This window comes from Schistocerca serialis, chromosome 1 (assembly GCF_023864345.2).
Source record: "Schistocerca serialis cubense isolate TAMUIC-IGC-003099 chromosome 1, iqSchSeri2.2, whole genome shotgun sequence".
Taxonomy (NCBI): domain Eukaryota; kingdom Metazoa; phylum Arthropoda; class Insecta; order Orthoptera; family Acrididae; genus Schistocerca; species Schistocerca serialis.
In genome coordinates, this window is record NC_064638.1 from 1000896768 (window position 1) to 1002050200 (window position 1153433).

General features: G+C 43.6%; 1 protein-coding gene across 1 annotated transcript; it reads right to left on the reverse strand.

Moving 5' to 3' along the window:
- Nucleotides 1-198418: 198418 nt before the first annotated feature.
- LOC126454888 (transcription factor collier) lies at nt 198419-827319 on the reverse strand. Its single transcript, XM_050091135.1, has 15 exons — nt 826760-827319; nt 710751-710904; nt 697859-697922; nt 671999-672054; nt 592463-592536; nt 589505-589573; nt 326345-326426; nt 292084-292201; nt 246924-247078; nt 240120-240246; nt 232752-232840; nt 228422-228614; nt 214736-215038; nt 206899-207044; nt 198419-200343 (listed from the first exon to the last, which is right to left on the reverse strand). Exons 1-14 carry the CDS (start codon nt 827317-827319, stop codon nt 206920-206922), a joined length of 2169 nt encoding a protein of 722 aa, XP_049947092.1. The 3' UTR covers nt 198419-200343; nt 206899-206919.
- Nucleotides 827320-1153433: the final 326114 nt, after the last annotated feature.

The following is a 1153433-nucleotide window of genomic DNA, read 5'->3' on the forward strand; positions in this document are numbered from 1 at the left end:
GGATGATTGACTGATCTGGCCTTGTAACACTAACCAAAACAGCCTTGCTGTGCTGGACTGATCTGGCCTTGTAACACTAACCAAAACAGCCTTGCTGTGCTGGTACTGCGAACAGTTGAAAGCAAGGGGAAAGTACAGCCGTAATTTTTCCCGAGGGCATGCAGCTTTACTGTATGGTTAATGATGGTGGTGGAGGTAAAATAGTCCCCCATTCGGATCTCCGGGCGGGGACTACTCAGGAGGACGTCGTTATCAGGAGAAAGAAAACTGGCGTTCTAGGGATCGGAGCGTGGAATGTCAGATCCCTTAATCGGGCAGACAGGTTAGAAAATTTAAAAAGGGAAATGGATAGGTTAAAGTTAAATACAGGGTGTTACAAAAAGGTGCGGCCAAACTTTCAGGAAACATTCCTCACACACAAAGAAAGAAAATATGTTATGTGGACATGTGTCCGGAAACGCTTACTTTCCATGATAGAGCTCATTTTATTACTGCTCTTCAGATCACATTAATCATGGAATGGAAACACACAGCAACAAAATACAGGGTGTTACAAAAAGGTGCGGCCAAACTTTCAGGAAACATTCCTCACACACAAAGAAAGAAAATATGTTATGTGGACATGTGTCCGGAAACGCTTACTTTCCATGATAGAGCTCATTTTATTACTGCTCTTCAGATCACATTAATCATGGAATGGAAACACACAGCAACAGAACGTACCAGCGTGACGTCAAACACTTTGTTACAGGAAATGTTCAAAATGTCCTCCGTTAGCGAGGATACATGCATCCACCCTCCATCGCATGGAATCCCTGATGCGCTGATGCTGCCCTGGAGAATGGCGTATTGTATCGCAGCCGTCTACAATACGAGCACGAAGAGTCTCTACATTTGGTGCGGGGGTTGCGTAGACAAGAGCTTTCAAATGCCCCCATAGATGAAAGTCAAGAGGGTTGATGTCAGGAGAGCGTGGAGACCATGGAATTGGTCCGCCTCTACCAATCCATCGGTCACCGAATCTGTTGTTGAGAAGCGTACGAGCACTTCGACTGAAATGTGCAGGAGCTCCATCGTGCATGAACCACATGTTGTATCGTACTTGTAAAGGCACATGTTCTAGCAGCACAGGTAGAGTATCCCGTATGAAATCATGACAACGTGCTCCATTGAGCGTAGGTGGAAGAAACTAAAATGAGCTCTAACATGGAAATTAAGCGTTTCCGGACACATGTCCACATAACATCTTTTCTTTATTTGTGTGTGAAGAATGTTTCCTGAAAGTTTGGCGGTACCTTTTTGTAACACCCTGTATAGTGGGAATTAGTGAAGTTCGGTGGCAGGAGGAGCAAGACTTTTGGTCAGGCGAATACAGGTTTATAAATACAAAGTCAAGTAGGGGTAATGCAGGAGTAGGTTTAATAATGAATAAAAAAATAGGAATGCGGGTAAGCTACTACAAACAGCATAGTGAACGCATTATTGTGGCCAAGATAGACACGGAGCCCACACCTACTACAGTAGTACAAGTTTATATGCCGACTAGCTCTGCAGATGACGAAGAAATTGAAGAAATGTATGATGAAATAAAAGAAATAATTCAGATAGTGAAGGGAGACGAAAATTTAATAGTCATGGGTGACTTGAATTCGGTAGTAGGAAAAGGGAGAGAAGGAAACATAGTAGGTGAATATGGATTGGGGGTAAGAAATGAAAGAGGAAGTCGCCTGGTAGAATTTGCACAGAGCACAACTTAATCATAGCTAACACTTGGTCCAAGAATCATAAAAGAAGGTTGTATACATGGAAGAAGCCTGGAGATACTGACAGGTTTCAGATAGATTATATAATGGTAAGACAGAGATTTAGGAACCAGGTTTTAAATCGTAAGGCATTTCCAGGGGCAGATGTGGACTCTGACCACAATCTATTGGTTATGAACTGTAGATTAAAACTGAAGAAACTGCAAAAAGATGGGAATTTGAGGAGATGGGACCTGGATAAACTGACTAAACCAGAGGTTGTACAGAGTTTCAGGGAGAGCATAAAGGAACAATTGACAATGGACAGGAATACAGTAGAAGACGAATGGGTAGCTTTGAGGGATGAAGTAGTGAAGGCAGCAGAGGATCAAGTAGGTAAAAAGACGAGGGCTAGTAGAAATCTTTGGGTAACAGAAGAAATATAGAGTTTAATTGATGAAAGGAGAAAATATAAAAATGCAGTAAATGAAGCAGGCAAAAAGGAATACAATCTTCTCAAAAATGAGATCGACAGGAACTGCAAAATGGCTAAGCAGGGACAAATGTAAGGATGTAGAGGCTTATCTCACTAGGGGTAAGATAGATACTGCCTACAGGAAAATTAAAGAGACCTTTGGAGAAAAGAGAACCAATTTTGTGAATATCAAGAACTCAGGTGGAAACCCAATTCTAAGCACATAAGGGAAAGCAGAAAGGTGGAAGGAGTATATAGAGGGTCTATACAAGGGCGATGTACTTGAGGACAATATTATGGAAATGGAAGAGGATGTAGATGAAGATGAAATGGGAGATATCATACTGCGTGAAGAGTCTGACACAGCACTGAAAGACCTGAGTCGAAAGAAGGCCCAGGGGAGTAGATGACATTCCATTAGAACTACTGACAGCCTTGGGAAAGCCAGTCCTGACAAAACTCTTCCATCTGGTGAGCAAGATGTATGAGACAGCGAAATACCCACAGACTTCAAGAAGAAAGCATGTGTTGACAGATGTGAAAATTATCGAACTATCAGTTTAATATCTCACGGCTGCAAAATACTAACACGAATTCTTTACAGACGAATGGAAAAACTAGTAGAAGCCGACATCGGGGAAGATCAGTTTGGATTCCGTAGAAATGTTGGAACACGTGAGGCAATATGACCCTACGACTTATCTTAGAAGCTAGATTAAGGAAAGGCAAACCTACGTTTCTAGCATTTGTAGACTTAGAGAAAGCTTTTGACAATGTTGACTGGAACACTCTCTTTCAAATTCTGAAGGTGGCAGGGGTAAAATACAGGGAGAGAAAGGCTATTTACAATTTGTATAGAAACCAAATGGCAGTTATAAGAGTTGAGGGGCATGAAAGGGAAGCAGTGGTTGGGAAGGGAGTGAGACAGGGTTGTAGCCTCTCCCCGATGTTATTCAATCTGTATATTGAGTAAGCAATGAAAGAAACAAAAGAAAAATTCGGAGTAGGTATTAAAATCCACGGAGAAGAAATAAAAACTTTGAGGTTCGCCGATGACATTGTAATTCTGTCAGAGACAGCAAAGGACTTGGAAGAGCAGATGAACGGAATGGACAGTGTCTTGAAAGGAGGATATAAGATGAACATCAACAAAAGCAAAACGAGGATAATAGAATGTAGTCGAATTAAGTCGGGTGATGCTGAGGGTATTAGTTTAGGAAATGAGACACTTAAAGTAGTAAAGGAGTTTTGCTATTTGGGGAGCAAAATAACTGATGATGGTCGAAGTTGAGAGGATATAAAATGTAGACTGGCAATGGCAAAGAAAGCGTTTCTGAAGAAGAGAAATTTGTTAACATCGAGTATAGATTTAAGTGTCAGGAAGTCGTTTCTGCAAGTATTTGTATGGAGTGTAGCCATGTATGGAAGTGAAACATGGACGATAAATAGTTTAGACAAGAAGAGAATAGAAGCTTTCGAAATGTGGTGCTACAGAAGAATGCTGAAGATTAGATGGGTAGATCACATAATTAATGGGGAGGTATTGAGTAGGATTGGGAAGAAGGCGAGTTTGTGGCACAACTTGACTAGAAGAAGGGATCGATTGGTAGGACATGTTCTGAGGCATCAAGGGATCACCAATTTAGTATTGGAGGGCAGCGTGGAGGGGAATACACTAAGCAGATTCAGAAGGATGTAGGTTGCAGTAGGTACTGGGAGATGAAGAAGCTTGCACAGGATAGAGTACCACAACAACAACAATGAGGAGGAGGCCACTGTGTGTCAATCAGCCATATATAGGGTGGTCCATTGATCGTGACCGGGCCAAATGTCTCACGAAATAAGCGTCAAACGCAAAAAACTACAAACAATGAAACTTGTCTAGCTTGAAGGGGGAAACCAGATGCCGCTATGGTTGGCCGCTAAATGGCGCTGCCATAAGTCAAACCGATATCAACTGCGTTTTTTAAAAATAGGAACCCCCGTTTTTTATTACATATTCGTGTAGTAGGTAAAGAAATATGAATGTTTTAGTTGGACCACTTTTTTCGCTTAGTGATAGATGGCGCTGTAATAGTCACAAACATATGGCTCACAATTTTAGACGAACAGTTGATAACAGGTAGGTTTTTTAAATTAAAATACGGAACGTAGGTACGTTTGAACATTTTATTTCGGTTGTTCCAATGCGATACATGTACCTTTGTGAGCTTATCGTTTCTGAGAACGCATGCTGTTACAGCGTGATTACCTGTAAATACCACATTAATGCAATAAATGCTCAAAATGATGTCCGTCAACCTCAATGCATTTGGCAATACGTGTAACGACATTCCTCTCAACAGCGAGTAGTTCGCCTTCCGTAATGTTCGCACATGCATTGACAATGCGCTGACGCTTGTTGTCAGGCGTTGTCGGTGGATCACGATAGCAAATATCCTTCAACTTTCCACACAAAAAGAAATCCGGGGACGTCAGGTCCGGTGAACGTGAGGTCCATGGTATGGTGCTTCGACGAGCAATCCACCTGTCATGAAATATGCTATTCAATACCGCTTCAACCGTACGCGAGCTATGTGCCAGACATCCATCATGTTGGAAGTACATCGCCATTCTGTCATACAGTGAAACATCTTGTAGTAACATCGGTAGAACATTACCTAGGAAATCAGCACACATAGCACCATTTAGATTGCCATCGATAAAATGGGGGCCAATTATCCTTCCTTCCATAATGCCGCATCATACATTAACCCGCCAAGGTCGCTGGTGTTCCACTTGTCGCAACCGTCGTGGATTTTCCGTTGTCCAATAGTGCATATTATGCCGGTTTACGTTACCACTGCTGGTGAATGACGCTTCGTCGCTAAATATAACGCGTGCAAAAAATCTGTCATCGTCCCGTAATTTCTCTTGTACCTAGTGGCAGAACTGTACACGACGTTCAAAGTCGTCGCCATGCAATGCCTGGTGCATAGAAATATGGTATGGGTGCAATCGATGTTGATGTAGCATTCCCAACACCGACGTTTTTGAGATTCCTGATTCTCGCGCGATTTGTCTGCTACCGATGTGCGGATTAGCCGCGACAGCAGCTAAAACACCTATTTGGGCATCATCATTTGTTGCAGGTCATGGTTGGCGTTGCATATGTGGCTGAACATTTCCTGTTTCCTTAAATAACGTAACTATCCGGCGAACGGTCCGGACATTTGGATGATGTCGTCCAGGATACCGAGTAGCATACGTATCACACGCCCGTTGGGCATTTTGATCACAATAGCCATACGGCAACACGATGTCGACCTTTTCCGCAATTGGTAAACGGTCCATTTTAACACGGGTAATGTATCACAAAGCAAATACCGTCCGCACTGGCGGAATGTTACGTGATACCATGTACTTACACGTTTGTGACTATTACAGCGCCATCTATCAGAAAGCGAAAAAAGTGGTCCAACTAAAACATTCGTATTTCTTTACGTACTACACGAATATGTAACAAAAAATGGGGGTTCCTATTTTAAAAAAACGCAGTTGATATCCGTTTGAACTATGGCAGCGCCATCTAGCGGGCCAACCATAGCGCCATCTGGTTTCCCCCTTCAAGCTAGACGAGTTTCGTTCTTTGTAGTTTTTTCGTTTGATGCTTATTTCGTGAGATATTTGGCCCGGTCACTATCAGTGGACCGCTCTGTGTATATATAAATTTCTTTGTGCTGTGGCAGCACAGAATTCTGAAAGAAAGGTGCCGTCTGTAAGCCTTAAATTTGGCTCGTATTGATTTCAGTCCCACAGACAGCACTACATGCGTAAGATTTCCTTCAGTGAACTCAGCCTCTACAGATATTTGGTATGCACTTATGCACAGTGGTACAGTGTGAGTGCAGGTGTGGATACACTGTTCTAATTTGTACATGCTGAAACATTCAACAAACTCATAGTACGCCCTTTTATATTCGGATGGCAGTGGCGTTTGATAATGCGTACTAGAAATCGTTCAGTTTTAGTATAGTGGAATGTTTTAAGTATATGCTCACTTCCCATGAATATAATTGTAACAATTCCTCACCATAAATATCAATTATAGAGGCTCTACAACCATACATATTAATGTATGTAAGAATATGGGGTGGATCACATTTACCCATAATCCTTCTCTCTTTATACTTCATCACATTGCACATGTATTTTCACTTGTAGTATAAATACTGAACTTTGGCACCGACCCATTTCACGTTTTCAATTTGAGTCACCATGTCAAAGTCACTATCAGGTGCCAGGTCTACATTAATCCGTTTATGTCCACACAAAGTCACATTGTAGGTGCTGGCGAACAGTAGCTCCCTTATTGGTGTTGCCTCCAGCCCTGTGAGATGACGTAGTTCCAAGAACGGCAGCAGCTGCTGTGGCAGTACAGAATAGTCGAATGACACTAGGTCTGATAAATCAGGAAGACTGCATATAGACTGCTGCGGCAACGTGGCCAATAGTATGTAAGCGTTCTCGTCCTGCAGTTCTGCTACTATGGGATCAGGGGCAGGCTGCTGGGAAAAAAATATCACACACACACACACACACACACACACACACACACACACACACACACACACACACACACACACACACACACACTGAAGGGCCAAAGAAACTAGTACACGTGCCTAACATCGTGTACGGCCCCCGTGAGCTCGCGCAAGTACCGCAACACGACGTGGCATGGACTCGACTAATGTCTGAAGTAGTGCTGGAGGGAATTAACACCATGAATCCTTCAGAGCTGCCCATAAATCCGTAAGAGTATGGGGGGGGGGGGTGGAGATATATTCTGAACAGCAAGTTGCAAGGCATCCCACATATGCTCAATAATGTTCATGTCTAGGGAGTTTGGTGGCCAGCGGAAGTTTTTAAACTCAGAAAACTACGTCCGAATGCCCAATGGACATGAATGGATGCAGGTGATCAGACAGGATGCTTACGTACGTGTCACCCGGCAGAGTGGTACCTAGACGTATTAGGGGCCCCATATCACTCCAACTGCACATGCCCCACACCATTACAGAGCCTCCGCCAGCTTGGACAGTCCCCTACTGACATGAAGGGTCCATGGACTCACGAGGTTGTCTTCATACCCGTACACGTCCATCTGCTCGATACAATTTAAAACGCTACATATTTCCAGTCATCAAAAGTCTAGTGTCGGTGTTGATGGCCCAGGCGAGGCGTGAAGCTTTGTGTCGTGCAGTCATCAAGGGTACACGAGTTTGCTTTCGGCTCCGAAAGCCATATCGATGATGTTTCATTGAATCTAAAGCAATTTCCGGAAGGGTGGCACTTCTGTCACGTTGAACGATTCTCTTCTCGCCGTTGGTCCCGTACTTGCAGGATCTTTTCGCAGCCGCAGCGATGTCGGACATTTGATCTTTTACCGGATTCCTGATATTCGCGGCACACTCGTGAAGTGGTCGGACTGGAAAAGCCCGAATCCATCGCTACCTCGGAGATGCTGTGCCCTATCGCTCGTGCGCCGAATATAACACCACTCACTTAAATCTTGATAACCTGTCATTGTAGCAGCAGTAACCGATCTAACAACTGCGTCAGACACTTGATGTCTTTTATAGGTTTTGCCGATCACAGAGCCGTATACTGCCTGTTTCCATGTCTCTGTATTTGAATACGCATGCCTACTAGTTTATCTGGCGTTTCAGTGTATAATCTGAGGTCACTTGCTCGCATCCGTCTGCATAGGCAGGCAAATCTGAAGAGGTGCTGTAGGGATTTTGATCCGGTTTTGATTAATAGGTAACAGTGATTCACAAGATAGTTTTTTGTATATAATTTATAAATATTTCTCACAACTTATCTCAATTATGATGATTTAAAGTTAAGTTGTGGAAACGATACCATTGTCGCAGTTTTAAATAATCAAATATTTTTAACCAATGGTTTCCTGCAATCGTTTGGGAACAACTGTATTACAAAAAGACATGCAAATCCAAAATATGTGGTGTTTTATTTTTTTAAGCTGCAAGAAAACGTTTTCAAAAAAATTACTTCAGCAACATTGCTTCGTTTATAAACAGAAACTTCTTTCAGCAGCGCTGCAGATGACTCAGCTTTCAGCTTTCTACCTTCTTTGAATGAAACCTACATTTGGACACTATTCCTGATGTGGCACTGCGAAGTAGTCGACGACAAATAACTGCGACAGTGAGTTTCAACAATGCGTTACGGAGCATACTAAGCATCACAAGAGGAATGCTTTAACATGAGCTGTGCAGTACATCATACAAGTTTTTGTCTTTTGTTTGTGGCACCTCGGCCAGTCTCCAATATGTACTGGATCACTCACACACACACACACACACACACATACACCCATGGTTGGTGTACAATTTTACATGGGTTATAAGCATATTACGTACATCACGATGTTCTCCAATCATTGTCATGAGATGTCACTCCAAATGTCTATTCAATATGGAACACAAAACATTCATGCCTCCGGACTACTATCCTACTATGTACTGCTTACATCAAGTAAGTTACATGATGGTGATGGTATTTATTTACTTAATGCTGTTCTATGAAATTTAATCATAATTCTATGGAGAGGACCGCAAACAAAATACACTACGCACCACATATCGTCTGGCCATATATAGTTAATGTAAACCGTGGGAAGCTGGGTCGTGTCGCTTGTACATTAATAAAATAACAATATTAATACCTATAATATTATTCTATATGTATTTTCAAGTCTAATAGTCTTATTCTTCTTATGTCTGGGAGCACTGGCTGGTCCCTGCTGGTTATTCATCCTTCCACTACGAAGCTCAGACCTCGTGTGAGGGTGTTTGGGCAGCTAGAACCATAATATAAGAAAGGAGAGGAGGGGATAACTCGATTCCTATTGGGCCAGCCTTCGTCATGTTCCTGGAGATAGGGGGAAAGGCATAAGTGTATAGCCTGATACCGGCAATCCTTATCAGTGCCCTCGAGATAAGATCGTTATGTTGTCTCATACCTGCACTAATAACCATCCAACAGTAACTGGCAGAAGGTGAAAGACTTGGAATAACCACTTAGTCGCGAGAGATCCAGAAACTACAATCCTCATAGCTGCGTAATGACAAGATTTCGTTAATAGCAACTACTGAATGAGTGTTAATCGGTGCCGTACCACTTTGTGTGGAAATAGTGTTGCATGAAAGTGACAGAGAAGCTGCTGTAGTAGCAATGTGTCTTAATGTCACCTACTTCATATATATACAGTATTTGTTTAAGATATTGTTAAATGAAATGCACTGGGGTGGTACCTTAAAAAGACCATATATTTTCCCTTGCCCGCATCTCGTGGTCGTGCGGTAGCGTTCTCGCTTCCCACGCCCGGGTTCCCGGGTTCGATTCCCGGCGGGGTCAGAGATTTTCTCTGCCTCGTGACGGCTGGGTGTTGTGTGCCGTCCTTAGGTTAGTTAGGTTTAAGTAGTTCTAAGTTCTAGGGGACTGATGACCATAGCTGTTGGGTCCCATAGTGCTCAGAGCCATTTTTTTTTTATTTTCCCTTCTCATTCTTCCACATGAGCTAATGTTTCATCTCTAATGATCTCAGTGTCGACGAGATGTTATGATAGAACCAAATTTCACAACATTTAGAATGGTGTGGTTACAAAACATTTTAATAGCTGGATGTTAATTTTAATTTTTATCTGAATCGAAAACGTGAAAGAACAGCGGAGCTTGCCGGATGCATATCCCAGCCATAGGGAAATCGGTGAAATGGTGGATAGAATGATTTGTGTGCAGGAAGCATTCTCGAATCCAAAAACTTCGTACCGTTGTAGTTCGCCGTTAGTCAGCACAAAGGGGACAAGTTAGGGGGCTTCCAGATCGCACACAAGGGTGCTGGACGAATAAAAAGTAAGAATTTTTCATGCCGAGAGATTCATCATGAATCATGCAGATGTAGGAAGAATTAACTCTAAACATATGTAAATAATACAGACTGAACAACGGCTGATAGAAGTATATTTTCGACTGGTTCATTCAATTTATTGTTGCTCACGTAAGCGCTGACACTGATACATTTGGTTTAGGAACTTCGAATGACTCTAGTACAAGATGTCAGGTTGTGCTGCTATCGTATCCTTTTGCCGTCAGTCTTCTGACTGCTTTCATGCGGCTCGCCACGAATTTATTTCCGGTGCCAACCCTTTGATCTAAGTGTAGTATTTGCAATCAACGCCCTATTATCTGCTGGATGTACTGCGATCTCTATCTGTACCCTCTACAGCTTTTTCTAGGACCGTGGAGGTTATTCCCTGATGCCTTAACAGAAGACATCTCATCCTGTCTCTTCGTTTTGGCTCTGTTTTCTACATATTCCTTGCCTCGAATATTCTGCGGAGAACCTCCTCATTCCTTACCTTATCAGTTGTGATGCCATGACTAATAAAGAGATATAATGTTTTTCCTTTCTCCTATTACCTTGTACTTCATAGACATATTTCTGATGACGTAGAATAGTTTTCATTTGGTTGTATAGTGTAGAACGTGAAGTGTGTATGACTGTGTTTACTGTGCTGTTTTCTATACAAATTCCTTATGTAAAGATTTGGATCTTTTCCTTATGACCTTTCAGATAGTTCTATTAAATTTATTGTGTGAAACAGAATGCAGTAGGCAAAAGTGTTGTACTAACTGCCAATGTGGAAACTGTGAACTGTGTTGTTAGGTAAGTGACTGTTTTTGCGGGAATAGTGTTATTATGAACCATGAATATTAACAGTGGATGGACTGTCTAGCTTCGCAATTGGCAAAGTATAGGAAGAGGAATGTTAATTTAAACACGATGTGGACTTTGCCAAACTATCGTGTGTGACAGTGCAGTTGAACTAATACGACCTTCAGGTGCTGCATAAGCCGTTACTTTGTTCCGGCCTACGACAAGTGGATGCTACGCAACTTATTACCACCGCCAGCCGAAACAGGATGTAAGAAAAGAGCATATTTTAATGCCGAGGATATGACTGGATAAACTTATAGGATTCATATCAGCAACTTCAAACTGCTTCTACCGTCGTCGCCACATCGCGCCGACTCAGAATAGATAAGACTCAAAACCATTCCTCTCTTCGAGAAACACAATTGTAACCAATTCAATTTCTTTCTGCTTTGTAATAGACTATCTCTTAATGTTTCTCTCTGTAAATAAAATAAATGTATTGTAAAGACTGTTCACCTTCAGTGATTGTTGACCCCACCACTAACAGTAGTTACTACCATCATTTATTTGGTTTTGCTTTTCAGTGTATTTTTACCAGTCGTTGCACGCGTTGTATGTGTCTTTTCGGAAGGGTGTGCTTAGATGTGTATGTCCAGCAATTTAGACAGAAGAATTTATGTGTTGCACTTCGAAAGGTGGCCAAACGTGTAAGTTTGAGGCTTCTGCCATTGAAGTTATTTATTTAATCGTGTCCAAGCCATAGACAACCCACATATTACATATACACACAAATACAAATACAATACACATATGTATAAATAAAACAAACCCAAAATTGGGAGTCCCATTACAATATAAAGACAAACATAGTATATATATCATATAACGTCCCCCAAAATTCAGCGCATTCTTCTTTCCTGCACACTTCCCCCATGTTGCTGCATTCCAGGAGGTGGTCCATTGTTTGGGTCTGTCCGCACTGGCACGTGTCCGTCCCGTCTCGGTGTCCCCATTTACACATGTTTACGTTGCATCTGCCCACCCCAGTTCGTAAGCGGTTGAGGGTTCTCCATAATGGCCATTTTAGTTCATTTCCAGAGGTCAATTGTTCGTTGGGTGAGATTAGAGGTGCCTGGTCTCCCGTAGGTAGTGTTGCTTGCCATTTTGACAATCTGGCATTTTGTTTTGAGGTTTCGAGCGGTTGAACTGAAGTGAGGAAACTCCGTCTTGATTTTAGACGTGTGTGTGGAGGGTTTTGTCCGAAGAGAGGATGGCGCTGGTCGCGCAGCTGTTTGAGGCTCTCTGCTTCGCTTGCTATATCTCGTCTGATGTTGGGTGGAGCTATGCCACTAAGCAAATAAAGTTGGCTAACCGGGGTGGGTCTTAGGCATCCCGTGATTACACGACAGGCATCTTTCAGCAGAGGATCCACTCGTTTCGCATGCGCTGATCTTTCCCAAACTGGGGCAGCGTATTCAGCAACCGAGTAGCGGAGTGCAAGTGCCGACGTACGTAAAGTATGTGGGTCGGCACCCCATTTTGTGGAGGTGAGCTTACTCAGGAGGTTGTTTCTTGTTGATAGTTTGCCCCTGACCTTGTCTACATGATGTCTGTAAGTAAGTGAGCGATCAAGGGTGACGCCTAAATAACAAGGAGTGCTGCTGAACGCGATCCGTTTGTTGTTCCACGTGATGTTTAGGGTATGTTTGGCGTCTCGGTTTCGAAGATGGAATAGGCAGGATAATGTTTTTGCTGCGTTCGGGCGTAGGCAGTTGGCTTCGTAGTATGGCGTTAGACCGTTGAGGGCATTCGTAAGGCTAATTTCTATGTCGTTAAAGTTCCGACCCTGCACGGCTATTGCAAGATCGTCCGCGTAAGCAAAGCTCCTAGTCCCTGGTGCAACTGGTTGATCATTCATATATATGTTGAAAAGAGTGGGTGCGAGGACACTGCCTTGGGGTAGTCCTTTTTTCTGGATACGCCATCGGCTTCGCTTCCCTCCTAGGTTTACGATGAACCGTCTGTTGCTGAGAAGAGTTGATATAATTTGTATCAGCCCGAAATCATTAGTCATAGCGTATATTTTAGTGAGCAGCAGTTTGTGATTTACAGTGTCGAATGCGGATGAGAGGTCGACAAGTACGGCTCCAGTAATCAGACGGTTCTCGTACCCATGCCCTATGAACTGGGTAAGATTCAAGACCTGTCCAGTGCAAGTTTTCCCAGGGCGAAACCCCGCCTGTTCCGGAATTATCTGATGATCAATATTAGGCACAAGTCGATTCAGCAGCATGCGCTCGAACACCTTGCACAAGCAGCAAAGTAATGTTACCGGTCTGAAATTTTTTCGGCTCGTCCAATGGTTTGACGGGCTTTAGAATGGCTATGACCTTGCCCTTTCTCCAGATTTTCGGGATGTTGTTTAGCCGGATACAGGTATTGAAAAGTAGGAGCAGCCAGTTTTTCGTGTACTCGCCAAATTTAAGTATCTGTTCATTCCTAAGGTCGTCTAGCCCTGCTGTTTTGCGAGGTTTCAGAGATTTAAGTGCGGACTCTAGCCCTTCGATGGTAAATGGACAGCTGTAGTAGTTCGTGTCACTTTCGCCATTTCTTATTGTGATGGTTTTTGCTGGAGTCTTCGTTTTCCCATTAAGAACGAGTTGGTACGCTATTTGGTTGGCTGTTACTCTTGGTGCTTCCGTTTGCTGCTTAGGGTCATTATTTAGCTTCTTAATTGTCTTCCAGGCAATCCGGCTAGAGTGTTTCATGTCTACACTTTCAATTAGATGTTGCCATTCTTCTCGGCGCTTCTCGATTAGCTGGTCGGTAAGTGCATTTGCAAGTTCAAGAGTTTCTTCAGAGAGTGGGTTCTCCTCATACCTTTCCTTATATGCACCGTAGAGTTGCCGGCTGTCTTTCGTTAGGCCCGGTACAAACTCCGTTCTGCAGCCCCTAGGGATAGACATTCTTGATACATTCTGGACGATTTCTATGAACTTATCGTAGTTGCTGGGTGTTGGTTCTAGAGTTTGCAGCTTTTCGTCGATTCCAATTGTGAAACCTTCCCAGTTTGCCCTCTTGAAATTAAATCTTCGTCGAAATGGAATCCGCACTGGCACCACTGCTGAAGTAACTGTGAGTCTGATAGGTCTATGTTGGGAGTGTGGAATAGGACCCAGGACATCTTTCACGCACTCAGTTACCAAGTTCTGGCTGACGAAGACGAGGCCAGGGTTGTATCCCCTTTGCCACTTGCCGCTGTTAAAAGAGGGGGGGGGGGGGGGGGGGAGTTTGGTGTCGTGTATGAGACAGAGTGATTCAGCATCTGCCCATGTCTCCATCTTGAGTCTGTCTTCATTAGATTCATTGTATCCCCAGCGTGTATGGTGACTGTTGAAGTCACCCATTACAATACTGCCCGTGGGAAGGGGATTATTGCGCGGCAAGTCATATTCGAATGGCGTATTTGGAGGCTTGTATATTGATGTTATTGTCATATGATTAGTCTCAACTGTGAGAAGTCCAATGTTGTTTTTGTCTGAAAGTTAAAACCCGTCGAAGGCTACTCCCTCTCGTATGAAAATTGCACTTCCGTACTGATCGTCAGGCCGTTCGATTGCCAGTTTCATGCTCGCAATTTTAGGTCTATTGCTGTTTGGGCCTCGGTGCGTTTCCTGTAGGCATAGGACGTGACATTCGTTCGATCTGCACAAATCGGCCAGTATATCCTGTTTGGCAGGTGATAATTCCTCCACATTTATGGAGATGATAATCAAACGTGGTCTTAAGAAAGACCGATTATGAGAGTCATCATGCATTTTGTTCTTTCTTGTAATGGCTTTGTGGTAGCAGAATCAGCAGAACTACAAGTAGTCCTCCCAGGGCCGCGACGTGGACGCTTCTGCTGTGGCCATTGAAGTTATTTACACCGACAAATTACAAAGAAGTAGCTTATTCGCTATTGGTTCAAGTTAGCGTATTAGAGGGATCTTCGAATATGACAACTGTCAAAGTACACGATCATTGTTTACGTGCCACTTAATGTCATATTCGCCGGCCGCGGTGGTCTAGCGGTTCTAGGCGCTCAGTCCGGAGCCGCGCGACTGCTACGGTCGCAGGTTCGAATCCTGCCTCGGGCATGGATGTGTGTGCTGTCCTTAGGTTAGTTAGGTTTAAGTAGTTCTAAGTTCTAGGGGACTGATGACCACAGATGTTAAGTCCCATAGTGCTCAGAGCCATTTGAACCATTTTTTAATGTCATATTCCCATTCATTTGTGTTTAGATGCAAATTTATCTGGGTTTAACTGTTACTGGTAAGCAAAATTACAGTACACTGTGTCATTATTTATCAAATTAGCTCCAGATTGTTTTACTGTTTTCCAGTATCAAAGGATTTTATTATCAGGATTTTAACATGACTGGGAAACTTCTCATATAGAGGTGTGCTTTTGAAGCTTCAGGAAGTAAAACGGGTCGTGGGGTTTACACAACATTAATTTACTTCGCGCAGTTCTTCTTTAAACATTTTCTGATTACAAATTCAAGGTCATAGTAAATCTCCGGGTACCGTTTTCTTCACATAATCCACCTAATTTTTAACATTCGTTTGTAGCACAACAACACAAATGCTTCGATTCTCTTCTGTCCTCATTCACCCACAGTCCATGTTTCACTGCTATACAATGTTGCGTTCCACATTCTCAGAAATGTCTTCCACGCATTAAGGCCTATATTTGAGACCGGTAGACTTCTCAGGGTCTGAAATGCCCCTTTTCCAGCGCTAGTCTGCTTTTTATGCCCTCCCTGCTCCGTCCATCATGGGTTGTTTTGCTGCCTAGGTAGCAGAATTCCTTAACTTCGCCTACATCGTGATTCTCAACTCTGATGTTAAATTTCTTGCTGCTCTCTTTTCTGCTACTTCTCATCATTATCGTCTTTCTTAGATTTACTCTTAATCCATGTTTTTTATTCATTAGAATGTTCATTCCATTCAGCAGATCCTATAATTTTCGTTACATTCAGCGAGGATATCAGTGCCATCAGCGAATCTTGCCATTGTTATCCTTTCACCCTGAATTTTAATCCTAGTCTGGAAACTGTCTTTAATACCCGTCATTGCTCCTTCTATGTACAGATTGAACATTAGGGACGAAAGAATACAGTACCCTGTCTTACACTCTTTTTAATCCTAGCACTTCATTCTATGTCTTCGAGTCTTATCATTCTCCCTTGGTCCTTGTACGTATTAAATATCGGCCGTCATTTTCCGTAGCTTAGTCCTATTTTTCTCAGCATTTCGAACATCCTGCATGGTTTTGTTCTGTCGAAAGCTTTTTGCAAGTGGTAGATACTATGAACATGTCTTGATTTTTCTTCGGTCTTGCGTCCTTTATAAAGCGGAAAGTGAGAACTGCCTCTCTGCTACCTTTATCTTTCCTAAAGCCAAACTGACCATCATCTAAAAGATCGTCAGTTTTCTTTTCTACTCTTCCACGTATTATTATTGTCAACATCTTGGATGCATGAGCTGTTAAGTTGATTGTGCAATAATTCTCGCACTTGTCGGCTATTGGTATCATCGGAATTGTATGGATCATGTTTTCCTGAAAGTCTGATGCTATTTCTTCATACATTTTACACACCAGCGTGAATAGTCGTTTTGTTGCCACTTCACCCGGTGATTTTAAAAATTCCTGTGGAATATTACCTATCCCTTACGCTTGCTTGATCTTACGTCGTCCAAAGCTCTTTTGAATTCTGATTCTAATACTGGATCATCTATCTCTTCCCTGTAGACTCCTGTTTCTTCTTCCACAAAGTCATCAGGAAAGTCCTCTCTGTCAGAGAGGCTGTCAATGTACTATTTGCACATGTCCACTCTCTCCTCAGCATTTAACGATGGAATTCCCATTGCCGTCTTAATGTTACAGCTCTTGCTTTTAATTTCACCAAACCTTGTTTTGACTTTTTTGCACGCTGAGTCAGTCTTACCGACAATAACTTATTTTTCAGTTTCTTCACATTCCTCATAGCTTCCATGCAATTCGTGTATATTTCATTCCTAAGTGACCTGTATATATGTAGTTTGCCTTACAGTCCAATATCTGATTTAGGAATCTGTCTGACCATAGTATAATCTAACTGGTATCTTCTCGTATCTCCCAGGTTTTCCAAGTATACCTCCTCCGCTTGTGATTCTTGAACAGAATATTCGCTGTTATTAGCTGAAATTTATTGCAGAGCTCAGTTAATCTTTCTCCTCTCTCATTCCTACCCCCAAGCCCACACCCTGTCGTAAAGTTTTCTTCTACTCCTTACCTTACAATCGCATTAAACTCCCCCATGCCGGCCGGGATGGCCGAGCGGTTCTAGGTGCTACAGTCTGGAACCGCGCTACCGTTTCGAATCCTGCCTCGGGCATGGATGTGTGTGATGTCCTTAGGTTAGTTAGGTTTAAGTAGTTCTAAGTTCTAGGGGACTGATGACCTCAGAAGTTAAGTCCCATAGTACTTAGAGCCATTTGAACCAGCTTTGAAACTCCCCCATGACTATTACATGTCCATCTTCCTTTATATACTGAATTACCCGTTCATTATCCTCATATAATCTCTCTGTTGATCTGCTGTCGATTCTGATGAGAAGGACTATCACTGAACTGTTCACAGTAGCTCAGTCTCTGCCCTACTTTCTTATTCATGATGAATCCTACTCCTGCTACACCATTTTATGTTGCTGATAGGCCTATTACCTTACACTCGTCTGACTAGGTATCGATTCCCTCTTTTCATTTCACTCACTGACCCGTACAATATCTATGTTAAGCCTTAGTATTTCCTTTTTCAGATTTTCTAGCTTCCCTACCGCGCTCAATCTTCTGACATTCCAAGCCGCGCCTCGTAGGTTATTCAATCTTTTTTCTCATGGTCACCTCGCTTGCAGTCCTCTTCAGGAGATGCGAAAGGGGGACTAGTCCGGATTCCTTTGCGAATGAAGAGATCATCATGACACTTTTACGATTACAAGGAATGTGGATACACATTATGTGTTTTTAATGCTGTGATTTCCATTGCCTTCTGCATTTCAAGCCGTTGATCACTGCTGATTCTTCCGCCTTTTGGAGGCAGTTTCCCACCCTAGGGGTAAGAGAGTGCCCTGAATCTCTGCCCTCTCCTCTGGCCATTCAACAAGGCCGTTGGCAGAACGTGAGTGACTTCTCAGGCTGGAAGCCTTCGGCCGCCATTGCTTATGACATTTATTCAGAATTTAAGCAGTGCCGAGGTTTGAGCTCTGTAGGTTTGGGTTACTAGTCAAGGAATATACCTTTCTTTTACAATTTTGTGGGTCATTATTCTCGACGTTTAATCTGGGTGGACGTCGCATGACTGCCCTTGGAATTCATCGATGAATACTTCCAGTTTTTTTTTTTTTTTTATTTGCAGAGGACAGTTAGCCCTCTGACTGAAGTGCCTGAATTACCCTGTTGACTGACCTAGACCACGCTAACAAGCCTGTTTTACGTGGCCAAACTGCTGGGTCATTAAGAACCTTCGACTGTGCTCAACGGTTGGCAATGATGCCAAGTGTGATGACAAATTACTGAAGCGTGAGCTACATCTTGTTAGTATAACGATTCGTGTTCGATGCCACATGCCTATCTCTTTCAAGTTCCATTACAGCTGGTGGCCGGAGTTTGTTTTCATTGGAGAATTCATGCTTTCCCTTGGGATTAGTCATTTGCACGATACTACAAGTAAATGCTATAGAGTTTTACTGAATCTGCAACAAATATGTTTCATCCTTTGCAGTTCGGACTCATTGACGCATTCACACTCTTGTCACAGGAGGAAAACAGACGTGATAGACAGTTAGTGTATAATTACATTGTCCGCAGCTCGTGGTCGTGCGGTAGCGTTCTCGCTTCCCAAGCCCGGGTTCCCGGGTTCGATTCCCGGCGGGGTCAGGGATTTTCTCTGCCTCGTGATGACTGGGTGTTGTGTGCTGTCCTTAGGTTAGTTAGGTTTAAGTAGTTCTAAGTTCTAGGGGACTGATGACCATAGATGTTAAGTCCCATAGTGCTCAGAGCCATTTGAGCCGTTTTTTATAATTACATTCTTTTCAAATAGTGGGTTTAGTGTTTCATTTAGTGTTTGATTAATGCACTGACTTCACCATTGCACCTGGAGACAGTAGGGTACAAATCTAGGTAGCCTGCAGGTCATCTTGCACTAGAACTGTTTATGTCTGCTGATCGGAGACAGAGACAACATCGATCCAACCTAAGTAGTTAACAACTAGATTCAGTAACGAAATGAGAACACCGTGTGTATCTCAAAGTAAAGCTCTAACGTTCATCTTTCCTTCGTTGATGAATGAGCAACCTAACTGGTGTTCCAGCCACCGCTACAATGAGAGCTTACATGAACTTGTGTCGTTCCTCCAACCACCTTTTAGCTCCTTCAATTTAGCTTTCTAACTAATGGTGCTTAATATTTCTCGATAACAGCGAAAGTTCCACGCCTTTGTCGAACAGCATATTAGATTTACAGTGACCAGCCAAAGAAAATGGTACACCTGCCTATTATGGTGTAAGGCCCCTTGAGCACGCAGAAGTGTCACAATGCGAGGTTGCATGGACTCGACTAATGTCTGAAGTAGTGCTGGAGGGAACTGACACTATGAATTCTGCAGGGCTGTCCATAAATCCGTAAGCATATGAGGGGGTGGCGATCTCTTCCGAACAGAACGTTGCAAGGCATCCCATATGTGCCCCAAAATGTTCACGTCTAGGGAGTTTGGTGGCCAGCGGAAGTGTTTAAACTCAGGAGAGTGTTTCAGGAGTCACTCTGTAGCAATTCTGGACGTTTGGGGTGTCGCATTATCCTGCTGGAATTGCCCAAGTCGGAATGAACAATGGACATGAATGGATGCAGGTGATCAGACAGGATACTTACGCACGTGTTACCTGGCAGAGTCGTATCTAGATGTATCAGGGTATCAGGTGCCTCATATCACTCCAACTGCACACACCCCACACCATTCCAGAGCCTCCACCAGCTTGAACAGTCCCCTGCTGACATGCAGGGTCCATGGATTCATGATGTTGCCTCTATACCCGTATACGTCCATCCGCTCGATACAATTTGAAGCGAGACTCAACCGACCAGGCAATATGATTCCAGTCATCAACAGTCCAATGTCGATGTTAACGGGCCCAGTCGAGGCGTAAAGCTTTGTGTCCTGCAGTCATCAAGGGTACACAAGTGGACCTTCGGCTCCGAAAGCCTATATCAATGACATTTCGCTGAAAGGCTCGCACGCTGACACTTGTCAATGGCCTATCATTGAAATCTGCAGCAATTTGCAGAAGGATTGCACTTCTGTCACAATCAACTATTCTCTTCAGTCGTCATTGGTCCCGTTCTTGGAGGATCTTTTTCTGGCCGCAGTGACGTCGGAGAGTTGATGTTTTACCGGATTCCTGATGTTCACGGTACACGCGTGAAATTGTCGTATGGGAAAATCCCCACTTCATCGTTGCCTCGGAGATGCTGTGCCTCATCACTCGTGCACCGACTGTAACACCACGTTCAATATACTTAAATCTTGATAACCCGCCATTGTAGTAGCAGTAACAGATCCAACAACTGCGCCAGATGCTTGTGGTCTTATATAGGCGTTGCCGACTGCAGTGCCGTATTCTGCCCGTTTGCATATCGCTGTATTTGCATACCCATGCCTATACCAGTTTCTTTGACACTTTAGTGTAGATGGTGGACAAAAGATGTCTCACACGTAATACCACATTAAAGCAGCATTACCTCGGGATGGCAGCGAGTGTTGTTTGAGCTTGGCTGGTGGCTGCAGTCGTCGCTGGGGTCCTAGTGCAGACGGTGCTGGCGGCCGTCCGCATGGCGGAGGTCATCTGGAAGCCCGGGCCCGCATCTCTCTGAGGGCTCCCCTGGTAATGTTGTCTTTTAAGGCAAGTTTGCGGTGTTGCCGAGATTAGGGAAGTGTTGCGGGTCTCATTGCGCATGCAGGCGCCGGGCAGCGGCGGTACGGCCCTCCGGAGAGCCCTAGCCGAGCACAGGCCTCCAGAGGCAGGCTCCGCCACCTCTGCCTCTGTGGGCGTCCCAGCGCCAACACGGAGGAGCGCTGTAGCCACCAAAGCCCGAAACAGCCATCTCCAACTCCTCTTCATCACGTGCCTTATGGAGCCGTTATTGCCGTGCACAGGGCCGAAGAACAAGCGAGCGGACAACTTCATTTTTAGCTCTGTGGCTGGTCTTCAGGCTGTCTGCCATAAGCCGATGAGCATCCGGGTGAATGAAGGATGCTCTTCACTCTTACAAATAAACCTGTTAAAGCAACTGACTCATGTCCGTAGGGGATCGGGCCCCAATGTAATGATGCAAATGCTCTCTTCACAAGGATGGTCAAGATTGGAGCGAAAATGTATTTTTTCGTTTTAACAACTTAAACTGTACGTTTCACTCTTACAGCGATCCTGTTTACAATAAGTAATATTATTTACTTATTTAACGTCTTGCACCTAACAAGGCATTGTGCATATTTCACATTACGTTCGTTACGATTAGCGCGTTATAAGTGTGGTGTCAGCGCCAGACACCACACTTGCTAGGTGGTAGCTTTTAAATCGGCCGCGGTCCGGTAGTATACGTCGGACCCGCGTGTCGCCACTGTCGATGATCGCAGACCGTGCGCCACCACACGGCAGGTCTAGAGAGACGTACTAGCACTCGCCCCAGTTGTACAGCCTACTTTGCTAGCGACGCCACATTGACAATTACGCTCTCATTTGCCGAGACGATAGTTAGCATAGCCTTCAGCTAAGTCAATTGATACGACCTAGCAAGGCGCCATCACCAAGTTATATTGAGATGATAATACTGTATCAACAAGACCAATGTTCACCAATTGTGGATTAAAGTTAAGTATTCCAGAAGCTACGTACTTTTCTTTATAGCATTCATTACGTATCCTGTTTCAGACCTCACGCCAGCCTGCGTGAGTTTAAGCGCGTTCCTTTCGGCTTCCTCTCATTGTGTCTAGGCTGTCTTGCCTAGACACAACATTTTTGGCGACGAGGATAACAACGGTCGTATTGCTCTAATTTACTTGTGTCATGGCTTCGCCACAATCTCCAGATGTACTGTCTGAATTTTATCGCTTGCAGAATCAGCAGACGCAGGCGTTATTGGATGCCCTTGGACAGCTCGTCCAGGGTCAACGTGCAATGCAAAATGATGCGGCAGCCGCCGCTCCACCGCTACCGCAGCCACAACACGCAGTTGCACCACCTTTTCGTCAATTTAATGCGGCCATGGAAAGCTGGACGGAGTGGTCACGCCAATTTGGATTCCATATCGCCGCCTACAGAATTCAAGGTAACGAGCGGCAGCCTCACTTATTGGCGTGTGTAGGGGTGAAGACGTACCGTGTGATAGTAAAATTGTTTCCCCGCCGCGACGTAGCAACTCTGTCCTACGAAGAAACTTTGTCTGCATTGGAGGCATATTTCAAGGAATCAGTCAATGTAGTTGCAAAACGGTATACGTTCTTTTGTACAAAACGTACGGCCGGTCAAACTAATTGGGAGTGGGTTGCAACTTTGCAAGGCCTTACACGGGATTGTGCTTTTGAGTGTGAATGTGGACTCCCTTATTCAGATACTATGGTGCGTGATGCAATTGCACAGAACGTTTCTGATGTTCGTATACGGGAGCAAATTTTGAAACTAGTCAATCCCTCCCTTCAACAAGTGATAGACATATTGGATAGGCAAGACACGCTTGACTTTGCTCAGGAATCATTTGAAACTTCGCCAGCCATGTGTCACATTAACCGGCCCGCCGGGCGAGCTGCACGGAACAGTCAACAGCCCTCGAGCTCGTCCACGCAGCTGCCGCCAAGCTCTCAACCACGTGTCCCGCGGCAGCAGGCAAATGCAGTGCTAAAATCATGCCCGCGGTGCGCTACTAGACATTCGCGCGAGAATTGCCCGTCACGCCAAGCTATTTGCTTTTTCTGTAAGAAAAAAGGACATGTTCAGAGTGTTTGCCAAAAAAAGCTCAGATCGGACACTAACAACCATTCCAGGCCCTATGCTTCGCGCCGTAATCGGAATCGAACCAAGAATACTCTGGCTCGTGAACCTTCGCCCATGGACATTCATGTAGTTAATTCCACTCCGCCCAGTGCCAATCTCTCTAACAGTGACTGTGTTCGTCCCACAAAAAGTGTGCGTCGACGTCGCCGGAAATCACGTCAATTAGCAAGTGATTCTGTACCAGTGTCGGTTCACGTTGCACGAGACAGTCGCTCTTGTCGTTAGCAGGACAGTAAACTTTTTGTAGATTTGGACATTAATGGCATTCCAGCTCGATACCGGAGCTGCAGTTTCATTGATCAATAAAGGCACGTACAAACAACTGGGCACACCTCCGTTGTGTGCCGCACATGTTCAGTTAACAACATATTCAGGTCAGCCTATTCCAGTGTTAGGACAGTGCAGCCTTCTTGCAACATACAAGGGACAAACAAAACTTGTGTCTTTTTACGTCCTTCGTTCTTCTTCTGCTGTGAACTTGTTTGGTTTGGATTTATTTCAGTTGTTTAACTTGTCTATCGTAAATCAGGTCCTATCAGTGAACCAGCCTGTGCCTTCAGCCAGTGTTTCTCGTCTATATGAAGAATTTGGAGACATTTTTGCACCGGGCCTTGGTTGCGCTCAGAACTATGAAGCGCATTTGGAACTGAAAGTAAACGCGCAACCAACATTTTTCAGAGCGCGCAATGTTCCCCACGCATTGCATGATGAGGTAGCAAGAACATTACACGATTTGGAATCACAAGGTGTGATAGAACGTGTGCAGGCTTCTCTCTGGGCATCACTCTTAGTAATTTTGCCAAAACCTTCCGGTGAATCCACAACTAGTGATTGCAACTTATCCTTTACCCCACCCGGAAGATCTTTTTGACAAACTGTGCCCGGGTAAATATTTTTCGAAGTTGGACCTGGCAGATGCGTACTTGCAAATACCTGTGGACGACGAATCTCAGCGCGTCTTGGTGGTTCACACGCATCTTGGTTTGTATCGGTTCAAAAGATTGCCATTCGGGTGTGCATCCGCCCCTGTATTGTTTCAGCAATATCTACAAACTGTTTGTGCCTCGGTCCCTACTGCAGCAAACTATCTGGACGATATTGTGATCTCCGGAAGGACAGAAGAAGAACATTTAGCCGAACATTATTTCAGGTCTTGCGCCAAAATGATCTTCGCTTGCGGAAGGACAAATGTGTGTTTTTTGCTCGTGACTTACCATATTTGGGACATGTAATCAATGCGCAAGGCATACATCCGAGTCCAGAGCACCTCCGTGCCATACAGGACTTGCCTTCGCCGCAGAATTTGAAGCAGCTGCAGAGTGTGCTGGGTAAAATAAATTACTACCATCGCTATATCCCACATGCCTCTTCCATTTCAGCTCCGCTTCATCGCTTACGCCGTAAAGGTGTTCCGTTCGTCTGGACGACGGAATGCGAACGCGCCTTTCGTCAGTTGAAATCGGCGTTTCTTTCAAATACTTGCCTTACGCCATTCGATCCCCAGAAACCCCTTTTGTTGATGGTAGATGCATCGGATTTCGGGATCGGTGCTGTCCTTGCGCACAAAGATGGATCGCATGATCGCCCTATTGCCTTTGCGTCCAAATTGCTCTCGTCTGCGCAAAGAAATTATTCACAGATAGAGAAAGAAGCTATGGCTCTCGTATTTGGTGTTACAAAGTTTCATGACTTCTTGTATGGTCGTCACTTTACCATCATCACAGACCACAAACCTTTGACTTCGCTTTTTCATCCGAACAAGCCTGTTCCTCCACGTACAGCGCAGAAATTCATTCGCTGGTCAATTTTCCTCTTGCAGTACCGCTACGGTATCTTGTATTGGTCCACTGCTAAGCACGGAAACGCCGATGTGTTGTCCCGTTTGCCTGTTGCTGAGGATAGAGCATTCGATTCTTCCGAACTTGCTTGCATGTTCATTGATTCGGAAACCGATGAAGTGGTCGAATCGTTTCCGATTGATTTTCGTCTTGTAGCTACAGCCACAGCTGCTGACCCTGTCCTTGCTACCGTTTTGCGTTTTGTTGATACGCAATGGCCCTTGTCGAAATCACGGATCGAGGATCCGTTGGTTCACCGATTTTTTGCTCACAAGGAGAGACTTTTTGTTCGACGTGGTGTTTTGCTATTGCGTTCTGATAATGATCAGTCTCGGGTCGTGGTCCCACGTTCGTTACAGTCCTCTGTCTTACGGCTTCTCCACCAAGGACATTGGGGTATAGTGCGAACGAAACAACTTGCTCGTCAGCACTGTACTTGGTTCGGAATCGATGCTGCGATTAAGAATATGTGCTCTTCTTGCATGGCGTGTGCCGAACAACAATCCGCACCACCGCGGAAATTCTTTGCATGGCCGAAAGCCACTTCCCCTTGGCAACGCTTACACATCGATTTTGCTGGTCCATTCTGGAAGGCTCGATGGTTGGTTGTTGTCGATTCCTTCAGTAATTTTCCTTTTGTTGTCCGGATGTCTTCAACGACGTCATCTGCCACCATCCAAGCGTTATCCGCTATCTTTTGTATTGAAGGTCTTCCACAGACTATTGTTTCCGACAATGGTCCACAATTCATGTCCGCAGAATTTCAGTCCTTCTGCAAGGCCAATGGTATTCAACATCTGACATCCGCGCCGTTTTCGCCTCAGTCCAACGGTGCCGCTGAACGATTGGTCCGGACTTTCAAGTCACAAATGTTGAAGTTGAAAGAGTCGCATTCTCGGGAGGACGCGTTGTTGCTCTTCTTGTCTTTGTATCGCTCTCAGCCCCGAGATGGTCGCTCACCGGCTGAGTTGCTCCACGGTCGTCCTCATCGAACCTTGATGTCTTTGCTGCATCCGCTGCATCAGGTTCCTGTGCAGCGGCAGCCACCTGCTTTTGCTCCAGGCGACGTTGTATACTATCGCAACTATCGAGGTTCACGGGGTTGGCTTGCAGGGCGCATTCTTCGCTGCCTCGGCCGCGCTATGTATCTGGTTTTGGGGGCCTCTGGTGAGGTGCGTCGGCATCTCAATCAGCTGCGCCTCTGTCGTCGCACGGGTTCTGCCGCTCCCCGTCTGCTTTCAGCGACGGTGCCGTCCGGTCAGCGCCCTGGGGACCCATCTACTGGCTCGCCTCATCCCCAGGTGTTACCGACGCTGCCTTCCATTTTGCCCCATGGCGACGCGCCGCCACCTCCGCCGCCGCCGCCGCCGCCTGTTCTCCCGCCGGCGCCGCCCGCAGTGGACGCTTCGCTGCAGCCGCCAGGCGCCTCCCTGGGTCACGCGCCGCCGATCGCTTCCCGTGACCAGCTGTCCTCCGACGTGGAACTCTTGCCCGCTCCGGACCAAATGTCGTCTTCGCCCGTCGGGTACCCCGACGCGATGGAGGTCGAATCTTCGGCCCCTCCTGTCTCTTTACTGGCGCATACACCGCATGTTGGCGTGCATCCTGGACTAGGTTTTCAGGCGTTTCCTAGCTCCCCTCGAACCGAATGGCCGGGTGCGGGTGGCACAGCCTCGCCTGTTGTTAGGCTCCCCACCTCGTCGCATACGTCAACATGGGGTCCTCCCCACGGCGGGCGGAAGCCTTATAACACAACCGTACGCCGATTTGCGGGGGAGGAATGTGGTGTCATCGCCAGACACCACACTTGCTAGGTGGTAGCTTTTACATCGGCGGCGGTCCGGTAGTACACGTCAGACCCGCGTGTCGCCACTGTCAGTGATCGCAGACCGAGCGCCACCACACGGCAGGTCTAGAGAGACGTACTAGCACTCGCCCCAGTTGTACAGCCTACTTTGCTAGCGACGCCACATTGACAATTACGCTCTCATTTGCCGAGACGATAGTTAGCATAGCCTTCAGCTAAGTCAATTGATACGACCTAGCAAGGCGCCATCACCAAGTTATATTGAGATGATAATACTGTATCAACAAGACCAATGTTCACCAATTGTGGATTAAAGTTAAGTATTCCAGAAGCTACGTACTTTTCTTTATAGCATTCATTACGTATCCTGATTCAGACCTCACGCCAGCCTGCGTGAGTTTAAGCGCATGCCTTTCGGCTTCCTCTCATTGTGTCTAGGCTGTCTTGCCTAGACACAACAATATGTACATCTGATATAGAGCACAATATTTATAAATTACTATCGTGCAAAAAAAGCCCATTTTACATTCGTTCATGAGAAGTACTACAATAAAGACATATCACGGGCAACTATATTTAAAGAATTAGCGATGGCGGTAACAGACGCGGGAGAAGTGGCGGAAGAGGGAGGCAAAGTGGAGTCTGATAAAAGGTAATTAACAAAGACAGGGTCTGGATCCGTGACCCAGGTTGCTGTTACGGTAGCTTATCGTGTTGGGTGGGAGAGCTGGCTGTCCTGAGAGAAGTATTCAACAACGAACTTGAAGGGGTGTCATGTGACGTCCACCCATCCCAAATGCCGAGAGCAATGCCGAGCAAATTGAAAAAAAGAAGAAACAAAATGGTAGAATCTTTCACTAACAATTGAAACGTCCTGGGTCCCGGATTCAAATCTAGCCACAATTTTGAATAAATATTATAAGCAATGGAGTCCTAAGATTTCTGACGTAAGAAGCCACCCTGTTCTGCTAAAGGCCTTGTCAACGTGTGCGGAAGAGCGGAGACAGGTTCAAGATACTCTTTTACTCTTGAGGCGGAAAACTAGGTGGATGACTCAGCACGATCGACGTCATGGAGGTGTAGAAGGAAATGGAAACAACTGCATTAAAGATACGTAAAAGGTGTATCCACGGGACATGTGCCCTGTAAATGAAAAAGTATCATGATGGTCTCTCCATTGGCAAAAGATTCCGGATTAGTCGCTCATTCAGTTCTACAGGAGGGAACTGTCAAGGGGAAGGTGACCATGAGGAAAACATGGACTAACCAATGAAGAGATAACTTTCTACCAATCGGAGCATGGACTGGTAGAAATTTGAACGTAGTAGAAAAGCTAGGGCAATGACAGAAGTTGGACAGACAAACATAGGTTGCAGAAAGATAATTACCAAAAACCTTCGGAAACAGAAGAAATATGTTAGTTAATAGACGAAAGAAGGAAATACAGAAATGTGCCGGAAAATACTGGAATACAGCAACATACACTGAAGCGCCAAAGAAACTGGTATAGGCATGCATATTCAAATACAGAGATATGGAAACAGGCAGAATACGGCGCTGCGGTCGGCAACGCCTATATAAGATGTCTCTGGCGCAGTTATTAGATCGGTTACCATTGCTACAATGGCAAGTTATTAAGATTTAAGTGAGTTTAACGTCGAGTTATAGTCGGCGCACAAGTGATGGGACAGAGCATCACCGAGGTACCGATGAAGTGGAGATTTTCCCGTACGACCATTTCACGAGTGTACCGTGAACATCAGGTATCCGTAAAACATCAAATCTTCGACTTCTCTGCGGCCGGAAAAAGATCCTGCAAGATCGGGACCAATGACGACTGGAGAGAATCTTTCAGCGTGACAAAGTGCAACCCTTCCGCAAATTGCTGCAGATTTCAACGCTGTGCCATCAACAAGTGTCAGCATGCGAACCATTCAACGAAACATCATCGATATGGGCTTTCGGAGCCCAAGGCCTGCTCGTGTACCCTTGATGACTGTATGACACGAAGTCTTAGGCCTCACTTGGGCCCGCCACCATCGACATTGGACTGTTGATAACTGGAAACATGTTGCCCGGTCGGACGACTCTCGTTTCAAATTGTATCGAGAGGGTGGACGTGTACGGGTATGGAGACAACCTCATGAATCCATGGACCCTGCATGTCAGCAGGGGACTGTTCAAGGTGGTGGAGGCTCTGGAATGGTGTGGGGCGTGTGAAGTTGGAGTGATATGGGGCGCCTGATACGTCTAGATACGACCCTGCCAGGTGACACGTACGTAAGCGTCCTGTCTGATTACCTGCATCCATTCATGTCCTTTGTTCATTCCCACGGACTTGGGCAATTACAGCAGGATAATGCGACACTCCAAACGTCCAGAATTGCAATAGAGTGCCTCCAGGAACACTCTCCTGAGTTTAAACACTTCCGCTGGCCACCAGACTCCCCAGACATGAACGTCATTGAGCGTATATGGAATGCCTTGCAACGTGCTCTTCAGAAGAGATCTCCATCCTCTCGTATTGTTACGGGTTTATGGGCAGCCCTGCAGGATTCATGGTGTCAGATCCCTCCAGCACTACTTCAGACATTAGTCGAGTCCATGCCACGTCGTGCGATACTTCTGCGTCTCGGGGGGGCCCTACACTGTATTAGGCAAGTGTACCAGTTTCTTCTGCTCTTCAGTGTAAATCCATTAGGACTGCAATAAATGAGAAGTGCAGGGACGCCGAGGGGAAACGTCTGCAGGAAAAATGTGAAGAGCCAGAAAAAGAAATTACCATCGGTAGGATTTACAAAGCATATGTAAAATCGTACAGAAAGGTCAAAATGACATTCGGTGAAATTAAAAGGCAGAGCGGCAACATTAAGAATGTAATGGGAATTCCACTATTAAACGCAGAGGAGGGAGCGGATAGGCGGACAGAATTCACTTGAAAGCCCATACAGAGGGAGAAATTGTGTGATGACGTGTTAGAAGAAATTGGAATCGAGATGGAAGCGACAGGATATTCAGTATTAGAGTCAGAACTTAAAAGAGCTTTGGATTACTTCAATTCAGATGAGACAGAAGGGATAGATAACATTCCACTGGAATTTCTAGAACTATTGAGGGAAGTGGAACCAAGCGACTATTCAAACTGGTGCGTAAAATCTGGGATTGGCCACATAATATCAGACTTTCGGAAAAAAACATGATCCAGACAATTTCGAGGACTGCAAGAATTGACAATTGTGAGAATCGTCGCACAATGAGCTTCACAGCTCACGCATCTTCGTTCCTGACAAGAGCAATACACAGAAGAATGGAAAAGAGAACTGAGGATCTGATTTGGTTTGAGGAAAGGTAAAGGCATCAGAGGAGCAATGCTGGCGTTGCGCTTGATAATGGAAAAGAGGCTGAAGACAAATCAAGATACGTCCATAAGATTTGTAGACCTGGAAATACCGTTCGAAAATGAAAAATGATGCAAGATGTTCGAAATTCTGAGGAAAACAGGGATGAGCTTAAGGGATAACGGGTATTATACAGTATGTACAAGAACCAAGAGCTACCAATAAGACTGTAAGACCAAGAATGAAATCCTCGGATTAAAAATGTCGCAATGCGACGCAGTCTTTCGCCTCTACTGCTCAATCTACATGTTGTGTGTAAGTTCCCGATACAAGACTCTAAGGCTTGTACAGGGGACTGAGTACATAATACTGTGAATGGGAACTCTCGTCCGGAAACGTATCATTTCGGTGTTACAACCATTTGAAAACATATTTGACAGGTAGGTGCGCAACAGGGTAGTCATGGTGGCTGTTGTTTACGTCGAATAGGCTGATGTCATTTGACGTCTCTCCTACCTCTCTGATCTGGTTCAAGGCCCAGTCAAGCGTCTGTGAGTGTCAGAGCAACAAGGTTTAGTATACATCTGGAGAATACACCGACATGATCCTTCTGAATGGCGAAGATCACGGTAATGGAAGAGCTGCTCGTCGCCATTGTGAAGATCGTTCTCCACAATGTCCGACTCCGTCGCATACCCTTTTCGCCACAATTACGCAACAGCTTCGAGAAAGGGTGTCTTCATGGTCAGCAAGCGGGACTGTGGTGCTCCAAGAATTCGCCACACACCCTAATTGCAAGAGGCCGTAAGGCACCACGCTGAAGAGAACTCTTGAGCGACTACACGAACAATTTCTTTGGCTATTATGAGAAGAACTGTAAAGCAAGATATGTACTGGGTCGCGACTAATTTGGAAAATATTTCGAGTAGATTTCCCCATCATGTTATAGTTCTGGGGGAGATTTTAATTTGCCGGATATAGACTGGGAGACTCAAACGTTCATAACGGATGTCAGGGACAAAGAATCCAGTGAAATTTTTTTAAGTGCTTTATCTGAAAACTACCTTGAGCAGTTAAACAGAGAACCGATTCGTGGCGATAACATATTAGACCTTCTGGTGACAAACAGACCCGAACTATTTGAAACAGTTAACGCAGAACAGGGAATCAGCGATCATAAAGCGGTTACGGCATCGATGATTTCAGCCGTAAATAGAAATACACTCCTGGAAATTGAAATAAGAACACCGTGAATTCATTGTCCCAGGAAGGGGAAACTTTATTGACACATTCCTGGGGTCAGATACATCACATGATCACACTGACAGAACCACAGGCACATAGACACAGGCAACAGAGCATGCACAATGTCGGCACTAGTACAGTGTATATCCACCTTTCGCAGCAATGCAGGCTGCTATTCTCCCATGGAGACGATCGTAGAGATGCTGGATGTAGTCCTGTGGAACGGCTTGCCATGCCATTTCCACCTGGCGCCTCAGTTGGACCAGCGTTCGTGCTGGACGTGCAGACCGCGTGAGACGACGCTTCATCCAGTCCCAAACATGCTCAATGGGGGACAGATCCGGAGATCTTGCTGGCCAGGGTAGTTCACTTACACCTTCTAGAGCACGTTGGGTGGCACGGGATACATGCGGACGTGCATTGTCCTGTTGGAACAGCAAGTTCCCTTGCCGGTCTAGGAATAGTAGAACGATGGGTTCGATGACGGTTTGGATGTACCGTGCACTATTCAGTGTCCCCTCGATGATCACCAGTGGTGTACGGCCAGTGTAGGAGATCGCTCCCCACACCATGATGCCGGGTGTTGGCCCTGTGTGCCTCGGCCTTATGCAGTCCTAATTGTGGCGCTCACCTGCACGGCGCCAAACACACATACGACCATCATTGGCACCAAGGCAGAAGCGACTCTCATCGCTGAAGACGACACGTCTCCATTCGTCCCTCCATTCACGCCTGTCGCGACACCACTGGAGGCGGGCTGCACGATGTTGGGGCGTGAGCGGAAGACGGCCTAACGGTGTGCGGGACCGTAGCCCAGCTTCATGGAGACGGTTGGGAATGGTCCTCGCCGATACCCCAGGAGCAACAGTGTCCCTAATTTGCTGGGAAGTGGCGGTGCGGTGCCCTACGGCACTGCGTAGGATCCTACGGTCTTGGCGTGCATCCGTGCGTCGCTGCGGTCCGGTCCCAGGTCGACGGGCACGTGCACCTTCCGCCGACCACTGGCGACAACATCGATGTACTGTGGAGACCTCACGCCCCACGTGTTGAGCAATTCGGCGGTACGTCCACCCGGCCTCCCGCATGCCCACTATACGCCCTCGCTCAAAGTCCGTCAACTGCACATACGGTTCACGTCCACGCTGTCGCGGCATGCTACCAGTGTTAAAGACTGCGATGGAGCTCCGTATGCCACGGCAAACTGGCTGACACTGACGGCGGCGGTGCACAAATGCTGCGCAGCTAGCGCCATTCGACGGCCAACACCGTGGTTCCTGGTGCGTCTGCTGTGCCGTGCGTGTGATCATTGCTTGTACAGCCCTCTCGCAGTGTCCAGAGCAAGTATGGTGGGTCTGACACACCGGTGTCAATGTGTTCTTTTTTCCATTTCCAGGAGTGTATTAAAAAGGGTAGGAAGATTTTTCTGTTTAGCAAAAGTGACAAAAAGCAGATTTCAGAGTACTTGATGGCTCAACACAAAAGTTTTGTCTCAAGTACAGATAGTGTTGAGGATCAGTGGACAAAGTTCAAAACCATCGTACATTATGCGTTAGATGAGTATGTGCCAAGCAAGATCCTAAGAGATGGAAAAGAGCCACCGTGGTACAACAACCGAGTTAGAAAACTGCTGCGGAAGCAAAGGGAACTTCACAGCAAACATAAACATAGCCAAAGCCTTGCAGACAAACAAAAATTACGCGAAGCGAAATGTAGTGTGAGGAGGGCTATGCGAGAGGCGTTCAATGAATTCGAAAGTAAAGTTCTATGTACTGAATTGGCAGAAAATCCTAAGAAATTTTGGTCTTATGTCAAAGCGGTAGGTGGATCAAAACAAAATGTCCAGACACTCTGTGACCAAAATGGTACTGAAACAGAGGATGACAGACTAAAGGCCGAAATACTAAATGTCTTTTTCCAAAGTTGTTTCACAGGCGAAGACCGCACTGTAGTTCCTTCTCTAGATTGTCGCACAGATGACAAAATGGTAGATATTGAAATAGACGACAGAGGGATAGAGAAACATTTAAAATCGCTCAAAAGAGGAAAGGCCTCTGGACCCGATGGGATACCAGTTCGATTTTACACAGAGTACGCGAAGGAACTTGCCCCCCTCTTGCAGCGGTGTACCGTAGGTCTCTAGAAGAGCTTAGCGTTCCAAAGGATTGGAAAAGGGCACAGGTCATCCCCGTTTTCAAGAAGGGACGTCGAACAGATGTGCAGAACTATAGACCTATATCTCTAACGTCGATCAGTTGTAGAATTTTGGAACACGTATTGTGTTCGAGTATAATGACTTTTCTGGAGACTAAAAATCTACTCTGTAGGAATCAGCATGGGTTTCGAAAAAGACGGTCATGTGAAACCCAGCTCGCGCTATTCGTCCACGAGACTCAGAGGGCCATAGACACGGGTTCCCAGGTAGATGCCGTGTTTCTTGACTTCCGCAAGGCGTTCGATACAGTTCCCCACAGTCGTTTAATGAGCAAAGTAGGAGCATATGGACTACCAGACCAATTGTGTGATTGGATTGAGGATTTCCTAGATAACAGAACGCAGCATGTCATTCTCAATGGAGAGAAGTCTTCCGAAGTAAGAGTGATTTCAGGTGTGCCGCAGGGGAGTGTCGTAGGACCGTTGCTATTCACAATATACATAAATGACCTGGTGGATGACATCGGAAGTTCACTGAGGCTTTTTGCAGATGATGATGTGGTGTATCGAGAGGTTGTAACAATGGAAAATTGTACTGAAATGCAGGAGGATCTGCAGCGAATCGAGGCATGGTGCATGGAATGGCAATTGAATCTCAATGTAGACAAGTGTAATGTGCTGCGAATACATAGAAAGATAGATCCTTTATCATTTAGCTACAAAATAGCAGGTCAGCAACTGGAAGCAGTTAATTCCATAAATTATCTGGGAGTACGCATTAGGAGTGATTTAAAATGGAATGATCATATAAAGTTGATCGTCGGTAAAGCAGATGCCAGACTGAGATTCATTGGAAGAACCCTAAGGAAATGCAATCCGAAAACAAAGGAAGTAGGTTACAGTACGCTTGTTCGCCCACTGCTTGAATACTGCTCAGCAGTGTGGGATCCGTACCAGATAGGGTTGATAGAAGAGATAGAGACGATCCAACGGAGAGCAGCGCGCTTCGTTACAGGATCATTTAGTAATCGCGAAAGCGTTACGGAGATGATAGATAAACTCCAGTGGAAGACTGTGTAGGAGAGACGCTCAGTAGCTCGGTACGGGCTTTTGTTGAAGTTTCGAGAACATACCTTCACCGAAGAGTCAAGCAGTATATTGCTCCCTCCTACGTATATCTCGCGAAGAGACCATGAGGATAAAATCAGAGAGATTAGAGCCCACACAGAGGCATACCGACAATCCTTCTTTCCACGAACAATACGAGACTGGAATAGAAGGGAGAACCGATAGAGGTACTCAAGGTACCCTCCGCCACACACCGTCAGGTGGCTTGCGGAGTATGTGTGTAGATGTAGATGTAATATATTACTTGTAAAAGTGGTCGCATTACTTGCATGTTTGCTAAGGGTTGTAGCACGGAAATGGTATGTTCCCGGACATGGATTCCGATTCTAAAAATTCTGGAAGTTTGTAATGGGAATTTCCGAACACCTTGTATACATGGAAGAAATAAAAGAAAGAGTGAAGAGTTGGATTAAATTTCGGGGTGAGAGAATATCAATGATAGTATTCGCTGATGAAGTTGGTTTTCCAATGGAAAGTGGAGAAGAATTACAAGATCTGTTGAATGGAATGACCAGGCTAATGAGTACATAATATGGACTGAGAGTAAACCGAAGAAAGACGGCAGTATTGAGAGGTAGCAGAATCGGGATAGTGAGAAAATTAACACAAAAATTGGCGATAACCAAGTAGATTAAATTAAGGAACTCTGCTACTTTGTAAACAAGCACAGGCAAAAAGGGCATTCCTTAGACAAGTGTACTAGTGTCAAACGTAGACCATAATTTGATGAAGAAATTTCTGAAAATGCACTTTTGGAGCATAACATTCTATGGTAGCGAATCATGGACAGTGCGGAAATCAGAACAGAAGGGAATTGAAGCTTTTTAGAAGTGGTGCTACAGAAGAATGTTGAACATTATGTAGACTGATAAGGTAAGGAATGAGGAGGCTTCCCGCAGAATTGGTGAAGAAAGAAACGTGTGGAAAACACTGAGAAGAAGAAGGGGCAAGATGATAGGACATGTGTTCAGACGTCAGGGAACAATTTGCATGGTACTAGAGGAAGCTGTAGAGGAAGACAGAGATTGTAATACATGCAACAATTAATTGAGGACGTAGGTTCCTACTGCTACTGTGTATATATCAAGAGCTTAGATGGCAAGCCAGTAATAATTAAAGAAGGAAAGCTGGTAGGAATATATAGAAGGTCAATTAAAGAGAAATGAATTTGAAGAGAATGCTGTACGAAGACAAGACGAAGTAGATGAAGATGCGATGGGAAACACGATGCGCGAGAGTAATTTGACTGAACAATGAAAGACCTAATTCACAAAAAGCTCTTTGGCGTAGACGACATTCCCTCAGAAGTACTGAGATCGTTGGGAGGACATATCTGGACTAAAATGTTCCAACTAATAAGCAAGATATGTGAGATAGGGGAAATACAGCCAAAGGTAACAATTTCTATCACAAGGAAATCAGATTCTGACAGTCAATTTAATTTTTACAGAATAATGGTAAACTGATAGAAATTACTTTTGGCAAGATCAGTTTGGGGTCAAAGACACTTAGGAACAGATTTGGTAAACTGACCGTACGACTTATCTCAGCCTGAAGAAAGGCAAATTTACGTTTATGGAATTTATAGTTTTAGAGAAAGATTTTCACAATGTAGACTGGAATTCTTTTAAATACTGAAGGTAGCAAGTATAAAATACAGGGAACGAAAGGATTTACAACTTGTATAGAAACCAGACTTCTGTTCCGAGAGTCAGATGGTTTCAAAGGGAAGCAGTAATTGAGAGGGGAGTGAGATAGGATTGTAGTCTGTCCCCGTTGTTACACAATGTGTACAATGAACAAACATTTAAGTAAACCCAGGGGAGATTTGGGAAGAGGATTCAGTTAAAGGATAAGAAATAAAAACTTTAATGGTTGACGATGACATTATAATTCTGTCAGAAACGGCAAAGAACTCGAAAAAGCAATTGAACAGAATGGATAGTGTCTTAAAAAGAAGTTAAGAGATAAATATAAATGAATGTAAAACAGGGGATATGGTGTGTAGTCGAATTGAATCATGAGATGCTAAGGGAAGTAGGTTACTAAACGAGAACCTAAAAGTACGAGATGAGTTCTGCTTTTTTAAGCAGCAAAATAACTGACGATGGACGAAGTTATGACGGTACGAAATGCAGACTGGCTATAGCAAAGAAATTCATTTATGAAAAAGAGGATTTTGTTAACATCAGACATAACTTTTGGTGTTAGGAAGTCTTTTCTGAAGACGTAACTAATGCGGTGGTATTGAACAGTATTGAGGGAAAAAGTAATTCATAGCAGAAATTGACGTGACAGAACACATCGTAAATATCAAGGAATTATTAATTAGGAAATGGAGTGAAGTGTCTGGAGTAAGAGCCGTAGGCTGGAAAGTAGTAAGCAGGTTGAGATGGAAATAGGTTTCAGCAGTTATGTAGAAATCAAAATGAATGCACAGGATAGACTAGCGCACAGAGCTGCAACAAACCAGACTTCGGACTGAAGACCACAGCAGCAACGAATATGGAACATCAGATCATTCCCCGAAGAATTCCCTCTGCTACTTAGAGTATTACCCAACACAGATTTCCTTATGGTGTACCTGAGAACATCATAGTTCTACAGTGTAGCCTCTCCAATTCTTCTGGGTAGACAGAGCATCAGGACGGAAAAAGCCCCAAGCATAAGCACTGATGAGTAAATATCCAGGCTGTGGAAAAAAAATAATTTGAGAAAGCATGCATTGCTAACAAGATTCCACTACTATACAGGGTTATGGAACAGCGAGACGAGCATGCAGCCAGGAGTTAGTTTCTGCTGTCCCTAGAGTGACTTGACGAGGACTGCTGGAGCGCTAGGCATGTGGTCGCCGTAAGGAGGGATCATACTGCGAGGCGGGAAATGAACCGGCCTGAGCGAGGAGAGCGGAACCGTGCTGAAAGCTATCGTAATGATTCAGAAGCAATTGTGGCAATAAAATGTAATTTTCGCAGCGAGCCCGTGGGTCTCTGGTGTGCCGTGCGGTCGCTGCCGTTAGCGCGCAGATAGCCGCTATCGCGGGATCTGCATTCTGCACCGCCTCGGGGAAGGAGGAACCGCCGCCTCGGGATCTGAGCGCTGCCTCCACATCATCTCTGCGTAGATTTGGCTCAGGGAAACAGGATTCCTGCACCGGAAAGACAGGAAAGGCCAAAACATCATTTTGTACTTAGGTAATATGCACAGCAAGACATTTACAAAAGGCTAATTTGTATGGCAGCACTTCTCAAGTGTGTTTCGACTAAAATCTCGATTTAAATACCACAAACCACAAGCAGCCACCAGTGACATAGAAATATAAAAGCAAGTCAAGAACTTCATTATTTTACACAAAGTGAGGCATTAAAATGGAAAGATTTGAGGATTGGCTGGATGGCGCGGTGGAGGAAAATGGGATTGGTGGCTTTGACCTTGGGCGTGTGGACAGGTGGAATTTATAGCAGACATGGAGTGTCGGTGACCCGTTTGCTGAAAAGGCGCGTTACAAAAACTCTGATAGTCTTGTTGGAGCTCAATACACTTTCTGTCGAAAGTTCAGTTAATCCCAAGTGCTTCTGTCTTCCCTGCAATCTTCTAGCGCTATAAACCATTGGACGGGAACCTTTGAAGCCGTTGGTAACACTACAAAAGAAAAGAGGCGGTAGTGTAGAAATAAGCGAGATCCAAGAAAATATCGATCGTGAACGTTAAACTTTATGATGGAGGTACGCGAAAACCAGCTAGACGGCACAACACGGGACTTTGTCTCTTCCAGCAAGATGGTGCAAAAAGCCATACTGCTACAGTGTTAATAGATTTGGTTCAGCTCACATTTCCTGATCGTCTCATCAGCAGAAATAGCGATATTTCATGGTCTCCCAGTTCAACAGATTTATCGGCTACAGTTTGGAGTCTAATTTTTTCCGTGATTACTATCCAAGAACCAGAGAGGATTTGTAAGGGAGAATTGGTCAAGAAATGAACAACGTTCAGTTAGAAATGCTACACAACATTATGAGCAGATTTGTCCACAGACCTGACAATGTGTGCGAAGCTAAGGATGCCAACTTAGCGATTTTTTTAATCTTCTCGTTTGACTGCGTTCAACTCTTGAGTTTCACCTTCTTCACATTTCGAGGGCAGAAAAAAAGGAGTGAACCGTGACCATCCGCAGCTTTCGTAGATTACATACATTTCATCACTAATATATTTCCTGTGATTCTTCAAAGAAACGAGATAGTTCACAGGCGAACGGCCAGATGGCATGTCCAATGGGCAAAATATTTCTGTAAACGACTGCTCTGCCAGCGTCAAGTGCGCAGACGAACTGATTGTTTAGGAGGTGGTGCATGGGGGGCAGGTTGAGTGAATGAAGGGATAAAAGTCATGCACCGGCTCCTAGGCTATTGGCAATTATTTCATCAGCGCACCTGATGACAGCAGTCCTAGTTTGTCTACATATCAAGTAATAGCGGCAGGACTGATTTGAAGATAATTCCTTACAATTTGCAATGAACGATTTGGTACACTAATTGAAGAACTTTTCGTAAGTTTGAGCAATCCATTCGAAGTAACCTTCATCACACACGCTGCTTTGGGTATCTACCTATACTGTACAACTAAACACAGTTACTAGTATTTGTCCCGTTTCCTGGAGTCCAGAGCATGTAGGCATGAACCTTGGAAAGCTACTACGGGATATTACACGGTTAACTTTTCATTTGGATCTCTGTTACAAGCTCATCAGACAAAAGACAAGTTATCACTTTGAAAGAGCACACTGCTCGCCTTGGAGCACTGAAGATGTTGTCGAACAGATACCAAGTGGAGATGTCATCCTCCACTACTGATCTAAGTCTTGGCCCTGAAGTGGTGTGGAAGTGCCACTCGGTTATATGGAGTCAGTACAGTAAAATGGGTTGACGTGTACGCATGACAGAATTGCAGAAAGAAGCTATCGTGATACGACATGTCCAGATCACACGATGAATACTGGTCTATCAACGTCCTTTCCTGCAGCGATTGCAAGTAGGAACTCCACGCGTGACTAAAATCAGCGAATACCGCGGCATGCGGCTAGCGTTCGGTTAAAATAGGAAATCTTTCTCTTGATATCCAAATTTACGAAAGCGTTGCTAAAGATTTGATCGCAACTAAATATTTGTTGCAAGCAAGGCTATAAGTATGACTGATGCTCGTTCCATTCGTAGCAGTTTTAGGCTCTTAGGTTCCTGCCTATCAACACTCTCGAAAACCGCGATTTGTTCCGAATACACAGCAAGGACTATAAATACCATTGTGGGAGTGGGAGTTTCGTGACTCATTGTCTTGGAATCTGATAACATCCAATGGTTACTTATTACACATTACTTCGTCATCACCACAGCAGTCTCATACAGTTTTAACATTTTAATGTTCGGATAATAAGTTGCCGTCTCTTTATCTAAGAATAGATTATGAATGCAGCTAGCCGCTATCTCTGTGTAATGTCTTGTCTGTATAGACGTGTATCTGTTGCCTTTAAGATCCCTTCACCTTCACACATAAATCTATACAGTAAAGTAAGGCCCTCCCAGTTCTTGGCTGATCCGTGATAAGACAGGCGAGAAATTAGACTAATGGAAGATTATTAATATTATCTCTATTTTCATTCGCTCTCTCTCTTTCTCTCCTTTATCTATGTACAGTTTTTAATACAATATTTCATTACGTGAAATCAGCCAAATAGGATCTTTGGTGGAGTCCTTCGTCTTGGTAATCAGCGGCTGGCTTGCTGTAAGAGATCTTTACATTTATTATTACTGTTAAACACTGCTGTCAGTCGGGAGAATCTATCGTTTGGACAATTTGTTCCTTTTACGAAAGATTGCGAATTCCAGATGTGTACGAAGCCTTTTTGGACGATTTAACACAGGTGCAGTGATTGCAGGCTCTCTTCGACACAGCTGAAACTTCCCCACTAATACAGGGCCAACTTGATCATCAAATGATTCAGAAAAAACTCATTCGTTCATTCACTCCAGAACAAAAAAGTCACAAACCTTATTTATGAAGGAAATTGTGTATTAAATCCATCTCCATTACATGTCCATATCTCCGGTGATTCCACGCCTTAATTATTTTCCTTCTACAGTCTCTTTCTCTTCAAATAAACCGCTAGCGGCACAAATGTTAATTGGCTCGCTTTAGCGAGAAGAAAAGCAGAATATGTATCTCTCAGAAACACGTCAATCTCTCAACAGATACTCCAGAAGCTGTCCTAGTTACCACTCTAACAACCATGGAGAATGCATATATGCATCTCTGTTATTTCAAAGAATAAACGCACTAGAAATACTTTGGCGTCGTCGTGCTGTCGCCGCATATATTACGAGAAAATCAGATCAGATAACTTTTCCAAAGTGAATGAATGTGGATGGTTTGATTGAAAATGATTAATTGGTGCGTGGTAGAGAGTATTTTCTGTGGGGACGTTACACAGTTTCGAGCATTGACACTGTTCATCTTAAAATCTTCTAAGGGCTTTTACAGCTGATATGTCATTTAATTATAACAAAATGCACCTACAGCGACGTGTTTGTGATAAATCTACAATGCGCCGTTGCCTTGAAGTAGAATACTGTCACAACACACGCATTATAACAAGGAAACAACCCAAAAACACGATGAACTCCGTATGAAATCTGAAAAGTAGCGAGCGAGAGAAGTCACGTGACAGATTTCCGATTTCAGCGGAAAATCAACCAACGATTTCCGATTTCAGCCTCTAACGGCCCTAACTCTATACACTGAAAACCCTGCGATCCATATTTTATAGTCGATGGATTTTATATAAATTAAAACAACTCTTGTCACTCAGAAAACGAGTTGAGCAGTCTTCGCTTGATACTTTATAGACCTTTTGAACTGACTCTGAAGTTCTCTTGCTTGCAATTAACTAATCAGTGTAGTGTGTTTAGATTAATTAAGTAATAACTCTTGTTTTTTTTAAAAAAAATTCGGTCGCCTTTACAAAGTACTTTTGTAGAAACACTCTCTTTAAAATGGAAAAATAATGCCATTACACAATAGCTAACCAGTTGATTACTGAAAGTACAGTGTGCATGGACCGTGACGTAGCTAATAAAGATGCAATCAAACCCGTTAATCAATAAAGTCAGCTTCTACCTGCTTTTCCTTTTGGTATAAGAACGATGAATAGTAACATGAAAGACTAATAACCTGTTAACATGGAGGCTATTATCCAGTACGGTGAAGCAGTACTGAAACTTTACCCCACAGTTTGTGTAAATAAGGTTCACTATATTCAAATACAGGATAGATGGCTTGGAGGACTGACAGGATGATGTCCATTAAATGACAAACACCAGCGATCGTTTGGTTTTTATTTCGCTCCAAACAAAACAAGAAGTTCGAAAATTTCACACTATATTTTACGTATAGTAAATACGATATTATAAACATTGCCTGGCGGTGGCGGTTGCTGACGAATTGTCGGTGCAGATGGTAGCTGTCCTCTTAAGCGGATCCGCTTAATACAACTCATTATACTCCTGGAATATTAATATGAGCCATCACACTCCTATTGTTGTACGTAAAACAAACCATTTACTGCAGGCTGGTAATAAGTATTTAGAGCAGAAAAAATTCTACAAAACCTTTGCTCTAATATTCTTCTGACGTTGTATTGCAGATAGGCCGCTTCCATACGACAGCACACATTCCGTAATTATCATTCGTAAAATAAACTTCATGCACAAAATAAATTCCCAGAGCACTGCTCAGTCTTTTGCTGATACCATACAGATCGCATTTACTGCGTTAAGACTGCTAATTACCCTCAGTTCTGAATTTGCAACTCGACCATTCATACGAAATGTTACTTAAATGAAGCCATTCTACAGACTGTGTCTCTGTGTCTATATGCTCTGTGGCACGCACGCTACGTTTCCGCCCCTTACACGTCACCAACACTTTCTCCTCACAGATATAAGAGTATTATAATAGATACCGCTCAGGATTAAATTATACATCAATCTTTACAATATTATGCGCTTTGACAATTTCTGCTAACACTGAAAAAGCATAAAGCAGTTGCAAATAAGTTGAAAATTTACGTTAAATAATTTATGTAAAAATAAGTTCATAAAAATAGGCAAGAAAAGTTTTAAAGATATCTTGTAATATTTATGGGGAATTTGTACATATCTGTTATCATCAGATCATCAGCCGAACGCTGTGGCACTTCCTAATTTTAGACAATCGTAGAATCCATAAGCTAAGTCGCCTCCCAGGAATATGGGTCGTCATCCTTCACTGCAAGTAGGGGCAAACTTGTTAATCAGCCTCTTAAGGCCTCCGTACACAGGTATCCGGACACTTCCTAATGCGGGCATTTGCGATCCTGGACATTTACGGTTTTACTTGCTTCGAAGGGTTGGGTACCCTTGTCTCCTCCTCCTTCCCCAGCACCCGGCCCCCGGAATTCCCTTGGACGGTATCCAGACACTTGTGGTTTTACCTGCTCCGAAGGGACAACGCCACTCAAGTCGAAATACAAGTTCTTATGCTCACTTTGCTTCCAAAGTTCCTAGCGTGATGATCAGTATGGAAGCATTACTACAATCAAGTGCGAGCCTTCTACTCATTATAGAGGTTGCGGATATCTTAAATTGTAGGAATCTAAAGAAGATGTTGTTTCGTGGGTGTGCTTCCACCAAAAACCAGATCATTGCAAGGACAGGATAGAGTAGAAGAACGGAGAAGTATTTAACGTATCAGAACATCTCTGTGGACCACTTGATGATGCAGCTCTGGAAGTGGAGAAGTAAGAGGAATGGGCGAAGAGGAGGGCTTGAGAAGAAACTACACAGCTAGTCGAGATATATGTGCGTGAAATGGGAAACCTTCATAATAAATGTTATGACTTTGTTACAATGGTGCCTAACTCAGAATCTGTGAAGAGGACTTTGAGTCGTCAGCAGACTCAAATTTGGGGGAACCAACTAGAAACCAGGAACTCTTATGAAACTGATCTTCATGAAAATTTCTTAAAAATGAGATAAGTCGGTAGTTTTCTTATAGTATATAATAGATTAGAGGAGAGGATACTCATTTTTAGTGGAAACAAAGGAAAACATTTAAGAGCTGCAGCAAACAGTTTCCAGAAGTCTATACCATACAAATAAACATAAGAGGCCCAAGTGACGAAACAGACGCTCTCCCTGCCGTGTTTGCACTGCTCCCTTACAAGAAGAAAGACACTTACGTTCGCCTGTTTCTCGAAATCGGCTCTTCAAGTTTTCCCTTCAAGTGAAATAAGTATTCATATTTCCATACGAAGAAGAGTCTCGGTCTAAATGAGGATTACCGCCAGAATGAAGATTTAAGACTTCACGTCAGCATACGTGCAGCTCTGGCACTTGTAAAACCGGAGGACATACGTAACAGATGAGTTGAGATTCATTCACCAGTTCCTGATAACAAAGGTTTTCTCAGTTTTTTTTCTATTTTTGGACAGGTGTCTACAGAATGGGAATATCCACTTAGCAATGTAGAACTGCTACGGAAAAAGGTGCCGAATGACGAAAGTTGTTGAAGGGTGGCACAACAAAATAATTAATATTTTTGGATGCCCTCATCCTAGACTCACCCATTTGATGGAGTGACTGAAGAAGGAAGCGGAGCTCACAAACTGCATGCACATGAAGTTGATGTTGAATCTTGATGGGAAGAAGAGGAAGAAGGACTGCTTGAAATTGGACGACATGGTAGAGAGAACTGTAAAAAATTACGGAGAGACTGGCAACATTAGATCCTGCTTGAAAGCCGTCAAGCATATTCAGAAACTGGAGGGTAATAATGCTACACCATAAAATGAGTAAGAAAACGCAAGAGTAAATTTTTTTCTAAGTTCGAACAGCCGGCGTTAATTCAGTCACGTGGAAGTGCCGCCAACCGCCAGCTGGGAAGCGTAAACATTCCGACATTGTTACTGGGTCAGGTAGGCAGCCACCTCGACACTCCTCAGAAAGACTGCGAGCACCTCAGCAGAAAATGGTAAGAACTTCATTACTCCTGCAACTCCAGAGGATGGCCCCAACAGTATGTTAAAAACAAATGTACTAAAAATCTATGGAGACCACTAAGATCTCGCATATTATGTAGTTAAAATTATTAAGCGTAACGAAGCAGCATTATCGGCACTAATATTAAGTTATAGTTATAAATAAAGTGTACCGTACTTCTTGCATAAAAATGATGAAGTCTATTTAGGCTGTTTTTAAACAAACCAAAATGGTAAATCATCATTTATCATTTTGACAGTCCAAACCCTGTGCAAAATGTGATGGGAATCAGCCTTTATTAGCTGCAAAAATTAAGAGTGTTTCAGGTCTCTCAACAGCATCCCTAAATAGGCATTTTGCTTAACGAAGCCAACACTAAACATCATTCAAATGATCTCAATTGCCCGCATCTCGTGGTCGTGCGGTAGCGTTCTCGCTTCCCACGCCCGCGTTCCCGGGTTCGATTCCCGGCGGGGTCAGGGATTTTCTCTGCCTCGTGATGGCTGGGTGTTGTGTGCTGTCCTTAGGTTAGTTAGGTTTAAGTAGTTTTAAGTTCTAGGGGACTGATGACCATATATGTTAAGTCCCATAGTGCTCAGAGCCATTTGAACCATATTTGATCTCAATTAGAGTTATATTTAATTTATTTCTACCGTGATTTCCTATTTAGTCACCATATTTTCTTTCTCTGTTTTGTTCGTTGTCCCTTGACACACTATTAATGAATTTTTGACCGCAAGGTATATCGGATTTTAGTGGGTACATTGACATGGGTCGGGGCACACATTTTAAACTATCCCCGTTGACTTACACTCCTGGAAATTGAAATAAGAACACCGTGAATTCATTGTCCCAGGAAGGGGAAACTTTATTGACACATTCCTGGGGTCAGATACATCACATGATCACACTGACAGAACCACAGGCACATAGACACAGGCAACAGAGCATGCACAATGTCGGCACTAGTACAGTGTATATCCACCTTTCGCAGCAATGCAGGCTGCTATTCTCCCATGGAGACGATCGTAGAGATGCTGGATGTAGTCCTGTGGAACGGCTTGCCATGCCATTTCCACCTGGCGCCTCAGTTGGACCAGCGTTCGTGCTGGACGTGCAGACCGCGTGAGACGACGCTTCATCCAGTCCCAAACATGCTCAATGGGGGACAGATCCGGAGATCTTGCTGGCCAGGGTAGTTCACTTACACCTTCTAGAGCACGTTGGGTGGCACGGGATACATGCGGACGTGCATTGTCCTGTTGGAACAGCAAGTTCCCTTGCCGGTCTAGGAATGGTAGAACGATGGGTTCGATGACGGTTTGGATGTACCGTGCACTATTCAGTGTCCCCTCGACGATCACCAGTGGTGTACGGCCAGTGTAGGAGATCGCTCCCCACACCATGATGCCGGGTGTTGGCCCTGTGTGCCTCGGTCGTATGCAGTCCTGATTGTGGCGCTCACCTGCACGGCGCCAAACACGCATACGACCATCATTGGCACCAAGGCCGAAGCGACTATCATCGCTGAAGACGACACGTCTCCATTCGTCCCTCCATTCACGCCTGTCGCGACACCACTGGAGGCGGGCTGCACGATGTTGGGGCGTGAGCGGAAGACGGCCTAACGGTGTGCGGGACCGTAGCCCAGCTTCATGGAGACGGTTGCGAATGGTCCTCGCCGATACCCCAGAAGCAACAGTGTCCCTAATTTGCTGGGAAGTGGCGGTGCGGTCCCCTACGGCACTGCGTAGGATCCCACGGTCTTGGCGTGCATCCGTGCGTCGCTGCGGTCCGGTCCCAGGTCGACGGGCACGTGCACCTTCCGCCGACCACTGGCGACAACATCGATGTACTGTGGAGACCTCACGCCCCACGTGTTGAGCAATTCGGCGGTACGTCCACCCGGCCTCCCGCATGCCCACTATACGCCCTCGCTCAAAGTCCGTCAACTGCACATACGGTTCACGTCCACGCTGTCGCGGCATGCTACCAGTGTTAAAGACTGCGATGGAGCTCCGTATGCCACGGCAAACTGGCTGACACTGACGGCGGCGGTGCACAAATGCTGCGCAGCTAGTGCCATTCGACGGCCAACACCGCGGTTCCTGGTGTGTCCGCTGTGCCGTGCGTGTGATCATTGCTTGTGCAGCCCTCTCGCAGTGTCCGGAGCAAGTATGGTGGGTCTGACACACCGGTGTCGATGTGTTCTTTTTTCCATTTCCAGGAGTGTATATCAACGCCTGTATTCGTTATAATGACATGGAGTGGGTCGTTCTTCTTTTCAACCATTCACATACTCATTTCTTCTTCCCTTATTGTTTTTGGACTGTGAGCAATAGTAATTAAAATAGCCACAAACACGGCGCTCAAAATGATTATCGAACATTCACATTCTTTTTACGTAGTTCCTTTCCTGTTCCTCCCATGGCGATGGGCTATTTCTGTTGCAATGATAAAATATGGAAAGAAGCTATCGTAAGATGGAGGGAGGATGCGCCAATATTTATGCTTGGAAGAACAATTTATCTATTGAAATAATTGATGGTATTGTTTTCATTTTATAAAAGTTTTAAGTACTTTGATTCCGAATGTTGAAAAGAAGCTCTGTATTTCGGTACAGTGGAAATATAGATGGAAATATGTCGGTATTAGACGCAACTCCTGTATCTAAAATGCATCTATGTTGGTTGGTTGATTTGGGGAAGGTCATTGGTCCCATCCATCTATGTAATGGGACACCATCAGTAATTGCATCAATATTTACAATTGGCAAAGTGATTTCAAGAAGCCAAGATGTTGAACAAGGAGGCCCCATCTGTACTGGCTATGTTGAGTAAGATATGGAGGTGGCAGCTTCAAAACAGACACAACGAGTACGAGGAGCGATCTCCCTTGCCTGAGGGATTGCTGTTCAAACTACCTTAGAAGGATATGATCGCCAGTGTCTGGCAAACACTGACGACCGCAAATGTCCGAAATCGCATTTGCCGGGTTTCCCACACTCAGACAGATTGGTCTGCTAACCCACTCATTGCGTGGGTTTGCACCAACCCACTCGCCTGTGTCTGGGCGGTGTGCGGACATTTGCCACGCTGGACATTTGCCACGGTTTTACCTGCTCCGAAGTGTTGGGTCCCTTGTCTCCCCTCCTCCTCCCCATCGCTTGCTGAGTCTTTCCGCTGGTTTACTTAATATAGAACCAGAATCTCTTCGGATTTTCCACCACATTTCTAGAGAGAGTTTCGTTGTGGAAACTATTAAATGCATCTCGCATTGAAATCCGCACCAAATTTCGAGCCTCAGTAAAACTTCACCAATCTTGGAGATTTTGTGTTCGTCTAAATTATACTTGCCTTTTTCGGTGCTCCTGCAGCAGCTTTCTGTCGTGTTTTGTGTACCACGGGGGATCAGTTCCGTCACTTATTAATTTATTTGGTATGAATCTCTCAACTGCTGTTGATACTATTTCTTTGAACTTAAGCCACACATGGTTTTCACTTACGTAGTTAGGAAGGATTGGAGACTGTCTTTTAGAAAAACGACACCCGAATTTTTAGTTGCTTTTATAAAAAATATATTTCGCGTTTAGTTTTGGTGAATTTCTTTGTTATGGAATTGAGCCTCGCCATGACTGTGTGTTCACTAATCCCTGTATCTGTCGTGATGCTCAGGATTATTTGTGGCTAAGAGGTCAAGTGTGTTTTCGTAACCATTTGCAATTTGAATGTCCTCGTGAACTAATTATTCAAAATAATTTTAAAAAAGCATTTAGAACAATTACGGAAGTTGTTTTCTATCTACAATTGTGTCTGAAAATGTATTTTTGTCAACGTACAGAAGGTAGACCGAAGTCACTGCCAACTATAATTGTATTAGTGGGGTACCTATTCATGATGAGACTCAAGTTTTCTTTGAACTGTTCAGCATCTATTTCATCTGAGACCGGGGTCAGTAAAAGGAGCCAGTTATTATTTTATTCCTGTTGTCGAATATAACCTCTGCCCATACTAAGTCACAGGAACTATCCGCTTCAATGTCGCTTGTGAGTTGGAACACATATTACATTACTCTTCCGTAAGTTGTGCTTCTTGTTTCTGCTGTAGTGCAGATCATTACAATTACGGCTTTTCCCTCCAAAACCTGGGATTCTCTCTCTGTGACCCTGTAAATACCAGAGCTAAACAGTGTAGAACAACAACGTCCATTACAAGCATAGCATTCTGTATTACTTCATTTCCTTATTTCTAACATTTTAAAATTGTACGTCGACTTTAGATGACATGTCAATCATAGATGTTCTTATCTGTATTTAGTAAACGTATTTTCAGTCATGTTTTGAACAATGTCCCGCTACAATTTATTAACTAATGTTTCGCCGCAAGGGATATCGCATTTTAGAGAGTAAATTAATATGGATTATGTCCTTCTTCTTTTCGAACAGTCACATACCGATTTCTTCTTTCCTTATTATCTCTTCGGCATGCAGTTGTAGCAATTAAAGTAGGCACAAATGCAGTGATTAAAAAGAAATGATTAGCGTACATTCGTATTCTCTTTACATCGTTCCTTTCTTGTTGCTCTCATAGCAATGCACTGTTTCTACTGCATTCAGTAAGCGTGAAAGGAAGTTACCGTACAGACAAAGGGATCTATATTTATACTTGGCAGAACTAATTACATACTGACATAATCGTCGGTATTGCTTTCGTTTCCCAAAAGTTTTAAATATTTAGATTTCGGAAAAGAAGCTCTGTAATTGGTCAAGATGACGAAGAAGAAGGTACCTTACATACTGGTTGTATCGAGTAAGATGTAGAGACGGCGGTTTGAAAGAGGACAGAAGTACGAGGAAGGGCGTCCCTTACCTGAGGGATCGCTACCTGGCGAAGGGGCAAGTGTGGCAAATGTCCGGCGTGGCTAATGTCTGGTGTGGCAAATGTCCGGCATTCGTCTGGGCGATGGGTTTGCGGTCGGGTCGGTGGTCTGGGTCCTTCGGTTCTACCAGTTGACCTCTACCTGCTTGCCCCGACCGCTACCTGCCAACCCACACTCAGCCAGTGTAGGAAGGTAGGGTCTGCCAAGCAATGGCCTGTGTCCACTCACAGTCGGCTGGGTCGGCGAGCGGCTCGGCGGACCAGTCGGACTGTAAATAGACGTTTTTATGGGTCGTCTGCAAGTACGTATCGTAGCTGCAGCGAATCATAGTGTCCAGTTCTTGGCTGCACATTTTGGAGAACGACGTTTTCTATTCCATTAACTAAACTTCCACGCAATTCTTCTGCCTAAAATGTGGCTAAAACCACACATATGTTCTGAAAATGTTCACCTTCCAGGATTCAGACATCCTGGGGCTGACACCCAAAACAAGCATGATGGGGGTGTCGGCACATACATACAGTCTTATCTAAAGCTCAGTCTTAAAAATGTTGAAATCTAATGATTAAAGACAGGCGTAATTCATGTTCTTTGAAATACGTCGACAGAACCAGAAGTGCTTAATGGTGTCATGTAAACTGACCGTTCCAATTTTTGGAGTGTTGGAGTGTACATAAAGATTGCAATATGTAAAAAAGTACAAAAAGGTTTCAGTTGGACTGTAAATTGCTACAAACAGCAAACTGAGTTAAGAACAAGTTTTACATCTTACTACTACTTTTCCACATCAGAACAAAGCCGTCTTTAATAAACAAAAATTCATTATGAAGTTTTTTAGTTAAAGTTTTGAACTGGAATGGTCTAAATCAAACTATTAGTTCAATCTTTCGAAAGACATTTACCACACTTGTGGTGAAAACTGTTCAGCTCGATAGAGAGCCAATCCTCACAAATGTGTTAGTGAATCCAGTCTTCCTAGAAGGTTTTATTGGCATACAATATTGTTTCCTGCTCATCACAGAATGTTTTCGAAAAAAAATTTTATTTTATAAAACAAGTTGCATGATCTCATCTGCACCTTATGTACTTACTGGAATGGAATATATCGCACACGCTTCCCTGACCATCATTTGAAGAAGTCTGGCTTCATTTTATTTTCATGTCACTATGTCTTGACTTTTCCATTTCTGTCTTTTAATGTAACAATATCGGGAAGTTTTTATGGTATTGGTATATCTTATACAACCAGAAACTGCCTTGCTGAACACAACCTGAACATATTGCTAACATCGATATTATCTGGGCTATTGTATAGACTAGTAGACACTATCACAGGCTCCAGTATGGAATGTTACGGTCGCAGGTTCGAATCCTGCCTCGGGCATGGACGTGTGTGATGTCCTTAGCTTAGTTAGGTTTAAGTAGTTCTAAGTTATAGGGGACTGATGACCTAAGATGTTAAGTCCCATAGTGCTCGGAGCCATTTGAACCATTTTCCAGTATAGAATAATGTCAGCTGTATGTAAAAGAAAATAAGAATGTAATATTTCTTATTTACAAACAGAACACGACTCTCCTAAACTAAGTTCGTGCACTGAACAACTCATTACAAACAGACAACTTGTTGCCACTCTGAAACCCTCTTGTGATTTCACTGAAAATCCTGTGAGCGCTCTTCTTTTACCATAGTTTACTCAGCAGTGGCGTTTTAGGTGCTGCCACTAACAGCAGAGTTTCGAAACTGCTCTCCTCACAACCTGCTGTCCGATACTATTCGACCTTCTCCCAGAGATCGTGAAGCTCGAACAGCTGAGTACCTCAAGTAATCAGAGAACCGACAATTGATGATAAAACTCGTGAACTTACCGATAAGCTCACTGTTTTCTACGGCAAGCATGCTTCTATACGTACAATCTGTGTAAGAAAAACTTCTGCACTTTGGTTGACAACTTCATATCAAATAACTAACAACACGCTTTCAAGGTTAATCAGAAACGGCAACTAAATAATAAAGCAATACGTTCGCAACATCAAAGTTAGGCACTCTTCTGTCTTTGTGCAGCGATAGGACATCCGTAATCATTTGAACGTATCTCTGTAGATTAGGCACAGGAAATGCAGACTCAGAAACTGTTTTTCAGATCTCAGCTGACAAACTGGATGAATTTTTGTCAGCACCGGACAACTTCCAGGATGCAAAGAACTATTGTCGACGAGTATCCGCAAACCACACACGAGTGACAAACTCAAACCCTTTCCACTCAAAACATGTTAACAATAAACAAAGAAAGAAAAGCAATAATGAGAATCTATTCTGAGGGGAAAGACAAAGACGTAACAGTTTAACAATGATCATTAGCACGAAGACTACATTAATTAAGGTAACAGTTAACATGAAATGTGTCACGGACAAGCGTGAGGCCATACTACTGACGCCACAAGACTTTGGCAACGCATCAACGTCGACATACTGTTCAGGAAAATACGACAGCTACAATATCACACAGTGCGCTGAAGTGGTTTGAAGGCTACGTGAAAAAGTGCCGGCAACGTGTTGTCTGTGGCAGTAAAAAGTTTTCCTGGAAGCATATACTCTTAGGAGTGTCACAGGGATACGTTTTGGACCTGCTAATTGTTCTCTCTGTATGTAAATATCTCTACGATCCTATCCTTCTGTAAATGTAGTTTGCATGACGACATACTCTAGTTTTATCCAAGTGCAAGACCTGGAGATATCAGCACTGCGATCATCCAGATGAATGATAATCAGTCTTCAGTCTTCAGTGATAAGGCGAGAGTAAAATCTGGGACTTAAATTAAATGTACAGAAGTTCAAAGTATTTTAGTGTCAATCATAAATGAATAAGCTCTGAATTCTGCGGACAGCTGCCTCCTGCTCTTCTGGACAGCTTCCTATACTACATCAGAAAGCAGGGAAGAACTTGCGTGTAACTTTGGAAGAGCATCTCCACTGGGTAGATACACTATCTGATCAAAATTATCCGGACACCTGGCCGAAAATGACTTACACGTTTGTGGCACCCCCTATCGGTAATTCTGGAATTCAGTATGGTGTTTGCCCACCCTTAGCTTTGATGACAGCTTCCACTCTTTCAGGCATACGTTCAATCAGGTGCTGGAAGTTCCAGGAGTGCTAGTTCTGCAAGGTTTGCAGGAGAGCTTCTGTGAAGCTTGGAAGGTAGGAGACGGGATATTGGCTTTCCAAAACATCCTCACGACTCTGTGCGGGATAGTCCACTGCAGGGATGTTATTATTGTGTAACCACTCAGCCACAGGCCGTGCATTATGAACAGGTGTTCGATCGTATTGAAAGATGCAATCGCCATCCCCGAATTGATCTTCAATAGTGGGAAGCAAGAAGGTGATAAATCAAATTACTATCAAATCCACCTTCATCAACAGTATTTCACCATCGAATCCGTTATAAACAAAAATCTATTGAAACGTCAATGTAAGCCTGTGCTGTGATTGTGCAGGCAAAACAACAAGGTTTGCAAGCCCCCTCCATGAAAATCACGACCACGCAATAACACCATCGCCTCCGAATTTTACTGTGGGCACAACACACGCTGGCAGATGATGTTCACCGGGCATTCGCCATAACCACGCCCTGCCATCGGATCCCCACATTGTGTACCGTGATACGTCACCCCTCACCAAGATTTTCCCACTGTTCAATCATCCAACGTTTACGCTCCTTACACCAAGCGAGGGGTCGTTTGGCATTTACCGGTGTGATGAGTGGCTTATGAACAGCCGCTCGACCATGAAATCCAAGTTTTCTCACCTCCCGCCTAACTGTAATAGTACTTGGAGTGAATCCTGATGCAATTTGGAATTCCTGTGTGATGGTCTGGATAGATGTCTGCCTATTACAAATTACGACCCTCTTCAACTGTCGGCGGTCTCTGTCAGTCAACAAACGAGGTCGGCCTGTATGCTTTTGTGCTGTACGTGTCCCTTCACGTTTCCACTTCACTATCACATCGTAAACAGTGAACCTAAGGATGTTTAGGAGCGTGGAAATCTCGCGTACAGACGTATGACACATGTGACACCCAATCACCTGATCACGTTCGAAGTGCATGAGTTCCGCGGAGCGCCCCATCCTACTCTCTCACGATGTCTAATGACTACTGAGGTCGCTGATATGGAGTACCTGGCAATAGGGTGCAGCACAATGCACCTAATATGAAAAATGTATGTTTTTTGGGGTGTCCGGATACTTTTGATCACATAGTGTAATACTGTCGCCATATGCAGGAAGGCTTCAACTTCCTCCATCCCCTCAGCAAGTTTCGGAATGTATTTTCACAGTATGATAAAATTTCGTAACAATGATAACGATCGAAGCAAAATCGATTGCTACACCTAGCAGCAAACTTTTTGCACTAACCTAAACTTATATCAAATGGTTCAAATGGCTCTGAGCACTATGCGACTTAACTTCTGAGGTCATCAGTCGCCTAGAACTTAGAACTAATTAAACCTTAGAACTAACTAACCTAAGGACATCACACACATCCATGCCCGAGGCAGGATTCGAACCTGCGACCGTGGCGGTTGCTCGGCTCCAGACTGTAGCGCCCAGAACCGCACGGCCACTCCGGCCGGAAATTTATGTCAAGTGAATTCAAATGCTTCTAATACATAAGACATACTTATAACAACAGAACATTTCTGATTATTTGTTGATTTCATTGATTCCATAAAATACTTCTGAACCTGTATTTCAAGATTCCTGTATGGAGCTCATATTTCCAACCTTGAAACCAATTTAATTCATCGCCCCCTATTTTTCTGCCATAAACGGAGTTAGTGCTGACGACTAAAGTATTCATTATCAGCTGTCGTAAAGCCAACTTGTGCGTGTTCGTCTGCAACTGGTCAGCCAACAAGTGAATTGGACCCATACCTGCAAGTATTTTACTTATCTTGGTATATGATTTCCATTATTCTCTACATACTAGTCCTCAACGTGAAGTATCTGGAGAGGGTAAGGTAATGTTATTTTGTATGTAGTATTGTTGTAAGAGACGAAGATAGAGGCGCACGTGTTTGCCGTAAAAGGGTACCGTGTGACCTGGTTAATGATGATGTACTCTGGCACAACAAGTCGATGTATCTTAATTCTTGATCAAAGCTGCTAGATTAGGTATCAAAGGCCAATTTCTTTTAATGTTTAATTTGGTTAGTGAATTTATGTTTCGTTTGTTTTTATTAAGTTCAGTATCGCAGCGAAGATGCTGAAAGGTCTCTGTTGGGTTCCTTTGATGTTAATTTCTGAAATCTGTTGTCATTTACGGCATAAATTCCTCTTCTAAATTTACTGTGGTGTTTCTGACTATCTGGGAGGAGACTGAGCAGTGAAACGTGTTACTTTTACACATAAACAAGAACGATCTGTCACACTACTACACTTTAAAACACAGTTTATATATAATTCATGTCACACAGTCTCATACGGAACCTACATCCGCTTTCTTTTATATACTGTATATGATAAGATACTGTCATCCCCCTTCCCTTCTGTGTGAGAGTATGAATGAGCAAATGTATTTCTAGTTGCATTCTGGATGGTAGCAGACAAGCCTGTCTGCTAGAGAATAGTAAGACCAACGTCGGAACAGGTAGCTATGCTTTCTAAAAGCAAAGAGGTTTCTATCCTTAGTATGGTCCTGTCCGTCCCTTGTCATGTTTGTATAGGTAGCTGCCTCTCTGGTCACTTCCGTTTGTATTTGTGAGCCACCCTCAATAAGGGACCAGGGCAGTCGGTCCGCGGCGAGCGTCTGAAGTGGTAAGATCTCCGGCAGAGTGCGTGTCTGCTAAGTCCGCAGGACAATGGATTTCTTAAGTTCAGCCTAACTGAAAATTTAATCGCCTTTATTTCAGGTTTAGCTCTAAAATATCTAATGTTATCTTAAATTGCAACGCAGTGTATTTCGAGTGTGAACTTCAGAATATCTTCCAGTAGTTGCTTTGTCACTACTTTGTGAGTAAAGTGGAACCACATGTTGATCAGTAACTCTAACTAAGATCACCAATCTTAAATGCGAATGTGCGTGAGATTATAACGTCTCGTCTTAACAATATTTTTCAATATAGCAACTTTTCTTTATGTTCAACCCACGTGGGGTGTACTTTGTGAGACCAGTACCACGTGCTTATACAATTGTTTGACCCATCAGGTTAATGGTAAGACGATAGTAACCAGTGCGAGGTTTTTCTTTTGTAAATTGCTTTTCGATCTAATTTATTTTAATTATCAAAATTATTGTGGAGTTACACTCTTTGTGTAAACCAAGTTGACCACGTGAACCATGCGGTGCAATCATCAAAGTACCCCTCAGCTATTCTTTTTGGGAAGATTTCACAGAGAGTTAGTATGAATTTAGTATACCAATGTGTGGTAATTACATGACGGACAGGATTGCGCTACGAACGTAACTTCTTTGGGTGAAAATTGAATCGGTTGGTAGTGGTTAATTTCCTCTTGCATATCTTTCAACGTTCTTCGTGTGTTACTTTATGAATGCAGTGTTGTATGCAGTCTCCCAATCTTGGCTCCATATTTGATGTGTTCCGTAAGATTACAATCTCACATTTTCACAATCCTAAATAAGGCACCAGCTTAGTTATGAATCGAGTTTAATATGCTGAAATTTCAATGATCAATGTTAAAATATATTTCCAAATGTAAACTGATTTATTTCTTTTTATTTAAATTCTCTTTTTTATATACATATCACCGGTTGTCGTATGACTATTAAAAGATTATAATTAATGTTAGTCTGGTTGGGAATTTGGTAAGCTAGACTGGATACCTGGTGAAACAGTTGCTGAGTAATGCAAGGTTAACTTCCCCATTCAGCTCACAGCTTTTAACCCGCTTTTATTGTCTATCAGCACCGCTTTCATACCAAATTAAAGGAACAACGTTACAATGCCAATTTGCATAAATTATGAAAATTATGCCAATAAATCAACTGAATCTTCCTCAAGATTTTCCACCTATCTGCCACACTACTATGTTTTCTTAAGTGGTTTTTGGAAATTAAATATCAAAAGAAAAATTTTTGTTAACTAACGAGAGAACGCAAGTTTTATGTCACTATTTGAAAGTGTAAAATCTCAATAAGATTCGAATACTTATGAAAATTGGAATTTACTTTATCGAGTGAGCCTTGTCCTCGTCAGGGGATTGTTATGTTGTTCTTTAAGATCACCGGACACAGTGCGCACACACACATAAATCGTTCAGACTTTATAGCTGGCGTAGCGATCGAGTCACATGCTCAACCGATAGCGTACTGCACGTATGCATAAGACAGCTGCGATCATTGAGACATTTATATTTCAAGCGGACATTGTACGTCAACATTGGCAAATATATGATTGTCGCAAAGCGGCAAGAAGGGCATCGTGTTTGGTCATACGGTCCATGGCCATACGGTTGTAAAGTTGCTGGATTTGTTGGTGTTTCGTGGCGGACCGTTCAACGTGTCTAGAAGCAGTAGTGTAATACTCATGGTTACGAAACACTACGTCAAAATTGGGAGCAAAAATATTGTGGATGAGAGAGACCAGAGACGCGTTTCACTGCTTGTGAGTCAAAAACCAACAGACACTGAATGAAGGTCCATTTCCACCTGACAGCGGGAGAACACTGCAACGGGAACTGCATGCAGTGAACATTTGACGTCTGTTACCTCACATGAGGCCATCGTTCACGAGGCACATAAAGACGACAACAGTAAAGTTCATCGTGCTGGAAGTATATGTGACTGGTTTTCCGAACACTCCAACACCCTACAAAATCACGTGACTTGAACCAAATAGAAAATATGTGGGAAACATTGGAACATCAGGTAAAAGGCCTACAACAGCATTCCCGCAATTTGGTGGAACAGCGCCCTCAAATCCTAAGCGAGGCTTGACTTGGGTGTACCGTACCTCCACAATCTTGTAGACTCACATCCTAAACGAATCCAGGCGGTTATCAAGTCCATGGGCAAAATTACACGGTATTAAACGATGTTTGTAATGATTTCTCCAGTGGTGACTAATTATTTGTGAGGTGAGCTTCCTATGCAGTGTTACTGCAAATGATTTAAGCAATTTCATTAATATACCGTAACTGGGAATTAGATATAATTTTGTGGAACTTTGCGTTCATACGGAGAGACTCACGAAGATTTTTTTATAAATGGTGACCATGATCTTCCTCGCTGAACTGAGATACCGGTTCTATAATCAAGTTCATTTCACTCTGGACGTAGCGTGTTCACAGCAGTTGGTTCGTAGATATTATTGACGCATGCACCTAGTCTTGCAGATCTGCTGGTAAAGGCAACACACACACACACACACACACACACACTTTCATGAATAAAGACACCGGGACAGGAATTTTTGATTGTGGTTCACATCATGAGCGATCAATCGGTTTCCCAATTTCGTGTTTCTAAAGTCACGAATATCTAGACGGAAATGGTGTTGAGCGCCATCCTATTGACAGATGAAGTCCACCCTGTCAATAACTAGCAGCATGTGAGACAGCCGTGTCCTGTAATGGTCTGTTCCACGAATAAAAATGGGCAGTAAATAGAAAACTATGAAATTGCACACAATACAGCGTTCGAAAAATCATGAAATTTCTGTAGGACGTGCAGAGCTTTTCTGTGTTTCACATCAATAAATTGTGCCTTTCACAGTACGATTTACAAAAACGAAATATTACTTCATCAATTAAGATTAGCTTCTCACGAAAATGATCCTCTTCCATACGCTGTTTCATTTCTTAAGGAAACTCGGGCCGATTACAGTTTCTTCGAACGTCAGAGCTTTCAGCAACTGCATGCGGTACGATTTTCCTTTCTGTTCTTCATACAAGATCTTCCATCGCTTATGGAATGTTCAGCTCTCTGCTGGCTCTGACCTTCGACATCCGTGTTCTACATAGGAAACTCTACCGCACACGCCCAACCGTTTCTTCCATCACTGTTGGTCGTTCGTTGGTATTACCTTAGGGAGGTATAACATGTTTGTAAGTTACGCAGACCGTCGACGATTGGCATCTACACTATGTACATCTTTGGGAAACCTCTTTATTAAGTATCGTTGCCCTAGTGTAACAGTGTGATGAGAATGAAATTCTAGCAAATCACGAACTTGCATTGAGCCCTCTTATAACAGCTGTCAGTAAAGACTAATTGTCTTGGTGCTCTAGCCTAACGCATGTACGGCATCGACCATGGGGAGAAAGGACCCATAAATTAAAAAAAAAAAAGAGAAAGAAAAACAGGTGAGCGTGTGTTCTCAAATCAAATGGTTGATCAATAATACCTTAACAATGCCTTAACAACATAGGATCGATAAACAGTTGCCTAGGAATGCACGACCAAATCGCGAGAGTAGTTTGAGGTTTGGAAGCTTTTTACCTACGTGAAAATTTGCCATGCAAGCTCACAGAGTTTTGCAGCAGTCATGTGGTGAAAGTGGTCTTCCGCTGTCGATCCCTTCTTGGTACGAACGATCTCAAAAAGAGCCATTTAGTTATTCCAGTTATCCATTTCTACATATGAGGACACACTGAAAGTGCGGCATTATCTGTGCCCTCACTAATTAAAAATTTATCGGTCTTTCATGGTGTAAAATGCGTCTCAAGTCTTATCTCATGTAAGCCTCAATTGATTGTCGGCTGTTGGTTAGCAGGTTTTAAACTGACTCCACTTTTAATTTATCCTTTTGGTGCTATTGCTGCTAGCTATTAATTGGCATATTACTTTCTGATAAGTATAGACTGTAAGATTTCGCTACTTTCGCTGTAGCTCAGTAACTAGAGCTTGTAAATAGGAGTGGCACCTGAGTATGTTCTTTTAACTGACGACTGTGGCGCGCTGTTCCACGTTTCCACTTATATATCCCCACTAAATTAAAGACTTGTTTGCCACTCATGTAAAAGGAAAGTATCATTGCGCTTTACGGTTTATATAATAATTTTATACCGCAGCTTCCACTCAGTTTTGCCACAGCTCTGTACTGGCCTGTTCAATAGGCTCCTTTACCCCGAATAATGTACTTTTACCTTATTTCATGTATTTTTTATGTAATGTTTTTTTCTTCATTTTAAATGTAAACAACTAATTCAAATTGTGAACGGCCGGGCTAGTGGCCCTGCACTCTTCTTTCCGTCAACAGATTGCACCACTTTTGCCACTCTGGTTTACCAGTTTTCTTTTTCGTTCGCATCCGCTACTCCCTGTTCTGCACTCATAGGTTGCACACCGCACCTCGTACACGTCCACCGCGGCGCTCGGAGGCTACAGCACCAAGTTCAAGTGTCCTGGTATTGTATGTTAATTCCCCTACCCAGGAAGTCGTCCGTAGTACTGTCTGGTGTCATTTTCGCATTGACATAGGTTTCACAACACCCAGCCCGACCGGCGATTTTGAAACGTTTTTTAAAACTTTTTGTTTTTTGTGTGTGTCGCTGCGTGTGAAAATTATCTCCCGTCTCTTGTTATTTCCAGTACAACACCTGAAGATGGGCTTATAAGAGCCCGAAACCGGTCGTGTGAAAATAAAAGAACTTTACAACTGAAGCGGTATTTTCAATCTTTGGTACTTCAGTTACACTTTCGTATGGACTATAACAAGATGATACGATCCTTGCAACGCGGCTCTCACCTGGTTCGATGTTGCTGTCATGCCGGCTTTGTAAGAATTTACGCTGGAACAGTATCCTAGAACTGGTCCTTCACAGATGCACTGAATTTTTTCAGGAGCTTTCTAATAAGTCAAAGTCTTGCAATCGTTTCCCTACCATCGACGTTCAGTGTTCATTCAGTTTCATATCGCTTCTTATTATTACCCACAAATATTTTAACTGTGCTCCAAACAGTCACTACAAATCTTAATATTTGATACTATCAGTCCACACTGTCAATAATTAGCAGCGTGTGAGACACCCGCGTCCGGTAGTTGTCTCCCTATTTGTTATGGACCTTACCTTTCAATTATCCACAATTATAGACAGCTGCTGTCCATTATACCAAGTGGAAATACAGCCCCAGTTGTTCAGACTTTCTAGGGATCATCTAGCGATGACTGCAAACAAGTAGGCATCATACTGAATGGCAGGTTTGCTTAAAGATATATTCTAGACGTCTATACTATCAGCACATTGTCCGCCTTTGTAAATATTTTAATGGCAACTGCTTCTTCTTTTATGGACTCAAACTTGCAATGCACACATATTCTTCACGACTTTTTGTGCCCAGTTTTTTTGGGATAGGATAGTGTAGGATGTGATAATCAAATGGAACTGAAGAAAACAGCCAATGACAAAAGAAAATGGGTGCATGGACGAGAAATTAACCTTTAGAATATTTATTTATGTTTTCTAGTCACTGAGAATATTTTCCTTGCGCGGCTGACTTCCTTGATTTGAAAGTTTATTGTTAGTAGCTTATGAAATTTCTCTATGGATATTTGTATTTTCCAGTCAGTGCTGTGGTGATGTCTTTTTAGTTTTGTTCCACTGTTTTGCCAATGAAAGAATTCTTCAGAAAAAGTGTTTTACTCTATAAAAATTGAAATGATATAAAGAGTTGTCTACTCATAATGTTTACTGTACAAGCACTGGTGATTCTGCGAAGAAAAGCAAATCGCCATTGGTGAATAAGCTTTCCAGTTTTGCAGTATGCTCAAGACAAGGGAACCAAAATAATTATGACAACTATTGAACAGGTAAACCTTCCAAATAGTTCTCTTTGCTCTTGACTTGTGGTTTTCAGGTTGCATTAGTAACTGCGTTTTAGCTCCTAAGCCTTTTACCAAAACTAGGCATAGTACTCATTGGCATATTGTTTTGGTAAATAAACGGTCAGTCAATTCAGTGGCTGTCCGTCTCATATCTCTGAAGCGCAAGCTGTGATCCTCAAATGCTCAAGAAACGGATCGAATGTGGAACTGTATTCTTTCTGCCGCTCGTGTAATTGAGTCGTTTCATCACAGAATATGTTTAGCAACTCTGTGATCGACAGCTCTCTTCCTGGAGCGGCGCAGAATTTTCCTCCTAAACTCACTTGAATTTTTTTGGTAACTCGATTGAACCTTCTGAACGAGTCTATCTTAAGACGTGACTTCAGACTAGGAAATTTATGTTTTTGAGTTTAGAAACATTGTTCCATGATGAAGCTGCATCTAATATTATCTTTTACATTAAATGTTATGGCCATCACTACGGCAATGAGAGATCAATGACTGTAGTAGTGGCATGCTATCTCAGTGGTTGCTTGAGTGCATTGAGAAACAAAGGCTGTGTTAGCTGTTGGTTCCAATCTCACTGGAGGAATAGTGGGCCTACATTTCACCAGCTTTCTATCTGTTCACATACAGAGCTACAAACAACCAGGTCGAAAATTGATAAGGAAATCTCAAGAACACTTCATCGTAAGACTTCTCCAAACCTTGATTCAGCACCCCCTAGATCTGAAGGTGAAAAACTTACAAAATTGTAACACAGCATAGTGGTTAATTCTACTATTTTTATGCTTCTGCAAACATAATTTTTTAGTATTATATTAGTTCCCGATTTGACTGATTAATTTGTGGTATTGAGTAATTTGCTAAAGTGGTTTCTTTACGCATCTACTGTTAGTGTCAGATTTCCATACTTTCGTGGCAGTCCTGACATGCATAAGAGAGAAACAGATAACCAACGGTTCTATTGAAATTAAGCAATGAACAGGTAAAGAGCTTCAATTCCATGTGGCCAGAGCATAAAAGTGTCGTCGACATAACGAAAAAAGCAAGATGATGAAGAAAAGCTGAAGTAGTGTTACCCGAAATGCTCCATAAAGAAATTAGTCACTGCTGGAGAAATTGCAGAAGCCATGACTGTTCCGTCAGTTCTTTAATAAAGTTTACGACTATACGAAAAGTATGTAATCGAAACAGTCTTATAGTCCCCGGAGGGAAGTGGTTTGCTAAAAACTTGAATGTACGTACCAAGTGAATATTGTGAACAAAGAAACCATATCCAAACTGACCATAATTTCTTCGGGACCCATTTTGACCTGTTTACTATTAAATCCATGAACACTGGAGAGTTTTGATACGATGTTCACTGCGCCCAACATTTGGACGGATAGCTTGGTTATATATTTCGATAGCCTGTAGATTTGAGAATCTATGGCGCTAACGATAGGTCAGAACGGAAGACCTTCTTTCTGGATTTTAGGCAAACCATAAAGCCTTGATGGCCTAGGTCCCTAGGAGACCGCGTTCACAGATTCTTTATTACATTTTCTGTAGGCCAACATTCTTCAGTGGGTTCTCTGTTTTTCTGTGAAGTAATAAAGTAGGATCGTGTTTAATAGCTTTGTATGTTCTGTCTTCCAAAAATACATTTTATCATGAAACGCTGGGCCATTAAGGACGACTATGGCATTTCCATTACCAGCAGGAAGCACAGTTAGATCGTCTCTCTGTGAAAAGTGGGGAATCGTTCCCTTTCTGCTTTCATAATATTTGACTAAGCAAGGTCGGCTGTTACTAAGATGTGACTTGCAGCGAACCTTACCTCATCGGTGATAGATTGATGAACTCCACTGACAGTGTCCACAGTAGGTATGTGCGTAGTGCAGGAACGAAGCTAAAACATCTGTTCAGTGCAGAGGTGGTTCTTTCGTCAAGATTCTTGTTTGACAAGTTGATGTGCGTGTGCGTTATATCGCAAGCTGACATTCGTACTTATCCTTCAAAACGCTCAAATTTAGTTGTTTGTTTCGCCGTATTTTTGCCGAAATGAGCTCTTTGATGGGCTTCAGTGGTCACATCAATCCATTCCAAGTCGAAGAGTGCTGTAAAAAGAAAGAGACAGCAGTTTTGTAAGCTGCGGGCATTGACAACTAATTTGTATGCAATATTTTTTCTGTAATAATTGCTAGGCTATTCTTCCATAAAATCATATTAATTCCAGCAAATTGTAGTTAACATTTGACCACAGAAGTGCTATGCCCAGTAAGAGTCACCCTTGGTACCTCTGTTCCCGATATTTAAGAAATGCGAAAGATTTCAAGGCACCGCTCAGAGCACTGACGTCACATTAAATATCACGATTTCCACAATTCTGCCTCATGAAGAAACATACGATTACGTTTGACGGAACGGAAATATTGTTCCATGCATCTGGCTACTGGGATTCTGTCATCAAAGAATATGCAACAATAACGTTAACCGGGACAGTGGCCACACCCTTAGTGGTGGACGGAAACGGGCGCCTGATCCTTGCTCTAAGGCAACAGAAAAAACAACTGACTCAACCACCATCTAACGAAATTAACATCGCTACCGATGTTCATCAGTTTAGACCTTGACATAATGTCCCGGGGCATATGAAAGATTCGTAACTTGGTGATAGCTCTATGATACAGTTCGGTCAACTAAGGAAATAATCTAAGGCTTACTGAAATCTCCTGACGATCGAAGAAGTGATCTAAACCTTAACACGACTAGATTTCTGTCTCGACAAGAACTTCGCGAGCCATTTATTCAGGAATATCGACGCGAAGAACTATGTTGTCATATTATTTTCCTCTACGGAGAGGACACAGCACGCAGAGTACGTCATTTAGAGGAGCAATGCATGAAACAGTCACAATACGGAGCAAATTGGCAATTTTGCAGAGTTGTGGAGATACTAGAGTGATTCCCTTTTGCTGTGGTCAAACATAATTTACGATCCGCTGGAGTAAACATATTATTGCGGGAGGCTTGCATTGCAACTGTTAAAGAAAGGACTCGGCAAACATAATGCGAATTGCTTATAATTTCCACTTTTCTATGTACAGTACACTCTCATCTTTCGACTGAGGATGGATTTATGTCAAGCGGTTCTAGGCGCTACAGTCTGGAACCGCGCGACCGCTACGGTTTGCAGATTCGAATCCTGCCTCGGGCATGGATGTGTGTGATGTCCTTAGGTTAGTCAGGTTTAAGTAGTTCTAAGTTCTAGGGGACTGATGACCTCAGAAGTAAACTCCCATAGTGCTCAGAGCCATTTTTTTTTATTTATGTGACAACAGCAGTCTGTCAAAGAGTTTACCTCAGCAAAATTACGGCGAACATACAATTAAATTTGCGCACCTTGCTCAGGAACAAGTTATATAGCGAGATGGCATATACGCTCATCAATTTATCAGTCAATAAACTTGATGAAGGAACTATCTCTGCGCTGAACAGAGGTCTTAACTTTGTTCCCATGCTCCACGCACTGTAACCTCCCTCTTACTAATCGGCCTATCCTGCTGGCGATATAAAATATGACCGTGGATCGCGTGTATGCCTAATGGGTTCTTTCTAATTATATAAGGCTATCTTTCCCGAAGAAGTGATACCGATAAGTAGGAGGAAAGTGTACAACCGATCCTTCTGATGGAAAGTTTACTAAAAATTAAAGTAATTTAAATCGAATAGGTCTACAATTTGGAAAATGAAAGTTATTTTGTGCATTCGCTCACGAACAACACTGGACAGAAAGGCGTACCACTGATCAAGAATCCAAAAGTTACACTAATGAACGAAAAGGAAATAACTAACGGTCGCCAGCCCACTAGGCAATTTACATCCAAAATCCTGTACAAGATGATAGGAAAGAAAAACATGAATTATTAAAAACTGACGTGGCATCTAAGGGTTGCCACTTTTTTTACACTAATTTTAAGTGAGTATGTAATGATAAAGAAAAGTGAGCAGTCACTCTTACGTTATGTTTGGCATTAAATTTTGAAAAAGGTTATCGAGTAATGATTTGAAAATATGCAGTTAAACTGTATGTTAGTGCTGAACTTCGTTACGTGAACAATGACTTTCAGTGACCTCAGCATAACGTCATCAAAGAAATTTAGAAAAAAGCAAGCACTTTTTACTTTGCCGTTACTTATTTTGCAAATCGGATTTCATATTATTGTCTGAACAACTGAGCCTTTTTTACTGACTTGAACAGAATTAAACACTAGAATACGTATCAAACCAAATAGCCATGTGCTCCAAACTATATGTAAAATAAATAAAACTTCCACACTCTTAATTTGCGCATTTCTTTAGATTTGTATTTTTTTTCCAGTGATTGATTCTCAAACTTTAAAAATGAAATTGCTTTACTTTAGTCATATCCTGAAGCCTCTGTTGTACAACAGTTAATTGAAAGTAGACTGAGGCTAAAATTCTTAAAAGAGAAATTATTCATTAATAAACTGGCTGTAACTATTCAATTTGTTTCTTATGACACTCAGTTAGCATATTAGGAAAAAAAGGAACAAGGATCCTTCTTGGTAACAATGTCTGGGGGCAATGAGGACACAATCACCCTGAGTTTAACTGATTATTATTTAAATAAATCTTATCAATCAAATCACAATCAGTTGTGCTGCTGGGTTAGCCGTTAATACTTTTTACCAATGAACAATCTTACTTTAGTGCTGCGCAGACGACGAAACTCGGAGCCGACGACGAAACTGTGTTGCTGGAACTGCTGCTTTTGTTGAAGACGGTAGCATATTGTGGAGCCACGGCTAATTATAGGAACAGGCAATCGTAATTAATACACCCTCTTCCGCCCGTCCACTGTCCTTACTCCTGCCCAAGGCATCTGGCCGGCTCGCGTACATGATGCCGCCGAAAATGGTACACTCTACTGCGAGAGCGTTAACACCACACTTAACGCACACTACAAGTGCTGGAACCCGTCTCCCCTCTCTCCGCACGCTCTGCGCAACAACTTCCTACCCAAAGATTTTACAACGCACAAGCACTGCTATTATCGTTGCTAGTCGATTTGGCTTTTTCCCAGAGCTTATATAGTAAAACACAGATAAATACAATGAAACGTCAACAGACTTCTACCTAAATGTACACATACAGTGAAGCAATGTCCTTACTTATTAATAGAAAGCATTCGGATTACAAATATTTACATACAATTCAGAAAAAAGTTATATATAGGTAGCAGGTGCCATGCATCCTGCAGTTTCGGCGTTACAGCACTGCCTATTGTGGATATCGTCAATGGATTTAAACAGGCGGTATGGCATGTCTCATGGTAAATCTCCGATGACGTACGGTTCGCTACAAGATACGTGTTAGTAACAGCCATTCCTCTTATGTCAAGCATTAGTAGAGCAGAAAGAGAAGGATCCACGCTTTCCAGAGAGATGATGATATAATTCGGGTTACCGCAGAGTGGGCTTAAGCCAGTCTCACTTATACCCATAACGTGCTGGGATAAAGTGTTGTTATTTTTGGAAAAAAGTACGTTCAAAACTATGAACAGACACTCTACTTCATCATTTCACAGAAAAATAGCGAAACTACTAAAGAATTCTACCCTACTAGCCAATGTGATAAAGAATGTGCGGAAGCAATTTCCCAAGGCCGCTAAGGCTTTATGGTTTGCCTAAAATCCACAAAGAGGATCATTAATGCGCTAGATTCTCCAACCCAGAGGCTATCGAAATACGTAACCAAGTTACGTAAGCTAATTTTGGTAGTGGTGAATATCACATTAAAACCTCTTGAATGTTTGTGGACATAATTAAACAAATCAGAATCAGTTTTTATGAAACTGGTCAGTTTGGTTGTGATCTGTCAGTTTACAAAATCGCCTGTGGAGGACACATAAAAGTTGTTAGCAGACCTCTTCCCTCACGAGACTATCAATTTATTTTCATCCGGCAAGGAAATTATTTTCACACAACAATCGTAACTTCCAAATACGCAAAATTCTGTACGTAATCACAAGAATAATAATGAAATGTCAGATAAATTTAAATATCGTGTGACTCAATGGCCGGGTGGAAGTCTCTCAAATGAATGCCATGTCTGCGTGTTGCACGTCGCTAACCCACCCGAGTTATCCAGCCAGGGAAAAGAGTCTTACAGGTCAACATGGATTTCGAACCACGTGCTCTTCTTGCCGACTCTTCACATCGCTGAGAGGTGAAGGGTAGATTAAAGGTAGACTGGTCCGACCGGTTTCCAGCAGACGGCCTCTCGGTTTCCAGGTATGCACTTTAATATTGCACCACGAGGTACAGCAGAACTTCAATGAAGAAATGATAGTTGCTAAATGTACTCAGAGTAACCCGTACTTCATCACGTCAAAGAAAAACGTCCTCAGAATGCGAAAATATTTTATTGTCACCAGCCTCCATAGGGAGAAATTATCATCGTAATAAATAAGAGAAATCAGAATTAGTACAGAAACATTTAAGTAATGTTCTGCAAAATTATGTATATTTGGTCACGAATCGGCTTTCGGCTTCTCAGTCCTGGTTTGTAACGAAATAAACATAATTTTGCAGAACATTAGGAAGTGTTTTTCTTTTTAATATTATCATGTTCTGCTAAGCACTGATGGAAAATATGGTCAATTTTTAAAAGATTTAAGTGTTCATTTTGCCCACGTGCTGTTAAAGAGTGGATGGGTTGGGAAACAGTTTGAAGGTGGTTCAAAGAGCCTTCTGTCAGGCAGTTAAATGTAAACTGTATGGTAGTTATGTAGATTAGTTTTAGATGTAGGTGTGCGAACTTATCGATCAACTTATTTTTATTTCAGATACATTTCAACCGTGATATTAGGTTACATACTTCAATATTCCTTGGGTCGTATTCTGCATTAGCAATGGTCGCACCAATGTTGTTACTGCACAGTGTTCACTCGTTGTATCGAAGATATTTTGCGAGCAAGCTCACGCAACAGAAATTAATAATTTTATGGTTGTCAAAGCGAGTAGAACAGAGGCCACTGTGTATAGTCTCTGTGGTGGCCATGTTTTATGTCATACAGTTCATTTTATGTTACGTTTTGTTGAAAATAGTCAAATATTCAGTATGTATCCTCACACGACGATGTATTTTTTGACTGATTTACGATTAGCGTATTCACTTACATATCATACTCACGACCTCTGCAACTTTCGGCAAAAGACTTGTTTGCGTTGCGTGGTAGCCATAACTCTTGCCTTGCATATCCCAAGGTGGCATATTCTCATTCAAAAGCATCCACAGTAGGTTGTGGATATGAAACACACCGTAGCCTAGCAGCAACAGTCCCCTCTCTTGGACCGACAACGTCCGATCAGTCACATTTAGGTGGGGTCCATTCGTCTTCGGCTGTGTTCGGTAGACACTTTAAAGGCACATTTGGAGGATGGGCGTGGATGTATTGCATTGTGGCGTGCAACCACTGAAACATTAGGATAATTACGCAATTCAGTTGTCTTGAAGCTGTCCACATCGGAAGCATATCTGCCATTGCTGCAGGTAAGTATTTGGCACACGGCCATTATTCTATTTTATTGAGACGCAATCTCACTAGGCGTACTCACAGTTGCACACAGCAACAGAATTAATGGAAGTGTCCGTGGAATTTAATTTAGTATAATGTTTTGTGAGTACAGTGACATTATTGAATCTTGTTGCAAGCTATTGTTCCAATTAAACGGCGTCTTGGCAAGGCTAAAGATTCCGTGTTACAAATGGTTCAGCACGAACCAAAACATTGTAATTATTCAATTTACGAAGACCGAAAAAGAAATATTTCAGAAAAATCACTCACGGTCAAACTTACAATGAACGGACCTTACCCAAAAAGCCATTGTCAAACGCTCTAAGTTTGTATTAACATACTCTGATCACATATGATTTGTCCGTTCTCTGGTATTCTCACACCAGACAGGAAAAGCCACGATAAATCAAAACACCTTTCTCTATCTTGGGATTGGTCAGCCATGCTCTGTCGTTTACAGCTGTCTGGTTAGTCGGGTGAATATTTTTTGAAACTAACATTCTATGATTTTTTTGTAGTAATGGAACTTTTTAGCATATTCTTGTGAAAATTCCCTGGGGAGTAGGTGGTTGATTTACACGGCTCCTAAATTTTCTTTGGATCCGAAAAAGACGCCCTTAGATCTGTTCAATGCCTGCTGTTGGGTGTACCTTCTTCGTTGGGAAGTATTACCGTAGAAAATACTGTCAATAGATGGGAAGTCCAGGCACAGAAAAAAATGCCATGTTGTACAGTACATGACGTAAGGAGCAAAACTGACTCAAGCTTTCCCAGCGGATGTGTTTGGTATATTACTCTTGGGTCTGTCGTTGGATGACGTGTAAATTCCACGATGTTTTTTCGAGGCAACTGATCGACATCAGGTAGTGTCTGCTGGTTACTTCTAGCAAGTAGCAGCTTGGCAACGGTGAGCAACAACCACCAAGTGCTGATACGTCTGTTCAAAAAATTACAGAACATTGGTATATTCGCGCCAATGGTCTATTGGAGCGAAATGCGGTTGGCATTCCTGCACACGCCTGTGTTTAAAGTGTAGCTGCCAGAAGTTCTCTTATTGTATGTCTGTTAGTTATTGTTCAGTGTTGTATCGAGTAGAACGATGTGCCATAGATACTGCGAATTTCGAGATGGCAGAATTAGAGCAGCAACGCATCTGCATTAAATTTTTTGTGAAATCCAAGAAATTCTTCACAGAGACACTTAAAATGATACAGGAAGCCTACAGTGATGAGTGCTGAACTTGTACTCGATGTTACGAATGGTTCACACGGTTTAGAAATGGCTGGCAGGAAGTTAAAGATGACGTCCTTCGACGTCTACCGACGACGCTCATCTCAGGAATGTCAACGAAATTGTGCTTGTTAATCGAAGACTGACTATGCGATAAATTGCAGAAGAAGTAACATTTCAGTTGGGTCATTTCATGATATCCTGACACAGCATCTTGGAATGCATCGTGTTGCCGCCAAGTTCGTCCCACGGCTCATGCGTCAAGACCAGAAAGACCTTCGTCTCGCAATGTGTGAAGAGCTTTTTGATTGCGCAAATGAGAACGAGATGTTCCTTAAGATAATCATAGCCGGTGATGAGACGTGGGTCTAGTGTTATGATGCTGAGAACAAGGTTCAGTCTTCACAACGGTGCGGGAAAGGTTATCCAAGACCAAAAAATGCTCGTCAGGTCAGGTCAAATAACAAAGCCATGCTGATAGTTTTCTTTGACTCTGAGGATCAGTTCATCATGAATTCGTGCCACTGGGACAAACTGTTAATCGATGGTACTATCGGGACGTGTTGCGATGCCTGCGAGAATATGTGAGAAGGAAACGGCCTGAAATGTGGCGAGACAATTCGTGGCTCTTGCATCACAATAACGCACCCGCACATTCATCCCTGATGGTGCGTGACTGTAGGAAAAAAAAAAAAAAAATGCTGTCTCATCCTTCGTACTCTCCAGACCTGACCCCTGTGGACTATATTTATTTCCAGAGTTGAAAACCCCGTTGAAAGGACGAACATTTGCAACGATTAACGAGATAAAAGAAAATTTGCAGACGCCGCTTCGCTCGATCCAGCAAAAAGCGTACCAAGACTGTTTCCGGAAATGGAAATGGCGTTGGGAGCGGTGTATCAATTGTGTATGAGAGTATTTTGGAGGAGACCAAGCACAATAAGCGTAGAGCGTAGAAAAATTTTTTGGACAAAATTCTCGAATTCTTTGAACAGACCTCGTATATAGCAGTCGCCATGAAGAAATATTGTGCGATTTACACAATGTGATCCGGCGGCAGACTCGAGTAGCATATACTGAAATATAAGAAGATTTGGAAAGAGAAATTTGTTCTTTCGTGGAAGACCTGCCTTGATGACTTCAGCACTCTGCCTTGGCCGTGACGTACTGACATTTCTCATAACGAGATGCGGCCCAGTGGCAGCGAGTGACGGTAGCGTAGCGTTCCTTACCACAGCGGCAGCGCCGCCGGCCGTCAGCCACGTTATCGCAGCGCCACAGCTCGGCCCCTGCAGCCAAACTTATTACGCGCCCCGCGGCCCGTTTTGTTATTCTTTCTAATTCTACGCAGCGACGAGCAGCCCGAGGATGACTTGATGCGCTTTAGGCGCCGCCCGATAATAACATAAGCCGGGTTTGTGCGCGAGCCGGAAGCCACAGCTTTGTCTCCTGCGCTTGCGCACGCGCCCCCACCTTCCAGCCCAGTCTCTCCTTGCGCGGCGCTGGCCACGTGCAGCCGACAGCCCCGCTCGCTATCTGCACGTGCTCACTACCAGCACTCCCCTTGTTCTTTTCATAATACGAGGGTTGTCCAGAAAGTAAGTTCCAGTCGATCACTAAATGGAAATTACAGTGAAAATCAGAAACATTTTATTTGCAAGAGTTAACTACACTTTCCAGATACTTCTCTACATAGTCGCCGCTCCTACTTAGACATTTGTCGGAGCGTTATACTAAATTTCCAGCACCATCGTCATAGAAGACAGTCGCCTGTGCTTTCTGAGAGTTATATACGCTGGTCGATAGCGCGTAGCCTGCGTCCAAGTGTTGTCTTTGTATCCAGCGTTTCATGTGGACAGAGATGATACTCAGGAAGAGCCAATTAGTGCTGTGTTGTGGGTGATCGAACACATCCCATCGAAAAAGCTGCAGGAGCCCTTGCAGAGTGCGGCTGAGAATTTCCATGAAGAAGGAAGTGCGTGGCAGTTGTGTTAGGTGGGCTGCATTCATTAAGGCGAAGCCTCTCAGTGGGCCCTCATACTTGGCGGGAGACATCGTTGTTCTAGGCACCTTTACTCGCTCACAGTGCGCTCACAGCTGAAAAGAGGGTCTTGGCGCGATCGACTGTCATACTAGAGACACTACCCAACACATCTGTGCAAAGCTTCATCGAGTTTTCAAGGTGGTGTCCGTTTTGCGACAGATCGGAACTTACTTTCCGGACAACCCTCGTACGTATAGCAAGGCTACGGAACGCCTCTCTCTCTCTCTCTCTCTCTCTCTCTATGATTGTCTTACAAATATTACACCCTTAATCTTCTTCTAGCAAGATGTTATCAATGTTCAGCTGTGATATCGGTGTAACTTAGGCACCTTTAGCTAAAGCCCATCACAATAGTATTAAAACATATTTGTGTTCATCGCTGGGTTCCATAGGAAACCATTACAGTAAACTGATTAGTATTATCAACAAGAATGACAAATCGAACTATAACGTGAATCAAAGTTATGTTCCACTTCTCGGAAATTTAATTATTCGTGTGCTTGTAGGACAAAATATTACAAATAGACTGGTGATGGTAGAAGAGGATTAAAGAAGTTTGCACAGAACGGATCAGGAAGCACACTTGATCGCATAATAATAAAGCAGTTCACGATAATCGAATTTGCTTGTCACGCTTTCCCACAAAATGTTTTATGAGCCCTTTCTCTTCAGTGAAAATATTTTGAAAAGGGCAAACTACCTTGACAATCTGCAAAAATAATGGGCAGAAAAAGTGAGTGTCGACTTTGTGTTTCAACACAACAACGACTCTCCACATTGCCACCACAGTTTTGAGGACCATCAAATTGGCTCTGAGCACTATGGGACTTAACAGCGGAGGTTATCAGTCCCCTAGAACTTAGAACTACTTAAACATAACTAACCTAAGGACATCACACACATCCATGCCCGAGGCAGGATTCGAACCTGCGACCGTAGCGGTCGCGCGGTTGCAGACTGAAGCGCCTAGAACCGTTTGGCCACTCTGGTCGGCCTTTGAGGACCATCTCATTGATCAGTTATCACGAGGTACCAAATGCACCTAAGGAAATGTTACGTTGATCACACCACATTCGCGAGAGAATTGTCAACCCTTGTGGCTTTTTGTTATGTAGTTTCATAAAGGACAACGTGTTTCACCACAGTTTGTGGCCGAGCGGTTCTAGCCGCTTCAGTCCGGATCCGCGCGACTGCTATGGTCGCAGGTTCGAATCCTGCCTCGGGCATGGATGTGTGTGATGTCCTTAGGTTTAAGTAATTCTAAGTTCTAGGGACGCTAAGTCCCATAGTGCTCAGAGCCATTTGAACCATTTCACCACAGTTGGCAACAACATTAGTTCATAGCTGTTCTTCAAACACTGTTTGAACGAGGCATACCGTGAAGGGTTTGATATGTTTCACTATGGGCGTAGTGTGGGCAGTGTGAGACGTGGTGTACGAATTACACATTTGTAACGAGCTCACAAGACCCTTTTGAATGTTTCTGTCTGCTAATACCAATTTCATCGTAATGTGTAATCTTGTACAGTAATAGCGTTGGTTTACAATTGATTATATCATTTCCACTCATTCTCTGCGTTGATTCTTTTGCCGAGACGTGGTCCAGTGTTCAAGGCACTGAACTCACGTTTAAGAGGAGTAGTAGTGTTCAAAGCACATTCTGATTATCCAGTCTAAGGTATTCCGCTGGTTGTCTAAGTCGATTAAGTCGAATCGAGGGATGGTTGTGTAAAACGGCTCCTCTGTGAACGTGAATTTTTGGTGTGACTGAGAGTGGTGGTGGTCAATGGCCGCCAGGATTGGGCAGTGTTGAATACAAGCGGGGAGTCGCTTCCCTGCTACAGCTTCATTTCTACTCGTCAATTTCAATATGGAAACATAAAACAAACTGCTACTGACAGTCGAATCTTCACGTACTAGCAGGCATAGGGCTTCATTCTAAAAGACAAGGGGAAAAATGCTCAGCAGAAGGAAAAAGAGCATTTGAGTAGGACATTTTGCAAACTGGTGAAGTGATAAGCCAGACATATAAAAATACTGATCCATTCTTCAGTCACAAGGACTTGAAAATATAGCGCTCGCGGCGTGAGACGCTATGTTGGGTGGTGACGCGAGGTCGTCGAAGTCAACATCTACCTGGTTCATCAGCCCAGGGCGAGGGTGAGCAATGACTCAGTGTAAGATGGCCTGACAGATACCCGAAGGAGTCAATGAGACATCATTAAGAAGGTCAACATTTGTTACTCACTGTCAGAGATACGCAGCTGTCTCGATCCTCAGGCCGCCTGTGGCGTGCACTACGCCAGGAAAGCGCCGATACGAGCTCTCGGCATGCAGTCTCGTTTCGTTACAGCTGTAGAGTCAGCGCCGAGCGACGCAACTCGTTCTGGCCACGGCTGCTAGCAGCTCCGGAACCGGGTTACCAGGCCATGGTTGATTGTACCGTCTACTACGTGCAGGATAGGCACCACCAGTTTTGCACGACGTGCGCCAAGTCGTGCAAAGTCACGATGTGGCCAGCTGACAAGAGAACAGCCGGCCGCATTAAGTCTGCACTCAGGAACAGAAGACCGTCAGCAGTAGCTGCGCGCCCTGATGAAGACGGATAATAGTCTGCTGCCTGGACCCACTGGTTAGTCCACAAAGAAGCCTGCTGGATGATGGTACCCACAGTTTCCCATCAGTCTTGTGCCATGACTGACACGCTAGTTGAGGTTGGCACTACTTCCTTCTGCGAGGCGTGGTACATCGCTGGTGAGCGAGGTGGTTATCTAGCGAGCGCGAAGCAGGAAGTGGAGTGACAGTTACCGACCGTAGTCGGCGGACATGTGGCTATGACGTCAGCGTGTGATTCGCGCTCGATGCTTTGGAACCCTGGCTCGCTTGTTGTATGCTAAGGGGCCACGATATCAGCAGTTTCCTGGAGGAAGATTATCTTGTTGATATACTGTGGAAGTGGCTGTACTCCGGTGGTGCTCTGTAGTAATACTATATTACAGATTGTAGAATAAGCGTGAAGCAGAAACTTTTGTGAAGACTGTGCTTTAACGTGTTGCAAGTGTCGAGCTCCAGTAAAGCCAATGCACTAGGCTCTACATAATGTGCTGAAGTTTAATCTGTTTCTGCTCACGAATTTTACTGTGGTTTGGGAATGTATCAAAGGGTCAATCCATGTTGCAAGCTATGTATGGTGATGTGGTAACATTTAGTTAAACAGACCAGTATATCAGCGACGAAATTCGAGAAGACAATTATTGAAGGTACTGTCTTCATAAACTTCATCTAGTCCTTCTCGAATTTCTGCCCTGCTAAAGTTGTTTTCCATTCTAATGGTGTTGTAAATACGGACGTCGACCACCTTTAAGAGTTAAAAATAATGAGTTCTTACAAACTTGACTCTTAGGTAAGATCTAGTTGCATTAATTGATTGCTGAGTTGTCCATTGTTTTCTGAATTCTATGTCTGAAAGTAAATTTATGGGATTGTGCTAAAGTAAACCTCAACTGTGGATTATAAAAATATTTTGCTTCATTTGTGGGATTATTTGCATTTGAAATGTATGTGTTCATGTGGAGAAACGAGTAGAGTGTGATTGTGAGTTGTGTCTCTGAATATATAGAGTTTTAATGAATGTGACTTGTAATTATCCAGGACACTGCGTGCTCATGTAAATCTATCTGTTGTAGAAATTTGCTTAGAAGATGTGACGCCATAACACATATGTGATCATAGAGGATTGTAACGGTCATCTCTTACGGCTTTCAAACTAGGAACGTTGGCTATAAATTCAGAGTTCACATCCAGTTATGATTCTGGAATAGGTATATCAGTATTTCTTTTATTGGTTTTACATTTATCTGTTTACAATAAATATGTTATGCTTAAACTGGCACCCAAGTTCAACCAATCGCTCGATTCTTTCCAAAGTTCCAGCATTGGTAGCAGAGCAGGCTCGACTTATTGTGCTTGGATGGTGGTGTTAATATGTTTTACTGGCATTTCTAACTCGATTTGCGTTTTTAAAATTGTCTAGCGTTGTAAAGGATGCGGCTTGCCTGACGCGTCTCGAGGTTGTGTGACTTACTACGTGGATTAGCAACCACGGATACGGTACAAGAATTGACGGACCGAGTGCGTCAGCACAGTCACATGCCAGTAACACATAAACTTACTGATCCTAATGAGGCAAGCTTGGCGGCAGCTGCTGTTTGTGATGCATTGGTAGATTTGATTGATATTACTCAGGACACGAGTGGTTACCGCCTAGTCAGACGTGGATCAAGTTACTGAATTTTTGTATATTATGTTGGAACATAAACACAGAGCGCGTACTATGAACTTGACTACTTGGATGCATTGAAGCTGATGAGGTGATGGTAAAGAATAAGTTCCGCTAGGAAATGTGGCAGGCCATTAAACTGCAGGACACTTGGGAATTATTTAGAAGTCGAATACTTAGGCTCATTTCAGCTCGAGCGTTATGTGAAGAAATTCATGGTCATTATGAGAGGGAGAAGGTCTCAGGGAAACTTTGATGATTATGTAGTCAAGAGTCAAAACGAGTGTATTAGTGCTAGGTTTTGATTATACTTAAGAGCACGTAGTGAACTTTCTGTTGGATAGTTTGAATCAAGAGAGCAGGCAAAGAGCTGTACTGTACCAGGCACCTAAAAGATTCACACATTTGGAGGAATTAATAAGACACAGTTCCAATAAAAGGAGGGTCTTGCTTACCGTAGGGGGAACTGAGTTATGAGACATGAAATCGGCAAAGGTAAGCACAAGGAAGTGAGGTGATTTTTGGGAAAGTCACGGTCGGGAAGGACTGGGAAATGTGACCGGACAGATAAGGGACGGGTAAATGTGAGATGTTGGAATTGTAACAAGGTGGGTCACCTTAAGAGGGAATGTTCTGAAGTAAAATAGAAATCCGGGTTATGACAATTACTGCACCAGGGACAGGACAAACTAATCGGCGCCATTGAACATGGTTCCACTAGGAATTTTCCTTTTGTTTGGGTGGCACTGAATGGTGCCGGCCGCTGTGGCCGAGCGGTTCCAGGCGCTTCAGTCAGGAACCGCACTGCTGGTACGGTCGCAGGTTCGAATCCTGCCTCGGTCATGGATGTGTGTGCTATCCTTACGTTAGTTAGGTTTAAGTAGTTCTAAGTCTAGGGGACTGATGACCTTAGATGTTAAGTCCCATACTGATTAGAGCCATCTGAACCATTTTTGAATGGCAAACCGATGAGTGCGTTGCTAGATTTAGGTAGCACTACTTCTGCTGATAATTATGATTGATTTGTGAAGAACCAGGCATTCTGTAATTGGGGTAGGCTGGTGGAGGAAAAGGGACAGTATACGACGGCAGATACATCTACTCTAATGGTAAAGGGAAGTTTGTTAGTTAAGGTAACGGTGAAGAATTTTGTATGGAAGATTAGGATGGTGGTGCTAAAGAATTTAGTTGCGTCATGTATTCTGGGTGGGGATTTTATTCCCAAGGTTGTCTGATTCTCGATTGTTTCGGGCAGATCTTTTACTTTAAGTTTAAGCCTCAGGCTGTGACTAAATTTTGTAAACGTGGGCAAGGTAGTTTGATGGTGGTGGATAGGCGGGACCCCATGGGAAAGTAGATAGTGAAGAAGCATTAGGTAGAGAAGGTGGACAGTTGGCCCACTAGGACAGTTTTGTCAGAAGTAAGGTGGCAGATCTTTGTCCTGAATTTCCGGGTGTTCTGACCAAAAAATTTAGGAGTTACCCAATTGGTGGCGTATGGAACTGAGTTAGTGGATGGTGTGGCAATTAAGAAGCCTCTGTACAGGCCCTCCCCACCTACGGCGAAAATATTGAGAAGTGAAATGAGGAAATGCTTCAACAAGGGGTTATCCGTCCATCTAAATCTTCCCATGCGGCGCCCATATTCTTGGTGCCAAAGGGTAATGGTGATTATGGTCCGGTAGTTGACGTCGGTGAGTTAAAGAAAAGGTTAAGATCAGTGCCACTGCCAGTGTTTTGGGTCATTCTATGAGGCACTGTATTTACTACCCTAGATATTAATCAGGTGTATAACCAGATACCTCTGGAGGAGGTCTCGAAACCATTCGCAATTTTTATCACTGACTGGAATTTATTTGAGTTTAATCGGGCTCCCTTTGGATAGTAACATGTGTGCGGCGGTGTTATCACAATTATTGGAGGGTGTATTTTCAGATGTTAAATTTAAATTAATCATTATTTGGCTGATTTGTGAATGAGAGAAGAGATGGATGAGAATTCTCAATACATATTATGCAGCGACGTAAGCGGCTGGTATGCAAATGACAGAAGAGACGGATGAGAATTCTCAATGCATATTATGCAGCTGCATAAGCGGCTGGTACAGCAAATTTGCTATGAAACGACATTAAGCACCCTGTAGAAAGGATTTAAAGATTTAATTGACAATGAAAGAATAAAAAGTTGCAATGATCGACATGTGGAATTCATTGTTTTGTACACCAAGAAGCACTTCATGCTAAGTTTGCAGGCATGGAGCACGTGGAGAAATTGGTGATACGAATAGCAAAATTTCTTAAGCTCCACACATTATTCCACTGTCGGTTGCAACAGATTTCGATGCAACTGAACAAAGAGTATGTATACTTCATGTATTGTATGTTTTATGTTAACCGAGGGTCTAGAAATGACGGAGAGGCTCCGTCCCCGCCGCAGTCGCAGTGGTCCACAACCCCACGACGACTACCGCAGTCCACTTCACCCCTCCGCCGTTCCATACCGAACCACTCATTCAGGGTTATTGTGCGGTTCCTCGTGATGACTGGGTGTTGTGTGCTGTCCTTAGGTTAGTTAGGTTTAAGTAGTCCTAAGTTCTAGGGGACTGATGACCATAGATGTTAAGTCCCATAGTGCTCAGAGCCATTTTTTTATTGTGCGGTTCGGCCCCCGGTGGAGGCCCCCCCCCCCACCCCCCTCACCCAGGGAACATCTCACACCAGACGAGTGTAACCCCTATGTTTGCGTAGTAGAGTAATGGCGGTATACGCGTACGTGGAGAACTTGTTTGCGCAGCAATCGGCGACATAGTGGAAAACCGCCTGCAAACCATCCACAGACTGGCCGGCTCACCGGACTTCGACACAAGGCCGCCGGGAGGATTCGTGCCGGGGACCAGGCGCTCCTTTCCGTTCCGGAAAGACGTGCGTTATATCGCTAGGCTAACCGGGCGGGTTACTTCAAATATTACTTAAAAGTACGTTGGATAAGTCAAGGGGCACACCTGGAACGAATTTTCGAATTAAAACTCGCTATTTTTGAATTTATGAAGGAAAAAAGGAGTGCAAGAACGAAAATCCTAACGTCCAAAATGGATTACACATCTCGCATTTTATATAGACTTGGCAGTACATTTTGCAGGTTGAGAAAAAATGTCTTTCTGATTTTATGAATATGCATTTAAAAAGAAAATAGCTTTGCAGAACGGACGCCTTCTGACAAACACAGTCCAGCTCCCTAAGCTCACTGGTGTTAAGGAAAACGTGACCTATGAAGAATTCATTGTGGCCATTAAAGGAGGATAGTTTTCTAAACGTTTTGAAGACACTGCCAATCTTACATCTGTTTTCGAGAGCATTTACGTATTCAGTTGAAAGCTCTCCTATGCAACTGATTGATCTCCAATGCGATCGCCGGTTCAATCCCGCGTCCGGCCATCCTGATTTAGGTTTTCTGTGATTTCCCTAAGTCGCTCCAGGCAAATGCCGGGATGGTTCCTTTGAAAGGGGACGGCCGACTTCCTTTCCCGTCCTTCCCTAATCCGATGAGACCGATAACCTCACTGTTTGGTCTCTTCCCCCAAACAATCCAATCCAATCCAATGCGATCCCCATTTTAAACACAAATCTCTTTAATGTTAAAACTGTCCAGGACGTTTACATTTCTTTCCTCGGGTAGAGTTTACACATCTCCATAATGAAGTTGCAAAAGTGCTACAATATTTCGATCAGCATTGTGAAAGAGCTTTTTTCGATTATGAAGTAAATAAGTTATGATTATGTGGTAATGTGAGTTAAATCTGTGAAACTGCCTGCATCTGTCTGTATACGGAAAGTTTGTACCCGATAAAAACTACATTATGTCTTCAGCGGACCGAAAAATAATTAAATAATAATGAAAATTTGTTTTGTTGTGTACCTATGTTTTTGAGCAATGTAAAATATAAAACCAGGTTATATGCAGTGCTACTGCGTTGCTACGGCGCGTGTGCAATTTCCACCTCTTGCTCCTCCTCAAACTCAGACAGCGTGGCAGTGTGGAAAATGTGCCAGCCAGGCTTAGCACAATGGCACTCGTGCCAGGGCACAGCTCGTGAGCCACATTCTTGGCCACCCTTGGTTTAATATCTAAGTATTTTCTCACGTCGGAGCTATAGCTACAGTTTTTGGTATTTCGCCGTAGCCGTTTATAGCAGCCTTGACCGCTCTGCCTTTAACCCTGCTGACCACACCACCAGGTTCCTACTTCTGGACCACACCATAGGCCCAGAACCCTCACGATTTATAATAATGAAAAACACTAATAATTTCAATTTCATGATAGGGGTTAGGGTGTTGTTGTTGTTGTTGTTGTGGTCTTCAGTCCTGAGACTGGTTTGATGCAGCTCTCCATGCTACTCTATACTGTGCAAGCTTTTTCATCTCCCAGTACCTACTGCAACCTATATCCTTCTGAATTTGCTTAGTGTATTCATCTCTTGGTCTCCCTCTACGATTTTTACCCTCCACGCTGCCCTCCAATACTAAATTGGTGATCCCTTGATGCCTCAGAACATGTCCTACCAACCGATCCCTTCTTCTGGTCAAGTTGTGCCACAAACTTCTCTTCTCCCCAATCCTATTCAATACTTCCTCATTAGTTATGTGATCTACCCATCTAATCTTTAGCATTCTTCTGTAGCACCACACTTCGAAAGCTTCTATTCTCTTCTTGTCCAAACTATTTATCGTCCATGTTTCACTTCCATACATGGCTACACTCCATACGAATACTTTCAGAAATGACTTCCTGACACTTAAATCAATACTGGATGTTAACAAATTTTTCTTCTTCAGAAACGCTTTCCTTGCCATTGCCAGCCTACATTTTATATCCTCTCTACTTCGACCATCATCAGTTATTTTGCTCCCCAAATAGCAAAACTCCTTTACTACTTTAAGTGCCTCATTTCCTAATCTAATTCCCTCAGCATCACCCGACTTAATTAGACTACATTCCATTAGCCTTGTTTTGCTTTTGTTGATGTTCATCTTATATCCTCCTTTCGGACACTGTCCATTCCATTCAACTGCTCTTCCAAGTCCTTTGCTGTCTCTGACAGAATTACAATGTCATCAGCGAACCTCAAAGTTTTTATTTCTTCTCCATGAATTTTAATACCTACTCCGAATTTTTCTTTTGTTTCCTTTACTGCTTGCTCAATATACAGATTGAACAACATCGGGGAGAGGCTACAACCCTGTCTTACTCCCTTCCCAACCACTGCTTCCCTTTCATGCCCCTCGACTCTTATAACTGCCATCTGGTTTCTGTACAAATTGTAAATAGCCTTTCGCTCCCTGTATTTTACCCCTGCCACCTTTAGAATTTGAAAGAGAGTATTCCAGTCAACATTGTCAAAAGCTTTCTCTAAGTCTACAAATGCTAGAAACGTAGGTTTGCCTTTCCTTGATCTTTCTTCTAAGATAAGTCGTAAGGTCAGTATTGCCTCACGTGTTCCAGTGTTTCTACGGAATCCAAACTGATCTTCCCCGAGGTTGGCTTCTACTAGTTTTTCCATTCGTCTGTAAAGAATTCGTGTTAGTATTTTGCAGCTGTGACTTATTAAGCTGATAGTTCGGTAATTTTCACATCTGTCAACACCTGCTTTCTTTGGGATTGGAATTATTATATTCTTCCTGAAGTCTGAGGGTATTTCGCCTGTTTCATACATCTTGCTCACCAGATGGTAGAGTTTTGTCTGGACTGGCTCTCCCACGGTCGTCAGTAGTTCCAATGGAATATTGTCTACTCCGGGGGCCTTGTTTCGACTCAGGTCTTTCAGTGCTCTGTCAAACTCTTCACGCAGTATCATATCTCCCATTTCATCTTCATCTACATCCTCTTCCATTTCCATAATATTGTCCTCAAGTACATCGCCCTTGTATAGACCCTCTATATACTCCTTCCACCTTTCTGCTTTCCCTTCTTTGCTTAGAACTGGGTTTCCATCTGAGCTCTTGATATTCATACAAGTCGTTCTCTTATCTCCAAAGGTCTCTTTAATTTTCCTGTAGGCGGTATCTATCTTACCCCTAGTGAGATAGGCCTCTACATCCTTACATTTGTCCTCTAGCCATCCCTGCTTAGCCATTTTGCACTTCCTGTCGATCTCATTTTTGAGACGTTTGTATTCCTTTTTGCCTGTTTCACTTACTGCATTTTTATATTTTCTCCTTTCATCAATTAAATTCAATATTTCTTCTGTTACCCAAGGATTTCTACTAGCCCTCGTCTTTTTACCTACTTGATCCTCTGCTGCTGTCACTACTTCATCCCTCAAAGCTACCCATTCTTCTTCTACTGTATTTAATTCCCCCATTCCTGTCAATTGCTCCCTTATGCTCTCCCTGAATCTCTGTACAACCTCTGGTTCTTTTAGTTTATCCAGGTCCCATCTCCTTAAATTTCCACCTTTTTGCAGTTTCTTCAGTTTTAATCTACAGGTCATAACCAATAGATTGTGGTCAGAGTCCACATTTGCCCCTGGAAATGTCTTACAATTTAAAACCTGGTTCCTAAATCTCTGTCTTACCATTATATAATCTATCTGATACCTTTTAGTATCTCCAGGGTTCTTCCACGTATACAACCTTCTTTCATGATTCTTAAACCAAGTGTTAGCTATGATTATGTTGTGCTCTGTGCAAAATTCTACCAGGCGGCTTCCTCTTTCATTTCTGTCCCCCAATCCATATTCACCTACTATGTTTCCTTCTCTCCCTTTTCCTACACTCGAATTCCAGTCACCCATGACTATTAAATTTTCGTCTCCCTTCACAATCTGAATAATTTCTTTTATTTCATCATACATTTCTTCAATTTCTTCGTCATCTGCAGAGCTAGTTGGCATATAAACTTGTACTACTGTAGTAGGTGTGGGCTTCGTATCTATCTTGGCCACAATAATGCGTTCACTATGCTGTTTGTAGTAGCTTACCCGCATTCCTATTTTCCTATTCATTATTAAACCTACTCCTGCATTACCCCTATTTGATTTTGTGTTTATAACCCTGTAGTCACCTGACCAGAAGTCTTGTTCCTCCTGCCACCGAACTTCACTAATTCCCACTATATCTAACTTCAACCTATCCATTTCCCTTTTTAAATTTTCTAACCTACCTGCCCGATTAAGGGATCTGACATTCCACGCTCCGATCCGTAGAACGCCAGTTTTCTTTCTCCTGATAACGACATCCTCTTGAGTAGTCCCCGCCCGGAGATCCGAATGGGGGACTATTTTACCTCCGGAATATTTTACCCAAGAGGACGCCATCATCATTTAATCATACAGTAAAGCTGCATGCCCTCGGGAAAAATTACGGCTGTAGTTTCCCCTTGGTTTCAGCCGTTCGCAGTACCAGCACAGCAAGGCCGTTTTGGTTATTGTTACAAGGCCAGATCAGTCAATCATCCAGACTGTTGCCCTTGCAACTACTGAAAAGGCTGCTGCCCCTCTTCAGGAACCACACGTTTGTCTGGCCTCTCAACAGATACAATACAGATACATACAATACATTAAATAACCTTGAATAACATAAAAAATGTATATTTCCTCAAAAAACAACAAAACAAAAAACAACGAAACTCCCAAAAACTAAACAATAGTAGTCTAAACTTGATACAACTAAAAAAATCAATCATATTAAAAAATCACGTAAAATTAATAATGTTTTTTAGAACTAAAACCCGTATCACAACATTCTTCGGAGGTTTCCCATTTTTTATGTTTCCTCACCACACACTGGCAACTTACATAAATCACACTGCATTTATGCTTTCCTTTGTTTTTTGTAGTCACAAAATTTACAGTAAGTTCTTTTGGGAATAGCTGGTAGCTCAATTTCTTCACGAGCTGCCTTTGCAAGTGGAGTCATGTTCAGGCATCTATAAATACTGTCCGATAGGTCGTGGGGAATTGGTGCGTCAAGCCCAGCCTTCATCCAAGGTGCTGTAAGCTGTTCAGAAAGCGTCAACATAAAATCAAATCGCGACAATTGTTTTGTTTGATCGTAGTTTATCCCTTTCCCTTGGTTTCTGTAAAAATTATGGAGGTACACAGTATAGACACTTATGCAAGCAATGTTTATCATGTTGTAAAAAACGCATAAATTCCATCGACGTGTTTTTGGCTAATGGTATAGTACTGACACACTTGATCAAACGCGTCGACTCCCGCTTTGGTTTCGTTGTAGTTGAGAATCATATAGAGTTATTTTGAGTCGGGATGTACAGCATCTCCATGCATGCTTGAGATGACAGTTACCATTTTTTTCTTGGTTTTACAGGAAACAGCTGTCACGTGTTCTCGGAATATAAAAAGCGACGTTCCAACTTTGCTTGTCTTGTACTTCATACCGATGAATTCAGGGGGCGTTGTCGTTTATTTTTCTTTTTAGTCCCGATATATGTCAGTCGGTGGGTTTTCTGCAAATCAATGGCAAGAGGAATACCAGTATACGAGTTATCCCCGGTGAAATTACGACTAGTACCGTAAACTGGTTTGGTAAAAAATGGTTCAAATGGTTCTGAGCACTATGGGACTTAACTTCTGAGGTCATCAGTCCCCTAGAACTTAGAACTGCTTAAACCTAAGAACATCTCTCTCATCCATGCCCGAGGCAGGATTCGAACCTGCCACCGTAGCAGTCGCGCGGTTCCTGACTGTAGCACCTTGAACCGCTCGGCCACTCCGGCCGGCTAGTTTGGTAAGTAGTTTGGTAAAATAAACAGCAGCAGGAACACCGGGTGGTGTTGAGCCCTTACCCAAGTATGCAATAGCATTTATTAGATATCGAGTTGCTTGATCGCAAAGCATTATGGTCTTAATCCCGTATTTATTGGGCTTCCTATGTATGTACATTTGTGGGCGCTTACCCCTAAAATCCAGTAACTGTTCATCTATAGTAAGGTACGAACTTGGTTGGCAATTGGTCTTGCATTTTTCAACTAGAGTATTCTAAATTTCAGATACTAACGTGAATTTGTATATCTTTCGTCTTTCTTCTCGCGTCTGGGAATCGTCCAATTGTAAGTTGCTAAGCGGTTGCGAGACATTGTAGCTTGGAATCTATCTCCAATTACTGTGCGGTCATACAGTCGTTTGGTGGGGGCATGATTGTTTTTCGTGGCTCCAGACAAAACAATAAGACCAATAAAAGCTTCCAGCGCTTCTACAGCAACTGGTTTGAAGGGAGGCTTGCATATATTCTTTGCTGAAAAATGCTTTTCATCTTGTACATCTTTTCATTAGTGTATTTCACTACAAGATGCATTAGGGACTGTGTGAGAAATGCTCTAAAGCATTCAACAGGCGTCTTAGCATCAGCAGCGGGGCCAGGGGTCTTAACTCTGAAATGTACTGTATTTTTTTAGTGTCTTCGTCGCGTTCGTCTGGTTTTCCACACCATGAGGCCATTCTTCCCTTTAACCTTTGATCCACCAATGTAAATTTCCAAGCTCTCAGCGGCCTCTTCCACTACAATCCTCTCAACTTCATCTGCTACACGTTGTTTACCCTTTACCTGAAGGTTACATTTTGTCTTCCTTTTTCTACGTGGTTGTAAAGGCTCCGAAGACGATGAAGTGTCCTTTTTGGAAGTTTCGGGTACGACATGTCGTCGCATAGTCTCTCTAACTGTTTCTTCATCATCTGAAGAGATGAATTCAGAACCGTAATCTGAAGAGTGTTCTGATTCCGAATTGGAACGTTCTTCTACTCCAGTATCTCAATCCCCGTCCCCTAGTAGTGATTCAGCTTCAGAGGCACAGTCATCCTCTGACAAAGGTTTTGTCAATTCTGCTAACATTTCATCATCAGTGTAGAATCGCTTTTCCCCCTTAGAATCCATTTTGGCAATAGTAGGAACACTTGCATTAGAAGGCAGTATACTTAATCAATCAAAAGAATGGAAAAACTAAAGATTCTATATATTGAAAGAATAGGAGTATTATTACAGACGACGGGCAAAAAAACAAGTCAAAAGAGGGATACTGTAAGATAAAATACGGACTACTGACAACCACACCAAGGCCTCTGAGACCTAGATGCTAACATACGTTCAACCACACCATAGGCCTCCCAGACCTGGCGACAATTTACATGTAAGCCACACCAGAGGTCTCGGAGGTCTAGTTGTTTACCTGAACGGGCCGACAGGGACGGAGGTGTGCACTGTACACTAGCTCAGAGACAACTAACTAGAGAAGGCTTACATGAGAGTCACACCCCCTCCAGCTGTGTTGGAGCAGGATTAGACAGGTCTGAGTGAGCATCTGGGCCTCAGAGGCTCATGCTGTGGCCGGTGTGGTTAATATACTCATGTTACAAAAAAAGGAACAAAACGGAACACCTTGAATATCTAGAGATAAGACGTTCATATTCACAGGGCATGTACATTAGTATGTTCTGCAGTAATGATTAGAATTTACGTCACGTCGGTTCAGCATGCGCCCTGTTGCCTAGTAGGCACAGCGTCTGCCGCGGGCCCTGATAACTTGGTCCATGCATGATGGCATCGACACGTTTAAGGCGCGAATGTAGTCTTGTGGTATAGCTATCTGAAACATGGGACGTAGTACTTAGGGAAAGGCAGATTTCGGTGTGGATAGGACCTTACTCAGTTACCGTTGGTTCCTTAGTTTTTTTAAAAATAACTTACACTTTATTTGGAACCAATTGCATATAAGGTTGACAATAAGGAACAATTATCAAATTTGATTGTTAAGACAATATCTAATTAAAAATTCTTAAGACAAATTGAATTCACGGCTGATGGCCTTATTGACAAGAAATTCAAATTATTTGTCGTCTGAAGGCCCCACCGGTGACAGTTTAAACGCTGGCCAACACTCCTGCAACATCTACCTAACGGCTGATAACCAACACAACGTTGGAATAACCTAGGCAAGGCGGAACCGGCGGACAGCACTGCGTTTTGTGAATCCGGTGTTTAAAACATCCAGAAGCAGAAGGACCCACTACGAACAAAGTAGTCCAAAAGAAACAAATATCCGAACCACAATCAAGGAGGCTGTCGAAGTACGCGCCCTACCGGACAGCAGCGGTAAGGCGAGGAAAGGTACACTGCCGCGAAAATACGCTAACCTCCAGGGCAGGTAACGGGGGCGTTAGCGGCCACTAGGCAGAAAAATACCGCTGGTTGGAATTCATCAATAATCACAAGGAATTCAATGATTAATAACAAAAGGTGGAGGACGGTTAATTAATTTCGCCAACTCCAAACACTCCACTCATTGGTCTTCGTGTCAGCGACCCTACGAACAGCAACGGGCGAAGAAACAGCGTGACCTCAAAATCGGTTAATGTTCACTCAACCTGGTCCGGTGGACAACGAGGTTGTGACCCTCGCAACTACGGCCCCTCGATCCGGCAGTGCCTGCGTGCCACCAGCGGTCCTGGCTTGTGCGCGCACTGCTGGACCTCTCATGCAGCTCCGTCCCAACCGAACACCCCGACACACTTTTACCCGGAAAACACTTGATGTCCCTCCAAAGATAGTACCACGGTACTAGATATCGATAACCGCTGCTGCTGCCACTCGCGGACAAACAACGCTAGCAAACGTAGTGGCGCCAGTAGACATATGAAGAAAACGAGACGCCGCTATCTCTATAACACGATGCCACCCTACCAACGACACCAACGCGAGCTGCAACACGGCTCACTATCCATGCTGCATATACTGAATTTCACACCCAGTTTACCACAAATCACATAGCTATAAATTTACCCAAATATAATCTGATTATCTGCTATCTTCCCTGGCGATAGAGTTTTAACGGCTAGCGTTGTAACTTAAAACAACATTCAGAGCGTCGAGCTGTGATTGTGCTAGAGGTTATCATCAGGACAATGCTAAATAAGTAAATCGAGTTCAAAACTCAATATGGAATGATGAAAGTTTGAACGTGGTCTAAAACGAGAAATTCTGAGGAGTTGGTCAAACGGAATGAAGTTTGGTTCATTGTTAATATCAGTTAGTGAAGTGAAATGTGAAGAGATGAAAAGGCTTTTAGTCAGGCAAGTACTGGGCACTAATAGCAACATCATCGAATGATGTCACATGTCCTGGCATTGTTATTTGCAACGAGAGAGGTAATGGAGCGGGCTAATGCCCGAAACACGAATGAAACGAATCTGACGTCGACTGCCATTGTGACACCTCATGAAATGAGGAACTGACGAAATTTCCTGAATGAAATAAAACTCGGTTGGTCGTAGACGAGTTTGACACTATAGTACAGGCGAGAATACAAAAGAGAATTATTGGAGAGTGTGAACTCGAGGAAAAATAAAAGAGAGAGTTCTATAGCGTTGCTACAGGTTTCAACTACTGTAGCGAGCTGCGCTTCGATATGTCCAGAGAAGTAAGTGTGCAAAACGATTGTGGCGTGGGAGTGTATCGAATGAAATAGATCATTGTTAGACATAGTCTGAGAAAGCAACAACAGGACTGCAGAACGTTATCATGTGCTAACCTGACTATCGATCACCGCCTAGAAAAATAGTTGCTACATGTCGGCGGATACTGAAACGTTTTCAACTATTGCAGCAATGCTCGTATGACGCTTGGTCTATAATACTACGTGATTCAGTTGAAGCATACGTTTGTTTACAAAGACGCATGTATTGGTTTCCGGTAATTTCGTGATTTGTCGCAATGTTTTAAAGTCATTAATGAGTCACTGTCTACAGATGTTACTGATGAAACGATGTAACGAAACCATGCTAAAACCCCTACTATTAACGGGGTAAAACTGGTCGTATTGCCTAGATCAGACACATACTGAGAGAACACAAAGACGGGAGACTTATACAATAAAAAATACGTGTTGAACTTACACTCTGTGAGTTTCGCTAAACGAACAATTGTAGTACACACTAATTTCGTAATCAAAATTCAGGTTCAGACATTATCCGTACGAGTATTATCAACGGAAATATGTTGCTGCTGTGTTTCTGAAAACATAATGACACGTACACAATCTGAGGATGTCCTGTTCTTCTTTTACAGCCTTTTTTATACAGGTGTGACTGTAGGGTGACGAAACGTCCCGTATTTTACGGGTCGTCCCTTATTTAGCTTAAGTGTCCTGTTGCCCCTACAAAATACACACTGGACATTTATAGTCCTGCTTTTCATCAACCATCCCGTATATTTTGAAATAGCATATTTTTGAGTAAAACGTAGCTTAACCAAGTGGAGAGTAAATGTGGTCAACCTAAGAAAATTAAAAAACTAAAGAGAACGAGGTCTATCACGTTCAGGTTCCTTAAATCTCAAGACACTTAATGCAAGAAAATGCAGCTCATTATTGCGTTTGTGCTAACTCTACCTTGCACTAATGCTTCTGCAGAAAGAGTGCTCTCGATCACAAATGATATGCGATCTGATGAAAAGAAGGGGTTCAGTGTAGCAGCTGTTAAGGAAATTGTTATAACTAAGATTAGTTTTCAGGATACTTCGTGTGCTGATTTTTATAAAATTCCTTTTGGAAATCTGAAACTCCTGAATGAGATACACTCTTCTGCAAAATATAATAAAAAAGATTTTTGAGAAGACTAAACTTCCAGGACAATTGAGATTAAAAGATAAGTAGCCTACGTTAATAATAATAATTTTCTACCCTAGTTATATACATCATTGTATTAAAGTGGGGTACTGTGTTTGCATATCATAACAATAAAACAAAATGTTTACTCGGTTAGTAATGCAAGATATTGTGATAGTTCCTTTAGCGCAAATTTTATGAAAATGGTACGATGATGTATACAGCTGTAGCATAAACCAAGTACTTTAACACCAGTCTGTTACGCAGTCTGTTGCTACACCACGAAGATGACGTGCTACAGAAGCGAAATTTAACTGACTGGAAGAAGATGCTGTGATATGCAAATGATTAGCTTTTCACAGCATTCTCACTAGGATGGCGCCGGTGGTAACACCTAGAACGTGCTGACATGAGGAAAGTTTCCAACCGATTTTTCATACACAAACAGCAGTTGACCGGCGTTGCCTGGTGAAACGTTGTTGTGATGCCTCGTGTAACGAGGATAAATGCGTACCATCACGTTTCCGTCTTTGATAAAGGTCGGATTGTAGCCTATCGCGATTGCGGTTTATCGTATCGCGACATTGCCGCTCGCGTTGGTCGAGATCCAATGACTGTTAGCAGAAGAATATGGAATCGGTGGGTTCAGGAGAGCAATACGGAACGCCGTGCTGGATCCCAACGGCCTCGTATCATTAGCGGTCGAGATGACAGGCATCTTGTCCGCATGGCTCTAACGGATCGTGCAGCCACGTCTCGATCCCTGAGCCAACAGATGGGGACGTTTGCAAGACAACAACCATCTGCAGGAACAGTTCGACGACGTTTGCAGCAGCATGGACTATCAGCTCGGAGACCATGGCTGCGGTTACCCTTGACGCTGCATCACAGACAGGAGCGCCTGCGATGGTGTACTCAACGACGAACCTGGGTGCACGAATGGCAAAACGTCATTTTTTCGGATGAATCCAGATTCTGTTTACAGCATCATAATGGTCGCATCCGTGTTTGGCGACATCGCGGTGAACGCACATTGACAGCGTGTATTCGTCATCGCCATACTGGCGTATCACCCGGCGTGATGTTGTGGGGTGCCATTGGTTACACGTCTCGGTCACCTCTTGTTCGCATTGACGGCACTTTGAACAGTGGACGTTACATTTCAGATTTGTTACGAACCGTGGTTCTGTCCTTCACTCGATCCCTGCGAAACCCTACATTTCAGCAAAATAATGCACGACCGCATGTTGCAGGTCCTGTACGGACCTTTCTGGATACAGAAAATGTTCTACTGCTGCCCTGGCCAGCACATTCTCCAGATGTCTCACCAACTGAAAACATCTGTTCAATGGTAGCCGAGCAACTGGTTCGTCACAATACGCCAGTCACTGCTCTTGATGAACTGTGATATCGTGTTGAAGCTGCATGGGAAGCTGTACCTGTACAAGCCATCCAAGCTCTGTTTGACTCAATGCCCAGGCGTATCAAGGCCGTTATTACGGCTAGTGGTGATTGTCCTGGGTACTGATTTCTCAGGATCTATGCACTCAAATTGCGAGAAAATGTAATCACATGTCAGTTCTAGTATAATATATTTGTCCAATGAATGCCCGTTTATCATCTGCATCTCTTCTTGGTGTAGCAATTTTAGTGGACAGTAGTGTATGTTGCTGCTGTGTTTCTGAAAACATAATGACTTGTACACGATCTGAGGATGTTCTGTTCTTCTTTTACAGCCTCTTTTTTATACAGGTGTGACAGTAGGGTGACGAAACGCCCCATATTTTACGGGTCGTCTCTTATTTAGCTTAAGTGTCACGTTGCCCCTACAAAATACGCACTGACATTTATAGCACTGCTTTTCATTAACCATCCCGTATATTTTGAAGTAGCGTATTTTTGAGTAAAATGTAGCATAACCAAATGAAGAGTAAATGTGTTCATACCCAGAAAATAAAAAAAATTCACTCTTTGTTTGAACCAAAGAGGACGAGGTTTATCACGTTCAGCTTCCTTAAGTCTCAAGACACTTAATGCAATAAAATGCAGCTCATTATTGCGTTTGTGCTAACTCTACCTTGCACTAATGCTAATGCAGAAAAAGTGCTCTGGATCACAAATGATTTGCGATCTGATGAAAAGGAGTTCATTGTAGCAGCTGTTAAAAAATAGTTGTAACTAAGATTCGTTTTCAGCATACTTCGCGTGTTGATTTTTATAAAATTCCATTTGGAAATATAAGACTCCTGAATGAGATATATTCTTCTGCATAATGTAATAAAAAGGATTTCTTAGAAGCTACGCAAGACTAAACTTCCAGGCCAATTGAGATTGACAGATAAGTGACCTCTGTAAATAATAATAATAATTTTTACCCCAGTTATATGCATCGTATTAAAGTGGGGTACTGTGTTTGCGTATGATAACAATAAAATGTTTACTCGATTAATAATGCAAGGTATTTTGATAGTTTCTTTAGCGCAAATTTTATGAAAATGGTACGATGATGTATACAGTTGTGGCATAAACCAAGTAGTTTAACACCAATCTGTTACACAGATATAGTATTAACAAAAGTGTCCATAAAACGTTCATTCATTTCAACTTCTACTTTGGGTCCCATATTTTGATTTTGGAAATCTGGCCATACTGCGTGATTGACATGCGAGACTATGTCTAATCGGTGCAAAAGACAAAGCGTTCCAAGTATTAGTGAAGGGCCGTGTCGGTGTCGGTCTAGAAGGTGACAATACATTTATTGAACCGATTGAAATCGATATACTCAAGTTTGTTCGAAATATTGATTAGCTCTCTTGAAAACATGGTTTGAACTAACTCTTCGTTTCTTCCCGCCAAAAATATTTCCTCAGTTTTATGTGAAATACAAGTATATTACCTGAAACGAACGACACAATGCGTTTAATGTGAGGGAAAGGAAATACAGTTCGAAAAATACACGTGTGGAACGCTATTTCCGGTTTCATTCGTGCTACATTATGTTATACTTTCCATAAAATTCAGCAACATACCGTAGCATTCCGCTCGTGAAAGCTCAATCTTGTACTGAATCGAAACCAGGGCCGAGCAGCAGTGTGTTTCCCACGAGAGAGCCACGGCCGACTCTTTAGACGTGGGCCGTTGTCAGCCGGTCGGTCCCCTGGCCGCAGAGCACGGAGCAGCTTCTTTACGAGGGCGCGCGCGTGGCCTTCTTGTCGCGTCGCATCAGCCATCTACTGGCAGTTAAGTTTCCGCCGTATTGGAGATAATCCGGCTAATCCGGCGGTAACAGGGGGTGCGCTCCATTAAGACCTGCACTTCCCCCGGCTGCAGAGAGGGGTCCGCATGAATGAGAAGACAGCGGGGGTGGGGGGGACAGCAACAGAGCAACAGGACGTGGGCGTGGCGCGGCCGCGTGGCCGCCGCAGATAGCGGGCGGGCGCGCTGGCTGGCTGGCTGGTACGCACTTACCCACACTCTGCAGCAGCAGCTCGTGCCCTGCCGCCAGTGGCAGCACTGGCGCACTCCTGTCTCGCCATAAGAAAATAAACAAAACTGAACACCGAGCGCACCGCAAAATTACCGACAAAGAAAACTCCCAACCGATAAGACATTCGCACGCTGTCTACTATTATTTCCTGTTAGATGCTCAAACCGTCACTTAGTATGCTTTAAACTCTACGAATTGCTAAAACTGGTTGGCTAAACTGGGCGAAACGTTGGAAGAAAGTAACAACGTAAATCCCCCAATAGGGGCCACGCTTAGTAGACACTGAACTATGCTTTGGATTCATTGCAATTTTACCTTGTCCTTATACCTAAATGGTGAAGAAAAAATGCCGCACTTGAAGGTCGGCATGCGATTCTTCAGCCAAATTAAAGAGAAAAATGTATCGAGCAAAATCAGATGGGGTGCATTTTGAAAACACTTGTATGGAAATGAGGATCTGGCAACGCTGTCACATCATGCAGCGCATCGGAACGTACAGAGAGGAATGTGTGTCATCCCACACTACCGCACCGCCCATCGTACCTCACTGAGTAGACAGTTGGGACATCAGACTCCCGTGCACGACGGTGCTACAGTTCTCATCCTCGTCATTTACCTTTCTTTTTCAGAAGTCCGTTTCCTAGTCCTCGTCGTTCGAGCATGATCTCATTTCCTTGCATGACAATAGCCTGTGATATGACAGTGGGATCAATTAAACTACATGTATATGTCTGTTTTGAAATGAGATAAGGAATCGATGGCCAACCGCCAAGTGTAGCATTTTCTCTTCACTCTGTACACCCTTTGCAAACCTCTGAGACGTGCATGGCTGTAGTAACTTATCATGACATCCCACGTTAGCGTTTCTTCTCATTCCAGTCTTTGGAATAAGGAAAGAGTCGCTACTTAAATAACTCTGTACACATAGTTACTAGTCTAATCTTGTTTTCTGGGTTCCTGTGGGAGCGGTACCTGTGAACATGAAAATATTCCTAGAGCAGTGTTTCCCAACCATTCTGAGAGCAATACCCTAAGTGTAATTAGATATTGGATGGTACCAACCAATCTCCCGTATCTCTCATCAATAGTAGCGCCTTATTAAACGTTAGAGTGAAAAAGAAATTTCTTCGAATACTTTTATTTTTGGAGGGAAGAGAACCACTTGTATGAATATCAAGAGCTCAGATGGCAACCCAGTTCTAAGCAAAGAAAGGAAGGCACAAAAGGTGGAAGGAGTATATAGAGGGTTTATACAAGGGCGATGTACTTGAGGACAATATTATGGAAATGGAAGAGGATGTAGATGAAGATGAAATGGGAGATAAGATACTGCGTGTAGAGTTTGACAGAGCACTGAAAGACCTGAGTCGAAACAAGGCCCCGGGAGTAGACAACATTCCATTAGAACTACTGATGGCCTTGGGAGAGCCAGTCATGACAAAACTCTACCATCTGGTGAGCAAGATGTATGACACAGGCGAAATACCCACAGACTTCAAGAAGAATATAATAATTCCAATCCCAAAGAAAGCAGGTGTTGACAGATGTGAAAATTACAGAACTATCAGTTTAATAAGTCACAGCTGCAAAATACTAACGCGAATTCTTTACAGACGAATGGAAAAACTGGTAGAAGCCGACCTCGGGGAAGATCAGTTTGGATTCCGTAGAAATACTGGAACACGTGAGGCAATACTAACCTTACGACTTATCTTAGAAGAAAGATTAAGAAAAGGCAAACCTACGTTTCTAGCATTTGTAGACTTAGAGAAAGCTTTTGACAACGTTAACTGGAATACTCTCTTTCAAATTCTGAAGGTGGGAGGGGTAAAATACAGGGAGCGAAAGGCTATTTACAATTTGTTCAGAAACCAGATGGCAGTTATAAGAGTCGAGGGGCATGAAAGGGAAGCAGTGGTTGGGAAAGGAGTGAGACAGGGTTGTAGCCTCTCCCCGATGTTATTCAATCTGTATATTGAGCAAGCAGTAAAGGAAACAAAAGAAAAATTCGGAGTAGGTATTAAAATTCATGGAGAAGAAGTAAAAACTTTGAGGTTCGCCGATGACATTGTAATTCTGTCAGAGACAGCAAAGGACTTGGAAGAGCAGTTGAACGGAATGGACAATGTCTTGAAAGGAGGATATAAGATGAGCATCAACAAAAGCAAAACGAGGATAATGGAATGTAGTCAAATTAAATCGGGTGATGCTGAGGGGATTAGATTAGGAAATGAGACACTTAAAGTAGTAAAGGAGTTTTGATATTTAGGGAGTAAAATAACTGATGATGGTCGAAGTAGAGAGGATATAAAAAGTAGACTGGCAATGGCAAGGAAATCGTTTCTGAAGAAGAAAAATTTGTTAACATCGAGTATAGATTTAAGTGTCAGGAAGTCGTTTCTGAAAGTATTTGTATGGAGTGTAGCCATGTATGGAAGTGAAACATGGACGATAACCAGTTTGGACAAGAAGAGAATAGAAGCTTTCGAAATGTGGTGCTACAGAAGAATGCTGAAGATAAGGTGGGTAGATCACGTAACTAATGAGGAGGTATTGAATAGGATTGGGGAGAAGAGAAGTTTGTGGCACAACTTGACTAGAAGAAGGGATCGGTTGGTAGGACATGTTTTGAGGCATCAAGGGATCACAAATTTAGCATTGGAGGGCAGCGTGGAGGGTAAAAATCGTAGAGGGAGACCAAGAGATGAATACACTAAGCAGATTCAGATGGATGTAGGTTGCAGTAAGTACTGGGAGATGAAGAAGCTTGCACAGGATAGAGTAGCATGGAGAGCTGCATCAAACCAGTCTCAGGACTGAAGACCACAACAACAACAACAACTTTTATTTTTAAAATGACCGTAGATGACTGATTATTTAGCTTTTGTAGGGGTAATGGGTCAATGAGGCAGTCAGTACTGCTTATCCGAGCTATTTAGCACTAAACGTAGCCAGTCAGGTAGTAGACACGTTTGCAAATTCAAGCAGCCTTCCAGAGGCCGTGTCGCCAAACGACCGCTTCATAGTTTTTTCTCACATACCTTAATGTTATCACTTCCGAAAAAGGCGCATTTTAACTTGTAAATAGAATTTCAACAAGTGGTAACCCACGGACCCACAGATGTCTGTGCGTTACCATATTTTAGAGCATGCAAGTGCTTGAGTTTTCGCATGACTACCTGATCGACTAACGAACGTTAAATAACTCGGAAATGGTGCATCACATAGATTTTTTTTCTTAACTATTATTTCTCAGCGCAACGTCCCCTGCAACACCCTCACAGGCTTTTCAGACTGTTCCTGCTCACCCTGTAGAATGATGAGGCATTTCCCAGCGCATCTCGAGTGCTACCAAGAACTCTTTCTCAGAAAAGAAATCTAACTATTTACATTGAGGGCAGACACTTGTTACAATATGTTCTTCCCCTGAACCTCTCCTCTCCATAGAGACATTTGCTTCACCCATATCCCGCACTTTCATTTAAAAGCAACCGTGTTAAAATGTGTGCATTACACTTATTGTTTGTTGATCACTTGATTACATGGACGTCTACATCTAAGTCTACATCAATACTCCGCAAGTCACCTAACGATGCGTCCGCCCCTGGTAGCTGAGTGGTCAGCGTGACAGAATGTCAATTGTAAGGCCCGGGTTCGATTACCGGCTGGGTCGGAGATTTTCTCCGCTCAGGGACCGGGTTTTGTGTAATCCTAATCGTTATTATTTCATCCCCATCGACGCGCAAGTCTCCGAAGTGGCGTCAAATCGAAAGACTTGCACCCTGCAAACGGTCTACCTGACGGGAGGCACTGGTCACACGACATTTACAATTACCTAATGATGTGTAACTGAGGGTACTTCTGGAACCACTATCTGATCCTCCCTTCCCTCTTCTATTCGCCAGTAGCGAGTGGGAACAATGCTGGTCGGTAAACCTGTGTATCGGATCTAACTTATCGAATTTTCTCGTTGTGGTTATTTCGCGACACTCAGGTGAGAGGAAATGCGTTGTCCGACTCTTCCCGGAACGTATTCTCTCGAAATTTCAACAGTAAACCACGCCTCCCTTGAACCATCTACCAATGGAATTTATTGAGCATCTCTGTAATGCTCTTGCGCCGACTAAGCGGCCCTGTGACGAAACGCAGCGCTCTCGCTTGGAGCATCTCTATCTCTTCTATTAGTCCTAACCTGTAAGGACACAGAGTGATGAGCAGTACTCAGGAATTGGCCGTACAAGTCTTTGGGAAGCCACTTATCGCGTGGATGAGTTACATCTCCTTAAGATATTTTCTATGGCTCTCAGTCTAGCATCTGCTCTTCCTAATATTTGTTTTCTGTGGTCATTCCATTTAAGGTCGCTCTGGTTGGTACTCTTACATATTTTACCGTAGATGCTGTTTCCGGAAATTTATCAGCAGTGGTGTGGTTGTGCAGTAGTGGATCTCTTCTCTTATGCATGCGTAGGTAGTATGATACTCCTTATTTATGAACTGACTGACAGAGATTGGAAGACATCAGACTGCCAGTGCTTTGTGTCTGATCATTGCCACTAATAATAATAATAATAATAATAATAATAATACAGTGTAGACCTTACAGTAGTTTGGTATCCATTGTATAGTTAACTGCGTAGTTTATCTGTTACGACGTGAACAATGAAGTTAATTTCTGTACATTGTGGGAACTATCTACATGAGCGGTTTCATGAGATGTTTAAATGCAAGTAACGTACATGCTCAGTTTTATTGGCGTAGCTGCATCGTATAAAGTAGCAAGTAAGTTTCTGTTGTGTGGAATACGTGAGAAGGATATGGTTCATATATTCCTTATAAGTTGTAACCCCACCACATTGAGTCACCCATTACAGCTAGTACAAGAAAAAATATAATTATTAGTAACTTATGTAATCAGTGTTACAGTCTTACGAATAGTGAGAGATAATAGCAATAATCCTTTAAAATAATTTAGATTCGTGACTGAAAGATAATCGAACTATTTGGTTTTTACCCCTCATAAAATTTCATTTTACGCCCCAGGAAGTAATTCCCCCATTGTTAGGAACAATTGCGCTATATTCTTCCCTCAATACTGATTCCTGAATGTTTGTAAGGTGGCTTTCACTGTATAGTACGTATCTATCTTGAAGCGTGTGCTATTCCACGTTTTACTGTATTTTTGTTACACTCTCCAGTGATTCAGACAAATCAGTGACCATTCGTATACCTTCTTTTTGTACGTTCAGTATCGCTCTTAGTCCAATTTCGTTTAACCCCACCCCCAACCCCGCCCTCCCTTGATTAAAATTCTAAGATGGAATTTGGAAGAGATTTTTAAGCAGTTTCCTTCCTAGATTGACTGCATTTTCCTGTATTCTGACAATGAACGGCAGTCCAGCACCTACCTTACCTGTTACTGAGCGTGAAAGATGGCCAAGCGGCATGATGCAACTTGTCCTGTGATTTAATAAAACGTGTATCTCAGCGTTGTGACGATACACATCACCCCCAGGAACTGTTACCCTCCCTATCACCCGCAAGGATTGCGGAATGCGTAAGAATCTATTTAGCCCTGTCTTTAGCGACAGTTCATGAGTTGACCCCCTTTAAAGAATTAACAGTATATTGTATAATCTCTCCCAAAAATGTAGTTAAGTACAGAACATCCTAATGTGGTTCTATAAATTACTGAAATGATAGTGATATTTAGTATCACAATAAGATTTATTGATTTAAGGCGCAAATGAATCCACATTTTAGTATTATGATAATGCATAACTATTCCAGTAATAGCAAGTACAATAAGTTTCGATGAGTAATTAGTTGGGAAAGTTGAAGCGGGCGCCTATCAAATGTTCGTAGCTCCCTTTCCTCAACTCTGAGTGGACTAATTATCGTAACAGTTTGCTAGTACACTAACCTGTGGCACAGTGAGAGAGTAACAGGATTGAACTATAAAATTCCACATTACATCTGGTGTGGGCGCTGTGAGGGTATGATTGGTACTCGGGGTGTCAAATTAACTGAGTCCCTACTTCGCACGGCTGCCAAATACTTTAACAAACGTGGGCTCGATTCGTGTGGAATGAGCTATCAGCGATGGGCTGCATTGCAGGCCGCAGTCAGAACTGCTTCAGTGAACAGTGTTTACATCAAAATGTTTGAGAACCGTTATTGAAAAGGTTAATTACAACTGATATAATTTGGTTTTCGTCATTGATATGATACATAAGGTACACAAGTCATGTTCAGTACATCAGATAACTGATAAATGTTCTTTAAGTTTATTTTTATGTAAGTTGAAATTCACAAATCTATAGGAATGTAATAATGCAAACACAAGACTGAAATTATAAATTTTGCTGAAATTTACTACAGTTTGTTAATTCTCATTAGGTTTTCTGACTAATTATAACTTTCTGTAAATTACAGTCAAATGATCTTAAATAATGTTAATTATGCTGATTCGGTATTTAAGTGAACCATATAGTTTAATTTGCTTGTAGAAACTGAGAAAAATCATACTTTCTAACTTTTGTCCATTACCTGTTGTGGATTGGGTACCAATCTGCTAAACTCTTGCCGGCCAGGGTGACCGAGCCGTTCTGGGCGCTACAGTCTGGAACCGCGCGACCGCTACGGTCGCAGGTTCGAGTCCTGCCTCGGGCGTGGATGTGTGTGATGTCCTTAGGTTAGTTGGGTTTAAGTAGTTCTAAGTTCTAGGTGACTGATGACCTTAGAAGTTAAGTCCCGTAGTGCTCAGAGCCATTTGAACAATTTTTTACTAAACTCTTAGTGGTATCTATGCATTAATTAACTATCATATAACTAGTCCTCTTATAGGTTTCACTTTTCTTCCACTCACTAGACCATAGTGTTCATGATTATCATATTTCAAAAAAATGGTTCAAATGGCTCTGAGCACTATGGGACTCAACTGCTGTGGTTATCAGTCCCCTAGAACTTAGAACTACTTAAACCTAACTAACCGAAGGACATCACACACATCCATGCCCGAGGCAGGATTCGACCCTGCGACCGTATCATATTTCACAGTTGATGTTTGCTGAGTTACCACTTACCCTTGACAGCCTCTAGTTCTCAGTTGTTCGTTACATAACGGTATGAGAAACACTCTTTTGGTCCTGTTAGAGGTTCCTACCTCTGTAACTGATGTGCAGCAAACAGTTAGTGTACTTGAGGATACTCATTAAGGATCACATCATAAAATGCATGCAGATGCATACCACATAAAGTCAAAGTATGTCTGTTTATTTAGCGTGGACTTCGCTCAGAATCTACAAATGGACCTTTTGGATAGTACCCCATCACAACAGGCTTTAGTCAAGCAACTCTTCCGATGCTGTTTCCATTGAAAGCTTGACAGTGAGTGCAGGTAATAATGGTGGCCAGCAGCGACCATACAAGGCATGGAGTCATGAGTAGGTTTGTGTGGTAGTGCACTCATTGTGAAGTGTGCTTCAGTGATGGGCGACACAGGGCTAGCGGTCTCTCCTGGGACATCACCTGCAATGGTTGCAGGGTGCAGCTGACAACAGGTAGTGCCATACCCCACCCCTTCCTCCTGGTTGGAGCAAAGAAAGAGTGACTGTCTAGTGGAGGAATGCACTACGCCTCCCTGGTATGATCATGGTCTGTATGTCCAGCTCTGTCTCAGTTGCAGACACTAAAAGACCCTGACGGAAGTCTCACTCACTGTCCACGAAGGGACTGGTGCTGTCTATCGTCTATGGTGCTGTATCCCCAATACGTCACGAAAGCCTCTTAACACAAAACAGATGCCTTAGTCTATATACAAATCGAATAATTAATAACAAATCGCCCAGGTGACACTCAGTTACATCAACTTACATTAATTGTAAGTAGCCTCATTCTTTTCTGATGATATTACATATACCATAGGCACACCCAAATTTTGCTATTACAATTATTACTTTGACAAATGTTTCAGTAACATTAGCCATCAGTGAAAGTAAGTAAAAAATAAATAAAACATTTCGATTTTCGTGTTGGTGAGACATCATTTAGCATGGGGAAAGGTCATCTGTATTCACAGGGCCATCACCACAACACTATTCACATGAAACATTCTACTAAATACAACAAAAAAGAAACAGCTACAGAAGCAATCTACCATTTCGTTAGATACTACCTTCGCCAATACAGTAACAGATAGTCTTCGTAATTCAGAAAAAAAAGCCACGGGAATAGACTTTACTACCAGATGTATAAAACACTCCTTGATTGTGGCCAGTTGTTATATCTCTTTTTTTAACTGGGTATACAATTAACAAGTAATTGATCTAACCAAGGAGATAAATGACTCATAATCAACCATACAATAGGTAAATACAGTAACCTAGGCAATTGAATTTAACAGAAACGAAGGAAACTACAATTTACGTTCTTTTCTTCCAGACATACATACCCTATTTTATTCTTGTTAACCTTTATCTGTTTTCTGTATACGTAATCTGAACAGGTTCATGTCCACTAATCTTCATCATTTCACTGCATATATCCACTTCCTTGATTATTACGAATCAATCATCGCCATATGCCACAGTGGGGGAATATTTGTATGATATCCTTCACCCATGATCACTTTATTTGTCCCTGAAACAATCATGATTGTTGATCCTACAATTTATGACTACTCTGACAGGCATTTACCTCCGCTTCTCCACTCTAGCAGGCACTCACCTCTGAATCTATTGATAGGCAGTTACCTCTGCTCCTCAAAAATAGCATATTGCTTCCTTTGCAACTGACACAAAAATATTTCTTCGCACTCATAATCCATATTCTCGTGATTTCTTCAGAACTGCCTCTTCACATCTCAATTAATCTGTTTTAGAAGAATGAAAACAACACAGAGAAACATCCTCCAATCCACAATGCATTTTAGATGTAAAGACAATAAAATATTCAATTATTTTCAGGGACAAAAACAAAATTACCAACTACTCAATATGTGAACGATGGACAGCTCAACTAATGGCTTTAGGTGCTGTAGCTACCTCATAAATTTATCTTCCAGATTTTTGCACATCTGTCTTACAGTCAACATTTCTTAATATCAGACACATGATGTACACCGTGAGATCTTTTCGTGTGAAGTGTCTCTACTTCAGCCACATTGGTTTAAGGATCCTATGGATCTGAAATAGTCTTCTATATATATTAAAAAATTGTTACCTCATCGAAAACTGACTTGATTACCCTACCATCAGTATTTGTTATGACATACTTTTCATCAGAATTTATGACCATCCTGTACCGGTCTGTGTGTTTATCTCTAGTATTGTGTGAATGGTAAGAATCAGAAAGATTATGAAATTTGCTCACATTGGGTTTCACTGGCAAATAAAATCAATAATCAATGCTAGCCTGATTTTTTATTTCTGCTGCATTCCCCATAACTGCACCTCTGACTTAAGTTTTGTGCATTAGCAACTCAGGCTTCCTTTCTCCTGTAGACAAATGCTACTTTTCATTACCAATACCTGGCTTTTGGCGCTGAGGATACAACAAACCTCCTGATGATTAACCATTGTCTTAAATATTGGATAACCCAAAAGCTCTCTTTCCTATTCACCTAAAAGCATTTCTTTTGTCTCTTCAAAGATTGTGTGTAACAACATGGACACCTTTTTACTATATATTTCATTACAAGGTACACATGTCTAGTCAATTCCTATAGTTACCTGTTTCATCTGCACTTTGGCCATTATTCTGCAGATCAGCTGTCCACATCTCTATTATTTCTAATGGCACCGCACAGATCTGAACTCTATCATCTCGATGAAAGTCATGTCAACCACTGTAACATTTTCTTTGCGACGAGGATATGCTCCTGTGACTGCGGATCCACTTATAATTCTTTTGATGCACTTGATAAAGAGACTGGCGCCCTCTCCATTTCCCTGATTGGTGGCATAAATGGGGATTGTTTCTTGTTCACTGCATCATTGCACGTACCTTGCAATTTCGATCATAGCCTAACCATTGCAAGAGACAGTGAACGGCTCTTATGTCATTCATGTTCCTCCCGGCTGTGACTCCCTTTTGCTGTAATCGGTGTGGCAGCTTGATCAGGCATATGCTTACCAACTCTGCCGTAACATACAGCGCATGAAGGTATTGCTGTCGTTTAAAATTTTCTTTGAAGAATCAATTGGAATGCTCTAATGCAAATCACTATAAGTTTCCATCATCAAAGTATGCAGTTTTGTCTTATGACTGGGTTCCCCTCGACCAGAACTCACTTAGAATCACGTGTGTGGAACCATGATACATCTTACAGTCATACATTAACTATCACGCCCTTAATTTTGCTTCTCCCCTCAAATGTCTGCAGACAAAACACGTCCTTAATATTGGGGTCCATGGCATGGGCACTGCTCCATCAAATTGATCAATCCACATACATGGATGTTCATCACTCATTAGTACAAGGAAAAGCATGTACTTGTCATGTGAGACAAAGTGTCGTCTTGTCTCCTTCTCATCAAAATCAGTCAACATTTCTATTTCATTCAGTTTAGTATGCAGAGGTGTTTCATGGGTTCGTGGATTCGACACTATCTTTCCTCCAATTTCTACAGTTCCTCTGATTCAGTGTGCATATGGCTGTTTCCAGTGCCAGTCGCATCATTCATGCCAGTGCTGGACAAAATTTTGTCATGGTTCATGAGTTACTGAAGCTCAGACAACTATTCCGTGTTCCATTTATTTATTTTGACATAATACAGTTTGAACTGTAACAAAGACTGAACTTCCGCACTGTTGCCTACTGCAACAGGTTATGTATGATCAGAGCCCTCTTCGCTGTGGAGCGAAAACTACTCAACCATGGTAGTAAGTTTGTCTAATCTGACAAAATTTTCCTGTTTCCCGCATCGAAATTTTAATGCCGCATCATGCTGCAAGCAGCATTTCCACCTGTTCCTTGTTAACCTCACAGTTGGTTCTCACACCTGTGTATGATCAACGGGTACAGCATTGCTTTGCAATGTGAGTTTGACCCCCCCCCCCCCCCCCCCCGCAACTACTATCATCCAGTTTTCACTGTTCTCTGCCCTGCCACTTTGGACTAAAGCTCTGTCACCTCTGAAATCGTTTTATTAGTGCCTATATGGCATGATTCACCATTTCTAAGTCAGACCGGAAATCAGCTCTCTTCGAATTCCTTCACAGCGCTTTAGCTGTCCGTAATATATCCTTCTTGTTTACGTTTTGTATTTCTATAATGACTCTCTATGCACCTATTCTTTTCCCTCTTTTGATAGTCCGGCTTTTGTCTTCTTCCTTACATTATTCATGCCCGCGTTTTGCTGGATAAATTTCGCATTCTGAATCTAAAAATGTTGTAGAGTTATGGTCCGAAAAGTGATGAGACCATATGCAGGGGTGGCAGGTGTGACTTCAATCTGCATAATCGCTGAGGGCGCAGGATAACTTTCATCGCCTCGTACCTGCTCTGTCTCAGCTACAGGTGCCTCTGTTGTCTGCTGATTTACTGAGTCGTGAAGGGATGCGTGTCCATGGGCTAAAAGGAAGGTTGATGTCTAAAACATGAGTCATAGGGCCTCTGACCAACATTGCACCGTTAGACAAATCTGTTTGGTTCAGAGAAAATCCCTCTTTCTCATCCTCACTGGTGTTTCGTTTCTAACATGTATGAGACTGGTTCTCATCTATCTTCCTATCATCGTTGTGCAAGGGCACTCTGTGAGTGTTTTAGGAATTTGTGTTGAACCTATTGCCTGCAAGGTAGGAAGACACCAGCTCACCATGCAGAGTTCAGAAGAGTGCAGTAGTACCGACAGTGAAGTAATCAGACAATGATCTCAATGTCGGTTCCACTATATTCCCTGTAAAGGAAATACATCACTAACGGAAATTAGTGTACGTGTTCATGCGTAACTATATGTTAGCAAAAATGAAAATCTTAGCTTTTCGTTATTAAGGTTTATTTTTACTCTAAGTATGACTTCAAGACATAGCAATCACAATTATACTATATACAGAATGGTAATATTGATATAGGGTGTTCACAACTGTGTAGCGAAATTCTTAACTATTCTAAGCTTCTTAAATAGTGCGATGGTTGATGATCACGTCTGGGGTTTGATAAAATACAAACTAATTAAATACAATTGTGACCAGAGATATCAATTAAGCTAAAATGCACAATGAAAATACCCAAAAATGAATGGGGCCTGTATAGGATACGTAAATATCACTGCAAATATAATTGCACAATTAAAACAGTGGCTGATCAGTTCTTTTCGTTAAATTGGATATCTCGCGTTTCTGCTTAAATTAAGCTCGACAGTCGTGAATGTGTTTAACTACAGGACATGGTTGAATGTACGAAAAACAGGAGAGACGGAGACGACCGCAGTTCTGAGTGTCAATTGAATATCATTTGCTGGCGTAGTAAGAGTACGAGTGTTCACCTTTTGTCGGCGGCAGCAGTGGCTGCTGTCGGCGTGAGCTGTGTGCCTGAGAATCTATTCTAAATCTCTCTCACCTGTTAAACAAAAGTCTGATACTTTTCCTACACCTTCAGTGAAGCTGAGACTCCTAGTTGTTCCCTAGCTAAGCTAAAGGCATGGTACACCCTATTTGGCTGGGATAGCACATATGCCGTTGCTCTCAAATCGTCACAAGCGGCAACTGTCAGTGCTCGTCGCTCTAGGATACTTTGCAGTTTAACTCCTTAAGAGTTAAGACGAGCCTGTGAACAGGTGTTCACATAATTACTCTTGCAATCGTCTCAGCGTGGCGCGAACCGCCTTGCTCAGACACTTGACGATTTTCTGCAAGAGAAGAGGGAATTTTTCTGTATGCATTTTGCCTGCATCAAAGCTGGTGCCCACACTTTTGCTTTATGGTCAAATAGACCCTTCCTACTTGTTATAACTCCACCCACTAGTGCTTCTGGAGCCTATCAAAGTCGTTGTTTCTTTCGTAGGGCAGAGTTTAACTTCTGCTACGTAATGCTGAGACAAATAGCTTTTTTTTTCACGTGGGTTTTAACACTAAGTGGCTACAGTGAGTCACCAATGTCTTGAGTGTTTTTTTTCCAGACCCCTATCTGCCATCTCCAGTTATGTTCCTGCAGAAAGGCTTTCCGAAGGGTCGTAATTAAAAGCAGGAACAAGGGTGGCTCTTGCTGGCGGCCTGCGCAGTGGCTGCGGCGTTGCATTGTGTCCTCTAGACGTCCCATTGTGAAGGTTTCGGCCGAACATGGAGCGGGAGTTGCCGTCGTAAAATTCTTCTTTCCTCAGGCGTGTGTCTCACAGCTCGGGTCTGGAAAATTGCTTGTGTAAATTACTAGTGTGATTATTTGTGGTTTATATTCTCAAAACGTCGGCTTGTTTAGTCGATTTGCCTATCAATAAAATTCGTACATTTTCACGTAACTATATCGCGTGACATATCAATTTAACAGGAATTGTTTCAGGAATCCAATACAAGGTGTGTTATTTGTCTGACACCTTATACGTTCCATGCTTTCCCCTCATACATGGATAGCGATGCCTAAACTTTTAGTTTGCAAATATGTGCACTTACACAAATCAGAATAAAAAAATCAAAGAAGGCAACTCGGTTAAGATTTCTAAATAATTGACTAACCAGGAATAAACAGTTATAGCTATATAGTCAACAGGTGATATCCCCACGTTACACAAAATGTTATCCTCTGAAATTCGTACCGAAATAAATCTGTTGTCGTTCACCAGACAATGCAGCAATGCAATGCATGGTCCACTGCTGCTGATCACTACACGTCAGAATAGCATTACATCTGTAAGGTAACTTTTTTTTCTTTTTCGAGCTGTTAGAGCAAAAGAAACCTCATTATATCCTGATTCCACTGAGTGAAATGTCATGTGAAATTGACAACAGAATATTCCCGCTTAAAATCTAGAAATGTACAGAGAAAATTTATATCACGATATCAACATAACGATCTAGGAAATGGATTATATCAAACTGCCATAATATTTCTCAAGGAGAGAGTGCTGTTGCAAGTGATATCACAGGGGATGTAGGAAGATGGCGCACTGTGCATGGTGGGAGAGGAAAATCGAATTATGTTCCATGAAATAAACATTTATTATCTCATAATCTCTCCTTTGTTGATTTATTCATCGTGTACCAAAAACAGAACAAATTTTTTAGTACGATTCCTGAGACTGGGCGGTTTTTACAACAAATATCATCGTCAGCAAGGAGTCTTTAAATAGAGGAGACAATTCGTGGATGTACTTTGGAATGTAATAAGCTCTAACACTCATAACATCCAAGCATTTACACTAACTACTTAGAAGCTACAGGAGGAAGGTACACAGGATTTGTGCAACAAGAAGAAGCATCAGTACAGGGGGATCAAAGGAGTCAGAAGCTAAGTTCACCACGTTGGATAAAATTCCGATAATTCTGACAGGTTCCAAACACCAACGTTTCTATCAGCTTGAAAATGTTGATAGTGATCAAGAAATTACTTAGAAACCAATGGAATGGTACAATCATGGGTGTTCCGTCCGACAAAAACCTAAAAATTGGTGAAAATAGGGAGACGCAAATTTGAATATCGGTCGAGATAATTCATTGTACTCAGCTACTAACGCCCTGGTTAATCGCTAGGTTCAGGATCTGATCGACGGGATCACTTTCAAATTTCTTGTTCCCTTCCATCCTTTTAGAAAAAATTGTTAGCCATCGTGTGACCAGCACATCTTGGTTAGTGTGCGAGCTATCCGACCTATGCGCAAAACGCTCAGGGGACGCCAGCCTCTTACTCAATCGTGTGGGAAACAGCAAATCGCCATAAATATCGTTGGCTTGTTACCACTAAATTTTACCAGAAGTAGTTTGAACTGAGAAAGCACTCAAAATTTCTGCAGCTTCCCACATTGGTTTTTACTTGGGCAATCGCATGCAGCCGGCCGAAGTGGCCGTGCGGTTAAAGGCGCTGCAGTCTGGAACCGCAAGACCGCTACGGTCGCAGGTTCGAATCCTGCCTCTGGCATGGATGTTTGTGATGTCCTTAGGTTAATTAGGTTTAACTAGTTCTAAGTTCTAGGGGACTAATGACCTCAGCAGTTGAGTCCCATAGTGCTCAGAGCCATTTGAACCAATCGCATGCCATACGTCTGAAAAGAGTGGGAGGCACAGTGTTCCTGCCAACTCAGGCTACATTTCATGTTTGAAAACAAGATTCAGAGGAAAGTCATCCAGCATCTACAAGAACGAATGAGACAAGACTACCTTGTTTTTCCAGTTACACGTGCACATCCAATTACTCGTTCATCGATAGATTATGAGCTTATCTATTGGGGGGGGGGGGGGGGGAGATTATGGGGATAGGATAACACAAATTGCTGATGTGCAGCACAGAAAAATAAAATCAATAAATGTTTCTCTACACAGCCCTCCTGCTAGCTATGATTTACATAAAGAGCAGGTGAGTAATCCCCTTGACTAACTGAATGTGAATCCTATTCCAGATAACAATTACATGAAAGGCACTGAGACTAGATCGCTTCAATTTTATGATTAATTAATATTAAGATATTTACTTTAATAAGGAAATTTTTAGTTCCACACCTCAAAACGAATTCTAGTAATGATAAATTAAAAACGTAATTGAGAGTAAGAAGGCAGAATCTTCGAAAATGTCAGGATGGTGGTTCTTATTGAAAATTTAAATTTGAAGCTATACTTCAGAGTTTATTAAATATTGCAGTTCAACCATTTTTGAATTACTTGTCGTTGTAAATCTAGGTGTGAAAAAAATCTATAAGACACTATTGTTTATTTCTATTTTTCATTTAATATGCCATTTTGAATTGTATTCTTAAGAAATTAAGCTTAAGAAGAAAGTTTTCATTGTAAAAAAAAAAAAAAAGGCCATAAGAATTATATGTGGTCTTCAATCACTATTTTGCTACATACGAGTATTTTATCTCAGGAATTGTGTTGCAAATAATCCATTACAGATGCGAAGAAATGATATTGTGAGGCGACTATGTCTTCAGAAACCTTAGATGCTACCTCACATTTTATTTGACAAATCATTAAAGCTTTAGTAGACTATAAGTAAATGAATATTTATATTCACAATGAACTTGACCCAGCTGTATAGAACTGCTTGATAATAAATAGCAATCGTCGGCAAATTACGTGAAACAATGTGGTGCAATGCATAACGCGCGTTGCAGGGAATCTGAACTGCTAGAGGAAATTCCAAGGTATCGCCACAACAGAACAGATCAGCCTCGCACATAGAAAGCGATGAACGTAAGAGAGACGAATGCTACGGGAGTGCTTTAGAAATATTGAGATAATAAACAATCTTTGATAGGATACCGAAGGTACAAGATAGTTGCGACTACGGAATAAAAAATTGTCAAAAAAGTTTTATTTCCAACAAAGTGTTGAACACTGTGAAAATGTGGTGCAGTCAATGGTAATATTGTATGGTAACAATTAGAGTATTATTCAAAGTGGAAATACTAAGTTTTAATTCAAAGAGAGAATTGGAGGTCCCTTACTTCATTTAATCGTTTTCCTACGTACCGAGATCAAGAAAGCATCGACGCGCTCAGTCGGATCTCACATCATCAAATATCCCGAATATCACATGGATCATATTTGTCATTGTCGGTTGTCGCAAGCATGTTACTAATTCTGAACGAATGGAGTCTATTGTGGGTGCCTTGTTTCGACTTACGTTTTCGCTGCTCTTTCACATTCTTATCGCATTTTCGCATCTCGCAGTTCACCTTCATCTATTTGCGACATGACGTCAATGCCTTATAACAAAATGGAACTGTGATTTCTAAAGTAGAACAAAGTTTCTGACTCGGAAGTCTAGCTAGAAAAGAGGCTTTCCTTATGAACAATTACGTGTAAAAAAAAAAAAGTCGGCACGTCGTCGTTCATGATTCTGAGAGCCTGACTCAGTATTGCTTAACACAGACATTTCACTCTACGTATGATTACGATCGTATTGAATACATCATATCGTGTGACGAGGAGCGAATTTTTTCATACAGCATTGACGGTGAATTAAATTAGGACGAGCGAGGACAATCGCTTACTGGGAAAAAGAAGTACGATGATACCCTAAAAGTGGAGCGCGTGTCAAACGTTTTCTGTAAAACGAAGAGACAACTAAAGCTGAGGACGAGAAAGAAAGAAAATATGTGCCAGCGACTCACATTATTTACGTAAAAATACTTGGTATTGCGATAGCCATTGATACAGGAAATAGCTGGGCCGGCCAGGGTGGCCGAGCGGTTCTAGGCGCTACAGTCCGGAACCGCGTGACCGTTACGGTCGCAGGTTCGAATCCTGCCTCGGGCATGGATATGTGTGATGTCCTTAGGTTAGTTAGGTTTAAGTAGTTCTAAGTTCTAGGGGACTGATGACCTCAGATGTTAAGTCCCATACTGCTCAGAGCCATTTGAACCAAATTCTTCGCTACAGTTTAAGGTATGGCTTCGATTCACACGCCAGGCGACCATTTTCAACAGATATAAAAAGACCCTCTTCAACTCTGGGAACACCAACTGCACAATTTAGGGTCGCACTGTAGTTCCAAATCCACGTTAAAGATTATGTTCTTTCGCGACCGACTAGAGGAAGATATGCGTAACTTGAGCAATGGCAGAGGCATAAATTGCGGCAAGTAGAAACTCTGTCACCAGCAAGCTTTTTTGCACCAGAAATTTTATTTTATTAACAAACAAGCTGTCATGTAAGGACACAGGAAAACTATTTCTTGTGGTGTTTTAACTCTGATCTCCCCTCTCGCCGGTTTTAACCCCTTCGGTACTGTAAAGACGTCGTTTCATTGTTTCCCCAGGATACCAAGACGAATACGAATCTCTGGCCGCGCGGGGTAGCCGTTCGGTTTAAGGCGCCTTGTCACGGTTTGCGCAGCTCCCCCCCTCCCCCCCCCCCCCCCCCCCTCGTCGGTTCGAGTCGAGTCCTTCCTCTCGGGCATGGGCGTGCGTCTTGTCCTTAGCGTATGTTAGTTTACGTTAGATTACGTAGTGTGTAAGCCTAGGGACCGATGACCTGAGCAGTTTGGTCCCGTAGGAACTTACAACAAATTGCCAAATTTACGAATATCTGTGTAAGGATCCTGATACGGCATAGAAATTTTCATCATGTCATTTCAAGCTGCAACAGGTGTACAGGTGAAAAAAATTAGGATTTTAGTGTCTCTCCATGTGTAGTCAATAATTGAGATTAGTACGGATTTCGCCTCCAGTAAGAAAGAACTTTCCAACGATGATATTTGGGGTTCGACAACCAGTTAGCACAGAACATACCATCTTATTTCCAGTACGGATATACTGACACCTCACTACTGGTGAAATAAACTTATGTTAAACGTCTATTCACGGCTAGGAATCAACGGCGATAGATGCCTGGTTCGAATTCCAGTAATGCAAAACTTTTTCATCTCGTCTTTTCAGTTTGTCATCTCTTTACTGTAGAAGAATTTCGATATATAAGATTTACCTGTGCTTAATTTGCAATCGATTTGATGCTGGGTCGAATCCTCACCCAACACTCAGCTTTATGCCCCGTCCTGTCAAGTTTAAACGTGTGCACACTTTATTTGTAAATGAAACCATATTTAAGTTTTTTCGTAGTCAGCTAATAGAATAATGAGTTCTGGATAGAAGTTCTAGGTCCTTGTTCAGGACAAAAATTTTCTTCATGTACTTTGAAGTTAAAACTTGCTTATTTGAAATGTCATTTATTGTAATACACACATCAAAAAAATTTTTGCATCACTCCGGTTCCCAGAACTCCTGAAGGTAGACATTGACTGTGGATATTGTATCACAGACAGTCCCTTTGACTGTTCATAGATGTCACTAAACCCTCACAAAGATGTAAACAACCATGCATGAGAAGCGCCTATTAGACGGAGGGGGTCCGACAGCCGACCAGTTCCAGTCATTCCACCAGGAAGGAGGTACACGGCTCGTGTTGTCTATAGTTCAACCATGCCGAGACGATCAATACTGCGGTTCGATCGCGTCCGCATTGATACTTTGTGCCAGGAAGGGCTCTCAACAAGGGATGTGTCCAGGCGTCTCGGAGTGAACCAAAGCGATGTTGTTCGGACATGTGTTCAAAAATGTTCAAATGTGTATGAAATGCTATGGGACTTAACTGCTAAGGTCATCAGTCCATAAGCTTACACACTACTTAACCTAAATTATCCTAAGTACAAACACACACACCCATGCCCGAGGGAGGACTCAAACCTTCGCCGGGACCAGCCGCACAGTCCACGACTGCAGCGCCTTAGACCGCTCAGCTAATTCCGCGCGGCTGGTCGGACATGGAGGAGATGCAGAGAGACAGGAACTGTCATGACATGCCTCGCTGAGGCCGCCCAAGGGCTACTACTGCAGTGGATGACCGCTACCTACGGATTATGGCTCGGAGGAACCCTGACAACAACGCCACCACGGCGGATAATGCTTTTCGCGCAGCCACAGGACGTCGTGTTATGACTCAAACGGCGCGCAATAGGCTGCATGATGCTCAACTTCACTCCAGACATCTATGGCGAGGTCCATCTTTGAAATCACGAGCCGCGCGGAATTAGCCGAGCGGTCTTAGACGCTGCAGTCATGGACTGTTGCGGGTGGTCCCGGCGGAGGTTCGAGTCCTCCCTTGGGCATGGGTGTGTGTGTTTGTCCTTGGATGATTTAGGTTAAGAAGTGTGTAAGATTAAGGACTGGTGACCTTAGCAGTTAAGTCCCATAAGATTTCACACACATTTGAACACATTTTGCAATCACGATAGCATGCAGCGCGGTACAGATGGACCCAACAACATGACGAATGAACCGTTCAGGATTGGTATCACGTTCTCTTCACCGATGAGTGTCGCATATGCCTTCAACCAGACAATCGTTGGAAACGCGTCTGCAGCTCGTGGTCTAGTAGCTAGGTTTGCTACCTCTGGATCACGGGGTCCCAGGTTCGATTACCTGCCGGGTTGGGGATTTTTTCTGCCTGGGGACTGTGTGTTTGTGTTTTCCTCGTCATTTCATCATCATCCTCATCATTCGTGACGGTAGTTAGATTGGACTATGAAGAAAATTGGACTGTGAAAAAATTGGGATTTCGTAGGGTGCTGATGACCTCGCAGTTGAGCGTCCCACAAACCAAAAAACACCATCGTCGGAGACGTGTTTGGAGGCAACCCAGTCAGGCTGAACGCCTTAGACACACTGTCCAGCGAGTGCAGCGAGTTGGAGGTTTCCTTCTGTTTTGGGGTGGCATTATGTGGGGCCGACGTACGCTGCTGGCGGTCATGGAAGGCACCGTAACGGCTGTACGATACGTGAATGCCATCCTCCTACCGATAGCGCAACCATGTCTGAAGCATATTGGTGAGGCATTCCTCTTCATGGACGACAATTCACGCCTACATCGTGCACATCTTGTGGATGACTTCCTCCAGGATAACGGTATCTCTCGATTAGAGTGGCCAGCATATTCTCCAGACATGAACCCTATCGAAGATGCCTGGGATAGATTGAAAAGGGCTGTTTATGGACGACCTGACTCACCAACCATTCTGAGGGACCTATGCTGAATCGCCGTTGAGGAGTGGGACAATCTGGACCAAAATTGCATTGATGAAGTTGTGGATAGTATGCCACGACGAGTACAGGCATGCATCAACGCAATAGGACGTGCTACTGGGTTTCATAGGTACCGGTGTGTACGTCAATCTGGGCCACCACCTCTGAAGGTCTCGCTACACGGTAGTACAACATGGAATGTGTGGTTTTGATGAGCAATAATAAGAGCGGAAATAATGTTTATGTTGATCTTTATTTCAATTTTCTGTACAGGTTCCGGAACTCTCGGAACGGAGGTGATGCAAAACGTTTTATGAAGTGTGTAAATTAAATTGTATAGGCATCCAACACTGCGTGTGCGTCTGCATCGATATGACTACCCTGCAATGCACACTTAAGTGCGTGGTGGAGGGTTCTTCGAGCCACCTTCGGACTATTTCTCTAACGTTCCATCCTCTGACGCCGCATGGGAAAAATGAACTCTTAAATATTTATGAGCTGATTTCTCTTATTTTATTTTGACGTTCCTATGTACATTAGTGACAATCAAATACTTTCACGTACAGAGGAGAAAGTTGGTGATTACAATTTCGTGAAAAGATCTCGCCGCAATAGAAAACGCCTTTGTTTTAATAATTGCCATCCCAAGACGGTTATTATATTCGTAAAACCGTGTTCCCTATTTCGCCATAACGAATGGGCTGTTGCTCTTTGAACAGTTTCGATGTTCTCTGTCGACGCTGCCTGTTAAGGAACCTATGCAGCAAAGCAGCACTCTCAGCAAAGGACGAACAAGGGTGCTGTAGGCAGTCTCTTTAGTAGAAGTGTTGCATCTTCTAAGTGTTCTGCTTATAAAATAAAATCTTTGGTTTATCTTTCCCACAACTTTAACTATGTGATCTTCTAACTTACGTTGCCCGTAACTGTAATTCTCTGATACTTAGTCGAATTGACAGCGGTTAAATTTGTGTGATTTATCGTGTAATCCAAATTTAACGGATTCCTTTTTGTACTCAAGTGGATGATCTCACACTTTTCCTTATAAAGAGACAATTGCCACTTCTCGCAAAATTCAGTTATCGTCTCAAAGTTATCTTGCAATTGGTTTTGATTTTCTGATGACTTTACCAGACGGTAAATGACAGCATCATCTGCAAACAATATAAGATGGCTTTTAACGTCTCCACCGACCACCTTAAAATCGATGCTAACATTATACCTCCGCGAGGAATTTTTGAAATGTGACCGTGACATAATCTAATGGAAACAGAACAATGAAACTGGGATTCGCTTCCGAAACACTCCAGCAAAGTATAACCAACAGTAAACAGTGGGTCAGGAATAGACGTTCTCCCAGCACAAAAACAAGTTGCAGCATTACATATTAAAACCGGTCACCAGTCTAATTAGGCATTCTTGTGTCAAGCAAAATGACAAAGCATAAGGCAGTGCTAAGGCTAACCTAACCTTCCTTGACACACACGCACACACACTAAACCCTTCCATTACATCTGTTCCTACTAAAACAGACTAACCTAACCTTGCAGATAAATGTGTTACCAAAAAAAAAGTGGCCAATGGGATAGTAAACAGTACCATATGCCTCTCAACAACACGTACCTTAAATGAACTAGGTGTAACAGTTTATAAAACCAATTACCGGTACACTTGAAACTAGTAGCAATACTAAACAGGGAAAAGCTGGATTTAAATCAGGTCTGCTAATGATCACCAATCTAAAACTTCATTGCTTAGTGTAGGGTATCTATGCCTGTGCATTAACCAACTTGCATTAGAATAGATAACACAGTAAATAGTTCTTTCTTAAACTCGGTTTGAAGCAACTAAACAGAATGCAAATCTAACTACACAGGCTCTGAAGGAACCTTTGCATTGCTTCATTAACTAGCTAGCCTAGTACCTGAAGACCCTTAAACTTTCATGGTCTGAAGAACCATGCTCAATAACAAAACTACACCAGTATGTATGAGAAATGGTAAATATTCTTATCATTAATTATTAAGTACAACAAACTATAATTCTTTAAGTAGCAAATGTGTATTGATAAGCTATCTTTTGACCTACTCAAAAATATAATTGGCTGTCCAAATGACAACACAATATTAAATTAAAGCCCGACCACTTTCTAATAATAAATTAGGACACTGGGAATTAAATTCACTAGAATAAGATCCCTGTCCACGTTTGTGATTTGGGATAAGAGTTTTCAGCAACGCCACTATTATTATTATAAAATTAACCAAATTTCACAAATACCTGGTCCATTTACAGAGTGCCAAATGTAAACAATTTATTGGAAGGCTGGTGGTACTGGTGAGTGATTTGCAGTGGCTATTAACCTGGCGGCGATGCAGTCATAGCAGTAGTGTTGGCCTCACCCTGTTACATACCTTCTTGGCGTCGGAGTTATATTTATACCGCCAGAAACCATGCCATGATAATGTTATCACCAAATGCGGCATCCGAGGCCCTTAAGCACTTCTGGCCTCAAAACTCCAGGAATATGAGCCACAATGATCGGTTACTGCTAGCGAGGAGTTAACCACAGTTCCGCCCAGCCCAGACTCACCCGTCACAAAGGACGAGTTACCACTTGCGCACCAACCACACCTTTTCCACTCCGCCAGGCTACTTCCGTAGCTGCAGGGCTTCCCCACATCTTTTACATTCAACATTACGTTCCTTAACGATGGACCAAGTCATTTACAGTACATTATATAACAATGACTTCAGTACTTATTTAAACTCATAAGTTAAACAACATCGTTCAAAAATTTCCCATAGCTGAAACATGTATACAAAGTCAAAGAATATCCGTGACAGATACAACATTCTACATAAGCAGTACTACAAATTGACACAGAAATATCGATTCAGACACAAAAAGGTCGAAAATAGGTGTTCCAGGCTTTTCAGATGTAGATGGCCAGTAACACTCCCTTGGGGAACGCTGGATATCACTTCCGTCGATTACTACTTACTATGAACTTTTTGAAAGGAAATATCGGACCCAGTAGCACAACTGAAGCGATACCCTTTAGGTACGGAATTTGATTAGAAACTGCGTCAAAGACCTTCTGGAAACCTAGAAATATGGTATCAGTTCGATATCATCTTGCGATGGCACTTCTAAATTTTCTTTTATTATTCTGATGTGATCCTGCATGCATAAATGATAGGGAGTGAGCCATCTTATTAAAATGCTTCAGTAATTTATTAAATAATGCCGTGCGAGGTAGCTGTGCGGTCTAGGCGTCTTGTCACGGTTCACGCGGCTTCCCCCGTCGGAGGTTCGAGTCCTCCCTCGGGCATAGGTGTGTGTGCTGTCCTTAGCGTAAGTTAGTGTAAATTAGGTTAAGTAGTGCATAAGCGTAGGGACCGACGACCTCAGCTGTTTGGCCCCATAATCCTTACCACAAATTTCAAATTTTCCTTAAATAATGTTTGTAAATAGATAACTTCTGTTAGGCGTGCTTGACAATAGCTTTCTGTGTAAGGTCCCATTCTGATTCTTTTACTCGACTGTGGATATGACTTTATATGAAAATTTCTTTTACCGGACTTGGAAAATATTTACTCATCGAAGAAATGGTTCGGACTGGACTATTTATGTGCATTTAATAAACACGGAACCTTTCGCCTTGTCAAGACGCAGTGTAGCTAAGGATGACTTGTAATATGAAAAAAATATTAAGTAATATCACTAAATTATCACACAAAAGCAATAAATTTTCAATGAGACTTACACTGAATCAGTTGCTGCATGCAACAATATGCGAGTGCGCCTAGTATAAATTGCACCTCTACAGAATATAAATTATAATGGCGGTGTGCCCTATAAATCTGCCGTAATAGCAGAACAGTGTCCGTCTTGGCTCGCTTCTAAAACAAAAATGTGCCGCCGTCTCCTTCACAAAAATAATTGAGGGACGTAATTCTACCTTTGTTTCTGCGGTTGTACCCTACAGTCGATACAACCCTCCATAGTACTTAATTTTTAATTATACATTATTTATTACACACCAAATATTTCGCATGTAAATTACGCTCGTCCCGCAGATGTGCGAATAAAGAGTTACTTGTGTTTCACAAGAACGATACTTTCAGAATCCGTTCTCTGTTTCAATAAACTTTTACCTTCCAGGTAATTTTTAATTTTCGAACACAGTATATATCCTACTGTAAATCGACGTTAGTGATTATGTGTCCTGTGCAACTTTCCATTATTTTGGTAAGAATCTTTCGTCAAGCGAGCGATGTATATGCTTGCTAAGTATGAGGCTATTGTATCAGCATACTCTGAAAGGAATCTTACTGGTATGCTCTCCAGACTTGAATACATACCCTTGTTAACTGCTTTAAGCTGCTTCGCTACATCGAGCATATGTGCTTTTACGTTCTTTATGTTGGCACTTGTCCTCGATTCGAATTCTGGAATATTTACTTTGCCTTCTTTGGAGAAGGAATTTCGAAAAACTGTGTTTAATAATTTCGCTCTAGTGTAACTGTCATCGGTTATTTGACCATTGGTATCACGCAGTGAAGGTATTTATTGTATCGTCTCTAATGAAGTGTTCCCTCGCATTTGCATTATCGATGTATTAATTTTCGTCTGGGCAGATTGCCATATAAAGCAGCGCTCACTAGTGGTCTCTTGTCACCATTTTGTCTAGTCAAACGACTGTACCGCAAAGCGATTAGAGGACCGGCAAGAATGTTACGATGTGTGGGTTGCATAAAAATCAGGTGGAGAGCAACTTAATTCTTTCGGATACTTCATGATTGTCCACTGGTGTGCAAAACTTAAGGACGAAAGTAATTTTTTCATGATGTGACACTGGCGAGTAACTTAGCTCGATTTAACTTGGGCCATACATAGAAATAACTGCTACTTATAGTACAGAAGGTAAAGAAGTAAATACACAGTGAGAGGAACAGAAATGACACTTTTGTTGAAACGCAATAATTACACTAAACACATGATGGTCGCTAGACATTACAGAAAGCGGAACATGGTTCTTACTAGGGCGTGTGATCGCCACGGGCGGCAGTGGCTACTTTGCGACGTGCTGCAATGCTGGCCGCAAAACTGCTCGGGAGTTCTTGTGGTGGGGCGTTCCATTCCTTCGGCAGCGCGCTTCACAACTGGTAGGTGGTCGTTGTTTATGTGGACGTGCTGCAGCACGTCTTTCCAACGCATCTCACACGCTCTCCTTGTGACGGAAGTCAGGGGACGGGGCAGACCGGACCATTTCGTCGCTTGTCGTCTCGTTCAAGGAGCTCCTGCTGCTGCTCTGTTTGATGCGGTCGCGCTTTGTCATCCATAAAAATCAAGCCAGGGTCGAATGCGCTTCTGAAAAAACGCGTCAGGCGAAAGAGTAAAGCGTCATAATAACGTTGACCGGTAAATATGCCAGGTTCAAAGTTTGAGGTCAGTAAGCCCACGCAACATTATGCCCCTCTACACCGTGACACCTGGATCACCAAAACTATCGTGTCGACAGTGTTGCTGGAAGCATTACGTGTTCCCACCTCCTGCGTTATGGGGAAGTCCGGAATCACTGCAAAGACTGAATCTGCTCTCATCCGAGAAAAAACATCGGAGCCTACTCGTCGTCATTCCGGTCCCTATGCTCCTGGCACCATCGCAAATCATGAAGTCCTCTTAAATGTGGTTTGTAACTGCACCAGTGTTTGATCGTGGGTCCCCTCTTGCCTGATACACAAAGTAGCGGTCATCTGTTCCTGGAGGCGTTTGCATGGTAGCTGTCTCTTTGCCCGACGGGCAGTGCGTTGTTTCGTGGCGTCGAGCTCTCGGCGCACGATAGGGAGAACTTTGACAACAACCTCCCGCATTTTCATTCATTACTACCGAGTTGCGGTTATAGTGAAGTACTTCATCTACTTTCCCCTTAATTTTTGCAGTGCAGTGTACATATGGTAACAGAAACTGATAAATCATACAAGAACAATTGTTACTGCTGTGGTTTTCATTCAGAAGACTGGTTTGATGCAGCTCTTCATGCTATTCTGTCCCGTACAAGCCTCATTATTTCCGAATAACTGCTGCAACCTACATACTTCTGAATCTGTTTACTGTATTCATCTCTTGCTGTTCCTCTACAATTTTCGCCCACCACGCTTCCCTCCAATTTTAAATTCATGATCCCTTGATTTCTCGGAAGGTGTCTTATAAAGTGATCCCTTCCTCTAGTCAGGTTGTGCCGCAAATTTCTTTTCTCAACAGCTCTATTCAGTACCTTCTCATTAGTTACGTGATCTACTCATCTAACGTCACATTTCAAAACCTTCTATTCTCCTCTTGTCTAAACGGTTTGTCGTCCACGTTTCACTTTCGTACGTAGCTACATTCCAGACATATACCCCAGAAAAATCTTCCTGACACTTAAATATTTCTCGTGGGCCCCTACCATCACGGCACAGCGTGTCCCCAGGTTGCTGATAGGGCATACGGCCTTCAGATATGAAGGGTAGCTGCGAATACAAAAAATAAGCAGTCGCGGACAGCCGGTGGGGAGCAGGCGATGGCGTGATGAACCATCCCTGTTTCTTCTTCTCTTACTATCAAATATACTCATCAAGAATCAGCAACATTAATGGTCATGGGTCCCTTTGAAGTAAAATATTCCGGAGGTAAGCTAGGTTCCCATTCGGATCTCCGGGCGGAACCTACTTCGAAGAGATTGTGGCGTTCGCTGTGTTATTCAGTGGTTTGGTATTTAACTAATTTGTAAATGGAAATGATAATCTTATTTTATTACATTGAGTAATTACTAAATAATTTTTCTCCCGGCTAAAGATTTGATCAAGTTGCTAAAGAACTCCAAGTTAACGTCGTGTTAAAGTGTTGTCTGTAAGTTGTGTAAGTGTCACTAAATCACAGTTCATACAACAGATTCTATACAACTATTGATTAAGAATGAAGCAGTTATCTTCAGCATAATGATCATTAAAACCACCGAATATCAGCCGCGCACAACACTGACGTATGTTACCTGAAACAATATTCTTCGCAACTCGTGCGCAATTAATTTCGGCTCCATACATCAGCTAGAAAAGTTTGTTATAACGATCGTGCTATGAGCACTGTTTTTAAAGAACCAATCTGATTCGAACCATTTTCATTCAAATGAGTTCGGGACCACCGGTGCACATTTATTTTTACACATTTGTATTACGTTCAGCATTTATGTCTGCAGAGTTGCGTAATTTGAATTTGCCGCTGAGACAATTGTTAAGATGGCGGCAGACAATTGATAGAGACTTTCTATTGTTTGACCAAATAAGTAAGTATTTGAAATGATTATTAAATTCTATAAACTATACTTTCATATTGTGCACTATTTAGACCTCATCAAGCAAACATTTGATTTATTTCTAAGGAAAACACAGACAAACACGCGATACAAATCGCTATCATCAATGGCTGCGCTCGTTGCAGCGGAAAGAAATAATTAACAAAATGGTTCAAATGGCTCTGAGCACTATGGGACTCAACTGCTGAGGTCATTAGTCCCCTAGAACTTAGAACTAGTTAAGCCTAACTAACCTAAGGACATCACAAACAGCCATGCCCGAGGCAGGATTCGAACCTGCGACCGTAACGGTCTTGCGGTTCCAGACTGCAGCGCCTTTAACCGCACGGCCACTTCGGCCGGCAATAATTAACACAGATAATGCTTACTGAGTGAGGAATTAAAATTACAAATAATTATTCACTCATATTTATAATAATAATGAACTCTATTTTCAAGTAATAATTAACAAATAATTACAATTTCTTAACAGACCTCAGTTTGATATGCGTCTTGCGTGCTGAACCTACAAAATCCATCCAACACAAGGTAAAAACAAAGGAAGACAAACGCAGATCATAAAAGGAATTTACAATTATCATTGTCTTTGTATGATACACATCGATATGTCTAATTACATCATAGAATATTATATAAATAATTAATTTTTATAAGTTTTCACTGGTTTTTTTTACGTCGAATACATAATGTTTGTAACTGTTAGAGGCATAATTTCCTCTCGTCGCACTGTAGCCAAAAATTTATCTCGTGGATGTTACAAAATTCAGGCCGAAATGAACTTTCAGGTTGGGAACATGGAACGTTAAAAGTTTGAACAGGCCAGGAACGTTCCAGACATTATTAGACGAATTAAATATGATGTAGACAGTACAGCTATTCAAGAAACTCGTTGGCAGGTGGAGGGTAGCATAAAGAGGGGTAGCTACACATTTTTCTATGGAGGTGCGGAAGCCCACAGTTTCGGAACAGGTTTCGCAGTACAGAGAAAAGTGCTTCACGCAATCAGAGATATGAGGTTCATCAGTGACCGATCATCAGTTATAGTGTTGTCCGGCAAGTGGAACAGACTAGTAGTATTTAATGTACACGCACCAACTGAGGACACAGAAGAGGTTGTTAAAGACGGCTTTTATGAAGAACTAGATCAATTGTGGGATGAGTTCCTCACGTACGATACAAAATTAATAATAGGTGATTTTAATGCGAAGATAGGGAAGGAGGAAGCATTCTGGCCTACAATTGGGAAAGAAAGTTTGCATAACATTTCGAATGATAATGGCACAAAGTTGGTTAATTTTGCTGTTTCAAAAGACATGATTGTTGAGAGCACATATTTCAAAAGGAAGGACATTCATAAAGCAACTTGGGTCTCTCCGGATGGACACACCCGAAACCAGATTCATCATGTTCTTGCAGATCGGAGATAGCACGCTAGTATAGAAAATGTTAGGACTTTCAGGGGAGCAGACTGCGATTCTGATCATTTTCTTGTAGTTGCCAAAGTTCACCAACGGCTATCTACAGCAACATCAAGGTGTCACAATGCAGAACTTGTTAGGTTGGACACTGACAAGTTAAATGACGAAAACTTTAGAAAAAGGTACATAATAGAAATTTCAGATAGGTTTGGTGCTCTCAGGACACACGAAGGTCAAGACGAGGATATAAATAAACAGTGGATCATTGTGAGGAATACTATCAAAGAGGCAGTGAAGGTCACAATAGGTACAATTAAGAAGAACAGGAGGAAACCGTGGTTTAATGAGGAATGCAAGAAATTGGTAGAGGAAAGGAGAAAAGCGCTATTAGATTGGGACAGAATGGGAGGCGGAAAACGAGAGTTCTTGAACATGAGAATGGAAGTTGGTCGTAGGCTACCGGCAAAAAAGATGGATTATTTGAACAATCAAATTAAAAAAGTGGAAACAAATAGTAAAACAGAAAACAGTAGGCAACTTAACCTAGACATAAATGGGTATAGGAAAGGGTTCAAGGCTAGGACAAATGCACTTCGAGAGGATGCCGGGGGAATACTGACAGACCCCAGTGCTATATTAGGTAAATGGAGGGCGTATTTTGAGCATCTATTAAATGTACACCAGCAAGCAGGAAATGAGTAGGTGTACGAAATACATACAGCAGAACCCCAGATACCTGAGCCAACGTTAAAGGAAGTAAGAGATGCAATCAACAAATTGTAAAACCATAAAACACCAGGATCAGCTTTCATAACTGCAGAATTAGTTAAAAATGGGGGACAGAAATTGGTGGAAGTAGTTCACAAAGTAATAACTAAAGTATGGAACTCAGAGATGATACCTGAAGAGTGGCAAGAGTCGATTCTGATCCCAATTTTTAAGAAGGGCGACAAAATGGATTGTAGTATTTATATAGGGATATCGCTATTACCAGTATGTTCCAAAATTTTCTCGAATATTCTACTAAGCAGACTTACACCATATGCAGATGAAATTGTGGGGGATTACCAAGCTGGCTTTCGGAGGAACAGATCAACTGTAGACCAAATATTCACCCTGCGTCAAATTTTGGAAAAGAAATGTGAATACAATAAACCAGTTCATAATCTTTTCATAGATTTTACAAAAGCATATGATTCAGTATTGCAATCAAAATTGTACAGAATTCTTTTGGAACTTGGAATACCAAAGAAGTATGTTAGACTTACAGAAGCGAGTTTGAAAAACACGAAAGGTAGAGTACGCGTGGGGAGATTGCAGTCAGAAGAATTTTTAATAAAGAATGGGCTTAAGCAGGGAGATGCCCTGTCTCCGCTACTTTTTAATTTAGTCCTAGAATATATTGTACGAATGGCAGCAGATAATTCAGATGGTGTGGAGTTAAATGAAAATATTAAGATATTATGCAGATGATCCAAACATCATTAGCGATAGGAAAGAATCTGTAACAGCAAATGCGTTAATCAAGGTTAGTGCAGATGTAGGTCTAAGGATAAGTGAAGACAAAACTAAATTCCTGGTTACTACTAGAATGCCAACAGCAGTAGATCAGGAAATGTTAAGAGTTGGAGACATGCTGTTTGAAAAAGTGAACACATTTAAGTATCTAGGCGTGGACATCACTTCGAGAATTGAGATTGAATCCGAACTGAAGAAGAGATTACGGCGAGAAATGCGTGCTACTTCTCACTGAATAGATTACTTTCATCACGGATATTCTCTAGGAATTTAAAGATTAGAATATACAACACTATTATTCTACCAGTTACGCTGTATGGGCGTGAGACTTGGTCTGTCACTGGGCAAAATGAAAAGCCGTTTCGGGTATTTGAAAACAAAATTTTGAGGAAAATATTTGGAGCAAAAAGGGATGACATTAGCGGAGAGTGGCGAAAACTGCATAACGAAGAGGTTCACGAACTCTATTCAAGCCCTGACATAATCAGTGTTATTAAATCACGTACGCTGCGATGGGCTGGTCACATAGCTCGAATGGATGAGGGCAGGGCAGCGCGTAGAGTACTGGTAGGGCACTTAGAGGGAAAACGTCCTGTGGGGAGACCGAGGCGTAGATGGGAGGACAATGTGAAGGCTGATTTGAGGAGCCTAGGTATTGAAGGTGAATGGAAGGAAATAGCCCAAGACAGGGTCGGATGGCGAAAATAGGTTGCTGCGGTAATGGACTCTCGAGCCCGGTATGACCAGTGAGTGTGAGTGAACACTTAAATCTATATTCGATGTTAACAGATTTCTCTTCTTCAGAAACGTTTTTCTTGCCATTGCCAGTCTACATCCCCTCTACTTCGGCCATCACAAGTTACTTTGCTGCCCAGTAGCAAAATTTATCTGCTAATTTGTCTCATTTCCTAATCTAATTCCCTCAGTATCATTTAATTTTATTAGACTACATTCCATTACCCTTGATTTGCTTTTGTTAATGTTCATTTTATATCCTCCTTTGAAGACACTGTCCAATCCGTTTAACTGCTCTTCCAAGTCCTTTATTGTCTCTGACAGAATTACAATGTCATCGGCAAACATTGAACTTTTTATTTCTTCTCCGTGAACTTTAATTCCTACTCCAAATTTTCTCTGGTTTCCTTCACTGCTTGCTCAATGGGACACTTCGCAATATTTTAAAAATTGAGGATTATTTTTTCCCTTAGAGCAGTTCCTATTTCGACGAATAGGTCCGTTGCGAAATGTAATTGCTATTTTATCCGTGTTTGTAAAAGGGAACTTTAAAATTTCAAGAGCTTTTCTTATGTTTCATTATATGAACTAGAGTACAGCAGCGGTAGACGAGAATTCGTACCTGTTTAATGGAATGGTATCGTGAAACCTTCGCCGCGTGCAACTAATATAAATTTTATATTGTTCAATTTTAACTCATTACGGATAATTACGCCATTACTTGAATCATTGCGATTGCGGCAGCGTTCGGAATAGCACAAATAAGACTGCATCCAAATGGCGGTGAACCCTGTAGTCCCAATAAAATGGAGATGCTCTCTCCCTCTTAGTCCTAACGTGGGAAGAACCGAGCCGAGAGTGTGTTCGTTTTTCGCGGCTGATGAACGCTGCCAAAAGCGCATAGCGCGAAATGACGCGAGGCGCGTGCGCGCACGTCACAGATTGCGATCTGTCGGCGCGGCGCGGCCATATGCCGCCGGTGACGTCACGCGGCCGCAGAGCATCTGGTGGCCGGCGCGAGGGGCAGCGCTACAATACAAACTTATCGCGCCCATTACGCGGTTCAATTGACTGAACCCTCTCGGCTCGTCGCCCCTGTCCAGCTGACAGTTAGGTAGCGCGCGCCACAAAAGGCGCCGTCCACGCCCCGCTACCGCTTCATACCGGACAGCCGCCGGTCGCTGTTTTGTCGCGCGCTTTCAGTGACGTCTCACAGGATACTCATCGGTCCTGTCATTCAGCGATAGAGCGGGCTGCTGTCACCTCCATTTCTCTAACTCTGCTAAATGCTGTACAGGAAAGGAACTCGGCTTAATGATGCGAAGAAAAAAAAAAGTCACACTCTCGAAACTTAAGTTGGTAATGTGATATCTGTGACAAAATTAACAGATTGTGGTGAGATCCCCTTGCATTCCTAATAGTAATACAGGAATCGTGACTTCATCCACATATTTGCCGTATAAAAGAATGAAATATATACCTTATTCGGGACCTTTCTAGTCCTCTGTCTGCCTGCCTGCCTGCCTATCCGACTGCTAAAAACTCTTTCTCTCAGAAACGGGTAGTGGTATTAAGTTGAAATTTGTCACTTAGTAAGTCTATGGTCGTTTGGCGGTATAAAAAAATGTTAACCTTCTAAGTGAACGCAACCAAAGGCACGTTCCTTTACGTCACGTATTTTTGACACACGCGAACTCACTCATGAAAATCTGTAGGACATTTCCCGTTGGCGTAGAATCACGAAATTTGGCAAGAAGATAGGTTTAACAATAAGAGAAAAGGATCTGAAATTATTATTTTGTAATTACATCACAAGAAAAAAATTTTTTTTGTCATTTGTTGTCTGACTTCAGACTTAAAATATTCTCGATAATCGTGTGATTCCCAGAACCGAAGTCCTGCCAGTATCAGTGGCGATACACGGGTTGGATGAACTGTGTATATACATTACTAAGCTCGTACGGAACCTTCAGAGCGCGGATGCTATAGGCAATGACCAATTTTTTAGAATGTATGCGTTTCAGTACTAAAGAGGCAGTGTCTGTCACTGAAACATTTGGGTTGTGTGTAAATGCTTCCTGCTTATTATCGTCAGGAAAAAAATTTTCATGACCAGTTAAGTAGTTCTTCATACAGACGAGTGTATAGGGAACAATATAGACGCTTGTCTAACGAAATGAAATAATCGTCTCTACAGATGCTAATCCTGCCATTTACATGTTACTGTATTACCTTAACAAGTGGCGCAGTGGCTTAAAAACGAGGAGCATTGGTCCTCAAACTGCAGCCCGTGGCCCACACGCGGCCCTAACCAAGCAGTCGTGTAGCCCGCGGTTCTCAGCCGTATTTTATAATAATATGCAATTGAATCCAAAAACGTCAAGATTTGCTTAAGGGTGTAGTCTTCATGCACAGTAACAAACAAAAATATGTACAGAGACGGTAATATTTCAAGGTGTGCTTAGCTGGCTGCTCATCTCGCGCTAAGGCCGTAAGTAGCGCAGCTCCTGAGTGGTCAGAGGGTGTCAGAGAGGGAATGTTTTGTTGTTTCTCTTCCCGTTTTGACAACTCTTGGACGTGCGCGAATTTAGCTATCAGGTGCTATGATGTAAATTTTGACATGGAAGCAATATAGATTCGTGAATACGCATTATACAGACGATCATCTTAGAATGCGACTCATATTTGTAGCAAGCATTATGAAATTAGTTAAGGTTTCTATAATAAAAAGCAATACGTAGAAGAAAAATGACATTCAAAACATTTAGTAAACATCTGCGATCGTTTCTCATATTCCATAAGGCACTGAAAAATATTAGATACTGTTATCCGTCTACTATCTGATAAACCCAGGTGTTGCACGGGTATTCATTTATCCAGTTTTCTAATAGAAACAGAAATCTAAAAACAACTGTGTTTATTGTGTAATATGGAAAAAATTTGATTTCTATATACTCGTGAAATCACCTTTTAAATTATGAAGCAGTCGCGCGAAGAAATTTTCATTATGTACAAATGTAGAACTACAGCTGCTTCGTGTGTCTACAACGTGATTTTTTAAACATCTCTCTGGCATCATCTCTTCGTAGCTCTACGCACAGCTATTACAATCATTTGACTTTCAGAGTTGAACGTTGTCAAAAGTGCTGCCAGCTGTCAGGGGTTTCCTTAACTTTACTCGACTATAGGAGTGTCTTAGTAGTAAAGAATAAATGTATTAAAACTTCAAGCATGATGTGACATTTTCTTCACATATATATTAGTGTTTATCACGTCATGTCTCTTGAACTGTGTGTTGCAAAATGATGTATTTGTGTTGACACATATAGCGGCATGTGTGGATACTATCTGAAAGATGTGTTCCGAATAGAGTTAATAGCAAAGAAGCAATAAATTTAAACGGCATGCACAATGTGGCAGTCTATGACGCATTTCATTATCTATGGCGTCATATCTTCTGAAATATGTGTGGTTCCACGATACAATTTTTTAGGTGCATTTAGCGGCAAGTGTGGGTACTGTGTGCAAAATACTTTGCGAATAGAATCAGTAGGATAGGAGCAATAAATTTAGACGTCATACGTAATGCAGCAGTTCTTCACGCATATCATTGTCACGTTGTGTATGTTTGGCGTCATCTCTCATGAACTGTAGTTGTTACTTACCGCCGAAAAGGATTGTTAGCTGACGGAAAGGGATATGTGTACCAAGTACATTATATATATATATATATATATATATATATATATATATATATATATATATATATATTCCACTTTCGTATGGATGAATTAATTGTGCTCCATAAATCAAGATAACGAAGGTGTTAAACAATTTGACCAGCCAGTCAAATGGAGATCCACAATGCGGCCCCTTTCAAACTCTTGCTGATAAGACTGTTTCACACGAGTACACTGCATCTCCGCGTCTTTCATAGTAATCCCACAACAAATGACGCTGTTTACATCACTTGTATACCAAATTCAAATGGCTCTGAGCACTATGAGACTTAACATCTGAGGTCATCAGTCCCCTAGAACTTAGAACTACTTAAACCTAACTGACCTAAGAAATCACACACATCCATACCCAAGGCAGGATTCGAACCTGAGACCGTGGCGGTCGCGCGGTTCCAGACTGAAGCGCCTAGAACCGCTCGGCCACTCCGGGCGACACTTGTTTACCCTACCAGGAACAAGAACACTGTTATTGGTCTCTGGTGCCTGTTCTAGCTGTCGCAGAGAATACCCACAGAAGGTATGCACGCATACGAATTTACATCGATATCCGGTAATCTCTTCCAGGTGTTTCAATTTTTTTTGGCATGCAGTGTAATTCGTATAGCTTCTTATTAAAAGTATCATGGAAACAATACATCAATTCCTTCTTCCTTCATATTTATCCCTCAAAGTGACAGACGCAGGAACTGACATCGTCATAAAGCGAAGTCTGTAGCTGCATCGTCCGATAGGACATTGGTATGGCGACAGGCTGCAGCGTCAATCTCTGTTTAAGTAATCTGTAGATATGAGTACCGCAGAGACGCCACGTAACACCGCAGTTGTCTTGCAACCTGCGTTAATTATTTTGTAACAATTGAGATCGAGCCAGAGATCTTCTTTAAGCAACCTCGTACGTTGCTTGCTACTTACATGACGCAAATTACCATGTTTAGCGAAGGGGTTATCAGTTTTCTGGCTGGTTTTATGTGCCCCGCCATCTATAATAGGGCACTTCTTGTAGAAGCAAATTTTGCTTTTGTAATGCCATGGTCCGCATTGCCTTCTCCGTTTTCGTATCGTTGATTATTGCTAATTATTCTTCCTTGTAGAGCTAGTTTCCTACCCGAAGAGCAAGAGGGTTCTCTGAAATTATTTCACCTCCTCAGCCCTGTTTGACAAGGCTGTTGGCAGAGTGACGACTACATTATCTGAAGTCTAGCTTCTTAAATATGATCAAAATTGAGATCCCAAGTTTTGAATTTAATGTATCTTTGCCAACAAAGTCGCAAGAGGCGAAAGCTAAGCCAGAAAAGGGTTGAGGTTCTTCTATTGTGTTAAACTATGAACGGAAACCACGAAACAAGAACATACAGACGGCTATCCGGAGAGCTGAACCTAGTATCATCTGAATACCACTACGTTGGCGTAAGAGCTGTTCCACCCCTCTCAATAGTACGGGTAAGAAATGACTTGAGAGCACATTTCCACGTAAACCACGTTAAACACTGTTACGCTTCTATATAAAGAAAGACGCTGCGAAGTTTAGGCACAGTTTCAGAGACAGGTTGCTGCGAGTAGGTAGCATACTGCAAAAGCGAACGTATTTGATGACGCGGACGCCTTGTACAAGTCGCTGGAAGCGCAACAGCTCAGGCGATGGCGGCATCGGTGCTGTTCGCGAATTATGCAAAGGTATGCTGTGGTGTCTGATCACGTACGAGCTCCCAGGACTCGCAGTAAACTTTTGCTAATATTCTTTTCTTCTTTCAGAGCCGTGGATTTACTTGACTGCGACGCCGACAACGAAACCCCCTTGAAAAAGTCACTGGAAACCCAAAATCTGAGGAGGTGGCACGGTCGATGCTCTCTGCGAACTATAATAACGTATGCCATTTTGTATGAACACATACTGGTAGTAAACTCTTGCTCATGCACGTTCGTTTTGTTTCAGAGCTTTACTTTTATTTGTGTACGACGACCGACGACGACCGACGACGCCGGTAAGAAAGAGTCGCTGGAAGCACAAAAGCTGTGGAGGTGGTGACGAAAATTTTTACAAACACCAAGGTGTCTTACGTCTTACATTATAAGACTGAAAGACACTTGGGGACAGCGGAGAAGCACTCTAAACTATCAATATCTGAAGAACGTAGATGACGCCACGTGTCAATAATTAACGTCCTGCCCTGAATGTTCCCCTTAAGAGTATACAAAGCTTCATGTTGCTCAAAAGTGTGCATTGCCTACAAAGAAGCGTCAGTGATTGAACTGCTGAACCTTTTTTGAGGATGGGAACAGGTGTGCAGCGTCTATACTTGCGGGTCACTTAACTGAGATGGCGTTGACAGCACATGAGAAGACGAAACGACACACCGTAGTGGGAAATTAAGGAAGGTTTTTTTTCTGAATAAAGTGGAACTCACTGAAACTTTCTGGCACATTAAAACTGTTTGCCGGACCGAGACTCGAACTCGAGACCTTTGCCTTTCGCGGTCAAGTGCTCTACCATCTGAGCTACCCAAGCACGACTCACGAGCCGTTGTCACAGCTTCAGTTCTGCCAGTACCTCGTCTGTGAGCACGGGTCATGAGTCGTACTTTGGTAGCCCAGATGGTAGAGCACTTGCCCGCGAAAGGCAAAGGTCTTGAGTTCGAGACTTGGTCCGGCACACAGTTTTCATCTGCCAGGAAGTTTCATACCAGCGCACACTCCGCTGCAGAGTGAAAATCTCGTTCTACTGGAACTCACTGTTTCACTTACGGCCAGCATTGCTACTCACACAGAAACGTGCAGTCAGTGACACTAGCTGTAGAACGGACTGCAGAATTACACTGCCACAATAAGTTATATCGCAGGAAATGAAAAGGTTTACGTTCTCGCTAAAAGGACGATTCACCATGGGACAAAAACACATGACGATGTTCCGTAAATACACCTTCTTAAAGAAGTATGACGGTAAATCAGACTCATGGAATAACGAGTCACAACTTTTGTACCAACTTAGCAGAAGAGATTATGCGGTTATGGTGCAGAACATCCCTGCACAGCAATGGGACACGCTTGGGGTGCGTCACAGAAAATTCCTCGTTAGTTTTATTGTTCCCGCTTTAATCACTGAAGATTCATGCACCACCATTATCGTCTAAAATGACTGGTGCGGAGGAGAACACCGAACACATCATTTTCAGTTCACCATCTACCACCATTTAAATCAGATAGTTACTGTAAACTCTCCCCTTGGCATCACGCAAACCTGTTGACAACACAGGTGGGTGAGCTGCCTAAGAAACAGGGGCTTATGTCCTTTCCTTTCAGATCGGTTGAGCGACGAATATCGGAGAGAGGCCCATACTTTCTGCCACCCTCCATCCAACCTCCCGGACCCCCTCCTCTCCCTTCCTCACTCTTTTTCCCCTTTGTATATTGATTGTTCCTTAGTCGCTTAGCAGGTTGCAGCATTATGATACGAAGTGAAGAACGATGAAAACTTCTGTTCGGAATCCCAATTTGAAATAGCGATTTCTAGAAGAAACTTTAAAAGCACTAGTAGCATTATTAATTTCTGTATCACAGAAGCATTACAATGAACCACGAAGGGCAGTAGTTTTATATCACGTAGACTGAAATTTTATTTCTGTATTTGTGTTTCGACTAATTAAATCTCGTAAGAGGCTTATTTCGAGGAAAAAAATCCTAACATGGTAGAACAAAATGAAAGTAATTTTCAGAATCTGTATAATTGTAGAACAATCGTTCGTAAAAAAATTTCAAAATGCAGTCTGGTGTAATCTACACGGCACAACCATTTTTACGAAACATCGTGGCTCAGTTCCATTGTGACGTATAAGTTCAAAATATGCCTCAAATGTCTGCAACCTCCCTCTGTAGTGGTGCAAAAGCGTGGCGCCCTGCAACGCCACTCTAGGGCTTGACGACGCTACAAACAGCAAGATGTCGAGGCCAGAGCTCAGAAGTTAGCGTGGCTCTTAAAGTTGGTTAATACGTCACATTGGCACCAAACTTCAACACAACTCTGCCCAAGGACACCGTGGACGTGTTTCACGATGGAAAGGTCGTCACACCCCCTCTTACCAACATTTCACCCCCTTAATTAGACGCCTCTGCGATGGAGGCCAGAACAGAGACACCCAGCGTTTAAATCACATGGCTTTCTTATGGGTGGCCGAAGATAAGGCTTACGACATCCAGCCGCTCAGAAGCAACATGAAAGGGCGTCAGGAGGTGGCAGAAAGGACATCGATGAATCCATCCTGAGTTGCCCGCTAAACCCGCTGGGCAGAACAGGTGATAAGATTCTGGAAAAGGGGCCAAAGGTTGATGTCAGTTTCTGTTTCTAATTGTCATTTATTGTAATTTAGCAACTCTTTCACGGTTGAAGGCCTTCAAATGGCTCTGAGCACTATGGGACTTAACTTCTAAGGTCATCTGTCCCCTAGAACTTAGAACTACTTAAACGTAACTAACCTAAGGACATCAGCCGGCCGGAGTGGCCGTGCGGTTCTAGGCGCTCCAGTCTGGAACCGCGTGACCGCTACGGTCGCAGGTTCGAATCCTGCCTCGGGCATGGATGTGTGTGATGTCCTTAGGTTAATTAGGTTTAAGTAGTTCTACGTTCTAGGGGACTGATGACCACAGCAGTTAAGTCCTATAGTGCTCAGAGCCATTTGAACCATTTTGTACCTAAGGACATCACACACAGCCATGCCTGAGGCACGATTCGAACCTGCGACCGTAGCGTTCGCGCGGTTCCAGACTGTAGCGCCTAGAACCGCTCGGCCACCCCAACCGGCTGAAGGCCTCCAACAAGAAATCTTAACAAGATAAAACTCCAATTAAGATAGCAATAAAATAATTAAAAAAACACATACGCAAAGTGCAATACAAATGGCTGAGGGCCACAATTAATTTCCAAAATTTTAGAATATATTACCAAAGACCTTTAAAGGCAGAAGGCCGACAAGAAATCTTTAAAAAATAAAAAATTCAATTAAGATAGCAATAAAATAATTAAAAACCCAAAAGGCAACATACACTCCTGGAAATTGAAATAAGAACACCGTGAATTCATTGTCCCAGGAAGGGGAAACTTTATTGACACATTCCTGGGGTCAGATACATCACATGATCACACTGACAGAACCACAGGCACATAGACACAGGCAACAGAGCATGCACAATGTCGGCACTAGTACAGTGTATATCCACCTTTCGCAGCAATGTAGGCTGCTATTCTCCCATGGAGACGATCGTAGAGATGCTGGATGTAGTCCTGTGGAACGGCTTGCCATGCCATTTCCACCTGGCGCCTCAGTTGGACCAGCGTTCGTGCTGGACGTGCAGACCGCGTGAGACGACGCTTCATCCAGTCCCAAACATGCTCAATGGGGGACAGATCCGGAGATCTTGCTGGCCAGGGTAGTTGACTTACACCTTCTAGAGCACGTTGGGTGGCACGGGATACATGCGGACGTGCATTGTCCTGTTGGAACAGCAAGTTCCCTTGCCGGTCTAGGAATGGTAGAACGATGGGTTCGATGACGGTTTGGATGTACCGTGCACTATTCAGTGTCCCCTCGACGATCACCAGTGGTGTACGGCCAATGTAGGAGATCGCTCCCCACACCATGATGCCGGGTGTTGGCCCTGTGTGCCTCGGTCGTATGCAGTCCAGATTGTGGCGCTCACCTGCACGGCGCCAAACACGCATACGACCATCATTGGCACCAAGGCAGAAGCGACTCTCATCGCTGAAGACGACACGTCTCCATTCGTCCCTCCATTCACGCCTGTCGCGACACCACTGGAGGCGGGCTGCACGATGTTGGGGCGTGAGCGGAAGACGGCCTAACGGTGTGCGGGACCGTAGCCCAGCTTCATGGAGACGGTTGCGAATGGTCCTCGCCGATACCCCAGGAGCAACAGTGTCCCTAATTTGCTGGGAAGTGGCGGTGCGGTCCCCTACGGCACTGCGTAGGATCCTACGGTCTTGGCGTGCATCCGTGCGTCGCTGCGGTGCGGTCCCAGGTCGACGGGCACGTGCACCTTCCACCGACCACTGGCGACAACATCGATGTACTGTGGAGACCTCACGCCCTACGTGTTGAGCAATTCGGCGGTACGTCCACCCGGCCTCCCGCATGCCCACTATACGCCCTCGCTCAAAGTCCGTCAACTGCACATACGGTTCACGTCCACGCTGTCGCGGCATGCTACCAGTATGCTCCGTATGCCACGGCAAACTGGCTGACACTGACGGCAGCGGTGCACAAATGCTGCGCAGCTAGCGCCATTCGACGGCCAACACCGCGGTTCCTGGTGTGTCCGCTGTGCCGTGCGTGTGATCATTGTTTGTACAGCCCTCTCGCAGTGTCCGGAGCAAGTATGGTAGGTCTGACACACCGGTGTCAATGTGTTCTTTTTTCCATTTCCAGGAGTGTATATAAGGTGCAACACAAATAACTGAAAGCCACAATTAAATTGGGAAACTTCAGAATATATTACAATAGACCTTTAAAGGCAGAAGGCCACAGTGTTCCAGCTTGAAAGATAAATTTAAAAAATAATTTTTCAAAATTTTAAGAAACAACAATAATCATATGCCTCAAATTAAAAATAGCTGACAACAGATAATTGAACACAAGTGGCACTCAGAAGGCCTCCAGGGAGGTCGGTGTGCCCTCGTTCACTTAGGTGAGACAGGCGGTGAGCCCAACTATACTTCATCCGTCAGAACCCAACCGCGGAACAGCCACGGACCGACCGACACAGCGACTTGCTGCCACCACCCGGTACATGAGAACTCAAACACGAATGGACGTGGCTTGGATATTTGAAACCACTACTCAACTCTGACGTCGGTGAACCTCGAACCTCGTAGCGATCAGACAGCTCCACACAAGCTCCGACACTGCGCAGGGACCGACAGCGGCCCCAGCGACTGCACCGCGCGGAGATATATTCCCTGGTCCGCAGCAACCGACCGACTACCTGCTGGTCCGTCGCGACTGCTGCTCCGACGCGACCGCGCTGCTGATGCGTCTCCCACTCATTTCCAAACACACGGCGGCGGAAATACTGGCTCGGACCCAACCATGCAGAGGGAACACGCCCAATGGCTAAACGGCATCCTTGCACCAGGAAAAGACCGATCCAAGTTCCACAAGATGGTAACTGAAGGGGGCCAGAAGCGCTGAGAGAACCAGTTACACGTCGCGCGATGAGACGGAGCACTGTCCTCAAAACGCCGACAACGTCTAAAATAGTTGTCAGTGGAACTAACACCAACTACACACACAAGCTGGGAAACACTTGCACGAAGACCTAAGCGATACCAAACATTAACTAAGCACACAAGAAGACAAAACGGGAGTCGACACACACACACACACACACACACACACACACACACACACACACATACACACACACAACCAACTAATGAACGATCGGCGAGCCAAAACGCGGCGCCCGGTAGGACGACCGACCGACGATCCACCAAGGCCGTGGACCGGCTCAAGTGATGCGTGGCAGCAATGGTCCTGCGAGCATGTCGACGCAGGCGTCAATGCTGCTCCAACCCAACTGCACCAGTGCCGCATTGCAACTCCCCGACTGGCAGGTCCGGACTGCGCTTCAGACGCGTTCCAACTGACTGACAGACCCGAAGTCGCAACCCGAACTCCCGACGCGAACTAGCGATCCGAACTCCTGACGAACGGCCAGTCCGAACTGCGACCAACTCTCATACAACAGACCACGAGCGGGAAGTAATAGCAGTCGAGCAAAGATACCACGAGAGGCGATATATCGATACTCGCAGCTAACGCCGCTCACGGTCAGGCAAAGCAGCAACTCAGTGACAGCAGTAATTTAAATTAACGTAGTGAGATGGAAGTGCGTTAAAAACATGTTGTACAATACATGATGGCGGGAACACGAGCCACGCACGGCTCACACCCGTTTCCTTGGGCCGTTGATAAAAGCACATTTGATGGGCGGAAACGACCATTCTAGGTGGGATGCTCCAACAGGACAACATTCTTGACAACTTTGACGCTGCTGACACCACAGGATGTTTCAATCCCCCTCTAATGAAATTTTGGGGCTCATCCCCACTGAACGTGATCGTACTCCTTTGGAGCGCAGCGCTACCGCAATGTTTGCTCTTGTGTACATGTTGGAGCTACTGGGGTCCTTTCAGAATTATTCGACGAAATTTGAACGTGACCCGAAGCTGCAAGCGGTGATTATGCTTTTTCATCCTTCTTTTTCAAGCTGTGCTATTGCGTGAGCACGAAGTGGTGTGACATTAATAAAAGCGTGAAAACAATGGCAAAGCATCACCAAGATAACCCAGGTTGGTAATTCTTTGCACCCACCCATATTTCTTGAAAATGCACATTTACGGAAAAAAGCCTCCCTAGGAAACTGCAGGCTGTATAGATATATTTTGAAAATTGTCAATGAACTGTTACCAAACTCTGGCTTCCATCGCCGATGCGTCAAAAGAAAGGCGTAAGAGGTGTAAGAGGGGCTGTGGCGACTTCCTCATCGTGTGATGGGTCTACGGAAACACTGCGAAGAACTTTAGTGAAATCTGGGGGCAATGTCACATGATTAACCCACCTTACACGATACATGATCATCTAAGCTCTGACCTGTCTTTCCCATGTGTCGACACCTTGTTGTCTGAAGATTGCAGTGTCCGTGGGTGACCTCGCATGGCGGCAAGCTTTGACGCCATCACAGAGGAAGGCTGTGAGCACCATTGAGCCAAATTTCAAAAATTATGTCATAATGCGAGACTACTAAGGGGTTTACCAAAAGCGGTTCTTTCAGTTGCACAGTGTATTTAGCAGCTTAGATGACTGTTTGCTGTATACGTGACTGCACCGAAACAATGAAAACACAGAAGCGGTTGAAATATTCTTTATATAAACGGCTTTGTTCAAGAATAAGTGTTTCTTATGCTTTTCACATAATGAATTTTGTCAGTGTGAATTATTTTATATGCTCCTTGACGCTATGGAAACAACTGGTAGATGTTATGATCAATTTGAACTCTTTCTTAGAAGGCCCTAACGTTTTTTTCTTCATTTCAGCAGGGAATGGACAGAATGTTACTTTATGGCATAATTCTCTGATATGACTTTGGTATGTACATTATCTGATTAGAAGTATCCGGACACGTATTAGTGGACTTCAGTACGGGATGTGTTCACCCTTCGTCATTATGATGGCTTGAATTCTACTGGGAACACTTTCAGTTAGGTGTCTTAATGTTAGTGGAGGAATGGAAGCCCATGATTACTAAAAGTTCGAAACCAGAGAATGTATGATGTTCGACATTGGGGTCTGGAGCGAAGTCATGCCGAATCTATCGCCTCCGAACAGTTCCTGTATTGTACACAGTACTCAGGTCTGTGAAATGTGTTCACAATCTTCAGCGTTTAGCCTTTTCTGAAGCCGAATAAAGGGTCACATCCTCACCGAGAACACCGACATTCCGTAACAGCCCCTCTTCTGCACTTCACTGTTGGCACTTGAAACACCCCCGTTATGGTCCTGCATTGGCTTTTGCGTGATTTACCGAAGCCGCAAACAGTTAATTCTTATGATTATATATGACCGTGTGCTTAATGGATGAAAGGCTATCGGTTTTTCTGCTGTGGTTTCGGGGGTATTTCAACCGAGTGCGGCTGTTCTGAGATGGAACAGTTAAAGATTGAAAGTTTGTCTATTATTAAAGACCATAAAGGTTGCGATGTACAAACTGATACGTATTTCCACTAACACACGAATTCTGAGGTAGTTGCTACCTTCGCTTACACGTTTAATTACGGTTATATCTTTTATTGGTTGCTGATTTTAAATACTTCCTCACACGCAATGACGATGGTTAACATTCACAACAATCCTCACTGCAATCCATGGTTGTTGCTGGTCGACGCGGTTGACGCGAAACACGTAATTCGGCACTTGTCGCTTTCTGTTTCATATCACTCGCGAATCGGTTTTGGTGAGGGTCAACCCCACAGACGATCAGGGGGACGCGCTCATTTGTCATACTCCGGTGAATTTGCCGTTTACTACTCACTCGACCACCATTCTTGCCCGTCTCTCCAGTACTACTGCTCACTCGGCACTAGTCACACTGCCTGTTGCAGCGCTCGACAGTTGACTCCTGTGTGCTATCGACCTGGGTGTCGGATACTAATATCTATGTTCGTGGGATCACGGATCCCTTACACACTCACATGATGGCAGGTAACGTTCTCCTGGCATCCTACAAACCCAAAACTTACCATCGGCTTGCCATAGCGTGTAGCGTGTTCTCACTCCACAACACTCGTTTCCAGTCATCTACTGTCCAGCGACGTCGGTCTTTACACAACCTCAAGCACCACTTGGCACCGACTAGAGACATGTGGCTTATGGGAAGTTGCTCGATCACTGTACCCCACTCTTTTTCACTCCCTACGCACAGTAATCGTGCTAAGTGAGCTGCTGGTGGCACTTTGGGACTCACGAGTGATTCTTGCCACTGATTTTCATGTGATTTTGTTTCAATCTCCCTCCCCAGAGGTCGACGGTACCTGCCTGTCAGTATATGAGGTCTGTCTGGCCTCGGTTTAGCTGTGGTTGCTTCTTCGCGCTTCCACTTCAGTCACAACACCAAAAATCGAACTGGTCGGATTTGGAAGGGCAGAAATATCCATGATGGACACTTTACACGGGTGACGTCCAATGATTAGCCCACGTTCGAATGAACCGAGCTCTCCTGACCGACCCATTCTGCTGTTTCTGCTTCCCTGCTGACAACATAATACTCCTCACCTCATTTTATACTAGCGAGTCTGCCCCTCGTGAGATATGGTGGACTATTCCTCATTACACTGGGGGCATCCAACACTTTTAGTGAGATGGTATACAACAGTACGAAACGCATTCCTGCTTTTCGTCTCATGATTGCAACTTCGCTTTTTAATCTTGGAAGAGTCAATTTTGTGTTCTTTAAAAATCTACCCATGTGGTTCGCTATTGATTCATACTTTTCAGTACCCTTATTACTCGTTTCCGAGTTCTACTAAGCTTGTATTTTTCCAGAACAACATGCCATTTCGTAAGAGACTAGGCACATTTGCGTAATGAGCATGTAGTACCGCTTCAGTAGTATAGTAATCCATTACCATTCTTAAGACATAAAAGTATTTATCACGTGTTAAATGATGGCCTAGCCATGTTCTTAATTAATCTGTGTCAGATGTTTGTTCAGTGCTGCAGCCACGTAATTCTAGTCTTAAGTTCAATTTTATATGTGTTCTTGTACCTCTGTAGTTTATCCATACAGTATTTCTGTCTTATTTATCATCATGAAATTTTCTTTAAATATTTCTGCTTCTTCTGTTGTGAAAAGGCACATCTGTAATAAGTCACTTTCGTTATGTCCTTTGATGACATGACTATTGTTTCTATACCTATCTGTAGATGTACAGGGTGTTATAAAAAGGTACGGTCCAACTTTCAGGAAACTTTCCTCACACACAAATAAAGAAAAGATGTTATGTGGACATGTGGCCGGAAACGCTTAATTTCCATGTTAGAGCTCATTTTAGTTTCGTCCACCTACGCTCAATGGAGCACGTTATCATGATTCATACGGGATACTCAACCTGTGCTGCTAGAACATGTGCCTTTATAAGTACAACACAACATGTGGTTCGTGCACGATGCAGCTCCTGCACATTTCAGTCGAAGTGTTCGTACGCTTCTCAACAACAGATTCGGTGACCGATGGATTGGTAGAGGCGGACCAATTCCATGGCCTCCACCCTCTCCTGACCTCAACCCTCTTGACTTTCATTTATGGGGGCATTTGAAAGCTCTTGCCTACGCAACCCCGGTACCAAATGTAGAGACTCTTCGTGCTCGTATTGTGGACGGCTGTGATACAATACGTCATTCTCCATGGCTGCATCAGCGCATCAGGGATTCCATGCGACGAAGGGTGGATGCATGTATCCTCGCTAACGGAGGTCATTTTGAACATTTCCCGTAACAAAGTGTTTGAAGTCACGCCGGTACGTTCTGTTGCTGTGTGTTTCCATTCTATGATTAATGTGATTTGAAGAGAAGTATAAAATGAGCTCTAACATGGGAAGTAAGCGTTTCCGGACACATGTCCACATAACATATTTCCTTTCTTTGTGTGTGAGGAATGTTTTCTCAAATTTTGGCCGTACCTTTTTGTAACACCCTGTATATCTACACTCTACCGCCCACAGTGAAATATATGGCATAGGGACACTTATCAAGGCTGCTTCTCGTTCCGTTCGTGTTTGGGACGGCGGAAATATAACTGAACTGTTTAAAAGTCTCTGTGGGCGCTGCAATTAGTCCAGTCTTGTCTTTGCGAACCTGCGAGAGTGACGCGTCGCGGTTAGCAGCCGGGGCCGGTTTAAGGTCCAAGCGAACAAAGCCGCCGCTTGTAGTGCCATGTTGAGAGCGGTGCTAGAGGCGAAACACTTTCTTCTTAAAACTTTATAAGTACATTTTCCTGGAATAGTTTACATCTAACTGCGAGCGTCTGCCAACTGTAGTTCTTCAGCACCTCCGTGACATTCTCTTACGGATCAAACAAAGCTGTGACCATTTGTGCTAGTCGTCTTTCTATATGTTCAGTATCTCCTATTGGTCCTATATGGTACGGATTCCACACACTAAAGCAATTCTCTAGGATGGGTTCAAAATGGTTCTGAGCACTATGGGACTTAACTGCTGAGGTCATCAGTCCCCTAGAACTTAGAACTACTTAAACCTAACTAACCTAAGGACATCACACACATCCATGCCCGAGGCATGATTGAAACTTGCGACCGTAGCGGTCGCGCGGTTCCAGACTGTAGCGCCTAGAACCGCTCGGTCACCACGGCCGGCTAGGATGGGTTCCACGAGTGTTTTCTCAGAAATCTGCTTTGTAGGGTTACTGCGTTTACCTAGTATTCTACGAATGAACTTAAGTCTGCCACCTGCTTTACCTACAGATGACCGTAAGTGATTATTCTATTTCATATCCTTACAAATCGTCACGTCCAGGTATGTGCAAGAGGTGACTGATCCTTGTTGGCAATCTTTGATGCTGGCATCGAAGGAGACTACATATTTTCGATTTGCTATGCACATAATTTTACATTTCTGAACATAAAGAGCAAGTCGTCACTCTTTGCATCATTTTGAAATGTTACCAAGATCTGACTGAATATCTGAGAAACTTTTTTCAACAAATACTTCATTATAGATAACTACATTATCTGTGAAAGATCTAAGGACTCTAAATGTTGCCTGCAAAGTGAATCCACGATTACAACATGAACAATAAGTTCCGACACACTTCCATGTTTGTAGTAATGTACATACGGTGGACAAAAATCTGGAAAATAAACCCAACACCTTACTTCGCCTAATACGACGCAAGAAAACAGTTAGCATTGAAAATAGCTTCTCATGTCAAAATGGATTAATACAGGTTTTCCAAAGGAATCTGGTACTATTCTTCCTGCAAAATATGGGAAGTTCAGTTAACGATGGTGGAGAGGTGGATAGGTGTCATGCACTATTCTCTTCAAAGCAGACTACAGAGCTGAATAGTATTGAGATTTTGTGAGTGTAGTGGCCAGGGGACATCGACAATTTATCCTCGTTTTCATGAAACCAGTCTTGGACGATGCGTCCTGCGTGAACAAGGACCTTTTCGTCTCGGAACACATCACCATTAGGGAACAAAAACTGCATCATGGAATGGATCTAACTAGCCGAAAAGGTCACATAATACCTGGTAGTAGTCGGACCTCTCATAGTAACAATGGGGCCCATTGAATACCGCGATATATCTGCCTAAGTCCTTGCCAAAACCCCCGCCATGTTTCACTGTTGGCACGTAGAGACTTCCAGAACTTGTAAATAGTGTGAAACAAGACTCTTCCGACCAAATGGCTTCCTTCCAATGCGCAGATTTTATTGCTTCAGCACCACGTTTTTCTGTTACGGGCATGTTTTCCCGTTACGTGAATTTGCATCACTGATGTGTTGTTTTGGAATTCCAGCTCACTTTGCGATTCCCTGCTTCTGGATCGCCCTTCGCATTGTTTTGGTGCAGACAGGGTTCGAATGTGCGACTTTCAGTTCTGCAGTACTTTTTGCGGCTATCGGCCTCTTAGTTTTCTTCAGTCCTTTTCAATGACCTCCTGTCACGATCACTCAGCACACACTTTCGTTCACGTTGTGCTTAGGGGATGATGATTTTTGCGTTTTCCATGTATGCAGTATAAATATTCGATACCGTGCCTCTTGAAACGCCAAAGATTTCGACAATTTTGGTTACAGAAGCACCCACAACGCGAGTGCCAGGAATTTGTCCACTGAAGAATTCACTTAGCTCCCACCTAAAGCACTCACAAATACACTGAGTCCTGTTCTGGCCACGACCGACGCTTGCGAAGTGTTGAGGTCACTGCACAGATGCCGTTCGTGCAGGGCAAGCTGCAGACTTCCCAAGCATCTGCATTTACGTTCAAGCATGCATTTCTCGCAGTGTTTCCATATTTTTGTCCAACCATTGTATCTGACCAAGATCTGAGGATTGCTACTATTGCCTGCCAGGTCAGTAACACACAACATGAATAGCAAGGGTTCCAACTCACTCCCCTGTTTTTGGTGATGTACCACACACACCGAGGTAGACATCCGCTATTTGCTTTTTGCAGCCGGCCTGCTCCGCACGTGTTTCCTCGCAATGAGATGGACAGGCAGCACAGCGCAGCGCATATCACACGTGTCGTGTGACACATGCGCAGCATCTGCTTCTGCTTCTTCCGGCAGGTCGCACTGTAGTATTACTTGAAACATGTCATCTCTTTTTTTGTATCGATTATTTCCAAGTGGCCTGAGGTGAAACTAATCGGACCAATTGTATTTTCATATGTTAAAAAAAAAAAAAGGAGGGACGAGGCTCCTCTCAGCAAACTGAATTTCTCCCACTTCTCTTGTCTCCATCGAAGTGAGAACACGTATTTTGTGTAAATGTCTCTGTAGTAGATATAGATTTGATTTATAATTGAATTTCTTAAAAACGTGTTATATTCTTGTTATCATTAAAAACTAACAGCTTTCATCGTAGTTATTAAGACGTACATGAATTATGATTTCTGAACTATTTTTTGAAAAAAAAAAAAAATAGCAGAAACCACGAGCTCTGCAGATGATGGCAAGGAGACGCAATGTGCCGAATGCAGTTTGCACTCACCACTGATTTCATTCTGCTATAAACAAAGAGCGTCCCTAAGATTATTTGCACATCATTTAACAGTGCAAGTTACATTTGATCTGGCTACTGTCTCCGAACTGTGAATCTACTACTCTCGCTTCTGTCAGAGACTGGCTCCACAGAAGTGATGGTGGTGCTATAATTACTACGACTGGTAAATGGCAAAAACCTTAGGCGCCAATTTTGTTGCGAAAGCACTGCGTTCTTTTAAGATGCGTATGAGATGCAGTAGGAAGAATGCGTGCCACCATCAACAATGACCGTTGCTCCGTTGCTATATAAGGAAAAACTTAAACTGACAAGTTGACTTTTTACAAATTTTACTACTTTATTCAAATACAGGAGCAAAACGCGTCAGCAGTCTGAAGAACACCTCCGCTGTCACGGTCACATGGTAGCGGAGCTCACCAGCCACGTCCGCGCCATAATGGACGGCACTAAGAAGGGCATCTTCGATCTCACCGTCGCACCTAAACGTCAGCACAAGGCAATAAGTTTTGTTTTATTTATTTTTTATTTCCCTTTAGTTTGCCATCTAGATACAGGAACAGGCCAAATGTCTCACATCAGTTGTTTCATATGAATGTAACACTAGTATTTTAACATAATTTCAAATGTACAGTACAGCCAATCATTATAGTGTTTAAGGGGAAACGTCTGACAAAACATCTACTTTAAAAATAATACAAATAATTTTAAAAATACAAGAAGTAGGGCAAGCTGCATACCTCCCCACTCTCCATTGTTGTCAAATTTATTCAATATGGTGGCGATGACGTCATCCAAGTTGACAGCATGTAGACTTGGCAACAACACATGACATCATCCAAGATGGCAGCTTTCGGTGGGAAAATAGGCCAACTGGGCTATGTCCACTAACCTAACCCCCAGAAAAAATGGCGGGAATTTTGAATTTTGGCGGTAAAATAGACCAATTGGGCTACGTCCCCTAACCTAACCCTCCAGAAGAAATTGGCGCCAAATTCAAATTCCAACAGGATAATGCATGCAAAACTGTACTTGTCTTTATTATTAGTCATTATTATTGATTGTCATTTATTAACATTCATTATTATTTATTATTATTTATTGTCATTTATTATTATTTATTATCATTTATTATTTTATTATTATTGGCCTACCTCCACTAGAAAATTCGCGCCAAATTCAAATTCCAGCACGATAATGGATGCAAAACCATACTTCTCTTTATTATTATTATTAATTGTCATTCATCATTTATTATTATTTATTATTATTATAGGCCTACCTCCACTAGAAAATTGCGCCAAATTCAAATTCAAACACAATAATGTCCTGAAAACTGTACTGCTATTTTTTATTATTTATTATCATTTATTATTATTATTTATTCAAGATGTCCTATTTTCTCGGCCACAAAGCCATTTGCGTTACATCCATAACAAAAATCTATCACAAGTTCAAATCGCAACACCATAATCGATCACACATACGAACTTTCGCTGTCACTTATCTTTTTTCACTGGTAACCTACCAAAATCACGTCAAATAATAAAGTGCACTTATATTAACCTAAGTCACGTTCTTTGATTTTGCAGGGGGAAAGGGACTGAAGTCTTTATTTCAAGCAGTACGGTATTCACTTGCTCTCCGGCACAATCAGTACACATCTTCGAGATCGCCGTAATGCCCAATGCAGTCGCCACGACGTCACACTCCAACTGAATTAGTTCAAATCGTCGACACCCCATGGCCCCGCCGGCCAGCGCGCGGGCTGTTGACTACGGCGGTGACTTGAGGTGGCCCGCGCAAGCCCCCGGCTATCGGCGTCGCAAACACGCCCCACGGACATCCGACCGCTTAAGGCACACACCCTCAATCGCCCCCTCCATACACACGACGGACATAGTCTTCTGTAAATATGCTGAAACCCACATCGACCATCTAACCTATCAATTACCTAAGTACTTAATTCTACTTTAATTTTAATCTTATTAAATAATTCAATTTACAATTTCATATACATATGCAAAGGTGTTCCACTACCTACTTTCAAATACTTTTAGAGGACCAACCGCAACCTCTTCCAAGGAACCCTCACCAAGTTTGAATTCTGTCAGTAAAGAAACGTTACTTGCGCTTTCGCTTCCAACCTAAGAAAATTGCGCATAAAGAAAGGGCACTTGTACTAACCTCATCCAACCGACCACCACTTCCTCCTAGGATCAGGCGCCAAGTGTGAAATCTGCCAGTAAACAAAGCTCACTTGCGTCTTTGCTACCAACGTAAGAAAATTGCTTAAAACGAGTGATACCATCCCCAACACTTCCCAGGGGGCAGCTGGTAAAAGGACTCAGCCTGCACTAGGCCAATGGAAGGAGGAAGGAGTGTATTTTATTTATTTAGGGGCACTTTATTTAGGAATGGAGTATATGTATCACAGAACACACGCTCTGACATGCCCCACACCACACAGACCTGCAAACCACTCCCACATAACTCATTTATAAGGCTCTAGACATACGATTGCTAATTGTAAACAGTTAAAAATAACGCATAGCACAGCCTACAGACATGCGAACCGCTCGCAAATAATGCAAAACATTTACGTCCAAATACCCAAACAACTCCTAATTTTCGCAAATAATTTAAGTGCAGACATGCAAAGTGCTCTTAAATAATACAGCACAATGATGTGTAGACACGCTAAGTACTCGTAAACTATTCAAATAGCGCATATGAAGGCCTAGTGACCCGATCCCGAAATAATGCAATCAACGCACGCAAGCACATTGAGTACACAGGAGGCAGTGATAAGTAATGTATACCTGCTCGGCTTCAGCAGACATGAAGTGGTGGCACCTCCCACATACGTAACACCTGTGAAATTCATATCCAAATATGTGCTTACCTACACACACGTGTTGATGTGATAGGGCGGGAGTACAACCCCGAGCTTCAGCCGAACACAGGCCAAGGCCTTCCTCACTCTAACTGCGGTCCGGCGAAGATGCTTCAGAATTCCATTCCACAATAGCAGATACTGCTTTGCACCCTTAGCGATTCTAACGGACCATAAGTGATGATTGACTGACGCTTCACCGCATGCGCCACAACCCCCGCGAAGCAAGGCAGCCGTAGCTCGCACCTGCCAGCCGCCGCCACCACACACCGCTGGAAGCTGCATTCCAAGCAGCGCTCACACCAGTCTCACATTTGAGGCATCTCCAGGTGCTGCTCGTCTCTGCTGTTGAAAGCATGGCATGTTGACACACAAACACACACACACACACACACACACACACACACACACACACACACACACACAGTCATCCTCTCTACTCATCCCATAACATAAGCAATAGTAACTTTACAATCCAATATATACAGAGCCTACACAGTGTAAGCCACAGTAACTTTGACAAAACCGACTACATGCCCCAATTCTCTCCCTCCCTAAGGAAGCGCTGTGAACCTGCTCTTTCTTTCTATACACGCGACACTCAGCGGTAATCAGCCCTTATACATCAATGGACGGAAGTCCCTCTCAGAACTGTTCCACAAATTCGGAGATCGCTTCCCCTCAACACAAATGTGTTACTGTCTCTTCTTCCTTGCCTGCTCTCTTTTTTTCTACAAACATCTCCAGACTCATATACTACAAGAACACACCAAAATTTTTCGAAGTACGGCATCCTGTGAACCACTGACTAACTAGAAACAAACAGATCAAAAAAATGATATTCGCACTCTCGAATACCGAAGTCATTGATGTCATTATACTTACAGTTAAATGTTACGATCACAGTCTCAATTGATTGGCATTTGACAATGACCTAAGCATCGGAAATACACCCTCTTGACACCTGTTACTCTGGAAATATCTCTACCATCCTTACGTCTTCCTCTCTACTCATCACATAACATAAACAATATTAACTTTACAACGCAATATATACAAACACTACACAACGTAAACCACATTAACTTTACAACACAGTATATACACATTTGACACAAAACACTGCACTTATCCAGTATATTTCTACAGCATGCTAAAAAAAATATCGTATTCCTACACCGTCTATATACCGCAATGCTCTCCAATCCTAGGAAAGCACCGTCAACCTCTCTTTCTCTCGACAGACCCGACACTCAGAGCTAATCTTCCCTATTACATCAGCAGACCTAAGTCACCCTCAGAACTCTTTTTTGCAAATTCGGTATCGTTCCCCCTCAGCACAAACGCCTTACTGTCTCTCTTTCCTTGTCTGTTTGCTTTTCTACAAACATCCTCAGACTTATAGACTGCAAGAACACATGTACTTTCTCGATAATATTACACCATTTTAGCTGTACTTCTCAAAATCATGCACTAGGCTACACCCTACCGATCACTAATTCATCATAATTCCCAAGATATAGACTTCCAATTAATTGTCTACAAAAGCCAAACTTTATCTATGTGCAGCATGCTGTAAACCACTAAAAACAAACATACCCAAAATGACATTTCCACTCTTACCGGTCTCAGTCATTTAACTTATTCGAGATCTCGGCTATAATTTACATGTCAATTAACGTCTCTCCCAGGTCTAGAGAACAGACAAGCGTGTATCCGACACAGCACAATCGATCTTCACTCAACTAAATAAAGGAAGCAAATGTGCAGAAGTAGTCAACCGAACACTCTACATCCCATTGAATAACACTCCAACTCATATCAATCATCATCTCAAATTCTCACTTGATCACCAAAGCCACCCAACACATACTATTACTTCGCTATTCGGTCGTCTAGAGGATATAAGTTAATTCTTACAGATCGATACACTCCTACAGGTCTCTGCATTCGGACAGTTGCTCCAGTTATTTACTATTATTTATTATCATTTATGATCATTTATTATTATTTATTATAATTTATTGTTTATTATTATTTATATCATGTGTGTGTGTTCGCCACGAGGTCCGGAGTCCAACTGGGTTAGTACACATCGCCACCAGCAGAGGGCCTCATCCAAGGTGTCCGATTTTGGTAGGGAGTTTGAATTTTGGTGGAATATCATACAATTCGTCTACCTAACAAAAATGGCTCCAAGTTCAACTGTGTTTAGCTCCTATCACAACCATCAGAGCGATCTGTCATCACATAAGTTGATTACGCAATTACCATTATTCAAGATGGCTGCAACCAGTGCGAAACGTGTCACCTTTCCCGAACCTGCATGCTACAGTAAAATTCCAACTTGGCTTTAGTCACACCCCACACATCGTTCAGCTGATCCCATTTCCAGATCTATGCGCATCTGATATCTGCAATTTAAGTCAGAGAAAGACATACCCATTACCTACTGCAGCCTGTCTAGAAACAGAACGACCTCTAGTTACTGCAACAGGACCTTGTCTTGACCATTCGCCGGAAATGCGAGCGCCGACGGCGGCATGTCAAAGCCACATATCTGTCCATCTAAACAGCCTTCCACTCAGCCCCAGGACCAGCATGCCGAAGTGGGCTCTCTCTATACCTGGTCTCCAGCTATTGTCTAACGATATACACTGCACAAATGGATTCCTGAATATCGCAGATCTCTATCCCCCCTGCATCTCCAACTCGACATGTAAACAGTGTCTCTCCTCCAGCCAGAAAACCTGACGTCATACACGCTGCGTTGACAATTTCCACTCACAAATCTTAAACACTCGCACATATATAAGCGCCTATTCACTCCTGCCAAAACTCACTTAATAATAAAAAAGCATTCTCCATTTCTAAGCATAGATCAGTAAGCATTTAGAGCAAATAGACAAACATAATTCCAAGCAGAAGTCATACGTATGATTAAAAAGAAAAAAAGACCTCAATTTTGGTTATCCGACATTTATTTACAAGTCCTAATGATACAGTCGTAGATGAGTCGTGTCATCCACTTGCTCATTCCTTCAACACACACTTTCACAGAACTTGTTCTACTTATATGCCACCCACCCCCTTATAATAATTTTGTACAAGAATTTACGCCCCCACATACAACCCAGCTCAATAGAACATTATAATTCCTTTTTCCACAGATAGTCATATTTGGTGAACAATTAAATGTACTAAATTACGCATGCATGTAGTCATATAAGCAAATACTTTTACCGACATACACACCCCTCTCACTGAGGATAGGGCATTTAATACCACAGGGTGTTACAAAAAGGTACGGCCAAACTTTCAGAAAACATTCCTCACACACAATGAAAGAAAATATGTTATGTGGACATGTGTCCGGAAACGCTTATTTTCCATGTTAGAGCTCATTTTATTACGTCTCTTCAAATCACATTAATCATGGAATGGAAACACACAGCAACAGAACGTATCAGCGTGACTTCAAACACTTTGTTACAGGAAATGTTCAAAATGTCCTCCGTTAGCGAGGATACATGCATCCACCCTCCGTCGCATGGATTCCCTGATGTGATGATGCAGCCCTGGAGAATGACGTATTGTATCACAGCCATCCACAACACGAGCACGAAGAGTCTCTACATTTGGTACCAGGGTTGCGTAGACAAGAGCTTTCAAATGCCCCCATAAAAGAAAGTCAAGAGGGTTGAGGTCAGGAGAGCGTGGAGGCCATGGAATTGGCCCGCCTCTACCTATCCATTGGTCACCGAATCTGTTGTTGAGAAGTGTGCGAACACTTCCACTGAAATGAGCACGAGCTCCATCGTGCATGAACCACACGTTGTGTCGTACTTGTAAAGGCACATGTTCTAGCAGCACAGGTAGAGTATCCCGTATGAAATTATGATAACATGCTCCATTGAGCGTAGGTGGAAGAACATGGGGTCCAATCAAGACATCACCAACAATGCCTACCCAAAAATTCGCAGAAAATCTGTGTTGATGACGTAATTGCACAATTGCGTGCGGATTCTCGTCAGCCCACACATGTTGTTGCGAAAATTTACAATTTGATCACGTTGGAATGAAGCCTCATCCGTAAAGAGAACATTTGCACTGAAATGAGGATTGACACATTGTTGGATGAACCATTCGCAGAAGTGTACCCGTGGAGGCCAATCAGCTGCTGATAGTGCCTGCACACGCTGTACACGGTACGGAAACAACTGGTTCTCCCATAGCACTCTCCATACAGTGACGTGGTCAACGTTACCTTGTACAGCAGCAACTTGTCTGACGCTGACATTAGGGTTATCGTCAACTTGCACGAATAATTGCCTCGTCCATTGCAGGTGTCCTCGCGTTCTAGGTCTTCCCCAGTCGCGAGTCATAGGCTGGAATGTTCCGTGCTCCCTAAGACGCCGATCAATTGCGTCGAACGTCTTCCTGTCGGGTCACCTTCGTTCTGGAAATTTGTCTCGATACAAACGTACCGCGCCACGGCTGTTGCCCCGTGCTAATCCATACATCAAATGGGTATCTGCCAACTCCGCGTTTGTAAAAATTGCACTGAGTGCAAAACCATGTTCGTGATGAACACTAACCTGTTGACGCTACGTACTGATGTGCTTGATGCTACTAGTACTGTAGAGCAATGAGTCGCATGTCAACACAGGCACCAAAGTCAACATTACCTTCCTTCAACTGGGCCAACTGGCGGTGAATCGAGGAAGTACAGTACATACTGACGAAACTAAAATGAGCTCTAACATGGATATTAAGCGTTTCCGGACACATGCCCACATAACATCTTTTCTTTATTTGTGTGTGAGGAATGTTTCCTGAAAGTTTGGCCGCACGTTTTTGTAACACCCTGTATATACTTAAACACAATGATAACAATATTCCGACGCGCACCTTGTCCTTGTAATAAAGATACAATTCATTTTCCTATACGGTACAGAATCTCCATTTCACATCAGAGCACCCTCAGTCGACCCAAGTCGGTCTCAGAACAGTTCAGCTAATTCGAGAGCCTTTTCCCATTGGCAGAAACGCGTCAGTCTGTTTGATCAGAGCGTGCTCCCTTTTCTACAGACATCTCCAGACTCGCGTATTAGAAGACCAAAAAATATTTTTAATATAATATTATAAAATTCACCTGGTACTCATCGATATTAAGCACAGTCCTAGTACTTTAGCGTGCCGTAGTCCGCAGCTCGTGGTCTTGCGGTAGCGTTCTCGCTTGCCGCGCAGGGGGTCCCGGGTTCGATTCCCGGCGGTCAGGGATTTTCTGTGTCTCGTGATGACTGGGTGTTGTGTGTTCTTCATCATCATTTCATCCCCATCGACGCGCAAGTCGCCCAAGTGGCGTCAAATCGAAAGACTTGCACCAGGCTAACGGACTACCCGACGGGAGGCCCTAGTCACACGGCATTTACATTTTTTTAGCGTGCCATAGAGCTGTGACACTGTGCGGCTGGTCCCGGTGGAGGTTCGAGTCCTCCCTCGGGCATGGGTGTGTGTGTGTTTGTCCTTAGGATAATTTAGGTTACATAGTGTGTAAGCTTAGGGACTGATGACATTGGCAGTTAAGTCCCATAATATTTCACACACACAGACCTCTGACTAACTGCCCTGCACAGACATTAACATGGACTGATGCATGGTCTCTCACAGGAAACTATACCTTGAATCTTGTAAATCATATTCTTACAGTCGATACGATAACATTGAATGATTTTAAATAAAGGACAGCCACAACACAAAAAAACTAGAAGAGTCTGGTGGCGCTGTGGCAACTTTCCAAACTATCCCCCAAAAGTGATTGACGGCCTCTACATTTAAACTCATATGTGGCAATGACCCAATAGTTGATAACTCGTGAGTTCCATTTCTAGTGATTGTTCATTTTGCACACAAGTACGGGATCACCGTTTTCGGTGCTAGCAACCCCAGAAGTTGCAGTGCATCAACCAAAATTTCTTCCCCAACTGAAACAAGCATTGTCTCTCAATCATTATGTGGTACCCAATGCATGGATGGGCTGGATAAGACACCACCGATCTACTGTAATATTATCCATCACAGCTGATATCGAGAAAAATTTTACAGTAAGTCTAACACTGGCCAATTATGTGACAGCATGTTTTCCTAATTTCAGTATCATAGCTAAACCATACCTCCTCTACTTTGCAAGTATCATTAGGAGCATTGATAGATGACTGCTCAGTATGTCCATTCACACTTAATTCTTGAACACATAAAAACGATCAAAGTATACCAGACAATGATATACATATTTCTAAGACATCGCATAGTACTCGATCAATCTCTCTGTGTATGGCGGTCACAGAGCAATCCCGCCCTCTTACGTTAAAAGACCATCCTCACCTCGGCATTGATCAGCCTACCCCGCAACATCGCTACCCAATTAATCCTCAACCGAGCAGATGAATATAGCTACACTTCACCTCTCTTGACTGAACAGAGCTTTCCTAGTCCTAACCCCTCCAAGTGCACCACATTTCTCGAGATGTAACCAAGTCTTGGAGCTTAGATACCATATCGATCTATAGTAACAGATCTCAAAGGGCCTTAATTTAATAGCATACAGTTAAGAAGAACAAGAACGGAGTGATATTTATGCGCAACGTAGTTCGACACATTTTTACGTAAATCATCCAATCTATCATGTGTAAAGTATTGTAGCTGCGTATGACTAGAACGCAGGCTATATGACGTGACTAAAGCATCAAGATAGAACACTGGAAAAAAATTTGACCTCCTCTAGAATAAATGAGTCAATGTTTAAATCGTACCTGGTTACAGCTCTATCTCAATCGATCATTCTGTACACTCTCTGTTATCCTTTAACACAGATGTGAGTAAGTTTAGATGTGAATGATTCTCTCTCCTCCTGAAAAGCATCAAATACAATATTCAACTCGCATGTATCACTGCTACCTCAGTAGACATACACTATAATATGAACTCAACGAGAAAAAATTGACTACCTTCCTGATTCTGCTCGCTTTGATGTCATCGTTTTCCTTCATTCCTCTCGTTGCCGTATACTTGACTACATGTACAAATTGCTCCCTGTGAACCAGAAGATAAGCAAGTATGTCCTCATTTTCCCCGCATTTCGATGTATATTAGGTTAGTTTATACGTATGCGCTACTCGGTTTTCGCATTTATTTCGATTTTATGTCAGATCCATCCATCTGACAGCGACATAACCTATCGTTCTGTATGATATTCCACCAAAATTCAAACTCCCTACCAAAATCGGACATCTTGGTTGAGGCCCTCTGCTGGTGCCGATGTGTACTAACCCAGTTGGACCCCGGACCTCGTAGCGAACACACACATGATATAAATAATAATAAACAATAAATTACAATAAATAATAATAAATAGATATATTGGATTGTAAAGTTACTTTTGCTTATGTTATGGGATGAGTAGAGAGGATGACCGTGTGTGTGTGTGTGTGTGTGTGTGTGTGTGTGTGTGTGTGTCGGTGTGTGGGTGTGCGTCAACACGCCTTGCGTTCAACAGCAGAGACGAGCAGCACCTGGAGATGCCTCGAATATGAGACTGGTGTGAGCACTGCTTGGAATGCAACTTCCAGCGGTGTTAAGTGGCGACGGCTGGTGGGTGCGAGCTGTGGCTGCCTCACTTCGCGGGGGTTGCGGCGCATGCAGTGAAGCATCAGTGAATCGTCACTTATGGTCCTTTAGAATCGCTAAGGCGGGAAAGAAGGTTCTGCTATTGTGGAAAGGAATTCTGAAGCGTCTTCGCCGGACCGCAGTTAGAGGAAGGCCTTGGCCTGAGTTCGGCTGAAGCTCAGGGTTGCACTTTCGCCCTATTATATCAGCATGTGTGTGTAGGTAAGCACATATCTGGAAAGGAATTTCACAGGTGTTACATATGAGGGAGGTGCCACCACTTCATGTTTGCGGAAGCCGAGCAGGGGGTGCGCGCGTTTCGACATCTGAGGTATACGCCACTTATTGCTGCCTCATGTGTACTCATTGGACTGTGCTTGCGTGCATTTATTGCATTATTTCGGGATCGGGTCTGTAGACCTTCATATGCGCTATTTCAATAGTGTACGAGTACTTAGTATGTCTACACATCATTGGTCTGTATTTTTTAGGAGCAGTTTGCATGTCTACACTTAAATTATTTGCGAAAATTAGGAGTTGTTTGGGTATTTGGACGTAAATGTTTTGCATTATTTACGAGCGGTTCGCATGTCTGTAGGCTGTGCTATGCATTATGTGTAACTGTTTACAATTAGCAAGCGTGTGTCTAGAGCCACATAAATGAGTTATGTGGGAGTGGTTAGCAGGTCTGTATGGTGTGGGGCATGTCAGAGAGTGTATTCTGTTGTACATATACTCCATTCCTAAATAAATTGCCCCTAAATAAATAAGGTTCACTCCTTCCTCCTTCCATGAGCCTAGTGCGGGCTGAGTCCTTTTACCAGCTGCCCCCTAGGAATTGTTGGGGGTGGTATGCTTCGTTTTAAGCAATTTTCTTACGTTGATAGCGAGGACGTAAGTGAGCTTTGCTTACTGACAGATTTCACACTTGGCGCCTGATCCTAGGAGAAAGTGGTGGTCGGTTGGATGAGGCTAGTACAAGTGCCCTTTCTTTATGCGCAATTTTCTTAGGTTGGAAGCGAAAGCGCAAGTAACGTTTCTTTACTGACAGAATTCAAACTCGGTGAGGGTTCCTTGGAAGAGGTTGCGGTTGGTCCTCTAGAAGTATTTGAAAGTAGGTAGTTGAACACCTTTGCATATGTATATGAAATTGACTTGAAATTTGAATTTGGCGCAATTTTCTAGTGGAAGTAGGCCAATAATAAATAATAATAAATGATGAATGATAATGAATAATAATAATAAAGAGAAGTATGGTTTTGTATCCATTATCGTGCTGGAATTTGAATTTGGCGCGAATTTTCTACTGGAGGTAGGCCAATAATAATAAAATAATAATAATAATAATAATAATAAGTAATAATGAATGATAATAAATAATAATAAATGATAATGAATGTTAATGAATAATAATCAATAATAATGAATATTAATAAAGACAAGTACAGTTTTGCATGCATTATCTTATTGGAATTTGAATTTGGCGCCAATTTCTTCTGTGAGTTAGGTTAGTGGATGTAGCCCAACTGGTCTATTTTCCTGCCAAAATTCAGAATACCCGCAATTTTTTCTGGGGGTTAGGTTAGTGGACGTAGTCCCATTGGCCTATTTCCTGCCAAAAGCCGCCATCTTGGATGACGTCATGCACTGTTGCCAAGTCTACATGCCGCCATCTTGGGTGACGTCGTCGCCGCCATCTTGAATAAATTTGTCAACAATGGAGAGTGGGGTGGTAAGCAGGTTGCCTACTACTAATACATTTTACCGCTTGACAATCTGGTGCGCAGATATTCATTTGGAGGCCAGAAGAAATTTTGTACTGGTATGTTGTACTATGCCATATTGTTGCACCACAAATTTGTAATTTGTATATCTAGACTAAACTGTGGTATACAACACTTCCCTCGCTAGCCTACCTATCACTACACTTCTGTACTTGTTATCAAAACGAAACTAGACGTCCTCACTTGTCTGGACAGACAGCTCCTGCTGCACTGAGCCTAAACTCAGAATTCACAGGGGCTGTGCTTCTGTGCCACCCAAGGTGCTGAGTTTGGGAAATGACTGTCAGGGTCTCAGGACATCCTTATCTCTCTAATGCTTCCGGAAGGTGGTTGTAAATGGATGTCTTGCCGTGGGGGATTTCTTTATCATGTTGTATGGCCTTTGCTTGGTTGTCTCTAGGCCATCTAGGCTTGTAGTTCTCAAGCAGATATTTTGGCTTTCAGCATTTTCGGCTTCTCCCACAACTCCTCACTCCTTTACAGACTAGTGAATTACCAAAGATCTTTCTGTGCTGGTCTGAAACATGTTTTCTTATGGCATACTCACAGACGATGTGATTCGGCGTGCCGTTTGCTCCACATCCACAAGTGTCTGCGGCGCGTTAACGCATTTGCAGTAAGTATCTGTGAATGAATCAAGTCGCGATAGCTCGAAACTTCCTGGCTAATTAAAACTGTTGTCGGATCGTAATTCGAACCCTGTAGTTTTCCCTTTCGCTGGCAGCTACTCTGCCGATTGTTTTCCAAGCACGACTCACGACCTGTCATCATAGCTTTACTTCCGCTAATGCCTCATCTCCTGCCTAACAGACTGCACAGAAACTCTCGTGCATACCTTGCGGTACTAGCTCTCCAGGAAGGGAGAATATTTTGGAGATAGGGTTAAGTCAGTCTTGGGTGTTGTTTCCAGGGCACTTAGTCTACCAGCAAGTTTACAATCGGGAAACACACCACTCCAGAGGGAAAATTTATCCAGAAAACAATCCCCCGAGCTGTGACTAAGCCACATGTCCGCAATATGCGGGAAGTTAGTTCATCAATGTATTCAGAAGGACTGTGAAGTTTGGAAGGTAGGAGCTGGCGTACTGGCGGAAATGCAGCCATGAGCACGAGTCGCGAGTCGTGCTTGGACGAATCACTGGGTACAACAATTGCCCACGAAAGTCAAAGATCCTGGTTTTGAGTCCCAAGTTTGAAATCATCGCTCACTTTGCTGCTGACTGAAAATTCATCCTGGAGTTCGTAAGTTTCCGGTCGTAAGGAAGTATGATATTCTTGATCTTTCTTTTATGTTAAGAAAGAACGGTCTAGTTCTTCTTCCCTTTCTGACCTGTATCAGATTTCCTGCCATTATCTATCAATACATACCTTTATTTCCTTCCTCGATGTGGCTCTTGTGCCTTTACCTTGCTACATTAATGCTTCTTGACCCACTTTTTATTACAGCTATGTCCAGCAGTAGTAGCCCTACTGTCACCAGGGGCCCCTTCATCGGCGCTATTCTACAGCAATGGTCGTCAAACTATGGCCCGTGGGTGTATGCGTCTGAATCAAGTATTCGTGCGGTTCGCTATTCTTGGCTGTATTTTTTAATAATATGCAAATAGCAACTAACAGCCGAATCCAATAACGAGGCCTTAGGAGGTTCAAGTCCTCCCTCGGGCATATGTGTGTGTGTGTGTGTGTGTCGTCCTTATCGTAAGTCAGTTTAAGTTAGAGTAAGTAGTGTGTAAGCTTAGAGACAGATTACCTCAACAGTTTGGTCCCATAAGACCTTACCACAGATTTCCAATGGCGTTAACAACTTTGCAAGAGTGCAGCTTTCCTGTTCAGTAACAAACAAAAATGCTTACAAACACAGTGATATTTCAAGGAGTTACGTTATGTTATGTTATGTTAACCAGGGATCTAGAAACGACGGAGAGGCTCCGTCCCCGCCGCAGCCGCAGTGGACCACAACACCACGACGACTACCGCAGTCCACCCCTCCGCTGTCCCGCACCGAACCCAGGGTTATTGTGCGGTTCGGCCCCCCGTTGACCCCTCAGTGAACGTCTCACACCAGACAAGTGTAACCCCTATGTTTGAGTGGTGGAGTAATGGTGGTGTACGCGTACGTGGAGAACTTGTTTGCGCAGCAATCGCCGACACAGTGCAGCTGAAGCGGAATAAGGGGAACCAGCCAGCATTTGCTGAGGCAGATGGAAAACCGCCTAAAAACCATCCACAGACTGGCCAGCACATCGGACCTCGACACAAAGCCGCCAGGCCGATTCGTGCCGGGGACCGGCGCTCCTTCCCGCCCGGATAGCCGTGCGTTAGACTGCACGGCCAACCGGGCGGGCATTTCATTTAGTGCTTAATTTTAACTGTCGTCGGGTTATTCGGCATTCAACTGAGCAAAACTGCCGGGCTACTTCAGGTCAGAGGGGTAAGTAGCACAACTCCTGCTGGGTTAGAGGGTGTGAGAGAGGAAGTGTTTTCTTGTTTCTCTTCCAGTACTGACAACTCATGTTTGTGCGCGATTGTACCAAGCAACTGTTATGATATAAATTTTGACATGGAATTAACACTGATTTGTGAATGCGCCTTATAGATACGATCATCAAGTACTGTTCATGTTTGTGGCAAGGAATATGAAATTAAATGAAGGCTGTTGTAATATAATGTAAAGAGTAGAAGAAAAGACACTCAAAACATTAAGTAAAACTTTGCCATTGTGTCTAATATCGCGTAAGGCTTTTACATGTTGTACAGTTACTGTTATTAATCAATTAATTGTCCGCTCACACAGACAGCGCAACAACACTTCGTCAGTGTCACAAAGCTGCGATCGCTGAGGATGGCAGCAATATTAAACAGAGAACAGTCCACGCAAAGCATTCCAACTTTTAACGTCCAGTACTAATGTTCTGGCGACCAATTTTATCGTGCCGTTCCAGTAGCTAGTCTGTCGTGGACTCATAAGATACTAATTTATGTAGGTTACCAATTAATAACGAGATTGGCATATATGCGACCCAAGGTGCCGGCCTAGAATGTCGGTATTGACTCTTGAGCAGAAAAATTTGACGACCACTGCACTAGTCTCATTCGAGAGCAGCCGGTTTAAAGTATTCGCCGGGCCATCCAGGTAAAGAATCTGATCAAAAGTATTCGGACACACCTATGCAACGCGGAATTTACCACCACATGTCTCGAGAGGCAGAGAAGATTGCGTAGTCTGTATAGAAACTACAACGGCAGACGGCGTTATTCAGGAGAACTCAGTGATTTAGAATGTGGGCTAGTTGTTGGGGAAAGGAAGGAGATGGGGGATGTTACTCAAGTAACATCAGGGACCTTTCAACTCTACTAAATCTGCCCAAGTTGACTGTGATTCTGAAGTCGGAACGCGAAGGAGCAACCAAGGTTAATCCTAACCCATGCAGATTTCATGTCCGTGAGGACCATCGAGCGTTGTGGACGTCGGTTGTGAAAAATTAATGAAAACTGCGGGAGGAATGACTCGAGAGTTCCGAAATGCTACCGGCACAATGTCTGTGCGTAGGGAATCAACAAGAATGAGGTGATGTGCGATGGTCGAGCAGCATCTCAAAAGCGACACACTTGTGTAATCAGTGCCAAGCGATGCTTAAGCTGGTGTAGAGAGAGGAACCACTGGACAGTGGATTACTGGAAATCAGTGATTTGATGTGAAGAATCACGATATCTCCTGTTGGTTTGGCGAATGTCTGGAGAACGTTACCAATCATCGTGACCTGTGCTAACAGTGAAGTACAGAGGGGTGGTGTTACAGTGGTGGGTGTTTTCCGTGGTTAGGGTATCGACCCCTCACTGCCGTTAAGAAAACGCTCAATGCTGGAGGATATGAACACATTTTATTACGTTGTGTACTGCGTACAGAAGACAACCTGCTCGGAGACGATGATTTCTTGTTTGAGCATGACGATGCACCCTATTGTACCACCGATACAATAAGCACAGAGTGATAGTTTGAACAGCATATTGTTCAAACAAATCTATCAGAAAAAATTTTACAAATGCAACTTAATTTAACATTCCTGGACGATAAGCCATACATTGTAAAACCAAATTTAATCGTATGTGTAAACTAAAAGCAGGTAGGACAAACAAAATGTTGCATATTCTCTCCAGCAGGCAACGGCTCACTCAGATGAAGGTTTTTCGGGTCTCCAGCAAGGTGGTAGCGTTGATATATCGCTACGTTTCGGGAAGTGTCATACTACCCATCTTCTGGCGAAGTGTCGAGATTCGCGGAGAGCGGGTATTTATACATGCGGTCTCCCCTCTCCACTAGTCCTCGGGAGGTTGCGATGGTCCCACGTACTGAAAATTCGGAAAAGTCATCTGGCCGTCCATATCAGGGAAAAGCTGATCACTACACCTGGAAATGATATAGAGCGCTTCTCATTCGTACTCGACTCGACGGACTTAATATATGAAGAGGGGCAGTCGCAACAACAGAACATTAATACTCAATTGCGCCTCCGCCAAATAGTCAACAGTGGAGTGGCAACAGTGGCAATAACCAACACTGTTGGCACCCGTATGCCCCAAGCAACAACTATAATACAAGAAAGAATTATGGTAACGGCGGGAACCAAAAGTACAAACGAGGTTTCAAAGGAAGGCACAAACAGAATTATAATAGACTGGCATATACTGAACAGACGAGCTGTGGCCAACAAGTGCACAATGCACCCCTTCCCTTAAAATAAACAATACAGTAATTGGTAGGAACCGATCACAAATAGACCATTTGGCAGTCCCCCACCCGGCTGTTACAATCAACGAACAGCTACTATATATCCAGTGGGGGCCAAGGTCAAGGAAGATTTAATTCCAGAGCAATACAGGACACGAACTGGCGAGGTCAAACCCCTAACGTGCAGGTAACTGAAATCACAAATCACTCACAATGAAGAGGCTAACCTCCCCCCCCCCCCCCCCCCCCGACCAACCAATCAGGAAAACTCGAAAAGTAGATGTGAAAGAACTGTGTCGGGAAGATGCAAACAACTTTTTTTTTTTGTCATCAGTCTACTGACTGGTTTGATGCGGCCCGCCACGAATTCCATTCATGTTCTAACCTCTTCATCTCAGAGTACCACTTGCAACCTACGTCCTCAATTATTTGCTTGACGTATTCCAATCTCTGTCTTCCTCTACAGTTTTTGCCCTCTACAGCTCCCTCTAGTACCATGTAAGTCATTCCCTCATGTCTTAGCAGATGTCCTATCATCCTGTCCCTTCTCCTTATCAGTGTTTTCCACATATTCCTTTCCTCTCCGATTCTGCGTAGAACCTCCTCATTTCTTACCTTATCAGTCCACCTAATTTTCAACATTCGTCTATAGCACCACATCTCAAATGCTTCGATTCTCTTCTGTTCTGGTTTTCCCACAGTCCATGTTTCACTACCACACAATGCTGTACTCCAGACGTACATCCTCAGAAATTTCTTCCTCAAATTAAGGCCGGTATTTGATATTAGTAGACTTCTCTTGGCCAGAAATGCCTTTTTTGCCATAGCGAGTCTGCTTTTGATGTCCTCCTTGCTCCGTCCGTCATTGGTTATTTTACTGCCTAGGTAGCAGAATTCCTTAACTTCATTGACTTCGTGACCATCAATCCTGATGTTAAGTTTCTCGCTGTTCTCAGTTCTACTACTTCTCATTATCTTCGTCTTTCTCCGATTTACTCTCAAACCATACTGTGTACTCATTAGACTGTTCATTCCGTTCAGCAGATCATTTAATTCTTCTTCACTTTCACTCAGGATAGCAATGTCATCAGCGAATAGTATCATTGATATCCTTTCACCTTGTATTTTAATTCCACTCCTGAACCTTTCTTTTATTTCCATCATTGCTTCCTCGATGTACAGATTGAAGAGTAGGGGCGAAAGGCTACAGCCTTGTCTTACACCCTTCTTAATACGAGCACTTCGTTCTTGATCGTCCACTCTTATTATTCCCTCATCGTAGTTGTACATATTGTATATGACCCGTCTCTCCCTATAGCTTACCCCTAATTTTTTCAGAATCTCGAATAGCTTGCACCATTTTATATTGTCGAACGCTTTTTGCAGGTCGACAAATCCTATGAAAGTGTCTTGATTTTTCTTTAGCCTTGCTTCCATTATTAGCCGTAACGTCAGAATTGCCTCTCTCGTCCCTTTACTTTTCCTAAAGCCAAACTGATCGTCACCTAGCGCATTCTCAATTTTCTTTTCCATTCTTCTGTATATTATTCTTGTAAGCAGCTTCGATGCATGAGCTGTTAAGCTGATTGTGCGATAATTCTCGCACTTGTCAGCTCTTGCCGTCTTCGGAATTGTGTGGATGATGCTTTTCCGAAAGTAGATGGTATATCGCCAGACTCATATATTCTACACACCAACGTGAATAGTCGTTTTGTTGCCACTTCCCCCAATGATTTTGGAAATTCTGATGGAATGTTATCTATCCCTTCTGCCTTATTTGACCGCAAGTCCTCCAAACCTCTTTTAAATTCCGATTCTAATACTGGATCCCCTATCTCTTCTAAATCGACTCCTGTTTCTTCTTCTACCACATCAGACAAATCTTCACCCTCATAGAGGCTTTCAATGTATTCTTTCCACCTATCTGCTGTCTTCTCTGCATTTAACAATTGAATTTCCGTTGCACTCTTAATGTTACCACCGTTGCTTTTAATGTCACCAAAGATTGTTTTGACTTTCCTGTATGCTGAGTCTGTCCTTCCGACAATCATATCTTTTTCGATGTCTTCACATTTTTCCTGCAGCCATTTCTTCTTAGCTTCCCTGCAATTCCTATTTATTTCATTCCTCAGCGACTTGTATTTCTGTATTCCTGATTTTCCCGGAACATGTTTGTACTTCCTCCTTTCATCAATCAACTGAAGTATTTCTTCTGTTACCCATGGTTTCTTCGCAGCTACCTTCTTTGTACCTATGTTTTCCTTCCCAACTTCTGTGATGGCCCTTTTTAGAGATGTCCATTCCTCTTCAACTGTACTGCCTACTGCGCTATTCCTTATTGCTGTATCTATAGCGTTAGAGAACTTCAAACGTATCTCGTCATTCCTTAGTACTTCCGTATCCAACTTCTTTGCGTATTGATTCTTCCTGACTAATGTCTTGAACTTCAGCCTACTCTTCATCACTACTATATTGTGATCTGAGTCTATATCTGCTCCTGAGTACGCCTTACAATCCAGTATCTGATTTCGGAATCTCTGTCTGACCATGATGTAATCTAATTGAAATCTTCCCGTATCTCCCGGCCTTTTCCAAGTAAACCTCCTCCTCTTGTGATTCTTGAACAGGGTATTTGCTATTACTAGCTGAAACTTGTTACAGAACTTAATTAGTCTTTCCCCTCTTTCATTCCTTGTCCCAAGCCCATATTCTCCTGTAACCTTTTCTTCTACTTCTTCCCCTACAACTGCATTCCAGTCGCCCATGACTATTAGATTTTCGTCCCCCTTTACATACTGCATTACCCTTCCAATATTCTCATACACTTTCTCTATCTGTTCATCTTCAGCTTGCGACGTCGGCATGTAAACCTGAACTATCGTTGTCGGTGTTGGTCTGCTGTCGATTCTGATTAGAACAACCCGGTCACTGAACTGTTCACAGTAACACACCCCCTGCCCTACCTTCCTATTCATAACGAATCCTACACCTGTTATACCATTTTCTGCTGCTGTTGATATTACCCGATACTCATCTGACCAGAAATCCTTGTCTTCCTTCCACTTCACTTCACTGACCCCTACTATATCTAGATTGAGCCTTTGCATTTCCCTTTTCAGATTTTCTAGTTTCCCTACCACGTTCAAGCTTCTGACATTCCACGCCCCGACTCGTGGAACGTTCTCCTTTCGTTGATTATTCAATCTTTTTCTCATGGTAACCTCCTCCTTGGCAGTCCCCTCTCGAAGATCCGAATGGGGGACTATTCTGGAATCTTTTGCCAATGGAGAGATCATCATGACACTCCTTCAATTACAGGCCACATGTCCTGTGGATACACGTTACGTGTCTTTAATGCAGTGGTTTTCATTGTCTTCTGCATCCTCATGTCGTTGATCATTGCTGATTCTTCCGCCTTTAGGGGCAATTTCCCACCCCTAGGACAAGAGAGTGCCCTGAACCTCTGTCCGCTCCTCCGCCCTCTTTGACAAGGCCGTTGGCAGAATGAGGCTGACTTCTTATGCCGGAAGTCTTCGGCCGCCAATGCTGATTATTTATCAAAAATTAGGCAGTGGCGGGGATCGAACCCATGACTGAAAACGTTTTGATTATGAATCAAAGACGATACCCCTAGACCACGAGTCTAGACGAGGATAACGAGGGGTCGGTTCAAGCTCCAATTAATGCCCGGATATGTGATCCAGATGTACCTGTGGTACTTGAGACGGTGCATGGACAAATATCACAAGGTCTGTTTAACGAGCTGCAAAGATAACGTTATATACCAACTTTTCCGGTGCAGAATTGTCGTATTCCGACCCCTGCGAGAGCAAGGAATTAAACTTCAGGCATTAGTACCCATTACCATCAGCAATTTTTCTCTGGTAGTGGAAAGACTTACAGTAAACTGTTTTATTGGAACGGATACCTTTAGACAATACAAATTACGGACTGACGTAGGGAACGGAAAATGTTTCTTACGATCAACGAACAGCGGTTATCAGTAAATTTAATTAAAATGAACACAACTGAAAATATACTCAAAGCGAGTACTGATATCAGGGTACAATTGAGGAGCGCCGGAAAAAAACCCCGATATATCCACTTTTGCTCTATTCTCGTGTTTGAGCTGAAGAGGGGAGATACGGGAGTAATATATGCTGCCACAAAATAATTTTCACCACAACGCAAGTGTTTTTATGGCGTGTTTCTTCTTGTTACAGCTTGTGGAGCCATTTAGAGATCACTATTGGTTACTTTCTGTATTAACAGAAAATGCGGATTTATCGGTTTTTGTTCCGGCGCTCCTCAATTGTCATATCCAAACGTACTGTTTCTTGATACACAAAGTGTTAAGTAGCTGTTTGAAGAAGACATGAACCTGGAGACTGTCTGAACCAACGTAAGTGAGTCTGCTTGTTCGTCAGATGATCGGAAGTAGGAGTTACAAGAAGTAATACTTCGGTATACGCAAGTATTTAGAAGGTGTCCCGGTGTAATAAAGGGTTACGAGTATAAAATGAACGTTTACCCCACGAGACATTCTGCTTTCTTCATATCCAGTTCCTTTGGTAAAAAGAGAAGCTGTGAGGAAGGAAAATGAAAGGATGATAAATTGCAAGATCATACATTCCTCCTATTCCCCATACTGTAGCCCTATTTTAGCTATCATTAAGCCCGACGGTAGCATGAGCCTTGTACTGGAAGCCCGAAGTATAAACAAAAATGTTGTTGCTGTCAGGACATGCCCTGACAACAGTTACTGAGATTTCACGATGTTAAAAGCCTCACTATAATTGATTTAAAAAAAATCGTGTTGGCAAATTGCATTACATGAAGGTAGTAGGAAGTACAGCCTTTGTGTGTGGGGGCAGGAGCTCTAAATTTTGTTTTCTGCCGCTCGGCTTGAACGTGAGCGCGGGTGTTTGCATTTATTTCCATGGTGGTGCTATATATTTTTCATACTACTAACCAATATTTGCAGTAAGTCCCCGGCAATATTCGTATATTGCCATGTAAACTGGCAAACAGTCTGCTGTTTGCTTAAGTGGTGGGAACCCTGGTTCTATACGCAAGTACATAGCAAAAAGAGTTGCCGACATGCACCCAAAAATATGTGTGTTCTCTCTGCTGTAGTTTTAATTATTTAAGATAGAAATAGATAACACAAATTCAAAAACTATTAGCGACCCAGGAACCGGCTTATCAGTGTTATGAAGTGCCGTGGGTAAAGAAAATTGTATTACCACAGTCAATCACGAGTGTGAATGAAAGAATTGCAAGTTGTTTGAAACACCGTATACAGAAATACGATTGGGGATTGCAGGATACAAGCATTTAGTGTAAAAAGCAATTGAAATTTTCCACACATTGGTGTATTTGCAGAAAATAATGGTTTCTAGTACTTTTTTTAAATTAAAGGGTGCAAGAAAAAACTCTTGATAAACCACTCATATTTGGATATACATAGAGAGGATAGATACATTGTATATAAATGTGGAGGACTGGATATTGCGCACAAATTGCAAAACATTATTTTCGATTAGGTAGCCAAGCTATCGATGTTATTAAGATCTCTGATAAATGTCTTTCTGAATAAAGAACATGGTATTAAGATATTATTTGTAAATCTATACATTGCTAAGCTACAGAAAAAACGGTTGAGCCGCGCGGTGCTCGCGGTCATACCGTCTATTGATCATCTTGTTTTTATTGTTCTGTCGCCTCTTTCTTATTCAATTTTTTTGGCGTCACTAAGTTGCTGATTTGCTTGCCCGTGAGTGGCAGCAGCAGCGCTTATCGATAAGTGCACTGTCGTGCCATCTCTGGAGCAACCGCTAGTATTTCCGGGTCGTCGTGTGTCTGGAGTTCGCTCGGGGACGGAACGCCAGAGAGGCACGGACAACCAGTACTTGCCGACCGCTGGCCTTACACATGAACTGTCCGATGGAAAGAGATTGGAGCGGGAACTACCGCTGGTTAGTCGTTTGATTGGTCGTCTCATCGGGCGATGTGTATTTGGTCTTTTGGCCGTTTCTGGGCTTGGTCGGTTGGTCATCTTGCCGGACGTGGGTCGGTTCCTTCCTTGTGCAGAGATGTCAGGTGGCCAATGGACAAGTGTTCCCTCTGCATGGTGGGGTCCGACCCAGTGTCTGCGGGTTGTCGTGTCTCTGAGTTCCGAAAGGACATCAAGGGAGTCGGGATGGAGTTGCAGTGAGATCCGGACAGTCATGACTCGCCTGACCGTTGCCGACACACATAACCTGAGTGAGGACGACCTCGGTTGGTCGTTCGGACGGTTGTCTCATCGGACGACGTGTATTTGGTCGACAACCGCTTGTGGAAGCTCTGTGTGTGTCGACTTGTGATTTCTCCTTGTTGTTCCATGGTGATTGGTTTTAGGATTGTCGGAGTTCTTAGTGCAAGTGTTTACGTGAAACTGTGTGTAGCTTCTGTGATTTTCATTGAGCAGATGAATGCTGTCTGCGTACTGGAGAAGGACGTCGGTCGGTTACGACAGAGGGGAATTGATTAGGTTGTTGGTTGGTTCTTCAGCCGCCCATACGTCGTGCTGCCCCCGATTATTTAGTGTTACGTTTGGCTGCCTGTCTCACCTAATCTGTTGTTAGAGTTTCCTCCCCAGGCCGACCCTTGGAACACGTCTGAGCATCGCTGTTCTGCTGTTGTGTGTTTCTTTTGTCGCAAGTACTCAAAATGGTTCAAATGGCTCTGAGCACTATGGGACTTAACATCTGTGGTCATCAGTCCCCTAGAACTTAGAACTACTTATCCTAACTAATCTAAGGACATCACACACAACCATGCCCGAGGCAGGATTCGAACCTGCGACCGTAGCAGTCGCGCGGTTCCTGACTGAGCGCCTAGAACCACCGCGGCCGGCCGCAAGTACTGTGCCAGGCCTTCAGCCGTGTATTAATTTTGTCTGTTCTGTGTTCGGTGTATAGCCTTCAGCCGTGTTTTATTCAAAATTCATGTTTTCTCTGTTTTTATGCCTTCAGTTGCATTTGTTTTAAAATCTGTGCCTTTCAGCCCGTAATGTGTAAATTTGTGCCTGTAAGGTTTTCCTTTAATTATCTTGAAATCTTAAAATGGTCTTCAGCCGGATTGTGTAATGTTTATCTTAAGGTTTGTCTTTTATTACTTTAAATAATTGTTTGGCCCTTCAGCCGTCAAGATATTTCAGGTTTTCTTAAAATGGTTTTCTGTTGTATTGAGTAAATGCTTGTCTTTAAAGGTTCCCTTTTATTATATTGAAATATTATTGGGCTTTCAACCGAGGAATTAATTTAAATTTTCCTTAATATGGCTTTTAGCCGAAATTTGTAAATTATTGCCGTTTAAGAATTTCCTTTGCTGGTCTGAAATATTATTTGGGCCTTTTGCCGAAAAGATATTTTTATTATACTTAAAGTAAGGGCTTCAGCCGTTTGTCTAAATCCTTGTGTTTTAAAAGGAATTATTTAAACCTTATTATTGAGAAGTTACTTGGGCCCTCAGCCGTGAATTGATCCTTGTTGTTTTAAAGAGAAAACTGTGCATTGTGCTTTCGAGGATAAAGTTCTGTGTTCTAGTGTAACTAACAGTAACTGTTTTTGGCCCGTTTCCACAACCTGATCCGCTCTGTCCTGCAAAACCAGGTTTCAACTGTAATGAGCTACTGTGGTGGTAATAAAATATTGGTACGAACACCTTGGGGCTGTTTAGCAGAATATTGCACCTGCTATGAATTGCAAATGAATCGCTGTATGTTGTATGGAAACTACATACAAAGATCTTTTTGTTTAAATTAAGTCGTTATCAATCTCTTTCTCTACAGAGGAACCGGTGGCAATGTCCTTTAAACAAGAATGTAGGAATGCTTTACTTCTGTTCTTGTAACTTACGTTTTAAACGTGACATAGTGTACTATATAGAATTGCGACTCAGAACCTCACACAGCACGCACTTTGTAGCAAAGGCACTGGCCACATATACTATGCAGTCAATTAATTGTTCCTGTATGGAATTACGAATGTCAAAAACGTTGCAAATCTATCTGGGGCTGTGCTGTATGTATCGCAAGAATGCAATATACCTGTCAAGCTACTAGACTGAAGTGCTAAAGACTCTGGTATAGACATGCATATTCAAATACAGAGATATGTAAACAGGCAGAATACGGCACTGCGGTCGGTAACGCCTACATAAGACAGAAACTGTCTGGTGCAGTTGTTGGCTCAGTTACTGCTGACACAATGACAGGTTATCAAGATTTAAGTGAATATGAACGTAGGGCTATAGTCGGCGCACGAGCGATGGGACACAGCATCTCCGAGGTAGCGATGAAGTGGGGATTTCCCGTACGACCTTTTCAGGAGTGTACCGTGAATATCAGGAATCCGGTAAAACATCAAATCTTCGACATCACTGCGGCCAGAGAAAGATCCTACAAGAACGGGACCAACGACGACTGAAGAGAATTGTTCAACGTAACAGAAGTGCGACCCTCCCGCCAATTTAAATGCTGGGCCATCAACAAGTGTCAGCGTGCGAACCATTCAACGAAATATCATCGATATGGACTTTTGGAACCGAAGGCCCCCTCGTGTACCCTTGATGACTTCACGCCTTCGCCTGGACCCGTCAGCACCGACATTGGACTCAAAAAATGGCTCTGAGCACTATGGGACTTAACATCTGTGGTCATCAGTCCCCTAGAACTTAGAACTACTTAAACCTAACTAACCTAAGGACATCACACACATCCATGCCCGAGGCAGCATTCGAACCTGCGACCGTAGCAGTCGCGCGGTTCCGGACTGAGCGCCTAGAACCGCTAGACCACCGCGGCCGGCCGACATTGGACTGTTGATGACTGGAAACATGTTGCCTTGCCGGACGAGTTTCGTTTCAAATTGTTTCGTGCGGCTGGACATGTACGGGTATGGAGACAACCTCATGAATCCATTGACCCTGTACGTCATCAGGGGACCATTCAAGCTGGTGCAGGCTCTGTAATGGCATATGGCGTGTGCAGTTGGAGTGATATGGGGCTCTGATACATCTAGATGTGACTCTGACAGGTGACACGTACGTAGGCGTCCTGTGTGATCACTTGCATCCATTTATGTTCTTTGTGCATTCCGACGTACTAGGGCAATTCCAGCAGCACAATGCGACACCCCACACGTCCACAATTGCTACAGAGTGGCTCCAGGAACACTTTTCTGAGTTTAAACACTTCCGTTGGCCGCCAAACTCACCAGACATGAACATTATTGAGGGTACCCGGGTTGCCTTGAAACGTGCTGTTCAGTAGAGATGTCCACCCCCTCGTACTCGTACGGATTTATGTACAGCCCTGCAGGATTCATGCTGCCAGTTCCCTCCAGCACAACTGCAGACGTTAGTCGAGTCCATGACACGTAGTTTTGTGGCACTTCTGCGTGCTCGTATGGGTCTTACACGGCATTGGGCAGGTGTACCAGTTTCTTTGGCTCTTCAGTATATAATTGTAGCTTTACATATGGATCACTAAATTTCATGTGTACAACCACATCTAGGTTCAAATGGCTCTGAACACTATGGGACTTAACTGCTGAGGTCATCAGTCCCGTAGAGCTTAGAACTACTTAAACCTAACTAACCTAAGAACATCACACACATCCATGCCCGAGGCAGGATTCGTACCTGCGACCGTAGCGCCACATCTAGGTTCCTTACAGTAATACTCAAGGGTGATTACAGATCTCTGATCATGGCACTTGAGCGATTTGATTGTGGCTGACCTGCAAAGCAGGTGCGACAATATCAGTGATCCAATGGACAATGCTGGAAATGATCATAGATAATGTGGTTGTTTGTAAACACACGCACACAGCGCATGCGACACAACACTGCCTGACAGGAGACAGTTACCACACATACTCGTATATGCAAGAGAGACTGTGGTGTAATATGCGGTGTACCATGCAGCCATACATCATGCCCTCTCCTCCCATAATACTTGGTTATGTGTCCGATTCACTTCTTTTGCAGAAACCTTGTAGTGGATGTGATACATCGTTATACTCAATGGTTCCGTATTCGAATCGAGAGTTTACCGACATGATATTTACAGACGGCGGGCAGCAAGGTTGTATCAGGAGACCTAACCTCGCCGATAACAACAACAGAATTCAGTGTTTACAACATTGTTTCGTCGTTTGTCTGAGACAGGGTCGTTTCAGAAAGCAGGAAATGATGAAGGACGTACCTGAAATGTTCGGACACCAGACTTGGAGGAAAATGTGGAAGGCGACCGCCGTGTCAGTACCAAACAACTGGCCTGCGAGTACGGGGTAAAGCAGATGACCGTGTGGAACATTCTCCATGACAATTGTTATTACCCTTATCACTTACAGCGTGTGCAGGGCTTATCAGCGACAGAGTTTCCACATCGCGAGCAGTTTTTTCACTGCTTTCTTCACCAGGAAACCACGATTCCGGAATTGTGTCATCCATCCTATTCACATATGAGCCCACCTTTAAGCGGAGTGGTATTTTGGGATAGTATGCAGAACCCCCATGGTATGGTGACAGCGAATCATCAGCATCGGTGCAGTCGGAATGCGTGGGCCGGGATAATTGGCGACCGTATTTTGGGACCAGTCTTCCTTCCACGTCGCCTAACAGGCCGGAACTATCGGCGTTTCTTGCGGTTTACTTTGCCTCCTCTGCTTGTAGAAGTGCCATTGATGATTCGAAGCGTTAAGTGGTTGCTAAATGATGGTGCTCCAGCCCACTTTGCCTTTAGCGTCCGGACGCATCTCAGTCGTGTCTACCCTGGACGATGGATCGGATGAGGTGGTCCCGTTACATGGCCCGATCGTTTACTGGGTCTCAACTGGTTATGGGGCCATCTTAGAAATATCGTCTATGCAGAGCCCATTCCAGATCTGGAGACACTCGAACGGCGTATTCATGCTGCCTTTGACACTCTTCGGGTGCAGCCTGGTCGATGTGTACGTGGGAGACAGAACATGCGACGACGCGTAGACGCATGCGTTGAGGCACATGGAAACCGTTTTCAACACATTCTGCAACTGTCACTGCAAGGTACGGCGCATATTAGAGTGCAGTCTCTGTAACAATGTATGACTGAATAAATGGTCTCCAGCATGGAAACCATGCGTTTCTGGACATAAGTTCATTAAGCCTTTTCTGTTCCCTACCCACTCATCAATCAACTCCTAGAGTTTTTACACGGCCGAAAAAATCGTGCGGCTGGTCCCGGCGGAGGTTAGATTCCTCGGGCATGGGTGTGTGTTTGTCCTTAGGGTAATTTAGGTTAAGTAATGTGTAAGCTTAGGGACTGATGACCTTAGCAGTTAAGTCCCGGAAGATTTCACACACATTTGAACATTTATTGGAAAAAATCACCCTTTATAATAAATGTAAATAAACTTATTGTGAAATCCAGCTGTAATTTCGCAATTAATATAACGCTCTTGTATGTCATAACTTGTTAAGATACATTCGCGTTGTAACCTTCTACGGACATCGTTAGATAACTGAATAAAATAAAATAAGTGAAAACAAGGATCAGGTTTCGTAGGCACTGCGAAGTCAGCCACTATGCGGCCAATTGCTATGCGCTAAAAGACGTCTACATTACACCGAAAACTTTGACAGTCGTTTTCTCAGAAACGGTCGAGGATCTACTGATGAGCCAAGACACGTGTTCTCTTACTTTGACTCCTCTTTCACTGAAGTGCCATGGTCCCCTCCTGAGGGTAACTGTCACCGTGTAGCGGCAGGGTGACATCCTCCGCGTACGCTCGGACCGTTTTGACCCCATATATAAGGGCGATCAGAAAGTTTCCGTTTCAGGGCATAGCTGCAGCATATATGCAACTCAGATGCTGATATATAAGCGCCGAGAAGTACCCAAGGGTTAGTGTGTCCTTCGAACGGGAAGTTTTTGATAGTTCCTTATAGATTCGCTACCGGTAGTGTATGGTGGAGATGTATAGCAGGGGTTGCATAGCGAGCGTGAACAACGTACGGATAAAGGGCACCTCTCGAAGTCCTCTTTGAAAAGCTACTGGGTTCGCGAGCTTTTAATTTATTTTTAATCTCGAAGATTTGATGAGGCGATGATGAGGTCAGTAAACGTTGAGTGAAAACCGAGAGCAGACATTGTGTGCAATAGTAACCATAAGTTACTCGGCAATGCGCTCTTTCTAAGTAAAAATGCGATGGCGGTTGATATGTTCGCATGTCAGGTCATATATATGATGGCTCTATAGTTGCCTGGAATGTTCATCATTGATCTGCCGTCAATGGTGCTGTATTGGTACAGTCCCAGGGCACGCGATAAAAGAAGTTTCGATTATTGAAAAAAGCGTAAGCGATTTGAAGTCAGAGTTTAAAGTAATCAGCCACACCGCTTTTACGGTCGCGTCTTTCGTCGTTTTGGGAATGACTGCTGTGATCGCCTGAGCAAAATCCTTTAGTATGGGCTTACCTAGTAGCATTTTTTTATTCATCTCTCTAAATACGTCATGAAGAGATGTCAGTAACACCCATAAAACTCTACTGGTAGGCAGTCCGCGCCCACAGAATTAGGGCTTGGTGCCGGATTTAAAGTTGAGTGCAGTTTCTCTGTTATGAACTTTGGCGGTTAGAGTTCTAGTTTGTTCGTAGGTGCTCTTTGAGACTGATGAGATGCTCATAGCCATGGCTCGATGTGTGTGACGTCTGTTGATATGTTTGGAATAGAAAATGATGTAGTGCTTAGCAATACAAATTTATATGCCAGCTACCTCCGCAGATGGTGAAGGGATTCATAGATTGTATGATGACATAAAAGAAAATATTAGTTAAGGGTGAGATAAATTTAATTGTGATGGGGGACTGCAGTTCGATGGTAGGAAAAGAAAGAGGACAAATAGTAAGAGAATATGGACTGCGGGAAAGGAATGAAAGAGGAAGGCAATTGGTAGAATCTTGTACAGAACATAACTTCCTCACCATTAACACTTGATTTAAGAATCACGAAAGAAGGTTAGATATGTGGAAGGTATATGAATGTACTGGTTGTTTAGTGCTGACACAAATACATAGGAAGCAAATTTTAAACTGTAAGACATTTTCCTGGGACAGATGTGGACTCTGACCATAATTTGTTGGTTATTAACTGCAGATTAAAACGAAGGAACTGCAAAATGATAGAAAATTAAGGAGATGGGGCCTGGAAGCTGAAAGAACCAGGCCTTGGTGAGAGTTTCAATGCTAGCATTAAGCTACGATTAACTGAGATATGAGAAAGGAATACAACAACAGGCGAATGCGTAACAATGAGAGACGAAATAGTAAAGGCAACAGGGTGTCAAATAGGTTAAACGACAAAGCCTAATATAAATCCTTTGATATCACAAGAGATACTGAATTTAATAGATGAAACGGGAAAATATAAAAATGCAGAACATAAGCAGTTGAAAGCGAATGCAGACGCCTAAAAATTGAGACTGACGGAGAGAGCATAACGTCTAAGCAGGAATGGCTAGAGGATAAAAGCAAGTCTTTAGATGTATGTACAAATAGATTAAAATAGATACCTCCTATAGATAATTATAGAAGCATCTGAAGAAAGGAGAAGCAGCTGTGTGAATATCAAGAGCTCAGATGAAAAACCAGTAGTAAGCAAAGAAGGAAAATCTGGAAGGACGAAGGTGTATGTAGAGGGACTATAGAAAGGAAATCAACTTTAGGCAAGATTATTGAAAGGGAAATATGAGAAAGAGAAAATATTCTCAGACTCCAAGAAGAATATAATATTGATTGGCGACTCCATGGAGTGTCCTGTGCACCACGACCAGATAATGGGTATACTTGGAAGGAGAGACAGCATTGGTCGTATTTTTTTGTTTTATTAACCGCAAAATCGATTTTCGGTCACTTAGTGACCATCTTCAGTGCTGTAATATACAATTTAAATTGGTAGGCAATGGCGTCAACAAACTTAGAGCGATCACATAAACTGTGACACTTGTTGACACCAGTGCCTACCAATTTAAATTGTATATTACAGCACTGAAGATGGTCACTAAGTGACCGAAAATCGATTTTGCGGTTAATAAAACAAAAAAATACGATCAATGCTGTCTCTCCTTCCAAGAATATAATATCTACAGTTCCAAAGAAAAATGCTGACAAGAATTAATATTACAGAACGAACAGTTTAATGAGTCACGGTTGCAAAATACTAATATAATTTTTTTACAGAAGAATGTAACACCCGGTGAAAGACGATCTCGGGAAAGTTCCGTTTGGGTTCCGGAGAAATGTAGCAACTTGCCAGACAATACTGAAACTACGACTTATTTTACAATAAAGGTTTAAAAAAACAAGGTACTTACGTTTAAAATATTTGTAGACTCAGGGGAAGCTTTTGTGAATGTCGACGGGAATACATTGTTTGCAATTCTGAAGGGAACAGGGATGAAGCATAGGGAGCGAAAGATTATATACAGGTTGTACACAAACGATATGGCAGTTACACACGAGATGAGGGGCACGAAAGGAAAGCAGCACTTGAGAAGGGACGTGGGAAATTGGTTTAGTTTATCCCTGATGTTACCTAATCCGTGCATTTAACAAGTGGGAAAGGAAACGAAAGAGAAATTTGAAGAAGGAAGGATGGAAAACAAATAAAAATTTTGGGGTGTTCCGATGGCATAGTAATTCTGTCAGAGACAGCAAAGGGTTTGGAAGAGCATTTGAACGGAATGGACAGAGTCCTGAAAGGGGGATATTAGATAGACATCAACAATATCAAATCAAGGGGAATGGAATGTTGTTGAACTAAATCAGGTGATGCTTAGGGAATGAGATTACAGAATGAGACACTGAAAGTAACAGAAGACTTCAGAGATTTGAACAATAAAATAATTGATTATACCCAAAGTAGAGAGGATATAAAATGTAGACTGGCGGTTCAGACAAGAAGAGAACTGAAACTTTTTAAATGTGATGTTACAGAAGAATGTTGACGTTTAGACGGGTAGATGGCGTAACTAATAAGGAAGTACTAAACGGAATTGGGGAAAAAATACATTTGTGGAATAACTTGACTAAAAGAAGGAATCAGTTCGGAGGACACGTTCTGAGACATCAAAGAATCATCATTTTACTATTTCTGATAAGTTTGGGATGCGAGAGTTGAAGTCCAAGAGACGAATATAGTAAGCAGGTTCTAATCGACATAGGTTGCAGTGGTTATTCGGAGATGCGGAGGCTTGGGTAAGACAGAGCAGCGCGGAGAGCCGCATCAAACCAGTCCTCGGACTTGAAGACCACAACAGCAACTACAACAGCAACAATAACAGTGATGATTAAGTGAGAGAGGGCTTAATTCGCCTCTTGGATGATGTGGTGAATGGATGAGGAGGTATACATATTGTCTACATGGTCCCGGGCACGAATTTTTAAATCGGTGGAAGTTTGGCGTACTATACACGTGAACCAGTAATCCTGTCATTAACTAGTGGTCAAAACGTCTTAGATCTCAGGTTCAAACGCAGTCATTGCTTAAATTTTGAATAAAAATCATCAGAAATTGCAGCCGAATATTCTTGGTATAATGAGTTACGATCGTTCTGCCAACAGCCTTGTCAAAGGGTTCGGCGTTGCGGACAGAATATTAGGGCAACCTCTAGTCACTGAGGTGGGAAACTGCCCTAGAAAGGCGGAAGAATCAGGATAAAGTGACGCGATGATCTCTCCATTGGCAAAAGATTCCGGATTAGTCCCCCATTTGGATCTCCGGGAAGAGACTGCCAAGGCAGAGGTAACCATTGGGAATAACCAATGAATGGATAACGCATCAGGAGACGGAGCGTGGAAGTCAGAAATTCGAACGAGATAGAGACGGTTGAAAATCTGAAAAGGAACATGCAAATGCTCAGATATAGTGGGTATCAGTGAAGTGAAATGGAAGATAAGGACTTCACGTCAGACGAATATTAACAACAGAAGATAATGGTATAACAGAATCAGTATTCGCTATGAATAGGAAAGTAGGGCAGAGGGTAAGTTACTGCAACAGTTCAGTGAAAATTGTTCTCATCAAAATCGACAGCAAACCAATTCCGACGGGTGTACATGCCGACGTCATACGCAGAATATGAAGAGATAGAGAAAATATATCAGCATATTAACGAGTAATTCAGTACGTAAAAGGAAATGATAACTTAATAATAGCGGGGATTGGAACGCGGTAGAAGCAGAAGAAACATAAACAAGAGGAATGGAAGAATATCAAATTGGTAGTTGGATAAGTAAATTTCAGCTAGTAATAGCGAATATATTATCCAAAAATCACAAGACGGGGAAGTGTACTTGGATAAGGCATATAGATACGGGAAGATTCTAGCTAGATTACATAATGGTCGGACAGAGATTCCGAAATCAGATATTGGACTGTAAGGTGTACCCAGGAGAGTTATGGACTCAGATCACAATCATATCCATACAAATCATAAAAATGTATGTACGAGCCACACCTCGTCCTTGACACTGGATCCACTGGATCAAGTTCAGTAAAAATTGGTAAACATAACACTTACTGTCTGTAAAGAAGCACTGTGAGGATAACCATCTACCTCTCAAAGGGATGTGGACGGGGGTAAAAGAAGCGTAGCTCACGAAGACAAATAGGCAGACTATATTCATCCAGTATTTGAGAATGAGAGCACTTAGTGACTTACAAAAAATCTTGCAACAAACCTTCACGAAACTTTTTCCCGCTGACATACTCTACAAGATGATGTAAGGAAAATGGTTCATCATTTACTACAATTTCTCTATTCACGCAAAAAATTCCAAATGCATCACGTTTTAATTATTACTTATTTACTACTAACTTTACGCGCTACACATTTCCTAACCAGGATTCATATATGCATCTGAATGTTTTTGTAAATTTAAGTCACTATACGACAGGTTGTTCAGGAGATATGACGTCATAAATATTGAGCTGCATGCAAACGAACCAGTAGCGCGAAATTCACTACAAATGCACGTGAAAGATTTGTACAAATATATACGAAATATATTAAATATACGTGACATGTGCAAATGCGGACGAAGTCGAAGGTAAAAAGATAATCCTAAACCTCTGGATCGATTTCAACCAATCATGGTACATATATTACATACTGTACGGAAAGAAATACTGTGGGGGTTGTGATATTGTTGGATTTCAGACATTTTGCATATGAGAAAAGGACAGCCATCGAGCTGTAGTTTGTAATGATACTAAGCATGACAACGCGAGAGTAAAGAAACGAAAGCTGTTTATAACGTGCGCCTATACCAAGACGCGCGGCCAGCGTTGAAAAGGTACTTTTAAACACTATGAGTCGCTGGGCGCAGATATTTAAAATTATTGCCGCAGCGCTTGATAGCAAGAAGCTGCGAAACAGAAGAAAGAACAATTTATCATTTGTTAGGAAAATTCTAGAGTCTTTATAGTTAGTTGTACTTCTGGTCGCCGATATGTTAACATGTACTTCATTACCTTTGATGTTTGGTCGCCGACTTGTTAAGACGTGTTGTATAGCACCGCTACAAGTTATATTTCATTTAGTGTGAAAAACCACGTTATCATCAAGAAAGAAAACGCTTTTGTAAACCTTGTGACGATAAAAAATACTTACGCGCACGCCACGACATTTAATTTTTACAAAATATCACACATACAAAAGCAGCGATTGTTGGACTGCTCCATGTATGAGAAAAACATAAAAATGTAAGTTTTGTATTCATTGTAAATTTGTTAATGTTTGTAGTTTAACGCCTTTGTTCTTTGAGAATATATTGATGCTTCACTGTACAGAAAATCTATGCTTATTCTTTTCTTTAAATTAATCACAAATAATGTTTATGTTTAAATGAACTTTGTTACAGGTTCGCTCTTTATCGCGGTGTCTCGATTGTATTTGGGAGACCATTAATGTGTTCAATTTCCGATCTGACAACTTTTTTTACAACATTCCACTGTTGTGCATTTATTTCCAATTTTTTTTTATTATTCAAATAGGTCCCTTAGGTAATTTCATTGAAGAGTCTGATTGCGTGAAAGCAATCCGGGTTAAGAGGTCATTTGAAAAACTATTTTCACGCAATCAATCTGTACGTCTCCTGAACACAATCGAGAACCGACGCATCGTCGATCATTCATTAATTTTTCTCTCTTTCCAAGCCGTACCAAAAAAAAAAAAAAAAAAAAAAAACGGCCAAGGAGAACTGCCGTGAGTACGCAATCTAGTGTTAAAAGGGTTGCATTCTTTATCTTGTCGGCAAACATTGCCATAAATTATCATCATCAATGTTATATTTGGTTAAATACGAAAAGCAAAAACCTCTTAACACTAGAGGGTAACAACCACCAACGTGATACTGATAACGTGGTGACGGACAGAGAAGGAAGGAGAAGGATATGGACGGGCAGAGAGGGGAAGTGGGAGATGAAGGAAGGAATGGGAGAAGATAAGAGTTTAACGTCCCGTCGACAGCACCGTCATTAGAAACGGAACACAAGCTCCATTTACGAGAGAATGGGGAAGAAAATGGGCCGTGCACTTTTCAATGGTACAATCCTGGCATTTGTCTGAAGTGATTTATGGAAATCACCCGGAAACCTACATCTGGATGGCCGGATGGGAATTTGAACCGCCATCCTCCCGATTCCGAGTCTCGTGTGCCAACCACTGTACAAACTCGCTTGGTAGGGAGGAGGCGATGGACATAGGTAATGGGGGGGGGGGGGGGGAGGTGGACGGACCTGTGGACTGGAAGGGAGAAGAAGGAGACGAATAAATAGACAGGCGAAGGAGAGGGGAAATGAAATGAAATGATAGTGCGGCACTGATCGCCGGGAGGCCCCATCCGGAGAAGTTCGGCAGCCAGGTTGCAAGTTTTATTTCAGGCGACACCACACTGGACGACTTGCTTGTCGGTGATGATGAATTATGATGAGGAAAACACAGCACCCAGTTCACGAGTGGAGAAAATCTCTAACCCGGCCATGAATCGAACCCGGGACCGCTGCATTGTAGGCAAACACGATACCACTCAGCTCAGCAGGTGGACAAGGAAACGGGAGATGGATACAGATAGAGAGGAGATTGACAGGCAAAGGGGCGAGGAGATGCCAGATACACGCCTACCTTTAGAGTAGGAGGATTTAAGGAACCTGAACATGGTGAAAAAATGTTTGTGAAATCTTATAGGACTTAACGGCTAAGGTCATCAGTCCCTAAGCTTACACACTACTTAACCTAAATTATCCTAAGGACAAACACACGCACACACCCATGCCCGAGTGAGGACTCGAACCTCAGCCGGTGAACGTGGTGAGCCAGAGGCATCGTAAAGGTGCAGAGCCCAACGTTAGACTGTCCGACACCTGTAAAATGCCGGTCGATTGGCGGGCCTTGTATAGTCAGGGAGAAATAGCTGCTGCCACAATCAATTAAAGAACCATGTGTTTCGCATTCAGAGGAGTTCTCAGTCAGGTCGTCGGGACACCAGCTCCTTGTTGTTCATCACCAGCCTCGGGTAAGCTCCAACAAGCCTGTTTTTCTCACTGACAGTGTTGCTCTCAAAGTTCGTACTACTAGTGATGGCAGCTTCTGTTAGCTCTCACCCCACGGTGTCAGACAGTGACTTCTGTTGTGCAATCAGTTGCATGTTTTGGTCTTCTAATGCTTAGAATTAGCCTTCAGTGTAATAGTTAGTCTCAATGCAGTGTTATTCAGATCCCTGAGCTCGTTGAGATGGCTGCTGCGAGTATCTGCCGAGGAGCAAATCAGCGCCTCTCGTAGGCGCCCTGTGACAGTGTTTGGCGCTGATGCAAGCAATTAACCTGCCGTAACTGGAAGTTCGTCTTTCTGCATTTGCTCCTAACCGATCGGAAATTCCAGGCTGACCCATAAACCCCTTCCTCCTTCTATCCTTCGTTAGGATAGAACAAACAATTTCTGGTGCCAGGAGCGGGGTTATCTAATGATTTTGAGATAGTTACTTCGTCCATACTCCGCCCGGCGCCATGACTGGACTGACGGCTTTGACACTCTTATGAGAAACAGCACTTGCCCTCCAGTGCGAACAGACGAAGCGAGAAGAGCAGAAGAAAGACGCAGAGTTCCGGAGATCGACGCCCTACGAGGGAAGATGCAGTCAGGGTAGCCTATCTTCGTGACTACCTGACACTGCGGGCGCGGGCCAGCGACAACAATTGGGAACGGTCCCAACTAAACTGCCAGGAGCGACGACCAGCAGCAGGGCTTGGGGTTTCAGCAGCGGCCAGGTGGGCAGCGAACAGCGGGCAACGGCTCTGCACAATACGGCTGAAGCAACGCGACACGGAGGGCGTCGCGCCGTCACGTCATGCCCTGCTCAGCTCAGAGGGCGCAGCGCTTTCAGAGGTGGTGCGGTCTCGACTCGTCTCTTAACAGCTCGTCAATACCCAAGGTAAGTCAGGCGTCACCTAATAACGCAGTTGCCGATAGTGGAGCAGCAGCATCTAGCGCTTGCATTAGTGATGCCCTTAAATTCATTCCCGGGGTTCTTGATGGTACGAAATCGGCAGTGTATGAATTTCTAAATAACTAGCGAACCCGAAAATGCTTTGCAATTTCTAAATATATGTGGGAATTAGATATACATCTCAATTCCTTCCCTCCGTCCCCCCCTCCTCCCTCACTCCTTCCCTCTGCCTGTCTCTTGCTCCCTCCTCTCTTTGTCCGTCTGCTTCTCCTCATCCTCCCACCCCATCTCTGTGCATCACCACCTCCTCACCTCCTCTTTGTCCTCTTCCCACTCTCTCTGGCCTTGAGACTTGTTTATTGATATTGCAAATGAAATCTTGATTGGTGATTGAAGCCGCTTAAAATGAATGGGTGAATCGGCAGGGGTTACACGGAGTATGAGAGATACCTCACTAGCTTCTGGATCTGTGAATATAGCATCTTCAATGACAATATTCTGCAATAGTTTTAATCTGTGAAATGATAGGATTACAAAGTTTCGGACAATTCAGATTAATATTCTAATCATAAGCCAATAAGCCATAAATACAACTTTGCTGTTTTCTGTAAATTAGCAGGGAAGAAAACAACACATCACACTATTGTGTATACAATTTTTGTTTGAAAATTTATATAACGGGAACGAATATACAAGGCAGAAACAATATTTGTCTAATAGTTTACATGTCCACCTATCGTAGTTGAAACTGATTAAGAGAAAGAAATCGAAAACGCACGTGTTCGTGGCACAGCAGAGCATTTAACAGAAAACCTGTACGCTGCCGTTAAAAAAGTGTATTTGAAGTAAAGCGGTGAAGAACATTTTGTGATTTTTGCTAAGAACGTCTCCTATTTGTATATTAAGTATTTATAAATATGTGTTACACACATTAAAATATATAGCCTTTGTTGGTCCGAATGTCTATCAGATTATTATGTAAAAACTTGAAGTAAATAGGTCACGAAATTCATGAAATTTTTAGTAACAATGTTTCCCCTTTACATTTTACATATATAGTTATATGTTACAGTTATTAAAGAAATATATAGCCAACGTCTGTCAGAACGTTCATTAAGAATCTTTTTGAGATTTTGGCGAAAACGTTTCCCGTTTATAAACGACATAATACTAGTTATATAATAAATATTATAAAATATATAGCCTACATATGTCCAGATCTTTAATAGAGTGTCGTGTAAAAATCTGAAGTTTAGTACTTTTCGACATTCTTGGTAACAATATTAAACAACGACTTGTCTTTATATAGTACCACAGATATGTGTAGCTCTTCCACTAGTGCATGAAGTAGACCATCCAATATTATTAAATTTTCTGAAATTTTATATTCAAGTTCCTGCATGAAGTAAACTGCTTGTGTGTGAGTACGATCCACATGGGAAGAAGTAAGAAACATTTTGTTAGAAAATTACTCATGTAAGCTCTCTTTAGATTTCTACATCTGTAAAATGTTTTCTAGCAGGCAATCAAAGCGAGAATTGACTGCTTAGTAGGCCACTAAAATACATTCACTGCAACGTCAACTTTATGCGACTGTTGATGACGCAATGCCAGCGCGCGGTGTGGGATCCGCTTCAGGTAGAACTGACGGAGAACATGGAAAATTCAAAGAAGGGCAGCTCATTTTGTACAATCGCGAAATATGGAAGACAGTACTACGGATATGAGACACGAATTTGTGCGGCAATCATTAAGACAAAGGTGTTTTTCACTGCGACAGTGCCTTCTCAAGAAATTTCAATCACCAGCTTTCTTACCAGAATGTGAAAATATTTGGATGGGGCTGATGTACATAGGGAGAAATGACAATTATAATAAAACAAGAAAATCAGAGCACGCACTTAAAGATTTAAGTGTTTGTCATCCCACGCGTTGTTCGAGAGTGAAACGGTTGAGATGTAGCTTGAAGGTGATTCGATGAACCCTCTTCCAGGCACTTGGTTCTGAATTGCAGAGTAATCATGTAGATATTGATGTAGATACAGACGTAGATCTTTGTCATTGGTAGGAAAATTTAGCAGAGCAATACTCATTCAGGGAAAGATGATGAGCACAAACAGACAATTGTGTTTACAAGGAGCAACGTCATCCTAACTGAGGCTGTTGAGGTAGCTTTGACGGAAGATTCGGCAGTTACGTTTACCAAAGAAAAAGTATTTCGTGATAAAAGTTATCAGGGCAAAATGGGGAAGCGTACCACTGAGTGTTTTCTCATGCGGTCGCGTAGGGTACACATCTAAGCATTGCAGAAGTAATGTTAAGTGTAAAACATGTGGCAAATCAGGGCATATAAAGACAGACTGTCGTCTTTAGAAAATAATTCGTGATGTAGAATTGGCTCAAGTGTTTCGAGATTCAGAGGCTCCAAAGCTGGTCAGATGCGAAAGTTCAATTTATTGTGTCATAGAGGTCCTCGTAAGTCAGCGAAAGCAGTTGTGTTTCGCGTGTCATCGGCCAGAGCACACGACTAGAGAGTGTACTGTGAAAAATAAGAAGCAGGGAAACGACAAGAAACCATAAGATTGCAGTCACCTTGTTCTGAATTGGAAAAGGTATTTAAAGTCCACTGTGGCGACAAAACTGAGTTTGTAGAATTGAATTCCCCACAGACTACAGAAATTCCGTTAGATCGTGGAGCACAGCTTGATCATTATGAAGTATCTGTGAAATGAGTTCGGGTGTAGATTTGAAGAAAGTTTAAGATAAAGGTATTACGAAAGGGATGGCAATTTTATATCTTGGAATATATCGAGAGTTAAGAATCATCTGGTGGGCGGGGTATTGGACATTCGCTGTGCCCATTTAACTGCTAAGAAACTACTTTGCATGGTGTAGATATTGATTACACCAAAGGAATCCTATGGATTGTGGTTAGGCCCATTAAAACTGTGTAGGGAGATAGAAGTGCAAGATGCAGATACGCAGGGCCTGGGGCTTAGAAAAACCACTAACAGATTTTGAATATGCAAAATGTGAATGGAGTAGAATTCATAGATCTCTGAGCTGCTCGGAGAAGCTAGAAAACAAAAGTACCCCAAAGAAACGCAGAAGTAAACAAGTTGCAGGCAGGCAGACGTTCCATCGGCATGAAACGTACGCTTCAGAACCTAAGATAGGTCAGGTGATTAAAATAAAATTATGGCGCCATGAGGAGAGGAATTTGAGCATAAAGGTTGCAGACACTAGCCTAGGAAAAGACACTGTTGAGAAAGAAGAGGCGTGTACCTAAGAGAGGTGCTGGTAACAATACGAAAAAGCTCATGTTTGATTCGCACGTTAAATACATGAGAGGAGGCGGTTTCCATTGAGATTCCTCGCATTAAGGTGGAAGAAGTTCTGCAATTTAGCACAAGTTTGAAGCAAGCTGTGCTTAACGTCGTGAAGGTTTCGAGTGGGGAAAAAAACCAGGAATCAGTTTATTAAAAGAGAACCTACTCTTAGATCATTTAAATGCCACAGAAAATCAGTCGATAACAGAGGTGTGTTCTGCCAGAAGATAAGTTGGCAAAAGCAAATACAATTTTGACTATCGAAGCAGATGGACGATAATTTGTCCATGTCCTTACAGAATACCAAAAGCGCTGAAAGAAGCGTTACAACAAGAGATAAATCACCACTGAGAATTTTCCGTTAATCGCGATTAACAAAAGATAGATGGTCTGATAAAAAGAAATGGAGAAGGGTAGCTGATTAAAGGAAACTAAATGACATTACTGTCAAAGAGTCTTCCCACTCCCACATTTCTGTCCGCAGCTCGTGGTCGTGCGGTAGCGTTCTCGCTTCCCACGTCCGGGTTCCCGGGTTCGATTCCCGGCGGGGTCAGGGATTTTCCCAGCCTCGTGATGACTGGGTCTTGTGTGATGTCCTTAGGTTAGTTAGGTTTAAGTAGTCCTAAGTTCTAGGGGACTGATGACCATAGATGTTAAGTCCCATAGTGCTCAGAGCCTTTTGAACCCACATTTCTTTGAATTTTTGGATGGATTGCCAAAATATTATTGGACTCTGAGGGATACGATCAGGTGTTATTAGACGAAAAGAACCGAGAACTTACAGCTTTTAGTAAACCTTGCACCCGTTATATGTATAAAAGAATGCCAGTGGGACTCTTTTCTGCACTTGTCACATACCAAAAATTGATGAAGTTAGTTCTAATGGGTTTACAGGGTGGAAAAAATGTTTATTTATTTAGTCGATGAGTAGTTCTCGGTGCGCCTCTGGAAGAACATAATGCCCAGTTGGGTGGGGCTTTTGAGAAGCTAAGGCAACACCATTTGAAGTTGCAGGTGAACTTTTAAGGAAAGAGGTCACATGCCTTAATTGTAGATAGATTAAAGCCAGACGCAAACAAGTTAAAAGCAGTGGCGGAATATATACAGCCCAATACAACAAAAACAAAAAAAGTTTTGCGTGTTTAATCGGATACTCCGTGCACTTTTTAGTGACTTTATTAAAGTGGCAAAACAACTACCGAATTGTTGAACAAAGGTGTTAAGCATGAATGGAGACACACTCAAGAGAATGTGTTCCAAGTACTATCTCCTATATTACAGTAAACAGATTTATCTAAGAAATTTATAATTGTGACTGACGCTAACCATGAGACATTTGGTAAAGACCTTTCAGTTGCATACATTTCCCGGTGGGCAAACATTTCAGGCCATATGTGCTTGGTCGTTAGTTTACTATTTGTACAGATCAAAAACACAGCAGTGGACTGGAAATATTAGCTAACTGTTCACACGTTCAATGAAGTTAGTTTGAAATTAGAGAAGTATGATTACTAAATTGCAAGAATAGCTTGGTAGCTGATGAATCGTCGAGGATAAGGTAAGTACAGTCAGTTGATGCCGAAACTGGGGCAAATGAGAGTAAGGAAAGGCAGCCGAGCAGCATGAGATATCTGCTGAAGAAACAGTGGAAATTTTTTGGGAAGTCCATGATATACTCGCAGGAGGTGATCAAGGGATCGTGAGAACATACGATCGAATTAGGAAATACTGAAAGGTTCGATATGAAGTAGGATATTGACGAATATATCAGAAGATGGGTTAATTGTAAAAATTGGCCATTGGCTGTAACACCAGGAGTATTTGATAGGTGTGATATTGATATTGACGGTCCCTTGATGGTAACAGATAGAAATAATAAATACTTACTAACATTTCAGGAGACTCTAGTAAGTTCCTTGTAGCAGAACTGACAGAAGAGCAGGACGCAGTAACAATAATTCTTATATTTGGGATACCCTCACTAATATTCAGTGACAGCTTTAGCATTTTTTTGAGCTACACACCAAAGAAAGTGTGCAGAGCGTTAAGGACTGGTAGGGTACAGACCTCCTGTTACCATGTCCAGTCAAACCGAACTATAACGGAATTCCTGGGACACTATTTCAATAAAATTCAATCAAATTGGGACGAGTGGCTTCAGTTCGCGATATTTGTGTACAATATCCGCCCCATAGCGCCACAATCTATACACCACATGAGCATGTAACATACAGGGTATATTGCAAAGAGATCCCACAGGTGTTGCTTATAAAATGATGGTTATATACTTGAATTAAAGGAGAAAATGAAACAGATGCACCAGTGTGCCAGGGATTATAATAAACAGTGTAAGGAAAAGAACAAAGAATACTTTGATAGAGACCAAAATCCAACATAGTTTAAAATGAATGGTTAAGTTCTATTGTAAGAAGAAAGCGTTAGAAAGGGCAGGAGCCGTAAGCTGGATACGCAGTGGCATAGTCCCATACACTGTAGTAACGAAATTTGGAAATTTTTGTTAAGTTCCTACGGGACCAAACCGCTGAGGCCGTCGGTCCCTAGGCTTACACACTACTTAATCTAACTTAAAGTAACTTACGCTGAGGACAACACACACATCGATGCCCGTGAGAGGACTCGAACGTCCGACGGGGAGAACCGCGCGAGCCGTGGCAAGGGGCCTAGACCACGCTGCTACCCCGCCTGTAGTAAAGACGAGAGTCCTAAATGTGGTCATTTCTTTAAAGAGAAACAATTTTTTGCGCACACAAATAGGTTTCTTGAATTTCAGGTGAGGAATCCGGTGGGAATGCTGCAGCTGGTGAGCTGTATTGCAGTAGTGTACACCCTTGGACAGTATAAAGATTTTATCATGTAGAAATTCCCTTCATCACCAGGCTTATATTATGACAGTGTTGGCAAGGTATAAGTCTACAATGTGACGCGAAAAATTGTCAGATACATTAATCTGGAAGAATTTCAGGAAGAAACTGATGAGACTGGTAAATTTATATGTAGGATACTGCAAACAGAAATTAACAAGCTCTGGAATATGTGAGCAAAAATGTGCAGCTGTAAAGAGAGCCTTAGAATGGTATGCGAAAAAGATGAGGAATTTGCAAGGCCTAATTGGACAGTTAAGACATGGGAATAATAGGAAATGAGGTGTCTTTAACTGCGTGGGTGAAATTGGTATGTTATTGTTTGAGGCATTAGACGAACAGAATGCCTCATATTTCAAATCAAAGGTAAATTTAACCGAAAATGAACAGAGGTAATTGCTTATGTTGACCAAGGAGCAAGTAACAGTAGTTAAGGTAAGTTTGATGAGTTTCAATCATATAGTATCTTGCACGTAACGAGAAAATGATTATTGAAAACATTGAAAAGCTTCATAGTTACATGAATGAGAGTGTTAACAGTACTTATCAGAAGATAAAACACTCATCTGTCAGCATTACTGGTATTGCACAGTTACTGGTCTCGATATACATTGAGTTTGAAAGAGAATATAAGATGTTAATTTCTATCATACTAAATGCACAGAAACTAATACTGGAACCTTACATAGTTAATCTAGTGCAAATAGTTAAATACTTGCATTTAATTTCAGTTGATGTCAAAGACAAGAAGTTTTCAATTGCTCTCATAGATCAGAGCGGATACCAGTTATTACACATAACTGATGTTTATGCCTTTATGTCAGTCATGTACTGAATGTACCATCAGTGGAAAATGAACTGTTTAATTTGTACAGGATAATACCCTTACCTTCCAGAGCTGATGGAGGTGACAGTTTATTCATGTACACACAACAGGAGAAAGATTTGTCAACTGATGAATCCAGCCGACACTGTGAAAACTGAATAACAAACAACTATGTAAAGAGATTGATTGCGATGAATCCGGCCGACACTGTGAAAACTGAATAACAAACAACTATGTAAAGAGATTGATTGCATCTGAAAATTTGTAAGCAAAGTTTGTTTTAATGTCCGTATATGTTCACGAAACGTGTGAAGCTATGATATTACAACCAGTAATGGAAATTTCCAAGGGTTGTATTTAGAAGTTTGTGAAACTAAATGACAGTATCTGGACCAATGGTTATTTGTTGCTCCGAAAGAAGAAGGCTTGACAATTTTGTGTAACGACTACAAGCCAACAGATGTACTGATCAAACGTACAAGGAAAATAACATTTTATGGCAAATGCCAAGGACATGAAGCAGGTGTTCATATAGTCCAAAAAAAAAAATAAGAATCAATGTGACCAGTACACAGTGCCAGGTTTAAACATGGAAACTGATTGCTGTATAATAAACAGAGAAAAGAGGAAAAGCTCTTAGTTAAAGTTACACATGCCGTTGGAACAAATAATACAAAATTCAGGCGACCATAAAGTAGCAAGTCATAAAATACACTCCTGGAAATTGAAATAAGAACATCGTGAATTCATTGTCCCAGGAAGGGGAAACTTTATTGACACATTCCTGGGGTCAGATACATCACATGATCACACTGACAGAACCACAGGCACATAGACACAGGCAACAGAGCATGCACAATGTCGGCACTAATACAGTGTATATCCACCTTTCGCAGCAATGCAGGCTGCTATTCTCCCATGGAGACGATCGTAGAGATGCTGGATGTAGTCCTGTGGAACGGCTTGCCATGCCATTTCCACCTGGCGCCTCAGTTGGACCAGCGTTCGTGCTGGACGTGCAGACCGCGTGAGACGACGCTTCATCCAGTCCCAAACATGCTCAATGGGGGACAGATCCGGAGATCTTGCTGGCCAGGGTAGTTGACTTACACCTTCTAGAGCACGTTGGGTGGCACGGGATACATGCGGACGTGCATTGTCCTGTTGGAACAGCAAGTTCCCTTGCCGGTCTAGGAATGGTAGAACGATGGATTCGATGACGTTTTGAATGTACCGTGTACTATTCAGTGTCCCCTCGACGATCACCAGTGGTGTACGGCCAGTGTAGGAGATCGCTCCCCCTCCATGATGCCGGGTGTTGGCCCTGTGTGCCTCGGTCGTATGCAGTCCTGATTGTGGCGCTCACCTGCACGGCGCCAAACACGCATACGACCATCATTGGCACCAAGGCAGAAGCGACTCTCATCGCTGAAGACGACACGTCTCCATTCGTCCCTCCATTCACGCCTGTCGCGACACCACTGGAGGCGGGCTGCACGATGTTGGGGCGTGAGCGGAAGACGGCCTAACGGTGTGCGGGACCGTAGCCCAGCTTCATGGAGACGGTTGCGAATGGTCCTCGCCGATACCCCAGGAGCAACAGTGTCCCTAATTTGCTGGGAAGTGGCGGTGCGGTCCCCTACGGCACTGCGTAGGATCCTACGGTCTTGGCGTGCATCCGTGCGTCGCTGCGGTCCGGTCCCAGGTCGACGGGCACGTGCACCTTCCGCCGACCACTGGCGACAACATCGATGTACTGTGGAGACCTCACGCCCCACGTGTTGAGCAATTCGGCGGTACGTCCACCCGGCCTCCCGCATGCCCACTATACGCCCTCGCTCAAAGTCCGTCAACTGCACATACGGTTCACGTCCACGCTGTCGCGGCATGCTACCAGTGTTAAAGACTGCGATGGAGCTCCGTATGCCACGGCAAACTGGCTGACACTGACGGCGGCGGTGCACAAATGCTGCGCAGCTAGCGCCATTCGACGGCCAACACCGCGGTTCCTGGTGTGTCCGCTGTGCCGTGCGTGTGATCATTGCTTGTACAGCCCTCTCGCAGTGTCCGGAGCAAGTATGGTGGGTCTGACACACCGGTGTCAATGTGTTCTTTTTTCCATTTCCAGGAGTGTATAAAAAACAGAGGAGGAAATAGCTTTTGAAGAGCAGCATAGTTTTTCAGAAATGCCTTGGTATCATTATTCGTTCTGGTCTTACCTAGGAGTAGTAATATTTACTGTTATGTTCATTTTTAGTTGTGCAGATACTGCAAATATTTTAAAGATTGTTTTAAGTATCTTTCTATAAGCAGCGGAAATAGTGAAGATTGTGATGAAAGCTCATTTCGTTTGTACGCAATGAGGAAACAACCTCGTTACCTATGCCAGCTCCATACAGATGTCAAAGATAATACAAGACACTGCAAAACTACCTTAGTACGTAAGAAATTAGTATTGTGAATCACACGGGGAAAATTTACACAATGATCTTTTAGGGATATGTGTTCTCTTTCAGAATTATTATTGTGATCATGACTTGCGATTTTCTGTTATGAGGTATTTATGCACATATAATGTAAAGAAAAAATGAACTGACAATGTGGAAAACAAAACTGTTTAACGAATGATTTATACTGCTGTTTTTATGAATATGTATACGCTGTGAAAAATGAAATAACGATTTATATTCATGTTTAAATGTGTATGCAAAAGTGGAGGGAAAATGATCTATACAGAGTGCAAGATGTAAATAGAATCAAAGTGATTGATCAAGAATATATATAACGTCATTTTTAGAACTAAGATGTTTTAACCGTAACAGAAGCCAGATTGTCAATTGACATTCTGACGAGACAATAGAGAGCCGACAAATGTGTTAGAGTTTAGTTATGAGGGGTAAACAATAATGGAAATTCCCTGTGAATCGCAGACGCTCTGAGCAGTTTTCCCAGAGTTTATGTTTCACTTCAAAGATGTAACTCAGTCTACCGTCTAGACGCCTTTGTAAGGCGGCACAATACAAGATGGCCACAAACAGACACCTCTTAGCATAGGCAGCGAGCTTCATACTTGTTCCTGAGAACTGCAATTTCAGTGAGTTTACACAGGTTAGAGTGAGATGGGAAATGGTTAAAACTGCAGCAACAGCGCGGACTTAGCAAAACGCGGGGCCAAGTGACATAAAACACTGTTGTTCTTGGCTATAATAGGCTGGGTAGTGACGTGTAGCTTTAAGATGAGTGCTGTTGCTACCAAACCTTGTTAATATAGATGCCCGAAACATTCCAACCTATGCAGTAGGAACCGGAAAAGGACCTGAACGTGGTCGACCGAGGCATTGGGGAGTCGCAGAGCCCGACGTTAGACTGGCCGAATCCTGCAAAGTGCCTGTGGACTGGCGGGACCACTATAGGTAGGAACAAATAACGTGCCGCTAGAATCCTTTAAAAACCCATATGTTTCGCATTCAGGGGAGTTCTCAATTAGGCTGTTGCGATGCCAACTGCGTGTCACTCGTCTCCAGCCACCGGGTAGCTCTGACAAGCCTGTTTTTTTTCTCACTTGCAGTGTTGCTTTCAAAATTCGTACATTATAGATTTGCTAGTGATTGCTACTTCTGTCAGTTCTTATGCTACGGACTCAACTACTGACTTCTGTTGTGCAACCAGTTGCAGCCTTTGCTCTCTTTAGAACTAGCCTTCAGAGTGATAAACGAATGCAGGTAAATAGTGTTATTCAGACCACTGAGTTCCTTGAGTTTCCGGCTGCAAGTACCCTTCGAGTCCCAAAATCAGGGCCCCTCATAAGTACGCTGTGACAGTGTTTGGTGCTGGTCCGAGCAATCATCACTGGAAGTTCGTCTCTTTGCATTTGGCCCTATCCGCTCGGAAACTGCAGACTTATCCAAAAAACCGTTCTTCCCTCTATCTTAAGTAGGAGACGACAACATTTAGAGCTCAATGGGAACTCCACAGTTAAGCGCAAAGAAGAGAGCGGGTAGGTGGAAAGGGTACAGTAAAGTCATCTACCAGGTGAGAACACATCTGATGACGTGATTGAGGAAGGAATGAAAGTCGATTTGAAAAGCATTGGAGATCCAGTATTTATCAGAGTACAACAGAGCTTTGGAAAACCCACAATCAGATAATGTGAAAGGAAGACAGAACATTCCCTTGGAATATCTGAAGTCATTGGGAGAATTGTAACCAGGCGACTATTCAAATTGGCGTGTAGAGTCTGTGAGTCTGGATACATATCGTCAAATTTTCGGGGGAAATATCATCTACGCAATGCCTTAGAAAACAATGGCAAATAAGAACGAGAACTATCGCACCATCAGCTTAACGTCTCAGGGATGCTAACAAGAATAATATACAGAAGAATAGAGAAGAAAACGGGATATACTGCATTATAATCATTTCGGTCTTCAGAAAGATAAAGGCACCAGCCATGCTCCTCTGACGTTACGATTGACAATGAAAGCAAGACATAAGAAAAATAAAGACAGATACATAGGATTGGTCGACCTGATTCAAGAAAGAATTTTCACTTTACACTGGAGTGTGCGGTGACCCGAAACTTCCTCCTAAGCAGCATCGATGTAGAGGATCGCGTTTGTGAGGCCACCTGATTTTGACGAAAGTTTAAGTTCAAAAGAGAACGATGTTTCGGAGGAATATACATTTTGGATATCTCTCTTCACCTGCTACGTCTTGGATCTGCAGGAGAAGTGGCGATGGCTGTCGAGGTAGTGAAGGGCGAACTAACTGTAGTGGCAGCAGAAGGCTGGGTCAGCGGTTGTTTTGACGATGGATTCGTGTCCTGATGTTGCGAGAGCGTAGTCAACCTCCACCAATGCTAAAGAGGGGGGGGGGGGGGGAGAGGCCTAAATGAAAGGGTTGTGTAGGAGGAGTCTGTCTGCGAAATTTGTTTCCGAAATTCCTTGCAAGAGCTGAGCGCCTGACTGGCCGCATGGTAGCTGGGCACTAGCCACGTACCAGTAGGTGGGCTAAACCACACCATGCCACACACATGTAGGGTTGACCCTCGAATATAATGAGATCCTTGGAAACATTTAAGTTTAAGGAAGAGGAAAAGTGTTCCTCCAAATCTATTCGCACAACTCCCCCACAATTAAATACATTAAAATATCGGATGGTTGACTTGTATTTGCAACAAGTTTCGAAGGGTACAACCACCTGTTTTATAGCCTCATTGGCTGTCTCAAAAGGGAAGCTGTAAGCTATTACGTTGTGCATCCATATACCGGCATACGTCAGATAAACATTGAGATGACAATGGTCATAGGATAGCGGTATGTACATACAGAGATGGAGTTAGTATCACGTACAGAGATATAAGAGGGCAGTGCATGGGCAAAGTCGTCATTTGTACTCCGGAGATTTATGTTAAAAGGTTTCGGACGTGATTATGGCCAAACAACGGGAATTAACAGACTTTGAATGGAAGTTGGAGCTAGACGCACGAGGCATTCCATTTCGGAAATCGTTAGGGAACTGAGTATTCCAAAATCCACAGTGTCAAGAGTGTGCCGAGAATACCATGTTTCAAGCGTTACCTCTCACTTCGGACAACACAGTGGCCGACCACCTTCACTTATCGCCGGCCGGAGTGGCCGACCGGTTCTAGGCGCTTCAGTCTGGAACCGCGCGACCGCTACGATCGCAGTTTCGAATCCTGCCTCGGGCATGGATGTGTGTTGTGTCCTTAGGTTAGTTAGGTTTAAGCAGTTCTAAGTTCTACGGGACTGATGACCTCAGACGTTAAGTCCCATAGTGCTCAGAGCCATTTAGAGCCTTCACTTAACGACCGAGAACAGTGGCGTTTGCATAGAGTTTTCAGTGATAACAGACAAGCAACACCACGTGAAATAACCATAGAAATCGGTGTTGGATTTACGACGAATATCCGTCAAGACAGTGCGTCGAAATTTGGTGTGTATGGGCCATGGCAGCATACGACCGACGCGAGTGCCTTTGCTCACAGCACGATATCGCCTCCAGCGCCTCTCCCGGACTCGTGACTACATCTGTTGGATCCTAGATGACCAGAAAATTGTGGCCTGAAAAGATGAGTCCCGAGTTCCGTTGGCAAGAGCTGATGGCAGTGTTCGAGTGTGGCGCAGACACCACGAACCGATGGACCCAAGTTGTCAACAAGGCACTGTGCGAGCTGGTGGTGGCTCCGTAATGGCATGGGCACGGCTTATTCACAACCTATAGTATTATTTCTAGGATGAATTTTCACTCTGCAGTGGAGCTTGCGCCAATTTGAAATCAAAGAGAAATGTCCCCGGTTCGAGTTCTCATTCGGCACACAGTTTTAATCTACCAGGGAGTTTCAGATCAATGCGTACTCCGCTGCAGAGTGAAAATTTCTGGTGGAAACAACGACACACTTCGGAAATTGAAACACTGATGTCTCTCAATGGGCGACACTCACTATTATACAGCACATGTTCTGTAGGCAATTAAAAAAAGTGTGAAATATGACGACAAGTGTAAAGTGCACTTTTTTCGCATTCAGGCGCCCTAGAAGTTCCATTACGCCCTTTCTAACAAACGACTTCACGAACACGAGAAGAATATATATGCGCCTTAATCTGTAATGACATGGAAGTTTTTAGACGATTTAGTAGCTAGTAATACCTAGGACAGCAACTGTAAACAAACCTGACTTAAGCACCAAGTTGTAGCTGAAGTTAGGGACAGGTAGTGTAACAGTCAGCAGTAGCTAGAACAACAAACGAGTATTCGTAACTGTAAATAAATCTGATATAAGACCCAATTGTGAAAAGAGTGACAAAGTTTTCGTTCTGAAAATGGTGAACATAAGCATCATACAGTTTCTGAAGTTTGACCAATTACCCAACTCTACCTACCCTTTGCCGATGATATTAACACACTGCACTTTCTATACTATTATCAATTTACTTATACTAGGCACTTTACTCTTTGTACGTCGTCCCATCACTTGCGCGAATTTTCTATATAGTTCCCGTCCAAAGTGGCACTCTTGTAAGTATCTTGCGGTACGATCAAATGGTTCAAATGGCTCTGAACACTATGGGACTTAACATCTATGGTCATCAGTCCCCTAGAACTTAGAACTACTTAAACCTAACTGACCTAAGGACATCACACAACACCCAGCCATCACGAGGCAGAGAAAATCCCTGACCCCGCCGGGAATCGAACCCGGGAACCGGGGCGTGGGAAGCGAGAACGCTACCGCACGACCACGAGATGCGGGCGGTACGATCAGTCACAATGACTGGAATGTAAGCAAGATTCAGGAGAGCCTCTACAGCGACCGTCTTCTGATAAACATGGGGCTCAGTGACCTCAGCCCGCGTCAGCTGGAATTTGGGCGAAGAAATAAGGTTTGAGATTTTCTGTTCCGTCAGTGACAAGATGATTAGTAACGGAGCACAAGATCGGAAAGGATAATGAGGGGGAAGGAAGCAGACATTTCCTTTCTAAAGGAACCAAGCCGGTACTGGCCTTAAATGATTTTTGGAAACCAAGCAAAACCTAAATCTGTATGGCTGGGTGGGGGGCTAGACTCCCACTTCTCGCGGATACGAGTTTGGTTTTAGGCAGGACATCTCGACTGCCTCTGCAACTGCAAAAATTTTGGTAATTTTTTGATTGCTATAGAGTTCTAGTAGCTTGTGGGATAACACAAAGTCACTAAAAAATCATCGATGATTGTCCAAAATGGTTGATCTGCAAACATAATCTGAGAGTGACCAATGAACCCTATTAACCAATTTATGAATACGGACAAGGTCACTGACCAGGCAGACGCGTTTGACAACAACCTCGTAACATTGGGAAACATTACAGCAACTGAAGAGCAGGTTTGTAATTGGCAGGGACTTGATTTACGAACAAATGGTTCAAAACAGTTTTACTGGCTGTGTGGGTCGTGTGAACATAGCCCATTTCTTTCGACTAGTGACTCTGGTTTTTACAAGTAAAATGGGAAGTCCTTCAGTGCAACTATTGGACAAGAATGATCTGAGTGTATACTTTTGATTTCCATCACCATAATGAACTGTGTTCACAACTGACTGCGTACCTACTAATGAACACGTCACATATAGCAGTGGCTGGGCTTGGTACTGTACACTTTGCATACCTCCCGTCCATCAGAAGTATTCTGCTGAATGAATGTCAAATTATGTAGTTACTGTGGAAAGTGCACGCAGTGTAGTTCTATGACACCAGGTCAGTTAATATAAGTTTTTAAATTTAAAATGTGAACACTACCAATTCTGACCTAAATGTTAAGACATATTTCTTCCATATATAATTTCACTGTCTGAACGATGTTGAAGTTTTTAAGAGTACATGCATAACTAATGGATAAAAGAGATTTAAAAACTGTCCTCTGTATTACTCGTAAATTCGTGGGTGAGGTTTCTGAATATCACACATCCGCGCTTTGGAAATCATCGTCAGTTCTGTTTTGTAATTCTTGGTTGGGCTTTAAATAACCTTTTACAGAATTATAGGAAAATTTAGTAAAATGTCTGATTCACTATACGTTTAGACGTTTCAGAGCTCGAAACTCTTTATCAGCGTAGCCTCTGCTCGCCGCCGTTCTGGATATCCTTATACCAGGTAAACGTTATATATATACTGTATATATATATATATATATATATATATATATATATATATATATATATATATATATATATAATTTTGCCTATGAGTTTTAGGCGAATCTGATGCTGCAATGATTATTTTGTAAACATGATATTTTAAATTATCTTTGCCATCCATAAAATAATATTTAATTGCTGAAAAAGAAATTGCAGAAGTCGTATTGATATAGTGTGCAGAATTTCTATCAGTTATGTGTAGTAGCAATGTAAGAAGTGAATACCAAAGCCTCTGCAGTCAAACTTGTGTGCAGAAATTTTTGAGTATATAGGTAAAGAGGTATAACCTCAACTGCAGCTCGTTCAAATTACTATCTACTTCCTGTGATAAAACGCGCTGCTGTTTCCTATAATTTAATGTGCATGTTGCTTAAATGAAAGTATTATCTGTAAACAGTTAGCTAACGTTAAATTACCTGATTCACATGTTCATCTGTTGAATGTCGGTACTACCAATACTGAATAATGATTCCATTTTCATTTTAAAATCTTGTACGTCCTCCACGATAGTAATATCAATGGAAGGGTGCTTAAATACGAGAATTAAATCTGATTCTATCAACTCAATGCTTTTTCCGGTTTCCTAGTTTATTTATCAAGATATGTTCCTTTCAGTGTGGTGTTGTGTGATCTGCAAAAGTTTTGCAATAGTTGTAAAATGTTTTCGTCCATTGCATAAAACATGTGTTTCGTTGAAGGGACTGAAAGAAAAAGCTTTTCTGATAATGTACACCGATATTTTAATAAAATTCAGAAATATATTTTAGAGGATCACAAAGGAACACATAAATAATTAGTTCAACAGACAGTTAAGATTGTACAGTGATTGAAACAAAGTTGCTGTCACACATCTGTCGACATTTTGACGCTCTGTTTGAGGTATAGTCGGTGCGGAGGAAATTAAAGAAGGCAAACCTTTTGAACATTAAAATAACAAATGACAGAAAAATCTTGATTCGGTGGTGAATACAGATAGCAGACATATTTCAATGACGAGAAGGCTCTGCCACTCTTCTTAAGTTGCTTCCGACACTGAATTAAATCCATCTTTTAATACGCCAATAAAATTAAGACAGCTACGCTTATTTGGTATTGAACACAGACCTAAGATCTGTAGCAGCAATTACAGACAGAAACTAAAATTACTGTTGACCTGTCTATGTCTTAGTGCTGTTTCATATTTGTGTTCTAAACTTCTGTTGATTATAGAACATGAACCGGTAACAGCTTTAAAACAGTATTTTGAAGACGATTTTAACTCAATGATTCCTCCACGGAATGTTTCCTACTGAACAGGCCACATAAACAAACGAATCATATTAGTGGTACTTAAGACAGACATTTACAGCATCAGATAAAATAATGCACACACTTGACTGCCAAGGAGTGGCATCCAGTAAGGGTTGTATACAAAATCATTGGTTTCTTGTTCACTGGTAAACAGTTTGAAGTGATTCATCCGAAAGATTTTTTGCACTGATTAAAATTTATAAACGTACTACTTTGTTACTGATGTTTCAGAATGCTGTAAAAGTTTATATTACAAAGAATGAGATCGTATACATGTTTGTAGCTTGCAGTTTTCCCGAAGTGGAAGAACTGCGTTTGAAACTGTTTTTATTTTTTACCCGAAAAAGACACGTATGGTCACTGTAGGTTCCTTCATTACTTACAATCTATACTTATACTATGTACAAGAAGTATTACTGAGAGCGGCACACTCAGCTAATTAAGTGCACTGGCAAAAGGATATGCCCGTCACTAAATTGTATACATATCTTTCTTAACCTTCATACAAGAATTGAAATATTCACAAATTGTACAAAACTAGTAAGATTATGTGAGGAAGGTCATATATCTGGTACTTTAGATTTCTCGAGCTTAATATTTTCTCTTGTCCCTTTGAATATATCAACAATGTAATATTCCCAGCAGGAAGCGATATGTATTTATTTTATGTGTTAGCATAGGCCTTGCCGAAAAACCGAAATATACATAAAATATACAATTTTGATCATTTTCTGTAGACACTATTAAAACAAGTCTTTCGTTCAACAGGAAATTTGAAGTAAAGTTTCTATCTTCATTCCTACTTCAATCAACAGATTCTCGTTGGTCACTGAAATACAACAGTACAGGAATTTTGGTAAGATCTCTCCGAATACGTCAAATGTTGTGCAGAAAAAACAGTTGAAAAATACTCTCTACTCTCTTCTTACCCAACTGATCTCGTGAATTTACCGCGAACTACAATCACTGGAAATAGGATATGCATATTTTCATGATTTTTTCCGTAAAATAACGTATCACATTTTTTTTATTAACAGTCAATGTTTCTATGAACTAGAACTCCTTTGGTCAGAACAAATAAAAAAGGTCTATATGGCTTGGAACAATGAAGTACGTTCGTTGCTGAAGAGTCGTTCGTGGCTTTGACAGAGTCGCACTCGAACACGAGAGACGGCGGACACGGGCACACGCGCGCAGTCACGGGCACACTCCCGGGTGTATCCCTCGGGGCACCGTGCGCAGCCGCTAGAAGGCGGCCGCGGCTCCCTCGTAGTGGTCGGCGCGCTGGTGCTGGTGCGGGTGCGGGTGCTATTTGCCCGTCGAGCTGAGCAGCGGGCTGTACGACTGCGAGTTGCACGTGGACAGCCCGAACGGGTTCATCGTGGCGAACGGAGATGCCAGGCCTCCCACTCCTGCAACAAAAGGGCACGCAACGCTCCCGTCACCCCCACATCCAGTCTACAACCTAAATCGTTTCGTGAAGCATACCGACAGGGCAAAATTGCCGGTAGAGCTGTAAGGTTTTCATATGTTTTATGCCACTGTAAATAATTCACTTTTATTCTACCAGGACGAAGACTCATGAGCGCGCTGCACGAGTAGTGGATACGACCCTTGACAGTGTTTACTGTAATCTGTGGTGCTCTTGGTCGCGTCAGTTTTGCAGCGCTGGGAAACTCTTATAAGAGGCATAATAGCGAACAGTTGAGTTTCAGAACTGGAGTTGTGATATATGTGCATCTGGGTGAAATTCTCTGGACTACTTTATTATGGAGATTAACACTTGTTTATAAATCTATCTCATTGGTTGTATTGACGAAGAAGCTTTTTGAAGGAATATTTAAAGGTAACCCAAGCAGGGGCAACAATGAAATTTTTGTCTGTCAGAACTATCAATTGAAGGAAATCTTTATCCCTTACATAATTAATGAGATTCATAATCTGGGTTAATTTGATCTCCTTGTTTTCATTATGCCACAAATTACGCAATTAGGTGAAAAAAATGGTTCAAATGGCTCTGAGCACTATGAAACTTAACATCTGAGGTCACCAGTCCCCTAGAACTTATAACTACTTAAACCTAACTAACCTAAGGACATCACACACATGCATGCCCGAGGCAGGATTCGAACCTGCGACCGCAGTGGTCGCGCGGTTCCGGACTGAAGCGCCTAGAACCGCTCGGCCACATCGGCCGGCAATTAGGTGAAGTGTCTGTAATTTTTGTTATAAGAGAATTTCGTAATTGTTAGTCCTCTTATGTTGTACAGTCTTTTATTGTCAGTAACAAGAGATTAATTTTTCAAGAACGCTTTTCTTTAAAGTATAGCTCTCCTCTATCATTCTTAGTAAAGTGTAAAATATTTTATCGTGTGTGCATTGCACATTACGCCACACGTAGCAACAGACTATTTCTGACAAGCTAAGAAAAATTTAGAATAGATCATTTTTCTGATTTCAGTTTGCTTTCGAGAACATCGGTACACCTACACCAGACACAAAACAGCGTGCCGAGCAAGAGACTTTTCTTTCAACTGTGATCTCATTTTCTATTCTTGTGGGCAAGCAGTACGTCTTCAGAATTTTCATGTATTCTACCAAGTATGCAGATTAATTTGCAGGGAACTGTGAAAGTAATATTCAATAGTTATTTTCTTCCGTGCTGAGCAGTATATTATTTCGTGTGGATCTTTAAAGTCAGACATTGCACTTCATGTTACGTAACTTTCATAATGTACTTCAGAATCGAGAGCGCTAAAGACCTTACCGTCGTGCGCCCATACAACCCTCTCCATCATCATCAGAATCTAGTGTCAGATAGTTTTCCATGAGGACATGAATAGCTTCTTTTGGTATTTAATTAGAATAATTTTCATTATTTGAAACTCAGCATTTCATTAACATTTTAGTTTTGTTTCACGACCCTATTCAGATGCGCCAACCAACGGTCAGTTTTGCTCAGAAGCTGAATACGATATCTAAAGCACACGTTACACGAGTAGAAGGTTAAAAAAAGGAATAATCAGTATTTTACATGTAGAAAAGTTACATAAAAAGTTTACATAGCTAACAACTGGGCAGTGGCATTTCGTATTGACAATTGTATTTTTGCGCACTGATTACGACTGACGCAATCGCCTTCGTGAAAAGCTGTGAACGGTTTTCTTAAGCGCATAGTCGTTGCCTGGATTTCAACGAGAATACAGTCCAGGCAGCAAGCATACATTTGGATGACCGTCCAAGGTGTCTCGCGAAGACGACGAGGTCAGTCATTGGAGTACTGTTCGCAAAAATGCAGTCGTCAACCCAGGCGGGCACTCGAAACGTTGCAGCCCATCAGCGGCAACAAAAATGCAAATATTGCAGGATAACAGTTATCGATTTTCTCTCAAACATTCGGCAACACAGAAATGGCATACTGTATAGTACTGATGCAGTGTTCGCCCGCCAACATGCATGCTAAAATTGAACTGAAATGTAATATAACCATCTGAAACCCATGGTCATGATGTGGAAGTGGAGTTGTTTGCTGCTTATTGGACCCTGCTTCGATAACAGAAAAATCAGTTAATATGTGAGATCATAAAAAAGTAACGTGAGTATTTTTAACCCTTACAAATACGATGCTTCCAAATTTATTTTTTGTTGTATATATATTTAACATGTATCAGAGACTATCACACTGGAGTTTTGAGTTTCCATGCTTGCAGAAAAATAATAATGAATTAAGGATGTATCCGCCTTTTTACAAGTACACAATATTTTTTGTTTTGTTTTAACATCCAAAAGTTTTGCACCACAGTTGTGGCGTCTGCTGTGTGTTTTTTCTTTTATTTTCCTGAAATACATATGTAAAGCTTATGTTTAGCTTACGATATATGATACACCAGATTATGTTGTTATTTAAACTATAAATGCACTTTACTTTTATTTTAGATTGTGTGTATGTTGATGCCAACCGAAATTAGCCACAGGATTAATCAGTACACCATGTTATCTGTGAACATGAGAGATGTGAGAAAACCGTCTATATTGAATTTTCGTTTATAATCCAATGTTTGAAATGTATGTTCAGCTAAAACCCGTGGTATGCGCCTGTTTCAGGACGCACTATTGTAGTATTTCGCTAGTCCTGAGCTGTGCCAAGTGTATTTTTGTGTAACAAACGTGCTTTTGTGTAGTTGAGCTGGACGAGTCTACATCGGTCAAAGTTTCGTGTTACTTGAATAATAAGCTCCACGAAACAGTTCGCCGTTCCTAAGCATCACAAAACTTTAACCGATGTCCATTATTCAACTCAACTACACAAAAACACGTTTGGCACATAAAAATAAACTTGGCGTATTTCAGGAATAGCCAAATACTACAGCAGTATGGCCAAAAACGCACGTATGCCACTTGTTTTAGCTGAACATTCATTTCAAAGTTTGGATTATAAACAAAAATGCAATGTAGACGATTTTCTAATACCTCTCGTGCTCACAGATGATATGCTGTACTAATTTAGACCTGCGGCTGATTTCGGTTGGCAGCCACAGGACACACACAATGTAACATAAAATATAATGTGCGTGTATAATTTAAATATTAACAAAATCTAAGCTAGACGTAATCTGTGTGTATGTATTTCAGGAAAAGAAAAGAAAGAAACCCATTCAGGATACCATAACTGTGGTAAAACATGTTTGGGTGTGAAAGCAGAACAATAATTCATGTACTTGCAAAAAGACAGATCCATCCTTAATTCATTACTGTAATCAAAGATTTACGTGAAAAGATCTGCTTACTGCAATAGCTGCATTGATATTCTTCTGAAGTACCTACTGAAAATTTGTACAGAACAAAGTCTCGGACCTGGATTGACATTTTCCTCTATGAGGAAACCGCTGGATATAAGTGGAAATTTGAAGTGACATCGAGAAAGTGCGTCTTGTCGACAGGCGTGCATGGATAGTCTAACGGTAAGGCGGGTGCTAGCGAAAATCAGGAAAACCGGGTTCGAGTCCTGATAATCAGGCATGACCGTTTTTAAGCTACGTTTTCTTCAATTGCAATTATTGTGCCCGGATAAGTAAATTACTGACCAACAAAATTTTTAATTTGTTTCAAACAGAAATTTCCCTCTACAAAAGCATTTAATTTTAGCGAGATCTTAATACTGGATTGTGTCAGAAATTGTACGGGTACGAAATAGTAAGTTCATGGCGTCTATCACTGTAGAAATAGTTAAACACGAGAAGAAAATTTTCAGTTTTTATTCTTAAATTAAAGTCATCCTTCAGAATTGCTCGTATTAGCGAGTGATGATACGGGAGGGGAAAGTATGCTTTTTCTACGTTGTTAGCGCAAAATACTCTTGTAATTTACGGTAAGTTATTAGTGTGAAATATAAAGTACTTCGAATCTCAGTGTATGAAATTCAAAACATGAGTGTCAAGTGATAAGTTATTTTATGAACAAGTCGATCATGTGTTGCGACCAACAGGATATAAGTGTGAACAGTTGCAAGTGCATCGATTGTGACTACAAATACTGAACAGTACTGGTTAGTGATATTTCTGTCGAAATTTCATAAATAACAGTGAAAACGGCTCGTTTAAACGATTAACAATAATAATGGCAACAAAACTCTTTAAAACATAATGTAATGAGTACGTTCAGGATTAGAACGCAATTCTACCGTCATTTATTAAAAAGTACTTTTTACAAATTAATGACTTAATAATTACACCATAAATCTGAATGCGAAAGAATGTACATTTTCTCAAATTAACCATTTTTTATGCTTTGATTTATTACGAAGTTTTTGCTTCAGTTTAATATCTTAGGGGCAATACGTGAAGGTAATCGATATAGGGAAAAGAGCCGCTACGAAATCCCAGCGTTGTTACAAATTGTGCCCACGCTTTTAGGAGGTTCCCACTTGTGGTTTATCACATCTTTGTGACTCTGTAAGAAATGACCTTTACTGATCAGTTCAGTAACGACACATCCTGTTTCAGTTTAATTATCGGAAAGTAAAGTGATGTAACTAAACTATGACATGATGATAACAAACTTAAACTACACACGTTTCCGAAATTAAATGTCAACATATTTAGTTTAGTTGCAGTTTGCTTTCTAACTGTATGATATTTGTTTCACCAATAATACAACGTAGCCAAAGACTACAGTGACTATGTACAAGAGATAAACTGAAATGATTGTTCTATTCGATATTGCACATTCTCTTACGTCTGACACGAAACTCACCAGCCATTCGACAATTTATCTCAAATCCGAAAACCTGTGAGAATTGTGATATTTCACTTTAAGAAACCTGATGTGGAATTCATGTTAAACGACAACATAAAAAATAACGTTCAGTGGCTTACTGACGCTCGAAATGGAAGATTTTCGTTTAGACTTTTAATATCGAATCGTCCCAAACTTCTTGAACACAGTAAATGGTAACAATTTGACTTTAAGAAAGGTAAAAGCATCATACAGACAGACAAGAGTCTAAAAAAAATCTAGCAGTTTCATATAATTTACTGAAATATAGACGTCATCCAGCAACGTAACGTCGTTATGTAAACTGAAGGTGGAGGGGGAGAAAGGAAAGAAAAGGAAAGGGAAGGGAAGGGAAGGGAAGGGAAAGGAAGGAAAGAAGCAACTGACGTCAGCAGCATCAGGACTTCGTGTGGAATCAGCGGCGATGAGTGAAAATATGCGGCTAACCGGGATTCGAACCTGGAATCTCGTGCTTACTTGGCAGCTGTACGAAGCACTGCGCCATCCAGGCACAGGGATTATCACACTTGCGCAGACTATCTCAGCACGCCTCCCAGGCGACCCAAGTTTTCATCTAGCGCCGCCTGTCATGTCCTCCATGATCGCTAATCTGAGATTCCCGCACGAGCTCAAAAATACTTGTGCATCCGCACTGAAGGTTGTGGATTAATTGCCCATCGAGCCGAATCACACATTTTAATTCGTCGCCACTGATTGTTCTTAAAGTCCCCATGCAGCTGACATGTCCGAAAGAACACATACCACGCATTCGTGTGAATGTAATGTGGTGTAAAATGTTTGAAATACTCAGAAAAATAAGTATACACCGTAGGGGAAGATGGGTAACATACGAGATGTACAAGAATGGCAGACCAAGAAAGAAGTGCTCTGATATAAGAGGGCTTAAGCTGAGGAGGGAACTCAGCCTTCCTGCTCTGCTGTTCGGCGTGTATATCGAAGCAGGAATGAAGGAACAGTCAAAGGTGAGCTCAAATTCGTGGTAAAGGATATCAATGGTAAGCTTCGCTGTTGACATTGTTACCCTCTGTGAAAGAGAGAAAGAGTTACAGGTCCTGCTGAAAGGAACGAACAGTGCAAGGATCACAAAACGCGGATTAAGAGTAAGCCGAACAAAGACGAAGGTATTAAGGAGCAGCGGACGTGATATTCATCAGGTTGCATTCCACTGCAACTGCTGTGTACAGCGACCGTGATGTAACACAAACAAGAAGGAAGTCAGCAAACAGCCGTGATCCAATCCGTTACTGAAGCTCTAGATTTAAGATACAGTATAACTATCGTCAGTGCGTATGAAGTGAGTCATGTAGACTCAACAGGCTTGTAAATGTACGTGGCTATTACAAGACCTTAGCATGTACATAGCTTAATGAGTCTGAAGAACACGTTTGGCGACACCGTCTCCGGTGGGACACTTGAACTGACGCCTGCAACAGCCTGACTGGCTCACTTCAGTGCTTATTAACTCGGAAACGTATCGAAATTTTTTCTTAAACAATTATTTCTCAGGACAACCTACCCTGCAACAGCCTTACAGGCATTTTTTAACTGTTTCTGAGCATCCCGTGCGACTGGATGTGAGAAGCTTGTAGCTGCTACGGGAGAGGTGAGAGGGACACAGGAGAGGCGGTAGCGTGCGCATAGCAGTCAGTCAGGCCGACAGGCAGGGTACTCACCGCGAGCGGCTCGCGGCGGGGCTAGCACTGGACGGCGAGGTGCGGGGGCGGCCAGGTGGGGGTGGGGCTGGGACTGGGGCGCACGACCGGCGCGAACGCGCTTTTCTGCTCATACTGACAGCCGGCGGGCGCCGGCGCGGGCAAGACTAGAACAGCCAAGGTGCACGCTCACGACACGCCACCCACACACATCGACCACTCGCTCTACAATACAAACTACAACGCTTATCATTATATCACTGTGTATCACTGACATTAGCAAAACTCTGAAATACAGACCAAAATAAAACTTACAAATAGCTAATTTAAAAGAAAATTCACATGCATGCGTGATAGAGTTAACGGAAAGAGTGGTGTACGTCTAGACCCGTCTTCCGCAATTCAAATTAGCGTGTAAGCAGGAGAGTGCTCGCGCATTGTGTACCAGAATCATTTTTCCCCCTTGCAGCTCCATTCACGGGTTGTACACGGATAGAGGGATTATCAGCACCCACCTGTGTAAATCCAGATTTAGGAGGGACGTTCAATAAGTAATGCAACACATGTTTTTATGAAAGCAGGTAGGTTTTATTCTGGATTCCAATACATACTATTACTCCCTACTCTTACGACCACAAAACCCCATTTTTCAAAATAATCTCCGTTCAATGAGACGGCCTTACCCTACCTTACTGGGAGGGTGTGTATGATCACACGGTACCACTTTACTGGTCGACGTCAGAGCCAAAGTCTTGCTTCATCAATAACCTACCCTTCATCCACCTCACAGACAAAGATATGTTACTGTGTGTCCATGTACTGCTTCCTGCGGAGTGCATTCTTCATTGTGCCAAACAGATGGAGGTCGAAAGGTGCGTGATCCGGGCTGTAGGGTGGATGAGAAAGAACAGTCCATTGAAGTTTTGTGAGCAGACTTTTGCGAGTCCTTGCTTTGCCATGGAGATGTAGTAGTTCGCTTGCATTTTTGTGACGACGAAAATGATGAAGTCGTTTCTTCAGTTTCCTGACGGTGGCACAATGTACTCAGAGTTTGTAATTGCAACTGGTGAACGAGTGCGACAGCACTACCAGCAGAGCCATCCAGCTGAGTAGCAATGCGCTTGTTTGTGACCATTCAGTCACCTCGAATGAGAGTGCCCTCGTGTTCCAACATTGCACAGCTGTGTGCGGCCAGCCGGAACGCCTGAGATCGGACAAGTTTGCGATGATAACAGACGCTTCGCCCAACGACTCAACGTGCTTTTGTTCACTGCCAGGTCTCCGTAGACATTCTGTTAGAGGCTATGAATATCTGCGATGGTCTCATTTTTCGTGAAAACAAACTCAATGACGGCTCTCTGCCCTGAACGCACGTCCGCTACAGACGCAATTTTGAAGGCTACCTATAGCGGCGGTACCTATTAGAAATTCATGAAACTCTAGCCGCTGAAGCGAAAATACTCTACGATCACGTACAGCAAATCCTCATTTTTTCAAGTGAAATCGGTTGAAAAAAAATTTTTTTGCATTACTTATTGAACGCTCCTCTAATACAGGTAGAATCACCTAGAACTAGCATCGCAGTTATTGCGGAAATCCTATTTAAGTGCATTTTTCACAAAATGCATTGATATTCGGGGGCTCGTATCATTATCCAATCAACAGATTGTAATAATACTTAGAAAGCGTATTTTTTTATACAAATATATACATTTTAAATGGAACAGTTCCTTTTTACACTAACAAACAAAAGTAGGGTAAATTAGAATGTCAGTGGTGTTTGTCGCAGGGTTCTAGTGTGAGTCGTTATGAGATATCGTATTTTGAGAAGTTTCCACACACACTGTTTGTGCCATTCAACCAGCGTAGTTTTTGGGAACGATGCTGTTATGTTTGCTTACAATGTGCTAAGGTGTTCCTTGAGTGCATTGGGACGTGCTAATCAGTTATTGTGTGATAGTCCAAGCAGTAGGTCAGGAGCAGACGATGGTATTTATGAACGCAGAAAAAGATGACATGCTCATGGCGTATGGAGAGTGCAGGAAGAATGAAGTTCGTTCTTGTACGGTGTATGCGGCAAGGCATCTTAACAGACGTCAACCACCTCGGCAGTTATCTATCAACCTCTTTAACCAGTTACCAGTGGTAGTGTGGACCTAGACAACGCAACAGAAGGAAAAAGCTGACGATAGAAGAGAGGGAGATTAATGTTCTTGCTGCTGTTGCAGTTGATCCGAACGCTAGCTCCCGAGTAATCGCACGAGGAAGTGGCATGAGTCAGGTAAGTGTCCTGTGCATTCTCCGTCGACATAAGTTCCATCCCTATCACATCGCTCTCCATCAAGAGCTGCATGGAAACAATTACGAGAATCGTGTTAACTTCTGTACATGGTAATTAAGACTGAATACTCTTGCTTAGTGACAAAGCCACATTTACCAATCATGGCCAGGTAAACCGCCGGAACGTGCGCTATTGTTCTGCTGACAGTCCCCGCTGGTTTCGTCAAGTGGAGCGTTAGCGTCCATGGAGTGTAAACGTGTCTTGTGGCATCAGCTCATAGGCCCGTTTTTCATAGACAAAAACACTAAATGGGCAGAAGTACCGCAGCCTCCTAACAGAGCCTCTGCCACGGATGCTATAAGATGTTTCTCTGCTGAGTAGAAGGAACCTGTGGTATCAACATGTTGGCAGTCCGCCCATAGTGCACGGAGTACTACAGTCTTCACCCAAATCATTGGATTGGACGCAAAGGACCTGTACCTTGGCAGGTCTGTTCCACGGATTTGGCGCCTGAGGACTTTCTTCTGTGGGGAAAGTTGACAGACGCCGTCCACTGGAATATACCAACTACATCCTGTGATATGCAACAAGTATTACTGCAGCCATCTCGGACATCTCAGCTGAAATGTTAGCACGCGTGCAGCAGTCGTTCCATTCTAGACAGGAAGCGTGTATTGCGGCTGCCGGTTGTAATTTTGAACACAACCTGTGATAGTCAACTGTCTCGTTACCGTACGTAATCCACATAGCTAGTGTATGCTCTTGTGCTATTCTTTAGTGTGTTGGTGTGGGAGCTTTGTAAATACGATATAACGTAAACGACTCGTTCTAGTATCCTGCAACGAACACCACTGACATTTTAATTTAACCTACTTTTAATTTGTTAATGTCAATAGGCACTGTTCTATTTAAAAAAGGGTAAGTTTGCACAAAAAAATTCACTTTCTAAGTATTATTACAGTGTGTTAATTGGCTAACGATACGAGCCCCTTACTACTAATCAGTTATGTGAAAACCGCACATGAATAGCACTTTCCATTTCCGCAATCTTTACGATGCAGGTTTTAGGTAATTCACGCTGTATAATTTTACTCTCGTGCGAATTCCGCTAGATATAAGACTAAGTAACATTTTCTAGTTTTTTAATGTATTTATAGTAATTTAGAGTAAGGATCACAGCGATCCTCTGGTTTTTTTTTTTTTTTTTTTTTTTTTTTTTTTTTTTTTTTTTTTTTTTTTTTGCTCTCAGAGGCACTGGCTTAATGTTTATGTGACGTTCACATGTTGATTGAAAACATACGTGAATAGTAATTCTTCTCTTCTGTTAATCTAGCTTGGTAAGACTCTCATTCCGAATTACAATGCGCAAAAAGTACTCGAACGATTTGTATTTGTTTGTAGAACTCTTTATTCGTGGATGAATTAGTCCTCTTTGGAATTCTTTTGTTAGATTTCATTCTGTGTTCTTTTGCATGCTTTCCATACAGGGAGATTCCTACGATCATTTCATTTTAAATTCTTCTGTAGAAAAGCTGCCAGACACTTTACGTTTGCTACTGTTTCGAGTGTCTGGTCTCTGATCATGATAGTCATATGAACGACGTCGGCTGATTTCAACTATTTACGTCGATTACCTTATATTTCTTTATGTTGAAGACCAATAGTCAGTCTTTTAAGACGATGTTGCGAGGCTAAATGGAAGGCTTTCAGGAAATGAAAGACTGCCTTGTCCTCTGCAACCTATAACCTTATAGATCTAGTAGACAAGTAGATCAATCCCAGTTTCACACGCTCGGTTGAATTAGTTCTTACGGGAACGACATTGATTCATATAGTGGAGTAGCCCGAAATTCGAGCACAAATATGTTTCGTAATCCTACTTCAGATTGATGTCATTGTCGTACGATTGTCCTTAACGACTGGAAGGGCCTATGTCTTCTACCAGTTACGTGGAAAGCTCTTTTGCTGGAGATACGCACGGTAGGCCGTTGCTAGAAAATAGTTCTTCCGTTCATTCGATGTAGAATCTGGCGGGCGGTGGATCAAATCAAATGGCAATTCCTCTTCTGGGTCTCTTCGGCTGTTTTTCAATTCCACGCTCATTTGGACTGAATCTTTTTCGTACGAACTCCTTCAGAAAAGAATGCATGAGAAAGGGGAACGGTTATCATCACTGAAACACGAATTTGGGCTACTCACTAAAACACATACTCTCATGACGCCACAAAAATTCTTCAGCTTCAGATCGAGAAGCAAGGCTATTGACGCTTCGGCCCCAACCCTCATAGTGTTATGACGTAGTGGTACATCATTCTTTCTCTCTTAGCTTCAAACAATTATCCCATTCATCCTAACTTTTTGAGTGAGGAGGTCATCGGTATAATTTCGTCAATCACTCAGAAACGCTGCAACTGATTCCTTAATTCAATTCATTTTCGCCACAACATGTCGACAAGGCATAAAACACCGATCTCCACAGAGCTGCATCATCCTGAAGGAAACATTATCCCCGTGATACTGATTTGACCTCGCAGACCACACTTTTAGTGCCTTACAAGTGCACTTCACTCAAGAGCGCTTTTTGGCCAGATTGAAGTATAATACTCGTATTTCTGGGTTTTCCAGCTCTGTTTCTTATTAGCTTTATTTTACACCGCAACAACAGCAGCCTGCTGCCTGGGAAATTCCGCTGTGAGGGCCGTAATAATGCTGAAATGGCACAATACAAGACACTATACTCCGATTTAAATTGCTTTGTGACTGATGTTTCAGCAAGATGAATGGCAGGGGCAAGACGCCACCTAATCAAAATTCTTTCCGGAGTTTGCTGCGTTATCTGTTTTGTAAGTACGTGCAGCGCCTTCTGAAGCTTGGCTGGCTGCACGCCGGCAACACCGCCCCGTACTACTTCACTCTGTCAATCACAAAGCAGTTTTAACTGGAGTATAACCTTGTGCAGACGTGCGCGGGGGTACCTCTTGCCCAAAAGTGGCGCTTTGTGATCGTAAAACCGAGGTGAGCGAATGTAAATACTAGCTGCTCCAGCCTAGCAGTATCTGTTGTGGTCTGCTGCCAACACTGTGAACTACTTCACGCTACATGTCGGCCCGATGTGCGTCACCAAGCCTCGTCTACAAATTGTTGCCGCCTCTGCCATCTGTCGGTCCATCAGCGGCTCCTAGGCCTGAGGCTACTGATACCTGAACGAGTGCCATCCGACTGGGGTCACAACCGACTCGTGGACACCTCCGAAGGTTCCTGGGTTCGCAGCCCACACCTGCGTCCATCCCGAAGCTGACCTGTTGCTGGAGGCTCCCCTTCCGGCGCTTCCTCACTTTGCCATAGGCGGAACGCCTGAAGTAGTGACGTGCTCGCAAGGCCGCGTAGGCCAACACACCGCCTTGTCTTATACTGACAAAGGCTCTGTTGCACGGCGTCAGCGCGCATCATCGAAACGCCACCAGTCACTACTGCACGAGTTATTGCTAAATCAAGTATGATGTTTATATTGCTCCATTTCTGATTACATAGGTGTGGGGGAACTGGTGCTTCGTACCCAACGCCCTTCTCCTGATCTTGACTCGTCCTCCTGACATTTTAAAGTGTCAATGACCATTGGACCATCCTGACGCTTACAAGGCTGCCTACTAATAACAACTGGCGCCAGTAGTGTGCCAGCTGTAACGTATGTAAGACGTGAGTCAGGGTCCAGTAGCAAGTCTCCCCTAAGAGGTCACAACCCACGTAAAAGGTCCGAAGCACAGTAGGTGCTGCGAAACTGCAAGAAACCATTTAGGCTGCGTAAAGTAGGAATGTAAGACTGATTCACAGGAAGGGGTTAAGCTGTATTTACAATTCATAGGAAGGGGGTAAGCTTCATTTATAACTAGTACTTGCTAACTCCACAGGGGTTCTGTGGCAGTGACCTATCATCAAATTGCTGAATGTATGGATGTTTACTTGGTAGGTTTTGTGACGTATGTACATAACATTTCACAACAGGAATGCGTCCAACTGACAGCGGTTAGAGCCTAGTTTTCAAGACAGAGCATCACATTAGTGCTCATGTATCGAATTGGGAACACGATGTGTGGCCAATAACCGGGGCATAAATTAATTACTGTATATTCGCCGGTTATTGGCCACACATTGATGTTTCAGTTCTCTACACGAGGCATAATGTGACGCGCTGTCTTGAAAACTAGGCTCCAACCGCTGTCAGTTCGACGCACTCTTGTTGTCAAATTTTATATACACACGACACAGTAAGTACCAATCAAACATACTCCCCTGCAGAAATTTGATCCTAAGTCATTGCCACACAACTCCTGTGACGATAGCAGTACTAATATATTTTCCGTACAATTTTCTATTTTTTTCACGTGATGGTTTCTGTACGGAGAATATTTCATGTCATGTTGCTGCACCACGGAATAAGTACTCGGGCATCACAATGACACGAAGATTTTAAACGCGACGTGTACCACTACCAGGAAGTCATTATAACAATTTCAATACAGTTTCCAGTGAGTGCGTCTTTGCACAAAGTGACGTTATTGACTAAACATTTCAGTTGAGTGTGCTCTGTCAGATTATACAGGATCGTTGTCCACTGAATTTCCTCTGTTGAGCCGCGACGTAAGTTACAGCCTCGCATGGTATCACGGAATAGTTGCAAATTATAAAGGCCTATACGTTACCAGCACCCTTGAGTCAAATTTATCTCAGATGAAAGACATGGAATGTGCTAAAAACTTCTCTATCAACGATGCAGGTGCAAGATTAAGATTCTACACGAAATTCAAAGCCGGAAGACTGTCCTTAAAATGAAACTAAAGTATGAAATTTTTCGAGGTACATTCAAGAAGCAGTTTCATTTGGATTGAGAAAGGACGAAATGAGACTGGTGTTTATGTGCTGTTGATGTGAGGTTTTAAGAGTAAGGGCACAAACACGTACTGGGCCGGGAAAGGCCAAGAAACTAGCAGCGGCTTTCCCAAAGGTACCTCTCGAATTTTAAGACTGTGCTCTCTAGAGAGACAAAGAAATCCTAAATCTCGATGGCAAACGGGGACCCGAACACTGCACCTATCTAACGCGATTTCACTGTCATAACTACTATATCACGTCACACTGTGTTTCTCTTGTCGAAAATTTTAACGTTTTACGTGTTACTGTGGTTTTTGAACGTAAAATTTCGCTCTTTTTAGCGGCTACGGAAGAAGAAAACTTGAGAAGTACTGATTGTAAAGTTACTGTACGCGTCACATGATGTAGATGCACGAAAGTAATCCGCGGAAATAAGTCAACCGCGCGGCCTTTTGCCTCTCCTCAATATCAGAGGCAAGAGAAATACCAGTAATGCCGCAGCCCAGTAATACGTAAGAGGCCTACTGAGTAATAGTCACCTATCGAAACATTACAGAGCATCGATTAAGGTGGGATCTTACTGGATGAAGCAGGAGGGTCTGAAACTTATTACTGTCGTTATTTAACCAAAGTTAAGATGTTAGCTTAAGTCATTTCGTTGTTTCAGGAAGTGAGTGGCGGAGGGGTGGGGGGCGGTTGGCTACTCACTGGGCGAGGAGTTGAAGAGGCTGGCGGATGAGGGCGACCCCATGGACGAGAGGGCGGCTCCGCCTGCGGAGGCGGCGTAGGCGGCGCCGTTGATGGCGGCCGCGCCGCCTCCGGCCGCCCCACTGCCCGCGCCGCCCGCGCTGCCCGCCGCCCCCGCGCCGCCCCCGGACGAGTTTCCGTACGAGCCGCCTCCGCCGCCGCCTCCGCCGCCCCCGCCGTTGGAGGAGTGCGGCGTGGAGGCGCTGGAGCCGTAGCCGCCTCCCCGGGGCGACACGCTGCTACTCTGCGCGCGGCCGTACTCCTCTACAAGAGAAACCCTACCGGTAAACAGAGACGTCGTCTTACCTCAGCGAAAAGCCACCGAGCTGCACACCCTCCCAAATTAAATGCAAGGCCGTCCGACATTGCCACACAAACTCTCCAACGATTATTTGATCATTTGACAGGACCGTAGATGTCGCCCCAGTAGGCACAATACAGTTTCACATGACAGTGATATGAATGAACTGTAGCGTACATATGCACTAGATATACAGGGTGTTGTTTTCCCCTGTAAATTTCAAAATAATAAGTAAAAGGAATATTGATTTGAATAGATAAACATAAGAAACGTTAATCTTTCTGTAGAGTCATGAACCTACAGGATATCCATAAATTATCTTTATAATTTAAGGTTTTAATAACTTTAGAACTGTACTAGATATTAACAAATGGTTCTCAACATGTAATTAGATAACTCAAAATTTTTACCTTCCAGGTAAAGCAATTGTGACGCACAACTGAACCTGAAAACCTGAATAATGTAAACGCCAAAGGTGAAAGCTCTGCGTGTGGCCTGGTTAATACACACGACGTCCGTTACCCAAGTGCAACGAAACTTGCGAACACGGCATTGGAAGGCAACCACCGTCTCGAACAACTATTCAGGCTTGGCATACATAATTTACGGAAACAGGTAGTGTTCACCAAGAAGGGGGGGGGGGGGGGGGGGGGGGGAGGGGAGTGCCCATCTGTTTTAGGACACCAACGTTGGCAGGAGTCCGACAAAATCTCTGCATACGGCGGCCAGAGAGCTGGAAAAGAGAGGAGCAACGGTGCACAATGTCTTGGATAAGACTTTACAGCTGCATCCTTACGAGGTGCTGTTGCTTCAGTCTCTAAAGCCTACAGACAAACCCCAGCGCAAACAGCTTGCAGTGTGGATATGCTAGGCAAACAATGAAGTTTTGGAAAATGTTTGTTTCTCCGGTTTCACGTATCCAGCAAACTGAATGGTCGTAACGTTCGTACATGGGATAAAACACTTGAGCTTTCGGTGGCTTTCGGAGTTGAAATAAGTGACTGCTTTAGTGCTCCATCTCAACCGAGAAAATTTTATTGAAGCATGCCACTGTGGTAGACTCAGATAACACGTTCGAATATGGGATCCACAGCATCAACATGTTATACCTGAAATGGAGAGAGAAGGACCCAGGGTCGATGTTTGGTGTGGACTGAAGCACAGTTGCGTCATTGGTCGATTCTATTTCATCGATTCTGCCGTCAACGGTGCTGTTTACCATGACATATTACAAGAGTTTGCGCAGCCGCAATTGGGACACCTGCACCCCGCTGTCATATTCCAGCACAATGGGGAACTATCCCACTGGTCCCTGAATGTCCATCAATTTCTGGATGAAAAGTTCCCGGATAAGCTGATTTGACGAGATGGTCCAGTTCGATGGCAGACACGATCCCCTGCCGTCACATCACTAGGCTTCCTGCCGGCCGCGGTGGTCTAGCGGTTCTAGGCGCTCAGTCCGGAGCCGCGCGACTGCTACGGTCGCAGGTTCGAATCCTGCCTCGGGCATGGATGTGTGTGATGTCCTTAGGTTAGTTAGGTTTAAGTAGTTCTAAGTTCTAGGGGACTGATGACCATAGATGTTAAGTCCCATAGTGCTCAGAGCCAATTGAACTAGGCTTCCTCCTAAGATGTTTTGTAAAGGATATGGTGTACCGAACCGTGGTTAGAGGCCTATAGGACTTCAAGACACGCATTCACCATGCATTTGAAAATGCCACCGTGGAGTTGTTGAATCATACGTCAAGAGAAACGGAATCCCGACTAGACGTTATCTGCGCCACTAAGTGTGCACACGTTAATATGTATGAATGAAGAAACAAAACATCTTTTCACATGTTCAAAACCATTTATTACATCTAGTGTAGTTTTAAATGTATTAAAGGCTTAAGCAGTAAAGTTAATTTATGGACACCATTCGGTTTATTGATTTTCTAGAGAATTACAGTAAAGAGTTATAATTTTTGAAGTAGAACAGTATAAGTCAGTTTAATCAAGTTTTTATTGTTTCAGTTATTGAGATAAAAATGTTTTAAGTTTTAGGGATGGAAGCTATAACTGTAGAGGAAGATGCATGATTCCATAAATATGCCCACAAAAATAAATCTACTGATGTTCGATCTGGCGACCGTGCGTGTAACTTCTGGCGACCATGGCGTCCTAACCATGTTCTAGGAAATCTATTATTCAGTTCTTGTACAACTTCAGGCGCATAACTGGCTGGTTGACCATCGTGCTGCACCAGAATACGGCACATAAATTGTCGACGCTAAATACTCGATATACCTCACTTGTCCCATTACGTTTGGAGTTGTGTGGATCGATGATTTCAGCTCCGAGGACTCCACGCCGCATATTAATAGCTCACCTCCTTTCACGCTTCAGATCTAGGATTTCCTGTGGCCCAGTAATGCATATTATGATGGTTCACTGCAACGTAATTTGTAAATGTGGATTCATAAGAGAACGTAACACTTTGTTAGGCGTCCAGAGAAAGTATCTCTCCAATGGAAATCGTCCCCATGCAGTGTTAGGAGGTACGTGAGAAACTTATGGCTGTATGCTGTTCGCCACACAGGTGTAAAGCTCATATTGGTGGCTGCAGCAACTTCTCGTAAACTGACTTGCGGATCGTGCTGTACTGCAGCTCAAACAAACACTTATATGCACTCACTTCTTGCTGCTCTTCGTCCATTACCGCAGCGCCTTCTCAAACTACTTATTTCTCAAAGTCATTGTTCAACACGTGAGAACGTAATGGCTGGTGGAGTTGTTCGACTCGGAAATGAGCCACGGTTGCTTCATTCGCACCTAGTCGGATTCATCGAGTGTGAGCAACAAGTCATCGTAATCGTTGGATGGGTATACCATTTTAATTCCACGCCATTATTCGTGGCCGACCGAAGCTCACTTGTCTGTGCTTTCCCCTCTGCCTTGTATACGGCAATGTAAGCACACATTCCATCTTCTAAACGAAAATGGCTTCAGACAGCGCATGGCGTACAGCGTGCTGTATCCACCCCTACAACTTCGAACGTTTCTTAGCTACTTAACTGAAATCAACAGAAATTTGATTTAAACTGATTTCTACACAGTTAATTTAAAAACATTAGCTACGTCATAGAAAAAAATGTTCTATTGAAAAAATATAATTCTTTGTTGTAACTCTCTGTAAGTTAACTAAATAAACTCTTTACTCCACAGAAAGAGTAAGGCTTCTTGCCTTCTTTCAGTTAGTAAAGGGAGACGAAAGTTTAACTGAGATGGGCACAAGAATTCGGTAATAGGAAAAGGAGGAGAAGGCAAAAAACTATGAGGATATGGGGTAAGGAATGAAAGAGGAAGCTGCCTGATAGAATTTTGCATAATTTAATCATTGCTAAGACTTGGTTTAAGAATCTTGAAAGAAGGTTTTATACCTACTTAAGTCACAGAGAAAAATGTCTTGCTGAAACTGCCTTTATATGTGTTTTAAAACTAGAGAAAAGTAGCATCAGCGTAGGACAGAGTGCAGTATGTGAAGTGATAAACTGAGAGAAGAGCACAAGTGCACCGAATGGTCAGAACACTAAACACCGAAGAACTATCTTTTTCACAAGTGGAATGAAAGTGGTTCAACAACTTAATGGAGAAATGACATGTGAGTATGAAACATCACATCGACCAGTGTTAGACTCACAGGAGAGAAGTCTCCAACTCCAAAACAAATTCCGGACCTGCCCCAAGTGAGTGTCGTAGGACTATTAATATTCATAATATACCAGGTGGTTCTAATTAAAGTGAAGTTCCTCATTGATGTCCAGTGTGGGCTGTAATTATCGTACGGCAGCGAAAATTGGTACGTATGCTAATGTATTAATGCGGAACAGATTTACGCTGGAAAAACCTTACAGTTTTGGCCAACAGGTGAAAATGTGCACTATGCAGCATCTCGTCGACTTCTCCAGAGCTCATATTGAACAAATTTTGAAAGCGGCGGATAGTAATAATATTGATATTAAACCTTTCTCACTTTGATCATTTCTGCCCACGTCCCGTTCCTAATCCATTACACATGGAAACATTTCTATGCTTCTGTCTTGCATTCACAGTGCCAGATTTGCACCTGGTGGCCAAAATTGGAACCACACCCTGAGAACTAGCGGTGACGTGTCTGGAGAGCAGTGCGATACCAAACTAACTCTCGCCCTCCATACGGGCAGAAAACCAGGAGTTACAGTCTGGGGTGCCGCTTCTTTTCATAGCAGGACCCTTTTAGTTGTCGTCCGTGGCACCCTTGCAGCACAGCATTACGTCGACGATATCCTACGTCCCGTTTTGTTGCCCTTCGTGGCAAGCAAGCCACCCTGCGCCTACATTTCAGCAAGACAATGCCTGGCTGCACATGGCGAGAGATTGTGCTTCTTGTTTTCTTGCTTTCCATACCCAATCTTGGAGAGCAAGGTTGCCGGATCTCTCCCCAGCTGGTAACGTTTGGAGCATCATGGGCAGGGCATCCAACCAACTCGGGATTTTGACGATCTAACGCGCCAATGGGACAGAATCTGCACGATGGCCCTCAGCAGGACCAACGCGTTATTGACTTGCTCAGTTTCTGAAGCTCTTTCTCTTGAATAGATCATCCCGTTTGTTCTGAAATTGTAGTCATTTGAACGGCTGCGCTTATACATCATATCTACCGATTTTCGTGCTATTCGGATAATTCCTTCGTGGTGCGTCGACTGTTTTGTCTTAAAGCGTATTCTGGAAGTAAAATAGTTTTCTTTCTGAGCCTCCGAGTGGGGACTGCTCAGGAGACTGGCATCATTAGGAACAGAAACTGGCATCATATGGGTCAGAGCATGCAATGTTAAGACGTTAAATCGAGCAGGTAGATTAGAAAATTTAAAACGGAAAATGAATAGTGGAAATTAGTGGCAGGGTTAACAGGATTTCTGGTCTGGTGAGTGCAGGGGTTTTTTTTTTTGGTCATCAGTCTACTGACTGGTTTGATGCGGCCCGCCACGAATTCCTTTCCTGTGCTAGCACTTGCAACCTACCTCCTCAATTATTTGCTTGACGTATTCCAATCTCTGTCTTCCTCTACAGTTTTTGCCTCCTACAGCTCCCTCTAGTACCATGGAAGTCATTCCCTCATGTCTTAGCAGATGTCCTATCATCCTGTCCCTTCTCCTTACCAGTGCTTTCCACATATTCCTTTCCTCTCCGATTCTGCGTAGAACCTCCTCATTTCTTACCTTATCAGTCCACCTAATTTTCAACATTCGTCTATAGCACCACATCTCAAATGCTTCGATTCTCTTCTGTTCCGGTTTTCCCACAGTCCATGTTTCACTACCATACAATGCTGTACTCCAGACGTACATCCTCAGAAATTTCTTCCTCAAATTAAGGCCGGTATTTGATATTAGTAGACTTCTCTTGGCCAGAAATGCCTTTTTTGCCATAGCGAGTCTGCTTTTGATGTCCTCCTTGCTCCGTCCGTCATTGGTTATTTCACTGTCTAGGTAGCAGAATTCCTTAACTTCATTGACTTCGTGACCATCAATCCTGATGTTAAGTTTCTCGCTGTTCTCATTTCTACTACTTCTCATTACCTTCGTCTTTCTCCGATTTACTCTCAAACCATACTGTGTACTCATTAGACTGATAATTCCTTTCAGCAGATCATTTAATTCTCCTTCGCTTTCACTCAGGATAGCAATGTCATCAGCAAATCGTATCATTGATATCCTTTCACCCTATATTTTAATTCCACCCCTGAACCCTTCTTTTATTTCCATCATTGCTTCCTCGATGTACAGATTGAAGAGTAGGGGCGAAAGGCTACAGCCTTGTCTTACACCCTTCTTAATACGAGCACTTCGTTCTTGATCGTCCACTCTTATTATTCCCTCTTGGTTGTTGTACATATTGTATATGATCCGTCTCTCCCTATAGCTTACCCCTAATTTTTTCAGAATCTCGAACAGCTTGCACCATTTTATATTGTCGAACGCTTTTTCCAGGTCGACAAATCCTATGAAAGTGTCTTGATTTTTCTTTAGCCTTGCTTCCATTATTAGCCGTAACGTCAGAATTGCCTCTCTCGTCCCTTTACTTTTCCTAAAGCCAAACTGATCGTCACCTAGCGCATTCTCAATTTTCTTTTCCATTCTTATGTATATTATTCTTGTAAGCAGCTTCGATGCATGAGCTGTTAAGCTGATTGTGCGATAATTCTCGCACTTGTCAGCTCTTGCCGTCTTCGGGATTGTGCGGATGATGCTTTTCCGAAAGTCAGATGGTATATCGCCAGGCTCATATATTCTACACACCAATGTGAATAGTCGTTTTGTTGCCACTTCCCCTAATGATTTGAGAAATTCTGATGGAATGTTATCTATCCCTTCTGCCTTATTTGACTGTAAGTCCTCCAAAGCTCTTTTAAATTTCGATTCTAATACTGGATCCCCTATCTCTTCTAAATCGACTCCTGTTTCTTCTTCTATCACATCAGACAAATCTTCACCCTCATAGAGGCTTTCAATGTATTCTTTCCACCTATTTGCTCTCTCCTCTGCATTTAGCAGTGGAATTCCCGTTGCACTCTTAATGTGACCACCGTTGCTTTTAATGTCACCAAAGGTTGTCTTGACTTCCCTGTATGCTGAGTCTGTCCTTCCGACAATCATATCTTTTTCGATGTCTTCACATTTTTCCTGCAGCCATTTCGTCTTAGCTTCCTTGCACTTCCTATTTATTTCATTCCTCAGCGACTTGTATTTCTGTATTCCTAATTTTGCCGAAATGTGTTTGTACTTCCTCCTTTCATCAATCAACTGAAGTATTTCTTCTGTTACCCATGGTTTCTTCGCAGCTACCTTCTTTGTACCTATGTTTTCCTTCCGAACTTCTGCGATGGCCCTTTTTAGAGCTGTCCGTTTCTCTTCAACTGTACTGCGTACTGCGCTATTCCTTATTGCTGCCGGCCGCGGTGGTCTAGCGGTTAAGGTGCTCAGTCCGGAACCGCGCGACTGCTACGGTCGCAGGTTCGAATCCTGCCTCGGGCACGGATGTGTGTGATGTCCTTAGGTTAGTTCGGTTTAAGTAGCTCTAAGTTCTAGGGGAGTGGTGACCACCAATGTTAAGTCCCATAGTGCTCAGAGCCATTTCCTTATTGTTGTATCTATAGCGTTAGAGAACTTCAAACGTATCTCGTCATTCCTTAGTACTTCCGTATCCCACTTCGTTGCGTATTGATTCTTCCTGACTAATGTCTTGAACTTCAGCCTACTCTTCATCACTACTATATTGCCGCGCGGGATTACCCGAACGGTTTAAGGCGCTGCAGTCATGGACTGTGCGGCTGGTCCCGGCGGAGGTTCGAGTCCTCCCTCGGGCATGGGTTTGTGTGTTTGTCCTTAGTATGATTTAGGTTAAGTAGTGTGTAAGCTTAGGGACTGATGACCTTAGCAGTTAAGTCCCTTAAGATTTCACACACACACACTACTATATTGTGATCTGAGTCTATATCTGCTCCTGGGTACGCCTTACAATCCAGTATCTGATTTCGGAATCTCTGTCTGACCATGATGTAATCTAACTGAAATCTTCTCGTATCTCCCGGCCTTTTCCAAGTATACCTCCTCCTCTTGTGATTCTTGAACAAGGTATTCGCTATTACTAGTTGAAACTTGTTACAGAACTCAATTAGTCTTTCTCCTCTTTCATTCCTTGTCCCAAGCCCATATTCTCCTGTAACCTTTTCTTCTACTCCTTCCCCTATGCGCCGGCCGGGGTGGCCGTGCGGTTCTAGGCGCTACAGTCTGGAGCCGAGCGGCCGCTACGGTCGCAGGTTCGAATCCTGCCTCGGGCATGGATGTGTGTGATGCCCTTAGGTTAATTAGGTTTAATTAGTTCTAAGTTCTAGGCGACTGATGACCTCAGAAGTTAAGTCGCATAGTGCTCAGAGCCATTTGCACCATTTGAGCCTTCCCTTACAACTGCATTCCAGTCGCCCATGACATACTGCATTACCCTTTCAATATCCTCATACACTTTCTCTATCTGTTCATCTTCAGCTTGCGTCGTCGGCATGTATACCTGAACTATCGTTGTCGGTGTTGGTCTGCTGTCTATTCTGATTAGAACAACCCGGTCACTGAACTGTTCACAGTAACACACCCTCTGCCCTATCTTCCTATTCATAACGAATCCTACACCTGTTATACCATTTTCTGCTGCTGTTGATATTACCCGATCCTCATCTGACCAGAAATCCTTGTCTTCCTTCCACTTCACTTCACTGACCCCTACTATATCTAGATTGAGCCTTTGCATTTCCCTTTTCATATTTTCTAGTTTCCCTACCACGTTCAAGCTTCTGACATTCCACGCCCCGACTCGTAGAACGTTATCCTTTCGTAGATTATTCAGTCTTTGTCTCATGATAACCTCCCCCTTGGCAGTCCCCTCCCGGAGATCCGAATGGGGGACTATTCCAGAATCTTTTGCCAATGGAGAGATCATCATGACACTTCTTCAATTACAGGCCACATGTCCTGTGGATACACGTTACGTGTCTTTAATGCAGTGGTTTCCATTGCCTTCTGCATCCTCATGTCGTTGATCATTGCTGATTCTTCCGCCTTTAGGGGCAATTTCCCACCCCTAGGACAAGAGAGTGCCCTGAACCTCTATCTGCTTCTCCGCCCTCTTTGACAAGGTCATTGGCAGAATGAGGCTGACTTCTTATGCCGGAAGTCTTCGGCCGCCAATGCTGATTATTTATCAGAATTAAGACAGTGGCGGGGATCGAACCCGGGACCGAAGACGTTTTGATTATGAATCAAAGACGCTACCCCTAGACCACGGGTACTGCAGGGTTACAATTACATAATGAAGTAGGTGTAACGCAGAAGTAGGTCTAATGACGGAAAAGAAAATACGAGTACGAATTCGGGTAAGCTGCTATGAACAACATAGTGAACCATTATAGCAGCCACGATAGACACGAAAGCAACGCCCACCATAGTAGTATAAGTCTATATGCCACCTAGTTCCTCAGATGAAGAGACTGAAAGAATGTCTGATAAGATAAAAGAAATTATTCAGATAGTTAAAGGAAACGTAAATTTAATTGTGATGTGGGACTGGAAATCGGTAGTAGGAAAGCAAGAGAAGGAAAGATAGTAGTATGATATAGACTGAGGAAAAGGAATGAAAGAGGAAGCAGTCTGCTAGAATTTTGCACAGAGTAGAATTTTACAGTGTATACGAGAATTTAATCATCGTTTAAGAATCATGAAAAAGGTTGCAAGAGACCTGGAGACACCGGAAGGTTTCACGCTGATTATATAACTGTAAGACAGAGATTTTGGAAACAGATTTTAAACTGTAAGATTTTTTCAGGAACAGATGTGAACTCTGACCTTAATTAAACCTGAAGATATTGCAAAGAGGTAGAAAATTAGGGAGATGAGGCCTGGGTTAGTAAAAAGGACCGGAAGCTGTTGTGAGTTCCAGAGGAAGCATTAGGCAATGATTTACTGAAACAGGGGAAAGGAATACAATAGAATAGGAACGGATTTAAGAGATGAAGTATCGAAGCCAGCAACGGACCAAACATATAAGAAAGACAATGACTATGAGAAATCTTTGGATATCATAGGAGATATTGAATTTAAAATATGAAAGAAGAAAATATAATAATGTGGTAAATAAAAGCGAGATTGACAGAAAGTGAAAAATGGGTAAGCAGAAATGGCGAGAGAACAAACGCAAGGCAATACAAGCATATATCACTAGGGGAAAGATAGATACCGTCTATAGGGAAATTAAAGAGGCCTTTGGAGAAAAGGGAAATAGCTGTACGAATGTGAAGAGCCCAGATGGCGAGCCAGTACTAAGCAAAGAAGGCAACGTTCGAAAACAGAAGGAGTATATAGAAGGGCGCTCAGAGGAAATGAATTTGAAGGCAATATTATAGAAAGGGAAGAGGACACAGATGAAGATGAGATGGCAGTTATGAGATTGCGAGAAAAATTTGACAGAGCATTGAAAGATCTAAGTCGAAACAAGGCCATTGGAGTCGACCAGAAAACCTTTTCTAGCAGGTGAATGTGCTTAGGTGCGACTGTATGAATGCTAAAGATTGCGACTGCGTCAGAATTAGACATCAAGTAACTGGTTAAAAATGTCACACGTTGTCGCTAGTGATAAATTTGTAAATATGGAATATGATTACGCCTTTTGCAATGTCAGTGCTTTTCACATTGTTGAAGAATGTCGTCGGCACTATTTAATAGATCTGCTTATCTGTATAATATCGACGCACTATCCAGTTGCATTTCCATGTGGGTGGGGATTTAACAAACGCCTAGGAACAGCAGAACTTTGTTAACATCGTTAGATATAGGCATTCAATTAACATGTGGCGACTTTTAATTCCCACAAAAAACCTGAATCCACTTCACCTACAGCGCCGCGTATGCTACATCTTTACTCTGGAGTCAATGCTGCACGCCTTGAATTTTGCCACTTGTTAAATACCAATCGTAATACTAGGCCATTATTAGTATATGATGTCGAAGCCGTACTATATGTAATGAATGCGCCTGCTCAGCTCGGTGGTAACGTGCTCGCCTCTCTTGCAGGCGGGCCCGGGTTCGATTCCCGGCCGGGTTGGAGATTTTCTCGACTTGGGGACTGGGTGTTGGGTTGTCCTTATCATCATTTCATCCTCATTACCGGCGCGCAAGTCGCCCAATGTGGCGACGGCTGAAATAAGACTTCCACTTGGCGGCCGAACTTCCCCGCAGGGGGCCTCCCGGCCATCGATGCCACACGCTCATTTATATTTATACGAAATGAAATCAATAACGCGTCATAAACATCGCCGTCATATGATAGCCCACAAGGTGCAGTGGAAATAAATTTACAAGCTCGTTATTCTAGCAGTCTGAAGTATGGTGTCACAGATTAAAGGTTTCTAGGCCATGGTACGGATGAGCGGATGATAGGAAATACGCACTTGTTGTTTCCTTAGATAGTACCTTACTTGAGTAACTAGAGGACGTTCCGTTGACCGCACGGGTTGCAATAGACGTCCACAGTGATGGTGGTCCTCCACTTTCTATGAAACTCTCACATGTGATCGGAGTAATCGGGAAACAGACAATTTATCTGGGCACGAGAATTTCGTTCCAACACAAATATAATTTCGTTTATGTTGTTGAAAGACGTCAGAAATGTACAGAAGAGAGACTGGTATGTTATATGAACAGTTGGGTGGGACCATGGAGACTGCTGCTTCCATAAAGGAACGCAGACATGCACTATGGCGAGAGATGCAACAGCTTCTTGTGAGAATACGACAGTGCACTGACGTTGGTGGTAGACGTTTTGAAAATTGGTTCTCAAGTGTGTCATCATGGAATGCTGGACATGCATTGCAATTGAAATACTTTAAGTAGTTGTTGCCCCACACTATGCAAATATTTGCCACAATTAAAGGCACAGCCTCCTTGGTGAAGGCTTGTAGAAACGATACATCGCCACTGAGTATGTGGGTCAGTACTTTCTGCCAGCCAAGTCAAAGACCGTTGTTTTTTTACCATGAGATGAAACATGACCCCGTATTTTACTTAAAGGAGAACTCTAGTCTCCACTTATAACATTATCTGTTTGTCTAATTTCAATTTATTCCTTCAAGATATATTCCTGATACCTACCCCACCATCTGTGTCTAATCATCATAAATGTTTCTCGAGATAAAATCGCGTTCTCCCATCGAATATTAGTCGTCAGGAATGAATGAAGAATTGTTAGAAAGGGTTTTTGATCAGCTTCTGATATTGCACACGGATTTTGCGATAAAGCTTACTATTCGTGGAAAATTTTAAGGTAAAAGAAACTTTTAACTACTGTAGACAAAAGGCATCAAGGATGCCCAACTTCATACCATATTTTACTAAGTTGACTTATTAATTACGAATAAGGAACTCCCTTTTCGTGTTATTACAAATACCATTTTATTTGTTTAAAGTACTCATTAACTGGATAATTTGCTTACAGCATTGTCATATATAGATAATAAGTGCGACCGCTACACTAGTCCATTACTCGTTGGCTGTCCTACAAGTTGACTTTTCTAAACGAATATACTTTCCGAAAGGACAAAAATATTTGTCATTGTCACCTTGAATTGTAATTTACCAATTGCTACTACGGCCTAACGTGCATACTATAACTGAAAATGTTCGTCGAGTTAAAGTTATGCGTTACGCGGCTCTACTGACATTCCCTTATCTCTACCCCTCGCACAAGCCGTGGCAAACATTTCCAAGGCAAAATACATTTCTGGACATATGGAAATTTATATAAAAGGATGTATCATAAATTCATGATTATTATTTCACTTTCTTTGGTTTATTTTTACAGATTTTTCGCACGGGCGCTCTTGTTATGAATCATTCCGTGTGCCTCGGTTAGACAGTGCTTCACCGTCACAGATTTCTCAGGATGCAGCAATCCCGTATGACGATAGCATTCAGCGCATTTGTCATCAATGGTACGAATTGTCTGGGCAGTATAGCTACGTTTTCCTCGATGGCTAAGGTTTTCGGAACACCAGGCTCCCTCAGCAATTGACGGACGCCGGCCGGTGTGGCCGTGCGGTCCTAGGCGCTTCAGTCTGGAACCGCGTGACCGCTACGGTCGCAGGTTCGAATCCTGCCTCGGGCATGAATGTGTGTGATGTCCTTAGTTAGGTTTAAGTAGTTCTAAGTTCTGGGGGACTGATGACCACAGATGATAAGTCCCATAGTGCTCGGAGCCATTTGAACCATTGACGGATCACTGAAAAATCGTGCAAGGCGACTGTACTATCAGACTTCAGACCCGGCTAGAATATTATCTGTTAATACATAGGAGAAGTTTACGTAGTCACATTGCGTCCTCTTGATGCATTTTTAGGTGCATCAGATTAGATCAACAGTTATTTGAATTTATTTGCCCCAGAGGGAAGGAAGAATAAGGTTCAATATCTCATTAATGGCGATATCATTAGAAGAAAGGGCAGTGTCTGGCGAAGGAAATTGCGCATTTTTCAGAAGAAGGTTTTCGCCTTAAACTGCTTAAGGAATCCTAAATCTGGATGGCTGGAGATTTGAAAGGGCGTCGTTGCTACTGCGGGTCCAGTCCCTTACCGCCGCGCTACCTCACTCGACCCTATTTCCTCCAGGTGAACACGTCTGTCTGTGTGTTGATATTTGTTTGTAGGACATGCCAGTACAATTCCTTAATGTTAGCAACAGCTATGAGAAGTATGTAGTGTGGTGAGGTGAACGTACGTGCGTACGCACCTTCCGTCCACTGGGCGGCGGAGGGCGCGTCCTGGACGCTGACGGCGAGCTGGCCGGTGTAGGTGTTGAAGCCGGAGGGCATGCCGTTGGCGGCGGCGGGCGGCGACCGCGGCGCAGACAGCCCCAGCTGGTTGTTGCGCGGCATGCTGTACAGCGCCTCCGCCAGGTCGGCCGCGCGCTTCAGGATTATCTCCTGCGGGCACACCGCACACCCTCACCATCCTCTCTCCACTCCGCGAACTGAGTGCCCAGTGCGCAGGAGGCACTACAAGTCAAAGCGCACAGCGTCTCTGACTATATGTGTATCTTACACGAAGTACAGTAGTGGTGATGGGATGTAATCAACTTCATCATAACTACAGATATTCATTATGATTGAAAACAGACACGACACTGCTTTTCGGCTGTTATGCCATCATCTGGTACAAAGATAAATATAGGGTGAATTTTGTTGCATAAAAGATTTTAAACTAGCACATTTACACAGTTTCCCCATTTCAAGATATGAAAATGTTAACCATAGATTTAGAAATATTTTTATTTCAGTATAAATGCGTGCAAAGTTAATTAAATAAGATATGTAACACATTAACCAATCAACTATATACAAATTACAACAACTGTTCATAGTAGAAAATAAATTTAACCCTAAACTTTGGTGACATGTTCCAGGGGTGTGACTGAACAAAATAAACTTGTCTTTAATAGGTCGTAAATTACTAACAGATACAGTGTATTAGTGAGATAAAGAAGGTAAGTGAAGAGCTAGGATTACAAAAGTAATTTTTTTAACACAACAAAAGAATTGTAGTAACTGAAATAAAGGAAAAATGGGACATGTGACTAAGAGGGGTAATTTACAGCATGATCTTGATGGGATTATGAGTAGTAGTATCTGCAGTTGGAAGTGGCGAGTGAGGGAAATGTGGCTGGTTACTCAGTAGCTAGGTTGGGCAGATGGGCGTATGTTTATTAATTTCCATTATTTCAACGAAGTTCATTCTCCTTCCTTTATGTATGTGATGTAATATTTCACGCTGCGCCTTGTACCAGGTGGTCTGCAAAGGCAGAGTCTCCTTCTCTGTTTTCAACTTCTCTTTCACGTGGGTGCATATTGCCCTTCCAGACTGGCCTATACAGAATGTGCCACAATTACAAGTAATTATATATATATATATGTATATATATATATATATATATATATATATATATGTATATATATATCCCTCTTTTTTTCTAGCTCGAGTGTTGTCTTCATCATTGGGCAAAAGGTGTCCAACAGTGTTGTGCATATAAAATGATGTTTTTAAGTTTCCGTATTGAAGTTTTCTAGCTACATCCAGTGACATTTTTCCTAAATATGGAACTATGCAACATTTATTGCGTTCTTGAGGTGGTGAGTCCAGAACAGGGTAAAGAAGAGATCACACCTGTTGTTTCTGCTTTTCCTGCATAATGGCGGCCACCAACGTAGGAGGGTGGCCATCGTTTGATGGTACTTGTTCCTTTCCATTTAATTTCATTAGCAAGTTGTCTTCACTCATGGGGATGGATATTAGGTGATATGTCACTGAATGAAAGGCAGCATGTTTACAGGTCACTGAGTGTCGAGATTTGCCAGGCGGTACAATATGTGTGGTGGTAGGCTTCATACAAATCTTGAAAGGATGAATATAATCGCTGATGTCTGTGGTTAGATCTGTATCGTTTATGCAGTTGCCCCCAAGCTCCATCGTGAATTTTATGCTGTTATGTTTAGAATTTAACTTATGCAGTTGCCCCCAAACTCCATCGTGAATTTTATGCTGTTATGTTTAGAATTTAACTGCTCGAGGAATTTTTGAAGTTTTCTGGTAGTACTTGTCCATAAGCACATCATCAACACACCTAAAGCAGTATCCAATCTTGGAAGAGCGAATTATTTGCCAAAAACTTTTTTTCAAAATTTTCCACGAAGATTTCAGCAAGAAGTGGACTGAGAGTGGATTAACAGATAGACCATCCAGCTGTTTGGATATCCTGCCATTGAAATGGAAATAATTTTATGTCAGACAGGTCTGTGTAGCTAACCTTATGCAATCTGTGACAACTGGGTAAATTCCTGATTTATCTGGTAAGTGTGTGAGAATGTTTACGCACTCCTGAACAGGTGTATTAGTGAATAAGCTGTTGACTTCAAAAGAAACAAGTCTGATACTAGGAGGGATTTGAATGTCTTTTAACTTGTTTACCAAGCCAAATAAATTAAAAATATAATGAATAGGATTAAACTTGGTTTTGATCTCGATCAGGTCATTTAACTCTCTGGCTAATCTGTAACGTGATGAGAATAAAGACAGCATACGACGGACTGGGATGCTATCTTTGTGGAGTTTAGGGAAACCGTGTCTGGCAGGTATGGGATTCATACTGATGAGCTATTCAGTTTACTACACGTGCCTTAGAGAAAGGCCTCCAGCTCAGTCTCTCAGTCTCCTGTCTATATACCTGGTGACTGTAAAGCAAATCATTTACAGAGATTTTTGCAACAGACTATGTGTGGTCATGATCCTCATCATCACAATCGTCATCCAGCGCCACAGACCCAGAAGAGAAAGCACAGCTTTCATTAGTGATTGTGTCGAAAAATAAAAATTGAGCTAGAAGCATGGGAAATTCCATTTCGGAAGTCGAGATCCACAGTCTCGAGAGTGTACCGAGAATATCAAATTTAAGGCATTACCTCTCACCGCGGACAAGGCAGTGGCCGACGGCCTTCACTTAACGACCGAGAGCTGCAGCGTTTGTTTACAGTCGTCAGTGCTAGACAAGCAACACTGCGCGAAATAACAGCAGAAATTAATGTGGACATACGACGAAAGTATCCATTACGACAGTGAGGCGAAATCTGGCGACCTGGCATTAATGGGATATGGCAGCAGACGACCGATGCGAATGCCTTTGCTAACAGCTCGACATCGTCCGCAGCGCCTCTCCTACGCTCGTGCCTTATCAAAAGAAGACCCTGGTAAAAAGAAAAAAAAAGCAATGCATCTCCGTGTTATGGTTCGTTTTCACGGTATTGAATATATGACGCTCAGTAACGCATGCTGGCAGCGTCGAAAACCCAGCCATCGACGACGCTGACGTAGCGCCCTCCTTATCAGGCACGGCTGTTTATATTGATGATCCCACTAAACATAACCAAACAAACTGCCCACCGTGCAATCGATTACAGAAGCCACTTTAAACGATGTCGATAAGCGGGACAGATAATTGTTATCGCAACGCTGACATCGTATTTCGGAGGACGGATACAAAAGCCCCTGCCGCCGCTGAAATGTGACGAGTAAATCACGCATGCGCACAAAAGGTGGTCTCCCAATGAGTAGCGCTACCACCTGCTCGGCTAGCTAGCCGCAATTACAGCAGTAGCCCAGCAAGAGTGACGCCGCAAAATACACACGCGTCAGCGCGTCTTCGGTTGCGGGTTTGATTTTTAATTAAGCTCTTCTGCCGGCGCTTTTCTCATTTGTGCCACGATTGTTGAAGTTGTGGTATGAACACGTAGGAGGAATCTGTATTGGTGGAATGTGACTCTTGGTATCAAATCCTGAGAATATTCTTCTGCAACTGTTCAGTATTCCAATGAGAAGCTGAAAAATACGAACCAAAATATAATATCCAAATGGTCCATTAAGTATACTCGTTTATAGAAACGAGTACCGTATATTCTTAGATTGAAACAAGCAGCCTTAATTAGGGCGTAATAATTGCTAATAGATGATAACGATCGTACAGGTGGGACAGCTTTAGCTACAGGGGGCGTCTGTAAACGTCTGAGAGGAACACAGCTTCCAATAAAACTAAACTCTGCTCGAACAGACCTCGGAAGGTCAACGTACCGACCGACTGCCGCGTCACCCTCAGCCGATATGCGTCGCTGGATGCGGATTTGGAGGGGCATGTTGTCAGCTTTCGTGGTCGTAGCTGTTGCTTCTCAATCGAGTAGCTCCTCAATTGCCCTCAGAAGGGCTGAGTGCACCCCTCTTGCCAATAACTATCGACGGATCCGAACTGTTATGCAGCCAAGTGCTATCCAAGCCCGATATCACTTAACTTCGGTGATACGACGGGGACTGGTGTTACCACTGTAGCAAGGCCGTTGGCATAGCTTCTAGCAGTTTGACTTAAAATAAGAGAGGGTTCCAACATAATGGGACGATGCGAAGGTGCCTACAATACTCAGCTGCAGCTACAAAAAGCCAGAGATGGGGATCGAAGCATATCGTTTCTCAATTCACATTTCTGCGTCTACTGTCGGTGCAAAACAGGAACTATATGGACCAACCTTTGGCAGCTTCTCCGGGTCTCCTGGGTGCCTGGGGATGAGTTTCTGAAGGCGTTGGAAGCCATAGTCGATGGTTGGCTCGTTTAGCGCTGCAACAGTAAACATCACAAGTCAATACCTTACGCATACTCTCGAAACTTACGTAAACATGTAACACAAACTTTTTGCTGTCGCGCCACAGAAAAGCGTACTAGACGTGAGAGTTACTTCTTGGTTTATTCCGGGACGTTACAGGAATAAATTTTTAGCTGAAGAAGACTCTCTACACACTTTTCGGCTGAAGTGTACAGAGAATGGAGATTTACATAAAAAGAGTCTGTGAAAAAGATCAACAACGTTTCTAAGTTTCAAAACAAAATTTTTATAAAATAAATAAAATAAAACAACGCAGGAGTCAGCCATTAAATAAATGTAGTATTTGATTTGTACTAAAAATATCGTTCCAGGTTCAGAATTACCCTTCTTCGTCAGGCAGTTTCCATTCGCGCAATAATGTGTAGTGGATATCGTTGGCCGCTCGTTGTATCTCTGTAGCTACTCACTGAAGAACGAGCTTTAGTTAAGTAAATCTTGACAAAGATTTACATGAAAATGTTTCCCTTTGCCAAAGAACGCCATATGTGCATACCTTACTGGGACGCAAAATATTTAATACAGTTTCTAGTTTTCAGGATGCCTTTACGTAACAACGACGTATAAACACTTCTCTAGAGAAAACATCTGAATGTTCGATGAATATTGGTTCACTGTAATTTGGACTATTAGTTATGTAGCAGTTGTTGCCTGTTAGGAATGCATCTTGGTGTATACAGCACAGGGTGCTTGCCACTTTACCATGTATTAGCTGTTTGTTGTTTCTTATTTTCACAGAGATGGTAAGAGTGAGTGAAGAAAAAGTGCTTTAGTTCTATGCTACATCTGTAGTTAACGAAGACTCAGATAGTGTGAAGGGGGCTCTGGGATTCGATATAGAACTAAGCTTTCTTGCTGCATGTAAATACGTCAAAATAGTGTGCTAAAATGAACTACACGCAGCTAAATCCAAGTCGTCTGCCTCGAAAGGCTTACAGACAAATTATAACGTTGTCCCATTATTGCTGTTAGACATCATTTGTAGCAGACAGTATCGCACATTACACCTCATTGGTGCCGCTTAATTATATGCGATATTAGCAGATTTACCTAGTTACTTGCTAACAACGCAGCCAGATTGCTTTACCGGTAGTTTAACAGATTGTAATTTTCATTGCAGACCACTAGGTCGTAATTAAGTGCAGACTAATACTCGTGGCGAACGTTAGCCTGAGGGACAAAGGAAATCCTGTTTACATGACATACAAAGTTGTTTTATTGAATCCATTTTGAAGGCAAACGCGGACAGTATTTGCTGAGTAAACGCAGAAGCCGCGGTTAGTTGCGCTCTGCGCCAACAGGTGGCAGCAACTGTCGGAGTGAAGCATTATTCTGTTGCTCGTACCTCGCGTTGCCACGAGGTGTCCATGTCTTGCTGCTTTGATTTGGTTTGTACGCTCGGGGATACCTTCCAGTACTACGATAGGAAAATTTCATTTTTTTACTTACGAGTTCTGGAAAAATTTTCAGGCTTCACATGGTGAAAATAAAAAACCGGCACTCAGACCATGAAATTTGACGATTTGCAAATAGGAAGCTTCCTGCTTCAACTGTCAATCACAAGGCAGAAATCACACAGCTAATACAACATATCAGACAGTATGACCTTATGTGTGAATCTAGAAGGTGTGGTGGGAGGAACGCCAGACCAAGAGGGAAGGAGCCCACCGGGGGAGAGTAGGAAATCAATAATGTTAAGTACGTATTTTCGCTTCCACTTCCTGGGCGTCTCATTATTATTGGTCATCTTTATATGAACACTTGCAGTGAGGATATGTCTCAGTGCCTTCTTTGCCTTTGTACTCATCACTTTATTCCCTATACCTGAAAGCATATCTCACATCAAACTATCTTACGTTACTAAAGGAAGTGTTTATTTCATATCTTTCTATGTTCGCTGGAATACAACTTACTCCTCACGTGACAGCTGCACAATCTAAATATCTGCAGAGGCAAAATATTTTTAGCTTTTTTCCTTCAGAAATTCGACAGTTTACTTTCCAGAAGAGTGTAAGTCTATCTCTTCTAAGGTCTGAGACCTCACAGGCTGCATCTGACGAAAGGAAACAAGAATGACACACTGGTCCATATCTTCTTCCTCGTTTACTCATGTAGGACAGGACTTACCAACCTGTGGTCCGCGGACCCTTTAGGGGTCCGCCGGCTCTTTCTAGGGGGTCCGCGGCCACCTTTCACCAAATCGTGTAAAATAATGAGTAAAATTATTGAATAAAAATGTGAAAATCAAATTCATCACTATTGTTTTTTTCGTGTGAAAAACGTGTAGTTTTACGTCAGGTAGTATCCCCAAGCAGCCTTTGCGGTTCCTAAGTGAGAACGTGTACACAGTTTAGTGCCGGAGAATGCGGCTTCTCTGATCGACTGTTTCGTAACAATACGGCGGTCGTTTGTGCGCTGGCTCACGGCACTAGATGCGCTGAAACCTTTTACGGATGCGCGGAGCGAGCTTTGTCGACCAATCACAGCGCTCGCGGGCACGTATGCGGCCCCAGGCATCATTAAATGTTAAACTTGCATTGTCAGTGCACTAACTGTTTCATAAGTCGATTTTTGACCAGTTTATTACTTCTAACATGGATCGGTGGCTGAAGTCAGGATCATTGAAGAAGGCTGCCGTTTCTCCATCACCTTCACAACAAGAGAAGTTTCCAGTTGAAATGAATGAGGAGGGAGGACGACCAAAGGAAGACTTTACATACATTTGAACATTTTTCTTCGGATTTCACGAAAAACCACACACACACACACACACACACACACACACACACACACACACACACACACACACACACACACACACACGACTGTTATGAAATATGGATGCTCCTTACACAACAGTAGCCAAATAGTGGAAGTGAACAGACCATAAGCGGCAGCTTGTCAACAGCGAACAGTTTGGACGTGACGTTGATTGCTCTTGGAGGAAGAAAGCTCCATTGTGTGAAATTTCAATTACCAAGTAATTTTAATCAGGCTATAGTGTGTTGAACAAAGGGAGTAAATCCACTGGTGTCTGGATACAGTGGGAATTCAAATTGGATCGTTAATTTCAAGTTGTTTCCATTCATGTCTAAGTCTAAACCAAAAACTATTGATACTTCGGGGGGGGGGGGGGGGGTCATTGGGAACATGGCACCTGCAACAAGAAGCTTTCAGTTCCCATGGGTTTCGCTCTGAAATTTTAGTTACTGTGCTCTTGACTGACTAGGGGTCCGCCATGGATTTTCGACTGAAGAAGGGGTCCGCCAGCTGAAAAGGTTGGGAAGCCCTGATGTAGGATATTTACTTTCCCACTGACGACCAGTCCGAGTTGGACAGTTGTGACAATTGTGTGATTGGTATTGTGACAAAGCTCTTAAATTAAAAGTTTCTGTTTGATGTTTCTTTGCAGTTCACAATATTTTCACATCTTTGAAGGTGGTCACAATGATGTGAATAGGTATGACTACTCTTTGTCAGACGGCAATAGCGTGCCACATCGAACAACATTAAATTTCTGTATACTTAATCCTATGATTCTCGTAGCAGCATGCACGGAAAGACTCGATTCGGATTTCCTCCTTATCACGAGTGGTCACACTTAATCACTATTTTATTTCATTTTCCAAACATAAAATAAAAATTATCTCTTCTGCGTCAAATTAAAAATATGATGTTTCTTTTGGAATTTCGATTTTTTGTATCAGAATAGAATGAATCCGAGTAGTTTATTTGTTGCATCAGATTGAGTGGGGGGCTAAGTGTACGGAGGGGACTGACAGAACATAATATACACATAAAAAAAAGTTTTGCATCACCCTGATTCCCAGAACTCCTGAAGATTGATCTTGACTGTGGATAGTGTATCAGAGACACAATCTCTTCGACTGTTCATAAATGTCACTAAACCCGCCCAAAGATGTAAACAATCATTAATGAGCAACGCCTATTAGACGAAGGGGGTCCGACAGCAGATCAATTCCTGTCATTCCACCAGGAAGGAAGTACACGGCTCGTGTTGTCTGTAGTTCAACCATGCCTAGACGGTCAATACCGCGGTTCGATCGCGTCCGCATTGTTACTTTGTGCCAGGAAGGACTCACAACGAGAGAAGTGTCCAAGCGTCTCGGATTGAACCAAATCGATGTTGTTCGGTCATGCAGGAGATACAGAGAGACAGGAACTGTCGATGACGTGCCTCGCTCTGGCCGCCCAGCGGCTACTACTGCAGTGGATGAAAGCTACCTATGGATTATGGCGTGGATAAACCCTGACAGCAACGCCACCATGTTGAATAATGCTTTTCGTGCAGCCACAGGACGTCGTGTTACGACTCAAACTGTGCGCAATAGGCTGCATGATGTGCAACTTCACTCCCGACGTCCATGGCGAGGTCCATCTTTGCAACCACGACACCATGCAGCGCACTACAGATGGGCCCAACATCATGCCGAACGGACTGCTCAGGATAGGCATCACGTTCTCTTCACCGATGAGTGTCGCATATGCTTTCAACCAGACAATCGTCGGAGATGTGTCTGGAGGCAACCCGGTCAGGCTGAACGCCTTAGACACACTGTCCAGCGAGTGCACCAAGGTGGAGGTTCCCTGCTGTTTTGAGGTGGCGTTATGTGGGCCGACGTACGCTGCTGGTGGTCATGGAAGGCACCGTAACGGCTGTACGATACGTGAATGCCATCCTCCTACCGATAGTGCAACCATATCGGCGAGACATTAGTCTTCATGGATGGCAATTCGCACTTCCATCTTGCACATCTTGTGAATGACTTCCTTCAGGATAACGACATCTCTCGACTAGAGTGGCCAGCATGTTCTCCAGACATGATCCCTATCGAACATGGTTCAAATGGCTCTGAGCACTATGGGACTTAACATCTTAGGTCATCAGTCCTCTAGAACTTAGAACTACTTAAACCTAACTAACCTAAGGACATCACACGCATCCATGCCCGAGGCAGGATTCGAACCTGCGACAGTAGCTAGCAGTCCCGCGGTTCCGGACTGCAGCGCCTAGAACCGCACGGCCACACCGGCCGGCTATCGAACATGCCTGGGATAGATTGAAAAGAGCTGTTTATAGACGTGACACACCATCCACTCTAAGGGATCTATGCCGAATCGCCGTTGAGGAGAGGGACAATCTGGACCAACAGTGCCTTGATGAACTTGTGGATAGTATGCCACGACGAAAACAGGCATGCATCAATGCAAGAGGACGTGCTACTGGGTATCAGAGGTACTGGTGTGTGCAGCAATCTGGAACACCACCTCATATGTTCTCGCTGTATGATGGTGCAACATGCAATGTGTGGTTTTCATGAGCAACAGAAAGGTCTGAAATTATGTGTATGTTCATCTCTATTCCAATTTTCAGTACAGGTTCCGGAACTCTCGGAGCCGAGGTGATGCAAAACTTGTTTTGATGTGTGTATATAACTGTAATGGAAGCAAAGAAAAAAAAGAGCGTGACGTGTGTGTGTGTGTGAGTGAGTGTGGATGTAAGGAAGCCATGAAATAAAATCGAATGATGGAATCCATATCACTGGTAACCGGTGTTGCATTGTACGCTGGATTAGAAACAAAACAGCCAAGGGTCCTTCCTCAGTAAAGAAGAAAAATAAAACGGAGGCACATACCGCAGCACAGTGAGAAGGGTCATGAGGAAACTCTCCCACAGCTTAATTATCCAGGTATGACTTCTCGTACAGACTAAGTTATATACCAAATTCATCCGTGTATTGTTCTGTCATAGTCTTTTAATTCTAGCTTCTCCTGCCGATGATGATCCATCTGCGAGGTGGGTCAATAAGCGCACTCCATAAATAGTTGGAGAAAAATTATCTACAGTTTGTATCTTGCGATGTCGCCCTGCAAGTAGTTTCACAAGTCCTTAGGGCCGTCTTGAAACAGCCGCGAAGCCACGTCTCAGCACTTGTTTTTCTTAACGGGTAAAATGTCTCACCCGGTATCTTAGGCTCAACATGATTCGGTGCCACACGTAAAGAGTATGCTAACATTTGCTTCACCAAGTGCAACAATGCCGCTGATGCGCCGCCGCTAAGACGACGTTTATCGTTGTCTCGGACTTCGCAGCCCGTGCACAGTGGTGGATTCGCCACATGGATCGCGTGTAGCCTCGATATGTTCACCTGCTGGCCGTTAACCGTAGTAAATGATATCGCATTGACGGCGGCATCCGGCGTAACGTGGTGAATAGTCCGTCACACTTCCAACAGACGTTCCACGACGTTGTTTGGTCATCCACGCTGCATGACACGATACACCACCCGTGCTGTCGCCAGTCGTATCGCTGGTAGTGCGAGTCGGACGTAATTGAGGTCTATATGTTAAAGGCATAGATGTGGGAGAGTGACGGGGGAATGTTTTGTATCGTCACAGGCGGCGTGAGGGAGGCCAGCCTCACGTAAGGACGGTGTTGTCATAATTTGACTAACGTGCTTACAAATAGAGTGATCGTCCTGTCTTAATTATGGACAAGGCCAAGAACTCCCCGATCCGGTGGAAAGCATATCCGAACTCACAAATGACCCAGAAACCTGTAGAATACGCTGAGCTAACATCATCGGTACAAATAGTATCTGGGCGATGTGCGGGGCGCTTTACGCCTAATGTATGTTAACATACAGATTCTTTTGGAGGATGTCATTTACGCGAAATCTACCGTCGCCAACTGACTAGTGCGTATGGCGTAGTAGGGAATTCGATACGATTTCACTAGTCACTAAATTTTCTGGGTTGCTAGTAACTGGTCTTTCCGTGAGGAGTTACAAAATAATAGTTTGTATTTATTCGAAAACCTAGTTCGTTGAATGAATGATGATAGTGGCTACAGCTATTAGCGCAGCTAATTCGCTCAGCTAAAACGTACTTTTTATGTCATTCAAGTCTCGAACTGTTGGGGATCTTCCCATCAATTTTCACGATTTTTTTGTCAACACATTGATGAGCATCGTGAGAATGAGTGGCGGTCACATACATATCCGAGCAATTATACTCCGTCTGATTGTCCTGGGACTCAGCACTAACTGTTTCTCGACCAACTCCTGCGAATAATCTAGAGTGCCCATCATTATTTTCAAATGCTATATGTATTCGTTCAGAACAGTACTAACGAGGCTTATCGCCTTCATCCATATACCAATAAACCAAGAAACAGAAGCAACTAGTTTTTCGCGACCTGGCTGCGGTACTTACAGACGTAGACGAAGCGTCCCGGCGCGCCCTTGCAGAACTGCTTGGACTTGTAGGACAGCGTCACCTCGACGACGCCCGGTATGTGTCGCGGGGGCGTCTGCACGCGGATCGCGTGCGACGTTATCAGCTGCAACACGGAAACCCACAGAGCTCCACATCGTCTGTCTCCGCATTTTCCTGGACGCTTCAATAAAAGTCACATCTAAAGACTAGCTAAATTCAAGGATTTATTATAACACATAACTTTGCACAGCGTTTACTCTGAGCTCTGCAAGAACTACGATAATTTTAATGTAAAATGAAACTGTTTCAGATAAAGGTTGTTTGGTTCCAATAACCCTATCTGCTTGAGCTACGGAAAAATCAAGTGAACGATTAGGAGATCTGTATGGGACACAATATAGTGATATAGCTCTTTCGCAGATCTGACAAGAAAATACGTGGAAAAAAAGATAGAAAGTGCGGAATTTTCGTTGTTCCGGTCGTTTGAATAATGTGCCTCCTGGAGATTTACAATACTCTCCAAGGGAACTGGCGCGGCGGGGACAAGAGATACGTGATGTTTAAGTCACTCTCAACGGAGGAAACTCAGGGTAGCACGCAATTCAAATGACTGCGGCAACAGCAGAAAAATCCACATATTCAATGCATTATTACTCCGCACTTCTTTTTTCTCAGATCTACAAAAATGAGATATCTGATTTTATCTCTTAGGGATCTGCTGTTCCGTATCCAAAAACCATAGTCCCATACTTTTAAATGTTAATAAAAATAGTGAAAAAGTTAAACATTTACACCACAATGACTGACAAAAGGAAGGGAGCGAACGATTACTCATTGGTAGATTGCTTGATCTGAAAGACACGTTTAAAGAGTTTTTCATTTTCAGGGCAAGACTGCATCAAGTAAGTGCTGTGCAAGGGATAAAACAACGCACTGGCCTCAGTTTCCAACTAGCTCAGTAATCTCTCCCATAAAAGGAAACTTTGAAACGCAGTGTGGACTTCTACGGCGGTAGCGCATAGCAGATAAAGGACCGCTTGAAACTCCCGTGTGCATTGCAAAATGTCACTGAATGCCGAGAAACCTGCGCTATAGTGTAATAAACACTACCAAATACATTTTTAAACTTTTCAGCGTTAAATGCGGTCCAGTATTACGCACGCAGGAAGGGTAACTATGTGGACGTTTCGGCTATGAATAGAGGCCTGCACGTGTATGTGATATCTGCATCCACCCGCCTGGATAGTTCTGAGTGTTAAAGCGCCATTTCCGCCAGCGGATTAACGACCAGGGTCGGTGCGCCGACCAGCTTGGATTTGGTTTTCAGGCGGTTTCCCGCGTTCCAATAGTCGAATGCAGGGCTGCTGCCAAAGCCCCAGAACAGTTCCACGATTCGCTAACATTTAGAAAACTTTACCTCACTTTTACATGAATGGCACTGCACGCAGGCAGTTGAGATGGACATATTCCGTCCCGGGGGTAACGGGTTGGTCACCCTATAAACTAATCATGCCAAATCCGTTCTACCCAGCGCCGATGAGGGACAAAGGCACAAGAAAAAGAAGGCAAAAAAGCACAGATGGAATATATGCATCCACAAGTACCCGATCTGTATCTCTAAATCTTTGGTTGCATACAGCGGTATTCAAATTTCGTTAGCGTCTTCAACAACCTCAGAGCCCTGCTGGATTAAATCAGCTGAAGTAATTACACCTGGCTTTGAAATTTTACTGTAAATTAACAGCTGGATGTGTCTGGATATCAAATTGCACACATTTTGTGAGACCTGAGTTCCTCCCGGCATATACAATGTTCAAATAACTTACGGGAATGGGGCCGGGTGACGTCATCGACAACCGCCAATTTTTCGACAGCTGACCATCCTGTCATTTTCATTTTCAAGGCAAAACTGCAGCAAGTGAACGCTGTACAAGGGAAAAAGCGACGCATTGGCATAGCTCTTGTTCGTGAAAGGATCCACTAAACTCGTCGAATTGTTTTCAAGGAATATTATTTCGACATCATTTAATAATTTCTTCAAAAACGTTGGCCTGTTTCTTGGGATTGGCTGAACGGTACTTCTTGGTCGTGGTCTGACTGCCCGGCATTTGGCGAAGGTTGGACGTTTCCGCGGCTGCGAGACTAATTCTATATCTCGACGTTCTGTGATGAATCTCATGGAGATAGGTTTCCACTAGACAGCTTTTTCTGTACTAGGGAAATTCTTAAATTTTGCAAAACGCCAAAGCATTTGTCAGTAGTTGATTTTATGAATTTTTCGAGTATACCCAGGAGTAATATAACGACAGCTGGGACGCTGCTTTACCTTCACTTACGGTAGAGTTGATCTGGTTATTGTTATTTTATCCGCGGACATGGGCAATGCAAAGCTTGTTATGACAAGCTGTATTACATCAAAAACATTAAAAACATGCAGTGTTTCTTATCTGATTCAGCATATCGCAGGCTCGGTGCTGGCCCCACAAAAAGTTTTAAAGAAGAGAAATAGCCTCCCGAAGAAAAGCTCCTTGTCGCAGGAGCCCATCAAGAATCTTAATCCTTAGTGTGCTGCTCCCCCCTATCGCCATCCGAATATGCACAAAGAAGGGGTTACTCTTCGTCCAATAGTAACATTGTTGCTCCCACACATCGTGTAGAAAACCATCTTGCTACATTGTTGGGATCACTAGTTGGTCGGTATGAGTATGACACTAAGAACTCTGCGGATTTGTTACGTCGATTACAGGGAATGCCTTTGAATGACTCTGATGTTCTGGTAAGTTTTGTTGTGGTCACTCCCCTCACTCGTGTTTCTCTGAGTGATTCGTTTGCTGTTAACTAAGGTTAGGTTTGGTATTGAATTTAAAAAAAATCTTAATTCGACATATCTTGACTTCCAATTACTTTTTATTTAATAACCAGCTCTATGGGCGAACAGACGGAGCTGTGATGGGAATTTCGTTGTCACCTGTTACTGCAAATTCGTTTATGGAAGACTTCGAGAAACATGCCTTGGAGTCGGCAGCTATGTAATCCGTGTGGTTCTTTTTTTTCAGGTATTTAGATAATACTTTTGATCATGACGAACGAGATCTCCGACATTTAGCTGCAGTGGGGCACTGAGCGAACCCAACCGCGACAGATCAAAATTTGTGCCGCATCGGTGGTCGAACCCGGATTTCCCGCTTTATGCAAGCGGTCGCGGCCGGCCGCTGTGACCGAGCGGTTTAGGCGCTTCAGTCCGGAACCGCGCTGCTGCTACGGTCGCAGGTTCGAATCCTGCCTCGGGCATGGATGTGTGTGATGTCCTTAGGTTAGTTAGGTTTAAGTAGTTCTAAGTCTAGGGGACTGGTGACCTCAGATGTTAAGTCCCACAGCGTTTAGAGCCATTTGAACCAAGCGGTCGCTTTTACAGCCTCGGCCATCCAAATCTTTACGTTCCGCACGCTACAGAGTAGCGCTCCCTATCCGTTGATCCATTTGCTCGCAGCCTTAACTGTATTCCCGAAAGGGTTCGGATTCTGTTGGGCATCCGCAATGAAATATCGTAACGCCGTCTGGCTTACATTTATGGTATATGGATTGTGTCAGTTCTTTCGGACATGTTGCTTGGCTTCTTGGCAGTGTGCATCTGAATCACTTTTTAGAACACCTGGATTCAATCCACCCGAATATTTGTTTCACGGTGGAGGTGGAAGACAATAGCTGCCTCGCCTTCCTCGATGTGTGGGTTAGGAGTAACGTTGATAGTGCTTTTTGACGTGTTGTTTGTAGGAAGGCTATTCACACTGACTTGTATCTACAGGCTGATAGTTGTCACCATTCGGCACAACGTGAAGGGGGACTTCGTACCTTGGCTCACAGGGCCCTTGTCATTTCAAACGCTGAGAGTTTGCCATTTTGTCACCTGAGTTTAACCCATCTTGAGGTCACCGTTGGTCAGTATGGATATAGTGGAACACAGAAAAGGCGCGTGTTGTGCTGTCGACCAATCGTGCACCGGGTGAGTGATGCCTTACACAGGCAAGATTGGTCGTATTTTGCGGATATATGACGTGAAATGTGATTCCTGACCTCCGTCTAAGATGATGGTCCTTTTAGGTTCCTTTAAGGATGATATTGTTTTGTACAAAGCGGGTGTCTACCGTATTTATTGTGGAATCCTGCTTTCTCCCTCGTCAAAAAATAGAGGGATTGAGTTAATGCTACCTCACCCGTTGTTCAGTAAATTTCACTGTCAATAACATGTGGTGTCGGTCATCTTGGGTTGTGGGGTGTCATCTAGAGTTTACAGTATGTATGTATGTATGTATGTACGTACAAACACAAAAAAAGTTTTGCATCACCTCGGTTCCGAGAGTTCCGGAACCTATACAGAAAATTGGAATAGAGATCAACATAAACATCATTTACTCCCTTTTTATTGCTCATGAAAACCACAAATTGCATGTTGTACCACCATACAGCGAGACCTTGAGAGGTGGTGGTCCAGACTGCTCTACACGCCGCTACCTCTAACACCCAGTAGCACGTCCTCTTGCATTGATGCATGCCTGTATTTGTCGTGGCATACTATCCACAAGTTCATCAAGGCACTGTTGGTCCAGATTGTCTCACTCCTCAACGGCGATTCGGCACAGATCACGTCGTCCATAAACAGCCCTTTTCAACCTATCCCAGACATGTTCGACAGGGTTCATGTCAGGAGAACATGTTGGCCAATCTAGTCGAGCGATGTCGTTATCCTGAAGGAAGCCATTCACAAGATGTGCATGATGGGGACGCGAATTGTCGTCCATGAAGACGAATGCCTCGCCAGTATGCTGCCGATATGGTTGCACTATTGGCCGTAGGATGACATTCACGTATCGTACATCCGTTACGGCGCCTTCCATGACCATCAGCGGCGTACGTCAGCCCCACGTAATGCCACCGCAAAACAGCAGGCAACCTCCACCTTGCTGCACTCGCTGGACAGTGTGTCTAAGGCGTTCAGCCAGACCAGATTGCCTTCAAACACGTCTCCGACGAGTTCTGATTGAAGGCATGTGCGACACTCAACGGTGAAGAGTGGTTTATTCGGCATGTTGTTGGGCCCATCTGTACCGCGCTGCAAGGTATCGTGGTTGCAAAGATGGACCTCGCCATGGACGTCAGGAGTGAAGTTGCTCATCATGCAGCCTATTGCGCACAATTTGAGTCGTAGCATGACGTCGTGTTGCTGCACGAAAAGCATTATTCAACATGGTGGCGTTGCCGTCAGGGTTCCTCCGAGCTTGGTTCAAATGGCTCTGAGCACTATGGGACTCAACTGCTGTGGTCATCAGTCCCCTAGAACTTAGAACTACTTAAACCTAAGGACATCACACACATCCATGCCCGAGGCAGGATTCGAACCTGCGACCGCAGCAGTCGCACGGTTCCGGACTGCGCGCCTAGAACCGCGAGACCACCGCGGCCGGCCCCGAGCTATAATCCGTAAGTAGCGGTCATCCACTACAGTAGTATCCCTTGGGCGGCCTGAGTGAGGCATGTAACCGACAGTTCCTGTCTCTCTGCGCCTTCCCCATGCCCGAACAACATCGCTTTGGTTCACTCCGAGACGCCTGGACACTTCCCTTGTTGAGAGCCCTTCCTGGCACAAAGTAACAATATGGACGCGATCGAACCGCGGTATTGACCATCTACGCATGGTTGAACTACAGACGAGCCGTGTACTTCCTTCCTGGTGGAATGACTGGAACTGATCCGTCTAATAGGCGCTGCTCATGCATAGTTGTTTACATCTTGGGGGGGGGGGGGGGTAGGCGGGGGGGGTGTTAGTCACATCTCTGAACAGTCAAAGGGACTGTGTCTGTGATACAATATCCACAGTCAACGTCCATCTTCAGGAGTTCTGGGAACCGGGGTGATGCAAAACTTTTTTTGATGTGTGTGTATGTATGTATGTATGTGTGTGTGTGTGTGTGTGTGTGTGTGTGTGTGTGTGAGAGAGTGTGTGATCTTTCCGGAATTGCTCTGCAAACCGACGTTTTAAATTCCCTTGCACAGTGTTTGCTAGCTGAAATTTTGTGGTGGCCTGTCGAAATACTGGCGATTGTTGACGACGTCACCCGTCTGCATTCGCGTAAGTTGTTTGCATAAATTTTATTTCTACATCTAAGAGAGACATCCAACACTATGATCGTTTGCTGTGTTTAAGGCATTCTTTATGCCAAGAAGCCTAGTACCTAATTTTTACATTACGTAATTGCTTTTTTCCCTGGCATAAGAAAGTAACAAAATTTATACCAAAATGTCAATTTACATTTAGTTGCTCCTACTTGCTTATAGCCACCATGGTTCACATATACAAAAAATTATTGACGCAGTTCCTATAATTTTAATTCCCATGCAGTCTTCAGCAGCTGACTCGAGTACAACAAAGTGTTGAGAGTTCAGAACATGTGCATCTCAGTCAGCGACCATGCTTTGCAGATTCCGTGAAGAATAAGATTTCAGCAAAAAAAATCAGTAGATGCAGACTGCAAGTTTTCAGCTATCCTGCAACCGCCGCGTGGTGTCGCTTCATGCAGTCCTATATATCGATAGCAACTGATATTAGTAAATGAAAACCATATTATAATATCAACAGGATCCTTTGAACTGTAATATATTTACTTTTGCGGGTGCATTCGGCATTCGCGCATACCCCTAGACATGGTCACTATTGTGTCTCATAGAAAGAAATACACTTGTTTTTTCGCTACTAACATTACACTTATACACCGTACTTAGCAGTAAGCATTAGACTCCACTTACCTCGCTCCATACGAGCATGGTCCCGAAGACGACCTGCAGACCGTCGAAGAAGTTGTCGCCGATGATTATGACGGTGGAGCCCCCGGACGTCCAGCCTTCGCTCGGACTGATGGCCTTGATGCAGGGGGTGGCTACGGGAAGGGGAGGGTACAAGCCTATGAGACAGGGGTGTACCACAGTGAGAGACGGCCGTCACAGGATAAGGATAAGGCGCCGCGCCTGGTACGGGACACCGGCTGCCGAGAGCCCTGGACACACCTCAAGAAGCTGTTGCCACGAGAGAATCTGGCGTCGGTGAGTTTAACGCTCCTCTCGATTAACTATCACGAACTTAGAATCTGTATTCAGTGAAGGCAGTCCAAAAGTGATCTTAGGCAGCATGCGACCCGTATGACAGGACAAACACATTTTCATATGAGCAGTAAATAAAAGCAACTCTTTTTAGACTTTGCGGTTCAGTTGTTCACAAACGGAAAGTAACACCTTAGGGAAGCAATTTACTTAATTGTAAATGGAAACACATTTAAATGGTAACACTGAATGAGTTATACAGGGAATTGATTATCGTAAACAAGGCAGACAGAAGACCGTAAAACATCACAATAAGTGCCAAAGAAAATTGTCTTATGCTTCAGTATCGACGCTAAAAGTTAACTCGCTAACTGAAGTAGAAATCCGTGTGTTGTCATGTTTCACGAATGCAAATGATGAGATAGACACTTTGCATTTTCTTGACTAAGAGCGAGCACTGTATCTAAAAAAGAAAAAAAAGAAAGGAAAGAAACTTATATTCAGGTAAACACTGCTAGAAACTGTCTTGTGTCAGTAGTAGTTGTAAACGTAGACAGCTCTATCTAGTAACATCACTGAGGAGATGCACAGGATGCTCACTCCTTCTACGTTCTGGCGCAACCATCGGCCAAGAAGCATAATGGGCTACTGAAAATAATTAAATAGTCGAAACGATTATAGTCAATACACAAAATTTGTGTGGACGTTGACTGATAACCGCTATAGTCAGATGAGCTCACGGACTCTCACCACCAACAACATGTATTTCCCTATCTGTATAAAGCATATAGAGCACATTTATACATTAGATTCAAATTTTTTTGCATTATTTTCAGGTATGGATTATTTAACTTCCCGATTATACAAGGGTTCTACAAACTGGTATGCAAAACTGGAAATAGAAACGAAATTATCATGACGCGCTCGGGGAATAATTCATATAACGGTAAAATGTTCTGTGAAATGATTTCTCTAAAAGTAATAAATAAAAGAGATTACAGAAATATTTGACGTGTCTTGGAATGATGCTCTAAATCATGTAACAGCAAATGAGGGGCGTAAAATATTTTTTTGTGTATTTTATTTCTTCCTATTAGGCGAAATATTTCACAAAATATTTAAACGATTTTTTCATTTTTTTAAATTTACAAACTTAGCTCAGAAAGAGTGACTCTAATATATTTAAATATCGATCGACATTCCACTATTATTAAGAGTATACAGATCAGTAGAAACCAGAGACGATTAAAACTATGCTGTAACATGATATTTATTTTACTTTTTCAACATGAAAAAATAATTTCACAATTTCTACACCAATCTAACTTTTTATACGCAAAATAGCTAGGCCTTGAAGAGGTGAGATTTTTGACACTTCATTTACATAATTAGCAGCATCTGTTCGTGGCATATTTCAATTTACACTCAAGTCGCTAGTTAAGTATTCCTTCATTGCTACGATATTACCAAACTTGACCTCATGGTGGTCAATTTGAAACACCGTTTCTCTGTTTCCCCTTTCTGCTGGGCTTCAAAACTTTGGACAACAATTTTCCCTCAGATCACTAACAATTCTGTTTACTTTCAAGTAATTAAATCTGGTCAGTTTGATACCTGATTTGTTCATTTCCCACTCTTCGTCTGGCTATGAAAATTGGGACAAAAATCAGTTGTGCAATTTCTAAATAGACGTATTTTCTCGCTGCTCAAAGATTTGACCAATAAGGTTTGAATTAATTAACATAATTACGTTGTAGCCAAGATATGAGACCAGGGAGGCTGCCTGCTAACGTGGAATTGTGAAAGTACAGTGGAAAATCAACGTTATAGCTAAAAACTTGACAAAAGGAAAACATGCGGAAGGTCACTTATCTCTTGAATTTATTTGCTTATTAAGTGAAAGAATGAAACTAGATTTCAAATTCGTCGTTCCTGTGTTATACCGCTGATGTAAACCTCGAATTCATGATTAAAAACATCCAGTCAGGGAAGCTGCCACCTGTCTTTAGTCAGCCTCTTCATTATAGTGTTTTTCAAGTAATTGTTCCTAAATTTTGTCTCTACATAAGACATTAACTAGTGTAATCTATTTTCTGCTTTTTATGTATTGTTTGTGTACTGCTAAATGGTCATTATAATCAATATGTGTAGTAATGACCTGTTATGGTTAATTAAAAAAAAATCATCTGCTAATAGTGTCGAAGGAATTCTGAAGCACGTTTGCTAGGGGAACCTCTTATTATGGATGATGATAGTTGTAGAACGAGTAATTTCTACAAATAAAAGAATGAGAACCGTAATTTCGAGATCCCGAGATGGCTTTCCTTTTAAACAGAACATTCGGATCTGCTCTTCTCGGTAATCTAACGTCGGTAACTTCGTTCCGTAGGATGCGTACTGGTTCCCTAACTATGGCTGGCAGTTATTTTCGGAAGCCATAATCCATCGGCCGCCAGCTATGGCCGGCGGCGTCGTCTCCATAGCAACGGCTCGCCCACCCCTCCTCGCCCCCACAACGGCCGTTCCCCTAGCGTTTCCGGCGCGCAGGAAGCATTGTCGGCCTAGTCTGCTGGTCGTCGGCAGTTGCGTTTCAAGCCAGCAGCCATTTCATTTTCAGTACTGGCAGGTACAAACTTATTATCACTACACTGCGCTTTCCTTAAGGCAGTTGTACGGTTTAGAATTGGACGGCAATTTGTTGATTGTGCTGTACGAGAGAGAAGACATTTGCGTCTACGGATATTAGTCGAATGGCATTGTACTCTGCCGTGAGATCTGTCACATATCGTCAACTAATCTGCTCTGCAGAGCGCATAAGTCTGAGACCTCCACATTGTGTCATGATGCATGGACGTCCAGCACCTTGTCGCCTACTCGTGGTATCACTGTCCTTCAACAACTTCACATAGATGCAAACGAGAGTAGCACGAGAACAGCCGACCAACTTCGTCGCTTCCGAGATGCTCGTTTCGAGGCGCCAGTACATACTCCGCTCTTTGTTCCAGTCGCTTATGTCAGTGGACATCCCCATTTCTGGCCCGTACTGTCGCTAGAATGGTTTCCTATTCGTCTCTGCTTTCTTTATACACTTACCATAACGGACTATGTGTACGCAACGCCTGAGGCGACACTCAATCTGCTGGTGGGCAGAAGTCATAATATTTTAGTCCATCAGTGTGTATTCGCATATGACCGGTTTTAACCCTATTAAACGATCATTTTCAGATCAATGTGAGGTAATGAGGTCCTCGTCTAATTGTTGACTATGGGTCGACACTAACTTAGTTGGTGATAATGCACGGTTCATAACGGTACAAACACCCCAGTGTCGTACACTGATATGAAGATAGTAATTTTATAAGGTTGATCTCGGCCATGTACAAATATTTATGTGATCGGTTTATATATTGCTTCCGGATATAAATAAACAACATTAAGAAGCATAGCAACCACAAACGACATCATACCGATTTTAATGTTCCCATCGCAATTAATTCTGTAAATGATGCCTAGCTCGTAACATGCGTATACTGGACGTGTTCTGTTACTTTCGTACCATTAAACGCTTTCCTGTTTTCAAACTTACAAATTTCTGTTACATGAAACGAAGTAACTGCAGCGCCTCTGTTTAGTTTATGTTAGCTTTTGCAGCACTGACAGCGTAACAACTTACTCAGTACTGTGTCGGTTGTCATGTTTTCCCCAGCCATTGTTTTTAGTGAGTGTACCTAACTTGAGGAAACGGGTTTAGGTTATGCTTAAAAGCCTGTGCAGTGTAAATGGAAACACAAAAACCTTGCAAGTAACAGACTTTATAACAATTGGTCAATCGGAAGTAATAAAGTCTGCAACGAAGTTCACTGATCTGAAATTGGTGATGAATTTATAATACGTTCTCTTGTCTGTAGAAACCAAATGGCGGAAAAAATTACTGTATATCGTCGAGCCATACAGAGGTTATAGAAATCTACCAAATTTCAAACTGAGTTGTATGTTAGGCAACACAGTTATTTACGACGTAACAAGGTCTTTGTGTGGCAAAGCCAATTTTGAAATAAATGAAGAAGAGGCACAAGATTCGTGAAGAGCGTCAGGGAGTAGTACGCTGGACGACCAACGTGCAGTTGTACTAATGTCGCTGACGTGTATGGGGTGAGACAACCTTACTAACTAAGGTAGGGCCCTACCTACAGGTTACGACGCAAAAACGACGGCAAATCAAGACATTAAATGAACAAAGCTAATTATGGTTGGCAGAGATTTTATTAAAACTGAATGTTTCACCGACACGCGTTGCATAAATTTAATTTATTGGATTATGGTCCATTAAACCACGTCAATAAATTGTCTCTATACGTTTGTGTTCTCTCTCTTTACTCTATCTGTATTACACACATCTTGGAACGCCTTTGAAATTTAATATTCCGCTAGCACAAAATTTCTACATTATTGTTTCTAATGAGAACATCAATCATTGTTTACCGATAAGGAGGAAAAAGTAACGAGTTTCTATGATGCGTGAGGCACTCTTACAGCGGAATAAGATTTATTTTACTTTTACTTATTAATGTAGCCATTTTAATGCACTGATTATTACTGATTTACTTATTTACTTTACGTGTCCACGACTTAGGTAACACAAAATAATAAAAACAAAGTACAATAAATAAAAATACAAAAGAGTAAAATAAATTAATAACTAATTCTGCAAGACACTACTGATTTTCTATTAGATGGGCAGTAAGCTCCAGACTTCTGCTGTCTTGGTGGCCGTATCACTTGCTGTGTTTAGGTCTTATGCTGTTGAAGGATCGGAAAGGTTTCTGCAGACCAGGAGATGTTGTGGATCCTGCAGGTCACAACACTCACTGAACTCGTCTTCACTCATGAATCTGCACTTCCTGAGGTTTTAGCATCGTGCACTCATGTCCTGACTCGGTTTAGTGCTTTCCATGTCACGCACGGCCGATGAAATCCCGTGGCAGGTTCCTCTTTGACGTTCTCCTCAACCCACTCGCTTTATGAATTTTGCCACAGCTCTGTCCGTCGAGTTCCAGCTGCTGATGAAATTGCTGACGTTGTGCGATTGAAGCTCCTTCTTGACCTTAACCTAGGTTTTTGTGGTTCATGTTCGAACAGGGCGTGCCTGTGATCGATTTCCTGCTCCTTTTTCTCCATTTCTGCGGCTGTTCTTCTGCGGGTGTCAGATGGTGCTGTACTTATAATTTGATAAATTTTTGTGCCAGGATATGGTTATAGGCAGCCTGTCACAATGCATCCAGTTTCATTCAACGCTGTATGCACGTGTTTGTGGAATTTCGGCGGACTGGTGCTGCATATTCCGTTGCACAAAAGCCTAATTGCAAGGTATATGTACGGAAGACGTTTGGCTGTGCGACGTAGGGGGTGGCAGTAAGTTTACGTATGATGTTGTTCCGGGCGGATAATTTTTGCTTTGTTTCTTGGCAATGATTTTTGAATGTGAGACTACGCTCCAATTTCACTCCTTATTTTGCAGTATCGCAGTGGCATTCTAATTTGTATGTGTTTCTTTTAAATTAGAGGGTATTATTCGTAAGCACGATCTCAGAATCCTGATACACAATTTCGGTCACTTTCGAGGCATGATTCTGCTACTTTACCATCGGCAGTTTTTCAGAGTATGGGCTACGTGTGTATAGGAAAGACCCAGAGCGTAACAAAGTACAATTTCCGTTGGGCATTTCCTTGAGATATGCTAGTTTTCCTGCAGGACATTCGACACCAGTGTATTATTTTACATTCTTATTCTGCGACCAGATAAAAAGCAACTAACGTCTATATTGTCGCTGTAACCAGGTTGGTTTGGGGAAGGAGACCAGACAGCGTGGTCATCGGTCTCATCGGATTAGGGAAGGATGCGGAGGAAGTCGGCCGTGCCCTTTCAGAGGAACCATCCCGGCATTTGCCTGGAGTGATTTAGGGAAATCACGGAAAACCTAAATCAGGATGACTGGACGCGGGATTGAACCGTCGTCCTTCCGCATGCGAGTCCAGTGTCTAACCACTGCGCCACCTCGCTCGGTTCGCTGTAACCCAATCTTCCTTGGAAATTTAAGCCTAGGAAACAAATTTTTGGGCAATACGTTTCAGTCTGTAAACCGGGCGTTAAAAAAATACTTACTGTCAGTCGAAGAAACGTCTTTTGTGGTAAATATTGGATGTCCTAACTAACGGGAAAAAATCGCAATACCAGGAAGGAGCTGTGCGACATAAACGGACAATGGTAGGCATGTTTCAAAATTCTAAAGATGATGATTCGCACCATAAGCGGAGCTAGTAGCGCCGCTATGAGGATGTAAATCAAGTTTGTTTTAAATACACGCTGTAACGGTCGTGAGCGTTGAGGTTGGACGTTGTGAGCTGGTGTCAGTCAGCAATTCCTTTAAGACGTCAAAGTCGCCACTATCAACAACTCACTCATCCGTGTAATAAGGCTACGGAAAGCTAATTATTCTTTCCTAGGTATTCTAGAAAGACTTGGCAGGATTTTGGCCACTGTACATGATTGCTGGCGGTGATGGTCACGAAAATGTACTATCGCAAGGAGACTGGACTCCGAACGGTCGGTGGTATTACCGAGAGGGGGGACAATCGTGTTCGGCGTATGGTTCTGGCGCGTCTGCCACAGCAATTTTAGTTGCAGTTGGAATCACAGTGACACAACTGTTACAAATCGGTTACTTCAAGGACAGCTCCGAGCAGACGCTCTCTAACGTGGATTCCACCGACCCGAAACCACCACCATAGTTCTGTGGTGTCAGGCGGGACATTGGAGTGCAGGGTGAAGGTCTGTTGTTGTTTCCGATGAAAACTGGTTCTGCTTTGGTGCCTGTGATGCCCGTGCGTTGGTCTGAAGGAGGCCAGCCGAGGGCCTGCAACCAACCTGTCTACATGCTAGACACACTGGACCAGTACCTGGAGTTATGGTGTGGGGTGCGATTTCGCATGGCAGCAAGTGCACCCTTGTGGTTATCCCAAACACGCTGACTGCAAATTTTACGTCAGCCTGGTGATTCGACCTGTTGTGCTGCCATTCGTGAAAAGCACCCTAGGGAATGTTTTCCAACAGTATAACGCTCGCCCAGATAACGCTGTTGTAACCCAATATGCTGTACAGAGCGTCGTCATGTTGCCTTGGCCTGCTCGATCACATGTCTGCAATCGAACACATACGGGACATCGTGGGTTGACAAATCCAGTGTCATCCACAAACAGCATTATCCGTTCCTGTGTTGACTCACCAAGTGCAACAGGCTTGGAATCCATCCCGCAGTCTAACATCTGGCACCTGTATAACACAAGGCATACACGTTTGCATGCTTTAATTCAAAATTCTGGCGGTTACACGGGTTGTTAACTACCAGCATTCCACATTTGCAACGGCTTCTCTCGCACTTACATTACCTAGTGACATTTGGAATGTTATGCATTTAAATATGTCACCCAGACAAATGTATTCCCAAAATTTCATTACTTTACGTTAGTTATTTTTTAGCGTTGCGATTTTTTCCTTCTGTGTATAAAATACAACAAAAGTATATTTCAGTCAAGAACATAACGTAGTGCCATCGTCTTACAGGAAGCAACATAGAGTTATTCCTTCAGTAAAAGAGCAATTTTGGTGGAACTGTTTGTTTACTGAACCGTTGTTGTGTGTCTCGGTATTGTTAGTTGTCAAGGAGGGTACGAAGGTTGAAATACAGGGGAGAATTGCAGCGGCAGGCTGATACAGAATGTGTACAGAGCAGTTCACGGACGCCATAGTGGTGGTAAGCAGCGGACGTGGGGCCTCCGCGTGCTGTTGACGTCTACCAGTACGCATGCGGCAGCGGCGGACTCCGGCGCCGATGAGTGGCCGCTGCTGGAGGGAGGCGTCCGGGGGCGGCGGATGAGATTGGATGGGGGCGGCGGTGCGGAGGGCGCACGTCACTCTATGGCCACCCAAATCCATCGGCTAACAGAAAGAAACACGCGGCGGCCGAGAGAAATCAGTAAGGGCGCCAGCAGCCGGGCGCCGGGGAAGGACACCGCGCCGATCGATAAGAATGTCCCGGCCGGGAAGGAGGCGCCGAGGGATTGGCGCCGCCCACCGCCCGCCGTCGCCCACCGCCGCCCCGGATGAAAGGACTTTACGAGCGGCAAAAGTAATGAGGTCCTTTCAGACGTCCCGCACCGCTGTGGCGCTGCCGGCTTCCCTTGTCTCGCCGCGGAGCCAGCGCGGAAAAAGGAAGTGTCTGCGCCCGCAGCGCCGACGCATGCAATCCGCGCGACGACTTCGCCGAGTGGCCGGCCTGCCGCTCATCACGACTCGCCACCTCCCGCAGGCAGCCGCGGGGCCGGCGCACGCAGTTCAGTCTACGGCTGCACCGCACCAGACTGTAAACAAGCCTCTCCGCTGACGTCTTGTCGTCAGCCTCTGATTTGATGCAACTCTCCACGCTAGTCTGCCCTGCACGAGGCTTTTTTCATATCCACGGACCTACGCACCTTACATCCGTTTGAACCTGTTACTGCATTCAAGTCTAGCTCTCTCTCTCTCTCTCTCTCTCTCTCTTTACCTCCCACTCTCCATTACTAAATTAACAATTTCTTGATACCTCAGCGTGTTTCCTATCAACCAATCACTTCTTTAATCAACTTGTGTCACAAAACTCTTTCCTCAGTATCTCCATTCACCATCACTTCATTAGCACAATATACTCTTTCCGGGAGATCCTCAGCTGTTGCTAAAATTTTTCATCGTTAATAAATCCGCTCCAATTTTACTTCACAAATTATTTATTCGGATGAACTTGTACATATGACCAGGATTACAGGATGTAAATCCCAATCTCAGGTGCTAAAAAAACAAAAAAAAGCAAATTTATCAAGAAGCATGTGAGACCCTGTGCGGGTGAGGCATGCCTCAAGATATACTCTGATATTCACATTTACATGAGGCCTGTTAACGTTAATTAATTTTGTGAAGAACCTTCATTAGGTTTTCCTTTTTTTCTTTTTTTGTAGCCCCTATAAATGAAATTTACGTCTTGAAAACCGGGTCGTTTGTACGATTTTATCCGAATAGACGATTTGTCAAGACATCTGGAGCAGATTTATGCATCATAAAAAACCTCTTCATTAGTTACTCAGTTTGCCCATCCAACTGTCAGCATTCTTCTGTGACACTACAGCTCAGATATTTTTATCATTTTCGTGTTTCTATTCATTATCGTCTGGACTGTCAATGGCAAGGAAAGCGTTTCTGAAGAAGAGAAATTTGTTAACTCTCATATAGATTTAAGTGTTAGAAGTCTTTTATGATGGTTATTTGCTGGAGTGTAGCCATCAATGGAAGTGAAATATGGACGATAAATAGTTAGGCAAGCAAAGAATAGAGTATTTTGAAATGATCACTAACTCAGTACTGGAAGAAAGTATGACGCGTTAAAATCGTAGAGGGAAACCAAGAGATGAATACAGTAAGCAGATTCTCAAGGACGTAAATGGTTCAAATGGCTCTGAACACCATGAGACTTAGCATCTGAAGTCATCAGTCCCCTAGAACTTAGAACTACTTAAACCTAACTAACCTAAGGAAATCACACTCATCCATGCCCGAGGCAGGATTCGAACCTGCGACCACAGCAGTCGCGCGGTTCCGGACTGAAGCGCCTAGAACCGCTCAGTCAGAGCTGCCGGCTCAAGGACGTAAGTTGCAGTAGTTATTACGAGATGAATAGGCTTGCACAGGATAGAGTAACATGGAGAGATGGATCAAACCAGTCTTCGGACTGAATACAACAATAACAGCTGATTTACAAGTTCTTTCTTGTCACAGAATTAAAATGCCGCTGGCAAACCTTAAAGTCTTTATTTCTTCACGATGAAGTATAATCGTCCTTAAAAAAATTCTCCTCAGTTTCTTTTATTGCTTGCTGAGTGTGTGATAACATGATCAATGCTAACCGCTGATGCAGTGATTCGTTGAGGACCAACGGCTGACCACAACACACTATGTGCCCGATGTGCCACAAGACGATCTGCGTGTCGTTTGTCGCTAAGCATTCGGCACTGCAGGTATATTAGAAGCTGGTTACAAATGTAATCATTATCAGACAAAGTAAATTATAACCACTATTTCAGACATATTGCAAGATGTTTATTCCTAATGCATGAAAATGGCGATTCCGGACATGATGTTTCTTATCCCCAATGTCTTAAAACGAGAATTTAGAAGAACTCGGCGTAATTTATTACGTGTATGTTGAGCTTTTGGTTGCACATATGTGCAGCGTTAAGTTGACAAAATAGGTTTGAGCATTACCGAACCGAAATAGATGCTAGAATAGGTACTACACAATTAAACTCTTTTGTTGAAAAGTCTACAGTTACATCTGGGAGTAGGTTTCAGAGCTATACACCTCACAATCCTAAGGTACAGTATTGTTTATGTTGTGAAAGAACCCTCAAAGACGTGCTTGAGGGTACTGACAGAATCAAAAGTTTTCTGACCAAATTGTATGGTTAAAAACGCCCTTAAAAGAAAGTTGTAGGTTATCTTCCTGTATTTGACAGCAATTTCTAAATACTCAAACAAAGCCTGATAAATAATATTCAGACCCAGTGGAAGAAAAAATTACACATCGTGACACGTCGAGGGAGGTGCACACAGTTGCGAAATCTTGACCTGGTATTTCTGATAGCCAGGCACCAATCAGACATATCTACAGTTTTCTGTAATAGGTTCCTAAACAGAAACAGTAGTGCAAGCTCGGGAACTGCAACAGAAAACTCGACCCAACGGATGGCAGAAAATTATCTTTATTTACTCAGTATCTCATGTTAGTGACTATCGGGGAAATGTGGAACAGCAATTACAAGCTGCTATACGAATTTTAACAACTGTATGTTAAAATCTGTTGTTGTAATCTACCCGGTAAGTCCTTTTTTTCAATTTGGCTGAGCACTTCGTACGACTAGAAAACCTTGCTTGATGTTCTCTTATCCTACTCGGAGATTTCTATGATGAATCGGAATGGATGAAAGGTCCACTCGAATTATAAAAAGAGGTTAACATTTGACCAAACAAAGTTTGATATTACATAATCGAAAAGTGCTTCCAGGACTATTCAATTCGATACTGCACTCGTTAACTTAAGACAAGGACTCTGACAGCGGGAGTCGACAACCCATCGATCAAAAGACAGTCCGACCAGAACGATATGAAACACGCCCCTCTATGTTTACGCTTTACTGAAATATCTTAACGTGCTTAAAGTAGCAACTGACTCAAAATACATAAATGTGTGGGGTCATCCACATGAGAACTAAAAGGAATCCGTTAAATTTCGGCTACACGGTGAATCACACAAATCTAAAGGCTGTGGATTACAATTACGAACAACTTAAATTGGAACTATCGCATACATAATGTTGTGAGGACGGCGAACCAAAGACTACGGGACGCTTTGAAGATGAAACACGTCTACTAATGAGACTGCATATACTATACTTGTCCGTCTTCTTCTGGAACATTGCTGCGCAGTGAGGGATTCGCATCCGTTAGTACTGATGGAAGCCATCGAAAAAGTCCAAAGAAGGGCAGCCCGCTTTGTACGAGGGGCGTTCAATAAGTAATGCAACACTTGTTTTTCTGAAAGCAGGTTGGTTTTAGTCAAGATTCCAATAAACTATAGTATTTCCCACTTGTTTGGCTACAAAATCCTATTTTTCAACACAATCGCCGTTCAAAACGACTACCTTAGGCCACCTTACAGCGAGGGCCGTATGCCCGCACGGTACCATTGGCGCCAACGTCGAGCTGCATCAATAACCTCCCCATCATCCACGTAGTGCATCACGTGGGCCAAACAGGTGGAAGTCGGAAGATGCGAGATCCGTGCTGTAAGGTGGATGAAGAAGAACAGTCCAAGGTTTGTGAGCAGACTTGTGTAAGGCCTTGCTTAATCAAGGAGAAGAAGGAGTTCGTTTGCATTTTTGTGGCGTCAAACACGCTGAAGTTGTTTCTTCAACTTCCTGATGGTAACATAATGCACTTCAGGGTTTATCGTTGCGCATTTAGGGGCGATATAAAACATAGTAACCCATTCAGAGTCCCAGAAAACCCTTTGAATTTTTTTTCCGAGGAGAGGTAGTGTGGCACCACTCCATGGATTGCTCTTTTGTTCCCGGTTCGAAATGATGAACCCAAGTTTCATCATTTGTAACGACAAAAAACTGTCCCGATCAGCCACGTAACGCGCAAGCAATTCCGCACAGATTGTCCTTTGTATGTCTTTAATTTATTCTGTTAGGCGCTGAGGAACCCAGCTGGCACACACATTTGAGTATCCGAAGCAGTGACGAGTGTGTCGGCACTACCAATAGAGACGTTCAAATGAGCAGCGATGTCTTTGATTTCGATCCTTCGATCACTTCGAATGAGAGTGTACGCACATTCCTACACTGCAGGTTTCACAGCTATGTGCAGCCAGCTAGGGCGTGGGAGATCGGACAGGTTTGCGCGACCTGGTAACTATAATGACAGACGCCCCGCGCAACGATTCACTCTGTCTCTGTCACTCAGTCACAGTTCTCTGTTTGGAACGCACATCTGCTACAGGTGCCATTTTGAGGGCTTCGCCCCTCCATCTATCGGAATTTCATGAAACTATAGTGGTTGAAGCGGCAGCATTCAACGTTATCCAGTAACAAATTCCGCATTTTTTCAAGATGTATGCCGAGAAAAACGGCAAGAGGAGAACCACAGAAAATTTGCCGCACACAGCGACAACAATTCTTAAAAACATGCTATAACGTACAATGAATAAGGTAGTATGAAAGTATCCGCAGAAAACTATATTCAAAAACCAAACAGTAAAAATGTAATAAAGTGTTACAGTGTTTATATAACTGTGCTATTTCTGCAAGTTTTAGATTTAAAGAACCAACTGATGATGACGACATTTGTAGCTGAAATTAGTTTTGGGAATAAATAAATAAACAAATAACAAAAAGTTGTTTGCATCAAGGCGGACTCACAATTCCCATGTTGTTGACTCTCCTCAGATTGTGAAAATATTTTGTTGGCGCCTACCTACATAGGGAAAAATTATCACCGTAATAAAACAAGAGAAATCAGAGCTCGCACGGAAATGTTTTGGTTGTCGTTTTTGTCACGCGCTGCTCGAGCGCGGGACGGTAGAGAAATTGTATGGAAGCGGTTCGATGATACCTCTGCGAGGCACTGAAGTGTGAATTGCAGAGCAGTCATGCAGATGTAGATGTCTTGAGGAAAATGCCAGTATACTTGCTTCGTCAAGGCAACGGCCGATTCTTTGCACTGTACTATCCAAACATTCCAATTCTGAGCTGTCTTTCTTTCCGCCGGACTGTACGTAAACAATGGCAGTTCTCCAGAATTCGTTTCCCGGCGTCGCCTAGCGCTCCGGTCGGGCACGGCTGCAGGGGCGGCTGCGGCGCGTGCAGCCAACAGCTCGCCTTGATCTGCCGGCTTACCGGCGCTAATTTAAATACGTAAAACTGTTACAGCCCGGCGGGGCGGCCCGCCTAAGGCGCCGGCAAACAGCGACGCGAGTTTTTTGCTGCGCCAATCAGAAGGCGGCGGAAACGGCGGTGCCAGCGGCTGTGGAGGCTGCAGAAGTTAATCAGTTTTGTCGACGGAGTCTTGAAATTAAACTGCTGCACGGCTCAGGGCTCCGAGCTGCCGAGCAGAAAATCATCCTGAGAGGAGGGCAGAGGGGCGCAATTACAGCAGCTCCCCCCCCCCCCCCCCCCTCCACCTTCTCAGTAGCGCCGGCACCGCGGCAGCCGGCGTAAACACTCGTCTCTCACCTGACGACAACTGTCACCGCAAGCAGTCGCCGCTGTGCGCTCCCTGGTGATCACCTAAAACTACAGTCGCAAGCTGCGTTATAGATCACATTATGTAGGGGATCAACGGAGGCACTGTTCCTTTTTACTGTTTCCCGTCGCCGACCGGTTTTCAGGGGAATACTAGTTCCTACGATTTCATCGAAGCAAGTACGGATTTGGCCCTTAAAACAACGACACCGTGAAAACAGCATGCAGCAAACGTCAGAATGGCATAAAGCGTACTACACGCTTGGATTTCTTTTTCATGTTGCATTTGGACTACTAGGGCCCGCCATCTAATAGGTTTAGTGTGGGTCATATTGCTCCATTCATCTCATTTAGCTGTTAGCAATCAGACTGCAAACAGGAAATTAGAAAAGAAAAGAAATTGTTTTAAGGAGAGCGATAAATGAAAATAGGATAGACTGAGTAGCATTGCCTAGTGATGGAGTAAGTGTGACCTCGATCCCGGCTTCCCTGTGCAATGCCTTTCAAGGTTACTTACTAAGGTATGTTGATATGATAGCTATTTAATTCTAGGTTCTACATAGTGTTTGTATACTACGTGATAAATGTTTAATATTGATGTGTCTTGTGTGCGCTGTGTGTAGTCTTATTCCAACTTTCGACATGTTTTAAGAATCTATTTCTTACAGTAATTGATTTAAAGTGGCGCCTGTTACAATAACCGGCCAAGATTATATAACATATGGCTCTTGGTTTGATCTATGTTTAATGTTCCTGTCGGCTGGTCCCGGCAGAGGTTCGAGTCCTCCCTTGGACATGGGTGAGTGTGTTTGTCCTTAGGATAATTTACGTTAAGTAGTGTGTAAGCTTAGGGACTGATGACCTTAGCAGTTAAGTCCCATAAGATTTCACACACATCTGAACATTTTTGAACAATGTTCCTGTACTCGGCTGTCTACATGTCCTTCGTGTGTTATTTACTCTGCGTCGGTGATGGAGGAGTCTGTTGGACTGGAGTCCTCATCTGAATCGTCTCTCTGACATCAGCTACGATGCCTGTAAGGTCTCGTTTGTTTATACATTGTGTGTTCCGTCTTCGAGATGTGGTCAGTTAGTTCATTCAGTTGTCTTTATTGCTGTGAGTCCATGAGTGTGTTTTGTAATATTTCTGTTGTGGTTCCTGTCATTTTTCTGCGTATGTGTGAGTACCGCTCACAGTACAGCACAATGTGCTCAGGGTATCCATGATCACCGCATTAGCAGTTGTCGTCCGCAGAAAGTGAGACACGCTGTAAATGCACTGGATATGGGCCATGATCAGTCAGGAAATGATTGGGATTGGCACGATTCATCCTTAACCGTTTCCTGATGTTCGGGAAAAAAGTTTATACTCGACGGCTTTTATCATTTTGGTCTCACTCCCACTGCCAGACACCCAGGCGTCACGTGTTTAGTTGACGTTTGTGTTGGACGTCAGCCTCTGTTATCCCACTGATGTTGTCATGCCTTCCCCTCTTAAGCTAGCGGCCTGCGGTCCGATATCTAAGCGTTATGTCGATCTGGAAGACTCCCAACATCATACTCAGCGCCTCTGTTGCGATAGTACGGAGTGTCTTGACAGCCTCAAGAGTGCACCGTTTGTCCAAGCTTCAGTGCGGTCCTTTGGTCCCTGGAGAAACGTAGGTGCCCACACAGTAGCTGTGAATCTCACCACCGATTCATAGCGAATGTAGTGGTATGCTCTGAGGTATGTGATTGGTAGTCTGTACTTAGAGTGTTTATGAGTGCAAGTTTGCAGAGTATTTCCCCTGCTTTAGTGGTAGTTGTGCAAATGGTTTGGGTGAAACTATTTGTTTCGTCAATGTGTACTACCACGTTTCGTCTGGAAGTTTCTCTTCCAATATTTATGCTGTGTATTTTAATCGATGGGTGTCGCTGCAATGTGCCTTTTAGTATATGTAAGCTGCCTTGGGGGTGCGACTGTTAGTTTATTTGTGTTGCACCAGTACCGTATAGTGCTGGGATACCACTGGCTTTGCTCTCTAGTGGCGACCAGTTGTCTGCTAAAACCAGTACTAACAGATCATTGGCGTATTTCACCCCGTCAGTGCGTGAGTACCCATCTACGAGACTGATGAGGGGGCGAATGCGATGTCCCTAATTATAGGTTCGCAAACCTAGCTTTGGTGGCATCCTTTTGTAATCTTTTTGAGTACTTTCCGGTTCCCTGCTTGCCACTCTGCGACTCTTTTTGTTCAATAATCGAAGAAATTATTGTAAAGGACTGCAAGTGTCTGAAGGTCATGGATTCGCGCAAACAATGCAAGCCACAAAAAATTGTTGAAGGAGCCTGCAATTTCGATTAAGATAGTGACAGCATACTTAAATTGAGTGTGCCCGATGATATGAAAGTATTTATCGGATCGTTTTTTGATTTGCCTACTCTGAACCCATACTGGTGGTGGCTAAGGCCGTACAGTTCTCTGGGTTTCTGCAGGCGGCTATACAGGAGCTTCGGAGTTTATGAGGCACGTAGGTCTGTAAGAATTAGGTTCTGAGTTTTTTTTGGTGGCAAAATTGGCTGTTTTCCATGATTCAGGTACTCTACCCAGCCACAGGGCGTTATTTAATAGGCCTGTCAAGTAAGGTGTTATTAGTGGTGCTGTGAATGTGTCTAAGTGAATGTTGTCTGGGTGGGGAGCTTCCTTTTTCTTCAGACGTTATCCCGTGCAAATGGGTATGTAACTCTTTCATTTACGTATTTGGTCTTTGTTATGGTATTGTGTTCTTCGTGGGATCATCTTCCGGGAGTAGTTTACGAATATTCAGCAGAAACTGTGACGTGTTTTTCCACCCTTGGGTTATGTTATTATCGTCCTCCTTTAATGTGGCCAGAACAAAGGGAGATTTTATCTTTTCTGCCATTATTTTATGTGGTTGGCCCCAGGTTGCTACCTGTGCTTTCTTCTTGTCTCCTGTAGTTTGTTCTTGAATAGACGGTGCCTTGTCACGGTTCGCGCAGCTCCTCCCGTCGTAGGTTCGAGTCCTCCCTCGGGCATGGGTGTGTATGTGTTGTCAGCATAAGTTAGCTTAAGTTAGATTAAGTAGTGTGTAAGCCTAGGGACCGAGGACTTCAGCAGTTTGGTCCCATAGTACCTTACCGCAAATTTCGTTTATTCTTGAAGAGATCTTTTGCTTCTCAGTAGTTCTGCAATCTGGTTTGTCTGTCTCTGGCTCTGATTTCCCTCTGGTAAAGTCTTCTTTTCCGTCTTGTGTACTGTCTTAGTCTAGTTAGGTCAGTGCACCACGTTGCTATACTCCTACATCTGTCTGTTGCACATGGTACATCAATATACTGTGCTGTCTAATTTATCTCGGTTAGTTTATGTGCCCTATTGTCAACGCTGCCAGTAATGTCTAAGTTTAGTTTCCGCTTTGTGTGGAGCCTTGATTTACATCAATCAGCTTTACTGAGAGCGAGTCGCTCGAATGTGGCGTGGTCCGTTACATTCTGTTGTACATCTGCGATGATGTTGTGATCACTGGTTGCGGCACGTCGTACGATTGTGCAACTGACGTTCATGCTAAGGCTTGAGGCATCAGTTGAATGTGAAAATGATTGGCATTTCAGTGCAATCATACACACTAAGTAGGAGTAACGTCGTCTATATTCTGTACGTAAGGAAAGTTTAGGCTGCCGGATTCTCGTTCAGAAATCGTCTTTGAAAGTTGTTTGCTTGTGAGAAGATGGTGTTAGAAAGAGAAACGATCACAAGATCGTGTCGGAATTCGGCAGAAGCAGATTCTTGGTCTATTGAGACTGTGGGTTTTTGTTATAGGATGCTGTTACTTGCGTTAATAGGGAGCCCACGACTCTGTTGCGAGTATGGAATCGATGGGTTCAGGAGAGCAATACTCAACGCCTTACACGTAATGAGCTACCTTACGCCACTAGCACCTGAAGGGTGGGCATAGTGTTCGCTTGGCAGTGCAGGATTGTACAACAGTGTATTCTGAATAAGGAAATGGGATTATTTATAAGGAGACACGTATCTGCAAGGTTAGTGCGACGACGTAAGGAACACCACAGGTGCCTGTTGTTGCTGCCACCCTTAATGCGAAACAGACATAGGCGTGGCGACTGTGGTGCGTCCAGCACAGGAGTGTCACCACTTCGGTCACGTTTCTGCGTACAGCTGTGCGATTTACGTACCCATGTGTGAAGACTCTGAGGAGAACGTATACTGGCAGACAGTATTCGTCATCATCGTATGGCGCTAGCACCTGGTGACATGGTATGGGTTACCATTCGGAACAATATGACCACAGAATGAGATTTTCACTCTGCAGCGAGATGTGCGCTGATATGAAACTTCCTGGCAAATTAAAACTGTGCCGAGCGGTTCTAGTCGCTTCAGTCCGGAACCGCGCTGCTGCTTCGGTCGCAGGTTCCAATCCTGCCACGGGCATGGACGTGTGTAGTGTCCTTAGGCTAGTTAGATTTAAGTAGTTTTAAGTCTAGGGGACTGATGACCTCAGATGTTAAGTTCCGTAGTGCTTAGAGCCATTTTTTTTAACTGTGTGCTGGACCGAGACTCGGAACCTTTGCCTTTCGCGGGCAAGTGCTCTACCATTTGAGCTATCCAAGCACGACTCACGACCCGTCCCCCAAACCTCTGGTTTGCATAGCGGCCAAGGATGCTGCATTCATAACGTGCTGCGGTCGATGGCCGTGTCCTATCTAAGCAGCATGGGATGATGTATCTAAATTGACCCTAAATAAAGAAAAGTATGGCATCCACATGAGTGCTAAAAGGAATCCGCTAAACTTCGGTTACACGATAAATTCAAATAAATACCTAGGAATTACAATTACACACAACTTAAATTTGGAGGGAAAAAATGTATGTGAAATCTTATGGGACTTAACTGCTAAGGTCATCAGTCCCTAAGCTTACACACTACTTAACCTAAATTATCCTAAGGACAAACACACACACCCATGCCCGAGGGAGGACTCGAAACTCCGCCGGGACCAGCCGCACAGTCCATGACCGCAGCGCCGTAGACCGCTCGGCTAAGCCTTCGCGGCAAATTTGAAAGAACACATAGAAAATGTTATGGGGAAGGCTAATTAAAGACTGCATTTTATTGACAAGACACTTAGAAAATGTAACAGATCTACTAAAGAGACTGCCTACACTAGACTTGTCCGTCCTCTTTTAGAATACTGCTGCACGGAGTGGGACCCTTACCGGTGGAAGTTCAAAGAAGGGCAGCGCGTTTTGTATTATCGCTAAATAGCGGAGAGAGTGAAACTGAAATGATACAGAATTTGAGGTGGACATCATTAAAACAAAGGCGTTTTTAGTTGCGGCAGAATCTTCTCACGAAATTTCGATCACCAACTTTTTAATCCGAATGCGAAAATGTTTTGTTGACGGCGACCTACATAGATACGATTACCATAATAAAATAAGGGAAATCAGAGCTCGCACGGAAATATATAGGTGTTCGTTTTTTCCGCGTGCTATACGAGATTCGAACAACAGAGAATTGTGAAGGTGGTTCGATGAACTATCTGACAAGCACTTAAGTGTGATTAGATGTAGACGTACCCGTATGTCAAACTAGGGCCAAACAAGGGTGGCAATCGGTCGGATTATTTTGAAGAGAACCATTTCGGCATTCATCTTAATAGATTTAGGGAAACCATGGAAAACTTGATCTGGATGACCGAGCAGAGACATGATCCCGTCGCCGCCCAAAAACGACTTCGGACCATCAAGCACTTGGCCTGGCTGATTCTTCTCCCTGTATACTCGAATACAATGTTCTTCCTGAACGACACGAAATTTATACCGACAGCAAGTTACGGCCCTGTCAATGTAAAAAACATAATTTTTTCCATTCCCGTTTTACTAAAGAAGTATAACATGGGCAATCATACAGTTTTAGTTATCGCCTTGAAAAAATTAAATTATTTAATAATTATATGTTTGTTTGCACATTCCGGAGTCCTGCCACACGCTGAAATCCCTGTGCCACAGTAAAGTATCACGACGCTTAAGCAAAACGACACAGTCCTCTGATATGGTGGAGTGTCCAGGTGTAATTCATTTTCGGCAAGAGTGGGAATGTTGCAGCCATGACAAGCCAGTCCAGACGGCTAAATAAGTCAGGGGCTTTAAAGGTACATACTTCTGAAGTAGTTACCAGGAATGAACAAGGTAACTGAGGGAACAGCACTGAGATACATAAAGACACCACTAGATAACACTGCCGTATACTGAGGATACGGAGTAATAGGCACTTCAGTAGAACTTCCTGGGAACAGATAAGGAACAAAAGATGCAGTAGTATCTGCCAGATCTTAAACCTAACTAACCTAAGGACATCACACACATCCATGCCCGAGGCAGGATTCGAACCTGCGACCGTAGCAGTGATTTGTGAACTTTTCGTTGTGTAGGTGCTAGAAGATGTACTGATAGATGTCGAAATGATATGACAGTTTCGTTTCTCCAATAGTACACTCTAAGAAAACAAAGTCGTACTATGAAGGAATTATCCGAATGGGACGGAAATAGGTAACTGTGATGTACATGTACAGCTAAGCAAATGCTTGCAATTTGAGAAAAATTGAACCATTTATCCATGTGAAAGAACTTCACAAATTGGGCAAGTTAATCCATTTCTGGCCCTTACGAAAGCAGTTATTCGGCTCGGCTTTGATTATTACAGTTGCTGGATGTCCACCTTACGGATATAGTGTCAAACTCTGTCCAATTGGCCCGCTAGATCACCAAAAGCCGGAGTTGGGTGGAGAGTCCTGCCCATAATGCTCCAAACGCTCTCAACCGGGGAGATCTGGCGACGTAGCTGCCCAAGGCAGAGTTTGGAAAGTGCGAAGACAAGCAGTAGAAGCTCTCGCCGTGCGCAGGAGAGCATTATGTTGCTTGCCCAAGATCGATTGCCACGAAGAGCAACACAACGGGGTCCAGAATAACGTCGGCTTTTCGCTGTGCCATAAAGGTGACGCGGATGACAATCAAAAGAGAGACATTCAGATTAGTCTCCCACCGCTGTCCGAGGCGTCTCGAGACAAGTCCTCACTTGTCATCGGGGCTCAGTTCGAAGCGGGACTCGTCACTGAAGACAATTATACTCCAGTCAATAAGATTCCAGGTGAAAGACGCGTCTGGAGACGCCCCGGACAAGAGTGGGGTACCAAACTGAATACCGCCCGCCATACGGCCCAGTAACCAGGATGGCCTAGGGTGCCGTTTCTTTTCATAGCAGAAATGAGAATGGAATGATCAGTCTAATGAGTACAGAATATGGATTGAGAATAAATCCAAGAAAGATGAAAGTGATGAGCAGTAGCAAAACTGGGAACAGCGAGAACCTTAACATTAGGACTGGTAATCACAAAGCAGATGAAGTTACTAAATTCTGCTACACAGGCAGCAAAATAACCTCAGTCAAACGAAGCAAGGCGGCCATAAAAAGGACACTAGCACTGGAAAAAAGGGCATTCCTGGCCAGGAGAAGTCTGCTAGTATCTAGAATAGAGCTTACTTTGGGGAACAAATTTCTGAGAATGTACGTTCGGAGCACAGCATTGTGTGGTAGTGAAACAGGGACTCTGTGAAGCCGGAACAGAAGAGAATCGAAGCATTTGAGATGTGGTGCTACAGAAGAATTTTGAAAATTAGGTGGACTAATAAGGTAAGGAATGAGAAGGTTCTCTTCTGAGTCGGCGAGGAAAGGAGTATATGGAAATCACTGACAAGACGAAAGGACTGTAAGATCTGTTAAGAAATCAGGGAATAACTTCCATGGTACTAGAGGGAACCGTGGAAGGTAAAAACTGTAGAGGAAGATAGAGACTGGAATGTATCCAACAAATAATTGAGTACGTAGGTTGCAAGTGCTACTCCTACATGAAGATGTTGGCACAGGAGAAGAAGTGGTGACTGGCTGCATCAGATGATGTTTGGTTTGTGGGACGCTCAACTGCGCGGTCATCAGCTCTCGTACGAAGTCCCTATTTTCTCACAGTCCACTTTTGACACAGTCCAATCTCGCCACTGTCACGAATGATGATGATGAGGATGAAATGATGAGGACATCATAAACACCCAGTACCCAGGCAGAGAAAAACCCCAACCCTGCCGGAAATCGAAGCCGGGACCCAGTGATCCAGAGGCAGCAACACTAGCCACGAGACCACGAACTGCAGACGGGCAGTCAGAAGACTGATGACACAGAAAAGGCAGAATTTAGAGAATCCGCTTCACTTGTACTAATGTATATCTAAACGACGACCGGTTTCTAGATTTCAAAATCCTATCTTCAGCTGCATGAAGTTCTAATATTTGGTGATACATAACATGCTGTCGGGCCAGTCAGGGTAAGAGTTCCAATCCCTGCATGTTGGCGGAAACTGTCCGCCGTTGGGCAGCCGCACGGTGGAAAGCCAACAACCACTGTTATGTAGCACTGACTGACCCTACCGCATGTTATGTGTTACCAGATACTAAAATTTTATACAACTGGAGACGTGATTTTAAAATCTCGAAACCTGGCGTCGTTTGGATAAATATTAGTACAACTGAAGCGGATCTCTTTAAATTAATCATCATGCCTCTCAGCTGCGGATGTCCTACTTACCAGATCTTGTGCAGAACCTCTTTGGTTGTCATCCGCGACACCCTTACAGCACAGCGGTACGTCGACGGTATTCTGTCCCCCGTTTTGTTGCCTTTCGGGACAAGCCATCGTGGGCATAGAAGGTAGGAGACGAGGTACTGGCAGAAGTTAAGTTGTGAGTACCGGGCGTGAGACGTGCTTCGGTAGCTCAGATGGTAGAGCACTTGCCCGCGAAAGGCAAAGGTCCCGAGTTCGAGTCTCGGTCGGGCACACAGTTTTAATCTGCCAGAAAGTTTCATCGTGGGCATACATTTTAGCAAGACAATGCACATGACGAGAGCTTCTAATGCCCATCTTCGTGCTTGCCAATCCGCACTTTGGCCAGAAGGTCTCCCGATCTCTCCCAGATGATAACGTTTGGAGCATCATGGGCAGGGCTCTCCAGCCAGTTCGGGATTTTGACGATCTAACGCACCATTTGGGCAGAATTTGGCACGATATCCGTCAGGAGGACATCCAACAATTCTGTCAATCAATACCAAGCCGATTAATTGATTACGTAAGGGCCAGAAGTGGACCAATGCGTTATTGACTTGCTCAAATTATTTTTCTGAAACTGTAATCATTAGTTTATCTGTACCTGTAGATCACATCTACCGATGACCGTCCCATTCGGATAATTCCTTAGTGGTAGGTTTCTCTCCTTTTTTGGGTCATATAGTGCATTTCGATTAATGTTACCGTCCTTGTAAAGTGCTACGAGCCGTTATCGTGGAAGTGATTGCCATATCACAGAATGGTCCAAAACGTGGTCACGTTTAAGAGCATAGCAAGCGGCACCTGACTAAAACAATTAGGTCCGTGACAAAATATTGAGTAGATATTTCAACTCGAAATCGTATTATGCTTCTGCACAGTTCGTAGGAGGCTGCTCCCGTAACTAGCTTTCCCGTCTGTTGGTGAGGCTTTTCTTTAGTTCCGGCAATACGTGAAGTGCGATGCAGTGAGGAGAGCTCTTCTGAGACTCTGGGGACGTGCCCGTAGCGCCCCCTGCCGGCGTCACAAGAGAGGCTGGGCGGCGTGAATGGCAGCGAGGCGCGTGCTGCGCGCTGCGTGCTGGGTCGCTCGTTAGCCACGCAATGAATGGGCCGGCCGGCCGCTGATTTATGTGCCGCCGCCACTCGCCGCTCTGATTTACGGCCGTCTTGCGTCATCGCCGACAGCCAATAAGCGCGCGCCGCGCCGCACCGGAATGTGACTGACTGCAGAACGGACCAGACCAGGCCTCGCGGCTGCGGCCGCGGCTGGCGCCGGCGTTTTTGCGGCACCGCCGACGCGCAAGAAATGCCGCGTATTGGCTTCACGCATACTGGATTAATAAAGGCGCATCATTACTGCGCACCAGATTCGTATGTCACGCAGCACAGCTGCCGATAAAAGAGTATGGATGCTAATGCTACTTTGATTTTTTCTGGGGTGCGAGCGTGGTGCCACTCATGCGAGAAAAGCAGCATCTCGAAAGTGAATGCGCGACTTAATTATGCAATCTGATGCTGCAAATGGGTTGATTCCGCTCCTAATTTAGACATGCTGTGAATTTGACCGTGCCGGCCGGAGTGGCCGTGCGGTTCTAGGCGCTACAGTCTGGAGCCGAGCGACCGCTACGGTCGCAAGTTCGAATCCTGCCTCGGGTATGGATGTGTGTGATGTCCTTAAGTTAGTTAGGTTTAAGTAGTTCTAAGTTCTAGGCGACTGATGACCTCAGAAGTTAAGTCGCATAGTGCTCAGAGCCATTTGAACCACTTTTTGTTTTTGAATTCGACCGTTACTTGACTCCAACTAACGGCAGTCGGATATAAACAATGGCTGTAAAAGCGAAATGGGCCGGCAAAGGTATTTTTTTTTTTTTTTTTTTTTTAGCTGAAAGAAAACAGAAATGCTCATAGGACGAACCTGAATAACCGCCCCTACCCCACCAACTTTTAAATTCTTCCAGAGAAACGTTTGTGTTGGTTTTAGGTCATTTGAATGTTGCACTACTTTTCAGTATGAGTTAAAATAAATGTGTGATACTTACATTCCCAATTTCCGATGCAATTTTAACTTTGATCACATTGGGCTCTTTCTGTAGCACCATCACTTAAATAACAATGTCAGAGTGGAACTGCTTAATTTAGTATAGGCAGTATGGAATTCCACACTTACAATAAGTTATCTGACTACTATAAATACGAACAGGACTGGGGGCTTTCTATTGGGCAAGTTACTTTTCTTTGTCCTAGCATTTTGGATTGTGACACCTTAGAATTGCGCCAGTATTCCGGGTCAGTCTTCTCGGATCGCTGTCTTGGATTCGGAGTCATAGAGCCGGTCCCAGTATTCCAGGTCAACTATCTTGCATTTTGACGTCATAGTAAGGTTGCATCACTATCCCAGGTCCATGATCTTGGATTTTGCCGTTATAAGCTGTGCCATCTCGTATTTTTGAAATCCTACCAATTTATACCTATCACAACAGCCCTACTTCCACTGAGACATCACAAGAGCAGGAAAAAACTCCCATTTCGTTTCCGTCAATTTTTGAATTACCCGCCGTGTTATACATACGGCAATTGGCCGTTGTCAGAGTAGGGGGGTGCATATCCTGTGAGTCATGCCTGTGACTCATCGAAGACGTCTTAGGTAACGTACGTCGGCCTAGAAATGGCACAGCCTTACCGGTCACTGCACCCATGTAGCGTTTTATTTCTGAGCCTGTAGCAATTAAGGCTAGCGCAAGAGACAGTCGTAACACGGCAAAAAGCTATGCGATGTTGAAGTCTCTGTCGGCCTCTAATAGGTTTCTGCCCACAGACGAAATGCGAGTTGAAGTCACTTCGTGGCATGCTTCCATTGTATGCTCGCAATACCTGTGAACTCTATAAGCCCACAGTTTCCACACGTCTCCAGCGGCAATGTGTCTGTTGTTGCTTGCTTTCTATGTGGCTATTCTATGGAGTCACAAATACGTCACACTCACGTAATCATTACTGCCTACGAGGCGCCTTTCACTAGGGTGTTAGCATCAGTTAGTGCGTTAAAATTTTCTAATATCTCACCTGTTTATTTAATACACAACAGCTGGTTCTTCATCCGTGATTCTCACCACCAGAGGGCGAAGCAAACCGATGACACCACTGATCACTACACAAAACGAATGACAAGAGATTTAACAACGAATTCCTATTTATAAGGAACATTTGAAGTTGTATTAAAGGAAAATGTGCTCGGCATAAATTCTAGTGATAATGGAGAAGCGTTTGAATGTTGCAACACGTATGCGCGTCATTAGTTAGGCTCGGTAATTGCATGTACACGCTGTTCGGTAATTTCCGATACAAACCTCTAGGATTTGTAAAGGGAAGTGAGTATATAATATTTTGAATGGGAACCTAGGCTGGAAACGGAGAGTTGTTTGTCCCGGTACGCAATTCGGTAGACAGGAATACGTGTAGTACGTCAGACGGTCACCTGTATGTTTCTGCAAAGTTTAATTTACTAGAGTCCTGTAGAGACACAGGAAGAACTGCTGGCACGAGTTCTGGTCGTTGGACTAGAAACTGAAGAGATACCAGTCGGGATGGAGAGAGTGTACCAGAAAATGCTTCGTAGGTACAATGTCTGTGACACCGTTGTTGGTCACCACATCTAGCCGCTGTTGTAATGCAGCAGTACTATTCTGTACGTACAGTACGCTGGGTTGTTTTTTGTGTCGAAATAATTTTAACACGTTAAGTTTAAGTGTTAATACAAACAAGTGTGCTTAAGTGATAAATGACCTTTCGTTACGTTTCCTTTCGAACTGTTACCTAATTATTCTGCTGTGTCAAGCCTAATTCACTTCCTCAAGCATAAGTGGATGAGTTAAACCGCCGAACCGAAATCGCCGTAGAACAGAAACAGTACGTTTCCGGCCATGGATTTCTATTGAAAGTATTATGTACTCACTCTCCTCTACAAGTCCTTGAAGTTTGTAACGACTCGATAGTTGTGCAGAAGCACAATGCGGGAACTGTCGAAAGCTCTGTATACTTCGGCTGATGTAATGCGAAAGAAACTTGGCTGTATTCTCATATCTTCTCAGATTTCAAGATGCTGAAAAGAGGTCCTCTCAGTCTCACGTAGAAGGAGCAAATGTTAGAATGAAGAAAGATGCTTCGTACACTGATAACAGTATTTAAGGAAGCTTGACGAGCGCATTTACTCGTAATTCTTGAGTGACATTACTGCAGAAAAGTCACAAAAATTGTTGAAAAACTGAAATGAGATATCGCAGTTACGTCAAAAGGAGTAGTGTAAAGGCTCGACCGCAGATATCCGAGACCGCAGCCCGGCAACCGAAACCAGGCCGCCTTTACCGGCCAATGCCTGTCAGCTGAGCAAAATCAGCAGACACGGCTCCCGCAACCGGCGTTTCCGCGTGAGGGAGTCACGCGCATTCCCGTCGCGTGGGCGACCGACCTTCCCCATTACGCCACATCAGGCCATCGACCCCACTCCTTATGTTTCCGGCTTTCCGCGACTGTCAGCACGTGGAAATGGTATCTAAACCAGCATGACCAGCCCGTCAGCAAGTCGTCACAGCTTGGCCGTCCGACGACGCAGTGCGTATGTGAGCCGTCAACGCATCTATGGCACTGCCACCACCGAGCTGCGAACCAATGACCGCTGCCTGTGTGCCCAACCCGGCACAGGGACGTCGCCTCACTGGCGCACCGCCACCCTTCAGCCGTCAGCCGGCATCCGCCAGCATGCAGAGGCAGTCCGTCGCTTCCGTCCACGGGAAACGCCTGCGTCGGCACGCCCTTAACAATGTGCTGGGGTCCGAGAATCACCTCCCGTCACCCGCAGTCATTCCGTTCCAGATGTGCTGGACCATGTCTGTTCGTGTTCATCAATAAAGTGTTGTATCAACTGATTGGCTGCATTTTTGGCCCCTCCATCACGTCTCGCCCACTCCCACCCTGCAGTAGAACCCTGTTACAGTACCTTGAGAGTAGTGCTTTTGACTAGTAATCTTAGAGTTCCAACACTGACGGCAATAACGTTTCCATTTGTGATCAGATACTTTGAGAGCCATAATCGCTAAAAAGGACGCGAAAGAAGAGGATTAGAGGGAAGAAATGAGGAATGAGAAAGGCTTTCAGATTTCTACATAGATTTCAACTATGTTTTGCAAACTCCGTCTTTAAAAAGCAGGGAGTAGAAGATAGTTTTAGGAACGGCTGAGGTACAGGTAAGATGTCACATATAATAATCACAATTCTATAAAAATTTTGGAAGTAAATACTCAAAAACATAGCAGACACTAATCTGAAAGTAGATTCACATCAGCAATAAATAATTTCACCAAATTAAATTAAATTCAAAGCAAAGAGAAAGAAAGCGAAACCTAAATGCTAGCCCGCAAGCCTACAAGAAATTGTATGAAAATTTGAAAAGCTCCTGCGACAGTGATCACTGAAGAAGAAGAGACTATGAGGGCAGTGCAGAGGAAAACAACTATAACTAGAATGCCAACACGAGACAGCGACGGCGCGGAAGGAAAAACCGCCAATTATTGGCTCATCGATGAAAGAAAAAAAATACGAATACGTAAATGTTGCGAAAGGTTATTGCCGTTACATGTTGTAGGTAAAAGAAATCTACAGGAGGACAGAATTACCAAGAATTTTGAAGATATTAAAAATCGGAATAGTTAGTGGAGAACTTTTCCAAGCTCCCAGGATGGTTATACGTAATCTTCGATAAGTTAAAGTGAAAATTATTACGATGTGAAGTGCAGATGTACTTAAAGGGCAGATAAATTACATGAGTAAATCGAAAGCAATTTTCATGGGGAAAAAGTATTTCGCAGCGTGGTGGAGTAAGGGGAGGAAAATCATCTGGCAGAAGTAGGTGATTACGGAATGTGGTCTGAAGTTGACAGAGTCATAGACAGACATTCAGTTAATTGCATGGCCACTAATGGAAGACATAGAAACTTGAAGATTGATTGATATGGTGTTTAGAAGAGGTCTTGGCTACATTAACGTTTTCAAACAAGCCTTCATTACATTCCTGAGGAAGGCAGAATTATAGGACCACCAGTCTGTCACATTACACTTGTAGCTTACGGTGAAACTGATACACAGCAAAACAGAAAAAAAAATACTTTACTTAGATCAGTTTATTTTCAGGACAGATAACTGAGAAGCAAGTTGGACTTTTAGTATTGGAAGAAGCAATAAAGCTGCATTACACGATTACTCTGCAGTTCACAATCATGTGCCTAGTGTCCACCTTTAAACTACTTCTCCACCGTTCCACACTTAAACAGGGCGCGCGAAAAACGAACACTTAAATCTTTTCGTACGAGCTCTGATTTCTCTTATTTTTGTGATAACTGCTCCCTATGTAAGTGGGCGCCAATAAAATATGTTCGCATTCTGAAGAGAAAGTCGGTAAATGAAATTTCATGAGATGGTCCTGCCGCACTGAGAAACGCCTTTTTTAATAAGTGCCATCCCAAATCGTGTATTATATCCGTGCCACTCTCTCCCTTATTTTACGATAGTACAGAACGAGCTGCCCCTCTTTGACCTTTTTCGATGTCCTACGTCAATCCTATTTTATGCGGACCCCACACCGCACATCAGGACTCCAGAAGAGGGCGGGTATGCATAGAACAAGCAGTCTCTTTACTAGATCTGTTACATTTTGCAAGTGTTCTGCAATTAATCGCAGTCTTTGTTTTGATTTCCACATTACATTATCTGTGGCTCGATGCAAACAGCTGTTCTATGCACTACACAGTTAATAAATAATAATTCCTAAAAATTAATTTATCAGTAACTGACTGACAAAAGAAATCAGTCTCAAACAATTATGACAAAAGTTTCTGAATTTCCACGCCTGGACTACGCTACTGTATGTTCGTGAATGATGGAAAAAAGCTAGAAAAACCGTGAATTCGAAGTTATCTTAAAAACAGTACTACGAAATAACAATGAAAATTAAGTCGACGCAAGAAAATGGACAAAGAAGCAAAGACGGAGGCATTTACAGACAGTAGCGATGAGTGCAGGGTGGCATCAAACTGGCCAAAAGATATTTGCCTATAAAATAAAGATTATCTGTTGTAGCAGAAAACGACCTTCCAGATTGTACGAGGTAGGCCGAAATAAAAATTCAGAGAGGAAGAAAGCTTGTTCTTTCAGTCGTTGTAAATAACGTGATGGATGTCGCAGGACATAATTAAATAGGGAACTAGAGTAGAAGAAACGTGAAATCTGTCGTTATTAGGAGAATTCGACGTCTTCGCAGAGAAGAGTTTTGAGAGCGGCTTGTACGGCTCGATGTGGATCTCGGGTTTTGCGGAGAGCGCGGCCTCATCGATCGACAGAGCTGAAATCTAAGACGGGAGCTTGCGGAGCACCCTGTGCCAGCCATTAGGGTAATGAGCACCAGCGATAGGAAGGGCCGCGCTCGCCCCTGCGCCCGCGCACCCCTTGCAACCACTATTTTATTACGTAATTACACGCTCCAAAAATTAATAGGCCTCATACAAGACAAGATTTCAATGTAATTAAAAGGTTCGAATCGCACGCTGCGAGGCACGAGAGAAGCGAAGGTGCAGAGGAGGAGGAGGAGGAGGAGGAAGAAAAGTGCAAGAGAGCGGATTTCCTTGTCTCGCTGCCGTGACGGAGCCCGGCGACGCATCACTGATCGATTCGGGGCGGCCACTAGCTTCTCCTCCTCCCCCTTCCACCGTGGCCACGGTGTTCCCGTTTCGTCAGCGTAACCGAGGCCGCTGTCTGGCTAAGAGCCGACTGATTTTCTGTTCATCTTCAGTTATTCAACGTTAACGTACTTGCGTGGAAAGATTTTGAACTGTGAGTGTTTCGCTCCACAAGTGTCATAACTGCGCTGTGGACGTACTGTAGCGTGCAATGGTTGGGTGTATAGCTGTAGCTATGGCTTCTGTCTGTCAACTCTACTCTTAAGTCTGAATTAGTACAATTGTCGAAAGAAGCAAGAACTGGTATTTGGAGCTGTATCTACTACATTGTTCTCTAACAAATGACTCACTTGCTGGTCCTCTGTCCCAGGCGTCGGACTTCCTTTCTTACAGTAGGTGTTGCGGCTCCTAGTAAGGAATTGATTAAAGGGGCAGCATGGAAGCTACCCACTAATGAAAGTCATTTTCGTAAGCCAATGAATCTGTTCAGAAATGGACACGTAAATGAGAGGTAGCCCTGTCATAAGATTCAAATGGTTCAAATGGCTCTGAGCACTATGGGACTTAACATCTGAGGTCATCAGTCCCCTAGAACTTAGAACTAACCTAAGGACATCACACACATCCATGCCCGAGGCAGGATTCGAACCTGCAACCGTAGCAGTCTCGCGGTTCCGGACTGAAGCGCCTAGAACCGCACGGCCACCGCGGCCGGCTCGCAAGATTCCTAACGTGTCACCCACAATAAAGCAGCCGCTAGACGAACAACACACTTGCGGTAGGAAAAGTCAAAAGAACAAAAGTTCTCACAAACAATAATGTTTTCAGCAAAAGGACCAGTCTCTAGGGAGAGTGGAAAATGAATTAATATGAATCACTATAAGAAAGAAGCCAGTCGTGGATCAAGAATGAGGTCACAAAAGCAGGGGTTGGACCGTAGAATACAGCTTACCACGCTACATGTCTATTCGCAGCGACCGCATCTCGTGGTGCAAATGTAAAGGGAGCACAGACGCAACCAGCGTGCTTCGTAATTCTAAACATGACGAGAAACTCGCAGCTGGTAAACACAAGTCTGCTCCCGAGGTAATGGAAGACAACACTTGCCACAAAATGACGGTAACTGCTGCACTCTGAACCTCGCGATATCGACATGCTTAGTAACTGCAATATAATAGCTAGAGAGCTGCTCTCCGGACTACTTAAAGACACAATCGACGAACTACAGTGCGTTTTCGCGATGTACGATAAGGTCCTCGAGCCAACCTAACGGTAGTTGGAGATCTAATCATTCCTGCTGTTCTGGCCGACAGGAATGGCCAAGCTCTTGCCTTCAAGTTCGGTGGCCTCTACTGGCGCGGATTTCCATAACGCGACAGACTTCGTATGTCTCCTCCACCGCATGGATCAGCGACGATTCGACATAACGACCAAGAAACTAAGCTATATTTCGCTATCTTTAGCGTTTCCTTTTTGAAATAAACAGGGAATGCCAAAATTATTCTTCACCATTCACCTAATGATCCTCTATGTAGACAATACCTGTTAGTGTCTGCAGGCGAGGGAAAATTAGTTTAGTAGTATTAATTAATAATTAAGATTTACGACTTGTTGATTAATTATCCGATCGGTCTGTGTTTGTATCAATTTACTCGAGATTTTATTGGAAGTTCGAATCTGTGGTCAGAAGTAATTGCAGTACTGTTTGTCGTAGGATACCACCGTTGAACAAAAACAATACTGAGTAACTTAATGTGGCGATTTGCCGTGTAAAGGCCACAGCGTACACATGATCATCGTATTGTTATTGCCTGTTACGTATCTCTCCGTATTAGAAAGCTGGTCTTGAGTTAAAGCCTTAGTTGATGGAAATGGTCAGCGTTTCACGAGAATATCTTTTCATCGAGTAAGACAACGTTGCTCACCTGAAAGCAGCGTATGAAAGTCGAGATTTGTTTTTGAGAGTGCCTGACAGCTACCATGTAATGCATTAGCCGACGATCCTCTGCACGTCTTCTCGCATTCCACATCTTTTAGGGTAGCATCCTCACTATAGACAACTACACTGACCATGAAAGGCCTCACGGTGTTTCCGACGTCCCAATTACGCAGAATTCCCTTCCGTTGAAGTTCACCGGAATTTAGACCTTTCTTCTCTTGCTTGCTTTACGACGTATCCTTTCTGCTTCATTTTCATGGTAAGGAATTTAAAATTCATTTCTGCGGCAGCAGAAGGTGACCTTAGTCAAGACTGCCAACAGACCGAAGTACGGAAAATCAGAAGAGTAAGTTTCACCTCATTGTTTCTAAAACTCCAATACAGCAGTAACTCTTTGAAACGTTTAAAGTGTAAAAGCGACTGACGGGACGTATGACAAAGCGCTGAACATATTGCAGCCAGAAGAGCAAATCGTTGTTGGTAAACATTCTGTGACGCATTAATGACATGTGTTACAGATGGTTGCTCTCGCCAACCTCTGACTGCACGGTCGCTCGCGTAACTCCTCTCCACTCACGACCCACTAAGAAAGGGCTTGAAACTCTATCGCAGGGCCAAAGAGGCTGAAAAATGGCGTGACCAGAAAGGGAGAAAGAAAGGCCGATGAGAGTGTGGCGAGGAACGGAGAAGGAAAAGCGAGAGAGAAGGTGTAGAGACGGGCAGAGGTGGCATGTGGAGGGCCGAGAGAGAAGGCCAGTGCGCCGGGCGCCGGGAGCGAAAGAGATGGACAGAGAAGCGGGCGGAAGACAAAGAAGGCGCGAGACAGATTGAGACGGTGTTTCCTTCCTCCAGTGAACTGAATCGGGAGGCAATTTCACAAAGTTTTGGATTGGGCCGGGGCCCGCATACAAACGAGATGTTTCCCCCGTCCGGTCGCGCAACGCCGCCGCCGCCACCGTCGCCGCCGCCCCCGCTGCCGGTAATCTTTAGGTTGGCGCGCACCGGCCGGAACGGAACGCCGCATACCAATGAGGGGCGCGCGGGGGTGGTGGTGGCGGTGGTGGAGGCGGCCGGTTCCGCTTAACGCCGGCCTGGCCACTGCTCGCGCGTGTTTCAACACGCCCCTCCATGGCGGAAATATTCCGGCCAAAAATAGTAATACAGCTCCTCGTGCGGCACGAGTATTCAAGTATAGTCACTCAGACAAAAATCACTTGAGTGACCCAATTATAGACATATGGTTACATACGACTGCCTTTGCTGTCATTCACAAAAACGCACCAATTTGTATAGTTTTAAGTTTTTGGACAGTCATTTAGTGGAGCAATTCTGCAGTATATTTTATGAGTCACCTGCACCGTGTAAGCCGTTGCTTATGATGGCTAATAGGCAACAGCAACGATACTCCAAAAGGTTTCGTAGAAATGTTGAGTTATACAGGAAGTGGACAAAAATACGGGAACACCAAACACGCAACACGTTACCATACTTAATACAGTGCAGAAAACCATAGGCATTCAAAACAGCTATCACTCGTCTCGGAAAGGATAAATACAAGTCCTGTATGGCTTTCAAGGGAATCTTATAACATTATTCCTGAAAAATACTCGCAAGTTCAGGTACCGATGATGCAGGTAGATAGCGATCACACGCACTTCTCTCCAAAGTAGACCTCAAAGGCTCAATAACGGCGAGATCTGGTGATTGCGGTGGCCAGGAGAGATGCGATAATTCACGCCCTTGTTACAAAACCAGTCCTGGACAATGCAAAATGAATGAACATGGACCCTGCAGTCTTAAAACACAGCATTAAGTCTGCAGAAGAGACTTCATGAACCAAAATGGACATAAAATCCATGACGGTAATGCGACCTTCAAAAGTGTCCAAGGGGCTCGTGGAATATCAAGATATGGCTGCCCAAGTCGTCACCGAACCTCCACCTTATTTCACTGTTGGCTCCAAATCTCGGACAGAAGTTTAAATAGTGTGAAACAAGACTCATTTGACCAAAGGACTTCGTTCCATCGCTCCACAGCCCCGGTTTTGTGGCTTCGGCACCACGTTTTCCTATTGCCGGATTTCATAACTGATGAGTGGTTTTGGAATTCCGGCCTGTCCTGCAGTGCCTAGCTTATGGAGCTCCCTTCGTGTTGTTTCGGTGCTGACAGGGTTCGCGAGTGCAACATTCAGTACTGCTGTCGTCCCCTAGTTTTTCGTCACATATCCTCTTCAATGACCGTCCGCTACCATCACTCAACATAAAATTTCGTCCGCATTATTTTTAACGTATGATATTTTTCCGCTTTGACTGTATGCGGTATAAATCTTCGACACGGTGTGTCTTGAAACACCAAATACTTTGGATACTTTGGTTACAGGAGCACCGACCATACGAGGTCCACCAGTTTGCTCACGTTCGACTTCACTTGGCTACGACATAATACGCTCTTAACTACACGGAACGCTGTTCTGACCACGACTGGCATTTACGACGTTTTGAGGATATTGCACACTTGCCATTCGCGGTCAAATACCACAGCGCAACCTGAAGGCTTGGCTAGAATCTCCACGTATATTCAAACATGCATATCTTGCAGTGTTCCCTTATTTTTTCCCAACCTCTATATGAATTGTTGTTTGGGACAACGGCTATGCAGCAAATGCCGCTTTCGTTGCCCTATATGAAGAAAGGTTTAGTACGGGTAAAAAACGTTGTAATTCCTTATTACTAAGTATACTTGTAAGCCAATGGAAAAAGTAATCCTTGAAAAATAGATTTATGGCCTTGGTTCTTGTGTCTTCACCATGAAGGAACAAGGACAGCCATGGTCGGTGTTTGTGTGATGTCGTCCTCTCTGTACAGACAGTAGAATAACTGCAAATGACTGGATACGATGATCACTACCACATGAAAATATTTCCCGGTTTTCTTAGCACGTCAGATTTGTTTGTGAATTCGAGCTTTCAGTGACTTCCTCCGTCATCATTGTCATGCGTTAACTGTGATACCAACAGTCCGTGTGGTACTACCCTATGAAACGCCCCGATTTCGTCATGGAGACATCGCAAAGCCACAAAGCTTCTACATGCCACCAGAGATTATGTCGAAGTTTTTGATGAAAGTTAGTAGCAATGTTGATGTCATAACTCAGTTTATTTCTATGTAACGTTTCAACATCGAGCGTCCGTTTCCATGCTGTACTAAGGGTGTATCCGCTGTTCCTGTGACAGTTGTTGTTGCGCATCCTGACATCAATGGCTTTGGTGACAAAATCAAAACGGATAGATGCAACGAATAAGATTTCCGTTCGCAAAACAGGAACATGTTGCATTCAAAACATGCAGCACTAACAAAATTGAATTTTGTGTTGAAATTTTCGTGTCGCATGAAATACTCTATGATGTTTCTGGAGTGGAGCCAGTCATCGTCTACCACCACACACCATATTCCATCAGGTCACCTTGCAGATACCTTCAGGTGAAACTGTGGTATCACTTATCAGTACCACCCCAGAATGTCAAAGTTGGCAAACAACTACAAGCTGTGGTACAGGATCCGGCGGATCCAATGGAGCACGGCCGCCGGCCTCGTCTCAGCGACTCAGTACCAAGAGCGCACTCCGCCACCGTGATGTACGATGGTTCAAATGGCTCTGAGCACTATGGGACTTAACATCTGTGGTCATCAGTCCCCTATAACTTATAACTACTTAAACCTAACTAACCTAAGGACAGCACACACATCCATGCCCGAGGCAGGATTCGAACCTGCGACCGTAGCAGTCGCGCGTTTCCGGACTGAGCGCCTAGAACCGCTAGACCACCGCGGCCGGCTGATGTACCATGCCCAGCGGCAGCCGCACAGCCGAGTCGTTGTTGGAGCTTCTTCGCTATGTGAGGCTATGCAAATGCCGCGTAGTCGCGGCTCCGACACCATCGTTTGTGCTTTGGTTCAGAGAGCCGTATACTTATTGCTATCGTATCAGCTGGACTCTGTTTCTTGCTGCATCATTTGTAATGAGTCTTTGTGCGCTTGGAGAAACACAAGTTAAGTAAATCTTCTGTTTACTGTGTTAACTTGCTTGCTAATAATTTCAGCTCCTGTCCAGCTTTCCTACGACGGCAATTGCCGCACTACTCTTTAGCCCAACTCCCTTCACTAATGTGTACAAAGTCTTACACAAGCCGGCCCGAGTGGTCGAGCGGTTCTAGGCGCTTCAGTCTGGAACCGCGCGACCGCTACGGTCGCAGGTTCGAATCCTGCCTCGGGCATAGATGTGTGTGATGTCCTTAGGTTAGTTAGGTTTAAGTAGTTCTAAGTTCTACGGGACTGATGACCTCCGATGTTAAGTCCCATAGTGCTCAGAGCCATTTGAACCATTTTTTTCTTACACAACCGAACAGTCTTCAATTGAGCTATACACCTTTCAAGTAATATTGCTCCATCACAGGCCTCGGTATAATCTCTGATAGCAAATGAAAATTCCGTGATTTCCTTTTGCCTCCATGATATAATTGAGCCAATTATATACCAAAGAACAGTATCATACGATCTATTTGGACAATAGTTAACTCGTTATGACGACTACAGACGCAGTCAGAGAAAGCTTGTGTTTACAAACAAATCTGACATCTCATAAAAATCGAGAAAGGATGTGGCCGCGATAAACTACTTTCTCTCACACACTGAAGTTATTTATATGATTGTCAATAGTGTTTAATACTGCATGAAACTGAAATTTGTCGTAAGGTCTTATGGGACTAAACTACACTCCTGGAAATGGAAAAAAGAACACATTGACACCGGTGTGTCAGACCCACCATACTTGCTCCGGACACTGCGAGAGGGCTGTACAAGCAATGATCACACGCACGGCACAGCGGACACACCAGGAACCGCGGTGTTGGCCGTCGATTGGCGCTAGCTGCGCAGCATTTGTGCACCGCCGCCGTCAGTGTCAGCCAGTTTGCCGTGGCATACGGAGCTCCATCGCAGTCTTTAACACTGGTAGCATGCCGCGACAGCGTGGACGTGAACCGTATGTGCAGTTGACGGACTTTGAGCGAGGGCGTATAGTGGGCATGCGGGAGGCCGGGTGGACGTACCGCCGAATTGCTCAACACGTGGGGCGTGAGGTCTCCACAGTACATCGATGTTGTCGCCAGTGGTCGGCGGAAGGTGCACATGCCCGTCGACCTGGGACCGGACCGCAGCGACGCACGGATGCACGCCAAGACCGTAGGATCTTACGCAGTGCCGTAGGGGACCGCACCGCCACTTCCCAGCAAATTAGGGACACTGTTGCTCCTGGGGTATCGGCGAGGACCGTTCGCAACCGTCTCCATGAAGCTGGGCTACGGTCCCGCACACCGTTAGGCCATCTTCCGCTCACGCCCCAACATCGTGCAGCCCGCCTCCAGTGGTGTCGCGACAGGCGTGAATGGAGAGACGAATGGAGACGTGTCGTCTTCAGCGATGAGAGTCGCTTCTGCCTTGGTGCCAATGATGGTCGTATGCGTGTTTGGCGCCGTGCAGGTGAGCGCCACAATCTGGACTGCATACGACCGAGGCACACAGGGCCAACACCCGGCATCATGGTGTGGGGAGCGATCTCCTACACTGGCCGTACACCACTGGTGATCGTCGAGGGGACACTGAATAGTGCACGGTACATCCAAACCGTCATCGAACCCATCGTTCTACCATTCCTAGACCGGCAAGGGAACTTGCTGTTCCAACAGGACAATGCACGTCCGCATGTATCCCGTGCCACCCAACGTGCTCTAGAAGGTGTAAGTCAACTACCCTGGCCAGCAAGATCTCCGGATCTGTCCCCCATTGAGCATGTTTGGGACTGGATGAAACGTCGTCTCACGCGGTCTGCACGTCCAGCACGAACGCTGGTCCAACTGAGGCGCCAGGTGGAAATGGCGTGGCAAGCCGTTCCACAGGACTACATCCAGCATCTCTACGATCGTCTCCATGGGAGAATAGCAGCCTGCATTGCTGCGAAAGGTGGATATACACTGTACTAGTGCCGACATTGTGCATGCTCTGTTGCCTGTGTCTATGTGCCTGTGGTTCTGTCAGTGTGATCATGTGATGTATCTGACCCCAGGAATGTGTCAATAAAGTTTCCCCTTCCTGGGACAATGAATTCACGGTGTTCTTATTTCAATTTCCAGGAGCGTACTTAGGTCACCGGACCCTAGGCCTACACACTATTTATGGTATGGACAACACACACACCCATGCCCGAGGGAGGACTCGAACCTCCGACGTGGGGAGCCGCAGTATCACTGCATGAGATATATCGAATTTTGAATGTTTCATATGACTGGCTCTTTTTGCGATAATGGATTTGCGAAATATTGTTTTTCGTTGGTTTCATTCACTTGTAAGCTAATCATAGCTGCCAGAACTTTGTTTATCGTTCTACACTGCACGTAACATTTTTTATTATTATAGGAGAGGGTTGTTAAATGCAGGCTATTATCTTACTCTGCCTTTACGGAATGAGCCGGCCGACGTGGCCGTGCGGTTAAAGGCGCTGCGGTCTGGAACCGCAAGACCGCTACGGTCGCAGGTTCGAATCCTGCCTCGGGCATGGATGTTTGTGATGTCCTTAGGTTAGTTAGGTTTAACTAGTTCTAAGTTCTAGGGGACTAATGACCTCAGCAGTTGAGTCCCATAGTGTTCAGAGCCATTTGAACCATTTGAACTTTACGGAATTAGGGAGGAAAGGTAGCCCGCAGTGGCAGGTGTTACGCCTCGGAACCTCGCCACTCAACGACGCGCCAGCCAGCCGGGCGCGGCCTCTAGCCCATTGCCCGCGCCCACTCGCCTGATCGCGCGCTCGCGGCGCCGCTAACTCGACTTTAATTGCGGCCGTGTCAATACGCGCCGCCTGTCACTGCGGCGCCGCCGTCATTATTTGTCGTTTAGAAGCGCCGGCCGCGATGCTATCTGCCGGCGGGCGCAATCCGTTAATGCCGCCCCGCGATATGTATCGCGACACCGGTACCTTCCTGTCGCTCAGCCCACGGCAAACATTCCGTAATTTGTTCGCTCATCGCGCGTTTCGCTCTCGATGCGTATCACCCCACACGTGTGTTACCGAACACGGCACCACGTAATGTGAGGTCTCAATAATTTAAAAACACCGCAGACCATCAGCCGTCGAGCGTTCTCCGGCCGCGTGCTTCCCACCCATAACGAGGCCCTGCTATCCGCTGCACTGTCCAAACACTGGCTCATACCGCATTCCGCGGCAGACTTTAGGATGGAGGATATCGCTTTCTGTGTTGTACCACTATCGGTTTTGTCGCATTAAAGGGAGAGAAGAAAACCAAATGACTGTTATTGTTTGCTTTTCTATCTTTGACGAATAGTTAGGTAATAGCTTCATGTTCCACTGATCAAAAATGCTTCAAATGGCTCTGAGCACTATGGGACTCAACTGCTGAGGTCATTAGTCCCCTAGAACTTAGAACTAGTTAAACCTAACTATCCTAAGGACATCACAAACATCCATGCCCGAGGCAGGATTCGAACCTGCGACCGTAGCGGTCTTGCGGTTCCAGACTGTAGTGCCTTTAACCGCACTGCCACTTCGGCCGGCTTCCGTTGATCATGCTGCACGATAGATAGTAGTGATGTGGAAAGAGTCATTTTACTTTAACATCGCAGATTACTTTGTACATATGGTTACATTTGAAACATTTCTTTTTTTCAGTTTTTATTTGTTTATTTAAAAAAGAAAAAAATATTCAGATGTTGTGTGTTAATGAGTCCTGTCCACCACCTTTTTTTATACATTACAGCAATATGTGATACTCCGACTGGTTGATAATATCTGCAGTATTATTGATTATAGCTACCATATTTCGGTAGGAATATGTCTACTGTTCTTTTCAGCCATTATTAATTAAAAACCACTACTCTTATTTACCTCTAAAAAGAAATCAGTTCTACTCACGGCAAAGCTGCAAACCCTATTCCCAACGGACAAACTGACATCAAGGATGAACAAAATACTTTTTTGTTCAAAATAAGCTGGCCTCAAGACTTTTATCGATTACGCTTGTTACAATCTCTCTGGTTTCCGTGAATCATTCAAAATCCCTGGCTATTTTTTCGACTAGATCGTGGTCGATTTAATCGACAAACATTTTCGTAATTCGCCTTTCTGTCGAAGATGATTTAAATATGAACAAAAAATTCGTCGTGCATCGCCGAGAATTAACAGATAACGCGATGTTGTCTGCGTAAAGTTAAGAAGTAAACTTTGTCCTTAAGAACTAATAATAATGATTTGAGACGTAACGACGAAGTCTTAATGTCCTTGTAGACAGAAAATTTGTCAAATAGCCCGTCAGTGTGTTCTGTTTCACAACAATTTGTACACCATGGAATTAGTCAGGTGTTATTGCTTATAATAAAAACATTTCGGCATAACCATAGGTTAAAATTTTTCACGACGCTTAATGAAACGTGGTGGACGAACGTTCAGGTCTGAAGGAGGCAGGGTTGGGCAGATGGTAAAAAGCCATGAAACTAATAAAGATACAGCTGCTGTATGAAGCGGAGGCATTTGAACACTGAAATGTACTCTCAAAACAGCAAATGACACCACAAGATGAAGTAGATGAGTTTCAAAAAGAGATTCATTTTAATGAATTTAAATACCTTAAAAGAAAAGTATTTATTCGTTGTGCGTTATGAATGAAACAGACTTTGCGCAGTAATGACTGTCTCATGGTTCAATGACTCTCTCACAACCTCACACACTTCTACCTTACTGCCGTCTCAAAGGCTGCGGTAGCGCATAGTTAAGCAAACATCGTTCTGACGACTACAGTGTGTTGCTCGTTGCTATGACCCGTAGTAAGAACATTGTTTCCAACATAGTGTATCGTTTTTGCGTTAACCATCATCCTGAATGATTGGTCAGCGTGGTGGCTAACTGCCATGTGGAGGACGTGGGTGGCCGTGCGGTTCTAGGCGCTTCAGTCTGGAACCGCGTGACCGCTACGGTCGCAGGTTCGAATCTTGCCTCGGGCATGGATGTGTGTGATGTCCTTAGTTTGGTTAGGTTTAAGTAGTTCTAAGTTCTAGGCGACTGATGACTACAGATGTTAAGTCCCGTAGTGCTCAGAGCCAATTTTTTGAGGACGCGAGTAAGATTCGCGGTACTGCCAGTGGTTATTTTTCCTGGGTGGGAGGACTGGTATAGGGTCCACACAGTCTCGTGAGGCCTACGAGGAGCTAGCCGGCCGATTACTAGCGGTTCTAAGGAGAAGAAACCTGCCAACAACCTGCAGAGCTGTGTGCTGACCGTATGTCCCGCCATACCGCATTTAGTGACGCCATTGACAGAGGATGAAACGGCGGCCGGTCGGCCCAGTTGGCCGTCCACAGCCACGACACGGAGCTATCATGCGGAATTGACATTTATACGTATAATCATGCCATTAACGATTAATGGTTTCCTTCCGAATGTTTTGCCGAGTCATTGTTTCGATTTCACGCACTACATGTCGATAAGCGACACATCCGTCTTTGTCAGGACTGGGAGTTGTAGTGTTATTTGTACCCGTTGTCTGGACTCTTAACAGTATTGCATGCCGAGTGCACATAGCAGCAAAAGTAGCAGTACCTGAAGAAGCAGGTTGGTTCTGTCGTCCAAATTTAGTGCATAAAATGGAAGAAATAACAGCAGAAAATCCGAAATCACACAGTCAGTCAATCACGCCGAAAAAACCTGAGAGATCACAAGCAATAACAATTTTTTTGCAGAAGACTTCTTTGATCCTCTGCACGCATCACACTAGCCTCATTCATATCATGAAAAGACTTTCCAGTGTTTGAATAACTCAATTTTTCCGTTTTTCCTCTTTAAATATTAATTGTTGTGTTTTCAAACAGCGAAACACCGTCTGAGAAATTAGAAAATCTGTGTTTTTTTGCGGTTTTCTCATTTTGAGTTAGAAACATTTTAGGACATGAAATAGCATAAACTATTGGAAATACTATATTGCTTTGAGAGGGAAAGGAGAAAATGTAGTCTTTTCTTTGGACGACTACCAATTATTTTTGGAGTTAATTTATTTTGGATCTTTCAAGTCGTCTTTTCTGTATAAATAAATAATAAAATGTTTTTGCATACTTACTTGCAAAGGAATAGAGCAATCTTAGTTATAAGCGTAAACTTGAGCAACAAGTGCAGAAAGAAGTTGTTGAACACAAGTTTAAACAGATGGTAACTTCATTGCTATAACCTTTGCATGTCTAATACTACGGTTGTCGATAGTATGTGTGTTCTCTGCGCTAGCAAAAACTATTTGCTGCTTCAGGATGTTTGTGTGACAAGGGTACATAAATTCACCTGGCGAAGTACTGGCTAGCGTCTTGAAAGACTACTCTAGTCGCTTTGGAGCTCTGAAGATGGTACGGAAGTGGTAGCAGGCGGTCACGTGACCCTCCATCACTAAGATAAGTCAGGATGATGAAATGGTGTGTGTGTACCAGATGATTGTTTGGAATCAGCGCAGTAACCTGCGTCGACTTGAAGCAATGGTCATCTTTAATCGGACTCTTCACAAGAGCTCATTGCGTATAAAGCCCCACATTTTCAACGGGCTGAGCGACCCGGAATCTGAAAAGTAGCTGGCTGCAGTTGTGTAATGTGGTCCGACGAGTTAAGATTTTACGTCTTTTCGAATGATGCGAGACGTCGAGTGGACCGACGACCCAATGGGGTGATTAATTCGCGTTGTGTGGCGGTTGAGCGTTAGGACGCAGGTCAGTTGGTGTGTGATTCGTACCATGACTTAGACCCACTCATTCAGCTTAACGTGAACATGAACCACGATGTTTATTTCAGCATACACGGTGATGAAGTAGTTCTCTTTCTTTTGCATCTCCGTGATGAGCCCGCTGGGGACAGTCCCTCCGCCAAAATTACGACAGCAGTGTTGACACGGATTCGCACTTTCCTGTCTGTTCATCGAACACGCGGGCGCTCTGTTACAAGAGGACTGTCTTTCTAAATCACTATTCTTCATCCCACAGAATGGTTCTGGATCTATCTGGAAGAGTAGGTGAAACATATGAATCAAAATCTTCACAGTTTCATAGCTCTATAGGATGCAATCATCAATAGGTGGCTTTATCTGGATGTGGCATACCTGAAGAAACGTCTCCACACTTTACCTCTCCTGACAGAGTCCATCATTAACGCTAGATGCGGTGTTACACCGTATTAGTGTGATATCTCTTGGGAAGGATTAATTCTTTTTCAATCGTGCATTGTTTCAGCTCCCTCAATGATGTATTTATTTCACCATCATGTTGCAGTTCTCTGTCCTCAGAGTTTGTCTCCCACAGTTGAAATTCTGAAATGTTTTTCTCCTGATTTCTCTCTGTGTTAACTTGTATATCCAGGATGGAGTAGGGATGGAAAACAACCGACTGCTGAAATTCGATACCGATATTTTATTACTCAATAGCCGGTATTTTTCAGTATTCGTTTGTCTCGGCTATAGCGGGTGTTTTTTGTTTTTGACTAACAACCAAATAAAGAAACGAAATATAGGCTAACCATAGCAACAGTGCTAAAATATTTGGTTTTTCAATAAATGTTTTTTAAAAAAAGAGTAATTTTTATTCGTCAAATTTCCATTGCTTTGAAACATTGCACTATTGTAGAAAAAAGGAAAAGCCATCAGTGCTGTTGTAATAACAATGTCGAAAGAAAGGAGGAACAGACACTTGGTACAGCATTGCTCAGACAAAATTGACTCGTTACCTTGACGCGTGGCCTATTGGCTGGTACGTATGTGCATGCAGTGCGCGAGACTTGCCCTATCTGGTCTATATGGTAATTTCTCGCTGTTGTCGTCGGACGTTAACCATGCTTAGTCTGGAAGTATTTTACTGAAGTGCCCTATCATTGAAGTACATTGATCGACTTGCTTTAAAAGATTAAGAATGGGAGGAGCCACCACAAACTTGAAATAACATACAAGGAGGAACCTTAAAACTTAATAATTTATTCATAGTATACAATCAAAATAGAAAGTAGCGGATGTTCTGCTTGTGTCTGCATAATATGCCTTTGTTTGCTTGTAGCTCTTAAAAACAGACACGTTAACACGAAACACAGTGTTCTCCAACATCAGTTTTCACCCTTTAGCACTGACTATTCGTAATGGCCAGATAATGATATGATACTCGATTGCACAATGATTTTTGAGCAGAGTTTCAAAAAATTAGAGTCAATAACTGGTGATTGTGTAGTATTCAAAGACATATTACTTTTCGAGAAGAGCAGCGAACGGTGGACTGACTAAGTTTTCTTTTAGTTGTCTGTTTAATATTTTGATTCTATAAATCTCGAAGCGCTGCGAGTGAATTTTCTTCAATCTTTGTTGGATTTCTACGTTTATCACGGGAAATACAAGAATAAGAACCGAAAATCGGTAAAATCGGTAATTTCAGAAACAGGTTATTTTCAGCGGTTTTAATGCTCGGGTTAAACCGGCGTTGAAAGATACCGACGTAAGCGAAAGCGATAGCCGCCATCCCTAGTTTGGAGCCAGGCGCGTGCCCGCGCTGGCCGCTGCGCGCGCGTCGCCGGCTGCCTACCTTCGGCGGGGTCGAGCCGCTTGGCGCGCCGGCCGTGCTTGGAGTTGTTGTGCACGAACATGTTGTCCGAGATGGCGAGCAGCGGGCCGTCCACGCCCACCTGCGTCGAGATCACCACCTGCAACACCACCACCCGCTGTCACTGCGCGCCAGCTGCCGACCCCACAGGATAAACTCTTACACTCAAACTAAACAATAACACCGCAGTCGTGGATCGAGGTAGCGTTAATTTCTGACCAAAAAGGTACTCCTGCTCACTGCAGCAGTACGCCCTGAAACATTTTAATGAACTGAAACACTGCAAAAGAAATTGTCAAATACCTTTCACCTCTCGTTGCTCCTTTACTGGTATTCATACGGCGGAATTAATCGCGCGCTTTTAACGATCGTGGTGATAAAGAAACGACAGCTCTTTTTTTACATTCATTACTGTTGTAACAACACCTCTGAGGCCTTAGGACTACGATATTAATCAGCTCAGCCTCAGAATGTGAAGACTTTACTATGATATTTACGGGTTCAAGCTGATGGTTCAAATGGACCTGAGCACTATGGGACTTAACTTCTGAGGTCATCAGTCCCCTAGAACGTAGAGCTACTTAAACCTAACTAACCTAAGGACATCAAACACATCCATGCACGAGGCAGGATTCGAACCTGCGACCCTAGCGGTCGCGCGGTTCCAGACAGTAGCGCCTAGAACTGCTGTGTCACCCCGGCCGGCCCCAAGCTGATGAACTTTGTCCAAACATATCACACTACTAACCAAATTGTTTCTGTTTATGACATTAGATCTTATACTGTCTTTAAACATCGTGTGAGACAAACAGCTTAATGTAATAGAAGTGATACACTGTACTTACAAATGCCCGGTGCTGTACATTAAATGCGGATGGGTTCTAAGAGACACGCAAAACGTTACATAAATCTTTACAGCATGACAAATATTTGTACAAAATGTCCACCCTTGCAAAATGCCATAATGCGTGTAAAGAGGTCTTTCTAGACTACTCAGGAATTTGGATCCAGATTATATAAGAGTCTAGCGAGCCTTCTATGACACTGCTAGTGCCAATCTTGTTATAGCTGGTTTAACCCTCTCTGGTTACTCTGCATTTTATTGTGCACTGAAGACACTCGTCGGTTCTAGGCGCTACAGTCTGGAACCGCGCGACCGCTACGGTCGCAGGTTCGGATCCTGCCTCGGGCATGGATGTGTGTGGTGTCCTTAGGTTAGTTAGGTTTAAGTAGTTCTAAGTTCTAGGGGACTGATGACCTCAGTAGTTAAGTCCCATAGTGCTCAGAGCCATTTGAACCATTTGAAGACACTCGTAACGAGGGGAAGTGAGAAAGGTTTCTTTTAAAGACTTTTGGCAGTTGTAAAGAGTCAATTCAATTCTGGAGTGCTGAGCACTAATTCGTGCAACGTGACTAACAATAGTATGAACTGAGCTCTCCTTTCGCTAATCTTCGCTTAGAACACTAAAATAACAGTCGTGTTTAGATAGTAGATTCATTCTTTATTGTTTAGAATTATCACAGCTTCGCAGAAATCCTCATTCTTCGTGAACTGTTGCAAAAAAAAAAAAAAAAAAAAAAAAAGTTCCTTCATCTCTCGAATAAAATGAAGTCTGCGTGCTAATTTAGGTCCCGAGGTTTCTTTCAGTACATACATGAGACAGATGTGCGCACTAATCACATGTTGGGCCGGCCGGAGTGGCCGTGCGGTTCTAGGCGCTACAGTCTGGAATCGCGCGACCGCTACGGTTGCAGGTTCGAATCCTGCCTCGGATATGGATGTGTGTGATGTCCTTAGGTTAGTTAGCTTTAATTAGTTCTAAGTTCTAGGCGACTGATGACCTCAGAAGTTAAGTCGCATAGCGCTCAGAGCCATTTGAACCATTTTTAATCACCTGTTAATGACCTCAATGTCGGACTATAGATATTGATCATTTGCATTCAAAATATCAGTTTAGTCTCGTAAGGACTGTTTCACATCTTCGTGCTCGTGTTGCCTGCAAGTGTTTCCAGCCATATACTTAACACCCCCTACAAATATTTAAGACGTGTCTCGGCCTGCAGTAGAGGTAGTACCATCCCACAGCCACAGGAGCGCTGCAAATGAGCAGTAACCGTAGCGTGCGGCGATGCAAATCCCGAGCTCGCGAACTGCGGTTGCCATGACGACTGCGGAGACAATCGTGCGGCGTCGCGTCGCCAAGTGTCCGGCCGCCATTTTGCGGCGGCCGCCCCTCCTGCTCCTCCCCGGGGACGCGGCGCCGCGGCGCCCCCTGGGACTGGCTCCCTCTCCTAACCTCCCGCCCCCGCCGCCCCCGCAGCCGCCACCCCCGCAGCCGAGCCGACCCTCCCCCGCCGAGCCGTTCCCATGGGAACAGACAACGGCCTAGTCGATGATGCGCCCGAGGATTGCCTCCCCGGCGCCCGCCATTAGACCGCCGCCCGGCCGCGTTTGTACTTACTTACTGGCGCTGCCGCAAACATGTCGCCCCGCTCATTAGCTGCCCCTGCCCTGCCACTGCCTCTAACTGCGACACCTCGCCGGCCGCTTGCCCCCAGACTCCCTGCCGCCGTTCCGGGACTACCGCGCAGTCGCTCCCATTTATCGCTCCGGAAAGAAAGTACCACTACAGCTGAGATCTGTAGTGACAAATCTGCTGACGCTAGAAGTTGCCGTCTGCGTTCTCGCACAGAAGATGAAAATTATTCCACAGTAACTTCGCATTTTTAATGTGACATTTGTTTCTTTTTGTAACAGGTACTCGACTACTTTCGACTGATTACAAACGAGAAATCGACGACATTGCACGTATTTTCTAGGTATACAATCGCCAATCAGTCATTACCCTCGTTATATATCCAGAGCGTTTAAGATAGAATGAAGACGGCAGATACATTGGCAGAACTACGAATAAGTGAAGACAATATACGAGAGAGGTGGCTTACGGTCCCATACCTCGTCCGATTACTGAGTACTGCTCGTCAGTCCCGGACCTCAAGCATTATTCGATGACAGGCAGAAGATTAAAAGAAATAAACTCTGTGATTTATCACGAGCTTGTTCAATCAGCGCGACAACTTCACAAAGCGCTTCAAAAAATCAACGGGGACAGCTGGGACGTAGTGCATCACGAAAAGATATGCTTTGCATAATCCGAGAGCAGAAATTCTAAAACGTTGTCTGGCGTCACTTCAGCATTCCAGTGCCATCAAGAATGGGCCGTTTATATCGTGTGCCCATTGAATATGTTTCTTGACAACTTATATGCTGTGACTTCAAACACAAATGTTTCATTAAGAGAATTTTATGTGAGAATTATAGATTTTCTTATTTCTCCATAGCCAGTCGAGGTAGCCTAGCGGTTCTAGGCGCTACAGTCTGGACCGCGCGACCGCTACGGTCGCAGGTTCGAATCCTGCCTCGGGCATGGATGTGTGTGATGTCCTTAGGTTAGTTAGGTTTAAGTAGTTCTAAGTTCTAGGGGACTGATGACCTCAGAAGTTAAGTCCCATAGTGCTCAGAGCCATTTTATTTCTTCATAAAGTAGAATTTTCCTAGACGGGCCGTTTGTTGTTCAGTTTCAATAGATCACTCTGTAGATAGTGAAAGCTCTCTTTGTTCCTCATGTTTTAGATGGTCAAAACAAACCAAACTTGAAGAAAATGGATACCAAAAGCCTTAATTTTATTTGATCATTTTATTTAGCTACCAGCTTCAGGCCCCTATACGCAAAATTAGGTAAGTCAGGTACCCGTTTGTGTTACTATAGGGACCACCATAACCAAATGGTTTTCGTTAGATGTGTGAATACCAAGATGCTTTAAAAATCTACGGAAACCAGTTGGATATAATGGTTGGTACAATCACAAAAACGACTAGGTAACTTACCTAGTTTCGTGTATAGAGGGCTGAAGATGGTGCCAATGAGGCACCGAAACTGGTAGCTAAAGAAAACTATTAAATAAAATTACTGCTTTGGTATCTATTTTCTTCTAGTCTTCGATCAGCTACAGTCCAATTTCATGACACAAGATGGAATTACAAAAAGGTGACTTGACGCAGCCGTCAGCTATGAGTGTGGAACATTCTAGGCAGTAGTAGTGGTGCTTGCAATAGGCGGCGAGCGGTGGCGCGGCTGGTGTTGTGACGCAGCTGGAGAGTCCGCCTGCACTGCCGGCCGAGTCGCCGGCCTACCTTTAAAGAGGAAGTGGCGGGGGCGATGGCGCTGGCGCGGGCGGCGGGGGCGGGCGCCGCCTTCACGAGATGTGCCGCGGCTGCCGCCACCGCCTAACTGCCACGCCGGTAGCGACTCCACTTCCTCCACCCTCTTTCACGTTTCTAAGGACACTAAAGATGTTACGCTGACTTGCTTGGTACAGGTTTCAGTTATAGAAGAAAGGTCTTCGTCAACAATTTTACTGACAACAACGACCTTTCTTTTTCAGCAGTTGTGTTTTGAAATGTTCCTAACTAGGGTTGCGCTCTGCCAAAATTACTGTTCCATAATTTTGGTACACTACATACATGGCGTAGTAAATGGTCCGATTACCGATAGTACTGGTAGTTCTGGTAGGAAAAGAGACATAAATGCATGTGTAAGAAAGACTGGAAGCCGACGATTTCTTTTTTTTTCCACATAATTAGAACCGCACATCGTTTAGTGTTAGTGCTTTTCGTCTTTTATATCCTTGCAGAACATAAATTAAATTTTACAAGTAAATCCTGTGCTTTTATGTAATCAAAGCAAGTGTTTTTGATGTAAGTACAGTTTATATGCACAAACATAAAAAATATATGTACAGAGTGATCATTAACGAAACCGGACAAACTGCAGGGACGGATTTCTGACTAGAAATGGAGGGGGGGGGGGGGGGGGGAGGGAGGTCCTAGGAACATGTGTCCGGAAGTGCTTCGTTGACGCGATAGAAAGCGCTGACCACGTGACATGTGTTCCTTCTGTGTTGCAGGCTGTGTGATTGACGAGCAGCAGAATGGTGCGGTATTCATTTGGGGACCGGGCTGTGTTTGTGTACGGCTAAGCACATGGAAACGGTCTAGAGGCAGCACGGCTTAAAAAAAAACATCTATCCTCACAGACGCCAACCACATCACACGACATTTCAAGCCGTTTTTGGGCGTCTGATCATGGGTCCTTTCAGATAGACGAGCTTGCAGGGAGGCGGCGGACTGCGCATACACCGGATATGGAGGACTGGGTTCTATAGAATGCTGCGACGAACACTAGTACAAGCTTCAGCCAACATGGAGTAAGCCAAAGTACGATTATGTGTATCCTGTTTGACAACCGCTACTATCACTATCACATGCAACGAGAGCAAGGATTATCAGGAGCGGATTTCCCTCTACGGGAAGGATTGGGTAGATAGTTTCTGCACCAGATTTTCACAATTATGGGATTTCTGTCATCAGTCCTCTTTACCGACGAAGGAACCTTGACCAAAACTGGCGTTATCAGTCTGCATAATCGTCATCTGTGAGCTACAGACAACTATCGGGGAATGGTTGAGGGGACTCATCAGTATCGGTTGAGCGTCAGTGTGATTCTTGACGACCATGTACTTGGACAAGTTATTATTCCACAAAGCCTAGACGGAGGAACGTACCTGAACTTCCTGAGGAGTACTCTGCCTGGGCTGCTTGAGAATGTGCCTTTGGCCGCACGATAGCTTATGTGGTTTCTGCATGACGGAGAACCACCTCACTTCTGCGTTACACTTCGCCCACACCTCAACAACATCTCCGGACGTTGGATGGGACGCGGAGGCCTGTAGCACGGCCTGCTAGATCACCGGACGCAAACCCTCTGGCAGTGTGTGTGCTGAACCAGTTCCTGATGCGCAGGCCCTTCATCAGCGTGAACACGGAGCCTGTGACGCTATTCCGAGAGAGGCCGGAAAGTGCGACAGAGTGCGGCGATCTACGATCCGACGTGTGAACCCGTACATTGCGATCCCCTGGAGGTCACTTTGAACATCTGCTGTGACGTTGCTCTCTACGCTGTTCCGGGACAATTTGTCGTTGTTGCACGTACACCATCCATTTCCGGACACGTGTTCATAGGACCTTTTTTTCCTCCATTTCCAGTCAGGAATCCATCCCTGCAGTAAAACGCTCTTCATCGCGATCAAAGGCAAGCGTTTCCTGTTGTTATTGATAAATGCAAAAAATGGTTCAAATGGCTCTGAGCACTATGGGACTTAACAGCTGAGGTCATCAGTCCCCTAGAACTTAGAACTAGTTAAACCTAACTAACCTCAGGACATCACACACATCCATGCCCGAGGCAGGATTCGAACCTGCGACCGTAGCGGTCGCGCGGTTCCGGACTGTAGCGCCTAGAACCGCTCGGCCACCTCGGCCCGCTGATAAATACAAATGTTGTTTATGAATAACGTAAACTTGTTTCATGTAAGTTGGACGAAGTATTGGTGTTTGATGATTTTGTTTTGCAGTTTCTTTATTTTATATTTTTGGTGAGGGAATCGCATTTTCTAGCACGATATGATAAATTTACATTGGTTTCTGCATTTTTTTAAATACTGTTTACATTTAAGTAACAGACAGGAGGATAACTATGTAGAACAAAAATCTTTCGTAGGTTATGCGGCACATCATATATCCTCACTCACTTCCAGACGATCTGTCGGTTACAGCTTTTAGGGTAAGCTATTTAACAATGATCACATACACTCCTGGAAATGGAAAAAAGAACACATTGACACCGGTGTGTCAGACCCACCATACTTGCTCCGGACACTGCGAGAGGGCTGTACAAGCAATGATCACACGCACGGCACAGCGGACACACCAGGAACCGCGGTGTTGGCCGTCGATTGGCGCTAGCTGCGCAGCATTTGTGCACCGCCGCCGTCAGTGTCAGCCAGTTTGCCGTGGCATACGGAGCTCCATCGCAGTCTTTAACACTGGTAGCATGCCGCGACAGCGTGGACGTGAACCGTATGTGCAGTTGACGGACTTTGAGCGAGGGCGTATAGTGCGCATGCGGGAGGCCGGGTGGACGTACCGCCGAATTGCTCAACACGTGGAGCGTGAGGTCTCCACAGTACATCGATGTTGTCGCCAGTGGTCGGCGGAAGGTGCACGTGCCCGTCGACCTGGGACCGGACCGCAGCGACGCACGGATGCACGCCAAGACCGTAGGATCCTACGCAGTGCCGTAGGGGACCGCACCGCCACTTCCCAGCAAATTAGGGACACTGTTGCTCCTGGGGTATCGGCGAGGACCATTCGCAACCGTCTCCATGAAGCTGGGCTACGGTCCCGCACACCGTTAGGCCGTCTTCCGCTCACGCCCCAACATCGTGCAGCCCGCCTCCAGTGGTGTCGCGACAGGCGTGAATGGAGGGACGAATGGAGACGTGTCGTCTTCAGCGATGAGAGTCGCTTCTGCCTTGGTGCCAATGATGGTCGTATGCGTGTTTGGCGCCGTGCAGGTGAGCGCCACAATCAGGACTGCATACGACCGAGGCACACAGGGCCAACACCCGGCATCATGGTGTGGGGAGCGATCTCCTACACTGGCCGTACACCACTGGTGATCGTCGAGGTGACACTGAATAGTGCACGGTGTACAGGTTATGGACGTACGTAACTGACCAAAGCTACTTGGAGAACTACCATAGCCTATCCTTCATTATGATAAACTATGGTACCCTACGGTAATCTTACAACTCTATTCCTAAGCATTTCATACTCAGTCCTGAACATGCTTTCGTTGAATATACTGTTCGCCATCTTGGCATCCCCTACACTACCTCCACCCATAGGCACAGAAACGTGCCCTCTGTGCTGCTGAATAACGACGTCCGTCGTAATAAGAGGTCGGCAGAGAGCCCCGTATATATGTGTCACTCCATACTTCGCTTTACCCAGAGCGCTGTCCATTTTGTAGAAACAAAAAATGTACTTTGTTTGAACAAAAAAGAGCCGATCATCATTGTTCACAGAATGGCTCCAGAGATACACTAATCACCACGCAGAAGTTAGGAAAATAATGAAGAAAGGAGAGAAGCAGAACGGGAAAGAAAGAAGCTGAACAACACAGTAAAAGCAGACGTCGGAGGCAGAGTTACAAACTCTTGCGGCAAAGCGTAGTAAAAATACAGACCAAAGTGTGTGCGTCTCGATGTTAAAAATGAACAGCAGTACGAGCTACAAAAAGTGGCGCTAAGCTTGAAATAAGTTAACTTCAGCGCTTCAGCGTACATACGAGGTGTATTCAAAAATTTTCGGAAATTTTCGTTTTTTGTGATAATTTTATTTATTCGTCGACATTAAAGTTTTCTCCTTCAAAGCACTTCGCATTAGATATTATACACTTACGCCAGAGCTTCCTCCAGTCCCTGAAACACTTCTGGAACTCGATCTTTGGGATGGCACTTAGCTCTTTCAGTGACGCGCTTTTAATCTCATGTAAGCGTGCAAAACGACGACCCTTTAAGGTTCTCCTTATTTTTGGAAATAGAAAGTCACACAGGGCCATCTCTGCCGAATACGGAGGCTGAGCTTCCATTACAGTGTTGTGCTTCGCAAAAAACAAAAACAAAAAAAAAAGACTCACGAACGGGCAATGAAGTATGAGCAGGTGCATTATCGTAGTGCAGAAGCCATGATTTGTCTCGCCACAAATCCACGCGTATTTCCGGATTGCTTAGCGCAAACGGCGTTGAACTTGTAGGAAGTACTCCTTACTGGTCGTCTGACAATAACTAATGATGCATGACGCCATTGAAATAAAAGAAAACAACAAGCAGGATCATCACATTCGATCGCACTTGCCGAGCTTTTCTCTGTCTTGGCGATCCAGAATGCCTCCAATGGGACAATAGAACCATAGTTTCGACGTCATACCCGTACACTCATGTATTGTCACCTTTTATGACACGTTCATGTCATTTAGCAACTTCCATTCGCCGCTGTTTTTGTTCGAAATTCAACACATTTGCCTAAATTTTTCCGTCACACGTTTCATGCCCTGAACATCCGTACAGATTACATGGCGTGAGCCCATAATCTTCATCTTCTTCGGGCCAACTTGGAAATGCTTCTACCACTAAGCCCTTTTTTTACTCATTGCAGTCACACCAAAAGCAATATTCAACATTTTTTAAAACTTTGTTGCATTTTATTCTATTTTTATAGCAAAATTTAATCACATTCTCTAATCCATTTTAAAAACAAATCAATAATCGCCACTTGTAAGCAAATATATGTAAAATTCTTGACAACTGACGACAAACTAAATATCCAATATTGCTATCAGTGTACAGATACCTTTCAGACATTTTTACCAACACAACAATGAAAAATGGCGCGAACTGGACCAATATAACAGCGAAATTACAAAATTCCCCATAATTTCTTAGCACGCCTGGTATGCAAGCACAGGGCTACCAAAAAATATAACACTGCATAATAATCGTCAGCAGAACTCCTGACATCGAAAACTCTGTAAATACTGAATAATGTTCTGAGTCATGAAACTGAAGGTGAAGGTCATTAATACAACTACCGCTAAGTTTTTTGTTATGACGTTACCTGATAATCACGAATTTCACTCCAAGCATGTGACATTTTGCGTGAAAGGGGAGGAGTAACACTGCTAAAACTTCCTGTTTCTCGCAACACGAATGTCTCTCCCCCTAAACCGAAAACTTAGTTGTTCCGTCGATCTTCCCATCTGTTCTAGTGTTGTTAGTTCGGAATAGCCAGTATGAGGTCCTCCATGGACTCTGGGCGAGAAATAGAGAGGTAATGAAAGTTGAAACAGTTGAAACTGTGAGTCGAACCATCACAAATTTTCGGGGAACTCCGTGGGAATCACAAGGTCGGTGAAATACAAGGATTCATATACTCGAAAGCTACTCGGGGCAAAGTATTAATTTGTCAGAAACTTTTTTAACTACATGATTTTTGAAACATTATTCGTCGTCCAGCTGTCTCATTCTGGCGTAGTTGAAGAGAACAGAGTAAAACTGTAATGTTTTTAATGTAATCAGATCATTGCAGCTTCTCATTAATCGTGTAGGACTGTCTCCACAGAGATATTATTGAAAGAGGAAGAGACAATAATGATTTGGGGACATGGTTTATATAGAATCGTCTAATTTTCAAAACTTTCATTGAATCCTCTTAACTATGTGTGTCTAATTGAAGTTGTGCTAGTCATTGGTCGCCCCTATTTAAAGGGAGAGTGGAAAAGTCAAAACATAATTCCGTGCTAACGTGTATCAAACACTCCTGAGAAGTTAACTCAGTCGTCTCCTCAGATCTTCGTCTGTGGAATGTGTTGTAATGTGAAGATAATGTTGTACCCCTACACACATTACAGTGTTTCTGCAGAAATTTAAATAGATATCTGAATGACGAGCTAACACCGCTTAGGCTTGAATTTTGTGTTATTCGATTACAGACATTCATCTTGAAAAAAATGGTTCAAATGGCTCTGAGCACTATGGGACTTAACTTCTAAGGTCATCAGTCCTCTGGAACTTAGAACTACTTAAACCTAACTAACCTAAGGACATCACACACATCCATGCCCGAGGCAGGATTCGAACTTGCGACCGTAGCTGTCGCCCGGTTACAAACTGTAGCGCCTAGAACCGCTCGGCCACCCCGGCCGGCTTTCATCTTGAAGTGGTGAGTATTGAGAGTGAGGGATCAAACAGCCAAAAAGTCATTCTGTCACTCCAAAATTTGAATGAACCCAAATGTAAAGCAAATTGATGTATGTAAGAGCGTAACTAGGTGTTAGGAGACGATGAATGATCTGAGAAAATAGTAAAGCTGAACGAGATGGTACAATGGCAAACAGCACCCTCATACTCAGGTACCACTCTCGTATTCTACATTCAGATACAAGCGCAGCTCGTCACTTTTAGGATGATGGCTACTTAAGGACGTCTGACAGCTTCCCTTTTATGGAAATTTTGGTCTGGAATTTGGTTCTTGACCGGAAATGCTATGTTAAATAATTGATGATGTTATTCAGCGAGGAAATATAGAGACGACGCCCGGTGCAGATGATTCCAGTCTGGTGCCAGAGAAGTCGTATGGTCGTACCAGGGATTTGTATCTCCATCCTCCCAAGTGCCTTAACGCTGCGACAACTCGCTCGGTGTTTGAGATGAGCAAAGGATGCATGAGATGAGAGAAAACAATAAGCATGGACACGTTTGAAATGTAGAACAGTGGCAGAGTAGCTTATTTAAAAAGGTGACAGGGTGGCAATCGACAGGAAAAGGCATTTTCCATCACGGCTGGATGTTTTCATGTAGTTTCAATCACCAACTCTCTCCTCCGAATGAGCAAATATTTTCTTGACCTCACATAACTACAATAAGGTGACGAAAGTCATGACCTCCTTTTGGCCGACATAATGCAGCAACCCGACGTGGACGGTCCCTGCAGGAATAATGAGCCATGCTGCCTCTATAGCTGTCCATAATTGCGAAAGTGTTGCCGATGTAGGATTTTGTGCATGAAGTGACCTCTCGATTATGTCCGATAAATGTTCGAGCGATAAACCATTCGCTCGAATTGTCCAGAATGTTCTTCAAACCAATCACCAACAATTATGGTCCCGTGACATGACGCATTGCACTCATAAAAATTCCATCTCAAATGGCTGCAGACAGCCTCCAGGTAGCCGAACGTAACTGTTTCCAGTCAATGACCTTCAGTTGGACAAGAGGACACAGCGCATTCCATGCAAACACAGCCCAGTCCACTACGGAGCCACCGACAGCTTGTATAGTGCCTTGTTGACAACTTACGTCTGCGGCTTCATGGGGTCTGCGCCACACTCGGACCCTGCCATCAGGTCTTATCAAGTGAAATCAGGCCTCCCCTGATCAGGTCACGGTTTTCCATCTGTCTAGAGTCCAACAATATGGTCACAATCCCAAAAACGACGCTGCAGGCAATGTCGTGCTGTTACCAAACACAATCGCGTCAGCTGCCATAGCATATCGACTCCAAATTTCGCCGCACTATCCTACATCGATTGCTGCGATTTTTTTAGGAATTGTTTTTCTGTTAGCACTGACAATTCTACACAAACGCCGCTGCTCTCAGTCGTTAAGTGAAGGTCTTCGGCCACTGCGATGTCTCCGAAATTTGGTATTCTCGGCACTCACTAGACACTGTGGATCGCGGAGTACTGAACTCCCTAACGATTTCTGAAATGGAACATTCCATACGTATAGCACGAACTTCCATTCCGCATTGAAAATCTGTTAATTCCCTATTCAGTATCTGCTAATCCTAGTCGGGCGATTTGGGTGACCAAACCATTCGTCCGAACTGTCCATAATATTCTTCAAACCAATCGCGATCAACTGTGGCCCAGTGACTTGGTACATTGTTATCCATAAGAATTCCATCGTTGTTTAGGAACATGCAGCCGAACGCTACCATTTTCAGGTTGGACCAGAGCATCCAGTCCATTCCATGTAAACACAGCCCACACCATTACAGAACCATCACCAGCTTGCACAGTGCTTTGTTGACAACCTGGGTCGACGACTTCGTGGGGCCTGCGCCATACTCGAATCGTACTATTAGATATTACCAACTGAAGTCGGGACGCGTTGGACTAGACCACGGTTTTCCAATCGTCTAGGGTCCAATATGTGGTCACGAGCCTAGGAGAGGCGCTGCAGGCACTGGCATCGGTCGTCTGCTACCATGGCCCTTTAACGCCAGATCTCCAGAATTCGCCGCACTGTCCTAACGGATACATTCGTCGTACGTCCCACATTTCTACAGTTATTTCACGCGCTGTTGCTTGTCTTTTAGCAATGACAACTATACGCAAAAGCCGCTGCTCTCGGTCGTTAAGTGAAGGCCGTCGACCTCAGCGTTGTCCGTGGTGAGAGATAGCCTAATACCCGAACATTGGTATTCTCGGTACACTCTCGACACTGATGATCTGCCGGCCGCAGTGGTCTAGCGGTTCTAGGCGCGCAGTCCGGAACCGCGCGACTGCTACGGTCGCAGGTTCGAATCCTGCCTCGGGCATGGATGTGTGTGATGTCCTTAGGTTAGTTAGGTTTAAGTAGTTCTAAGTTCTAGGGGACTGATGACCACAGATGTTAAGTTCCATAGTGCTCAGAGCCATTTGAACCATTAGAACTGATGATCTGGGAATAGTTCCCTAACGATTTCCGAAATGGAATGCCCCATGCATCTAGCTCAAATTGCAATTCCGCGTTCAAAGTCTGGTGATCCCCGTCGTGCGCCCATAATCACGTCGGAAACCTTCTCACATAAACCACCTGAGAACAAATGACAGCTCTGGCAATATGCTGCGCTTTTATACCTTGTGTGCGCGATACTACCGCCATCTGTATATGTGCATATCGCTATCCCATGGCTTTTGTCACCTCAGTGGAGTGTCAAACAACCATCGTAATAAAATAAGAGAAACTGCAACTTGTACGGAAAGATTCAGGTGTTCATTTCTCCGACGTGCTGTTCGAGAGTGGAACGGCAGACAGAGGGTCTGAAAGTGCTTTTATGGACCAGCTACCAAATTAGAAAGTAATCATGTAGCTGTAAGCAATGTGTGATATTGGCATTTAAGGAGATGAGCGGTTAACATAGATATTCCAGGAAGCGGACATTTTACGAGAAGAGTGTAGTATGGGAAAGGTGGCAGGCGGCAAGGAGAACCATATGCCTGTGATTCAGGGGAAATTTTAATATTTGGGAAGGGTGATAATCTTCGTACCAGACGCAAATTAATCTGAAATTTGTTCTTGTAAAACAACAGAATTTGCAATGTTTTACTCAGATGGTTAGAAGGCAGGCTTGCGTATTCTAATTTAATACGTGGAGGTAATGTGTGAAACTACACTACTGGTCATTAAATTAGCTACACCAAGAAGAAATGCAGATGATAAACAGGTATTCATTGGACAAATATATCATACTAGAACTGACATCTGATTACATTTTCACGCAATTTGGGTGCATAGATCCTGAGAAATCAGTACCCAGAATAACCACCTCTGGCCGTAATAACGGCCTTGATACGCCTGGACATTGAGTCAAACAGAGCTTGGATGGGGTGCACAGGTATAGCTGCCCATGCAGCTTCAACACGATTCCACAGTTCAGCAAGAGTAGTGACTGGTGTATTGTGACGAGCCAGTTGCTCGGCCACCATTGACCAGACGTTTTCAATTGGTGAGAGATCTGGAGAATGTGCTGGCCGGGGCAGCAGTCGAACATTTTCTGTATCTAGAAAGGCCCGTACAGGACATGCAACATGCGCTCGTGCATTATCCTGCTGAAATGTAGGGTTTCGCAGGGATCGAATGAAGGGTAGAGCCACGGGTCATAACACATCTGAAATGTAACGTCCAAAGTGCCGTCAATGCGAACAAGAGGTGACCGAGACGTTTAACCAATGGCACCCCATACCATCACGCCGGGTGATACGCCAGAGTGGCGATGACGAATACACGCTTCCAATGTGCGTTCACCGCGATGTCGCCAAACATGTATGCGACCATCATGATGCTGTAAACAGAACCTGGATTCATCCGAAAAAATGACGTTTTGCCATACGTGCGCCCAGGTTCGTCGTTGAGTACACCATCGCAGGCGCTCCTGTCTGTTATGCAGCGTCAAGGGTAACCGCAGCCATGGTCTACTAGCTGATAGTCCACTGCTGCTGCATACGTCGTCGAACTGTTCGTGCAGATGGTTGTTGTCTTGTAAATGTCCCCATCTGCTGACTCCGGGATCGAGACGTGGCTGCACGATCCGCTACAGCCATGCGGATAGGATGCCTGTCATCTCGACTGCTAGTGATACGAGGCCGTTGGATCCAGCACGGCGTTCCGTATTACCCTCCTGAACCCACCGATTCCATATTCTGCTAACAGTCATTGGATCTCGACCAACGAGAGCAGCAGTGTCGCGATACGATAAACCGTAATCGCGATAGGCTACAATCCGACATTTATCAAAGTGGGAAACGTGATGGTAGGCATTTCTGCTCCTTACACGAGGCATCACAACAACGTTTCACCAGGCAACGCCGGTCAACTGCTGTTTGTGTATGAGAAATCGGTTGGAAACTTTCCTCATGTCAGCACGTTGCAGGTGTTGCCACCGGCGCCAACCTTGTATGAACGCTCTGAAGAGCTAATCATTTGCATATCACAGCATTTTCTTCCTGTCTGTTAAATTTCGCGTCTACAGACGTCATCTTCTTGGTGTAGCAATTTTAATGGCCAGTAGTGTATATTTGGTTGGTTGGAGAAGATGGTTAATTGATAGTTGAAAAAAAAGTAGCAACTATCGAAACTGTCAGTCTTCTTTGTGTGTTGACAGGAGCGTGTGACGGAAATCTAGAGGAAGGTGGGGGGGGGGGGGGGGGGTGCATAATTTTGTGGGTATGACCGTTCACAGGACGGTGAAGTAATGTCTGCAGGATGGGTAGAATAAGCCTGCTATGTTAACAACGCGTAGGGATGGTGCGCTACAATGAGCTTGCTGGATGGCGGACTGCTGCTGCTTACGACTTCAGTGACAGCGTCGAATATCTGTACCCCTTTCTTGCATTTACTACCATCTGAGAAGAACACTTGGAGTGACGGGAAGAAAAGCGGATGCAGTGGTTGGGAATCCGCAGACCTGTCAGCAGCTTGAGCGGCAGCGGCAGTTGGCCGCCACAGGAAGCGGGCAGCGGGCAGCGGTTCATCAGTCAGCGCGGCCGTGCCCGCACAGTGGCCGGCGTAATTAGCGCGCCCAAAAACCACCATCAATCAGGCGGCCGCTGTCTTGGCGCTGTCATAAATCTACGCGCCGCCTAGCGCCGATCATCTCATCTGGCCGCGCGTTTTTACCCGAGCAGCGGCGGCGGCGGCGGCGGACGCTACTGCGTGGCACAGTCGAGCGCGTGGCGGAAGCGCGCTGCCGCCGCTGGGGCCGGCCAGTTCAGTGTTCCAGTCTACACATGCAACAGCGTCGCTCTGGTAAGCTGTTCGTCGTCCCTAGCAACCAGACAATTCACTGCCAAAATAAGTGAAGCAAACTTTTCTGTTCGCCTTGTCAATGGATTCCTGTAATCTGCAATCTACTGTCGATACGCTGGTTGAATGATGCTCACTTCTGACATTTCTGTACTGACTCGAAACTCGTTCTGAAGAAAAAAGAAAAAAAAAATGTGGTCGTATTCTGACAGCCTGGTTTTGACTGTTTCCGGCAACCAATAGCCGGGCCAGATTTATTCAACCTACCTGTCTACGCACGGGGTCTCTCATAAGGGTCGTCGGGCGCATTTTCTTTGGTGTTTTGGCAGATATTTGCAATTTCGTTTTAGCAACGTGTGGCTTGTGTCAGCCCAAACACATTCTGCTCATCATGCTTTTCAAGAGACGTCCAACGTCGACGAAAAGCGTAGGTTTGTTACACATTACAAACAAAATGATTTTTGAATCGAAATTCTACATGCCCATTCGCTAGAGCGCTCCCAGACTAGTCTAGTGTGTCATTCATTTTACCGATATGTGTTACCAGGAACTGTAAATCACGAGCAATAACGAGTATTCCAGCAGCGACCGAGCTGCATGGCGGCAGCAGTGGAGGGGCCAGGGCGGTGCTGTGGCTGCTGGAGTACTCGTTATTTCTCGTGTTTTACAGTTTCTGGTAATACATATCGGTAAAATGAATGACACACTAGACTAAATTTGGACCGCTCTGTCGAATGGGTACGTAAAATCCCACTTTAAAATTCGTTTTGTTTGTAATACGAAACGAATCGACGCTGTTGATGGTATGAAAGATGTGATGAGCAGCATTTCTTTGGCTCGATTCGATTTAACGTTGCAAAAACAAAATTGCATTATCTGCCGAAACACCAGAGAAAATGCGGGTGACGACTCTTAGGAGAGACACCCTTTATATTTACACATATAAAATGTAAACGATTATTGTTTACAATGTATGACAGTGGTGTAGGTGACGTCAAGACGAACAGATTGATATAGGACACTTGTGGGCTATTAAGTCGGGAAGAAGCCTCAAATTGACTTAGAAAACCCACCTAAGCTACAGAACGTGTGTGCGCGCGAACTTTTGGCTAAAATCGTCCATTACACTTACAAAATATGAAAGTGTTGACTGTGTAAATTTTACTTCAAAGTATTGATAATTCTGACAGCATAAAAATAATTAAATCCAATGTTTATGTGACATTTTCACTGCGAAGCTACTGTGCTTGTTAGCGTCATGTTTCTATCGAATGGTAAACGTAATTAGTTTTTGCATACTGTTTACAAAAGCCTTCTTCCCTTTTATTACTCTCATGCGAAACCTTAAATTAATAATGTTAAGGAAACAGCTAACCAAGCCTGTGGCATCAGAGAGCGAGAAGATACTGACAACCTCTCGCGGCGCGAATACAGTGTTGGAATAGTTTAGGTGGCTCTTACAGGCCAATTTCATGCTGTTTTCCGGCTTGACAGACCGCAGTTGTTCATCTCGACTTCCCACTCACCACTGTGTGACGCTGAAAACATTCACTGCTTACACTTGTATAGTCAAAAAAATGTAGGGGAAGTCTTTGTCCTTCGGCATGATAAGTTGTACTACACAGAAGTACATGCAAAACATGCTAAGCAGACTTCCGGAAAAACAACTTTCGCATGAAAACAGCCGTTTTTAATGTTGGATATGGAATTTGAAACCACTCTGGAGAAAAGAGTATCTGAATTCATAATCATGAAGGAAAGCGAAGTATTGAAATCCAAGGAATCAAGGTGAATGAAAGGAAATTAATTAAAGCAAACTATATTTTTCAACAATACGACGAAGGAAGACATTCTATAGATGCGAGGGTTACGATGCATTTCCTATGGGCTTAGCAGGTTAAAGCTCAAAAAATAAAATCGAAATATAGCAACATATTTTAAAAGTATATGACGCACAGCATTGGCTCTGAGCACTTTGGGACTTAACTTCTGAGGTCATCAGTTCCCTAGAACTTAGAACTACTTAAACCTAACTAACCTATGGACATCACACACATCCATGCCCGAGGCAGGATTCGAACCTGTGACCGTAGCGGTCGCGCGGTTCCAGACTGTAGCGCCTAGAACCGCTCGGCCACCGCGGCCGGCACGCACAGCATTACCTATGGTATTGTTATAATGAAAAAGATGTGTGTTACTGAAGAAGTGCCATCAGTTTGGAGAAATAGAAAATGAACTCTTAAGAACGGAAATGAGCAGGAGGATTTTCGTGGACTGTCTAGGTACTCTGCGGTGCGAAGTGACAGACGTAAGTCATGAGTAATAGGTTGATAGGTTGGGCCTGTAGTAAAAATGGTGCAGTGCTTCTGACCCGAGGCGTCATAGCGGTATCCAGTGGAGATGATATCTCGACTTGTGACCCAGTGCCTCGCACCAGCCGGTCAGCGGTTGAGTGAAATATTATTCTCAGCTCACACAAACGTACCTCTTGTTGTCTTGATGTGGCTGCTATGAAGTGACTCAGATTTCATTATGTATCCACTAATGCCTGCGTGTACTGGTGAATGAGATGAAGTGGAACAGTGATTTTCCAAGATCTATACTACGTTATTTCAGCACAGCTTGTTGAAGCATTTAAATTTGTGGTTGAGGCTTTTGGTTGCATTTTTCAGTCAGCATCGTAACTCAGATGATATTCCGTTTGAACTTTGGCAATGAATATTGATAGTTTCGTCACAGCGTTCTGCGATTCAGATGTTCTTTTCCTTGTGAATCTTTAGTGTACGTCTTATATTCCTTACAACAAAAGTATTATATTTGTAATGCATGTACCAGAAGAACTAAGACGTAAAAATCTGAGTACACTTACATTTTTAGGAGTGTTTGTGCTCAGATGTGAGTGCGGTCAAGGTATATTTTTGGAAGTGTTAAATCATAAGATTTAGTTATCCAAGTATCAAAAAGAAAATTTATTAATTATGAGGTGTGCAATTGGGTGCGCCCAGATTCAGTTGCAAAGCAGCCTGCCGGTCATAGCGCGACTGAGAAACGATCACGTTATAAATGTAATTTGTCATTTCCGGCAAAGGAATAAGGAAGGAAACAAGTTCTGCCAGACAGAGTTCGTAGTTGCCGACGCTCGTCGGCGGTAACCAATTGTCAACACACAATTCCTTCTTTACACGCCGACTGTTCCAGAAAATATAGAATTTCTGCTGAGGCGACTGTCGTACTTGGCACATAGGCCACAATGAATTACCGCCGAACAATGTACAGAAATATTTGTAATGAAAAATCCGAGACAATAATTTAAGTGACTGAACACCTATAAGTGCTGGCGATCACCCGCATAAATAAAAGAGTTTTGTAAGACGCCAATGGTCACCAGCTGAATTATTTATCAAATCAAAGAAACATTGGGTTAAGCGAAGATAGCGCTATCATTCGTTCCTGGTCACTGCTTAAGAGATCGTAAGGAACGACGGATCAGAACATCATGTCACCTAGGTGTGGTGCCGGAGCCTATCCGTATGTCGACAGGGCTTGGTCGGTGAGGGGAGGGTGGGAGGGGGGGGGGGAGTGAAGTCACGCTGAAAGCCGAGTTCCGAGGCAACACGAATCCCCGGCACCGTCACCGCTGCCCCCGACCGGACGATCTTTCACGGCTCCCGTAGCGGTGTCAATTTTAATTTTTAAAAAATGCTTACTGCGCGGGCGGAAGAGCTCGTCAATTTGCAAATGTCCGGCCGAAGGGCGGCCGCTAATGACGCCATCCATCTGGCCGCGGCCGCTCCCAAGGTCAGCCGGCTGCTTACGGCCGCGGCGCTCCTCGCTTGACGTCTGACTGATGGCCGCTTGTTAACTGAAAAAAGAGACCGCCGCGTATGTCACAACCTCCCCCGGCGCCCGCTCGACCACACCTTGGCCGCCGTCTCCCCGTGCCCCATCACCACTAGCTGATGAAACCGATACGGCTGTCTGCGCCTCACATAAGAACTAGTTCCACACAAAACTGACCCAAAAAAATACGTCTTTCCGTTCCGTTTTTTTACTGTTGTCGTCCACATCTCATGCTCATGGTGGAATATAAAACACCAAAGCTACCATACTAAGAAGAAATCAATAGAAAAATTGTGAATGCTTAAATAATACTGGAACAAATAACGATAAAGTTACAAACTGAACCTAAAGCATTACATTACAAGACGTTATAATGATGCCGCTACAACCTGGATAAAGCCTCCTTTACATAAATATGCGAAATACGAGTGTCACTCCAAAAGAAATGCACACAATTTTTTTTCAAATCCATCTTCTATTCTACATGTTTGACTGTTTTACAGTGTGTAGATACATCCTTTAGAATCAATATTTTCATTTCTCCACATGATTTCCATCCCCCTCAACTGCCTTACGCCATCTTGGAACCAGTGCCTATATACCCGCACGGAAAAATTCTGGACCAACCTGTTGGAGCCACTGTCTGGCAGCGTGCACAAGGGAGTCATCATCTTCAAACGTTGTTTCACGAAGAGAGTCTTTCAGTTTCCCAAAGAGATGATAGTCACATGGAGCTAGGTCAGGACTGTAAGGCGGGTGTTTCAGTGATGTCCATCCGAGTTTCGTGATCGCTCCCACGGTTTTTTGGCTGACATCTGGCCGTGCATTGTCGTGCAACAGCAAAACATCCTGCTTTTGCCGATTTGGTCGAACACGACTCAGTCGAGCTTGAAATATCTTCAGTGTCGTCACATACGCATAAGAATTTATGGTGGTTCCACTTGGCATGATGTCCAGAAGCAAAAGCCCTTCGGAATTGAGAAACACCGTAGCCATAACTTTTCCAGCAGAAGGTGTGGTTTTGAACTTATTTTCCTTGGGTGAATTTGCATAATGCCACTCCATTGAACGCCTCTTCGTCTCTGGTGAAAAATGATGTAGCCATGTTTCATCACCTATCACAATTCTTCCAAGAAATTCATCTCCACCATTCTCGTACTGTTCCAAAAGTTCGCTGCATAACGTTTTTCTTGTTTCTTTGTTAGCCACTGTCAACATCCTGGGAAACCAACTGGCACAAACCTTTTTTAATGCCAATACTTTCAGTATTCTGCAAACACTTCCTTCCCCTATCCCAACGTAGCGTGACAATTCGTTGACTGTGATGCGTCTGTCAGCAGTCACCAATTCGTTAACTCCCTGCGCATTGTCTGGAGTGTGCAGTACGAGGCCTGCCGGGGAAGCAATGTGTGACTGGAAGAGTGATTGTGATATTCGATTGATGAGTATTTGCTACTCTAAAATAATTTTCATCAAATTTAATTTTCAAATATATGCATTTGCCAACATAATTAACAAACATTCCCCAATTTGGTTGGATTCGGCTGTATAATGATTATCTTCGGAGCATTAAATGTTGCTATAATGTATTCAACACATAGATCGTCAAGCTGGCTAAATATAGTGCTGTTAAATCAACCGGTGCTGCAACTGGAGGAAACCGATGGTAACTTTCAGTTTTCAATTTTACCAATCGGACGATGGAAGAAAGTTTGCACTTTAGCTTCTGAGTGACAAGTAGATCAATGAAATGCCCTAGGTTTTTAGGGAGGGAAGGAACTTGGATCATGTTCCATGTACCATTCGAGGATTCGACTGAAATGATTTTCTCTTGCGGCCGGTATAACCCCAATCCATCCGCTATAGTTAGAGACAGTGGATTTTAAAGAGAAGAACGGAACAGAAAGAAAATTTATGTGTACACAGATCGGGTCCTCTCCGCAGATATGTCGTAAAAACGTCGGAATAATAACAAAGGAAGTGTTTTATTATTATTATTCACGTTTGGGCCCTACTGGACCACGCGAAGTACAATCACGGGGCATTCAGTTATTTTCTTTTAGACTTTCTCTCTGCCCAAATTGTTTTCATTCTCTCGGAATGAGCTCTTTTCCTTTCATCAGACCATGTGGTTCCAGTTTTCTTTGGTTTTTCAGCTTGACCAACTACCCAGTCATGAATTTTTTGCCTAAATAATTTTCTGTCTTGAATTTCATCTTGTTTTATATCTGCCTCTTTCATGTCCTCTTTTATAGCAGCAATCCATTTTATTGTCTCAAATTTAGCTTTACTTCGATTTTCGTAGAATTCCACTACTTGTTTAGTTAGTCTGGTAGCATCCATTCTTTTAATATGCCCATAAAATTTTAATCTGCGTTTTTTCATATCCGAATATATGCTGGTGTATTGTTGAATTTCACTATTTGCTCTTAGCCTGTATGTTCCTTCTTCAGTATATTTTGGACCTAGAATTTTTCTGATTACTTTTCTTTCTCTTTTTTGGATTTCTTGAATGTCCTTTTTTCTGTTTAAAATTAGCGTTTCAGCCCCATAAAGACACTCTGGTTTTATGACCGTGTTGTAATGTCTCAATTTAGAGTACCTCGAGAGACATTTTTTGTTGTAGATGTCTTTTGTAAGTCTAAAAGCTGTCTCCATCTTTTGACAACGAATTTCATTTCCAATTTTTTCTAGACCAGTCTCTGAGATTGTTTCACCTAAATATTTGAATTGCGAAACTCTTTTGATTTTTCCATACTTAGTTTCCAAAAGTTTGGGTGCCAGTTTGTTGCTAGTCATATACTGTGTTTTCTCAAATGAGATTTGGAGACCTACTCTTTCTGCTGTTTCTTTAAGAATTTCTATTTGTTTCTGAGCAATTTGGATGTCCTGCGTTAGAATAACCAAGTCGTCTGCAAAGGCCAAACAGTCTATTCGAATATTTGTTCGTCCTAATTTCACTGGTTGGTCAATTTTGAACTCCAATTTTCGTTCGCGCCACTCTTGTATTACTTTTTCTAGAACGCAGTTAAATAGCAACGGAGAGAGTCCATCACCTTGCCTCACGCCTGTTTTTATTTCAAAGGATTCTGAAATTTCTCCTCTGAACTTTACTTTTGATTTTGTACCAGTTAGCGTGTCTCTGATAATTGCCGTGGTTTTAGGATCCAGGCCTTGTTCTTTCACAATTTGGAAAAGAGATTCACGATCCACTGAGTCATAAGCCTTTCTAAAATCTACAAAGGTACAAACTAGTTTTTTATTGTAAATTTTTTGATGTCTGAGAATTAGTTTGAGGACTAAAATCTGTTCTGGGCAAGATCTATTTGGCCTGAAACCTGCTTGATATTCGCCAATTTTCCATTCAAGTTGTTGTTGTGCTCGGTTCAGAAGACATTGAGAGAGGATTTTGTATGTGACTGGAAGAAGAGAAATTCCTCTGTAATTATTAACATCAGTTTTGTCTCCCTTCTTATGAAGTGAGTGAATCAAGGCGGTTTTCCATTCATCAGGAATTTTTTCAGTTTGCCAAATGTTTTGCATGATTGAAGTAATTTCTTTAACGGTTTTTGGACCAGCTGCCTTTAAAAGTTCTGCAACAATTCCATCTTCACCAGATGCTTTGTTGTTTTTTCAACCTATGAATTTCTTTAATGATTTCCTCTTCATTTGGTGCAAGTGAAACTGGATTGCATTGTTGGGGAATTTTTGGTGGAAATCTTTCTGTGGGCTCGGGGCAATTTAGAAGATTCTTAAAATATTTAGAAAGTTCTTTGCAATTTTCTTGGTTGTTAAGAGCCAACTGTCCATTTTCCTTCTTGAAGCAAAGATTCTGGGGTTGGTACCCCTTTATTTTGGTTTTAAAAGTTTTATAAAAATTTCTGGTATTGTATTTCTGAAAATCTTCTTCAATTTCTAAGAGTTGACTATTCTCATATTGTCTTTTTGTTTGTCTAATTAGTTTTGAAGTGTCTTTTCTAGTTGTCAGGAATGTATCATATGTGTCTTCTGTCTTGTTGCTATTCCATGCTTTAAATGTCTCTTGTCTGGCTTTGATTGCATGATCACAGTTTTCATTCCACCAAGCATGTTTCTTGTGTTTTCGTAAAGGAATTTGATCTTGAGCTGTTTTGATAATCTTGTGTTTGAGTTGTTCCCAATTTTGTGCACTTGTTTTGTCAAATTCGTCTGCTAATAATGATGGTTGGATTTTACTGGTGTCAAATTTGGGGATTAATGGTGTCCTTTTGTTGAAATTTTGGGGTTTTAGCTTTAGTTTCACACGGGTTAAGTAATGGTCTGAGTCAATATTGGCGCCTTTACGAACTTGAACATTTAAAATTTCTTTGTGACATGGATACGAGATTGCAATATGGTCAATTTGGAATTCACCTATGTTCTTGTTAGGTGATCGCCATGTCTTTTGTTTTGAAGGTTTTTTCTTAAAATGACTTGACATAATTTTGAGATTGAAATTTCTGCAAAATTCTACCAGCCTCTTTCCATTTTGATTGGTCCATTTATGTGCAGGGAATTCACCGACCGTTTTTCTAAATTTTCTCTCTTTCCCTAACTGTGCATTAAAATCACCCATTAAAATCTTTACATAATTTTGAGGAATTTTGGAGACTGTATTCTCTAACACTTCCCATGACTTATTTACTTTTTCTGGATTTGTTTTATTCTCCTGGTTGATAGGCATGTGTGCGTTAATTAAACAGTACATTTTATTTGCACATTTCATGGAAATTGTCATTAGTCTGTTGTTTACTGGATTTACTTCGATTACGGAGCCAAGAATGTCTTGCGAAATTGCGAATGCAACACCCAGATGCGGAGTGTTTTTAAGAATTCTTTTGTCTGTTTTACTTTTAAAAAATCGGTAGTTTCCAAAATCCATGGTATTCTCATCAGGCAACCTTGTTTCTTGCAGGGCTAAAATTTTGATATTTTGTTCTTTTAGTGTGTCTCCTAATTTATAGAGTTTTCCTGGTGTCAAGAGAGAGTTAATATTGATAGTTCCAAAAAATGTTTCGACCTTGGGCATGAGTCGGTCAAAAGACTTCGATTTCCTCTGGTTTGGGATATAGCGTTTCAGCCTAGTCCCCCAGAATCCGATAGACTAGTTGCGCCACTGATGGCGGAGGATTTGTTACCACCTGGGGTAATTTTGTAATTACTAAAACGCTCCATAATAGTACTTAGAATCAAAGGGTTGAGCTCAGAAAAGCTCAGTGGTTAAGACTGGAGTGGTTAGTTCCAGAATTTGTATTACGGCCGCACCTCTGGTGAACAGACGCCGACCACAGTGCCGCTTGTTACAATAATAACAAAGGAAGTGTTTTATATTATATAATTTATCAATCTCTTAATACAATGATCACACAGAAGTTTTGACTGTCGCTGTCCGCTGCATGCCTAATGGGCCGACACCATAATCCCTTTGCCTGGTTTTCTCGTGTCCTTTTCGACACTGCCGTATCTCTCGCATTCACTCGGGATGGACTTATTAGGCTTTTTGTATTCGTTTCGACGCGAGCTCTCTTCTCACTTGCGTTTTCTATAATTCTGAACATATTTACGAGTCATATCGGACGACGTCTTTCATTAGTTTGTAATTTTCAATTGAATATAGAATTTCACCTACATTCCAGCGATGATTATTATTGTCTTAGTGTTTCTCCGCAACCTCTTCACCGTGATACGACCTGTCAAACGCGGTTCCACGCTACACCAATTTATAGCTTTATACAAAGCTAATTCGTAACAATCTCGCGCTTGCTTCTGCACAGGGCCAGCCACTGTGACCGAGCGGTTCTAGGCGCTTCAGTCCGGAATCTTGCTGCTGCTACGGTCAAGGTTGGAATCCTGCCTCGGGCATGGATGGGTGTGGTGCCCTTAGGCTAGTTAGGTTTAAGTAGTTCTAAGTGTAGGGGACTGATGACCTCAGATGTTAAGTCCCATAGTGGTTAGAGACATTTGAACCATTTCTGCACTGGTACGATGCCTTCATAGACAAACCAAATACTGTGCGATAAACAGGTATCTGTCAGTTGTTGCCTGAACCATTGTTTACACGTTTTAATCTCTTAGTTATTAGCGATTTAAATCTGATGATATTTTGTCACACTAGAAAATTCAACGAACGAACATAAGTTTTCACGTCAAAACTAAGAAAGTGAAAACGAGAACGACAGCGTTTCTGACAGAGAAACGTCGGTTACAAAGCGTCGAATTAAATTCCTCGCGTATAGTAATGGAAAGTGATACTCTCTTTGCTAACTGCGTTCACAATTTCTTTAACAGTTCGCACGGAGATGAGGCGTGGTGGGAATGAATGTCACGGAGCATAGTAGAGCGGAAGTACGGCGCGTGCGAGCCGGTCGCCGATTTTAATCAGAAGCGGCGGCGGCAGACAGTAGCAGCCAGTCGGCGGGCGAGTCGGCCGAGGAGGCGGCGGCGGCGGCGGCGGCGACTAATTTCACAGGCCGGCTAATTGCAGCGCCCCTGAGACGCTATTAAAGCAACATGCTCCGCAGCCGGGAGACAATTTATTTTTACGGAACTGCTCTTAATTTCTTCCCCCTTTTTCTTAACTCCACTTCCTCTTCTTCCACTCGCTGCTGCAGAAGCAGCCATCGCCTTCCGCCGCCACCCCGGTAGTTCGCTATCTCCCCACCTCATTTTGAGGAGGCTGGCAAAAAAAGGGAAAAAAAGGCGAGGCGAGGAGAAAGGAAGTTGCGGGCGGCGGGCGCAGTTTGAAGGAAGCGAGACGCGGCGGCCCGGGCCGGCCTTATCGCGGAGGGTTTTGTTTATACGACGCCGATACCGCTATCAGGCGGCGCCCTCGTTAACATAACGGCGCAGGCAGCGGCGAGCGCCCCGCCTTCGCCGCCGTCTCCAGGGGTTCATCAACACCGGCGCTCTGCGAGGCTTCTTTATTGAGAGCTGCGGGGGAGATCTCGGATCACGTGTCACGCGGCAACTCGATTAGCCGCCGCGCCCGTAACGAGCGGCGCGCTCCTAGCCGGGCCCGCAGCACCGTGGAGGAGGTGCCGCCCCGCAGCCACGGCGGCTTTACGGGAGGCTGCTCGACCCACTCCAACCGTTTGCATACACTGAGATGACAAAAGTTATGGGACACCGATATGCACATACACAGATAGCGGCAGTATCGCTTGCACGAGCTATAAAGTGTAGTGCAGTGGCGGAGAAGTCATTTGTACTCAGGCGATTCGTGTGAAAAGTTTTCCGATATATGGCCGCTCGATGGAAATTAAGAGACTTTGAACGCTGGATGAAAGTTGGAGCTAGACGCATGGAAATCACTAGGGAATTCAAAATTCCGAAATCCACAGTGTCAAGACTGTGCCAAGACTGCCAAATTTCAGGCATTACCTCTCATCGGGGTGACGCAGTAGCCGGCGGCCTTCACTTCAGGATCGAGAGCAGCGGCTTTCTGTAGAGATTGTCAGTGCTGACAGACAAGCAACACTCCGTGAAATAACCGCAGAAATAAACCTGGCGCGTACGACGAGCTTATCCGTTTGGGCAGGGCGGCCAAATGTGGCGTTAATGCGCTATGGCAGCAGACGACTGACAGGAGTGCCTTTGCTACCGGCACCACACCGCCTGCAGCGCCTCTCCTGGGATCGTGATCGTATCTTTTGGACCCTAGACGACTTGAAAACCTGGCCTCGTCAAATGAGGCCCGATTTCAGTTCGTAAGAGGTTTAAATGGGTCTGAGCACTATGGGACTTAACATCTGAGGTCATCAGTCCCCTAGAACTTAGAACTACTTAAACGTAACTAACCTGAGGACATCACACACATCCATGCCCGAGGAAGGATTCCAACCTGCGACCGTAGCAGTCGCGCGGTTCCGGACTGAAGCGCCTAGAACGGCTCGGCCACCGCGGCCGGCTTCGTAAGAGGCTATGGTAAGGTTTGAATGTGGCACCTTTGATTCATAATCAAAACGTCTTCGGTCCCGGGTTCGATCCCCGCCACTGCCTAAATTTTGATAAATAATCGGCATTGGCGGCCGAAGACTTCCGGCATAAGAAGTCAGCCTCATTCTGCCAACGGCCTTGTCAAAGAGGGCGGAGGAGCAGATAGAGGTTCAGGGCACTCTCTTGTCCTAGGGGTGGGAAATTGCCCCTAAAGGCGGAAGAATCAGCAGTGATCAACGACATGAGGATGCAGAAGGCAATGGAAACCACTGCATTAAAGACACGTAACGTGTATCCACAGGACATGTGGCCTGTAATTGAAGAAGTGTCATGATGATCTCTCCATTGGCAAAAGATTCCGGAATAGTCCCCCATTCGGATCTCCGGGAGGAGACTGCCAAGGGGGAGGTTACCATGAGAAAAAGATTGAATAATCAACGAAAGGATAACGTTCTGCGAGTGGGAGCGTGGAATGTCAGAAGCTTGAACGTGGTAGGGAAACTAGAAAATCTGAAAAGGGAAATGCAGATGCTCAATCTAGATATAGTAGGGGTCAGTGAAGTGAAATGGAAGGAAGACAAGGATTTCTGGTCAGATGAGTATCGGGTAATATCAACAGCAGCAGAAAATGGTATAACAGGTGTAGGATTCCTTATGAATAGGAAGATAGGGCAGAGGGTGTGTTACTGTGAACAGTTCAGTGACCGGGTTGTTCTAATCAGAATCGACAGCAGACCAACACCGACAACGATAGTTCAGGTATACATGCCGACGTCGCAAGCTGAAGATGAACAGATAGAGAAAGTGTATGAGGATATTGAAAGGGTAATGCAGTATGTAAAAGGGGATGCAAATCTAATAGTCATGGGCGACTGGAATGCAGTTGTAGGGGAAGGAGTAGAAGAAAAGGTTACAGGAGAATATGGGCTTGGGACAAGGAATGAAAGAGGAGAAAGACTAATTGAGTTCTGTAACAAGTTTCAACTAGTAATAGCGAATACCCTGTTCAAGAATCACAAGAGGAGAAGGTATACTTGGAAAAGGCCGGGAGATACGGGAAGATTTCAATTAGATTACATCATGGTCAGACAGAGATTCCGAAATCAGATACTGGACTGTAAGGCGTACCCAGGAGCAGATATAGACTCAGATCACAATACAGTAGTGATGAAGAGTAGGCTGAAGTTCAAGACATTAGTCAGGAAGAATCAATACGCAAAGAAGTGGGATACGGAAGTACTAAAGAGTGACGAGATACGTTTCAAGTTCTCTAACGCTATAGATACAGCAATAAGGAATAGCGCAGTAGGCAGTACAGTTAAAGAGGAATGGACATCTCTAAAAAGGGCCATCACAGAAGTTCGGAAGGAAAACATAGGTACACAGAAGGTAGCTGCGAAGAAACCATGGGTAACAGAAGAAATACTTCAGTTGATTGATGAAAGGAGCAAGTACAAACACATTCCGGGAAAATTAGGAATACAGAAATACAAGTCGCTGAGGAGTGAAATAAATAGGAAGTGCAGGGAAGCTAAGACGAAATGGCTGCAGGAAAAATGTGAAGACATCGAAAAAGATATGATTGTCGGAAGGACAGACTCAGCATACAGGAAAGTCAAAACAACCTTTGGTGACATTAAAAGCAACGGTGGTAACATTAAGAGTGCAACGGGAATTCCACTGTTACATGCAGAGGAGAGAGCAGATAGGTGGAAAGAATACATTGAAAGCCTCTATGAGGGTGAAGATTTGTCTGATGTGATAGAAGAAGAAACAGGAGTCGATTTAGAAGAGATAGGGGATCCAGTATTAGAATCGGAATTTAAAAGAGCTTTGGAGGACTTGCGGTCAAATAAGGCAGAAGGAATAGATAACATTCCATCAGAATTTATAAAATCACTGGGGGTTGTAAGTGGCAACAAAACGACTATTCACGTTGGTGTGTAGAATATATGAGTCTGGCGATATACCATCTGACTTTCGGAAAAGCATCATCCACACAATTCCGAAGACGGCAAGAGCTGACAAGTGCGAGAATTATCGCACAATCAGCTTAACAGCTCATGCATCGAAGCTGCTTACAAGAAGAATATACAGAAGAATGGAAAAGAAAATTGAGAATGCGCTAGGTGACGATCAGTTTGGCTTAGGAAAAGTAAAGGGACGAGAGAGGCAATTCTGACGTTACGGCTAATAATGGAAGCAAGGCTAAAGAAAAATCAAGACACTTTCATAGGATTTGTCGACCTGGAAAAAGCGTCCGACAATATAAAATGGTGCAAGCTGTTCGAGATTCTGAAAAAAGTAGGGGTAAGCTATAGGGAGAGACGGGTCATATACAATATGTACAACAACCAAGAGGGAATAATAAGAGTGGACGATCAGGAACGAAGTGCTCGTATTAAGAAGGGTGTAAGACAAGGCTGTAGCCTTTCGTCCCTACTCTTCAATCTGTACATCGAGGAAGCAATGATGGAAATAAAAGAAAGGTTCAGGAGTGGAATTAAAATACAAGGTGAAAGGATATCAATGATACGATTCGCTGATGACATTGCTATCCTGAGTGAAAGTGAAGAAGAATTAAATGATCTGCTGAACGGAATGAACAGTCTAATGAGTACACAGTATGGTTTGAAAGTAAATCGGAGGAAGACGAAGGTAATGAGAAGTAGCAGAAATGAGAACAGCGAGAAACTTAACATCAGGATTGATGGTCACGAAGTCAATGAAGTTAAGGAATTCTGCTACCTAGGCAGTAAAATAACCAATGACGGACGGAGCAAGGAGGACATCAAAAGCAGACTCGCTATGGCAAAAAAGGCATTTCTGACCAAGAGAAGTCTACTAATATCAAATACCGGCCTTAATTTGAGGAAGAAATTTCTGAGGATGTACGTCTGGAGTACAGCATTGTATGGTAGTGAAACATGGACTGTGGGAAAACCGGAACAGAACAGAATCGAAGCATTTGAGATGTGGTGCTATAGACGAATGTTGAAAACTAGGTGGACTGATAAGGTAAGGAAGGAGGAGGTTCTATGCAGAATCGGAGAGGAATGGAATATGTGGAAAACACTGATAAGGAGAAGGGACAGGGTGATAGGACATCTGCTAAGACATGAGGGAATGACTTCCATGGTACTAGAGGGGGCTGTAGAGGGCAAAAACTGTAGAGGAAGACAGAAATTGGAATATGTCAAGCAAATAATAGAGGACGTAGGTTGCAAGTGCTACTCTGAGATGAAGAGGTTAGCACAGGAAAGGAATTCGTGGCGGGCCGCATCAAACCAGTCAGTAGACTGATGACCAAAAAAAAAAAAAAAAAAAAAAGACCCATGATGCCACACGGACCCAAGTTGTCAACAAGGCAGTGTGCAAGATGGTGGTGGTTCCATAATGGTGTGGACTGTGTTTACTTGCAATGGGCAATGTCTTCTGGATGTTCGGCTACTTACTTCGTTTGCAGCCATTCATGGAGGTCATGTACCTAAACAACGATGGATTTTTTATGTCACGGGGCCACAACTGTTCGCGATTGGTTTGAAGAACATTTTGGACATTTCCAGCGTGTAGTTGGGTCACCCAGACCTCCCGATAACAATCCCGTCGAGTGTTTCGTGCACGAAATCCTGCACCGGCAACTTTTTTGGAGTTATGGACGGCTATAGAGCCAGCATGATTCAGTATTTCGGCAGGGAACTTCCAACGACTTGTTGAGTGTATGCCACGTCGAGTTGCTGCGCTACGCCGCTCAATTGGAGGTTCGGCACGATATTATGAGGTATCCCATGACTTTCGACATTTCAGTCTATGTATTGCATAACTTTCACTTCTATATTCTGAACATCCCACTGTCGACATAAAGTCGATCATTCGCAACTATGGTGAACAGGGGCTCGACAAAATGACTTGAACTCCTTGGTGCAAAAGACTCAATTCCAGACTGATTCACCTACAATGGGTTGATATCCTCATTTGCTTCTCCGAGTATCTATGATCACAGGACACGTTCAGGGGCACCAATCTGTAATCATTGTGATAATTTAGTGTCACTTTGGTCCTTACAAACGCAACGAGGGAAAATGACAGGTACATGTTTAGTTTGTCCACCCGTGACAACAGTAATAAATCCATTAGAAGGTTTTATGGCAATTGTGTCTAATGCTATTAAAGCATACATAGTTCAAGGAGAAACTTTCTCGTCTAAACGTGTTACCCTAAGAAAGTAACTTAACGACGGGGTGATACGGGCATTAAAGAGGATTTTTACGTGTAATAAGGAGACTACTGCTGCTGTTGCCGCTGCTACTACTACTACTACTACTACTACTACTGCCAAAATGTAAAGTAAAGGCAAAGTATGTAGCGCAGGCCTCTGGCCAAGCTGTTCGCCAGACTGCAGGTAGAGCTCAGCCTTTCTTTGCAGTGGCACTAGCTGGGGGAGGGTGGCGAGCCCTTCGTCCCATTCGCTTTTTACCCATGGGGAAGATAACCGTACATCTCATAGCAGATTGCAGGTTGAGTAGTCCTGGGGCCGTCGTGGAGCAACTGGAACGAGGGAAAGGTCCCGCCACTATCCGGACTGAACCAGGGACCTTCAGCGCTGGAGTGCAATGCTCTACCCGTCAGTCCACCGCAGCAACATACAACAACAACAACTACTACTACTACTACTAAAGTAAATGCAGAGTTTTGTGTACTGCTCGATAGAGCTGTCCGGTATAAATATCGAGTAAATTGGACGAATGCTAAGCCATAAAGATGCAACGAACACAACACTTGGCTACTGACCAAGGAAACTTGTGATCTGACTATTCTGGCAGACATGTTTTCACAAGTGTTACCTACAGAAGAACGGGCTTCTATGATGAGGACACAGGGAAAAACGCAATCTATACCATCATCCAATGCAAAGGAAAGGAAAGTAGAAAAGGGGGAAGAAGGAACACGATCATATCCAGTTAATCGCTCAGGTATTATTTCTAGCGTATGAAAGCAATTTTCTTTCGTAGTGCTGCAGATCTGCAGGACTTACTTGATGAAGAAGAGGATGCGAATGTACTCGAACCCAGTAATGGGTGTAGCAAAAGTATTTTATAACAATATAACTTATACATGCCTTGTTGGGGAGATCTCTGTTTATACATATATTTATTGTGAAAGCCAAGATCGCTTGATTTTGAGACCTTTATTCCAATTACTTAGTTTCGACAGAATTGTGCTGTCATCTTCAGATTGGCATTACGTCGTCGACTTTTTGAGAAAAAAGTGTAAATACATTAAAAACCACTTTGTTTCAAAATGTCGACAATGCATGTATGTGGACACGTACGCAAAGTGTAATGCCAATCTGAAGATGACAGCACGACTCTGTAGATGCTAATAAGTGGAATAAAGATCTTGAGCTTGGCTTTCACAAAAAATATATTTTATAACTATAAATGCCATAAATCGTAGAATATCCCATTGAGCGTTAGGAGTAACTTGCCTTCTATAGTTGGCAAAGGTGAAGGAATATCATACTTTATGAACGTTCATTTTGTCTTATCCAACCCCTGCAGTTTCCACGGCGTACAAGGAGTACCAAAAGTCGAATTCATTTCTCCGCGTCTCGCGCAGCGTCCAGCAAATCACTACTAGGCTCAGTGCTGAAACACTTTACTGGGGGCATACGGCTATTATTGCATGTATTAAAATTGCTGCTAATGAGACTTTCATATCTCATTACAAATGTATATTTGCTGCTTCAGTATCACAAAAGCTCATTTTTCATCAAGAGCCGGTGGCTGTTATTCCCATATGGTGTTGGTCATAAGCTTTACATTTATTGAACCACAAGGATGGTATACAGCACAACAGAAAGAAATATGATGTGTCGTCGTAACTTCGTTTCTTCACACAGATACCATTAATGACTAAGGTTACTTGTAACCTTGCATTTTGTCGTTATTCACCAGTTTTTGACGTACAACTATGTAATGCTTAAGCTCTTGGTTAGCAAAAATGCTTTGAATTTTATAGCCTCAGTACAAATGATAAGGAAAGTTTGTTTTCCTTGTAAACACCCGAAGGGTCGTCTGAGTAAAACGATTTTCTAGCAGTCTTCAGGTATTGTGCTGTATTGCTTTTAAGTCGATTGACAGCCAGTACTGGTCTGCGAAAAACAGAATTAAAGAGGCAGCTGGCCAGCTGTTTATCTTTATAATCCTCATCTGTCAGTCACACAAACATACGGCTGATGCTAGTACCGTATACTTAATCACTGATTTTATCTGCATGTAAGGCGGCAATAGTTGTAACGCTGAATACATTCGGTACCTCATTTCTGTGGAGAAAAATGAAACAGATTCTTATTTCTTAGTTCTATAGTGTAGTTCCTAAACCAACTCTTTATAGGAGCAAAAGCTGTGGCGCTTACCTGGAACCTCCGCATATCCCGTGGATTCCCGGCGTTCTTCAGGCAGTTCTGATTGCACTTGAGGAAAAACTTCAGGAAGAACCTGAAACATGAAAAACTAAAATTAATACCTGTAACACAGATGTACGGTAACAGGCTGTCATTCAGTTGTTCTTACTGCTAAAATACAAATAGTTTCAGCGCAGTTGCTACAGGCTACGGACGTCTTATTCGTTGGGTAGCACTGGCATAACATTTTTTTTTCTTTTTTTCAAGTAAATGAGAGTACTCTTACTTCCAGGATGCATCATGTAGTCAGTGTGTAGACTTACTTGTTCGTAACGTTATAGAGTTTTATAGGAACGTTCTAGGCATGTTATGGCGTACGGAAGTATAACCTAAGAACATGGGAACTTGCACTAAAGTTAAAAAGAGAAAGATTGTTTACATCTACATCCGCGTTACGCGAAACTTAATATATTTCAAAAATGTAAGCGGTCGCAGTATAAACAGCTGGTTGACAGAATAATCAGCATTACAATTACGGCACACAGTAATCATTTCTTTTTTTTATTTTATTTTATATCTCATACCCAAGCAACAAAATCAGCATTTCAGATTCTTGCCAACGTAAAATGACAAATGAATTTACAAGAATCTTTCATTAAATATATTCTGTTTTTCAGTTACGAATTGTAATGCCGTCGGGGACAAACATCCCCAGCTATACGTGTAACTCACTTTCCCAGGACGGTGCCCGATAACGGCCATGTTGCCATAAACCATCATACCGAAGTAGTTTGTCATGGTTCTCGGCGTCTTTTTTTGAAATGGCATGATGGTCTGTTGGCAACGCTGTCCTCAGACGCATATCCGTTGCTAGTCAAAATTTACGGACGGAATTTCTCTAAGTCTTACAGGTTTTGCAACATTACCCACTCCTGTGCCAGAAAAATTGTCAGATCGGTGACACTAGAATTTGCTTCGTTAAATTTCCTGTAACCGGGAGAATCATTGTAGAGTGGCTGGAGCAGAAAGAGCCTTTCTGCAGAATTATTTTCGAATCATTATCGTCGTCAATTTTTGCTTGCATTTGTTGTCAGCGACCGCTATTCTCATCAGCCCATTGTATCTGAAGAATTAATGTTACCTATCTCTTACATAATGCAAGTCATTTACGAGTTCGTTGATGTGTCTAGAAAACGTACGGGTGCTGCCTTCACTTTTGAAGTTAGGTGTCGTTTGACTTTTCTTTGCTTTCCCCAGAAGACACACTAGCACTGCCTGTGCCACTGAAGTTAGTATGTTGTCGACTTATATCTTTATATAATAACTAAAACGTGCAAGCAAAGTTAATAACGTGATTAATAATGCAAGAGGAAGACGCACCAATGGCGTGCTTTACAGAAACACAGCTCTTCTGGCTGAAGGTAAAAATGATATGGAGAGACTGTTGTATGATTAGCGCAGCCTGTCACAAAATAATATGGATTAACAAACCGAAGGTAAAAACCCTGCAGCTCGTTAGCACAAAACTCCGGAAAAGTGGTCAATAAAATGAAAGATTTCTTCCATCTACGAAACAAGATTACACATGGTAGCGATTACAAATAAAATATCATTCAGAGGTTGATAGCAGTAAAGACAGTTTCCTTCAATGAAAGAGGAATAATTTCCGAGAAATGTACCCCTGGGGCACAGCGGAGTTTCGAAGCGAAACGGGAAAACTGGAGAAGAAAGTGAAAGGATGTTCGGTGTGGTGCTACAAAATTCTGTTAAAATTTAATGTTGAGACAAATTACTAAGTGGAGAGGTATTACAAAAAATAACAGTGGAAATTTATGGAAAGTGGTTATTACAGGGAGGGACTGAGTAGTCAGACATGCACTAATGCACTCACAAGTAGTTAACCTGCACTGGGAGGTGGAGTAGGAAACAAATATTGTAGGGTCACCCAAAGATTAAAATACAAAGGAGCCTCCGAAAGTAACGCACAATAATTTTATTAGCAAAATGTTTAACAGGTAACAAAACAAAAATAAGCACAAATGAACTTATATTTTCACTGACATTTCTACAAAGTCACCAACGTTCTCAACACATTTCCTCCAGCGTGGCACCAGTTTCAATATGCCCTGTTCGTAGAAGTCTCTTTGGTTGGAGTATAGCCATCTCCGTATCGCTGATTTCACTTCCGCATCTGTCGCAAAGCGTTCGCAGAGCAGGAATTTCTTCTTGGGGCAAAACAGATGAAGGTGCGACGGTGCAAGTTCCGGACTGGATGATGGAGCACCTCCCATCCAAATTTGGCGACTTTCTCAGGAACAGGAGCAGCAACATGGGTGAGAGCATTGCCATGAAGTTTGACACCGTCAGCATTAATGTTCTGGCGTTTGACATGAAGGGCACTTTCTTAGCAGACCGCTCACTCTCAATTTTTTTCGTACTGAGGAAACAGCATATTTCCACTCTATAGAGGCCAGCTTGGTTTCGAGCGTGTAGTGGTACGCCACACCAGTGACAATTCCTTTCAGAAACTCATTCCCTTCTGCGACGTAATGTGGTAAGTGATCCAAGCCTGTCATCAATCGCAGGCCCACGTGGTTCTCTGTCAGGTTCTTAGGTACCCATCGAGCATTGACTTTATGAAATTTGAACTCGTCGTGAACAGTATCGTACACCGCACCATAGGAAATGTTGAACTGCTTCTATGAAGATCGCAAGTTTACACGCCGGTCGTTCAAAATTGCTACCTCAGTGTTTCCGATATTCTGTGGGTTTGCAGCTGTTACCGGCCACCCGGAGCGTGGCGAATCACTACGGTTCACACTGCCCTCTTGAAGGAACGCACGCCACCTGGAGACATTGCTACAGTCCATACAGTCGTCCCTATACACGCTACACATGTCCCTGTGACTTTCGTTCGGTTTATCCCCTTTGGCCACAAATATCGTACTACACATCGCTGCTCTTAGAAGCTGACGACAGTAACATGGGCGCAATGCTTATTTTGTAGTTGAGACTTCTCTCACTTGAACTGCACATGTAAACAAAATACCTCTGTAGAGCAAACTTCAAACTATATCGTCCTGAAATTTCAACATTCTACCTGCAATATCAGTGGAAAAAAGTTATTGGGCGTTATATTCCGATTGTGGATATACAGAGATGACTAGATGAACACAAGAAGAGGTAGAGGACAGCTAAAACCAATAAAAATACTGACGACTGACGATCTTTTTGATTTTCCATTACGTTCACATCGTTAATGGGCCTTAGGACGGATGAGCGCAGTCTTTCTTCTGGACCGAATGAGGTAGCACAGGGGTTAACACGCGGATCTAGCATTCAGAAGGGCGAAGGTTGAAATTACCGTTGCTCAAGGTAAATGCCGTGATCGTTACTTTGATAATGACACGGCCGATTTCCTTCTCTGTCCTTCTCCCGACCTGATGTCTGATGTTTCAATCGCCGTCGACGTTGAACGCTAAGCCTCCGCCCATCTTTCTTCTTGGTCTCCCAAGAGAAGTATTTCTCCGGCTGACTGTGAGTTGTAGGGCTTTATCCTCTGACCCTAAGAAGACGTTTGTGGTGAGTTTCTGCTGGTGCAGCTAAAAGCCAAAGTCTGATCTATACTGTCTGGGTAAGGCTCTAAGTTATTATTGTTCGTGGAGATTGTTGTTGTTGTTAATGTGATCTTCAGTCCGAAGATTGGTTTGATGCAGCTATCCATGCTATTCTATCCCGTGCGAACCTCTTCATCTCCAAATAACTATTGCAACCTACATCTTTTTGAACCTGCTTAATGTGTTCATCTCTTGACCTCCCTACGATTTTTACCCGACACACTTCCTTCCAGTACTAAACTGCTGACCCCTTGATGTCTCAGAATGCTTCCTATCAACCGATCCCTTCTTTTGGTGAAGCTGTGTCACAAATTACTGTCCTCCACAATTGTACAGTTACGTGATCTACCCATCTAATCTTCAGCATTCTTCTCTAGCACCACATTTCGAAAGCTATTCTTTCTTTTTTTATCTAAACTGTTTACTGTCCATGTTTCACTTCCATACGTGGTAAGACTGACACTTAAATTTCTTCTTCAAAAATACATTTCTTGCCATTATTTTACAGCCCAAATAGCAAAACTCATCTACTACTTTAGGTGTCTCGTTTCCGAATCCAATTCCCTTAGAATCACCTGATTTAATTCCATTCCATTCCATTATCCTTGTTTTGCTTTTGTTGATGTTCATCGTATATCCTTCTTTCAAGATACTTTGCATTCTGTTCAACTACTGTTTCAAGTCCTTTGCTGTCTCTGACAGAATTACAGTATCATCTGCAAACCTCAAAGTTTTATTTCTCCTGCCTGAACTTTAGTTCCTATTCCCAATGTTTCTTTGGTTTCCTTTACTGCTTATTCAGTGTGCATACTGAATAACATCGGGGATAGACTACAAGCCTGTCTCACTTTCTTTTCAAGCTATAAATAGCCTTTCACTCCCAGTCTTTTATTCCTGCAACCTTCAGAATTTCAAAGAGAGTATTCCAGTCAACATTGTCGAATGCTTTCTAAGGGTCAGTATTGCCTCGCGTGTTCCTACACTTCTCCGGTATCCAAACTGATATTCCCTGAGGTTGGCTGCTACCAGTTTTCCCGTTGTTCTGTAAAGAATTCGTGTTAGTATTTTGCAACCATTACTCATTAAACTGGTAGTTCGGTAATTTTCACACCTGTCAGCAACTGCTTCTTTGGAATTGGAATTACTACATTCTTCTTGAAGTCTGAGGGTATTTCACCTATCTCACAGATCTTCCATACCGGGTGGAAGAGTTTTGTCATAGCTGGCTCTCCCAAGGCTGTAGTAGTTCTGACGAAATAACATCTACTCCAGTGGCCTTGTGTCGACTTAGATCTTTCAGAGCTTTGTCAAATTCTTCTCGCAGTATCATAATCTCCCATTTCACCTTCATCTACACCACTTCCCTTTCTATAATATTGCTTTCAAGTTAATCTCACTTGTAGAGATCCATCTACACCACTTCCCTTTCCATAATATTGCTTTCACGTTAATATCCCTTGTAGAGATCCTCTATATACTCCTTCCACTTTTCGACTTTTTCTTCTTTGCTTAGGACTGGTTTACCATCTGAGCTCTTGATATTCATACAGCTGCTTCTCTTTTCCCCAAAGGTCTCTTTAGTTTTCTTTTTGGCGGCATCTATCTTTCCCCTAGTGAAACAAGCTTCTAAGTCCTTACATCTGTCCTCTAGCCATTCCGCATAGCAATTTTACACTTTCCGTCGGCCTCATTTTTTAAACGTTTCTGTTTCCTTTCGACTGCTCTATTTGCTGCATTTTCAGAGCTTTCCTTTTATCAATTAAATTCAATATCTCTTGTGTTATGCAAAGATTTCTAATAAGCCTTCTCTTTTTACCTATTTGGTCCTCTGATGCCGTCAGTATTTCATCTCTTAAAACTACTCATTCGTTTTCTACTGTATTCCTTTCCCCCGTTCTCGTCTACCGTTGCCTAATGCTCCCTCTGAAACTCTCTACAGCCGCTCATTCTTTTATTTTATCCAGGACTCATGTCCTTAATTTCCTACCTTTCTTCCAACTTCTTCAGTTTTAATCTACAGTTCACAACCAATAAATCGTGGTCAGAATCCACATTTTCCCCTGGATACCTCATACAATTTAAAATCTGGTTCCTGCATCTCTGTCTAACAATTATATAATCAAGCTGAAACCTTCCTGTGTCTCCAGACGTCTTCTACGTACACAACCTTCTTCTGTGACCCTTACACCAAGTGTTACCAATGATGAAATCATCCCTTGGCCCAGTCCACATCACCTACTACTTTTCCTTCCCTTCCTTTTCCTACCATCGAATTCTAGTTCCTCATCACCATTAAATTTTCGTCTCCTTTAACTATCTGAATACTTTATTTTATCTGATCATACATTTCTTCAATCTCGTCATCATCTACAGAGCTAGTCTATCTTGTTTACGATAGTGCGTTCGCTATGCTGTTCAAAGTAGCTTACCCAAATTCCTATTTTCTTATTCATTACTAAACCCACTCCTGCATTACCCCTATCTGACTTCGTATTTATAACTGTGTATTCACCTGACCAGAAATCCTGTTCCGCCTGCCACCAAACTTCAGTAATTCCCACTATATCTAACTTCAACCTATCCATTTCACTTTTTAACTTTTCTAACCTACTTGCCTGCTTAAGAGACCTAACATTCCACGCTACGATCCGCAGAATGTCACTTTGTTTCTCCCGAAGACGACATCCTTCTGAGTAGTGTCCACCCGGAGATTCGAGTGGGGGACTACTTTCCCTCCGGAATATTTTACATATGAGGACGCCATCATCATTTAACCGTACAGAAGGGCTGCATGACCCCGGGAAAAATTATGGCTGTACAGTAGTTTCCCCTTGCATTCAACGGTTCGCAGTACCAGCACAGCAAAGCCTTTTCGGTTAATGTTATAAGGCCGTATCAGTCAATAATCCAGGCAGTTGTGCCTGAAACTACTGAAAAGGCTGCTGCCCCTCTTCAGAAACCACACGTCTGTCTGGCATCTCCGTTGTGGTTGCACCTACGGTACGGCTATCTGTATCGCTGAGACATGCGAGCCTGCCAACCGACTGCAAGATCTACGGGTCACGGGGAGGGCGGGAGGGGTGGAGGTTAAGCTGCTCGTTGTCTTTCCCCATGGCTTAGCTTGGCCCTGGTAGAACGGCGAGTCGCCCCTGCAGTAGAGGACTCTGCATGCCCGACACGTGAAGCGACACTCTTCCGGATGGCGGAAGACGGCGCGTGGCGCGCGGAGCGGCGACGCTGATCAGCAGGCGAGGCGGACGCCGGCGCTAAGGGCGACCGACACGGCCGGCCGCGCGCCAATCTAGTCGCCGGCCGGAGCCAATTACCGCCGCCTCGGCCGGGGGGCCAGGGGGCGTCGCGGCGCAAACTTGGCCGCAAAGTGCGTACCGACGGGGCGCCGCGTCTGCCCACATCAAACACCACCGCTGATCGCTCTGTACTCACCCTCTCTTGCGATGCAAGTAACCACGTCAGTAACAGCTAACAACGGTACGGTTATTCTCATCCAACTTTTACTTTAACTGTGTACTGTGTATTATATTCTGGTGTACCAGTGTAAAAAAAATGGCTCTGAGCACTATGGAACTCAACTGCTGAGGTCATTAGTCCCCTAGAACTTAGAACTAGTTAAACCTAACTAACCTAAGGACAGCACACACATCCATGCCCGAGGCAGGATTCGAACCTGCGACCGTAGCGGTCTCGCGGTTCCAGACTGCAGCGCCAGAACCGCGCGGCCACGTCGGCCGGCTGTACCAGTGTAGTCCAGCTGCACAACACAGACTGGCCGAACTGCCTGTGGGTAGAGTTGCTCTCTACAAAAGCTACGGTTCGGTAGTTTTGGTACACTATAAGACGTAGTAAATGGTAGAATTACGGTATTATTGGTATCATTGGCAGGAAAACAAATAAATGAAAGTGTGAGAGAGAAACTGGGAGCTGGCGAATTCTCTCTTTATTTTTTGTTTTGCACGTTATTAGAACCGCACATTGTTCACCATTAGTCCATTGTGTACTTCATATCCTTACAAAATACAAGATGGATTTTACAAGTGATAAAAACTGGTTGATCACGTAACTCTTACGCTTTTACGTAGCGAAAGCTATTACTTTGACGCAAGAAGAGTTTACGTGCGCAAACAAAAAGCAAACTATAGAACTAATTTTATTCTGTACTCAATAAAAGGTTCTTCATAATGATGAAAGGCAACAGTTTCCAGTTATTAGTGATAAGCTGTTTATGAATAGCGGAAACATGCTTTATATGAGCTCTACGAAGTATTGAAGCGATGTTTGACTTTTCTTTTGTTGTCAGTTTTTAATTGTACATTTTTTGGGGTATTTGCGTTTTCTAGCGCTATATGATAAATCTCTGTTCACAAATAAAACCTCAATTAAACTCTGACAATTTCAGTTCTGCTATAAACATGCGCTGTTGCCATTTTTCGGGGTGCACTCAGCCTCGTGATGCCAACTGAGGAGCTACTCGACCGAATAGTAGCGGCTTCGGTCAAGAATACCGTCTTACGACCGGGAGAGCGGTGTGCTGATTCCACACCCCTCCTGTCCGCATCCTCCACCGAGGATGACACGGCGGTCGGATGGTTCCGGTAGACCACTCGTACCCTGAAGATTGAGTGCTTTATAAACAATGTTTATTTATAAGTAAGCGACAGGACGATAACTATGTACAACAAAAATGTTCCAAAGCTACGCGGCATCACTCAACTTATCGACAGTTTACCACCTCCAATTTCTAGGAGAATCTAGTAAGACACTGACTGATCTCATACACAAACAAAGCGATCGAAATGAGCGACGCCCGATGGGTACGCAACACATCTAACATACAGGTAAAGCGGCTACGATCTTAGCTGACCAAAGCTGCCAGGAAAACTACCGCATCTACGCATACGTATGATAGTCTAACGTAGCCTGTGGTAGTTATACGACTTACGTATGGGTAACTAAATTGTTTTACGGTACTTCTCAGTCACGGATCACACGAATAGTATCCTGATCGGTTAGTAGGTCATAGTTGGTGTACTGTTCAAAAGAAATAAAAATTGATGTAGCAAAATACTAGGAAACTAAATTGTAACTCAAACTAACTTCTATACCTTAGTATAAGCACATGCATCTTTCGCATATTAGTTCGGCAACTGAAGAGGCTAACAGAGGCGCTCAAGCCTAAACCTACAAGGGGACTTCAAAAGTAAGTTACGCATGTCTTTTAACGCTAAGACCATTGTGCAACGACTGTGGTACATTGTTAGAAGAGAGTCCATGTTCCGGGTTTCCTGTAGACGCAGTTGTGCTGTGGTGCGGATATCGCATTTTGACAGTGAAATCGTTGTTTAGTTGTACTAACTTGGTGAGGTTTACCAAATTGCAAACAATCCATGTGGTTCCATGAAAAATAACTTTTTACATGACTTTTTAGATCCGGATTTTTCTACTGTATCCAAAGACTTTCTTATCAATGATTCTCAGAAAATTACAAGGAAGTAGACGAGAGGATAGGTGGAGAATGTTCACGATAAATTATACACGCTCCAGTGCATCATAACTTCTTCCCTATTTAATGTTGGAGGACGTGTAGCTAAATTACCTTGCTTTACTGATCAGTGTGATCCTGTCAAATCTTATCGAACAATTTTCCAAGTTTAAGTGTGTGGAAGGTTTTCCAGGTTCGTCGATAACATATTCTACATCTACATACACACACACTCCGCAAGCCACCGTACGGTGCTTGGAGGAGGTTACCCTGTACCACTGCTAGTCATTTACCATCCTGTTCCACTCGTAATCACAGAGAGGAAGAAACGACTGTCTATTTGCTTCCATAAGGGTCGTAATTTCTAGTATCATCTTTGTGGTCTTTACGCGAAATGTATGTTGCCTACAGTTGAATCATTCTCCAGTCAGTTTACAGTCGCCTTCCCTATTGAGGTTACAGTTTCAGTTCTCGAAGCATCTCCGAAATACTTGCATGTTGTTCGAACTTACCGGTAACAAATCTAGTAGCTCGCCTCTGAATTTCTTCAGAACATTCCTTTAATCCGAGCTGGTGCGAATCGCAAACACTAGAGCAGTACTCAATAGTTAGCCCTAGCGTCCTACGTACGGTCTCCTTTAAAGATGAACAACACTTTCCTAGAATTCTCCCAATAAATCAAAATCGACCATTCGCCTTCCCTACCGCAGTCGTCACATGCTCGTTCCATTTCATATCACTTTGCAGCATTACGCCCAGATATTTAAACGACTTGACTGTATCAAGCTGAACACTACTACTGCTGTACCAGAACATTATGGGTTTGTTTTTGCTACTCATCTTCATTAAATTATATTTTTCTACATTAACAGCTAGCTGCCATTCATCCCACCCAACTAGAAATTTTATCTAAGTCATCTTGTATCCTCCTCCTCCAGTCTCTCGTCATCGACACCAGCATCAGCAGCAAATAACCCCAGATTGCGGTCCACACTGTCCTCAGATCATTTATGTACTCGTATACAGAAAATAGTAGTAGTCCTACCACACTTTCCTGTCTCTGATGAACATTCGCCGTCAAGGACAACATACTGGGTTTTATTACCTAAGAAGTCTTCGAGCCACTCACGTATCTGGGAATCTACACCATACGATCGTGCTTTCGTTAGAAGTGTGTAGTGGGGCACCGTGTCAAATACTTTTCGGGAATCTAGAGGTATGGAACCTGCCTGTTGCCCTTCGTCCATAATTCGCAGTATATCATGTGAGCAAACGGCAAGCGGAGTTTCGCACGGCCGAAGTTTTCTGAAACCGTGCTGATTTGTGGGCATAAGCTTTTCGGTCTCTAGAAAATATTCGGACTGAGAATTGTTCAAGAGACCTCCAGCAAACCAGTGTTAAGGATATTGGTCTGTAGTTTTGGGGATCCGTTTTTTTCCCCTTCTTATACACAGGAGTCATATGTGCTTTTTTTCAGTCGCTAGAGACTTTTTGCTAAGCGAGAGACTCGCGATAAATGTATGCCAAGTAAAAGGCCTTCGTAAAACCGAACTGGGGTTCCATGCAGACTTGGCGACTTATTTGTTTTCAATTCTTGCAACTGTTTCTCTAGTTCAGGGACGCTTATTTGTATGTCGTCCATACGGAACGGTGTGCGACGGTCAAAGGACGGTACGTTTGTGCCATTCTTCTGCACGAACGTTCCTTAAACGCGAAATTTATAACTTCGGATTTCGTTTTCTAATCTTCTACTGCCACACCAGAGTAGTCAACGAGTTAGCCCGCTAAGCGATTTTACACAGGACCAGAATTATCTCGGTTTCTTGGCCACATCTTTTGCTACGGTATGACGGGTGTAGTTGTATGGTTCACGCATATATCTTTCCACAGACGCACAAATCTCTTCTAACCTTTATGAGATTGCAGTACCAGCATTGTTCAGAATTACGATGCAATGCTGCTTCGGACATGCATGCATTGCATCGTAATTCTGAACAAAACAGGCACTCCATTATCGTATTTATTCTCCAGCACCAGCCAAGCGTCTGTGAGTTAGCAAAATGTCTCACCTGTACGGGAATATACATAAAGAATGTTCGAGTGTAGCGTGTAGACAAATGGTTAACGACGTATGGAAGTTTGAGTCTCGGATAGCCTAACGGTAGGCAGAACTCTCGCGAGTTCGAGTGCGGTTCGGCACAAATTTTCACTGTCGTCATTCGATTATGCACCTGACGGTTGTCCATATTTGTAGCTGCGAATATATTTCATCTACTAACCTTTTCCTGTTGTCATTTGTGCGTTCTCTTTTGAACAGAGAGTGCGACAGAGCCTTCGGTTCCTCGGCGTTTTTCGAATTTCGTTGTTGAACCACAGTGGGTCTTTCCCGTCGTTAATCCGCTTACTAGGTATATACTTATCCAGAAGACGATTAACAGTCGGTTACCCTTTCCGACGTAATTGCGTCGCGTAGTGAAATCGCTTAAATCGCCCATTGCCTTTAGCACGCAAGCGTAGGTAGCAGACCATCTTACGAGTTTATGTGGAGAAACGGAGAAGGAAATTAATAGTGATTTATCGATGACAAAAGACCACTTTTCGAATGAACATAAACAAGATCAGTACGTCCGACATCTACTGTAGTGGAAATCAGTATATATAGACATGGACATTTGTAGGAAAATTGACAGTGTCGGTTGGAGCAGTTGTGCACCGTGTATATGAAATAGTGTGAGATCCAGTATACTGACAAATGCAGTCAAATGTTATCACATTTGATGCCATTAGTACAATATATAAGAAGAAGTCAACGATTCAGTCGGTAGAGAATGGAAATCGGCATGAAGGCAGTCTGCTCTGTGGGCTGTTAGTGTGTGTATACATGCCTTTCCTGCACATAGGAAACACACACGATTAGTGACAATGCATGTTGTGCACATAAACCATGATCGTGACAGTGTTACGCGGAAAACACTTATTATGTGATGAAAAAGCAAAAATCGGTGCGTAGAAGGAAATAGTACTCTCTAATGGTCAAATCTTGAAGAAGTTGAACCATTCAAGTACGAGGCCTGTTCAGAAAGTAAGCTCCGATTGATTGCCAAATTGAAACCACAGTGAACATCAGAAATGTTTTACTTGTAACAATTAGCTACACCTTTCAGCTACTTCTCTACGTAGTCGCCGTTCTGACTTAGACTTTTGTCATAGCGTTGTACCAACTTTTCAATAGCCTCATCATAGAAGGCAGCCGCCAGTGCTTTCCGCCAATTCTCCACGGTGGCCTACACCTCGTTGTCTGTGTCAAAATGTTGTCTTCAAAGACAGCGGTTCATGTGACCAGAGATGAAACTCAGGGGGAGACAATTGCGGACTGTATTGTGGGTAATCTCACATTTCCATTTGAAAACGATGCAGGAGCATCTTCATTGCCCCTGCAGAATGCGGCTGAGAATTGTCTTGAAGAAGAAACAGCACGACAGTTATGTAATGTTAGCTGCATAGCTACAGGCGAAATTTCTCACCAGGCCCTCGTACTTGGCGGCAGACACTATTTTCTAGACATCTTTACGCACTCACTGCGAGCTCAGAAATGAGAAGAGCGACGTGATGCTAACTGGGGTTATACTAGAGACACTACCCAACACATCTGTGCAAAGCTTTATCGGATTTTCATAGTCGTTTCCATTTCGCGACCGATCGGAGCTTACTTTCTGAACGCCCCTCGTACAATGATTTAGAATTTCGCTACATTGGCAGCAAGACATGGACAGACCGGAAAATAGGGACAACTTACAAAATTACCTGAGGCGTCGAAACGGTTACTTCTGCATAAAGCAAGGGCCACAAATCTTTATTTTCCTCAGCTTTTTGCTGAATTAACGTTACCGTTATCTGTCAGACGTGTACGACAAATTTTGTCAAATGCAAACGTCTTGCATTCAAGAAACGACTGAAGAAACATGCTCTAACACCCAAACATAAACAGGACAGATTAGAATTCGGACTCGAGAGTGGGATGAAGTGATCTTCAGTGATAGTTTAGATGATACGGATGGATTTCATTGTGACTGGCATGATCTGAGAACAGAGTACCAGATGAGAATGAGCCGGAATTTTGGTGGCGGAAGTGTTATGATTTAGGCAGCTTTTTGCAGTAAAGGTAAATCACGCACAGTTTGGGTAAACACTAGAATTAACTCTATTATGTGTACTGAGATGGTAGGGACAAAATGGATTAGAATGTACGAGGACCTAGGGAGGGAAATCTAATGTTCCCACAAGATAATGCACCTCTGCATGTTTCTGCTACAACAAGGAAATAATTTGAAGATAAAGATACCGATGTCTTGCCCTGGCCTGGATTTGAATGCCGTAGAAAACCTTTGGCGACTGCTTGGAAGGCGTGTTTAGCGCAATGGAAGGTAATTTCAGCCCGTACGTCAGATGAAAAGAGCGATACGAGAAGAGTGGGAGACAATTTCACTGCAAGAACGGCGCACCCTAACAAAATAAATGGCGAAGAGAATGTCTGAGGTAATTAGGAAGAGCGGAGGTTGGGCGAAATGCTAACACTGCACTAACACAACAGGACAATGAGTGCCTTTACACCAATCTCCACCCAGGGTATGTAAACGCCTTATTTTGTTCCCTGTGTTGTGAAAGAAACTACAATATGTAATTCCGTCATAATTGTTTATGTTTTATATATGCATACTATACCTTCATAATAAATTCGATTCATGTACCCTTCAGACATTTCGCAGGAACCCTTCCTTTATACCGACTACCACTCCTATATGCAGCTTAGGGAGAAAAAAAGACGCCGATGATTTCTCCACCGACGGAGCTAACCAGTCACGGTTGGCTCTCGCTTGACCAGTCCTCCGGAACAACCATCGGCGGAGCAGCCGAACGGTCGCCGCAGCGGGAGCGACTCGCATCTTGGCCGCGTGTTCTGCGACGAGGCAGGGAGTTGTATCGCGGTCGACGCGCTACGACGAATCAATTAAACGCGGCGTGTCGCGGGCCCCGGGGGGCGGCCGGCCGCGGCGCCGGCGCCTACGTCCTCGGTGTAATGACAACATCTGACCGGCTGACAGCCCCCTCCCCCTCTCCGCCCCTAATAATTATTTCACGAGGCCCACTCATATTTTTTACGGACATGTTTTTTTAAAGCCGTGCTCCAATTAACAGGGAAGCAGAAAACGTCGGTTTTAGGAAGTATTTTTTGTTGCTCGTCTGCCCCTTCCCCCTTTTTTCGTGCCTATTTTTTGTTTTTCGTTGCGGACGCCTGAATTTTTCATAGCGCGCCACACGTGACTGTATATGTGTCTATATGTGGGCATGTTTTGTGTCACATGCAATTAAATCAGAACACACGAATTGTGTACGGCCCGCGTGTAGCGGCCGGGCGGAGCGGCGCGGCGCGGCGAGTGTTTCTGTTAACTCCTGATTGTCTGGCCACAAAAAGCGCGCCGGCGCTGCTCCCCGGCGCGTGTAGCGAACATTCCCGTGTCCAAATGAAACTCCGCGATTTGGCCAGTCGGCCGCCGCCGCCGCCAGCGCGGTCCCCGCCGGGCTCTGTAAACAGAAGCATTGTCGCGGTCCGGCGCCAGTTTCGCCAGTTTGTGTCTTGTATAAACACGGGGCATGTCATCCGCCCGCCGAAAGTGATTGTCGTGTTATGCTTTTTATGTTTCTCTTCTGCAGCGAACTGGCGGTGCAGACTCGCCGAAATAAAACAGAGGCGGCAAAAATAAAAAAATAAAAGGGAGAGAGAGAGACAGGGCGCAGTGGCAGGTTTCATTCCAGTTCTGAAAGTTGTTTCCGGGTTTGTGACAAACCGAGCGTTTCTCGTTTGTCCGCCAAACCGAACGCAGACAACTGGCGGGAAAATTTTAGAGATCAACGCGGTATAATTAACGAATTTTTTTCCGATACTGCGAAACGGATGTGGCTTGAATGTCACGATATCACTGAAATGATTAAATCATCGAGAGCACCTTAAAGGAAACAAATTCACATAAAATAGTGATAAATTACTTGAATGACGATTGTAAGTATTTGCAAAGAGTGAAAGACGCTTAAAAATGACTTACTACCTACTTCACCTTAAGTTATACAACAGCAAAAGCGTACGTCTCTTTTTTACAGACAAAAACTGAGATATGTATTTATGTGAAGAGAGAAAAGTCAGGCAGGAGAGAAGGAAGGGAGATAGGGTTTAACCACTTACTCATGACGAGGGCGTTAGAGACGGAGTAAAACTTCGAGTAATACATGCGTGAGAAGGGAAGTCATTAGTATCTTTATCAAGGGAACCGTCTGAGCAATCGCTTTAGTCAACTCAGGGAAACCTCGGGTAAACCTAAATCTGAACAACCTGACTGGGAGCCGCGCGGGGTAGCCGTACGGTCTGAAGCGCCTTGCCACAGTTCGCGCCGCTGCCCCCGTCGGAGGTTCGAGTCCTCCCTCGGGCATGGGTGTGTGTTGTCTTTAGCGGAAGTTAGGTTAAGTTAGATTAAGTAGTGTATAGGCCTAGGGAGCGATGACCTCAGCAGTTTGGTCCCATAGAACTTACCACAAATTTCCAATTTCCTGACTGGGATCTGAACCGTGCTCCATCAGAATGCTAAAACAGACCATTGACCACTGCGCCATATCCCTCGAAATAAAGAGATAAAAACGGCATTTATACACTACTTGCAGAATCCAAAATTCATTGTTTGCATTGAAAATAAATATGTAATGCTATGAAAACTGTATGCAAGGTAAACATATTTGGTAGCTGCGTAATAAATCTGTTTTACTTCATACAGAGATATAGGGTAATTGTACCAAGTCCAGGGTCAATAATAATCTCTAATTGGTGGAATGCTGAAAGTAACTCTGAAATCAGACTCAGTGATCCTCATGATGCCGACCAGCCTCTGTGTCATACTCTACACTCTTGCGTGGTTTAGACGCGGTGTGGAGGGGCTTGTGAGCGGTACTCCGCTCTCCTAGCCACTATAAGCTTTGCAGACCTTGGAGCCGCTACTTGTCGTTTAAATAGATTCTCAAGTGGCTTCATGAGGTTTAGTGCAATTCGCTCCAGTCCTTCCACTAAAGAAAAAGTTCTGATGGTACCCCACAACTGGACTCGTTTCTTCCACACGGTAGTCACACGTTCTAAAGGCGTCAGCGCGCGGGACGAGGCAGCTAACGTTGGCGTGCACGCAGGCGGGGTATCCAACGTCACGAGATACAGCGCCCACTGCAAAAGGGACTGTCTCGTTACCATGATTTGCACTCTCAGCGCTCTCTAGCGCGAGTTGTCGGCTCTATTTAGCTGGCAAACGGTGCAGTTTGTTCACGAAATTTCTATATTATCTCTAGGTATTAAGATGCACATTTTCTTCCTTGTCCATACGCTACTCGTGTTGTTCTGTCTTTGGTATGCGTAAATAATAGCTTCAGTATCCGTGAACAATAGTAAGACAAAAAGGAAAGATATATGTCCAGTCAGTAAGGACATTAGCTTCTAAAACTTCACCAAATCGAACCAAATCACTGCTGAAGGAGAATTTACAGAAATTATTCCTATTAATTTCGTAAGGAAGTTCAGCTACCTTTTAGAAAACGCAAAGGTAAAAAAATGCAGATACAGCAGGATTCAAACCTTACACCGACCTAATCTCTGTTCTGTGTCGTGGTGGCCCAAGTCTTCCACGCTAGGCTGCAGCTTCATGGGTAGCATATTTGTATTTGCTATTACGGTCATTTAAAAGCTTTAATCGCCGAAATAATGTTAATTTACAGATAATTATAACAAATATTAACAAGAACGGCAGGTGGATCCTCAACTTGCCGTTGCCTTGAAACGGCTTATTCTCATAAAACGCGAGTTACAATGCGATGATAACTAAATACGAAAATTCTACAATCAATATGACGTCTCCCGTTGTTTATTTACGAGAAACGTATCAATAACGATTCGTTCTCGGGACACTGAATGTGCTCGTGCTCAGAAACAGCATGAGGTATAACATAAAAAGCACTGAATATTGGCTTCTACTGAACACGATAATGCAATTCGGCGCCTAGCTTCCTGCAGGCCTCAACCTTCCTGGTCACGTCTCCGAAAGGTTGCAGAATTTATTTTGTGTTTCACGTGACGAAATGGCTCATCAAACTGCGACAACAGGCAGTGACGTCACAAAACTCGTAGACTGTCACGTCAACTTTAGCCAACTCGTCCCGCGTGCCGACGGCTTTGCCGCCCAGCACCAGAGGCGAACTCTCGAATTCGAGAATATTGTTAACCAGAAATATGTATAGTTGCGTTAGTTAAGCGATTTAGAATATGTGAATACTGACGCCTTATTTCTGTTTTGGAAATGTTCGCTGAATTGACGAACTGAGTACCTTCAGTTACCTTTAACAATACCCTTGTAAAAGAGTTATACAACATTTAGTATTCCTTAACATGGGAGTTAGCTATTTTCCGAGGTGCTGGTGTCAGTGAGTATGTAGGGACGACACGGAGCGCTCTTCCCGCTATTCCGGGCGCAGTAAACAGTACGCGGCGCGGTAATGGCCCGTATCTCAAAGAGTCACCTTGTTCTTCGCCGGCAGAAGGCCTGGGACCACGTTAAGGCAAGGCGGCGGCAGCGGCGGCGGCGGTGCGCACTGCCAGCAGATAAGGCGTCGCGGCAATCTGGGCGCTGCGCCCTATCCTATCCTATCTGGCTGGCTGGCTGCCGTATTCACGAGGCGCTAGTGTGGCACGCTATTAAAATCGGAATCGGAACGAGCTGCGAGGCGGGGCAGGCTGCGAGGCGGCAGCTCCGGGCGCTGTAGCACAGCAGGCGCCCGGCGCGCTGTCTCTCCCGGCGCCAGCCAGCTCCCGGCAAATCCAATTCCCACCTTGACAATGGCGCAGAAAGAGATCCATTATTTACACTTTGACCCTCCGCTGCGCTGGGGGCGCGCGGCTCGGGCCGTGCCGAAAGAAAAACTATTACCCGTCGCATTGACTCCGGCTAAATTTCGTTCGGGATTAAATAAACGGCGCCGCGTCTAATGGCCCGCCTGACTCAGCGGTGAGGCGTGTCGGCGCTCGTGATTCACACCAACCACACCCACCGAGCTATGCACTCCTGTCCTTACCGAAACATTCAGCAGCGTGTTTCGCACTTCATAAGGGGCACAACACTACTATTTATTGTATGCAGCTTGCACTACGCTACCTTACGCCAGCAAATTACTGCAACCTGCATTCCCTTGGACCTGTTCTCTGTAGTCAGGCCTTGGTCTCCCTCTACATCATTTACCTGCCACACTCCTCTCCATTACCAAACTCCTTCAAAAATGTTCAAATATGGGTGCAATCTTATGGGACTTAAATGCTACGGTCATCAGTCCCTAAGCTTACACACTACTTAATAAATTGTCTTAAGGACAAACATACACAATCATGCCCGAGGGAGGACTCGAACCTCCGTCGGGATCAGCCGCATAGTCCATGACTGCAGCGCCTAAGACCACTCGGCTAATCCCGCGCGGCACCGAACTCCTTGACCTATTTCTTGACGACCAGGGATGTATCCCTTCACTTAGTCCTATATGTGAGTCAAAATGCACCCCGACTCGATTCAGTAACTCTTCATTGGTTACAGAATCTAAACACCATATTTTCAGCAGTCTTCTGTAGCGCCGCATCTCAGAAACATCTGTTCTTTTATTTTCTGTACTGCGCATCGTCCCCGTTTTATCTATGTACAAAGGTACACTCCAGATAAATTCCTTTCAGGAAATACTTCTTAACAGGTAAATCTGTAATCCTCAGCGTATTGTTGTACGTTCTCACGGCATGCTTTCGGTTGTTCAACAAGTTTTTGACTGCATTTTTCTGCACGATATTTCGACGTACCAGACAATCGCCTTATTTAGATATTGCGAACTTTGTTATTATGCGTACTCTCTGTTTGGAGTGGAACGAGAACAAAAAAAAGTATCGTGCAGAGAAATGGAATCAAAAGCTCGGCTTAACATTCGAAACCACACCATTAATGTTTCTCTCTTACACAAAATGCTTTCTTGCTATTCCCTCTGTATTTCATAACTTCTTTATTCCTGCCATCATTACCCTTGTTCTAAATTTGCTGATCTTCAGATTTCTAATCTCGTTTCAAGACAGTATCCATTCCGTTGAAATGATTTCCCAAATGCTTTGCCAACTCATTCGTAAACATTAAAGTTTCATTTCTCCTCCTGCAATTTAACTTAATTTGTAAATTTTTTCTTAGTTTACTGTACCGCTTGCTCAATGTACACACGAAATAATAAGACCGATCAACTACAATCGCTATTTCTCCTTTTCTTTACTTCCCTGTATTTTATATGTGACATCAGAACTTGAAAGAATGCATCCCCGTCTACATTGTCAAAAGAGTAATAGAATTTTATTTTTTAAACAATTACTAAATGGCACGGTGCAAAAAGTCAAATTAAATAAAAAGGAAAACGATGGATGTGCGTGGCTTGATTATGTAGCGCACCTCAGAAGAATCGTATACGCAAGGTAATGTCAACAGTGGCATTTGTTCACCAAACTAGCTGTGATTATTATTCTCCTTTAGAAGTAAGTAAAACTGAGAAAAGTACTTCATTATACGTGAGAAATATTCTAGAATATTATTAAATGTCTCAAAAGTTCTTCTTTCTTTCTTCTGATTGATGGTTTTGGAATTATTTGCAGAGGGTAATTTGCAGTACGTGGCGCCGCTTTCTCCGTCTCGCAAACCTCGTTGATAACGATATTTCCTGATACGAGGAGCGAGCTTGTTCGTTCGTGCATAAGCTCACATCTCCGGGCTTAATTAGTCTCATATTTCGTCGAGCGGACAATATCACGACACGGCGGGCTAATAACTACAGCTCATCCTGAACAATGGGTTCGCCAGCGACTCACCGCTTGCACACATTTGTCTCCAAGGACAAGAACTGTGCGAACAAAGGCGTTTGGTTAAACAAAGCTCGGCTGTGCCACCTGCCTGTACCGCGCCCATCCATTTCTCTCTCTCCGTGAGACGTGCGTGTGTGTGTGTGTGTGTGTGTGTGTGTGTGTGTGTGTGCGTAGCTGCGCCACATGGCTCAGGAATGTCTCCGGCAGATAATTGTCTCCATTACGCACGGCAGGCTGAAGTTGTGTCTACAGCGGGGCGACTTTTGTTAGGTAAACAGACTGCGAACACTGACGCAGGAGAGCGGGCGTGGGCGGGGGCGCTGCAAGGAGCGCGTCCGCAGCAAGACTGCGGCGGATCGGCCGCCTTTGTCGGTGGCCACGTGAGCGTGCGCGCACACGCCAGGCTCGGAAAGCGCGTGCCCGCCCGCGTGTACACACCGGCCGCGGAGATCTCTGAAGGGCCCTCCCGTGCTGCTGCGCCGGCAGACACTTGCATATGTATGCGGATGACAATCCTCCGTAATACACTCGAGGAGGCTTGGCCAAATATTAGGACTGTCCCCGCCGACCTGCGGCCGATCTCCTTTCTTTGAGGGCAGATTATCCGCCAGCAACGAGCAAGGGGGTTGCAGTATTTGCACTCGCAGCGCTGGACCCAGTCTTATATCGGCTCGGACGGGCGTGTGTTTAACATTCATTACACGCTCCGCTAGCGCCGCCGCTGCCTCCCAAGAATCAGCCGTCTCACCCTCTTCACTCGCGTATTGTTTGTTTATACCTCGCTAATGACATACGTGGTCGGGGGTTGGGAGAAGCACGAGCCGACACACTAAACAGGCTAGTGAAGCACTCTGGTCGCGAGTCGCTTCCCACTGAAATGAACTGCCGACATTTCGTCACTCAAACACTGTATTTTCGCGGCGTCCTCGAACACACTGCGAAGAGTTGTCTGGTTCAACACCTTGCCAACCCTTCAACACAAACAGAATTTTTAATTATATTACCTAGCTAAAGAATTATAATTGGATAGATGTTTGCCGATAACAGATGGCCCTTAGTTCTCGTGGCACTATACCTGTGCAGCAGAGGACATTTTTGCTATAAATTATAATAACCAAAGAACAAGATACGCGTCCGAAATATCTGCGGAAGGGAATGACTTTAGAATAATTTTGAATTTTGTAGTAAGCCTTTGTGCTGAGTCGACATTGAGCAGAACACATTGATTTTGGGTAGTGTGATAGTCATTTTCTGTAGGTTGTACAGTGGCGGTGCACTACCCTTGGTAGCTGAGAGAGTTGGGTTGGGTTGTTTTGGGGGAGGAGACCACACAACGAGGTCATCGGTCTCATCGCATTAGGGAAGGACGGGGAAGGAAGTCAGCCGTGCCCTTTCAAAGGAACCATCCCGGCATTTGCCTGGAGCGGTGTAGGGAAATCACGGAAAACCTAAATCAGGATGGCCGGACGCGGGATTGAACCGTCGTCCTCCCGAATGGTAGCGGAGAGACTAATATCAATTGCAGAACAGTGAATGAATCGCTAAGGTAAACGAACTTCCAGGTAACGATCTTAGCAGCTGCAAATATCGGTGGCGGAAAAATTTTTCGTCTTCGTAATTTTGCCTTTAGTGGGAGGAGAGATGTGAGTGGACAGCTGAAACTCACCAGGTGGTGCGACACTGCCCAGTCTCTGCGCTGCGTCTCGTGTAGTGTGGGTTTGTGACGCTACTGAGCATTATCAGCTGGAGCAGAGCTTGCTAGTCTTCACGGTGCTACTCGACGAAAACAGGTTCTATGCCGCAACATCATTTAATATCTCGCAGCGTTGTCAACGATGCAAAATAGAGCGCTGTGTGCAATCACTACAGGCGGCTGTATTAAGCAACTACGCTCGGTACACAACAGAGTATTAACAAACGTCCGAGCGTACGGAATACATTTTCAGATATGTGAGACACACGAAGATATCTTAATTAACGGCGTTGTCGATGGGGCTTTAAAGTCTAGTCTTAATTCCTTCATTCTTCTGGACGGCGTGTGTTCATCCAGGATGAGGGTATCGTCAGGAATGCCCGAGTAAAAACGTGATAACAGCGCTCTTGTTCTCTGTATACATAAACGATCTGAAGGATAGGGTGAGCAGCAGTCTGCGACTGTTTGCTGATGCCGCTGTCGTACAAGGGGCAGTGTCATCTTTAAGTGAGTATGGGAGCATTGGGCTCCATTTCTATTTGATGCGATGAATTGAAGCTTGCTGTGAATACAAAAAAATGTAAATTACTCCTGGTATGTAGAAAAAGCTCTACTATAATGTTCGAATTCAGTATTAATGGTCTGCTGATTAACGCAATCACGTCGGTAAATACACTCCTGGAAATGGAAAAAAGAACACATTGACACCGGTGTGTCAGACCCACCATACTTGCTCCGGACACTGCGAGAGGGCTGTACAAGCAATGATCACACGCACGGCACAGCGGACACACCAGGAACCGCGGTGTTGGACGTCGAATGGCGCTAGCTGCGCAGCATTTGTGCACCGCCGCCGTCAGTGTCAGCCAGTTTGCCGTGGCATACGGAGCTCCATCGCAGTCTTTAACACTGGTAGCATGCCGCGACAGCGTGGACGTGAACCGTATGTGCAGTTGAAGGACTTTGAGCGAGGGCGTATAGTGGGCATGCGGGAGGCCGGGTGGACGTACCGCCGAATTGCCCAACACGAGGGGCGTGAGGTCTCCACAGTACATCGATGTTGTCGCCAGTGGTCGGCGGAAGGTGCACGTGCCCGTCGACCTGGGACCGGACCGCAGCGACGCACGGATGCACGCCAAGACCGTAGGATCCTACGCAGTGCCGTAGGGGACCGCACCGCCACTTCCCAGCAAATTAGGGACACTGTTGCTCCTGGGGTATCGGCGAGGACCATTCGCAACCGTCTCCATGAAGCTGGGCTACGGTCCCGCACACCGTTAGGCCGTCTTCCGCTCACGCCCCAACATCGTGCAGCCCGCCTCCAGTGGTGTCGCGACAGGCGTGAATGGAGGGACGAATGGAGACGTGTCGTCTTCAGCGATGAGAGTCGCTTCTGCCTTAGTGCCAATGATGGTCGTATGCGTGTTTGGCGCCGTGCAGGTGAGCGCCACAATCAGGACTGCATACGACAGAGGCACACAGGGCCAACACCCGGCATCATGGTGTGGGGAGCGATCTCCTACACTGGCCGTACACCACTGGTGATCGTCGAGGGGACACTGAATAGTGCACGGTACATCCAAACCGTCATCGAACCCATCGTTCTACCATTCCTAGACCGGCAAGGGAACTTGCTGTTCCAACAGGACAATGCTCGTCCGCATGTATCCCGTGCCACCCAACGTGCTCTAGAAGGTGTAAGTCAACTACCCTGGCCAGCAAGATCTCCGGATCTGTCCCCCATTGAGCAGTTTGGGACTGGATGAAGCGTCGTCTCACGCGGTCTGCACGTCCAGCACGAACGCTGGTCCAACTGAGGCGCCAGGTGGAAATGGCATGGCAAGCCGTTCCACAGGACTACATCCAGCATCTCTACGATCGTCTCCATGGGAGAATAGCAGCCTGCATTGCTGCGAAAGGTGGATATACACTGTACTAGTGCCGACATTGTGCATGCTCTGTTGCCTGTGTCTATGTGCCTGTGGTTCTGTCAGTGTGATCATGTGATGTATCTGACCCCAGGAATGTGTCAATAAAGTTTCCCCTTCCTGGGACAATGAATTCACGGTGTTCTTATTTCAATTTCCAGGAGTGTATCTACATCTACATACATACTCCGCGACCCATCATCTGGTACGTAGGCAGATGGTACCTTGTGCCACTATTAGTCATTTCCTTTCCTGTTCCACTCCCAAATTGAGGGAGAGAAAAACGACTGCTTGTATGCCTCGTACTAGCCCCAGTTTCACTTATGTTATCTTTGTGATCCTTATGTGAGAAGTACGTCGGGGGTAGTGGAATCATTCTCCAGTCAGCTGCAAAGGTCAGTTCTAATTTTCTCAGCAATGTTTCTCGAAGAGAACGTCGCTTTCCCTCCAGAGATTATCATTTCCGTTCCTGAAACATCTTGGTGATACTCACTTGTTTATCGAATCTACCGGTAAAAACCTAGCAGCCCGCCTCTAAATTGCTTCGATGTCTTCCTTAGACCGGACCTGGCGGTGATCCCAAACACCGGCGTAACGTTGCAGAGCGACGTGAAATGGAACGAGCATGAGGTCAGTGCTAGGTTTTTGGGAATGATCGGCGTCGTTTTATTGGGAGAATTCTGGGAAAGTGCAGCTCGTCTATGAAGCAGACAGGCCACATACAGAACACTTACGTGACCGGTTCTTGAGTACTGGTCGAATGTTTTGGAGTCTGCTTTGGTCAGATTAAAGTAGGACATTGAAACAATTCAGAAGCGCGCTGCTCGAATTGTTACCGATAGATTCGATAAACACGCAAGTATTACGGAAATGCTTCGTGAACTCCAGTGGGAACATCTGGAGTAAGAACACGTTATTTTCAAGTAACATTTAGAGAACCAGACTTGCGACAAACCGAAGAACGATCCTACTGCCACCAACGTACGTCTTGTGTAAGGACCTGAAGACACGATGAGAGAATTCGGGTCTCATATGGCAGCATATGGGCAGCCGTTTCCCCCTCACTCTATTTGCAAGTGGGACAGTAAACGAGTAACTGGCAGTAGCACAATGTACCCTCCACCACGCACCGCATGGTGTCTTGCGGAATATGTAGATGTAAGCCACAACACTTACTTGCCGCGAAGAGAGGGATCACTGTCTGCGAAGGAACACCCGCCTTTCCAATTACGCTACTTGGCAGTAGCCCTGATCCTTTGCCAATCATTAACACCACAGACTTTATTTTACGAATGAAAATTATTTTAGATTGAATGTGGCTTCCATAAGTTCTTATCACAGTATTCCGTAGGTTGTCGCTAGAAATGGAGTAAACATAAAAATTATATTTTCATAATAGATGCGTGCTGTCTATGATGTTCAATACAGGAAAGCGGAGAGGAAAGAGATATTTCATTTGTTCATTGCACGCTGAGACAAATGGAAGTATTTGAGTTTCTTAAGTTACAAGAAATTCTACAATTTTATTTTTAATGTAATGTGATGCATCAATGACGGCAATGGTAACAGATGTGGAACGCTTCTTGACAACAACGTAAATGGAAAAGAGAGAATACAGCGACGTGAACGAAATAGTCTATCTGGCATTTGACTACGTCACAGAAAAAGGAATAATACATGAAACTGGATTTCACTGACAGGGACTTAAATCTAACCAACCTTCATTACGATTCGAAGACATAATTGCATTATGAGTTCCTCAAATTGTAAGATAGAGAATTTTTTCTACTAGTCGCAAGAAGAGAGAAAATTTAAACCTACCTCTTCGAAAGATTCAGCGAAAGGCAATTGTGGATACGGAAACCAGGCAAAGTGAGCTACACAAGAGTGCAGAAATGGGCAGTCGGCTCCTGATACTCGAGTTATTACCACAGCAACCTACAATTCTCCCCCTGACAGTCAGTCAGCTCATAAGCAAGCGTGCCTGGCGAGTGCTGCAGCATCGCGGAGGCGCCAACGGCGGCAGCAGCAGCGGCGCGAGCCACCGGCCACGGGCTGCGGAAACGGGCAAGTCAGCGAGGGGCAGGGATCGGCCGTGTAATAGGCTGCGGAATTAACTTAACATCCGTATCGGATGGCGAGGAGCCGGAGTTAATTGGACGGAAGGGAGGCGCCGCGACGCTTCGATCGCTATCGGCGTCGTTTGTCTTCGGCCGGCAGCGGCGGGGGCGCCTCGCGCAGACGACGCCCGTCGCTGCCTCCACCGCAAGACCTGCGGGTTGCGCTCTTCAACTGCATCATCTGCGCTCCACTTGCGTTAAATATATCTGCGCTGTGGTAAGGCTGTTGCACCACAGTACATATATATTTCATTGAAATTTCTTATAAATTCTATTTTTGCCCTAGTTTCGTATTTCTTATTATCGCAAATGAAATACAACACACTTCAATGATCAACAGAAATTCATGATAGGAAATTATGTCTACTTTAACGACAAAGGATACTGGCCAATACTCAGCACTTAATGATCAACAGAAATTCATGATAGGAAATTATGTCCACTTTAATCACCGCTCTATTGCGGTCTGCCTGTGTTGGTGAGGCAGTGGATTTCTACAGGGCAGTGACTGCGTCACTGCAATTCACTTTGGAGGTGTGGCGGTGGGACTCGTAGTCCCGTACCATCCTCTGACGGTGATTGTGCTACATGAGCCAGGCAGAAAAATTTTGCCTAACGTGGGCGGGTGAAGGTGTGGCGGTGGGACTTGTGGTTCCGTGCATCGGATCTATTGTCGTGTTTACTGTCCAACGAAAAGAAATAATATTTCCTCTTAGTGTTTCGACTGCGAGAGGCGATCAATGAGTAATGCAACACACTTATTTCTCGGACAATTTCGGTTGAAAAAACGCAGAGTTCGTTGTGGGGACATCGTTGGATATTCCCGCTTCAGCCACTACGAAGTTCCGACAGATGGTGGCGATGTATGTAGCTTTCAAAATGACATATGTAACGGAGATGCGTTCCAGCAGAGAGCTGAGGTGCCATTGAGCTTCTTTCGGCAGAAACACAGATCATTGCAGATATTCATAGGCGCTTGCGGAATGCCTACAGATCTGGCAGTGAACCAAAGCACGGTGAGTCGATTGTTATTGAAACAAGATCGTGAAAACCTCTCCGATCTCCCACGCGCCGGCCGACAGCGCACAGCTGTGACTCCTGTAATGTCGAAGCGTGCGACGTGCAGACGCTCTCCTTCGAGGTGATCGACGGACCACAATAAAGCACTTGCTGCACAATTGGCCTCACACAAGTATGCGCACCCGAGGGGAGATCGCAGAACTTGGACTGTTCGTCCTCATCCACCCTTCGACTGCCGTCTGTTTGGCACGCCGCGGGAAGCAGTAGGTGGAAGATGGTGAGGTTATTGCTGCAGCTACACGTTGGCTCCGGCGCCAACCAATCGAGTGCTACCATGCAAGCATACAGGCCCTCCCAGTAAGGTGACATAAGGCCGTCAGATTGAACGAAGATTATGTTGAGAAATGCGTTTTGTATCCAAACGAATGGGGAGTAATGTGATGTACTGTAGTCCTGAATAAAACTAACTTGCTTTCAGTAAAAAAAATTGTTGCATTACTTATTGAATGCCCTTCGTAATACATTTTGTAGCTTGCACGTTTCAACTGCGCAACGTAAGTTTATATGCAATTTTTTCTTGTATCTGCATCATGAATTGCACACGACACAGCAAGAAGAGAGGAAGAAACTCACTGGCTTTTCAAGCCTTCTCTCCAGTTATATAGCCGTTTTAAGTTATTTGCGAGAGATGCAAGTGTGCCCACGCTGGTTTCCTTCTTCGCGGACCGCTCTCAAGACTAGACGCGTTAAAACATATGTCTCCATTTTGTGTTTATCATTAGTCAGGAAACTGTTTGTCCTTGATCACACAGGAGACATTCTACTTACATGAATGTATACTAGCAGTGAAACGTCCCCTTAGAAAAATTTATAAATGACTGTGCTGAGAAACCTCTCACGTTATTTGATTTTCAAAAAGCTGAGCAAAACTGAACGTACTCAGACATTTCTCTCTTTACTTATTCTGATCATCACTAAACTGACACACAATATTTTTTTTAGTGCAACGCAATCTGACTTTCAATAATCGCTACAAAACAATGGCCCTGACTAACAATAACCTATACCTTTCATGAATCACTTACCTCACAAAAATCTTCGTTACTCGAACTACTGCAATACCACGAGCGCCAATACTGCCAGCTAAATGAAAGGTTCTAACTACTGAAGGCACTAACTACTGATAGGCGTAGTTAGCAAATGAAAGATATGGATAGAGAACAAACAATGTATTTACCTCAATACTGTTCAAAAGTCATAATATGTATCACTTCATGACATCCAGTCTTACAAATTTCCTTTTTCTGACGGACACACGTCCAGATCGGCCGCTCTCAAAACTCTGCCATCTCCCCCCCGTCATCCACCACTGCTGGCGGCTCACCTCCAACTGCCCAACGCTACGCGCTGTTCACATCCAACTGCCCAACACTACAAAGAGAATATTCCAACAATATCAACCAGCCACAGACGGCACACAGCACAGTCAGTGATTTTCATACAGAGCGCAACATGGTGTTACCAACATAAAAACCTAAACAGCCCACTTACAGCAGGCAATGTAAATTTCTCATTACGATCAATTAGGTGTGGGCTTTGGTAACCACTTTCCTATGCTCTCAGGAAAAGGATGTGCCAAAGTGCTGCAGTCGCATTAGTAGAGGAAAACGAAAAAAACTAATTTACTTTTGTGTACCATATCCGCGTATGCAGTTATTAATCGCAGAGTTTTTCATAAAAGAAGATCTGCCATCGAAGCACGCTGTTGGAACAATTGACACGCTTTTGGAAGTGCTACACAATGAACCTAAGGGGCACCTCCTGACAATGTTGGAAGAAACTGAGACTTTTACACACTGTTTTTAAGAGCCCGGTAGTGCATTAAATCAGCAGAATGATTTTATTAACAGTCCACTTTTTAGAAATTTTGAAGGCCTCTTCCAACTATCAACCACGACGCAGCGCACGGCATCCTTGCAGCAGGATGGGGTGCAGTCTGGCTTTAGGGTACACTATATAAAACTGCAAGTCGTACAACGCCACCAAGCAGAAGCACATGGAATTAACCGTAGCGGTCGCATCCTGTTCTCTGTAAATTAAGTTGCTGCACTTAGTTCCACTTTTATAATTTACTGGACTATACTTTTCATCATACTACATTTGAAAGGTTTTACATTCTTAATATTTAACGATGCATATTCAGTTTTAGTTACGGTACATAATTCACGAGTATAATTTTACTGTTTGTGCATCCATTGCTCTACACTTTTAATTTTTATCGAGAATTTTTATAGAATTTTACCTTTTAAAATAATATAATATGATAAGAGCCTTATGGTTTTATACTTTCAATGTTTCACACTTTTCATATTTTAAGGCACTAATTCATCTTTAGTTACCTTGTTTCCACTTTTTACAGTTTTCAGTACTCATTGACCTACATGTGCAATATTTTAACGAAAAGTGTTCTGCATTTTTTTTTTTACAATTTTAGTGTAAAAATGAGCGTATGGCATTGGTGGCCGGGAGACCCCTCGCGGGGCGGTTCGGCCGCCGCTCCACAACTTCTTTAACGCCACGACGGCGCCTTGCCAGTGAATGAGGATGAAGTGATGATGAAAGACACACAACACCCAGTCATCTCGAGGCAGAGATAAAGATCCTCTCGTATTAAGTTCATGACATCACTGCCACATCCCCCTCCTCCCCTTGCTTTTTATTTCTCCTCTCAATTCCTCTCGCTTTATTTTGTAATTTTATGTCTTTTACAGTTTACACACCCATTGTTCTACGCTTTTGATTTAAAATTTTTTGCGCAATTATTTTTCTTACAACTTTAGCGTAAGACTCTCTCTTGTGAAACCATGACATCCCTACCACTCCCTCTCCTTGTATCCTTTCCCCTCTCCTACTCACACTCCTTCCTTTCCCCCTCCCCTCTCTCCTACCTTCACCCGATACGAGTTAAAACACTGACCGCAGTTGCAAAACAGAGTACTCTGATACGAGGTTCTGACCCAGACACGATGGATTGCTGACGCCACTAGATAGGTAATTTCTACATTTATGTACAAACCTTTTCTACTTGTTCCAAAATAATAGAGGCTAAACATTTAATTACACTTTGTTCTGGATCTGAAGATGATCCAAAGAGATCGGAACATGGTATGTATTGAAAAATGTGCAACGAGACTGTAGAATAGACTTTTTTTTAACGAATGAATTTAGATTACAGAAAAGAATAAAAATCTGTTACAGAAAGCGCTCTTCTGAACTCGTAGATATTTTACATTGAAGTGGTTAATAACTTCGCAAACAATCTTAAAAATCAAGGGAAATCTTGAAAAAAAAATGGCTCTGAGCACTATGGGACTTAACATCTATGGTCTTCAGTCCCCTAGAACTTAGAACTACTTAAACCTAACTAACCTAAGGACATCACACAACACCCAGCCATCACGAGGCAGAGAAAATCCCTGACCCCGCCGGGAATCGAACCCGGGAACCCGGGCGTGGGAAGCGAGAACGCTACCGCACGACTACGAGATGCGGGCGGGAAATCTTGAAATTCGATCGTCAAGTAGAAGGTACAGTTACTTATAATCCTGATAACACGCTGCTTCTTTTACAGAATCACAAAATACGGCCAGCATTTACAGAAACAAGTATTGTTACGCAGAGTTGATGTGAAGCATTCTATTTTTGCGACTGAGACACAAGTAGCTACGACTATATAGGTGTGTAACAAAAAATATGGCCAAACGTTCAAGAAACATTCCTGAGGCGTATAGGAAACGCTTTATTTGAATGCTAAAACTCAGTTTATACAACTCTTCAACACATCTATCGTGAGAAACACAAAGGAAAAGAACATATCAGCACAGTATGAAAGAATTTCGTAATTGAAATGTTCAAAATGTCCTCTGTTAGCAAAGATACATGCAGCAACCCGCCATCGCATTGAATCAGTGATGAGCTGATGTATCCCTTGAGAATTACTGCCCATAGTGCATACACACGTTGTACATACTACTGATACAACACGTTCTCATGCAGCACTTTCCAGACAGTCATGTGGCCAACATCAGTTGTTTTAATTGCCTTACTCAGACTCTAGGGTTGTCGTCAGCTGCTCGTAGAAGTTCCCCTCTAGTTGAGGTTTCTTCGTCCTTTTAGGCATCCCTGTCCCCAGTATAGAATAAAAGTCCCATGCTCTAAGACGTCGATCAGTTTTCACAAATATCCCCCGGTCGGGGCACAGTTGCCCTGAAATTCCTCCTGATACAAACATCGAACTCCACGGTCATTACCACCTGCTAATCCGTACAGAAAATGGGCTGTGCCAACTCTGCATTTCAGTATACGTGTTCCATTGCTCTGTACCGGAAACCAAGTCCGTGATCAACACTAAATAGTTGAACGAGCGAGGTGGCGCAGTGGTTAGCACACTGGACTCGCATTCGGGAGGACGACGGTTCAATTCCGCGTCCGGCCATCCTGATTTACGTTTTCCGTAATTTCCCTAAATCACTCCAGGCAAATGCCGGGATGGTTCCTTTGAAAGGGCACAGCCGACTTCCTTCCCCGTCCTTCCCTAATCCGATGGGACCGATGACCTCGCTGTTTGGTCTTTTCCCCCAAACAACCCAACCCAACACTAAATAGTTAACGCTACGTGCTTGCACAGCCCAAGCTGAACACTAAATACTTAATGGTACTTGCTCGACGCTAGTCGAGCCGTGAAGTTAATCGCACGCCAACACAAGCAATGAAAGGAGTCACATGTCAACATTAACTTCGTTGAGCTAGAACAACAAACACTATTACAACTTACTGAACATTCTGACCAAACGCTTCTTTAATGTTAGCACGTTCTTTTTCTGTGTGTTTCCCATGACTAACGTGATTATGAGGAGAAGTAGAAACTGAGCTCTAACATGGAAACAAAGCACTTCCGGACCCATATCCATATAACGTATTTTATTCCTCTACAAGTTAGGAATGCTTCCTGAAAGTATGCACATACTTTTCTGTTACACCCAGTATTGTAACAACAGAAGTAGTGTGGTACCGTAAACCAAGTTCAAACCACGTGTGGCAAAAATACAGGCTTTTCTCAACAACATTAAGACATTAAGTTTTCATAAGCAGCAAACAGGCTTAGAATTGGCAGCACGTTTTTGAGAATGATGTAACGTTGTTACTTTAATTTGCTATGAAAGCGATACTGATGGACAATAAAAGCGGTTTAAAAGCTGAGAGCTGTCTGGGGAAGTTAACCTTGCATTATTGAGCAACTGTTTCACCAGGTATCCAGTCTAGCTTACCAATTTCCCAACCAGACTAACATTAATTATAATCTTTTAATAGTCATACGACAACTGGTGATATATATATATAAAAGAGAATTTAAATAAAAAGAAATATATCAGTTTATATTTGGAAATTTATTTTAACATTGATCATTGAAATTTCAGCATATTAAACTTGATTCCTAACTAAACTGGTGCCTTATTTAGGATTGTGAAAATGTGAGATTGTAATCTTACGGAACACATCAAATATGGAGCCAAGATTGGGAGACTGCATACAACACTACATTCATAAAACAACACACAAAGAACGTTGAAACATATGCAAGAGGAAATTAACCACTACCAACCGATTCAATTTTCACCCAAAGAAGTTACGTTCGTAGCACAATCCTGTCCGTCATGTAATTACCACACATTGGTATACTAAATTCATATTAACTCTTTGTGAAATCTTCCCGAAAAGAATAGCTGAGGGCTACTTTGATGATTAAACCACATGCTTCATGTGGTCAACTTGGTTTACACAAAGAGTGTAACTCCACAATAATTCTGATAATTAAAATAAATTAGATCGAAAAGCAATTTACAAAAGAAAAACCTCGAACTGGTTACTATCGTCTTACTATTAACCTGATGGGTCAAACAATTGTATAAGCACGTGGTACTGGTTTCACAAAGTACACCCCACGTGGGTTGAACATAAAGAAAAGTTGCTATATTGAAAATTATTGTCAAGACGAGACGTTATAATCTCACGCACATTCGCATTTAAGACTGATGAACTTAGTTAGAGTTACTGATCAACACGTGGTTCCACTTTACTCACAAAGTAGTGACAAAGCAACTACCGGAATATATTCTGAACTTCACACGAGAATTACACTTCGCTGCAATTTAAGATAACATTAGATATTTTAGAGCTAAACCTGAAATAAAGGTGATTAAATTTTCAGTTAGGCTGAACTTAAGAAATCCATTGTCCTACAGACTTAGCAGACACGCGCTTAGCAGGAGATCTTACCACTTCAGACGCTCGCCACGGACAGACTGACCTGCGCTCCTACCGAGCGTGCTTCCTGAGGGTGGCTCACAGATACAAACGGAAGTGGCCAGAGGGGCAGCTTCCTATACGAACATGACAACGGACGGACAGGACCATACTAAGGATAGAAACCTCTTTGCTTTTAGAAAGCGCAGCTACCTGTTCCGACGTTGCTTCTACTGTTCTCTAGCAGACAGGCTTGTCTGCTACCCTCAAGCATGCAACCAGAAATACATTTGCTCATTCATCCTCTCACACAGAAGGGAAGGGGGATGACAGTATCTTATCATATACAGTATATAAAAGAAAGCGGATGTAGGTTCCGTATGAGACTGTGTGACATGAATTACATATAAACTGTGTTTTAAAGTGTAGTAGTGTGACAGATCGTTCTTGTTTATGTGTAAAAGTAACACGTTCCACTACTCAGTGTCCTCCCATATAGTCAGAAACGCCACAGTAAATTTAGAAGAGGAATTTATGCCGTAAATGACAACAGATATAAGAAATTAAACATGAAAGGAATCTAACAGAGACCTTTCAATGAATAGGAAAAAATGTAAAAAAGGTGACTAAACAAAGACATGTTTGTGCTGTAAATTACGATGTATTGATTACACAGAAATCATCGCCGATAATATGTATCTGATTTCTCATTCCACCGTGACGTAACGTAATTTTCATTATTTGTTCTTAATGCGGATGGCTTTTGCGTATCTACCTGGGAAGTAGATGAAATAGTGCTCGTTTTTGGATATCTGCACTGTAGGCAGTATACGCGAATGAGATTAATTCTACTTGAAACAGTAATGAGTTATCGATGTTTCTCAACGCAAAAAATACCGTGTTTACTCGTGTCTGCTACTTGAAGTAAATTAGCATTGATATTTACGTCGCCATGCGTATGAGAAAATGCCATATTATATCAATCCATATACCCGAAAACCTCCCCCCAGGAACCATGGACCTTGCCGTTGGTGGGGAGGCTTGCGTGCCTCAATGATACAGATAGCCGTACCGTAGGTGCAACCACAACGGAGGGGTATCTGTTGAGAGGCGAGACAAACGTGTGATTTCTGAAGAGGGGCAGCAGCCTTTTCAGTAGTTGCAGGGGCAACAGTCTGGATGATTGACTGATCTGACCTTGTAACACTAACCAAAACGGCCTTGCTTTTGTGGTACTGCGAACGGTTGAAAGCAAGGGGAAACTACAGCCGTAATTTTTCCCGAGGGCATGCAGCTTTACTGTATGGTTAAATGATGATGGCGTCCTCTTGGGTAAAATATTCCGGAGGTAAAATAGTCCCCCATTCGGATCTCCGGGCGGGGACTACTCAAGAGGACGTCGTTATCAGGAGAAAGAAAACTGGCATTCTACGGATCGGAGCGTGGAATGTCAGATCCCTTAATCGGGAAGGTAGGTTAGAAAATTTAAAAAGGGAAATGGATAGGTTAAAGTTAGATATAGTGGGAATTAGTGAAGTTCGGTGGCAGGAGGAACAAGACTTCTGGTCAGGTGGATACAGGGTTATAAATACAAAATCAAATAGGGGTAATGCAGGAGTAGGTTTAATAATGAATAAAAAAATAGGAGCGCGAGTAAAAAAAATGGTTCAAATGGCTCTGAGCACTATGGGACTCAACATCCTAGGTCATAAGGTCCCTAGAACTTAGAACTACTTAAACCTAACTAATCTAAGGACATCACCCATGCCCTAGGCAGGATTCGAACCTGCGACCGTAGTAGTCCCGCGGTTCCGGACTGCAGCGCCAGAACCGCACGGCTACCGCGGCCGGCGGAGTGCGGGTAAGCTACTACAAACAGCATAGTGAACGTATTATAGTGGCCAAGATAGACACAAAGCCCATGCCTACTACAGTAGTACAAGTTTATATGCCAACCAGCTCTGCAGATGACGAAGAAATTGAAGAAATGTATGATGAGACAAAAGAAATTATTCAGGTAGTGAAGGAAGACGAAAATTTAATAGACATGGGTGACTGGAATTCGACAGTAGGAAAAGGGTGAGAAGGAAACATAGTAGGTGAATATGGATTGGGGCTAAGAAATGAAAGAGGAAGCAGTCTGTTAGAATTTTGCACAGAGCATAACTTAATCATAGCTAACACTTAGTTTAAGAATCATAAAAGAAGGTTGTATACATGGAAGAATCCTGGAGATACTAAAAGGTATCAGATAGATTATATAATGGTAAGACAGAGATTTAGGAACCAGGTTTTAAATTTTAGGACACTTCCAGGGGCAGATGTGGACTCTGACCACAATCTATTGGTTTTGAACAGTAGATTAAAACTGAAGAAATTGCAAAAAGGTGGGAATTTAAGGAGGTGGGACCTGGATAAACTGACTAAACCAGAGGTTGTACAGAGTTTCAGGGACAGCATAAGGGAACAATTGACAGGAATGGGGGAAAGAGATACAGTGGAAGAAGAGTGGGTAGCTCTCAGGGATGAAGTAGTGAAGGCAGCAGAGGATCAAGTAGGTAAAAAGACGAGGGCCAGTAGAAATCCTTGGGTAACAGAAGAAATATTGAATTTAATTGATGAAAGGAGAAAATATAAAAATGCAATAAATGAAGCAGGCAAAAAGGAATACAAACGTCACAAAAATGAGATCGACAGTAAGTGCAAAATGGCTAAGCAGGCATGGCTAGAGGACAAATGTAAGGATGTAGAGGCTTATCTCACTAGGGGTAAGATAGATACTGCCTAAAGGAAAATTAAAGAGACCTTTGGAGAAAAGAGAGCAACTTGTATGAATATCAAGAGCTCAGATGGAAACCCAGTTCTAAGCAAAGAGGGGAAAGCAGAAAGGTGGAAGGAGTATATAGAGGGTCTATACTAGGGCGATGTACTTGAGGACAATATTATGGAAATGAAAGAGGATGTAGATGAAGATGAAATGGGAGATATAATACTGCGTGAAGAGTTTGATAGAGCACTGAAAGACCTGAGTCGAAACAAGGCCCCGGGAGTAGACAATATTCCATTAGAACTACTGATGGCCTTGGGAGAGCTAGTCCTGACAAAACTCTACCATCTGGTGAGCAAGATGTACGAGACATGCGAAATACCCTCAGACTTCAAGAAGAATATAATAATTCCAATCCCAAAGAAAGCAGGTGTTGACAGATGTGAAAATTACTGAACTATCAGTTTAATAAGTCACAGCTGCATTTATACTAACGCGAATTATTTACAGACGAATGGAAAAACTGGTAGAAGCCGACCTCAGGGAAGATCAGTTTGGATTCCGTAGACATGTTGGAACACGTGAGGCAATACTGACCTTACGACTTATCTTAGAAGAAAGATTAAGGAAAGGCAAACCTACGTTTCTAGCGTCTGTAGACTTAGAGAAAGCTTTTGACAATATTGACTGGAATACTCTCTTTCAAATTCTAAAGGTGGAAGGGGTAAAATACAGGGAGCGAAAGGCTATTTATAATTTGTACAGAAACCAGATGGCAGTTATAGGAGTCGAGGGGCATGAAAGGGAAGCAGTGGTTGGGAAGGGAGTGAGACAGGGTTGTAGCCTCTCCCCGATGTTATTCAATCTGTATATTGAGCAAGCTGTAAAGGAAACAAAAGAAAAATTTGTAGGTATTAAAATCCAGGGAGAAGAAATAAAAACTTTGAGGTTCGCCGATGACATTGTAATTCTGTCAGAGACAGCAAAGGACTTGGAAGAGCAGTTGAACGGAATGGACAGTGTCTTGAAAGGAGGGTATAAGATGAACATCAACAAAAGCAAAACGAGGATAATGAAACGGAGTCGAATTAAGTCGGGTGATGCTGAGGAAATTAGATTAGGAAATGAGACACTTAAAGTAGTAAAGGAGTTTTGCTATTTGGGGAGCAAAATAACTGATGATGGTCGAAGTAGAGAGGATATAAAATGTAGACTGGCAATGGCAAGGAAAGCGTTTCTGAAGAAGAGAAATTTGTCAACATCGAGTATAGATTTAAGTGTCAGGAAGTCGTTTCTGACAGTATTTGTATGGAGTGTAGCCATGTATGGAAGTGAAACATGGACAATAAATAGTTTGGACAGTAAGAGAATAGAAGCTTTCGAAATGTGGTGCTGCAGAAGAATGTTGAACATTAGGTGGGTACATCACGTAACTAATGAGGAGGTATTGAATAGGATTGGGGAGAAGAGAAGGTTGTGGCACAACTTGACTAGAAGAAGGGATCGGTTGGTAGGACATGTCCTGAGGCATCAAGGGATCACAAATTTAGCATTGGAGGGCAGCGTGGAAGGTAAAAATCGTAGAGGGAGACCAAGAGATGACTACACTAAGCAGATTCAGAAGGATGTAGGTTGCAGTAGGTACTGGGAGATGATGGAGCTTGCACAGGATAGATTAGCATGGAGAGCTGCATCAAACCAGTCTCAGGACTGAAGACCACAACAACATACCCGAAAATATATTTTCATCAGTCGTAATACGAAAAAAGGGAAATTATAATCTGACGTCTCGTCGGTACCAAGGTCGATAGTGACGAAGCGTTAAATCGGACTGGATGAGGGAAGGAGACGCTCTGTTTCAGAACTACCGTGGTGTTTGCCGACAGTGGTTCGGAGACACTACAGCTTGGCTGGATTGAGATTTGAACTTCCTTTCTCCAGAATGCGATTGAAGTACGATCATAACGTAGGAAGGCAGTAATCCTTTCCAGTGTCTTCACATCACTACGGCACATCTAGCTATGTACGGATTTTGGATCACTTCTGAGGGCACGTTCCACGGCAGAGCAGAACAGTGATATCTAAAATTTTGTACCGTCTTCCATACGCTTCATGCAGGGTGCTTAGTGTGTCTAAAGCTCTTTTTTTTCATTATTAAACAAAATACCCACTTCAGAGTTGCTACTACGATAACATCCGAATTGCATATAGTAGAACATGAGAACGAATTCCCATCGAGGCAGACAACTGTGTAGAAATGGTTCTAATTTTATTACGTTGTCGAACTTGATTATGTTTTTTATGCCTCTTAGCGTTTTGTGTCAAACTGTTTGTTTTCTCACACTGCACCGTTGTTAATAAATAGTCTCGTCAAGAAATGGGCTGAGCGTTCTCCAACTGACACCTGGCAGTGCCGCCTCCACTCGGGTGACACATTTCTCCGCAGCCAGCAGCCGGCAGCCGGGGACAGGCAGCGGAGTGCGGGGGCGGCCGCGGTGCGCGCCGGGGGCGGCGACAGCGTGCTGACAGCGCCGGCGCCGCGGCGTCGTGTGGCGAGGCTAGGCCCGGCGTCGCATCCGCCGCCCGCGGAGACTGATTATCCGCGCCGGGCGCCGTGTCTTGTGGTGGACATGCATTATGCACGGCGGCTTTCCTCCGCTCCCGCCGTCGCCGCCACTCCTTGCCATCAATTAATAACAGCCATATCACGGGACGTCCATAATTGATGGAGCTTCCATTACGGACCATAAGGAGGAGCGAGCGCCTCGGGCCGAAGACGCCTCGGAGGCGGCGGGGGCGGAGGCGAGGGCGGCGTGGGCGGCTGCGAGAGGCCAGCTGAGGACTGGCCGCCTTTCATCTCGGCCGGCACGGCCGCCGCCGGAATCCGGCGCCCCGAGCCGCCGCCACTGCCGCCGCCGGCACCCCGGCTCTCTTTAAGCACCGCGCATGAATTTAAAATCTCAGTCCACCGGCGGCAGTTTTGGGAGGCGAGGGCAGCCGCTAAGTGGCCGCTGTAGCCTCACTGCAGACCGCCCTAATCCCGGCCTCTGCGGGTTGTCATTAACCCACGCCTTTAAGCAGCCTACGTTATGCGTCTACTATCTCATACCGCTCACCATTTAGTTTCGTTTGCTTATTTACACTGGAGCGCGTAGAGTCAAATTCCTTATGACGTAGTTTATTTTTGCTTTTTTGTGACAGTTTCTCCCCCGGATTAACACAAGTATCATGACTCCAATACCTGTATATATAAAAGGCAATGTCCCGACTCACTGACCTCATCGCCCAGCCCAAACCACTAAGGGGAGGAACTTGAAATATGCAGAGGAACTTGATCTTATACTGTAGGCGCCGATACTCCATCCGTAAGGGCGTGAAATAGGAGATGAAAGGCTTTGCGAAAATATGACGCTATTAAGGCAATTCCTAAGCTAGAACTATGAAAACAGTTATTTGGTTTCTTGGTCAGAAATAAAAAAGTATGTCTTTCGGAATTTTTGGAAATTCAACCTCTAAGCAGTGAATTAGGGGATGAAAGGCGTATTGAAAATATGTTATTACTAAGGCAGTTTTGAAGCTAGAATTATGAGAACCAGTATTTGGCTTTTCGGTTACAATTTAAAAAAAAAAAATGCATGCTCCATCGTTTTTTGGACATTAGGCCACTGGTGGTTCAGTAACGGATGGCAAGTATTATAAAAAATCTTTTGTTATGAAAGTGTTTTTAAAACTAAATCTGTGGAAATTTGTATTTGGCATTTCGGTTAGAATTACGAATGCGCGAAGGGACAGATAATCTAGAAGTTTAGTCCCTTTAATGTACAAACCAACCAACCAACCAACAAAAATACGCAGTTCAATATTTTTGGAAGTTCAGCCCCTAAGGGGGTGGAACAGGGAATGAAAAGTTCTACAAAAATCCACGTGTTTTCAGCTTTGCATTTAGGAATAAAGAAATACTTGTTTCAAAGTTTATCAAAATTCAATCTCTAAGGGGGTGTAAAAGGGAGCGGAAATCTTTATGGAATTATTTCATTAGGAAAGCATTTATTTCACTCCTTTAGAAGTTGAAATTACAAAATCACTGAAACACCTATTTTTTTATTTCTAACTTTGAAGTCAAATAACAGTTTTCATAGATTTAGCTTTAGGTTCAGTAGTTCTTTAATAACGAATTTTTTTCTCAAAGAAACTTTGACACCCTCTTGCACCCTCTTAGAGGTTTCATTTTCACAACCGCTGAAACACGTTTTTTTTATTTGTGATCGAGAAACCAAATATCAATTTTCTGAGCTATAGCTATCAGAATCGCTTTCTGGGCAAAAGTACATTTGTGAAAGACCGTTTTTCTTTGGACGTAATTAGCTTCAAAAGTATAGAAAATGTTATGATTTGTAAAATAAACGAAAGAAACTTCTTTAACATTCGTCATGTGAAAGAAAGCTATCCAACAACGTTAACGACAATTCCAGAGTTGCATAGAAAAAGAAAAGAGCCTTTAATACTATGCAGATTTATACACGAATTTAGGCAATACGTTTGCACAATATTTTGAAACGAAAGTGATCCAGTATTATTTAATTCGTTTTAAGGCACTGGACAGAGGGAATCGTATGTATCCTTACCATCACTGAGTGTTCCTAATGCGGATTACGTGACCGGAAAAATTACGTCACCAAGGCTAGAAGTCAGATTCGAACACCGTTGCAAATATGAGAGCAGCGTCTCTGCCGCTGCGTACCTCACCTGCTACGAATAACTGGCAGCGGAGAGTGGTAGCATGTACTTTTCTATGTAGGTGGCAAAAACATATTCGTTTTCCATTTGTACTGAGTGAATAAATCGAATGAAATGACGTACCTAGTGTAAAACTACACTCCTGGAAATTGAAATAAGAACACCGTGAATTCATTGTCCCAGGAAGGGGAAACTTTATTGACACATTCCTGGGGTCAGATACATCACATGATCACACTGACAAAACCACAGGCACATAGACACAGGCAACAGAGCATGCACAATGTCGGCACTAGTACAGTGTATATCCACCTTTCGCAGCAATGCAGGCTGCTATTCTCCCATGGAGACGATCGTAGAGATGCTGGATGTAGTCCTGTGGAACGGCTTGCCATGCCATTTCCACCTGGCGCCTCAGTTGGACCAGCGTTCGTGCTGGACGTGCAGACCGCGTGAGACGACGCTTCATCCAGTCCCAAACATGCTCAATGGGGGACAGATCCGGAGATCTTGCTGGCCAGGGTAGTTGACTTACACCTTCTAGAGCACGTTGGGTGGCACGGGATACATGCGGACGTGCATTATCCTGTTGGAACAGCAAGTTCCCTTGCCGGTCTAGGAATGGTAGAACGATGGGTTCGATGACGGTTTGGATGTACCGTGCACTATTCAGTGTCCCCTCGACGATCACCAGTGGTGTACGGCCAGTGTAGGAGATCGCTCCCCACACCATGATGCCGGGTGTTGGCCCTGTGTGCCTCAGTCGTATGCAGTCCTGATTGTGGCGCTCACCTGCACGGCGCCAAACACGCATACGACCATCATTGGCACCAAGGCAGAAGCGATTCTCATCGCTGAAGACGACACGTCTCCATACGTCCCTCCATTCACGCCTGTCGCGACACCACTGGAGGCGGGCTGCACGATGTTGGGGCGTGAGCGGAAGACGGCCTAATGGTGTGCGGGACCGTAGCCCAGCTTCATGGAGACGGTTGCGAATGGTCCTCGCCGATACCCCAGGAGCAACAGTGTCCCTAATTTGCTGGGAAGTGGCGGTGCGGTCCCCTACGGCACTGCGTAGGATCCTACGGTCTTGGCGTGCATCCGTGCGTCGCTGCGGTCCGGTCCCAGGTCGACGGGCACGTGCACCTTCCGCCGACCACTGGCGACAACATCGATGTACTGTGGAGACCTCACGCCCCACGTGTTGAGCAATTCGGTGGTACGTCCACCCGGCCTCCCGCATGCCCACTATACGCCCTCGCTCAAAGTCCGTCAACTGCACATACGGTTCACGTCCACGCTGTCGCGGCATGCTACCAGTGTTAAAGACTGCGATGGAGCTCCGTATGCCACGGCAAACTGGCTGACACTGTCGGCGGCGGTGCACAAATGCTGCGCAGCTAGCGCCATTCGACGGCCAACACCGTGGTTCCTGGTGTGTCCGCTGTGCCGTGCGTGTGATCATTGCTTGTACAGCCCTCTCGCAGTGTCCGGAGCAAGTATGGTGGGTCTGACACACCGGTGTCAATGTGTTCTTTTTTCCATTTCCAGGAGTGTATTAATAACGAAGTAGTAACTGTTTAAGATAGGAAAAAGTTGCGTATGTCAGCTGTGTTTCCTACCTTTTCGAGAAATCGTGAAGCAGAAAGTGTGAAGCAGGTGTACCGACGACATCGAAGAAATCGAGAAAAAGATTGTTAACCGGTCCCAGTTAGTGTTAAAAGTGTTCTTCGGGCTTTCCCGGCGATCTAATGTCATCTTGGGTTGTCGGGTGTTCCGCCGGATATCAGCGTCGTACTTGCACGATATTTCGGTAACGTAGCTCGTTACCTTCATCAGGTGCGACCTGAGACTACTCCTCGAGTGGACCTGGTCCAGTATTTATGCCTGTGGCCTTCCCCCTTCCTCAGGCGCTCCCTCTGCGGTCCGCGCCCGCTCCCTGCGATCTTCTGGAGCATTGCCAAGTACGACGCTGATATCGGGCAGAACATCCGACAACCCAAGATGTCAGTGTTAAAAGTGTTCTAACATCGATGGCTCAAGAATAGTATAATACTGATCGAGAAACAGTACATGTGAGGCATCCACTGAGATACAAGTTGCACAGATCATGTAGTTCTAAGATGAAAGATTAAGGACAGACTTAAAATTTCCATAATCTGACCAGGATTCGATCACGCGCTTTTTCGGTTTACAGGCACGCGCTTTACAAAAAAATGGTTCAAATGGCTCTGAGCACTATGGGACTTAACTTCTGAGGTCATCAGTCCCCTAGAACTTAGAACTACTTAAACCTAACTAACCTAAGGACATCACACACATCCATGCCCGAGGCAGGATTCCAACCTGTGACTGTAGCGGTCGCGCGGTTCCAGACTGTAGCGCCTAGAACCGCTCGACCACCCCGGCCGGCACGCGCTTTACAGCTAGACAACCACGCCCAACACTCGGTAAAGAGAATGTTGCTAAATATTGTACACCTAAAAGAATCACAAAGGCATCCTCCGCACTGTGCAGCACACATGCGCCAAGGCATCTTGTGAAAAGTTTTCCAGCGATCCAGACTTAGGACACTAGTGCATAGCAAGTGATTTTTCATCGCGTCACTGGGAACTTAAGAGCGTGTCCACGATAGTGTCGCCAGATAAATGCTGAAGAGGTGCACCCACGGGGATAAGGCGACCCTAGGGCTGCGCGCTGGACACGCTTTACGCAAATTAACAGCAGACGGGCGCGCAAAGTGGCGGAGGCGGCGCCTCGAGACGGCGGGTAACCAAGCGCGCCGCCTTCTGAGTGGCTGCTCCCCAGCCTCTGCCGGACAGCCGCCTCTCTCCCTGCCAACCTTTCCTCGGCTGATTAACACGCGCGCTCCAGGGGACTCTCCCAGCTCACCAACATCTCGTATGCGCCTAGCCGCGCTTGACTGAGTTAGGCAGGTATTGTATTTAGCCACGCAGCACAGCATTAGATGCTCGCTGTGTATCCTCTTCGGAGGAAATGATACAATGGGTATAGTTGAAGCATTTGAGAGAGCACTGGCAGCGACCGGGATGTTGCTAGATAAGGAGAACTGCGGCGTCGCGATTTCCAAAATATTAAGCTCACCGGACGTAACATTAGTCAGCCCCTTCCCCTAAAAAAGCAAACTGACCACTTCGGAGCACTACAGCTGGTGTGGAATTGGAACCAGGTAGAAACTGAAGGAGTTACTCTTTTATAAATTTAAAATTGGGTCATTAGGTATCTGCTGAAGTTGTTCATGTAGAACTATTTATTGAGGCAAATTTATTTTTTTCAACGTTTATCAGACGCTAATCACGACATTCGTCAGTGACAGTAATGGGGAGACTGAGGAGTACATACATGAACCAGACAACTGAAAGATCGCAGCAGTTGTCGTATATTGCACAATGAAGAAAAGGTGCCATCACTCTGAAGATTAATTTAAACACCAAAGGCGCAAGTTTGCGACTCACCTACAACTCACAATACACTAACACTCATTGTTTGGCATGTTATAGGATATTTATATTGAGCAGAGTAGAAAGAAAGAAAAGTAATATATCAGTAACTTGCGTGCCTGCAAACCGTGAGGTTGTGGGACTAAATCTCGGTCAGATCAAACATTTTTTAAGGCTGCCCAGATTTCACCTCTGACTGCCATTAATACTCTCCATAAACGGCATGTGATTCGAATTCCACGTTAAGCTGTAAATCTCCTTGCCTTTGTCGTGCAAATGGGTCAGGTTAGACACACACCAGTCACTGAAGTGGTGTCTGTTGGAAGACTTGCACCAGTCCATTGAGCCACACGAAATTTTTGTTATTTTCAGCTTCACTGAGAATATTTCCTTCTCGTATTATTTCAGACTATTAATCAAATCAATCAAATCGTTTCGGAACGTTTTCTTATGTTTGTCAACAAAGTGGGTTTGCAGCTTCCAGCGCAGATTATGTAGGTAGTGTCTGTAGTCCTCTTTCTCTGCTTGTCCATTGGTAGTCGATGTTTAATACATAAAGTGTCCACTCTTACACGTTTAGGCATTATATTTGGTAGTTACGTGTAGATTATAATGTGGAAATAGTGTCATATTAGAACACATGTTATAAGGCACTGTCCTAACTATCATAGCACGACTCTTTGCTGCAATGTCCTGAATTAAATCCCGAACCTCTCCACACATGAAGTGAGGACTTGTGACACTGTTGATGGTGTTCCGTCCGCCGGATACGGAGGGTAAGCTCGGGGTCTCCCTTTGTGCTATTCAATAGTACTATGCTACATGCCGGCATCGTATGTCATCCTCCTTTTTTCTCTCATTATCATCCAACATGCCAACGGTCTTGCCGCAGTTGTAACTTCGGTTCTCCTAAAACCACCGAAATTAAGCGCAGTCGGGCTTGGCTAACACTGACCTTTCTGGTCTGCCGAGGGCTGTTGGGGAGAGTGGAGTATTCAGCCCCTGCAAGGCCGATTAAGGACCTACTTGACTGAGAAGTAGTCACAAAACCTGACAGCCAACGAAGGAGCCGTTTGCTGACCACATGCCCGTCTACATCCAGGTCCGGTGGCGCCTATCGACCGGTCGGTTGGATCCAGTGGATATTTCAAGGAGTATTCGAACGGAGTTGTCATCCAACACAAATATGGCACCGCACTATACACACAGTCATTACAGTCATCTACACTTACCATACACACTTAAACGCTCAAGTCTCACTCTTCGTGAAGGAAAGGTGCCAGTGTGCACGGAGGAGGAAAATACTTCCCAATTTGGCAACTGAACCTGCCCTTCTGGATCTCCCAGCTAAACATGCTATAGGGCTTTACATCTTATGGGTCCAGTTCCACACCTTGTATTTCTCGTTACAGATAAAGCGAAGAGGACAAAGATGCCACCTCATGGCAGAGAGGGAGGATAAACACCCAAAACACAACACATTACCAGTCTAACACAGTGTAGGCAAACAGTTGTACAACAAAGCAGCTTCGAGTCACCTCGGAATAGGTATATATGGGTCTGTATGGTTTTCAAAGGAATTTTATATCATTGTTCTTGCAAAATAGGGCAAGTTCAGGTAACTATGGTGGAGGTGGATAGCGATCTCGCATCCTTCTTCCCAAAGTAGATCAAAAAGAGTGAACACATTGAGATTTGGTGAGTGTGGTAGCTAGAGGAGATGTGACGATTCATCCTCGTGCTCACAAAACCAGTCCTGGGTTTTGAAACGCAGCACCACTGTTGGGGAACAAAATCGCGGCAAAATTCTTGGTAGTAACACGACCTTGCAGAGTAACCATGGTGCCAATGGAATACCAGATATCCAGATCATCACCGAATTCCCGCAAGCAGTCGGCATCGTACGCTTGTGACGGCGTTGTCCCGGCCAGTTGGAAACAGTGTGAAACAAGACGAAATGACTGCCTATAATTGCTCCATAGTCCATGTTTTTTGGCTTCGGCACCACGTTTTCCTTTTACGGGCTTTTGCATCACTCGCCCCGCAATTCCCTGTTTATGGAGCTCTCTTCGTGTTGTAATGATGCTGACAGGTTTCGCAGGTGCAACATTCGGTTCTGCAGTGTCTTTATTAGGTATCGTCTTCACAGTTTCATCCGCGTTGTGACTTAGAGGATGACGTTATTCCGCTTTCTCTGCATGCGATATATAGCCTCGATACGATGCCTCTTACGGAAGGTATCCAGTATTGGTCGCTCCCACTGATCCACCGCGCCATACCGTCTATTACTTACTGGTTCTGAACACACGATGACGCAGAGGCAGCTCTCGGTCACAGTGCAGCGTTCTCTCCAGACCGTAGGACCCCCAGGGCGGACGACGGACGGACTGCGGTGTTTGCGAGTAATATTTGCCCGCGGCGTCCCGAGGTGGTCTCGCCTTATTCGATTAGGAGTAGGCGGTCACGGCAGAGCCGTCGAGTGTGTGGCTTTTAGCGGCCACCGCGTGTGTAATTGGCAGACAATGCAAGGGCTAAGAGGCCGAGGGAGCGCCAATAATTGGGACACACTTAACAGGATTACCGCCGCCCCGTGGCCTGCGGAACACGCCGCCATCTGGCGACGGCGAGAGGGGCGGTCCGTCTCAGGAGGCGGTCTACACTGCACCACACTGAACTACGGGACCTCGGACATCTCTACGAGCATTCGCTCCACAAGTTCAGCTGAGGGTGACATCACGTGCTTGTGGAGTTTATCTCTGAATGATGACTCTTCCTCCATCTCTTGTGTTTTCGTATTCGTCTGTAGAACTCGTACAATCAGTTCCGTCTACGAATCAATTGGGCATGTTTCGAATTCCGCATAATGCCGCTGAAGAATCACGTACAGTAAAGATTGGGAAAATTGCGCTGCCAAAATGAACTGTCCGAGTTGGCCCAATCTCTGAGGATAGAACGGTGTACCAACAATAAGCGACTGATATTTCACAGACGTGACGTACGCGCAGCCCCTTTACCTGACGGAGCTGTCTCCTTTATGACAAGAAAGGCCAGGCCTGTGTTTTGCCAAACTTGTCAGTAAAAAGTTATCACAAACGTGTCAACAAGTGCTGGTATTTCTCAAAGATGAAAATATGTAAGTAACATGAATGATGTCTGGGAGATAGCTTTGTCCTGCCGTGGCATTCCGACGTTTACAAGACTTGCACCCACGACAATCTCTTTGTGTGGAACCAGTGTGTGGAGGAGTTTCGTGCCCAGTGATGAGCCGTGAAAGGGTACTGGACGACGAAATGTGAACGTATCGGGAAATGACCGCTGTTTTGCGTATACTACCATAACGGACCTTTCAGCTTGATCCACATTATGGGTTGACGATAGAACACTGCAATGGGCTTTAGTCAGAAGGCGTCGGCAGTTAGACGTTGCTGGCAAAGGAATAGAGCAATGTCTCCACTACCTTTACGTTGGCTTCCACTATCGGCAAACGGCAAACACATGACACTCCATTGGGCGCTTGAATGTCACGAATCTCGCTTCTACCTTTTCTGTACGGTAGCCACATAAGTGTATCCTCTCTGTTATTTGACGGCATAGTGAATAAACGCAGTCACAAGAGCACCCACTTTAGAGCCTGCGGTAATGGCTTCCTTCAGGTAATTCCACGTGACATATTGTAGTACGAAGCCCGACTCAGTGTGGCGAGGAATAAGCATGTCCTCTTCTAAGAACGCCTGGAACCACTATACTTCATTGTATCACGTTTGCCTGCCATGCCGTCCATTGAACATGTTTTATGTCCAGCTGCTCGGCAAATTGTTGAGCACGATCCTCCGGTAACTACTGATGGTGCTATGTTGTCCAGCACACAGGCCACATGGTGGTATAATACCCATCAATGTATCCAGACCCTCTGCTTTCACGGTACGACCTGTAGCAGCTTTGATTGCAATACTGCCGGCCGGAATGGCCGTGCGGTTCTAGGCGCTACAGTCTGCAGCCGAGCGACCGCTAAGGTCGCAGGTTCGACTCCTGTCTCGGGCATGGATGTGTGTGATGTCCTTAGGTTTGTTAGGTTTAATTAGTTCTAAGTTCTAGGCGACTAATGACCTCAGAAGTTGTCTCATAGTGCTCAGAGCCATTTGAAACATTTGAACTGCAATACTTGGGGACTTGATAACACTGGTCAACACTCATTTTCTTGCCAACGATATTTGAGTGGCTTTAAGATGGGTTAGTGGTGCTGAGGACGAATATAGCAACCATTTATGCAGTTTGGCTCTAGTTTTTGAGATAATGCATGATTTATTCAAAAAATTAGAAAAAATTGCTAATACTGAACTCGAGCGCTACAAACTACAATGAAAAAAGAAAATAATCTTTATAAATAGCTTCTATGAAAACCTGATAGGCATTTGTCCACGTATAAAACATAATTGAAAAGTTTCTCTGAAAGTATATCATTTTCCGTCCATGACGAACCGCTTCCTGCACGCTTTCCTTTTATAGGTCTCTTCAGAACAGTCACGTTGCAGATTCCAGCAATAATCTGCCATCATATGCCTGTCCCATCTTTCTTTATATCTTTCCTCTATTCCTTTCATATCTTGATGGAACCGCTCTCCTTGTTTCTCACTGAAATCACCTAGATTACGAGGAAATCGATCCAAGTGGCTGTGATGGAAGTGCAATTTTATGCTCATGTTAGCTCCAAAGTTTTGAAAGTTAGTGAGCATGTTTTTGACCAGTTCCTCGTAATTGGGAGCTTTATGATTGCCCAAAAAACATTTTAGAACAGCGACAAAACTGTTCCAGGCCGATGCTTCAGTGACAGTCATGACACTTGTAAAATTGGTATCGTTGATGAGCCTGCGAATTTGAGGACCATCAAATATTTCTGCCTTAAGTTTTTCACTACTGAGTCCAGGGAACGTATTGCAGATGTATGTGAAGCAATTACCATTTCTGTCTAAAGCTTTGGTGAATTGCTTCATTAGTCCTAACCTAATATGTAATGGTGGAAGAACAATCTTGTCCCTACTAACCAGAGGTTCATTAATGATGTTTGCTTCACCAACAGCCATATGTTCCCTTGGAGGCCATGTTTTCTGCTTCCAATGTTCGTGCTTTGCCCTACTATCCCACATGCAGATAAAACATGGGTGCTTTGTGTATCCACTTTGTTGTCCAAGCAAGAAGTTCACCATTTTCAAATCAACACAAATCAACCACTGGTGCTGCATATACTGAATTTTCTGCAGAACCATCTTGATGTTAGCATATGCTTCACAAAGTTTTGTTGAGTGGGCAATTGGAATAGATGCGTAACGATTGCCATTGTGTAGGAGAACACATTTTAAACTTCTAGTGGAACTGTCCATGAAGAGACGCCAGTCCTCTGGTCTATATTCCGGCAGCCCCAATTCAAGTAAAAGTCCAGGTATATTGCTGCAATACACTATAACCTCTTCTTGGTTGAAGTATGGAAGAAGGTTTTCTTCTCTCGTCCGGTAAGCTGTTATTTTAACACTTGGATGAAGACAGTTCTTTTCCTTAAGCCTGGATGCTAAGAGTTCTGATGCTTGCTTTGAAAGATTGAGTTCTCGTATCAAGTCACTGAGCTCCTTCTGGTCGAACTGCTGGGGTTGTGTCTCACGTCCTTCGTATTCCGAACCACTACTTGTACATTCCTCGCCGTGCACATCGTCGTCTGATGATGTTAGCGTGGGTAATGTTGTGAAGGTTGGTACAGGAACATCGTTGCTGTGCACCACCGGTCTTCTTGCTGACTCCAAATCGGGATATTCCCACTTTCGTTTTTTGAACCTATTAAAACCTTTCACATTAACTATGCAAAAATAGCAATCATCTGTATGGTTCTTCTGCTCTCGCCATACCATAGGCACTCCGAAGTTTAAGCTTTTCCTTTTTCGTTTTGTCCACTGCCGTAAGCACTCCACACAGCATTTACAAACTTTATGGGGTGCCCACGCCTTGTCTTGATCTCCAAGTTTAATTCCGAAATATGCCAGATACGCTTCCTTCACAAAAGGAGTGATATTCTTCCTGTTCTTTTGAAGAACGTATTCACCACAAATGTAGCAGAACTCATCTGGATGGTTCACGCAAAGACGGCGTGAAGAACTCATGTTTTCCTAAAACAAAATTGCACAAATACTACATATTATGCAGAACTTTCTTGTATTTGCATGTCAGTCACATCCAACAAACATCATTAATTGTTTTGTGTGAAATGAATACTCACCTCTTATTTGCTACGTCACGATGAAAAGGTTCTATCTCCTTGAAGCTGCACTGCACATGTGTGTGACTTTCGACCATCGCCATTTTTCTTGTTTACACTGAACGCTACCTATCGGCTGTTGCGGGGATTACCTCGGCCAACAAACGAATGTCGAGTACCGCCGAATTCAAATCTGCACAACCCTCAATATCTTCAACACACGCACCGCACAACAGGACTGAACACATGCTGACAGTGTGATGTTTGCATGATGTAATCCTCAACCACACAGATGCACTCCCTGAGCACAATTGTTTAATAAAGATAGTACAATATCACTAATTAAAAAACAGTTAGCAAATACATTACACCATATATGGACCCTGCAGTCGATATTATCCACATGAAACTCTCATTTCCACAAATAACCTATATCTCAAAAACCAGAGCCAATTTGGAAAAAGTACAAATATACTCGGAATGAGTATCATAACAATATCCCATTTTCGTTCAAACTTCCCTGGCAACGAAAAAAAAATTTTATTTTGTAGAGCTGTGTAATAAATTCTTACAATCACCCTTCTGTTATCCTAATGCTTTGTATATTTTCACATATCAAAATTGTAACATAAAGCTCATTTAGGTCACATGTATAGCAGTTTTCATTGACGGTAGACCCTAGCTTCCTTCATGCGAGGGAGCTTAACTTCTTGATGGTAGCGCAAGAGTCATGCTACGCTGATGCTTATTGTTAAGTGACCGTATCCTCGGACGCCTCAGACGTTACCTTCTATTTTTATTAATGCACAGATAATTAAAATTCTTCATATGTAAATAAATATTTGAATTTGTCCCTGAACTCAGTGCCCCTCTGATGTAGCTGTTCGATTATAAAAGTACGTAAAGAAAAGGAACTGCCCAGAAGTATATTACTCTCCTATGATGATCACATGAAACGCGCACGTTTTGTTGCTGCCAACCCCTGTGTGAGTTGGACAGTAGCAGTGAGAGGACAGATTTGGATGTGGGTGTCGTGGGAATGCATACGAAGAACTATAAAATAAACATTTGGGATGGATGTCGAGGATACAAGAAAGATGTGAGTAGTACGAGCAAAATAATGAAACAAGTGTTTCACATGACTCATCAAGGTTGTGCAGTCGGTACTAGTTTGTACTGGTGCCAAGATGCAAGGAGAACAATAATAATTTACAATAAAAAAAACAAGCTGTTATGGGTGTTTCCTTTAATTTAGTCATCTTCTCACAAAAATTACTGCAACGAAAGTGTACAGTGACATCACTATGAAGGGAGCTACGTACTCAACCAGGATTCCCCGCCATGGCGAATGTAAAACAGAGAACATTATTGGCATGCTCAGGAAAACATCACTTCATTCGCAGAAGACGGATCAAGATACATTTAAACATGAAGACTATAGGATTCAGAGCTCATGAACAGATATTACACATTCGCAGTTTATTTCAGTATAATTTCCTTATGTCATCAGATTGAATCATACAAAAAACAAGTAAAAAGTAAGAATGATATATGTAGGGTCATAAATAGTAATAGACTGTTCTTATACTGAAGAAAAAGTGACGCAGTTAACTAATTATACAGGAATTTCAGTAACACCTTCACACCTCCTAACTGCAGTCGTAGTAGAATATGAGAAGTCGCAGTTTATTGTGCAACTTTTAACTACATGCAATCAACGGAACTAAACTTATATAAATCAGTGTAACACGGTTACATGCAATACACACCATCTGATCAGAAGTATCGGGACAACTGTTGGGGGGTCTCAGTATGGGAAGTATCCACCATTCGCCTTTGTGACGACTTCAACTCTGCTGACGACGCTTTGAACGAGGTGTCTGAATGTCTGAGGAGGGATGGTAGCTCATTCCTCCTCAAGAGTCGAAACCAGAAAACGTACTACGTTGGATAAAGAGGTTTGGAACGATGTCGACGTTCTCACCCGAAAGGTGTTCCAATGAGTTCAGGTATGGTCTGTGGGCGGTCCACTCCATTCCAGGAATGTTGTTGTTGTTGTTGTGGTCTTCAGTCCTGAGACTGGTTTGATGCAGCTCTTCATGCTACTCTATCCTGTGCAAGCTTCTTCATCTCCCAGTACCTACTGCAACCTACATCCTTCTGAATCTGCTTAGTGTAGTCATCTCTTGGTCTCCCTCTACGATTTTTACCTTCCACGCTGCCCTCCAATACTAAATTGGTGATCCCTTGATGCCTCAGAACATGTCCTGCCAACCGATCCCTTCTTCTGGTCAAGTTGTGCCACAAACTTCTTTTCTCCCCAATCCTGTTCAATACTTCCTCATTAGTTATGTGATCTACCCATCTAATCTTCAGCATTCTTCTGTAGCACCACATTTCGAAAGCTTCTATTCTCTTCTTGTCCAAACTATTTATCGTCCATGTTTCACTTTCATACATGGCTACACTCCATACAAATACTTTCAGAAATGACTTCCTGACACTTAAATCTATACTCGATGTTAACAAATTTCTCTTCTTCAGAAACGCTTTCCTTGCCATTGCCAGTCTACATTTTATATCCTCTCTACTTCGACCATCATCAGTTATTTTGCTCTCCAAACAGCAAAACTCCTTTACTACTTTAAGTGTCTCATTTCCTAATCTAATTCCCTCAGCATCACTCGACTTAATTCGACTACATTCCATTATCCTTGTTTTGCTTTTGTTGATGTTCATCTTATATCCTCCTTTCAAGACAGTGTCCATTCCGTTCAACTGCTCTTCCAAGTCCTTTGCTGTCTCTGACAGAATTACGATGTCATCGGCGAACCTCAAAGTTTTTATTTCTTCTCCATGGATTTTAATACCTACTCCGAATTTTTCTTTTGTTTCCTTCACTGCTTGCTCAATGTTATAGTCCACAAACCATTGCCTCGAAGATGCATGCTGTCTTGTTGATACGACACTGTCTTCGAATCGTTTCTAAACTGTACGCAGTACACAATGCTAAGCATGTGTTCATACCCTCTCGCATTTAGCTTTTTCTTAAGCGCAATATGGGGACCAAACCCTAATTGAGAAAATAGCCACATGATGACACTAACGCTCTCCAGACATTCGCCAAACCCAAATTCTCCAACGGACTGTCAAGGGATAAAGCGTGATTCATCTCTCCACATCACTCGTTCCCAGTCATTCAGTGTCCTGCGGCATCGCTGTTTCCACCGCTGTTTAGCACCGACTACAGAAATGTGTGCTGGAAGCGCACTGGAAGTGACGAGTGATTCCTTCTACTGATTTAATGTGATTTTTTAAAACCATCCTCCGCAATGCTGGACGGTGCCTTTCTGTCGGCGCACGAGATCTGCGAGGTTCTGGTTTAGCTCTGCCCGCCCCTTCACGTTTCCACTCCACGATCTCATCACCAACAGTCGGGCGGCTTTAGGGGATTGAAATGGTCCTTATGGTTTCGTTACTCCAGTTACATCCAATGAGCAGCCCAGCGGACCAAGTTCGCGAGTCACTGAGCTCTCTTGAAGGGCGCAGTGTGCTGCTGCTGCTTCTCTACTGACAACACAGAAGTCTGTGCCCGATTTTACACTACTGGCCATTAAAATTGCTACACCACGAAGATGAAGTGCTACAGATGCTAAATTTAACCGACAGGAAGAAGATGCTGTGATTTGCAAATGATTAGCTTTCCAGAGCATTCACACAAGGCTGGCGCCGGTGGCGACACCTACAACTTGCTGACATGAGGAAAGTTTCCAACCGATTTCTCATACACAAACAGCAGTTGACCGGCGTTGCCTGGTGAAACGTTGTTGTGATGCCTCGTGTAAGGAGGAGAAATACGTGCCATCACATTTTCAACTTTGATAAAGGTCGGTTTGTAGCCTATCGCGATTGCGGTTTATCGTATCGCGACATTGCCGCTCGCGTTGGTCGAGATCCTATGATTGTTAGCAGAATATGGAATCGGTGGGTTCAGGAGGGTAATACGGAACGCCGTGCTGGATCCCAGTGGCCTCGTATCACTAGCAGTCGAGATTACAGGTATCTTATCCGCATGGCTGTAACGGATCGTGCAGCCACGTCTCGATCCCTGAGTCAACAGATGGGACGTCTGCAAGAGAACAACCATCTGCACGAACAGATCGACGACGTTTGCAGGAGCATGGACTATCAGCTCGGAGACCGTGGATGCGGTTACCCTTGACGCTGCATCACAGACAGGAGAGCCTGCGATGGCGTACTCAACGACGAACCTGGGTGTACGAATGGCAAAACTTAATTTTTTCGGATGAATCCATGTTCTGTTTACAGCATCATGATGGTCTCATCCGTGTTTGGCGACATCGCGGTGAACGCACATTGAAGCGTGTATTCGTCATCGCCATACTGGCGTATCACCCGGCGTGATGGCTCTACCCTTCATTCGATCCCTGCGAAACCCTACATTTCAGCAGGATAATGCACGACCGCATGTTGCAGGTCCTGTACGGGCCTTTCTGGATACAGAAAATGTTCGACTGCTGCCCTGGCTAGCATATTCTCCAGATCTCTCACCAACTGAAAGCGTCTGGTCAATGGTGGCCGAGCAACTGGCTCGTCACAATATGCCAATCACTACTCTTGATGAACTGTGGTATCGTGTTGAAGCTGCATGGGCAGCTGTACGGTACCTGTACACGCCATCCAAGCTCTGTTTGACTCAGTGCCCAGGCGTATCAAGGCCGTTATTACGGCGAGAGGTGGTTGTTCTGGGTACTGATTTCTCTGGATCCATGCACCCAAACTGCATGAAAATGTAATCACATGTCAATTCTAGTATAATATATTTGTCCAATGAATACCCGTTTATCATCTGCATTCCTTCTTGGTGTAGTAATTTTAATGGCCAGTAGTGTATACTGTCGGGTCCCGTTGTCGTGACGTCTAATGCTAAATCCCGAATTAGGGAAAGATGTCTGGATACTTTTGATTAGATAATGTAGTTAGCTGAATACTGGCATTTTAACGTCGCCATTGTACTAGTTACACGTAAGTTCCGCACGAAATGCCATCTGAAGTTCCTAAGTGTCTGTTACGTTATGGTCGATACAATTTGTTAACAAATACAGCTATGTTTGTATCTACGCACATCAGAACAAGCTAGTGCTGACGATATTTGCGGAAGTGCTCGAATATCAGAATTTTACGCTACCCCGTCATCACCTCACTCCATATTAGTATAAAATGTACATAATCTAGAAACATGACTTTTCTCGATTAAATGAAACCACGGAAACACAGGAATTCGTGCTATATTTCAACTTAGGAGTATTAAAAAGTATGAGTAGTTTTATATCCCATCACTGAGGAAGCTTCATTCACTATTCATATAAAAAAACGGCTGTAAGATAGTTACAACATAAAAGTATCTTTTCACTGTCGACGCCATATTGTACAAAATCATTACAAGTCCAGAGTGAAGCGAAGTAGGGAAAGCCGCTGTGTATACACGGCGGGAGAAGTATGATGAAATGCTTTCACAACACACAGGACAGCGCCATTACTCATGGTCTGATCTCAGAAAACTTTGTCGCGACTACTGTCAATACCAATACAGCAGTTTCTTACTTCACAAAAAAGAAAGAAAGATGAAGAAAGAGAGGATGGACTCTGGTACATTTGTGTTTCTCTGCGTGTAGTCTGATAAGAAAGAACAACAAAGAACTTAACGAAACAAATTATATTTTGTAGTGCATTATAAGCGGATCAAAAGAAAAGTCCAGGTTTAGTACAGCACACATACAAACTCATGCTGCTACTTAGAAAACAAGCTTGATCAATAGTGCACTTATTTATGACTGACGTGCTATACTCACCACTCATTTGAATACACACAGACAAAATTATTCACTGTTTTATACTTTAAAATTTTCTTAAGACAGGGTAATGATCTAAAATCTGAGCTCTTTCAAAATGCAGTAATGTAGAAAGTGAGGCATGAAATGATCTTGAGTTGTGAACTATAGGTCGCGAATGAGTTCAGGTTCCGAGGAAGATCAAACTGTTTCCATTGCGCTCAAAGCAGCGTTGTGACTACGGTAGATGGTGCCAAGACAAACTTCGGCTTTACTAGTCCCGGCCCGTGCCTGCATCTTCATGGCTGCTTAACTTCCTTATTCGTTTATTGAAACGAACACCACTTTACAAGGAAGTAAAAGATAAATATTTCAGTAATTAATTTTTAATGATACAGTTCAAAACACAGAAAATACATTTTCCTAAGTCACATTGTTTGCAACAATAACGGGATTCCTTTTTTCAATGTTTTATTGTCGATCAACGCAACGCCTTAACAAACACAAACAATGAACACAAAATGCACACTTTACATTTTTTTATGTCAGCTCACTTGAAAAAACGAGACTGGCTCCAACTAGTAGCCGAAAGCAATTCACAAGCGTCTCCTTACCACGAATGTATACGTATCATGGACTATTGTTCGACACAGCCCATTCCGAATATCCTCACGATTTCATTTCACACATCTACGACCCCTTCCCATTTTAGCGCTTACCAATCCTTTTCCTCCTCCTCCTCGTGCTCCTCATCTTTCTTCTTCTTCTTCTTGTTCATGTTCTTCTCCTTCCTCTTCCGCTCGTCCTTCAGCCTCGCTCCTACTTTTTTCTATTACTCTTCCTCATTTGTTAATCTGTCACAAAACAGTGCCTCTAAGGAGCCGGGGACACCAGCCACAGGTACAATACTGTAGTTGCGCCACTGCGTTAGAGTTGGGTTGCTTCTTCCATAACACAGAAAATCTATTGGCATTGGTTCGTTGGTCCTGTGTTACAACGATGTGCACCACTCATATTTGTTGCTGCGCCAACATGTGCCACTATTACGGATCTGACTTTTAAGGAAACATGGACGATTAGTTCAAAAAATTATTCAAATGGCTATGGGAATTAACATGTGAGGTCATCAGTCCCCTAGAACCTAGAACTACTTAAACCTAAGTAACCTAAGGACATCACACACATCCATGACCAAGGCAGGATTCGAACCTGCGACCGTAGCGGTCGCGCGGTTCCAGACTGAAGGGCATAGAACCACTCGGCCACAGCGGCCGGCACGTTTAGTCATCGCCTTGTTTTAAATGCATCGGTACTTCGTTGCTCAGTTGTACAGTGCCTGTATTAAGTTAGTCTGTGGAACAATTTTAAAATATTTGACTATGTCGGAGAGACCATCATTCATCTGATGTCCACTGCTGGATAAGAGCCTTTTCTGCATTTCTTCATGCACCGCCGTCTCCAGCTATACGTACCCATGATGCACCTGCGTGCCACCTATCCATCCTCCAGTACCTGATTGTCTTGGATTTTACTTAACTCTCGAATCGAGCAAACAGCTGCGAGGGGAACAGCCTTGAGGGCTGGCGCGAATGCTTCGCGCGGCTACCGCACCAAAAAACGTAACGCGATTATGTATACTTCTCCTTGAGGAAGCCTCAGTGTCGCCTCATTTCTATAGACGACGTGGATCTGGCAGCAGGCTTTTGCGCTTTGCAGTTGAAAACTGGCAATAGCGCTGCCACTCGTCAATATTCTTCATTTGTAGTAAGAGTTACTGGTAAGCATGCGACAGCATGCGTAGCTAATATATTCCAAAACACCGAGCATAAAAACGGGATTTTCCGGTACTCGTACCTCAGTTTCTATTGGCAATAAAAAGATAGTATGAAGTGTTTTTAATAGCCCTTCAGCTAGGGACCATTTGTATATCCAACTGAAGGATCGTCTTAGTGTCACTACCCTACAGTACGGGGTCAAAATATGAATATTACACACTTCATCCTGTTTAGGCAAATGGAGTAAATCGATTGGTTCTTTTTGCATTTGATGTGATCTACAGTGGGATTGATGGGATTAGCGGAGGCACTATTAGTTCATGGCAAAAATGTTTTTTTTATTATATTTTCGCCGTCACCTGCAGACCAAACCCCATCCGGGGATTCCAAGAAGTCTATGAGCAGCAGATGGCTTAAATTTTTACAATATATTTTTAAGATGACGATCTGGAGCACCTTGAAAATTTTCTTGATATCTTTATCGGTTTCCAACATACAGAGGTTCAAAGTTACCCTATTTCTACTCGTAAATTCCGGTATCAGGCGATATCTAAATAATAAGTAAGCGCAGTAAACTGGTTAAATTTAAACGGTATAATCTTTAGGCAAATATATAGAAGAGCCATAAGCCAGTTTTCAAACACCTTTATCCGTCATCGAGAAACACCACAAAAACTTGTTTTTTCGGCACCAAAACCTAGCCGCGGATTCCGAAACGGCTATGCACAGCAAATGGCTGTAATTTTTGCGATGTATTCTTAAGATACCGACATCGGAAAACTCTGAAAATTTTCTTCATTTGTTTATTCGTTTCCGATATACAGAAGTTCAAAGTAACCCTACTTACTCACGTAAAAATGCACGTAGAATCCGGTGTGGGGCGAAAACGTAGTTTATAAAGTGACGTAGCACAGAGATATATGCTGTAAAGTGTCTCCATTTATCATCTAGGAACTCCGTGCTGCAATACTGAAGCACGTTCAAAATTTTTTTTGCACGTAAAATTTTTGGGAAAGTTTTTAAGGGTGATGAGGAAAGTAGAATGAGGCAGCTGGTACTCCACTTCAGAGTCGGAATCTTTTAAATGAACAAAACATATCAGCATTTTTTTTTTACTCCGATAGGAGCATTGTTCCGCTGGTAGTACTGATTCCAACATTCGTCTCTCCTTGAAACGCTAAATGACTCTCAGTTTTTGAATGGCCTATCACAATAAGTTAACAATCTGGGCTTCGCTTAGAATTCCGCGACGACAAACAGAGCTGGTGGCGCAGGCGGCCGCGGAGAAGAGCGTCAGCTGTGATAGTAGCGGCCGCGTAGCGAAATCGTTAGGGAATTCAGTATTCCAAGATACGCAGTATTAAAAGTGTGCCAAGAATACCACATTTCAGGCATTACCTCACCACGGACAATGGAGTGGTCGACGGCCTTCACTTAACGACCGAGAGCAGCGGCATCCGTGTAGGGTTGTACAACTAACGGACAAGCAAAACTGTGTGAAATAACCGCAAAAACCAATGTTGGACGTACGGCGAATGTAGTCATTAGGGCAGTGCGGCGAAATTTGACGTTAATGGTCTGTGGCAGCAGACGACCCACACAAGTACCTTTGCTAACAGCACAGTACTGTCTGCAGTGTCTCTGCTGGGCTCATGGTCATATGGGTTGGATCCTAGACTACTGGAAACCGTGGCCTGGGAAGACGAGTCCCGATTTCTGTTGGTGAGAGACGATGGGAGGGTTGTAGGGTGGCGCAGACCAACGATGCCGTGGATCCAATCTGTCAACAACGTACTGTGCAAGCTGCTGGTGGCTCCACAATGGCATGGGCTGTGTTTACATGGAATATACTGCATCCTCTGGTCCAACTGAACCGATCATTGACTGGAAAGGGTTATGTTCACGTACTCGAAGACAATTTGCAGCCATTCATGGACTTCATGTTCCCACACAACGATGGAATTTTTATGGATGGCAATGAGACATGTCACCAGGCCATAATTGTTCGCGACTGGTTTGAAGAACACTCTGGGCAATTTAAGCCATTTATTTGGCCACGCATCGAACATTTATGGGACATGCACAGAATCCTGCACCTACAACACATGCGCAATTATGGGTGCCTACGGAAGCAGCATGGCTCAATATTTCTACATGGGACTTCCACCAACGACTTGTGGAGTCCGTGCCATGTCGAGTTGCTGCACTACGCGCAGGAAAAGGGGGTTCGACACGATATTAAGAGGAATCCCGCGACTTTCGTCACCTCAGTGTAATGCAGCAGATTTTACGTGTCATTTAGGACAAGGCAGCCCATTTAATGACGCGGAAAGTTGTTGATGACGATCACTCCACAGTAGAGACGTGCAACACAACCTCATTTCCTAATAAGGAAATGACTCACTTCTGCAACTGTTGAACCTCAAACCACGTTATACGAATATCACAAAAGGTGGTGGTTTCACATGTAAAGTAACAGTTGTACAGGGAGCTGAGTTAGACAATAGGGTCCATACTAAGAGCGTCTTCTTTTTGTATATTTTAGCTATGTTCGTATTTGTTTTCCTTATTTGTCTTCCTTCCATCTTATTCCCCACACTTTTGTCTGTTTTCGGCGTCTCCGAGTCACGTTGTTCACCTTAACCCTAAAATGAGCTTAAATCATTGTTCTTCCTCAGTTTTGATACAGGTAACATTAGCAGTAATTGTCTGCTTCTTGGTGTATTGCATTTTAACAACGGCTTACAGTATGGACTTACTTGAATCTAACAATAGGCAGGTACTGCGAATAACGCGTTGATTCTGTTTCTGCGTTCAGTTGCTCGCCATCACGGTGCCCCGCATCTCCCACTCACTCGTCCGGCGTACGATCCTCGGTGGTTGTGGTTAAGTGGCACATTGAGTTGTCCTGCGCTCGACACCGGCTGTGGCTCGCAGGTGAGGAGCGGCGGGCTGCGTCAGCGACACAGCTGGTTCGCAGCTGGCGCCCAGACACCCCACATGTAACTCGGTTTTATTTGGCAATTAAAGCCACAGCGGCAGGGGGAGGAGGTCAGCGGCGGGGGAGCGCAAGGAGGGCGGCCTCGGGGCGACGGCTCCATGTCTGGCGAGTTAATATTTGCAGACACGCCGTGTGGCCGGCGCACATGAAAGACCCCTGCCTGCTGGAATTAGCCAACGAGATTAGGGCGACGGCAGCGGCCAAGCCGCGGGCGATCCGGCGGGCACCCGCCATCTGCCACCGCTACAACCCACACACAATGAGCAGTCCGCTACTCGCCGTCCGAATGCGTCTCAATGCGCGCCTTCCCGTACAGTGTTTGGGAACACGTTTTGCTTTTTCCAAGAAGGCAGTCAGCTTCTTTGGATAGTGCGCTCATAGTATGCTGATGGAGATGTTATGCAATAGAGCATAAATACCTTGGCCAAACACACGAAACTAATATTTCAGTATTTCAATGCTTGTCGGATCCACTGATTAAAATTTTAAGTATTTCGAGTTCAGAAAAGAATCATTACTACAGAAGAAGAATGACGGCTATTGGCTATATTTAATGTTACTGGAATTTCTCAGGTGCAGATCGCAACACAAACACAGCATGCCGAAGGGACGTTCACATGCGAGAACGGTGAACGTCCGGAAGCGCACTATTCATCAATGATGCCGAGAAAACTTTAGGGATCAGAAGAGTGTAGGACTGGTCGACTGGCTTTGACGAACACACGGATGACAACAACTGAAACCCGGGTACAGGTCACAGCAGACTGTAAAAGTGGACCGTCAGGAACAGATTACTAGCATTTGGGTTCAGATCACGAGTTGTCACCTGTCTTTTACGGTTGGTACCGTACCATAGAAAACAGACACCTGCACAGTGTAAAGCCCGAGTGTTCAACGATGAGTGTCAGTTTTGTGTATGGCGGTCATAACAATGGCCAAGGGTCTGTAGTCGACCTGGTGGAAAGTCACAGGAAGCAGCAAATTCTCGAGACACAGACGAGGTGCGACAATAAAGTAATGAGACTGATTTTCTTTGCAAGGTGTGGCAACCCTGCCTTTGGGTAGGCACAATATCTTTGATCTTGGTCTATAAGCTGCTTCTAGTCCAAGCAGTACATCGATGCAACTGCTCAGTCGTGAGTAGTGCTGTAATAAGTTACCACATGTTTGTGTCTCTCGTCACGAAAATGGAACTGCATAATATTGTGCAACGGTATGCCATTTCTTTTTGCGTTAAACTGGGTGAAAACGTGACGACAGCTTATGGTGATATTCAGTAGGCTTTTGGAGAGGAGGTTATGTCAAGAGGTCAAGCTTTTCGTTGGCATAAAATGTTTAGTAAAGGCAGAACGAATGTTGAAGATGAAGACCACAGTGGGCAACCATCAACCTCACGGACGGATGTCAACTTGGCCAGGGTGCGTGAACTCGTACGATCTTATCGAAGATTATCCGTGAAAATGCTTGCAGAAGAACTGAACATCAATCGAGAAACGGTTCATCTAATAATAACTGAAGATCTCGATATGATAAAGATTTGTACAAAAATGGTCCCCAAAAATTTTGCATCACAACAGCGAGAAATACGGAAAAATGTGGCAGCCGATGTGTTAGAGCAAACCGAAATCAATCCAGAATTGCTGAGCCGTGTTATCACTGGTGGTAAAAGTTGTTTTTTTCAGTACGATCCAGAGACAAAACGCCAAAGTTCGCAATGGTGCTCAAAGGGATCACCCTGACCAGAAAAAGCTCGCATATCAAAGTCAAAAGTGAAATGCATGCTTGTGTGTTTCTTTGATGCCAAGGGAATTGTTCATAACGAGTGGGTGCCTCCTGGACAAACAGTTAACCAATATTACTACAAAGAAATTTTAGGGAGACTTCGTAAAAGAGTTCTTCGTGTCCGTACAAACATTGCTGATAATTGGATTCTGTATCAGATAATGGACCATCCCATAGTGCTCTGTCAGTACAGCAATTTTTAACCTCAAAACAAATTTCAGTACTACCACAGCCACCTAATTCACCAGATATCGCTCCATGCGACTTTTTCTATTTCCAAGAGTCAAAATGGCGGTCAAGGGACACCATTTACAATCAACACAAGATGTTCAAAAAGCTGTGACGAGGGTCTTGGAGGATATTACAGAAGATGAGTTCCAGAAATGTTCCATCAATGGCAGAAGTGCTGGAAAAAGTGTGTACAATCAGAGGGGAACTAATTTGGAGACAACACTAAACTTGACTAAAACTGTAAGCAACATTTTTTTCACATCAGTCTCATTACTTTATTGTCGCACCTCGTACTTTTCCAACTCCTGGGCAGCTATTGGGTATGGCAACAGGACTGACACGACAGAGGGGCTGAATGCTCACCAGTATGTGGCGAGAACATCAAACCTCGTATTCATATCTTTCGTGAAGTGTACTAAACGACATATTGCAAGAGTATAAGACACCTGCTGCGCACAGCATAAACGCCTGTACAGCCCTCTGACCTGTCACCCGCACAACACGTCTGGGATGCGATGCGAAGTGGTATACTTTCATACGATTGTCCAGCCAGCAATTTCCACGAAGTGAGAGGGACAGCACATGTTTCAGGCATGTCACCAAGTTCCTTAAGATATCATTCAGAGGCTGTTTGCTACAACGGATACGAGAGTTTATTCGTGCCCGTGGGCGTAGCTGGAACGTCTAGGACGGCCTAGAGTAGAGAGCGCCGGTGTGAGCGGGACGCTCGTGGCGGCTATCGCGCCCACCGGACGCAGCAGCTACGCCGCGTGTCCGACAGATGTGGCGTGTGTTCTTGCGGGCCGCTGCCGCCGCAGCAGCCGCGGAGATAGCAGCCGGCGGCCGACGCCGCGCCGCGCTGCGCGCTGATAGCAGCCGGCGCCTAGCCGCGTCCCCAGGCGATACGGCCGCTGCTGATAAGTCGGCAAAAAGCGGCGCTTCTGCCTTGGCTGGGCCCGCGGGCCGCCTCCGCGGCAGTCGCCGGCCGCGCCCCGGGTCGTCCAGCGCCGTATCGCGACCCCTCCTCCTCTCCTCTCCTCACCCTCTAGAGAGTCACCCACCCTGGGCGACGCGCTTCTCACTCCGCATCCTGCGCTGCATTCCTCGCATCCCAGAAGTACGGTCTGCGGCTGTTCCGCACAAATACTCAACCTACCACTTATCTTAGAAGACAGATTTAGAGTAAGCGTTTGACAATGTCGAAAGGACTACGCTCTTTCAAATTCTAATGTTAGTAGAGACAAAAGACACGCATAGAAACGTTATCTACAACTTGTGAAGGAGACATATTGCAGTTATAAGCGTCAAAGCACGTGGCATTCCAATTCGGTTTTACAGAGAATACTCTTCTGCATTGGCTCCTTACTTAGCTTGCATTTATCGCGAATCTCTTGCCCAACAAAGTCCCGAGCGACTGGAAAACAGCGCAGGTGACGCCTGTATATAAGAAGGGTAGAAGGACGGATCCTCAAAATTACAGACCAATGTCCTTAACATCGGTTTGTTGCAGGATTCTCGTACATATTCTCAGTGCGAATATAATGAATTTCCTTGAGACAGAGAAGTTGCTGTCCATGCATCACCACGGCTTTAGAAAGCACCGCTCCTGCGAAAAGCAACTCGCCCTTTTTTCACATGACCTCTTGCGAACCATGGATAAAGGGTATCAAACGGATGCCATATTCCTTGACTTCCGGAAAACGTTTCACTCGGTGCCAAACTGCAGACTCCTAACTAATACGAAGATATGGGACTGGTTGCCAAATATGTGAGTGGCTCGAAGACTTCTTAAGTAATAGAAGCCAGGACGTTGTCCTCGATGGCGAGTGTTCATCGGAGGTGAGGGTATCATCTAGAGTGCCCCAGGGAAGTGTGGTAGGTCCGCTGTTGTTTTCTATCTACATAAATGATCTTTTGGATAGGGTGGATAGAAATGTGCGGCTGTTTGCTGATGATGCTGTGGTGTACGGGAAGGTGTCGTTGAGTGACTGTAGGAGGATATAAGATTACTTGGACAGGATTTGTGATTGGTGTAAAGAATTGCAACTAACTCTAAATATAGATACATGTAAATTAATGCAGATGAATAGGAAAAAGAATCCCGTAGTGTTGATATACTCCATTAGTAGTGTAGCCCTTGACACAGCCACGTCGATTAAACATTTGGGCGTAACACTGCAAAGCGATATGAAGTGGGACAAGCATATAATGACAGTTGTGCGGAAGGCGGATAGTCGTCTTCGGTTTATTGGTAGAATTTTGGGAAGATGTGGTTCATCTGTAAAGGAGACAGCTTATAAAACACTAATAGACCAATTATTGAGTGCTGCTCGAGCGTTTGGGATCCCTATCAGGTCGGATTGAGGGAGGACATAGAAGCAATTCAGAGCGGGCTGCTAGATTTGTTACTGGTAGGTTTGATCATCACGCGAGTGTTACGGAAATGCTTCAGCAACTCTGGTGGGAGTCTGTGGAGGAAAGGAGGCGTTCTTTTCGTGAATCGCTACTGAGGAAATTTAGAGAACCAGCATTTGAGGCTGACTGCAGTACAATTTCACTGCCGCCAACTTACATTTCGCGGAAAGACCACAAAGATAAGAGGGGTTAGAGCTCGTACAGAGGCATATAGGCATTCATTCGTTCTGTTTGGGAGTGGAACAGGGAGAGAAGATGCTAGTTGTGGCACGAGGTACCCTCCGCGACGCAAAGTATGGTGGATTGCGGAATATGTATGTAGATGTAGATGTAATAGTTGAGAAGGGAGATGGGCTGTGTTGTACAGTATCCACGATATCATTTAACCTGTACGTCGACCAAGAGCCGAAGGAAAACGAGGACAAATTTGGGAACGAAACGGAAATTCTGGAGGAAGAAAGCAAAAGACTTGGAAGACCAGTTGTACGGAATGAATAATCTCCCCAAAAAAGGTTGTAATATGAATATCAGTCAAGTAAATCCAGGGTATTGGAATGTACTACTTAATTCAGATGGTACTGACGCAATTACATTACTATGTTAGACACTAAAAGTAGTAAAGGGAATTAGAAAATATTATCCTTTGATGTCTAGGCCCACCTTCACAGAGACCAAGTAACTCTTTGTTCGCCGGCTACCTACATTCTATGTTATTACACTACTCCTGAGAAAAGTGTACACTTCTGTTTTTCATTCTGGGACCAACGTTTTTGCAACGTAATAAAAAAGTGGTATCGCCTTGGCAACAGGAACAACATCGAGGTGCATAGGGGAAGAAATGCGAACGCAGAGCCAGCATGTGAGCAGAAGGAGCGGCCGAGGCGTTCACCGGCGGCGCTCAGCGCTGGCCACAAGTTCGGCGCAAGGAGGCGGACCACCGCCCCCGACCCCACCCCCGCCGCCGCCACCGCCTCAGCCCCCGGCTCCCAGTGGGCCGATTACGCGGTCGCTCTCTTTATTTCTGAGGTCGCGCAAAAAAGAATCCTCCGCTCCGCCGAGCCGGCCGGAGAGAATGTTCTGACGCGGCCGATATGCCGCCCACCCGCCCCCAAAGAAGTCGCGCCACGGCGCAGATAAAAACGCCGCGCCCGAATTTGTCTTCTCGTGGATTACATCAGATGCGCTTTTCAGCCAGCACGAGGCGCTTTCTCTTTGGTGGACCGAGGCACTCATTTTTTACAAAGCACCTTGCTTGCCCTTCTAATTGTGTCCGTTCTAGTCGTTAGACTGAAGTGTCTTTTGGGGTCCCAGTGGTCCTGCACAAGCATCGGCAGAGAAATTGCGTCATAGCTCAACTACACAGAGAGGAGTAAATCTGACAAAGCCACTATGCTGTCTTTGTTACAAACGTACATAAACTGTCGAAACCATTGTTTCATCCTTGAATTGCAACATGGACGCGTGCTATGAAGTGCACTGTCGCTTTGGTGGTAACATGCGAAAAAGGTCTCAATCGGAAAGCCTGAATTCAATATTTGTTATCCGCCAGACAGTGTAGTGCCGCAGTAGCATGGCGGGAGTGTAGCGACGTCGCAAACTGCTAGTCTGGAGAAACTGTGGCACCAGCGCAGCAGAGCCATCTCCAGCTTACTAGTGGTTGTGTCTGCCACTGTCCCAACTGCACCGTGTTCCTAGCAAATATGTGCTATAATTCATGACACTATCAAAATAGAAGACTAAAATCGAAATCCTATATGAGTGAAACAAGCGCCATAACAAGAGTTATAATATTCTGAAGACAGCACATCCGTTGGCTTCGCCAATAGTCAACCAAACTGTCACATTCCAACCTAAGGTACATCCCTACGCTAAACATCACTATATCATCCAAACTAAACATTTCTCATTCACATTCATAGGCTTCTCAAGCTCACAGTCGAAATGTCACATTACAACGTAAACTAAAATTTAGCCTAAACCTCGGGCTACGCTACAGGCCAACCTACGTCCAAGGCCAACACAACGTCCAAGTGAACGTTTTCATTTTTCTGTTTGAGCGTGAATGACTTCACACGCCATAAAATCACTACGCAACACGTAAAAACCGATATCTGGTATCGGTAGGTTCAAATCACTAGTTATCAGCCATAGTAGCAATGTAGAAATGCGAGGGCACTGGGCGAGAGATTTGAGCATTTTTGTATAGTTGCAACATATCGTCCATTGCACGTGCTTTGCAGAAACGAGGTTTTTGGCCCATAGAAATAAGCAAACGTTCAGTGACACGTAAGTCAGAAAAAAACTGTGAAGAACATCCAAGAATGCAATTGGCTAGTGCTCATTTCTACCGGCGTTGCCCGAGATCTGTAAGCTATACTACGGGTACATATGTAATTTTGTTAATGCTTTCACGTTTTCTAAAAGCAAAAAATAATTTCAGGGATTAAATGAGTGTGACGATTCACCCGGGAATAAAAAAATAGCCACTTCTGCTGTGCGTTTCAACAGTGTCTTTTCCGTCCAGTCTTCCTACACAACAGGGTCATACTACGAGTTGGAGACACATCATGTCCTCATATACACTCCTGGAAATGGAAAAAAGAACACATTGACACCGGTGTATCAGACCCACCATACTTGCTCCGGACACTGCGAGAGGGCTGTACAAGCAATGATCATACGCACGGCACAGCGGACACACCAGGAACCGCGGTGTTGGCCGTCGAATGGCGCTAGCTGCGCAGCATTTGTGCACCGCCGCCGTCAGTGTCAGCCAGTTTGCCGTGGCATACGGAGCTCCATCGCAGTCTTTAACACTGGTAGCATGCCGCGACAGCGTGGACGTGAACCGTATGTGCAGTTGACGGACTTTGAGCGAGGGCATATAGTGGGCATGCGGGAGGCCGGGTGGACGTACCGCCGAATTGCTCAACACGTGGGGCGTGAGGTCTCCACAGTACATCGATGTTGTCGCCAGTGGTCGGCGGAAGGTGCATGTGCCCGTCGACCTGGGACCGGACCGCAGCGACGCACGGATGCACGCCAAGACCGTAGGATCCTACGCAGTGCCGTAGGGGACCGCACCGCCACTTCCCAGCAAATTAGGGACACTGTTGCTCCTGGGGTATCGGCGAGGACCATTCGCAACCGTCTCCATGAAGCTGGGCTACGGTCCCGCACACCGTTAGGCCGTCTTCCGCTCACGCCCCAACATCGTGCAGCCCGCCTCCAGTGGTGTCGCGACAGGCGTGAATGGAGGGACGAATGGAGACGTGTCGTCTTCAGCGATGAGAGTCGCTTCTGCCTTGGTGCCAATGATGGTCGTACGCGTGTTTGGCGCCGTGCAGGTGAGCGCCACAATCAGGACTGCATACGACCGAGGCACACAGGGCCAACACCCGGCATCATGGTGAGGGGAGCGATCTCCTACACTGGCCGTACACCACTAGTGATAGTCGAGTGGACACTGAATAGTGCATGGTACATCCAAACCGTCATCGAATCCATCGTTCTACCATTCCTAGACCGGCAAGGGAACTTGCTGTTCCAACAGGACAATGCACGTCCGCATGTATCCCGTGCCACCCAACGTGCTCTAGAAGGTGTAAGTCAACTACCCTGGCCAGCAAGATCTCCGGATCTGTCCCCCATTGGGCATGTTTGGGACTGGATGAAGCGTCGTCTCACGCGGTCTGCACGTCCAGCACGAACGCTGGTCCAACTGAGGCGCCAGGTGGAAATGGCATGGCAAGCCGTTGCACAGGACTACATCCAGCATCTCTACGATCGTCTCCATGGGAGAATAGCAGCCTGCATTGCTGCTGGATATACACTGTACTAGTGCCGACATTGTGCATGCTCTGTTGCCTGTGTCTATGTGCCTGTGGTTCTGTCAGTGTGATCATGTGATGTATCTGACCCCAGGAATGTGTCAATAAAGTTTCCCCTTCCTGGGACAATGAATTCACGGTGTTCTTATTTCAATTTCCAGGAGTGTACATACTACATTTCATATTCGAGGAAGAGTGTGCATACATGTCATGATTATATTGTCAGGCCCTATATTGTGTGAAAGTTACGCACAAGTTAGCTGCGTTTCGTAATCACTTTAGTCCTGGTATTAGCAGAAGATTACTTAGTCTATGGCTGCAGGTATTAGTGACTATCTTGCCCTGATCATCTTCAAAGATGTGACATCATTTAAAAACTAATCCAACATCGTGGGACAGTCCTATGGTATCTGAAACGTGAAACCATAACAGATGAGGTTCTGTCTTTCCATTGCCAAGATAAACCAGGAATTTTAGGAAACCACATCAATGAGGCGTTTGACCTGAATAAAAACCTGCAATGACTCGCCCCCTAGCTACACTTTCGATTTTCACGCCTACAATCAAAGTTGAAAATGTACCGTATGTTACGATATTTGCTCGTCAAGTTTCTACGTTGTACACTGATAGCAGCCTTTGTGTGGTATCTTCTCCTATTCACTAATTATTTTAAACGTTATAATCAGCGTTGCAATTCTACTGCAGGAACACTGAGCAGATGGTTCACAAACGTGTAGCGATATCGGGAGTGATAAACTTTTATTTTATGTTTGCTATTGCCATATGATTTCGATGACTTATCTAAACTAATTTCTCTGTACTTTTTTTGACGCACTTCAGAATGACATTAACTCTGGTTTTTGCTCTTCTGCGAGACCGGAGGACAATCTAGATTCCCACAGGCGGAACGCGTTTGCCGTTTGATACCCGCAAGGTGAAGACAAGCGAAGCGAAGGTAAGTAGGTCGCATTTGCCAGATTACGGCGCCCTGACTCGCTTAGAACACAAACCCAATTTAACACGCAATTTATATTTCACGAGTTGACGCTTGTGTGCGGAATAAAGCGATGAAGAAATCCTCTTATTCCCTCTCAAATATCTTGTTAAGGAACTTTCACTCAATTTCATCTCCACACTTTTCTGATTATGAATTGCTTATAAATTTAGCTGCGAACGAGCTTGATGCCGTTAAAGTAAGTATAACTTGGGTTAAACTTGGCGTGCCGAGGTGGTAGGGGAGCCCCGGAGTCTAACAAAGTTACTCGCAAGACAGCATCGCGCGACAAGCGACGGCACAGCACGGCGCGCTGGGGTAAGGTGGGGGCGGGGGTGGGGGCGGGGGATGGCGGCTGGGTTAAATTGTAACAAGACCGCCAAGTTTCGTCGTCAGCTCCTCAGCAATTGGCTGCGTCCTGGGACTTTCTCGCATCACGCGCCAAACGAAAATTTGAATAAACCTTATTTAGTAACCGAGGCAGCCGTAGTTAGGATCTCGCGACGGCGAGGGGAAGAGATTCGCAGCGAGGAGCGAGGGAGGCGTCTGCGCATGCCCCGGCCGGCTCCCGCGGCGTTGCCAGAGCGCCGCCCGGCGACGCCGACGCCGCCGCCGCGACGCCTTGGCGCGCGGCTATCGACTGCCCTGACCGCCGCTACATCTTGGTCAGCTCCTTCCAGTCGCACCGCCAAGGCTCCCGCTACGTCTGTGAGTTCGTGAATTTCACCCCCGGCTCGCCTCGAAAATAAACTTGCTGATTTTGACCGTCATTACTGAAAGAGATATTTTGGAGTCCATTGTTGTACACTTTCTTCAAGAAACTGCTTGTTCGCCTTTTTTCATCTTCCGTTTGCTACAGCATAATAAACATTGGGACAGAGCACCAACTGGTAGAGTGCCTAACACCTTAACTGTTCATTGTAACGATTTTGAATGTATCAACAGTCGGAAATATATACGTTCTGAAGTTGCAGTCGTGGGTTACGCAATAAGACTTCAGAATTATAAACCACAATCACCTGGAACACGATACTCACCGAATAACATGTACATTAGCTACATCAGTTACGCTGCACCGTCAATAGATGTAAAGTAATATGGGCTCCAGATATCGTGAGTGGCTATAAAATTTGTAGCACTAAAAAGCAGAAACAACGCAAAGGAAAAAATGAGGACCTAGCGAATGTTACAGTAATGGTCCCTTAGAGATAATCGTCTTACAACTGGACCAAAAATGTATATGTAACGGAAGTAGTCGTTGAATTTCAATATCCGACTATAAACTTCAACTAGAAACCCGCAGTGAAAGTCATTATTAAGGAAGGAAAAAAATACTTAAAAATTGGTGGAGGAAAATACAGATTTGTTCTGCAACTGACAAGTTCTCTGCCATGGGTTTCATAGTAGAAATTATGCGCATTACTTATTTTCTACGACGGTAAATTCTGTGTCAGAAAACAACTAGTTGTGCCTAAGGGTGTACCTACTTCGTGGGCTAGAAACTGTCTTTCGTGTGACCGGAATGGAATTGTGAACTATTTAGAGAACATTACAAGTAACGGTACAATAGGTGACAGGAAATTTAACAAATCACGTTATCACACAAATTCACTGTTAATGTAGGGTAGTGGAGAACATCAAATCACAGCAATTGGCTTCCTCAACATAAAATATTTTTCTTTTCACTGAAGGGAGAAGATGCGAAGGCTTTTTCAGTTACGACAGGATGTGATTCAAGGAACGGAAGTACTTTGTTCGAATAATAGTACCGCCGGCCGAAGTGACCGAGCGTTTCTAGGCGCTACAATCTGGAACCGCGCGATCGCTACGGTCGCAGGTTCGACCCCTGCGTCGGGCATGGATGTGTGTGATGTCCTTAGGTTAGATAGATCTAAGTAGTTCTTAAGTTCCAGGTGTCTGATGACCTCAGAGCCGGCCGCGGTGGTCTCGTGGTTCTAGGCGCGCAGTCCGGAACCGCGCGACTGCTACGGTCGCAGGTTCGAATCCTGCCTCGGGCATGGATGTGTGTGATGTCCTTAGGTTAGTTAGGTTTAAGTAGTTCTAAGTTCTAGGGGACTGATGACCACAGCTGTTAAGTCCCATAGTGCTCAGAGCCATTTGAACCATTTTGATGACCTCAGAAGTTAAGTCCCATAGTGCTCAGAGGCATTTGAACCATTTGAACCACTAATCGTACCATAAATAGACGTATTTTAAAGTGCAATTTATGTTCGCTTAATGATACGATTTTGTAGCTATATAACTGCTCACGCAAACGATTCTACAAGCAGTCTTCCGTCAATGTACTGCGGCCTCTCTGTATTTTGTTTTGTAGGCTCATACAAATAAACTATGTTACTTGGTGAAATGACTGGCCGCAGAAAATTACAGCCACACAGAGGGTACAACGCAAATATTGCAGCAGTATTTATGGAGCGGGAACACGTACAACGATTAAAGAGGAAAATGTGTCTGCAGTAACTGCGTTTTTGTCTTGTAATATCATTACAGAAATACCAAACAAACATAACTGATACTTTTTTATCTCTTTTATATTTAATAAATTGCGACGTTAGCGTCATTTGTATTTCACAAACACATTAACAGGAGACACGTCGTTGAAAACATCGACTACGTAATAAACATCATATTGTTATCTGAAGATGGACACGGCACCTCCAAGAGGTACTGGGAATAAAATAGAATCTTTCCGATAGATACTTGGCTGCTTACAGTCTCTCTCTAAAATCCTAGAACGATCAGGCTGTCATAAAACGCGTAGTGCTCAAGTTATTGAGTATGTGGCAGCTTATAATGAGAAAATCAGTGAGTACATCTATCGTGTTACAGAGATAGGTCTCTTTGAAGCCAGTTATTAGCATACAGTGTTCTAAACAGCACAGGATACGATAGAATTAAGATGTAGGGCTCGTACTATGGTCCATTCCCTACCATCCTGATTCAACTTTCCGAGGGCTTTCTTAAATAATTTCAGTTGAATAGGATAGTTGGTTAAAGAATACATGTACCACAGTCTTCTCTAAACGGGGTAACACTTCATTCTCACTGCCGTCGTCATTAAAATGTAACCCTTCTTCGTTCGTTATACAGTTGCGGGTTTATGTAAAGTCCAACACGTTTTTCATCCACGATTTAAATTAATACTCAGAAGAATATCTGACGCAATTTTCACCGAGATAAATTTTTGATCTGATCACAGAATCAGAATTAGAAATAGTTCGCAAAAAAAGAAATTTCGTTTGAAATAGATTTTTCCGTCATTGTTACTACTTTCTAATTGGACACTTTTAGTAAAAACGTGAACACGCTGCTCAAGGTGTGAAACTGTCAGATTTCTATAAAGCGTGACTACCTGTGTATTTTAGGTGTTGGTCTGTTTTCTCACATGTAAATCTACAATCTGCAAGCCACATTACGGCGTGCGTCGGTGGTTACATCGAGCACCACTGTTAGTTAACCCTCTCCTGTCCCAGTCGCGAGTGGTGCACGGGAAGAATGGTCACTGCTGAGCTTCTATGTGAGCTCGAATGCTTCTAGTTTTACCTTTGCGAAATATTTGCAGGAGGAAGCAATACAGTGGTTGACTCTTCTACGAAAGTACGCTCTCGGAATTTCCAGAGTAAATGAATCCGTGACGCACAACGATTTTCTTGTAGTCTCTGTGATTAAAGTTTAATGAAAATCTTCATGACGTTCCACGTTTAGTAAAAGAAACTGTTGATTACACACGCTACTCTTCTTTGGATCGTTTATCTTTTCTGTATCAATCCTGTCTGATAAACGTGCCAGACTGATGAGCAACGTCCAGATGGCGATCGAATGACGATTTCGTAAGTTAGCACGTTCGTGAGTGGACAGCAGTTCCTGAGGATTCATCCGATGAATCTCATTGTATAGAAGCGTATCTTCGGGCTGTATAAATAACATCCGTGGAAATGAAAACCAAGATAAATAAACCAAACACATTTTGTATACTTTTGACGCAAATTCCGAACACTATTCTCCGTACAGTGCCTTCTAGCCCTACTAACATTCGCCCGAGCGCAACGGGTAGTAGCTACAGATGTTGTCAGCGCTTAACATAATCTTGGAATTCGGAGTGTTCGGAAGGCTGGTGAGTCCTCACAGAAGCGCTCGCCTGTCTGTCCATTGCCCCCTCGCTGTCGGCACACGGCTGCCCGCTAACGTCCCGCAGCAGTGGCAGCGGCAGGCGCCGTGCGGCAGATTTATGCTCGCCCCCCTGCCGCGCCCGCGCTACAACTTGCGCTATTTGTTTCGTTTAAAAGTCGGCCGGATGAGCGGCACCTCACGCCTTAACCGGATTACAGGAGTACCGCTCGCGACCTTGCCGCCGCTGCGCTGTTTCAATTACGGAGCGCGGTTGGCCGCGGCGCCTGCGTGCTCGCGCCACGCCGGCCCGCACAACTTCCCAGCCGTGCGAGCAACCAGCGGCTGCGGCAGGGGCAATCCGGCAGCGCGAGCCGCTTTGTCTGTTACTGTACTCACACTATATGCTGCTCTCCATTCTGTCAGAACAATTTCATAACGTCAAGGTTATAAAACCTCTGGCGTTGGAATGAGTATTCTGTCAACAGCAGAAAAGATGTACCGAATTTTGTTTTCTGATGATTTGTATTCAGAATTTTCTTAATTTAATATACACTACTGGCCATCAAAATTGCTACACCACGACGATGACGTGCTACAGACGCGAAATGTAACCGACAGGAAGAAGATACTGTGATATGCAAACGATTAGCTTTTCCGAGCATTCACACAAGGCTGGCGCCGCTGGCGACGCCTACAACGTGCTGACTTGAGGAAAGTTTCCAACCGATTTCTCATACACAAACAGCCGTTGACCAGCGTTGCCTAGTGAAACGTTGTTCTGATGCCTCGTATAAGAAGGAGAAATGCGTACCATCACGTTTCCGACTTTGATAAAGGTCTGATTGTAGTCTATCGCGATTGCGGTTTATCGTATCGCGAGATTGCTGCTCGCGTTGGTCGAGATCCAATGACTGTTAGCAGAATATGGATTCGGTGGGTTCAGGAGGGTAATACGGAACGCCGTGCTGGATCCCAACGGCCTCGTATCACTAGCAGTCGAGATGACAGGCATCTTATCCGCATAGCTGTAATGGATCGTGCAGCCACGTCTCGATCCCTGAGTCAACAGATGGGGACGTTTACAAGACGACAACCTTCTGCACGAACAGTTCGACGACGTTTGCAGCAGCATGGACTATCAGCTCGGAGACCGTGGCTGCGGTTACCCTTGACGCTGCATCACAGACAGGAACGCCTGCGATGGTGTACTCAACGACGGACCTGGGTGCACGAATGGCAAAACGTCATTTTTTCGAATGAATCCAGGTTGTGTTTACTGCATAATGATGGGCGCATCCATGTTTGGCGACATCGCGGTGAACGCACATTGGAAGCGTGTATTCGTCATCGCCACTGCCGTTTGTGTATGAGAAATCGGTTGGAAACTTTCCTCATGTCAGCACATATCACCCGGCGTGATGGTATGGGGTGTCATTGGTTACACGTCTCGGTCACCTCTTGTTCACATTGACGGCACTCTGAACAGTGGATGTTACATTTCAGATATATTACGACCCGTGGCTCTACCCTTCATTCGATCCCTGCGAAACCCTACATTTCAGCAGGATAATGCACGACCGCATGTTGCAGGTCCTGTACGGGCCTTTCTGGATACAGAAAATGTTCGACTGCTGCCCTGTCCAGCACAATCTCCAGGTCTCTCACCAATTGAAAACGTGTGGTCAATGGCGGCCGCGCAACTGGCTCGTCATAATACGCCAGTCACTACTCTTCATGAACTGTGCTATCGTGTTGAAGCTGCATGGGCAGCTGTACCTGTACACGCCATCCAAGCTCTGTTTGACTCAATACCCAGGCGTATGGCGGCCATTATTAGGGCCAGAGGCGGTCGTTCTTGATACTGATTTCTCATGATCTATGCACCCAAATTGCGTGAAAACGTAACCACGTGTCAGTTCTAGTATAATACATTTGTCCAATGAAAACGCGTTTATCATCTGCATTGCTTCTTGGTGTAGCAATTTTAATACCCAGCAGTGTAGCTGTAAATCTTCAGCAGTGTTTGTTAATTCAGACATACAGGCACATCTGAAGGCCGAATACAGAGAATCCGCTAACTGTGACTAAATTTGTCTTCCTATTATTAGAAGTTACAATACTCATGCTAACACACAGACGACGTCAGAAAACTGTTGAACAGTCTACAGATATTATCAGACATTTCCCTGTATTGTAACATATTTGTTCAATCATGTTGATTATACATTATATACATGTCCTTCGCTCAATAATCGCACGTTCACGGAAATGGCAGGTATTATGATAACTGATCGCAGAATAGAAATTTAACTAGAATCACTAGAGAGTGAAAAGATGTGTCTGCCTCTGTGGGCAAGTGATCAGCGTGTGTTTTGTGGGGGACAGGGTTTATTTCCTGATATTACCGGAGAATTTTCCTTTGTGGGATGACTGGAAAAGGGTGCTCTCATCCTCGTGATGGTATCTGAGGAGATACTTGAGTGAAAAGTAGTGGTTCTAACGGACGGAGGCGATGTGTGTTGACCCCACGCCTCTCCATAACGCATCCTAACGACGTCACTGGTGGAGGAGGACACGGAGGCAAATCGGTACTGAACGACCCGTCAGATCCTTATAAGGAACTAGTGGAAAGGCATCAGCAACGGATGACGCATTTGTAGGATTCTACAGGGATTACGCGAAAGGATTTGCTCCTCTCCTAGGAGCAGTTTATCATTGGTCGTTGGAGCAGTAAAGGGTACCAAGCGATTACATTTCCGTTTCCGATATGGATCGTAGGACCTATGAACATAATCATACGCCTATGTCGTTGGCGGCATTTTGTTGTAGAAGTACATAAAAGGCATAAAATGTTTTACACTCAATTTTAGAGAACGAAAATCTTGTCAATCAAAATAAACACTGATTCTGCAAACAAAGATATTGCGAAAGTCAGTCTACTCTGTTCGTCCATGAGATGCCGATTGCCGTACACAAAGGCGCCAAGGTCGACCGCGTGTTTCTCGATTTCGGAAGACATTCTACAAAGTTGTTGAGTGACCGAAATAGAAGTTTTCCGAGTATCGGACAAGATTTGTGACTGGGTTGAAGACCTTCTAGCAGATTCAACTGAACACGTTGTTCCTAAAGTTACGAAATCGATGGATATAAAGGTAAGTTCGGGAGAACCCCAATGGAGTATTACAGGACCGTTGCGGTTTGCATATGAATCATCTAATTGGTATCATCGGCAGCTCCATGATAATGTTCGCAGACCTTGTTGTCCATAGGGAAGTTGCAACACCAGAAGACTGTAACCAAATACAGTAAGACCAGCGGACGATCGATAATTGGTGCAAGGACTCCCTCAGTTGATCCTTAATGTAAACAAATGTAACCTATTGCTTATGAATATGACAAGTGACTCAGCTCGTCACTGTTCGATTAAGCTATTGGTGATTAACGACTGGAAACAGCAACGTCCATAAGATGCCTAGGAGTAACCGGCCGTAGCGACAAGATCTAAAGAGCAGTGCCGACACTAATTGTGGGGGGCGAAAGATACCAGGCTGAGATTCATTAGAAGCATCTTAAGGAAATGTAATTCATCCACGGGTGTAGTGGTTTTCCAAACACTTTGTCGACTGATTCTTGGGAAATTGTCATCTTTCTGGGGGGGGGGATCAATAGTAGAGATTAAGAAGATCCGACGTAAAGCGCCACATTTAGTCACGACGCCATTTAGTAAACGTGACAGTGTTACAGAGATACTTAACGAAATTCAGCGGCAGACACTAAAAAAGAGGTGTAGTGCATTTACTGCTTAAACTCCGAGAACGTACCTTTCACGAAAAGTCGGGCAACATTTTACTTGCTCCCTCACACGTCTTGCGAAACGATCACGACGTTAAGACCAGAGAAATTAGTTTATTCTCAACTTCGCCGGCAGCAATTCTTCCCATTTGCCATTCGCAAACGAAACAGAGAAGGGTGAAAGAGATGGCAAATCCAGAAGTAAACTTCGCCTCACATCGCAAGGTGACATGTGGAGTGTGGAAGTGCGTATGGAAGTGCTTGTAGACAATTTCCAATTTTCCCGATATCATAACCTTCCATTCCACGGTTAAGGAGAGGTGGAAGTTAGTTCTCATAAATCGATAAAGTGAGGAACGGCAGTTACTGCTGGAGTAACAAAAATAAAGTAGGTCGAGCGAACAACGAACTATTAAGAACAATAGCTGCATCTGACAGAAAAATACGTGTCCCAGTGAAATAGTACGTTAAGATTCAAAAGACTAAAAGTCACACTAGAAATGTAGACGTTAGTTTTTCGACCACCAACAGGTCAAACAGTTTTCTGAAGTTATTTGTCTGGAACTGTTTTGTGTTCGCAAAAAATGGCAAGTTGCTGCGCGTTTCATATACCACGTGGAACTGTATATGTCTTAGCTGTATCGGTGCATCACTCCGTTGTATGTAGTGTGACGAGGAAAATTTTCCTCTGCACCATCATGGTTACTTAAGCTTTGCAGTATTCAAAATCAGACTTCGGATAGATGCACGCTTAATTTTTAAAGGTAAGTAGTATTTTACTCCAAGGTATCTTTAAACAATTTTTTCGTCACCCAATGAACTTACTCGTACTTGAGTTTACGTAATTTTCACTTAGAATCCTGTTTAATTTGGTACAAGCGTTACAAGCGAATCCTATAGTAAAATCACAAACAGGATACGAGTTTGTTCGAGGAAGCCATGTTTTGATCGTGGGAAGTAAACAAGCCGGAAGCAGTATTAAAAATAACTCCAGTGATCCGTTAGTATCAGTGTAGTTTTAAGGGTTAGGACACCTGTAAACAGAAGAAGGGACGCAGAAGTATGGGGTTCGTTGATGAGAATGGAAAGCTTTAAAGAGAATAAAGTCAACATGAAATAAATAAAGTATGCCGCAGCATAGAATCACATTTCTCGCCGCGCGGAGTAGCTGCGGGGTTTGAGGCGCCATGTCACGGATTGCGCGGCCCCTCCCGTCGGAGGTTCGAGTCCCCCCTCGGGCATGGATGTGTGTGTTGTTCTTAGTATAAGTTAATGTAAGTAGTGTGTAAGTCTAGGGACAGATGACCGCAGCAGTTCGGTCCCTAAGGAATTCACTCACATTACATTCCATCTCATTCCTCGGCGTCATACGACAATAACACTTAACTGGGGAAAATTAGAAGTACCTTCCTATTTTCCTCTTCTTTTCATCTTAACTGCTTTTGTAAATACTACTACTGTCTATACCTTGGGAGAAACTACATTTGCTTTCGGCTACAAGTAAAAAGTTTAACGTCATCCTTTTGTTCCTACAGACTGCCAGGTAGTTAGAATAATACGTGGAATGGTGTTCGTGTTCCTTCCATACCTGTCCATCTTTTCTATAAGTCAGTTTTTGTAGACTTTTTTTCATTAACTGATGTTATTTCGTCACTTTTTGATCATTATTCCAAAGGTGCATGCTGTATCTGTAAGCTGATGCATTTCCTCTCAAAGTTAATAGGAAAACAGTCAATAACACTTTTAGCCGTAAGCATTGTGAGCGTAGCACCTTAGCGGTGGATTCAGGTGTGAACGTGCAGCCTGTTTGTGTAAACAGGTGCAGCGAATTTAAAGCGGACTGTACCCGCCCCTCCAAACCCCGCGCGCCGTGTGCTGGGGGTTGCGTCGAGGGGTGAGTCTGCGCGCTATCACCTCTGTTCACAATGCAGCCGCCACGCCGAGCGGAAAATTACTTATCACAATCTTATGAACACTGAATTACATTGTTTAAAGAGCTATTTCGTATAAAAAGAGACAATCGCATTAAACAGAAGCTATTCTGAACCCCAGAGGGACGACATTAAACCACTTAATCTTGTACACGAGCCAAAAACGCTCCACAATTATCTACGCTAACTGAGTGCTACAGTGCTTAAACAGTTAACTAAAATACGCGATGTAGAATGACGAGAGCTTTAAAAGTCGGTAAAAGTTGCTTAGCTCCTGCGAGGGCCTTTTTTATGGCCTAGCACGGTTTTCTGATGATGGCATAGAAAGCACAATGTGTGTTGCTCTTCAGTAAAAATGCAGTGAAACGATGTTAACGAACAAAGTGACGTTATTTCTCGTGGCCACCATGGATCGACAAAGTGACGTTAGGAGGAACAGGGGCTGTCCTGGTAGGACATGCTCTTTAGCTGACGGGAGAAATCAACCTTGAGTGCAACTCTTAGTACACTGAAACAATCTAATACTGTCAAGTCATGCACTCTGCACTAATACGTCGAGGCCGGTAATGCTGTTACGTAAGGGGTGCTTTAACTGTGCGCCGTCACGAACAGTTACGTAACACCGTCACTTACTTCTCCATTCAGTCACGGGAACTGCAGAAGACTGTCGTAAATAACGAGAGGACTAAGCTCTTCACGTTATGTAGAGCAATATCATTATAGCCAATAACGTTATCGGATTTTCGCGGTCATCGTACAGAGAGCTAGAAAATGCAATGCACCTCTGTGGAATGACCGACGACAGTAACAAGGACAACAACAAAAATCGTGTTCAGTAACAGGCTGCATCGTAGCAGTTACGATGCCTGACTCAAAATGGAGCACACGAAAAGGAAGGAGGAGATGAAATGAAACTTTATGGGTTGAAAGAATATGTAGTGTTACTGCAATAATTACGAAATCGAGTCAAAGAAGTTGGCAGCATGAGCCAACTTATCAGTATGGCGTTGTACCCTTCCCCCCCCCCCTTCCCCCCTGCCTGCTTGCGTGCACTGATTCAGTTGGAAAAGCTCTCATAAAGGCGTTGTATCCTCTCTTGAGGTAATCTGGCACACAACAGTTGTAACTGTCTTGATATCTTGGATACTTCCAGTGACACAGAGTTAAGGTCGTTGCTGGTCCCTAATATGTTCTGTCAGAGACTGATTGTCCTGTTGAAAAATGCCACAACACTGTCGCATTGAAGGCAACGCACGACGGCGCAGGATGTTCGTTATGTACCGTTGTGCCGTCAGTATTCCCTCAGTCACTATCAGCCCTGACCTGAAGTCACATCCGATGTCTCTCCAAATCATGACATCAGGAGTGATACTAATGTGCTTCTCCAAAACGTTGGAAGAATGGGATCTCTCCTCAAGTCGCCGCATCTCTCGCCGACGTTGGTTATCCGGGGTAACGTAGAACCGTGATTCGTCGCTGAACAAGATGTGATGCCTTTCATCGGCAGTCTTCCCCCCCCCCCCCCTCCCCCACTCTCCCGTCACGGTACCATTGTTTGTTCTTGGATGGCAGGCGCAGAGCAGAAGGGGTTCCGATGTACTTGATGCACAGTACGGCGATCCTCTCTTGTTGAGGTCAGACGTGGTCGTTCGGAACGTTGACGGAGAGTATGCCTGTCCTCATGGTACCTTGTAGTCCAATACCGGGCCACTATCACATATCCCAACTCTGCAAATGTGTCTCAGGTTGTAGGCTACTAGATTTTTTTTTTAAATTTTGGGCCAGATCAGTAGAATACGTGCCACAAAAAATACTGTTTTATTAGCCGAGAGTGTCATCTTCGGGTATTTTTTTCTTTAATTTGTGGTATGTTGGCGACCGTATCACTTAGCCTGCTGTTAATATAATACCGTTCCTGCCTAAAAGAAAAATAATACTCAACATGAAGAAGCTGTGGGTGATTTGATAAATAATATAAGAGAAATGAATATTTTTTCGTTCGTCGTCTATGCATTCCTATACCATTTATCTGATTACTATGAATCTTTGGTGAGTCGTCATGTGCGCGCTCGTGAAGGTTTGTGAGTTAGTACAAACATTTCCCCGTTTGGGTGGGGATAAAAAGGAATGACACACAAGCGTAAGTCGAGAACTTATGGAGCGATGTAAACGAAATTTTGTGTATATATGATTCCTTATCTGTAAGAATACACTGTGGGCAAAATATACCTCTACCACCTCTAGTTCAGCAGTGATGGTAAGAAGTCGCGACACGTAAAAATATTCGTTAATGACCCATATTAGTTTTCAGAGCGACTACGCTTGTTGGTGACAATAGGTATGTTTGGGGAGGAAAAGGGTGACATAAAAACATAACTCTACTGGAGCGATTTATTTAACGTTCTGCAAGGAATCGTATGGTGTAAAACGGCTAAAACGACGGGGAATCAGACAATTACTAGCAACAGTACCTTTGCTCGAAAGAACAGTCAGCTGCTGTTGTCAATATGTCTGGAGACTGAGATGAGATTTCAAAGCCAAATTACTACAGGCAGAGATGAAAATTGTGTACAAATATGAAAGATGTTAATGTAAGTGACATATACATGCATGTGAAATATATGCGGCAAACAGGGGTGGGCAAAATACTGAAACATAGGAAACACAATAACACAATGCCAGATACGGTATCGGGAAAGCTGTGGCATTCAAAACAGCTTTCAGTCCTCTCTTAATGGGTGAATACAGTTCCTGTATGGTCTAAAAGGCAATATTACCCCATTTTTTCTGCAAAATATGGCAAGTTCAGGTACCGATGATGAAGGTGAACAGCGATCAAGCACTCTTCTGTCCCAAGTCGATCACAAAGGTTCAGTAATAGTGAGATCTGGAGACTGGTGGCTAGGGGAGATGCAACAATTCATCCTCATGCTCACAGAACCAGCCCTGAACGATGCGAGCTGTGCGAGTAGCGGGCCATGTCACCTAGGAACACAGCATCACCACTGAGGAACAAATACTGTTACCATGGGAGGGAACTGGCCAGCTAAAATGGGCACATAACCTTTGACTATAATGTGTCCTTGCAGAATACTCGTGGTGCCTATGGAATACCAGTATACAGATACCTGGATCATGATTGAACCCCATCATATCTCACTCTTGGTTCGTAAACTTGACCAGAAGTTGGAAACAAGACCCATCCTACTGCATGAGTTTTTTCCGTTGCTGAATAGGCCAGATTTTATTGCTTCTCCAGTACGTTTTCCTGTCAAGAGCATTAGCATTACTCATATGTGGTTTTACAATTCCAGCTCACTCTGTGATTTCCAGCTTGTGGAGTTCGGCCCGTATTGTTTTGGTGCTGACAGGGTTCACGAGTGAGACATTCAGGTCTGCTGAGACTTTTGTATCTGTCGTCATCTTATTTTTCATCACACTCCTCTTCAATGACCGTCCGGCACGACCACTCAGAACTCTTTGTCTGTGTTGTGACATAGTGGATAATGACCTTCCGATTTCCCCGTATGCGGTATAAACCTTCGATATGTTGCCTCTTGAAACACCGAAAACGCCGCCTATCTTGGGTACAGAAGCACCCATCATACGAGTAGCAACAATTTGCCAACGTCCGAATTCACTTACCTCCGACATAATGCACTCACAGCTATACAGAATATTGTTCTGACCACGACTACCATTTGTAGCGTATTGACGACATTCCACGGGTGCCGTTGTGATCAAATACAACGGCACAACTCGCAGGTTCGGTTAGCGTTTGTATTTATTTTTATGTATACAGTTCTCGCGGTCCTTCCATATTTTCGACTGACCTCAATTTTCGTACATGGGCGAAATATTGGGGAAAAAAGTAGTGATAAATAAAATTATTTATTTACACATGGTAGACGCACATGATCCTCTTATGACACGTAGATAACAAATTAATCGCTTTTAAAAGTGAATTTTATACCGTAAGAGGTGTAAAATAAATCGAATCTTTGAAAACTGTGATAGGGAAAGAGAATGGAAGACGTACCGGAGTTATCATGAGGAAGTATGAAGAATCTCTTACGGAAGCTGAAGGCACGACTTTAGTACAACCTATGCTAGACTAATGCTGAGTCCCTGGGGCCGTTAATCAAGTCTCTCTGACTGTAGACGTTGACAGAATTGAGTGGCCCACTGTTGTCGAAAGAAATGAGAGGCACACTGCCGGCCACTGTGGCCGAGCGGGTCTTGGCGCTTCAGTCCGGAACCGTGCTGCTGCTATGGTCGCAGGTTCGAATCCTGCCTCGGGCATAGATATATGTGATGTCTTTAGGTTAGAAAGGTTTAAGTAGTTCTAAGTCTAAGGGACTGTTGACCTTAGAGGTTAAGTCCCATAGTGCTTAGAGCCATTTGAACCATTTTTGAGAGGTACACTGAGAGGATCATAGAGGTTCGAATGGTTCTGAGCACTATGGGACTTAACAGCTGAGGTCATAAGTCCCCTAGAACTAAGAACTACTTAAACCTAACTGACCTAAGGACATCACACACATCAATGCTCGAGGCAGGATTCGAACTTGCGACCGTAGCGGTCGCGCGGTTCCAGACTGAAGCGCCTAGAACCGCTCGGCCACACCGGCCGGCAGGGTCTTAAAGGAAATTTAACAGAAAAATTCTGGGAGCATGCGAATAAAAGCGCTGGTAGAGTGGCAACATGGTTCTCGTCAAAACCTGTTAGGTCAGCTTAGCCAAATGGTATTAGAGATGGACTGTGCAACAGCCTTCTGAATCCGTCCAAATGGCTCTAAGCACTATGGGACTCAACATCTGAGGTCATCAGTCCCCTAGACTTAGAACTACTTAAACCTAACTAACCTAAGGACATCACACACATACATGCCCGAGGCAGGATTCGAACCTGCGACCGTAGGAGCAGCGCGGTTCCGGACTGAAGTGCGTAGAACCGCTCGACCACAGCGGCCGGCTCTGAATCCGTCATGTGTCTCATGTCGCAAGCGTGAGAATCAGGGACATACTGGAAACTATTTGCTCTTTGCTACACACGCAAATAGAATAACCTTTCTAACGTCGTGTCGCTCGATACCGGTATTTCTTCCAACATCGTGAGTGAAAAAAGATGGTGATTTCGGTCTGCAAGATTCTACAATATTCACAGTGACTGGAGCACTGTTCCAGCTGCTTGATAGTCTACTTTGGTACGAAAATTTTCAAGCTGACGTTTTCTCCGTCAGGACGATTTAAGGCATTCATCGAATGACGCGGATATGTTGACAGGAGGTGTGTAAAATCGTAAGGAGAGATCGTAAACGTAAACGTGAGGCCGCCCAGGTGAGGCTGAAGTGTGTGTGGACCGTCCGCACGGCAGACGCCCAGCTCCACCCCCGGCAGCGGCGCTCAGGTGGCTGCTACTGCCGGCCGCCCTCTTCGTGCCCGGCTGGCGTCTTGGCCTCCCCCGCACTGCAGCGGCTGCGGCCCTCTCCCTCTCGCCGTCTCGCCTCCCCCACGAGCAACACACCGCCATATTTGCAAGCGCCTTTATTTGGCGGTCGTCATGACAACCACGTCCACCGCTCGACGCGCCGTGACAAAAGGGAGGAGATAAAGAAAGCGGGGAGGAGGAGACTGCGTCCCGCCTCGCCGGCATAAACATGTCCTCCTCTCCGCGCCGCGCCGCGCCACGCAGCTGAGGTTGCCGCCATTGCCATTCCCGACACTCCGGCAGATCAACTGGCCGCACTCGGCGCACCCGTTGCGCTCCCGCGACTCTGGACTCGCCCGTAACACAGAACGTACCTCATGTGAGGTTACGATGTTCCTTGTGGTGCGTAGTAATAGGGTAACACTCCCTTCACAACACTTCCCACAAACGTAATGTCATTTTGACGCCACACGCAATATCGACGACCGCATGATCGGCTATCTACTTTTGTTATCGTTCATTATGGCCCCCTCACAAGACTTTATCCGCGCACATACAAAAACAAATCGTTCTAGGAATGATTTATTGTAATTATTGCTGTAATAAAATGTAATATAATGATTTATCGACGGTTAAAAACTTCATATAAGCGTGTCCTCTCGGGACTGGGTTGTTATAGTCAATAATTAACAAATTAACCACGAAAGACGCTTGTTTTATAATTTTCAATATGCCCTTTCAAGCTAACAGGGCACTGAATATTTATCACAAGCACTTTACCATTATCATTAAATGTCAATTAATAAAAGCTCAACGACATAAGCCTTCAAGAGAGATTATGATAAACACGACAGGATACAAACATTTCACGAATAAGTGTTAGTGTAATGGATAACATCGTGATTTATGGAGTCGTGGGTTCGCATTCCATCACAAGTAATTTTCTTTTCATGAATATAATACAAGTATGTTCTGCAATATTAAAAAAAAAATGGCTCTGAGCACTATGGGACTTAACATCTGAGGTCACCAGTCCCCTAGAACTTAGAACTACTTAAACCTAACTAACCTAAGGACATCCTGCACATCCATGCCCGAGGCAGGATTCGAACCTGCGACCATAGCGGTCGCGCGGTTCCAGACTGTAGCGCCTAGAACCGCTCGGCCACTCCGGCCGGCCCTGCAATATTCTCTGTTATTTACATTACGTCTGATTTTATAACGAAATATTTAGCGATTTCATAGTGTGCGGTTAGGCAGGAACTCGAGAGGACAGCTTAAATTGCTGCGAGTGAATCGAGCAGCAATAACATTTATTCTTATTTGTCACAAAGTCGGTAGCCAGTCATGCGGTCGTCGATATTGGGCTTCACGTCAAAATGACGTCACGTTTGCAGAAAGTGTTAGTAGTATTCTTCTCCCTAATACTCCATGTCAAATCAATGCCTGTTGTAAAATGAATTTGATGACGTAGGTTTGAACTTAAGAATAATTGTAACATTTAGGTTTACGAATTTTATTTCATTAATTCGTTCATCATCCAGCGATCCACCACGAATTACAGAAAGCGCAATTAACTGTCCACCCAGGGGTCCCCCTGATACTTTTCACATTGACATTCTAAATTCAGGACTGAATGTTGAGTCTGCAGCGGATTAGCGGATTATGTATTGATGCGAAACTTCGTGACAGATTAACCGGACCAGAACTCGAACCCTGAGCCTGTACCTATCGCGCTCAAATCCTCTACCCACTGAACTATGCAGATGTCACTTACGACGCATCCCCTTCATCTTCCGACATTATTTTGCTACTATTGTTCTGCTGTAACTCTCTCTTACTTTCCATACTTCGCAGTTCTCCTACTACATTGGGAAACTAGTAATCCTGGAAGAAAGGATGTTGTGGAGAAATTTTTACAAATGCTTGGTATCTTTTCACCTACTATCGCTTGCCAGCCATCGGCAGAAAGCCAGATTCAACATAAAATATAAATAAAATTACAAATATAAATAATGTAATTTGATTAGATTTGCTGCTTTTGGTTGAGAGCGTCGGTCTGTATTGTTTCCACCTTGTGTGACAGCTCTACACCGACTACACTAGGCGCAACACCGACCTTGTTGGACCGACACGAGAAGGGCTCTGCTCGGGCTACGTGTACCCCATCTTGCTGCAACACGTATCACGTATTGCTTGCACACTCGTCGCCACTTCCACCAAGTGTGGCGCTATTCGGGTAATGCCTTCTCGGAGTTGCATTTTTCACAGACGGCAGTGTAGCTTACAAACGACTCGTTCGACCAATACCTGAATACTGCTCGTCAGTGTGGGATCCGTGAAAGATAGGACTGATAGAGAAAACAAGATCCAAAGAAGAGCAGCGCGTTTTGTTACAGTTTCATGTAGTAAGCGCGAAGGCATCACAGAGATGACCAACCACCTCCAGTGACAGTGGCAGCAAGAGAACTGTTACATATCGCGGTGTGGTGTATTGTTAAAGTTTCAAGAGCTTACGTTCGTATAAGAATCAACAAATATGTTAATTCCTCCTACGTTTATCTCGCAGAAAGACGATGAAGATAAATTCAGGAAGATTCGAGCCTACACGAAGGCTTGCCAGCAATCGCTCATCCCGCGAACTATTCGCGACTGGAACAGGAGAGGAGGGAAGTGAGAGTGATACACAAAGTACGCTACGCCATATACCGCAACGTGGCTAGCGAAGTATAAATGCAGATTATATTTCAGTCAATGCTCACTTACTTTTTTATTGGTTACCAGTAAACCCCTGATTCCTTAAGGAATCTATATCCCGTGTATAACACAGCTTCAAACATCTGATTGATTTACAACTGTATTAATGTTTTAAAAACAGGGTAAGTTGCACTCCATTTTAAACAGTACCTAATTTTTCACACATCTCAATGCTTATGACGTCAAATCTCCGGCACTATGGGGCGTACAGTGATATAATTTTGCAGGTACATTCAGTGATATATGTAGACACTGTACGCGAATTGTGTTGTGATAGACTTTGTAAAAAAGAGGTAGTATTTTTAAACGACATGCCTGATGTTGAAGTTTTACTGCGTGCTGTTCTAAGGAAAACCTAATTTTTCACACACATAAAAAGTTATGATGTCATATCTCCTGAAGCATGTGTCGTTCAATGATATAATGTTATAGGTGCTTTCAGTGGTATGTATGGATACTGTCTGCTGACTGTGTTGCGAATAGAAGTAGTAGTAAAGAAGTAACAAATTAAAACGTAATATTCTTTGCTGAAGTTTGACTGTATGAACACCGAAAATGTAGTAAGCGAGAAAACTTTTTGCTTTCATAATTCTGTGGGGGTGTATCAGCGATAAAAAGTTTTGTAAAGTTTTTAAATTATGTCTCAACTCTGTCGGAAGTCGCTAAGTGGTCCCTTTCTCAAGTACTGGATGAATAAAATCATTGTATTTGCACGCCGTAAGAGGTGTGGCTAGCATCGAGGGTGTTGCCGAACTGAGGGTCGTAGAGGGACCCTATACCTTTTTACTCACTTACATGTCAGTGTTACATCCATCTGTAATCACGCCACAGGATGGAGCAAAGCAGAACTGTAAAAGCATAAGCCGGCCTGAGTGGCCGAGCGGTTCTGGGCGCTACAGCCTGGAACCGCGCGACCGCTACGGTCGCAGGTTCGAATCCTGCCTCGGGCATGGATGTGTGTGATATCTTTAGGTTAGTTAGGTTTAAGTAGTTCTAAGTCTAGGGGACTGATGACCTCAGAAGTTAAGTCCCATAGTGCTCAGACCCATTTTTTTGGTAAAAGCATAAACACCCTTTGATTCTTCGGATCACGTCAGATGTCATCGAAAGCTTTTGAATGGTTTCTAGTGGTTCCACCCTGTATACCAGAGCAAAAAACTGCGGTCCTCTACACACCAAAGTGGTCAGATCACGTTCAGTGTGGTTGCAGCTCACGATGTCCTTAGAGTAGGGGTGAATCGTTCAGTGGGTATCAGCAGTGACGAAAGTTGTCAAAAATGTTGTACTGTTTCTCACTGCACAGCAAGTCGTCGTTTCCGATGTGTGGAAATCAACACCCCAAGGGGAGAGGTGGTTTCCTTGACGCCCTTTATGCCACTTCCTGAAGACTGTTGGTGTCGATTCTGAGAGGCGGCGTATCTTAAACTCTTTCCCCGGCCAACCATAAGAAAATCGCGTGATCCCAACTGTGGGTGTCACGGTTTTGATCTCCCTAGCAGAGGCGGTAAAAGGAATGGTGAAATGTGGATAAGAGGAGCTGTAATAACCTCCCAGTCTGAGATACATCCAGGGCGGTGTTGGGCAGAATTTTGGAGAAGTCTGCCAATGTGACATGATTAACCCATCCTGCAGCTCATATGAACTGAGCTGTGGACTTTTTTCCGCATGTTCGACACTTTGCTGTTTGAAGCGCCGCCGAGCCAGAGGGTGACGTTCAAAGGCAACATGCTTTTGCTCCATTACAGAGAAAGGTTGTAGGCACCTTTGAGCCAAATTTCAAACTTATACTTCGCAATTTGAAAGAATTACAGGGTTTCTCAAAAGTGACAACTTTTTTATTTTAAAAAGGGATTTTTTCCTCTTCTGAGCTGCAATTGGTACCGGGTTGTGGGATAGCGTTTTAGTAGTATCGATACCGAATTCGACACACTACTGATTATCATTAGTCCAGAAATATTTCTTTGCGAATAGCTGCATCACAAGAGTTCCTCGAGGCTGCTACTAGGTAACTAGTAGAACTCTCACGGAAACGCTGACTGCCATGGTTGACAGGAATAAATTTTAAATAGTATGACATAGAAATAGCAAATGTCAGAGTAAACAGCCCTTACGCGGCGAACTGGGGTATTATTTACAAAACGTCCTACTCCTGTTGAAGTATTTACAAGAAATTTATTGCAAAATACGTATATTTACTATGACGTATCCAAAAATTATATCCACGTATGCAGGTACCGAGAAAGGCAACGGGGGTCACTAAAGGAAATTTATCTGGAGTAAAACGTTTGAATTTATCAACGACGTCGTTTGGAAAGTCTGAAAACATAGAAGGAGAAACCTGGTCCATACAGCTCCGCTCCGGAGAAATAAAATACTGCTCTTTCTGTGGGTGAAATTTGTTGCAGTTGGTCACACACTGTTTGATGGTTCAGGGGGAAACAAGTACTGGAAGCTTCCGAAAATCTTGTTGGTGCTTGAGACAACACACATGTTGCTGTACTTTCATATTGCCTTTTTCCGTCTTCCGTATGTTCTATGTGTGTATTTGAGCTGTCCATTTAGAATTGGGTTGTTGACGAGTAGCAAAATAAAAAGTGTGGGACTGTGAAAACCGGTACAGGCAAGCCCTTCACAAACAGAAAAAACAAAAAAAGGAAAAAAAGTAATCAAAATCAAATTCAATAAGGAAAATAATATTCAATTTAAATAAAGAAAGAACAACCGTAAAGTACTACGTTGAGGCCGGTAGTAATGTCTCTTTGCCTTCAGCGGAAACAAACCACCATCAACAACCCATGGTTATCCAAAAACTAATTACTGCAAAAATGGTTCAAATGGCTCTGAGCACTATGGGACTTAACATCTGAGGTCATCAGTCCCCTAGAACTTAGAACTACTTAAACCGAACTAACCTAAGGACATCACACACATGGCTGAGCGGTTCTAGGCGCTTCAGTTTGGAACCGCGCGACCGCTACGGTCGCAGGTTCGAATCCTCCCTCGGGCATGGGTGTGTGTGATGTCCTTAGGTTAGTTAGATTTAAGTAGTTCTAAGTTCTAGGGGACTGATGACCTCAGTACCATAGTGCTCAGAGCCATTTGAACCATCTGAACATCACACACATCCATGCCCGAGGCAGGATTCGACCCTGCGACCGTAGCGGTCGCGTGGTTCCAGACTGAAGCGCCTAGAACCGCTCGGCCACCAGTTGCCGGCTCATTACTGCACCACCGTCGCAGAGTGTATGAGGTCCGACGGAGGACATAAGTGTGTCTGGCGATAAGATCTTATATGCATATGCCTCTCTTAAGTAGCAATGTGTGCAAAACAACATCTACAAAACTTTTCGTTTACTTACGAAAATTGGTAAATAAGATGCATTTTTTGTGGTTCTCTGGGTCACTTTGTCACGATCATATCATGTACTTAGTATAAATCGAGTTACAAAGGAAAGCTTGAAACTACTGCAGTCAGAAATATGAAAAGTCTGTTACGTGAGTAAATTTATTAATGTACGAGACGTTAACGAGCGGTACCGTCACTTCAAATATATCGAATGGATACGTACTAAGAATCTGCTTATTTAGCTACGCAGGAGCAACCATCGTTTATTAATTGATTACGACGAATCTTTCCGTCTGGCTTCCGTATCCACACATGTTGTCACTGTTTAGCATTCCTGTCGCAGTTTCTCATGTCAGCTGGAAACGACTCAGTTTCCCCACTAATCTCTTTTTGTGACACTGGAAATTTTTCATGCGGGACAATATACAAACTGGAAGAAATGTGAAATAAGTACAGATTTTTTGAAAGGAGGTACAAAAACCTTAAGAAACTACGTTACGTGTTCCGCTACATGCCACACTTCTTTCATTCGTTGTGAAGAAGGCGAAGACCGCTTTGTCAGCTGGTAAGGTGATAGCCGCTGTTTTTTGGGATTCCCAAGTGACGATCCTCATAGATAACTTGGAAAACTGCAGAACCATAACTGCATCCTATTATGTTTTGTTTCTGGACCGTATGAAACTTGCGTTGGCTGAAAAAAACGGAAGGTTTGCACACAAAAAGTGCACTTTCACCAGGAAAATGCGTCATCGGACACACCAGTGATAACAACAACGAAGGGTGCATGAATTAAGCATTGATTTGGTTCCTCGTCCATCCTTTTCCCCATACTTAGCATCAGGTGACTTATTGCTGTTCCTTAACTAGAAACTTTGGCTTGCTGGGAAGAAACTTTCATCAAATGAGGAAGTATTTTGCAGAGTTTGATAGAATTCATTTTTCCGATGAGATTAAGAAGCTGGAGGACAGCTGGACCAAGTGTGTATCCCTCAAAGGAAACAACTTCCAGAAGCACCCTGTAAGATGCAGAACCCCCTGGGGACTGCCCACGTAACAGCGCCGCATCGAGGACAGTGAGATTTTGCTACAGAGGTGACGGGTTCTGTGGCGCGCCCAGGCTGGCAGGTGTGCGAGTGTGGGCGTGGAGGCGGCGTGGACGCCTGCGGCAATTAGGCGCCGGTCGGCGCGGCCGGTAAAGAAGAAGCCGGCGGCGGCGTCGCGCAATTGCGAGCCGCATTAAATATGCAGCCGCGCTCTCGGCCGACTTGCGCCGCCTGCCGCCCCCGCGCCCGCGCCCGCCCCCGCTGCCGCCTCTCGCCTCCTGCTCAATGTTTGCTCAGGCCGCGCCTAACGAGCTGAGGAGCCGCGTCTGCAGCACGCGCGCACTGCTGCCCCCGCTTCGCGCCCCGGCGCTGCCACTCGCCCGCCCACTGACGGACGCACAGGCAGCGCCGGCTACGCTCGTCTCCGCACCAACAACTGTATTTCCTGCGAGGCTATGAACTCATTGCCGAGTTGACAGGGGTACGCATTATGACGAGGATCTTCTACTCCAACGTCGGCAGCACATTCAACGTGAAGAATGTCACGAGCAGTAAACCGCTTGGATCCTAAGAGCACATTTGTTCCTGAATACCTGTCGGGAGGATATCTGTGTAAGTCAGTCTCATACTAGTCTATGAGCGTCTAGGAAATGTTGTTTCCTGAGCAAGGCCTTAGTTTCCCGTTATCTTCCTAGAACCTTTGATTCAACTGGTTCTGAGCACTATGGGACTTTAACTTCTGAGGTCATCAGTCCCTGAGAACTTAGAACTACTTAAACCTAACTAACCTAAGGCCATCACACACATATCCATGCCCGAGGCAGGATTCGAACCTGGGACCATAGCAGCAGCGCGGTGCCGGACTGAAGCGCCTAGAACCGCTCGGCCACATTGGGCGGCTGATCCTCATCCAGAGTGACATAGCCACAGCGGCTGGCTGATCCTCATCCAGAGCGACATACGTCCTCTCTCGGGGAAACACTGTGCTGGGTTTTCCGTTTTACGTAATCGGGGAATACGCTGTCACCTCCTGTCCCGTCTCTTTTTCTGTCAAATAGCGACAGTAAAACTTCCTTGCACAACTACAGTTCAGGCTGATTTCGCGCTACACTACCGCTACCGTGATCAGTTGTGCAAGCTATCTAGGTTACAGCCTCGAACTGCGAATTATCAGTTACAGAAAGATATTATCAGCTTTGTGATACAGCGCAATTTCTTGAAAATTCGTTTTTTGGATTAATTTGCAAGAATATTAGAACTGGGTGTTGTTGGTGTAGGAGGAGAAGCTCAAATATGCAGTTTCACGATACCCCTTAGAAACATTTTCGTGCAATAGTTTACCAGTTGGAATGGTCATTGCGTTTGTCCTAATAACTGAGGAAGTTTCAGTGTCTGTAGAACACCCTTCTGCTATCCACCACATTTACGTTGTTGTGTTAGGCCAGAGAGAGCGCAAAACAAATACTCTGCAACTAGTTCTCACAGAACATAGATTGCTGCCGGACGTGCTATAGTTCGGATATGTTCTGGTACTTGGTCGATACGGTCACGACAGACCGAGCAAGACAAGCAACATGTAGTCACTGATGAATAACACGCCAGTCAATCAAAATACGCCTTTCACTGCTATTGCATTTCAAATTTTCTCGCATGTGAATTGACAAATGTGACATCCGCTGAAGAAATCCTCCGTTATGTAAGATCCAAAGAGAGATAGAGATACACATTAGTAGCGTAAAGAGAGCGATTAGGAAATATAACAAAGCAAACAAGGGAAACAAAAGATACTGCCAAAAGAGAGAAGCACCCAAAACGGATGGGAGGGTACGTTATTTCAGTGATTGCAATATCGAGACAAATTTACAAAGAACTTGGAACAAGGAGGCCACTTACCAGTACGACGTTGCACTTGTAGCCTACGTATACGCACTGATTCGACTGGGACGGGTGTCATAAAACTGTTGTATCTTCTGCTGAGGAAGCAGGTCGGCCCTCGATATCTCATGTACTGGCAGTGGGAAGGACCTGACGTCCGAGCTGGTCCCACGCATGTTCTGTCACGGACAGCTTTGGGGATTTTGCTGGCCACGTGACTACCCCAACATCATGCAGATCATGCAGCACGTGATAGTGTGAACGAGCATTATCCTGTTGAAAAATGGCACCACGACATTGTCGCATGAGATGTAACACATGAGGACGCAGAATATCCGTGACATTTCGTTGCGCCCTCAGAGTTCCCACAATCACTATCAGCAGTGACGTAAAGCCACACTCGATATCCCCTCACCAATGACGCCAATGTGAGCGTTCAAAACATTGCAAGAAAGAGACCTCTCCTCATGTCGCCGGTAGTGGTCGTCTGGGGTAGTGAGGAACCACGATTATCCGCTGAACACAATGCGACGCCATTCATTAGTAGTCCGTGCTTCCCATTCACGGCACCGTGCCCAAACGCAGCCGTTTGTGTTGTAGTGTTAATGACAGTAATACCTTAGTCCAGGCGCTCTTAGATTCCGTCTAATGTTGCAAGACGTCACAGATTGCTGCACAGATTCGATTGCTTGTTGTCGGCTGGAAGGTGCAGATGTGCAGGGATTACAGTGTGTCTGGTCCACAGTATGGCATCCTCCCTTGCGGCTGTTTGACACGTTCGACTAGAATCCTGACGACGAGAATGCCCGTTCTCGGTTCCCACGTAATTCAACATCAGGCCTCTGCCACATCTGATTGCCCCATAAATCTCGATATCAAATTATTCGACCAGATGGCAAAAGGAGACCCTCAGGGATACCCCTTTCAATCTCTGTTAGGTGCTGGTAACGCTGTCTCACAAGGGTACGCGGCATCTCCGTGTCCTCCGCTGCGGTCACTCGATATCTGACGCTGCTACCGCACCTGGTGTACGCATCCAGGCCTGGAAATAGTGCTAAACACTAACGCACTTTGATGGCCATTATGCCTCTCACAGAGAGTTGCAACCAGTATTAGTTACGTACCCGCCTTTTGTGTGACTTCCGACCACGTCTTCTAGGTGCTTCATATTTTTTCGTGAGGCCGTGTAGTGGTAGAACAGTTTCAGATGCTGGAGGATTTTCGTTCACGTTGAGCAGTTTGTTGTGATTACCGAGATCGTCATTTAGATACATGTTTGAAAAAAGGGAACCAGAGAGTGAGCTGACGACTTGCAAACCAGTATTGTTTTGAGAGTATCTAACGCGTAAGAGTACTGTATATACAGCTGTAACGATTAGCTGTTGCACCATAAATGTAATTGCAGTTAATAGAAAAGGTAAAGCGAGAGGGACCCGATTACTAAGAAGTGAATCATTACAACAACAAAATATAGTGATAAGGAAAAGAGAGAAGGAAAAGAGAGAGAGAGAGAGAGAGAAGGGGAGAAAGGGAGGGAGGGAGGGAGGGAGGGAGAGAGAGAGGGAGAGAGGGAGAGTGAGTGAGAGAGAGAGAGAGAGACAGAGACAGAGAGAGCGAGAGAGGCGGAGAGTGGGTAGCAGTAGAGAGAAATAACGACCACTTGTCCAGAAATAGTATGGAATCATCTCTCTTTAGCCTCCATTCAATGAAATGCCTTCGTTTCAGTTCCTTTAGGTTATGTACATAGAATTAGAAGACGAAAAAACGACATACGTTCTCCTCCATCTCTACACAGGACGATAGCTACTACCGTCAATACCACTGCGACATACGCACATTCTTTAACAACCTTCACCACTGAAGGTAATGCAAAGCGGAGTAGGTTCGCTGCAAGTATTGTCAAGCTGTCTCAACAAGTTCCGTACTCCTATTGTTTTAAGGTTGACAGTGAATTACGTAGCAAATAAGTTGTGAAGTTATGGCTGAAAGATGTTTCCATGTATATGCGTGGGCGTATAGTGAACTGACGTGTTTGTGTGTATACAGGTGGACCATATTTGCAGAAAGTACTTGCAGAAACTAATTTACAGACTTGAGAAGTAAAAGTGTGGAACATCATATGACGAACCTACTACATATGTGGTACATTAATCATGCCAGGTGAAAAATCACAATTGTGTAGTTTTTTTGCTTTTTATCCGGTTTTGGTTCAAGATGCATGAAGTTATTCCTTCTGACTAAACTGACCCTTTCTTTACTCTGTGCTAAAGGACTGAATCGCTTCGCTCTAAGCAAAGGCTTTACTGGATCAAAGAAGAAAACCGATAATCATCCTAAGAAATTTCCGCATGCCACTAGCACATTAACAACAACGAGGAAACGTCCTAGACTCTCCCAGATCTGAGTTAAAGGGGGGGGGGGGGACGACGTTGCTCGAACTAGTTCACTACGGTAAACGCAACCTTTCCTGACTGTTGTTATTTAAAAGTAAGTCTCAAGAAAAGCGTCAGTCGTTTGCGCATGATGTGTGAAAACAACTCTTCCTGGGCTCAGCAATTAGAGAAGACAACACCACTTTAACGTTGGTGTGAAATTTGGCCCTTTCCTTGTAACTGCTGCTTGATATAAGTAACTGGATATAGGAATTCAGAATAATACTCGGATGATACTCATAAGCAGGAGACTCGTGCTACTGTATTTCTTTGATTGTTTCATGTATGCCAGTATCACGCCACTAAATTTCTCCAAAACTGTTTATGCAAAACAGTCTCATTGTACTTACCTCTTCCTTTCAGCACGATTCTCAAGACGCATAAAGGCCCATCCTTGATGTACACCGCCGGTCGGAGAGGCCGAGCGGTTCTAGGCGCTTCAGTCTGGAACCGCGCGACCACTACGGTGGCAGGTTCGAATCCTGCCTCGGGCATGGATGTGTATGGTATCCTTAGGTTAGTTAGGTTTAAATAGTTCTAAGTTATAGGGGACTGATGACCTCAGCTGTTGAGTCCCATAGTGCTCAGAGCCATTTGAACCATTTTTGATGTACACCGACATTGCAGGATGTGATTTGTGATATGGAACTCAAGGTAAATGTCTGTTTTTTCAATTCTCTTCAGACAGACAGTACCTATAAATAAGAACAAAAATCACAAGAATTGTGGAAACGAGGACCACAAGACATTATCTAGCCCCACTTAAGGATAAGGTAAATATGGCGTCAAGAGAAGTATCTGGCCATAGAAACACTCTGGTGTGCAAAACTTAATGACGAAAACAACTTTTGCATCACGTGTCACTGCGAACTAAACATAGCTCGATGAAAACTGCGCCATACACAGAACGAAATGCTACTCTATAGTACTGAAGGTAACTGAAAGAAGTACGCATATGGTTGGACAGAAATGATACTTTTATTCGCAGACAATAATTACACTGAAGTCCCCGCAATTTTCGATGGTCCCCTAGACATTACATAAGGCAGGACAGGGTTCTTAATAAGGTTATGGTCACCACCGACGAAAATGCGTGCTCTGCAACGTTCTCGCGTGCTGGCCGAGGTTGGTAAGGGAGTGTTGTGGTTCCATCAGCGCGGTTTACTACTGCAGACTGCTGGACGGTCCTTTGTGCATGTGGACGTACTTCTCCCCAACGCTTTCTACCCGTGCTTGATAGGATTTAAGTCGGGGGAACGGGAAGGTCAGCCCATTCGCCGAACATTCTCTCGTTCTGAGATCTCCGCCACCTGCGCAGTTCGATGCGGCCCTGCACTGTCAGCCACAAAAAGGAAGTCGTGCCGAATGCACCCCTGAAAAGACGCACATGGCGAGGGAATGCACTGTCACAACAACGTTGACCGCTGAATGTACCGCGTTCAAAGATATGAGGGTCAGTACGCTTAATCACATTAAACTTCCCCACTCCATAACATCTGATCACCAAAACGATCGTGTTCGACAGTGTTCCTAGGTGCATTACTTACCCTCATATGGCGAGAAATGGGAACACTTGGCTGTGACACTTCATGCGAAAGTTCATTTCGTCCTTAAGTTTCGCGCACCAGTGCACAAGAAATTCAAAGATGCATGAATGCTTAACGTAAGAAGAGTCATGAGCTAGGAGGAAGGAAGGCAGGAAAATTGGAGCTTAACTTCCATTTCCAAGTTGAGTTTATAAATAGACTGAATTTAAGGAAGAAAGGAAGAAATTAAGCAAGAAATATCACAAGTATACCAGGATGTATAAGTTCACGCCAGGCCTTCGCTTCCTTCTCAAAATGGTGTATGAAGTGAGCAGCAGAAATACCAGTGGTATCAAATTTTATACGTGGAACGAAATCTTAGACATCGCAGAGCGTGTGGTTCACCTTGCCACTGCCGAAAGTGACACTAAAAGCGGCTGAAGCAGTTTAGTAGCAAGAAAACGGCGGCCCAGATAGTTGGAGACGGAGGCGGGAGTGTGGAAGAGGCGCGAGGCGTCGGTTTGAGGCGGCGGTGGCGGTGGCGGGGGCGGCCGGGCGACTGTGGCGGTCCCCGCGGTATTGACGGCCGGCCGGCCAACTCCTGGGACTGGAGAGTCAATACGCGGCTCCCGGGGGAGCACCAGCGCCAGCAGCCACACGGCCGCCGCCGCCGCCGCCGCCCTGCAGACGATACCCGCCCCCGCACCCGCGCCCGCCCCCGCCCTCCCCACCACGCCCCGCACAAAACAAAGGCCGGCGACTCTTACAAACCTAGCGCCTAAACGCCTCGCCACAGGCACGCCGCCCAGTCACTGCCCAAGTGACCGGTTTCTAGCGCAGCGAGTAGTCGCCACCTTCCCTACACACGGCAGTGCCGCTCCTACGGGACGACGGACGAGTACCACAGGCGGAGAAGCATGTTGTTAAAATGGCTCTGAGCACCATGGGACTTAACTTCTGTGGTCATCAGTCCCCTAGAACTCAGAACTACTTAAACCTAACTAACCTAAGGACATCACACACATCCATGCCCGAGGCAGGATTCGAACCTGCGACCGTAGCAGTCGCGCGGTTCGCATGTTGTTAACCAGAGTGTACTGACCACGACGAGTTTCCAAAATGAATTTATGAACAAAGCGGGAAATCACAGTTTTAAAACTAAAAGTAACATGCCGCATTTGAGGATATCGTAGAAACCGGGTGAAGTGGTGCAGTAGTTAAGTATGAACTCGTGTTCTGGAGGAGTGGCTGTCTAATCTCATATTTGTGTTAACCGTACGTTTCTCTACACCATTTAAATACGCAGGTGACTCGTTTCTTGCTGTCTTCGATCTGGCCGAATGTTTTGTCTCCAACAACTTCCCTTTCTTTTTAAGTTCTGGCGTGAACTGGAATAAACACAGAAAGAGCTTGCATCATATATTAAGCTTGAAATGGTGAAGAAAATTCTCAGGTCTTTCCCTGTAAATGAAGTACTAGCATATTAAAGACATATCATTGCTATATACAGAGCAATTTAGTCTGCCCCTACCAATGGGTTTTTTGCAGCCCGCAACGTCTTTAAATATCATACGCAAGGTTTTCGTGTTCTTTCGCTCGCTACGCGCAAGCAACCCTACAGAGAAAATGAACAGGACCTTTTTGTAGGAAATTTAATGTAATTAAATTTTGTCGTGGGGTTCGTTTCCGCTAGAGTCCGTAGTTTTCGAATTATTCGAGAAAAACGTACGAAAATGACATCCAAACAAGTTATTCTTGAATAGTTTGAAACCCAGCGAGAACATATTCCAGTATAATAGTGAACTACATTAAATTGCCTATAAACAGGTCCTGTTCATCTTTAGTACTTTTAGCTTGCTGTTAGCGAGTGAGAGAATAGGAAAATCACGCGCATGGGTTTTGAAGCTGTCGTGCGTTGCGTGAAACCCATGGGAAGAGCAGCTGAATCACCCAGTTACTGTGGTCAAGTCTTCGTGGTGCAGTGAGACAGATAAGTGCAAAGTGAACGCACCTGTCCAGCATTTAATGTAAGCTGTCAAAAATGGTCTGTACTAACTGCATTTAGTACTAAAGAAAATGAAGGAAATTATTTAACGATGTTTCTGGTGCTAATTACCTTTCAATGTATTTGGTTGGTATGGCTCTCGTAATAATTTCGAACAATGGGAGAAAGGTGCGTAAGAAAAGAAGTATTTCGGAAATTTCATACGCTGCTTGATGAGAAAAGTGGACCACCCAGCGCGCTGGGTAGCCGCGAGATCCGAGGCGCCTTGTCACGGTCCGTGCGGCTCCACCCATCGCAGGTTCGAGTCCTCCCTCAGGAATGGGTGTGTGTGTTGTCCATATCGTAAGTTAGTTCAAGTTAGATTAAGTAGTGTGTAGGCTTAGGGACCGATGACTTCAACAGTTTGGTCCCATAAGACTTTACCACAAATTCAAATTCAACTGAACCACCCAGAAGACATGGTCAGACGTCAACGTAAATTTGTACACGTACCCATCATCGGCGGGTATGTAAGTGATAAGACAGGTTGTACTGCTACAATGGCCCGTCAGTGTTGTTCGTGGTTAGTGCAGCCTTGATGTAGGCTATACAAGGGGCGTGAACAGCGTTAGACGTTCTGTGGTCGCTGTGATGGATAAGGAGATGATGCATACTCGTGTGACCATTATCAGCACCTGACAGGAGTCTGATTGTTGGTTACGATTTGGCTGGTTAATCGAATCGTGCAACATCCAGTTTTGTGGGGTATTCTGACGTGAAAGTGCTGGATGTTGGACTACTCGGGAACATGGGGGTAGCACATTCGTTGTCAAGGTTCTTGCTGACCACATCTGGCAACCACAGGGCGGTTAAAAAAAATGGTTCAAATGGCTCTGAGCACTATGGGACTTAACATCTGACGTCATCAGTCCCCTAGAACTCAGAACTATTAAACCTAACCAACCTAAGGACATCACACACATCCATGCCCGAGGCAGGATTCGAACCTGCGACCGTAGCGGTCGCGCGGTTCCAGACTGGAGCGCCTAGAACCACTCGGCCACACCGGCGGGCCCACAAGACGGGATTGCCGTTTTGTTCCCCAACCACGTCGTACATGCCATCCGAAAACTAGCGATGGACTCCTTACAATATTCTGTGTCGTCGCACACCACTGGCCGGAGACTAGCAGCAATCGAACCAGGGAATTACTATCCCAGGCAGAAGCTCCGTTAACAGTGTAGCATAAGCGGCTGAGTTTGGAGTACTGCCGTGAGAAGGAAGCATGGACTGTTGACGAACGGCAGTGCAATGTGTTCAGAGGTGAATCTCGGGTAGCCAGGGTCGGTGCGTATGGCGGCAACATGCTTAGAGGTTCCATTCTTCCAGTGATCTGAAGAGGTGCAGTGGTGTAACTCTGGCGTCATGGTGTGGGGAGGCATTGGGTATGACGTCAGGCTAGGGCTGGTAGTCACTGAGGGAATTCTGACTGCAGAACGCATCCTGCGTCATCACGTGCTACCTCTAATGCTACAACGTCGTGGTGTTATATTTTAACAGAACAATGCTCGTCCATACACGGTGCGTGTGTCTGCGAACTGTCTGTTCGATGTTAAGGTAGTCCCGTGGCCAGCAAGCCGGCAAATTTCCATGATTTGTCCGCGACAGAACACGAATGGACATCATCTCAGACCCACTGCCAGTATACAGAATACCAAGACCAGTTACAACAGCTGTGGCCCACCCTACGTCATACTGAGACGTGGGCTCCCGCTGGCAAGCAGTTTGTAAACTTTATTCTGTTCTGTAATCACTGAAACGCCATTACACACCCTCTCAGTCCGAGAAGTTTCATTTCGTTCTCCTCCCCTTCTGATTGTTTAAATTTTCTTGCCAGGCAGTGTCATTTTGATAAGAAAATAACTCCACAGGAACATTCATGTACCATTCTGCTAATATTAATTATTAATACTATGTGTAAAGAATAAAGCACGTTGGAAGAGAGTAGAAGAGAGGGGAATGCATAATAAATCTTCTGCAGATCAGGGGCCGATGTACTACGTGGATAATAAACAGGTAACAGAGAACGGAAGAAATTCCGCTGGACCTTGCATCATACAACCACTACTTGTGGGTATACCAAACTCTTATTGCAACCAGGCAAAATAACGACAGAGTATGCACCACTGGACAACAGCTGTCATGGCACCACTGTGTTGTGTTGACAATGGATACTGATAGAGAATGATATATGTTTCTACTCTGCGATCCTCAACTTCTCTAGTTTTTATTTTGGTCATTGCGCAGTACGGCCTCTTGGAAGGTGGTGTCTTAAACTGCAACAACATTTCTTTTTCCGCAAAGCACAATGCAGTTTCCTGCTACTGACGTAAATGACAGTACCTCTCTCACTAAACAATGGAATGACGCATCAATTTTTTTATTACCTCCTGAGTACCGACAAAGCTACTATATTAATAAGGACTGGAGTGAGAAATTTAAAATAAGCTGTATATGCCTCCCATAAATCATAGTTTCCAACTGTCTGATTTTTTTGTCGTCCGACTTGTCACTGCGGACTTCGCCTAAACATTTGATTCTTACGACTGACTCTAATGACATCAGACACGAAGCAGACTGTAATGGACCTCTCGACCTGATGTAGCGTATTATATATTACATATCCCCATCCTCACCAGTCATTCACACGCACTGTTCGATAAAGGCCTTCTCTAGACTTTCCGATGTATTATGGTCTCTAGCTACTTCCTCCTGCATGTTTTGCTGTTTCATCTATCGACTTTCTATTACTTCCTTGTCCCACAGACTTCTTGAATTCTGGAATCCAGCAAAGCTCATACTTCTACGAACCATTTCTTTGGAACATGTTCCAGCCATCTCCATTTCGTTTTCATAACGGTCATAGTATCGTCTGTTGTGTTCGCTGATCCACTTGTAAAGTTTCCTGTTTCCCCCAGTAATTCCCAACATGCATTCCTCAATAATTTGGTGAGCAACTCTTAGTTTTCTAATGGTTTCACGTTAACACTTCGGAAAATTAGTTTGTAAGAACCCTATCACTCCAGTTTTAATTTTACTCTACTGTTTATTTCTTTACCTGTCCATCCAATCAGTCTCGAACTGGCCGAGCGGTTCTAGGCGCTACAGTCTGGAACCGCGCGACCACTACGGTCGCAGGTTCGAATCCTACCTTGGGCATGGATGTGTGTGATGTCCTTAGGTTAGTTAGGTTTAAGTAGTTCTAAGTTCTGGGGGACTGATGACCTCAGAAGTTAAGTCCCGTAGTGCTCAGAGCCATTTGAACCATTTGAGTTTCGAACTGCAATAAATATCAAATCTCATCAACTGGTTCTATGATCTAATAGTTAATATGCACTATTTTCTTTTTGACGTGTTGGTTGCAAATATTTGGTCTTATTGTATCTGATTTACGAGACCACTTCCAAACTAGTACTATGCAGTTCACGCAGTCGTTGTTCAGGCCAACTGTTCAATGTCATCAGAAAATGAATGCGGTTCACATACGTCCCAGTAATGAACTAAAATCTTCTTCTAAACCGGCTGATAACAGTGTTGGTTACATGGAATCTCTTCGACTGATTACTCTTCAGTTTTGAATTTTCGTGAGATCTAATGAACGCTGTAACAATGACGTATTTGTTGTGCGGTATACTAACATGTGTTGAATCAATCCCCTGTTACCGAGAGAGGTGGTGCATAGGTTAGCACACTGGACTCACATCCGCGACGACAACGATTGAGACTCGCACTCGGCCATTTTGATTTAGGTTTTCCGTGATTACCCTAAATCGCTTCAGGCAAATTCCGGGATGGTTCCCTTGAAAAGGGCACGGCCGACTTCCATTCCCATCCTTCCCGAATTCGATGGGATCGATGACCACGCTATTTGGTCCACTCCCCCGAATCAACCGTGTAACCAATCCCCTGTTTCTCAAACGCTGTTGCTAGAGATTTAGTTGAAACCTACTCAAAAACTTTCTCAAAATCTGTTAACGACAGATAAATCGGTAACTCATGTTCACTGTTCTGTAACTTCGCTCACGACTTTGGAACGGTCCGCCGTGTTGTTTCTATTTCTAAAACATGTTCCTGTGCCTCAATAAAATTTTCTATGCAGTTGGAAGTAATTTTAGTGACTATCTCGTACATTATGTGGCCGGCCGCTGTGGCCAAGCAGTTCTAGGCGTTTCAGTCCAGAACCGCGCGACTGCTGCGGTTGCAGGTTCGAATCCTGCCTCGGGCATGGATGTGTGTGATGTCCTTAGGTTAGTTAGGTTTAAGTCGTTCTAAGTCTAGGGGACTGATGACCTCAGATCTTAAGTCCCATAGTGATCAGAGCCATTTGAACCATTTTGTACATGATGTATTGGAAGCCGAAAGGTCTGTGACTTTATCATGTCCTTCCTTGTGAAGGAGGATAAGTACAGCACTGCACCAGATATGGAGGACTGTGTTCTTTTGCGAACCTCCGGGAACAATTTTTTAATTTTATTACTTTCTGGTATTCTGCAAGCCTGTTGCGTTTCGCAACTGTCTACCATTACCATCCCTTTTATAACAGCGTCATCTGTGGACGGATTCCAAGAGACGCAGGTCATTTATGTACTACGTCAAGAGTAACGATTGAAAACATTTGTGTGGATGCTGATACGAACTTTTCTCCCTTCACACAGTCCCTGATCGATGCGTGATCGATGCCAGTTTTGATTCGCAGGAGGCATCTTCGTAGAGGACAAGCTAATGAGCTCTCTCTCTCTCTCTCTCTCTCTCTCTCTCTCTCTCTCTCTCTCTCTCTCTCTCTATCTATCTCTCTCTCTCTCTCTCTGTCTCTCCACATGGAAGTTGTCGACATAACTACATTGTTAAACACTGGAAAAGCGCAGTCACACTTAATAAGTGTATCATTATGGTCCAGTGAGTGGCCCTGCCATTATGGAGAGACAGATTTTCGTCTCAGTAATTACCTACCCCCGTAACTGACGATTTTTGCGTCCATACTACGATCAAAGAAGAGACTATGATAAAATCATTGTCTGTGACACTGTTTTTAAATACAAAATTCAAAATTTTAGTTATGTGCGTTTCCTCTTTTGTGCTAGTTTGTGGATTAATTATCTCCACCCATTAACTGGTTTTATATGGGATCAAAAGTTCGCTGAATAGTCTGTGCGGTTCGGTATGTAAAATAATAAGTCAATTAACGGCTTCTCTGATAACTATATTTACCTTCAATTTGATTGCAATGACTTGTTACTAGGTCTGCAATTACTTTTCGGTCAGCGACGCGGCCCTTTTTTCTCAGAAGCCCTCAGTGAATTTCACTAACACAGTAACTATAGGGTTTTTATATTCTTTAAAATAGCTCCAACTCTTTGACTCAGAACTTTGCTTCTGTGGTAGTAAATTTTATGTCGATTGGTGAACAATGGATAAGTTACAAACTGTCCGTTTGCACGACTTCATGCACACCATAATTTATCTTATCTTATTCTTATGGTCAATGTGCGATGTACAGGATGTAGAATTAGAGTAGTTTTATATTATACGTCAAAATGACTAAGAAGAATAGATGACCGAAGAAGATACTGCTTAGAAACTTCTAGGTCATTCATTAGGCAAAACATATTTACCACGAATCTTAGGAAGAAATAGCTATAGCTTTCAATTATGAACCTGGGTCACTTTAAGTTGCTCTTAACGCAGATGCAAGATTCAAAGCGTAAAAGTGTGCCAACGCTGGAGATTTCTGAAAAATGACTCCGAATAAAATTCTGTGTGCATTGTTCGGGACCACGCCACAGATTTTTCATGAAAATATTTGGAATGCAATGAAAAACAAGTTGAAAAGTAACCTTTTCTTTTTCTTTCCTGTGCAAAGTGGCAGCTATCCGAACTTCACTTGCATCTGTAGGATGCTAGACGACCGAGTGTAATGCTCGTTATCTATCAGTTAAACAAATGATCACAATATCTGCGTCTAAAATGAACTGTCAGAAGATTTGATCACTGTATTGCAAAGGAACACAGTTACAATGAGATAAACAAATTAGAAATGTAGAAGATTGGTTACGTATTTAGAGGGTCACACAACCAAGAAAAGTTATAGGAGAACTATAGGTTCTGGAATTCATATCGCACCAGAATACAACAGATATTTATTCACTCAAATGAGTGAACACAAATCACGCTAATTGACAAAGAATTTGCTCACATATAAATGAGTACAGAAACACATACAATATCGGAGCGCAAAGTTGTCTAGAAATTACGAAATCTCCCTAATACTATGTGGAGGTACCAAATTACTCGGAAGACTGCTGAGGAAATCACAGCAACTTTTCCCAATATGTGCAGCTCGTAACTGAAAGTTAACGAGTACAAAAAATGTGTGTGACTCCCTAAGGGACCAAACTGCTGAAGTCATCGGTCCCTAGACTTACACACTACTTAATCTAACTTATACTAAGAACAACACACACACCCATGCCCGAGGGAGGACTCGAACCTCCGGCGGGAGGGGCCGCACAGTCCGTGACACGGCGTCCTAGACCGCACGGCTAACGAGTACAAAACTCGTACAAAAATACAACTAATCAGGCAACGCAAGTTTCGTGGTAAAATCTGACAAACTGTTGAGCTCTTCCAAAGGTGGACTACTCTTTCGCGAAAAAACTCTCCGAACTCAGCGAGCGCCGGTTAGCACGGGACAAGGTCGGCCAATATGACGACAAAACGGCTGCCGCCGCGGACCTCAGGACCAGCAGTGCTCCAGACGGCGTCACAACAAGTGCCTCTAACTGCGCTTTTTGAAACCCAACTCCTGCTTTCTGAAAAACTGTAAATGGAGGGAGGACTCCTAGCCATTGCCAAAGTGAGCAGTGAGAATTTCGCTACATTTGCGTGAACACAGGGAACCCTGTAGCAATTGACCATTCTTGGCTTATAGAACGCTTCGTAACACGCAAGAGGTTGGTATCGGCTGCTCACGTTCCACTCCTTGGTTGATATCTCTGCGCTGGAGCAAGTTGGCGACCAGGACTTATTTGACTGAATAGCAAGATATAAAGAGTACGGCAACAAATTTTCTCGCGATGGTCGAGTAGAGCTGCGGGGACCCATTCTTAGATCTCCAAAGCAGAAAACCACTGGCATTTGCCGACAAAGCGCGGAACAGGGGCTTATTGCACCCGACTTCGGCAAAATATAGTGCCCTTGAGAATCATGTTCCTTCCCTAAAGCCACTGTGACTGGCCTTCAGCAATCAAGCCAAACCATGGGACGAACCCCTGGGACCGGTCGTTTCTAACAAGAAAATGCGAAGCCTTCTTCCTGAGTTGGCAAGCCATGTACTCTCTTCAAAACTAGCCAAGGAAGAAGCGGAAAAGTAATCAAACATCGCACACAACAATGGGTGACTGAATTGTCACAGAGGGTTTCATATTAACCTGTATTATTGTCCTCGGTAGGTACAAGAACCTACTCGCTCTATTTAGCACGAGAAACCGCTCGTTAGTACAAGTGCCATATTTTACGAATTCTGAGATTGTTTCACAGGGGAATGCGTCTGCCAGTGTAGTGTGATCTCTAGCGTTCTTCAAATAGCACTGAAACCAAAGCCATTGCGCACTCAAAGCTGAACTCGTTTGCGCTGAAGGACTTGACGAAACGACTACGCACCGCTCTCCAACGATTATCAATCTGTGGGTCTCTGGTGGGTTATTCAATAACGTCACAGGCTACCGTAGCACCCTTCGTCGATGTACGCCCATTAAAGCCCGGATTGTCAGCGTCGGTTGACAACACGACGATGTTTGACGGTCGCGAAACGACCTTCTGTAGCGCTGTCACGTTGCCATCTACGTCTATATCATCACTATTTTTTTTGTTGCCTTCCGACGACGCCTGCTCATGAACCGTTCGGTCTGGCGCTGGTCGCTGTACACCGAAGGGCGTAATCGCTTTGCGCCGTTTCTTCAACTGCTTTTCGACGCCGCAGTATCTCTCACATTCGCTCGGCACTGGGTTTTTTAGGCATTTTGGGTTTCTTTCGACTCGAGCTTTTCCCTGGCTTGCGTTTTCTACCATTTCGATCTTATGAGACTACATCTTTAGTTACTGTGTAATTTTCAGTTTAGTACCAATTTTCACTTATTTTCTCGCGAATATTTTGATTGTTGCACTTTGGGTCCTAGAGATGCTTCTCAAGGTCTTGACAGTACACCAGAATCAATGTCCTAGCCAACCGCATTTCCACGTTGCACTAATAGTTTTGCACTAATTCGTAACAAAAGAAGCATGAGCGTACAGTCGTACAGTAACGTCACAGGCGAAACAAACAGTACGTGACAAACACGTACAAAAAGAAAAAAATGGTTGAAATGGCTCTGAGCACCGTGGGACTTAAGTTCTGAGGTCATCAGTCCCGTAGAACTTAGAACTACGTAAACCTAACTAACATAAGGACTTCACACATATCCATGCCCGAGGCAGGATTCGAACCTGCGACCGTAGCGGTTGCACGGTTCTAGACTGTAGCGCCTAGAGCCGCTCGACCACCCCGGCCGGCACAAACACGTACAGATTTGATCTGTTAGTTGTGAGTTCAAAAACTGTTTACGTATTATTAGTCTCGTAGTTATTATCGATTGAAATCTGACAGTATTTTGTCACACAAGAAAGTTCGACCGACGAACAAATAGTCATTTTCATGTCAAAATGAATCCACCTTGGCAGCTGAGCGGTCCACTGAGATTGTTTCACAGGGGGAATGATTCTACACGATAGACTGGATTCTGTCTCCTGATACTGTTAAGGACTTGACCGGTGTCTACTCAAGGCCGGCCGGTGTGGCCGTGTCGTTCTAGGCGCTTCAGTCTGGAACCGCGTGACCATTACGGTCGCAGGTTCGAATCCTGCCTGGGGCATGGATGAGTGTGTTGTCCTTAAGTTAGTTAGGTTTAAGTAGTACTGAGTTCTAGGGGACTGATGACCTCAGATGTTAAGTCCCATAGTGCTCAGAGCTATTTTTTGTCTACTTAAGAATATGAGGACAACTTTCGAGCTACTTGGGTACTGATTTCGGACTCGAAAAACTACATTAATGGCAGTCTTGACCGCGTAGTCCTCTACTTAGTGTTTACCGTCAAGTGACGTCTTAAGAACCAAATTAATCTGGTATCAGTCGCATCTAGTCGATGGGCCTAACAGTGGAGCTCTCTTTCCCCTTCATATTTGGAGCTACCCTGCAAGAAGCTACATTTCTATTTGTTACGATAGAACATAACGCGGCCTCGGTCCGGCGCTCAGCGGCGTGTGTGTGAGGAGCTGGAGCGCAGCGCAGCTGCACAAAGCGTGTACACCTGCAGCTGCAGATGCGGCCGCGGTGTTTGCCGTGGCCAGGTCGCGCCGCGCCGGATAAAGTTGTCCGTGGCGGCGCTCGCTGATTGGCAACAGGTTGCGGACGCGGCCGTGTTTGCAGAGCGCCGCACGTCACTCAGGCCGCTTCACAAATACAATCTGCGTGCGCACATGTTTAGCCAGGGCGGCGCGCGGCGCGCCCTCATTACGCCGAGTGCCGCGCTGCGGCGCACACACGCCTCGCCTTCATCTCGGTGCCTCCCGCCCGCCGGCATCTAGCGCTGCACGCCCTCGCGCCTCATCCGGAATAAGTACTGCTCTGTAGCTGTTACGTACTTTCGGCTGCAATGAAAATTATTTCAGCGGAACAACAATCCGCCTCACTGACCGAGATTGTTTACGCTACTGTGCAGGAGGCCATTCGATTCGTAGATAGCTGATTTGAGTTCGGCTCGTGAAAGTAGTTTTCTCTGTCGGGATTTTGCCAGTAGTGGAGGAGGAAGGAATGGCGAACAGTCTCTCATTGCCAGATCGTGCGTCTGGGTAAATTTCGAGCACATTCACGGGGTCCTATCTCGTCAACAGCATGGGCCTAACAGTGGAGCTCTCTTTCCCCTTCATATTTGGAGCTACCCTGCAAGAAGCTACATTTCTGTTTGTTACGATAGAACATAACACGGCCTCGGTCCGGCTTTAACGCTTACTCAGTCTTGCGGGTGAAAGACGAACTTGAAATGCGATCGCTTTCGCATTTCGAGGCGACCAGAGACGTTGATACGTATCCGCAGTCTTGGTCACATGTAAGTTTTTTGAGTAGATAATCAGTTTCGGGTTGACATCCACTATCATGTCAACAAGAAGACAACAAAAACAAAAATAGAAATATTTTCGGTTGTTTGTAATAGGTTCACCTTCATGTTTCACAAATTATGAAATACGTTTATTTTTATCATCCTCTTGTAGAAATGGTCTTGTCGTAAAGCGAAAACCAATTAACTCTGTAAATAAAATAAAGTGTGGCCCAAACTGAATTATACTATGAAAAGCACTCATATTTCCCTTAAAACACACAGATTTTCAAAAATTTCGTCTTTTAATTCAGTTGTTATCATTGTCTTGTATTACATTTCATTTTTTGCAAATAAGCTAATGTTGGGAAGTAAACTTCTACGTTTCTGTTTAGAGTATTCAAACAAGTGCAATATATTGTAAATAACGCATAATTTTTCTAAATCGTTTACTGTAATGACCGAGACGAGTCCTTTGAATAGAACACGGTCCAAATTTTTCCCCACCTTTTCCTAGGTGACTTTGTCCTCCAAGTCAAATGACATCGTCAACAACGGTAATTTAAGCCCTAGTTTTCTTTCCTAGTTTACCGTCCTAGAACAGTGTCTTTCCTCCTTCGACCGTCTGGGCCCTAATTGACTCTCCTTAGGTATGCTAGGATTTTCACCACTCACTGCTACACCATCAGCAACAGTCGCATTATCCGATCTTTCGCAATAAAGCGAGATACTTTATTTCGATAACAAGCCACTGCAGATTATTAAGGGAATCCAATTATTTCGTGGCCTCATATCCCTTATGATAAGTGTAGACTCAGTCTGGTAGGAAAAGAAACTCTTGAATTATTTGCTGCCTTTGCTTTCACAAACCACATTCTCCGAACTTAATGAACGGTAGCAGAGGTAGATCGGGAACCAAGCTTGAAAGTTGAATCACAGAAACTGAAACAATAAATAACGACTTATCTGATCTTCGGAAACTAGATTCTCATGAAGCTGTAGCGACATTCAGCGAGTTTATTTCCAGCCTTTCAGTTGTCACGCAACATGTGCTACATAATTGTGTTTGGTGAAACTCAAGTAGATTTTTAAATTGAGCTGGACTGAAACTCAAACCGAGATCCTTACCTTTCGCAGGCAGAGCGTTACTAGTTATGCTATCCGTGCACGCCTTATAGACCGACGTAAAGTTTGAATTGGACACTTGTCTCCATTTAGATAGCACACTGCCTGCAAAAGGCGAGACTCCATGTTGAAGTTACAGGTTAGAAACACGACTTTGCACACAATTTTAACAGCAATGAATTTTCACTGCAGCGCATACTTCGCTAAATAGTAGAAAAATAACACCGTATTTACGTAAGTGATTTTACACGTCGAAAAACGTGGAACATCGTCGCAATAGCTGACTTTTCGTTATGGATCCCCTTTTCTGACATTAGTAATAAAATATCTATCACAGTATTAGACTACTAATCATTAGTACAACAGATCATCACATCATCCAAAGTACGTGGGTATTATCTAGAAACAAACGTGTCTGAAACTACGTTTTCTATTTTCATACAACAGTTCGCAGCTTATAATTAACTGAGATCAATGAAGACACCTGCAAATATATCTATGCGTGTGATTTCACAGAGAGATGTCGTGCAATAGTCATTATTGGCCGATGGTTAACACCGAGTGTGGTAGAATCGTTCTAGGAAAGCACGGAGTGCCAGTTCATCGGATTCATTAAATGATTTCCTGTGAATGGCATAGTGATACAGTCATCTTAAACTAAGGTTGTGTCCATTTTCAACGATCTAGTTGCCACAAAAAATCAAAAGCTCACTCTTTTCAACATTTAGCGCCCCACTGGCAACCGTTAAATGAGACACAGGGTACTAACTCAGTTGTGAAGGATGAAGGAAAAAAAAAAAAAATGGTTCAAATGGCTCTGAGCACTATGGGACTTAACATCTGAGGTCATCAGTCCCCTAGAACTTAGAACTACTTAAACCTAACTAACCTAACGACATCACACACAACCATGCCCGAGGCAGGATTCGAACCCGCGACCGTAGCGGTCGACCGGTTCCAGACTGAAGCGCCTTGAACCGCTCGGCCACACCGGCCGGCAAGGATGAAGAAACAAATAGGCCATCGCATTATGCAACAAGTGTGCAGTCACTGTTCGTTTGAAATGCTGTCTCTAAGCGGAGAAATATATTTTACAAGCCAATCAGGAACTCTAATTTTGCTCAGCTCAGCGTCCAAGCAGTAACACAGTCAGAGCGGATGTGAGCTGAGTCGTTTCCTTTTTCTTTACTTTAAAATATTTTAGATTTTCTGGAGGGGATAGACTATACATATAAGAACCAGAACTACATCATTCATTAAAACGGCATAATAAGTACAAAGACCTTACTAACGTGAAGCTAGGCTGATTGCCTTACGCCGCCCCCCTTTCCTCTCTTTCGGCCCCACCCTACCCGTACCCCACTCCTCACCAGGGGTGATGATTTCACTTTTGATGTTATTTGAGAGAAGTATCTGTACTACAAATGATCTTTTCCCTGTCTTGCGTTGTTATTTTGCTACCCGACAATGCATATACATGCACTCGTAACAGCCACCCTGAAACACGCGTCTGCCATGACTTGTTTTTTAACGGTAGCCATCTTTCGTATAGGACGTCGTGTCAGACTCACAAACTTCGCTTATTGCTTGTTGTCGAGTATGAGAGTGCACTTTTTCTGGCCTTCCTTTCCGATCAGGACAATGACCATGTTTTATATGAAGGAAACAGCTCTATTCTGTATAAGAAGACAGTAATGCGCCAGATATCTAAAAGCGTACACTGGAGGACTATAATAGTTCCTTGTGAAAAGTGCTGTCCTGTTTTTATTATTAAGGGCGAAGATCTAAGTAGAAGGAGCGAAAGTCGTCTAATGATTGGCTCTCTTGGAAAGGAACCAGTGGAGCCACTGGACACCGTGTCTACGTTTTACGGAGGGACCGCCAGCAAGATTTTCTCTCGGACCTATTTAGAGAAGGCGATGGATATATTTGGTGTTTAATGCAGAACAATGATGCAGAAGACGAAACTATAAGCTGTCAAACTACCATCACTTACGTGTTGCATTGAAAGGCTGAGCATTTAATTCGTCAGCACCATTCGACTCGAAATCAAACGTTAGTGAGGGATCTCGTCTACAGGGCGGAATGAGTACCAGAATACAAACAAGGATAACTAGGCAGCATTTTCCTAGTTGAAAGCTGTTCTATGTTCAGTTTTTATGGCCTAACGTCAAATACAGGATGTACATGTCTCGGAAAACTTTCAATTACCTATTGCACAAGAACCAAACATTGTACAGATATCATACGTATGTCATTTTGAAGAGAAGCCCTGAAACTACTACTTTTTTTTTTCATGTATACCACCAGACCGTAGTTTGTTAATCTGCCGATAGTTAGCGCTAGTCGCATACACGGCGAGTTCAGGTAAAGAGCGAGCTTTCTGTGTGTTGGAGTTCGACGAAAACAAGTGTGCTACAGCTGTTCAACGGATGTTTAGAACCAGTACGGGAAGAATCCACGAACAAGGAAGGCCATTTGCCACTGGCACAACAAATTCGTTACGACGGGTTGCTTGTGCCCGGCAAAGAGAAGCGGACGTCCCAGTGTGAGTGAAGTGAATGTGGAGCGCGTACGAGAGACACACTCATAAGGAGTTCAAAGAAATGGGTGCGTGGTGCATATCGAATGTTTGTAAAAATAAAAAAAGCACTTTTTGAGTTTCTCTTCAAAATGCAATATGTATGACACCTGTTACAATGTTAAGTTCTTGCGCAATTCAAAGTGTTCCCGGACTTTGTATACACCCTGTATATCACGAATTCAGTCGAAAACGAAGATGGTGCTTAAACAGATTATATTGGCTTCCTTCCCCCCAGTAATTATCAAGTTGATCCCAGGCTACGAGTCTGGTATTTAGACGTTCTTCATTTCTCCCGTTTCTAAATGTCTGGCATCAATCTTAAACCGGGAAACGTTCAGTATGGCTATCCAGGGCACAGTCATGCCACTGAATGACTCACGGGGAACCGCAGCAGAAATCTATCATAGTCAGCGTTCGGTTCATTTACCAGGCGCTATAAGGAAGGATAGAATTAAACGAGGCAGCTGCATGAAAATAACAGCTTGGTTATCGCGTTTGCTTAACAGGCATGATATGACTGTCGAGCTCCATTTAACGTAAATCAGTATTTGCAGGCCGCTTATAAAAGAAATTCATTTGACTCGCGTTCGTACGTTAACTCTATCCCGGACGCTGCTCGAGCATCTAACACGGGACTGAAATATAGCTGTTGCGATATGACGGCGTTGCTTCGTCTGTTGCCGGACGAACATTGCCCGTTCCGGCTGTCCGCGTGTCCTAATATACGACCGTCAGCGCACAGTGGGCTCTGTACCCGGTAGCGTTCTGCGCACGCGTGACGCTACTGCCCGGCGGTGCTGTAAAAACAAAATGCCGCGCCGAGACGCGGACACGCCAGCCGCACAGTTTATTCCGGCGTCAATTAGCCGGCGCTGCGCTTCCTCTCCACTTCACCAACATACGTTTTCAGGGATGAACGCGCTCCGTCTGACAACTTGCTTATCCGAGGCAATCTATTTCGCCCCCGCAGCCCCTGGCGCGCTCTCCTCCTCCGTTCCCTTCCGCTTCCCGCCGCCGGCCGCGCTCTTTTTCGCCTCTTCGCGCTGCGCATCGGCCCGTTTCTCCGCTCGCTCCTTCCTCCGGTTTTTTTGTTTCATTTGCAGCGACGCCACCTTTTGCCGCTCGGAGGAAGTAGCGACGTACGAGTTCATTCGCGGGAAGAAGTGGGCTGTCGGTGGGGTGAGGAACGACTGATGCGAGTCGTCGTCAAAGATGGATCGGGAAGCACCCCATCCCGCGCGGCGCGCGCTTCGCACCCCACGGCGCCGACGCGCATGTGCGCCGCTCTGGCCAACCACCTCAGTGCTGCTGCCGTGCGGCCGTAATACCATTACACAGGCCGTGCGGCCTCCGGTTGCTGGTATTTGAGTCTCTTTTTTTCTTTTAAGAAGCGTCCATCATCAGTCGTCGGTCAACCAAATGCTTAAAAAAAGGGGGTAATTTATCGTGCGTAGAAATCCCGGCTCAAGAAACAGTAGACTAGAAGCCAGAGCGTAGCACTTGACTGCGACAAAAGAAACGTAGGAGGAATCGTAATAGAATCGAGAATCGCTAATGCTTCCAACATACACACAGAAACAGAAGTTTTGCATTACTACGATACGTCGTGTATGTATGTGGCTATTGTGACTGCTACTATACTGGCCGGGTCACCCCTGATGTTGTTTGTGAACATACACCTTCAGTTAGTTGACAGTAAACCACAGCGAAGGGCCGTCCGTAAAACAGTAAACATCCTTCATGCCACAAAGGACAGTCGCGACCAATGATAGGGTCCGCACCATCACGTCACGCGCAGAAGACTTGCGAACCAGGGAAGTTGCTCGGCGTGTGCACAGGAGACAAAGTGCCGTGGTGAGGACATGGAGTCGATTCCAGTCTGAGACGTAATGTTGAGAACTTACACCGTCCACGCCGTCCACGTCCGACAGCTGCGTAGGACGATCGATATCTACGACTTCTGAGTCACAGGAACTGTGGGCTGAGTGCTCCAGAACGATTCGGTACTCGAGGAGGCTACAGGGCGTCATGTACCGCATCTAACTGTTAGGAGATGTTACTTAAAATTCGTCTTGATTGCAATTTTTTTTTATTCATATGACCGGTTTCGGTTCATTCAGAACCATCTTCAGATCTGATATTTCAGTTACAGGAGTAACCCGTCCAATTCCAGCAACTTTCACATGCTACGTTGATGTGACGTAGCATGTGAAAGTTGCTGGATTTGGTCGGGTTACTCCTGTAACTGAAATATCAGATCTGAAGATGGTTCTGAATGAACCGAAACCGGTCATATGAATAAAAAAAAATTGATATCAAGACGGATTTTAAGTAACATTATAAAATCACTGATTGCTGTTATTCCATAAGACATTATGTCTGTTTTTGCAATGTTAGGAGATGATTCGATGATGCCAATATTCATTCCCGACGACCATGTCCAACACCACGTCGCACACGACTACAGCATCGACAGACGGATAAGAAATCATGCAGAATGGGCGCCTCTGGATTAGCGTTGGGTGTCGTTTCCGGAGAAACTCGCATCTGTTTATACCCTAATTAAAGCAGATCATGTGTCTGAAGGCAACCGGGTAAATCGAACGCCTCAAACACGGTGTCATACTCGTGCAACAAGGTGATCGTAGAATCACCTTCTGAGGTGGCATTACATTGGGTTCATCGTTGTTGAGCGCAATCCCACTGCTCTGCGGTACAGGGACGAGATTATGCAGCCAATACTCAGACTTCATCGCCAATATTTTGGTGAGAATTTCCTATTAATGGATTATAACTCGCATGCTCATCGTGCTACTCTCGTGAACACGCTCCTTCAGCATGCTAGGATGACCGGAACGGCAAGGCCTGTCTATTCCCTGGACATAAACCCAATCGCACATGTATGGGATCGATTGAAAACGAGTTGCTTTTGGACGTCGACAAGCACGTACTCTGCTTGGCTTATGTAGAATCGCCATTGGCCACTGAAGAGTGAGACAATTTGTACTTCCTGATCTCATCGATGGTATGCCACAACAGATTCAAGTCTAAATCGATCAAGAAGACGATCCACCACGTATTTTCGTTGCTCGGAAGTCTGTATAATGCCCCCCATGGGAAACAGACGATGTTTCGTCACAATTTTATAATTTTTTGTTTTGTTTTATTTGGTGATCTTGACACGTCGCAAATGTGTTACATACGCAAGCCTCAGAGCCACTTTTTGTCTTCTGTGTCATTAATTTCGTAATAAAAGGGTGATGCAAAGCTTTTTTTATGTGTTTACATAAACGATTTATCAGACAGTAGCAGGAATCACGATGTTGTCGTATGTAAGAAAGTGTCGTCATTGGGCGATCGCGAGACATTTCAGAAAAAACTTGGCTTAGGGTATGACAGCACTCTCTAAATAAAAATAAATATAAAATAATGTCCACAACAAAGGGGAAGAACCGGTATATTATATGACTACAAAATTAATGTTGAACACACTGAGCACGTCCGACACGTGATATAAATCTAGAAAAAAGCAAGTGAGTTGGAAATCCAGTGATGTTCTGGTCCAGCCTGAGGCAGCGATTGTTGAACAGGGAATATTGCCGAAATCATTGGAAGGGAATCTATCATTATGAATGGTAGTGCTTTAGACAACTGTAAACTAAATAAAACTGGGTTGTTACGCGAAGCATAGTTTCTTTTCTACTATTAACTGTAACACTATCATCGATCATTACGCATCTCACTTTTGAGATACGTTTTTGGAAATCACTGGGCAAGTAACGTCTTCTGCATAGTTTATCGACCATTATGTGGTGCTATTTTGTACTGAGTTACATTTCGGGAAGACGTCGAAAGCAAGCGTACTGACAGAGTAGTCATACAGTTGTGTTAGGGAATATGTTAACTGCTAATTGTTACTGTGTATACACACGTCTCAGGTGGAACAGTTCAAATGAAATTGAGGTACTCGACTCACCCACATTAAATTTACAGTTTATACGTTACCTTGACTTGTGAAAACCTAAGCCTGTGACGTGTACCAACTTTACAATTACGCTTTCTTAACTCATTGTGTCGGCGAACATAAGTACTTACAGCTGGTTCCGACAAAGGTAAGTTTAGGCAAATTGAAATTTATGTAGGTAGCAACGAATTTTTATCTGTAATGCATATTGTATTTGATTACCTAAGCGAAGACATGATAAACATTCAAGTATTTAGCGTTCCTTTGTTTTGTGATCTCTTGTTACAACTGAAAATAAATACAACAGCCAAGAATTCCGACAAAATTTACGTCCGTTACAGGCGGTGATTTTTATACATGTTGTTTAACACGTTTAGATAGAACAACACAGACGTTTAAGCATAGGTACTTTTCTTAAAAGTATTTAGTAATTAAATACTTCTACCGACAACGTGGCATCTTTCAATAGGATAACTGTCGGAGTCACAAAATCAGAATCGTGCTACACTCTTTTCAGGAGCATGATAGTAAACTAACGTTGAGGTCTTGGCCACCAAATTCGCCTGACATGAAACCCATACAACACGCCTGGGACACTACACGCGTCCAGAAACCACCGGCCAGTAACTTGCGCTGGCTGCGTGACCCGCGCGGTGACGTCTGGTGTCAACTGGCAGCTCCAGAAACAAACTGGAAATTTGTGGTAAGTCTTATGGGATCCAACTGCTGTCACCTGTCCCTAAGCTTACACACTATTTAATCTAACTTAAACTATCTTACGCTAAGGACGACATACACACACGCCCGAGGAAGGACTCGAACCTCCGACGGGGGGAGCCGCGCGGACCGTGAAAAGACGCCTCAGACCAGGCGGGCTCCAGAAACGTATTGAGGACTTGTCTAATCCGTGCCACGTAGAATCGCTGTTATTCTCCGCTCCGAAGGTGGAGTACTACGCTATGAAGTAGCGGGCCACAATTTTGCGGCTCACCAGTGTAGTAATGAAAAGAACTTTGGAAAAAACTGTTATTTGAAACAAAGTAATTTAAATGCGAATTACAGGTTTGATAGAGCCGTGTAACTTTTTGAAGATCACTGACTTGGCCGAACCAAATGAGCGAATTGCCAGTGAATTAATGTCTTTGAAATGTAGCCTCAGTGTCATTAACTTTAGTTACCTCTGTGGAGCGTTTCCGTATACCCTAACATTCTGATACTACTCACATTTTGATGCAAGCATATAACAAAAATGCACAAACGTATGAATTTATATTAATTTTTCTTCACATATCTGCAAATTCCCAAGAAGGGGTACGTGTGTAGCATAATTAAAGTAAAGGTCTAAAATGTTCCTAGGACTCAAGATATACAATGGATGGTCCTGGAGTCTTAAATTACTTCACATACCTCTAGTCCAAACACCTCACGTGTACCTCTGCAGTATCTCCAAGCATCTACCTGTTCACGTTTTCCTTCATCTCTCTGACGCCGTTTCACACGTCAACCAAACCTGTGACCATTCATGCTGCTCTATTGTGCATACGTTCAGTCTCTCCTTGTAGTCCTGTGTGGAGCGGATCCAAACACTTTCGCAGTATTCTAAGATGGATTGTAGACCATTGCCTTTTTTCAGTATCCAACCAGTGAACCGGTCAGTCACTTTCTTTACCTACGACTGAATCTATGTAATCATTCCATTTTATACTTCCACAAACGATTACACCCAGGTACTTGTACGAGATGACAGATTCCAATTTGCAACACTGATGTAGAAAGCATAGGGGAATAAGCTTTTGTATTTTCTCAAGGGCTCTATTTAACGCTTTTGTACATTTACAGCACGTTACTAATCTTTGTGCCACTTTGAAATATTTGCAAGATGTGACTGAATACCTGCGCAGCTTTTCTTATACAGAATTTCATTACAGATAACCGCATCAGCTGCAAAAAATCTGAGTTTACTATTAATACTGTTTGCCAGGTCATTAATATATAACATAAAAGCGAAAGTCACAACACAGTTCCCTAGAGCACGTATGAAGTTACTACTACGTGTGTCGATTGTTGTCCGTCCGTGATAAAATAAGTCGAATTCTCCACTATATCCTTTTTCTCCGAGGCGCTACATCAGTTCCATATCGGGGACCTTTTGCGGACATTGGTTCGTATGGAGAGGAACTTACGACAGTTAGAAACCTTCAGCCATTCCATGAAGCGTGCTCACGTAGCACAGTTGGTAACGGACTGCCTGAGAAAGCTAAAGATCCGGATTCGAGTCCGAAACCCAGTGTTAGTTTACCGTAAACGTTAATATGCTAATCTCAGAGCCCTGTACCGAAAGGATAACAATGGCACCAGCAGAATTATGCCACCTGTATCTCACAGAGTGGAGAATACGGCCACTAAGGTATTGCTCTCCACTTCTAAATCAGCTGATCATGCCGTGCACTGTGTAGCAGTATTTCTGTACTGCGAGTCAAGCAAACAGCGTCATACAACCGTTGTTGATCATGCCAGCTAACGTTCATGGCAGTAGCTTTAGGGCAACCAAAATATTCCCTTAAGACTTTTAAGAGAGTCACCGGCGAGCTTCTATGCCTACGTGACTGCAGAAGGAGGGGATGTTAAGGTTTTTACATTCTGTTAACGTCCACAGTATTAGAGACGGAACTTTAGCGCAGGGAAGAATACTGGACACGTCATCCCGGCCGTACCGTGACAGCATTCACTTGGATTTATGCAGACCGTGGAAAGTTAATCACAACTGGCTGTTCTCCACAGCCGGCCGGAGTGGTCGTGCGGTTCTAGGCGCTACAGTCTGGAGCCGAGCGACCGCTACGGCCGCAGGTTCGATTCCTGCCTCGGGCATGGACGTGTGTGATGTCCTTAGGTTAGTTAGGTTTAATTAGTTCTAAGTTCTAGGCGGCTGATGACCTCAGAAGTTATGTCGTATAGTGCTCAGAGCCATTTCAACCATTTTTTTTTTTTTTTTTTTTTTTTTTTCTTCTCCACAATGAGGGTGTAGTGCGCCTCTAAGGGGTGTCTGACTTGCAAATTGAGGTACCTTACGTGCTCGTTTCTGGAAGCACTGCGAACAGACTTACTGATATCGATTTACTTAATCCGCTCACGACTGTCAGATGGCCATAATGTCCTTACGGTCGTGTACCGAGGTGCAATGACTCCTCGTCCAGTGGCAGGGAGGCCGCCTTCGCAAACAACAGCTATCTCGGGTTGCTAATTGTTGTACTGTGAACTGGAGCCTCGAGGGCGTTCGAGGCGGTGACAAAGAAATGAGACGTCAGGGTGACGAGTGGCCCCCGGCGCACGCGCGAGGCGGGGAGCGCCCCGCGCGCCACGTGTCTGTCGTCGCCGTGGGCGTGCCCGGCCCTCCGCCCGCTGCCTGCCCTCTGCCTCGCCTCGCCGGGCCTTCCGTTCCGGCCGTCGGCCTCCGCCTGACACCGCAATTACCCGCCGACCGCCGACCGCCGACTCCTTGCCTTGCAGCAAATTAAGTCGCCCGGCGAGCTCCTCCGCGGCCGCAGTCCGCTCTAGTCCTCCGAGATGACCCGCGCCACTTCACAGCCACCTGCTCCCTGCACTCTGCTACATCTACTTTTACATCCGCGTACATACTCCGCAAGCCAGCATACGGTGCAAAGCGGAGGGTACCTTGTACCACTACTATCCACTCCTTTTTTTCCTTCTTCCTGGCAAAAACGACTGTCGTATGGTAGTCTAATTTCTCTTTATCTTGTCTTCACGTTCCTTACGCAAAATGTATGTTTGCAGCAGAATAATTGTTCTTCAGTCTGCCGCAAATTCCGGTTCTCTAAATTTTTCAACAGTGCTTGGTGAAAAGAAAATCGTCTTCCGTCTAAGGACTCCCATTTGTGTTCACTAAACCATTCCGTAGTACTCGCGTACTGAATTAACCTGCCGGTAACAGATATATCAACACGCCCTTGAATTCCTTCCACGCCTTCCTTTAATCCGACCTGACGAGGATACCAAACACAGAAGCATACCAAGAAAGGGTTGCACTAGTATCCTATACGCGATCTCCTTTACAGATGAGATCCACTTTCCTTGAATCGACCATTCGTCTTCCCTACAACCGGCTCTGCGCGCTCGTTCCGACTTATATCGCTTCGAAACATTACGCCAAGATATTCAAAATTGTGTGAAATCTTATGGGACTTAACTGCTAAGGTTATCAGTCCTTAAGCTTACACACTACTTAACCAAAATTATCCTAAGGACAAACACACACATCCATGCCCGAGGGAGGACTCGAACCTCCGCCGGGATCAGCCGCACAGTCCATGACTGTTGCGCCTCAGACCGCTCGGCTAGTCCCGCGCGGCGCCAAGATATTTAATCGGCGTGACTGTGTCAAGTATCACGATACTAATACTATGTTCGAAAATAACGGGATTCTTTCTCCTACTCATTTACATTAGCTTATATTTTTCTGCATTTAGAGTAAACTGCCATTCGTTAGTCTAAGAAGACATTCTAAGTCATCCTGTACCCTCCTGCAGTATTACAGCGACGACACTTTCACCTACGCTGCAGCGTCATCAGCAGACAGTCGCGAACTGCTGCGCAGCTTAGCCATGAGATCATTTATGGGTGTAGAAATCAAAAGCAGTCCTATCACACTTCCTTGTGGCACTTCTGACGATACCCTTGTCCCAGAGGAACATTCGCCGTCCAGGACAGCGTAGTAGGATCTATTACATAAGAAGTCTTCATATCTGGGAACATATTCAGCATTTTTCGTTAACAGTTTGCAGTGGGCCCTCTGTCAAACGCATTGTGGAAATCTAGAAGTATGGAATCTATCTGTTGCTCTTCATACACGGTTCGCAGAGTGCAGCTTGAGAAAACAGCAATCTGCTTTGTAAATTCGAGCTGATTTGTGGACAGAAGCTCTTCCGCTGAAAGGAAATTTATTACATTTGAATTTAAAATATGGTGAAGTATTCTGCAGCAAACCATTGTTAAGAATATTGGTATATAATTACAAGGGTCCGTTATTTTACCTTTCTTATATACAGGAGTCACCTGTGCTTATTTCTAATCGCTTTGGACTTTATGATGGGCAAATGCATTGTAAGTAAGGGGCCAAAGCCCAAGAATGCTTTTGGTAAACTCGAACTGGGATACCATCCAGAGTTGGCGACTCATTTAGTCCTCCTGGGTGAATGATTTTTTAAACGTGAAATTTGAAGCTTCACCTTCCCTTTTGCTGTCGGCTACTGCCACACCAGAATGGTCGACGAATGGCTGGACAGAAGTCTTAGACCACCTTAGTGATTTTACGTAGCACCCTAACCCCACATCTACAATTCTGCCAAACATACCGAGTCGCAAAAAGAAGTAAGCCCAGCTTCACTTATTGTCCATCTTATCTAAGAAAGGCCTTCATTCACATCTGCCACGTTGTTGGCATAGGGTAGCAGTGAGCAGATTAAATTAGACTAAAGAGGTTAACAGTGTATGTTAGGTTCCACTTCCGCTCACTAAATAAGTACCGAAGCAGTGAAGTAATGTACGTTGTAAGTGTCCGAAATTGGTGTTGGGAGCAACACAACTAAAGATAGGGACTGATCGAATTTCTGAAAATGCAATTCGCATATCACGATCTGATAACAACTCTTTTCTGTGCAACAAGTTAAAATTATCAGACTTCTTCGAATGTCTCCATGCTCACATTTTACTGTAAGAGAAAAAAGAAACTAAGAAGCAATAAAAACGTCACGTCAGTGGCGGATTGGTGCTACGTCGAAACGTGTCTCTCCCACAAAAAGCTGAAGAATGGAACTAGCAGCACGACGAGTATTAACATAAATATGTGAACTGGTATTGCAATGAAGCATTTGAACACATTTTGAGTAAAAGGTGGTTCACTATACCAGAAATTATTCAGAGTTACAGAGAACGATGTTACACGATAATATCAGGCTGGTAGCAAACAAAGCGAAGAGCCATGCATCTCCTATTTGGAGACCAATCATATTCTCCCTTCTTATAGTTTGTGATTTCTTCAGATTCCATTCCTCACAAACTGTACGGAGAACCTCCTGACTTCTTATGGCTCACTTTTATTTTTCACCGTCCTTTTGCAGTGTCACATTTCAAACGTTTAGATTCTCTTCTCCTCTAGTTTCCCTCAGTCCTTGATTCACTTTCTCAGATTGCTGCGCTCCACACACAAACTCTCAGAAATTTCTTAGACAAATTAAGACCTATATCTGATACAAGTTGAATTCTTTTGACAAGGAGTGACGCCTTTGCCTGTGCTAGTCGGCTTGTTATGTACACCTTGATTCGTCAATCGTACGTTACTTTGCTTCGTAGTCAGCAGAAGTCCATTTCCCAGTCCAGCTCTTCTCAACCGCCGTGTTGCTAGACGTTGGTGTGTCGCGAATACGTCAGGTGTGTCGCTAGATTTTTGATGCTTTCAAATATTCCACAAATAAAATTTCTAGAACATAAAAAACTGTTCTTATTTATGTGTCTTACGTAATATGTTTTAAAATTTGTGTCTCATAGTCGTTCTATAATAAAAAAATATAGTATGTACTTTGCTTGTTTTCTTTTTTGCTTCTAGGAAACATTGACACGCAGGGTGTCACGAAAGTCAGGACCGTATTTCGGTGTGCCCTGATGGAAGAAAAGGTTGAGAGATGCGGCCCCAGTTTGGTTCGTAAATTTGTCGGTAATCTCAGTTGTGCTACTTCACAATATTTTCATCTCTCTTTGGATTACTCTGAACCCGTATTCTCCTTACAGCAACGTCATCAGTGAATTTTATTGTTCATATTGTTTCATCCTGAATTTTAATCGCACTTCTGAATCTTTTTCCGCTGCGATCAACAGAATAAAATATCGTAAGTCTTTACCTTTGTAGAAACGTCTACAGACGTTAAAGTAGCCTCTGGCGTGCCGCAGGGGAGTGTTATGGGACCATTCCTGTTCACAATATATATAAATGACCTAGTAGATTGTGTCGGAAGTTCCAAGCGACTTTTCGCGGATGATGCTGTAGCAAACAGAAAAGTTACAGCATTAGAAAATTGCAGCGAAATGCAGGAAGATCTGCAGCGGATAGGCACTTGGTGCAGGGAGTGGCAACTGACCCTTAACATAGACAAATGCAACGTATTGCGATTACATAGAAAGAAGGATCATTTATTGTATGATTATATGGTAACGGAACAAACACTGGTAGCAGTTACTTCTGTAACATATCTGGGAGTATGCGTACGGAACGATTTGAAGTGGAATGACGATATAAAATTAATTGTTGGTAAGGCGGGTGCCAGGTTGAGATTCATTGGGAGAGTCCTTAGAAAATGTAGTCCATCAACAAAGGAGGAGGCTTACAAAACACTCGTTCGACCTATACTTGAGTATTGCTCATCAGTGTGGGATCCGTACCAGGTCGGGTTGACAGAGGATATAGAGAAGATCCAAAGAAGAGCGGCGCGTTTCGTCACTGGGTTATTTGGTAAGCGTGATAGCGTTACGGAGATGTTTAGCAAACTCAAGGGGCAGACTCTGCAAGAGAGGCGCTCTGCATCGCGGTGTGGCTTGCTGTCTAGGTTTCGAGAAGGTGCGTTTCTGGATGAGGTATCGAATATATTGCTTCCCCCTACTTATACCTCCCGAGGAGATCACGAATGTAAAATTAGAGAGAGTCGAGGGCGCACGGAGGCTGTCCGGCAGTCGTTCTTCCCGCGAACCATACGCGACTGGAACAGGAAAGGGAGGTAATCACAGTGGCACGTAAAGTGCCCTCCGCCACACACCGTTGGGTGGCTTGTGGAGTATAAATGTAGATGTAGAACAATGTTTGATGATAGCCTCGTTAGTCTCGCATGGCAATCGACGCAGCGACTGAGAGAAGAAGCGTCAACAGAGACGGCAACACGACGGTACTGCGGCCTCCCGGTGTGGGGGCGGAGGAGGCGGCGCGCGGCGTGTCCCGCAGCGGAGACGGAGCAGCCAGACGGCGCCGGCCGACAGACACCGCCGGCCCGGAAGGCGGCAGGCGGCAGGCGGCAGGCGGGGCGCCGCGTGCCAATTAACAGCCGCCGTCCTCAAATTACGGCGACGACAGCCACAGCCGCAGCCGCCCCCTGCGCCCCCGCCCCATCAACCCTACTGTGCAATAAAGCGCGATCCCGTCCCCGCCGCGCTGACAGCTCCGTCCGGAAGGCTGCGAAGAACTGCGGGCGAGGTTCCTTCAGTTCCTCCACACGACGACGTGTATTTCCTTTGTGGGAGTGGGCTGCAAAAACCGAGGACTCTTGTGACATTCAAATTTTATAACCCTTCCCTCCGCACTTCAGTTCCACTGTAGCATGGCTCTGACTTTTCCGCTATTTTAATACTTCCAATTGAAGGAACTCTATTACCATCCAAGGCACTGCTGAAGCCTTACATCGAGGTGATAGAAGTCATGATATAGCGATAAGCACATATACATATGGCGGTTGCATCGCTTCCGCAAGGTGTAAAAGGACAGTGAATTACCCGAGCTGTCATTTGTAGTCATGGGATTCCTGTGAAGAGGTTTCCGTCATCATTACAGCCATACGACGGAAATTAATAACTTTTAACTCGAAATGGTAGTTGGAGCTTGACGAGTGGGACATACCATTTCCGAAATTGTCAGGGAATTCAATATTGCGAGATTCACAATCAAGAGTGTGCCAAGATACCAGATTATAGGCATTATTTCTCACCACGGACAACGCAGTGGCCGACGGCCTTCACTTAACGACCAAGAGTAGTGGCTTTTGCGTATAGTAGCCAGTGCTAGCAGAGAAGCAACACTGCATGAAATAACCACAGAAATCAATATGGAATATACGACGAACATATCCTTTGGTAAAGTGTGGTGAAATTTAGTGTTAGTGCGCCATGGCAGCGGACGACCGACGAGAGTGCCTCACTGCACGACATTGCCTGCAGTACCTGTCCTGGGCACGTGACAATATTGGTTGGATCTTAGACTTCTGGAAAACCGGGGCCTGCTCAGATGAATACCGAGTTCGGCTGGTAAGGGGTGAATCCAGGTTGCCAACAAGGCACTGAGCAAACTGCTGGTGGCTCCATAATGCTGTATGTGGGCTTTGTTTGCATGGAATGGACTGCGTTCTCCGGTCCGATCGAACGGGATCGTTGGCTGCAGATGGTCATGTTCGGCTATTTATTCCCAAACAATGGTGGAATTTTTATGGATGACAATACGCCATGTCTTCGGGCCACAATTGTTCACGGTTGGTTTGAAGAACATTCTGGAGCATTCGAGCTAATGATTTGGTCACCCAGATCACCCGACTTGAATACTATCGAACATTTATAGGACATAATCGAGAGGTCGGTTCGTACACTAAATCCTTCGCCGGCAATAATTTTGCAGTTACGGACGGCTATAGAGGTAGCGTGGCTCAATATTTCTGCAGCTGACTTCCAACGACTTGTTGAGTCCAAGCCACGCCAAGCTGCTGCACTACGGCGGGCAAAAGGAGATCCGACACGATATTAGGACGTATCACACGATTATTTTCATCTCAGTGTATAATGAAGTGACATCAGCGTTAGGACAACGCGCCTGTCTTTAAACTACACATCGTCGAGGAACTAAATTACAGACGCGCAGTGGTCGCTATGGACTTGGTACAATACGGTAACAGATTAACCATCTACGGCGATCCGTGGTCGTACATGAGACGCACACATGTCACGAGACTGGTCGGAGGCTCGAGCAGTGCGTGTACGGCACCCTCTACCAAAACCGTGAAGTCAAGTGACTTAGCCGTGCTTGGAATTCTTGCCGAACAATTACGGCCCAATTTAAGAGAACTTGCGCATTGTCTTGCTGGGCGTCAATGTGAAATGGAACCCATAACCCATCTACTACCGTTGCTGACCGCTGAAACAGAGTTCTACCTGTAAATCTTTTGCACACTGTTACATTTACAGGCAACTAATCTTATTATCAATACTCTTTCACCGTGAATTTAATCCAACTCCTGAAATTTTCTTTTAGCGTGTTTCAACTGTGAGGAACGGTAGTAATTGGGATATGCGTTCGACTTCATCTTGCACCAATATCTGCTACATGAAAATTACCTCAGCCCTGAAATGTATACTGTTGAATCATCCAAAACAGGTACGGTCAGGTATCGCAGCTCATCGATCCAAGCAGCATTTTTCGATGTTTCCGGACATCCACATCTGCGAGTGATCTGACAGAAAAACACCACGAAAGCATTTCCCTCATTACAATTATAGTGACCAGTTTGGGTTCTTCCACCAGCGAGCGCACGAAGAGAGTTTGTTCTGACACTGTAATATCCAAAAGTTCGATAGGGAAGAAATACGAGTTGTCCCGAGAGACAATCGTTGTGCCGGAGAAGGCGTCCGAATCTGAATAATGGAGCATTTAATTCTAGAGTTTTTTATCTCTAATATTAAAAATAAAGCTATTTGTCGCCTTAAATTTCCTTAAAATGTATGTACTCGACCAACTGGCAAATTGCACTCCTTCTGTAACATCGTTCTTTATTTCTAAAGTCGGTAGACATTTTTTTATGATTCGTAAACAGAGCTTACGGAAATAATAGTGTCATATTATGTTTGTTGAGATGGCAGTACCTCTGGACGTAATGCATCAAAAGCTGCAGAAGAACGAGGGTTGATGCAGCGATTGGCAGTTGAGACTCTAAATAGAATAGTCTAACGTACTGCTCATAAATAAGTGGAAGACCTGCTATTTTTTGGCTATGTGACTGCAGAACGATCACAGGAAACGGTCATAACAATTAGACTAAATGCGTGGGAGCATGCCTACGGAGGGACTCAGCAGTAAAAGTGGCTCAAATGGCTCTGAGCACAATGGGACTTAACATCTGAGGCCATCAGTCCCCTAGAACTTAGAACTACTTAAATCTAACTAACCTAAGGACATCACACACATCCATGCCCGAGGCAGGATTCGAACCTGCGACCGTAGCGGTCGCGCGGTTCCAGACTGAAGCGCCTAGAACCGCTCGGCCACCCCGGCCGGCAGCGGTAATAGTAGCAGAGGCAGATTCTAGATCAAATTTTTAGGAAGAGTCCTCAGGAAGTGTAGTCAACATGCGTAAGAGGTAACTCAGAAAACACTCATTCGACGCATACTCGAGTATTTCTCCCGATTATGTGGCCTATGCCTGGTACGCTCGACAGTGGACATAGAGGACATCAAACGACGAGTAGTGCGTTTCGTCTCGAGTTCATTTAGTAAGTGCGAGATGCTCATTCAGTTTCAGTGGCGTCTTTAAAATGTTACCTATATATCTGCAATTTGGAAACGTGTGCCCATAAATATGCATATAACACAGGTATTTACTACATGGATTTTTATTTTTTAATGATTATTATGCTCATTAAACATTTATTCACGATTTGCCGTCGATTTAGTGATATTTCCGTATTATCCGAGTATTTTGTAATTCGAGGTAGCCTCAAACCCAATTATCTGGAATTACTGGGGCCCTACTGTACCCCGAAAACGACGCATGGCACAAAAAAAATGTTCTATGTGGGAAATTAGTATTAGTGAAGGGAACATGCGTCTGTGCTACAACTGGACACCACCTAACCACCACTCCTCCGTGGCCAGAGTTAACTTTGTATTTTCAAAAGGGAACTCCCTATTTTTATTGCATATTCCGATTCTACGCCAAAAACATACGTAATGTTTACTAAAACCATTGTTTTCCATTCGTACTACATGGCGCTGTAATCGGAAAATATCAAGCATGCCTGTTTTTGCAGTTAAGAACAGTCGCATTTCATTACATATTTTACTTGTATTTACGATTAAATTTAAACATTTGTTTTCTAACGGTTGATATTTATGTTCTAAATCGACTTTAGTGCTGCATATTTGATTGTACAGTATAGTATGATTAATCGTTTCAGTGTCTGGTTATAAACTACGTTTAACGTCATCCAGGAATAGCGACGTGGGTGTAACAATTTCTGTCCCCGTCAAGATGTTTGATTTCGGTGAGTCCCCTTGCCACTCACCACTGTGTGCTTAATTTCGGGTAGTCCCCTTGTGTCTCACCACTGGAGTGTTTCGTTTCGGTATAAATGGCAGGCGCGCTATCACTATCACTTCTTGGAGATTTTACCTTACTGCAATAATTGTGGTTTGCATTTCGATGTAGCCGAAATTTAAATTAAGGATTCCGATGGTTTGGCAATTCACCACAATAAACTTAGCGTGGAACAGAAAATTACATTACCTACAAGTAGCCTATTTGCCGGGAATGTTAGTGTCTGGCCATATTATTTGTACTGTACCATAAAAAATAAAATTTCGTGCGATTAGGGCCTCCAGTCGGGTAGACCGTACGCTGGGTGCAAGTCTTTCGATTGGACGCCACTTCGGCAACTTGCGCGTGGATGGGGATGAAATGATGATTAGGACAACACAACACCCAGCCCCTGAGTGGATAAAATCTCCGACCCAGCCAGGAATCGAACCATTTTTTTTTTTTTTTTTTTTTTTTTTTTTTTTTTTTTTTTTTTTTCGGGGCAGCTCCGACCGCCTTGGTGTAGGTCTTATTACATTCGACGCCACATTTATCTCATTTTGTTCTATATTGTTCGCTGAATTTGTTCGAGGCGGACTTCCGATGACACCCATTGAGATTCTTCGTTGATCTATTCACTCAGTTTTTTTTTGTTACGCAGGGCAGCTAACCCTCTGACCGAACACGCTGAGCTATAGTGCCGGCAATCCACTCAGCTACCAGGAGTGGACTGTACTGCACCATCAAATGTGTATCACTTAACTAAATTTCGAACATAAATATCAAAAGTCGGAATACAAAAGCTTACATTTACATCGTAAATGAAACTTAAAATCAAATGCGTCGGTTCTTAACCCCAAAATCAGACGCACTTGATACTGTCCATTACATTCCGTTCTACCAGAAATGGCAAACAATGGTTTGAGTAAACTGTACTCATTTTTTTGGCTTGGATTCCGAATACTCAACAAAAAGGAGGGGACGGGCTTTGCCATTTGAAAAGAGAAAGTTGACCCCGCCCACGCAGGAACATCTGCAGCGGATAAGCACTTGGTGCTGGGAGTGGCAACTGACCCTTAACATAGACAAATGTAATGTATAACGAATACATAGAAAGAAGGATCCTTTATTGTATGATTATATGATAGCGGAACAAACACTGGTAACAGTTACATCTGTAACATATCTGGGAATATGCGTACGGAACGGTTTGAAGTGGAATGATCAAATAAAATTAATTGTTGATAAGGCGGGTGCCAGGTTGAGATTCATTGGGAGAGTCCTTAGAAACTGTAGTCCATCAACAAAGGAGGAAGGTTACAAAATACTCGTGCGACCTATACTTGAATATTGCTCATCAGTGTGGGATCCGTACCAGGTCGAGTTGACAGAGGACATAGAGAAGAGCGGCGCGTTTCGTCACAGGGTTATTTGGTAAGCGTGATAGCGTTACGGAGATGTTTAGCAAACTCAGGTGGCAGACTCTGCAAGAGAGGCGCTCTGCATCGCGGTGTAGCTTGCTGTCCAGGTTTCGAGAGGGTGCGTTTCTGGATGAGGTATCGAATATATTGCTTCCCCCTACTTATACCTCCCGAGGAGATCACGAATGTAAAATTAGAGAGAGTCGAGGGCGCACGGAGGCTTTCCGGCAGTCGTTCTTCCCGCGAACCATACGCGACTGGAACAGGAAAGGGAGGTAATCACAGTGGCACGTAAAGTGCCCTCCGCCACACACCGTTGGGTGGCTTGTGGAGTATAAATGCAGATGTAGAAATGTAGATGTAGATGGTTGGGAGGTGGTCAGTAGTAGCCCACACAAATGTCCCCTTTAAACACCTCGTGTATGTAGATAAAGATGTTCGACAGGTAGACTACGCACCAGCAGGTGCTCGCAGTAAATACGGTTCGTAACATAATGGTGGGACTTTCTGGCCCCAGGGATGGCACCTCAGTTTCGACTGCGCTTGCGGAGTATCGGAGGAGCGGTCGACGGTCGACGCTGCCGGCGGCAGCAGCCGGCCTAGGGACGCGGGAGTCTTGGTCAGCGGGCGAGGGGCCGCGACGCGCAGATAGGGCGGGGCCTGGCGGGTTTGTATCTGCGTAACGAATGGCGGTGCAGATTAGCCTTAATAGCGGCCGGCTGCGAGGCTGCTCGCGCCGCTAACAAGCCGGAGGCCGGCCGAGGCGGCTCCGGACGGCAATTAGGCAGCGCCGCCACCTGCCCGACTTCAGTAGGCGGCCGTCACCGGGGCGCGCCGAACGCGGTAGGTAGTGGGCCCCGACTTCTGCTCTGCCGTCTAGTAAGCAAAACACCTGCTTGCGAGGTAACGGTCCTGATATAGTACGGGACGGGCAAACTGTCGTTGCCTCAGAAGTGGAAAAAGTATCAGGAGAATTAGAAAATGCGACTGTATACGTAAACGTCCTTGCAGCGAGCGCCGGTAGTTCTCTGATGATGTAATTGTGTACTGGAAGGTTGGAACAACGAGGGTTAGAACTTAAATAGTCGCAACTATTTATTCACAACCGTGACAAAAGAGTTACACATTTGCACCTGTTACTGTCCTTCAAAGTAGTCTCCAGCGTTGTGCACAACCCGTTGCCAGCGATGTGGAAGGCGTAGTATACCGCTAGCAGAGCTTATTTTGTTGATGGTGCGAATGGAGAGGTCTACTGCCTGTCGAATCTCTGGAACAGTTCTGAAGCGACTTCAGCCGTATTACTGTTCGTTTCTGGAACATCAACTGCGACCTGCTTTGCGACAGAAGCGGCGAAACTTTCTGCGCAACCCACCCATCATTTTGCACGACAATGCGCGGACGCATATAACGCAAGCTGTGGCTGCTCTGTTCGGTCGATGGGACTGGAAAGTACTGTACCATCAACCATACTCCCCGGACTTGAGTCCTTGTGACTTTGATTTGATTGAGAACATGAAGGACCCACTTCGTGGCATTCGCTTCGGCCGCGCAGAATTAGCCGAGCGGTCTGAAGTGCTGTAGTCATGGACTGTGCGGCTGGACCCGGCGGAGGTTCGAGTCATCCCTTGGGCATGGGTGTCTGTGTTTGTCCGTAGTATAATTTATGTTAAGTATTGTGTAAGCTTAGGGACTGATGACGTTAGCAGTTAAATTCCATAAGGTTTCACACACATTTGAACATTTCTTGAACATTCGCTTCATAACTGTTCCAGAGATTCGACAGGCAGTAGACCGCACCATCAACAGAACAGACTCTGCTAACGGTATACTACGCCTTCCACATCGCTGGCAACGGGTTCTACACAACGCTGGTAACTACTTTGAAGGACAGTAACAGGTGCAAACATATAACTCTTTTGTATCGGTTGTGAATAAAAAGTTGCCACTATTTAAGTTCCAACCCTCGTATTATCTATTATTCGAAACAGTCGAATAAAGTCAACCATGTGGAGCATTTAAAGTGGTAAGAATATGTAAGTCAAATTTAAGGAAACAGCTACGAGAGTGGAACTGACTGGAAGAGCACTAGGAAAAGCGTAACTTATTCCTGAAAGAGGTCGCTCACAAACTTTCTTCCGACTGATACTGCAATCTGATCATCTAAACACTTCGAATAATAGAAGAGAGAGAGAGAGAGAGAGAGAGAGAGAGAGAGAAAGGAGGGGGGAGGGGAGGAGGGGGAGGGAGGAAAGAGGAGAGGGGGAAGGAGACGGAGGGAGGGAGGGAGGGAGAGAAAGAGAAAGAAAGAAAGAGAGAGAGGACGAACTTCGCGATTTGTCACGTGTTTGTGCGAGAGAAACGTTGATTAATGTGTGATGGAAGCCGTTGACCGTCTCAAAAATATTACAAGACTTCGAGAGCGTAACACCTAACGTCCTCCCATACTCATAACTACGAAGCAATGATTTTCAAACACAATTTAGAAAGCTGGTGAAATGTTGTTAATAAAGTGATGCATCGAAGGCTGGTTGTGCTGAAGTGTGTTTATCTGTTTATACAGATACGATGAACCACCCGAACAACACAGAATTCTCATCATTGACAGATTATCGAAATAAAGCGATGTCACATAACAGAGATTCCGTACCCTCTTCTCTGACTGAAATGTGTGGCAAGCTTATAACAGAACACAATTTTCCTGATTAACGTAAAACTCACAGCAGGCCACATGCATCGTACAATAGACATGCTAAATACAGTGGAGGGTTTAGTGTATTTCAACGTGGTTATTGCCGACCGCGTGTTATGACGCAACATCAGCTCCTTGTTTTTGAGGCGCATCTTTCCACTGCTCGGAAAAGAGGCAGTGACATACAGGGGCACGAAGGCTGTTATTTTAAGCTCTCGCTTTTCAATTTGTAATGATCTACAGTATATTTCATGAGCCAGCGTGGTTGATGAACTCATTTTAATTTACTTACTGAAGTATTACTATGACGTCATATTTCCATTTTCTGCTCTTTCGATCTGTCGCCATACGGTATATTGTGTAAACGCAACTGCACTCTTAACATCTGGCATCTAATGAACCTAGTGATTAGGTGGCAATAACTTGCACATGAAAAAAGAAGCGATTCAGAGCAGTTCGACATTCCCTATGAAATATTTTAAACATAGAGTTTTAACCACTGACTACATTTCTTTTCTGCGTTCTCCATGGTGAATGGGCGTATACACAGACATCGGTTACAAGCCACACAAACTTTTTTTCTAATTGAATAACAAAACGAAAAAAAATTGTTTGTTTCTGTTCATATTTTTCGTAAATATTAATGGACTTGAATGACATCATCCGGTATTACAAAATGCATCCTCCGTATTCAGTTACTAAAATTTTTAAATGTTCTCTGCGTGTGCACTGGACTGTGCGTTCCTCTGGCCACAAATGCAGTGGTTGAACGCGCGATGGTACTGCTGCGTTATACGTGTATGTACAGCCACCGGTATAAACGAACATTTCCACAACATTTTTATGCAAGTTATGGGTTCCCTAAAGCAATGGTGTTACTTATGTTTAATCGAATTTTATACCGGATAAATTTCTGTTTCTTTGGGATCTTTACATCGTGATCAATACAAATGCCTTACGCGAATATAATCATCGATACAAATGTGTTACGCTAAAAGAAGGTGGGTTACAGCCCGAAACAAGTCTTGGAATACATAATGCTATGTAAAAAGTGCACAACTGGCGTGTTTTTTAAACAATTTAATCCACAGTCAAGAAACTCGGCCACAAAATGGCTCTGAGCACTATGGGACTCAACTGCTGAGGTCATTAGTCCCCTAGAACTTAGAACTAGTTAAACCTAACTAACCTAAGGACATCACAAACATCCATGCCCGAGGCAGGATTCGAACCTGCGACCGTAGCGGTCTTGCGGTTCCAGACTGCAGCGCCTTTAACCGCACGGCCACTTCGGCCGGCAAACTCGGCCACATTTATCATGGATAAATTAATATTAAATTTTATATTTACCGCTATATCCTCAACATACATCTTCATGCAGAAGTTTGTAGACAAAGTTTGTGAATGTTATTACGTGTACTTCACTACTTTACAAAAGGTGGCTGAAGACCACAGTCAAATAAGCAAAGAAAAAAGAGGTTCCTGCAATAAATGCTGGTAGCGGGTATTATGTGTACTTCACTACTTTAAAAAGGTGGCTGAAGACCACAGTCAAATAAGCAATGAAAAAAGAGGTTCCTGCAATAAATGCTGGTAGCGGGATCATGTAGCACCCCTCCCCCCCGCCTCCCTCTGTCGTTAATAGCCGGCCGGAGTGGCCGAGCGGTTCTAGGCGCTACAGTCTGGAACCGCGTGACCGCTACGGTCGCAGGTTCGAATCCTACCTCAGGGCATGGATGTGTGAGATGTCCTTAGGTTAGTTAGGTTTAAGTAGTTCTAAGTTCTAGGGGACTGATGACCTCAGAAGTTAAGTCCCATGGCGCTCAGAGCCATTTGAACCATTTTTTTGTCGTTAATATGTTAATATGCAGTGATGTATGGCGTTACACTTGAGTATCGCCGGCTGAGATGAACTTACTAATGACAAATTTATTGATCCAACGATGGAAGAAGTTGAAGTACGCATATTAATTATCGAATTAGGTTGTCTTGAGGTGCACCTCATACCAAAGAACAAGATTTTGTGACACTTCTTAAGATGTCCGGTCCCTCACACGGATTAAGGCAAATGGATAATTCTACTGGCGAAGAGTCACTTGTTCCTGTTTGATCGAGTAAGACATCGTCACTACGCAAACAGTTATCCATCCTGAAAAATTTTAGCTACAGTTACGTGTGTCCCGCAAAGAGTATTTAGTACAAACAGTTACATTCATTTTAAAAAGAAGAACAAACACTACGACAGTCACTTATGACGGTGTGCGACACAGCTCGAGAGAGATTTATAACAACCGACGAAAGTAGGCAACGAAAGAGAACAGTAGCTGAGCAGCTCTGATATAGAACTGTACGCTTCTCTCATCATTATGTCAGAGTGCAGGATACTACGCTGCACGGATGTGTTTCCGGGGCGGGTGCAGAGCTTTAGGTGGCTGGCTGAGGGGAGTGGGCGGGGGACGGCCGTTGTCTCCGCGGCGCAGATGCGCGTCCCGCGAGACAATGCCCACCTAATGGCCGCCATTAATATTGTAATTCTTGGCCGAGGCCGGGCCAGCGCGCGAGAGCGCCAAAACATCGCGACCTGGCGCTGGGGCCGTCACCGAACCTCGGCCCAGCTGCACCTGCTGGTGCTCCTGCTGCTGCCTCTCTCTGACGACACGCAGAACAGCTTTCCTAAGTTCATCCGGCAATCTGTGGAGCTATCTGGGCATCCAAGCCCTCCGAGGGTCGAGATAGTGTTTTTGCTGCCTCGTAAAGCGTACGTCCGTGGTTCGAGTCCCGATTTGACTACGGGTATGGGTTTTAAATATGACCTTCGTACGTGTCCACTGTAGTGACGAAACTACAAGACCGAAATCTCACACAGACTTGACATCAGCGCTGACGACAAAAATAAATCCAGCTTATATGAAGAAGCAGACGCTTATTATTGCTGTGTTGCACATCTGATGCAAATAACGAAAGTTCCAACTACAAATCGTTACTAATGAAATGATACTGAGACATTAATGACCGTCAAACCCCAGCTGTAGTTATTCGACGGGCTGCGGCAAATCTTTCTATTTGATGAGACTTCACAGTCTTGCCCACCGATGAAGATGAGATGAAACGATTATGACTGCACCAACACTCAATCGGTGAGCGAATAAAATCTCCGTCCTCACCGGGACTTGAACCCGGAATCCCGATATGTAGAAGCATCGACGCTAAACACTGCTGCAGGTGTCTTTATTAACAAAAGCTTACACATATGACGAGGTCGACATAACAGCTATGACACTAGTCTTTATCGGGCTATTACCAGCTGCAAAATGACGAAAGTAAGAGAAGACAGACTCAAAAAATAATTGCCAGCCACAACTCATTAATTCAGCTGTGGAACGAGAATGGACTGCAAAAAATATGCTATGAAGAGCGTGTTTAGGAAATAAATATCTGGAAATTACAGGAATTACACGTACAAGGGCGTTCTCCTTCGCTTCAGCCCCTGTAGTTTCACGAAGTTCCGATAGGTGGCGGCGCTATCGTAGTCTTCAAAATTGTGTCTATATTGCAGTTACGTTTCACTCTTTGGCGGAAAGCCAGAGCATCGGAGATATTCATTGACGCTTGCAGAACGTCTACGGAGACGTGGCAACGAAGAAAGCGTGGCTAGTAGTTGGGCGAGGCGTAAATCATTATCGGAACAAGGTCGCGCAAAGCTGCCCGATCTCACGCACATCGGCCTGTCGTATACAGCTGTGACTCCTGCAATGTGGACGTTCAGGCACTGTTATTCGAGGTAATCGATGGATCACAATCAAACACGTCGCTCCTCAACTGGACTTCTTTGTTGGTAGTCCTGATTCACTTGTTCACCAGTTGGGAACGGAAAAGTCTGGGCTCCTCGCCTTCCGACTTTCAACTATTTGACCCAATGAAGGATGCACTTCGCGGGAAGCGGTACGGTGGACGGTGGGGTGGTTATTGATGCTGCAAGACGTTGATTCCGATGTCGAGCAATACAGTGGTGTCACTGGGGCATATAGGCCCTCCCAGTAAGGTGGCGTAAGGCCTTCGCGCTGAACGGAGATTATGTTGAAAAGAAAGATTTTTCAGCCAAGAGAGTGGGGAATCATATGGTGTGTTGGAATCGTAAGTAAAGCAACGTGTTTTCAGAAAAGAGTGTTGCATTAGTTTCTGCACGCCCCTAGTACACGACCTATACGACCGTGTAGTTTCTGGCACACTGACGAGACGATTCAAAAGGAAGACTGAGTCGTCTTTTACGTCTGAACGAGAGCGTGTCCGCAGTGCGTGAGCACGGCCGGTGCCGGTAGCGACGCCTCGCAGGGGCCGCGACTGTACCGGAGCGGACCGCTGGCTAGTGTGGTGACCCCGGGGTGATAATGGGGAATCGATGGCCAGAGGCGCGCGGCCGGCGCGTGGGGTGACATATGGCTACCGCAACACGGCGCTTCACAACAACAATTAACTGCGCGCTGGTGAGCGTGCCGGGACGCGCGTGATGCCGGCAGCTAGCGGCCGGCAGCGCGCTCTTGGCGGCGCCTTCTTCCTCTGGCCGCGCGGGGACTGGCCCAGCTGCCGGTGTCTCTAGTCCGGAATCTCACTCTACACCAATAAGTAGCTAATATCGTTACAATTACGGTACGCTTGAGATTAGCAGAGAAACGAACGACGCCTAAGCTGCGACAAAAGAGGCGCAAATTGAGACGCGTATAGCGCGTGTGGCGCGACGCAGCGCAGCCCGTGTTTTTGTAACATCACAGTTCCAAATGGGAACGCGCAAATTGCGACGCGACGCGACTGGGACGCGACACGCGCCTGCGCCAGGTCGCGCGGCGTTGTGGTTGAGGTACAGTTTCTTGCGCCGCGCGTCGCGCTTGCCACGCTAGCACCGTGGGAAATTTGAGGCGGGGAGCGCAAAAGTAGCACGGCCATATGCTCACATCGGAACGGCGCATATGAGCAGTGGTAATATTGCCCATTTCGTTTTTCGCCATTTAAACGCTCCAGCTTTCTTCGTTAGCACGTTATACTTTTCTGTTACTTATATGTGCATAGTTTTGTTTTGTTTTTCTTCTGTCAAGAAAAATGTATACTTCAGTAACTGATGAGCCATTGGCCACTGGAATTGCACCATATTGCCTCCGCGATGTTTTCAGATCGCAAGAAGGGACAGAAGGTAGTGAATAAGGAAGCAAGGAATATTATAAAATCATGTGATTAAGAATCAAGGCAGGAAAGTAAAGCAAGGTTATCTTCTCGCTGCCTAGTAAGCTAGCGTATCTGTACTATCTGTTACAAAAATTTAGAAAGGGATAATCTCCACAGGTGTGATCCCTTTGTGCATCTGGTAAAAAGCGTCCAAAATCTGAAGTATAGAAGTTTCACTGTGATTACTCTGATATGGATGTAATAATGAAATACGACACACTGTACTACATGCATGTGAGCAACATATTTCCACTGCAAGCTAGAAACAGTGGAAAAGCAGTCACAAATAACAATGTTTTAATTGGTTCGCCGTGATGAGAAAAAGCATTTCAATTGTTGCATGGACATTATCAGCATTAATAAACTAATTATAACAACAGGCTACACAAATGAAGAAAATGGTCGGTATTATTACGAAAGTAGGAATATCCTAAAAGAGTGTTATGATTAGATATACTTAATTTGTTGAAATGTGCTGCTGACAAAGGCAGATCTACTTTCATGACTATGTTTTTCGAACTCCATCTCACAAGGCACACATGGCTAGCTTGTGCATTCCTGTCGCGCGCATTATCCTTCGCTGCTGACAGTACACTCACCATTGTGTTGTGCGACAGATCAATTATTTATTTTTCTCAGTAACAACTATTTTATTCGCGATCACGCATTGTCAGTTTGGCAAGCCCTAGGTGAGTAAACAGTGTCTGGCATGTGCCTATCATTCCGCCTGAAGGAACGCTCGTCACTATTTTAATACTGCACAGATCAAGAGAAGGAATAAAATCCTTTGGTAAGTTTCCATTCCAGTCGCTCAGTGTTAAAAATACGATGGGTTAAGGGGATTCCACCAAAATTCCAACAGAATTGCCAATCTGTTTTTGTGTGAGTTGTTAACTTTTTCTCATTCGAAGAAGCATCACCATTTATGAGTAAAGGCCACATTTCTCTTGGTGACTGGTTTAATTGTACTTCCTTTGTCACAATGTAATTTGCCAAACTCATCTCACATCAGCTATTGAGACAGAATTCCGAAACGGAGGGCCTCATTAAACAAGTAACTGGCAATCACAGAGCTCAATAGCTTACGAAAAACCTCGTAGTATCGGTTTGCAGTAACATAAAAGAAGAAATTTCATGTTTATTTTCATACTAGGAAGCTCTTGTTTCGCTAGCTGTCGATAACTCTTAAAAATTACAGTCGCTGGAGTGAAATAAATAAAAAAAGAAGTATAAGTAGTGATATATCGCCACAGATAAGAAAGTTCCGTGTGTTTAATAATTGGCAAAATACTCTCCTCCCTGTGTGCTATCATTCGCAAACTTTCGTTTCGATGTCTCGAACGGTTTAGGAGATATGAGAAATGTTGCGAGTATTTCATTCTCGTGGGCGTGAGATAGGAAGTGAGCGCGCTACATGGGATCCATTTTCTCGAGATCGGAGGCAGATAGAGGTCTCCTCCCAAGTCTAAACAAAAATTCAGCATGTTAGCTGAATTTCATACGCAGCAACATATGGTGTAACACGCACCAAACGCAAAATCATAGCGACCCCTAATTTTCGTTGCAAACTTTTTGAGTTTTGCGTAGTGTCTCACTAAAATGTGTACATCACAATAAGAATGGTCATTAGCGAGGTGATGGGCACTTCGTCACGAAGCTGACATATAACGCCACAAGTAAGGCAAAAATCATATATTTTCAGAGAATAGTTTCTGTAAAGTCGTTTGAGAAAGATAAGAGGTTGCGCGCGCTTCGGTTCAGTCAGCGCAGTGCGTCGCCAGTCGGCGCGTGCTAAGTATGGTGTACGCGTCGCAATATGCGGTGGACCCGCGCGACCCGTGCGGCACGTTCGTGTCGCGCTGTAGTCTAGTGTCACGTCACACGTGCTATACGCTTCTCAATTTGCGCCTAGCTTTAAAATTGATGGATTAGTGGTAAAGAAAGATGAAATTTAAAACTGGTCGAGGTCATGAGGAACTGCGGGCTAGTAAAGTTGAGAAATGATGGGAGAGACGTGACTTATTGACAAGATAGTTCTCATATTCGCCTATAGTTATTTAGAAAAATAAAAAAGCGCCATCAGGGAACCTGAGAAGAATATAAACCTCATTGGTCCGAAAATGGCCCTGCGAAGGTAAAATATACTCGTTGAAAGTTAGACGATGACACCAATTTTTATACCATTAGCTGTCAGCATCTGATCATATTTCTCTTCAAATAACTGTAAATGTAGCAACGCGATTTTTACTGATTACAATAGCTATCAATAACAGCAAACTTCGCGACGATATAGTTCATTGGAACCAATTCCTCCAATGGCTCCAGAGGATCTGAAGACCAGTGTGAGAGAGACGTGAGATTTATCATATAAAGTAAACAGGCCTCGGAAGACCCAACGGTACCGACCGCCTGGCGTGTCATCCTCAGCCGATAGGCATCACTGGATGTGGATGTGGAGGGGCATGTGGTTATTACGCCGCTCTGCCAGCCAGTCAGTCTTCGTGACCGGAGCCGCTATTTCTCAGTCAAATAGCTTCTCCACTGGCCTCACAAAGGCTGAGTGCACCCCGCTTTCCAACCCATCCGCGAATTAGCTAAGTCCGACAACTCTTAACTTCCGGATCTGACGGGTAACCAGTGAAGGTCATCAGTGATCTATAATATAAACAGAATTATTTAACCACACATTTTTGTATGAAATATTTAATGGTTCTTGGTAACTCATTTAAATCACCTGATTATTCACAATTTAAATGAGCTGTCAAAAATCACTAAATATCTCCTATCAAAGTATGTGTAATTAAATTATTTTATTTTTATTATAGCCGACTAATCACGCCCAGCATGAAAAGGCGTAATATGTTTGATACACACGAACAAAAGATTCAGTTGCAAAGGATGGAATTTTCTGTCACATATATGAAAAGCGTGATTAAAATATCAAAATGAGGAAAAAGATCTGAAAATATTAACAATATCCTTAGCTGCCCTTAAGACGCTGTGTATGACCCATTCCAAATCTCCCACCAAACAAAAATGTTTAACACTTCTGTGAATCCTTGTAAAGCAAAAGAAATCTGGTCTACAATAACGAATATCATCCAATCGCTTAGGACTGTCGCTTTATTCGTGAGCCAGGTTCCCACCTAAAATAGCTGTCTCAAGATGCCTCCCCTAACTCCCTCCCCCCCATCTCCCGTGAACCATGGACCTTGCCGTTGGTGGGGAGGCTTGCGTGCCTCGGTGATACAGATAGCCGTACCGTAGGTGCAGTAGGTGCAACCACAACGGAGGAGTATCTGTTGAGAGGACAGACAAACGTGCGGTTCTTGAAGAGGGGCAGCAGGAGAGCTTCTGTTAAGTTCGGAAGGTAGGAAACGAGGTACTGGCAGAAGTAAAGCTGTGAGGACAGGGAGTGAGTCGTGCTTGGGTAGCTCAGATGGTAGAGCACTTGCCCGCGAAGGGCAAAGGTCCCGAGTTCGAGTCTTGGTTCGGCACACTGTTTTAATCTGCCAGTAAGTTTCATATCAGCGCACATTCCGCTGCAGAGTGAAAATCTCATTCAAGAAATGTATAGTTTGGTACTAATGACGTGTCCTTGTTATTCATGTGCCTCCTGTTATTGAATATTGACACGTCCACATGTTATAATTTCAGTTTCGGTAAGTCTGTTTCGAAGCACGAAAAAATAATAATGCCTGAAAAATAATGTCAAACATGAATGATATATTGATGCTCTGACACCATATATTGATTTTTGCAGATGAATAGTTGTCTAAAAGTCAGAATCATCTTTTTGAAAGCATAAAGTAAGCGTAGCTAATACAGTGCATCGCCGTATTTTCTTCATTTAGCTTATAGTCATCACATATGTGGCTAAACATTGCAAGTATAGAAAACTTAGTGGCGGTGTCTTTAACCGCTAAACCGGGACCACGTTGTTGCCGTTTTATAAATACATCATTAAGTCTCGTAAGAATAATTGTAGAAGACAGAGAATCCTGTTACAAGAAGGTAATACGTTTGGATGTAATACATGTTGAGATAAGTGTGTTGGTTGCATTGCATTTTAGAAGACGAAATAGAGAGTGCTCGTGAAGAGAGATTTGTTTCATACTATAAACCAGAAAAATATCTAAAGACATGCTACGAAGGGCATGAGTTTTAAATAGAACAGAAGACTACCTGAAGATGGAGATCAGTCTCACCTTCGCCAATCAGACAAAGAAAAGAAGCAAAGAGGTGGCTATCCCTTACGTAGCAACAATTAGAACAGCCGAGAGTTGGCAATGAAGCACCTACATTTGCACTTTATTATCCCGTGTGTTTCATTGTCTCCTAATTCAAAGGTAGAACATTAACGATTACGTTTCACCAGTACTCTTCTGAAGTACAAGCGGGGTTTGAGAGCAAAAAGAACAAATTTAATCTCCAAATTGCAGATGCATTCAATAGCGGAAGGATGTACTACACACGCAAACAAAGTTTTTGCTCATAGGAGCGACCGTAAAGGCATTTCCCATTTATAGTCGCTCCCATGAGCCACCGCGCCGAGTGTCAACTTTGTTTGCGCGATTACTACTGATGTTAGTAGGTCGAAAATAACCAACATATGATATCTTAGACAATTTCTTAGTGAAAATTTCAAATACAAGTTCTTTACACTCGCCCGATATTAGCAACAACGAAGAAATATCTCAGTCTGGAAATCTCGATGATCCTGTAAATAACATCGACAGAACTGTATGTCGTGTAAATGAAAACAAGAAACGTCTGAATTCTTTACCATGTTAGAAAATATTTTATATTTCCAAAGTTCCTGTAATCTTTTCTATATTATGAAAATTAATAAAGAATTAGATGCATAGTAACACTGCCAAATACCACGAAACCCCAAGAAAAATAAGAAGAATATTGGCAGAAAGTCGTTGGTGTTATTGTGATCCGGTTCGAAAATGCGCAGACGTGGCACGTACGTTGTTACTCATGTTGCCATGCGGTCAGCATGCACGATGGAAAGTGCTTCACGCGTTTATTCGGATCGCCGGATGATTGAATTACAATGAGCCATCGAAATATGCGCAGACGCTCTCTACTCGTAATAGCGTATTTTGAATTGTAAATATCACAGAACACGAACTCACCATCATAAATAAATAAATTACCCGGCGAAGTCCGGAACTGCGTGTTGTGTTGGGAGTTGATATCTGTATAATGGAAAGCTTGTGTTTGAGAATATTATTCGATTGGCCGGCAATAATAACGGGAATAATTACAGAGCATTAATAGACTAATAATGTTAGCGTAAAAATGGCAAATGAAGCTATAAAGTTACAACGATAATACATTAATTAGCGCGGGTCGTGCGTTTGCATCGGTTATTACCCACATCCGACACTGATGACCGCTCTAATAATGACCTTTTGAAAAATATTTACGGTTTTATCGTCTCATTTTCGCGACAACAGGCAAAGGTATGAAACGCATTGGTTAACCAAAAAAACTCTTTTAGGCAATTTAGCGCAAATATATGAGCGAACGCTATCAGGTAGAGCTACCGTCCATACTTCGGATGAGATGTGTTAAATGGCGTCTATCATATGAACGTTCACTGCAATAACACACGTACTTGTTTTGTCTGAGAATTACACTGTAAAGAAGTGCATTAAGCCTACAGAGGTCTAAGGCGCAACATTTACGAATAACAGGCGACCAAACGAAAATTCGTTTCTTTAAACTAAAAAATACCAGTTGATTGGCTGTAGATCAGTTCTTATAAGTTCGTAGATTAGAGGCTGTGCAAAAATATACGACCACTGATTCTAATAATATGCTCGGCAACTTCACTTGTAGCAGGTAGTAGCTCTTGCTCCCTTTGTTCAGGCGAAGAACTTGAGTAAAGGGAGACAGTCACGTACAAGCCGTACGAGAAAAACAGGTTCTCTGACTTTAAGACTCTACGTCAGCAGGCAAAGCTATAAAGGAAACATTTCGCTCAGTTACACTGTAGACACGAAAGGAGAATATGTGTACCCTTGCCAGAAGTTGTAAACTCCTTTAATTTTTTTCTAAACTTATTTACAATATTAACAAGTTTCTTTCCAACGAATTAACAGCAAGGGGCCTAGTGTTGCAGCATTGTTGGATGTTCATCATTCTCCAACCTTTTCGTGGTACGGAGAGCGTGTAACACACCGAGCCATTTATTTCTATAATCCTCAGTGCTGTTCTGATTCCTGTCTTGCAGATGGCATTATACAGGGCGTTTCAAAAAGAAAGAGCAGATTTCAAACATTTATTTCTCAAAAACTACAAATGATAGAAACACAATTCCAACGGTCCTTCACTCAATATGAGTACCAAATGTTACACAACAAATATCAAAACTGTACCTCAATATGAGCACCATTTGTTACACGACAAATATCAAACCGGTATCTCATTTCTTGCCACACACGACGCAACTGGTCTTTAGTTACCGAATTCACGGCCGCAACAATTCGATGTCGTACCTCTTGAAGAGTAGCGGGCATAGGTGGGACATAAACACAGTCCTTTATGTACCCCCACAAATAAAAATCGCAGGGAGTAAGGTCTGGTGACCTGGGAGGCCACAGACGATGACATTGATCTTGTGCTCCTGCTCTTCCAATCCACCGTCCTGGAATGGTGTTATTTAGGTACCGTCGTACAGGTTCAGAGAAGTGTGGTGGGGCGCCATCTTGCATGAAGATGAAGTGATTTGAATCTTCCTGAAGTTGAGGAAATAGCCAGTTTTCTAACATGTCCAGGTAAATGGTTCCTGTGATAGTTTTCTCCATGAAAAAGAAAGGTCCATAAACTTTGTTTACCGAAATTGCACAAAAGACGTTAACCTTTGGTGAGTCTCTTTCATGTTGAATAACGTCCCTCGGAGTTTCACTCGCCCAAATTCGTACGTTATGCCGATTAACTTTACCAGAAATGTGAAACGTTGATTCATCTGAAAAAATTAATCGTTCGGCAAAATTGTCCTCTTCCATGTCCTGTAGAATTGCAGTTGAAAATTCGAACCTTTTGTTGTGGTCGTCAGGACGCAATGCTTGCAATAACTGCAGTTTGTACGGCTTCATGTGCAGACGGTTACTCAGAACGCGCCATACCGTTGTTTTAGACATGTTTAGTTCGTGACTTGCCCGTGCCGTGGATTTTCTAGGGCTCCTTTCGTAAGCTGCACGGACACGCTCGACATTTTCATCCGATGTGCGTGGACGACCCGTGCTTTTTCGCTTGCAGATGCAACCATCTTCTACGAATCTGTGATGCCACTCATAAATTTGCTTATGACGAGGCGGCTGTTTGTTGAATTGACGGCGGAATGCACGTTGCACACCAACAATGGACTCTAACTTTGCAAATTGCAGCACACAAAATGATCGTTCCTGTGGTGTCGTCGCCATTTTCCTACAAACAAACGCCAGCGCCACTGCGGATTTGCATGGAACTTCTGCGCGGACCATTGAAAAACTTTGAACCTTTCTCTGACAAGAAACGTTTGAATTGTGTTTCTATCATTTGTAGTTTTTGAGAAATAAATGTTTGAAATCTGCTCTTTCTTTTTGAAACGCCCTGTATAATAATGGTCAGTCATGGGTACAAAAATTGTTCAAATGGCTCCGAGCACTATGGAACTTAACTTCTGAGGTCATTTGTCCCCTAGAACTTAGAACTACTTAAACCTAACTAACATAAGGATATCACACACATCCATGTCCGAGGCAGGATTCGAACCTGCGACCGTAGCGATCTCGCGGTTCCAGACCGCAGCGCCTAGAACCGCTCGGCCACTTCGGCCGGCAGTCATGGGTACTTGCCTGAATAATTTACGTCGGCTTCTGCCCGACAACGGAAGATGATATTTTCTGTTGATAAAAGGGTAAGAGGCTACCAACAGAGTGGGAAGTAAGTATATAAAGGCTGTTTTATCTTTGGCGCCAACTGTGGTGGCAGAATTTTGCGGAAAAACTCATTCCCGCTTCCACGTAACTCATTTTTGTAATTGACTTTGATGTGGGTAAGGGATACATTACACCGATTAAAAAATGCTGGAATGTCGGACTGCGGGCTTGCCTGTGAATTTCAGGGGATGTAGCGGTACGTTTAGCGTCAAAACTTCGGCGCATTCCTTGCAGTTTGCACTTCATCTGCAATGTATAAAAGTGTCCACGACAAGGTTTCTGTGCTTGTTCCGGCATATGCATTTGGACACGTATGTGTTTACATGACTGATGATGTGAGCATGTGAACCAGCGCGAGACGCAAGTAGTTGTCAGCGTTACATTCTACAGTGAACATACTGTCTCTCACATCACAACTCACGCTACAATATGCAGTGTGCACCCGAAGGTGAGGATGCATGCAATAAAAACATAGCTGATGTTAAAATTATTCATTATCGAAGACAGTTGTATTTTATTTCATTAAATAAAATCATCGAGTAAGCAGGTGATGATTAAGCGCTTTTACAAACAATTTAAAGAACGCACGTTTGGCTATAAAGCTTACGTAAAACTAAATATATAACTTACTAAATGCTGTAAGGACTTCCGCTATAAAGCTTACGTAAAACTAACATAAAACTAAATATATAACTTACTAAATACTGTAAGGATTTCCAAGAGACGCAATCCTGCCTCCAAGAAATATTTTCTCGAATGGGCTATTGCAATGGATTGCGTACTGGACATGACTTCGGGAGATACGAGTTTGAAATGCCCATTCAGACAACAATTTTTGCGTTTCCTGTGATTTCTCTTCATCACTAAAGCCGGGATCGTTCCTCTGAAATTGCCAAGGACGCTTCCTTTTTCATCATTGTACACTTATGATTGTGCTATGTGTCTATGACATCGTCGTCGTTGGGAAGACAAACCTCAACCTTCCTTTCTTTTCTGCAGTGTGTGTGAACGAGGGCTGATGGACTTTAAAGCTATATGGTGTATTCTCCCCAGGTGTCGATTCAACGGAGTAGCGGTCGTGACCCCCACCAAAAAACATTTTAGCAAAAGCTTTTATATTTTTACATAAATAAATTTCCAAATTTCTCAGTTAATTTTCGGAGAATAAGCTACCATAAGAACCAAGACTCACGAAAACGGCAAGGAATTCTGGAAAATTAGAAGCTACTTTTCAGTTTCTTGCGTACGTGGATGCTCTTGTGTCCTCTTCGCCTGCGAAGAACATTCCAGCCAGATAAAGACGTCCGTTCCCACGCTGACCGCACCTGCTGTCAACAACAGTCGACACAGTTCCGAAGTCCACAGGTGGCACGGGTAGCCCACAGGAAGCTAAACAGGCCGAGGAAGACTGCCGTCCCACTACGAAAAATCCTACAGAAAGACCGACTTCCGAGGATTCGGCGGAAAGATATATAAGAAACAGCATTCCCCTCGTTTAACATGCCCACGTGGTTATATTCGGGAAGCCTGTGTTCATCGTCTTTGATGTTATACTGTGTAAACTTGGAGATAGTCAAAATTGTGAGAGTTTTTGTAACTGTTTAGTTCTTGAATCAGTAGTACGACACATGTACTTCACAAATTTTTGGACGAATGGATTCAAATGGTGAAGTTCTTTGAAGTTAGATCTGGGTGGAGGGGGGTGGAGGGAGGCAGACAGCAACAAAGTGTGAATTTCCCGTCATCCACACACAGCCTCTCCCACCCAGAACAGATCCCTGGATCCGCGGCAGATTGTTACCACTGACTGTACAGTCTATTAACTGAAGGAGCACTCCACTGTCATTGAAAATGAGTACATAGCAGCTTTGATACGGGATGCACCGCGCAGCGCAGTTGTGTAGCGTACGGCAGCCATTTCTACTAACGACATCCATACCATTCACCTTTATACACACCCAGGGCATTATCTGTGTTCGAACTACAGCCACGTAGTTTCCGCACGTCTGAAAACTATGTGAGAAGTGCTGTCCCCATCCAAGGTGACTGGCAGACTGTCAAGGGATGAAACACGAGGCAGAAGACGAGCGATTTCCGCAGAGTGCGGTTCGCAGGTGGCGGAGTGAGGGTAGCTGGCGGCTGTGTTGTTGTTAGCGGAGACTAACGACTTCCTCCGCCGCTGCCGTGGGAACATGCGTGCGGCGGGATGACCGCCTAAGTGCGAAGACGACTGGTTTATGTCTGCCAGAGCGGGCCGCCACCGCCGTACCTGCAGACTCGGCTGCGGAAAAACCTGCGGGTCGGGTGACGCGCAAGCGATCTGCGATACTGGCAACTAACTTACTGCCTGAAATGGGAAGCCAGAAATATTTCATTGTGTAAATAACGCAGTTAAAAGTTAAATAATTCTTCAGTTTCCCAAGTGAGTGGCTTCAAATACCTTCGAGAATTTACTGAACCGCTGGGACTCTATCAGCAACCAGACAACGAAAGACCTGCAAAGCATTCATGTCAAAAATGAGCTATATCAAAAAATGTAAAATGCCGACACTTTAATACAACAGTAAAAATAGTGGCACCGCTACCTACGAAAATCTTGATTGTTGGCGGATGACATCAAATGAAAGGATTTACATTAAGCCTATTGTAGAGTCCGCAGATACGTTAGAAAACGACGACTACTATTTTTTGGTCACACAGCGGGTCATTCGAAAGGTGTAGCTCAAACTGAAGGAGCTGATAGAGGCGTCGAAACACAACTTTAGAGTAGGAACTTACGTTCTTAGAAATAATCCTGTCCCAGTGTAAACTCTGCAATGTCAAGTACAACAAGGATAAGCAACGCACACGCGCCGTACGTACGGCTTCTTGTCATGCAAGGCGTTCCGTTTGATGTCGTGCCGTTAAGGCCTAGTGTATCTGTTCGTCTCAACGTACATCCACGTTTCACTCGTACACCCTGCGATAAGTGTGTTGTTTGCATTGTAGTACTGTTCTGGATTGGTAGTTTTCACTGCGGCATTGCAGAAGGAAACTGCAGTGTTTGTGGTACGTGGAGTACTTTTCTATAACACAGTACACATTTGCAGAACTGCTAGACGTGTATTTCATGTATGGCAGAGCCTCTGACAATGCACACGAAGCTTAATACCTGTACAACGTCCATTAGGCAAGCAGACGTCAACCACAGCCTCGAATGTTTCAGATAGTTTGCAGCACACACGGGGAGACAGGTGCCTTACGTCCTGTGCATTATGCGGGTCGCCCACGGAATATCCGAACAGTCATTACGGAAGAGGAGGTACTAGCACATGTGGAAGAACAGCCATCACCAAGCAAGCATGAAATTGCTGATACCATGGATAAGTCTGACAGTAGTGCGCGGCGTGTCTTGTACAAAAACCAGTTGCACCCCTATCATTTTGGGTGTAGATGATTTCCATCACTGGCTTCGATTTGTAAGTGGATTGTTCAGAGTTGTCAGATTGAATTTGTTTTTCTAAGAAACGTTTTGTTCACAGATAAGGCATAGTTCACCATAGAGGGGTCCTTTAATTGTCGTAAGAATAATATGTAGGTGTGGCCCAATTTTCGCGTCCCATTCGAATACAAACGCCAACAACAGTTTACAGTCAATGTATGAGTCGGTACTAATGGCGATCGCGCGATCGGATCTTAGAGCCCGCCACCAGTGTTTCGGTGGAGTGAGATACAAAGTCTAGGTCGAACAAGTTCTTTGAGATCTGTTAGGGGATGTACCACTTGCGTCATTAGGTGTGGATAGAACTAGACGGAGCATCTACACACTTTTCTATGGAATCTTGCGATCTACTCAATGCCGCACATCCCAGGCATCATGTCAGATGGGGAGATACAACTTCATGAGCACCTCGCTTTCCTGATTAGACCATTTTTGGGAGGCTTATATCCAAAGCCTTGTGTGATACCAGTTTCGGAAGAAGAAACATATCTCGTCAGGATACTTGCAGCATCTACGGGGTTCATGTGATGTCTGATGTACTTGTTACTGTGAGCCAGTATTTTCTACTTAGATCTTATGGCTGTACTGAACTTGGTGGTCGCAGTTTTAAACACTTTCTGTAATGTTAAACGCTGTTAACTAAACAATACATCAACATCTTTGTCGAACTTAAAGCATTGATTTCGTTATTGTTCCTGATTACAAAACTTTTAATGGCTCAGAATTACTTCTAAGACCGTAAGTTTCTATTCTAAAGTAGTTGTTTTTCGATACCTCTGTCAGCTCCCTCAAGTTGTGCACAACCTTTTGAATCACCTGTTTGTAGAGTAGATAGAAACAGGAATACGTTTTGGAATAGAATGAAAAAATTTAACTTCGCATTAACGATGAAAAATTAAAAAAATAACTAATAGAAATTCTTAGAGTTGGATGAAGTAGCTGTTCATGGAGAAATCATTCCATATTGACCAAATTACAAATTGAAGGGTGGTTGAAGAGTGCAAGAAGAAAACGGAGAACGGATAAGGAAGTGTAGGTAGGGGAACAAAGAACGCTGCTGAACAAATTGAAATACACTCCTCAGTTATGCACGGTAATAAGGTTTCCGTTTGAAGCATATATATTGTATGTACGATATTGTAACGTTACTTGTATGTGGGAGAGATATTCGGCCGAGGAAGAAGTAAACAATCAAATAGAAATAAAGTCGTATGGCCTTATCTGAGGGGATCATTGTCTGTCAACTGTTTCATTGGAATTTTTCTTTCTTTGTACACTTCTGTGTTGTGTCATATGTTTAATTATGTAGACTAGATCACTGTGATAAATGCGTTCAGATATGAGTGCAGTGTTTAGGTGGTTGACAGCAATGAGAGAGATGGGAGCGGGTATAATACTGATTCAGCATTCTGTTCAGCACCGAGCAGGCTGAGAGGCTAACGTTCCTGTCCGATCAGGAGGTCTCGTCACACTTAGAGTCTCAGCAGATAGATTTGGGATTTAGCGCAGCTTAATGACGCACAATCTCTCTGTCAGATGCTGCACTTCTCTGCCTGTCCTTATACCACCATACGCATGAATTTGGAAATCTGATATTTGTTTCGCCCACCATGATTTAAAGGGCACTGTCTGGAGCGAACGATGCCACATTAACAACTGAAGTAGGTTGGCGGTGGTTAGGTGTAACAGTTTAACTTTGTAGTATTCGTCACAGATGGTTCAAATGGCTCTGAGCACTATGGGACATCAGTCTCCTAGAACTTAGATGGCTCTGAGCACTATGCGACTTAACTTCTGAGCTCATCAGTCGCCTAGAACTTAGAACTAATTAAACCTAACTAACGTAAGGACACCACACACATCCATGCCCGAGGCAGGATTCGAACCTGCGACCGTAGCGGTCGCTCGGTGCCAAACTGTAGCGCCTAGAACCGCACGGCCACTCCGGCCGGCTCCTAGAACTTAGAACTACTTAAACCTAACTAACCTAAGGACATCACACACATCCATGCCCGAGGCAGGATTCGAACCTGCGACCGTGGCGGTCACGCGGTTCCAGACTGTAGCGCCTAGAACCGCTCGGCCACTCCGCCCGGTGTAGTATTCGTCACACCCGCCTCCGTAGGTGAGGTCGTTAACACACGCCTGTGCAGTGGCGCCCGAGTCGGAGGTAGCAGATTCGAATCCAAATATTCATAGCTAGTTTTTGGTCGGTAACGAGATAATCGGAATGCGCCAATGTCCTGTCGAAAGTGCCTCAGAGAGTGAGAGCATGTGCCACGTGATGGTAATGCGTCCGTCGGATGGGAACGTTAAGCTTAGACCCCGGAGCTATTCGAGAGGAGAACCTATGTGGTTTTCACCCTACCTCTTCGTTTAATGCATAACAACGTTACACTTGCAGCCATCGAACGGCACGAATATACAGTTCCCGCTTCGTAGCAAGTCGGGAGAATGTAGGCTAACGAAAAACCACCTCCATTGGGATTTTGCGTAGGTTGGCAACGCAGGATTCCCCACATCTGCCTCCTCCCACCTCCCCCCAACCCCAACACTCTTCCTGGGTACTGAACTGATCTTACACTTATTTAGTGTTAACTTGTGTGTTCTGAGTTCGCATTCGTGGCTGCAGTAATCCTTGGCTGTCAGCTGACCATCCATTCCTCCCGTGAGAGGCAGGCTGCGCCAACGCCAGCGCCGGCGCCGGCGCCGGCGCCGTCCCGGCAGTGGTCAGACGCCTGGCGCCGCGACGCTAATGAGGATTGTGTTGTGGCTGGCCCTTAAGGCCGTGCCGCCACCTCGTCTGCCCGCAGACCGCCACAGACGCCGGCAACATGACTTACCCGAAGCTCGCTGTCATGAAGCCAAAATTGCTGCCCATGGTCCCACTTCGTTGATCTTCAGTGTATACCTTACTGTATACGAGAATACACATACGTGTCTACACACTACGGTGGGCGACAGACGGGTTTTATATCGCACCGCTGTCTGGAGCGTCTCCAGACACTTCTTCGGCCTGGAATTTCATGGTCTGCAGTAGAATTGTCTTCAGGGATGAGTCCCGCTTCAAACTGAGTTCTGATGACTAACGGAGATGTGTCTGGAGACGCCCCAGATAGCGTGGGATACCAACATGACTGTTGCCCACCATACAGGCCGACAACCGGGGCTGACGGTCTGGGCTACTGTTTCATTTCATAGCAGGACCACTTTGGTTGTCATCAGCGTCACATTTACGGCACAGCAGTACGTCGACGACATTGTACGCACCGTTCTGTTACGCTTTATGGCGAACCATCCTCTTACGTTTCAGCAAGTTACTGCCCGTCCCGCGCAGGCTTGAGTTTATACTGTTTGTCCTTGTGCTTGCCAAACAGTTCAAATGATTCAAATGGCTCTGAGCACTATGGGATTTAACTTCTGAGGTCATCAGTCCCCTAGAACGTAGAACTAGTTAAACCTAAGGACATAACACACATCCATGCCCGAGGCAGGACTCGAACCTGCGATCGTAGCTGTCGCACGGTTCCAAGACTGCAGCGCCTAGAATCGCTCGGCCACTCCGGCCGGCGCCAAACAGTACTTTGGCCAGCAAGGTCGCAGGATCTGTCCCCAATCTCTCTCCAACTGAGAACTTTTGGAACATTAGGACCAGGACCCTCCTATCATCTCAGGATTTTGACGTTCTAAAGAATGTTTTTATACCTCAGATGCTTCCAAAAGTTTCATTTCTTAGCTGTTGTCAGTTATATGCCAAATGTCCATGTTCAGCATGGATGGATGAAGACAGACAAGGAGGGAATGTAAGATCCGCTTTGGCGAGCACTTGCCCAACAAAGACGGTAACAATTCATATAATGTAACTTTTGCAGAACGTCTCAAAATTGGAAAATACTCTCTTCCTGCTGCATCCTTGCGTAACTTGGAAATTTTGCATACAACTGACAAACGCTACCAAATAAATCTTTTAGAAGAATTCGAATACGTAAACATTCCTACCTAAATTTAAAAGATTTGTTGAATGATGATCTTGCACTGAAAAATAGACACTACTTTGAGTGTGTAGCATCTGTTATAAAATGTGAAAATTAGCTTAGATATTAGAACTACGTGTCGTGTTTTCGAATGTATTATATATACCTTCCTTATATGCGTTACTTATATTTTCCACGTGCTTTTATATACATTCTTTGCTGCTAGCACAACAGTTTGACGTGTTCGTAGATGTGGTTCATTTACTGCAAATTATCAACCTGTCAATCTGTGTTTATAATAATCACTTACAGTATGTACGGTTTTGTGTTTTTCGTATAATTATACTTCTGTGAAGAACATACTGACGTCTGCTAAACCAATACTAAGTAAGATTCTGTAATATACTTCTTGTACTTTACAATATGCATGGGCAAAGTCTAATGGTTTATATCATCCCTGATTCTAGAAGCTTCTGAAGATGTCTAATTTGTTGAACCCAGCAAAGTGAAATAAAGGTATCTGTGAAACTGACGTTTAAATTTTTTTCTGAAGTTTCGAACGAATAAGTTCTGCTAGCATATATCTCAGATCACTCTATGAACCAACCAACCAACCAGATATCTGTACAATATTTTGTAGAGTTCATGTACCAGAAAACCACTTCCGAAGCCATCGTCGAGTCCAGAAGCTTCTTTGCGATTTGCTCGATCCCGCTTCGACGATAACTAAGAGAGTTAACCTAGCTATTTCACTCGCGTCCAATTTCGTAAAGAAACTGTGTGATCCGCGCGCCATATGCAGCCACCAACTGCCGCTAGAGAGCGCTGCGGTCGCAAATCACGACGAGGAGCACGTTATGCCCGTGAGATATAGCAGGTCGTTTCAGAGCGTGCAACATCTACATCTACATCTACATGGATACTCTGCAAATCACATATAAGTGCGTGGCAGTGGGTTCATCGAACCACCTTCACAATTTTCTATTATTCCAATCTCGTATAGCGCGCGGAAAGAATGAACATCTATATCTTTCCGTTCGAGCTCTGACTTCCCTTATTTTATCGTTGTGATTGTTTCTCCTTATGTAGGTCGGTGTCAACAAAATATTTTCGCATTCGGAGGAGAAAGTTGGTGGTTGGAATTTCGTGAGAACATTCCATCCTAACGAGAAACGCCTTTCTTTTAATGATGTCCAGCCCAAATCCTGAATCATTTCAGTGAGACTCTCTCCCATATTTCGCGATAATACAAAACGTGGTGCTTTTCTTTGAACTTTTTCGATGTACTCCGTCAGTCCTATCTGGTAAGGATCCCACACCGCGCAGCAGTATTCTAAAAGAGGACGGAGGAGCGTAGTGCACGCAGTCTCCTTAGTAGGTCTGTTACGTTTTCTAAGTGTCCTGCCGATAAATCGCAGTCTTTGGTTAGTCTTCCCCACAATATTTTCTGTGTGTTCCTTCCAATTGAAGGTGATCGTAATTTTAATTCCTAGGTATTTAGTTGAATTTACGGCCTTTAGATCTGACTTATTTATCGTGTAACCGAAGTTTAACGAATTTCTTTTCGCACTCATGTGGATGACCTCACACTTTTCGTTATTTGGGGTCAACTGCCAATTTTGGCACCATTCATATATGTTTTATAAATTGTTTAGCAATTTGTTTTGATCTTCTGATTAATTAATTTTATTAATCGATAAACGACAGCGTCATCTGCAAACTACCTAAGACGGCTGCTCAGACTGTCGTTTATATACAGTGTGGCGCACGAAATGTGTTACCATTTTGTTTTTGAATATAAACTTTATTGTCAATACAATCTGAAAGGATCATATACTACAATGAAGAGCCGTCCATAGAGATTTCCATAGAGATTTGTTCTAACTCAGCATATGCTCAATATGGCCACCATTTCGTTTCCTAACTTCCTTCAAACGAACACTGAAGTTAGTGATTACCCTACGGCACATGTCTTCCGTAATTTCACTGCAAGCTTGAAGAATAAGTCTTCTGAGCTCCATCAAACCACGCGGACGTTTCGGGAAAATTTTTTCCTTCAGGTACCCTCAAAGAAAAAAGTCACATGGATTGAGGTCTGGACTATTGAGGGGCCAATTTGGGGGCCAATTTTGGAAACCTGAGTGAAATGATCCGCATGTCGAAATGCTCGTGTAAAAACTCCAACAGTGTTTGCAGTGTGTGGTCTTGCTCCATCTTGCATGAACCACTGCGTGTTGAAGGGCAAGGCAGTAGCAAGAAGCTGTGGAATGAAGCTATTGCGAAGCATGCTCAAATAACGCTCGCTATTCACAGTTTCTTCAAAGAGAATGGGTCCAATAAGTCCGTGACTGGAAATTGCTGCCCACGCTGTAATCCTCGGAGCATAATGTTGTCGTTCTTGAAGCACTTGTGGGTTTTCAGTGGCTCAAAAGCGTACATTTTATTTGTTAACCACACCGTCGAAATGAAATTTGCGCCTCGTCTGAAACCCAAACGTTGTTGAGAGTTTCTTCCCTATCCCCCGCCCACTGAGCAAACAGTAATCTCTGCTGCTTGCGTTCTTCAGTGAGCTTCTGTGCACAGGTCATCTTGTATGGGTCATATGGAGGTCACTTTTAGACATGCGTTGAACGGAGCGTCTGGATATTCCCAGTCGCACTGCTGCCTTTCTACACGATCTCCTAGGACTTCTCTGTACAGCAAACTCGTACCGCTTCAATATTCTCCGGCGAACAAACACGATTAGGCCGAGGTCGCTTCGCTTCCGATACTGTTCCTTCCTGTACAAATTTATCGTACAACCTGTGGATGGTCTTCTTGCAAGAGACCCATCGTGTGTTAAACTGTTGTCGAAAACGCCTCTGAGTCACAACAAGGCTTTTCGTTTCATGAAAAAGTAACACAATTGACGATCGTTGCTGTGTCGTCAGTCTTCCATTGTCAGCCATTGCTGCTTACTAGTCTCCAAGCAGCAGTATCGTGAATTACACGTCATTTCGTAACTCATTTGTTTTTCCAAGCTCTGCTGGTACTGCTGTAGAGATCCTAGCAGGATATCTAATGTGTGTCGTAAATTGTGAAAGAAACAATTGGTAACACATTTCGTGGGCCACCTTGTAGATAAGGAACAGCAAAGGGCCTATAACACTACCTTGGTGAACGCCAAAAACCACTTCTGTTTTACTAGATGATTTTCCGTCAATTACTACCAACTGTGACACCTCTGATAGGAAGTCACAAATCCACTCTCATACCTGAGACGATATGCCATAAGCATGCAATTTCACTACAAGCCGCTTGTATGGTACGGTGTCAAAAGCCTTCCGGAAATCTAGAAATACGGAATCCACGGACAACTCGTCTGGCGCTCCCTTCTTGATGAGATACACGTCCCGTGTGAGGAAGTCTTAACTCACGTGTAGTATTCAACTTCGTATCCCGATTTCTTCAAAACACTTGGGAAGAACTTCATACTAAATGTACAAATGTGTGTGAAATCTTATGGGACTTAACTGCTAATGTCATCAGTCCCTACGCTTACACACTACTTAACCTAAATTATCTTAAGGACAAACACACACACCCATGCCCGAGGGAGGACTCGAACCTCCGCCGGGACCAGCCGCGCAGTCCATGACTGCAGCGCCTAAGACCGCTCGGCTAATCCCGCGCGGCGAACTTCATACTAAAGCGGCATTTGTTACGCCTAAATATTTACGACTCTAGGGCGAAAGATGAGCAAATTCGATTGCACATTGAGTACACGCTTGCCCCGTCAGTATCGTAAGCACTGCAGCCGCGAATGTTTCCCAGTGGCAGCAGTTCGGCGCTTGCCCGGTGGCACGAGCGCACGTGTGCGCCTGCGGCTGCATTAGCGCCGCGAACCGGCCGAGCCCGCTGCAACAGATGTTGGAGAGCGGGCCGGCCGCCGGCGTTGGCGAGGTCGGGCGCGCGGCAGTCTTCCCCGTCGGCTTCCACCCCAGGCAGCCGCGTGTCCCCAGGGAAATGACGGGATTGTCCCAGCAATCACGGCCTCTCCGCCCTCCCCCGGCCCCCAGCACCTTACGAAACGGAGACTGATGCAAGAACAACCGACCATCATGCAACTTCTCTACTTGGCACATCCGTCCCTTGTCACAGGTAACAGCATAACGCAAATAATGAAACGATCGCCTCGCATCGTACCTATCAGACGTAACGGTCTGCACCCGAAAGTGACGATAGTACACAAATATGTAAGATTAGTGATCTCTTCGGAAATAATCAGAAACTGACAGCCACACTGTCTCGAATATTGGTAGTTGGTGACTCGTTACTTCCTAACACTATCTGCAAGAACTGGAGTATAAATCGAACGTAATTCCCATCTTTATTGCGGCGGCATTTACCAATACCACAGAAGTCAGGTCTATATCATAAAAAATTGCGAAAATTTAGAGCTCGTACGTGTGTCTTTGTGTTTCACTTCATTCACTAAATGTTTCATTGCTAGGTGAGCAGATCGCTAAAATACAAAAAAATAAAACATTTATGATATTCTTCGTCCTGTAGTAACAGACTACCATTATAATTTTGTTTTACAACCACCGTTTCACCACCCGCCATTGGGTGGAATTACGGAAAATGCACATGTTACGTGGGTGATTGATGAGCTATTCTGCCAGCCAATGTCGGGAATCATCATTAGGTTTACAAAAAGACCCATACCGCACTGTGGTACTCCTCCTGCCACACCGAGCGAGGGGAGGTACAGAGGATAAAATCTCAGTCCAACCACAATGCTTTAAAACTTTCTGGCAGATTAAAACTCCATGCCGGACCAGGACTTTGCATTTTGCGGGAAAGTACTCCATCCACTGAGGTACGCCGATATCAGTCTCGACCTGTCTTTGGTTTCGGCAATACCTCATCTCCTATCCTTCAAAGCAATGTTTCATGTCTGCGCACGCTCCGCTGCAGAGCGAAAAATACATTCTAGCACAATAATTTAGTTCTTCCGTGGCTTCTCGAATGACTTAAGGCGGTTGTGAGCACCGTTTGTTCAGAACGGCAACGATGACTCCTGTGGCCCTCCTCAACTAGTTTCAGTATTTAATGATCACAATGTCGGCAGGACACTAAAGTCGAGCTTTGTTCCTTCGGCGACTACCTATTCTACCTTCTTCTGTTTCTCTCTTTTTCATAGAGTTATTTTGTGTTTTTTCGACTCTAGTTGTCAACAGTATATCGCTGTGACTGTGGACAGTATTCTCTCTAAGCAAAAGACCAGAAATAAAAATCGGGTTAAATTTTTGTCACCTGTAATTTGGGTAAACTGCTTACAGCGAAGATACGTTCGTTTTGGACACTAATTGCTATGGATTATTGAATGTGCTATGTAGTTCATTGATGGAGATTTAGGGCCAATTTATGTAGTTGCAAAACTCCCTCTGTGCAAAAGTCCCCATAAGATTAAGAAAGACAACTACACGTACCTGAAGGCTTAATTTATGCCGCCTTAGTAGGTATCTGTCAACGACCTTGTCGCAGTGGTAACACCGGTTTCCATCAAATCACGAAGTTAAACGCAGTCGGGCTTGGATGGGTCACTGTCCGGGTCTGCCGAGTGCTGTTGGCAAGTGGGGTGTACTCAGCCACTGTGAAGCCGATTGAGGAGCTACTTGACTGAGAAGTAGCGACACCAGTCACAGAAACTGACAATGACCGGCAGAGCGGTTTGCAGACCACATGCCCCTCCGTATCCGCATCCAGTGACGCATAAGTTCTGAGGATGACACGGCGGCCGGTCGGTACCGTTGTGCCTTGAAGGCCTGTTGGAACGGTACTTTTTTTTTTAATAGTACCTGCCTAACTACTGTCGTGGAGGACCACATGGCGGAACGCACGTTTCTGTACCTCCAGACTGACAGGTTGGAGCCGTGACCATAACCCAACTTGTTAGCGATTTTACTTACACGTTCCAATTCTGATCACCCTGTTCCAGTCGCTTTATCGATTGTAACTTCACTCCAAGCGCCTACTGGACTTCACCTTCAGTTCTGGGCTATAGGTAAGATAGTTTCTGCTCGCATTTTTCTAATTTTACCGTGCTTTTCCATATAATCACGCAGAAACTTTCTTAAGTTGGGCTTTTACCTTGTACCTTGCAGTTTACTGTCTTTTTCCTCTTTTGTATTTATTACCACCCATTATTTGAGATAAATTACTACACCATTATCCAACCTGGTTCCTCGGCCACGAATCCCTCAGACCTCAGATGACCAATGGCCTATCCTAGAGGGGTTCTCTGCGCGGCATGGCTCAGGTTCTAGCCCACAAACAAAATCCCAAATAAACTTGAAGTAGGTTGTGACCAGGAATGTCATAAATTATAGAATTTAGTATTGGGCAGCAGATGAGTATATAAATCTGTGCATGGATCTATGCATAACAAATTTTGGAGTTCTGCACCTCTTCAAAGTTTCTTTGTTTCAAGAAACTTGCGTCAAACGAAATGTCGCTTTGGTGAAAAGAATGGATTTCCACAAATTACAGACAAACAAGTTTCCAACTCGTCCAACAATATATGCTTAGTGTCCATAGCTACCGGTGTCACTATAGGCTAGTGCTTGAATGATCACTTTAGCACATCGCGGCCGGCTCCTTTCTCATCCTATTCTGAGCCCGTACTGCGCGAGATCTGACTAAAAACCTCTTCCTTATTGCCATCAAGAACCAGAAAAACAAGGAACGCTAATACTCACGTTAATAATGTGTAATGGAAATAACACCGTGGAAATGGAATAGTGTAATGACAAGTAAACAGAAAGATGGCATGGTTCCACAGGAATTTACGATGGATAGAATCGTTCCAGTGCTTATTCACGTGTTTGTGGATAAGATGAATTGTCGGCGGTTGTGGGTTAATGAAGTGCACCTGGACAGAGCCCCTGTGTTCCCCACGGAGGCCTGAAGAGCGCCGATGGGAGGGCGATGCAGGTAGCGCGCAGCGAGGCCGACAACCTGGGAGGAGACGCCCGCTAGCCTTCGTGGCAGCGGCCGCCCACCGCAGGCGTAAGGCGGCAATCGAAGGCCGGCTTCCCAATAAAGGGCGGGCGAGCCACCGGCCAGGTGGGGGGCAGGTAGGCAGAGGCAGTAATGGCGGCGCGCTGCAACTTTAATGCGGCGGCGAGGCGGCGCCGCGCTAAATGCCGACAAACCGACTCGTCAGCTCACCCCCATCACACAGCACGTTCCGCCAATCGACTTTTATCTTCCCTACTCCCTGCATAACGCCTTTCGTTGTGATACGCGCCGAGTGTCACCTTGAAAGTAGAGGTTGTGTAAACTAACCAGGTGCAAATTAAAAAGATAACAACGTCAGGGCAATCCAACGTACAGCACATCGCTCTAATGGCCAACGTGCTGTATAGGAAAAAATATCCATTACGGAGTTGAAGACATTGTCCTTTAAAGCTGGAAAGCAACTGCAGACTTCTTAGACAGAACAAATAGGTTGAACCAGCTCGCTTGTGCTGAAACGAGCACTAAAAATGAGTTGTAACGTCTGCAAAACCATATACGTTACGACATCACTTCACTAACGATTGCCGGCCAATGTGGCCGAGCAGTTCTAGGCGCTTCAGTCTGGAACCGCGCGACCGATACGGTCGCAGGTTCGAATCCTGCCTCGTGCATGGATGTGTGTGATGACCTTAGGTTAGTTAGGTTTAAGTACGTCTAAGTTCTAGGGGACTGATGACCTCAGATGTTAAGTCCCATAGTGCTTAGGGCCATTTGAACCATTTTTTTTCCCTAACGATTGTAGACTACTCTCGTAGGCTGACGGGTGTTGATATACTCATTACTATGCTTCAATGACAGACAATTCGATATCGGCAAAACGTCGTTCGTCGTCAGTGAATTTTCATTGTCGAAAGTGAGCTAGCAGAATAGTCTACGAAAATATAATAGTTTTCCATCGAATGCCTATCGCAGCCTACACCGAAGTTCAGATGTGACATTGTCAATATAGAAGACACTTCAAACGTTAGAAATGGTATACGGTAGCGCACGGAGGAGTCTCTGAGGTAAGAGAAAAATTGTTATCAATCATTTCGTTCAGAAGAGACCATAAATCTCACAGGTGAGTGTTCGAAACGTTGAGATGGTCTGTATCTTCAAATCGAGTCCCTGTCGATATCACACGCCCAACTATCCAGGTTACTAAGCTGCCTATGTTGTTGGAAACATGTAGAAAAAGATACGACGTCATTAGGTATAGAAAAGATGTCGTTCTACTTGTGAAGATCGTATAACGTCGGCTAGTAACTCTTATTAGAGATCAGAAATGAGCTCCGTATGTTCCCTTTAAACTCGCCAGCGAGTCCTGTGACGTCATCTCCGAACTCGCCGTCTCCTTGTGCCCACAGACCCGACTCGTGAGTCTCCGGCGCAGCCCATTCGTCACCTCAATCTGTTGCGTACAAGTGGACTCGACTCGCTCAGAAACGAGAGCGCATACACTAGTTCGCAATGCCATTCCCGCTAAATACGCAATTGTTTCGAAAAAAATTTCCGTCGTGAAATTGTAAATTACTATTCATTTATTTCACACAGTCATGATTTCCGCTTCATATACATTCTCAAGTGCAAGCTGAAATGTCACAGAACATCTGACCTGCCTGAAAGACAGGTGCAAGTTATATACCAGTTTAACGACTGATCGGTTAACAATGAATATTGTTCTGTTTATACATACATTTATATAGATAATACTTTTTAGAAATCTGCTGTAAATTTATTTTAATATTTAATATATACTCAAAGACTGTCTAGCAACTACTTTGTCACTTTCGAGGCGTTACCGAATTTGTACCGACAATACCAGAAAACGTGACGAGAGGACGAGGTGCAGTCTCTAAATGGAATTAACTGCTAAAAATAAATTACAGAAATTAATGATAAGCTACACAACTCGCTGTTAGCTCATAAACGCAAGCTGCCATGACCAAATGAATAAAGAAATAGCGCTTTTTTGTCGTGGGATATACAGTGATGTTGGCTATGTGCTCTTTTTTTGTCTGACGCACAACATACGTTCTCTCATGGTGGAAGTGGTACAAACAAGAATACAACCTTCTTTTTTTTATTTATTTTTTTTTTCTTGCACTGGACGAAATTCGTATGTTCTTCGTCTGAAGCGTGAACTGTATCTTGAAGCTTATTCCAGATATCACTCCTCCTGTAATGGAGCACACCTGCAAATGTTCACTTTACATCAATTAATTTTTCGCATTCACACAGCTGCGTTAAAGGCCATCTGATCACGACAATCGCTTATTTCGCTTTGTCAGTGCTACTCTGCAGCAGCAAGATCACGTACTAACACTAAGTCACAAATAGTCTTACACTCTTGCACGCTTCAGTAAGAGAGAACCGAGTCGACGAGTATGAACGACCGCAGCGATACAGTTTCAGACTCGTTATTATTTCCGGAACTACAGAGGCAACGATGGAGGCCCTGATGTAACAGTGGCGACTTGATCTGTGAAGTATGCAACGCGTACATTATACAGGTACTCACTCCGTTTCTATACCTAACATGAGAGCTTTTGCATCTCGTGGTCGTGCGGTAGCGTTCTCGCTTCCCACGCCCGGGTTCCCGGGTTCGATTCCCGGCGGGGTCAGGGATTTTCTCTGCCTCGTGATGGCTGGGTGTTGTGTGCTGTCCTTAGGTTAGTTAGGTTTAAGTAGTTCTAAGTTCTAGGGGACTGATGACCATAGATGTTAAGTCCCATAGTGCTCAGAGCCATTTGAGCCCATGAGAGCTTTCTCGGTTAGGAATCAAAGAGGCAGCGTTACGTACTGTGGTGAATGGACAGCAAAACACGAGCTTAAACCAGACGCATCAAATCTGCTACGTGAAATTGTGTGTTAAACTATTATTACTCATTTAACACTAACGGCATCGCTCTGTTTCCTACTAGATGAAAGACGTTTGAGACACACCCGAAGTATGTTATCTGCAGAAATTGTATTTGCTTAGTAAACTACAGTTTGGAGTTTAATATGGATGTAAAAGTTCGATGATTAATGTTTCCCTCATCCTATTACATTAACGGCAATAGTGGTGAACTTTCAGTACAGTTGTGAGACAATAGTTATAAGGTGTGTGTGCCCTTATAGGGTGACATATTCATTATGTACAATGGCACAATAAAACAGTAGAACAGCGATCTACTGGGAAGGGCGTAATTGCAAACAGCACCAACTACTTCATCACATACCTAGCGAGGTGGCGCAGTGGTTAGCACACTGGAGTCGCATTCGATAGGACGACGGTTCAAACCCGGGCCCGACAATGCTAATTTAGGTTTTCTGTGATTTCCCTAAATCGTTTCAGGCAATTGCGGGATGGTTCCGTTGAAAGGGGACAGCCGACTTCCTCCCCTATCCTTCCCTAACTCGATGGGACCGATGACCTCGTTGTTTGGTCCCCTCCCACCAACGAACCAACCTCGTCACATATTCTGGAAAGTTAAATTTGAGCAGTGCGCCTACACAGACGTCATACTTGTACAGTCTTGACGAAAGGACTGGAAACAATAACAGTCGGTATTCAAGAATAATACGAGCTCTGAAAACGTATTTTTTTAAATTACATTCTTCCCAGTCACGTTGTAGAATGCAGTATATTAAATACTCTTATGACTAGAAATGAAAAAGCAGGAGTGACACGAACATTTCCCAACTGTCGGCGTAAATCCGAAGATAATGAGCTAGATGCGAGAGGAATCGTAGCCTTTTTTGGCTTCTAACATGATTTCCATAGTGGAAAAGCTACGCCTAAATGATAGGTGAAAACGAGACGTTAGATCATTTTTAACTGTAGGACCCTTACGCTTGGAGGATGAGGAGGAGATTACTGTTTAACGTCCCGTCGACAACGAGGTCATTAGGGACGGAGCACAAGCTCGGGTTAGGGAAGGATGGGGAAGGAAAACAGCCGTGCCCTTTCAAAGGAACCATCCCGGCATTTATCTGAAACGAATTAGGGAAATCACGGAAAACCTAAATCAGGATGACCGGAGACGCTTACGTTTGGAAGAGAGAGCTATTCCTGGATCAGGTGAAGTCGAGGCACACTATCTTTAACAGGATTACACCGAATAATACACTGTTGTCGTGGTGGTATTCAGTTCCAAGACTGATTTGATGGACCTCTCCACCCTGGTTTATCCCGCACAAACCTTTTCATCTCTCCATAACTACTGCGACGTAGATCGATATGAACCAGCTTCTATAGTGAATCCTTGGTGTTCTGACATTTCACTTTTGTAGAGTGCTACTCTACAGGCATTCAGAAAAGATTTTGTTACACTTGCATTTATATTCGATTCTAACAAATTTCTGTCTTCCAGAAACGCTTTCCTTTGTCTGCACTTTATATTCTCTCTACTTTTCCGAACATCACTTAGCTTGCTGCCGAAATAATAACGTTTATCCAATGCTTTTAGACTCATATTTTCTAATCTAATTCCTTCACCATTGCCTGATCTAATGCGACTGGATTACATTGCCCTTGTTTTACATTTGTTAATATTCACCTTTTTATTTCTTTTCAAACTGATCTTCGAAATTTTTTCTCACATCTAACAGAATTATAATGTAATCGGCTATCCAATTTTTTCATTTCTTATACGAGGCTTTAATTCACTTACTAAAATTTCCGGGTCATAAAGCAATACGGTGCCCAAATTCAAAATCTGAGATGACGACTGGTGCACCTAACTTTTGCTAAAGAAATTAGTACAGAGGGGGAAGTCGGAAATGAAATCGGAGGAGGGCGCAGTATGGAAAGAAGTGAGTGCCCGCTGTCGGACACGGTGCACATTAGGTATGCGGCGGAGTTTGGCAGGGCGCAGGAGCCGGCGCGGCCCCCGGGGACGGGCGGCCGGCTAATACCGGCCCTGGCCAGCCCGGCTGGAATCATTTATCATCGGCGCGCGTCGCGGCGCGTCCGTCCGTCGCCGGACTCCCGCCGCCGCCCGTCTCATTAATTCACAATCCCGCCCGCCCTTGTCCAATTTAGCCGATTACCCGTGAGGCGGCGGAAGGCGGTCGCCGCCGCCTACGGACCGCACCGCAGCGCAGCGCAGCGCACGGCGCTCCCCGCCGAGGCAGCCGCCGCCGGCCGCGCGGCCGAGCTGTCGCGGACCGCCTCTGCCTGCGCCTCGGCACAGCACGGCGCCTGTCTCGCGTACCACTACATCCTTGCAGGCGAGCTATCACACAACGCGAAGAGCGAAGACTAGCTGTACAAACTTCTGTAACCAGACAGTATCTGAGCTAAGAGGGACGGAAAATTTTGTCGTGGCATGGAGACTGTTCATGTCTCTTAGGAAGTTACTGAGATGTTCCTCACCATACCTCCGCGTGACGAAGGTATCGTCGATGTCTTTGCACCACATCCTAGCTTTACAAGGTGCAAAGTCTAGCGCCTGTGCTTCTAAATGTTCCATGAAGAAGTTAGCCGTCACTGGACTAAGTGAGCTACCCATGGCGAAGCCTTCCAGCTGTCCTTTGTAGTTGCCATTCCACATTAAATAGCTCTTGGTAAGACGTTCAAAAAGAATGGCTCTGAGCACTATATGACTTAACTTCTGAGGTCATCAGTCGCCTAGAACTTAGAACTAATTAAACCTAACTAACCTAAGGACATCACACACATCCATGCCCGAGGCAGGATTCGAACCTGCGACCGGAGCGGTCGCTCGGCTCCAGACTGTAGCGCCTAGAACCGGCTTGGTAAGACGTGCTTGAAAGAGCTTTGTGATGTCTTGCAGGAAAATGGAGCCGACGTGCTCCAGAGAGTCGCTGAGCGGACTTTCATAAACTAAGAAACAAATCAGAGCAGACCAGGATGTTATTTTATTCAAGTTTTAATTTCTTCACTTCTCAATGAAATATCCTGAATCCTTTACGCATATGTCAGTCTTTCCTACGTGTTCAAAATGTTCAAATGAGTGTAAACTCTTATGGGACTTAATTGCTAAGGTCATCAGTCCCTAAGCTGACACACTACGTAACCTAAATTATCCTAAGTACAAACACACACACCCATGCCCGAGGGAGGACTCGAATCTCCGCCGGGACCAGCCGCACTTTCCTACGTGCGGCTGCAGTAGAAATTTAGAAATTTGTGGTAAGTTCCTATGGGACCAAACTGCTAAGGTCATCGGTCCCTAGGCTTACACAGTACTTAATCTAACCTAATCTAACTTACGCTAAGGAGAATTCACACACCCATATCCGAGGGAGAACTCGAACCTTCGACAGGGGCGAATCGTCGCAAAGCGCCTTAGACCGCGCGACTACCCCGCGTGGCTGCTGCAGTAGAGACACCAAGTATTCCACCAGTTCTTTACCACGGAGGTAGAAAAGGACCAATAGCTACCCTTTCTAGATGTGATGATCACGGGGGATGGTGAAGATCTAGGACTCAGCGTGTATCGAAAACCGACGTACATGGACCGATACATGCACAAACTGTCAAATCACCACCCGAGCCAGAGAAGTGGTATGATTAGCAAGACGAATATGTGAGCCACAGCACCTTATACGCGAGACGCAACACCTGGAAAGCGTTCTGAGAAGCACTGAGTATTCCAACAGTTACATAAGAAGTGTCAAAGAATGAAACGCTCGGCGCAGTGACACATCGGAAAAAGAAATGTAGGGTACGCCCTTTCTGCCATACAATCGCAGAGTGGCGGACAGAATTGCTCGTATATTGCGCAAATGCGGCGTAAAGACTGTTTATAAACTGACAAAGAAGATTAAAGAGTGTCTCAGAACGGCAATGCAGAAAAGGGACCCACTTGCAGTGTCAGGAATGTACTGAATACCATGTACATGTGGAAAGGCCTATATTGGAATGATAGATAGGCGCGACAGAATGACAGTATTGGCTGGAGAATGATGTAGTACACTGCACCTTGCCAACGCATGTCACCCCGCAAGCCGCGTAAGTGATCAAAAGTATTCGGACACCCCCAAAAACATATGTTTATCGTATTAGGTGCATTATGCTGGCACCTACTAACAAGTACTCCATATCAGCGACCTCAGTAGTCATAAGACATCGTGAGAGAACAGAATGGGGCGTTCCGCGGAACTTACGGACTTCGAACGTGGTCAGGTGATCGGATGTCACTTGTGTCGTACGTCTGTACCCGAGATTTCCACACTCCTAAACATCCCTAGGTCCACTGTTTCCGATGTGATAGTGAAGTGGAAACTTGAAGAGAAACGCACAGCACTAAAGCGTACAGGCCGACCTCGTCCGTTGACTGACAGAGACCGCCGACAGTTTAAGAGAGTCATAATGTATAATAGACAGACATCTCTCCAGATCATCACACAGGAATTCCAAACTGCATCAGGATCCACTGCAAGTACCATGACTTAGGCGGAGAGAAAACATGGATTTCATGGTCGAGCGGCTGCTCATAAACCACACATCTCGCCGGTAAATGCCAAACGACGCCTCGCTTGGGGTAAAGAGCTTAAACATTGGACGACTGAACAGTGAAAAAACATTGTGTGGAGTGACGAATCACGGTACACAATGTGGCGATCCGATGACAGGGTTTGGGTATGGCGAATGCCCGGTGAACGTCATCTGCCAGCGTTTGTAGTGCCATCAGTAAAATTCGGAGGCGGTGATGTGGTTTGGTCGTGACTTTCATGGAGGGGTCTTGCACCCATTGTTGTTTTGCGTTGCACTAGTACAAAAATGGTTCAAATGGCTCTGAGCACTATGGGACTTAACTTTTGAGGTCATCAGTCTCCTAGAACTTAGAACTACTTAAACCTAACTAACCTAAGGACATCATGCATACCCATGCCCGAGGCAGGATTCGAACCTGCGACCGTAGCGGTCGCGCGGTTCCAGACTGTAGCGCCTGGAACCGCTCTGCCACTGCACTATTACAGCCTACATTGATGTTTTAAGCATCTTCTTGCTACCCACTGTTGAGGAGCAATTCGGGGATGGCGATTGCATCTTTCAACAAGATAGAGCACCTGTTCACAATGCACGGCCTGTGGCTGAGTCGTTACACGACAATACTGTCCCTGTAATGGACTGGCCTGCATAGAGTCCTGACCTGAATCCTATAGAACACCTTTGGGATGTTTTGGTACGCCTATTTCGTGTCAGGCCTCGCCGAGCATCATACCTCTCCCAGTGCAGCACTCTGTGAAGAATGGGCTGCCATTCCCCAAGAAAGATTCCAGCATTTGATTGAAGGTATGCCTGCGAGAGTGGAAACCGTCATCAAGGCTAAGAGTGGGCCAACACCATATTGAATTCCACCATTACCGATGGAGGGCGCCACGAACTTGTAAGTCATTTTCAGCAGGTGTCCGGATACTTTTGATCACATAGTGTACGTACCACTATAGAAGCAGTACTGAAATCGGACTACTCTGATTCATCACAACTTCTATGCGCTTCTTCCACGAGATTGGTATTATATTGCCTGTTCCAACAAATGTCTCAAACCGAGGTTACCCTTTTCACAAGCTTTAATTTTCATTGTAAATATTCAACTAGAGCCTCCGTTTTCTGTGGAAACAATGTTTCTGGACTAAGTGTAACCTTAAAAATCGTGATTTCTTACACAGGTTCCACGTACAAAATGAAGAAAGGGAACAAAATTAGGGTTTAACGTCCTGTCCATGAGAATGTCACTGACGATTTACATCCAATGAAAGCATAAAATAGGTGGTGCTATCGTTTACACATCGGATTCGTTGAAGTGAGATCTCCAGATTTAAGTTAATCTGTCATTTTCCCAAAATCAGATTAGGCGAAAGCGGCGACCGTTCTTTGTAGAAGACCACTATCTATTTACCTCTAATTCCCCTTCAGCTGAGCTACAAGTCCATCTTATGTTTTTTATGATACAAGAAGTGCTAAGAGGGTCTCAAAGTTGACCAGTTTTACGGTACTGTGAAAATCTGAATTTCCTTACCAAAAAAATTGTCAGGTTAATGCCGACAGAGTTAATCGCATTCGGTCTTACGTCTTTCATCTCTCCCTACCAATAGTGATCACTGTCTATATGATGACCCCAACTTTCCGGAAGTGGTATTCATTCGACGTTATCGCATTATATATAACATGAATTATCTACTTTAATCAAAAGCTGTTTGCTTCCCCTCTTGTACAGCTCAGCGTATGGGACAAGTATGAAGTCCTTTGCTACCCGTATAATGTTAAAATACATCTTCTTACATTGACGAAACAGTTTGTTTCATTGTTCATTCATTTCAACTGACAAGCTTCGTCTCACGACGCTCACTTTACAGGAGGCAATAAAAAATGGTTCAAATGGCTCTGAGGACTATGGGACTTAACATCTGTGCTCATCAGTCTCCTAGAACTCAGAACTACTTAAACCTAACTAACCTGAGGACATCACACATACCCATGCCCGAGGCAGGATTCGAACCTGCGACCGTAGCGGCCGCCCGGTTCCAGACTGTAGCGCCTAGAACCGCTCGGCCACACCGGCCGGCGTGGCAATAAAGATCTACAACTTAATACCGGAGCAATAGTTAGTGACTGTTATAATTAATGGCTGTTTTCTTTCAGATTAGGAGCAGATCGTTGCCCATTCATAGTCTCTTAAAGAAGATTACTGTGTAACATCAACGATCTAAACCTTTTCCGTTATGTAAAAAAAGTATCGACAGAGTTTTGTTTTGTTTCCCGGCTACAAAACGGACTGCAACTAGTTGCAAAGGCTAGCGAGTAGGACTTCAAAAAGCACTGCTCACGGTGGTTCTCTCATCCATACAGTAAAAGCGTGAAATAACGTTGCCAGTATAGTTGGCCAAGATCGAGCAGGCGGTTGTTTTTGGAAGACGCACTCAAGGGCGCATCGAGATACTCGTAAGGAGCCCTCCCCTTGAAACGCAGGCAGGCGGCGCGAGATGACGTGAATATCGAGTGGCTTGCGCGGCTCGTGTGTGGAACTGCACTTTGCTCAGTCTTGGTTGCCATGGAAACTCCGGTGGACTCTCCCTCCCCCCGTCTCTCCCCGCGCCTCCTTTTTATGGGCCCTCTGCCGCCATAACTTGCAGCTTCCGTGTCTCCAACTTTAATGAGTGCAGCTCCCCTCCACCATCACCTGTTACAAAAACATTATTATCTCAGCAAGTGCCGTTAACTTAACGCACGCAGACTCCAACGAGGTGAAGATTTCCTGAAGAGGTCATTATGTCTTCAGGAAATTCTCACACTGTCAGACTACAATTGTCAAGTCTACTCAATTCCTATTTTCTTGATATATTGAACGCCTTTCTCCTTTTATTATTAGAAAACAATGGAAGCTGGAAAACGTGACGCATTTAAGTTCATGTCACGTTAATAGCTAAAAATAAACAGTTCCACCTATGACTCTTTTTACCTGCGACCTCTATTTCGCCACTTTACGCAATATATATGGTCAACAAATGTCAACAAATTATGTTCTTTCGCTGCAACAGTTTTCTCCGATGTTAGGTGTCAGTGCGGAGGAAATAAAAAACACTTGATAATAAAGTTACTATACCAGTGCTGAGCTACCATTAACTAGTCGCAGAGACTGGGGAGAAGGCTGCATACAAAAAGAGAGAGTAGTGGTAAAGATGAGTCATTTTATCAACAAAAAGAGATCTACTATGCCAAGCCTTCAGTTGGTTACTATTATAATGAACGTACACTCCCGGTCAAAAGTTTTCGATCACCTATGTTAAAAACTATGCATTTTATTTCGAAGTACAAACACATCGAACAGTCTAAACAGATCAATAAAATAAATATTTTCTCTCTCATCACTAAGCACTATACAATATGGTTTATACTTTAGTCTTTTCAAAGTAGCTACCCTTTGCCCCCAGAACAGATGCATATGTACTCTAGAAATAAGATTGTTTGGCCCTTTTTTTTTTTTTTACAGATATTGAAATCTAACATGTCTGTAAGCTTTTCCATAGACGTTCAACGTTAGATGACGTCAGTCTTTTGGCCACCTGATAAGTTGATCCCAAGGGATTTAAGTAAGGTGATTGACTTGGCCAAATCATATTCTTCAGTTCCCCAGATTTCTCTTTTCTTTTGACATACCCTCTGCACAAGTTGGAAGCATGCCTGGGATCATTTTTCTGCTGCAGAACGAACACCCGATCAATAAGACTCTTTCTAGATGGAATTGCATTGTTGATCAGTATCCTGTAATATCCTTGCTTCTTTAATGTTTCATCAGTTCTCACCAGATCACCGACTTTATCACCCACTAAACATCGCCACACCATGACTGACCTTCCACACACTGACTCTTCGTACATTCTCCACGACGTCGACGAACAAACATTCGACGATTGCTTCCAAAACTTCAAATTTAGATTCTTTCGTGAACAACGCCTTGAACCATTGCTGCACTCTGCAGATCTTATGTTACTGTGCCCACTGCAATATTTTCATCTTATTTTGTTTGTGTAATAGAAGACGGCGCTGTACTGTTGAGACAGATTCGTATACTATTAACTTCCACGCGAATTTTAGGTGCAGAAAGATTCCTCTGACATCTATGAACTGATCTTCCATGTGCGACGTTACTCGGGGTTTTCCAGGTTGCAAAACACTAACACCAATTTGCTTGAACCGCTGCAATGTATACACCATTGTAGATTAGGCTACCCCAACTTTTGTTGCTACTATCCTACTGAAACAGCATTCCTGATGCAGAGGTACAGTTAAAGCACGTTGTTCAATTCCAGTCTCCTGCTTGCGCTTCATTAGCAGGTAATATGGTACTAACATGATCAGGTATACAACACACTGCTAGATGCATACAGTTTATTTTAAACTAAAGCGAACTGACTGCTACACAGATAGCTGTAAGTCTGAGGCCTATTCCAAACGAACCGTCTTCGGTAAAAGCACGTCGACGGTGTTGTGGATATCCCTAGCGCCACTCTGTGCGAACAACCAGTCAAATACATAACAGAGGGGCTTAGTCTTTACATGTTTATACTTGTTTCATCATCATACGCTAGAATATTCTAAACGAAATCCCTGTTTTAGCCACAAATACCTAGTTGTAATGAGTGACTGAAAACTTTTGACCGGTAGTGTACGTGAAACGTGGACAATGCAGTATCTAGTCAACTACGTGACGCAAAGAACTGGAGGGGCCACAGAGTAAACAAAGCGAGTAATTGGAAAATGAGACGTCAGTATGGAACTTGTCTTATTACTCAACTTCGAGTACGATAGTAAGGGCTGTTGCTTTCGACGTATGCGCAACAAGAGTTGGAAACACTTGCTGAAATGTAAGCTCAGGAGGAGTTGCCATGAAGCGTAACAGAACGGGGCTTACAAGGCAGAAGCTACGCCAAGTCATGTGGGATATACTCGAGCACCCGCCTAAAGCCCTGATATCTCTCCATGCGATTATCGTGCCTTCGGTCCCTTAAAAAAGGGTCGATGATTACTGTCGGTTAAGGATGTGCAGTATCAGTCACGGACTACTTCACGCAGCAACGCACGATGTTTCAAGAAACGCGTATCTTCAACATGGTGCGTCGGAAGGACGGTTGGGTGTTTCCTTAAGAGCGTGCAAAAATTTAACAGGACATAGAGAATGCTCCACTAAACAACGTGAGGTAGGGAATCTGGGGCCGGAGAAGCCAGCTTGAGGGATATGGAAGTAAACTTGTTTGCCGCTTTGCCTAGCATTACTGTTTTCCGCCTTATCTACAACTAAAATGCGTGAAAGTTGACACGTACTGAGTTGTGTATTTACATGTACATTTTTTATTTCCCGCGAGGAAACGAGGAGGACGAGCCTGATGAGTAGGAAGTCATGATGCAGTAGGCCTTCTGAATGGCCACCTGTACTTGACGTTCGTGCAAAGTGTTCTACCTGAGTTCTTGGAGAACCTGCCCTTAGCTTCTTCGTGAGAGGATGTGGACACAACACGACGATGCACCGCTTCCCTTCATTGGGGATGCCCGCAATCGTCTCATAGTATATTTCCTGGTCGCTGGATTCGAAAGGGAGGTTCTATTCCATGGCTTGCGACGTCACTGACCTGAATCCCTTTTATTACTTAGCCGGCCGCTGTGACCGAGCAGTTCTAGGCGCTTCAGTCCGGAGCCGCGCGACTGCTACGGTCGCAGGTTCGAATCCTGCATCGGGCATGGATGTGTGTGATGTTCTTAGGTTAGTTAGGTTTAGTAGTTCTAAGTTCTAGGGGGGGACTGGTGACCTCAGAAGTTAAGTCTCATAGAGCTCACAGCCATTTGAACCATTTGAACCTTCATTATTTCCTATGGGGATATCTAAAGTCACTTTTATATGAGACCGCAGTGGATGTGGGGACGGAATTAGTTGCCAGAATTGTAGCTGCCTGTGGTGTGATTCGAAACACACCAGGGATATTTGTCATGGTGCGCCAGAATCCTGCTCGCCGATGTTATATTTACATTGAGGATTACGGCCAACAGTTTCAGCACATTTTGTAATATACACCACAAATGGTACTTTAATTGTATCGGTGAGGGTATTTGCTGTTAACTGTAACTAATGTAAATAAAAAAGGACACAATAATATGCTTTTATTCCTATTATCTCTTTACGCTGGCTTCTCCGACCCCACGTTTCCTACTAAAAATTGTCCGGTTGAGCATTACTTATGACATGTTAAGTTTTTGAGCGTACGTGCAAAAACTTAACATGTCATAAGTAATGCGTGTGTGTTATAGTGTGAGTGATCTTTGTACAAACGTTTTGTCCAGCTAGGTAATTACTGGAGGAAGTTCAGCCCGTTGATTCCAGTGACAGAAAATGTTGTTGTAGTTGAGATAATTCCACGTTAGTTATGATTCTAGCCTATATGTTTGCTTCGGTTTGCGGATAAACGGTCACATCTTTAGGCATACGTATCTCAATATATACGATAACTTCATACAGGATGATAAATATTCGAAGTAGAGACAGCATCTGTTATTCCAATCTCGTAATTTTCTCTTCTAGGAGCTGTGAGACGCACACATGCTACGATTTTCCACGACACATGCAGAGCTCACACGTTTCTCCCTTGCAACTTTCACAAGATGTAGCCTTGTGACAACGGCTGGTATTCGTGAAAGACGATTATGGTTTCTTAAGCTCCTGGAATTCAAGGACGTGTCTTCTGCTCTGCCGCCTCTGAATGTTTACCACAACTGGTATTTTTCAGGCAAAAATCTACCTGTAAACAACATTCATCATCGAGACAATCACTAACGCCTGATTTCTCTGAAGTCCGTGAAAGTCTGAGCCTGATTTCTCCGAAGACTGTGAAACTCCGAAAATCTGAGCCTGTGTCTTAGACGAACGGAGCTTTGCAACAGGTCTTCGGTGCTCTAATTCGTAAAAGTCAGATAAATTCTATGCTCGGTTTCCTCTGAGAAACGTGGCATTCGGAAGTGCAACTGTGGCAAAGGAGGAATCTGGTGACGAGGGCTGGCGCTCGTCACTAATTTGGCGATCCAAGAAATCCTGGCGCAAACACAAAAGGAGAAAGAGAAAGCTCGACGCCAGTTTGCCAACTTTGTCCTGGGAATTAAAACAAAGCTGAATAACAGGTGCTCGTGTCCTCGTTTAGAGCCTAATTAGCATGGGCTGAATTAATAACCAGGCTCGAGGGCGGCGCCAGGCAGGGGCGAGAAGAAAAGAAAAGAAAGGAAAGGGAAAAGACAGGGTGGGGAGAGGGGGCGGAAAGGAGGTCATAAGGCGCGGGCAGCCTGTCCGGGGCTGCGGCGCCGACTCGCACTACCGTATACGTTGCTTCATTTCATTTGATGCGACCGTCTGCAGTACTTTAATACAAGTGTACAGAGCCTTCTGACTACTACGTTGAACCTTCTAGGAAATCGATCGGTGATTATATTACAAAACTATGATTAATAAATCGGCTCAAATGCATCGATGATTTGCTGTTTAGTCTCTCTCGAAGCGATTTCTTATATTGTCCGTGAAAACGAGCCACACAGAGCTTATAAGGTTTTGCTTCTGCCGTTCTGATACAGAATGGGAAATACTCATGCAACGCGTAGCCCCTAAAGTTAGTTGTGATTATTATGCAATAACACACGCATCTTTCTCTAAAGTTATATTATTTTCCATCGTAAGCTTTTATATCGGTACAATTGATACAGATATTGGTTGTAAAACTTTCAAGTTCGCTTTCAATTTCCAGACTCATCACAGCAGTCCCATCCCTGCTGTTGAGAATACGACAAAAGCGAGGGAAACCACTTTTATCAATAATAACGATGGCAATAATAATAATAATAACAATAACACATGGAATAAATTCTATACAATTCATCAGAAGTCGTGGTAATATCCATGTTTCGTTGAAATATATTCCTAACAAATCAATTAAATAATTAGACTGAAACGGATAACAAGCAAGTAACTTACGAATGTAGTATTGCAACGTATGAAAGTGATTAATGTTGTCAAGCTGCTGACTAATACGCCAGAAGAAACTAGTTATAAAGGTGTATGTGTGTGAATTCCTAAGGGACCAAACTGCTGAGACCATCGGTCCCTACTCTTACACACTACTTTAAGCTAACTTAAACTAACTTATGCTAGGAACAACACACACATCCATGCCCGAGGGAGAACTCGAACCTCCGGCGGGAGGGGCCGCGCAGTCCGCGACATGGCGCCTCAAACCGCACGGCCACTCCGCGCGAGAGTTACAAAGGAAAGTAATAGAGTTACATAGTTCTGTCAATAAGCGCAATAGACTTAGGAATCAGTCATGAGTTTTTCCTTTCAACAGCTAACGATTACGTTCTCCACAAAGAGAAGCACATCAAAATCAATAAGAAAATGAAATAACTATAGTAACTATAAGTGGTGTAGTGTACCAAGAGTGTTTTGAGCAGAATGTCCATCCAAATAAATAGTGATGAAAGTGTTATCGAAAATGCTAATTTCTTACATCGATTATCTGATGGCTGTCGTCCTTTCTCTTTTGTTTACCACGGGGTATAGAGCACACTCAAACAACTATCCTTTATAGCTCGCTGGAATTCCCAGCTTCAACTTTTCCGTCATTTGTCATAGTGAGTGCAATGTGTTTCACATCAGTTTCTATATTAACCCTAATTTAGCTTCTTAAAGAAAGCCCTCTCTTGCCAAAGCTTACTTTGATCTTTGTTTCTAATTAATACGAGTTCAAAAATGTTCAAATGTGTGTGAAATCTTATGGGACTTAACTGTTAAGGTCATCAGTCCCTAAGCTTACACACTACTTGACCTAAATTATCCTAAGGACAAACACACACACACATGCCCGAGGGAAGACTCGAACCTCCGCCGGGACCAGCCTAGTACGAGTTATTATCAGCTTTAGACCGGAAAATAAATGTTTGAGTGGCCGTGTAGACAGACTACAGCAGTCAAACAAGACATCAACTGAACTTATTGTTCACGTCGTTCCCAAAGACACGGGATGGTAACTGGATAACTGGTTAACGGTTATTGATGCAACTGAGCTGAACCGTTATTCGAGTTTTAATATATAGAAAAAAATGAACAACTGATGTTGTTGAAAATATGAATTCCATTCCTCTCTTTTTTATGGTGGAAATCGTATATGCAGACTCTTATGATTGCGAAAGCAACGCAGAGATAATAGTATGAAAATCTGGAGTAAGTGGCAGTAAATTGAGTGATGGAGAGTATCTAGTGGACTGTAGTCCGTGTGTTGTGTAACAGATATATAAAGGTTTGAAGAAACGGCAAGAGAGGAAAAACAAAAGGAAGAAAGTTTACAAAAGATGGTTAAGGAGTTGTTTGTTGTGGTCTTCAGTCTGAAGACTGATGCAGCACTACACGTTAATCTATCTTGTGGAAGTCTCTCGGCCTATGCATAACCACTGTGACTTACATGCACTTTAACCTGCTTGCTGTAATACTCTGAGGTGACAAAAGTCGTGAGACAACGATATGCTCATACACTAATGGCGTTGGTATCACGTGCACAAGGTACAAAAGCGTTGACGGAGCTGTCATCTGTACTCAAGTGATGATGGCCGAACGACGGGTATTAACAGTCTTTGAACGCCGAATGGTAACCGGAGCTAGATACATGAGACGCACCATTTCGGAAATGGAAATCAATATTCCGAGATCCATAGTGCCAGGAGTGTGCCGAGAACACCACATTTCAGGCATTACCTCTCACCATGGACATTGCAGTGACTTAGCGACCGAGAGCAGCGGCGTTTGCGTAGAGTTGTCAGTGCTAACAAACAAGCAACACTGCGTGAAATAAAAGCCGAAATCAATGTGGGATGTAGGAAGAACATGTCTGGTAGGAGAGTGCTTCGAAATTTGGCGTTGATCGGCTTTGGCGCCAAACGTGAAACGACCGACGCGAGTGCCTTTGCTAACAGCACAACATCGCCTGCAGCTCCTGTACTGGGCTCGTTACCACATCCGTTTGGCCCTAGACAACTGGAAAACCGTGGCCTGGTTAGATGAATCCGGATTTCAGCTGGTACGAGCAGATGGTACCGTTCGACTGTGGCACAGACCCCACGGGGTCATGGACCCTAGTTGTCAACAAGTAACCGTGCAAGCTGTTGGTGGCTCCATAATGGTGTGGGCCGCGTTTATATGGAATGGACTGGGTCCTCTGGTCCAACTGAACCGATCTTTGACTAGAAATGATTATGGTCGGCTGCTTGGAGACCATTTGAAGTCATTCATGGACTTCATGTTGCCAAACAACGACGGAATTACTATGCATGACAATGCAATATGTCACTGGGGCACTATTTTTCGTGATTGGTTTGAAGAACATTCTGGACAATTTGAGCGAATGATCTGGCCAACCCAGATCGCCCTAATGAATCCCATCGAACAAAATGGTTCTAATGGCTCTGAGCACTATGGGACTTAACATCGAACATTTATGGGGTGTAATCGAGGGGTCAGTTCGTGAACTAAATCCTGCACAGGCAATACTTTTGCTGGCCACTGTAACCGAGCGGTTCTGGCATTTCAGTCCGGAACCGCTGCTGCTACGGTCGCAGGTTCGAATCCTGCCTCGGGCATGGATGTGTGTGATGTCCTTAGGTTAGTTAGGTTTAAGTAGTTCTATGTCTGGGAGACTGATTACCTCAGATGTTAAGTCTCATAGTGCCTAGAGCCATTTTTTGAGCAATACTTTCACAGTTATGGAAGGCTATAGGGCCAGCATGTCTCAGTATTTCTGTAGGAGACTTAAAAGACTTGTTGACGCCATGCCATGTCGACTTGCTGCACTAACACCGGGCAAAAGGAGGTCCGACTCGACATTACGCGGTATCCCATGTCTTTCGTCACTTCAGTGTAAGCTTTGGTTGCCGTGTATGCTTTGTATCCCCATACTTCCTTGCGTTACCAAACTGACGATTCTTTGACGCCTCAATCTACGTTTTATGTCTTGGGTCTAAAGGGACACTGAGTTTCTGAAAGTGGGATCGGACGTTGCACGAAAGGAAACGTGTGTGAAGATGCTCGAGAAAGTTGGAGAGATGCGGAAATTTTATCAGCGTTGTAAGATGAAACTGCAAGCAGAAGGATTATGCTGTGGTGAGTTTTGGTCTTAGTGGCGGAGCCGTGGTACATGTGTTCATTTCGCCAACAGTTTCCAGGCCTCGCCAGAGAACGGTGCTTTCTTTACAGAGAGAAGCCAAACTGGCCGGCGCTGCACTGTCGCGGTGTTTATTGCCACGCCGTTACGAGCGGCATCGCGTGCCGCGGCTGAGGTGGCGGCGCGACGACCGTGCGGCCGCGCCGGCATTTTTCCTTGGCGCAGGCGGCCCGGCGTCCATCTGGCGCGGCATTAATTAGCGCGACTCGGGCAGGGATGCGTGACTGACGGGCCGACAGATAGGATGCCGTAATGGTTATATGTGAGTAGCCGGGCAGCCATAATCGCGCCCCGCCGGCCGTGCCCCAGCTCGGCCGTGTCCCGCCAAATTGCATGAGCTAATGCTGACGTGAATTGCCGCCATACATTCAATATAGCAGGCTACTGTCATCGCGACCGGTGCTGACACGTCTGGCTACTCCGGCCGCTGCCGCAGTGGCTGTCAATCAGCTTCGGTCTCCGCAAGGAGCTTGCCGTTCCCTGTCCGTGCCGCCGCACACAGGGCACGTTCACGAACACGGTAGCTTGACAACGAAAATGCTCGTGTTTTGCGCTCTTAACGGGAATATTGTGTGATCTTAATCCAGCGTCTTTCATTTTGTGCGTGCACAATGGTTTTAGTTTTCCAGAAATGGATACCCAAAGCGAGGAGAATGGCAGCCCGTCAGTAAATGGAAAGGTAAGAAACCTTAATAAATAGAACAATACAAAGCACCCTCTGCCACATACTCCACAGAGCTTCGCAGAGTTTAAAAGTACATAGAGTCGTTTGTGAGTGGTTTTCGGCTGATATGGAGGAGTACGGGTAGCCACGACAACCATCAGAGTCGCTGAAGAGATTTCAAGACAAGCTCTCCCAAAGAGACCGAAATAACTAACCAGCGAGGAGGCTCGGCAGCTCGGGCCAAGCGAGAACTGTACGTGCCACATATCGAACGCCTTGAAGAGCTACTTATGGACTACCAGGACACCTATCTGACGGGTCCGATCAGATACATCAGGTGTAAAAGACTATGGCATTTATTTTGAAACAGGTCATAACTAGAAGAAGCCCCATCCTTCACCACATCCGCGAATAAGGTGAGCTTTTTAAATCGTTCTCTTTCTTGTTTTAAACAAAGTTACCCCTGCAAAAAAAAAAAAAAGAAAAAAAATGGTTCAAATGGCTCTGAGCACTCTGGGACTTAACGTCTGAGGTCATCAGTCCCGTAGAACTCAGAACTACTTAAACTTAACTAACCTAAAGACATCACACACATCCAAGCCCGAGGCAGGATTCGAACCTGCGACCGGAGCGGTCACGCGGTTCCAGACTGAAGCGCCGAGAACCGCTCGGAAACTCCGGCCGGCGTTATCCCTGCAAAATAAGGTGTGACAGGAGCTACGGATAGGACGTGATTCCACTAATAATTTGGTCGTACTCTGCGTAGAATCAGTGGTAGGGTATTTGGGCATCATAGAGTAGAATGTCGACATTCAATGTCCAGACTTTATTGGTGGTAGATAATACACTGGTTATTATTGAACCTCAGTGACTATTTACAGGGTGTTTCAAAAATGACCGGTATATTTGAAACGGCAATAAAAACTAAACGAGCAGCGATAGAAATACACCGTTTGTTGCAATATGCTTGGGACAACAGTACATTTTCAGGCAGACAAACTTTCGAAATTACAGTAGTTACAATTTTCAACAACAGATGGCGCTGCGGTCTGGGAAACTCTATAGTACGATATTTTCCACATATCCACCATGCGTAGCAAGAATATGGCGTAGTCTCTGAATGAAATTACCCGAAACCTTTGACAACGTGTCTGGCGGATGAGATGTACTGCTTCAGCTGTTCAATTGTTTCTGGATTCTGGCGGTACACCTGGTCTTTCAAGTATTCCCACAGAAAGAAGTCACAGGGGTTCATGTCTGGCGAATAGGGAGGCCAATCCACGTCGCCTCCTGTATGTTTCGGATAGCCCAAAGCAATCACACGATCATCGAAATATTCATTCAGGAAATTAAAGACGTCGGCCGTGCGATGTGGCCGGGCACCATCTTGCATAAACCACGAGGTGTTCGCAGTGTCGTCTAAGGCAGTTTGTACCGCCACAAATTCACGAAGAATGTCCAGATAGCGAGATGCAGTAATCGTTTCGGATCTGAAAAATGGGCCAATGATTCCTTTGGAAGAAATGGCGGCCCAGACCAGTACTTTTTGAGGATGCAGGGACGATGGGACTGCAACATGGGGCTTTTCGGTTCCCCATATGCGCCAGTTCTGTTTATTGACGAAGCCGTCCAGGTAAAAATAAGCTTCGTCAGTAAACCAAATGCTGCCCACATGCATATCGCCGTCATCAATCCTGTGCACTATATCGTTAGCGAAGGTCTCTCGTGCAGCAATGGTAGCGGCGGTGAGGGGTTGCCGCGCTTGATTTTTGTATGGATAGAGGTGTAAACTCTGGCGCATGAGACGATACGTGGACGTTGGCGTCATGTGGACCGCAGCTGCAACACGGCGAACGGAAACCCGAGGCCGCTGTTGGATCACCTGCTGCACTAGCTGCGCGTTGCCCTCTGTGGTTGCCGTAAGCGGTCGCCCTACCTTTCCAGCACGTTCATCCGTCACGTTCCCAGTCCGTTGAAATTTTTCAAACAGATCCTTTATTGTATCGCTTTTCGGTCCTTTGGTTACATTAAACTTCCGTTGAAAACTTCGTCTTGTTGCAACAACACTGTGTTCTAGGCGGTGGAATTCCAACACCAGATAAATCCTCTGTTCTAAGGAATAAACCATGTTGTCTACAGCACACTTGCACGTTGTGAACAGCACACGCTTACAGCAGAAAGACGACGTACAGAATGGCGCACCTACAGACTGCGTTGTCTTCTATATCTTTCACATCACTTGCAGCGCCATCTGTTGTTGAAAATTGTAACTACTGTAATTTCGAAAGTTTGTCTGCCTGAAAATGTACTGTTGTCCCAAGCATATTGCAACAAACGGTGTATTTCTATCGCTGCTCGTTTAGTTTTTATTGCCGTTTAAAATATACCGGTCATTTTTGAAACACCCTGTATTTATACTGTAAGGCACTTCTACCTTAGAATTTTATTATTGGTATCACCACTTGTTTTCTGAATTATCTTCCTTATCCCGTAGATAGTAACCAAGCTTTTGTTTTATACTTCTGAGCTCCCCATATGGCTTCATAGATGAAGTCGCTAACGGCACAAAGGCGATCAGAAGGGATGCCAAACTCCTGTACCAAATATCAAAATTATCTTCACGGAGTGGGAGCATGTGATGCTGTTGATGGTGAGTCATCTGGAAGGTACGTTAAGCAATGTGCTCTACGTGCGATTAGGTTAGGTAAATTTAAGGTCCGGCGCCGAATTTCACTCTACATCGCACACGTCAAACTAGGTTCCGCATACAATCTTCAGAATCACTCACACGATACCATATTGCAGTGTCCTGTTTTTTACAATCCACAATGCAACGTCCTTCAGACATGCATGCATGTAGTGTCACCAACACATTGCGCAGCTGGACATGCATGCATGTATTGTCACCAATACACTGTACAGCTGGAGTCTAATCATTTTCGCAATTTCAAATACATTTTTGTACTTAAACGATAGACTGCCATAAATTTAGCCCTTCACAAAGAAAAGGTGCCGGATAGCACGAAGAACAAAAACGATTTTCATTATTGAATAAACACTTCTCGGGCCACCCAACTTTATTCTAATGCATATTACCTCTCTAACCGGATTAGGAAGGTTTGCACACACAATGGTCCACTTTTATTTTAACCGAGAACTTCATTGTCATTAAGAATTCGCAACACGTTAAGCAGTTGCATTACCACTTCTTGTCGACTACACTGAAAGCCGTACTTTAATTCCCATATACCTTTTCCGATATCTGCAGTATGCTCTGCATCTAATGTAACTACTATAGGCTGTAATCGTGTCGACAAGTTAAAAGATTTTTCAAGATATAAAATAAGGAAAAACCAAATAAAAACTAAAAATAAATAAAAAAATATTGCTTCATTTCAACACTACGGCTCACCCTATGGAGGGAAAATACGGACTCACGTGACATATTAGTGCGCCGCTACGAAATACCTTAGCAAACCTGTAAAAGAACGCAAGATAAAAGAGACTGGTTCAATGGCTCTGAGAGCGTGCTGACGGAAATCTTTAAGCCAAAATTGCACAATGTGTTCCGAATAAATACTTGTCTAGATATGGTTTTCTTTGGTCGGAACCAGAGCCGACATGATTGAATTGACTATAAGAGCCCTTTTTATTTTGGTTACGTCACTCGTAGAAATGTAGTTGTTAGAGTATGCCAATTCAAACGAAGAGTTAAAATGAGAATGTAAACTCTGCACTAATTCGTCTTTGTTCAAAGAGCAGAGGTCTCATTTGCCCAAATATATGTACCCAACACTCTGCCTGAACGACAAGTTGTGAAATTCGGGTATAGAGATTAATGGACCCTTCCTAGACCATTTTTGAATTGTGGAGTTTCCGTTCCTCCCTTTAGGTATACAATTTTAGAGCCATCAGAAATTTGGATGGCAAAGCGAAGACATTTGGATGATACTACACAGTGCCAAATGCTGGCAGAATAGAGACTAACCGAAAGGTAAGGTATTCTTGTAGCTGAAATTCACCGATAGCGCCATTTCACGGCGCTGGACAAGATTTCTGGAGGGAGGAAACATTCCGTGAAAAGACAAGCAATGTTGTTCACGTGCTGCAATCCGGCACCAAGATGGTTATATGGTATCAAGTAAAATTCTGTAATAACAGCTTTTGAGTGCACATATTATTATTGCCGCTCATCTCGTTTCATGTAATTTCGTGGCTCTCGAAAGACCCTTGACGCACCGACGGAAGTCGATGATGTTTAAGTTTCCCGGCAACAAAATTTAGTAATTTAAAGTGGCGTAAGGGCCTTTGGACGGCTTGTAAGTGCCCTCTAGACACAGTGCTTCTTCGTCAGTGGGGCGAATAGTGCAAAGCTGCTAATCTGCAGATCTAACCGGCGGGCGCTATTAAAGCGCGCTAGGCGCTAGAGAGCGGCGCGTCCGCAGACCTTATCTGACGCGAGCGCCGATGCCGCGCCGCCAACCTACTCCCCTACAGCCGGCCATAACAAGCAAAATATACATTATTTATGAGATCAGATGCTGGGGGAGATATATATACATTTGGAGGGCTAGGGCGGCAGTAGCGCTCGATAATCTCCCCCGCCCGGCTTGGTGCGCGCTTTGTGCGTGCCGAGCCGTAGCGCGGGAAGCTGCGGCTACGCACCAATCACCAGGCCCACCGCCGGCGCTCTATTTATCACCGCCCTGCCGACACCTCCACAGCGCGCTGTACAAAGGTGGCCACTCCAAAAGTGCTTTCCTAAACTCCAGTAAATGTAGAACGGATACACAGCTGTACAGCAACGCTGCTTTGCAATTATAGCGTAGCTAAGTGGTTTGCTTGCCTCTCTGACAGTGTACAATCGTCGGTAGCCGATATTCCTATAAATTACAAGTTAGAGCTCTGATTGATTGTTCACTAGAAGCTACTCGTAGTACTGCACCTTCTTTCTATTACTGTAGCAGTTAATGTGGTGTTGATAGGGATAGGTAGAGCTGGTTTCGAATGAAGTTCCATTCATAGTGGCCGGCCGGAGTGGCTGGATGGTTCTAGGCGCTACAGTCTGGAACTGCGCGACCGCTACGGTCGCAGGTTCGAATCCTGCCTCGGGCATGGATGTATGTGATGTGCTTAGGTTAGTTAGGTTTAAGTAGTTCTAAGTTCTAGGGGACTGAAGACCTCAGAAGTTAAGTTCCATAGTGCTCAGAACCATTTGAACCATTTTGAGCCATTCATAGTGGCCGTAACAGTCCGTAGTCACTCTCATGTAAATGAAACGTCTCTGTCGTAACGGTATCTTGATACACACATAGTTATCAATACCTCTGATATAAGAAACTAATTTCCCGATTTTGTCAGCTTCGCATGTTTGTACATATCTCATCTAACGACTGGGAAACTGTACGAGAGACTTTTACTTGCGCTGCACGGTTTGGCAGTAGTAAATATCGAAGGCAGTTCCAGGACCCTCGTATGCTGTTAAGCGAGTACATTATATTTAAACTGATTTTATTAGGAGTTGCGGGATCTTCCTGACACGAGCTACATTAGGTGTGATGATATTACATACTGGCGACACATGAAAATTTGTGCCGGACCGCCTCGACCGCTCACAACAAATCGGGAAATCCTGCTTCGTGCCCCGGCCCGCACAAACTTTCATGTGTCACCAGTAGCTAATATCTTCATACCCAGTGCAGGTCAACTCAGAAAGATTCCGAAATTGCAAATAAAGTTTAGTACAGATGCAAGATCGTCACTAACGTCCGTTTCTTCAGACACTGTTATATTTAGTAGAATAAATATTTTTCTTCTTATGAATTGAATCATCTAATAATTCACTGTACTGAGTGTCAATATATAAGACTTGTTTCACTATCCGGTGTAATGAGAGACAGCAAACTAGTTTGCAACTCATCTAAGCTACGAAAATGTGTCCGTCTTACGATAGTTATGCTCCAAGGTAACACTGCACCAAGTCATTCTTCTCCAGGCTACAACATCCTTCATCCCCCCGTTTCCTGTAGAATGTCTTTGACGTTCTAAAGCAGCCGTTCACTTAATAGTGCAAAATGACTGGTTTTCTCCACACGAGCTCGAGTCTCCCTTGTCCTTATGGTGGATCTGGGAGACATGGGCTGATGCCGCAGCATCGTTTTAGAATCTGTTTGCCGTGTACAGTTTCGTGGAAAACTTTCAGGCTGCTATCGTATTTATTACACTAACCGAGCACGAATCTCTTAACTGATGTTTTAATTGTTTCTAGCTTTTTCTTGTGTTTTGCTAGGGATCGCATGGATCGCAAATGAATAGAGGGTACTCAAGAGCAACTGGATGAGGATTCTCGTTGTGGTGTCCACTGTCTTGCACTTGTCTGTATACTGACTGCTATAGTGATCATTAGACGAGGGACCTGTAACGTTTACCTAAAATGTTACGTTTCTTCGGAAAGGCTTTTTGACCATTCTCGGAGTGTGTTTTACTTTTCTCTTTACGTGAATGTCACCTCACAGATACTGGAGTAAACCTGACATATCGCTACGATTCGCCTAAATGACTTGTCTGTGGTCAAATCTATGTTTATCATAAGATTCATACAGAACAATATTGTATACCGGTCGCTACTCGAACTTTGAGTACCTCCTAGGACAGTTCCTTTGCCAAGTGAGACAACTGAGGATGTCTCACTAGCTCACTCAAGGATTCAGCGTGTCCCCTGTTTTCAATATCTGTCAGTACTCTTACACGAAGTTATGGGATGAATACCTCTAAGGGAGTGGATACAACCGAGTCTGACTTAACCACTGAATCAGAACCGCGACTGAGACTGGATTCTTATTTTATATTTGGGGTTAGTATGCACTGTACTAATTGTCAGTGTTGAAGGAGTAATGTATTGGCTCAAATGGCTCTGAGCACTATGGGACTTAATATCTGAGGTCATCAGTCCCATAGAACTTAAAACTACTTAAAACTACTTAAACCTAACTAACCTAAGGACATCACACACATCCATGCCCGAGGCAGGATTCGAACCTGCGAGCGTAGCAGTCGCGCGTTTCCGGACTGAAGCGCCTAGAACCGCTCGGCCACCGCGTCCGGCAGTAATGTATTGTCCACGGAAATTATTGGACCGACTGTATTCACAGTGTTAACTTTTCACATGTAATCAATACAGCGTATACTCCGACGATGGTAAAATGCGAGGAGCGTTCAATACGTAATGCAGCACATTGTTTTTCTGAAAGCAGGTTGGTTTTATTCAGGATTCCAGTAGACCATATTCCCCGCTAGTTTGGCTACAAAACCCTGCTTTTAAAAATAATCTCCGTTCAATGCGACGACCTTACGCTACCTTACTGGCAAGGCATGTATGCCCACATGGTACCACTCTAATGGTCGACGCTGGAGCCAGCGTCTTGCTGCTCACTAATCTCCCGTAATCTTCGTACTGCTCTCCACAAAATCCATCCTTCATCGGTCAAACAGGTGGAAGACGGAAAGTGCGAGAGCCGGGATGTAGGCTGAATGTTGAAGAACAATTCCACGAAGTTTAGTGAACTCCTCTCGGGTTCGCAGACATGTGTGAGGCCAATTGTGCAACAAGCATTTGACTGTGGTTTGTCGATCACCTCGACTGAGAGTATCCGCACGTTCCAACATCGCAGGACTCAGAGCTCTGTGCTGCCAGTCGGCACATGGGAGAGGACAGGTTTGCGCGAACTTGTTTCGATGGCGACAGATGTCTCGCCCAACGACTCACCTTGCTTTTGTTCACTTCCATGTCTCCGTAGATAGTGATGGTCTTGTTTTCTCCTTGGAACGCACCTCCATTACAAACATCATTTCGAATGCACGATATGTACCGTTACTTAATGGAACTTCATGAAATAATATGAGCTGAAGCGGGAATATTCCACGATACCACACAACAAAACTCCGCATTCTTTCAACCTAATTTGACCGACAAAAGAATGTGTTGCATTACTTATTGAACATCCATGGTACATACATATTATCTCGTATGTCAGTTGTGCTTTATACCTTTTAATTTGTCCATGAGCCTTATATGATTTGCACAGAGACACGGTAATGTCGTGTTCTACATGTACACCACAGTGTAGAAAAATTTGGAACGACACTATGCTGCGTCCTGCGAACTGGAGTAAGTTGACGTGTAATACGATACAATATTAGTATTAGATCTGCTTTAATGGTTACCAATTCCGAGAATGGGTTTTCATTCAGGCTAGACGCTGTTCCCATATTTCTTTGTTAGTATGCGACAGCAGGGAGTTTATTTTGAGTTTAGGGTAAGCTCATTTGCGTGCGGGAGCGGCGCGGTCATCCCCGGCTGTTTTTTTAATTTCTAGAGTGGCGGCCGCAGCGGAGACGCAGCTAAGTGGCGGCGAGTGATGGCCAGCGATAGCTGCTGACGACGCCGGCGCACGCGACACTTGCCGCCGCTCCTCCGCTGCCACTGCGTCCCGGCCTCGCGTGCCGCGCCGCGCCAAGCCGCCACCTGCCGCCGGCCGGCCGGCAAAAATAATCAACTTAGGCTCCCCGCGCGCCTCCCGGAGTGAAGTCATCAGCATCAATGAAACTGCTGTTCCAATCAATCTAATCACGGTGAAGTACTCTCCAGCTAACAGATGGAAGACGGCGCCCCCTCGCGGGAGCGTCGCCGCTCTCCTCGCTCCGATGAGAGCAAATTTGTTCAGCGCGCGAGCGCACGCGCCGAGCACCCTCCTCTGGCCAAGTGCGACACTTTATACAGCGCCGCGCCCCCGTCCACGTCTCAGTTGCCGCCAGTCACAACGCCCATGGCTCCCTGGACCATATGTAGTGAATCGAAATAGTCTACCCACATTACTCGAATCGAAATTGAGGAGATGGAAAAAATCAGCCAACCATTTGCAAAATAAAGGTTTATTAGCCGGTGACCTAGGTGTCGAAAGCTTTCTAAAAATATCTTCTTCAGAAGATGCCATGTTTAAGATTTTGAGTCGAAATAGTCTACCCATATCACTCAGCAGTACTGTGAAAATTCGCGTAAGTCATCAGAATGCCACTGCTTTGTCCGTGCTGTGCAGTAATTACTGAAAAAAAAACTGCGGCATGAAGGGAATGGGTTCGATTCCAGGTACGTAGCTCAGCTTTTACAATCTAGAGAAGCTTTATACGAGGTCTTTTGAAGCTAACAAAAAAAATGGTTTAAAAATGTTCCAATGTGTAATCGTATGGGATTTAACTGCTACGGTCATCAGTCCCTAAGCTAACACACTACTTAACCTATCCGGCCCGGGTGGCCGAGCGGTTCTAGGCGCTACAGTCTGGAACCACGCGACCGCTACGGTCGCAAGGTTCGAATCCTGCCTCGGGCATGGATGTGTGTGCTGTCCTTAGGTTACTTAGGTTTAAGGAGTCCTATAGGCGACTGACGACATCAGATGTTTAGTCCCATAGTGCTCAGAGCCATTTCTGAAGGCTTCGGCGTGAAAAATGTCATTCCAACGTAAATCACTGCATGTAAGAACGTTAATACAAAGAACCTTAATGGGATCCATGCTTAGCGAATCACAGAAGAACTCACAGCAATATTCTCGTTTATCGAACGTTCATTTTGTCGACCAGAGTTTGTACAAGGTCATCAGAATCAGCAAAATACTCTCTTGGCAGATGCACAATCACAAACGGAAGTTATCTGAAATTGTGGGATTCCGATAGAAGATGACTGGTTAGCGGTGTAACTCGAATTTGATACTTCCAAAACTTCCGTTCTTACTTTCACAATCTACTAGTTCCCAGGATAATGGAGCTGACTCATTGGTTGTCAAAGTCTCACGTGCATTCGATTAAAAACACAGCGTTAACGTAGGACTGAACTAAAAATTGTTTTGATTCAACAGTCTCTACAGTGCGCATTATGCTCACGTTGAAGCGTTACACGTTTGGCGAATGGCATCTGAGCATCTGACATATAATCCGTTAACATAGAAAAAAATATTGCATGCTCAACTTTTATTTTTGAATGAGTAGGCCTACTTTGCCTTAACTAGGACGTGTACTGAAAAATCTACATTTTGTAGAGTAAGGTCTCGGATAAACATGCTTTTGAAATTCATTTTGTTTGCGTACTAAGTAGACCTGTACAAAGGAGCCATATAACCAAAGGTTTATTTAAACTCAAAGTGATCCAGTCATTATATGTTTTCTGTTATTTATAGTTCTTGAGCAGCTCTCCCACGCACTGCTAGAGGGAGGTGAGTGGCAAAGGGGGAGACGGTTTTCTGTAGGCAACGATGCCACTTATTACAATTTACGGACACAAGATATTGACAAACATGTAGCTCAAGTTAAATGCCAGAAAAATTAAAAATATGGTACAATTGGAGATTACATCTCGATATCTCGGGTCAGAATTCACATGTTCGAGCAGCTGCTGCTGATGCCTGACTGTTTTCATCCTCAGACCACGATCGATTGCACTAGGAGCAGTGATGAGTGCGTGTAGTCTCTCGCGGGAGTGTCTTTCTACATACACGAAGTAAGTTTTCTGTTCGTCGTGGACTAAATACGACAGATTACTTGGAAACAAATGGATAACCACAATAAGGAAGTTATTAGCTGCGATCTTTCCTGTACAGAACAAAGTACCCAAACGTATTAGATATTACGTTTTGCGAAAAAATTAACGACCCCTTTGTTTATATTATTTACATATGCTCGAACAAAGGGAACTGAATTATAAACATTTCCTACTCAACAATAAGCAAACTGTTAATACCTCCTTTCTCCCTGTGTATAGCTTTCTTACTCCTCTCTCTCCCTCTCTCTCTCTCTCTCTCTCTCTCTCTCTCTCTCTCTCTCTCTCTCTGTGTGTGTGTGTGTGTGTGTGTGTGTGTGTATGCTTAGAGGATTATAATTTACTATGAGTAGGTTTGTGTCCGAGCGCATTCGGTTATGTCCCGGTCCCAGACTGTTGGTTCTCGTTACCGAGGGAGAAATCTGGGCGTCATGAAGCAACAGTGAAGTAAAGGCGTGTTGATTAAGTCGTTTTTTGTAACACAGAAACCGTATAACGCGTCTTTTCGCATGCTTCTAGCAGCTTATCCCAATTCCAGTGTGCTGTTACTTAAAGACTGGACTCGCATTTTTTTTTTTTTTTTTTTAAGTGGACGTGGCATGTGGTATCCTTTAAACTGCACCCAATGAAATCTGTGCCCAGTGAAACGGTCGAGGAACGGTCATTGTATCCCCCCCCCCCCCCCCCCCCCGTCAGAACTCCGGGACCAGTACGGCAAGTTCAAGTTCAAGAGCCGAGCGCCCGCCACGATCCGCCCTTACCTGACGCATGCTGACAAAGAGGACTGGAGACGCTCGGACAAGGACTGGTAATGCCTAAGCTGCAACCACGGATTCTAAAAATCGTATCCTTTCTATTCCGTAAAGCATTCTTTAAAACTAAATTTGGTCTATACCCGAGGGTCAGCATATGGAACACATAATGATCGTAAGATGCATGTCATTCTAATGGAAAAGGTATTTCTCATGTGTACGTGAAACAAAACTCCACCGATTAATTTCGGAGGTTGTGTATAACATATAGGAGCGGGCTAGGACTATGCTTCTAGGGTGAGAGCGTGGCAGACAGGGCGGCTGGACTGAGAGCCGGCGGCGGCGGCGGCGGGGCGGCGGCGGCGATGGCAGCTGGGGGCAGCGTGGGAGCGCTGAGGGAGGCCCCCGCGTAAAGGCCGGTTCCCACTAGAGCGCGGCAGCGCGGCGTGCGGCAACGGCGGCGGCAAGCGTTTTCCGCGTTGACGCGGCGGCTCGCGGAATTGGCGTTCCCATCTGGAAGCGGCAGACGTTAGCGGTAGCCAATGACGGGCAGCCACTGAGGTACAGGGCAGGACCCACTGAAACGCGCGGTGCGTTTGAAAAACTATATCTTACACCTACATGAAGGAAAGACGAAGTTGGGTGAAGACATACCAATTTTTCATTTTCTGTACAATGTACTCTTTCACATATTCCATTATGCATGTTTTCTCATTTCACCATAAACAGATTTCATGACTACCGTTCATCATTGTTCACTATCTAGCACACTGCTTAAGAATCATGAAAGAATAATACATATTTGGAACAAAGTTTTCGAAACCAGATTTTAAATTATAAGACATTTCCCGGTGCAGACGCAAACCTACAATACTTTATTAGTTACGAGCTGCAGTTTACAACTAAAGAGACAGTAAACGGTAGCAAATTAAGGAAATGGAACTTGAATAAGTCAAGACCCACAGTTTTTCGATAATCTTAAAGTTACCGTAATGCAACAACTGACTGAAACAGAGAAAGGAATCCGCTAGAATACGAATGGATATCTTTGAGAGAAAAAGTGGTGAATGCAGCAGAGTATGTGAACGGGAAGAAGGTACAGTAGAAATCGTTAGATAAAACGTGATATATTAAATTTGACACGAGGGAAATATATAAAAATGCAGCAAATAAAGTAGGCCATGGAAAATAGAAATGTCTAAACATGACGTTGACAGAAAGTCCAAAATTGCAACGCGATTTTGCACTTGGAAAACAGGGGAATGAAAATGAGAAAGAACAAAGAAAACTTTGCTCAAAGGAGAAGCAACTGCCAAGGACTCATCTGGCAAGCCAGAACTAAGCAAATAAGAGAAGGCTAGAAAGTGGAAGGAATATGTAGAGAGGAGAGGGGGAGGGGTTGTACAAACTAACATAAGTACAATGTTAGATTCCTGTGAAATGTCTGAACACGCAAGGCAATACTGATCCTACCACTTAGCTAAGTAGACACACTGAAGAACTGTGAAACTGTGTTTATAGCATTTGCATGTTTAGAGAAAGATTTTGACAGTCTTCATTAAAACATTCTTTGAAGCTCTAAAACATAGGGCCACAAGATTATCTACAACTTGTACAGAAACCAAACTGCATTTCTAAGACTTTAATGACTTGCAAGGGAGCAGTAATTGAGAAGGCAGAAGTAGAGAGGATATAAAATGAAAACTGTGAATAGCAGCAAAAGCGTTCTGAAAAAGAAACTTTGTTCACATCGAATATAAATTCTAATGATTGGGTACAATTTTACAAAGGTATTTGTGTGGAGTGCAGCCTTGTATGTAAGTGAAACGTGGGCTATGAACAGTTCTGTCAAGAAGACAATGGACGCTTTCAAAACGTGGTGATCAATAAGAATGCTGAAGATTAGATATGAGGATCGTGTAACTAAAGAAGAGGAACAGAATTAGAGCAGGAAGAGGAAGAGGAAATTACGGCACAACTTTGACTACAAGAGGGATAAGTTGACAGGACATATTATGAGGTGTCAAAGAGTGAGGACAAAGGGGTTGGGTGATAGTATTCTGATAATAATCATCTGTTGAAACGCTATTCTGCTATTTTATCGATTAATGTAAGCAGTGAATATACTATTCCATGCACTTCTCCACAAAACATTTAAACCAGAACTGATATCAGCTGAACACCAAATCTTTCAAGCACTGTCTGACAACTACTGCATTCTCTTTCAACTTTCTATAACTATCACTGGCTAGCCACACACACATAAAGATGTAAGGAGGACAGAAATAAACAAACATTAGTTTTCATCATATAATTCTTTAGATTGGCAACATGCACATAAACAAATCAAACAGGAAGGGACATGAGGAGAACACACTGTAGTTATGACTTCAAATCAGTGTTTTTGGTAAAATGTCTACAGCTAGTGACAGAAGAAAAACATGAAAATGTGGTTATGTTCCATAATCTAAATTTTAGTTCAACCTCCAGCATGTGACCAGGTGAGGGGAAACGCAGATGTCCGCCAAAAACTCGATTCACTGTAAGTAATCAGTTGTTGTTGTTGTGGTCTTCAGTCCTGAGACTGGTTTGATGCAGCTCTCCATGCTTCTCTATCCTGTGGAAGCTTCTTCATCTCCCAGTACCTATTGCAGCCAACATCCTTCTGAATCTGCTTAGTGTATTTATCTCTTGGTCTCCCTCTACGAGTTTTACCCTCCACACTGCCCTCCAATACTAAATTGGTGATCCCTCGATGTCTCAGAACATGTCCTACCAACTGATCCCGTCTTCTAGTCAAGTTGTCACACAAACTTCTCTTCTCCCCAATTCTATTCAATATCTCCTCATTAGTTATGTGATCTACCCACCTTATCTTCAGCATTCTTCTGTAGCACCACATTTCGAAAGCTTCTATTCTCTTCTTGTCTAAACTATTTATCGTCCACATTTCACTTCCATACATGGCTACACTCCATACAAGTACTTTCAGAAACGACTTCCTGACATTTAAATCTATACTCGATGATAACAAATTTTTCTTCTTCAGAAACGCTTTCCTTGCCATTGCCAGTCTACTTTTATATCCTCTCTTCTTCGACCATCGTCAGTTATTTTGCTCCCCAAATATCAAAATTCCTTTACTACCTTAAGTGTCTCATTTCCTAATCTAATTCCATCAGCATCACCCGACTTACTTCGACTACATTCCATTATCCTCGATTTGCTTTTGTTGATGTTCATCTTATATCCTCCTTTCAAGACATGTCCATTCCGTTCAGAGTAATCAGTTATTCACGTAAAAAAAGATGTGAACTGTTTTATAATCTGCAAGTATCACATATCAAAACAAAACTGAATCATTCTAGATTCCACCGAAGATGCCGTAAAGTAAAAGGCGAAACGCGTCTTGAACCAATAAAGTACACTGGATAAAGAAAAAAAACGTTTGTTACTTCCAAAGGAAATAATCAATAGCTGTAGATAATTAGCAAATTACATCTTATGACATACCAGCAAATTAGTCTCGGTTTAACTTCTCATTACACATGCTATTAAATGCTGTTTAAAAAAATTCATCTATCCCTTCCGAAAAAACTGTAGTTTCTTTCATATCTTGGTAGGTAAACAGATTTGGGATATTTATCATGCGACGAAATACATGAGTTTTTACAAGTTATCGTTTGCAAAAAAACACGTTTCGATTTCTTGAACCGTTTACGAAATTTGCAGTTGATACAACCACATGGTTTACGACGAGCAGGACGAAAGTATCGGTCGCGTCGCGAGCAACCCACGCGCGGTCACCGCACAGCCCGTCCGCTGACATATCATCCAATATCTCGAGAACGGTAATAGCTATCGTTCTGCTCTCAGCTTTAAAAACAATTTCGATATGTTGACTAAATTTCATACGCAATAATGTATAACCTAAAATGAACTGTACGCAAAGTCCACGCAATGCGTTTTTACCTCTGCACACTCATTCAAATTTCGTGTAAAGGTTTACGTAAATGCGATACAGCAAGTAACCACGACGAATAACGAAAAGAAATTCGGTCCTTTATCGAGAGAAGATATCAGGCTGTAACATGCCCAAGAATCAAATTTTTCTACGGAATAGTTTCCTTGGAATCGGATGATAAGTATTTCATAGCTGCCGCCGCGTCCGCGCCAGCGGTTCGGCGAAAGTTCGTGTGGCCCGGGAGTCCGTACCTGACGTCACGCTCAGCTCGTTCTGTGATTGGCGGCGCGCACCTGGAGCGCGGCACGCGGCAGCGGAAGCGGTTCGACATGGTCAAACCGCGACGCAGAGCCCGCCGCGCCTTGCCGCTGACGCCATTTCCATGGCAACCACGCCGCTGACGCGCCGTTTTGACGCGCGGCAGCCCTAGTGGGAACCGGCCTTAACGCGACACGCCGCGCGCCGCGACGCACCGCGACGCGCAATCCAATCAGCGCCGCCGCGTTACCATCGATTATCAGCGCAGCAGCAGACCGCACGTCTTCCGCCGCTGCTTACTCATCAACTGGCCGGCGTACTATTTCCTGACTCTGTGCTCTTAGGAAACACATTTTGTGACACCGAGACACACTCGTAAATTGCCGTAATACCTGGGACACACGTGAGACATTTTTCCACTCTTACGGTCTTTTACTCCAAGATAGTACTCCCAGAAGTGCTCACATTAGCGGCAAATTTCCGCTGATAGTTACTGTCTGACAGGTCCTTGCAAGTAATTTCTGTAAGTGTCTGAGAGTCTTGAGAGAGCTGAAGTCGGAAGTTTTACACACACCAGGGTGAGAGTATTTGTGTGGTGAACTGAGAGATCACTCTCCACGAGATCTTCCTGTCATAGTTCTGTACGTCAAGGAAGAGGTTGCGATGGAAGAGCGTCAGGCTGTAGTTGCACTTTTAATACTTTTACTGGCAGTAAAAAATAAGAAACGTCCGTATTCGGTCGGGCGGAAGGATGTCTTTGGGCATGCAAGAATATCATTGGAGAGGTTGTGATGGAAAATCCGCATCAATAGCGACATTTTACGAGAACGGCAGCGATGGAGGTGGAGGAAATAGTCTTTATAATTGGACCCAAAATAACCAATATAGATACTATTACGCGTAAGTACATTAGTGTTTACATTAGTGTGGCACTAGTATATCTAGAATTAGCTGCGTTTATTCTCTTTAATATCTGGTAAAGTGACAATTACGACGGAATAATATTATACCAATTCCATTTCGATACCCATAGACGTTCAAAAGCAAAATAGGGCAGCTATTTGATAAATGAAGCATTTTGGGACATACAGTACATTTATTTGAACGTTTTTACTTGTGTTGACATAAGAAATCACTCGTGAATTACTAAAACATCGTTCTTCACCACCCGATGTAATAACATAATCAATAGATACCACATCATATTAAATTATAGGAACAGCTGTATTGCTTGAAGTTAAATGGCAGTTTTCCGAATTCCAAAACGTTTACTTTCAGACATTACTTCACCTGTCTCTCTTTGTTAGCTAATCTGTGTTACGAAATTAATTTGCCTGATTTCTTCAGTCGTGGATATGCTGGTAAATTTCTTCTGTGAAGGTGTTAAAAACTGTAGACATTTCAGACAACATACTTTTCTTCTTATATCAGTCCCTGTAGTCCAATTACTGTAAATTCCATAATGCTGGCATTTATTCGTACAAATTAATTAAATGCACAATTTCGTCCTGAGTCCACTTCTGGCAGCTTTCTTAACTACTTTTTGTCCTGACACAACGCTGATACTCTCACTCAAAGTAAGTATCCAACGTGACAGTAGTCTCACCTGTCCCGACAATGCCAATACGCGTTCACAGAGCAGTTTGTTGCAGTGCGAATGTGGTACAACGGGTAGCGGACTGGACTTACGTTCACAGTTTTATGTTGACACAAGATCGAGTCACTTCAATGAAAGTTATTTATTTTCGTTTGTTAATTCCATACAATATGTCTATGAAGGTTTATGCGTTATTTGCTGCGTAACATCGTTGAAGTCTACAACTTTCGAAATAAGTTAGCTACTCGCGCTGTTCGTTTAGGTGGTAAAACGGGCTATTTATTCGATCAGAAACAAGCCACGGCTACATATTACGGCTCAAAACACGCAGTTTGGTAGGTACTTTCATTTAATGTGCACACTAGTACGGCAAAATATATTCCTAACATGTGGTAGTGTACAAACTGTGAAATACGGCGCAAATCCGGGACCCACCTCCCATTAATGCCGATGCAGTTTTTCTTGTCTGAGAGCTTCGGCAAGCAGCTCTCGAGAGATGGAGGTTGCCGTCTACGCGATAGGTTTAAACTCGCTTAGCACTGAGTCGCTGTCGGCCACTGTGGCCGAGCGGCTCTAGGCATTTCAGTCCGGAACCGCGTTGCTGCTACGGTCGCAGGTTCGACTCCTGCCTCGGGCATGGATGTGTGTGATGTCCTTAGGTTGGTTAGGTTTGCCGGCCGGTGTGGCCGAGCGGTTCTAGGCACTACAGTCTGGAACCGCGCGACCGCTACGGTCGCAGGTTCGAATCCTGCCTCGGCCATCGAAATGTGTGATCTCCTTAGGTTAGTTAGGTTTAAGTAGTTCTAAATTCTAGGGGACTGATGACCTCAGACAAACGCTATTAGCGAGAGCAGGAAATGGACAGTGCAGAACCTATAGTGTACTCCGCAGAGTGATTCAGGCGTGAATGTTGACATAATAAGGTGGAGGGTTATGGAGCTCGCAAAATCAAAGGAGTGGGCTGAAAACCTTCGCGACTGTCGGAGGCAAGTAGCAGGGTGTAAGGTGATGTTTAACAGAACTAGCTACATCAAGCGGAGTGTGAGTGGTCCTCGGTGATGAGTGAAGTATTTCTACCAGTACGATAAGCCTTGAAAGAGTCTGGCAGTCACTTTTCGAGCAGCGAGTATGGAACTCTGCTTAATATTTCCATTTTCTCGCCAAGCGTTGCTGTTTAGTGAGCCTACGCGTGCTTACTGAGGAAGTGACAGAAAATTGTGTGGTGGAACCAAATAGCTGATTCGACGGTGGTATTTCGTCAATGAATCTGACTTGCAAAGCCTAGTTTAAGCCAATGAATTGTATTTGTTTCCGTTGGAAATGGAAGCGTAGTGTTTTCTTATGACCCATTTTTTTCGTTTTGATTTTGAACTGTATCGGTTTTTTGTATAGAGGAGACTACCGATGAAAGTTGCCATCGTCCAGCTGAAGGTGGTGTATAAACAGTTGGTGGTGTAGATATTGATGTCAGTGGTCGGGTCTCGGAATATTTCTGAACGTTGTTAGAAATGGTTCAAATGGCTCTGAGCACTATGGGACTCAACTGCTGTGGTCATCAGTCCCCTAGAACTTAGAACCACTTAAACCTAACCAACCTAAGGACATCACACCCATCCATGCCCGAGGCAGGATTCGAACCTGCGACCGTAGCGGTCGCACGGTTCCGGACTGCGCGCCTAGAACCGCGAGACCACCGCGGCCGGCGAACGTTGTTAGACCGGTGTAGTGTATTTATTAGAGGTATATAAGTATCGGAAATTTTAACCCTGTCTCGAGGATCAAAACCAGGCTGGCGATTCTTATTTGGATGGACTTTTATAAGTGTGACAGTGCACAAAACTAATGTTTCTGAATACGTTTACGGACATGTAAGTCCATTATTTAGTCGCGCGACGCAAATCGTTAAGAGTGAGGCTATTCTGTTCGCGGACACGAATTAAATTTCGCCCGAGTCCAAGCTAGCCTGCAGAATGAGAGCAAACAGATGTCTCAGTATCTCCGCAATTCATCTTGCATATCAAAACATAAAACCTGTCTAACTTCCCAAGCTTTCGTAGCATACTGAAATATTCTATTTTTTACATTTTTTCTTCGTGTTTACCGAGAGAATAGCAGTTTAGTATTTTTAGAGATCGTCTTTAACTTCTGTTCTTCCGAATGTGTATTCTGTCAAATACGAATAAAATAGCGTCCCATAAACTGAATAAGCGTTAAAGTACCTAGCAAAAGAACTTGCTCCAGTATGTCAAGAATATGAAGGCAAAACACTAACCAATAGCACGTAAAAGGTACAACGTAGGAATCTGAAAAAGTGCGGGAAAAAACACAGCAACGATGCTTAGCGATCGTAGTGCAGTGTGTCAACTAGATTTTCTAATTCTTTTCCTGGAAGCATAACAGTTACCTTTACTCATTGCTGGAACATGTGAACAACGCGTTTCAGTGCCAAGCACGGGTCGTCTTCAGACTTGCTATTGACAAAAATCTGATCGCTCAAGAATACTGACAGTGACACACAATATATATAGTTTAATAACTTGCTGAAGTGAGAAAGGAAGTAAGATTACAATTTACGTTCCGTAACGCAGTAAATATTACAGACGGGGAACTAACTCAACTCCTGACGCGATTCTAGAAAATCACGTTCTCGTGCATGACCTTGGTCTTCCCGCACACAAGTCCAGTATCTTAACCATTATGTCACTTCGCACAATGGCGACGTGAGAGCTTAGCTTGAGAAACGCCATATGTAACACTGGAAATTAAAAAATCTGTCAGCTGAGAATACCTCTTCTAAGTGAAACGATCTATGTCATTGATGGCCGGGAATCCCCAAGTGGGGAAGTTCGGCCGCTGAGTTGTAAGTCTTTTCAGTTGACGCCACAGTGGACGACTTGCGTGCCGATGATGAAAAACGCAAGACCCAGTCCTCGAGCGGAGAAAAGTCTCCGACTCGGCTGGGAATCGAACCCGAGCCCACTTCACAGCAGTCAGACGCGCTGATCGCTCAGCTAATAGGGCGGACACCTATACTGAAACTGCCGCATTTAGCACTGGGTGACGAGTGAAGCACCTTGCGGCAGGCAGCACCGTGACGCGCCCGCCAGGCCGCATAGAGAGCGTTGCGCGCCGCCCGCTGCCCGCCGGCCTTAACATTTTACACTGTTTGTTCTGGCCTGGCCGCCAGGCCTCAATTACACTCCGCCTCCAATCAATCCAATATCGAATATGGCCGGCACGTCACACTGTGCCCCGCTCATTCAGGCGCGCGGTCGTTGTCCGCGGTGATTGTACTCGAGAATTCCATATTCGATTTACTTTCTCTGTGTGTGCCCATCAATTTTTACGTCTCATTTTGTTCAGTCTGATTCGTTTTAATTTCTAATCGAACAAATATTCGTAATAGTACTGTTTTCGACCTTTTTATTTATTTTCTCTGCCCACGGGTTGGCTCTGTACGACACGACAGTAAATAACTTCCAGAATGCAGAATGTGCCTGTGTCGCACTAATTATTCTCCAACGGATGACAGTCGTTACCATGAAGATATTGCACACATATTCTGCTACCTAGATATTCAGCATTTCGTACTTGTAGGATCTAAATGTGGTCTATAAGCAACCTATTCCTATTGAACGTAATCACATTTTGCACACAAAAAGGGAAGCTACCTAACACTGCCAATTTTAGTTACACTGATTATGTTCAAGTCCAAGAATGTAAACTGAAATAATAAGATCTAAATGCTAAGTACTCTCAGTAGTTGTTAAACTTTTGTTCTCGTTACGTCTGCCGACGATACAGCTGGTCGGCAGCTTTTAAACTAAGTGGAAATTAATGTTATTTCCTAGATCGATGATGTTTTGGCAAAATTCTTGAAATCCTAGTGATTTCATTAGGAACCAGCTTTTGTTTTTTCACTAGACAGTGCCAACTAGCGACTGGCAGTCATTAGGGAGTGTGTGTTCACAAGAAAATCCCACAGAGTTTGCGAAACAGCGACAGACATTCAATACCTCAAATACATTACGCGAGGAAAGTCTGTCTTTCGGTAGATTACTTGATCGAAGTTGTTGTGCGAACTGAGCAATAGCCTCCAAAATAGAATTAGAGTTTTTTCCTGGTAGCTTGAGGTACTTTTATTTTCACTTATTCGTAATGAAACTTGTATTCAACCAGAAGACGTATTAACTGAGTGGGGAACATATCTTCTTCTTACCGAAGCCGATGTTCTACAGAATATTTGTGCCCTGTCAATGCACCTACGAAAAGTACTATATATAGTGATTCTTTTACGATAAAAGTAGTCTAAAAGGAATGAAGTATTTCCACTGTAGAAGGATGTGTACCGAAGTGAATCGTGACTGTTAGTCAAACAGGAGTACGGATAGAAGACCACTACCCGTCGCGGGCAGTCATCAACAGTATGAGCTACCCAGGGATGGCAGTGCCAAACCCCATAAATTCCCCCGCGCCGAGTGGCCGCGTTGTTTGACGGGCCATGTCACGGATTGCGTGGCCCCTACCGCCGGAGGTTCGAGTCCTCCCTCGGGCATGGGTGTGTCTGCTGTTCTTAGCATAAGTTAGTTTAAGTAGTGCATAAGTCTACAGATCGATGACAGCAGTTTTTGTCCCTTAGGAAGTCATACACACACACACACACACACACACACAAACACTTCCTCTTACTTCTTCCATTACCTAAAGCCAGGCTAATATGTTCTAATTTCAGTCATGTTTACACATGGTACGGAAATTCCGTGCAAACGAGGAATTTAAGTAAGAATCCCGGTTCAGTTGAATTTGCACTTTTAATCCTTTCATACTGTTGTCATGTCTGAGTGCATTATTCTTAAGTGCTTCCCAAGTATACCCAGTGTTCGGCAGAACATCCGGGATTACACACCATCTGGCACGTCTTCATAGGCAGTTCATAGAAATCGACGATACCTAAAACCGCCTTTTCCTGCGATCTCATACTTAACTGATATTTCTTTCTAATTATATAACAGAGAAACAGTACAGTGTGAACCAGGGTTAGAAATCTCGGATTCGCTTATGCAGAAAGGATTCTATCTCATTTCCACAGTGTGGTCGGAAGTCATCTGAAAATGCTCCCCCAGTCATAACAGGTGGAGCCTGTTGGATTGATACAAGAAAGGGTGGCCAATAATTCGGCTCGCAGGCTGTGCTCTGGAAGGAATGCCATAGCACTAAGCCTGGCTGGCGCATTTCCCCCACCGCCAGACCACAGTATCTGAGAGCGAGGAGGGGGAAGAGGGGGAAACTGCAAACGCGCCGCATTTAAATGACAGTGCAGTCCCAACACACGACTAGGTTTTATATTTTACATTTCGCATTATATTTCATATAGATCAAAAACAAAACAAATTTTCAGTATTATTTAATTAATTTTGTGCATTGAAAACACAATATGATTTTTATCGGGTACAAAATGTTGCCATTTGGACAGACGCAGACAGTTTCATAGCTTTTCCCACTCAAGTTGCTAAGAAATCGTGATTTTTTGTAGTTTCATAATCGAAAAAAAGTCATTCACACACACACTTGTAGGTAGAAATAGACAAAATCCGCGTCCGGCCATCGTCATTTAGGTTTTCCTGTATTTCCGTAAATCGTTTGAGGCAAATACCGGGTTGGTTCCTTCCTCAGGGCACGACCCGCTTTCCTTCTCCATCCTTCCCTAACCCGAGCTTGTGCTCCACCACTAATGACCTCATAGTCGACAGGACGTTAAACAATAATCTTCTCCTTCTCCTTGAAATATTGTAGCTCTTTTGGTAGATACCTCGTTATGGAGACGTGAAAACTCTACCTGAGCCTCACAGTGATTTATCTTTAAGACGAGAATTACCTTGCAGATCAAAAAGTTTCATCTGTACTTTAACTGGGACGCTTTCAGCTGAAACGGCAAACGGGGAAACAGCTTGAAAACAGACGTAAGAGTAATTGGCAGTGTCCTCAAAGCATTTAGGACACTATCCACGTAATTCTGTCAAGGCCACAACGAATTTTTCAAACGTCACTTTCTCCTTAACACCCTTGAGCTTAGAAAGCTACACTGTGTTTTTCAGAATGTTTTCCTTCTGTAACCCGATTTTCTTTTTAAAGGCATCCCCGACAGACCAGAAAAAAGCTTTTTCTCACCTTGCAGAGTCTTACTGTGAGCAGTGTGCAGTCAAGTCAACTTAAAATGTGAGGGCTGCAATCCATACCAGATGTTCTAGTTTGCCGGCCGCAGTGGCCGAGCGGTTCTAGGAGCTTCAGTCTGGAACCGCGTGACAGCTACGGTCACAGGTTCGAATCCTGCCTCGGGCATGTATGTGTGTGATGTCGTTAGGTTAGTTAGGTTTAAGTAGTTCTAACAAGGGAACCTCCCCATCGCACCCCCCTCAGATTTAGTTATAAGTTGGCACAGTGGATAGGCCTTGAAAAACTGAACACAGATCAATTGAGAAAACAGGAAGAAGTTGTGTAGAACTGTGAAAAAATAAGCAAAATATTCAAACTGAGTAGTTCAAGGGAAGATAAGCAAGAATAAGGACGGCAGGAACGCAGGAGCGCCGTGGTCTCGTGGTAACGTGAGCAGCTGCGGAACGAAAGGTCCTAGGTTCAAATCTTCCATCAAGTGTAAATTTTAATTTTTTATTTTCAGTTTATGTGACAAACTCTTATGTTTTCATCACTTTTTTGGGAGTGATTATCACATCCACAAGAAAACCTAAATCGGGCAAGGTAGAAGAATCGTTTTACCCATTCGCCAAGTGTACAAGTTAGGTGGGTCGACAACATATTCCTGTCATGTGACGCACATGCCGTCACCAGTGTCGTATAGAATATATCAGATGTGTTTTCCTGTGGAGGAATCGGTTGAGCTATGACCTTACGATCAAATGTTTTCTGTTCCCATTGGAGAGGCACGTCTTTTCGTCTACTAATCGCACGGTTTTGCAGTGCGGTCGCAAAACACAGACACTAAACTTATTACAGTGAACAGAGATGTCAATGAACGAACGGACAGATAATAACTATGCAAAAATAAAGAAAGTAAAATTTTCAGTCGAGGGAAGACTTGAATCAAGGATCTCTCGTTCAGCAGCTGCTCACGCTACCACGGGACCACGGCGCTCCTGAACCCACGTTGTCATGATGTTGCCTATGTGGCCCATGGAGTATTCTGTTTGTATATTTTGCTTATTTTTTCATAGTTCCATACAACTTCTTCCTGTTTTCTCGATTGATCTGTGTTCAGTTTATCAAGGCCTATCCACTGTGCCAACTTATAACTAAATCTGAGGGGGGTGCGATGGGGAGGTTCCCTTGTAAGTTCTAGGGGACTGATGACCACAGAAGTTAAGTCCCGTAGTGTTCAGAGCCATTTGAACCATTATGAACCGGGCACCGACAGTGGCTTGTGGACGATGAGGCTGTGATTAGAGAAGGACCGCAGTGACGGAGACTGGAGCCACACGTGACTGAGGCGGGAGTGGCCCGCCGAGGGACAGGCGGTCCGCGGCGCGCGTCTCGCAGCACACGTCACGTCTGCGCAGGAGCGGCGGGCGCGGCGCGGCACGGCGTCGCCCGGAGCCATGTTTGTCACGCTGTCGCCACCGCCGGCCAATTACCGCGCCGTCCGCACGCGATTACTCACGCGCCGCGCCGCGCCGCGCCGCGCACCGCCGGCACACCTCGCCACGCGTCCCACCCACCTCCAACCTGAGTCGTCTCCGTTCCGGGCTGCCCTAACCTCCTTCCCAGCACAAGTGTTTCGCCAGAGACACAAACGTATTCCATGAATGAATTGATCATAATACGGACCGTCCGCTGCGGCGGTTTTACAGCAGCCTGACGCTACTTTCTCGGCCAGTTGCCCTTTCTCGAATTCCACACCATTCCTTCAAACTGCGCCTCGTTCATCGCCCTTGCGCTGATTGGCCATTACTGTGGTTTCGCACGAAGGAAAACGACGCCCCGCCGCAGCCTCCAGTGTAGTCTAGAGGATGGGATACCCGGCTCTCAAGCTGAAAGCCCGGATTCAATTTCCGGCAACAGAATTATGGTTTTAGGCAAGGACAGTAACATAATCGAACATAAATACCCAAATTTTGATTGGTCCTCAGTCTGAAAAAACAATAACAACGGTGGCTTGGCATCTAAAGTGATACCTCCCTGGTATTTCGCGGTTTACAGTAAAACAGCTACCAACTCAAAACTCCACTACATTCATTTAGACGATTCATCCATGTCATTCATATGTAGCTGAACAGACACTAAAGAGCACATGTGTTTGGAAAGGCGTGGACGAAATATGGCTCTGTGCCAGGCTGAAAATTGCCTGCATGAATAGCACGTCCCTAAACGCTGTGAAGCCAGCGGCTTTCCAAAATCCAGACAAGATACCACTCTCAACCGTTAAAGTAAATGCAGCTAACCGTGTTAAAAGACACACGATTTACTTTATAATGAAAGACGGGAACGGAACCATAGAAAGTTCAAATGGCTCTGAGCACTGTGGGACTTAACTTCTGTGGTCATCAGTCCCCTAGAACTTAGAACTACTTAAACCTAACTAACCTAAGGACATCACACACATCCATGCCCAAGGCAGGATTCGAACCTGCGACCGTAGCGGTCGCGCGGATCCCGGCTGTAGTGCCTAGAACCGCTCGGCCACCCCGGCCGGCACTTGTTAGTAATTCTATTAAGTCGTGACACTTGGCATAATATCATATGCTACTGAAGTTTTTTTTTTCATGTTTATCAAAGCACTCCGCCATGTTCTAGACAGCCGTTACTTGGCGATGTTCAGAGAATGTAACAACTAGTTGGAATCAACGCATTTCCTAAAAGCAGCGGAGGCGATGTTTCACATACGTCTTAACGTATTAAGAGTTATGGCAGCACAATGCAGAACACGAATATAATTATTCCAGTAGGACCTTGCCCTGTAAAAGCAGGGTGGTATTGAAATCATTCCTCGAGCTAGTGACCGCTACAACAAGTTACTTGTAGAAAGAGCTTTCAGGAGTGTACATTAAGCCAAAGGCAATGTCTTATCGAGACAAAGAAACCAACTCTCTACGCCGACGTAACACTTGAAATTGTCTCAAGTTTCTAAGAAATCTACTGAACACTTTATAAAAAGTGTTAATGCGGAACTACAGATTGGCGTAGGTATATCTTCAAGTACATGGGCACGTAAATGGGGGTTTGTAGTTGAACCCACGTCGCTCTTATTAATCTTCTGAAACAGCTTGAAAGGTTTGACGTTTAACAATAAGAACAATTAAATGACTGAGACTCAGTACCTTTCAAGGGCAGTGAACTACCTGTCGCTCCATAGAGGCACCACCCAGTGTCAGTTTGAAGTTTTGAGTAGGTCTGTGTGGAACGCATACTGCGCGTGAAAGAAACGGATACGGGTTCGAATCACGGTTTCTCGTGCATATGTGACTTGTCACATATCATAGCAGCCTACGTCTCGCATGGCGTAAGAGAATTAAAATTTGTGCTAAATTTTCAACCGTACTAGATTACGTTTCTCAACTACCACGCCACGAGACGTTCTGTGTCACGAATATGTGTTATGTGTGTCACGAGATATTTAACGTCTTGTAATCTCAGTGTATTGTATGTACTTTATGAGATTTTTTTGCGTCTAGGAGGAAAAAATCACGTGTATGGTTGTCGTAGAAGTTTGGAACGTACGTTGGTGTACCCCAAAGAAAAAAAAAAAAAAGAAATTGAGAAAGGCGGTACTAGATTATGTCGAGTTGTCTTTCACGTTGTCAAATTTTTATGGTTCTAATATTTGTTAGAAGCCATTTCCAACGTCTTTAACTCTGCTGACGTTCTCTGATTGCACAAATGCAAGCAAAACAGAATAAAGCAGCCGCGCGGAGTGGCCACGCGGTTTGCGGCGCCATGTCACAGATTGCGCGGTCCCTCCCGCCGGAAGTCGAGTCCTCCCTCTGGCACGGGTGTGTGTGTTTTTCCTAGCATAAGTTAGTTTAAGTAGTGTGTAAGTCTAGGGACCGATGACTTCAGCACTTTGGTCCCTTAGGAACTCACACACACAAAATAAAGCAAAATGAAATTCTGGAAAGGACCACCTCCACGAGACTGGACCTTTTGTTACAGTCTGTGCCATAATGACAGTACAAATATAAGTTCGTCATCTAGATGGCTACCGTGACGAATCGAACTTCATCGTGTTTTGCCTTCCTTGATAGTAACAACTTTGAAGCTAGGTGTCTCCTTTTGTTCTTTTTTAACATACTTTATGATGTTCCGTTGGTTCTATTCTCGTCTATAGATGCCTTCGTCAGCCTATTACTAACTGATAGTACTAGTAAATTTTGGTGTTTGGCCTGATATGTCGAGAATGCCTTTAAACCTCGGCGATTGTTTTCCGCGAGCACACTGCGGGCGCGGCGAGCAAACAATAGAGGGGGTGTGGAGTGGGGGGAGGGGCGCCTTATCTCGCCGCTAATACCAGCGGCCGGCCGGATCAGGCGCTATTTACCGCGGGCCGCTTCATCTTCATTCCGCGCTCCTCCTCGGCAATCACTTTGCCGCGGCTTTCCCCGGCCCCGTTTATCACGCCATCCGCGGCCGCCGTTCCGCGCGCCTCCAGCCCAAGACTGCGGCACCGAACAGCCCCTAACGTCGACGCTCAACCTCTTGTCCAACTCGTCTCGCCTAACAGTTTCTCGACATAAAAATATTAGGGGTTAAGCTGTTGTGGAATACGAGGTTCTTACGGGCGGGACACAAACTCTCGTTGGATCCGATGAGAATGGAAACCAATTTCGATTTTGTTTAAGGAAACATTCGCACATCGCCTCAAGAAATCGAAAGATCACACGGAAGATCTAAACCTGTATGGTCAGAAGAGGACTGAATCCCGCTATCCTCAAATGCGAGTTATGTGCCTAAGCCATTGATTAATTGATGTTCTGTTCACTTTTTTTTCCGTCTTGTCGTTTTAAGCAAAGTTAGATGAAGTGGAACACGTTGACGACTTCCGCTTTTCGATCTTTTTCGGACAAAACGCCAAACTCGTAGCGACGAGGTTTAGGTTGGTGTCAAATATTCACCTGACGTACCTACCAAATGAATTATATGTGGTTTTATAAAAAGTAAGTTCACAAACGTCGACAGAAACATTCGAGTTAAGTATGTTTTTGAACAGGGCAGATTTCGAACTACTGCAGCAACTAAATAAATAATATGAAGGATACTGGTTGTTCGTAAATTCCCGTTGCAAAGTTCTAGGCTTTGTAGAGGGAAGTGAGTTGATAATATTTTGAGTTGGAACCCATGTACAGAAGCGTATCGTTTCCGTGCTACAACCACTTGAAAACATGTTGGTAACGTGACTCCTTTTACAAGTAATTCATCAGGCGCGACCGATTACATCACTTATTTTACAGTTCCACGCATTAATAGCCAAAGAAATTGCTCGTGTGCTCGTTGACGGATTCTCTTCAGCAGGATGCAGAACAACCTCTTCCAGTTCGGTATGTGGCATCTCCTTAGAGCACTACAGCCACGCCTACTGACAGTAAAGGCACCGTTTCTCGAAGTCGTTGCGTAACTGTTTCGAAAAGGATACCCGATGGAGTCGGACGTTGTGGAGAACGATCTCGACAAAGGCTGCGAGCAGCTATTCCATTACCATGAGCTTCGCCGCTAGGAAGGACCATGTTGGTGTATTCAACCATGTTGCTCTAACATTCACAGACACATGAATGAGAGTGGAACCAGACTTCATACGAACCTGACGTAGCCATCCTGAACTCCCCACCATGACTACCCCGTTGAATAGCTGTCTAACAAACATGGTCGCGCGGGGTATCAGTGCGATCTGAGGCGCCTTGTCACGGTTCGCGCGGCTATCCCCGTCGGAAGTTCGAGTCCTCCATCAGGCATGTGTGTGTCTGTGTGTGTGTCTGTGAGTGTGTATGTTGTCCTTAGCGTAAGTTAGTTTAAGTTCGACTGAGTAGTGTGTAAGCCTAGGGACGATGAACTGAGCAGTTTCGTCCCATAGGAATTTACCGCCATCATCTAACAAATATGTTTTCAGACGGCTGTAACACTGTAGTACGGAAACGGTACCTTTCCGGACATGGGTTCCTATTCAAAATATTATGTACTCATTCCCCTCTACTCGTCCTAGAAGTTTGTAACGAGAATTACGGAGCACCCTATATACTTGCTACGGAAAATGAGTCATTTCTTTAAAGCTCAGTATCGAGACGTACAATTATTTTAGAGACTAACGCCATCAGTTGAGTCTCTGAATGATAAATAATACTACCAACGATAATGGAGACCCTAAGGCGCTCCGCGTAAAACTCTGTGTACGTACACACATGTGTGTGTTTGTATGTGCAATAGTGTTTTTTTCGTAATGTGTACTTCTTTAAAATGTTTTTTTCTTAACTGATCACTGATTTTATATGTGAGGCTTATTTTGCGTAGTTAGGCAAAAGCGAGTACTTTCCTCAAGCGCTTGCTATGACATGTTTTGTCTCCTGATTACGTATGATCGCAGACTTTCCTGACTGCCGCATAGTAGAGATTCTGTAAGAATGCTTCGTTTATTTGTATTCGCATTTGACATTCCTGTCCAGGCAATCAACTCAAGAACGCTTTCGCTGCAAAGATATTGTGAAAGTGCGGAACCCTAATGCCACGCAGCCAAAGAGGTTCATAGGCTAGCCTTGATTGGTATCTTAAGAACAATGGGGAACTACTGGATATGACAACAGGGCTTGTCTGGTAATCGTTGAAGGGAGTCTCAATGGTGGCAAGGATATAACAAGAATGGTAAACCCTGATGTCATACCCTACATGACCAGGGTACTAAATGACATATTCTAGCAAGATAATGCAAGAACTCATAGTGCAGTTCACTCCGCAGATATCTTGCGGAATATATGAATCCTCGTCTGGCCTGTTTGGTGTTCTGATTTGTCATCCATACAGTATCTCTGGAATGTCCTTGACAAGAAGCGTAGTGTCACTACAATCTCTGGTTTACAGTCTTCGTGATATGACACTATTAGTGTTTCAGACGTGGCATGTAATTCCTATCGACGACATTTGGAAGTTGTTTGCTTCCACGCCACAATGAGTTAAAGGGTAAGCCCGTGCGGGATCACACGTCATACAAACGTTGATGATGGACATCAGTTCCTAACAGAATGAACGTTTAACCATTTATTACCTGTTATGTGACTTAATATGTCCACCTTGTCTGATAAATGACTAGTGCTTATTGATGTACCACTTTCCATTTACATCTGCGTACCTTAAATGTCCCAGTTTCATCAGAACTGTGCAGCAGCAGAGCTATATATAGAGACGTATATAATGGGAAGGCTCCTAAGAAGGATAATTATGTCCTTGTGCCAACACGCATAGGGGCGTCTCGGTACGATTCGAGAGGCGAGTGCCAGGCAGGTGTCTGGGTGGGAGTCTGCAGCTGGCGCGGGTAAATACTGCGCCGCCTAATTACTCACACACGCGCCGCGCGTGCGCCTTCAGCGCATTCGGTAGCCGCTACATTATTAAACACACTGTCGCGCGTAATGCCGCATCGAGTTGACACAGCCAGGCAAACAGCGGCGCCGTAGATAGCAGCCCAGCTCTGACAGCGGGCGGCTACGTCGGGAACACTTTCTAGCGCCGGCACCTCGACAGATGCTGGCTATACTTCATCCAAACGAAGTTAAACCTGCAACTCCCATACTTCGTTGAACGTAGTACCCACCGCTAATAGCTGCCAAATTTTCTTCAGCATTTTGCTACTTTTTAAAGAATCATGTAAGCAGATGTCGTCAATGTTTCAGCTGCAAGACGATCCACAGCAGTCACAAATTGTGTGACTGATAACATTCTGCCACACTGGCTGCCACTGGATTGTGCTGTATGATTATTCGCCTGCCTGGGTTACTTCCTATCAAGTGGACTCTCCCAACATTACACTGTTTCGTTTATCTCAGCCAGCGTCAGTAGTATCGTTGGTGTGTGTCGTTACGTGTTGACGTGAACGTTTAAGTTTAGTTCCTTTGTTCCTGTGTTTCGTTTTTGTCAATATTAAAATGCAAACCATTGAAGAAAGTGTGTTTTTAGTCGAACAAGTGTTCAAAGCTGGCGGTAAATACGCAGTTTCAGTTCGTCAAACATTTAATTCAGTTTCCTCGGAGAAAACACTCCCACATCGTGATACTGTGCGAGATTTGACTAACAAATTTCGAAGTGCGGGTTCAATGACAGATGCACCGAGAAGTGGTCGTCCTAGGGTTTTGTCTGATGATAACTACTCGATATTTCCGATAAAATGTCCATGAGTCCGAACAAGTCAGTAAGAAAACTCGCCCAGGAAATCGATGTTAGTGTCGGAACGGCTCACACAGCTGTAACGAACAAATTTAGAATATTTCCAATACCAAGTGACAGTCGTGCAAGAATTGAAAATACTGATCATGGCAGGAGACTGCATTATTGTCAACGGTTCAAAAATTTCGTACAACAGAATGGAAGGGATATTCTTAATGAAACGTTTCTCACGTATGAGGTGTGGTTTCATTTATCCGGGCACATGAACTCGCAAGATTCCCGTGTGTGGAGAACTGCAAGTCCATTGTGTATTCGTGAGGAGCCACTTCATTCTGTGAAAATAGGAGTTTGGATTGCAATTTCTAGACGTCGGATTGTGGGTCCTATATTTTTCAACGAAACAATAAACGCACAACGATACTGCAGTGATATTCTGTACCGATTCATAGGAGAATTTGTGTTAAGGGAAATACTGAACGGTTATTTTCAACAAGATGGTGCAACAGCGCATACATCTCGCGTTTCAATGTCACTGCTTGCTGATGTTTTTGGTGATCGCATAATTTCACAGGGACTTGGGCCTCCACGATCGTCTGACCTAACACCAACCACCTGATTTTTTCTCCTGGGATGCAGCGAAATCAACTGTCTATAAAAACCGTCCAAAATCCATCGATGAATTTAAAACTGCAATATCCACTTTCACTGCTTCTGTTACAGAAGAAATGTTACAGCTTGTGTTTGGAAACATGATTAGACGAATTGAATTGTGTATTCAACAACAGGTGGGCACTTTCAACAATTAATGTGAAAATTTGTAAGTAAAAATGAATATTCAATATATTAAAAACTTACATTTCACTGAGTTTCATTTTGGTACATTCACTGCGGCATACGGCCCGAGCGGCTAATAATCATACGGCACTGCGGAGAGACTTTTTGAACACCCCGTATTTATTTCGCAGTATGTAGCCCTGATGGTATACTGGGTGGCGCACTAGACCCTGAAAGTTCCAGCTTCAATCCCAGACAGGAATGCGGACTTTTCCTCGTTCCACTACCTCCAGGATGGTCCTAGTTCAATTCATCCAGCTATCAAATGAGTACCGCGAATTTTCCCCGGGAGTGAAAGGTGGTCAGTGGGATGGGCCCTCCACCCTCCCCCTCCTGGTACCGCGGCCAAGAAAGGATGCACTCAAGGCCATGGCATAGCCGGTCACGAGTATGCGCAACAGACTTTACCTTTTTACCTCGCAGTTTGTTGTTACTTGCCTAACTGGTGGTCTGCATAACTGCTGTTCAAGACACATTCCATTCTGTATTTAATGAATTGTTGAAATGTAAACCAAGCGCATTCATTTTGATTACTGGAAAAGGGCTACCCACACGAAAGGGCGTAATAATAAAAGAATATAAACGGATATTTCAATACATCCAATGGCAGGCAGCGTGAGGGAATGTGATCAGTCACATTTAATATTCCCCTTAGGATTCGCCTTCCTCACGGTGGAGTACTGTGCGTGTACTGAAGTACATAAAGTACGACGTAGATGCAAGTCACGGCTTTGCTACATATCTTGAACTGCGGCGAGAGCACGAGATTTGGCGCTACTTTATTGGTAAGAATTTCAGGAAAGGAAACCATCTGATTAACAGGAAAATCCCGTATTAGATTCATATATAAACGAACAAGCGTACATATTGTGCGTCTTGGTAAAGCGGAGTATAGACGTCATTTCGAGAGCTACCATTACCTTGATTGTGTACGAAGGTTTACTACGGAGAGCGTCTTGTCGTGGTTGCTTTATTTATGTTCCTGAGGTATTCCTGACGGGTTTCTGCGGCAACGAGAACAGTAGAGCAGTGCTTGACGTCATCGCAAGTGCAACAAAGAGACTGCTGCGCCGTGCACGGCCCCAAGGAATATCAGCGAGACGAACATACTGTATAGCAATAAAGTCAACATATATCTTTTTGTGACAGTTCTTTTTGTTTAATTAGGCGAATATCGTAATAGGAATTGGATGTCAGTATAACATAAAGACGCTTGCTAGTCTCTTGTCTGCTATATAGTCAACGAGTAATAAATTCCGATTGTAACTGTAAGTTGTCGGAATATAGAGTTAGTAGACTGCGTCGAATCAAGATTTAAGATGGTTTCATCTGGTCGGGAGTTCGATGACTACTACGAGGGATATATGTAGTTTGTTGGCAACACACTCTCGAACGGTTTTGTGTTATACTTTCTCCTCAAACTTACTCATAATGGAGCTTAAAAATAAGAGCTATATACTGCCAAATGCGCTATATTCTATATATAAGTTGTGTATTAGGAATACATTTACAGGTAATCTTATGTCTAGGAAATTTTACCAACGACAAAACTTTTTTCGCTTCTACTCTTGCGTTCTTACTATGTATGAAACCGAAACAACTGCGTGGAGATACGAACCGAAGAACGTGTTACTCGCACCTTAGTACATAGTGGCCCAGATCTCTGAGGCATTTTTAGGAGGGCACGCGAAGACAATGCGGAAGCATAAAGTCAAGTCTGTCCCTGTGCATAGAAGCATCAGTTGAGCAGGAAGAGGAGCACGTGATCGTGGCGCCCAGACGCTCGGCACGGCGGTCGGTGTCTGCCGGAGAAGGACGCGGCGCATGCGCCTGCGCGTGTACGGCGGCCGGCTCTGCCGTCGCTATCTGGCAGCGTAACGTCAGGTTACGTTACGTCGCGTTACGGCGCGCTCTCCTTTTCATCATCGGGCGTACAGCTCCCCACGGTGCCCTCCGCTCAATAGCCCGAGTTATGTCTGCCACCTTACTCCGTCATTCCCCGCCGCGAGGAAACGAAGGCGCCGACGCCGACCGGGCGCACGTATTGCTCCACTTGGCAAAGCGCCATCTGCTCCGTGCGGTCGTGTATGCGACCCCCCCCCCCCCCCCCCTCCACCCACTGAGTTCACGTTGCGCGAAAACGATACGGTTAGTTTGAAGCCTAAGATAGACAATGTACCGTTAATCCCGCTCATTCAGCATTGCATAAAGCTATACGATCTGTCAGAACTCCGTATGATTCCGACAGTTTCCATCAGCGGAAAGAAACAGAACGTGGGGAGACAAAGTCCTGAATGATCTTTCACTTTGGATTCATTTGGAGATCAAAAGATAGTTACATGTAGTGCGTGTGTTGCTCTCCTCTGTTAGATGCTCAAATGTGGTCTTGTTAGCAACTTGAGTGCAGAATTATTTATTTTGTAATGATATAACTTCACACGTCAATCTCGTTAACATTATAGTGTTACTGGAATAAATAAGACTATCATTTAACTGAGTTCAGACGTGTTGGACACTGAACCACACACGAAGCTGTGCAGGTAAGCTGCTATGCTAAATCCGTGAATTTAGTCATATGATTCTTAGGCCTGTCAAGAGCGGCGCGCATCACGTAGTGTATTATAGTGGTGTGCAAGTTAGATGCGTGGTACGTGACGCGTTCTGCTCAGAGACGGGTGCGGAATGCAAATGCTTTGAGGCGTCACCAGTGTGCCCTGTGTGTCCGTCGCAGGCCACACGCCCCTACTGTCGCGTACCCTGATAACTGGCAGCGCTGGGGTAAGTGACACATCAGGCCACTGTTTTTGCTTCTGACTCTCCCTAAGAACAGTTCTATTTTAGAGTAACGCTGTGCTTCTTAAATTAATATTTGTGCATTTGTGCCGTTTCCTTTACACCGCCCATTAAAAACACTGCCTACTGTAACCGCGTACATTGTACCTAAACTGACACGAAAATGAACGCTAAACGCTGCAGTCGCGCGCTATGTTCGGACGCGGCAGAACGATGCTATTGGTTGGAGCGTCACGTGGTACACTGCCCCTTACAAGCATCTCCCCACAGCTTCCTTCTTACGTACACGTCAATATGGTGACATCCAATGATATCTTTTATGGACGTGAGAGGTTTAAAAGCCTCAGAATTATCATTAAACATAGTTTCCTTTTAGATAAATAATTAAGAAAGAAATTTATGCAAAATAATCGTTTAAAGCCCTTACCTTTAACCAATTGCTGTTATTGTTACTGTCCTGAATCAAGTCACCTGTCATTTCGAGCGATCCCTATCCAACAAATGAAAATTATGAAAATTAACATTCCCATTAAATATCTCACACTTTTTCGAACGGGCTGTTCACTGTATCTATAAGATGGAAAAGTCTTTGTCAGACGGAGCAGGTCAAGACAGTACGATGACGACAGAACATACTGACAAAGCCACGAGGAAGAGGGTGTGAACGAAAGTAATGGCTTTCATTACAGAAGACTTTTTTTTAATATTCGATGTAGAGTCGGAGAAAATACCGTCTCCTCATTGGTTACTACTGTGTTGTTCCGGAATGACGTAGACCCTAACGAACAGCAGCCGAATCCGCTTTGAAAATTTTGCTGTGCAGTGGTGCGTTTGAGTAAGGGGGAGTGCACCAGAGGATGTTTCCTCTAACAGTATCATTCTGCCACATCTGACTACAGTGTACACTTCGGTACATGCGTAGAACGCCCAGCATTGATTTTAATGTTAGTTTAGCTGTCATGAAAGTACTTAGCCACTGTAGTATTAATTTTGGTTGGCATAAAGCAAATACGATAAGTATTACTTTTACAGACGACAGCTATAGTTCTCAGGGCATACAGATGTTGCTAGAGAGATTTTAAAATGAACATAAACAGTCTAGACCGCAAGAACTCTTTATTTTTGTGGTTGCTACTAAGCAGTTGACGTTGTTGGAGTTAATAACGCTTGCTCCATTGACCTCCACCGCCTACCAACATGGTATGAGGTCTGAAGATGGTCAGTAACTGACTGAAACCAGTAACCAAAAAGAAGAAAACTTTCTTGCTGTCAAGACTGTTTATATTCATCTTAAAATACTAAGAGAAACAGCTGTTCTTCACGAAATGTTCTCAAAAATTACTGAGGAGAGTAAGAAACAGAAACAGTGGCCAACGTGAAGCTTCTCCCAGCGTTGCCAGTTACCAGGGTACACAACGGACGGAGAGTGTACGGTGCGACAAAGACAGAAGATACACTCACTGACACATCGCTGCAGTTCTGATGACGATGCAAACTAATGCGAACGCGTGATTATTATTGTAAGGTTACAAAATTGCAGAACAATCTCTGGAAGCAGTTACTTCCGAGCGGTTCTAGGCGCTTCAACACGGAACCGCGCTGCTGCTACGGTCGCAGGTTCGAATCCTGCCTCCGGCATGGATGTGTATGATTTCCTTAGGTTAGTTAGGTTTAAGTAGTTCTAAGTTCTAGGGGACTGATGACCTCAGAAGTTAAGTCACATAGTGCTCAGAGCCATTTGAACCATTTTTTGAGTTACTTCCGTAAAATATCTGGGAGTATTGAAGAGGAACGGCCACATAAAATCAGTCGCGAGTAAGGCAGACGTCAGAGTGATATTCATTGGAAGAATCCTCAGAAAAAGTAGCTTACAAAACACTCGTTCAACCAATACTTGAACACTGCTCGTCAGTTTGGGATCCGTACCAGACAGGACTGAAAGAGAAAACAGAGAAGATCCAAAGAAGGGCAGCACGTTTCGTTACAGGTTCATTTAGATAGAGTCTAATGTTAAGGTTCCAAAAGCTTACGTTCCCAGAAGAGTCAATAAGTATATTGCTCACTCCTACTTGTATCTCGCGAAAAGACTACCAAGATAAAATTAAAGAGATCTGAGCCCATACGAAGGGCAACCAACAACCGTTCTTCCCGCGAACCATATGCGACTAAAAATCAAAAAGGGGAGAGTGACACTGATACACAAAGTGCCCTCCGCCACACACCGTTGGCTGGCTTGCTGGGTATATATATATATATATATATATATATATATATATATATATATATATACATATTGTTGTTGTTGTTGTTTTTGTGGTTTTAGGGCGCAAAATAGATGCGGTCATAAGCGGCCATTCAGTGGCTTAGGGAAGAGTAAAAAACAGCAATGGGAGCTTGAGGGGTATAGTTGTTGATGTGGAATAGTTAGAATTGCGTCTGTCCACTGACGTCAGTGGAACCACTGCTTAGGTGTTCTTACGAAGCTTCTCGCCTAGGCTAGGCCGACCTCATACTGTTGGCAAGGCGTGTCGTAGCAGATGCGCAGATAGTAAATATGTGAGTTCCTCTTTCGCGAAGGGGATATTGTATTCTTAGGCAGAATATAAGGTTACGTGTGTGATCGGCATGCTGAAGGCGCCCCTTGCTGAGGCGGCTGCGCCATTGTGAAGAAGATGAAGCCGGGCTGGCGCGACTGTCACGGCGAGTCACGCCGGGGAAAAGTGACGGAATTATTCGGGGTGGAGCGCAGCAGGGAGCGGGTCTGGGGCCGCCGGCGCGCGTCTGTCTATTACGGCGGCCCAGCTCCCGCCGGAATCGAATTGGCGCTCTCTCCGGATCCATTACCGGCGCCTAAGACTGCGATCAGCCGCTGCTGCATCCATTACGGGCCCACATGCCGCCTGCCTGCCGAGGCGCGCAGGCCGCGGCGGCTCGCCTGCGGCCGTCTGCACCTCATCCTCTTGCCTTGCGTTTCCGCAATGTCGAGGTAGCGAGCTATTAACAAAGCCAGTTTTGTCAGAGGTTATGGTGACCACGGCTCCACTTCAGAAATTAGGTAGCAAGAGCAGGATACTGTACCGAAGTTGCAGAATAATATCAGCAAGCGGCAAGATACCTAATCATCACAGCAATGTATTCGGAGTAAGTGAAATCGTAGAGTACGTAACAGTGGTGCATTTCTCCGGGATATCCTTCCCCTTGCAGTGCTAGTCCGGCAAAGTCTGCAGGTGGGATTCCGTAAAGCTTGGAGAAACTGCAGGGACGGGTTCTGAGTTGTGCCTGCATAGCTCATTGAGTAAGAGCATTGTTCATGAGACGTTCCAGGTTCGAGACTCGCTACGGCATACAGTTATTATTTGTCAGGAGGTGCATGTTAACCATGGCACTCAATCCGTCATTATCTCTCGTAACTGATATTGCGCCAAAATAAGTATTTTGTTCTGCGTGCGTGCGTGCGTGCGTGCGTGTGCGTGTGTGTGCGTGTGTGTGTGCAGTGACTGATAGTGAGATATGAGTGAACAGTGTGGCGTTATATTATTTAATATGTTATTTGTAAAAAAGTATTGTATAGTAAATCTAAAGATTGCCTCTAACTAGAAGTCTGTAAATGAATGTGTATACGAATTAGCTTATTTAAAATTGGTCTAAACCTGTAAATACTTTGGCATATCCTTGTAGGAAGAGATGTACGGATGAAGAAAGCTACTACTACTACTGCAACTTCCAAATACTACCCGGATTGAGACTTGACTGAAACCATACCTCATCCTTCAGCATACAAAATGAAAAACCAGCACCTACTGAGTCACAGTTTATTACACGTCTAGCGAGGTAGATAACGCTGCGGTAAGACTTCAAACTCTCATTCGGGAGGACTGAGGTTGAAAAACCCGTCCAGCCATCCAAATATAGGCCTCTCGTGGTTTCCCTAAATCGCTTACAGCAAATGCAAGGGTCGTTCATTTAAAAAGGACACAGCTGCGTTCCTTCCCCATCCTTACTCTGTTCGAGATTGTGCTTCATCTCTAATGACTTCATCTGCGACGGACCGTTTAATCCAAAGCTGTGTTCTTCCTTTTGAAACACCTTTCCAGTTGGAAATCCGATGCAGTGTGCTGAGAACTAGTCGCTACTATTACATTATTAAGAATTTCTCTGCGTGCCAAGTGTAAAACTGGTGAGATACTTATCAGCTGGCAAACATAACACCAAATGGACTATTGTGAGTCTCTTGAGATCAAAGACCGTAAGCCTGCACACAAAAAGGCTGTCAGTGCTCATCACCTAAATAGTATGAAACTGGTACGAAAGCTAAGCAAGCAGGGAAATATCAGCATCTAGCTTATATCCTAGTTTCTCTTAACCAAAAACCATCACGATTTTACAAACAAAAGGCGATTTGTTTTCATACGTAACACGTAACTAATTGAGGTACGCAAACTTTCACAACGAGTTTGATGATTTACTAAAGCATGATGTACACGACAGGTCAATTTACAACTGACGAGTTTGATGTGTGTTTAAATGTGAACTTCTGATATTCAAAGGTGACTCTAGTCCACAGAACAGCTGGCAACAGACGGGGAGCAAAGGTAGTTACGCTACGAAATGCTTCGGTTTCACTTGTGTAGTCAGCTTCTGAACACTGTGCCCCTGCATGGGAAATCAGACAAGATACAATTACGCCAGCTGTACATCCGAATGAGGGCATGGTGACAGTTACCAAATCCGCTATACCTATCTCTGCTCAGTGGTTTGCCTCTGCTATCCAGCATCGTTCCTTCGGGTCTCAGAAGAAAAGCTACGAAACTGCACTTCTTAAGGTGACAGAGTCCCATAAGAACCGCTTCACGCACGCACGCACGTCGCACGCGCGCAGTGCGGATCGAGATGTCGGAGAGTACGGACCGTATTGCAGCGAAGGCTGTGGCAGATCGCCGTCCGGAGACGCTTGCGTCGTCGGAGACCCTTCCGTGAGTGGCAACTCACGCGTCAGCCACGCGAGATCAAGGCGCGAGATCAAGGCCGCGACTGAGGCCCATCGAAATAGGGAATGGACAAATCTGGTGGCAACAGTGGATCCTACGGATGGTAACGCATGGCGTGTTGCCAAATCATTCCTGAGACGTTGGCGCAGCGTTCCGCCTAGTCAGGTAGGACGAGACGTCGGTAGCCACCCTGATGAAAAGGCGAATGTGCTGGCAGACCACCTTGCGGCGTCTTTTACTCCTATCGAAGACGTTGTGCACGAGGACCACGTTAGCCTAGTCGAAGCCCAACTACCCACCTTCCTGGCTGCCAGGGAAGATGGAGGCGACATCGAACCGATTTCGGTGGAAGAAGTGGCCTTGCGGTTGCGGTCGCTCGGCTCGAAAAAGGCGGGAGGGGACGACGGTGTTATCGGTATCCTCTTGCGTGAACTGCCGGCAGGGGCCTTACCGGCCTTGACTGAGATTTTTAACGAAATTCTGCGCACGGGGATATGCCCTTCCGTATGGAAACAAGCAGAAGTGGTAACAATCCCCAAGGCAAACAAGGACCCTAGTCTGGAGGCAAACTACCGCCCTGTTAGTCTTCTGCCGTCGCTCTCGAAAGTATTTCAGCGTTTATACGCCAAACGACTACTCAGGTACCTGGAAGCCGAACGTCTGCTTCCTGATGAGGAGTTCAGCTTTCGCAAGGGTCACTCTACAGTGCATCAACTCATGCGACTTGTGGAGGAGGCCATGCGAGCCCTGGAGACCCGGGAATATCTTGGGGCGGTGTTCCTGGACGTTTCTGGGGCATTTGACTCTGTGTTGCAAGACGGCCTCGTGTATAAACTTTTTATGCACGGGGTCCCGACGTCACCCGGGGTGCTACTTAAGTCCTACCTGGAAAACCGAACTTTCCACATGCGCCTGGACGATTGTCGACGCAACTACCGATTCAGGCTGGGGTGCCACAGGGGTCCGTAATAGGACCTCTGCTGTACTCCCTTTACACCGCAGATGCTCCACGGGTGGCGCGAGTGTCGTTGACGCTTTATGCCGACGACACTGCGCTACTCATTCGGAGCATCAACGTGTTCGAAATGCGACGTCATCTCCAATTATGGTGCGGAGCATTAGGGACGTGGTCCACGAAATGGCGGGTTAAATTTAATGCTGCAAAGAGCCAAACAGTAATCTTCACGAAAAGACTGCTACCACTAGATTTAGAGCCGGACACGATCGCGGGAGGCCTCGTCCCGTGGAGGAGAACCGCTAAATACCTCGGCGTCCCTCGACCAAACGTGGCATCCCCACATTCAGGAGGTAAAGGGTAGAACTGCAGGGCGTCTTCGAGTCCCGTACCCTCTGCTCAACCCGACGTCGAAGCTTCCCCCTCGCCATGGCATCACCATGTACCTAGCACTGATTCGTCCACTGCTGGAGTATGCTGCCGTGGTGTGGGGGAATGCTGCCGACACACACGTTGCTGAGCTCCAGAGGGTGCAGAACCGAGCACTTCGACTCGCCCTTTGACTGGCATGACGTTACCCGACCGCCCAGTTACACGGACTAGAATCCCTCTTCTCAGAGACGGTTTTCGTCAATCGGCGCGAAATTTCTATCAAGAGACGGAACGGTCTCAGAATAGGCTCATTCAGGCACTGGGCCATTCAATCCACATCAGGCCAACGACACGCTGGCCTGACTTACTGCGAGCCTAAAAACTCGTAACAGTCGATGGATGCAAAGCATCCGACAGGCCAGTCCAAATCAGTCACTTCTCTCTCACTCCCAAAACCACGATTTGCAGCAATAGCGCTTACCGCTCATCCTGCCCACTCACGAGCTAAGGATTGCTCGTAAGGAAACGTGTAGCGTGTAGCGTAACATAAGAAATGCTTTCCAGAATCAAACAGTTTTATGTTAAAGTCGCTCTAGCCGATTAGGATCGATCTGAAGATCACCTATGTTTCATCAGATCATAGACGTTTTCAGTGTCACCGAGACTGACAAGACCGCTGGAATAAACATCCACCCCAGAACGCGCAAATAATTCAAACTGCAACGACGCAATTTGATGGGTATGATCACCCCCGTTGCGAATGGTCGAAACTCAACCATATCTGAGTGGGGCATCGGAGATGTAGTTCGATCATGAAGAAGCGGTGATATTGTGAAAGTGCTATGTGTGACTGTGTCGCGGAGGCGCAGGCAATAAGACACATTGTGGAGAACTGACCAACTCCATGCTTTTGAAAGAAATCTTAAAAGCAGGCTTGAAGTGCCGCGGGGAGTTGCAGTCTGGTTGTCAGAATTTAGACATTGACCTGTAAATTCATAGCGTACGTTATGCTATGCTATATGACAAAGTAATAATAATAATATAAACAGCAATAAGTCCTGATAATGACTAAAATAGTTCTTTGTTTTAGAATACATATGGAAGATAGAAAATACAGGGTTGACACTAATAAATCCGAAAAAACTGCAGGGACTGAAAATGGAGGAAAAAATGTCCTATGAACATGTGTCGGGAAATGCGTCATCGTTGCCATAGTAAATGGTTCTTAACGAATGAAAGTTCATCTAAGCACGTGCTGTGTGTTCCTTGCGTGTTGTAGGCTGTGAGACTGACGCGGCGAACTGTTATCAATGGAATGTTTGGGTATTCATGTAGGGTACAAGCCGAGATGGTATCTGTGTGCGGCCAAGCAGATGGAAACGGTGCAGATGCAGCATGGCTATACGAAAACAAGTACCCTCAAAAACACCAACCACATCACACAAAATGGTTCAAATGGCTCTGAGCACTGTGGGACTTAACTGCGGAGGTCATCAGTCCTCTAGAACTTAGAACTACTTAAACCTAACTAATCTAAGGACGTCACACTCATCCATGCGCGACGCAGGATTCGAACCTGCGACCGTAGCGGTCGGCCGGCCGGAGTGGCCGAGCGGTTCAAGGCGCTTCAGTCTGGAACCGCGCGACCACTACGGTCGCAGGTTCGAATCCTGCCTCGGGCATGGATGTGTGTGATGTCCTTAGTTAGGTTTAAGTAGTTCTAAGTGCTAGGGGACTAATGACCTCAGCAGTTAAGTCCCATAGTGCTCAGAGCCATTTTCGTAGCGGTCGCGCGGCTCCAGACTGTAGCACCTAGAACCGCTCGGCCACTCCGGCAGGCCACATCACACATTTCAAGCCCTTTTTGGACGTTTGTGGGATCATGGTCCTTTCAGACAGACGAACGTGCAGGGAGGCGGCGGACGGTGCTTACGCCAGATTTGGAGGACCAAGTTCTACAGGAAATTGAGAAGAACCCGCGTACAAGATGGAGGCAAGTGGCCCGGCAGCATGGTGTAAGCCAAAGTGCGATTATGTGTTTCCTGCGTGACAACCGCTGCTACCGCTGTCATCTGCAATCCTACGGAGGCCACTTTGAACATCTGTTGCGATGCAGCTCCGTATTGTGTTCCGGGACGATTTGTTGTCGTTGCACGCACACTGTCCATTTCCGGATACTGGTTCATAGGATCTTTATTCCTCCATTTCCAGTCAGCCAGTCCGTCCCTACAGTTTGTCGATTTTATTAATATTCACCCCTGTATATACTAAGTCAAATTTCCTGTAGGATGTACGGCATAACTTTGTGAGAGACAGCGTTACGTGCCACACGAAGAATCTGCTCTATTAGATATGGCATGATTGTTGAAAGCAGCTTCCCGTCTTAGCTTCTGTGTAGGCAGTGTATCATGCAGTGCTTATGAGCACGCCTACGGCCTGGCTTTCGGGCGTTCGACGACTAACGCAGCAGTTTCGCTTTTTATTAACGAAGCCGTATTTTATTGGCGCAGATGAAGTGTAAATCCCTGTCTACTGCACCTGCCGAAGCACCCGCCGCTACTTAGCGATTTAAACAAAAACAGAAAACGCGAGAGCGTGTCACTCGAAGCCTACACACTAATGGAGTAAAGCATTCCGGTGAATAATTAAAAATATGGGACACTAGTTTGGGAATTGATCGAACGAGGCGAGCGTGAATTTTTCAGGGCAAGGCTAATGCGCCGGCGGTGTTTAATGCATGGCCGTTTACTAGCGGCGTGTCTTATAAATGCGACAGGGTCGCGCCGCCATTATTAACGTGCGGCGGCGGACAGTTGTTTCGGGCGTGTCGGGCGCGCGGCCGCCGGCGGCCGCATCCATTGTGCATCGCGGGTCCTTGCGCGCCGCCTGCATCTTTGATGGCGGGCCACTCTTTCGCAGCGCAGCGCGGCCGCCGTCACTCCGGAGCGCCCGTCACGGCTACACCTGTCGCCGGCGCGCGCCGCTGCGGTCGGCTTATTTGCGACTCGCGGGCCGTGACAGCGATTCGCGCGTGCAGCGTGTAGTGTGCCGAGCGTTGCGTGTAGCGGGCGGCGGGTAGCTGGCCTCGCGCAGCCGCGCCACCCGACGTTGCGGCCGCACGCCGTCCAAAAATGCATTCGCGCCGGTCGGCTTCCGCTGCCGCAGGTAATTCTGTATCGGAGCGATGTCGGGCGCGCAGCAGACAACTTGCGCAGTCGTAACGAGGAGCGCGTGTCGCTGACGTGCCGACGGACAGCTGGCAGTCCGCAGGGACAGCAATTCCTGCGTTCTCGGTAGGACTCGTGTCGCTCCGCGTGTTGCGGCTTTCATTGCAACTGGAAACAAATACGGACGCCACTCTGCCCGTATTGTAGATTCGTGCTTTACCCGAGGGAGATTTCGGGACTTTCCGCTGACCAGAAGGCAGTTAGCTGGAAAACGCACTTACTCGACAGCGAAGAAACGCTGTATTTTGCTTTACAGTCCCGAATATTCGCTATGACTTACAAAACGCATAATTTACATCAGTAACATTACACAAAACGATTCGACCCATCGAAACAAGTTCTTCAGCTATCAATGGCGGCGAAGGAATGAGTTTTTCTCAATTTTATTTTTTGCTAGCAACTCGACCAGGCTTCGCTCAGGTAGCACTAAATATCTATAGCTCGATGACTTTTTCAAAATATGTAGTGAACAGCGAGAAAATGCACGACTCCCTCCATCTGCTTTACATATTGCCTCGCATTCGGGAGGAGTTTCCAAACAGCGAGTTAGAACCTGATGTTCTCGAACTGCTGCAAGTTTCGCCTCACGATCTTCGTTCTGTTGTTAGAACTGCATATGCCTTAGTCTTCTAGCCGTTCTAGTGCATTTGGAAAGACTCGTCCGTTTCCTACGAATTTTTATTCGGGAACGAAATGTAATAACGAGGCTTCCAAATCACAAAACAAACTCACTAAATTCGTTGTTCCTAGTTTTTCTTTTTTCTTTTTTTCTTTATTGAATTTCGATTCCCCCCGAAGGGGGCGGGCTGGCAGCAGCTTAGTATGCCGCTCTTCAACCTACAGAATTTGTTTTAAAAAAGGAGAAGATAGTAGATAATAAAAAAAACAGGCGACAAAATCGGAGCCGGCCGCGGTGGCCGTGCGGTTCTGGCGCTGCAGTCCGGAACCGCGGGACTGCTACGGTCGCAGGTGTGTGTGATGTCCTTAGGTTAGTTATGTTTAAGTAATTCTAAGTTCTAGGGGACTTATGACCTAAGATGTTGAGTCCCATAGTGCTCAGAGCCATTTTGACAAAATCGGAGACAAAGGGTAACATGGCGAAATATCGTGGAACTTAAAACATAGAACAAAGGGGTGATGATGTTAATAAAATACGTATGAAGCAGGCAGGTAAAATAATAGACGGACAATTAAAAACACTGCGAGAGTCTGGTTTCTGTTCGCAAAAGACGTACAATTCACACCCAGCGACAGCATGGTTTCTGTTCGCAACACGGGAAAAGACGAAACAGCACTGAACAGTCACAGGAACACTGCACTAAAATATGACATACCCCAGCCGAGAGCAAGTGGGGGGAAACTGGACAGATGGTGGTCAAATAAAAAAGCGGGGAAGGTGAGGAAAAAGAGAAGGGGGGAGGGGGGAAAGGAGCCAATGGAGGATGAGAACTTTTGCCTAGCCAAGAAGTCGAGTATAAATAAAAACGAGTGAAAGAAGCAACGCGATGCCGTTGAGTTTGAATACACAAAGCGAAATCACCAAATCCGTATATCCTAGCAATGTAAATTCGATGGTAGTTTCTGTTCGTAAAGACATGAATGCCGCTGTTAATTCTGACACTTACTTACAACTTTCTAAAATAAGTGTGTCACTGACGTAGAAAAAAAAGAAAACCATTGGCGCCATCTATTGGTCGTTTGGTGTACTGTGTGCTACGAAATTAACAGCCATAAACGTTGCTCAGTGAAATAAAGAGTCAAAATAAGTGATTACTTGTCTTGCTTCATCCGCAAATTCCCGACCGTTTCTGAGGAAACGGCGTTCTAAGTTTCTGACGTAATTAAGATGCCTTTTAGATCACGATAATGAACGAGAAATGGAAGCACAGGGCCTCTTACTTTTGCGCCCCGTGTTCGATACTCGATTATTGATTTTATTTTATTTTAGTTATTTACTTTTTCATTTATGTACCTTTGTCCGTAGAAGGTTATTGCATGAGTGTTTCTTATCAAGTTAGGGGATACAAAGTCTTTATATTAAATGTAAAATTACAATTGGGTTGCACAACAAGTGTCATACATTTATTATATGAAATATGTGCATCTGGTATTTTCAGGGTTTTCAGGTTTTTAAATCTCGTTACTTATATTCCATCCTTATATCAATTCTTATGCTAATTCTTATATTTTATACTTACGTTTATTCTTTATGAAGATTTGGTGAATCCATTGGATGATACCGATCATAGAAACATTCGAAACATAGATATTCCGAATACTACGAGCGTCGGCGAAGGCAGCTTTGCCCGACATTCCTTCGTATGTATCTCACTCGGGAGAGAGACGTCGTTAACACTACTGAAGATTTCACACTTTGGCAATAATTTCGCGGCAAACTACGCATAATGGATCAGTTTACCGAAAGCTTGCAATTGATTATGAATCAAGATGGACTAAAGGAGTTTCACCGAAATAATTTTAAATAATTTTCTCATCCACTTATTGATTTATAAATTAATTCACCATACATACAGTCAGTGGACGAATGAGGACAACTTCATTTCATTCAACATTGTATAACATTTGTATAGTAATATTCTACGGACGTGGATAGATAAATAAAAATAACAATCGGATTTCGAACAAGGAGCTCAGAAGTGTAAATCCGTGACTCTAGCCACTGTGTCATCGCTTAGATTAAACCGTTTACTTGCTAAAACTACATAAAGATCATAGAAAACTTTGACCGTCATTTTCCTGGAAATGGTCGAGTATCTACAGATAAGCAGAGACCCAGAGACCAAGCGAAGATTCTGAGAAATTAATCTATGGCTCTTCCCGTATCGGTCTCGTAAGCTAAGCAGACTTATAACTTTTGATTAAGATTTTTTTCCGTGATCCGATTTTGAAGAAATGAAGCTCCTAACGGAGCTCCTATGGAACGGAGAGCGTCTGGAATATGATTTCAAACAATAATAATGTGTTTAATATTTGTGTGTCGTCAAAGGCGAAACATTTGTGACAATCACATCGCATTCAGGAAAATTCGATCACCGTGGGTCGTTCTGAATCACCGCTTACATCACTTTTCAAACTCACGTTGTCCTTGAGTCACTGAAGGCGGCTGTTATAAATATTTGCCGCGCCGATATCAGAGTGCGACGAAATTGTGAGAAGCGGAAGCTGACATTTGACTCGCGGTCCCCGCTCGTTAGGCACAGCCGTAATACGGCTGCAGACGCGGTGAATGGCAGGCAAATGGCGGTCGGCGCGGCGACAATGACGCCTGATGAGTGACAAGAAGCGCCGCTAATGCGCGCATTGATTGGCGTCGCCAGCGCCCGCCCAATGGATGTCGCAGCAGCGCCGGCCGGAGCCGCAACCCGCCCGTCACGCACTCGCCGCTCCCGGTTTGCACGGCGCGGACGTCACCACTGAAACACCGGCGCAGTGGACGCTCCAGCAGTCTCTGTATACGACTCTTTTGCGCCTGCTAAATATGCGAAGGAATGATTTTCTCCATCCACATGCTTTTGTTGCACAATTTAGAAATGCACTTAGTAGTTCGCGCTGCACTATTCTGTTTTAGCCGACCGAAGTGGCCGTGCGGTTAAAGGCGCTGCAGTCTGGAACCGCAAGACCGCTACGGTCGCAGGTTCGAATCCTGCCTCGGGCATGGATGTTTGTGATGTCCTTAGGCTAGTTAGGTTTAACTAGTTCTAAGTTCTAGGGGACTAATGACCACGGCAGTTGAGTCCCATAGTGCTCAGAGCCATTTGAACCATTTTATTCTGTTTTACACTTACGGAAAAAAATCGCGGCACCAAGAACGAGTTGTGTGGCATAAACGAAAGTTGGTAGGCGTATTCCTACATCTGAAAGATGACGTCTATCCATATTTCGAGCCAGCCGCATAAGAGTGGCGCTAGTAGCGTCAATGTGAGGATGCAAATCAGTTTTGCTTTAAATACACGCTGTAAAGGTCATGAGACTGGACGTGGTGAGTTTTTGTTAGCAAGAATGCCTTTACGGCAACAAAAGCACCATTATCAGCGCCTCACTGTGTTTGAACGAGTAATAGGGCTACCAGAAGCCGGATGTTCCTTCTGTGATATTCCAGAAGGACTTGGCAGGAATGTACTCAATGTGCATGATTGCTGCAGCAATAGTCAAGAGAATGTACGGTGGAAAAAAAAGAGTGTGGGAAATCTTACGGGACTTAACTGCTAAGGTCATCAGTCCCTAAGCTAACACACTACTTAACCTAAATTATCCTAAGGACAAATACACACAACCACGCCCGAGGGAGGACTCGAACTTCCGCCGGGACCAGCCGCACAGTCCATGACTGCAACGCCTAAGACCGATCAGCGGCTGTACTGTGGAAAAAGAAGACTGGGCTCCGGACAGCCACATGGCATTACCGAGAGGGAAGACCACCGTGTTCGGCGTATGGTTCTGGCGCAACATACTGCATCGGCAGCAGCAATTTGAGCAGCAATTGGCACTACAGTGACACAACGAACTGTTACATATCGATTACTTTAAGGACTGCTCCGACCAGACGCCCTGTAACCTGCACTGCACTGACCCCAAACCATCGCCATTTGCGACTTCAGCCGTGTCAAGTGAGAGCTCATTGGAGGGCAGGATCGAGGTCAGTTGTGTTTTCTGAAGAAATCTGGTTCTACTTCGGTGGCAGTGATGTGCCGTGTACTGGCTACAAGGACGCCAGTTGAAGGCCTGCACTGACCCAAAACCATCGCCATTTGCGACTTCAGCCGTGTCAAGTGAGAGCTCATTGGAGGGCAGGATCGAGGTCAGTTGTGTTTTCTGAAGAAATCTGGTTCTACTTCGGTGGCAGTGATGTGCCGTGTACTGGCTACAAGGACGCCAGTTGAAGGCCTGCAACCAAGTTATCAGCGTGTAAGTCACACTCGATCTACACCTGGAGTTACGGTCTGGCGTGCTATTTCGCATCACAGCAGGTGCACTCTAATGGTTATCACGCGCCCCTGCCTGCAAAACTGTACGTGAGTCTAGTGATTCGACCTCATGTGCTGCCATTCATGAACAGCGTTCTAGAGGGCGTTTTCGAGTAGGATAACGCTCGTCCGCATACCGCTGTTGTAATCCAACATGCTCTACAGTGTATCGACACGTTGCCTCGGCCTGGTCGATCGCCAGATCTGTCTCCGATCGAGCACATATGGGACACCATCGGATGATAACTTCAACTTCATCCACAAACAACAATATCTGTGTGTGTATTGACCGACCAAGTACAACAGGCATGCGACTCCATCCCACAGAGTGACATTCGGCATCTGTGCAACACAATACACGCTCGTTTGCATGCTTGCATTCAATATTCTGACGGTTTCACCAGTACCAACAATTCAAATTTTCAATGGCTTATCTCGCGTTTACATTAACCTGTGATTTTGCAATGTTAATCACTTAAATATGTTACCTAGATAAATGTATGCTACGAATTTCATTACTCTACTTCTTTTGTGTTGAGATTTCTTTCCGTCAGTGTCTTTTTGTTCTTGATGTATTTGTCTTACTACATCTCCCCGGTGTCTTTCTTTTAGACTTTACCAATCTTATTCGCCACACCCGGTCATACTTCTCCCAGTTTGTAATTCGTTCACTATACTTAAAATATTCGTTCACTATACTTGTAACTATTTCCGTGACATTTCTTTTCATTTACACCAAATGATTTTCCATCAAAATGTCTTTACACTTACCAAAATTAGTTACATGAAGCACTGTATAAACAAGACGTATTTACGTCTCTAGACTGAAAGCTATAAAATAAACTTTAAGAACTAGCCAGTTAGATACATTACTATCCTCATATTTTAATATATTTTTTTTATTTTTTAACGCGAACATTTTAAGTTAACATTCACCGTGACTGTTGTTGATATCGAGTCAAACAACAGGTTTAGTGTTCCAGTCACAATTTATTTTATTTCCGCTACGCGTTTCACTGGTATAAATCTCTGTCATTAGCGGATTTATGTGAATGAATTCGACATGTATGTGCTGCTTGTATGTCTTTGGGGAGGTGGAGAAGCAGTGGAAGGTGTTAGGTCAAAAACAAATTTATTTTAATTTCTTAAGAAACACGGTCCACATTAAAATAACTATATTGTTCTGTCGAAGCAGTTGGCTCAGAGGTTAAGACATTGAATCAGTCCTTGCGAGTATCAGAGTTCAATTGCTCAACCTATCATTCATGTTAAGATTTTCTGTGGTTTCTCGTAAATCTATTAAAGCATGTGCCCCGATGGTTCCATTCAGGAAGACATCTACATTTTCTTCTCCATTCTTCCGCATTCTCCAAAACCCGAACTTGTGCTCCATCTTTAATGACAATGGCGTTTGACGGGACGCCCAATACTAATTTGGCTTCCTGATTTTTCGTTGTTATCCTATAGTTACTGTACCATTTTACAGGAACAGAATCGTGCAAGGGAACAGAATGTTTCACGTGGTGATTTCCATAATGGAATTATTTTACTCAAAACAGTATACGAAGTTTTCGACTAGGCTATACATACCTTATTTTTTCTTTCGACTTCTTGTTGACACTAGTGCCATCAATTAACACAGTGTCTTCGTGAATCAAATGAGAATCTTAAATCGACTATTCATCTCCAGATTTGAAACTGCCTCCTCCGGAATGTACCTGTTGTTAAGTTTTGACATTCACACTTTCGCAGCTGGTCCTACAGGACCGCTCCGCTCCTGGTCCTTAGCGCACTGCGAATGGCGACACCACTTAGCCGCTACAAAATCCAGGAAGAGACGGCGCCTGCTAGGGAAGGCGCAGGCGCCGTCGCCGGCTCAGAGAGGGCGGTGGCGGGCCTCTTCCTCTCCTCTTGCGGCCGCCAGAAATTGAATCACGGTGATTGAGTTTTGCCGGAGCCGCCGACCCGCCGGTTAATTAATCAGCGCTCATCAGCCTGCCCCCTCCTCCCGCGCTCAGCCGTCACTCATTCGCCACGCGGGTGCCGCTCGTCAAGACCTCGTCTTCCCTTCTTAACCGCACCCACTCCGTTCCCCACCTGTGCCCACTAAATACGCAGTTTTAGCTGCTGTAGTACATGGCGGCGTGAAAGACAGCGATGTAACCAAATGAGTCAATGTCACGAGACAGAAAGGCTGCAGCATTCCACACAAAACTTCTTCAAATGGGAATGTAGGGTCCATGTCGGCTATAGCTCTCTACATCAGATGCTGTTCCTGTACGTCGTTGTGCGATTCATTCCTGTAGTTGCCGTGCTCTTGGTCCACACTCGCACGTGACTCTCACCGATGGCAAAACTGAATCATCTCTCGTCCTAAGTACAACTTTGTGTAATCCACAACTTTCGCTGCATAGTCGGAGGCAGATTGCACATGAATGAGTTGTAAGGGGAGACCTAGACAACGGCAACTTTGCGAGTAGCCCAGTTGGACAGTCTATCCTGACTTTCTAAGAGCAGCCCTGCTCCTGATATGTGCTGTGGTCGCCGCTTGAAGACCAATGGGTTGCCGGCCGGAGTGGGCGAGCGGTTCTAGGCGCTTCAGTCTGGAACCGCGCGACCGTTACGTCGCAGGTTCGAATCCTGCCTCGGGCATGGATGTGTGTGATGTCCTTAGGTTAGTTGGGTTTAAGTAGTTCTAAGTTCTAGGGGACTGATGATCTCAGATGTTAAGTCCCATAGTGCTCAGATCCATTTGAACCATTTTTTTTTAACCAATGGGTTGCTTACATTCATGAAAGGCAGTCCAAGCGTAAATGCGTGTGCTGTTGTGATGTTGTCACTAAGATCACCGAGCACGACAACCACCGTTGGTATCACTAGCGATGCCTGTCTGGTATCTCAAATGAAGGGTGTTGGGCAGCTCCTCGAAAGCGCTTTCCACCGTCTCGCTCAGGTCTATGACACGACCTCGCTGAAACGTAGTTTCGTTATGTCCACAACGTTTACTAACCCAGTATCACAATACTCCTTCACGACGCCAAATACAATTTTAATGTGGTCAGCATATCGATGTCTAGTGTGGTGTTCCTGTTCCGTATAAAGCACGAAGGTCTGAATCGTTACCTTTACTATACACTGTCAGTGAATCATTTTTAGATTCAGAGTTCTTATATCATCTTTTTAAACGATTTCGAGTTACACTTTACATTAGTGCATAATCATTCGACTTCTTTGCAATATAAACAAACTAAGCGGCTAAACTGCGTCCTATACAAAGAGAAATTTCATCTGTGCTTGAAACAGACTTCATGTAAAAACCTAGAAAGTCAACGAAGAAAAGAATAGGTGGCAAGAGAATTTCAGATTCTTTTCTTTGTATATTACACGTACAGTTTAATCTCATGAAATGTGTCAGTTTCGTAATAACATACAAACAATATATCACAATAACTATATAAAGGTAACAATGTTTCTATCTTGATCTGCTAATGACAACGTAATGAAGTCATAACAAACATATTTGCTTTAAGCGATTTAGAGAAATCATGGAAAACCTAAATCAGGACGGCCAGACGCGGGTTTGAACCGTCGTTGTACCAAATGCGAGTACAGTGTGCTAACCACTGCACTATTTTGTTCGGTCAAAAGAAACGAGGGTTCATGTTTATAACTGTTAATGAAATAACTCCTAGTGCTTGTACAGATAATTCACTTAACGTTTTACATTTTATTTGCCCATAATGCACAGAAAATACTGAGTTTCACAACTGCCGGCCGAAGTGGGCGAGCGGTTCTAGGCGCTTCAGTCTGGAACCGCGCGACCGTTACGTCGCAGGTTCGAATCCTGCCTCGGGCATGGATGTGTGTGATGTCCTTAGGTTAGTTAGGTTTAAGTAGTTCTAAGTTCTAGGGAACTGATGACCTCAGAAGTTGAGTCCCATAGTGCTCAGAACCATTTGAACCATTTTTTTTCACAACTTCCTTGTTTTAGTTATTTGCTTGAAGTAAGGAAAAGATCACTTGAATCTATATTTCTAAGTTTCACAAAAATGGATACTCTGGGGGAAAAGTTTTATTTTGGATGCTATATTGTGCGGCAGTAATCTAAAGAATTATAGGTCAGAATGTTCATTGGAGCTTGACCGTATTGTAGATTTAAATGTTTTTAACTGTTCCACAATCTTGTAAACTTATTTGATACACAATGAAATGTGTCTTTGATCGAAAGAGATATCGCAGTTCAAAAGAGAGCCACAGCCTTTGCCATTTTTATGTGTTCAATCCGACAGTTATAGCACGGAATCACTGCTTTTGTTGTTTTATTTTTGTCTAACTGTTGATCTCACGTAAGTGAGAAGCAAGATCAATGATGTTAGTAGTCATCTCGCCTTGTGACAGAGAGCCCACCATTCCACACCCGTTTCGGTGCCAGCTGTTTCTTGTGGCCGGCCACGCAAAACTCCCCCGCAATGTTTTGACTACAAAGCCAACAGCGGTCGGATGGAGATCAGCGGGGCAGATGCGTCAGCCTTTATTACAGGAGGGGGCCGGTAATTACTTGCCAATCCTTAAGTCAGATATTAGGCTTATACTTCCGTCAGATTTGCTGCGAGCAGATTACGGCCCGCGCCGCCGTCGCTTCCGCCTTGTCTGGCGGCCGCCGGACCCTCGCGTATCCGTTAATCCCCCCCTCCACCTCACGCTGTCTGTCAGCAGGCGAAGAGTACGCAGCCGTCTCCACGTCTATCTCGAAACTCTTTGACCCGTCCCGTGTCTTACTTCGTGACAGTAGCTACTCTCATTAAGTCGTCGTTAGCTGCAACTCGATTCCGAGTACGCACAGCTTCGGAGCTACATATAATGAGCATTTCAACTCAAATTACGGATGTGTTTCCGGTGGCTAAGCAGACCAGTCCTGGCATAAAACATGCGTTCACATAAATCGCACTGAACGGTTTAGTGGATGGCGGGATTGTAACTGACGGGACTTCCTTGCTAGTCGCTTGGCTCTACGTGTCTGCGGCGTTCTCCTTTAAACAAGTTGATTGCGATGAATGTAGTACCCCTGCACTGTAAGCGGCCCACAAGAAATTCTCCCCGTATTTCTACGTTTATGTCCGTCATTTGTTTTAACTGGTCCTTCAAGCGCTTGAGAGGGGCCCCATGAGGTCTACTGCCAAAGCAGAATTCACTACAAAGGATGTGGCGGAGAAGCCTTGAATCACTCATGCGATGAATCCATATCAGCTGATGACCGATGATGGTTGCCTCAAAGCTGTTTGGAAGCGTTTTCTCGAAAACCGCAATGCAGTCACCTGGTCCTCCTACTTAGTGTTCAAGATGTATCTGATTTTTTTTCTTTTTTATGTGTTTGTGTGTGTGTGTGTGTGTGCGTGTCTGTGGAAGCGCTCAAGTTCTTGATTTCACGGCGATAGAGTGTTTAAGTTCCAAAGCTATACAGGAGCCTAGAGATGACAACAGCTCTGTCCGCCATGTGTTTGGTGTGCAGCTTTGGGTTTTTATTCATGAAGACTCTGTATATTAACCGTCCAAATGCTGCGTAGGCAGCCCCAGTTCTTTTATAAACATCTCGTTCGCAAGTACATTGTTTAGACATGATGTTTCCAAGGTACGAAAAATGCTGAAACTGCTCCTGTGCTGTGTCTAGGATAGAGATTTTGAACTCAGGGAGAGTTAATCCTGGCGCAGGTTGTGCGAGTAGTTTCGTTTTTCCCGCATTGATGGGACGAAAAAACCGATAACATACAGTTTTAGAGCAGTCGACTGACTGTTGCATCTCTGCCGATGTTAGAGCAGTTATTTTAAGGAAAAGAAAAAGAACTTCTATTCAGAAATTTGAACGCTATGTTTCGGCATTTACTAGCCCTACGCCTTGCGAACTACTAAGAGAATAACAGACTGCTATGTGAATGAAGAGTTATAGCGGTGAAAAGTCAAGATGAGCAAGAATCGTTTCTGTTGCGAAGTTTAACAGCCCGAGGCATCTCTATGAGCCCTTTTTGTCGAGAACGAAGATTAGACCAATGTTTAGTTATCTGGTTTTTAAATGATTTTATTTCAGAAGATGTTTCCTACTTTCCAGTTTTCTGGAACTGAAGTACATTTTCTCTAGTGAAGCGTCTGTGTGAAGTGAAAAATGCGTGGCTGCCGAAATGGGGCTCCGAACTTAAATCCCTGTTCTTAACGAAAAGTATTCTAGTCGTTCTTAGCAGCTTGTATTAAACCTGCATTATGATAGTGCCTTAAGCAAGACACTTTCCTCGTTATTATTGCCCCCTTTAGACTTCTTTCAGGTCCTACTCTCTTTAAGCGTATCTTCGTACCTCACTGTATCAGGCCATTTCACTTTCAGCAATTTTCTCTACATTTCAGTACTAACTACGGAAAAGGCAGCTGCATACACAAATGAAAACAACTACGGTGATTGTCAGTGGACGAAGCAGTTGGAGGAAATTTTTCAGGGCGCCCAACCGTATTGACGGTTCCATTCTTCAGCACTTTGACACGGCTGTTGGGATAGCGATCTCGTCAATGTAATGTGCTGACAAAAGAAATCCCTAGCCTCATTGGGCATCTGTAAATGTATCAAACACGGCCAGAACATCTCCGTAATGAACTGTTTTCAGCTTGACTAATAGTCAAATGAATCAAGACGGTTTGAAGCATTGTTGACTAAATAATTTCTGACTGAAACCCCACTCTAATAAAGAAAACGACTCGGAAGGCAGAAACAAGGTTAGTATTCAATATTAAGTTAACACTTATGTCTTTAGTTGCGGAGCGCTTCTTCAGTTAGATGAGGAAGAGGAACGAAGTTGCAGCAGTCTAGTGGAAGGAACGATTGCGACCATAGCGCGAAACATTTTTGGAAGTACCACAGAAGAGTTACGTCTGAGTGCCAAACAACTATTTAATTAGCGCTCTTTCGAAATAGATCAACATTTAGATTCACACTGTCTGATCAAAAGTATTCGGACAAACCCATATGATGTGGGAATGGCCAATAGATGTTACGAGAGGAGAATTCGCCAGTATAAAAGCAGGCTGGGAGTAGAGTGTTGTCGGCAGAGAATCAGTGACAGCTGGATGGGTCGGTCGGGAGAGCTGCGGAACATCGGACGTGGACTGCTCGCTGGACATCACCTGAGAAACAAATCCATCAGGACATTTCAACCCTTCAAAACCTGCTCAAGTCGATTGTTGAATATGTGGCTGTGAAGTGGAAACACGAAAGAACAATCACAAATAAACCTACACCAGACACACCTCATGAAACGACGGACAGGGACCGCCTAGCATTGTGCAGGGTGGTTGTGCAAAATAGCGTGGAACAGCGGAAGTGTTATCAGCAGCCCACCTAGCACACTGACTGTGCGCAGGGAGTTAATAATAATGGGATACAATGGTCGAGAAGCTTCTTATATTCCTGTGATCCGTGCTAAGCGACGCTTGAGCTGGTATGAAGAGCGACGCCAACGGACAGTGAACGACTGGAAATGAGTGGTTTGGAGTGGTGATGCACTCGATATCCTTCGACAATGCGATGGACGGGCTTAGGTTCAGCGAATGCCAAGAGAAGTTACCTTCCATCACGTGTAGTGCCAACAGCGAGGCACTGTGAAGGTAGATTTCGCTATTGGGGTGTTTTTCGTGTTTAGAGTGTGGTCTCCTTAAGAAAATTCTAAATGCGGCAGGATATGAACACATTTTACACTACCGTGTATTGTGTGCAGTAGAGGAACATTTCGTAGACAATGCCTGTGGCAGCATGACAGACCCAGCTGTCATAGCAACATCTGTGATATAACGATTTGTGGACGATAACATGTCTGAAATGGACTGACCTGCACAGAGTCCTGACATGGATCCAGTGGAACGCTTTTGGGATGAGTTATAAAGTCGGCTTCTCTGAAGAACCCAGCATCTAACATCATTACTTTCTCTGGTTTCGGCTCTTAAGCAACAGTGAACTGCCATTCCTCCGCAGGCATCGAGACATCTCACTGAAAGTTTCCCCGACACAACACCGCGGTGCTGCTACGGTTTCAGGTTCGAATCCTGCCTCGGGCATGGATGTGTGTTAGGTTTTAGTAGTTCTAAGTCTAGGGGACTGATGACCCCAGATGTTAAGTCCCGTAGTTTTCAGAGCCATTTGAAGCATTTGACACAACACCAGCAATAGTAAAGAGGAAGGGTAGACACATCCCATACTAGCGTCCACTAATAGGTGTCCAGGAGCTTTCGATCAGTTAGTGTATATTCTGAAGAACACTGTAAAGTGAATGACAGAGGTTACTTCCCATATGTTAGGGCTTGTTTCTGCTCCATTCGCGGGAAGAATGATTACTAAAATGCCTCTGTGCGCGCTGCAGTTAGTCCTCGTCCCTGCGGTGGCGATACGAGGAGGCAGCAGCATTTGTACACTGCTTACTCTTAATTTTTAAGTTATCTTTCTGGGAAAGTTGATTATCTTCAAGCGTCAACCAAGTCAGTTTTTCGGAATGTTTGTCGCGCTCTCCCTGAGTCAGACAAGCCTGTGGCGATTCGTGCTGCCGTTCTTTGTATATCTGCATTCTCCCTTGTTAGCCCTTTTTGGTACGGGTCCTAAATATTTTATTAATTATCTAGGACGAGTCGAGCGAGAGTTTTGTAAACAATCTCCTCTCTAGAATTACTGCCTTTTCCCATTAAATTAGAAATGAACCGAAGTTTTCCACGTATTTAACCTACGACTGAGGTTATGCAATCATTCCATTTTATATCCTCACGTATTTTAACACGAAGCTACTTATTTCGGTTGTCTTTTTCAAATTGTAACTCCTTCGTGCTGCAGATATAGGACACTACATTTCTAAGATTTGTGAAGTGCAGAATTTTACAGTTAAGGCAAGTTACCTGTCTTTGCATCTCTTTGAAATTTTATTAAAATATGATTGAATATTTGTGCAGAATTTTTCAAACAAAATTTCATCCCTAACCTATTGTCTTACTCATTTTATCATATCGTTCTGGAAGGATGGAGAATAGATTCTGTTACTAGATAATAGAGTTATTTGTCAGTCCATTCTAATGGCATCGTGATAAGTAAGAAATGTACGATTCAAGTAGTAAGGAGTTCACAAGCGAACAGTAGGATCTCTTCTGTTAGTTGCAGCGCTCGAACTGGCTGAAGGGCAAATGGGGTTCTATTGTGAACACTTGAGAATGGTCTATAGGCTGATACCGGCCTTGTAAAAAGTTTTAGGGCTGTCACTCAATATAACTAGTACCGACAGTTGCGGATGCCCTTTGTCCATGGAAAAATGTCGGACGAAATAGCGGTGGACATGTTGTCAGGCACAAAGTAAGAAAGGCAGTCACCCGCTGTCGTGCGAGCGCGCCAACTTTGCGAACTAAACAGAGAGCGGCTTGCGACCGCAGCGCAGCATCCCCGTTGCGTCACGGAGGGGCCGGCGCCGCCGAGGTCCCAGGTGGCCATGACTCACGCAGCGGCGGCGGCGGCGCTCAGCCCCTCCCCCACCCGCCCCCCGCCCCCGCCACGCATCGCTTAATTATGCATGTTAATTGGTTTGCATTAGGGCGCGTCTTGGCCTCCCGTCCCCCCACCCCCGCGGCCCGCGGCGCGAGGAGCGGCGGCTGCGGACACGCCGGGCCGCGGCGCCGCGCTTTGCTGTCAGCGCGGCAGCCAAAGTGTCGCGCCTTTGACCGCCACAGCAGTGGGCCGCAGCTCTTAGGGACAAATTTCCTCTCAGTGGCGGCTTCTGTGCTCGAATGTATCTTTGTGGGTAAACATTTATCCCGAAGATCCTTCCTAAGGCAGCATTATATCAGTTGCGCTGTTCCGGAACACCTTCCAAAATACCATTTCCTGGTCATGCCTCAGTGCTCGTCCTGTTCATTATTCGAAGTGGGCCGGTTTTTCCATAATCCTAACTGGGATGTAATCAAGGCGTATCGGCTTGGTGGTAGGTGTTTTCCAGTATTCGAAAGAAACTTTTGAAATTCGTTACAATATTCAGCTCTTTCCAGAATACTGCGATTACTATGAGCAAGAAATGACTAACTGAAGTGTCTGATTTCTATTCCTGAGGATTGAAAGGAGGTAAACTTTAAATAATTTCATGGAGCAGTTAGGAGTTCATTAATTTTTTTTTTCATTTATTGGATTTCGGGGCGCACCTGTACAGCCGTCTCAATAACGTAATGTCAATTATGACGATACGAACCTAAGGACAACCTAACAGCGCCGGCCGTTGTGGCTGAGTGGTTCTAGGCGCTTCAGTCCAGAACCACGTTGCTGCCACGGTCGCAGGTTCAAAAATGGTTCAAATGGCTCTCAGCACTATGGGACTTAACTTCTAAGGTCATCAGTCCACTAGAACTTAGAACTACTTAAACCTAACTAACCTAAGAACATCACACACATCCATGCCCGAGGCAGGATTCGAACCTGCGATCGTAGCGGTCGCGATGTTCCAGACTGTAGCGCCTAGAACCGCTCGACCACCACGGCCGGCTTGGCAGGTTCGAATCCTGCCTCGGGCATGAATGTGTTTGATGTCCTTAGGTCAGTTAGGTAGTTCTAAGTTAGGGGACTGATAACCTCCGATGTTAAGTCCCATAGTGCTCAGAGCCATTTGAATAACCCAACAGCCAGACTCAGAGTACAGAAAATCTCCAACCCGATCGGGAATGCAATCCCGTTGGACGAAATAGCGGTTGACATATTGGTTAGCAGTCCACTGCGCTGACTGCCCATTTACCGAGGCGGAGGAGCTGACTAAATCGAGGAGTAGGCCGACGGTCTTCGGGCGTTGGGGGGGGGGGGGGGGGGGAGATGTCTTTCATCTCCTGGGGCGCAGTGTTTAACTTTCTGAAGTTGGGAGTTAGTGATCATTCGTCATCAAAAAGTTGGTCGAGACACACGGAAAGTGTACAAGAATTGGAACTGCACTCCAATCCGCTGGTCTGGAATTTTGTTTAGTCCTGTTCCGGTTTTTCTGACATCTTTTGCAGTTTAGAATGTGTGCACGTGCTAAGTAGGTAAGTAGGCACAATCCTTATATCAGATTATGGTGTTGCCGAGGTTTAACTGCAGCCAAAAAGTATACTTTTTTCCATGGAAATTTATGTGTCATGATATTTTGCAAGTGTCCCTCTGGATTTTTACTGTACCCCTGTTCTATTGTTGAAGGGATTATGGTGGAAGTTTCTAGTAGCCAGCTAGAGGCGGTGCGTGAGCTGTTAGCAGTGTTTGTTTTCCAGTCCAGTGGTACGATGCTGCAATATTTCTGAAAGTAGTTGCATAGCTACAGGGCTAAATACTGACTTTCGAGTATCGAGAGGTTTAAACCTGTCTTGCGAGTCAAAGTGAGGCTGGCGCCACTTATAATTTCATGGTGTAGTAATACTGTATGTTAACCGGGGCCCTAGAAACGACGGAGAGGCTCCGTCCCCGCTGCAGCCGCAGTGATCCAAAACCCCACGACGACTACCGCAGTCCGCTTCACCCCTCCGCCGCCCCTCACCGAACCACTCTTTCAGGGTTATTGTGCGGTTCGGTCCCCCCCCCCCCTCCCCCCCAGGTAACGTCTCACACCAGACGAGTGTAATCCCTATGTTTGCATGGTAGAATAATGGTGGTGTACGCGTACGACATAGTGTGGCTGAGGCGGAATAAGGAGAACCAGCTCGCATTCGCCGAAGCAGATGGATAACCGCCTAAAAACCATCCACAGACTGGCCGGCTCACCCGACCTCTACACGGTGTAGTAGAACAGGAGATTAATTCGGTTCCGTCAATACACGTTTCGGAGTGAATCTGCGGAGCAACATGTCGCTTAATTTGTCTCTCTCGCACATATCGCTAACAGTGCGGAGATCCTGGTCACCACATCACGGTAGCTCCGAGGACGGACAGAAAAACCTTTTTAACGTCTATGTCCATTTCATATTTTCGGTTTCTCCAACTATCCGACCTGCCAGACGGCGGAAATTTGCAGTTGTTATTAAGTTAGTTGTGGTTCACTAACTAGGCTGATGAAGCATGGTCTACATTTCAGTCTCCGACATACTTCAGTTGTAGTCGGTCACAAGCGTTTAGCTGACATCATCCCACGGCCTACCAAAGAAGTGGTCAGCTGTAGCAGCATTACATAAACATTGCACAGTAGGTGTCTGGTATCTTTATTCTTACGTATGACATAAGAGAAATACCGTTGCTGCGCCCATGAAATAACTCAGATGAGACCATGGACGTTGGCTCGGACCATTTCTATTCGAATTCTGCTGTTCATAAGAACATTAGGTATTCTCCCTAATCGAAGACCGCAAGAAGTTGGGGAGCATCGTTTCTACCACGTCACTGTAAAGTGTGTGGGGGAGTGGATGTCCAATAGTACCTCTTATTAGGGCTTCTTCAAGTGCCTATCAAATATTTTTTGTATTAAAATACTACTCGAAAAACTGAATTTGGGGAATGATATGCAACAAGACACACGGAGGGCATAAATAGTGCACACTAACGCCATGCGGCTGATTCATGTCGCTTTATCATCATCTGAATGGTGAAATCAAGTATTCAGTTCTAAGTCTCAGACTTCAGTTGGTATTGACAGTAATGATAATATCCTTAGGGCCATCAATATAGTTCGTAAGTATTTCTAGTATTGGCAACACGTTAACACGCACGCTCAGACGGTCAATCTACTGGCCGTTTAACAATATTATTGAACGTGTGACGGTCCGTTAAAGGCCAGCTTGGTAGCAGGTGAGGTGGTGGGGATATGAAAGTGCAAGTTTTCGTCGCCTGTGGAAAAATAATTGCTTAAACACCGCAATTCGTGCTGTAATTAGTCTAACCTTGTGTGCACGGTCCCTACGCCAGCGATATGTAGAGAAATGTACTGCACATTTACATCCTCAGTTAAAGCTGGTTCTTGGAGCTTGGAAGCTGACTTACGTTCGGTAGCTGCCTACTACCTTCAAACGTCTACTAGTAGAGTTTTTCAGCACCTCTGTGCCCTCCACCACGGGTCCAACAAAAGTGTGACAGCCCATGCTGCTCTTGTTTGTACGCGTTTGGTATCCCCATAAAGTCCTACTTGTTATGGATCCCACGTATTTCAGTAATACTCCAGGAATGATCGCGAGAAATGTATCGCATATTGCGAGAAGGTTATGAAAATCACCCGCGAACAGTGGGATGGTGCAATGTTGTCGATTACGAACCAGGCACGGAAGTTTTTTTATGTCTAAAAGTAGCTTCAAGCCGTCCAATGAACGTGAGTACATGACAAACTAGGTAACAACCTAGTACACACAAAAAATGTGTTCACAACACTACCGCAATCAAGATTGTATAACGCTAACATACGTAAGTTCACGTTTTTGTATTTGTGTAATAACAGCCATTCAAGCAGGAGCAGATGACATGTATGCCGAGAAAAACGGCAACAAGAAAACGTAGAAAGTATGCCGGAAACAGCGGCAACAATTGAAAAACCATGCTGTGACATATTGTAAATGAGGTATTGTGAAATTATTCACAGACAACAATATTTAGAACCAAAAGATACACGTGTAATAATGTTTTATAAGTATGCTATTTTTGCTTGTTTTAGAATAAAAACCTCCACTGATGATGGCGATATTTGTCGCTGAAATAAGTTTGGGAATAAATAAATAAATAACAAAAGTGATTTGCGTCAAGGCGACTCACAATCTTGTATTTCTGTCTCAGACTTCGAATAATGATGGGCATCGAACCACAGTATCAGTTGTGATTTTTCCACATACTGGTACGAAATACTTCTCTACGGTGGCACAGAATTCCTCCCATCTTCAGTCAACTAAGCAGATGGCCCCATCCCCCGACCACTTCTCTGAGCAATGTAAATAGTGGTAATACCTGAAGCTGACAAGGTGGAGTGAATTTCGTAAAGCTGCAGGCAGCTGTGTCGTGCTCTGCGCTCATCGGCCTAATGGCGGAGGCCGTCATTTAGCATTTCAATTGGGGCGACCAGCAGCTCCGGCTGCCGCCCTAATGTATGTCCCCGCGACACGGCAGCCGCCGCACGCACCGCGCTCCCTGCGAAGGAGGGGCGGAGCTTTCTGAGCACCGGCAAGTGGTCGCATCTCCCAGGTGAGGTTCTCAGGCGAAACTTGCATTTACGACAGGTATCATATGTCAACTCGCCGGACAAAATGTTACTGTCTTAGAAGAACATACCGTTACTGGGTTACTGGCATCGAACTGACATCAGGAAGCCGTATGACCCTGGACCGCCGACGGGAGTGGTGGAACTGGAGTAGTGCGTATGTGCCAGGCGGTTTTGTGGCAGTAGCGCAGTAAAATGGGTCGACGTGAGGATTTGGCAGAATGCAGACAGGGGCTGTAGCGTTCGCACGCATCCGTGACAGTTGCTAGCTCTGTTAGCATCGACGTGGACTCTCCAACATGTCTATAAGGAATGTTACAGCGATAAGGGTACAAGGTGAAGTAAAGAATTAAAATTTGTGCCAAGACCGGGACTTGAACCCAGATGTACTGCTTACTATGGACATGTGCTGACCACTGATCCACATTGTGGGTAAGACAGCTGCACGTGATACACTAGTCCAATTCCCTCTCTAACGAAAACGTCAGTTCACGCCTTCAGCCCATTTTCCCCTTTTTCAATCGTCAGTATTCCCGAGGCTCTCCGATACTGGAATAACAGGCCAGGTTTGTATGTAATGGAGAAATCCTGCATGTACATCAGGCGTAGATGGTCTATTGATCTGATGGAATTACATTTTTCTGGAAAACAAAATGGGCTAAATATGTTAAATGAAGTTTGTGTTAGGGAGGGCAGTGGACTCGAATAGTTCGTGCAATTGTGTTAGCCACAGTGCCACGGTGGTACAGTGGTTAGCACGTCTGCCTACCAAGCAGGAGACCATCAGCTTGTATCTTTACCGAAGATAAAGTTGAGACTCAAATGTCTCCAGAAAAATGTAATTCGGTGTGGGCGAGCGGTTCTAGGCGCTTCAGTCTGGGACAGCGCGACCGCTACGGTCGCAGGTTCAAATCCTGCCTCGGGCATGGATGTTTGTGTTGTCCTTAGGTTACTTAGGTTTAAGTAGTTCTAAGTTCTAGGGGAGTTATGACCTCAGATGTTGAGTGCCGTAGTGCTCTGGGAGCCATTTGAACCATTTGAAAACGTAATTCCATCAGATCAATAGAATCCTATAGCACTCGTACACAGGTAATACCATAAGAACAGTGGCCGTTAAAAGATCCTAACCGACAAGGACTGCGGCCAATTGTCACGATTTGTCGTTGACAGTTGGTTTCAAACCCAACAGCAGCTGATGCTATCAGTGAACGCACGTCCATCTCAGTCTGAAGTCGAGTACTTCGGAAAAGACCATTGCTCAGAGCTGCATATAAAGTGGGACGTCTTCAGTGGGCCAAAAAATATAGAATCTGGGCAACATGTGACTGCAGCCGTGTTGTTTAGTCGGATAAGTTTCGTCTTTTCAAGTGACGCAAGCCCCCGAATGCACCTATGGCCCAATGAAGCGGTCAACGCGCAGTGTGTGGAGGGTGTACTTCAGACCAGAGGCGCTACTGTCATATTCTGGTGGTATTTTCCGTACCGTGACTTGTACCCAATCATTCACGTTACTGCGAACGTCACCCAAAAAGTTTATTTCAGCGTTCTCGGAGACAAAATGTTGCTCTGTTCTACTTCTTCATGGTGAGTATGCTCTGGACACTCCCGCCTTCGAAGGTTGTGTTCACAAGGCTTCAGCCATACATACCGGACTTGACGAAAACTCGAGCACCCTACAGCACGCCGACCGGTCCACTAAATTACCCAATCTCAGCTCCATCTAAAATGTCTATGACTGCAGCACACCAAGCAACACCCCCGCAATTTGTAGCTCTACGGGGTCTAATTATCAGTGAGTGGTTTCAACTGGATATGACCTCAGGAAACTTGCAGACTCTTCCTCGCCGAATGTGGCCATTATCAAAGCTGGGAGCGTTATTAGACGGTATTAATGTGGTGCCTCCTTGTCTGGTGTATTCAAATAGCAAGTTAGTCATTGACTTTGGTACACACTAGTCCCTTTCAGACAAACGGCAGTCGCAAGATATTCCGTGAAATTTTGAGTGTTAATCACTTCCAGCAGGCATGGAACGATTGAAATCTTTCTGTGAAACTCGCGTAAAATTTCATTGGATTATTAGTGGCTAGCTCGAACTACGCCAAATAAAAACGTAAATGAAACAAGTTTTCCACACGATCACTCTTCACTAACTCAGTACACTGTGTCTATCAGTCAGAGAGACTTATCACTCACAATTTATGCCAAAGCACAGATAATTATAGTATAAAGTTGGGGTTTAAGAAGACGTGAAATAACATATGAAAGAATCTCTAACTACTGACCAGGTGAGAAGCGCTTCTGGTGATAAACGACGTGAACACCATTAAAAATGTCTCAGTCCGTAGTCGAACTAATATTTGTTTGCAGTTACTGTTCAAAAAATGGCTCTGAGCACTATGGGACTTAAAATCTGTGGTCATCAGTCCCCTAGAACTTCGAACTACGTAAACCTAACTAACCTAAGGACATCACACACATCCATGCCCGAGGCAGGATTCGAACCTGTGACCGTAGAGGCCGCGCGGTTCCGGACTGAGCGCCTGAACCGCTAGACCACCGCAGCCGGCGCAGTTACTGTTACCGTCAACGTAACAGTATCAAAGGAGCTGCAAGTACAGCCAAATATGATATAGCATAAGTAAATACCACAACACATGGTATGAGGACATAAGGAGGATAGCCGGCCGTTGTGACCGAGCGGTTCCAGGCGCTTCAGTCCGGAACCGCGCTAGGGGACTGATGACCTCAGATGTTAAGTCCCATAGTGCTCAAAGTCATTTGAACTATAACGAGGATAGACAACATTTGCTTTCTCTAATCAGGAAAGCTCATACAGTGCCAGATAAAAGAGATTTATTAAGACCTAAGAAAATATTGGCAAACAGTTAACAAATTGGAGCAGGCTTACGACGTAATCCACGAAGTGAAGACGCAGATAATTTCCATCTGCAGATCATGAGGCCCACGAAAGCGCTAGAGGAAGATGAATTGCTATGTCCTATAAAATTTTAAAGGAAGTAGAGGATCATTGTTGTCACGCATATGCTAAATGCTAAATGTGCATACATGTCCAGACTTATCCCTGTATAGCCTACAGTGAAAAGTATTGGAACGTTCGACTGCTGGGAATCACAGTCACTTCAGAAATGAGTAATGATAACTACGGTACTTAACAACGGGCAGAAACATAATTACGATAGAAATGGTTTTGTCAATGATAGAGAGACATTAAACATCCTCTTCCTCCCTTTCTTTTTATCTCTCGATATCTACAGACGAATGCTAGAAATATTAATCTGTTCTGTATCAATAATTGCCAAAGTGGTCCCTGAATTTTGTGATGAGAATTGCAGGCTGCTTTCACAATGGCCTTACGCAATCCGTGGAGGCTATGAGAATTTTCCTGTTGAATACTGAGAAACTGATTGTCAGAGCATTCTGTCTCGAAAAGGATGGTTGATTTGTCTTAAATATGATCAGATTGGTCGAATGTTACCATTTATTATATACCGAGCGAGGTGGCGTAGTGGTTAGACGCTGGACTCGCATTCGGGAGGACGACGGTTCAATCCCGCGTCCGGCCATCCTGATTTAGGTTTTCCGTGATTTCCCTAAATCACTCCAGGCAAATGCCGGGATGATTCCTTTGAAATGGCACGGCCGACTTCCTTCGCCGTCCTTCCCTAATCCGATGAGACCGATGACTTCGCTGTCTGGTCTCCTTTCCCAAACAACCCAACACCCCCTTCCCATTTATTATACATAGATAAAATACACCAACCGCTACGTTATATTGGAGAATGGGTAACTTTAACTTTATAGACGTAGTGTCACGCCCACGAAGCACCCACGGCCGTGTGTGTGTGTGTGTGTTGACCTGGGCGCGACGGTCTCTCTCAATCAGCACGAGGCCTGATGACGCCACAGACACGAGCCACACGCACCAGTTGCATTAGTCTAACGGTAGCGCTCTCTCTCTCTCTCTCTCTATCTATCATCTCGTCCCTCTCCCTTCACCATTGAAACAGTCTACTTGATTCCGTTGCTCAACAGCGTAAATATGGCTGTATGAGCCTGTAGATGAAACATAGAAAACGCAGTTAATCTAGAAGATGGTCGATAAGATCCGTTTTAGTTTTGGGATATACGTCGCACCCTGCCGCCGCTCTCAATAGCGGCCTTCTGTAACTCGGCTTTTTTGCCGCCATTGAAGGGACGCCGCGGGGACAGGGAGCGGGGGCCATTGTTTCAGAGGCCGCAGTCGGCAGGCGGTCGCGCGGAGAATAGCCGCGGCGGCCGATCGGGCTAGTTAGGAAGGCGCGCGGTTAATTTGTGGGGCCCGGCGGACCACAAAGCGATTGACAGGCGCCTGTGACGCGCTGGCGCGGAAACACGCATCCGGCTAATAAGCCGCGAAAGGGGGCTCTCTGTTTACGGCGCCCCGCCGAGCCGCAGCCGCCCCATTGTCGGCCGCGGCAAGTCGGCGTCGCCGAGGCGCTCCACTGCGACAACACCGCGCCGCCCCCACAACACCTACTGCCTGTTTTCAGCAAGTAAGTTGAAACGTCCCCTTAGAAAAATTATGAATTACTATGCTGATAAACCTCTACGTTATTTGATTTTCAAACAGCTGAGCAGAACTGAACGTACTGACATTTCTCTCTTGAGAACAGAGCAACATTTTGTCTCCGAGAACGCTGAAATAAACTTTTTGGGTGACGTTCGCAGTAACTTTTCACTGTAGGCTATACAGGGATAAGTCTGGACATGTATGCACATTTAGCATTTAGCATATGCGTGATCAACACTAAACTGACACACAATTTTTTTAGCGCAACGCAATCTGACTTTTAATAATCCCTACAAAAGAATGGCCCTGACTAACAATAACCTATACCTTTCATGAATCAGTTACCTCACAAAAATCTTCGTTACTCGAACTACTGCAATACAGCGAGCGCCAATACTGCCACCTAAATAGAAGATTCTAACAACAGATAGCCATAGTTAGCAAATGAAAGATTTAGATAGAGAACAAACAATGTATTTAACTCTGCCATCTCTCTCACTACATTCACCACTGCTGGCGGCTCACCTCCAACTGCGCAACGCTACGATCTGTTCACATCCAACTGCCCAACACTACAATAGCGAATATTACAACAATGCCAACCAGCCACAGACTGCACACAGCACAGCCAGTGATTTCATACAGAGCGCTTCGTGGCGTTACCAATATAAAAACCTAAACAGCCTACTTACAAAGTCGCGTTTGCACAGGCGACGAAAACTCGTATACGAAGCCCCACAGCCCCACTTGTTAGCTAAATAACTTTTAAGGCCTCCTCACACGTGCATATCGGCGAGAAATTTTGAAGAGCAGCTTTGATGGTCCCAATAACACTCTCACTATTGTCAATACGACTCAGCGTGTGAGGTTGGGAATTGAAGGTTTCACAATATTCGTCACTCAAACGTCAACAGAGCTGTATGGTTCAGCCACATGGCGTTAGTGTGCCCTGTTACGTTTTCACTGAATCTATGTGCATAGCATTCCTCATACTCAATTTCTCGATAAGTATTTTAACACAAAACATTTTTATTATGACTATACAGAGGTAGCCGGCCGGTGTGGCCGAGCGGTTCTAGGCGCTTCAGTCTGGAACCGCTCGACCTCTACGGTCGCAGGTTCGAATCCTGCCTCGGGCAGGATGTGTGATGTCCTTACGTTAGTTAGGTTTAAGTAGTTCTAAGTTCTAGGGGACTGATGACCTCAGATGCTAAGTCCCACAGTGCTCGGAGCCATTTCCCCAATTTATACAGAGGTAGTCGTTGTTTTTGTTACTTAGGGTGGTCAATCGAGGCTTCATTATGGCACGGCTTTCTTTATTAATTTGAAAACGTATTAGGTTTAGTAGTTTGTTGAATTACACAACAATGCAGAAAACAAATTGTATTTCAAGAGTACATGAGTAGATGCAATGACTAGCAACAAGAGCACGAAATACAAGTCATCCTCACCAGTTTATCATAAAATGTAAAGAATATTTTGCGTTAATTACTGAGTACACCATTGCAGGACAGACATCCGTATTAACTGCTCGGGTTTTAATAACAATCCTGCAACTTTTGGATCTGTTACCATACTAATCTTCAAGAATTCAAAAGACCTGCCTGTCGGTCTTTCGTCTCCATGGGTACAATTTTAGACAGTAAATTAACATGAAACTCGCTCCTTTTATCAGTCATCCCCAGAGTCATTTCCTCTGTTTCGTTGTTTCCTGTTGTTTATGAACTAGTCGCTGTCTTTTCGTTGTTCGACTTCTTAACCTTCTGAAATTGCCTTGCCAACTGACAATTCTAAGACTACTATTAGTAGTTCGAAGGTCGTTTCAATACATTGAAGGTTGGACGAACCTAGTGTTGTCAATAAATACTGGTTCTGTGCGGGCCTCTTTAGAAACAACGGGGGGAGCCGCGAGAACCGTGGCGAGGCACCTTAAACCGCACGGATGGAAGTTGAACAAGACAGTTTATAGCGTACTGAAGCTAGAGAAGGTCGTGAGAATAATTTGAAAGTATCGGTAGCAACGGACAATGAAGTAAATAACGTGCAGAAAGTAACAGAAAGCCCTCACGGTAATGAAACGAAAGGATAAGAAGAAGTAATTAGCTGTGCAGTCATTGACGGTAGTGAATACTGTCTGCAGTTATCATGCGGCGTTAAGGTATGTTCTATACTGGCTATAAAGATTTGCATACCACATTGTAAGATGGGTTGCGTGACAGTTTGGGTATAAATAGCCACATAACACACCAAACGGTAGAAAGTTTGGATTCAAAACTGAGCAGAAGGGTAATTAATTGTATCTGCAACATCTGCGATCTCTAACCAGTACTGATGAAAGAAAATCTATACTTCCAGATATACCTTCAGGATAGTGCAAACAGCATTCCACATAAAAACTTAAAAGTTGAGCTTTTAAAAATGCAGCAAGCGTATTGCAGTGGCTGTAAGACTCTTTTCAGTTGGCACGTTGCTTGTTACTTAATGCGAGCTGCAGATCTCGCACAAACATATGTCTTGCGTATAATGGAAAAAAGTAGTTTTAGTCACTCGAAAGTGATCTTGGAACGTCATTTCGTTCCCTGCCAGTCACTTTTATTATCAATTTTGACGCCCAAAAAACAAATCTATGAAGGGTCTATTTTCGTATCCAGTATTGTGGTTTGGTTAAGGGACGGGGGGGTAGAGTCTCTTTCTCTTTCTTAATGTTTTTGTTAGCTCTTGAGGAAAATCTACAGAACTACTTTACACCACACGAATCAATTCCCTTCCGTTTCCTGGGCAGACGATGCTTAATCTGAGCCTGCCTTGTTTTCAAGTGAGTGTGTTATCGCTAATTTACACAGAACGTGTGTATCGCCGGCACTTTACTGAAATTAAAATTTCTTGACAGTTGCCACCAGCATGTCTCTACGGATGGAGAGACAGGACACAGGTTTGAGAAGAGACTTGTTCGTTCTCCGTGATTCGGCACTTACAGCTAGATGACACTATACAGTTCACGGCGATAGCAAGAACCTCAAGGTCACCACTGGTCGGCGAGAGCCGGCGTGAGGCGGGAGGAGGTGAGGCACCAGACCTTGAATCGTCTGTTCTCACAGTGGTGACTGCAGTTCAAATACTGTACCACCTCAGCCTCCAAAATACTGTCTATTGATTGTTTTCCACAGATTTTATAAACTGTAGAAATGACATTATGGAACACGTGAAACTGCTGTAGAATTTCTTTTTCATATAAAACACGAACTCTACAGCTGGTTCATGTGTTACATAATATCATTTCTACATCCAATTGCACATCATTAGAAGCGAAACACTATGTCGACTCGACAAAGGATTTACGAAGGATTCAGCCACGAATCAGTCAAGTAAGTATCGCAACATTCGTCCGAAACGACTAAGGGAAACGACAAAAAACCTTGAGCAGGAAGACTGGTTTCCCAGTATATGTGTTGAAAGATATGTTTTCCGTCCAATATTAGCACGAAAGTGTAAAATAAATAAATAAAAAAAAGAGTAGTAGTAGCAAAGAGTCGATGTACTTTGTGGAGACTGTATGACAGCTTCGTATAATATCAGTTAATTGTACAGTTCCGTAAACTCATTCTGAATTAGCAGTGAACTCTGTGTAGAAAAAGCTTTTCAAATCCGAAATGACATCAAAAGAGAAGACCGCACAATTTTCGGCCCATATGCCAGAATGGTAGTGGTATCAAACACACGGTACTTACTAATTGTAGACTCTCGAATCTCGTGGAGTATGTTCTGTATGTTTACAGTAACGGTAGCTCCCCAGCACATATTAAAGTAGCTGATTGTTCATCAGTTTATCAGTGAGAGAGAGAGAGAGAGAGAGAGAGAGAGAGAGATTGGCGTCGGATAACAGGTTCATACGTCTGAATGCAAGAAATGTGACTTTCGTATTAACGAATATGTGTCAGACAGATAAGTATAAAGAACCTGAACTGACATATAATGTATGAATGTGGAGCGTAGGATTACAGAGGATTGCAAAGAAATGGTGAGGTAGAATCCGTAGAACTCGTAACACTTAATGTGGTTCTGTGACACAAGGTAATATTGGAGGTGATTAGTGCAATTTGTTTTTATCTTAGTTATCCTTTTACACTGAAGGGAAAGAAATCGCAAAACCAAGAAAAAAATAATGTAGAGTAATGAAATTTCGGGAATACATTTACGTAGGTAACATATATAAGTGATTAACGTTGCAAAACCGTAGGTTAAAGTGAGAGTGAAAAATGCCATTGCAAATGTCAGATGCTGGTACATTAATAAGCGGTGTAGTCGCCAGAATGTGGAATGCAAGCACGTAAATGTGCATGTATTATCTCTTAGAGGTGCCTGATATCAGTTGGTGGGATGCCTGTTGCACTAGGTCGGTTGGTACAGGGACGGTTAATGCTGATTGTGGATGACGCTGGAGGTGTCGTTCGATGATGTCCCGTACGTGCTGGATTTGAGACAGATCTGGTGATCGAGCAGGCGAAGGCAACATGTCGACACTGTGTAGAGCATGTTGGGTTACAGCAGTGATATGTGGACGAGCGCTGTTCTGTTGGAAAATACTCCCTGCAGTGCTGTTCATGAACAGACCAGACGACCGCCGGCTGCGGTGGTCTAGCGGTTCTAGGCGCTCAGTCCGGAACCGCGCGACTGCTAAGGTCGCAGGTTCGACTCCTGCCTCGGCCATGGATGTGTGTGATGTCCTTAGGTTAGTTAGGTTTAAGTAGTTCTAAGTTCTAGGGGACTGATGACCTCAGCTGTTAAGTCCCATAGTGCTCAGAGCCAATAGACGACCAGCAGGTCGAAGTGCTAGACTGACGTACAAAATCGCAGTCAGGCTGCGTGGGATGACCACGCAAGGTGTAGGTCCAGTATGTCTAGGCTGCAGAAAGGCTGGTTGTAGGCGGTGACCTGGCCCCCTAACCAACACGCGGTCATCACTGATACCGAGGGAGAAACGGCTTTTGTCACAAAACACAACAGACCATCTCTTTGCCTTCCAATGAGCTCTCACTTGACACCTCTGAATTCGTAAAAGGAGGTGGTTTGGAGTCAGTTGAATGCACTTTTCACGGCGTCTTTGAAGCAACCAATTTCCGACAGTTCGTTGCATTACTGTGGTGCAAACTGCTGCTCGAATTGTTGCTGCAGACGCAGTATGATGCCCCACAGCCATACACCGAACACGACGCCTTCCCTCTCGGTAGAGCCAAATAGCTGCCCGGAGCTCAGGCTTCTGACCGCAGCTTTCCATGACCACTTCTGCCAGCAATCATGTACAATAGCTAGATACCTGCCAAGTCTTTCCGCAATATCGCGGAAGGAACATCCACCTTCCTGTAGCCTTTAGTACACGACCTCGTTCAAACTCAGTGAGCTAGTGATCATGACGTCGTAAGGTTATTATTGAGTAACATAGACGCACTACGTCCATTCTCAACAGTAACTAATGCTCACGACGGTTACAGCGTAAATTTAAAGCAAAGATGATTTGCATCGTCATAGTGTCGTCTATTTTCAGATGCAGAAACAGCCTACCAACTTTTGTTTATCTCGCCCAACTCCTTCTTGCTAGTGGGATCTTTTTCCGTCAGTGTATAACAGGAGACTACCTTTTTGATTTAACATACATCAACTTTCTGACAGCAGTTTATCTAGACTTCTTTCAAGTTCTCACTTTTAGAATTTATTGTCGTTCACTAACTATATTTAAATATTTTTCTCTTCACCTCTCTATTCTGGTAACTAAAACGACAGTTAGAACAAGCTGTGCATGTTTACGCCAAATCTGCCAGCAGTTGGCGGTGGTGCTAGTGCTAGGTGCCTAGCACTTTGCTTAATTTTTTTTGCGCGCATCAGAGCGAAAGCATCAACACGTGTGAGAGCACGGGCGGCTACCCGCTGACGCAACGACAAATTGGCGAGCGGCTGCTGCCTCGGCGGGCCGCGTAATGCGTTTCCCGTGTCGGGCCGTCCTCTTCCGGAAAACATCCTGCCGCCGCCTCTGGCTCTGCCGCTGCGGGAATTCCCCGCGATCTCGCCGACCCTGTAAAAGCTTCCAACAAGCCGGCCCAGCTTGCCGCCCTCGTGTAAACTGACTCTCGCTCTGATCAAGCCTACGCCGTGGACGCTACCACGCCCTTTCTTTCCCTCTCGTAGCGAACTCGCACATCTCCATATTCCACACACACTTAGTGTGGCCGTCATAAAGATTGTCTCAGAGCCGCTTTTAAACTAGCGGCTACGTTGCCTCGATCGACTAGTCGCATCAAGTGAGTCTACAGCAGCGCCCCTCGTGTTTTATTTCTGTACTGAGTCTCGCCTTTCACGAGTGGTCGCTTTTGTTACGTCAGCATCAAAGATGAGTCTCTTTTGTTTTCTTATGAATCTTCCGTATTCGCTTGTAAATTACTATTCATTTACGTAGTACACAATTAATTTCGGCCTTATAACTATTCTCAATAGCAAATTGAAATGTCATAAAACGTCCGACATGCATAAATGACATATCATCGTCAAAATCACATATGTCTGGTCTTACCAGTCGTCGTACTACAGGATGTGTGCTCGTATCCACATACTACTAAATATGGCGATAACGGGCCCGTCAGCATAAAAGTAGCGGAGTATTGTGTTGTCACTAGAGAAGCACTAACAGCGGAATGGATTCATGAGAAGTGCTCAGTGATGTTGAATGTGGACTAGTAACTGGATGTCACCTGAGTAGCAAATCCATCAGGGACATTCCAACCCCTCTAAAGCTGCCCAACTCGACTGTTGGTGATGTGACTATGAGGCGGAAATGTGAAGGAAGAACCTTAGCTAAACCAACACCAGACACGCCTCATGTACTGATGAATACGGACCGTGGAGCGTTGCGGAGAGCGGTTGTGAAAAGACGCATGAGATACGCGGAAGGAATCATTCGTGGGTTCCACAGTGCTGCCAGCAGTCAAGGTAGCTCAGTGACGGTGCGTAGGAAGTTAAAAAGAATGGGGGGGGGGGGGGGGCGATGGTCGAGCAGGTCCCCATAAGCCACACACTTCTGTAGTCTGTGCTAAGCGACGCTTGAGACGCTGTAAAGACGGACGCCACTGGGCAGTGGGTGACTGGCGACGTGTGGTTTGCAGTGCTGAGTAACACTGTACCATGTGGCAGCACGATGGTTGAGCTTGGGTTTGGCGAATGCCAGAAGAACGTTACGTGCCACCATGTGTAGTGTTACGGTATGGGGGTGGTTTTCGTATTTTGGGTGTAGTCCCCTCATTGAGCTTAAGAAAACACTAAATGCCCAATGATACGAACAAATTTTACACCACTGTGAACGGCGTATTATAGAGGAACAATACGGAGACAATGATTGTTTGTACCAAGATAACAATGCACCCTGTCATACAGCAACAATGTCAGGTAATACTTTGTTGACAAGAAAATGCCTGAAACGGACCTACGCGGTTAAGGCGCTCAGTCCGGAACCGCGCGACTGCTACGGTCGCAGGTTCGAATCCTGCCTTGGGCATGGATGTGTATGATGTCCTTAGGTCAGTAGGTTTAAGTAGTTCTAAGTTCTAGGGGACTGATGACCACAGATGTTAAGTCCCATAGTGCTTAGAGCCATTTGAACCATTTTTTTGAAACAGACCTAACTGCCAGTCCCGACCTGAGCCCAATGGAACACGTCAGGGATGAGCTAGAACATCGACGTAGCTACAGGACCCAAAGCCCAACACCCTTACCTTCTCTGGTTTAGGGTCTTATTTCTCCACAGACATGCAGTCTCTTCATTGAAAACGTCCCCAGCGCAGTTCAAGCTGTCATAAAAGCGGAAGGTGGCAACACACCACATTAATATCCAGTAATAGATGGCTGGACACTTTCGATCAGACAATGCGTAGACAGGTCGGCACTACGCGAGTGGTCCGTGGATCTGCAAGTAAAACGGGGTCATCTTGGACGGTAGAAACGGACGTGTCATAACTTCCATACGCCAGTTAACAGGCTTGGCTTGACGATCGCACGGACCAGCCCATTCGACCGGTCCACCTCTGAATAGACGTCGTTAACTGAAACAAGTGAGATGATTAATACTTTAACCGGTGAAATTTTAATGCTGTAGAAATAAATGCAGCATATGAAATGGTTATGTTATGTTAACCGGGGACCTAGAAACGACGGAGAGGCTCCGTCCCCGCCGCAGCTGCAGTGGTCCACAACCCAAAAACGACTACCGCAGTTGACTTCACCCCTCCGCCGCCCCACACCGAACCCAGGGTTATCGTGCGGTTCGGCTCCCGGTGGACCCCCCCCAGGGAACGTCTCACACCAGACGAGTGTAACCCCTATGTTTGCGTGGTAGAGTAGTGGTGGGGTACGCGTATGTGGAGAACTTGTTTGCGCAGCAATCGCCGACATTGTGTAGTTTAGGCGGAATAAGGGGAACCAGCCCGCTTTCGCCGAGGCAGATGGAAAACTGCCCAAAAACCATCCACAGACTGGCCAGCTCACCGGACCTCGACACGTCCGCCGGGTGGATTCGTGCCGGCGACCAGGCGCTCCTTCCCATATGAAATGGTAATTTATGTATTATTACTGTTTCCATAAATTTAATGCGCTACATAACACGCCTACTAATCTTTGATCTGTTACCCGCCCGTCGTTGAATAAAAATGGTCTTTGCACGTGTTACCCAAGTGCTCATCCTTAATCTCGCAATTTTATTTCCGTTTAAGCATCAAATGGTTCAAATGGGTCTGAGCACTATGCGACTTAACTTCTGAGGTCATCAGTAGCCTAGAACTTAGAACTAATTAAACCTAACTAACCTAAAGACATCACACACATCCATGCCCGAGGCAGGATTCGTACCTGCGACCGTAGCGGTCGCCCGGCTCCAGAGTTTAACAGTCCTCTGATGTAACACATACTATTTCGATTGACAGCCTACTGAAAATTCGTATACGTCATGAGCATGTAAAAGTAAAAGTCTTATTTTTCCATCATCACGAGCAGAGTTAGTGATAAAAGACCGTGGGGAGGCAGAATGAGATCCGTCGTGCAGCGAGGCATCACGAGTGGGGAGCTACGCGCAGTGATTAGATGGCCTGCATATTCTGAACTGTGAGGAACAGGACAAAGCAGTGAGGTGTCCCGCGCCGGAAGCAGCAGTGAGGGAACCGTGAGGTGTCGCCCGCGCGCGGGCGCCCGCGCCTCCCCAGGGACGCCATTTTCTCTCCCCTCACTTATTCCCGAGGAGCGCCCCCTCCCCCCCGCCCCCTTCTTCTGAAATAGACGCGGCTCGGGCTCGCCCCGCGACTGTGCCTTGTTTACTTAGGCGGCGCACCCTCACTTATCCTCGCTATAACACAGCACTGAGGAACGCTAACACCTTTATTTCCACGCTGCTCCCGCGCTACTGGGATGCATTCTGTGCTGGCGGTCGTAGCGAGGGAAATCGTGTTGTGCTTGCGGAAACAAACTAAAACGTTTCTTGAATTAGAAGGAAGGAAGACCGGGTTTTAAGTCTCGTCGACATCGATGTCATTAGAGAATGAACACAAGCTCGGATTATGTCAAGGATGGCGAAGGAAACCGGCCGTGCCATTTCAAAGGAGTCATCCCGGCATTCGAGTGAAGCGATTTAGGGAAATCACGGAAAATCTAAACATGGATGGCCGGACGCGGGTTTGAACCGTCGTCCTCCTGAAGTCTTGAGTTACAAACAGTTCAAAATGGGGCTCTGAGCACTATGGGACTTAACTTCTGTGGTCATCAGTCCCCTAGAACTTAGAACTACTTAAACCTAACTAACCTAAGGACATCACACACATCCATTCCCGAGGCAGGATTCGAACCTGCGACCGTAGCAGACGCGCGGTTCCGGACTGAGCGCCTTAACCGCGAGACCACCGCGGCCGGCAGTTATAAACAGTGAGAGGAGGACAAAGGTTCTCATCTTTGCAAAATTAGACCAAACTGAATACACTCCTGGAAATTGAAATAAGAACACCGTGAATTCATTGTCCCAGGAAGGGGAAACTTTATTGACACATTCCTGGGGTCAGATACATCACATGATCACACTGACAGAACCACAGGCACATAGACACTGGCAACAGAGCATGCACAATGTCGGCACTAGTACAGTGTATATCCACCTTTCGCAGCAATGCAGGCTGCTATTCTCCCATGGAGACGATCGTTGAGATGCTGGATGTAGTCCTGTGGAACGGCTTGGCATGCCATTTCCACCTGGCGCCTCAGTTGGACCAGCGTTCGTGCTGGACGTGCAGACCGCGTGAGACGACGCTTCATCCAGTCCCAAACATGCTCAATGGGGGACAGATCCGGAGATCTTGCTGGCCAGGGTAGTTGACTTACACCTTCTAGAGCACGTTGGGTGGCACGGGATACATGCGGACGTGCATTGTCCTGTTGGAACAGCAAGTTCCCTTGCCGGTCTAGGAATGGTAGAACGATGGGTTCGATGACGGTTTGGATGTACCGTGCACTATTCAGTGTCCCCTCGACGATCACCAGTGGTGTACGGCCAATGTAGGAGATCGCTCCCCACACCATGATGCCGGGTGTTGGCCCTGTGTGCCTCGGTCGTATGCAGTCCAGATTGTGGCGCTAACCTGCACGGCGCCAAACACGCATACGACCATCATTGGCACCAAGGCAGAAGCGACTGTCATCGCTGAAGACGACACGTCTCCATTCGTCCCTCCATTCACGCCTGTCGCGACACCACTGGAGGCGGGCTGCACGATGTTGGGGCGTGAGCGGAAGACGGCCTAACGGTGTGCGGGACCGTAGCCCAGCTTCATGGAGACGGTTGCGAATGGTCCTCGTCGATACCCCAGGAGCAACAGTGTCCCTAATTTGCTGGGAAGTGGCGGTGCGGTCCCCTACGGCACTGCGTAGGATCCTACGGTCTTGGCGTGCATCCGTGCGTCGCTGCGGTCCGGTCCCAGGTCGACGGGCACGTGCACCTTCCGCCGACCACTGGCGACAACATCGATGTACTGTGGAGACCTCACGCCCCACGTGTTGAGCAATTCGGCGGTACGTCCACCCGGTCTCCCGCATGCCTACTATACGCCCTCGCTCAAAGTCCGTCAACTGCACATACGGTTCACGTCCACGCTGTCGCGGCATGCTACCAGTGTTAAAGACTGCGATGGAGCTCCGTATGCCACGGCAAACTGGCTGACACTGACGGCAGCGGTGCACAAATGCTGCGCAGCTAGCGCCATTCGACGGCCAACACCGCGGTTCCTGGTGTGTCCGCTGTGCCGTGCGTGTGATCATTGCTTGTACAGCCCTCTCGCAGTGTCCGGAGCAAGTATGGTGGGTCTGACACGTCGGTGTCAATGTGTTCTTTTTTCCATTTCCAGGAGTGTATATTCCAAATTTAATATATTAAGCATCCGTTAAACTTTTATTCTTTAAATTAAATATATGAAAACGAAATAAAAAACTGAGAACTGTCTGTTCAAGTACTGAGTAATTAGTGCCCTACGTATAACAAGACTCATTCGTTATCAAAATTGTGCAATCCAAAAAATGGTTCAAATGGCTCTGAACACTATGGGACTTAACATCTGAGGTCATCAGTCCCCTAGACCTAGAACTACTTAAACCTAACTAACCTAAGGACATCACACACATCCATGTCCGAGGCAGGATTCGAACCTGCGACCGTAGCAGCAGCACGGTTCCAGACTGAAGCGCCTAGAACCACTCGGCCACAATGGCCGGCCTGTGCACTCCAAGGACGGTGGTGACACCTTTCAGATTTATTCCCTTGTGGTTCATTAAAATCATGCAACAGCGTCGAATAATATTCAGCATTAACAAGAAATACCTTTCCGGTAGTGTCAATATACAACAAGTAACGCATATCACAGTGAAACTTACGGAAAGAAAACGCTGTAGATACACAATCGGTAGAGCAACTAATGTACTGACTGACTTACCTTCAATAAACGCGCTTTGTCCGTTTAGATGAACCGTTTGGTTCTGGTATGAACGACCTTGACTGATTGACATGACTCCTAAGGGCTCTTCATTTAAGTGAGATTGGACTGTTTCGGCCGCAATCTGACTCAATAATATTCTTCTGCCGGTGTGCGTGGTGAGTGCAACGGAAATTAACGATTTGGCTCGTGTTGGTGGCAACCTTCCGCACGTGTGCCTGCGCAGGTCGTTGTGTAAGCCTACTAATGGGTCCCTTACAGGTCATAAAAATTAAAATCTAATGCTTCAAATGGTAAACTATTAAACTACTTCCTGCTTGATACAGTTACAGTAGCCCAACCACAGTATCTAAATTTCGGTTTTTATTGTACATCAGAAATCGTTGTACAAAAATCGTTTGCTGGGAATTATTTTACAAAAGAAATTACGTGTGCAAAGCAAGAAGTAGTTTACGCCTAAAATTGGGGCAATGCATTTTTTCTTCAGGATAATCCTTGAAGAGAATATCATCGTTTTAAATTGTTACGATCCAATACAAGGACGTATGTTATTTAGTTTTGGATTGTTAGAATTATTCTGTTACAATTTTAGGTTTAATGATTTTTATGCTGTGTGTAAACGAGTGCATTAAATTTTTTGAAATACGACTTTTAAATACAAGAAAATGCACTTTTCTTCTTCTTTCACAAACCCTTTATGTTGGATTGTTTCTCGAAAATTTTTTTAGTGTTAAATCTAAGACTGTATTTTTTCGAACAGTCAATGCGTTTCTTTCTATGAACAATCGATTTACATTCAACACTGAGTAAGTTATTTCTCTCATGTTCCCTGGACGATGATCTAAGAATATACACCACAGATACTTTATTACCAATGGGGAATGTTAATGTTGATCTGTATCTATAGACGTATCAACGAATATGTCATACAAGTATTCCGAAGCATTATCGATAGAGCGCATTGTTTCCTCGTTCAAATCAAAAGTGAAATCAGCAAGAACGCATCTGTGAAAGTTATACAAATGCATATTTAAATGGCTAAACCTGCTTCATTGTGGACAAATTTGAGTACAGTACTGTAGGAATTAGTCTAGTGTTTTTTTTTATTTTAAGGTTCCAGACACTGAGCAACAAAATACTACTTTGAAGCAGTCGCTATGGTAATCTGCAACGGTCCTACCTGTCGATGATGACGGGGTCAGAGGGCGTTTCGTTGCGATTGCCGCAGCTCTTCTTATCGCAGCACCGGCTGAAACAGTCCAACAGCAGCGATTACAGTGCCGCCATGTACGTCATGCAACTCACACTTTATCTGTAACGGAACAGAAACAAGCTACTGCATGTATTTGTCTGTCTAGACGAATTTTCAGACCAATCGTAACTAAGACACAGCTTCAGAAACATAACGTACGTGCAGGTCGTTACGGGTAGTAAGTGCGTTTGGAGTTGAAAGATTAGAAGAAATGCGTTTGGAACCAATAAGAAGAGCATTTACTCTTCTGTTATCACTGCTTCTAAGCAAATAGTGAGCCCAAATTTTGTGATACATAGCGATTGGCTGAGCACTAATCACTTCTCAGATACTACGTATAAAGTAAGTTTAATTTATACTCACAACGAATTACTCGAGCTTATTTGTTTGTGGATGGACGAATAAGCATTAGGAAAACTCTGTTGTCGACAAGCTACGTGTTCTGCGTAGACAGAATGAAGTTCTAATTCTCCAGCAGTCCGCAGTATATCTTATTGTACGAAAATACCAGAGGTACTTTCTTCCACTTTGCATATACATAAAAACTCATAAAGTAATTATATTAATTTTTTATTTGTAACGTACTTTTGCTTTTAATTTACAATTACGTGTTAAATATGAACAATGGCGTTATGCTGTTACGCGTGATACGAATTGCTTACGACGCATTATGAGCTGTAAAGTTACGCAGTACGTACATAACAATCTTCTTTTAGTATTTCTGCACATCAGTTCTGGTACTGCTGAGTCATTCTTAGAGACGAAAACATAGAGATCCATTTTAACCACTCATTACGATAATGGATAGTATACTATTAAGAGTTTTAAGGTCATTAGCACCAAAGTCTACTGTGCATAAGATAGTAGGACGAAATTTATCAAAGAAATGAAGTCATTCAGTTCTCTTGGGAAAGGGAAAAACTAATGTGTTTTCAGGAAAGCATTGACAAGAAAAAAAAAATTCTGGGAAATAGCTCATATAATAGAAAATGACGTCAACAGTGGCACAAAAGCTGCGAATGGATTACTCGCTAGCCTGAATTGAGAAATTTAAGAGTTTCAGGGTGCACTTCTAGTCAAAATGAACCGAAAACTCGGGCTATACGTGCATACATCCCACTTTAATTGAATGCAAATTCATAACGATGCTTTCAAGAGGTGACTTTGAAATGCAATCAAGAGATATTGAAATCCGGAGTAGCGCAGAGAGAGAAAGAGGTGTGGGTAGAAAGAGAGAGAGAGGGAGAGAGGGGGAGAGAGAGAGAGAGAGAGAGAGAGAGAGAGAGAGAGAGAGAGAGAGAGAGAGAGAATAAAGGTGAAAGAGGGGCAGAAAGCAAGTCTTTTACGCAATTATCTCGTTTCGGCATCTGACGTAAGACTCGTAGCAATATGCTAAGGGAATTGAGTTATTTCGCCACGTACACTCTCCTCGTTAAGCCTTCCGTGTCCGGAAATGTGACAGTGCCCCTACAATTTCCTTCCATTTGTGTGATTTGTATTAGATTTTGCCATAGCACACTTCAGGCTGGACTTATATTTGTTCTTTTTTTCATAATTTTCGTGTTTTGAGTACAGAAGCTGAGTAAGATTTACCGCGTCAGACATGAATTTCTTTTGGGTATGCTTCAGACTACAATTATAGGAGTCGAAGAACATGAAAGGAAGCATTTGTTGAGAAGAGGGTGAGGCATGGTTGTGGTCAATCCCCGATGTCATTCATATCGTATATTGAGCAAGCAGTAAAGCAAACTAAAGAAAAATTCTGGGAAGGAATTTAAGCTCAGGGAGAAGAAATAAATAATCTGAAGTTAGTAGGCGACACTGTAATTCTGTCAGAGACAGCGAAGGACTTGGAAGAACAGTTGAGCGGAATCAACAATGTCTTGAAAAGAGGTTATAAGAGGAGTATCAACTAAAGTGAAACAAGGGTAACGGAATGTAATCGAATTATGTCACACAATGATGAGAGAATTAGTTTTGGAAACGAGGCACTAAAAGTACTAGATGAGGTCAGCTATTTAGGCAGCAAAGTAACTGATGATGACAAAAGTAGAGAGGATATAAAATGTAGACTGGCTATAACAAGGAAAGCCCATCTGAAAAAGAGGAATTTGTTAGCATCGAAATAAATTTGAGTGTTAGGAAGTCTTTCGTGAAGGTATTTGCTTAGAGTGTAGCCGCATAGGGAGGTGGACGACAAGCAGTTCAGACAAGAAGAGAATAGAAGCTTTTGAAATGTGGTGCTACAGAAGAATGCTGAAGAATAGATCGTTAGATCTAATAAGGAAGTACTGAATCGACTTGGGGAGAAATGAAATTTATGACGCAAATCGACGAAAAGATGGGATCGATTGGTAGGACACTTTCTGAAGCATCAAGAAATTGTCAATTTGGTACTGCAGGAAAGAGCGGGTGGTAAAAATTGTGGAAGGAGACCAAGATATGAATACAGTAAGCACGTTCAAATGGATGCAGGCCCCATTCGTTAATCGGAGGTGAAGATGCTTGCGCAGGATAGAGTGCAAATACTCTTTAAACAAGTCCTTGGACTGAAGACTGCAACAATAAGAACAACATTTTGCAAACTGATTTCGAACGCTACTGCGGCTTATCTCTTTGTCACGTCAGATGCAGTGCTACAACTATAGTTTATTCTCTTGGTAGTTAACTTAAGGTTTGAAGAGGTTCTATGTTTCTTTTTTTTGGGCTGCAACCAACGCCTTACAGCAATATCATCTCTTCAGTAAAACGATTCTGTTAAGGCAGTGTGCATTTCTGATTCCGCATTTATTTGAGTTGTTCGCAGATACTATGAATAGAGTTAACTTATTATATTAAGAACGAAGTATTTGTGGTAGAGATAGGGCACAGAGCAATCATACCAACCTGCACATGACTTCGTGCGTAAGCAGCACCCGGCACATCTCGGGGTTCTTGTCCTGTCCCTCGTACATAATGGCCTGGAACACAAAAATACATTGCTATCAATATGGTGTGTTCATCAGAAGAGTGATCTGGACGAAACAGACACGTTGCAGTGAAAAATGATTTGGGACTGCGTGCAATACAAATCTCTCTCTCTCTCTCTGAAATAAACACACACACACACACACACACACACACACACACACACAACAGGCAATCGAGCGAGCAAAAATACTTACAGATGCAAGAGTGAATATGAATATGTAAGCATCTCTGTGACAAACAACGGATTTGTTTTAAGTGTATCTTCTAGCATTTTTCATCTGAATCGCACCGATTTTTGAGCCAGGGAAACATGCTATAGCCGGTAATATATCCCGTCCTTTCGATCGAAAATTCACAGTCCGGTTATTTGATGGAAACTGATATTTCGTTGATTTGCAAGACGTTATAAGAAATCCAGTGAGTAAGAGAAGATCAATGTTGACATTTTAACTAATCACACGCCACTATAGGTCCGTAACTTTATGCTAGATCTCGAAAGAGAATCACTTAGGAAAGGATAGAACTCGATCGAGAATCTGCTTGGGGTCACGGTTTATTTTGTTGAAAGTCATACCTTCTTGAAAGCCGTGTTATCTATATATGCAAATATATGATCCAGTTTTGTGTAAGTCGATAAGTTGTCTGCTTTTCACGCCTTTGATAGTAAAATCGGTCTTAGGAAAGAAGACTTGATATGTTACTCTTGATCTGTCACAGTGTCAGAAAAAGAGGTTGATTTCAGTCTTCCGTGTGTCACCTCACAGGTTCACCTCTCTCTCTCTCTCTCTCTCTCTCTCTCTCTCTCTCTTATCTTCGTCTCTCCCGCTCTCTCTTTTCTTAAAGAAAAGAGGAGTTCTTCTAAACAGAAAATTTTTCCGGACACGGTGAATTCATAAGCGGATTTCCGGATATTGTGCAAATTAACCAAATGGTTCAAATGGCTCTGAGCACTATGGGACTTAACATCTGAGGTCATCAGTCCGCTAGAACTTAGAGCTACTTAAACATAACTAACCTAAGGACATCACACACATCCATGCCCGAGGCAGGATTTGAACCTGCGACCGTAGCGGTCGCGCGGCTCCAGACGGAAGCGCCTGGAACCGCTCGGCAACACCAGCCGGCACCAATGTAACCATCAGCTGTTGTTGTGAAAGGATACAGCATGCAATGTTTTGCTTTCAACTTTCATATTGATTTGTTTAGTCTCTATGTCCGTCCCGTAAGTTCACAAGTGAGAAATGATCTGAGTAAGTTGTCACAGATCACGGTCATGGAAGATGAACTAATCAAGAAATCACTGGAAACAGAAACAATCTTAAAATATCTGGGAGTAACCGCTCACAGAGATCTAAAGTGGGATGACAACGTAAAGATAATTGTAGGTAACGTAAATGCCACGCTGAGATTCATTGGGAAAGTTTCATTGAAATGCAACTCATAAATGAAAGAAACTCTTAAGAAACAGTCTTTCAATCTATTCTCGAGTATCGCTCATCATTCTCGGACCCTTAGCATGTTGGATTAAGAGAAGACGTACAGAAGACACAGCCAAGTTTCGTCACGAGTTCGTTTAGTAACCGCTAGAAAGTGTCCATCATCACCATTGGGTTCGGACGAAAGTGTTAGTGAAGCCTTTCAACGTTTTTTGCCGCTTCGATCGAGTAGCTAGCTCTATTGCGGTTTATCTGTGTAGCTTATCACGGTAGCGCTCAAAAATATTTCCTGTCTTAATAAATTAAGCAAGAAACAACGCGCTTGTTCTCTAGCTGTGTTACTGTTTGGACGCGGGCAGTGTAGAAACGCGCCATTTCAGTACTATGAATAATAAAAAAAACATAAGTGAATTGGCTCTTTGATTAATCGAGTTTTGATTAATTTATTACACGTATTTAAGAGACTGAGCGAGGTTGTGCAGTGGTTGGCACACTGGACTCGCATTCGGGAGGACGACGGTTCAAACACACGTGCGGCCATCCAGATTTAGGTTTCCCATGATTTCCGTAAATCACTGCAGGTGAATGTCGGGATAGTTCCTTTGAAATGGCACTGCCGCTTTCCTTCCCCATTTTTGACACAGTCCGTGCTTGTGGTCCGTCTCTACTGACACCGATGTCGACGGGACGTTAAATAAAACCTTTCTTCCGTATTTAAGAGCATTTGCAGGTTCTGCCCATGCTACGAGAAATTTTAAGATACCGCCACTATTACAGAACGATCAAGAGTTTTTATGTTGTTTTCGTGTGGTGGGCAGCGGTATTAAAAGCGTTACGGAGTTCAACGTTTTACTTCCTCGCATACATGGCCACGACGAGAAAATCAAACAAATTAGACTTGATACAGATTTTTACCGGCTGACGGGCATTTTTGCATGGCAGCGTTTGCTAACGGAAGAGCTTCGAGAGATGTGACAGCAGTAGCAGTGTTTCTCCATTACACTCTGTAAGTTGGCTTGCAGACTACGGCTGCGGACGCAGTACGGGAGAGCAGTGTGCCTACACAGAGCCACCTCTATCGGTGGCAGCTGCAGCGTCGCCATAGCGGAGGGCGGCAGCCGCGGCGGCGCCGTGTAACCGGATACCGGCGGCGCCTGCCCTGCCGCCGTTGCCGGCCGCTTGTTGCCGGGCGGCGCGCGGCCGGTCGCACATTTGTCACGGGATAATCTGCCGGCCGGCCGGATGTCGCTCAACATCCGATCTGCGCACAAAGGCGCGCCTGCGAAAGTTAAACAAATCAGCGGATTTAAAGCGCCGCCGCCGCCGCCGCCCGGTCCGTTTAGTGATGAGCTCGAGATTACATTTGGGCGGGCGCGCTTGCCGGCACGCGACCCGGCCGCGCGCGCACAAAGATTCAATTTGGCCGGGGTGGGGGTGAGGGGGGTGGGGGGGGGAGGGGCGGCTAGCGGAGCCGCGGCACGCGCGCCAAGGGGAAGGAGGCAAAGCTCTGCATAAGCCGACTCTCACTGCAACAGCGCGATCCTCCTCTGCATCTCCCTGCGGCCAGGCACTCACTCCTTAAATCATCGCTCTACACCTACATCCATAGTCCGCAAGTCACCTTACGATGTATGACAGATGGTACTTCCGGTACCTGTACCTGCCCACACCCCATCCCGTTTTCACTGTTATATTCACGAGTTGTACGTTGAGATCAACGCGTGACGATAAACCTGCGTGTGAGCTCTAATTTCTTAGATCTCACGACCGTGCTCATTGCGCGAGACGTTTGTGGGAGGGAGTAACACGCTGCCGACTAATCTTGGTACGCACGATCTCGGAATTACAACAGTAAACTTCTCCGTGATGCACGACGTTTGTTTTTTAGTATACGGTATTGCACGATGTCGTATTTATTCGCCGGCACCGGGCAAGCAATTTCCAATTAAACATCTATCCTGTACGGGAGTATACATAACGGATGTACGAGCGCAAGTTGTAGACGCTTGGTTGACGAGATATGGAGGGTAATCCGGCAGCCTATGTAAGGCGACCGCTCACCATAAGCGGGAATTGCGAGTTCGACTCCCGGTTCGGCACAAATTTGCATAGTCGTCATTTCGTTATAGAGCTGATGGTTATCCATATTCGCAACTGCAAATAAGTCTCATGTATTTTTCCTGTAGCGTCTGCCACTGGAGTTTGTTGACTTTGGATCTGTACCTTTTATATTAATCCAACAAGATGGTCCCAGATTCATGAACAATATTCAAGGATCGGACGAAGAATATTTTTGCAAGCCTCTCCTTTCGCGGATGAATCACATTTTCTTAACATCCTCACGATGAATACCTCCCTGCGATCTGCTTTCCGCCGGCCGTAGTGGCCGAGCGGTTCTAAGCGCTTCAGTCTGGACCCCGCGCGACCGCTACGGTCGCAGGTTCGAATCCTGTCTCGGGCATGGATGTGTGTGATGTATCTAGGTTAGTTAGGTTTAAGTAGTTCATTCATACACTGAGATAAAATGTCGACTACAAAATGACAGTGTGCTGTACGTAGCTTAATCATCCGTTATACTCTTAAAACGTCCACGATATCAAAGTACTAGTTCGGTACCTATATTAGTGTACACGCAAGGAGCAGTAAAGCACATGATCCGCCAACCAATAACGGCATTCCACTGTTATCGTCTGTAGCGTGCGCTTCGGGGTGTACAACATTCAGAGTTCACTTTCATATTCTATTGCGTACGGTGAAAGTAATTACCCACTGCAGAATTCTTCATGGGTTGTGTAAAGTAAAAATATCACTTATTGCGTTAAGAGACGACAGTGAGAGTTTTCCAACCATATAAATATTTTTATGGAGAATGGGAAACAGAAACAGTGGCCTGGTGTGTGACTACCCTGGCATTCCCAGTTACCACGACACACAACGGCTGGGGCGTCGCGTGTGGGACAGGAGCACAGAGCATACCGCTGACGCCGCACAGTATCTCCTGCCCTCTCTGTGCACAATGCATCACGCGGCCGCCTCCTTAGCTGCACATCGCTAAGGCAGTCGTGCGCAATGCGGCAAGCGTTTCACTAGATGTTTAATACCCCTTTCATTTGTCTATCAAAATATTCACAAAGAACTGCAAAAATTTTTGAATGAAGACTACGTATATTAGTGTCAATTACACTCGATAGCACCTGTGTACAGTTATCTGATATGACTCGTGCCAATATTCGAAAATTTCCGAAAATTGCCTGGAATTATTGTTTTTTGAATGAAAGGCTCAAGCACAGCACATTTTCAAACTTTCAAGAAATGTTGATGTAGCAATTAAGTTGGAACGGCGGCACGTAAACAAACTCCGGCTACAACGTACCCTATTTCCAGAGTCTTATTGCCATTAGTTTCACAGTAAGCTCAGTCTTGTGTCGTGTTACTGTATTCCACTTTATGTTACACGACTTAACCACACAGCAAAATACTGCCTCTTTGTATATTGTCACTTCCTGAAACAGTTTTTTCTATACTTTCAATCACTTTTAAAATATCTAGAGTATCTTTGATGTAGAGGACTACTGATGATCTTAATTTTTTGTTGGTCGTAATTTCCCTTTATGTACTTGACGAGTATGCATTTAGTAAAACAACTGATTGATTCAGGAACACTATCACCTCTTCTACTTCTATCAAATGGCTCTGAGCACTATGCTACTTAACTTCTGAGGAGATCATTCGCCTAGAACTTAGAACTAATTAAACCTAACTAACCTAAGGACAGCACATACATCCATGCCCGAGGCAGGATTCGAACCTGCGACCGTAGCGGTCACGCGGTTCCAGACTGAAGCGCCTAGAACCGCACGGCCACCTACTTCTATCGGATTGTTTGTTCTACAGGAAGCCTTAGTGCGTATAAGGCTGCCCGTTTACAGTCGATTTGGCTTAGTACCCAGCTAGTACAACTCAAGAAACAAAAACTTCTTACTTTATCGCCTTGACCACCATATCTGTTAAGTACCATTACTGGCTTCTGTGACGAACCATCGTCCTCAGACCTGATAAATATGCCATAATTGGTTCCTCAAAGTCTGAATAGCATTGTAGGTAGCAAATCCGGCAATTATATCCAACATAAATTCCGCTCGAGGGCGAAAAATGAAAGTTAAACTCAGCTACAGCGAACAGTAAATTTTCCAGGTATACTTGAAAAAAGAGACAGCATTGTTCGTATATTTTTTACTATTGCAAAATCGATTTTCTGTCACTGAGTGACCATCTTCAGTGCTATATTGTATAACTTAAATTGGGATGCACTGTTGTCACTAAGCTTACGGCAATCACATATGAGTCTATGTGATTGCCGTAAGCTTAGTGACAACAGTGCATCCCAATTTAAGTTATACAATATAGCACTGAAGATGGTCAGTCAGTGACAGAAAATCGATTTTGCAATAGTAAAAAATATACGACCAATGCTGTCTCTTTTTTAAAGTATACCTGTTATCTGGTCGTAGTGCACAAGGCAACATGGAGTCGCCAATCAACAGGTAAATTTTCCATTGATTACGTAGTCAGTTACAGAAGCCAAAGTGTTTTAGCATTTCTGTTATCAAAATGTACATTGCCGGAAGTAATAAATAAAATGAGAAACGTGACTGAGAAAGCGACAACTCGCAGTTTTAAGACAGCCATCAACACACTGAAATGAACTAGAGCCAAAGCATGACGTATATGCCAGTGATCAGGCCATTAACGAGCAAATGGCCGCGGAATGGCTGCAGGTCAGTGGGGCTTGTATCTTGTCACGTGCAGTGTATAAGAAGTTATCGGCTGAGCTGAGGAGTGTGGCCAAGGCGAGCAGCCGCTTAGTCACAGCAGAGGCGTGTCTCGGTCACAGCGTCACGTGGTGATGACTCCCAGGCAGCTGGCGGTCGGCGGCGGCGCCACCTCAGTCACGACCACGTGCCGCCTAAAACGACCTTCGTGGTTTTTTTTGTCACTCTACAGTAATCCTACTTAGAGTCTTAATCTGAACGGGATAAACGTTTGCGTTTAGTTTTCCTTTATTGGTTCAAATGGCTCTGAGTACTATGGGACTCAACTGCTGAGGTCATTAGTCCCCTAGAACTTAGAACTACTTAAACCTAACTAACCTAAGGACATCAAAAACATCCATGCCCGAGGCAGGATTCGAACCTGCGACCGTAGCGGTCTTGCGGTTCCAGACTGCAGCGCCTTTAACCGCACGGCCACTTCGGCCGGCTTTCCTTTATTCGTGACTTCCTCATCGTATACGAGAACCTGATAAAGAAAAAATTGTGGCTACACGCAATAAAAGATTTCTGTTAAAGCTTGAGATCTAGGCTGATATTTCCTTTTTCTTGTTTGTTGTCACGGGCATTCAATTCATCTGATGTCATCTTTCTTATCTACCTGTCTTATGCAGATATCAAATACCACGTTGCAGACGGCGAAACAAATGAAACTGTTTCAGTAGGATGTCTTTAAGGTCTCAAAATACGACTACAAGTGGTAAAAATCCAGCGTCAAGCCCGGTCACCAAAAGTGCTGACTTCCATTTCCGGTAATAAGAAGAAAAATAAAGAAACAAAAATTACATATTTAGTTGCCTTATTTATAAAACATTTTTTTATTTATTTATTTACTACAATTAGCCCACTATTTATGTAACAGTTTGTGGGCAGTATTATTACTAATGTAATTCTACTAATAAAATTTCTATTATGACGATGCGTTAACAAATTACAATTGTTTTTATTCTTTGTTAATATAAATACAGGTTATAAAATAAAATAGAAAGTTTGGGAAAAATAAATAAATAATGATTAAAGAGGATAAAAATAGTAAAGAAGGTGTGACGGAAGTAAGCCAAAGAAAAAATTTGCCCTTGAAATCGTACGGATAGCCGCCATATGAGATAATGTGCGTCTACGTCACTAACAATTATAAGATATTTTGTCTCCCATTTGAACTACGTTAATACAGTCAGCGCTGTGTTTATTTACGTAAGTAAACGCTTGTATTGTTCCGACATAGAAATCGGCTCTGGCTACCGCTTAATCGTGCATCTACACTTAAAGACAAATACTGCCTTAGATCTGCCTGCTCCTAAAGTAAATCCCAGGTTCATCCACCGAGCACTGGGAACAACGCGGGAATATTTTGTTCCAGGTCTTAGAGGGGTTGGTTTGCTACTGTATTGTTCCGTTTACCAATACGTGGTATATGCATGGTGTGCATGAGAATGATGAGATCTTGCGCGTTACGTGGTTTTTATGTCGTTGTGGATCAGTATGACTCAAAGGAGCCGGCGCTATGGACGAGCGGTTCTAGGCGCTTCAGTCTGGAACCGCGCGACCACTGCGGTCGCAGGTTCGAATCCTGCCTCGGGAATGGAAGTGTGTGATGTCCTTAGGTTAGTTAGGTTTAAGTAGCTCTAAGTTCTATGGGATTGATGACCTCAGCTGTTGAGTCCCGTAGTGGTCAGAGCCATTTGAACCATTTGACTCAATGGAAGAGGGAAGGCGAAATCCGGTGCCAGCAGATGAGGTACTACTCTTGATTGGCAGCAAAGGTCAACCCAGCCTACGCCCATATTGTATGGACGGATTATTTTTGAATGAGTGCGTACTCTATGAGGATCTACGGAGGCCGCGCGGGATTAGCCGAGCGGTCTCAGGAGCTGCAGTCATCTACTGTGCAGCTGCTCCCGGCGGAGGTTCGAGTCCTCCCTCGGGCATGGGTGTGTGTGTGTGTGTGTGTGTGTGTGTGTGTGTGTGTGTTTGTCCTTAGGATAATTTAGGTTAAGTAGTTTGTAAGCTTAGGGACTGATGACCTTAGCAGTTAAGTCTCATAATATTTCACACACGCACCTCAGATGTTAAGTCCCGTAGTGGTAGAGCCATTTGAACCAAGTATCATACGTCATGTTTCGAGGTTTCATCCGACATATTCAAGTACTTTTAGTCTACATACTGTTTATAACCTCTCGCTTGACTTCCATCGTCGTGATGTTATTGTGGTGTTATAGCAGCATGCATTGTCTTTCATTGCTGGAGGTGCCCCTTTATAAAAATATCTGTGACTGATTACAGATTTTAATTGCTTTATTTTTTTTTTTTTTTTTTGATAAGCAGACAAGTTGGGTGTCAAGCTCCTGTTGAGTAGTAAAGGTGTATTTCTGATGGATTGTAGCTGCTCTCGGAGCGCATAATATTGCTGTTCTCACAAATCCTGGGAAGCCCACAGACCTGACTGTGGAAACAACGCGTGGTGGAAGCTCGGAAGGCAGCAGGCGGCAGGCGTGGCGCAGCTGGCGGCGAAGAAGGGGGCGTATAGGCGCGGGCCAGTTAGCGAGTGATTGGGGCAGGACAGGCTCAGATGCCGGCGGATTGCGCTGTAACTACGGCCGCAGAGCCGGCTTACGGGACTAAGGCTCAGCCCGGCCCGGCCCAGTAGGGGCAGGGGCAGGGGATGGGGATGGGGATGGGGTCAGGCCGGCGCTGCACGCCTGCAAGTGCGCTCCCTATCCACCACACCACCTGCCGCTGGGTCGCGGCGAACTTACCTCACCAGGACACATTCCTCAAACCGCAAACAATGCTGCCGGAGGAACATCCGCAGTTCAGCTTTATAGTAGAGATTGAAAATACCGCTTCAGTTTCAAAGTTTTGTGTTTTTTAATGCTTGGATCACGACCGTTTCCAGGCTATTGCACTCCGATCACCAGGTGTGCTATCTTTGTGCCGCGACCCTGAGGGCCGCGATGGAGAGTACAGATCACACTGTAGTGGTGTTTTCAATCTCTGCATTGTTCACGACTGTTCGAGGCGCTGTTCTAATGCCGGAAACGTGCTTAAAGACGGATTCGCTGATATCAAACATAGGACTCTATACTTTGCATTTCTGCATGCGCTAGCTGTGTCACTCGTTGATCAAAGACACTACAGCTTCTCAGAAATAACCACCCAGAAGGCCAGAACATTGGTAAGGTGGGCATCTAACGGTGCTCCAAGGGGGGGTGACTAGAAAATGCTGCGCGCCTAATATTGTTTCAACAAACCACAGATCAGAGACAATTAAATACATTAATTACTAAAACTAATGTTTATAATTTACATGACAGAAATAGTACCTTAAAAATTGATAGAAGCCTGACTGAGAGAAGAAAGTAGAATTTAATGCCACACACATAAAAAAAAGGTTAGCATCACTTCGATTCCGAGAGTGCCGGAACCTGATAAGAAAATTGAAATAAAGATCAACATAAACATCATTTCCACCCTCCTAATTGCTCATGAAAACCACACATTGCATGTTGTACCACCATAGAGTGAGATCTTCACAGGTGGTGGCCCAGATTGCTGTACACACCGGTACCTCTAATACCCAGTAGCACGTCCTCTTGCATTGATACGTGCCTGTATTCGTCGTGGTATGCTATCCACAAGTTCATCAAGGCACTGTTGGTCCAAACTGTCCCACGCCTCAACGGCGATTCGGTGTAGATCCCTCAGAGTGGTTGGTGGGTCACGTCGTTCATAAACAGCCCTTTTCAATCTATCTGAGGCATGTTCGATAGGGTTCATCTCTGGAGAACATGCTGGCCACTCTAGTCGAGCGATGTCGTTATGCTGAAGGAAGTCATTCGTAAGATGTGCACAATGGGGGCACGAACTGTGGTCCATGAAGATGATTGCCGATATGAAGATGCTGCCGATATTGTTGCGTTATCGGTGAGAGGATGGCATTGACGTATCGTACAGCCGTTACGGCGCCTTCCATGACCACCAGCGGCGTACCCACATAATGACACCCCAAAATATCAGAGAATCTCCATCTTGCTGCAATTACTGGACAGTGTGTCTACGGCTGCCAGACTGACCTGGTTGCTTCCAAACACGTCTCCGACCATTGTCTGGTTGGTGGCAAATGCGTCACTCATCGATGAAGAGAATGTGATGGCAATCCTGAGCGGTCCATTCGGCATGTTGTTGTGCCCATCTGTACTGCGCTGCATGGTGTCGTGGTTGCGAAGATTGACCTCGCCATGGACGTCGGGAGTAAAGTTGCGCATCACGCAGTCTATTGCGCACAGTTTGAGTCGTAACACGACGTCCGGTGGCTGCACGAAAATCATTATTCAACATGGTTGCGTTGCTGTCAGGGTTCCTCCCAGCCATAATCCGTAGGTAGCGCTCATCAACTGCAGTAGTTGCCCTTGAGTGTCCTGAGCGAGGCATGTCATCGATAGTTGCTGTCTCTCTGCATCTCCTCCATGTCCGAACAACATCGGGACGTCTGGACACTTCCCTTGTTGAGAGCCCTTCCTGGCACAAAGTAACTGCGGACGCCGTCGACCCGCGGTGTTGACCGTCTAGACATGGTTGAGTTACAGACAACACGAACCGTGTACCTTCTCCCTGGTGGAATGACTGGAACTGATCGGATGTCGGACAACTCCGTCTAATGGGCGCTGCTCATGCATGGTTGTTTACATCTTTGAGTGGGTTTAGTGACATCTCTGAACAGTCAAAGGGAATGTGTTTGTGATACAATATTCACAGTCAACATCCATCTTCAGGAGTTCTGGGAACCGGGGAGATGCAAAACTTTTTTTGATGTGTGTAGAAAATGCTAAAATGTAATAACAAGGTTAGACAGGGTGGGGAAATTACTACCCTGTGATTTGCTGGTGCTTCTCAGCGAGAGATAGTAAAGTTCGCTTCTAGCGGACACGTGGTGGTCTTGTAGACTTGGTGGACTGAAGAAACACATCTTGGTAGTTGGTAGCGACGTTGTATCTCGTTTCTACCCGTTAAAAGTACGAAACGTTTATGTGCCTGCGAAAACTGTAAGATTTTGTAAGTATGCTGTTTAGGTTTTATATTGGTAACGCCACGTAGCGCTCTGTATGTGTGCAGTCTGTGGCTGGTTGGCATTATTGTTGGAATATTCGACATTGTAGTGTTGGGCAGTTGGCTGTTAACAGAGCGTAGCGTTGCGCAGTTGGAGGTGAGCCGCCAGCAGTGGTGGATGTGGGGAGAGGGATGGCGGAATTCTGAGAGCGTACGATCTGGACATGTGTCCATCAGAAAGAGTAAATTTGTAATATTGGATATTTCGTAAACCACATCAAATACTAACGAACCGATTCCACAGACCGAACGTGAGGAGAGGGCTAGTGTAATTGTTTAATACAAACCATACAAAAATGCACGGAAGTATGTTTTTTAACACAAACCTACGTTTTTTTAAATGGAACCACGTTAGTTTTGTAAGCACATCTGAACATATAAACAAATACGTAATCAGTGCCGTTTGTTGCATTGTAAAATGTTAATTACATCCGGAGATATTGTAACCTAAAGTTGACGCTTGAAACCTCCCACGTTCAGTTGCGTGTTGTAACAAACACGGGCCACGGTCGGCGAGCAGCATCTGCAGGGACATGTTTACGATGACGACCGTGTTTACGAGTGTGGCTGTAGTACACTGTTGTGGTCTGGTCTAGCTGTCGCAGTGTCCGCATGTAGCGCTTGCTGCTATTGTTATTCTTCATTCGTCTCCGCACGCAGACCAACGGTAGTACCCGTGTTACCAGACGTCTGTGATAGTGTAGTGTTGTAGGAACTGTGACCCTGGTGTATTCGAACTCTGAAAAGGCGGAGATGATACTCATCTATGGCGAGTGTCGACGAAATGCAGCTGAAGCCTGCAGGGTGTATGCAGAACGGTACCCGGACAGAGAGCATCCAACGTGCAGCACATTGCAAAACATCTACCGCCAACTGTATGCAACAGGTATGGTCGTAGCACGCAAACGGGTCCGTAACAGGCCCGTCACAGGAGAAGCGGGTGCAGTTAGTGTGTTAGCTGCTGTTGCCATGAACCCACACATGAGTACACGGGACATTACGAGAGCCGGTGGACTGAGTCAAAGTAGTGTCATGTGCATACTGCATCGTCACCGCTTTCACCCGTTTCATGTGTCGCTACATCAACAATTACATGGTGACGACTTTATTCATCGAGTGCAATTCTGTCAATGGGCATTAACATAGAATGCGTTGCAGTTCTACCTGTTTACCGATGAAGCGGGTTTCACAAACCACGGCGCAGTGAATCTACGGAACATGCATTACTGGTCCGTGGACAATCCTCGCTGGCTCAGACAGGTAGAGCGACAGCGACCGTGGACTGTAAATGTATGGTGCGGGATCATTGGCGACCACCTCATTGGTCCTTACTTCATTGCAGGGGCCCAAATAGTTGCAACATACATCGCGTTTCTACAGAATGATCTGCCAACGTTGCTCGAAAATATCCCACTGGAAACGCGTCGACGTATGTGGTATCAGCATGATGCTGCACCTGCACGTTCCGCAATTAACACTAGGCTGACCCTTGACAGGATGTTCGACGGGCGTTTCATAGGACGTGGAGGACGTATAAATTGGCTAGCTCGTTCTCCTGATCTTACACCTCTGGACTTCTTTCTGTGGGGTACGTTAAAGGAGAATGTGTACCGTGATGTGCCTACAACCCCAGAGGATATGAAACAACGTATTGTGGCAGCCTGCGGAGACATTGCACCAGATGTACTGCGGCGTGTACGACATTCATTACGCCAGAGATTGCAATTGTGTGCAGCAAATGATGGCCACCACATTGAACATCTATTGGTCTGACATGTCGGACACACTCTATTCCACTCCGTAATTGAAAACGGAAACCACGTGTGTACGTGTACCTCACCCCTCATGGTAATGTACATGTGCGTCAGTGAAAAAGACCAATAAAAAGGTGTTAGAATGTGGACGTAATGTGCTGTTCCTGTCCCTTCTGACCGAGCGAGGTGGCGCAGTGGTCAGCACACTGGACTCGCATTCGGGAGGACGACGGTTCAATTCCGTCTCCGGCCATCCTGATTTAGGTTTTCCGTGATTTCCCTAAATCGCTTCAGGCAAATGCCGGGATGGTTCCTTTGAAAGGGCACGGCTGATTTCCTTCCCCATCCTTCCCTCACCCGAGCTTGCGCTCCGTCTCTAATGACCTCGTTGTCGACGGGACGTTAAACACTAAGCTCCTCCTCCTCCTCCTCCAGTCCCTTCTGTACCTAAGGTCCACCACCGTTCCCTTTGGATCCCTACGTAATTCGGTGCTCTCCGATACACACGATCGAATAGCGGAGGAGTGGTACTCAAGCGTCAACTTTAGGTTACAATATCTCCGGATGTAATTAACATTTTACAATGCAACAAATGGCACTGATTACGTATTTGTTTATATGTTGAGATGTGCTAACAAAACTAACGGGGTTCCATTTTAAAAAACGTAGGTTTGTATTAAAAATATACTTCCTTGCATTTTTTTATGGTTTGTATTAACCAATTACACTAGCGTTTCTCCTCATGTTCGGTCTGTGGAATCGATGTTAGGTGACTCACCCTGTATATATATTTTGAACAGTATTAAGGTAAATACATTGCTTGTTCTCTATCAAAATCTTTCATTTGCTAACTATGCCTATCAGTAGTTAGTGCCTTCAGTAGTTTGAATCTTTTATTTAGCTGGCAGTAGTGGCGCTCGCTGTATTGCAGTAGTTCGAGTAACGAAGATTTTTGTGAGGTAAGTGATTTGTGAAAGGTATAGTTTTATGTTGGTCAGGGCCATTCTTTTTTAGGGATTATTGAAAGTCAGATTGCGTTGCGCTAAAAAATATTGTGTGTCAGTTTAAGCACAGTCATTTATAATTTTTCTAAGGGGACGTTTCAATTTTTGTGAACGGAATTTCTATGAGTCATGTGTTAAAACCAGCAGCGTATCAGACGTGCTCAGGTTTGCAATGCTACGACAATGTTTATTTAAAGCTATTAGTAATGTGAATGTAATAAACTTTAATATTTGTAACTCTATTGATGTGCTCACGTTGCTGGCGACACGATGATAATGCGAATTTTATGTAATTGTCATATTTTCGATCAACTTCCTGTCGTAGCGCGCCGGCCGTTCAGTACAGGAGCCATCCTAGATAACGGTAAATCCGTTAAAGCTTTCTCACGAAAGCCACTTAAGTTTATAGTGGGCGTGCGATGTTTTTGCGTGTGGTGAGGGAAAGGGAGGGCAGACCTACTTCTGCTATCTATCAACGGTGTTGATGCTGAGATACTGGATCTTAATTTCCAGATTGTTTTCTTTACATCTGAGATGCGTCGTTAGGTGTTGAATAACAATTAAGGCATAGTACAGTAGTCGTACTATGCCACGTTTATCTCGCTTGCAGAAGTAGTCTACAGTCTAGAGTGGAGGTTATCAGTTGATTTGCGTGGCGACCTCTTGTTTCATACAGAAAATAGACACTATAATTAGTTAGTGGTAACTAACTTATACTAGTCGCAGGGGATTTCGGGGAAACAGCAAATACCAGGTGTCACACTGGAATCGGCTGGCATCGATTGCTACCTCCAATGATACTCTATTAGAGTATTAATTTTAATCTCAGCTTCGCCATATACGTATACATTCAGGAAGCCTCTGTACAGTTTTTGGCAGTGTGTACTTCGTACCAGTATTATCGATTTTCTGTGCTATTCCACTGCAGCAAGTAAAAAGCTTAGTCAGTTTCCTGTTACCGAAATTATTTTTATCTTTTACGACGGTTCATCCGTTAGTTTTACAGTGTTCTTTCTGGAAAACTTGTTATGTATATCTATCTGTTGTGTAATATGGCTGTCTGTGGTATCCGAAGTAGCCACATCGAGTCAGTTTCAACTGTCTTGTCGATGTAAATTGAATTACTCTCTAATGGTAAACGTTACCGAATGTTTCTAGCAATTGTATGAGACAGACACAATGCAGCAAACGTTGATGAAATTAATAATGGGCCAACAGTAGTTACGTACAGTTTCGATGCATTTGCATAGCAATATACAGGTTTGTCACCAGAATCTGAAAAGACAGATGCATGAAAACTGCAAAAGACAGCTGCATGACAACTAGAAGGCACACAGAAAAACGAGGTAATCGAAGAACAGAGAATGTATCCACATTTCGATTCAGAATAAGAGCTGTGTCATAGTTGCAGAGTGGGGGCAAGCGTGTCAGAACACGTACACAAATCATCCACTCTGTATTCTCGCATTGAATAAGTTCGAGCCTGCAGACAGGCAACCGAAAGAACTGATTTCCGACCTGAGATACTTACGCACCATCCTGAGTAATTCGTGTCAGCATCTTCATCAAACTGGATGCACGTACTGACCAAATTGTTCAAATGGCTCTGAGCACTATGGGACTTAACATCTGAGGTCATCAGTCCCCTAGACTTAGAGCTACTTAAACCTAACTAACCTAAGGACATCACACACATCCATTCCCGAAGCAGGATTCGAACCTGTGACCGTAGCGGTCGCGCGGTTGCAGACTGTAGCGGCTAGGACAGCTTGGCCACTCCGGCCGGCCACGTACTGACGTTGGCCGTGTTACGAGCGGTGTCCGTATTGACCATCTGTATTGCGAGTTAAGTGCTTGGAGAGATAGTTGTTCACTGATACGTGTCTATATTCTGTATGTCTTATAGTGTTGATGCAGTCATCTTCTGAAACCTCGGAGGTACTTATCAATAACCCTGTATTGGACAGCACACTTTCTGAGACTACAACAGTCCATCAAACGATGGAGAGAGACTCTTCTACAGAGAATCTACCCGGATGTTTACAATAGCAGCATTAAAAAAAATGTTCAGGGTCCAATGAAACAATTTCCAAAAAAAATGTTCAAATGAGTGTACATTCCTAAGGGACCAAACTGCTGAGGTCATCGGTCCATAGACTTACACACTACTTTAAACTAACTTACGCTAAGGACAACACACACACACACACACACACACACACACACACACACACACACGAGAGAGGATTTGGCTGCTGAGGTCATCGGTCCATAGACTTACACACTACTTTAAACTAACTTACGCTAAGGACAACACACACACACACACACACACACACACACACACACGAGAGAGGATTTGGCTGCTGAGGTCATCGGTCCGTAGGCTTACACACTACTTTAAACTAACTTACGCTAAGGACAAAACACACGCACACACACACACACACACACACACACACACACGAGAGAGGATTTGACTGCTGAGGTCATCGGTCCATAGACTTACACACTACTTTAAACTAACTTACGCTAAGGACAACACACACACACACACACACACACACACACACACACACACACACACACGAGAGAGGATTTGGCTGCTGAGGTCATCGGTCCATAGACTTACACACTACTTTAAACTAACTTACGCTAAGGACAACACACACACACACACACACACACACACACACACACGAGAGAGGATTTGGCTGCTGAGGTCATCGGTCCGTAGGCTTACACACTACTTTAAACTAACTTACGCTAAGGACAAAACACACGCACACACACACACACACACACACACACACACGAGAGAGGATTTGACTGCTGAGGTCATCGGTCCATAGACTTACACACTACTTTAAACTAACTTACGCTAAGGACAACACACACACACACACACACACACACACACACACACGAGAGAGGATTTGGCTGCTGAGGTCATCGGTCCATAGACTTACACACTACTTTAAACTAACTTACGCTAAGGACAACACACACACACACACACACACACACACACACACACGAGAGAGGATTTGGCTGCTGAGGTCATCGGTCCGTAGGCTTACACACTACTTTAAACTAACTTACGCTAAGGACAAAACACACGCACACACACACACACACACACACACACACACGAGAGAGGATTTGACTGCTGAGGTCATCGGTCCATAGACTTACACACTACTTTAAACTAACTTACGCTAAGGACAACACACACACACACACACACACACACACACACACACGAGAGAGGATTTGGCTGCTGAGGTCATCGGTCCGTAGGCTTACACACTACTTTAAACTAACTTACGCTAAGGACAAAACACACACACACACACACACACACACACACACACACACACACACGAGAGAGGATTTGGCTGCTGAGGTCATCGGTCCATAGACTTACACACTACTTTAAACTAACTTACGCTAAGGACAAAACACACGCACACACACACACACACACACACACACACACACGAGAGAGGATTTGACTGCTGAGGTCATCGGTCCATAGACTTACACACTACTTTAAACTAACTTACGCTAAGGACAACACACACACACACACACACACACACACACACACACACACACACACGAGAGAGGATTTGGCTGCTGAGGTCATCGGTCCATAGACTTACACACTACTTTAAACTAACTTACGCTAAGGACAACACACACACACACACACACACACACACACACACACACGAGAGAGGATTTGGCTGCTGAGGTCATCGGTCCGTAGGCTTACACACTACTTTAAACTAACTTACGCTAAGGACAAAACACACGCACACACACACACACACACACACACACACACGAGAGAGGATTTGACTGCTGAGGTCATCGGTCCATAGACTTACACACTACTTTAAACTAACTTACGCTAAGGACAACACACACACACACACACACACACACACACACACACACGAGAGAGGATTTGGCTGCTGAGGTCATCGGTCCGTAGGCTTACACACTACTTTAAACTAACTTACGCTAAGGACAAAACACACGCACACACACACACACACACACACACACACACACGAGAGAGGATTTGACTGCTGAGGTCATCGGTCCATAGACTTACACACTACTTTAAACTAACTTACGCTAAGGACAACACACACACACACACACACACACACACACACACACGAGAGAGGATTTGGCTGCTGAGGTCATCGGTCCATAGACTTACACACTACTTTAAACTAACTTACGCTAAGGACAACACACACACACACACACACACACACACACACACGAGAGAGGATTTGGCTGCTGAGGTCATCGGTCCGTAGGCTTACACACTACTTTAAACTAACTTACGCTAAGGACAAAACACACGCACACACACACACACACACACACACACACACGAGAGAGGATTTGACTGCTGAGGTCATCGGTCCATAGACTTACACACTACTTTAAACTAACTTACGCTAAGGACAACACACACACACACACACACACACACACACACACACACACACACACGAGAGAGGATTTGGCTGCTGAGGTCATCGGTCCATAGACTTACACACTACTTTAAACTAACTTACGCTAAGGACAACACACACACACACACACACACACACACACACACACGAGAGAGGATTTGGCTGCTGAGGTCATCGGTCCGTAGGCTTACACACTACTTTAAACTAACTTACGCTAAGGACAAAACACACGCACACACACACACACACACACACACACACACACGAGAGAGGATTTGACTGCTGAGGTCATCGGTCCATAGACTTACACACTACTTTAAACTAACTTACGCTAAGGACAACACACACACACACACACACACACACACACACACACACACACACACACACACGAGAGAGAGGATTTGGCTGCTGAGGTCATCGGTCCATAGACTTACACACTACTTTAAACTAACTTACGCTAAGGACAACACACACACACACACACACACACACACACACACGAGAGAGGATTTGGCTGCTGAGGTCATCGGTCCGTAGGCTTACACACTACTTTAAACTAACTTACGCTAAGGACAACACACACACACACACACACACACACACACACACGAGAGAGGATTTGGCTGCTGAGGTCATCGGTCCATAGACTTACACACTACTTTAAACTAACTTACGCTAAGGACAACACACACACACACACACACACACACACACACACGAGAGAGGATTTGGCTGCTGAGGTCATCGGTCCGTAGGCTTACACACTACTTTAAACTAACTTACGCTAAGGACAACACACACACACACACACACACACACACACACACACACACACACACACACACGAGAGAGGATTTGACTGCTGAGGTCATCGGTCCATAGACTTACACACTACTTTAAACTAACTTACGCTAAGGACAACACACACACACACACACACACACACACACACACACACACGAGAGAGGATTTGGCTGCTGAGGTCATCGGTCCATAGACTTACACACTACTTTAAACTAACTTACGCTAAGGACAACACACACACACACACACACACACACACACACACGAGAGAGGATTTGGCTGCTGAGGTCATCGGTCCGTAGGCTTACACACTACTTTAAACTAACTTACGCTAAGGACAACACACACACACACACACACACACACACACACACACACACACACACACACACACGAGAGAGGATTTGACTGCTGAGGTCATCGGTCCATAGACTTACACACTACTTTAAACTAACTTACGCTAAGGACAACACACACACACACACACACACACACACACACACACACGAGAGAGGATTTGGCTGCTGAGGTCATCGGTCCATAGACTTACACACTACTTTAAACTAACTTACGCTAAGGACAACACACACACACACACACACACACACACACACACGAGAGAGGATTTGGCTGCTGAGGTCATCGGTCCGTAGGCTTACACACTACTTTAAACTAACTTACGCTAAGGACAAAACACACGCACACACACACACACACACACACACACACACGAGAGAGGATTTGACTGCTGAGGTCATCGGTCCATAGACTTACACACTACTTTAAACTAACTTACGCTAAGGACAACACACACACACACACACACACACACACACACACACACACGAGAGAGGATTTGGCTGCTGAGGTCATCGGTCCATAGACTTACACACTACTTTAAACTAACTTACGCTAAGGACAACACACACACACACACACACACACACACACACACGAGAGAGGATTTGGCTGCTGAGGTCATCGGTCCGTAGGCTTACACACTACTTTAAACTAACTTACGCTAAGGACAACACACACACACACACACACACACACACACACACACACACACACACACACACGAGAGAGGATTTGACTGCTGAGGTCATCGGTCCATAGACTTACACACTACTTTAAACTAACTTACGCTAAGGACAACACACACACACACACACACACACACACACACACACACGAGAGAGGATTTGGCTGCTGAGGTCATCGGTCCATAGACTTACACACTACTTTAAACTAACTTACGCTAAGGACAACACACACACACACACACACACACACACACACACACGAGAGAGGATTTGGCTGCTGAGGTCATCGGTCCGTAGGCTTACACACTACTTTAAACTAACTTACGCTAAGGACAACACACACACACACACACACACACACACACACACACACACACACACACACACACGAGAGAGGATTTGACTGCTGAGGTCATCGGTCCATAGACTTACACACTACTTTAAACTAACTTACGCTAAGGACAACACACACACACACACACACACACACACACACACACACGAGAGAGGATTTGGCTGCTGAGGTCATCGGTCCATAGACTTACACACAACTTTAAACTAACTTACGCTAAGGACAACACACACACACACACACACACACACACACACACGAGAGAGGATTTGGCTGCTGAGGTCATCGGTCCGTAGGCTTACACACTACTTTAAACTAACTTACGCTAAGGACAAAACACACGCACACACACACACACACACACACACACACACGAGAGAGGATTTGACTGCTGAGGTCATCGGTCCATAGACTTACACACTACTTTAAACTAACTTACGCTAAGGACAACACACACACACACACACACACACACACACACACACACGAGAGAGGATTTGGCTGCTGAGGTCATCGGTCCATAGACTTACACACTACTTTAAACTAACTTACGCTAAGGACAACACACACACACACACACACACACACACACACACGAGAGAGGATTTGGCTGCTGAGGTCATCGGTCCGTAGGCTTACACACTACTTTAAACTAACTTACGCTAAGGACAACACACACACACACACACACACACACACACACACACACACACACACACACACGAGAGAGGATTTGACTGCTGAGGTCATCGGTCCATAGACTTACACACTACTTTAAACTAACTTACGCTAAGGACAACACACACACACACACACACACACACACACACACACGAGAGAGGATTTGGCTGCTGAGGTCATCGGTCCATAGACTTACACACTACTTTAAACTAACTTACGCTAAGGACAACACACACACACACACACACACACACACACACACGAGAGAGAATTTGGCTGCTGAGGTCATCGGTCCATAGACTTACACACTACTTTAAACTAACTTACGCTAAGGACAACACACACACACACACACACACACACACACACACGAGAGAGGATTTGGCTGCTGAGGTCATCGGTCCGTAGGCTTACACACTACTTTAAACTAACTTACGCTAAGGACAAAACACACGCACACACACACACACACACACACACACACACACGAGAGAGGATTTGACTGCTGAGGTCATCGGTCCATAGACTTACACACTACTTTAAACTAACTTACGCTAAGGACAACACACACACACACACACACACACACACACACACACACACACACACACACACACACGAGAGAGGATTTGAACCTTCGGCGGGAGGGGCAGGCAGTGACGTGTCACCTCTATCCGTGTGGTCACTCCGCGCGGCCCAATAGCCGTGCATAAGCATTGTCAACACCAAAATGTCATCTCAAAGGATAAAATGAAACTCACTTCTTTTGTTAATTACTGATTCACTTAAAACTAAGTATTTTCCAAAATTGATCATTAAAGTGGCGAGGGCTGGGGTGCTATGGTTGGGAGGAATTGTAGGACCTGCCACCAGACCACCTCCCTCCGATTGTATGACAACACCTGGCACCTGTTAGACTTCTGTTTTTCGAGAGGCGGGACGCAACTGCAGGTGACAGGTCGCAGGGTGCCGGCAGGATGCGAGGCGGCGCCCCGCTGGCCGTAATTACGGACGGGGAGCCGAGGTGATCCCCGCATTTTGTGGCTCTTCACCCCGGCCGCTCGCAGCCCCCGCCCTGCCGCGCAGTTCGCCTGCCCGGGATTAAGATGCGTTAGCCAGACCAGCTGATAGATTCTTGTTTAATTGAATATGTAATACAGCGTCCCCCATGTAGCGCAAAGCCAGCCCATTGTGCACACCGTGCCTGCCAAGTCAACCGCGGTGGCGCTGCTGAATCACGTTTCGCGAGGCAACTGGCTAGGGGCCGTGGGGGGCCACGGAATACGGAACGGAATGCTGCCGCTGGGAACCAGTGGCCACAGTTGAGTACGCACCTCGGTACTCCGAACAATGTCGGAAGCGTTAGCACCATAACTCGTACAGCTAAATACACTTTACCACAAACATCAGCTATATCACTGATCTTCAGCGTGTGTTCAAGAGCGCAAATACCCGCTCAGGTTAATAATGGACAAAGTCCCTAGGTCTCTGTTAAAATCTTCTAGACGTCTACAGACATTTTTTCATTAAAAAGGTTTTTCAGCAGTTCTAGTATATCATTAATGTAATATTTCAGTGCGTTCTCTTTTTCTGATGGTGGTTAAATGCATATGCTTAAGGAGTGCTAACACTATTTCAAGCCAGTTCTTTCTCTAAGGTACTGCAGTAATAAACGAGGCTTCGTCACAAAATACAAATGAAATTAAGAAAAGGACAAAATGTTGTCCAAAATACTCGTCAGCATATCTGAAACTGAAAGCTGTTCCATAAATTGATAAGTAATCTAGCACAATTAACGATCTGTAAATACACGTGATATTCATAACTCCCTGATTGTTGTAACTGATTTCCATCATTACGTCTCTAACTGTAAGAACCCTGAGAATTGAGGGCACCGATGCTGTGTCGCGAATATTTGGTGTATATCGATTTCGGCAAATATTTAGAGTTACTGTTTGAGTGCCATCTTACTGATATCCCAATCGGGGCGGGCCGGGGTGGCCGAGCGGTTCTAGGCGCTACAGTCTGGAACCGCACCACCGCTACGGTCGCAGGTTCGAATCCTGCCTCGGGCATGGATGTGTGTGATGTCATTAGGTTAGTTAGGTTTAAGTAGTTCTAAGTTCTATGGCACTGATGACCTCAGAAGTTAAGTCCCATAGTGCTCAGAGCCATTTGAACCCTACCAGGATTGAGACATTATAGTGATCTAGAAAGAGTGTGCTCGTTAAGGTGCAGTATTACGTTTTCAATTTCACAGTCATTCTTCTTGCAAAAAGAATTTTCGTCAGAATGCTTGCTATCATGCTCCGCACTTTCTCGGAATGCTAAAGAATATTCACTGAGTTGCAAGGTAGTTATTCTTTTCATTGCGGATAGGGTATTTTGAGTTTCTAGAATAAAACTTAAGGAAACGTATTTAAAAGACAGCTAGCAATATTCAACGTTTCGAGTGTAAATCGTGTACTGAGAAAGCGATGCGAAAACACATAGATCATTTCAGAACTGTTCTTTTCCCAAGTGTTCGACTAATGATGCTAATGGCGGTGTTAGCGGTTGGTGGAAAGATGGGGCCATGTACTGTTAAGACTACTACCTTACTATGGCCACTATAATCCGAGGAAAATAATATGACACGAGTCCGGGGCAATGTCGTTTCGCAAGTGCGTAACTGTGTAGATTGAGGTACTTCGCATCCCAGATATCGTCAGAGGCACTGAGTCAAAGTGAGCTGTGCCAGCATCATATGGAACCTTCAGCTGAAAGTATTACATTGTCCGTATGTCGACTATGCATTCAAATGTTAGTGTTCGCGAGGGCAAATTGCAGTACGCTCTGCACACTGGGACCAGATCTAACAGTCAGGAAATCTGACGAACACGATGTGCGCTCCTACAGCTGACGTACTAATCGCACGAGGCTATGTCCTACAAGAACTCGCCCATGCCGACAGATGCAGACGATGGCGAGTGTAGTGGACCGTACTTCACAAGACCTGCTGAACCGGCAACTTGGCAGGCAGCAACGACTACAGTCTGCTCGTATGTCCAACGAGACGATTAGCCGGAGGCAGTGGCAGCGGAGGCGGCGACGGGAGATGCAGATGGGGGCGGCCCCGCCCCCGGGGGCCGCAGAAGAAGGCGGCGGCGGCGGCGTTCCTCTGGGCCGGAGCGGGCCGCCCGCAGGGAGCCGCCGGCTATCAGCTGACCTTATCCGGCCCTAGCGCTCCCCGGAGTACCGCAACTTGAAAGGACCCCGGCCCCCGGGCGACTACTTTTCCGCCCCCGACACTATTCCCATGGGATTTACCCCTACACACTCTGTCGGACATAATCTAGCATCTTCCTCAGCGCAAATCTCAAATCCCACGATTGCGATCTCTGAGGAAGTGGGATAACATCACCCCATCCCCGCCCGTGATAATCCCCCGTGGCATTGCTCCCATGGGAATTGGATTGGCATAGTAAATACTGATAACAGCCTATAAAATATAAATTAAATTTTTTTACTCTTCTTAGCTAGGGTTGCTCGATAGTTAGCTGCAGGCCGGCAGCACAGATAGTTCCTCTAAGCTGGCTATAGAGGTTCCTTTGCATTAAACAGCTTTTTTCTCCACGATGTTGCGGTACCGTCATATTGTGGTAGGCTGCAATGCTACTTTATTTTGATCACTTATCAAAAAACAACATATGCTGTTTTTGCATTGATGATTGTAGAAATATCACCGTGATATCCAAGCATGAAAACTTAATTTTTTAGCGGCAGTTAGGAAGTAGGGACGGAAAACGGTTTTTCTAATTCGGATCAAAATGAGATTTTACTGATATTTCTTAGGCCTTCTCAGAATCCGATTCCACAGTCTATAATACGTTCCCATGGACGTTCTTGGAACATACGAAGTTACTGAGTTAGTGTGCGTCTTCTTTCCTTAGGGCAGTATCTGTAGATGAGCATTATGATAGCTTCTTTCTCCGGGCACGTATCGGAGATGATAACGTCTTCCTATACCACGAGTCGAACTAGTTACCTCGGGGTCCAGCGACTTTGGATAGCTGTGCTATTACGAACTCCGCTTTTGAAATCAATCAAATTACTACCATGTAGATTGAAAGATACAAAAATATCATTTTGGGTTTTTCAACATGGGAAAAGTACGTTAGTAGGAAGAATCGTGGAAGTTTCATTAAAAAATTAGCAAATATTATCTTGTTCATAAGATATTTACTATCTGACAAAAGAAACAAAATGGTTTTGCTTCGTGGCTTGCACAATTTCCTTAGTTTTACAAACACGCTGAATTTCCGAAGTAATTGAAATTAAGTGAGAATGGTGTAGTTTTCACAGACTATGATGTACCACGTGTGCGAAAGAAATGAAACTTAGGCGGTATGAAATGGAGTTGACATATGGGAAAAGTGAAAATACGTATTGTTAATAAGTCTTATATTTCTTTCGTGGTACCTGATCTTTGGGATATGGGAAAGTCTTAGGTATATTATTCTAATTGGCATTCAGTATCCAGAATGATTTGACATTCAATATGCTGGTAATAAAGCAGTCGTAACAGGTTATGAAGACGGTGAATTAGGTCTCCAACGACTACAAAAAACGAAAATATTTTTGTCTTGTTTCAACTCACCCACAGAGTTTTTATTTCGGCCTTTTAAGTTGGCGAAGTGTACTGACCCTTACTTCCACGTTTCTACATCAATTTACTGCAAACCAGTGTGAAATGTATGGCTTCCCATTGTACCAGTTGTTAGGTCTGCTTCCCATTCCATTCACGTATGGAACGCGGCAAGACTTTTTAAAATCCCCTGTTCTCGTTGTAATTATTCTAATATTGTTCTCGCGATCTCTCTGGATGGGTACGAAGAGTGTTCCCTGATTCAGCACTTAAAGCTTTTTCTTGGAAGTCCTTAAATAGGCACAGGTTTCTGCAAGTACAGCTTCTTCATCATCTCTGTGAAACAGGTCAAATATCCTGTGACAGTTGGTGCTGCCTTTCTAGTTATTAGTCCTATTCGGTACGGCTCCCACACAGTTCAGCGATATTCTAGGAGGGACCGCACGAATGATTTGTAAGCAATCTCCTCTGTGCACTGATTGGGGTTCTCTAGTTTTCTACTGACGAGCCCGAGTGTGTCGCTTGCTTTGCTCACGACTGAGACTTTGTGGTCGTTCGATCTGATATCCCTACTCAGGTGTCTTCTTGAGTTGACTGATTACAGTTGTGACTCATTGATATTGCGGTCGAAGGGTACTGTGTTCTTTCCTTTTGTGAGATGCACAATTTTACGTTTCTGAACAGTGAAAGCAAGTTCTCATCTTTGCACCACTTTGAAATCTTACCAAACAATGACAGCAATTTTTCAGACAGTACTTTATTATGGATATCTGCATCATCCGAAAAAAGTCTTAAGTTTCTTTTTATATTGTCTGCAAGGTCAGTTATATGTAACACGAACATAAAGGTTCCTAACACACGTCCCTGGGGCAAACTCAAAGTTTCTTCTAGGTCTATCGATAACTCTGTCTCCAAGATAACACGCTGCGTCCTCCTACCAAGAAATCCTCAGTACAGTCACAAATTTCACGTGATACGCCATACGATAGTGCCAGATGCATGTGAGAAAAGCCCAAGTTGGGTTCCACATGACATATGTTTTCGGAATCCGTGCCGGATGGTATGGACGAGGTCATTCTGTCCGAGATACTTCATCATGTTTCAGGTAGGAATATGGTCTAAGGTTAACAAATGGATCTTAAGGGTACTGGACGGTAGGTTTGTGGATCACTTCTGCTGCAATTCTTGTAGTCGAGTGTGATCTGTGTTAGGAACGATTTTGTTCGAGGGATTTACTGTAGATTATGGTTACAAGAGGGGCTAACCAACCCCAATTTCGGTACAGAAATCCTTCGGGTTCTAGGGCTTTAATCAATTTTAGCGATTTCGGCTGTTTCTCTACACCATTGACGTTAATTCTACGTATGTCACTCATCTTTGCAGTGGTGCGAAAATTAAGCTGGGTGAATACCCCCGGATTTTCATTTGCAAAGAATCATTTCAAAATGTTCAGTATTTCTGATTTTGATTTGCTAATCTCAGTTTCAGTCCCTATCTCGTCCAGTTCGTTAAACGGCTCTTTAGAGGTTGTGCTCCTGAAAAGTTGACCTTTCTGGTCACAGAAGGTGAGAGCCACTGGTTTCACTTGAAGGCCATCTTTGTGCAATCTTAATCGAGTGTCAGACTTGACATAGAAACTTCGAGGATCTTTTTTCTGTAATCTTTCACTTCTTTCACAGCTGACAATGATTTTTTGACGTGAAGACGCCAATCTGTCGTGTGGTATGGAGTCTACATTAAACTTTAAACTCTGCTACAGCTGGCAGCGTTAAAATTTCAGAGATGAGAAGATGGCTTGCATAGGACCACGCTAAGTAGAGCAGGGCGGTGTTCAAACCAATCTTTGGCTTGAGGGTACCTCTACTTTTACTTACTACCTACTTATTGCTCGTTTATCGTTCTGCACAAACTGTATTTTGTGTCGTTGGTGCTTTCCTGACTCAGAACTTAAATTGAGGCAAACCTTACACTTTTCGTTGTACATCTGCCCCTATTCGTCTCGACACACACGTCACCGTGGACTTTCTGTCATACTGGAGGACTCGATTACTCTGGCAGCCAGCCTTTGAGTCCAGCAGCAGGCTCGTACAGACAGGCTTTTGCAGAATACAGAGACTGCGGGGGCGGCGCTGGTGGCGGCGCTAATGACTGCCGGAAGTGGCCGGCCCGCCGCCGGATGCGGCTCGGGTGAGCCGACATCGACAGCCGATCGACGGAAGCAATAGTCGGCCGCGTCCCTGCGCACTTCGTCCATTATACACACCACCTGGGGTTTCCGTCGTTACGGTACCGCTGGTGACGGGAGACCAGCGCCGGCGCATATTTCTAGAATTAGAGTGCCATTCTAATGGCAATGCAGCCCCTCGCGTTTTTCTGACTTAATGCGACCCTTTCGTACGTGCAAAAAGGCAGTGTAAGCTTTTCTGGTTTTCCATTGCTCACCGCCAGTGCTTTGCAATGATCAAGGTAACTAGAGGAATAACCAAGGCGCTGGTTGAGGACCACAGTTTAACAGATACCTTAAACACATTCTCAATTGGTAGCTGGGGGTCGCGCATAATGTAAATCAGTGGTCATCGAACTGCAGCCCGAGTAAAGTGGTCGTGTGTCCCGTGATAGTAAGCCGTATTTTATAAATACTAGCTGAGTACCTGGCATCACCCAGGTATGTATTTATTCCAATCTTCTATTAGTCCATCTCGTCCTTCCCTCTCTTTCTCCCCTTCTCTCTGTTCACCTTCAGCACCACCTCTCTCTGTCCATCGCCTTCTCTCCTCTCTCTCTGTCAATCTGCTCCTCCTCGCCTGTACATCTGCGTCTACTCCCACTGTCCCACTCCTCCTCCCCCATCTAATTCCATTCCTTCCTGTCTCTTCTCTCTCTCTCTCTCTCTCTCTCTCTCTCTGTTTGTGAACCTCCTCCTCCCTCTCTTTGTCCATCTCCTCCTCTCTTCGTTCATCTCCTCCCTTTCCTTTCTGTGTCCCTCTCCTCATCTCCCTTCTCTCTGTCAATATCCTCCTCCCCTCTGTCCATTTCCTCTACCCTCTCTCTCTCCCTTACCCCCTCCCCAATCTTTGTCCATTTCCTCCTATTTGTGCCTGTGTCTTCCTTTCCCATCGCTGTCTGTTATTTCCTCGTCGTCCCTCCTCTCTCCACGTCATCACACTCGCCCCAACATGAGGCTGATGGTTCTTACCCCTACAGTATTTCTTTCCAGAGACTAAGGCGTGCACAAACTTTATTCAACATGTAAACGTCGCTACAGATATTCGGATTTAAGTCATGACATGTTCGATATGCCTGTCATCATTGGCGATGATGTGGTGCAGACGAATAGCGAAGTTCTGCATGACCCGCTGAAGTGTCGGAATATCGATGCTGTCGATGACCTCCTGAATGGCTGTTTTCAGCTAAGCAATGTTTTTGGGTTTATTTCTGTATACCTTGTCTTTAACATAGCCACAAAAAGGAGTCGCATGTGTTCAGATCCAGAGAATATGGCTGCCAGTCGAGACCGAAGCCCCTGGCCTCTGTGTACCCCAGAGCCAGGATGCGGTCCCCAAAGAGCTCCTCCAGGACATCAAACACTCTCCTGCTTCGATGGGGTCGAGCTCCGTCTTGCATGAATCACATCACTTTGGATAATGGGGATGAAATTATCTTCCAAAACCTTCACGTACCGTTCAGTAGTCACCGTGCCATCAAGGAATATCGCACCGATTATTGCGTGACTGGATATTGCACACCACAAGGTCAATCGTTGAGCGTAAAGAGACTTATCGATTTGAAAATGCGGATTCTGAGTCTCCCAAATGCGTTAATTTTGCATATTAACGAACCCATCCAAATGAAAGTGGGCTTCGTCGCTGAACCAATCCATGCATGCGCATACTAATTCCCCCGCGGCCAACCGTGCAGTTTGAACGTCCTAGCGCAAACCGTTCAGAACTTATGCCGATATTATTTCATATAGTTCAATAATTTTCACCCAGTACGTCCATTTTCATAATTTGTGTGAATGCATCTAGCAACTAACAAGCGAATCCAAAGACGTCAATAGCGTTAAGACGTTCCTAAGAGCGTAGTTTTCCTGCTCAATAAGAAAGAAAAATACTGTAGAGACAATAATATTTTAATTTGTACTTAATTTTAATCGACGTTGATGAATTCGGCCGTGAGCTAAATAAAGCTGATCGCTTACCTCAGGGGCAGAGCTGTTAGTACCGCAGCCACTGTGTTGTTAAAGGGTGCGAGAGGAGGAATGTTTTACTGTTTGTCTTCCGGTACTGAGAACTCACGAGTGTGCGCGACTCGAACTGATCAGTTACTATAATATAAATGTTAATACGTAAGTAACGAGGATTCGTGAATTCGCATTACAGAGAGATTCATCATGAAATGCGGTAGTTATTTGTAGCAAAGGACGTGATATTGTATTAAGGCTGTTGGAATACAAGACAATGAATAAGGAGAAATGACACCGAAAAGATGTAGTTAACATTTATGATCGTATCTCATATTGCATAATACCTTAAGATGTAAGTAAAATTACTGTTATTAATCAATGAACAATTCGCTCACACAGGAAAGACAACAACAGTTCGTCAGGCAATTATAGCGCCACAAGTTTGGGGTTTCTAGGGTGATAGCAATATGAAATAGGGAATGTCGACAATAAGCACTCTGAGGGGTGCAGATTTTTAACAACTGGTATCTGGCGACGACGGCCAACTTATCGCGCCTTTACTGCAGCTAGTACATTGGGAGCTCATAGCATATATTTACGTAGGTTATCGGTTAGTAATGAGGTTCAAATGGCTCTGAGCACTATGGGACTTAACATCTATGGTCATCAGTCCCCTAGAACTTAGAACTACTTAAACCTAAATAACCTAAGGACATCACACAACACCCAGTCATCACGAGGCAGAGAAAATCCCTGACCCCGCCGGGAATCGAACCCGGGAACCCGGGCGTGGGATAGTAATGAGGTCGGTACATATGGGGCCCAAGGTGTCGCCCAGCAATATCAGTATTGGCTCTTCAGCAACAAAAAGTTTGATGACCACTGCTCGAAAGTAATTCTGAATAGTGAAGGTGAAAAAGTTTGGCACATTCGACAGGAGCTTAAGGACACACTTTGCAAGATATTGTTCATGTAATAACACATTTAACAAAAAGAAGTGACATTTCAAAACCATCGAAGGACTTTACTTGACACTGCGTCCGTTCTTTCGGTCATCTTCAGGTGTCATACAATTACTTCCAACAGCCCACTTGGCGAAGTTCTTACTATTGGCCGGCCGGAGGGGCCGTGTGGTTCTAGGCGCTACAGTCTGGAGCCGAGCGACCGCTACGGTCGCAGGTTCGAATCCTGCCTCGGGCATGGATGTGTGTGATGTCCTTAGGTTAGTTAGGTTTAATTAGTTCTGAGTTCTAGGCGACTGATGACCTCAGACGTTAAGTCGCATAGTGCTCAGAGCCATTTGAACCATTTCTTACTGTTGCGTCACATCGAGAGCGTTGACACGTAGGCTGTTGTAAATAATTTAATAACAATAAGAAAGGTAGCGAGACGTTCGAAACCGGTAGAATTACCAACAGGTCTAGGTCGTTTAAAATTATAACTTTTTCCGTTTAACTGTTATCCGTCATGACAACGATATTTCGCATTATTGAGATGGGCGGTTGGTTGATTCGGGGGAGGATTTAGTTTGTAGATTCAGATAGGTCTAGGACTTTCTCTGGCATTTAACGTGACTTGCACCTGTGGCAGTGACAGTGTATGTGACAAATTCAAGTTGAACTGTGGTTCGCATTCCAAGTTGAATCCTAAGCAACTCTAAAATTTTTTACGGGAACCTGTCCTCAAATTGGAGAAAGATAAGCACTTATCCGCTCTAATACGACCTTTAAGCTACCGTAAATGTAAAGCAACACCTTAGCTGCTGTTGGGATTGGGTTGGGTTGTTTGGGGGAGGAGACCAGACAGCGAGGTCATCGGTCCCATCGGATTAGGGAAGGATGGGGAAGGAAGTCGGCCATGACCTTTCACAGGAACCATCCCGGCGGTTACCTGAAGCGATTTAGGGAAATCACGGAAAACCTAAATCAGGACGGCCGGACGTGGGTTTGAACCGCCGTCCTCTCGGATGCGAGTTCAGTGTATCGTTATTAAGAACGGAGTGAACCGGATCACCTAGCAGAGTACTTTAACAACGGTCAAGGCTAGGCAGATGCCGAATGCAGCTGTTTCACACTCGAGGTAAGGGATGGGTCTAGTGACTTTTCTGGTGACACTGCTATTCTGATCGTACGCTGCCCGACGTATGGAGCACAGTTTCATCATACGGTTGAAGCCGCATATCTCACCCAAGCTCAGAGCGACTCCACGCCCGGTGGTGTTATTGGAAACTGTGTGTGTGCTGAGTTTCGCTCAGTGTACCCTCAAATCAGTTGTATTCCGCTAAGAGACTAGAGTTCAATAAGTAACAATTTCGTTATTTGCTATCGTTCGTGGTGTTGCAGTTTTAATGGCTAGTAGCGTATATTACCATTATTTTTTCTCGGGCTAGTGGTGGCTCTGTGCAGTTTGCTGACGTTTGCTACGAACTTGTGAGAAGAAGCACTGTGTAAGAGCCAGAAAGAAGCAGTGTCTAGAAACGAGCAGAAATTTGGCGCGGTTGGTGGCGGGGGGAGGTGGGTCGGGCCCGCCAGGGGGAAGACGCCGTGATGGACGGCCGACGCCGGCGGTGATCATGTAAGGCGGGCGGCCATTACCGTTACCGTAAATCACGAGCCGGACACATGCGGCCGCAGCAGCGGCGAGTGCGACAGCCGGCGACTGCCAGCCTCGCTGCTCCCCGACGTCTTCCTTCTGTCCACTGCGCACTTCTCACACGGGCCAGGCGACTGGGACACACGTGCGGTGACTTGTGCAACGCGATTAAAGACGAAATAGCATGGAAACACTTAGATACTACGACACACTTGATCTCAAAGGCTCTGTACAGGCAGTGCGTAAGAGAACGACTACATAGACCTGACGTGTGGCCTATGACTCAGCATCTGGCGCACCTCAGAGGAACATGGCGAAACTGACTCAGGCAACAATACGGACGCAACAGTACGGACGATGATAACAACGTCCTTGACCGAATCATCTAGTAAATAAGCTGCGACAGGGTACTGTATCTAGAGTCACGTTAAACCTATTTAGCAGAAGTAGACACGTAGCTTATCGATAACAAGAACCAGCGGTGGGAGCACGGCTCGATGTCTTTTCGAGGTATCCCTACCCCTTATCACCCTCTGGACCTTTTGGTGACGGGAATCTACAACTCATCTGTAACCTTTCGTTTCATCTATAAACTTTCTTTACTTTCAACAAATCAATAACATTCCTATAAAACATCTTCCGTCTCCGTTAGTTAATTTGATTTTCTTTTGTAAGTCGTATTAATTTTTTTAATTTTTAGGGTTCCGTGCTTCAGTCTACAGAAAAGGAACCCGTATAGAATCGCTTTGCTGCTCGTGCGTCTGCCTGTACGTCCGACTTCATGAAACCTTTTTTTTTTACTTTTTCAGGAACGAATAGACGTATCAAGTACAAATTTATGTCACATGTTAAGGCCTGTGGCCTCTCTGAGGCGTAAAAACTATAAGCTTGAAGTCAATGCAATCAAAAGATACGGCCATTTATGTCACGAATTACGATATTCGAAACCCGCTAATTAGAATCTATAGGACACTTCTCGTTGACCAAGAATCGTAAGATTTGACAGTACAAGTCAGTAGCGAGCCAGTGGGTGTGTTGGACCTTCCATCGAGCTACGGACCCCCTTGAAGATGTCTCCCGCAGTCGGAGACGAAACGTTGGGAATTGACACAGAATTCATCAACCGACCACGGCATAACAGCCCGGATAATTATAATGGACATGAGTACAAGTAAAGCAAAAAAATCTGAAGTTTGGTAAATTGTAATTGTACCACATGAAAATATCTTTTTCCGTTTGAACATACATTGCATTCGTCATCCATCGAGAGCATAATAGGTGAACATAAAATGTAAATGGTTGTCATGTTTTAGTAAACAAACAAAAATTTTTTATTAAATTTTCTCCGTCTGCATATATAAACTGAAGTCCCCTACTCGCTTCTTTTTGCGTCCACGTTAGTCTGAGAAACTGCAGTAGAGGATTACATACACTCTGTGGTCTTAGAGTTTCTGGGACCAATATCGATAAGAGCAAAAATCGTTGAGACTCCCGAGTCCCAGGATGGATGAACTATATATACACTCCTGGAAATTCAAATAAGAACACCGTGAATTCATTGTCCCAGGAAGGGGAAACTTTATTGACACATTCCTGGGGTCAGATACATCACATGATCACACTGACAGAACCACAGGCACATAGACACAGGCAACAGAGCATGCACAATGTCGGCACTAGTACAGTGTATATCCACCTTTCGCAGCAATGCAGGCTGCTATTCTCCCATGGAGACGATCGTAGAGATGCTGGATGTAGTCCTGTGGAACGGCTTGCCATGCCATTTCCACCTGGCGCCTCAGTTGGTCCAGCGTTCGTGCTGGACGTGCAGACCGCGTGAGACGACGCTTCATCCAGTCCCAAACATGCTCAATGGGGGACAGATCCGGAGATCTTGCTGGCCAGGGTAGTTGACTTACACCTTCTAGAGCACGTTGGGTGGCACGGGATACATGCGGACGTGCATTGTCCTGTTGGAACAGCAAGTTCCCTTGCCGGTCTAGGAATGGTAGAACGATGGGTTCGATGACGGTTTGGATGTACCGTGCACTATTCAGTGTCCCCTCGACGATCACCAGTGGTGTACGGCCAGTGTAGGAGATCGCTCCCCACACCATGATGCCGGGTGTTGGCCCTGTGTGCCTCGGTCGTATGCAGTCCTGATTGTGGCACTCACCTGCACGGCGCCAAACACGCATACGACCATCACTGGCACCAAGGCAGAAGCGACTCTCATCGCTGAAGACGACACGTCTCCATTCGTCCCTCCATTCACGCCTGTCGCGACACCACTGGAGGCGGGCTGCACGATGTTGGGGCGTGAGCGGAAGACGGCCTAACGGTGTGCGGGACCGTAGCCCAGCTTCATGGAGACGGTTGCGAATGGTCCTCGCCGATACCCCAGGAGCAACAGTGTCCCTAATTTGCTGGGAAGTGGCGGTGCGGTCCCCTACGGCACTGCGTAGGATCCTACGGTCTTGGCGTGCATCCGTGCGTCGCTGCGGTCCGGTCCCAGGTCGACGGGCACGTGCACCTTCCGCCGACCACTGGCGACAACATCGATGTACTGTGGAGACCTCACGCCCCACGTGTTGAGCAATTCGGCGGTACGTCCACCCGGCCTCCCGCATGCCCACTATACGCCCTCGCTCAAAGTCCGTCAACTGCACATACGGTTCACGTCCACGCTGTCGCGGCATGCTACCAGTGTTAAAGACTGCGATGCAGCTCCGTATGCCACGGCAAACTGGCTGACACTGACGGCGGCGGTGCACAAATGCTGCGCAGCTAGCGCCATTCGACGGCCAACACCGCGGTTCCTGGTGTGTCCGCTGTGCCGTGCGTGTGATCATTGCTTGTACAGCCCTCTCGCAGTGTCCGGAGCAAGTATGGTGGGTCTGACACACCGGTGTCAATGTGTTCTTTTTTCCATTTCCAGGAGTGTATATATTTTTAACTTTGTACAGACTCTTCAGTGTGCGAGTCCTGTTCGCACTTGGCTACACAAAGAAGAAATGCAGATGATAAACGGGTATTCATTGGACAAACATATTATACTAGAACTGACATGTGATTACATTTTCACGCAATTTGGGTGCATAGATCCTGAGAAATCAGTACCCACAACAACCACCTCTGGCCGTAATAACGGCCTTGATACGCCTGGGCATTGAGTGAAACAGGACTTGGATGCCGTGTACAGGTACAGCTGCCCATGCAGCTTCAACACGATACCACCATTCATCAAGAATAGTGACTGGCGTATTGCGACGAGCCAGTTGCTCGTCCACCATTGACCAGACGTTTACAATTGGTGAGAGATCTGGAGAATGGGCAGCAGCCGAACATTTTCTGTATCCAGAAAGGCCCGTACAGGACCTGCAACATGCGGTCGTGCATTATCCTGCTGAAATGTAGGGTTTCGCAGGGATCGAATGAAGGGTACAAAAAATGGCTCTGAGCACTATGGCACTTAACATCTATGGTCATCAGTCCCCTAGAACTCAGAACTGCTTAAACCTAACTAACCTAAGGACATCACACAACACCCAGTCATCACGAGGCAGAGAAAATGAAGGGTACAGCCAGGGGTCGTAACACATCTGAAATGTAACGTCCACTGTTCAAAGTGCCGTCAATGCGAACAAGAGGTGATCGAGACGTGCACCCCATACCATCACGCCGGGTGATACGGCAGTTTGGCGATGACGAATACACGGGGATCCAGCACGGCGTTCCTTATTAACCCCCTGAACCCACCGATTCCATATTCTGCTTACAGTCATTGGATCTCGACCAACGCGAGCAGCAATGTCATGATACGATAAACCGCAATCGCGATGTGCTACAATCCGACCTTTATCAAAGTCGGAAACGTGATGGTACGCATTTCTCCTCCTTACACGAGGCATCACAACAATGATTCACCAGGCAACGCCGGTCAACTGCTGTTTGTGTATGAGAAATCGGTTGGAAACTTTCCTCATGTCAGCATGTTGTAGGTGTCGCCACCGGCGCCAACCTTCTGTGAATGCTCTGAAAAGCTAATCATTTGCATATCACAGCATCTTCTTCCTGTCGGTTAAATTTCGCGTCTGTAGCACGTCATCTTCGTGGGGTAGCAATTTTAATGGCCAGTAGTGTATTTGCTTTGTTAAGGGACAATTTATGTTATGACATGGGAAATTGTACAATGTACGGCCTGTTCTTAAAATAATAGGCTATGGATCTCTAAATATGCAATAAAAGACATTAAATGAAGAAAAGTCGACGAATACGGTGTGCCATAGTGCGACTGTAGCTAAAGTAACACCGAGATGCTTCATGACCATGGCAACGGATAACCTCGATATACAGGGCGTATCACAGTAGCGAAAATCTACGCTGATGAAATTATACTACACTGGAAGTAAAAACATTCTGAACGTGATGGCACAAATAAACTGTTTGCGAGATAGCTGTACGTGCAGCACCCCATACGACTTTGTCCTGCCGGAAGAGGTCGAAGATTCAGAGATGAACTGTTAAGACCTTAGCATTTCTTTGTATTTCATACGAAACTATATCAGATAAGCTCATAAACATTAAATTAATATAGTCGAAAGAAATCTGACGTTATTCTTACGACAAAATGTAAGTTAAAATTAGGGAACCAACATGCGACTTTGACTGTGTAGTGATTCCACTGCCAATACCATTCCTCTCTTAAATACACTCCTGGAAATGGAAAAAAGAACACATTGACACCGGTGTGTCAGACCCACCATACTTGCTCCGGACACTGCGAGAGGGCTGTACAAGCAATGATCACACGCACGGCACAGCGGACACACCAGGAACCGCGGTGTTGGCCGTCGAATGGCGCTAGCTGCGCAGCATTTGTGCACCGCCGCCGTCAGTGTCAGCCAGTTTGCCGTGGCATACGGAGCTCCATCGCAGTCTTTAACACTGGTAGCATGCCGCGACAGCGTGGACGTGAACCGTATGTGCAGTTGACGGACTTTGAGCGAGGGCGTATAGTGGGCATGCGGGAGGCCGGGTGGACGTACCGCCGAATTGCTCAACACGTGGGGCGTGAGGTCTCCACAGTACATCGATGTTGTCGCCAGTGGTCGGCGGAAGATGCACGTGCCCGTCGACCTGGGACCGGACAGCAGCGACGCACGGCTGCACGCCAAGACCGTAGGATCCTACGCAGTGCCGTAGGGGACCGCACCGCCACTTCCCAGCAAATTAGGGACACTGTTGCTCCTGGGGTATCGGCGAGGACCATTCGCAACCGTCTCCATGAAGCTGGGCTACGGTCCCGCACACCGTTAGGCCGTCTTCTGCTCACGCCCCAACATCGTGCAGCCCGCCTCCAGTGGTGTCGCGACAGGCGTGAATGGAGGGACGAATGGAGACGTGTCGTCTTCAGCGATGAGAGTCGCTTCTGCCTTGGTGCCAATGATGGTCGTATGCGTGTTTGGCGCCGTGCAGGTGAGCGCCACAATCAGGACTGCATACGACCGAGGCACACAGGGCCAACACCCGGCATCATGGTGTGGGGAGCGATCTCCTACATTGGCCGTACACCACTGGTGATCGTCGAGGGGACACTGAATAGTGCACGGTACATCCAAACCGTCATCGAACCCATCGTTCTACCATTCCTAGACCGGCAAGGGAACTTGCTGTTCCAACAGGACAATGCACGTCCGCATGTATCCCGTGCCACCCAACGTGCTCTAGAAGGTGTAAGTCAACTACCCTGGCCAGCAAAATCTCCGGATCTGTCCCCCATTGAGCATGTTTGGGACTGGATGAAGCGTCGTCTCACGCGGTCTGCACGTCCAGCACGAACGCTGGTCCAACTGAGGCGCCAGGTGGAAATGGCATGGCAAGCCGTTCCACAGGACTACATCCAGCATCTCTACGATCGTCTCCATGGGAGAATAGCAGCCTGCATTGCTGCGAAAGGTGGATATACACTGTACTAGTGCCGACATTGTGCATGCTCTGTTGCCTGTGTCTATGTGCCTGTGGTTCTGTCAGTGTGATCTTGTGATGTATCTGACCCCAGGAATGTGTCAATAAAGTTTCCCCTTCCTGGGACAATGAATTCACGGTGTTCTTATTTCAATTTCCAGGAGTGTAGATGCTTAGAATAAGACGTACAGACAAACGTGAGCAGTCATGTAGTAGGACATACGGACACTGACAATGGTAAAAAAAGACTCTCTGATACATGCATACAGTGAACTGATGAGTATGTATGTACACGTACAATGTATTTCGCACCGACATCAAGTATTTTCTCAATAGGGAACGGTCCGGTCCAACATGTCGAAACCTGGCCTGAAATTTTTTATACAGGAAGAATACACTCAAAGAAACACAATGTCAGAACTTTAGCTGCTACGACACAATGAAAGTATTTTTTTAAAATGTTGACAATTGCCAAACTCGTAGATTGCCAGGCGACTGGAGAGATGTATATCCTGCCGAAGCTGTAGTAACGAGGCAGGCATATGTTTGACGCACATCGGTAAACAGATAACACGGCACTACGCGATCGTAATTTGTAAAGCAAATTTCAGCTTCTGTTGATAGTTTCTCTGACTAATTGTCCACCGTTACTGTTCCCTACAATCTGCACCTCATTTAACGTCCGTAATAATTAGAGGAGGTTGCCAGTGGCGTCAGTCTCTGTGCAGTCCCAGTTTCACACCAATGTGGATTCCAATAAATTTTTACAGCCTTACAACAATGAAACAGAAGGAAGTCATGTCCTTCTCCCGAATACTTACATAGGTGTTGTTTATTAGTCAGTTTCTTGGAGATACGTTCAAATGATATCGACATTTCACTAGAAATTGTGGAAATACGAGTATTGGAGTAAACAGGAAATAACTCGGGAGGTTCCATGAGTTGCAGTTCGAGCGACGATTGTTGCGCTAATTAAAGTCCAGAGAAAACATTTGGTTAAACGAAGGGAGAGAAAACGCTTAAACTTAAGCAACGTGAAAAGTCATTTTTCTTTCGTAAAATATGGGCATGAATTGTATAAATGGGAGAAACATGTACACGAAGTACAAAACATACGCCAAAATAAAACTCTCAAAAGTGTGAAAGAAAAACTATTCGAAAGATGTAGAGCTGCTCGTGAGAGTCAGTGGACTGTTACCGGGGGAGGTCTAGGAGACTGGGCCCTCTGAATTACAAGTGATATAAACGTTACTGATTTCCTGGCTTCTCCGAGCTGGTTAAACAGATTTAGGAAATTATTCGGAAAGAAAGTCCCAAAATTTAAAAGTTTACCTGAAGTAAACGTGTAGAGTAGATGTCATTAATAGGTAACACTACAGACACGAAGACGAAGCTTCTTGTTTTCTCCTAAAAGGTGTGTATAAAGCCAGTCAGTAAGGTTTCGTGCAAGAACTGCGTGCAAACCGCAACTTTATTATTTCGAGCGAAAAGAGACACACTCGCTTGTACAGCCGATGAAAGCTACGACAGATTCGTCTACAACAACGCCTGTTGCAAGTATCAGCGGATTACTGTTTCTGCAGCTTTGTGTCTGTCTACAGGAACTTCAAGATTAAAAAAAAAACGACTGTTTACTTGCAAAAACCTCATAATCTATGTACCTAAATCTGGAAAAAATGGGAGGGAATAAATTTCAATATTAGATCCAAAATGTCTTCTTACCATCTGCACAAAATAATCCATTGCTTTCGTTGGGCTTTTGGTCCGACATAACTACATCTCTGTCTTTAGGAGGTCGAGGGAATATAATTCGGATTTTATGCAGGGACAAATGTGTGAATAGGCCTCTAGATAAAAAAAAAATTTCAACACTGCAAAGCATTTTTCAAAAAGTTGTTAGAGAACGTAATTTCCGATAGCTCTTTGTCATTTCAAGTTTGTCAGAGGAATAGTACTGTTAAACGACAGCCATCTCAGCACTAACAATTTGCATAACCATATTTTACGAATTTGATCAAGTATACTTGGTATTCAGTACAATATGCAGAAGATCGGCCAGGAACATTCCTTACTCCGTTCCTGTTCTGTATAAATAAATGTAGTAATTATTGTGAAGTGCTTGAATGCATTAATTATTCTTTTATCAGGTGTTCCTAGTGTAAGGAAAATGTTTGTATGCGTCACCCAACAGACACTTTGCATTTTTGTGGCGATTACAGGGAATTAACAAGGAACTGTTTCACTGTTAGTAATATACATTACAAAAAAAATATCATAAGAACTGCGCAATAGGAATTGTTGTAAAATACTTAACGTCACCAAATTAAAGTCGCGACTGGTGGAAGTCGTCTGTATGGTAATATGAAAAAGTGGCTTGGTTTTCTTTCTTCTTTTAGTCATATATGTAACAAATATGCCTGCAACAGTTTAACCTTGGATGTGAAATGATAGTTATTCAAAAAATTAATCATTTGAGACATGTTTAGAACGGATTAACTGCTTAAAATTCGCCTGTGTGCACTTTGGGCTTCGCGCTACGTGCTCACGTCATGGGTGCTTCTGCTCGTTCGCCGATCGCACGCTAGGCGGGAAGGACTGTATAAATCGCCGTTATAAGTGGTTCTTCGTGCGGCAAAAATGAGTAGCCTCAACTTTAAAAAACTTGCTGTCCGCTTTAGAAGCTAAAATTTTGACTGTGCATTTCTTTCGATGTATTCGTCCTGTGTGAAAAATTTCAGGGTAGGTTTCGACATGTCGGATTGGACCATGCCCTTGTTAGTCGAGAAGGAAGTCATCGAGCAAATTCATGTGAATTAGGTAAACTTGTTCATGTTTTGAAGGGTGCAAGGTTACGCTACAGTTTACAGCCAGTGTTGTTTTATTTGTACATAGCAGGAGAAATGAAGGGAATGAAAACGGGTGACACCAGGAACAAAAGTGCAAGCTAAAGAAACACCAATGTTTGGGTTCGCAGATGCAGTAGTTATTCTGACAGAATCTAGCGAATAAGCATGGCTGTAATTATCGTATGACACCGAAACTAGGCAGATATTCAAATGCTTTAATGCGGAACCGTTTTACGGTGGAAAACAAATTTAATTCCGGTTTTAGCCACAAAGTGCAAATCTTGCGCTGTACAGCATCTTGTCCATGTCTCCCGTGCTCATACTGAACGAACCGAGTAAGCGGCGCTTAATAATAAAATCAATATTATGCGTTTCCCACTTGATGACATTTTCTGTCCACATCCTGTTCCTAAACAGTAACATATGGAAACATTTCTATACGTTTTTCTGGGATTCAGCGCCAGATTTGCGCCTGACGGCCAAAACTGGAACTAATTTTTTCCGGCGTAAATCGGTTCTGCATTAAAACATTTGAATATATTCCAAATTTCGATGCCATACGATAATTGCATCCCACACTGGACTTCTGTGAGTAGCTGCACGTTAATAACCACGCGAGAGGCTATTTTCTGTTAGATAAAGCAGGAAGTAATTTGCTAGAAAGACTAGCCAAGTAAAGGACTCTATGGAAAACCTCTTACAAAAGATGAACGATGGGCTAAATTATCCAGCAATAGTGATCCTATCTTTGGAATAAGTAGCAGAGGGAGGGAGGAGGGTAGGTGGGACAGGGTTTAAATCGTAAGGAGGGTCGATAACTAAAAATATGAAAACAAGTTATAGAAAAAATTGAGCGTAGTAAGTGCACAGAGATGAATCAAATGGAATCAAAAAGAAAAGAACGGTACCATTTAAAGTGCACGTAGGTCGCTAGAGTTGGCGCGAATTCTCGGCTATTGAAGTATATTGGCCTTACTCAGGTTAAAGTAATCTTAACTATAATCGTCTAAAGTGATTTAGAAAAATTGCACAAAACGTTAATCTGGATGGCGGGACAGGGATCTGAATTTCACTTCTCTTGAATGTGATCTCATTGTTTAAATGAAGAGATCTAAGGCGGTACCATGTCAGTTGAAGGGCTAACGACAATCCAAAACGAAAAGCTTATGTCACTGTTGACTAGGGAAACCCCAAGATCTAGGTTCAGCAGCCTAGTCAGAAAGGGTCTTCTCCCTCCCCGATCAGTGGCCCATTTCCTCGTGGTGTATTGGAGTTGTGTCTTCGAGTGTTTTTATCGAGTGTAGGTGACTGTAGTGAATGTATGTATGTGTGAAGTGGTGTCATGTTTGTGCTGTGTGATGATGGGAGAAGGGACGGTGAAACCCGGTGCCAGTCGAACAATGGGGCCACCGAGCTTACAATCAGTGTTTCCATCTGACGGACAGATGACTATCACCACCAACAGGGCACCATTCCCTTACTCCAGGAGGAGCCGCTGCACAGAAATTCAGAACTTCATCTAGGACACAGACGCAGAGTCTAGTCACCACCTCTCGTCCCTAGCCGGCCCCATACAAGCGGTGAACATTCCTTACACCACAAAGATTCACAGCCACCGCATAGGATGCTTTACAGACTCTGGCTTCTGAGGTGGTAACAATGGTAGTAGTAATAGTAGTAGTAATAACAATGGTAATAATAATAATAATAATAATAATAATAATAATAATAACAATCGTAATCATAATCATTAGTTATACAGGTAAAAGAAACAGAGTATAGGGAATGAGGACCGCCTAGCTACTCCTAAGCAGTTTTTGCAATGTGGTGCATAAATGACTTATTTGTCAAAGCTAAGGGAGAGCTGGTACTGTACTGATTTGTGCACTAACAGGATTAATGCTACACCAAGGAACCGAAATGCTGGAATATGACTTGTTTCTAGTGATCTGTGGGGTTAGTTGGAGTAGTGAAATCTTATGCCTGATCAGATACACGGTCTTCGATACCCACGTAAATTGCTTCCTGGTTCGCATTCGTGGCAACTGAGCTGAAATGCTGAAACGATGAACCTGTTCTTAATTCCTGGGCATTTTTTGAATTTCTGAAAAAAATCTACCTATAAAATGGAGGGATCCCTGAGTGAAGTGAGCAAATACCCCCTCTTAATAGGTGTCACTGCCGTCTCGTACAGTTCTTAAAGAGGCCAACCGCGGTTTGGTTTTAGGCACAGAGAAATGTTGTCAGCGACAAGCCATAAACAACGTAAGCATGATAATTTCGTTACGGCTTAAGAAAGGCCCCGTTAAAAGCACCCCACTAAAGATATTATTTACGAATGACAAAGTGCAAACAAGTAGATACATTGTAGCCTGCAATTAACCGAGGAAATAACATTGTGCGATCAGGACAGAAAATATCAAAATAAGTTTCATATAGTACAGTTTTTGAGGAGTTTAATTCAGTTTTCGAAAATCATCTTTGTCTTAGCGGCTGTGACAGTTGCGTTTGGAGTGTGGTTTCCTGGCTACAAATGTTAGGCTAGTCTCTGCTCGTACTATTATTTACTGCCGAATATTTAGGTCAGTCTCTGTGCGAGTTCATCAAGAACCACAATCAGAGAATATGAGACTCTTTATCTGCTACAGGAGAGAGAGAGAGAGAGAGAGAGAGAGAGAGAGAGAGAGAGACAGAGCTATCTATCTCTGTATCGTATTATACGCGTTCTCTGTATTTTCTTAGTATGGTGTGTGATATGTATGCATGATAGTCTGAAGGGTTATCATTCTCGTAATATGTGTGCAGATATTTTAAGAAAATTTGTCAGAGGTCGAAATGTGTCAGATAATTAGTTTTAGTTTCAGTAGCTAACCCATACAAAGCCACGTACTTTTGTGAGAAAAGGAGTGGTGACGGCCTTGATGACAGGGGCAGCAGCCACCCATCACGGGCCTTTTTGCCGGTCGGTTCGCTCTTTCCGGTGGGCCCGCTTCGTGGTAATCCGGCCTTAAATCAGGCACCGCGGCGTGGCGCCGTAATAACTCGTGTTAATTGGGCTCCGCGGCCGCACTTTGGCCCGCTCCGCCTCCGCCTCCGCCCCCGCCCCCGCCCTGGCGCCGCTCCGCCCACGCCTCCTCCTCGTGCACCTGGGATCGCGGCGCCCGTCAGCCACAACGTGTGCCAGCGGCCGGCGCTCGCTGTGCCCAGCACGCACGCCCAGCGCCAAATGGTGCTCACCCAGGCGTAACTACTGCAACTAACATCTATTAGGACCTTCATACTGCAGTAAATCCTTGGTCTCCTCCTACAGTTTTCAAACACACTTCCCTCCTTTACCAACCTCACTATTTTTAAATGCTTCGGGATGTATACTGTCAATCGACCCCTTCTTTTAGTCCAGATGTGCCATAAATTTGTTTTCACTTCAGTTCTACTCAGTACCTCTTTATTATATATCCCAGCTACGCATGTGATCTTCAGCATTCTTCTTAACACCACATTTCGATAACTTCTCTTCCCTTCTTCACAGAAATCCCTGTCGTCACGTTTAACTTCTGTACAAGGATACACTTCAGAAAAGTACTTCCAGAAAAGGTTTTCTAACTTATTTTCGATGTCGAAAAATTTCTCTTATTTAGTAACGCTTTTCTTGTTATCGCCATTCTGTATTCAACATCCTCTGTACTTCGACCATAGTCATTTATTTGCTTTGCCCGAATAACAAAACTAATCTACTACTTTTAGTGTCTCACTCCGTACTCTGATTCCTTTAGCACCGTCTCACTTAACTCGGTTATACTCCAATACCGTTATCTTTCCTTGGTTAACATTCTCTTATAATCTCTTTTGAAGACACTTGTAATCTACCCTCTCCTTCCTGCTTGCCGCTGTTGTCCATATTAGTCTTTTATGAAGATTTGAGAGGAGCGAAGATTACAATAAACTTTTCAGTTTAGTTATCTTTTCACGTAGAGTTGGCTCCAGTTCTTCTTTCTAGGGGTCTCATTCTTGAAGGTGAAATTCTCACATTTTAGGTCTTCATGGTTGAATTGATCTAAATAAATGTGAAGATTGTTGTTACAGAATTTTTGTTGTTATTTAATATATTTTGTCACATTTTAGTATATCACAGAGTCTTTTGATTTTTCACGTGAACAAAGCCGAAATTACATTGCTCGCGTAAAATACAAAAATACGTCCGATCACATCAGTGGCATGCTTACTACTGTCTCACTCAGCGGGAATAACAATATTCCAAAGGGATTACAATTTTTCTTGACAAATGGATTTCTTTTAGTTTCGATTGTTATTTCATAAATGAATCGAGAAATAAACATAGTAAACAGTACTAGATTGTGTAATTAATAATGGAAATTTTAAGTGTGCCAAATGTTTCAAAAACAGTAATTGTTACTGTACATTCAGAACTAGAATTTATCGATGTTAACATCCACAATAAAGTAATTCCTTTTCTTAAATTTTATAAAATTATATGAAAGTTTTCAGAAAAGCAGCTGAGGTAACATTGTCCTGTCCAAAATTTGAAAAATAGTACTGGAATCAACAACTACTGTTGAGGAAAAGTAATGCTAGAGGAGCGTGTCCCGTTACACACTGTTCATTTCGTTCAACTGATCTGCCACGTCCTTTTCCGTCTCTGACTGAATCACAATGTCTTCAGGAAATCTCAAAGTTTTTATTTCTTTTCTCCGAATTTTAATCCCTCTGGGCGCTAAAATTCATTACTGTACAGCAAACCTATGACACTATCCAACTAAATCAGATAGTCAATGAAATACATTGCATTTGCTAGAAGAGTGCATTGCAAGACCAAGAACATTGTAATGTAGATTAACCTGTGTGTACTACGAACAATATGTGAATTCTCTCGCTCAGGGAGTCAATTTACGTAAAATATAAAAGCTACACTAAGGAATTATCCGAATCGTGTTGCAATCGGTAGATGTGTCGTACTTCTACAGACAAACAAATGATTAAAATTTTTGAAAAATTGCACGATTTGCTCAAGAGAAAGAGGTTCATAAAATGAGCAAGTGAATAAAGTGGTGGTCCACCTCTGGCTCTTATGCAAGCAGTTATTCGGCTTGGCACTGACTGAGCAGTTGTCGGATGTTCTACTGAGGGATACTGTGCCAAATTATGTCGAACTGGTCATTCTGTCGATGGTCATCGAGCCTCAGTTCGAAGCCGGACTTATCACTGAAGACTGTTCTGCTCGAGTCAGTGAGACTCCAGGCCGAATACGTGTCTGAAGACAGCGGTGGGGTACCAACCTGATTGTAGAACGCTGTACAACCCGACAACCAGGAGTGGTGGTCTGGGATGCCATCCCTTTCCATAGCGCCCTTGGTTATCATCTGCGCCATCCTTACAGCATAGCGGTACGTGGACGATATTCTGCACCCTGTTTTGCTGCCCTTCGTGGCAAGCCATCCCGGGCTTACCTTTCGGGTAGATAAAGTACTCCCGTACACGGCAAGAATTTCTACTGCTCGTGTTCGTGTTTGCCAAATCCTACCTTGGCGAGAAATGTCCCGGATCTCTCATCGACTGAGAACGACTGCACTATTAAGGGTGGAGCCCTCTAATCAGCTCAGGATTGATCAATCAAGGTTGTTGTTGTGGTCCTCAGTCCTGAGACTGGTTTGATGCAGCTCTCCATGCTACTCTATCCTGTGCAATCTTCTTCATCTCCCAGTACCTACTGCAGCCTGCATCCTTCTGAATCTGCTTAGTGTATTCATCTCTTGGTCTCCATCTACGATTTTTACCCTCCACGCTACCCTCCAATGCTAAATTTGTGATCCCTTGATGCCTCAAAACATGTCCTACCAACCGATCCCTTCTTCTAGTCAAGTTGTGCCACAAACTTCTCTTCTCCCCAATCCTATTCAATACCTCCTCATTAGTTACGTGATCTACCCACCTAATCTTCAAAATTCTTCTGTAGCACCATATTTCAAAAGCTTCTATTCTCTTCTTGTCCAAACTAGTTATCGTTCATGTTTCACTTCCATACATGGCTACACTCCATACAAATACTTTCAGAAACGACTTCCTGACACTTAAATCTATACTCGATGTTAACAAATTTCTCTTCTTCAGAAACGATTTCCTTGCCATTGCCAGTCTACATTTTATATCCTCTCTACTTCGACCATCATCAGTTATTTTACTCCCTAAATAGCAAAACTCCTTTACTACTTTAAGTGTCTCATTTCCTAATCTAATTCCCTCAGCATCACCCGATTTAATTTGACTACATTCCATTATCCACGTTTTGCTTTTGTTGATGTTCATCTTATATCCTCCTTTCAAGACACTGTCCATTCCGTTCAACTGCTCTTCCACGTCCTTTGCTGTCTCTGACAGAATTACAATGTCATCGGCAAACCTCAAAGTTTTTACTTCTTCTCCATGAATTTTAATACCTATTCCGAATTTTTCTTTTGTTTCCTTTACTGCTTGCTCAATATACAGATTGAATAACATCGGGGAGAGGCTACAATCCTGTGTCACTCCTTTCCCAACCACTGCTTCCCTTTCATGCCCCTCGACTCTTATAACTGCCATCTGGTTTCTGTACAAATAGTAAATAGCCTTTCGCTCCCTGTATTTTACCCCTGCCACCTTCAGAATTTGAAAGAGAGTATTCCAGTTAACATTGTCAAAAGCTTTCTCTAAGTCTACAAATGCTAGAAACGTAGGTTTGCCTTTTCTTAATCTTTCTTCTAAGATAAGTCGTAAGGTTAGTATTGCCTCACGTGTTCCAACATTTCTACGGAATCCAAACTGATCTTCCCCGAGGTCCGCTTCTACCAGTTTTTCCATTCGTCTGTGAAGAATTCGCGTTAGTATTTTGCAGCTGTGACTAATTAAACTGATAGTTCGGTAATTTTCACATCTCTCAACACCTGCTTTCTTTGAGATTGGAATTATTATATTCTTCTTGAAGTCTGAGGGTATTTCGCCTGTCTCATACATCTTGCTCACCAGATCAATCAATGCTAAGCCGAATAACTGCGTGCATAAGGTCCAGAGAAGGCGCAACGCGATATTGCCTTGCTCAATTTGGGAAGCTCTTTCTCTTGAATAAGTCATCCAATTTTACTGAAATTCCAATCATTTGTTTGTCTGTACTTGTACATCACATCTACCGATTTCCGTCCCATTCGGATAATTCCTTCTTTGTGAGCCTTCCTTTTCTTATCTTGGAGTGTAATAAGAAATGAATTAAGGAAGGTACGTAACAGATTAATGCTCTGTAAGCAACTGAGTAATTAGAAAGTTAATCCAGAATGAACCAGGGTGTAGAAAGGCCTATTCGAAAGGCTAGTGCTGTCGTATGAGCAGTTTTCAACAAAAGTCTGAAGTAATATGCCATTTCAGGTCAGTCACGACGAAATACAACAAAGTTATCAATTTCATTCCATTTTGCTGCTATCTCTTAGGTTTTTTTTTTGGTAATACTGGGACGAAGAGAAAATTTCTCAAACCGGTACAGAAAAGGCGTTTTCATCACAGAATTGTTTTTTTACGAATCGATACATGCTGCACAGTAATGTGAGCCAACTGTCAAATGGTCTGCAGAACTACGTATTTTTTAAGCAGACCTGTTTTATGTATTGGTTAAACTGATAAATTAAATACTACTCCCACATAAAATGTCATTATTTTAGATGAAACATTCGCTAACAAAATTCATTTGAGGTTGGTTTAAGTCCATCAAGAACAAATTTTGTTTTTTGCAAAAATTAATTAATGGTGACTAAATTCGGACGGCGTAGTGTGTATCATCAAGGTGGAAACATGACGAAAGTCCCAAAACTGTAATAACACTAGGAAACATCTAAAAACTGCGTAGTACTGTATAGGAGGATTGACAATTTAAGGTGTTCGAAACGACACTGTAGGCAAGCTTTAAGGCAAGATTGCGGCGCATTTTAAATTGAAAATTAACCTTGAGAAAGGTTTATGCAAGGCGTATGCATCATTTATTTGGTGCTAACCACGGCAAATACCAAAAGGGATATTTCAGTAACGTTTGAACCGTTTTAAGAACGGTTGTACGGGTACTGCGCACCGGTTAGTTACCGTGAGTGAGCAGTGAGTCCAACGCATCAAGACGAAACGAAAAAGCAGGCAAAGCCACTGTGGAAGCGCGTTGTTCCAGCATTAGCATCTGGACCATTTACACAATGAAATTACGCGAAAACCGAGCTTTAATCAATAGGGTCGTCGCACAGCTTAAAATTTTGTATGCATACCAGAGTGCGTGTCGACAGTTTATTCCCATTTTTGGGCGCTGCGTGTGTTTATTCGCACATCCGTATTGGATGTGCTGTATGGGTGTGTGGAGTGCTGCCTGTCTTTCCCTGTAATCGTCTCAAAGTGTTGTGCCTGCTTCATTAAGTAGAAACTGACACACGTGCAACACAGCTGGAGTGCAAATAAAAATCGTATCGTTCATCAGAGCAGTGTTAGTCGATAGGAAATCAGAAGGGTTTCAGCACTAATCATTGGAATCTCCTACCTGTATGCTAGGTTTGGCACCCTCTGACTCGTCTCTGTTACCAGGTCAACAGAAATTTATGGCCTATTTATGAAACGGCCATTAAAGACCCAAAAATGTTTTTTTTAACAATTCTGAGATGGAATCTACTCTGGAGTCATTCGACAAATCTGCAGCAGCCTGCAGACCACAGACGGCGTACCTCTGGAATATTTACAGTAATACTGCTCTGATGAACGAATAATGTGACGCTGCGTTTTCAATCTGCAAACGATCTTTTCTTAATCCTTTACGAGGCAAATCTTCTTCCTTACAGCACAAGCATAACGATTTCAACTCTATGCTGATGATGTAAGGCCAAAAATATTAAATTTAGGTATTAGAAAGTGTCAATAGATTCTCAACGGTCTTATTGACTAAAAAGCAACTGCGTGTCAGCAGTAAACGCTTGACATTTTTGCCTGGACTAATTTTCGCTGACAGAATAATTTCCGTGTGTACTATCTCTGTCGTAATCCTCTCTCGAGTCTTAATATCTTCCCACTATAAAATCACTTAAAAGTGAGTGAAAGTTTTACGCGCTGTCGATGTCACAAGGTAACCAATCGACACGATACAAGTGCGCGAATTTCAGTTGATTCGTGCTTCCTATCAAAGAGCTTAAAAAGTGAAACTAACAGCAAAACGTACTGCTGAAATAAGACAAAAAAATTGTAGCATCAGGACGACCACGATACAATACTTCCATTCAAGAGTAAAGAGAGATCGCAGATAGGGGCGGACGAAAACTACCGTTAGAGGGGGATCTCATTTGACATCTCAGTCCTATGAAAAGACAAAAGAATCGCAATGGTGTATAATTATAAGAAGTGTAAACATAAACTGAAAAGGACCGCTTACAATGAATTTACTACTGCAAGGAATAAGTCATACAATTACTTAATACTCTTTCAAAAACTAATGTTAGTATTGGCAGAGCTTAGATGGAGATTGTATTGCCATACTATAACTGTGTTCCATGGCGTTTCACAAGCAGCGAGAGGAACAAAATAAAAAAAAAGGCTTGTTACTAACACTAAGAGTGATTAGCCACGAAATAATCTATGGTCACATGTGATTTTCGACTTTTAATTTAAAGCGGAAGTATTCCGCAGCACCTTGCAGTTGAGAGATGCATTTTCAGTTAACAGAGGCCTTAAGTTAAGCCAACGGAAATGATTGAAAAATGTAGCTCAGAAACCTAGCATGTCTCCCCTTTTTCCAAAAGAGCCTGATGTACGGTGCAGAAACTCCCATTTGAACCGACGCAAACAAATCAACGAGTTTCGTTTGGCTAGGGGTAGCGTGCGCGGGACGCCGGCAATCAGCTAATGAATGGATTAGGTAAGACGGCGCGTGCGTGCGGCCGTAGGTTGGCACCCCTGGCGGCATTAGCATAGTGACGGCGACCACCCTTTCGCACGGACCATTCCGATTAACTCGCAGTGCGAGGAGCGCACGGTTATCTCCGAATGAGCCACAAAGAATTATTAATTATTCGGACAAAGAAATTAGACACAGATGACGCACGCCGCCTTATCTCTGGATACTGTTTTAATGATTTAAGAGCAACGGGTAGTAATTAGGGCTGTATCTGATTGTGGCCGTATCGTGACGACCGGAAGAAGAGTCACCGCAGCCGGATCGATGTGCTTAGATCGTACCACCACGGATGCGCTGGCAACCCCAGCTCCAAGCGTTTAGGCCAGTACACCACGCTGACATTTTACACTGCCTGCGAGGGGATTTTGTCGCAACTAAGATATAACTTGGACTTCAACTAAAGAAATTGGAAGGAGGGAATCGAGAAATCTGAACCTTTTCCTGTACGTCAATGTATGTTTCCCATTCGTCTGTCCAGTTTCAGATAGTTTCACGATCTGAAATTGAGAATATGAGTGAGATAAAAAAAAACCATAGCAATGGGAAAAGAATTCAGCATCACACTGTCGAGAGCCCTGTATTGCAACGTTTCACCTTTATGCTCGACATTACAAGTTGTTATTTTCAGTGTAGTGGTTAGCGTCTGAAAGCTGCTTTTTTAATCACTTGATTTCGGATTTAAAATCGAGCTCTGTTGGGCTCTGTTTAAAATTCCTAGCTACGTTTGTGAAGCGTGTTCCTAGCTCATGTCAGTACATAGGTCACTTGTATCAGTGTAGATTCACTGACTGGGAGTACTTGTACGAGGGCACTAAGAAGCCACAAAAACTCCTCATTCGCCAATTGAGTATTCTGTACCTTCTGTACTGATTATGTAGTCATTGTTGCCACGTTTTTCTGTAGTTGTAGATATTGCAACAGGGCGTGTGGTTTCACGATATTATTTTCTAAGTAAATGTGTGTGGCGAAATGAACATTTCTTCTACTCCTTCGATCAAACAATAGAGACAGCGGGCCACTGTAGCTTCGATCCAGCATCGGTGGGGAATCACCCTCTGTTCGGGTTTTCAATATTTGTTTTTCACTTGGGTGCTAAATGAGCATACTGTTAGATGATCTTAATTTTTTTGCGAAGTACTCACATATAAAATATTCGACTGGCAATAACAAAGCTATAGAACAGACTGCCCTGCTCTCATGAGTAAGGAACGGGATAATATTGTATAAATCAGTTAATTAATAAAGCTATGTGATTAGTTTTGGGGTAGTACATCGGTTAATAAGTGATATATAGGCACTCAGAACAATGTTATTGGATCATTCTTGCAAAGAAGAATAAAAGAATAATTATTAATGTACTGCTGTCATTTAGTAACCAAACCACAGTATCAGCTTTGCCTAAATTACTCCCTACCCCGTTTGCCTGTGAAGTATCCCAGACCGACTGTGACATGGCACTGTTCGCTGGTCCACCATGTGCCTCCGTGTTACATCGTCTTTCCTTTTGCCCTCCAGATGTAAAATTGCTGCCGTAACTTCACGTGTCTCATTCCCACTATGGCGCCTTCAAGTCGTCTTCTTTTCTGCAGTGTTTGTCCCATCATGTCGGTGAGACCACTTTGTGAATCCATTTTCTCTGTTCCGTGTGGAATTGTGCCGTGTCGGCGAACAGTTTTACAGCGTGTTTTGGTCAACACCCGAGAGTGTTCCTATCGACTTCGAATGTTGACTTTCTTTCTTTCCCACGACAGCACATTTCGCACATAGTACGTTTCCAAATAACTGTCATCATTTCTAATACGCTTCAGTATAGTGCCAACAATAAGCCACCAAAGCTTCTCTGTTTTCATAATGCATAGTCGACGCTCTGGTTTTTTCTCAACACACCAATATTGGGTGCCGTAATCTTTCCTCTGGAGATGATGTTTTAACCGACGGTCGCAGGCGACGCTAACTGTTCGTCGCATAAAGCAGGTTGCATGAATCTCATCAGTAAATTGTATAACATTTCTGATTGTGGGCAGACCGTATTGCAGTAGCCTGTCGTTTCATAATTTACCTTTGAGTCGGAGATCGGTCATCCTCTTTGTTGACTAGACACCATCGTCAATGCAGAGAAATGTCTGTGGTAGTGGCTGGTCCATGTTTGACCCAACGGTCTCCACCGCGAGACTGAACAGAAGCGGCGTCTACAGGAAGCTGCACTGGTGGCACCCTGGATTCTGGTTTTGTTCCACTCTTTTAATACTCACCACTCATCGCGATGTACGCAGTTCGCTGCAGCCACGATTTAGTGAAATTTCATTATCGCGTATCTGCAGACACTTTTGTCCAGTACCTGGAGATGTGGTACGTCTATACAACTAAATGATTTCAGTCGCATAGATTGACCACATCTCTAAGAAGGCAGAAACAGCTAAGGAACAGAGCAAAATATAAAAAAAATTACTTTTGCGCAAGCCTCTTCTGATGGTTCTACACACATGTTTGAAGTTTCTCTGATGTACGATATCAGCAGCCCAGACGATTGAACCAGTTAACGTTTCCAATGGTTTCGGTCCCGAAAGTTAGCTTACCACATATTGGCGACGATCCTGTGAAGGGCATAACTTCAAAAACAGATACCTGCGAACAGTCATGTGCAAATAGTTAAGGCATTGCTACAAAATTACTTCCGGATTTGATGAGACAACTTAATCATAGACATTGTTAGGAATTTCTAGCATCGGCAGGGAATCAAAGAAATGAACAAAATAACAGACTAGAAAGATGGACGTAATTATGAACGTAACGGAATATAGCAGGGCGGAGCATATAGCCAGCGAACGGAATGTATTCCCAGTCGTAAGAAAACACCTAGTCGGCACCTGATGGCAGGTAAGTGGATATATGAAATCAGAAAACATGCTGGAGCCGTATGGCTGCAGGCAGCTGACATCGGCAAGGCATGAATAGGTCTAGATGTCGTCTTTACGTAGAAGGGATCTCAAATGATAGGTGGTGGTGATGAAACACCTCTACACATAGGAGTGAAAATAAACTGTTCACAAAAATTTCCGTTTTAATATTTATAAATCTGAGCTGGATTTTCTGTTCTGTAATGGAGTTGCCAAGATGTAAATTAGAAAGAGGGCATGTCGTAGTAAACTCGTACTAAAGCTTCATACTATTAGTGCTAATAAAATCGCACGTTGTCTCTGTATCCCCGGTGTAAGTTCTCCCATACTTGAACGAAATAGTGTTGTATATCTTACCTTCAATATTTCCCATAGTTTTGTTATGTCCACAATGTCAGAAGTTTTGGAATAACATGTTAATGGGATCTGATTCTCTTTATTAAACTCGTCTCTTCTCTGTAACAGAGATCTCTGAATAACCGGACAATTTTGGTACGCCATACATAAAGGGAAATGAAATAAAAACGAGAGAGATGAAAAAAAGTAACCTGTTCATTATTATAAAAGTAATTGTCATAACTGTTAATACATTTAACCCACTCTGAGGCAAGCCGCCCAATGCCTCCATGGAAAATGTTTGCTGCTGCACACGGAACCATGACTGTGCCCTGGCGCCCATCTTTTCGTTCTAATCAAATCGACAGCCACGAAAGTTTTCTTCACGATCCAAAGATATGAAAATCGTACGGGGAGAGATCGGGCTTGTATAGAGGATGTGTAAGGGGTTCTCAGTGAAACTTCTGTAGCGTACTCGAAGCTGCCTTGGCAACACGTGGGCGGGGCTGGTGCAATCATAGTACGACAGGCGACCGCAAACATTTTTCCGTGAAAGCATTTACCGTCTCGTCTCGCAGTGCGATAAATGTATTAACAGTTGTAGCGTGTAGCGATTACTTTTGAAATAATGAACAGTTTACTAACTTCTCTCCACCTGTCTCTTTTTCAAATGACTGGCCATTAGAATTTGCCTCGACAAAAGGCTGCACGAGTGGCGGCCGCGCCAGCTGTGGAGACCTCTGGGCACACCGCGGCTGACGGGCGGGCGCTGGTGCCTAGCGACGCCGCGGCTGACCTCGCCCTGCTGACAGCCGGCCACTCAATTAGGCGGCGTCGGCGGCGGCGGCGGCGGAAATCGTTTCATTATTCCGTCACCTGCCACCCACCAGGCTGATTGGGAGTGCCGATCTTTCTACTTTTTTGTGGCGTGGGTGGCAGGAAATCCAAGGTGCGAGCCTGGCCAGGAAATGTTCTGAAGAACTGCGTCACTTCTCATTACCGGAGAGGCTGCGAGCATCGACACTCCTGCCACCTACCACGAAGTATCACTTTTGCTTCCGAACTGATAAGTTAAGGTTTCAGAACCTACGATCTAAGATAGTCAACAGCACAAGGCGTACTGACGTACACATTCACAAGAGTGGTATAATGTAGCCACTTGTGAACAGCACATCTCACGCACTTTCTGTTTCGTTACTTAATCCGCAGTATCTGTCGTCACAGTTGAAGACAAACTGTGGCAATTCAGTTCGACCCATCACGTAAACAACTATTCTTTTTAATGCTCAAATAAGTTCCGTCAAATTTCTACCGTCATCAATGGGTACTTTTATTCGGATCTAATTGTTTCGAATGTCAGGTTCTGTAGGACATTAATTATAGTATTATATATCTTGTCATTGTGCTTTTGTGGTACCTGTCCTCAACTGCACGTTAGTCGGTTGTAGAAGTACACACAGAAATACGATACGTGCTTTTACTGAGCCACGCTCAAGTTAAAGCTTCGAATTACACTAACTACAACTTGCAAACCAAACAGTACTACTGTGACAGAAATAAGGCTATTACTAATTTAAAAGTAGCTCCTGTTATGTTTCACTGTTTACTTCTCCGGAGCCTAGGATGGATATTACACAGAGGACCCCATAGCAGAGAGCACAAGAATTTCTATAAAACGAGAAAATCAGTGTGATCAGTTAAAAGTCGTATAAGGAAGTTCAGCAGTTGTTACACGCGTAATTTCCGCATTTAAATCAAAAATATTAAAAAGTCGTCTCACCAGCACGCAGTTGCACTAGTTCATTCAAACGACAGCTACGTCTCATCTAATACCGCGTAGTTTCAACAGTAGGTACGGAAGTCAAAAATGGCTCTGAGCACTATGGGACTTAACTTCTGAGGTCATCAGTCCCCTAGACTTAGAACTAGTTAAACCTAAGTAACCTAAGGACATCACACACACCCATGCGCGAGGAAGGATTCGAGCTTGCGACCGTAGCAGTAGCGCGGTTCCAGGCTGAGCGCCTAGAACCGCTAGACCACCGCGGCCGGCTCAGATCAGGGAAAGATGAAGAAGGAAACTGGTCGTGCATGTTTCAAAAGGGACTGAAATAATTTAGAGAAACCAAGTAGGACGTAAATCTGTATAACAAGAGGGGGAACGAAAGCCTTCCTTCTGAAAGCGTGTCCCGTGTCCTAACTCCGCTCTCGGTCCCTCGACGTTTGGTATCATTTACTTATTTATTTACTTTTTTTTATAAAATTTTATACATTAGCTACTGTACTTTTAATTCTGTAGTTACTGCTAAGTCTTCGTTCATATTTCCACACTATTTCAGAGGGCCGACGAGATTCAATTCAAGAGCCTCTTCAGGTATTCCCTCTATGGAAACATGTTTTCAGGCAGATATCAGGTTCATTTTATTGTATGTTGAAATATTACTCCCTGTGACATCAGATCTTAGAAGAACACTTCAAAAAGAGGATCTGCACCATTTAAAAATGTCAGCCATATTTAAAGGCTGCTATATATAGTTTTTCTTGGCCTCTGCCCGGCATGTTTAGCATGGCTTTATAATATTGGGCCCAATAATTTTTTGCCTCTTTTCATCCTTATTCGTTTACTGAGGTGAGAAAAGTCATGGGATATCTCCTACTATTGTGTCGGGCCTCTTTTTCCCGGCGTAGTGCAGTAACTGTACGTGGGGTGGACTCCACAAGTCGTAGGAAGTCCCCTACAGAAATATTGAGCCATACTCCCTCTATAGCCGTCCATAATTGTGGAAGTGTTGACGGTGCAGGATTTTGTGCACGAGCTGATCTCTCGATTATGTCCCATAAATGTTCGATGGGATTCATGTCGGACGATCTCGGTTCTTAAAACCAATCGCAAAGTCCGTGAACGGCTAAAAATGGTCTCAAGTAGCCGAACATGACCAGGACCCAGTCCGCACCATGTAAACACAGTCCACAGTATTATGGAGCCACCAGCAGCTTGCACAGAACTTTTACCGACTGCAATCCGGACTCATGCGACAAGATCACGATTTCCCTGTCGTTTACTGTCCAACTGGAGTGGTCATGAGCACAGCAGAGACGCTGCAGGCGATGTCGCGTTGTTAGCAAAGGCACCTGCCTGGGCCTTCTGCTGCCACAGCTCATTGACAACAAATTTCGCCGCACTGGCCTAACAGATATGTTAGTCGTACGTCCCACACTGATTTCTGCGATTATTTCACGCAATGCTGCTTGTCTGTTAGTCTGGCAACTCTACGCAAACGCCGCTGCTCTCAGTCGTTAAGTGAAGGCCGTCGACCACTACGTTGTCTCTGGTGAGAAGCAATGCCTGAAATTTGGTATTCTCGGTACACTCTCGACACTGTGGATCACGGTGTACTGAGTTCCCTAACGATTTCCGAAATGGAATTTTCCATGCGTCTAGCTCCAAGTACCATTCTGCGTTGAGAGTATGTTAATTTCCATAGGTCGACAATAATCACGTCGGAAACCTTTTCACATGAATCGCCTAATTCCAAATGTCAGCTCATCCAATGCACTACCTCCATATCTATATGTGTGTATCGCTATCAAAAAACTTTTGTCATCTCACTGTGTATGACACTAAATTCTTACTTCAGTGTCAGATTTGTATGTAGTTCCTGTGCAATATCCGTAACAATTTTGAACTTTCTATAGAAGCTCACGATATCGTCGGTACAAGCTATCTGTTTTTATAAAGCCGTAACCTATTTGAAAACTTTTCGAAGTAGATCTCTTAGCTCAAATCCATTTCCGGACCACTTCAAAAATTAATGCTTCTTTTGCCATAGATTGTACCACTCACTGAAGCAAAATGTACGAATGTGCAAGTGGAAGCAGTCCCCCGTACGTTACAGGAACAGATAGGGAGCGCTGAGAGACGAGGACACCAGGAAGAAGATGGTACTTCCGCAGGCCATCTCTGGGCAACGGCGTGCGAAGTTGGCAGGATAGAGGGAGTGTGCAGAAGGCATTGTTCCACAGGTTGTAATGAATCAAGGTGGGAACGTCGTTAGGCAGCGAGAGGCGGGAACAGCGCGTTGCTAGGCAACGGGGAACGAACAAATGGACCGTGGGGGCGCTGCCACGCCGCCTGTCAGATTTACTGCGCACACTCCAGAGGAGGACGCTAGCGGTAGATCACGGGAGCAACACCACGAATCCTAACCTACGTCCTTCCTTTCTAGCGAAGACACGAAATTCTCTTTCAAGTCTGAATCTTACGAAAAACTTTTGTCTCTATTTAGTTTCAAAATGAAGCAGCTACCCAGAATTCTCCTTTACAGCTACAAACTTCAAAACTACACATGGAAGAAAATCTGAACGAGTGTAGTTAAAGATAAAAATACGGGTTATAACTGCCCACAAATGAGAGTAACGGTGAACTTATCCTGGACAGAAACTGAACTATGTTTGACTGATTTGACTGATATGGTAATCTGAAACACTTCTGCGTTTTTCTTATCAGACACACACTGACATAATGACTGCAAAACTATTAAGAACGAATTTTCAGACTACGAACGCCCAAATGAAATGGGGTTGACACCTTTGTAGACGACATACAGAAGTTGAGAACATAAAAGTCTTTCGCCGATCAGTCACTGGACTGTACATTCATGGGGAGTTGAAATTTTGTGCGAGGGCGGAACTCGAACTCGAGCTACTGAATTCCGTGTATAAGTGCTCTTCAGCATATGGTGACCACACTCTTCGCGAGAAGAACCGAGCATTTTGTAGCGTCAGACTATCCAGGCATAACAGCTGCAATACGACGCATGTGAAGCAATTATGACCTCGCAAAGGTTGTCGCTTGAGGAAACGATTGACTGAAATTTCCGCAGTCGCTGATCACGTGTTAACGACATGGTAGATTGCTAGCCGACAGTCTTTTAAACTTAAAATATAAAGAATAACTGCTTATACCAGCGCGAATTTTGGACAGTTATGTGCCAAATAAATAAATTAATAAAACTAAAAAATTACCTATCTATTTCATAAACAATCACACGAAAGAGATACCCATTAGTAGGGAGTAAGAGAGAGGCGTATTTGTATCTTCTAAGCACTATAGTCGAGTCGGTGTAAGTTGATACTTGACAGCTGCGGTAAGCTGAGCGCGGCAGCTTCGTGGGCCTACCTCAACCAATAACGTAACGCGATTTTGTAAACGTCTCTATTGTAATGTGCCAGTGGTGACAATGTAGCTGAAGCCTTTACTACAGCCTTGCAGATATTCTCGTTTGCTGTTACTACAAACGTGTCACTCAGACACTGTTAAGAGAAAACACAACGACCAGAAATCATGCTTTTTATTCGAATGAAGCATGCTTGAGTCGTAATCGAGGAGCAGCGGTGCTACAAGGAGGAAAGGTTATCCGGTGTACGTCACGAGCGTTTGCAGGACTGAGATGTCGCTAATAACGAAAACCTTTAAAAACAACAAAGGGGAAAAGCCTTGAAGCTTTCTAAACAAAATGTCGAATCAGAACACCATCAGCCAATTAAATTCTCAGTTATTATTTTACTTGAGCACCCATTTTCAAAGCTGCACTTTTCGGCAAGTGATGATCGAAGGGATCGTTGCATTAAGAAACCATCCACAGATACCAGTCGCTGAATGCTGGCCCCTATTTTGACTGGATCGGAGGTGGGAGTCTTCCTTCACGTCGGTTAAGGTGCCGGCAGGCTGCGTAATGTAGCGCTGAAACTGGTTGCTCAAATAGAATAATAACTGGAAATTTAAACGGCCGAAGGTGTTCTGATTCGACATTATATAATGAACAGCCGAAGTCCCGCAACCATCTCTATAAAGATGGACTTAACAGAGACTTGAAGCTTTCTAGTCGCAAGACGCTGTCGATAATTTGAAAATCAGGTAATGTTTTCAGTGTAGTTGTTACCACTGTATATTTCGAGTGGGACTGTGTTGTAAAGAATGTACCATGAAGTTATATAATGCAAAAAAGAAAACAGTGACCTTTGACGTCTTCCTTACAAATGAATACGGTTTGCTTGAACGTCTGTTAATATCGAAAACGGATCTCTTGTTCGTTAATGTCTGCGAGCAGCTTAATGACGACGCCGAGGTTTCTTTCTCATCAATGAAATCGTCGCACAGCTACTGAACGCTCCGATCGATACGACTGCCGCATGCGAAGCGGATAAACATTGGACGTTTTAGCAGTCGTAACTGAAAACGCGAGTGCAGAAATAATTTGATGTGGGTCGCTGAGTAACAGGCTGCGCGACACCACTTTGCAGCGATGTTGACAGCACGGCGCTGCAGACGTAACAAGTGCTCCATAACGAAGCAATCTATGTATTTGTACGTTGTCTGCCATTGCCTCGACAGGCCTGCTGCTGTAAAACTAATTGGACGAAATACAGCAGTTTCAAAAACCAGAAAATATGAATGACAACCCCTGTTGTCTGAAAATTTATATTTATTAGGCGCGTTTCTTTTATTTCTCTAGTTTGCTATTTTCGGTATCTTCTCGATAGGTAACGTACGTTTTAGTTATTGTATCCGTAGTGGGCGGGCAAAACTTAGCCACTGCCCATGGATCATATGATGCAGTAAATGTAACAGTCAGTTGAAGACGACTATATTCCCTCAATCCGGTTTCGGATGTGAAATGTACCTTCAGTGGCTATTTCGTTTAAGAACGTAAAGGTAACAGATAGTTCAGGTAACCAACTGAAATCGATTTCAATAACAAGTTTCTTGTTCGGTCATAACGTATTTTATTTCCACTGCGCGTTTCATAAGCTTAAATTTCCACTATGATTTGGTTTTATGTGGACTAATACGACATTAATGTGTTGTGTTAACGACCCTAAAGTAACATGTAGCACTGTCGCCAACGATCAGACGCTTCTTTTTTTGTCGTGTCAAGGAATCTGCGTTCAGTGGAGACATTTCAGCAGCTTACCCAGAAGTCTGAAACACAATACATACATTTCATATTAACTGAGATAAATCCATCTCATGCTCGAGGTTTACACCTCTGAAACACGTTGTTGTTGTTGTTGTAGTCTTCAGTCCTGAGACTGGTTTGATGCAGCTCTCCATGCTACTCTATCCTGTGCAAGCTTCTTCATCTCCCAGTACTTACTGCAACCTACATCCTTCTGAATCTGCTTAGTGTATTCATCTCTTGGTCTCCCTCCACGATTTTTACCCTCCACGCTGCCCTCCAATGCTAAATTTGTGATCCCTTGATGCCTCAGAACGTGTCCTACCAACCAGTCCCTTCTTCTTGTCAAGTTGTGCCTCAAACTCCTCTTCTCCCCTATTCTATTCAATACCTCCTCATCAGTTACGTGATCTACCCATCTAATCTTCAGCATTCTTCTGTAGCACCACATTTCGAAAGCTTCTATTCTCTTCTTGTCCAAACTATTTATCGTCCATGTTTCACTTCCATACATGGCTACACTCCAAACAAATACTTTCTGAAACGACTTCCTCACACTTAAATCTATACTCGATGTTAACAAATTCCTCTTCTTCAGAAACGCTTTACTTGCCATTCCTCTCTATTTCGACCATCATCAGTTATTTTGGTCCCCAAATAGCAAAACTCATTTACTACTTTAAGTGTCTCATTTCCTAATCTAATTCCCCCACCATCACCCGATTTAATTCGACTACATTCCATTATCCTCGTTTTGTTTTTGTTGTTGTTCATCTTATATCCTCCTTTCAAGACACTGTCCATTCCGTTCAACTGCTCTTCCAAGTCCTTTGCTGTCTCTGACAGAATTACAATGTCATCGGCGAACCTCAAAGTTTTTATTTCTTCTCCATGGATTTTAATACCTACTCCAAATTTTCCTTTCGTTTACTTTATTGCTTGCTCAATATACAGATTGATTAGCGTCGGGGAGAGGCTACAATCCTCTTATAACTGCCATCTGGTTTCTGTAAAAATTGTAAATAGCCTTTCGCTCCCTGTATTTTACCCCTGCCACCTTTAGAATTTGAAAGAGAGTATTCCAGTCAACATTGTCAAAAGCTTTCTCTAAGTCCACAAATGCTAGAAACATAGGTTTGCCTTTCCTTAATCTTTCTTCTACGATAAGGCGTAAGGTCAGCATTGCCTCACGTGTTCCAACATTTCTACAGAATCCAAACTGATCTTCCCCGAGGTCGGCTTCTATCAGTTTTTCCATTCGCCTGTAAAGAATTCGCGTTAGTGTTTTGCATCTGTAACTTATTAAACTGATTTTTCGGTAATTTTCACATCTGTCAGCTCCTGCTTTCTTTGGGATTGGAATTATTATATTCTTCTTGAAGTCTGAGGGTATTTCGCCTATCTCATACATCTTGTTCACCACATGGTAGAGTTTTGTCATGACTGGCTCTCCCAAGGCCGTCAGTAGTTGTAATGGAATGTTGTCTACTCTCGGGGCCTTGTTTCGACTTAGGTCTTTCAGTGCTCTGTCAAACTCTTCACGCAGTATCTTACTTCCCATTTCATCTTCATCTACATCCTCTTCCATTTCCATAATATTGTCCTCAAGTACATCGCCCTTGTATAGACCCTCTATATACTCCTTCCACCGTTCTGCTTTCCCTTCTTTGCTTAGAACTGGGTTTCCATCTGAGCTTTTGATATTCATACAAGTGGCTCTCTTTTCTCCAAAGGTCTCTTTAATTTTCCTGTAGGCAGTATCTATCTTACCCCTAGTGAGATAAGCCTCTACATCCTTACATTTGTCCTCTAGCCATCCCTGCTTAGCAGTTTTGCACTTCCTGTCGATCTCATTTCTGAGACGTTTGTATTGTAAGTAGGCTGTTTATGTTTTCTTATTGGCAACGTTACGTAGCGCTCAATATGAAAATCATCAATATGAAAATCACTGGCTGTGCTGTGTGCAGTCTGTGGTTAGTTTGCATTGTTGTCTGCCATTGTAGTGTTGGGCAGCGGCAGCTGGATGTGAACAGCGCGTAGCGTTGCGCAGTTGGAGGTGAGCCGCCAGCAGTGGTGGATGTGGGGAGAGAGATGGCGGAGTTTTGAAATTTGTCATGAACCGCTATATTTATACATGATGATATCAAGGTAAATACATTGTTTGTTCTCTATTAATATCTTTCATTTGCTAACTATCCCTATCAGTAGTTAGTGCCTTCCATAGTTTGAATCTTTTATTTAGCTGGCAGTAGTATGTACTCATGTCATAATTCCTGTAACACTGACGTATATGTCTATTTCTATTCTTTTGTAAAGCCCCTATTACTACAAATGTTATCTATATTGTTATGTTTTTAATGATGTATTGTGTACCTTTGTTATTGTATTCTTATGTTATAAAATTGTAATTGTCACCAGTTCATGATATTATTAACTTGTTAGTTACATTTCACTGCACACGTTTCTGTTGGTCATAGTATATGGACAATATGTGAGAAGTAGGGACTGTTAGTGTTTGCACATGTGTTACTAATTCAGCAAGGGACTGGATAACAACATTGCTCGTTCTAAGGACAATTCCAAAAACGTTGTGAGTGCACAAGTGGTGGTTTATGGACTTGCTATATTCTCTGCAAGACTCTTCGATGGTGATTGTGCACCTGCACAGTCGCAACAGATGGCTGCTGGCCATTTCTACAAGGACTACAGTGGGTCTGCACCTCTGGTGGCCCACCAATACCACAATCTCTACCAGGACTACAGTGGGTCTGCTCTGTGATGACCTACCTACAATATTCTTCAAAACGTCGAATGAACTCTGCTGTGGGTTTGCTCTGTTGTGGCCCATTACCTGTATGCATGTCAAGAGTCAGCACTGTCTTTCCGTTGGAAGGACAACACTACTTCTTTAAGACTGCATGGAAATCCACTACTTCTGTGTGCATTTTCTTTTACTGCTCAGACTTTGAGAAAAACACTGCTATTCTCCTGTTATGTACGATTAGGACTGTCTTTATGGACTGTGAGAAAATTTGAGCTTTTGACCAACATAATATCAATAAGTGTGTGCATTTGATTTCTTTGTTATTGTAATTATGAAAAATTTTATCAAATCATTATTGGCCACTGCCCAAAAAAAAAATTTGTAAAATTTTTTGTGTGGAGCATGGGGGCTATGTAAGTAGGCTGTTTATGTTTTCTTATTGGCAACGTTACGTAGCGCTCAATATGAAAATCATCAATATGAAAATCACTGGCTGTGCTGTGTGCAGTCTGTGGTTAGTTTGCATTGTTGTCTGCCATTGTAGTGTTGGGCAGCGGCAGCTGGATGTGAACAGCGCGTAGCGTTGCGCAGTTGGAGGTGAGCCGCCAGCAGTGGTGGATGTGGGGAGAGAGATGGCGGAGTTTTGAAATTTGTCATGAACCGCTATATTTATACATGATGATATCAAGGTAAATACATTGTTTGTTCTCTATTAATATCTTTCATTTGCTAACTATCCCTATCAGTAGTTAGTGCCTTCCATAGTTTGAATCTTTTATTTAGCTGGCAGTAGTGGCGCTTGCTGTATTGCAGTAGCTTGAGCAGCGAAGATTTTTGTGAGGTAAGTGATTTGTGAAAGGTATAGTTTAATGTTAGTCAGGGCCATTCTTTTGCAGGGATCTTTGATAGTCAGATTGCGTTGCGCTAAAAATATTTTGTGTCAGTTTAAGGACAGTCGTGTATAATTGTTCAAAGGGGACGTTTCAGTATTCCTTTTTGCCTGCTTCATTTACTGCATTTTTATATTTTCTCCTTTCATCAATTAAATTCAATATTTCTTCTGTTACCCAAGGATTTCTACTAGCCCTCATCTTTTTACCTACTTAATCGTCTACTGCCTTCACTACTTCATCCCTCAGAGCTACCCATTCTTCTTCTACTGTATTTCTTTCCCCCATTCCTGTCAATTGTTCCCTTGTGCTCTCCCTGAAACTCTCTACAACCTCTGTTTTAGTCAGTTTATCCAGGTCCCATCTCCTTAAATTCCCACTTTTTTGCACACGTAGTGGTAATAAAATAAATAGTGACTGGAACAGTAAACTTGTTGTTGCAGTCGATATCGATAAGCGTCACGATAAAACCTAACATTAAAATATCACAGTTAACTTCAACTAAGATGAGCTTCGCGGTGGAAAGCAATTTGTTGGGATAACGGAGTTACCAAAAAGTTACTGGTTGCTGTCACAACTGGAACATTTAAACGATAGAACGTTTCAAAAAATGGCTCTGAGCACTATGGGACTTAACATCTGAGGTCATCAGTCCCCTAGAACTTAGAACTACTTAAACCTAACTAACCTAAGGACATCACACACATCCAAGCCCGAGGCAGGATTCGAACCTGCGACCGTAGCGGTTGCGCGGTTCCAGACTGTAGCGCCTAGAAACGCCACTTCGGCCGGCTCATAGAACGTTTATTTTAAGCTTCCGCTTTTAAATGAAACGTGTAAGAGAGCGGGCAAAACGCTATTTCAGTTCTTCTTAAGCAAAAACATTTCTTTGTGTGAAAGTCGGTTCCGCTGTACTTGTTTACCGCACGCATGACATCAGTACACTGATTGTTCATTAAAGACGACAAATTTACATCTATCTGTTCTAGTATCGACCACGCTAGATTGTTGGTAGACGAGAGGTAGGCGCCGGCCGGTGTGGCCGAGCGGTTCTAGGCTCTTCAGTCTGGAACCGAGCGACCGCTACGGTCGCAGGTTCGAATCCTGCCTCGGGCATGGATGTGTGTGATGTCATTAGGTTTGTTAGGTTTAAGTAGTTCTAAGTTCTAGGGGACTGATGACCTCATATGTTAAGTCCCATAGTGCTTAGAGCCATTTGAACAATTTTGAGAGATAAGCCGCAGATCAATATGTTGGGGTCGTCACTTTGTCTGAGGCCGAACAGAAACCAACTGGCAGTTTGAGTTATGGTGAAAACTCATGTGTGTACTGCGGCAGTGTAATCGTAAACGCCCCGGGCGCGAGCGGAAGCTCTCCGGTTTATAGTCCCGAACCACCGCACTCTTTTTCCCATTGATATTCAACTGGTATGATACTTCGCAGAGAGTACAAAGGTTTCACTCCAGTAGCCGACCTGATTATTTACGTTACAAGTTACTTGCCTTCTGCAATCTGGGTTGATCTTATGGTAAGCTCTTTGTTGTCTATGACACAGGGACTCAGCAGACACACGGATGTCAAGAGTACTCAGCCATGTGTCTCCCTGTGGAGAACTTGTGCAAGTGCTTGCAGACGTCCTCAAAAACTGAACGCTTATACCTTACCTGGGCCTTCTTTCTACGCGATTGGCATCCTACTCGTACTAGGATCTGCTACTTAACGACAACTTGTTTTGCTGTATTGGACTGTGTTACTGTATTAGACTGTCTTACCCCCATCTTCTTTTGCACTTGTCTCGTACCGGTAGGATAACACCGTTCTTTAGAGAGCGTCTGTTAGTATTGAACTCCTGCTTCACAATACTTTATTATTACTCCGAGACCACAGGGGGTTCGTTATCGTTTGTAAAGTCTTCATAAACGAGTAAACTCTTTTTGGCTTGTAAGGTCGTTAGTAGCGCAACTGCTTCCTCCTACAATTAACGCTTGCGGGACGTCAACCTACGAGTTGGGAAAATTGTGTAAAATTTTCTGTCCCTATATTCCATATATCCTCCCTCGTACTTCGTGTTGTATATGGTAAATTTCTCACGAGTGTTTTGGCTGGCACAATGGAGCTGGAGTCTATGTAAGCTCACTCAATTGAAGAAGTGCTTGCCTGAAATCTGCATCCAAAAGGAGGATAAAAGACTTAACATTCTTCGGTAATGGACCTTGATAACACATAAGGATCACATATCGAAAAAGGATCACTTTACATGGCTCTCAGAAGCAGGCCACTGATGCGTTATATACATGTCAACAAAAACCGTCTAGCTTTGCGTTCTTGTTCGGTGCTATAACCTACAACCTACAACGTCTGTTTTTAATGCACATCGATAATAGTGTTGCAGAGAATTAGACATTGGCGCTATCGAAATGAAGCAAGGCTTTCCAGTAATAGTCTATTTTGGGGAGAAAGGTATCTCTCGAGAGACAATAGCTTGGAGCACAATTCCTATGTAGGAGAACGAGTGAAGGAAACTTTTTTTTCCGTATGGTATCATTATTAATAAGAGCGTTACTTTTTCCCAAGGTCTAGCCGGTCGCGAAATGGAAATAACAGTGAAAATCATAAATGTTTTATTTGCAGCATTTACCTAAACATTCCAATCACTCCCCTACATAGACGGGGCTCCGACGTAGACATTTTCGTAGCATGATACCAACTTTCAAATACTCTCGCCATCGAGAGTACCCACCTGCGGTTTTCGCCAATCCTCTGCGCTGGTCTGCAGCTCATTGTCTGTGCCAAAATGTTGATCTCATAGTCAGCGGTTCACGTGAGCAAAGATATGAAAGTCAGAGGTAACCAAGTTCGGCCTGGGTGGCGGCTGATCAAATACCTCACGTCCAAAACGCTGCAGGAGCGTCTTTGTTGCAGCTGCAGTGTGGAACATTGTTATGGAGAAATAACAAGACTGACTAAAGTAACTAAAGTCAGTTTGGAGCGTGACTAAATATTCCTCTTCTGTTGTTCTGAACTGCCCTTAGTAGACGATTTTCTCGAATCGCGTGATCCACTCGCTGAACAAGATCGTAAGTTGACACACGCATTCTTCCCTGACCAACTGTATTCTGAACGTCCGCACGTCCTGCTTCAAAATTCCTGCGCCATTGCCGCCCTTCGCTGTCGCGCTTGGCAGATATACTATGCGAGCTGCATTATATTAAACTGAGCCCCTCAACACGAAGAAATCGAATAACAGTACGCTACGCACTTCACACTTGGTGGGAGACTATAGTTCTAGGCACCTTCAAGCGCTCACTGTGAGCTCAGAACTGGGAAGTGCGACGTGATGGGATTGACGGAGATACTAGAGACACTGTGCAACGTATCTGGCAAAGCTTCGTCAAGTTTCCACTGCGGTTTCAATGCCACGACCGATGCAATATCGGAATAAAAAATGAAATAGCCCTCGTATAATCCATATAGACCCATCTTTATTGTCGTTATCGGCTAAACGTAAGATAATATTTTGCTACTACCGGTAGAATATAGAAAGATGAAGCGAATAAGGTACATATGGCACTCTAGTACGAATAGAAAAGGAAGCAGTAATGAGTTTGCTGTGCTCTGGTTAAAAAAAATCCAATTGTTGATCTTACGTGTTTTAAAGTAGGCTCAGAAAATCTTCATTCAAGAGATCACATGAAGATAGGAGTCCCGGTGATGCAAATACAAATCCATACTCTTAAGCAACCCTTACTTCTTTCATTCGAAGAAGTCAACAAAAGACCATACTAACACGGCATCAGTGTAGCAGCTGCTGTGTCTACCACTGTGAAGATTGTAGCCCTATGTTGTAGCTATACCAGCGCTGCTGAAACACATTCTGAAAACTGCAGTAAAGCCTGTTTGGTCGACTAACTGTTGTGTACGTACCTGTTACCAGTTACTGTAGATTGCTAGAGTTCATCAGTAAGAAAACAGAATTCATAATACAGGTTGTTTCAAACAGACTCATCTGATTTCATAAAACTGTATCTCCCTCAGGCATCAGAAACACGATAGCCAAGGCCGTCCCACACTTTCGAGAGCGTGTCTGCCACTGCTGGTGCTATGCTCTGTCGCAGCCGACATGAAGTTGCTGGAGACACTCAAATGGAATCTTTCACAAAACCCTATATAAAAAAGTCACATACCATGAGATGAAGCGTCCTTGGAGGCCGACGGCACAGAGTGAAGTCAGTGCGCCAGTCCGCCGTGTAGGCAGCTTGCTTTTAAGAAACGCTCATACAAGCGTGTACCAGTGCGATGACGCTTCGGCTTGTTGGAAAATGAAATTTTCAGTACGTTTTCGCAATTGTGGGAAAAACCAAATCAGCAACATAAATGGCTAGGTGATTTCAGTGAACAAGTGAGTTGCACCAGGAAGACTTCTACCGGAAATTTACAACTGCTGCCGAGCTAAACTTTCAGATCCGTACTGTAAGGTAAAATGTATCCCAAGTTTCTAGCTTCATTCATGTGGAAGATATAGTCTCGCAAAATCGCATGAATCTTTTTGAAACAACCTCTATTTTGTTGCACATGTTTGAGAGACGTACGGTCTTTTTAGGATCAGTGAGTACGATTAAGCAGATCCAGCTGCGAAGTAAAATCTCAATTTCATATCAACAAACAGTCTCAAGTGCTCAGTTACATTCGCAGACCCTTATTGTACTATCCCAGAACCTTTTTTTCCTAGCACGAGGAAACCTGTGAGTCGGAAACGGTCCACACGCTTGAATCCGGGAAAACACGTGGGGTGGTGCCGAATTTTCGCCAGCCGCGGCGCGGGTTGCGGCCTCGCGGCTTAACGCGTTTAAAGCTGCGAATCTAATTTGCTAGGGAACGCTGCAAGCGCCTCACAGCGGAAACCACGCGCCGCTTACCGTGGGGAGGGGTGAGGGGGGGGGGGGGGGGGGGAGGCGGCGGCTCACCTCTGGCGTCTCTCGTAGCGACTCCTAGCACCACTTTCACACGGTGCTTGTTGCGCAGCAAAGTCCAAGATGTTTCATGTCTTCTTTGCTCTGTTTCATTCTATTCTGTCTTGATTATTGTATTCATTCAATAACTGTTGGTGAAACACAACGCTTGTTGGCTATAAGTAGAGAGAAAGCTCACCCTAAAAATTGCGCAGTTTTGCGTCTTTAAGGTGTTAACTGAAAGACACGCAGAGTGCAAAGGGTACTCACATAGCACAAATTTTACTTTAATGACAGTTTTGCAGTTGCGGGATGTTAATCCGGGTTGCGGGATAGTGTTGGTCAATTTGGATAATATAAATCTGACACACAACTTGGTTCTTAACGGAACTGACACAGATTACATTTTCTTCTTTTTGTTACTCGTGTCAACAGAATTTCGGAAGGGAAAATGATCCTTCAGTTCTTTAAATTCCGTTTTTTCGTTTTCGTTTCTCTAACTGACCCGTGCGGTGCTTCGATATGAACTACAGTCAGTTTGCAGCTACGCAGCCGCGTCCCTCCGGGGGCCACGCGCGCTCTCCATCGTTTACAACCGGGAACTGCAGGATGGCCATCCAAGGAAACGAGCTGTCACTCATGTGACACGTGAATGCTACGAGTATTTGCCTAAATTGTATAAGACTATTAGCAAATGTGTGATTCTTTACTCTACCGACTTACATGCCCGAGAAGCATGTCGTTTGGATTTGGTGGAAGACGCCCTTGGATCTTTGTCTGCTATTTATGTCTGCAGAGTTCATGGGCAATGTGCGATTAGTGTGTCATAATGATCAGCGCTTGTTGGACTTATTTGGAGAACTTCTTAGAGTGTAGACTGTATAGAAAGTTATTCAGAGCTATCTACTCTGCCACAGGGTTCTTTAAACTATGTGTGTTATATTGTTTTAGGTTTGAGTTTAAACCTGATTTCATTTAAACAATTTACCGGTTCCACCTTGACTAACTTACATTGCTAAAATTGTTCTCGCCACAGTTATTCGGAGTGGATTGCCTAGTTCCTATTTATTTGGTTTGAGCCCTGTTGGTAATTTACAAATATTATATGTGCTGGTTATGACTAATTCATTTTGTGCTCAGCATTAATGCAAGTTCAGTTCTGCTACTTACAGTTTTAGTTTAAGCCATGTGGGCGTTGTCTGAATTTTATTTATACAGTCTTTCACAGAACTAGTTTGAATTTTCACAACTTAAAACCAACTGCACACTTTGGTACATTCTATCTTGACCGAGGTTTGCATTCTACCTAATTCTACATTTGGCTATTTGTTCCTAATTTAGGGCTCTTTAACGACACAACCTCATCTTGTCTGACAGTTCAAATAATGTCCCCGCCATTTACGCAAAAGTGATGATTCACCAGGTTCTTATATAGAGAGAGGCGCTTAAATAATCTGGCCCTGGCGTCTTTCCACTAAAAGCGACTGTAGTTACTTTTCTATTCCACTATGGTCTCTGAGTGAATGAACAGATGATTCCGAACCGCTTACTGATTTTACATATGACCAAAACCTCTTAGGGTTTTCACTCAGATCGACTGACAAAATTTTATAATCAAATTCAATGAACTCTTCTTTCGTTGCCCTTCTTACGCTCATTTCCGCTTCCTTCAGCGTTTGTTTGTCAGTTAGGTTTTGACTTCTCTTGAATCTGGCATAAGTTTTCTTCGTTTCGGAGCCGTTTCCTAACAAATGGTTCAAATGGCTCTGAGCTCTATGGGACTTAAAAGCTGTGGTCATCAGTCCCCTAGAACTTAGAACTACTTAAACATAACTAACCTAAGGACATCACACACACCCATGCCCGAAGCAGGATTCGAACCTGCGACCGTAGCAGTCGCGCGGTTCCGGACAGAGCGCCTAGAACCGCGAGACCACCGCGGCCGGCCGTTTCCTAACAAGCCTATTAAACACGGTGTGTCTTTCTCATCACTTAAGACCTTGTTCGTATTTATTAGCACGTAACATTCCTTGTCTGGCGAGGTTGACATTTGATGTACCTCTACTTTTACGACCAAGCCCAACATTTCCAGTCTTCGAGGAATAAGTTGCGTGGTGTACACATCTTCGAAAATCACACGCCGGAAAACACATGACCATGTCGGGCTCCATAACATACTTCCTCCTTGCATCACTACCATCTCTTTCTTATCTCTTTGACACAAATAATAATAATAATAATAATAGGTCTACAAAATTCTATTTTACATATATCCTCCACAGTCATATAAGTTAACGCAATTGCATTTGAGACACAAAATGCACACTACGCAAATGAATGTATCAGTACTGGCGTAGAAGGGAAAACATTTCCATTTAGATAGGGACCGATGACCTCTGGAGTTCGGTCCCATAGTCCTTACCACAAATTTCCATTTTTTTTTCCGTGTAGATCTGTGCTGACTTCGAAATGAAACGTATCTGCAAACAGAGCGAAATACCTCCGTTTTAAGAAACCAGATTTTCTTCACAGATAAATTTTAGGGAGACATTAATCTAAAAACTGCTGCGGACACACTATCAACCGGCTTCTGTCCCAGAGATAAATCGATACAATGAGTTTCCTTTGCAACAGCAGCTTGTTTGCGGACGACAAAGAGTTCTAGGCACTCCCGTAGGCGGTAACGAATTCTCAGGGGTTGTAGGCAAGGTAAGGAAGACGGGCCTTAAGAAGGTAGTCCCAAGACCACTACACAAAAGAGTAACAAATGAGTAATTTTTACACACATGCCAAGAGTGTGATCAAGGTTTTATGAGTTTTCATATCTCTACCTGCATTCAGTGCGTATCATTTAAATAGGAAATAAATCAAAGTGTTGAATGACAGTCACTAAGCTGACTGTTTCTTAAAACATCAGAATACTTATGACTGAATGCGAGATTAATATCGGTGTACGTTTCGTCTGCTTCTTTACTAAGAACAGTTTCAATCGAAGTTGTTTCTGAAGCTTCCGTAACGAACCTTTCAAAAGAAAGTCCAGTTATATGACATTATAAGACAACTGTGAGATGGTACGAATGTCGACATTACACTTAGCAACAAGTGGTGAATTTACCTCTTTTCAAAAGCCACTTATGACAGATGTCATATACCCAAACTATTCCAACAAAAAGTTCCGTTAAAGTCCTGGAAAGCCACGAAAAAATTTCGTAAAACTGATATCGCCTAGAATTTCAGGATATTCTGATACGACGTTTATTTTTCTTTTCAATCCCAAAGTCGCATGTTATTTAATGTTGGTGAAATATCGCGTATCTTGTGGTCAGTTTAACGCGGAAGTATATTAACTGGTAATGTATCGAGGTGCAGTTGCTACAACTTATTCGTATTATACCTTAAATTACACATAGACAGTCTTAGGTCATGAAAGAAATTAAGCTACATCTTTTTGATGGACTTTAAGATCGGAAGACTGAACCGCAAGGCGATTAGTAGCTTCCTACAGTGTATTTATAAACGCGTTCTTTTACATTATTGCCTTTACGTTTTCTCAGCTGGACAAAAAAAGAGTAGTTCCCCGTTTGATATAAATTTCAGTCATGCAGTTCAAACAAGTCTTTCACTTTGGGTTTGGTTACTCTACTCCTTGAATAGAATATTCGTGAATACGATTTTATGTAAAATCAGCTTTATTGGACTATAGCTATTACTGCCTTATTGAAAATATTCTATTATTATTAAGAGTACAGAAATAAAGAGAAAGCAACTTTCGGAAAATATTTCAAATTTTCCTCAAATCTCTAATGAAGTTTTTCTTAAGTTTCCTCATTACTTTCATATGATTAAATCTTCCTTAGCAGAACTAGACCTCATGCTGGTCAGTTTGATAACCCATCTGTCCATTTCTTACTCTTCATTTGGCTATTAAAATTAGTACAAAAATCCATTGTGTAATTCCTAGGGAGTCTTGTTTTCGTTCCGCTCAAACATTTGATCAAAAAAATGAGACACTGCAGACGTCTGTTATCAACAACGATTGAGTACCTGTCACAATATGTTCTCTCCTAAGATAAAATACTGTTCTTCTATGTGAGTGGAAATTTCCTATGTCGGACAGTGACTAGGTCGGCCAGCCGGCCTCAGACGGAGACGCTGCATGGCGTGGATTCGTCGCAGCACCAACACTGGAGCAGCCCATCAAGACGTACCGCTGGCTCAATCATTAAAACGCCGAAAAACGGGTGGAGGACGGGTTGCGTAGGAGAAGGAGGGTGGGTGAGGACGATGGAAGAGGGAAGGTGCGGGGGGGGGGGGGGGGGGGGGGAGAGGCAGGGCGCGCGGCGCGTCCGCTGCTCAAGTATTCATTGGCTCCGCGTTTGATTCTCTCACGGTGAGCGCTCTGCCACCTTTCGCAGCAGATCGCTGTAAATATAACATCCTGTGTGGCCACGGTTAAATATAGCGCCGCGTTTTCACACCTCACAAATTATTAATTATCGACCGCAGCAAGAGGCTGCTGTAGCGCACGGCCCGTTGAATTTTTGCCTTAGTTGTAATGTTTCCGACCGCGATATGCCGCCAACTGAAATTTTATAAAATTTTCAACCCGCGGACGTATCTGCTGCCAAATGATTCATCGTGCACATTGCCTAGAATGAGAGCGTACCCGAGAGCCGCTGTTTGGCAAACGAGTCGTGCAACGTTTGCGGTTACCACCGACCGTGAGACGGCCTACATTAGTGAACAGCGAGCTCTCGCTTCCTGGGCGTGACCTCGCGCAACGCCCGTCATAGTGCTACGCAGAACTCGCAAGAGGACATGTAAAAAATTAAAGTGGCGGAGATTCTCACACAGATCTGTTTACTACAAAAGTCAAACAAACACAGTGATATACGTACCCTGAACGGCTAATTGGCTCATATTATTTTGATTGATAACGAATTTATTATTACTCTGTTATTTTGTAATATCGTCAGACTGGCCACCTCACGCCGAAATTCGAGACAGAAACTTCAGGCAAAATGAACAGTTGAAACCTCTGTCATTCATAATTCTATAATAATTATTCCTAAGAGCCCAGGCTGGAAAGTGAGACAGGTGTATTGATAGACAAAATAAAGCCTAGTGCAGTCATTTCTGTACGATTCCGCTTCGGCAGATTGCGAGTCAGTTCTGCCGATTACTTCATCAAGTAGCTTCTCCTTTGTCCTCAAGAGGATGAGTGCACTCCGTTTCAGACTTTTCCACCACAAAAAACCCGAAACGGTCAGCGAAAATTGAGACGAGCGCGTTGGCCACTGAACCTCGGAACTGACCTGCTCGGAGACTGGGGCTGTGAGACAACTGATGTGGTTTGCCCCGGCGGCTCAGTTTTTAACAATACTGCAATACTGAACACGGAAAGGTCGGATTTGTGTCCTTCTACGGCAAGCAGTTTTGAACTATCAGTAAACAACACCTCCTAACTTTACTGAAAAACTGAGTCCGACGACCTCCAATCAATAAACTGACTCAATACAACAGTACAGTTATCTTTACTCATATTTACTGGAACGGTTTCCATTTATTAATTGAAAAAAAAAAGAGAAATGTATACTACTTTTAACGTTGAGGTCTCACACACACACACACCCAAAACCACACACACACACACACACACACACACACACACACAGAGTTCCTTTTCCCTTGCGCCTATACATCTCGAACTAACTGTCGTTTCAAGAGAAACATGTATCCGCAGAAATGATTGTCAACATTATGATACGAAGCTTATTATGAAAAGTGAATCAATATCAGAAAATGACGAAAAACCAGAAGAAGAATGAAAAAGAACAGAAGAAATTAGTCTTTATTACAAACAGGAAAGCAACGTGATAACATTAACAATGAAGGGAGCGCCCCTGATCGAATGAACAATTTTGCTGACAGTAAGGAGTCCTCACACTTCACTGTTATCACGCCAAAAAATTTCTGGGCAAGAGCAGCCGTACGTGTCTCAGTTCTGTGTTTGGTGTGTTGCGTTTGTAGTTGTGTAATGTTAATGACAACGGAATACTCCTGCAGTGAGCTGTTGTATTTGTATTGTTCTGAACAAGGTTGCAACGAAAGGGAAGGAGTGTTAGGAAACAACATATTGTTCTGAAGAGTACATATGGACTGAGGAAATCAAAAAATGGTTCAAATGTCTCTGAGTACTATGGGACTTAACATCTGAGGTTATTAGTCCCCTAGATTTATAACTACTTAAACCTAACTAACCTAAGGACATCACACACATCCATGCTCGACGCAGGATTCGAATCTGCGACCGTAGCAGCAGCGCGGTTCCGGACAGAAGCGCCTAGATCCGCTCGGTCACAAAGGCCGGCTTAGGAAATCGTAATAGCTTAATCCAGGGCAAGAATAATCGAAGTCTATGTTCTCACTATAAATAACATTAGCGAGAAGTTCGCTGTTTGAACCGGATATTTGTGTGCTGTCTGGAAACAAGTAATGGAAAGTCTTTGGGCGTTTGGGTGATGTCGATGTTGCGGGAAATCTGGTGGTGTTGACAGCTCTCATTTCGTTGCAATCTATATACGGGTTAGATATTTCTAGTACTGAGGAGGTATTATTCTCTGTATCTTTTTGTTGTTGTTTAAATGGAAACTGAAACTAACTTGATGCCAGAATAGAGTATGTTCGTAACTGCGACGACACTGGTGCTCTTAGCCTATGAGATGCTATACTGCGACTTGTAATCGATTAATGATCAACTGTAAGCTTCCATCTGTTTCCACCTCACTGGCCGGACCCTGGTCCGCAGAAAACTTTGTACCATGCGAATGGGCGCCAGGAAGAAAGATAAGGGTTTAAAGCCTAGCTGACAATGGCGTCATTAGAGACAGAGCACTAGCTCGTTTGAACAAGAATCGGGCAGGAAATCGACTGTGGTGTTCTAAAATAACCATTTCCGAGAATTCCTTGCTGAGTTAAAAGAAGCTACAGATAACTTCAATCTAGTAGGCTGGTCGGCGGCTTGAGATCCTTTTCTCCCGAAGCCTTGTGGAATACTTTAAGTGCTGGCACTGTAACCGGCCCCTTCAGTTCTTATCTCTTTAGCCACTTCCTTGACGAAAACGAGACATTCTTCGACTGAATCTGACATCAGGTCACGAAAACGTTTCTGTAGTGCACACTGTATGCTTCCAACCATTTTAACGAAAAAAATATGGAGACCCGTTTGGCACGTTATATAGGGCTGGATATTGTTGTTTGTAGATGACATCATTTGGCCTTTAAAGCTTGATGTTCTCATTTGCCTGACGAACAGTAAATGTAAAGACAAAGAAAAGTTATTTGGCCCCAGTTTTTATTGGTTAGTGATAACAATAAGGACGCACTTCTCAGTTTTTTTTTCCAATTGTACACGATGTGTCTCTTAAATGAAGAATTTACGTACCGTGAGAGATTTTATGAAAAAGAAAACTGCTGTTTCCACTGGTGAATTCTTTCTTAAGGTAATTAAAAATGAGGTCCGCAGACACTGGGTTTAAAAGCCGATAATCATTTTTTTTAAAAAGGAAAAAGAAATCTAGAAAGATTTCAGATGTAGTGTTTCTCAAGGATTTTAAAATCTAAATGGGCAAGTATACTATTAGACGCAGGAATATTAGAAAACATGATATAGGAAACAAGTCTACTGAATACTGTTTCGAGAAGAAGAGGTAAGCTGGTGGGCACCTTTGATTAACGAAGTTAATGTGGAAGCAGGTAACGGAGAGGGCAAATAGCAGGGGGGCAAGGACGACTGCGTCTGTGGACATAGTTGTGTAATATGATTTTAAAGACCAAGAGATCGCCACAGGACAAGTGCAGGACGGCATCAAACCAGTCGAAAGATCGATGATTATCAGTAAAAGAAACGAGAAACTTTCTGGATACGTAATGACAAGATGACCTAATGGGTGGCATTAGCAAACATGCATGAACTCCATGGAAGTGTTTTGGAAGAAGTGGGAGATAGAACCTCCAGGCAACAGCGCATGTCACACATATGTATGCCATATTACATTTCACGGATCACATCTGTATCGCCCTCACGATTACAGTCAAAATATACGGAAAATGTGAAAATATCTCACTCTCACAATAAATAAAATGTTTCAAAAAAATTCATCCTTCTAAATTAATGAAGACAGAAAATTGGGGTAGATTTTTACTTATACAAAATAATCGTCCGATTTTTCAAAGGTATATCTTTTTATGTGCATGCACATGCATCCTAGGGGTACACTGTACAATTGTGTTTAGTATCAAAGTTTTCACTTACGTTTCACAAATGTTTAATGTGACCTCGAACGGACACACAGCAAACATTCAAACGAAAGTCAAACTGGTGCCATAATTCAGGGAGCATGTCTGGAGTTACTGAATTGACTGCAGCGCTGTTGTTATACCGGGTTGCAGTTCAACCAGAGGCGCCTGAAGGGGAGACGCACATATGGAGACTTTTACAAGGTCTCAGTATAAAGTCACGTACCGTGAGATCAGGCTACATTGGAGGCCAATGGCACAGCACAGGACCCAAACAACCCTTACGGCCGATCCTTCAAACTCTCAACGAAAATCGCACTTCAAAACTCCTTTTGTTGCTGTAATGTCGCCTTCTCAACTCGACGCTCATTGGGTAATGAACGAGCGAAAGAGCTAGCTGCGTCAGGGTGACTCCCAAAGGCGACCAAATGAACCGACACTTTGCAACTGGCGCCTAGATAAACTTTTGGTTTCGATGCCTAAGTTAAAATTCACTCGACATTTCTATCTTCATTTATGTGGGAGATAGAGAGTCTAGGAATCGGGTACATCTTTTTGAAACATGCCGTACACTTGTATGTTGCGCTTACAGAGATGCTGGAAGAGGAAGGGTTGTGTGCTGAACCTCGGCAAGCAGAGATAGGGTGTCGTTAGCAGCGAGCAGCGACCTACCTGTTTGGTCACGGAGTCGATGAGCCGCACGTAGATGTCCTGCTCCTGCCGCACGCCTGCAACACACAAGCAAAGCTGTCACAGTCGGGTCGCCGCTTCACACGTCATCAAGAAAAAAGCTTCAGGGCTCGTTCTTTCCGCATCATCGCCCTACGTTTCCCATAACTTCCTGTAAGTGTCTAGGGTGATAAAAATGTTTCTCTTTGAGGGCGTTGCTGCAGTGTACATGCAACGTAGGGCGGGTATATAAGTACCGACGTGCAGGCAAGGGATTAGTATGGCACCCGTGTCTATCCGACGTGCGTGCGGTAAATGTAGAAACGCAAGCTATCGCGAAGTTATTACGAAATGCACCCATACAGGACCAACGTGCTGTTATTCTTTTCTTCAAACACAGATAGACATCCATCGAAGCACGAAGGATGTGTATGGGCAGCATGTATGTCGAAAACAACCGTTGTGGAATGGTGTACCATGTTCTGTGCTGGTCGCGATTCGACACAAGATGCCAGTCGGCCTTGGAGTTATGCCCTCTGAAGTGGGAGACATCCGAACACCCGCCCTATAATCCTGACCTCTTCCCATGCAATTATCACGCCTTCGGTCCCTTAAAAAAGACCGACGATTCCTGTCGGACGGCGGATGTGCAGCAGGCAGTTACCAAATTCTTCTCGCAGCAGGACACGATGTTCTAAGAAACGGGTACCCCCAAGCCGGTGCGTCGATGGAACGATTGCCTCAGTGCTCGCGGCGATTTTGCCTGATTGGCACACCGGTTCTCGACGGCACGCATTCGGAGGGACACTTTTTTAACGTCCCTTATGTGAGCACCCACTCCCAGTTCTTTTGTGGGAAGATTTCAACGTCAGACGTAAGGCAGTATGGACCACTGCAATTTATACTGCGTGACTTTCGAGTCTATATTTCCAGGATCATTACAATTTCTATCGCACGACATTTTTTTAAGCAGATGCAATATGCACATCGCTCCTATATCCGTTACAGATATTCCCACAATATTTATTTTGAGACTAATGGCGTTTCTAACTTAAACCTGTATAAATTAATATTTGCATCAAATAGCAGTTATTACGTTACGTGAGATAGTTAATTTTAGTAATTCTGTGTTTGTAGGTCAGCCTTGAACGAAAGTATTACCGCTATTTAACTTCAAAAAAATTGTCATAGTAGTCTCACCGTCTGTGGTGACTCCTTGTTCAAATATACAAATTCGCTTTCTTGTAATGAGGTGTACATACACATTTTGCTTGCAGACTACTGCAGTCATAGGAAAACCAGGAGAGTCATTAAGAGTGAGTAATGATTTCCCCTTTTTAAGCTCAAAGATGCAACCGTGTAAAAACGAGTACACGTCAAGCGTCTCGGCTTTCCCGTTGTAAGGACAGCAAATTATTTTTCAATTCGTAATATTGGTTTCATTGTTTTATCATTGTCAGAATAAAAGCTTGTGAACGATGATCTCCGAGGACATAATAAGCGGTACTGCCTCTTCGTTCTTTGTAAGCAGTCTGTCATTCCAGTCTGTTTCGAGGACGTAAATCATATTCACCAAGACCTACGCATACCAGCAACCCTATTGTTGTCTATTCTTTGGAAATAATCATCCTACGCAGTTGGCCGATTATCTTTCCTTTCGTATTCTTTAGTAAATCGTCTCTAAAAAGGTACGGGCGTGTTTTGATTAAAAAAAAATACTGTCATGTTATTTTTCTCTGTGTAATTTTCTTAGAATTTTGGGTATAACTGAGTATAAAAACAGACATTTTCCTTTGGCCTAGAACAGTCGATATTCTTGATGTAGATCACGTATTTTTCGGATATTGGGTGCAAGAATAGATCTGAGCGCAAAAGAATCTCGCTGACCAGCACTTGTTGGGTCGCTATCAGTAGTCAACAGCTAGAGCCGAGTGGCTACTGCGGTACAGCGCGTCTCACCGTGTAAGTGGTTATCCCGAACAGACACCGCATTATGCCAGCAGTCAGTGTGTGGTTTGGAGGAGGACGGGCGACAGCGAAATCCCGGGGCCCGGCGGCTCCCCAGAACGAACTTGTTTTAATCCGTGAGGGGCGGCGGCGGTGACATTTGACGTCACAATGCGCTCCCCGCCGCCTCTGGCATCGGCGCCGGCCAAGCAAGACGGTATTTGCGCCGCCGCCGCCTCGTGGCGCGTGCCGAGGGAGCGTGCGTGTGGGCTGAGGCGCCTGCTGCGGGGTGCAGCGCCGAAAGCTACGCAGACATTTATGGCTTAATCCCATAGTGGAGATTGAGTAGAGTTTGCGGAGTGCGAAACCCATAGAGTACAAATGTCAATGGAGTGAGCCTTCGGATGCACAGAACGAGAATTCTGTCCAAAACATCTCCTTCAGTTCAAGTCACGTGATTTTTGGACGGCGCATTTTAGCCTGTATAGCGCTTAGCGTATTTTGAGTGTTATCACTTCGGTGGTACAAATGGATCACCTTCAGAAGTACCGCGAAACGTTGTATACGTGTCTCATAGATGTCTTAACAATTTGATAGCGTACCTGGAACTGAAGTTAGTTTAAAGATGCTAGCAGCAAAAATACTTTGCTTTTTTGCCAGAGTGTCATAGCTCAGATTCCACTTTATTTACGCTTTTCTCGGGTACTGGAAGATGTGACGTCCAACAATATTTTTCTTCGTTTTCTGTTCACTTATTCTTATTGTCGAATCTGCTTCAACGAATTACGTTACAATGAGACCGTACAGTGCTCCAAAATGCCACAAAAAAAAAAAAAAAAGAATAACAATGCATTTGGAACTATGAAATTGCTACAGTAAATATGCTAATCACACTACCAATTTTTCTCTTATTATTTTCAATTTTTGACTCTTTGTTAATCAAATGGTTCAAATGGCTCTGAGCACTATGGGACTTAACAGCTGAGGTCATCAGTCCCCTAGAACTTAGAACTACTTAAACCTAACTAAACTAAGGACATCACACACATCCATGCCCGAGGCAGGATTCGAACCTGCGACCGTAGCGGTCGCGCGGTTCCAGACTGTAGCGCCTAGAACCGCTCGGCTACAAAGGCCGGCTTTGTTAATCTTTCGGGAAATTAGAATACAGAAGTCACATAACGTAGGAACTTGTCTCATGCAGAAATACTTAGATACACGCTGTGGTTTGAGAACCTGCGTAAATTACAAGAAATTATTCAGACCGGCACATATAAATTTCATTTGCATATGAACATAGCACGAACATCTATATGATGACTGGCAGTTCACTCAAACATACTTGCAAATTTATCAAGCACATGGTTAAAAGTCAGAAATTAACTCTACAGTACACGACTTTATAATACCATATTTTGATGTTTTTCGAACATGTAAAGTGCCTCATATAATATAACAGTTACAATTACACATTTGTTGTACATACCTATGAAACGTTGTGGTCCCTCTTTCACATACTTCTCTTTATATCCATAGCTGTTACTAGTGTTGAAACGCATATAAAGCAAGGTGAACATGTAAAACATTCAAGTTTCGGTATTACCCTAAAATACATATAGGCGACGTCTTCCGAAAATCTCGTGACTAGCCCGGTTTCATGTTGAGAACATGAGCGGTAGTCTACGATCACTCCATAAATATATATATGCTCTATGGCAAAACCAGACGACTTCATCCAGGTCCAAACTTTTACGGCCACAAAAATAATGACGTTCATAAAATGACCTGTTGTTGTTGTTGTGGTCTTCATTCCTGATACTGGTTTGATGCAGCTCTCCATGCTACTCTATCCTGTGCAAGCTTCTTCATCTCCCAGTACCTACTGTGACCTACATCCTTCTGAATCTGCTTAGAGTATTGATCTCTTGGTCTCCCTCTACGATTTTTACCCTCCACGCTGCCGTCCAATGCTAAATTTGTGATCCCTTGATGCCTCAAAACATTTCCTACCAACCGATCCCTTCTTCTAGTCAAGTTGTGCCACAAACTTCTCTTCTCCCCAATCCTATTCAATACCTCCTCATTAGTTACGTGATCTACCCACCTTATCTTCAGCATTCTTCTGTAGCACCACATTTCGAAAGCTTCTATTCTCTTCTTGTCGAAACTGGTTATCATCCATGTTTCACTTCCATACATGGCTACACTCCATACAAATACTTTCAATAACCTATGTTAGAAAAAAAAGTAAACTGGGCGTGCAATAGGGAACAATGAAGCACACAAGGAAATCCCAATTCATGCGTAACTGGATAGACAACAGTGAATGCAAACACCAGTACAGCACAGTCCATCTAGGACAATCTGACATGATACTCGTTAGGGGAGCTGCATTTCATTAACACTCGCAAAAAAAGAAATAAATCTTTTGTTTATTTACTACTTGGATAAGAAAAATAAGGAAAGATGGTTTAGCGAAGCAGAAACAGATGTAATCTGGAGATCGGTTATATAGACGTACAGAAGTGCGATCCACTTACTGATGGAATGCAAGAGCAGTCCACATTTTCAAGAAACAAGCAAAAACTTTTCATCGAAAAGACGTCGTCAAAGAAATAAAGGCAAACGTCTGCGGGGGGACCGGATGTACTGAATAAACAGCAGCGCACGAGAAACACACAGTTATCTCCTGGCCATTAACTAACTTAAGTGGTTAAAAAAATTAACATTTATTCTTCTTCCGTTTTACACAAAGATGCATATACTGTAGCACCAAAGCTTTGGAGAGACGTGCTAATAATCACTAACTTCGCGCTCTCCTTTGAACAAAAAAATAAAGCAAAGGAGAAACATCTTAGATAGACGGTGGTACATCACTACTGCTTATCAAAATAGTTGACACCTTTTCTGTTCGTTAAACAAGCCAAGCTATTCTCTCTCTCTCTCTCTCTCTCTCTCTCTCTCTTTTTTTTTTTTTTTTTTTTTTTTTTTACAGAAAATCTCTCGGCTTCATGCCAGGTGAATACGTCCAGTCGAGAATAGCCTGTGAAAGGTCAGTTCTTTATTTCGCACGTTACCATCTCTGAAATACACCAGGATGAGACAGATGAACGGGAAGAGCTCGCGTACACGCATAATTAGTAGATGAGGTTCTCTCGCATCCCTTCCGCCTTGCATCTTAAACTCTACTGGGGTGCGACGGGCCAGTTAAGACAAAAGAACTCTGCCGGCTGCAGCGGAGCAGCAGGTGGCGTGCCCGTGGGCGTCGGCGCTGGCCGCCGACGTCGCCACTTAAAATTCGCCGCTTCCGACCTTCTGGGGAAACTGGCCGAGCTTCAAGAACGAAAAATTTGCATAGCATCTGAATTGTAAATTTTTTTCCTCTTAATAACAGCATTCGTGTACCCTATAATTAAATAGACGTAGAAACTGCTTATAAATTGCAAAATTAATTGGTTCACCTGTTTCATCTCTGTTCAGTAGTCGCGTAAAACCGAGTAACGTTAAGTAGTTGTAATTCCTTTTACAATTTGACTAGAGGAGTGTAAATCCGTCATCTGCATCTTGAGCATCTCTTACGCCTGCCACCTGGTGACGAGAGCACTTTCTTCGTTGGGCATAAGTTTGTTCAAAGTGCGTCAGATTCGTGTCACGAGATTCGTGGTCACATTTTGTTTCAAATAAGAGGAGGTGGAAATAAGTTTCCGTTAACATTATTGTGCATAATTTGCTTATACTGAACAGTCTGATAGAGTGAAGCTAGTTACTTAATGTAACAGAGCACTTGGTCTCCAGTAAAACTACAGAAAACGGCAATTAACACAAAACTAACGTTACAATACCTGCTGAGAAATAATATGTTATTATACAACAGCAGCAAAGGCGACAGGATTCAGAAATGCAGCTTCCTAGACAAGTACTGGTACTAGCGCGGTTAAGTTCGAAATAAATTAGAACCTTAATTTGAAAATCCAGAAGTTACAAGGGACGTAAAAAGTCAAGAAAGACAATATTAGCAGTATCGGACAGCTTGTTCTCCCTTTTTGGTGCGTATTTTTATTAATGAAGAATTTAGATGTGGTTTCCGACTATAGGTCCTCATACAAATTTACACATTTAAATTTTCTGTAAATGTGTAACGGCATTAGAGAATGATAGTGGCAGGCACTACGATGGTATTTCAGTTCTTTTTAGGTTAGTTTTGGCTCATGAGAACTAATCGTCTCTGTTAGTAACAAATGAGGGATAATTTATGAGTAGAGCAAGAAAGACACTAGTAACAGTAGCAGTATCGGACAGCTTCTTCTCCCTTTTTGGTGCGTGTTTTTATGAATGGAGAACTTAGATGTGGTTTCCGCCTATAGGTCCTCATATAAATTTACACATTTAAATTTTCTGTAAATGTGTAACGGCATTAGAGAATGCTAGTGGCAGGCGTTACGATGGTATTTCTGTTGTTTTTATGTTAGTTTTGGCTCATGAGAACTAATCGTCTCTGTTAGTAACAAATGAGGGCTACTTTATGAGTAATAAATACTTACTTTATGAGCTCAAATAAAATACCGTACATCTGAATTACTAAGTTACAAACATAAATCACGTCGAAGTTCGTACTGGCACTGACATAAAGTAACGGAACACTCAATTATATGTTATATTTGTGTCCCTTTCCTCTGTCTTCTGTTTCCATGTCTACACGTGACTAGCCCGCAGCTCGTGGTCGTGCGGTAGCGTTCTCGCTTCCCGCGCCCGAGTTCCCGGGTTCCATTCCCGGCGGGGTCAGGGATTTTCTCTGCCTCGTGATGGCTGGGTGTTGTGTGATGTCCTTAGGTTAGTTAGGTTTAAGTAGTTCTAAGTTCTAGGGGACTGATGACCATAGATGTTAAGTCCCATAGTGCTCAGAGCCATTTGAACCATTTTACACGTCACTGTCTGCAACTTTCTTGTTCCACTGCTTTTAATTAGCGGAAAGACTGACCGAAAGAATATTTGTAGTGAAGTCACTAAGTGCAGTATTCAAGTGGCATTCACATAGGAGTAGTATTATTCTTTTTTACTGACATTTCGGTGCAAATGAGCATCATTCTTTTTTTAAAATTTAGTAGTATTTATGGCTCTTGTTACTAATTAGATGAAGTACACGGGACTACTGTGTATAAAATAGGAACAAGTAGCTGTAATTGACTATTTCCTCAAAAAAATGGTTCAAATGGCTCTGAGCACTATGGGACTCAACTGCTGTGGTCATAAGTCCCCTAGAACTTAGAACTACTTAAACCTAACTAACCTAAGGACATCACACACATCCATGCCCGAGGCAGGATTCGAACCTGCGACCGTAGCGGTCGTGCGGTTCCAGACTGTAGCGCCTTTAACCGCTCGGCCATTCCGGCCGGCCGACTATTTCCTCAAGTACACTGCTACGAAGGTATAGCGAAGCAAAGTTTTCGAGTTTGATTCTGTGTTGTATTATGGTTTTGGCTGAGTCGCGTAACGTGTACGTGCCACTTAGTTTGACAACTGTCGTTTTCCTTAACACACGGCGCTGCCATACGGGGCACGTCATTTGTCTTCCTGGAAGCGGAAAAGACAGGCTTTCCTGTCCGCCGGACAGCGCTATTGTACAACGCGGATGGCACAGCGCAGCCCCTCTCGCTAAATGCGACTATTTACCTAATGCATCGCCAAGTAATTTAATGTATTCCAGCCCAACACGAAATTCGAAGCAAAACAAAAGATCCGTTTGCTGGCAAAAGAGGGAAAAACTTGCCGGGCTGTTTTATATTTCACGAGAGGTGCGTTATTTCCAGCGACAGAGACGTTCGACTACAATGGGCTTTATTGTCAAGAATAACGCGTTTTCTTTCGCGTCCTGTGACAAATGATAAGTATGTGCGCGCGGCAAATAATTTATAAATTAGGAGGGAGGGAGAGGGAGAGAGAGATAGAGAGAGTGCGGCCCAATTCTTGCGGACAGATGATGCACACCGGGTTATTTTTATGGAGTAGTGCCGCGACGGAAGGAAGCGGGAATTATACGCGACGCTGTATTATGCATGTGGCCGCACAAGACCGGCGGCGCGCCGTCCCGCCAGGAGCGGGAATTAGCGTCCCAGACTGCGGCGTTGCGACGCGGGGGCGGCTGCGGCTGCGGTGGCGGCGCCGGCGGGGGCGGGACTTGTGCAAACGCGGATCATCCCCGCGCCGCGTCCGCCCTTCCGCCGCCACCGGCGCTCTTCTAATCATCTCCGGAGCCGGCGTTCTTTTGTTTAAACTCTGAGATGAGCCGTCCGCGGCCTTCCCAGGAGTATTCGCGGCCGTGGCGGCGCGCGCGTCCTCGCACGGCCGTTTAATCTGGCGTGCCCGTGGCGCTGGCGCTGCCGATGTGGCCCCGGCGGACGCGGCAGCCGTGCCGGCCACGGCCTGTTGTCGCGCTCTGCTTGCTCGCAGCTGCCCTCTCTTCGTAACGCATCCGTGAACAGCCCGAAGGAACAAGTCAGCGGAGTCGGCGCTGGCCACTAAAGATCCTGTTCGTGCATGTTTTAAAAGAGCACTAGGTCGCATGTCAAAATAGACCTTTCCTTCTTATCCTGTGCTTCACAAACTTCACGAGGCAGTTACCTTCGAACGAGATCATGTATCAGCCAATACCCTAACAAAAAAAGTTGTATACCAAAACTTTTACGCATACCACCAAGAAGCTGCCAAAATCATTTTTGCCTGTAACTTGTTGCGACACCCTTATCGTCTCAGAGACTTCCGAATTTAAAAACAACGTATACAACACGTCCGTAGTTTTAGATGTGTTGCAATATACAATATCGGGAGTCAAGATTGCTTGATGAGAAATAATTTATTTCACGGGAGGTTTCGACAATAGCTGTCATCCCCCGATTCCCAGATTTCCCAGAAATATGATTACACATGAGTCTAGTCGACATCTGAGAACATGCTAAAATTATAATAACACAGCTCCACACTGGTTTGTCAAATATAAAAAAAAACTTGCTAAATAAAATACCAGTAGCATGTATAAGGAGTATTAGTTGAAAAACAGGTACATCAGTAAAGATGATACGACGACGACAACTCAAGGAAACTCACCCCTGTAAGCCTTATATGTGCTGTGGAAAGTTTATTTAGCAAGGTTCTTTTTCTTTTTTAAATTTTTTTTACATCTGGCAAACCAGCGTGGAGCTGTATTATTGTAATTGCAGCATGTTCTCAGTATGTCGACTAGACTGATGTGTAATTACATTTCTAGGATATCTGACAATCTGCGGATGACAACTAGTTACTGTCGAAACTAATTTTGAAATAAACTGCACACGTCAAAAAAAGTTTTGCGTCACCTCGGTTGCGAGAGTTCCGGAACCTGTGCAGAAAATTGGAGTAGAGATCAACATAAACATCATTTCCACCCTTTTTATTGCTCATGAAGACCACTCATTGCATATTGTACCACCATATAGCGAGACCTTCAGAGACGGTGGTCCAGATTGCTGTACACACCGGTACCTCGGATACCTAGTAGCACGTCCTCTTGCTGCATGCCTGTATTCATTGTGGCATACTATCCACAAGTTCAGCAAGGCACTGTTGGTCCAGATTGTCCCACTCCTCAACGGCGATTCGGCGTAGATCCCTCAGAGTGGTTGGTGGATCACGTCATTCATAAATATCTAGTTGCCATATACATTCCAGACTGCTTCAGAGTATTCCCTGAATCCAAAAATATATAAAGTACAGCAGTTGCCCCATTTACACTTCCTCGAGCATCATACAGCATGAATATAACGTGAGATTTTTCATAGTTACCATTTTAAAGATAATTGTGAATAATTACAAATAATGCAGTTCTTCATTAAAAATGGTATTTTTTGGACTGTGAACGGTGTAGGGATGTTAAGGTAATGAGCTGAACAAAGAAATAACTGACTGTATGAGACGCTTGTACAGATTATTTCTAAATATCTTCTTTATATTCAGTTTAGTGTCGGCCATTGAAGTATGCTATGCTCCAAGTTTACACGCTTCATCGTTTTAGTTTACCTTGCAGCCACAGTCGAGAAACTACACTGACTATTGTAAAGTTTGGAGACCGTTTTGTTGAAACGTTTTTTATTTCGTCAAAATCTATTTCCAATGTATTGCCTTCGCGGAATCCAAGACATTGTACTTTGACTCGAATTTTTATTTCTGATTGTAACCCTTCGTTCAACTAAAAACTGTCCTAGAGCCCCGGCATTTACTTGTTGATTTTCCAAAACAGAAAACCTGCTTATTACATACGTATATGAGGCTAGTGTCACTCTCATTACAACCCTACTTGGTGTACTGCAGCGCCGTCTGATAAGGCACGGTAGAAGTGACGCGGTAGTATACCCAAAAGTCTTGCATTGAGACAGGAAAATAGTGTATAATGGAATGTAGTGATGATGAGAAATGATGGTTACAACGACTGGCCCCGCGAGAGAATTGATAGGAAGAGTAAAATTGGTTTGGAGTGATTGTTGGAAAGTAAATAGTTTTCAAAGGGGGTCTTCCAGCGTGTCTGAAACTGAAATACAATCGATGTGTGTTACCAATTTTGACTTACAACACTCATGCATTGAGTTTAAATGGAAAGCCATTCGAAAACTGACGGTAGTTCAACGATAAATGGAGCTATGCTGATCTGCAATGAACAGTAGAGACAGGAGAATAAACAATCGTGGTAGATGTAATTATGACTGAAACGAGAAGGAATGGAGGTGGATTAGACATACAACCAGTCGAATGAATGATATGTGGACAGTGAAACTTCCCAGCTAGATTCAAAAGCATTAGAAAATGTCGCAGTGGAAGGTTAGGAGATGACAAAGACATCAGTAAGCTTTCCGAAGCACCATGGATACTTGTCGCTAAAGAATGCAGTCCTTCTAAAAGTGTAGAGGGTGCAATCAGTACCTAAAGGTCGGTGATGATGTAATGTGTATTGAAGTCTAACAAAATTATGATAATAGCAGGTTGTATTTTAAAATAATTTAAAATCAGTACTGAACCATAAAGGAATCTGTTCCGTTTTCAACATTCAGGAGATGCCACTTTACCACCAGGTTGGAACTACTGTTCCAATTGTCGTGCCTCTGCCTTCCTCAGAACTGAGAGCCAACTCATCCCTCAACCTAGAAGGAGGAGGAGGAGGAGGAGATAAGTGGTTTATGTGCTGTCGACAAAGAGGTCATTAAGACGCAGTATAGGCTCGTATTAGGCACGGGTGGAGAAGGAAAATGGCTGTGCCCTTTCGAAGGAACCATCTCGGCATTTGCCTTAAGCACGTTAGGGAAATCACGGAAAACCTAAATCAGGATGGCCGGACGCGGTTTTGAACCGTCGCCCTCCCGAAAGAGAGTCCAGTGGGCAAATCACTGTGCTACCCCGCTCACTACCTGCGAGGAGAAACAGAACATCTGCTCACAATGGCGTTTTCCTCTGGCACAATGCTTGTCAGAAGTTGCCCCTTAACTCATGCAATTGGCGGACGTTCGAACCATGTGACCTTGAACTCGTAGTATGACACCAGTGAGATCATTCATAATTTAAGTGATTTTGGTATTACACAACATTGAGCATGTCAGGTGCGAAAACGAATTAGTTCGCGTAATTAATACGAAACCCAGTATACTTTGAAAAGGACTTGTCCATTGCAGTTAAGTTCAAATGAATTACACTAGTTTGTCTAACAGACCACCTTCCAGCCAATATGACGCAGGGGAATGGCCAGATACAACGAAATTAAAACTTGGCAGTGTCCGCCGAAGCCGGCCTGTAGTGGGTACCACCTGCAAGTTTAATTGGGCATTAAGTGAGATCTATTCGGCGCGCAAATCTGGCGGCGTGAGCAGCAGCAGCAGAGCAAGGAGGCGGCGCTACTTATTCAATAGCGCTAAGGCCGGCCAGTGCTGGCCATCCGGTGGCCGCGCGCCGCTGCTGCCGGAGGGAATGCCCTAAGCCACACCTTGCTAATTAAAGCCCTCGTATTAATCCTGCGCCGGTGCCTGCGCCTGGCCCGGCATTAGGCCGAGGGTTTCACTAAATTCCCAGCACGTTATACCTTATTGGATAACAGCGCGGCGGCACAAAGCAAAGTGGCTTTAGGCGACGTCCTGCGCCTGGCGACCGGCTACCCGCACTACACACACAGCCGCCGCCTCCACCACCTCGCTGCCACTTAGTCCGGACCCGGCTGCGAGGATTTAGCGCCTCTGCCAATATTACTGGCCACCTAACACATAACTTATCTGCCTCCTCGCTCTTATAGGCTTCGTGGTAAAGCAGCTTCGTTATCAAAAGACGGTGTCCTTTTACGCTTTTGCTGCATTAATTTTATTTGTTCACAGCTAATTTCAACCTTCTAGCCCATTCTCAACTGCAATGGAAAACTATGCCTTAGATACTGAAACGTCAGCTTCTTAAAATTTGTGTTTTCTCTTGGTCAGTTTTCTGTTGCAGAACTAGAAAATCACTTCAGAAAGGCATAGAAGGCTGAAACTAGTTGTGAACAAATAAAACAGATACAGAAAAAGTGGAAAATGACAACGTCTTTTAATAAATTCATTGCTGTGGTACCTGCTAGAGAAGAGACAGGCAGAGAGAGAGAGAGAGAGAGAGAGAGAGAGAGAGAGAGAGAGAGAGAGGTTCCTTATCGTCTGTATTTCAGGCACGGCGGAAACGTGATGACAACAAATGTACTGCTCGGTCGAGTAATAAAAGTTTCGTTGCAAAATTATTAGGGTATGCTAAAATAGTTCCATTTGCAACCCTTTTTTTTTTGATTTAAGTTATCTCAAAACTCCAATTACTCAGTTCAGTTTCCTTCTTTCCAAAGTTACTCAAAACTACATTTTCTAATGAAATTCCAAAAATGTTAATACGATGCAGATAACATACTGCTGAAGTATTGGACTTGTATATAAGCTACTTTCGGAGTCAGTCCAAACGAATTTCAAGGCGATTAGCTTCTGTCTTCAACTATCAATTCCCTTTAAGGACTGCTCTGTTCACATGACGGTAATTACCATTAACAGAAATAAAGCAGCAGCAATATAGGTAGGAAAAGCCACCACAAACAGGTTACTAAAAAGCGCGCTGAACAGTAAGTATAGTATACAGCTTAGTTTTAGACATAAACAATGCCGCGCCGTAGTGATTTAAATGTTTCAATAGTTTCCTAAAACGTGTCAGTAGAATGATAGCAAGGAGCCCTCAAACAGAATGTAGCTGTTTCCTTCTTGCCAGGCTGAGCTAACTGATTGTTTCTGATGATATTACAGAACGACATGGCGAAATTGTTAATACCATGGACACTGGACTTGAATTAGAAGAGAGAAGCATTACCCAGATAGTTTCTTACAGAATTTCTTGCAAAATCTCCCCTGAACTGTGTACTGCTTCAACTCTAATCAAATGGTTCAAATGGCTCTGAGCACTATGCGACTTAACTTCTGAGGTCATCAGTCGCCTAGAACCTAGAACTAATTAAACCTAACTAACCTAAGAACATCACACACATCCATGCCTGAGGCAGGATTCGAACCTGCGACCGTAGCGGTCGCTCGGTTCCAAACTGTAGCGCCTAGAACCGCACGGCCACTCCGGCCGGCCAACTCTAATCACTTGACATCAACGATACATTTGATTCTAATCTTCCCTCCTTCCAAAATATCTCCTGTGGTGTAGACCATAGTAGGAAAAAAGTCGCATTAATTATTTCGTTACAAATATTCGCGATGATCGAAATAGTGCGCAACCCCGAAGCTCAAACTAAGAGCCTTGCTTTTTTAGAGGCCAGTGATCTACCAGTTGTCCCATCTGATCACTCCTTAGGGCTTGAACTTCTCTCTCTTCTTCGTGCCTTCCAGATTCTACAGAGACGCTTCACAGATGCTGACCGTGTAGCAAACATGGGAGAGGAAGGAAGACTATGGTTGAACGTTTTATCAACGTTCCCGTCGTTGGGGATGGAGCCCATCTAGAATAAAGCTACTGTCGATGATTACCCGAAGCCTCAAACGCAAGTGGACAGGTGTAGAGGGGAACTAATGGCGGGCTGAACTACCGATCTGTGCGGCCGGCAGCGCGAGTCTCGCGGCAGCGGGCGGAGGCAAGCGCCAAACCCGGGTCCGACACTAGGGCGGCAGCCTGTCGTCACAAATGTTGATCGCGGCCTGCACTCCACCTACAAACAAACCTATGACATTTTCTTGAATTCTAATGTCCAGACTGCAGCGCACTTCGACCCAAAAGAAATACAGCTAAGGTAAAAATGTGCTCCAGGTACGGCGTTCCGTGTTTAGAACAAGTTGAGGAATAACGTCTCTTCTTCAAAATGAAATTATATGCATCCTTCACCATCTTGACCAGTATAAGTTTTAACGTAATCGTTGAACAAAACCTTCTAGAAACATCTTGAGTATATAGTTTTTTTCTGTGAGAGGTATTTAACATGTCTTTCGCACTATCTGGCGAATTTAGTGATAAAAGCGAAATAATTTTCCTTTATAACTAAGCATTTTGTCACTTCGATGTTCATTAACACCTGTTCCTACTTTTTTCGCAGTGAAGGAGAAATCTAGAAGACAATATAATATGTAAACATAACACGGACTTTATGCCGTCTTCTGAAGATAAGCTTTACACTAAATCAGCTCAGACATACTGTTACAACATAAACATAAGCGTTGCGGAATCTTATGAGAGGATTCCGCTAAATTGTAAGTTTACACACAATAAATTTGTTTATTACCAGCATTTTTCACCATTTCTCCATCCACGTGTTTCGCTGGTAGAATAAATATCAAGGTATGTTCAAATCTGAAGGCTATTACAGCAAAGCGAAAAAAAACTTGATTTGACAGTTGCTGGCATTATTCTTTTCATGAATAAAACGAAAGTATCAGCTGAAATGAACCACAAAGGATGTATCAAAAAGTTTGTACGACTAGCCTGAGTATTTGTTGACAGCTGTGTCCAAGACTTCGTATGCGTGGAATATGTTTTTGACTCACATGGCTCTTTTGTATACAACATTTGAGGCAGTATGATTGGGGCTGAACGGAGAGCTTGTTTGCTTCAGTAACACGGGAGAGGCCGCGAAGTAGCTGTGCAAACACGCTGAGAAGTTCTGTGGTTTTCACTGTGAGTGAAGGGTTCTGAGGTGCGAGGTAATGCATGACGCCCTCGAGTAGACTTATGTCATATCTCGCTTTCAGAATGAGTTTCCAGAGTGAGTTAAGGCCTGATGTTCTATAGCTGCAGCAAGTCTCACCTCAGATCTTCATTGGGTTCTTAAGATCGCCATAGTCCTCAGACTTTTAGTCGTTGTGTATGCAGATAGACTCTACTGCTTTCTAGGCATTTTTATTGGTAAACGAAACAACATGAAAATGTAATGAGTAGGCATCAAAATCACAAAGTAAACTTAATAAATTGGTTTTTACTAGCAACGAATATGCTCTAAATAAAATCTCTCTAAAGAAGCTAAGCAATGTCACTAAATTTTTAAAGTGTAAATCGAAATCTGTAAATCCGTATGTTCTAGCTAAATAAATTCAATGTTAGTTCGTATTCGTAGGGATAAATTTGTAGTGATTAATTATGTCACTTCCGAAAATACATATGTCACCGAGTTAAAATAACAGCGCCATTTATTTGTTCTTTGGTGTGCTACGACATGATGATCGCAGCACCGAAGTAAACATTCGAATTACCAAGATGAGCAGGCAATTTTAGATAAAACCTTAAATTGCTGAATCTATTTTGATAAAATAAAGCCTACATGTGCTCCAAGCTATGGTCAAGTTATCTGTAGAAAACCCCATGAAAATTCGTTTAGCAGTTTTGGAGTTTAGTGAGTTCAAACAGACAAACGGACAGTTACGACAGTTTTACAGTCTTACTATTAGTACAGATGAAATTTGGAGACAGTTTATACACGAAGATGCCATTGAAACTCATTCTACCCATGAAGCTTTGTAGATCTTCTACAGGCTCTGCTAGTGGTATGGAGACGAATCTATGTACCGGGCGTGATGGAGATCCAGCACGTTTTTGTAACGTTGTCTCACGCAAAAGTCGATGTCTACCATGACAGGTGGATAAACAGTTCCTTGGTCTCCACGCACGACTGGCTTTAACAATATGGATTTTCATGTCTGGGAACTCTTAAAAATTTTGTCTCTGCGTCGGACGTCCTTCATACGAAGACTCACTATCACTCGATGATATGACATTTTGAAGAGCTGGGATGAGTTGATGACAGTGTAAACAATTCGACAAGTGTGAACGACGGATGACACGTCACGGTACAGTCGCAAATAACTAAATGTAATTCCACATATATGTTTACATAACACTTTTTCCCTTGCATTAGCACGAGGAACCCGCCACAAATATTGTGTAAGTGTTTTTATGTAGCTTATTACGCAGGTGCAGTGTGCAGGGCCGGCAGGCGACTGTGGTGGAGCAGGGGAGGGGTATGGCCAGTGGAGAGCACAGCACAGCACAGCAAGAGGCAGCGGAGGGAGCGACCGCAGCGGCCTGCGGCCACGGAGCGGGTTGCGTGATTATCGCCAGGGGGCGGAGGGGGAGGGGCGGGGGCGACCAAGTTTGGCACCGGCTGAAGACAGTTTGCCTTGGCGGGCAATCTCCGCGGTCTGCGGCACTCCGCTCCTCGCCGTCCGCAGAGACCGCCTCTGGAGTGGCCGCCACTGGGCTGGACGCCACGGGGACCTTCAGTATCGACAATAAACTACAGCTGCGTGTCCGAGTCTGCACTGCCGAGGCGTGGAAGGTAACTAACTACTATTCCATACTTTCCCTAACAACAGGTTACTGCACTACGTATCAGGTATTCACGTATACGTCATCCACAATTTACAACTAAGAGGGTACTAATGATCACATACAAATGTGATAGAAAATATTGTAAACCCTTCGAAAATTACGTAATCATTGAGACTTCCGGTCCATTTAATCATAGTCGCTATGTTGTGGTATTTGGCCGATGGCACTTTTATTGATAGTCTGACGTGTTGCTAGCACGAATGGCTGCCACTCTCAAGGAACTATACTTCATTGCTCGTCAACCGCGAACAACCAAGGACGACTCTCTGACAACGCTAACTCTTTCTGCCGGGAAAGCGAGAATTTATCAATTATGCAGACACCTTTCGATTCGCGTGATGCCATTGCTAATCTCGCTGTGTTAATCTTCTTTCTGGATCTCTATGGTACCCAATACCCTCGATAATCTGCTCTCCATATTTTCCTAGTACTATAACTATTCCGCTCTACTGTATCTCCCAGTGCCAAGCGAACTATTACCAGAAGAAATGCATGCCCGATGTGTCCGTGCTTTTCCTAAGGTTTCTCCATAGACACCTACTCTTTTAATTCATTGATTCGTCTTCAGTTCCTAATTAATACGACTATTTCGTTTTTAAATGTACTTCCAAAGCAATCCCTTTGCAATCGTTCTGTTTAATCATCGTTGATTTTAAGAAAGTCCATGTTTCCCTTCCATGCGCTGCATTGCACCATTGGTCCCGTTTGGGAAACATGTTTTTTAGCCACCCCCAGTACTGACAATAAGAAAACACTTTTACAGAAGAAGACGTACTTAGCTTAGCCCAGTTTATTTCTGATATCTGCATTGCTTCACTCGTCTTCAGTATGTATTTCCTGGATAGTCGAATTTTTCTGTCTTGACTGCCACAACTTTGCTGATAAGTCACTATTCTCTGCTCGACTACATTCCATAACGTCTTTGCTGAGTAACTTATTGATCCCAACCAACAGCTCTCCTAAGTCATCTTCACCTTTAATCATAAGAGGTGTCTCGTATACAGACCTTTACACTTGAAATGGTGACATCGGCATTTGGATGTAGCGATTCCAATACTATTAGTAATATACATAAAAAATCTGTCTAGAGTGCAAAGTATTTTTATTAAGATATGAAAGGTCTGTAGGCACTACGCGCCGTCGTTAGATATAAAAAGAATGCTAACCTACTAATAGCCCGTCAATGTGAACTGCAGTGTCACGAGCTGGAGACAGTGGAGCACCAATTTTTAACGTTTGATCATCCTGCATAAAGTATCTAAAATAGAAAAATACTTCGCAGTCAAGACAGAAAAAGAACTCTGTATTACCTTGCACTTTTATTCCCGACAAGGAATATCTGCTCACTTCATTGAATGGTTATTCGATTGATTTATTACTTGACAGTGCTGTACTTGGATTTAAAACTACGCTCTAAGACAAAGAAAAATATTACACCATGAAGGAATTATCCGAATGGGACGGAAATCGGTAGACAAACAAATACTGCAATTTCAGAAAAAAATGGATGATTTATTCAAGAGAAATATTCACAAACTGAGCAACTGAATAAACTATTGGCTCAACTCTGGCCCTCATGTAAGCAGTTATTCGCCTTAATATTGGCTGACGAAATTGTTGGATATCCTCTTGCGGGATATCGTGCCAAATTTTGTTCAACTGGCGCGTTAGATCGTCAAAATCCGAAGGTGATTGGAGGGCCCTGCCAATAATTATCCAAACCTTCTCAACTGGGGAGAGATCCGGCGACCTTGCTGGCTAAGGTAGGGTTTGACTAGTGGGGAGACGAGAAGTAGAAACTCTCGCCAAGTGCGGCGGACATTTTATTGCTGAAATGTAAGCCCAGCATAGCTTGCCATGACGCAAGCCACGCCGGGTTTACATTTCAGTGATATAATGCCCTCCCGCAGAAGTTGAAAGTTTCTACTGCTTGTATCAGTGGTTGCCAAACCCTATCTTGGCCAGCAAGGTCGCCAGACCTCTCCCCATTTCAGATGGGTAGGTGACTCCAGCCAGCTCGGGATTCTGACGATCAAATGCGCCAGTTGAACAAAATTTGGCACGATATCGCTGAGGAGGACATCCAACAACTATTTCTCAAAGAAAGCGTTCTTAGCTTCAAGCGTTGTTCGTTGGCAAGGAGAACAACAGGTGAATACACATCGTTTGCATCGACTCACTGGTTTTCTGACAGTTTTTTCTAGACATGACAAAACGGTCTAAACCCTTGGTGTGGGGATAGCTTTTTAGTAATTAAGTCATCTGCCTGTGATCAGTGGACTAATCTTGTTCAGCGTCTAAGATAGTGATCTCGTGCAGAGAGACAATTTCGACGAAGCTTTTGCTGACGAGCCAAAGGTTTGAAAGCATTTGCGTGCGATATCAGAAAGCGACCATACAAATGATTAATCTGCGAGAGGCTAAGCGTTTTTAACTTCATATGACCTACCATATCTTTTCAAGTTATTTTAACTTCTTTACACAGTGTTTTAAATATACATAGACATAAACATACCTGCAGAGGTACGTGAAAACCACGGACACTCTGTGTAACCTCTAAGGCCGCCCTTACACGGGACGAGAAAGCGTTCGTGAATGAGGAGTTGGTCGAGTTTTACGGCGTTACAACGTGGAATTTCACGTTCCATAGTAGTGCGTAGCCTGAAAGGGTGAATAAGACAAGTCAGATTTTTGCTTACGTGGCCAATTCGATGAAAAATCGCTTTCTGTGTCAGAAGCAGAACTTGCTAGACACCAGACTAAATATCGATGATTTTAGTTCAAACTCGTATTTGGTTGATTTTATATTAAAATTCACGTGCTATGAATACAGGCTGTTTCAAAGCACCAGCACATGAAGCATCTCTTGAAAACGTGTCGGTCTTGATGCAATTTGCTGCAATACAATGAAGAAAAACGTCAACTTGGTGGTTAAAGTATTTCCGGATTTGGTTGCCTCTGTATGAAGACTTTTTAAAAACAGCCCACTTTTTGAATGATTTATTAACGCCAATTAAACCGTTGAGGTGATCTTTAGACGTAAGACAGGTCACAAATCAGTTATGTAGACCATTGTGTTATGGTAAGATACGTAACATTACAATGTCTCAAGGAATTCTGCTATAGTTGAGTACTTTTTATAATTCACTTTCACACTTCTAAAACATACTATACTTTCTTATCAGTTCAAAACGCGTATGTACCTAGACATTCGACGTTGTCTATACTAATTCATAACCACAAACCATTATTTAAAGTTGCTATCATAACCACAAATAGTTCTTGGCCGGCTAAACGACATTCACATTTTTTGAACGTAAAATTACAGGTATTGTGTTAAACCGAACTGCGTGAAAGAAAATGCTGTACTATACTGTGCTGTGAAATGTCCGGTATCGTTTTCTTTCTCCAGTCAGTATTAATTACGATAGCAAGGTATTACGCCATTAGACGAATTGTTTGTACCGTAGTTCACAATCTTCTCCTTATTGTTATCTTCCTCGCACTCGGTTTCAGCCGTAAATGGGAAGGTGATATTTATGGCTTATCGGCTTATGATTGCAATACTACTATGGAACTTGAATCGTGCGCAAGTTTGTAATCCTGCCCGTTAGCAGATGAAAACTATGCGAAATATTGTCATTGCAGCTATTTTTCTCACACATCACGACTCAGCAGTATTAGTGGCAGAACAACTGAGAGAAAATTTGGAATACATTTCACATAAATTTTCTCAGCATGTTATAGTCTTAGGTGGAGATTTCAATTTACCAGATATAGACTGGGACACTCAGATGTTTAGGACGGGTGGTAGGGACAGAGCATCGAGTGACATTATACTGAGTGCACTATCCGATAATTACCTCTAGCAATTAAACAGAGAAACGACTCGTGGAGATAACATCTTGGACCTACTGATAACAAACAGACCCGAACTTTTCGACTCTTTAAGTGCAGAACAGGGAATCAGTGATCATAAGGCCGTTGCAGCATCCCTGAATATGGAAGTTAATAGGGATATAAAAAAAGGGAGGAAGGTTTATCTGTTTAGCAAGAGTAATAGAAGGCAGATTTCAGACTACCTAACAGATCAAAACGAAAATTTCTGTTCCGACACTGACAATGTTGAGTGTTTACGGAAAAAGTTCAAGGCAATCGTAAAATGCGTTTTAGACAGGTACGTGCCGAGTAAAACTGTGAGGGACGGGAAAAACCCACCGTGGTACAACAACAAAGTAAGGAAACTACTGCGAAAGCAAAGAGAGCTTCACTCCAAGTTTAAACGCAGCCAAAACATCTCAGACAAACAGAAGCTAAACGATGTCAAAGTTAGTGTAAGGAGGGCTATGCGTGAAGCGTTCAGTGAATTCGAAAGTAAAATTCTATGTACCGACTTGACAGAAAATCCTAGGAAGTTCTGGTCTTACGTTAAATCAGTAAGTGGCTCGAAACAGCATATCCAGACACTCCGGGATGATGATGGCATTGAAACAGAGGATGACACGCGTAAAGCTGAAATACTAAACACCTTTTTCCAAAGCTGTTTCACAGAGGAAGACCCCACTGCAATTCCTTCTCTAAATCCTCGCACAAACGAAAAAATGGCTGACATCGAAATAAGTGTCCAAGGAATAGAAAAGCAACTGGAATCACTCAACAGAGGAAAGTCCACTGGACCTGACGGGATACCAATTCGATTCTACACAGAGTACGCGAAAGAACTTGCCCCTCTTCTAACAGCCGTGTACCGCAAGTCTCTAGAGGAACGGAGGGTTCCAAATGATTGGAAAAGAGCACAGGTAGTCCCAGTCTTCAAGAAGGGTCGTCGAGCAGTTGCGCAAAACTATAGACCTATATCTCTGACGTCGATCTTTTGTAGAATTTTAGAACATGTTTTTTGCTCGAGTATCATGTCGTTTTTGGAAACCCAGAATCTACTATGTAGGAATCAACATGGATTCCAGAAACAGCGATCGTGTGAGACCCAACTCGCTTTATTTGTTCATGAGACCCAGAAAATATTAGATACAGGCTCCCAGGTAGATGCTATTTTTCTTGACTTCCGGAAGGCGTTCGATACAGTTCCGCACTGTCGCCTGATAAACAAAGTAAGAGCCTACGGAATATCAGACCAGCTGTGTGGCTGGATTGAAGAGTTTTTAGCAAACAGAACACAGCATGTTGTTATCAATGGAGAGACGTCTACAGACGTTAAAGTAACCTCTGGCGTGCCACATGGGAGTGTTATGGGACCATTGCTTTTCACAATATATATAAATGACCTAGTAGATAGTGTCGGAAGTTCCATGCGGCTTTTCGCGGATGATGATGTAGTATACAGAGAAGTTGCAGCATTTGAAAATTGTAGCGAAATGCAGGAAGATCTGCAGCGGATAGGCACTTGGTGCAGGGAGTGGCAACTGTCCCTTAACATAGACAAATGTAACGTATTGCGAATACATAGAAAGAAGGATCCTTTATTGTATGATTATATGATAGCGGAACAAACACTGGTAGCAGTTACTTCTGTAAAATATCTGGGAGTATGCGTGCGGAACGATTTGAAGTGGAATGATCATATAAAATTAATTGTTGGTAAGGCGGGTACCAGGTTGAGATTCATTGGGAGAATGCTTAGAAAATGTAGTCCATCAACAAAGGAGGTGGCTTACAAAACTCTCGTTCGACCTATACTTGAGTATTGCTCATCAGTGTGGGATCCGTACCAGATCAGTTTGACGGAGGAGATAGAGAAGATCCAAAGAAGAGCGGCGCGTTTCATCACAGGGTTATTTGGTAACCGTGATAGCGTTACGGAGATGTTTAGTAAACTCAAGTGGCAGACTCTGCAAGAGAGGCGCTCTGCATCGCGGTGTAGATTGCTCGCCAGGTTTCGAGAGGGTGCGTTTCTGGATGAGGTATCGAATATATTGCTTCCCCCTACTTATACCTCCCGAGGAGATCACGAATGTAAAATTAGAGAGATTAGAGCGCGCACGGAGGCTTTCAGACAGTCGTTCTTCCCGCGAACCATACGCGACTGGAACAGGAAAGGGAGGTAATGACAGTGGCAAGTAAAATGCCCTCCGCCACACACCTTTGGGTGGCTTGCGGAGTATAAATGTAGATGTAGATGTAGGAGACGCCTCTCGTTCCCCGTATACCAATGACCCCGAATTGCACGATCATTTTAAGCGACTTCACTTCTCAATCTATAACAATAAAGAAGTTTCGAGGTCAGAGAGAGCGATAAAGAGGAGATGGAAAGAAGGTGGGGGGGGGGGGGGGAGGATGTGGTCGTAGGGAAGGGGAAGGAGACAGAAAGACCGAGAGGTGAGTAGGAGATAGAGAGAGGAGGAAGAGGAAATTTACAGAGAGAGAGGGGAGGAGATGATAGAGCGAGCGAGAAGAGGAGGATATGGATAAAGAGAGGGAGGAGAAGAGGAGTGGGGTGGGGGGGGGGGGAATAGGCAGAGAGAGGAAGAGCAGGAGATTAGGGTGTATACCCAATACCATTACATCCTTAACATTTGCGAAGCACTGCCGGGTTAACAAGTGTAGGTATAAAAGCAGTCTCTCTCTCAGGAATAAGTGAGTGAGTTTTGATTTTGTAAAAACACACACACGCATAAAGTATAGAAAATGTCCCAGTAGAACGAGTAAGCAAATATTTTCTTTAGCTTTATCTACAAGAGAGGCTGCAACCCTTGCAGCGGGATGTTTTGCACCTCCTTGTTTAAACGTTTGTATGTCAAATGTTTTAAAAATTCTACTGCTGAACAGAAGCAGTGATCCAGTGAGAATGACCTTACAGTTTTACTGAAAAGTGAGAAGGATGAAATAATTTTCATGTTATGCTGAGGATTATTCTAAGGGAAGTTTCAAAAGCTTTCCTTTCGTTTCAGGATATTGAATTTTTTATCTGTGCACATCACAAAGACACCAATATCTCTAGGAAACGAACAAAGGAAAAAATGTGTGGTTTAATAGAGCTATCGTAAACAGACTGTGTGGTTTGTGAGCCAGGTAGACACGATAACTGCCGCTGGAGAGTGCTGCGATCGCGAATTACGACGAGTAGCATGCTCCCTGAGATGCACCAGCTTGTTTCTAAGCGTGCACCAAGTACGATGCAAACCACGTCTGGCGTGCGTCAAGGCGAGAAAATCATCCCGTTTGAGGACGGCTTAAGCTGTACAATGCTAATCCTTTGGTCACAATGTCCTTGCTGTTCACTACAGAATTGTCAAGACTTCAAATTCTAAGAACTTTTACGTTATGAGCGTTGCCAAAACATTAGGTTTTTTTTCCATTGTAAACGAAGAATTCTGGTGGTAGGAGAAAGATTCGTCACTGGTATAGTGTTTCCCCTGCAAGGGAACTAGACGTGATGAGGAGCAATTTATGATCTGCCTTTGATTACTTTCTGGGTTAAATTTTACTTCATCTTACAGGTATTAGGCTACTTTGCGTTTAATTAGCCTCAAAGACAGCAAAACGTGAAATAAACGAAAATCATTTGACTACCAACTACCGCAAGCTGCTCTATTTTAGACCCTTTGGGTAGACAGCAGCCGGCCGTGGTGGCCAAGCGGCTCTAGGCGCTACAGTCCGGAACCGCGCTGCTGCTACGGTCGCAGGTTCCCATCCTGCCTCGGGCATGGATGTGTGTGATGTCCTTAGGTTAGTTAGGTTTAAGTAGTTCTAAGTTCTAGGGGACTGATGACCTCAGATGTTAAGTCCCATAGTGCTCAGAGCCATTTGAACCATTTTTTAGACAGCATGCTAGCGTCGTTATTATTACGTAACTTCTTATTTGGTGTAGTGAATTCTAATTTCAGAATCTCCCACAGCGATGAACTTCGTTGCCAGAAATCGTATCTAGTACCCCTGCGTCAAGGGCCAGCAGTACCAACCATCGGAGCAGTTATTCGGTGATGCAAAAATAAAAATAAAAGATACGCAATATGTAACGGAAAAACTGCCAACAACTGAGATACGACTCGATAAACGATCCTAAAAGGCAGTTTCGACGATGCTTGAAAATGTCTTTTCATATAGTAAACAACAAACACTGACCGAGAAAAGTAACGGTAAGAAAAATAATATGACAGATAAAACAATAAATCAAATAGCCTTCGGCTGCAGCTAAGGTGTTACAAATTATATTGCATGATCGATTTCGTGACTTCATGCCTCATCCTCGGATGCAGCTTTGTAAACATCTAATAGACGGTTATGTGTTAATTTCCCAGGCCGCACTGGCTGTCAAACGGAATACCGGTAACTCACATCCTACGTCCAACGCCATGGAAGCGATACTACAGTGGTCGATCATGCAATAAAATTTGTTGCACCATAATTGCAGTCTGAGGCTATTTTATTTATCGTTATTACTACATGCAGTAGCGTTACCACCATGCATTATGAAAATGTGACAAATATTTTGTACTGAAAGAAATTATCTCGAAGTGTGCTACATTTTGCACCGAATCCTTTACTTTTCGTTCAAGTTCAGCTGCAACATTAAAAGGTCTAAAAGGCTAGTGACAAAGCATAAAACATTTCTTTCCGTTGTATAATTCCTTTCACGTCGCCTTTTCCAAATCTGTGAATAGCTTCTATGCAAATTTCTTAAATAGCTTCTTGGTAGCGTGGCTTCATAAGTAATTATATTTCTGAAATTCCAGAAGAGTCTGATAACTTCACTGAAGTAATTATGATTTAATATCCATTTTATACCTAACCATGCACGTATGCCTCCTCTGTAGTTCATTAAAGGCTTATTTCGCTTTGTAAATTACAGCAGAAGTAGCGTTAGATCATAAGTGGAAGACGCATGAATGTAGATCGACTATCCCGTTGTATCTAACCTAAATCAGGAGATTTAATTTTTTCTACAAAGTGGCCACTCATTATGCTACACATTGTGAAAACGATGTTGTGTGTTAACCCTGTTATCAGTTTGCTAGTGTATGCGGTAGCAGATCTGATGCCAGGAGTTTTATGCAGGCAGTAACGCTAACTTACCATTGGCGTACAGCAGCTGCAGCCTGTACTGGATACCGTTGTTTGTCTTCTGGCCTTCCGTCTCCTGAAACAATGCCACAATGAGAATGTTAGTGTCGACAAATTGGGAAATGAAAATACGATTTCAGTAAAAGAAAAGAGTCGTTTCACGTATGAATTGAGAACGATAATTTGAACAATCAAGTGTAAGTGAGAGATCGATTAAATGTACATATCTTTCCGTTCGGTGCGTCAACCAGGAAACAGATTTGATGGTTGTGAAGCAAACTACAACTCTGATCTCATTCTGAGCCTCTCACTACGCTCCCAGCCAAATCCAAGATTCCCATTCTGCGGAATCAGGCTAGAACATGACAACCGTACATAGCTCACGTACATAACCCTCTTTCAGTCAGTTAGCCTATCACCCTTAGGCTTTTGAGCAATCGGAACAAATAAAGAAGATTCAAAGCAGAACTATGCAAATCATCAAAATTTAGTTTAGTCAGTGTGAGAGCTCCACACAAAGGCTGAACCAACTCCAGTGCGGAGCCCTGCACAAGATTGATTTGAATGTTTCTCAAGAATAAGAGCCTGTGTTCCACTCTGAGTTGAGAAGCGAGTTACGTTCCCCAATCTGCATTTCGAATAGTAACCACGAGAGTAAAACAGAATTTCGGCCGTACACAGAAGATGGTTGAAAATCAGTTTCTCTGCGCGTCATCCGCGAATGGAACACGAAGAGAGGAAATTGTTCTGGTACACCAAGCATCTTCTGCCGCACACAATATGATGTCTTTCAGAGTTTTTATGTAAACGTTTCGACTTTAATTCCCATCAGTGCTCCAAACAGGACTCACCTGCATCACTATGTGCGCAAATGGGAGCTGCGAATCTCGGGGAATGTAGTTTAACAGTCGGTTATTGCGTGACACAATTATTAGCACAAGTGTGAAATATTTATTGCATGATGTACGAAACTGAACCTTTTCATCTTCAATCAAAAACAGACAAGTAGTAGGACGGTAACCCGAAAGCTCTTCTCTTCTTGTAGTGGTGGAGACTATTGTACCTAGAGCATAGCGTAACTAGGAACACGTGAGGTTTTTTTCATCGATACTTCTGTCTAGTATTTGAATTTAGAGTCACATGAAAGAATGCTCACTAAGTAGTTGCCACAATTTTCCACAGTTTTCGTTGTTGCTATGACATGAGGTAATGTTTTGCACATATTTTGTAAATATTTCGAGTTCTGAATATGAAAGTGTCGAATGATATAGAGTATTAAAGCTGTTTTGAATGTATTGTTAACTAACTGCACCATACGGTGTTACCCGCGATTAAATAGTTATTTTTTTTAAAAAAGTGCTTCGGTATGTATTTATTTCAATCTTCTATTAGTCCATCTCCTCCTTAGCCCCCTTCCTGTCCATTTCCCCCTTCCCCCTCTCTCTGTCCCTTCCCTCATTCCCCCTCTCCCTGTCTAACTCCTCCTTCCCCCCCCCCCCTCTCTTCCTGTCTCCAACTCTGCCCTGTCCCGTCCATACCCCTCTCCATCTCTCGCGGTTCATCTCCTCCTCCCTCCTCTCTCTGCTCATCTCTTCCTCTTCCTTTTTTCTGACCATTTCGTCCTCTCACCCTCTCTCTATCCGACTCTTCCTCCCCCCTCTTGTTTATCTCTTCCTACCCCTCTAACTGTGTCCATCTCCTCCTGCTCTTTCACTGTCTGTCCATCTCCTCGTCTCCCCTTCTCTCTCTTTCCACGTTCTTACCCCAGTGCAAGGCTGGCGGTTCTTAACCCATGGTAATGTACATACATCAAAAAAAGTTTTGCATCACCCCGATTCCCAGAAATCCTGAAGATAGACGTTGACTGCGCTTATTGTATCACAGGCACAGTCCCTATGACTTTTCAAAGATGCCACAAAACCCGCCAAAACATGTAAACAACCATACATGAGCAGCACCTATTAGACAGAGGGAGTCCTACAGCCGATCAGTTCCAGTCATTCCACCACGAAGGAGGTACACGGCTCTTGTTGTCTGTAGTTCAACCATACCTAGACGGTCAATACCGCGGTTCGATCGCGTCCGCATTGTTACTTTGTGCCAGGTAAGACTGTCAACAAGGGAAGTGTCCGGGCCTCTCAGAGGGAACTAAAGCGATGTTGTCCGGACATGGAATAGATACAGAGAGACAGTAACTGTTGATGACATACCTCGCTCAGGCCACCCAAGGGCTACTACTGCAGTGGATGACCGCTGCCTACCGATTATGGCTCGGAGGAACCCTGACAGCAACGCCATCATGTTGAATAATGCTTTTCGTGCAGCCACAAGACTTTGTGTTATGACTCAAATTGTGCGCAGAAGGCTGCATGACGCAAAACTACACGCACGACGTCGATGGCGAGGTCCATCTTTGCAACCACGACACCTTGCAGCGCGATACAGATACGCCCAACAACATGCCGAATGAACCGTTCAAGGATTGGCATCACGTTCTCTTCACCGTTGAGTATCTCACATGCCTTCAACCAGACAATTGTTGGAGACGGGTTTTGAGGCAACCCAGTCAGGCTGGACGCCTTAGACACACTGTCCAGTGAGTGCAGCAAGTTGGAGATTCCCTGCTGTTTTGGGGGTGGCATTATGTGGGGCCGAAGTACGCCGCTGGTGGTCATGAAAGGCGCCGTAACGGCTGTACAATACGTGAATCCATCCTCCGACCGATAGTGCAACCATTTCGTGAGCATATTGGTGAGGCATTCGTCTTCATGGACGACAATTCGCGCCCCCATCGTGCACATCTTGTGAATGACTTCCTTCAGGATAACGACATCACTCGACTAGAGTGGCCAGCATGTTCTCTAGACATGAACCCTATCGAACATGCCTAGGACAGATTGAAAAGGGCTGTTTATGGACGACGTGACCCACCAACCACTCTAAGGGTTCTACGCCGAATCGCAGTTGAGGAGTGGGGCAATCTGGACCAACAGTGTCTTGATGAACTTGTGTATAGTATGCCACGACGAATACAGGCATGCATCAATGCAAGAGGACGTGCTACAGCGTATTAGAGGTACATCAATTTGGACCACCACCTCTGAAGGTCTCGCTGTATGGTAGTACAACAAGCAATATGTGGTTTTCATGAGCAATAAAAAGGGTGGAAATGATGTTTATGTTGATCTCTATTCTAGCTTTCTGTACAGATTCCGGAACTCTCGGGTACGAGGTGATGCAAAACCTTTTTTGATATGTGCATTTATGTACCAAATTAGCTTGAAATCATTCCAGAGGTTTAGTGTAATCGTTTTTATCCGTGGCTTCGCCCGTGCACGGACATGTCAAATATATTTCACATGTATTTGTTCACATATTTTACCTGTGTCTCTGGCGAATTTCGCCATGCTATTCCGTTTTCTCGCAGCTCAATATTTATGACGACGTATCTCCTGAACTCTGCGTCGTACAACGATACATTTTTGTGGATATAATCAGCAGCATATGTGGATCCTGTATGCGAAATTTGATACTAATATTCTCAATAGCAAAGAAGTAATGAATTTAAACATCATACCTGATGCAGTAGTTTTTCACACATCTCAGTGTTTATGACGTCATGTCTCCTGGGCTATGTCTCGTACAATGACATAATTTTGTTGCTACATTTAACGATACATCTAAATACTATCTGCAATATGTGTCTCGTGATACAATTATTAGGAAAGAAGTAATAAATTAAAACGTCATTCTTCATGTAACACGCGCGACTGCTACGGTCGCAGGTTCGAATCCTGCCTCGGGCATGGAAGTGTGTGATGTCCTTAGGTTAGTTAGGTTTAAGTAGTTCTAAGTTCTAGGGGACTGATGACCTCAGCTGTTAAGTCCCATAGTGCTCAGAGCCATTTGAACCATTTCATGTAACAATTTTACTGCATGAACAGCGAAAATGTAGCAACAAATTTCTTTCCTTCCTTCATTTGTGGAGGCTCTCGGCGAGAATCCTCAAATACTGGATGATTATCGGTATTCAAGAGTCGTACACACAATCTTTCGCTTTTATAATTCACCTATATATGAGATTCTTCAGTTATAGTATTTTATAGCAAGAAAAGTGCTGTTGTCGTTGTGGTCTTCAGTCCTGAGACTGGTTTGATGCTGCTCTCCATGCTACTCTATCCCGTGCAAGCTTCTTCATCTCCCAGTACCTACGGCAACCTACATCCTTCTGAATCTGCTTAGTGTATTCAGCTCTTGGTCTCCCTCTACGATTTTTACCCTCCACTCTGCCCTCCAACACTAAATTGGTGATCCCTTGATACCTCAGAACATGTACTACCAACCGATCCCTTCTTATAGTCAAGTTGTGCCACAGACTTCTCTTCTCCCCTATCCTATTCAATACCTCCTCATTAGTTACGTGATCTACCCATCTAATCTTCAGAATTCTTCTGTAGCACCACATTTCAAAAGCTTCTATTCTCTTCTTGTCCAAACTATTTATCGTCCATGTTTCAATTCCATATGAGATTCTTCAGTTATAGTATTTTATAGCAAGAAAAGTGCTATATATTTTTAAAACTAGTTATGAAACGTGTGGATGGTAAAACCACAGTTCATCGGTAGTGCACCATCCTGTACCTAGAACCAGAAGAAAGCTTTTTACAATGCAACATGGAATATTTGCAAATTAACTGAGTTTCCTTAATGTCTTCACAGTTTCACTTTTCCTGAAAATGGGAATTTGTGTTAGTTTCCAGTAACCTCAATTTCAAAACGTATTTAACTTATAAACAGCTTTTGATAATGCATACATCGTCGAAAGTTTTTATCACCTCGGTACATCGTACAGGTGTGTTGCCATGTGACTGTTCCTTTATTCATAGGAAGATCATCCCTGACGTCACACACAGGTACTATGAGCGCTAGAACACCTCTCTCGAATGGGCTGCAGCGTTACAGTTGAAACTAAAGCACCAGTAGGGACGCTTGAGAGACGTCTGTTCAACAACAGAGTGAACGTCCATCAGCCACGGAGGAAAATCGCAAGAGGTGATGTGGTTCGCATAGTCACATTACTCTCGGAAGGTATGTCAATCGCGCAAGTTGCTTGACGTGTGCGCCGGAGTCAAAGTCAAGCGGTGTGGACGCGGGATCGCTTCCAGTTGACTTGTAGTGTAAAGGAGTTACACTGCTCGGGCCGTCCACATTCAACAGGTCTATAGGGTAATCCATATCTTAGACTCTGAGTCAAACAAACTGCTCGAGAACTGAGTACGGCATCCAAAGAGGCTAAGCACGACACGTATCGCCTCAAACCGCTAGGAGGCGACTTCACGATGCGAATCTCCGCCCCCAATGACCACGGCGAGCACCATGTTGTACACCATAACATCTGTTACAGATGGGAAAGAAGTCATGCAGAAAGAACGTCCCTGGACTGGTGTCGGGTGTTGCTTATGGACGATATCCGCATAAGGTCACTGATACGGTTTCCTGGGACGGCGTTATATGGGGTGACCGTACACCTGTCGTGATTGTTGAGGATAATCGCACTGCTCTACGGTAGAGGAACGAGACTCTGCAACGCACAGTGGGACCGTAACACCAAACTTTTTCGGACGTCAAAAACGACCACGTGCTCTGCGCGCCTTACACAGAATCGCCATTGAAGTGTGGGACAATTTGGACCATTGCTGGCTTCATGATCTCACCGATGATATGCCACGATGGATTCAGGCCTGTATCAGAGCAAAAGGACATTGCACCGCGTATTAACGTTGCTAAGTACTGTTGAGGGAAAAGTAAGGACTAAGGCAAACAGACGATTTTGTTACTACAGAATTCTTTTTGTCTGGACACATTGCAAGTGAATATACACTCTAGGAAGAGAAAAAAAAAGCGACGCAACACGAAGGAATTATCCGCATGGGACGAAAATCTGTAGATGTGATGTATATACAGGGAAAATCAAATTACTATTGTTTCTGAAAAATTTGGTAATTGATTCAAGAGAAGGAGCTTTACAAATTGAGCAACGGTTTGGTTCCCTCTGGACCTGATGTAAGCAATTATTTGGCTTGTCATTGATTGACAAGAGTTGCTGGATGTCCTCCTAATGGGTGTCGTGCCAAATTCTGTCCACTTGAAGCGATTATATCGTCACTATCCCGAACTGATTGGACGGCCCTGCCAATAACGCTCCGAACGTTCTCATTTCGGGAAAGATCCGGCGACGTTGCTAACCAACGTTTCACAAGCACGAACACAAGCAGTAGGAACTGCCGCCCTGTGTGGGCGGACATTATCTTGCTGAAAGGTGAGCCCAGGATGGCTTACCACGAAAGGCAACAAACCGTTGTGTAGAACGTTGTCGATGTACAACTGTGCTGTAAGACTGCCACTGGGACAACCACAGGGGCACTGCTACGAGAAGAAATGGTCTTCCAGATCTTATTCCTAGTTGTCGGGCTGTATGGCGAACGACAGTCAGGTTAATATCCTACCGCTGTCCGGGACGTCTCCACATACGTCTGCTGCCTGGAATCTCATTGACTGGAGTAGAATTGCCTTCAGTGATGAGCCCCGCTTCGAACTGAGCCTCCGTGACCAGCGAAGACATGCCTAGAGATCACCCAGAAATTTGGAAATCTGCGATAAGATGATATGGGATCAAACTGCTGAGGTCATCGATCTCTAAGCTTACACACTGCTTAATTGAACTGCGTACCTGTCTATCGCAGTTTCAAGGCCATTGATATTAACTTGGCTGGACAGTTCAATAAACAGCAATTGATTGGAGGCCCAAATGTTTTTCGTGGACTCCATCTGAACTTCACTTGTGATGTTCAGGCTGTGTTTGGAAGTAGCACGTGGCTGACACTTGCTGTTGTATGGGGCAATCAAGCAGATTATGGTGGCCTTGAAGCCTTCCCTGATGCAAATATCTTGGCTTGGAAGACATGGAGTATAGCAGAGACTACAGGACTCTTGGCTAAACAACCATATGGAACACTGGTTCCAAGTATGCCATTTGTTTTAACAACGAGAAGGAAGAAAAAATTGAATGCGGAAGAGTACCTGTTTATATGGGCCAAAGTAGGCAATGGCAATTGTAAAATAAAGATCAATGGACAACACATACCCATGCCCCAGCCCGAGGGAGGACTTGAACCTCTGACCTCTGACGGGGGGGGGGGGGGGCGTGGTAGCCATGCGAACCGTGACAAGACGCCTCAGACCGCACGGCTACACTGCGGAGCGAGATTGGGATACCAACCTGACGATCGTCCGCCATATGGCCCGACATCCAGGACTGATGGTTTGGGAGCCATTCCTTTTCGTAGCAGAACCCTCTTGGTTGTCATTCGTGGCACCCTTACAGCAGAGCGTTACGTCGACGATATTCTACGCTCCGTTTTGTCGCCCTTCACAGCAGGCCATCCGGGACTTACATTTCAGCAAAATAATGTCCGCATGGACACAGCGATAGTTTCTACTGCTTGTCTTCTGGCTTGTCAAACCCTATCTTGGTCAGCAAGGTCTCTGGACCTCTCTCGATTTTAGATGGATTGGATCATTATGAGCAAGGCCCTCCGATCAGCTGGTGACTTTGACGAAATATTGCCCCAACTGGACATAATTTGGCACCATATCCCTCAGGAGGTCATCCAACAACTCTGTCAGTGCGAATCCGAATAACTGCCTGCATAAGTGCCAGAGGTGGACCAACGCGTTGTCGACTTCCCCAACTTGTGAAGCCTTCTCTCTTGAATAAATCATCCAATTTTTCTGAAATTGTAGTCATTTGTTTGTCTGTACATGTACGTAGCATCTATCGATTTTCGGCCCATTCCTATAATTTCTTAGTGGTATTTCGTTTTTTCTTTTGGTCTGCATACGCATGCCCCAGAGGTATTTTTTCTGTACCATTAATTTAAAAGTAAAGGGATGATGCTAAAAGTGTGCTGATGTGTGTACTGCTGCTTAATTTGATTTAACTTACTGGTTATTGATGAATAGAGGAGCAGTAATGTGACACACAGACGACCAAACACAGTACTGTACTGTAGTGATACTTGAAGCTTTCTTCGGTTGTGGTGACTTTATCGAATGTGAAATGTTAGGCACGCACTTCCTAGTAGTTGGACGCTGAAGAAACGTAGGCTCTAGCGGGAGAACAGTGAAATCTCTCACGGGTTTGCAGGCGGCAAGGGGCGAGAGATTGCCGCGTGCCGGTGAACGCCGAGCTATCGACTGCTCGCAGGGGTGGGTGGGGGCCAGGCCTGCCGGATGATAAATGCGCTGCTCGACTCGCGGCCTAATCTTGCGCGCCGCCACCAACACAATTACACGGCCCGCCCTCACCCGGCTGCTCGTGCGAAAATATTTGCATACAGCGCCGCCGCAGTAATCCGCGTACCGGCTCCGCTATCGGCGTCGCCAAGGAGACGTGTGCTGTTGTGGAAAGCGTAAGCCAACGCTGGCATCTTTGTTTCTGTCATTACTGATCCTGATCTCACGGCAACGACTCAACGCAATAGTTATCTCCATAATCAGATAAAAACGTATGATTCGTTCACATCGCTTGTGAACACGAACTGACACTGTAAATGAGTTGCTATGTCAATACGTACAGTGAAATGGTACACAAGAATCGCTCGTCTTGTACAAGGGTCATTCCGAAACATATGCTTTCTATTTTGTTGTGACTTTTGAGTATCCGAGCTGGATTATGTTGCTATAGTCTAATTTTTTAATCTTCTCGCTAATGTCTTGTTGGTTTCGGTGTTCTGCAACAGACACTAGCACGATGGGAGAATTTCACAATAGCGACTGACGTCGAATAGCGTAAAGCAGAGATACGTCGTTGAATTCCACACTTCAAGACAAATTGTGTCAATTGCAATTCATCACCGCCTTCTATAGGTGTGTGGAGACCATACAGGAGACGTGAGTAATGTGAGGTGGGGGTACTACCTTTCAGTAGTGATGAAAAAGATGTGCACGACTAGGACGCCCGGTCGACCCTGCGCAGCTGCACACCCTCATAATCAACAGTATCAAAGCTGTATTACCAACAGAGACGTACAGTTGAGCAGCGAGGGGTTTGATTGTGATCCGTCGATCACCTCGAATGAGAGTGTCCGTACGTTCCAACACTGCAGGAGCCACAGCTGTGAGCCGCCGGCCGGCGTGCGGGAGATCGGACAGGTTTGTGAAACCTTGTTGTGGTGATGACATACGCATTGTCCAACGACTCATCGTGATTTTGTTCACTGGCAGGTATCCATAGACATTCTGCGAGCGCCTATGAATATCTGCGATGCTCTGGTTTTCCGCCACAAGAAACTCAGTGAGAGCTCTCTGCTTCGAACACACCTCCACTACAGACGCCATTTTGAAGGGTACGTATAGCACCCCGCCACCCATCGGAACTTCATAAAACTATAGGGGCTGAAGCGGGAATATTCTACCATGTCCCACAACAAATTCAGATTTTTCTACTATAATCATATCTTCTTAAAATGTGAATTTTTTTGTGGTTCTTTCCTTTCAATTCTAATGTATTTTTAATTTATTATTATTTCCATTGTAATCGCTGAAAACAATAATTGCTGTATATAATAGGGAATCTCTTTTGTAATCTACATGAAAAGCTGTAAAATGAATGACCTGTTATAAAATGTAAGGCAACAGGTCTCTAAATGAGGAATAAATCTAATCAACTGGTTATCGAACGCCCCTCGTAAGTTCTCTTCCGCGCAACGTCGCAGTCGCAGTCTACAGCTTCAGGGTGTCACGCTGAGGCCATATCATGAACTATAGATGACTCTAGCTTTCTTAAATTCACTGGAGTTCTTGTTCCGGTTCTTCAGAGGCTCTACATGACTTTGTAATTTGTCGTTAATTTCCAACACTGTGGTATTGTTTTAACCACTTGTTGTTTCCATTACACGTAAATTAAAGTCATAGAGCCGGACTGGATAATAATTAAAAGCATAGAACCAGAATAGATACTAATTTCTCTTGTCTTTTCCAGCTGTTTTCATTAGTGTTAAATGTTTCATGACTTCCTTTTGTGTTTACGATAAAATATTTTATGTGACCTCAATATTGATCCTTTTCGTATCTAACAGCTCAGATTTCGTCTCGCTCACGTGGAAAATTACCAAAATCAGTGACACTTATCACTCAAGAATTTCCTGTGGAGTGAATACTGAACGGCGGACAACTCAGACTCATGACGACAGCTGAACAGAAACGTGAGACGTCACTGTTGAGAAGTCGAGATTAACGAACCTGTGTCTGATTTGCTGACAACACATCTTCTCAGAACTATAGTCTACCGACGCCTCCGGCCCGAGGAGGAGACAGTGGCGAACCGGTAGGTTGCTGTCCTATAGGTCGGTAGCGGCACAGAGTTTCAAGAAAGAGACGAAGCCCAGCTCGAATTGTACAAGTTCGGGAGAGGAAAACGGCAGCGGCATTTCCAGTTTCCACCTTACGCTATTTGGCAAACCATGGGAAAGCCAAATATAGATTGCCATACGCATATTTGAATCCTGCCCCAACCGTATATGTGTACTGCTTCTTGTAACTTCATTTCTTGCCAGAGCTGTGGCGCATCTTGTACTTCCCTACTGTGAACGACAGGCACCGCTTTCTGGCATCTTGTGGAAAGGATTTTGTCCAACTTGAAGATGGTGGGTCGGATTTCACGTAATCTATCCAAGTGGGCAGTGGTGCAGGACTACTATGCTAGCTTAAAGCCCGCCCAGCTATCCACGGGGTCTAATGAGTTACTTCCCGAGCGGGAAGGGGTGCCGGTCTCCAGCACAAATGCGCCCGATGAATTAGTGTCGAGGTCCGGTGTGCCGGCCAACCTGTGGATGGTTTTTAGGCGGTTTTCTATCTGCTTTGGCGAATGCGGGCTGGTTCCCCTTATTCCGCCTTAGTTACACTATGTCGGCGATTGCTGCGCAAACACTGTCTCCACGTACGCGTACACCATAATTACTCTACCATGCAAACATTTGGGGTACACTCGTCTGGTATGAGACTTTCCCGGGGGGTGTCCACTAGGGGCCAAACTGCACAATAATCCTGGGTTCGGTGTGGGGCGGCGGTTGGGTGGGTGGGTGGACTGCTGCAGCCTGTTGTGGGGTTGTGAACCACTGAGGGCTACAGCGGGACGAAGCCTCTCCGTCGTTTCTAGGTCCCCGGTACGATACCCAGTACACAATGCTAGCTTAAAGGAGAGTGATTTTCCCACGATGACAAATATTCTCACGGAGCTGTCGGAATAAACTTTGAACAGATCTGATGGGAAGCTGCACTTTTTAAATGAATTCTATTAGCTGGAGCAGTAATCGAGCCATGCAATAGCAGCGTTCTACTCTAGATGCTGATTTACTGACAGGGTCAGATGTTAATACAGTTTCGTGGAGTTGCTTGCTACATGTAAAAATGTGCTCAGAGCGTCAGATTTCACCCACAAGGACATTTATTATTGGCTTGGTCCTTAAATTCGTAGCGTTTTTCCGTAAGTTTGGTCCACCCCGATAGCTAAATGGTCAGCTTGACGGACTGCCGCCTACGGGGTCCAGGTTCGATTCCCGGCTGGGTCGGGGATTTTCTCCGCTCAGGGACTAGGTGTTGTGTTGTCTTCATTATCATTTCATCCCCATCCGGCGCGCAGATCACCCAATGTGGCGTCGAATGTAGTAAGACTTGCACCAAGGCGCCAAACGCTCATTTCCATTTCCGTAAGCTTGGTAAACACAACAGATATACATAACGGAGACTTAAGTTATCAATATTTATGACAGTTTGCCGATGCTTTGGTAACTTTCGATCCCACGACTATAGAAATCACGTGGTTTTGAGGCGAAGAACTCGTCAAATCATGTTCGGAGCACATTTTCATTCGGAAACGAAGTTCCTTCAGGATTATTCGATAGAGAGCAGAAAATCCAAGGGTGCAAGATAAGGTGAGTAAGGTGAGTGCGGAATGACTTGCCAATGCAACTCCTGTGTAGGTATTTTTGTCAGTCTCTATTGTAGATTAGCATCATTTCACTCAGGCTTCCTGGTCGTTGTTCTTGGTTTGCGTCTGCAAGAAGTCTCATTTGTACACCACACCAACGCTATTCCACCACATACATAACATTATCTTTTGTGGAAGCGCGCAGGTGTTTCTAAGGTGAACTGCTTTGTTTGGGCTCAATCATTCCTTTCTTTTCCTTGTGTTAGCTTAAAGACACCACTTCTCGACAACAGTAAAGATACAGGATAGGAATGGTCGGTATTGTTCAGGAGCGAACTGATGACGTGTCAGCAATATGCACATATGACCACCCGCTGATTTTTGTGATTTTGGGTTAGAGCGTACCGTATCGCTACACCCCATTTTTGAACCTTTCCCAATGCATGCAAATGTCGTACGATGGTGGAATGATCACAGTTCATCACATTTGCCAGTTATCGAGTACACTGATGTTAATCGTTGTGGATTAAGGTCCCTGAACGCGGAGAATCACTGATGTCAAAATGATCCTCCTTAAACCATTCTCTTGCCGTCCTGCGTCCAGTGGAATTATCCCCATACACGGCGCAACTGTTTCTGTCTGCCTCTGCTGCTGTCACCCCTTTGCTGAACTCAAACAGAGGACATGCTCCGATTTCTCCACTTGACACTTCATTTTCTAGCATCCACAGCTCCGCTCTGTATCTCCAAATGACAAAATGAGAATATGAAAACTCAAATAACGGCAATGAAATACAAATAAAAAGTGACAATCGATAAATGAACCAAGGCAACCGGAGTACCAACATGCGAAACAGAAAGGCTGCGACCCTAAGCACCAAACAAATACAAAGAGACGGCGCCTGGATGTCTCACCTGGTCCTTCTCGATGAACCCGATGAAGGCGGTGCGCTCGATCTCGACGGGCTGGCCCGCGCGATCGTACAGCGCGATCACGAAGTGGAAGAAGTTGGACTTGCGCAGGTTGCTGGGCGGCTGCTTCTCGAAGTGCGCGCGGCCGATGCCCACGCTGCAACACACAATGCCACACCGAGACCTCAGTACTCGCCTCGCTGCAACTGGGCACGAATTTCAGAAACAAAGCGCTAGCGAGTAAAACAAGTCTGCTGCGCTGTCGCTCCTAAAGACGCGGCAAGCGGGGCTGTTACGCATCAGAGATGGTGTTATGGATTATTGACAGTATGTAGCACCGGTAATATCAGGTAATAACAAATTACTACACGTCCCATACGGTAAACAAACAAATGAGTGTTCCATAAAAAATTAATTAAGCCCATCACGTGCTCACACGCTGTCGAAACAGTGTGGTGGCGACCTGCTATATAGATGAAACACGAATTTAAATGACTTTATCATTGTACACGATCGTACATATTAGTATCAGCATGCGTAGAGTTGTTAATACCTATTCGGTTACAAAAGCTGGTGTGCGTAAATGAGGTGGAAACATAAAAAAAAATCTCTTTCACATGACGGTACCGTAAAGAAGCGCTGCACAGAATTAGACATCGAACTGAAGAAGATAAAAGCAAACGATGGAGACCTATAGCAACATATTCTTGCGTGCTGCAGCTTGCGTTCATGGCCATAAGCAAGAAGAGAGCGTCCTGCCATAAACTAATACTGCAAATATCCACAGAAATGCAGAAAAAGCTTTTCAAATGCCATTTGTGAAATAGAAATTCTGACACCTCACGGAAACTAAGCGAACGTCACTGGATGTATAGAAAGAAGAGAGAATCGATACGTTGTGAAGTAAAAGTATACGTAGATATATAGAGGATTGTACTCCAAGACGTTTTAAAGATGGATACCGAAACGTCCACACAAGCAAATCCGTCGAGAGATCAAGGTGTACTCTCGGGAGATACTGCTGGAAAGACTTTCACAATCTACTTTTGACTGATAATGAACATGATAAACAGGAGATGATAAAAAAAATCTCTTCTTTTCGTCTTCATTAAATATGGAATCTTTCCGAAGTACCTAACGGAGTGCCGAAAAGAAGCACAACACGTCAACAACTGGTGCCCTTCCTGCGTGTTTCAGCTGAGTGGTGACGCTGGTTTGCCCACACTCCTCTCAGCTTTTAGTTATTAACAACGCAGCACTGAAGGGCATTTCTCGTAGATTCATTAAGAAGAGATATAAGAGAAAAATGGTTCCAATCCGGTTCGTGAACTCTGCTTCAATGTTTCGTAGCGGTTCAGTTTTATTAAGGTTTCAAAAATTGAATTAAAAAAGGGAAAATGTTAGGCTCAGTCAACATATTTATGCTACACTGGTTTTCCTGTTGCGGGATCTAACAATTAGTTCCAAGTAGAAGGCAGCATACATAGGTTTAATTTCTTAAACTTGACTTAATCTCTCTTCGTATGTCATATTTCCGAAATGTTCATGCAGTTTACTTGAGACTCGACCATCAAGCTGATGCTGTTGAATTCTAGAGTATATTCCGTTCTTCGTCTAATGGAGCATTCAGTACACGAGATGTCAGCATATCGACAAGAATACAACACTACAAACGTATCTGTTATAGGGTAGGGAAAAAGCTTCTCAGCTGTCTAAAATGTCAGTATGTGACAGTCGTTTGACAAAAAGAAATAGCTGGTGAAGATATCAGCAGAAAAACAAATACTTCAAGGGCAGCCACTGTTGGAATATAAGACAATTCCAAACAACTATACAGAACACACTAGCTAAAAGTCTCCATCGATCGTAGAGAATGAACAAAATACGCTGCGCGACGTACTAATCGACATAACTAAAAAGTTACGAAAATTTCTTTTTATTCATTATTAAGAGAACGTTTCAGGAAAGTAATTTAGAGTACTGAATGCTTTATCATGACCTAATACTACATTAAAACAGTGAACGAAGTAAGACAAGGAAGGAAGGAAGACGCAAAGAGCTGTACGCAGCGTGGGTAGCGAGTGGAAAGAACGGGAATGGTTTGGCTATATGCGTCTCAAGGTAACGATCGACGATGAGAGGTCAACAATATTGATGATTCCTCTGCAGAATGATAATACACGTTTTAGCATCTTCTTACGTAAATATGCCAAGAGCGCCGCTTCTTTAGCATATTGGGGTCATCTAAATATGCTATCGTTTTGTAATAAAATATGACCTTTAGTATTTCTAACGTTCATAAATAACAAACCGAGAGTTGGCATGTGACTTTTTAAAGTGTCAGAAAGCTCAATAGTTAAGTTATTGGCCGCCTTCTTCAAAGAACCATCTCGGTGAAACTTCCTGGCAGATTAAAACTGTGTGCCCGACCGAGACTCGAACTCGGGACCTTTGCCTTTCGCGGGCAAGTGCTCTACCATCTGAGCTACCGAAGCACGACTCACGCCCGGTACTCACAGCTTTACTTCTGCCAGTACCTCGTCTCCTACCTTCCAAACTTTACAGAAGCTCTCCTGCGAACCTTGCAGAACTAGCACTCCTGAAAGAAAGGATATTGCGGAGACATGGCTTAGCCACAGCCTGGGGGACGTTTCCAGAATGAGATTTTCACTCTGCAGCGGAGTGTGCGCTGATATGAAACTTCCTGGCAGATTAAAACTGTGTGCCCGACCGAGACTCGAACCCGGGACCTTTGCCTTTCGCGGGCAAGTGCTCTACCATCTGAGCTACCGAAGCACGACTCACGCCCGGTACTCACAGCTTTACTTCTGCCAGTACCTCGTCTCCTACCTTCCAAACTTTACAGAAGCTCTCCTGCGAACCTTGCAGAACTAGCACTCCTGAAAGAAAGGATATTGCGGAGACATGGCTTAGCCACAGCCTGGGGGACGTTTCCAGAATGAGATTTTCACTCTGCAGCGGAGTGTGCGCTGATATGAAACTTCCTGGCAGATTAAAACTGTGTGCCCGACCGAGACTCGAACTCGGGACCTTTGCCTTTCGCGGGCAAGTGCTCTACCATCTGAGCTACCGAAGCACGACTCACGCCCGGTACTCACAGCTTTACTTCTGCCAGTACCGCGTCTCCTACCTTCCAAACTTTACAGAAGCTCTCCTGCGAACCTTGCAGAACTAGCACTCCTGAAAGAAAGGATATTGCGGAGACATGGCTTAGCCACAGCCTGGGGGACGTTTCCAGAATGAGATTTTCACTCTGCAGCGGAGTGTGCGCTGATATGAAACTTCCTGGCAGATTAAAACTGTGTGCCCGACCGAGACTCGAACTCGGGACCTTTGCCTTTCGCGGGCAAGTGCTCTACCATCTGCCAGGAAGTTTCATATCAGCGCACACTCCGCTGCAGAGTGAAAATCTCATTCTGGAAACCATCTCGGTGTTTGCCACTAGTGATTTATGGGAACGATGTAAAATCAAGATGGGTGGCCGAGAACTGAACTCTGTTCTTCCTAATACGAGTCCAGTGTGTAACGCTTAGGAACCTCTTGAGTTTAACAGCCCCGCACGAAGATTATTAAGTAAAGTTTCCTTGCTGACTACCTCGTATTTGGATGTTTCGCTTTAGTTAACACCACAAAAATAATAGAATAGTCTCAGACTAAATGTGATAAGGTCGTATAATTGTGTTTCTAGCTAAAATATTTGGCGTTTCAGCCGAGCACTATTTCTCTCTTATGTGCTTGTCGGGGTCTATCAGCAAACGGTTGTTTTTGTTTTAATCAAAATGGTTCAAATGGCTCTGTTTTAATCACATTATTTTTTCTACTTGTATCTGTTGTATGCAAAGCGCTGTCGTTACCTACATTTTTCGGACGTCCATCGGTCTATACTTTAATGAGAAAACCTAAAAATGCCGATACAGTGTGAAGCAAACCAAGCGCTGTATCATGTGTGAGATACAGAGGCGAGCGAGTGCGCCGGGACTTAGCCCAGTTCACTGCTAGTAGCGCCACGTCACCTAAACGCGTCTGCATGTAGCACACATGTATTGCACCATAATGCAGTATGAAATTAAAAATCAAAATTTATGTTTAAAACTTTGTTAAATTGTAGTTTAGTGTAATAATGTTCCAAATACCAAGTCTTGCTGTTCTAAACTTAATAGTTTACGGAAAAATGCCGTTTTAAGAGAAAAATCAGAGGCGCTAAATAATGACGCTAGGATGCAAAAATTTGGTCAGGAGGTGCAGTTAGAAGTTATAAATAAGTGATGCTGGTTTCCAAAATCATAAAACAAAAATTAACGCCAGAATCCACGTTTTACGGAAAAATCAGAGGCGCTAAATAATGGACTTAGAAACTTGAAAATTTGTTTTATGCTTCAGTACACCCCAAAAATAATAACAGAGAGTCCACGTTAATCTACCTCTTACAGTTTTTGAGTAATTAAATAAAAACTAATTTTGTAACTAAAATGTACCTAAGTGTTGTAGATTAAATACTTGAAATTTTAATGATAGAGGATTTTGGTTAAACCAGATGATCAAATATATCAAATAATAGAGCTACACCAAGTTTAAGACTTGTAGCATAAATAGCAACTGATACAAGTCTTAGCAAAGGTATGGTTCAGAGGTAACAATCTACCGTTAGTTCCACTAAATAAATTCTATTAAGCAAAGTTTTGATTCTAGAGAACTGAAACTTTCTACGTGCTTTCAAACTGCTTATCTGCATACCAAAATTAAGAAGTTTCTGAAGTAATTGGTAACTATATTATTAAAGATTATGTGCCAGATATAGCGGTTGTTTGTAGACTGCCGCCGTATGCAAATAGACAGAGACAACAGATGTTTTCTTGGCGGTCCGCACCGGCACCTTATAAACCTGAAGCAGTAGGAAGGTTCACTTCGCTGTCAGGCACTGTGAGGTCCACGCCAGTTAAACGTCTGGTCGCGCTCTGCCTCGGATGACGTCAGAGCCGAGCTGTGAAAAGCGCGTATTTGGCAGTGAAAACGGATAGTGAACTCGCGAGGACTGTACACCGTCCTGGATTATTTAGAATTCGGTGAAATAACTGTTAGTGTGCCGTCCGTGTGAAATTCAATTCCGCGTGGCAAGTGGTGAATTTATTTCCACTATTACGGCGAGCATTAATTTTTGAACATTTATTGCGAACTTTCAATTGAGTGATGTTAGTCAGGGTGAAAAACAATCTGGTAGGAAGTTACCGTAGAGGTTGCCTCTGAACTGCTAAAGGTGCTGTTAGATTAGAGAGACTTGTTTTCAACTGAACATAACGCAATTTTAAGTGTTGTTTGTGAGAAACTTTAATTAAATTAAATCTTGATAGGAACTTTAAACTTCTACTAAAGTCATAGTCCTGATCCCGCAAAGAAATGGGGAATAGACTCTTTTCTTTTAGTGGGCTGGACCGAAATGTGGCCGTGCAGACTGGAAACTAAGGTCAGTATGTTTCCCTTCGCTTTCTGGCTGACCACCAAATTAGTTGCCAGGCTCACGTGATTAAAGACAGCATCAAAACTTTGAAAACCAGTGAAGTAACTTACTCGCCGCCCCACAAGTGTACCCTTTAAAAGCTAGATTTTCAGGTAAAGGAAGGGTTTATTTTTTCTGTTACTAAATTACTGGCATAGGCCGTACGTAGAAGACACCTGAAGTGGCCTAATTTACAAATCACATAAAGCATATGCAGCTGTGCCGTCTTTTCTTGTGTGTCCCCAAAATCAGATTAGATGCGACGAGAATAGTAAAAAAGAAACGAGAGCAGCTCCTGGGAGAAAACCTGATATATATATTGAAGACAATGTTTCTACTAAGTATGAAAAAAGGGCTACACATAAGTGAATCTACATACACATGCCTACCTTGCTTTGGAGATCAGTCACTGCATTTCGTGTCTGTGGAATAAGACTACAACATTGAGAGTGCTATGGCACAGAAGAATTGCGTTCCGTGAGGCAAGAACCGTTAGGGTCGGGACGGTCGCTTTTACAGATGCAGAAACGGGGTTCCTTGTGGTCAGCAGCGCATGTCAAGCTTTTGTGTGGCGGGGCGTGCCCTCCCTGACAGGCGACCGCTAGGACGGTCCAAGGCCGACATCGGGGGGAGGGGGTAGCGCATGCCATTGCACGGCGCGTGCTCGCAGGCGTCCCGTCCTGTGACAGCTGGCCATTCAAAACATTCTCTCTTTTCTTTTGACGCGTTAAAGGAGGAACGATGGAATTCAGGACTTTATTTAGCTGTCCAGTTCGTGTGATGATGCTCATCTCTCATCCCAAGAGTCGTTGAATGCGAGCTAAGTCATTTGCTCACACAAGCTATAAAAATGGTATTTACGTAGAATCTATCCTGAAAGTGTCACCCTTCGCTTCAATGATACATGTAGTTTTTCTAACACAGATATCAGCCAGCCGGCCGAAGTGGCCGTGCGGTTAAAGGCGCTGCAGTCTGGAACCGCAAGACCGCTACGTCGCAGGTTCGGATCCTGCCTCGGGCATGGATGTTTGTGATGTCCTTAGGTTAGTTAGGTTTAACTAGTTCTAAGTTCTAGGGGACTAATGACCTCAGCAGTTGAGTCCCATAGTGCTCAGAGCCATTTTTTTTTTATATCTGCTGACCATCTAACAATTTAGTTCTCTACTAATAAGCAAATCGTTACAGTCCTGTTCACACCAATCGCTAGACACACACACACACACACACACACACACACACATACACACTCAAATCTCTTAACGACATTCGTAGAAATAATGGCGATAGGTATAATGTGTTCTAAATAAAAGCCTGGTTTTAGTAACTTCATTTTACCAACGCGTTTCATTCCATTAGCAACAAAAAATTATTCCATGATAATAAACTCTAGCACTGATAGCTACCATCAGAAAAATACTGATATCCTGCACGAATTACACTGATGGGGAAAAATCTCGGCACCAAGAAATAATTGACGTAGAGTAATTAAATTTCTGTAATAACGTTTTCCTAGGTGACATATTATAGTGATTAACACTGGAAGATCACAGACTAATCTAAGTACGAGATAAGTCATTGAAGAGGTGAAATGCTGGTACATTAATAACCGGCGTAACAGCCAGAGTTTTGAACGCAGCCGATCAAACGTTTCATGCATTGTGTTGTACAGGTTGTAAGTAGGCTGTTTATGTTTTCTTATTGGCAACGTTACGTAGCGCTCAATATGAAAATCACTGGCTGTGCTGTGTGCAGTCTGTCGCTAGTTTGCATTGTTGTCTGCCATTGTAGTGTTGGGCAGCGGCAGCTGGATGTGAACAGCGCGTAGCGTTGCGCAGTTGGAGGTGAGCCGCCAGCAGTGGTGGATGTGGGGAGAGAGATGGCGGAGGTTTGCAATTTGTCATGAACTGATATATATATTATGACTTGTGATGATATTAAGGTAAATACATTGTTTGTTCTCTATTAATATCTTTCATTTGCTAACTATCCCTATCAGTAGTTAGTGCCTTCAGTAGTTTGAATCTTTTATTTAGCTGGCAGTAGTGGCGCTCGCTGTATTGCAGTAGCTTGAGCAGCGAAGATTTTTGTGAGGTAAGTGATTTGTGAAAGGTATAGTTTAATGTTTGTCAGGGCCATTCTTTAGTAGGAAATTTTGAAAGTCAGATTGCGTTGCGCTAAAAATATTGTGTGTCAGGTTAAGCACAGTCCTGTATAATTGTTGAAAGGGGACGTTTCATAAGGTGCCGGATGTCAGTTTGCGGGATGGAGTTCCATGTCTGTTGCTCTCGGTGTGTCACTACAAGGACAGTTAATGTTGTTTACAGATTAAACTCGAGCTGTTCGATTATGTCCCATACGTGCTCGATTGGGGCCAGATTTGGTGATCTAGCAGGTCAAGGCAACATGTCGATACCCCGTGGAATGCTGTTCATGAATGGCAGCATAACAGGTCGAATCCCTAGACTGACGTTCAGTTTTGCAGTCAGGATGCCTGGGAAAAGGAGGAGAGTGCTCCTGCTGTCACACCGCAACCGCATGGACTATCTCTGCATGCCTCACGGCCGGTCCACATTCCCATCGGGCGCAACCTATCAACTGTCCCTGTCCACGTCGTCCATATTCGCTCTCTGAGATTCCCACAGGAGATCGGACATATTTGGGCATCCGCACTGAAGAAGATGGATCCCTTTCCAGGCTAGGCCATTCAAATTACATGAATGCGTGGTGTCTGTTTTTTCGAAAGGCCGGCTGGTGTGGCCAAGCGATTCTAGGCGCTTCGGTCTGGAACCGTGCGACCGCTAGGGTCGCAGGTTCGAATCCTGCCTCGTGCATGGATGTGTGTGATGTCCTTAGGTTAGTTAGGTTTAAGTACTTCTATGTTCTAGGGGACTGATGTTAAGTCCCATAGTGCTCAGAGCCATTTGAACCATTTTTTTTTTCGAAGGAATAGACACCACGCACTCATTTAATAAATCAGAATAGCATTAACGTAAGATGTTTATTATCAACATAGTTCTGTGTAGGTAACTGTCTCTTTGATTTACTACTTATCGAACAAACAACGTATCAGTCTGTGTTCTTGTCTAAAATGTTAGTAAATACCTTTTGGTTCCGTGGCTTTGTTAAAGTCAAGTGATATTAAAATTTGGCTGTTTCTGTGCGTAATTTCTATGACTGACGTTTTCTTTCTTGACAGAATTGCAGGTAACAATGAACGTTAAATAGACACTGAGTCTAACTGATCTACCACCAGCCGACAAAATCAGGAAATGGACAGATGATCGGGCTTCAACGTCCCTTCGATGACGATGTCGCGCTGGGCTGGGAGAGAGTGAAAGGGAAATCGGCCGTGTCCTTTTCAAAAGAATCGTGTTGGTATACGCGTTAAATGAGTCAAGGTAACCATAATGAAACTAAATCCACATGGCAGGACGGGAATTTGAATATCGGTACTCCCCCTGCGTTAACTGCTGCGCCGCTTCTCTCGGTCGTGACAGATTGTGTGTCTACACCAGCAACGGCTGTGAATAAACCTACGCCTACTGACATATCCACGCCAAGTAGAGAGTTTCTGTTTCTGTTAGTTTTCCCGACACAGGCTGGAGACAAAGACTGCTGCCTTTCCGAAATAGCCTGAAAAATGCCCAAGGGAGACGCCGCTCCGCTCTTGTGAGGCGTGCAGTGTCGAGCACGGGCCTAGCAGAGCATTGACGAACAGCCAACCCACAGCAGACCTTTCTGGAGCCCCGCGTGTTTTCAGCTCTAATCTTCAGATGGGTCCAGTAAATCAGCTTAAATCCGGAAATAACACGCTTTCACTAGAGCAAACAGTGACCCACCTTTTGACGAGCTTTCCGTCGTCTGCAATGATATTCAGAATCATTTGCTAGCATGCTCAGTTACACATTTTCTCGTCCGTGGTTTGGAACGTGACCCTATTTGGGTGAAATGTATTTTTTTCCTTTTTGTTGTGGAGTTTCTTATACTTATTCCGTAAAATTTAAATAATGTCCCCAGTTCCAAACGTGAGTCGTCAGTACTGCAGTAAAAAAAGCATAGTTCCTTTGTTCGCACTGATTTCGTTGGCAGCCTTTAAGGTCAGTGAGTAAACGTTGCTCTCAGTGTGAATTGTCTTGTGCGAGTTGTAAGTAAATGTAAAATGTTCATAAGAAAATTTATCATCTTTAAACGAAGAAAAAGCAAATGTAGGAAGTAATTATTGTGACGATCCTAAATTATACTAATTGAACAGAATTGTTTATCAAAATGTATAGAATGACATTTCAAATAACAGACTAACAAGAGCATATATGCAATGCTAACGAATTTCAGAAATGCGTGTGTGGAAAGAAAGAGTTAAATGACAAAAAATGATTGAATGTGTTTACAAGAAAACTGACCATTTCTGTGTAAAATTCCGAATGAAACTCTTACTATGGCTATTTTAATCAAGGAAGGATATTAAGACCGTAATTTCTTCCAGGCATTAGTGTACTCCACTCGCCGTGCTATAGCGGAAATTCTAGCGTCAGAGGTGTTCTCTTCCCAGACTGAAGTTCGGTTCAAATGGTTCAAATGGCTCTGAGCACTATGGGACTCAACTGCTGAGGTCATAAGTCCCCTTGAACTTAGAACTACTTAAACCTAACTAACCTAAGGACAACACACACATCCATGCCCGAGGCAGGATTCGAACCTGCGACCGTAGCGGTCTTCGAGATATTGCTGCAGGAGACAGAGGAATAAGTGTCGTGCAGCAGAGACGGATTAACAAACAAGTAAAGCATCTGTGCCCCTTGGTTAATATGACCCATTAAAGCACTGTTTGACGAGACAATCTAGAAACCATAACAGGACCGCTTCATCCTTCCGAAAAAATGTATTGTTGACTGTGCCATTCTACCGAGTGCTACAGAAGAGTCAAGGCAGACATGTACCGACACGCACCTGCGGAAAAGACTACGTTCCATTAGTAGCCGCAATGAGTTCCTGATGACGCAGCAGTATCGTCTAGTTACAAAACTTTACGCTGTCTGAGTAATTCGGTTATATAATTTGACTATCTGACAAATCCGGCATTGTTCGTGTATACGTTTTTCCAGTTTTTTGTTAGAAACGGAAAACTGAAGTGTGTTTGTAGTGTGGTATCGAAAAAATTCCATTTCCTATATATTTGTAAAAGCCCCTTTTAAATTATGAAGCAGTAGTACAAAGAAAAAATGGTTTAAATGGCTCTGAGCGTTATGGGCCTTAACACCTGAGGTCATCAGTCCCCTAAAACTTAGAACTGCTTACACCTAATTAACCTAAGGATCACACACATCCATGCCCGAGGCAGGATTCGAACCTGCGACCGTAGCAGTCGCGCGGTTCCAGACTGAAGCGCCTAGAACCGCTCGGCCACAGCGGCCGGCAGTAGTACAAAGAAATATGCATAATGTGCAAATGTGCAAGTACAGTATCCAAATTGAAAACACTATCCTGGACAGTATCTGTACGCTGGGCGTAGCTGCTTCGAGTATCTCCAACACGATTTTCCATAAGTGTCCATGGGAACTCCTCTTTATATATCTTTTGACTGCTAAGGTTTCCGCTTACAGCCGTTTGCGCTTCGCAGTAGAGAGCTCCCAAAAGCACTGCCAGGTGTCAGGGATTTCCTTGACTCGGATATAAGAGTGCCTTAGTAGTAAAGAATAAACGTTTTAAAACTTCATGCATAATGCGGCATTTTTTCACGTACCTCAGTGTTTATGATATCGTATCTCTTGATCTATGTGTCATACAATGATACAGTTTTTTAGATGCATTTAGCGGCATACATGGACACTGCCTACGAAATTTATTGGAAATACAGTTAGTGGCAGAGAAATAAATACGCATGACGCGGTAGTTTTTCACACATCGCAATGTGTATCACCTTATATTTCCTGAGTTATGAGGAAGGTGGTTTTTCCCTCAAATCGACTGTTGTCTGAGAGCAAGGTATATGTGTACTAAGTTTGGTTGAAATCGGTTCAGTGGTTTAGGAAATGTGGCGCGCGCACACACACACACACACACACACACACACACACACACACACACACACACACACACACTTTTATACTGTGCATGGATTCCTTTGAAAGTGTGTTTCAGTCTGCTAAGACATCAGATCCTTCAACAGTAGTAAAGAGCGCGTAACTGAATTGTGATAAATTTGTTTTTGCTGAGGACATTAGCATGTGTCCTTATGAGACGATTCCAGGGTCTTCGAAATTTTTGAAGGTTAGTTCGCAGACCTGAATGTGAGTAATACGATAGGGGACTTGACCAATTAGTCGTTAGTAAAATATGCCAGGTGACTTACAAGACTCTGATATTTCGGAACTTCTAGTCTAATCTCACGATCAAAACAAGTTACGTTACCAAATACAGCGGACAGCAATTTATATAGTGACAGCCCACGACCTATTGCGATACGCCTGTTGCCAGCAAATCGATGAAAGCAGAATGCTATTCTGCATGTGAGGTAACTTGAAGTCATCACATTGAGTTAATATTTATGCAACGTACATTCCAAGGATTAACAAATGCTACACCACTGAATTATACATTTCAGGAATATTCAAATGTGGCTAAAAGGAAAGAAAATCTTCGGTTAAGAAATAATTACTGTTTAATACATCCACCCGTGTGAAATTAAGAATGTTACCTACATCACTAATTTTTCGGTCTCCTATTTGTTAAAATCTATGAGAAAACTATTTTCGATATGGTAAGTGCCATGTTCAACGGCATATTCACTGACGCCAATGGTGGAGAATTCGAACGCATTTATCATCTAATTAAAATTTTAAGGATTTTTTTTAATTTGTTGACATTTACATAGAATATCGTAGAAATCTGCATCAAACCAGCCCTCGGACTCGAGAAAACTACAACGTCAATTGAAAATTAGCATTTGTGTTCAGTGAGGGTAATTAGAAGCACAGGAGGGAAAGTGTTTTCACTGTCCGCAGCTCATGGTGTAGTAGCTATCGTTGATGCCTCTGAATCACAGGGTTCGATTCCCGGCCGGGGAGGAGATTTTCTGTGCCCGCGGACTGGGTGTTCGTGCTGTCCTCATCATTTCATCATCATTCGTGACAGTGGCTAGATTGGACTGCGAAAAAAATTGGGACTGATGACCGCACAGTTGAGCGCCCTACAAACCAAACATCGTCTCAAAGTGTTTTTACTGTTGCTCCTGACTAGGATAAGAATTGACAGAGGCAGACTACGTATACTAACGCCCACCTTTTTGTCCCTCGGGTTTCTTACGCACTCGGTCAGCAGTTGTTATTATCCCGTCAAAATATTATCGAAGTATGTGGCTGACAGTAGTGAGCCTGCTCGCCCGCCCCCTGACCTCTTGTGAGGGCCGCCAGTCGCCACCACGCAGGCTGTACAGCTGTGCCTCGCTCTAGCCTCGGTTGACCGCTCGTGCCTCCTGCTGGTGCAAAAACAGCGACGCAGGGCAGGCGACCAAGTTTATGTACTTGCTTCCAAGAAAGCACCGAATCTCTGGTAGCTGCTAAGTGCGCCTGTTCATTACGCAGCAGGAGCTCGACAACATATTTCGTATCTCATTGGAGCTTACAAGAAGAGCTGAGGCACTAAATGTAAACGTAGAAGAACAGACGCGAGTAGAATGTGTAACGCAGTATAAGGCGGAAGTCGAGTGAAACAGTAGGGTGAAGATCATGAGAGGGAAGTTCGATTATGATAAATTTCGTTCCTCCTACATCTACGTCTACATATATATCCCGTAATCCACCGTGCAGTGCATGGCGGAGGGTTCCTTGTGGCGCTACTAGTCATTTCCTTTCCTGTTCAATTCGCAAATAGAACGAGAGATATAAACTGTCTAAAAGCCTCCGTACAAGCCCTAATTTCTCGCATCTTTACGCGTAATGTATGCTGGCGGTACAAGAATGATTTTGCAGTCGGTCTCAAATGTTGGTTCTCTACATTTCGGAATAGTGCTCTGCGAAACGAGCGTCTTCTTCTCTCCAGGGATTCCCATTTGAATTCACGGAGCATCTCCGTAATACTAGCTTCCTGACCGAACCTAGCACCACGCACATGGATTGCTTCGATACCTTCCTGTAACCCGACCGGGTGGGGATCCCAAACACTCTAACAGTACTCAAGAATGGGTCACAGTAGCGTTCTATACGCCGCCTACACTTGCCGAAAATTCTGCCAATGAAACGAAATCGAGTGTTCGTCTTCCCTACTACCGACCTGACGTGATCATTCCACTCCACAACCACGTACTTGAAATTCAGTTCCTAGTGGTAAAATGTTCTAGCATTTGAGACACAGATTACGAATCTGTATTTTGCCTCGAAAAGTAATCCAAAAATATCTAATTATGGTCATAAAAGAAAGGAGACAAAGAAATACACTCCTGGAAATTGAAATAAGAACACCGTGAATTCATTGTCCCAGGAAGGGGAAACTTTATTGACACATTCCTGGGGTCAGATATATCACATGATCACACTGACAGAACCACAGGCACATAGACACAGGCAACAAAGCATGCACAATGTCGGCACTAGTACAGTGTATATCCACCTTTCGCAGCAATGCAGGCTGCTATTCTCCCATGGAGACGATCGTAGAGATGCTGGATGTAGTCCTGTGGAACGGCTTGCCATGCCATTTCCACCTGGCGCCTCGGTTGGACCAGCGTTCGTGCTGGACGTGCAGACCGCGTGAGACGACGCTTCATCCAGTCCCAAACATGCTCAATGGGGGACAGATCCGGAGATCTTGCTGGCCAGGGTAGTTGACGTACACCTTCTAGAGCACGTTGGGTGGCACGGGAAACATGCGGACGTGCATTGTCCTGTTGGAACAGCAAGTTCCCTTGCCGGTCTAGGAATGGTAGAACGATGGGTTCGATGATGGTTTGGATGTACCGTGCACTATTCAGTGTCCCCTCGACGATCACCAGTGGTGTACGGCCAGTGTAGGAGATCGCTCCCCACACCATGATGCCGGGTGTTGGCCCTGTGTGCCTCGGTCGTATGCAGTCCTGATTGTGGCGCTCACCTGCACGGCGCCAAACACGCATACGACCATCATTGGCACCAACGCAGAAGCGACTCTCATCGCTGAAGACGACACGTCTCCATTCGTCCCTCCATTCACGCCTGTCGCGACACCACTGGAGGCGGGCTGCACGATGTTGGGGCGTGAGCAGAAGACGGCCTAACGGTGTGCGGGACCGTAGCCCAGCTTCATGGAGACGGTTGCGAATGGTCCTCGCCGATACCCCAGGAGCAACAGTGTCCCTAATTTGCTGGGAAGTGGCGGTGCGGTCCCCTACGGCACTGCGTAGGATCCTACGGTCTTGGCGTGCATCCGTGCGTCGCTGCGGTCCGGTCCCAGGTCGACGGGCACGTGCACCTTCCGCCGACCACTGGCGACAACATCGATGTACTGTGGAGACCTCACGCCCCACGTGTTGAGCAATTCGGCGGTACGTCCACCCGGCCTCCCGCATGCCCACTATACGCCCTCGCTCAAAGTCCGTCAACTGCACATACGGTTCATGTCCACGCTGTCGCGGCATGCTACCAGTGTTAAAGACTGCGATGGAGCTCCGTATGCCACGGCAAACTGGCTGACACTGACGGCGGCAGTGCACAAATGCTGCGCAGCTAGCGCCATTCGACGGCCAACACCGCGGTTCCTGGTGTGTCCGCTGTGCCGTGCGTGTGATCATTGCTTGTACATCCCTCTCGCAGTGTCCGGAGCAAGTATGGTGGGTCTGACACACCGGTGTCAATGTGTTCTTTTTTCCATTTCCAGGAGTGTATATATCTTCTTTTGCTACTGCCTTTATCCCGCATTGTGCGCAGGGTCGGCAGGATTAAGGACGGACGTGGCATGGTTAATTTTAAGGGGTGGCCGGATGCCCTTCCTGCCGCCACCCCATACCCCTCAGGACGCAATTAGTGTACCCCAACTGTCTGCGTCCAGTGTAAATCGTGAAATAGTGTGAATGTGTTTCAAATGTCTGCTAGTCGTGTAACTGAGGCTGGACGTGGGGACCAGCCCGGTATTCACCCATTAGGATGTGGAAACCCGCCTAAAACCCACATCCAGGCTGGCCGGCACACCGGCCGTCGTCGTTAACCCGCCGGGCGGATTCGATCCGGGCCGGCGCGCCTACCTGAGTCCAGGAAGCAGCGCGTTAGCGCTCTCGGCTATCCTAGCGGGTATATATTATATATATATGTGTGTGTGTGTGTGTGTGTATGTGTGTGTGTGTGGGTGTGTGTGTGTGAGAGAGAGGTTTCATTCCTGGAGCTCCGGATGACACACTTAGCGCTCGGTACGACAAGAAAGTCAGAAGAAGGGCCACAGCAATGATCATCGTTGAACGTGTGAGACGTTAAACGTCGTTCAATTAATTTTTTTACTTTTTATTGTACACGAAGAATGGGTAAGCAGCTAATACTGTTGGTAAGTCTTAGCAAATAAAAGGCTCAACTGTAGAAAGCCGCTTCATGAAAGATCTTTTCCATTAAATAGCTGACTGTGAAAACGGACGGTAGCGACATAGCTTTAATTGAAGAGTATTAACAAGAAAGGTCGAAAGTTAGTTTACACAATTGTCTCTAGTAGAACTGTCTATGTAATCCGTTCAGAATAAAGCGGTCCAGTGAAATAGTGAAATGTTAAGATACTGAACTCACGTTATGGATGAGTGGCGTTCAAATCTTCGCCGTCCATCCTGTTTTTCTACGGGGTTTCCCTAAATTACACTGAGGTAATGGAAGTCATAGTACAGTGATATGTACGCATACAGACGACAGTACTATCGCATACACGGGGTATAAAAGGGCAGTGCATTGGCGGAGCTGTCATTTGCACTCAGATGATTCGTCTGGAAAGGTTTATGGCGTGGCTATGTCCGTACGGTGGCTCAACTGGTTCAACTGGCTCTGAGCAATATGGGACTTAACATCTGAGGTCATCAGTCCCCTAGAACTTAGAACTACTTAAACCTAACTAACCTAAGGACATTACACACATCCATGCCCGAGGCAGGATTCGAACCTGCGACCGTAGCGGTCGCGCGCTTCCAGACTGAAGCGCCTAGAACCGCTCGGCCACCAGCGGCCGGCCCCGTACGGTGGAAATTACCAGACACTGAACGCGGAATGGTAGTCGGAGGTGGACGCACGGGACAGTCCATTTGACAAATCGTTAGGGAATTCAATATTACGAGATCGACAGTAGCAAGTGTGTGCCGAGAATGCCAAATTTCAGGTATTAGCTCTCACCACGGACAACGTAGTAGCCGACGGCCTTCACTTAACTACCGAGAGCGGAGGCGTTTGCGTAGAGTTGTCAGAGATAACGGACCAGCATCACTGCGTGAAATAACCGCAGAAATCAATGTGGGACGTACGATGAACCTATCCTTTAGGACAGTGCGCAGTGCGGTGAAGTAAAAATTGTAAATTTGTGGCAAGATGTTATGAGACCAAACTGCTTAGGTCATCGGTCCCTAAGCTTACACACTACTTAATCTAACTTAAACTAACTTACGCTATGGACAACACATACACCTATGCAGGGACGACTCGAACCTCCGACGGGAGGAGCCGCGCGGACCGTGACAAGACGCCTCATACCGCTCGGTGACAGTGCGGTGAAATTTGCCATTAATGGGCTTTGACAGCACGCGAGTGCCTTAGCTAACAGCACGACATCGCCTGGAAAGCCTGTCCTGGCCTCGTGACGAAGTCGGTTGGACCCTAGACGACTGGAAAACCGTGGCCTGGTTATTTGAATCCCGATTTAATTGGTACGTGCTGATGGTAAGTTCGAGTGTGGCGCAGACGCCACGAAGCCATGGACTCTAGTTGTCAACAAGACACTGTGCAAGCTGATGGTGGTTTCATAATGGTGTGGGCTTTGTTTGCATGGAATGGACTGGGTCGTACGGTCCAACTGAACCGATCATTGGAAATGGTTATGTTCGGCTACCTGGAGACCACTTGCAGCCATCATGGACTGCATTTTCTCAAACACTGATGTCATGTCACTGGGCCACAACTGTTTGAAGAACATTCTGGACAGTTCCAGCGAATGATTTGGCCACCCAGATCACTCGACATGAATCCCATCGAGCATTTATAGGACATAGGTGAGAGGCCAGTTCGCGCACATTATCCTGCACCGGCAACACTTTCGGAAATATGGACGGCTATAGAAGCAGCGTGGCTCATTACTTCTGCAGAGACTTCCAACTGCTTGTTGAGTCCATGGCACGTTGAGTTGCTGCACTACGCCGTGCAAAAGGAGAGTATTAAGAGTTATCCCATGACTTTTGTCACCACTTCTGACGAATGCTGGAATGGTTGTTAACAGCCACGGCGTTTCCTGTCGCCATCCTTCTCCAACTGAAGTGCTGCTCCGTCACTAATGACCATTATTGTTTAGAACGTCTAGTTTCTGCCTTCCTTCCTCATCAAGATCTTAGGTGGAATGACGTTAGTGCTTTGCGACAGTGAATCCACGTATCAGCCCCACGTTGATGCGATGTTGAATCGTAGCCGACAGCGGAGAGACTTGAGGTTGGCAGTGGCGCCAGTTGCGCGCGGGCGCCTCATTACGCCAGTGGCCAGCGGCGCACGCGGCTGGCGCCAGTCGCGGCCGCATCACGGCGATAGCACGCGGGCAAAAAGCGCGGCGCGCCCGCCATCTGCGGCCTACGACAAGCCCGCACTCGGGCCAGCCGTCAAATTAATCAGATACCCGAGCCGCTCTTTCCAATTTAGCCGCAGTTTAGATTAACTCCAGTATTACTTTGACATGCGCCAAACAAATTTACGGACCAGACGTTCGGGCTGTTGCAGGGTATTCTAAGAGCAGCTGCTGATATACGTGTGCATGCACCAATACCTCGTCCCTATCACTGTCCTGCGTTCTTGCACACCCTGTATGGGTAAGACTGGGTGACGAGAATGCCACACACACAGAGCAGATGACTGTTACTTCTTTAAATATACATTTTCTCAGGTTCTATAAAATCCTATCAGAATTGCAGCCTTCGAATAGCTACGAAGCAATCAAAGTAAATTGTCATCAACAGAAGATAGAAACTTACGCATTCTACATCTACATCTACATTTATACTCCGCAAGCCACCCAACGGTGTGTGGCGGAGGGCACTTCACGTGCCACTGTCATTACCTCCCTTTCCTGTTCCAGTCGCGTATGGTTTGCGGGAAGAACGACTGTCTGAAAGCCTCCGTGCGCACTCTGATCTCTCTAATTTTACATTCGTAATCTCCTCGGGAGGTATAAGTAGGGGGAAGCAATATATTCGATACCTCATCCAAAAACGCACCCTCTCGAAACCTGGCGAGCAAGCTACACCGCGATGCAGAGCGCCTCTCTTGCAGAGTCTGCCACTTGAGTTTATTAAACATCTCCGTAACGCTATCACGGTTACCAAATAACCCTGTGATGAAACGCGCCGCTCTTCTTTGGATCTTCTCTATCTCCTCCGTCAAACTGATCTGGTACGGATCCCACACTGATGAGCAATACTCAAGTATAGGTCGAACGAGAGTTTTGTAAGCCACCTCCTTTGTTGATGGACTACATTTTCTAAGCATTCTCCCAATGAATCTCAACCTGGTACCCGCCTTACCAACAATTAATTTTATATGATCATTCCACTTCAAATCGTTCCGCACGCATACTCCCAGATATTTTACAGAAGTAACTGCTACCAGTGTTTGTTCCGCTATCATATAATCATACAATAAAGGATCCTTCTTTCTATGTATTCGCAATACGTTACATTTGTCTATGTTAAGGGACAGTTGCCACTCCCTGCACCAAGTGCCTATCCGCTGCAGATCTTCCTGCATTTCGCTACAATTTTCAAATGCTGCAACTTCTCTGTATACTACATCATCATCCGCGAAAAGCCGCATGGAACTTCCGACACTATCTACTAGGTCATTTATATATATTGTGAAAAGCAAAGGTCCCATAACACTCCCATGTGGCACGCCAGAGGTTACTTTAACGTCTGTAGACGTCTCTCCATTGATAACAACATGCTGTGTTCTGTTTGCTAAAAACTCTTCAATCCAGCCACACAGCTGGTCTGATATTCCGTAGGCTCTTACTTTGTTTATCAGGCGACAGTGCGGAACTGTATCGAACGCCTTCCGGAAGTCAAGAAAAATAGCATCTACCTGGGAGCCTGTATCTAATATTTTCTGGGTCTCATGAACAAATAAAGCGAGTTGGGTCTCACACGATCGCTGTTTCCGGAATCCATGTTGATTCCTACATAGTAGATTCTGGGTTTCCAAAAACGACATGATACTCGAGCAAAAAACATGTTCTAAAATTCTACAACAGATCGACGTCAGAGATATAGGTCTATAGTTTTGCGCATCTGCTCGACGACCCTTCTTGAAGACTGGGACTATCTGTGCTCTTTTCCAATCATTTGGAACCCTCCGTTCCTCTAGAGACTTGCTGTACACGGCTGTGTAGAATCGAATTGGTATCCCGTCAGGTCCATTGGACTTTCCTCTATTGAGTGATTCCAGTTGCTTTTCTATTCCTTGGACACTTATTTCGATGTCAGCCATTTTTTCGTTTGTGCGAGGATTTAGAGAAGGAACTGCAGTGCGGTCTTCCTCTGTGAAACAGCTTTGGAAAAAGGTGTTTAGTATTTCAGCTTTACGCGTGTCATCCTCTGTTTCATTATTTAGTAGACATGATTCCTTCCTATTGATATTACACATCGGTGTTAAGAGGCCCTAAATTTCATCACCGAATCCGAACTATGGTGAAACGTAGCATGCGTATTCATTGCTTATTTCTTCGGAAACTGGTAATGATCCCTAAGCTAGTGAGTCGTAACTGGAGCAGGAACCCACAAACGGTTGATTCAGCATTACGTCGGCCCTTATCGCAACAGTATACTGTAGCTGTCGTCTGCCATATCGGAAACCTAGATAATAATAAGCAATTGCATTTTATTTTGTGCTAGGAATCAGTTCTCACTGATCTCTTATCTCTTAAGTCGATTGGTGCCTACACAGGTCATAATGAATTACGAAGCGAAGAAATCAGCCACCGGTACTCTTTTGTGTGAAGAAGTAGGGCCATTCCTTGTAATAAATGTCGAACATTGTCGAATTTTGAAAGTGGAATAGAGGACCGGAAGTTCAGCAGAAAGATTAAATCACCAGACGTCCTTTTTTCTTTTGTTATTCAATGTCAGAGAGAAATATCTCGAATGAAATTTTGGAAATTTGTGGTAATTTCCTATGGGACCAAACTGCTGAGGTCATCGGTCCCTAGGCTTACACACTACGTAATCTAATTTAAACTGACTTACGCTAAGGACAACACACACACACCCATGCCCGAGGGAGCACTCGAGCCTCCCACGAGGGGGGAAGGGAGAGGCGCGCGAACTGTGACAAGGCGCCCGAGACCGCGCGGCTACCCCACGCGGCATCTCGAATGATAGGGAAAACTATAGTGCAGCGTGAGATGCACAACGTGTGATCTGGTGCCGACAGGAATGCTAAACTATTTGGTATCACTCTTGAGGCTTCATCTTATCCTCGTTTATGTGTCGCTTTGGCTCTGAGCACTATGCGACTTAACTTCTGAGGTCATCAGTCGCCTAGAACTTAGAACTAATTAAACCTAACCAACCTAAGGACATCACACACATCCATGCCCGAGGCAGGATTCGAAACTGCGACCGTAGCGGTCGCTCGGTTCCAGACTGTAGCGCCTAGAACCGCACGGCCACTCCGGTCGGCTATATGTCGCTTTATCGTCAGTGAAGATCTTCAGAGAACAAGTAGGTCTCCACATAGAAGCGTGTGCAATGAAAGAAAAGGTTTTAAGACAGTCAGACCGGGTGCTATCCCTTGCGAAAGACGCAGTTACAGACTAATCATAAAATAGCAGTTTATCCTCAATAGTAAAGGAAAACTGCCCGCTTAAAGTGACCGTATTTATTTACTAGCTAATCCATCGGCCTAGCTGTCTGAGCATGTTTAATGTACATGAGGCTGAGAAGAAAAAGACGGTCCATAATGTGGGGAATTTCTATGTCTAATCCTAGTAAAAAAAAATGTCACAAAAAGAGGGACGTCAATAACTCGGCGCCGCTGTATGCACCCCAACCGGAAGCCGAGGCCACCAATAGCGGGCAGCCGATGGCACGACGAGACTGAGGTAGCCGTCAAAGACAGCATGACCTAGACGGCAGCATATTGAGTTTATTTAAAATACTGTAAAAAAAATGGTTCAAATGGCTCTGAGCACTATGGGACTTAACATCTTAGGTCATCAGTCCCCTAGAACTTAGAACTACTTAAACCGAACTAACCTAAGGACATCACACAACACCCAGCCATCACGAGGCAGAGAAAATCCCTGACCCCGCCGGGAATCGAACCCGGGGACCCGGGCGTGGGAAGCGAAAACGCTACCGCACGACCACGAGATGCGGGCTACTGTAAAATAAAACTGTTTTCTGCTCTAGTTAGTCCAGTAAAGACACACCCGCCAACCCCCAACAGATTTCTGATGGACATAAGTGTAACCTGTGGGTCAATTGAAGTTAAGGAATAGCAACGTCAAAGTGCTGTACGAATACGAGAAAATATAGTGATGTGTACTTAATACAATTCTGACTGTAATTCGTATTTTGAATTCCAAGAAGTGTTTGGATGAATTAATGGAACGAGTTCCTACTTGTCTCATTCCATAAATGGTCTCGGATATTTTTAATAGGAAGTTGACAGCTGTTTCTTATGTGGAAGACGGTTATTCGGTGGTTTGAATGGCTTTTGGTAGTAATGGATATAAGCGCTATCGTCTTTCGACCCTGAGTATATACTCAGATTTTTAATTATTTGGGATTAATTTACTGTTATTAGGCGGCAGTTATTAGGATTATTATCTGGCATTCCACTAGGCCGATAACTTGCACCCGGTAAGTCTAGGTGCCGGTTTTTTAATTAGTCGATCAAAATATCTGCCACCTACGTATAGTAAGTGAACCAAACATAGGCCAGCCACAAGCAATAAGCGAGTTTCAACGAAGGAACCAGTCGAGGTGTATACCGTACATTACGAGTGTTAGTCATCAAGTTTTAATTACCTCTCAAATAAAATAAATTGACTTAATTTTTTGTTTTGCTACATACACGTACTTCCAGTCTTGGTATAAATTTAAATCCCGAAACCCACTGTCGTAGAATGCCGTTAGGATAAAACTTATCAGTCCATTTATGAAGTGTAAATAGTCTACACCATTCTGTTTAAGCTCTTCTAGCGATGGGCTACGGTAGTTTGACTCGGCGATTTCAGTGTGTATCAAAGGTGCAAATATCTACCGGCAACAAAACAGAAAATCAATTACAACTTATTGACTACCCCTCGTCGTTTCGAAAAGTACGTTGTTTAGAAAAACTGTCCACCAGAATATGCACATGCGTATTTCGCCTCTGCTCTATAACTAAAAAAAACACAGCACATCAACATCCTTTCAGGCTGCTCAGAAATACTCTTTCATTTCATCTGTGTAATCTATTGCGAAGAATGTATGCTTCTGCTTCATGATGACATTCGCAAGTTACGTGTCTTCTTAGGCCTTAGTTAATAAGTCGAGGCAGGCAGTTTTCTCGTGTCTGCTGCAGAGCAATCCTCAGAACCCCCGATGTTGTTTATACAAGTATTTTTTCTTTACAAGTTTGAGGCTTTAAGCCCGAAGCTTGTAAATTTGAAACCAAAATAATCTAAAACGATAACTTTTACTATCATCTTGGCATTGTTTCAAATTTTCGACGATCTGAGATGCTTCCAGAAACTACAAATGAATAAAGAGATACGATTTCTTTCGTACCGAAATGTGTATCAATGTATAATGGGCACGGCGCCGACAGAGATGAATTGTGAAATGACATACAGCACAGCGCCATAGACATTCTCCTGTGGTTGGAACTGAAGCAAAGGCCCAACACACGAACGACGGATCGCAGCAATCCGTCGCATGGGCTAGCGATTGCTTCGTAGAGCTGTGTGTGAGCAAATCGCAGCGTTTGGTCTCTCGTCGTCGGTCACCTGGAGGTCCCAGGCAGTTTGATGGATCGCATGTGATTCGTGCATACAACATGGCTTCCTGGCTGATTAGCAGCAATGTGAGGCGACTCGTTTCTGCAGTTATTAAGCGTGATCGTGCAATTTTCTTGCGTTTCGCTTTTCCCACGTCGTGTAAGAACTGTACCTTTGAATTCATAGTTATTCAGGGACCACCAGCTACTATGAGAAGTGAAGTGGAGAGCGGAATTTCCATTTACAGTATTTTAAGAACTAATGCGAAATATACGCTACCAATTTGCAATGATTAGCATTTTGAAGCATGTGCTATACAAGGAGAATTGATGGGAAGTTAACAGCTGTAGTCGCAATTCAGTGGACTCCATCAGATGATTTCGAATAATTTATAAAATAGTTACGTGTATGATGGCCGAAGTAGAGAGGATATAAAATGTTGATCGGCAATGACAAAAAAGCGTTTCTGAAGAAGACAAATTTGTTAACATTGAATGCAGAGTTAAGTGTTAGGAAGTTCTCTCTGAAGGTAGACTGTATCCATGTACGAAAGTGAAACAGGGACGATAAATAGTTTACACAAGAGGGGAATAGAAGCTTCTGAAATGTGGTGTTACATAAGAATGTTGAAGATTAGACTGGTAGCTCGCGTAACTAATGACGAGATAGTGAATAGAACTGGGGGGAGGGGAGTGAAGAAATTTGTGGCCCGATTTAAACAAAAGAAGGGATCAGTTGGTAGGACACGTTCTGAGACCTCAAGAGATCTTCGATTTAGTACTGAAGGGAAGTGTGAGACGGTGGGAGTAAAAAATCGTAGAAGGTGCCCAAGAGAGGAATACAGTAAGCATATTCAAGAGGATCTACATCTACATCTTTATGGATACTCTGCAAATCATATTTAAGTGCCTGGCAGAGTGTTCATCGAACCACCTTCACCTATATTTTTCCGTAAGAGCTCTGATTTCCCTGATTTAATCGTGGTGATCGTGTCTCCCTGTGTAGGTCTGTGTCAACAAAATATTTTCGCATTCGGAGCAGAAAGTTGGTGGTTGCAATTTAGTGAGAAGATTCCGACGCAACGCAACGATAAACGCCTTTGTTTTAATGACGTCCACCCAAAATCCTGTATCTTTTCAGTGACACTCTACACGGATGTAGGTTGCAGTAGTTGTTCGGAGACGAAGACCCTTGCACAGGATTGAGTAGAATTTAGAGTTGCATCAAACCAGGCTTTGGACTGAAGCTCACAACAACAACAAGATCTAAACAGAATAACATACGTACTATTTTGTGAAGGGGACATTTTAGTTTAAATGTTGAGGGGGGGATCTATTACACAGCTGTACTCAAGTAGCCCGTTATTTCACATAATTTAACTCTCCGTCGTACAATTTATAACAGACTTATGGCAATCAGTAGTGGGGCTATTGACAACATCTCTATAGAAATATCGAGAGTGCAAACAAATTGTGTAAATACTTGAAGTTAAACATATGACTAATGAATGAAACAGTAATAGGGGACTAATATACATATGATAAACGAATTGTATTGACACACTGGATAGATGTAAGCAACCCACTTGGCGTAAGTGAAAAATGTAATATATTCTGTAACGTAACCTAGAATCCGCAATAAAAGCGTTTCAAAACAAGTTTAATAAATAATAATTCTCGTTTATTATAAATTTATTTTTTGCGAGTTTTCGTGGAGGTAGGAGGGGATACCACTGTTGCTAAAGAGCAGTTCATTTTCCGTAGCAGAGCTCTTCGACGCAACAGCGTTCGTAATACTAATTGACAATGCTTGGCAAATTGCTCGTGTGTCGAGTCGCGCGACCGATTGCAGGTGATGTCGCCTGCGACAGATCGCTGCGATGCGTCGCTGGTGTGTGGGGCCCTTAAAAGAGCTGAAAGGGCCGCCGCAGGTTCAGCACCCGAGCGTGTTGGTGCGTGGTGACAGCTGGGCGGCTGTTCCGGGGCGGTCGTTTTGTCGGCTCTGGCTGTCGGTGCCGGACCGCACACGTCGCAGGGCGACCTGGGCTACGGTGTTTCTCACGACAAAGGAAACAGCAGGTAGCGAGCACCTCCGTGTCGTCCGCAGCTAACTCCTGTTCTGGATGACTCCTGTCCCGTTTTTGGAAAGGAGTCACTGGCCGCCTCTGCCGGTAAAATCTTTATTGCAGTGCGGCATCGGCGGTTTCGACTGAGTGTGCTGCACTATAGCTCGCACGTATAGCCACTACCATAAGCCGCCGGGCGAGTCACGCCGCGTTGGGGGTGGGGGGTCCATGTGCCCAGTCTGGCAGGACCTTGACACAGTTTTCAAGCGAGCCCACTATAATAAGTAAACGCACCGTGTACCGCCATTTCATACGTATTTCAGACATCGTACATCCGCACGTGAACGCAAACCGTCATTAAAGCATTACAGAGAATTTGCATGAAAATGACATTTTAGAAATCTGTTGCAATAAAGTTTTACAGCCAGAAGGGAACTGTGATTCTTTTACACTACTTATTGCGGCTTCGGCAAGAAATGTAAAGAAAATTTCCAATTTGATAGCACGGTACAGTACACGTCTACGCAAGGAAGTGACTCAGTACAAAAACGTTTGCTGTTGTCAACGTGTTGTGTGCAAAGAAAATTGTGTATTGATGTTCAATGCGAGTGCGTTTCTGTATAAGTGGACTATAAGGAAATCTAAAGACAACTGGACAATGCAGCATATCACACATCGAAATCATCACGGATTAATGACATTAATCAAAAACGCGCCTGTAACTAGGGATCATTTCTGGAAACGCGTCTTTCAAAAGATGAATAATAAGAAAATCATTACTGGTGACAAAAAAATTTACTTTATATAAAAAAACCTTGTAAAATTACGTGAAACTCTCTACATTGTTCACGTTCTTTTGGCAAAGCCTTTTTGTTATGGTAATGCATCAAACTTCGAAGACATGAAGAATAATCCTCTAATATACACTCCTGGAAATGGAAAAAAGAACACATTGACACCGGTGTGTCAGACCCACCATACTTGCTCCGGACACTGCGAGAGGGCTGTACAAGCAATGATCACACGCACGGCACAGCGGACACACCAGGAACCGCGGTGTTGGCCGTCGAATGGCGCTAGCTGCGCAGCATTTGTGCACCGCCGCCGTCAGTGTCAGCCAGTTTGCCGTGGCATACGGAGCTCCATCGCAGTCTTTAACACTGGTAGCATGCCGCGACAGCGTGGACGTGAACCGTATGTGCAGTTGACGGACTTTGAGCGAGGGCGTATAGTGGGCATGCGGGAGGCCGGGTGGAAAACCGCCGAATTGCTCAACACGTGGGGCGTGAGGTCTCCACAGTACATCGATGTTGTCGCCAGTGGTCGGCGGAAGGTGCACGTGCCCGTCGACCTGGGACCGGACCGCAGCGACGCACGGATGCACGCCAAGACCGTAGGATCCTACGCAGTGCCGTAGGGGACCGCACCGCCACTTCCCAGCAAATTAGGGGCGCTGTTGCTCCTGGGGTATCGGCGAGGACCATTCGCAACCGTCTCCATGAAGCTGGGCTACGGTCCCGCACACCGTTAGGCCGTCTTCCGCTCACGCCCCAACATCGTGCAGCCCGCCTCCAGTGGTGTCGCGACAGGCGTGAATGGAGGGACGAATGGAGAGGTGTCGTCTTCAGCGATGAGAGTCGCTTCTGCCTTGGTGCCAATGATGGTCGTATGCGTGTTTGGCGCCGTGCAGGTGAGCGCCACAATCAGGACTGCATACGACCGAGGCACACAGGGCCAACACCCGGCATCATGGTGTGGGGAGCGATCTCCATCACTGGCCGTACATCACTGGTGATCGTCGAGGGGACACTGAATAGTGCACGGTACATCCAAACCGTCATCGAACCCATCGTTCTACCATTCCTAGACCGGCAAGGGAACTTGCTGTTCCAACAGGACAGTGCACGTCCGCATGTATCCCGTGCCACCCAACGTGCTCTAGAAGGTGTAAGTCAACTACCCTGGCCAGCAAGATCTCCGGATCTGTCCCCCATTGAGCATGTTTGGGACTGGATGAAGCGTCGTCTGACGCGGTCTGCACGTCCAGCACGAACGCTGGTCCAACTGAGGCGCCAGGTGGAAATGGCATGGCAAGCCGTTCCACAGGACTACATCCAGCATCTCTACGATCGTCTCCATGGGAGAATAGCAGCCTGCATTGCTGCGAAAGGTGGATATACACTGTACTAGTGCCGACATTGTGCATGCTCTGTTGCCTGTGTCTATGTGCCTGTGGTTCTGTCAGTGTGATCATGTGATGTATCTGACTCCAGGAATGTGTCAATAAAGTTTCCCCTTCCTGGGACAATGAATTCACGGTGTTCTTATTTCAATTTCCAGGAGTGTATCATGGTGAGTAATTCACTAGTGTAGCTAGAATACATTCAGATCGGTTTTAGATTTATTCCAGACAAATTTTGGAATTCTTCTTACGTGATTTAAATTTCGGGATTCATTCCTTCCGAATTCGAGTCTAGTGTTGTAATTTTATATCCCTGTCGGTCGGCGCACGCAGTTTTATTTCGTACCTGCAAAAGTAACAAGCGCGAACGAAGAAATTATAAGGAATCACCATCGAGGGTAATGTGTACCATCTTTACTCAGTACCGTCTTTACTCGAATGAGTGTGTTTCACTTTTAAGGCTGCTTAAGAAGAGAAAATCTGTGACGTGTCCTGAGATGCATTTCCGAATCTTTCCGCATAATCGCAACATCTTTGCTACTTTACAAAAGGTTTTAGACTTCGGAAATTTTGCAACTAAACATCTCGAAGTTATGCAATTAAATATGGAGCTTCCTATACCGGCTGAGCTCTGTAGGAATGGTGGTGATGCGGTACAGTTTTCATTACAAAACTAAAATGTAAGTCTGCCGGCAAACTGAAGAGCGAGCAGACGAAGCCCACCCCCGTTCTACAGACAGGGAGACGCTGTCCCACAAGACGGCTTAACCTGGCCCTCCGCGGCGTCCATTTTAAATCGGGGTGTAGTACATCACGTAATTGTATTTTTTGAAATGTATTTAAAATACGTACGATTGCGCATTTGGCGCACCAACGATATCTTTGTAATGAGCGCCTCCCATCCAAAGAAGCTATATCATTTATCCATGTAGGGATTCCGTGCTGCGTGTGGCATCCACTTGTTGATTCATTGCGTTTTGTTAAAAAAATCGTAATATGGCTCTACGAGCACCTCTCTCTCACTCAGACTCACATTCGTTCGTTATCTGTCTCTCACATTACTAACGCCTGATGATTATTCGGTTTGTTCAGGTACAATGTACTTCACAGTACAATAAAAAGTGTTATGTACCTGTTCTCTTTGAGCGTTAAGAATTTAACCTCGAACTATAATTAAAACGTGAACACCTTATGTGATTTACGGCATTCACTAAAATGCCTCAGTTAAATAACTGCAAAATTAATTAATGAACCTTCAGTTCTGTTTGCAATTACATTTATAGTCTGTTTAGCATCGCATTCTTATCTGGTGGGTTAATTCAGTAACTAAATTCAGTTACACGACAGTTTTTCACGAGACGAGTTAGAACCTCCATTTCATTTACGAAGTCGGCCAACCAAGATTATTATCATTATTACGAGAATTAATGTTGTCAGTGTCAGACGGGACGGGCGAGGTACACTACACGGGCCGACATGGCTACAAAGGCAGGCGCCCGGCGGGAAGTTATTTTTCGCTACATGCGTTTGCAGTGTACGAAATATATTGTATGATTGTCTTCTATCAAATCAGAACATTAGAGATTAAATTATGATAGAATAGGAACAAAAATCAAAATAGTTACGGAGTTTTAAAGCAGTCTACGTACGAAGGGTGTTAAATAAGTAATGCAACAAATTTTCGGTTAAAAAGATGCCGAATTTTTATAGGACATCTTGGGATGTTCCCGCTTCGTCTCCTATAGTCTCGTGTAGTTCAGATGTGGTGGCGCTACACGTAGACTTTAGAACGGCGGCTGATACGTTCCAAACAGAGAGCTGTCACTCAGTTTCTTTTTGTGGAAAACCAGAGCATCGCGGATATTCACAGGCGCTTGAAGAATGTCTACGGAGACCTAACAGTGAGAAAAGGCACGCTGAGTCGTTTGGAGAGGCGCCTGTCATCATCGCAACAAGGTTACACTTATATTTGGCTGCACTGTGATAACTCTATCTCGATTCCAAAAACTGACAAAAAATTGCAATGACAAATGAACTAATTACACTTATATTTCGGGCAAAACTTGGGTGTTATCACTAGCTTACTATTATCTTCTAAAAAATTAACTGCAATTGAAGCTCGTCACTACATACCTTAGTTTCTTTAAACACATTCTCGTCATTCTGTTGCCTAGAGTGCTCAAGACATTAATTTACCTTATTCTAAAATCCTGTAATAAAAAGACAACAGTGGTCTTTAGCTTGACATCGCCACACTCCTAAAAATGTGTTATTGACGCTTTGCAGGTATTGAAAATCAGAGGCCTGCTACTAGTTGCCGAACTCGGGTAATGCCGGTAGCAACAGTTTTGTGCAAGTTGGGGGGTTCAGGTGTTTAGCAGGTAGTAACTGCTCAGTCCGCGTGAGCAGCTATCAGGGAATGCCACTTTGCAATTTTCGGTCTTCGGTAACAGACAAACAGACGGTAAGAATATAATAACCAATGGCTCTCAGCACTATGGGATTTAACTTCTAAGGTCATCAGTCCCCTAGAACTTAGAACTACTTAAACCTAACTAACCTAAGGACATCACACACATCCATGCCCGAGGCAGGATTTGAACCTGCAACAGTAGCCGTCGCGCGGTTCCAGACTGTAGCGCCTAGAACCGCTCGGCCATCCCGGCTGGCCTAATAACCAATCTGTTAACTTCTTTGCCGCAAAAGTATTGTCGAGTAAGTGATGTACGGTTGCTTGTCTTCACTGATACTTTAGTTCAGAGTGAGCGCATCGTATCGGCTGGACATACAACTTAAAAACCTGTTGGACATGAGTAAGCCTTTGTTGCTGCCTGCGGGGCTGACGGCCGAGTAGCGTCGGAATTCCGCGGCTGTCCCCAGCCAGAAGTCAGGGCCACCTGCTGAGCGCACCGCACCGCATGTGGCAGCTCCACCGGACAACCGCAGCTAAGCACTCTCTATGGAAGCCAGCCACACACAGGGGGGATGCATCTTCTACGATGCGTTTCAGTATTGCTAAGGAATAGACGCGATAATTGTCGACACTGAACAATTCTAGAAGAGTCGACCAATATATCGCTTCCTCCGACGTATATCTCAAGGTAAGACCATAAAGGTAAAATTAGAGAGATTCGTGCTCATAAGGTGGACCACAAAGAATCGCTATTCCAGCTCACCATTCGTGAATGGGACAAGAAAGGTCATAAATGACACTGGTACACAGAGTACACCATAAAGTGGCTTGTGGAATATAGATCGGCCGTGGCAGAGCACGCGCTGAGTGAGACCGACCGTGTAATAAAATTCACCGACACGGAAGTTCTGGCTGTAGAGAAGCACTATCACACCCGCTTGTTCAGAGAAGCTGTAGAAATACACAAACAAGGGAACAACTTCAACAAGAAAGAAGAAAGCGTTAAAGTGAACGTATCCTGGCTTCCGGTACTGCAGCGGACGACCGTCGCAGACAGCAAGAGGAGAACCGCACCGGAAATGACGTCGGAGAAGCCTCCGGACGTTGGCGCGCCAGGTGCATGTAGCCTGCGGCCGCGAGCTCGGCTCCAGTTCACCACCGGCAATGGAGGTTAAATCTTTGGCAGTGCCAGCCACTCGTGCTGACGAAACGTCATTAACATCATCAGACGAACGTCGGCCGAAGAACCCGAGACAGAAGCAAATTGGCAGTTTCTCAACAAATGGCCACGGAAGCCCCAACAATTTTGTGACAGCAAGTCTGTCGAAAAACGACAGTGTGAAACGGTGCGGCAAGTTCGGTGCTTTGGCTCTTCGACACAAGACGCCGGTTGATGTGGGGGACCAGCCTCAGCCATCACGGACCAACTCAAGTCGGACGCACTCGAGCACCCTCCCAACAGTCCTATTCTCTCCCCAAGCGATTATCACGCCTACAGTTCTTTAATTAATAAACCCGTGAAGGGTCTGCGGTTCCAATCGGACGAGGAGAGGCAGCAGGCAGTTACGAACTTCCTCGTGCCGCACGACACGGTGCTTTACCAAACGCGTTTCTTCTACGTGGAGCGTTGGTCAGTGCTCACTCCGGTTTTGCCTGATCGGCCTATCACTTCTGGACCGTACGATCCTTGAATGAAAACTTTTTATCGCCCCTTACATCATAGCAATGTGATATGCAGGACTCTGACGTACGGAGTCATTCACATGTTCATACGGAAATCACCTGAAATGGTATACTTTTAGCTCGATGTGGTACAATGAAGCTACTCACACTTCAGTCAAGTCTCAAATTAAATTCATGTGATGCGACTGAGAAGCTACAAGTTCTTCCGCATTTCAGAATTAATGGGGATCTCATTCATTGGAGGCCTTCCTGAGACGAAGTACCCCAGGATTTTAAGAAGTTATTGTCACACGAGTACCAAGCAAGCGAAAACTAAGATAATTACTAGAGCATCACAATCAGTATTGTAACTAAGCATTAACACAGACTTTGATGACTTGTTAAGTCAAACAGAAGTCTCTTTAGCAACAGTTGATGAAGAAATGTTTGAAAAATACTTTAACACAGCTAATGTCCAAAATTAATTTACAACCGTAACGACAAATACACTGAAATAACAAAAGTCACCGGACAGCGATGTGTACATATGCAGATGGCGGAAGTATCGCGTACACAAGATATAAAAGGGCAGTGAATTCGCGGAGCTGTCATTTGTACTCAGTTGATTCACGTGAAAACTTTTCCAACATGATTGTGGCCGCACGATGGGAACTATCAGAATTTGAATACGGAATGGGACTTGGAATTAGACGCATGGGACATTCCGCTTCGGAAATCGTTAGGGAATTCAGTATTCTGAGAGACACAGTGTCAAGGGTGTGCCGAGAGTAGCAAATTTCAAGTGTGTGCCGATAGTACCAAATTTCAAGCATTATCTCTCAATACGGGCAACGACCGAGGATAGAGGGATTTGCGTAGAGTTGTCAGTGCTAACAGATAAGCAACACTGGGCGAAACAACAGCACAAATCAATGTGGGACGTACGACGAACGTGCTGCGAAATCTGGCGTTAATGGGCTGTGGCAACAGACCACCAACGCGATCGCCTTTGCTAACAACACAACATCGCCTGCAGCGCCTCTTCTGGGCTAGTCTTCATATCTGTTGGACCGTAGACGACTAGGAAACCGTGACCTGGTAAGATGATAGCAGATTTCAGTTGATAAGAGCAGATGGTAGTGTTTGACTGTGGCACAGAGCCTACGAAGCCATGGACGGAAGTTGTCAACAAGCCACTGTGCAAGCTGGTGGTGGCTCCATAATGGTGTGGGTTGTGTTGGCATCGAGTGGACTGGGTCCTCTGCTCCAACTGAACAGATAATTGACTGGATACGTTTATGTTCGGCTACTTGGACACTATTTGTCGCCAGTCATGGACTTCATGTTCCCAAACAACAATGTCACGTCATCGTGTCCCAACTGTTCGTGATTGGATTGAAGAACATTCTGGACAATTCCAGCGAATGATTTGGCCTTCCAGATCGCTTGACGTGAATTATATCGATCATTTGTAGAACATAGGCGAGATATCAGATCGTGCACTATATCCTGTACCGGCAAGCTTGTTGAGTTCATTCCACGTCCAGTTTCTCCACTACGCCGGGAAAAAGGAGGTATCCCACGACTTTTGTCACCTCAGTGTGTAATACAGCACAGCTCGTATTCGTCAAGAACAAAGCAATTCGTCATATACAGAAGTAACAATGCACCGTAAGGCGCAGTTCAATATCGGAAAATGGGTCCTTAATATCAAGAGCACCGCTGATTATTTTGTAGTAAAATGGAGAGTAGGATGATTATGGTTTAACGGTCCGTTGACATAAAGGTCATTAGAGACGGAGCACAGGTTCTGATCGTTTTAAGAATGGGGGAGGAAATCCGCTCCGCTTTTTCAAAGGAATCACTGTGGTATTTGCCTACAGAGATTCAGAGAAATTACGGAGAACTTAAATCTGGATGGTCAGACGCAAATTTGAACCGCCGTTCTCCGACATTCAAGTCTAATGTGCTAAACACTACGCCACCTCGCTCGATTTCTTTTGTAAAGATGTTGAAGCAACATATCACCGTGAGACAAGAAATACGAAGAAAGTTTCTGAATAATGGCGCTAAATGTTAGATAGAAACTTATAAGAAAAGTGTAGGTAGAGAGAGCAACATTCACTCTTAAATATGAAACGTTCATGTATAAGCACGAACAATAGCTGAAGAGCAGCCACAAAGAGAATGATCACATGTCATGTAGCTATACAGGAAGATTCAGCTGCCCCTAGTGATGTTCTGTGTGCGACCCGCAATGTTATATCCGGCCGTCAAAAACCACATGCGAGATTTTCATATTATCTCGCTTGCTAAGCGGAAGCAATTAGCCCTTCAGAAAAAAATGAACAGGACCTTTAATGTAGTTAAATTTTGTACTGGGATATGTTTTCGATGGCGGCCACGGTTTTAGAGTTATTGAAGGAAATGTAAAAAAGTGTCCTTCAAACGCGCCACACTTTCACACCCAGCCATCACCGATCTAGTATGTTGTTCATGGCACTCCTTCCTAACGATGTACAACCATTTCCGACTGTACGAATTATTTCCCTCGTCACCAGCGTAGTCGAGCACGTACGATTTGTTCGGCTACTTGGACACTATTTGTCGCCAGTCATGGACTTCATGTTCCCAAACAACAATGTCACGTCATCGTGTCCCAACTGTTCGTGTTTTACCCTACAATTTTAGGAATTTTAATAGCATAAAATAAACAATTACTTCGTAGTATTTGTCGAATTTTTGGCTACGAAACTATTTTTCCTATAAGGGTCAAGTTTGGATACAATTATCAACGTAATTGACTTTAGTGTAACGTATGCAAAAGTCATTTTTCTATCATTACCGTCAAGGGCACGTTTAAATTAATAATGTTAACGAAATAGCCCAATATGCTGGTGGCGTATTAGCCCAATCAGTACTGATCAACAGAGGTCGAATATCGGGAATAGTTCGTGTAGTTGTAAATTTTTGTAGAGTGGTAGGAGGGAATGCTACGAACAAAATACTAGGCATCCTGACTGGTGAGGGATGAGCGAGGGGAGGTGGAGGTGCGTTTCAGGGTGACTTTTGTACGTTTTTCTCCAGCAACTCCAAAACAATGGCCTCCGGCGAAAACATATTTCAATAGAAAATGTAACTACGTTAAATTTTCTACAAAAAGGGCCATTTTTTGACTAATAGTTTTCACGTAGTGGGAGAGAGAATATGAAATTCTTGCGCGTGATTTTTGGAAGTCAGATATAGCATTGTGAGACGCCATAAAACGATATGGATTTTAGGCAAGAAGTTCATGAAACCTCTAGAGATCACAGTTGAAAAACGCATGAAGAAAAAGAAAAGTAAATACTGTAATGTCAGATCGACAGCAAAGTTATTACAGACACAGCAGTCGAACAGATTAGACAAGCTCAAGTGAATGAAGAATTCGTGGCCTCACTGAAGGTGTCAGCCCGACATTTACTTACCACAAAGGATGGTAAACATAAACCTGGATGGTCCCACGATGATTTCTCTCTGCCTCTTCTTGAATACGAGTCCAATGATTCGTTCATTGGGCGAACTGGTTCGGTAAACAGTTGGAGACATGAAAGACGACCACCTCGGAACATTAAACGTTCACGTGTGTAATAGGTCGCACGACTCCCCCACGTTGCCGGTGTGGCTGAAGGTCGGGAGCAGAGCACAAGTGCGCCGCTGTGCGCTCCTGTCGCCAGTTTTTGCCCTCCCGGAGACGGTCGGTGTAATTGTGCGGCGGCGCTATCGGCGGCGGCAAGTGTGTGTGCTCCACAAGGAGAGCGCTGTGTGCACCCGTGCGATAGGTCCGGCGGCTGCCCAGCTGCGTGCAGGCGGCCGAAGTCGGTCTGCGCGCCGCCGAGGCGGTCGCAGCCAGCGTTCGCCGATGTCTCTCAGAGAGCTCTCTCTTGCCGTAGTCCAGACATCCGACAGTTGACATCGGAAAGAAGCTGAGTGTCAGCAAGCGCTTTCTTTCGATAACGGCATCTCTCTGGGTGCAGTACATCCTCCTCGTTTCTTCGGTCCAGACATGTCGACCTCCGTTCTTTATTTTTCTACTCCGTAAAAAGGTGCATTTTTCCGCTTCTTAGTTTTAAAAACAGGGCCCAGGGCCTTGAAAATTACGATTCTTGTGTTGGTTTAGAGCTGGTCGTACACAAAAAATGGTAACTCCTACGAATCGAAAAGGAATGTAAATAAACATTAGACAGAGTATTTATACTTCTTTCTTGATGATCATCAGATCCCATAATCCGAGGAGCTTAGGGGACGATGCGGGAGACCCTCACCGTTGTACTAGGCAAGGTCCTAGTGGAGGTGGTATGCCTTTGCCATCCTCCGACCGTAATGGGGATGAGTGATCATGATGAAGACGACACAACAACACCCAGTAATCTCGAGGCAGGAAAAATCCATGACCCCGCCAGGAATTGAACCCGGGACCCCATGCGTGGGAAGCGAGTACGCTACCGCAAGACCACGAACTTCGGACGTTTCTTTCTTAAAGTTCACTAACTATTATAGATGCTTTGTATGATTTTTAGATTTGTACAAATTTTGTTCGTCACTATGAAGTAAACCATTTCCTGAAGGTCCTCGTACGTGGACCTCTGATCGTAATACACATTTCTTAATTTCAACTTGGACTTCTAAAATGGGATATTCAAATAACTTGTTTCTGTACACAATAACAATGCTTGAAATATCAACTGATGAACAATTAGAATCTCTTTTTAATGACAGGAGTGAGAAGTTATCTGATTGGGAAGATGACGAATTCTCGTTTTTGACTGAAGATTGTCCAACTGAGCTTGATGAAACTGAGTGTTAAATAATAACAACGTTAAGACGTCGTGCCAGTAGCTAGGACAAGTAGACATCCTTGTATAGTGAGTTTCACCGATAATGAAGATGTAAATGTCCATGTGAGTAAAAATCCAAGAAAGGCTGTGTTGCAACAAACTTGAGAAGTTAGGTTTTAAAATGTTGGCCATCTATCAAAATTTCTCGAGGCGAGGAATGCCTCAAAATGCAGGAAACCTGGCTGCAATTCCAAGATAAGAGATTTGTGCTTCCGATATGGAATTATTTACGTATTTTGAAACATAATTGTTTTGATGCTTATCGTAAAACTTGACCGTAGATTTATTCACTGGCAGTAGCAAATTACTACTTTCCAGAAATTATTGTATTATTATCATTTTCATGCATTTATGAAGTTGCGTTAGAGCATCAACAGAAACGAATGTTAGCATTTAGAATCCTATTTTCTGTGTGCATTGGGATCTATAGCTTTTTCAAATTTCCTGCGAATGCTTTTTATCTAGGGAGTGAAGAGGATAGATAATCAAATGAGGTTGCATCGTGCAGATGAATATACAAAAAAATTAATAATCTTATTCAACTGAACTCGGTGGCGCAGTGAACAAGTGGGTCCACGAGTGTTGGCGGGTGTTGGGCATCCCACCTTCTGCCGGCTACACTGGTTTACGTCCTCACTGATCTAGAAAATCACTGCACGTGAGTCCAGGGATGGAGTCATTAATGGGGCCTCGGCCGTTTCTTTCCTACACAAAAAAAAACTACATTACACTTTGAATGACGACCACATCGACAAGAAGTTCGTCGTCGCTTCTGCTATGACCAGTAGTTCGTCCTTCATTTAGTAATTTTATTTTCGTGACCGCGTATCTCATTATGTAGTTAAGATGCCGATGTGTACAAACTTGGTGGTGGGAGAAGGGGCAGCGTAAGGAGTCGTGTATGCCGTTTGTTGCGAGCATAGCAGTTTGTGTTGATGGTATTGTGTTTTCTTATAGCCTGTCTACTGCTGCTATACCAATTATTTGGGTCTCAAATGAACAATCACCTTCATCTGTGAAAACCAATAAACCACCTAAAACGCATTGAAACTGTGTATTTACACGATTTAAGCCTTCAGTTAGATGTGTGGATGCTATCTGGATCTGCGTATAGTCTGTAAGCTGAAAGCGAGCAGTGAATTTGGTGCTGGTAATGGCTTTCTCCTGAAGAACGCCTGTCCTATCGTACGGGATGACTGAAAATCAGTTTTTCTTGTAGTGATGCGCGTCAGTGTACTCTGAGTTACGTTGATCCTTATTAATAAAGGAAGCTGTTCAGTCATAAAATTGCCGCCATCTAAAAAGCTAATTTTACGAATACGCTACTATACTCATATAAATTGTTTTATAATTTTGGCTTTGAATTTTGTAATTTAAGGACCGTCTATCATTTTATAAGAATCTGAAGTGAGTGGTCGTTCGACGCGAAAATTAGTCTAATTTGCTTATTTTCATTCGCTTATGTCGTATGGTATTATATTTTGGGGTAACTTCCCATTCTAAAGGTATATAGCTCAGAAGCGTGCGATTCGGGCAATAAGTGGTGCAAGTTCGCGAACCTCTTGTCGACCCCTGTTCACGAGTCTGGGTATTTTGACATTGGCCTGTCAATATATATATTCCTTACTGTCATTTCTTGTAAATAGTAATAGCTTATTCCCAAGAAAAAGCAGCTTTCATTCGGTTAATACTCGGCAGAAATCAAACCTGCGTTTGGATCGGACTTCCTTAACTCTTGTGCAGAAAGGTGTGCAGTATACTGCTGCATCCATTTTCAATAAGCTACCACTCGAATTCAAAAATATTGGCAGTAATCCATGCGCTTTTAAATCGAAACTGAAAAGTTTCCTCATGGGTCGCTCCTTCTATTCTGTCGAGGAGTTCCTTGAAAAATTAAGCTGATTCTTGTTGTATTGTTGATTGCGTTTACTTAAACTTATGGAATGACTTTTTTCGGGTTCATAAACATTTATTTTTATCTATTATTACTTTTATGTTGTAATTTCATGTACTGACACGTTCCATGACCTTGGAGGTTTGCTCCTCAATTTGGTCCTACGGAACTTGATGTATAAATAAATAGATAAATACCATTATATCGTCCGCCATTGTTCCCTGGTTTATCATAATTCAGAAGATGTATAGCATGTAAATGGAGTCACGCTATACGACGCTCGGTCTGGCTGCGTTATTCTGGGTAATAATCACCTACAGCTCTGGGCAGGACACGGCGCGTCTCCATTCTCGAAATCAGCGGTCTTCGCGTCTTGACAAAATATGGATTCTTCACTAACGCCCGGTGATTTCATCCGTTGATAACAATCGTCCCGTCGAATCCATCGCTGTTGGCGTGTTGTTGCGAGGCGATGTACCAGACAACGAGGGAAAAAAAAAGAAAGAAAGAAAGAAAAAGACGCCTTGACATTACGCGTGTCTACATAGGCGTTCTCATTTTTTTTATTGCAAACGATGATGCAGTAATATGGTTCTCTCCTTTCATCTTCTAGTGTTCCACTGACACTCGTCTTCCATTACGGTCCTCCTGCTAGCATTACCTCTAAAAAGGCTGAGGAGGTATCGCTACGGAGAACGTGGATGACAACTGGCCAAAGTGATACGCCCATTTTTAGAATAAAAGAAAAAAATAATCTCAGGAAAACTCTTTAAGTTTTCAAACGTTGCTCAGTTACCGCCCTAGCGATTTGCTTGTTCACTGTCATTCCGTCCTGTAAACTGTAAAACTATCTCATCGAGTTTCCCGATCGCTTAAATTAGTCGTTACGCAAGAAATCTGTGCACGACGGCACACTGATTGCTTCCCTGCTCCGTCACCACTGACTTTGCAGTTGAAGGGCACTTAAGCTCAAAGTGGAAAGAGAGGCCTTGTTGAAGACGTTATCAGAACCAAATTATTTGTGTCACTGCTTTGTAAAAGGTTATGCAGAGCTTAAGAAATGCAAGGCGTTTTCGGCAGACAAAGGCCAATTTAGTCCCTTCAGACCACATGCCCTGCCTTCCCACATATTTGTTAACTTAAGTATTTTTTAATTTATAGTAACATCAGATGTGACGAACAGCTTAAACCGAATAGACTCTACATGTTACACGAACTGTAATAACACTTTAGAGGCGGTGGAAACGTAAACGTGGAGAAGACTGCTGATGACTGAGCGAAAGGAAGTAAAAGTCAACGGAAAAAGTTTTAATGTATTAAGAGAAGAAAAAATCCTATTCGAAGTAAATAAATGAAACTTTTGGTCACTGGTTCTTCTTTTTATTTACTTTTCGTTAGCTAGCGATACAGTAGAGTGGGCTAGTTTGAAGAATAATATATTATTAGTGTCAGCTCTCTTGACGCAGAAACTAACGAGCTGAAGTGTCTTTCCATACCCCAGTGGCAGCATTTGGAAGAGCATTCAAAAAATGGTTCAAATGGCTCTGGGCACTACGGGACGTAATTTCTGAGGTCATCAGTCCCCTAGAACTTAGAACTACTTAAACCTAACTAACCTAAGGACATCACATACACCCAGGCCTGAGGCAGGATTCGAGCATGCGACCGTAGCGCTCGCGCGGTTCCAGACTGTAGCGCCTAGAACCGCTCGGCCACTCCTGCCGGCAAAGAGCACTCCCTGCACTTCTTCAAGGACCCATCTTTTGACATATAGTAGAGTATGCCTTTGAGGTTACAGTATTCTTTCTCAGATATAATATTCTGGAGCAAATGTACTCGAAGAGGTGATTTTCTTAGCGATAACAGGAAAAGAATTCGACTCAAGTCATTCATTGACGGGAAACACGTTGCATAATATCAGAATGACTGGGAGAGAGAAGAAGAAAATAATGAAGTGCAGCCTCGGCGGCGGTGATCTCGTAGTTGGCTGCCGCGACGCGCTCCCGCCCCGCCCTGGACTCCAGCAACTGGGGAGGCGGCGCCACGTACACATTCTTGCCATCGGGACCGCCGTCGCCAATTGGCCTCCTCTGCTCGCCTCGTTGGCCTTTCCCGCCGCGGGCAATCGGCGAGCTTTTTAATTAGCAACAAATGTTTAATTGCGAGGTCCGGCCCTTGAATCAAATGCACGTTTTTCTGGCCTTTTTTGTTTTTTTTATTTCGCTCGGCCCGCCCGGCCGCTCGGGATTTCAGGCGTATGCCGCCAATATTGCAGTCCACTTTTGTCCTCTGCGGCTGTGCATATTTTATGAGCGGTATCATTTATTTTTACCGCAGCGCTATGCCTTGTATTTACATAAAAAATGAAGCCAGCCGCGACACGTCCCGCGCCCGCCGGCTTTCGCCGTTGTTCGCCCGCGACAGGTCCCCGAGCGATTTCTTCGTTTTGTCAAAAAATTATACCTGCAAATTGTTCGGCTCTCCAAAGGCGTTTATTAAATCAACAATAATATCTGGTGCCAGAGACAAATAATTAAATGATTCCGTTCGGACGCAGACATTGTCAGGAAAAATAAATTTGATTTCTGATTGCCTCTTGTTTAAAAGTGTTTCGAAAATGCATGGCGTAGAGGAGTTGTTGAATAGAAGTATCAGCAATTGACTACCATTTTTATGGCAAACGAATATGCGTATACAATGTTTATCAGCATTTTCTGTCAGACATGGATATCTTTTTCGTCAGCTTTTCAATGCTCTCCGTGGCTTGTGCATACTTCTCTTATCTTTAAATGACAATCATAATTATATGAAATAGTGGTGTCATGTGATCATCAGAATGAGGCGCAAAACGCCCTCAATTTACCTCAATATGAAACAAACTAGTCACTTGGTGATTGTCACATGTAACTATCGTGCACATTTTCACTCAAAGGCTGAAATAATTGTTATTTATGATCTTCAGTCCGAAGACTGGTGCAAGCACATCTTGTGCGAGCCTCTTCGTCTCCGAATAGCTACTGCAACCTACATCTTTCTGAATCTGCTGAATCTCGCTCTACGATTTTTACAGCCCACACTTCCCTCCAATACTAAATTGGTGATCCCATGATGTCTTAGAATGTGCCCTACCAACCGATTCCTTTTTTGGGTGCAGTTACGCCACTAATTTCTTTGCCGCGCGGGATTAGCCGAGCGGTCTCAGGCGCTGCAGTCATGGACTGTGCGGCTGGTCCCGGCGGAGGTTCGAGTCCTCCCTCGGGCATGGGTGTGTGTGTTTGTCCTTAAAATAATTTAGGTTAAGTTGTGTGTAAACTTAGGCACTGATGAGTTTAGCAGTTAAGTCCCGTAAGATTTCACACACATTTGAACATTTTTGAACTAATTTCTTGTCTCCCAATTCCGTTCACTACCTCGTCATTAGTTATGCGGTCTGCCCACCTAATCTTCAGAATTCTTCTGTAACACCACATTTAAGAGGCTTCTATTCTCTTCTTATATAAACTGTTTATCATCCATGTTTCACTTCCGTAAATGGCTACACTTCAGACAAATACTTCCAGAAACGATTCCTAACAGTTAAATCTGTATTCTCTGTTAACAAATTTCTGTTCTTCAGAAACGATGTTCTTGACATTGCAAGTCTACATTTTATATCCTTCAGCGACTATCAGTTAATTTGCTGCCCAAATAGCTAAACTCATCTACTGTTTGAAGTGTCTTGTTTCCTTATCTAATTCCCTCAGCATCAACTGATTTAATTCGACTACACTCCACTGTTCTTGTTTTGCTTGCGTTAATGTTAATCTTACTCCCTCCTTTCAAGTCTCTCCTTTCCGTTCAAAGTGCTCTTCAGAGTCCTTTCCCGTCTCTGGCAGAATTGCGATGTCATTGGCGAACCTCAAAGTCTTCATTTCTTTTCCCTGAGCATTAATTCCTACTCCAAATTTTTCACTGGTTTCCCTTACTGCTTGCTCAGTGTAGAGATTGAATAACATCGAAGATAAGTAACAACCCTGTCTCACTCCCTTCTCAACCGGTGCTTCAGTTTCACGGCCCTCGGCTCTTGTACCTACGAGCATGCAATTACAATTTAATGTTGTTATTGCTGAGATCTTCAGTCCGAAGACTGGTCTGATACGTCTTCCGATACCAGGCTATCCTGTGCAAGCCACTTCACGTCAGCAAAACTACTGCACCCTGCACCCAGTGTAATCTGCTTGCCACAGTCCAGCCATGCTCTCTCACAACAATATTTGCCGTTCACACTTCATTCCATTATGAAATCGACCATTCCTTTAGCCGGCCGGTGTGGCCGTGCGGTTCTAGGCGCTTCAGTCTGGAACCGCGTGACCGCTACGGTCGCAGGTTCGAATCCTGCCTCGGGCATGGATGTGTGTGATGTCCTTAGGTTAGTTAGGTTTAAGTAGTTCTAGGGGACTGATGACCAGAGATGTTAAGTCCCATAGTGCTCAGAGCCATTTGAACCATTTTGAACCATGCCTTTATTCCTAAGGATGAGTCCAAAGCGATTCCTTCTTTCTGTCAAGTTGTACCATAAATTTCTTTCGTCCCCTATACAGTTCAGTGTCTCCTCGTCAGTTTTCCGATTACCCACTTACTATCCACAATTCCTCTGTAGCATCACATTTTAAAAGCTTTTTTTTGTTATCTGAACTGCTTACCGTCCACGTTTTACTTCCACACAAGGCTACACTCCAGACCTATTCCTTCAAAAAAGGCTTTCATACACTTAAATCGACATTAGATGTTAACAAATCCTCTTTTCCAGTCTGCAGTTTATATCTTCTATGCTTCGGTCATACATTATATTGCTGCTCAAATAGCAAAAGTTGTCCATCACTTTTACTGTCTCGTTTTTGTCTCTAATCCCCTTTGCATCACCTAAGACACAAAGAAATTAAACCCACTACCTGGCAATGGGGAAAGTTGAAAATTTGTGCCGGACTGGGATTCGAACCTGCGTCTCCCGCTAACTAGGCAAAAGCACTGACCACTACGCCATCCGGACACAGTGGTCACCACAACCGACGGACTACCTTGAGTCGCTTCATTCTCGCGACATCTCGCCGATTCGCGGAAGAGTTCAAGTTTCGTATGCATCTACACTGAAAGCATCATTGGTCGTCAGCGCTTTCATTATGTACACCTGATTTAATTCGACTACATCCTATTACCCTTGTTGTACTTTATTAATTTCGTCGGCTTGTAATCTGTTTGTAAGATACTACTCTTCCAAGTCCTTTGCCGGCTCTGAATGAATTACAGTCTGACTGGCAAATGTGTGCGTTTTTATTTATGATGCCTGAACATTAATTCCATGTCCAAATTTCTTCTTGGTTTCTACACAGCTTGCTCGGCATACAGATTGGATGATACTGCAGTTAGGATACAACCTTGTCTCACTCCCTTCTCAACTACTGGCTTCCTTTTACATCTTAATGTGATCTAGAAAATCAGACCCCGTTCCTGAGTTTTGTTTCCAATATTAAAACGCTATCATTAACATTTTACGGCAGAGTTCATCAGATGGTATGAGAAGCATACCTGTTAAAGTGACGTTGACTTGTCATCATTACGCTGCCAGAGCGGCAGTGGTCAGCTGCCGTAAAATGTGGGGCTGCAGCAGTGTCAACAACACCAGCGGGCGCAAGGCGCGACCGGCCGCTTTTTCATTTCTTAATTGCACTGCGGGCGCCGTCGAACAGCCGTGCCGGAGCCGGAGCTGCTGCAATTGGTGTGCAGCCAGCATGCCACGGCGTCACGCGAGCCGGCCGCCGTTCGCGCCGCACGCTGATTAAATAAGCATTACAGTCCTCCGCTCTGGTCGTTACCTACTTTTCTGATCTTTTATGAAAATTAGCGTCGTTTTGCGTGCAGGAGCGTCGTTCTCTCCGCCTGCGTGACAGCCAGTCGAAACGCTCAGTTTCCATAACTAATGCAATATTCTGAAAGATACGAGCAGCCGGAAGGCTACTGTGATCAGCTCTGTATCCTCATTGTTTCACCAATCCGTGGTGGCCAAACTGTTCAACACCTCGCGAATCGAGCACGTATTAAGTATCTGAAATAAAATAAACGAATACATGTATCATAAAAAAAAACTTCATAAACTAGTGTCTGATGAAGATATTTTCGAGGTCCGACAAGAACAGATCTTGAATTCTGATGTTATTATGGCCTACTGTTTTTGACCTTGAACTTTGCTTTACGCTATGACTCACGAGGGGCGTTCAATAAGCAATGCGGCACTTTTTTTCAAAAAGCAGATTGGGTTTAGTCAGGATTTCGATAAAACATATTACTCCTCACTCTCTTTGCTACAAATCCGCATTTGTCAACGTAATCTCCGCTCAGTGCGACGGCCTTTCGCCACGTTACTGGAAGGGTCTGTATGCGCGTGGGACCACTCTACTCGTCTACATTGGAGCCAACGTCTTGCTGCGTCAATAACCTCCCCATCATCTACGTGCTGCTCCCCGCCGAGTGCATCCTTAATTGAGCGAAGCAGACAGAAGTCGGAAGGCGGGGAATCCAGCAGGTGCACGCCTCTGAGTACCCGAATTGGTAGACGAATGTGTCAGCACTACCTACAGAGATGTCGAGTTGAGCAACGAGGTCTTCGATCACCTTGACTAAGAGTGTCCGCACGTTCCAACACTGCAGGAGTCACAGCTGTGTGCGACCAGCCGGCACCCGGGAGATCGGACAGGTTTGTGCAACATTCTTGTGATGCTGACACACGCCTTGCCCAACTACTCCACGTGCTCTTGTTCACTGTAATGTCTCCGTAGACATTCATAAGCACCTATGAATATCTGCGATGGTCTGGTCTTCCGGCAAAAGAAACTCAATGACACCTCTCTGCTTGGAACGCACTTTCGTTGTAGACGCCATTTTGGAGGCATCGTAAGCGCCGCCACCTATCATAGCTTCATGAAACTATACAGGATGAAGTGGGAATATTACACAATGTCTCACAACAATTCCACATTTTTTCAACCGAGATACGCGTATGAAAAAATATATTGCATTACTTATTGAAGGCCCCTCCTATTTCACCAAACATCTTCGAAGTCAGGGCCTCTGGACGAGTTGTTTACTACGTATGTATCCTACTGATCCACCGAGTGGCAAAAAAGTGGCGGAACCCCTGCACAGTTTGACGGGAAACAACATTAAAAAATGTTATGAGTTGTGCAAGAACTGAATTCAGACACGCGTGGATCCAGATTGGTCGCATTTTGAAGAGGTCGTCCACTGTATGAACATAATTGGTAAGTACAAAAATTTGTTGACTTTGTCTCATTTGCTTTTTGACGAATGTCTTATACCTTCGTTTGGCAAAAATAAGAATTGCGTCCGAAGCCGCTAACGCATGTTAGTGTGCTGTCGCTCGAACAGAGGGAGCCATTTCGAGTCCTGGCGGCAGGTCACATTTTCGTCCCCAATATTTGACGCAGAAAAGCACTGAAGAAGGTAGATGAGGTGGAGCGGAGAGTGCGGTTCTGGTGCACAGTTGTGATCACTAGAATGTGCTGCCGAACAGGTGACCGGGTTACATCTTAAAGCGTTGCGCAGTGTGTCAAGGAGCAAGGTTAAATGTCATTGTTGATACTCAAAGGCTAAACGCGCGAGAACATGTGAAACTTGGCGCTCCTGTGTAAGCTGTTGCAGTAAGCTACAAGGGGAGTTCAATATGTAAGATAGCACATTTGTTTCTCGGCGTCAAAATGGCGTCTAGAACTGGGGTAACGGAGGTGCGTTCTAGGCAGAGAGCGGTCATTGAATTCCTTTTGGCTGGAAACCAGAGCATATCAGATACCCTTAGGCGCTTGCAGAATCTGTACGGCGACCTCGCATGAAAGCATGTTGAGTCGTTGGACAAGGCGTGTGTCACCATCGTGGCAAGATCGCGCAAACCTGTCCGATCTCCTGCGTGCTGCCCGATCGCACACAGTTATGACTGCTTCGGCGTGTTCGTCGCCTCAAAAATGCAAACCATCTTCTTTCCGATGACAGCGCCAGGCTTCTCACAAGTCTGCGCATAATGCTGAATAAAACCAATCTGCTCTCAGGAAAAAATGTGTGACATTACTTACTGAACGCCCCTCAGACATGTCGACACCGACATGCAGTCTCGTCCTCCCTTTCATTCGTGTCTTAAATAAAAACATGAAGTATCACAGCACAGCACGAGCACCGGCTTGATACAGTTGACGCTTCAGTCACCGGTCGTAGGGAGTCAATGGTAAATTACCTGCTGTAGGACGTTGCGAAGGCAACACTGCCTAAGGACCTGCTTTGGCACGGTGCATAGTATTGAATAAAATCACTCGTACAATGAATCATCGAAATCGTAGTCGCATATTTTCGACAACACAGTCTCGTTGTGAATTCATTACATTGTTCGCTCGTGCGTTGAAACAGTGATTTGTTACTGTAGTGAAGTAAATATTCATGAGTTCATTATACCATGTGTAGAAGGAAAAAATGAGAGACCTCTCTGACTTCCATTGAGTGCACGATCTCAGAAATAAATTTGTTCCAATTTCCGGCCGTAGTGGCCGTGCGGTTATAGGCGCTACAGTCTGGAGCCGAGCGACCGCTACGGTCACAGGTTCGAATCCTGCCTCGGGTATGGATGTGTGTGATGTCCTTAGGTTAGTTAGGTTTAATTAGTTCTGAGGCGACTGATGGCCTCAGAAGTTTAGTCGCATAGTGCTCAGAGCCATTTGAACCATTTTTTTTTGTTCCAATTATAGGAGGAAGGAAACATGTTGATCCTTACACTGCTGCTTAAGGTATTTTCTGAGGAAAGGCATACTTAGGTCATCAACTACACACTCAGAGATTCGTTCTTTGTTTGTCGACGTTTGACGTTTTTCTCATGTGGCAAAGAGTATGTAAACAAAAAATGTAAACTTTACAGATTTAAACTTAAGAAAAATACATAAAATGTTTCTAATTCTAAAAAAACCCGCTGCAGGAAACTAGATTGTATCCTACTACGCTAAAGGATGGGATGCTGTGGTTATGTTCGCTAATTCTTCTACTAGCCAACAGTTGTTTAAGAAAATTACACAAAAAAGTGATATAGTCGAGGATCCACCTCCAATTTCAAAAGAGACTATACATGTTTCCTTGTGTAACTTGAGACAAGCATAGCATTAATTTGAAGTGGCGCTTCAAATCACGTCTACCACTATGGTAATAAAAGTAACAACGCGGGAATACAATAGTAAAACATCAACGTCTTCTTTCTGTGTTGCAATTTTTTTTCTGTGAAACGATGCGGATTGAGTAGCTCAACAGCAACCCCAACTGGAAACGGTGTCTCAGCACAAGCAGAGTTTGGATTTCCCCTTCACGGAGTATACTGCTGAAGGCACTCGCAGAAGCCGGAAACCAGACCGGAACGGTAACAGGGGAAACGTTTGGACAATGCCCATCCGCTCCAAGTAACCTCCAAGAAGGCAGGAGGAGAGGACATTAGTGTCGGAACAAACTCAGTTGAACAGGAAGGGGAAGGAAATCGTCGTGGGTCTGCCCGAAAGAACTGTGCCAGTACCTGCCTCTAGTGACTTGGGAAAATCATGATGACGGGAGGAGGTTCGTTGGCGCATATTGAAAATTGTGTCAAGTTCACCCTCACAAAAAGGTTGGGAGGCCAGTTTCAGCTTAAGCTTAGCTGCAGTAACGAAATAACTTTTTCTAAAAGTACTGCCGATTCACCATCTTAGGAAATTATGTCAGTTAATATGGAACTTTCTCTTGGACAGTAACGGAAAAATAAGATTAGAAAAACCTGCATGACTCTGAAAATATCCGCTACGTAGTTTAATAAACACGTTTTAAAACGCTAAAAACATTCAACGTTAGTCAAAATAATAATAATAAAAATAATACAAAAACCCAATATATAAGAGGTAGCGAGAGTCACAGAACGGCCGGAAGTGTTTCCTTGTCTTCACCTGAAAACTTCTAACTGCAAGTGAGAGGATCACGTCAAAGTAATAATGATAGTAAAAGTAAAGGAAAGAAAGACGAATAGAATTTAACGTCAGAGGACAGAGTGAGGTGGTGCAGTGCTTAAAACACTGGACTCGCATTCAGGAAGACCAGAATGCAATTCCGCGTCCGGCGATAAATATTTAGGTTTTGTGTGGTTTCCATAAACATAAATATCTGAACGATTTGCTTTCCCATCCTTCGACAATCTGCGCTTGCGCTCCGTCTCTAACGATCTTGGGACGTTAAGCGCCAATATTCCTTCGACGTGAGCCTACATGCATCGGGTGCACGTAAGACTGTCTCCATTACTATGAATATATACTGTTTTTTGAGAGTTTTTTTTAATTACACGCCCGTAATAGACAGCAGTGAACTCTTAGCGACACAGTGACATTATTTCGCGATAGGTGGCAAATTATATAACATTTTAACTTTTAAAAGAAATAAATGTATTGGTTTTCTCTCCAGTAGAGACAGACGGTCGCATCAATACGACGCTAAGCATCAAGGGGTCAATAACGGTGTGTCATTCACAAGTTAAATGATTCGAAAGAACAGCACTTATGTTGTTACATCAGAAAAGTTACAAAACACAATGACAGCAATAAATAAGACGGTACACTCCTCCAACCGTATTACCGCTCCGCATTTTCTTCCACGTAACAATGATGCCACCGAAACTGCTAGCCTATTCGAGAAGAGACGGGATGTAAGAGCCGAAGTACTTTCGCAATATTAATGTTAATACATTTTTTACCTGTGCAACCGGAGAGCTGTATTTTCAAGTAATATTATAAACCTAACTAACCTAAGGACATCACACACATCCATGCCCGAGGCAGGATTCGAACCTGCGACCGTAGCGGTCGCGCGCTTCCAGACTGAAGCGCCTAGAACCGCACCGGCTCCAAAATTAATACTTGATCATCTGCTAATGGTACGGAATCTGCTCTGCATTACCGTGTTCTTCTTACATTTAGCTCATGCTGCATGGCAAACGAAACGTAGAAAAGCCACATTACGATACAGAAAATAACATTTTGGGTGCTTTTCTAAAACTTTTCTTTTCGATACCACATAGTGCTTAATGAAACGTTAGCGCCGACCAAGTTACGGAGGACGAGTGTTTTGGACTTCATGCTTTGGTGCTAGGGTTGTTAGAGCGAGAGCGAACGTTTCTCTCAGCGTGAACGTCTCTGTCCTTCCTGGTGTAAATCCAACCGTGCGCGCGTCGCTGATTTATGATAGAGCGCATTTACTTTGTCTTAACTTCGTGGCCGAATGCCTTCCAGTCGCTATAACCGTCCACCTAGCAGAGGGATACCTCGTGGGAGATCCGTATGTCAATCGTACTGTGTGTTTTATTGTTTTAATTGTTTGCGTATCGAATTATCTGAGGCAGAGAGTAGGGGTCGGCCCTGCTTTGGCCTAAGCGAGCGAGAGAAACCGCCAAACAAGCATTCACGCTGGCCAGTGTGCTGGAGCAACAGTCGTTAGTCCGCCATGCAGATTACATCCAAGACTGGCTCACCTCTCTGTGTAGCAACCTAGGGCGCTGTGTGTTAAGCTGTACAACCAGGTCACCTCAAAAGGTGTAACGTACGAAGTGTGCTCAAAAAGTAACATGAGTTTTTTATTTTTGCGGACTTTTTACATCCGATTTACAATTTTTTATTTTTTTGGTACACATGTTCTTGATGTATATTTGTATGTTCAGCTATTTTGAATATTGAGTTTATTGTTGACTGTCGAAAAGATGATACGTGTTTTGGAGCACTCGGCGAATTTTTACTTACGAAAAAGTTTCAGCAAAGAATTTACATTAAATTTTGCTTGAAAATGGAATTATGTGCTACACCTCACTCGAAATGTTGATTGTGGCAGTTGGCGAATTTACTATGAGTCAGACAAGAGTTTATGAGTGGTATAACCGTTTCAAATAGGGTCTAAAAGAAGTTGCAGATGACTACCGCCCTGGACGCCCTAGCACATTAATTACTGACGACAATGTGGAATAAGTAAAGAAAAAGGCCCTGAAAAATTACCGAATCACCATCAGAGAGGTTGCTGATGATGTCGGCATATCCTCTGACCCATGCCAAGCATTTTTTTCGGATGTTTTGGGCATGAAACCTGTAGCAGCATAGTTTGTTCCAAAACTGTTGAATTTCGACTGAGAAAGACGTCACGCAAACATCGCACAGTAATTTCTGAATGAAGTCGACAACGATCCAGAACTTCAAAGGACGGTGACGAAACATGGATATACGGGTATGATGTCGAAACCAAGGCCCAATCGTCCCAGTGGAAACTGCCTGGTGAGAGAAAAAAATTTATGGTAAGGTCTTATGGGATCGAACTGCAGATGTCATTGGTTCCTAAGCCTACACACTACTTAATCTAGCTTAAACTAACTTACGCTAAGGACAACACACACACCCATGCCCGAGGTAGGACTCCAACCTCCGACGGGAGGAGCCGCACGGACTGTGACAAGGCGCCTGAGACCGCGCGGCCATCCCGCGCGGCTCTGGCGAGAGAGAGACAGAGAGAGAGAAGGGAACAAAACGACAAGTTCCATCAGTTGTGAAGGTTGTTATCAATATTTTCTTCGAATATAATGGGATAGTGATCGTGAGTTTCTGTCTCACGGTCTTACGGCCAGTAAGGAGTACTATCCGGAAGTTATGCGCCGTCTACGTGAAGCAGTCCGAAGAAACCGACCAGAATTGTGGCAAAAGCACTCGTGGAAATTTAATTATCATAACGCTGCCGCTCACAACTCAAAGTTGGTTCGCGATTTTTTTGGAAGAAAACAAAACCGTTTTGTTGCCTCAGCCACCGTATTCGCCAGACAAGACCCAATGCGTCTTCTTTCTATTCCCGAGGCTGAAGAGAACCGTGAAAGCACGTCGTTTTGCGACCATCGAGGATGTGAAAACAGAATCGTTGCTTGAGCTAAACACCATAACGATAAGTAAGTTCCAGTAGTGCTTCCAAGATTGGAAGGAGAGTTACAGAAGTGTATTATGTTTGAGGGAGATTGCTTTGAAGGAACAAAGTTGATGTTGATGATGAACAAATAAAGATACTTTAAGAAACACAAAAATTCCTGTTACTTTGGAACTTTGTACATTTCGAAAAGCACAGTCCTCAAGTTTTTTCCAGTGAACAAAATGTTCACTAAGGAGATATACGTTTTTTTCCTTATCGAGGGCCGGTCGGAGTGGCCGTGCGGTTCTAGGCGCTACAGTCCGGAGCCGCGTCACCGCTACGGTCGCAGGTTCGAATCCTGCCTCCGGCATGGATGTGTGTGATGTCCTTAGGTTAGTTAGGTTTAAGTAGTTCTAAGTTCTAGGGGACTGATGACCACAGCAGTTAAGTCCCATAGTGCTCAGAGCCTTATCGAGGAAATGTCTTGTGTACATGCATATAACAGGAGAAGAACTTGAGCAACTGCGCTATATTACTATGAATGCGATAAACATGTGCTCGGAGTCCGCAGTTCGCCGTAAATTGGGTGTGTATATTTGGCTTGGACTTCGGTGGCAGAAACTGCAGCTGCGGTCACTGTAGAGTCGGAGGCGACGGCGAGCGCGGCCGTAGCAGAAGAAGGAGCGCAGGTCTGTCGCAGGTCTGCAACTGGCAGCCGGCGCCGGCGCTTTACGACCGCAACAGGTAGCAGGCAAGCCGCGTGGCCCCGCCGTAAACACGTGTAGCCGGCCGGCCGGAATTTCCAGCTGACGTTGCGCCACTCGCTAAGCACAGAAAGACGCCAGCCTCGCCAACGTTGGCCCCTAAACCCTGCTCGGGAAAACCCGCTCTGTGAGATGCTTCTCGAGTTGACAGTCCTGACCTTATTACCCAGTACTTGCCTGCGGGAAGACAGAAGTGCGGGTACAGTTTAATATTTCGTCGACTGAGATGGATCGTCCTGTTTGTGGACATATCTCGATGCTTGCGTGGAGCGGACATTACAATGGAGCAGACAGATATCAACTAGCAGTACGAGGTCGAAGCCCTGGCTAGTACACTACGCATTAGTGTGTTGCTTACGAAACCTTACTCGGCACGGAGCGAATAGATTCAGCACGATACATTTATCGTAGGTTTCATTACTAACATCACTTTTTTTTTTTTGTAAACTCGTGCAGTCGCATTTAGAAAGACAAAGCTTCGAACATAACCAATTTTCAATGTAGGACACGAAAGCAAGAAGACCTTTACTGTGCTCTCATTGTTCGTATTACAGCAGCAAAGCACACGAGGGCTATTCGGAAATTAAGGTCGCGAAATGGAAACCAGAGACAAAATCCGATGAAGCCTTGCACAGATGTGTTTGGGCAGTGTTTCTAGTACGCCCGTCGATCGCGGCACAATCGCTCCTTTCATTTCTGAGCGTCCAGAGAGAACACAAAGATGCCTAGATACATTGTGTCTCCCGCAAAGTATGTGGGCTTGGTTGAGACACTTGGTCTGATGTCATGCAGCCCACATAACATAAATGCCATGCGTTTATTTTCTGTGACAATTCTCGGCCGCTGTCTGCAAGGGCAATGAAGATTCTCCTGCAGCGTTTTCTATGGGAAGTGTTTGATCGCCCACAATACAGCCTGTAATTGGCTCCCCTTGAGTTTCATCTAGGCTCACATGAACCGATGGCAATGAAGAGAACATTGTGACGCAGACAAAGAGCTGTAGACCAGCGTAGAGAATCTGCGGAAAGCACAGGCGGCTGTCTCCTGTGACGAGGGTATTGGCTCTGAGCACTATGGGACTCAACTTCTGAGGTCATTACTCCCCTAGATCTTAGAACTAGTTAGACCTAACTAACCTAAGGACATCACACACATCCATGCCCGAGGCAGAATTTGAACCTGCGACCGTAACGGTCTTCGCGGTTCCAGACTGCAGTGCCTAGAATCGCACGGCCACTTCGGCCGGCGACGATGGTATTCGAACTACACTACGACAAATGTCTAAGTCGGAGCGGCGACTATGTAGAGAAGTAGCTGGAAATTGTAGGTAACTTTTGCAAATAAAGCCGTTTTGATTTTCATAGTGGTTTTCATGTCGCGACCGATCGGACTTTACTTTCCGAACAGCCCTCGTATAAACCGTTAACGTACCTTATAGTAAAATATACAGCACACTGCAGACTATCCTTGCATATCACTGAGCGACGGAAAAAAAAAATGCTGAACTGTTGCTTACTTATGTAAGTAAGCTGTAGCTGTGACATGTAAATCAGGTGACGGCAACCTTTTTCAAAGTACCAACTTTCTTTCTAATTTGCTGGGTTTCATTTAACTGGTAGAAACGTTTATAGCAATGGGCAATGCAGTGATAGTTTATTGTTGAGATTGCTGGTACAGTGTACTGAATGTTATTCATGTTGATGGGATCTACGTAGCCCGATGCTTTACCCGCTGTGTCCGCAGATCGTGGTCTTGCGGTGGCGTTTTCGCTTCCTGCACTCGGGGTCCCGGGTTCGATTCCCAGCGGCGTCAGGGATTTTCATCTGCCTCGAGATGACTGGGCGTTTGTATTGTTCTCATCATTTCATCATCATTCCTGAAAGTGGCGAGATTGGGCTGAGCGAAGGTTGGGAATTTCTAGGGGCGCTGATAATCGCGCAGTTGAGCGCCCCACAAACCAAACATCATCATCATACACCCATTGTTTGGCTGTACAGTTTTAATATACTTTTCACATCACGCAGTCAGTACGTAAAAAGAGAAAGAAGTTGAGCAGAGCTGAAATATTTGTAGCCTACCACTTCTGACGAATGGCAATTTCGTGCGTGTTGTTATATAGTGTCTTCAAGAACGTCGTATACGTTTGTGCTGTTCGTGCCGCTCAATTCAGAAATAATCCTAGGCTATGTGTAAATGAACCTGAGTGGCAGATTCCATATTTGTGGAAAGTTATTTGTTATTCCACTACGAAACGATCTCAAAGAAACGAAAATAAACATTTATGTTTATTGCGAATTTTTTTTATGTACATTTGCCAGAAATGTCTTTTGAGTTGGCCGGCCGAAGGGGCCGTGCGGTTCAAGGCGCTGCAGTCTGGAACCGCAAGAACGCTACGGTCGCAGGTTCGAATCCTGCCTCGGGCATGGATGTTTGTGATGTCCTTAGGTTAGTTAGGTTTAACTAGTTCTAAGTTCTAGGGGACTAATGACCTCAGCAGTTGAGTCCCATAGGCTCAGAGCCATTTTTTTTTTTGTATTTTGGGTTGGATATGCAGCTTTGTTTTTACAGTGTTATGAAACCAAAGTACGAAAACCCTGCAACTGACTACGTAGGGCTTGAAATGGTTGACATAAAATTACTACGTATTGCTTAATTAGTTTGATTCAAGACTAGTATTTAAGACAGAACGTAGTCTAGCATCAGAGTGAGAAAATTGAACAACAAAATATGTCAGTAAAAGGGACTACTAAAATTCTAATTCAGTCCACGGGTCTCATGTATGGTCGAAACAGTGACTACTGGAACCAACTTGTCCATGTGATTTTCGGTAAAATCATCTGCACCTTCAAAATCTGTCTGATTTAGCCAATCTAAATCGTTGTCGCACGCAGAAGCTCGACGTATAACAATCCGTGAGTGTGGCACTTTGTGGACCGCACGCCGGTGTTGTAGAGCGCTTGTGATGGATGAAGAGTGGACACCGCATATACTACAGCACCTCTTTTGTAGTAAATACAACACGTCGCTGCCACCGCAACGTTCGTCCAGTCGCTCGTTTGGCTGGCCGAGGGGCTACTGTACTACTTTGTGGCGTTCGCATAACCACGATAAATACTATTGTGTAGAATTTAGCCATATTTTAGTGGAGAAACATGTTTATTCATTTTAACCCAGTTTTCTCTCAATTTTACACTGTTTCTTGCGGAAAAAAATTACATGGTGTTTCCCCCACGTGAGACCGGGTGAGATTCGAGTCGACCCCCTTCCTCCCCCCACCCCGCCCCCTAAGCAGCTCACGCAGTTAATGTAGGACCCCTAATTTGCTTTGACGAGACAATAAATACAATTACATTATTTATCACAATAGATTCCTTTTTCCGAGGGGTAGAGGACCACAGTGTGTCTCAGTCCTTAAAACTTCGCAGAATCTGTTGAGGGCTTAGCTAGTGACCTGTACTGTAAACTAGAGCCCACCACTTGTTTGCAACTGCTTCATTAACCTAAGGTTCTTTAGCATCAGATTCAGTAACAAATGCTATACTCTGACTTCTTTTAATAGTAGGACTTCAGTGTCGGCCCAGCAGACGTCAAGTGCTTTATTTCGAAGCTATTTGCAGTATTAGTGCACCTGTAGAGCAAAGTAATCACCAGAGACAAGATCTGGATCCCACTTTTTTACAGTAGGAGCCCGATTCCGTAAGTAAACTGAAGAACCAAAAGACACATACTTCACCCGTAATACAAGCGTCGTACCAACTGAGAACGTGAAAGTCTGCAATGTGATAAGGCTCCCCAGGATTTAGACGACTTCCTGAGGCAAGCAGGTTACGAGAAACGAGTAGCTGAAAAAAAATTATAGTTATGCAGCGTAGTATGTAAAAGGTGCGGTAACGGCACATCCCAACATTTACGGGCGCGTATTTCTGAAAAGAACATTCCGTCGGCTCAGTTTCCACAGTCGAGAGCTGTTTGCCTTGTTCTTACATTGCCTACAGAAAACAAAAATTCTTTGCGTTTAAACTAACGGATTCCCTTACCAGAAATTGAAATTTGCTTGTCTTGTTTGTACGGAATCCTTCTTAATGTGTGAGTGTGTTATTACAGAAATTCGCTGCGGTTATCGCATGTTTATCGTCCACACACAAGAGCTTTTGGAATTATAATGTTAAGAAATACAGTGGTCAGAAGCTAGAACCGCAGCGACAGCGAACAGATTTACATCGTGCTGCGAGAGCGCCGGTCTTAGCGACAGACTTCACCATCATTTTTTTATTTTTTGTTTTGAGAATCAATAGAGAGACTTGGCCGCTAATTAGATTGGCGCTACGCCGCAGCCGCTCGCGCCCGTCGGAGGGAAAAAGTGGCGGCCAGGCGCACAAATAGAATCATATTTTCCACAGCGCGGTGAGCTCAATCGCATTAGCGGTGCACTTGGCTGATAACCGGGTTAGCCACTTAGAGATGCGCCGCGGCCCGCACCGCTTCTTCACCAGGCTGCAAATGCGCGCCTGCTGGACACTAGAGCCTGCCTACGTCGAGAGTCGCCTTCCTTTCATTTTCGATCTGTATTCTGCTCCAATTTTTCTATCTTGTACACTAAGCATTTCCCATGTCGCACTGTATGAAATTAAAACTGCATCTCCAAGCTGTGAGTAAAGTAAACATCCGACCCCCAAGTGCATTAAAGCTATTCTCAAGCAGGATGTTGGTCTGAACATTTCAGCGCAGATTTAGGAGACAACCTAAGCAGCCGTCTTAGGTTGCTGGAAATGATGCTGTCGTTTATCGTCTAGTAAAGTCATCAGAAGATCAAAACAAATTTCAAAACGATTTATAAAATATTTCTGTGTGGTGCAAAAATTGGTAATTGACCATAAATAATGAAAAATATGAGGTCAATCACATGAGTACCAAAAGGGATGGTCAAATCTAAAGGTCGGAAATTCAACCAAATACTTAGGAATTACAATTACGAACAATTCAAATTGGAAAGCACACACAAGAAATGTGGGGAAGACGAACTAAATACTGAGTTTTATTGGTAGAACACTTAGAAAGTGCAACTGATCTGCTAACGAGACTGCCTACGCTATACTTGTCCACTATCTTTTGGATTACTGCTGCGCGGTGTGGGATCATTACCAGATAGTATCAGCAGAGTACATAGAGAAAGTTCAAAGAAGAGCAGCATGTTTTGTACTATAGAGAAATGAGGAACAGAGTGTCATTGACATGGTATAGGATTTGGGGTCGACATAGCTAAAACAAAGGCGTTTTACGTTGCAAACTCAAAACTTCAATCACCAACTTTCGCCTCCAAATGTGAAAATATTTTTTTGATGCCGAGTTACATAGGGACACACGATCATCATACTAAAGTAAGGAAAATCAGAGCTCGCACGGATAGATGTAAGTATTTGTTTTCCCCTAACGCTGTTCGAGATTTGAATAATAGAGAATTATTGTGAAGCTCGTTCGATGAACCCCTTTGCCAGATGTGTGATTTTCAGAGTGTCGACGTACTTGTACATGCAGATGTAGTCGTACTAGGTATGGACCTATTGAAGGTTGCATGACTCTGAACGGAGCGGCCAGGTACAGAAGGATCACGAAGCAATTTCATTTCATCACATTAATAATTACCAGAGGTGAGGGAAGCGAAAAAGTGACAGAACATTCTGGAAGTGACTAGAGCTCAACTACCATCCTTCGGATTTAGACTTCTTCCGCTACGCACCAGCCTCTTTTTTTCGATCGTCGATGTTTCGCTACAGTATTATCAGGGGCTAAAGTTGTAATGACGCTTAACTTCTATCGTAGAGTGTACTTTGCCGGACGCTGTGGCCGAGCGGTTCTAGGCGCTTCACTCCGGCACCGCGCTGCTGCTACGGTCGCAGGTTCAAATCCTGACTCAGCCGTAGATGTGTGTGATGTCCTTATGATAGTCAGGTTTAAGTAGTTCTAAGTTCTAGGGGACTGATGACCTCAGATGTTAAGTCCCATAGTGCTCAGAGCCATTTTTGAGAGTGTACTTTGCAGTAGCACTGATTTAAAGCACAAACTGTCGTGTAATAAATTTATTGAGAACTAGTACGAAATCTAAGTGTATGCAGAGATGAGAAAGAATTTCAGTACACCGGGGACTCACAAAATAAAATTCTAGGCAATGCACACCGTTAATCAACATGAGTCGTAATGAGGTCCGTATCGTCATACGCGGATCCTGAAATCCCTCTCTGACAATCCTGCTTCAGGTTAAGCGCGGTTTCTGTTCTTCAGGTGAGGCAAATGATTGGGTGGTTACCTCGAAACGGCCATGTCCGGTTCCTTTTCACACCTAGCTTAGCTCCACTACTGGGCTGCCACTAATAATTTAGATATCAACGATGCGTTAAGCTCTAAGCTTCCTCGGTCCCTTCCATCAACCAGGTACCGACTGTTATGAAGATAGATGTAGGTACGAACGGAGACATCTACAAGAAAAAAGCAATATGGGAGTGGTGAAACTGTCGGCTGGTATGCAGATCACCCACAGCAACAAAAAATGATAAGACAGAAAGGCAGCTGATTGCTTCAGCCACCTATCGTTAACAGTCCTTACGGAAATTACTATTGGGACAAGAACATCTCATATTTACATATATTTATTTCGCATATAGCAAATTCTAACGAATGTTGAAGACACAGAGAGAACTGCAGCTTGCGTGAAGTTGTCATATCTACATGGGACATCATGCATTTTATGTTTATTATCAACCGATGGACACCATATCATTTCATCTTTTCAGATTTACTTCGAGATTTCTTATATCAGAATACTTGACAGGTAGCACTCTCGGGGAACTACAGTGTTCTCAGCTTTTTTTTTTTTTTTTAAAGATATTGATACATAGTTTTTGGACTTGGAACGTGCCCAAGTGTAGATACTGACATAGATAACAAACTTTTGAAATATAAGAAAGAGGCCTTAACAAGAAACGTGAAGCTGTCACATAAATGGGAAATATTGTGCAGATGAAATTGCTTGAAATTTTAAGATTCGCCATACGAGTAGTTCTTGTGTGTGATTTACTAACTAAAACGTAATCTGTTTGCGTTAGCAGCAAAATTAAACAAATAAGAAACGATAAAAACTGCCAGAGAACTGAAAAACCGAGAAAATCGTATAACCGCTACGTATATAGGGTAGCTAGAAACAACCTGAAAAGCTTGTAAGAACGTTGCAGGGTAGGTTGTGCTGAGAAATAATTGTTAAGAAAGAATTCGATACGTTGCGCCGTTTCCGAATAACTAGCATTAAAATTAGCATTATAAAAAGCAAATAAGGCCGTTGCGCATGCAAATTCAAGCGCCCTACCAGAGATGGCGTCGTCAAACATGTACTTCGTTTGGTTTCGTAAGATCGAACAAGAGAGCGATATAAAAATTGGACAGGCTGATCAGTCTCTTGCCCAATCATCTACGTTTTGAGAACAACGGACTCTAATTATACCCGGTAGGCTGCTTGAATCTGCAATCGCAGCTACCTGATTGGGTAACTTCAATGCTATTTAACTCGAAAACGGCTTAACGCATCGCGTGTTTTTTTTTTTTTTTTCCTTTGACGTTTATTTCTCACCACAACCTACCGTCCTACACTCTTAAAAGCTTTTCATTCAGACTGTTACTGATCATCCTGTATAAGAGCTGACGAAACGTTTACCGCTCGAAGGCCACATCAACACCTGGCATACATGTCGGGTGCGCTGGGTTGCAGATACGCTGTAGCAACTCTCTCAAACGGAAACCTTTTGATCGTCCCTTATATAACGAAAGAAATATTCAAACTTTATGAGAGAATAAGTAAAATACAGTGATGTAGAAACTTTCTATAGAAAGTAATGGTAAGGGATACTTAGAAGCAGAAACAGCCGAATTCAACAGCGAAAAGCACATTGAGTCAGAAAAAATAGAGAAACAGAAATGGAAACGGCTGTGAACGAAGATGAAGTAACACGTAAGAGCAAATCCGTTTATTAGTGAAACGATTGGTTCAAATGGCTCTAAGCACTATGGGACTTAACATCTGAGGTCATCAGTCCCCTAGACTTAGAACTACTTAAACCTAAGTAACCTAAGGACATCACACACATCCATGCCCGAGGCAGGATTTGAAGCTGCGATCGTAGCAGCTGCGCGGTTCCGGACTGAAGCGCCCAGAACCGCTCGGCCACAGCGGCCGGCCTAGGGAAATGAGAACAGAAAAACGGGGTAAAGAGAACAACTGTATGACTATGTGTGCGAGGGCGAGGACTGGCTCTTAATGTCATTGGGAGTGGAAGACGCGAGGGATTCTATCGCGCAGATACAGTGTGAAAGATGGAATGTAGTAGTAATCACTGACATGAATTAGGAATCAACCTATTGTAATCTTTCAGATGGCTGAGGAGCTCGAGAGCTATATGAGGCGGTATCCAAAACGATTATATACTGTCGGCCTAATCAGCAGTTTAAGGAGTTAAAAGAAAAAGTAAATTTATATGAGAAGCACTGTGCGGTAAGTTTGGCCGTTTGGAAACGTTATTGTGCTGGAGAATGTAGAGAAAAACAGGAAAGAATGTAACACGTGCTCAGACATTTCTCAAGCTGATTTCCAAATAGTGGATGTGTTAGTAAGAAAATTCCGATGCATCTGAGAACAGAAGTTGTAAGTAGGCTGTTAAGCTTTTTATGTTGGTAACGCGGAGTAGCGCTCTGTATTAAAATAGCTCACTGTGCTATGTGCAGTCTGTGGATTGGTGGACTCGTTATTGGATGTTATTCGCTAGTGTAGTGTTGGGCAGTTGGATGCGAACAGCTCGTAGAGTTGGGCAGTTGGAGGTGAGCCGCCAGCAGTGGTGGATGTGGGGAGAGAGATGCTAGATTTCTGAGATGTTAATATGAGCGTACGATCTGGACGTGTGTCCGTCAGAAAAAGGAAATTTGTTAAACTGTATGTCAAGAACTTACGACTTTTGAACACTATTAAGGTAAATACATTGTTTTTTTCTCTACCAAAATCTTTTATTTGCTAACTATATGCCTATCAGTAGTTAGTGCCTTCAGTAGTTAGACTCTTTTATTTAGCTCGCAGTATTGGCGCTCGCTGTATTGCAGTTGTTCGAGTAATGAAGATTTTTGTGAGGTAAGTGATTCCTGAAGGGTATAGGTTATTGTTAGTCACGGCTATTCTTTTGTAGGGATTATTGGAAGTTAGATTGCGTTGCGCTAAAATATTGTGTATCAGTTTAGAAATGATCAGAATAAGTAAAGAGAAAAAGAGTCTCATTACGTTCAGTTTCACTCTGGAGTTTGAAAATGAAGTAACGTAGAAGTTTTACCACCATAGTCATTCTTTTCATTCAAGGGGGAAGTTTCAAAGTGTACCAAAGGATAAGTAAAAGAAAGCGAAGATGTTTCGACCAACGCGTCGACGACGTTATTGTCTTTAGAAACGGAGCACTAGCTAAGTTGGGGGACGACAGAGGAGTGAGTTATGGTCCTCTTGAAGAAACTGGCTTGGCATTCCACTGACATTATTTACATGGCCTGTGGAAAGTATTTGGGCGTGTTGGCGCACGAGTGACAATGGAAATCAGAGCGAGCTGGAACCCATAGAGCACGCGCGGGACGGTGAGATGTCAGCGCACAGGCAGATGACATGTTTGCAGGGTCGCAACTCGTTGCTAAGAAGGAGCACACGGGAAGTAAGCCGGAAGTCACAACTTAGCAGGTATTCGGAACGCTTACTGCGAGTGGATTTCCCAGGCGACCGTTGCCGCTTGGCCAGCCGTCTGACGGAGAGCCCGGAAGGTGGGAAGAACTGCAGTACTCGTGAATGTTTTCGCTGTTACCATAGTGGAACAACCTGAACGAACAGAAATGCAGAGGAGCGAGTAGTTCATTTTAAAGACCAGAGAAAGGCAGTCACTACCTTGAGGGTGCCACAGTCTCGTAAGTAAGGCGTCAGAAGGTGTGGTCTAATTACGATAATTAAAAACAGTATGATTTCTAGACGGCTTATGCTATTACAACAAGGAAACTGCCATCAGACAGCAAGAGAGCGGTCTTGAAAAGCGAGTTAGTTAGATTTTACACAAATGTCCCAATTTACGCAAGAGCCGAAAACATGTTCCTCTCACTAACTGAGTAATTAAAATCCGCTTGAATAGGAAACAGTATTATCAGGCTTAATACAAAATTATGAATCTGTAGAACATACAACTTTGGATCGTTTGTAAAATAACTTGTTTCTGCAGGTAGTCACGATTGTGCGTAGCAGCAGGAAAATGTATTTTATAAACGAACCAGTTGTTTCTACATCTGCAGGCTTTCACCAACAATTAATTCTAAGGGAATAAAATAAAAGAAATACAGCTTGCTTTAAGTATAAGCAGATTGACCAAAATTGTTCGTTAACGTGCCCGGAAATTACTGAACTAAAAAGAACCTGCGAAAAAAATTACTCCATGTGAAAGCTGGCACAGAATTGGTTCGAATATGCGACAGTAATCGCATAGAGCAGCGTAGGGACCAAGTGTAACTTTTAGCCTTGGAAAAGTCCACACGTGTGTCTTACCAAATTCACGGTAAATGTTCCGTCAATTGAATCGACAGTTGCACGTCTACTAGTGCAATTAAAATTAAGATAAGAACAGTACTCAGAAAGATACCTTGTATGTTGTACTGGGAAAACAACGGACTTCAGTATGACGACATACGACGGGTCGTCACGAGTTATCGTTAGCGGCGACCATTTGACTAGGAATCAGACTGGTGTGTGGTAGGTCGTAAGCGGTTGTAAGAGATATTTGATTATAGAGCGACCCAGCTGTCTTACTGTAAGAAAGAGAGTGGGTATCTGGTCTTTGCCACGACTACGGGATTGACTTATTATAGTCTGTGAATTACTTAGAAATACTTTAAATCTGAGCTGTAATATAGAATACCACGCTCGATTGATATTCCGAATTTATTTCAACTTTCAAGGAAATTTAACTTGTGTGCCGAATTCTTGATATCCAGATCAGTCGTATGTCCTCATGTTATAGACAGTTTAACCTTGCGTTAGTAAACAAACGTATTAGTGAAAATTAATCCGATCTGTGTAAGAGACTGATAATTTCAGTTACATTTATGCTACCTACATATTTTATTAACTGGAGCTATTCGACGGAAGTGTTGCTACTGGACTCTGGATTCGCATTCGGGGGGAGGGCCGTCCAAATCCCCGTCTGGCCATCTAGTTTTTGGTTTTCCGTCATTTCACTAAATCACTCCACCCAGAGAAAGAGCACGGCTCAATTCTCTCCCCATTTTTCCCCAACCGAGCTTGTGCACCAACTCTAGCGACCTCGTTGTCGACGGGAGGCTATCCTCTGATCTAATCTAATGTAACCTGATCCAAACGATATCAAAACCATTTATTTAAAAAGTTGCGAGTGCTGTTTTCTCTCAGACAGAGGTAAAGTCACAAACGCACATAAAATCTAAATCATGTCAGCTACAAGGAGTTTTGAATGGTAGTCTCGAAAGTGAATTGAGTTCCTCCGCCACTGTGTCAGTTCGTTCATTATGGAGGAGAGTAGTCAGGAAAACACGTCACGCATATGAGGAAAGATCTGCGATGTAATGTCGACAGTGTGCTCAGAATGTTGGGAGAGATATCATTCTCAATTTAATCGAGTCTGAATTTGGTGGGGAGAATTTCGCTTACCCAGAATTGGAATCCCATGAAGTTTTAAGCTATAGCTCTACCTTCAGTTTATATGTTTCAGTGTTCAAACGGAAGTTACTAGCGAATGGGGAGACGGCTAAGATGGAGTATTATGGGTTTTGATTGAACGGCTCCGCCGTCTGAGGCTCAGTCTTGCTGTCATACTGAGGAGCAGAACTACAATCATTTACGATTTTGTCTTTTTTTATGGAATGGAAGATCTAAAACGCGGATCACTCATACTCGTGAGACCACTTGAGGAACTACCTGGGTAAATAAGCAGCGAAACTGAGAAACGCGTTTTCAGAGTAGAGTTCAATAGAGTGGCTTTCGCTAGTTTCATAATGGTGGTTAGTGTAGAGACTTCAAGACAGGACCAAAATGTTTAAATGTGTGTGAATTCCTAAGGGACCAAACTGCTGAGGTCATCGGTCCCTAGACTTACACACTACTTAAACTAACTAATGCTAAGAACAACACACACACACACACCCATGCCCGAGGGAGGACTCGAACCTCCGGCGGGAGGGGCCGCGCAGTCTGTGATATGGCGCTTCAAACCGCACAGCCACTCCGTGAGGCGACACAGAACCCTCGCCCTGAAGCTGCTCCAAAGTTAGTGAGAAAATACCTCATAATAATCTAAACCAGCATGGCTGCGTCACTTGGTTGCTGCTTTCACGGATAGGCCAATAACTTACAGCCAAATGGAGAAGTAGATGAATGTTCTCGACTTCCTACATTAGCGCAGATGTTTTCAACTTAGGTTTTTTTTTTATGATGTACCTCAGTAAGCTAAGAATAGATCTGTTCACACCAAGAAACAATTTTGAACTAATCATCGAAAACAATTTTCCTTCGTAAGCAGATAATAACCCCTTAGCTATTCGGTGAGAGTAGACTCATAAAGTTTTTGTCCCGGGAACACAGAAAGCAGAACCAAATCCGTGGTTTTCAAGTTCTCGGAAAGCTTCGTCCAAGCTAAAGAGCAGGGGCATGGCTTTTACAACACGAGAGCTAAGCTTGCATCTATTCTTTTGCATATTGGCATAACATCTTTTGCCTAGTCTATACTGAGATGCACGTGACGTTACATTATTCCAAGACTCGAGAAAGTCTTTGAAACAGAGGTGTCTTGGCAACGAGGGGGACGTCAAAATCATTAAATGGAAGTGGGCTCTGCTCCCAGAGTTCGACGCATGACTGAAAGGAAACAGAAGAGCATCGTCGCAATGTACATTAGAAGAAAAAAACTAAAAGTATGTGAAATGTGCTACCATACTGCAAAATGTTTTTACTTGTGTTTATACAATGGTGGTGTTATTATAAACCAACACGTAATTTTAAACCCGAGTAAACGAGTGATTTTGGCCGCGCGGTTTGAGGCGTCCTGTCAAAAACTGCGCGGCCACTCCCGGCGGAGGTTCGAGTCCTCCCTCGGGCATGGGTGTGTGTGTTGTTCTTAGTATAAGTTAGTTTAAATTGTGTGTAAGTCTAGGGACCGATGAATTCAGTTTGGTCCCTTAGGAATTGAACAGTTGAAACGAGTGATTTTACACTCATCAGATGTCTGAGTTGTGATCTTACTCATTTCGATCGCAAATGAAAGACTTGTAATTTATGTTTTGTTAGATTTTGTTTTTTACGTTATTATTGGCATGTACTTGTACCTATAACGGATGCAGCATGCATCATCATTCCTCCAGTTTCATTATAAAAGATTCGTCACAGTATATTAACAAGGCGGTCATTTACACATGGGAGGTGCTACTCCCGAGACCAACTCGTTAATGAGCATAAAACAGCACGATGACAGGTGGCAAAGAGCTCCTACCTCAAAACGAAGACTGCTCTACATCCGTCCGTATTCAGCGCATTTCGTTCCCTGTCTCTGATTTGCCGTCTGATCCACTCAGATTACACTCTCATGTACATGTCAATTAGGCACAGCAGAATGCAGTTAGTAAATCCTTTCCAGAAGAATATACGCTGTAAAATGGAATGTACGAAAGCAGATCTGCTTGTGAAAAATCGCTCCAGATGAAAACAGCGCAACGCAGTGCTATAACCATCAGTGGGTTCAGTAAAAGGAGACTACCCGTTAGCACGCTATCGTAATTTCTTTGTGACGAGCTGCTGCTTAATTGCTTTTCGTCGAATTCGACGATACAATCAGTGCGGATGGCATAAACGATTTTAAAGCAATACGGCTGATCCTTCAATAACAATTAATCTTACATTTAAAACTCATTTGATTGTTTGGGTTCGGCTGTGACAGCAGTCAGAACGACTATCAATTACAGCACACACATCTGAACATTGTATGGGCAGACTGCAATATCCACACAAAAGGTAGGTTTTTGGCTAAGGTTTTTTATCATCACATCGAGTCTTATGTAAGGTGTGTTCGCGCTGTTAAGAGCGTTTCTGGTAAGTTGCTTGGTCCCCGCATCTTCACAGCCCAGTGACATCTTGGACAACTGTTCAGAGTATTACATTCATTTGGCTGAGAAAGCCTGTACCGACCGTACAGAGTTCACAACATTATTCATGCACTTATCCCTGTTGCCAAGAGACTGAGCTGCAATTTTGTAAGGGAATTCTGTGATGCTCTAATTGCTTTTGCATATGACTGTAGCAGTTACGATGCTACAAACGAGAATGACTTGAAGATAAAGGCATTAGCCGGGTTATATATACCAGGGAGCCTTTGACAGAATGATACATAACCACTGAATTGTCACACAGGATGTAATTCTGTCTTTATGGCAAAACGAAAGCCAGGTGATTATTCAGCTCAGAGTGGATGTATGTAACAAGCCACGTCTGCACACCACAGTGGTATAAATTAGAGGTATTTATATTCTGGAAGATTCCGTCTTTTTAAGCCACACCGTGTATCCTACATTGTCCACAAGATCGTTGACGGCAAATTTTCCTTTCATAGTAACAACAGAGCCGACCGAATACCATGAAGCTCCGGCCCACGGTATCGCAGGTCGCTTCCAGGTTTAACTACACGAAGTTGGCAGTCCGATACGTAATCTACCGTGGGCGTCCGTCTTACACAGACCCGTCCTGGTTAAGGAATCTGGCCCAGCAATCTCCTTCTCTGACATAGTTGGACAATTTTTCACAGTACTGGGGCTATCTGAGTTTTATAAATGCGTTATTGGCACGAATAGCACCATGCCAACGAGAATGTTTAGACTACAAAAACGACGCCACACAGTGATTGTAGTAACAGGTTGTTCAAGCTGCTGGACTGAGATGTATCAACAGTAAGGCTTCATTTGCACAAGTACTCTTCAACAGTCTTCTTTCACAACCTGGAGGTTTGGTTCTCGCCCACCACCACGGCTCACTGGTGCTTCTTGCCACATGTAGCGTCGTTTTATATATCATCTTAGACTCAGCGTACCCACCGCAGGGTACCCCATTACAACTTGACGGTTGGAGACTGACAAGGCTGGGCTGAATGGAGCTAGGCAGTTCATTCAATAACCACCACAACAGAAACAAAAATAGATACAATGCAGACTTACTCACGCATCCATTACTTGTCTAATTGCAAATCAGTTTTTGCACACGACCGTAACGGCAACTCTACTACAAATACAAGGTTACTATAAATGATTGAAACGATTTCATAAATTGACTGTAGCTACATTAATTGACATATTATCACAAAACTCAACACTCATACAGAAAACAATCATTGCAGACGCACTTCAGATTTCTGCCACAAGAGCGTAGGAGTGAGCAGTTAGGTAAGATGGTGACAGGTGCCGAGGAAACGTATGCAATGCTTAAAATGCATTTACATCTGTCTGCCGTAACAGTCCAACGACACTTCAGAACGCGTTCAACAAAGACCAACCAGCTGTCAACTCCGTTCAGCAATGTCATGCGCGGTTTAAAGCTTCAGGCTGTCTCTGCAAGGGGAAATCAACGGGTCGGCCTGCAGTGAGTGAAGAAACTGTTGACCGCGTGCGGGAGATTTCCCACGTAGCCCACAGAAGTCGACGAACGGAACAGGCAGAGAGCTGAGCATACTACAACCGACAGTTTGAAAGATCTTAAGGAAACGACTGAAGCTGAAGCCTTAGCCCTTGCAATTGCCACGAGCCCCGACTCGCGATGAGAAAGTCAGACGCTTTGAATTTTTGGCACAGTTGCAACAGCTTATGGAAGAGGATGGGCTTTGTGAGAACTCATCTTCAGTGATGAGTGGCACAGTGTGCGAATTTGGGGCAGACAAACCCCACGCTGTCGTGCACCACATTCGAGACTCATATACGGTTAATGTGCTCTGTGCAGTCTCAGGTTTTTAAGTTTACAGTGCCTTTTTATTCGGCGAGAAGACAGTTACAGGACACGTGTATCTGGACATCCTGGAAAACTGGCTCACGTCACAACTAGAGACTGACAGTGTGGACTTAACAGGATGGTGCTCAACCCCATTTCCATCATAATGTTCGTGAATTTTTAAACAAGAAATTGAGAAACCGTTGGATCTGTCGTAGTAGGGTTGATGATCAGCAGTTCATGCTATGGCCACCATATTCTCTCGATCTAACGCGAGTGATTTTTTTTCTGTGAGGGTTATCTGCAAGATTTGGTGTTTACACTTTCTTTGTCAGCAAACGTATCATAACTGCGAGTTCGCATCAACAGCTCTTTTGAACAGATTATTGGGAAATGCTGCACCGAGTGTGGGAAGAACTTCATTATCGACTTGATATCTGCAAAATCAGTAGGGGGCACATATGTAGCACTTGTAATCTGTGGAAAAAGAGAAAGATTTTTAGTTTCTGTATACTTTTACAAAGCTTTGTGATAATATGTCAAACAATAAAGATACAGAAAATCTGTGAAATCGTTTCAGTCATTTATAATATCCTTGTGCTGCGTTACACATTCCGCCGCCTGTTGTAGGAAGCGTCTCCATAAAAGCATACAAGCAGCGAAACATCACACAAGGTGCAAATCAGTCGATGTGGCGATACGAAAGCCAAGCAACTGTTTTGCCCCGCGCACAATCGTCACGAAAACAAAAAGGTTGACAACAAGAAACTTATTAACGAGTCCAATGCCTCTCATCTGGATATGAGATTAAGTCATAATTCCGATTATTAAGGTGGCAGTATATGTTTCTTCATGAGTGGCTGTAGACAGACCGTACGCTTAGCGTTTAGTATTTGAAGGACGGGCAGTCGCTCTGCCTTTCATGTGATTTTTTAGTTAATTAAGTTCTGAATAGCATCTATTTTCTTGTATTTTCATCATGTCAGGGGGGAACATCGCGCTGGGAACCAAAATGACTGTTTTTTTTTTATTTTCAGTTTCAATATGATACTCAACCCACAGTGTACCTTAAAGACTGGCCGTGTGGCCGTGCGGTTCTAGGCGCTTCAGTCTGGAACCGCGTGACAGATACGGTCGCAGGTTCGAATCCTGCCTCGGGCATGGCTGTGTGTGATGTCCTCAGGTTAGTTAGGCTTAAGTAGTTCTAGGGGACTGATGACCTCAGATGTTAAGTCCCATAGTGCTCAGAGCCATTTGAACCATTTTTTTGTACTTTAAACCACGTTTCCTGAACACGGATGACTGCTAGTTTGTATGAATGTGGGTGTAATTGCAAAAACAAGCACATTGATAAATTCAGGTGTACTTTCTTGGTTCAGCTTCGCAGCTGATGTTAAGCCAACGTTTTTCCCAAACTGTCCCATAACTGATGGAAACCAGAACTAAAGAGACAAATCAGATCGAAATAACTAATCATACCGATACATGAAATACACTCCTGGAAATTGAAATAAGAACACCGTGAATTCATTGTCCCAGGAAGGGGAAACTTTATTGACACATTCCTGGGGTCAGATACATCACATGATCACACTGACAGAACCACAGGCACATAGACACAGGCAACAGAGCATGCACAATGTCGGCACTAGTACAGTGTATATCCACCTTTCGCAGCAATGCAGGCTGCTATTCTCCCATGGAGACGATCGTAGAGATGCTGGATGTAGTCCTGTGGAACGGCTTGCCATGCCATTTCTACCTGGCGCCTCAGTTGGACCAGCGTTCGTGCTGGACGTGCAGACCGCGTGAGACGACGCTTCATCCAGTCCCAAACATGCTCAATGGGGGACAGATACGGAGATCTTGCTGGACAGGGTAGTTGACTTACACCTTCTAGAGCACGTTGGGTGGCACGGGATACATGCGGACGTGCATTGTCCTGTTGGAACAGCAAGTTCCCTTGCCGGTCTAGGAATGGTAGAACCATGGGTTCGATGACGGTTTGGATGTACCGTGTACTATTCAGTGTCCCCTCGACGATCACCAGTGGTGTACGGCCGGTGTAGGAGATCGCTCCCCACACCATGATGCCGGGTGTTGGCCCTGTGTGCCTCGGTCGTATGCAGTCCTGATTGTGGCGCTCACCTGTACGGCGCCAAACACGCATACGACCATCATTGGCACCAAGGCAGAAGCGACTCTCATCGCTGAAGACGACACGTCTCCATTCGTCCCTCCATTCACGCCTGTCGTGACACCACTGGAGGCGGGCTGCACGATGTTGGGGCGTGAGCGGAAGACGGCCTAACGGTGTGCGGGACCGTAGCCCAGCTTCATGGAGACGGTTGCGAATGGTCCTCGCCGATACCCCAGGAGCAACAGTGTCCCTAATTTGCTGGGAAGTGACGGTGCGGTCCCCTACGGCACTGCGTAGGATCCTACGGTCTTGGCGTGTATCCGTGCGTCGCTGCGGTCCGGTCCCAGGTCGACGGGCACGTGCACCTTCCGCCGACCACTGGCGACAACATCGATGTACTGTGGAGACATCACGCCCCACGTGTTGAGCAATTCGGAGGTACGTCCATCCGGCCTCCCGCATGCCCACTATACGCCCTCGCTCAAAGTCCGTCAACTGCACATACGGTTCACGTCCATGCTGTCGCGGCGTGCTACCAGTGTTAAAGGCTGCGATGGAGCTCCGTATGCCACGGCAAACTGGCTGACACTGACGGCGGCGGTGCACAAATGCTGCGCAGCTAGCGCCATTCGACGGCCAACACCGCGGTTCCTGGTGTGTCCGCTGTGCCGTGCGTGTGATCATTGCTTGTACAGCCCTCTCGCAGTGTTCGGAGCAAGTATGGTGGGTCTGACACACCGGTGTCAATGTGTTCTTTTTTCCATTTCCAGGAGTGTATATATCAGTACCAGCGATTGCCAGAACTTAACTAACACAGATCATGTTGTCATGATTTCAAGCTGTCCTTAGCTGCAAGTAAACGGACGTTGTAGGTCATAAAAGACAACGAGGGAAACTGCCCCCGGCCGAGTATGCAGAAAGCCCGCAAGCTCACTGGTGAGGGTCTCTCCCGGGTGGCCAGACGCTGTGCTTTGAGGAGCCGCCCTGGGTGCTGGATGCGAAGGCTACAGTATAGATGGAACCTCAAAGTTATACCGCGACAACAGAGTCTGTTTTTAACTATCTTTATGTGGAACGGAGGATGCTTGCTGTTTTTGGCATTATGCTGGAAGAGCGCCCCTGTGGACGAAATGGTAGGAAGTGAGGTTTTGTGGCAATAGCCAGACCGGTAAAGCTAACATCTGAGAGTGGAATGAGGTGCAGCGAAGTTTGGGATGTCTTTGAGGATAGTGGGAGAATGCGATCGAGCTCAGCCACTGCAATGTCAAAACTGCGACGACTGGATAGCACAAATGATTTGCAAGTGATAGAGAAAGACACAGCTGTGTTTACAGAGTTCCATTCCTATTGGCCGTAGGCATAGAAAGAAAGAGGGTAGTACACAGTTTTTCACCGCATAGTGTTACAAAGCTTGTTACTGGTTAACCGCATGAAATGAGAGTAAAGGAAGTAGGCCAGCGTCTTTCAAGACAGCTTTTCACTGGTCAGCACTCAAAATGTTTATCGTTCGATCGAAGTTACGTGACACAAGAAAAACGCAGAGACCCGAGTCTTCCTTGTAGGAAGGAGATGGTACAAAATTACGCTGCAGCCAGTAGACATCACGGGACGGTCTCTTCGGACGAGCGACTCCCCAGGCAGGCGCCTCTTCGAACAGGCTTCATGAGCAGATGTCTCAGGCATTTTACGGCTGACGTAAACTTAGACGCGGATGCAAGTTGTTTGTACGAAATCACCTAATGACATGCCCCAAAACTACCGCCCTATCGCTCTGCTGAACTGTGTCTATAAGCTGTTGGAACGTATCATCTACAACAGAATAAGCGGAAAAATTCTTGAAGTGGTACCGATTGAACAGGCAGGTTTTCGACCCAACCGCAGTTGCACCGACCAGATCCTCTCCCTAGCAACTCATATAGAGGCGAGCTTTCAGAAAAAACTCAAAACATCAGTAGCCTTTATTGACCTATCAGCTGCTTATGATACCGTTTGGCGACAAGGCCTGATATTTAAGTTGCTGCGGGTCATACCATATAATAAGCTGGCCAACCTCATTGATAACATGCTCACAGACAGAAGTTTCAGAGTCATAATGGGCGACTTAAAAAGTGACCAAATGAAGCTCAACAATGGTTTACCACAAGGCTCCGTTCTGGCGCCATTGATGTTTAACCTCTACATATCTGACTTACCTGAAACCACTTCTCAAAAATTCGGATATGCCGACGACTGGGCAATAGCTGCAAGAGGCAGATCAATGGAGGCAACGGAAAACACATTAACTGCGGATCTAACAAAGCTGGGAGATTACTTCCGAAGGTGGAGATTACGGCCAAACGCGACAAAAACGGAGGTGACATGCTTTCACCTCGACAATGCCCAAGCAAAAAGAAAGCTCAACGTTCATTTCGAAAACAGGAAGCTAAACCATAATAATTACCCCAGATATCTAGGCGTCACCTTTGACAGAACCCTAACATTCAAGGAACACCTACGTAATACAGCGGCAAAACTTAAAACTCGAAATAATATCATACAGAAGCTATGTGGGACCACGTGGGGCTCTTCCGCGGCTGTACAGAGATCTTCGGCTCTGGGACTTGTCTACACAACAGCAGAATATGCCGCACCGGTATGGCTAAACAGTAAACACACAGGCTTGATCGATGCTCAACTAAACTACACAATGAGGATGATATCAGGAACAATAAAGCCAACGCCTTTACACTGGCTACCTATACTGAGCAACATTCCCCCACCGGACCTGCGCAGAGAGAACGCTCTCTTACGCGAGTATGGAAAAGTGCTGAACAACGAGAAACTGCCAATCCATAAGGATGTTCCTGCCCTGGAGATGAACAGATTGCGCTCAAGACACCCCTCTTTAAAAAAGGCAAAAAATACGCATCCTCTCAACCCGGATTATGGCAACCTCTGGAAAATGCGGTGGAGAGAATCTGTGCCCCAAACCTTCAGAATATGCCATGCATCAATGTCCAACCACCAGGATTCAATTTGCCAAGGAAAACTTGGACGACCCTGAATCGAATTCGGACAAACAACGGCAGATGTGCAGACAGCCTCCACAGGTGGGGTAAAATCACCACCCCGAGATGTGACTGCGGTGCGGACCGGCAGACGATTCGTCACATCGTGGAAGATTGCCCTCTGAGACGTTCTGCAGGAGACCCCAATGAGTTTCTGACCGCGACTGAAAGTGCAATAGACTATGTCACAAATCTGGATGTTTGTTTGTGAACTTTTGTTTGTTATATACACTATTTTTAAACACTTTTATATCTACAACTATATGTTACACACTGTGACTACTCTTTATTTCTGTGTCTTATGATTTTTATGTCTTTTCTATATGATGTGTTATATGCCATAAGCTAAATAAATAAATAAATAAAATAAATAAATGTACGAAATCAATGAGCAGTTCTGCAGCTACTTCAGCCTCCACCTGCTGAATAACAGAGTGAGATCAAGCCGCGACAGCGAGACGAACTGTAGGAAAAGTCGAGTCATTTTTACTGAGATTCGGTAATTTCAGGCTTTATCCTGAAGAACTATTTGCAGTTTAAGATTCAATATGCTTTCATTTCTGGCCGTAGATGAAAACACATACCCTTTCTTAGCGCTTTCTGTCTTTAGACACTAACCCGACGGCAATAGTGGTAAGACGTATTCGAATGTATTTGCTTATCCAGATTCGTGTTCACTGAATCACATTCCAGAGCCCTTATGCAGACCTTCCCAAGGAATTTACTTATCCTTGTCGACATTTTTCGCCGGCCGTTGTGGCCGAATGGTTCTACGTGCTTTAGTTTGGAATCGCGCGACCGCTACGGTCGCAGATTCGAATCCTGCCTCGGGCATGGGTGTTTGTAATGTCCTTAGGTTAGTTAGGTTTAACTAGTTCTAAGTTCTAGGGGACTGATGACCTCAGATGTTAAGTCCCATAGTGCTCAGAGCCATTTGAACCATTTTTTCAACATTTCTCAGACCATTTATCATGCATTTTAATGCAATAAACTGAGTTAATTATGATTATTATTTAATTTCGTAGAAAATGAATACCTTGGCCATTGTTTTGGTGCACAACGATTTAATTATGTCAAATGTAGAGGCCCATTTTTATGTATGTAATTAACACTGGAAGCATCCTCCACCCCCGACTACTTACAGAGAGCCTACGAATGGCCATTGAGTTTAATGTTTCGGAGCTGGGTTGGGCACCGGACTGACCAGGTTTTATCTGCCCGGGTTCCCTTAACGCAGGGCCTTGCGACTGGTTCCCTCAGACTCACGCGCAAGGCAAGCGCTTGTTCAAGTTTTAAACGTTGAAGCGAAGAAAAATTTTGAGGAAAAGAAACGGGTGCTGTTTCTTCTACTTTCCCACTGAATGAGACACCTGAAACCACTGAAAAATCTGTCTTGTCGTTTGGTCAGTTTGCCACCACGAACATTTTTCTGTCTCTGTGCGCGAAGGCGAGGTAGGTTCTTCGGCGTGGTAACCTCGCTGCCCCTGAGTTTGTTCGTTGTTGTTGTTGTTGTGGTCTTCAGTGCTGAGACTGGTTTGATGCAGCTCTCCATGCTACTCTATCCTGTGCAAGCTTCTTCATCTCCCAGTACCTACTGCAACCTACATCCTTCTGAATCTGCTTAGTGTATTCATCTCTTAGTCTCCCTCTACGATTTTTACCCTCCACGGTGCCTTCCAATGCTAAATTTGTGATCCCTCGATGCCTCAAAACATGTCCTACCAACCGATCCCTTCTTCTAATCAAGTTGTGCCACAAACTTCTCTTCTCCCCAATCCTATTCAATACCTCCTTATTAGTTACGTGATCTACCCACCTTATCTTCAGCATTCTTCTGTAGCACCACATTTCGAAAGCTTCTATTCTCTTCTTGTCCAAACTAGTTATCGTCCATGTTTCACTTCCATACATGGCTACACTCCATACAAATACTTTCAGAAACGACTTCCTGACACTTAAATCTATACTCGATGTTAACAAATTTCTCTTCTTCAGAAACGCTTTCCGTGCCATTGCCAGTCTACATTTTAAATCCTCTCTACTTCGACCATCATCGGTTATTTTACTCCCTAAATAGCAATACTCTTTTACTACTTTAAGTGTCTCATTTCCTAATCTAATTCCCTCAGCATCACACGACTTAATTTGACTACATTCCATTATCCTCGTTTTGCTTTTGTTGATGTTCATAATATATCCTCCTTTCAAGACACTGTCCATTCCGTTCAACTGCTCTTCCAAGTCCTTTGCTGTCTCTGACAGAATTACAATGCCATCGGCGAACCTCAAAGTTTTTACTTCTTCTCCATGAATTTTAATACCTACTCCGAATTTTTCTATTGTTTCCTTTACTGCTTGCTCAATATACAGATTGAATAACATCGGGGAGAGGCTACAACCCTGTCTCACTCCTTTCCCAACCACTGCTTCCCTTTCATGCCCCTCGACTCTTATAACTGCCAACTGGTTTCTGTACAAATTGTAAATAGTGTTTCGCTCCCTGTATTTTACCACTGCCGCCTTCAGAATTTGAAAGAGAGTATTCCAGTTAACATTGTCAAAAGCTTTCTCTAAGTCTACAAATGCTAGAAACGTAGGTTTGCCTTTTCTTAATCTTTCTTCTAAGATAAGTCGTAAGGTCAGTATTGCCTCACGTGTTCCAACATTTCTACGGAATCCAAACTGATCTTCCCCGAGGTCGGCTTCTACCAGTTTTTCCATTCGTCTGTAAAGAATTCGCGTTGGTATTTTGCAGCTGTGACTTATTAAACTGATAGTTCGGTAATTTTCACATCTGTCAACACCTGCTTTCTTTGGGATTGGAATTATTATATTCTTCTTGAAGTCTGAGGGTATTTCGCCTGTCTCATACATCGTGCTCACCAGATGGTAGAGTTTGGTCATGACTGGCTCTCCCGAGGCCATCAGTAGTTCTAATGGAATGTTGTCTACTCCCGGGGCCTTGTTTCGACTCAGGTCTTTCAGTGCTCTATCAAACTCTTCACGCAGTATCTTATCTCCCATTTCGTCTTCATCTACATCCTCTTCCATTTCCATAATATTGTCCTCAAGTACATCGCCCTTGTATAAACCCTGTATATACTCCTTCCACCTTTCTGCCTTCCCTTCTTTGCTTAGAACTGGGTTGCCATCTGAGCTCTTGATATTCATACAAGTGCTTCTCTTCTCTCCAAATGTCTCTCTAATTTTCCTGTAGGCAGTATTTATCTTACCCCTAGTGAGACAAGCCTCTACATCCTTACATTTGTCCTCTAGCCATCCCTGCTTAGCCATTTTGCACTTCCTGTCGATATCATTTTTGAGACGTTTGTATTCCTTTTTGCCTGCTTCATTTACTGCATTTTTATATTTTCTCCTTTCATCAATTAAATTCAATATTTCTTCTGGTACCCAAGGATTTCTATTAGCCCTCGCCTTTTTACCTACTTGATCGTCTGCTGCCTTCACTACTTCATCCCTCAGAGCTACCCATTCTTCTTCTACTGTATTTCTTTCCCCCATTCCTGTCAATTGTTCCCTTATGCTCTCCCTGAAACTCTCTACAACCTCTGGTTCTTTCAGTTTATCCAGGTCCTATCTCCTTAAATTCCCACCTTTTTGCAGTTTCTTCAGTTTCAATCTGCAGTTCATAACCAATAGATTGTGGTCAGAATCCACATCTTACAATTTAAAACCTGGTTCCTAAATCTCTGTCTTACCATTATATAATCTATCTGATACCTTTTAGTATCTCCAGGATTCTTCCAGGTATACAACCTTCTTTTATGATTCTTGAACCAAGTGTTAGCTATGATTAAGTTATGCTCTGTGCAAAATTCTACAAGGCGGATTCCTCTCTCATTCCTTCCCCCCAATCCATATTCACCTACTATGTTTCCTTCTCTCCCTTTTCCTACTGACGAATTCCAGTCACCCATGACTATTAAATTTTCGTCTCTCTTCACTACCTGAATAATTTCTTTTATCTCGTCATACATTTCATCTATTTCTTCATCATCTGCAGAGCTAGTTGGCATATAAACTTGTACTACTGTAGTAGGCATGGACTTTGTATCTATCTTGGCCACAATAATGCGTTCACTATACTGTTTGTAGTAGCTAACCCGCACTCCTATTTTTTTATTCTTTATTAAACCTACTCCTGCATTACCCCTATTTGATTTTGTATTTATAACCCTGTAATCACCTGACCAAAAGTCTTATTCCTCCTGCCACCGAACTTCACTAATTCCCACTATATCTAACTTTAACCTATCCATTTCCCTTTTTAAATTTTCTAACCTACGTGCCCGATTAAGGGATCTGACATTCCACGCTCCGATCCGTAGAATGCCAGTTTTCTTTCTCCTGATAATGACGTTCTCTTGAGTAGTCCCCGCCTGGAGATCCGAATGGGGGACTATTTTACCTCCGGAATATTTTACCCAAGAGGACGCCATCATCATTTAATCATACAGTAAAGCTGCATGTCCTCGGGAAAAATTACGGCTGTAGTTTCCCCTTGCTTTCAGCGTTTGTTCGTTATGTGGTCACAATTGTTCTCATGCATCGTGAGACTGATTAAGTGTCGAGCTTCTTTACTCTGCGAGTCACAAGCCGCTTTTGGCAACTCAATCTTTACTAGAAAATGATGAATTTTGCCCTCGGTTATTCTGTGAATGTTTGAATCTTTGTCTGTGAGCACACGAGGGTCCACGTTGTGTTCAGTCAAACTAATCCTTGCTGAATAATGACAATTAATATAATGACAAACAGTATCCTCTTACTGAATCATACTTCAATGATGTTATATGTGCTAAATGTTTTCTGAAGTTGAGGAGTACACTACTCTGTGAACAAATTTTAATTTGGAATCAACAAGTTCGTTAAACCTTTCCCCAGTGTGCTCGTCAACACGCCATCCCACCTCCTGCAGTCGTCAGCCTAATTTACCCTGTAATAAAAAGGTACTAGGAAGTATTTAGGTAAGTTTATTGCCTAATTGGTCAGTCTGAAGTCCAACGATTAAATTTCCGTTGCGCGGTTTCTTTGTGACAGAACATAACGCCAAATTCAATTGAAGATTATGTAATTTCAGATGGCTTGGCATTCAATGGAAGTTTGAGAGTGAGAGGCACTGTTTTGTTTAGTAGGAAGTTTGCAGCTACGAAAAAGTCCATGTTATATGGCAAAAGTTCATCCCACCGAAGCACCAGTTATCAATATTTAGACATTTTCAATATTTTATGAACAGTGGACGACTTTTATATTCAAAGCTAAGAAAGTTAGGATTCAGCAAACAAATGATATATTTCGGCTTCACAGCAAGGGCGCCAACAGCCTTGGCGCAACGGTAACACGGGTTCAGATAACTGAAATTAAGCGCTGACGAGCTCCATTAATACTTGGATGGGTGACCGTTGAGGTCTGCCGAGCGTTTTGGCAAGCGAGGTGTACTCGGCCCTTGTGAGGCCAACTGAGGAGCTACTTGAGTGAGAAGTAGCTGCCCCGGTCACGAAAATTGATAACAGAGGGAGAGTGGCGCGCTGACCACATGCCCCTGCATATCAGCATCCACTGTTGCCTGTGGTCTATGGATGACATGGCGGTCGGTCGGTACCGTTGGGCCTTTCGAGGCCTGTCGGACGAAGACCTACAGCAACGGCACTTCGTAATAACTACGGGAGTATTAGAGAAGCAAAACAATCATCTGATTAGAGAGGGATCTTTCTCATGTAACTTAAGGAGATGGGTTAGAGCTCTGTAGAGCACCGGCTCGGAGATCTAGCTCTCTACCGCTCCGGTCTACCCATGATGTTTAAGAGCTCGCCCTTCAAACTCATTCAACATCTGGGTTTCCTCCCCTACGTGAGATTACATGATCATAGCCCTCAATCACTCTCTCCCATATCGTCGCGAGTCTTTACTTCTCTTCAGACTGTCCAGCCATACCTCATAATTTATAGTGCCACTAATCCAGATAGACTACTGTTCTTCTGTGTAGATTGGTCTGAAAACACCCACTGCTCGTTACGCTTCATAAGTCTGTATCTCCTGAAGATCAGCGAAGTTATTTTTATGTCTTTATCACTGCTATACAACCTTGGGCATGCACCCGAACGTGCCGGTGTGTCTCATACAATTTTACGCTGTGTTCTTTGCTCTTTAAAATGTTTCCCATCTTGTCATTGGTCCTATGTGTATTTCTCTTCCCTGTGCACGTATTTCATCCCTTAGTGTAGTGTATAATGCTTTCCTCGCGACCTGTCTGTCTCTCATGTCAATTTATTTCTGGTATGCACAGTTTCCTGACATGTTACTCCTCTGTTGTTCAGAGTCTGGGTTTCTTACGACCTAGCACATTCTTATTTGAGCTTATTGATGTATTCGTCCTCCACGAATTTTTAGAACAGACAAACGCGGGTGGTATTATTCTGTAGCAGAAAAAACCAGTTCGCCATTCGCGAATAAGGGCTCCAGTACTTTTTCTGCTAATCTTCAGTGCGTAGTATGAGGATGGCGTGCGATCGTTTGCATATGAGTACAAAGGCTACCGCCTACGCTCGACGAGACATCCACGGACAGGAGCGTACCAGCAACTGGGCCCACACACACGCACACACACACACACACACACACGCACACACGCACACACACATTTCCCAGCCGAATGGACGGTCAGTATTGGTTTCTGAACTCCTTCTGTGAACAGGACGAAAAATTTCTTCGTAAAAGATAACTCTTTTTCTCATCAAAAACCGTTTACATCAGACGTGAAGGAAAGCAAACACATGTGTGAGGCGAAACGCAAAGTTCGGCGGAACGCTTATGAAGAAATAATCCGTCTCTCATTCTTGAGTAAACAAAAAGTCTGCACAAGGCAATTTAATACTAGGCTTGAAACGTGTAACCAAATAAATGTAGTTGTTTGCAAGTATAATATAAAACCGGCAAAAACTGTCAAAGGTGCAGAGCGCGCCGAGCCGGCTATTGACAGAGCAGGTAATTAAAAGGATATCCAGCGGCGAGGCGCGGTCTTAAGCGGCGCCGGCCGCTCCATCAAACAATCGTTGCGTCTGTTAATTAAACATGGCCCCCGCTCCCTCCCCTACCCTGCTCTCCCCGTCACGTCGGTAGCAATGGCTGCCTACTCCGTAACGTGTTTTATTGTGGACGCCGAATGCGCTCTCGAGTCGTGCTCGCCGCAAAGGGGAAGATTATTTCACCACATATACAAAATCCCAGCCGACGTTGGTCGAGAACGACAGAAGTGCCATCCTGTACGGTTCATACCGCTAAAGTATTCAACAAGTATGCATTGATTTTCCAGAACACCGATATCAGATTTCTATATCTAACATTTAAGATTGTATCAATGATCAGCAAATAATCGTCTGGAACCACTATTAGCTGGAACCACTACTGTGAAGTACCAGAAAAATGGTAATGTCTTGTGGTTACACAGTAATGTCGAACCTAAGGACAGCATTTTGTTAAATTCAAAATTTACCTTTTTTTTTAAAAAATCTTATGGGACTTAATTGCTATGGTCATCAGTCCCTAAGCTTACACACTACTTAACTGAAATCATCCTAAGGAGAAACACACACACCCATGCCCGAGGGAGGACTCGAACCTCCGCCCGGACCAGCCGCACAGTCCGTGACTGCATCGCCTTTTTTTTTTTTATTTTATTTTTTTTTTTCTTCGCTACCCCTTTTTTTTGCTTGTTTATTTTGTTTTTTTTCTTTTCTTTTTTTTTCGTTTTTTTTTTATTTTTTTTCTTTTTTTTTAGACGCTACCCCCTTTTTGGACCACTTTTTTCCCTTAAAAAGCCCCTTAGGAAAAATGGAACTAAAAAATAAATATTTAAAAAATAAAAAATAAAAAAAACTAAGTGCCACCGCCACTTGTCATCCTATAACAAAAAAATCTGATCCACGTCAGGCGTTGGCTCCTGAGTAAACCCACCCCAGAGAGCTGCCTATAGACCAGGGGAAGTATGGGAGTCAAGGTTAGGGCTATTCGTTGCCACTTTTTCTTTTTTTTATATATGATTACATTTAGGGAGCGTGCACAAATGAGAATTCCAGTAACTAAGTGTTACAAGTAAGTGTTACAACAACAAAGGTGGCATAAAAGAGTAATAAAAAAAATAAAAATATAAACCACCGATGGAATTCTAACTAAAAGGTTCTTCAATAATGTAACTGGTTCCACTTGGAGCCTTGCCATCGTTATCTGAAATCTCCAATAGCGCCTTTGAAGGGCATCTGCAACGGAGGCATTCTGCTTCGCTAGTGCCGCAAGGAAAACAGTATCCTTGCAGCAGCGTGTCGCTTCCTTTGGTCATGGCTGACAAGACAGAACGTTGAGCCGTTAGTGTGATGCGGCACAGCACATTAACCACAGCCTGGCACTCCCCAACTGAGTGGGGGGTTAACGAAAACGCTGCGTAAATAATTTGCGAAGAGCGTACGGTATTTCGGTGTGCGTTCGAGGGCATTGTGAGCATTTTGTAGGAACCACCAGTAATCAAGCTGCTCTTTCTCTCCGTCGCTAAAGATGTAGGCGACGGTAAGTCCTTTGAACCATGTAAGCGCATGATATTTTGCAGCCGGAAAGTAAGTTTCATCGGGACAGAGTAGGGTCTGCGGGTCAATCATATCAGGTGTGACCCGGAGGTAACAAGCCAGTATCTTCTGTGTTAGTCGCCAAACTCCGAACGATGATGCGCAAGTAAAACGATGTTCATCGGTATCCAAAAGGTGACAATCTGGGCAATAAGGGGAGTCTGCCAGTCCAATAGTGTGAAGTCGCTGGCGTGTGGCATATTTTTTGTTGGCGATCTGATACCACTTCGAACGCACCGTGGATGACAGAAAGTGGTGGTGTATCGTTTTCCACACTCTTGGCCAGTGAACCGTAGGGTACTTGTTTTCCACCACGTTATGGTGAACAGCCCGCAGAAGGTTGGTATAAAAATCTTTCGCCTTCGGTGGACGTGTGGCGGAGAGGTTCAAGCTGACATAGCTGTAATCAAGAATGAAGGTCGACACATGGGAGAGCTGTGGTGCGACGTGCGCAACCGACACCGGCGGGACGTTGGAGGCTGGCATCAGAACCTGTAGTAAACGACCCGTGAGAGAGGCATATTGACTTTTCCATCGTTTCCTCATGTTGCTCATGTAAAGGGCAGCTGCTCTCGCCCTGACGTTGACCAGTCCCAGACCTCCTTTGTGCACTGGGAGGGTAAGAGTGTCGTATCGTACTTTAAAGATATGACCTGCGGAAACGTAGTAACTGAAGGCCGCCTGAAGCCGGCGACCTATCTGCAGCGGTAGTGGGAGGACCTGTGCCACGTGGTTGAGTTTGGAGGCTACGTGGAGGTTCAAGTATTCAACACGTTGTAGCTGATTCAAGTCCCGGAGCAGGTTCTGTCGCACCATTGCGCGTATGATCTGTAATAACCGTCGGTAGTTTGCTGCAGCTGTTTTACGTACATCTTTCTTGAACGTGATGCCCAAATATCGCAGATCAGAAACTCGTGGGAGGGGAGCGAGGGCTTCCGGTCCGAGACCACGCCCAATGTCCAACGCCGCCGACTTATTGATGTTCAGAAGACTGCCTGCGGCCTGTCCGTATCGCTCAATCCAGGTTGGTACACTTTGAACTTCGTCATTGGAACGAACCAGCAGTAGCAGGTCGTCAGCGTATGTCCTATAGCGAAAGGTGACGTCCCGCAGCGTGATACCAGATAGGCGGTGGTTAAGGCCCCCTAGGAGTGGCTCGAGTGCGATTGCATAAAGGTAGGTAGAAAGGGGACAACCCTGTCGTAGAGACCTCTTAATGGGTACTGGTCCTACCGTCCTTCCATTGACCTGGACATGTGAGCTGGCTGCGGTCCAAAGACGCCGTAGGGTGTCGATGAGGCCCGGGGGGAATCCCATACAGTCCATCACTCGTAGGAGGAAGTTTTGGTGCACTCTATCAAAGGCGCGGTTGAAATCGACAGAGACGATCGCCGCTCTCAGACGGCACGCAGAAGCGATCGCTATTAAGTCCCTGCAGTCACCGGTGGCCATGTGTATGTTGGCTTCTCCCCCCTGCGACGTCTGTTCTGGAGCGAGGATCATCGGCAAAGACGTCTTAATACGGCTCGCCATAATCCTGGTGAAAATCTTGTAATCGGCGTTCAACATTGTAAGCGGCCGATAGTCGTTAATCGATAGCCCTCCACCTGGCTTGTGTATTGGTATGAGGAGACCTTCTACAAACGCTGGCGGCACAACACAGTCTGGAGACATAAGTTCGCGGAACATTATAACCCAGCGAGGCATCATGATGTCACGGAAAGTCCGGTAGAATTCGATGGGCAATCCATCAGGTCCAGGAGATTTATTGGCCGCACCTTTGTCCACGGCGTCTTCGACTTCTTCGAGTGAGATTTCCTCTGTTAGTGCATTCACGGTAGCCTCGTCGATAGTACGTGTTATCTGCTGTAACACTTCAGTAGTGGCCTCGTCAATGACGGTTCTTTCCTTGTAAAGATGACGAAAATGATCCTCCACCGCCTTTACTATGGTTGCTTGGGTCGTACATAAGCGACCGTCGTGTGTCCTGAGTTGTGTGATTAAATGTTGACGTTGTCGGCGCTTATCCGCCACAACGTGGTGCATAGTGGGTTCCTCTGCAACCGTTCGGTCGTGCCGTCGCGAGCGGACTACTGCACCTTCTAGTCGACGCTTCGTCAATGATAGTATGTGTGCCTTGATTCTGCTTTGGTCATGTTGTCTCTCCGGGGAAGGGGGTAAGGCGTCGAGGTCCCTGAGTGCCGCGTAGTAAAAATTGAGGGTCTGTCGATGCCACGCAGTCACGTCCTTGCCATATCGCATAAGTGTCCTACGGATTGCTGGTTTGGCACAGAGGAGCCACCACTCCAGGGTCGAGGTGTATCGTGGGTGGCGGCGTTCACAGTCAGTCCACGTTGCTGCAACTTGCCGACGGCAATCCAGGTCCTGGAGATGAGTTATGTTGAGCTTCCAAAAGCCATTGCTGCGCCAGACTTGTTGGGGGCGTAGGTGTATAGTGCAGATATAGGCACTGTGATCGGAATAGGCTTGAGGCCATAATTCGGCGTCCACCACACCTTGTGTGAGATCTTGTGACACATATATGCGGTCAAGTCGGCTGGCCGAATGACTGGTAAGATGAGTGTGGCCAGAGCGGTTACCGTGGACTTTTTCCCACGTGTCGCACAAGTGAAGTTCTTGGGTCATCGCACCCAGTTCCGGACAAGGCATGTAATGTGGGATTTGGTCCTTGGGGTGAAGTACGCAATTAAAATCGCCGGCGAAGACGCTGTGGTCGTATCGTCCAAGGAAAAGGGGAGCGACATCTGTGGAGTAGAATCTGGCGCGGTCGTGACGTCTTGTGGTCCCCGACGGCGCGTAAACATTAATGAATCGGGTGTTGAGTGCCGTAAATGCTATTCCTCGCGCGGAGGGAAGAAACGTGACGTCGGTAACTTCAATACCTTCACGCACTAATATTGCCACTCCGGTGTCTGCAGGGCTACCGGGCGTCACATGTGTGGCGTAACCGTAAAAGTGCGGGAGTGCAGTCGTTTTCACTTCTTGTAGGAAAGCAAAGTCAACTCCCATGGCTCGTATGGTTTCTTTCAAAAGTTGGATCTTGACAGGAGAACAGATCATGTTGATATTCATTGTCGCCAGGCGGTAAGCCTGGCAACGCGTTGTTTGGGCGAGGTTACCCATGTTGAAGTTGGAGAGAAGCGAACATCGGAAGTGATGTCACCCCCCGCCAAACGCGGTCCTCCTTGTGCTGCTTATGCTGCATGATCCGGCGGCGCCTCAGCTGGCTGCGGGTCTGGATCTTGTGTCTCGACGTCCTCGGCCCACGAAGCGGGCGCGGATGTCCGTTCATGTTCCATAGCCTCGGAATGGTTGGTAGTAAGGGACCGGGCGACTTCGCTGCCTGCACTGGTACCTTCCCGCTGCTCACTGTTTCTGTCAATGGTCTGATGGTCGAAAGCTGCATGTTTTTCTGTCTGTTCTGCAAGGTTGGAGTCAGTGGAAACAGCCTCAGCTTCGCGGCTGGCTTCTTGAGGGGTCAGTTGTTCTTCCCCGGCCGAATGCGAACCGCTGTGTTCCGACACGGTCCGACGACGGCGCTTTCGGCGTTTCGGTGATCGCTGTTTCCGTACATGGCCTTCGTTGTCAGAAGACGGCACTGACTCACGCTCCGCCGGAACAAACGCTTCGGTCGGTACAATAAGGGAGTCAATTGCCATCTTGCCGGCGTCAATGTCTGTCGCGTTCGGTAGCTCCAGAGTCGTAGTACTATTGTGCACCACTGGCCAGGTCGGCGGATCATCCAGGTTTTTGTCCGTGGAAAGTGATTCTTGTACCGCTGAAGCGGTCGGCCGTGTCTGTTGTGTGGAGAACGTCGTGAGCGCCGCCGCGTAAGTCACGGGTAGAACAGTCTTCGCCGCTGGTGGTGCAACGTCCTTCGGTGGTAGTTGTGTGATCCGACGCTGGAGGCACTCGGAACGAAGGTGGCCTTCTTTGCCGCATCCGGAACACGTCTTCGGCTGGCCGTCATAAATAACTATGGCCCGGCATCCTCCTATCTGTAGATAGGATGGCACGTGTCGTTGGAGATCTATGCGCACTTGGCGTACTCCATTGAGTACTGGATACGTCTTAAACTGGGTCCATTTTTCAGCCACGTGTTCGTGTACCGTGCCGTAGGGGTGGAGCGCCGCGACAACTTCTGCCGCCGGGAGTTCAAATGGAAGTTCGAATATGCGGATAGTCCGCAGTCCCATTGCAGCATGGCCGACCTCGACGTTGCCAACATTGCCATCTGCGTGGCAGAAGCGGAGTTCTTGTTTCATCTCACGAAGCACCTTGTCGCATGTAGTTTCGTTTATGAGCTTTACATAGACCGTGCTACTGACGATCGAAAAGTGAATGCCGACAATGTCGGCAGCCGGGATCTTGGCTTCCTCTTTTAAAAAGCGTTCGACTTCGAGCGCCTTTGGTCGGGTAAAGTCGTTCCGAAATGTGAATTTCAAGGTGGATCTTCTGTATTGGTTTGCCATGGTCTTGTAGCGCTACGGCGTCACGTTAGTGTCGGCCGAAGAAGGTAAACAAGGCGCGCGGGCTCTCTCTGACAGCGGAGAGCACACACCGCACGTCTGCTTTGCTCGGCTGCGAGAGCCGCACTGCCTTAGACCGCTCGGCTAATCCCCCGTGGCAAAATTTACCTTTGAGTGTTCACATTCAAGGACCGCCTCAGTCAGAGCGATCACATTCATTGACAACGGAAGCTGATTACTCGGATTTCCTACATTTTTCGTAACTACATTCGTCTATGTATGTAATACGAAATGCAAATATAAGCTTGTCCTGTCGGTCAAAGAACATGGGGCATCGGGCACGACATTAAACAGGATTGCAACAATGAAAAAACTCAGGTGGTATAGAAGTGAGAAGTCTGTGGCAATATTTTGTTCCTACAGCCAAGGTATGCTACTCAAATAGCTTTAAACTATTCGTATTTATTTCAACGGTCTGCGAGGTATTATGAGAGATAAAAAGGTGGATGTCTCTATGAAAATGGTATACTTGTGAACTGCTTATACTTATCAGTAACTAAGCACTTCGTAGAATATAACGAAGCCAATGGATGGCTCATCGGGCGTCACTTTCAGAAGTAACCGTGCCACCACGCACACATCACAGCGTTATGCACGTTAAAGATATTAATCAGCATTCTAGAACACATTTTAAATTCAAAATACGACGTATCTGGAACAAAATATAGTTCTCCACGAAAATAAATATTGACTAAGAAAACATCGATCATAGGAAACTCAGCTAATGATCTTCGCGTATGGTATCCTCAGCGTTATGGACACACGGTATCAAGTTGGTTCGGTGTTTCTAGACTCTCTCAAGGCTTTTGACGTAGTACCACATCGACACCTTCGGAAGAAATTATGTTCCTGTCGAACACATTACTAGGTTTGCGACTCTGTCGGAAACTTCCTGGCGGGCAGCACGTTGCGCTGAAAGGAGAGTCATGTATGGATACCGAAGTTTTGTCTGATGCACTGTAGCGGAGCGTAATACACTCGTTGCAGTTTGTGTACTACATTAATCACTTAGCCATAGCAGGGGCTGTAAGCTATATGTTTTCTCAGATTGTCCAGTTTATCAATAAGGGAGTTTTAACCTGGTCATCGTACTCGAATTTCTAATTAGTAAAACTTCCAGAAATATCCACTTAGAACTTGGTAAAATATCAGTCTCATACAAAGATTGGCAACTTGCTCTTAAAGTGGAGAAATGTGAATTTGCACATTGCAGAGATTTGCAAGCGTGGTCTACGTTGACTACTAGAGCAGTGTGTTACAGCTGGGGCCACTACTTCATTCAGTATTCGGGAGTGACAGTATGAATTACGTAGTGGGACGATCAGATTTGTTCAGTTGTAGGTAACGTGAATGGCAGGTTACGATTCATCGTTAGCATACTGGGAAGCTGCAGTTCTCAGCAAACATGTAAGGCCCTTACAACTTCGCTGAAGTTTAGGGGACACCTATCAGGTCGTGGAGTGTTTACATTGGAAGGTGGTTCGAATGGTCACCCACACCCACCCACCCACCCATCCACACACACACACACACACACACACACACACACACACACACACACACACACACACACACAGACGGAGAGATAGATAGATAGATAGAGAGGGAAAGAGATAGAGAGAGAAATAAATGTTGAAAAATCTTATCTGGAAGACACTCGAAGAATGACGCCGCTCATGTTGACAGCCTGCTTAGAAAAAAATCCATCTTTCACGGCAGAAACTAGAAATTTTCATTGGTCCCCTGCGTATAGACCTACAATCGAATCGGCCACCACATAGAAATATCTAAGCGTAACAGCTCGTAAGGATATGAAGTGGAATGGTCACATGGGCTCAGTCGTATATGAACTAGACAGCAAACTTCGGTTCATTGGAAGAATACTGGGTTAACGTAGTCAGTCTACGAAGGAAATCGGTTAAAAAACAATCGTACGACCCATCGTAGAATATTACTCAAGTGTGTGGGACCTAAAACAAATAGTACTAACAGGGCTATATACGTATACAAAAAGGGGCAGCACGAATGGTTTGACTCATGGGAGAGTGTCACGGAGATGGTGAAAAAATTAAACTTGCAAACCCTTGAAGATGGAGCAAATTATCCCGTAAAAGCAGAACTGGAAAGTTTCCGGATCTAAGTTAAGTGGTGAATCTAGGAGTATATTTCAACCCCCTACGTATCACTCCCATATTAACAGCGAATACAAGCATAGTCTAATTACATCACGCACAGAAACGTGTAAGCAGTCATTCTTATCGCGCTCCATTAGTGAGTGGAACGGGAAGAAGCCCCGCTAAGTGGTACAATGGGAATTACCCTTTGGTAGGCACTTAAACTGATTATCAGAATATGTATGGAGATACATTCCGTAGAGATCGCTCAGGTAAAATAAGGCAAACAACAGTTGGCACAGAGGCGTTGTCTCCACGTACCATACGTGAATGGGATAGGGAAAATGTCTAATACATGGTACAGTATGAAGTTCCCCTGCTCACACTTCAGAGTGACTCACCAGGTATAAATGTTAGAGAGAGAGAGAGATTGTGTTTGTGCTTATTGAGCATATCTGTATGCGACGGTACGCCACACCAAATCTACATACAGCTGCGGCGTGATTTGGATCGATTTGTATGTCTTGGATATTGTGTAAAGTTTTTCGCCAAAAATCGAACAGAATACTGTAAAGCAACACTTAAAACTCAAGGTCACTTAAGAGACTGGAAGCCGAAAGCTCTTCTAGCAACATTGTTTTTACGATGAAGATCTCCATGATAACTAACAACATCTGTTGATCATAATAAAGAAGACACTGAACTCTCGAAAGTCTGTTCCTTTAGGAAACGTGGCGTGTTCTGGTCATAGAAATACAGAAGGCTGCATAGGAGGACTTTACGCTGGCCTTTCTGTACCTGGGCAGGGCAGTTTAAACACACAAGCAAAGCGTTGGTTCCTGGTTCTTGGTTCTTCGATGTCTCTCTTTCACTTCCAAGCAGGGTTCAATAAATGATTTTCAAATCCAGTATACTCTACTTACTACTTTAAACTACAGTTAGTGAACGCATATAGTTACTGTACAATTAAAATTTACACCTACAACCGCAGTTGTGAGTAAAATCTGTGACTGCCCTCTGCGAGGCCGCCACAATGCTTTTATCCAGTTATATCACAAGTTTTAACATAACAGAATCCGGTGGAGGGTTTCGGTAACGCTGACGATATACTGAACAGTGTGGAAACAGTGATTTGCTAAATCAATGATCAGTTGAATTAGGCCTCGTGATGCGTAAACGGGTCGAATGTGTAGCTAAATAGAATTGGTGAGAACGTAAGGAGTTAATCGAAATATCAAACGATTCTTATTCTAATAGTTGGGTAATAATAACATTATTTATGTGAAGTAAATATTTTCTGTGAGCAAAATTAAATAGAGTGGTATGAACGGAATGTAATCTTCGTAACATTAGAAGGAAGTTGACAATTAATAGAAGAAATATTTGCAGAATGGGTAAGGGGCGTGTAAATTCTGTCAATGGTAACGGAAGCGAAAGGCAGGCGTTTCATATTGTCAACTAACGAAAGCCGTTAACGATGAGGTCGAGATCGCAGTATTTTGGCGTGGCGAGTGTGGCCGGAAATGCGCGGCGGTGACAACACGGCAGGGCCGAGCAGAGCGGCCGGAAATTAAAAACGCGGCAGAAAGCCGGCAGCAGTCGCGACCTCCGGCGGCGGTGTTTGCGTCTGGCGACAGCGCGCGGCCCGCTTACGAGGCGGCCGTGTCGTGATGGGCCGGACTGCTATCGAGGAGCGCGCCGGCCGCAGATAAGATGGTAATCGGCGGCGCTGCAAGATGGATGAGCTGCGAGAGAATAGGATTCGCATTATGGATATTAGGCAACGGCAACAACAAGGGCGGCGATCGCATCGCGTGGGGGTCGCGCGGCACGCAGCACGCACGCAGGCGCGTCGCGGTGCGACGCAGCCGTGCGTATCTGGCCGCGCTGGCCATTGCCGCCGACTGACGCTGCCAGCGTAGAGTCAGCCGCTGCAGGCCCCACGTGTGCCATCGGCGATACGGCTGGCAGTTGCGGTGGTGCACACGCTGGCGCGTCTAGCGCCTTCTGTGGCGCAAGTCACTCGTCGACACTACAGTCTAAGACCACACGTTTTATAGTGGTCACGAATTTTTCATCTCGCTCAAGAAATGACGAGACACATAGCACCCAATGCCGCACAAGTCCTTACTCCGTAACGCTGTTTGTAGATAATAACATTTTCAAGAAGTAATTTCAGACTTTAATGTATGTTGTCGGCGAGATAAATTATTCAGAAACGGAACGCTAATTTAAAAGTAGAAAGAATGACATTGATCCTGAGTTATTCAAAGCATTCATCCAAGTGATCTGCGAAAACTACGAGAAATTTAAATTAGAATGGACTGATTACAACTGCAATTCCTCTCCGAAGGTCAACGTGGTGACTTCACCACTACACGAGTGTTTCACCACTACTAGAGTGTCTCGTATCCTGTATCGCTTCGGTGTAGATGCAAACCAAGCTCGAACTCTTACAGGAATCGGCTAAATGCCACGAGTAGTTAGGATAATGGGCAAGGGAACTACACTAGCAGTGTGTGAAAAAGTTCAGAATTTGGGTCTGATCGACGGCGTGATAGTTTAGTCTGGTTGACTCTGTGATCAGAAAAAAAAAACAATGGTTCAAATATCTCTGAGCACTATGCGACTTAACTTCTGAGGTCATCAGTCCCCTGGAACTTAGAACTACTTAAACCTAATTAACCTAAGGACATCACACACATCCATGCCCGAGGCAGCATTCGAACCTGCGACCGTAGCGGTCGCGCGGTTCTAGACTGTAGCGCCTAGAATCACTCGGCCACACCGGCCGTCTCAGTGATCAAAGCATCTGCCTAGTAAGCAGGAAACACAGTTTCGAACCCCTCTCCGGCAAAAATGTTCAACTTTCCTCATTGATTTCAAACGATGCTCGCACGCAGTCAATGTTTGCAATTCACTCTGTGTTCACTTTGAGGTTCCGTCCGTACGCAGTGGCAATGAGGATATGCGGCAGCAATCGGTACAAAAGCCCCCGTTTAGGCGTGTGCGCTAAGGTGTGTCGACGGTACACGAAGGGTATCTTCATCGAGTTGCGTTAACGGCACGAGTAGCACGTTAATCAATCTGATTTCCATTTGTTAACTTCTTGCGCTAATCATATTTTTCTCTGATCGCACATTATTTGCATACATATTGCAGGAAACGCAGTCTACATAACAAAATGGTTCAAATGGCTCTGAGCACTATGGGACTCAACTGCTGAGGTCATTAGTCCCCTAGAACTTAGAACTAGTTAAACCTAACTAACCTAAGGACATCACAAACATCCATGCCCGAGGCAGGATTCGAACCTGCGACCGTAGCGGTCTTGCGGTTCCAGACTGCAGCGCCTTTAACCGCATGGCCACTTCGGCCGGCTCTACATAACAACTCCGCACAGATATACCCTAATCAATGTCGACACTTACTGCATAACAGCCGGATTAACCAAAGAATTCTCGGGAGCGCCAGTAGGAAATAGCAATTAGCTGAACGCTGTTGATATTGTCACGGACTCAACTGTGATCAGGGGACCGCAGTGTGTAGTCGAAGACACAGAAACATGCCGGAACAGAAAGGCGGTCAAGGTAAAGGTTTCACTGACTATTCGGCACTGGACATTACACATATCCACAATGAAAAATGCATACCAAAATAGTATACGGAGGAAACAAAGAGTGAATGCCCATGGCTAACAAGTTTATAATGACAGAAATCGCTTCTATCACATAACAAGCATAATGAATTGATTTCAGTCATTAACTACAACAGCAACAATTTCTGACTGCCTCTATTTCTAACGCTTTACCTTTGTATGCGAGCATTAAAATGTGTATTTTACAGTAACGATTTTAATAACTTTTCACGATACATGTATAAATTTACTAGCCCATGATTTCAGTGTTTGAGGAGCATTTGTACAGCATTGAGTACACTGCACAAAAGATTTCAAAGATAACTGTTTTGTCCAATATGGCTCTGAGCACTATGGGACTTAACATCTGAGGTCATCAGTCCCCTAGAACTTAGAACTACTTAAACCTAAGTAACTTAAGGACATCACACACATCCATGCCCGAGGTAGGATTCGAACCTGCGACCGTAGCGGCCGCGCGGTTCCAGACTGAAGCGCCTAGAACTTCTCGGCCACTCTGGCCGGCTAACTGTTTTGAAACCCCATCATTTTCTCTCACTGCTATGCGGAAGTTTGAAATTTCGCTCAAAGGCGCCTACTGTCCTCTCTGTAATGGTGCAAAAGCGTGGCGCCCTGCGACGTCCCCCTTGGCAACGCTTCAAACAGCGAGTTGACCGCACATGCGAGAAATAGACCAGAGCTCAGAAGTTCGTGTCAGCTGTGAGGTCGGTAAATGATGCCACATGACACCACGTTTTACCACAATTCTGCCCAGCACTGCGGTGGACAAGCCACACAATGGGAAGGCTATTACCGGCCACCTACGCCCACATGTCACCACTTCTCTTGGTGCCTCTATATGGAAGTCAGAATCGTGACGCTAAGCTTTGAAATCATGCGATTTTCTTGTAGGTGGAAGAGGAAAATTTTTCAGACACACCACCTCTCAGAATGGACACTAGAGGTGGCATAAAGGGCGTCAATGAAACCACACCTCCCCTTCGAACGTTCATTTACACACATTGCGCGATCAGAAACTACAAAATGCACTGCGGTGCCCAACAGAACGACTTTCTTGAGAATCTTTGACGCTGCTGATATCCTACAGACGATTAAACTCGTCACTAAGAAGATCCCGGTGCTGCAACACCACTGAACGTCGTCTCACCCCTTTGCAGTGTAGCACGGTGACCACAGTTTTGTTCTGATGTACTGTGTTTAACCAGTAGGGCCCGTTCAAAACCATTCGACGTAATCGAAAGCAAAAACGGGTGTTTGTACTTTTTTAGCCCTCCTGTGGCCTGATCACTGGGGCTTCGACGTTGACATGTGCGTGAAAAAAGTCGTAAAGAGTCCCTCTAACACCTCCCAGTTTGACAAAACCACCAGTGGCACCTACACATCTTTGTTAAAGACTTTAAAATGTACATGTGCAAGGACAACTCTTGATTGAATCCTAGGTGCCTATGGGCAGGCGCCTCCTCGACACCCTTCAGCAGAGTGGCGCTACACTGCTGCTGCAGCGTCTGCCTGTGAGCATGCGGAATCTGAGGGGTGTTGAAGAGGTTGCCTGTCCGCATCATCGGTGACAGCAGCGTGCTTCAGTCGGGAATGCGGGGAGCATGTCGACACTACTTGTGCATTGGGAGGCGCTGCTTGCGGCTATCACCGGTACATTACTCACTGACCTGTACGTCACATACAGCAAGGGGGCAGTCGTTGCGTTGTATTTATCCACTCTCAGAACATAAATTTTTTGTCGTACATAGTTTTTATCCGCGTGATTAAATTACGAGAATGCAAAAGTGACTAAGTCGTTTTCTATGTTGCATCTACTTATCCCGGTGTTTGAGAACACTATGGTATGAGCAATGTTAAAAATATACTGCCTTTCTCTGTAAATACTGCAAACAGAAATCTTCGTATTCTAATTACGAGGTTCATTACGTGGCAAATACCTTTGTAGCACATTCCTGTCACCTGCCAATCAGGTAGGCGTCAGGAATGGTTGTTGCAACGTTAAATCTGTTGGTAGCTGAAAGCGAGGAAATAACTATAGAAAAAAAAACGTGGCCTTTAGACTCCACGTTATAGAGAACTGATCGTGTAGCAAGCAGAAAACCAGGCAACTTTACTGTGGGTACGTTTACAATCAGCTCGCTGTTTCCATACCCATGTAATACCAAGAAAATGGCTTTAATCTTCGGTAATCACAGTTGTTCGTGACAGAAAAATGTCAAAAAACAAAACAACTACTGGTCGAATAACTGGGGAAGAAAGTCAACAAGCTGTAGTACGTCCGTAGCTCGTGTTCTAGTAGCTAGCCTTTCTGCCTCCGGATCACGGGGTCTCGTATTCGATTACCGGCCGCGTTGGGGATTTTCTCTGCCCAGAGACTGGGCGATTGTGTTGTCCTCATCATTTCATCATCATCGTCGTCGTCGTCATCATTTGTGACAGTCGCAAGACTGTACTGTGTAAAAATTGGGACTTTGTACGGGCGTTGATGACCGCGCTGTTGAGCGCCCCACAAACCAAGCATCATCATCATTAACAAGCTGTAGTGTATCACTGGCAGGGCAGGCAAGCTTGCTAGTACAGTTCGCTGTCGTCGCCGCCCCACGTCAGGAGGCAGCACCTCACAGAAGCGCAAAGAGCCGGACCAGCCAATGGCCAACGAAAATGCCTGCAGTCTGCTTCTGATCTAAACTGGCTGCAAAGCTTAAACTTTAAGCAGTCTTATGGAGCGGTTTGGAGCTCGCGAAGTGTGAGGGCGGTCCTTGTGGAGCGTTCCCTTTCGGGAGCAGGTGGTGTTTTCGTAGCGTCCAGAGAAGGTCATCCTTCGTGATAGACCTAGTTGTTTCTTGCAGTACGGAAAATTGACGGATATCCAAACTGCGTTTCGTATGCGGGCTTGGACTTCCGCTCGAATCATACCGGTTTTCTGGGTGAGTAATGCCGTTTAGCGAGTGTGTAACGCTCACTAGGTAGAGAGGTCAGATTAAGTTGTGAAGCCAAATAGCTAGCTGGATGGTGGTGTTCAACGAACGAGGCGCATTTCGGGAGTTCTTCAGTGAACACAATAAATTATATTTGTTTCCGTGAAAATTCGAATGTGGTGTTTCTGTGTCATTCTCTTTTGACTTCGGACTCTATCCCTGATTTGTTTTAGATTATCGGAGGAAGCTTGTAGGGGTCACCTGGAGAACGTATTCTGGTACTCTGGTCGGATTTCGAAATCTTTTTTGTCCCTAAGCCTACACACTACTTAATCTAACTTATGCTATAGACAACACACACAACCATGCCCGAGCGAGCACTGGAACCTCCGACGGGGGGAGCCGCACGGACCGTGACAAGGCGCCTTAGACCGTGCGCCTACCCGCCGCGGCCGAAAATTTTCTGAAAGCGGTTAGGTTGCTATAAATTTTTTAATTATTGACTGTGGAGTGGTCGGAAGTTTAACGCTGTCTCGCCGGTAAAAACGAGGCTGACAACCCTTATTTAACCAGATTTTACGCGTGAAGAGGTGTAGAGATTCAATCCGAGTCCGTCAACAGACGTTTCCGATTACGTCTGTGGAGCAGCACGTCGACTAATTAGTCTCGCGTTACGGACATCACCAATAGTGCGAGGATTATGGCAGCGCCACTAAAGCTATTTGACATACACGGGGAATCGCGCGTATGACTTTTGTTACAGCTCACAATGATCGCTTAACCCTACGTTCACATGATGTGTTATATTCTCCAGTTTACCGCGATTTGTGATCTTGGAAAACCAGGTTTTCTGTCAGCAATCGATCGAAATATCGTCCAAGTACTACGCGGATTACCGTCAGGAAACCCGATTTTCCAAGATAACAACGCCTCGCCGGAGAATCTTGAAGACCTACACATTCGACTTGTTACATGTCATTTTACCAAGCGACGCCAGTCTACTTCAGCTGGAAAGCTGCGAGGCACACCGTAGTTCAGTCCCTTGCAGGGAATGAACTACGGCGTCGACTTCCGCGTCAAGTTTCGCTCAGAATCAGCTGCAGCGCGGTGTCGCTGTTCTGTTGGTGGAGACGCGTGGTTTCGGCGCGTCCGGTGACCGCGCGGCGGGCGGTGTGCGATGCAGCGAGCGTCTTAATTGTGTGACGCGGCGGGGGCGGCAGCGGGCGCCGTGTTTTACTGCATTGCAGCAGCGGCGGCGGCAGCCGGGGACGCGCGCCAAGGCGGCAGACACCGCCGGCAGCGGCGGCGGCAGCGGCTCGATAAACGCCCGCCGCGAGCCGCTGCACGCTCGCTCCGAACTGCACGGAGCAGGGACTGTCCGCACCTCCGCAAAACGACGCCAGCACAGAGGCAGCGGCACACACACGCCCACGCACAAACTGCGACAAGGTGCAAGGCGAGGATCACACTTCGTCATCGTCTGTATCTCCCACCACGCATTCATCCACCCCCCCCCCCCCCCCGACCCTTCCAAATATAACATTCCATCACCCCCGTTTTTAACATGCCACAGATGAGTATCATTTTAAGATTAACAATAAAACGTGTAAATCCTTTACTACAATAATAACAAGTGATTAATTACCATAAATTATATAAATATTCTAATGTAATAACAACTTCTTTAATGAATAGTGCAGTGAAACTTCCTGGCAGATTAAAACTGTGCCCGACCGAGACTCGAACTCGGGACCTTTGCCTTTCGCGAGCAAGTGCTCTACCATCTGAGCTACCGAAGCACCACTCACGCCCGGTCCTCACAGCTTTACTTCTGCCAGTATCTCGTCTCCCACCTTCCAAAATTTACAGAAGCTCTCCTGCGAACCTGCAGAACTAGCACTCCTGAAAGAAAGGATACTGCGGAGACATGGCTTAGCCACAGCCTGGGGGATGTTTCCAGAATGAGATTTTCACTCTTCTGTAAAGTTTGGAAGGTAGGAGACGAGATACTGGCAGAAGTACAGCTGTGAGGACCGGGCGTGAGTCGTGGTTCGGTAGCTCAGATGGTACAGCACTTGCCCGCGAAAGGCAAAGGTCCCGAGTTCGAGTATCGGTCGCGCACACAGTTTTAATCTGCCAGGAAGTTTCATATCAGCGCACACTCCACTGCACAGTGAAAATCTCATTCTGAATAGTGCAGTGCTTCAGCATTACGACAAAGAAACTACACTTCACAAAACTATAGTTTTTTGAAATGCATGCATACGCAAGTTACACGCGCAACACAATTAATTTAAGAACTACAATATCAAGAAACTCTCACAACTTTGATAATGTCATACACAATACAAAATAGAAGTGCGCACTCAAAATTATCAGCATTTTCGTTAGCACTACGATTGTGAACAATCGTCTGCGAGCTATGGCTATACCAGTGTGTAAATGAGGGGACTGTGTTCCATGCTTTCCTTTCCACACACGTCGGGATGTTATCTCACCTGGTCCTGTGGTTTGCTTGTCAGATTTGGTGCTGTCAACAGGCACTGTCAGTTTTTGAATGTGGGCTTTGTTTGACCTGTCTGGAATGTTCTGTGCAGGCGGCCAGACCTCGAAACCATGCACTTGGACAGGCTCACACGCAACCAACTTGAAAACATAGACTGCAGTTTGACAATGAAAATCTAATCGAAATTTCGTAGCTGCAACGGAAACGGACAATAACTTTGAGATTTGAGAGCTACTTTTTCTGCACTTAGTGTAGATTAAGGATAAAAATGAATATCAAAGCAATAAAGACCAATACAAACGAAAATAACAAGTTCACAAAAATCAAATTTGGGCGGCATACTGTTCAACGATTTCCTTCGAGGGAAGCCTATCACGAAATTCAAATGGTTAAAATGGCTCTGAGCACTATGGGACTTAACATCTGAGGTCGTCAGTCCCCTGGAACTTAGAACTACTTAAACCTAACTAACCTAAGGACATCACACACATCCAAGCCCGAGCCAGGATTCGAACCTACTACCGTCGCGGTAGCGCGGTTCCAGACTGAAGCGCCTAGAACCGCTCGGTCACGACGGCCGGCTCACGAAATTCATCGAGATGCACAAAGACGTAGGTTTTAACAGAAAGAAATTATCAGTAGAAATTTCTTGGTCACGCAAGTGAAGAAGAAGTTTCTGAAACTGTGGAACTACATGTTTGATTAACGTAGCTGTACGCAAGTGGAACGTGAATAAGGAGGTATCCGAAAGGGAAATTAGTGACAGTCACAGAGACATGTTAAACTAGTGCACAAATAAGGAGGCGAAACATGACCTCAGATCAACACCAAGGCGCAATGTTATGAAAACGTGAATACCTCAGAAACGTATGGTAGATTCTAGTAACAATCGCAACTCCATAAATGTTCCTCACGCTTTTCTTCATACCAGCACAGCAGTCTGAAAATTACAGCATTATTGTTTCTCGTTCACTCTCTCTCTCTTTGTATGTGTATATGTGTGTGTGTGTGTGTGTGTGTGTGTGTGTGTGTGTGTGTGTGTGTGCGTGTGTGTGTCCGTAATGCGTGCGTTTGGGTGTGTGTGTATTTATCCGAGAGGGGAGTTAAAAAAGCAATCTACAGATAATCCGATGCCCTTTCCTCGTACATGACAGCGATGCTCGCCTGTAATATGTGACTAACACTCTCACTATGTCTCTCGTGTAATGATGAGGTCTTCTTCAAGAAAACTGAACATTCGTTGGGGTAAACTGCTGCGTGACATCGTTTGCAAAGGAGTGTCGTCTAGCGTAAGGACACTGTGCAACCAGTTTTTATAAGGAATTTACTCCACTAGGTAAAAAACATCGTTCTCAATGGCATTTTGAAAAAGCTATCAATAACACAGAAAAAAATTACACAATTTGTGACAGTAATTCGTCCGTCATTTTTGTACCTAATTAATAAAGTCAGAACTGTTACAAATTCTAGAAAATGCAGCACTGTTCGTCACTTCACTGCTGGTACCTCGCATAATATTCCTGATAGGCCATCAAGGATTTGGAAGATCAGTACTGTTCGCTCTTTGAACTGGAGGAGAGATGAATAAAATGATTCCATCTGTTTTTTAACTTGTCATATGTAGTCGCGCAGGAGGTCTGCGGCCCTTATCCAGCATGTCCTTATCACTGAATTTTGAGCACTAATAACAAGAGCTTATTTGCTCTTAAACCCTTTTTACTTGCGCGTTTCGGATATGGCTCATCGTACGAATACTAGAGAAAAAACTTAATACAGCATATCGTATCAAGTGGTATCTACCGTAATATTGGTGCTCAACAATGCCTTTTTAAGCAACTATGTTGCGATAGATACTAATTGACACGATACGTTGTATTAAGTTTTTTTCTCTGATATTCCGATGTAGCGCCATGCCTAAAACGCAAAAATAAAAAGAAACGTTTTACTAAGTGAGCTCTTCTTATTATTGACCAAAAAGTGGTGATAAGGACGTGCTCAATGATGTTATGTTGCAAATAATGACGATATGCCAGATAGGAATGTAATTGCGTGACGCATGATGGAAAGTGGTGGGATTCACTGGCCAGTCTAGGTGAGAATTTTAAGAGGTTTCTCATATCGATCTAGAAAATACCGTACTCTTTTTCCTTCTCCGCCTCAAAAACTCAACGTATGAACAGTTGTAATGCACGGGACATCCTTAACACCACTGGCAGAAAGTGTACATATTTTGGAGTGATTATTTAGGGTTACGAAAGACTTCTGGTCGCTAAAATGTGTTAATGTCAATACCTAATTTTCGAATGCCAATGACGAGTGAGTCGCAATAAGGCGCGAATAGTGAGAATGAAAGGCAGAGATAGAGAGGGAGACAGACAGAGAGATCTAAACATTGTCTTCATTTTTGTCTAATTCATTTAGTCAAACGGAATTCGTAGGATTCCAGACGTATTTATTAATAACTTATATTTGACAGGGACCGATCAGCTTTTTTATATTACTGCTGTTCAGATGTACAATATTTTATCGATTTCAAAGCTATGTAACATCAGCTTAAGACATGATTTTCACGATTTGACAGTGAAATGGATACGCGAGGATATAACTGTATCATTTTAAAATCGATAACATATTGTATACGCAGCTGATTGGAAAATGCCAAACGCCGAAAAAACCTGACAGCGTTCCCAATGAAAGGAATATGGAATTATCTTCATTTTTTGTTTATTTATTGTTCTTTTTCGGAGCATCTTTGTAATCATATAACAACGAGTCTCGGTATGTGAACTTCGTACCTCTATAACGTAGCTCCGCCGCTAGACATACTTTAGTCAGAACAAATGGAAAAGCAATCGCGCCACGGGTAAAATTCGATGAGGCGTGAGAGAAGGAGCAGCGCTGGTGGGCTGCTTGCCACGCCGTGGAACCTCGCGAACTCTACGCAAGCGCCCGCCGCGTTGCACGCAATACGTCAGAGGCGAGTTTGGAGCGCGCAGCGAGATTGAGCGATGCGCGCGCCGGCAAATTTGTCAGATATTAGGCGGGGGAAGGAGGCGCGCCCCGTGTGATTGCATTACCAGCGGGCCCCGCATAACGGTTTAACAACATTTTCCAACATAATTTGTCTCCGCTTATTATTTTCCGTAATGGATTGAGAGCTGCAATTAGGTTGGCAGCAGTGCGGCGGCGGCGAGGCATCATCTTAACGCAATTCATTAGGGGCGGTCGGCCAGCTGGCGCGTGCGTGTGCGTGTGCGCGTGCGTGTGGTGCGTGGCGCAGTGCGTGGCCGCACGCGCTTCGCCTCGCCTCGCATCGCATCGTCTCGTCTCGTCTCGCGTGGCTTGTTAACAAAACGCCCTGGGCGGTCGGCGGCGGCGGCGGCGGCGGCGGCGGCGACGGGTGCGCAGCTAATTCACCACAGCAGTCCGGTGCGCCTGCGGTGGGCCCGCCTGCCTGCCCGCAGCCATCCTCCGCGTCATTTCTCCGCTACGGCGGCTGAGGCGGTTGTGGTGATGGTGTTATGAACAGGCCGGCCAACAGTGACGACACCAGGGCCCTTGAGAAACTAATTCGAAACGAATATGGTTAAATTTTTTGAAAACATTGCACCAAATGCTAAAATATAAAAGGTAATTCTAAGTCACCCTGCAACACTTTCTTTCACTCTTACTCACACTTTCAAACAGAAGAACAACCTACATAAGCCTCAAATCGGCGTATTGTTAAAATACGAGCTACAGCCAAAAAATAATGGAATATTTTTTTATTTCGCTAGATTTTATGCATCCGATTTTCCATTTGGTACACTTGTCCTTGCTCGTATGTTTCAATTTTCAGCCGTTTTGAATATATTGTTGAGAGTCGAAAAGGTTATACCTCTTTTCGAGTGCTCGGCGAATTTTTACTTTTCGAAAAAGATAGTTCAAAGAATTTGGGATAAATTTTGCTCGAGAGATGGAATTAAGTGCAGCACCGCAATGGAAATACTGACTGTGGCATTTGGCGAATCTTCTATAAGTAAGACAAGCGTTTACGAGTAAAGCGTTACACAGAGGGTCGAGAAGACGACGACCAGCACTTTTTCCAACCTTGAACACTTCTGGAATTCACTCTTCGTTACGGTTTTCACCTCCTTCAGCAATTTTGTTTCTATCACAGTAATGGTGGGATAAAAACGTCCTTACATGGTTCTCTTCGGGCTCGGAAATAGGAAGAATTCTCAGGGGGCAATGTCCTGCTAATTCAGTGGTTGAGATACCTTTTTGCCAAAAAATTAGGTACAAGCATTGAGGGGTGAGCGGGAGCATTATCGTGATGCGACTGCAAAGAGTGCTTTTACCACAATGCCGGCCGAAGTGGCCGTGCGGTTAAAGGCGCTGCAGTCCGGAACCGCAAGACCGCTACGGTCGCAGGTTCGAATCCTGCCTCGGGCATGGATGTTTGTGATGTCCTTAGGTTAGTTAGGTTTAAGTAGTTCTAAGTTCTAGGGGACTGATGACCTCAGCAGTTGAGTCCCATAGTGCTCAGAGCCATTTTTTTTTTTTTTTACCACAATTCTGGTCGTTTTCTTCGGACTGCTCCACGCAGTCGGTGCATAACTCCCAGGAAGTATTTCTTACGGGTCGTAAGACCATGACGCAGGAACTTATGATGCACTATCCACTGTAGCCGAAGAAAATAGTGACAAAAGCCTTCACAAGTGATAGAACTTGTTTCTCTCTCTCTCTCTCTCTCTCTCTCTTCAGGCAGTTGCCGTTGGGTCGATTGGGCCATAGTTTCGGCGTCATACCCGTATACCCATGTTTCGTCGCCTGTTATAACTACCCTTAGAAGTTTTGAATCGTTGTCGATTCTCGACTTCATTCAGCAATTCCTGGTCGATGTCTGCGCGACGTCGTTTCTGCTCGAAGTTCAACTGTTTTGAAACGAATTTTACTGTGAAGCGTCTCATACACAATGAGGGGGATTTACTTTGAAGAGGACAAAGTTGTAACACGTGAAAAATCTTGTAGCTAAAGAACTACGGCTCACAAGGGGACTGCAGCTCAACTTTTCACTCACTACGCTCTTCTTTCTCTCCACTGTAAACTCGTACTCGGCAGTAGGAACTGCTGCTTTAGCACGATACGCTTTTCAAGCTTTTCCGATAAATCGGGGTTCAGAGTGTTACGACCTGTTGAGCAGACACGAGAGCCGCCGATAAGCGGCTTCTAAGCAACCTGCTAGGGTGCCCGAATACTTACTTCTTACTGTACTCGAATCGTCGGAAAGAGGCAGCACACCCAAAAAACTTCCTTTCAGTTTCACTTCTCTGCCATTTGTATAAAATACTGGGAAGACTGACTGTCTGCCTGTGAATCGAATATCAGAGTAAGTTACTAAAAACGTCATAAAAGATCAGTCAATCTTTTGCCCAGGAAGGTCTTGCTGAGGACAGATAATTTTGTCCAGTACACTGTGGACAGGTATGATGGAGGTCAAGTTATGGTGTGGTGTTCGTTCACACCACAGCAGCTTATGATACCATCAGCTATAAAAGGTGGCTCCAAAATCTGTATTCAGTCGCAAAGGGTTATCGCCTAATACAGCTCATCAAATTTTGGCAGCAAAATACGCGATACTTGGTCGTCACACAAAGCAAGACATGCGTATGGAGGGTTCAGAAAAATGGGCTTCATTTGCATAGGATACGGTGAGTGCTGTTCAAGATGAAACGTTTGAGATGGAGATAAATCTGTCAAGACGTCTTGAACACCTGGCCAAGTACCGTTACGTTAACCATTTGAAGCCAAATCCTGGAAAGATACAAGTCTGCGCATTTCATCAAAGAAATAGGGAAGCTAATAAAACACCAAACAGCACTTGAAGAGAAGAACAACTCAACTGCCACACTCCCAAATATCTTGGAGTCAAAACGGGCCGTTCCCCTACATTCAAAGCTCACTGAGAAGAAACGCAGCTCAAAATATCTGCACAGAACAACATCATCCGTAAAATTACAGGAACCAGCCGAGGCGCTCAGCCAAAAGTGCTTCTAACACCAGCCCTATTACTTTGTTTCTCCGCAGCAGAATATTCTGCACCAGCCTGGCAAAATTCTCTACATGTCAAACAGGTTGATAAACCTTTGGACGAGACTGGACACATTGTGAGCGGTTACCTTACGACCAACTCCTGTCAGTATACTGTAACATATTTTGTGCATAGATATACCAAGTATTCTCAGGAAAGCACCTTTAGAAGTGCAGAAGAAGAAACAAGACACCGATCCCATACATTCCCTGTTTTGACATGAGCCTCAGCGACCAAGATTCAGCTCAAGAAAGAGCTCCATACAGACAACTGCAGCTAGGAACCGCGTTGCTGCTACGGTCGCAGGTTCGAATCCTGCCTCGGGCATGGATGTGTGTGATGTCCTTAGGTTAGTTAGGTTTAAGTAATTTATAAATCTAGGGGACTGATAACCTCATGGGGGCGGGGGGGGTGGGGGTGGTTAAGTCCCACAGCGCTTAGAGCCATTTTTGAACCTAATCTGAGCCTGACAGTAGAGATGCGTTTACTGTGTTTTTGAAATAAGATTCGGTACCCGTTACTGAAACCACGAAGATGACTGAAAAATCATCACACGAGCGTTTGGTAGAATATAAGAAAAAAAATAGATCAATGACGAGATTAGAAAGCATTACGTGTAGATTTGCAGTCCTTGGTCTTAGCAGATTTCCCGAAACCGCTTGAGAAGCTCATTCGATGCATCATAGAATGTACAACAACCGTGCGAATGCTGAGGACAAAGGTGTGCGCTTCCCTTGTCACAGCTGAGCTTTTATCCACCTACAGCTAACAGAGATTCCTCTGCCGTCACGACAAAGACGGGGCTGTAAAGGCTACTCAACGACAGCTTACCTTTCCCATCTAAGATATCTCTAGAATGAGATTTTCACTATGCAGCGGAGTGTGCGCTGATATGAAACTTCCTGGCAGAGTAAAACCGTGTGCCGGACCGGGATTTGAAATAGGGACTTTTGCCTTTCGCGGGCAAGTGCTCTACCAAGTTTGGAAAGTAGGAGACGAGGTACTGGCAGAATTGAAACTGTGAGGCCGGGTCGTGAATCGTGCTCGGGTAGCTCAGATGGTAGAGCACTTGCCCGTGAAAGGCAAAGGTCCCGAGTTCGAGTCTCGGTCCGGCACACAGTTTTAATCTCCCAGGAAGTTTTAAGATGTCTCTGTTTCCTTCCCAATTCCAGGAATTTAAGAAGAGTAAAAATAGGTTCTAACATTCGGCTAAATAGCTTTAGCTCAGATTCCGTACGAAAAACTGACAAGAAGTCCAGCTAGAATAAAATAGTGCAGTAGGCAGATCGCACTTATTGACGTGTATTTTGTACATAGCTTCAGTGTTATCGTTTGCTTAAAAATATGTTCCGAATATAACTACTTGCAATTGAACTGTCTGTTATATACTTTTTTCGTTAAAGAATTTTTGGTGGTCCTTTCGTCAGAATATATAAGATAATTTAAATTTAAAAAATGCAATGAAAGTGCGATAACACACTCTAACCTAACGGTGCTACACTCCTAGTATATGTCTTACTAGTGTGTTGTACGCAGCGAGCAAGAGAAAATCACGATCTACTACTAGCTGTGCAGTTCGTGTCCTGGCAGCAAGGGCAGTTTTGGGCAAGCTGCGGAGTTCGGGCGTTGTGCGGGTAAAAGTTACAGAGTTCATGTCAGACCGAGGATGTACCTCTGTACGAAAAGTTTTCGGTATTCTTGCCGCATCGGTTTCGAGTAAACAACTGAGTTGTCTAGACGACCATCGTCACGACCGGCTGACTATAGTGAGAGGTACTGTGAGCTCTGAGACACAGCGTTCAGAAACTGTCTCACGTACACAGGAGATCCCTTACAAAAAAGGTGGAATACTCACTTCCATGCACTGCTACTGTATAGTCCTAGTGGTAGATAAGATACACTGTTGAAACCACTATGCGTACCTGTAAGTTTAACAGCAGTTGTTATATCTTTAGTGATGCGTCAAAACGGGCTCAAGATGCTGAGACTATACAGAGTTCTTTACTTATTCGATCGCAAACTGGCTTTTGGCTTTTCAGGGCGTCTTCAGGTTGACACCTGAAAATGGCCTAAGATGCCGAAAGCCGACTCGTGACCAAAAATTATGATTTTGAGGAAAATTTACGAAGTTTTCCTATTTAATGTTATTATCACATTCTACCAATCACCAACGAAAAATTCAGTTAGCGTTAAAAATTATAACTTAATCTTAATAACAGTTACATTTATCTAGTCAAATGAATTTTTTATTTAGGCCTATGCAGTTGTATGTTACGAAAGTCATGTTCAATGAAGAGTTTACACATTGGGTCTGTGATTGTAAACAAAGGCATACATGCCATACGGATGCAAAAAAACGTTGCACAGTATCATTGGACAGACACACGGTATTTTATGCTGTGTTTCTATTCTTCCTTCGTTTTTACAGTTTTTCGATATGTCTTTAGACAGGCGCCGGCCGAGGTGGCCGTGCGGTTAAAGGCGCTGCAGTCTGGAACCGCAAGACCGCTACGGTCGCAGGTTCGAATCCTGCCTCGGGCATGGATGTTTGTGATGTCCTTAGGTTAGTTACGTTTAACTAGTTCTAAGTTCTAGGGGACTAATGACCTCAGCAGTTGAGTCCCATAGTGCTCAGAGCCATTTTTTTTTTGTCTTTAGACAATAACTCATCTGTTCTTATTTCATTTCTATTATTATGCTAAAGATACTATTGTTTACTGACAGTGAGACATCTATTCTTACGTAACCAGCATATATATCTGTCTATTACACAATATAGTTTTTATTGGCGTGGTGGAACTATCACTGACCAAATACTTCTGAAGTAGTTTGTTTGCTCATGTTTTTATATAAAGCATTAACTAGTCTACATATTGTTCAAAATATCTTCCCTCTGCTTCTTCTATTCCAGGCAAAAAACTATTACAATGAAACGAATCCAAGTTTTCTCACTTCTGGGTAGGACATATTTAACAGCAAGTTACAATTAACCAAGTTCAATGATTCTCACTCAGTAGCCGGACGCAGTTAGAGAACAACGAATTGTACTTTTCAGTAGTTATTTTATGACCTTTTATCACAATATTCCCACTTACAACTTGTTTCCTTAAAAAGACGATTGTGCGAAACGTTTTATTTATTGCATTTGCAAAATACTGCTACAATTGGATATTAACCATACGTTTCTATCTGTACTGATGGAAGATGACGCTACATTCTATTGCATTTCACAGCTGCCATTACTAGCACGACATTTGAAATTTCACGATAATCATCAGCGATGATTAAGTTCCGCATCTACAGTTACCTGCTTCTGTGCCACATGATTGGCTATAAGGGACTCAATGTTGAATGTACGAAATATTTCTAATGCTTCACAAAATATGTAATGGACGGATAAGAAGAGCGAGTAGCCGAAAATTTCGAGGGTGTTCCTCCGTCATTTGCAACTTGCTCTTCGTACAGGTAAAAAGAAAACGGTAATAACATTGTGATCACAAAAACCATTAATCCCAATGTCCATCGTAATATAAGGTGCACCTGGAGTTAGAGTGTCATGTGCCGTGTGAGACAGTAAAACGTTTTATTACAGTTATTTACCTTCCCAAAACGGGCTTTAAGGCTCAGCCAACCGGTCCACGGCGAGGCGAAATTCTAGGAACACTGGAGTAAGGAGGTCTTGCTATTGCCATTTGGCAAGTTGTCGTGTGGAAATCTGAAGAGGCGAAGAAGAGTGAAGCAACCGTGTGTTGCGTCTGCGAACATCACAACAAGACATTCATTATGTAAGCAACTCATCTTTTCGACACACAGTTTAAGAAAGATGATATAGAACTGAATATCGAATGAAATAAAAAGATACTTGCTTTTACAGTATATAACTGCTGTTGACTGAACTAAGCACCTGATAATGGGCGCGGGAGTGATCAACTTGGAGGCTGACCCACGCAAAAACTGTGCCACGCTCTCGCCTCGACGCACAATGGTCCCTGTGTTCTTTTTCTTCAACTGTTGACATGCTATTACGTTTGGTGCTTATTTCAGCTCTAGATATCAGTTGCCAGTAACACCTACTTCAGTAGCTATGACCTTTTCTTTACGTTATCGACCTCTCGTAAATGGCAGGTTGTCCTTCATCCGGAATGTATCTACTGTGCTGGCACTGACAGCTCCGGCCTGGAACCAGACACATTTCGAAACTCTCAAAAACACTCCAGTCCATGCTTTGCGGCTTTTCTTCTTACGCCACAATTTTAGGCTTCAAAACAAGATTATTTATCTATATTACACACATGTGCTGATGCAACGGCTTAGTTTTAGGGCAGAACACTGAGAAAGGTTTCAGACTTTCTTGTTTGCCTATTTTATGCAAGTTTATTCTACCGTATCATGTTGCTTCTCAAATCTTGTGAACCAGATAGCTGGGAATGCTACCAAGACTAAATGCTAATTGTTCTTCCATGCACTTCTGCAATTTTTCCTACTGAGTAGAGGCTTGTTACGTATTCCAGACGAACTATTGTTATCCTTAGTAATGAAAGGGAGAGAGGCGAACGAAGAAATGGCAACTGTCCGGACGTCCGGTAGTAGCTCTGGGCGTACGTTTGTCGCTCAGAGCACACGCATCTACGTAGTACACGTATCTGCCTACGCTGATATTAGTATTAGAAATAGGAAATACAAAAAATGGTTTAAAATTAAGTGTAAATGTTGTGTAATTTGAATTAAAAAGTAAGAAAGCATTATGTACCTCTTTAGGTAATACGAAAATATATTATGCTCGAGCCGCGCGGGATTAGCCGAGCGGTCTAGGGCGCTGCAGTCATGGACTGTGCGGCTGGTCTCGGCGGAGGTTCGAGTCCTCCGTCGGGCATGGGTGTGTGTGTTTGTCGTTAGGATAATTTAGGTTAAGTAGTGTGTAAGCTTAGGAACTGATGACCATAGCACTTAAGTCCGATAAGATTTCACACACATTTGAACATTTTATTATGCTTTATTGTGGCAAATTACAGAGTAGTCTCATATATTCAAATGCCTGTTTTGTTTTCTATTATTTAGGACGGATCATCTTGATGTACTGACACAGAAATAAATATGTATAAATGTTACTCTCTGTTATTTGGAACCGCCGATAAAATTAAATAGCACATTCCTTGTAGCAGAGAGAAAATTACTGCAATACAAGGCTGTTCACTAGATTAACTTGGTTATCGCTACGTGTTTCGGTCGCTTTTTCCTTGGCTGTGCATCAGTATCCTCACAGTCTTGCATCATTATTTACTGAGCTGGCTGCGTGACTTACTGAATATGAAGGTAACTATACTCTGTGGTACATACTGCCACAGTGCAGCCGAAAGGACTAGAATAGACGTAACACCATCTTGCGATTATGGAGTGGTTGATGAAATGTAAAAAATAATATTTCAACAGCCGTTATTTGTATAGCTTTCTATTTGGCAATAAATTTTGACTCGTCAATCGAGTCATCTTCAGGCCCTGTAGCACGGACAACAAAAAAAGCACCCAGTGATACACGTATATGATAGGGAACCAAATTTGTGCCCCGTTACCAAAGAAGACTTGACAAGGAATGTGTGCTCTCCACACATGTAACAACATGTAAAGGGCACACATTACTCGTGAAGTCTTCTACGGTAACCAGGCACAAATATTGGCCCCCTGTGACATACATGTGCAGTGTAGATGCGTTTTGTCGTTCAAGGCTCTGAGCACTATGGGACTTAACTACTGTGGTCATCAGTCCCCTAGAACTTAGAACTACTTAAACCTAACTAACCTAAGGACATCACACACATCCATGCCCGGGGCAGGATTCGAACCTGCGACCGTAGCGGTCGCGCGTTTCCAGACTGTAGCGCCTAGAACCGCACGGCCACACCGGCCGGCTGTCGTTCAGGGTACAGAGCCTGAAGATGACTATTGATGACTACATCTAGTAGCTTAAATAAAAGTGACTAAAATGTCTGGCTCTTCAAACCTTAAGAGAAATGGCGCAACAAAGAGACAAGTGATAATGTCGCTGGTGACATGTCGAAACGTATCGCTCCAATGTTACGGAAAAAGTGAAAGCTTGGTTGTAATTTGACGCTAGTTAAAAAAACTGTGTTGGATCTGAAATAATTTCCATTGTGTTCCGTAGAGAGAGAGAGAAAAAAAAACTTTTTGTGCAAAAGGAAGGCCGACTTACATTCCTTACGCAGACTCGGCTAAGGCGGGAAGCCGTTACAATGGAGAAAATTTTAGAGTATTACTTGTACTACGACTTTTCAGAAGCCTGTTCCGGAAACCTACATTCCTGACCTTACCTTCTGTAAAAGCAGAGCGATGAACTTTACAGAATTTGAGAGTAAGTACAGCTCTATAAAATAAGACGCTATAGTTGTAAGTCAAAATCCTATCCACGTATGTACTTCGTCCAGACGCTTCTTTTGGATAATTAGAGAAAGGTTATAACCTCGTCTCTTTATAAATGGAAGAATTGACTGGAGCATCGGAAAGGTGTTTGTAGCGCTGTAAGTGGCTGTGTACTAGGCTGATGCTGGAGTCCAGTGTCGTGCAAGCATCGTGCGCATCGTGCCAGGGGAAGGCCGGGATAGGGAACAGCAGGCCGCGACCGCAGCGCACAAATTCTGTTAAGTGCAAACTAATTTGTGTCGTTGGCCGCCAGGTATCTGACGGAGCATACTTGACACACTTGAGGGATTATTAATTATGTTTTCAGCGGGCGCAGGTGCATGTAATTTGGTCGTCCCGGGCGCGCCGTGCATTATGCAGCAGATCAAACACGCCGGCTCCTTTCCGTGCAGCCAACCGGGACAGTAAACACGGCGCAGCTCAAACAGCGCCGCCGCCTGTCTTTCCTGTTTACAGACGGCCGCACTTCTCACGCCGGCGCGGGCCGGGGCGCGCGACCACCTCCACAGGGTTCCCTCCACGGTTTTCAGCCGCAATTTTAGGTGTGCGGAACGTCGACAATTCGCCGTACGCTGGCGGAGTAGTTGGCACTGGTTTCATTAAATTACTGTTTACTTCATTAAACTATCGTTAAACGCTTTTTTTGTTGTTGTCCAGCTGCGATTTCACACTGACGAGGAGACTGTTGCGCCAGTTCACAACTATTTGAGTGAGTGAAACGTCAAGTCATAGAGAGAGATAATGGCATGAAAAAATAGCCTATGATGGCAGAACATAATGATGCGCCACCATCAACCACCTTGTTATATCTTCTGCTACCCAGGAGAAAAAAAATATTCAAATGTGTGTGAATTCTTATGGGACTTAACTACTAAGGTCATCAGTCCCTAAGCTTACACACTACTTGACCTAAATTATCCTAAGGACAAACACACACACCCATGCCCGAGGGAGGACTAGAACCTCCGCCGGGACCTACCCAGGAGAAACTTTACGTTCACTCGATGTGACTTTAGAATTTCTTCAAGAACAATCTCTATATTTATAAAGGAAAAACAGTATGAAGAAAGATTCTCCGAGAATACCATGTTGCCCGTCGGAATATTATTTAATGAATAATAACCGATATTAATACACTATCGCACTATAAAGCAGTTATGTACTATTTATATGTTTCTGGTTTTATTCTAGTTGTCAGTTAATTTATTACAATAACATCAAACTACGTAAATCCTGAGATAAGGAGAATTGTTAGTATAAAAGAAAAGGTCGTGAAAAAAACGTTGCAGTATGCGTATTGACGCTCTGCACAACTACGTTTTTTTTTTTTAAAAAAAAAAAAATACAGATAGCGGGCATATTCCACTGAGACTGCTACATCACCTGCTTGATTTACAGGTATCGTTCGGCTGTACACCTATATAATACATATGTTTTTCACGTAGCGCAAGACAACTCAAGTAGGCGTTTCTTGATGCTTCACTTAATACGTTGGTATTCTCTGACGGCTGTCGCGCCACGTAAATGATGTACTGAAACGTAGGCTCATGTAACAAAATGTAAGATACTCCTACAATACGGTTTATTCCAGCTCAAAAGTATATAAAACAACTTGCCAGTTTTTTTTGTCAACTAGGCCTATGTACAACAAACGTGCCATTTTACGTGGTCGCATTAAAAACACGCTATGTTTCTCCTATCAGTAACATGTTACCAACTGTTTTACTTCAACCCCTGCTACTCTTTTCAGTTCAAAACAGTGTGTTGCCAGTTCTTAAAATTACACCCGTACTGATCGTTGTCTACGAACTATTGAGACAGAAGTACAGGCCGCCCGGTGTGGCCGCGCGGTTCTGGGCGCTTCAGTCTGGAACTGCGTGACCGCTACGGTCGCTGGTTCGAATCCTGCCTCGGGCATGGATGTGTGTGATGTCCTTAGGTTAGTTAGGTTTAAGTAGTTCTAAGTTCTAGGGGACTGATGACCACAGATGTTAAGTCCCTTAGTGCTCCGAGCAAAAACAAAAACAAACAGAAGTACAAGGAAAATTATTGACTGTCAGTTTTCTTGCTGTTCAGAGAAGAAAGTCTATGCACAGAAGATTTTCGTCACACCAAATGCCGGACACGCGAGGAGCTGTCGCTGGACCACTTTTTATGCAACAGAAGATCAGAATAGTATTGTTGCCGTCTCAAAAACTTGCTCCAAACAAGCTGACGGCTTTGAAGTTCTTAACAGAATGAAAAACCACAATGTAAACAGTGACTACGACTTCTCTCGTGTTCCGTTAAGAAGGCTCGAGGTATCCTAACACGTCAAAATCTAAATATTTACGCACACATTTTTGGTAGCTAGCAGTCTGCTCTCTATTAGTGTCGCCAATACATTCATCTTTTTAGGGGCAATTGTATACGAGTTTTGCTATTTTGGGAGCAAAATAACTGATGATGGTCGAAGTCGAGAGATTATAAAATGTAGACTGGCTGTGGCAAGGAAAGCGTTTCTGAAGAAGAGAAATTTGTTAACAACGAGTATAGACTCAGGTGTCAGGAAGTCTTTCCTGAAAGTACTTGTGTGGACTGTAGCCATGTTTGAAAGTGAACCTTGGGCGATAAACAGTTTAGACAAGAAGAGAATAGAAGCTTTCGAAATGTGATGTCACAGAAGAATGCTGAAGATTAAATGGGTAGATCACGTAACTAATGAGGAGGTACTGAATAGAACTGGGGAGAAGATGAATTTGTGACACAAATTGACCAGAAGAAGGGATCGGTTGGTAGGACACATTCTAAAGCATCAAGGGATCACCAATTTAGTACTGGAGGGAAGCATGGAGGGCAAAAATCGTAGAGGGAGACCAAGAGATGAATCCACTAAGCAGATTCAGAAGGATGTAGGTTGCGGTAGTTATTCGGAGCTGAAGAGGCTTGCACACGAGAGAGTAGCATGGAGAGCTGCATCAAACTAGTCTCTGGACTGAAGATCACAACAACAACAACTATCTTTTTGGTAGCTAACAATCTGCTCTCTATTAGTGTCGTGAATAAATTCATCGTTTTAACGGCAATTATTTGAGATTTGTATGAGAAAAATGTTGTAATTAACATAAATGATAATGACTGTGAGAAATACTAGTAATATGCGAAGTAAATACGCACAGTAATTCGAAAAATAGCTTGCGATGCACAATCTTAACAAAGGAACACGTCTGTTATGAGCAGATACAGCTGTTGGCACTTTTCTGAGACAGGAAAATACTGGGAAGACTGTCCAATGCAAGCTGCATGTGCAGCGTCAGAAAAGAGGCAGTAACAGCGTGGATGAGCGTAACTGAAGACCGGAATGCAATGCGAAGTATAGAACGGTCCACATCAAGCGTTTATCAGTCGGCTCATGTGACCTGTTAGCACGTAGTGAGATAACGAAAGTAACACCGAAATGACAACTGGAGGACGATTCCCAGCCAGCAGTGATGCAAGAGCATTGCATAGCATCGATAAGAAGCTACCGTCCCGATTCAAAACACGGTACTGCTGTTAGTCAAACGCGAAGTTGTAATCGATAAAAGGAAATAACACTAAACGTTACGTACAAAATTACTCTAGATATAAAGTCAAATGTTTTAAATGGAAAATCTTTTGTTATTCATTGAGTCTGAGCGACTTGTGTATTAGGCGGTAAAATCCCGTTTTGTAACGACTGCAGACAATAATTCCATAGACAAGATGTTACTTTGCGAACAAACTGTTTGGACAGTGACGTAATTGTGTAGCTTTATGAGGAGAACATTGCAAATTTTACAGAACATCCCAACAATACTCCACTTACAACAGCAGTAGCCCTGCTTCATGAGGACGTCTGCAATGTGTGCACGTCTGCAGTGCAAGGTATTAGCAAAGACATCGTATTAACGTGACATAATAAGCGACGTAATTATTGATTAATATTTGCGACTTAACTGATCTGAATGAAAAAACAAAGCCCAATTATACTATTGAAGATGGTGAGTAATACGTGGATTGGCTGCTGAAAGGCACCGAAACAAGAGTTTTCACAGAACACTTATAGACGTACTAGTGGATGTTTTTGGCGTATCTGTGTATGTACGGCTAGGTGAAATCTTACAATAAAGGCGTTAGTGCAGTCGGATTTGTCAAGTTTCTGCAGACAAAGGTATTGGATTCGTCGTCTCTAATTCCATTTGGTAATAGATGGCGTGTTAGAATTCAGACAACAGTCCGATATGCAGTAATTATTGTTGTAAATTAAGGTAAGGTGGACGTCGGAGAACATGGTAGCAAATGCAAACTGTTGTGATGTATATGGATAACAAGAGAAGCTCTGAGGCAATGACCGTTGACACGGAATGGAAATGAGTTAAGTGTCAGTTGCTGTCGATTAGGAAAGCAGAAGGTACAGCGAGAATCGTAAGGCAGAGATTAGTGGGCACGAGGGAGTGGGAGCAGGTAGGCTCGGCCACGTGCGGCGGCACGTGCGCGTGTTTACCGGCGCGGCGCGGCCACGTGGGCACCTGGCACGCCCCCGCACCGCGGTCTCCCCCACCCTGCCCCCCCAACCCATTCATTTACGGCAGCGACAATGTGCGAGCTGTCGACTGCCCACCTCTCGCCTCCGCTGACGGGTCGCAGGCTGAGATCGCACTGCCGGAAACGACGATAACAGACGGCCGATCATCCCTCTGGCTACGTCGCCAAGCAAATAACGCATGGAAGACGCACCTTATTGGATTGGTGGTCCACTCAGGAACATAAGCAGTGCATGCCTAACAATGAAGACGGCGTTTTATTAAAAACAATTATGAGTATAACTGATAAAAACGTATCTGGAACCTTTGGGAGACGGGTGGCTGTCTTTGCTACGTCTACAGTTCCTAGTAGCATCTTCTTTCGTATAATTGATCCGAAACAACACAGACCCAGTAAGTGAATGACATAAGCACCGCGCGTTGTAATTCGCACGAAGAAAATCCTTATAACGAGATATTTAGTTTCTTTTGTAACACATCGACGACAAAGGTGTAGCGTGTTAACATCAAACGTTATCATTCCCCATGTCAGTGGAGTCGGTACATCGATTTTCATCCGTATACCAAACAAAAACAATCACCAATTGGTGGTAACAAGGCAGTAGCTCCGTTGATAGAGGTCCACATTAAAAGATGCGCAACACTGAAGACACTTTTAACGACATTCAAAACTAAGCAATCAGAAAAGAAAGAAGTATGTGGAACTGCGAACGAGTGGCTCACCTGTTTCACAAATAGGTATCAGCAACGTCGTATTAAGACAATTAGGCGTTTTCACAATTTGTAAACGTATTTTCGACGAAGACGAGCAGGAGAAATCTTTATACTCGGAGCGATGCTGCGAAATACCTGCTCTGGTCGACGGGCGGCTGCAGCGCCCAGGAGCGCGCGGCGGGCAGCGGCTCCTCCTTGAGCGTGGCCTGCCCGCGGTGGTGGTGGTGGTGATGGTGGTGCAGGCCGGCGGCCACGTCCTGGTGGTGGTGATGCAGCCCGAAGACGAGCCCCGGCGCGGGCGGGCCCGGCCCCGCCGCCGGCCCGCGGCCGCCCACGCCGCCTCCCGCGCCAGCGCCGGGCGGGCCGTACAGCTTGCGCCCCCAGACGGGGTCGAGCTCGACGGGCGCGGGCGCGGCTAGCCCCAGCCCGGGCCACGGAGACGCCGCCGTCGTGACGCCGACGCTAACGCTGGCTGCCACCGTGATCTGGTCTCGCGCACACGTCCGCCGGCCGTCGCGCGCGCGGAGGAACAAGCCGGCGCCGCGCCGCGCCGCTCCGCGCCCGCCCGCACCGCGGCCCGCCCCCACCGGCCGCTCCCCGGGGCGGACCGACACGCCCCCGCCGGCCGCGCGCGCCAATCGCCTGCCACGCGCCGGCCAATGGGGGCCGCGCCCGGTCCCGCCCCGGGCTGCCATACATTAGCATCTGCTTGCTCCCCGCCGGCTGCCGCTGGCGGGCTCTGGCGGCAAACGCGCGCCCCACGCGGGGAGCAGCCGCAGCTTCGCCACTCGGCGCCCCGAGGCGCGCGCTCCCGCACTGCACGGCTGCGTGCGTTCCTGCTGCGCGTTTCACCTGTCCGCGTCGCACAGTTGCTTCTCGCCGAATTTCATACGATGACCAGTTTCGCAATCACACAACACTTTGGAACTCGTATAATTTACTACGAAAACTATTTCATTGCGTCTCCCGTTCTATGACCCACATATCGTCCACGCTCATTGCCTCGAAATTAGTAAATAACGATAATCCGCGCGGTCAAGTTTATAATGTGCGTCTATATATGAACTGTCGAATAGAAACAAATGGAGAGACACTGACAGACACACAAATTTTTCAAACGTACTCAATCTAAATTTCGAGTTTTCTAAAATTTCTCCACCGGAATTTAAACACAAGTGCTGTAACGATGGTAAAGACACCCCAAGTACATGCTCAATGCCATATTATTTAATTTATTTATTGCTTTATTAAGGATGACCAGGCAGTATTTTACATCAGGCGAGTACCTGCACACACCACACTCAAGGTTTGTACGTGTTTGTGGTTCAGTTACAGACAACTGAGATACTACGTTGAGAGGAAAATTATAATTACCATCAAAAATTAGTAGTAAATAATAATAATAATAGCAGACTTTAAGCGAGACAGTAACATTAATTACTTTAGTGCTTTCGAGCCCAAGGTTAATATTATCTGAAAGGGAAGGCACAAAATTTCAGGGTTATACAAAATTGATTTCGCTACTCGGTTTTCGATTTACAAGGTCCTAATCAAATATTAACTTATTATCATCGTCAAAAAGGTACCTAACTGTTGAACAACATTGCAAAAGATATTACACATGCAGGGATGTAAACACGGAATAAATATCTTCTTTGTCATTGGCATTGTAATGTCATTCAAAATGTTAAACTTAAGCAGGGTGTGTGTGTGAATATGAGATGAAAGAGAACATCATTATTAAATAATTCAACAGAAAAGTGTCAAAGATATATCTGCTCTTCTATTGAGTGTAATTATTTGATAATGATGTTCCGCTCTTGCAGTTATCTTTATACTCACGCATTCACATACAGAGTTAATTTCTGGTTTATTCACTTTGTTGTTTAATTACAACATCTTAATTTACGTTAACATTACACTGTCAAAGATGATATTTATCCTGTATTCTCATCACTTTTTACATAGAATATCTTTTGCAGCGTTGTTCACCAATTTGACGACGATACTCAGTTAAAATTTCATGAGACACCGAAGATGGAAAGGAGACTGATATTTTGAGGAACATGGATCCAAAGTCGGGTTCCTGACACAAAAAGTGATTTCGAGATGTATGTGTCATGTAGTCGCACATAGAGCGGTTTGCTACGTTCAGAACGAGTATTTTTGGTGTTCACTTTCTAATCATTTACTGTATCATGCTAATTTGTGATTCAGATTTTGAAAGGATTTTATCTTCAGTTGTAGTGAGTGTACTACTTCCTTCACAGTTATGAAGGAATTTAGAAATTTCTGCAATATGTTTATTGAGCTGTAATTCTGTTTTTGTGTCTCACGTTTGTTCATTTCAGCCGTCTGGTAAGTAGATCCCCTCAGTCACAAATATTAGAGACATCCAATGTCCACTGCAGCCAGTCCGAGTCCCGAGGTAAGATTTACGCTCATGGCACCCTTCGCGCGATGGTGGAAGATCACTGGGACCCAGTGCGACGTACAAATATCAAAGTACGTGGTTGCCGAGATTCTCCAGGCAGTCGTTCGTTCTGTGTGGCACTAATGCGTAATAGCCGTTGTATCTGAAAAACCATCTTCGTGCCATGGAAATGGGTGCACTTTGTTGGACAATGGGAATTTCAGTACCAGCAACACTATCCACCAAAGATTTGGTATGTCTCCCATGGTGCAAGACCGAAGAGAAGTACCTCCTACAATAGTCATAACCGCTTCAAATCTGAAACAGCTGACAGGTGACCACGTAGACCACACAAGCAGACATGGAAGAGAATCATTAAAGAATTTACATGTTGGACGTGAATTCAAATGCATGTCAATAAGACCAGTCGCTGACTATGAGTTCCTGGGATAATACTCGGACAACCCGTTTTCAGTCGTTGTAACCAGTAAAGTAGAGGTTCTGGAAAGCTTTCATTCAGCTCAGTGGTGAAACAAACAACAAAGCTGAGGTAAATCAAAGTTGCTGTTTTGTATGTTTCTTGTCAGACTACTTACTGAAAAAGGTAAAGGATTCTTTCGTGTATGAGATGGAGGACTAAATCATTCGTTTCTAGAAGTTGTATGCTTTTAGTGAACCTTTATCTGAAGTTTGTCTTTCGAATTATTCATACGTTATGTGTCTAAATTCGCATAATGAGATGAAGGTGCTTGGGTTGTTAGGGAACAAAAGCAGGTGAAGTTACGATTAACGCCTCGTCATCATCTAGGCTGCTAGAGTCTTCCCCTTTACTGTTTTCATTAATCACAACACGACTGTCTGGTTTACTTTAGTACTACGGACTACATACAGTGCTTGTCTCAATGTTCAATGGCCTCTCGAGCTGGCCAGTCAGATAGGAAACTACCATCAGTTTAGAACAATCGATGAAATTTTATCCAAGTAAACCCTAAAGCATGTCCAGCATCATTTTCGAAATATTCAGACGGGCTTTATCGTAGATAAATATTGTACATTTCAGTGCATCCCACACCATTTACATTTCAATATTCTCCCTACATCAGTGGGAAAGAGGAGTTGTTTAAAAGCGTGATTTCAGTTTGGAAACATGAAAAGATTAAGAATGCGTTTGTATCAACAGCTTCAAACTCCAACGAGAGTGTCTTACCTTTCATGAAGATAAACGACTTCCAGCTACGGAGACCTCGCGCTAGAAGCAAAACTTTCAACAAAGTGTACTCAACTGAACCACTTTCATTTGATCGTCGCTGTCAATTCCCGTGAGAGACTTTTTATGATTATCAATTTGCTTCACAACATATAACTGATGGTTCAAATGGCTCTGAGCACTGTGGGACTTAACATTTGAGGTCATCAGTCCCCTAGAACGTAGAACTACTTACACCTAACTAACCTAAGGACATCACACATCCATGCCCGATGCAGGATTCGAACCTGCGACCGTAGCGGTCGCGCGGTTCTGGACTGAAGCGCCTAGAATCGCTCGGCCACCAAGGTCGGCCATACAACTGAGACACGCTTGAGGTTTTTTTGTTACGTAATATCCGAAACATACCCTAATATCATCATTAGTATGCGTTGTGAAGTTCTGGTAATCCCAAAAAGCAACAGTAAATATTTGGAAAAAAAAAGTCCTACACACTATCAAACGGCTTTTCTCAGTGTACATAATGCGTAGGTGGTTCATGGTAATAGTCTAGAACGCGTCCGCAATAGTTAACACCAATAATTTGTTTGACGTGTTACGGTGGACATTGACGAATATGGAGAGATAGCGAAGAATTATTGGTTTTAGGGTGACCGCCTGTGCGGTCTTAGAATTCGGTGTTTAAGCGACAACATTGAATGCGGTATTTAAGCGGCAACATTGCTGAAGCCGATACATTGGATCTGTGCACCGGAGCGGCAAACGATCACAGATGTTTGCACGCAGACAACTTTTAAACACGCAACTCAGCAGGCTGAAAGCTTCAGTCTGTGAACACTTTCGTCCCACTTCTACGAAATCAAATACATTGATTTTTGAGCAGTGTTAACTTCTGGATAGCGTTAATCGTGGGTTATATTTAACTTTAGTTACTAGTAGCCGTCACTGGAATTATTATGTAAGAGCATCTTGAATAATAAAAACGGAAAGTTTGTTCGTTAAATATGAAACAGGAAAGTCTTTGACTTTTACGACGCAACAGAACAGTAAGAATGTATGATGTACATATTTTAGATATGACTATGATGACATTTTATACTTTCTAATGGACGTGAACATACATCGCGTGACCGGTGCTTGAAATCAGTACTTAAAAGTTCATTTCTTTACCAGCAGTATTTAGATATTGTCTCCTCTGTAGTGGTAAAATTCTACAGCTATTGCGTGAATAAATGAATATGTAATAGATACTGGTTAATGTGATAAGGCAACGTTTTAAAATAATATTTTTCAGTGGATTTCAAATGTTTGCAGTTAACAATCTGTTACAAGCAGTGGTATTTTCTTTCCGCTATTCCCGCTTGCCGCCGCCAAGTTACTTCCTTGCACCATTCTCCCACACTGGTTAGCTGTATTTGGTGTCATGTTATTGATCTCAACAAAAGAGCTATGGACGAGTAAATGCACCATCGTCCGCCTTGCACTTTTGCGGGGTAGTGTGAAAAAATTTTCTGCCAGATTCGCTCATGTGAAAAGCAATCTCAGCTGTAGTTGGGGTAGTCTCCACGAAACCCGAGTTTATGTCTCGTGATTTTGGCGTTTTCTCTTCGTTTAAAGCTCTCGCGTCAGATGGAAACAAAACGAATTTCTTTAGGTGGGAGCTATCAAATGAATTAAATACATTCACATAATCACGGAAGACTAAAATATGTTACTAGTTTCAGTTTCCCGATTTTATTTTATTTTATTTTCGTCAGTATTCAAACGTTAATCGACTTGCACTGAAGTTATTGCTGTTTGCCAAGAAATTTGGCTTTTATTAATCTTTTGCTCAGAGGCAGTCACTTTATTTGAAACAGAGTGCTTCATTCCACACTATTGTCTAGTTTCAACTGTTCGCACAATTTCAAGTGTAGATTTTCATTTTCTGACCTGTTTGGCATTATTCCGTAATACAGAACAAAACATGAAATAATGCAGTAGTGGTACCCCAAGAAAACTGACATCCCGAAAACCACACTGAAAAGCTTAATACCAGGTAGATCAGTATGAATCTGGACATACAAACGTGGAATTTAAGCCGAATTATGCATTTAGTACAGTTTACGAAACTGCTATGCTCTTGGAATATTTTCTGATGTGTTCTTTCTTTTATGACGTAATGTAAGATCTCTTAATGGTATATACGTATGAACATACGCAAATGTTCACTTGCAGATGACCAAGCAGGCAAGTTTGGTCAATAGTATTGAATAAAATATTTTTATTTTCAAATATGATGACAGCTTCGCCAGGATTTTAAAGTCTGTCTTCGGTGAAACGCAATGTTTTTCGATGACAAGACTTTTTGAACACTTGGCTGTTACCTCATCTAGGCTTGACGTTATTTCATAATTAGTGTTGTTTACGTCTTAAATTTACAGAATTCTATTTTTTGGTAAATTATAAACTGGCAGCACACTGTCTTTTATCGTTGCAAGTCCCCATATGGTTTTATATTTATTCCTAAAGTAGAATAAAATTACCAGTTGTACTGTTTCTTAGCTTCACGGATAACCTTGTTAATTTTTATGCAGTTTGAAATAGTAATTAAATAACATACTGTTCTTTGTTCTGGTCTGTACAAGCAACTGTTTTTTTTTTCCAAGAAATTTACATTCCTTCTTACTAGATATTTGCAGTGCTGGAAAATGGATTGGAAATGCTGCATAACAGTATCCAACAGTATGAATACAAAAAACTCTATGTTACATTCACTAAACAGCAAAATATTAAGGTGTTTTGAGCCTATGAAGTCTAGTTTTGAAATCAGTATTAAGCCAAGAACTGCTTCCTTATTTTGGTTTACTTATCTGAATAGGATGTGATAAAGTAATTGGCGTAAGTGCAGTAACTCCGTGTGTCCCCTCTGAACAACATGCCACTGTGCTTTCCATGGTCACCTGATGCCTCAGTACGCACGCAATTGCATTCAAAAATGCCACGAAATGCGAATGAGAAGAGCAAACACAGAGCACGGGCTTCTCACGTCATCATAGGTGTGCAGGCGCATTAACACCTGTTGTCTGGCGCTCTCTGGTACCTGCTCGAACGAATTTATAATTTCGTGGAGCGGTGTGGCCGGCCCGGGTGGCCGAGCGGTTCTAGGCGCTACAGTCTGAAACCGCGCGACCGCTACGGTCGCAGGTTCGAATCCTGCCTCGGGCATGGATGTGTGTGATGTCCTTAGGTTAGTTAGGTTTAAGTAGTTCTAAGTTCTAGGGGACTGATGACCTCAGATGTTAAGTCCCATAGTGCTCGGAGCCATTTGGACCATTTTTTTGGAGCGGTGTGGAGCTGGTGAACTCGAGAAGCTACCTGCAGATCTCGTAGGGGTAAGGCGGCAAGTTATGGACCCTCTGGCGCCGAGTGGTATTTTAAAGATCCTGCGTGATCAACTAGGTTACCTTTCCGGCAAGAAAAGCCTACAGAGCATTCGAAAGTGAGTTCCCTTGCGCCGTTATGAAATTCACCTTAGGCATTTTACTGCTTTTCTCGGTGAGTGTGGTGGATTATTGAGCGTATAGCGTGCTTCTTCGGTACAAAGAGTGTAAGTAGGCTGTTTAGGTTTTTTTATTGGTAACGCCACCTCTGTATGAAAATCACTGGCTGTGCTGTGTGCAGTCTGTGGCTGCTTTGCATTGTTGTAATACTCGCCATTGTAGTGTTAGGCAGCTGGTTGTGAACAGCGCATAGCGTTGCGCAGTTGGAGGTGAGCCGCCAGCAGTGGTGGATGTGGAGTTTTGAAATTTGTCATGAACTGCTATATTTATATATGATGATATCAAGGTAAATACATTGTTTGTTCTCTATTAATATCTTTCATTTGCTAACTATCCCTATCAGTAGTTAGTGCCTTCCATAGTTTGAATCTTTTATTTAGCTGGCAGTAGTGGCGCTCGCTGTATTGCAGTAGCTTGAGCAGCGAAGATTTTTGTGAGGTAAGTGATTTGTGAAAGGTATAGTTTGATGTTAGTCAGGGCCATTCTTTTGTAGGGAATTTTGAAAGTCAGATTGCGTTGCGCTAACAAAATATTGTGTGTCAGTTTAAGCACAGTCATGTATAATTGTTCAAAGCGGACGTTTCAAGAGGCTTCACATGAGAGCGTGGAGCCATTAGCTAGTTGGAGGTGGTTTTGGATAAAACTGACGACCTTGGCTAGGGTTAATTTGTGCAAATACGTCTCATTTGCTTCCTTGCAAATCTGAGAGTGATGTTCGTGTGTAACGCCTACCCTACTGAGTTTGCACTACACTGCCGGGGAAATATTAAAAAAAAAAATAGTACACTTGGAAAGACGACGTCGGTTCTGATTCAATGACGCCATATTATTCCTGGAGGGTAGTAGATGTACCGATAAAGCGCCAGCTGTGTCTACCCTGTAATAGAGAATGCTCAGTGTGGTGAAAAGGCGTGATGCATGCAGGCAACCATGCCACAGAGACGCACTCGTGCTTCCCACAGCCAACTCAGCAAGTTTGTCAGGGGTCAAATTGTGGCCTTCCGAGTGGCTTGGTGGTCCTATCGGAGAACTGCCACATAAGTTGGACACGCTGCGTCAGTTGTGCAACAATATTGGTATCAGTGGTCACGTGAACATTCTCACACCTGTAGATGAGGTTCTGGACGTCCACATAGCATCGACGCCCGCCCAGATCGTCTTATTGTAAGGGTAGGAGTGGCAGATTGTACAGTTGCCACAGTACAGGTAAGAGGGCTTGTGAGCCCAGACGTGTCAATACGAACTATTGCGAACCGGTTATTAGCAGTGAGACTACGGGGACACACGGCTCTAGCCCAAATTCCACTCAAGCCACAGCATCCACGTGCACGACTCGACTGGTGGCGTTACTGTATCACTTGGAAGATGGCGTGCAGTGGTCTTCAGCGATAAAAGCAGATTTTGCCCGTACGCAAGTGATTGTTTGGGCGTACGACGTTGACCTGGTGAGCGCTGTTTAGTAGAGTGCATTAGTTGCAGATATACTGGCCCCACCCCAGGCCTTAGTGGTCCGGGGTGTGATAAGCTACATCTCTCGTTCACCTTTGGTGTTTGTGGAGGGGGCGCTAACCAGCGCTCGGTACGTGCAGAATGTTTGTTGCTAGACCCGTCCTTTTGCCGTTCTTGCTACAGGAAGGTGATGTATTGTTCCAACGGGATAATGTTCGTCCACACACTGCCTGTGAAACTCATCGTGTTATGCAAGACGTGAAGTAACTTCCCTAGCCAGCACGATCGATTTCCGGACTTGTCTCCAATCGAGATCGTGTGGGATGTTCAAAATGGTTCAAATGGCTCTGAGCACTATGGGACTTAACATCTATGGTCATCAGTCCCCTAGAACTTAAAACTACTTAAACCTAACTAACCTAAGGACAGCACACAACACCCAGCCATCACGAGGCAGAGAAAATCCCTGACCTCGCCGGGAATCGAACCCGGGAACCCGGGCGTGGGAAGCGAGAACGCTACCGCACGACCACGAGATGCGGGCATGTGGGATGTGATGGGACGCGAACTGACTCGTGCGACTCGTCAGACAAAAATTCTTACAGAACTACGTGAACAGTTCGAGCAGGCGTGGCGTAACATATCTCAGTACAGTATTCGCCATCTGTGCAATCGACTGGATGCTGGAGCCAGTGCTTGCATTGCCGTCCGCGGGCCTACATGATGTAATAATACGAGTGTTTCAGCATAGTCGCTACCTGTTACCTCAGAACCGCTTGTGCTGCTGATCTGTAAATGTAATCGTTTCATGTACTCCGTGTGCACTGTTGCAACAATAAATCTTGAGGGAAATGGAAAGCTCTAAAATGGTGTACTAATTTTTTTCCGGCGGTGTATATTCCTGTTTTGCTGTTGTTATGATTGAGTGTGATAGTTGCTAGAGGCCAGGTAGAGGTGGTGTACGAACCGACAGCGGGGTACGTATCCAGTCCAGTGGTCAGACCTTGGAATCAAGTGATTAGACTGCTACAGGCCTTTTAATTATTAACTTTGGAATAGTGAGAAACTTTGACTCTGTCATCCGGGTGAAAGAGCGTCTGGCAACAGTTATTTAAACAGATTTTAATATGTGTAGCAGAGCAGAGGATTAACTCGGGTCCGCCAGTAAACGCTTCCAATTAACTCCACATATTAGAACGTCGCTTAATTTGTGTCGCGCGCCACACATCGCCACAGTGCGTGGATTCTGGCCGCGGCCGCTGATGCGACATCGCTCGACTCCAAGGAAGCTTCGAGGCCCGGACCGAAGGTACGTTTTGAATAGGCCATATCGAACAGCAAGTGAAATCTTTGAAAAGTTCCTTAAACTATTCGACAGCTCCTATCCCGATGATCAGAACATTTATGCGTAAGGGAACGATATGAATGTTGATAGATTTATTTTCTACGTGCATCCGTCTTACAAGCCAAGCGACTGTGTCTGCCAGTCATCACCGACGTCGTTCAAATTTATGTTGCATCTAGGCCTTGGCCAGAAATGAAAGTGACACAAATGGGAATTCTAGACGGCCAAGCATTTTGAAAAAAAAAAAACCTTTTTTCGCAGATCTATCGTGGCATGAACTATTTATGTTACTGTAGATTCCAGGCATTTGTTGTCGCAGCGAGAAGAGTACAGACGGTAATCCGAAGGTCTATTAGGGTCGGCTCCCTACGTAGTAACTTTATTTTAGTTTTCAATTTTTACGTCACTTACACTGCAAATAAACACAAGTAATGCTCAGTATATTGTGTTTATTAATATATTCATAAAAGGCATAAAAAAGAAAGGCAAAGGAAAATCGCCGACTGACAATAAATTTCCGGGAAGGGATTGTAAGGCGTACACGAGAACTTTGTGTATAAAATTAGATACTTTTATCATTTTACAGGGTACGGCTTAGACGTTCTGGGGTGATTATCTGCAAAGTCCACGTGGATGTTGGAAGTACGATCCTTTCTTGGTAATTTATTTACAATCCAGAATTTTCCTTTGTCTTTCCTGTTCATGTCTTATAAATATATTAATAAATACATATATTGAGCGTTATTTTGGTTTATTTGCCTTGTAAATAAACCACATAGCCTGTCGACCCCAAGACTCTCCGATTACAGTTATGTACTCTTTCCGCTCCCCAGCCGCTGCTTGGAATCTATATATATATATATATATATATATATATATATATATATATATATATATATATATATATATATATATATATATATATATACGCCACGACATCTTGGTAGATGATTGTTGCAGTGTCTGTGTGTTTATGGGTTGCATTTTTTCATATGACTTGTCAAGCCAATGGCAGCACGGCCTCTCTTGCCGCAATTGTCACAAGTGTATCTGGCTGCTGAGGCAGGAGCAGTGGTAGCATTACGAAGCTTTTTCTGCTTTAATCCGTCTAACAAGCCTTCATCATGCTTCGACATTCCAGATGATATATCATCACGCCACTCTGGTCTCATGCTAGCCCGTGCCTCCCATCTGTTTGTGTCGATTCCAAAGCTCTCCATATCTTGGAATCTACGCTAACATGCCAAGACCGACACGCCCCAAAAATACGGTACGTAACGAAGACAGCACACTTGTCCCAGTGTTGGACGGAGAAATGCAAGCAACACGATGGAATCCATGTTAATATATCTCCAATTACTTACTCGTTATCAAAGTCAAATTGATTCTTCACTGGAAAAACCCTTGCACAACATGAAGTGCAATAAGAAGTATGTGATCGAAGCCAGAGTAACAGAAATCTATTGTTTCGAATGGTTTATTAGCAATTAATGCTTGAAGATTTACACATTTCTGCTCCGATATGATACTGCTACTTCAGGCAAAGATATAGCGCTGCATATAAACGGATATTTCTTATCAACTGTTAGTTGTTTGTCTAACAGTTCGTCGATTTCTTCAATCAGCTTTCCAGTCTCGTGCCATTCGCACACACATACATCGCGTTATTATCATCCATGAAAGTGAACATTCAGCAATATATAGGAAACAGAGAAGTAAAAGAGGGCGGACAAGTAGCTACTATTAGCCAGATTGTAGGTGACAAACAGTAATGCTAAACAAATATAAATCTTCGAGCTTCTGCCGACGATCATACATTTGCTTGAAGTGACTATCTCTGCCATGATTTATATATGTCAAAAATGCTTAGCTATCCAGTGATTCTATTTATAACTATTCTGTAACTAACTGAACTCCATCCGGCGAGAGATGGCCCTTCACTGCTTACAGCGATGTTGCTGGCTTTTATCCGCGAAGGATGAAAGTCTGTCACAGATCTTGACTGTAAGCTCAATGGTTTGTAGAACAGCGGCGTCACAATAGGAACATAAACAAAATCACGTTACGTGTTAAGCGAAGCAGCTGTGCCCAGCCCACTTTAACTGTCATGGTCCTTCTCTCGGCAGTTATACACTCCTGGAAATGGAAAAAAGAACACATTGACACCGGTGTGTCAGACCCACCATACTTGCTCCGGACACTGCGAGAGGGCTGTACAAGCAATGATCACACGCACGGCACAGCGGACACACCAGGAACCGCGGTGTTGGCCGTCGAATGGCGCTAGCTACGCAGCATTTGTGCACCGCCGCCGTCAGTGTCAGCCAGTTTGCCGTGGCATACGGAGCTCCATCGCAGTCTTTAACACTGGTAGCATGCCGCGACAGCGTGGACGTGAACCGTATGTGCAGTTGACGGACTTTGAGCGAGGGCGTATAGTGGGCATGCGGGAGGCCGGGTGGACGTACCGCCGAATTGCTCAACACGTGGGGCGTGAGGTCTCCACAGTACATCGATGTTGTCGCCAGTGGTCGGCGGAAAGTGCACGTGCCCGTCGACCTGGGACCGGACCGCAGCGACGCACGGATGCACGCCAAGACCGTAGGATCCTACGCAGTGCCGTAGGGGACCGCACCGCCACTTCCCAGCAAATTCGGGACACTGTTGCTGCTGGGGTATCGGCGAGGACCATTCGCAACCGTCTCCATGAAGCTGGGCTACGGTCCCGCACACCGTTAGGCCGTCTTCCGCTCACGCCCCAACATCGTGCAGCCCGCCTCCAGTGGTGTCGCGACAGGCGTGAATGGAGGGACGAATGGAGACGTGTCGTCTTCAGCGATGAGAGTCGCTTCTGCCTTGGTGCCAATGATGGTCGTATGCGTGTTTGGCGCCGTGCAGGTGAGCGCCACAATCAGGACTGCATACGACCGAGGCACACAGGGCCAACACCCGGCATCATGGTGTGGGGAGCGATCTCCTACACTGGCCGTACACCACTGGTGATCGTCGAGGGGACACTGAATAGTGCACGGTACATCCAAACCGTCATCGAACCCATCATTCTACTATTCCTAGACCGGCAAGGGAACTTGCTGTTCCAACAGGGCAATGCACGTCCGCATGTATCCCGTGCCACCCAACGTGCTCTAGAAGGTGTAAGTCAACTACCCTGGCCAGCAAGATCTCCGGATCTGTCCCCCATTGAGCATGTTTGGGACTGGATGAAGCGTCGTCTCACGCGGTCTGCACGTCCAGCACGAACGCTGGTCCAACTGAGGCGCCAGGTGGAAATGGCATGGCAAGCCGTTCCACAGGACTACATCCAGCATCTCTACGATCGTCTCCATGGGAGAATAGCAGCCTGCATTGCTGCGAAAGGTGGATATACACTGTACTAGTGCCGACATTGTGCATGCTCTGTTGCCTGTGTCTATGTGCCTGTGGTTCTGTCAGTGTGATCATGTGATGTATCTGACCCCAGGAATGTGTCAATAAAGTTTCCCCTTCCTGGGACAATGAATTCACGGTGTTCTTATTTCAATTTCCAGGAGTGTAGTTGAGCAGATTGTTTTCCACATGGGAAAAAGTCGTTTCTATACAACAGACAAGGAACGTACCTATCGTCCATTCGTGACACGCCTTAGAGTTACCACCGGTCTGCTATGGTTTCAGTGAATGTTGTGACGCACATGAGTATTCTGCGGATTCTGTAGGCACGTTTACCGTGTAGATTGTTTATTGTAGCGAAGGGACGGCGAGAGATCGTACACGTGAATTTATGTACAGATTACGTGTTAACTTTCAAAGTAAAAGGAACAGTGGCGGTCTTTTGAGCTACTCAACAAAATAATCGACAGAGTATGAAAGAACCGTTTATTTCTACAATGATAGTGAAGATAAGGTATTGAATAGGATTGGGGAGAAGAGAAGTTTGTGGCACAACTTGACTAGAAGAAGGGATCGGTTGGTAGGATATGTTTGAAGGATTCATGAAGAATAGTTTACAAAATCTGCCAAGTCCTCTGAATTTTTTGCTACTCTACTCTCATCTCTGTCTCACTTACCACAATGCTTGTAGTAAAGGTTGATTTGTTTCTCTCTTACCTTCGATGTTACCATCAGGTTTTAGGCTGATCTATATATTAACGTGTAGGGTGCAGTCTTACAAATTGTACGGCATTTTAAATTGCACCACTGACATATCTAGCAAAATATCAGCATCGTGTTGTCGCCTTTTTATTAGGTAGTATCTAGCTGTAGTACGTGACCACTTCGACAGACCGCTGAGAATACTGGCGTGGAGCGGTTAAAGTTTATTTTGTATTATGAGAGCATTTGTACTCTCACACATATGTAAAGTCAGCTACACTTATTCAATGATAATACAGCGTGGAAACATTTACAAACATCCTAGCTTTGTGCAGAGAAAAGTAAGTTTACAGAGTGTGATGTCGTCTTATAAACTATGCCGCCACTTTTCTTATATATTGTACCCGTACATTTTAAAATAACGACACTACACTTGTTTTAACAGTTGGTTTGATCTAATAATTGTGTTGCTATATGCGTTCCCAGTTGTAAAAAATTAAACGCAGGAGTGCTATTTTCAAGCTATGTTTCGAAGACTGAATTTCGAAAATTTTGTTATTTCATTTTATTCAACCACAGAAAGGAACAGATTATGTTAAATTCACGATTATAATTTTCAAATATTACATTACTACACTTTATGTTGTACATAATTCTATTGAAACACGTAATCATAAGATACGTTTGCTGGCAGTCATGTAATCAAAAATAAGAGTGGACAACGACATTTTTCTTCTTTTCAGCAGGAGAAAAGGAAGTACTTTTCTTAATATAGCCACAATTACCTAGTAAGAGTGAATCAATTATTATAAATATTATTACTGTTATTATTCATAGTAATATAATCAGACTAATTTTTATCATAAAACCTAAGAAATATTGTTTATAGTACCCAGAAGACATGGAGAGGGCTATTGATGCTTTCAGAAACAGCGATACTAGCTTAAATGAAATGTGCAAAATGTACGGCATTCCAAAACCCATTTTGAAGTTGTTGTTGTTGTTGTTGTTGTTGTGGTCTTCAGTCCTGAGACTGGTTTGATGCAGCTCTCCATGCTACTCTATCCTGTGCAATCTTCTTCATCTCCCAGTACCTACTGCAGCCTACATCCTTCTGAATCTGCTTAGTGTATTGATCTCTTGGTCGCCCTCTACGATTTTTACCATCCACGCTGCCCTCCAGTGCTAAATTTGTGATCCCTTGATGCCTCAAAACATGTCCTACCAACCGATCCCTTCTTCTAGTCAAGTTCTGCCACAAACTTCTCTTCTCCCCAATCCTATTCAATACCTCCTCATTAGTTACGTGATCTACCCATCTAATCTTCAGCATTCTTCTGTAGCAACCCATTTCGAAAGCTTCTATTCTCTTCTTGTCCAAACTAGTTATCGTCCATGTTTCACTTCCATACATGGCTACACTCCATACAAATACTTTCAGAAACGACTTCCTGACACTTAAATCTATACTCGATGTTAACAAATTTCTCTTCTTCAGAAACGATTTCCTTGCCATTGCCAGTCTACATTTTATATCCTCTCTACTTCGACCATCATCAGTTATTTTACTCCCTAAATAGCAAAACTCCTTTACTACTTTAAGTGTCTCATTTCCTAATCTAATCCCCTCAGCATCACCCGATTTAATTTGACTACATTCCATTATCCTCGTTTTGCTTTTGTTGATATTCATCTTATATCCTCCTTTCAAGACACTGTCCATTCCGTTCAACTGCTCTTCCAAGTCCTTTGCTGTCTCTGACAGAATTACAATGTCATCGGCAAACCTCAAAGTTTTTACTTCTTTCCATGAATTTTAATACCTACTCCGAATTTTTCTTTTGTTTCCTTTAATGCTCGCTCAATATACAGATTGAATAACATCGGGGAGAGGCTACAACCCTGTCTCACTCCTTTCCCAACCACTGCTTCCCTTTCATGCCCCTCGACTCTTATAACTGCCATCTGGTTTCTGTACAAATTGTAAATAGCCTTTCGCTCCCTGTATTTTACCCCTGCCACCTTCAGAATTTGAAAGAGAGTATTTCAGTTAACATTGTCAAAAGCTTTCTCTAAGTCTACAAATGCTAGAAACGTAGGTTTGCCTTTTCTTAATCTTTCTTCTAAGATAAGTCGTAAGGTTAGTATTGCCTCACGTGTTCCAACATTTCTACGGAATCCAAACTGATCTTCCCCGAGGTCGGCTTCTACCAGTTTTTCCATTCGTCTGTAAAGATTTCGCGTTAGTATTTTGCAGCTGTAACTTATTAAACTGACAGTTCGGTAATTTTCACATGCTTTCTTTGGGATTGGAATTATTATATTCTTCTTGAAGTTTGAGGGTATTTCGCCTGTCTCATACATCTTGCTCACTAGATGGTAGAGTTTTGTCAGGACTGGCTCTCCCAAGGCCGTCAGTAGTTCCATCGGAATGTTGTCTACTCCCGGGGCCTTGTTTCGACTCAGGTCTTTCAGTGCTCTGTCAAACTCTTCACGCAGTATCTTATCTCCCATTTCGTCTTCGTCTACATCCTCTCCCATTTCCATAATATTGTCCTCAAGTACATCGCCCTTGTATAAACCCTCTATATACTCCTTCCACCTTTCTGCCTTCCCTTCTTTGCTTAGAACTGGGTTGCCATCTGAGCTCTTGATATTCATACAAGTGATTCTCTTCTCTCCAAAGGTCTCTTTAATTTTCCTGTAGGCAGTACCTATCTTACCCCTAGTGAAACAAGCCTCTATATCCTTACATTTGTCCTCTAGCCATCCCTGCTTAGCCATTTTGCACTTCCTGTCGATCTCATTTTTGAGACGTTTGTATTCCTTTTTGCCTGCTTCATTCACTGCATTTTTATATTTTCTCCTTTCATCAATTAAATTCAATATTTCTTCTGTTACCCAAGGATTTCTATTAGCCCTCGCCTTTTTACCTACTTGATCGTCTGCTGCCTTCACTACTTCATCCCTCAGAGCTACCCATTCTTCTTCTACTGTATTTCTTTCCCCCATTCCTGTCAATTGTTCCCTTATGCTCTCCCTGAAACTCTCTACAACCTCTGGCTCTTTCAGTTTATCCAGGTCCCATCTCCTTAAATTCCCACCTTTTTGGAGTTTCTTCAGTTTCATCTGCAGTTCATAACCAATAGATTGTGGTCAGAATCCACATCTGCCCCTGGAAATGTCTTACAATTTAAAGACCTGGTTCCTAAATCTCTGTCTTACCATTATAAAATCTATCTGATACCTTTTAGTATCTCCAGAATTCTTCCAGGTATACAACCTTCTTTTATGATTCTTGAACCAAGTGTTACCTATGATTAAGTTATGCTCTGTGCAAAATTCTACAAGGCGGCTTCCTCTTTCATTTCTTCCCCCCAATCCATATTCACCTACTATGTTTCCTTCTCTCCCTATTCCTACTGACGAATTCCAGTCACCCATGACTATTAAATTTTCGTCTCCCTTCACTACCTAAATAATTTGTTTTATCTCGTCATACATTTCATCAATTTCTTCATCATCTGCAGAGCTAGTTGGCATATAAACTTGTACTACTGTAGTAAGCATGGGCTTTGTGTCTATCTTTGCCACAATAATGCGTTCACTATGCTGTTTGTAGTAGCTAACCCGCACTCCTATTTTCCTATTCATTATTAAACCTACTCCTGCATTACCCCTATTTGATTTTGTATTTATAACCCTGTAATCACCTGACCAAAAGTCTTGTTCCTCCTGCCACCGAACGTCACTAATTCCAACTATATCTAACTTTAACCTATCCATTTCCCTTTTTAAATTTTCTAACCTACCTGCCCGATTAAGGGATCTGACATTCCACGCTCCGATCCGTAGAACGCCAGTTTTCTTTCTCCTGATAATGACGTCCCCTTGAGTAGTCCCCGCCCGGAGATCCAATTGGGGGACTATTTTACCTCCGGAATATTTTACCCAAGAGGACAGCATCATCATTTAATCATACTGTAAAGCTGCATGTCCTCGTGAAAAATTACGGCTGTAGTTTCCCCTTGCTTTCAGCCGTTCGCAGTACCAGCACAGCAAGGCCGTTTTGGTTAATGTTACAAGGCCAGATCAGTCAATCATCCAGACTGTTGCCCCTGCAACTACTGAAAAGGCTGCTACCCCTCTTCAGGAACCACATGTTTGTCTGGCCGCTCAACAGATACCCCTCCGTTGTGGTTGCACCTACGGTACGGCCATCTGTATCGCTGAGGCACGCAAGCCTCCCCACCGACGGCAAGGTCCATGGTTCATGTTGAAGTATAGACTGGAAAATAAAAGTGCGTAATCATTATGGCTTAAAGAAATTTGGATTTAGTGCAGACCTACCTTTGCAGCATAGGGGGTAACTGGTGGGTGACATTGTAACATTTGAATCCCACATGTTTGGATGTCCTCGAGTAGACTTGTAAAGGCTAGGTTTGATTTGGCAAAACCAAATAGGATTACACACATATTTAAGAATCTGACGGGAAGTAAACAATGGTACTACAGCCTTATAACTCGGCATCCTGAATTTCTTCTGCGTCAATCAGAAGCTACTTCGATACATAGAGCCTTTGGTTTTAGTAACGATGCTCCCATGAAATTGTAAATTGTTTCAAGCTCTTTCTCGTTTATTGGTCAAACACGGTTTTCAGGCTATGCACATGTGTTTGTTATTACAGTGAATCTGAAATGTATGTGCCTACAGTGATAGTATTCGATAGGAAACGATCTTCTATTGATTTAAAACCTGAAGCCCCACCTGACATCAAATATGCGATTTCATACAGTTGGCTGGAGTTGAGTAACTAGTGTATTGTTCGTTCCGTGAGTAGACCACTCCATTGAAAGTGTAAAATCTGATTCTAACAGAAGGGTATTACTAATATTAGACGGACATGGATCACACACAAAAAGTCTACAAGCTCTAACTTTGACTAGCAGTAATGGTGTAAGCATGTTTTGCTTGCCTCCACACACCATCACTGGCTACAGCCATAAGACGTTGCATTTATAAGCCACTGGCCGCTTATTACAACCAAGCAGCTGACAAATGGTTCCACACAAAGCTTGACATAAATATTAGTCAGACAAGGACTGTTCAGAAGTGGGAAGACTCATATGGCAGGGCCGCGACTGTACAGTGGCTTCTCCAAAGCTGGAATCCGGCCATTGTAAACACTTTTTTTTCAGTTTTCGGACTTCGTTGCTATTAAATCCAGTCCAGAATCAATAGCTAGAACCGAGGAAGAAAAAGGGATGGTCTCACAAGTCAAGAACCAAAAGGGAAATCAAGAAAAACTAACGGAGAAATACGCATTCCACAATCCTTCAACTTCCACATAACAGACCTGTAGCAGGAGAGTGTCAGTAGGTTCACAAGTTATGTAAGTAGGCTGTTTAGGTTTTTATATTGGTAACGCCACGTAGCGCTCTGTATGAAAATTACTGGCTGTGCTGTGTGCAGTCTGTGGCTAGTTTGCATTGTTGTCTGCCATTGTAGTGTTGGGCAGTTGAAGGTGAGCCGCCAGCAGTGGTGGATGTGGGGAGAGAAATGGCGGAGTTTTGAAATTTGTAAGACTGGATGCCATGAACTGATATATATATATATATATATATAATGACTTTTGAACACTATTGAGGTAAATACATTGTTTGTCCTCTATCAAAATCTTTCATTTGCTAACTATACCTATCAGTAGTTAGTGCCTTCAGTAGTTTGAATCTTTTATTTAGCTGGCAGTAGTGGCGCTCGCTGTATTGCAGTAGTTCGAGTAACCAAGATTTTTGTGAGGTAAGTGATTTGTGAAACGTATGGGTTAATTTAGTCAGGGCCATTCTTTTGAAAGGATTTTTGAAAGTCGGATTGCGTTGCGCTAAAAATATTGTGTGTCAGTTTAAGCACAGTCATGTATAATTGTTCAAAGGGGACGTTTCATATGTTGACCCTTAGCCGAGGATACCTCACTGGAATCTTCTGATTTTTCTTGTAGTTTGTGTAATTAGTGTAGATTTTGTTTATTGCTAGCGCGTAATTGTAGAGAGAATCTCCTTTGTAGTTGCAGTCTTTCATTGTTGTACATTAAAACAGGTGTGGCACGCATGTAAATTTGCACTAAGTATTTCGCAGCTGCGTTTGCAATTAACTAGATATTATTTTCAGTGCTATGTTAATGTGTTCTCTTATTTTTGCTCTTCAAATTGTGTTTTCATGTGTTGTCGTATGAAATATTGTGACAATAATGGCGCGTGAAAAACGTAATACTAGGCTCCAAAGTAACCTGAGAAATGACAGTGATGACGAAAGCAGTGTGTTAGCGCCGCCGAGTAATGAATTAACTAATGTTCAAAGTAGTAATTTGGTAATTGTGCATAGGGAAATAGAGCGAGCTGTAAATAATGGTATAGGCAGTGAAACAGGTAGTGAACAGGGAAGCATTATTGATCGATCGGTCGGCAACAGCTCTCCTCAAGAATCGGGAATGACGGAACACAATATTGCAAATACTGTAGACTCAGGTTTTGCGTCCTCACCGTTTTCTCGAATAAATCAAGACACATTTTCCTGTTTTTCAAAATGCGAATATTGCCGGTTCAAATGCACTGCCGAATAGCACTGAGGAACATGTTTCAGACACCGTGCGCTGCTATTACAGTTAATGCAACAAATGGGACAAAGGCTACAAAAGTTAGACACAACGCTTGAACAAAATCAGAAACAAATGGAACAAAATCTTCGGAAGTTAGATACCACGCTTGAACAAACACGTGAAGATTTAACTACTGAGTTACATAACATTGAATCGAAATGTCTAAAAGTCTGTAATGACGTAAAAACACAAATTTGTGAGCATTTCCAACCTTTTTTTCGCGTCATGAAAATGCATTACAGAATCACGAAGCAGCCATAAAAGAACTGCAAACTATTCTTCATGAAAATCACGACACCTTGCAAGCTAAAATTGACTCAGTTGCATCTACCGATTCGGTTACGCAACTTGCAAAAACTGAGGAAAACTTAAAGGACACAGTAGATACGATTTCAACACAAATGGACACTCAGAAACTTGGTTCAGAAAAACACACAGAGGAAATAATTTCACTAACGGATAAAGTAGCCGAACTTTCAGATCAGTTCACTAACTTATCTACAAAGGTAGATGATGATCTGAATGACACAAGACCTGTAGCCTTCACGGACACTGAAGAGTATGAACAAATTAGAAAATTCAAACAAAATCAAAATCAAATCAATACACAGTACAAAAGAGGAATCCGGGAAGTACAAGATCAGTTGGCACAAGTAATACAAGAATTACATATTTCAGAGGACACTCGCGCTCCAGTACGGGAAGAGGGACATAAAAATACGGAACAACCACAAAATAATAACATAGGGCACTTCGGAAATTATGAAAGAAATTGGCAAGGGGCAATGGATTTTGAGATGGAACCGCCGAAACGAAGTAACAATGAGCGATGAGCGACTTGCCAACACGATGATTTTAAGCTGTTCATTACTACACGTAATTCAAAACATTTAAGAATTCTGACAACGACATTCATCCACAAGCATGGCTTCATCAATTCTCTTATTATTTTCCTGCCAACTGGTCATTAGAGCACGGATTAGAATTTATGTGTGGCTGTTTAGAGAATGAACCAGCTGTAAGAATGCGATCAGTCATTCACGATTGCCACAGTGAAGGAAAGTTTTATCATGCCTTCCTCTCAGCATATTGGTCTCAAGCTACACAAGACCGAGTTAAACTTAGCATCATAATGATGAAACATTTCGAACAATCTGAATTTTCCAGTTTTGTGAAATATTTTGAAGACAATTTGCATAAGAATCAGTATCTTTCAAACCCATACAGCCCCTCAGAACTCATCCACATTTGCTTAATCAAATTGCCTGAACATTTACGACATATTATTTTAGCAGGACGTTGCAAAGACGACATTGAAGCTTTTCAGGGACTGTTACAAGAACTGGAAATTGACACTGACAATCGCGGGACGTGAAAACAGGAGCACAACAATTACAGGTCACATCTGTCACAATTCCGCGATGACAGAAATAATACACGACAAGGCTATTCTTACAACGTAAATCGTGACCAAAACAGACACCACCCGTATGACAACCGTTGGCACAGTAGTAATAATTACAGGGAAAGATCACCTCTCCGTGGTAATGACCATCACAAAGACAATCAGAGAAACAGACAATATGGGAACCAAAATAATTATTATCAAGGGAGACAGAATAACTTTAGATGCAATGGTCCAGCGCGCAGTTACGATTCAGGGAGAAATTCTCCATCACGTGACCGACAAGAAAGAAACTATGGAATCTACCGACATGACGACAGACGATATGATCGTAACGACAGGCCTGAATTGCATCAGAATTGGCGGGATTCAAACAGAGCAGAGCCCTCTCGACAAGGTGAATTTGTAGAAGTTAGGTCTCCAAATCCCAATAACGACGCGCGCCAACAAAGACACAATAGGTAATGACTCATACCGCTGGCAGCCACAAAACGTACTTATGAAACTGACGACGCAGCTGCCGTAGCTAGTAATTACGTAAAAATGGAAGACATTAGGGACATCTTACTCCATGAACACGACGTAAAACATAACAACATTGCATATCCTGTGATTCACATTACAGTAAATGACGTAAAATTTACGGCAGTACTTGACTCTGGCAGTCCCATTTCAATAAATAGTGAAACAGCCTTTAGCAAATGGAACAAATCGAACGATTGCCCCACACTTCCGTTACGTAAGATTAAATTACAAGGTGCAATCTTTGGAAAAAGTGTAGATGTACGCCAACAAACCAACTTAGAATTCTTTTGTCAAAGCCACAGCTTCTCTATGAAATTTCTTATTGTTCCATTATTGTCGACGGAAATTATACTGGGAGTAGACTTTTTGAATGAATACAAAGCAATCTTAAACTTTCACGATGCTGAAATAAGTTTAGAGAATGTAGGTAAGTCAATAGCTTTGAAATTTGAATATTGGCTCTGAAACCATGACGAGGAAATAAATCGGCTTTACCTTCTGTTAGACAACAGTTCGGAATTTTCTGCGGAACTAGACACTAACAATCACTCTGCAAGTGCTGACAGGGATGATATCGACGGCATATTTGAAACTAATGAGTTAATTCAGAATAAAATTCAAACAATTGACAATGGTAATGACAGTGATAGGCAGGACCTTTTTGAGATTTTACAAGCACATTCCACAGTTTTTACTCACAAAACAGGAACAATCAAGGGATTTCAATACCAATTTCGTGTTCGTGAGCATACTAAATTTTGTGTTAGACCATACGTAATTCCAGCACATTATAGGGGCTGTGTTAGAACAGAAATACAATCTATGCTTGACGAGGGCATTATTGAGCCTGCAGTAAGCTCATACAACAATCCATTACATGTTGTTGAGAAGAAAAATGGATCGATCAGGCTTGTCTTAGATTCGAGACAAATCAATACTATCATTATTCCTGAAACAGACAGGCCGCAAACGTTGGAAGAACTTCTTCGAAATTTTAATGGTGTAAAAGTGTTGTCTTCCATTGATCTCAGATCCAGCTTTTATCAGATCGAACTTCATCCAGAATGTAGAAAATACACAGCTTTCCTTTGTTTCGGCGTTTGTTATCAGTTTCGGAAACTTCCTTTTGGTTTGAACATTTCTTCGGCAACGTTCATTCGCGGGCTAAATTCCATATTACCTGAGTTCTTAAAACGTCACATCACCTTACATGTGGACGATATTCTAATAGCAGAAGCTTCATCGGAACAACATAATCGCATCCTCAACAGTTTGTTACGTATTTTTGCAGAATCTGGAATTACAGTTAACTTGGAAAAGTCTGAATTCGGTACGTAAAAGGTGAGGTTTTTGGTACATATTATTCTTCTGAAGGCATTCAGCCGGATCCTGAAAAGTCAGAAGCAATCAGAACCATTCCAGTTCCATCCACAAAAAAACAAGTCCGCAGTTTTCTAGGTCTCGTAAATTTTTACCGTCGTTTTCTGAATATGCAAATTCTTATTACACCAAAACTTTGTTCTCTCACTAGAAAAAATACTATTTGGAACTGGGACGAACAAGCACAGTTGGAATTCAATTCTTTGAAAGAATCGCTACTTAACGCGCCAATACTAACTCATCCAGATCTGTCACAAGATTTCTGCCTTAGCACGGATACTTCTAAAGTTGGTCTTGGTGCCCATTTATTTCAAGAAGCCATAGAAAACGACACTACCGTTCAGAAAACCATTCCTTTGCTAGCCGAGTGCTAACAAAATCTGAAAAAAATTATTCCGTTACTGAATTAGAAGCTTTAGCTATCGTTTTGGCATTTAACAAATTCCGTTTCTTTCTTTCTGGTAAGCACGTAAAAGTATACAGTGATCATCGTGCATTACAATTTCTTATGTCTTCAAAATTAAATCATGACAGGTTAAAACGTTGGGCATTGTTTCTGCAAGAATTCCACTTCACAATAGTTTACATTCTCGGCAAGGTGAACATTGTTGCGGACGCACTGTCACGCGCACCGGCTGGGCTTGAGAAAAGTAACACAGAAGGCAACTCGAAAAAAATTTCAGTATTCTTTACATTCAGAAAGTCGCCTTTGAAAACTTCATCACCACTTCTTTAAAGGACATTGCTCTTGAACAAGACAAAGATCCGATTTGTAAAGACATCAAAAGTAAATAGCATGAAAAGACACACACACAGATTCGGCATTATTATCTGGTTAGAAACAACATACTGTTCAAACGCTGCACTGTTGATGACAAGCTATGGGTACTTTGCATTCCTGACGATTTTGTTAATAAGCTCATTTGGTACATTCATTTCAGCTATGCACATTTTGGCTCACGAAAATGTTATCATATTCTTCGAACGACTTGTTATTTTAACAATATGGAAAAGAGAATTCGAAGAGTGTTGTCTACTTGTAAACTTTGTCAAAAGGCGAAACCATCTACTATCTCCCATCGTGCTCCGCTGTTTCCTATAATTCCTTCTAAATTAAAAGAATTTTCTGCTGTTGATCTCTTGGGACCGGTTGTCAGAACATCTAATGGATTTTCGTACGTTCTAGTCGCTGTTGAACTTACTTCAAAATTTGTTTCTTTCACACCGTTACGTAAAGTCACTGGACGGTCTGTATCCATCGCCTTTATTAAAAATTTTTTACGTGAAGTTGGACACGTTAGTAAAGTCATTTCAGATAACGGACCGCAATTCAGATCTGCTGTTTGGTCACGCATGCTTCGGAATCATAAAATCAAACCTGCTTTTATGTCATTGTACTCACCACATTGTAGCCCCTCCGAACGGATTATGAAAGAAATCAATAAGCTTTGCAGACTTTATTGTCACAGAAAGCGTCAGCATTGGGACAGATATTTACACTTATTTCAAAACGTGCTGAATGAAATGCCTCATGACTCCACTGCTTTACCACCTACTCTTGTACTGAAGAATGAAGAACCACCGAACAGAATCAGAGAGCTTGTACCTTTCCCGAATACACGTAAACTTAGACACAAAGACATAATTGATTTTGCTATTTTAAATATAAAATCTGCAGCAGACAAAAGGAGAAAACTACACGGTAAAGCAAATGCAAAGAAATTATATATTGGTTAGAAAGTTGTCATTAAAGCTCATTCATTGTCACATAAGAAGAAACACTTGAGTAACAAATTCTTTCTAGTTTACAATGGACCTTACAGAATCCGACGTATACCACATGATAATTGCGTTGAAGTTGCAACTCTGCATACTAGGAAGAGTAAAGGTTTACGCCACATTTCACATGTAAAACCGTTTATTGAAAGATAATCTACTTTTTAACTTTGTCTTTGCCATATAACTTTTCACTTTACATTACTAGTATGCTTTGTCAGACTTAGAATCTGTTAATATGCAACAATGTTTGAAGTTAAAAATCCAGTCAAGAACCAATAGAACTTATTTGAACAGAAATTACGAATGTGTTGTTATTGTGAACAGATGACACAGTGTTATTGTGTGTGTACATTCTTGCTTGTTAGTTGCATGATTATGTAACCTCTATAAGGCTCACATACTTAGTACATTTACCATTACTGCTAATGAGATTTTAATGCAACATTTTGGCTTACTTGAAAATACATTCTGGATTTAAAGTACTTTCTGTGAGACACCAGATGACACAGTGGTTAGTTTATGTGACAGCTACACGATTTTATCACGACACTACTAATGAGTGACAATGTACAATGTTGCTTTTGTGGTGTTTCTGTTTTATATCTGCACAGTTTTTCTGAATTCTTCTGGAGAGTAAAACATGTTTTAGTAGTAGCTTTTGTGGTATAGCTACAATGAGACAGCCTTTTCCATGGCACAACAATACGTTACATTATAGTACTTCTCGATCATGGTAAGGTACGTAATAACTACAATATCTATACGCAAAGCATTTCACTTTCGTTTATGATGAGGTAAGTACATTGACTTCAGCAGAACTTTGCTTACAGAGGACGATAACTACGACTCTTCCACAGAGATTATCTTACAACAAGACGCACAGTTTAGCGCTACAGTACATGTATTTGAGTGATTAATTTTGTACTTAAAACATTTATTTTTAAAGATTTTTAAATTACAAAGAAAGTTTTCCGTGATACATTTCATTCCATTGCTGTAATCCGTAACACCTAAGGGTATAATTACATTAATCCTCAGGGGGGTACACGCTTACTTTGTGTACCATGTGTCTGGGAAGCACAAAGAACCCTAGCTAATATGGTATTTGCTTATACAATTTTACACATCGGTACCATAATTCTCTAACACAGAATTACACAGCTATCTGATTATTTAACAGAGAAAGAAAAAAATTTTTTTACTACATCAGTGACAGATGTTTACGCACTCACAAAGTTGGATAACTTCACACTTATGAAATTGTATTTTGTCTGTACTTTGTGAACTGGTAATACTTTTTCGGAACCATTGTGATATTATGAGAGCTTTGAATGATGTATTTGGTATAGGATCATGATTTTTAAAGTACGTTTGAGGTAGATGACACTACTGAAATGAGCAGAGAATTTTTTTTAGGTTTTGAAATTATTGCAGAAAGCTACAACGTTTTTGAAATTTGGCTGAGGTGCTATGATATTATTAAGACAACGATATGTATTATGCTGTTGAGGTATGTTTATGATCAATAAGATGATGATACCATATATGAGGAATTTGATTATGCTACATATTTCTTATGATGAAATATTGAAGAAGTGTGGACGAATATGTATATGTATAATAAGGTAAGGAATAATGAGTAGTGGTTAGGGACTCTGACTTGTGAAAAAGGATGTTGGAACCCAAGAATCGTTATGAAATGTGTGTATATGCGTAATGTATCACAATGCCGGCAAAAAGTTTTTGGGCACTGTAATATTTACAGGATTTTGTTTCTACACATTCGTAACGCAAATTCTCGACCTCTGAAATTATTTTTTTTATATGAGACTGTCACTGTAGCGCAAACTGCTGTCGTAAATATTTCGGTAAGGAAGCTAAGTGACACAGGTGGCGCCCAGGTGTGCCAGTCGGCTGGAGAAAAAGCCATTAGTGTGTGCCTTTCAGAGGCACAGGTCGAGAAAAAAAGGAGGCCATTAACCTCGCTATTGACATTCCTTTGTGGAAAGCATCACAAATACGACACGCTCATTACTTGGAAAGATACATCTGCACACCTGATTATGACAAGCGTCTTTCCACGAGAATTGAGAGAATTTCTACTAACTTATGAAATGTCACATGACTATTGAATGATATTTTTATGCTTTGTACATAGTTGCTTATTTCATTTGATATCTGTTTTCCAGCTGTGTTGCAGCATTGGTTTTATAAAATAAAATTAAATACATTTGCTAATGTGAAAACTTTCTGTCAACAGATCTATTAAATAATAATTTTATTATCCACGTTCTTCGAAAAAGGAGCACTTGGAAAGGAAAGAACAATAAGAAGGGATTAATAAGAGTAACTGTATACATAATTTTGTTTTCAAGTACTTGGTAATTTCTTTTGTAGAATAAATTGTGATGCATCACTCTAGAATTAAGATGTGACATAGGTATTAAACATGGCCAGTTTAGTGTACTATTTTTTCTGCTTGAGCTTTGTCATGTTTAGATATAAGTTATTGCATTTGCTGCTGCTGTTTGCCAGGCATAGTGCTACTAAATTTCACTTTGTATTACTCTGTTAAGCTAGTTTTACTACTGATTTATTTTTCTTGTTGCTGCACATTGGCTCATATTAGTTGTAATGTTGCATTTGCTTGGTAATCTAGATTTACTGTAGCTTGCTTTGCCAATTTCCATTTTTTGTCATTGCTGTTTGTTTTAATTGTTTTGTGCTGCTACATTGCCTCCTCCCTTAGTTTAGCATCTGAGCTCAGTAGATTTAAGTTAGCTTAAGATGGGGTAGTCTATATGTGAGAACGAGTTGTGATGAATTGGAAGAAATGCATTGAGAAGCTATGAGAACATGGTTTGGCCAAAAAAGTATTTTTGAAAGAGGATGAGAACAGAATACAGAAAGCATGCTTGGATAGGATTTTTTTGCTGGAAACAAATGCAGAAATAAGACAAAAGATCTATGGAATGAAGTTTTGGGTTGGACTGCAGTACCAAATGTCACACTGAAAACAAACCCTGTCTTTCCTTTTGTATTATTCCGCTATGTGTTTATGTACCCTTGTGTATTTGTCTTTTCCCTGTCTTTAAGTGTTTAGCTAATAAGATTTATGTTGTAAATTTTTTCAAATACCATGTTATTTTCTTCGTAAAGACATTTAGACATTATTAATTCTGTTCTGTTTCAATGCTCAAGTGTGAAATTAATGTTTTGAAAACTATTCTCATTATTTTATATATTTACTTATGTCATAATTCCTGTAACACTGATGTATATGTTATTTAGATTCTTTTGTAAAGCTTGTACTGCAAATGTTATCTGTATTGTTATGTTCTTTAATTATGTATTTTGCACCTTTGTTATTGTATTCTTATGTTATAAATTTGTAACTGACACCAGTTCATCAAATTATTAACTTGTAAGTTCCATTTCACTGCACACGTATCTGTTGGTCATAGTATATGGACAATATGTGAGAAGTGATAGTGTTTGCACGTGTGTTAATATTTCAGCAAGGGACTGGTTAACAGCATTGCTGGTTCTAAGGACATTTCAAACAAATTTTTTGTGAGTGGACTTGCTGTATTCTCCGGAAGATTCTTCGATGGTGATTGTGCACCTGCACAGTCGCAACAGATGGCTGCTGGCCGTCTACAAGGACTACAGTGGGTTTGCATCTTTGATGGCGCACCAGTACCATTATTTCTACAAGGACTACAGTGGGTCTGCACGTTTGATGACCCACCAATACCATTATTTCTACAAGAACTACAGTGGGTCTACACTTTTGCTGACTCACCAGTAACATTATTTCTACAAGGTCTGCAGTGGGTCTGCACCTCTGGTGGCCCACCAATACCACAATCTCTACCAGGACTATAGTGGGTCTACTCTGTGATGACCTACCTACCAATATTCTTCAAAACTTCGAATGACTCTGCTGTGGATTTGCACTGTTGTGACCCATTACTTGTCTGCATGTCGAGAGTTAGCACTGTCTTTCCGTTGGAAGGACAACACTACTTCTTCAAGACTGCATGGAAATCCACTACTTCCGTGTGCATTTTCTTCTACTGCTCAGACTTTCAGAAAAACACTGCTATTTTACTGTGATGAATGATCAGGACTGTCTTTATGGACTGTGAGAAAATTTTAGCTTTTGACCAACATTGTATCAATAAGTGTGTGCATTTGATATCTTTGTTATTGTAATTATGAAAATTTTTTTCAAATCTGTATTGACCACTGCCCAAAACAATTTGTAAAATTTTTTGTGGGGAGCATGGGGGCTATGTAAGTAGGCTGTTTAGGTTTTTATATTGGTAACGCCACGTAGCGCTCTGTATGAAAATCACTGGCTGTGCTGTGTGCAGTCTGTGGCTAGTTTGCATTGTTGTCTGCCATTGTAGTGTTGGGCAGTTGGAGGTGAGCTGCCAGCAGTGGTGGATATGGGGAGAGAAATGGCGGAGTTTTGAAATTTGTAAGACTGGATGCCATGATCTGATATATATATTATGACTTTTGAACACTATTGAGGTAAATACATTGTTGTCCTCTATCAAAATCTTTCATTTGCTAACTATACCTATCAGTAGTTAGTGCCTTCAGTAGTTAGAATCTTTTATTTAGCTGGCAGTAGTGGCGTTCTGTGTATTGCAGTAGTTCGAGTAACGAAGATTTTTGTGAGGTAAGTGGTTTGTGAAACGTATAGGTTAATTTAGTCAGGGCCATTCTTTTGAAGGGATTTTTGAAAGTCAGATTGCGTTGCACTAAAAATATTGTGTGTCAGTTTAAGCACAGTCATGTATAATTGTTCAAAGGGGACGTTTCAGTTATCCCTCCAACGCCAACTCTGTAGCAAAGAAAAACAAGCAGAGCATCATCATCTTCGGCTGAGATTACAGGTAGTTCTTAGGAGAGGGTCCTCCTTGACAAAGACTCCGACAAAAACATAAGCAGGCCAAACAAAATTAAAATTGCAGAATCAAACGTTACAAGATCTCATCAAGCTAGTTCTGCAAGATCTGCCAAGTTAACCTGCTGCAAGAAATGACTAAGTTCGTCAAATATTTCGTTCCATACCTGACGTGCGTGAGTGAGAGGAAGATAGTGTTTTGTTGTGATAGCTGTAAACTTGAATGAGTAGATAATACTGAAACTGATCGTTGTAAGTCCAAAAGTAGGCTTATGTTTAGATAATGATATTAAGAGTTCAAATTTGTTTGTTAACATCTTAAAAATTAAAAAAATATTGGTAATATATAAATTCCGAATTTTTTGCTGTACTTGGGAAAATCTTTATTGGTACCATTTATAATACCAGTGACGCAATTTAGATGAGCCACTCATAAACTGCATCACTGCGCACCTCTCCACCTACAGCATTATGTCTATTAAATTCTATAAAATTTATTTTCGAAACTTTCGATGTATCTATCTGAGAGAGTGGACTACGCACTGTGTTGTTGTAGTCTTCAGTCCGAAATTGATTTGATGCAACTCTCCATATTACTCTATCCTGTGAATCCCTCTTCATCTCTGAATAACAAATGCAACCTACATGCGTATGAATCTTCTTGCTGTATTCGTCTCTTGGTCCGCCGCTACGATTTTTTCTCCCACACTTCCCTCCAGTACTAAGTTGGTGATCCCTTGATGTCTCAGAATGTTCCCTGTCAACACACCCTCATTTAATCACGTTGCGCCACAAATTTCTTTTCTCCCTAATTCCAATCAGCACCTAATCATTAGTTACGTGGTTTACCCATATAATCGTCTGCATTACTCTGTAGCACGAAATTTGAAAAAAAGCTTCTATTGTCTTTGTGGCTAAACTGTTTATCGTCCGTGTTTCAGTTATGTACATGGCTACACTTCAAATACCTTCAGAAAAAGACTTCCTGACACATAAAGCTATATACCATGTTAACAAACTTCTTTTCTTTAGTCTTCGTGCTTGCCAAACCTTACCTTGGATAGCAAGGCCACCGTGTCTCTCATCTACTGAGAGCGTTTGCAGAGTTATGGCTAGGACCCTATAACTAGCTAAGGCGCCAACTCAACAGAATTTGGCACGATATCCCAAGGAAGACATCCAAGTATTCTATCAATCAATGCCAAGCTGAACGTAGGTGCCGGAGGTGGACCAGCACATTATTGACTTACTCAATTCGTGAAGCTTTGTCTCTTGAATTAATCACACAATTTTTCTGAAATTGTAATCATTTGTTTGTCTGTAAATGTACACAACATTTATCGATTTCCGTTTCATTCAAATGATTCCCTCTTGGTGTGCCCTTTGTTTGTTTTATAGTGTACTAAGGTGCCTTCCAAGGAGACTAACTCATAATTTTCTACTATCCGAACTGAAATTACTGTTCTGACACAGTGAACAACAGAAGAAGAAAAAGAAAAACCAGCAAAGGCACTGTTTAAAATGGAATAGAGGGTTCTAGTTCATCTACATCTGCATGACTAGTCTCAGATTCACAGTTAAGTACCTGGCAGTCTGTTGATCAACCTCCAGACTATTCTTGCACTACAACACTTGCTACAGGACTGTTTTTCCAGAAACACTCTCGTAACGTATCCAAATTCATAAAGTGAGTCCTGTTTCATTGGACACTGAAGAAGAGGGAAACTGGAGTACTAGTCGTTGTGCGTATGTAACTGCAGCTTTGCTGTTATTTTGACGTTAATTAGTATTTGCATGCCCTGTAGATGTGGGAAGACGATGAAAGGAACAGGACTGTGAAAAGGCCTATGAATCTCCAGTGGCAGTGAAGTCAGCTGCCCCTCAGTGCCAGCTCTTGGAAGGCCACTGCGGTACAGTCGAGGTCAATGTCCCACCGGCCAGTGGCTGTTGCCTTGGAGCACAGCTGCAGGACTTCAGGCTTTGAACAGAAACACAGATAGTATCTCCCATCAAGAGAACTCCTGGCAAAACCGTTTATGACCTGGAAATGGAGTGAGAAGGATCTTCCTTTTCAGTAGAAGAAGCCATTGTACTCGAAATATAGAAAGCTAACCACTTCCTCAGTAAGCACTGAAAGCCACAGATTAGCATTTCGAAGATGGATAGGCGAACCAAAGTCCTGGGCTTATGAAAATATGAGATATCAACGAATGCTTTGACTGTGCAAAGAAAAATATGTTTATACAATGTAAAAGCGGTCAGCACTGGCTCAAGTAAAAAAAAATGTCAGAAAGAGACACCAGTTGGAGATGACACACAGCACCTCACTGGTCGAAGAAAGAGACAGAGAGTGCCGCAATTTATTTTTATTTTTTTATTTTTTGTGTAGAGGACGGTAGGACACAAGTGATTGGTTAACAAGCTACAGGAAAGGGACCAGTGTTTTGTAAGGAGCAGTCTGATCAGTTTGTGCTCAGAAGATCCAGAGGCGAGCCAAACAAAATTCAGTGAGAGATGAAACACATGGCAATGCAAGGTTTTCGTTTTAATAAACACTCGATCGAAAATCAGACTAAAGCATCATCTCCAACCTTCAGCTGCGTCCTTGGGAGCCTCTACTGCCAGTTTTCTATGCTGAGAGCCACTGCTGGCCACTGAGCGGCCTGAGCTGATGCATTGGAGATTTAAAAAATTTTCTGGCTAGCATCAAATGAGCTGCTGACGAGAGTCGTTAGTTCTTCCAGTAGTCGGTTCTACAGGCACTTCAGCCACCCCCTGCAGTGTTACCGTGGGATCGAGCCGTTACCGTGAGACGATCTGTAGAGCCATTAAAATCATTTTAAAGTAATACAATACTTCAAGCTTCACTCTAAAGACTTGTACTAACGCCCTAAACATTTGCTTTCAACTCTGACCGCAGGTGTGACTTATTCCCGTCTGTAGCACTACCTGTTTTCATTTAACATTATGACAATCACTGGGTCCTTAACGACTGCAATTAATTTACTTACAGGACTATTAGCATCATTCCTCCTGAACCCTCATGTCAGATACGCCAAACTTTTAATAAACTACTATTACCACAATTTGACATTTCTTTATCTATTATTTTGTATTAAGAGAATTAATGCTGTCACTGGTTGCCATTTGTTTAATGGCTGATTGTATTGGGGTAAATCAAAGTAGCTATAATTCGTGTCTCATTTAATTGCAATCGAAGCCAACCAGGACCTAATTCACTTACCTGGAGTGTCAACACGCAATACACAATAAAACAAAAACGTCCACCAGCACGCGCATGGGAAAAACGAACTCTTAAAGCTTTCCATGTGTGCTCTGATTTCTCCTATTTATTATGATTTCTCCGTACGTAGGCGAAGTCTCTGACAGGAAATCATGGGTTCAGTAGCACCACCGAGGCGATTCTCCATAGTAACGTAGTGTGATTAAAGCCACTTGTGAGCGATGGTGCCAAAAGCCTTCTGGAAACATAGGTATATGGAATCAATTAAGATCACTTTTCGATATCGCTCATTACTCCCCGTGAAAAAAGAACTAGTTGTTTTTCACAAGAACAATATTTTCTGAATTTGTGGTGACTATGCGTTAATAGATCGTTCTTCATAATGTTCGAGCACAGTATATGTTCCAAAATTCTGCTGCAAATCGAAGACAGTAATATGGGTCTGTAATTCAGCGGATTACTCCAGTTTCCATTGGACAACCGTATTTGGTGACTCCGCTGTCATCGGCAACATTACCATTGCAATTGTACAGTGAAGATAATGATCGTGTCCTGCCGCTGATGTGCACTACATATCATCAGAATCGGATTTTCTGCCAGATCTCTAGACCTTTTAAGTTCTACAGACGGAGTCTTTGGTGCCCTCTGACTCCCAACTAAATAATTCTCAAGACGAAGATATAAACTCTGACTTCTACTGAAACACATTGCAAGTGATGTATAAGATACGTCCAGCTGAGAGGTAGACCTTCGCTGTAGCGGAGTTGTATGCGCAGTCCCAGTGGGTGAATGCGTTTAGCGAAAGATTGTGTTGTGGCACTAACAATTGCATTTGCAGAGTTAACGGCTTCACAGCAATTTCCTCGATTCTGGAACGTTTTTGCCGCAGTTCGTTGCATGATGAACCCTCCTGAACAGCACAAAGAATGGTTATTCAATTTCTTTATGCACAAGGAGTGCATGCTTCACAAATTTATTGCATGATGAAATGTATGTACGAAGAGCGGTACAGTATTTCGATGGTGTCAACGTTTCGAGAAAAGTTGATGGGAGGTCCTGAAATACCCTCCTTACAGCCCCGATATCTTGCCTTGGGACTCTCAAATTTTCGACTCTTTAAAACAACTCTGAGAGGTCAGAGGTTAACCTATGACAAGGAATTGCTGGGCACTGTGGAAAAGTGGATCCTTCATCAACGCAAAAGTTTCTTCTACAGTAAAGCCATCTATTCCTTTCTTACGCGCTGCGATCGGTATGTCAATATGATTTTCAGGTACGTATATTTTTACTGTTCCGCCTTAACTCTAATTGTAAAATTATTATTAAAATATCTATATATATAATTGTTGTCACCTTTTTATTTGGGCACACCTTATAACATTTTCTTCAAACTGATATTATTTTTCTGTTTGTGCGCTGTTCATTCGTAAGGGGATGCACATACGGATCTAACTTGCATGTGATAACTGTTTCCTTCCTTTCCTACCTAAGTAAACGGTAGTAAACTCTCACATTTTCAGACATAATACATATGTTCATCTCAGATCGAAAAGTATGACTGTCAGAAGATTTTAAGAAAAGGAACTAATTTCACGTTAAACAAAGTACGAGGCGCTGAGAAGCAAATTATGTAGAGGAAAAATTTTTGACTATAGCAAGAGAAACAACAGTTTCAAGGAAAGTGCTATTACGTCTTATATGCTACAGTTTTGGAACGCTCTCTGGTGTAGTACCAGTCAGATTTTCGAGAAATTATTGATTCAAGCAAATCGTTATTATATGCTGTTCAGAATACATTAGGATAAAGTATCGGTCATGTTTCCCACTGTTCCCTTGCTTTAGGACCCATCCACGATTGCCAATAACAGTGTCATAATGCTCCCATAATGCTCCCACTACTAGCATCTTTGAGACCCACGAAAAATCATTGTGGCATAGAAACAACTAACTATGGCAAGACTGCTTGCGCCGCCATTCTTGAGGCTGTTGGGTTGGTGTCTGGAGGAACAATTATTCAACTAGGATTTTATTTGGAGCAGAAATTTTATTCCTTGAGAGTCTGCCGCCACATATTGCTACACCATGGGGGCATCCTCTTACCTTTTACGGATGCAGGAGCTTAGTGTCCGGCAGAAACAGTTTTTGTCCAGCCTGGAGCGGACGGGTTGGTTTTTCCCTAATCCATACAAGGTGAGCTGTAGGAAAGACACGGAGTACGCACTGGCTGCTGTGCTCGGGGGCCGGTAGGCTATCTTAAGAGCGAGACACTTTCCCACGATGTCAGTTTTTTCCGTCACCTTCTAAGCTGGAATTAAATTTCGAGGAGTCATGGCAGGTAGCAGTAATTTCCACAAGAGTGTTTGAGAGTGACGAATGAAAATGGCTGCATTCTGCTTGTTAGGCTGACTGGCATGGAAAACCTGAACGTATTAACAATTTGGTGCGCTACATGGTATTCTGAAAAGCGCTGTAAAAATAAAAAAAAAACGTTCTCCGTCGTTTCGAGTATTTCAAAGTACAGACTAGCTTTACAGTCATTGAACTCATTATAACTTGTATGTGGAAAACGCAACTTTCCCTCCACTCGCAGCATCAGGGCCCACTACCAACGTCGGAAATACTGTGCTCAATTAGAGGTTTTTGATCATAGTTCGGGCGAGAAGGTCCCTTTCCATGCCCACCAGGTACGTCTGACCTTACCAACTCTGGAATTCTTGTAGCATTAAAGGAGTGCACTTACTTTATCTGAGTTTCAGCTTTGAGCAGCCGCACAATCATCTCATCCTTTAAACGGCGTTAAAATGGTCAGTTTTTTTCAAGACCGCAAAACGTAAACACTCACGCCCGGAAATATCACAATTAATGAAAACTTCCGCGCTATTATGCCGTTGTCAAATGGATTTCACTTTAAAACCCAATGTTTCGTCCCCATCTGCGGAGAACATTTACATGTGGGATTGTAGCTTCTTTGATTGTCGTATTCACACACTGGCTCGCTACTGACTGCAGCAATATTCCGCTTCCGCGTGCTTCCGCGCAGTGGCGTGACGTCACATGTTTTGAACATGGGAAAGCGATTGACCGTTGTCGAATGCCGTCGTCCGCTGTTGCTATATGATACACAACTGGTAAATATCTTCTTCAGACCGAAATCCAGATATCATTCAATCTCACGCCCTTCTCCTACCCAGTAAAATTCCTGGGGAGTTTTACAATCTCTATGGCCTTTCCGTATAGCCTTTCATGGTATTCGCTTGTGGCTGTCGGTGCTTAAAACCTATCAAAATGAATATGGTAGCCTCCTGGCTGCAAATCATGTTCCATAACAGCTGATCTGTCAATTTCCCGTCTTCTACAATTACTCTTGTGCTCCTCCAGTTGTTTTGGACCTTTCTCTTTGTAGTATCCACATACACCTCCCCACAACTACACGGAGTCCTATAAAGTCCTGTTTCTTCCAGCGGATGGCAAACAGCCTTGGCCGATTTTAAGTGATTATGTATTTCCGGATGTGTTTGTAGATTTCTGCTATGTGCCACTTTTTCAAGACTATTCCTTTGCGGTCAGTAACGTCCTTAATAAAAGGCAGAAAACATTCAATTTCAACGGCGCTTGACAATAGCTATGATTTCTACGTGGCGGTCTTAAAGCTCTTTTTATCTCAGCGACCGAATAAACATTCTTGGGCAATGCACTGGGACATGTTTTAATTCTGCGTCAAGCAGCTCTGGTTCACAGATTTTCTTTCCTTGCTCTATCCTCCAACGTTTTTGTGAATCCTCGCTTTTGTTGTGGGTGGTGGTTCGAATCCCAGTGTACGAAACGGACTGTGTGCCAGGGTTTTTGGTAAACCGTGTGACCGAAGATACCATTTTCTTTCTTGAAAATTAGCTCATCAAGAAAATTTAATATTCCGCTTGCCTCTTCCTCCATGGTAAGCTGAATCTTCAGAATGATCCTGTTGAGATGTTTGAGGAAACGACCTAGTTCCTCTCTGCCGTGGCGCCACAACAAACGTATCATCAACGTTCAAACACCGCTACCTAAGACAAGAATGCCCGTTATTAGCGAACTTGTGCGCCCCAAATGTCGAGGCACTACATACAGCGCTACATACACGATTGCTGGATTTACAGATTTTTGGTACCAAAATTGACTGCCACGCGTACATGGACAATTACAAGTTTCATCGTTAACAACGCAGGTGAAATATAGTTATCCAGAAAGATACTTAACAAATACCTCGGAGCTACAGCAGTTAAAATAAAATATCAGAAAACCCAGCTGATGGAACGGAGCTTTCCAACAAAACTGGATCACGACAACGGAGGGTAGGAGACAGCAGAAGTTGAATAACACGCCTAATTCCCGAGAAATGTGTCACGTGAACTCGACATACAATATTAAACTTTTGCGGGAAATACTTCAAGAACAAACTCAAAGGATATCATATAGATTCCAAAGGACAACATTTTTAAATATATACATCCTCAGTAAAATAAACTACTCGGCGGCGATCGTGCCACAGCCCGTGATAACAAACAAGAAACTTCAAAGTGACGTTCAGGACATTCAGCCCAGTTGTCAATCGTAGGATTATTGCCACAACAGGGTTCGGGACAACGTTGTCCCATTTTCACGTGCTAAAAGCAAGGAAACCAGATAAAACAATCCTTATACCGACAGACATATATGGATTACAGATGTGCTGAGCTATAACCTACCTGAAAATCTTTTTGTGCCATTAGGCCTCGTCACAACTTAAAAACAAGCTGCACACGTGCATTGTCATGTCAAACCGTGAAACATAAAACATCACATGCCGACGCATCCACAGTTGAAAAATGGCTCTAAGCACTATGGCACTTAACATCTGACGTCATCAGTCCCCTAGACTTAGAACTACTTAAACCTAACTAACCGAAGGACATCACACACATCCATGCCCGAAGCGAGATTCGAGCCTGCGACCGTAGCAGCAGCGCGGTTCCCGACTGAAGCGCCTAGAACCTCTCGGCCACAACGGCCAGCGTCCACCGTTCCTGAGGTAGAGTTGCAAACTGGAAACTGTTGCCACCACCTATCAACGATGATATTTACTTAAAGCCTAATGCTCAGCATCAACGATACTACCGTCTGCCACAAAATCTACACACTGCACTCTGTACGGAAATAGTTTACATAAATCCTATGACACTAGGAAAAATATGTTCGTGGCTGCTTCTTAAGGAGGATATCGCTAAAGTGTGCCCAGAAATGCCCTTTAGACACTTTCGCCGTCGCACCCCTCTCACAACAAGTCGCTACCTCCTCTCAATTTGATATCAACCACCCTTTTCTTTGAACGTGCAACACCCGCACGCTATCCGCTATATCCCCCAACGAATGCTGCTAGTTCTTAGGATGCTTTGCGGCAGCTGATGAGCCGTTCTCTCTATTATTATGCTCTTTAAATCTAGTTTTAAAATTCCGTCGTGTCTGTTCCACGTGTCCTCAATATTGCTTGAATAAACTTCAAAGTATTGCTTGTTGGTTCGTTTGTTTTACAAACAACTTTAAAATAATATAAACAGAAACAATCGAATGCCGGCTAGGCATTAAATATATGGCAGCACAAACGACGGTTTTATTCGTGAATCGGCGGGGTGGCCGAGCGGTTCTAGGCGCTACAGTTTGGAACCGCGCGATCGGTACGGTCGCAGGTGCGAACCCTGCCTCGGGCATGTGTGTGTGTGATGTACTTAGGTTGGTTAGGTTTATGTAGTTCTAAGTTCTAGGGGACTGATGACCTCAGAAGTTAAGTCCCATAGTGCTCAATGCCATTTTTTTTATTCGTTATGTAAACCTGCAAAATTTTACAAAACAATGACAACGTCGTTACAAAACGCCTCTTCATGGAACTAAAGCGTACGAACTATGTGCTTCCAGTCGATGCTAGACCCACGCAACGAAATTTGTTTTGTGCAAGACAGCTTTATTTGGAATGTACGAGGTAGGAAGTTAAATAGTGGCAACGATCTATTCACAACCGATACAAAAGAGTTACATCTTTGCACCTGTTAGTGACCTTCAGAGTAGTCACCAGTGTTGTGTAGAACCCGTTGCCAGCGATGTGGAAGGCGTAGTATACCGTTGGCAGAGCGTGTTCTGTTGGTGGTGCGAATGGAGCGGTCTACTGCCTGTCGAATCTCTGGAACAGATCTGAAGCGAATGCCACGAAGTGGTTCCTTCATCTTCGGAATCAAATCAAAGTCACAGGGACTTAAGTCCGCGGAGTATGGTCGATGGTATAGTACTTCCCAGTCCCATCGACCGAACCACAGCTTGCGCTGTATGCGCCCGCGCATTGTCATGCAAAATGAAGGGTGGGTTGCGCCGAAAGTGTCGCCGTTTCTTTCGCAAAGCTGGTCGCAGGTAATCTCCAAAAAAGGACAGTAATACTGCGAACTGACGGTCTGCCGTGAAGGAATGTAGTGCGTTAGGATAACACTATCAGAGTCGTATACGAGAATCACCATAACATTAGACCACTCCATTCGCACCATCAACAGAACAGGCTCTGCTTACGGTATACTACGCCTTCCACATTGCTGGCATCGGGTTCTAAACAACACTGGTGACTACTTTGAAGGACAGTAACAGGCGCAAACATGTAACTCTTTTGTATCGGTTGTGAATAAATAGTTGCCACTATTTAAGTTCAACCTTCGTAGTTACCTAAAAGTCCCAACACTTCCATGCGCCACGGTAGTCTTTACGGAACTAGTGAAATACAGCCCACCCATCCCCATCGAACAAAAATACCCGCAGATCGAATGAAAAAGAGTGTGGAAGGATATTAACAACCCTGTCACACAATATAGTCTGACGACGGTGATACGGGGCGGTTAATGATACATTGCCAACTATAGAAAAACTGCATAGGATACACAAGGATGCCAAATCTTTGAGTCCCAACCCCACAGATTTGTATGCAAGGCACAATTCGAGATATGTAATTGAACCATAAAAAAGGCGGCCAATATTGTCGGCACGAATCTCTCATCAATTACAACTGATCTTATCACCAAACCGGACTTGCACTGCCACCTAACAGCCAGAAAAGTAAACGTCTGGCTGTTACTAGAACCCTTCCTGCTTTACACAGTAGAAAGCAACTCTCACTCATATCTGGACTATATATAATTTTCGATCACACAATATTCCAAGCGGAAACAAAATCCCAGGAATACAGAGATGGTACAGGATTGCCTCGACCCAACTTTCAGTCACTGAAAATTTTCTAGTCCACACAATGTGGTTCGGAGTGAATCAAGTCAAACTAAGAGGGGAAAGTGCACTGTGCCCAATTCGTCGAGTCGTTCCAGATCAGCATGAGACGAAAAGGACTTAAAAAGGACTTCACTTCAGCATTTCAATGATTCGCGTTCTGAGAAAGATCCTTCTTGTGCTGTAGAAAACGGAGGTATTTTATTTATTTACTTGAGAAGTGTACCTTCGTTTTATCTTCTTGAAGGCAAGGTTTGGATTTTCTAGTGTTATTCGGTAATTTTTTCGTTTTTCTTATTTTTACAAGAAGACGATCTCCAAAATTATCTAATTACGAAAACAACTATGAGCTTAAATTTAAAGGAAGAGTGACAAAAGAACAAGAAATGAGGTACTATATGTGTAACGCTGCAGGCGAATAACGTACGTTTCGGATGAAGTTTTTTGCGCTGGGCATTCCTATCAGACTGCTTAATCACAAGTGTAATAATTGCGAGTTACAGTGAACTGCTGTTAGAAAGCAGAAATGATAGTATGGCGTCAGTGGCCGAGAGTTCCTAGGCGGTTCTAGGCGCTTCAGTCAGGAACCGCGCGACTGCTACGGTCGCAGTTTCGAATCCTGCCTCGGGCATGGATGTGTGTGATGACCTTAGGTTGGTTAGGTTTAAGTAGTTCTAAGTTCTAGGGGACTGATGACCTCAGATGTTATGTCCTCATAGTGCTCAGAGCCATTAGTTCCCAGGCGGGAAGTTCGGCCGCCAAGTGCAAGTCTTATTGGTCGCGACGCCACATTGGGCGACTTGCGCGTGAACAATGGGGATGAAATTATGATAAAAACAGAACAACACCCAGCTCCTGAGGGGAGAAAATCTCCTACCCCAGCCGGGAATCGAATCCGTGCCCCCATGCGTGGCATTCCAACGCGCTGACCATTTAGCTACTGGGGCGGACTACTGTTGTCAGAATTTCGCCGACAAAGATGCAGGAGAGAATTAATTCATATGGTTGTTTTCGTTAAAGAAAATGGCTCAAATGGCTCTGAGCAATACGGGACTCAACTGCTGAGGTCATTAGTCCCCTAGAACTTAGAACTAGGTAAACCTAACTAAGCTAAGGACTTCACAAACATCCATGCCCGAGGCAGGATTCGAACCTGCGACCGTAGCGGTCTTGCGGTTCCAGGCTGCAGCGCCTTTAACCGCACGGCCACTTCGGCAGGCCGTTAAAGAAAAACATTGAATATAATTTTGCTCGATGCAGCCGTTGTGATACGCAGTCAGAGATTGCCAACTTTTTTTTTTAATCTTTTTTCCTTACAGGAACCTGATCATAGCTTTTCCGATACAGTGGTTAACACCCACCCCAGCAGTGAAACCGCGGACTTTCCGCAAGTTTGACCGCGGTTAGTGGATGGTCGGTACGGCGAGATCTACTGCTCATTTCCGCCGCATATTCACGTGTGTATTTAAGCCACGGCTGAGTTGATATCGACAGACTGAAATTTAATTCGTGGAGGAGACCGCAATTTATATTTTGTATCATTGCAAACGTTTCTAGTTTTTCGTGTCCTGAATAGATAATAATTTACGCCAGCAATGAAATTGTGGCCAGTTAACATTACCGTTCAGGTAATGTAGCGATACTATTGACCAAAAGCGCCGAAGTGCCTTCTGATAGAGCCTATTTTTGATGATGTGTACCGTTTCGTAGTAATCTATAGCTCGCGCAATTTCAGAAGGTACACATTTACCAAAGATCTCAAACAAAATACACTTTGTTCCAATGTAGAAACTTTGTGTCAAACGTACTTTAAAATGTGTCCATCAAAGATACTCCATGCTGGAGGCAACTGTACAGCATTCAGTGTGGCTTAGCCGTTGGTGGTGCTGGATACCAAACTGCGTTTCGCTTTTCCAAACCCGACAGCTGGTTGTTATTTAGTGTTTGTAATTTCAAAAAGGTTCTCGAAATATCATATGTTTATAATTTTTGTATATTCTGGACTAATCGCAATTTGTACAAATATCAGTACTTTTTGACCAGGAGACGACAGTTTTTTTTCTGGCTGTACGTTGGAGTTCGTAATAAACGTGTTTTCAGTGCTAAATGTTGCATTTCTTTGACGACCCTAATTTCGTATTTTTACTTGATTCTGGTTAGGACGTGACATTGCTTGATGGGGATGCGACGTACATCAAAACATCCACATTACCGTGGCTGGGAAGTCAACTGCACGTCAGGTATACGACAATGTCTTCCGGAGATGCTGGTCAGAACCGGACGAAATGGCTGAAAGAATTCGATCGAGTCGCCAAATACAACTGGTGGGATGATGTGATGTGTTTAGGAACTGATATGTTTTACTCGGACGGCACAGTCCAGGAGTGGTTCGGGAACAACGAAGAGATGTTCAGTATCTGGGATAATTCCAGGCCGAATTGAAGAAAACGTTTGGTGACGGTCAGCAGCAAGAAACAATTGAAGAGCAGGGCCCATAGTCATGGGAAAAATGACACATTCTCCGTACAGAATGTTTTGGGCACTATGCTGTATTGAGAATCCAACTACAACCGAAGCTCATCACAATTGACGAAAGAAGTAGCAGAAGACTTGTAATCAAGCTATTCTGGTAAAGGATGTTACAACAACCGAGGAATTCATCAAGTGGTGCCAGTGACAAAAGAGGTAAGATCGACTCCCAAATGTGGTCCCTGCTTGAGAGGGAGGGACAGCATGAGAGACGGAGGGAGAGCGAGAGAGAGAGAGAGAGAGAGAGAAATGGCATTTTATGGCAGCAAGAACTGTCGGACAGATAGCAGCCACGACTGCTGACCCCATACGTCAGTAGGTAAAAAAGAGTGTTGAAGAAGATGTGTACCGGCCGACCTTTAGCATCAATCTCCGCCACCAGTCGATCGCGCCAGAAAGAATGAACTCGGTCAATTCGGACTTATCCTGCAGCCATCAAACGACAATCCTGCACCCGAGAAACACAGGTACAACCAACACCTCCGCCAAGTTTAACACCCAGCGGAAGAATAGACATTTGGAGGACAGAGGATAACGCGCCGGTATGTTGACACTGTGCGCGTCCTGGACACATTGCACGCTACTCTGGAGAAAATAGGAAGGGTGGAAGAGAGGTCAATGTTTAGCGTCTCGTCGACTACGAGGCCCAATAGTGACAGAACACAAGCTCGGATTAAGGAAGGCAATGCTCTTTCAAAGAAATCATTCCAGCATTTATCTTAACCGACATAGCTAAATCAAAGGAAACCCAATCGGGAGGGCTGAAGAGGACTTTGAACTGTTCTCCCCGAATACGTGTCTATAAGCTAAGACATCGAAAAAGAAGACGAGTGTTCGACGACTACTACATTGACAGACGTCAACCATCACAACAGTTCTGTTCACGTCACTCAATTACAGACTGCTATAGTCGACCTGTGGAACTAAATCCCTCGCCATACTATCCCCAAGTCAACGTAGCCATTCCCCGTCATCATACAGAAGTACGATGAGCATATGTCGGCGAGTGTTAGCGGTTCTGCGCCAATTTTCAGATGCTTTCAAATTAGGAATTTAATCGTGCCCGTTTTAGCCTCTCATGTCTTCACCACCTGCATTATCTTTTTTAAGATCTATAACATTTATTACCCCCCCCCCCCCAAGCACCATGCACCATGGACCTTGCTGTTGGTGGGGAGGCTTGCGTGCCTCAGCGATACAGATAGCCGTACCGTAGGTGCAACCACAACGGAGGGGTATCTGTTGAGAGGCCAGACAAATGTGTGGCTCCTGAAGAGGGGCAGCAGCCTTTTCAGTAGTTGCAGGGGCAACAGTCTGGATGATTGACTGATCCGGCCTTGTAACACTAACTAAAACGGCCTTGCTGTTCTGTTACTGCGAACGGCTGAAAGTAAGGGGAAACTAGAGTCGTAATTTTCCCTAGGGCATGCAGCTATACTGTATGGTTAGATTAGATTAGATTAGATTAGATTTACTTTCATTCCAATTGATCCGTAGTGAGGAGGTCCTCCAGGATGTGGAACATGTCAGAAAAACAACAATACATGACAAATATTTAAACTAAAACAAATAAGCTAATGTACCATTCCACAGGTCCCAAGTGGAATGATCGTCATTTTTTAATGAACACTAAGAGTCATTTTACAAATACTATTGCACTGAATTTAAAATAAAAAAGTTTTATATTTATTTATAAGGTAAGAAACATGTAATACAACTACTGTAATACTTATTTACAATGAACACATTACTGCACTGAAATGGTGCAGAAGTTAGATTATACTTACTTACACACACACACACACACACACACACACACACACACACACACACACACACATTTTCAGTGAACACATTACTGCACTGAAATTGTGCAGAAGTTATGTTGTACTTATATACAAATCAGTTGGTTTTCCTCAGAAATTCATCAATGGAGTAGAAGGAGTTGGCCACCAATAAATCCTTTAGGCTTCTCTTAAACTGAATTTCATTGGTTGTTAAGCTTTTTATGGCTGCTGGCAAGTTATTGAAAATGTGTGTTCCTGAATAATGCACACCTTTTTGTACAAGACTAAGTGACTTTAAATCCTTGTGAAGATTATTCTTATTTCTAGTATTGATTCCATGAATTGAGCTGTTGGTTTGAAAAAGTGATATATTTTTAATGACAAATTTCATTAAGGAATAAATATATTGGGAAGCTGTAGTTAGTATCCCTAGTTCCCTAAACAGGCTTCTGCAGGATGTTCTTGAGTTCACACCACATATAATTCTTACTGCACGTTTTTGTGCCCGGAAAACTTTAGCTTGGCTTGATGAATTACCCCAGAAAATAATCCCATATGACATTATGGAATGAAAGTAAGCATAGTATGCCAGCTTTTTCATTTTTATATCCCCTATGTCTGACAAAATTCGCATTGCAAACAGAGATTTGTTAAGACGCTTCAGCAGTTCTGTGGTGTGCTCCTCCCAGTTGAATTTATTATCAAGCTGTAATCCCAAGAATTTAACACCGTCCACTTCTTCTATCTTCTTGTCATCATATGTTAGACATATACTCTTGGGACACCCCTTACAAGTTCTGAACTGCATGTAGTGTGTTTTTTCAAAGTTTAGTGACAAAGAATTGGCTAGGAACCAGTGATTAATGTCTACAAATATTTTATTGGCTGATCTTTCTAAGACTACACTTGATTTGCTATTTATTGCAATGTTTGTATCATCAGCAAACAAAACAAACTTGGCATCTGGTAATGTTACTGATGAAAGGTCATTGATATACACAAGAAAAAGTAAGGGCCCCAAAATGGAACCTTGTGGGACCCCACATGTAATTAGTTCCCAGTTGGATGATGCCTGATAGCTTGATACATGTCTCTTTCCTAATAACACCCTTTGTTTCCTGCCAGAGATATAAGATTTGAACCATTTTGCAGCATTTCCTGTTACACTATAATATTCTAGTTTACTTAAAAGGATATTGTGATTTACACAGTCAAATGCCTTTGACAGATCACAAAATATACCAGTTGCCTGCAATTTTTTGTCTAATGAATTAAGTACATTTTCACTGTAAGTGTAGATAGCCTTCTCAATATCAGAACCTTTTAGAAATCCAAACTGTGACTTTGACAGTATGTTATTTGAGATAAGATGGTTATAAAGACGACTGTACATTACTTTTTCGAAAATTTTTGAGAATGCTGGCAACAGTGAAATCGGACGGAAATTTGATGCTATGTCTTTATCTCCCTTCTTAAACAGTGGCTTAACTTCAGCATATTTCAGCCATTCGGGAAATATTCCACTGATAAACGACTGGTTACACAGATAGCTTAATATGTTACTTAGCTCAGAATCACATTCTTTAATTAACTTTGTTGATATTTCATCATACCCACTAGATGTTTTTGATTTTAAAGATTTTATGATGGACATTATTTCTGTTGGGGTAGTGAGGGTCAAATTCATATTATGGAAGTTACTTGAAATGTCTGGTCTAAGGTAATCCATAGCAGCATCTACCGAACCTGACAACCCCATCTTTTCAGTAACAGTTATAAAATGTTTGTTAAAAAGTTCTGCAACACTATACACATCTGTCACCAATGCATCATTTACTCTTAATGCTATTTGTTCCTCTTCATGTCTGGTTCTACCGGTCTCCTCCTTCACTATATCCCATATTGTCTTTATTTTGTTATCTGATATGACTATCTTTTCCTTGTAATATATTTGCTTTGACATCCGTATTACAGTCTTTAATATTTTGCAGTATTTCTTATAATGTGCTATAGCATCAACATTGGAAATGTTTCGGATTGACAGATACAGTTTTCTTTTTGTTTTACAAGATACCCCTATTCCTCGAGTAATCCATGGCTTCTTTGTAGACTTTGCTCTAACCTTGGTAAGTTTTGGGGGAAAGCAGTGTTCAAATAAGGTAAGCACTTTATTAGCAAAAATGTTATATTTTTCATTCATGCCATGAGCACTGTAAACATCAGTCCAGTGAATGTCTCTGACGAGTGTCCTAAAATAATCAATTTTTGGCTTACTGATTACCCTCTTGAGCTCAGATTTAACAGATTTTATATCCTGTTCAGTATTAACATTTAACAGAAGGAACTGCATGTCGTGGTCTGAGAGGCCATTGACTATTGGTTTTGTAATATAATTTTGTTCATTTGACTTTTCTATAAAGATATTATCAATGGCTGTTTGTGAGCAAGTGGTTATCCTAGTGGGGAACTTTACTGTGGGAATTAAGTTGAATGATAGTGTTACTAACTCAAATAGGTTCTTATTGGGAGAGTCTTTAAGGAAATCTACATTGAAATCACCAGCAACCACTATTTCTTTGTTTTTGGTTGTTAAATGGGCCAGTACAGCTTCAAGGTGGTTTACAAACAGATTAAAGTTACCTGCAGGTGCTCGATATACACTTAATATTATGAAAGATTTTTTGTGAAAATCTAATTCTGTTGCACATGCTTCCATATGCTGTTCTAGGCAAAATTTATGAATGTCTATGTTCTTAAATTTATGACAGTTCCTGATGAATGTGGCAACTCCTCCTTTCTCCATTTCTGATCTACAATAGTGAGATGCTAACCTAAACCCTGTAACACTTAAAAGTTCTATACCAGTGGTCACATGATGTTCAGAGAGGCAGATTATGTCAGCTGGGTTTGAAGACTCTAATTCATCTATGCAGATAGTTAATTCATTAATTTTATTTCTCAGTCCTCGAATATTTTGATGCAATAAAGATAGCTGACATTTCACATTGACTGACTTAAAATTGGATGGAGTTAAAATATCTGCTGACAGTTGAAAATTCTTAACCAATGGCTGTTTATGTTGATGTAATAAGCTGGAATTATGTTTTTTGATTTCTTTCTCAAACTGAAGGTTTGTCTCAGTTCTAACCTCTCTTAAAATTTGTTTTCTTTCTGTCCTCCCTACCCTAAAAAAGGGTCTTTTCTGAATCCTATAACCACTGGTATTTTACCACTCATGACAGTGCCTCCCCCCTTTAACTTTCCTGCTATTTCCCCAGCCAATTTACCCTTCCCCTTCCTGTTGAGGTGAAGGCCATGCCTAGTATAATCCCACCTACTGACAGAATCAACATGAACCACACCAATGTGTGACCCCGCACCCGACATGAGCAGCCGTTCCAGCTCCAAATTAACTCTCTTGACAGAAGAGTTCAAATGAGGTCGGTCATGGCGCCCAAGAACAGATACAAACTCAACACTGGTATGCCTCGATGCTGATGCAATCTTCGCCAGGTCACACTCTATGCTGTACCCAGGATCTCTGTCAATACTGTTACCTGCCCCACCCACTATAACCACGGTGTCTTCCTTAGTGAAATCTTTGCAAAGTGATCCTAAATCCTCTGTCACCTGCTCCAGACCAGCACTAGGTTTAAAAAAATTGGTGACCTGGTATTCTGATCCTAGTTCATCCTGCAAGAGTTGGCCAACACCTCTTCCATGGGAACTACCTAACAACAACACTTTCTTTCTCTTTACTGATTTCCCTACATTCTTACTTTTCAATTTGCTGCTGAAAGTTTGTTGTGCCCTGTCTACACCTGTAACTGCTTGAGGCTCACCAGCTTCTAACTGAAGCAACAGGTCAAATCTATTTTCCACATTCACCATAAAGCTGTCAGACAAAGTTCTAGGCCTGTTCCTCCTGTTGCCTGTTGCCACTTCCCACCTCTCTTTACCCTTCTCCCTCCTTAACCTGTCAAGATCTCCCCTGGCCTTGTCTAACTCAGCCTGAAGGGCAGCAATTTTCCCCTCCTGTTCCAGTATCTTCCTATCTCTACTACAAATCCTACAAAACCACTGATGAGTCTCATTTACTTCCCCTATTCCCACGCCACTACAGTCACCCACATGGAAAAAACTACAGCACCCATCACACCAAAGCCCCGACCTAACAATTCTACGGCAAGTCAAGCACTTTTCACTCATGATAAACGTAATAATTTATTAAGAATAAGTCAGTTAAATTACAGATAAACACGAAAATATGGTTACACAAATTTGGCCTATACGCAACTGTGTGTAAACAAAAACAAAAGTGCAAAGTTTCTGAAACAACAAGTTAAACTTTACGCTACTTTCCGGAAATGCTAGTTAAATAATGAAGAGGTACGCTAAGTTAAATTGCTGGAGAGAGCAAGGAACAACTAAACGAAATTCTATAGATTTGCTGCAGCAGAACGTAAACAGAAAATACGACTGTACGGTCTTTTCGCGTTTTCTGCTATATTACGTAATGAGAAATGAAACCTTTAATGGTACACTTAAACGGCACACTAATACACTTATTTACCACGTAATCAGTACTAATCTATGTGTTTTATAATCTAAAATAACTTATCTTTACGAGAACACCAAACCTCGCGCTAGTCGCTTAGATGATGATGGCGTCCTCTTGGGCAAAATATTCCGGAGGTAAAATAGTCCCCCATTCTGATCTCTGGCCGGGGACTACTCAGGAGGACGTTGTTATCAGGAGAAAGAAAACCGGCTTTCTACGGGTCAGAGCGTGGAATGTCCTTTAAACGGGTAGGTAGGTTAGAAAATTTAAAAGGGAAATGGATAGGTTAATGTAAGATATAGTCGAAATTACTGAAGTTCGGTGGCAGGAGGAACAAGACTTCTGGTCAGGTGAATACAGAGTGATAAATACAAAATCAAATAGGGGTAATGCAGGAGTAGGTTTAATAATGAATAAAAAAATAGGAATGCGGGTAAGCTACTACAAGCAACATAATGAACGCATTACTGTGGCCCAGATATCTATCGAAGCCCACACCTACCACAGTAGTACAAGTTTATATGTCAACTAGCCCCGCAGATGACGAAGAGATTGATGAAATGGTGATGAGATAGAAGAAATTAGTCAGATAGTGAAGGGAGTCAAAAATTTAATAGTCATGGGTGACTGGAATTCGATAGTAGGAAGAGGAAGAGAAAGAAACGTAGTAGCTTAATATGGAATGGGGGTAAGGAATGAAAGAGGAAGCCGCCTGGTAGGATGTTGCATAGAGCATAACTTAATCATTGCTAACACTTGGTTCAAGAATCATGAAAGAAGGTTGTGTACATGGAAGGAGCCTGGTGATATTGGAAGGTATCAGATAGATTATATATCGGTAAGACAGAGATTTAGGAACCAGGTTTTAAATTGTAAGACATTTCCAGGGGCGGATGTGGACTCTGACCACACTCTATTGGTTATGAACTGTAGATTAAAACTGAAGAAACTGCAAAAAGGTGGTAACTTAAGGAGATGGGACCTGAATAAACTCACAAAACCAGAGGTTGTAGAGAGTTTCAGGGAGAGCATTAGGGAACGATTGACAAGAATGGCGGAAAGAAATATAGAAGAAGAAGAGTGGGTAGCTTTGAGAGATGAAATAGTGAAGGCAGTAGATGATCAAGTAGGTAAAAAGACGATAGCTGGTAGAAATCCTTGGGTAACAGAAGAAATATTGAATTTAATTGATAAAAGGAGAAAATACAAAAATGCAGCAAATGAAGCAGGCAAAAAGGAATACAAACGTCTCAAAAATGAGATCGACAGGAAGAGCAAAATGGCTAAGCAGGGATGGCTGGAGGACAAATGTAAGGATGTAGAGGCTTTTCTCAATAGGGATAAGACAGATACTGCCTACAGGAATATTAAAGAGACCTTTGGAGAGAAGAGAATCACTTGCATGAATATCAAGAGCTTTGATGGAAACCCAGTTTTAAGCAAAGAAGGGAAAGCAGAGAGGTCTGATGGAGTAAATAGAGGGTCTATAAAAGGGCAATGTTCTTGAGGACACTATTACGGAAATGGAAGAGGATGTAGATGAAGATGAAATGGGAGATGTGATACTGCGTAAAGAGTTCGACAGAGCACCGAAAGACTTAAGTCGAAACAAGGCCCCGGGAGTAGTCAACATTCCATTAGAACTACTGATAGCCTTGGGAGAGCCAGCCCTGTCAAAACCCTACCATCTGGTGAGCAAGATGTATTAGTCAGGTGAAATACCCTCAGAAATCAAGAAGAATATAATAATTCCAATCCCAAAGAAATCAGGTGTTGGCAGATGTGAAAATTACCGAATAATAAGTTTAATAAGCCATGGCTGCAAAATACTAACACAAATTCTTTATAGAGGAATGGAAAAACTGGTAGAAGCCGATCTCGGGGAAGATCAGATGCCGTAGAAATGGAACACGTTAGGCAATACTAACCCTACGGCTTATCTTAGGAAACAGATTAAGGAAAGGCAAACCTACATTTCTAGCATTTGTAGACTTAGAGAAAGCTTTTGACAGTGTAGACTGAAATACTCCATTTCAAATTCTGAAGGTGGCAAGGGTAAAATACAGGGAGCGAAAGGCTTTTTACAATTTATACAGAAACCAGATGGCAGTTATAAGAGTCGAGGGGCATGAAAGGGAAGCAGTGGCTGGGAAGGGAGTGAGACAGGGTTGTAGCCTATCCCCGATGTTATTCAATCTGTATATTGAGCAAGCATTAAAGGAAACAAAAGAAAAATTCGCTGTAGGTATTAAAATCTATGGAGAAGAAATTAAAACTTTGAGGTTCGCCGATGACATTGTAATTCTGTCAGAGACAGCAAAGGACATGGAAGAGCAGCTGAATGGAATGGACAGTGTCTTGAAAGGAGGATATAAGATGAATATCAATAAAAGCAAAACGAGGATAAAGGAATGTAGTCGAATTAAATCGGGTGATTCTGAGGTAATTAGATTAAGAAATGAGTCGCTTGAAGTAGTAAATGAGTATTGCTATTTGGGGAGCAAAATAACTGATGACTGTCGAAGTAGAGATAATATAAAATGTAGACTGGCAATGGCAAGGAAAGCGTTTCTGAAGAAGAGAAATTTGTTAACACCGAGTATAGATTTAACTATCAGGAATTTGTTTCTGAAAGTATTTGTATGGAGTGTAGCCATGTATGGAAGTGAAACATGGACGATAACTAGTTTGGACAAGAAGAGAATAGATGCTTTCGAAATGGGATGCTACAGAAGAATGCTGAAGATTAGATGGGTAGATCACATAACTAATGAGGAGGTATTGTATAGAATTGGGGAGAAGAGAAATTTGTGGCACAACTTGACTAGAAGAAGGGATCGGTTGGTAGGACATACACTCCTGGAAATTGAAATAAGAACACCGTGAATTCATTGTCCCAGGAAGGGGAAACTTTATTGACACATTCCTGGGGTCAGATACATCACATGATCACACTGACAGAACCACAGGCACATAGGCACAGGCAACAGAGCATGCACAATGTCGGTTCTAGTACAGTGTACATCCACCTTTCGCAGCAATGCAGGCTGCTATTCTCCCATGGAGACGATCGTAGAGATGCTGGATGTAGTCCTGTGGAACGGCTTGCCATGCCATTTCCACCTGGCGCCTCAGTTGGACCAGCGTTAGTGCTGGACGTGCAGACCGCTTGAGACGACGCTTCATCCAGTCCCAAACATGCTCAATGGGGGACAGATCCGGAGATCTTGCTGGCCAGGGTAGTTGACTTACACCTTTTAGAGCACGTTGGGTGGCACGGGATACATGCGGACGTGCATTGTCCTGTTGGAACAGCAAGTTCCCTTGCCGGTCTAGGAATGGTAGAACGATGGGTTCGATGACGGTTTGGATGTACCGTGCACTATTCAGTGTCCCCTCGACGATCACCAGTGGTGTACGGCCAGTGTAGGAGATCGCTCCCCACACCATGATGCCGGGTGTTGGCCCTGTGTGCCTCGGTCGTATGCAGTCCTGATTGTGGCGCTCACCTGCACGGCGCCAAACACGCATACGACCATCATTAGCACCAAGGCAGAAGCGACTCTCATCGCTGAAGACGACATGTCTCCATTCGTCCCTCCATTCACGCCTGTCGCGACACCACTGGAGACGGGCTGCACGATGTTGGGGCGTGAGCGGAAGACGGCCTAACGGTGTGCGGGACCGTAGCCCAGCTTCATGGAGACGGTTGCGAATGGTCCTCGCTGATACCCCAGGAGCAACAGTGTCCCTAATTTGCTGGGAAGTGGCGGTGCGGTCCCCTAAGGCACTGCGTAGGATCCTACGGTCTTGGCGTGCATCCGTGCGTCGCTGCGGTCCGGTTCCAGGTCGACGGGCACGTGCACCTTCCGCCGACCACTGGCGACAACATCGATGTACTGTGGAGACCTCACGCCCCACGTGTTGGGCAATTCGGCGGTACGTCCACCCGGCCTCCCGCATGCCCACTATACGCCCTCGCTCAAAGTCCGTCAACTGCACATACGGTTCACGTCCACGCTGTCGCGGCATGCTACCAGTGTTAAAGACTGCGATGGAGCTCCGTATGCCACGGCAAACTGGCTGACACTGACGGCGGCGGTGCACAAATGCTGCGCAGCTAGCGCCATTCGACGGCCAACACCGCGGTTCCTGGTGTGTCCGCTGTGCCGTGCGTGTGATCATTGCTTGTACAGCCCTCTCGCAGTGTCCGAAGCAAGTGTGGTGGGTCTGATACACCGGTGTCAATGTGTTCTTTTTTCCATTTCCAGGAGTGTATTCTGAGGCATCAAGGGATCACCAGTTTAGTATTGGAGAGCAGCGTGGAGGGTAAAAATCGTAGAGGGAGACCTAGAGATGAATACACTAAGCAGATTCAGAAGGATGTATATTGCAGTAGGTACTGGGAGATGAAGAAGCTTGCACAGGATAGAGTAGTACGGAGAGCTGCATCAAACCAGTCTCAGGAGTGAAGCCCACAACAACAACAACAATATTTATTTTACAGCTATCCGTGAGATACTGTGCCATCCAACTTCACTGCATATCGATACTTTGGAGGTAGAGTTGCATTATGTGCTTTCCTTGTTCGAAGGAAGTCATCACTCCATTTTCCATTCTCTTTCTAGTTGCAGTAACTTTCGTGTACGTGCTTAGGATGTTAAGACATTTGATGGAGCTTGCTAGTGTGATGAAATTATTTTTGCTTGATGGAGGGTATTGATGTTGAAGAATTGGTACGATGCACAAGATAACCGGTAGGAGAATTCCAAGTTATTTTATTGTACCGAACTTTGAGGTACTATTTTAGGTGAGTTAGGTGGTGAGTTTGCATTCTTCTGTGTACTGTTTCTCGCTTAGAAGTATTCATATGCAATGGCATAGGCTGACAGAGGGCGCGAATTTTCCAAGTATTGAGAATCTGATTACTGCAGCATTACTAAGTTCACATCATTCTATTTGGCATTCAGTATCACTACCCTAAGTTTTATGCGAAAGGGGACATTGGTTTGCTTGAAGATATCGCGTTTTTTTTTATCTATGAGACTAAATACGCACAAAATTCTCTTCGTAAACTTGTAATTTGTGCCTACATTTTTAAGAGCAATATCTTAGCTCTTAAAAGCACATGTTGTGCAATCATTTATAGACTGATAATTTTATTTATTCGTGTTGCACTTAACTACACTAAAGATAGGGCACTGCCATCTTGGTACTTGTGAAGAATAATGATGGCACATGGCATTTCTGCGTCGATCGCCGACAACTGAACTAAATCGCGAAAAGAGATATCTGCCCATTGTCGACACGCTAGACTGCTTGATAGGGTCAAAGTATTTCTCAATTATGTGCATGGAGATAGCATATTGACAAATCAAGCTGACTGGCAAACACTGCCTTCAAAACTCCTGATCACCTCTATAAGTTCGAAGTTCTGCCATTTGGACAGAATAACGCACCAACCACCTAGGGGCATATGTTGGACAAGCTGTTTCTAAACATTTAATGGATTGTGACGTGTCTTCGACATCTGGATAACACTATTCTGTTTTCCATACACATTTGAAGACATACAAAATGACTACACAAAGGAACACTTCTCAAGTAAGTAAATAAAATACCTCCGTTTTCCCCAGCACGAGAAGGATCTTTCTCAGAAGGAAAATCGTTTAAATGCTGCAGTTAAATCCCTTCTAAGTCCTTTTCGTCTCATGCTGGTCTGGAACGACTGGACGAGTTGGACACCTCTCTTAGTTTGGCTTGTTGTACTCCGTAGCATATTGTGTGGACTAAAAAACTTTCAGTGACTGAAAATTGTGTACACGAGATTCACCATAACTTTAGACCACTCCATTTGCACGCTCAACAGAACAGGCTCTGCTACTGGTATACTACGCCTTCCACATCGCTGGCAACGGGTTCTACACAACACTGGTGACTACTTTGAAGGACACTAACAGGTGCAAAGATGTAACTCTTTTGTATCGGTTGTGAAAAAATAGTTGCCACTATTTAAGTTCCTACCTCGTACATTCCAAATAAGGCTGTCTTACACAAAACAAATTTCGTTGTGTGGGTCCAGCATCGACTGGAAGCACATAGTTCGTACGCTTTAGTTCCCTGAAGAGGCGTTTTGTAACGACGTTGTCATTGTTTTTTAAAATTTTGCAGGTTTATTTTACGAATAAAACCGTCGTTTGTGCTGACATATATTTTACGCACAGTCACCATTCGATTGTTTCTGTCGATATTACTTTAAAGTTTGTTTTTAAAATACTGCCATACGAACCAACAAGCAATACTTTGAAGTTTATTCAAGAAATATTGAGGACACGTGGAACAGACAGGACGGAATTTTAAAACTAGATTTAAAGAGCATAATAATAGAGAGAACGGCTCATCAGCTGCCGCAAAGCATCCTAAGAACTAGCAGCATTCGTTGGGGGATATAGCGGATAGCGTGCGGGTGTTGCACGTTCAAAGAAAAGGGTGGTTGATATCAAATTGAGAGGAGGTAGCGACTTGTTGTGAGAGGGGTGCGACGGCGAAAGTGTCTAAAGGGCATTTCTGGGCACACTTTAGCGATATCCTCCTTAAGAAGCAGCCACGAACATATTTTTCCTAGTGTCATAGGATTTATGTAAACTATTTCCGTACAGAGTGCAGTGTGTAGATTTTGTGGCAGACGGTAGTATCGTTGATGCTGAGCATTAGGCTTTAAGTAAATATCATCGTTGATAGGTGGTGGCAACAGTTTCCAGTTTGCAGCTCTACCTCAGGAACGGTGGACGCTGGCCGTTGTGGCCGAGAGGTTCTTGGCGCTTCAGTCGGGAACCGCGCTGCTGCTACGGTCGCAGGCTCGAATCTTGCTTCGGGCATGGATGTGTGTGATGTCCTTCGGTTAGTTAGGTTTAAGTAGTTCTAAGTCTAGGGGACTGATGACGTCAGATGTTAAGTCCCATAGTGCTTAGAGCCATTTTTCAACTGTGGATGCGTCGGCATGTGATGTTTTATGTTTCACGGTTTGACATGACAATGCACGTGTGCAGCTTGTTTTTAAGTTGTGACGAGGCCTAATGGCACAAAAAGATTTTCAGGTAGATTATAGCTCAGCACATCTGTAATCCCTATATGTCTGTCGGTATAAGGATTGTTTTATCTGGTTTCCTTGCTTTTAGCACGTGAAAATGGGACAACGTTGTCCCGAACCCTGTTGTGGCAATAATCCTACGATTGACAACTGGGCTGAATGTCCTGAACGTCACTTTGAAGTTTCTTGTTTGTTATCACGGGCTGTGGCATGATCACCGCCGAGTAGTTCATTTTACTGAGGATGTATATATTTGAAAATGTTGTCCTTTGGAATCTATATGATATCCTTTGAGTTTGTTCTTGAAGTATTTCCCGCAAAAGTTTAATATTGTAAGTCGAGTTGACGAGGCACATTTCTCGGGGATTAGCCGTGTTATTTAACCTCTGCTGTCTCCTAGCCTCCGTTGTCGTGATCCAGTTTTGTTGGAAAGCTCCGTTCCATCAGCTGGGTTTTCTGATATTTTATTTTAAATGCTGTAGCTCCGAGGTATTTGTTAAGTATCTTCCTGGATAACTGTATTTCACCTGCGTTGACAACGATGAAACTTGTAATTGTCCATGTACGCGTGGCAGTCGATTTTGGTACCAAAAATCTGTAAATCCAGCAATCGTGTATGTAGCGCTGTATGTAGTGTCTCGACACTTGGAGCGCACAAGTTCGCTAATAACGGGCATTCTTGTCTTAGGTAGCGGTGTTTGGACATTGATGATACGTTTGTTGTGGCGCCACGGCAGAGAGCAACTAGGTCGTTTCCTCAAATATCTCGACAGGATCAATCTGAAGATTCAGCTCACCATGGGGGAAGAGGCAAGCGGAATATTAAATTTTCCTGATGAGCTAATTTTCGAGAAAGAAAATGGTATCTTCGGTCACACGGTATACCAAAAGCCCTGGCACACAGTCCGTTACGTAAACTGAGATTCGAACCACCAACCACAACAAAAGGGAGGATTCACAAAAAACGTTGGGGGATAGAGCAAGGAATGAAAATCTATGAACTCCCTCTCAGCTCGACATATGTTATAGATTATTTGCAATGTGTTTCAGTAGAAGTCATAGTTTATATCTCCGTTTTGAGAATTATTTAGTTGGGAGTCAGAGGGCACCAAGGACTCCGTCCGTAGAACTTAAAAGCTCTAGAAATCTGGCAGAAAATCCGATTTTGATGATATCTAATGCACATCAGCGGCAGGACACGGTCATAATCTTCACTCTACAATAGCAATGGTAATGTTACCGATGACAGTGCCGCCGTAGCGGAGTCACCAAATACGGTTGTCCAAAGGAAACTGGAGTAATCCGCTGAATTACAGACCCATATTACTGTCTTTGATTTGCAGCAGAATTTTGGAACATATACTGTGCTCGAACATTATGAACTACCTAGAAGAAAACGATCTATTAACGCATAGTCAGCACAAATTCAGAAAATGTTGTCCTTCCGAAAAGCAACTAGTTTTTTGTTCACGGGAAGTAATGAGCACTATCAAAAAGCGTTTTTTGTTCACTGGAAGTAATGAGCACTATCGAAAAGCGATCTAAATTGATTCCATATTTCTCAGTTTCCAGAAAGCTTTTGACACCATCGCTCACAAGTGGCTTTAATCACACTACGTTACTATGGACAATCGTCTCAGTGGTGCTACTGAGCCCATGATTTCCTGTCAGTGAGATCGCCTACGTACGGAGAAATGTTAATAAATAAGAAAAATCAGAGGTCACATGGAAAGCTTTAGGAGTTCGTTTTTCCCATGCGCGTACTGGTGGTCGTTTTTGTTTTATTGTGTATTTCGTGTTGACACTCCAGGTAAGTGAATTACGTCCTGGTGGGCTTTGATTGCAATTAAATGAGACACGAATTATAGCTACTTTGATTTATCCCAATACAATCAGCCATTAAACAAATGGCAACCAGTGTGAGCATTTTTTCTCTCGGTACAAAATTATAGATAAACAAATGGCAAATTGTGGTAATGGTAGTTTAATAAAAGCTTGGCATATCTGACATGAGGGTTCCAGAGGAATTATGCTATTAATCCTGTAAGTAAATTAATTACAATCGTTAAGGGTCCAGTGATTGTCATAATGTTAAATGAAAACAGGTAGTGCTACGGATGGGTATAAGTCACACTTGCGGTTAGAGCTGAAAGCAACTGTTCATGGCGTTAGTGCAAGTCTTTAGAGTGAAGCTCGAGGTAGTTGTATTACTTCAAAATGATTTTAATGGTTCTATAGATCGTCTCATGGTAACACAGTAGGGGGTGGCTTAAGTGGCTGCAGAATCGATTACTGGCAGAACCACCACCCCCGTCAGCAGCTCATTTGATGTTAGCCAGAAATTTTTTTAAATTTTCAGTGCATCAGCACAGGCTGCTCAGTGGCCAGCAGTGGCTCTCAGCACAGTAGAGGCTCCCAAAGATGCAGCTGAAGGTTGGAGATGAAGCTTTAGTCTGATTTCTGATCGAGTGTTAATTAAAACGAAAACCTTGCGTTGCCATGTGTTTCATCTCTCACTGAATTTTGTTTGGCTCGCCTCTGGATCTTCTGAGCACCAACTGATCAGACTGCTCCTTACAAAACACTAGTCCCTTTCCTGTGGCTTGTTAACCAATCACTTGTGTCCTACCGTCCTCTAAACAAAAGGAAAAAAATAAAAAAAATAAAAAATAAAAAATAAAATACGGCACACTCTGTCCTTTTTTCCGACCAGTGAGGTGTGGTGTGTCATCTCCAACTGGTGTCTCTTTCTGACTCATAATTTTTTTACCTGAGTTAATGCTGACAGTTTTTACATTGTATCTCACATTTTCATAGGCCCAGGACTGTGGTTCGCCTATCCATCTTCGAAATGCTAATCTGTGGCTTTCAGTGCTTACTGAGCTTTCTATATTTCGAGTACAATGGCCCCTTCTACTGAAAAGGAAAATCCTTTTCACTCCATTTCCAGGTCATAAACGGTTTTGCCAGGAGTTCTCTTGATGGGAGATACTATCTGTGTTTCTGTTCAAAGCCTGAAGTCCTGCAGCTGTGCTCCAAGGCAACAGCCACTGGCCGGTGGGACATTGACCTCGACCCTACCCCAGTGGCCTTCCAAGAGTTGGCACTGAGGGGCAGCTGACTTCACTGCCACTGGAGATTCATAGGCCTTTTCACAGTCCTGTTCCTTTCATCGTCTTCCCACATCTACAGGGCATGCAAATACTAATTAACGTCAAAATAACAGCAAAGCTGCAGTTACATACGCACAACGACTAGTACTCCAGTTTCCCTCTTCTTCAGTGTCCAATGAAACAGGACTCACTTTATGAATTTGGATACGTTACGAGAGTGTTTCTGGAAAAACAGTCCTGTAGCAAGTGTTGTAGTGGAAGAATAGTCTGGAGGTTGATCAACAGACTGCCAGGCACTTAACTGTGAATCTGAGACTAGTCATACAGATGTAGATGAACTAGAACCCTCTATTCCATATTAAACAGTGCTTTTGCTGGTTTTTCTTTTTCTTCTTCTGTTGTTCAGCGTGTCAGAGCACTAATTTCATTTCGGATAGTAGAAAATTATGAGTTAGTCTCCTTGGAAGGCACCTTAGTACGCTATAAAACAAAGAAAGGACACACCGAGAAAGAATTAGCCGAATGGAACGGAAATCGGTAAATGTGTTGTACCTTTACAACAAACAAATGATTACAATTTCAGAAAAATTGTATGATTCATTCAAGAGGAAAAGCTTCAAAAATTGAGTAAGTCAATAATGTGTCGGCACCTACACAAGTGGTTATTCAGCTTGGCATTGATTGATAGAATACTTGGATGTCTTCCTGAGGGATATCGTGCCAAAGTCTGTCCATTTGGCGCCTTAGCTAGTTAGAGGGTCCTAGCGGTAATTCTCCAACGTTCTCAGTAGAGGAGAGATACGGCGATCTTGTCGTCCAAGGTAGGGTTTGGCAAGCTCGAAGACAAACTATCCAGATCATCTTCAGAAATGTCTTTGGCCTGCAATCTCATTGACTGGAGCAGAATTATCTTCACTGGTGAGTGCCTCTTCGAACTGAGCCCCGATGACCAGCGCAGACGTGTTTCGAGATCCGTGGCACAGGTACAGCATAATGTTATGTCTACACTATTCTATGCCCCGTTTTGTTGCCTTTCACGACCAGACATCCTGGGCTTATATTTCAGCAAGATAATGTTCGCCCACACACAGCGAAAGTTTCTACTTCACGTTTTGTCAGCAATGTCGCCGGATCTCTCTTAAGTTGAGAACGTTTGGAGCATTACACCCAGGGCCCTCTTATCATCTTGGAATTCTGATGATCTAACGCACTAGTTGCGTAGAGTCTGGTACTATATCCCTCAGGAGGACATTCAACTATTCTATCAATCAGTGCCAAGGCGAATAACTTTTTGTATAAGTGCCAGAGGTGGACCAACGGGTTATCGACTTCCTCAACTTGTGAAGCTCTCTCCCTGAATAAATCATCCAATTTTTCTGAAATTGCTATAATTTGTTTGCTATACATATACATCTGGCGATTTCCGTTCGGATATAATTCCTTCGAGGTGCGCTTTCTTTTCTTTTCTTTCTTTTTCTTCTTCTTCTTCTTCTTACAGCGTATGTCTTTGTTCATCCGAAAAGGTGAGGGATATTATTTTTAGGAATAAAGTACTTTTGAATGTTTTTTATCAGTTCGGGAATTTTTAAAGGTGGACTCAAACCGCGAATAGTCGAAACACCTCCTGTTTCATCTCGAACTAAAATCATAAATATTATCAATATTATCTTAGAGTGATACTAGCTAACCCAGAAATGCTTTGCAATCGGCAAATATGTTTGGAGATTGGATATCCGTCTTAATCTGAGTATTCCTGGGAACTGTCCCAGGACACAGATTTCGGTTCCTCGTTGTGACTTCACCTACTTTTAAGGTATTGAATTCTAAATGATAATAAATCAAATAGAACATGAGTGAAGAAGACTGCTCTGTTTTCTTTTGTGTGTTTTTAAGCTTTTCTTATTTTTTGTAGACAATACAGTTACGAAATTTCGACACATTAAAGTTTTTTCGTGTTTTTGGATACTGTGGGTAAGAGTATGAACTCATTTTCTGAATTACTAGTTCGTTAAAGAACAACGTTGAACTGAGAATACGAAAAATGTTGTGATTGTAAATCAATTCCATCGTATTTGAATGTCTAACCTTGAGCCTCGTTTATCGTTATTGCAAACGAAGTCGGCCGGAGTGGCCGAGCGGTTCTAGGCGCTACAGTCTGGAACCGCGCGTCCGCTACGATCGCAGGTTCGAATCCTTCCTCGGGCAAGGATGTGTGTGACGTCCTTAGGTTAGTTAGGTTTAAGTAGTTCTAAGTTCTAGGGGACTCATGACCTCAGAAGTTAAGTCCCATAGTGCTCAGAGCCATTTGCAAACGAAGCTTTGATTCGCTTAAACTGAAAGGGTAAATCTGTCGGGATCAATGTATGCGGTACGAGAGATATCTTTCCGGCTGATGGATCTGTGAGAGTAGTAGCTTCAAATAGGGAGTTACTATGAATAAAACACGCACTATAACATCCAAAACCTCAGGAGTTAACCATATGCGTAAAGTGAAACTAAACAAAGTGACGGACTACAAAGATGATTAGCTCGCAGCCTGTATGATGTGTAATCAATTGCTTCCACTGAACGAACTGTCCATGCGAAGAATTCTTCAAATGCTATTAATTTTGACGCTGCTGAGCTCTCTTATTATAACAATTGCTGTTTCACAAATTGCAGCTAGTATCTGGTTTGTCAATTGCAGTGGCTGTAAACAGATGAGGCGTTAGGAAAATTTAACAGTAATATCATTATTTATTCCATGTCAACGATGATAGAGATAGATAGATAGATTGATAGAGAGAGAGAGAGAGAGAGAGAGAGATAGAGAGAGAGAGAGAGGCCGTCTGTTACATTCACTTTAAACTGAAGCATGGATAGGGGAAACTGACTACCGCAGCCTTTAAAAGAGCGTTAAAATTCTGCCGCTGCCGACATGTGTCGATGCGTGTTGACAGTCCCCGTAACGGATAAGGGAACAGGTGGTGTTGGCTACTTATCGGATCGAAAGTTATGGATGATGCGGGCGTCCCATTATTCTTAAAGGCAGCTTGTGCTTGCTCGTTACAGTCAGAGTATATCCTAGTATATAAGTAATGTGACACTGGAAAGGAATGATCAGGAGAACCTAAATTTTGTACGACACACGTACCCAAAATTTTAGCTGCCACAAATTTTTCGAAGCCAATGCAGATCATATCGAAAGCTGCTGAATTTCGTGACTCCTAATTCAACTCGTACAGAAAGGGTTTTTCGGATATTATACTTTTATCCGATCATTCATATTGTTGGTATTCAATATAAGAAAACAACGAAGGATCACGTGCAAGGCAATAACATGTCATACAATTGCTATTTAGCAACAGGGCTGCCTAACTAGCAGGATGCGAAAAATGCCGTATTAATTGCAGTGCAGTGCAAGCATTAACATTAGAGGAAGCACAAGATCTCGTATTGGTCTGTTACATTGTACTGCAGGGAGTCACTTGTTAAAAAGTATAAGGCTGCTTGCGACTAATCAACAGTTTAATTGAAAATTTAAAGAGGTATGTAATCATGGTTGTGAATTTGCGAACATAAATAAAAGCTAAATGAGAAAAAATTTTACGTCCCGACTTAAGTGAGGACGACACATAAGGAATGTCAAAAGTCATTGATCTATTACTTCATGCAGTATTTGGTTTAAGATTAAATATGATGAATACGAAATGGATGAGTAATGGTAGAAATCGGATGAAAAACCTGCTAAACCTAAAAACTGCGAAATAAAGTATTTAAAATTATCCGATAATAGGAAGCAAGATTATGGAAGAGCATTAAGTATAGGAGACATGAGAAGAAGCAAGACAGATGAAGAAAGAAGGAGGAAAGCTACCCTCTGCCAAGCACCATACGGTTCAGACAATAAGAAATTCAGAAGAAGATACCATTATTGGCATCGAAACTTAGGTAAACTAAAAAAAAATTTACCTTGCAACTGAAGGCTGAATTTCTTATTGTCTGAACAATTCACGGTTGCTGAAACGCTGCATTATGTTAAAGATCTGCACCGAAATGTGTATGAAGCTTTAGATGTAGATTAAGATTTACATCTGCATCAGCATGCATTCTTCGCAAGACATCACAGCAAGCCATGTCCGTTTCTGTTCCTCTCGCAAATAGAGCGAGGGAAATGCAAATGTCTTCTCCGTATGAAGCTTCCGTGTCGTGCTGTCCAGGAGGGTGCTATGGTTGCTGGTCTTACGCTCCCATGTGTTTGGTTGACGTGGGTGTGACAACCCATGACTGACTGGTTCGGCCACTACACAGTTAAGTTTCCATAATTATTTAGTGGCACATGGATTGATAAATTGCTGGCAAGTGGATTTCTATTCTATAAACAACCAGAAATAAATTAACTAGATAAAGAAAGGAGCAGTAAAAGCGAAGCTTGTTAGGGGCAGACATAGATCTGGACACATAAAACTGTACACAGTGGCGAGAAGGAAATAAATAAAGAAGCAGAATAATCTCTGTTCTTAAAGGAACTGTTGCGAGAGAAGCAGTAAACAGATAATATTCAGCTCTAAATTAGGGGATAGCCGGCTCGAATTTGGCAGTGGAAGGTACTTTCATTGGCATTATGTAGCCAACACAAGGAAGAGAGTTGGTGATGTCTTGTGCCAGTGTGCTGCACGGAATGACAACGTCTGGTGGTGTGATGGCATCTAACCGCTTACGGCGAGACGTCCGTCAAATTGATATCCCGATCTCTGCGGCGCCCTTGGTGTTGCCAGAAAAAAGTAGACCATGTGTTGACACAATAATTTTTCCTTCCCCTGCTCACTCATCGTCATTAGCAACACAAGCAGGGAACTTTACTCATACTTATTTGTGACCTTCAGTGAATATGAAACCGTCATTCGTTTCGATATCTATGGTATTGCGGCTTTCCGCGAAGACTCAAATGCGTCTGCGACCAGAAACCATACGAGATGTACGAGGTCAATAGTCTGCTTCCAGCTGCTTCCTCGTCACTTCCACAGAAACCTTCACAAAGACCAAACATCCAACAAGTCACAGTAATGTATGTCGACAATCAGTACGAAGATCCAATGACTTCTTCCGTCTATGGGAACAAGCGCAATAAGTTTGTTTAATCATTTCCAGCAAGCGAATAACACCAGTATGTTGCAACGTGTTTATGTACGACTTCGCAACGCTAGACTGATAAATCGAGAAAAATAGAAAAAAAACAAAAACAAATGCGACTTGAATGAGGTAGTGGGACACGAGAAATAATAATAATAATGATAATAATAATTTAAACAACAGCAAGATGGAACTACTAAAAGCTGTTATAACGAATATTCATCACAATAGCCTTTAGGACTTCCATGATGCCGTTTTTAAATAGGGTGAGTTGTGTAGCGCTGCCAAAAGAAAATATCAGTAGTAATAGTAATTATAACAATAATAACAGTGGAAATTGGACAAACCAGACCACCATTTTGTTTTCGATTTATAGAAAATAAGACACAGTAAAAATTATGTTTAAAAGCCTGTAATATTTAGTATATTATGTTATGCACCGTTTGCATTTTATCTTAGAAAATACAACGAAAAGTTATTATGAAAAAATATTATTTTCAGAAACTTTACATTTGGCGAGTTTGTGGTAAAATCGGATCCATTTTTAAAGTAATAAAACTAACACCAAAAAATTATGAAGAAAAGGTATTCAGTCATACAAAAGACAATCTGTTTTCGAAATAGGCACAATAGAACAGCATCCAGAAGGTTATAGGACTCCTATTTTTATGCTGAACCCAATAGCCTTGCTATAAGATGCCCATGTAGGCTTTGTTTCTGACAGTTTGGTTTTGTGGTCTTTCAGAAAAAGACTAACGCACTTTTGCCAGCATTTTCATCTTTGAAAGGGCGTCCAGTGTTATCTCTCTTTCCCAGTTGTATGCCAGTTCTTCACAAGTCATTGTGAGTAAACCCACAGAAAAATGCTTGCACAGCAAAGTAGTATTAAACTAGCTCTTCTTTAAAATTTTTATCAAGAGTTTTTGGTCTGCCTCGATTTGTTTCTGATGCTTCTTCAGGTGTGGACAACCTCACAAGTGTTGTTTTTAGAACATTTTATATACCGGCCTTCTTGCAATACATCTTCTCTTTTCTAAACTGCTTCTATCGCCTTAGCTAGTTTAGATGGACTTCACTTTCTTTGATCAGTCTTCCCCATTATCATTTTGGAATATGCAAAGGAACTTCAGTAGAATAAGGCTAGACTTTAGACTTGAAAAAGTAAGGCGTCAAGTTTAGACAATTGAAGGAGATCCACTTAACGCGACTAGAGCCTACATTGTGTTAATAGAATAATTTTTTAACGAAACATCTAAATGAAATGGCTTAGTCGTAAACTTTAAGCTTAAGCCCTACTATAAGAGAAAACATATAGGTTGAAAACCTTAACTGCCAATGACTAGGATATGGCGAACTGATAAGCATCAAGTGGAGCGAGCGACTTGTGCATGACACTACCGACTGGCAGAAGCTTAACTACTATTTACACTTTGTAATACCCCAATTATAGAACCCATAATGTTGCAAAAAGAAATAGAAAAAATCAGTCTTCCTGACAGTGATGACAGCTACTGACAACAAAATTTACTCTCTTGACAGTTTGATTAACAAGAATGTTATGTAAATACTAATTCTTATCATAAAGAAAGGACTGAATGAAAGAATATTACAATACGAAACAAAAACTTTAAAAAAATAGTTCACAAAATTATTATTTACGAAGGTTAAAGCCCAGACCATAAATTGGCCAAAGATAACATTTATCCTAGAAGAGAGCTGTAACCGCATCGAGCTGTAAGTTCACTGTGTCTACAATGTAGCTCGGAAATGGAGATGTTAACTTCACTTCTCTCTTGTACTCTTGCAACAGTAGTACGCATGTTAAGCGTTATATGATTGTTTTAAAACCGATCTGAAGTTTAAAAGTTTTACGGTGGGAAGTATTAGCCAGAAGTCGGACTGAAGTAAAATCATCTTTACCGTTTAGACAGATAAAGGGGTAGTTGACATATGTGACAGAAAAATAACTCGTGTGATTGCTGATTTGTGATTGGACTTAGCCTTCTTGATACATAATAGTCACAAACATCAAAGGACACAGAAAGAGACTGACCGCCGACATAAACTCAGTTATTAGACTTGAGTAGGCAACAGATAAACGGAATCACGAAGAACTTACAATTGCGCCGTGTTGTCAGAAGCTATCGTCAAAGTCATAATTGCTGATGCCAACGGACGCAATTCCCTGAATGAAAAATCGGTGTGTGTGTGCTCACTGTAGGGACAAATGATTACGAAGAACAATAAACTTTAATTCTTCGTGTCGCATACGTCGTTTAATGGATATTTAAAGTATATTTGTGGAATTAACTGATTCTTTAGGTAACATAAAAGTGAAAAGTGATTTAGTGACAATTTAACTGTAAACAGTAATACGTTTACACCGAAATACGACGCATTCTGAACATTGCTCAAGAGTATGTTATCTCTGGAATTACGTCGTGTAGTTGTTGAATACGCGACGTAGCGACGCCTTGATGACGGAATAATAATTAACAACTCAATATCCTCTCAAAAATCGTGATGTGACATCGGCTTTGGTGATGGATTGATGATTCAAGGCATTATATTTTCAACATTTGAATACCCATTCTCAAAACGGGCATAAGAACTACTGTCAGCAAGTTTGCGTAAACTGAAAAGTCTGTCGCGAACACCCAAAGGACTTTTGGTTATCATTTCAGATCGAGGGAGTCATCGCGTTATCGAGTGGTGCAGTCGCTATATTTATAAGTGGAGAAGATCGCTAGACATCGAACACCATTGCTTTAATTACAAGCAAGGACGGCGCACACACTCCGGCGTGATGCTCCATCGAGACGTTGGTATCAGTTTTGAGAGATAGTATCTGAAAAATAACCAAATCGCACGAGTTTGTTTTTATAATAGTTACAGATTGGCGTTGTCGTTATCGACGTACGCCGTTCCACGTCCTCTCGACTGGGACAACCAGCACCATCGAGCAGAGACGTCACAACTTGATCCCGACTGAGTTGAGAAGAACGCAGAGCCAGGTCGCTTTAGGGGGGAAGTCCAATTTAGGGCACCTTCCTCTAATAATAATAATAATAACAGTAACCACTGCATAGTAATAAATCAGTCCGTTATAACCGATTCGACATTATTGTGACGAACAACGCTGAACTAATAACAATAATAATAGTAAAGTAATTGCTGCATAATAATGAAACAGTCTTTGTAATCCACGAGATAAAAGTGATGAATAAAGCTGGCCGGCCGTCGTGGCCGAGCGGTTCTAGGCGCTACAGTCTGAACCGCGCGATCGCTACGGTCGCAGGTTCGAATTCTGCCTCGGGCATGGATGTGTGTGATGTCCTTAGATTAGTTAGGTTTAAGTAGTTCTAAGTTCTAGCCTTGGACCCATAGGGTCTCCCCTATAAATTAGTGAGAGAGAAAATCCGCTCTCCCATGGAGTTATCGACAGTCAGGCAGGGAGACAGACGGACGGAGTCTTGGCAGGAGACTGCAGAGGTCCTTCTCCGGTCCCTGCTGCCTGACGACATGCGGATGGAGAAACTGAAGGACAACAGCAACTGCGAAATACGGACTCAGACGAATATAACAACGATATGGCAGTCTACCCCTTTTCGGAAGAGGAGGTGGCTGCACATATAAGATCTTTAAAGAGAGGGAAAGCTGCTGGACCAGACGGCATTGTGACTGAGGTGGTGCAATTCCTGGCCCCCCCCAGTTAATTACGCCACTAACTCATCTCTTGTGCCTGAGACAAAGGAAGTTTCCTAAGAGGTGGAAAACTGCAAACGTGGTGATAATCAAAAAAGGTCCTGAAAAAGACCCGGGCGAGGTTAAATCATGCAGGCCGATTTGCCCATTGGACCTCTTTGGGAAGCTACTAGAAAAACTGCTGGCTGACAGATTGACAGCTCACCGGGTGCTGTGCGGGAGGAACGGCAGGCAGTTCGGCTTCAGGCCGGGGCGTTCGGCATCTGATGCTATCGCTCTGGCGGCTGAGGCCTGTGGCTCAACCCCGCATAAGTACGTAGTTGGCATCGTGGTGGATATCAGTGGCACCTTAGACAACCTGTGGTGGCCTTCGGTCTTCTCCTGTCTGCGGGAGAAAGAGTGTCCAGGGTCGCTATATGGATGTCTGAGGAGCTATTGTAGGAGCGGGAGGTATGGCTATCATCCCCTAGCGGGAGAGTTGGGAAAGCAATCACCAAAGGATGTCCCCAAGACTCCGTTTTGGGACCCCTTTTCTGGGACATCCATATGGAACCGTTATTATACAACTTACAGCAAAGTGAAGAAGTGCTAGAGGTGATAGCCTACGCGGATGACCTCCTCCTGTTGGTCGGCGGTCGCAGCCGAGAAGATATAGAACCAAAGATTGAAAGGGCCATAGTGAAACTGCACCAATGGTGCCAAAATACCAAAATGACAATATCTCCTAGTAAATCTACATACCAGATATTAAAAGGACAGATAATCAGGAATCCTACTGTCAGAGTCGATGGCTCATCAGTTCTTCGGCGACGGGAGAGACGATATTTAGGAGTCATAATTGACGTGAGATGGAACTTCGGGAAACACATAGACACCATAACCCAGAGAGCTCTCCAATTACTAAACAATCTCATCTCCATAGGACATAAAAGATTTCATCTCCCTCCTCATCTCATTAAACTCTATCACAACAGTATTCTAACTTCAGTAGTGGGTTACGGCTCGGGAGTCTGGGCGCACAGGCTCACGATGGTCGTGCCCGCCATGACAGTGAGAAGGGTCCAGAGAAGCATGATTCTGAGATCTGTGGGGGCCTACAGAACATCTCCGGGGGGACCTCTGTTAGTTATAATGGGGCTCTGCCCGTTAGACATCAAGATACGAGAACAAGCAGCGTGGTACTGGGCCAAAAAGGGGAATATGGAGAAAATAATAGAGATCATGGGTATGGGGGTGGAGGACAAGAGTGAAATAAGAAACAGAGGGGAGGAACTTTGGCAGAGGGCTTGGGAGGAAGAAGAAACTGGGAGAAGGACCTTCCAGTTTTTACCAGATGTAAAAGAGCGTGGGGCCATGAAATACTTCGAACCTACACGAGGACTCATTCACTTTCTCACAGGCCATGGACCCTATCCGACATATTTATGTCGGTTTGGGAAGAGGGCAGCCCCCGCGTGTGACTGTGGCGTGGCAGAGGGTACTCCCGACCATGTGGTTTACGAGTGCCCTCTCTTCAATTATGTCGCGACAACACTCCGAGACAAACTTCCAAATAACGACACATACCAACTACTCAGACAAGAAGACACTTTTCACACTTTGAATGCATTGGCAGATAGGGTATCACGAAAAGTGTTAGCAGAGTACCTGAGGGACCTAGATTAGGTATCAACTTGTAGATCAAACCGATTGAGTCCAGATCCCATTCCCATACCGCCTGTGCGTGGGCTGGCCGACTTCCATCATAGATGGGATCTGCCACGTACAGAACTAGGGGGGATGGAGTCAACACCACCGATTACGACAAGCACAGGATACGACGTAGGTTAAGTTAGTTTTGTAGGACTTAGATTAGAACATTAATTTAGGAAACTGCAGCGATTACTTACCTTGGCCATCCCAGTGCCAGGGGCATGCTCCTCGGGTTTAGCTCGTTGAGTCTGGCTATCCTAAGTAGGTTTATACACAACTGGCACACCTGTGACGCTGCAGGTAATAGTCATAGTAGATTAGTTAAGTAACAAGTAGTTAGGTCAAATTGCCCATTGTCGTAGAAAACTAAAACTAACACATAGTAGTAGTTAAACTGTAGCTCACTAACATAATTGTAAAAGTTGCATTCTAATGTAATCTATGTATCATTTTATGACCCACCAATCATCTTAGGACGTGGGTTAACATTGTATAATTAGTATTGTTTATGAAATAGAGATTTAAAAAAAAAGTTGTAGGGGACAGATGACCTCAGAAGTTAAGTCCCACAGTGCTCAGAGCCATTTGAACCATTTTGAATAAAGCTGAACTAATCAAAATAGTAACAGTAACAGGTGCATGTGTCACGTCCTGACATATTTCCAGGATACCAATATATATCTGGTTTGGTCTACGTGACGAAACCAGGACGTTGATGAAAATATTGTCCATTGTGGTTTTCTCTTAACTAACCTTTACACTGGAGTCGAGAGGCAGTAGAATCTCTTGGTTGTTTTGGGATTATTACTGGGGAACAGAGAAGAATCTTTGAAAGCGTTGGTGTTCTGCCAACGTAACAAGATGATATGAACTCGTTAAATAAGTTTATTTACCATTACACACTTTTATATATGGGTTTATGACCCACTAACATGCATGAGATACTCCTGGTACTAACGTTTGACTGCTAAAACTTCTTTCCCCTCGATTCCATCTTCCTATACATGGGCTTCTCGTTACCGAGAGACGAGGGTCACTTGGCTCTTAGTTGTAATCAATATAAGACGTACAATCTGGAGTGCATAGCTCTTGGGCAATTGTTTCAACTTGTTCTATCGTTTACTGAATAATTGTACACTTGCCCTCATTACTTACTCAGTGGCCATTTTGCCTAATTATAACATCAATGGTCCCAAGGCCTAACTCACAGGAAACAAGTATTATTCAGCTATTTGTTCCTATTAGTAAATGAAATCCTCTGTACTGCTAATTGAGACATACCAGCAATAATAGCCAGCCTGGGTAACTGACTAATGGGATAAAGATATCATGTGGAACAAAGCGGGAGTTTTATTAAAATGTTAGTCACAATCAAGCTACAGTAGCACATTACAAACAATATTGTGAAGTCCTTAAAAGGTTATTAGGTAGGCAAAGAGTATATGGTATGCGTACAGAATAGCTAATTCACGGGATAAAATTAAAACCATGTGGTCAATTGTGAAGGAAGTGTCTGGTCAGCAGCACAAGGTCGACAATATAAAGTCAGTTCGTAGTAAAAATATTTCTGTTACTGATAAATCAGATATATGTACAGTATTTAACAACCACTTTCTGAGCATTGCTGGTGAATTAAATAAAAAATTAGTTTCTACAGGAAATCATATAACTTTCCTGGCAAATGCGTTTCCGAGATTGATATCCGAAATACTCCTCTGAGATACAGACAGTTGCGAGATTGAGTCAATAATTAAATGACTGAAGACTCATAGTGGTAATGGAGTGCCTAGCAGAATATTAAAGTACTGTGCTGCACTTGTTAGCCCTGTATTTATCCATATTTGTAATTTTTCCTTTAGGAATGGTCAGTTTCCTGAACGATTAAAGTACTCAGTTGTAAAGTCACTTTATAAAAAGAGAGAAAGCGGTAACGTAGAAAATTTTAGACCTATTTCTATGCCATCAGTGCTTGCTAACGTTTTTGAAAAGGCTTTGTATGTAAGCATAATTGCTCGTTTTATATCACACGATTTGTTATCAAATGTACAGTTCGGCCATAGAAGGCGTTTAACAACTGAAAATGCTATATTCTCTTTTCCCTGTAGGGTACTGGATGGGTTAAACGAAAGGTTTCGAACGCTAGACATATTTTTTGATTAAACTAAGGAGTTTGATTGTTGTTGTTGTTGTTGTTGTTCTGGTCTTCAGTCCTGAGAGAGGTTTGATGCAGCTCTCCATGCTACTCTATCCTGTGCAAGCTGCTTCACCTCCCAGTACGTACTGCAGCCTACATCCTTCTGAATCTGCATAGTGTATTCATCTCTTGGCCTCCCTCTACGATTTTTACCCTCCACTCCGCCACCCAGTACTAAATTCGTGATCCCTTGTTGCCTCAGAACATGTCCTACCAACCGATCCCTTCTTCTAGTCAAGTTGTGCCACAAATTTCTCTTCTCATAAATTCTGTTCAATACCTCCTCATTAGTTATGTGATCTACCAATCTTCAGCATTCTTCTGTAGCACCACATTTCGAAAGCTTCTATTCTCTTCTTGTCCGAACTATTTATCGTCCATGTTTCACTTCCATACATGGCTACACTCCATACAAATACTCTCAGAAACGACTTCCTGACACTTAAATCTATACTAGATGTTAACAAATTTCTCTTCTTCAGAAACGCTTTCCTTGCCATTGCCAGTCTACATTTTATATCCTCTCTACTTCGACCATCATCAGTTATTTTGCTCCCCAAATAGCTAAACTCCTTTACTACTTTAAGTGTCTCATTCCTTAATCTAATTCCCTCAGCATCAGCGTTTTGTTTTATTGATCACAAAATATTGCTCTAGAAGTTGGACCATTAAGGAGTACGGAGAGTAGCTCACAATTGGTTCACCTCTTACTTTAGCAACAGACAGCAAAAGGTCATTATTCACAATGTTGATAACGGCTGTGATGTGGGGTCTGAGTGGGGTACAGACAAGTGGGGGTTGCCCCAGGGATCAGTGTTGGGGCCACTGCTGTTCCTTATTTATGTAAATGAACTGCAGTTCGTGACCTAAGTTCATGGATTGTAGAAAATAAAGTAACACTAAATTACGGTAGGACTCAGTTTTTACAGATCTAACACACAATTCAACAAACCCTGACGTTTTAATTTCACAGAATGGGCATATGATTAGTGAAACTGAACAGTTCAAATTTCTAGGTGTTCCGATAGATAGTAAACTGTCGAGGAAAGCCCACGTTCAGGATCTTGTTCAAAGACTTAATACTGCCATTTTTACTATTCGAACGGTATGTGATGTGAGTGATCGTTCAACACTAAAATTAGTCTACTTCACTTATTTTCATCCGCTTATGTCGTATGGTATTATGTTTCGGGATAACTCTGCCCATTCGAAACGGATATCTTTGGCTCAGAAACGGGCAGTTCGGGCAATAAGTGATGTAAGTTCGCGAACCTTTTGTCAACCCCTGTTCACGAGTCTGTATGTTTTGACATTGGCCTCTCAATATATATATATATTCCTTATTATCATTTCTTGTTCGCAATGTTAGCTTATTGCGAAAAATAAGCAGCTTTCACTCAATTAATACTAGACAGAAATCAAACCTGCATTTGGACTGGACTTCCTTACCTCTTGTGCAGAAAGGTGTGCACTATACTGCTGCATCCATTCTGAATAAACTACCACTCTAATTCAAAAATCTTAGCAGTAATCTACGCGCTTTCAAATCGAAACTGAAGAGTTTCCTCATGGGTCACTCCTTCTATTCTGTCGAGGAGTTACTTGAAAAATTAAGCTGATTGTTGTTGTATTGTGGATTGCGTTTACTTAAACTTATGGACTGACTTTTTCGGGTTCGCAAACATTTTATTTTTATCTGTTATTACTTTTATGTTGTAATTTCATGTACTGACACCATCCATGACCTCGGAGATTTGCTCCTCAATTTGGTCCTACGGAACTTGACATGTGAATAAATAAATAAAAGACTATTCAATTAAACATGTATAAGACACTCGTATAATTGCTACTCATCCATCAGTTTTTGTGTTGCCCAGAGTAGAGGATGAAGTACTGCCCATTCATGAGTAGCTGCTGCCATCCAAGTTTCTCGCGCCTGTGTTAATACTATGCTTACTGCATTACTACTGACTACTCACTGACTGTTCACTACTGCCCAATGCTGATCGTTTACACGCTTCCTAAGAGACTTTTTCCACTTGGACTCTTCATTATCTTACTGAAACCTTCTATCTGCATATGATCATCTTAATTCCCACCAAGCAGCCAAAATTCAGAGCTGGCTTTTTCCTATCACTAGTTTGGCCTCAACTCTCGACATACTTTGCGGTTTCACTAGTGTTGTACCTCACATACTGCAATCTTGGTAGGCCATCAAGTGATAAATGGGAGACAGCTGTATCCGAAGGCATTATCATTTACAAGTACTTAGTTTTGCCACACACTCGTACTTGAGCTTGCATAAAAGTGATGAACAGAACTAAGCAATTTATCTTTCCCACAGCCATCATTGTAACCAAGGGCCATAATTATGAACAACCTACAATAAGCAGCTGGTCGAATACAAGGATCTCACAGAGGCGTTAAGAGGTACATAGATGAAAAACTCTGTACTGTCTGTGAAAGGTGCGATGGCTGATGCGCAGTGACCAGTCTCTGTCCACAGCACTGGGCCCACAGAGGCGTTAAGAGCCACACAGATGCAGAACTCTGTACTGTCTGTGAAAGGTGCGATGGCTGATGCGCAGTGACCAGTCTCTGTCCACAGCACTGGGCCCACAGAGGCGTTAAGAGCCACACAGATGCAGAACTCTGTACTGTCTGTGAAAGGTGCGATGGCTGATGCGCAGTGACCAGTCTCTGTCCACAGCACTGGGCCCACAGAGGCGTTAAGAACCACACAGATGCAGAACTCTGTACTGTCTGTGAAAGGTGCGATGGCTGATGCGCAGTGACCAGTCTCTGTCCACAGCACTGGGCCCACAGAGGCGTTAAGAGCCACACAGATGCAGAACTCTGTACTGTCTGTGGAAGGTGTGAAGGCTGATGCGCAGTGACCAGTCTCTGTCCACAGCACTGGGCCCACAGAGGCGTTAAGAGCCACACAGATGCAGAACTCTGTACTGTCTGTGACAGGTGCGATGGCTGATGCGCAGTGACCAGTCTCTGTCCACAGCACTGGGCCCACAGAGGCGTTAAGAGCCACATAGATGCAGAACTCTCTACTGTCTGTGCAAGATGCGATGGCTGATGCGCAGTGACCAGTCTCTGTCCACAGCACTGGGCCCACAGAGGCGTTAAGAGCCACATAGATGCAGAACTCTGTACTGTCTGTGAAAGGTGCGATGGCTGATGCGCAGTGACCAGTCTCTGTCCACAGCACTGGGCCCACAGAGGCGTTAAGAGCCACACAGATGCAGAACTCTGTACTGTCTGTGAAAGGTGCGATGGGTGATGCGCAGTGACCAGTCTCTGTCCACAGCACTGGGCCCATAGAGGCGTTAAGAGCCACATAGATGCAGAACTCTGTACTGTGTGTGAAAGGTGCGATGGCTGATGCGCAGTGACCAGTCTCTGTCCACAGCACTGGGCCCATAGAGGCGTTAAGAGCCACACAGATGCAGAACTCTGTACTGTCTGTGAAAGGTGCGATGGCTGATGCGCAGTGACCAGTCTCTGTCCACAGCACTGGGCCCACAGAGGCGTTAAGAGCCACACAGATGCAGAACTCTGTACTGTCTGTGAAAGATGCGATGGCTGATGCGCAGTGACCAGTCTCTGTCCACAGCACTGGGCCCACAGAGGCGTTAAGAGCCACACAGATGCAGAACTCTGTACTGTCTGTGAAAGGTGCGATGGCTGATGCGCAGTGACCAGTCTCTGTCCACAGCACTGGGCCCACTGAGGCGTTAAGAGCCACACAGATGCAGAACTCTGTACTGTCTGTGAAAGGTGCGATGGCTGATGCGCAGTGACCAGTCTCTGTCCACAGCACTGGGCCCATAGAGGCGTTAAGAGCCACACAGATGCAGAACTCTGTACTGTCTGTGAAAGGTGCGATGGCTGATGCGCAGTGACCAGTCTCTGTCCACAGCACTGGGCCCACAGAGGCGTTAAGAGCCACACAGATGCAGAACTCTGTACTGTCTGTGAAAGGTGCGATGGCTGATGCGCAGTGACCAGTCTCTGTCCACAGCACTGGGCCCACAGAGGCGTTAAGAGCCACACAGATGCAGAACTCTGTACTGTCTGTGAAAGGTGCGATGGCTGATGCGCAGTGACCAGTCTCTGTCCACAGCACTGGGCCCATAGAGGCGTTAAGAGCCACACAGATGCAGAACTCTGTACTGTCTGTGAAAGGTGCGATGGCTGATGCGCAGTGACCAGTCTCTGTCCACAGCACTGGGCCCACAGAGGCGTTAAGAGCCACATAGATGCAGAACTCTGTACTGTCTGTGCAAGATGCGATGGCTGATGCGCAGTGACCAGTCTCTGTCCACAGACTGGGCCCACAGAGGCGTTAAGAGCCACATAGATGCAGAACTCTGTACTGTCTGTGCAAGATGCGATGGCTGATGCGCAGTGACCAGTCTCTGTCCACAGCACTGGGCCCACAGAGGCGTTAAGAGCCACACAGATGCAGAACTCTGTACTGTCTCCACAGCACTGGGCCCACAGAGGCGTTAAGAGCCACATAGATGCAAAACTCTGTACTATCTGTGAAAGGTGCGATGGCTGATGCGCAGTGACCAGTCTCTGTCCACAGCACTGGGCCCATTCATTCGTTTGTTCAGAAGGGGAGGCCAATATTGTTTGCGTTGCAATGAGAGAATGGAGGCGCATGTCCTATAGTCTTTCTCAAGCGATTTTACAGAAACTATTAGGTAAACAAAATTAATTTTTACGTTATTAATAGCTTTATATGTCAGCTTTATGACGATGCGCCCATCATTTCGTTAATGATCATAGTTGTTATGATACTTCCATTTAAATAAAACACTGTGCGAAATTCGAAAAAGTTTGCAATGAAAAATAGGGATCGTATGATTTTGTGTTTGGTGCATATCACATAGTATGTTGCTGCAAATGAAATGTAGCTAACATATTGTATTTTTCTTGAGACCTGAATGAGGTCTTTATCTGTCACGAATCTAGAGTACATTGATTGTGCACTATGTGATCAAAAGTATCCGGACACCCCCCAAAATATTCGTTTTTCACATTAGGTTCATTGTGCTGCCACCTACTCCGCACCAGTGACCTCAGTAGTCATTGTAAGTAGGCTGTTTAGATTTTTATGTTGGTAACGCCACGTAGCGCTCTATATGAAAATCACTGACTGTGCTGTGTGCAGTCTGTGGCTGGTTGACATTGTTAAAATATTCGCTATTGTAGTGTTGGGCAGTTGGATGTGAACTGCGCGTAGCGTTGCGCAGTTAAAGGTGAGCCGCCAGCAGTGGTGGATATGGGGAGAGAGATGGCGGAGTTTTGAGAGCGGATGATGTGGACTTGTGTCCATCAGAGACAGTAAATTTGTAAGACTGGATGTCATGAACTGATATATATATATTATGACTTTTGAACACTATTAAGGTAAATACATTGTTTGTTCTTTATCAAAATCTTTCATTTGCTAACTATGCCTATCAGTAGTTAGTCCCTTCAATAGTTAGAACCTTTTATTTAGCTGGCAGTCGTGGCGCTTGCTGTATTGCAGTAGTTCGAGTAACAAAGATTTTTGTAAGTGATTCATGAGAGGTATAGGTTATTGTTAGTCAGGGCCATTCTTTTGTAGGGATTTTTGAAAGTCAGATTACGTTGCGCTAAAAAATATTGTGTGTCAGTTTAGTGTTGATCAGAATAAGTAAAGAGCGAAATGTCTGAGTACGTTCAGTTCTGCTCAGCTGTTTGAAAATCAAATAACGTAAGGGGTTTACCAGCACAGAAATTCAATAATTTTTCTAAGGGGACGTTTCATAGCTTCAAGAGTTAGACACCACGCTTGAACAAACACGTGAAGGTTTAACTGCTCAGTTACTTAAAATCGAATCTAAATGTCAAAAAGTCTGTAATGACGTAAAAACACAAATTTGTGAGCATTTTTAACCTATTTTTTCGCGTCATGAAAATGCATTACAGAATCACGAAGCAGTCATAAAAGAACTGCAAACTATTATTCATGAAAATCACGACACCTTGCAAGCAAAAATTGACTCAATTGCATCTATTGATTCGGTTACGCAACTTGCAAAAACTCAGGAAAACTTAAAGGAGACAGTAGATACGATTTCAACACAGATGGACACTTTGAAACTTGGTTCAGAAAAACACACTGAGGAAATCAGTTCACTATCGGAGAAAGTAGCCGAACTTTCGGATCAGTTCACTAACTTATCTATAAAGGTAGATGATGATCTGAATGACACAAGACCCGTAGCCTTCAATGAAACAGAAGAATACGAACAAATTAGGAAATTCAAATTAATACGCAACACAAAAGAGAAATCCGGTAAGTACAAGACTCTTCGATGGTGATTGTGCACCTGCACAGTCGCAACAGACGGCTGATGGCCGTCTGTACAAGGACTGCAGTGGGTCTGCACCTTTGATGATCCACCAATACCATAATCTCTACCAGGACTACAGTGGGTCTGCTCTGTGATGACCTACCTACCAATATTCTTCAAAACTTCGACTGACTCTGCTGAGGGTTTGCTCTGTTATGGACCATTACCCGTCTGCATGTCAAGAGTCAGCATTATCTTTCTGTTGGAAGGACAACACTACTTCTTCAAGACTGCATGGAAATCCACTACTTCCGTGTGCATTTTCTTTTACTGCTCAAACTTTGTGCATAAAATTGTAATTAATACTGTGATGAATGATCAGGACTGTCTTTATGGACTGTGAGAAAATTTTAGCTTTTGACCAACATTGTATCAATAAGTGTGTGCATTTGATTTCTTTGTTATTGTAATTATGAAAAAATTTTTAAATTCTGTATTGGCCACTGTCCAAAACAATTTGTAAAATTTTTTGTGGGGAGCATGGGGGCTACGTAAGTAGGCTGATTAGGTTTTTATGTTGGTAGCGCCACGTAGCGCTCTATATGAAAATCACTGACTGTCCTTTGTGCAGTTTGTGGCTGGTTTGAATTGCTGGAATTTGCTATTGTAGTGTTGGGCAGTTGGCTGTTAACAGCGCGTAGCGCTGCGCAGTTAAAGGTGAGCCGCCAGCAGTGGTGGATATGGGGAGAGAGATGGCGGAGTTTTGAGAGCGGATGATGTGGACGTGTGTCCATCAGAGACAGTAAATTTGTAAGACTGGATGTCATGAACTGATATATATATATATATATATATATATATATATATATATATATATATATATATCATCATCATCATCATCATTTAAGACTGATTATGCCTTTCAGCGTTCAGTTTGGAGCATAGCCCCCCTTATACAGTTCCTCCATGATCCCCTATTCAGTGCTAACATTGGTGCCTCTTCTGATGTTAAACCTATTACTTCAAAATCATTCTTAACCGAATCCAGGTACCTTCTCCTCGGTCTGCCCCGACTCCTCCTACCCTCTACTGCTGAATCCATGAGTCTCTTGGGTAACCTTGCTTCTCCCATGCGTGTAACATGACCCCACCATCTAAGCCTGTTCGCCCTGACTGCTACATCTATACAGTTAATTCCCAGTTTTTCTTTGATTTCCTCATTGTGGACACCCTCCTGCCATTGTTCCCATCTACTAGTACCTGCAATCATCCTAGCTACTTTCATATCCGTAACCTCAACCTTGTTGATAAGGTAACCTGAATCCACCCAGCTTTCGCTTCCATACAACAAAGTTGGTCGAAAGATTGAACGGTGCACAGATAACTTAGTCTTGGTACTGACTTCCTTCTTGCAGAAGAGAGTAGATCGTAGCTGAGCACTCACTGCATTAGCTTTGCTTCACCTCGCTTCCAGTTCTTTCACTATGTTGCCATCCTGTGAGAATATGCATCCTAAGTACTTGAAACTGTCCACCTGTTCTAACTTTGTTCCTCCTATTTGGCACTCAATCCGTTTATATTTCTTTCCCACTGACATTACTTTCGTTTTGGAGATGCTAATCTTCATACCATAGTCCTTACATTTCTGATCTAGCTCTGAAATATTACTTTGCAAACTTTCAATCGAATCTGCCATCACAACTAAGTCATCCGCATATGCAAGACTGCTTGTTTTGTGTTCACATATCTTAATCTCACCCAGCCAGTCTATTGTTTTCAACATATGATTCATAAATAATATGAACAACAGTGGAGACAGGTTGCAGCCTTGTCTTACCCCTGAAACTACTCTGAACCATGAACTCAATTTACCGTCAACTCTAACTGCTGCCTGACTATCCATGTAAAGACCTTTAATTGCTTGCAAAAGTTTGCCTCCTATTCCATAATCTTGTAGAACAGACAATAACTTCCTCCTAGGAACCCGGTCATATGCCTTTTCTAGATCTATAAAGCATAGATGCAATTCCCTGTTCCACTCATAACACTTCTCCATTATTTGCCGTAAGCTAAAGATCTGGTCCTGACAACCTCTAAGAGGCCTAAACCCACACTGATTTTCATCCAATTGGTCCTCAACTAATACTCGCACTTTCCTTTCAACAATACCTGAGAAGATTTTACCCACAACGCTGATTAAAGAGATACCTCTATAGTTGTTACAATCTTTTCTGTTTCCATGTTTAAAGATTGGTGTGATTACTGCTTTTGTCCAGTCTGATGGAACCTGTCCCGACTCCCAGGCCATTTCAATTATCCTGTGTAGCCATTTAAGACCTGACATTCCACTGTATTTGATGAGATCCGACTTAATTTCATCCACCCCAGCCGCTTTATTGCACTGCAATCTATTGACCATTTTTTCCACTTCCTCAAATGTGATCCTATTTCCATCATCATTCCTATCCCATTCTACCTCGAAATCTGAAACATTACTGATCGCATTTTCACCTACATTGAGCAACTCTTCAAAATATTCCCTCCATCTGCCCAAGGCATCCACAGGATTCACCAGCAGTTTTCCTGACCTGTACAAAATACTTGTCATTTCCTTCTTACCTCCCTTTCGAAGACTGCTAATTACACTCCAGAATGGTTTTCCAGCAGCTTGACCCATAGTCTCCAACCTGTTTCCAAAGTCTTCCCACGATTTCTTCTTGGATGCTGCAATTATCTGTTTGGCTTTGTTTCTTTCTCCAACATAACTTTCTCTGTCTACCTGGGTTCTGGTTTGTAGCCATTTTTGATACGCTTTCTTTTTCCTTTTACAGGCTGCCTTGACTGTATCATTCCACCAAGCTGTTTGCTTCATCCTACTTTTACACACTACTGTTCCAAGACATTCTTTAGCCACTTCTAGTACTGTGTCCCTGTACCTTGTCCATTCGTTTTCCAATGACTGTAATTGACTACATTCAACTAACTGGTACCTTTCTGAGATCGCTGTTATGTACTTGTGCCTGATTTCCTTATCCTGAAGTTTCTCCACTCTTATCCTCCTACAAATGGACCTGACCTCCTGCACTTTCGGCCTCATAATCCCATTTTCACTGCAGATTAAATAATGATCAGTGTCATCAAAGAATCCCCTGAATACACGTGCGTCCCTCACAGCCTTCCTGAATTCCTGATCTGTTATTATATAGTCAATGACAGATCTGGTTCCCCTGCCTTCCCAAGTATACCGGTGAATGTTCTTATGTTCAAAAAAGGAGTTTGTGATTACTAAGCCCATACTGGCACAGAAATCCAAGAGTTGTTTTCCGTTCCTGTTGGCCTCCATATCCTCTCCAAATTTACCCATAACCTTTTCATACCTTTCTGTTCGATTTCCAATCCTGGCGTTAAAATCATCCATGAACAGAACACTGTCCTTGTCCTTTACTCTAACAACTACATCACTGAGTGCCTCATAAAAACTATCCATATTATCTTGATCTGTCCCTTCACAATGCGAATATACTGACACAATCCTAATTTTCTTGCTAGACACTGTCAAATCTATCCACATCAGTCGTTCGTTTACATACCTTATTGCAACTACGCTGGGTTCCATTTCTTTCCTGATGTAAAGCCCTACATCCCATTGTGCTATTCCTGCTTTGACTCCTCACAGGTAGACCTTGTATTCTCCCACTTCCTCTTCTTTCTCACCCCTTACCCGAATGTCACTAACAGCTAAAACGTCCAGCCCCATCTTACTTGCAGCCTCTGCCAGCTCTACCTTCTTCCCAGAGTATTAATAGCTCCCCATCTCATTACCATTTGTTTGCCAAGTCGTATCTTTAGAGTCCCTGGTTTGTCAGTTAGAGGTGGGACTCCGTCACCTCCAAAGGTCCGAGGCATTTTGCTCTGATTGTTGCCAGCATCATATTTAAAGTACCAAGGGAAGCAGGTTGCTAGCCTTACTTGCCCCGAGTCCCATTGGGTTTTACCCCTAACGGCTGAGGGACTAACCGGTGGATTTGGTAGTCTTTGCCGTATGAGCACAAAGGTGACCACGACTCAGAATATGTCCGAGATGCCCAGCCTTATTCCAAAGTAACTGGTATCCCGACTGTCGGGACCACTTACTTGGCCACTCATACGTTGCCCGTGGTTCATGAACTAGGACATGACTACAGGAACCCACACCATGAACCACATATATATATATATATATATATATATATATATATATATATATATATATGATGCCCAGCCTTATTCCAAAGTAACTGGTATCCCGACTGTCGGGACCACTTACTTGGCCACTCATACGTTGCCCGTGGTTCATGAACTAGGACATGACTACAGGAACCCACACCATGAACCACACACACACATATATATATATATATATATATATAAAGACTTTTGAACACTATTAATGTAAATACATTGTTTGTTCTTTATCAAAATCTTTCATTTGCTAGCTATGTCTATCAGTAATTAGTCCCTTCAGTAGTTAGAATCTTTTATTTAGCTGGCAGTCGTGGCGCTTGCTGTATTGCAGTAGTTCGAGTAACGAAGGTTTTTGTGAGGTAAGTGATTCATGAAAGGTATAGGTTATTGTTAGTCAGGGCCATTCTTTTGTAGGGATTTTTGAAAGTCAGATTACGTTGCGCTAAAAAATTTTGTGTGTCAGTTTAGTGTTGATCAGAATAAGTAAAGAGCGAAATGTCTGGGTACGTCCAGTTCTGCTCAGCTGTTTGAAAATCAAATAACTTAAGGGGTTTACCAGCACAGAAATTCAATAATTTTTCTAAGGGGACGTTTCATCATTAGACATCGTGAGAGAGCAGAATGGGGCACTCCGCAGAACTCACGGACTTCGAACTTGATCAGGTGATTGGGTGTCACTTGTATCATACGTCTGTACGCGAGATTTCCACACTACTCAACTCCCTAGGTCCACTGTTTCCAATGTGATAGTGAAGTGGAAACGTGAAGGGACACGTACGGCAGAAAAGCGTACAGGCCGACCTCGTCTGTTGACTGACAGAGACCGCCGACAGTTGGAGAGCGTCGTAATGTGTAGTAGGCAGACATCTATCCAGACCATCACACAGAAATTCCAAACTGCATCAGGATCCACTGCAAATACTATGAGAGTTAGGCGGGAGGTGAGAAAACTTGGATTTCATGGTCTAGCGGCTGCTCATAAGCCACACATCACGCCGGTAAATGCCAAACGACGACTCGCTTGGTGTAAGGAGCATAATCATTGGACGATGGAACAGTGGAAAAACGTTGTGTGGAGTGGCCAATCGCAGAACATAGTGTGGCGGTCCGATGGCAGGCTGTGGGTATGGCGAATCCCCGGTGAACGTCATCTGCCAGCGTGTGTAGTGCCAACAGTAAAAATCGGAGGCGGTGGTGTTATGACGTGGTCGTGTTTTTCATGGAGGGGGCTTGCACCCCTTCTTGTTTTGCAAGGCACTATCACAGCACAGCCCTCCACTGATGTTTTAAGCACCTTCTTCCTTCTCGCTATTGAAGAGCAATTCGGGGATGGCGATTGCATCGTTGAACACGATAGAGCACCTGTTCATAAGCACGGCCTTTGGCGGACTGGTTACACGACAGTAACATCCCTTTAATGGACTGGCCTGCGTAGAGTGTTGACCTGAATCCTATAGAACACCTTTGGGATGTTTTGCAACTCCGACTTCGTGTCAGGCCTCACCGACCGACATCGATACCTCTCCTCAGTGCAGCACTCCGTGAAGAAAGGGCTGCCATTCCCCAAGAAACCTTCCAGCACCTGATTGAACTTATGTCTGCGAGAGTGGAAGCTGTCATCAAGGCTGAGGGTGGGCCAACACCATAATGAATTCCAGCATTACTGAAGGAGGGCGCCACGAATTTGTAAGTCATTTTCAGCCAGGTGTCCGGATACTTTAGATCACACAGTGTATGCAGTACGTTCATTTTCGATCGACTGCATCAGTGATAAAGCAAAAATGAAATATCTATAACATTTGTCATATTTCATAAATGTTTTGAGATACTGAAAGGTCTCTGTTGGATTCCTTTCATGTTAATTTCTTAAATATGTTGTCATTTACGGCATAAATTCCTCTTCTAAATTTACTATGGTGCTTCTGACTATCTGGGAGGAGACTGAGCAGTGAAACGTGCTACTTTTACACATAAACAAGAACGATCTGTCACACTACTACACTTTAAAACACAGTTTATATGTAATTCATGTCACACAGTCTCATACGGAACATACATCCGCTTTCTTTTATATACTGTATATGATAAGATACTGTCATCCCCCTTCCCTTCTGTGTGAGAGGATGAATGAGCAAATGTATTTCTGGTTGCATCTTGAGGGTAGCAGACAAGCCTGTCTGCTAGAGAACAGTAGGACCAATGTCGGAACAGGTAGCTACGCTTTCTAAAAGCAGAGAGGTTTCTATGCTTAGTATGGTCCCGTCCGTCCCTTGTCATGTTGGTATAGGAAGCTGCCTCTCTGGTCACTTCCGTTTGTATTTGGGAAGCACGCTCGGTAGGAGCGCGGGTCAGTCTGTCCGCGGCGAGCGTCTGAAGTGGTAAGATCTCCGGCTAAGCGCGTGGGACAATGGATTTCTTAAGTTCAGCCCAACCGAAAATTTAATCACCTTTATTTCAGGTTTAGCTCTAAAATATCTAATGTTATCTTAAATTGCAACGCACAGTCCAGAATATCTTCCGGCAGTTGCTTTGTCACTACTTTATGAGTAAAGTGGAACCACGTGTTGATCAGTAACTCTAACTAAGATCAACAATCTTAAATGCGAATGTGCGTGAGATTATAACGTCTCGTCTTGACAATATTTTTCAATATAGCAACTTTTCTTTATGTTCAACCCACGTGGGGTGTACTTTGTGAGACCAGTACCACGTGCTTATACAATTGTTTGACCCATCAGGTTAATAGTAAGACGATAGTAACCAGTTCGAGGTTTTTCTTTTGTAAATTGCTTTTCGATCTAATTTATTTTAATTATCAAAATTATTGTGGAGTTACACTCTTTGTGTAAACCAAGTTGACCACGTGAAGCATGTGGTGTAAGCATCAAAGTAGCCCTCAGCTATTCTTTTCGGGAAGATTTCACAGAGAGTTAGTATGAATTTAGTATACCAGTGTGTGGTAATTACATGACGGACAGGATTGCGCTACGAACGTAACTTCTTTGGATGAAAATTGAATCTGTTGGTTGTGGTTAATTTCCTCTTGCATATGTTTCAACGTTCTTCGTGTGTTATTTTATGAATGCAGTGTTGTATGCAGTCTGCCAATCTTGGCTCCATATTTGATGTATTCCGTAAGATTACAAACTCACATTATCACAATCCTAAATAAGGCACCAGCTTAGTTACCTCTCAAGTTTAATTTGCTGAAATTTCAATGATCAATGTTAAGATAAATTTCCAAATACAAACTGATTTATTTCTTTTTATTTGAACTCTCTTTTATATATATATATATCACCGGTTGTCGTATGACTATTAAAAGATTATAATTAATGTTAGTCTGGTCGGGAATTTGGTAAGCTGGTGAAACAGTTGCGCAGTAATGCAAGTTTAACTTCCCCAGACAGCTCACAGCTTTTAACCCGCTTTTATTGTCTATCAGCACCGCTTTCATAGCAAATTAAAGCAACAACGTTACAACACTGAAATGAGATTTTGGCAAATAACTGCATATTAGAGGGAGAGTACTTTGCCATATGGTTAATATACAAAACTTCATTATCTACTGTGTTTTTATACCAACTACAGATTCCTTCTATGAATCAATATAATTTTTAAGGGCCATAGACAGCGGGTGACATGAAAAATGCAGCATAAATAAGGACATTACAAGTTTATTTTTTTACTGAGGATGTACTGCCGGCCGCTGTAGCCGAGCGGTTCTAGGCGCTTCAGTCCGGAACCGCGGTGCTGTGAGTATCATTACACCATCAGACTTTCGCATCATTCACACATTTCCCAACATTGCAGGAGCTGACAAGAGCGAGAATCATCGTACAATCAGCTTAGAATTTCATGCAACCAAATTACTGATAGTACACTGAAGAATGGGGGCAAAATCAGGATCTGTCTGATGACGATGAGTTTGGCTTTATGAAAGATAAAGGCATCAGAGAGGCAGTTTTGCTGTTGTCGTTGATAATGGGAGCAAGGCTGAAGGAAAGTCAAGGAATGTTCATAGGATCTGTCAACCCAGGAAACGCGTTCGATAATTTTAAATGGTGCAAGATGTTTGAAATTCTGAGAAAAATAGGGGTATGCCATAGAGAAAGACGGGTAATATGCAGTATTTACAAGAATGAAGAAGTAATAATAATAAGTGTGGAACATCAAGGGACTTGATTGTCAATTGCATGGTAATCGTGTGGATGTAGATGTAGATTTAAAAGGGTGTAAGAGAGGGATGTAATCTTTTGGCTCTGCTGTTCAATCTGTATGTCGAAGGAGCAGTGACGGAAATAAAGGAAAGTTTCAAAACTGGGATTAAAATTCAAGATGAAAGGTTATCAATGCTAAGATTCGCTGATGACTTGGCTGTTCTCAGTGAAAGTGAAGAAGAATTACAGGACCTCTTGTACAAAACGAACAGCGCAGAATATTGACTGAGAGTAAATCGAATAAATACGAAAGTAATGAGAATTATCAGAAATGGAAACACCGAGAATTTAACATTACAGTAGACGATCACGTAGTAGATGCAGTTAAGGAATTCTGCTACCTAGGCAGCAAAATAATTCGTGTCGGACGGAGCAAGGAAGACGCAAAAAACACACAAGCACTAGCGAAAAGGGGATTCTGGGCCAGGAGAAGTCTGCTAGGAACAAACATTCATCTCAATTTGAAGAAGAAAGTTTCTAATAATATACGTTTGGATCACAGCATCGTATGGCAGTGAGACATAGACTGTGGGAAAACCGGAACAGAACAGCAGCATTTGAGATGTGGTGTTATAGAAAGAGGTTGAAAATTAGGTGGACTGATAAAGTGAGAAATGAGGAGCTTCTCCGGATAATCGGCGAATAAAGGAATGACAAGAAGGAGGGAAGGATGATAGGACATTAATTAAGACACTAGTGAATATCTTCCATGGTACAAGAGGTAGCTATAGAGGGTAAATACTGTAATGCAAGGAAAGAGATTGGAATGCATTCAGAAAACTATTGAGGACGTAGGTTGCAAGAGCTACTCTGAGAGGAAGAGGTCAGCACAGGAGAGGAACTGGCGGCGGGCCACATCACTCCGCTCAGAAGACTGGTAACTCAAAACAAGCAAAAAATGAGCGTATGAATGGATCAGTATTATTTCTACCAAAAGTGGACTCGCCGAATACAGACTTGGTTGTTTACCACGCACAGATACGCTTCTCAGAATGAACATAGCGGGGTGGTTACTTCTCGGGAGTGCGGTGGGCGGCGCCGGTAAATTCGCGGAGACGGCGGCAGGTGGGAGGAGAGCGCGGCCCAGCCTCCGGGGGCCGGCCCTTAATGGCGCGGCTAATTGCGGCGGTCATTGTGCAACTCTCCAGGCGGCGCTTCCGATCGCCCGCCCCGGGGGAAAGCCTCGCCTCGCCGCCCCTCCGCCTCCTCCACCTGCACGCCGGACGGACAGCTTATCGCCAGGTGCCGGCGGTGCGCTGTCAACCGTACACGCAGCTTACAAGCTGGCACTGCTCATCTACTGCGCCGTCTTGCGTTAACTTACTCGTAGAAGAATGGAAAAACTGGTGGAAGTCGACTCAGCGGAAAATCGGTTTGGTTTCCAGTGATACGTGACGTACTTTACACTACTGGCCATTAAAATTGCTGCACCACGAAGATGACGTGCTAAAGACGCGAAATTTAACCGACAGGAAGAAGATGCTGTGATATGCAAATGATTAGCTTTTCAGAGCATTCACACAAGGTTGGCGCCGGTGGCGACACCTACAACGTGTTCACATGAGGAAAGTTTCCAACCGATTTCTCATACACAAACAGCAGTTGGCCGGCGTTGCCTGGTGAAACGTTGTTGTGCTGCCTCGTGTAAGGAGGAGAAATGCGTACCATCACGTTTCCGACTTTGGTAAAGGTCGGATTGTAGCCTATCGCGATTGCGGTTTATCGTATCGCGACATTTCTGCTCTCGTTGGTCGAGATCCAATGACTGTTAGCAGAATATGAAATCGGTGGGTTCAGGGGGGTAATACGGAACGCCGTGCTGGATCCCAGCAGCCTCGTATCACTAGCAGTCGAGATGACAGGCATCTTATCCGCGTGGCTGTAACGGATCGTGCAGCCACGTCTCGATTCCTGAGTCAACAGATGGGACGTCTGCAAGAGAACAACCATCTGCACGAACAGATCGACAACGTTTGCAGCAGCATGGACTATCAGCTCGGAGACCGTGGCTGCGGTTACCTTTGACGCTGCATCACAGACAGCAGCGCCTTCGATGGTGTACTCGACGACGAACCTGGGTGCAGGAATGTCAAAACGTCATTTTTTCGGATGAATCCAGGTTCTGTTCACAGCATCATGATGGTTGCATCCGTGTTTGGCGACATCGCGGTGAACGCACATTGGAAGCGTGTATTTGTCTTCGCCATACTAGCTTATCACCCGGCGTGATGGTATGGGGTGCCATTGGTTACACGTCTCGGTCACCTCTTGTTCACACTGACGGCACTTTGAACAATGGACGTTACACTTCAGATGTGTTACGACCCGTGGCTCTACCCTTCATTCGATCCCTGTGAAATCCTACATTTCAGCAGGATAATACCCGACCGCATGTTGCAGGTCCTGTACGGGCGTTTCTGGATATAGAAAATGTTCGACTGCTGCCCTGGCCAGCACATTCAGCAGATCTCTCATCAACTGAAAACGTCTGGTCAATGGTAGCCGGGCAACTGGCTCGTCGCAATACGCCAGTCAGTACTCTTGATGAACTGTGGTATCGTGTTGAAGCTGCATGGACAGCTGTACCCGTATACGCCATCGAAGCTCTGTTTGACTCAATGCCCAGGCGTATCGAGGCCGTTATTACGGCCAGAGGTGGTTGTTCTGGGTACTGATTTCTCAGGATCTATGCACCCAAATTGCGTGAATATGTAATCACATGTCAGTTCTAGTACAATATATTTGTAGCAATTTTAGCCAGTAGTGTAGTTATAGCTTATACAGGAAACAGACATGAAAGGAAACCAGTGGTTGAGAATGGAATGAGACAGGATTAAAGCCTGTGTCACTGCCTTCTCAACCACTGGTTCCCTTACATGTCTGGTTCCTGTATAGGATTAAGCCTATCTCCAGCGTTGTTGAGTGAAATGTGGAAGAAGAGTTAAAGTTCAGGAAGAAGGATTAAGAGCTCTGAGGTTAGCGGTGACACTTCGATTGGGTCACTGAGAGCAAAGGACTTGGAGGAGCTATTGGATGGATAAATGGTGTGTTGAAAAGAGGTTATGAGATGAACAACAACTAAGGTCATACAAAGGTTTGTGCGATGTTGTCAGATAATAAATCAGGTGATCCTGAGGGACTTAGATTAGGAAATGTGATATTTTCCTTATAAAAGAATTATTGGTTTTACTGATAGTGCTATTTATTGATTTTGCATTGGTAATTTCTTTGCTTGGATTGCCCGAAACGCTATTTGAGAAGTTGAGTCTATTGGTAACTATGAATGGAAACATAAGTTAATCTGACTGCGTGATTTCCAAGAAAGTCTACTGAAGCACCTAACAAAGAAAACCAGAATCTACCTAATTTCCCTTCCAGTCAACTCTCATAGTTCTTTACTTCTCTGATATGAAATTTGACAAACCCTTAACTGATTTCTGGTCCTTGGAAGTGAAGTCCCTTAAAATCTGAAATTTAATTTATTCCTTTTCTCTTTTGGTTTACCTGTGGCAATGAGCAACACTCGGGCAACTACACTCTAGAAACTGCTGTAACTATTGAATGTTACTGAAAAGGTGCGTCTCATTTACTGGGCGGTAAGCTAAATACAGATGAACTCCGTGTGCAATTAGTCCATATAATGTGTCTGCATTTTAAATTCCAGTTGTGAAACTTTCCCTAATTAATGAAAAACATTCCGAAGGCGTAATGACAAATTAAGAAAAGTCACATTACAAAACTATTCTTCATTATAATCAAGAAATGCAAAGAAATTACACTCTGAAAAAAGTTTAATGTTGTTCTGCAAACAGGATCATGTCCACAGAATTATTACAGAGTATATATATTCATCGTAGATTACAAAAGGTCGCATTAACTGAGTTAACCTTTCCTCAATTGTCGTTAGTGTTACCTGATTAAGAAGAGTTGGAAAGTTCTGTGTTGGACACTTAATTGTTATAAGGGTGTGTAGACAGCAGCTCTACATAATTAAAGGAAAGAAAATTAATTATTACTTCATTATGAAGTCTTCATCAAATCAACCAAAAAATGTTTCTCTCTCGCAATGAAAATACCAAATACTGTATTATAAAATCAGTTTCGTCACTGGATGAGACACAAGTATGCGTGACTCCCGTCGGTGTATCTGAAGCTTGGTGCGGGAGTGTTGCGTGGCCGCCAAGTCCCCCAGACAAAAAGAAATCAGAACCTTTTGAAACCTGTTGCTATTGAAAGATGCAGAAGATGGGTACATCAGCTAACTGAAAAAGTAGGTACTGTGGGGCGGCGGGTGGAATTAATTTTTGTTGTTTAAAATGTAGAATGTTTTGTAGAGAAGATGCATTTCCCGGCCGATGCACCAATTGTGGGGCGGCTGGTGCCAATTATTGGCGTTATATTTAAAATGTAGAATGTAATGTAGAAAAGATGCATTTCCCGGCCGATTAATCATATGTGGGGCGGCGGCTGGAATTATTTGGTTGTTTAAATGATCCTATTATTTATGCTGTCTTTTGCCGTTCTCAACACTGGCTCTCTAACTACGATATTGGCAACCAGAAAGTGATTAGCAAAACGTGAAGCCTGTAATTAGAATTCGTAGTGCCCACTTTATCTGAGAAATCCACTTATAGCTACAGCTTATAGCTCTGAGGAATTAGGAGATTGTCTGGGATTCATAATCAAAAACGATTCTCTAAAAATGTTCACTATATTCTGAAAGTCACAGACCAAAAAGAATCCACACAATCCAACTAACAGAGCAGTTCAGAGTCTAATGCGCTGATGTCACTATAACTGTTCAAATTAAAGGTTTAAGTGAATGCTTGCCATAATTTGATGATAATGTTCATCAAACGCCACGCTAAATAATGGTAGAATGTCTGTCCCGCGACGGCACGTGAAAAGACGAGATACGCAAACTGAAGATAGATCATTAAAGTCATCCCAGAATTAACACTTCACTCGAAAACGATTTCATGGTTACGCGTATCCCGAGTAACTTATTACGGCATCCGAGGCTGTTTATAGCAATGATACCGACGCGACGCGACTCCCTGCACAGATGGTCTGCTAATCAGCATCTGGAGAGAACTGGGGCCTTCTTCTCTCGCGTAGCGTTCTTATATATAAAGCCGCAGTGCGGACGGCTAAGGGAACGCCTGATCAAATCGGCTCTCCCAACTAGCCACTGGGCTAGTAATGCACCACTTTAAGTTATTGAATAAATCATCGCTTCCTTTTCTGATGGCCGATGAAGCTCTTAATTTAAATGTGCATTCAGCACACAGGTAAGTAATCATAATAAAAGTCTGACGTGGCTAAGTCAAATATTTTGGGCGAGAGAATTAATTTAATTACACTACACGCAGTAGACGAGCTCTGAACTTGCCCTTCGGAGATACGCTATCGCTATAGTTTTATAGTTATTCAATTGAAACTTCTCACATCTTTATGATTATAGCGGATCTCCCTTATACTTAAATTTAAACATCCTAGCCTTATTTATTCGTTTACTTAATCTATTTTGCTTCCTTAATTTCTAAGACAAAAACCAGAAAATCATGAATTTCAACAAAAATTTTAATTTGTGGTATCCAGATTACTGTTTGTACTAAATCATTATGAAAAAGGAATCTAAATATAAATTTTTAAGTCTCTAGCTCTTTTCTGTTGCGCCAATGATTTTTACAGAAAAACGTCCAAATTTCGAAAATGGTTAAAGTTATTGAACTGATATTCAACACATATTGATTTAGTATTACTCCTGACATGCTAGAAACGTTTCAGGTAATTTACTTGATTTTTAAAGTATTGCGCAACATTTATGACGTCAGAGCTAGTTACAGCAGACTAGGCTGGCACACAATGGAAAGACTGATAAGAATTTTATAAGGCGTGAGTAGGCTGCTTCCCTACAGTACTGAATCTAATTCGGAACAACCGAAATTAATGCACAACGTTAGTAAAAGAAAAGAGCGGTTGACAGGGCACGTTCTGAGGCATCAATGAATTTTCAGTGTGGTAGATAACTATTGGGGAGTAAAAATTTTAAGGATGAGTACAGTATGCATGTCCAAATGGATGTAGGTTGTGGTAGCTTTTACGGAATGAAGAGAGTTCCACGTGACAGACAGGCTGCATCAAACCAGTCTGCAGACTGAAGGCGCAACAGCAACATCATATTTGTACCATAGGCCAGCTTTGAAATACTAGCCAACAGTTAAACATTAACATGAATAAACATTTGTTGCCTAATAAATTTACCACAATGATCTCGAAAACGACAAATATTAGCTCCAGTTTTCAAGATACTGCCCTTACATTCAGAGGCGAGTACACTAAAAGATCTTCATTTTCCATGTAATAAAGGGATAACAGGAAAAAAGAGTCGGATCATCTGGTGACAGATCTGAAACTGCCTAAAGCTAAAAAAGAAGTTTTCGTATCTAGATTAATGAAATTGTAGTTTTGACCTGATGTTAAATGTCTCGTAACCGCCATACTCTTTTCCTGCTGTTTTTTCTAAAAAAGTGAAAATGGCTTGGTAACACAGTAATATCCGGAGCTTCATGGAAATTTTGAAAAGTTACTGAAAATTACACGACGTATTGCTCCACACACTTACTTGGAAATGTTTGTTGGCGAACCTGCATTAATCCTCTGCACTGCTACGTTGCTAAATAAAACTACTCGTTTGACCCGGGATACAGGGTTTAAAATGTCACTACTTCATCACTGGTAATAAGTGGTCTGTACCGTCTAATTAATTTGGAAAAGATTCCGAGATCTGACCCCTGAACTAGAAAATGTAAACCACCAATGTACATTTCTCCCTTTGGCTCCTAGCAACTCCCACCGACAATCTCAAAAACAACAAAACAAAGATGCCGTGGAATTCAATTAGTGAAAAGAAGCACAGGAAAACCTCATTTCAAGTTGCCACAGACACCAATGGAACCTTGGCTCAATTAAACCTCACCAAGTACGCCGCTTTTATCTAAAGCCACCTCCAAATAGCTCCTGGATAACGTGATATGAAGTCTCTGTTACAGAGTACGCCTGCTAGCTCACTAAATCGTTGGCATTCCCATGGCTGGCGAGACTAGCGAATTTGTGCGCTCGTAAAGATAAATCATTTAGATTGGAATAACAGATAATTTTGTACAGATTACTCAGTAAACACGGGTATTAGTGTGTTTCTTTGAGCTTACTGATAAAGGTTTCACTTATGTTCACGAATTATTCCAAAAAACCGCGAAGAGATCGAAGGTGGATTACATGACTCTGGTTTGCGTTTTGTTGCAAATAAGCTTCGAGAATCTTATTTAATTTTTTTTATCCAACAATTTAAGCACAGCATATCCCTTACTGTTTTCCGGAAGTATTGTAAATTTTTAAGATGTTGCACTAGTGGTTTGTTTACACGCAGTTGCGTCTAGGTCTAGTATTTGTAAATGTGGTTGTTTTTTTTATTTTCCGGTCTTTTAACTGACTTATTCTTACTAAAGTATTATTTTTACCACGAGTAAAAAGTGTCTGACGTGCCATACAATTGTTAGTTCCGGAGTTTGGGTATGATGAGTCCTGTAGTTTCTTCAACTGGTGTGACTACATTGGCGTGGAAACTGGGTAACTAAACGAGGCTCTTGGTGTTTTTGTGGGATATGTAGCAGGGAGACAAAGATAGTGGAACAGGAGCCGAAAATTGCTACCTTTCAGGCAGAATTAGCCAAGGCTAGGAAAGGTCTGGGCAAGTTAAGGACAGAGTAATGTGAAGAGAAATGGGAAGTGTCAACGGGCAAAGAAAAAGCAGGCTTAGAACTTCATCTGACAACTTAGCTGTGAATGTGAAAATAAGTTTGACATGTTGGTTCAACTAGAAACTGATGACACTCAGGCAGATGTATGTGCAGAGAGGGCACAACGAATTTCAGCGGTAAATTGAAAAATAAGAACGTAGGGAAGTCTGTAAGGAGAAAAAAAAAGTTTTACTGTTAGGTAGCCCTCACGCTAGAGGTGTTCGCCAACTTTTGCAGGATAAACTAGGATCATAAAACCAGATCACAAGTATTTTTAAACTACTCCTGGTCTGGAACAGATGACAGAGGACTTAGGATCACTTTGCTGAGAACGTATCAAGGAAGACACTCTATAGTGGGTGGGCTAGGTAACTGTATTGGCAGAGATCATGGGTACAATACAGGGCGAGATCTGGTAAAGAATGCATCAGCACAGAGACGTACAAGTACTGAGTTTGTTTTTTTGAGACGCCATGACCGATCTCATTCGAACCCCTCTATCAGGAGAGCTAATTGGGAGTTGCAAAGGGTGCTTGTATTGGGTGCAGGGTCACATACTGGTGTGGTTCCTGTTATTTCTGTCAGTAGATGGGATTGTATTAGGTATGGCCTTCACCTCAACTGCGAAGGAAAGGGTAAATATGCTGGGCTAGTAGCAGAAAAAGGGGATGGGGGGCAGGAGAGCTTCTGTCATGAGTAGACCTGTCGTCACAAGGTTCAGAGCAGCAGCTTTTTAAGACATGGAGGACAGAAAGAAACAAGGTTTGAAGAACGAAGAGAATTGAAACAGCCCTTCAGTTTGAGTGCAACACAAAACAACATAATTCTGGCACATTCTAGCAGAAACAGATGCTGGTCAAAAATTTTCAGCAGATATTTTATTTCCAACCAGTTTTATCTCACTCAATGTGAAAGGTGGCAACCCATTTCGACTTCCCATTTTCATTCGTTTTTGACATGCAAATTCGATTAAACTGCTGTTAAAGTAATGCAAACTGAATAAACATATTTTGATGCAAATAATAAATTAATAACAGTGATTTTAAAGGCAACATCATTTCATTTTCTCTTCTGAGTCTTAAGTGACTAATTGTAAGCAGTATTAATAATTTTTCTGGGTGATCTTTCGAGCTGAGGTGCTGGGGATCTTGGAAAGCGAAACACGCAGGCTTTGTCGCAAGCAGGTGGACTCCTTGCGGGCTTAGGGAGTCGGGTTTCTGAGAACTGGACGTTGACCTGGAGGCAGGTAGACGCAGCGAGTCGTCCTCATTGTTTGCGTGGCCCGCTAGCGACCGAGAGACGCCACTGCGAGTGGCGCCGGGAGCGGCCCTGGGACTCGGTGGACAATACGGCGAGTCGGAAAAAAGCATTAACGAGGCGATGGCTTGCTGTTTCGACAGAGTAGTTTTACTGATTTGGCCTTCTAGAGAAATGTTGAACTGTAAGCTTTCTCTTTGGAATGAGGGATTAACCAGAGGCGGCAGCTGGGGCTATGTCAAAAGATAGCATTCAGCAGATAAACAAGCCCCTGCCGCCATAAAAAATACACCAAACTGCTCCTGAAATTTTATCACTTGGTAGGAGGCCGACAGGCTGAAAAGAGCGAACAGAGTTCTTTTTTTGTTTGTCTTTCCAACGGTCGGAAAAAACCCTGCTGTGTGCCCTAAGCAATACACACTGACGGAAATTTTGTGACTCAAGAATAACGAATTACGGTATATTGTTAATTTTTACTTGTGGACAGTCTGACTGCAACTGAATGAAACACAATTTTCGCCTTTATTCTCTGCAAGGTACGAGGCATGTTTTTTTTAAGGAAGTACCGTTTTGAAATTAAAGAAAGACATGCTAAGATATCTCAATAATTTTATTTTTACATGAAAGCCTATACCTTAATCTACTTTTCTACATAGTTTCCGTCAATATTGAGGCACTTTTTGAATAGCCTCCTCATTGAAGTCTTCTGCCTGACTTGTTAACCACTGCATCATCACTGTTTTGACTTCGTCATCATCTTGAAGACGCTGACCGCCCAGGTGTTCCTCCAAGTGCAGGAACAGATGGTAGTCACTGGGCGCAAGATCGGGGCTGTACGGAGGATGATCTAGAGTTTTCCATCGAAAAGATGTGATGAGATCTTTGGTCTGATTCGCCACATGCGGATGGGCATTGTCTTGCAGCAAAACGATGCCCTTGCTCAACTTCCATGGACTGTGCTTTGATTCTGGTGTGACGTATTCCACCCATGTTTCATCGCCCGTAACAATTTGGCTTAAGAAATCATCACCGTTGTTGTGGTACCGCTCAAGGAAAGTCAATGCACTGTCCAAATGTTTGGTTTTGTGTACATCCGTCAACATTTTCGGTACCCAACGTGTGCACAATTTTCGGTAATTCAAGTGCTCGGTCACAATGCCATACAAAACACTACCAGAAACATTAGGAAAGTCATCCCGCAACGTAAAGCGTCTGTTTTGTCTCACTTTATTGTCCATTTCCTGCACCAAACTTTCATTAACGACCGAAGAACGCCCACTCCGTTGTTCATCATGAACAATTGTGCGGCCATCTTTAAATGCTCTCACCCACTTTCTTACCATTCCATCACTCATAATATTTTCTCCGTAAACTGCACAGATCTCACGATGAATATCGATCGTTTTTAGGCCTTTAGGACTAAGAAATCTTATAACAGCTCGTACTTCACAGTCGGTGGGACTCACGACTATCGGAGGCATCTTTAACACTCAGTACAAAGCGTAAACAAGGAAGAATCAGACTGTAATGGCGTCAGTGCGTAGATTAAGGTACAGGCTTTCATGTAAAAATAAAATTATTGAGGTATCTTTGCACGTCTTTTTTAATTTCACAATGGTACTTACTTAAAAAAACACGCCTCGTATTTTCAGTGGTCTGGAATACGTACATATTTTTACTATTTGGTTTGCATTCTGGAACTATGTACATACAGGTTACAAACAGTTCAGGAGCTTGGTTTTTCTATGGCTTAGTAATATTTTAAATTCTGCTTACCGGTTCCATGATTGATTTTCCACATTCTGTGTTTTAGCTCTTTTTTTGGCGGTGTTCTTCCTCTTACAATTGCCTTTTGAGTTTTTGTTTTCCACACTTAGCTGCACTAGGAACTAAACACTTTGGATTGTGACGCCGACTGTAGGATGTTATTGTCAAAGATCAAACGTTATTGCCAACTTTCGAGTGTAATTTTTTTTTTTTTTTGAAATATCTGTGATCAGGTTGTGTACGCATGTGTGTGTGTGTGTGTGTGTGTGTGTGTGTGTGCAGGTGTGTGGGTGACCAGTAGGTGGGAGAGAGAGAGAGAGAGAGAGAGAGAGAGAGAGAGAGAGAGAGATAGACAGAGAGAGAGAGGAAGGTTTGTATTTGTTTTATAGTGGCTGCATGTGCAAGAGGGATAATTTTTATCTTGTCGTTTCTTTTATTAAGTGTAATAGGAAGTCTGTACTGACGTGTTTTTTGCTCATTTATCATGTTTGTTTTCAGCAATTGCTTTCTGGATGTGGAAGTTTTCTTGCATTTGTATAAGGTATTTGTCATGGTTATTTATTCTCATTATTTTCATATCTCGTTCCATGCTTGAAGGATAGTGGTTATGGTGCTTTAAGTGTTCTGCAAATGTGGAATAGTTCCTTTCATAATTCCAACACCTGACATGTTCTTTGTATTGTGTTTTAGAAGTCTTGCATGTCATGCCTATGCATATAGCATCACAACTTTGACATTCAAGTTTGTATATTCCTGATCCCTGGAATTTATCCCTCTTGGTTGTTGGCTGGCTTCAGTTTGACTGAAGGGGTTTCACTGTTTCATATTCTATTTAAAAGCCCTGTTTAGTATGTTGGCACTCTGTGTGTTAATTTATGTGTGTAAGTCATATTGTACCATCTGCTACTTTTCTGTGTGACGTTGTCATTGTGTATGCGTGCTGAGTCTGTTTGTGAGTTTTCAGCTTGCTAGTTATCTTGTATTCTGGAAATGTTGTGTTTGTTTTGTATTTGTGTTTTTATTTTTTAATTGAGTCTGTGTACTACATGTATGTCATACCCATTGTTCCTAGCTATTTATATGATTGTACTCATTTCTTTTTCATAGTTTCTCTTGTTCAGTGGGATCCTGTTTAATATATATCATATGTCTTAGTGCAGCAAGCTTCTGGTTGTGACAATGATTAGATGTGGAACGTATTATTGTGTCTGTGGGCATTGGCTTTATGAAGACGTGAAATGTATGCTTGCCATTTTCTTTTATTATTGTTATGTGAAGAAAATTTATTTGATATTCTCTTCCTTTTTCAAGTGTGAATTTTATGTTCTGATGTGTTTTGTTGATTTCAGCATGCAGTTCATATATTTTTTCACGTGTTTCATTTACAAGACAAATAATGTCATCCACATATCTGTACCAATATATGATATTAAATCTTTCATTAGTGGTCGTCTTTTCAAATACCTGGATTTCTGGATGACTGATAAAAATGTTTGCTGATGTTCCTGATATTGCGGATCCCGTGGGCAGTCTATCACTAATATTCATTCTCGAACTGGAAGTAATTTTGTTCGGTTGTCAATCTGAGCAAATTTGTTGTTCCCGTGATCGCTTGTTTAGTGAGATTGCTGTGGGATATGAGATTAAGTTCTATTATTTCCATTGTTTCAGTGATAGGAATGGAGGTATAAATGTTTTCTATGTCGAATGAAATCAGTGGTGCTGTGTGTGGTAACTGTATGTTCTGGATATGTTCTATTAGGTTTCCTGCATTTGTCACTGTACTGATGTTTTCCGTTTTATAGTGTTTTGTGATTAACTTTTGGAGATGTTTAGTTACGTTGTACATTGGGGCTCTCCTGAAGTTAATAACGGCTGTCATTGGCGTACCATCTTTATGTACCTTTGGTTGGGTGCGGAGTGTTGGTGCTTGTGGGTTTCTCTGTGTTATGTTGTATTTCTGTTTATCTGTAAGTGCATGTTCAATGTTTTTCAGTGTTCCTTTCAGGTTTGCCTGAAATCGTGTAGTTGGGTCTCACTTCAGTTTTTGTATGATGTTGGTATTTATGTATTCCTTGGTTTTTGTGATGTACTGTTCTTTGGCCATAAGTACTGTTACATTTCTCTTTTCTGTTCTTGTTATTACAGTGTTATTGTCCATTAACTTTTGTTTTAACGTTTTCGTAGTTATAAGTGTTTGAGGCCACAATTTCTAATAAAGGGGGATAACGGGCCAGTTCATTGGAGTTGTTGTTTATCTCAACCTATGGTGGGAGATTTGGAATAACTGAAAAATTACAACATTGGCTGGAAATCACTGTAAATTTTTCGAGGTGTTGGACGGACTTGCAAGGCCCGAAACAGGAGAGAAAAGGGAAAGAGAGAGAGAGCAGACTCAGTTTTCCTGTTTGACAGCACTCCGGTTCGGTACTATGATTCGCTACTTTGATTCGGGAAGCACTCTGATTTTGAAACCTGCACTAGACTCTCTCTTACTGCGGACATAGACTCGAATTCCACTCTCTGGCTCTGGAATTTGAAGGAGACTCTCGACTTCGGAGACTTTGGAGGAAGTCTGAAGTTCTAGTCTGCAGCACAGCATTACTGGGTGTGGTTTTGGAGCAACGCCATTAGCAGTCGGATAGTAACCGAGCATGATGAGAATATCTTGCAGCATCGGCGTGTTACGACGAATCTGTTTAGGAAGCGAAGCGCCTGATATTTATAAGATCCTATATTTTTTACGAGGAAGCAAGCTTCATTAATAAGATGGGGGACAGAAATGTGATAGAGTTAGTTAACATTAATTTAGCACTTTTTTGTCTCAAAGGCGCCCCTCTTCCTCTACTTTGGTATCAGACTATCGCGTACTTTTTCTGAATTAATTAAATTGAATACTGCTTCATATAACGATAACTGTGCCGTTATTCCTGTTGTATGAAATGCTTTTGAAAGTACTCTTTTATTTTTGTTAAAAGCCACGGCTGGTTTTTCTCAGGGCGCTATCGTCAGAAATATACATATCCCAACGTGAAGACATCCGTCTTACTCACGATGGATTAAAAATCTTTCTTTAATATTACGCGATAATCCATTTAAACAATGCTTAGTTATTTTTTTCTGTGAGGCTGGATGCTCCCAGGATAGCTGCCTATGTGCAATGGCAGCGTAAGCATTTATAGATATTATTATTAATAAAAAAAAACTGTACATCTGGTCTAATGTGAATTGGAAAATACTGCAAGATGCCATTTTCAGTTTACTGAGATTATTGTTTTCAATAATTTTAGCACTAAATGACTGTTAAAAGAACTTCTATAGTTTTTGTCATCAATGGCGTCGCTACAATAATGAGCCTACACAGAATGGCCAGGGCAACATTTAATTATTATGTATTGAATAATATGCAGGATAGGTACTCACTACCGACAAAAACACACATTACAATTATCAGTTTCACATATATTTAACAAAATTCTGTTACTACAACAGATAATTGTTTCAGTTACAGATCGTGAACAGTTAGCGTCCGTCAGCTACAACATCAGAATCGATAAGATAATGAAACAAAAAATACGCTCATTCTTCTCGTACAAAGGGATGAAGATAATAATAATAGCGATTCTAAGAGCGCAGATAGCGCTTCTCCATTGCTGAGTATCGACGACTGATTTATACCTCTTTTTACCGGAGGCTATGCCATAAGAACCCCCAGGAATGCCATTTGCATAGTTACATCAGTCTTACAAATGGTATTCAACGACAGCATATTTCTTTTTATCAACTGTCTACGTCCAAACAGGTGATCATAGATGTCTTTGATTTGGTTATGATATTAATATATATTTCAAGGTTGTCTGCGTCCAAACAGGTGACTGCAGACGTATTTGATTTAATCATGGTATTAAAGTGTTCTTAGCTTATCTGAATCCAAACAGGTGACTACAGATTGAGTTTTTAAAATTTCTTTTATCATTATATTAATATGTTTTAAGTATGCCTGCGTCCAAACAGGTGACTGCAGACACATTTGATTTTAATAGTTGTGATAATAAAGGCGCTTTCTGCAATTCTTGCACATGGGTGATTTTATTTTAGAGTACAGCCTTTTTTATTACTTCTCCTCGGAATGATTTGTTTTATGCTCTCCCATTTGGGTAAACTTCAAACCATCAAAAGAACAGGCTCTGCTAACGGTATACTACGCCTTCCACATCGCTGGCAACGTGTTCTAGACAAACTTGCAACTCTTTTGTGTTGGTTGTGAATAAATAGTTGGCAGTATTTAAGTTCCAACCCTCGTAGTTTATAGCATTCCTTTTGACGACAAGTTCTGTTTTATCACAATATCTTTCACGTAACTGAAGAAACAAAAATATTTAGTTTACCCAAGTGCAAGCTATGTGACTAACCGTAGTGAACAGGTCAAGTGTTATACCTCGGCGGAACCTGTCCGCGAAATCAATTCTGCCCGACTGCGAGCGCGAGGCGGCGGATCTTTCCGTAGCGGGCACGTAGGCCGCAGCCAGTGGCTGGGGGTCGTTTCAATTTTTGCGCCACCGCCGCCGTCACTGCCGCTGCCGATGACAAACAGAGGCGCGTGGGCGGGCTCTGGCTTTGATCACCGCCGGCCCGCCGCTCCTCATAATTGGCTTTCAATGTGCGCGCCTGGTCAGCCGCAAAATCGCATCCTTCTGCTCGTTAGGCGCGCTTCGTTGACTTTTGATGCCGTTATTATACGGCGCGACCGATGCGCCTGGCGGCACCGCAAAATATCGCCTCCCCTCCCTCCCAAAACAAAGTCACTCGCGTTTCCATGATAGCAAAAACATTGGAAATGTGCATCCGCTGTAATTGATGTACAGAACCGTAATTCGGGGACAGTCAGCGGGTGTATGTCGCTAACAGCATCACACATTTTGTTGTATATTCAGCCTGTACATTTAAATCGGTACAGCATTATCGAGGCATAACTGTTACACCAAGGGAAGATAAACGTTATAACTTGATTTCGTATTGCTACTTTTAAAGAAGTACTAGTATAATTCACGGTATACAGAAGATTTTTAGTAATTTTCATCTAACGCACAGGATGATAACTAAAATAAATTAACAAAAAAGAGGTAATCAATCCCAAATAGGTAACATTCAGCTGTAAACTTTGCTCTTCGTGTTCAATATACAATGAAGTGCCCAAAGTCATGGGGTAGCGATATGCACATATACAGATGGCGGCAGTATCGCGTGCACAACGTGTAAGAGGGCAGTGCATTGGCAGATCTATCATTTGTACTCAGAAAGGAAACTTCCCATCCCACCTCCCTCAGATTTAGTGGTAAGATGGCTCAGCGGGCAGCCCGTCACAAACTGAACACAGGTCAAGCTTAAAAACAGGAAGAAGGTGTATTGGACTGTGAAAAAAAGAAGAGAAACAGTGGACTGCTGAAGTACAAGAAATGCAATGGAGAACAACAAGAGATTCCCCTAGAATACACAATGCTTCCTTAGCACTTATTCTACTGTTTCCGATAAACTTGCTTTGCTAGGGGGGGGTGGATATTTAAAATTTTTGAAACACTCACAACAAACACTTTCAGTCTTACAGTTACAATTGTTACAATTTGTCTGAATCCATACGGATTTCTTCCGGTGCTCTCCGAGGAGACGGCGGCGCTGTGTCGACCTCATGCCTGCTGCTCAGTGGGGCTACACCCTCACCTTGGATTTGCAGATGAGGACACGGCCTGGCTCCCGCCTTCCAGTGTTCGCGTCGGATGGCGTCTCTGGCGACCGATACCGAACCCTCAGTGAGGGATTCACGGACGGGCCAGTCAGGTACCCTTCTGCCACCTTGTTCTGTGTCGTGCTGCCTTTGTCATATGTTGCTCTGCACCCCGCTCGGACTCCGTTTCGGACTCTGCTGTCGCGGGGCGAATTTCCACTTGGCTGAAAATTGAGAGTCGCCACAACTTCCTGCTATTTGTCACAGCTGCTGCGGAAATCTGACTCAGTAACACTTCTTTTAACCTTGTATTAACCCAAACGTCTGGCACCAGTTAAGCTTTTTCTGTCGCGTTCGAGACGTGAGTCATGGTTGGGATTGGGCGACAAGGTTCGGAAAGAAGAGAAATAGCTGGCGTTAGTGAGAGGGACTCTTGACTACACTGTTAAAATATCCTTATTACAAGTAAGTGCCGAAATTACGAACACTGTGAGTGCTAAAGCTTCCGACCTTATTCAGGAAACAGTATCAACTCCTGATATGCTTGTTCTAAAGAAACTGTACTCACGAAACGGCCAAGTCCTTACACAGAGGCGGTGACTAACTAGCACCGTGCCCGCCAGGTTAACGGCGCGGCCTAACGCACTGCTCTCCGGGCGGGAAGGCGTGCCGGTCCCCGGAACGAATCCGCCTGGCGGATTAGTATCGAGCTCCGATGTGGCGGCCAGTCAGTGGATGGTTTTTAAGGCGGTTTTCCATCTGCCTCGGCGAATGCGGGCTGGTTCCCCTTATTCCGCCATAGTTACACTATGTCGGCGATTGATGCGTAGACACTACCTCCACGTACGTGTACACCACACTGTACCACGCTAACATTGGGGTTATACTCGTCGTCCACTGGGAGCCGAACCGTACAATAATCCTGGATTCGGTGCGGGGCGGCTGTGGGGTGAGTGGACTGCTGTAGCCTGTTGTGTAGTTGTGAACCAATGAGGGCTACGGCGGGGACGAAGCCTCTCCGTCATTTGTAAGTCCCCAGTTCCATACAATACAACTAGCACCGTTCCATGTACTTAAAATGAGATTGTTAGTACTAACTGAGCCCAAACCGACGACACGACGCGCAGAAGCCCTGATTGAACGACTAGGTTTCCATGTGCTGCAGCTACTGTAGATAACTCTGCTTATTCCTGCCTGGCCACTGTCTTCGGCTGCCTCAGCTAATACTAACACCAGCAATTTGTAAAATAAAGAAATTTTATGTTGTCTTAATAGGCGGCAGCAGAGTCGATGTAACTTCGCAACTCAGTTAGCGCCAGGAGAGTAACATCAACAAGACGGACGAGCATTTCACTTATCACGTGCAGAAGCAGGTTATTCAGTGGTATTGTGAAGTGGTTTTGTAAGTTTGAGAATCTTTCTGCGGTTCAGAGACAGTGGAGAAGTGAGTATGGGACTGATACACAACGAATATTAACAACTGCGCGTCTAAGAGATAAATTCGAGGTTCATGGAACTGTGTGTGATGTGCATAATGACCGATCAGGGCGACGTCGCGTTGCTACATGTGATGAAGGTTGCGGGGCTGGAACTGTTTCAACGTTCAGCAAACAAATCTTCACGACAATGATCACTTGAGAGTGGCGTAAGTGCTAGTAGTGTGCTAAGCTTTCTGAAAAAAAGGTCAGCTGCGTGTGTTCGCTTGACAGCGCAAAAAATGTCAGTGGCTGACACTGGACCATGGTATTGGACCATCATTCGCTGAGCATACTTCCGATTCGTTGGAAGATAGCACGTTCCGCCTGCCACGATTAACAATGTCCTCGGCAAACGCTAATCAGTGGAGCTAATCATCACGGAGCCTCTCCCTCATGGCTGCGAGTTTACTGAGTACTCCGGCCCTCGAAGCCGGGGCCGAACGGTATCCATGAACCCGGAAACGTAGTAGTATGCTTCAGCTGGATCTCGTTCCGAAAAGGATTTTGCCGTGACCTGTTGACGACTTCCTCATCCTGGAGACGTTTTATTACAAGCGAAAGTCCAGTTGCCTAGCGGGCCTAGTGGATTCTCCAGTACCTCGATAACGTTTTCCCTACCGTCGGGCACTGCGCTCAGGAACGCTATAAGGTGCTCCGGCCTCCGACGCCGCCAAAGGAGCAGTGTCAGCGTCACGAATAGCCAGTTGATGATAACGCGCCGCACACAAATAATATGCTTCGACTGAAAGCGATGTGCCTCAAGTATTTGACCTTGCTAGTGCACTGTCTTAGCTATTATACAACAAAAGGTGCGGTCGCAGACCTAACTCGCTGCGACAGAATGTCAGACTCTTACCGAGTAATATCAACGAAACTTTGTGAATAATTTTAACGTATTGAGGCAAACATAGGTATTGAATTTCAGTTTTAGACTTCAGAGAACTGACAGTCTATGTGATTTAAACCAAAATATCGTCACATTTTCTGTGGGGAACTAGCTGTACTGAATCGCAATGTGTTTCCTACAGTACAATGGAAAGCTTCATAGACAACGAATTGTTGAACCAGAAGAATGTGTCTCTTATGTAGAAAACAGAAAAAGAAATTCAATTGGATTTCGAACGTGGGACGCTTTAGATATGACGCCTGCACGTTGCTTATTGAGTTACAGTGACAAATTAAGAAAGTTATATTATTCAGTAAATAAGCGGTATATCTATACATAATACCGGCATATTATACACTTTCGGAAAAATATCGCATCACCAAGAAGGAGTTGAGCAACATAAAATGGAAGTCGGTAGGTGTATTTCTACATCTGAAAGATGGTGTCTATTGAAGTTTCGCGCCATTCGGATAAGAGTGGCGCTAGTAGCACCACTGTGAGGATGCAAATCAGGTTTGCGTTAAACATACGCTTTAATGGTCGTGAGCGTTAGTTACCTTTGAGCCTGGACATTGTGAGTTGATGTTAGTCAAGAATGTCTTTAAGACGACAAAGACGCCTTTATCAACACCTCAATGAGTTTGAACGAAATCTTGTTATAGAGCTGAAAGGAGGTGGATGTTACTTCTGCGACATCGCAGAAACACTTGACAGGAATGCAGCCACTGTACATGACTGCTGGCACCGGTGGTCATTAGAATGTACGGCCGAAGAAGACCGGGCTCCCGATGGCCAAGTGGCCCTAACCAGAGGGAACACCATCGTGTTCGGCCTGTGGCACTCTCGCCTCATACTATATCTGCTGGCCCGATCGATAACCAGATCTGTCTCCAGCCGGTCACATATCCGACGACAAGTCGACAACTTCAGCGTCATCCACAAACTGTATCAACCCTCCCTGTAGTAACTAACCAGAGTGCGACAGACATGGACCTCCATTCCGCAAACTGACATCCGACACCTGCACAATATAATGCATGCAAGTTTGCATGGTTGCATTCAACTTTCTGGTTTTACACCGGTTATTAAAGTACCAGCATATTCTGTTTCAGAAAAGATTTTGTGCTTTCTTGGAAAAGATCTGAATTACTGACAAGATCAGTTTCCTGTAGTTTATGAAGTAATATTTCCTTGTCTGCGTGTTCCCAAAATAAACAGAAAACTATGGGATGTTGCATTTCATTCAAGTCAGGTCTGTACCGGACTTTAACTCTACCTGCGGTTCTTTCACTGTCAAGAGTATATTCCAAGGCTGGTGCAACAGCTGAGTGACGAGGTCCCAGATTGCTGAGTACGATTTTGTGAATGGGTTCAAAAGATGGTTACATCTGAGCCCCAATTTATGGGTATCATTCTTTGGTCAGATGTAACAAAATCTAAATTTGATGGATTTGCAAATAGGCATAATTGTGTGTACTGGACAGAAGATACTACACACGTTACTGCTGAAAAGACTGTGCATTTTCCTGGTTTGAACGTGTGGTTTGTCTCCTAGGCGACTCACTGGGCCCTTCCGTTTTGAAGGTTCTGAAACCAGAGAAAAGTAACTAACAGTGCTTGATGGTTCCGTTTTCCCTATCATTCTTCACACTAATGACTGGTCTTATTACCCATAAGAAATCGCCACTCCGACAGCGCCCCTCCGCACTATCAAGTAATGTGCGGCCATTTTTGGATCAAAATCCACCAGGCCAGCGGACACGACGCGGCGAACAGGCCGAGTTTCACGCCCCCCCCCCCCCCCAGACCTGATGCACCTCGATTTGCTTCATATAAGGCTCAGTAAAGATGCAGTGTACCGTCATATACCACGTAACCTTGACAAACTTGGGACGAAATTCAAGCGGTGTGTGCAGAAATAGCGTTCGAAATTTTTGTGCGAAGTATGGAATTAATCATGACGTACCCAGAAATGTATCGCATTTGAAGACCACCATTTTGAACATTTACTTTAATCATAATCTGTAATATTTATTTCGACCAGAAAGTAAGCCTATTTTTTGGACTGGATTATAGCCTTAGTTTTCCTCAAAATTTATCCTTGTAGATTGCCAAATAAATACTGAAAGTCGTTTGTCCAGTTGCATTTTCATTTTTTCCCACAATGTTTTTGCTTTATGAAAGCCAAGCTCTTTCAGCCATCTCTTTGTATCTACGACGGTGCATGTTTGATCTTTGGTGGCCTGTCAAAGCCGTCAGCCAATGGGAAACGTTTGCCACTGTCGAGCTATTAGACAATGTACACAGTGTGTTCGAAAGTATCCGGAAACCACTCAAAACATACGTGTCTCATATTAGGTGGATTGTACTGCCACGTCCGCAGCTCGTGGTCGTGCGGTAGCGTTCTCGCTTCCCGCGCCCGGGTTCCCGGGTTCGATTCCCGGCGGGGTCAGGGATTTTCTCTGCCTCGTGATGACTGGATGTTGTGTGATGTCCTTAGGTTAGTTAGGTTTAAGTAGTTCTAAGTTGTAGGGGACTGATGACCATAGATGTTAAGTCCCATAGTGGTCAGAGCCATTTGAGCCATTTTTGTACTGCCACCTACTGCCAGGCACTCCATATCAGCGACCTCAGTGGTCATTAGACATCGTGAGAAAGCAGAATGGGGCGCTCCGCGTAACGCACGGACTTCGAACGTGATTAGGTGATTGTGTGTCACTCGTATCATACGTCTGTATGCGAGATTTCCACACTCCCCAACATCCCTAGGTCCACTGTTTCCGATATGATAGTGAAGTGGAAACGTGAAGGGAGGTGAGAAAACTTGGATTTCATGGTCGAGCGGCTGCTCATAAGCCACACATCAGGCCGGTAAATGCCAAACTATGCTTCGCTAGGTGTAAGTAGAGTAAACATTGGACGATTCGACAGTGGGAAAACACAATATGGCGATCCGATGGCAGGATGTGGGTGTAGCGAGTGCCCGGTGAACGTCATTTGCCAGCGTGTGTAGTGCCAAAAGTAAAAGTTGGAGGCAGTGGTGTTATAGTGTGGTCCTGTCTTTCATGGAGGGGGTTTTCACCCCTTGTTATTTTACGTGCACTATCACAGCACAGGCCTACACTGATGTTTTAAGCACCTTCTTGCTTAATGCTTTTTTGTCTAAAACTGACATGGTGAGACCCACTTTGAAGAGCAATTCGGGGATGGCGATTGCATCTTTCAACACGTTCAAGTATCTGTCCATAATGCACGGCCTATGGCGGAGTGGTTACACGAAAATAACATCCCTGGCCTGGCCTGAATCGTGTAGAAAACCTTTGGGACTTTTTGGAACGCCAACTTCGTGGCTGGCCTCACCGACCGACATCGATACCGCTCCTCTGTGCAGCACTCAGTAAAGAATGGGCTGCCGTTCCCCAAGAAAGCTTCAAGCACCTGATTGAACGTATGCCTACGAGAGTGGAAGCTGTCATCGAGGCTGAGGGTGGGCCAACACCATGTTGAATTCCAGCATTAACGATGGAGGGCGCCATGAACTTGTAAGTCATTTCCAGTCAGGTGTCCGGATACTTTTGATCTCATCGTGATCTTTACAATTACTTGCCATTGTGAACAATAGGCAATGTGTCGGTTATTTCAACCGTGTGGTCCGAATGATCAGACAGTTACTTTGAAATCAGTCCGTTTACAGAACTTGCAGTAATTTATAGGATGATACAAAAATCCGTTAACATTTGAAAATTTAATACTTCAAGGAATAATGGTGGTAGTGAGGTAAACATTGGCAAGCATGCTTGAAATGACATGAGTCCTTACCGAAACAAAAAGTGCACAAAATTACCAACAAATGGCGCTTCGTATGATACAAAAGCAATAATTAGCATGATAACTGATTTTAGCAAAGACAATGTTCTTCATGAGAAATGCCCAAAACTTCGGCCGTCATTCATTAACAATACCTGTAGTCGGGGGTCAATTTTGTGACACATGGTGCAACGTGTGACTTTACGAGCGCTGACTTCACCATGCGGAGACGAATCAGGCAAGTCTCCATTCCTTCCTGAACATTCCGACCAACAGTAGCCCTTGTGTCTGGTCATGCATTACGGGACCGATCGTCCAAACAACCCGTGGTTTCGAACTCCGTGATCATTTTACTCATAGCGACAATTATCTAACACCTTAGTCTGTTCGAATAGCCTTCTTAAGGTGATACGATAGTAAAGGTGCAGTAGCGTATGCTCCAGTCTGATAGTAAAGCTTCACCAACAATAATTATTCTGGTAGAGTCAGCATGCCACGATTGCTGGCGCATCTGACTCCCTCTCTCACTACAATTCATTTTACACGAGATTTCCATGCGGCGTTACTGACGTCTTCCTGTTCAGAACCATCTGTTAGTCGGTTTTGCACTCACTTTTGATTTCAGTAGCATCCTATTTCATTTCAGGTGTGTGTGTCAAGTTTTACGTCTCAACTGGCATTATGCAGTGAATTAGTGCATGTTCAAATGTTAACGGACTTTTGGGTCACCCAGCATAATGTGAGATGGTGTGCTTGTGTGTGGTGACATGAAGATTCATAGATTGCTCACTTTTTATGAAATGGGAGCTGATTACAGGATCTTTTCTATCTGTTGTGTTGTAGATACAAACTTATCATCCTGTCTTGCATGTTTTATTGTTTTGCAGGGATTCGTGTTCTGAGGACACGTAATTTCGTTACCTTTTTCGAGAATCTGACTTCATATTACCTACAATGAGAACCCATGTGGTCTGTGTGATTTGTCTGCGCTGTTTTGAGACAAACACAAAAATGTTTCGTAATATTTCTATGATTTATTTCGCACAACCTAAGTCATTTCTTCATTATCGCTCAACAACAGTTCCATGTTGTTTAGCTGCATCATGTCCACTCTGTTGCTCCAGACTTCGTCATATCAATGAACAATCTTGGTACGAATAATTACATAATTCAGTGGTACACCAATATCGCAGCCCATTAATAATAAATTCTCCGTTCTTTGCATGAATCCCATTACAGGTGAAGGGAGGTAGGCCACCGCACATTGTTCTGGAATGATGATGGTTTTTGCAAGACCATGAATTGTGTTTCGGCGTAATAGTAACATATTTTGAGGAAAACGTGTTAGTGAGGGAGTCTCTATTTTCAATAACATTATTTATTATTTATTTACTCGTCAAGTTCAGTAGGACCAAATTGAGCAGAAAATCTCCAAGGTCATGGAAAATGTCAGTACATGAAATTACAACTAAAAGTAATAACAGACAAAAATGAAATGTTTGTGAACCCAGAAAATCAAGCCATAAGTTTAAGTAAACACAATCAACAATACAACGTAAGAATCAGCTTAATTTTTCAAGGAACTCCTCGACAGAATAGAAGGAGTGACCCATGAGGAAACTCGTCAGTTTCGATTTGAAAGCGCGTGGATTACTGCTAAGATTTTTGAATTCTTGTGGTAGCTTATTGAAAATGGATGCAGCAGTATACTGCACACCTGTCTGCATAATAGTTAAGGAAGTGCTATCCAAATGCAAATTTGATTTCTGACGAGAATTAACTGAGGGAATACTGCTTATTCTTGGGAATAAGCTGATACTGTTAATAAGAAATGACAGTAAATAATATATATATATTGAGAGGACATGGCGCGGGATTAGCCGAGTGGTCTAAGGCGCTGCGGTGATGGACTGTGCGGCTGATCCCGGCGGAGGTTCGAGTCCTCCCTCGGGCATGGGTGTGTGTGTGTTTGTCCTTAGGATCATTTAGGTTAAGTAATGTGCAAGCTTAGGGACTGATGACCTTAGCAGTTAAGTCCCATAAGATATCACACACATTTGAACATTTTTTTTGAGAGGCCATGTCAAAATAGCCAGCCTAGTGAACGGAGGTCGACAAGAGGTTCGCGAACTTACACCTCTTATTTCCCGAACTGTTCGTTGCCGAGCCAAAAATATCCTTTTAGAATGGGAAGAGTTACTCCAGAAAATAATACCATACGTCACAAGAGAATGAAAATAAGCAAAGTAGACTAATTTTCGTGTTTAACGATCACTTACTTCAGATGCTGTTCGAATAGTAAAAGTATATATGTGGAGACTGTCTTAAATTACGTTCGTTTATTAGTGATTGGAGGCGCTCAACTAATTATTCTTCTCAAGTCTACATTCAGTGATTACCGATAGGAGCAGAAAGTCTCGTCGCTTTAGTTATAAACTGAAAGCATTAACATTAGATAGCTTTTGGATAGGTTCTTCATGAGTGATTACTTACTACGAGTATTTGATATCTGGATGCATTGCGCAAGCATTAAGTGAATATGCGTGTTGTGTGACTATTTCGCTATTCATCTGTGGTCAGATCGCGTTTAAAATTGTATATACACTTCGATGACAAAAGTTGTGGGATAGCGATATGCACAATACAAATGGCGGTAGCATCGAGTACACAAGATATAAAAGGGCATCGAATTGGCGGAGTTGACATTTGTACTGAGGTGATTCATGTGAAATGGTTTTCGACGGGATTATGGCAGCACGACGTGATTCAACACACTTTGAATGCGGAATGGTAGTAGGACTCGGACGCACGGGACATTCCATTTCGGAAATCGTTAAGAAATTCAATATTCTGAGATTCAGAGTCTGAAGAATGTGCCGAGTGTACCACACTGCAGGCTTACCTTTCACCACGGACAATGGCCGACGGCCTTCACTTAACAACTGAGAGCAGCAGCGTTTGCGTTGAGTTGTCAGTCCTAACAAACAAGCAACTCTGCGTGAAATAACCGCAAATAAAAGGGTGGACCGTACGACTAACGTATCTGTTAGGACCATGTGGCGGAATCTGGCGTTAGTGGGCTACGGTGACAGAACACTAACGCGAGTGCCTTTGCGTTGCACGACATCGCCTACAGCGCCTCTCCAGGGCTCATTACCACATCAGTTGGATCCTAGACGATTGGAAAATCGCAGCCTGGTGAAGTGAGTTAGGATTTCAGTTGGTAGGAGCCGATGGCAGGGTTCGAGTGTGGCGCAGACCCCCAAAGCCATGGATCCATGTTGTCAACAAGGCGCTGTGCAAGCTGTTGGTGGCTCCGTGACAGTGTGGGGTGTGTTCACATGGTGCAACTGAACCGACAAGTGACCATTTGCCGCAATTAACGAACTTCATGTTGTCAAACAACGATGGAAAGCTGATAACCTCGGTGCTGAGCGCCCTATACATACCACCACCACCACCAAAAGACGGTGGAATTTTTATGACTGACAATGCTCTATGTCACTGGCCCCCAATTGTTCACGAATGGCTTGAAGAACATTCTCAACATTTCGAGCTAACGATTTGGCCACCGGATCATCTGACATGAATCGCATGGAACATTTATGGGACATAATCGAGAGATCAGTTCGTGCACAAACTTAGCAGTTGCGGACGATTACAGAGGCAGCATGGCTCAACATTTCTGCAGGGAACTTCCAACAACTTGGTGGACTTATTGAGTCCACGTCACGTCGAATCGACATGGTATTAGGAGATATCCCACGAATTTTGTCATCTCAGTGTAATGGGGCTTTGCTTAATTGTTTACGGCTTTACTTGAATGATCATGGTAGTAGCTCATTCTTTTAACACGAAACACATCTTAACAGCTTTCCATTGTTTTCAAAGTGATATGTGGTCAGCCGAATGAAGTTTTCTGTCATTTCATGTAGCACTGTGTATGTGATGAAGGCTACTCCATCCAAGTGAGAACGGTTAGACTCCCCTCCTAAGTGAAATATAAATCATGCGTAGTAAATTCTAGAAACGATTTCTGAACATTATTTTACTACCTCTCTCTTCCACCCTCACGGCTACTATTGCCGCTATTGTCTTACATTGTCTGCACAGTTACTTAGGTACCCGCTGCTGTCTTCCTGCTGGGGTGACGGATGTTACGGGCGGTGATGAAATTTAGAGGGGCGGCCGGCCCAGGTGGCAGCAGGTGGATGGCCGTGGACAAACCTCGGCGGCCACCCGCCGCCATTACTCTAATGAACGGCTGCGGCAATTAACGAGCGACGAGCGCCTCCGGCGGTAGCTCCGGCCCCCGGATCCGCCCCCAAGCCCAGCCTCGAGTAATTGTCTCCGCTGAAGACGTCGCTAAATCAAAGGGGCTTCAGCGGCGCCCACACTCGCCCTCTCGAATCTACGCCGCCAACATCGATCGGTCACTCCCACTGGCTGCAGCCTGCAGGCAGGTGCAAGAAAAGCCTCACCTTAGCTCAGTGTACCGACAAAATTCCAAATGCATCCCCTGGAAATATTGATAACATAGATTGGCTCTGAGCACTGTGGGACTCAACTGCTGAGGTCATTAGTCCCCTAGAACTTAGAACTAGTTAAACCGAACTAACCTAAGGACATCACACACATCCATGCCCGAGGCAGGATTCGAACCTGCGACCGTAGCGGTCTCGCGGTTCCAGACTGCGGCGCCTAGAACTGCACGGCCACTTCGGCCGGCTATTGATAACATAAATGAACCTTGACATGTAATTTGAGAATATCCCATTCGAACAGTTTCGATAAAGTTCTCTCATCACTTAGGTTTTGCCTCCAGTCTTACCAGTTACATATATTTCTTCAACTTTAATTTATTTATTTATTTAATTTTTTTTAAATTTTGCTTCGGTTTCTGTATCGAGGCCTATAAAAATGTCCTATGGAAACTTTGTTGAAATAGCATAATGTCTTATCTTCGGCTGAGAACACTGTGGAGCGGCGGGTAACTAATCCCATGGACCGTGTTTTTTGTTACGTCATCATGAAATGACACTTAAATTGTCTGTGCGTGCTTTACACCAACCTTCGTCGCTTACAGGAGTCTGAAAACTATTTTTACGGTCAGCTAGAAACTGATGCAGAACATACTGACTATAATTTCCTGTCTGCAAATCCACGTTACTACTTGTGCTCACGGAAAAAAAAATTCCTACTTACTGTTTACCTAGCACGACTATAAGTAAAAGTTTTGAGTTTTAACTGATTGATATATTCAGTGAAAATTCACACGCACAAAATATCATATTCCTAAAATAATAATAATATTTATATTTCTTAACTCTGCCACTGCCGGTCTCAAGCCCGGGGTCTCATCTCCCAAGTGATGGGGAAGAAGGAGAGGGAGGAGTAACACCTCGTAAAAAAAACCTGGGTCCATCTGGCTCCGGACGGTAGCACCCTGTGAGGGCCTCTGCCTAGAGTTACAGGTGAAGTCCGGTCAACGGTCTCGAAGGCGGAAAAGGAATCCTAACTCCCAACGGCAAAGAGAATGCAAGAACCTAATGAAAAAAAACCATGAAAAATTTCAAACTAACAATCCGATCTTACCTTGGAATTTATTTCCTACCATGAACAATGTACAATTTCAATTGCAGAATGGAAAGTCCATTAGATGAAAGCACTACCCAAGGTGGAAACACGAAAGAGGAATCCACCATTGCTTTATGCAATGCATTGGGACCTAGGGTTCTGCGGAGTCCCAGCATCTGCATTAAGGATGAGTCGGAGCATCCTAGGTAGCCTTCCAAACTCAAGTTCAAAAGGAAATTCTTTGCAGGCGCCTGGAACGTAAACTCATGACTAAAAATTGGTAAACAAAAAGAACTTGAAATTCTCTTAGATAAGCATGTAATACAAATTTTAGCAATTGAAGAGACAAGATTTTTGGATGAAAATGTTGCAGAAACCAAAAACCATACAATTTTTAAGGGTAAACCAGCAATAAAAATCATGAAAGGCATACCAATACTTGGTACCGCTTTCTATGTCCATAAAAATCTAGTTGATAACATTACAGACATCAAATCCAGTACAGAAAGACTATCTCTTCTCACAGTTAAATGTAAAAATAAACGGTATACCTTTGTTGTCATGCTCCAATCAGTGATGGCAATAAGAAAAATCCGAGTAAAGTAGATGCATTCTGGGAACGTCTAGAAGAAGAAATATCAAGAGTAACAAAATCAATTGTTGTTATACTAATGGGGGATTTTAATGCACAAATAGGGAGGGAAAAATCGTTTTGAAAAATAGTAGGATATTATCCAGCCCATAAACGAATAAACAAAAATGGCACAAGACTAACCAGTCTTTGTAGAACATTTCAGCTGAAAGTACTGTCCACCTTCTTCAAAAAATTACCAAGAAAGACAAAACAATGGGTCTCCCCCGAATCCAATGCTAGGGGAGTTCCAGTTAGATCACGTGAGTATTTCTAAATGCAATTTTAAAGAAACCATGAATGTAAAAGTAGCAAGAAACAGGGAATTTGATTCTGATCATTACCTGACTTAAATTAAACTGAAACTTCTCCCCAATAAAAACCAAAAGAGACAGCAGAAATTAATTAAATATAATACAGACAGGCTCAACAACACCAAAGAGGTAATAAAAAATTTTCAGGAAGAACTTAAAGTAACTGAATCAGGGAAATGGGAAGAAATATCGAAAGAAATCAACAGGGCAGCGAAAAATGTATTTGGAACAACCAAAATGAAGAAGAAAGTCTGGTGGAACGAAATCCGTGAAGAAGCAGTTACAGAAATAACAAAACAGAGGAAGAAATGGAAATGTTCTGTGAATCCTGAAAACCTTGATGAATTTAGAATGCAAAGGAAAAAAACAGAAAGAATAATAAAGGGTGCTAAAAGATATTTTGAGAAATCACAACTTCTTGAAACACAAAACAACTTTGTAAAAAAATAACTCCCGAAATTTCTATCAGATGTTTATAAGTCATCTAAAGGACTACCAAGCTCCAAGTATTTTGTTCACAGATGAAAATGGTAAAGTAGGCCTAAGCAACATCCAGAATTGTGAAATACTAAGAAAGTATTTTGAAAATTTATTGAACTGTGAAAAACTAAACTGTAAGCTAGAATTTCCAGATCTCCATGAAAATACAGAAGCAGATCCACCACCTACAGCTGAAGAAATTTAAAAAAAGCAATAAGTACCCTGAAAAACAACAAAGCCAATTGAGAAGACTCAATTACAGATGAACTTATTAAATCGTCTCAACCAAAAATTATAACTAACCTTCAGCTCATGTTTGAAGAAATATGGGAATTTGAAAAGATACCAGAAGACTGGAAAGTGCCTCTCATTCATTCCTTACAGAAGAAAGGTGACAAGCAAAATGAAAATGACTACGGAGGTATACCTTTGTAGCCAGTGGGTTATAAAATGTTTTCAACAATACTAGTAAACAACGTGGAAGCAACACTTGATAGTCATTTGGGAGAATATCAGAGTGGATTTAGAAAGGGCAGATCCTGCTCAGAACAGATTTTCAACCTAAAGTCCATAATTCGTCACAGACTTACAAACTACAAAGGTATAGTTGTAACATTTATAGATTTTAAAAAGGCATTTGGCTCGATTGATAGGGAAAGATAAAGTGATCAGAGAATTTGGCATCAAATCTAAATTAGCAAACCTTAATCGTGAAACGCTCATAGACACCAAATCCAAAGTAAAGTTTCGGAGCGAAATATCGAAGGCATTCCACATAAAAACTGTTGTAAGGCAAGGTGATGGCCTGTCTCCACTCCTCTTTAACTGCGTACTAGAGAAAATAGTAAGAGAATGGAAACAAAAAATAAAAGAACAGAAGCTATCACCAATCAGACTGAGAACTAAACACAAAGGTATTGAAATTCACTGTTATCATTTCCGGATGACTTTGTAATTCTTTCTGGAAACCTAACAAATGCTGGAATACAAATCAATCTCTTAGAAGAAATAGCCAACAAAGCAGGTTTAAGAAAATATGTAGAAAAAACAAAATTTATGACAAACACAAAAAATGCTCCGCAATCCCTAGCAACAGATATTGGCCTGATAAAGAGGGTAAATAAATTTAAGTATTTGGGAGAAATTATTCAAGAAAATGGCTTAGATAAATTTGCCGCAGAAGAAAGAGTACATAAAATGGAGAGAGCTTATTGAATTACTAGGAATGTCTACAGCAAAAGGTGTCTGCCTAAAAATTTGAAGATACAGCACTACAACACATGTAGTGAAACCAGAATGTCTCTATGCAAGTGAATGTTTAGTACTGAACCACAAATTACACGGACTTGAAGTCCTAGAAAGAAAAATCATTCAAAATACTTGGGCCACCAAAACATACAAAGGTATGGAAATTAAGATGCAATGAAGAAGTTTATGGCAACATAGAAAACATAAATGGAACACTACGAAAGAGGTGACTGCTATTTTTTGAACACTTATACAGAATGAACAGCAATAGGTTAACCAAACAGATTTTCAAATATCTTTGGGACAAGAAGATTAAAGAAGTTAGGAAAAATTTGGAAAGAAACAAGATAAGTGATGAAGATGCAAGAGAAAGAGAGATTTTCTAGAGGAAAGTGTTAAAAATCGAATGATTCCAAGGCAGAAAGGAGAAGAAGCCAGGGTCAAAATGGTCCGCGGAGACCAAAAGGATACATAGTGAAAAGATGAAAGAATACTGGAGGAAAAAGAAAGAACAACAAATAAGGAAACATTGAAATTGTTGCGTGGTCCTTAGATTACCCAAACGAAGAAAGAAGAAGAAGAAGAAACATTTATATTAGAAACAGCACTATTAACGGTTCAGAAGTGAACTCTACGGTAAGTTCCAATTAAAATCGTCTACCTGCCTGACTTCTAATCACCAAAAGTTAATTGCTCGCCTTAAAAGTGGAAGACAATCTCGCCACTTGCCACGCGGTTTTGTCAACATTACGGACAACAGACGAACAGCTACTTCCATGAAATCTAAGTGATCCAGGACGGTGTACAGTCTTTGCGGATTCACTCCCTACTTTTTTGCACAGCGCACACACGTTTCACTGATACGGACAGATTGATATCTGGATGCGAAGTGTCACTAGTTACCGCCTCAGTGAACGCATTTATATATGGGCGCAGTGGACCGCCAAATGGAACATTTGCTACCAGCTGCCCTAGGCACAGGTAGCTGTATCTAAGCGGTCACTTTCTCTGACACTTACTAATTATTATTCCTAATTTTTATATAAGTAGAGTTAAGTTAGCTTTAGTTACTGAACAAGTTTTAGCTCGACAGTATTTCAACTCTGTTAAACTTTGCCTGCTACAATTTTTAAAATGAAACCGATAGTAGCTCATAACCTCTAAATTGCCTCTTTAAGATACCTTGTAACTGTAGTTATTTACAATACAGTCTTGAAACTCGCCACATCTGTATTATTGCATGAATGTAATCGACTGCTGTAATTATAACTTTCTATTACAAATACAAATAATACCAAATCTATTATGAATAAGGACGTTTTCGTTTCAAATTTAGTTTTTAGTAAATAACTTGAAAACTAATAAAGGCAGTCATTGGTGTTACATACATATGTTTTTATATCAAACTGAGGCTACAAACGAATTTTCATCTTACTGAGTATAATATTTAGCGCCAACAATTTTTCCTAAAAACGCCGATTTTGACCAAAATATTGTTCTGATCAAATTTAGACTTGTAACTTGCATATTCTGAACAATTTTTAGCTTTTTAGTTTTATTATTTGACGCCTCTTATTTTTTCTTCAAATTGTATATTTTTCCTGATATACTCATTTGATGATTCTAAAACCTTACAATGTTAACATTAATACCCTGAAGCGTAGTCTGAAGAAGTTTGGAAAAGATATTTTAGTTTTTAAATTCACTTTTAGATTAATTTGCTGTCCTTAGTATGTTAAGCACAGGGGCGTTATGATTACGTGGCAGTGGGTAGTAGTGAACTGGGGTAACCCCGGCACACTCGCTCACCCCTGTACATCTTACAACGATAACAGCGCTTGTTTAAGTCCCTACACAATTTTATAATACAGGGTCAAATAAGAATATAGAAAGAGAGGTTTTTTTTTTTTTTTTTGCTTTGTAGTGTATTGAATATGTTAACTTACTTAGATCGTTTACTTAAGTTCAGGTGAAATCGATGTAACAGATAATTGTTGTTGTTTTTTAGTGTTTGAGGTCGTCTCTATGAGTGCTGCCCAAATGCCATTAAGAAAACAGTACTTTTGCCAAATTTGGGTTACAATGACAAGCGCGCGACACCATCTCGCCATCACTAGTCTGTCTCTCGGCCCCGAGTAGTTGGAGACACCCAGACTTACCAGTGTGAGTTGAAAAGACTTACACTTCATCCAAGTTTCGGAGAGTTAAACAGTTTTGCCGCAGACAATTTACCACATGCAGGCGTCTAGCATCTACCTGAATTCAGGCATGTAGTAGGTAAGCATTTCCGAACGTAATTTAAGAGTAATTTCAAGCGCGACTCGGTCTCTGCACTTGTGTGGTAATACTGTTGTGAGAAGTCATGTGTAAGACGTTTTACTGCGATAAGAAACGTATTAATTCCGACGCTGGAAAATACGCTGTCTCGCAGCATGAGCTTGGCGCCTATTCAGCGTGCGTTAGGCTGCTATCAAGCAGCTTTGGTAACCAATGTTTCCCAGCCGTTAACAGCGATGCTTTGGCAGCATTGTTCCGTGAACAAACGTTTTGAACTGTGTAAACCTGGTGAAGTCTTCGTTCGGACTTAACCAATCCAGTTGTGTTCCGTTCTTATTTTTACTGTATTTGTGTTTATTTTTTTCATGTATCTCGCTTACGTAAGTAAACTATTTCAGTTTGATACTCTGTTTCAAATGATCCAATGGCTGTTGCCCTTCCAGCAACAACAGTATTGCAAACGACCAGTTAAATAATAAGTGTGTTTGCGAGGCCATCATCCGCAGCAAGCAAGGAAATAATTCTTTTGTAAATAAAAACCGCCTTTTCTTGCTGAAATTTATTTTATTTCTCCTAGACACGTTTCGTCTTTTTCTTTAAGGCATCTTCAGTAGGATAAAGAGTGTTCACCTCCTGTTTTTTACGTAAATATGTGATTACTTAGAATTCTTCGCGTTTTTGGTTGGCATCACTGTTTCTTCTCATCTGGTCACACGCTGGAGGTCCCACTATAACTTTACTTACGAAACAAGAGCACGTGACGAAATTAGGCGTGAGAATAATATTGCTTATGCTGGTAAGTGCTCTTTAAGCTGTAAGTTAGAGCAGTAATAGCGCTCAGGTGTGACTTGTAATGTTATAGAACCAATTTTACGTAGTTTGATTTATTACTGGGCAGTATTAATACATGGTAGATAGTTCAAACTATGCCAATAAGCACACTGTGTGTACCTTAATAAGAAATGTGAACAATCCAGATAAGGAAATATTTAATTAGGAAGTCCACTGGCGTTGCAAAGTGTGGTAGAAGAATCGAACTTTGGCCATTAAAAAGGGTACTTAAACTTAAGTTTCATCAGAAGTGCAAATAATTTTTAAATCTTGCAGAGCATTTAAATTACGGTAGTAGTGGCACGTATGTTTTGTGCTCGAAATCTTATATATTTTGAGAAATTCAGCTTTTTAATTTTTCTATAAAATTTGAATTTTGATTTGCAATTAGGTAGCTGTAGTTGTACTTGACTATTATGATAAGCAACCTGTTTGTGTTTGTGTGTGTGTGTGTGTGTGTGTGTGTGTGTGTGTGTGTGTATGTGTACTTTAAATCGTTATTTGTTGTGATAAATTATTTTGTTCTGGTGACAAAGGCTATATTTTCAGGATATAGACCTTACATCGTTTTCTTGTTCCACCATTATGCTTGGCCATGTTTCAACTCTGTCTTGTGCATCACCGTCTTTTGTCATATTGTGCAGTATGTAGAAATTTTGTATTATGAACCCCTCCTTGTGTGTGATTAAAATACGCGCTTTAAGTGTTATATCATAATAAAAATCTCGTCAGAACAGGTTCTTCCTTCGGAAAATAGTGTTTGGTCAATTCATGTGTCTGTAGCTATGTTCTGTGTTTTTACATCATGCGTTTTGAAATGATTTTCCTGTTATATAGTAGTTAATTATAGAAAACGCGGTATTTAATTTTTAAGAGAGCCTTGGCACCGCAGTTCCAATTAGTAAATTTGCGGTTTTTCTCTAAAGTTGTTTTTGTACACAACCTTAAGTAGATGTCGATCATTTGTAACAAAAACAGTAATTACCCATCAATATCTTTGACTACAGTAGTATAGAACATGATGCATTATCTTCTTCCCCTCTAAAACGATGCTTGATGATGTGAAACATTACTCAAAATCTTGTAACAAGTCATATTTCACCCTATGAACCATTATTAATGTAGGGTTGTACTGAATTGCCTACATCCTTTACGTTTTTTTATATGTGGGGTAACATTGTAACAGTTGATAAGTATCATAGAACAATTTAGATGTGGACATATTTAACTTGAGGGTCCACTGTTCCTTATACGACGAGTAGACCTAAAAACTGGAATTGACAAAGTTCTTCCAGTAGTTTACAGTACTTCAGGCTGCCTATTTGATGGCTGTTTGTCCATTTAGCATAATATCTTAGCTAACATGTGTCTTCCGCCCTTATAAGCATGTTATGGTTAGTTTTACTACATTGCCACGTTTAGGGATAACGTGAAATGACAGGTGTCTGTTTTGCAGGTAATTTGTAAGTTTTGAGTCATGAAAACAGAATTGGGGCCTCAATTTGAAAGTTTTCATTATTGACAGATGTGTGTGTGTGTGTGTGTGTGTGGAAAATTGGAAAACATTTAATTCAAGGTTCCATACTGTCTTACATCAATTGTGGTACAATAATTATCGAACTTAGGCTATTCACCTGTACGTTGGTAGCACGGTGTGTGTGTGTGTGTGTGTGTGTGTGTGTGTGGTGATGCTGACGTATTTTATATGTAGGAATACTGCAAGGTCCACCCATTATACATATTGTTACGCAGTTCAAGTGAAGCTTACATTTTTTATTAAACATGGTAGCCCTTTAAGCATTTCAACTGACGGGTACATATTTTTTTAACAAGTAAATACTTTATAACCTTAACCGTGGTGGCTACATACTGCTTGACCTGTTTTATTTTAACATCCACAAAATAGTGCACTGGGCTCAATATGATTGGCTGTTTCGTAGCAAAATACCGCTCTTAGATTGGAGAAGAGAGGGGTGGCTTACTGCTGTATTGGATTGTGACATCATAAACATGAAGAACGCGGCTTGTCACGTGATAGATAATGTGTAGGTGGCTCATTGGATTTTTTAATTTACCTCCACCGTCAGTAACTGCAGCGCTGCGAAGTGGAGGCCACTTGAACTTGATATAGTTATAACCGACGGCAGTGCTCTCTTTCTGTCGTGTGCGACGTCATTTAGGCGAATTGCGTGTCAGCGGGATGAAAAAATGATAAGGACAACACAACACCCAAAAAAAATCTCCGACCCGGCCGGGGAACGAACCTGGACACCTTCGGTTTGCAATCTGCTGGGCTGGCCTCGCAGCTACTGGGGCGGACACAGCCGTGCTGCCAAACAGAGGCTGCCTGAACTCACTGTGATACAGAGTTGTCATAGCAATCCTAGTATCTGGGTTCACCCTATTAATTCCTTTTTTTAAATTCTCCATTATCCAATTAAGAGATCTAAGTTTTGACTTACCAGTGTGCTGAACATCAGATCTGTTTTTCTCGAAAAGAACGTACTCCGGAGTAGTACCCCCAGGATATTTGAATGGGAGACTATCTTACCTCCTGAATGCTTTGCGTATGGTGATACCATCATTATTAAACCATGCAGTAGAGCTGAATTTCCTAGGGGTATGTAATGGCTGTATTTTGCACTTGCTTTCAGCCGATGGTAGTACCAGCATAGCTAGTGGTACGAGATTTGCCCGGAAAGTAATGCACCGCATTTTTTTTTTTTTTCTCAGCCGAAGACAGTGCTACGAAAGCAAAACGTTAGGTATATTTTATTCGAAGTCTCAAGAGTGAGCGCGCCAAGTTTCCGTCACTTCCGACATATAGCGTAGCTTCAGGACAGCTTCAAAATGGCGTCCGTGGGTGATGTACGTAACGAGCAATGTGCCGTCTTTGAATATCTCACTGTAGAGAAAGAAACCGTGGGAAATATTCACAACGATTGTGCAAAGTATATGGAGCATCTGCTGTCGACAGAAGTATAGTCGCTGGGCACGGAGGGTCAGGTCATCAGAAGGCGCTTCGGCCGAGCTCCACGTCGCAACGTCGGAAGACGATACATGGCTGTCACACCTGATATGCTCCAGCGAGCTGATGATGTCATTCGAGAGGAGAGACGCATTACTACTCGGCAGTTGGCGTTGCATCTGTCAGTCAGCAAAGAAAGTGAGCATGCAATTATCCTGACTCTTGGATATTCAAAAGTGTGCGCAAGATGGGTCCCGCGGTATTTAACAGTGGATCACAAATCGCACACAAAAAACATTTGTCTTGATCTGTTGTAACGTTTTGAAGCTGAGGGAAAGGCCTTCTTGTTCCGGATTGTGACAGGTGATGAAACCTGGGTTCACCATTTTGGGCCCGAAACAGAACGACAGTCAGTGGTATGGTCAGAAGAAAAAATTCAAAGGAACAGCTTCCGACGGTAATGTCATATCACCTTTTTTCTGGGACTGTGAAAGGTGTGGCTCTCGTTGATGTGATGCCAAAAGGCGATAGAATTAATTCAAAAGCATATGTCAACACATTAATAAAACTCAACACGCGTTTCCGGCGACTTCGGCACCGCAGCAACCCAGGCGACACGATAACGCTCGGCCCCACATAAGTCTGAGGACTGCTGAACACATGCATCCTAGCCGGCCGAAGTGGCCGTGCGGTTAAAGGCGCTGCAGTCTGGAACCGCAAGATCGCTAGGGTCGCAGGTTCGAATCCTGCCTCGGGCATGGATGTTTGTGATGTCCTTAGGTTAGTTAGGTTTAACTAGTTCTAAGTTCTAGGGGACTAATGACCTCAGCAGTTGAGTCCCATAGTGCTCAGAGCCATTTTGAACATGCATCCTACAGCCCTGTCCTAATCCCCTCGGACTTCCACTTTTTTGGGCCATTAAAGGACGCCATTCGTGGAAGATATTTTGGAGACGATGAGGGGGTGAATCACACAGTGAAGCATTGGTTCCACCACCAGGACAAAGATTGGTATCGACAGGGCACACACGCCCTTGCTTCGCACTACAGAAAAGCCCTAGAACGGGATGGAGATCACGTGGAAAAATAGGGTTTGTAGATAAAACACCATTCTTTCGTGTGCATAATTCTCATTATGTTCAATAAAGAATTGTTGAAGAAAATATTGAGGTGCATTACTTTCTGGGCAACCCTCGTACAATGCCTCGTCAGTCAATCATTCAGACCGTTGCCCCTGTAACTACTAAAAAGACTACAGCCCCTCTTCTTGAACCATACGTTAGTCTGTCCTCTCCACAAACACGCCTGTGATGTGGTTGCTGTCTGAATCGTTGAGGTATTCAAGAGTCTCCACTGTGGCAACGTTCATGGTTACAGTAACGGTGTAGACGATTTTCCTGCAACAATAATAATAACCTTTTATTTGGCATCTGTATATTTATGTCAACGAGACAAATTTCTGTCCCAAGCCTGGACATAGCGCTTCTCTTTATAAAAATGTGCCAACCTGTGTATTACCGTCGATCTATTTACACTCTTCGTCTAAGAAAGAATGGTAGCTTGCTTACATCTCGCACATAATATCAGCTGGCATGGAGGTTTGTTCATCAAACTGCTTTAAAATTTTAAACATTGGTCTCATGAAGGATATATGGAGGAGTGACTGCAAAATATATTATAGGCTGGAGTGTAGGATAAATTTCTTATCAACGCCTGTATTTCTCAAATGGTTCAAATGGCTCTGAGCAATATGGGACTCAACGTCTGAGGTCATCAGTCCCATATAACCTAGAACTACTTAAACCTAAGTAACATAAGGACATCACACACATCCGTGCATCCATGCCCGAGGCAGGATTCGAACCTGCCTAGAACCGCTCGGTCACAGTGGCCGGCTGTATTTTTGAGACTTGTGACAAAAAATTTAGAGATGCCGAATCCGGTATATTCCTCTGTTTTTTGTGGAAATATCCATCCATGCTTGTTATGATTAAACAGGATGATAAACAAATATACTGGTGGATGAATGTGTAGTTTATCTGCGTGTTAGTGATCTGTTGTACACTCCTTCTTTTGTCGATATTTTTCCTATCTCTATGGATGATAACTGAGGCGGCAAAACTTGTACTGGCCATCAGTACATGGAGGAGTACGAGTAATAGCTTCTGAACGACCAGGGGTCAAATCGAAACAGCAGTCGCCCCGCCGATCTGACGATATTGGCATGTACTGCACCCCAGCGGGCTAACAATTTTCTAGTTGTTAACGGGCGCAAAATACCTGTCGCCATTTAACAATTTAAGAGTACAAACAGTCGTTGTTCCTCTTTATGCGAATTTAAGTAATAAACGTCAATTGTAATGAGTAGTTTTTGTGTCTTGACTGATATTTATCACGTCAACCGAAAAGAAAAAACAACTTTGTACATTTAGTGAAACAAAACTGTATTACACGTTAGCTTCACTTATTGTATAATACGTTTAAAAAATTTGTGCATACTGCTGAACTGGGGCCTCGCATTTGTTCCTTAACCCATCACCGGCCCTCATGCGTGTAGTAAAGGAATCGAGGGCCTGTGAGAAGGTGGTGATGTTTCAAGATTGTTGAGTGTATCAACTCAGCAGTGAGTGATCCTCCGTGTTCTGTCAGTGCGTCCCAGTTTTGTCCAAGGTGCAACGTGCTGCGGTTTAGTGATCACGCCCATGTGGAGCTGGAGGTGGTGACGAACTTGCTTGAAGTACGACTGAACCAATAAATCCTGTCCACTTTGTGTGTGGAAAAGATTATCAACGGGAATTAGGTAACAAATAGTTGCAGGCGATGTAGTAAGTGTACACAGGTGTACGTTTATCTATCTAGTGGTAGGGCCCCTGGGTGTTTTGAAAGTGATTTGATTGCTGCAACGCCTGTATTAGTAGTACGGTAATAGCAAGTTTTAACACTGCTTCATGGGTTAAAACGAAGCTGGCGATCCCTTTTTAGCTGGCCGTGGTGACCGAGAGGTTCTAGGCGCTACGGTCTGGAACCGGGCGACAGCTACGGTCGCAGGTTCGAATCCTGCCTCCGCATGGATGTGTGTGATGTCCTTAGATTAGTTAGGTTTAAGTAGTTCTAAGTTCCAGGTGACTGATGACCTCAGAAGTTGAGTCCCATAGTGCTCAGAGCCATTTGAACCATTTGATCCCTATTTACATTGATCTGAGTGTAGCAGCTCAGTGGTTTAATCTGCATCTACTAATAAAAATTTCCAAGTAAATCTGTGGAGCAATACTTCGCGTAATTTGTCTCCCGCGTCGCACATCACTAAGAAGGTGTAGCTCATTTCTAACGGAGGCCCCTTCTTGAGCGACTCATTCTTGAGCGATTCATCCTTGAATACTGATCGAGTGTTTGGAATCCCCGCCAGGTCAGAGTAAAGAAGACACTGGAGCAGTTCAGAGACGGTCTGCTGGATCTGTAACCCGTAGGTTCGATCAACACGCGAGTATTACTGAAATGCAATGTAAACTGGAGAATTACTGGGGGGGGGGGGGGGGGGGGGGGGACGAGATGACCTTTCTTCGTATACTCTCAATTTTTCCTGTTAATCCAACCTGAGAAGCTGGTATGAATAGCATACGCTTGACCAGTATTGGTTTCCCCTACCCACGGTACTCGAAATATCGTGTGTCTAGAGCAAAAGATGATCTTCGCGTTCTAAGGCGCTGCAGTCATGGACTGTGCGGCTGGTCCCGGCGGAGGTTCGAGCCCTCCATCGGGCATGGATGTGTGTGTTTGTCCTTAGAATAATTTCGGTTAAGTAGTGTGTAAGCTTAGGGACTGATAACCTTAGCAGTTAAGTCCCATAAGATATCACAAACACACATGACCTTCGCATTATCGATTTTTTTGTAAACTGTACCTCCCAAAAATATTTTTTGATTCATTTCTTTTCAAATTATTGAGTAATAGAATAAGTGAGATGTGTCCACTACTAACAGTTTTTTCCATTTAATGCTATAGAAATTCCCCGTTTTGCGGCTAAATGATTACTAGATGCAATCGCATTGCGTGCAGTAAGACGTAAATAACAGATGAGTTTTCCGTATCTGCCTTGCAGAGTACTGCACCCGTAGTGACGATCCAGGTGTCGACGGTAGGCTCCGTCAGACTCTTCATATAAACAAAAATTTTGGTATTTTGGGAGGTGATGGCGTTCACTAGTCCCCAGGGCGTCCACTGCCGTCTAAAACTGGTGATTTTTTTATCGAATTGTCGTAGACTCCCATTCGGCAAGTAAAGCTGTAGTTAAATATCGGAGTAGGAGTTCTCTAATATGACATTGTTGACTGACTTGAAGGCTGACACATAGTTTCGTCTCAGACACAGCTGAAAAAGAGAGTACAGCGGGTCAATCTCAAAGAAATGTTCAGATGTAATAGTGACATCGAGCGCTCTCCGCCGAAGTATTATAGAATGCCACAATCTATGTAAGGCTATTCGCAAATGACGCTGTTGCATATAAAAAAAGGTCGCAACGCTAGAAAACTGTAGCGAAATGCAGAATACCTGCGTTGGATCAGTGCTTGGTGCAGGGGTTTGCCAGCTGACCCTCAACAACAGCTGACATAACGTATTTCGCATAAATGGTCGGAAAGACCCGTTACTGTATGGCTACACGATTACCGAACAGCCACTGTGAAATATCTCTGCCATGTAAGGCTGAGTGAGTAACAAAGGATAATTAGATTTTTATGTGATTTTTCGTACTCATATCTATTCTAATAGAAGTCACATGTAAGTCTTTCAGGTTTTCATGAATCGTCAACAGTCATTTACTTCAAGTGCACACTCTGGCTTTCGTGTTGATCAAAGATGTCACGTTAGTTGTGGTTCAGTAAGACAGATGACTATCGATGAGAGTACAAACTGGCGGGCACTGACATAGGTTGCCAAGCAAAAGGACTTAGGACAGGAAAGAAGATCAAAGGTCCGCTGGTGGAGAAAGTCGTGGACACACTTGGTTTGTAGACACTGTCCGAGCTTCACCTCGCCGCCGCTGCTTTGTTACCTGTGTATTGCGGTACTTGCGCCAGAAAGCGAGATTTAACTATGTATCCCTTTCGCCGTTATATTTTATGAATTATTATAATCAAGTGTGTAAATTTAAGTCAGATAAGAGATAATTAAAATGTCTTGAGCGAAGCTACTTCATAATCCACATGACTGACCCTCAGCCAAATGGTCATTTGTACTATTGCCCTTTGTCTTGTTAGGTGGTGATTGATGAAACCAGAATCCACTTTCAGAAATAATAATGCTCTCTCACATGGAGTCGGACTTGTCGTTATTTGAGTCAGCTTCGCGGTGTCTTTGTTTTAACTGTGCGAAACGAAGGCCTTCGAGCCAAGACTGTGTAGAATGCGAAGGTTAGCCCTATGGTATTACCTGCATATTATGTATCGTGTAATTTCTATCGTTACTTCTATTTTTAATGTACAAACTACGCGGAAACAGACTTCTTGAGTTCTGATTAGAGATTTCAGTTGTTCCTGAATGCTTGCCCCGGGGCGAACAGTGTTAGAGACGTGGTGAACCTGTGTGCCTTTAGTTTAACGTAATCAGAATATAAATTTTGCTGTTTTCAAATAGTGCACTCGAATTTTATTAACCTGTACTGAAGATGACTGCGAACTTGTTCATCACATACCGCCTATGTCCGCAGCTTTGACTTCTTTTTCTTTTTTAACGGACCTTCTTTCTGGAAATTAACCCTGATTTCAGCCGGTGAATTAGAATAGAGAATTAGTAAGAAAATTCTGAAATCAAATGATATAAGACCTTAGTAACGTAGTTGTCAGGATCCAGTTAGCCAGTTGCATGAACTTTGCTTTCAAGGCGTAGCACAGCATGGCTTTGGTTGGTTGGTTGGTTGGTTTGGGGAAGGAGACCAGACAGCGAGGTCATCGGTCTCATCGGATTAGGGAAGGACGGGGAAGGAAGTCGGCCGTGCCCTTTGAAAGGAACCATCCCGGCATTGGCCTGGAGCGATTTAGGGAAATCACGGAAAACCTAAATCAGGATGGCCGGAGCGGGATTGAACCGTCGTCCTCCCGAATGCGAGTCCAGTGTCGCATGGCTTTCATTCTGTTTTATGTCCCGGTATGTTTCGTTGACCTCGAGGTAACAGGTGGGTGGAAATTTCTCCGCTGGTTCCAACGAACTGTGAGAATATTTAAAATGTGATAAGATACATAACAATAGCGCAGATAATACGTTAATCTTGTGCAGTCAGAAAAATTTGTGCATGTATTTTTCTTTAAATAACAATAAATTGTTTCTGTGGCAGTTAAATATTCATTGTAGTTTGATATACATTCATTATAAATCTGTAGCGTTCGTACGAGTATATTCAATATCGCTCCGTTGCCTCTGCATATTGATTATCAGTCCGTTGAATTTATACAGTCGTTATCGGTTCATTCAGTCTGTATACTCAACATTAGTGAATGTGAACAATAATGAAGCACTGGTCAGCTGTGCGGAAAATCCATTTCCTTTAAATAAGAGTTTATCAGTTACAGTAATTAATTTTTTCAGGGCTTTTTTAACCTTAGAAAAGTCACAGTCACTAAACATGTGGGATTACGAGTACTGTGCGATTTAAGATGGAATGACCATATAAAACTCATCACAGGTAAGGCAAATGTCAAGTTGATTTACTGAGGTTTTGCCTCCTCTAAGTGGGGCTTAATACTGCATTGAATTTGGATCTAAAGTTTATAGTTGTCTAGGTGGTCCACAGAGGATATCTTCGCTTTTACTTTATACCCACGGGAAAATTAGCAAATTTATTACATGTCCCCGAGCAGCGATGCATCTCAGTAAGATAGAGTTTCTGCACTAAATAATTTTTTTCTAAATTAATGGAGTTTATTATATTCCTAAAACACAGCAGCACGCTGCGAGTCACTCAAGTAGTCTAGATGGCCATCAATCGGTGATAGAATATTATTATACTTCTGATTCACATCAAATAATCTAAGTACAAAATTCACTTAATTATTTAAAAGTTCCTACGACTTCGAATGATTCCAGCGACTGTCGTAAATTTTCTGTCCAATATAGCTTGAATATTTATACGTTATACACCCCACTAGAATTTCTCTGTTCAACTGTGTGGCAGTTACACAGCTCTGCTTCGAATACGTCTCACTTATTCATAACACACCGCCGCGCCGCTGGCTAGGAGCAAGGTCACTGCGACTGTGTGTAGCAAAAGACTGAGTCCTGAGAGTAAGAATATGTGCAGTCCCTCCTCTCCTGCACTTGCATAGTGACCATCACAAAATGTTTTACTATCACCTCTGAGAAAAGGGCTGGTTTGGTATTGTGAGATTCATAGTATGCTGGTCTGCAGTGTTGGCCATACGTCTGGATACGGTCACCAGTTGACATGGATCCATCTGTGGTACAGTATACAGATTCGTTTGAAGGGTGACGGTGTGGGTCAGTGGGAGAAAGGCAAGCCGTGGCAAGGAAAACCTGTGCGATATTCGGGAAGGAGGGGGAGGGACTCTTGGCGAACTATGCTACCAAAAACAACTGTGGATACAAGAGACCCCTGAGCGCTCTGTAATGCCGGCATCTATACAGCTTTCCTAGCCATCGAAATATTTGTGTCACCATTTGTCAGTATTTCATTTTATATACGAGCTATACATGTCAGATGACGCATCTTCTCCGTGCACATTACTTCTCCCACCCTCTTAAAAATTCTAAAACTATTTTTCGCTCCATAAACTTTCTCACAATCACAACTTGCTTAAAACTACTGCACCGTTATTACATTTTCACGTGCTATGGAAGGATAGACCACCAGCATTTACGTGGTGGGCATTACTGAGAGCTTGTCCACCTCCGTCACTAAGTGGGCAGCGTAGATGGCTGCCGTGAGGAAGACCCAGGTTCGATTCCTGGTACTGCCAGGGATTTCCCCTTGGTGAAGGACTGGTACAGACTGCACTCAGCCTCGTGATTCTAAAAGAGCAGCTGCTGCCTGACCTAGCAGTAGCAGCTCCACGGTCTGGGGAGTCTGCAAAACGGGCGGGAGAGCAGTGTGCTGACCACATCTCCTCCACGTCGCATCCCCATGACGTCGCAAGGCAGAAGATGACACGGCGGTGGGTGGACATTCCTTGGGCCTTCACGGCCCGCCGAAGAGCTCTTATTACTGGTAGTGAGTGGTAGTTTTGGTGCTATTTTGAACTCTCGCAACTGCGAACGGGTTTCTTGGTGCAGCTCCATACAAGTTTTCCCGAATCCGATTGAGGCACGCCGTAGGTGTTGATAACTCCATCGACTCGTCTTAAGATCTACTTTGTCACGCTGCATAGCGTTTCTTACTGGTAATCTGAGTTTACGATATTTTTACTAAAATTAAAGGCAAAATATAGAAAATTTCACTAATAACATCTAAAAAATATTAATTGTCAGTTTTTGCTATTAGGTTAGTATTCTGTACTTATATATCTTTTTTTGAGTCACCTGTTGTAAGAGACTAATTATTACGATAATCATAATTTATTTCGTGAGCCAACACCCGTTCTGCTCGTTGTTCGGTAAAGAGGCAGCAGAGGGTGCAGTCATGGCCCGAAACGGAGAAAATTTTCTCGTTAGTTGTGTGGAAAATATGTTGTAGAAAGTATAATATGTATAGGTGGGCACCGCTGTCAGTCTTGCAACCGGCGACTGGCCACCGACACATGAAAGCCGACGGCCGCGTGACAGTGCGGCGGGTGTCAAAGGCTCCCCGCCGAGGCTGGCTGCAGATTGAAACAATTAAATTACGTCCGGTTTGTGTTCTGTAAAGCATTCGGCGTCGAGCCCGGTTTGGTTAATAGTGCCTGTGAATAATGTACGTGACTGTATGACAACTAGGGATACGATTGGCGCAATATATGTACTGAGTTGAAGAATATATGTTGTTGTGCTACAGTTAAATTATGACTGACTTAAGATAATTTTTGTTTACTGTCAGATACGGATGTTTCCCTTCGACTCTTCTGAATATTCAGATTGCAGAGAGGCAAGCCGGGGTTTGTTAACGACTATTACAGTCGTAAAATTACGGGGATTTCAGTTGACATTCCGTTTTTGCGTGGTTTTCCCTGAGTGTCGGTAATGTTATCTTCAAGCACTCAGGTTTACTCAGGACCGTCGACTGATTGAACATCTGCTCCTGAAGAACATAGAAACTGGAGGATACGAAAAATGCCACACGCCGTGCGGGGTAGCCGAGCGGTCTCAGGCGCCTTGTCACGGTCCGCACGGCTCGGGCATGGCTGTGTGTCTTGTCCTTAGTGTAAGTTAGATTAAGTAGTGTGTAAGCTTAGGGACCAATGACCTCATCAGTTTGGTCCTATAAGACCTTACGACAAATTTCCAAACGCCACGCACTGTGCTTTGTGGAGGTAATACAACAAAAGTTACAATTTTTCTAAGTTCGTGACAAATGGAACATTTTTATCACACTGTATCTACTAAACTAATTGTGGAACAAGGTTCAGCATGGGCTCAATTGTTTTGTGTTTGCATATCTCTTATCTGGCTGTAGAGCATGAAGTACTTGTTATTGTTTATTACTGGTGTTTCAAACCGTCATTTGGTCAGCCGCATTCACTCGGCACGCAGCAGAGATGGATCGCTTGTTTCCTAAAGAACGTGGCCGCTTCCTGACATGGTACTTTGAAAGGAATGCCTGCCGGAAAATCACTCTGCAGAGACACGTCGTCTGCCACCTCTTGAAGTCTGCGCAGTGTCAAACACGTGCCGAACAGGCACGCCCCTCCTCCCACACTGGCGGGTGCGTTCGCGTCCGTGACTTCTCTCGGATTTCAGAGGGCTGTACTGTCAGAAAGTGTAATTAGCCTACGAAGGAACTAGCTTACAAGGCCCTCGTTCGATCAATGCTCGAATACTGTTGGTCAGTCTGGGACTTTTACCATATTGGCAGATGAAATATAGGAGATCCAAACAATGACAGCGTGTTTCGTCATAGGTCCGTTTACTAAGTGAGAAACTCACACAACTCCAATGGCAGACGCTAGCGACACTCACTCTGCATCATAATGCGGTTTACTATTAAATTCAGAGAGAGCGCACGTTCCTAGAAGAATCGACCAATGAACTGCACCGTCCTACGGATATTTCGCTAAAAGACGGTGGATGTAACATAAAAGAGATGCTAACTCGCACTGAGGCTTAAGCTGTTCTCACATGGGACTCGTTTCTCACAGCGAATCGTCGCTGCAGCACGCTGTGAAACGACCTCTTGCGTCTCACGGAACGTATTGCTCATCGTATTTGCGACGGCAGCTCTCTCTAGCGGCTCTTCCCAGCTGCATTTGGAGCGTAAATCGCACGATGGGCCCTCGTGAAATAGCTGAGTTAACTCTGCTTTCGTCTGTCGAAGTAGATCGTAGAAAATCGCAAAAGATATTTTTTACTCGTCAATATCTTGAACAAGGAATTGCTGGTACGGAAACACTACATAATGTTGTACGGTGATTTGAGATACCTACTGCTAGAAGTTATTCGCTTACTCAGATGAATCTCCCTCTTATTTTCGGTGTTGAATTGAACATAGCTCCAGTATAGTGTCTAATATCAGTTTTTCACATGCATAATATTCATGGTCTCAATGACATACTGACTAATGTCACAATGAAGTCACGTACTTGATCACACAGATTTCAAGATCGGGAAACGTTCCATTATTTCTTGGAATGGGAGGGGTGAGTTTTTTCGAAGCCGCTCACCATCATTCAAAAATATATTTACTGGCAAGATACAGACATGAGGTGGTCCAGAAAACCATGATGATGATGATGATGAAGTCCCATACTCCTTGACAGAGCGTAAGTGATGATGCGGGAGACCGGCACCGCCGTACTAGGAAAGGTCTTAGCGGAGGTGGTTTGCCATTGCCTTCCTCCGACCGTAATGGGGATGAATGACGGTGATGAAGATGACACAACAACACCCAGTCATCTCGAGGCAGGTGAAAATCCCTCGCCGGAAATCGAACCCGGGACCCCATGCTTGGAAAGCGAGAACGCTACCGCGGGACCACGAGCTGCGGGCAGAAACCCATAGGGTAGGTACATATATTTCACAAAGTTTCATGATAGCAAAAACTTACAGTGTGTAACTTGTGTTTACTTTCAGACATGGACTAGCAGTGACGATAATTTCTGGCCATCGAGTAAACATTCCAGCAACAAGAATTGCAGCAAACATAGTATTTATAGCAAATAACACCATTGCCGACAATACTTTTATTAAAGTAGTAAGAAAAACCCAGAATCTCTTAGTCCGCATCTCGTGGTCGTGCGGTAGCGTTCTCGCTTCCCACGCCCGGGTTCCCGGGTTCGATTCCCGGCGGGGTCAGGGATTTTCTCTGCCTCGTGATGACTGGGTGTTGTGTGATGTCCTTAGGTCAGTTAGGTTTAAGTAGTTCTAAGTTCTAGGGGACTGATGACCATAGCTGTTAAGTCCCATAGTGCTCAGAGCCATTTGAACCATTTGAACCAGAATCTCTTACATAAAACAAAGTGAAGAAAAAAAAAGAAAATTTCGAGGAAACTGGACGCGAACTTACTGCCTTTCTCTTTCCTGCTTATAATGCCAACAGCTTCACTACGAGTTAGAAATGGCGTGCGTGCGTCCGTAACCGGTATACATGGTTTAAATGCTGTGTCTGCAAATATCATTATTTGATATTTAACGACGACAATTGTACCAAAATGAATATTGTATGTGCGTTTAATGTGGGGTTTCGGTTTTGTGGGAAACGCTGAGTTGGTCATCGTCTGCTGGGAGCAGACGATGTTGCTTCTCGTTCGAAGGAGAGCACAGGATGACCAACTTAGGTTTCCAATACCTGAACAGAGAGGTTTACCCATCTTAGTCGAAGGCTGTTTTTGTGTGTGAGGTTGGTGACGGAGGGCTTCCCCTCTGCTAGCTTCTGCTGCACAGGGAGCTAGGTAATCTGGAAAGAGAAAGGGGCACTCTTCGGTGAACTCTTGGTGAGTACGGATCCTAGCTCTTAAGGGGGTTTCAGGTGATAGGAATCAGGTTGAGTTAGGACTTCGTTATGTTTAACTGATGAAATACTTAAGAACTTCAGCTTAACTGAAGCGTGTAAAGTGAGTTTTTTAAATGAGTTTTAATCTTGTATTTTGTGGAAATTGCTTTTGTCTTTGTATGTCGATTTTGTGCCACGCGTTTGGTAATCATTGACCCTTCTGGTCCACCACGGCACCGCAATAGGCTTTATTTCAAGAGTTTGCTTGTTTAATGAGCTAAAATTTCTGCAAGAATATCTGTTCTTTCGTGCGCTTTCTACAAAGCAGCACAACAGCTCTAGTTCGGCTGTTTGCAAGCAGCAGACGCAGTTAGTATGTTGAATAACTATCGCACAACCTCGTGCATTGGGTAAACCTCTGTGCGGAATAGTGCATACGTAGAATCGTAATGCGAATCCCACTGAGACATTTTTATGGTATGAATGCGAAGGAGATGATAGTATCATTGTCTCCCACCCCCGTTTTCTGTGTTTCTTCTTGCTGTAGTTAAATTGTGCTCTGTTTCAATCTCACGCAATTCTTACTTAAATATTTCGAGTCAGGCACCAGTTACGTGTAGTTAGGATGTGCAACCAAATATTTAGTTACCATAAATAATCTACGTGAAAGACAAGTTCTTTGGTGTCGATCTTACCCCCTTACTCCGATTTCCAATCATGAATTAATCAAGTTGCTTCAAGCACGACATGGAGTGCTATTTATCTGGCTGCTTAAAGAAATTTGCGCAATTGTAATTAAATTATTAAAGTAATTAAACTAATAATTTTCCAGCTCCGTTTTTTCTAAATGGTTAGGAAGGGCTTGGGCTGGTGGCAACCCTGAATTTCTGAATTTTTATCATTGTTTGTGTGAGAGAAGCAGCTAGAAATGCGAGATAACGTATATGGCTCGATGAGCAACGTCGTAAAGATAGTAATACGTTACAATCTTTCGCATCTGGAACACGAAAAAAGGGGGGGAAGCGTAAGTGGTACACCAAGTACCCTCCGTCACACACCATAATGTGGCTTGCAATAAGGATGTAGACGTGGGTGTAGATGTAGAAGGAAAACGATGTCTGAATTTGAGTGTGTGTGTGTGTGTGTGTGTGTGTGTGTGTGTGTGTGTGTGTGTGTGTGTGTATTGGAAACAAAGGTGCCGCGTTAAGATGGTATTGGGCGGAGTCGTTTAGCGCGCCGTGTGTCGCACGGCCGGCTAATTACAATTACGAGAAACGAATTTACATGGGGAAGGCAGGCGGGCCGGCCGGCGCGGCTCCACGGGTCGGGGAGACGGGAGACGGCCAGAGGCGGCGCTCTCTCGCAAGTATTAGATTTATGCACGCGGTTGGGCTTGCGAGGCCCCTATCAAGGATTGCTAATTCGTTTTAGTCGGGGGTAATTTAGTTTTTGCGCGGCTGCTTTTTCAGGCCTGCCCCCACCGGCGGAGACTAATTCCAGGGCCGTCCCTTCTCGGCGGCGTCGCGCGGAGCAACATATCTCCGCCCCCGCCGCCCTCTCCTGCACGGACGTCCGTCCCGCCCACCACCTGCCACGCGCGAGCCAAGCCGCACCTCACTGCCTGCCGGACTGCCTACGGCTTTCGTGAGTCGCGGCGATTCGATCGCAGAAGAAAATCCATTGCATCCGTCGTCCCTTTCAGTCAACATCACATTAACGTGCGCGGAGTTCCATGCTTGTTGTTGTTCAGGTGAATATTAATTCACCCGAAGAATACTGAAGGGAAAATTTCTGAAATTTTTGGCAATGATTTATTCATTTTTTCTTACGTTTTTATTGTACGAGAGATGTTCAATAATTAATGCGCCAAATTTTTTCGTGTTAGCAGGCTGCTTTTCTTCAGGATTCCAAAACACCGTGTTATTACACACTCTTTTGGCTAAAAAACCCTAGTTTTCAACATGATTTCCGTTCAATGCGACGACCTTACGCCACCCTACTGTACGCCCGCACGGTACCTCTCTAATGGCCGTCGTCAGACGCATCGTCTTCCTGCATCAGTAACCTCCTTGTAATCCACAGCTGTGCAGCGAGGTGTTACATTATGATCCTTCGATCACCTCGAATGAGAATCGTGAAATGTATTCACAGTTGCGAATATGGGCAACCATCAGCTGTATAGTGGAATGACGGCAACGAAAATTTGTGCCAGCTTGGCTACAACCCGGATTTCTCGCTTATAACGAGCGGTCGCCTTGGTTGTCCGAGCACGGCAGCCAGACCGAAACTTCCATATATTTATATGAATATGGTGTCTGTGCTTTCGGACATGTCAGTTACGAGGTCCTTGCAGAGTTCTCTCTGGTATTTTATTTTTTACTTTCCTTTGTTCTCATAAACTAGTCATTTATTGAGGGTGTCAGCTGAGTGAACATTGTAACTATTCCGTGAAAAAGACGTCATAAAAAATATTATTATTAATTTTAAGTAGCTATTATAACAACATGCTGTCAGAGCCTAGTGATGTATGCTTCTACATCCTTACATTTGTCCTCTAGCCATTCTGGCCTAGCAATTTTGCACTTCCTGTCGATCTCATTTTTTAGATGTTAGTATTCTCTTTTGCCTGCTTCATTTATTGCATTTTTGTATTTTCTCCTTTCATCGATTACATTCGACATTTCTTGTGTTAACCAAGGATTTCTACCAGCCCTTGTCTTTTTACCTATTTGATTCTCTGCTGCCTTTACTATATCATCTCTCAATACTACCCATTCTTCTTCTACTGTATTCCTTTCCCCTCTTCTTGTCAATCGTTCCCTAATGCTCCATCTGAAACCTTCTACAAACTCCGATTATTTCAATTTGTCCAGGTCCCATCTCCTTAAATTCACACCTTTTTGCAGTTTCTTCAGTTTTAATATGAGTCCACATCTGCCCCTGGAAATCTCTTACAATTTAAAATCTGGTTCCCAAATTTCTGTCTAGCCATTTGTAACCTTCCCGTGTAAAATAATAATGATAATTTTTTTTGTTAATATATAAACTCATGAAAAATGATAAATTTTTGTGACGTAAGCAGCGCTACGCCATGGCCCTGTGAAATCAATCTGAATAAACCGAAAAATTCTTACCTCATGATGGAGTCACCGAATAACACTGTCTATATATCTGCTCGTAAATGGCACAGCTTAGTGCAATGCTGGCCTATCTATTAATACTGGACAACATTTGTCTAAGATCTGAATTATTAGAAAAACTGACTTTGCTTATTGACAGAGCTGCACGGCTGGTCGTCTGATTACTAAAGAACACATGATTATGGTCTGCGAAAATTTCTGAAATATTTAAATTTAAGTAAATGAGCGGATCGGGACTGGTAATGACTTAAGGCAAAATTATTCCTTCCTTTTTTTGTTGACTGGTAAAAATTATATTCTGAAAATCTTTCCATTATTGATAAAGATCTGCTATCCATTACATGAAAAATTGAATATTACAAATCTGGGTCAAGTGGTGCTGACGAATCACAAAAAGATTGAAACAAATTCATATTAACATCTCAAAGAAATGACTTAACTACGCGCATGCCAATAAAAATAATAAAATTTACCTTGCAATACCTGCCTATGAAATTCACTGTACCAGCGAGCGACTGCAACTGCTGCCGAGACTGCTCTGACCTGCGACTCTATTGCAGCAAAGATATCTTCTGTCGCAGAGAGCGCGTGAGCAATACATCGAAATTACATTTGCTCCAGCATGGTGGTGAACCCCTTACACATTATATAATCGATCTGGAACCTTCTCGTGTCTCCAGGTCTCTTCCAAATGTACAACGTTTTATCATAATTCTTAAACCAAGAGTTAGCTATGATTAAATTATGCTCTGTACAAAATTCTACCATGCGGCTTTCCCCAGTCCATATTCACCAACTACTTTTCCCTCTCTTCCTTTTCCTACTATTGAACTGCAGTCCCCCCGTGACAATTAAATTTTCAGCTCCTTGAACTATCTGAATAATTACTTTTATCTTATCATACATTTCCTCGATCTGCTCATTTGTGGAGCGAGTTGAGATATGAACCTGTACTTCTGTGGTGGGTGTGGGCTTCGTGTCATTATTGCCTACAATAGTGGGTTCAGTATGCTGTTCATAGTAGCTTATCCGCGTTTCTATTTCTTTACTCATTATTAAACCTACTGCTGCATTACCCCTATTTGATTTTGTATTTGCAATCCTGTATTCACCTGATCAGGAGTCCTGTTCCTCTTGCCACCGAACTTCACTTATTCCTTCTATATCTAACTTTAACGTACACATTTACCTTTTTAAATTTTCTAACCTTCCCGGCCGATTAAGGGATCTGACATTCTAGGCTCCGATCCGTAGAACGCCAGTTTGTTTCTGCTGAGCCGGCCGCGGTGGCCGTGCGGTTCTAGGCGCTCCAGTCCGGAGCCGCGCTGCTGCTACGGTCGCAGGTTCGAATCCTGTCTCGGGCATGGTTGTGTGTGATGTCCTTAGGTTAGTTAGGTTTAAGTAGTTCTAAGTTCTAGGGGACTGATGACCATGTAAGTAGGCTGTTTAGGTTTTTTATTGGTAACGCCACCTCTGTATAAAAATCACTGGCTGTGCTGTGTGTAGTCTGTGTCTAGTTTGCATTGTTGTCTGCCATTTTAGTGTTAGGCAGCTGGCTGTGAACAGCGCGTAGCGTTGCGCAGTTGAAGGTGAGCCGCCAGCAGTGGTGGATGTGGGGAGAGAGATGGCGGAGTTTTGTAATTTGTCATGAACTGCTATATATATGATGATATCAAGGTAAATACAGTGTTTGTTCTCTATTAATATCTTTCATTTGCTAACTATCCCTATCAGTAGTTAGTGCCTTCCATAGTTTGAATCTTTTATTTAGCTGGCAGTAGTGGCGCTCGCTGTATTGCAGTAGCTTGAGCAGCGAAGATTTTTGTGAGGTAAGTGATTTGTGAAAGGTATAGTTTAATGCTAGTCAGGGCCATTCTTTTGTAGGGAATTTTGAAAGTCAGATTGCGTTACGCTAACAAAATATTGTGTGTCAGTTTAAGCACAGTCATGTATAAATTTTTCAAAGGGGACGTTTCAACCACAGCAGTTGAGTTCCATAGTGCTCAGAGCCATTTTGTTTCTGCTGATAACGACGTCCTGCTGAGTAGTTCCCGCCCAGAGATCCGAATGGAGGACTATTTTACCTCCGGAATATTTTACTCAGGAGGGTGCTATCATCATTTAATCATACAGCAGAGCTGTATGCCCTCGGGAAAAATAACGGCTGTAATTTCCCCTTGTTTTCAGACGTTCGCAGTGCCACGACAGCAAGGCCATTTTGGTTGATGTTACAAGGCCAGATCTGTCAGTCATTCAGACTGTTGCCCCTCCGACACTGAAAAACTGCTGCAGACGTTCGCCTGTCCTCTCAACAGATACATCTCCTTGTGGTTGCATCTACGGTACGGCTCACTCTATCGTGGGGCCTCCCCATCAACGGCAAGGTCCATGGTTCATGGGAAAGGGGGGGGGGAGTAAATTTGGATATAGACCTTAATAAAGCTTGTATTCCATTTGAAGACTGAGCTTTATTAAGATTATCTTTCCGTCTTGATAGAAGTCAAGGTCAGCTCCCGTTTCAAATTATTTACCCATTTAATTTTCCATTCTTGCTTTCGCTTACTATTGTGGGCAGTTCATCGAAGTCCATGATGTCCACTTTTCGTGTGCAGTATATACGTTCAGTCAAATCTAGCAAGGTGGTACAATGGTGAGACACGGGAGGACGTCACTTCAAAAACTTGCCTGCCTGTCCTGGTTTGTACCTATCGTTACAAATTGGGGTATCCACACGGCATAAAAATATATATGGAGGATTAAAAGTTGTAATTGATTGCTTTAATTTACATTTGTAAGACACTGTGAGACTTCTTCAGATTCCTGCTGAGAAACGGCCTCTGAATTTGGCAGGTTATACACTCCTGGAAATTGAAATAAGAACACCGTGAATTCATTGTCCCAGGAAGGGGAAACTTTATTGACACATTCCTGGGGTCAGATACATCACATGATCACACTGACAGAACCACAGGCACATAGACACAGGCAACAGAGCATGCACAATGTTGGCACTAGTACAGTGTATATCCACCTTTCGCAGCAATGCAGGCTGCTATTCTCCCATGGAGACGATCGTAGAGATGCTGGATGTAGTCCTGTGGAACGGCTTGCCATGCCATTTCCACCTGGCGCCTCAGTTGGACCAGCGTTCGTGCTGGACGTGCAGACCGCGTGAGACGACGCTTCATCCAGTCCCAAACATGCTCAATGGGGGACAGATCCGGAGATCTTGCTGGCCAGGGTAGTTGACTTACACCTTCTAGAGCACGTTGGGTGGCACGGGATACATGCGGACGTGCATTGTCCTGTTGGAACAGCAAGTTCCCTTGCCGGTCTAGGAATGGTAGAACGATGGGTTCGATGACGGTTTGGATGTAACGTGCACTATTCAGTGTCCCCTCGACGATCACCAGTGGTGTACGGCCAGTGTAGGAGATCGCTCCCCACACCATGATGCCGGGTGTTGGCCCTGTGTGCCTCGGTCGTATGCAGTCCTAATTGTGGCGCTCACCTGCATGGCGCCAAACACGCATACGACCATCATTGGCACCAAGGCAGAAGCGACTCTCATCGCTGAAGACGACACGTCTCCATTCGTCCCTCCATTCACGCCTGTCGCGACACCACTGGAGGCGGGCTGCACGATGTTGGGGCGTGAGCGGAAGACGGCCTAACGGTGTGCTGGACCGTAGCCCAGCTTCATGGAGACGGTTGCGAATGATCCGCGCCGATACCCCAGGAGCAACAGTGTCCCTAATTTGCTGGGAAGTGGCGGTGCGGTCCCCTACGGCACTGCGTAGGATCCTACGGTCTTGGCGTGCATCCGTGCGTCGCTGCGGTCCGGTCCCAGATCGACGGGCACGTGCACCTTCCGCCGATCACTGGCGACAACATCGATGTACTGTGGAGACTTCACGCCCCACGTGTTGAGCAATTCGGCGGTACGTCCACCCGGCCTCCCGCATGCCCACTATACGCCCTCGCTCAAAGTCCGTCAACTGCACATACGGTTCACGTCCACGCTGTCGCGGCATGCTACCAGTGTTGAAGACTGCGATGGAGCTCCGTATGCCACGGCAAACTGGCTGACACTGACGGCGGCGGTGCACAAATGCTGCGCAGCTAGCGCCATTCGACGGCGAACACCGCGGTTCCTGGTGTGTCCGCTGTGCCGTGCGTGTGATCATTGCTTGTACAGCCCTCTCGCAGTGTCCGGAGCAAGTATAGTGGGTCTGACACACCGGTGTCAATGTGTTCTTTTTTCCATTTCCAGGAGTGTATTTAGCTGTAATATTTCAGCTATGAACACTCGTTCCCGCTAGTTCACAAAGTGCTGAGTCTGATATTTTCTTTCCCATTTCTCTGTCAACTAGTACAAATAAAGAGAGAGGTGTCAGTAAAAAAGGGAGGAATATTGAGCTTAACGTCCCGTCGACGTCGAGGTCATTAGAGACGAAGCACAAGCTCGGATTGTGTCAAGGATGAGGAAGGAAATCGACTGTCCCCTTTCAAAGGAACCATCCCGGCATTTGCCTGAAATGATTTAGTGAAATCACGGCGAACCTAAATCTGGATGGGCGGTCGCGGGTTTGAACCGTCGTCCTACCGAATGCAAGTCCAGTATGCTAACCACTGCGCAACGGAGGTGTCAGTCACTCTATAGAGTGAAAAATCAACTGCATGCTCCGAACTCACTTACTTCCGTAAAGACACACCGTAAATTAAAAAAAAAAAATAATCAACAACATAATAGATAGATTGCTCTTTTAGTATGGAATATTTCAATTCAGTTGTCTAAAATCCACAACAAACAGAATAAGTTACTTGATTTTTATATTCCACGAGACAATTTAGTCAATGACGGATCGTCAGTAGTGTCAGCACAACATTCTCTCAAGTCGACGGTAGCAGGCACAGATCAGCACAATCTGTCTGTGATAGGTAAGTTGTACAGCTATGGACTAACTTCAAGCATCTACTGAATCACGCCCCATTCGCACTTGCAGCATATTTATCAACGAAATGAGATTGTTCTCAGCTTTGCAGAGCTATATTTTCTGGACGCAGAGTATGTTTGCTTTGTGCTTCGAAAAACCATGGCGCAAAAACGACTTTCATTGCATGTGGTTTATTACAAAATAGACGGCGAAACGACTTCAAGAGAAAGGAGAATCTTGGATGAACTTCAGCTTAAAGGAAGGGGAAAGCAAACTTATGTTTGATGGTATACATTGTCACAAAGAATCTCATGCTAAAGTGTTGCTGTAAAATACAGCATCGTGAAGTAAGAACATGAGGCCTGTTGGATACCAATGTACACATATAACATACATAAAATTCTTTCAGTGAGGTTGCGTTATATTTTGTGACCGTCGAATCATATCTGAAAAGGTTTCACTAAAAATTAAAGTACTCATAAATTCTTACAAACGCAAGTAGCAATGTTTCGCGACTATGTGGTCACTGTTACATGTCGTCGTCGTTCTTTGAGACACTGCTGGGAGGCTTGTGATTCAACACAGGGCACTGGGACTCAATCAGATCACCACAAACTACTCAATACTATGGTCGCTGGTCACAAAAATACATGCAATGAGAAATTATTTAGTCACTCTGATTAGCCGAATGAAAGTGCCACTCTACAATATCATATTTTTTGTTCAACGTTACATTTTAGATCAAATTTAAAGATCATAACATAAATGCAACAAGACGGAACAAAGTTGAAAGATCCCGAGTTTGCTGAGAGTCTGAGGGAGTATTAGCCAACGATTGACTGAAACTGGGGATGGGAATACACTAGAAGACGGATGGGTAGCTCTGAGAGATAAAATAGTGAAGGTAGCAGAGGATCAAAAAAGTAAAAAGACAAGCCTAGTAGAGATCCTTGGATTACAGGAGATATTGAATTTAATCATAAATGGTTCAAATGGCTCTGAGCACGATGGGACTTAACTTTTGAGGTCATCAGCCCTCTAGAACTTAGAACTACTTAAACCTAATTAACCCAAGGACATCACACACACCCATGCCCGAGGCAGGATTCGAACCTGCGACCGTTGCGGTCGCACGGTTCCAGACTGTAACGCCTAGAACCGCTCGGCCACTGAATTTAATAGGTGGAAGGGAGAAAATATAAAAAATACAGCAAATACTGCAGGCCAAAGGGCATAAAGATATCTAAAGAATGAGATTGAGAGAAAAGGCAAAATGGCTAAGTAGATGCAGCTAGAGGACAAACGGAAGGCCATTAAAAGGCAGGTACTGGTTACAGGAAAACTGAAGAGCTGTATGAATACCAAGCGCTCAGACAGAAAACAAGTACTAAACAAAGAAGGGAAGACTGAGAGGTGAACAGACTACGTAGAGGGCCTAAATAAGGAAAATAAAGAAGGAAGCAGATAAAGAAGAGATGGGAGATACGATATGATCCTGTGAGAAGTTCACAGAGCACTGAAAGACCTAAATCAAAACAAATTCCCTGCAGCAGATGTCTTTCCCTTATAAGTACCGGTATCCTTGGAGAGTCAGCCATGACAAAACTATTCTTCAAGAAGAATGTAATAATTCTATTTCCAAAGAAACCAGGTACCGACAGGTGTTAGTATTATGCAACTGTCAGTTCAGTAAGTCATGGTTGCAAAATACTCTCCGTTGAAATTGGCCTCGGAAGGCCGAACAGTACCGACAAACAGCCGTGTCATACTCAGCTGATAGGCGTCACTGGGTGCAGATATAAAGAAGTATGCTCTCAGCACATCCCTCTCCCGGCCACTGTCAGTTTTCGTGAAATGAGCTGCTGCTTCCCAGTCACGTACTGTAGCTCCTCAATTGGCTTCACAAGGGCTGAGTGCACCCCGCTTGCCGACAGTGCTCGGCAGACCTGGACAGTCACCCATCCAAGCGCTAGCCAACACACACAGCGCTTATCTTCGGTGATCTGACTGGAAAAAGAATGGAAAAAGCAAACCTACGTCTGTAGTGTTTTTAGATTTAGCGAATGCTTTTGACAATATGACAATTTGACTGGAATACACTCATTGAAATTCTGAAGTAAACGGCGCTAGTATTTGGGCAGTGAAAGATTATTTACAAGTTGTATAGAAACCAGACGGCATTTGTGAGGGTCTGACGACGTGAAAGGGAAGCAGTGGTTAAGAAGGGAGGGAGACAGGGTTTTACACAGTTTTAATCTGTTAGGAAGTTTCATTGTCTTTCCTGTTATATCTGTACAGATACACTCGCCGGAGCCATTTTCCGATAGGTAATGTACCGTGCCCTCGCTGGTTTTCACATGGCCAAGCTCTAGGCGTTCTCAAATTCACGGGAATATTTGATACGCCCTTCGACCTGTTTCATTATTTCCCCCATCGGTCTGTCATGTACTCATCCTCCACTTCACGAGTTGGGCCTTCTTTGTTACCCTTCGGTGTAACATTTCTTGGACTTCAGTCAACTCCCCTTTAGTTAACCGGTAGGAGGATGCACGACATTCTACTTGGCGAATTCGGAGGACTACCAGTAAAGCTTAGTGATTTAAACAATGACACAGGCTTTCCAGAAACATAGATTATTATGAACCCTATTAAGTAAAGCATCGGTAGGCACAGTGCCCCGGTGAGTCTGAAGAGGACACGTCCCTGCGCAAATCGAAGTATTTGCCTCTGCTGCGCGCACCGAAGTCTGTGCGCCTAAACACTTGCTGTGTAACCTGTGATGGACGTGAAAATGTCACCATGACTGGTTTTCAATGCGTGCAGCGGCAGTTTGTAATTTGCTGTTGAGGCACGGACAGTTTTGGGAATAATGTTGCTTTCTTTATTTGCGATTGTCTGAATGTGTTGCGTGAAGTTTATGCTTTTCGTCCAGTTGGACTCCAACGTACATTGTTACTGTTTGTCTGGTGATAGAGACGCTTTCTGATTCAACTGTAGGGTTTCTCCGTAGTGAAAGGTGACTTTTAAGAGGTATGTATGTGGTTATCTGTGGGGCTATGATTAGTCTGCTGTTCTTGCACCACCACTGCATCCCCGAAAGAGGACCCTAGTCGCCATCTGTCCAGCTGAGTTCTTGAGTTCCCCGACACCACAGCCAAGGCATCATGTCGTGAATACAATTAGCAGGTTAAAATGGATGTAGGTTGTAGAAGTTACTCGGGGATGAAGAGCCTGCACAGGATAGACTTGCGCGGAGAGTCTTCGGACTGAAGACCAGAACAATAACACCTCCTTCTGCCGAACCCTTCAATTTCTTCAAGGTCTGATATCACCACACTAACATAAATAAACGTCACCGACCATGGAATAGTGTTATGTGAGAAAAAAATACATATTCTCGATATTTCTACCACATTCCCTACTTTGCCAAGGTGGTCGTAGGTGTATCAGGTAATGCGACTATCATATTCCGCTTATTAGAGGGGAAACTGGTATTTGTTGACAAAGAATAGCTGCTACCACCGTTTATGGAGGAAGGGGCGCAAGAATATTCCGCTTAAAAAGGTCAGAATTCTGCCTTGTCGTCAACTGAAATAGAAACTTCTTTATCCGTCCAGGGAATTTTCATTACATCTCTTCAGCTTCTCTAACACAGTTAAGATTTATGTCTATCGATTTAAATTGCATAGCCTACTACAGAATTAATACTTTCCACTCACATTTTATTGTTATCTTCACAATGAAATGCTCACGTATAATTCGTCTTGATAAAGATGGTATTCGTAATTTAATTACTGATCAAACATGAAGCATGTCTATACGCAACGTCAGTCAGAACTAAAATGTGTTAGTCTCATTTAACTGCGTTGATCTCTCTCTTAGCGCGACATTGTAGGGTGCGTTTGGTAGCAGAGACTATGAGCCAAGTGATCCCTAATGCATTGGATAAGAAAAAAATATAAAAAAGTAAAGCTAATGCGTATCACGTTGTTAGACACATTCTCTTTGGCCAAAAACGAGGGAGGTGTGTCACTACACAAAGTAATTTACACACCAGTTGCAATATCAGCCTTTAATTGGTGTAACTTCTTGTAATATAGATCCATCCGCAGCCTCTGTAAATTCCTTAAGAGACGTCGCTTTGCAGCGGAAAGCGGAAAGTGATGTCCTTTTAAGACTTTATAAGGTATGCGTATGCGTTGCTAACCTCGGGGAAGATCAGTTTGGATTCCGTAGAAACACTGGAACACGTGAGGCAATCCTGACCTTACGACTTGTCTTAGAAGAAAGATTAAGGAAAGGCAAACCTACGTTTCTAGCATTTGTAGACTTAGAGAAAGCTTTTGACAATGTTGACTGGAATACTCTCTTTAAAATTCTAAAGGTGGCAGGGGTAAAATACAGGGAGCGAAAGGCTATTTACAATTTGTACAGAAACCAGATGGCAGTTATAAGAGCCGAGGGACATGAAAGGGAAGCAGTGGTTGGGAAGGGAGTAAGACAGGGTTGTAGCCTCTCCCCGATGTTGTTCAATCTGTATATTGAGCAAGCAGTAAAGGAAACAAAAGAAAAATTCGGAGTAGGTATTAAAATTCATGGAGAAGAAATAAAAACTTTGAGGTTCGCCGATGACATTGTAATTCTGTCAGAGACAGCAAAGGACTTGGAAGAGCAGTTGAATGGAATGGACAGTGTCTTGAAAGGAGGATATAAGATGAACATCAACAAAAGCAAAACAAGGATAATGGAATGTAGTCTAATTAAGTCGGGTGATGCTGAGGGAATTAGATTAGGAAATGAAGCACTTAAAGTAGTAAAGGAGTTTTGCTATATGGGGAGCAAAATAACTGATGATGGTCGAAGTAGAGAGGATATAAAATGTAGGCTGGCAATGGCAAGGAAAGCGTTTCTGAAGAAGAGAAATTTGTTAACATCCAGTATTGATTTAAGTGTCAGGAAGTCGTTTCTGAAAGTATTCGTATGGAGTGTAGCCATGTATGGAAGTGAAACATGGACGATAAATAGTTTGGACAAGAAGAGAATAGAAGCTTTCGAAATGTGGTGCTACAGAAGAATGCTGAAGATTAGATGGGTAGATCACATCACTAATGAGGAAGTATTGAATAGGATTGGGGAGAAGAGAAGTTTGTGGCACAACTTGACCAGAAGAAGGGATCGGTTGGTAGGACATGTTCTGAGGCATCAAGGGATCACCAATTTAGTATTGGAGGGCAGCGTGGAGGGTAAAAATCGTAGAGGGAGACCAAGAGATGAATACACTAAGCAGATTCAGAAGGATGTAGGTTGCAGTAGGTACTGGGAGATGAAAAAGCTTGCACAGGATAGAGTAGCATGGAGAGCTGCATCAAACCAGTCTCAGGACTGAAGACCACAACAACAACAACACATGGGTTGCTACCTTAACGTAATTACCACTAATAATTTCTGCTGATAGCTGTACACAATTATATAGAGGTATATTGGGTTTCTCTCGAGGAAACCGATCATAACTCGCCGTACCTATTCCTGCAGTACATAATTCACCACAACTCGCCCGATTAGTCCCTCTCTCTGCCGCCAGAATCGGTTTGGGAGATAGGTTTAGCTTTGAAGCCGTTGCCGTCAAAACTATAACACTGTGAAGACGACATGCAACAAACCTCAAATTGCTTGAAAATGCAAATGATGGGACTTTAGCACAACCCACAAAGTAGGTAGCAGCACTGCCTTCGAGATTCTATAGGGGAGACCTGTGCGCATTTACGCACAGGGCACGTTTAGGGAGAGCATTTTTCTCGATAATCATTATTGCTAGAGCGCTACCGACAATGGAACATTAACACTACCGTCTACTAACAGCTCTTTCACAAACTTCGCAGTACCAACTGAGTGAACGTCTTAGCGCGAAGGAAATTCTTGTGTTTTTGCCATGGCGAGTAAATTTCGTTACTGAAATATCAAAGCTCCTAAGGAGCATATCTCTTACATTTGAAAATTGAGAATAGACAAATGTATGTTCGTTTGTAGGATATTATTCTCTATACAAGGTACATTATATAATCTGAAAGTTACTGATGTAGTTTCAAAAGTAATCCAAACATGGCTATGGGGCACGGTCACGCAGTTTTTGGGGCACGTTTACGTACTATTTCGCATTGCCATCCTAACTGAAACCCCTTTGAAAGAAACTTTGAGACAACAGTAGTTGTTAACTCAACGTAAATAAATGAAAGCACAAGAGAATAAAAGATAGAAATAGCTAAAACAGCTGTTTGAAGCTAAGGAATCTCAGTCAGAAAGAAGTCTAGTAGAGCGATGACTGATAAAAGCCGGAAGTGGCTAACAGCTAGAACAAGCAAAAATATGAATAGGGATACTTCTAATGTTATCATTAGTGTTCTGCCCAAAGGCAAGTTTTCACACGTCGCTCTCCTGTCTCCTCGGGTCCGCGCGTAACTTCCTCTTCCTTCCTGTCGTCCGTCATCTTGTGTCTTCTCCTTCCTCTCAAACTAGTTCTTCCAAAGCGCCTGTTAACAGGAACTCCCATCTCAACGATTGTCCCATCCAGTTCTTCTTACTTTCTCATATAATACACAGCGGCCTGATGACGATGAAAATTGTCTTATATTAACTGCGTGAAACGATACAATCAATCAAAAAGAAATCAAGAATGGATCTAGTGCCGTAGACGTAAAAGGTGGGATCACAACAATTGTACCACAGGAAGCACATGTTGTGCACATAAATTGCGACAGTTATGATGAATAAAACTTTAATTAATATTCAAGCTTGCACATAGGCGATATTGTGCTATGAGGTGGACGTTCGCCAGGAAATTTGTTGACTGACACTAAATTTTTAGTATTTTACCATGTTAAATGCTGTAAGTAAGGCTGCCATTTTATTTATTGTCAGTAAACATATTCTGAAAATTGTAGTAGTGTACTTCGTTTACTCGTTGTCTTCTACGGTATGGGTTAACTTGCCCCCAAAGTTGGGTAAATCTGCTCCATACCCAGAGCACGTTTACGAACTCGAGCTTGTACAAAACTATTTTCCACTCTTAAATGTAATGTTGAATTAGAGGTATATATACTAATTTATACTTTAATGACCATTTTGTAAGGCTAAACAATTTAAACACGATAAAACTAGCCAAAAAAAATTAAAAATTCCAAAAATAAATCCGTGTAAATATGCCCCAGTTCTGGTCAGTACACTGAACCTCATACAGTACACAGAGGTTCCACGCGACTAGCACCCGAGAGAAAAAACATACTAGCCACTCGGCCGTGCAGAATTGAACACCACCGTCACGTACCTCTCGTCAGTAAATGGTCTTGTCCGCAGTGACAGAAGTGTCCACATGGACAGTCCGATGACATCTAGATCACCACGGAGTGTCGCAACGATGACCATTGTTCTAGCTTCCCAAGACTTGATCGGAGAGACAATCACGCTTCCAATGGTGCATCCAACGCGCGACAAAGGAGTAGCACAACGTCATCTTCCCAAAAGAGGCCGGCCGGAGTGGCTGAACGGTTCTAGGCGCTACAGTCTGGAACCGCGCGACCGCTACGGTCACAGGTTCGAATCCTGCCTCGGGCATGGATGTGTGTGATGTCCTTCGGTTAGTTAGATTTAAGTAGTTCTAAGTTCTAGGGGACTGATGACCTCAGAAGTTAAGTCCCATAGTGCTCAGAGCCATTTTTTTTCCAAAAGAGTCCCAGCTCTGCTTTCAGCCTCACAATCGACGTATCCGTGTGTCGTGGCTCCGAGGAGAACCTGAATGTTGCCAGATTGCATTCGCCATAGTCACACGGCCCAATACCTTGCGTGACGGTGTGGGGTGGAACTGAATGCACAGCGACATCACCTCTGATTTGCATAGCCTACCATTTGGACATCAAGCGCTACATTTCCGTTCTGTTAACGCTGGTGGCCGGATCCTGTCTTCGATGTCTTCGCAAGGTTATCTTCCATCAAGATAAGTGAGACGCCATGTTGCCCAAGATAAATCTGGCCAGGGATGGCCGAGAGACTGGCACGCCACCACTGCCCAACCACTACAGCCGGCCAGTGTGGCCGTGCGTTTCTAGGCGCTACAGTTTGGAACCGCGTGACCGCTACGGTGGCAGGTTCGAATCCTGCCTCGGGCATGGATGTGTGTGATGTCCTTAGGTTAGTTAGGTTTAAGTAGTTCTAAGTTCTAGGGGACTGATGACCACAGATGTTAAGTCCCATAGTGCTCAGAGCCATTTGAACCATTTTGAACCCAACCACTACAATTGATGAATTGGAACAGAGTTGAACCAGCATGGACTGACGTATTTGTGACCTAAGCTCAACTCGACTCAGCGCGCAGATATGTCAGAGACGTTGTTGTTGCCGGAGTTGGCAGTTCTGTGTAACAAATTTCGTAACCTATATACGCCCAAATCACCTATAATGTTGGAACATGAACTGTCGGTGGGTTTTGGATATAGATTCCACAGGCAGGGAGGGCGTCTCTTGTGACGTCCGTCGTGAGCGACGCCGAGGCGGGCGGGCTGCGAGGTGAGGCGAGGCCGGGCGGGTGACCCGGCGAGGAGAGCGGCGCAGCGGTAGCGGTATGCAGGGCGGCGCGTTGGCCAAGGCGTCCCCTGGCGGCGCTCTTTTGTAGCAGGGACCGGCCTGACAGCAGCGCCGCGATCGGAGTGGCGGGCCGTGTTGAGGTTTTCGCGGTCCCCGGACTACTTGCCAATCCATCACCGCGCGCGCCTGCCGTGCCGCCCACACGCCGTCCCGAAAAGGGGCCGCCGGCCGCTGGTCGCTTAAAGCGATACTCTAATGACCCATCGGCCACTGTCTTCCCTCTACACGTCTTCTTCGATTGCATCCAACTTGTGTGTGTGTGTGTGTGTGTGTGTGTGTGTGTGTGTGTGTGTGTGTGCACGCTGGATATAGATTCCTATATTGAAGTTTATGGAAACTTCTGCACACAGAACCAATATCTTGTTACGACAGTAACATGCCAACAATCATGTAACGCCCATCATTACGTGGATGTTCCCCGTGTTAATTTCGTAACTAGCTATTGGTTCTGATGATAGCTTGCAAGCGTCGAACCCAGTAAACCCTTGCTAGGCCAAACAGTGCGATGAAAATAGTTGTGAGCAAGAAAGAACTTTCCTTTCCTTATTACTAGTCGCATCCCCTCTCCCCCTCTTACCATCTATGTCACTCTCGCCGACAGCATAGTAAGCATCTTTAGATTTTGTAGCGACGTGCTGACAACGAATCATAACGAATCATAATTATGATTTTAGGGAGAAACTTCTGCTATGAAGAATCAAGAGAGTTACTAACGAGACCATCATTTCACAGTATTCCTCGCACAGATAGGGACTTAAAGGAGATTAGATTTAAAGTCCTACCCACAAGTGTGTGTAGGACTCGCGCTCTCAGGATTCCGTACAACCTTGATTATGTATATGAATAGTTCATCTATAGATTTTGATGAGTGAGTTTGCGAGTATCAAAATATTTAACATAAATGGGCGTATCTCTTGACTGCATTGATTTAGAAATTTAAATTTCTTACAACGTCAAGTGATGGCAGAGATTAGTATTTTCGTCTAAATATCAACTTGATGCTCCTGCCCATACCTGAAAAGAAGGACTCGTAACAGCCGAGCAGACAAATAGGCGGCAACTTCAAATTACCAACTTTGGAATTTTTTCCCTTTCTTTGTAAATGTGAAATCTTCTTTCATGTCAAATTTCGTGACTGTCAATGGATGATGTCCTATAGGTTTTTATCAGTAAGACATAAATCGCCGTATCTTTTGATTGCAGTGACTTAGAAGCTTAACTTTTTTCACCGCCAAGCATTAGGACTTCAGCGTTTGACATGAATTTAGATTTTGTAGCGAAGTGCTGACAACGAATATTCATTAAGAAATACTCATAATTATGATTTTAGGGAGAAACTTCTGCTATGAAGAATCAAGAGAGTTACTAACGAGACCATCATTTCACAGTTTTCCTCGCACAGATAAGGACTTAAAGGAGATTAGATTTAAAGTCCTACCCACAAGTGTGTGTAGGACTCGCGCTCTCAGGATTCCGTACAACCTTGATTATCTATATGAATAGTTCATCTATAGATGTCACTGTGGAAAAGGGTTCTTTATCGTCGGACGGAATGACTGACAACAAAGTGATGCTGTAAGGGCTCCGGTTTTACCGACTAAGGCACGGAACCCTAAAAATTCCAAATTAAACCAACGACCATGAGTTAATGACAGAATATTTTGCCAAGAGACTATACATTGAGCGTTCATGGAAAAATGAGTTATCAGAATTCAAACAGCTAGACATTCGTTTATATGCTTTTCATTGTGAGCAAATACCATACTGTCGCCGCAAAAAGTTATTCTTGAACAAAAGTGTCCATGACATTTAATTATATGCAGACGTTTAACTTGTGACCCTGCTCGTCTGTTGCCATTGTAATTTTCTAGGGTGTAAATATGACGTTGCTGTTGCTATAACAGCGTCTTTAGTTTGGCGTGTTGGTATGGTCGCAACCGATCTCTTCTGACAACACTAAATTTAATACATAAATTTAATGCAGAGTGCCTATGATCATCACGCATTTTTGGATCTGGCACCTAAAATGGAAAATCCACAAAGAATCAAATTAGAAGATAAAAATGAAAATAAAAAGTTTAAATGAACTGCAAGGGAAGTAGCGTAGCATGTTTCCGTCACCTTGTGCCTTGTAATTGTGGCGTATCAGAATAAAAAGGCTGCACTCTCTTCAGTGCCTATTTCCCTCATTTGCGCATATGTGCTGGTAGAAGCTGGTCAAGGGAAAGATCAGTCTGAATTCTGGAGAAAGAACTGAGGCAACTCTGGGACTAATCTTACTATATAGGTTGAAAAAAGCAAACCTACGGCCATAGCAAGTCCATATCTAGTGAAATCTTTGAGCGAAAGACAGTTACAACTTCAACAGAAAGCAGACTACAGTTATGAGTGAAAGGATATAAACGGGAAGCAGAGGCTCAAAAGAAAGTGATCTACGTTTGCAATCTAAGCCCAATGTCATTCAGTCTGTACACTGAGCAAGCTGGGAAGGAAAACAAGAAAAATTTGGAGACGCAATAAATTTGTGGGACAGTCAACAGGAATTGACGTTTGCCTGTGATACTGTAATTCAAAAAATGGTTCAAATGGCTCTGAGCACTATGGGACTTAACTTCTGAGGTCATTAGTCCCCTAGAACTTAGAACTACTTCAACCTAACTAAGGACATCACACACGTCCATGCCCGAGGCAGGACTCGAACCTGCGACCATAGCGGTTGCGCGGTTCCAAACTGTAGCGCCTAGAACCGCAGGCTAATGTAATTCAAAAGCGGAGGAAAAAGACTTGGAAAATCAACTGAACTGAATGGATAGCCTTTTAAAACTAGTTCATAAGATGAAAATCAGTAAAACAAAGGTAATGGAATATCGTCGAATTAAGTCAGATGCTGCTGAAGGAATTAGATTAGTAGATAAGATAATAAAATGAATAGATGAGTTTTATTATTTCGGCAGCAAAATAAGGAATGATTTGCCAAAGTGGAGAAGATATAAAATGCTCATTGGCAATACCAAGAAAAGCATTTCTAGAAAATAGAAACATGTTAATGTCTATTCTAAATTTGAGTTTGCAAATTTTCTCTGAATGTATCTGTCTAGAATGAAGTCTTATACAGAAGTGGAACGTGGGCGATAACCGCTCAAGACAAGATGAAAATAGAACTTTTTGAAATGTGAAGCTAGTGAAAACTGCTGGAGGTTAAATGGATAGAGCAGATAACAGCTGAGAAGGTCGTGAATCTTTCAGGCTGGAAATAGATTTATGGCACAACGTGACTAAAGAAGGGATCAGTTGATAGGATACGTCCTGACGCGTCGCCAGTTTGGTAAGGAAGGGAAGTATGGAGGGTAAACGTTGTAGAGAGACGCAAAGGCTTGTCTGAAGGAAGCAGGTTACAATGGATGTGCCGCGCGGGATTAGCCGAGCGGTCTTAGGCGCTGCAGTCATGGACTGTGCGGCTGGTCCCGGCGGAGGTTCGAGTCCTCCCTCGGGCATGGGTGTATGTGTTTGTCCTTACGATAATTTAGGTTAAATAGTGTGTAAGGTTAGGGACTGATGACCTTAGCAGTTAAATCCCATAAGATTTCACACACATTTGAACATTTTTTACAATGGATGTAGACAGCAGTAGCTATGCAGAGACGAAAAGGCTTGGACATTACAATGAAGTGATAAAAGTCAAGGGATAGCGATATGTATACATACAGATGGTGGTAGTATATCTTATGCACAAGGCATAAAAGGGCAGTGCATTGGCGAAGCTGCCACTTGTACTCAGCTGATAAGTGTGAAAACATTTCCAGAGTGATTGTGGCCGCACGACGGGAATTAACACACTTTGAATGCGGAATGGTGGTTCGAGCTAGACGCATTGGACATTCCATTTCGGAAATTGTTAGGGAATTCAATATTTCGAGGTCCACGTGTCAAGAGTGTGCGAGAGTACCAAATTTCAGGTATTACCTCACACTACAGGCAACTTAACCGCTGAGAGCAGGGATGTTTGCTTAGAGTTGTCACTGCTAACAAACAAGCAACAAACACTGTGTGAAATAACAGCAGAAAACAATGTGGGACGCTTGACGATCGTATCCGTTGGACAGTAGAGCGAAATTTGTCGTTAATGGGCTATAGCAGCAGACGATCAACGCGAGTGCCTTTGCTAACACCATGACATCGCATGCCGCTTCTCTCCTGTGCTCGTGACTATATCGGCTGGATCATAGATGACTGGAAAACCGTGGCCACCGAGTGGCGTGGGGCAGTGGTTAGCACACTGGACTCACATTCGGGAGGACGAAGGTTCATCCCCGCGCCCGGCCATCCTGATTTAGGTTTTCCGTGGTTTCCCTAAATCGGTTCAGGCAAATGCCGGAATAGTTCCTATGAAAGGACACGGCTGACTTCCTTCTCCATCCTTCTCTAATCCGATGGAAACGATGATCTCGCTGTTTGGTCAACTTCCCCAAATCAACCAATTAACCAACAAAAACGATGGACTGGTCGTATGGATCCCGATTTCAGTACGTAAGAGCTGATGGTGAGGTTCGAATGTGGTTCGGACCCCACGGAGCCATTGACCCAAGTTGTTAACAAGACGCTGTGCAAGCTGGTGGTGGTTCCATAATGCTATGTGCTGTGTTTACATGGAATATGGTGGGTCCTTTGGTCCAACTGGACCGATCATTGACTGGGAATGATTATGCTGTTATAATCTATTAAACATATATATATATATATATATATATATATATATATATTATGCCCTATTATTATAATACAAAATATTTAGTTGGTTATAATTAAATATCTTATTCTATAATAATTTCTTTTGCCTTAAAACAGCTTAGAGACCATTTGTAGCCGTTCATTGACTTCATGTTCCCAGACAATGGAGTTTTTATGGATTACAATGCACATTGTCAGAACATTCTAGACAATTAGAGTGGATGATACGGCCACCCAGATCGCCCGTCATGAATCCCTTCGAATATTCATGGGAGATAATCGAGAAGTCAATTTGTTTACAAAATCCTGCACCGGCAACACTTTTGGAATTTTGGACGGCTGTACAGGCAGCGCGGCTCAGTATTTTTGCAGAGGACTTCAGCGACTTAGGATTCCATGTTACGTCGAGATTCTGCACTATGCCGCGCAAAAGGCGGTCCGACACGATATTAGGCAGTATCCCATGACTTCTGCCACCTCGTTGTGACTGACTATCGTGTAGACCCACACCAACCCAGTTTTCGCAGTGACGACCATATCATCATCTCACCCCTGGTGTCGTTACGCTACTAATCATACGTGAATGGAACGGCAAGAAGCCTTAATGCGTGGTACAATGGGATGTACCCTTTACTATGCACTTTAATCTGAATTACAGATTTTAGATGTAGAGGTGTATGCATAGAGAAAACGAGACCTTACTGAGTAAAGATCTTACGTGAGTTCTGGCAGTGAGTTGCTGATGAGGAAGATAGAAAAGATCTTGGAAAGTTAGAGTTATAGTTCAGACATGTCGCAGATTGAACACAAAGACAGTTTTATACAAGTATCCCTTCCGCCGTCTCGTTTTTGTTATTGTGTGTATCACAGTAATCCACGGCGTTTCCGTTCTCGTGCGCCTATCTGAGAACTGTGCCAACATTGGTTCCGAATATCATGTGACATGTGTGTGCACTGGTCGTGGTTAGGCAGCACGTGGCGGCGTTGTTTACGGCCGGCGTCCAGCTGCGCCCCTTGACTTCTGGAGGCTGCGCCACACCCCCAGGGGACCTCAGGCCGTATTGTCAACCGCGTCTGACAGCTCCCCACACCACTGCAAACAGTTAGTCTCCCCCTTAACTGTTCTTCATCTCTCTGAAGTTGAACACGCTCCATTTTTCAGCTGTTTTCGGTTTGAAACTCCGTCGACAAAACTTAGGTCGATATTAAGCGATATTTCCTGAGACTCGTGGTCTCTTGTGGTTACAGAATAACTACATTTCGTCTAACTCCATTGTTCACCATTTGTTTTTGCATCAGTATTGCACTGAAAATATCTGCATAGCAATGCAGATATCGACAGTACGCGATGTGTGTCTTCTTTGGAAACCAACTTGGTACATTCACTCACGATACTTTCTGTTGACCACTTTACTTTCCTCTCTCAAGGTTGTGTTAAGTACTGCTCGGTTCTGTCGGGTTTGTCTCTCCGGCAGTGTTAGCTGAACGTTACAAATAATACACAGCATTACGGCTATATTCAGTGACGAAGACTTGGCCGATATGCTCCTCATGTATGGGTTCACTGAATGCAATAGAAGAGCATCACAGTGACATCATACTGATCTGTTCCCGCACCGACGACAATTACATCACAGCACTTCTGCATCTGTTTTGGTGATTGAATATTGTAGTACCTGACATGCCGTGAAAGCTTATTCACAGAAAAGAAAATAACTGGGGTAACAAACCGAATAAATTATAATTACATTATTACTCTGTAACAAGCCACCAGATACCGCACGTCTTTTATAACAAAACACACAGAAAATATGCCTTAATAATCCTAGAAATTTTATGGGTGGAGTTACGTTTTCACCCTAATTTTTTTTCTTTTTTTGTAAAATAGTCATGTTTTTATAGATGGCGACATGTACACAAGCTGTTTCTATCACCGTTTTGGTCCGTCATAGGTCGGAGATGCAATAACTCATGGTTTTTGCTTAATAATTTTATTAGAAAACTCGTTCGTAGTGTCTAACAGGCCTGGTGCATGCGACGCTGTTGATGGAGACTCATTCGTTTACGAGAGCATTACACTTTCTCCAGGATAAGGTGCTGGCACTTGGTTGCACACACCCTCTTTTCATTTCCTGCCGATAATAACCCATTACATCATAAGCACAGTCTTCCACAGGACACAGATACTGGCAGCTGGAGAAAAGGTGGACCCTTAAGGTTCGAAAAACTAACTATGGCTTTTATGTAAGATAAGAGAGACATGACGGAATGATTTTTCCTCGGGCATGGAGTCTAAACAACGGTGTTATAAGCTGTATGGTGATAAACATGGAAATAGACATACACTGAAGCGCCAAAGAAACTGATATAGGCATTCGTATTCAAATCCAGAGATATGCAGACAGGCAGAATACGGCGCTGCGGTCGGCATGGGGGATTTTCCCATACGATCATTTCACAAGTGTACCGTGAACATCAGGAATCTGGTAAAACATCAAATCTCCGACATCCTTGCGGCCAGAAAAAGATCCTGCAAGACCTGGACCAACGACTACTGAAGAGAATCGTTCAACGTGACAAAAATGCAACCCTTCCGCTAATTGCTGCAGATTTCAATGCTGGGCCATCAACAAGTGTCAGCGTAGGAATCATTCTACGAAACGTCATCGATATGGGCTTTCGGAGCCGAAGGCCCACCCGTGTATCCTTGATGACTGCACAATAAAGCTTTACGCCTCGCCTGGGGTCGTCATCACCGACGTTGGACTGTTGATGACTGGAAACATATTGCCTGGCAGGACGTGTCTCCTTTCAAATTGTATCGAGGGAATGGACGTGTACGGGTATGGAGACAACCTCATGAATCCATGGACCCTGCGTGGAGGCTTCGTAATGGTGTGGCGTATGTGCAGTTGGAGTGATGTGGGACCCGTGATACGTCTAGATACGACTCTGACAAGTGACACACGTAAGCATCCTGTCTGATCACCTGCATCCATTGATGTCCATTCATGTTCCAAGGACATCCCACACATTCAGAATTGCTGTAGAGTGGCTGCAGGAACACTCTTCTGAATTTAAACACTTTCGATGGCCACCAAACTTCCCAGACATGACTATTATTGAGAACATTTGAGATGCCTTGAAACGTGCTGTTCAGAAGAGATATTCACCCCGTCGTACCCTTACGGATTTATGAACTGTCCTGCAGGATTCATGGTGTCAGTTCCCTCCAGCACTACTTCAGACATTAGTCGAGTCCATGTCATGTCGTGCTGCGGCACTTCTGCGTGCTAATGTTTGCCCTACACGATATTCGGCAATTTCTTTGGCTCTTCGGTGTACATCAAATACAACACATAGCGTATAAGTTGTAACGAAACCAGCTAAGTTCCAGATGCTTGCAAATTTATTGTGTATCTGTGAATGTTGAGTGCCGAGAAAGCAGTATTTCGTTCTAGAGCATCAAATAGAGTGACCGTTGTGCTTTATACAATTTTTCCAATAGTATACTCGTTTAAAAACGTCGTTCTCCCAGAATTTCAGAATTTGGATAAAAAATACATTTTTGAGAATTTTCGAGAGGCGTATGTGTTGTGCATAACATACAAAGCCTGACAAAACGTTGAAGCACCCAGAAGACATGGTCGGATATCAATGTAAGGTCATACACGTACACACCATGGGCGGGAATGTGAACGATTAGAGTTGCAATTCTCTGTGACATGTATAACGGACACCATACTGCTATAGTGTTGGTGATGTGTTTAGTGTGTGCGAGAGGCGTGAAAGGCGTCACATGTTGAATGTTCACGGGAAAGACCCGGATGTGCTGCGTATACGCGTGAGACAACGTTATCAGCATCTGATTGAGTTTTAAGGGCGCCTCATTGTGGCTTTCCATTTAGCCGGCTGATAGAACTGAGAGTCATTCGGATGGAGCAGTAGCTCGATGTTGGAGTATATTGGAACGTGGGGAGGGGAGGGAGGGGGGGGGAAGCATACTCGTCAGTGTGTCTGACCACCGCAAGGGAGCACTGCCGCGTTGTGTACCAAGCACACATCTTCAGTTGCCATCCGAGATCCAGCAATGGACTACCTGCGACCACTGTTATCCCACACCATTGGTAGGACACTAACAGCAGCCAGACTAAGTGGGTTCCCACTGCTACGTTCTTTCTAAATTTGACTCGATTTTGTAATCGCTGCAGTAACATCACATGCCCTCTCCAACAGCGAAGTTTCATTTCGTCTCCTACTCTCCTTCTGAGTGATTCAGCAGTGTGTTCGTAATAAACAGGTGTTTGTGGTTTGGCCAGTTCAGAGCTGCTCACTTGATCGACCGAGCAGCTGGTGCTTTCGCGATGCCCCGAGCGGCCACACTCGCTACAGGGAAAACCTGTAAACAAACCTTAAATAAGTGTATACATTGGGGTTCCAATTGAACATCTTCTTATACACTATGAAATCAATAATTAGCACCTAATGTTATGGTACTATTGGCACGGTGATCATCTTGACTCTCTGGTTGTGACAGATCCAGGAATTAAATTAGAGACAGCATGGCTAATATAAACTTACTTGTTTAGTGTTCAGATAAACATTTCCAACAATCAGAATGGAGTCCCCCTTTGAATGCTATTGTTATGCGTGTGATGATTAATTACTGTTTGGAAACAGCTGCAAATCGCCCTGACTGGTGTCATTCATTCAGAAACTGCTGCGAGTGGGTGTGTAGGGATGGCTACCGAGAGATATGTGCCAGACATAGAAAAGTTACCTCATGTACTGTCACCTCGTGTAGACGGTGTCGCCTCTACTTGATGTACAACATCCATCACCACCCATCCACTTGGACGAGTGGCGTGTCTGCAGTAGGTCTAGAGGCCCATTTCGAGGGGAGGGAGAGTCGAAGGAGCTGTCGAGATGTACAACCATCTCCCTAATCTCCCTAATTGAGGTGTTGTCATCCAGTGGCGCTGAATCTGAGCCAATGAGACTCATTTCACCTGTTGAGAAACCAGCTCTGTTCCGAGGAAAGGGAAGGCAAGTGCAAGAGAGTATGTTCCATTAACAAAGTTCAAACTTAAGAAGAATATTGATACCCTCTAGGTAAACGGCAGCAAGTAATAAGAAAGATCTCCATCATTATGTATACCTGGAGAGCTCATTCAACATGTTCTTTAGTGTATTCCAGCTGGCATTGAATGAACAGGGAGCATCCAGCGACATACTGCGGTGCACTTTGGACAAATGATGCCTATCGTCTGAGCTTCGAGGTCATACTTTTATCACTCCTGCAGCTGGCAGAGAACACTAGTCTTGCTCATGGAGATACAACGGAGCTTGAGAGGTGGCATGAACCCCCTCTCATATTTCTATCTTACGATTTTCCTCTCTAATTGCATGCAGTGAAAAGTCACTATTCCTTCACACGCGGACTTCCCACGCAGCGTCTCTCATCACCCTGGTGGTCCGGTGACAGGCGGGCAACGCTGATCTGGAAAGGGTTAAGCAGACGGGTGTGAGGAAGTCGAGTGAATGCTTTGCAGACGCCGACATTGTCAAAAGACACGCCCGGAGGGGTCTGAAGTACCGGCTGGGCTAGAGGTTCCGTTACTTCGCAGAATCTTAGCGAAAACACTTTCTGGCGGGCTACCAGCGAGGTGTGGGAATGACTTGTGTACCAAGGCAGTTGTGGCGGGAAAATTCCCGCGCTTCCTGCACGATAGTAACTGTGATTGGCTTGCTCAGGGCATAGCTCCGTGACGTAGCAAAATCAGCGCAGAAATTGGCGCCAAGAATCTCCATTGGTGGAATGGTAGTGCTCCGGCAATGGAGTGGAATTTTCCGCCGGTTTTCGAGTTGCTCATTGGAACGTTTAACCACGGCCACTGTCGTGGGGGCGGGAATGTTGTGTGTTCGGCCTGTACGGGTGCTCTAGGTAGTCGGCTCTCGCCTTTCGGTCGAGGACGTCGAAGCAACCAGCCATCGCCTCCGGTACGCCAGATCGTGTTCTGGCAGTTAAGAAGACAGTTTGGTAATGTATGTCCGCAGCACCGGCAGACAGGGATTTTCCTAGATGATAATCAGAGCTCAGCAGAGCGTGCCTGTTCGTCTTTATCTAATTTTGTTCTGTCTTGAGTAGCAGCAATTAATGTTGGGTTAGCTGTGTGTCTCTCTTAAGATTTGAGTGGCAAGGAATTGGCTCCACATACCACTTCGTCATAAACCTCACAATCTAGTTTAGGGACAACTTCACCTTCACAGCGTTTGTTTGAGTATCCAATTTGAGCCAATTTGATGTATTATAAATGTTTCATGTGTTTTTGTTTATTATTTTGTGTTTAGTCTTAATAAATCATATTGTTATTTTGGACAGAACTTTCATTCTGTTAATCGGTAGAGCAACCCATCATTTCTCACTACGTTAATGAAACCTTCCTTTATTTAACTTATTTATCAAATTAAATTATTGCAGGTGCCAAACTCTATTCTACTCCACTGGCAGGGTTGATTAGAGTCAGTTCGCGTATTTTTTTTAATTCTTTTGCAACAGCAAAAGTCGGAGTTAGAATAGGGGGGGGGGGGGGGGCTTAGAGCATCATTTACATATGTAGATTCTAGAAGAATTTAGTGTTAAATACACTGCTAGCCCCGGCACCTCACATAAAATGGCTACCCTTAGCCTCGGATTTTTTCTGTGAATCACTGATTAACAAACAGTATTCTTAGTAGGAACATTCAAATTTTTTTCTCTACTATTTTAATGATTAGTAGCAAAGTTCTTTTTCTTGTAGTTCCGCGATTAGTTTTTATTAGCGGCGCATGATTACAGTTTTTGTTTTCAGAGTATATATTTTTTGTGTGTTCATTGTTTTTTTGTGTTTCTTTGATGTGGTGTCCGAACCTCATCACACTTTGTCGGGTTTGTGTGCAGTTTCTGTACCACAACAAATCGTGCTTGTAGCTACAGCGTTGGAACGGCGTTGTTGAAATTTTATGTCTATGTGGAAAAATATTGGGAGTAGATGATTTTTATTGTGAATTTTAGATAAATTTGTTTTTTCATGAATGATCACGAGAAGTATGGCACGACTATTATCGAGCGAAACTGAAACAAAAGAGGATAGCATAATGGATAAGAGGCAGGTTACTGACGAGGATAGGTTCGGAGATGAGATGGGCACATTTTTAGCAGCACAGGACGACAGGGTCGTTGATGAGGAAGGCGATTTGGACGCGATCTTAGAGCAACGTCGCGACCGTGATTATGATAGTGAATTGGAGGATGGAACAGAGACAGGCACACAGGTCGAGACGGTAGCAGAAGTTTATAGTCAAACGAACGAGTGCAGACAGAGGCCAGCTCGGTCACGTCAGAGCTCTAGCGCCCAGGTGTCCAGAGTTACATCGCCCATGTTTGAAGAGGATCAAAAAGATGACGTAAACCCAATGCTGAGCTTCCTACGATCAATGAAAGAAGAAGCTGATGAACAACGTAAGAAGGAGAAGGAAGAAGATGAGAAACAACGTAAGAAGTAGAAGGAAGAAGCTGAGAAACAACGTAAGAAGGAGAAAGAAGAAGCTGATGAACAGTGTAAGAAGGACACGGAGGCAATAATTTCGCACATAGGGGAAATTCGTGGGGAATTATTAACAATAAAGAAAGAATGTGGAGAAGCAAAACAAATGTCAATGGTAGCACAAAAAGTAGCAGGCCTAGCCAAAACTGCAGCAACAGGGGCAATGAAAATCGCAAGAGTAACTTCTCAACTCGCAGGGCGCTTGCGACGTGCGACACAAGTCCACTCCAAATCCCTAGCGGCCTTAAAGACTCAAGGTAATATTGCGGTTACGAACATCACGAAACGAATGAAAAAAGTAGAGAGTCGGATAGCAAAACTAGAGCGAAACGGGCACACGAGCACTGCGCGTTCGGATACCAATGATGGAGTACACAGGATTGTGTCTCCGAGGAAAAGCCCGCCGTGCTCTAGCCCAGTGTCAGCGTGCGGAACGAACAATGCACACGCAGAAACAGCGAGTAATAGCTCCAATAATTGCGGCCCACTTAGAAGAGTGAATGCTGAATGCCACTTCCACTGTGATACAGACGTAGCACATCACAGTTATCAGCAAGATAGATCAGGACACTCAGCAGACGTGCCAGTATCGGAAACGAGTGACAACACCAGTGCGAGGATCGGACAGAATTTTGATCACAATCACTTCCTGTCGATACTAAAACTCCAGAAATTCAAAGATAATGGAGGGTCGATGCATCCGAAGAGCTGGGTGATGCAATTTACAAATTCATTACCGTCGTCATGGCCAACCCAGGCCAAATTAGAATTCATGTGTGGACACATCGAAGGCCAAGCCGCGGAAAAGATGCGGGGCGTGGCAGCGACGTGTCGGACTTATCAGGAATTTGTTGGTACATTCCTGCGGACCTACTGGTCAAAGGAAAGGCAAGATAGGATTAAAGAGGAAATAATATTTTGTCCTGAACTGGAAGTGTCCGGGCATAGGAGCGCAACCAAATGTTTTGATGATTTACTCAAGGAAAATCAGTTTTTAGATAGTCCATATAGCAACGGAGAAATCATTAAATTTTGCTTTTCCAAATTGCCAGTTAGGTATCAACAGACACTTGTCGGGAAGTGTGGATCTGACATAGATGCATTCAAGAGTCTACTGCGCGAACTCGAAGTAGTCTTCGATAAACAAGACGCAAAGGACAGGAAGAAGGCGCAAAATGACAAATACCACGGGCCAACAAGGGAAGACGACAACAGATCGCATAATCGCACTGGTCAGTTAGGAAACCAGGGTTACGGAAATCAAGGTTACGCTATTCAAGGTTATGGAAACCAGAGACACGGAAACCAGAACGTCAGGGAACACGGTCAATCTAGACAAGCAATCTGGGACTGGAGGAATGACGAACGGCAAAGCGACCGTAATTGGAGACAGCGAAATCAAGGACAACAGGAGAACCAGGAGATTGAAATTAGACCTCCAAATCCTAATGCACGTCAGAGGAGGGGGAGTCTGACAAGGGACTGACGCTAGTCCATAGGACTTCACCACTTCTCTCACACAAAGAAGTTCGTGGAATAATAGTAGTTTAAGTGGTGTACATAGTAGAATAGGCAAATATAAGAACCTTTCTTCGGGGAACAATAGTCGTTGCATTATTAGATTAAGATTGTTAAAGTATTAACACGCTGCGTTTTTCTCGCTTAAGAATTTACTGCTGTTAACTTTTTTTGTCTATGTTCGGGATCTCCTCTGTCGTTGCGATAAGAGGCACTATCTTTCCATGAGCAATGTTTTTGTCCTTTCCTATCTAGTGTCCACTTTATTGGATAAAAATGAGTGACGAGATGTCGCACAAACGGGCGCATACAAGAACGTGCTCTTAGAAGCGTTCTGAGAAGTCGTGATACGCTCCATAGCGGCCACAACCAGTTCGTGAGACGTTCATACCAATGCTTGCAGGCACGCGTCAGTGCACTGCAAGATTGTGGTATATTGCGTGATTTCGAGGATGAATATGGGCAGTATAGTTTTTTTGCAGAGCTGCGCCAGCATCGTTGTCTTGCAAGTCGGGGTGAACTTGTGAGCGTTTGACTCCAATGGTGCCCTAGACGAGAGAAATGCGGGCATAAAGCCTACCATGGGGATTTAGCGAGCTGCTCGTGACTGTCACAGATGAATAACCAGGGACTTATACTTGGATATTCGTGACATACTGTGTAGCTGGCGTGTGTTGGGCGACTGAATCCTCAACAGGAACCAGTCCTGGCTTGGTCATATTACACTGCCTCTGGAAATGTGTGCTTTGATCGCGAAAACCGCATCACATAGAGAAGGAAGTTGCAACTATAAATTTATTGTCGTGTATAGCCATGGCTAACCCAGTCTCTGGAGTTTCAGTGAGGCGTAATGAAAACTCGGAGGTCATGTCGTACGGCGCGCACATCACTGTCGTCAATAGCGGCGAGCAGCGAGACATCTCAACGTAACAGGAATTATGTAAGAGTATTGTATAAGGTAAACAAAAAAAAAAAAGGTACGATATACTAGGATAAGTTAAACTGTAGGATTTAACAATAACTAGATTAATATTGTGGGGGTTTTCTACCACAAGTGTTTGGCGCGAGCCTGTTGGGATGTTATTTTTCGGGTCATCAAATCACAGACCCAAGATGGAGGGACGACCGGCGAGCGAACGTAGAATAGTTGCTTGTTCTTTATAAGCTCAGTAAAACTTCGACCTGCATAATAACATAATTTATTCAAAAGACATAGAATGTAGATCGTTGGCAAATGGTAGTTAATTCTTGAGCATGTCTACTGTCAATCTATATAATTAATAGTAATATTAGTGCGGGCCTGCACATTTAGCTGTTCATCCAGTGTAGCGTCACACACCATGTACAGTAGTGAGACCGGTCTCTACACAAAGATCAAGATAAATTATTTCCATGTCTAAATTTGATACACCAAGATTTTTTTAAAATGATAGCCATAGATTAATAACTATAAAAGTAAAATAAGAGTGTCTGAAATGACAGACCATCAATGTGTCATTATGTAAATTTATTATAACATAGAAGGTCATGGGAGAAAGTTAGCCAAAAGATTTTTGTCAGAACTGTGCAGATGACGGGTATCGTGGCAATGCAGAGGCCAGCCAGCATAAAAACAAGAGGTCTTCAGCCACCTGCAAGAAGGCGAGCGTCCGGTCCTGCAAGCTGACAGTCACCGGGCCGTATACCTGCGGGATTAGGCGTGATTAGGCGGGATCCTCGCCGGGCCACAAGCGAAAGTGAGGCTGGCCGTTGACACTGACACGCGACCCACACGCGACAGCCTGCTAGCTCTCCGGACGCGGCAGCCGTTTGGAGGGATTCCCTGCGGCAGACCACGTTGTCGTGAGTACACGAAGAAGATCACATATCGTATCAGAATCTGCGCCTCATGTGCCTCAGGACAGAAAGGGACGCTATATACTCACCTGTTTGGGTTTTTACAACTCATTAGCATTGGCCGATCAGCATACACAAAGCAGTATCGTGCCACACTAACAAATGAATGGTCTCATTTCTAACTTTTCCTCTCTATTAGAGAGCAGTTTTAGCAATCGTTGCTCCTAGTTCGATCCTGTATGGATGACCTCACACACTTGTGGAGTCACTCCACGTGCCATCACCCCTCGTCGAACTGCAATATTGGGAAACGTAAAGTACTGTCCAGCGAGAGAAGAGACCTAGACTAGTGATGTATCCCAACAAGTAGTCCTCAGAGACAATTAATCGACGTGAGGAGAGCCTATCACTGTGTCTTCCTACCGTACTGCCGTGATCATATGTGTGGGTCTTGGTGCAATCTCAACAGAGTACTGCAGTGCTCCAGCACACCCTATTGCCGTTGCAACAACGTAGCAACAACACCCGACGTTTAGCCCTATGTGATGTCAGTACTGTGGAATTTGTGAAGTGCTTCGAATATTTCTAACAATGTGATTTAGTGCCTCATTCTCAGCACAGTCGTGAACTTTGTGCAATGTGCACGCACAACTTGATGCCCCATGAGCCTTGTTTTTTTTCTTAAATTTCTTTCTCTTGTGTTGTTTTTGTAATGTATGTTATACCTTGTATGTGTTTGTGTTTTACACTGCAATTCTTATTACAAATTACTGTATTGTTCTGCACACCATGTTTTTTTTTGTATTTTGTATTTATTGTTGTGTGTATGCAAACAGTGTGCCTGAAGTCCACATAAACTGAAGCAGATACCACCACTGTCATTGTGAATGGACCATCGGTTCAGGGAACATTTTGTAAAGGTTATTCTTGCTGCAGGGAGACAGAATGAATCGGAGGTTGTGATTAGATTCTGAAAGCTCACAAATAGATTGTTAACTTAAATAGTATCATGTGTGAGTGAGTTCAGGTTAGTTTAGTGATTAAAATTGTTGTAACATCTTGGGCATTTAATTGTCGAGCACTCCAACTCTGATTGTAAAGAATAAATTGTTCCATATTTGGCTCACATGCCCGGGCCATATTTAGAGAGTGAATGTCTGTGTGAATCGGTGTTTGGAAGGGGCTCCCTGGGTATGGATGTGTGATGTGCGTGTTAGTGTTCCATATTAAGAAGGTGAAGTTGGCTACATCATAAATAATCCTCCCTCTATGAGCTGCATTTTTCAGTTGCAGTGATTTTCTTTATAGAGTGCAGCAGGTGCAGCCAGTTTGCGAGATTGTTCTTGGGCGATTGACTCACTACCTTGCTCCTAAGTGAGCCAACCGCTCACCAATTACAATCTAAAATGGCGGAGGGGCTATGAGAGGTGGCATGAGCCCCCTCTCATATTTCTATCTTACGATTTTCCTCTCTAATTGCATGCAGTGAAAAGTCGCTATTCCTTCACACGCGGACTTCCCACGCAGCGTCTCTCGTCACCCGGGTGGTCCGGTGACAGGCGGGCTCCGCTGATCTGGAAAGGGTTAAGCTGACGGGTGTGAGGAAGTCGAGTGAATGCTTTGCAAACGCCGACATTGTCAAAAGACACGCCCGGAGGGGTCTAAAGTAGCGGCTGGTCTAGAGGTTCCGTTACTTCACACAATCTTAGCGAAAACACTTTCTGGCGGGCTACCAGCGAAGCGTGGGAATGAATTGTGTACCCAGGCAGTTGTGGCGGGAAAATTCCCGCGCTTTCTGCACGATAGTAACTGTGATTGGCTTGCTCAGGGCATAGCTCCGTGACGTAGCAAAATCAGCGCAGAAACTGGCGCCAAGAATCTCCATTGGTGGAATGGTAGTGCTCCGGCAATGGAGTGGAATTTTCCGCCGGTTTTCGAGTTGCTGATTGGAACGTTTAACCACGGCCACTGTCGTGGGAGTGGGAATGTTGTGTGTTTGGCCTGTACGGGTGCTCTAGGTAGTCGGCTCTCGCCTTTCGGTCGAGGACATCGAAGCAACCAGCCATCGCCTCCGGTACGCCAGATCGTGTTCTGGCAGTTAAGAAGACAGTTTGGTAATGTATGTCCGCAGCACCGGCAGATAGGGATTTTCCTAGGTGATAATCAGAGCTCAGCAGAGCGCGCCTGTTCATCTTTTTCTAACTTTGTTCTGTCTTGAGTAGCAGCAATTAATGTTGGGTTAGCTGTGTGTCTCTCTTAAGATTTGAGTGGCAAGGAATTGGCTCCACATACCATTTCGTCATAAACTCCACAATCTAGTTTAGGGACAACTTCACCTTCACAGCGTTTGTTTGAGTATCCAATTTGAGCCAATTTGATGTATTATAAATGTTTCATGTGTTTTTGTTTATTATTTTGTGTTTAGTCTTAATAAATCATATTGTTATTTTGGACAGAACTTTCATTCTGTTAATCGGTAGAGCAACCCATCATTTCTCACTACGTTAATGAAACCTTCCTTTATTTAACTTATTTATCAAATTAAATTATTGCAGGTGCCAAACTCTATTCTACTCCACTGGCAGGGTTGATTAGAGTCAGTTCGCGTATTTTTTTTAATCCTTGTGCAACAGCAAAAGTCGGAGTTAGAATAGGGGGGCTTAGAGCATCATTTACATATGTAGATTCTAGAAGAATTTAGTATTAAATACACTGCTAGCCCCGGCACCTCGCAAGCTCACAATCTGCAGAAATTTACTCTGAACTGGTCGTGGCCCCCTTGTGCTGAGTCGAAGGGCTGAACCAAAGATTTTTGCAGGTTCTGTGGCAAACTAGGCTGCAACTTGCACCATAAGGCCGAATATTGTAAGGTCCCCCTAAGCGGGTCAGGTGCTCGCTATACATTAGCGGATGCTAACCAAGTATCTGACTCCGTGTGGTGTGCGCACAAGGTTTCATTGCATTACTTGATTGATATCCAATTCGGGTAACTATAACTTGTAGGAGACCTACGTCGTATCAGTGTAAGATCCAAAGAAATGTCTCCAACTGGCGAGGGTATTAAACTCCTAGCTATCAACTGTGTCCGCAACAAATTGCCGGAGTATGTAACGCTGCTAAGGAGCAGCGGAGCTTCCATAATGCTAGGTAGGGACAGCTGTCTAAGAGCGGAAACTGACAATAATGAGATCGCTTGGGCAATTTTGAGCATATACCGAATGGACTGACTAAAGAAAATTGGGCCGGCCGAAGTGGCCGTGCGGTTAAAGGCGCTGCAGTCTGGAACCGCAAGACTGCTACGGTCACAGGTCCGAATCCTGCCTCGGGCATGGATGTTTGTGATGTCCTTAGGTTAGTTAAGTTTAACTAGTTCTAAGTTCTAGGGGACTAATGACCTCAGCAGTTGGGTCCCATAGTGCTCAGAGTCATTTTTTTTAAAGAAAATTGGCCGGCCGCGTTTGCCGAGCGGTTCTAGGCGGTTCAGTCCGGAACCGCGCGACTGCTAGGGTCGCAGGTTCGGATCCTGCCTCAGGCATGGATGTGTGTGATGTCCTTAGGTTAGTTAGGTTTAAGTAGTTATAAGTTCTAGGGGACTGATGACCTCAGATGTTAAGTCCCATAGTGCTCAGAGCCACTTGAACCATTTTTATTGGAAAATGTATGTAGTGTATTTGATGCAGTAGACAAGAAACTCAAATCTACCGAGACATAAATTGGACCTGCATGTGAGACTGTTTGGACAAGATTCAGTATCAAGTGTGGGCATCGACAAATGATTGGATCTTTCTGTCGAACAGTAGACTCACCCCAGAGTAACCGAAAACCTTTGGGAAAACCTCGGTGCACTAACATGCCCATTCCTCGAACATAGTGTCATTACCAAAGGAGGCTTTAATCATTCAACAACAGTCAATCGGAAAATTACAGTTTTGTAAGTGGTGAGCATTACAAGACATTCTGTAGAACAATACTAAAAGCGTTCTACGAAAACTACCTAGACCAGATCAAATGGAAATACACGGAGTCTCTTTGAGGATATCCATGTTGACAGTGGTATCAGTGAAAATGTTCAAATGTGTGTGAAATCTTATGGGACTTAACTGCTAATGTCATCTGTCCCTAAGCTTACACACTACTTAACCTAAATTATCCTATGGACAAACACACACACCCATGCCCGAGAGAGGACTCGAACCTTCGCCGGGACCAGTCGCACAGTCCATGACTGCAGCACCTTAGACCACTCGGCTAATCCCGCGCGGCAGGTATCAGTGACCATTAAACAGTTACAGCGACAATGACTAGCGAAAGACAGAGAGTAACTCACACAAACGTTCAGCTTGCTGGGAAAAGAGGCAGTAGTATCATATGTCAGCGACGAGATTGAAACATTTACTTCTGGACAGGAGTTAGAACTGTGGCTCAAGTTCGAAAAATAGTTGACCGTGCGCTGGACTGACATGTGCCTAGTTCTCTCTATAGTGTACAAAAACCCCTAAAGCAACAGAGACTACTGCATAATATGTGTTAAAGAAAGCATAGGGCTTAAGTTAAAGAGATGTGAAAAAACACGTGTTTAACCGCTAACATAGTGAAGTCTTCAAAAATTACCATAATAGAATATTACGGGAAGATCTCTTACAGAAAGCAAAGAAATTCTGGCCCCATATAAAGGCTATTTATGGCACCAGAGTTGTTGTTCACATACTCATGGGTGACACTTTAGGTGAAAAAAGAATACCAAAGCAAAAGCTGGAAGTCTGAACGCCATTTTCAAAAGTTTTTTTATAATCGAAATCCATGAGTGTTGCCCCAATTTAGTTCTTACACCACTGAAAAGATAACTGATAAAAAAATAGAGTCAATGGCACTGAGAAACACTGAAATCGCTAAAACTAAACAAAGCTCTAGGGCTGGATGGGATCCCTATCAGATACTATTCAAGATTTGCTGCTTATTTATCCCTTCTTGTGTCCATAATGTACCGTAAATCTCTCGAACAAAAGCCTGTGCTCGTCCGTGAGAAAAAATGCACAGGTTTCATCAGTCTGCAAAAAGATTAGTGGAAGTGATTCACGAAACTACCATCCAATATCCTTGACATCAGTCTGTTGTAGAATCTTAGAATATATACTGATTTCAAACGTAAAAACGTATCACAGACAAAATAATCTCTTCCATGCCAACCAGCGTGAATTCCAAAAACATTGGTTTTGCGAAGCCGAAACCGGCTTTCCTCACACGACCTTCTGAATGCAGTGAATCAAGTCAGTCAGGTAGGTGCAATCTTTATTGACTTCCGAAAAGCTTGTGGAGGTTAGTGAGGCTGTATTGCAACGTGATTTTTGTTGGTTCACAATCATCTCTGTTTGGTGTGATCCAGATGACTTTCAGGTCCCAGAAACGTTGAAAGTGTCATCCACAGAAGGGGAACTGTCATCCTGCTGGATGTGATTTTCCCATTGCCTTTTTCACGACTATGCCGAATCGGTTTCCACTCGATATCCAGCCTAGAACAGAACGAGTCAACACCAGCGATTCGGTGAGATGTATGGACGAGGAGTCCTTCATGGTTCTTCAATAATGATCACAATATGTGTGGATCTATGTGGGAAATTCGCTGTAATTATCCATGGAGTTGGCCAGCTGAATTTGTCTTGACTGCCTTAGTGCAGCAGTCTGTGCACAACTGGATAAGGTAGAAAAGGGTGGCAACTCTCGAATACTGTACTGAATGTCCTAAAATTACAGAAGATGACAGCGTTTTAGTTGCCTACTTTCAGTTGTTTCTTGTTGCAGATCTAGCAGAGATGCTGCTGTGAAGCCCTCTTGTCTGCCGCCGTGTAGCACGAGACTTGCTAACTTGCTCAGTCTTGCTAGATCTGTAACAAATATTCGTCCGACTTTAAGATGAATAAGATTATGAGCTGGTTATGTTTTGCTGACTGAAATGGATAAATTTTGGGTGTACAAGTTGGATTCATCTTTTGTCTTCGTGCGTATGGATACGTGATTACTTCTCTTTCATTTTGTATATGATGCCTTTCCGTTTTTGGGACAGAAATGAACCTTAGGGTCGTGATATAGGCTGGGAAATTAATGACTAATTGCTTTCAGTTTGTTCTTGCGATGATCAGCGTTATCAAATATTTTACAGTTCTGTACACAATGGTCTCTTTCGTCGCAAAAAAAAAAAAAAAAAAAAAACCAGAATGATCAGAATTCAACTTTTATTCAAGGACGTACGTATAGCGTCCAGAGATGACTTTACTATAGACACTAATGACAGCTATTACGCTGATAGAAAATTTCAATTTCAACCAAAAAGGTTTTAAGTCAATACCACATCTAGGCTTACTAAAGAAAGTATCATCATATGGAGTATCAAGCGAAATCGTAATTGAATTGGGATTACTAGATAAGGAGGACGCAGCATGCCAGCCTGGATGGAGAATCATAGACAAATGTAGAAGTAACTTTGAAACGTCCCCTTTGAACAATTATACAAGGCTGTCTTTAAACTGACACACAATATTTTGTTAGCGCAACGCAATCTGACTTTCAAAATTCCCTACAAAAGAATGGCCCTGATTAACATTAAACTATACCTTTCACAAATCACTTACCTCACAAAAATCTTCGCTGCTCAAGCTACTGCAATACAGCGAGCGCCACTACTGCCAGCTAAATAAAAGATTCAAACTATGGAAGGCACTAACTACTGATAGGGATAGTTAGCAAATGAAAGATATTAATAGAGAACAAACAATGTATTTACCTTGATATCATCATATATAAATATAGCAGTTCATGACAAATTTCAAAACTCCGTCATCTCTCTCCCCACATCCACCACTGCTGGCGGCTCACCTCCAACTGCGCAACGCTACGCGCTGTTCACATCCAGCTGCCGCTGCCCAACACTACAATGGCGAGTATTACAACAATGTAAAGCAGCCACAGACTGCACACAGCACAGCCAGTGATTTTCATACAGAGGTGGCGTTACCAATAAAAAAACCTAAACAGCCTACTTACATAGCCCCCATGCTCCCCACAAAAAATTTTTGCAAATGGTGTTGGGCACTGGCCAATACAGATTTGACAAAAATTTTTCACAATTACAGTAACAAAGATATAAAATGCACACACTTATTGATACAATGTTGGTCAAAAGCTAAAATTTTCTCACAGTCCATAAAGATAGTCCTGATCATTCATCATAATAGTAATTACATTTTTTTTACAAAGTCTCATTAGTAAAAGAAATTGCACACAGAAGTAGTGGATTTCCATGCAGTCTTGAAGAAGTAGCGTTGTCCTTCCAACGGAAAGACAGTGCTGACTCTTGACATGCTGACAGATAATGGGCCACAACATAGCAAACCCACAGCAGAGTCATTCGACGTTTTGAAGAGTATTGGTAGGTCATCACAGAGCAGACCCACTGTAGTCCTGGTAGAGATTACGGTATTGGTGGGCCACCAGAGGTGCAGACCCACTGCAGTCCTTGTAGAAATAATGGCATGGTGGGTCATCATAGATGCAGACCCACTGTAGTCCTTGTAGAGATAATGGTACTGGTGGGTCATCAAAGATGCAGACCCACTGTAGTCCTTGGAGAGATAGCCAGCAGCCATCTGTTGTGACTGTGCAGGTGCACAATCACCGTTGAAGAGTCTTGCGGATAATATAGCAAGTCCATAACCACCACTTGTGCACTCACAAAGTTTTTGGAATTGTCCTTAGAACGAGCAATGCTGTTATCCAGTCCCTTGCTGAATTATCAACACACGTGCAAACACTAACAGTCCCTACTTCTCACATATTGTCCATATACTATGACCAACAGAAACGTGTGCAGTGAAATGTAACTTACAAGTTAATAATATCATGAACTGGTGACAATTACAATTTTATAACATAAGAATACAATTACAAAGGTACAAAATACATCATTAAAAACATAATAATACAGATAACATTTGTAGTAATATGGGCTTTACAAAAGAATCGAAATAACATATACATCAGTGTTACAGGAATTATGACATAAGTACATACATAAAAGATCAGAGTAACTTTCGAAACATCAACTTCACACATGAGCATTAAACAGAACGGAATTAATAATGTCTAACATCTTTACAAAGTAAATAACATATTATTAATGCCAATTATATTCGAGGATAACAGTATTCCTCATCATAGTGAATGTAGCTTAATATTAAAAGAAGAAAAAAATTCTATGAAACTACACAGAGACAGGAAGAAAACAAATACACAAGGGTACACACACACATAGTGGGATAACACCAATAGGAAAGGACAGGGTTCGTTTTCAGTGTAACATGTGGTACTGCAGTCCAACCCAAAACTTCATATATCTTTCCTCTTATTTCATCCTTTGTTTCCACCAAAAAAATTCTATCTAAGCATGCTTTCTGTATTTATATGTTCACACATTTCTCACCTCAACATTTATTTCCAAGAAAATCCTACCTAAACCTGTTTTCTGTACTTTTTTTTGTATAACTCCTCAATGCATTTCTTCCAATTCATCGAAACTCATTCTCTTAGAGGCTACCTACACTTAAGCTAACTTAAATCTACTGAGCTCAGATGCTAAACTAAGGGACGAGGCAATGCAGCATCACATAACAAATTATCACAAACAGCAATGACAAAAAAATGCCAATTTGCAAAGCAAGCAGCAGCAAATCTAAATTAACAGATAAAATGCAAAATTACAACTAATATGAGCCAATGTGCAGCAACAAAAATAAGTCAGTAGTAAAACTAGCTTAACAGAGTAACACAATTTAAAGTTCAGTAGCACTATGACTGGCAAACAGCAGCTTATATCTAAACATGACATAGCTCAAGCAGAAAAAATATTACAGTAAAAACAACAATGCAGATAAGGGAAATGTATATTCACATCTTAATGTCTATGTAATTAAAGTCGTGCACCACAAGAAGTTATTTTACCAAAAAGTTACCAATTACTTGAAAAGAAAATTATGAATGCAGTTCCTGTGAAGGTAAATGTCATTTTGTGCCCCCTCATTTTTTTTAAAAAAATTATTATTTACTCGATCTGTAGACAGAAAATATTTATATTAGTACATCTATAAAATTTTATTTTAACCAATGCTGCAGTGCAGCTAGAAACTAGATATCAAATGAAATAAGCAACTACGAAAAGCAAAGTATAAAAATATCATTCAGTAGTCATGTGACATTTCATAAGTTAGTAGAAACTCTCTCAACTCTCGTAGAGAGACGCTTGTCATAATCAGGTGTGCAGATGTAAAAATATTTCCCGTCATTTCATTAGGCATTTCAGTAAATATCGTAAATTAATAGCTAATGTAATCATATGTTTTCAAGTTCGACCGTGTCGTTTTTGCGATGCTTTCTACAAAGGAATGTCAGAAGCGAGGTTAATGGCGTCCCCTTTTTTTTTCTACCTGTGCCGCTGAAAAGGGCTCGCAATAATGGCTTTTCCTCCAGGCAACTGGCACACCTGGCCGCTCGCAACGCATTACGTCATGGTCACTTACCTTTCTTACCAACATATTTACGACAGCAGTTTCCGCTACAGTGACAGTCTCATATAAACATTTCACAGGTCGAAAATTTGCGTAACAAATGTGTAGAAACAAAATCTTGTAAATATAACAGCATCCAAAAAAAAAAAAAATTCGTCAGCATTGTGATACAGTCACACATTTACACACATTTAATAACTCTTAAAGTACGATTGTTGGTTTCCAACATACTTCTTATTCCTCGTATACGGTAGCATCATCTTATTGATCATAAACATACCTCAACAGTATAATACACATCGTCGTCATAATAATATCATAACATCTTAGTCAACTCTCAAAATCGTCCTAGCTTCCTCCAATAATTTCAAAACCTAAAAAATTCTCTGCTCATGTCAATAGTGTCATCTGCCTGAAACGTACTTTAAAAATCATGATCTCATACCAAATACATCATTCAAAGCTCTCATAGTATCACAATGATTCCGAAAAAATATGAACAGTTTACAAAGTACAGACAAAATACAGTTTCATAAGTGTGAAGTTATCCAACTGTGTAATTGCGTAAACATCTGTCACTGACGTAGTAAAAAGAATGTTTGTTTCTCTGTCAAATAATCAGATAGCTGTGTAATTTGTGTGTTAGAGAAATATGGTACCGATGTGTAAAGTTGTATAAGCACATACCATATTAGCTAGGGTTCCTTGTGGTTGCCACACACATGGTACACAAAGTAAGCATGTACCCCCCTGAGGATTAATGTAATTATACCCTCAGGTGTTACAGATTACAGCAATGAAATGAAATGTATCACTGAAAACCTTTGTATCATTGTACTTCAAATATCTTTAAAAATAAATGTTTTAAGTACAAAATTAATCACTCAAATACGTGTCCTGTAGCGCTAAATGTGCGTCTTGTTGCAACATAATCTCTGTGGAAGTGTCGTAGTTATCGTCCTCCGAAAGCTAAGTTCTGCAGAAGTCAATGTACTTACCTCATAATACACAAAAGTGAAATGCTTTGCGTATAAATGTCTTAGTTATTACGCTTATTGCTGTGATGAGGAAAGTACTGTGCTGTAATGTATTGTTGTGCTACGGAAAAGGCAGTCTCATTGTAGCTATACCACAAAAGTTACTACTAAAACCTGTTTTACTTTCCAGAATAATTCAGAAAAACTGTGCAGATATAAAACAGATATAGCGCAAAAGCAACATTGTAAATTGTCACTCATTAGTAGCGTCGTGATAAAATCGTGTAGCTGTCACATAAACTAACCACTGTGCCATCTGGTATCTCACTGAAAGTACTTTAAATCCCAAATGTATTTTCCAGTAAACCAAAATGTTGCATTAGAATCTCATTAGCAGTACTGGTAAATGTTCTAAGTATGTGAGACTTATAGTCGTGCAACTAACAAGCAAGAATGCACACACACAATAACACTGTGACGTCTGTTCACAATAACAATGCATTCGTAATTTCTGTTTAAATAAGTTCTCTTGGTTCTTGACTGGATATTTAACTTCAAACATTGTTGCATGGTAACAGTTTCTAAAGCATACTAGTAACGTGAAGTGAAACGTTTTATGGCAAAGACAAAGTTAAAATCAGATTATCTTTCAATAAACGGTTTTACATGTGAAATGTGGTGTAAACCTTTTCCTCTTCTCAATACGCAGAGTTTCAACTTGAATGCAATTATCATGCGGTTTTCGTCCGTAAAGAATACGGGAATTTTGCTCAAGGTTAGCGTCAATGTTATTTTTCCCTGAGCCAGCCGGCGCACGCGGCTGCCTGCGGTGCGAGTCATTGTCTGTTTCTTTGTTGGCGCGCGTCGTTACTGGGATTAGGAGGCCTAACTTCCACAAATTCGCCTCTCCGAGTGGGCCCAGCTCTGTTTAAAGCTCGCCAGTTCTGATGGAAATCAGGTCTGTCGTTTTGTCGGTAGTTTCCATAGTTTCTTTCTTGTCGGTCACGTGGTGGAGAATTTCTCCCTGAGTCGTAACTGCGCGCTGGACCGTTGCGTCTAAAATTATTCTGTCTCCCTTGATAATTATAGTTCTGATTACCATATTGTCTGTTCCTCTTATTGTCTCTGTGATAGTCATTACCACGGAGAGGTGATCTTTCCCTGTAATTATTACTACTCTGCCAACGGTTGTCATACGGGTGATGTCTGTTTTGGTCACGATTTGTGTTGTGAGAATAGCCTTGTCGTGTCCAGTTATTATTTCTGTCTGTAGTGATTGTTTTCCCGGTTTCGCATCCCGCGACTGTCTGTGTCAATTTCTAATTCTTGTAAGAGTCTCTGAAAAGCTTCAATGTCGTCTTTGCAACGTCCTGCTAAAATAATATGTCGTAAATGTTCAGGTAATTTGATTAAGCAAATGCGGATGAGTTCTGAGGGGCTGTATGGGTTTGACAGGTACTGATTCTTGTGCAACATGTCTTCAAAATATTTCACAAGACTGGAAAATTCAGATTGTTCGAAATGTTTCATCATTATGATGCTATGTTTTACCCGGTCTTGTGTAGCTTGAGACCAATATGCTGAGAGGAAGGCATGGTAAAATTCTCCTTCACTGTGGCAATCATGAATGACCGATCGCATTCTTACAGCTGGTTCATTCTCCAAGTACCCACACATAAATTCTAATCTGTGTTCTAACGACCAGTTGGGAGGAAAACAATGAGAGAATTGATGGAGCCATGCTTGTGGATGAATGTCGTTGCCAGAATTCTTAAATGTTTTGAATTTACGTGTAGTAATGAACAGCTTATAGTCAAAATCATCATGTCGGCGAGTCGCATATCGGTCATTGTTAGGTCGTGTCGGCCGTTCCATCTCAAAATTCGGTGCACATTGCCAATTTCTTTCATAACTTCCGAAATGCCCTGTGTTATTATTTTGTGGCTGTTCCGTATTTCTGTGTCCCTCTTCCCGTATTGGAGCGCGAGTGTCCTCTGAAATACGTAATTCTTGTATTACCTGTGTCAGCTGATCTTGTACTTCCCGGATTTCTCTTTGGTGTTGCGTATTAATTTGATTCAGATTTTGTTTCAGTTTCCTAATTTGTTCGCACTCTTCTGTGTCACTAAAGACTACCGGTTTTGTGTCATTCAGATTATCATCTACCTTTGCAGATAAGTTAGTGAACTGATCCGAAAGTTCGGCTACTTTCTCCGATAGTGTACTTATTTCCTCAGTGTGTTTTTTGAACCAAGTTTCAGAGTATCTACTGTGTCCTTTAAGTTTTCCTGAGTTTTTGCAAGTTGTGTAACCGAATCGGTAGATGCAACTGAGTCAATTTTAGCTTGAAAGGTGTTGTGATTTTCATGAACAATAGTTTGCAGTTCTTTTATGGCTGCTTCATGATTCTGTAATGCATTTTCATGACGCGAAAAAATAGGTTGGAAATGCTCAGAAATTTGTGTTTTTACGTCATTACAGACTTTTTGACATTTCGATTCGATGTTATGTAACTCAGTAGTTAAATCTTCACGTGTTTGTTCAAGCGTGGTGTGAAGATTTTGTTCCATTGCGTCTAACTGTTGCTGTGTTTGTCTCTGATGTTGTTCCATTGTGTCTAATTTTTCAAGCTTTTGTCCCATTTGTTGCATTAATTGTAATAACAATGCACTGGTGTCTGAAACATGTTCCTCAGTGCTTTTCGGCAGTGAATTTGCACCGGAAACATTCACATTTTGACAAGCAGAAAATGTGTCTTGACTTATTTGAGAAAACGGTGAGGATCCAAAACCTGAATCTACAGTATTTGCGAGATCGTGTCATGTCATTTCGGCTTCCTGAGGCGAGCTATTGCCGACCGATCGATCGATAATGCTTCCCTCTTCACTAATTGTTTCACTGTCCACGCCATTGTTTGACGCCCGCTCCATTTCCCTGTGCACAGTTACCAAATTACTACTTTGAACATTAGTAAATTCATTACTCGGCGGCGCTGATAAGCTACGCTCGTCGTCACTATTATTTCTCAGTTTAGTTTGGAGCCTAGTGATACGTTTTTCACACGCCATAATTGTCACAATATTTCACACGATAACACAGAAAAGCACAATTTGAAGAGCAAAAATAAGAGAACGCATTAACATAGTACTGAAAATTATATCTCGTTAATTGCAAGCGTAGCTGCGAAATTCTTGGTGCAAATCTACATGCATGCCACAACTGTTTTACTGTACAACAATGAAAGGCTACAACTGCAAAGGAGGTTCTCTCTACAATTACGCGCTAGCAATAAACAAAAGCTACACTAAATACACAAACTACAAGAAAAAATCAGAAGATTCCAGTGAGGTATCCTACCTTGATATCATCATATATAAATATAGCAGTTCATGACAAATTTCAAAACTCCGCCATCTCTCTCCCCACATCCACCACTGCTGGCGGCTCACCTCCAACTGCGCAACGCTACGCGCTGTTCACATCCAGCTGCCGCTGCCCAACACTACAATGGCGAGTATTACAACAATGTAAAGCAGCCACAGACTGCACACAGCACAGCCAGTGATTTTCATACAGAGGTGGCGTTACCAATAAAAAAACCTAAACAGCCTACTTACAACTTGACGTGTGCCCCAGAGAAGTAAGTTGGGACCCTTTCTGTTCACTTTGTATATCAATGACCTTGCAGACCGTATTAATAGTAATCTCACACATATCGTGGAGGAAGCAGTTATCTATAACGAAACTCTGTCTGATAAAAGCTGCACAAACATTCTGTGTTAGATCTTGATAAGATCAAAAAATTGCTTCAAAGACTGGCAAATTGCTTTAAATGTAAAATGTCCACTTCACGAAACAAAAAAAAAAAAAAAAAAAAAAAAAAAAAAACATTGTCTCTGGACTACAGCATCGGTGAGTTGCTATTTTAATCGGTCAGCTCATATAAATACCTGTGTGTAAAAATTTGTGTTGAAATAAAATGGAATGATTACGCAAGCCAATATGTAGGTAAAGCAGGTGGTATATTTCTATTCACTGGTCGGATGCTGGGAAAATGCGATCGGTCTGCGAAGGAGATCGCTCACAAAATAATCACGCGACCTATCCTAGAAAATTTCTTAACTGTGTAGAACCTATAATACCAAATAACACTAAAATGGAATATGGAACGTACACAAAGAAAAGCCGCAAGAATAGTCATACGTTTGATGTAAAGAAAGTTTCTGATGTAAAGTTTCTTATTGCCTAAATCGAGTGTACGTACTCTAGATTAGGAGTTTCGACAGGACTAAGCTGCCATCTCCAGATCCACAGAGTACAGCTTACGAAATCATGCCGTTTGATAAACCGTGCAGCAGGGTGTCGTAAACTGTACTCTGTGGTTCTGGAAATGGCTGCTTAGTTTGGTCGAAACTAGTAATCTAGTGTACATGGACGCGATCAAGGCAATAAGAAACTTCATACAGTATTAGAAGGTTTTTTTTGCGTTGGATTAATAGAATGCTCCCCAGCCGACAATGTCAGGTCTTTATAGCCCATATGTTTTGGCATGCAGTACAGCTTCCAGTCGTCTTGGGATGGATAAATACAGGTTCTGCGTGGTTTTCAAAGGAATCTTGTACCATTATTGCTGGAAATAGTGAGAAGTCCAGATTACAATGAAGGACGTAGGTGGCGATCACGCACACTTCTCTCCAAAGTAGACCACAAAGGCTCAACAATACTCAGGCCTGGTGACTGATGGTGAGGGTAGAGGCTGGAATCCATCCTCGTGCTTGACAAACCAATCTTGAAGGAAGTGAGCTGGCTGAACAGAGGCCCTTCCATCTCGGAACACGACACCACCATTGGCGACAAATGCTGAACGAGGGAATGGACGTGAACAGAGAAAATGGTCACGCAACCTTCGACAGTAAAGCGATTTTGCAGAGTAACTAGGGGGCCCTTGGAGTACCACTATAGCTGCTGTATCATGACTGAACTCCAGACATATTTCACTCCTGGGACGTAAACTCTGCCAGATGTTGGAAATACTGTGAACAGAGACTCAACCGACCAAATGATTTTTTTCCTTTGCTCCACTGTCCAGGTTTTATGGGTACGGCACAACGTTTTCCTGTTACAGTCATTTGCACAACTAAGGAATATTGTCACAGAAGAAGCTGAGTAGCGTCGTGGTGTAGGGGTTATGATACTAAACTACTCTATGGAGGGTCGTGAGTTCAGAACTCACATGGACTGTACGATTTTAATTTCTGTAGTCGGATCGAGACAAATGTCAAGAATCATTGTACTGGAATATTCTGTAGCTGTATATATACTGCATGTGTCCTGGCCGGTGGCAGTTCGCTCCGCGCTCTTGTACGTGCCAGTGCTGAATAAACCATCGTTAAGTGAAGTTAGTGTTCGTCATTCATCTAATTACACCTTCTTCTACGTGACAATATTTTTTTTAATTACATCTCTCCCTGCAGTTTCCATTTATGGAGCTCTCTTCGTTTTGTTTTGGTGCTGAAAGGGTTCCCGAATTCGACACTCATTCTACACTGATCGTTGCTACTGTCGTAATCTACACTCCTGGAAATTGAAATAAGAACACCGTGAATTCATTGTCCCAGGAAGGGGAAACTTTATTGACACATTCCTGGGGTCAAATACATCACATGATCACACTGACAGAACCACAGGCACATAGACACAGGCAACAGAGCATGCACAATGTCGGCACTAGTACAGTGTATATCCACCTTTCGCAGCAATGCAGGCTGCTATTCTCCCACGGAGACGATCGTAGAGATGCTGGATGTAGTCCTGTGGAACGGCTTGCCATGCCATTTCCACCTGGCGCCTCAGTTGGACCAGCTTTCGTGCTGGACGTGCAGACCGCGTGAGACGACGCTTCATCCAGTCCCAAACATGCTCAATGGGGGACAGATCCGGAGATCTTGCTGGCCAGGGTAGTTGACTTACACCTTCTAGAGCACGTTGGGTGGCACGGGATACATGCGGACGTGCATTGCCCTGTTGGAACAGCAAGTTCCCTTGCCGGTCTAGGAATGGTAGAACGATGGGTTGGATGACGGTTTGGATGTACCGTGCACTATTCAGTGTCCCCTCGACGATCACCAGTGGTGTACGGCCAGTGTAGGAGATCGCTCCCCACACCATGATGCCGGGTGTTGGCCCTGTGTGCCTCGGTCGTATGCAGTCCTGATTGTGGCGCTCACCTGCACGGCGCCAAACACGCATACGACCATCATTGGCACCAAGGCAGAAGCGACTCTCATCGCTGAAGATGACACGTCTCCATTCGTCCCTCCATTCACGCCTGTCGCGACACCACTGGAGGCGGGCTGCACGATGTTGGGGCGTGAGCGGAAGATGGCCTAACAGTGTGCGGGACCGTAGCCCAGCTTCATGGAGACGGTTGCGAATGGTCCTCGCCGATACCCCAGGAGCAACAGTGTCCCTAATTTGCTGGGAAGTGGCGGTGCGGTCCCCTACGGCACTGCGTAGGATCCTACGGTCTTGGCGTGCATCCGTGCGTCGCTGCGGTCCGGTCCCAGGTCGACGGGCACGTGCACCTTCCGCCGACCACTGGCGACAACATCGATGTACTGTGGAGACCTCACGCCCCACGTGTTGAGCAATTCGGCGGTACGTCCACCCGGCCTCCCGCATGCCCACTATACGCCCTCGCTCAAAGTCCGTCAACTGCACATACGGTTCACGTCCACGCTGTCGCGGCTTGCTACCAGTGTTAAAGACTGCGATGGAGCTCCGTATGCCACGGAAAACTGTCTGACACTGACGGCGGCGGTGCACAAATGCTGCGCAGCTAGCGCCATTCGACGGCCAACACCGCGGTTCCTGGTGTGTCCGCTGTGCCGTGCGTGTGATCATTGCTTGTACAGCCCTCTCGCAGTGTCCGGAGCAAGTATGGTGGGTCTGACACACCGGTGTCAATGTGTCCTTTTTTCCATTTCCAGGAGTGTATTTCGCGTCACATTACTCTTCAGAGACCGTCTGTCGCGACCACTCAACGCATACTGTTATCCACTTTGTTACTTAGCCGATGATGTTTTCCGGTTTCCTTATATGTGGTATAAATATTCGATACGATGCTCCCTTGGGTTACGGGAGCAACCACCATGCAATCAAAAATAATTTTCCTATATTCGATCACTTATACCTGACATAATGCACTATGTACTACACATAACACTGTTGTGACCACGACTGATATTTGCAATGTACTGAGTACACTGCACTGGCGCCATTCGTGGTCAAATATAAAAATGCCACCTGAATGCTTTTCCAGCATCTGCATTTACGTTCCACCATGAATTTCTAGCGGTGTTTCCACATTTTTGCCGAACCCCTCTAGATGCAAAGTGTCACGTAAAAGCTTACGTAGAAAGTTTCAATAACCAGCTTTAAGTGAAAAATCTATGAATATGCTACAACCTCATCCAGTGAAGATTGCGAAGAAAAGATCTGACTAATTAGAGCGCACACAGACGCATTTAAACAATAATTTTCGCCGCGCTCGATACGGTAATGGAGGTGGTAGAAGCTCTAGTAACTGGTACACTGTGAAGTACCCTCTGCTATGCACATCACGGTGGTTTATGGAATAAAATTGTAGATGTAATGTCGAAGGTGGCCCGGTATGTTCACAAATCAGAATGTATAGAATATTGAAATGAAAATGAATGGAATAAATGAAACGTAATCTAATAATGAGTTCGCCATTTATGTTCCGTGAAATACAGAAAATAAAATAACCTATTGTGAGGAATGTTATTAGAGGTATTTGGTTACACGTTCACTCCAGGCAAGACAGTTGCGTCTTTGGAGATAGTTTAGTGAATACTTTCTCTTCCACGTAAGTACGGAAAGTGCAAAAGAAAGAGGAGAGTACTTTAAATCATGCCTTGCACAAAGCACTAGACTAGCTCGCCAGGAGACATAAGCAAGGGCGCCCCTACTAGGGGGCAAAGGGGAACCGCCCCCGCCGCCGCCTCTTCTCTCTAACTGTCAGAGAAAGGAGAAAAAAATCGTGTAGTGACGTGGTTTTCTTTCAAGGAAGTGACTTAAAACTTGGTATTACATATGTTTTTAACAGGAGAGGATCGGAACTGAAACTTTTTTACGGCTGCTTAAAAATCGCCATTCGTCTTCCAAAATGTTAGAAGTATTCCATACTTCCAAGTTTAGAGCCCTCCCACCAATAAACTATAATATGGGCATCCCTCGACGTAGGAAATGGTTATAAAAATTCTTTGTTTATATAGAATTTCCAAGTTGTACCGTGGGCATATTCATACTTTAAACGTAAAGTCTCCCTATAACTGGTTACGCGAGTGAGTCCACAACTCGGAGGAGACAAAGCCATATCACTTCCAGTAAATAGGAACATGCTTAGTAAAGCACAGTGGTAATAAGGAAATAGAAGTCCTTGGCTTGAGCGGAGGCGTAGCGGAACTGCCGTTACCATACTTCTAGTCTAGCAGAACTGCCGTTCTCATTCTTGTAACTTAAATCTTCGTCGCCCCGATTAAATAAAAATTTTAAGTAATCACTTTTTCAATTGTTTCGACAGTATATTAAAGATTGTCTCAAAATCTAAAGAAATATAGCCTTACATGAAAACGCGATAAAAGTGAAACACCTAATTGGTGTAATATATAAATGAATTTTGAAAAACGTCTCTTTTCTAGTAAATCTACGTTTCCCAGCGTTCTTCTGGGCCTTCAGAAACTTAGAATATTCGCCACGGGCAGGAAAACAGACTGTGCTTTTCGCACTAGATATAGTTTTTTTACAAGCTGCTTTCAATCGCTACTAGAGAGTTCTATAGATAATCAGCGAGCCAGACTTGCTTTTTCTCATTCCGCTTCTAGCGAACAAGAGAATCACGATTTCGTGGATATTTCAGGTTTGTCGCCCCTGTGGTACAAGCTGTACTTTTCCGAAGGCTGATTATTCACCTGGCTGCCGTTCCAGCGGTAAGACTCCGCGTAGAACAGATGGCGGGGGATTACTTTTATGCAGATCTATCAGCGAGAGTGGCGCTCCGCGGCGGGCGGCCGGGAGGTATCGAGTGGCGCTAATGGCGAAATATCGCGCGCGTCACTCCTCGTTTATCCCGATCCGCGGCCGGGATTTGCCATCCGCCTCCCCCGGGAACTCCATAACGATCGTGCTTCTTCAGCCTCATAAGGTAAACAATATAACTCCTCATTCAGCGCGTCGCATAAAAGGTTATGGGCTATGCTGCTAGTGGTGCCGCGCTGTACCAAATGATAGCTGTGGAAATGTAACGGAGTCATAACTTTGATTCTCATGAATACTTGATATAAAAATAAACCGCGCCGGCGTGCTTAAGTAATGTGTCTGCAGGTCTCTTACGAGGAAAGAAGGCGCGGCCGCGTGGGAGCGCGATAAATATGCGTGGGACCGCACGCGTTTGTTTCAGTTAGGGCGGGCGGCGGCGACGGTGGCACAGGCGATGCGATGCGACCCCGCCTGCCTGCAAACAGATTTCAGCCGCAAGCGACCGAGGCAGCCTGCGCTTCGGCACTACTGGCAGTAGAAGGCGTCAGTACTGCAGCTGGGAGCAATACCTGACAGTGTCTCTCTCACAGTACATTACTTCATGCCTATCAACAATGCTATTACACCAGTCATACTTTATTGTGTAGTTATTGGCTTTTGGTCCGAAGGACACGCAGCCAACTCTCAATGCGTTAGGAATTTTCTATGATTTTACAGGGTAAGGTCTCATTTACATAAAAATTTCGTAATTATTTCTAAAAGTAATATCTTATTTTGATGAGACGAGCTGCTGTACTACTCGCCCAGATAGCCGAGAGCGCTGGTGCGCCATTTTCGGGATTCAAGGAGGCTAATCATTCCCAGATCGAGTCCGCCTCGCGCGTTAACGTCAAGCGCTGGTGAGCTGGCCGATCTAAATGTGGTTCAAATGGCTCTGAGCACTATGGGACTTAACTTCTGAGGTCATCAGTCCCCTAGAACTTAGAACTACTTAAACCTAACTAACCTAAGGACATCACACACATCCATGTCCGAGGCAGGATTCGAACCTGCGACCGTAGCGGTGGCGCGGTTCCAGACTGAAGCGGCTAGAACCGCTCGGCCAACGCGGCCGGCAGACGTTATAAGAAAGGTAGAAAATCTGAAAAGGGAAATGCAAAGGCTCAGTGTAGATATAGCAGGGATCGGTGAAGTGGACTGGAAAGAAGGATTTCTGATCAAACGAATATAGGATAATAGCATAAAATGGAAAAGTAGTATAATGGGAAACTGGAACCGCAAGACCGCTACGGTCGCAGGTTCGAATCCTGCCTCGGGCATGGATGTTTGTGATGTCCTTAGGTTAGTTAGGTTTAACTAGTACTAAGTTCTAGGGGACTAATGACCTCAGCAGTTGTGTCCCATAGTGCTCAGAGCCATTTGAACCATTTATAATGGGAAAGGGATTTACTATGAACAGGAAAGTAGGGCAGAGAGTGAGCTATTGTGAACAGTTCAGTTTTAGGGTTGTTATCGTCAGATGTGACTGCAAGCCAACACGACATTGATACTACAGGTATACATGCCAACATCGTAAGCAGAAGATGAAGAGACAGAGAATATGTATGAGGATACTGAACAGGTAAATCAATATGTAAAGGTTAGCGCAGGAGAGGAATTCTTGAAAAAAGTGTTTGATGAGATCTGATTAACTACTGAATGAAATCAGTTCGCTTGAGGCATATAGTTTACATTCGAAAAAACTGTGATCGATATCACTTAACCGTTACTCCATTAAGTTCTCAACAAGGAGTGTCTCGAACATGTATTCATGAAGATGGCTGGGAAATTATCCATGCATTATAGAAGTTGCAAACTTTTTACTTGCCTTAACTGTGTGGAATTATGGGTTAAATGGAGTGTTTTGCTTTATTTGTATTCACTGTGTACTGGTAATTAGTATTTGTCTTCTTATTGGCTCCTTGTTCTAAAGTATATTGTAGTGATGATGTCTGATAGCGGTAATAAGACGCTTAAGAAGTGCTGGTTTGATCGGCGGTCTTCGCTAAGTCATCGACTATTTCATTACACGCGGTCCCATCACATTAATGTTCGCCCCCGCTAGCTGAGTGGTCAGCACGACAGACTGTCAATCTTAAGAGCCCGGGTTCGATTCCCGGCTGGGTCGGAGATTTTCTCCGCTCAGGGACTGGAAGTTGTGTTGCCCTAATCATCATCATTTCAACCCCATCGACGCGCAAGCCGCCGACGTGGCGTCAAATCGAAAGACTTACACTCGGCGAACGGTCTACCCGACGGGAGGCTCTAGTCACACGACATTTACATATCACATTAATGTGACCACCGCCTATGGTCGACGTCAATGTGCAGTAGATGGCAGCTGACAGCACTAGTAGTGGGAGTTAGGCAAAACCTGTTGGGGCGTAGGAGAGCGGGGAGGAAGGGGGGGGGGGGGGGGGGCGACTCGGAAAACAGTGCAGTCGCTGTTGTAATGCTGAAACTGAATTATTTATCTGACGTCCAAAAGAGCACGATCATTGGCTTTCGGACCAAGGGTGGAAGCATTTCGGAAAAGGTTAAGTTTGTAAACTGTTCGCGTGCCGCTGTGATTAAAGTATAGCGTGCAGGGCAAAATGATGTCATCCAAAACGGCGCCGAGGCAACTGAGGTGTACCACGGGCCATAGCTGCCAGGGATGAACGACGGCTGTGGAGATGTGTGCGGAAGGAAAGACGTGCAGCTGTTGAGCAAATGATCAGCCACGTGAACCAAGGGGCTCCCAACTGTGTCTCCTCAACGACCGTTTAGCGAACGCGTGTGGGCGTCGGCAGCAGGCGCCCGGTTCATGCGCCCACGCTGACTGCTGTTCATCAGCGACGAGGCCTGGAATCTGCAGGCCAATATCGCAACTTGAAGTCCACTGAGTGGCGACAACTGCCCTTTTCAGACGAATCACGTTTAATGCTCCATCGGACAGATGCCTGTTACCATGTAAGGCGTGAAACATCTGAAAGCAGATATCCTGCAACAATCGTCTGAAGGAGGAGGGAGCTTTATGATGTGGGGAGTGTTGTCACATCCCGTGGGTGATTTCGTCATTCTCTTCAGAACGACACAGTGGATTAGCACAAGTAGGCATCTATCCTTGGGGACCATATCCACCGTTTTGACAGTTAGTGTATCCGTTGATCCACATAAATTTTATGTTCTTTCCGAGAATTTTTTTCTTCTTTTTGGCCTTGATAATGTCCATTACCGGTGGAATCGTTTTCTTGAGAAGGGCTGCTAGCTGTATATCTTCGTACAAGATTCTACAAGCCGCTAACGTCAAACATTTTTCCTGCGACGTTCTGTAAGTAAGGTTAAATGAAAATGTGGTGTGGCTAGGACCTCCCGTCGGGTAGACCCTTCCCCTGGTGCAAGTCTTTCGGGTTTACGCCACTTCGACGACTTGCGAGTCGAACCAATCCCTCAGCGGAAATCGCAGATCCAGCCGGGAATCGAACCCGGGCCGTTAGGTATGACATTTCGTCGCACTGACCACTCAGCAACCATGGGCGGACAGTAAGTAAGGTAAAGTTGTGAGTACTAAATGGTTTCGGATCCTGCATAAAATATAGAAGTTTTACTGAGAAGCGAAATCGATTACTTGTAATATGCGCTCGGGCACAGGAACGCGCAACTTTCTGCCCCCTCCTTCCGTGAGGCCTCATCCCAAGACCGTCACATTCGTACAGTACAACAAATACAGGATGTGCAACCAACAACGAAGATCGAGGGAAATCTGGACAAGTGTTAGCGGCTAGATCTTTGCAGTTACCCATATTACCAGCACCAGATGATCGTCGACCGGTAGGAACATGGTATGAATTTCGATAAAATGAAACAATGTTTATGAGAGTGTCACTTCGCAACTTATCTGAAGTCTTTCAGTTTACCTGCCTATAAGGAAAGAGAAATTTTGAAAATGTAGATCAGCTAAACACACATCCGCTTTAAATACTGTTTTGATCATGAGAAAGTGGTTTATTTACCAGTCCTCGAAGCGCCGAAGTTCTTCCTCGTAAACTGACTGCATGTTTGTTGAATATAAAACTCTGCGCCTAGCTACTGGCAATCAATTTGAAGAAGCGTGCTTTAAATATTAGTACAAAATGTATCACCAGTTATCCGCTTTTTAGCTTAGATATAATACTATAATTTTCATTTTCATCTTCTTTTTATTAACCTCAGTCTGTGCGATTATTGGCTTTGGGGATACCTGAAGTTGCACGTGTATCGTGATCGACCGACATCTCTAGGGATGCTGAAAGACAACATCCGACACCAATGCCTCACCATAACTCCGGACATGCTTTGCAGTGCTGTTCACAACATTATTCCTCGACTACACCTACTGTTGAGGAATGATGGTGGACATATTGAGCATTTCCTGTAAAGAACATCATCTTTCCTTTGCCTTACTTTGTTATGTTGTTGTTGTTGTTGTTGTGGCCTTCAGTCCTGAGACTGGTTTGATGCAGCTCTCCATGCTACTCTATCCTGTGCAAGCTTCTTCATCTACCAGTACCTACTGCAACCTACATTCTTCTGAATCTGCTTAGTGTATTCATCTCTTGGTCTCCCTCTACGATTTTTACCCTCCACGCTGCCTTCCAATACTAAACTTGTGATCCCTTGATGCCTCAGAACATGTCCTACCAACCGATCCCTTCTTCTAGACAAAGTTGTGCCACAAACTTCTCTTCTCCCCAATCCTATTCAATTCTTTCTCATCCGTTATGTGATCTACCCATCTAATCTTCAGCGTTCTTCTGTAGCACCAAATTTCGAAAGCTTCTAATCTCTTCTTGTCCAAACTAGTTATCGTCCATGTTTCACTTCCATACATGGCTACACTCCATACAAATACTTCCAGAAAGGACTTCCGGACACTTACATCTATACTCGATGTTAACAAATTTCTCTTCTTCAGAAACGCTTTCCTTGCCATTGCCATTGCCATTGCCATTGCCATTGCCTCTCTACTTCGACAATCATCAGTGACTTTGCTCCCCAAATAGCAAAACTCCTTTACTACTTTAAGTGTCTCATTTCCTAAACTAATTCCCTCAGAATCACCTGACTTAATTCGACTACATTCCATTATCCTCGTTTTGCATTTGTTGATTTTCATCTTATACCCTCCTTTCAAGACACTACCCATTCCGTTCAACTGCTCTTCCAAGTTCTTTGCTGTCTCTGACAGAATTACAATGTCATCGGCGAACCTCAAAGTTTTTATTTCTTCTCCATGGATTTTAATACCTACTCCAAATTTTTCTTTTGTTTCCTTCACTGCTTGCTCAATATAGAGATTGAATAACATCGGGGAGAGGCTACAACCCTGTCTCACTCCCTTCCCAACCACTGCTTCCCTTTCATGTCCCTCGACTCTTATAACTGCCATCTGGTTTCTGTACAAACTGTAAATAGCTTTTCGCTCCCTGTATTTTACCTCTGCCACCTTCAGAATTTGAAAGAGAGTATTCCAGTCAACATTATCAAAAGCTTTCTCTAAGTCTACAAATGCTAGGAATGTAGGTTTGCCTTTCCTTAATCTAGCTTCTAAGATAAGTCGTAAGGTCAGTATTGCCTCACGTGTTCCGATATTTCTACGGAATCCAAACTGATCTTCCCCGAGGTCGGTTTCTACTAGTTTTTCCATTCGTCTGTAAAGAATTCGCGTTAGTAGTTTGCAGCCGTGACTTATTAAACTGATAGTTCAGTAATTTTCACATCTGTCAACACCTGCTTTCTTTGGGATTGGAATTATTATATTCTTCTTGAAGTCTGAGGGTATTTCGCCTGTCTCATACATCTTGCTCACCAGATGGTAGAGTTTTGTCAGGACTGGCTCTCCCAAGGCTGTCAGTAGTTCTAATGGAATGTTGTCTACACCTGGAGCTTTGTTTCGACTCAGGTCTTTCAGTGCTCTGTCAAACTCTTCACGCAGTATCATATCTCCCATTTCATCTTCATCTACATCCTCTTCCATTTCCTCAAGTACATCGCCCTTGTATTGACCCTCTATATACTCCTTCAACCTTTCTGCTTTCCCTTCTTTGCTTAGAACTGGGTTTCCATCTGAGCTCTTGATATTCATACAAGTGGTTCTCTTTTCTGCAAAGGTCTCTTTAATTTTCCTATAGGCAGTATCTATCTTACCCCTAGTGAGATAAGGCTCTACATCCTTACATTTGTCCTCTAGCCATCCCTGCTTAGCCATTTTGCACATCCTGTCGATCTCATTTTTGAGACGTTTGTATTCCTTTTTGCCTGCTTCATTTACTGCATTTTTTATATTTTCTCCTTTCATCAATTAAATTCAATATTTCTTCTGTTACCCAAGGATTTCTACTAGTCCTCGTCTTTTTACCTACTTGATCCTCTGCTGCCTTCACCACTTCATCCCTGTAAGCTACCCATTCTTCTTCAACTGTATTTCTTTCCCCCATTCCTGTCAATTGTTCCCTTATGCTCACCCTGAAACTCAGTACAACCTCTGGTTTTGTCAGTTTATCCAGGTCCCATCTCCTTAAATTCCCACCTTTTTGCAGTTTCTTCAGTTTTAATCTACAGTTCATAACCAATAGATTGTGGTCAGAGTCCACATCTGCCCCTGGAAATGTCTTACAATTTAAAACCTGGTTCATAAATCTCTGTCTTACCATTATATAATCTATCTGAAACCTGTCAGTATCTCCAGGCTTCTTCCATGTATACAATCTTCTTTTATGATTCTTGAACCAAGTGTTAGCTATGATTAGGTTGTGCTCTGTTCAAAATTCTACCAAGCGGCTTCCTCTTTCGTTTCTTACCCCCAATTCATATTCACCTACTACGTTTCCTTCTCTCCCTTTTCCTACTGACGAATTCCAGTCACCCATGACTATTAAAGTTTCGTCACCCTTCACTGTCTGAATAATTTCTTTTATTTCATCATACATTTCTTCAATTTCTTCGTTATCTGCTGAGCTAGTTGGCATATAAACTTGTACTACTGCAGTAGGCGTGGGCTTCGTATCTATCTTGGCCACAATAATGCGTTCACTATGCTGTTTGTAGTAGCTTACCCACATTCCTATTTTCCTATTCATTTTTAAACCTACTCCTTCATTACCCCTATTTGATTTTGTGTTTATAACCCTGTAGTCACCTGAGCAGAATTCTTGTTCCTCCTGCCACCGAACTTCACTGATTCCCACTATATCTAACTTTAACTTATCCATCCCTTTTTAAATTTTCTAACCTACCTGCCCGATTAAGGGGTCTGACATTCCACGCTCCGATCCATAGAACGCCAGTTTTCTTTCTCCTGATAACGACATCTTTTTGAGTAGTCCCCGCCCGGAGATCCGAATGGGGGACTATTTTACCTCCGGAATGTTTTACCCAAGAGGACGCCATCATCATTTAACCATATAGTAAAGCTGCATGCCCTCGGGAAAAATTATGGTCGCAGTTTCTCCTTGCTTTCAGCCGTTCGCAGTACCAGCACAGCAAGGCCGTTTTGGTTAGTGTTACAAGGCCAGATCAGTCAATCATCCAGACTGTTGCCCCTGCAACTACTGAAAAGGCTGTTCCCCTTCTTCAGGAACCACACGTTTTGTCTGGCCTCCCCTCCGTTGCGGTTGGACCTACGGTCCTGTATCGCTGAGGCACGCAAGCCTCCCCACCAACGGCAAGGTCCATGGTTCATGTTAATTATTGGTATTCTGATCAGATGAAGCGCCATCTGTTGGACATTTTTTGAACGTTTGTATTTTTTTGGTTATAATAAAACCCCATGTCATTCCAAGCATGTGTGTCAATTTGTACCTCTCTATCTGCATTATTCCGTGATTTATTCGGTTTTCAAATTTATGCTGACTTTTTGATCACCCGTTATGACTGATCCCTAAGGCACACAAATTTGAAAGGCTGGAACAACAACAAGAAAACAATGAATGAGAAATTCGATGGACTAAGAACTTCCAAATGGTAGGTAATGACATTTCCAGCACTGCAGAAAGTGTGACACATAAAATGACGAAGGTTCGTATCAAATTCAAGGTATTTCCTTAGGGCTGATACGAGTTTCAGTGAGATTGTCAAAAACGCTGTAAAAAGGAGGATTGCTGCTCAGAATGCCGTCAAATTTGAACGGATTTTTGTCGAAGAAGGGGGACATATTCTGGAAACAAAAACAAAACAACGAAAATTTCTTTGTTAGATGGCGCTTCAAGTGGCGGAATACGCAGTATAAAAGATGTGCGGTACACGGCTGTTCCTCAGTTTGGCGCCTGAGACGCTTGGATGACTTCGTCAATGTAGGATCGCGCGCCACTGACAACGCTGTTTTGCAAGAACGGAGACAGTGCGCCAGCGGCTCCGCAGAAGTTCCGGACACTCAAGGGTATGAATGAAGGAGTTGTTCCGACGTCGGCCAAGCGTCTGAAGAGAATGATTACGAAATACGAAAGACAGGTTCTTTTGAAGTGCAATGTGGCAGGGAGAGGAAACAAATGGATCCGACGTCAGTGGAAGATATATCCACAGCATAACAGGAGGGGTCGAGCGGTGGTGTGCAAACACGCGGTGCGCAGGGAACTTCGCGAATTTTGGACATGCCTGTCACTCGGTGGAAGAAATTCTACGAGACATCATGCCTTGCTATCCATACAGAATTGCCCATGCTCAGGAGTTTTTTCACGCGGACTTGCATGGAGGACGAACGTTTACTATAGAATTTCTTGCTCGCATGGAAGTGGACAATGAAAGGCCATGGAGGCGGTCTGGTCCAGCTGCGGCTGGAGGATGGAGGCTGCATGACACGTGCCCCCCAACCCCCTCCCTCTCGCCGCGCGAGCACTCCTCTGCATGTGTATAGCACCACGGCCGCGCTCTGCCGTGGGGGCCGTCGGTCCGCGCTTGTACCTCCAGTCCCTCCCACTCCTAAGGCCAGTGCTTCCTGCAAGTGGCTGTTGTCGAATTATCATTGTATCTCATGTAACTGAGTCTCTAGTAACGCTGGAGACGAACAGGGAAATGAACACAGAGCTGATAATCTGCAAATAAATGATCTTCTACACAGGAACAAAAGTCGCTAGAAGACTACGTTTACTACTGAATGCAAATTCTAGTAAACCTCGTCGTTTTGTATACATAAAAAACTACAAAGATTAATTTTTTAATCAATCTATAATGGCTTAACTGGCTCGCAGATACGTGGGAGTTACGTAAATGTAGTGCGTCAACTATATTTCGGATTTTACTTACGTATGTGTATTTCGAAGTGAAAGCTCACTTTTCGTTTAGTTTAGTTCCTTAAGTTTCAGTAGAGACTTTTAAATGTTGTCTAGCTAGGTGTCGAATCAGAACTCTGAAAAAATCTGTTTCTCTAATAGTCCATAGTGAAATTAGTCCACATGGTTTTATCTTGATTATAGAAAAATCATCATAACAAACTGATGCGTGAAAGCATAACCGCAAAATTTTGGTACGTCGTGACGAAAGGGCTCGATTAAAACTCGTAAACATGGAAGACGGACCTTTCGCTCCGAAATACGAGGAGTTAATCTGAAAAAAATGCAGAATACACACAGAACGGCCTTTTATCAATGAAATATTGAAACACATATTTCCTCGTTCTTCGTATAGTCGTGTGCGGCGCGCCAGACAAATTCCGTGTCGTGCTGTACCGCAGATTTACGCGTTTAGTGGCAGACTCGGATTAATAATGTGAACCGCTTCAATATAAGAGCCTAGCTTTGATCTGCGAGACGGGGTTGAACTTACCACTACCCCAAAGTCAATAATTACGGTCTTGCCGCTATTTAACTACTTTTAGGGGAAGTCTGCAAATACGACCTCTCTGCTGGAATATGTACACGGCTAACAGTTCACTCACATCTCCGACTAGCTCCATCCAATTTCTGTCGACAATCGCAAGAAACACAAAACAGGATAACACTTAAAAGTCAATAGGGGGAAAGGCCAACACAAAAACATCAAATTTACTTGTAAAATAATGTTCTTGATTGCCTTAAGTTAAACCTCACCAAGTGCGTTTTACTCCTGGAATACCACCTACTGGACACCCGATCTGACAAAAGGCCACTGCCTAAGGAGCACGTCCACACTCTCCTCTCAATCAGAATTCCGGGGATTCTTGCAGGTTTCCTTTATTTGAAAAATTATTCGGTTCATCATTAAGGACCATGGATTTATGGCATCAGAGAACAACTTCGAAACACCACCTGCACCCCAGAGGTCAATAATACGTCTTCTTTTACATCCATGAGAGTCTGCAACCAACTACTGATTTCGCGAGGTCCTAAATCACTCGACGAAATTGTTTTAGCACCGACCTGTTTCAGCCAAACAAACTCAGGAGTTGAGCTCCGTAATTTTCTTTGGCTGCTTCCTGCTCATGATAATAAGTTTCTTCTTCAGAGTGCTGCTTCGTGCCCAACATTTATTTGCAAAATCTGCTCAAGAGCTCTTACTACTATGGGAAATCACAAGTCCTTAAGCTAACAGATTCAGACCACAGCCCATTTAGGAGGATTACCAGTAAACCCTCGGCCTCGATTCCTTGTTGTTGTGGTCTTCAGTCCTGAGACTGGTTTGATGCAGCTCTCCATGCTACTCTATCCTGTGCAAGCTTCTTCATCTCCCAATACGTACTGCAGCCTATATCCTTCTGAATCTGCTTAGTGTATTCATCTCTTGGTCTCCCTCTACGATTTTTACCCTCCACGCTGCCCTCCAATACTAAATTGGTGATCCCTTGATGCCTCAGAACATGTCCACCCAACCGATCCCTTCTTCTTGACAAGTTGTGCCACAAACTCCTCTTCTCCCCAATCCTATTCAATACTTCCTCATCCGTTATGTGATCTACCCATCTAATCTTCAGCATTCTTCTGGAGCACCACATTTCAAAAGCTTCTATTCTCTTCTTGTCCAAACTATTTATCGTCCATGTTTCACTTCCATACATGGCTACTCTCCGTACAAATACTTTCTTAAACGACTTCCTGACACTTAAATCTATACTCGATGTTAACAAATTTCTCTTCTTCAGAAACGCTTTCCTTTCCATTGCCAGTCTACATTTTATATCCTCTCTACTTCGAACATCTTCAGTTATTTTGCTCCCCAAATAGTAAAACTCCTTTACTACTTTAAGTGTCTCATTTCCTAATCTAATTCTCTCAGCATAACCCGACTTAATTTGACTACACTCCATTATCCTCGTTTTGCTTTTGTTGATGTTCATCTTATATCCTCCCTTCAAGACACTGTCCATTCCGTTCAACTGCTCTCCCAAGTTCTTTGCTGTCTCTGACAGAATTACAATGTCATCGGCGAACCTCAAAGTTTTAATTTCTCCTCCATGGATTTTAATACCTACTCCAAATTTTTCTTTTGTTTCCTTCACTGCTTGCTCAATGTAGAGATTGAATAACATCGGGGAGAGGCTACAACCCTGTCTCACTCCCTTCCCAACCACTGCTTCCCTTTCATGTCCCTCGAATCTTATAACTGCCATCTGGTTTCTGTACAAATTGTAAATAACCTTTCGCTCCCTGTATTTTACCTCTGCCACCTTCAGAATATGAAAGAGAGTATTCCAGTCAACATTGTCAAAAGCTTTCTCCAAGTCTACAAATGCTAGAAACGATTCCTTAAAGAACCGAAATGCCATGTCTGAACCATCTTCAAACGTCTGATTGCTTTACAAATGCGTTAACGTGTAAAATGTTATGCGTTAAGCATGTAAGCGACGTCAAGCTTGCAAAAGGTTTGAAATTATAGCTTGTTGGAAGTCGCTAAGCCTCACATCATCAAACGCTGGATGGGTGTAGTAAATATGCATTCGTTTTCAAGTAAAAGCTAGTTTTGTCACGCATCGCAATATTTATGACGTCATATCTCCTGAAACATGAGTCGTGCACTAATGTAAATTTCAAGGTATTCACACATTCAGTGGCTTGCGTGGATGGAAGACTTGCATGGACCGGAACACGGAGTAAGGAAGCAGTAAATTAAAACATCATGCCTGATTCTGAAATTTTACTGCATGACCAGCGAAAATGTAGCAAATGGTAAAGTTTCTTCCGTTCATCGTTTTGTGTGTGTATGGAGGGTGGGGGGCTCAGGAAAAAAAAATATTTCGTAAAGATTTGAAATGATGAGTAAAGTTTGTTGGAAATCGCAATTGTGACAGCATTTTAAAATTTTAAATTGGATCAATAATTCGCACAATTAAATTTTAGTTGCTCCTAGAAGCCGTTAGTTAAACAGTCAGTAACTATTAGAAGGGTTAGCCGCTTAGTAATAGACACTGGTGCGCAAAACTTAATGACTAAGTAAGTTTCGCACGACGCGACACTGTTTAGTATGAGGGGCGTACATTAAGTAATGCAACACATTTTTTTTTCCTGATGCAAGTTAGTTTCATCAGGTTTCCAGTAGATCAAATTATTCCCCGCTCTTTTGGCTACAAAAAACTATTTTTCAACATAATCACTGTTGAATGCGAAGTCTTACGCCACCTTGCTGGAGGGTCTGTATGCCCGCATGGCACAACTCTACTGGCTGACGTCGGAGCCAATGTCTTGCTGCATCAATAAACTCCTCAGCAACCGCATACTGCTTGCTGCGGGGTGCATTCTCATTTAGGCCAAACAGATGGAAATCAGAAGGTAGAGAGCAGGGTTGTAGGGTGGATGAGGCAGAACATTTCAGTTAAGTTCTGTGAGCTCCTCTCAGCTGCGCAGATATCTGTGAGGCCTTGTCCTGGAGAAGGAGCAGTTCGTTTGCATTTTGTGGCGATGAACACAAGTCATTCGTACAATTTTCTGAGGGTAGCACAATACACTTCAGAACTGATCGTTGAACCATGTGAGAAGACATCAGTGCTTTCAGAATAACGCCTTCAGAATCCTAGAAGATCATCGCCATGACTTTACCGGCTGTGGATGCCGCGTTGAACTTTTTCTTCGGAATAGACATATTGCGGTGCCAGTCCGTGGACTGCCGTTTCCTTTACTGTTCGAAGTAATGAACCCACGTTTCACTGCCTGTGACGATGTTCGACAAAAAATTGTCACCTCCAGCCTCGTAACGCTCAAGTAATTCCGCAGAGATGGTCCTTCGTTGCTCTTTCTGGTCTTCTATTAGCCGGCGAAGAACTCTGAGTACCCAAACCGGTAGACGAGTATGTCAGTGGTATCAAAACAGACTTCCGGTTGTGCAGCGCTGTGTCTGATTGTGAGTTGTCGACCACCTCCAGAGAGAGTGTCCGCACGTTACAACATTACAGGAGTCACAGTGGTGTGCGGCCGGCCGCAGGCGGGAGACCGGACAGGTTTGAGCGACCTCGTTGCGATGATGACAGTCGGCTCGGCCAACGACTCACCGTGCTTTTGTTCACTACCATGTCTCCGTAAACATTCTGGAAGCGCGCGCGAATATATGCGATGCTCTGGTTTTCCGCCAGACGAGCTCGATGACAGTTCTCTGCTTGGAGCGCACTTGCGTTATAGACGCCATTTTGAAGACTATGTATAGCGCCGCCATCTTTCAAAACTTCATGGGGCTAAAAGGGCTGAAGTGGAATATTTCGCGATGTCTCACAACAGATTCCACATCGTTTAAACAAAAACTGCCGAGAAAAAAAGTTTTGCACTGGCTAGTGAACGCCCCTTGTAATATAGGTCGATGACATTTGGACCTTACGTAGAAAGAAGTGTTGCAATATAGGACGAGAATGTGGTATAGAAGGCCATTAAAAGAAGTATGCAGTAAGACGGACAGATATGACAATATTATTTAAAGTCTATAATTACGCTGAAGTTAGCGTGATTTATGATGATCCCCTGGATATTATGAAAGATCGGACATACTGCTTAATAGGGTGTGCAGTCTTCACCGACAGTAATGCATGCTCAGCAACGGACTCGCCAAGCTGGCCACAACGTTGGTAAGGCGTTCTTGTGGTAGGGCTTTCCATTCTTTCATCAGCGCACTTGAGAACTGTTGGATGACAGTTGGAGCGCGTGCGCTTGCTGCATTATGTCTCCCCAGCGCATCAGACAAGTGCTTGATGGGATTTGAGCAGGGTGAATGGGCAGACCAGTCCATTCGCCGAATGTCCTACCATTTCAAGAGCTCCTCCAAGTGTACAGATCGATGATGTCACGCATCATCATTCATAAAAATGAAATCAGGACTGGAAGCACGCCCGAAAAGACGCACAGGTGGCAGGAGTACAGTGTCACAGTAACGTTGACCTTTGAGTATACCGTGTTCAAAGGTTTGAAGCTTGTGGTACATATGCCTCCCCACACCATAACAACTGACCCGTCAAAACGATCATGCTTGCAAGGTTCCGGGGCGCATTACGTATCCTCATATATTAAGAGATGGAAACTCGCAATTCACTCAAGAACATTGTTGAACATAATCTTGGAACGAGAGGATATTTGGCGAATGGGTTGGCCTTCCCGTCCCCCCGACTTAAACCCCACCGAGCACGTCTTGTATGAGACTTACTGCAGCACGTCCACGTGCACCAAGCACCATCCAATAGCTGTCACCCGCGCTGGTGAAGGTAGGGAACACTCTACCACAAGCACTCCTTACCGACCTTGTGGCCAACATGGGAGCACGTTGCCCAGAATTCACTGTCGCCCTTGATGGTAATGGATCCTGTTAAGAAACACATCCGTCTATTGACAGGTCCAGGGGAGCGTCTTAAATCGCGATGACTTCGGTGTAATAATTTTCTTTGAATGAAAGTGTCATTTATCTTCGTCCCACTGCATACTTCTTTCAATTAAGTTCTGTACAATACTGCTGCAGTTTCATCGAGCTATGTTACTTGACAGTGACGCATAATGCAAAAGTTCTGCTCACCAGTGTAGAGCACTGACCGCTCACCTCCAGGCTGGACAAAACCCGATTCGTCCCCTGATACCTCTAACAGTGTTTGCGAACAGCACAAGCCCAAAGACGAGGAGAGAAATGATATGTTACAATATATTATAATCACCCAACATTTTACTTCCGTAACCTCGGAATAAAAATCTGACTAACCTCTCAATAAAATTGTGGCTCACATATAACATTTCAATAATTAGCTGTCTGTGAATTTAAACTGGTAAATTTTGGACGTCAGCAGTGCTGCGTCATGGCCCTGAAAGATCATTCTGAACAAATTGAGAATTCTTACCTCAATGAAGTCGCCGGATAACGCGTATATATCTGCTCCTATGAGAAATTTTTCTGGCACAGCCCAGTGCAATGCTGGCCACTAGATTTGTTATGCATAAAAAGAAACAACTGATTTTTCTTTACGATAATAGGGATGACCATCGATAGGAGAATTAGTAAAATCTTTAAATTCAAATGAATGATTGTCAAAAGTTATCTTATAAGAAAGATTATTACTAAAAGATTTTTAAAAACATTTATTTGGGACTCGATATAACAATAGTACAAAATCATTTGTTACAAATTACGTATGCGCGCGGCTGCTTTTACCTTATACTACATCGCTCTCCACGACCGGCCCAACCGGCCGATTGCCAGCTACTACTACTCCTACTGCACTGCTCTGTGGTCTGCGATTTTATTGTAGCATAAATATAGCAGGCAGCGCGTGACCATTCCATCTAAGCTACATCTGCTCGAGTGCGCTACCAATAAATTCATGGACCTCTTACAATATGACTTAATTTGTCCGAACTCTCAACGAACGTTTGATGAGAGCTCATTTCGTTGCACCACTGTCCTGCTGTTACCCGCATCTTACAATCATCATGTCGATTTTCGACCACTGTTAGTTCTTAGTTTGTACGACATCGAAGAAGTAACTTGATAAAGTGAGACAACAGAAGCATTTGGTGCAACGTGAATACAACTTGGTCACCGTGACGAACCCTGCGATACCTTCAGCTTGGGAATGCCGGCTGATCACGCTGCATCGCAGCAAACGGCAAAACACGGCAATGAGCGGCGCGGCCTGTACTCTCCCCCCCCTCGACAAGCGCCCGGCACACGAACCGCAAAGTTGCTCGGCCCGGCGTGGCACGTAGCGCGACAGTATATACTAATCCGGGCGTTAAGTTCTGGCAGACCGTAAATCGCGCTCCGTGTTTAACCCGAATCTCTCGCGGATTTACGCGCTAATGCGTCTCCATTTGCGGCGCGGACTCGCCGCCTAATGCTTTGCAACTTGGCTCCGGTGGCCGTCTTGGGACCGGCAGCAAGGAGCGCCGAAGAGGGGCGGCCGCTGCGTACAGCGTGGGGCTGGCTCTGGAATAAAACTAGAGAATAAGCACGCGCCGCGGTTCAGTCCACTGGCACTTATGTTAAAACCACGCATTGCTTTCCCGTTCAGTCAAAACCCAAGGGAAATTCCCATTAGTATCGACAGCGTCTGTTCTTCGTGAGACGTTAAAAAATAGCTTAAAAAATCAACAATGAGAAGTTACGAAATTTTTTACTATAATACCAAGCTCTAGATGTTCCCTTCACGTAAGGTGACGGTTTTCAACCGTTCTTCGCCATCATCTCCAAGCCTAATGACATCAGAATAAGAAATACTCATAAAAGGTCAGTGCGTTAACATATTAAATGGAATAAAAATATGCGCAACAAACCGTATGAAACCGATATTACCTCGGCGTATCATAGAATGCCAGAAGGACTAAGTGGAAGGACTAGACCTTAGGGCAGGGGAGCATTCACCTTTTATTGTTCACAATATTTGTTGAAATCAATCAACAAATGGTTCAAATGGCTCTGAGCTCTATGGGACTTAACATCTGAGGTCATCAGTCCCCTTGACGTACAGCTACTTAAACCTAACAAACCTAAGGACATCACACACATCCATGTCCGAGGCAGGACTCGAACATGCACCGTAGCAGCAGCGCGGTTCCGGACTGAAGCGCCTAGAACCGCTCGGCCAAAACGGCTGGCAATCAACAGAAATAACAGTTGTCATAAACTTCAAGTGAGAGAACATTTGTACGTGAAACCCATCAACTGGCTTTCAATACCATAGAAAGTACAACACCTTTTCAAATGGAAAGATTTTATTTATTTTATCGTAAGGCTAGGGCCCCCGTCGGGCAGACCGTTTGCCGTGTGTCGGTCTTTCAATTTGACGCCACTTCGGCGACCTGCAGTCGATGAGGATGAAAGGAAGATGATGAGGACAGCACAACTCCCAGTCCCTGGGCGAAGAAAATTCGCCGACCCAGCCGCGAATCGAACCCGAGCCCCGAGGATTCATAATCCGTCACGCTGTCCTTTCAGCTATAGGGGGCGGACAATGGAAAGATAATACCTTTTCATAAGAAATAGAATAAACTGAACGCCTAAACGGCTACCGTAAGTTCACTTACAGACAGTTTTAAAACCTTGCCCAAATATATTCGTTTTAAAAAGGAAGGGAGACTTTACACATGAACTGTTTAATAACTATATTTTGTATTAACAAAATAGTGAAGAAATAATATTTATAATAATAAAGTCCCTGTCAGAGATCGTTTATACGTGAAGCCTATCAGTTGGTTTTAGCTACCAATGAATGTATAACAACTTTTCAAATGAGAAAGATAATACCTTTTTACAGGAAATAGAAAACACTGCACGTCCAAAGGGCTATCGTGAGTTCGCTTACAGTCAGTTTTAAAGCCTTGCCCAAATATATTCGTTTAAAACAAACAGTAACGTTACACACGGACTCCCAAGTAGGCAGGCAATAATCTACATCAGGCACCAGCTCGCGGCATCAGCCAGGTGCGGACATGAACGTCCTGTGGGGCGGCCGACGCGGGCCACACCTGGTTGTGCCGCTCGGGCCCGATTTATCGGCCCGACAAAGGGAGCGAAGTTACAGTAGGTGCGTCCGACTTCACTTCACGGGTGCCCCTCTCCCCAAACGTTTCACTCAAAGAGCTGTCACTGAGTGCACCTGGATCTTAACGGAACGTTCAATTCCGTCAGATTCGAGAAAGAGAGAACCCGCAGTTGTAACCCAGACCCACCACCTAGGTACAGATGTAGAACAAATTGTCAACAATTATAGTCCAATAAATCGCGTGTGCTGCCGCAGCAACAACACGCTACAACCAAATGTCTCAAACAGAGCTATGTTAATAAAACCAAAATCAGTCACTTAAAACAACTTTTAAAAAAGGCATAGCAACAGTATCCCAAGAATTAAAACAAATTGCGACCGCTAAATTTAGCTTACAAGTAACAATCAAACGAACTCAGGGTTGTGATATTTTAAGCAAGTAATTGAGTTCACTTCCACACGTGATGCCCATAAAAAAAAAAACACCAAATGATATTTTATCCTTATGATAATCGAGCCCTTGGTGGATGCCGACATCCAAACCTCCGCACGAGTGTCTCACGGAGTTAGCGTATATAGTCCAAGATGCACAATATTGTCTGGAACAAACTAAACACTTAATTTTAAAAAATTATACACAATAGGCCCCGCGGCTTGGATGGCCAGTGAAAGACATAAACAGAGTGATGTCGCCCTATCAGGTCGGCGAAATAATTGTCCAACAGCATCAGAGAAGTAGGTCGCCACTACGATCGCCCAATAAGATGTTATCGCTTAACGGCCGCCAACCGCTTGGCTGCGCATACCATCTTAAGACACAGCCGTTACAACTATCGCCTGTACAATGCCTTTTCAAAACAGCTCTTCACTCTCCTCGGGCAATCGCACAGTCCTCTCTCCACCTCCCAACAAACTCACTCGCGCTCGCCCGTCGATTCGCTCACCGCCGCGCCAACTCGCGACCGACCCACAAGCGCCGAAAAGTTCTCTGAAGGAATATCGATAGCTGCAAAGCCGGCATGGCTCACCGTACAGTCATTATTGCACTAATATGTCATTTCACCAATATGGAACTTACCATGAGGAATGCTGTACAAACTCCGCGCATTAATACAGAACGTTTTATCAGCATGGTGGCGCTCTGGTCTGAGCGACTTACAACCATAAGAAAATAAACTCCCCTCGAACAGGCCATGAAGTACCAACGCTACCGAACAGCCGTCGTGTCATCCTCGGCCCACAGGCGTCACTGGATGCGTATACGGTGGGGCATGTGGTGGGCACACTGCTCTCCGGCCGAATGTCAGTTTTAGAGACCGGAGCCGCTACTTCTCAATCAAGTAGCTCCTCAGTTTGTCTCACAAGGGCTGAGTGCATCCCGCTTGCCAACAGCGCTCGGCAGACCGAATGGTCACCCACTCAACTGCTAGCCGAGCTCGACAACACTTTACTTCGGTGATCGGACGGGTACCGGTGTTGATAGTTACAGATATAAGTTATGTGAGAAATTCCAAGCTAGAAAAGTAAACACAAGTTGGATCAGATCGTAAAGCACGCTCGTTATATTCAATGATACATTTATACAAACTGTTTCCTGAAATCAGTAAAAAGAGAACCACTCCACTCCGTCTACAGGCCACAAGTGGCCCATCGGGACCATCCAACCGCCGTGTCATCCTCAGGGGAGGATGCCGATAGGAGGGGCGTGTGGTCAGCACACCGATCTCCCGGTCGTAATGACGGTACTCTTGACCGAAGCCGCAACTATTCGGTCGACTAGCTCCTCAATTGGCATCACGAGGCTGAGTGCACCCCGAAAAATGGCAACAGCGCATGGCGGCCTGGATGGTCACCCATCCAAGTGCCGACCACGACCGACAGCGCTTAACGTCGGTGATCTCACGGGAACCGGTGTATTCACTGCGGCGAAGTCACAAACAACATAAGTGTCAACAAGCATAAACGGTACTGCTAAGACTACAGTTAAGTCCTTAAAAGTGTCCTAAATGCATGTTAATAAAACCACAAAGGTCAAAAGTTATGTAAAAGAAGAAGGTACAAAGTTGTTGTTGGCCTGCATCTGCATGTAACTGGCAGGACAACCCGTGCTTACGTCTTAACTGTCCTTCCGTTGCCTCAGTTTAATTACGGGTAATATCTACGACACTATATTCTAACCACAAGATGTTAAAATGAACTAAGTGTACAAACTTCAACAAATATTATCGATACTGCGTATAAAAAAGACTGTATCGTGTAGAAATGACGATAATTATTTCATTATTTCTGTAATAATTTAATTTCTGTGTGATTTAAAACTATTATTAGAAAATTACATTAATAGACAACGACAATTATAATTTTTTTGTTATCTGTGATAATTGTGGTTCAGTTGTTCCTCCTGTGCTAACGGATGAACTGTTCGGACATGAGACGTGAGAGGTCTGTAAAGAGAAAACCTGTAACAATATTGTTAATTATTATTTGAAAAATAGAGTCGCTATTGTCTAGACGTGGATTTGCATTTATTTCAGTTGTAATCCAATCTAATTAATGCTTTTACGTGTTAATTTTCAGCTCCTCAATTAGGGGCGCAGCCATTAGCGTTAGTAACTTAACAGCGGAGTTCACTAGTAGCTGGTATAAAAAATATGAAAAGTTTTTCATTGAGAATAATTTTAAATGCTAAAGAATAGAGTACAAAAGGCTTAAAGACTCTTATCAGAATATATTAACTTACTATAAAAGGAATCGAGAATAACAATAGACAAATTGACTGTCGTCTGTCTGCCGCTATCTCAGCAAAAATATCTCCACGGCAGTTTTGAATCCAGAATTTTAACAAAAACAAATGTTGTTATATATAAATGAATTGAAATAAATTTGCACCGGTGGCCCTGAATCTACTTTAAAAGACGGAATTCAGCTCAGATTGAATCTTTAAAAATAGTGCTCACAGCACGGTACGTAATATCAATTTCTTATTTGCTGATGAATGAAGCCAATTATTTCGGACGATTTACATGAAATATTTTAATAGGAGACATACGTCAGTGTTGTGCGCGGGTAGTATTTTGTGACTAAATGTTCCTTTTGCTATAGAAAAGTGCCTCCATCTTAAGTAACAGTTGTGTAAAATCTTGTAAGTGATATGCAATTTAGTGCCACTCACACGACTTTACAGACAACATTTCTACGCAACGTCAAGTGGAGATTTCTTTAGGAGAGTGACAAATATTAGCCGGGATAATCAGTTTTGAGAACAAACGACAATTGGTAACTGGTTTTATACTTTTTGGTCTACCTAAAATATCATTTATAAGTAATTAAAGTCACGAAATATTATAAACCGGTTCCGCCACATACGGGAAATTTCATGAAACGAAAATTTATCCTTTGTACTCTTAACAACATCTAGACCAGAAAATGGTAAGAACGTTTGCCCATTATTGCTGCTATAACAATAAATTGTCCCATTTTAGTCCCCTCTCAATTTAGAGTACCTTCCTACACACTAACATGCCGATAAATAAAGATACGAGGGAGGGTTTAACGCCTTGTCACCAACATTTGTCACTTTAAAAGCAGCACTGTTTCTATTGTAGAACGAAGGCACAAAACCACTAGTCGTAATGTTGTTTAGGAAATCATCCTGACCGTCGCCTGAAGTGTGTAAGCGTAGTCATACCGCTACATGCAACTTCTATCGATGCTCCGGTATCCTGGAAGCGCAAGTGTAATTGCTGAAGGTATTAGATACGTTAGATACGGTTAAAAAGTGGGATGTGCTTGTCACTGGACGTGTTCATGACTTGTGTGTACTTAATCAGCTGTCAAGTAGCTTCCAAACGGTCGAGAAAATACGAGCACATGGGTGAGTGTGTCTTGGGAAAATCAGGTACTTGGACATCACGGGCGCCGGCCGACAACATTTACTACAGAGTAAAGTGGGTGTAGCCGCTTGGATGTGAAACATTACAGACACTGGCCAACATTATTTAATACAGTGTACAAACTCCTGTATTGTCTCTTGCACTAGGTACTGCTAAATGTTCGTAAGAGAATCAGTAGAGTGTAAGGACAACCTGAAGCATCGCCTAAGGATCATGCGCACTTATGGAGTTACGTCCTTTCTCAACAAATGCGGAACTATCCTACCGCATTCTTGTCTGAAATGTCCCAAAGGAATTCACTCTCCTAAAATGGAAGGTGTTTTTAATCTTTTCATTGATATCCAATGTGCTATCTCCATTGCGAAATGTGAGTGCTTTGCTTTTAACTCACCTATTTCGTGTCGACAACTGAGATGAGTGCGTTGCAGAGCAGTGTTGTGTTTCACACTTCGACGAAGGTGTACTTAAGACAGAGAAAGGAAGAGGGTAGAGCCCCGGCTGGCGAATGCCCTACTCCTCTCAAGTGGCTGCAAAAAGCTCTCCGAACAGAATCAGCTCCTTGTTACGGACGTATGAGACTAACGATGTCAAAGCACGAGACAGCACAGAGAAGTTTTGGTTTTGACCTGGGATTTTGGCACAAGACCAGATGATAGATAAGTTTTGCTCGCATCTCTTTGGCCTCTGATCGCGAAGTAAAAATGACGAAAAGGTGCTTCAACTCGATTCTAAGCGAGCACTTGAGATCGAGAGCAACGGCTAGAGTGCGGTATTATCTACGGTCCTGCCGCAGGTGAGATGAACATCAGCGCAGCTCGATTCCAAATCCTGTCGAATCGTTCAACACAAATGACCCAAAAATTCATTTTGCCTGAGTCTTATTTAAAACGATAAAATCAGAAACTCCTTGTGTCCACATCTTTTGTAAAATGAGATAATAGCGGATAATTTATCTTTGAAGGTAGCGACTTTGATTGTGATAGAAATACCTCACATCCACCTAATGGTTTCCATATTATGAGATGGTAAACTTTACTGTTTTGTTCAGAAACGCCTTATGTTCAGTGACATGAGGCGTTTCTATACTTAATGAGACTATCATTATCTTTGATTTCTTGATGGTTTCCTTGGTAGTTTACTTTGTTTGCTAAGGTTGTTCTACTTGACTACTAAAGAGGTGACAATCGATAATATACATAAACGTTATATGACTTTAGTGCAGCCAATAGTATAATCAGTTTTCATTACATTATTACATTGTTTAACCATTGCGTCTGCACTGTCAAAGCACGTGTAATATGAGAGATTAGAACCACCAAGAAAGAGAAGGAAAGACGTTTGCAGCAAACGTTAATGTGATATTATAAAGGTAGCGAGACTGAAAAACATAAATACAACAAACTACAAGGGGAAGGACGTTTTGCCCAAAGCTTCTGTTTTACAATTCAGCACATATCGTAGACTATTTTGTTAGTGATATATTAATAAACCGCACAAATGGTCCATTTGTTGCAATTCATTTCATGTAGAAACCCCCATCTCCACTCTTTTGAGCAGAAATCCCTCATGTCCAATAGTTATACATCTTAATATCTCGGTTACTATTCTAGGTATGTGTAACTTTTTGGGTCTAGAATAATATACTGGTAGTAGAAAAGGTGAGATTTTTCTCAACAACTTTCAATTATTGGCCTTTCTGATAATCAAGTTTTTGCTTCTACTGAAAAATTTTTAATACTGGGCGTAAGGGGTTATAGGTGTGCCACTTACTGCTGTCCACAACTATGTCCATCCGAGCAATATAGTGATAGTTGAACTGATACGACTGTTATTTAACTTTTTTTCGTGAACTATTCCAGACATACTCAGCCACTTCTTTCTTTTTTAAGTGTGAAGCTATTTACTGCACATAGGAAGCACGAGTTAAGTGTTGCGGAAGGAGAAGAAAACAGAAGAAAACAGGGATTCTAATATTTTAAATCAGGTATAATCGCGACTGTTACGGATGTCTATTGAAACACATAAACAATAGCAGCCAGACGCTTTTGCCACATCTACATCTACGTCTACATGGATACTCTGAAAATCACATTTAGGTGCCTGGCAGAAGGTTCATAGAACCATCTTCACGGTTCTCTATTATTCCAGTCTCCTATAGCGCGCGGAAGAAACGAACACATATATCTTTCCGGACGAGCTCTAATTTCCCTTATTTTAACATGGTGTTCGTTTCTCCCGATGTACATCGTTGTCAACAAAATATTTTCGCATTCGGAGGAGGAAATCGGTAATTGGAATTTCGTGAAAAGCTACCGCCGCAACGAAAAACGCTTTTCTTTTAATGATGTCCAGCCCAAATCCTGTATCGTTTCTGTGACACTCTCTCCCATATTTCGCGATAATACCAAACGTGCTGCCATTCTTTGAACTTTTTCCATGTACTCCGTCAATCCTATTTGGTAAGCATCTCACACCTCGCAGCAGTATTCTAAAAAGAGGATGGATAAGCGCAGTGTAAGTGGTCTCCGTAGTAGATCTGTTACATTTTCTAAGTGTCCTACCAACAAATCGCAGTCTTTGGTTGGCCTACCCCACAAGATTTTCTTTGTGTTCCTTCCAACTTAAGTTGTTCATAATTGTAATTCCTAGGCGTTTAGTTGAATTTACGGCCTTTAGGTCTGACTGATTTATCGCGTAACCGAAGTTTAACGATTCCTTTTAGCACCCATGTGGATGACCTCACACTTCTCGTTATTTAGAGTCAACTGCCAATTTTCGCACCATATATGTATCTTTTCTAAATCGTTTTGCAAACATTCCACTTGCGTTTCGCAGGATTATAACTGCATTATGAGTCGTATTTATTTCAATCAGATGCCGGCCGCGATGGACGAGCGGTTCTAGGCGCTTCAGTCCGGAACCGCGCGACAGCTACCGTCGCAGGTTCGAATCCTGCCTGGGGCATGGATGTGTGTGATGTCCTTAGGATAGTTAGCTTTAAGTAGTTCTAAGTTCTAGGGGACTGATGACCTCAGATGTTAAATCCCATAGTGCTCAGAACCGTTTGAAACATATTTCAATCAAGATGATGTAAACCGTTTATACACACGATATTGTCTGGACAACCTGCGGTGCAGACTGACAGCTTCTCGCTTATTAATCTTCACCATTATCGTCACACTAACGGAAACGCACCAGAAACTGTGAGTAGTAACAGACGATGAGTGTGGCTTCTCAAGGCGACACGTTGTTACCTAGGATTATCATAGGAAGCCTGAAACATAAATAGGAGACAATGGGAGCAATAGCAGCCCGAAATATAAATTGGAGAGACTCTCAAAGTAGATCAATTTGGGTTCAAAAATTGTGAGGGTGTCAATGAAGCAATTTTAACTTTGAGAGGTAACTGAAATGCGTTTATGCCATTTGTGAACCTAAATGAAACCTTCTACAATTTAAGTTAGAAGAAGCAACGAATAAAGTTGAAAAATTTCCTACCTGAATTTGTGGTTGGTATGCTATGCTCTGACAAATTCTACTAGATGAACATTTATACTAAACTAAACTAAACTAAACTAAACTCTGTCCGAACAGGCGTCTCACCCCATAGGCGTCACTGGATGCGGATATGAAAGGGCTCGTGGGCAGCTCATCGCTCTCCCAGGCCGCTAGCTGGAGCCGCCACTTCTGACTCAAGTAACTCTTCAACTGATCTCACAAGGGATGAGTGCACAGCGCTTGCCAACAGCGCTCGGCGGACTCGGACGGTGGCCCATCCAAATGTTAGACAAGCCCGAAGGCGAATAAGTTCGGTGATCTGAGGGCAACATTTATACACATTATACAATTTGGGAATACAGCACTGGCTAAATTTCATAATTAGTTTTACAAAATTTATGTAGAAATATTATTAACATACAGCATATTCCAATATCTAAGAAAACTGCAAAACAAAAAAGTAGTGGCGGTTGCGTCTGCGCTGATTCGTTGCGCCACTACTTCTGTCAACGGTGGGGCGTCACGTGAGCACCTGGCGACAGTTGTACGATGTCTACGGCGCTCTACAGCCACCAGTATTTTCTTTTAAGGAGACAACTAAAGTTTTGCCCGGTGAGATTAATAGTTACATTAAGACAGAACGAGTAGCAGAGGGTACGGAGAGTTGGAGAACGGTGCCAAATCTAACGACTGACTGCTGTAGAAGAAAGTACTGCGGAGCCTGTTGCGAGCATGCGAGGCACGCCAGCGACGGTGTTGCGAGCGGGTGGCAGACGGCAGAAGGCAGAAGCCAGTAGTCAGTCTTCCACCGGCCGGAAGACCGAGCCGGCCCCCGCGGTGAGGGACAAAGCTGGGCCGGAATGTGCGCGCCAGCCGCAGTCTTTGTCAGCTGTCGCTGCCGCCTGCTAACGGTCCCGTCTCCGGTGACAGCCGCCACGCCCCCGCAGCGGGACCTCGGCACCCCGGCACGCCACTGCTTAACCACGTGACGCTGTCGCTGCTACCGACTCTCAAGGGCGGCTTGCACACCACTGGTTTCACAGCGATTTGCGTACTAATTGCTCCAACATGGTACGTCCCGTCGTTGCGTGGCGAATTTCAAGCCTACTAGCTAAACTGCCAATATTGCAAGAAAGACTACACTTTGTGTTGAAACTTCCTGGCAGATTAAAACTGTGTGCTTGACCGAGACTCGAACTCGGGACCTTTGCCATTCGCGGGCAAGTGCTCTACCATCTGAGGTACCCAAGCACGACTGACGCACCGTCCTCACAGCTTCACTTCTGCCATATTTCGTCTTCTTTTTTCCTTATCCTTTCTTTCAGGAGTGCTAGCTCTGCAAGGTTCACAGGAGAGCTTCTGTAAAGTTTGTAGGAGACGAGATACTGGCAGAAGTGAAGCTGTGAGGATGGTGTGTGACTACATCTTTCACTGCAAGGTTTATGCAGACGACCTCCTCTTTCTCACCTGCTCCTCCACGGAACTCAATGACGCCATCCAATGGATCCACCAGTATGGGCGTCTTTCTGGTAGCCTTCTTAATGTCCATAAATCGACTATAATGTACATTGGGCGCCGACCCCACTCCCAGTCAGTGCCACCCTTCGTTACTTGGGTATCGAATTTACGAGCTCCACACACCGCACAGTGGCCCTGGCGTACCGGCGGCTTTTGCAGTCGATTCGGCACCATGTCCGCGGTCAAGTGCACCGTAACTTAAACCAACCCCATCGTGTGTCCTATGTCAACATGTATGTCGCCCTTAAACTGGTACACGTCGCCCAGATCCTCCCAATGCCGTTACTCCTTGACCGCCGCATCCAATCAGCCTTTGGATATTTCGTGTCAGCAGGGACACTTTTCAAAGTCCGCTACAACACTCTAACACTGCCTCCTGAGAAAGGTGGCCTCGGACTCGTCAACGTGCGGGCACGATCTACTGCACTCTTTGTCGACACTATGTTGCGGCACTGGCAGGGATCGGTCCCGTCCTTAACACGCAGTCTCTTAGATATACTCCGACCAGCTTCTCTCGATCCACCGATCCATGTGGCACCTATTTCTCCATTATTGTACCACGCCGCCAATTGTTTCATAGAGCCGGCCGGAGTGGCCGAGCGGTTCTAGGCACTTCAGTCTGGAACCGCGCGACCGCTACGGTCACAGGTTCGAATCCTGCCTCAGGCATGGATGTGTGTGATGTCCTTAGGTTAGTTATGTTTAATTAGTTGTAAGTTCTAGGGGACTGATGACCTCTGATGTTAAGTCCCATAGTGCTCAGAGCCATTTGAACCATTTGTTTCATAGAACTCAGCTACGTTCGGGCCGATCTTCCAGTCACCCGTCCTCCCCGTACAAAAGATTATTATCGTTTGTTTATGCTGTCCAACCCTTGCGACCCCATGGTGCTACAGCACCCTGACACTAACTGGCGAACGGTTTGGGGGTGTGTGCATGCACCCTTTTTACCGTCGTCTGTGTCTGCACTCTGGTATGTTTTAGTCTATGGCAAATTCCCGACTAATAGTCGACTTTATCGCATAGGACTGGCCACCTCCCCACTGTGTCCTGACTGTGAGCTCGAAGACACTGACGAGCACCGTCTTACGTGCCCCCTGAAACGAAACCTATGGCTCCTTATCCAACGAATCGTGGGCTTTTATCTCCGTGCCCCGCCAACGACGGTAACCCCGGATTTCTTGTTGTTGCCCCAGACATTTCACTACCCTCTTGGTAAGCACCATACCCTAATTTGGTTTCGCGGACAGGCTTTAGAATACCTCTTTCTGAGTGGTCCGCATACAGTCCTTGACTTCTGGTACAAAGTTGTGACCGCGCATAGCACCCTCACCCGAAAACTATCTTACCGACAAACTTTTGCCGGTTATCTCCGCAGCGTCTTCCTTGACTCCCCTCAATGTTGGGGCGTGCCATGCCTATATGTCACATGATGCAACACCCTTATCCAAGAAGACAGAATATGACATATTTTGTTGTATATAATGTTTTTCTAATATTTTGTTTAACTAACAGTCATTTGTATATGTTTAAATGGTACCTTGAAGAACTCTTGCATAGTGTATATATATGTACTGTTAGTTTGTTCAATAAAGATTATTGAAAAAAAGGAAGAAGACAGAATATGTTATATTGTTGCATTTAATGTTATTCTAATATTTTGTTTAACTAGCATTCATTTGAATATGTTTAAACTGGACCTTGAAGAACTGTTGCTTTGTGTGTATATATGTACTCTCAGTTTGTTCAATAAAAATAAATAAAAAATAAAAAAAGATGATAGAGGACATGCCCGCGAAATGCAAAGGTCCCGAGTTCGAGTCTCGGTCAGGCAGACAGTTTTAATCAGCCAGGAAGTTTCATATCAGCGCACATACCGCTGCAGAGTGAAAAATTTCAGTCTGCATACACTTTATGTTGTTCAAACAATCGTCCTGGATTTTGGCTTTCATCTTTTGCTTAATCGTTTTTTGTTGTTCGCTTTGGTTTCGTGTCACTTTGTGAACTTCCTATGTAAACTTCGATGTTTCTCCAATGAGGAGATAGAGAAGATCCAAAGAAGAGCGGCGCGTTTCGTCACAGGGTTGTTTGGTATGCGTCATACCGTTACGGAGATGTTTAGCAAACTCAAGTGGCAGGCTTTGCAAGAGAGGCGCTCTGCATCGCGCTGTAGCTTGCTGTCCGGGTTTCGAGAGGGTGTGTTTCTGGATGAGGTATCGAATATATTGCTTCCCCTTACTTATACCTCCCGAGGAGATCACGAATATAAAATTAGAGAGATTCGAGCACGCACGGAGGCTTTCCGGCAGTCGTTCGTCCCGCGAACCATACGTGACAGGAACAGGAAAGGGAGGTAATGAGAGTGGCACGTAAAGTGCCCTCTTCCACACACCGTTGGGTGGCTTGCGGAGTATAAATGTAGATGTACATCTAGATCTAGATTCCACAAAACTGGTCATAATGTATGCAACCACTGCTTTCCAAAACGTACACAAGACAGGTTCCACAGCTCATAAATAAAAATATTAATAATTTTAAATAAAAACGTCATCTTAAAAGTGAAAAAGTTTGCCTCATTGAAGGAGAAAAATACGGTAGTTTTATAGTTGTTTCTCAACACTGAGATAATCCAGCAAATACTGTACTTAACGAGGGAACAGAAAAAGACGAGACATACAGGGCTATGAGCCCTGTCTCTAAAGCGCACCAGCTTTTCACGATACTTAAGAAAGCCTGCATTTTTAAAATTTTTGACACGTGGCTTCTCAAAAACAGGTGTTTTAGGACCTGTTTGTAATGTTGTTTCTGCAGATTAGTTTCATTTTGTTCTATAGCTTTCGAATTCTTTACAAAATAGCAAATGGTTCAAGTGGCTCTGAGCACTATGGGACTTAACATCTGAGGTCACCGGTCCCCTAGAACTTAGAACTGCTTAAACCTAACTAACCTAAGAACATCACACACACCCATGCCCGATGCAGGATTCGAACCTGCGACCGTAGCGGTCGCGCGGTTGAAGACCGAGGCGCTTAGAACCGCTGTGCCACGGTGGCCGGCTACAAAATAACATCTTATATTTTAAATATTTAAGTATTTGAAGTCATACTATTCACATAAATCTTACATCAGTGTCTATAGTTACATACTTAACATTTTCTGTTTTAGATATACACTAAAATTATTACAAACCGTTTGTGAGTTCTATGTTACGTATAATTTTCAACTTTCTCTTTTTAGTTTTTTTCGCAGAACCAACACATTTTCTGTCCCCCTGCGCATCAGACTTTTCTTCCACGTCCCCTGCTAACACTTCTCCATTTGAGAGTTCTGGTGGAAGTGTTCTCCTCGCTTTCTCACGCAGTGACAAGATTTTGAAGAAAGCACTTAATATGTGAGTGCACAGGTGGACTTTTACATTCATGTCAGAACCTAACTTCTTGATATTTCTAACAGGGTTTTGATAACTTTTTCTTTTTTTTTTATTTTCATCATATTTATTCCCTAGAAAGTTTACACTGACAGACTTGAGGCTATTCATGCATCTTTTTCGCTTTCATTGTATTCCTGGTGCTTCATCAGTTTGTGAATTCGAAGGTAAAAAGTTCTAGCTTTCAGTTTCTGTTGTCTCCTGAAGGACAACGTCATAGAAAGGTACTTAAAGCAGCACCCATCTACATCTACATCACACTTCGCAACGGATGGCGGAGGGTACTTCTGGTACCACTAACTGATCTCCCCCCTTCCTCGTTCCACTTGCGAAGGACACTTGGGAAGAATAATTGTTGGTAAGTCTCTGGTTCCTTTACTATTTTATTGTTATTCTTATTTAATTCGAATATATACGTGACATGACGAAAGTGGGTATTATGGCAAGCTGTATTCAGGAGATTGGGATGTGAACAGAGGCAGTAACTGATTGTGACCCCTCCCCCTCGCCCCCCCCCTCCCCCGAAACGATGGTCGACCAGTCAAGATTTCCTGTCTGACCTAGTCTCCTGGATGCCAGTTTCCCGGCTACCTTCGGATGGTTGTGGGAAACCAACCAAGGAATCTCTGCGTCTCGCCAACAACAAAGGGCAGAGGCTGGGCTGAGAATGAAATTTCCGTGTGTCAGCACTATTGCGTTCACTGTACAGCATTGTATTTACGCCAATATCAGCAATGGGAAAACCAGTTGTTACTTTTTTCCGAGTTCTTACCCTCTACAGCTCCCTCTAGTACAATGCAAATTATTCCCTGATGTCTTAACGGATGATCCCGTCCCTTCGTCCTTTCACGTATTCCTTTCCTTTCCTCTTAGATTCTGCGCAGAACTTCCTCATTCCTTACCGTGTCAGTTCACCTAATTTTCAACATTCGTCTATTGCACCACATCTCAAACGCTTCGCTTCTCTTGTGTTCCGGTTTTCCCACAGGTTTCACTACCGTTCAGTGCTGTGCTCCAAACGTACATTCTCAGAAATTTTTTCCTCAAATTAAGGCCTATGTTTGATACTAATAGACTTACTTTGCACAGGAATGTCTTTTTTGCCAGTGCTAGACTGCTTTAGATGTCCTCCTTGCTCCGTCCACCATTAATTATTTTGCTGCCTAAGTAGCAGAATTCCTTAACTGCAGCATCTTCCTCACCATCAATCCTGTTCTCATTATTGCTATTTCTCATTTATTTCGTCGTTCTTCGATGTACTTTCAGTCCATATTCTGTACTCATTAGACTTCATTCCATTCAGGAGATCATCTAATTGTTCTTCACATTGACTGAGGACAGCAATGTCATCAGCAAATCGTATCATTGACACCCTTTCACCTTAAATTTTAATTCTACTCCTGAATCTTTCTTTTATTTTTATCATTCATTCTTCCAGGTATGGACTGAACAGTATGGACGAAAGATTATATCCCCGTATTACACGCTTTTTAATCTGAGCACTTCGTTGACGGTCTTCCAGTCATTATTCCCTCTTGTAGTGTCTGGCATTGGAGTTTGTTGAGGATTTCTGTAAACCTCTCGGGCGGACTAAACGACCTTTTGATGAAACATGCTTCTCTTCGTTGGATCTTGTCTCTCTCATCTATCAGTCCTACCTTCAGTCTCAGAGCCGTTGTCCATAGCGCTACCAATTTCATGGAGGAACTGAGCAAGCTGTGTTTAGCAAGATCTGTGTTTGCAGAATCCATGTTAACTTTTATAGAGGACATTTTCGTTCTCTAAAAACGTCGTTGCTCTTGAACATAAAACAATTTTCATAATTTTACAACAGATTCTCTTCAACGACCCGTCCTGAAAACTGAAACGTTTTGCGCTTTTTCCATTCACTTGGTATCCTTCTTTGCTCCAGCGAACTACGATAAACTGCTGCTAGAAGCAGCAAGTTCTTTCGTGTAGCTTTGTAGAATCTTGCAGGGTATCTCACCTGGTCCTGCTGCCATTCCACTGCTTTTCTATTCCGCCCTCGATTCTCCCAATATCTCTCATTTCTACGTTCGTACGATGACTGAAAAGGGGGGAGGGATGATGGGTGGGGGGCCTGCTGCGATCTTTCACCATGAAACAATTTCGGAAGACCGAATGCAGTGTTTCAGCCTTCTCTCCGTTATCCTCCGTTTCGGTGTCAGTATGGTCACTCCATGAATTTCGAACCGCTTACTGATTTACGGTAGACTAAATCCTCTTTGAGTTTGTACTCAGATAGGTTGACAGAATTTTACTCTCAAAGTCATTGAACGTTGCTCTCATTGCTCTCCTAACGCTCATTTCCGCTTTGTTCAGCTTTTGTTTGTCAGCTATATGTTGACTTCTCTTTAATGTGTGATGAAGCTCTCTGTGTTTACATAGCAATTTTCTAACACGGCCATTAAACGACGGTAGATCTTTCCCATACCTTAAGGCTCCGCTGGGGCGTTTTGAAAGATGGTCTTTCTTTGTGCTCCACGTCTTCATCCTGAACTCGGAATATTTGATGCTGACTATTTGGTGTTGACTATTCAGATACTCTGCAATATATATCCTGTCAATATCCTACGTAAAAATATTTTCCTACCTTTCTTAACATTCCTTGTAAGACGTGTAGCCATAGTTACCATAACAGCCTTATGATCACCGTAACCTTCAAATGGTTCAAATGGCTCTAAGCATTATGGGACTTGACTCGTGCGGTCATCAGTAATCTAGAACTTAGAACGACTTAAACCTAACTAACCTAAGGACATCACACAAATCCATGCCCGAGGCAGGATTCGAACCTGCGACCGTAGCTGTCGCGCGGTTTCAGACTGGAGCGCCTAGAACCGTTCGGCCACACCGGCCGGCCCGTAACCTTCCTCTGTGGTAACTAATTCGCTAAGTTCAAGTCTGTTTACTGCTACGAGTTCTAAGACGTTATTTTCAAAAGTATTTTGGAAGAGCTCCTATATATTTCATCAACACCAGTTTGATGTGCAGTGGCGGAAGCAATATTTCCTATGGTCCACATAAGGTTTATGCAACTTGGTTTTAGTCTCAGGCACAAAAGTCTCTGATTAGACCAAATCTTTATATTCCAGTGCTTTTAAGTTGTTTCGTAATTGAACTCACATAAAAAGAGGGCGTTTACATATACCAGCTTGATTTCCTAACAGATTTTTTTTATAATAAAGAAATGAAGTTCATTCCATATGATAAAACTGTACGTGACAGAAGAAAACGAAGAACATTACTCAAATCAGCACAAAATGCTTATAAAAGAAAACACATTTGCTATCGATCATTTGGCGTTATGCAGACTGGTGTTATCACCAAACGCATGATGAAAAATGAATTATAATCAGCAAAGGAAACGTCTAGATGAAATTACAGAATGGAACTATGAGGATGATTCGCTGTTTTAGTATTTTCAGGATCTCTTAATTAGGAGTGAGATTTTGACTCAGTGTCAATAAAATCCCAATAAGCAGCCCTTGGGAAACAAGACATTAACTAAATCCGTGAGTCACGAGGTGTGGGATAGTCACAGTAAGGTTTACCAGCGATCCATTGATAGTATCTATCAAATCGCAGTATACTACACAATTCGCGTCACTGCGTATTTTGATGCTACCATCACATTATTAGCCATAGATGCTTCGTCACAGAATTACAAATTTAGCGTGCCATGAACATCATTGAGCCATATATGTTAACACCTTAAGGAAACGAGGTACACGCATTAATGTACACTCCTGGAAATTGAAATAAGAACAACGTGAATTCATTGTCCCAGGAAGGGGAAACTTTATTGACACATTCCTGGGGTCAAATACATCACATGATCACACTGACAGAACCACAGGCACATAGACACGGGCAACAGAGCATGCACAATGTCGGCACTAGTACAGTGTATATCCACCTTTCGCAGCAATGCAGGCTGCTATTCTCCCATGGAGACGATCGTAGAGATGCTGGATGTAGTCCTGTGGAACGGCTTGCCATGCCATTTCCACCTGGCGCCTCAGTTGGACCAGCGTTCGTGCTGGACGTGCAGACCGCGTGAGACGACGCTTCATCCAGTCCCAAACATGCTCAATGGGGGACAGATCCGGAGATCTTGCTGGCCAGGGTAGTTGACTTACACCTTCTAGAGCACGTTCGGTGGCACGGGATACATGCGGACGTGCATTGTCCTGTTGGAACAGCAAGTTCCCTTGCCGGTCTAGGAATGGTAGAACGATGGGTTCGATGACGGTTTGGATGTACCGTGCACTATTCAGTGTCCCCTCGACGATCACCAATGGTGTACGGCCAGTGTAGGAGATCGCTCCCCACACCATGATGCCGGGTGTTGGCCCTGTGTGCCTCGGTCGTATGCAGTCCTGATCGTGGCGCTCACCTGCACGGCGCCAAACACGCATACGACCATCATTGGCACCAAGGCAGAAGCGACTCTCATCGCTGAAGACGACACGTCTCCATTCGTCCCTCCATTCACGCCTGTCGCGACACCACTGGAGGCGGGCTGCACGATGTTGGGGCGTGAGCGGAAGACGGCCTAACGGTGTGCGGGACCGTAGCCCAGCTTCATGGAGACGGTTGCGAATGGTCCTCGCCGATACCCCAGGAGCAACAGTGTCCCTAATTTGCTGGGAAGTGGCGGTGCGGTCCCCTTGGCGTGCATCCGTGCGTCGCTGCGGTCCGGTCCCAGGTCGACGGGCACGTGCACCTTCCGCCGACCACTGGCGACAACATCGATGTACTGTGGAGACCTCACGCCCCACGTGTTGAGCAATTCGGCGGTACGTCCACCCGGCCTCCCGCATGCCCACTATACGCCCTCGCTCAAAGTCCGTCAACTGCACATACGGTTCACGTCCACGCTGTCGCGGCATGCTACCAGTGTTAAAGACTGCGATGGAGCTCCGTATGCCACGGCAAACTGGCTGACACTGACGGCGGCGGTGCACAAATGCTGCGCAGCTAGCGCCATTCGACGGCCAACACCGCGGTTCCTGGTGTGTCCGCTGTGCCGTGCGTGTGATCATTGCTTGTACAGCCCTCTCGCAGTGTCCGGAGCAAGTATGGTGGGTCTGACACACCGGTGTCAATGTGTTCTTTTTTCCATTTCCAGGAGTGTATTATATTAAAGGTGGCCTCGGTCCTATAGAGTTACAAAATACAGATGGCCCTAAGCACTATGGGACTTAACATCTGAGGTCATCAGTCCCCTAGACTTAGAACTAATTAAACCTAACTAACCTAAGGACATCACACACATCCATGCTTGAGGCAGGATTCGAACCAGCGACCGTAGCAACAGCGTGGTTCCGGAATGAAGCGTCTAGAACAGCTCGGCCATAGAAGCCGGCTATAGAGTTACACACCGCCAAGTAATTAGAATTACAATGATGACTCAAATAGTTCAAATGGCTCTGAGCGCTATGGGACTTAACTGCAGTGGTCATCAGTCCCCTAGAACTTAGAACTACTTAAACCTAACTAACCTAAGGACATCACACACATCCATGCCCGAGGCAGGATTCGAACCTGTGACCGTAGCGAATGATGACTCACATAAGTTTAACTGTACACTGAGGTAACAAAAGTCATGGGACAGCAATATGCGCATATACAGGTGGCGGTAGTACAGTGTACACAAGGTATATAAAGACAGTGCATTAGCGGAATTGTCACTTCTACTCAGGTGATTCATGTCAAAAGGTTTCCGGCTTGAATATGGCCGTAAGACGGAAATTAATACAATTTACATGTGGAGTGGCAATTGGAGCTAGACGTATAGGATATTCTGTTTCGGAAACCCTGTAGTGAATTAAATATTCCGAGATTCGCAATGTCAAGAGTGTGCCGAGAATACCAAATATGAGGAACTGCCTCTCACCACAAACAAAGGCTGATGGCCTTCACTTAACGACTGAGAACAGTGCCTTTTGCATAAACTTGCGAGTGCTGACAGACAAGCAACACTGCAGGAAATAACTGCAGAAATCAATGTGGAACCTACGACGAACGTATCCATTAGGCATGGTGTTAGGAAGAATTCCTCTAACAGTAGTAAAATTGTTGTTTATTGAAACACAACCGGTTTCGCGGCCTAAACCACATCGTCAGGTGCAACAACGCTGAGTTCATAGGCATACCCATCGCTCCTAGTCAAAATTTACTATTCAGCGAATATTGTCAATACTATGGCGAACGACAGGTAACGAAGAAGTGCTCCAGTCGTTAAGGCTAATTGCTGATACATGAAACTTGCAGTTACAGAGCCATGTTTTTAAAGTTTGCCTGCACCAGTGCGATGGCAGGGCAACCTGGAGTTGGGCAAAGTAAAAGCGGGCGGCACAGCACGGTAAAGCGGGTATTAAACGACGATCCGTCGCGAACGGTACTGATCTAGCACGACAGCCATATAGCGCTAGAACGGGTGAAACTACAAAAATTAGCAGACATTATCCGCGCGCCAGGGTAGACAGCAGTTCTAAACTGCAGTCAATCCGCGTATGCGCACTAGTCAGCGATAACTCGCGCATGTGCAGAAGGTTCAAATGTTCAAATCTGTGTGATATCTTATGGGACTTATCTGCTAAGGTCATCAGTCCCTAAGCTTACACACTACTTAACCTAAATTATCCTAAGGACAAACACACACACCCATGCCCGAGGGAGGACTCGAACCTCCGCCGGGACCAGCCGCACAGTCCATGACAGCAGCGCCTAAGACCGCTCGGCTAATCCCGCGCGGCTGCGCAGAAGGGGCTACCGCAGTGTTTCCTGCTTGTTATTTGCTTACTGTTCCGTGGCTAGTAGCTCATTTCAGATTTTCATGTTGGGGATTTTCCGCGTTTTTTTCATTAAGTACGTTTTCATAAATGCAGAGAAAAAACTTTTTTGTGCCAGTAGACTTTCTTTTATACTAGCTGTTTCTGAAAGCATTATTTCTATTGATTATTTCGTATCCTAGAAATGAAATGGAGCAAAGAGTCGTTAATCGTCTTAATTCAGGCATACAGCGAGGAAAGGCGTACATGTTACTCGCTGTATCATAGTACGATACGTCGGCAATCGTTTCTCTGAGAAATATGCATATAACGCCACACAATGATTTTCGATTTGTATCGTAACGCCTAGGCTTACAAAAGTTCCTGTTTGTTTTGACTGCATTTCTTGTTTATTTCAGCGCGCCAGAAAAGAGAAACTGGTAGTGATTGGCGACAAAGTCCGTGCAGTTTCGCCCAGTGCGATGGACGAGGACTGAAAAACTCTGAGTAGCACTTATATATAGTATATTCAAAACTTGGAAAAATAACACAAGTACACCGTTAAGTATTCGTCCTTTCAAGTGCTGCAAATTGCAGTGCATACATCCACAACAACTTTTGAAATGGTGGGCTTTGGTATTCTGCGGCTAAAAGCCAGACTCTTAAAATATTCCCCATTCGCCAGGAAACGTAATGTTACAACCAGCCAGCAACATTGAAGGGCGTTTACCAGTATTTTATCAGTGATCTTGACTGGTATGATCGCAAAACATGTAAACATATAATTCTTACCTTCTAGAAGGTGAGATAGCCTCAATCATGACTGCGTCACACTTTCTGATTCCATCTTCTATCATAGACAGTAGCTTCTCGAAACAGGCCATGTCCATCATAACAAAGTTCCGAAATTCTTATGGATCTCCGGGCCTCAGTTCTTTCATTAACGTCTCTTCGTTTCAGCCAGTGTCGAACCCAACAACGCCTCACTTTTCGTTTTCGTCGCCGTTCTGCCTATTCCGAAGATTTGCTGTCACTGTCAGGGCAATAGCTCCAAATACAAGTGGGTAATCTACGTGCAATATGCTGCATAAACGTAAATTTCGACATACATATACCCGTGTAACCAAGTGTCGTAATATAAAACTGTGACGTCGCAGTTCATCAATAGACAGAGTCCTTATACGCTACAGAAAAACCACATAACATGGAATGAGGTGACCGTGAACATCAATGGCACAATGTCAGATACCGTATACCTCATACAGTTGACCCATCGTCGAGGCAGCTCACGTTTATCTAATGCTCTCACACTGAAAAATGAAATTTTTGGCACGTTCTTGGAGTTGTGGAAGTAGCCAGAGCCTCAATGTAGCCAGGTAGTCATTCCTGTAACAACCTCTCCCACAAAAAAGAACGAACCATAAATCCTTCCTCAAGAATAAATACAAATCACATAACGTTCCTATGGTACGTCGCTGGCGTGTTGCCCATATTCTTACATCGCGGCTGTTAACTTTTGTCCTTAGTTGGAAGATAGCCTCATCACTGAATAAACCTGAAAGAAAATTGTTATCTTTTACGCCTATCTCCAGGATGCTCTCACAAACTCTAGCCGTTGTTTACCACCGCCATGGAACATTTATAGCAACCGAACATCTCTGATACCGTGAGGAAACTTTTGTGAACTACGTGGAAACCACCACTGAATATGCTCTATGCCTTGACGAGCGTAGAGGGCAATCTATGGATTTCCGCTTAAAGAAACAACTAGCTTTTTGGAACTGCTGGTGGCATCACCGAATGCTTTGAGCTGTGGGGTGCGTGGCGCCTATTCTCGATGTAAATCGTGTTGCACAGTTATCACTCGAACGGAACGGATAGTGTAATGAAAATAGGACATAATGTGAACACCATCAAAAGTAAAACAAGTGCATTGTAATTTAAAAGAATAAGAATCATTTAAGGGACCATGATGGGATTAGAATTGGAAATGAATCGCAAAAAATGGTAGATGCATTATGCTATTTGGATAGCGAGGCAACTGATGATGAGAAACCTAGAAAGGATGTAGCGGATATATATGTATATATAACTATTCTCTCCTATAGAGCTGATTTTAAATATGTTACTATAATTCTTCTAGATATGCATCGTTTTGTTTTTTGTTGAGGATCTGTGGTCAGGGAACCGGTCATCTATAAAAGTTGGGGCGTGCTAGGTTGCTCGTTTGAGATCTGTATCGGAAAACTCATTGTTATCTTCTCTTACGTTGAAAGGGTACAGTACCGCCCGACATTGAAAATAGGTACAACATACTTCATTATTTTTGTCAGAACAACACATTTTTTTTGTAAAATAACTCAATTTCAATTAATACAGCGAAGCCGGATACCAGTGTGGGAAAGAATGACAATTTATTTATTTAATTGATCACATGTGCACTCCCACAAAGTAAATCCCTACATCCAGTTTGGTGAGATCTGTGAAATGAATGAATGTATGGTCGTCTGCTAACCGCAGATAGTGATTGTGAATATATGATCATCTTTGAGACGATCCTTTGGCCACCTATGGTGGAACCAAAGAGGTGAAATTTGCCTGAGCTTTGAGCGCCTGAAATGTGGCTGACCAATACGGTAGCATGGCCTTCCCCCACCTCGACAGAGGTGCGAGATGACCTGAAGAACGGCCATGTTTCAGCACTCTGCCGCTGGAACTTGAGCTGTTAAGACCTGTTTTAGTTGTGCTCCGTAAAGACAAAAGAGTGGAGACATGGTATGCATGTGGAATATTTAAGAGTAGTTTGAAATAATAATTTCTCTATTTCAGAAACTTTTGTGGGGAGAATTAAATGTCAGGCAGGTAATATTAATGGGATCGTAGTAATCTTCGGAAGTGACCAACGGTCACAATGAAACCACGTGTAGCAATAAGTTGAAATACTTCCGTGTGCTTAAGTTAAGCTGAATTACTAGCGTGTGTACAATAAGTTGAAATATCTAAGAAATAGCCTGTGTACCATAAGTTGAAATATTTAAGAAATGGCGTGTGCAGGACTTGAAATTAGAGACGAGTACTTCCACATGGTGAGTACTGTGTGAGTCTCAATCTGTGTATGAGACAAAGGATAAAGAGAAGTACTCGTCCATGGTATCAGTTGAGGACTCGCGTGTGTGATGAATATGTTCTTAATATTACTTTGCGTGATATGATTCCGTGTGACGCTAGATTCAAACTCTGAGAGAGAAGCAAGGTGAGTCGGCCGTCTATCCAGCAACGCCACTGGGCTTGCATTGCACAGGAAGACGTGCATATATCTCCAGAGTTCATACTAGGAAAGTAGAATTACAAAGTGGGCAGTGTCGTGTGAAACTGGGATAAATACTAATTGAAGTGGGAAAGCTGAAAGTGATAGTGTTGTAAGTGTTTAGTGTATTGTATTCCATATTGTAGTGTGATGTATGTCATGTAATTTGGGTATGTGTGGTTTGCATGGGAGAGTAGCAAGGTAGTTTCAAAAGATTAGTGGGTTATGCTTGTTCCTTCTGTACCGCTCGATCTGGAGGAAAGTTTCGTGATGATGATTGTGAGAGTCGAAGTGTGAGATATAATAAAAGATCCACCGTCCTATCCAGAAAGTGCACTGTACGAGACCATAATACAGAGATTCACCAATGTAAACCCATGCCCACTGGGCAGAATTTCTCATGTGTTATTGTTGTAGGTTATAGAATTTGTGTGTTTAGGTTGTAGAATTTATCGGAATAAATAAGATAGTGAAAAGAAAAAGATTGGTGGACTTTTCCTTCGAATTGTATGTTGTCATGATGTCCCGAATTTGTAATGTGTGCGCCATTCATATTCAGTGCGGTGGCCACGTGTTGATAAAAGCCGTTACATAAAAGACAAAAAGAAAATGTGGTATTGCCAGTGCGTAGTGAACATTCAGAGTTCTGTAAATCACTGATAGTCAGATGTGCGTTTCCGTTGCGTATTATTCATACAGGAGGATGATTTGTAACTTAATTGTGAGTACGAGAGTTCATGTTACTCGATAAATAAGAATGAATCCACTCGCTTGGCAGACCACTCATCTTGCAGGCCTGACTGCTTGATGCCACAGTATGAGCAAGGCATGTGGGTGCCTCTCAACGTTGCTTGTGGTGAAAATAGATGTTTAATGGCTGTTTTGATGACCCAAACGAAATCATTCAGTCCTGTCGTTTATCACGATTAGCCAGTACCGCCACAACACACAGGGTGATTCAGCTGTCACAATGGGTTTTATGCAACCCGCGACGGCTTAAAATACCATACACAATACTTTTATAGTCTCTTGGCCACTATGCGCAAACTACTAGTCCCAAAGAAAATAAGAACAGGATCTTTTTGTAGGAAATTTAATGTAGCAAAATTTTTCACTGTGATACATTTTTGCAAGAGGCTGTAGTTCTCGAATTATTCAAGAAAAACATACAAACATGACCGTCAAATGCGTTTTTCTTGAATATCTCGAAAACCATGGCCTCCAGCTAAATCGTATCCTGGAAGAAAATTTACCTGCGTTACATTTCCTACAAAAGGGTCCTGTTTATTTCCTCTGTATGAATAATAGTTTGCACATAACGTGTGAGAGAACATGAAAATCTTGCGTATGGTTTTTGAAGACATTGTAGATTGCATAAAACCTTTAGCTAAGGGCAGCTGAACCTTCCTGTACATATCAGGTAACATGTGAATACTTATTATGTGCCTTTACAGTATACTTCTGGATCCTCGTACCTTTGCTCATTCCTGATTACTCCGCATTTTAAAAGCTCACCCGCACGGCAAGAGGTTTATCAAATAACTGATGAGGAGCATCTGAATCGAAATTTGATTAAAAGAAGGGATCTGTTCAAAGAATATGCCTCAAGCGTCACGGAATTTGGTAATGGATGGTAACAACTGTTGATTTACGGTAATCAAGGTGAAAAGGATGTAGGTTGCAGTAGTTACGCGGTAGAGAATCTAGCACAGGGTAGAGCGGCGTAGAGGGCTGTATCAGACCAGTCTTCAGACAGAAGACCACAGCAACAACAACAACAGGTGTTACAAGTGCGTCATCGTTAAGACAGCAGCAGCGGCCAGGTCATTCCCGGTCGCGCAGCACTTCTCTGGGTGTGCGCTGGCACTTGTGAGACGACGGTCGCTGCTTTGCGCAGAGTGCGAGGCGGCGGAGCTGGCTGCTCAATCCCGGCAGTTTTATGTTGCCAGGGGAGGCGAGACGAGCCCGCAACAAATTAACACCGCCTCGTCCGCCCCCCTCCTGTTACACGGCGCCATTCGATTAGCACCGGCCGCACACCCCTGTTTGGATGCCCCCGCACGCTGCCGGACAACAAACAGGAAGCCGTTACAGTTACGTGTTCGCGTTACCTCTTTCGTTGCCTTCTACATTTTCAGTAAGTGTATCTAGTTCATCTTGAAGTATCTGAAAGCAATACTGCCCTACAGATAACGTGTGACTTCTCTTCACAACACGTGCATAAGGTAAGGTGTCTTCGAGATCATGAAAACGAAATATTGCGTCATGGCGACACTGTGTGGTGTAAACAGTGCCGAGACGACGCAGAAGCAGGCAAAGACATCGCGCACCAGTACGAGGCAGTTCAGTGCACCTGCCAAACTATTTGTACGTTGGTAGCTGGTTCTAACTGTGTTTTGTGTGCGCAGGGCAGAGCACAGTCACATTTGTATGCGGTACGACTCCACAAACCGGACTGAGAGAAGAAAGTCGTAGATCCTCAGTGACAACTGCTCCTTAAATTATTATGAGGAGATACGCGATCTTTTGATTTAAAACGTATAGATAAAAATAACGGCAAGATTGCAATTTTTTTGCTGGTAATCGTTCTCGCCTCGGTTACGAGCCATCCCAGATCGATCTAAAATGTTGTTCAGTGTGCGACAGTCATTACACACCGTCGTATTGTTACAGCTAAGCCACACTAAAACGAAAAATTGCCGTTGTGTATGTAAATTGACAACGTTAATCACTAATCAAATACGTCAACTTACATTACCAATTACAATTTCTCGTTTTAGGGCGACTTCGCTCTAAGAATACGACGATGTTTACCGATTGTCACACATTGAACAACTTTTTAGATGATGGCTCGTCGATGAGTCGAAACCATTAATTAATAAAGAAAATTTGGGGTGTTGAAACAGGATTTTTATCCACATATGCTCCTTAAATTATCATCGGAACAGATGAGAGCGCGGATCAATTCTTCTACGTTGTCTCGCGCGTCCTCGTTCTTTTCGTAAAATAGCAGCGATTAGATCAAATGTTACGAAATTTGGTACATATACGGACCAAATTAGATAATTTATACAACGATTCGGTTAACGTTAGAATTAAATAGAATTTATTCCATTAAATTTGAGCAAGAGCGATCTTTTGAAAACAGGGAGTATGAATACGATACAAGTAGGCACTTGTTAAGAGACAAATGACCAGTTCTGCTGAGTACTTAAGTTAACTTGATAAAATTAAACCATTTATTTATAGAAATCCGTAAGAATTTATTTTGTCCCATTTCTATCATACGTCGGGTCAGGTGGTATAGCGGCGACGCGCTTGCCCGGAAACCGCGAGGTTACATGATCGAATCACAGTCTGCATTCGACACCATAGCGGCAAGGATGTCTTGTTTACTTCCTCGCCGTCCAGTGCGCACGCGGTGTTGTTTACATGTTTCAGACGTTTTACCGCGCCTTATTTTCTTGAGAGAATGGTTTATGCCCACCGCAAACTGACAAAGAAGATCCGCAGTTCAACAGCAGGTTGAAATTCAACAGATTAGGGCGAAGATAATTTTCGATTATGTCGCCATTTTGAGGGAACAATGCTATGTGTGAGATGTCGAGACCGGGCATAAGGACAACCACAGTCCTTGTATCATATTATCTGAGAGAAGCAGCTGTGTCAGAGAACCCTGATCCACGCCCTCGACATGCCAGACGATCGCCAATTGACGTCTCTGAACGACCTCTGAAAACAGTTCTATGTGGCAGAGGACCAGGACACCACAGCAGCGGATGGTGCCCTCCACTTCAACCAAGCCTTTGAGAGAGTGAATCATGAACTTTTCAAGACAATACTGCAATGGATGGCCTTCCACTGCACATTTACGAACATTTACAAAATTTGCAATTAAAAGCCTATAAGGTGCCACATTATGGATGCTAGCCAATGGCCTTGCAGTTGGCCAGTAGTGGGACAAGAACGAAGTCGCCCCAAGTTGCATTGTTGCCAAATTTATTCAAGATGGCGGATCCAACATGGCGACTATAGATGTGGCAAAGTCGCAATGACGACATGGGGGAAGTTCCAAATTTGGCGGGAAAATAGGTCGATTGGGCTACCTCCACAAACCTAACGCCCTTCTCTGCCACCCACCCCCTACTCTACCCTCCACTCTACCCAAGAAAATGGCTGGAAGTACAAATATTGCAGGAAAAAGGTCACTTGGGTTACCTCCACCAAGTTAATAAAGTAGTGGGAAAATTTTGGGGGGAAAGTAGGTCAATTTGGCTACCTCCACTAAGCTAAGTCATCCGACCACCACCACATCCTTGAAATTGGCGGGAAAAGGACTCACTCTGTGCTGAACTGCTGAATAGGATGGACATAAGACTTTATTTTGCATGCAGTGTTTATTTGAGTTGCCGTAGAAAGTAGCTACATTGACTATATTCACCATGTGGTCCAGAGTCCAACTGACTTAGTTCATAGTACCACAAACAGAGGGCGCGGTCGTCCCATGGCGGTTTTGGGAAAATGTTGGGAGAAGGACTGAATTTGTGTCAAGCTGCTGGAGAGTAGAGAGTGTACTTTATTTATTTTTAATGGGAAATTGGAACAGATTATTAGGGACGGATTTCACGTAGTCTATTTATTATGCTGATACAAAACACTCGCCCTGGCCTGCTTGGGGTCACAGTAAATAGCCTACAGACTTGCAAACCACTCGTAAATTACCGAAATAATGCTATACACAGAAATACAGACACGAAAACAAATTGTAAATTGCCAAAATAATGCATCTATAATGCTCTGCACACACGCTCACTAACTGCTCACTGTACACGAAAATAGCACTGAATAGCACTCAATGCATTCCTCCTGATGGTCCGCTGGCCGCAGTGGCCGAGCGGTTCTAGGCGCTTCAGTCCGGAACAGCGCGACTGCTACGGTCGCAGGTTCAAATCCTGCCTCGGGTAGGGATGTGTGTGATGTCCTTAGGTTAGTTAGGTTTAAGTAGTTCTAAGTTCTAGGGACTGATGAACTCAGATGTTAAGTCCCATAGTGCTCAGAGCCATTTTAACCATTTTTTGAACCTCCTAATGGTCTTAATGAGGCACCCCATTCATCACATGTTACTCTTCCTGGAAATCATGACGTCACGCTTTCAACAAAAGTCTCTGAAACGGTAAATGTTATTACTGCTTTGTAGACACTCCTATGTCGCAGTACAAAAAATGTCTTGTGAATGAATGGAGCATTCTGATTGGCTCTTACTGAATTTACCTACTAAATTACAGATGCTACCAGTGTGGGAGCACTGTCCGCTTTTTTTTTTATCTGCAGATGAGACTTTCAAAGGCAAAACTATTTTGTACAGATCGCCATATTGCACAGACAGTTAAACCTTGCAAAAATGATCTACAGATCATGAAATTCGGGAAGGCACTTCTTCAGTTACACTGTTCTGTCACTGACGATGGAAGCTTCAATATTCTGCGTGGAGCCGATCTCTAACGCGGCTATATGACCACATATCGCCTCGATGTAGTAAACATACAATTCTTATCCTACACCATACAAAACCTTCACTTCTGCATCCTGCATACAGCTAGCGACCACCAGACACTCTTACATATATCGGAGACAGACAGGATAAGCAAATGGACTGTATAGAGTCCTCGCAGCTCTAGATAATTCCCACGAGGTTGGGAGAGCATCCACCCCACCCGACAGTCACACATCATCTGACCCCACACACACACTGGCCCGTTCCGTGACCAGAACAACCTCAGTGAACCGAAGTCATTCTCCGAACTGTTGTACAAAGGCTGGATTGGTACCCCTTGGAACAAAGGCGTTACTGTTTCTGGTCCAGACCTGCTTGCTTGCTTGCTTTCTACACCCATCTCCAGACTCTGGGATTACAAGAACAAGAACATATGTATTTTCACATGTTTTGCCAGAATATCATACCATTCTCGCGATACTTCTCGATATCAAGCACAGAACAGTATGCTACCGATTGCTTCCACAGTATAATTCCGAAGATATAGACTGGAAATTATTTCTCTAGAAACCCGAAACTTCAGCGAAGTGCAGCATGCTGTAAACCACTGAGTAACTAGAAACTTATCTCGTCTGCGAATATCTTTACGTGAATACTCGAAAAAAATAGAGGGAACTGGTATTTCCACTCGCCAATACCGGTGTCGGTGATAGAACAGATTCAGAATCATCCTTGTAAGTTACAAAATCAACTAAGCTGTTGCTCATGTCTAGAGAACCAGCAAACGTGTCTTCCACCTGTCTCTCACCTGCTACACGCACATACCACAATCGATATTCTCTAAACCAAATAATGGCGTGAAATGTGCAGAAGCAGTCAACCACTCAGTTTACTTGGGAGGGAATAATGGTACAGCACAATTACACGTCGATATTATTCCCAGAACTCCTGAAGATAGACATTGACTGTGGATACTGTATCACAGACACGGTCCCTTTGACTGTTCAGAGATGTCACTAAACCCGCCCAAAGATGTAAACAACCATGCATGAGCAGTGCCTATTAGACGGAGGGGATCCGACAGCCGATCACTTCCAGTCTTGCCACCAGGAAGGAGGTACACGGCTCGTGTTGTCTGTAGTTCAACAATAGCTAGACGGTCAATACCTCGGTTCGATCGCGTCCGCATTGTTATTTGTACCAGGAAGGGCTCTTAGTAAGGGAAGTGTCCAGGTGTCTCGCAGTTTGCCAAAGCAATGTTATTTGGACATGGAGGAGACACAGAGAGACAGGAACTATCGATGACATGCCTCGCTCAGGCCTTGCAAGGCCGCTACCTACGGATTATGGGTTGGAGGAACCTAGACAGCAACGTCACCATGTTGAATAATGTTTTTCGTGCAGCCACAGGACGCCGTGTTACGACTCAAACTGTGCGCAATTGTCTGCATGATGTGCAACTTCACTACCGATGTCCATGGCGGGGTCCATGTTTGCAACCACATTACCATGCAGCGCTGTACAGATGGGCCCAACAACATGCAGAATGGACCGCTCAGGATTGGTATCACGTCCTCTTCATCACTGAGTGTCGCATATGCCTTCAACCAGAGAATTATCGGAGACGTGTTTGGAGGCAACCCAGTCAGGCTGAACGCCTGAGACACACTCTCCAGCGAGAGCAGCAAGGCGGATGTTCACTGCTGTTTTGGGGTGGCATTAAACGTACGCTGCTGGTGGTCATGGAAGAAGCCGTAACGGCTGTACGATACGTGAATGCCTTCCTCCGACCGATAGTGCAACCATATTGGCACCGTACTGGCGAGGCATTCGTGTTCGTGGACGATAATTCGCGCCATTATTGTGCACATCTTGTGAATGACTTCCTTCAGGATAATGACATCGCTCGACCAGAGTGACCAGCATGTTTTCCAGACCTGAAACCTATCGAACATGCCTGTGATAGGTTGAAAAGGGCTGTTTATGGACGACGTGACCCACCAACCACTCTGAGGGATCTACGCCGAATAGCCGTTGAGGAGTGGGACAATCTGGAACAACAGTGCTTTGATGAGCCCGTAGATAGTATGACATGACGAATACATGCATGAATCAGTGCAAGAGGACGTGCTACTGGGTATTAGAGGTTCTCGTGTGTACAGCAATCTGGACCACCACTTCTGAAGGCCTCGCTGTATGATGGTACAACATGCAATGTGTGGTTTTCATGAGCAATAGAAAGGGCCGAAATAATGTTTCTGTTTGCATCTATTCCAACTTTCTGTACAGGCTCTGGAATTCTCGGAACCAAGGTGCTGCAAATTTTTTTTTGATGTTTGTATATTCCTTATGCTCAAGGCGAACCTATCCCCTACTACTAAGCATAGTACTTCGCCAAAAACTAACTACTGGCGATACGAAACAATACTGTGCGAAAATCTGCGTTTGCTGGACATGTCTCATAAGTTTCTCCTGCGAATGGTACCACTGTGTCTTACAAAGAGCGGCGTAATCGTCTTACAAACCGCCAGATGTTAAAAGCACGAGTGCAACGACCATGTTACTATCACAAACGGTCTTGGTTCTACCCGTGCATATAAGAATCCATGTTAAATGCTATACTTTCTTTGTAAATCGAGGTATTGCATTACCTCTGAGTGAAGTGGTTTTTTCATGCAAATACCGCGACATTGAATATAGACAGTGATCGCCGAAGTGTGTAATATCAGACCAACGGAGCGGTTACAAATCAGCGATGGATTTAAGCTGGTAAGAAAATTACCAAATTTAGAAAGTGTTTCAGCTAAGGAACGTGGTACGAAGCCAATATTTGCAATTCTGTCAGATATTTCTCCAGTATTTGTAATACGTTATGTCTCGATGCCATGTCAGAGGTTCTGTGATATATTCACTGGGCTACAGGCGATGGTTGATTGAGAAGGATCACAAACAGTATATGGTGTGTTGATTGAGGTCATAAGAAATGTACACAGACTTTTCATATCTCTAGTGTTACGCTTTCCGGTAGAAATGCTGTCTGCGATTGGGAATCGAGTCTTTCCATTCAATCACATACCTTCATTCGACCCTATGGAGATGTCTTTTAATGACTACAACCACTAGTGAATCATATTTCTGGCACTCTCACATATCGAAACAAGTCACCTTTTTCGAACTTATCTGCTAGAGTAAAATTTTAGATAGTCCGCTACGGTACGGTCGCAGGTTCGAATCCTGCCTCGGGCATGGATGTGTGTGATGTCCTTAGGTTAGTTAGGTTTAAGAAGTTCTAAGTTCTAGGCGACTGATGACCTCAGTTGTTGAGTCCCATAGTGCTCAGAGCCATTTGAACCATTTTCAAACAACAACACAGGGAGCGTCTCTTGCGACAGACAGTACAGTCCGTAGGATACGGTCATCCTCCTCCTCCTACAGTAGGGGCGTTCGCACTTTACACTGGTCTGTGCAAGTGACTTCGATCACTGGCAGCCTACTCCAGTGGATCATTACCAGTATATTCAATACGATCGCCACATGTGCTCAACGCCAGCATGTACGTGGTATTTTTTTCTCTCGATGTATTGGAAGAGAGAGTGAGATGCAGTAAAAATATTAAAGAGTTATCTATCGGATGAAGTTAGCCGAGCTTTTATAGGTTGTAATTTTTGTCTCTTGGATGGTACAGAATAATGACGATAGACTATTGGGGTGATAGACATGTATGGACCATGAGGGCTGCAGATCTGCTTCGGACTGCAGTACCTGTATGGTGCTGAGTCTTCCTAATTTTTGAGATAAGAGAGACCACCATAACTGTTCGCACTGTCTTTGTACTTCATTGTGTTGCTTCGTTGGCGCCGACCTTACACATCGTACACGGTTGGTGGAGCTACGACAAGATCCCATTTCCATCGAATTGGCAAAACACAGTCCTGTGGCACTAACTCAGCTTAGCCTGTTTCTACATGGACTGCAGAACGTGGTAAGTATAGGTTCCTCCGACTTCTACTGAGTTCCAACTTAAACTGGAACGATGACATGCGCAAAGCTGCAGAGTTGGCAGCGCAGAGTCTGAAGGGAGCTGCAAGATGAATACAGACTACCTAAAATTTTACTGTGGTAGATAGTTTCGAAAAGGTAACTTGTTTCGATGTATGAGAGTACCAGAAATATGATTCACTAGAGGCTGTAATCATTAAAATACTTCTCCATAGCATCCAAAGCAGGTATGTGGTTGAATGAAAAGGCTTGATACCAAGCAGCATTTCTACCAGAAAGTGTAGCACTAGAGATCTGAAAAGCCTGTGTACATTTCTTATGGCTTCAGCCATCACACCATCTACTGTTTGTTATCCCTCTCAATCTACCATCGTCTATAACCTAGTTATTATATCGCAAAAGCTCTGACATGGGGTCGAGACAGAATGCGTTACAAATACTGGCTTCATACCGCGTTATTTAGCCGAATCACTCTCTAAATTTGGTGATTTCATTATAAGTTTAAACCAGTTGGCGACTTGCAACCGCACTGTTGGTCTGATAATATACACGCCGGCGATTACCATCTATATTCAGTGTCGTGGTATCTGTCTGAAAAAAAAAACTTAATTCGGAGGTAAAAAGCCATTATAGCTTTTAATAATGATACTTGTGTGGGTAGTAGAACCAAGACCGATTGTGACAGTAACATGGTCGTTGTGGTCGTGTTTCAAACATGTGGCGGCTTGTACGACATATACACCTCTCTTTCTAAGACAATGTGGTACCACTCGCAGGAGAAGCTTATGAGACATGTCCACCCATTGCTGATTTTCGCTCAGCATTGTTTCGTATTGCCAGCAATCAGTTATTGATATAAAAAGTGTGTGTGTGTGTGTGTTCGTTCCAACATGAGCAAAGAAAATAATTATGTCCAGTGATATGGAAGGTACGGATTTTGTGTGGAATACTGCGATAGCAAAGGGAATGGAAGATTTTTTTTACTTGTTATTGTTGTTGTTGTTTTTGGGGAAGGAGATCAGACAGCGAAGTCATCGGTCTCATCGGATTAGGGGAGGACAGGGAAGGAAGTCGGCCATGCCCTTTCCAACGGAACCATCCTGGCATTTGCCTGGAGTGATTTAGGGAAATCACGGAAAACCTAAATCAGGATGGACAGACGTGGGATTGAAACGTTGTCCTCCAGAATGGGAGTCCAGTGTGCTAGCCACTGCGCCACCTAGCTCTTTTTTTTTCCTTGAAAAGGTATGTCAAGTAATAAGAATAGTACAGATTTCTGTTTCCAGAGCCACAGTTGTCAGCTGGGGGTATTTCCGATACTTCGCTCGTTGTCGAATGTCGTCCAATTGAGACCGCAATCGAAATATTTAATTGTAAGTACAGTGATATATATATATCCGGTTTCCTAGGACGCTTCTGTCTGGTGTGCGAGGAGTACGTGGTGGCAGTGGCCTGTGGCGAGAATGATTCACGTCTCCAGCTAGCGGTAGGAGCTATCCGAATGGAGAGACCAGTTGGGGTACAGGAATGTAGGTGACTTAATTGTGTCGCCCTGTAGACGGCTGAATAGTGAACTAATACAAACTATGTGTCGGACAGCCTTCGTGATCACATGTGTTCTCTGAGGAATTTTGAGAAGATTTAATATGGACTTTTATTTGCACTGGACAATTATTCCCTCCCAAGTAAATTGTCCAGTTGGCTGCTTCTGCACATTTCCCACCATTATTTGGCTGAGAGAATATTGATTGTGGTGTGCACATCCAGCAGGTGAAAGACAGGTGGAAGACACGTTTGCTGGTTCTCTAGACATGAGAAACACCTTAGTTGACTTTGTAAATTATAAAGATGATTTGGAATCTGTTACATCACCAACATCGGTATTCGTGACTGGAAATATACGTTTCCTCTATTTTCTTCGAGTATCCACGTTAAGATCTTCGCAGACGGGATATGCTACTATCGCTACTATCGCGAAAATGGTATGATATTCCGGCAAAGCATTTGAAAAAAGATATATTCTTGTAATCCCAGAGTCTGGAGATGGGCGTAGAAAGCAAGCAAGCAAGCAGGTCTGGACCAAAAACAGCAATGTCTTTGTGCCACAGCCTTTGTACAACAGTTCAGAGAGTGACTTCAGTTCACTGCGGTTGCTTTGGTCATACGACGGGCCAATGTGTGTGTGTGTGTGTGTGTGTGTGTGTGTGTGTGTGTGTGTGTGTGTGTGTGTGTGTGTGTGTGGGAGGGAGGGGGGGAAATTGACTTGTGACCGTGAGCTGTGGTGGATGACGTACTGACCTCACGGGAAATATCTAGTGCTTTGAGGACTCTATACAGTCCATGTGCTGATCCTGTCTGTCTTTGCGGTATATGTATGAGTGTCTGGTGGTCGCAAGCTATATGCAGGATGCAGAAGTGATGATTTTGGATGGTATAGGATACGAATTGTGTGTTTACTACATCGAGACGACATGTGGTCATCTATAGTCAGGTTGGAGATCGGATCCACACAGAATATTCAAGCTTCCGTCCAAGGCAGAACAGTGTAACTAAGGAAGTGTTTACCCGTATTTCATGATCTGTAGACCATTTTTGGGAGTTTTAACTGTCAGTGCAATATGGCGATGTGTACAACATAGTTTTGCCACTGAAAATCTCATCTGCAGATAAAAAAAAGCAGACAGTGCTCCCACACTGTCAGCATTAGTAATTTAGTGGGTAAATTCAGTAAGAGCCAATCAGATTACTTAATTCTTTCACAAGCCTTTTTTTTTTGTACTGGGACATAGGTGCCTCTACAAAGCAGAGATAACGTTTACCGTTTCGGAGACTTTTTTTGAAAGCATGACGTCACAATTTCCAGGAAGGGTAACATGTGATGGATGGGGTGCCTTTTTAGGACCATCAGGAAGAATGCATTCAGTGTTTTTCATTGCTGTTTACGTGAACAGATCCTGTTAGGACAAAAATTTTCATGCATACAAGCTGAGACATCACTTAAGTTCCTACAACAACAAAAGTGGCAGTTAACAATTTCTGCGATACTTTATGATTTTGGAGACGGAGACTTGGCTCTTATTTACGTAGATATGTGATATCAGATAACACGACAACCTTTTATCTGCACCTGCGAGGGTGAACCACTATGAAAACATCTCACTCGGCGTTGGACCTGAGGTAAACATGTGCACCTTGAAAGGCATTTCGCACGTGGGACGGGCTGTCCCATTAGGATCACTAGGAAGAATGTATCCAGTCATTATTCCACCTTGAACTCTGTAAGGAGCAGTTAACTGATACGACACGGTCTACTGTGTTAATAATAGTGTGAAAGTGTTTCATGCAATGAGTGTTTGTGCACTGCATTATTTCGACTGTTTAAGCATTGTGAGCGTGTTTGAATAGCGTAAGACATCCATTATTTCGCCAATTTTAGTGCTAGTGAACGTGGCTGTGCATCAGTGTACTGTATTATTTCGGTAATTTATGAGTAGTTTGCAGTTCTGTAGGCTGTGCAATGCATTATTTCGTCAGTTTACAAGTAGTCAAGTAGTGATCAATTTGGAGAGCATTATACATGCATTATTTTGAGAATTTTCAAGTTGTTTTCGTATCTGTCCATCAGAATACTTCTTTATTTCGGTAATTTACGAGTAGTTTTCAGTTCTGTAGGCTATTAACATTAACCCAAGCACGCCATGGTGAATGTTTTGTATCAGCATAATAAATAAACTACATGAAATCTGTCCCTAAATAAATTGTTCCTACTTACCACTGAAAATAAATAAAGTACACTCCCTTCTCTCCAGCAGCTGGACACAGATTGAGTCCTTTGCCCTCTGGTGGCAGTGCCGTGTACTAGGTCAGTTGGACTCCAGGCCTCATGGTGAACACAGTAGATGGAGCTACTCCCTATGACAACCCAAATTGTTTAAATAAACACTGCATGAAAAATAAAGACTTATGTCCATCCTATCCAGCAGCCCAGTTTAGAGTGAATCCTTTTCTGCCAATTCCAAGGAAGAGGTGATTGTCTGATGGCATAGGTTAGTGGAGGTAGCCCAATCGACTTACTTTGCTGGCAACATTTTGCTGCCACGTTCTTAGGTTAGTGGATGTAGCCCAAGTGGCCTTTTTCCCTCCAAAATTTGAACTGCCCACCATTTTAGTTTGGAGGGGGGAGGGGAGAGGAGGGGGTAGGGACGAGGGGAGGGCATTAGGTTAGTGGAGGTAGCACACTGGACCTATTTTCCTGCCCAAATTTGAACTTCCTACCATGACATTATTGTGATGTTGCCATATACACTCCTGGAAATTGAAATAAGAACACCGTGAATTCATTGTCCCAGGAAGGGGAAACTTTATTGACACATTCCTGGGGTCAGATATATCACATGATCACACTGACAGAACCACAGGCACATAGACACAGGCAACAGAGCATGCACAATGTCGGCACTAGTACAGTGTATATCCACCTTTCGCAGCAATGCAGGCTGCTATTCTCCCATGGAGACGATCGTAGAGATGCTGGATGTAGTCCTGTGGAACGGCTTGCCATGCCATTTCCACCTGGCGTCTCAGTTGGACCAGCGTTCGTGCTGGACGTGCAGACCGTTTGAGACGACGCTTCATCCAGTCCCAAACATGCTCAATGGGGGACAGATCCGGAGATCTTGCTGGCCAGGGTAGTTGACGTACACCTTCTAGAGCAAGTTGGGTGGCACGGGATACATACGGACGTGCATTGTCCTGTTGGAACAGCAAGTTCCCTTGCCGGTCTAGGAATGGTAGAACGATGGGTTCGATGACGGTTTGGATGTACCGTGCACTATTCAGTGTCCCCTCGACGATCACCAGTGGTGTACGGCCAGTGTAGGAGATCGCTCCCCACACCATGATGCCGGGTGTTGGCCCTGTGTGCCTCAGTCGTACGCAGTCCTGATTGTGGCGCTCACCTGCACGGCGCCAAACACGCATACGACCATCATTGGCACCAAGGCAGAAGCGACTCTCATCGCTGAAGACGACACGTCTCCATTCGTCCCTTCATTCACGCCTGTCGCGACACCACTGGAGGCGGGCTGCACCATGTTGGGGCGTGAGCGGAAGACGGCCTAACGGTGTGCGGGACCGTAGCCCAGCTTCATGGAGACGGTTGCGAATGGTCCTCGCCGATACCCCAGGAGCAACAGTGTCCGTAATTTGCTGGGAAGTGGCGGTGCGGTCCCCTACGGCACTGCGTAGGATCCTATGGTCTTGGCGTGCATCCGTGCGTCACTGCGGTCCGGTCCCAGGTCGACGGACACGTGCACCTTCCGCCGACCACTGGCGACAACATCGATGTACTGTGGAGACCTCACGCCCCACGTGTTGAGCAATTCGGCGGTACGTCCACCCGGCCTCCCGCATGCCCACTTTACGCCCTCGCTCAAAGTCCGTCAACTGCACATACGGTTCACGTCCACGCTGTCGCGGCATGCTACCAGTGTTAAAGACTGCGATGGAGCTCCGTATGCCACGGCAAACTGGCTGACACTGACGGCGGCGGTGCACAAATGCTGCGCAGCTAGCGCCATTCGACAGCCAACACCGCGGTTCCTGGTGTGTCCGCTGTGCCGTGCGTGTGATCATTGCTTGCACAGCCCTCTCGCAGTGTCCGGAGCAAGTATGGTGGGTCTGACACACCGGTGTCAATGTGTTCTTTTTTCCATTTCCAGGAGTGTATATCGCTGCCATCTTGGATCCGCCATCTTGAATAAAATTAGCAACAATGCAACGTTGGTCGACGCCACCTTTGTCCCACTACTCTGACCCTGTTAGTATCATGCAGTAATTCAGCAAGGGATGTGTGCTGTTGATGCTTCTTTATGCCATCACCCCTGGACCACTGTTATATGGTTTGTGGAGATGGCCAACTGAGATCACAATGAGGGGGCATGCTTTCATCTGTTATACATATGTGGATGACCTGGTGTTCTTGGTTCAACCGGAAGATGAAGTGCGAAACGGGTGACAGACTTTGGACTGGATCAGCTGATATGGGACTGCTGTGGGTAGCTCTGCGAAGGTAACAAATTCTCGTGCTATGATCCTAGGTAGAGGTCTTCCGGCAGAGAGTGGGACTCCATAGCCATTACTGGACAGTTTCAAATCTTTGACAATAATCTTCATGGATGACATATAGAGAATGGCCTCGATTAACTGTAAACGCCTCCTTCATGAGATCCATATGAATATTTGTGGCAGCCTTTTGCAAGCATTAAACACGACATAATGAGTGGATTTTGTTAACAATCATCTGGCGTCATGTCTGCCCCATTTGACACAGATTTTACTGATGTCAGTGCCAATAGCTCATATACTTCAGGCAGAACTAACTGTTCCTCCTCGAAATGGTGGCCTCGGCTTTACCAACCTCCATGCAAGAGCGGGGATCTGCCACCAAACTGGATTAATGGGAACCATGGTTGATGAATCGGCCCTTTATTCCTGTGTGGCGCCCCTTACAGTCGCACATAGTTCTATCTCCCGCTCACATGCCAGGACCATTGCATCATCTTGCATCATTGCACCTTTGGAACTGTAAATATCTCTGTCGTCCAGTTTTTCAGCTATGATTTCTCAAATGCTGTCTTGTGTTTTGAGGTACATACCAAATCACCTACATAACATTTCTGTTTACGTGGATTCCACATTTTAATGCGATACTACATCGCATCCATGAGTCCACTATCACAAACATAGATTGGTCTCATTTTTATTGTGCTACGTTTGGTTCGATTATACTGTGCAATTATTTCTGAGAGGATATCTGTCCATTTATATGAGCTGTGAGGATTGAAATATATCCACATGTGACCTTTTATAGTTTCCTTCGGTCGCTCCACGATACCCGCCTTCAGGTGGATTCCATACCGCTGCACCACCGTCTTGAAATACCTATTGCATAACTCTCCACTGTAATCGGTTTGGTGGTTGTCCGGGCATCGATTTGTCCCTGTCTGCAGCAAACGCTCAAACACATCAGCAACATTTCTCCCCGTTTTCATTTTAACATGTAATTCCCAGGTAAATTTGGAGTATGTGTCAATAACCATTAACATATATTTGAATCCATTTTTTCTCATGTGTATATTCCCTCACATCTACAAGATCAGCCAGCCATAACTCATCCAAACCTTTAGTCATAATATGGCTTTGAGCGTATGTTTTGCGTGCTGGTTAATGCATTTCTGGAACTGCTGTGTCCATACTTATTCGATGAGAGCTCTCTGTCTAAGCTCAGAGATTATTGAAACAGTCTCATTCGAATGAGCTGTATTATCCGCAGCAGTGGATGCCATGAGCAGACGTAGTCGATCTGTTAGCTCATTGGGGTCGTCATAATACATATAGTGTGGGATTCGATTGCTTAGTGCTTTGTGGTCAATGTCCATACCATCGCCGCCACTGCTGTTGTTATTGTTGTTGTTTTCATCATCAAGTATTGGTTTTACACCAATTTTTGCACTCCCTTTTTGCGATCTTATGTACATCAGTCAAATACAGTATTTCATGGTTCATTTCCCTATCATTAACTTAATAATTTATGTTTTTTTCGTGGGTCTTAGGAAAATAAGATTAATTAAGCCAGATGTACTCTCAAACCGCCTATCATCAATCTGTACTGTGTCATCAGTTACATTTATAGGCTTCATACTCAGCATGTGCAGTCTTCCCTGATGACGCCAAATGACCTACCTATTTGGCCATTTGTTAATGTCAACACCCTCGTTATCGTGTGGTTTTGTTTTTGCTGAGAGCTGCCTGAGAGTTTCAGTAGCCGGCTTAAAGATCTCTCTTAGTGTTTGCTGTCGATCCATATGCCCCTAAACTTGGTAACCGTAATTTCTCTCGAACGAATTTCCAGACCTGAATCGCTTACTGCTTCGTTGACATCTCGGTGTAATCAGATGGCTCTGGAGCGTGAGGCTTCCGATCTTCTTCCTCTTATTATGTGCCTGCTCCCCTTTCTCAACAAAAAGAGCCTCTACATATATTTTTCCTTCGATATCCACTACCTTTTCAGTTAAGTAGGTACTTTCTTACCTATTTCATAAACTAACTCGTGTAATGCGTTGATCATACTCAGAAGAGTCTGGTAATACGTCTCTAGCTCCCTGCACATACCTCAGACTTTATGCACGATAACCCGAATATTCACATCCGTAAACAAGCGAATGTTCTGTTCATGTATACCCATCCTCTCGAGTTGAGAGCTAGACATGCGGGCGAATTTCTCCATGGTGCAGCATATACTGATGTATTCATCTCTCTTACAGGGCTATATATACAGAAACTCTTGGAAGTTTCGCCTGTACATACCATCATTCAGTTTCCTTGTTTTGTAACGAGAAACCCATACTGTGAATGATTCCAGCAATCGGCACACATCTTTACCAAATCGTTGAACGACATGACAGCTGCCACATGTGCATGTGTTTTAAATTCAGACTGTCTTGTTTGAAGGCTGTATTGAGAGTTACGTTATCACTAAACAAATGTTTTGGGATTCTGGAATATGTTTGGCTTAGATAAAATACATCAGAACCCATATGACGACCGAAACAGAATATTTTTGACTGCCTTGGTTTTCCACAGCAACATCATCAAATATGAACATAGTGTTTCGTTTACTTATTCAGGTGGTGGGACATCACTGGTTTCACTGAATTTTGTTTATGTAATGCCTGTTACACTGCACAATATCTCCTGTAATAGCAGATACAAATACACAAACCTGTTCAAATTGGACTCCATCTATGTGTGTTAGCAGCGTCATGAGGGCAGCAGACTTGTTACAACTGTATGGACCTACAACAAATGCCCGTACATTATCAGGAAGGAGTATTCCATTCTTCTACTTTTTCAGGTCTTCTTTTCATCTTCTCAGGACCAGTCACCAATAACAAAGTCCTTGTGACATGTATGTTTTACCCACTCCACATTAATACTGACTACGTCAGGTACTGTCGAGTAGTTGGCATATATAGAAAGATACACTTGTAAGAATGGTAGTAGTATTTGTAGCCACTATAGCTCCATCACTTGACCAACTGAGCTATATGGCTAGACAGAGAATTCAGCTAAATATTTGCCCATGAAGAGTAACTTCATCATTCATTTTGACAATGAGTGGTGAGGAAGTGTTTGAGGCATTGTCTGCTGCTGCATGACTATAGATGCAGCATTGGAAACAATGAGATTAATTGTAATACTTAGACTATAGCAACAGAGATATGAAATAAAACGCAAACACAGTTTGAGATTATATATGCACATTATTTATTCAAATATCGTACATTGGATGCAGTATTTCAGAAAAATCACAAGACTCTTTCTTTATCTTCTTCTTTGCATGTGAACCGTATTTCTCAAATAGAGCTTTTGATATTCAATAAATTCCGCATGTGTCTCCTTCAAACCGATGCTATGTCACAATAGCCTGGTTTTTGACATGCAAATTTAACCTGTTTCTCTTTTGTCTCTGTATTCATGGACAAACGAAGGTTCTTCATGTGCAGACAAAGGTACTGCTCAAAATCATCAACTTGTACACTATGTATAAAAAGGGTACAACATCATTGTATGTGGAGTCTATGATTGGCAACCAACGAATCAGTCTCTCCAATGCAAGGTGTAGCGCCGTATCCAAATCGTATAAGTTCTTAACTGAGGCATGCCATAGATAAACACTCTTGCCTCTCAATTTCACACAAAGTGTAGAGTCACACACTTTTGTAATAGATAGTGTCACACCAGCAAGGCGAATGTCCAGGGGGAGTACAAGTTGGATAATTCTTTGTGGTCTTCTGCTGATTGATGTAGCGCTCTGCACAACATATTTCATCCCAGTCGAATTCAGAAATAGGCATTTTAACACGTGACACATTATCAATTTCTATTCTCACATGCAAGCCCCAGTCATGATGTGCTTCTATACATACATTTACACGTTTCGTTCCACTAGGAGTTAAATTGCATATAGAACAGAAAATCATGGGTACAATTGATGCCTTCTTATCTACAGCATCTGCGCTCTGTGCCTGCACTAGCATAAGGATATTATGGTGTGATGGGTGGTATGTTGGTGACCAGTACTGTCCTCCATCTTGCCATTGTTTGGGACCACCAGGAGCATTCAAGTCTTGGGAGCAGACTGCGTGTCCTCATTGCACAAATCGACGAGTGAGACAGACAATAACAGCTCCATATCCTGCTCTAACAAGTGGGCTATTTGTAGAACCTTCCTATTCACAGCATCTGCACTCTGTCCCTTCACAATCACAGGGATGTTCCAATGTAATGGGCCATATGTTAGTGACCAGTACTGACCTCCATCTTGCTGTTGTTTAGCACCATCACCAGCATTCGAAATATTAGGAACAGATCAGGTGTCTTCATTGCAGAAATCGATGAGTGCATCAGATAATTACAAATTTTAGTCCTGCTCCAGCAAGTGGGCTACATGCACAACAGTATCCCACATGGTCGCTACATGTTCAGACATGCTGGAGGCGGTTGCTGCTACAGGTTCAGAGGTCAGTGCAGGTCTTGACAAAATGGTGGCTGAGGTTGCTGCTACAGGTTCAGAGGTCAGTGCAGGTCTTGACAAAATGGTGGCTGAGGTTGCTGCAGGTCCGCATGCAGCAGAGGTCGACATAATGGCGCTCGCCCCTGCAGGCTACTACTGAACAACGACTACTGCTGAACAAAGATGAGAAGGAAGTGTTACATATAGGCTATGACATGAAAACAACCAGTAATAATAATAATTATAATAATAATAATGATAACTACAGACAAAGATGTGATATGGGATATTTAATTTTCTGTTTCTTCCTGTTCTGCAGGGCTATGCTGGATCTCGACTGCTACTGACACTTCAAGATTCTTCTTCTTATTCTGCTGCTGCTGCTGGCTGACTGAGTGATAATAAGGATGTGTAGCTGGTGAGCCTGCCCTATATCTCCTCTGATAACATTACCAAATACTGCCATCCCATTGCCGAAACATATCATGTGGCCAGATTTAGGGCTTCTATTGGTTCCCACCCTTTTTGTATGGACCACCATCTTGGATCACATCATGGGAGGGGAGTGAGGGAGGGCTAACAGTGCACTCTGGTAGTAATGTTGTGAACTAGGCCAGTTGGTCTTTGAATATCAAGGTCAATACCTATGGTACATTGTGGAATAGGGTGAAGTCGATGTGGGGTGTTCGACAATTTCATAAAAGGTAGGCAGTTCCAGCACAAGCATCTATCTGTGTGAGTAGTGAAATGGATGTTCACACTATCCCACTACAGTGCCATTATTTGTTGAAAAGTATCCACCACGTGCTCATCCATTGTCTTCTTTCCAGTCATTGTGTAGGAGGCTATGGATACAGTCCTCAGCTGTGTGCTTGCATTTAGTACACTTATTACATTCATCCCTGCTCATCACCAGCATTTCCTCAATTTCACTCATGGATGCATGCACTAGATGGGTGAACGTCTTGCCTCTTGCACTTTGGAAGGCTGACTGGACTTTTATCGAATGATAAAGGCAGAAATACTGAATTCAGTGTTCCGAAACTGTTTCACTGCGGAAAATCGTAACACGGTCCCTGACTTCAGCCGTCGCACGGACGCCAAAATGGAAAATATTGAAATAAACGATATCGGAATTGAAAAACAACTGCTATCACTTAGTAGCGGAAAAGCATCCGGACCAGACGAAATACCCTTAAGATTCTACAGTGATTATGCTAAAGAACTTGCCCCCTTTCTATCAGCAATTTATCGTAGATCGCTGGAAGAACGTAAAGTACCTAGCGACTGGAAGAAAGCGCAGGTCGTTCCCATTTTCAAGAAGGGTCATAAATCAGATGCGAATAATTATAGGCCTATTTCGCTTACGTCAATCTGTTGTAGAATAATGGAACATGTTTTGTGTTCTCGTATTATGACGTTCTTAGATAATACAAATCTCCTTCATCATAACCAACATGGATTCCGCAAACAGAGATCATGTGAAACTCAGCTCGCCCTATTTGCCCAAGAAATTCACAGTGCCGTAGACACTGGCGAGCAGATTGATGCCGTATTCCTGGACTTCAGGAAGGCATTTGATACGGTTCCGCACTTACGTTTAGTGAAAAAAATACGAGCTTACGGAATATCGGACCAGGTTTGTGATTGGATTCAGGATTTCCTAGAAGAAAGAACACAACATGTCATTCTTAACGGTTCAAAATCTGCAGATGTAGAGGTAATTTCGGGAGTACCGCAGGGAAGCGTGATAGGACCTTTATTGTTTACAATATACATAAATGACTTAGTTGACAACATCGGTAGCTCCGTGAGGCTATTTGCAGATGACACGGTTGTCTACAAGAAAGTAGCAACATCAGAAGACTCGTACGTACTCCAGGAGGACCTGCAGAGGATTAATGCATGGTGCGACAGCTGGCAGCTTTCCCTAAACGTAGATAAATGTAATATAATGCGCATACATAGGGGCAGAAATCCATTCCAGTACGATTATGCCATAGGTGGTAAATCATTGGAAGCGGTAACGACCGTAAAATACTTAGGAGTTACTATCCGGAGCGATCTGAAGTGGAATGATCACATAAAACAAATAGTGGGAAAAGCAGGCGCCAGGTTGAGATTCATAGGAAGAATTCTAAGAAAATGTGACTCATCGACGAAAGAAGTAGCTTACAAAACGCTTGTTCGTCCGATTCTTGAGTATTGCTCATCAGTATGGGACCCTTACCAGGTTGGATTAATAGAAGAGATAGACATGATCCAGCGAAAAGCAGCGCGATTCGTCATGGGGACATTTAGTCAGCGCGAGAGCGTTACGGAGATGCTGAACAAGCTCCAGTGGCGGACACTTCAAGAAAGGCGTTACGCAATACAGAGAGGTTTATTATCGAAATTACGAGAGAGCACATTCCGGGAAGAGATGGGCAACATATTACTACCGCCCACATATATCTCGCGTAATGATCACAACGAAAAGATCCGAGAAATTAGAGCAAATACGGAGACTTACAAGCAGTCGTTCTTTCCATGCACAATTCGTGAATGGAACAGGGAAGGGGGGATCAGATAGTGGTACAATAAGTAGCCTCCGCCACACACCGTAAGGTGGCTCGCGGAGTATAGATGTAGATGTAGATCTACAGTTAAAGCACATACGTTTATCAGCACAAATCACAAAGTTTAACTTAGCTCCATCCTGCTGCTCCTTCATTATTTGATGAAGCATTTACATCTTGACCAGTTATCATTACTTTACAAACGTCATGCAGTTGGCTATTGACACAGTCCTCAGCAGCATGATTACAGATAATATACCTGTTAAACTCCTCCTTCTCCAGTACAGGCATCTCATCTATTGAACACAGTAAACAATTACATTTGTCCTCCCAGTCCAACATGTAAACAGAGACTGATCGAAGTTCCAACCATTTTTCTCCAATCCGCTGTCTTGGATTACATTATTGGAGGGCAGGGGGAATGGAAGGCCAGCAGCACTCTCTGGTGGTGGTGTTGTTAAGTAGGTCAGTTGGACTCTGGACCTGAAGGTGAATACACTGGATGGAGCTACTGTCTATGACAATTAATATTGTTTAAGTAAACAATGTATACAGAATTAAGACTTATGTCCATCCTAACCATCAGCCCAGCACAGACTGAGTCCTTTTGCTACCAATTTCCAGAAGGATGATGAGAGAGGAGGGGAGGGGAGTGGAGGAGGTTGAGGTTAGGTTAGTGTAGGTAGCCCAACTGACCTGTTTTCACTTCAAAATTTGAACTTCCCACCAAGATGTCACTTCAATGTTTTCACATCTATTTCGCCATCTTGGATCCGCCATCCTGAATAGATCTGCCAACAAGGGAAACTGGAGCCATGCCCACTTTACCCTTCTACTTACATAAATAAACATATGTGTTACAGAATATTTAATCAGACATGTCTGTGGCCCAAGAAATCCTTAACTGGTGGAGCCCAGTGTACAGCTTGGAAAAGCAAGGTAACAGGGAAGGGGAAGGGAGATTAGGGCCTCACGTCCCGTCGACGACGGGGCCATTAGAAGTGGAGCAGAAACTCGAATTGGGGAATCAACCTTTCAGGATTTTGCTGTAAGAGATTTAGGGAAACCACGACAAACCAGGATCTCGATGGTCAGACGAGAATGCTACCTGTTTCCGAATGCTAGTGCAGTGTTTACACCATTGTGTCTGTTCTCTCGGAGCCGCTCTGTACGGTGAGTTCGATCCTAAATGTAAGGCCTAGCCAAGATAAAAGTGATGTATTCAACGTACATAATTAGAGGAATCACAGTGCTATTTTCATAGCGGCTACGTTCTGCATCAGTTCTATGCAGAACAATAGCGAGACTTGGCCGGCCGCGGTGGCTGTGCGGTTCTAGGCGCTGCAGTCCGGAACCGCGGGACTGCTACGGTCGCAGGTTCGAATCCTGCCTCGGGCATGGATGTGTGTGATGTCCTTAGGTTAGTTAGGTTTAAGTAGTTCTAAGTTCTAGGGGACTGATGACCTAAGATGTTAAGTCCCATAGTGCTCAGAGCCATTTGAACCAATTTTTAGCGAGACTTGTAGGAAATCCAAATCTGCTAGAGAAGTAGATACATAATTCCTATAAAGTAAATGCCACAAACTAAACATAATTATATGAAATTGTTGACATAGGTTGTGAATCGTCATAGAGTTTTGAGTAAGTCACATACTGGCCATTAAAATTGCTGCACCACGAAGATGACGTGCTACAGACGCGAAATTTAACCGACAGGAAGAAGATGCTGTGATATGCAAATGATTAGCTTTTCAGAGCATTCACACAAGGTTGGCGCCGGTGGCGACACCTACAACGTGCTGACATGACGAAAGTTTCCAACCGATTTCTCATACACAAACAGCAGTTCACCAGCGTTGCCTGGTGAAACGTTGCTGTGATGCATCGTGTAAGGAGGAGAAGTTTGTACCATCACGTTTCCGACTTTGATAAATGTCGGATTGTAGCCTATCTCGATTGCAGTTTATCGTATCGCGACATTGCTGCTCGCGTTGGTCGAGATCCAATGACTGTTAGCAGAATATGGAATCGGTGGGTTCAGGAGGGTAATACGGAACGCCGAGCTGGATCCCAACGGCCTCGTATCACTAGCAGTCGAGATGACAGGCATCTTATCCGCATGGCTGTAACGGATCGTGCAGCCACGTCTCGATCCCTGAGGCACCAGATGGGGACGTTTGCAAGACAACAACCATCTGCACGAACAGTTCGACGACGTTTCAGCAGCATGGACTATCAGCTCGGAGACCATGACTGCGGTTACCCTTGACGCTGCATCACAGACAGGAGCGCCTGCGATGGTGTACTCAACGACGAACCTGGGTGCACGAATGGCAAAACGTCAATTTTTCGGATGAATCCAGGTCCTGTTTACAGTATCATGATGGTCGCATCCGTGTTTGGTGACATCGCGGTGAACGCACATTGGAAGCGTGTGTATTCGTCATCGCCATACTGGCGTATCACCGGGCGTGATGGTATGGGGTGCCATTGGTTACATATCTCGGTCAGCTCTTGTTCCCATTGACGGCACTTTGAACAGTGGACGTTACATTTCATATGTGTTACGACCCGTGGCTCTATCCTACATTCGATCCCTGCGAAACCCTACATTTCAGCAGGATAATGCACGACCGCATACTGCAGGTCCTGTACGGGCCTTTCTGGATACAGAAAATGTTTGACTGCTGTCCTGGCCAGTACATTCTCCAGATCTATCACCAATTGAAAACGTCTGGTCAATGGTGGCCGAGCAACTGGCTCGTCACAATACGCCAGTCACTGCTCTTGATGAATTGTGGTATCGTGTTGAAGCTGCATGGGCAGCTGTACCTGTACACGCCATCCAAGCTCCGTTTGACTCAATGCCCAGGCGTATCAAGGCCGTTATTCCGGTCAGGGGTGGTTGTTCTGGGTACTGATTTCTCAGGATCTATGCACCCAAATTCCGTGAAAATGTAATCACATGTCACTTCTAGTATAATACCTTTGTCCAATGAATACCCGTTTATCATCTGTATTTCTTCTTGGTGTAGCAATTTTAATGGCCAGTAGTTTATGTTAAGACACACGTACCGAATCGTGACCAAGAAGTTAGTTTGTGAATTTTATTGTATGAGGGGAATATGCCAGACATCGCTTCAACGGAAAAACTCTGAACATAACTAATCACTTATAAGAAGCTACTACTTCCGTCATCAGGAAATGCGAAGTTTCATGGAACCATTGGAAGATCCATGCCGAGTTTGTGAGAGCATCGAGAGATCATCACAAAGAAATTTAAGTGGGAGACAGTACAAAGAGGTCAGTATGATTACAGAGGTGCACTCCAGCTTTAGAAGTTCTTTTAAATATATAGAATGTGAGGATGAACGTCAAATTTTGTGATAATTACCATCAAGGAATATGCAGGTGACTAATACGAACGTTACCCCACAGATTGATGACAATGACTATGGAATAGAGATTACTGACCCTGAGAATTCAGTGCTGTCTAAATTAGTGTGATGCAACCAATTTTCTAAAATTCATGGCATGGAAGCAAAGATGGTGTGGACGTACGCTTCATATGAAGTCCACAAAGGTTCAACAGTGTTTGATGTAGAAATGTTTGTTCACGAAGACATTGTCGGCCAATGACCTCCCAGAAAGAAATGTAAGCACCAGAAAGTAGTGACAGCCATCGTTCTTAGAAGAAGTCTTGGAAATTCTTCACCACGGGTGGAGAGCCATTGTCCTCCTGGCGTAAAGTTGTAAAGTTGCCTGGATATGTAGAAGTACCCCGATCTTGCAGTTGGTGTTCAGATTGCCATCAAAACGAAGATCGACATTGCGGGTACAATACACGGGTGCCGGAAATCATCATACTATGCATATATTCGTTACGTCATTCAACTATGCAGATTCTTGAGGTCACAAGGTAGTGGCGAAAAGTGTATGGTTAGCACTGATAATCATGTTGAAGATGGACCTCATCGAAAACATTACACTTGATCTCCGAGCACGGCAGGTGGCAATGGTAGGCCAACGAAAGGCATGTTTAACAATACTAATGGTCGTAGCATTCCGTGTCGAGTTCGCGACGCAAGCGGGTCCACAATTCTTACAGTTCTCCTGCGGCTGGGGAACGACGAAGCTGTTATGGCTGTTCTAGATCTACACTACATCTATACTTCGCAAGCCACCATGTGGTGTGTGACAGAAAGTACTTTGTGTGCCAGTGTCTCTCTGCCGCCCTCCCCCCCCCCCCCCCCTCTCCCTTTCCTGTTCTAGTCGCGAATAGTCCGCGGGCACAACGATTGTCGCTCAGCATCCGTATGGGTTGGAATTTCTCTAATTTTATCTTAATAGTCTTTTCACGATATAAGCGTAGGAGGAAGCAAGACATTTGTTGACTTTCTAGTAGTATACGCTCTCGAAACTTCAGCAGTAAACCACCCCGTGACGCAGAATGCCTTTCTTCATGCGTCTGCTACTGATGTTGCTTCATCATATCTGTGACACTTTCCTGCTTAGTAAATGAACCTGTGACTAAACGTGCTGCTGTTCTTTGGATTTTCTCTGTTTCCTCTACCAAGCCTTTCTGGTACCGATTCCGTACTGACAAGTAATATTGACCTATTGGCCGAAGGAGGCTTTTGTAAGCTACCTCCTTTGTTGACAGACACCATTTCCCGAGGATTCTCCCATTGAATGTCATTCTGGCCTCGCGTAAGAGGTGGTAAACTATGTGACGTAATAAACATAAGTCTACTGTGTACGACACTCGTCGTACCATCGGTTATACAAAGGCACCGCTGTTGTAGCAGCAGGATAAGCACGTTCCGTAAAATTATTGTGGGCCAACTATTTTCCAGAGATCGGATATTCTGTTCCGCTGCACCTCACCTGCTAGCTAATACTGCAGTATTTGTCTTCGTTGAGGCATAATGCCATTTGATTTTACCTTTCCGCTTCGCTTGGTGGCTCATCACTGACCGTGCATAACATAACACTGATGATTCCAGTCACGAAATAGAAGGCTGCTAGACGTGCGCATACGCCGTGTCTTTACAGTCATTTGCTGCTGGTAAACGGCTCTACGTTCGAATGAATGCGGCATTTTTTCCACTTATGCTGTATTTCTGCTAACTGTTTCTTCGCCAAACAAACGAGTTTCGCCTGTTTACGTCGTTATCCTACGCTCAGCTCGAGAAATGCAACAGACGTATAAATATGACAGCGAATTCCCATTGAATGGTTATATTCATTTTGATCTGCAGTGAAATTTATAAGCTCGAAAAAAGCGACGTATATTTAAAAATCATAATGTACTCGTATTGTATGGTTCTGTTCGCTTCTAAGGTTCCGTACCTCGGTTGGTAAAAAGGCAACCCATATGGGATCACTCTATTGTCCGTTTATCTATCTGTCTGCCTGTCTGTCCGAGCGTTAAGTATCACTTTTTTAAGTAACAGGTAGGCGTATCAAGTTTAAATTACTGTCGCATGCTTAAGTCAATGGCCCCTTGGTGGTGTAAAAAGTTTAAGCTTTTACGTCAATGCAATCAAAATATACTGCCTCTTATGTCACATATTTTGATATCTTACCAGTATCAATATCAATAACGGGCAAAAATCGTCGACATTCTCGATTCCCAGGATGGATGAACTGTCTGTATAGATAATTAAGTTTGTGCGGATCTCTCGGTGTGCGAGTCTTACTCGCACTTATTCAATTTTTTAATGCGTATGATGTCTTATTCTAGTGAAACACAGGATAATGCCTTAGAAAGCCGAAACTGATCGTTTGACGAACAAAAAGTTTACGTAAGTATAGCCTAAGTTGAAAGATGGCAATTCATTAAATATACAGGGCGTAAATTTTAAGTTGACAAACGAGAATAACTCGAAAAATAAGCCTCACACGAAAAAATGTGTAGAATCCAAAGTTGATTATTTTCGAGGGGGACATCTGCTGGTGTTAAAATTAGCCCGCCACCCCAGCCCTCTGGGGGTGGGGTAGGAGGTAACTTTAAGATTTCAAATGGGCCCCCCCCTTTTTTCTCAGAATCAGGTTCTACATAAAAAAAAACTAAGTACATTTTGTCTTAAACATTTGTTTTGATTCTTGATAGTTGCCGCAGTAATTAAAGAAAATCCTTCTTCTCATTTTTGCGTGGAAAATGGTTACGTATGAATAAAAAATACTTACTTAGTTCGTAAAATTTGATTCGCTAAAACTAAAACTCTCCCTCTCTCCCCATACGGTAGGGTTTCAGAGAGAGGAATTAGAGTTTTACAAATTTTGACCGAAATATTAATTTTTCCGCAGATTCGGATGTTTTGTTTGTTTCGTGGTCATGAGGCCACACAACTTTTAATTATCAAACAAAACATCTGACTAGCTAAATAACTAACCATACATCCTACTTACTAACGAGTGAACTCATTGACTAAAAAACTAACTAACTCACGAACCTAATTTTCCACGCAAAAATGAGAACATGAATTTTCTTAAATTACAGCGCTAACTACCAAGAATCAAAACAAATGTTTAAGGGAAAATCTACGTAGTTTTTCATGTAGAATCTGATTCTGCAATAAAAAATGGGGGTCCCCATTTGAAATTTTAAAGTTGCCTACCACCCTACCCCCAGGGGCTGGGGAGGCGGGCTAATTTTAGCACCAGCAGATGTCCCCCTCGAAAATAAACAACTTCGGATTCTACACGTTTTTTTCGTGTGAATCTTATTTTTCGACTTATTCTGGTTTGTCAAATTATAATTTACACCCTGTATTTACGGTTGTGTTCCTACAATGAAGAAGATGTATGAACTCAATATTTCTTTCTACTTGGAAATCACTCATCTGTCTGTGTACAACAGTTTTTACAAACGTTAACTTGTTTTTCCCCACACTATGAACTAAGTACTAAAAATCAGAAACATGAAGGTATCACTGGATGAGGAGAGTGAGCAAGTGGCAGTGATGGGACGCGTTCCCTCCAATGGCTCATAACAGAGACGAGCGCAGACAGCCGCTGCTGACACGGAAGCCCTCCGCTGGGTCCACAGAGCAGCCGGAGCCGCTGGCCCCCTGTGTGCCGCGGCCGGCCCCCCGCTTCCCGGCCGGGCCGCACCCAGTGATTAAGCAGCCCTGCCGCAGGTGTCAACACCGGCACTGACTCAGCCATTAGTCCGGCTCATATCCGCTCTGATTGCGCCGCTGTTTGTCTCCCAACGACCGGCCGGCCTCCGCCGATATCTTTGCAAATAATTGGCGCCGCCGCCGGATGAGGAGTGATTGCCCGCTCCCTGCACCGTGCTTGCTGTTCCCAGCACAGCAGCCACGGTTACTCGCCTCCTGGCAGGGGGAACAGGCACCCGCCATGGCTGATTTCAGATGGGGAGAGGGGCGAATGACTTGTGTTTCTCTATCACCACTCACAAATGTAATTTTCTATCATCCCCCATTTTAACGTTACTCACTTGCCTAGCATTTAATTATAACAATAACAAACATATTTTAACATAATAATTATAACTTGCTTACATTACGTAACTTTATCATAACGTATAAGAATAATGACTTACACAATGTAAGATGGAAGTGTGCACTCACCACTATCAATATTTCACTTAGCACAGCGATTGTGAACACACGGTTGCAAACTATGGCTATGCGAGCGTGTAAATGAGAGTAAAACTGTTTCTTCAGCCGTTTCCACCTATAATCAGTGAAATCAGTGTTTTTGTTATTTTTTTCCTTGCTGAAGAGTCTTTCCCTTTCGGCCTTGCCTTACTCAACTTGCTGTGTTTTGTCGGTTATAGCGGTAGATTCAAAACATCAAGTCTCATTTGTTCTTGGCAGCGATTATGGTCACTCAGTGAATGGATTCTTGCACCTGGGTGGAAAGTTCTCCGCAGCCGGCCAGAACGACAGGTCATCCAACAGGTCTAGCAGCTAAAAACTATGCTTTGTTATACGTAGTCTGAAGTTTTCTAGAATCCTTATTAATGCTTACATCGAGACTCTCAATTACCCGCTGGTTTACTCTCCGAGAGTTAACTGACAAATTTGGAAACTGATACATGTAAAAATGTTAATGTTTTTACTGAAATGTTCTTGGAGGGGGGGGGGGGGTTTATGACCCACATGACACCCCGCCATCTTGGATCCGCACCTGGGGCGGACCTCGCTGAAAGTAGGGTTATTTTGCTCCTAAGAGACATAACGCCTTCTGTCGCCTATCAGAGAAACTGTTATTTGCAGAAAGCAGTGCAGACAAATTTAGAAACAGGTAACTACGATAGAGAAATAGCGTGTCTGACAGCATAATTCAGTTTAAATGACTTTTAACAACCGACCCATAAGTCTTCTCCGGGTGCTGCGAGCTCTGTTGCTACCCGTTCTGGCTGCCTGGACTCTAGACACCCGGCGCCCGCTAAGCTCTTTGATGCTCGTTTGTTTACCAGAACCTCCACATTCCAGCTCTGAGAGATGAGATGAACTGCGAGATCTTATTGAGTGCCACACCCCAGGCCGTCTTCAAATTCAAATGTCCGGCCCGGTTCTTTATGTTACGTGTATTTACCAAGTATAATCTGCAGATTTTGACAATATCCTAAGATAAGCTGTTCCTCTTACAATGGTGACAGTATGGCGGCACGTGACCCTATCATCGAAACAGCAACAACCACTAATTGTTTCTTTCATCGCAGCACAGCAGGCTATGAGTACCGGAACAATGACTGCTAGGAGGTGAATGGATGTTTGGTAGCCAGTGTCCTTCAGCGAGCAGCAGCAGTGTGCCATGAACAAGGGGCGAGGGAAGCTGGCAGAGAGGATTCAAGCTGCGGTTATGACACTATGCCAAGACTTTGAACTACTCTGCAGGTCAAATAAACTTGATAAATAATATGGCACTTCCCCACAATACAAGGCAGCTGCTTATATGTGTGCTGGTGAAAAGGTTAATATTTCGTGCCTTTTGATTTTGCTTTGTGGTGTCACAGTTCCCTAAATGCTAATGTATCTCTAGTTCTTCGTGGAAACCCTCCGACCAATGTCTCTTGATGTCGACTGCGATTCTTCGACATTATGTGCCACAGTACTGTAAAAAAAAAGTTCCGTCGACATCAAGTGCATTAGAGACGTATCCCCACCAGCCGAAATGGTCTAAGATAAGGGTGGACGAATTCTGGTTAAAGAACACTTCCGGTGAAGTTAGTAACTGCAATTTCCCTCTGGTTACTTGACAATTGGGCCGATGCACAGTTTGCAAGTTTACTTCAATATCTTGTACTCTCCACCTCTTTTGAAGTCACCGGAAATTAATTCTTATAATTAATCGCTATCCTTACCGTCAACTTCCTCAAAATTTGCAGAAAAATATCTACCTATACGTTGGTATACAGGATATGTAAAATTCTACCGACAAACTTTCGAAGTTTGTGCGCGGGTGTTTGGTACGTTCTTCGACTTCACGATCCATTGTCCAAACCGGCTTGTTACCGAGGAGTTTTGTTCAGAAATTTGGGTCAAGTGCTCTTGTATCTTTTAAATACATGGTGTTAACGGCTAAATTCAGTGCCTCCATTTTTCTACGCTGCGAGGCTTGAATTTTTCTGCTCATTGCTCTGGTTTTGTAAGTAATAATATTGTTCCGCGACCAGCTCGAGCTATCCGTCTTCTTCTGAAGTTACATAAACAGTTTAATTTCACGAAACACCAGTGAACACTAGCTTTGACTGATTGTAAAAAAATGGTTATAGCGGGCGCAATATATGTCAATCACATGGGAGGCAGAACGTGTGTTAAGAGTCAAAGATGTGTCACTTTACAGTCAATACCCGTCATGGAATCAATAGCTCCATAACGGCAATAGCTCTACGCAATACCAGAATGGATGTTGGGAAACATTTTAACAAGAGCGAACACATTTTGTAAGAGGATTGTTACATTACTCATGTTAATGGTATTTTAGACATTCTTATCAAACATCTAAATTAACTGCAATTACAAGATGGCTGAAGACTTCTCAAGAACTGAAGAAAGGAAGATTAGGCGTAACGCCCCCTCGACATGGAGGTTATTAGAGACAGAGCACAAGCTCGGATTGTGTCAATGATGGGGAAGGAAATCTGCCGTGCCCTTTCAAAGGAACCAACTTGATATTTTTCTGGAACGATTTAGGGAAATCACAGAGAACCTAAATCTGGATGGCCGGACGCAGGTTTGAACCGTCATCCTCGCGAATAAAAGTCCAGTGAGCAAACCACAGCACCACCTCGCTCGGTCAAGACATCAATTATAAAAGGTTAGCTCAAATAACCAGAACAAATACTAATTATTATTTATTCCTCTGAACAGTCCTACTTCAATGAGCAGTCAGTAAGATAATGAAATAATCAAACTTAAGTTTTATTTACTCGAACAAAAGCTCAATAAATTGGAAATTTGTGGTAAGGTCTTATGGGACCAAACTGCTGAGGTCATCGGTCCCTAAGCTTACGCACTACGTAATCTAACTTAAACTAACTTACGCTAAGGATAACACACACACCAATGCCCGAGGGATTACTCGAACCTCCGACGGGTGCAGCCGCACGGACCATGACAAGGCGCCCAAGACCGCGTGGCTACCCCGCGCGGCAAAGCTCAATAATAGACATCATATGATTAGATATCCGTGACAGCATAGAAATGGGCGGGGAAGTCACCCAGTACTGAAAATAAGTAATACCAAACAATATAATGCCAAATAAACATATCTGAATAAAAACACTTAAAATCACACACACAAAAGTGGTGTAGGAGTGGATGAGTTATCATTAGTCAATTCAACAGTCTTCTCTGCTTAGTGTCGACCCATTCTTTTGACTATTAGCACAAAGCTGTTTTATGAGATCGTTGATGTTGTATTTGCACTCATTGCGTATTGAGGCCGAGTTGGACGACCCACGTCATTAATCGACAGGACGCTTAGCAAGTAGAGGTTCAGAAGAATGAATGACGTGTCCAAGTTTCCGTTTCGTATACAGCAGATACGTGTAACGAAACTTTTTGAAGACATAGTGGCAAGCAGATATCTTTCTGCATGTGGCGACAGTATTTCACGACCAGTTCATACTCTGAACAACATTTTCTTCCAAGAGCGTCACCATTTTCTTATAACTTCTAGTTAGGCACTGATATTACTTAGCGTTTCCTAGTATTTGCTTTTGGATGCGGGTCTGCTGCAATGGTGGACTCACCCGTGGCCCAAGCTGTCATTTCAGATTACTCCCGTTTCTGCGTACAGCGTGACAACGGACGTATCCGTGTGTGGAGGCTCCACGGGGAAAGAATGTTGTCAGGTTGCGTTTGTCATTCCTCGGGACACGGTCCCAGCACCTAAGTAGAGTATACGGTGTGCCGATGGATGTAGAACATGACCCCCTCTGGTTAGCATAGTCAGTGATCTGAACAGTAGGCGTTACAGTTCTGACGTGTTAGGGCCGGTGGCAGTGCCCCATCTTCGAGAAGTCCGTAAGGTTATATTCGAACAAGATAACCCAAGAGACTCCGAGGTGAAGTAACGTTGCCAGTCTGCATTCGTCGTTCGTCTCGGTACGTACCCAGTACGTAGCTAAATAGTACGGGGTGCCATTGTATACACAACATGACCGCCTCCGGTTAGCATAGCCGGCGATTTTAACTGTAGGAGTTACAATTGTGGCGTCTTAAGGCCAGGGGCTGTGCCTCATCCTGCAGATCTTCGTGAGGTTATCTTTGAACAAAACAAACGGAGACCTCGAGTTGCCCATAACGTGCTGATCTATCTACATTGAGAGGGTGTCAGGCTGGCGGCATGTCCAGAACACTGTTAATACCTCTCACTATCCGAAAACAGGTGATCAAGGGTTACAGAAAAAGAGATGCCCCATCACTCTCTAGCCATAACGATTAATGAATTCTGGGATACAGTTGAAACAAAATGACTCTGAGCACTATGGGGCTTAACATCTGAGGTCATCAGTCCCATATAATTTAGAACTACTTAAACCTAACTAACCTAAGGACATCACACACACCGAGGCAGAATTCGAACCTGCGACCGTAGCAGTCGCGCTGTTCCGGACTGAAGCGCCTAGAACCGCTCGGCCACCGCTGCTGGCACAGTTGAAACAGATTGGAATGAGGTACCCATGTCTGTCACTCAAACTCAACCGGGCCATCCGGGCTAGAGGTGTTGCTCTCAGAGGTGGTAGCTCTACATATTAACTTTCTCACTCCTTGTTCCTTCAAATGAGGATTTGCGGTGATCATCGATATTTCCGAAATATCGATGGGAGTTTTAACATATATTTTTCAGTATCGATGCTGAAGTCTTTGCTACATCTTAACGTGCACCTTAAGGAAGAAATATGGGCCTGTCATTTTCTTCGTCATTTAAACAAATACTTCTCTGGACGTATCTCGCAACAACATAATTACAGTGTTTAAAGGAGTAGAAACAGCATTTGGAAGAAAAAGTCTTAATCCTGTTTTGTTCAGTGGATCAATTTGGTATCAAAAATCCTACTGAAAAGACTGGCAAAATGCCTGAGTTGATTACAGCTGTGATATGGTTGAAACGAATGTAGTAGCAAGTGATGAGCTAAGAAAAGAATCAGATCTCAAACTAATCCAAGTAGTGTGCAGTAGATGCAATTCAGTGCTTCACATGACAGAAAGATTTTTTCAACTGCGTCCAGCGTTTAATAATATCATAATTGCTGTGCTAGTGAACCATCGATGCTAAAATATGTAGATATTGTAGATCTGGCAGATGGTTGTGGGATCCAGTGGCCTATAGAAGGGGCTACTCGTGAAAATTTCGCCGCTAAGTAGATTGCAGGCGGGAAAAGTAATCCGACTAGTTTATTAGGACGTTTAATATCAAAATATCTGGCATGCAACCAACGCAGACTATTGGAGAGAGTCCGAGAAGTAACATCACAACAGAAATGAAAAACCTATTGCTGCCTACGGGACATATTAACATATTAGACATATCAACGTCGGTTGTCCCTAGACTCAAGAACATACAGTAATAAGATGGATTAGCATGTTCAAGGCAGTCAAAACCATCAAGAATTTCCTTGCAGCTGTTTAAATGGCTATCAGTCAGAATATTTGAAAACATAGAAGCCATATTTCGTTTTGAGAAAGTTATAAAATAGCATAAGAAATTAGTAATTAGCAGACTGAAACAAAAACGGACCTGCTACCTCAATTCAATTTTTATTTAGAATATCGTCTTCTAGATCTTAAATAAGATGTACTAGAAGCATGAAATCACATCATCTGTCCTGCCTATTCACAGCTAAAGAAAACTACACTTGAATATTTGGGCTATATAGCCACACCGACAACGTCTGATAGAATCTTCTCAAAAGCAGGATATGCTCTCTGTCAACTACGAAATAGATTGAAGGGAAAACACCTCTCATACATGTTATTTTTACAACCTATAAAAAAAAAAAACGATGTAGAATATGAAATGTTACGTATTGATAAATGTGATATTAGATTTAGTTTTATGTTACTTCCGATGCCACTCTATAAATTCATCACTTAAGATCGATGTTAAAAACATTGAATTTTGTGGTCTCGATTCTTATCACCCATTGACGCTTAGACGTCGATGATGGAATCAAAATGAGCGTCGATGATCTGCGAACATCGCCCATCATATCCTCAAATCACCTAAACATTTATTCAGCTATTCTGCCTGCTATACTGTATACACGAAATAAGTAAAATTCCAGAATTCATTGTCCTTGCTAGTGTAGCAAATTAAATTGCCAGCAGTTTACTACTACACTGACGAAACAACACTGGCAACGCAAGCGGCAGGAATGTGAATTAACGCTATACTTTTAGTCACCGAAAAAAATCCGATAGCTACCTTCGTCCTAATGACCTCTGTCAACGGAACATCAAATGTAAATATCGTATTGGTTCACAGTGGTTGCATCACAAGTGCGTATATCCCCCAGTGGCGTAGCGACAGAAGTGGATTGGCTGTGGCAGCTTAATTCGCGAAGGCAAACAGCTCCTGAAGTGCGTCCGGCTGGTGCTGCGGGTAATAGTGCGCCCGACCCCGCCCCCAGCTGCAGCCCCGCACCGGCGCCGGCGCCCCCGCCAGGCGTCGCGACGTTAATCCGGTTCCCATTAAAACAAATCCATAAAACATGAAGCACTGGCGATAAGGCCCCCCTCGCCGCCGCCCTCCGCCGCTGCCACTGTATCGCTATTAACATCTGCACAGCCACTGCCGGCCCGCTGGAGAAGAATGCCGCTCCGCTGTCAATGGCGTGCGAGGGAGGGAGTGACGGCCACAACCGAGCCGAGCCACTTGCGGCTTTCCGGCCGTCGCCTCACGAACAGGCAGCGAGAGCTACCAGTACTGCAGAAATTAACTGTCTTTACCAATGTCGCACCACAAAACTGTTGGAGTAATTGGGTGCGTTCCGCAATATTCAGCTACAGGCATCAGATACGTCTGCAGAACATGTAGTTTCTTTATAAATTTCGAATCCCTTCATGACGTATAAAACTGTAGTAAGCACCAAAGGAAAGCAAAAGAACTGGCGCAAATATGGCCCCAAGTTAGACATGGTTTACACTGAAGTGACAAGTCATGGGGTACGTCTTAATATCGTGTCGGACCATCTTTTGCCCAGCACAGTGCAACGGCATGGAGGCAAAATGTCGTTGGAAGTCCCCTGCAGAGATGTTGAGCCTGCTGCCTCTATAGCCGTCCGTAATTGCTAAAGAGCGAAAGTGTTACCTATGAAGTATTTTTTGTACGAACTGGCCTCTCAATTATGTCCCATAGATTTTCGATGCGATTCATGTCGGGGGATCTGGGTGGCCGAACCATATGCTCGAGTTGTCCAGAATGTTCTTCAGACCAATCGAGAGCAAAAGGGTATTTGACTGTTTTCTGGAAAGTGTCTTAAATGATTAAGTAAATCTATTTTGCCTAAAACTGACATAGTGAGACCGTGGCTGTGTACAATTAATGTAGGCTGATTCTTACAAAGAAGAATACAGCAACCAGCCACTATTAATACTGCTATTTATTTAAGTAAATAGCGCCGTAACCTGTTTCGTACTGGCAAGTTCATCATCAGACGGCTGTTCATATAATTTCCAAGATACACTTTACATAACCGTCAGTTTTCGATTTTTATTCTTCCACTGTGGCGAAATATTCTTGGTGTGTTGGTGCCCTACGGTAGAAAACAGTGTTAGAAGCGCCCTATATGAACATAACTAAGCTCCAACCGAAGAAATATGGAGTAAATAAATATGTGTGGTTAAGTGGTTATGGTACTTACATCGAAAATTCCGCTCGTTTTTGTTGCGAAGTTGCAGGATCGTATTTCCCAAATATTCCAAAATATATCCAGCACTTACGTAATTTGTGCATCACCATATTGTGAAAAGCACCACACACACACACACACACACACACACACACACACACACACACACACACAAAAGTATTTGCCACATGTGAAGTCACCACAAAGATTGCAGATTTACAAATACAACAGTGTCAGAGACGTTCTCTCTCAAAGACATTACAATATACAGATTGCTTTGATTTCACAGTACGACTGTTTTTAAAGAATAGACATAACATAATGAAAATTAAAGCACAAAGATAAACCTTACATTATGAGCATATAATATTATAGATGAAGTTGACAGATGTAATAACCAGCTTGTGTGAATGCTACTTATATGGTATTATGTCAATACTGTGCTATATACAAGGAGCAACATAGAGGTGAGATAAAACGAATAATATGACAGTAACAATTATATTAACCTCATGTGGTGCACTGAAAATTTGAATCAAGTATAGTTGCAATAAAGTGGTTTTTTTTTCAAAGTATCACGATTGCATTACAAGTATGTATATTACAAAGAATAAGCGTTACATTGTGAGCATATCATATTCAGTGAGCATTAATTATAAATAAATTAGGAAAATGTGGTGGCTAGTTGTATGAATGTTACTTATATGCCATTGTGTAAATACAATGCCATAAACAGGCAACAACATATACATGAGATACATGAATAATGTGACAGTAGTAATTATATTAATGAAGTATAACTTACCACTTTTATTTTAAAACAATTTTACAGTTTCAGTAATGTATGAATAAGCGGGCAGCCATATTATGATGTAATAGTTTATTTGGACTATTGATTGCATGCTGTTGTTAAAAGGAGTAGTGTTTATTTATGTTTTAAACTGGTTAATAGGTGAGTGAAATTTTGTAGAAAGGTTGCATTGGCTACTCTGTCAGTTCATTGAGAATATAATGTGCTGATTTGCTTTTATGTGTATATATTTCTATCTCTTCAAGCAGATTCATGAGGCTACCTTTCTCAACATGATGCAATATTTGCATGTGGTCTTAAATGTTTTTTACTCCATGTTTACTGAGAGTTGTGTACATTGCGAATGCAGATTTTGAACGATTGTTGAAACGTATGGCAACAATATGTTCCTTAAATCGAATCTCAAAGTTTCTCCCAGTCTGTCCAACGTAGAAGAAGGGGCAATTTTGGCATCTGAGTTTATATATACCTGATCTTTTATATGGGGGGGTTGTTATTCTTTGTGTTATGAATGGTTAGCTGCTGGAGTTTATGGTTTGTGTGGAAGCTTATATTTATGTTTGTGTTTTTGAAAAGATTACTTATTTTATGGGATATGCTCCCTAGAAAAGGAAGTGAGACATATTTTCTGCTGCTTTCTACAGACTTTCGTGTTGATTGCATAGATGTCTGGTGTGGGGCTTTGTTGTTTGCTGTTTTTTTTTGGTGATAATTTATCAATTATGTGATAGTTATATCCATTGTTTAGAGCTATTGCTTTGATGATGCTGGTTTCTTTATGTTATTCAACTGCTTCCAGTGGAATTTTATGCAGGCCATTAAGCATGGACCTGAAGAATGCCATCTTATGTTGTTTTGGATGGCAAGATGAAGTGTTGATCCACACATCTGTGGCTGTTTGCTTTCTGTGAATTTCAAAGTGATGTTTCTGGTTTTTGCTGGAAATCAACAAGAGCTGCACTGTAGCGAGACAGGAACCGCATGCGGCTAGCATGCTACCTATAACTAACATAAACTGTTCCTAAATTTGGGAATTTTTACATACTGTTAGCCTCCACAGTTGTGATAGATGCCTGTCCACAGAAAGTTTGAGTCTATTGTTGGGCAGTTATGCCGTTACCCTGCTGCCAGTAGCTGGGCCGTAATACGTAGACGCAGTCTGCAAACGCTGGTTCCAATGTGTTCGCGGCACCGCCACCAGAAAAGACGACCTACCGCGGCCGGGGTATCCCCGCTCGGCACCCGGCGTCCGCCAAACACAGGCCTGCGCAGTCCAGTGGGCCTGCGCAAGTCGCTCCCCAGCGCCACTCGAACTCTCCAGAGCGAGGTGGGATTAGCGGGGCGCAGTGTCAACGCCCCGTGTGTGCCAGGCTGACACGCAATTATGAGGCGGCCGGCCCGCTGTTGATTTTACTGTCATTTCATGGCCGCAGAAAAATGCGCTCCCGTCCGCAAACACCAGTTGCGACGGCAGGCCATACGGGACGACAGCAGTACCCCAAGCTGCCGTTCCAACGTCGAGTGGAGCATGCACCTACTGCACACACGGTGTGGAACGTCTTCTGGCTGACTGGCGTTTCAGTGAAGTCAGACGACTCTAATGCGAAACTCGGAGATGGATTCTGTCGGCAGGTTCTACAATAGATTTTCTGATACTGTTCTTGGTTTCATTTTGGATGTATTGAATGGTCAAAGAACAGTTCTCCCCATTCATTAGTAAATTTTCTTCCACCGAGGAAGATAATATCTGTGGTAAAAGTATATCATGTTTAATTGGTTCTGAGTAAGCGAATAGCTGATGGGTTCCTTCCTTGCACAACACCCTTCATCGCAAGAGACACACTTCGATTGGTCGTGTAACTATAGCGATAATAGGGCTTTCATTGTGCTCTGACTTCACAAGACCATCCGTAATAAACTTAGCTTCAAGACGTTCTTTTCAACTGTACGATTTTTCGCGTGATGGTGTTCTGAGACGAAGATGATGATAGTGGTGGTGGTGGTGATTGTTGTCGTCGTCGTAGTGGTGTTCTTTGTGTCCACGACCGTAATGCCCTTACCAAAATATCTGGAGACGAATGTATTTACATTTTTATAACTGTACACTGTGACGTAAAAGCTCCAACTGAAGAGTGACCCATTCTATCCCATTCTCGCTCACATCCGTTCGCGCAATGACGTAGAAGCACATAATGCACACAACTCACTCTACGGTTATCCTGTCCATAGCTGGATAAAAGCTAGATCTAGGTTATGAACAGTTCAAGTGAATATTTTGACGTAATGACAATTGTGATGTCTGTCATATTAACATCTCATCCCAATGAAAGTAGCAAGCGTTTTGGAAGTGCAAGCTGTCATCTTCAGATATAAATCACAAGACTCGGAAAACATATGTAATAAAAGCTGCTAAATTTGAAAAAGAAAAGGCAGAGTAAGGCCGTGTCCTACGTGAGCGACATCTGCGTCGCTGCCTGTCTCCCGCTGCAACTGGCGACGTTTGAATTCAAATGTGTTTGAATCTTGTCGCTGGAGAACGCGCGACGCAGAGCGACAGTCACGTGTCTACTTGGCAAAGCAGTAGAGTGGACCCGGTGGCAGCTATCAATTACTTAACATACGATTTTAAGAAAACTATTCGGTGAAAAAATTTCGTTCTTCCGCAACCTACAGCTTGATATCCTTAAATCATAAAGGTCAGAATTTACTTTCGTTATTCGTCATAGTTACTGTGCTGCACGAAATTGAGTACATGGCTGCACGAAATTTTTTAGAATTTGCATAGGTAAAATCACATTGTGTAGACTTTTCGTGTAGTTCATTTAAGGACATACATTATTGCGTATGAAATGTAACCAATATATCTAAATTGTATTTAAAGTTGAAACCGGAATAATATCTCTTTTCATTCTTGAGATATTGGTTGTTATACCCGCAGACGGGTTGCTCGCGGCGCGTCCTAACCTTTCCAGCGCTTCGGGAATCAAAGGTCGTAAAAATCGTCGTATCCCATAAAAGGTTAAAGATATCGAAACGACGAATTTTTGAAATGACAGGACGCGGAAAGTAATATTTTATAATATGAGTAACACTCGATACGGTTTTGTAAACGCGTGAGCAGAGCGAAAACAAGACTCCCTGTAAATTACACCATGAGGTTTTGTCCAAATTTTCATAGCCAAACAAAGGGAGAGAAACAGGTAAACGGGGTATCAAAGTGACCAGCATGAGGTCTAGTTTGGCATGAAAATATTTAACTGCTGGAAAGTAATCAGGATAATGAACTGAAACTTAATGAATAAGTTGAGGAAAAATTGAAATATTTCACGGATATCTACTGTAAATGAAGTGTCAAAAATTTCATTTGTTCAAAACCTAGCTATTTTGCACATTGGTGCCGTATTTAAATGTCAAAAAGGCTTCATTCGAATCCAGTACTTTAGGAAGGCAAACGGTAAGTCAGTAAGATCATGCTTTCTGAATAAAACTTGAAAATCAAATATGGAAGAAATTTGGCAAATTTTTCAAGGCCTATCCCTGTGCCAACTTATAACTAAATCTGAGGGGGGTGCGATGGGGAGGTTCCCTTGTTAGCGATGCCATGTAAACAGTATACATAGAACTTAGCATACAGAATCATAACTGAGTCAGTAAAAACATAAAAACGACACAGGAACAAACCCACGACCTCCTCCAAACACAGTATTACGAACCGTATATGCTACCCCTACACCACTGCTAGCTTTTATTCACTGATATTTGTATTTAGCTTAGTTAGTCATGTAATAGCCATTCCTGCGCATTTATTGGCTGTTAAAAGTTCTTGATCACGTAAAATACTTTCGCATTTAAATTTATTGATGAGGTAGTCGAATGCTCCTTTGCTCATTCACGTGTATTCGAAAAATTTGTCTGGTGATCTTCTAGTTGACGATACTTATGAAATTCTCCATGGAGATTCCTCCCTTTGTAAATTTCATGCACAGCATTCCTTTTCGCTTTATCTTCTTAAGTAAACCTAATTCCTTAGCCTTACTCTCCAGCTACAGTATTCTACAGGTTAAGGACGCCGTTTTATAGAAACAGCTGGTTGGCTCACAGCCACCTTGTAGCGCGACATGGTCGCTGGCGCGCATGACACCAAAGATTGTCGCCCGATGCTGCTGCTTGTCGCTGGAGTGTCGTGTTTCCAGAAGTCGCTCGCTTCTGTCGTTCACGTAGGACACGGCCTAAGTTGTCTTCCTTTACTTTTATTGGCAGTCCTCCCGTGTCACCGTTTGGATGCTGAAGAATCCAACACCCTGTTTGCTCGCCAAGAAGAGGGCTGCTGAGGGAAGTAAATAAGAGAAAATTAGGTGATTTTCTTTTAAATTGTGAACAAATTTCTAGATTTTATTCAACGAGGAATTCTGATTCTTCTTATGTGCGGCTGCAGACGAAAGCTTGCTTTTGCCAAAAGCGTCAGTTTCAGTGTGATCAGACTTGAAGATAAAATTCTGAAGTGTGGCTGAGCCGAAACATTCTCTTTAAAACGAAACACATCGTTTCCAGGCCGCCCATGCGTGCTAGCCCTGTTTGCTTTTGTGGTCATCTCAGCTGATATCCGGATTCAAGGGCGAGGAATGGGGATTTATTCAGCCTGAAGGTGATAGGCTAGTCATTCCCCAATCCTCTTAAATGGGTGGTGGTCAGAGCCGAGTAGGCGGATTCGCGACGGCAAGTAGTTTGTCCAGGACATCTTCCATTCCCAGCTCTCACTGCAGAGTAAGGTCTAAAGGTCCTTCCAGAAAGCAGCATCTTACAGAACCGCTCTACATGGGAACAATAAATGGCCAATTAAAATTTCTGCGTTCTGTTCCTCTTTCTGACTGGCTGAAAGGCATGAAAATTTAATAATTTCGTTTAGTGTTGCGAGGGGCAGCGAAATCTACGAGTCGACCAGCAGTCGTCGTGGAGTTGAGGTGGCAAGTCATGGCACATATCCCGGAACCATTCGCAAAGCAATGCCGTGGACAGCATTTTCTGAGAATTTAACAGATTTAAAACAATTTCCACAAGTCAGTACAAAGTACACGCGTTGTGTTGACTTTATTGATCCATTGGAACAAATTGTAAATAGCTTGCCGATTTACAGGATACCATATACACCTTTGTAGCTACTGATAACCGTAAGGAAACCAACGATTGCATGAATCCGTTCTTATGCCTACCTAAAGGAGGAAAAGGAACGAAACAGACTCGTTGCACTCACCGACCATGCCAGGATGAGAAAGAACACAATGCCAAAATGTAAGTCATGTACAGAAATATTTAGTGGGAGAAACGGCATTACTCAAATCTCATCCAAAATCTTCTGCTTTACACAAAAGAAATAAGACCGTATAGAATAGTCAACGTGCCACAACCAGATAGTTATCTTTTGGCTTTTCCGAAATCTATTAAAATTGAAGGACTTTACTGTCACCAGGATCTGAAAAAATATTTACGTATGAAATAGTAATAATTCTGTGCTTTGGGCTCAAGAAGTATTAGAATCCCCACAACACCACGGAAATTGCGAAGTACGTACGAAAGGAACCTTTCAAAACTGCCATTCTATATTCAATGTACAAAATGAATTGCTAAAATGCCACTGAAAAAGAAAAAGTTCGATATAATATTCTAACAGGTACTGTGGCTGACTGGACGATATAGGAAAAAGAAAAGAATGAGCCAGCAATATTGCTTTCACATAACAACTTAGAAGTTCCGTCAGACATTAAAAAATTTTAGAAAACGTAACATTTTTGACTCATTGTTATAAAAACAGCCAACAAATCAACTTGTAAACCGGTTGTTACCCTCCTGGGATCACATGATGTGTATTTTGTTAAAATTCAGAACACGGATGTCTACATACCACGAGCACCGCACGCTGGTGAATAATCTAGATGGAGATGGAATCCCAGTGTCACAGTGCCCTATTTGCAGACCTCAATTCACTTCGCCTTAGTGGTAAACAATGGCCGCGCATTTGTGTTTCTCAGCTTAGGCCATTGTTTTTCCCACTGACAAATGGTCCTGTGGATCAGCAACGAAGTAGACAGAATCTGATCAAAAGTATTCGGACATTCTTGTTTACGGTGGAACTGAACACTGGATGTCACAGACGGAGGCAGGGAACAGTGTGCTGTCAGTAGAGAAGCAGTAACAACAAAATGGCTCCGTCAGGAGAGTTCAGTGACTTCGAACATGGACTAGTCACTGGATGTCATCTGAGTAATATGTGTGTGAAACTTCAACCTTTCTAAAGCAGTCTAAGCCGACTGCTGGTGACGATATAGTGAAGTGGAAATCTGAAGCAACAACCGCAGCTAAAACAAGACCAGGAGATGTCATATATTGAAGGACGGGGACAATCGGGCATTGCGGAGTGTGCTTGAAAAGAACCGCATGAAATCAGCGGAAGGAATCACTCGTGAGTTCTGAAGTGCTACCAGCAGTTCGGCTAGCACAATGAGTGTGCGTAAGAATTTTAAAAAATTGGAGTATAATAGTCGAGCAGCATATCATAAGCCACACATTTTGTAGTCAGAGTTAAGTAACGCTTGAGGTGGTGAAAGAAATGACGCCACTGGACAGTGGATGACTGGGAACGAGTGAGTTGTAATGATGAATCATGCTATAGCATGTAGCAAACCTAAGAAATCTACATCTACAAACATAACCCGCAAGTCAGCGCACGGTGCGTGGCGGAGAGTATGCGTTGGTGTTTGGTGAATGCTTGCAGAACGTTATCTGCCATCATGTGCAGTGCCAGCAGTGAAATACGGAAAGATGATGTTACGGTATAGGGGTGTTTTCCGTGGTTGGGGTGTGGTCCCCTTGTTGTACTTAAGAAAACGCTAAATGGCCAAGGATATGAACACATTTTTCAGCGTTTGTACTGAATACAGCAGAGAAACAGTTCGGAGACGATAACTCTTTATATAAGATTGACAATGTATGCTGTCATAAAGCAGCATCCGTGAGGCAATGATGTGTGGGCAATAGGATTCCTGAAATGGACTGGCTTGCCCGGAGTCCTGCAGCCACTATGAATAAATCAACGCCCACAGGCACCTACTGTCTATAATTCCTTTGTGTCTTGATTCACAGTGGCTGTAGGATCAAAAAGGTGTCCGTTCTATAAGACCTGTCCTCAACAAGAGACACCACATATACATAATTAAGGCGATGACGGTCAATTATCCCTTCAGTGCAGATCCACACCAAACTCGAACTCAGGAATCGACGAGATGCCGCGAGGAATGAGGCTAATGAGCATGGGCACCACGTGAGTAGTGTGGGGTATTAGTTGATCATTTGGGCCTGACGAGGTCTGTTAGGGCAGTCCGTGCAGTTATGCTGACTAACGTGTCCGGATGGCGTAGTGGTCAGCACAATTGCCTAGTAAGCAGCACACCTGCGTTCGAATCCCTGTCTGGCACAAATTTTAAACTTGCCCCATTGATATCAATCAATGCCCACAGGTAACTAATGTCTTTAATTCCTTTGTGTCTTGATAAGAAAATTATTATTATATTTAACAGGTTATTGAAAGGTTCCTACAATGTGAAGTAGAGGCTCATTCAGTAATACTTTGTAATTAGATTTTTGTGTTATATCTTAGTATTAGTATCTGTTTTAATAGAAGTCGCATGTATATTTGATATGCGCGAGCAAAAAGATAATTTTCCATGTAAATAGTTTTTCTATTTTCATGTGTACTCTGTGTTTTTTGTTTGTCAAGGAAGTCTGAGCTAAATCTATGATCCAAGGGTAGTGGTTTATCTTATCCTCTCAGATAAAAGTCTTAGGGAAGCAGAAATGCTGGGACAAAGAGCTGGTGACACACGCACTTTTATAGAAGGTGCAACTTGAGACAGAACTTGTTGTCTCTACTGGAGTATCTGGGTGAAATGTTACTATACTATGCTGAGCTTGCGCGAGAGAGCGATAATTACTTTGAATGACTTGTCATTATAGATTTTCCGTCAGTTTAACTACTTGAGTCACATTTCGTAAACTTATAATTAAACTGATAATTGTGACTCTCTTTCGTTTGTTAACATCTTGAAAAACAGGTAGGAGCTGTCGCTTGTGGCAAACTTTTTGTAGTGCTGTAAAAGCAACATGACTGGTAAACATAAATAAACATTGCGACCACCTTTTTAAAAGCGTGTTGGTCCAGTTCTGGAACGCAGTTCAGCAGTGATGCTGCGTCCCATAGATGAGGTTTGTTGCACCAGATGCCTATACACAGATCACACACATCCCGTTAATTTACGGGCGGTTGGTTTGTAGGCGCGAAGCTGGTGTCTGATAGCGTCCCATTTGGGTTTCATCGGATTTAGATAACCAGAATTTGATGGCCAAGACATCAACGAGAGTTCCTCAAACCATTGCAGCACGAGTCTGGCCTTGTGGCACCGACAGTTGTCCTGCTGGAAGGTCCCATAGCTGTTGAGGAAGACAGCAACCATCAGAGGTTACAGGTGGTCCCTAACAATGTTCACGTAGTCCACAGCTGTCAACGTGCCTTCGATTACTGCTATGTTGAGGCATAAGTTCGTTGTATTTGTGTTTTGCATGGTGGTATTCCTGTTGCTGTGGGTTCATTCATTCATTGTCATTTCAGGTTGTAGTTCACTGTTGTTATTTGAGTTTACATATTGTCATTTTGTCACTTGGAGATAATGAATAGAACTGTGGATGCTAGGAAATGGACTGCCAAGGCAAGAAATCCGACATATTTTTCTGTCCAGATTCGATAGAAGTGTGACAACCAGAGACATTTGCTCCACGTAAGGGAATAATACCATTTGAGAGAGCACGGCAAGAAAATGCTTTCCCCGTCTTAAGGAGTATCGTTTTTACATCGGTGACTCTCCGTGCACAGGAAGACCTTAGAGGTATGATGAAGATAGTTTAAATGCAACAATCCACAATGATCTACGTCAGTGTACTCGATAACTGGCAGATATGATGAACTGTGATCATCACACCGTCGCGCGACATTTGCATGCAGAAATCGGCTGCATGGGTACCGCATGCTCTAAGCCAAAATCACATAAATTAGCGGTGGCTATATGTACATCTCTGCTTGCTCATCATCAACTGGCTCGTGAACAATATCGACCGTCCCTATCATGTATCGTTACTGGTGCAGAAATGGTGTCTTTTCTTTGACAGGAAAGGGAAGGAATGGTTCAACCTACATAAACCAGCAACTCCCCATACAAAGACATGCGCGCATCCACAAAAGACAGTGTTATGCATCTGGCGGAACAGCGACGTTGAGGTGTACTACGAACTGCATCCCCGAGGTGTAGCCATCACTCCTGAAATTTATTGCCAACAACTGGGACGTCTTGAGGACGCAATGTAGGACAGACAAAACACACTATACAGGAGTTGTGTTGGGAAGTCATTCCGCGCACACCCCATTCACCTTCTCCGCTCTCTATCGAACAACTTTCCAAGAACTTCCTTTCCGGATGAAAGTGCGCTCCGAACTAGGCTCGACGGGTTCTTCGCCTCAACACCACATGATTCCTTACAATTGTAGAATTGAAAAGTTACCTCAGATTTGGCAGACTGCTGTTAACAGTGAAGGAGAAAATATTATTGATGACTAACGCCTCTGTTACGTACGTCTATTGTCTTTTTTAACTTATGGAAGAACGCTGCGAACTTGCGTACCAACCCAACACAACAGTTCTCTGAGGATCTGAAACCAGCACATTTTCCTTAATACCTGGCGATTTTAATACCAGGGTAGGAGTGAAGTCCACGGAAGACCATTACTTTGTTGGAAATTTTTAATTTTAATGACGAAACCAGAAAGATCATGATGAATTTTCTTTCGAAAGAACAGCTGTAATTTATGGACACATTTACAGGAAAAGTCCGAAAGCAATTAGACTTGGAGGAGACCTGACGGCACAGTGCAGAATGAAATAGATAACATCCTCACGTCGAATGACCCAGTGTGTTCAGATGTCTCAGTCATTAATCGCTTCAACACATAGCGAACATACTCCAATTGCAGCCAAGATCCATAATACATATACAGATTCCCGGCGGGGTCAGGGATTTTCTCTGCCTCGTGATGACTGGGTGTTGTGTGATGTCCTTAGGTTAGTTAGGTTCTAAGTTCTAGGGGACTGATGACCATAGATGTTAAGTCCCATAGTGCTCAGAGCCATAATACATATACAACTCGAGAGGAAACGTTTGATGGAAGGCAGACTTGCAACGAATAGTATATTCGACCACAAGCCGATTACGGAATATTCTGCTGGCTTTCTAGCCGAATAGCCCAATATTAGGCAAAAGTATTCGGTAGGGACGTGGCGCGAGAACTTCTATCGACGTGTTTGTTTCTTGCTCGTTTGTTCGAATGAACTTACATCACTTACACAGTGCGCCGTCCCTCAATTGTTACCGCACTGCGTGTTTGGTTAGCGAGTTTAATTTGATACTCATCGTCAATACGCATTCGCAGTTTATCGTGCCCTCTACGTTTTGATTTGTTTAAAAGTTAAATTATGTAAGGTCCAACTAATAAAAATCGATTACGGCTTCTAAAAAAAAATTGACTGTATGGACATACATTGACGACGATGAAAATAATCCGAAAAGTGTTGTGTGTAAGTTGTGCGGAATAAAAATTTCTCGCGGTGGCGTTGGAAAGAAGGCGACTATTTCGGGAATGGTACATCATTTGAAAAATAAACACAGCGACGAACATCGTAAGATGCAGACTACGCTTCCTAAGACGCAAGAAATTATGGGCCAAGATGCAGGTGAAAGTAAACCTTCGATACCAAAAAAGCAACTGAGTCTTTAAGAATGTGCTGAAATACGCAATTCATGAGATATTAATGATTCCAAGGCCAAAAAAACCACCTCTCACTTGCCGAAATGACAGAACTTGACAATGAGGCACTGAATGTAGCAGAAAAAGCTTGTTTTAGAAGACTGTTTAAAGCGCTTTGCCACGATATAAAATACTAACCCGCCCTTACTTTTCCGACAAATTAATTCCAGAAATATATCATAAGGCGACTGGCGCAATTAAAATGTTACTTTCAGAGACTGATTGTATTTCTGTGACATACGGCATTGTGGAGTTGGTTGCATAACTAAAAGAGTTTGTAAGTTTGACTGTGCATTTTATTGATAATTAGTTCAATGCCAAACATGTGGCATTGAGAATCAAGCACTTTGAGGGACAACACACAGCAGGGAACATAGCGATTAGTTTACAATAAACTACAAGTTTTTATGGGACATCCACCTGGCAGAAACTCGTATCTTTATTCTCGATATTGGACGAAACATAGTAAAGGCTATTAGTAATGCAGAGTTGGCCTCAGTTCATTGTTTCATTCATACTCTTCAATTAATTGTTAACGATTATTTGAAGGCTCGGTGAAATGTAGCTCAAATGACAGCAATAGATAGGAGGATCGTAATTCAGTTTATTCATTCAGGTACTGCACAGGAAAAACTGCATCTTTTCCAAAAACATTTAGATCCCCCTCAGCATGTTTTGGTGCAAGTTGTCAGTATGCGGTGGGCTTCAATCTATTATATCCTTGCAACGCTAATGTAAGAAGGACGGGCCATTTCACTCTATCTCGTGGACTGTGATATTGCCAATCTGACTGCAGCACAATGGGAGCTTTCAGAGCAACTGTTGGAATTAGTACAACCAGAGGAGGAAATAACAAAAACTAGAAGTTCCAGATACGCTTGCATTTATGAAATTATTCCGTATGTTCTAACATTAACGAGTTATTGCGATAAAACGAGCGCATCACACCTAACACCGAAATTAAAGCAGGTGAAGCTTGTCATAAAATAAGGGTTGCAAGAAAAATTTGAGGACATAGGTACAAGTAAAAATAGGGCCATATATTTTGACCGATAAACTAAAGATGAAACAAGCAGCGACGATAGCGCTCATTCGTTCTCTGTTCGGACCAAGAAAGTGAGGAGCGAAGAGTAGAGTCTAAGCCAGGCTCTTCACCCATCTTTTATAGATTGCTTCGAAGAGCTGATTGCTGAAAAAAACACAGGTCATACCGTGACACTGACAGAAAAAAGATACAGTTGCAACTGAAATAGTCCTTCGCTTAAGCATTAAGAGCACATCAAGTCATGACAATCCATACACATTGCGCCAAGCAAAAAACTGTCGGCGCCAGGAAGCAGTGTTATTCAGAAGGTCTTATCTCTGAAGCTGAGAATGTCTACGAGAAGAAAATCAGGAAACTACTGCCTAACACTGCAGTAAAATTATCTTTCTGCACCATAATCTTCCATTTCTAAAATTTAATAACGAGAATTCAAGTGCATAGACATTTAATGATTTAAAAAAATGTGCCCACAGAATACAAAAATTTATTTTACTTGATACCTAGTTTTTGATAATTTTTCTAATACTGAAGTTGATTCTGTAGCTACGAATACTTTAATGATTACAAGTAAATGCATTATTATACAATAAATCAATATTTTCGTTTTACAAACAACAAAAAATCTTAATTAAGTATTCGGTATGCGGCCGAATAGTACCTAGATATTCTATATTCGACCGAATAGGATAAAACTAGCCGAACAGCCCGCATAACGAATAATACTGGAATATTCGTTGCAAGTGTAATGGAAAGCAAGATCTGACCTACAGTAAACGAACTGAAAGAAAGAATTGAATTCCACCAACAGAAAACTTTTAGATGAATTGAACTGAATGTCCTCTCCATAGAATGTATCATCAGTATGTGAACGGCAGTGAAGAAAGTCAGTGTACCCAAAAAACAGAAAAATTCAAGATTTATCCCCGAAACAGAAAAGGTTATAGAAGAAAGGCAAAACACTGACAGTGACGCAACCAAATGCAAGACCTTCACAAAAACGCAAAGAAGGTGAAGATACCAGTTCATGAAAAACAAAAGACTGTTAAAGGAGACCATAAAAATCAATATGAACATGAGAGTCCTATGTTCCACAAGACAAGCAAAAGACAAGCTTACTATTCACACGATTTGGGATAGCCGAGGAGAAGTTGTTACGTAAAGAGACAAAATTATAAAAAGTGTCGAGGACTTTCTTCGGAATCTTAACAGTAAGTTACTGTCAAGCCAAAGTCTGCATGACCGATAGCTGGGATCTATCACTAAAAATAAAATGGAAATAGCTCTGAAACAACTTTAGAATTATGAGGAATCAGAGAAGATCAGATCATGAGACAGCAAAAACGCTTGAAGAAGCACTCTTAATTCTGTTAAATAAATGTCTCGACGAAGGGAAGATTCCAGATTCATGGAAAATTCCTGAAGTCTTTCTCATCTCCAATAAAGGTGACAACACGATCATCGAGAATTATGGGGCTATTGCTCTTTCATCTATATTTTACAAGCTGTTAACAGAAGTCATTAGCAACCGCATGAGTCAGAAACCTGACTCTTACCAGCCAGTCGAACAGGTGGTATTCAGTAAGGGAGGCAGTACTGTTGGCTAAACCCAATCGGTACGCACGCTGACAGAGAAATGTACGGAGTATAACGTTCCACGTCACATGGCATTCATACAGTAAAATAACGCGATTGATACAACCGAAACCGGGCAGTACTGAGGACGATGAACAGAGCCCACATTGACTATATAGGTACCAATATAATCCGCTACATTTACGACAGTCACATTCTACGCGTGAAAATACAGGAAGCCTGGATCAATGGAAAGTTTCCGATGAGAAGAGACGTCAGGCAAGGAAACAACAATCTGACCTAAGTTATTCATTTTGGCTCTGGAGGAAGTGTGAAGGTGTCTACCGAGGGGACAGAAAGGTATCAACATGGTAAACGCCTCAACCACCTTTGCTTTGCAGATGATGTCATTCTCTTTAGCAGTGACGCAAACGACCTGCCAACAACGATATGAGAACTCAGAGATGATTCCCAAGCTATAGGCCTCAAACGTAACTTCCAAAAGATCAAAATCATGAGCCCTGTCACTGTTACGGTCTCCAAGGAAAACCAGCTGCGGAAGTACTAAGTGAATACATTTATCTACGGCAAAAAAGCCAACTTGGAAAAGATATCTAGACAGCAGAGATCACCCAGCTAATTGGTCTCACCTGGTGGCATTGGGAAACTAGGTTACATTCCACGTAAATCTACTATCTTTTCACTTTTAAAAATGAAATTTTATGCCATATGCATCCTGTCAGTAACAATATATGATTCTAAACTACAACACTTACAGTAAGCATCACAAATCGACTTTGGGTCTGTCAAAGAGCAATAGAGAGAGCAATGGAGTGAGTCTCAGAGATGGGTCAAGAACAAAGAGAGAAGGAGAAGAACGGGATCTATGACGTTGTCAAGTGGATAGTGAGACTGATAAGCTTTCTGTTACAGAGCTACGAGCAGTCACATTTAAAATCAGGAAGGAAACAATAAGAAACTTCCAGTGCCTCGTAATGTAAGGATGAAAAACTTATGGTACTACACAAATGATGCTGCATCTTTCCTCTTCTGGCGACATAATTTCTGGCTTTTATGAACATAAAATTTCACTTATGAAATGCCACATTTCCATGCTACTTCAGTATGACACAGGAGACAGAGACCGTTTCCAGGACCAAAGTGAGTAACTTCTTACTGTGTCACACCGATATAGGTATGTTTGTGTTGTAGAAACGTTATGTTTAATTAAAATAGACTTCCGTCGTAATATTATTGCGGCAAGCTCTTTTTCATTAGTATTCGTACAATGCATTTTAACAGCGTTACCCATCAATTTATGAAAAACTACGTAAACATCAGAGGGAAATTAACCATCGACAATAACATTGTCTCCCATTATCTGAAATATACTGGTGGCTCGGGCAGTTTACCGATCCAACGCCTGTAGCAACCTACACTGAGGTGAGAAAAGTCATCGGATAGCGATTGGCATATACAGGGTGAACAGTAATAAAACAAACTGTAGCGCGGATTCCTGACTAGATATAGACGAAACACATTCTATGAACATATGTATGGAAATGCATCGTTGCCACTGTAGTTGGCGCTGACGAATGACAGTTCATCCGACCATATGACGTATGTTCCTTGTGTGTTGCAGGCTATGATTGACGCAGCGTACTGTTAACAGCAACAAGCCGAGACGCTGTCTGTGTAAGGCCGAGCAGATGAAACGGTCGAGAGGCACCATGGCTTTCCTAAAACAAGTACCCTCACAGACACCAAACGGGGCCGGCCGGTGTGGCTGAGCGGTTCTAGGCGCCTCAGTCTGGAATTGCGCGACCGCTACGGTCGCAGGTTCGAATCCTGCCTCGGGCATGGATGTGTGTGATGTCCTTAGGTTAGTTAGGCTTAAGTAGTTCTAAGTTCTAGGGGACTGATAACCTCAGATGTTAAGTCCCACAGTGCTCAGAGCCATTTTTGAACACCAAACGGGTGGTGGCGGAGTTGCGTACACCAGATTTGGAGCTTGGGTTCATCTCAATATCGCGTAGAACCCGGTCCCCCAAATCTGTTACATGCACAGTCAACCACCTGCCCGCAAGTTCGTCTGTCTGAAAGGGCCCATGTTCACACAAACGCCCAAAAAAGGGCTTGAAATGTTATGTGATGTGAGGATACATGTTTTGGTACAGCTGTGCTGCCTCTCGACAGTTTTCATCGACTTGGCCGTACAAAACACCATCTCGGCTTGTCCCCGACATGAAAACCGGACTCTTCTGCTGCTTACAGACTGCTGCGTCAATCACACAGCCTCCAACACACAAGAAACACACAGCACATGGAAAAATGAGCTGTCATTCGTCAGCGCCATCTACCTTGGCAATGACGCATTACCGGAAACATGTTCATAGGACCTTTTCTCATTATTTATAAACAGGAATCCGTCCCTGTTGTTTGTCTGTTTTATTCATGTTCACCATGTATATGGATGGAGGTAGTATCGTCTATACAAGGTATAAAAGGGCAGTGCATTTGCGAAGCTCTCTTTTGTACTCAGGTGATTCGTATTGAAAGCTTTTCGAGGTGATTAATACACATTGAACAAGGAATGGTGATCGGAGCTAGACATGAGACATTCCATTTCGGAAATCGTTGGGGAATTCAATATTCCGATATCGAAAGAGTCAAGAGTGTGCCGAGAATACCATATTTCAGGCATGACCTCTAATCACGGACCACGCAGTGGCCCACGGCCTTCACTTAGCGAGACAGGAGCGGCGTTTGTGCAGAGCTAACAGTGCTAGTAGACAAGCAAAACTGCACGAAATAACCTCGAAATCAATGTAAAAGTTTCACTATCAAATATTTTTCATTATTATTAACCTGATGAAAGTTTTATTATAAGAAAGTTGTTAATATGGCAACAGACGTACGGAAATGTGTAAAGCTCTATCTCTGACAATATTATCGATACATACATTTTTCTCTAAGAACTGGTAGACTATTTAGTGAAACTTTCTTATCGTTATCATAAAATCTGATATGAAGCCGTAAAACTATGCTTATGAAGACACTTATCCCGACATGTTAGCATTCAAACATTTTTAGGAACTTCTCAAAATCGGACATGTCAATATTTTGACAGAGAACAAAAAACAGAAATTAATTACTCTTTCTACGAATCAAAAAAAAAAATCCATACTCTTGTATCTGACTGGGATTTTTAAAATATTAATGCTGTAATGCTCCTACACGCAACAGACAACTTACGTCGTCTTGCCGCTGCAACTGCGTGAATATTGTGCATCCAGCAAATGCTAAAATAATTCTAAAGCAGTACTGTAATCCACGCAGACTGTAGTGCATGATCACAAACAACTATTGATTCATCTACGGCCCTTTTTTATATAGAAATTGAATGTTCAGGAGACGTTTGGTCAACAAGCCTTAAGTGGTGTAAAAAACGAAAGGAACCAATAATAACTATTAATTTACTGCTTTCAGACAACTGACGATTCAAACACTAACAAATTTTGCTCTGACCTTTCTTTTGCTTCGATAGTTTGATTATCAAAAACTTTAATTACTCCGCAATGTCTTTAATAACAACAATAACTGGTCACAACAAAGATATGAATATTACTTAAAATGTATGCATACCGGTCCACGAAAACTAACAAAAGCTCTCCACTGCGTTTGTAAGCAACAACTACGTGCAGCAAAAAGGCAAATTACCAGAAATCCTCGATTAATACAAAAATCTGCTCTAACGCCACTAGCACGGTGACGGCAGGCTGCAATCCTTCCTGATGCACGAGTTCTCTTCACGCTGGTTGCATCCAACTAATCTCGACAACTGTTAGCTCGCGATAATAATGTCTCAGACTCAGAATTTGTGTATGCATGCAGCAGCAGAATAAGTAGCCAAATTTCAAAACAAAAAATTAATGTCCGACTTCCGTAACTCCGGTCATCAGTTTTAAGAATTTTTTGTGGGTTATTCCTGCGTAACAAGTTGACAAGGAGCAATCACAAAATTCCTGCATAACAAAACTGAGGAAAATAACACCAGATGTCTTACAAAATTGATAAAATACACTGATATGAGTGTAAGATTACATAAGTTATGTACATCATAGTAAATCGATAACTGTACAATATTGTCAAGGAATATAATATACAAGTATCGTCTTGTGCATGTAAGCATTCATATCCACATTACATTGATAGTACTTCATTTGACAGGCTAAAAAAATGTTAGTTATGATCTCCAAGAGTGTAAAAATGTCCTTCAGTTACACGGATACAAATATTCCATGGAATTGCAAATAGCGCAAAGAGAAAAAAATAAATAATCAAGTATCTTGACGTATTAAGTCCACGTCAACCACATGGTGGCAAACTTGTTCTGCTCAAACACATTTTCCGACGGTACAATATAAAATGCACCACGAAATACGTGCATTGATCCAGAGCATGCAAAATATATGGCAGATAACGTCACTGAATGACATACTGATTTATTCAAAGGCAGTAATAGTGACACATTTAAAGACGTTACGATTAATGATAGATCCCAATATAGATGTGTACCTATGCATATGATTCAGATTATCATGCTACTAGAAATGGGCATTGCTTGAAGATGCATGCACGTACAGACTAAGAAAACAGGTAAACAACCAAAATATGAAGTTCATGTAATCTAATTTCTGTGGAAGATATTTAAGACAAAATATATATGAGTATACACGCAATTCCTTCTTATAAGCCGCGCGGGGTAGCCGTGCGGTCTAAGGACACCTTGCCACAGTTCGCGCCGCTACCCCCTTCGGAGGTTCGAGTTCTCCCTGGGACATGGGTGTGTGTCTTATCCTTAGCGTAAGTTACTTTAAGTTAGATTAAGTAGTGTGTAAGCCTAGGAACCGATGACCTCAACAGTTTGGTCTCAAAGGAACTTACCACTACCACCACCATCACCTTTTTATAATTATAAGGGATTTGAGCACAAGTCCACATAGTCATTTCAGTTTTCATAAACTTTGTTTTACAAATTTAACCATTGAGTATGGAGAAGCAATAATTACAAGTAAATCCTTATTATTACGGCACAAATATTTCAATTTTTTAAAAATCATAGTAATGTTTACGTGATGATCATATAATAGAAAATATCAAGTAGCATCAGATGTCAAATGTCAACTCGTCTGTGTGTGGAGTCAGAACACTATGGCTATATGTAGTTAGTCACAACAGCAATAGATACAACATTCAAAAGAGATATCTTATGCAACACAAAAAAGATTTATCCTCAAACTGTTCAGCAGTACCTGAGAGAAATAGTTTATTAACACGAAATGAAGCAAATAACTTGTCATGAGCTTCAGTATTGCTTAATGGCAAGAGAAAAATATAATCTTCTTGCGACCATTAGTTTAATGTGCTAGAATCGGCACTGCATCATTACTGTAGCAGAACCTACATCTTCATTAATCTCTATAAGAGAAATCTGAAACAAACTTGTTTAGATAGAAAAACACTTAAGTGTTGAAGTAAATGATTTTACGCAGTTTTTTACAACTTAAATAAAAATGTAGCAGATCAACTTGCATCGAGGGGTAAAAACACTGCAAGTTGAAAAGAAAAAAGTTGACAAAATGCATAACGTATTTACATACATGTCATGGATCAATGTTGGTAACATGACCGTGTACTTCTGGAATGTCTAGTTCTTCGTAACAGACCACTGCAACACCGGTATAGTCAGAATGTGACTAGCTCGCTACGTACGCTACACTCCGATCTGAAAATGTTTATTTCATACAAATGCATACAGTTCTGTGTTTTTTAATTACTTCTGCAATAGAGAAAAATTCAGTTATGACCATTTTATATACAAAAAATATAGTAAGTGTGAACAGTAATAAGTAGAGAAACAAAGGTTTTTATGGGGCCATTCTCATTACACAACTTCGCAAAGGTAGAAAATTTATTTCCTGCGTGCATCACGTAATTCGGCAGTAGAGAAAAAATTCTAGTAAACCACTTATGCTCATTACTCGACAGATGCACCTACATATGCACTCTCACATCCACATAAGTGAAGAGAAAATATGTCTTGCAAACCCTGGTGTTTGATACAGGTAAACAAAGTTTGGTGTTTTCTGGAGTTTACAGTATATGTAGCACCTGTGATTGGTATCCCAAACTGTAATAAGTTTCGTTCCATAAATGATAGCCCTTAAACGTCATAACGCACCTTATCAGGAGCAACAAAATTTCAATAGTACTGTCCTCTCAGAAATCCTTTCAATACAAAATAAATATCTCTTCAAAATATAACTGTGACTCTGCCTTCGAACAAAGTGTACACAAACAGCACCTCCATGAACCTGGTAAAGGCTTGAGATGCTTCCTCTAAAAAGTGTACATTCCTTACATTGTCTTGTTACACAAACAGCTGGAAAAAATACTTCCTCATTCAGTCATATATAATGCCTCGTTCGTCTCCCTCAGAACAAACAAATTTCATTAACCTTCAGTAATCCGGTATGAATCATAAAGCACTTCATGTAAAATGCAATAAATGCACTATAAATACCGTAGTTGCACCATAATAAACAGTAGAAACATGATAAGCCTCATATGGCAATCCTTAAACAAAGTTCCACTTCTTATTCGATGTCGGTATCTCACAGTATTCCCTATGTTCATCATGTATATGCAAACAACTCCGAAATTATCACTCATCAAGATTCTTCCTAAATAACAGAACAAGCATCAGTCAGAAATTTTCCTAGTTAAACTGTTGCCCCTCAGACATACCTTTCTCAATTCAGAACCACTCATACACAATTTCGTTTCCAAAATAAGATCAGCATTTATCTGTACCTCTAGAATTCATTACCGGCTTCATAAAAGAGTACCTACAGAAAAATGTCATCTGATGCGCTTTCCTCAAAAACAATACAGCAATCTGTCTGGTAAAGGTAAAGCAAAAAATCCACAAGTTACCACAAGTCACAAGAAACTTCATTACATGTGCAAACTAGCTTCCTAAAAAAACCAATGATTATGTTAGAACCTCAAAACCAAATCTATTCTGACTACAGTAAGACCTCAAATAAAAAGTTCAAAACTCATGAAATAAGACAACATTATTACGTTTCAATCAGTTACTTCACCAGTAAACTCAGAATTATTCCAGCTGAATATAAATTGGTCACAGATGACTCACCATACCATATTGACATAGTGCAAATATAAATGCAAAAAAAGAAAAAAATTGTCTACTTCCACTGTGTTCTCACCTTGTCAGATTATTCTTTCTCCAAACAACACAATTATTATAATAATCGGTATTCATTTAAACTTCCTATTAAGTAGATTGACAAAAGATACATTAACAGATGTATAAATTAGTTGAAGTGAATGAAACAGTGCTGAAAGCTAAAGTAAGAAAATGCACTGCAACAGTATGTCACCTATGGTCGCCACTACATATGTTAACCAGAGAACAGTAAAGCCCCTAGGGTATTATTACTCTTTGTATACTTTGATGTTTGATACCTGATGAAGACCTTGTGATTTATGTGTGAGTATGGCTTCAAGTTCCACAGTATTTGGATGTGCTATTCTGCGCGAGCTGTAAGGACCTTCACACATTGCGACGGACTTTTTACGTGCGTGCGTGCGATGCACCAATTGCGACGGATTATACGTTGCTGCTGCAATGCAATTTCTTTTATAATTTTTGTTCACCTACCTCTTTACAGCGGTAGATCTACGCACGTAAACTCCTGACTGCAGCTACTTACGAGATCACAGAAAGGCAGTGTTGAGGAAACTGTAACATCATAGCTACACGCCGGAGGCCGCTATAAGTAAAATTTGCTGAAAATTGTCTATGTACTTTAAAGAAATGATTCGGAAAGGGGATGTCACTCGTACTTTAAACATGAAGCCCAAATTTAAACCTTCAATAGATCTTTATTGCCGTTAAGCAAGATCATCAGCCCACATTTACGAAAATTACTAAAGTTTCTGCTCACGGTTATCACCATACCTAAAACAGCCAGAGCTTTTACCTTCCCAAATTCCGAAACCAATTACTTGTAACACAGTCAATGATCGGCCAATTACTTCTGCACACGATATTCAGTGGTTGTCTTTAGTAAAAGTTTATGCTCGCCATAAAATACTCAGTAAGAATATACTCAGTACCGCCTCGCTATATAATTCAAAGTTCACTCGCGATTTTCGTCGGAACGAATTATCACAGCACACACAGTTTTCATAAACAGTTTCTGGTCACTACCAGATACCATTAACACTGGACCATAACGCGGAAGTCATCCCAAGACTTCATCTTACACATAATGCGAAAAGTCACATCCAGCATAACCGCCTCCAAAGCTAGCTCACGACTCGACCCTCATTCTCCCACACTCAAAACTATATCTCCTCACTAGGCGGCCAACCGTCTCGCTTCTCATTGGCTGTCAGCACTTACGAACAAGAAAACTCACTTCTAGGGCGCGGCTCGCGCCAAAATCTAGCAAGCACCAACCACTTATCTAGGCTCATTGACATCATCAAATTAAGTAACACAAAACTCTCTAATTAAATAAACGAAACAAAATGAACTATAAGCTTTACTCTACATCTGGAAATTTATTATGTAGTCGTGAATGTTCTGGCTGTCATACATAAGCATACATACTTGGACATCCGACATTCACTAGTAGGGGAACCACTAGTGGATTGGTTCCCACGTTACAGAGTTGGAACACTTGTCAGTTCCTGTAGAGAATTACATAAATGATTTTTAATAATGTCGAACGTCCCACATACTCTCACGTACGCATTCTCATTCACACGCACCCTAACACACAATACACATATTGACTTAGAATTCTTGAAATTATTATTACAGAAAAGTCACAGAGGCTTTCTGAAACTAAAAACTTTCCAAATTTATACATGAACACTGAAAGTGTTATCAGATCATCGTACATAGTCACTGAAGGTGAACTATTACATCACTGAATTCATTTAAATTTTTGACTGTCGGAAAATTACGTTTTTTTTTTAGAATTTTACTAATTTCCAAAATACAACTATTTTTGATCTCAGACTTTGACATATTGTTTGTTTTCACAACAGAAGGATGTACATCAAATATGATGTTCCTCAGGTTATTCCTTTATTAGTTATTAATATTTTTAGTTTCGTATAATGTAAGTGGCCTGCCAGCGCTACTCCACTGCTTTCACATGCGCAGCTGCAACAGATGGTCGTGACGTCAGTCTACAGGACACAACTCGTCCGTTACTGACCGTATAATACTCTACCAGCTTACATCACACCCCACATACATGCTGAACTAAAGCTTTTAATAGACAAATGGGCGATCGCGCACTAGTTGTGACGCCAGAACATCAATAAAAATTTACTACTTAAAGACTTTCCTTTAGGTGACAACCGATGCGATTAAAGCAACACTTTCTGACCTACCTGTAAGTTCTTGGTGTTCACTCGTGCGTTCTGTAGCTTCTTCCTTTACTCTATGGCTTCCTTGATGTTTTCCAATGATAAATTGATTACTTCACGGTGTCTTAAGCTTCGATGTGTTGGGAAAACTGTTAATTGTTTTATAACATCTGGTGGTGGTTTATTCTTTAATGCAAGGACTGGAGGCAAAGATGTAGAATCATTTGGTAGCTCGTTAATGGTATTTTGAAAATCCGAGAAGAGTAAATCCCGTTTTCTGTATTGGCGATGGCAATACAAATGGTTCGAATGGCTCTGAGCACTATGCGACTTAACTTCTGAGGTCATCAGTGGCCTAGAACTTAGAACTAATTAAACCTAACTAACCTAAGGACACCACACACATCCATGCCCAAGGCAGGATTCGAACCTGCGACTGTAGCGGTCGCTCGGTTCCAGACTGTAGCGCCCAGAACCACACGGTCACTACGGCCGGCTGATGGCAATACAGTCAGCAAAATTTTCCTTATTCTTGCATAATGCGCTCAGAAGGGTTACTGAATGGAATAAAACGTGATATAAATAATGGTTTAATTTTTCTACGTCTCGAAGTATTTTGCCATGTATTAGAACGAAATTGTGGGACATTATCAGAAATTACTTTATCAACATGCTCTACTTCTTTCAGAAAATTCTTCACGAATGCTATAGAAACAGATTTTGCAGTTGCTTTCCGTACAGGTGTGAATGAAAAAAATTTAGAGGTGAGCTGAACAGCTACGAAAACAAATGATCGGAAATAATGGTAACGGTATGTGGTTTTGCCTTTCGGTACAGTTTGTATTTTGCCAAGACTGAACGAATTCTCTTTTTCCATATGTAAAGTAACATGTATCCAGTAATTTCTGAAAGCCTTTCTGATCACCACACGAGAAATGGTCAGCATTTCCTAAATTAGTGCTTTCATTGAGATTTACAACATGAGAATGATTGAACCTACTGGTATTGTTATCGCTACAGATCTTTTCTTCGATACTGCAAGGTGTTCCTTTATCTTTCTCACGTCACGTTTATTTTGCTTATTAATCGTCTGAGAGGTTCCATGCCCTCCTTTGCATGTATTCTCTCATTTTCATCAATTTTATTAATGTTCTATGTCATTGCACGGTAGTAACAGACTGAATAAGGTTATTGTAATTATAGTATTTGAACTGAGAGCTCAAAAAATACTTTTCACTTGGTTCCTAAACATGTTGTTTTGGTTCCCTGGGTGGCCTGTGCGAGGCGAGCATCGGAGGACGCGGCTAACTGCATTTCCGGTTGGGGGCTGCACTTCCCTGAATTCTGTGGGGTTCGTACAATAGGCTTAAGCGCCTGGCGGAACGACTGACGTCGGACGACTTTGGCCTATTGTATGCGGGCAAAACGCCCTGTGAGACATATGAGTGTCGCCACAGTTTATGTGTTTGCCGTTCCGGCGTATCCGGGACGAAGATTCCTGGCACCAACTGACTGCATTGTCCTCTTGATTTTGAGAATACTTGTGGACTGTGCCCTGCTGGGTGTGACTGTCTGGCGCCGGATGGTCGGTGGTCTAGGCAGGTTGTTTTCGTAGCCGGTCAAACGGCAAGTTCAGTGCCCTCAGCTGAATAGCAGAGGCATGATTGGTCAACTTAAACTGAGGCTAGTTGACGTCATAAAGCCCTGCTCGAAATTGGAGGGAACAATCGTTATTGGCGTGAAAGATGTTCTGAGACTGTGTGGGGGAATTTTGGAATCAGAACTGAATGCTGATTCCCAGTTTTCGAGGAGAGTAGGGAGATGATAGCATCGCATCACAGAGTGGGATTCGGGATCTGATCTTCCTCGGAGTCGGACGGTTTTGCGACTTGGTCGCTCATTTTCGGAAGAACTTAGAATTCTCGGACAGCCTTCGCGGCCAGGGGTTGATACAGAAATGCTGCACGGCAGAAGTCGGCGCCTACATCATCAGGACGCTGCCTACCGACGACGTGCTGCAGATTCCAGTATTGGTACAGTATTTTGCGGCTCCGGCGTTGTAGGACCTTATCAATTTTATACTGAATCCCTCAGCAGCACGCGCGTTCGCTTTGCTGCAAGTCGACCTTGCTTGCTTCACCATGTGATCCTATTTGAGCTCTCACTGCTAATTGCGATACTGCTATATAGTCTGGAGATTAATATTTGATTCTTTAGGACCTCCAGTCATTATCATCAGTCTATTGCATCACAGAGAGTAGGATCCCCTTGTTCTTGAGCCAACTCTTATTCTCATAATATTTCAGTATACCTTATCCTTTAACTTACTGTGTGTGTCGACAATATGTGCATTAATGTTCTGATATATAATAAATCTGATTGTAATATTTAATCCACATATCATTTCGTAGATATAGGCATAATCCCATATCCTGTTGTTTATTATGATAAAGTACTCTTTTTTGAGAAGATTACAGTTTTTATTAAATTATTGTGAGTGTGCACTCCTTATTTTACCAGCTAAAAGGGTCCACCATCATTTTTTCCTGTTACCGTTGTGCGCATAATTAATTACCTGGTAGATAAGGAGGGGGTCGAGTGCATGTCTCGTTCTCATGCAAAATTATTCCGAATTAAAGAGGTAGAAATTCTTCTCCACCCCGGCGCCTCGCTGTCATCTGCCATTCTAAAGAAGGGCAGACACTGTATCTTCGGTATCAGCGAACGGAACCGACTGAGTGTCGTCTGACCTTTTACCTGAATCTGTTGTTAATACGTGTCACTCTCTCGGATAATTCTTCGACTCGTTTTGCAACTGTCATCAACTGGTTTTGTGTTTTTGAAACGTAAGTGTTAGTCTGTAACTGTAATGACTCAAACTTTCCAGCTAATTCCTCTGTTTGCAATTCTTGTTGTGATGTCTGTGGTTTCAACTCAACAATAGTGACATACTGTACATGATCAAGTCTAGACTGAAGATTATTAATATCGGACTTGAGGTCCTCGCATATCTGAGTTTTCAACCGTTCGGAAATTTTCTCGAATGTACGATTAAGACTGTCTTTTATCTCATCCCGAAACAGTATGAAATTCTCTTCCTGTAGCTTGAAATTTTGTTCCTGTTTGTTTCTAGTTTCTTTGATCTCTCCACGAAGTTCGTCAATGGATTTTTTAATCTCACAGAGTTGAGCTAGTATTAATTGACTAACATTATTACTGAAAGAGGGAAAGGCAAAATTACTTTCTCCAGCAGAAGTAGAAGCAATACCTGAATTTCTCGTTACAAAATCGGGTTGTGTGACGGTATTTTGCTATCCTAAATTGCATGTAGTTTCCTGCAGTTCATCGTGCAAGGTTGGCAAATAATAGCCTACACTCTGATTATTCACCGCAATTTTATAAAGTTCCCTGACTTCATTATCCTGACAAAAATTTTCTACACTTTGTCTCAAATTTCCCGAAACTTCATTTGTAACTACTTCTGGTCTTGTCCATTCCTGCCTGTGTTGTAGTTTTCGTTATCGTTGTTCCAATACAGAAAACGACATAAAAATGCAAAACAAATACCTTAACCCAAAACTGTTAACCATACTGTTACGAAAAAAACTAAAAAAATTCTGAACCACAGTAATTGCTGAAGTAAAAATTTTGAACTAATGGTGAGCAGCGCGCAAGCAAAAAAAGACTATGCAACAACTACTGACCAACTAGTACTGTATAAAATTTTGCAAATGCAGCAGCAAGACGAAGCATCTCTAAGTTCGCAATCGTTCTGCGTTCAAAAATGGCTCTGAGCACTATGGGACTTAACTGCTGTGGTTGCCGGCCTCGGTGGCCGAGCGGTTCTAGGCGCCTCAGTCCGGAACCGCGCGACTGCTACGGTCGCAGGTCCGAATCCTGCCTCGGGCATGGATGTGTGTGATGTCCTTAGGTTAGTTAGGTTTAAGTAGTTCTAAGTTCTAGGGGAATGATGACCTCGGATGTTAAGTCCCATAGTGCTCAGAGCCATTTTTTTTGAACTGCTGAGGTCATCAGTCTCCTAGAACTTAGAACTACTTAAATCTAACTAACCTAAGGACATCACACACATCCATGCCCGAGGCAGGATTCGAACCTGCGACCGTAGCGGTCGCTCGGTTCCAGACTGTAGTGCCTAGAACCGCTCGGCCACTCCGGCCGGCTCCTTCTGCGTAACAGGATCCTGACAGACAGGTAGCTAGATGAAAGTTTTATTATAAGAACAGTTATTATTGTTATTAACCTGATTAAAGTTTTATTATAAAAAATTATTATTATGGCAACAGACGTACGGAAACATGTAATGCTCTATCTCTGACAATATTATCGATATCTAAATTTTTTCTCTAAGAATTGCTAGATTATTTAGTGAAACTTTGTTATCGTTATCACAAAATCTGATATGTAGCTGTACAACTTGTATTATAAAAACACTTATCCCGACACGTCAGCATTCAAACATTTTCAGGAACTTCCTACTATCGAACATGTTAATATTCTGATAGAGAACAAAAAACAGAAATTAATTATCCTATAAATCATGAAAAATCCATTCACTTGTATCTGACTGCGATTTTTAAAATATTCTCTAACATCAACTATTAATGCTGTAATGCTCCTACACGCAACAGACAACTTGCCTTCTCTAGTCGCTGCAACTGCTTGAATATTTCGCATGCAGCAGCATGCTAAAATAATTCTAAAGAAATACGCAGAGTGCAGTACATGGTCACAAACAACTACTCATGCAACTATTGCCTTTTTTTTTTTTTTTTTTTTTTTTTTTTTTTTTAGAAATTGAGTGATCAGGAGGGGTTTGGTCAACAGGCCTTAAACGGTGTAAAAAACGAAAGGAACCAATAATAACCATTAATTTACTGTCTTCTCAAAACCGACGATTCAAACACTGACAAAATTTACTCTTAACTTTCTTCTCCTTCGACAGGTCTATTATCAAAAACTTTCATTACTCCACAATATTTTTAATCATTAATGAAGTATGTGGTCACAACAAAAATACGAATATTACTTAAAATGTATACATACATAAAGCTGACAAAATTCCTGCAGTGCGTATGCAAACAACAACTACGAACAGCAAAAAAGGCAGATTACCAGAAAGCCTCGACTAATACAAGCATCTGCTCTGGCACCACTAGAACGGTGAAGGTAGGCTGCAACCTCTCCTGACACAAGGCTTTTCTCTCCACGCTGGCTGCATCCAACTGCTCTCAACAACTGTTCACTCGCAACCACTCGCGAGTCTCAGACTCAGAGTTTGGGTATGCACGCAACAGCAGAATAAATAGCCAACTTAAAAAAAAAATAAATAAATAAATAAAAAATAAAAAAAATGGATGTCCAACGTTCAAATGTGAGATGAGATGTACGTCGAAAGTACCGTTAGGGCAGTGCAACGAACTGTGGCGTTAATGGGCTACGGCAGCAGACGACCGACGCGAGTGCCTTTGCTAACAACACTACAGCGCCTGTAGAGCCCCTTCTGGCGTCGTTACCATGTCGGTTGGACCATAGACAACTGGAAAACAGTTGACAGGTCAAATGAGTCCTGATTTTAGTTGGTAAAAGCTGATGGTAGGGTTCGAGTGTGACGCAGACCCCACGAAGCCGTGGACCCTAGTCGTCAACAAGGCACTGTACAAGCTGGTGTTGGCTCCATAACGGTGTGGGCTGTGAATACATGGAATGGACTGAGTCCTCTCGTCCAACTGAAAAAAAATGGTTCAAATGGCTCTGAGCACTATGGGACTTATCATCTGTGGTCATCAGTCTCCTAGAACTTAGAACTACTTAAACCTAACTAACCTAAGGACATCACACACATCCATGCCCCAGGTAGGATTCGAACCTGCGACCGTAGCGGTGATGCGGTTCCAGACTGACGCGCCTGTAACCGCACGGCCACATCGGCCGGCCGTCCAACTGAACCGATCATTGTCTGAAAATGATAAAAGTATAATCAACATACTCTAAAGGTAGCCATGTATGGAAGTGAAACGTGGATGATAAATAGTTTAGACAAGAAGAGAATAAAAGCTTTCGAAATGTGGTCTACAGAAGAATGCTGAAGATTACATGGGTAGATCACATAACTAATGAGGAGGTATTGAATAGATTTGGGGAGAAGAGGAGCTTGTGGCACAACTTGACTAGAAGAAGTGATCGGTTGGTAGGACATGTTCTGAGACATCAAGGGATCACCAATTTAGTATTGGAGGGCAGTGTGGAGGGTAAAAATCGTAGAGGGAGACCAAGAGATGAATACACTAAGCAGATTCAGAAGGATGTAGGCTGCAGTAGGTACTGGGAGATGAAGAAGCTTGCACAGGATAGAGTAGCATGGAGAACTTCATCAAACAAGTCTCTGGACTGAAGACCACAACAACAACATTCTAAAGGTATGAAAATAGGCCTAATGGAGTATCATCTTCCTAGAGTTCGGTCAAGGTGTTCGTGGTGAAACACTTTCCATTTATTCGAGTGTAGTTTAAGGGAGAGAGTGAATTTCGTGCCTGATCTCTGACAGTGAGCGACTTTAATACGCTGTGTCATTCAGCAGCTCTCAAATCGACGGGCAGTACCGCAGTTTTGGCGAGGCAGCGAATCGTGCGATAGGCCGATACCTGCACTTGTCACCCGACACCGACACGCCTGTCGGACCAGCTGTAGCCGAACAAAATCCGCGCGCCTTCGTTAATCCGCCGGCCGAGGGCAGCAGCACGGTCGCTTTTTGGCACTCGGAGCCACACGTCCGATGGCTCTCCCCCCTCCCTCGCCATCGCTCTCTCCCACTCCCCCCTTCCCTCCTCTCGCCCCATCCAGCCGAAGGCGAGCGACGGACCGCGCGACCGCAATGGCTCGCTGTAATTGATCGATGACAGGTGCAATAATTTGCTCTGCGCGGCAATTTGCTTGAGGAGGAGATCACACGGGAACGGCCGCAGCGACCCGCCCCGCCACCGGCGCCACGATAATTTGCGCGCTGAGTTACGCGTGTAACAATAGCCGGCGGTCAATCCATAGCTGTCAAAGAGTAAATATTGTCTCTGGCGGCGGCGCCTCTGCCGCAAACAGCTGCACGCGCGTGCGGGCACGGATCCGTCAGCTCCTGACATCCGCCGCCAATAATAATGATTTGCCACGGGGGGATTCTAATAATTTAGCGCCGCTGTGCAAACATTTGAATGCATTGCGGAATACAAGTCAAATTACAGTGGTGTCAGGCCGGAGTCCTGGTGGGACGCGTGATATGACGTTGACGGTGGCGCGGCGCTCGGGACAACATTCAATATTGCCTCCCCCGCCCCCGGCTCGCCCCCACCACGGCTGCAGTGCCGTGCCCTTCTGCCCTTCCCAGGAGGTCCTTTGTCATCGTGAGGCGAACAAGCCCGACCGGGCCGACAATGCACCCGCCGCGCGCCGCGCTAGCCTAGAGCTGCGCCGCCGTCACGCCGCGGCGACAGTAACACGCGCCTCGCCAATGATTTAAAAGCAGCGCGCAGCCCCAGGCGGGTAGGCGCCGGAATCAGCATTTCGATTTGATTATGTAAATACGGTTTTGAAGCGGGCCCGCGAGCCGCGGCTTGTTTTACACGGCGGAGCCGCGCACCTGGCGGCGTGTCCGCGCCTAACGCGCCGTAACGCCCTCGTAAACGCCTGACGAGGACTGCCGTTTTATGTAACCGCTGTGAATAAATAGCGCGTCCCGCAGCCATAAATCACACCGCGACCGCGGCCGGGGGCCGGTGCGCTCTCCAAGATCATCCCGTGACGGACGGCCACCGCTCAAACGCCACGGGCGTGTCGCACTGCGGACCTTTCTGTTGCGGCTGTTCTGTGTAATATTGGTCACATAAGAAGGGACTAAAGCTCAGAAAGAGACCGTGATCTGAATAAACCGTCTGGAAAGGCAACAGTTACCAGGAAGGCATATAGCGGTACATCGAGGAATATACATATGGTCTTACTAGTATGTATACATTTGTAGACTTAGAGAAAGCTTTTGACAATGTTGACTGGAATATTCTCTTTCAAATTCTGAAGGTGGCTGTGATCAGATACAGGGAACGAGAGGCTATCTACAATTTGTACAGAAACCAGATGGCAAGAGTCGAGGGGCATGAAAGGGAAGCAGTGGTTGGGAAGGGAGTGTGGCAGCGTCATAGGCTATCCCCGATGTTATTCAATCTGTATATTGACAAGCAGTAATGGAAACAAAAGAAAACTTTGGAGTAGGAATTAAAATTCATGGAGAAGAAATTAAAACTTTGTGGTTTGTCGATGACATTGTAGTTCTGGCAGACACAGCAAACGAACTGGAAGAGCAGCTGAACGGAATGGACAGTGTCTTGAAAAGAGGATATGAACATCAACAAAAGCAAAACTAGGATAACCGAATGTAGTCGAATTAAAGCAGGTGATCTGAGGGCATTAGATTAGGAAATGAAACACTTAAAGTAGTAGATGACTTCGTCTATTTGGGAAGCAAAATAACTGATGATGGTCCAAGTATAGAGGATATAAACTGTAGACTGGAATGGCTAGGAAAGTGTTTCTGAAGAAGAGAAATTTGTTAACATCGAGTATAGATTTAAGTGTCAGGAAGCTTTTTCTGAAAGTATTTGTATGGGGTATGGAAGTGAAACATGAACGATAAAAACATTAGACAAGAAGAGAAGAGAGGCTTTCGAAGTGTGGTGTTACAGAAGAATACTGAAGATTAGATGTATAGATAATGTAACCAATGAGGAGGTACTGAATAGAATTGGAGAGAAGAGGAATTTGTGACACAACTTGACTAGAAGAAGGGATCTGTTGATAGGACATCAATGGGTCACCAGTTTGGAGGGCAGCGTGTAGAGTAAAAATCATAGAGGGGGAGCAAGAGATAAATACACTCAGCAGAGTCAGAAGAACGTACGTAGGTTGCAGTACTTACTTCGATATGAAGAAGCTATCAGAGGATACGGTAGCATCCAGAGCTGCATCAAACGAGTCTCTGAAGTCCACAACAACAACAGTATGTATACATAGAGTGTCCTGCTTAAACGTTTCAGCGCAGATATCTGTGTAACAATAGGTATTGAAAAACGACTTCTGTGCGTATGAATGTAAGGCAGAGGCTCATGAAAGTACATACTATGAAACATTTTAAAACGTAAGAAAATATTATTTTCAACACAAACTTATGTTTCTAAGCCGGCCGGTGTGGCCGTGTGGTTAAAGGCGCTTCAGTCTGGAACCGCGTGACCGCTACGGTCGTAGGTTCGAATCCTGCCTCGGGCATGGATGTGTGTGATGTCCTTAGGTTAGTTAGGTTTAATTAGTTCTAAGTTCTAGGCGACTGATGACCTCAGAAGTTAAGTCGCATAGTGCTCAGAGCCATATGTTTCTAAAATGGATGTCCCCTATTATTCCTTATTTATTTATTTATTTATTTATTTATTGTTCCGTGGGACCACATTTAGGAGAAGTCTCCATGGTCATGGAACGAGTCAATACATGAAATTATAACACGATTGTAGAAACAGATAAAATGAAATATAAGAAACATATTCAGGCGACAAGTCGTTAGTTTAAATAAAGAAATCAAGAATGTAACACTGGAATTTGCTTAATTTTTTAGCTCTTCCAGGAGCTCCTCGACAGAATAGAAGGAGTGAGCCATGAGGAAACTCTTCAGTTTAGACTTAAAAGTGTTTGGGCTACTGCTAAGATTTTTGAGTTCTTGTGGTAGCTTATTGAAAATGGATGCAGCAGAATACTGCACTCCTTTCTGCACAAGAGTCAAGGAAGTGCATTCCACATGCAGATTTGATTTCTGCCTAGTATTAACTGAGTGAAAGCTGCTAACTCTTGGGAATAAGCTAATATTGCTAACAACAAACGACATTAAAGAAAATACATACTGTGAGGGTAATGTCAAAATTCCCAGACTATTGAATAGGGGTCGACAAGAGGTTTTCGAACTTACACCATACATAGCTCGAACAGCCCGTTTTTGAGCCAAAAATACCCTTTTTGAATCAGAAGAATTACCCCAAAAAATAATACCATATGACATAAGCGTATGAAAATATGCAAAGTATACTACTTTTCGTGTTGAAATGTCACTTATTTCAGATACTGTTCTAATGGTAAATAAAGCGGCATTTAGTTTCTGAACAAGATCCTGAACATGGGCTTTCCACAACAGCTTACTATCTATCCGTACGCCTAGGAACTTGAACTGTTCCGTCTCGCTTATAACATGCCCATTCTGTCTGATTAAAATGTCAGTTCTTGTTGAATTGTGGGTTAGAAACTGTAAAAACTGAGTCTTACTGTGATTTAGCATCAAATTATTTTCCACAAGCCACGAACTTATATCATGTTTCAATATTACACACAAGATCCTTCACTACCAAGGTGGTGTCATCAGCAAACAGAAATATTTTTGAATCACCACTAATACTAGAAGGCATATCATTTACATAAATAAGAAACAGCAGTGGCCCCAGCACCGACCCTTGGGGAACGCCCCATTTAACAGTGCCCCATTGGGACTGAACATCATTACCACTCTCAATATTGTGGAGGATTACCTTCTGCTTTCTGTTCTTAAAGTAGGAGGCGAACCAATTGTAAGCTACTCCCCTTACTCCATAATGTTCCAACTTCTGCAGTAATATTTTGTGGTCAACACAGTCAAAAGCCTTCGTTAAATCAAAGAAAACACCTAACGTTCGCAACCTTTTATTTAATCCGTCCAAAACCTCAGAGAGAAAAGAGACTATAGCATTTTCAGTTGTTAAGCCATTTCTAAAACCAAACTGTACATTTGACAGCAAATTATGTGAATTTAAATGCTGCAGTAACCTTGTATATACAACCCTCTCGATAACTTTAGCAAACACCGATGGCATGGCGTGTGTATATATTACTTAGTTCCGAGCGGGATAAAATCAAGATTGCGCAACTTCCGCCAGTGCATTTCTTATGGGAATATCTGTTGCTGATAAGGCTGCTGGCACGAAAATCAAGTTGTGCTAAGTTGCGCAGTGCAGCAGCAGAACTTTTCATCAAAGAAAAATTAAACCTCGCGCCACAAAACAAAGTAGGTCCATTTATAAGAACAAATTGAGCAGTTTTACCTACTCCCCTTACTTCGTTCTTTTTCCCCTTGGAGGAAGATGTAGAAGCACCAAGAGTGCCGTCCACATTTACAAGTGTTTTGTAGACAAGCAATCGTCGGCGACGACGATAACAACGTCTAGGTAAAAGGTAAAACTGCTCAATTTGTTCTTATAAATGGACCTACTTTGTTTTGTGGCGCGAGGTTTAATTTTTCTTTGATGAAAAGTTCTACTTCTTCTGGTTTGGGTAACGGATGGATAACAGTTGCTTTCGTTGCATGTAACAGTGCAGGGAGAGCTGGTTTGGAATCCTTTGAAACTCGTGAAATTTTGGCTTACCGTACTATACCTGTATCTGAAGTCATTATTTCAGGTGAGGGTTCCTACCTTATGCCACATGGGAGTTTATCTTTGACTTGTCGTAGACGTGTTAAGATAAATTCTGATTGTAATATTCACTTATGGGTGAAGGCCAGTGGTTCATCCTCTTTGGAAGATTGTCGCATTGTGGGTGACTGTACTCTATATAACCATTGAAAGCAGTTCTCAAATAAGGCCCTTTTAAGGGCCACAATACTACACATTGATCTTGCCAGAAGCCGAGAAGCGATTCTTCTTGGTGTTGTAGCTCTCTGGGGCACTCTGGGATGCTCCCTGGGTGTTTCTCTTGGAGCTCAATAGATGGCTCTCACAGTAGAGCTCGTGACCTTGAGTGGGACTTAGTCGCTGAGCGAGGCAGCCCGCAGCCGCGAGCCCTAGTATTACTAGGCTCGCGGCGGGATAAAATCAAGTTGGCGATTGCGCAACTGCAGGTGATAAGGCGCGCTCTTGAATGGGCGCCCGGAAGTCCACATCCGCTGCGTGCGCCAGGACTGATGCTATATAAGGAGCACACTGTCCTGCCAGCGCATTCACTCTTGTGTGAGTGAATAGCCACTGAGGCACTGCTTCTTACAATGGTTCGTAGACGTTGTTATCGTCGTCGCCGACGATTGCTTGTCTACAAAACACAGCTTGTCTACAAAACACTTGTAAATGTGGACGGCACTCTTGGTGCTTCTACATCTTCCTCCAAGGGGAAAAAGAACGAAGTAAGGGGAGTAGGTAAAACTGCTCAATTTGTTCTTATAAATGGACCTACTTTGTTTTGTGGCGCGAGGTTTAATTTTTCTTTGATGAAAAGTTCTACTTCTTCTGGTTTGGGTAACGGATGGATAACAGTTGCTTTCGTTGCATGTAACAGTGCAGGGAGAGCTGGTTTGGAATCCTTTGAAACTCGTGAAATTTTGGCTTACCGTACTATACCTGTATCTGAAGTCATTATTTCAGGTGAGGGTTCCTACCTTATGCCACATGGGAGTTTATCTTTGACTTGTCGTAGACGTGTTAAGATAAATTCTGATTGTAATATTCACTTATGGGTGAAGGCCAGTGGTTCATCCTCTTTGGAAGATTGTCGCATTGTGGGTGACTGTACTCTATATAACCATTGAAAGCAGTTCTCAAATAAGGCCCTTTTAAGGGCCACAATACTACACATTGATCTTGCCAGAAGCCGAGAAGCGATTCTTCTTGGTGTTGTAGCTCTCTGGGGCACTCTGGGATGCTCCCTGGGTGTTTCTCTTGGAGCTCAATAGATGGCTCTCACAGTAGAGCTCGTGACCTTGAGTGGGACTTAGTCGCTGAGCGAGGCAGCCCGCAGCCGCGAGTAACGGCGAGTAACGGATTCGTAGACGTTGTTATCGTCGTCGCCGACGATTGCTTGTCTACAAAACACTTGTAAATGTGGACGGCACTCTTGGTGCTTCTACATCTTCCTCCAAGGGGAAAAAGAACGAAGTAAGGGGAGTAGGTAAAACTGCTCAATTTGTTCTTATAAATGGACCTACTTTGTTTTGTGGCGCGAGGTTTAATTTTTCTTTGATCATCAGTAATGTGAAAAATCACAAAAGGATCGGCGTTCGTTGCATCACAGTAAGACAATTACATCCCGAGAAATTGCAAAGCGAAGCTGACACTAGAAATAAACGAAACGCGCTGCTATTGCACATACTGAGGTGCAATCGTGAACCCCAGTTGCCCTGATAGCGTTGCGATCGACGTACTACGACGCGACAAACGCTGTACTTACTGTTATTCACAGGAAACAATACAATGTCCAGTCACACACAATTAAAAATAAGGGAACGGTTTACTCGATCGAGCTTTGTTGTTCTTTAATACAGTAGTAGAATGGACATAGGGTAACTAATTACCGAATAGCACATGCCAAAGTAAACTTAATTAATGGCTGACCAAGAATCTAACAGAGGGGTAAATGCTAGTTATACATAGTTGTACATCAGTTACATAATGATACCGTGATCGGTACAGGACAGGTCACTGAACTTTTTTATGATTACCTTAGAACTGAGCTTTACCACATAGTGGAACGATTATACAAATATACAGCATTGCCTACAAAACAAACATACGTCTTCTCAGAAACACGCAAAATGTACGCCGGTACACCTCTGAAGAGATCGCCATTTACATCGCAGCACCGCTGTGTGTGCTCCACTCTGATCGACTCGCTGCTGCCAGTGTTTCTGGTGTTATTGCGGCACATGCAGCGGTAGAGCGGGCTCTCATGTTGTCGATAGTTCAAATGGTTCAAATGGCTCTGAGCACTATGGGACTTAACATCTGTGGTCATCAGTCCCCTAGAACTTAGAACTACTTAAACCTAACTAACCTAAGGACATCACACACATCCATGCCCGAGGCAGGATTCGAACCTGCGACCGTAGCAGTCTCGCGGTTCCAGACTGAGCGCCTAGAACCGCATGGCCACCGCGGCCGGCTGTCGATAGTTGTTTGAAACTTCTGATGCACCACACTCTTCACATGTCCCCAAACAAAGAAGTTGATATGGAAGAAGTCTGGCGGTCGCGATGGAAATCTCTGAACAGGACTGCCACGTACTATGCGCCGATTTAGGAATTCTTACTATGGGGCAATGAGCGTTACAGGTCCGTACTGTGTACGCAGATATATAACACACACAAGAGGGTAAACGTTAAGTACATATCAATATCTGTGACAGGAAGCCCTATTATTACTTACACGCGTCAATCACATAGCGATTAGGAGCAACGTGCGGTTCACACTTGCATCTGGCGTTGCGAAATAATGGCGTGTTTCGTTTGTTTCAACCATCAGCTTCGCTATGCAATTTCTCGGGATGTAATTGACGTATTACTATGCAATCAGCACCCTTCTTTTTGTGATTTTTCACGTTATTGATTGCGAAAGAAATAACAACGGGTAGCCATTTAAAAAACATAAGTTTGTGTTGAAAATAATGTTTTCTTAGATTTTAAAATCTCCCACATTCATATCCGCGAAAGTCGATTTTCAGCCCACACCAATAAGAATAGAAACTTGAAAGTTGCAGAGGGTATTGATTACATACTGTAGGTATAGTTTAAGAAGGGATTTTTCGAAATTGCACCCCTAAGGCTGTGAAAAGTTTTCTTTCAAAACATGTTGCTATTAAGGCAATTTTGAAGGCAGACGTATGAAAATCGGTATTTAGTTTCCCGGTCAGAAGTAATAAATTAATCACATTTCAGTATTTTTGGAAATTCAATCACTAAGGGGGTAAAATAGGGGATGAAATTTTTAAGAAGATATTTCGTTATATTAAAAACATTTTAAAGGTAAATCTTTGGTAACTGATAGTTCACTTTTAGATATAAAGTATCTATTGAAATACCACCACAAGAACGCAAAAGACATTATTAACAAAAACATTGGACTCCAGCTACCAGAATCGCTTATGGTCAGAAGTACATTCTGCAAACACCATGCTTCTATGACCTTACTGAGCGTGAAAAGCTTAGAAGGTGTTGTAGTTTGTGAACAACAGAAAAATTCGATCAGAGAAAACAAAAGTCTGTGCCGACCACCCAGTCCATGCGAGCGTCACGAAAGTAGGTACGTCTTGCAGCATTGCCAGTTAATGATAATTTCAAAAGTTAGTAAAAATTCCGAAAAAAATATTACACATCTCTGTTTTTAGGCTACAACACGATAGAGTACTTTCCAAAAGGAAAATCTTGCCAGTTGTAACGAAGGAAAATAGAAACGAAAGTTGCAAGAAATTTTCAAGAAAAGTAATTTTTTACTTCACTCTGTGGAAAAAAACAGAGGCAGTGACATAACTAGACTGAAAAACATATATGAACTTTCTCAAAGTTTACAGATTCATGTCATATGTATTTTATCGTGAAAACATAAAAGTATTGGGAGATAAAAAAATAAAATATCATAAGAAATGCGAAAGCGCTCCTCATGCATAACGATAAACATCATCGCTGATGAATTTAGGAGCAATAGTAGTTGCAGTAGCTTTATTCATCCATAGATCTCTTTTTACAAGGATATAGGACATGTCAAAGTATTTACAAGTTTAGACCAATTTAAAATAAGCTAATACGTATACACATATATTTACAGACTTCTAGTTAGAGACAATCATTAGATTTACTCGTGGTATGCAATAAGGTTTTTACAAATAACTTATTGAATAATGTAATGCCACACTGTTCACTCATATCTCACTATCACTCACTGCATACCCTATACACACATTGTTTCATAACACTTCAGTCACTACACACACAACACACACACACACACACACACACACACACACACACACACACACACACACACACACACGCGCACACACTGGTGACCTCTGGGCCATTTTCTGTACCGCAACTTCCCATTTTCTATCTCGAAAAACCGAGTCAGTATCCCTCCACGATTAGCCGAGCGGTGTAGGGCGCTGCAGTCATGGACTGTGCGGCTGGTCCCGGCTGAGGCTCGAGTCCTCCCTCGGGCATGGTTGTGTGTGTTTGTCCTTAGGATAATTTAGGTTAAGTAGTTTGTAAGCTTAGGGACTGATGACCTTAGCAGTTAAGTCCCATAAGATTTCACACACATATGAACACATCCCTCCATAATGAGTGAGATGTTGAGCTCAGAAAGAGGAAGAGATGTTAGTATTGTGCTAAGCATAGTGTGGCGTGGTGTGTGTGTGTGTGTGTGTGTGTGTGTGTGTTTGTCGGCTCGATGGGGACGGTGGTTCAAGTACGGTGGACACAGGTCGGCGTCCGTCGATCGCGACAACTCCGATCTGTAACTGTTGAAACAAACTCCTCGCTTTGTTTGGTTGGTTTCAGATACTATCTTCCTTTAACAGATATCCACGTATCGATGGAGCAGCACGCCGGAATGCATAAGCGGCCCTCGGTTATAAGTGAAGCAATGGTGTTGGAAGGATGTCTCTCTTCTTTACTGCCACACACAGCGACTGCACCACTCGGTACCGCAACAACTCCCTTTATCTGAAACAATAAACCAAATATCCTTCGCGTGTTCGCGACTGGCTTATAAGCCTATGCGAAACTTGATAACAGTAGTTCTTTATGCCCGGTTTGCAAATGAATGTTCAAACGTAGATAATATGATACCTCGAATTATAAGTTCCACCATTCAAGCAGATGGCACATTATAGTCTTGCGAGGATGTTGATTTGTGAAGTATTATAGCGTCGTTAAGGCGTCGCTACGGTGCTAATTCAACAACTTCTACGTCGTAAATCCAGAGATATAGTATTCTCTAAACAACGTACAGAAGGCGTCGTATTTCGATGTAAACTTACTGTTCCCTGTTAATAATGTCACTAAATCACCTTTAACTTCGGCGTTCTGTCAAGAAATAATTATTTCACAGTTATACAGTAAAGTTCCATTAAATGATGTAGCCGACACGAAGCATTAGCGTTATATCTGAGTTTATTGAACTTCTGAATTATTTAACCATTGCATTTGAAAGCGCACCGATCTGTCATTCAGGGAATTGAAGCTATTTGCATCAGCAATTCTGACATTGACTACGGCTTCCGACAACACGGCGTACCTGTGAATTCTTCAGGATCGCGTGTAGATGTTTCCTGCTCAAGGCTATTTGTAGAGCTTATGCCAGCGGTTGGTATGTTGCTGTATACTTCAGTTTTCGTGACTATCACAGATCACGACGATTAAGTCCCAGAATTGATAAAGTATCACACGACTCACTTTTCCTTCACGTATAATAACTGTTTCGTCGTCTGGCTAAACGGTAACTGTCCGCAGCTCGTGGTCGTGCGGTAGCGTTCTCGCTTCCCACGCCCGGGTTCCCGGGTTCGATTCCCGGCGGGGTCAGGGATTTTCTCTGCATCGCGATGACTGGGTGTTGTGTGCTGTCCTTAGGTTAGTTAGGTTTAAGTAGTTCTAAGTTCTAGGGGACTGATGACCTTAGATGTTAAGTCCCATAGTGCTCAGAGCCATTTGGACCATTTAAACGGTAACTGTTATCTTACATTTGTTCAGAATTCTCACTAGTACGCCAAGACGACACTGGAAAAGCTTTAAAACTCCAGATCGGTCTGAAACAATCTAGTAGCGGTCAATAGGCCTACTGCTATCGCAAAGTCTACAAGAGAGCGAATTAACATCTCCATTGAAGTTTTACATTGTAGTCGCAGCGAACTTACAGCTCCATGCGGCTACAACTCTCTTCGTAGATAAATGTTATCTCTGATCACTTTATCTTGTCTGGGTGTTAATCTTCGTAAGGCATATATTCTGAATTATTTATTTTGAGTTTCATGCTTTGTATCATCTGATAATCTTTCATTTAGTTCTTTCCTTGTAATAAACGTTGTGAGTTACATAGAATTTCTGTTAATCAAACTTTCAATAGTGTTAATATTTTGTTGCCAGTAGCTCCTGTCAAGGTCAGAACAACTAATTTCTTTTATATCTTTTGCTACCAAGGGGATGTCATTAGGGGCTTTAGATATTTGAGGTGTTATAGTAGCTTGGGGTAAGTATTTCTAGAAAGGAAAAAGAAGTAAAAAAAAATAAAGTGAAGCTGTTATGTGGAATGTTGGATGTTTTATAATCATTATTATTATTTTTTATTTGTATAACATTTTTTTATCAAACACCTACTCCGTTTTATCTAAGTAATCCTTCAATGTATAAAATGTATTGCATAACAGGTACTTTTTAGCTGCCTTTTTAAATAAGTGTATTTTTGCAATTTCTTTAATCTATTTTGGAAATTTGTTGTACAGTTTTATTCCATGGTAGAAAATGCTGTTTTGAGATTTATGTTTATTTTTTCTTGGTAAATGTAACTTGAGTCTATCTCTTGTTGCATGTTCATGGACAGAGCTGTTTGTGCAGTACTTACCAGTGTTATTTTTGATGTGTGCAACTGACTGGTAAATGTAATCACATGGAGCAGTTAAAATCCTCAGTGTTTTGAACAGATCTTTACAATGAGCTCGACTAGTACTTTTGGTTATTATATTTATGGCTCTTTTTTGGAGTTTACAATTCTGTTCATATTTTGTGCGTTTGTTCCCCAAAAAAGAATGCCATAGCTAAGAATCGAATGTACATATGATAGAATCCTAAGGGCATTTGCTTTCTGTTGGACTTCGTAGAAACTTCCAGCGAGAAAGTTGTTAAGGAAACTAAAAAATTAAATTTTCCTGACATCTATGACATCATTGCACTGTATCATGTCACCTATGAACATAGATTTATTTACGAGAGAGTTCTTGCACGGCAACCGCAAGTACTTGTGTGCCACAGCCAGGATTTTTGTTCCGGCGGCTTGCCGTAATTGGACAGTGAATATTCCCTAACTACCGAATTTCATTTTATTTGCAGCTGTTACACATCATCTGTCACTGCTTCGATCACCCAAAACGCCCGATGTAACCTGCAATGTCTCTGAATTCCATTACATTTTTTTCTCCATCATTACACTTTATGAACCGAAAAATCACGAGATGAAGAATGGAGGTCTCTGCACCAGAATAATTAATTTTTTTCACAGAGATCACCCTGTTTTTCTGTCTGTCGGAACCTTTACTCTGCCTTAATAACAAAAGTACAGTCCTGCGCATTAACATTTTGTTGAACTCGTCGAATTCCTTTGATTTCCGTTCAGGTTTATGTCTCTTTCATGATACTTGCTTTCCGCAAAGCCTTGGCAAGCATCCTCAATTTGAAAATGACACATGTGTCTTTTGAGAAAGACGCCTACGACTGATTGCATGAGCAAACATCACTACACAAAGTTTCTGCTTACTGGTTAACTTTAAGCTGAAAGTTCGAATAACTTAATTGTAATGGTAACGGAAATATGGCGCTGCTGTGATGAAACCAACTTCAGAATTTCATACAACAGCAACAACATTTATTACCTAAAAATCATGAAAAATACTCCTTAATCACTCACTTTACTTAGTAGTGCGATTATATGGGATGCTGGCCCATGACCAGTAACACAAAAAAAAATAGCAATTTTATCCAACCTAACTATCTTTCCCAACTAAGATGACTGTAGGAGCCATCACGCAGAGCGTCCGTACTTACCAGAGTCTCAGCAGGGAATGCCCAACCGTATCCCCTCGTCCGGAGTCCACACGTGGTGGACGGAAGGGCTCAGAGAGCCTGCACAGCGGCTATTTGCCAACCTAACGGGAGCTGCTAATGCGTGAGGAATCTTTGTCTCTCCGGTCCAGTGCAGTCACACTCTACTTAATACAGTAGTTGGCCAAACTGCATCTCCACATTCACAGAGCCCACGCATACGTCAGCAGACGATCCACATGCACATTTTCAGACTATACTAAGAGTGATAATATAACACAATTCCGGGTAATAAATACTATATTGATCTTCCCTGAGTGTCGGAAGGGCTCCCAGATGTGTTTTGACTATATGACTGTTGTATCAAGCCATGTAGCGGCTCACGTGGAGCCGTTACACCCTTTCTTGCAGAAACAAACATGTGCTCTTATCTGGAGATTTGCTGATGTTACCGCACTGTTAATACAGCATATAGTCGATTCCAAAATACCACAAGATTTTGCCGTTAGTTTATGAATTCGTATTTACTGCTGGCCAGATCAGTAAAAGAAGCTTCAGTAGGTTCGAAATGACAATTTTAGTTTAGTTTTCAGTGTCTTGTCGCCCTTTACGCCAACCGACCGGTGAAGCACTACACGTTGGCGCTTTCTCCTACATTATGCTCACTACAAAACACAAGTCAGTGCACCTTTCCAAGGAGACTGAAGACACACGCGAACACACGGTACGACGGGGTAGTGCTGAATACTACGGCTGACGCCATTCAATGCTACAGTGTAAATGTCGCAACGAAACCGCCAAGCGGACAAACCACAGCGCTTCGCGCCTTACGACGTCAAGCAGCAGGTGTGACCATGAATTACCCATTTTTCTTATGGCCATTTTTGGAGAACAATGCATGATGTAGCAAAGGGAATTCGAAGCAATGAGTACTATATGCAAGATGTAAAGTAATTTTTGCTAATGTTTTGTATAACGTAAAGTATAGCTTTTCATCTAACATAATTTTGATTATGATGTGCTAATGTAATAGCACTTAAACAATGCTCACTATTCCTAGATACACTGTAAGGCAGGTATTTCTATGAATCTGTAATACACACATCAAAAAAAAGTTTTGCGTCATCCCAGTTCCCAGAACTTCTGAAGATAGACGTTGACTGTGGATATTGTGTCACAGACACAGTCCCTTTGATTGTTCAGAGATGTCGCTAAACCCGCCCAAAGATGTCAACAACCATGCATGAGCAGCACCTATTAGACGGAAGAGGTCCGACAGCCAATCACTTCCAGTCATTCCAACAGGAAAGAGGTACACGGCTCGTAGTTCAACCATGCCTAGACGGTGAATACTGCGGTTTGATCGCGTCCACATTATTACTTTGTGCCAGGAAGGGCTCTCAACAAGGAAAGTGTCCAGGCTTCTCGGAGTTGTTAGGACGTGGAGGAGACACAGAGAGACAGGAACTGTCCATGACACTCCTCGCTCAGGCCGCCGAACGGCTACTACTGCAGTGGAAGACCTCTACCCACGAATTATGGCTCGGAGGAACTCTGACAGCAACGCCGCCATGTTGAATAATGCTTTACGTGCAGCTACCGGACGTCGTGTTACGACTCAAACTGTGCGCAATAGGTTACATGATGCGCAGCATCCTCCCGACGTCCATGGCGAGATTGCAACCACGACAGTATGCAGCGCGGTACAGATGGGCCCAACAACATGCCCAATGCAACGCTCAGGATTGGCATCACGTTCTCTTCACCGATGAGTGTCGCATATTCCTTCAACCGGACAATCGTCGGAGACATGTTAGGAGGCAAACTGGTCAGGCTGAACGCCTTAGACACACTGTCTATGGAATGCAGCAAGATGAAGTTCCCTGCTATTTCGGGATGGCATCATGTGGGGCCGACGGTGCCGCTGGTGGTCATGGAAGGCGCCGTAACGGCTGTAGGATACGTGAATGCCGTCCTCCGACCAATAGTGCCAACTTTATCGGCAGCATATTGGCGAGGCATTCGTCTTCATGGACGACAATTCGGGCACATCTTGTGAATGACTTCCTTCAAGATAACGACATCGCTCGGCTAGAATGGCCAGCATGTTCTCCAGGCATGAACCATATCGAACATGCCTGGCATAGACTGAAAGGGGCTGTTTATCGACGACGTGACCCATCAATCACTCTGAGGGATCTACGCCGAATCGCCCTTGAAGAATGGGACAATCTTGACCAAGGGTGCCTTGATGAACTTCTGGATAGTATGCCGCTTTGAATATAGGCATGCATCAGTGCAAGGGGACGTGGTATTTGGTATTAGAGTTACCAGTGTGTACAGCAATCTGGACCATCAGCTCTGAAGGACTCGCTGTGTGGGGTATAAAATGCAATGCGCGGTTTTCATGAGCAATAAAAAGGGCGGAAGTGATGTTTGTATTGATATCTATTCCAATTTTCTGTACAGGTTCCGGAACTCTCGCAACTGAGATGATGTAAAACGTTTTTTGATGTGTATATTAACACCCGTAGCTGAAAACGTAGGGGAGGAACATCTAAGGAGTGAGAACAGTGCACTTGCGCATGCCGGCAACATCATTTCGGAACTGTCGTATGACATTAGTAATATGCAGTTTCCTGTTTTTTTTATTTTTATTTTTTTTATTTTAGGTAAGACCTGAACTTTAATATTACCTTACATGCCCTGCTTTTAGAAACTTATTTGTTAATAGCAGCAGTCACATTGTAATTATCGTAAGTGCTCTCATGTGTTGAAAGTGTCAAAGTGTCAATACACATTGTAATCGAATGTTAAAATTGCAGAATTATATTTTGAGAGAGTGTAATCATTGAATCTAATCTGGGTTAGCGACTGGTTTGCTCTGAAATAAAAACATGTGTGTGCCCCTCACTCGTCACTACATTTAACAGCTTTGAAAACTGCACTCATAATTTAGCCACCATGCACATCGGAAACTCCACCACATTGAAATATTACCTGACTGTATTCCTGATTATACTTGTTCTAGTAAGGATCCCCTGGTCATGGGAGGAGCTATAGGAAATAGGGTTCAGAAATGGAAGTACATTTCACAATTCCGAAACTATTATCCAAATTTATGTCATTGATGTTTAAGTTCGAAGCGCTTTTCCATAAGCTTAATAACACAACAGACAGAGAGCGGAAAAGGTGAAAAACTTAGGGCGCAATATCAGGTGAATAAGGTGGGTGTGGAATGACTTCTCAATCCAACTCCTATATAGCGATTTATTGTGGAGTGGCATAACTTCATGCAGTCTTCCCGATCGTTGTTTTTCGACTGCGTCTGCAAGACGTTGCAGTTGTTGACAATAAATGACAGCAGAGATGATTACACCTTGGGGAAGCAATCCGTAGTGCATCACACCATCAATGTCTGATCAGGCACGTAACACTATCTTTTGTGGATGCATGCAGTTCTTTGTACAGTGAACTGCTACTTTGTGTGGACTCAACCATTTCTTTCCTTTCCTTGCATCAGCATTAAGACATCATTTCTCATCACCAATTATGATACATGACAGGAACATTCGGTGTTGTTCAGCTGCCAATTGATGACGAGCAAACAGAGATTCACATATGGCCACCCACAGATTTTTGTGATTTTGACTTAGAGCATGTGGTGTTCACACATCCAATTTTTCAACCTTTCCCATTTCATGAAAATGATGGACTATGGTGGAATGATCACAGTTCATCACGTTTCCGTGTTCTCAATTACACTAATGTGGATAATTGTGGATTAATGCATTTAAATGATTGTGTCAAGCTATGAGGGTTTTCTGGGATGTGAAGGGTCACTAATGTCAAAACGATCCTCCTTAAAATGAGAAAACCATTTTCTTTGCATGCTCTGCCCACTGGCATTATCCCAATACATGGTACAAATGTTTCTGGCAGTGTTTGATACTGGCACCCTCCTACTGATTTCAAAGAGAAGAATATGCCCGAAATGTTCTGATTTCTCCACTTGGCACTCCATTTTCTAGCATCCACAGCTCCATTCACAATCCGCAAATGATGAAATGACAATGTGTAAGTAGTAGGGCAATGGGGGTTCTGGGACTAATTGTTTATGGAGGTTGTATTCATTTGGGCGCAACCTTAATTGATTTATGGTCCTCTGTGCTTAATTTATGACCCCTGGGGTTAGTCTGTCCTTCTGAGAAATCCCCCCACCTCCCCTCCCCATCCACCTCCACTGCCCCTCTGTAAAATCCCCAAACCCTCCATTCTTCTCCTCGCCAACACAAACACAATTTTTATATCAAATTAATCGACTAATTAATTAAATAGATAAAATAATTACTTCATCACCCCCTGGGAAATCCCCCAGCCTACCTCACCTCCTGCACTCTCCCTCCCACAGTCCCCCTCTACCCACCTGGAAATTGGCAGGAAAAAGACTCACTCTGTGCTGGAGAGTAAGGATCTCATGACACAAAATTCAAATTAGTGTCAATTAAATAGCAAAGGACTGTTTATTATGTTTCGTGAGAAAAGCTCATCATCCTCTGATGTTTTGGAATATGCAGGTCTTGTAAAGTACATGAAATTAAGTAATTATATATGTAAATAGATAGCTTTTTTCCAATCATACAAGGGAAACCATCAAGAAATCGATAATAACATAACTCACTGCTTGTAATTAGTTGTAAAAATCTTCTGATCGCCTCTTCACATCAACCACAGGCCAGATGTCCTGGGAGTTGCAGGCGCACTGGCCGCCTTGCATATTCCCGAGTGCACTGGTCAGGAGAGAATCTCACAATGCAGGAGACAAATTTGTCTTATTCTACCACCCATCGCAAATTCTGTGGGTTATATCTTACTTCACAACCCTCTCATATAACTTAGCTGCAGTAGCTGAGTTGTTAATATGATTGCACTATAATGGCTGCACATATTATTATGGCACTCATATTTCTAAGAAAGCCCATTGCACACCAAAACCTGATGTAGTCAGTGTCATGGCAGGGTGGGTGAAACATCAGGACTTCGTTGTAAGTAACTAATCCTATGATGATGTGGAAGAAGACTGGAAGAAGAAGAAGAAGAAGAAGAGGAATGGGATGGTCCTGTGTGATAGTATAAGAAGGATAATTGGAGGGTCCTGTGCCAGAGTGAACTAACTACTAATTACATGTTTCAAGATATTCAGCTCTAAAGTTCAACTACAGAAAAAAAATCAAATGAGATACTGAGGGCAGTAAATGATCTTCAACAGATTGCTAATATATACTGAATCTTGTTTATTGGCTTTTCAATCAAAATGCACCTATTAGAGGTCTGAAAAAATGATGGTTATTATAAGGAAGTGAAATAAAGTTTGAATAAGTACATTGTCTCAGCACAGATGTAACTATTAAAGCACTTTTGTTTCGTCACACATGTTATGTTTATAGCAGTCTTGTTTCATTCTTCAACAGAAAACATCATATACTATAAGGAAACTGTGTCTGGTACATTATATACAGAATTTTTGGGAATCTCATTCATCTTCTGATAACCCATCTTCACTGGAATTTCCAGCTATCTCTGCAGCACTTCGCAAGTTCTTGTAAAAATCATGGTAGATAGGGGGAATGAAGCACATCATTGACTCAAGATCTTTCTTCTTTGCACTCATAAGTGGTCTTCCTCTGGAATACTTGAGATCCAGAGCTATGTGGTGAAGATTGTGTGTCCGACCTCTAGCTAGTTTAGAGAAACTAACTTCATAGTACTCCACATTATCATTGTGTGTGTACTTGAACTGCATTACGTTGGGCTTCTCTTTGCTTATTCTGATGCATCTTATTTTCATCCAAGCTACAGTCAGTCCATCAACTTTTTGCCTGTTTCTTAAAACTGATGTTAAGCTGTCAGAGCTCAAGAAATCATTACGTTTCATTTCCACCACACTGAACTTTTGTTTCTTGACTCTGCATGTTTTCATTATGTTCTGGATTTCATGTACATGGTAAATGTTTTGGTTGCGTCTCATCTTGTTCTCAATATGAATGAAATCAGTGTCATTGGGCAGATAACTGTGGCCTGGGATTAAAAATTTTTGAATGATTTCCTTGACATGCTGAGCAGGATCTTGAACGATACGCATTAGTATTGTTACCAGTTTGAAATTTCTATTTTGGCCACCACATGAGTCTGACCAAAGCACAACAGTTTCTTTGGTAGGATTAGTATTTAGGTGTTTCATAAGACACGATCCTATCTCATCTGGTCCTCGACCTGCTATTCCCTCATGCCAAAAGCGCATAGTTCCTTTGGATGTACCCATATCATGGATACCCGAATTGAAGCAAGAAAGTTGACGTTTGTATACACAACACCAGTGGTAACTTTTGGGAGCGAAATTGTCTTTTGCAGATCAAACGCAAGGACTGTGCATTCACCATTTGTTGCTTTCTCTTTGTCTTTTCGTAGTGTTGCCCTTGCAAGGTCAACCTGTCGATGATGTAGCTCTCTTTCCATGTTTACATCTTAAAGAGCTTTCACATTGTCAGAAGTGTTCTCTAGTGCATTTAGGGAGTTGGTTTTAATTTGAAAGATATCAGATTTCTTTCATGTGTCTTTGTGTGGCAATTTAAATCAGAGGTTGAGCTTAGTTTTGAAAACTTTTTGATACAACGATTGTGACACAATGTCAGACTCTGCATTTTCTGCTATCAGTTGCTCTTTATACAGCCTGTACATCAAGCTGAAATTGAGGTGACAGGAGAGATACTTCCTATCGGGACTATCCTTCCGACAATAGTGGCTCCTACAGCATGGAAATGAAATAATATGATCTCTGATGCGACGAATTCTTTCTTCAGGAAATTTATTATGCGGTTCATGTTTTCCTCTTCTGTCTTGTAGTTGACCAGACTTCACTTACAGAAGAGCTCTGTGAATCTTTGCACTGTTAACACAGAATGTGTTTAGGAACATATTTTTGCAAACGTTCACATCACCTGATGTGGTAGGAATAAAGTAATGTCGAGTAAATGTTCTTAGGGGATCTTCAGCATTTGATCTTCTGTCCTTCACAATGAAGGACTTAACAGACCGTCCAATCAAAGCTGTTTGTGTTTCATACCGTCCATCACTGTAATACATATCAAAAAATAACTGCCGATCCTGCAGTGAGACTTTTTCATAACATTTGCGACGACATGTACAGCGGTAGTCCTTCAACGTTTTTCCCATTACTGTTTGTCCCGTCGACGATGTAAATGCGTTTCCGCTGTTTTTGCGAGTCTTCCGAACATTCTTTTTCCAGTTACCTGGGTTGCTTTTCTTGTGCTTCACTCTAATTGGTTCTTTGGAGTCTGCAAAAAATAAAAATGTTTCTTAATGTAAAACTATGGCGTACATGTTCTCCACTTACATCATTACGAATACAATTTACCAAGTAAAATAGATGTGCTGTCAAAACGATGCGTTTCCGTATGTTTCATTTGCCGAAGTGTACCAACTACGTTCCTAACGCTGACGGCATTCTCGATGTTCAGCGACTGTAATAATCGATCAGGAACATGTCCCTATCGGTAGTTGTGAGTATTCCACTACGTAGTTCCCAGTTTACTCCCTAGATGGTAGCACAGCACATCATCATGTAGTTAGTTCACTTTTGCATATGACAGTAGCCTTCAATAATCTCATGCAACGAAGTAATGTTGTACACCATTCTTAGCCAAATTTATGCAGTTTTAAGTATAAAACATACCTTCACTACTTGACTGACGTGAGGATGGCACATATTCATCGCTGGAACCACACTCAGTGTCAACATTACTGTCATTTGACTCTTCTGAACTCCTGTATGCAACCTTGTCTGCCATCTTGTCACTGGATTTAGTTCACTCTGGCACCAGAGATAAATGTAGATGTGAGACACTCCAGAAGTGCCAACATAAAAAAGTCGCTCAGTGTCCCTCAAGAGTCCTGGTTCTTTTTGCCATATGAATATTTATAATTTTCTGCACCATTATCAATAGCTAACCTAAAATGTCAAAATTTGTAGTTGGTTCACTCTGGCATAGGACCCTCCAATAGCAGGTACAACTGACTGTGGCAAGACAAATATTCTCAAGTCACTACTAACACACCTGAATGGAGTCTGGTTTGAGCATATACGTGTATTTTAAAAACTGCTGTTTAAACCCAAGTAGCAGCTGCTGCAAAAGATACTGCAGGGTGTAGATAGTGTAACATACATGACATTCAATCAAAGCAATCAAATCCCCTTGCAGAAAATGTAAATCCAAACATTTGACCATGTCGCTGTGGAAAACAAACATCTAATTATACGATGTTTCTGTTTTGGTCGTCAGATGGGTATTGACGTATTTTATTTGAGCCAGACATATTCCAGAATCCCTAAACAGATTGTGAGGGCTAACACAAGTCTCATTATAGCTTTCAGACGAGGCAGTTTCAATCTAAAACACATTTACCAGGAGCATGGAGGAACTGACTTCAGTGAGTTTGTACAGATGTGCGCAGATTGCTGGAATCGCATACAGTAACAGTTTCTTGTTATTGATAAATTAAGAAAACTGAATGACCGTAGGTATAGATAGAACTTCCAGGAGTTTGTGTGTGTGTGTGATGAGTGTGTCAGTATACATACCACCATGGACAAGTTCACATGTATGTCAGGCACTCAGTCTGAAAGGATAATTCTGCAGAGACAGAGAATCCGTCCGTACATAGATGGAAAATTTCAGTCTCTCGAATGTAAAGTTAAGGAGCTAGAGACATGGCCAGACCATTCTGAGACTGATCAATGAATTAGACTCTAGGGCTAAGGAACTAGAGATGTACATCTGCATCATTCTGAGGAAGAAACTAGACGACTTAATTGTAAAGGTAGATGGAACAGAAAAGAAAGTACAGGACTTAATTGTGAAGGTTGAGTGAAATGTATGTAAAGTACAGCATGTGATTAGCCCGCTTAGTATAAAGCAAAATGTCTAATAAGCATAGGGCTATCGCTGCATGGGAGGCTGTTCAAGAGCAGTTGCAGCTGCTGAGGTTAGGACATTTGGATCGAGAGCGGACACTGATTGAAACCTTTAAACCAATTACTGAATCTCTCTATAAACTCTAGAAAAAATTACATCACAATGGTGCTGATGCTGTTGGCAATTTCATCAACGGTCACAGCAATTCTAGGATAGACAAAAAGGTAGGTGTCAGTGGTGAAAAACCATACATGTTGGGCAGGCAGTCTATAAGTTTAAATGGAAAAACATACAGATAGGGGATAGGGGATTTGAAAGAGCACCAGGTCTACTGAATTTCATTTTCCTAGAACTCTCAAAAACAGTAAAACTTTCCCCCAAAGATCTGGAGATGTATGGTGAAATAATACAATTGACCGGTGAACACAGGAAAGTAGGAAACCAGTGCAGTGCGAAATAGGCAGAGGTATTATAAAACCATTATTATCAGGTGGTCGGTAAAACCGTGGTGATGGTACTGACATTCATCATGAAAGGGTCAGCTATTAGCCCCCTCAGTATTAATACTACGATGACTCCAGTGAGATTATAGACTGACTACGACTGCTCATTGCATCAGCTGCTGTGTGCAATACCACTCATTCGAATGAAGTTGTCTCATTAATTTCATAGCTTTGAGAGAGAGGTATAACCCAATGAGAGAGTTTGAGAACTGCTCACTTCAGCACAGAAAACGTACCCTCGTAGGAATATTATAATCAGAGGCTTCGATGACTTATGTCAGGCTGATCTTGTAGATATGAGGAAATATTCATGTGAGAATAATTGATAAAATCATATTTTAACGGTTATTGATACATACTCCAGATCTGGCTGGGCGTTACCTGTTTAAAAAAATATGGGGAGAAATGTCGTGAGCATTTGTTGCAGGCAGGGAGAAACAGCTGCCCTGACAACCTTCAAAAGTGTCGCTGTGGAGAGTTTTACAATAGGTATTCCAGGACCGTGATGCAGCGGCGCTATGGAATATATCATTACTCAACATTCACCAACCTGAAACGAGTATCGTCGAACATCTGAACAAAACAGTAAAAGGTCAAATGTGAATGCATTATAATCTTTGCAGCTCATACAAATGGAAATATCCTCCCAGAAATAACTGAACAGTATAATCGAACCAAACACAGCACAACGAAAATGAAAACAATCTATGTTCATGATAATGGAGTCACGGATACAGTGTTCTATTGTATTAAAATATTGGACACAAGTAAACAGAAACGTAATGTGAGTGATACGGTGCATATCTCAATACGAAAGACAGCATCTGAGAAGTAATACCTCCAAGCTGGTCGCGTGAGATATTCACAGATTCCAAAGTGCAGGGAACAAATCCCAGAACTTAAATCTTCATGGATAGCAGCGGCACTGAAATTTCAGGATGTTTTTGCGCAGGGGAAATGCAGAAGAGCTCAGAACTACACGTGTTTCTCATCGAGTGTGTCATAAAATGTCTAGAGAATAGAGCGCTAGTTAAATGTCTTGATTTTCTTGCAACACAAAACAGAATGGATTGACGCTAATGATAAGCATAAACTACAATGGGGTGCACAGAGCACAACCAGCATAGTAGCATAACATGTGTGATAGGAGACACATTATAGGACGTGGTGGTATTGTCGACAAACATCTCGAGGAATTGCACATTCTGGGATAATTATTGTGGACCTGGTACAAAGCTTCAAAATCTTTTGGCTCATAGTAGTAAGGGGATCAACTTGCCTAATGAGGCGTTTTCGGAACACGACATTGCATGCAGAAGGCACAAACATTTCCCAGGATGTCACACTGTAGATTGAATTTTAGCTGATAAAACAAAGACAATACGTTCAAGAAAGGAAATTGGTATAAGGCAGCACATTACAGCATTTGTAGTTGATAAAACCATACATGGTAAAATTAAGTTGGGTTTGGGTGTGAATTTCAACCAAATTCCACACCACTTTCCTAAACCTTCTAACATCAATGTGCTATCTTATACTACTCCTTTTTATGTTTAATTAAGAAATACTCACACCTTTAGGATGCTTGATGCACAGCTGAAAAATGCAGTTTCTCTGCTGAATAGCTTATCATGTGCACACTTACAGTAGGTCTCAGTTATGAATCCAACATTTATAAAGTGACTTTAAAATTTTGGCAGTGGAAGAATCTTCTTTCAGTTTGTATAACTTGTAACTGAAGCAAACTATTATCATAACAGTAAGCATAAATTATACAATGCTAAATACGTGAATGTTTTCATTGACGGGTAATATCTGTGTAGAAATACAGGTGTGGTTTAAGTCTCGTTTTGTATCATAAGCAGACGAAGATGGCGGGTGAGTGGGTTCAAAGGCCCTATCGTCTCCTACCCCCTCCTCCCCCCCCCCCGGCACCAATTCCCCACCTCCTCCTCCTCCCCCCCCCCCCCTAACCCCATCGCGACACAGCATCAGGGAGAGCAATACTGAAAAGGACAAGGTCCTCACAACAACAGGCTAAAGATGATGTAATTTTTTCTATTTCTCCAAGATTCCTAAATGTCTTAAATCTGGTTATTGCTAATGAAGAGCACCATAAACTGTTTAATTAAGTGGTAATGTACACTGAAGCGCCAAAGAAACTCGTATAGGAATGCGTATTCAAATACAGATATATGTAAATAGTCAGAATACGGCGCTGTGGTGGGCAACACCTATATAAGACAAGTGTCTGGCGCAGTTGTTAGATCGGTTACTGCTGCTACAATGGTAAATTGTCATGATTTAAGTGAGTTTTAACGTGGTGTTAGTGTCGGGGTACGAGCGATGGGACACAGCTACTTCGAGGTAGCGATGAAGTGGGGATATTCCCGTACGACCGTGTCTCGAGTGTACTGTGAATATAAGGAATCCGGTCAAACATCAAACCTTCAACATCGGTGTGGCCGGAAAAAAATCCTGCAAGAACGGGACCAATGACGACTGAAGAGAATCGTTCAGCGTGACAGAAGTGCAGCCCTTCCGCAAATAGCTGCAGATTTCAGTGCTGCGCCATCAACAAGTGTCAGCGTGAGAATCATTCAACGAAACATCATCGCTATGGCCTTTCGGAGCCAAGGGCCTACTCGTGTACACTTGATGACTGCACGACACGAAGTTTTATGCCTCCCCTGGGTCCGTCAACACGACATTGGACTGTTGATGACTTGAAAAATGTTGTCTGGTCAAATCGTATCGAACGGATGGACGTGTACGGGTATGGAGCCAGCCTCACGAATCCATGGAACTTGCAATTCAGCAGGGGACTGTTCAAGCTGGTGGAGGCTTTGTAATGGTGTGGGGCGTGTGCAGTTGGAGTGATATGAGACTCTTATACGTCTAGATACGACTCTGACGGGAGATACGTACGTAAGCATCTTGTCTGATCACCTGCATCCATTCATCTCCATTGCGCATTCCAATGGTCTTGGGCAACTCCACCAGGAATACGTGACACCCCACACATCCAGAATTGCTACAGAGTGGCTCCAGGAACACTCTTCTGTGTTTAAACACTTCCACTGGCCACCAAACACTGGCCACCATACTCCCCAGACATGGAACATTATTGAGCTTATCTGGGATGTCTTGCAACGTGCTGTTCAAAAGAGATCACCATCCCCTCGTATTCTTACGTATGTGTGGACAACCCTGCAGGATTCATGGTGTCATTTCCATCCAGTACTACTTCAGACATTAGTCGAGGCCCTGCCTCGTCCTGTTGCGGCACTTCTGCGTGCTCGCGGGGGCCCTACACTATATTAGGCAGGTGTACCGGTTTCGTCGGTTCTTCAGTGTATATGATCGACTAACTCTCGTTTTTGTTACTCTGAAAACACAAGTGGGCGTAGTTCTAATCGTCCTATAATTGCCACTTAGTTATGAACTAGGTGATTTGTTCTAGCCTTTCTTAATCTATGTTCTAAGGCATTTTGTGGAAGGAACATTGAACGTTCTTGCAGCTTTCAAGTAACTACTCGATAACACTTTGAAACGTCCCCTTAGAAAAATTATACATGACTGTGCTTAAACTGACACACAGTATTTTTAGTGCAACGCAATCTGACTTTCAAAAATCCCTACAAAAGAATGGCCCTGACTAACATTAACCTATACCTTTCACAAATCACTTACCTCACAAAAATCTTCGTTACTCGAACTACTGCAATACAGCGAGCGCCACTACTGCCAGCTAAATAAAAGATTCAAACTACGGAAGGCACTAACTACTGATAGGCATAGTTAGCAAATGAAAGATTTTAATAGAGAACAAACGATGTATTTACCTTAATAGTGTTGAAAACTCATAATATACATAGCAGTTCATGACATCCAGTCTTACAAATTTCAAAACTCCACCATCTCTCTCCCCACACCCACCGCTGCTGGCGGCTCACCTCCAACTGCGCAACGCTACGAGCTGTTCACATCCAGCTGCCCAACACTACAATGGCAGACAACAATGAAAACTAGCCACAGACTGCACACAGCACAGCCAGTGATTTTCATACAGAGCGCTACGTGGCGTTACCAATAAGAAAACCTAAACAGCCTACTTACATAGCCCCCATGCTTCCCACAAATAATTTTACAAATTTTTTTGGACACTGGCCAATAATGATTTGATAAAATTTTTCACAATTACAATAACAAAGATATCAAATGCACACACTTATTGATACAATGTTGGTCAAAAGCTAAAATTTTCTCACAGTCCATAAAGACAGTCCTGATCGTTCATCACAGTAAAATAGCAGTGTTTTTCTCAAAGCCTGAGCAGTAGAAGAAAATGCACACGGAAGTAGTGGATTTCCATGCAGTCTTGAAGAAGTAGTGTTGTCCTTCCAACGAAAAGACAGTGCTGACTCTTGACATGCAGACAGGTATTGGTCCACAACAGAGCAAACCCACAGCAGAGTCAGTCGAAATTTTGAAGAGTATTGGTAGGCAGGTCACCACAGAACAGACCCACTGTAGTCCTTGTACAGATTACAGTAATGGTGGGCCACCAGAGGTGCAGAGCCACTGTAGTCCTGGTAGAAATTGTGGTATTGGTGGGCCACCAGAGGTGCAGACCCACTGCAGTCCTTGTAGAAATAATGGTACTGGTGTGTCAGCAAAGGTGCAGACCCACTGTAGTCCTTGTAGAGATGGCCAGCAGCCATCTGCTGCGACTGTGCAGGTGCACAATCACCATCGAAGAGTCTTGCAGACAATATAGCAAGTCCATAACCACCACTTGTGCACTCACAAACTTTTTGGAATTGTCCTTAGAACCAGCAATGCTGTTATCCAGTCCCTTGCTGAATTATTAACACACATGCAAACGCTAACAGTCCCTACTTCTCACATATTGTCCATATACTATGACCAACAGAAACGTGTGCAGTGAAATGTAACTTACAAGTTACTTAATTTGATGAACTGGTGTCAATTACAATTTTATAACATAAGAATACAATAACAAAGGTACAAAATACATCATTAAAGAACATAATAGTACATATAACATTTGTAGTAAAACAGGCTTTACAAAAGAATAGAAATAAACATGCACGTCAGTGTTACAAGAATTATGACATAAGTACATACATAAAATATCAGAATAACTTTTGAAACATCAACTTCACACATGAGCCTTAAAACAAAACAGAATAAATAATGTCTAAACATCTTTACAAAGAAAATAACATATTATCAGAAAAATTCTACAACATAACTCTTATTAGCTAAACACATTAAGACAGGAAAAACATAAATTCACATAGTGTAATAACACAAAAATACAGGACAGGGTTTGTTTTCAGTGTGACATTTGGTACTGCAGTCCACCCCAAAACTTCATTCCATATATCTTTCCTCTTATTTCAACATTTGTTTCCACCAAAAAAATTATATCCAAGCATGCTTTCCGTATTTATATGTTCACACATTCCTTACCTCATTATTTATTTTCCATTATCTTACCTCATCATTTATTTCCAAGAAAATCCTACCTAAACCAGTTGTCCGTAAACCCTACTTTTTTTGGTTCATATCCTCTTTCAAAATACTTTTTTGGCCAAACAATTTTCTTATAGCTTCTCAATGCATTTCTTTCAATTCATCACAACTTGTTCTCTTATATAGCCTACCCCATCTTAAGCTAACTTAAATCTACTGAGCTCAAATGCTAAACTAAAGGACGACGCAATGCAGCAGCACAAAACAATTAGTACAAACAGCAATGACAAAAAATTCAAATTGCAAAGCAAGCAGCAGTAAATCTAAATTAACAGATGAAATGCAACATTACAACTAATATGAGCCAATGTGCAGCAACAAGAAAAATAAATCAGTAGTAAAACTGGCTTAACAGAGTAATACAAAGTTAAATTTAGTAGCACTATGCCTGGCAAACAGCAGCAGCAAATGCAATAACTTATATCCGAACATGACATACCTCAAGCAGAAAAAATATTACACTAAAGACAACAATGCAGACAAGGGAAATGTATATTCACATCTTAATGTCTATGTAATTAAAGTGGTGCACCACAAGAAGTTATTCTACCAAAAAAATTACCAAGTAGTTGAAAAGAAAATTCCGTATGAATTCCTGCAATGGGAAATGTCTTTTTAAGCTCCTTCGTTTTTTTGAATAGATCATAAAATTATTTACTGGATCTGTAGGCATAAAATATTTATATTAGTACATCTATTAAATTTTATTTTAACCAATGCTGCAGTGCAGCTAGAAACTAGATATTAAACAAAATGAGTAAATAAATACATAAAGCAAGCCATATGACATTTCTCTCAACTAGTAAGACAATAGCTGTGAAATGTTTCTCATCATTTCATTAGGAATTTTAGTAAATATCATAAATTAAAAGCTCCACAGTATAATCATACGTTTTCAAGTTTGAGTGTGTCGTATTTGCGATGCTTTCTACAAAGAAATGTCAATAGCGAGGATAATGGCCTCTTTTTTTTTTACCTGTGCCTCTGAAAGGCACACACTAATGGCTTTTTTTCAGGCGACTGTCGTGCAGCTGCCCACGACGCTTTACGTGCGGGTGGTCACTTAACTTTCTTACGGAAATATTTACGACAGCAGTTTCCGCTACAGTGACA

Excerpts from the sequence above, each read along its gene's own strand:
- LOC126454888 (XM_050091135.1), bottom strand. The coding sequence starts at position 827,319 with ATGGCAGCCCGGGGCGGGACCGGGCGCGGCCCCCATTGGCCGGCGCGT. Across the intron at positions 710,905-826,759 it reads CCGCCCGTCGACCAGAGCAG|CGTGGGCATCGGCCGCGCGC; the intron begins GTATTTCGCAGC and ends TGTGTGTTGCAG. Across the intron at positions 215,039-228,421 it reads CGCCGCCCAGTGGACGGAAG|AGGAGTACGGCCGCGCGCAG; the intron begins GTGCGTACGCAC and ends TTTCTCTTGTAG.